Here is a 952344-nt window from a genome sequence, read left to right on the forward strand (position 1 = left end):
TAGTATTTCTTTCTGAGGTCTTTTACAAACCAAATACTTGTTCCTATTCCGCACATCCTGAGCACTGTTCCCAAACAATTTTGCTAAAAAAAGTGTGTTCTAGTGTATGTTCTTTTGCTTGGATAATTTGTACAGTAATCTACTTTCCTTTCCCCACATGACTGGATTAAAGTTTTATGGGGCACAGGGTAAAACCAAACAATAAGAATAATCTTATTGTCATCATCACCAAGTTTCACAGCAATTCTCTTCTCATGTTTTCCTCATTCCATCATTTTCCTCCTCCCTTTTTTAGACAATTAATTTCTCAACTTGCTGTCCCTCAGTCTGAAGTCTTCCCTGCTGCTCACATGAAACAGTGTAAGTTACTGACTGTTGAAAACTTCAGCTGAAATGCAGCCAGGTCAAGATGAGGTTATATAAAAGTTTAAAGGCAACATTTTTAGGTCACATTCTCAACAGCACAGATTCCAAATGTTTCAGTAAGCAGACTGCATTTAACACTCTAGCTGACAGTATTCATTAAATTAATACTGTGCCTATAGACAGTTCATAAAATGCATTTTTACCATGCACACCCTGTAAGCACATGCTGTACTTGTACCACTCCCAGACTACCTATACAGCCAGACATTTATTTGTACTCAGGCACAGAAAGGAAGAAAGTTTACAGTAGTTGTTTTTCCCAAAATAATTTAATAAAAAAAGATGGCTTTTCTTTCCGTCTCTGTGTGAAGATTAGCTAATCTTTGAAATTGCAAACAAAATTAAAAGCCTAGTCATTCTAAATACTTTATACTGTGCATGCTTATTTTCCTTTCCTAATACCATTGCCTGTGCCAACTCTCACCACTGTGAAGAATCTCCACTACATAAAACTTCAGTTTTAATTTTTTCCTTTAGTAAAATGGCCTTTATGGTATTTTAGTTATGCATTCTCATGACTGGAGATTGTCATGGAGATTTATTTGAACCATTTAGATGTGAAACATCTTTGTAACTCTTGGGAATGTATTCTGTTAGGTTGCAAATCCTGAGAAAATAAGTACTTCTTCATAGTTTCAATAAATTGAGTCTAGGACTGCAAGCATGAATGGAGTAACAATACAGCTCTAACAGAAGGACTAAACTTATCCATCAGAAAAAAAATCACTACATTTTCATTGTGTATTTCCTTAAATTATTTTTGAAGCACTTTTCTAGTGAACTAGTATAACACATTACCTCCTATTTTCTGCTGGCTTTAGACTGAAATGGATAAATTAAAGGCTGGAGGAATTTATCTAAGCAATGTATTATTTGACGGAGATATAAATTTTTTTAATGCTCTGAATTCATAACAGTATTGTAACTTTGATATGCTGTATGTATTTCATATCTATCCTACCATTTGTGCTGTGGACCTCATTGATGGGTGATCTGAGGAATGAAAAATTGATTTGGCATCTACAGGGCAACCAAAGCAAATGAAGGGCAAAGCTCAGGCAGGAAGGCTGTTTATCCATTGTACTCCCACCAAGTGTACTTATAAATGTTCTCTTCCTTTTCTTTTTCCCTTCAAACTTCAAATTTTTCACTTCCTACTTGACTCTACAGTCACTCATCTTTATGTGGGAACCTCTGTGGTTGTTTTGTTGCTAGACAAGTTTACATTTTAATAATTGCTTATGCAGAATTATACAAGCTGGGAAGGCAAAGAATCAAGAACAAAACCAACATTCCACAACAGGGTGAGCTTCCAACTGCAGAAATAACAATGGTAATTAAAAAGGAGTTTTGCAATTATAAAATTGCTCTAGCTATAAAAAGGAAATAAATGAAAATATTCATGGTGTCGCTAACATCCTTGCATGATGAAACAACTACAAGCTAGTGTCCTTAAAGCAGCTTTACAGGAGAAAGAAATAAGCCAACAAATTCTAAAAGCATTTGGATTACCATACATTAGCTAGCATTCCCTCAATAAACATATCAATACATGTATTATAAACCCTATCAGAATTTCCTTTTGGTGGTTAGAACTGATATACCAACTAAAAACAGCATAACCTTTCTATACATACTTTCTGCGTTTTGTTTTTCTGTATTCAGTTATACAGTCCTCCTTAACCTATTAATATACTAGTATCTTGATAATATATGAAGTTCAACACGCAGAATGTCTCTTTTGAATGAAGAAAACTTGTGTTTACTCTTCATCAAATCATGATGTGGCTACCAACATTCCCCTTATTGAGTATGTCCTTAAAGAAGAACAGGAGTGTTTTGGCTGACAATCTACTTACAGGTGAAAAATACGTGGATCATAATGCAGTCAACTCAGCTTTCAGGGCTAGGTCCTAAAATTATGGTCATAACTGGGACAGCAAACTATGACTACTAGCACATTCCAATCTATTAAAGCTAACCTTCTCTGACAACCTTATGGTCAGGCATGTTGGGGTGCAGAAAACCATGCAGAATGTCCTGTTTCCAGTTTAAGTTCACATATTTAGATGCTTGCCTCCAAAATCAAGATGTGCACTGCCCAGAGAATTTTTCCACAAACACTCCATTGCAATAGGGATGGGATTTATGCTTTTTTTAATTTTTTCCCCTTCAGCCTACCTGACCTCAAATAACACCTTCCAACAAAAAAAAAAAAAAATAAAAAAAAAAAAAAAAAGGAAGTCGCCTACCTTTTCATGCCAATCCACATACCACATTCCACTGCCTTTTTAGTTTCCAACTCCTGAAAGCTCTGATTAAACATGTCTTCCTACTTGTTCATAGAATGGCTATTTTGTGTGGGTTATCACTGGCTCAGAAATAAAACATCAAACACAAAGCAACATCGAGTGATTTACTGAGCAACACACGGCAAGATTCTAGCATATGAACTGAAAAGCTACATGCAGAGTTATGAAGTCCAGCAACTACTAAACATCTACATCTTCCTGATTTTTTTTGGTCTATTTTTATCTAAAAGCGAAAATAACGTTTATCTCTCCCTGAGAGATATACATTATTACATGCAATATGCATATACTTTATCTGCTTTTGTTTCTACAAGTTAATTGAAGGCTGTACATTTTCCTGGTTTGTGCCTACTGGTCATACTCTGAAACATGTTCTGGCAGTTTCAGTTTTCTTGCATCTGTATGTTCCTGTCTTTAGCATGATAAAAAAATTGTTCAAAGCTACAAAGCCAACATTAGTTTTTTTTAGGCTTCTTTAGCATATGAAGCATGTTTGTAGGAAGGAGCCGTAAGAGGAGAATACATATACTGAAATTTACAGTTTCTCAGAGATTGACCTTGTAAAGTTTGAGAGTTGTTTCTCAATCAGTAATTTAGCAATGAAAGAGAAAAGCAGATAGAATCCAGTGTCCAGAAAGGACAGGTACTTTGGATTAAGAATGGTATCATTTAAATCTGTACATGCCCGAGAATGTGTGCAAAGATACTGGATGTGCACAATTGCATGCAGCAGTCAGCAATCTAAAGGAGATTCTGCATTGATGAATTACACTTTTAATAGTACATTTAGCACCACTCTGCACTGGGAAACTACATGTAGTTAAAAATTTCTGAGAGAAAATTGCAGCTGGTATCTTCAAATCTTTACTTTTATCAACAAAAAACATTAGGCTGCCAATGTGAGGCAGTACAGTGCTTTGTCTACCTGTTAGGGAAAACGCTGAGAACAAAGATTCAGTATTTGTCTAAATGAACAATGGAGATAGTCTTGTATTAACTACTCACAGACTGAGGTGGCTAGACATGCACAGCTGTGGTACGGAGACGCTGCCGGTTAGTGCTGTGCCGGAGTTAAGCATAGCTGCAAGGCTGTGTATTTTACTTCAGACTTGTTGCCAAGACATAAGATAGTATGTACTCCTAGATACAGACACTTAAATTACATTCCAGTTATGCCTTGTTCATACCTTGGCTTGATGTTTTCAGATAGGTTCCTTTGCACAAAACTTTCCAAACGGCCTTCAAGTTTGGATGCCTTTACCATTGCAGGAAATCAGACATTCTTAGGAAGCAAATCGTTTACATTTGACCAATACATCCAAGGCTGTTCTGCAGCAACATCAATTTTGAACTGGCAGTTTTTAAAAATCTTATTGTCAAGACCTTACTTCATGCCTCTGTTTTCCACCCTTGCAATTGAAGAATATAAGTCTACAAATGTTTAAAGAATATTCTTGAGTACTTCTGTAATAAATGCTCTAAGACTGACAGTAACTTCCAAGACTTGCTGGCTTGCTCTGTGCAGTTATATCAGATTCTTGGTCTTCACTTACCTTAGCAAAGTTGGCTAAAACCATGTTAAGATGAAAACTGATCTACCTTATAAACAAAAAATATGTAAAAACTAATATATGCAAAAAACTAAGTTGAAATTCATCACGGTGAAGACCAACTCCTGTATATATGAACAAGAAATTAAATACAATGCAAAAATAACTCACAAAACAAAAACCAAAAAATATTGACAGGACTGGAAGCCTGTATTAAACCACAGGCAACACAAAAATTCATGATATGACACTTCGCAAAATTAAAATTCAAGGAAAGAGGAGACCACTGTCATGCCAGTACATGCTACCAGAAATATTATATACACAAGAGAGTAATTTTTTTTACTTAAGTGTTAATATGGCTTTAGATAGACAATTGCATTGCAATAAGACTTTTTATAACCATGCTTTTCAAAAAAGCTAAAGAAAAGCTGGAAAAAATCCAAAGTGGCGATTAAGAGGTTCGGAAAATATGAACTATGAAGAGAGATTGAAGAAATTTGCTTTGTTTAGTCTAGAAAACTGAGGGAAGATATGATGGGAGGCTTTCATGCATAGAGGCATAGAGGATTCCTGGTAAGGGGACAGCAACCAATCTCTATGCCTCCTGAAGGACAAGAAATCAGCGTAATTTCCAACACAATGTCCTGTGAAAGCAACTGTACGAGAAGAGAGGTGTAAGCAAGCTGCATGTGTAAGCTGTGGAACTAAATTGGACAAAAGGTTTACAAAAACAGGTTGGGCAACTGGAAATGGTCTGCTGTACTTGAGCCTCTTTAAGCTCCCTTTCAGAACTGGAAGATGTTATAAAGTCTCCTTGGAGCCTTCTCTTCTCCAGGATGAACATTCCAACTCTGTTTACATAGGAGAGGTGCTCCAGCCCTCGCATCATCTTCGTGTCCCACCTCTGGGCTTGCCCCAGCAGGTCCACAAACTACTTATGCTGGAAGTCCCAGAGTTGGATGCAGTACTTTGATGGGGTCTCACAAAGGCAGATCAGAGATGAAGAAAGTCCTCCCTCAACCTGCAGACCATGTTTCTTTTGATGCAGTCCAGGACATGATTGGCTCTCTGGATTGCAAGTGCACATTGCTGAGCTTCTCAACCATCAACACCCCCAAGTCCTTCTCCTCAGGGCTACTTTCAATCTGTCCTCTGCCCAACCTGCATTCATACTTGGAATTGCCCTAAAACTGGTGCAGGACCTTGCACTTGCCCTTGCTGAACTTCATGAGGGTTGCACAGGCCAACCTCCCTAGTTTGTCATACTTGGAATTGCCCTAAAACTGGTGCAGGACCTTGCACTTGCCCTTGCTGAACTTCATGAGGGTTGCACAGGCCAACCTCCCTAGTTTGTCAAGATTCTTCAGAGTGGCATCCCAATTTGGGCTGTCTTTCTTTACTCAGATGCTGATTTTTATACAACCTGGTAGGACATCCTTAAAAGTGCTGCTCCTCTGCTGAATTTGTGTTTGACTGTGCTTGAAAATAGTTTTAAAGTTATCTGGGGGGTAGGAAAAGAGCAATTTGTTACACAGACATATCCAGACACAGAGCGTGACCACAAATGTCTCATCCCCTTACAAAATTTGGCTAAAAAAAATTTACCCTCATTCAAATCATAGACAAAGTAATTTTGATGTATACATTCTCAGTTCCTAGGACCTATTTTCACTGGCATGTTAGTTAGGTTGAAGTGCTTGCTAATGAAGTGAGGCTAAAAAATATGCTAGGCTGTAAATTCAAGGTCCATGTGTCCCAGAGTAATTTCCTAGAGAACTTCCTAATATTGAGTGAAGTTCTCACTTGAAATGAGTTGAAGCCTAGGCTGAACTGTTGCAGAACACTGCTTGTGCTTTTGTTCTATTTTGCAGGCCAAGTCCGGAGCCTCAAAAGGGCCACAAGAATTATTTCTCAGTAAGGATTAAATTATTTGATGTCTCTAATGTTACTGAAGTTGTCAGACTGTCCTATTTCAGATATTATAAGAGGTTATATTTCAGAGAATGAAGAGGTGTCTGGATGGTGGAAAATATTAGCTTTATTTTTTCAGGGGAAAGAAGGAGTTCTTTCCCCTGAAAAAATAAAGCTAATATGTTTATATAAATTATATATTTTATATAAATTATTATATACATATAATATAATATTTTTAATAAAGCTAAACATCAGACTTCTTTAGCTCTTGCATGACTCTTTCTAGAACTGCTTACTCTACTCCATGTGCTGTGCAACTTGGCAGTGCTACAGTATCAAGCAAACTGCTAAGACAACTTTCTCAAAATTTCCTCCCATTCCCAACAGTTAAAGTAATTAGAGTGACACAATTTGGGAGACAACTGTAATTGATATAGATATAATGCTATATGTGATTTGAATTTAGAAAGCATGAGTCACAGCAGGCTGCACTTCTGTCATGGATTAACCCAGCAGGCACTTTAACACCACACAGCCACTCACTCCCCCCATCAGTGGGATGGGGTAGAGAAGCAGAAGAAAAACAACTAAAACCTGTGGGTTAAAACAAAGACTAAAAGGACAGAAAAATAAAGGCAAAATAATAACAATAATACTGCTATTTGTTATTACTGTTATAAGAATTAAAATATACGATGCCCAATGTAATTGCTCACCACTCACTGACTGATGCTCAGCCAGTTCCCAAGCAGTGAGACACCATTCCCATGCCAATTCCCCAGTTTTATCGTACAGCATGATGCCACATCGTATGGAGCATTCCTCTGGCCGGTTAGTGTCAGCTGTCCTGGCTGTATCTCTTTCCAGCTTCTTGTGCCCCCCAGACTACTCACTGGTATAATGGGGTGAGAAGCTACAAAGTCCTTGGATCAATATAAACACTACCTAGCAACAACTAAAACAGCAGAGTGTTATCAACATTATTCTCATCCTAATTCCAAAACACAGCACTGTACCAGCTAATAGGAGGAAAATTGACTCTATCCCAGACAAAATCAGTATAACTTCCAATAAAGCCATGTAAGAATCTGATTCTGAAGAATTTTTGACAATTTGTAAGCAGGTCTCCCTGGATCATGATCATCACTGTAGCCACACACTGCTACAAAGGTCAACAGGGCTAATGATGTATCTAAAATCAACAGGAATGGGAAAGGCTTTGCAGAATTCAACACAACTATTATGATCTCTGGGATAAAGAAAAGGCTAGACATAATATGTACCATACTTTCTATGCACTTTTCACCTCATGTATATACATTATGTGGCTTGCAGTTCCACTAAGTAGCAGACTGCTTGGGAGTTTCAGCTGGGGCGTGTCAAGGATTCTTAGTCATAAATTTCATAGATCATTTTATTTGCTCAAAATAATCTCTTGGCAAGACATCTTACTTCCCTGCCCCTAAGGCATTGTTTGTAATAAAAGTCTGAAAATAACTATACCAGGCAACTTTGTTATTCAGTCTTCTTCTTCAACATGAAATGGAATCTCTTACAGTCTGTGTACTTCCTAATGTGCTGCTGCATCAAACTGCACAGAAGCTCGTGCAGAATAAGGGAATGACTAAATTCTTTCTTTTACTGCTCAGTTGTGAAATTCATCCTTTGTCTAATCTTGTTAACTCTAGACCAAGTTCATAACACAGACTGTAATATAGATAGACTGCACTAATAGTTTTTGTGCAAATAGAAAAAAAGCAGAGCTACACATATTGCAATAACACAGAGAGGACATTGGAAATTACCAACCAGGTTTTTTATTTTATATTTCTCTGTCCCTTCTAGACATTCCATTTTAAGCAACTGGCCTTTAAGAAACTCCAGGCACACCACTTCCTAGCACAAAGTTAATCTTCCCTCTCATGAGCACATTACTGTTTATTCATCAATTCTCTTAGTTATTTTAAACACATATCTTTCAAGTTGTGTAATGACAGAACAGTCCTTTTTTAATATACAAGTTATTTGTTTTTTCTACCACATGACTACCAGCAACACCCAGCTATGTATTGCACAGATCTTTCAATGCCTTTTTTCCTGATGATTGGAAGATATTATGCAATATTAAGTAATTAACAGCATTTTTAAGAGTGTTCTACTGGATCTGGAAATAATTGATTGCTTCTGCCTAATTAAAAGAAGGAAAGAAGAGGATAAAGATTTGTACATGATATGGTATTTTGCTCAAGTGAGGTTTCATGTTGTGGCAAAATGTGTATGTTCTGTCTTGTGCATAATCAGTCCTGCCTGATTGTGTAATATGAAATTAATGGAGACAAGAGATGCTCTGAGAGGTGAACAAAAGTTAAATCTATTTTTCACTTTATCTGTGATTATGTGTGAGGAGTAAAAGCTCTGCAGCTGCCTGTTTACAACTCACAAAAACACACTGGGACACAGATTGCTAACGGATGTAAATGAACAGCTTTCTTTCACTTTAGAGGCTCAAAGGTCCCAGTATATAAATGTACAAACATGTACTTATGGTCACCTCTGCTGAATAAAACATCTAAAACGCATGTCCACAAGTATGTCCACAAGAATTCTAATGAAAACCAAGGAAACTCTACCATGTGCTTGAATTTGAATACATATTCTAATGATTCACTGACTAGAAATACTTCACTGAGGCAGAGACTAGATGCCTGTATCTACTGTTACTTTTCATCTGCTGCTTACAAAGGAAATACATGAAAAAGTCTTGTGATAGAGAATACTAGGGTCTCCCTCTTTTTCCTCTTTTTCCTTCACAGACAAAAGAAACCAACTTGGTTTTAATTTCAGGAATAGAGTTTGGGGGTATTTTTTGGCTCATGATGCAAATTCTAAATATTTCTTTAAAATAAATGCTTTCTCATTCTAGGAAAAAAAAGCCTTAAAAATTACAAATTAATTAAATTAAATTATTTAAAATTAAATTATTTTTCTGGTGAAAAATATGCTACTGGCATTACATTGGTACAAAAGTATATGCAACCCTGCCAGAAAATTTTATCACTTAGTTAATCCCTTTAAAGTATATTCTTCTCTTTAAATTGTAGTACATTTTGCAAACCCCAAAATCTGACTCCTAATAAACAAATGTGCTGTACACCCACTACAATTTAGAAGAAATTAAAACATTTCTATTTTTTAAGGTGTAAGGGCTCAGCTCAATGAATTAGCTAACCATTAATCAGACTCTGCAATTTCCCACACTTTTTTTGGTATGGGAGAAGGTCTGATTTTGATGGAAGATCTTCAAAAACAAAAAGATACCCAATCAGCCTTGTGTATGCAGGCAGACTACAGCTGTAATTAGCACACAGAATATTCCTGCAAAATAAAAGAACACCAACAAGCAAGGTATTCAAGAATATATGCACCAAAGTATTTTTTTACTCCAAATTAGACTAGACTAGAATAACTGTTGAATGAATGTAGAATGATTCTTTCACAGACATGGCACAGATATGCAAAACAGCAATGTCCTGAATTCCACCCAAGAGTGGAAGGGTTATGCCCTGCATTGAAATCCACACTCCTCCAACAGGTGTCTACCCGCCCTTGGTAGGCAATCATTAGCTTCCTTACTGTCAGGACAATAAATGTCAACAGAGGATAGCCCACAGAAAGTCATAAATTGTGCGATCCTTCTCATCTGACTTTAGTCACTGTCCTAGATTCAAGCCGGGACAGGGTTAATTTTTTACAATAGCCATAAAGTGGGGGGGGCAGGCCCTCATGTCAGAGCCCCATTGAGCCTGGCCTTATAGAGATGGAATAAAGAATTTCATCCTAGTATCTCATCTACTCTCTTTCAGTGCAAAGGCATTACCCTTTTTCCCACCCCTACACGCCCTTGTAAAAAGTTCCTCTCCAGCTCTCTTGTAGGCTCCCTTCAGGTAGTGAAAGGCCACAATAAAGTCAATCCAGAGCCTTCTACAGGCTGAACAATCCCAATTCTTTAAGCCTTTCCTTGTGGGAGAGGTGCTCCATCCCTCTACTCAACTTGGTGGCTTCCTCTGGACTAGCTCCATGTCCTTCCTGTGCTGGCCCCCCAGAGCTGGTGCAGCCCTGCAGGTGGGCTCTCAGCAGAGCAGAGCAGAGGGGCAGAATCCCCTCCCTGGCCCTGCTGCCCACGGGGCTTTGGATGCAGCCCAGGACACGTTTGGCTCTCTGGGCTGGGAGTGCCCATGGCTGGGTCATGTCCAGCCTCTACCCACAGCACCCCCAAGTCCCTCTGGGCAGGGCTGCTCCTGACCTGTTCATCCCCAGCCTGTGTTGGTACTGGGAGTTGCCTGACCTGGGTGCAGTACCCTGTACTTGGCCTTGTTTAACCTCATGAGATTTCCATCAACTGGTTCCTGAGCTTGTCCCGGTCCACATGGATGGTGTTCTATTCTTCAGGTGTGTCAACTCCACCACTCAGCTTGGTGTCATCTGCAAACTGGATGATCTTCCATCTATGTACCTGAGAAAGACATTAAATAGAACTGGTCCCAGAACCGACCCCTGAAGGACTCATGTCTATCAGGACTCTGAGCCCCCAGCCACCACCCACTGGATGTGACCATCCACCAATTCCTTATCCAGCAAACAGTTAACAGTTAAGCTGTTCTTTTTTGTACCATTATACTTACAGAAGCAAAATACTCTGTGATATGATACTGCATTCACTATGCTCTTCAGTTTTATGCTGAGAATACTGACTGCAAGAAGGGAGAAAAATTATCTCAACTAGCATAAAATGTTAAACCTGTCCAGGTTGGAGCAGTCCATGTATCTATCTTGCATGCTCTCTCTCTTGCTGATCTTTTAGGGGTTTTTTTACTGACATGGCTCTCATCATCACCATAATTTCTCTTCTCTCTCAGTTCTTTATCTTGAGATGGTTGAGGTTTTTCTTCTGTGAATCACTGTACAGTAAAAAGACCTACTTCAGATGGTATACTCTATCTTCTAAGTTAAAAAGGCAGACAATAGATTTGGCTTTGCCCTAATATACACAATTCTGCAGCTGTCTCTCATTCCTTGGGTCAAGAATTTCCCAGAGCATTTCCTAGGATAATCTGTAGTGCAGTAATTCCTCCTCATACATTAGCCAGCACAACTGTCTGATGCATTTTACACAGTTCAGAGTCCAACTCAGTCACTGCTCACTCCAGTTTTCCCTCGCCACACACGCAATTGCCTGACTAGGTCTTTCTCGTTCACTGACACTCCACTTCCCACGGGAGCACATGCCAAGCACACAAAGGCCAGGGAATGCAGAGGAATTAACCATTTTTGGAATTTGATTACCTCAAAGCTGTTTCACACGCCCAAGTCACTTTTAGTCATTCAGAATATGAAATTATGCAAGGAACCTACCTTTTAACCTTTAGATTTCCTGTTACCTGGAATTCATATTACACGGGAAATTCTTAGCTGAAGTAGTGTTAGTCATTTTATTAATTAAACAAATCTGCTATGGGAGAGTCTCAGCTGCACTACAACGATAGTAATTTCATTCCTAAGGCAAATTTGTTTGAGGGTCATCCCCACGAACATTTCTCCAGTGACAAGGAGATGTGGAAAGGAGACAGCAGGTCCTACTGCTCCAGCCTGCCGGCCTCTGTCCTCTCTGCCCCCACGGGAACCGGCTCCACCAAGGCCGGGCAAGACGGGCTAGTGAGAATTGCCCTTATTCCCCTTTTGTGAACCCAGTGTCCTGAGCGCTGTGTGTTGGAACCAGCGGGCAGGCAGAGAAAGTCTCACTAAGTGAACATTCAGTGGAGGATGCTTTCAGTAGCGCCTCGGCACAGCCGGCGGCAGCGGCGTCTGGGCGCACCGCTCCTCCAGGGGACGTGCCCCCCGCGCCCTCGCTGCGGTGCGCGCGGCCGGAGAGCGGGGCCGGGACGCCGGGCGGGCGGCGGGCGCGGCGGGCGGCGGGCGCGGGGCCAGGCGGGCTCCGGCCGGCGGAGGGAGCGCGGGCCCCGCGGGCCCGGGCGGGTCCCGCTGCCGGCGGGGAAGGCGCCGGGAGCCGGGCGGCGCGCGGGGCCGCGGGCAGCGCGGGAGGCCCCGGGGGCCCAGCGCCCCCTCGCGGCGCGGCCGGGCGCAGCGGCTCCCCCGGCCCGCGGGGCGCGCCCGCCCCCGCCCCCCGGCCCCTGCGGAAAGTTGTCCCTGGCCCCGGAGCCGCCCGGCTCCCGCCTCCCGCTTCCTGCCCCGCCGCCGCCGATTGGCCCGCCGTGCGCCCAGGAATGCGAGCCATCCCTTTATAGCCGGGCGCGGCGGCCGGCGCCCGCAGAGTCCCGGCAGCGCCGCTACCGCTGCCCGCCGCTCGCCCTCCCGCGCCGGGACGGTCGGGGCTGCCCGCGGATATTGCTCGCCGGTACCCAGAGGCCGGCGCGGACCGCCCGGATCGCTCTTGCCGGAGGTAAGTGCCGAAGCGGCTCCCGCCGCTCTCGCTGTCCCGTCCGAGGGGGGCCGGGGACACCTGCCCCGTCCCCGCTGCGCAACGTCCCGCCTGCGGGAGCCTCGCCGGCGCCGGTCGTGGGTGCGACGGCAGCGCGGTGACCTTCCTCGTGTGTGTCCCCAGGCTGGTTCAGAGACAGACCTTTGCCATGGGGCCAGCGACTGCTCTCTGCCTCCTTCTCCTCGTGCTCGGCGGCTCAGAGACCAAGCGCACTGCAGGTAAGGCCGGCTCTGCGCTGGTACCGGGGCAAGAAGAAATAACTTTGGTGCCTGTGTAGGCAGATGAAGTTGTGCTCGGTGGTAAAGAGCTCCAAAGCTCTCAATGAACAAAAACGTTTTAACCTGAGCATGAGCTAGCTGGGAACAGAAAACTTCTCTCTGGTGTGGAATTTGTGTAACCTTCAGAAGTAGGAACGCAGAGTCTCCAGAATTTGAGCATGTAGCTTGTCTACCTCTGCGCTGAGCAGAAGAAAGGAGGAACATGATGTAGGAACTGCCTGAAGAAGGAATGAGGTACTAGGCTGCCGTTTTGGTGCTATAGAGAAGCTGCTGCTGTGCTGCTGTCACTCAGCCTGGATTGTGCAAACTCACTTTGCCATGTCCCAGCATAGGAATAATGCAGATTGGGTTTTGCTGTCTATTTCTGTGCTGCTGGAGTGTAATGAGGTGCCAGAATGGCTGCTACCTTTGTGTGTCAGTCAGCGGGTACCTGGCACTCCTGTGCTGACTGGCTCCCGTACAAGAATGCACATGTACTGCTGCACAGCAGCTCCTGGTGGGACTGCTGCACCATCAGACCTAACTGTCTGTGCTCTGATGTGAGGCACTGTGCCCTGCACGATGTGCGCCAGGAGCCAAAACGTTAAGTAATCCTGGGAAACTTGCACCTACTCAGCCTCTTGTCCTTTTCTCATGATGCTTATCCTGATCTCTCTCTGCAGAATCCAGGAATGATGATAATAGCGTCTTCGATCTCTTTGAGCTCATTGGCTTCATGCGGAAAGGAGCGGGGCGCCGGGCCCCCGGGGTGTACCTGGTGAAGGGGCCAGAATCCTCCAGCCCTGCTTACCGCATTGAAGATGCCAGTCGCATCCCTGCTGTCCCTGACACAAAGTTCCAAGACTTATTAGATGCCATCCATGCTGAGAAGGGCTTCATTCTCCTGGCCACTCTCCGACAAGCCAAGAAGAGCAGAGGCACACTGCTGTCTGTGGAAAAGAATGATGGCTCTGGTCATGTCTTCAGTCTAGTATCAAATGGCAAGGCAGGCTCCCTGGACCTGAGCCTTTCTGTTGACGGCAAGCAGCAGTTAGTGTCAGTAGAGGATGTCTTGCTAGCTACAGGACATTGGAAGAATATCACCCTGTTTGTGCAGGAGGACCGAGCTCAGCTCTATGTGGGGTGTGAGAAAATGGAAAACGCTGAACTGGACATCCCCATCCAGAACATCTTCACTAGGGACCTAGCCAGCAGTGCCAGGCTCCATATTGCCAAAGGGGGAGTCAATGACAACTTCCAGGTAAGACTTTCACTTATGATTTTGCCTAGAATTTTCAGTCATCTGTTTTGAAGGTGCATTAGCTACTCAACAAGCCTACATAGCAGCAAAGACGTCTAAATCTCCTAAACTTTACTAATGGAATTTGAAGGGTGAAGCATTAGATTTGTGGGGATGGAACTTCCTGCAGCAATGAGAAGGCACTGAAGTTTCCAGACAGGTAGTTGTAGCTTCATTGCTTAGCTTCTTATATGAGATTCAGAAATCCATGGGTATTTTCCTTCCTGCCTGGAGAGTTGCCAAGTCCTTATGCTCAAGGATAAGACCGTTAGGAAGCAGGGCTGGTTTTCATTAAGGAGAATAGAGCAATGTATTTCACTTTTCCATCTGTCTGTCATGAAATTGCTCTGTAAGATCTTGCATGACCTTCAGTCTGTCCAAGTGCAAGTGGTTCTTCCCCTTGCAGTTGCTGCAAGTAGTTGTAATTCTTTCTCTGTCCACAGGGTCTGCTGCAGAATGTGCGGTTTGTGTTTGGAACAACTCTGGAAACTATCCTGCGGAACAAAGGCTGCTCCAGTTGTAAGTTTACAATCTTCTGAGTCCAATGACCTATTAAAAATAAGATTTCTCATTACTTTAGAAAGACAAGTTGAAACAGAACTCAGAAGTATGCTGACATGCAAATCCACATTGCATAAGAAATAAGATTATATTTCTGCAGGCACCCTAATGAATCTAGTGGCAGCTGTTTAGCAGGTGTTAGCCTGGAATGATAAATGCATGTCATATAAAATGCATTTACTTCACCTCTGTTTTTTTCTCTTAGCCACTAGTGCAGTCATTACTTTGGACAACCCCATCAATGGTTCCAGCCCAGCTATCCGCACTAATTACATTGGCCATAAAACAAAGGACATCCAAGCAGTCTGTGGATTTTCCTGTGATGAACTAACAAATATGTTTGTGGAACTGCAAGGGCTACGGTCCATGGTTACAACACTTCAAGACAGAGTTCGAAAAGTGGTAAGTGGTGGTCAACTTCATGGTACCTTTCATTAACTAGCACTTAGTGAATTAATTATAACCTTGCTTTTGAGAGGCTATGTAAACAGCAAAATATTTTTACTTTGACTTTTGTGAAAAAGGGTATTTCTGTATTAATCCTAAATATCTTCTTTTTGCTTCTTGCCCTCAAGACTGAAGAAAATGAAATCATTGCCAAAGTAGTCCAGATCACTCCTGGAGCATGCATTCATAATGGAGTCTTGCACAAAAATAAAGAGGAGTGGACTATTGACAGCTGCACTGAATGTACTTGCCAGGTAAGATTCCTCACATTCACAAATCACCTGAATATAAACTCATAAGGTGGAATTAATAGATAGTTCTAAACGGCAATGTTTGTTAGAAAGAGTGAATCATATACAGAACTAGGCATACTAGAGAAGCCATAGAATTACTCAGTTTATTTCATTCTACTAGATCTCTGATATAAAGGCAGGTTCCCTACCTTGTCCAAACAGCAATATTCTAGAAAATTATATGAAACACTGAAATTATATGTATCACTCTGATACAGCCATTAACAGTTTTAGTTCATTAATTTGGGGAATGCCTGTATTCTTTACATAAGTCCATCAGTAAACTAAGTCAGTATCAACACAACAAATGTATAGTACTATCAGCTTTTCTAGGTTTGCCTTCTGTCCTCACTAAACCTCTTGCTGACTTAGTAGAAAATGACATTTGGTCAAAAATTACTTGGTAAAGAGACTTATGATGTTTTCTTTATCTAGAAAATGCTTCTAGGTGTGTCCTATTAGCTTTTATAGATTATATGGAACAATGATCCCTTTTGGATTTCAGTTGTTTAATATCCCTGAATCACCTGGCAAGATATTGAAGCTTTGTGTTTCACTTCTGCTGAATGCTGTAAATACATACAAAATGTACAGTTTCAGGGTTTCTTTAACTTATTTGCTTGTTCCATTTAAGTATACCTTAGCAAAAGCATTTTGGGGTACCAGTCTACAAAAAGTGGGTTAATTAGCATGCCACTCTTTAGAAACTAAAAGTCAGGTATTTGTATATGTGCAATACAAGGCAACTCAAATTCTGTGTCTGCTTCTTTAGCTCTCTGTCTTTTGTCTTGTAGTCAGCACATGGTATTGTGACTTTTGCATTTGCCTCGTTCCTAGCAATCTGTTTACTCAATGTTAGCTGTAATTGCCTTAATCTAATAATTTGCTTGGGGAGATTAAAATAGTAATCATGAGAGCATTCTTCTGACCAAGGTGCTACCTTCAAGAAGCAAAACTACAGACTGCCCTTTAACTCTTATTGAGATTGGGGGTGGGTGTTCTTACCCTGCGTGTTTGGCTTAGAGATGAAAAACCTCTAATTATAAGTTAGAGATTGCATGGCACTTGAGCAGAGTCCACTAAACTCATTTTTTCTTTACCATATAATCAGCTTAAATCCATATTAACTGAAGAGAAAATTGGCTTTTCATTCTTATTTCATTTCTTTGAAATCTGACCTTGTACTTTGGGTATCACATAATAGTCATTTACTTGAGCCAGCATATGCTAGTACTACCGATAAACTTCTGCAGAACCAAAATATTTCTGCTTTTGACTAAAAAATAATGGGTGAGAATGGAAATGAGATGAAGTTTGACTGAAAATACCTGGGACTACCCATTGGGTGGTATTTTAGCTCTAAATACAAGGGTCTCTGCTTTAGATATGCTACTGAATCTTAAAGTTCTGCAGAAAAAGTCCCTATTATTTACTTAGACTCCAAACATTGTTTATATTCCACGTGATAACTGTAATTCTCACAACTCTTTATAGAACTCTGCCACCATATGCCGGAAAGTGTCCTGTCCTCTCATGCCTTGTTCCAATGCCACTGTGCCTGATGGGGAGTGCTGCCCTCGGTGCTGGCGTAAGTACTTAATACTTTCACAGTCCTGTAGCAGTTGGCCACATCTAACTAGACCCATGCTGCTCTGCAGTATATCAGAACTGGGTATCCTATGGTAACCTTGTATTTCTGAAGTAGGTTAATCTGATGTGTCTTTGAGGCTAATCACTTATGTGATCCATGTTCAGATATTTTCTACAATATGCAACATATTGAAATGTTTGAGTTCATGGCCTTTATCTTATACAAAGAAGGAAGATGCATATATGGCTTCTGAGAACAGTTGTGTCCATTTTTGTGGAGAGAGAGGTGAGAGAAAAGATACGGAAAAGCATTTGTCTGGAGTCTTATTCAGAGCTGTATCCCTCTGCAGCTAGCGACTATGCAGACGATGGATGGTCTCCTTGGTCTGAATGGACCTCGTGTTCCGTGACCTGTGGTAATGGGATTCAGCAGAGAGGCCGTTCCTGTGACAGTCTCAATAACCGCTGCGAAGGCTCCTCTGTACAGACTCGGACTTGCCACCTTCAGGAGTGTGATAAGAGATGTAAGTACTTAATCTACTCTTGCTGGTAGTAAAACAGAGGCTGCTTTTATTGGCTGAATGTTAAAAAACAAGGATTACCAGGTAGCTCTGCCACTGGCATGGATCCTTGGCTTCTAGCTTTAAGGACTTGTATTAACAAGATGGAGGGGAGCAGATAGTTAATGCAGTAAACAGGCATGTTTGGGCACTGCTCCCAGGACGAAATGTGATGCCAGTTTAGGTATGAAATTTCCCTAGTTGCAAAACTTGATCTGTGACAGTCAGGAGGCTATCCTTTACACATGGAGTCTTTGGTCCTTTTGTCCTTTTGGACACTGGCTGTGTCCTGGGTGCTGTACAGCTGAAGTCTTCAGAAATTATGAATAACAGAAATCTCTCTTGTAGTTAAACAGGATGGTGGCTGGAGTCACTGGTCGCCATGGTCATCATGTTCTGTCACTTGTGGCACGGGCATCATTACTAGAATTCGTCTTTGCAACTCTCCAGTACCACAGCTGAATGGCAAACCTTGTGAGGGTGAAGCAAGAGAAAACAAAGCCTGCCAGAAAGATCCTTGCCCAAGTAAGTGTGTCCTGGTGGTAACTAGTAATTGGTAGCTTAAATAGTTAACATCCAGGGTAGTTACTAAGTAAGCTTGTTATAGTATTCTTCTCTCTTTAAACTTAGAGGTGGGCTATGTAAAACCTCACAGGTTAGTTTCAGATGAAACTATTTTTATGCCTCTTCCATGGAGTCCATTAATTCTGTCATTTATGTCAGAGCAATGTCTGAACTGCTCTCCCTACAAAAGTAAAGTCCTTAGTCAGGTTGAAACTAGTTGTAGCACTGAATTTAAAGCTATACATGTTTTCTCTCTTCTTCTCCCTTAAGTTAATGGCAACTGGGGACCATGGTCTCCATGGGATGCTTGCACAGTGACATGTGGAGGAGGACTTCAGAAACGAAGCCGTCTCTGCAATAATCCTGAGCCTCAGTATGGTGGGAAGACTTGTGTAGGTGAAGCTAGAGGGACTCAGGTCTGCAACAAACAGGACTGTCCAATTGGTGAGTATCCATTTGCCCATAAACCTCTGAAGGTTGTTGATAATATTGAAAATGCCAGTGTAAAGTCTGCAAAACCTCAAGTGCTATAATTTTAAACCAGGATATCAGCCAAATACACTACTGTAACAGCACGGTAAAGCGTCCTTTATCATAACATTTCCTCACTTGTTTCACAGATGGGTGTCTGTCTAATCCCTGCTTTGCTGGGGCTACGTGCACCAGTGCCCCTGATGGGTCCTGGAAGTGTGGTGCCTGTCCTGCTGGCTACCATGGTGATGGTATTCACTGCCAAGATATTGATGAGGTAAGAAGACTATAGTTTGCTCCTTGAAAAGGAAGAAGAGAAAACAGAAAGGGAGAATAAGAATCACTGTTTAATAATGCTAACTGTTGTTCTCCTTTATCTCAAACTCATATTTCAGTGCAAAGAGGTTCCTGATGCCTGCTTTGTCTTCAATGGAGTGCACAGGTGTGAGAATACTGAACCTGGGTACAACTGTCTGCCTTGCCCACCACGTTTCACTGGAACACAGCCATTTGGCCGCAGTGTTGAGGATGCCATGAGTAACAAACAGGTATTGTCAATTTGAGAATTGTTCTAAGTTACAAAGTTTCACAAAAAACAGAAAACACCTATGTGTTCTAGGCAAAAAAAAAAACTTGGAGCATTTAATAAAACACCATCTTCTGTGATTCAGAACAGAAGAAGCATTAACCAGCATTAATTCTTTTGAAGATCAAAATGAGTTTTAAATATCATTGTCCTCCTCAGCCATGGAGGGTTCAGAGGTTACACATAATTTTAGGAGTAACTCAGGAGTAAATCAGTAGTCACTAATGATACAACAGTATGTGCCTCAGGTATCCTAATGCTTTGTTCCATTTGATAATACATAAGGTTTGAACAAGAAAAATAATTAGTGCTAAGACTGGTACTGGAGTTGAGGACCAGAAGAAAGCCATGTATGAGACTTTTTTTGCCTGATTGATTAGGATGTATTTGAATCTTTGGGGAAAAAGTGAAGGATAATGCAATGTTTTCAATGGATTTAATTTCTGTGTGGTCTTCTAGGTCTGCAAGCCACGTAATCCATGCACAGATGGAACACATGACTGCAACAAGAATGCCAAATGCAATTACCTTGGCCACTTTAGTGACCCCATGTATCGCTGTGAATGTAAACCAGGCTATGCTGGCAATGGCATAATCTGTGGAGAAGATACTGACTTGGATGGATGGCCAAATGAGAACCTGGTTTGTGTTGCCAATGCTACTTACCACTGTAAAAAGGTAAGTTTATCCTCTTTTACCATCTGCCATTCTAACAGCCTAAGCTATTAAACTATGCTCTCTGCAAAAAATCCTTCTAGGGATCAAGGAGGTGTAGGGATGCCATTGTCAAGGCATTGCTAGGAGGCTCTTGCTGTTGCTGTATTGCTTTATATATTCTTGTGATATGGGAAAAAATGAAGCCTGATTATTGTAAATGTTCTAGGAAGATTCTAATTTAGACCATACCTATATCAGTTTTGTTCTGATAGCACTCTCCAAGGGAAGAGTGAGCAGCAGGGTAAGATTCTCAAAAGCAATCCAATCTTTATTTTAAAATTATTTAACTGTGGCTTTCTAAGACTTCTCACTTTAATGACTAGCTTAAATTGAGAGAATTACAGTAAGGTTACTCCTACCTGATTGAGGTGTTACAATTTTGCCTAATGATTAGATTTTACCTGCTCAAATCCATATTGTAATAATACCAGGAGTGAACATGTCTGTGTACTTTTTTCCTTGTAGGATAACTGCCCTAATCTGCCTAACTCAGGGCAGGAAGACTATGATAAGGATGGGATTGGTGATGCCTGTGACAGTGATGATGATGACGATGGCATTCCTGATGACCGGGTAAGGAAACAGAAAAGAACAGCCATTGAGAATGTGGCTTTCCCACTTCCCTTCCCAAAGCTGGACTCTAGCTTCTGACATTCATCTTAAGAGAGGATCATAGGAAATTGTTGGCACTGACAGCTATCCTAGAAACCTTAGATATGCATAACTGTGCAGACAAACTTTCTGCAGCTGTTTGAGCTTTGGAAATGACATTTCGTTTTTCATTCAGCCATTCATACACTTGTGCCAGCAACGGGGTGTTTGAGATAGTAGCATCTGAGTTTTATCTGTTTCCCCTCCCTTCCTTTCTTCTTTCATAAAGCAGTACAAACATAAGCAGAATCTGGTTAAAGCTTTAATTTGACTCTTTTTAAAACTTGACTTTCCTCACTTTTGCAGGACAACTGTCCATTCATCTACAACCCACAGCAGTATGACTACGACAGGGATGATGTTGGTGACCGCTGTGACAACTGTCCCTACAATCACAACCCTGATCAAACTGACACTGACAACAATGGAGAAGGAGATGCATGTGCAATAGATATTGATGGAGATGGTAGGTTGCCTCTGATCACTCCTTTAGATGGTTTTCAGCCATGAATCAAATCAACCCAATGTAATTCTGATTTCCTAGCAGAATTTCATCCCTGAATGTACCAAAGTTCTCTTGTGGTGGTTTCAGGATGTGAAGGCTACTGAAAGAGCAGTTAGGGTTAATGGAAATTCACTTTGGAATTTATACGTTTTGTCACAGTTAAATTCTATCTCCACTCTCACAAGGCAATAGAGCAGAAGTGTATTACAGAGCTAGTGATGAGTCATGTTTCAAAGCTTTCAAATAATGCTCAAAATATTTTGAAAAAGGTATCAAGAAGTATGTGGTGGCTTTATACAGTCCTTTGCAGCATTTAGATGTCTGATTTTCATTAATGAACTTTTACAGGGGTGCTTAATGAAAGGGACAACTGCCAGTATGTGTACAATGTAGACCAGAGGGATACAGACTTGGATGGTGTTGGAGATCAGTGTGATAACTGTCCACTGGAACACAACCCTGACCAGGTAAGGGATTTGAATTATATAAACAGAGTGTGCTAAAAATACAGCATGTTGTGTGTTGTAGAACATATTTTAACAGGTTACACCGGAAATTTGACTTGTCACAAGTCATTCTTACCACTTTCCCATTTGGTGCCTTTATCAAATAACATGCCCTCAGAGTTTGAACAGGTGCTAGGTATTTTCTGAAAAGTAGCTGTAGTGAATATCTGTAAGACTACTGCATGTGCTGGTTGCCTAAACATTTCTTAGGTTTGTCAGTTGTGGTGATCCTCACAGAGAGAATATGAAATACTTCGGGAACATTGTGCAAAATGTGGGTAGTGGAACTACTCTCTTCATAGCCCATAGTGCTGTGTTGACTTAGACACAAAGCTGTTCTTTAAACTTTGTCCCTAAACTTGAAGCCAACTGCATTTCAGAAGATAACTTTTCTAGCAGTAAGTAGAAGGCAGCTCAAGTTGCTTTTCTCTAAGAAAAAGGCATATTATGACACTTGTAAAATTCACCTTCATAAAAATCCAGGGGGATCCAGATTCTCACACAACTTACTGGTTCAAAAACTGAAGGCAGAAGTAGATAAAGCCTGTGACATCCTGTCAGTTAAAAGACTGTTTAATAGCTTTAGGGACATAACTGGAATGCTTAAAGGGTTAGAAAAGCAGATGCAAATCACTGGAATGTAGCCTAAAAGCAGTGTTACTTGAAGGATTTAAACAGATAATATAAAGTGACTTAGTCATTGTCACTTGCTTTCCTACTTCCTCACTTGAGGGAAGGAATCACCCGAAGATCCTTTGAGGCAGCTGCTTTCAGGAAGATCCTTTCTCTTGTGACTTTGAAATTTTAATACAAGACTCTAACAGCTTTTCAAACACTATCCTAATCAAGTTCTAGAAGTGAAGATACTGGATTTCAAGTGCAAGAATTAGTAGCTAATCCAACAGTGTATGATATGCCTTCTGTCTACACCAGGGTCACCCACCTGTGTTCACAAGACTACTAGGCTAAATGTGGGGCAACCTCAGAGGTGATAGGATTGTTTTCCTTAGTTCAGGAGCCGATTATGCAAATGACTGGCTAAAATATGTGATCAGCAATCACACTAGTTAGTTAACGCAGTCTGTCACCACCATGGGAACAATTGTCTTGACTGATGAATTGGAGGCACAAAGAGCATTTATGATAGAGAAAATTAAGCTGTGTTTGTAGAGGATGTAACACCAAGCATTGGTAGACTGTTCTAATGTTACAGTCTCTACTGACTAAGTACAGAGTAATCCAACCCTGATTTGGCCCTTGAAATCGCATTGCTGCCAGGGAAGGGAGGAGATAAAGTACCCTGCATCCTGTATGGTAGACTAGTGACAGAAGAGGTATCAAAGGCTCAAGATAGCTGACAATCACACTGCTTTCTGATACTGTGAATTCAAATTAAAACCAGAACAAGTCTAAAGTAGCATAAAACCAGTTAGCACAGGCAGTTTTAAGTGTGTATTAATCCACCCATTATATCCATTTTAGCTTTTGATAAAGCAAGCAGAAATCCTAATTAATTCTATATTAAGACTCCTATTTCAGAGACTCCTATCTCAGCCTTCTTTAAGTGGCCTTTTAAAATGTTTTTGTTCTCTCCTCTGATAGGAAGACACAGATTCTGATCGCATAGGTGATCAGTGTGACAACAACCAGGACATAGATGAAGATGGTCATCAAAATAACCTTGATAACTGCCCCTATGTGCCCAACGCCAATCAAGCTGACCATGACAAGGATGGAAAAGGTGATGCCTGTGACCATGATGATGACAATGATGGTATCCCTGATGACAAAGATAACTGCAGATTGGTTGCCAACCCAGATCAAGCTGATTCTGATGGTAAGAGAGCCAGTATCATAATAATGTTTTGTTTCTTCCAATAGTTTGATGCTATTTTTTCACACTATTTAATGTTGGACAAAACTAAGTAACAAAAATACAGAATGTCTGTACCAGAAAAAAAAACCCAGAATGTTGCTATAGTGCTTCTCAGGAGTAAAGATCAATGTAAAAATGATCACATATCCAACTTACTCCTAAGTCACTATCAGGCTGGAGTGAAAGGGCATTTATACAGTAGCTGCTGCGGTTTCTGTCATGTGTCTGCCAAGTACCTGGGCAGTCAGAGATCTGCAATTCAGACTTTAATTTCCAAGCTTCCAAGCTGTAAGACTCAGAAGCAAATAGTGTTGGTAATAAAATAATAAAATTACTTTTATCATATAGGTGATGGACGTGGAGATGCTTGCAAAGATGACTTTGACCAAGACAGTGTGCCAGACATTGATGATATCTGCCCTGAAAATGTGGAAATTAGTGAGACTGATTTCCGAAAATTTCAGATGATTCCTCTGGATCCCAAAGGAACATCCCAAAATGATCCAAACTGGGTTGTTCGTCACCAGGGTAAAGAACTGGTTCAGACAGTCAACTGTGACCCTGGCCTTGCAGTCGGTAAGGGGAAAAATTTAACATTCAAATTTAATTTGGGGTGGTTTGATTTTTTTGTTGTTGTTGGTTGGTTGGTTGGTTGTGGGGGTGGGGGGTTGTTTTGTTGGTTTTTTCAGTTGTGGTGGGGGAGAGGAAGAGGAGAGGAAGAGAACTTGAGTAACTATTAAAAAGTTGTTTAAGAATTGTAGAAAAGTAGTAGCATCTAAAACTTTATTCTTTAATGTCCCCATAGGTTTTGATGAATTCAATGCTGTGGACTTCAGTGGTACCTTCTTTATCAATACAGAAAGGGATGATGATTATGCTGGCTTTGTATTTGGCTACCAATCTAGCAGTCGTTTCTATGTTGTCATGTGGAAGCAGATCACCCAGTCTTACTGGGACTCCACACCAACCAAAGCTCAAGGCTATTCAGGTCTCTCCATTAAAGTTGTGAATTCCACCACTGGTCCAGGAGAACACCTTCGTAATGCTCTGTGGCACACAGGAAACACTCCTGGCCAGGTAAGAGTGGTAAGAGCTTACTACATGCTGAAGTATTCTTAATGTGATAACATGAGTACTCCAGTGTGATAACTCTTCTGCATAAGGCAGGCTGTTCTTCCAGCAAATTAGACACTTAGAGGGGGTCTGCACATGCTGATCGTGTAGGCTTCTTGGCAAAGACCAATAACTTTGTAATTTTTCCTAATCAAGTAAAATATTATATACAATTAACAGGGTTGCTTACTGCAGACAGGCTTTCTGGCAGCAGTGAATCAATTGTTAGTGGAATTGTGCTGTATCTTCCAATTTACATATTTTAAAAGTAGATTTAAGTGCAGTTGATTTCTATTATTTCTATATTTAGGCTATTAAGAGCCTAATGACTTACTTTAATTATGAGGCACCTTCATGTCAAAATAACTTGTGTTATCTCTGGCCTTTGGTTGATAAAAAAACATTCTTTCACAGGTGAGAACTTTGTGGCATGATCCTCGTCACATAGGCTGGAAAGACTTCACTGCATATAGATGGCGACTTAGCCATAGACCAAAGACTGGCTACATCAGGTGAGCATCATCCTTTTATCTGAAGCAAATATCACAGGAAAAGTGGATGTCAGTGGAGAAGAACCTCACAGGACCTTGTCAAAGATGACTGAGCTATTGTTTCTTTGTAGGGTTGTAATGTATGAAGGGAAGAAAATCATGGCAGACTCAGGACCGATCTACGATAAAACCTATGCTGGTGGTCGGCTAGGATTATTTGTCTTCTCTCAAGAAATGGTGTTCTTCTCAGACCTTAAATATGAATGCAGAGGTAAGGATAACATTGCAGTTAAGAGATCCCATATAAATGAATTGGTTCAAGAACTTAAGACATAGGAGCCAAAAGGAAAACTGTGATCGTTCATGGTTCAGGTTTGAACAAGTTTTGCAGGCAGAAACAGGACACTTGGTAAACTCTTCACAGTAAAAAATATAAATATATAAAATCTAAGTGTATTTCTATTGTGATATTTCAAAGTATCAGAAATCCATGTTGAGTTCCAGAAATGAAATACATCTTGACTCTTCTTTAAAGTGCTGACTAGAATGAATGAGCACATCTGACAAAATCTAAGGTAGAAATGCAATATATTGACTTTAGCAAGTAAAGAGCTGATTTGTTTAAAAGTAAGCAAAGTAGAAGGTTGTCCATGTATTGCAGTCTTGAAGTTTAGTAGAGGTAACTAGTTCCAGCTGTCCTAATCCTCTGAAATTGTCACTTCAGTATGAAATGGTTACATAGATTAGATTAAGAAGTCTAACTCAAGGAAGCACCTAATTGAAAGTACTTTCCATTTGCTCTATAAATGTCTCTGGGCATTAATGACTTGGACATAATCATGCATAATACACATAAATATTTAAATATTGTCTTTTCCTTTTTTCACAGATTCATAATCACAAGATTGTTGGAATCAGAGACTATTTAAAAATGCTGGTAATTGCACCTTTTGAAACGTTTAGCCTTACAAATCCTGGGACCATTATATTATTCCTTCCTTTCTTCTTTCTGCGTAAATGTGGACTCAAAACACATGACCTGCCTCAAGAGAATGCTTTTGAGAGAATGAAAGTGAGAACATACTTGGTATCTGACCTCTGCTGAAGTGGAAGGAAACAAATGTGTCTTGCAAATGAGAATTGTCATCACTGAACAAGCACACTTCTTTCAGTAGGAAAGACATTTGTTTGCTGTTTATCACAGTGCAGTGTCACTGCCTCTCTAACTGGAGGTCCCATGGAGTAGCATTTTGTAAAAGAACATCTTTGGATGTGCTGTGGACTACTTAAACTGAAGACCTTTCATTGTGTGGGGAAGAGGGAGTTTGGGTGGGAGGGGGAACTCTAGGTCTTTCTTTATGGGGTAGAGGATTTTTTTTAAGGAAGGCTGTGCTACTTTGGTTTACATCCATTTAACTTGGAGAAATTGTTTTCTATGTCACACCTTTCAGATAAAAACATAGCCTTACTCTGTGGTGAGCTAGATCAGCTGCTGTACTACACAGGACAAAGCAGATATCCTAAAATTATTTCTGTCATGGCAGGAGGGAAAGAGGATAAAAACTGGTACATTCAATCACACCAGATTTGGGAGAACTGGGATTTATGATTAGGTTCTGTTTTTTCCTGATGTAGATGCAGGTCTTGCTTACCTTCAAATGTGTTCTTTCAGATATGGTGCCAGAAAGCACCACCATCTCAGCTAGCACTGTGCTATCCTTCAGGAAATCAGCACATGCTTCACTTTTTATGGTTAAAGAGGCACAAAAATAATGTAATGAAAACATTCCTTTTCTACATGCCATAGATATTTTAAACCCCTCGCTTCTTTAGAGGGGAGGAAATGGGGCCTGTAGATAAAATTGTAAAATATTTATTTTTGCCTATTCTTGATGTTATAATGACTGAGGGATTATTGATTAAAACAACAAGAGATGCGTCAAGACTATCCACCTAATCATTGTTACAAGTCTTCATGACTGTAAGATTGTAAATACAGATTATTTATTGTCTCTGTTCTATACTGAAACTAGAGAGGGTTTAGTTGAGAAAAAGAGTCTTGTCTGGAGCAGATAGTGGTAATGTATTTGTTACAAAGAGCAATTTTCGTATAAAGGCTTTGAGGTGCAAGGAAAAGTGAGGATGTGGGCAATGGGATGTTTGTTTTTCTCAGTCTGAGCTCAGTGTTGGCTTTTCCTTTCTTTGTGCAAGGCAGTTGATAACCTGGCAGACAACTGTTCTGCAATGCTAAAATTCAAGTCCCTTGAGATAGTAACAGTTTCTGTCCCATCCACAGCACTAGAGGTGAGGGAATGCCAGTCACCCTCTTAGCATGCTCAAGTGCTGGGAAATGTCTGTGATGCTTTACCTCTGCAGAGCTGCCCTGAGGAGGTTGCAGCGGGAGGCATGAGGACAGCCCTCACTAACCATGTAATGGGCTCTTTGGGCCACTGCAAGCTCCCTTGGGAACTAGTGACGTGCAGCTACAAAAGAAGGAATTCATCACAGACTAGGCAATTTCAGGAACTCCTTGCAAATGAGGGAGAGGCCTTGATGTACATTAAAAGACTGTTTTCCCCAACAGAAGGGGCAGCATCCTTATACCTATAATATTTCCTTGTCTTTTCAAAAAACAAAAAGAAATGAACACGGTGAAAGTTTTACGTACAAATATTACCTCATTGTTGTGTGACTGAGAAAAACCTTTGAAGCAGCAGAGTTCAAATGTCTAACAAACTTTAAAGCTACTGTAGTACTAAAAAGTTAATGCTGTACATAGTAAAAATTTCTTTGCAGAAAATGTATTCCCAGAAAGGAAATGGCATTGGAAAAAAAAAAGTCAAATACAATTTCTAATGTTGTATTATATTTTTTCCTGTCATCTTGTATACCATTGCTTGTATTTTTATAAATTATTTTTCTCGTTGCCATTGTAATAGTTAATCACATAATTGTGTAGATAGGCTATTTAAATAATTTATCATGAAATGCTACCTGTAGAGTTAGTATTTCTATTTTTATAAAAAGTTTGCACACTGAAGATTTTTTTGCTTCCCTCCTCCCCCTGTTTTTGCTAGCATAATTTTATAAGAACATGCTTTTTTTGTAAACATTTTTAACCATTTTTCCATTCTAAAGTTGTGTAAGTTGTACAATAAAGCTTCTTACATACAAAGAACAATAAACCACCAAGGACATTTATATTTATACCTTTGTTTGCTGGTTTTATTCGTTTTGTAATGCATCTCCGTATCACTGATGTGTTACTTGTATTAAATTTGGCTTCTATGCAAGATTTTCTCTGCGCTCTACATTACAACTGTTCTGAGGGGGTGCACCTGAGCTGTTCCCCTGCGTGTAGCCTGTGGCCCACCTGCAGGCACTGCTGCAGTCACAGCACGGGCAGCTGGCACCCTTGATTCTGAAGGCTTCCCTTCCAGACTTGCAAGCCATGCTGCCATCGGCACAGGCACGAGGCAGAACACTCTGTGTCTGCAGTCATGCCCAGCCAGGCCTGCCCCCTTTCACATGAAAAGAGGCAGCATATTGGCAGGGACTGATGCATCAGGCTCTCACGACTGAAATTGCTAGTGTGATCAAAGAGCTGATGCCAGGGCACTCAATCAACTTCTAGAACATGCTGCTAAAACTAATAGTCAAGACTGATTCCTCAAGCTCTACTTGCAGCAGCAGCTTGTCGTGTGTACCCCTTAACAAAGGCGGGTGCTGTAACAGGAGTGCTAGATACCCACATGAGATGTGTAGTGAGGGCATCCTGCAGGTGCAGAAAACTAATCTTTACATCTTCTTTTCCTGAGGATGAAGACTCTTATTCTATGTCACTACTCTTTTGAGGGCAGTCCTGTATATTTAAATTTTTTTCCCACTGAGAACAAGGAGAGCAAAGAACTCCTGGCTGGTGATGAGGGCCAGGAATTTCTGCCCTCATCAGTTACAGGACTGTCTGCTTGACTTGTAAGGAATGAGATGGGGTAGTGGGAGTGCACTGTCAGTGTAACCCATCTGATCTTACCTGGGTCTGCAGTACCATATGTCCTGCAGGTTTGTCTCTTAACTCTTCTGGCCTCCAAAAGACACCAAGACTGACTATAAAAAAACAAAGATGGTTCCAAGTTGGAGAAATCTCTTCATTTACTTGCAGGAAGAAGGAGATACCTTAAAGCCAACAGTTTTCTGAGCATGTATCTATATCTGAACATATCTATGTATGTAGGTCTAACCAAAAGTTTGAAACAGAGAACTGCTGCTGCTGTGGGGAAGACAGCCTTGGCAGCCCATTCCAGCAATCTTGTCTGAGCCATGCCAAACTTTTTGCTAATTTTGTGCATGCATTTTTGTAGCTTTTCTTGTCATTAGAATAAAAAAGGCAAGCCATATGCTTTCTGTAACCTAAGTCCACCCACTTTTGCTTGGTGGGTGTGAATACAGTAGGACACAAGAAAGAGCTATAGCTGAGGTAAGTTAGGCCTTTACTTGTCCAAAGAAACTACTGAAGAAGAACTAAATACGAAGAACATGGCAGGTGGTCACACTTCACAGGGCAGAGAAGCCTGTGGGAAATTTGCTGTTCCCAGCCTCCCTGGAGACTCATCAGTGGAACATGTAAGTGTACCAACCAATGCATGCCACTTCTAGAATTACTTGGTATTGGCCAACTATTTTTGCATAAGTAATCTTTTCATTTCATGCTATTGTAGAGAACACAATGCTTTTCTTCCACAACACGGGTCTTCCAGAGCCCATGCAAATGCAGGACCTTCAGTTTTAAAGTGATCATTTTCATCAAACCTATATTCAACAGGAGTAGTAGTTTAAGCAGTAGGTATTCATAAGCTATGGAGATAAAGAGTGAGATAAGTGTAGAAAGATCTGCATCTTGATGACTATAGTGCATTTTTTACTGATATTTGTATGATTTTTGTAGGACAGTGCACAGTAAGTGGTAGATTTTCAACATAAATTCATTTTGGAAATGAGTATTGAGACTGCAGCAGTGAGCATCTTAAAGTATCCACAAGAGGAGTTCTGGTTCTTATTTCTCACATTTTCCAAAGAGAATAAACTGGTGCACAAAGTTGTATGAATATTCAAGCAGAGTTATGACAAGAGGACGAGAACTCATTTAAAAAAGTGCTTGGCAAGAAGAAGTCTTAAAGATAAAATATTCTGCAGGAAATCCATTACATTAGACAAGTATCATAGAGAAACTTGGATTTTCAAATTTAAACAAATCCCAGGAAGCCCAGACATCATTTGTCTTTCATTTCTCACCTGCTTTCAAAGGGAAGAACTGCTAGCCTAGGCAAAACATGCAAGGCTAAACTGGGTGCTGCTGAGACTGTGTCCCTGTCCCTTAATGGTTCTGCTCACAAAATGTGTATGGAGAGACCATTTTAGTGTTATTTGAAAATTATGGTAGAATGCCTCTGGCAAGGCCCTTCCCACCAAAACTATGCATACCAAATACACAAAGAAAACAATAAAAAAACAATGGCACAGACCAGTACTTCCACAAGAAAACAGCAGATTTTTAAGGGAAAAAACATTCTGAATAGAGAATACCTGCCTACAAAGCAAACTTGTTCATGTGCTTTAACACGGCAAGTTACTGCACACTCCAGAATATTCCAGTTTACTTGGGTTTTTTTAAGCATAAGAGGTATTGCAGATTGAAGTGCAAGTAGTGAACTATTTCAAATAGACATAAATGACAGGGAGCCTTTTATTCCAACTACTGCATCTGGATTCTAGCCAATCCCTCAATGAAACGTATAATTGGATAAATGTAGGTTATGGCATTAGTAGTATTCAAGTGCCTCTATTCTATTTGAAAAGGAAACAGTTTTTCTGACCTTTAAATCTCACTACAAATAAAGGAGCAATTATTTCTCAATAAGCGCATCTGTTGAAAATTAAATTAAATTTAAGAAAAAATCAATTACTATTTTTCCTAGCTTTCATAAACCCCCCTAACTTGTCAGCTTCCTGAGGATCTGCCAAACCACCTGGTCTTGTGTCTATCCTTCACACTGTGAGACTCCCAGAGGTAAGGATCTCTCTTTATAAGTGGGGGAGGAAACACACATGGAAGTGTAAACTCAGGCAAATTTTTCATGTAAAAAGCAAGAGAGAGGGGATCTTTTTCAAAGCTGTGCTTAGAAAACCTTTTTAAGAAGCATAACACAAAGGTGCACTCTCATATTATTTCCTGAAATTTTATCCAGCAAGTATGGGGTTTTAATAAAATATAAAATTCTCGTAGTCACTGAAATCACAGAAATTGAGCTGCAAACAACCACCTCTCACTTATCCATTCCTGATATGGAGGTAAAAAGGCACCCTTTCCAGCACATGAATTTACTGGCATACTTTTTCACATTTCTGGACTAGTCCTTGTTACTCTGATGACATGTTTAAGCTGCCCTTTCCTCTCTGATCTATGCAGCAGATAATTTTTGCACAGCCTGTTTTCACTCTGCGCTCAGCATGCCCACTGGCTCTGCAGGAGTTCTGCTCGGGAAGTGAGAAGGAAAGCATGCACCACAGATCCACTAAGCAGACACCAGCCCACGTGTCTTGAAAGAAGGCATTAGGCTGAGGATTTTTGTGGGGCGTTTTCCTCTTTTTTATTCTTTTTAAATGACAAAACTGAAAGTTTTTTCACCCCTTGGTAGAACTACTTTAATTTAAACTTGAATTCTGGACAAAAAAGACTAACTTCATTCATTTTATTGTTATCCAGATTCAGGAAAAATTTTAACTTTTTTTTTTTTTTAATCAGGGTATTTATTTTGTCAGTACTCTTCAAAATGAAAATCCCTCAACCACTCTAAGTCTGCACAAAAACTGTCAAGCTGGAATGAACTTCTGACACCATTACAGTATACTGAAATCAATATCGTAATCCTTTAAAATAGCCCACTCAAATCTATAGTATGTTTTCTGTATTATATGTTCAATTAATACATACAATTTATATATGCATATATATGTGTATATATACACATACATAATGTTAATGAAAATGATTGAACCACCTTAATTTTCCACGTGCATAGGAAAAAAAATATGCAGTTTGTCATTTAAGAAGGCAAACCATGGCAGCATCGAAACATACCCACTGGAGAAAATCAGTATCAACAGCTGAGCACTGCCACTACAAACACCAGCACTATATGTTTATCATTGAGAGGTCTAAGTGACAAAGACAGAATGATTTGGTCCTGTATTGCACAGTAATTAGATGCAATCACACCAAAATCTTTTTTTCATGGCTATGTTGTCTTCACCACTATTAAATTTTTGGAACAAAGCATCTATTTTTGCTGTAAAATCATTGTGTGAAAAAAGATAAGGAGAACAAACAGCATAAATTTACATGCACACATGAAACTTCTTGTTCCTTAAACATGTCAAAGCCCAAAAATCCAAAGGATGACTCTAAAAATAAGTCTCCTGTGCTCTATTATGCTTTGGATTAAAGGAACTAGAGAGGACATTAAAGAAGTTAGTTATCAGAATCTTTTGCCAAATACAGCTTATGCTGAATGAAGCAATGTATTTCAAAAAAACTGTTTCCAAATCCCAAGTCAGGCTGCAAAAGAAAATTAATTTAAATATCTCGATCACCACTGCTGCATCACTCCCTGAGGAGAAGCTGCCACATTCCAGTGCAGCTGGAATTCAAGTGGCGGCCCCAATGGAGGGGTTATTGCAGGTCACAACACAGAGTCACTGGAAAAACAAAGAAAAACCCATGAATCCTCCTGGGCTCAACTTTCTTTTTACCCTGGTATTGGTGATGTTTTAGCAAATGAACTTGTCACCATATTTTATATAATATCTCTGTTATTGTCCACCTCTCACCAGTACCATATTTTTCCAAATATTTTTTTTCCAACAGTTTTACTTAAAACTGAGAATACAAAAAGAAAGGAGGGCTTGAATTGATATTTCACTTGTAACATCAAGCAAGAAATAGAATATTCCAAAACAACCTGTTGTTTAATATAATGCAGTAGAAGCCAAGCACAGATAAATATTAGGTCACTAATTTTTTACAGTCTTTTGAGTACTCTGGAATAGCAAGCCATGACTGTTAGGTCCCTGTGGTTTTCAGTGACTACAACTCATGCAGGGTGCTCAGCACTTCCCAAAGCTAAAAGTTAAGTTGCAGACCTCCTGTTGGAATATATATTTCAAGTCAACAGCCATCCAAATTTACCTGCTTATCACTGAAATGCCAGGCACAAATAAAAAGATGTATGGCTTCAGGATCCCTTCCTTGAAGGTGCTAGCAAAAGCTTTTTTATACCAGCAAGTGATTCAAGATAAGAAAATAAAACAGGAAAATAAAGAAGTACTTAGTATTTTTCTTAATGTTCTCTAGATATTATACATACAATCTTTAAACATAATCTAGATTTCTTCAAAAACTGCCTGTGCACTTGACACACTGTTTTTGAGGAGGTCTATATAAAACACAAGTTCCATGTGAAAATAACTGGACTGTGAAAAGATTAGAGAGAGCAGATAGTTCTGAATGAATATCATACAGGCACAGAAAATACTCTTACTTGTCAGTATTGCTTTAGTTATATTTATGCTAAAAAAATTATGATATAGGCTTAATATTTTTATGGTAAGAAATACATGTAGGTGAGATTTGAAAAGTTCCATGAAATGTGCATACAGCAATCCTGTGCACAACATCCACTAGCCAAAGGTTTGTTATTGCTGTTGGAGAACAAGTAAAAATATCAGAAAGTAAAAAACTAAATAGCAACTGCTTGTTGCAAATATAATGTCCCATTCAGATTTTTAACTGAAAGCAAGTTGATTTGATCCTGATCTTTGTTACAGCCAAACAACTACAACTTCCCCAGAAGTGTGCATTCAATCCTATTGGAAACTCTGTAAATTAGATTAAAATCTGGGCCAATATGTGCATTAATTTAAACATTCATATTAGATCAAGTAAACCCTATGCAATAACAGCCCAAGAATAATTAATATTCTATCCACACATTTTTTCTTGGTGAATGTTAAATTACTATAGGTATAGGATCTGAGAAATAATTTGTCCTTTTAGGTCAAGAAATCACATGAGAACTTGGCAGTGGAATAAATCTGTTGAGTCTTCTCTGTTTGAGTATCTCTCCCCACTCAAAAAAACTTTCAAAAATGAACCATGCTTTTTAAATAATGTTTTCTTATTCTGACATTGCAGCACATGACATGGGAAACCAACCATCAGCTGAGTAAATAAGAGAAAAATCAGGAAAAAATACTAGATAGACAATCAAAAACCTGTAATGAATTGTTACTATTCTCTCAAACCCAAACCAGCTGCATTACCTTCCCCCATCGCTATAAGGCTTCACAACCCAGTAGCTGCTAAGGCAAACTTCTGAATCCCTCCACTTTTACTCCCACCAAGCCTTTACCAGGGGTGCCATCTTTCCTCATTTAATTGCATTTCTTAGCTGGAAGATCTTTGCTGTGTGGTTACCATTTTCCCAGACAAGAATCAGGCAGAGCTGAGCAGACTAGTGCTGATGTTCTGATCCAGCAGAGCACTTGTGCAATTCCAGCCTTCAAGCAAACCAGGGGTCCAGCCAACAGACAGCCCGGGGCAAAAAAGTGAGTAATGGGATGCTTCAATGAGTCAGGACTCTGAGTCAGACAGACTGCAAGCTCCAGCAAACTGCAGTGAGATAACAGAAGACACGATTTAGCTAACTTTATGTAAAAGCTAGACTGTGTGTGTTTGTGAAGAAAAACAAAACTATTTTAAATATTTCATACCGTCTCTAATAAAGCTCCATTAGTAAATACTAAACTTTTCAAGTTTGATTGGCTTTTTTTTGTTTGGTTTTTTTTTTTACAGACACACATGTCTTATCAGACATACAGCTACACAATATCTGTGTACATTTCTTTATAAGACAGAACACTCCCAAGAAATTTAATGAAATGCAAGACTTTATTTTGAAACCAAAAGACAACAATATATGGCAATGACAATAATAATTATCTCTAAAGAAAAAATCAACCCACAGAACATTTTAAATTATAATAATTTATTCCCATCCAGTTGCTTGATATGATACTGTATCTCTGTACGAGGTTTAGCTACACTTTCAGAAAATAGTTGTGAAGAGAAGCATATCCCCTCAAATTTCAATGTTCATATGATCTGAAAAAAGAAAAGAAAAAGATGCTGAGCTGCTGTAAGCACAGTATTTTTTGCAAGAGGAAAATGAAATGGTTTGTTCTACTTAAAACTTAATATAGGCCCTCAAAATGGACCTGGAAATACTTATTTACTGGCTCATAAAACTATGAGAAATAACAGCCCTTTCATATCTGCATGTGGGCAAGTCTAGATTCTGTTAACCTCAGTAAACATCATCTATGTTTACATTCATTTGAGCTGGGTAGAGATTAGTGCTTCTTTCAAGAAACAGGCATTACTTATCTTTGAAGGAACATGAGAGTTTCCTTCATATATTTACATATATATGCAATATGCTAATAATTATGCTTTCCTGAAAATATATATAATTTAATGTATTACAGTAAATCTATATCACTGACTACAGTACCACAAGGAATGCAAAACTGAAATTGTGCTAAACCAGTTTCACACTATTTTATTTGCTTAGTCAGCACTACAAAGAATTTAAACTGTGTGTAGAGTGGGCAAAAAAATCAAACTACGTAAAGATTATGTATACATATTTAAATGTCCTTTAGAATTTAGAAAATAACAAAACATAGCCATGTAAATATATCTTATAAATTAAAATAAAACCTGACACTTTTCATACCTTAATCTGCAGATGTACTTGCCTTAAACTGGATTGCACTGGGATCTCCATTTCTCAATATAATTAGCACATTTAATCATGTCTGAAATAAGCAAATTATCTACAGAATACATTAAGCAAGTTTACAAATTCAATAAATAACACACCTTTTGGGCTATGTCCAGGACTAATTGCTTCAGACAGAACTGAGTCACCTTTGTAGGAAACAAATTAATTAGCTTCTTAGTAAAAAAATTTAAAAAATCAGGGACTGAAAATTCAGAATACTCCCCTCTCAAAAAAAGAATTTATATGCAAAAACCATCATAAAACCGAGATGCTTATTAACCATACAGATTTGAGTTCTAGAGTATTAAACATGACTCATCATCTGTTTCAGTCACTAGTGAAAACAGGTAATCTAAATACTCCATCACATTACTCTGACACACGTGATTTTGACTCAAAGATATTTAAATTATTATGTGATAAATGTTAACACATTCACCTTGTGGACTTCTACAGTGAGACATCCCATATGGAAATCCACTTAATAGTGAAAATCTCCTTCCTCTCTTGTGCAATAAAATTACCTCACAGTGACTGTATCTACAGTTACCTGCTCACTTCACTACCCAATGGTCACAGTGCTTTCCTTGATTTAACACATCCCCTCTTAAAACACACTCATGATGGGAACTGGTAGTTGGGGCTGAGTCACACTTGGTTCTGAATTTTAACTCAAGTGAAGGCAGCAAGTTACTGAGTTTTTCTCCCTGTTGGTTGCCAAAGAAGCCTGGTGGTGAAGTAATCAATCGTGCTACTCCTGCGTGAGATCAGGTTGCCCCTGGCAGAGGTGATCTGTGGTGCTCCCCATGAGCACCACTACCACCCTGCTCTCCTCTGGGCAGACCACTGTATTCCCTCACTCTGCTCCTCTGATGCCTGCATCTACATAAAGAGCAAAGACAGCTTCTGAAGGCAGCTGATAAATAACCTGCCAGGAAAAAAAAAAGCACCAAAACCACCCAATCTTTTCTACAGGTACTATTTCTATTTTCTTCCTGTAGAAGCTGTCACTTGAATTTCATAAGGGGAAAATAGTGCAGGTAAGTATGGATATCAACTTTGTCTGGCAGTGTAAAAACAGCAATAACAAGACTTCCTGCATTCTGACAGGCAGAATCACTTTGAAAAGATATTAAAATTCCTGTCATTGCAAAAAGATTAAGTACAATCAATCCAAGAAAATGTTGTGATCGTAATTATGAAATTATAACATAGTGGAGGGATATTAGAATGTTCTCAATTACTGATGTATGTGAAAAAAAAGTTTCTCTAAATCCAGAACAGGTTACTAGTATAACAAATACCGATTGATAGTAAAATATGATGATTTCTAGTAAGATTAGATTCTAGTACTATAATCACAAATTTAATACTGTCAAAACTTTTATGAAAATAATGAACAATTATCACTATGTAATTACATATAAGTAAAGAACATAAAAATAGGAGATATTTGCACAATCATTTTATACCAGACAGCGAGAAAATTTAATTTTTTGCTAGTTAAAACCTATTTTTTTAACCAAACTAAAAGTAATTTATAGAAATTGTTCAGTATTATTAATTTTGGCATCTTACGTGTGTAAATTTGAACTCCCTAAAAGCAGTTTATTATCTTTAATATAGCCAGGTCATGTTTGCTTCTATATGACCGAGTTTACCTTATTAAAAACTTTCATTAAACACTAGGATTTTCGTGTGAATTTTTGTACCAGCTACTGCGAGAATATTTGCTCTCCAGAGAACAGTGAACATGACTTTCTACTACCAAAAAGGTAATCCATATGTGTTTTCAACACTGCTTTCCAGTTGACAGAATTAATCAACATCAGTGATATACTTCATAAAACTCCTAGTCAATTATTTCAGGGTAAGAATTTTAATAAATGTTCTGTTATTTTGTGTGTATTACTTTTGGCACAGTTTTATGTTTTCTAAAAGAACATTCTTGTCCCACCATAATAATCAGTGTGTATTGGTGCATACCTTTGGTGAGAACCTGCTTAGGTTTTTTCATTATAATCAAAAGCCTTTTCTAAAGGGCTGTTAAGAGTCTCACCTCCTTTGGTTTGCAGTGGTATGCTGGGAATGTCAGCCTCTGTGGATGGCTCATTGTTCATGCCAATGCAATATAATGGTTCACCCAAGAAAGAAGGTTTCTTCAATCTTTTTGTGTTGAGCACTCTTGACATAAAGTAACCTTCAGTAAAACTCTTATCTTCCATCTTCTGTAAACCTTCTAGGTCATCAGGTTCCTCTGTTTGGGCCAGTGAATCCTTTGATAAGTGACTACCAGCCAATGCTTTGCTGATATAGTAGCCAGGGATTTTGCTCTCTGCATTAACACATAAGCTTTTGTCTTCGAGTCCAGCCTTTTCCTGAGCCGTTAACATCCCTACAATATGGTCTTCAACTAACATTTTGGAAAGACTAGATGTGGAGTGAAGAGTGGAGTCTTGACTTGTGTAACAAGGGGGACTTAATCCAAAAGAAAGAGATTCCTGAGACTGTGGCATGGTAACGTTACTTATTGTTCTCTGAGGCCGCATACATTCTTCCAGAAGGGTCTTAAGCTGCTCTTCAGAGAGGCTCATTTGTTCTTCAGTCTGAAAAAAAAAAAAAAAGGCAAGAATTTCTTCTGTCAAAATATAATTAATGAAAAGCAGTGCCATAAAACAGCTTGAGACATACACTGGCAGAATCCTTAAACAAATATCAATGTCTTTCAATTAAAACTGAATTTAAATATACATTTCCATAATCACAAAATTTATGCAGAATCCTCACTAGGTTCTAGATAGATTCTGTGATGAAAGTTAGGAAAGAAACCTGATGTCCACAAGGCACAGAGAGGGCTTTGATTTTGCATAGTCTTCCATAAGATCTGACTGGTTTTTAATTACCAGAGTATGCCCTTTTTCATATTTCTTGGTTTGCTGTGAATATGTACACACACACACACACACACACACACACAGACACTCTTTAAGATTTTAGTTATTGAAAACAAAATAGCATGTTCCTGCTGGGGCAGTGGCTGGGGGGGGTCATGACTGTTGGGGCAATGCAGCTGGGGTTAGAAATGGTTTTGGACAGCACCAGCCCACAAAGACTGTCACATACTGACTGAAATATTCCCAGCCTCTCACGGTAGAAATGCCACATAGTCTCTCTCTCAACCACATGACACAAAGCACATCACTTACCTACCATGGCAAGCATGACCCATGGCAAGTGGGTCATGACAGAAGAAAGCTCTGCCTTCTGTAGGACAGTTTTAGTGCTTCATTCACACTGTCACTGCTTGCATAGCTCACAGATGTACCTTTTCACTTAATTTCTTATTCAGAGACTGGCACACTCCCATCATTTTTATCATACAGGACATTTCTTAAAATTTTATATTATAGACAATGACTGATATTAGCTGGTTATGGTGAAGAATAGAAAACTTTGCTTAAGGATAACAATAGGGAGTTACTTCCAGCTTTTATAATCCTTAATGCTTCTGAAAACAGAGTAGCAAAATTTAAAGATGATAATGATAAGGATAAGACTATTTTGCCCATGAAATAGGAGTTCTAGAATATATTAAAATGTTATAGATATTAAAGATATTATAGATATTAAAATGTTATATAGAAGATATTTAAAATATTGGAAAAGCTATGGAACATTTAATAGAGAAAAATGCTTTCTACGATCAAAATCTCAGTTTTACACAATGTCCAAGATGCAAAGGATCAGCTGACACGTTAATGAACCCTTAAGCTACGGTGATTTATGTAAAACAAAAATTTTATTCACTGTGTAATGACTTCTACAGAGAATTTACTTTACATTGTGCTAGAGGATAGAGCTACTGTCATTTCAGAGGAGAGATCAATATCAGTTGTTTAGCTGATATTTTTTTTCCCTGAAGGTCTCTGATCCAACTTCAGGAGTCATATTATCCTGTTTGATACATATCACATGACTTGCCTACAGCCAAGGCACCACGGGGTATATGGATTATGTCTGAAAACTGATTACTCCTGTTCATCAATGGGGACAGTTTTCAGTCAGGAAGGAAAGAGTATTTCTTTGAAAAACTTGTGGCTATTAAATATTACAAGATTACACTAAAAAGTGAACAAGGATGACATTTTAAGTTACCTTCAGTCACCATTCTGTACTTACATATTCAAACATTAATAATAGCTAATAATCACTGCTACAGACTGAATCTTGTACAGTTCAGGCACTAAATGAGGTGCATAAATGCAGATCTATAGAGTTATTTAACCCAATAGTCTTTTCTGCAGATATCAATTTCCTTTCCAAAAATACTCCAGGTTTCTTTATTGCACATAGAACTGCAACTGCATTAAAGAATTTAAGATGTTAAGGGCTGTTAAAATCTTAAAAGAGCATTGACAGACTATTATTATGGGTAGAGATCTTTATTTAGAGGAACATATTATCAGGTAATTATATTGAGATTCAAGTAATCTTGGTATCAATCTATGTAGTTTTGATAATATTAACTGAAATCAAACCACAAGCTTAAGAGCTTACATAGGAAACATGCAAAATATTGCATCTTCAAACTTGACTTAGTCTTCTAAATTTTAATCATAGTGTAGAAAATACTCACTGATGAAATATAACTCAGACATGGAAAAAAATTAGTAGCAAAACACTATCATGAATCAAAAATGAAACATGAAATGTTTCATTTCACTTTTAATCTAAATTACTAGACCATGCTGAAGTCCTTCAATTTATTGAAAATGTATTTTATTTTGCAGGATAACATTTGTTTCCAAGAAGTGATTATCAGAATGGACTCACTGTAAGAAACAAGATGCATCCACGCAGGAAGAGCATAACATAAGAGACACTACTGGAAGCACAGCTACATCGAGAGTATATCCACAGAGCAGATTATACTGTGAAAACATTTTTAACACAGAAGATTCTCACATCTGGAAACCCACATGGATTCCCACATGGTTTTGAGTGTGTGGTTCTATACTAACATCTTTCAAACCTCTTGGCCAAGATCATTTGGAGCTAATTTTATGTTAATGACAGGGCAATTCACTCACTACAGAAAGGAATTATGTATATGAAGCAAATGAATGATCAATACACAATTAACATTGTGAGGAAGATCATCTTGTCCTGCCTTTGGTCTTTTTATTTCCCTTATCCCTCCCAGCCATTTATTCGCAATGCATTTTCCCTCATCCAATTTTTTTTTTTTTTCTTTCTTTCAGGAAAATCATATGGCTTGTATTCATAGATTACCTTGATTATTACCAGAGGGGTAAGACTTGGAGCCTAAGGGATATGGTGAAGGAAATGAATATAATAACTATGGAGTTAAAAAGTTTGGGAACTAGTGAGCTTGATTTTCTCCAGTGGCAGGCCTGCAGCCAAAGCAGACAGTGTAAAACATTTCTTTGTTCCTCCCTTTTTCTTTCTCTTTATTTCTCGTTTTCTCCCTTTGGATTTTTTGTAAGACATGCATGTAAAGATAAGGAAAGTATTTAATAAACCTCTCCAAAAATCATGTTTTGAAATACTAAAGACTCACTGTTATTTTCTTTTGCCAAACTCAGGAGATGACTATAGGCTTAAGGAAAAATACACAGTGGAGAAGAAGATAAATAGCCATCAGTCATCCACTCAGCAGCCAGGAATTTACATTGAAATGAAAGCAGCAAGGCTGCTGTTAAAATCAGGAAATAGTTTAGGGAAATACTATTGGGAAAGATATCTCACAGCAAAAAAGGCTGTGCATTTGCAACCAAATGAGCATTTCAACTCATGGAATTGCATAATACAACAACTGTATTAGGAGTCTACAGAGTATATATTTGCACACATCAGAAGCAATCCAGTCACAACCAACTGTAACAGTTCAGAGCCATGACTTGGAATCAGAAACACAGTCTCAGGGAGACACTTGATTCTACATCTCCCAAGCTTTCACTCCCCTCATAGTAAATAATTTACAACTCCTATACAGAATAAATACTTCAAGACATTTTTTAAAAATACAAGGACATAAAATGAGTGTCATTCAAAATGCAGAAACAGCCCACTAGGCAAGGGAAAATGAGGTATCAGGTCTGGTTTCCATTAAAAAGTAGAAAACCTTTTAATTGTTCTGGCTAATTTTTAATAGGACACTGAGTCCTATTCATTTCCTAGGCTTTTTTACCGCTAATGATCCAAAAAACTAATTCCTAGCCAGGAGTTTAGGAGCCTGCTAATGACCTTTACTGTTTATGTGTGGTTAGCTTTCCACACACTTGTGGCCCTCCTCTGACTGAAGATTTCTTGTTCCTTGCTGAATTCCTCCGTGACAGGAGTCTATAGAGAAAACCTTACTGCATGTAGTAGGAATGCAAACTTGTAGTTCGCTGTGGACAGCCCTGCTGTGACTACAAGTTTTCAAGTTCAAATCTTTAGGCTTTCTTTCTACATCTCTACAGTAACACAAATAGACTAACACTGAAAGCCTGTATCAGATTTTGCCATGGGGAGAAGGCTAACATATCAGGATTATTTCTAATTATAGCAAATAATTAAAAAATGACACATAGTAAAAGAGTAAGCACTACAAAGTCAGGATATTTAAGGACTCGTATAACTTGCATATCTATAAACATGGAAATTTTGTTCCTTAGTCTGAAAGTGCTGCACTCAATAGTTCACATGATAGTTTGTTTCAAACAATTTACTCTGATGCTTAATTTGCTGACAATTTTTACTAGTGTGTGAGACTGCAACAGTCAATTCTGAGGTAGCTACTTTCTTCCTGATAAAACTACTCCATTTTAAGAGAACACTACTCTGTTGAGACAAAGTTCAGATTTTTGACAGATCAGCCCAGGGAGGTTTTGTAAGTTTTAGTTATTCAATAACTTATTGACAGTTTCTCAAACAGCTCAATTCTGCTTTGAAAAGGCAATCCTTGCCTTCTCTCTCCACATTACTCAACTCAATGTGGACCATCAACTCCAAGGTCTCATCACACCCTAGCATCATGTATTTGTCTACAAACAGTACTGGTCAGTGCAACTGTGAAATATTATCAATATGCTGCATACAAGCCACACACATCATATCATTGTGAAAGACCTTAAAATTTCCAGAAATGTTGAAAGCCCAAAGTTTTTTTGCACCACAGAAGTCAGTTTGGTGCTCACAACTTGTAAACTGATTGAATTAATGTAATACGTCCATTGTGGATTAACCCCAGCAGGAAACTAAGCACCACCCAGATGCTTGCTTACTTCCCATCCCCTCACCCCAGTGGGGAAGGGTAAGAGGAAAGGAAGAGCAAAAAGAGTAAAGGAGAGGAAGAGTAAAAGCAATAAAACTTGTGGATTGAGATAAAAATTGTTTAATAAGCGAAGAGAGAGAAAGATAACAAAACAACCAATGCAAAGGCAATCCACTCAGCATCTCCTATAGCTAGACCAACAACCAGACAGTTCTGAGCAAAAAATGGTTAACTTTGTAGAACCCTCTCTTCTCTCTTTTTATTACTGTGCATAAGATTATACACTGACATTCCCCCCTCCTCAGCCCCCTGAATTATCAGGCTAGCCCAGAGATCCGAGGCTTTGAGGGGAGGAATATCAGGAGATGGCAAAGATTTCCAAAAGAGGCTCTTACCCCAATATATGTTGGTTCTGCTCTCTTTATTTTGTGATGTCCATGTGGAGAGCGGGGCAAAGAGGACGAACAGGAAATGTCAGGGGTCTATACAGAGTTTGGACAGGGTGGGCTTCTCTGGCTCTCTGCCAACCCCGTTGGGGCAGGAAGGAGGGGTCCAGGGATATCTTGATCAGAGTCACAGGGTCCCGGGGAAGGGGACACAGAGTGCCCATGAGCTCACTGTAACAATACACATTGGCATGGAATGTCTTTTTGATTAGTTTGGATCATTTGTCTCGATCCCAGCTTCCTGCACATCCCCAGACTACTCACTGGGAGGGCAGACTGAGAACCACAGAAGGCCCTGATGCTGTGCAAATGCTGTTCAGTAATAGCTAAAACATAGGTGAATTATCAGCACTTTTTGGTCACAAATCCAAAACACAACACCCTATAGGCTAAGAAAACATTAACATCCCAGTCAAACCCAGTACAGAGACCCACACATCTGCTGCCACAAAGAAATTAAGTGTTCAGCATGTCACTTTACTGCTTCTAGTAGTTGTTTGTTTGTTTTATAAACACTCTGTTAAGAAAAAAGCTTAATGAATGTAAAAGAAAAAAGTTAATATTTCCTCTGTACAGCTGCCTCAGAAGGGTTAGTTCAGAATGTAATGACAGAAAATATTAAAGGGAGTAGACCAGAAATATGCTCATGACTAAATGAGCATGTTTTTGGAGAGGCCAGTAATGTATATGGATTGACAGTGTTAAAAATTGAGACTGAAAGCTGAAAAATGGATTCAGAAATTAAGAGCTCCTTACAATCATGATTTACCATCTGGTGGTTCTGTGCTTATGCCTAGTGGGCTTGGAGACTTCTGTAGTGTTTCAGCAATGACATATATCTCCAAAAATGAACAGGATTCCTAAGCCATAGGAGAAAATCTCCTGCTTCTGTTTTTCCCTCCTTCTGCTGTATTTTCTTCTGTTAGTTACATTTTCCCTTCTCTTATATTTTCCACTGTTTCTGTTTGTGTAAGGGTGAAATGAAAAGGTGGCAATTTTTGGTAGCTGCTGCTGCTGAGAGCCAAAACACAGAAAGGACAGAAGTATCTTTGCAAAAAAAAAAAACCAAAAAACCAAAAAACCCCCCCCCCAAAAAAAAAAAAAAAAAAAAAAAAACCAGAAGCACCAGACAAAAACATTCAACTTGGAACATTAGGAGCCACTAGAACCTCAACATCAAAGTGATCACCAGCCTTGTGGAATAATATAAAATCTCCACTGGAAAAAAAAAATTAAGAAGAGAAAATTAACTTCATTAAGAAATTGAAAATAAAAAACCCCTAGAACTTCTTTTCTCTTTTCTCTCTGACAAGAGAAATTTTGACAGAAATCAAAAGGATATATGAGTTTATACAATTGTTATCATATTTAGAGTAGCAAATTAGGTGAAAACTGTGGAGACAAGACATGATAATTGCATCAGTTTTTTAAAGGTAGTCAATAGGTTATAGAGGTAAAAACAATTAAAGCAGTTTTGCCTCCAAGAACTTGTCATAAACATGCCTATTTTAGTCATTACAGAGGTCTAACACTTTTTTTTATTTTACCTTTCTCAAAAATATCAAGTCAATTGCTTGTGGCTTGAATGTGCCAATAAAGGAAAAAAGTGTGTTTCATCAGCTATGCCACACTGTAAATTCTAGAAAGACAAAGTAACTGGCTGCTAAAGGTAACAGAAGTCGGAGAAAAAGGAAAAAAAAAAGAAAGATAAAAGATCTTTTGCAATAATTTACTTTTCATTTGACACTATAGACACTAAGCTACATTGCTTAGTGTCTATAAGCTGTAGAGTTGCCATGGTACTCTATGAGGATATAATTAAGAGGTTTGTAGGTGGGAATTATGTCTTGGAACCCTATGGAAATGCTTCCATCATTTTTAAAGACACAAAAATCTGTATTTCTGAATTGCTACAAGTTGTACTTTTTACCCTAACTTTCAATTTTAATTTCATTTCATTGTAGCTTTTGATCTACAGGATGCACAACATTTTATAGGTGCTTACATATTACCAGGTTCTCACCCATGGGCATTAAAATCTAAATTTGTATGTCCTCATCAAGTTTTAGAAAGATAACTTTAGGAAACAGAAACTGAAAATGTCTTGCAGGCCTAAAGTTTCTAACATTTCTATCAGGCATATATTGTAATAAAAAAAAAAGTATTTTTCAAGTGACTGAAAATTACTCTGTATCATCATTTTCCTCCATTAACGACATGTGACTTTGAAGCTCCACTTTCATTATCTGAACCAATAGGGTATTTTTAAGCTTTAGACCCTAAGCAGTATTGGATTCAACCTAAACAGTTAAAATATGAAATATAACTAATCAAAATATGTATTTCCATTAGCATGATGGCTTTTTCTGTCATTTAGGAGTTAATATAAGACTTATGCATCATGTTATACTGTACCATTTCCCCTAAGGTCCAAATACCAGTTGTATAGCATATTTGACTTTTGTATATATTGTATAATAAAATTTTTCTTTTATGAAGTTTCAACACTGACCTGTTACTCAATTTTACTCCAGCTTCCATCATTAGCATCAGGGCACAAATTTCAAGTAAGCAGGAATTAACAAAGGAAGCAATTTTATTCAGCATCTTTAGTTGAAGATAAGAACTAAAATTCTAAATAAATATATATAAAATGGTGTAATTAAATGTGCATAGAGTGTATTTTCCTGGCTAGGGCAAAGAGGCACTGACTTGATGTAAAGAGACTGTTAAACTGGATATCCTACTAGTCACTAAACAGTAAGAATTGAATGTTCCTTAGAGAATGTCATTTCAAAGTTTAGGAATTTTAAAATCATTATGTAAATCCCCCTTCATCTAAACACTGAACTATGAGAAAAGTCTCTGATTAAAATCACTTTGAATTTGAAAATCCACCTACTCCAAGGTCATCAACAGATGTTTTGAGGGAATTCAGCTCTTCTAACTCCAGATTAGTACAAAACTTATCTCTTCTAATCTACTGTGTTTGCAGATAGAAAAAAAATCTAAGTATTTTTCCATATATGAGCCACTTAAAAATTTTAATTTCTAAAACCTTTCTCAACAAATGGATAGCTCCCTGTTTTTAAAGTACTTGATTTCATACAGTTTCAAGAGTTCTTATATTAGGAGCAAGCTGATTTTAACTAAACACATTGAAGGTGTGTGAAAACATAAGACACAAATTCCTGAACTGGTATTTACAATCCATTACTCAGAATAAGACTCTCATTTTCTAGCCTTTACTGAAGAAACAGAACTTCTGCAATCTAGATTATTTAGCGTTCAAAACCAGTTTCCTAAATATCCCATTTTGTGTTTTTAACTGTCTGTTATTAAGCATTTAACAGATTTCATTCCATAGAAATCTCTTCCTTGAATATTAAGTTGTGGCTTTAATTTTCAGTAAAGCCAGTAGAGTAGACAAAAATGCCTTGATGTGGTTGCAGCTGTTTTCTGTTACAAAACCCCATTTCTTTCTTTTCGGTCATATTGGCTTAATATTTTTTTCCGAGAAATAGTGTAGCATAATGGGATCACCCTCACATACAGCATTTTTTAAATTGCAATGAACTATCCAGAGATTTTAAGAATGCTTACAGGTCTATAATCTACTGGAGAAACAGAAAATGTTCAAGAACAGAAGTGTTCAAGGCCAGGGTAGATGTGGCTCTGAGCAACCTGGTCTAGTGGAAGGTGTCCCTAGCCATGGCAGAGCAGTTGGAGCTAGATGATATTCAAATCCCTTCCAACCCAACCATTCTATCCTTCTATAATTCTGTGAAAACAGAGAAGCCACAAACACATGATCTAGGTGACCTATGCAAGTAAGAGTACTTTAGTCTTACTAAATATGGAAAGGACAGGTCCAAGGAGTAGCAGGTCATAAAGACTTGTCTAAAGCAGCTACAGACAGAAGCTTCAGAATCAGTTTTCTGATACTCTCAGAGATTTGTTTTAAAGTGATTCTTAATTGGTTGGCCTTGTGTGTCAATAGCAACAGGCACCTCTAAATACTGATGTTTTCTAAGTAACATAATAATGTATATGGTAAGCCTGCCTGCAGTATGTATTTTGAAGGAGTAAATATTCTCTTCTGATAACAGAAGTATTATATGAAGGAAGGTCTGCTATATGTAGAATAAGAAGATAGAGAAACTCACAGGGTTCTCCAGTGAAATAGGGTACAATCTCAGTTATCCACCTTAAGGTTGATGAAATTCTCTTTTATGGATGTGGTTTTCTTACAGAGCTTTTGGCATCCTCTCTTTGTTTCACATTCACAGCACCTAAATCAAGAGCCTCAGCCAAGTGCTAATGTCATCTGTAGTTCCCCAAGGTCCCCACAGGCAGCAGACAGACACCAGCACTGGGAACTGTAATTCAACCCAGCTAAAATTTAAAGACAGAACATTTAGAATTTTGCTTACTAATTGCTGTTTTAAAACTGAAGCATTTCTCACAACACATTTAAAAGGCTACTCAAGCAAAAGAGAATAAATTGGAAGAAGTAGAAATCAATATTAAAAAATGAATTCTGCAAGTCACAGAAAAAACAATAAAATATACTACTTTTCAGAAACCTGTTGTGAAAAAATATGTTGAAATAAAGAATTGCAAATCTATTATCTACCTTTAAATAACAGGACCCATAATGTATCACATTAGTTCAGCATTTCATTCTCTTTCTCCCACAAGCTTAATATAACAGCATGTATAGTATTGCCATGTGTGGGAAAATGCAAGAATTCAAACACTGCTAAAATCTAGAGTATTAACAGTACCAAACATTACACAACTTATGGGAATAAAGAAGAGAAGTTGTCAATCTTTGTATCTGTGTGAATTGCAAATGTGGAATTCTGCCTCATAGTCTCAGGACTATGAAGCCTCTTTAAAAAAAGAAAAAATCAAGTACCCATTCACTGCTTCTGAAATGTTTCTCTACTTTTCAATTCATGGCATGGATAATTACACCCATTAAGGAAGAGCCCATCTAAAATCTATGAAACTGTCATTGTCTTTAAGGGAAAGATCCCTGTACATAAGCATAGATAAATGAGTAAGGGTGTGGATAGTTGTGCCACATCTCTGGTTCTGCTTGTGAGAGGCCAGACAACGAAAATTCATTTTCAGTTCTGTTTGGTGGGGCCTGTTGCCACAAGGCAAGTGCAAAGTTTCTGCTGGGAACATCAGGTTGTAGCTGTGTTTGTCAATGTGGGAAAATATTTTATGGAGCGCTGAAAAAACATTTTTTAAAAATAAAGAGAATAATAAGAAGCTTTTTCTTTACTGAAGAATGGAAGGGTATTTTGAAATGAGGTAACTGCATCTGGCTCTTGTATTTCCATTCAAAAGGAAAACCCAAAAGCCTTTAGGAAGAATGTGATGAACAATATTGCCCTAGGCAAAACATTTTATTTGGAGTTTCAAGCCTTCCAGCACCCGTTCTTGATTTTGGATAGGGGGCAGGGCGCAAAACCTTTCAGTAAGTACAAGAGCAGGGGTTGAAGCCTAAAACATTCAAACATATATTACCAGAAAATTCTCACATAGCAATAACATTTAAAAACCTGAGACTAAGATTAGTGCTAATCTATTGTTACCACTTGATGTTTGGCAGCTGTTTTTATAAAGACACATAAAAAAGAAAAATTATAACATTATTTCTTTTTTTCTTCCTGACTACAAAAGGCACTGCACAGAAAGTCTAGTTGTTAAAGTAAACTTCAGTTTTGATTATTTATTAAAACACAATTTTTCCTCAGGCTTCTCTAACATAGTAAATGTGCAGCAGTACTAATGTCTACATTCCTGCTGGCATGATTAATTTCATATATTATTATAACGAAAACCTATGTATTTTATGTCTTTGCCAAATTAGAAACAGCATAGACATTTTAAGAACAGGTAAGAGAACAAACCCTCTATTTTTCTTCTGAAGCAATGAGAGAAAACCTCAGCTACTTTCTGCCACTAACTATAATAGTTTTCAATTCCCTAGGCCTTAGCAATAAAAACCACTTTCAGCAGCTTTGTTCTCTTCTTCATTTGTCCTTCCTGTGGCAAGGACAACTGAAAAAGTCTATGCATTCCAAGTGTTGCAGCTCCTTATTGTTATTATCCTGGTTCATGTAATCAAAAGCACAGGTATCTGCATACAGATAAAAAGCAAGAAACCCTTTACTCAGTTTAGAGAGGCAGTCAGTTGATTTGACAGTGGAAGCCATAGACTAGAAGGTACACAACACATTGCTTTAGTTCACTTTTCCTTGTCTCCACTCACTTTCCCTGGTAAATCCATGCCTGGTAGATAAGAGATGGCTGTGTGTCCGTAACTAGAAGCAACAACAGCATTCAACAGGTCACACAACCACACAGGGCAGGTTCCTGTATTTCTTCCTCATCACAAAGGAGCATGCCACAAGCCAAGTGACAGAGGTACAGGAAATCAGATAGCCCAAACAGCATATACTAAGCATAAGCATACCAGCTTTCCTGCACCAGGGACAAAAAATAATTACACTCATGTAGAAGGCTTTATAGTAAAAAATACTTGAGGTTCAAAAAATAATGTCTTGTTGATAGGAGAATATTTTAGTGTTTGAATTTTTCATCCATTTTCTGCAGAATGTGCTCATATGTAAAATGCAATTCAAAACAGCTGAGTAAATATTGATGCTAAGAAATTTTGCTTTTAGAGAAATTAAAACAATTCTAGAAACAACAAACAAATTACAAAAACATAAAATGATACAGATGCATGTAACTCAGAAAACTGAATATTTTGCAGTTTGAAATGTACACTTGAAATAGGATATAAAATACATATTTTAAATTAAGCTTTTGACACTCCCATTTATACTCAGCGATGTACTCCACAGTACAAAAAGGAAAAAAAAAAAAGTATGATATTCCCCCTAGTAAAAGATATGAAAACACCAAAAGGCTCATGTTTTTCAAAAAAAGAAACTTATGTAAATTCATCATGCATTTGGGATACAGGTGACTGCTGAAGCTGGAGTCTATCTTTTGACCATAAAGTCAAAGTTCACATGTCACTCATAAGATCTGAAAGATTAATTTACAAAAAGTCTCTGTGATCACATTACAAGGTCAATGGCTTAAACACAAAGCACTGTGCACCCCAGTTGCTTGGAACTTTCTTTACTGCACATTGGAATGTTTTTGCCCAGTTGCTTTGGTAAAAAAGAATAACCAAAGTTCACAGCTGTGTTTCTGATAAATTAATGATGACATTGTTGGTTTTAGAGGACACTATACTACTCTCAGTTATGTGGAATCACAGCTACTGAATCACTAGGCAGTGACAGAGTTAAGGGTTTTATTTGCTTCTTTCAGGCAGTTAGGAGAAAACTAGATAGAGAGTTCCTTTTGAAAAAACTGAGAAAAGAAGTGATCATATTTTTTGAAACATAGGAACTTAGAGTGAATGACAAATACTTAAAAATCCTAACTTCTTTATCCAAGGACAATCACTGCTTAGGTAAACATGAGTTTCCATTAGACTTATTAAAATTTAAAACTTTTAAAAGACTTCCAGAATTATTCAGATTATTCCAAATTATTCAAATGAAATGTACCAAGGACTAGATTGAAAAACAGTTTCTATATAAAAAATAAGACAAGTATATGTTCTTAGAAAGATAAACATCTCTGAAAACATAGAGCAGCTGCAGCTTCCAGCACTATTATGCTGCATAAGATGCAATAAAAGGAAATCAGAAGACATGGAAGTTCCACATATACGATATTTTTATGCTAATGACAAAAATAAAAACATATATAAACATCTAACATGCTGTTTCAGACATAAAAGTGTATGTAAATATCAAGGTTGGCTACAGCTACAATCTGGAACGATGATGCTGTGTATTAGTAGAGCCTTTACAATGTGACTGGTATGTATACCAGCCTGGCTGGCACAATCTGAGAGTTATATTTAATTCCTAAAATGAATGAGTTTTAATTAAGAAAGACACATAAGGGATCTGAGCCACACAATGATATTGTATCCTTTCCAAAGACATCAGAAATTCATTCTTTCTGGAATTTAAAGAATGAATTGTTGTGGATCTCACTGGTCTGCCTGGCAGGAGACACCATCAACTTGTTCTTGCCTTACGGAATCTATTCACACATGTATCCCCTTACTGTGCTAAGCACCACTTCATACAGGAACTATTTAAATGCACTTGATGCATTTGATGCAGTCTATGTTTTATTTTATGCATTATTGGAAAAATATTCCTTACATGGGTGAGTCATTTGTGGTTTTATGTGAGCCAGTCTAATATTGGCTACTGGGAGTTATAGGCTGTCAAGCACCATAGTGGAAAATGTAAAACGTAAAATGGAATATGGAGAAAATAACAAGGCGAGGGACATGACATAAGTACTTTTGTATTTTAACCTCAAGTCACTCTTGGGAAAGAGGATTAAGGTACTTCAGTCTCCCTACTCACAGCTAGAAGTGCTAAGCACTGTGTCACAACATCTCACACCTTTTTAGGCACGCTGTCTGTGGCTTGGTTTTCTCACAGGTCAGAGCATTGATAGCCATGAACAGTAATGCACCAAATCTATTCTACAGCAATCTGCCAAGGACAGATAGGTTTCCCTTAGAATATGACACTTTTAGTTTGAAAAAGCAGGCTTACAAAGAACTAAATTTAGTTCCCCCATTGCCAAGTGAATGTTTGAACCATGAGATAAATTGAGTAATTAGAAGAGCTCTTCCCTGTTTGAAACAAAAATGTTTTAAAAGTGCTTCACTATACAAAATTCCTCTAGGTTTTAGATCTTCAGAAGACAAAGGCACCTGATTGGAGCCCACATAAAAAAGCCCAAACTCCAGAAAGGGTGAATCCACAGACATTTGGGTTCTGAGTTCAGGTTTTTTTTCCTCTTATAAGTTAGCCTTAGGCTGTTCCCAGCTCAGTAAACTGTCTGCTCTGAACATTATTCTAAACCCACATAATCCTCACCCCGAACTGCAGAGAAAGCCCAGGAATTAACATACATTCACTCAATACAGCTTTAACTGACTTGCCCAAGGTGGGAGGGCAGAATGTGCTAAGCCACTGTACCTACCTGTCTTTCACGATGTTCCTAGGATAGAAATTCACATCTTGTTGAAAAAATAAAAAAGAAAGGCTCAGTAATGAAAAATAATCAGTGATTTGAGTCTTTCTGTCTCTCTTGATTTATTGGGTAAGGATGTGCAAGTATGTATGCACAAATCCACTGTGCACCCTAATGAGTTAATTAAATAATTTACTGGCTTGTTCACAAAAACAGAAATATTGGGATGGACATGGGAAAAGACTGCAAATGAAACTAGTGCAAACTAATAAAATATTAAGAATAAATTAGTAAGTGAAGTGCATGTGTGGAATGCAAATTCCTACTCTGCAGTACGTAATTAAAAGAATTTTGTAAAATCACAATATTTGACTCTAGGACATGCAAAAAAAAATCTGGATCACTGTATCTTCCACAAACAAGACCCATATGCTCATGAAGCAAACCATATGGAAAAAAAAAAAGTTAGTCTTTTAAAAATATTCAGGAATATTTTTGACAAGGCTCATCAACGAATTCTAATAATTTCTATAATGAGAAACTTAAGATATATTCTTCTCATGACACAGGAAAAAAGTTCACACTGAAATCTTTAAAAGGCTACTTTGGGAAAAAAAAAAAAAAAAAAAAAAACAAAAACAAGAAGTGGTGAATATTTGGTAATAACAACCAAATATCATGTGATAAGAAATAAAAGGACAGCTTTCCTACTCCAAATGAGACCTCTTTATAACAGATGAGGAGTACTTCGTTGGGAGTTTTACCAGGAGGAAATGTTCTGCCTTTTGGACAGCTGAGAGATTCCAGTAGTGTATTGCCCATTCAGAAAGAGGAATAGTGTGACAAAGAGGAGTGAAAGCCTTGCCACGCTCCTTGTGCTTACATCTGGTCCCAGCTACAGTACAAAGACACGCCTGTCTGAAGTTACAGCGCTGCAGAAAAGGTGCCAACAGATCCTGAGACAAGAATCGTTGTGCAGTCAAGGAACTAAAGATACATCTTATTCAATCTCTCATCCTAAAACAAAAGTGAACCTGATCCTAAATTTAAGAAACACCTGTGGCTATTCTGAAGCTGTTGCAAAGTAAACCAGAGGACTTTAAACTGATAAACTTAAATTGCTACTAGAAGTTCCATATACTATCATGAAGGATATAAAGACCAAAGATACTGTACCCATAAAAGGGTACATTTTGCTTACAATACAATTTCTATTCCTGGTTTTACTATATAATTTTTTTCTGTTCAGCCACTTACTGTATCTCACTTTTATTTATTTGAAAAAATTACTATTAAAGGGACAAAATGGTTCAGTCAAAAGCTTGACTGGAGAACTCTGAATTCCTTGAATAAAATATACGATATGATGCACAAAAGAATGCTAATATGGGCAAACTATGCAATATAGTATATGCTAAAAATAAAAAATCAGACCTACAAATCTTTTAGAACAATGCAAACCAGAATTCAAGAAAGGTAGGCACAAAAAAATAGTTCAACAATGAAGAGAAAATTGTATTCTATATTTCTTCTGAAATCTGACACAGCATGACACCTCAAGTGATTAAATTTTAGTTTATTTGAACAGTAAAGCAAAGTATTTTTATTGACAACCATGTAAGATTACTATAAAATATTAAAAAGAGGAAAACATTGATTAACAGAACTAAAAACAAAAGGTGACATACCTCACAAAACTGAAGGAATGTTTAATTCAACCTCCTCAATTATTACTGGCTTCATTACATATTTCATACTCTTATACTACCATTTTCTCTTCACTTACCTCACACAAAGAAAAATACCATAAGCAGAAAGTCTATGGGCTATTCATCAGCACACATCTTCTAATCTCTGCCTATGCATTGCCACAGACTGTAATCATGCCTGATTTATTAGTGCAGTTCAGTGACTCCTTTATCGCTATTTAATCCTGACTGCTGTATATCCTACAATTGCCAACTATCTACACAGCACCTATGGCACAGTATATCTGGCACTATAAAAGTACTGAACTGTAATTAAAGTTACAGCATTACCAAACATACTAAAACCATTGCTAAAGATGAGTACCAAAGGTAGCTTTCTGAAAGGGATTAGCTAGGACATTCTACAGCACTACCTGATGAGAACATTACATTGCAAGCATATGAACATTTCCAAAAATAGAAAATATCACAAGGTAAAACCAAGACATACTGATATTCTCTTTGTACCTGCATATTTCAATGTTCCTGTCATATAACTACAAGGAGTTTGAGTAAAGCCACAGATAATATCCAGATGTGAGATTATCTGATGCATCTTTTAATAGTACCAAGGAACTCACAGCCTATAGAACATAAAGAGTAAAAGGATTTTTAAAAATTCTTTTCCTTTTCTATTTTGGCTTGTTCAAAGGGTTGCTCTGGGGCAAGGTGCTTCAAAACCACTTCAGGGTGGTCCACTGTAGTTTAATTCTCCTGCTCATCACTCTCCTTAGCATACAAATATAACAGAAATTCTTGTAATGCAGTATTAAATACTTGTTTGTATTTCCCTAACTCAGAGGATTTTCTTTCTGTAAATCACAAGACCTTTAGACTTCATCTATATCTTCTAGCACCTTTACCCAGGGTATTTTCCAAAAACAAAAATAAATATATCTAAGCAAAATTCCACTCTTTAAATTTTCAGACATGTAACTTATCCCAACCTTGTCAAAAGTCAAGGGCTACTATTCTGTAATCTGTAGTTATAACATGTGAAGCATGGTGTAACCAAAAACTTCACATTTATGCTTTTAATTGATTTCCTCCTTTCTTCATAAATGTCAAAATTACTGGTTTTGTCTGGTTTTGTTCAGACTGAAACAGTTAACCAATACAGTATATCAAATAAAATAATAAAAAAGAAAAATAATTTGGTTGAAAAGAGCTAGTATGAGTAGGTATCAAATACTTACACTTCTTCAAAGGCACAAACACATTTTATCAAATATAGAATCACATGATCACAGCATAATTGAGATGGAAGGGACCTCTAGAGATTGCCTAGTCCAAAAAACTCTACTTAAAGCAGAATCAACTACAGTAGGTTGATCAAGTTGTGTCCTGTCAGATTCCAACTCTCTTTGGGGATGAAGATTCCACAACCTCTTAGTCATCTATACTAGTCTTCAATCACTCTCAAAGGTTTGGGTTTTTTCCCCCTTATGTTTAAAAGTAACATCTTATTCCAGTTTGTACCTATCTTGTTTTTTTATCTGAAGGAAAAGATATAAAAATAATGCTTATGAGGCATGATTTGTGAGCTAGCTTCCACCAATTGCATTCTGAGTCTAGTTAAACTTCAATAACCCTAAATACTTACAAAGGAGTGTCTGAAAAACATTCACACAATGCCAGGAATTTAATACTCCTAACCAATACAAGATTTTTACACTCTTTCTTAGAAAACTAAAACAATATGTGCCACCATCAATAACTACAAGGAAGACTCTCTATCTCACATTTCATCTTCTAACACCAAGTTAATTAATTTTCCTTTAACAGTCTCAGTAAATCATCCTACAGTTTAACAACACATTGTTCAGGAATATCATTTTCTGAGCTTGCTAAAGTCAGTATTTACTTGACGGTTGTAAAAAAGCTAAAATCATAAGCCAATTGCTAGGTTCCATACATTGGCTAACAATATAAAGGTTCAAAAAAACAGACAAACATGAAAGAATGGATTAAATTCATCTGTGTTTTACACTGGAATTTGTTGTCAAGTCAAACATTTACCAAGAACTTTTTAGTACACAACTGTTCTTTGTCAAATATATAAAATAAATGTCTGAGTCTAAAGGTGTGCATGGATTGCCATCCAATGTGACAGCTGGTGTTTGTGAAACCATACATAAACTATCTTGAAAACAGCTGTTAGAAGGAAAATCATGGCAGCAGAGACTTCAACATAGGCCAGCTATCATGGAATCTACTCATGATCTCCCGAGACCATGTGCAGTCCATGGTGAATCCCTCAAATGACAGCTCCATTATCAGTGTTAGCACCACTGCCATGCTCATGTTCCTGATGTCAACTGAGAGATGGTAGTTTTGCTGATCACTACTCTCAAATATACTTTTTTTTTTCCATATTGATTTAGGGTTAGCAGATTGGCCAAGCACTTACTGGACTTGTGCTAAATATCATGTCTGTTCCCACAGCATACAGGCAAATTACTTAAGAGCCACAACCTCCTCCAGTTCACATTGTTTCTTTCTTCAACCACAAAGAACAAGCCCCAGACTGCAAGTTAGGAAAAACTTCACAGTTTTTTAGTATGAGAGTCTAGACATCCAACATCTGTGCAATAAAACTAAAATGATGCTTGCTATAGCCTATCATGAAATCCAAGTGAATAACAGAGCTCAAAGATTATTTCAGACTTCTCAGTCTTGGCTAAAAACTCTTACTTTATTAATGAAACTATAAATTAATATTCAATCAACTTCTCTTTTGCTTTTCTTTCTATCTCCTTTTTCAATTAGTACAAAAATGAGAAGTTTGCTTCACTGATTACTAAGTCCATGAGTTTTCTTTGACAATGAGAAATTTACAAGATGTGCCTTGGCAGATCAACAATTGGATTTAAAATTGGATTTAATGATTGGGGAAATACTCTTCTGTACCAGAGTTCCATTTTCCCCTAAGTGATTCACTCTATAATGATAAGGTGTTCACATTATGAAAATAGTTCCAGGTCTCAGGTTAAGATAATGCTCCATAACCTGAGATGAAAAGCATTTTTAGCTTTTATTGAGGCTTCATGACTGTTTGAAGAATCAAATCCATACTTAATTCTTTCAAATGAACAATTAAAAATGGAATAAAAAATGAAATATATCAAAGAAAATATTTACTTGGCAATGTTATATACACTGCTAACATACAACAAAAAGTAAATTACACTACACAGTACCTCTTTATCTACCTTCTTTTCATAAATGAATGCTTATCTCAATTCTCTTCTTTACTAACTGAGGATGTTTTACAGGCATTTCACAGATGACTGTTACTGGACTGCCTTCAGATACAACATAGTTTGTATTCAGCATTTCACAGATACAGATGTATTGATAATCTAGGGAAACTGCATCCTCCCCATAATGTCTTATTCAACACATCCACTCTAGGTCCTGCAAATAATCAATTCTTTTGAGGACTGCAGTTTCCCTATTACTACTGTCTGCCACTGCACCTAGCTCTTTTATGAAATTCCATGACATCTCCTCTTGCCTATATAGAAAATTAGACATTTTAAAAAGAAATATGAAAAATTACCTAGAAGAGACTATGCAAATATCCTATTCCAAGCCCTCTAGAAATATTTAGCTATCCTCATGCCACTTCCAATTTGGCTTTTGTCTAATCTCTTTTCACATCCCTAGCAGATGGATATAGGTTACTTAAAATACTAAGCTATTTATTGTTTTCTTAATAGCTAATCTGGATTTTTTTGTTATTGTTGTTCTTCAAATGAAGCACAATTTCTCTTATGACTTTTCACTACAGAAACCATTTCCTTCATTCCACTTTGCAGAAGTGCATACTTGAAGACTGCTACCACATCCTCCCAAGAGTTCTCTCATTCATTCCTACCCATCCCAGGTCTTTCCATATTGGTGTAGTTATTATCAGGTCTGTGATCCAAGCATCTGGACATGGTTTGATGCTCTCCTTTTCACTCTCACCAAACAGTCCACTACTCTTTCATTAATATTTGCATAACAGAATATGGGATACTAACTGAGACCTAACAAACTGGCAGAGAACAGAAATATATCTTTTTTATACACCAGAGTAGGATGGTTCATGACGCAACATGATTCAGGCAGTTCAGGATCTGCCATAAACCTGAGAAACCTTCCACTTAAACAGGTATTGTCCTTCATATTTGAGTTGTTATTTCTAATCACAGCACCTTAATGAACTGTGTCCTATTTTTGCACCATTTTCATACAATACTCATTTTTTAAAGATACTGACATATCTGTCAATTTCATGCTACCAAAAAATTAATAAGCATACTGTTCATTTCAATTTCCAGGTCATACAAAAATTCAAAATAAAACTGAGCCAAAAATAAATCCTGCTACAGTCAAGTTTCAATGACTTTTCTACAGTGAACATATAATGTTTCTAGCCTGCACATAGAAATTGATTTGAACCCAACTTCAATCTACTGCTTCTATCTAAAGCCATATGGCATAAGAGGAAGTCCTTTCTTGTGATACTGTTTTTCTTGACAAATCTGTTTGCTGTTTCATCCTCATTATTTTTTCCTTACTTTGAAAAAATAAGTGCTTTTTCCCATTTGCAGTCTCTCAGTAACCACTCATGGCCATTTTTAATTTTGACTAAGAATATTTCTGAGATGTCTTCTTGCAGTAATTTAAGTCTGATTATCAACCAGGTAATTTGAAAACACCCAGTCTGCACAGAGAATCTATCTTACTTTTGGGGGGATTTTTTCCTATGGATAGAGATGCTAGTTCACTGATATTAGAAATAGTAAGGTTAACACTTGTATATCAATTTTTTAATTTTTTTTTTTTTTTTTTTACAATTTACAGCAATGCATGCTGTAAAAAAAAAAAAAAAAAAAAAAAAAAAAACCAAACAAAAATTAAATTAAGAACTTTGTCCCTGGCATGATTTAAAACAGGTTTGGTCCTCCTTATAGTAGAAGGATTTTATAACATACAATGTCTATTTTTTTTACATACTTTGTTGATTTCAGAGCCTATGAGCCTTAGCCTTTATGAAATTCTCTCTCTAACCTGATATTTTTCTTCTATATTTATCCATATTACCTTTGAATGCAAGATTATTTTCCCTTTTCATATACTGTCTTAGTGTGCTTGAAATCAACAAATTAGTTCCAAGCCTTCTTTTGCAACTGGATTACCTTCACTTTTGACCTTTCACTTTTAAAATGAGTTTGTAAGTTAGGGGGGATGGGAGGTTTGTTGTCTTTTAAAAAGCTTTCCTTTCAATCCTTATTCCCTTGAGAAGTTTAGTCCTATTATTTCTCAAAGTCTGCTTCTTGACATCCACTTTTTCTATTTTGTTTTCTTTACTAAACATTTGAGTACCATCATTGCACTGTCACATCAATCAAGTTGCCTTTCACTTAGCCATTTTTAGCTGGTTTCTCACTATTTAAAACTACATCTATAGAAACTTTCCAGCAAGTTGCTTTCATTTTCTTTCTAAAGAAAGAAAAACCAAAACACTATGACATTGCTAAAAGGGAAAAAGTCACCAGTGAATGCTTGTTAAACTTACTCTATTATACCTTTCTCAAAGGATATCTGGGTAATTAAACATTTTGTCATACCACCAAATTCTAGATTGCTTTGTTAACTGCTTACAAAAGTCTGCATACATTTATTGATCTTCTGTGGCAATCTGCTCATTTTGGGTTCATTTAATTTTCCCTTCAGACCTTAATAATTCATTCAATAACTCAAGATTCCTCTAAATTTCTGATTGTATGCTTTTCTGTTCTAATTCTTTGGCCTGACTTGGAAAAGGCTGTACCCCATTTATAGTACCCCATCTCTTTGCTGCCCTTCCTCGGACACCTGCCAGCACCTCAATGGCCCTGCTGAATTGAAGGGCCCAGAACTGGATACAGCACTTGAGGTGTGTCCTCACCAGTGCAAAGTTAAGTGGGAGAATCACTTCCCTGCTCCTGCTGGCTACACTAGTTTTGACAAAGGCCAGAATGCTGCTGACCTTCTTGGCCACCTGGGCACATGCTGGATTATATTCAGCCAGCTGTTGACCAACATCCCCAGATTCCTTTCCACTGGGCAGCCTTCCAGCCACTCTTCCTCCAGCCTGCAACACTGCATGGGTTATTGCAGGACCTAGCACTTGGTTTCACTGAACCTCACGCTGTTGGTCTCAGCCCATCTGTTCCTCTGCAGAGAACTACTACCCTCCAATCAATACTTTAACTCAGCTTGGTGTTATCTGAAAATCTGCTAACAGTAGACTCAATTCCCTCATCCAGATCATCACTAAAGATATTAAACAGCTCTCAGCCCAACGCTGACCATTAGGGTGCCCCACTGGTGACTGGCTGCCAACTGGATGTAGCACTGTTCACCAACACTGTCTCTGGGCCTGACTGTCCAGCCAGTTCTTAACCCAGCAAAGAGTGCTCCTGTCCAAGCCATGGACTGCCAGCTTTTCCAGGAGAAGGCCATGGGAGACAGTGTCAAAGGCCTTGCTGAAGTCAAATATGCTACATACACAGTCTTTCCCTCATCCACCATGGGGTCACAAAAAATCACAAAAGATCAGGTGGATCAGGCAGAACCTGCCTCTACTAAACCCCTGCTGGCTGTGTCTGAGCCCTTGTTATCCTGTATGTGATGTGTGATCACACTCAACATGACACGCTTCATAGCCTTGTTGGGCACCAATCTGGCATGCCATAAAAGCAGAACAAGACTCCAGAATTTGTACAAGAGAGATCCAATTAACTTCTAATTCACAACTCAGGTGGCTTTTCGAATAAAAAAGCCCCACTTTCCTCCTGTCCTACAGACATATGGGGGTTCTATAGCACAATCAGCCTCATCATGAATTAGATCTAGAACTGGGGAGTTTAATAACTGTGCTAGAGAGATCCCTCAGCACTTTAAGCATATAGGTTTTACTTTTACTAACTAAAGTGCCCAAATATTCTTTCTCTTTAAATTTTTCCCATATTTTCTGCTGAAAGAGATATTTGCCTACATTTCCTGCAATAAAACTGTTACTGTGCTTTATTAAAATAACTGTGCTATAACCCTACTAATGTCTGTGAAAGGTTACATTTACTGGTTGGTTTGGATTTTTTCTTAAACATCGTGACAGTAAAAGTGATTTAAAAGTGCCAGGCATTAAGCTTAAGCAAGATAGAGGTCAGTAGGGATTATCACTATTTAAAAATTGAAAGGAGGGGGTAAATATTTATATTTAAAACACATTGATAAACATACGAATGCAGTAATGTGAGGAAAGCCAGTCCTGTATTTGCTAGATATGTTTCCACCTTCATAATGCTCCAGGCTGATACTAAGTAGCTGATCAACTAGAAAGTTTGATTTGAGTTTAAAGTAGGAGCTGATTATAATTAGAGAATGCCCGCTACAGATTTTCAATACCTGTACAATCCTTCATGTTTATAAAAAGCACTGGCAGAGTCTTATAGCAACTACTTATTAAGAGATGGACAACCATCTAAATATGAAGCTTTTTCTTTTCAAAACATAAAATGTCCACCACAATGGACTAGCATCACGTAAGTACATCTTTTTCCCTTCATTTAAGATATAGGCACTTAGAATAATAGGAATTATTTCTGTGAGAAGGGCAATAATTTCATGAGAAGAATTCCCAGCTTCCAGTCAATATGCTGAGATGAAGCAACACATTTCACATATATACAAGTTTGGCCTCAAAAAGAAAGTAAATTTGCCCAAAGTTGATGAAGCAAAAATTTTCTAAAAGAACAGTAACAGAAATGGTAGCAGACAATAGGCTCATTGTTTACAAATACAAAAACATGATAGGAAATTAGAATAAATATTAAACAACAGAATATAAGTAATCATATGGAGCCTCTGCTCCTGTAAATACTGAGCAAGATGTTGTTGGCCTGCTCTGCTGCCAAGGCACGTTGCTGGCTCCCATGCAGCTAGACCCCTCATCCACCAGGAACCCCAGGTACTTTTCAGTGGAATTGCTTTCCAGCTTTTAGGTCCCCAGAACTGTTGTTGGCAGCTCCTCTTTCCCAGGTGAAGAGCTTTGCTTTTACCCTTGCTGAATTTCATAAAGTTTCTGTTGACCTATTCCCCCAGCTTGCTGAAGCTTCTTTGGACAGTAGCCCTGTACTCAAGTGTATTGAACTGAGAGTTGCATCACCCTCCCTGCCCTTCCCCAATCTGGTATCACCTTCAAACCTGAACAAGAACACTTTTTACACTTTATAAACACCTATGTAAATAATGTTTCCTATTTTCACCTTATTCTATAAAAATCATTATCCAAGCTATGAATCTCATGACTAAGTAAAATCTCAATAAATCACCCATATCCCCTCCCATCTTCAGTCAGTAGCTAAAGTATGTTTAATTTTTCAAAGTGACAGGATTTTATGCATTAATCAAAGCTTTGTATCCAGCTTAAACCAACTCTGAATATTACAACAAAAGAACCCAAAGTTACATGCCTCCTCTGACTGGCTGGATTTCTGTCATTCATGCCTACTATACAACACAATACCATTAATTTATGTCACAGTAGAAGAATTTTCCTCCCCTGGAGTCACATATTCTAGAGAGGCGAGCATTCAGGACAAATACCAAATTCAGACCCAATTACATGCTCATGGCAATAAAGACTTAAGAGAAAAAGAAAAAAATATAGCTATATTAATAATCATAGTGGTACTCCAAATATAAAAATATATCTCTGTAGTTCACACTCTCAACACTTCCCCACAATATGAGGTTAGAACCGACAATGGATCAACCCTTTCTCATTGAAGGGAACTTGGGCAGAAATAACAATGTGTGGTGCATTCAGAGCAATAATGCAAGAAACAACAGGGGTTGAAGGATTAAAAACAGTTTGAATTTAGACAACAAAGAAACAGACAAAGATACCAAAACAATAGCTTTACTTTTTTAATATTTCTTAAAGCATTTTTCAGTGATCCACTGTGCACTACTTAAATTCTTATTTCAGTATGGAGAAAAGAATCTCATCAGGGTAGGTATTGTGATGTAGAATTCAACACAGCACTGTTAACACACATTGTCTATTCATCTTTACCACCTGGTTTTGAATCCAGTCTTACTTACGGCAACTAAAAGCTTCCTGAATTTAAAAGCTTTACACACTTTCCCTAGTAGGGGAAAAAAGTGCTTCTAAGCAGGATCTAAGAGTAGGGAAAAGAATTTCCCGTTCTACCTTCTCTTCAACAAAAGGAGAAAAAGATCTTAAAAAGGATTCTTAAATTCCTGTCTCTGTTTTGAAATCAGAAATTTCTTGTGTGAGACACAAAACATAAGGAACACACAGGGGTCAAAGAAGAAAGCTACATAAACTAAAGGAGAAAACACAAAGCATGAGACAGCACTAATGACAGAAAGATTTTGTAAGAAATGAAGGGATGAGTGGGTTGCACTGATCATAACAGTTCGATAACAACCCAAAAAGGGCCATCTCTATTATGGGGAAAACAGGAAAAGAAAGAAAAAGGACTATGATACCAGAAAAGGCAAACAGAAGTAAATGTGGGAAATAGAACACAACCAAAATTTGAGAAACAAGAACCAAGGAAAAAAGACAATTTTCTGCTTCATGAAAACAGTTGATTTGCCTCAAAATTCTATCAAGAGCAATGAATCATCCACACTTCCAAATATCTTATCAACTGCCCTGCTACATTACCACCTGAAATCACATAAGGGAAAAAAGTTCACACAAAAACACCCTGCACTAAGAAGTCAACTCATGCTAAAATCAAACAGCAAACCCCAAATTTTCAGAAAACAGTACAAATGCTGAATGTTCCCTTAACAGTTCATCTCTTCCAAATAAATGCTTTGAGCCTCTTGTTACTGGTGTACTCTACATATAACCAGAAATAATATGACAAATGGATGGAGATGTATTCATATTCCTCTTCACTCTGTCTAGTATTACAGTTCTTTTAACATGATAAAGTTATATTTTATAAGCAGAGACAGTAGTATAACTATGTTTGTTATTTCTTCCTTTATGGCACATTGTTTCTTGGATGACTTCCCATCACAACATCCTCACAGACATTTCATACCTAGAACGACTTCTAAAATGTTCAGTAAGACTGTGTCCTCAGCCACAGAGAACTTGTTAAAAGAAAATGTGGTGGATTGTTTTCAGATCTACCCCCTGCCAATATGACAGCATTCTCTCCAAAAGTCTTGTCCTTTATTTAAGGGAACCTACAAAATACTCCTCTTTCTAGACTTAAAGCATATTAATTTACTGAGCACAATTTATGGACATGGTAATAAACTCATTGTTTAAAGGCAGCAATAAATAGTAAAATAAACTTACTTCCTTGAAATAGTCTAAAAAGCCAAACCCCAACATCTATGGAAGCAATCAAAAGAGGATAAATAAAATTAGAAAAAGGAGGCAAACTGGTAAACAGGCAGGTACCCATATTCTGATCTGTATATAGGGGTCTAAATGATTCAATCAGTCCCAATAGAATTATCATTATCAATTACACAAAGAAACAGGTGAAGAAAACAAGTATTTTAACCCTATAAAATGAGATTTATAAAACCTAATCAGGAGACTGAATTTCAATTACCTCAGCATGAGCTCTATGCTTTCATTACACCAAAAAAATCTCCAGCCCCCAAAATCATACTTCCTCCTATCTCACTGCTACTTCTTCAGAGGCATGAAGTGTTTGACTTTAAACATACAACTGGCACAACTTAAATATTGTTCTCCCACACTTTTACTCTGGATGTTTGTTCCAATACTTAGTTTTCCCAACATGAAAAAAAAGGAGCTGTTAATTCTATTTCCTAGACATATGAAATTGTCCATAACAGATTAACACTGTGATTTCAACAACCAGAGGGTTGTAGAAAAAATTAGAGTGAAGATTCTTGTGCTTATCCAAATTCTAAGTTACTTTTGACGATTTCCTTCTAAATTTAAAAAAATAACTTTATGAATCTTCAAATCTGAAGAATGTATTTACATAGTTCATATTATTCAAAATCCACACAAGAAAAGAAACAGGGTAGTTGCTATTTTATCCGCACATTATCTCCTTCAAATTGAGTAATGGCTTGAAGTTCTTTATATTATTTCTAATGTCTTCATCTTATTACAATACTTTTCCTCAGAAAGAAGGCTGACAACTAGAAAATAATTTTAAAATTTTGTCAATGAAATAAATGCCATGAAATTTTCTGGGTAAATGCGAATTATCATCTTTTTTAAAATAATGATACATGTTCAGCCCATAAAAGAAGATTATACATGCACTGCTTATCTGCATTACAGTTATTGATGGAAGTGAAGCAACATTTTGGTTCATTACTGTTGTCAGAAGTGGTTGATATTTAAGACTTAAGAATAATGTACTTAGATTTTAAATAATATATAAAGCTATATCTTCAAGTTTCTGAGCATCTCCTGTTTCTGCTGTCATCAACATAAGCAAAACACATTCAACAATGCATTTCAATTTTAGTTACTCCATGTATTTAAAGTTGGTAAAGTTATGGGAAGTACACTTGCATATAACAAATGCTTACAAACAGCAACAAATACATGAAATAAAAAATACAATTAATATGAACAACTGAAACACTTAAATCTATTTCTTTTATTTTTCCTTTAAGAAATATATTTCTCCAATAAAAGATTAAGCTATGTGTCTTGAAATTAATCCTGCAGCCAGATATACTCCTTATAGCTATGTAATTTAAGGAGCAGTATTAAATCTTAACCATAAATCACCTTCAATATTTTGCATACTTTTGGGTATTGAATTTTACATCTGCAGCTAGGAAAAAAAGACAACCATCTTGCTATTACTCAGCAGGATACAGATTCCTTTTTCTAAGTGGAATTCCAGACATTCCATCTGTTTCCCATAAAAGTAGAAAACAGTTGGTTTTTAAGTAGATCAGTAATCGTACATTTAAAGAGTGTCGGTAGAAACCACATCCAGCCAAACCATGCAACATAGCAAAAAAGTTTTATTCCTTTATACAAAATTCATGCATAAGAACCATTGCTTTAAAAATGATATGATTTACATATTAGAAGATTACTGTTTCCTGACCAGTAAAGAGACAAAACAACGTTTTTAAAACCAATTCTACAAAATTATTAAATACAAATATAACTCTTAAATCTTAATTCAAAATTAAACCACCAAGATGGAAAAAAGGACTATTTATCCTTTTTTTATTGGCTCTTTTCACAGCAAGCCATCTCAAGGCATAACAGCTACCTTGCAACGTTCCATCTGGCCATGCAAAAAACTCTTTTCACATGATTAGAGTTATGCATCTATTTTATTATGTGCACACAATGGGCACTTTCCTATTGTGAAAGAAAATCTCCACGTTACTATGGTAAAAGCAGCAACTAGATATGCAAAGAATAATTTGCATGAGAAAATGACTCTGCACACAGCCTATGTGCACTATGCAGAGTTTACTGATGCCACAGTATTTTCAAAATTTTGTCTTGGTTTCTATGGTCTGACTTGGCAAGACAGCACCTAAGCTAGCATACACAACTGAATATACAAGTATAAACCTCATCTAAAAATAATTTAAAAATCACATAGAAGTCAAACTTCACAAAAAGTATTATCATAATATTTCTGCCCACCTTTCAGAGTAGCTGGAGGCAGTTCATAGTTGTTATTGCCATAAAGACAATGCAAAAAAGTATACCACTTACCAGAAAACTGCACTTTTATCCTAGAAGCATGCATTTTTGCTGTGTTAAGAAATTTCTGAAATGGTCTAGACATTTGGCTGAATTATTTTTTAAAACCATCTCATAGGCATAGGCCACAATAAGTACAAAAGTAACATAACTTTTCTGCCACTTTCATAATTTCCAGTAATGCAAATTATCAGCCTCATCCTAAATAAACACAAAAAAACCCCTAAAACCCTAAAAAACCCATTAAATTATAGATATTTTTTTTAATTTGCATTACAAGCAAGGACCTGGAGGATCAGACCTTTATAATATGAATTTAAGTAGTGAAGACAGATTGACAAGATCATAAAATATTAAATAACTAGACCTTCTTTTTGTACTTCAACAACCTTAAGCATGTACACCTAATTATGAAAAAGTCCCTCAATTTACCCCGTGACAGAAAATACAAGTATATAATTAAAACATCTATGAAACTTCACCACCATAGAAGCACCTTAATACACAAATACTGACCTCATATTTTAAACAGAACTGTTATGTTGGTTCTGGAGAGGCAAAACAATTGAAACCAAACGTGAGAAGATGGTTATGTCTACAAATATTATTATATGTCTTTCATGTATGATACGAAAGAGAACTAAATAGCATGTCTGAAGTAAGACACTTTGAAATGTAATATGAATCCTTGACACTTAATCACCTTTACTGTTTGATCTACTTGTCACAAAACCCCACTTATAGCAAGGTTTCCCATTTTATTAAAGATTGTTATGCAGGTATATGCCAATAAAGCATAATCATAATTAAAGATGGCAAAAGTTAGAGATAAGCTACTGACATTTTGGACGCCCTAAGCCAAACTATCACCCTGCTGTTATAAACTATAATGTAAGAGTAACACATTTGTTATGTGCATACATTCCACTTTCACAGAAAATAAGCCTAAGACATTTCATACTATTTCATTTTTATATGAATGATCCTGATAAATTTCAGAACAGAAAAATAAATATGGTAATTCAAATGAAAACTATTTCTAACATTGTCTATATAGTAATAGCTTTAACAGTTCTTTGACCAATATTCCCTTTTTCCAACAAACCCAGTAACCTATGTTTTAATTCTGAAAAAAATGAAAAGATACAAAACAGATACTGTACTGAGTGAAAGATAACATTCATTGTGTTCTGTCTCTCAGCCGAAGTATTATATTTTGAATGGCTAGTTCCTTTTTCTTACTGCTTTTTACAACTTATGTTCAAACAAACAAAACTTACTAATGTTCAAAGACTAAATATACCTTTTGACTTACCACAGTATTTTATATTATTGGTAACTTTACTAGTTAACAAAAGTACTTCAAAGTCAAAGAAGAACAATGAAGGGGGAGAGGGATCTGGAGCACAAGTCCTGCTAGAGCTTCTGGGAAAGCTGGGCTTGTTTAGCCTGGAGAAGAGATGGGGACTCAGGAGGGACTGCATTGCTCCCCACTACCCGAAAGAAGATTCCAGGCAGATGGACATTCTGCCATGTAATGAGTGACAGGACAGAGGAAATGGCCTCAAGTTGCACCACAGGAGGATTAGATTGAACATTTCTTCACTGAAAGGGTGGTCAGGCATTGGAACAGGCTGCCCAGGGAAGTGGTTGAGTATTCACTCCTGAAGGTATTTAAATTATGTGTAGGTGTGGCACTTCAGGGACATAGTTTAGAGATGGACTTGGCAGTGCTGGATTGGACTCAATGACATTAAAGAGCTGTTCTAAACTAAATGATTTTGTGCAAACCTTCTTAGTCAAATCCATACTATATATGGCACAAAAACAAATTTTTAAAATTTTAATTCCATTTATTTCAGAACTGTATATCCAATATTCTCTAGGTTAAGTGAAAATATTTGTGATGTTTAGATAAATGATTCTAACAACTTGTACATTACCATTTCACTACAGATGTCTGAGATACAAGACCACAGTTTCTATTTCACTAGTTTCCTATTCCAGAATTCTTTCTTAAGGCTACTGTACTAAAACACAAATATCTACAAAGAGGAAGAAGAGTCATGTTTTAAAGAAAATTAATTCAATTTGGAATATTCTTATTTAAATATGTATTTTCTCTTTCTCTGTCACATTACAAAAACAACAAACAATATGGGTCTTGAACATTTATAATAAACTCTGTTCCAAAAGCCATAATTGTTAAGGCTCATTAAACAACTGCCTAGTTTACCTGTAAAGACTATTATGCATGTATATTCATATCTAAATAAAATGTTCAAAAGAAGCTATAATTCTGAATTACTAATTTACAGAGTTGTACAAAAGCCTAAGAAGCAGCACAGTATCAGGCTATTCTCCCTTCTTGCAAAGAGATAGTCAAGATGATACTATTTTAAAATCCGTGTCACAGGTAATATATTCTGTTAGATTCATTCAAGATTTAGAACAGGAAATAAATTCTGAAAGAAATTACCACATAAATTACATTCCTTGAAACTAGATGGGCCTGAGAATGAAAGACTTCTTATTTTATCCAAGCTATAATATTCATCCTGTACTCAAAATACAGAATAACAGTATTCTGTTCAAAATGAAAGGACATCTGAATACTTTCTAGTTTGTCAGAAGGTAAACTAGTAAAAATCAGTCTAACAGAATTTTCAATTTTACTAATGGCAATCATGAGCATAGATTATGACTAGCTTTATCTTGGAACCTTAAACTGACCTAAGACTTCAGCAGACTCTTTAAACATTTCAAGTACAATCTAAGAAACTGCATGAGGGTCTTTTTTTAATATGTTTGAGGGAAGCTGACACTCAAGTACAAACACCATTCACAGCAGAATGCACATGCAGGACTAAGTGGATTTCACTTAGTTGAATGTAGCCTTTCTTGCAGTGTACACTTCTTTATATAATATCAAGAGTTTCTAAAGTGACTGGTCTTGCAACGACTTAAGTTCTTAAATGTATCTTATCTGAAAGAAATGCAGTGATCTAATAGAATATGAGTTAACAGGGGGAAAAAAATCTTAGTTACCTAGAGAAAAAAAATTAATACTGGTCTTACAAATTAACTTATACAAGTAATCTCCCTCTCTGAATTTAACTGACACCTGCCTAACTGCATCTACAATTAAAACCTTCAGAATAAAGCAATCTGCATAAGCCACTTTGCCTTCTGTATACGGGGATTCTGCAAAGCATCTGGCAGTACATAGAATTTTGAGCAGAGATCCCCTTTCTAAACAAAAAGAAACTCAAAAGGCTGAAAGCTTCCACCGGCTTCCAAAATAATGATGTCATTACTAAGAGAAATAGACCATATTTTTAATTATTATTTAATTATTTGAAGACTGTATTTTTGGGGGCCAAAGTAATACTTACTAGTCCATGAAGCTGAAATACATGTTAATTGTCTTCAGGCATTTTGAACTAGACAGCTATGCAAGAATGAATCAGAGTTTATTCACACAATTTCACTTCAAATCAAGTGTACCTTCATTTTTTTTCCTTGTGTTTTCTTGCAATAACAAGTATCCCAAAATTGAATGCTTTTCTTCAGAGCAGAAAGCATTTGCAATTTTCAGCTGTGGCTGACAACTGGCTGCTATGCAGATAGAGCAAACTCATGGCAGGGGGCATTCATTTCACAGAACTGTATTAATGATTAATTAGACTGCACTTTAAATGTTCTCCTACAGAGAATATTTAGCTAGTTCAAGCCAGACAGATTGTTAAAATCACTGAATTCAAAATCTAGCTTGCTATACCATAAATCCCTCAAAACCAAGATTTTTCGGTCTTGCATGTTATATTGTTTTTATACTATATTACTTTATTAGCTTTTACATTCTTCTAAAACTTCTGTTACGGACATTAGCAGTTCTGTTGTATCAAAGACCTGAAAATCATTTCCATCTTTACCTTGTTTAGTTTGTTTCTTTTTGTCTACATCACATTGGGAAACCTTTAGAAGAAGAGTGTAGGCTTTTTTCAGGCAACAATTTTTCCCTTTTATTGATACATGAAGATTAATTAAGACAACTTGGCTGTTCTATCTAGCTTTCACCAGAACATAAAATATTTCAGCATGAGATTCTGGTATCCTGTACCAAAACTACACATCAACACGACTTAATTTAACCTTACTTAAACATTATATTTATTTTCAGTTAGCAAATCTGCACATCCCCTAGCAGTTTATAGTTTCAAATACAAAATTGTGAGGTAAACCACAGAAATAGTTTTAAATTGAGAAGATTGAGAACAAATTGAATTATAAAGTGTTTGCTGCATGCTGTGTTCCAAAAATGAGAGAAAATTATAACTCACAATAAAAATTGCACATTAAAATATGTTGTCCTCACAGTGCATTTTGTTTTCTGTTATTTGCCTGCTCAATGGAATTTATAAAGTAAACTTCACATTCAAAACTAACTAAACATAAGAGGAACAGCTGTGATCTACATTAACATGGTTAGTCCACTCATACACTCTGAAACTCAAAGGAAAACACTACAAATAATAGCAAACAGAATATAAACAGGAAGCCTGAGAGACAGTAGAGAAGAAAAAGCTAAAGAGTCGAGCTCCATCCAAATACATAAGCCACTATGTGGAGTTACTGTAACAGGTTCTACAATGTCTTAGATATCTACATTAAATAAGCATTTTACTTTTATTTGTAAATATTTTTTGTACTGGAATGACAAGTAAAGTTGTGAATTAATAACTTTAAGAGTGAAGGATGGAAGTGGAATTGAACTTTTCAACAAGCAATATGAAGTTTGACAACACTTAAGCACATTTTTCTGCACAAAGTATTACTTCCCATGGATTTTGGTTAAGTTTTGGGTTTGTTTTTTTGGGTTTTTTCCTCCTCTGTGGGATTACTGGGAGGTCAACTGTGAAAGTACAAGTAAGATTTGGCCTAATCATTTTCTACCTGGCAAAAATCCAGATAATAAGTCATGTAGTATAATATAATTAGTAGCTTGGAGTTGTTTTGTTGTATGTATTTGCTTATGAATCAAGCTCAACAGTTTATCAAAATTTAACTGTAACACATCTCTACTCATTAACCAAGCTCTTTCCTTCCCATATTCTCAGCACCAATTACTGTTTTTATCCACTGTTATCTGTGTTCTCAGATGGTATCTGTCAAGCATAGAAAATACTCTCATGAAGGTCTTAGCAAACAAAGCATTTACTCAAAAATCTGAGTATCAAAACCAAGTAGTTACTTCAGCATTCAGTATTAAAATTATTCTGTCCAAACAAACTCTACAGCCAATCATACTATTCTGCGACTTCTCAAAATTCATACTTGCAAATTCAGAAGAAAGGAATTTCAGTATCTTTTGAATGCAAAGATACTTCTTATAAATTTAATAACTTAAACATCTTGCACATTATCCCTCAGAGGTGAAAAGTAACAAATTTTACATTCCATCTTATTAAAAGATAAAAGGCTATCTCTAATGTAGCAGTTTTGTGGATTCACATTTTAATGTATAAAAATAGTCCAGTAAAGCAAAAGACAATTAAATGTAGCCTAACACTGATGGCACAAGTTTCTGCTCTTGTTCTTTCCATGACACTGAATTTAAAAGAAAAATTTAAATCAAAAGATTGCAGTTACATCATCAGCTTTGTTACTTGCCCACTGAAACCCTGGCCATGTTTTTTTTTTGTGTCCACTACACCATTCATAACATATCCAATTCTCTAAAATGCTTTGACTTCTGTAATGCAATACCAGAAAGAAAAAAAAAATTATGCAATAGACTATTTTTCTTTTGAGGCTGTTATTTTCCAATAAATTGTTTCCAAATTTAAAAAGCATCAGTCGCCCACATCATCTTTATTTTTTTTTTTTGTCCAGTCTTGACACATGCAGTTACTTATCACATGGAGAAAACTATCTGGTTTACCACTATCATCTGAGAAATTTGCATTTGGATTCTTGATTTAACAATTTCCAAAGCTTCCCAAATGAGCAGAATTAATTGTATTAGTGGGGGGAAGAAAGCACAAACCAAACCAAACCAAACCAAAACAAAACAAAAAAAAAATCAAAAACACTAATTTCAGCGTACTTTCCTAGATTTTCCATAGTAGCTTAATCCCATAAAATCCGAAGTAAAGCTTGTTAGATATAAAAGAAAAGTGCAAAGCTCCCCATTTAAGGACTAGTTACAACTCATTAAAGTAGGGACACATATAATTTGAAGCATTAGAATGCATGCTGAAATATAATTAGAGGCTATGAATCAAACCAGGATGGATTGAACTAATTCCTGGAATGCTATTATGGAGAGTACCTTGTGGAGAAAGAATGATCCCTCTGTTTGCACAGCAACTAAACAGCTTCAATTTACTTTTAAAATTGACTCGAATTGGGATAAAGGTCCAGGATTTCAAAATGTGTCCTTCTAAATATAATCAGCCTGAATTATGCCTGTTTCACACTGTGATACTTGCAACCTGGCCACAGGGATAAGGCTGCACTCAGCTTATTTCACTGCTTAATTTATATGGTAATTACCACACCACAGCCAGAATGGAGAGCATCTGCCAAAACTGAAGGCCCCAGAATAATAAAACTGACATGTGCTGTGATATTGTTGAAGTGCTGACTAAGAAACTTCTTTTATCTCCTCTTGAAGCTATAAAACAGTATTCGTGTTATTACTAGCAGGGAATTTTAACAGCCTTGCACTGACAGCAATTATGTAACACATGCACAAAACAATAGAGTTTCACATCACTTAATAAATCCTTGAGCTCTCTTAGCTCCAGATCTCTCGCTGGCTGGATTTTATGGTCTGGTAGTTCTATCCGACCTTCAGAACACTGAAGTATACAAACCACAAAAGCACTAGAAAATTATTAGAAACAACTGGCTTTTCTCCCTGTTACATCTATTTAATGAAGAGGGTATGATGCATCATGACGGAGGTTAATTGAAAGATTTGTCCACTCACTTTACTCTGTAGCTAAATGCTGTTATGAACCTCTGATATCAAAACAAGCAAGATACAGATATTACTTTTCCTACTTTGATCATCCTCTTATTAAGCAACACTTGCATTTAGGGGAAAAAAAAGGCAATTTCTTTAACATGCAACAATAAAAGAGATTTAATCTAATTTGTCTTTATTCATTTTTATGAAAATAAAAACATGTCATTAACATAAGGAATCTAAATTTGCAGCTGATTTTCCTGCTTACATTACCAATGCTTACTCTTTCCAATACTATGCTTTAGTTTTTTAGCTTGCATATATTGCACCTGAAACTCCTCGTGACAGTACAAAAATTTCATAAAAAAAACTTTAAAAAAGCAAACTGACAGATAAGGAAGTACATATAATTGAAAATAAAGGACACAAAGATAAGTTAAAAGGCCATTTCTGTGCTGGAACTTGTGTTACAGGATAGTGTTCACACTTCTCCAATCAAAGAGTGTTTGACAGGTGGATTAATTAAAAAGGGAGATGCACTGTTACATCTTGAGAAATCTAGAAAGTAACTGGAGGTCACTAGGTAATGAGACAGAGACTGAAAAACCAATCAAAGTTACTCATACAGTAATTTCAAACACTGATAATTCTGTTTTTGTACCATTCAGGTGGAAAGGCATTTGTTTGCATAACAACTGTTGACATGAATTCACTAGACACCCTTAATTTATGTCCATACTCCATACCTATAATATTTACAGGTTACAATCTAACTGTATCACTCATAAATAGTCTGAATAATGTATGCATGATGACTATTTCTAATCTTTCTCCACAAATAAATGCATACTCTCTACATTCTATACAGCTACTAATTCTGTCATTTCTTAAATTAGCATAATTCAAGTTCATTATTATTTTTATATAAGTTCAGGTTGCAGACATACCTTTCTGAGAAGGGCCATCATCACACTATACTTGAAATTTCACAAATATAGGTTACAATGCCTTCCTTTGCATACAATACCAAAAAGATCACCCTTTTTTTGCTCCTTCACTAAACTAAAAATTCTTAGCTGGTTATTGCTATCACTTAGAAGTCATCTCACTACTGCTTTCTAGCTTTGCCTCTAAAAATACTAGCAATAAAAACATTTGTTGGTAGTTATAATTGGATTTTATTTCCTCAATCAATTACCCTAAACAAAAAATAAGTACACAATATTGTATATGACTGAAATTCTAACCATAAACAACTCTAATTACTTTCCCAATTACAGACATGTGCCTGTTGAATATATAATAAATAAAAAAAAACTGTAGCAGTATGTTATATTTATATGCAATTATACTGAGAAAGTAGTATACATTTTTCTTCAACAAAAAAAGGTTCTCACAAAGCAGAAGTTTCCAGCACACTCTTAATAGGCTTCTACTACATTTAAGCCAATAGCAGAGGACAGGCACAAAATGTTTGTTTCCTGCAGAATGAAGACTCCCTGCTGAGAGACACCACTCTTCCTTGATATTTCTTTGAAGGAGGGCTTTGATTTACAGAAAGAAAAGCAGCTAGGAAGAAAAAAAAGGACTGCTACAACCACATGCTCATGTTTGTAAAAACAGTTATTCAGTTTTAATCTTCTTTTCCATGAACATCTCAAAAAAAAAGCATTCAGAACATTTAACTACTCTTCTTAGCAACAAACATTGTTTAGCATTCAACACATACATATTGCAGTGTAATTACATTTTGCATTGAGGCACTAGGGATGATAAATGCAATCAAAAGAAAAATATATAGTTTTAAAAAAAGGACATCAATAGTCCAGGCAGAAAAGACTATATGATATGAATAATGACTGGATCCCGCACCAGAATGGAATGGAGTTCTCTGCATGTGAGAAAATTAAGATAACCACATAAGGAATAGGGAAGTGTTCTTAAAAAAAGGGCAGCAACAGAGCACATACAAAGGGAGATGATTACTAGTATGACTGGATTTTGCATTTGGTAAATATAACTAACTACACAATTGATTTATTCTTTAAATTATAATGAAGAGGTGGGAAGAAAGAACCTATGAAGATATAGTGCAAATATTCTTGAAGGAATAATTTAGAAATGTGAAACCTCTTCTACAGAAAGAATTAAAATAAATCTATTCACTCCTAAATATAACTGGCAGAATAGAAAAATAAAAATGGGTCATATTAAGAAGCATTTCTTATAAAGTCCTATCTTCCAATGTCAACTTATTATAATGGACTTCTTTTTTTGGCACTACCTGAATAGTTTAAACTAAAGGTAACACCCTATATACAAAGCATTTCTCCATAAATAAGCAGTACAGAACATATAAAAAGTGGTCATTATCATGCAGTATTATGTACCAATGTACACTTCTCAGTATCTCTAGGCAGAACAGTGCCAAAATGAAGAAACAAGGAAGTGAATCACACAGAATATTCTGAGTTGGAAGGGACCCGCAGGGAGGACCAAGTCCAATCTGAAGTGAATGGCCCGTACAGGGATTGAACCCGCACCCTTCATGTTATTAGCACCCTGCTCTGAGGGGAAATCAAACCCAAAACCAAACCAGATAACAGAAAAAAAGATCCAAGGATATGATCCTACAGCCCTGCTTCTTTAAGAACTGGTGGACTGTTAAAGTTAGGATTTATCACAATGTGGCCATGCTTCTTATAAGGACACAATCAATTTGTATGATGACAGTTGCATTTGCTGTGCATAGTTGCAAAAGTATATGCCCAGAAAGTAATTTCTAAGTCTTAGCTTAATTTCCCTTTTTATGAGGCAGGACTTCAATGGCTAAGACATAGGAAAGTCTGAAAAATTTTCATCACAGCCCTGAAACAAAGCATTAGGGAAAAAAATCATGGTGCTAGAAACCATTAATCTAGATCAACCATGAGACTGTCATCAGAAAAAGGAAGTTCCTAGTCCCCACACAACAATCTGTTCATGCATTTTGCATGAGAGATACAACCAGTGTTCCATATTCCACCCATCACCAGGCCAGAGAAATACTGTCCTAATTTATGCTGGCTTGCCCCTGAATAGTTTGTTCCTTGATGAATATCGTAATAGCATCATGGGAAAAATTACATCCTTCCTCCCCCAAATCTTAGAAAAAGAATTATGTAGGGTTAGGTCTGAAATTTTTGTCTGAAGCAAAATGCAGATAAAGCTACGGAGATGAAATTGTTTAGGTTGAATAAAGTGTGGGCATGCTCTAAGCCAGGTTGTGTTATTGAAAGAAAAGAGGCATAATTTTGATCATGCCTGATAACACACTTTGTACCTGTGGCTGCTTAGGTGTATTGGCATACTCTGAGCATGTGAAGCAAACAGAGCCCATAAACAAAGGAATTCTCAGTCCAGCATCAAAAAACAGACTTAAGCATAAGACAAGCCACGAGATGCCTAACCCTGCCAAACTGGCAACTAGTACAAATACTCAGTAGCAGAATGTCAAGCATTTACCTATTTTTTCTATCAAAAGTTTATATGCTCTTAGCTCTAATGAGAGGGAACATTTTAAGTGCAGATTTTCTGGAAAGAGGACATCCCAGCCTCCTAAGTATTTTTTGATACTGATCTGTGCTGTGCAGCATAAGTAAAAAAAAATTTGTATAATTAAGACAATTTAAATATATGAGAAAAAACTTCCAAATCTTTTCTCCAACCAATTTTGACTCTGTAAACTGGATTACCCTGTTTCTGAAAATAAAATTACTACATTCATGCTAGAAATACTGCTGTTGTCATCACAGGAAACTCTTTCTAGAAAATTCTGTTGGAACTACTTCAAGCTTTCAACTAAGCTTTATGATTCTCAGATTTATCACAGTATGCTATCAGTTTGCTTTAAAACATTCATTGCAGTATCCCTCTTATCTATAAATTCAATGGGAGTTTTATATTCTTAGGAATAATACTGAAAATAACATTTTGTTTACTGTTACTGCCTTTCATAGGTGAAAATACATAAAATACTGTGTAGCTTAAACTGAAATAAACAACATGCCAACAGCAATATTAAAAATAATTATAGAAGTCATATATTGCTAGGACGTTTAAGAAGATTTTGGCCTAGGAACCCCATGTAGCTGTCAAAAAGCTTGATGTGGTTTACAGGAGTATCTCCAACCTGTGCATCTGCTATGTACTTTCACTCTTAGAGATGTTGTATGATTACACTTCCATCTTGGCCTAGTAAGCTCAAGTGTCTCAAGAATAAAATCAAAGCTCTACTACAGAGTTTGTACATGCAGACATACAGACACACAGGTATAGGATAAACTTACAGCCAAAATTTTCTATGTTGATATTTATCACAGACTCAAAATCACACAGCCACCAACTATAAGATGGAGACATGCACTTACGTGCTACTTTTCAAAAGATTAAGATGCTAATACTTGCCCACAAAGGATAAATTACACCTAAGTACATGTTGCAGAAGGTTTCCTCTGCAGCAGCCGTGTGGAGGAATTGTTTTTAATTTCTCATTTTGAATGGGACATCCTAGGGAAAAGTAGCAACAGCCTTCCCCAAAAAAATTTGCAGAGAAACGGGCTTTTTCCTGGCTATTTCACTTAAGAGTACAGAGCACAAGCAGGCCAACAAAAATAATACCTCTTTCCTACAGAAAGAACAGTGCTAACTTGCAGGAAGGCACAAGGAAGTCCTGCATTTACCAGTAGAGATGTGTGACAACAGCTAAATACCTTCTTCTTGCCTCAGAGGGACACGCGCACTTCAGCAATGAAAATTTTATGCTGTCAACACCTTCTAACCAAAGAATTTTTAAGCATTACTTCAATACTACCACAGCTAGAAACCACATGTTGTACAAACAGGGAAAAGAGAAATGAAAAGCCCATTGTTAAGTAATTGTTAACTTGTTAAGTATACCCATATAAAAGGTACATGTGCACAGTCAAGTACCTGGAAAACACCAAAACTCCACTGCTTAATACGCTTGACTGTTTTTAACCAGAAGGCTTCAGGCATGAGCAGAGCAATGAGCAATTGTTTACAAATACAACCACTGGATGAAGGGCACCATCCTGCTTTGAAGGCATGTACTTATCTCAACCATGAACTAAGGATGACAGGTTGAAAGGGGAGTTTGGAATGAATGAAAAAGAGCATTACGAGCAGATATATGAAATCCACGTTGGAGATGATGAGAGAAGCCAGGAGGCAGAAAAATTGATGACATAGTGAAAAAAAGCAATAGGCAAATACAACACTGTTGAGGTCAGAGAGGACACCAATGTGACAAAGATACAGTGAATAAGTAACATTAGAGCACAGAACCAAGTAGGTTTTCATGGACTCTTTCACTGTCTAAGAAAAAGCACATTTCCAATAATAATCTGTTTGATGGAGTTAAATGCCATTTATAAATAAACAAAATTAAGAAAGCAGTGCAGTTACATTTAAGTCATGTTAGAGACACAAAATTGGAGGAGTTCAAACAATGACTATAAGTAGTACTATATTAATTTAGAGATGAGTGAGTAGTCAAAGATGCTTTGTTATTTTATGATTGCAAACACCACATACAGCAGAGCTGTAAACCAGCAGAGTTGTTGTCTTAAATGGAAATTACATTTTGGGAGAAGGAGGATCAGTACACTGAATTGACAGAAAATTTGATCATTCTTACCTAGAAATCCATTATATTTAGAACAGGTCCCATTACAGGTATCAAGTTCCAGCAATGATTTCTCATATACAGTATCAACACATAACACTTATGATGCAACTGGCAATATTACTTATCACCATCATATGGATGCAGTTCAACTTAATAGTCATTTACATAAATATTATCTTTATTTTCCATGTAAACTAGAAGCATCATCAAGGATTTAAGTGATCAATATTTTAATATAATTTAGTTTTTAAAATTCAACATGTGTACAAAAATTATTTAGTTTTATTGAATCTTAATGCAACATGTAGTTTAAAAATATTTTTTACAAATCCTTTAAGCAGCCACTTCATTCTTATCAACAGTACAGTGGAAAACAATCAATACACATTAAATTTATTTAAATCAGAAGTGAAATGTTTACATTTTGTCAATCTACTATTAATCTTATTGCTATCTTCTAGTGTGTAGCAGCTGTTAAATGAAGAAAATAAGATTTTCACAGTGATATTTTCCCAGGTGGAAATGCTACCACATTTCACTCTGAAACAACTCTAAAATCACATAATTGGAATGAAGTCTTGTAAAACCTGAATAAACAAGATTTGTTTGAAGCTTGACAATAGCTTGACAAGCAACTTTAGCACCTGGTAGATACTTTTTGAAGAAATAACATAGAGAGTGGCATATTTCAACTTTATTTAGATAGGTTGTCCTTTTTCCCTTTAGTTGATGCAATGTATTATGAAAATGTTTTATTAAACAATTTCTACTATTATGGACAAAAACATGCTTATTTAGAAACCAGACACCACATGATACCATATGAATTAAAATAAAGATGTTTGCTATTTATCTGTATAATCTACAATGACTACCAATGCACAGAATAGTTAAAAATATGACTGTGTTTCTGCATTCAAAACTATTAGTTGTTAATTTCTGGAAAGATTGTGATACAACAACATTTTACAGTATTGTCTGGTTGACAAATTACTTTCCAGATATGTGGTAGGGCTTTATGTTACTCTCTTCTTCCCTTTAGAAGGAAAGGAACTATGGCAGAGTTCAGGAAGAAATTATTCTTCTTTTCTGGAAGCTGCTTATTACAGACTCAGGATCAGGTACACTGAACTCAATTACTATCAGGGCTAAAACTGGAACATGACTATGTGTAACAACAAACCCCATCATCACCCTGATGAACAGCAAATGATGTAAGCGATGTAAGACCTTCTCCAGGACCAAACAACAACTAATTTTATCCTGAGATTGCCCCACAGATATACTTTATTTTGCATCAAAAAGATAAGAATTATGCTGTTTGGAGTAAGCTCCTACAGGTAATCAAAGCTCCTGACACCATTGTCACATTTATTATTTTTGTTTTCATCATCCTTCCCAATTGCTCACTTTTCTGCAAATTTTAGCTATTTCAATAACCAAATGTATATTTTTCTAATACTACTTTTCATTTTTAAAAAACCTTAATAATTAATAATCACACAATGCATTTGGCCACATGATTGCAAGAACTTGGAAAAAAAAAATTATTCCTAGAGGTGTAAAGACATCTGATAAATTTAAATTTAAGTCTAGGGTAACTAGCTTCTGTTTTAAAAGCACTTACTAGAAGTAAGAGGACACCTTTTTTTTTTTCAGGTATATATTAGTATCTTGGTCATGCCAAGAGGTAATTGGCATTTATACTTATATGTGTGCACACACAATTACATTCAATATGCATTTGAAGTATTTCTGATTTTATATATTTAACCAAAATCAAAAAATACATGTGGGTAGACTTCTGGCAGGAATTAATCAGCTTCCAATGTAATACATTAGAAATCAACACAGATATAGGCAGCAAAGGTGAAGCTATCTTACATAGTAACTTGCTTTAATGTGCATTTAAACCTACTGTCTGCCACGAAGAAATTCAACACATCATCAAACGTGCCACTGGATTATCACAAATGGCCAAGGAGACAAAGCCACAATTGGCCAAGGAGACAAAGCCACAATTGAAAAATAACTACATTATTCTTTCTATATAAAATTCTTTTCATTAATGCTCAGCAACACGCATTTGGCAGCTGAACTGGGTATTTTTTTTTTGAAGCAGCAGTTAACAATGCAATCCACAAAACAAAGATAAGCTCAGTGGTTTCCAGGAAACTGAAAGATGAAAGAATGCAGAGAGAGTCAGACATGGTTTCAAGTGAAGAACAAGGGAACTAAGGTCAAACTGAAACCTAAAAGAAATTCAGCAAGGGCCCAGATACCACGGTACAGATACATTTCAGTTGGATTGAAATTTCACAATGCATTTCAACAATGCATACAATACGTTCTTTGGTATATTAATTCACTAGGGACAATTTTTTTCAAAGTAAAGGAGGAACTCAGATTCCAAAGCCCTTAGTTTCACTAATTCAAGTGTAATATTTAGCAGATTCTATGTGTTTATATCAAATGTAGATTAGATTAAAGTTTTATCTTCTGGCTTTCTTTTGAGAGTTTACTCCCAGACTTACCTGAGACCATTAAGTCTTACAGCATATATGAGGTTAACTGTAGTGGAGGAATCAATAAATTTTATTATTTTAAAAACCAGCACCTACTAAATAGCCTCCTCCAGAAATATGATTAATGTATTTGTTCCCCTTGAAGAGAAGTTCATTACCATTAAAATAAATTTAAATAGTCCATTTTACAGTTGTGAAAAAACACAGCATTCTACCATACACACCAGAAGAAACTAATAGAGTTACCTTTATACATACTGCAAGTAATGTCCTAACACACAGAGCTAAATTCTAGTTCAGTTATTAAACTATTCATAATTTCCACCTCGGAAGCAAAAACAAAAAATATTTTCTCCAAGGAACATTTCAAAATACATTTTAACCTAAGTTCTCTCAGACACTAAGTTTGTAAAATACTGTATTTTACAACTATCAAGCATAACCATGCATTCAGAAATAACACTCCTTACTGCTGGCAAATCACCTCCTCAGAGCAGAGAATTTTTTTTTAATTTTACATAGCAAATTATAATGATTTAGGAAAGAGTAAAGCAGAAATTGAAATTCAACGTGAATTTTAAAAATGTGGATTTTAAATACACAATTTTAAAGAAAGCAGGAAAGCAACAATGCTAAAAGCTGCACACATGGACCCTTGCCACAAGTGAGAGGGAGATCTCTCACAACCTGTATTTTATAAAGTAGAAATGACAACTTTATTACCAGTGAAAATATCCCCTAGAACCATGCCTAAGCATTCAGCTTCTGACATACAGTGAAGAGTGCCACCTATTGAATAAAAACCAGTATTTCCAGAAATCATTAAATTATTCTGGAAACATGCAGTCTATGTACTCTCTTCCTCAGCCCAAGCTTTCAGCTTAGTTTTTCATCATGCAGTGTCTTGGCAGAGACCAGATTTGCCAAAATATTGCTTTGGTATAGAAACAAGGTCAAAACAAAACAACATATACGTTATCTGATGTAAGTAAAAAAATAAAAACCAATTATGTGTTTTTCATTAAAAAGAAAAAAAAAGCACTCTTTTTTAAGGTTGTTCTTTTTCATTCAAGTAAGTGTATCCTTTTTATATACTTAACTTTACTGTTAGAAGGAAAACCTTACTTGCATTCAGACCTGAACCCTTCTTTACCTTCACTGACAAGTGAAGTATGTCACAGAGGACCTACTACTCACATATTTGACATCCACATGCAATGATCTCAGTCATGCTACAGAGCAGCAATGATCAGAAGACAGTGTGTCCCCCTGAAGATGCCCTGCCAGGTGCTACATAGCAAGCAGCAATGCTACACATTGGTGCAGGTGAAGTTCTGTATTTATAAACAGCGTAAATTGGCATTACAGTCTATCAATTTAGAGTTTAAATACACACAATCTAGTCAAGAAAAAATGGGTGGTATGTTGCAAGTCTGCATGTAATGTGATACCAAACAAAACTGCTATAACCCAAACAAGTTTTGGAACTGACCCATTTATAAACAAAATATTTTGAATGAGTCAGCAGCCCACTGCATTTCCCAGGCCTGCTGTAGACTATCATACAATCCCCAGACACATTTCCTCAGATTGTGCTTGCCTCATGAGCAAGGTCAGTAGTGACAAAATGTGATATAAAGGTCAATTATTAGAAAAATATTACAATATGCAGACTTACTTTATCTGATTACCCATTAACCTAGTCAATATACTAAAGTTCACAGATTTCCCCTATTTATTTGTCTCTCTCTTTTAACTGTTTAATACAACATAATAGTGTATTAAAATGAAGTTCTACTATTGTTTTGGTACTGTGAATAAATCAGAATTAAATATGCTCCCTTACTGTAGTCACACACACCCAAGTTAACAGCCTCTAAAACAATCACTGTTTCTTTGTCTGAAGTCTTTGTTCTCATAATTCATGTATAATCCAGCACTGCCAGAATAAACCTTGTTTATGTTGACTGGCTGAAACTTTTGCATCTACAGTAACAGTGCTATAAGTAATTGAGATTATACCACTGTGGTTATGCTGCAACCTGAATAACAAAGCTTTTGATCTGCACTGAAGATCCCTTTTTGAGGGTGATAAAAGATAACAGGAACAATATTTTTCCTAACTCTGATTATTGTGGAGAGTAAGCCTACTGCTGAATAAAGACCTCCAAGAGAAAAAGGTAGGCTACATGGATCTTTGGTCAGTCACAACAATCTTAGATATTTATGTTTTCCTTATTAAGCGAAAAACTCTAAAATGAGCTACACACAAGAAACAAATTTCTACAACATACAGACATAAAAATGCTATTTTTCTTTCAGTTTAGTGATAATAAAGAAAGATTACCACAATAACTTAGTGTATACAATATTCTCATCAGACCTGGTCCTCCAAAGAACACTGAAGTACATGAGCTATTAAAAAATTCTTTTAGGATGCATTTATATTATTGTTTATGCTATGCACCTCTGGGGAAGAAGAGCAGGATAATGTCTTTGACTTTGAAAGATCCTATATTAAAGATAAATATGCATTACAACCGGAAAAAAATTTCCCAGACCAAGAATAATTATTTGAGGCTTTTGCCAGCATATTTCTTTGGGGATTCCTTCAGAAATTGACATAAGGTTAAAAAAACTTGATTTTATTTAAAGATGCAAGGAATTACAAACTCCAATGTTTCCAGACTGATGGAAGAAAAATACAACAGAAATAGGAAACTTACAAGACTTCTCTCTAGGGATTCCAGCTGATAATCTATTTCTTTCAGACGATTCTCTTGATCACGCTTTTCCTTATTTTCCCGCAGAACATTTTCACCTGGAAGTGTTTCTAGGCTTCTATTTTCATAAATCAGAGGCTCCTGAGAAAATAATTGATAGAAGTTACCATGTAACTTGATATTCCTTCATAGAGACAGATAATCTTCTGATTTCTACTAAGAAAATAGTGAAATGCTTAGAAAAATACATCAATGTAAAATTCTGCAAATGTAGTTTTCATTATGTATATTTTCAAGTACAATAGCTAAATATGAGGCAAAACATATTTCAATAAAAGAATTCTTACCCTTTGCATTTTAAGAGGAATTTCTTAGCCCCCAGATCTAACACCTGGATGCTTAATTTCTACTACAATAATAAAAGTGCTCTGAGAATAGGGTTGACTTGAATGACTGGTTCAAAGTTTGCTCCTCTTAACCATACTGGGATCAGAATTAAGCCAGAAGGAAAATGAAAAAACTGAGCCAAAATGACAACAGCTTTTTTTTACTAGGTATCATGATAAATGAGGAAAAACTTTCTTTCTGTAAATTGTAGTTGCCCAACTTTTAGTAAAGATTTGGGTTACACATTCTCACATCCTTCAAAAGGTTTGGACTAGATTCTGAAGTTTGTATCAGTCCCAAACACATTCAGGCTTCAGTATTACATGTAATTCAGTTAATTGAGAATGACAAGTATTGGCAAAACTGCAAAGTTATGCTGTAATCAGAAAAAAACACAGAGCTTTCTCCTGCAAAGCACAGATTCTATAGAAAAATCCAATCATGGCAAAGGTAAAAAAGTTTAAGCAAAAAACCTTCCCCTATCTTGATCATCAATTCAACTTAAAGGGACATGAGCAGCAATAGAATAAAAAAATACTCTATTCATTCTTACTTTCAGAAGCAGCTCAAGGAATTTTAATAGACACACAAGGAAAAAAAATTCCAAATAGCATGACTAATTGAAAAGAAAAACCTTCACAATTCAACATTCAACAGTAAACAGCTACAATATACAAAAAACTGTATCAGTAAATAACTTTTTCTAAACATCAAGCAAATCCATGAGTTCTGACATATAAATGAAAAATATTAGTTGCTTGAAAATAAACTTATTTTAATACAGTAAAAATTTTTAAATATATTTACAATCAGTCATAGTTGGCAGTACCACAATGACAATAAATGAAAGTAAACTTTCCTGTAACTGACAATCATATTTTTTGTTTCATTTTGTATTGCTTTCCAAGTTATTCATAATAATCTATTTGAGATCTGACCATGCTGGAGCATTAAGCTGCTGTTTTCTCATATGTAGCTCTTACAGCCTCACTTCTCTCATCCCTGAATAGTAACTGATAAAAACTCACACAATATGAGTAAAGTCAAGGCTTTTCCCCACTTAATAATTTTTTAACATTCTTCTCAAGATATAATGAAATAAATGTATAAAGTATTATGTCAAGGAAAACATTTTATTGACAATGTTTTGCATACTTCAGAATATGTTTTGTTTCGATTGTATGTGCATAGTAGAGAAGTCCATTTAAGATTACTTCATCTTTCATATTTTGAGATCTGTAGAAAATCACACTGTTGAACATTTTACATAAGGGAAAATACAAATACTAAGCAAGAGCCAAAGCTGTAACAAACATAATGCCAAAGAAAAATATGTAGTAGCTATAATTATTTGTTGCACTCCCTTTTCATTGAATTTTATAAATAAATAATAAAAAATTCCCACCTAATTAAGTATATTAGGGTCATACAATCACCTTGAGGCATAAAACTGGCTGATTAATTTATTAACCTGCTTCTAACAATGCTCTAAAACAGGTATCATCTGTGAAATTCATCTGTTTTGGCAAAGCACAAGCATAGAGCATAAGCTATAAAGGGTTTTATTAACTGAAAAACTAGTGTATTGTCTGAATTTTTAGTATTTATTTAATCTTAACCTGGTAAGTATAGAGCACTTCTATAATAGAAAAAGGGAATATTTTCCTGAGTAAAAAAAACCCACCAGTTATAAAATAACTTCTCATGGTAATATACACTAATTATCTTTCAAGACAACCAAGCCTACAGATATTATTGCTTCTTTAAATACTGTCTTCATTTGCTTTAGTTTTCAGGTAGTTTTTCAGGCTGGTAACTATACTCATCACACACAGTCTTTCACTTCATATTCTTCAGTCTATCATTTTCCTGTTTCTTTCAGGATTAAATGCAACTTTATTTATTCTTCCCAAAAAATATCAAGTAAGACAGAAACATTTTTAAATATTTAGTTGATTTGGCACCAGAGCAAAGAAAGATTTCCGGGAGAAATGCAGTACTGGTGAGAAACATCTCCATGTAAAAGACAAAATTAGTCATGGAAATGCATTCTTAATCCCTCCGGACTCCTTATACAAAAAGATGAACATCTCTGCTTGTCTGTTACAGCTCAGCTATGGCATTGCAGGATAACTGAAGCCCATTTTTAAAGATTTCAGAGTGAGAGTATAATTCCTGTATCCTGGCAAAGTATCCATCAGTGACAAGAAGGACATCTCCCACAGAGGCAACAGTGATTAGGTGTCTACATTTTGGAAACTATATCTAAGATGATTCTTGGAAGAAAAGAATGTACAGCTTCATCATATGCAACTCTAAGCTAATTCTAAAATAAAATCATAGAACTAAAATGTCTGAAAGCTTTTTACATGCTGCAAAACTGCATGGGAACAAAACAAAACTGAAAGGGAACTGCTTTTCACTAATGAAAGGTAACAAGGAATTAGCTACCTGGTTTTGGTTGTTAGGTTTAATATTTCTCAAAAAAGATAATATGTTACTCTTTAATTAGCATACACCTCAATGCAAGTTTCTGTTCAAACACTTCTGGACTATTACCTGAAAGGAAGCAACAGCAATAACTTAAACATTTCCAAACAGAGCATTCATTATCCCAGGCAAGTGACATTAACTTCATGCTGATGTCTTGCAACACTGAACACAAAATCAGGCAATCACTGCAAGCTCAGGTAACAACTGCATTTGTTATGTGATTACCAACAAGAGGGAGGTGCCTTTTCACACATTAGATCCCAGATGGTAAATGATCAACATCAAAATGTGACTCCCCTGGAACTGAGCTACAGAAAATACTGCTAGAGGTAAGGCAAAACCTCACGCTCAGAAAGAAGCCAATAAAAAATTACATTAAGGTGCCCTTACAAAAGGAGAAAAAACAAACCCACAGGTATTTTAACCTTTCAAAGAGATGTTTCTCATACACTGGTAACTGCAAACAGTTTTGTGAATGAACATTTTTACAGATATTCTCTGATACCTCAGTTCTGACCATAAAATGAAAATATTACAGAAGTATATAAGCTTTGTTCAAATAAATGAAAAATAAGAATTAGGGTTTTTTGGTTTAAACCCCATTATATTAGAGGTAACAGTATCAGGACATGGGATAAATTGGAGTCTTCTAAGTACAAAATTCAAACAATCATTTCTCAAGGTTGAGACCTTGATTCTTAATCTTCAAATCTCAATATTGCTGGCAAGGCAAAAAGACAAAGGCCATTAAAAACAAGGGACATACAATTTCAATCTATCTTCTACAGTCTTTAACATTGCTTATCAGTCATTGCCTTATCCTTCAGATCATAAGTGAACAGGCACTTTTGGTATCCTGAGATAAGAAGAAACCTAATTCTAGCTCCCAAAGGTAAACTGTCATGGATAATTTGTTTCTATGCTGAAAAAAAACACCCTCATGCAGTCAAAAATGTATGCATTACTAATTTCTTAACATGATCCTGGAAGTGTGGAATCAACAACTTAAAAACAAGTCAGTTCTCAAATTACATATGACTCAAAATAGCAACAAATTATTTTTCCATTATTTTCTACAGCTAAAATTTCTCACTTCATTCCTTAACACACAGACTTTATGAATAAATAAAGGATCCTAAAGAAAAATGCAAAAGACACAAATACAGCCAAATGCAGTATTAATGTCAGCACATACTTTAAATAAAATATCTGCAGATAAGCTCTGATTTGTAACCTACCTGATATATCTGGCTTGGACATTTTGAGCCAGAGCTGGAAAGAGCAGGAAACTCCCCAGCAGATAGTAGCAGTTGAAGCTTACTGTCTATCTCATTCAGGAGATGAACTTCCATCAGTTCAGGTGTGTACCCTTCTCCTGATGCCTGCCAGACAGCTACATTGTCCTGTTGGAAATACAGAAAATATTTAAGTCTCATTCACAAAGGAAATAGACTTTAAGGACAGTGTATTTGTTTTTCAGATAAACCATACTTAATAATAAAATGTACATTTTCATCCATCTCACTATACAGCTAAAATTTCCCAAATAGTCATGTCCCTAGCACACTCAAGAGCAGCTATGGACAGAACAAGTAGAGACATTCATCACTTTTATATAACCAAGGAGCAACTTAAATGGACAACCACTTTCCCTCTGATAACGGAGTCAAAAAGGGAGAAAGCCTAACCAAAACTTAGTTTGGAATGAAACTGCAGAGGTTGATACTACAGCAGAAACCACCTGGAGCCAAATCTCAAATGGAGGGTATGAGATGTAATGTGACACTTGCAAGGTACTACCAAAGAAGAAAAAATGCATTAATAGGAAATCAAAGGAACTGCTCTGAGGTCAGTAGCTGCCATCTTTCTAGAGCCCCTGTGTGTTATCACAGAAACTCTGGGAGAGACACAAAGCAGATCATTATTTACCTGACATTTTCCTCTTGATAGCAGTTAACACCTGAATAACACCTATGAATATATACTCCTACTACATACACTTACATATTATGAGTGAGCTGCATATTATGAGTGAGCTTACATATTGTGAGTGAGGCAGGCCACTTAAGCCAAGCAAATGAGCTCATACCCACAGACAGATGCAGGTTCTTCACAGCAACTTGGCACTCCCTGCCTCACACTCAGGGAAGCAAGTCTGCACAACCGCCATCCACTGGGTATCAGAGTAGCAGATTACATCTCTGTCCTGACCACAATGAAGCAGTAGATCGGACCTTAGAAGAGGAAGGATGTGTGGAAGGACATGAATGTATTGCTGGCTTCCTTTCTTTTTCCTACCAGAACAGGACCAGCACCTTGCCCTAAGACTCTAACATCTGCCTTGCAAGAAATTCATGTCCACCATTTGTTTCCAGCTTCCAGATTAGTCCTCTGGCTATTCAAGCAGTTGCATCCATACAAGAGGAGGAAATATCAGCTTCCAATTACAATACCACTGCTATGAGGTCATTTGTGGTTCATCCCCATTACCCTAAAGCACATTAGCTGCAAAAAGAAAAAAGAAGCATATCCCAAACACCTGTCATAAATTATCTCCATATTAAATGCAAAAATAAAATAAAAGAAAGAAGAGTCAAGAGAGAGTCATCCTTTTTGTGAAACAAAATCAGTTCTAATGCTTTCTCATACAAGTATGAAGAGACACAGCTTATGAGCCTGACCAGACCTGAGCTGACTTCAAAATAGCCACTCAGAAATATATTAGATGCTTGCCAGCTTTGTGGAAACATCTGTTCAGGTGAGATAGTGACCACAAAAACATAAGTATTCTGCATGGTAATACATTTGTGTCATGTTAACCACCTCCTAATCAGAGAATGAAGATCATGGAGCAAAAAGGCAGAAATTACAGGAGTCTGGTGAGATGTAACTGGGCTCGTTAGCTGCAGCTCAGTGTCTGTACTCCATACTCCAAATATCCAAATTACCCCAGCAGTCATTTTACTCCAGGATGAAATGGACTCACACATTCTCTTTTGTATTTTCAAGATAGCTTTGCTTGGAAAATAAGCTTCTGTCCTGTCAATGTTTCCTGTGTGTTAACTCGGAACAATACTTTTATAACAGCACAGTCAGTGCTTTCTGTGGAACATCTGAAACAATTATACCCCTGCAGCTTCAGCTTTGACAATTAAATTAGCATGAATATGTGTATTTCTAAAATATTTTAAATACTTATAAACCATTCTTTCAAAAAGTGAGAAGTGCTGTTTGGATACTTGGCATATATAGTAGCACAAGTCAAATGAGGTTATCTAATCCACATTACACCACACAGAGGAATTCATACAACATAACCAGATCTGCCTTAATTGGCAGCCTCCAAAACATTACTTCAGCCAATGTAATTGCACCAGCTTTTTGAAAGTCAGAATAAAATAAGATGGAAGAGGCCACCAGCTAGATAGTTACCTGGGCCAGCTTGAAGTTGTCTAGATTACTCATTAGCTGATAACTTCCTCATGATTTTCGTTATGAAGTAGCCACAGGAAACGCCTCAGCCATAAAAAAATTCAAATGTAGTATAGGTAGAATCTATCATTGGACTAGACAGGTCTAACTAACTACTATTCTTCCTTTCACTCTACTTTGATAGAAGTTAGGAGCTTTTTTCTTCAAATTATCTATTACAGACTAGAGTAACCCACAAACTACTATTCTTGTCTGTGGTATCAAGCACATACAGCAAGACACGTGTCCTGTGAGATGATCTAGTTCATATCTAATATTAACAGAAAAATATAGACACATGACAACACGTGCCAAATGCAAAATGTGGACAAATGTTACACTTTTCCATTGCCTTGATACCTTGAGAATTGATGCCAAAAAAAAAAAAGCACATATTGTTAGTTAGTATTTGCTACTCTGCATAAATACCTCTAAATTCTATGACAGGCACTAGCTAAAAGAGAAAGAAAACCTAGTAACTACGCATTTTTAGAGAGTACTTTTGAAATCAGTAAAATTAATTCTAAAAAAAGCCCACTATTCCCTAGGTCAGAAAGCTATGTTTACTAACAGAAGGTTGTTTAAAACATCTTCAGATCTTTAAATGATGACATTTATCAAACTGAAGCCCATCTCCTAGAAAAAGTGATTGATGGGACAATCAAATACTTTTTGTTACTCTACTTGAGGATAATTTTTACTTACTTCATAACTTGCTAGCTGAAATATTCACAGAAGTATGTAGACTGTGCACTGTTTAATTATATTATCTTAAAGCATAGATGTCTAATGCTTAAGCAGACTTTATATACAAACTGAGTTGGAAGCCACAAAAGATGTCACATCTTTCTAAATGGACACACAAGCTTCATAAATGTGTATTTCCCCAATTACTGCATTGTTAAGTCCATTTATCAGTTGTCAAAAAACTGCTGTTGGGAGGTTTTTGCAACTAGTTGTTGGTCTTCCTCCCTGAGACTACAGCACTAACCACTCAGATTGATACTCCACAACTTCACATACTATGGTAAAACAAAAAGGTCATTTTCTCCAAGTGTTCTAAGGTTCCCTCCTCCTGTGCCTAACTTTTCTTTTAGGTTCTGCTGTTAGTAAATTAACAAAGAAACCAATGATAATTCATTTCTTGAGACAAATTCAACAAGATCTATCCATATTTTCTCTCATATCTCAGCAGGGTATTTCATAGTAAAACTTAGGGTATTTCTTAATAAAACTAAGATCAAATTTAGATTTACTGTAAAAATACGGCAAATACAACAGAACAGTACAGACCAAATTTGTCATACCTCAAAATCTTGCAATTCAGATTCATCTTCTGTATCTTTCAATAGTTCAGTAACCCTCTTCCTTTCTCCCTCAAGCATAACAAATTGGTTTCCTGAATCCCTTGCTAGCTGAAATATTTAAAAGAAAAAAACCCATGCTTAAGAACTCCACTAACTCAAACACCTCCAAAACAAAGCTTTTAAACTCAATGAAATTAACAACCAAATCTTGTCTATTTCAATAATACAAATTATCACTCTGACAGAAAAATATAGCAGCCTACATATAATAAATTTATAATCTTATCTTAGTCTTTGACATAGTGGGAAGGCAAATATATTTCAATTGATGAAAAATTATGATACCTACTAGGTCCTCACAGGAAAAAAAAAAAAAAAGCAGGAAAATCAAGGGATGTATTTTCTGACAAAACATGGTCCCATCTAGACTATACATGAACAATCTGTATATCTCTCCCTTATTTATGCATCAGGTTAACAGTAAATAAAATTAAGTTTATTTCAGTTAACAGTAAGTAAGTATTTAAAAAGTCTTAGGATGTTGCCCTTAAAAAAACCTATGTCCGGGCACAAACACAACAATTCCGTTTCCAATTTTATCCACTCTTTATCAAATGCACAGAAGCAGTATTATCCTAACCAATATGAGCATCCAAGTTGAGAACTTCCTAATACAATATTCTGTCATAAACAGCAGTTTTAACAGAAAGGTAATTTCTTTACATATGCCTAATTAGCTTCTAAAGTTCCTGATTTTGAAAGAAAACTGTCTTCAAAAGTACTTATCTACTAACAAAAGTACTTATCTAGCTAACGTTAAAAATGTTACTGGTTTTATGCTTCAATGCTTACCTCAATGTTCTTTTTAATGAAATGCTGGTTGGTTTGATTTTTGCTATGCGTTTTTTCTGCTGGCTTTTCTGTTTCTAACTCACTTGGATTATCTGATGTTTGAGGAAGAAAAGTTGGTACATTAAAATCATTCATTCCTATTTTGATTCAACAAGAATTGTAATAACATCAATCCCATTCAAACCTTTAGAAAATATACAGAGTCAATAGACAAACATTTTGTATGATGTTTTCATTATTTACGTAAATAGTATTATGTATTATTGTGTTTAAACCATACTACTGCCAAAATCTAATTTAATTTTCAACTTTTTATTATATGAAATTACTCAATGTTACAAAGGCTAAAATACTTTTGGATTTCTGACCTCAAAAATGTTAAACATGGTGGCCTTAGAAGCCACAGCATTCCTTTAAACCCTATCATTGTTGCAGTTTTCTCATCATTACAAAACCAGACAATAATTTTTTTGAAAACCACAGAACTATCTGGAGACATATCAAGTACATTTTTCTCAATAAAACAGCTGAAAAACAGATGATATAGTTCATATTATTATAACACAGCTTATAAAACAAATATTGTTAAAAAAATAAAACTCATCATAGAGCTGTAAATCTATTAAACACACACATGATATTCTAATAACAATAGGTTTCTATCCATGACAAAAAAAGGGCATGATTCTGCTTTTCAATGATTTTTACCACGCTTAAAATAATAATAGCTTTACAAATAGCAAATATTTGTCACATTATATAACAAGTCTAAGCAAATAGAATCAACTTCTAAATAATAAGAATTGCTTCAAAAGCAGGCATGATACTTTTTGCTTTTCTGGAAAGCAGAAATTTGAAAAATGGGTGGGTTATTTCCCTACAAAAAAAAAAAAAATTTGACATGTTAGATAATACAAGACAGGCTATATGGAAATAACTCTTTTTCAGAGTGAATAGAATGAAAGCAAACCCCCAAAGATATGAAATAAATTCCATGCATCCTTTACAGAAAAACCTTAAAGGACTGAGGTGTTGGATCTGACCAGGAAACCCCCTCACACTTCAAATGCACAACTGCTTTCTGAAAGCATCCTAAGCTTTCTTTAGCATTACCAGGCAACATCATGTGTCAAGGAAATGGATCATATAGGAATGTAAACATCAATATAAAGATGACAAGTTGCATCCTGAAATGAGCAGAACACAGCAAACACCAACATAACTTGCAAGATACACCTTACTTTTAAGCTGTATCTTTCACTTGACTGTAGAATAGCATTTTTGAGAGGGACCTATCATACAGAACATCTCAGAATATTGAAGAAAAAAGGGACAGACATGGATCACTGAGACAGAGAATACACTGAAGACTGCCAAGAGTAATTAAAAGAGACATTGCAGCTAAACAAATTTTGCATATGCATTTTGGTGGATTTGGCACATATTTCAAAGATTTGGTATAAATTGAAGAAGTAAGAGCATAAAATTAGTGCATTCTCCTTCACAAGTTCCTCTTGTTCTTGGTCTGCCTTTATGATGGCTGTGACAGAGAAATCCAAAAGCAACCAAGACAGTAATTCTTAGCTATTCACATCAAAAGCCTCCAGCAGAAATAGGAAAAGTCATTTAAAGCAATATATATTGCTCACAAGCTGTAAGTGATCTCTACGTCATGCATTCCCAAAGCAGGAACATGCAGAACATCTCAAAATAGTGCAACTGATAGCAACTCCCAACCATGCCTGTACTGGAAGCTCCAGAAGTCAGTGCTGTATTGAATACTGGTAACAAAACCATTATTACATACATAGTTATTCAGGGGCACTCCAGCACAACTCAGAAATTTTGAAGAAAGAAGCTGAGGGTCAAGCTTTATTTTAATGGAGGAATGAAAACACATGGTAGAAAGATGGAGAAATTAAAAGCTCCAGCCCTCAAAGATAAGGTCACATATTGGGGAACTAAGACAAGTGATAAAATGATAAAGGAGCTGAGTTCCATATTTAGAAAGCTGAGTTCCATATTTAGAAATTAAAACATGCAGTCACATTCTACAAACTATAGAGATACTGCTGCTATCAATGCTTCAGCCTTAAGGAATGCACTTATGTCTTTGTCATCTTACCCAGTCACCAGAAAGATAGATTCCTTCTGTTTACATAAAATGGTAGTTGACAAAGAAATATTTTTCTTATATCACAACACATGTGAAAAGTTACTAACCACAAAATTTGAATATCAAATAGGAAAAGAATAGAGGCATACAAGGACAACTCCATTTATTTTGACATGATGGACACACTACACCTCTAACAGCATTTGAAATGTCTATACAGTGTATGATAACACACAGTCCCTAGAAGAATCAAGACGTGTTTGAGTTAAGAAAGTACTTATTTCATAAAAGCAATGTAGACTTTACAATAATCAGCATAGCAAAATATAAAATAAGTTGTCTGAAGATTTATGTTTCAAACAAATCCATACAATTTCTGCTGAAAAAAAATACAGAACAGTCGCAGTCAGATTCAGTACCACTTGTCATTTCTAGATGGCTTATTGAATATAAGCCTATTAAGAAAAGCTGTGATACCTTAGAGTAATAGCAAAGATAAGTTTTTAAAGAATTGCCATGAAGAATCAATGGTATATTTTACAGTATATCAGTTACACACCTCTTCTTGTTGAAATGAAAGAAAAATGGTTTTCTAAACCCAAAAGTAAATATTTTCTTAGCATGTTGAGTAAAATGCTTTAGCTAAGTCACAAAGCTGTCCTCTTCCTTCATTTGGAAAAAAGGTAAGAACTGTCACTCTTCAAGTAAGTAACCTTGCTTTTTCCCATTTCATTGGCCTTGCCAAAAAGGCTGAGTCTTCATTATCTACTCATTGTACATGTTGTTTTGCCATTTCTAAAAATACAAACTCTACCATTAATAGAGCTTACCCTGGTTTTCTTGGGCTTTATGGCAATCATAATCTTCAAGATTCATGTGTGTGTGAAATACTGAAGTACATATTTCATCTTCTTTAGCATGGGAAGGATCTGCAAGGAATTTTTTTCCAGTAAAATTTAATTGAAATGTATTTAAAGAAAATCTATCATTATGTGTATCATACACTTAGAAAGTAAAGAAAATCACTTGGATAAATGACATAGGCATTGTATTTCTCAAGAAATAAAGAAGGGGGAAATTGTAAAGTGTGAGTCATATGTACACTGTTTCTTATGGCCGTGTTCCTGTTTTTAACAACTATTGCCTATAGAAGACAATTCATCACATTCTCAAAGACATAGCTCAAGGCCCTAAAGTTCAAATGCCTCTGCAGACACCATGTGGCAAGTAATCTAAAACTTTGAATGAGAGTAAGGCATCCAGGTTTTTACAGCTGGTGTCTGCCTGTGCATGAATTATTAGACTTCCAAACAGCTTAGGTCAAGGACATAGTCTAGAAAAACAGTGTTCAAGCATCCTAGTTGTTTCAGTTATTCAAAGAAAAAAAAAAAAAAATCAATTGAAGTATTCACATGTGCCAACTGGAAATACAAGTTAGAGCAGTAAGGTGCAGTCTTTACACCTAGCACTTACAGAAAAGGACTCATATTGCAAAGAACCAAATTAATTACATGTGATTTTCACAATAAAAAAAATACAATAATCTGTAACAATGAAGTGTAATGGACTCAACTGAACAAATTATTTTGTTAAACAGAGCATGGGTTAAGAAATTTAGGGCTGTTTAATTAACCTCTGATTTACATTTCTGCTGTATGTCAGAAGGTTTTTTTGTGCCTGAAAGGCTTGGAACACTTAAGTTATTAATGATTTTTTACCCAAACTTGTGCTTGATTTCATTGCTACATTAAAAATCATAATAGCTCTCATGTATAATTTAATTAATAAAGCTCTATCAAATTCAACTTTTGAAATCAAAATACATTAAATGTATTCCATTTCAGTACCAACCAGAGCAGTAATTAATTATTTAACTAAATAAGTATCTAAATAAATAAGTAAGACCCGAAAAGTAAGGCACTAGAATGATACAGAAAATATAAAGATCAAGCTGGAGGAAAACTATAAATCTAAACCATACAGTTTTGTCAATGCAGTACACCAGAAACCACACGATGCACACGGTCTCTACAGCAGCTACTTTTGAGATAAAGGAGTTAGCAGTCATATAGTCTTGCTTGTCTACTGTTATTTTAATATATCCTGACATCTACTGGACACTGTCTAAATACCACCCAAATCAAATTGTTTTCTTCCCTTACTAACCCAAACTTTAGCATAGAAATAAAAGCAGGTTACATTGTAAATAGTAAATTTTGTTGAAATATTTTAACTACACAGTGGTTAATCCATAATAACCATTATTATGCATGTACTTCCAACATTCAAGCTGAGATTTTTTGCTCAGCAATAACCATTCAGACCTCAAATCCTTATTCTCTCCTCAAAAAGAGAAAAGATAGGATGTATCATGATTCTGTTTCTCTTAACTTACCAGCTGTATTGTGCCATGTGGAGAACAAAGCTAAAAACTGGTTTGTGTTTTCCACCTCCTCGTGGCTTCCTGTGGTTCTGATACACTATTCAAAAGAAATAAACTATGTATGTAAAGATACATGCACGTATTTAAAGTAAATTCTTTAAAGTGAAATATATTGTCTGCTTATCAGATCTATTGCACTTCAGACCCTATGAAAAATCATTCTTCTCAATATATTTTCTTCTTGAGGCTATCTGAATATCTCCTGAAGTTATGACAAAAGTATGGTGACACTTTAAAGCCTCTGCTACATATTGTCTTTTATGTGGAGACCCACTTCACCAGACAAAGAGGTTCTGTAATATCTATGCAGCTCCAAATCCCAATCCAATGAAATTATGAAGTGCAGTCAAACCAATCATTATTTTTAGCAGTTCATATTTATATTCATGTAAAACAGATGAAATATTAACTTGTTTCAAGGCATTTAACTGCTAGAGGCCAGGACAAGGATAGGGTAATGGAATTTGTGTTGTAGCAGTCTTATGCCTTCTTCAGGCACCACCTTTAATTTCTTCAACAACAGACAGTACTGAAATAGCTGGGTCTAAGAAGGATCCCACTTGCAGAATAAATGCCTTTCAGCCTGGGTTCACAGATGTTACCTCCTGACACACCTTACCCTCCCTACAAGCAGAGAACTCATGCTAGTAAACCACACCCACACAGCTGTATATTTGGCAATTTGTCTTGTCAATTTTTAAGGATCATCTCCTTCTTTCAAAGCCTGCCTAGCCAATATGTATTAAAAACTATCCAATCTTATTTTTAAGACCCATTTCTTAATTTTAGTTAGCCAACTGCAAGCTATTTAATAATAAGGCTTCTGTGAAATATGATCATTCTGTAAGACAGTACTCTAAGATACATCAGTCACAAAATAAGCAGAGCACTTCTAACCTGCAGTTCTTCCCAGAGCATTGCCCTCATTTCTCTGCCTTGCTTTTTAACTACTTTTTCCTTAAAACACTGTTTTTCAAGTATTGTGTCAAGTTTATTCATTTTCTTTATAGCTGCTTGAATCTGAGCATTTATATCCGTGTCTTCAGAACATTCCAAGTCAGAAGAGTCTGCTCGAGAATATATTTTAAATTAACGTTAGCTTGAAGCATGTCCAAAAAACACACAAACATTAAAAAGCAGTTCTGGTAATTTGGCAACACCCATAGACAAGAGTACAACATTCTCAAACATATGTTAATTTCGAAACCTGTTTGTAAGCAGGGAAAAATACAAAAGTCTTTGCAACATGCTGAATCAAACTCTGAGCTGTAGCAGTTGGATAAGGAAGTGTGGGAGAGGAAAAGTCACCTATTTTGGGCAAGTGATTTGATTCAAATTCATAATGGCAGAGTGACAACATCTACACAGTATCAGCAAAAATCACTGAGTTTAAAAATATAAAATATTTTTTTCAGCCTGACTAATAGAATACACTTCAAAATTAGTAATTCTGGGGTTAAGAGAGATTCTGTAATATCTCTGCCTTTAAATACTGACTCTAGAAAGACATTTATATAAATAATGAAAAACGGTGAAACATGATGGAAATACCATTATTTAATTAAAGTAGATGTCTACATTGTCTCCTTTTTTTTCCTAAATATGCAGATTATAATTATAACTTTTACCTTTTCTCCTTCCTATAGCATCCTCATACTCTGATCTCGTTTATGGCTTCCACATTAAGAGTACAGGAAACACTTGCAGCACTTTTCCTAATCCCACAGATTTACAAATTTTGGAGCCCTGCAACACTCTGTTTCATTGTCTAATCTTTTGAGGTCAAGTGCTTTACATAGCCATTGATCCAAGCATTTGCTGTGATGCATTGGTCTACTTTATGCCATCAAAAGATCAGGGATACAACAAGGGGAGAGCTATAAAAATCCAAGTGAGCTACAGAAGAGAGATGGACAGAAGGACAGATGGCAAATAAAAGAGCACTTATTTCAACTGGCCTGAATTCAGCAGATTGATATAAACCTTAAATTACTGAGTGAAGCTTTAGGTTGAGTTCTATCAAATTTCTATTCTGTAGATATTAATATCATGTTTGATGACCAACACTGGATATGATAACCACTGAATTCTGCCTTATTAGACTGATTGAATCCATGGAAAACTTAAATTCCTTTATAGCATTAAAGAAAATTAGTATCCATTAATAAAGAAATCTCTAAATAAAGAATTCATCCAATATCTCTTGAATACCACAATTCATATACATGTTCAATTTGCAGTATTCCTTTATAACTATATAATATACATACAAATACAAAACTATTACAAACTCTCTTAGAAGCTTTAATAAGAAAAGGAAAAGGTTTTATTGAACTGCTTATTTTATACACCTGAAAAGTACTATCTGATTTTGCATTACCTAGTTTTCCTGGGGAAGATTCATTGGATTTCAAAGTTTGTGAAGTAACATCTGACTTTGCATTACTTGGTTGTCCTGGGGAAAATTCACAGAATTTTGACGTCTGTGTTTCAGTGTTTACATCTCGAGAATCTGAATTAGAGCTACATCCTGAAAAATACAGGGAAAAGCCTTTCACAATAAACCAGACACAATTTTGTTAAGTAGGGATCACCACAGAGCCCTTGCAGTGGATTAGTTTAAAAAATAGCATATACTAGTACACCAGAACTCATGTTAAAAACAGGAGCAGGAATCAAGGAATTTCTTTTGACCCAAATTCTGTCATGAAATCTTAACTAAATTTCAAGAAAATATTCAAACATCTACTTCACTCACTGGTCTTTGCATCTCTATTTGAAGCAGTCAGACACTCCAGAACATTAATCCATCACCACTTATAGAATGGCAGAAGAATGCCGTGAAATACTTCTGCAAGAGCTTCAATTAAAGTTATACACTGCATGTATACTTATATATATAATATATTTAAAGTGTTTTATTAATATTAATATTGTTCATTTGTTAAATACTGTAATTCATAACCATAAATTCCAGGTTTATGGACAGGTGGACCATTATTAGGATACGTTTCTAACAAATGATTATGATTACTCTGAAAAGTTAGATAAAAAACACTTAATGAAAACACTTTCTAACATGATTCCACGGAACACACACAGATGGGTTTTAATGATCTTTTAAGCCAGATCACAGTTTATGATGCCACAAGACATTTACTGTACTGTCCTGACAGTAATAACACATTTCTTTCAAAGGTGGATTTCAAAAAGTGAAGAGAAATGAAGGTACGGATTTTGACATCTTCTTTTCCAGAATTTTGCCTATTTGCAATCTCTATTCCCTCCATCAGTAGAATTTTACCTGAACTGTGAAACTTGATATTTGGTCTAGACACAATCAAAGATTTAGTCATCCCCACCTGACAACTCATCAGGATTCCATAGACACTTGTGAAGGGAGAAGGTCATGCTCTCCACTGCTTGCTGATCAGTTCTTACTTCCTGGACATCAGATTTATCTCTGTCATCACCTTTATTTTCTGCTGGACAGCAATCTTCTAGACTGCCTCTCTGATAACCATCAGCCAAACTGACAGGTGAATCAACCTATGAAATGCAAATTATTGCCACCATGAAAACAGGGATGTTTTGGGTGAAGAAGAGAAGCACAATACTCACATGCTATCACAAAGGACAACAATTCTGTACAAGACTGCAGAGTACTTCTTAAATAACAGAACCATTTTCAGGTCTGATACTGATACTAGGAAAAAGCTCTTTTTCTTAGATTTTACATTGAGTCTCCAGCTCACCACTCCCCAGACTGTCAGATTTGGGATTGTCAGGTTACGGTACATATGAAACTAAAAAAGCAGAATACTACTTCTTGAGCATTCTACTATGCAGAATTAGGCATGGAGGTTTTAACCTGCTGAAGGAGAGAAAAATTACCTTTTGCAAACATGGTTCTGGTGTTAATAACTCCATAGATGTATTTAAAGATCTACAATTAGGTCTTGAGCTAGATGCAGGCCTTGAAATTTCATCCAAGATCCTACTTGTAATATCCACTGTTACCTAAAATTGGGAAAAAAACAGCAAAAACAACATTTCAAATGAAGAGTTTCATAATAAAGCACTACAAGCCCTGCAATATTTCAGATATAGATCACCTAAGTTTCAAATGCTTTCTAGAAACTCCATGTTGCAAGGTTTTTCCAGTTCAGTCCAGCTTGCCACTCACATATGTGCTTTTTAACATACACACAAATATATATTTATACCATCAAGCCAACCAAAGTATTCAAAAGTGCTTATTATCAAAGACACTTTGAATGGCATACATCTTACAAATAATCTCGCAACAGAGAAATTGCCATGGCTCTTCTTTTTCTTTTTTTTTTCCCTTAATCACTGGACTGACAGACTTGGCACCAACAAAAGAATAACGGCATTTTAAACACATCTTGAACACAAATAAAACAGCCAAACACTACTTATGTTCAAATGAGAAATTCCTATATCTAAACGTTCACATTCCCAACCTCAGTTGAATTTTGAGTTTAAACCACAGACACACGGTTCTTTGGAAAACAAAAACAAAAAAACCCAAAAAAACCAAAACCAAAACCAAAAACCAACAACTGTGTGAATTCACAGGAATTCAACATCTCAGTGCATCATGACACGTCCTGGCAATTCTGAGAAGGCTCAACTGAATACATGAAGTTTTTATTTCAGTATAAGGGAGGCAGGGAGGAAGGCAGGGAGGAAGACAGGGAGGAAGGGAGGCAGGAAGGCAGGCAGGGAGGGAGGGTGGAAAGCAGGGAGGCAGAAGGCAGGGGGGCAGGGAGGAAGTCAGGCAGAGAGGGAGGAAAGCAGGCAAGAATGAAGGGGGGCAAGAAGGCAGGGAGGCAGGAAAGCAGAGAGGAAAGGCAGGAAGGCAGGCAAGGAAGGAGGGAGGAAAGCAGCCAGGAAGGGAGACAGGGAGGGAAGGAGGAGAGCAGAGAGGAAGGCAGGGAGTCAGGGAAGGAGGGAGGGAGGAAAGCAGCCAGGAAGGGAGGCAGGGAGGGAAGGAGGAGAGCAGAGAGGAAGGCAGGGAGGCAGGGAGGAAGGAAAGAAAGCAGAGGAAGGCAGGAAGGCAGGGAGGGAGGCCGGAAAGCAGAGAGGCCGGCAGGGAGCGCAGCAGCCCGGTCCTGACCGCGGGAGGGCAGCAGCAGCAGAGGGCGCCGCCGCCGTTGCCGTGGCGACCAGGCCGGCGAAGTCTCGCGATAGCTGCGCTGTCCCGGCGCGGGCCTGTCGCTGCCGCTCCCGTGCCGCTCCGCCCCAGGGATCCGGCTGTGACCGAGCTCTGCCCGTGCCCCGCTGGAGCTCTGCCCGTGCCCCGCTGGAGCTCTCTCCGTGCCCCGCTGGAGCTCTCCCCGTGTCCCGCTGGAGCTCTCCCCGTGCCCCGCTGGAGCTCTGCCCGTGTCCCGCTGGAGCTCTCCCCGTGCCCCGCTGGAGCTCTGCCCGTGCCCCGCTGGAGCTCTGCCTGTGTCCCTCTGGAGCTCTCCCCGTGTCCCGCTGGAGCTCTCCCCGTGTCCCGCTGGAGCTCTGCCCGTGCCCCGCTGGAGCTCTGCCCGTATCCCGCTGGATCTCTCCCCGTGCCCCGCTGGAGCTCTGCCTGTGTCCCTCTGGAGCTCTGCCCGTGCCCCGCTGGAGCTCTCCCCGTGCCCCGCTGGAGCTCTGCCTGTGTCCCTCTGGAGCTCTGCCCGTGCCCCGCTGGACCTCTGCCCGTGCCCCGCTGGAGCTCTGCCCGTGCCCCGCTGGATCTCTCCCCGTGCCCCGCTGGAGCTCTGCCTGTGTCCCTCTGGAGCTCTCCCCGTGCCCCGCAGGAGCTCTCCCCGTGTCCCGCTGGAGCTCTGCCTTTGCCCCGCTGGAGCTCTGCCCGTGTCCCGCTGGAGCTCTCCCGGTGCCCCGCTGGAGCTCTGCCCGTGTCCCGCTGGAGCTCTGCCTTTGCCCCGCTGGAGCTCTCCCCGTGTCCCGCTGGAGCTCTCCCCGTGTCCCGCTGGAGCTCTCCCCGTGCACCGCTGGAGCTCTGCCTTTGCCCCGCTGGAGCTCTCCCCGTGCCCCGCTGGAGCTCTGCCCGTGCCCCGCTGGAGCTCTGCCTTTGCCCCGCTGGAGCTCTCCCCGTGTCCCGCTGGAGCTCTCCCCGTGCCCCGCTGGAGCTCTCCCCGTGCCCCGCTGGAGCTCTCCCCGTGTCCCGCTGGAGCTCTGCCCGTGTCCCGCAGGAGCTCTCCCCGTGTCCCGCTGGAGCTCTCCCCGTGTCCCGCTGGAGCTCTCCCCGTGCCCCGCTGGAGCTCTCCCCGTGCCCCGCTGGAGCTCTCCCCGTGTCCCGCTGGAGCTCTGCCCGTGTCCCGCTGGAGCTCTCCCCGTGTCCCGCAGGAGCTCTGCCCGTGTCCCGCAGGAGCTCTCCCGGTGCCCCGCTGGAGCTCTGCCCGTGTCCCGCTGGAGCTCTCCCCGTGTCCCGCTGGAGCTCTGCCCGTGTCCCGCTGGAGCTCTGCCCGTGCTCCGCTGGAGCTCTGCCCGTGTCCCGCAGGAGCAAGCGCTGTGCTGCCCCTGCCGAGCAGTGCCTGTGCTGGGAATTGTTGCTGTTCTTTCTCTGCGTAGCCTTGGCTTCTGCACCAATTGTGTCTGTGCTCGAACATAAGGATCGTTGAATGGCTTTTCAGTAAATCCGTCAAAACTTAAAATTGTTACTGTTGTCATTGTTTTTACATGAGTAATCACTGTTAATAAGGAATTAATAAGGGGAGCGAGGTTGCCTTCCAAATCCCATCCCTTTTTATCTTTCCTGCATTTAAACAGAATGTGAGGATTAATTCCCATGGTGTGATTAACTTTAAATCCCAGCAGCCACAATTCCGAGCTCCTACTGCTTTCTTTGATACCCATACGTGTTTAAATCAGATTTTCTTTCATTGGCAGTAAAAATTCACAAGAAACAGTTTCTTCTGAAGAAACAAAGTGCATCTTGTTCAAATTAAGCTTTTGATTGACAAATTTTTGTACCAAAATAAATCTTACTTAGATAGTGGTGTTATATATTGAGGTCTGCAGTAGAGCTTTTGTTGATGCTTAAAGTATATTGCATTTTATGTCACATGTGCCACTCAGAAAACCATCATTTTTCTTGGTATTTAGTGTAGGCACGATGCAATGTGGTTCCCAGTTAAGAACTGAAGACAAACAGAGAAAGTGCACTAGGGAACCCTGTGTAGTTTTACCTCCTCCCTAAGCATGCTGAGCTTTGCTATGTTAAAATTTTAATGTCTTGTGATTGCTAAATCAATACCATAGTGATGGTTAGGACCTGTGGTGCTTTCCAGATGGTGCAGATGATGATTTGAAGCAAAAAAAAATTAAAAAAAAAAAAAGATTGCATGTTTACATGTGCAAGTTGAATATCTAAGGCCAGTAATGACAATGAGAAAGCAGTAGAATGGACAGTATCATTCTAAACTGGCTAAATTAAAATATGGGGGTTCTGTATTAGGAATTACATTTGCTATGCATATGAGGTATGGCAAGCAGCTAGGTGTAACTTCCCCAATATTTTTTTTTTTCTACAGTATAATGTATATGCTGAACAGCTGAGTTTGTCTTGTTATCAAGTTTCCTATTACAGACTGCCTACAGCCTCACAAGAGCCTTTGAAAGGAGACCATCCAGCTCTGGATCTGGTTACAAACAGACATAAAACTCCTTTGAAATTGGTGCAGGAATAGGCTTCTTGCTGCTGTTCGTCCTCATAGAACCACTGAAAATTTCCAGTGAGGTTGTCACACCTGAGATTGAGTAATAATGGCTGAGCTTAAACCACAGTTGAGCTTATCATCTGCTGTGTGTCCTGGAAGACCCAGAGATGAAGAGGTTCATAGAGCTCATCTCAAATCCTGTAAATCAGGTCATAAGAGTCTTCCTCTCCAATAAGGGATGAAATTTATTAATAACATCAAATATTACATAATCTCAAAAATTGTTATAGGTAGCAGGTGTACTTATACTGAAGCTTAGACTAGAATAGCAGAATTAAGGATGAGCTTTCTCTTTTTGCCTTTCCAGGAGCAGGTCAATTTTGTTCAAAGATAAACTAGATAGTTCTTTGAAGTATAACACTTTTTTTTTTTAAAGGTTGGAATGAAAAAACTCTTTGTATCTAGAAAGTGGACAACAAGAAAAGCAATCCAAGATGTGCTTTTCATCCTAAAAGATAGGTTATAACATGATGAAATCATATCTAGACAAGCTGTCTTGATACTCGGAACACAGTTGTTATAGTAACAAAATTTATTTATCCTTTTCTTCCTGATCCAATCAAAAAGAAATACAAACAACAGAGAACATACAGGGAACTTGTTCCCAATTACTATTGCTTACCTTCATACTCCTCTTCTGAAAAGCCTTTTAATACACAAATAGGTAGCCAAAATACTTCATTGTCTCATACATGTTGGAGGAAAAACAATCAAGTTTTTTTAATGCTCATTAGTTATTTACCTTTGATTATTTTTCTTTTTTTTTTTTGTGTGTACTCACCTGAAGTACCTTTTATTTACCATAGGCAATATTTCTAAGGCAGACTGTAACAGTTCCAGTACTCAGGTTAGGACAAGCACAGCTGATATTCACTATATTAATTCCTCTAAATGTTAGGGCAATAAACAGACTCTTATCTTGCAAAGGACAAGTGATTATGTATTAGTATCTGTTGACTGGTATGTGCCAAGTCAAGGGCAAAGAGCCATGAATTTTGGGCCGTACTCAAATTTCCCCAGAAACCCGTGGTGAGGATGAGTAGAGTTCTGCAGGGAGCTCCATCAGCAGTAGTGCTATAGCACAGTAACCTGTCAGCTGAGGGAGGCCAAACTAAAATGCTAAGTCCAGAGTCAATGGTAAAACTTTAACAATTGTTTGTTAAAGCCAGGTGTTAATCCTTTGAATTGCATTGGAAAAGGTCCTGTGTTTACAAAACTGCCTTCTGCGCTGCCCCACCTCCTGCTGCAGGACCAGAGCAGGGTGTGGAAGCAGGAGCTGGGCATGGACCGTGTTGTGCTGAAATCTCAGTGCTGCGGCTGCAGTGCGCTGGGAGTTTGCTACCAAACAGCTGCAAGGCAACCCAAACAATTCGATCCTGCAGGTGACTCAGGACCTTCTTCTGTGGCTTAGGAAGTGATCCAGGCAAAATTAACAGGGCTTAGTTTTACAGAAATGGAGGCCAAGAAGTTACAATACTGCCTAGTCAAGTAGTGTGCACAAAGGAGTTTCTGGAGTAAATCGCCATCGCAGTGCACTATGCTTAGCCATAGGGAACCTCAGGATGCAGAATTGCTGCTGTAGAAACCCTGGTTTGCATTAACAAATGTATATTCAGGAACTAAATCTCATTTGGTACTTCTTATGCTTCTTTTTAAAAATACTCCACTTTCTCCTTACAGAGAAAAGCAAAATACATTTTTTTAAGTATTCCACCAACATAACATTATTTAGTACTGAAGGACAGTTTTGGTTTTTCATTTCATTTGGGATTGGGTTTTTAAATTTTTTTACATGATGTTTGTTTGAATTTAACAATATTTCTAAAGGATATCTCAGAACAATAAATTGACATTGTCCTTGTAGTCCTTTCATCCTTTTTAAACTATTTCCTCCATTGTTTCATGTAAGCTCTATTTTCCTCCCTTAAGTGCTAGAATAATGGTTTCTAACTTTCCTATCTCCAAGTTCATTCTCCAGTAGATTTAGCCTTTAAATCCATTTGTATTGGCCAAATTACCCCAGGCTTTTTCTTCTTAAATTCCCACAGCTTTGCTTTGTATTTCACTTTTTTCTTCAACAATCTAGAAAGAAACACTTATCTTACCAACACCTGTGGTGGTTAAAAACAACCACAAACAAACAAAAAGACAAAAAAAAAAAAAACAAAAAACAAAACAAACAAAAAACCTAACTCATGCCTAGGTAACTTTAATGAGATGTTATAACAAGACTTGATTTTTTTTTCAGGTTGGACACTGGAAAACATTTTGCCCAGGTGAATAATGTGAACAACAATCCAAGCGACAGCAGTAATGACTCCAAGCTACTACTGTCTTAAATGGAGTTAAAAATTAAACAAGTCAAATATTCCATCTTGCATAAAGAATTTCCTGAATTACTGTTTTCTGATGGCAATTCTAGCATAGAGGCTGGTTTGTGAATTTTACACAGATTAAACGGGTTGGGTTTTACACAGTTTGGGGTTTTTTCTATAAAAATATGTGTTTTTGTGAATTTTTTCCACATGGGTGAATTGCTAAAAGATGAACTAAAAACATTCTCAAGTAATTCTTGAGATATGAAAAACCTGTAGTTAATTTTTTGGTGAAGGATTTCAATGTCTTTGGATATAATCTGCTAAAAAAAAGTACAATCAAGTGTTTACATGTATTCTTTTTGAAAGAAAGAGGTATTTTTGTCTCAACAGTAAAAACTCATCATAAACCCTTCACTTTCCAGATATAACATGAAATTTTATACAATTTAACTCTTTAAATTTATGATTGGTGTTTCATTCAACATGAGAGTGTTTCATTCAACATGAGAGTTGAAAAGGACAAAAACAAGTTTGCTTTTCTTCAAAGGAGTTCAGATCTGAGTAAACATTTCTCCACATTCAGTAATCACAGAGGTTTTGAGCAGTACCTATATGTAAGCAAGACGTGAATGTTAAACTTAGCCAAAATTCATAAGTAAACTACAACTCCTACTTTGATTTTTAGGTTTTCAAGATTTTCTAAATGGCATCAGTTCTTTCACTAATTTTGGAAAGACAAACACTCCATTAAATTACTTTTTATTGGCACGTTGAAAAAATGCATGCTGTAATACTTCTCCACCTCTGCCACAGAAAGACCATTTTTTTTCTGGAATCTTGCTTCTGTCTGCTTTCTCATCTCTGTATCTAAGAAGGGCAGCTCAGGCTCCCACCACCCATCTGGACCCCTTGAAGACTGTTCCTCACTCCCAAACTGAGAAGCTCATGAACTAGCAAGAAATGAAATGCACTGAAAACCAGAGGAAATGGAGAAAAACATATTTTACACACTAATTTATACACCTTTCTTTAAATACATTTTTATTAAAACATTTGCTTTTAATGACTTCTAGAAATTCACAATCTTGGTGCCATCAGAAGCTGGTGACTTCCTTTAATCATGTTGAAGGAAGAAAAAATACATTCTGCTTTAGCAGAATTTCTTCTTACATTTAAGATTAACTGGTTGTATTTAGTAAGTTTCTTTGAACTTGTCAAGATGCTTCACCTTGTCCCTTTTAAAGTATGCTTTAAAGAAAACTACTTTCACAAGCAGACAGTAATCACAAATAAAGGTTCAGCATGCAGCAAAGGGCTGAAGTACAGGAAAACCACAAGGAGCAAACAGGTGTTACGAGATTGTGCTTTAAGAAACTACCCACAGAGACAACAGTGAGTGCAGATGAAAGACTGAAACTGAACAAGAACTAAAATGTCAGGGTTGCAGTAGTTTTAGGTCACCTAATGGACAGATAAAGTTTAAAGTTCACATTCAGTATAAATGAGACAACATGCCTGTGATTATGCAGAGAGGCAAGCTGCAGCACAATGCCTGAACTCTCACAGAAAGGCTGCCAAGCTGATACCAGGGCTGGCATGACTGACTCACTCAGGAATTAGGCACCAGATTTGAAAGTCTTGTGTTCATACACTGGGTGGTCTGCTCAGCGAGATGAATGGAGCAGGAGGGTTGATATCTGTATCTGTTAAGATAGAAGAAAAACTTCTCTACCTCTCCCAATATCGAGCAACAGCATTAATAAACATTTGCCTTTTTATGTCTGTGGCCAGCTTCTTGACCCAACGGTTCAGCTGTCACTGAAACACTCTGAATCCCTCCCTGTGAGTCTCTCTCTGTGTGAGAGTGAGACAGACTCAGAAACTGAGACTCTCACACTCAGAGAAAGGCCACTAGCATTTCACACCCATTTCTTTCATTTGCTTGCTTTCCCATAAGAAAACAGCAGAGTGCACCAGCAGCTAAGTTTATTTCAAGTCTTACCCCTTAGACTTAATACATACTTTAAGGACATTTGTATATGCCCTTTATCACAGGATTCTTAGCACATACATATTTGTTTATTGGAGTCAGGATTAGTTGTGCATGGTCTCCAGTCCAGTTTCTACTTAAATCTACAAGAATATATGTCAGATCTTTATAAAAACAGATCTTTCTCAAGTTTAACACACATCATGATTTGGGTATTCTTGGCTTTGTGGATGTTTTAAGCCAAAAAACAGCGATTTCGGTTTTAAAATATGTTAGATGTTTGGCAGATGTTTGGTAACTAATCTATGCAAAAAAATCCACCAAGTTTTAACACTGATCAAATAACAGAAAACAAATGCACTTAATAGTCCATCCTACTTCATTACTGAAATGTGCAGAATCTTGCTGTGTCTATTTGCAGGAGAGTAGGACTTACCATGCTGCCTGTCTTCTTCTGCTCTCTACAGCCTTTCCTGTTAAGTTACTTTGATGCCCAGTCCATCTTAATACAATATAACATTTTCCAGTAAAACAACTGCTGTATTTCCATAATTCAGTCATAAAAATAGTTCCCAAGTTCATATGTACTTTTGAAAGTTAATAAGGAGGTATCATTGTAGGGATTTCAGAGCTCAAATGACAAATTTCCATATCTATTTGATATATCATTTTCATTAAGTATTTAATATTAATAAGGAACATTTGTATATATGTTTTTCTTTTGTTTGTCAGTTAACTTATATTTGGCAAAAAAAATTAGGCTGTAACAAATTTCAACATAATAAAGATCCATGGGATCAAAAATGTAATAGAAAGTGACCTTCCTCTGTCACTTAAAGCTCCTGCTCTTACTAAGAATCCACCTTGGGAAAGATACTGACTTTATTGTTTCTGCTGACTTTTCTTTCTGCTTTACACTTAGGCTGTTTTGTCTGGATTAGCTCTTCAGGGGTATTCCCCAAAGGAGGCAGGAGTCGCTTCTTATTGTTACGGTTTTCTGAGAGCCACTGTGGAGGCAGCTCAAAGGGTCCAAAACCAAACTGCATGGAATACTTGTCATTTACTGTATCGGCTTCTGTGGGCACAGCTGGGGCCACCTGAGCTGCAATTGTCTGTGGTATAAACCTGTGAACCAAAGTCTGTCCTAGCTCTAAACTGGTGGTAGGAATTTCTTTCCGTTGAAAGTCACCAGAGCCAATGGATTTGGTCTCATTCTCCTCATCTTCCATCGGCTTGAAGATTTGTTGTTGCCCGATATGAAACATCTCCAGAAGCTGGCTTCCTGAATGCACGCTGGGCTCCAGATTATCATCTGCAATACCACCTGAGTTGACAATGTTTCTCCTGCTAAACCTTCGGTGCAGCTGTACTATTGTCCCCACTAAGCACTTCCGTACTGATTTGTTAACAGTTAAAAATAACAAAGGGTTGGCCAGCAAAGAGACCTTGGGCAACCAAATAGCAGTGAGGAGCAAGAAGACTGAAATATCTGAAATATTGAGTATGGTGCGGTAAATCACCAAAGTCAGGTAGGGGACACTGCAGAAGATAAATATCATAACCATAGAAAGCAGCATGATGTGGAGCTCAGCTTCTCGCTGGGAGGCATATGGGATAGAAACTGTATTCTGAGGGGTCCTTAATGCAGCTATGATGACTTTTTTCTTCTGGCTGGCACTCAGCGCTCTGCGAATAAGAATCATAAAGAGAAATACCACAGCCACTGGTACAATCACAGTGGTGATATTATAGATGATGACATATATCAGGTGGCCAAGGGAGTAACTCCAAGATTCAGAGCAAGTGGACATGGCATAAATATCAGACACATTGCTCACAGCAAATGCTGGAATGCTGGCCACTATTGCATGGGCCCAGATATAGATAACCAGGTCTCGGGATTTTGCATCAGATATTTTTCTTTCCAGAGGATATAAAACAGAGTAGTATCTGTCAAAATAAAAAAAAAAAAAAAATTATTTTCATGGCCTATTGCTTATGAGAAGCCTCTCAGAAGCCATCTGAGCATAATGCTACAAATCCCTAACTGGGTTGCCAACTGACCTGTTTATGAAAGGAGAAAATTTTAAAAATAATAATAAAAACAACAACAAAAATACAAACAAACAAACAAACCCCCCAAAGGTCTGCCCTTGCAGGTCTGTCTGTAAAAAAACCTGACTATTTAAATGTCAAGATCACATTTTTCGTGGTGAAAATTTCTTTTGATACATCACTTTGGCTGATGCATATGAATATTATTTTGAAGATTTCACCATTAATTCACTTGTAAACTAGACAGTACATTGCACACATTCAAAATTTCAAAAGACATGGTGGAGGCCTGTGCAACATTCAAAGGCCAGACTCATAGTTTTAAAAGTTGCTTTATAACAGATTTTTTTCTGGCTATTTGGAAAGAGCTGTTGGTCACAAATTACATTTATCCATCTATTGGAAGTACAAAGATGTTTTGCTTTGCGTAAACTGTGGCTGGCAAGCCTTGGGCAAAAGTACTGCTGAACACTGAACATTCTGTGTGCTTTAAAAAAAAAAGTGCATCTCTGACATGCACTTCAAATTTCAGACATTGATTGTTTGCTTTCTACTGGAGTACTGCTGTGGACTTTTAAGCTCACAGAGTTTTCATGACAGACCTAACTTGTCACACTTATCAATATAAGCAGTAGGAGTTTGTGCTTTTTGTGAGGCAGATCACACGTTTTCCACTGATATGCTGTTCCAGTTGCAACATTGGTGTGCATTACAGATAGTGATACCATATTTATCAAGACAAGGGGAGAAAGATGAAAGAAAAATCCAGGATTATGGCAAATTTTCCCCATTACCTGTCAAGAGCAATGGCTGGAAAACTAAGGATGGTCACTGAGCAGAAGACTTTGTGCAGAAACTTGGCAATTCTGCAGAAGAGCATCGTATAGATCCACCAGCAGCAGTGTGGACTGGCACTAAGAGCAATGTCAAAAGGCACACAGACTAGGCTGGCACAGATCCCCGAGCAGGCCAAATTCTTAATGAACCGGTTTGTTACAGATTTAAGTAGCGATGTTCTGCAAGTTGACCACAGCACCATGATGTTACCTGTGAGTAGAGACAGGAAGCATAAAAAAAGGAAAACAGACAAAGAAACAGCCCCAAGCCCCAATAACAAGAATCTTAACACATTTGAATGTTCCCTAGTACTAAAAATGAAAATAATTGTTTGGAGTTTGTCAGGTATCACTGATTTGGATCATGATGCTGCTCAGATTAGGAAGTCTGTAAAGGCTAGTGGCTTCATTAATCAGAAGGCTGGAAACAATTACACACACTCCAGCTATCCCCTCTCAGCTTTTCATAATGAATAAATTAGGGGATTTCAGAAACAAATGCCTAAGAAAACTATCTAAACCATATTTTTAGATACTTATATTGATTCCTGTATTAAATGTTCTATCCTCAGTATTCAAATACTAGCTAAATACTACTACAGTATTCAGAAACTAGCTAAAGTGCTCATATTTTAATAAATAGTACAGAATTCTTTCTTAAATATAAAAATTTACACTATTACAAATTTACACTAAATAAATACAGGTACAATTAAAATAAGAATATAAGTATGTAGTTTTAATCTGTTTGTAAGTGGATTACAACAGCTTGCTTTTATTTTCATTGACCACTTAAATGGCACAGACAGGCTTGTATAAAGCCACATCCAGAAGAAATCTACCTTTTCCTCCTCCCCCAAGATATTCTCTATGTACATAACAACAAAACAAATGGGACAAGCATAACAGGAAAAAAAAAAAAGACTTGCTGCATGTAACTTCACAGAAGTATACAAAGAATGCAACCTGCTGATTAAGATACTCAAGCTCTACACATTTGTTTCAAATAGAGTGGGTGGATAGAAGTGAAGCAGAAGTACAGAAAAAAACCCTCAGGATTAGCTATGACAGTATTTTTGCCTTGTCATTGCATTCCATCCAAATCTCAGAAAGAAATATCATACAATAGACACAAGTTCTCCATCACAAATTTCCCTATGATTGTATCTTACACAGCAACAGCACAAGAGTAAATTAAGTGATCTGTTCTAACAGCATGGGCCACTTCTAATGCATATCAAGATACCATAAAACTCACAGGATCATCTCTCTCCTTTAAAAATCAGTCTTTAGAAAGATCACTGAATGATAGAACAGTTTGGGTCAGAAGGGACCTGAAAGATCATCTTGTTCCAATCCCCCTGCCATAGGCAGGGACAACTTCCACTAGACCAGGTTGCTCAAAGTCCTATTTAACCTGGACTTGAACACATCCAGGGATGGGGCATCCACAATGTCTGTGGGCAACCTGTTCCAGTGCATTACCACCCTCACAGTAAAGAATTTCTTGCTAATATCTAATCTAAACCTGCCCTCTTTCAGTTTAAAGCCATTTCCCCATATCCTATCACTACATGCCCTTGTAAAAAATCCCTTTCTAGCCAGCTCTCTTGCAGCCCCCTTGAAGTACTGGAAGGCTGCAGTGAGCTCTCCCTGGAGCCTTTTCTTCTCCAGGCTTGGCAACCCAACTACTTTAGACTGCCTACATCAAGTGCTTCAGCCCTCTGATCTATGGAGGCAAGGATCTCTGCTAGCACAGCTGAGAGGGGCACACTCATGTAACATCATGCAACATCATGCAAACTGGTCCCAGCTCCAGCCCTGACTTCACAGACAATCTTTTTCTCCTTTATTTTATTTCTCCCAAAGATGCACTGTGCAGTACCACTAGATCAGTCAAAGCAGAGCTATGAGCATACAAATACTGCTCAACAAGACAACTCCATTTATTCTCTGAGGCTGGATAGCATGAAAAGTAGAGTTTAGCTTCCAGCCTCCAAAGTTAAGCTGTTCTTACTGCAGACCATATCAACAGCCACATTGTGGATACTCTATATTGTTGACACTTACCAGAAGTTCTTTGGAGTTGAAGTGTAATTGATTTATGTGGCAGATTTGTTAGTGTTTTTGTAGGTTACCTACAAATAGACATAATGAAAGAAAACAGCATCTTAAGCTGCTGATTGAGATTTGAAAAAGCAGCTGCAGTCCCCAACACTTCTCTCTGTTGTCTTTATCATTCTCTGTCTTGATTTGTCCTCCAGTCAATAAAAACCCTCAAGCTTTTATGTGCCAAGTAGAGTATTCCAACGGCTGTCCATGTAAAATAGCAGCAAGACCATATTCTTGTTCACATGGCCAATGTGTACCAAATGACAAGTACCAAGAACTAGCAAAAAGTCTGCTTCTGCTTCTTGATAAAACAGCACTGTTTCAATGGAAGCATTCAATATTAACTTTAAAATCTACCTCACACACCTATTTCAGTCTGCAGTACCTGAATGTCATTTGGGATTCAATTTTCTATACACTGTGTCATGTGTCTTATGTAAATTCCTTTTGATACTGACAAAATATTGAGTTACATCTCTACTATCTGGTGTATTTTGAAGAAAGGAATCATCACCTGGTTTTGGCAGGTGCTATAGGCTCAACAATGTATTCTTCAGGCAGTATTCAATCAGTTGTATTTAAAGCTTTCTAAGTTGCTAGGAGATACTCAGCCAACCAAACCACTTGCTTTCAAAAATATCTCCAACTTTCCAGCTATTAGAAAGTACTTCTAACAGTAATAATATACTTTTACAATGCCCTGGAGAGGGGAGAAAACAGGCTTTTTTTGTGTTTTTGTTTGTTTCTTTAAAATGATTTTAGATCTTTCATCTCATTTCCATTGCATTGATTTTATAACATTAATTCCCAAGCAAGTTTCACCTTCATTAGAATTAATATAAATGAAGAATGGAAAACTGAAAGAAATCTGAAGTGTTTTCATTAATACTTCAGAAGCCTCTAGAGAACTGCTAAGCTTCTCTTCTGGGTCCTGCAGAGGAGCTTCATGCAAGACTCATTATCAGCTGTTGAATACTTCTGCAAATTATGTCATATTGTCATTTATACATCATAGAATCACAAGGAAATTAAATTAGCGCTTTTCTGATGGATCCTAAATGGGAAAAATGAAGTGTAAAAAAATTTTGGTTCAAAGACGAGGAGGAACTCTTTAAACAGAATAAAATCAGAGCCTGAAAGGCAAAAAAGGATAAGCAGACAGAAGTGTCTACTTGGGACACTGGAAAACTAGTCAGGGAATACCCCTCAGGAAAACATTATTTTTTCATTTGCAACTATGATTTATCTATTAATAAACTGCTCTAATGAACCAGGCCCTCTTTAGTATAGACTAGTAGATCTTTGTGCTGATGCCTTCAAATCAAGTATTTCCCTTCATACATCCCAAAGCAGGGGAAAAATTACACCAGAAACTTTGCATGGCATTAAATATAAGAAGCTTTGGAACAAAACTGCAAACATTTCCAATTTCATTGTTTCTCAATTTTCCCCAGCAACTTCTTTCCATGGAAGAGGATAACACTGCTCCAAGCAACAAGGCAATTCAATAAACAATAGTGCTCTGAATACCAATTGTGCTCTGAATCTTTCCACAGTGTCTTGAGGCTCTTTTCCACTCTCCATGTATTAGTCATTCACTGATGAACCTGGGAAAAATTTATTCTCCTTAGGTTACAAGTGTACTGGAGTGTTTCACATCCTCACAGTGGGCAAAACTGTCATTTTCTACCATAGATTAGTTTCAGAAGGGTTTCTGCTGGATAACTGGTCTAGAGCAACACAACCTCAGCTACAAACTTCCCATGGGGTTTGTACTGGTTAGCTGAGAGGCATCCAAGAAAAATGGGAGTGAAGAAACAGCTGGAAAACGCAGCATCTTGCAATTTCTTTATATTCAGTCAATACTGTCAGGAACATGAGCTAAATGATCACATGTCACAAAGCATATCCCATATTGCCAAATTCCACCACTAATGCAGAAAGATGAAGTGGTTTTAATTTAAAAAGGAAAAGCATATATTTGGTCTTCTCAGAGAGTGAGCTGTGTCTACATAAAACCCTTATGACACCTGACATTATTTGACAACTTTCTCAATACACAGACTGACTGAGCAAGACAGAAAAATCAAGCTTAGAATAGAATAGCTGAAGTTGAAAGGAGCCCAGTGAGATCCACTGACTCCCTCAAGTCTCCCTCACTGACTTACCTACAACTAAACTCTGTGACTAAGAGCCATGCAGAAAAAGTCACTGAACCCTGTCAGGGTTGGTGCTGTGACCGCTTCTCTGGGGAGCCTGTTCCAGTGACCAATGACCCTGCCAGTGAAGAACCTCTTCCTAATGTCCCATCTGAGCTTCCCCTGATGCAGCTTGATTCCATTTCCTCATGTCCCATTTCTGGTCACCAGAAAGAAGAGATCACCACCTCCCATTCTGCTGCCCTCCTTGAGGAAGGTGCAGACTGAAACGGGGTCACCCTCTGCCTTCTCTTCTCCAGGCTGACCAAGTGACCTCAGGTGCTAGCCATAAGTAGCTCGTCTGTGCCTTTGGCCAGTTGTCCAAGTAAAAAAGAAATGTGAAATATTAAAGGTAACCACTACATGAGTAGCAGCTCTTTTCACTTTAGAAACATGTTTAAAGCTTGTCAAGTCAGAGTAAATTTCATCCTGTTATTATTATTAATTATCAACATTCAATAAATCTCCATGTACTATATACCGACTCTATTGTATGAGATTGAAAAGATTATTGTTTCCAGTAATTCCCTACTTTTTTTTTTAATTGAGAAACATCATACATGAGCAGCTACATTGCACATTAAGTTGCACAGAAGTACACTGAGAAAGTAAATACAATGGTTCACCACAGCATGCTGCCCCAAAATCCTTCCAGCCTTTATTGTGGTTCAAGTTCACTGAATCTGCAAACAGTAACATTTTCTGACCACAAAATGTTATCAGAATACATTAGTCTGATTCAGAGCAGCAAAAATTACTTTTGCTCCTCTTCCAATTTGTACTCCTTGAATTTCACTGCCAAATGCAGGCATCAACAGCTGAGATAGTCCTGAAGTACTAGCTTTTAGCACTACTTCAAATAATGTGAAAGAGTCATAAAAATACCTTTAACAAGCAGAAGTAAAATCACCATGGAAACTAGAGACAGTTATCTGAAGAAATGAATTTGCCATGCAGTCGAAAAAAAAAATAAATACTGCTCTTTGTCAACTAATTCATGGAACTCATTCTATTAGCTGGGTATGACATCCATCTTACATTTTTGTTAACTTTAATCAGCACACAGCTGAATCAAAACAAAGTCCACACTCCAGCAAAACCCTTCGCTTCACAACCTGCTGTCCTCTGCTTGCTCACTTCCCTCCAGAGCAGGGTTCCAGGAATCCACCCATCCTTCCTAGAAGAGAGCCTCTGTGTACCCACCCACACTCCCTGCACCTCCCTTCATAGGGAAGGTGCTGGCAGCCTTCTTTATGGAAAAACAAATCAGGAAGCCACAAAAAAGTGAGAAACTGGGCTTTAGCCATTAACATCATTCATTAAACACTAACTGAAAAAGTCACAGTTTCTGTGAACATGATGAATGGGAAAAATTCTCATGTTGAAACACCAGACTAAATTCCCAGCTCTCCAATACTATTTATTATTGTTTTTCCAAGTATTTGAGGAAGGCGTTTTTCACAGACCTTACTCTGACAAACCACATTCCAAAAAAGTGGTTAATTGGAAACATTTTTGGCACCCACAATAGGTAGCTATCAAATACTCAGGATACATTTTGGCTTACACAGCTTGAAGAAATGTGTAAATTTATCACAGAATCACAGAATGGTTGAGGCTGGAAGGCACCTCTGAAGATCATGCCGGCCAAACCCCACTCAAGCATGGATAAATTCTTGCAATTCTTTATAATTCTTTTTACATTACTCTGAAGAAGTGTAGCCATGAGACTGATGGAATAACCTTTATAGATTAAAGAAAACCATAAAACTAAAAAAAAAAAAAGTAAACTTCCTGATAACAAATCCAAACTTTTGTAACAGTTTTGCTACAAATTTCAAAATTTGGTGATAAAATAACAATTGCAGTCCAGTTAAAAATAGTGGGAAAGTATTAATTTGTCATTTTAGTATATTTCTTTCAATTTCAGTTTGTGCATATGTGCAACAACCAAATGTTTTAAATCCAAAATGAAGTGTCTGCTGCAATGTAGTACCTTGGAACAAGGTTTGCTGTATGCCAAACCTTTTCTCTTCATAAAACAAATGAACTCCCTAATATTAAGATGTTTCTCACTCCTATTCTTAGAATTCTCATCCACACATTCCTACTTTTATCCTAACTATTGATTCAGAAGTATAATTATGTAAGAGATTTATCAGGTGAAATGAAATACACAAAGCAGGAATTTGCCCAGCATGGGGTAGCTCCCTGCAGAGTGTTTCAGCATCAATTTAATATATACTGGAAGCCCTTTCATTTAAAGTGTGATACTTGTCTATGTGGCTTCTGTTCCCAGCAATGTATAGTTGCAAGGTAGGGAAGATTTTATGGAAGGAGCTAGATCATAGCAGCTTAGTCTCAAAAAGTGAACAAAGATTTCCTTGCAGGAACAGGTGTGACACTGGTTTTTGTTGCAGCACCACTTAGAATTATCCAAGGCCACAACCTGACTACATAATCCATGGGCAGCTTCTATTCTGACTTGCTCTGAAGGTAGAGAAAAGTAGAAAACATGTATGAGGAAATTTTAAATTATACTTAAAGCAAACATAACTTATATGATATGATGGTATTTTCAATGTTAAAATAACTATGTAATTTTACCATTAATGTATTTTCATTGTGACTTTTTTTTGTCCTAAGTACTTGATATGTTTATTGTCTGTCGGGAGATTCTAAAGTAACTGCATCCTGCTAATGGTCTTGTATTCCCACTTGTATCTTTCAGATATGCTTATTTGAAAGAAAGTAAAAAAGCATTGCACTGGTAGTCTTCCAGTTCTTCATACCCCCTGCCACTTTTTCCTGCCTCACCTTTTCTATTTGCCATCCCACTAAATGGAAATAGTTTCTAGACAGGAACAATCACTATCTGAATTTTGATAAGCTACAGTCCTTCAACAGACATCTAGATAATTTCAGCCCATCAAGAAAACAACCAAACCTACAAAACTACTTGCCTAAATTCCTGGCCTCTATTTTAAAACCAGTGTCCTCAAAGAAGCTGAAACTCTTCAAGATCCTTGGAAGGAAAAATCTTGGAGAATATTGCATATGCAGCTTCAGAACCATGGATTGTCCCCATGTCAAGAAAATATGGCATTACCTTCCAAACCTCAGCTAGGAAATTGAAAAACTGAAAGAAGAGTGTCCAGATATACTATTCTAACAATAACAGGAATATACTGTCTTTTCAAAGTCAGTAACTTTTTAAGTCACAGTACCTAAGGGACCAGCCTTAGTACAAAAATGTAGCCAAATTTTTTAAACCAAGGATTTTACATGATCTCCATGAGAGTTCCCCATGACATAGAGACCAATGTTTTGACCAGTTGTACAGAGAAAGGAAATACAAGGAACAGATATAGAAGAGGTAAAAATACTGGATGCCCACATCATCAACATATGTGAAATCGTTAGCAGAAGTGTGGGATCCTGAATCTCCTTTGCCAGCAAAGGATCATATCTAGTGAAACCCCTGGCCACCTTACACAAGGCTTCATGCCTCAGAGAGCAAATCTGATGTTGCCAGTGAAACGATACAAGGCCTGGAATGCAAATGAAGCCAGTAATAGTCTTGAGGGAACAACCCATCTATTCTTCAGCATCCTTGGCATAAGAGGAATAGCCATTGTCCCTTTGTTTTATAAAGAAATCAAAAAAGAGCTGTTTTGAACCTGTACTGTCATGAGAGGACTGTGTAAAGCAACAGGATGATTTACTTGAGCAACCCTGACCACTGTGCTGAATCTAACTGGAAACAGCAGTCTTAACACAGGAAACAAGTTTTAGGATTTGTTTTTAAATAACACTGCTAACTGCCTCTTTGTACCTATTTGTTTGCAGAGAGCCTGCAGTCACTTTTATTGGTGCTTATATAAGTGCAAACATGGCTCTTCAAATTCACCTTTTTTATCTGGCTTCCCACAAGCACCTGAAATTCATAGGCAGGCATGTTAGTGCCATTAAGGACATAAGGTCACAAAGATGTGACTTCTCACATCACAGATGCTTCATTTAGAAAGCCAGCCCTAGTCCCTAACATGGTTCTTTTAGGAGGAACCTGTGGGAGCCCTGACATCTCTGCATGACACACCAAGGGCAGAGCCAGAAGGAGACTGACAGCTTTGCACTTGTGAGGCTGTGAAAAACCTGTGGTTTAGAGCAACTCCAGCATTTGGCCTGGGCTGCAAGCTGCTCCAGCATCAACAGCTGACAGGAGCAACTTCCCACCTTCCACGCTCAACCTGATCTCTCCTGTGCTCTTCACCATATTCTCTCCTCCCTTCACCCTTATATCCACCCTTACACAAAATGCTGCTGCCTGACAAGAATGCAATGCAGATACTGTCCAACAATATCATGATTATGCAAAGTTATTTTTTCTGCATCCAGTCCTTTTTGAGTTGCTCACTCAAGATTTTCAGACAAAACTTACAAAATAAATTAGTTGCTGTGCTATATTGTAGTATAGTGGATATGTGAGATCTATGCAGCCTATACAACCAACTGGACACTTTTAATTTTACTAAATTACTGGGTAGCTGTTTTTCCCTAGCTTGCTTATTGAGGAAAAAATGAGACATATACGTCATTTAAAATGAATGACACTTAACAGAGAGCAAAATTTTAAAAGCCTGTGGTAATTACTAGTAGCTGGAAGACAGACTTTATCTTTTTTTAAAAATTGAAACTATCTTGCATTCTTGATGAAAAGAAATTTCTACCCATTAATCATCCCCCATTACAGCTGAAATTAGGGAGTTTGTAGCTGAAAGATACCACACCAACAGCTATTTCATAGAGCAGAAATTATTTCTGGACCTACCCTACCATCCTGTGACTTTTTTTTGCTCTATACAACCAAGAAAGATCTGACATCATTCCTGCATTAGTTTGCCAGTGCTTCCCTTTCCCCTAGTGCCAGTTTACTAGAAACCAAATTTTATTTTTTATATAGTTTTGCCATGCAACCATTGACCAGGTCACCAGCTGGGCATATTTGCTCTTCATTTTTCAAACACAAATGTCTTCAGACAGGAATTACATATGCCTAATACATCCTGTGCAGTGGGATTAATTTATATTATATTTAGAAACAAGCTTTTTTCTCTCCCTGCCAGCTGACTGTAATGAATGGTTCTCTCCACTCCTCCCAGCCCTGTAAATGTACTAAAGTAATACTCACTAGGAATAAGAAAGTAGATCTGGGGACTCTGACAAACATCTGAGAAACCAGATATAAAAAAATCAGTATGGCCCTCAATCAAATCCTATTAAAAAATCATATGGAAAAATATTCTGTTTAGTTACCAAAGTGTGGCATTTCTCTGAGGAAGTATGAATTTATGGAACCAAATGAGATTTATCCCATCTGTCAAAATAAAGTGTTCCATGGGATAACTGGGTAGGCAAGGTGCTTCACTGAAAGAAGTGAGGTTTGGAGTTTTTTTTAAATATATAGAGGCCTGAAGTATAATTTTAGGTTTTTTTTATCATGCATTTGACTTACAGAATCAATTATTTAAAGAGACTCCCCATCAGATTTCTTGTCCCTTATATTTTTACAGTCTCCCACAGAACTCAACTATTGGACTCCTGTATTGTCTATTCCCAATCTGCTTTCTTTTACTTTTTATAACTGAATTCCATTTTCTTAGCTCAAAATCCTCCCAGCAAGATACAGTTCACAGGTCCATTCTCTGTAAGACAGCACTGTTAAGCCCAGAATAACACTGGGCTCAGTGAAATGGACCTTAGCTTTTCAATCTTCAAATGCCTTCACAGGAAACACTGAAAAAAAATATTAGTACTAAACACTTCCATTCAATTAAAAAAAGACAGGAATACAGATGACTGCCATACTGGCAAAGGAAGAAAACATGGCCATTTTTGCTTTAGGTCTCCTTTTCTTCCCTAGTGTTAGAAATATAAGTAGACATCCATATTTGAACTTCATAAATTGCTGCACACAGCAGAAGATAATGTACCCTGAAACCTGCCATAACATTGCCAGTACTTTGCTGTGTAACCTTGCACAAGTGCAGCATTGCATGACTTATCATATACTGATGACACAAATTCTCTCATCAATCATCTGCATGCAGTATATAATTTTAAACTTGTGTTTTGCTGATAGATGCAGCTGAACAGAATCTCTTTGCTGGCAAATGGAATTTTTAGACCTCTTAGCATATTCAAATCAAACTGATTTCAATATGAAAAAATGATAAAAAGCTGGAAAAATATAACATAAATTTAGTTGCTAGCTTTAGTTTCTGAAACTAAAAAATATTTCATTGTCTTCATATATATATATATATATATATATATATATATATATATATACACATATATATGTATGACCTGATAAGGTAAATCATGTATTAATTAGCCATATGCATGTAAAAATTCAATGAACCTAAGACATGTGCAGTATACAGCTAATCCTGTAAAGGACAGAAGCCTCGAGCAAAAACAAGAGGGAAGCTCCATATGTGCATGTCCTAACTCTTCCACCACAGAGGATACACAGCACACAGGCAGGGACTTGACTGGGGCAAATCAGCAAGTGGATGCATCAAATCACAGCTTGCTGTGTTTTCCAACACACATATACAAATACACACCCATTAGCAAAGCTTTCCATGGTTCTTGCACCTGTTCTGTGCAGCCATCTCTGAAAACAACATTTCTTGTTGTGACACAGGCAGTAAATCTACAAATAACCAAGATATTACCTGCTGTGTGATTGACCTCTGCTTATTAAACATACAACCAAGACATGTATTACTTATATTTCATCTCTTGTATTTTTACATTTCTCACACACTTTTTCCCTTTTGCTTTCCTACAAAAACTACCATGTCACACTGGTTGGGAATGTTTGGATGACACATTTATGTAATTGCTCTTCTCTTGTACTGAGTCACCCACTGTCAGAGGTGAAAATGTTTAGTGTCTCTCTATGCCACATAGAAACAAGCAGAAAGTAAAAACAATCCAGCAATTTTTCTTGACTTCAGCAGACAAAGTAGCAACAAAAACATACTCCAAATATCTGTAGTGATTTCAGCTCTTCTTTAAGGGATTAAAATGTGTCATTAACACATGAAAACCCTTCAAGCTGTACTGCCATTGCCTGGATGCAATATTTTCAGTAGTAACTATATAATTAGTCTTGTTACCTTAAAACCAAACATGGACATACTTTGTACCTTCAGGGTATATGGATATGATATATGGAATATGAAGAGCAAGATAAGGATCCCATATTTTAATAGTCCCTTAAAAATCACTATGACAAATCCAAAAGGTCTTCCAAGATAGCAGAGACAAAGAAAAAACTCTTGTTTATTTAACTACAGGGGTTTTGGCATACTTCAACTTGTGAGCTTAAAACAAGAAAGAGCAGCGGATCCTTTCCTGAGCCATTTAGGGATTTGTCTGTGGAGACCTGCAACAAAAATACCACGATCAGTCTGAATGAAATGCAAACAGAAGCAAATATGTGTGAAAGCACCAGCAGAAACAATAAAGCAAGAATGCTTTATTAAAAGAATGTTAAAAGAATGTCATGTATGGATAACACAAGGACACCACTGACAGCAATTCTTAGACCACAATAACAATATTACATCAGATAGAGGCATTACAAACCAGTTCTGCTTTTTTTCTTGCTCTTGGTCAATTTAAGCTGATGCACATGAAAGACTCAATTCTTCCTTATCAAAGTGGTTTTGATAATTTTTAGATTAAGCTTTTCAGAAGCAAAGATTTACTTTTTCTTAACCACATATTATTTTTGATATGGACATTTCAGTTGTTTCACAGAATGACTGGAGTTGGAAGAGACCTCTGGAGATCAACCAGTCCAACCCCCTGGTAAGGCAGGTTCACCCAGAGCAGGTTGCAGAGGATCACATCCAGACAGGCTTTGAGTATCTCCAGAGGAGGAGACTCCACACTCTCTCATGGCAGAATGTTCCAGTGCTCTGTCATCCTTGAAGTAAAGGAGTTTTGCCACATATTCAGATGGAATTTCCTGTGTTTCAACTTGTGCCCCTTGTCCTGTCACTGGGCACCACTAAAAAGAGTTGGGCCCCATCCTCTTGACATCTGCCCGTAAGATATTTATATGCATTGATAAAACATATCTTCAAAACATACCTTCTTGATTCATTTGTGGGGAAGATTACTTGAATCTTTATATCACTTTTATTTCACCATTATACTCATTTTTTATCAACAATGACCACAAAAACAACTTAAAAAATACATTTACAAATACATATGTAAAATTACTTCATAATGAAACAACATAGTTGTATTGTTTGAATTTGGAATGTGTTTGCATTGTTTTATTAGAATGAGTTACTAGGCATAAAAATAGCACTGGAAATAAGCAAATCTCATAAAAAACATATGATAAATAAATTGAAAAAGAAGTGGAATAGTTAAAAAAAACAACAACAAACAGTAGTGTATATGGTGAACAATGTCATATAACTAAATTACCCTCAGGTTTTGTTAACAAACTCTCAGGTTTGTTATTATTGAAGTTCCAAAATCAAATCATCACCATACTATAAATGAATCTTAAATACAAACAAATTACTATGATTTGTTTTTCTCATGTTAATTCAATCTAGGACATTTTCTTCAAAAAACTTACGAAGAAAAAGGCATTCCAGAAATTCTCTTTACCTAAGAGACATTGTAATAAACCATTCAGTTACTGAAGTGCCAATACACGCATCAGTAATGATTAATGAGGAGACACTCAAAGAACAGCACAATCTACTGTCAGAAGTTACCTCAACTTGGATTTTCCAGTCTTAGACAACTCATTATCAGTAACTGTTCAAAACAATTTGCTTCTAGATGTGTACTGGGGAAAACCACATGAGAATCAATATGTAAACTTCAAGGGTAAGTTTAATACAAGCAAACAGAAGGCTTCACTGTGATAGTAATTTTAGATTGCATAATTATAATAATCTCTCATATTTTGAAAATTATATAAATACAGCAGGGAAAATAGCTGCTTCTATATAATAAGATAATAATATATCTTGTAAGATGCTTTCATTTTAGCAAACTAGCATATGGATTTCTTTCAGATTCTGTGAAAGTGATCCCTTTTTTTTTAAAAAAAAAAAAAGGCATTTATTACCATCAGATTGCAACACTCCAGTGCTTTCCTAGAAAAATATTCTGCACAGGAAACCATATGAGAACTTTTTACCCTGTCCGGACAACCCACTCCTATCTACACAGAAAACCTGTGAATGCTCCATATCCATGATCCACTTGGATCTTTGTGCTAATACTGTAAGAGTGACACAAACTGTAAAGCTGCTTTAAAAGCTTTAATTTATGAGAAGTGCATTCAGAAGCAACCTCTTTTCTAAGAGCACAGTAAAGGAAGACTTCAGCAGTCAAGTAACAAACTTGAAATTTAACTAGTGTGTGATCTAGACTGAAATTATGAAAGAAAAAACAAAGGGCCCACAGTGTTCTAGTGAGAGGCTACAGTTGCCTCTGGAGCCTATTCAATTAAAAATTAACTTCAGAAATTAGCACTATAACGCTGTCAAAAAAATCACTGCATCAGAACTCAAAGGCATTGTTGAACCCTGACTCGTTCAACCATCGCTTGTCTGAGCAGCTCAACAGAACACAGTGGAACCTGCACACTGAGGAGAGCAAGGCATACCAACCTGCGTCCTCAAGCAGATTTACATGACTTCCCTGATTCCTGTAAAATTGTTTTCAGTAGAGATGATTAATTTATTGGTTCATGCCTCACTGTTCCAACAGCAATCAATCAAAAACTACTGGTATTTTAAGGACAGGAAAGTTAATTTACTGCTTCAAGCTTTATTGGCAAAATATGCTAATAGGGATGGAGCTGACAATTACAATGGCTATATAAATTTTTCAGAAAGCATCTAGTGTATGCATCAATCAAAAAAAAGTATTGAACTATTAATGTTTGAGTTGTATATACATGACTGGTTTTAAATTCCTGATTAATAGCCTACTTATAATAGTCTTAATCTGACAGTACAGAGTGGTTAGACTAAACAATGCATCCATTATTTCACATCTAATTCACAACATGTCTGAGGGTTTAGATTTTTTGTTTGTGGGTTTGGTTTGGTTTTTTGTTTGTTTTGGTTTGTTTTAAGAAAAGTAGCTCTTCCAGATCAAACACATGGCTAGTGATTTCTACTACAGGGAGCATTACAATATGATGGTAGTCATTTAGCTTTATTTTTTGCAATGTTTTGAAACACACAGACCACAGATGCACCTGCCTGGGTACAGAAAGCTCCCTCATAGGCATCAGTAGAAGACACTACTCTCTCAAGGCTGCATGTTTTTAATGTGACTTGATAATTATATGTTGAAAAGAAAATGGAAATTAAAAGTAAATCTTATATTGCCATACACTAAGAGAACTGGGGAATGAACCAGTGGACTATTTTCATTTATTGGAAATTAGGAGATTTAATTGGGAAGCATTTTTATATATCCTATTTTTTGCCATCCCAGTGATCCCGGGCTGCCTGATGTATGAAGTAGTTGTAAAATATTTCATAATTTGCTTTCCTTTGCTGACATGATAGTGTCTCTGTAGGAAATGCAAGATTTACATTATAAGTTTACATTTATCTTAAAAAAGATAAAACCATACCAAAATGCAAAATCGAGACCTGAAGCCACTTTTGATCCTTGAAGCAAGCACTGCCAATGAATTTGGCTGCCCCAATACTTACTTAGAGGAACATGACCATAAAGCCACACCTTACTGCCCCCTCAAACATGCTAAGCCTGTGACACACGTTCTGACAGGAAAGCAGAACTTGCAGGTCATCTCTGGTTCTCCCTGCTATGGACAGCAGAAAGAAGATGGACAGTTTTCCTCAACTCTTCCATCAGGTTAATAAATCAAAGTAGCACAACCCATAAAAGAAGGAGGCAGGTGTTTCTCTTTGAATACAAAAGTGAGGGGGAAAGGGAGAGAGGAAGAGATTTCCCTCCTGTATGCATCTCACACATGGCAAGTCCAAGCTCTGCTGGGAATATTAAGAGAGTTAGCCTCCCAGAGACACAAAGTCAGAGACTGCTCTGTATTATTCTGATCACCATTTTTAATTCTCTCTGCAACAAACTATGTAAGCCAAGCTGCCAGCAGATGCTTCTTGTGTCAACAACTCACTCCTTACATCCTCTAACATGCCCCCAGGGTGATCAGCATTGACAGACCCCAGTGCTCCTCTCCACAGCCTACCAGAGGAATCAGAAGGCGTTGTCTGGTTAAATTCCATTTCTTGCAAACATCACATTTAGATGAATGATGTACATTGATAGTACAATTACCAGATTTCCACTGCTCTGAAAAAATATTAAAACTGTCATTCAATGCAACTAGCACTGAAATGATTTCATTCCTCTATTCTAACTTATGTTAACTGATTTTTTTTTACCAATTCTACATTGCTGAGAAATAGGACAAATGTTGAAAAATAAATGCACAGCTCTTCCTCCTTTCCTCTTTGTCCACATATATAGGGTAATTTTAAGGTATTTTTTTTATTTCTAAGCATTCTTTATGACATTTAAAAATATGAAGATTCTCAAAGACTATTTTCATACTGTACTTGTTTGCTACTAAAGATACTAGTGGGTAATTTTTTTTCTCAAAATCCACTTTCTTTCAAGTGCCTTAAAGCACTTGAGCATATTTCCACTCTACCTCTAGTCTACACAGATGGAACAGAGCAGCTCTGGAGCAGTCACTGCTCCAGACATAGCACTGAGCTTCCTGACACCTGCTCCTTTGTGCAAGGAAAACTAAAGCATACTCCCTCATAACTACCTAACATACTATTAGTCTGAGACTTCTATTACATGCTGCTGTCACAGCAGTTACCATGCCAAAAACAACAAATCTCAAAAATAAAAAAAAATCTGATCGCACTCAGTAGGTTTAGCACCAAAACAGTAAAAAGGCTACAGGAAAAAAAGAGATGTAAGAAAACTCTGATCTGCCTGCTGTCTTTTCCACAGACCAAGGTAATTTTGTGCAACTCACCTTCATATCTACAGTCAGATTTCAGTCCCTAATCCAGCTCTTTACAGGTTTTTCAACAGAGTTAAAAAAAACACAGATTTTTTTTTTTTTTGCATGCTTTTGCGATGATCTCTATTTATAATCAATTTGGGGAACCCCTAAGCATCAGCAAATTGTTTAAAAGACTTTCCATATCATAGCAGACTTATTCCTCATAGTAGTACTGTCTGATTAATCAGAATAAGTAAAAGCACTCAACAAACAGCAGGGATTTTCTAATTAAGACTCTTCCAGTGTAGTGAATAATTTTTCAAATAAAAATTTATTATAAAAATAACTTGACTAAAACATGATAGAAGTGTGTAGGAGGGAGAAGGGGGGATGTGGGTGTGGAGGGTTCTAAAATCAAAACTATATTAATATTTTATTTCTAGAGCTTCCAAAGGTACAATCTGGCCATTGAATATAATGAGAGAACACAAATAGAAGAAGCATTGAGATAAGATCACATTATTCCCTAAGAAGTCATGTTACCTTTGAAAGTCTTATGGCCTGATTTTGCAAAAGCCAAGAATGATTCTTTGGGTGACATCCTAAGCCTGATACTCAGCAGATGGTGACCATCCATCTTTTTGGCTTCTCAGGACAGCCAGCCAAAACTCAACTCACAATTTTGAACAATTTCAGCTGTATGAATCTCTATGCACATCACAACCATTGCTCCTTCTGCTACCTTCACATACTCTGGCTTCTTTTACTCTTTCCTTTGCTCTCTGGACTTCAGTATTTCTTTTCTTCTACTGACTGTGTTTAAAAAAAAAAAAAAAATTAAAAAAAGGATGTCTTTGCTGTCCTATCACAGAGGCTTGTTACAGTCAGAAAAATTTCAGTGTGGTGGCAATTTATTCTTTTTTTTCAAATTAAACTGCAGACATAGAATACTGAATACTTAATAGAACACTTAGCTAAATCTCACATGCAGTGGATGGAAATAAGGATAACAGATAACAATTTTTATAAGTGAAGTAAAAGAACATTCTGTAATAGACTATTGAGTTCTGCAGCTTTTTCTGTAAGTATAATAGTAATTCTGCTGACCTGTACATGATGTTCCTTTCAATGTCCCCATTTTCTATTAATGCATCAATGTTTGTGTGGACTGGGCAAAATAAGCCTCTCTCTTTTAAAATATGGGCTCAAAAAAAGCCATGGACATGTCAGAGAAAATTATGCTGTATGTGGCAACATCCCCCTAATCATTCCCTGATGATTAGCAGTCATATACACAGTGTTACCACACACACACGGGCAGTTTCCCAGACTTAACTTAGGCAAGATGTATCAATAAAACAAAAGTATGGATGCTGCGTCCAGCCATCACAGGGTATCTGTGCATGCCAAACAAAACAGGATGAATGCTTGTCTCTCTGTGGCAGGAGTACATGTGGCAAACAACAGGCAATCAAACAGGGAATGGGCACAACTGTTTTGCTCAGGAAAGACAGGAGCAGGGAGAAGGATAAGCAAGACTGTTGAGTTGGGGACTGGCCTGCTTCCTTTGGTGGCTGCTTGCTTTGGATAAGTGCAAATTTGGTGATGCTACTCCAAGCACGTGCCAAGCAACTACATCTTAATTCACTGCTAAGCACCTTACAAAGGCACCATCCTACAGTACAGTAGGGGGACAGCAATCTTAGTCACTGAAGCAAAAGACAAGCTAAACTAATACAACTTTTAAAAACTAACATGTTAAGCTCAATGTGCCAGCCAAATTCCAGAAAGAAACAATGCTACTGGCCAGTGCACAATATATGTGATTACCTGCTCAGGGGCAGGGAAGTCTCTAATTCAGACTGACACAATCCAAAGGGGTTGTAGCCAATGCTATTCTATAAAGGAAATGGGAAATAAACAGCCTAATACCAAAAATGGAAAAGGCAAACCAGACAACTCTTTTTGTTCTAGATACTTCTAAAAATTACAGATATTAAAATGAAACAAAAAAAAAAACCCCACCCTACCACAGTGTTTTCCACTTGTTCCAATTAATTCAGGTAATAGCAAGAGAAAATGCATTTTAGCCCCTTTTATGACTGTCTTTTTTGTTTGTTCTGTGGTATCAAAGAAATAATCCAGTTGTGCCACACAAAATATATCTACAACAAAAGGCCTGCTGGGGTCTGGAAACATGCCAAGTGACACAAGGTTTGGGTCAAAGATACAAGAGGTTACACGAGAAGCAAGATCACTTTGTATTTTATCAGTCTTCTGGAAGAAATTCATGAGTCTTTGTATGGAGTTGCTTTGACAGACAAGAAAATAAGTCAATGGTGGTAGAAAAAAGCAGACTAAAAATAGTCTCTGTCTCCCAAACAACTAGAAGCTTTTTTTCCCCCTCCCAAGAGAACTGGCAGAACATGGGGAAGGACTGTATTTCCTAGAATCCAGACTATTTGTAATGGAATGTCAATTACAGCATAGAATATCCTAACTAATAAACCATTTTAAAAGGCAGCAGTCCACAGCAATCTCCCAGCAACTGCCAATGACAGCAAGACCATGAGCAGAGAATAAGACAATCAGACCTCTCCCTGCCATCACCATTTCAGCTTCACCCCTGCTTTTGTTACTACCATAATTGCCATTTCCATTGCCTGGCTAAGCTCATGCCTTACCATGAGTGGTTACACAATTTCTTATTCAGCCAGCCTTCCAGTCTAGGATATTTTCCTTATTGCAATGTTTCTGTGGAAGCTGGCTGACTACAAGGCACCAGTTCTTCTCCCTGCTTCCAGCAGCTAAATCTAATTTAAAGATGCTAAAAATAAAAAAGGCTTACATGTCACAGTACTGTTCAGAAAACAAGAGGCTGTATTTCCTGCAGGGAGAGCATTTAATCAGAAGAGAGATGAAAAAAGGTACAATACAGTAATTGTTTCACTAGTATTTCTGCCATTTGCAAACTTTCTAGCAGTAGCTACCCCACTATCAAAACATTTTGACAACTCTTTCCTCATTGGATATTGAGACAGCAAGTATAGGAAACATAACATGGAGAAATCCCATATCTTTGGGCATCCAGTTTAGCTATTGCCCCAGTGGCCACCCATACTGGACACCCAAGACTATTTAGAGCAATTTACAAATTCTGTGATGGGCTGGTTGTGTGCAGGGATCAAAAACAAGTACAACAGGAAAACAAAACTTTACTTTGGTAATATGGACATTTTTACCTAAATATATACAGGATGCATATAAAATCCTTTTTCTCTGCAAAGCACTTCACATTGATATTCCCACCTCTCCTATATGATCGCAGTCTCATCTTAACTAAATATCAAAAATAAGTGTTTTGTAGCCTATATTAGGAAATATTCACTTCCACGAGGAGCAGGGAGACAGCAAGTGTGGGAACCTCAAAATCCTCCTCAGAGAAAGGAGCCTCCACCCCAAACCCTCCCCAGAAAATGAGACTATATGCCAAAGTTGAAAATACAGATTTTATTTAATGATGAATGCAAGGTAAAAAGAAATAGAAAAGGGAGAGGGAGGGGTGGAGAAATCAAGTAAAAAATAGTCATCACCTATGGATCCAGAGAGATTCTGTTGGTCCTTCTTCACCCTGGTGGGGGTCAGTGGTGGGGGTCCCAAGGTCGTTCAAAACTTTGCACTATTTATACATCTTAGCAAACAAAGGAATTAATGCTCATTGACTCATTCTGTTGGTTAAATTATTTCCTCACCTCTAAGGCTAATAAGCCCACATGCTTATTCCTCCTCTTCTTTTGAGCTGGTAGGTTGTGAGTCCATGGTTGCAATCTATCCCTGCCAGAATTACCTTTTAGGGAATCCAAGCTGATTTCAGCACAATTGCCAGGTTGGCTTTCCTTGTGGCTTGTAAATTCAGCATTATTTGTGTTCATTACCAGTGATAGATTCTTCTCCCCAAGCTTTCCTAACATACCCCTAAGTCTCAGACAACACCTGGACAATAGTATCTCCTTTATCTTATCTCAAATTCCCACTGTGGTGGCTTATCTTACAGTCCAAGCTCCAGGTATCCACAGGTCACACCCTGCACCTGATCAGCACAGTCTATCCCACCTCCTCACTAAACTCCATTTCCAACTCTTTTCATGGGTGAGGGGCTCTCTCCTCCATGGACCTGTGAGCAAACAGAAATCCAAGCGCAGTAACTGGGGAAAGACCATGGGACATCAGGACTGATGCATCAGGATGGTAAGGGCAGGAGAGACAGAGAGAGAGCATTTGTGTGGGTGTGTGTCAGTGTGTGAGATCACGACTGAACATCAAGCCAAACCAGCCAGCAAGTAGGAGATGCTCGGGAGGCAAGTGTTGGTGTGCCATAGGTGTGGCAGGTAACCACTGGGGACAAGAGGGCTCTGAAAGTTGGCCAGCAGAGGACCAGGAGCTCCAAATCAGTTACTGGAGAGAGTCATCTACATCTGTGTGTCTGTGTGTGAGGCAACTGAGAGACAAGAGGATCCCAGGCCAGCTACTGGGCAGACTGGTAGTCTAGGGCCAGCTGCTAGAGAGTGATCCATCTTGGCTTATGTATCTGTATACTTATACATTTTATATTAATGGGCTTTCATCCTGAGCAGCCAGAGAGGGGAAGAAGATGAGGCCATTGATACTCTTCGTGTCTGCCTGAATGCTGCATTTTCTTTCTGTGTCAGTCTGTGTGGCTGCTCATGGGTAATAGGTATAGATGTATTGTGTGCCTCTTATGCTCAGCCTTGCTGTTGCTCATTCTGAGGACATGGAGCTGCAGTAGGAACACCTTTTGTGGAGATGTATACAATTTCCTAGATCTTGAAAAATGTTCCTCAGAGGCAAACATACTTTTTCCAACATCACATAAATAAGAAATGAAAGATTAACAATAGAATAAAACTCTCATTCAAGAGCTCATTATGCCACTAAATTAAATCTGTAACAGAACTAACACTATTTAAAATTCTTGGTAAGTGTGTGGGTTCATTCATGCCTGAAATACTAACTTAACTGCCCATAACATCAATAAAAAATCTTGTATCTAGATTTTCACTGAAGTTCAAAAAAAATCGAGTGATATACACTGGCAGGTGTTTCAGCAACTGTAACTCACAATAAAAAGCAAAACATGGCATCCAGTCACTTAGTTAAAGAGCTATGGTTCACAGCTCTCATTAAAGTGTTCACAGGGGAGTACAGACAGTAAAATGACTGGTATGAATCAGTTTCTCCCTAAATAGTAGCAGCCTACAACTTCCTCATGAGAGGAGGCAAGAGGGGCAGGCACTGATCTCTTCTCTGTGACCACAGGATGTGAGAGAATGGCCTGAAGCTGTGTTAAGGAAGGTGTAGACTGGATATCAGGAAAAGGTTCTTCATCCAGAGGGTGCTTGGTACTGGAACAGGCCCCCCAGGGAAGTGGACACAGCAGCAGAGTTCAAGAAATATTTGGACAATACTTTCAGTCACATGGTGTAATTCTTGGGGCTGTCATGTGTAGGACCAGGAGTCAGACTTGATGATCCTTGTGGGTCTCTTCCAATTGAGGATATTCTGTGATTCTAGTATAAATGGCGTTGGTGTAACATCCTTGACACATATGATCCTTAGAGACATTAGTTAACTCCCCCGATACATGTCTGAGGGACTCTTCAGTACACAGTATCCCCACAGTATCAGGCACACGCATTTCAGGTGTAAATCATTGCATCTCACACTTCCAGGCTAGGTAAATGGCTGTTTTGCCAGAGCCTCTCTTTTAAAAGGCAGCAGCAGTGCTACCTGAAGGGCCCCTCAGCCACAGCCAGACAAGGAGCCTCTGCTGAAGCCCAGGGAGAAGAGAGGTCTCCATGGCAACAGGGGCCCCAGCACTCTCAGAACCCCCCTTCATTCTTTCCTCAAACTCTATTTTTCTTCCAAAGAGAATTGCTTAGTAGTTCAACTGAACACACATAAAAAACAAAAGTGTAACGTCTATTCCAGGCAGACTTTACCAAGGTGCATCCTGAGCTGAGCTTAACTGCTGCACAGTTCATGGCTCCTGAGGCTTAGAACCACCCATACAAAACTGGGGAAAATTATTACCACAATGTTATGGTACTGCAATATGTTGTTACTATGCAGTTATACTACATGCAACCAGCACTCATATCATCATTTGCCTGATGCTTTTCAGACTTGATTTTCAGTCACTTTTTGCTTTGCCAAACTTTATTTCAGCTAATCAGCAACTAAATGAATCTATGCAAAGTCCCTGGTTTAGAATATTTCATCTAATACACTTCTTTTAAGTGTGATACCAGTGAAACAAAACATCATAATTCCCATCCCCAAACCTTTTTGTTTCTTACCCTCAGGTGACTCTACCATTTTTGTGGGCACAGCTATAAATTTTGGCTGGACCTCTTGCAGACACAATCCTCATTCTTTAAAAATTCTCTCAGTCTAGCCTTGAGTCATGTATCTGCAGTATTTTTACTGCAAGATTCCCTGCTCCATTCTTTACAGAAGTTGCCTATGGCAAGATTTACTGGGAGCTATTCAAAGATAGATATTTATTCCTTATGCTAACATACATTTGCCCTTATAAACACGTTACCTAAGCTGTCTTACTTCAGGTTTGTACCCCATGAGGGACCTATCCCTTTAAAAATTAGTTGCTGCAACAATGTCATTTTACACCTCTCTGCACAGATGCCAAGACAAGGAGAAGAAAATCAGTTTCAGGGCAGAGAGAGACTGGGAAATCTTCAAGAAAAGGGGCAAGCCAGGACACTGTAAAGGCAGAGGTTGAGTTTGCATTGTGATACTGGACATCTCTCAAAGCACATAATTTTCCTTCAAAGCATGGTTAGAAACCAGGAGGTAACCAATCAACCCATGGCTTTCCAAAAAGTGCTGTAACCATTGAAATAGAGTTGAAACTTTAGCAGAGCATCCTCAGCTCTTCCAGTTAAATTTCCCTCTGTACAGGACAGATTTAGGAAGACAAAAGAGCAAGGAACATAGAGCCTAATTCCTCAAACCTTAAATAAGGCACTGATCTAAAAGGTCTGGGAAAGTTCCTTGGATTTGGGATTCTATGGGATACAGCTAGTAAAAAATGCATTGAAAGTAAGATGCATATTCAATCTGGGAAGTAGACATTAGCACTGAGGATGTCTCTTTCTCATTGTAATTTGCATCAATTTTGTGCTTGTGGATTTTTTTCCTAAGTGACTGACAATAATTATTTTTTTAAAGAAGAAATTCAGTTTTATATCACATCAAAATTGTGAACATACTCAAATAGTCTCAGGGGCAAATGTCAATTCTCAGACTTTGAAAATATGAAAAGAACAGAAACCCCAAACCAGGAAAAGGGGAAATTTAAGTTAGATATATGGAAGAATAAGCTGTGAGGGTGGTGAGACACTGGAACAGGTTGCCCAGGGAAGTTATGGATGCTCTGTCCCGGGAAGTGTTCAAGGCCAGGTTGGATCGGGCATTGAGCAGCCTGGTCTAATTAAAGGCATCCCTGCCCATGGCAGGGGTGTTGGAACAAGATGATCTTTAAGGTCCCTTCCAACTCAAACATTTTACAATGGGATATAATCTTATCTAAACCTGACATGACACAAGCATTCAGTTATACCTGTCAGTAAAAGCACAACTCATAAGCTCCTCCATTTATCTGCTGTGGCTTTATATGCAGGTAAGTAAACTGTGGGAAAGCCCATGTTCAAAGAGCCCACATCCTCATCTTCCTCAAAACTGTTATTTCTGGTCTTCCCTTTTCCTGAGAAGGTTCTATTGTCCACTGCATTTCACCCATCATTTTTATCTCCCTTTCAAACTAAGTTCACTGTCCACACTGGTTCCAAGAGTTCTTTGGAGACCCTCTTCATTTCCAAGATCTCACCCCACTGCTCACACTCAACTGAAAGAGACTGCAGCCACCTCTAGAGACCTCTCCCCATCAAAACTCTGAAGTGATACACTCTCTTTCCTAGCTGAAGTAATAATTAGTCCCTGCATACTGATTCCTTCTAATGGCAAGAGGAAAATACACCTTGCATATCAGTATTGCTGTACTCCTATATTCACTGCAAAACTGATCTCAAGAATCTTCTTTGCTAAAAAGAAAGCTATTAAAAATTTAGTCACTTGAAAAGGGAGCCCTATGTCATCCCAAGATTAAAACAAATAAAAAGTTTGACTCTTCCTTGTGTTCAACAGATATAATGAAACACTCAAAACAGCACTGTTCTGTCATATCACAGTGAGAACTAACACAAGAATTTATCCTAGTGTTCCAAGCCTTCCCACAGGTCTCAAATAGAGGTCTTAAATGGGAGAAAAGAAAACCATAACATGCATCTCTCTCACAGCTGACAACATTCTTCTGTGCAGCAGGGACCTAAATTAAATTCACAATACCAACTGTGATTCTTCCCTCTTGCAGGACCTGGACCTCTCCATGCTGTAGATTCCAGCTAATGTCAGACCCCTGTAATCATTAGTAAGACTGAGCCATATAGTTTTGTTCCACTTCAAGCTGAAACTAAAAATAATTTCTTCCTTTAAATGGGTAATGCTATTTTATCAATAGCAAAGTACCTTGGGGACTCACTGATGATGTGAAATGCACAAGCTGCACATCCACCCAAACCAAAAAGGATTCAAACCCACACATCATACTCCTAAGGGGTGTGACTCTCATCTCAGGTTTTAGGGAGGAGGATAGTCTTATCCACCTAATGAAGGGCTGACCCTCTGCAAAGAGGAACCTGGGACTCACTAGAACAAAGAACTGCTATTCTTCATCTTAACTGAGGGGCTCACCTGATGGAGAAAAGAGCTGGATGCCACTCATGCTCTAAGGACCACAGCAGAGGATAAATGATAACTTAATTAACAGCATTTCTGCAAGCATTAAGTGTGAGGCAAATACCCAGTTGTTATCCCTTATTGATGCAGATACTGTCCAGCAAATATGAGAGATGTGGCTTTCTTTCCATACAGTAAAGAAGAAATACTAGTACATTCATTGGGTTGATATGGGAAGACATTTTTAAAGCCTCCAAAATTTTCAGCTGTTAAGATAGTGTGTATCATAAATGTTTTAAACTAGCGCTTCAGGGACACAGGGAGACTAGTAGCAAAGACTACTAGTTTCAAAAAAATAGTTGAAATTGGTTTTCATCACTGTAAATGCATGAGGCCCACTGCTAACATTTGTCATGGCACTAGTGCATTTTCATAATTTAAAAAGTATATTATTTCCTCCCCTGTTTAGCTCTTTGATAGGCCTAGAAAAGTTATTGATCTGGAGGTTTCAGAACAACACAGAGTACCTATGATATTAAAAGTATCATTTCCCCACACTATATGCTAAGAAGAAAAAAAGCAAGAACTGTGAGGATTATCTCCACTGCACAGAGGAAGAACTGATGCCAAAAGACTCAGTGATTTTCAGTAATACCCAGTAAGTGCATTGTTGACTGGGACTCAACACTGCTCCATGGCTATGCTTACCATCTTCTTAGAAATTATTTAAGTTATATTAAATATTACCAAAAAAGATACAGATATGAGAATTTATTACCATGACCACAAAAATGGACTTTAGCATTACTCGAGATCAGGAAAATCCAAAACAAATCCTTGATAAAATGAGCCAATGACCATCAGCAAATTCCTGATGAACTCCCTTAAGAAAGTTGGATGTTTTCTTAGTCAAGCCCTGTGTGTAAAGCCTTGAATGACTGAGATGGTAGTGACATTTTACTGAAATCCAGCCTAGTTATCTCCCAAACAGTGCTAACTTGACTCACCAAAAAGCTTATTTTGCCTTGGTGGGGTTTTTTGGGGTTTTTTGTTTGTTTGTTTAGGTGTTTTTGTGTTTGGGGTGGTTGTTTTTGTTTGTTTGTGCTTTTGCTAAGAAATGCACACATATTCCTAACAAAACAATTTGATATAAGCATTAAGAAAGCAAATGTACACACATTCATAAAATTACATAGCAATGCCTTACTACCACATATCTATGATTCCTACTGTAAGAGTAATAAGTACACAAGATTGCACATGGTTATAAATATTTACAGTATAAAGTACTTCTAAAGGATTGATTTAAAATCTGCGGAACACAAATACCAAATTACTGCAGAGTGAAACAGAAATTCAGCAAAACTTGTTTTAAAACACTCCATACCCTTGTTTATGTTAAAGAGAACAGATCCCATTGCAGCTGAAAATAAGCATGTCATTAACCCATGTAATTTTTGCCCGTTAAATGCTGGTAGAAAAGGTTACTAAGCATACATACATGTAATGTATAAGTTCTTATCCATAATGAATACATTTTATAGCAACAGCTTTTACACACCAAAATCTACAAGGAACTTGAAATCATACACCCGAGAACCAGAAATGCATTAAGAAGAGTCACGAAGGCAACCAGTGATGCCAGTTACATTTTGGTCTGCAGTCCCTGACCGCAAGGATGTTAAAAAAAAAAAAAAATCAACAAAGAACTCCAGCAACTCTCACTCACCCAGCAAAGAGCCCACAAAGATGACAACCTGCACGGTGGTGGTGAAGTGCCGGTAGCTCTGTTCCTCGCCGTGCTCCTCGCCCTCCACGGCGCCCGCCTCGCTGACATTCCCGCCCTGCCACACCATCTGCCCGGCCGAGGCGTTCCCCGTCTCCAGAGCTCCGGTGACAGCCTGGGACGGGGCATGGTCGCTTTCATTCATCAACACCCAGCTTCTGTCGTACCCCATGGCGAAATTCCCGCCTTCCTTGCTGCCACCTAGTAACACAGGTTGTCCAGCCCTTGTCTTTAGTGAATGAATGCAGCGCACAGGTCAAAAGACGCTTCTGAGGATAAAAGCCCGGTCTCTGCCTCTCGGAGGCATCTTCACCACATTCCTGCGTCCCGAGAAGCAGGCTGACTGTTCGTCTTTTCACCTTGTAACTCATGACAGCCAGCAAACAAAAGCAGAAAACAAGCCAGGCTTCTCCTTCCCATCAGCTGTGCCATAGTTTTTACTTCACACCGCCACAGGTCTCCTCAGCATGTTTTACCGCAATATGCGAGAGAAGGGATCCCGGTCCCCAGAATCACACCCCGCACCGCGGCGGGTCACACGCTCGCACGGCCGCGGATTCACTGCACAGCAAAACCGGCCTGCAAGAGTGGGGGCCACCAACTCTGTCCCCTCACTCTCAGCGTTGGCTCTGGCTTTGCTCACAGCCCTGAGAGAGGAAAAGCATGGCTTTCCCGGTAACACATCTGCTTCCGCCCTCTCCTCTGCTCCTGCCCGCTCCCTCCCGCCTCTCTGCGGGCTGTGCGCGGCGCCGGACGCCGCTACGACCCCAGCACAGCGTCCAGAGAGGCCAGGGACTGCTCAGGGGCTGCCGCGGCGCTCCCGCTGCTCTGGGCGAGAGGAACCGGGGCTTGACTCGCAAGGCGGGGGCGCTCGAGGCGGCTCCATTCGATCCCTGCGCGGCCCGCACTGAGCGCGGCTGGCAGCGGCGCCCCTGCTCCGCCGAGCTCCCACATCCCGGAGCGGCCGCCGAGCCTCTGCGGCCCCGAGTGCCAAACCCCGCGGCGATCCCGAGCCGGGCCGAAGCAGGAGCGCCCGGCCCGCCGCGCTCCCAAGGGCGGGCGCGCCGCCATCACGGAACCGCGGCCGCGGCGCTCGGCGGCGCCGCCATTTCGCTCGGGGGCTGCGGGAGCGGGCGGGCGCGTTTTAAACCGGTGTTTTGAAACAGGTCCCTAATTCTGATGACGCACTGTCAAAATACGGTGCTGGGTTCTAGATACGCATGTTGCTTGTTAAAATAGATCTTTTTCTAGATGAGTAATTTTCCAGAAAAGCTTGTCAGTGGACGTAATAGGTTCGGGCATTGATGGTGTGCATCCATATAGTGGGTACACGATTGTCTTTAATTTGGAGGTGTTGGGGAGGTGCTAGTTGAAAATTAAGCCAAAAAGGTTTTTTCAGCCACTGGCCGCCAGTCTGGAAGTGCCCCAGGAAGACGAGTTACCCATGTGGTCAGCCCCTACACAGCGCTGCTTCCTCAGGGACCCAACACTTATGTGTTCAGTGACATATGCCCAGTCTCCTGCGATGTGAACTTTGGTGATCCAGGACAGACCTAGGTGCTGTGCCATGTGTTCAAAGGCATTTGCTGACCACAGGAATATCAGACTGCCATTGTCCCATTCCACTGCAGTTCCTGGAGGCTGTTGGCCAAACCTCTGCTTGTACCTCCATGTGTTTGGGCCCAGGCATTTGAAGCCTTCTCTCATTCCTCTGGGAGTTCATTGCTCCAGCCACTTTTCTACTAAGTCATGTCTCTGACTCACTCACCCTCCTACCTCTTCCACACACTCATTCACTTTGTCCACCCAGTCCCATTCTTCCCCACTTTCCAAGCAATAATCAGCAACTTTCACCATGCTTTCCCCTTATCTTTCCTTTCCTGAACAGGCTTCTTCCTCCTTTTGGCCTCCAGCATTCTTGTGGCCAATGTCTGTAACCAGAGTCTGACCTCAGTCCCTTCAGCTCCCAGTCACCTGCAAGGTGCTCTTCCTCACACAGCCATCCCTTTCTTCAGTTCCTCCATTGGTATGGAATGATGACTAAGGAGGCAGGCAATGCTTACTGTGTATCTGATGCGATGTCTGCACAGATCTGCATAGTCAAGAAAGATTGAGTTTTCTAAAGGAAGAGGTCCTGTGGGCATAGGATGGTCCAGGTTTGACTTAGGAATGGAACAGAACAGAAGTATGTTGCATGACTGGAACTTTGAAGGACACCATGGCCAAAAAAGAAATCTTTGCCTGATTAAAAGTCATTTAAATATTTACAAACTCACATCTGCATATGCTAATAAGCTTAATGAAGTACATGCTACCACAAAAATGACTGTATTATTCAACACTCTGCTTAGACCATGCTGTAAGTAAATGCAGCTCCTCTGATCTCTGGAGACCAGCTGGAATGCAAGAGGTTTTATTTTCTGCCAAATTTCTTACTCTTAACACTCGGAACCTTTTCTGTCCCTCCTGCACTTCATAGGAAGACTGACTTCCCCTCACTGTGCACATGGGGAAGTGAAAGCACATTCTCACAAATCATTTAAATTTTATTTGCTAGAATTAAATTTTAATGTTGTGGGAGAGAGTTTTAAATTTTGCCTTAAATCTTGGAAGCAAAGCTTCTGTCCAGATGCAGTCTGGCACATGTTTGAGGCAGGTGGATGTTCATCATATTCCAGTAAAATGGTGCTAAGCATGTGAATACTCCCTGCAGTAATGTAATTTGGTTTAGTTCATGCAGATTTTCAGAAGGTTAGTTAGCAAAGCCACAGAACTTGAAAAAGGTTGTCTCTTCCTCATCGAATTTTCACACTCCTGCTGGAGTACAAGACTTTTAAAAACAAATTCTCAGAATGTTTTTATGATTATGTTAGTTTACTCTGGCTTTCTTCTTAGAAACAATGAATCATTATAAAAGCAATTAAGGAGAAAAAATAGCTTGAGGTAGACATCTGGTCTAGAGCACTTCATCTTAACTGGTTAAAATTTTGTCAAGTCACAAAAGTATGGGAAAGTCGGGCAGCTTTAAAAGGCATACCCTTATTTGGCCCACCCACTGCTATACAGTGTCACAGGGAGAAATTTCCCATGTGGTGGGCTGTGTGCCCCACACCACATGCTCGGGAAGTATAAACCTATAATCGCTGTTAAAGGAAATTTTGCTGACATTTCTTAGTTACTATATCACCAAGTCATTCTTGCTGTGTATTTGTGTGGGAGAGAAGATGAATCTGTGGCCTAGACACTTTTATTTCCAGTCTTTAACACAGGGAAACTTTTTATCTATTATATACAAATTGATAATAACTATACCCAGCTGTACCAGAGGAAACTCCAGTGATCAGTTACAGTGCCCCAGGACACAGATGACTGAGCAAAAAAGTATGTCTCTGTTGTTGGTAAACACTATAAACATCTTTGGTCATGCATTTCCCACCAAAAAGCAGGTGAGCTAGAAAGACCTTGCCACTAAAGACACATTCTAGGAATGGTGAGGAACGGAGACCAGCATCACAATAGTGATACAATTTAACACTTGTTTTTGGTTTGATACTAACGAGGTTGTTTCAGTGCGACTGAAAGATAAAGTGTGGGTGGAACAAGCTTTCAATTTCAGAAGTACAAATTGAGGGCTATAGAAACTGGTCATTAGCGTAAATGAGTGGTCTCTTTATAACAAAATATCTGTACTCAAGGGTCAGGGAGTAAAGTCAAAGTCACCAAAACTCCATTCCTACATCTGGGTGAGTGGTAGCAAGCTGCAGACTACTGTAACACTTTTCTTTGCCTGGGGATTACTTTACTTAATGGATAAGCTTGTATGTATGAATTTACTTAGGGTTTCTTTATGAAGATTCCAAAACTTTAAAGGCTCCCTCTCGTGGCAGTCCTTTTCAGTAATTACGGTGTGAAGTGACCGAAGGAAAGCACATTTTCTTCTCTGGTTGTCACTGCTCCCTGACAGTCCCCAGCTGCCTCTCTCTGGCAGGTCCCACCAAGCACACCCGCCCTCACTTTTTTGTTTGCAGTTCAACAAAAAACTGTTCGCCCTCCACCTGCTATTACTCACTACAGCAACTATCGGTGGGAACTTTTCTACAGTTTCCACAGGAACTACATGAAATCTAGCTCTACATGAAATCTATACTGAAATCCGTGGTTAGTGTTTTCCTTTTGTAACTCTTTCTCAGTATCAGTTTTAAATGAACTACACAGTATCTCACTGTCTTTGCTGTGTATCCCTGTAATGCAGATATACCTGGAGGCATATCTTGAGGGAGTTCAGACTGGACATTAGGAAAGGTTCTTCACCCCAGAGGGTGGCTGGTCACCGGAACAGGTTCCCAGGGAAGTGGCCGTGGCACCAAGCGTCCCAGAGTTTGGACAGTGCTCTTAGTCACTGTTTAGTATTCGGGAGTCCCGTGAGGAGCAGGGCGCTGCACTCGGCGATCCTTAGGGGCCCATTCCAGCTCGATGCATTCCTGCGGACGAACCACCGGGGCCCACGCGGCGCCGGCAGCCCCGGCCCCGGCTCCTCCTCCTGCCGCCGCGGCGGAGGCGGCGCCGGGCCCGCTCCGGCTCCAGCCCCAGCCCGGCACCGGGGCCCGCCATGGCCGCTGCGCGCCCCCGCCGCCGCTGACATGGCGCGGGCCAGCGGCGGGCGGCAGCTGCCGGCGGAGCTCGCCGCGGAGCCGCCGGAGAGCTACCAGCTGCGGCAGGAGAACGAGCTCCAGGTGCTGGAGTCCATTTACGGGCAGGACTTCCAGGACCTGCGGCAGAGCCAGGCCTGGAAGGTAGCGAGCGGGGCCGGGGCCGGTGCGGAGCGGGTTCGGAGGGCGGCGGGGACGCGGCTGGCGCTGCCCGGCTGAGGCCGCTCCTTGCCTTCCTTGCCCGACGTGTCGCGGCTCTCGCTGCGTGCCCGTGGTCCTTCCCTCAGCCCTGCAACCGGCCCCCTTTGCGATTGATTCTCGAGATAGCAGCGCTCACTCTATGATCACACCCGTGCTCATGAATTGCATTCTAAATAATTGTTAGGCTTTTTAAATATTGCCTCTTAATTAATTCCTTAACCTACTAGTTACATACTTGCTCAGCTAATTAATCTCGTCGGTATACATGATGATATAGTTATTATAGTTATTATATACCGTGGTTTTGTTGCAATGCCTCTATTTCCATGATAATAATTTTGCTTTCATTTTTATGGGTGTGGGGTTTTTTTATTACCAGCTCAGGCCTGGTACTCACTACTCTCTTCCATTTGTCTTTTGGGTCCCCATCAAATTGATATTTCCTTTCCAACTGTGTCCATGATACTGTTTTCCTGTATCTGGAGATAATGGTCACTATTCTGTTCCACAGGTTCACTTTTACTGTTGTTTCCTTTTGCATTCTTGCATCTTGAATGTCTATAAGATATCCTCTGCTTTCTTTTGTGTCAGAGACTTGAAGTTAAATATTTTGCAGCATCTTATGACTTTTTTCTCTTTTTTTGAAGTTTGGTAAGAATACTTAAGTAATTTGTTGGGTTTCCAGAAATATTCACTCTGTATTGAAGGTCATATCTGATACCCTCTTCACCTGACATGATCTCCTCCTTGCTGGAAAAGCAAAGGGGACAGTTACCATCTGTTTCTGTATTTGTTATTACATGTAGTCTTACTTCACTCCCTGTTTTTCATGTTGCTGAGGGCTGGGTTGTTTTGTTGCTTGTTTTTAAACCTAATTGAAAAGAAAAAGTTGGGAATACTTATATGGGCGTATTTTACTTTATTCTGATTTTGAGTAGGTAATTTGAGCAGGGAAGGGATGGGAAAGGCAATGCTTATTAAAATTCTGGTTTATGGCAAAACACAAAATACAACTACAAAAAAAAAAAAAAATACTGTCCATTTGTTTGACTGTGTAAGGTGTAGATCAGTGTGACATTATGGTCTGCTGCCATGTCAGAAAGTAAAATAATGCCTGGGTTAGTAATCTAAACACAAATGAAAAATGCTGTTGTTATAATGAATGCTTTAATTTGTGATATAAATAACCTGTGTTAAGTTTATTTATTTTTTTCTACTGTTGTCTTAACAGTAAGCAGAATACAAAAGTTTTATTATAGAATCTAATTTTTGCTCAGTCTGAATTATCTTTCTAATGGCTGTAACTATGCTTATCTGAAGACTTTGTAAAAATATACTGGATATACCATGATAGTCAGTGGACCAGACCACACCTATTAAGCAATGTCAACATATTAATGTATTTTTTCAATGGTTTGGATGGTCTAAGCTGTATTCTACTATAATATAGATTGAGAGCTGTGTGATTTTATTAAAGCAAAACCAAACAACCCTTTTCAATCAGAAGTTTTGGTTTGTGTTTTAGGTACGACAACCTCCTGAAATTAATTTAGTTCTGCGTCCTCAGGGATTGACCGGTGCTAATGAAGTATATGCCAAAGTTGACCTGTGGGTCAAGTGTCCACATACTTACCCTGATACGTAAGTGAATGTTAAATTATAACCTCTTTTCTCTGCTTTCTGTAGCAAAGTGTAAGTTGAAAAGACATGTAGTTTTATTCATCACTTAGTCTTGCTTTCTACATATCAGTATTTATTAAGCCTGGGGTATTTTATAATATGCAACCCTAAACTTTGGCACCTGAATTGGATTTAGTCTTTTTGTGCAATGGAGAATAATAGGGATCAGTGTGTCAGTGCAGAAGTGCAGCCCCAGTTTGTAGCTTGGCGGTACATGACCACAGGTGTACCTGCCACTGTCTTAGTGCCCTTGTTAAACTTCGTGAACTCCTGACTCTTTCACCTGAGACAGACTGAATCTCCTTTCTATTTAAAGCCATCTGTTGGATTAGCTTTTGGAAGAATTCTCCATAGAGAGTGTAGGAGTTGCAGGTGACCAGCCTACCCCAGCATTTTGTGTTGGCAAGTGATTTTTGTGTTAAGTGTTGCTCTGTGTGCTCTTTTGTTTAGTCCTTATTCCACTGATAGTCCAAAACATAACTCCCTTCAGTCCATCCATTTGTGCTGTGGCATGAGTGCTGTAGAAGGGAAATGCTATTCCTTATTAAGTGATAGCTCAGTTATACTCTATAACAAGGATGTAACAGCTACTCATTTTTTTGTTTTAGTTTAAAACAACACACCTACATTTTCCTTGTTTATTTTAAATATTTTTAAATATAGCTGATATTTATTTATTGCATTTGTTTCTTAGGTTTTGTGTTATCTATATAGTGGTGATAAATAAATTTTAAACATCTAAATGTTGTCTTAGTAATGTTGTAAATGACTTGTTCAATAAGTTAATGGTTAAGAGCAGGAATTATTAAGTCTGTAGTGTTTCTTTGGTAGTTCTGCTGATAAGTGTTATCAAGAAATAATCGGCAACTGGAAAATTTGATGATTGGGAATATAATACCATATTTCTGACTTTATCTTGTATATGTAATATTTATATTCTGCTTATTTGAGCATTGACTAATTGCCAAGTAACTGTGAATACCATTCCTTTTCCCTCACACAGTTTTTATCAACAATCTGTTACTTTTTGCACTCAATTTTCCTAATGAGGACTTTTTTATGTTTTGTTGCTGTCCCACAGAGTTCCTGAAATACAACTAAAAAATTCAAAAGGCTTGTCAAATGAGAAAATAAATGAACTAAAATCCAGACTAGCTGAATTAGCAAAACAGCGCTGTGGAGAGGTAAGAGCGTTTCACTTCCTTGAGAAATATACTCTGGATCTAAATAGTTCTAAAGGTGTATGGTATAATACGGTGGAAAACATCCACATTGTAAGTGTAAGCTGCATTGCTTTTAAGGAAGGAGGAACTGTCTTTCCTAGGAATATTTCTAATTAATGAAAGTTCAAACTATGGATGCTCCCACAATCCAGTGCAAGTATAAATACTGCAAGCTTTATTCCTGTTTAAAGGTTCACATTATTAGGTTTAAAGGTTCTGAGTTATTTAGCAGTATAAAAAGCAATGTTGACTGTAAAACTGAGAACTTTCTGCACTTTTCAGATTAATTTGAATAGCATAAGAGGCCATATCTGTTTAAGCAAACAGTGGTTACATGGGGAGTTTTTCCATGTGATCTTGTTCACCTAACATTGAACTGAAGGGCAAAAAGAATTTGTTCTAACACCAGCTCAACACTTCGTAGTACAGTCACTCCATGCCACTGTGCCTTTTTTTTTTTTCTGTTTTTAGAAGTAGGGATGCTTGAGTTTTCCTGGAACTGGGTAAAAAGGGAAAGATCGAGAAACATGGGAAGCTTAGGCCTTTTTAGGTCCCTTTATTTTAAGGGATTTTATACATCCTTGGCTATGTTTAGTATTAACAATACTTTTCTGTTGTTGTTGAGGTTTGAAACGATTCAAAGAATTACAAACAACGAATTCTTGGTCAAAGCAGGGGTTTTGGTGTGTTTCTTATTACTATTTGGAAATATTGCAAGTGATAATAGCTCCATTTGTCTTTTTAAAAGTGAGTATTACACAGTTGTGGATATTATAATATGCTGAAGTGGAGTAGTATTTTGCTTTCAGTTTCCCAAGCCTGTTTAGCAAGAGCTGTCTGTCATTCACTCCTGGCACATCAAGCCTTTTTTCCATTTGAATACTATACTTGTAATTTCATTGCCATTTTTTTCTGCAGATACTTAAAAATAATTGTTTTTAGCCAGATATGTACTGTTCCATAACCAAGAATTTCCTCAAATTTTTCAGTAGCTCTGGAAATTAGCAGTTTAATAAAGCATTCTGGAATTTAGACGGTGGGGTTTGTTGTTTGCTGTTTGTTTTTTTTTGTAATGACAGTGCTGTGGACAATTCATAGGAAGTACAAGTAACTCTAAGTAACTACAAAACCATGCAATATGTACTTGGTCTGCTCACAAATGACCACAAGAATTATTAGCCTGTAGGGCTTCCAAGTCCCAGTTTGACTTCTGTTCTCATTGAAAGGACCTAAAAATATGTCATAAATTTTCCTAATGCTGATTTTCCAAAGAGTTGATTTTCTACACATTGCTCCAGCAATGTGTAGATGAGGTTGAGTTATGTGTATGGTACACATTTTGTATCAATGGCATATGCAGTGCTATCCTGAAGTACTTTTATCTGCAGCAAAAAGGAAGATAACTTTTCTCTCTACCTTGGCAGGTATTCCTTATTAAATTGTATTCTGTGATATAGAAAGTTTGACAATACCTCAACCACCTGTTGAAACTGAACAGCAAACTGTCAATATTGAGTTTTCTCTTGTCTTTGGTGGGTTTTTTTTAATACATACGTTGTACAATGATTGCCTTGCCTTCTGAACAGTAACTTGGGAAAGATATTCTAGTTGCACGTGTCAGATTTATGCATGTGGTGCTGTTCTTTCTATTTTGAATTGCCTCCTGGCTTCATTTGTACTTTCAAGCAGCAGATTCAGTGTTTAAGAATCTTCTAAATGTCACCCTGTTACAGGCAGATGATACAGTTTAATTTGGCTGACATGCAAATCCTGCTCAGTGGTGCTGCTGAACTGCACCTTTATCCTGTATTATTATTTAATTTTAGAGCTAAAATGGTCTCTTAGCACTGTGGATTGCTTACATTAATAAGGGGATGCTACTAGACTGCTGAAAGCTTAAGCCCTGACAGGTCAATAGATCATCAATAGTTTAAGTAAACAGTAATTGAAAATTTATTCCAAGATGGCAAATCATGTAGCAGAGTTTTCAATGCAGTTCTTATTATAGTAGTTGTGGCTATATGAATATGGAATGCTTTATGTGACTTTACAGTTCTAACAAGGAGACTACTAGAAGAAGGATTTGATTTCTGGTTAGCAGTGAAATAATAACTATTTCATAGTAATAGGTACAGTAATAGGTAAGTGCAAAGGATTTGTTCTGTTGTAGCTCATATGTCATAAACCCATATCTGTGGGAGTAGAAAGATTATGCCTAAAAGAAGATGACAAAACTATTTTTAAATTTCACTTTTCTGTTAGAAAAATAAGATGGCTTAGGTTGTCTGTCTTCCAGTAATTTTTGCTATCTTTGCTACTGTGGTCAGGGATTTTTCCCTGTTACAATTTATTAATAAATAGTTCTGACAAAAAATAGAGAAATATGAATTTTCCCTGATACATAACAAAATTGACAAAAATGCTTCTGCAGTGTTGCTTTTTGAGGTGGGTAGCATTTAGCTATCACTTGACTGCATTTCATTTGTACTTATTTTCTTTCAGGTGATGATATTTGAACTTGCCGACCATGTACAGTCATTTCTCAGTGAGTATAATAAACCACCTTCCAAGTCTTTTCATGAAGAAATGCTAAAAAATCATCAGAAAGAACAGGAACGATTGGCTCAGGAGGAATTGCGTAAGGCACAAGAAGTTAAGAGAAGAGAGGAGCAGGAGGTAAGAGAAATCAAAGTATGAATAACCATATATTCTTAAAATAACGTAATCATGATTTTAAAATCACTCTGCATAAAGATGAGTTTTAGTGAATTATTAACTTGTCAGACCTGCCAGTATGAGTTGATCAATATGTATTGTATGAATATCTGCTGCTGTAATTGTAATATATAAATGATGCAGTTTTAACCCAGGAAAATATTTATGCCTGAAACAAACCTAAATGTTGATTCCTAATCCTATAAAAATCCTTTATCAAGAGGATCTTATACAAAAGTGTAAGCAAATGTACATATTAAGTGCATTCTGTGGTAAACTAAAACATGTTAGCCAGGCAGGTAATCATACCTTCTTTCACTCTGTGACAGGCATCTCTAGAGAGCAACAAATTTAATCTAAAGAGATGTCATACCACCAATACCCTTCAATAGAAATGAGGGGATTAATCAAAGTCTCACAGGGGCTAGTAGTGTGAAGTCTCCACACTGTGGGGAATATGGATAGAATAGCTCTGGTTTTTAAAAGATCATTTGGATTTATCTCTTTGTCTTTTTTTTTGTGTGTGTGAAACTTTATTGTTTGGTCTGGCAGTAGAAGTAATTTACAATTCCATTCTCCTTTATTATACAATTTATGCTGTTAACTTCCTCAGGAGAGCTAATTTGACTTCTTGTTTTTTTATTCTTGTGACATCCTCTAAGTGTTCTTTCAACACTTTAAAAAAATCAACATCATAATTTCTTTACTTTTAAATCAGGGTAAGATTTTAGCAGTTGCATTGCATGTACTGTTGTGTTTCTAATAACTGAAATTTATTTCAGCAACGTGAAATCCTTAATGAGATTCAGAGAAGGGAGGAAGAGAAAAGGGAAGAAAGAAAAAAGAAAGAAATTGCCAAACAGGTATTCTTTCTAAGCAGGTGTGCAAAAAAATATTGCAGTAAGTTCTTCCCAGTACTATAAGAGTACTTGTAAAAATTTGAAATATTATTTTCTTATTCAAGGCTTCTAGTATATCTAAATTAAAATGGGTTCTTGATTATTTCTGGGGTTTATTTCTGGAATGTACTAGCATCTTGAGTTTACTATGGTGGATATTTTCAAACAGACATAGAAAAAAACTTGTCTATAATGTTTCCAGTTCCTTTGCATTCTTGCCATGGACAGTGCCAAAATGTACTTTCTGAAATCTCAGCACTTTTTCTTTGACCTCATGTGTACATTTATTATGAAAACATATTTATTCTGTAATCTGCATGACTTCATAGAATAATAACTAAGTACTAGCATATTTTGATGATAGGAGTGGCTTCTGTACTTTTTTGGTGTTTTTCCTGATTTATAGGAACGTTTGGAAATAGCTGCTCTGACAAATCAAGAAGATTCTCACAGGAGAGATACTGCAGGACATAGAGCTGCTTCACGCTTAAATGGGAGCTGTTTGGAGCATGGAGTGAATAATAAACACCGACCAAATTCAGCTGGACGTTCAAAGTATGTCAGTTTGCATTTGGATTTTTTTTAGATTTATTTACTTACTTGCTTATTTATTTATTTTGTTGCAAACATTAGATTACAAAGTGAAATTTGAAGGCAAGATAATAGTATGCCATGTTGTTGACCTGTTCATTTTAGTCTCTTCCCTGCCACCTTCCCCCCTTACCTTCATTTGTCATGGTTTAACGAAGCTATGTGCTGTGGATAACTTGGGAACTTTCCAGATTTTAAGGTTTGTATTCAGAGAAAAATGTTCTCTTCACATTGCAGACGAGAACGCCAGCTTTCTGTTAGTAATAATGAAGAGTCCCCTGGAAATCACAAAGTTTTGAACTTCAGCACAAGTGGTGCTGGACAGCTTACTGTTCATAAAGGAAAATGTCTAGGTAAGCAAATTTACAGTTTGCACTTGGTATGTTGGGGTTTGGGATGGTTTCAGTAATATGTGAAACCACTGATAAGCTCAGGGTTAGGAAGTGGATGCTTACTCTCCTTCCATTGTTGTTGATGGCAATGGCATAAAACCAGCAGGTTTAGCAAAAACATTAATACAGGATGTGACAGAAAACTGAGCTGGAAGACCTCCATGGAGTGCCCACATGGACAGACCATCAGATGTTTTCATTGTTTGTTGTCAACATAGCACTTCCTCAGTGGATGTTTGAAAGTCTCTTGAGAAAGGAAGGTTTTATTATTTTGCAGTTTGAGAGTGAACAGTTGTGTTACTGTGTGTAGAACTTGTCATTTGCTAAGCAGGAAAGTTGTTAATTTATTAAAACTTGAAATTCTTGAAAATGTGCAGCAGTTTTTTGGCAACGTGTGACTGTTTTCATTTGAGAACTGTTACATAGCATTCAGTCTCATCAAACCTGATAGTTTCCATACTTACTATATAGATACATGTCTAGTTGTAAGTAGGTTTATGTTTCTGACTTCAGAAAACAGGCTTACTGGTATTTATTTAGCATTTGCAGGAGCTTTTGTCAAATCCTTAGAAACAATAGAAGCCATGTTCTCTTCTCTTCTCTCCCTTTGTGTATAGGCAAAGATGAACAGCTTGGTAAATCTGTCTACAATGCCTTGGAAATTCACAGTGGAGACTTTGTTCTAATATATGAGTGGGTTCTGCACTGGCAAAAAAAGATGGGAAGGTTTCTTACAACTCAAGAAATAGAAAAGATTGAGAAGTCTAAGAAACAGGTAATGCCTGTATTTTGCATTTGGCTTAATAAAGATTAGGTACGGTTCAGTGCTTTTCTTTAGGCTGCTAGTTTATATTAACCCTAAGAGGGTAGTAATGAATTTGAAAATGCTAATCTTAGAGTATCTAAGCATGAAAGAAAATGAGTGTGTTGGGGCATTCAGGAGTTCCTTTACAGTAATATGAATGCAAGAAAGCATGTTTGCAAGTATGCATAAATAAAATATTGAAATTCGGAAGAAAGAACAAATCAATCTTACCTGTTAAAATCAAGGCTGTGCTTTCTTGAGTGCATAATACTTCCGTTTTAGAAAAGTCATGGATGTCATATATTTTATAAGTATTTTGTTTGTGTTACGGGTTTTATTAGTTGTGTGTCCCAAGCTGTGACAAAATCCATGTTATGTTGTGTTTCTCTACCAGCTTCAGGGAGCAGAAACAGAGTTCAACTCACTGGTGAAGCTAAGTCACCCAAACATAGTACATTACAAATGTATGAACCTCAAAGAACAGGACAACTCAGTTGTGGTGGATATTTTAGTGGAGCACATAAGTGGTTGCAGCCTTTCTACATACTTGCACAAAGAGACTCCAGTTCCAGTTGAGCAGTTGCGCCATTATGCGATCCAAATCTTGTCAGCTCTCGACTACTTGCACAATAACTCAGTAGTGCACAAGGTCCTTTGTGCTTCCAGTGTCCTGGTAGATGCTGAAGGAAACATCAAGGTCACAGACTACAGCATTTCCAAGCGCTTAGCTGACATCTGCAAAGCTGATGTTTTTGAGCAAACCAAGGTTCGTTTTAGTGAGGATGGTCTTCCCAACAAACCTGGAAAAAAAGGAGATGTATGGCGTCTGGGCTTGCTGCTGCTTTCGCTCAGCCAGGGCCAAGTAACCAAGGAATTCCCAGTTGCTGTGCCTACCAATTTACCTGCTGACTTTCAAGACTTTCTAGAAAAGTATGTTTGTCACATTCCTGTATATTTTTGTCTTTGATTTTCCTTTTTTTTTTTTTTTAAGATTTTAACAGTTTTTTAAAGAATATATAGGTCTTCCTGTGTTGCTAGCTCTAGTTTTTATAGAAGAGGTTGGTCTCATGGCTCAGGCTGCTAATCTGGGATTTGGGAGAGCAGATTTAGTGCTCTCTTTGTCTCTGCTTTGCCACCAACTGTATATCACTGTGATAAGCCATTTAGTCTGTCTTTGCTTCCAATTCCCATCTAAATGATGGAGGTAATAATTTCTTAAAGATAAGAACTCTTCTAACATTTATGTCAGACATTAAATAGTTCTCTCTCGTTTGCTAACAGGTGTGTTTGCTTGGAAGATAAAGAAAGATGGACTCCTCAGCAGTTACTACAACATAGTTTTATAAACATTCCACGAATAAAAATACCTGTAGCTGAAGAAAATCTAGATGGTAAGGAACTTGGTTCTTGCTGTATTCTGCTAAGTAAGTGGAATGCCTGCAGTAAGAAAAATTGAGCACAAGTGTGTTACATGAACTGACTTAAAAGTTAGTGTGATCTTTAACTTCTCTGTGCAAGACTAGCTGGGGTGGATTGACTACTGTTTTTTCTTCTGTAGAAACAGCTCATGCTTTAAAGAAACCTGTAAACTCATCCACCTCCTGCATGGTGTAAATACAGATTTAACTTTGTCCTTGAAAAATGGTCTTCCAATGAAACTTTTCCTTCTTACATTCTTGTTAAAATCATTCCTTTGTCCAGTATAATTCATGTTAGTAATTAAAACCAGTATTAATATTTGTGCTTGTACTAGAACTTTACACAGCAGAGCACTTCTGTATTTTAGGTTTTAGTTCACTTGAAATTATTTAGGCTTAGTCTCCTTGCTCCTTACTTGACAGTCCCTAGTGCCTTACCCCCATATCACCAGTGATGGTAACTTTGTCTTCATTGCAGATTCAGCAGGTATAGATTGCATGGAGACAGTTGTACCCAGCAGTCAGATATCCAGTGCTTCATTCTTCACAGAAACACAGAGACAATTTTCACGATACTACAATGAATTTGAAGAGCTAAAATTACTTGGTAAAGGGGCTTTTGGAGCAGTCATCAAGGTATGGCATAAAAATTGGCTCCTCTGTGGAAACCTTTCTGGGGATATGTTTGCTTTCTCTGAAGCAGAACAATATATTTTATATTTGCATGGTTTTATTTGCTGTCTGCTAGTGTTGTGCCTGTGTTGAGCTTTTTATCTGGAATTGAATAGTCTGAAAAGTTTATTGCAAGAGGTTGCTGACAGACTGGGGAGAAGCCTGTCAGTATTGGGAACCTTGCATTTGAACTGTAGTCATTTTCTAGGTGAAAGGAAGACTTCCTGTTTTGTGAAATTATTCTTCTGGCTCTGCTTCATAAGGCATTTGTAAGTATTTGACTTTGAATTAATTTGAATTTTGCAGGTGAGAAATAAGCTTGATGGTTGCTATTATGCTGTGAAACGTATTCGCATAAACCCTACCAGCAAGCAATTTCGGAGGATTAAGGGGGAAGTGACGTTACTTTCCCGCTTGAACCATGAGAATATTGTGAGGTATTACAATGCTTGGATAGAAAAACAGGAAATTCCTGTTCCCAGTGTGTCAACATGTGAAACAACTGATGAGAGGAGAATGCCCCCCAAAGCCGGTCTCTTCATCCCTTCTGCTGAGGAGACAAATGATGTGGAAACTAATGCTCCTCCTCCGTGTTTGACAAGTTCAGTGGAGTGGAGTACTTCATGTGAAAGATCCTCCAGCAACAAATTCAGTGGAGCTGATCAGGAGTCCAGTGACGACGACGATGATGGTGATGGCGTGTTCTCGCATTCAATTTTGTAAGTAGGCTTCAGTACTGGCACTATAGGGAGTGTGAGCAGAGTTAATTTTTCCAAATTTGTGTCCTATCATCCTTGTTTCTTTTGTCAGAAGTATTCACTGCATTTTTATTCTGTCCCCTTGTTCAAAACCAGTGTATTTGCCAGCAGTCAGATAGCCAGGAAGAGGAAATTTTCTAGCTAAGAATTGTCAATCTGTGTGGAAAATTTTTTTGTGTAGCTTCTTGAAGCTGCTTATTTGTGCCAGAATGCGTGACTGCTTACCTTATGTTTGATTGTCTTTTCCAGCCTTGAGAATAAAGTTTTTTAATAAAGAGTAACAGAAATATTACAAATCTTGAAAAATATCAAACTTGCCCTTTTTTGTTTTGGTTTTTATTAGTGTATTCCATACCTTCCTCTGTGTGTGGTTCAGTTCTCCCACTCACAGTGATTTTTTTGTAAAGCAAGAAGTAAGTAAACTTATCTCAGTTTTGCTTATTGGATATAGCAATTATATTTTACTGATGGCAAATATATACATTCCTTTTTAGAACTGGACTGTCAAAGGAAGTGTTTCTTTGTAAGCAGAATGCATTCTGGGTATTGTTTTGATTTGCTTTTTTGTTTAAAGCCTATAGAAAGTCTTCAGCAAAAGCTTAGATTGTTTTTTTTCCCCCAAAAATAATTGCCAAATTTTTTACTTGGTATGCAGAACTTTCAAGATTTTTTTTTCTTTCTGTGTCTTTAAACAGGCCAACCACAGATTCTGAAAGTGAAATAATTTTTGAAAATGAAGATGAAAATAGTAAAGGTCATTCTCCAGTAAGTGTAAAGATAAAGTTAGTGAAAATGAAAATACAGTAAAATATTCTTTGACAAGTGAACAGGTCAGTTGAGAAGTTTTATTTCACTTCTGCTGTAATTACAGAAACATAACTGTACATGTCTGCTAGAGAAGTGTGCCATTGTGAGCTGCATCCCATAGAAATCAGTCTGATGCAGCTAATCTGTATTCTGTTTCCTAAAGTGTTTATTGAGCTAAATATGAGGGTTTTTCTTGTCATGACCCAGGCTATTGCAAGTTTAACACTTCAATGTGTTTATGATTTAACAGTTAGCCATATAGATTACATGGTCTTGCACCTCTCAAAGTTGAAGTTCTGTTCTGCCTCTAGATGATTTTAACCAATATATGTGTTCAGGTGCCACTTTTTAAAGCAGACAAAATACATACTGCTAGCAGTCTGAAAGAGGGGGGAAGGCATTATAATGACTAACGTTTTAGGTGATTTTAAGATGGTGTCACAGCACCTGCTGTGGACAGTAAGTGCACTGTATCCCTAGAAAGCTAATGCACTCTTCTGCAGCATCTACAGTATGTCATTGCCAAACCTGATGATCTTTAAAATGCTTTTATTTAAAGCTGCATCTCCTTCCTTTTTGTTATAAAGTACATTGTCATGAAAAAAATCCCAGTATACAATTTAATAATATGCATTCTTTTCTTATTATTTACATACATGCACACACACACACACACACATATATATACACACCATACCAAAATTGTTGCTTGAGGGTGGGGATTGCATTATCTATCAAGCAAGCTTTCTATATTCTAGTTTCGGATCTTATCTTTTTCTCTTTTTTTAATGTTGATGCAGCTTGAGATTAGGATTCATCCAGTTCTTCCAGAATTCTTTTCCTTTAGTGTCTAATGATAGGAAAATGCTACTCATTTTTAGTTGGAGAGTTAGTCACACCTAGTGTGACTAGTTTATTCTCTAGTTTATTTCAATGCAGTGGTTACATTACAAAAATGCCATTGTATTATTTTGCTATTTTTCAAACATTTCCATAGAAGCTGAGTTCTCATCAACGTATTCTAGCCATTAAAAAAAATAATATGTGTAATAAAAATCTCTGCACATCTTCCTGTTGCTAACTGTTCTGTTACTTTCATTGTGATAAAGAATGAAGAAGGCAATGAAAAGGATAGCCATGGAGGCGAGGACAGGACACCAGTCATTCAGACAGTGCATTATCTGTACATTCAGGTACAAATATGCTCCTGTGTTCACATAAAAGGATACTGTTTATTTCAACCTGCAGAGACTAATTGCTGATTTTCATAAGAAAAGTAATGACCTTTAAAAACAAACAAGTAAGTTCAGTGCTGTTTTTGCATTAGACTGGTTTTCTGAAAGCTTGGCTGGTGGAAGGCACTGTGCAGTGCACATGGTTTGTTACGCCTTCCAAGGCTCTATATGTGTGCCTGGAGAGAACAAAGTTTTGTAGTGCCATAGTGCGGAATGGGATAACTGGTGTTGCTCATGTAAGGTAAAAGCTGGCAAATCCTGATCTAACCATAGAACAACCAACCAGCCAACCTTTGAGTCTATGGCTTTCAAAGCATTCTTTTGCGTTGTGAATATCCATCCCAATCCTCAACACTGTTGTTGGTGTTCCTCAGTTTGGTTGTTAATTGGTGTTAATTCCCAGTGTGGAGTTGAAGTCTACCATGCTAAATTCCAGAGGGGAAGGTCTTTCACAGATGTGAAAACTTCCTCATTCTCTTCAAAAGTGCATTGTGTATGTACTTTATTTTAATAGGAGTCAATAATCTGTAAAGCCGTTGTATAACTCTAACAGTAGGCACGCAAACTCTTGCAGCGTTGCAGCTTTAGGCTATTCTACTGACACCTCCTTTGTGTTAGGAGTTAGTCAACTTCTCCCAGAAACTATTTATAGCTGTATATCTTAGCTAACTATTCTATGGTGCTTTGCAATTTTTTATACTTTGCTTAATCCTAGATCTTGTCTGGAAGGAAGTTACAAGTAGATGGAATTAGACTTCAATGAGCTTGTTTGTATGTATTGTGTATATTCATAATAAAAGCCGCTAAGACACCAAGTGCAATAAAGCCAGAGATTCTTTGTGGTTTGGCTTTATCACATATTATGGCTTGACTGGTTTCACTTTGTTGTTAATGTTTATGGTAGAGAATATGCTACTCTGCAGGCTCATACCATTGTCCCAGAAGTTAATGCATGTTTGTAGCTAAAAGACAGCTCTCAGGAGAATTCCAAATAGCTGATTTTTTTTGTGATACTATTTGCTCCAGAGCCCAAGCAGTAATATGTGTACAGATACAAGTTTCTGATAGTGTCTTAACAAAACTGTTTGTTCTTCCCTCTGTCCCCTGTGTATGTACAACTGAAGATGGAGTATTGTGAAAAGAGCACATTAAGGGACACTATTGATCAAGGATTATATGAAGATACCAGTCGGCTTTGGAGGCTTTTCCGAGAAATTTTGGATGGGTTAGCTTACATCCATGAAAAGGTTAGTAAATAGGAGTTATGACCTGTACATAATATCTGTGTTATGCCTCTTTCTTCATTTTGGGGCATGCATTAGCAAGTTTCCTCTCTTTACCCTCTCCATTATTAGTCTGTTCTTGGGGTTTATTATATTTTATCACGAACATGAATTTTATAATGAACCACTTCAGATTTTACCCATTAGTCATAAAAATTTGACCATCTTTTAAAAACATTCTGTTAGGTATCTGGTAGCACTGAAAATTGTTTCTGGCTTCTGGGCTACAAAACGATAGTCTGTCTTCAAGACTTATCTTCAGTAACTTAGTAGGTCTCCCACTGTATAAAAAGTATGTAATACGATTTTCCAGTCCATTATAAGGACTTCTATTTTGAATAATGTTTATCCTTTAATATTCTGTGGGTCTTTTTTTTATTCTCTTCCTGTAACAGGGAATGATCCACAGAGACTTGAAACCTGTGAACATTTTTTTAGATTCAGATGATCATGTGAAAATCGGTGATTTTGGTTTAGCTACAGATTATCCAGCAAATGCGGTAAGTACATCTTAAAGTGAATGAAAAAACTCTTCAATTTGGTGATGTAATTACTTGAGGGGAAAAAACAACCGTAAGTTAAGTGACCACAATGTTTATATATTGAAAATGCTATACACTTCTTTTAAATTTCTAAAGTTCTAGAATCAAACCATGCACTGCCAACCCAAGTGGCAAGAACAGCCAACAGAAGTATTTCATGTGTCATTTACAACATGACTGTTTTGCTGGTTTCAGGTGGTCTCTAAACAAGAAGAAAATCTCTCAGATGGTTCTGCTGTGTCTGACCCATCAGGTTAGTTTACATTGCAACTTGTTATAAATTAGCATTTAGCATATAAATTAGAATTTAGCATATAAAGCAAGCATTTATACTCTGTGATCTTGTATACACTGTTAAAATTTCCATTAGTCCTTTGAAAATAAAACTTCACTTTATTAAGGCCAGGGGTGGGACCATCCCCCCCCAGCTACAAAGTTGGGTAGCTTTGTTATAATCTGTCAGTTTTGCCTCTTATCTAAGAATTAATTAGCTTCCTCTGCTAGACTTCTGCCACAGATCAGTGTTTTCCTCATGGTGAGGAATATAGAGAGCCTGTATATCTGTTCCATCTGCACTTGTGTTCCCCTTGCCTATATAGGACAATTTCAAGACTTCAGTGTCCTTGGTTGAATTGGTTTGAATTGGTTTGAATTTTGCTAGAATCTGAATATGGTGTTTTGAGGGAACTTTAGTACATGGTATTTTTAAAAACAAATGTAAAGCAGTGAGATTTAGTTGTAACATTTGTGAGCTGGCCTACTACAAATCTGTAAAGCAATAGATAAGTTTAGTTACTAGATAGACACGGATACTTGACATGTGAGGGTAAGAACTGTCTGTCAAAGTATTCTCAGCTGGGTCTCTCTCAGTAAGGACTGCACTCCCCACCTATAAGAAAGAGAACATGATTGAGTTTGTTCTCGACATGGATGCTGCATTTCTCTCCCACTTTCTTGACAGTGGTGCTCTCATCTTTTTCCACATAGGTAACTTGACAGGGATGGTTGGCACCGCGCTGTACGTCAGCCCAGAGGTCCAAGGCAGCACTAAATCTACCTACAATCAGGTATGATTGGAGTAGACTTAATGAAAAGGTAGCATGGAGTCTAAGATGTACCACGTGTGATTTGGGTTGCTCCTCCTTGACATTCAGTGTGGAACAGCATGTCATTGACTCCTGTGCCAATCAGGGGAAATAAACATTCCTTCTGGAGGAAACCAAGGATACAAGGATGTGGGCAAGTCAATTTTTCTGCCTGTGCTTGATCATGAGTAGATGGAAGCAACTTCAAGTTGAAAGCACATAATCACAGGCATTATAACTGAATAGAATAGAAATCTTACAGTCTTTAGTTAAGGTAATATAGTGTATACTGCTGTTCTGGATTTCTGTAATTGTAGGGGGATAAGGGTGTATTTTTTCCATCCAAGAGAATCCTGTTTATATGCAGAGACAAACTGAATTTCGAAGCAAGGAAATGTTTTCAAAGTGGGAGTCATAGAATTATAGAATGGTTCAGGTTGAAAGGGACCCCAAAACTTACCCAGTTCTGACACCCTGCCATGGGCAGGGACACCTTCCACTAGACCAGGTTGCTTCAAGCCCCATCTGACCTCGCCTTAACCACTTCCAGAAATGGGGCATCCACAGCTTCTCTGGGCAACCTGTTCCACCCTCACAGTAAAGACTTTTTTCCTAATATTCAGTCTAAACCTATCCTCTTTCATTTCAAAGCCATTATCCCGTGGCTTATCACTGAGTGGCCGTGTAAAAAGTCCCTCTCTCTGGCATTCTTGTAGTCCCCTTGAGGTACTGAAATGCTGATCAAAGGTCTCCATGGAGCCTTCTCTCCAGGCTAAACAATTCCAACTCTCTCAGCCTTTCCTTGTGCAAGGGGTGCTCCATTCCTTTAATCATCTTTGTGGCCCTCCTTTGGACTTGCTCCATTGACTTGTTCTAGCACATCTATGTTCCCCTTATGTAGGGGGCCCCAGAGCTGGATTCAGCATTCCAGGTGGGATATCATGAGAGTGGAGTAGATTAGGATAATCACCTCCTTAAACTTGTTGATCACACTGCTTTTGATGTAGCACAGGTTGTTTGACTTTCTGGGCTGTGGCTGCACTGACTGATCATATTGAGAGTCTTGTCAGCCAACATCCCCAGGTTCTTCTCTTGGCTGCTCTCAATCCATTCTCTGCTCAGCCTGTATTTGTGCTTGGAATTGCCCCAACATATGTGCAGGACCTTGCACTTGACCTTGTTGAACTTCATGAGGTTCACACAGACCCACCTCTCCAGCCTGTCAACATCCCTTTTGATGGCATTCCTTCCTTCCAATGTGTCAACTGCACCACACAGCTCAGTGTCACCAGCAGACTTGCTGAGGCTGCTCTGTCCCACTGTCCATGTCACCAACAAAGATGTTCAACAGCACCAGTCCCAGTACCGACCCCTGAGGAACGTCCACTCCTCAGTTTGGTGTTAAGCTGCTGCCCACAATTCAAGTGCAACCCTCATTTATGCCAGAGCAGTGCTGTGATGACAGAAGGCTTTAAAGTTTACCAAATCTCAATGGATTGTGTCTTCTAACAAAAAAACTTTAAATAATAGTAAAAACACACAAAAAAGACACAGGAAAAAAAAACTACCTTCTCTCCAGCTTTAATATACTCTTACATTTAACCTAAGCGTTTGTTGGTTTTTCTTTCCCTCTGCTATTTTTGTCTTCAGAGAGTGGATAGGTACTACATAGAAGTTTTCATTTTTTTTCTTCCTTAGAAAGTGGACCTGTTCAGCCTAGGTATAATATTCTTTGAAATGTGTTACCATCCTATGAATACTGCATCAGAAAGGATCTTTGTTCTTGGTCAGCTAAGGCTGGTAAGTACACAGCTATGAAACATACTAATTCTATGCATCAACTAGTTTGTTAAGCAAAAAGGATGCAAAAGATGCCAAAAAAAGTTGCCATAGGGAGTGTTTAAAAACAAGGTTTGTAAAATGTATCATGGAAAGTGAAGAATACAATTGGAGCTGGTACACTGACATTCTTTTAATGCACTGTGGATTCTAATGGTATTGCCATCAGTCTGTGTTCTGTCTGTGAAATAAATTTTTACATGTCAGATAAAGTAATAATCTCTTTAGTATACCTAGGTTTAGGCCTGGTAGGCCTTTCTCGGGAATCAGGTGGTATTTGTAGTTGGTAAATGCTTGTGATTATGGATTGTACTTTTGTTGTGCAAAACAACATCAAAGCATTCTTCCTTTTAGCTCCTCAAATAAATGTAATTTGCCATGTGGGGGGTTGGTTTGTTTGTTTGGGTTTTTTTTTTAATTTATTTTTTCATGGGCAATGGAAATGCTTCATTTCTCTGTTTAATACATAGAACTTAAAAATAGGACTAATCTGAGCAATCTGGACTGCTTATTAAAATTCAAATGTGGATTTTGTTTTGTTAGCCTGCGATTATATTTCCTAACGATTTTGATGAAGTCAAGCATGCAAAGCAGGTAATTGTGAAGATATTTTAACTATTAGGTATTCCATCTCAGAAAGCATTGATTATAATTTTTGCCCTCTAATTTCCCACTTAATTCCCCACCTAGTGTTCTCTGCCAAGTTCTTTATACATGATATTAGAACAAAGTAAGGAAATAAAGCCTCAAAAGAATATTCTAAGTTGACATGGAAATATATTTACCCACAAAATTCTCAGAGCACAGTCACGAACAAATTGAGAGTTCACTGGCACATCTTTTAAGCTCTGAGGGACAATTTTGACTTTTTGTGCTCAGAGAAAGGGCAGGTTAATTTGTTTAACTTTTTACTTAAACTTTTTGAAAGAAACATATGTCACACAACAGAAAGAGATGTGAAAGCTCAATTGGCTGCTCCAAGCTTGACAGAGCTGCCAAGAGCTGTTTTGGGGGCCTCCATGGCAGAGTAATGAAATGATAAAGAGCAGTGTGATCTTTTCTGGACCATCTAGGCGGCTTTGTCCTTGTGCTAATCAACTCTTTTGTTGACCATTTTTTTAACTTTTAATGTGTTAATGCTTGTAAAACAGCAGTCTGCATGTTACTAGTACCATAAAACACTTCCATCTTGTGCATATTGCTGAAATATCCCAGGAAGATTCCCCCTACTCTAACACTTGTGCCTCTCGAATATTTGATTTCATGCATGCAATTCTACTTTTTCTCTTAACTTTGTTGATGAAGAGATGCCAGAGCTAGGATACCATGGAATAACAAAGGATGAGGATACTACATACTTTCTAATCCCAGGAGGCACATTTATAATAATTTCTGTGGTTAGTAAATTTTTTCAGATGATAATAAAAGATACTCATAATTTACTAAGCAAATAATGTCCATCCCAAAGATTCAGACTCTGCTGTTTTTTTTCCCCTGTAGAGTCTCACAGTTTGTTATTGAATTGATATGACTACCAAGTTTGTTTTAAATACTGTTAACTTACAAAATGTTTCTAATCTGTAAAATTTGGATTTAATTTGTAGAGATTGGTTATTACATGGCTCCTGAACCATGATCCTGCAGCACGACCAACAGCTGTGGAGCTGTTAAAAAGTGAACATCTTCCACCACCCCAAATGGAAGAGTCTGAACTGCATGAAGTCCTCCACCATACCTTGGCAAACGTGGATGGCAAGGCCTACCGGACTATGATGAGTCAGATATTTGCACAGCGTATATCTCCAGCAATAGACTATACTTATGACAGTGATATGCTGAAGGTTTGTAGGTGTTCAGGGGATGTGTGGGTTTGGCTTTTCCTGTGTTGAATTTTTTAAAAATATGCTCATATGGGTAAACCTGTAGCATTTCTGGGTGAATTGCATCATCTCGAGATTCACCTTCACTTTGGTTCCCATTTAAAACTACAGCCTGCTGTGTGGGTTTCCATAGCCACTTCCCATTTGAGCCTTAAATTCATTCTTCAGTGAAGAAAACAGCAGTGTTTGATTGTAGCAGCTAAAGCTTTAAGCTTCTGTCCAGATGATAACTTTGCTCTTAATTCCTGTCAAAGTAATGGTTGACTGTTTGTCAGCAGGAATTGTTGCCCTGGATGTTTTTTTCCTCTTTCTAGTTGATGTGATTTTTCTTAGTTTATCAGCTCTTGAATCTTTCTAAAGCTAAAGACATTCAAGGTAACACAGTGCAATAATGCTTTGTATAGCTGTGGTTATTTTTATTATGTAATCATTGCAGTTTTTTGTAGTGGGATGAGATAGCAGAATGTTTATTGCCTGTATTACATGGAATGATTGCCTACATGGAGTGTTCATCACACGTGAATTATATATCTACTTTTTATTTGTGATGGTTTCAGGGTAGTTTTTCTATTTGGGCAGCCAAGATACAGCAGCATGTATGTGACATTGTCAGCCGGATATTTAAAAGACACGGTGGGTGTGTTTACAAAAGTCATTAATTTCCTTTTTTGTGACTGAATGGATTTAAAAGAATGGAATGGATTTACTGCTATAAGATAAATCAGAAAACATGTTTGGTAGTTGATCATTTGAAGTTCTTATGATGTTTTCTTCTGTTATTTTGTCATTCCAGTAATAGCTACTAACATCAAATCTGGATGATTTACATTTTCTACGGGAAAAAAAAAAAGTTAAAATCTTAATTATATTTTTGAATGTACATGGTTGTTCTGATAAATCTGTATGAGGTTTTAGAGGCACAGACTGTTACACAAAATCTGATATAAGGGTAGCTCTGTAGTGGGAGATCAGGCATCCATGTAGCACAGTAACCTCTCTTTGAACAGCCAGAATGGGAAGAGCATAATGGAGAGATAGAAACAAAGCAAGTGTGTACTGGTACTTCCAGTGATGTGTTCTTGGAAATGCTTTGCTATTCAGGAACTTCCTGAGCCAAAGCAAATGCCATGATATTTAATATTCTTTCATTTTCCTTTCCAGGAATCTGTCCAGTCATTAATAATAGTATTCACTTAAAATTATTTTTTGAGAAGGAAATTTATGCAGCCACTGTCACACTTGAAATGTTATAAATTGTGTCATGTTGCAGGTGTTCATGATACTATTTTATATAAAAATACTGCATTTTGAAATAGAAACTTTGCATTTTCCAAGTAAATCATAATCTAATTAAGCATGATCAAAATTTGACAATACAAAAGAGTGAGAAGCTGAGAAATACAAAGTCAAGGATGGGTTTACCCTGCTCCTTAAAGCTTGACAGATTTGGGAAAGTGTCAGCATTTTAGCAACTGAAATGTTTTCATCCTGAAATATTTTGGATTTTTATCTATAATGGCTAGAAGAATTTCTTTCTATCTGGGGCACTTTTTTTTAAATTTAAAAGTTAATGTTGAGTTAAAAATGTAGCCAGGAAATAAAAGGTATTCATGAGGTTTTAAAATGAAACACAAACACTTCTAGTCTGTTTTTGAGACAGAGGATGCAATATGTCGGAACAAAATTTGTTCTATATGGAAATGTCTCTAGACCAAAGCAGAACTTGGCTACTGGTAACTGCAGAGTTTCTCATCTGTTTCATATGCCTGCTTTTGTGAAAGGTGATGTTTAAAGAGGGGGAGGGCAAGGTAAAGATTCTGCTGGGCTGTGGAATTGGCAGTTCTCCCTTCTTTGGCCTCCCTGCTGAGCCCAAGAAGCATGCAGCATTAGGCATAAAACAAAATTTGACATTCTTTCTTTAAATATGGAGGAGGAAAGTCTATTAAGAACATGTAATGTAATTTTTTAACTTACGGATTGATGTAATTATGCCCTGCAAGGATGTTCGTGAACTTGTAAAAAGCAGGTGTTACTTCTGAAATGAAAGATAATAGTGTTTTCTGGTTTTGTGCAGGAGCCATCAAGCTGCATACTCCACTGCTGATGCCCAGAAATAAAAAACTATATGAACATAATGAAGCTTCCTATTTCATGGATCACAGTGGGATGCTGGTAATGCTTCCTTACGACCTCAGAGTAAGTAGCATCATCTCTGCAGGCAAAGCTTCAAAGGGTATGGAGGGTGCTGTGGTAGAATTTGGTTTAGGCTTACACTTCTTTTGACTGCTGTCTTGTTCTCCTGAGTTCTGTACTCCTCCTCTTGATAGCTGGAGCCCTGACCACATTTTGAAGAAACAGCGTTTGTTTGTTTTAACATAGGTGAAAATAATATTTTTATTTAAAACTTGCAGCAAGGATGGTTAGATTAATATGACTTGGCTATGTCAGGTGTTCTAGGCATTATATTACACTTGGGGAGAGTACAGGTGTAACTACACAGTCATCTCTAGTTGCAGAGCTCAGTCAGACCAACTGTTTTGTTTCAACAATTTTCATGTATTGTTTTTCAGATTCCTTTTGCAAGATTTGTAGCTAGAAATAACATAACAAACTTGAAAAGGTAAGATATGTAGAGGTGATACTTTGCACTGATACTGTGCTTTACTGTGACTTCTAAAGAGGCTGATTCATTCTTCAATGTTTTTTTAGATACTGTATAGAGCGAGTTTTCAGACCTCGGAAGTTAGACCGCTGTCATCCCAAAGAGCTCCTAGAATGTGCATTTGACATCATTACATCTACTGGGAATAGCTTTTTGCCTATAGCAGAAACAATTTATGCGATTTCAGAAATCATTCAAGAGTTTTCAGTGCTACAGGTAGATTCTCTAATCAGCCCCTTTCCTCTCTTTTCCACCCAAAATTTTAATTTAACTAAATATTTCATTTGATGTGTTGTAAAAGGATACTTCCTTTAACCAGCACAGAACTATTTTCACATTTAATCTATAGTCACTTATAGAACAGTCATAAAAAATGTCTTTCCTAAGTAAACTTAAAATGAAGCGTAGGTTTATGTGCAAAGGAAATAAATGAATTCTTTATAATACCATTGAAATAATGTCTTTTTTCTGTCAGACAAGTGATTACTGTAGAATGGGACAAGACTTGCCGTTTAGTTAGAGATGAAAGGTAAGATAGTGAAAGAAGAGGTTTGCAGTTAATTTTGAGCTATTATTATTAAATGCTTAGGAAGCATCTTTGTTTTGTGGGAGTTGTGGTTTTTTTTAAGAAAACAGAATGCAAGTAAAACTTGTCTTTTTCATTCTTCTTTTTTTTTTTTTTTAATTTGTGCTTTGCTAGGAAAGAAATTACAGTATTTATCTGAACCACACTGCCTTACTGAAAGCTATACTTTTGCACTGTGGGATACCAGAGGACAAACTCAATCAAGTCTACATCATTCTCTATGATGCTGTGGTAAGGCATTAGTTATTAACCTAACCTCTGTAATCATGTCTGTATTCTATTTTGTGCAGCTATGTTTAAAAATGACTAACAGCCCATTTCCAGCATAAGCAGGATTATACTCTTGATACATAAAAAGGCTGGCTATCTTTGGGCTGTAAATGTAGATTACTTACTTTTTTATTACTTCTGGATTGGGATGCTTAAGATGATTCTTTCATGTGTATTTATGAGAATTATTCACCTGTATAATCAAGAACTGACAGGCTAGTTGTTAAAAACATTTTAAAAATTAAATTTAAAATGTATTTTAATATCAGTTTGGTCTTTTCTACTTTATAAGCTCAGAATATAGTTGAAATTAATTTGAATAATTACAATAATGCATTAAACACAACCAAATATTGTTTTAATCTGTTTTTCTTGTAGACTGAAAAGCTAACTAAAAGAGAAGTAGAAGCCAAGTTCTGTAATCTTTCTCTCACACCAGCTAGTGTAAGTGATTTTAATTCAGTGCTAATTTTCCTGTAATTGGTCATAAGTCAGTAATATTTTATTTCCTTTGTAATTTAATCAGAGTAAGAAAAATAACCTGTTACATGTGCTGTTCAAATAGGTCAGTCCCTTTGCAAATGGTCTAACTTTGTTCTCTGTTCTCTCTGGAAGTCAGTATTGCAGCTTGTTCTTTAAACATGTGGCAACTAATAAAGGTAAATAGAATACTGTGGAGAGGTGTTTAATGAAACTGAGAGAAACTTTTAAAAAAACTTCTCTGCAAATGTTGAATGTGCATAGAGTTGAAGTCAACTTCTGGGTAGTCTGAGACTTGTGTCTGCCTGTTCTTTTCCTCAACTCCACTAGTGAAAACAGCCTGCTACAAAGCAAACAAACAAGGCAGAGGTTTTACTCCCATAAATATAAAGTCCAGATATATTTTTTTTACATGGGACCTGTTAGGAACATTGTCTGCTGCTATATATGCTTATAATTTTATATTTTTGTTTTTAGCTTTCTCGACTCTATAAATTCATTGAGCAGAAGGGAGAAGCAAGTAATGTATTTCCATTTCTAAACACAATGATAAAACAAAAGCCGAGTGTCACTCAGCTGTTGAAGCATGGTATGAAGGATTTAGAGGAAATCATTGGTCTGTTAAAGCAACTGGGAATAAAACTTCAGGTTTGTAAAATGCTCTGCTAATAAATTAATGGAATTACAAGGCTGCTGTGCATTGTAATATGCCAGGAAATAAAGATATTTTACAGTAGCAAAAGTACATACAAGTGTCTTTTGATGGCAGATAATACTGAATTGATACTTCCTTTTTTTTCCCCCCTTTTTTTTTTTCTTTATTAAAGATGCATTTAAAAAATAAGAACTCTTCAGTCAGAAGTCTCTGGCTTAACTTCTATCTAATGACACTCAGACTTTTTTCCTTTCTCCAGCCAAGACTGAAGGTATTACTTAAAGCATAAAAGAAGGGGTTTAATAATTTTTGAAACAAACAGTAAATATTTTAAAAATACAGAAATCTAATGACTACTAAAGGCCTCCACCTTGCTTGAAGCTTGCTGTTTGGGTTTTGTTCTACAGGTTTCTTGAGATGCTGTAAGATTAAAGCACCTTTAATTTCCTTATTTTTCACTGTATTTTAAAGTTTTGGAGATAAGGAATGTTTCCATATGTCCTCCTTATGTGAAAACAGTGTTTTAAATCCATGCTGCAAAGAGGAAATTAATTATATATGTCATTTTTATTTTACAGATCTCTATAAATCTGGGACTAGTTTACAAAATACAGCAGCACAATGGTATTATCTTTCAGTTTATAGCATACATCAAAAGAAGACAAAGAACTGTGCCTGAAATTCTTGCTGCAGGAGGCAGATACGATCATCTGGTATGTGTTCATCTCTGCTAGTAAATACTGATTTTTTTTTTTTTTTAACCCATTTTGCCAAGATAACTAACTGGTCTTCCATTCTGTTTTATCTTGTCTTGAGATTCCACAGTTTAGAGGACCACAGACAGTAGGAGCAGTTCCTTCAGCTGTTGGAGTCAGCATAGCTATAGATAAAATAACTGCTGCTGTTTCCAGTGTGGAGGATTCTGTAAGTCTTTTTGGGAAGTGGGGAATTTGTTTACTTCTGACAGTTCAATGATTTAATTGTAGCTAGAGATGGACAAAAAATGAGATGTACAGATGTGTTCCAAATACCATAATGAAATAGAAGGCAGTCATCAAGATGACCTGTTTTCTTTTGTGTTTCTTTACATAGAACTATTTATTAAATGAGAATTAATGGAAGACAGGATCTTCAGGCTTACACCATTTTATTTTCAATTTAAATGGGATGTTTTTCTCAGCCTGTATATTCTTTCAGATGGAAGAGTACAACTGTAGGTATTTAGTTTTATTTTTCCTTCTCCCTTTATCAAAGTACAGGAGAAGGAAAGAAGCCTTAAGAATATTGACTATTTTGTACAGTATCACACATCTTCACTTAGTTGTGAAATGTCTATTTTATGCTCTGTTCTCTATAAGAATAAATTAACATTGCCAAGGAGAGTGGGAAGGAAAGAACAGAGTAGGCAGGGATACTTGGCAAGCTGAGTCTGTGGAGGTGCTTTACATCAGAGTGAGCTTCAGACAGACTTAGATGGATTGTAGCTCTCAAAAGAAGTGTATCTAATCCCTTTTTTTGTTTTTTAGCTTGATGCATTTTGACAAATGTTGGCATATTTGTCCACCTTTGTTATTTTAAGTACCTTATGAAGGGTGGGAAAAGTTATCTTGTGACTAATATTATCTCCTTGATTTTACTTTCCTTTCAGGTTTCTGTCAGCTCATGTGACCTGCTGGTTGTAAGTGTTGGTCAGATGTCAATGGGTAGAGCTATCAACATTGTTCAGAAATTCTGGACTGCAGGAATTCCAGCTGAAATAATGTATGACTGGTCCCAGGTAGAATTTTTATCTCCATGTGTTAACTATATTATTGTTCTCCAAGATTATTGCAGACTGAAACCATACTTTTTTGGGGTATTTTTCTGTTTTATATATTTTTATATTATTTTTCTGTTTTATGGAGGTGGAGATTCATAATACCAAGCATGTAGGGTGCTCTTCAGATACAGCAATGTCAAGAAAATCTCTCACTGGCTTTGCAGTATTCTTCCAGAGTATTTAAAAGTGTGAGGAAGGAGACCTTCTATTAATAAATTTAATACTTAATAGGGGGTACATCAAGAACAGTAGTAGCAACTTTTAAATAGCCAGATGGCTAAAGGCACTCATGTACAGAGGGAATATTGACATTATTGTAGTGTTAGAAGTACAGTTCAGCAAACTGAGCTACTAGATGGGTCCCCATGTAGTCCTTGAAGAGATGTGTATACAAAGGGAAAACAGAATGGCAAGCTGAGCTGTGCCCTTTTATGTCCAGTTGAAAGCAAACAGAGCTGTAGCCAACAATACCTGGAGTGTAGTGAGCTACACGACAACACTGAAGTCCCTTTTATAGGTAGTGGCACTTACTGAAGGATTATGAGTCTGCTTCAGCTTCAGGTTTCCCAGTTCATGACTAACAAGAGACTCGGCAGGTGCCCATTGCACATCATGTGCTGCAGGGCAGGAAGTTTTGAGTTAATTCAATTCATTGTCTGACTATTTTGTAATTTTTTGCCATAACACTTCCAACAGTTTCAATCCCTTGGGACTGAAAAAAGTGCAGATTATATACTTTTCCTATGATCATCTAGGCTGGAGTTTCTTGGTTTGGGGTTGTTTGTTTTTATTCATGAGGAATGAAGATTTGGCTAGTTCTTACCTCTATCTAATGCTGTGCTGCAACCCAGTGCTGAGTAAGTCAGCACAGCCTTTGTTTTACAGGAACCCAGCTGGAGTCAGCTTTTGTGGCAGACCCACAGCCATGCAGGACTGCAAACTGCAGGCAGCAGGGTGGTGGCTGTCTGCCTGATGTTACACTGCACATTTTTACAGTTACTGGGACTCTGCACTTCTAGGTGTAGGTAGCCCTTCTATGTGGGCTGCAGGGCCTAGGCATTCTCTCTATCAAAGCATAGACTTTGATTTCAATTTTAGCAAGCATTGGTGGATAAAGATATGCATAATGAAGTTTCACCTGCTCAAGTTGTTAATAAAGCTTTTCTCTCTCTGAAGCTGTGTGACTGTTGTATATCAAGTTACTTTAATAAAGACAAGAGACTGATTACTTAATTGGTCATTTTATAAGCTGTTAAATTAATGTCTCATTCTCCTTTTTTTGTTCACACTTTAGTCCCAGGAAGAACTACAGGAATACTGCAGATGCTCTGGGATTACATATGTGGCTCTGGTGTCAGAGAAAGAAGGAAGTCATGTGAAGGTAAGCATGGGACCAGGGGATGGCGTTTCAGATTTGCACTCTGTTCTTCTACTTTTTTTAAGTTCATTATTAATACAATATAAATTATACTTTAAGTAAATGGTGTTGAGGTAAATACAGTTTTGTTGTTAAGTCATAAAAACGTTATTCTGAACAATTTCAACACTTTACACATTTTTATCCCTGCATAACACTGTTATTCACAGACCTCCTTCCCTCTAGGAAAGTCCAAAAACTAGTGCAAACATTGCTTGACAATGCCATCGGTGGCATAGCATGGAAAAAGGTTTCTCTTGTCTCTGACTTCTTTAAATCTACAAAATTAATTAATTGACTTAATGATCTTTGCAGTTGGCACCTTTTCATGTTACAAAATAAATACAACTAAAATTTAAATCTAAAAAAATCTGTATGGTTCCAGCAGACAGTCAGAACGACATTCTTCACCTCTATAAACTCAAATTAGGATGCAAAGACTGGACTGTGTCACTACATTAATGCACTCTGTACTTCTTCTGTAATCTTGCAGCCTGTGATTCTGGTACCTTTGGGTTTTTAAGTTGAAAGTTTAAAATGTTCTGGATCATTAGAGAACAGATCATTATTTTTTGAATGAAGAGTCATTCTTTGACTGAAAAAAATACTAACCATTTGACAGCATATGGCAAGGACAGCCAATTTGCCTTACTAAACCACTTTTCACTTCTTATTCACTCTGTTACTGTAACAACAATTATTGCAAGAATAAGTAAACCTTGATGATGACAATGTGATATTTCAAAGTTCTCTACAAGCCTATTGTAGATTGTTCTTTTAAATGTGGTTTATTGAAAGAAAACCAATAAAGGAGATGTTAATGAGGTGAATGGTGTTGTTGCTGATTAACCTCTTGCCAATAAAGATGGTGCAGATTCCTAAGTTTTGAATGTTTGGGTTAACTCTTGCAAATTGAAAGGCAAGCCTTATTCTAATATAATTGCTTAACTAAAAATATCAATAATATGGTACTTAAAATGATAAACCATTTGTTTGGAACTTAATTATCACATTAAATGCAAGGAGCCAAGCTTGCTTTGGGAATGCAGAATAAATTAGTAGTTGGCAGAAAAAAATCTAATCAAAGATTTAATTGGCAGTGATTGATTGGTATTGATAATAGCTTCCTACCTTTGATTCTTTCACCTTCAATGGGTGAAACAGTTTGGTTTTGATTAAGTTTGATAAGTTTATTTGTATGTCATTTAAGAATCAACAATCTTAAGACCCATTGAACTACATCGTAGGTGAAATCCTTTGAGAAAGACAGGCAGACGGAGAAAAGGATTTTAGAATCTGACTTAGTAGATCACCTGATCCAGAAACTGAAAATGAAAATTGGTGACGAAAGATGTAGTAGGTGAGTAGCATAACGTGTCAATAATGTGGATAGTCAAAATCAGAAGTGAATATATGCTTGCATATGCTGAATTAAACCGCCATTTTATTTGGTAGGTAATTGCTGAATTTGTTCTGAGGGGAAAAGAAAGCAAAAGGCTTTGTTATAGAATTGTACTGAGATTAAGAAAGAAACTGATTTCCCTAGCTGCTGCTACATTCACACAACCATAGTGCTTCATAAATTAAAAGACCACACAGCTATCCCAAAGCTGCTAGAACAGCAGTAGTGTTTGGCTGCCTGCGAGTCCCTGTTACTGAGCAGAAGTCCATTACATTTGTGTACTGTGTAATCAAAGAATTAAAGCAGCAAATCCCTTTCATTCTGAGGCAGTATTTGTATGGTGAAATGAAGGTGTAACTCTTGCACTTCTGTATGCTCTGGTGGCAGAAGTGAAAGTAACACCTGGCAAAGACTTCAGGTATACAGGAAAACCCTTTCACACTGGCTTCATTGAAATTACTATTTGCTGTCACCAATGGAAGTTAGTACAGAAATGACAGGAGTAGTTAGTACAGATATGTACTGCTCAAGCACTACAGCTGTTACTTACACACAGCCCCCTGTAAGTCTGTAATTATACATGCATCTAGATATTTTTATGTGTACAGTGACAGCAGGAATAGACATGCATTAGTCACACAAAGGAGAATTCAGAAACTTAACAGATTTGCCATCCAGTTTTTCTGACTAGGGTTAACAATAAAGGAAATCATTAAGCTGAAATCAGGCAGTAGTTTATACAAGCAGTTAACATCTCCAGCTATTCACCTCTCATGCTCTTTTTTTCTGGCCTCAGCCAGTCTTAGTATTTAATTTTGCAGCTAACCTGATCCTCAAGTGCTTTGTGACAGATCTACTAGAAACTGTGAAAGAAAATAATTCTTTCAAAAAGTTACCTTATTTCTAAATTCTGAAAATAGAACAGAAAAACCATTGCATGGTGCCACTAAACAGAAATGCAATAACTGACTGTAATAGTGCTGGCAAACTTTTAATCCTGAATCCCTGAATGTGGAAACTAAAAGTATCCAAATTAATTACTGAAGACTTCTTTGAATATATGTGCTCTTAAGTATAAATACTACTTTTATACTTCAGTATTATGTCACAGAAACATGTGAGAAGCAGATTAAATTAATAATTCAGAGAGAATACTCTCACAATATATTTTTGTATTAGGATATAAATCACTCTTATGAGAGGGAGGACATTTTTTGTATCCATAGGGAGCATTGCTTCTAGACTTGACTTCTAAATGTAATTTTGTATGGTTTCCTGTCAGTTCCTGAATAATAAATGTGTGCTGGGGAGTATCTGCAGACTTCTTTATCTGTTGGAACTAAGTTTAAGTATCTATGATAATCTGAAACTACTGTCTTATTACAGTGTTTATTTATAATTGTAAATTCCTTAACTGTCTTTGTTTATTTTTAGAGAAACCACAGATAGTCTTTCAATACCAAATCAAAAAGGATCATTTACTAATATTTCAGGTATTTAATATCTAGTTACAGAACATACAAACTGTTCCTCTTACTGCTCAAAAACTGTTTAGTAGGAAAATAGTACCAAAGGCAAAGTAAGAAAATGTTTTATAGCAGAACTCTGATTAGAGGTACTGCTTCTTAATCTTAGATATTGTTCCAAGTGATTTAAAACTTTTTCTCCAAACTAAGTGCTCAGACCAATGGGCATACAAGCATTTGTTGATGCAGTAATCCAAGAGGCTGGGAAAGCCAAAATTCACCAATTTTCCTAGCTGAGGAGAAATTTATATGTCATCTTGATGAAAAAATAACTTGATCTGTGATTGTTAAAGTATTGAGACCAAATGAAAATGCCTGTACTTTTCTAGCTGTGGATTTGCATTCCTTATTCTGATAATATAAATTTGTATATAAAGAATAATAAGTGCTTACTGTGTGGCTAAAGTTTGGCTTTTTTGATACTTGTTTTATTGAACACTGATACAGTGTGTGGTGATGGTGATTTTTAAAGAAACACTTCACACATACACTTTTGCATAATAGGGAGGGAGAGAGGCCATGTTTAACTTGGGGGAGGTTTTGTGTGTGTGTGTGAGACTACCAAAAATGGAAATTTAAGTTTGAAATAAGCCATTTCAATTATTGTTATACTGGGGAAGGTGGAATTTATTCTTTGTTTTGTCAGTGATTCTGCTATGGGACTGAGCATTAAATAGTCACCTCATTCTTGTAATAGCTTTTATTTTTTTGATATTAGGTGCACTGTATTCCTTTGTGAAACTATGCAAGTCATTTGGAACATTTTCTTAGTTTCAGGGAGTAGTGATGTAAAATGTGAAATTTCTTAATCTTAACAACCAGTCCTTCAAAGTCATGAGTGTTTGTTTGACAATTGATGTGCGTATCTCATTATCCTCAGATTTTGGTGGTTTTCAGCATCTTTTTAATCACTGTACTGCATTCATTTTAGTATATTAACATTTGTGAAATTTTTGTTTCTTGATACTTGTTATATAAAGAAATACTATAAACTAAAATGATGCATTTGCATTTTAGGTGTGTTTGAATCCCATGGAACTCTTGCAGTGCCTAACGTTAGTGTTATAGCTCCTGAAAAATTATCTGCCAGTGCCAGGCGTCGTCAAGAAATTCAGGTACACACACATCAAATAATTATTCAGAAGGGATCCTTAGAAGTTAAGGAATGGTAGAATTCATACTTCATTATCACCTAACTTAAATTCATCCTGTTTGTTTTTTATTCATAAATTAGACTAGGAACAACACAAATGGTTGAAGGCAAAGACCACCCTTTTTAACCATTCGGGTCTTAGGGATTATCTGTGGCATCATGGCTCAGCTATCACTGTGCATGCATACTAGAAATCTTACTTTTCTAGAAACTGTGGTTCTGGATCTTTTCCTTCCTTTTTCTTCCTCCGTAAATGCTGAGTGTGTTAAAGGCCGTCGTGGTTTAACCCCAGCCAGCAGCCAAGCCCCACACAGCCACTCACTCACTCCCCCATTAGTGGGATCAGGGAGAGAATCAGAAGGGTAAAAGCCAGAAAACCCCTGGATTGAGACAAAGACAGTTTAATAGGGAAAGCAAAAGTTGTGCACATCAGCAAAGCAAAACAAGGAATGAATTCAGTGCTGCCCATGGGCAGGAAGGTGTTCAGCCATCCCCAGGAGAGCAGGGCCCCATCACCTGTAATGGTGAATGGGAAGACAAACACCATCACTCCAAATGTCCCCCCTTCTTCCTCCTTGCCCCAACTTTATATACTGACAATGATGTCACATGTGTGCTGGGGAGTATCTGCAGACTTTGGTCAGCTGGGGTCACCTGCCCTGGCTGTGTCGCCTCCCATGCACCCCCAGCTTCCCTGCCAGCATGGATGTACAAAAAGCAGAAAAGAACTTGGCTCTGTTATCAAACAATTTTAAAAGAAGTAATCTATGCAGCAGTGCGGGAAGATGTTGGAAAATTCTAACTTTAGTACAATAGTGTTTGATCCCTACATCTGTGGCTAATAGTCTTGTACCAGTTATTGCTTCCTTACTTAGCTTTATCAGATTAACTGCCCAGCAATAACAAAAACATGGGTTATTAATTCTGTGTTCAGCAAAAATCCAAAACATAGCCCCATACCAGCCATTGTGAAGAAAGCTAGCTCTACCCCAGATAAAACTAGCACAAAGGTGCAAGGTCATCATACTCTTAATGTGTAGTATGTTTGTAAAAGATACTTTATGTATTTTATTTCATTATGTTGTCTCAAACTAAAGACCTGAGAAAAAACTGTGGATTTAAAAAAACACATAAAAACCTCAAACCAGAACAATAACCAAAAAAAAAAACTACAACCTGCCTAAAACATACTATAGTAATGTAGAAAACATTCAGTGATGCTAGAAACAAAAGTAATTTTCATGGTAAAACAGAACTGTCATCCCCTTTTCAGTCCAAACTTGGATGTGCAACAAAAAAATCTCCCCAATAGTTCTCAGAACCCAAATAAAAAGTGGATGTTACTCTCTGAACTAAACAATCTTGCTGTTTTCAGGTTTTGAATATGTAAAAGCAACTTTTCCAAGGTACAAAAGACAATATAATGCAAGCCTGCAGCTACATTAGTAAAGTGCTACCTTTGCAAAACCACTAGCCTGCTCTGAAAGAGGTGTTATAAGGCATGACCCATATTTTGGTTTGCCTTTCAAAAGCCATCTTCCCTCTTTAGCTGGAGGTGATTGACTACATCCAGCCACAGGTTCTCACATTCCTTTGAAAGTTACCTAACTCCCAGAAACAGAGGGCAGTTTTCACTAGTTATACAAGCTATATCTATGTTGTTCTGTCTGCTTTAGCACTGTGCCAGTATTGTCAAGTGTGGACCATTGATTCAAGACTGCCTCAGCTCCAGTCTCTTCCCTCTCTGCTCATCAAGGATTACTATGAAATTTTTACTGAAAATTATAATTAAATATTTGTTTAGATATTATGTAGTTCTGCATCTTGTTAGAAGCAGCCTCTTTTGTTCTTATCTATGCAGTATGATATCAATGTTCCCATCCTGTGTCACACAAGCTGTGTATTTTACTTTTGCTCATCTTTTGTTCCTAGGTACAAACAAGACTTCAGACATTCATTTCTAGCCTGCAACAGAAAACAAGTGAGATTGAGATTTTAGCAGTAAGTATTTGGCAGAAGCCTGAACTAATTCCAAATTCTTAATTGCAGTGGATGATGCTGTTCCTGTCTGGAACAAACCACTGCCAATTGCCTCACTTTAGCAATAACCAAATGATCAAACTTCTGGTTAAATAAGACCCCCTGTTCTGTTTCTCTAATACTTGAAAAGTATCTCAAGTTTTGTGAGACAGCTGCATGGAATAAAATTTAACAAGCATTTAATTGTAAGCTCATAAGCTGTAATTACACCAACTATTGTGCTAGATGTAATAACTTGTTCCTGTTAGATCTGCACTTCCATTTAAGCAAACGTAGCTCTTGTTTGTATATAGCTTTTAGACTTCACTGATCATGTCACAAAGGACTTAAAAATGATGTATGCTTCTCAGGAAACATAACTGCCCATTTGCCTGCACCTATGTCCAGCTTTCCATAATGGAACCTATAATTAATATTTTAAAAGGTTTTAATAATTTTAAACCAATTTCCCAGTTTTAGCAGCATGAGTGCTTCTCTGGAGATGAAAAATCTGACTCCCTTCAGTATTGCTCATTGCTAGTTGGCAAAATGGTAACAGTGAATGGTTAAGTATTGATTTCCTGGTATTTTTACAGGTTGATCTGCCAAAAGCAACTGTGATACACTTCTTATCATTAGAGGTAAGCAATTAAGTATTGTCGTTAGAACTCTAACTGAACACAATAGGTGATAAACTCTATTGACAATGAAGTGTAAAATTCACCCATTCTAGATTTCTCTTTCAAGTTTGAATTAGATTTAAAACTTAGAAGTATTTTTTTACCCAGGGAGCTTGACTCGACGTTTTTGTGAAATGTCCAAGTTACACAAGACAACATTAGGAAGTCCTAATCCAAAGCTCTGAGTTTTTCCTCCAATAATAGTTATCTAAAATTAAATCTTAACTGCTCTTTTTCAGAAACCAATAAGCATTAATAATAGTTTCAACAAAGGGGTTGGTTCCTTGCAGCTCTTAATGAAGGAGAACCCAAAATAGAGGCAATTGTTTTGAGTACAGTAGCTGAAACATCCCTTAGTGAAGCCAGGATATAAAGAGGACATATATTACATTGACATCGTTAAGAACTCAAGAGCTGGTCAGTGGTACATGAGATGACAACACCAAAGACAACACCATCTTACTGGGAGAAGTGTTTCCTTCACAAAAGAGTATGAGACTAGCATAGTTCCTTGACAATTTTTTTTCTTAGCTTGATGGAGATAGACAAGCCTTTGATGCTACTGTGAGACAATTGATGTCACGATGGCCCAAGCAGAGATCTTCATATTTACAATCAATTTGTGATGAAATTTACAGTCTCAAAATGGAAAAGAGGTAAATTTGTTAATTCTTATGGGTACATAAACTAGATTTTTTTTTAAATTTTTTCTGTATTCAAACTAGAACTTGTCTTCCACTTTCCTCTCTCTCTGAGGCAAAAAGGAATACTCAGAAAATGTGTATAGTCCCTTCACAACTACAGAACTGGTCACTAACCCTCACTTACTGATAAAATGTAAATTTTTAATTTTTCCAAGTCTTTTCAAGAAGCTCTAGAATATATGACCACTTTTATCTTACTTGCTGCTGTGTTAATAAAAATGAATAGCAGACAACTATGTACAGTCAGGTATCCTGCTACACATAGTACCTATACCTCTATATATGTAAATAAATATATACATATGTAAAATGTAGACATCTACACTGCTAGATAAAAACCCTCTTTTCTGATGAGAGGGACTTGGCTTGTCTTTTAAAACTCATGAACACATTTAATTCCTCCTGCTTTGAAATAATATGGTGGCAGTCAGGCAGAGGTGGGAGAGTGCCCAGTATGCTCTCCCAACAAGTACAGTACAGCCCATTTCTTTTTGTAAGCATAAAAACATTTATGTTCAACTCATAGTCTGCCTGTTGGATTACAGCAAGGCTGATACAGATAGTCTGGACACATCCAGTATGTCCAGTTTTAAACCTCAAATTGTTAAATGTTGCATGTACTGGTCCACTTAAGACCTGGGTACTTATGCCTAATTATGGGTTTTATTTCATTTTCTTAAACCTTTGTTCCACTTGAAAGTACTACTTATTCTTTAAATAAGACTAAAACTTTGAGAAAAAGGAACCAGATGCACCAAAACTGTTCCAGGTCTGCTGTTGACTAAGACAGCTACGTTATCAAGTGAAGCATTTGTTTTCTTCAAGGGGCTTCCAAGGCGGTGAGCAACAGAACCCAAATAATACTCCATGCAATGCTGGGTATGAATGTAATAGTGCCTCACTATCTTCTATCCCATTTGGGGCCTGAGCACTACTTAGCCATAAGCCTTCAGATCACTGACGTGAAAACTGAACAGGCAAGATCAATGGAAAGAGGATAAGGGGAAAATTGCAGTCACAGACCAACAAACTAAAACTTACTGATTTTCTACTAAATCTTTGCTGCTATCTTATTCTGAGTATTTGTCACAGGAATTGCAACATTCAAACCTGCCATTTCAAAATACTAAAATTCCTTTTTCCTTCCCTCTGCAGGGTCTCTGCACTTATCCTGTACAGTTACCGAGATGAATACAAGGTTTTGTTTTAGTACTTAAAGCATCTTTTATGGGATGCTTCTACAAATGGACAACAGCATTTTGTAAAAAGGAATTTCAAAAAGCTGTAATAATGCAAGAAGGCAACTAGAGCCTCTTTCTGTGTCCAAATTGCATTTCATGTATAATATTGTCCTGGTTCTGGCCAGGACAAGGTTATTATTTGCTGTAGCTAGGAGGGAGCATGGCCAGGACCCAGAGGTTGAGCTGTACCACCTCCTACCACTGCTGGGGGCCTTCCAGGTGGGCAAAGCATGGCAGAGGGAGCAGTTGGGTTGTGTTGTTTCTGTGGATTCATTCACCTTTCCTGTACTCTCTGCCACTGGAATTGTTGCTGTTACTGTTTTCTTATCTCATTGCTGTTTCCAGTAAATTCTTACCTCAACCTGTGCTCTTGATCGTCTGTCCCTCCTGACTCTCCTCTCCAGCCACTGGCAAGGGGAGGGAGTAGTGGGTCGCACATGGATTCAACTGGAGCACTAAACTAGAGAATGACATTCCTAAACCATGACAAATACAAAACTAAATGCTTTCAAAATGTGAAAGTAGTTGTTTTATTGGCAATTCAGGAGCAAGTCTGACTAGAGCCATAGATAAGTATTGCCATGTAGTTCTTATGCTATAAAAATAAGCTGTACAGATGTAAAACTATTTTTTGTAATAGTTTCAGAATGCCTTTTATGCAACAATAGTACTGCAACAAAAATGTCAGTTCTGGAATTATGAAAAGAATTAATTACCTTGGAAGAAATTGTTTTAAACATTTTTGAATAGTTTTTGTGTAATAAAAACTGCTGAGCCTTATTGAAATACTCATTACAAGCCTTTTGTGTGTCCTTTTTAGTTGTGTTTTTTATTTAACCTACTTTATGTACAAAATATGGTAGATTTCAGACCGAGTTGTTACAAGCCTGGCTGCCTGTGCTTGTCCTGTCTGTACTTTCACATTTGAATCAAGCAGCAGCTTTTCTAAGATGAAGACCTGATAAAATAAAACACCTGTTCTAAAACTGCAGAACTTAAACCAAAGACTTTAAAGATAAACAGTAACCTGCATGTGCTTGAAGCACAACCAGAGTTTTGAACTAACTTTCTTTATCTGAGTTGTCAGATTAAGTTTGAAATTAAAGTCATAGTAATGATGCAAGTATTATAATTACCTTTTTGAAGCTAAACTGTAACACAACCCCATAGGAAAAATGAAGCTGAGAAACTATGATTTACAGGAGTCATAGTTAAGTATGTATTATATTTCACATCAAACACTGGAAGAATATGCAGAAATGTTAATGATTTCTGGAAGTACACTGGTGTTTACCTTTCCTCCCCACTTGGTACCTCTTGTTTAAACAACTTACACCTCTTTTTCTAACACAAATGATTGCCATTTGCAGACTCATTGCATTAATATATATATACTTTTTCTACCCTTTCTTGTAGCAAAGAAGGTGACAAAACATGTAGAGGTTTGCAATGTAAACCACAAAACTTCTGAGAACTGTGAAAGTTCAACAGCAATGTCCAAAGCAGCAGACAATCCTAAAGGCATAGATAACTGTGCCTAGCAGTTCACCACAAGTCATATCAGCCATTACACCAAATCCATTTCTCATTATATTTAATAGGAGCAATTACATATTTACTTTTTACATCTGCTCATATGAAGAAAGGAAAATTCACATCCCTGAATATACTGAAGGATAATGTCTATTTTAAAAAAGTTTAGGTGACATGACCATTTTTAAGCTATTTCTGAAGGGAACATGATGCAGAGTTCTACCCTCCCCCCACCCTGAGCCCAGGTCAGAACAGCTAGATCAGCATGGAGTGAAAGCTCTGCAAGTGCTTAAGCACTGTGCTGGCTGCCTTGGGGATATCTGCACTGCATCATGTAGACATGACCCTCAGATTAAGACAGAAACAGGAAAGCAGCTGTTCCTGATAATATGTTGGCACCTGCTTTCCCTAGAATTACAGAGGCTCATCTATAAAACTGGGTATCTGTCACTGAGGCTCCTGGTACACGTCTCTTCACACAGTGCTACCCCCAAGACAGGGTTTACACTGGAGAGAACACAGCAGTCTAAGTACAAACCAGCTGAGTGTAAAGCTATTTCAATGTAATGCTGTACATACTCCTGCCGTACAACAACCCAAAGAAAGCACCTTCTGCTCTCAGTTTAAACAAAAGTACTGATCACATCCCAGTATCCTGCTGGAAGGAAAGCCAAAGACAAATGGTAACTCAAAAAGAAATGGACTTTGCTTTGAGCAAGGGTCAAGTCTATTATAGTGATGGTAGCACTGTCCCATCACTGTGTTGCTTTACTCTTCTTGGCCTTGCTTTTCTTGTCTTTCTTCTTCAAGCCATCCATGTTGGCTCTTAGCAAATTTGAATATGCCTGAAAGAACAATTAGAACCATTTAAAAGAACCCCAAATACTTAAATGACAAAAGGCAAGAAGTAACATTCTATGTATTACAAATGGCGAATTATCTGCCTTCTCCCAGAGAATCATGCTCTTACACCCTGCACAAAGAAAATACTGTTTCTAAATCAATGTACAAGGTTGGATAAAATAAAATGGGATTTTTTAAAAACATATTAAGATAAATGGGTAGTCTCAGTTAGTTTCCGTGGCAGTTCAGCAAGAAATCAACCTGTTCACAGCTGTCCAGTGCTTCCAACAGACCACTTCTACTACTTACAGAAAAGAAGGATAAAAGGCAAACAAAACTTACCATCTGGAATTTATTTACTTCCTTTGAGCTCACCTATAAAAGTAATACTGGAGGTTAACCATGAAAACTCTGGCTTCTATTACAGACCAAGTATCAGTACATGTTTACCCGCCAGTTACCATATGGTCTTTTTAGCATCAGTTGGATCAACTTATAACATTCAGTGTTCAATGTGCTGTACTGGTATGTCATAGGACTTCACTGACTTAGAAAACGGAAAACACTCCTTGATTAAGAAAACTCTCTACCGGCCATTCATCCCTAGGTCACATATGTTCACATGGAAAGAATGTGAGAAAGCATTCAAAGAAAGCTTTGATTCACTTGTTGGGCCATAAAAATGCTGCAGCTCAGATTCTCAGCTATTTCTCTTAAGTAACATTTTTCCTTGTGCCATATCACAGAGCAGAGCTAAAGTCAGCTAAAGCCTTTCCCAATCCTCCATTGAAAGTAAACACACATCAGGTTTTCAACTTTCAGTTAACATTTTCTCAAGTTTCACTTAAAATATGGAGCATTAAATCAAAAACACAGAGCCACTAACCTTTCTAACTTAAAATTGTCACTTACCACTGTGCTAATTTTCTTCTTTCCATCAGTTGCTCTCAGGAGACACTTATTGTCTGCTGGTTCAAAACTTTCTACATGGCCTTTGCGTGGAACTGGCTTTGTTCGACCATCATCTGTATTGAAAAAAAAATTTTATTCTTATTTCATTAAAGTCAACAGATGCCTTCTGATATGAGATGTTAAAAACTCATGAGCAGATCTGTAAAACACCTTGGAATTTTAGGCCAACTGAACTAAGACTGCTGCCAAATTGCTCTTACTCTAGAACATCAGAAAGAGCTGTTCTGTAAACTGTATCTGTCAAAAAAAATTAAGTAAATCTTCCCCTCTAATGCCTCGCCTGCTCAAGTAGCAGCATGCTTTAAATGCAGTCACCCTGCTGCCTCCTGACTCGATACAGTAGTGCCAGCTAGCCAGGAACCAGAGGAACACGAACACACAAAAACAACATCAGAAGTCTCCTTCTACAGAAAACAAACAATTTTCATTTATTGTTTAACAATCAGTCCTAGTACTTCCTGCAGTTTGAAATACAGTCTTGCTCAAAGGTTATTAGTACTAATACTACTAGTACATTAGTCTGATAATTAATAGTTGTAGGACTAATAGTAATACCGGTACCATGGCTGCTCCAGCTGACGGGTTTGTCCCTAAGACTGCCCTTGTCTTCAGATACCCTGGATTACAACTGCATCGCTCAAAATACCAGGTGACAACAGTCAGATTTATAGCAGCACCTCTTTAACCCAGTAACAGACTCAAAACTTACATTTCTTCAGCGTTATGAAAACGCTCCCGGAAGTCCTGCACTTTTGGAAGAGCCTCGTAAGCTCGGTCAGGAACTGCAAGAGAAAAGAGACGCGCCCGTGGCTGGGAGCCACCAGAGCTCCGAGCCCTTCTCCCCACGCAACGCCGGCCTGGCCCGGGCTCTCTCCCACCACCGAGGAAAAGCCAGCTCCAGGCTGAGCCTGCAGGACAGCAAGTCCCAGCCGGGGGACTGGTTTTGATTCCGAACACGAGCTCTGAGCCCACCGAAACTCCCGCAGCATCAGCTGAGAGAAAGCACGGGAACTGCCCGCTCCGCTCCCCTCCCCCGCAGCGGCTCCCACGCCGGCCCAAGGCCGGCGTGGGAGCCGCTGCGGGGAAGGAGAGCGGAGCGGGCAGTTCCCGGAGAATCTGTGTCGGGGCTTTGCGGGTCCCCCCCTCTCTCTGTCCCACCCTCCTTCCCTCCCCGGCTCGCCGCCGCCCCGCACCTGCTCGCTCTCCAGCAGCACCATCCTGCCCCGCTCCGGAAGGGCCGCCCGCGCAGGCGCAGTGCCGGGGCCGCGCCACGTCGGCGGCGCGGGGCGGGGAGGGACCGGGCGGGCTGAGGGCGGCGCCTGCAGCCCCCGCGTCCCTGCCCGGGCAGCGGGAGTGGCTCGCAAGCATCGCCCGTCCCCCTCAGTGAGGCGGGACTGGTGCTGAGCGCGGCTGCGGGTGAAGGGTGGGATTTGAGATTAAGCGAGCTGGGTTTGTGCAAAAACAGCAGAGGGGAAGCTGCGCCTGGCAGGGCCGAGGGAGCGCTTCGCGCCCTGACACTTGGAGCTCCTGAGGGTTCTGTGGTGGGGGTTTCTGTCAGGCCCGTGGCAGTCGGTGCTGGAGCACACAGCAGTTGATCTCGTGTATATCACTAGGAAAATAAATCTGTTTTTCCTCCGTGGACCTAACAAAAGTGGAAGATAATGCCTTACAGATTAAAAGTAAAAACTGCTCTCAGGCTGATCGGTGCTCGAGTCCCTGAGGAATTAACGCTGTTCATTTAAGGGCTCTGATCCAGAAAGTTCTCGACAGAACTGCAGTTCTGGACAGAACTGCAATGCCTTCTTGCATTATTATTCTCATGGTGGGGGTGTTGTTCCGTATATGAAACAACACGTGATAATGACAAAGCCTAGTCACCGCAAAAGTCCTTTTAAACTCCACAATTACTCGCGGTCCTTCTGCAGGTTCGGCGGGAGGCAGTAGAGGGTGCTGTGATTGCACACACAGAAATGAAGCTACCTAAAGAACAAGGAAACAAATGCCCAAGAAGCAGGTCATTGCAACGCCGCCATGGTTTATGAAAATCTACCAGGTTATTAACGTAACTCCACTATGTTAGAGGCAAGGGAAGTGTAGCGATCCAGCAGTACTTTTCCCACATCGTGGATGGAATCATCCTCTTGATGTTTTTGCATTTGTATTATTTGCAGTTGAGGAGGAAAGACTTCAGTAAAATAAATTCCATTGTTTCTCACGGCATTAAAAATCTCATAAAAAAGGAATAATATGTGTTATTGAAGCCTCCTGAAAACAGGTATTCTAAGGGGATTCCATCAGTGCTGTAGTTGGAAGTACCGATAGGCCAAAGCCCCGTGGAAGTGTAGTAAGTGATGGTCCCTGCCCCTACCAGCTTGCAGTCAGTGGGCACAACAAGCGAACATGGGTGGATGCATAGAGTCAGTGCTGACATGCATTTCCTCTAACCCTGCCCGGTTGCTGGAGAAGTCATAACACACTCCCGACTACAGAGGTTGTTTTGTCAGAAATCAGAGTAGGGTTGTGTTTTCAAGAGAGCCCTGAACATGGTCAGTGTAAGAGTGTTGTAGGTTTTTATAGGCAACTTGTGAAAGAAGAGCAGAAATGGAAAAACTAAAACAATTGCAACATACTCCCCCTTGGAAACTACCATGGTCATAGGCACTGGAAGGCAGAAGTACATTTCCACTTATGCTTGCCAAAAGAGAAGATGGGTGGTCTTGTAGCTGAAACACAGGGACTACCACTGTCACCTGAATTCTGACTTTTGTCTTCACTAGAGAAGTCTTGTGTTGCCATGCCTAACTTCTGTGTGCACAGCTCTTTATTATAAACTTGGAGAAACATTATATGTAGTTATTCTCTTAAACTTTTGACACAATAAAGACCATCAATGTCTGTGCGAAGGACACCACAGAGGTTTTTTTCCCTGAATCTCCCCTCTCTGTAAGGCGCTAGCTCTGTTACTGGGGTGTGCCTACCTTTGGGACGCTGCGGCCGTAGCGGTGCCCATCTCAATGTAGCTGAGGTGTCAGTAGCAGTGTAGGTGCCACATCAGAGACAGTACAAAGATACAGGGCATCGACCTCTCCAGGTAGATTCCTTGCAGGAATCTCTGACACTAAAGCTCTGGTTCTGCTGTATGCTGGAAGAAGGGACAAAGAGTAAACTGCTGTGAAGAACTCCAGAGAGTTGCAAGAAGTTTATGTTTTTCAAATCTGTTGTTTTATCAGCAATTTTTTGGAACATATATTTGTCTCACTGCTAATAAAAGAAGTGGCTCCACTGAACTGCTGAATTTCTTTCCACAAGAAAGAAAGAGGATTTTTTTTTTTTTTTTTTTTTGCATGTGTGCATGTGTGTTAGCTTATCTTCCCGATCTTGAAGTTGTTTTTCAAGCCAGAATGTCACAATTTAATTGGGGGAGAAGCCTTAATCACAACTTGCAAACAAGGTGAAAATGGAACATTTTTAACGATTGCTTTCCAAAAAATAGATGGAACAGGGGAATGCTGACATTGCTTTACTTTTGCCAAAGGCTGCCAACACTCTGAGGGAATAAGCTATTCAGCTGGCGAAAAAGTGCTGAACAAACACTGAAGGAGCTAAAGGGATACTCCCAATCATGATATACTCGCTTTTCACTCTATCTCCTGCCCCAGTCTGATGTCTTTCCCCTCACCCCATGCCCTCACAAAAAAAAAAAAAAAAAAAAAAAAAAAGGAAAAATAGAAAAAAAAAAAAAAAAGAAAGAAAAAAAAAAAGCAGGTTGGATTAAAACAGTAGCAAGAGGAATTGGTGGATTCTGAGAGTTGGCAGGGGTATTAGCATTTTGTAACCTGATCTGTCATGTGACCAGGGCCAGGCAATAAAAATAAGTCTCCTACCAGCCCTCCTGTTTGCTCAACTTTATTATATGGTGTCAGTGGAGAACTACTTTTTTTTTTTCTTTTTTTTTTTTTCTTTTTTTGGCAAAAATTTAGCAAATGAAGCCACCTGAATCATTAAATCCTGAAGGAAATCTGGCAGAGAACTGGAGGAGGTTGTTGCTGCAGTTCCAAGTTTTCCTGGAAGCAAGCATGTACTGAAGAGAAAAGGAGAAGGTGAAATCTCTCCTAAATGCAGTGGGAGGGGCAGGAAACAGAAAAACAAACCTATTAGAAGTAAATTAAATTCTTGATCAACCTTAGTAGAGGTTGGCAAAGATCTATTCAAATTAGCCAGCAAAGATTACTACTAGTTATGGACTAGCAGACACACATATTCAGCTCTGCACACAACAGTGAGCAGAAATATAATAGCATACTGTAAATTACAGTTTGCTCACCACAGTGCTCAAGATGAGTTAATAACAGATAATGGCCCACAATTCACAAGTGGATCATTCTGGTAATTCTCTTTGACCTGTAAGTTCAGGAATACCACGTCAAAGTATAGCTATGTACAGGAAAAAGTCAGTGTTAGAGCAAAAGCCTAGTAACAGCCTCCCCCCCTTTACAAGCCCATCATTAGCACTGTAAAAACAGAGATGTACACCTCACTGCCTTGCTGGCCTCGCCAGATCTGAGATTAATAGGCAAAGGAAAAGCCTTTGAGAGCCAACCTTTTGAACAGAGGCTGTTTGGGCAGAAAGACTATCAAGCCTGGAATAGCTACCAAAACGTCCCTAAACCCTGTACCAGGGGAGTAGAGAAGAAAAATTTTAACAAGAGGAAGGATCACTTATTCTTTTTTTCTGGTATTAGTTGGATTTCCAACAAAGCAATCAGTTGGTTACATTTGTACAGGTGAACATCAGTCCTGATATTCGGTCTTAACCTTTTTTATAAATGGCCCTTGTGAAAAGAAATAAGGACATGCAAGGGGACAGTGATCAGAGACTTGTTGATCAAGGCAGATACAGAGGCACAAAGCAGTGTTATTTGCCTCATCAGCTGGTAACCCTGAGAAAGAAAAATATTCTAAATACCTTATAGATTCCAAGAGACAACTAAACGAGGCATTTTAGAAAGATCTTTCTGAGAGACCACATTATGCCACCAGAAATCTGCTGAGTGATAAGCTTCTCCTGGTGAGAAAGCCAACTTCCAAAGATAAGATCTCCCCAAGAAAAAAGGAACCAATCCTTAGGAACCAATGTCTTAGGAACCGATTCATTTACCCTAAGCTCTTCCCTAAGCATTTCTGTTCATTTTAGTGAATCCCTACTATTCTATTTATTGTCATGCCATATTTAGATGTAATGAGTTTCAAGACAAGTTAAGTGTAACCTGGAGTTCAACAGATGCTGGCTTTCGTTGCATAATAGCAATGTTAACAGTGATTTATATTTTGTGAGGGAGACCAGGAAATAGATATGGATACATTTCTTAAAACTCTAATTCACCACATTACTATTGTAATGCATATTGAAGCATATCCGAGTGAGGCACAAAAAGATTTTTTTGTTGTTGGAAGAGATCTACATGGTTTTGAAGTACCATCTAGATTTTAAAAAGCTTCCCTGTCAAGGAAGATAAGGGATGTATATTTACCATATTATTAACTGTCTCACACGTGCTTAAAGTGGTTTTGTGACAAGCCCCCATCCCACAAAAAATGGGGGTGAAAAGGCTGGAAGAAAAGCGCAGATGCAGAGCTGTTGATCTGTGCAGGTGCTGGTGTCATCTCTGCTCTCTAAGACCCTGGAATGGCATGTATGTATTGAGTCCATGAGTAATGCTGTAACACTCAACATACTTCTGGTAACAAGGAAATTAAAGAGCCAATTCCTTTATCTCCCAAAGTGTGAGGAAGGGCTGAGGGACAAGAAGCAACATATCATCATATGTGTTTAGTTTGAAGGACAGAGCAAGCAAAACCCAGTCTCACATACCTCCATATCCAATGCAAAACACTGGAGGAAAATGGTCAGATAAAAAAGGAGAGAGATACAGTTTGAACATCCACCCTGTGTTTTGATTGGTCCCGGTAACTTTCAGCTGCGAGTAGAGCAGAGCAGAGTGTAAGAACAGCATGTTCTGAAGGACTGCACCTGCGAGGTGACACAGCTGAGATGTCCTGCTTGTCCCCTCCTCCTCCCGGTCCTCAGCCTGTGGCTGCTGCCACCACTGCTGAGAAGTGACACTGCACTGCACACACAGACATCAGCCAGAGACTGTGTGGCCATGGCTGCGGCACCGTGGGTTTGTGACATAAGTGCTCAGCATGGTTTCCGTGGGCCTTTGTAAGTCATCTGTGAACTCCAGAAGTGCAGGGTTAAGCCTGTACCATATGATGCACCTTCTGGGTGCTCTAGAAGTGGTGTTTCAAACCTCAACCAAACCTCACATCGCTTCTCTCCAGCGGGAAGAGTATATCTAGTCATCACTTCATTTAGTATGGCAGCTTTTTAAGTAGACACAAAGTAGCTGGTTAAGAGCTGTGCAAAGCATCAGGGAGGTAATTAAACTGGAGTTCAAGAGTAATGAGGTGACAGAGATTAGGCTGAGCATCATTTCTTTCATATTGATGTGTCCTACTTTCAGAAAGACAGAAATGCACTTGTGAAAAATTTCCACCAGCCATTCCCTCTGAGGTTGCAGGAATTTTTTTAAACTATATAAGTTTTTAAAAGACCAAATGAATAATATCACAACATAGAAAAAAAAAAAAAAACCAAACAAAAACTAAACCAAAACAAATCAACAGGAATTTTAGTTCAGCAGAATGTCACCAGGGAGGATAACTTTGTCCTTGATATCAGAGATCACTTGGGGATGTGTAATTAGAAAGGGAGCCACAATGTCATTGCTATCCTCCAAGTGCAGTCTCATCAGAAGGACAGAAACCCCAGCAGCATGTATTCTCTTGATCCTATGAGGTGTTGCTGTCTCAGGAAGAAAAGGGTCACCTACCACCTCATCAGCACTATTTCCTGCCTCTGTTGAGGATGCCCAGCAAAGCAAGACCTGGCTGGACTTCTGAGGTTTAAGGATCACAAGAGAAGCTGTAGTGCCTGTAAAACAATAGTTTCTTCATAGTTCAAGTCATGATGTCCAATACAAGATCTGCACATCACAAAAATAAGACAGTCAAATTAGTTACCAGATGAGTGAGGTGACAAAGACTGGCTTAGACATCATTGCTCTCACTTCCATAAGCCCTAATTTTGGAAAAACAGAGAGGTTTTTTTAACTGTTTTAACCAGATATTTCCAGTATGATTCTCTTCTTGTAAGAGTTGCCAAGCATACCTACTTATTCAAGATTTAGTGGTGCATTTTGCTCTTCCCTAAACACTCTTCCAAATGTCCCGACACTTTCTAGGAACAGGGTGGTGTGGGGAGGCCACTCTGCACAGCCAGCAGCTGCCCTGGGTTGGCTAGGTCAGCGGCTGGAGGAAGCAGTTTCCTGTTTTGCTGGTGCTCAATGCCACTTAACAATAGGGGGAAAGAAAAAAGTGCAGGATCTAGGCATTGCAAAGCTGTTTTCTACATGAGCTGTCCGCCTGCCTTCCCCCTCTGCTCCGGACACCCCCACCTCATGCACCCATCCCCCGGTGGATGGCAGAGCAGGAGAGGAGGCAGAGACGCTGGGGGCTGAGGTGACAAGGGCTTGATGGTATCTCTGCCATGTAAACAGCCTGAACCCCATGTAAGTGAGTCTGAAACAGCAGGCTGAATATTACTAGTTTGTGTCTTTTCTTCTGCCTCCTATGAGAGAGAAAATGAGGATCATGTGCAGTGCTTCTGGAGCTTCAGTGTCAGCAAGCATCACTCGTGCCTTCTTACAACACCTAAAACATCTCATCCATCATAGTAGATGGTTTTCAACACCATCCTGAAATAACCATTTCCAGCAGTGGTCAGTTCAATAGGGCAGGAACAGCACTGGCCATGATTTCTCATTCTGCCTTTCTGAAATATGTCCTTCTTCTCTAGTGGTTTGCTCAGTGCCAAATCCTTAATCCACTCTTATCAGCTCATGGAGTGTTTTTACTCTCCTACTTGCCTCCTACTGCCTACATACTCAGGCAACATCCCTTGCTACCCTGACATGGTTTGATTCTGGTGATGTCTCTCCATATCCAAATCTGACCTCACTCACTGGCTTTGTTTATCAAATGCTTCTTGTGAGATTAAGGGTTACAGGAGGTACCTCTGTAAAGCAGAAGAATCTAAGCATTGTAACTGTGAGTGGAGCCACTCAGAAACAGGAAGCACAGGTGCCCAAACTGTAATCTGGGTTTGTTGCTCTCCCTGACACTATTTCTGCCTCTCCCTCTGTTTCTGAATACATGTTGTCTTCAAAGGCACACAGAGCAGCAGACAGAAGCCCCAGGCAGACTGGAAGTCACAGGCTCTTTGTTAGTGCTCAGGCTATAGAAATCCCAGGTGAGTCACCCCTGCTTGCCTAGACATTGCCAATCAAGCTCACAGAGCCTTAAATGCAATCCTGACAAGGAAATTATCAGAAGCAATGCAGATATTACAAATGCAGTTCCTTTGTTATTGCCTGTAGCCTTAAAAACTTCTGTGACAACTGACCCCTACAGCTTTCAAAGTTCAGGAGTGGCATTGCTTGAAGATACAGTGTGCAAGTATTGCACTAATTTTACAGAATACTGTGCCAGAAACCTCCTTATCTAATAATTAATTTTGGTAGAATTTTTTGTTTGTTTGTTTTTGCAGTGAAACCTCAACCCCACCTGCTGGTTTTGGTGTGGATTTTTTTTTTTTTTTCAGATAAGTTATGATTGGGTTATAAAGCCAGTAAAAAAGCAGTAAAATCTCCAGGACTTAAATTGTCAAGCACAGAGAGAAGTTTTACAGAGAACTCAGCCAGCGAGACACAGTAAATGTAGGGCATCTATCATGCTTAAACCTTATAATAACCCAACATTGTTTTATCATCATTTGAGCACAGCAGGAGAACTAAAACCCCACCAAACTCCATTGGAGGAAGAGTACTCTAGGTCGTTATGAAGAACATTACAAAAAAATTATATGTTTGATAAAAGAAAGAAGTCCCCACAAATCCTAGGATGAAAGTGACTTTGTCTATGCTAAAGGTTTACCTAACATTATTTTGCAATCAAGGTATGATGTTCTCTCACCCTGGTCTTTCTTTTCATTGTTTTCCCAGACAAGACTGAAGAGTATCATTAACACAATTTCTCAGAAGGCATCTGTCATCTGTCACATGTGTTTATATATCCATGCCTACTGTGTGCAGGCTGGGAAAACCCCCTAGTGTTCTTGAGGGAGAATAAATACCACAGGGATGAGCAGTGGCATGACACCAGCTACCCATGGAGCAGCAGCGTCTTCAGTGTTGTGTTGCACTCAGTACTCTTAGGACAAGTTAATTATCAGGTTAGAGGAAGATAATTAACATAGGAAACAGCATCATTATTCAGCAAGACATCAAATGCTATCTCTGGTGCCTGTTACTCTTGCTCGACCAGTTCAGCTCTTAACAGTGTATTAGTCATCTGACCACACTGAACATCAATCTTTCACTCCTCATTACACTCAAATGCAAGCTACAGTATAGACTTGCTCCATCCTGTAATTACAATATATAGCCATGCTAGAAAATCTATTATGTCTAGAGGTTAGACTCAGAAACAAATTAATTAATTGCACTTTCTCCACTTCTAGGCTAAGATAAGATTTTGTTGCTTTTTTTCAGTAAAAGACTGCTTTTTCTGTAATTAATGTGGTTTGCTGTAATAAGCAGCATGTCAGCAAGAGACTCCTCATACAGGGGCAAGCAACAGGCATTTTGTCATCACAGGGCACCTGATTATCTGTATCATAAAATTATCTTTTGGCAGAGGACTCTTGGCAGCAAATAGCCTCTTGAGTGTGAGATTAGCAGTTCTGCACCAGGCCAGAGCTCAAGTGACAGCTCAGCCTCTGGGTGGGTGCCGTGGCAGTGCTGCATGGGGAGATGCACCCCTCTGCACAAGTCGAGTGCTTTTCCATTCCACTTGGTGACAAGGGAATGCCTTCATGCCTTTTGGAGGTGTGCAAATTGAAATGCTGGATTACATGATTTGTTGGATGGCAAATGTCAGGGTGGCCTTTGGACTGCTTGAACACAAGTCTCTGGAGATTTTAATATTTTGGGGGCTCTGTAAATAAGGTTTTCCTTGTGTTTTTTTTTTTTTTTTCTCTGTGGAGGACAGGACTCCAAACTGATTCCCAAATTCTACTGCTTGTGGATCAGTAGTGTGATCCTCCTAGGGACCAGGGCTGCAGTGTGGCAGGAGAATGCACAGGTCTTGCACTCACTGGTGCTGTGGTTCATGTGGTCTCAGAGAGGCACCAGAGAGACAACCCCATCCTGGCTGAGTAAGACACTCGCTCTTCCAAGAGTGATTTTACCTTTTCTTTTTCTCCTTTCACACAAATAAAATTTTAGGGGGATTGCTTCAGTTCCTTTTTTCCTTCCTTCAGTTTTCCTGTTTTCCTCTGTCTCAGCTCTTTCCTCCCTATCAGTCACTTCTCTGCCACCATTCTCTGTCTTGCCATTCCTTGCTACCCCAGTCATGTACCTGGCTGTCACCCGGGATGGCTTTCACTAAGCAGGGCAGTGACCTCACTAATGTCGGGACTTCCCTGCCCCTGCCTCTGGTGCAAGCTGAGGCACTAATGTCAGAGCCATGGTGCAGTGGAGCTTGGAAGGTGAATCTTTTTGCTATTCAAGACAGGGCAGTTCTCACATCCCAATACAGCCATGTCCAAAGGGAGAGTGTTGTGCTGCTTGTGATGCAGCAGTTCAGCCTGCTGTAGGACTTAGGCACATCTGAATAAAACAATGGTTCCCTACCCAATGCACCCACAGTTTAAGTGACTTTCATAAGCTTAGCATGCTCAGAATCGCTAGTGAAAGCTGCAGTGCATTCAAAGAGCAAGTTGGGAAAGTCCCACTCTCTGCAGAATGAAAGTCTCTGGGTGAGGAAGAAGACAGGTATCACTTTCTCTCCTTTTCTCCACTGTTTTGCTCCTGGTCCTAAGCTACAAAACAAACCCAGGATTTCAGGGAACATTCAATCTGCAGCTTGTTCTCAGCTGATCCTGTTGCAGGGAGCAAGTTCCTGGCTGATTCACGAGCAGTAAAAATAAACAGTCTGGGGAAGGCAGGGAGGAGGGAGGGAGACCGGTGGTTACAGAGGAAAAAGTAGGAGCTACAGCAGCTGGTGTTTTCTTTGCTGGTTCTTTTCAGAGGATTTAGGCAGGTTGGAGATGTAAGTGATTAATGGAGAATGATAACACCTCACCCCCCTCCTCCTTCTCCTGGAAGGAACATGAGTCTTTATGCATATCACTGGTCTTTCAGCTTTAACCTTTCCAAGATTTACACACTCCATCCACTCCAGTGCAATGCTGTGGAGCTGACAGCACATCTGGGTGTATTAACTGTACACTCTGCGGTTTTTGTAGATGCTTAGGGTTTGTTCTCAGTGTTTGGAAATGCTGCACTCAAAGACCTGAGACTTCTCCCATGGAACTGACCAGACTGAAGACGAACTGCCACACAAGCTCGAGACTGTTTTTGTTTTTTTTCTAGCCTCTTCTGTGTGTGTACTAAAGGCCACAGCTATTTATTGCAGAACACCAGTAAAATGTGCCTCCTCAGTGGCTCCCAAAGCATATTTGGGAATACTGTACAAATAGCAGAAATCCTTTTCTGTCCCCCTCCACTTGTATGTCAACTGCTTTGCTAAATGCTTCTAGGGATCCCACCCCCAGTTCTGCTCAGGGCTGATCATATCATGGCACACTTCTGTTCTCTTCTGCATGGTTAAGAGGTCTGCTTTCCTCCTGCCTTTCTTGCACTGGACAAAAGCAGAAATAGATGGGCGAAGGTGCATACATAACTTCTGCCATTGATGAAAAGGAGTTGCAACAGCTATAACACAAAACTGTTACAGCTTTAAGGATGAGTTTTTTAATAGCTTTTTTTATGCTGTTCCCACCAGGAACAGTATAATACAAAAGTTAATGAGATGTTATTTATTATTGGTCTTAAGCAGGGCTGATGGAGGCACAAAATTAATAATAATAGTGTGCTACTGAAATTTACTGAAGATGAGATGGCACATCAACAGAGAGGACAAGTAGAATACCAGGAAAAAATGTGATGACTTCTGAAATTCACAGGATAGAAGGTCATACACCTAGGCAGCAGGCGCTCCTGCTGCAAAAATGGGGACACAGTATTTGTAAGAAACAGTAGTGAACAGAGACCAAAACTTATTCATGCATTGGATATAGGATAACTGAGCCGCGAGTGTGACACAGCCATGGAAGAGGTAAACACAGTCAGAGGATATATTAGACAAGATACTTCAGATGATTAGAAGTGCATTTACCACCATTGCATGAGGCAGTATCAAAACTCCATCCAGAACAATGCACACAGCCCTTGTCACCCACATTTACAAAAAAAAAAATAGACCACAACTCCTGGTGATCAGGAAAATGAAAACTATCCTAGAAGACTGTTATAGAAACTGATTTGAAAGCAACAAAACAAGAATGGAGAGCAGGAACAGGATTATTTAAATATGTCAGAAAAGAAAACAACAGGGAGAGAGAAATCAGTCATTTAAACTAAATCATGACCTTAACAGAAGAACAAGACGGTATATGAAATAATGACCAGAGGAACAAGCTTATATGAAAAATTTCCATTAAATTCAACAAGGAAGAAATAGAGAGAGCAAGCTTAGAATGGAGCTTCACAAATTATTAACATATTATGATGTATAAGGTCCCACCTTTTCCATCCCAAGTCCTGGCATGGACTGCAGATACTATGCATTAAGAACAGCATGCATGTTTACTCACAGGGTGATTTAATCTTTAATGATCAGGACAGGACACTGTGAGGTGCTAGTGGGAATGGAAAGCTGTATTATCTTGGTTCCTTGTTGAAATTCAGACCAGACTGAGTCTGGCTGAAGGAGAAACACCTAACTGGTGGTTGATAGCTTCTTTGGAAAATGAGCTGCTTTGCAACTCCAAATGGACAGTTTTGTATGTCACAAAATTGCCACTGCCAAAAGTGGTGATGGTGGTAAGATTTGCAGGCAATCTTTCTAGCAATGCCAAAGATTGCCTGGACAGGGAGAGCAAACAACAGTATCTGTGTGCAGTGTAGTGGAGGGTGCTGGGTAGAAATCACACAGCCATCAGCTGATGTTACCTGCCCTGAGCCCAGAGAAAGTCTCTTGCATCTCCCAAGAGTGCACTCACCACCACATACTCTGCTTGTGGGGCGGGCTGGGGTGGGAGGACAAGAGGCCTGGTAAAGGCTGAGCTAGTCACAAACACACTGAAGTTTCCTTCAGTTTTAAGATCCAAGACTGGCTTTTGCCAAGTGCTGGCACATCCCTCAGTAGAAGGGAGGGGGGAGTGCAAGGGCGCGAGGGAGTGGGGTGGAGAGGGAGACCAAGAGAGACAACCGATTATCTTCTTTTCTACCATGCTGGTCCTGTGAGATAGGGGAAATTTATAATGCACATACATACTCCAGGGGTATGTATCCAGGGCTGTCTCTAGCTGTATATCATATTTCCAGGGGTCAAATGTTTATACATTTTGTCTACAAGAGTAAAAATGTGTATTTTTATTGGGGAGTGACTGATCACAGGAGTGAGCCAGAGTGCAGTACACTAAAGAAAAAGCAAGTTGCTTCATTTCTGTGAAGTTAGCTAAGTGGTGTAGGCTCTGTGCCCTATTTTGACCAGAACTGGTTTATCAGTCAGACCACAACACCTTGACTGCATTGCATCCTTCCTTCTGAACAAAACCAAACCATCTTGAACAACACCTGGGGACGCTTGTTTATTAAGCTTATACCAGTTTTGAGAATTCTGACATCTTTTGATATGTAAATGCTTTCCTGGAATCAGTCTGCCCACATAACTTGTTTAACCTACAAGACAGAGTAGTTGCAAGCAGCACATCATATAGAACTTCCATGTAAATGTTGCTGTAGCCATATTGATGAACTTTGGCCAGATGGGCACTCTGTAGATCTTGAACACAACCAAACTGACTGGCTATAAAAAACAATATAGCTTTTCTAAATAAGTTTTTTATTAAGTTCAACAAAGACAGGTGCCAGATTCTGCACCTGGGACAGGTCAAAACTAGGTGTACATAAAAATGGGAGAATGAGACACTTGATAGCAATGCTGTGGAAAGGCACCTGGGGTTCCTGGTCCATGGCAAGCTGAACAGAGTCAGCAGTGCCCTGGCAGCCAGGAGGGCCACCTGTGTCCTGGGGTGCATCAGGCACAGCATCACAGCCGGGCAAGGGAGGGGACTGTCCCCTCTGCTCTGAGCTGGGGCAGCCTCACCTCCAGTGCTGGGGGCAGTTCTGAGAGCCACAGTGCAACAAAATTATAAAGTGTTAGAGAGCATACAAAGGAGGGCATCAAAGATGGTTAAGGGGCTAGGGGGGAATCCAGAAAAGTAGCGGGTGGGACCACTTGGTCTGCATCCAGGAGGAGACGGAGGGAAGACCTCACAGCTGCCTGCAGCTTCCTTTTCAGGAGAAGTGGAGGGGCAGGCACTGATCTCTTCTCTCTAGGGACCAATGACACAACCTGAGGGAATGGCCTGAGGATATTAGGAAAAGGTTCTTCACCCAAGAGGGTGTTTGGGCACTGGAATGGGGTCCCCAGAGAAGTGGTCACAGCACCAGCCTGACAGAGTTGAAGAGGCATTTAGATACTGCCCTCAGGCACATGGTGTGACTCTTGGGGTGCTGTGCACAGGGCCAGGAGTTGAACTTTGGTGATTCTAGTGGGTACCTTTCAACTCAGCATATTCTATGAGTGTAGGTTTATGAGGAGTAATGTAGTCAGATCTTTAATGTTGAGAGAAAGAAGGGAAATTAGAAGAGTCCTAAAAAGATAAGTCTTTGCTTTGTTTTAGAAAATGGTAAATCCAAGTACCATCTGGATGCACACCACTATAAGTCTGTCACTATAGGCCACTGAACATTGGGTACTACCTAAAGAGGTTTTTATCTAATTCCTTCTCAGGAATCATGCCACCCTTCTTCATAAAGGAAGGATTGCTGCTTTAAAAGACAGATATTGCTTATAACTCACCTTTATTGAGGAAGTTTTAGGGAACAAGGTAGGATTTCTAAGGCCTTGAGCAACCTGGCCTAGTGGGAGGTGTCCCTACCCATGGAAGGTGGGGGTTAGAACTAGATGATCTTTAAGGTTACTTCCAACCCTTAACATTCTATGATATTTCTGCTAAAGCCAGAAGCCCTTTGAACAGCATACAGGTAAAACAAATACCCATTTCTCACAGGGTAAACTAACTGCTTCTCATTGGTCTTACTTTAGTTGCTGCCTCCAAAGGCAGTTTTGTTGTTGTTTTTCAACAGATTGCCTCACAGTTGATGGAGAGATACTTCCCATGGGATGATAAGCCCTGCAGCCCATTAGTCATCCTGCATGCATCAAGCATGCAGCACTCCCAGGAGGTGTTGTAGTATTGCCCATGCCAGCTCAGCTCTGCCTTCTCCTGACCCCCAAGTTGCCTAATGCAAGGTGCTTGTTTTTCATGCTGAGCCAGTTCAAGCTCTTCCCACTCAGAACTGCAGTACCTGGGGTCTTTTTGTAGCTACCCTTAAAATAGGAGGTCTGTCCCACTTGGCTTCAAGTATCTTTCTGGGTACCCTATTGCGTACCCTACAGGCACTTGCCGAGTTACCAATTCAGGCAGGAGCAAGCTGAGGTGTGGGCTGTGAGATATGGAGGGCCTGCAACAACTGACAACATGCTTGGCACAGCACAAGGCGTTAAAGACAAAGCCCAACCTTAGTGGGAAACCATACCTGACTTCCACGTGTGTTTGTGTAAGGCAGGCAGCTCTCGAGGACAGTGTCATGTTTTTATGTGTATTTAAACAGAGCCTAGCACAACAAAGTCCTTAATCCAAACCAGAACTCTTAAGTATCACAGTAATGCAAATTAAATAACACTTACAATGCACTTTCCCCTCTCCACTCACCAGGTCAGGCAGGAGGGAAGGCCCCTTGTTGTCATTGCTGGGAAGGAGCTGGGCTTCACATCAAGCTGGGACACATCTTCAGGCTAGGCTCAGATAGTTACTGCCCATTAGCCAGGCTGCCCTGCTGGACCTGCAATCAGGCTTCCTCCTGAGAGGAGAAGTATGTTTAGTCTATACCCAAGAGAAGTGTTAATGTCATTTATCCTGTGTTTGCCCCAGCTAAATGCACACGTTTGTACAATTACCAGGGTTCAGCTAACACTAGTATTTTTGCATGCCACAGCAATTTGGCTGTGTCAGAGTCTATAGGACCTTTTTTAGAAAACAGATAAAATGGAGTTGGTAAAGTTCTCAGCAGACATTTGCTGAATGTGTACTTTTTTAAATAGTCCATGCCAGTTGCTGTCACTAAATTTAATGAAAGTTCTAAGGCTTCTAGAAAAATATTTCTGATCCCAAAAGAAAATACGTTTCAGTCATTTCCATCTATTCTGTAATCCAACATTATTAGTTGGCCCATTTCCCACAAGCAGAGGGCTGTACAGCAGGTAATCCTACAGACACAAAGCCTGTGACAGTTCATCTCCTTCCACAAAACTGCATTACAGTGAATGATAACTGAGGATCTGTTTGTAAATGAGCATGTCACCTCTTCTAGCTACAAGAGGCCGGGAAGAACTATTAAAATAATTAAACATACACATCTACATCATTAATCAATAACAAAATTTTACTAAAAAATCTGCAAACAGTGTTTGACTACCCACTGACAGTAGAAAACCACCTTCACAAACAATATCATCATCAAAAAATAAAATCAGACCCATTATTTCCAAGTAATATAGAAGATAATACATATAGAACAAACATGCAGCATTCCAATTACATTTAACAGATGTGTTCAGTTAGCTTCTCTATACAGGCAATATCATTTGAGAAGAAGAGGTTCCAGACACTACACAAGACCAGCATTGTGCCTTTAGCACTGCAAAGTTTTAAAGGGGTTTAAGAAGGGGAGCAAGATTCTAAGTTTGCTTATCAGTAACAGCTTTTTTGGAAGGCAAATGTTGAGAAAGATGAGCGATATTATGATAAGATTAGAAGTATGTCTTTTGGTAGGGCATTTGATGGACTCTGTAGGTAAATGCAGTGGGTTAATGGTCTCTTTCATATTGAAACAATATCCTCAGCGGGCTTTGCTACCTCGGCTGCTCTTGGTCCCCTCCCCCAGCTCTGTGACATGAGAAATGCAGTGTTCTTAATGACTGGAGCAGGAGGGATCTTGTTATTGTGGCTGCATCACCCCTCCAGGACACAGTTCAGTAGAAGTTTGTCATGTGGCTGAGCAGAAACGATGAATGCAGGTTTTATGAAGTTCATTCCCCAAATACAAAGGAACAGGGGAAAAAAACCCATCACATTCATGGCTACAGGCTGTGAGAGTACACAGTTCACAGCCGGAGCTCTCCATTGATCACTGTCAAGCTGCTAGCCTGCAATGCACCTGCGAGCTCTCCCCCACTCCCTGAGCAGCAAGCCTTTACCTGCACTCTCACCTGCACTGGCAGCATCTCCCCCTCACCCATCTCCTTCTTTCTCACTCCTCTGCTTTCCTAGCTGAGGGCATTCCAGACTTTAGTGTTCCTCTGATACATAGGTTGGATCTAGGGAGAGCTGTATCAACCCCTCTGCTTAGAGGCATGTGGGTATTCACCAGTTAATATCCCCACAGGCTTGTTTCTCTGCTGCCCTTGCCTGCCTTACCTTGGGTATTGCTTCATTTCCTGTTTGTTCCTAGCAGCCACCTCCCTTGCTTTAACTCCGGGCCATTATGCAGGCTAATACCAAACAGGTGGAAGGGGTAAACATTTAAAAAAAAAACTCTGAACAACCCAACATGTCCTTCCTCTCCTCAATGGGCATGATGATATTGTCAGAAAATGGGTAATAGCTGCAGGTGCTAGAAAATGAACTACATGTATGAGAATGCCTGGAGTTTGAGTGTTGAAAATATAAAGACAAGTAACTTTTACTGTGAATAGGTTATTCTAAATACATAAGCACTAATGCATGGTCTCCTTGACAAAGCACCCCATGCACAATTCTGCTGTAACAGCAGTTGTCTTCCTCTAATCGAGTCCCCCAACATGACAGAATGGTTTGGGCTGGAAGGGGCCTTAAAGATCATCTCATCCCAACCCTTCTGCCATGGGCAGGGACACCTTCCACTAGACCAAGTTGCTCAAAGTCCCATTTCATGGTCCCATAATCTGGTTTTGAACACTTCCAGGGATGGGACATCAACAGTTTATCTGGGAAACCTGTTCCAGTGTCTCAACACTCTCACAGTAAAGAGTTTCTTGTTCCCTGGAACTGGGGGCTGCCACTCCCTCACTTTATTCTGATCTGTCCCCACGGTGTTTCTCTCTGCAGGATGTGGGGCCTTGGTTGCAGGAAGCAGGCAACAGCACCGAGAAAAAGCAAATTCCCTCCTGCTGTAGTATTACCATAAGCAAATCTTGAGTGCACCTATGTGTGCCCACACTGGTCTGATCTGATCATTTGAGGTTCATTAATGGATCAGATGCTGGGCTTTATAGGTTAGGCACTCAGAAATTAAACTCAGAAAATTAACAATTTTCTGACACATGCTGGATCATTTAGTTTGTTGGCATCTATGTGACAATAACTTAAGGTGCTCTTTTCCCCAGGAGAAAGACAAGCAAGGCATAACAATATCAAAAGTTGCTGCTTTGGCTTTACTTGTCCACTCAGGTCTGGGAAACCATATCCCTGAGCCCATTTCACCAGCTTTCCTTTGGAAATCAGTATAATTGTTATCTGTCAATAACTCACTCCATTTACTGCTCTCTGCTGCTCAGGAGGACATAGCAGACTCTGAGCTGGGTGAGGTTACTGCATGATAACAGCAATTCTTAAGTCAAATAGGATAATCAGGCTCTCCCTAGATGGTAGCAAGCTTTGGATTTCCCATAGAAACGTGTGTTTGTGCCTGTGTCTTTGCCTGCTGTGTTGAGGACTCTCCCCCTCTTCTCCTTTGCAGGTCTGGCTCCCCAGCCCCAGCCCCAGCAGTGGTAGAGCTGAGTGGCTGTGGGCACTTGATGCTGATTAAATTCTGCTGACTGAGGAAGATGTCAAATTCTACCCAAAGCAGAGAGCCGCCAAGGAAAAGCTGCTTTTCTTTGCTTTTGACAGCTGGAGCCATGAATTTAAGCAGAGGTCTCACCTTCAGGCAAGTCAACAGCTGGGCAGGGAGCAGTCTCTCTTAAAGAGAGAGTGCACCATATTTTCCTGAAGTTCAGTGTTGCCAGGAGGTGAATGAGTTGAAGTGCAGGAGAACATTTATGTAAAACCCCAGGTGCAGCTGGGTTTTTTGTTGTCAGGTTGTTTTTGGTTTGTTTTTTTTTCTTCTACTAGAGAAAGACCAAGTAACAAACAAGAAAGAGGAAATGAAAACAGTCTTAATTCCCACCCTTGGTGTTTCTCGTCTTTCATTTCCCCTGCCATATGAACAAGAAGATGCAGCATGTGTCTGTACAGGAAGTTCCCGAACCCAAAGTCCATGCACTGCGTCACATCTATTTTTATACTTTTTTAATGCTATCTTTATTTTTATATGTATGCCATGCCATACCTCAGGAAACAGTGGTTCTATTAACCAGTAATGGGGTCCATAAGATTCTTCCCTGTTTCTAAATCTGTCTGTGCACAATAGCCATCCAAAGTTCTTTCTGCTGAGGAACTGCTTCTTGCCTTTGCAGTGGGAAACCTGTGTGCTCAGTTCAGGGGCCAGTGGATGGGAGTTCCCATAACAAAATATCACTGCCCTAACTAAATCACTGCAAATATTACTGGCAGCATCATCTAAAAGACTGGGGGCTGAGTGGCACTAAAATATAATTAGGCTTCACTCACACACAATACTTTCTGAGTCCAAAAGAGAAACTTTCTCAGTGCAGGGCGAGGCTGTGTGATACCTTATCTTGAGTCCCATTGAGCAGAAGCCAGGACCCAGAGAAGGTTCAGACATTCTAGGAGGCAGGGACAGACACAACTTGGATCTAAGTGCAGGAGGAAATATGTAGCACACAGTCAGTCACATGGCCACTGTCACATCATGTAATTCACGTGTGTGATATCTTAGCAGGTGTAACTCCCAGAGGTGTGAAATGCAGTGGAGCCTTGTTATTGCCCTTTTCCTACCCTCCATAAAGCCACAGCCGCTTCCAGTACTCTGGCCACTAGACAAGAAATCTGGGGGTATTCCTAAACTCTCTTGTGGGAAAGCCAGCTTTAGGAAAGGATTAGATATTGGTTGGACCAAAAGGAAAGTGTATAGATGTCTAGTTTGCAGTCAGATGGTAAGGGACATCCTGGACTCCACATGCTGATCTCAGGGATGTTTAGGTACTTCATGCAATAGCTGCCTAGTGCAAAATGCACAAGCAATCCTGAGCAGGGCAGGAAAGGTAAGGCTCTGGCTAGTGTGTGCCCAAGCCAGTAGGCATCATAACCGTAACCACTCTTTTTCTCTCTGACATATCCAATTTTCTTTCCCTTCACTGCTGAAGTCATCCAAGAGAAGAAATGTCCCACCCCAGTCTCTCCCCTGATCATTGTCACACTCTCTAGAGAGGTGGGAAATGTGAATTTTAAAATTTTCTGAAGGGAATGATGTCCATCTGCACAATACCTTAAAATATAAAATGAGACCTGTCTCCCTGGTTAGGATGGAAGAAGTCCTAATGGACTCAAGCATGTTTAAGACTGTCAATGACTTTGTGGCATCTAATGTATATCCTGGGATTACTTGCAACTGCCAAGCTCTGGTATGAAAGCACAGGTTCATCATCAGCAGCAGCAGCAGCAGCAGCAGCAGCAGCTGCAGTGTTGTTTTGGGGGGGAAAAATCCCCAACAAAAACCAACAAGCATCATCATCCAGCCCAACAGGGAAAAGGAGGAAATGGCAGAGAGAAGAACTATTTTGTGCCTGGATCTCCACTACTGTTGATATGAAGTAGAAGTCACAGTTCTCTGGCCTGCAAACACTGAAATGCTAGTAAGCACTGTAAAAGTGCTTAAATAGGATTTTTCTATGGATGTTAAGAGTTGCAACCCCTGTTGAAAGCAGGTATTTGCAGAGTTAAGCGTAACTGAGGTTATCAATGTTAAAATTTATGGTATGGAAACAAAAATTCCATCCAGATCCCAGTCTTAATACAGGCAGGTCCTCTTTGGATTTGGCCTGATCAATTTCATATTTTTTTTTTCCTAAAACCTTTCATCTTTACCTTCACCAGTGGTAGAATGTTGAAGGTGGTTGTGAAAAATGTGTTGCCTTATTTTTCAGACAAGGAGGCAAAAAAAAAAAAAGTTTTCTTAACTATTTTGTTATGATGGCATAGATGAAAGATAAGATCCCATTTCTGCCATAATAGCAATAACTACCACCCTAAATCCTTTTCTGAAATTCATGCCAAATCTCAGCTTTCAAATATTTTTAAGTGCAAAGGCATTTGGAACACCTGAAGAAGTTATATTTCCAGTAGAATTGAAAGACAGAGACCACTTCTTGCTTGAAAGCAAGATGGCATGGAAATCTGGTGCCAGATTTCTTTCTTACTAGATTTTCTGCCTCATTTTACAGCCTCCTACTGTTCAGGTGGGGCTCTGTAAGAGCAGAAGCTTGGATGGCTACGTATTTTTCTGAATCCCATTTTTAATTGCTCTGAGGCTTCCAGCATCACCAAGAAAGATCCCGGGTACAGTTGAAACTAGCAAGACATGATATGGAAAGGGACAGTTTGTTGTAAGCATTGCAGCTAGAACTGCCAGCTTTGTGATTTTAGAAGACAAACTTTACCATCAGCATAATGTGACATTTTTGGTGTGATGCATGATGATGTGTGGGTGGATTGCAATGCCACATGTTGTTATTTCAATGTATTGTCATCATCAGGGTTCACTGAAGCATTGCTGTGTTTCAGCAGAACATCATTATCTCCTCTATCAGCTTCAGCTCAGCCAATCCTAATAAGTTCACAGATATTTAGTGTATAAAAAAATCTACTTTGCCTAGATTTGCATCTTAATAGTCTAGAAAACCAGATAACTGGAAGCAATTTCATAGAAATTTATTTTTAAATGTAGCTGCATAGATTCATAGTGGAAGCCCCATCCTCACTTCAGTCTTTTCAGAGAAGGGAAATTTGCCTAGTTACTTTTTCAAATAAGCATGCAGTTTCCATTTCATACAATAATTGCAATTAAAGAACATATTAGAAGAATATAACTAAACAATTTTCTCCCAGAGAGATAAAACTATTCTTAAAAAGCATAATTTATAAATTTTTCTTCTAGTTCCCAGGTGCCTAGTGGAAACTAAAGAATGATACTGCTGCAACTTTTTGTCAAGGAGAGATGCAAATAATATTATTAGATTGCTACACAAAATGGATCTGATCTTAAAATACTGGGGTAAATATCAACTATGCCTTCTAGAAATTAAGCTTTAAACTAACACTAATGGAAGTCATAGAATGAAAGTTTTCCCTGCCACATTAAAGGCACAATGCACTGACCTACATGAATTTGAAAGAGAATCCAGAATATAGTCTGCAGTTAAGTAAGCCAGGATCTGTTAAGCACAGTTGTGTATTCATTTGGATAGCAGCTTCCCACACGGGCCATGTCCTGGAACTGCGCTGAGATTATTTGAGCCTTGTGAAGGACCTCTGTGTCCCTATTACCAGGAAATAGTTAATATTCTTCCCCACTGGGGCCCACATGCACCTGCACAAGTGTGGTGTGTGGTTTCTTCTTGCAGCTGCATCTGTGACTGCTGCTGCCTGCACAGAGGTTTTAAAGTGTAAGTGGAGAGCTGGTAAGGCTGCCCTTCAGTGGCACTGCAGCTTCAAGGGCTGCTGCAGAAGTACTGAAACCACTCTCTGAGGAAAGAAGTGAGTTCAGCAAAGTGTGTTTCTCAGCTGTTAATATAATATCTCTGGAAAATTCAACACTCCTTATAAATATACCAATTAATGATTTATCCTCATAGTGCCATTCTGTAGCTGCTGTCTATTATTGTCTTGATTTTTCCAGAGGAAGAAAATGGGTCTGTGAGACTAGCTAATTTGCCTGAGGTCACTGAGAGCAAACTTGTGACAGATCCAGATACATGATGAAGATCTTTCCCAGCCCTGTAGTGTGGCTGTTCAGCTTCTTTGCTTCTCCCTTAGTTTGCTGATATCTGAATTCCTTGAGCAAAAGGAGGACTATTTTTGTCCCAGTTGCTAAAACCCATCATTCACAATATCTGCTCCCTCTCAGGAATGAGATGATTATGGGGGTCAGTAGTCAGAAGAGAGAGTTATCAGCTAGCCCTGGGCTCCAGAAGCAGTGATTAGGATCATCTGTTATTAACCACAGACGCATGCTTTGGAGTAGAAATGCTCAATTCTCCTCTGCATTCGAGATCTGTCTGGTGTGAGGGTGATATATAGGAGGGAAGAGATTGTGTTCACTGATTCCACAAGGTGATGTGATTTAAAGGAGCTAAATGGTTGTTTTGCTCTGTTCCCATCATGTGATCCCCTCAAGGCTCATATACCACTGAAGGATCGCCAGAGCTGAAGGACTGCTTGCCCTTCACACTCCTTTTCTGCACCATTCCTTCCCCCACCATGCTCCCCGTGGTGTGGTGGGAGAGTGACAATTGGCACATGAGCCAAATCTGCTGCCTTTGGACTGATGGAGACTTTTTTCCCTCCAGGCAACATTTTTAAGCCAAGGATTTCAATGTCAACCTTGCTTTTAAGAGAGTGTGTGCTGTTATCTTTAGGTTTACAACTTTCTGAAAAGAAAATGAGATTTATAGGAAGAAATATGATAGTGCATATGTGCACCTTATCATGCAAGACAGGCAGACAAATGTGGCTACATGAAGAATTACTGCATGTGGTTGTTGGTGCGTGGTTGCACAGGGAGTTTTACTTATGTTGACGCACAAAGATACTCATTTCCAGCAAAAAACTACCAGGGTGAGAGATCATGTAAGTGGAAGAGATGCTGTCTTTGGTTTTTGTGTGTACCTTTTGGTGTAAAAATTCTTCTGTCTGCTCTAACAGTAGCTGTATTTAGGTTAAAAACACAAAATGTCCCAGCATAAATCACTGAAGTTTTTCCTTCTTTTGGAGACTTGTTTTCCTCCCTTCCCCCCTGCTTTTTGGCTTTGCTTTATTTAACCTAAAATAAAAGCCTCCTGAATTTTTTTGTGAGTAGGAAAAGCCTATCCCTCTGTTGCACAGCAAGTGACCCCCACTTTATCTGGTTTAGAAGAATAAAAGTTGTAGGAAAGATTCCTGGGAAATGTCTTATTACTGCTACAGCCCTAAGCCGTGATAAGAGCTCCATCAAACTCCTACACCCACACATACATATGTAACAGGTGGCCACTGCTCCCCAACAACCTGCTACCAAAAGAGAATGAGGCATTTTCTCACCATATTTAGATTCCATAAACATTTTGAAACTCCTTCTCTGTCTTCATGCACACTGTCAAACCCCTACCTAAAAGGCCTGGCCACACTGCAGCCAGTTTGACTTGGAAGAGAGAAAACTGTGGCAACAACTTCATTGTCACAAGCCCTTTTTCACATTCAAGCATTAGAGTTTCCCTTAAGGAATTGAGGGCTCCACCTCTGAATTTCTCTTCTGGTGTTCAGCAGCTCTGGGTAGAGCAGCTTTGTCTAGGCTCCAGCTGTCCTGGGTAAGTGACTCACCTGTGAGCTTCCAAGCTTCTCCACTTGATATAAATCATGCATAGGGACTTTTTCTCCCATTCATTCAATATCTGGCCCATTTTAGGCAAAGGCAAGAGCTTCAGCAGGAAAGCAAACACTAGTGAACCTTGTTTGTCAACTCTGGAGCACCTGGATCCAACATCTGCTGCTAGCCAGGCCAAATAGGAAGTAACAACAAGAGCAAGATGGCACTACTAATGACTCAAATCATGGTGGGAGGCTCCCAGGGTGCACACCTAGTCCAGGACAGCCTCACAGGTGTGAGCAGTAAGGGAAAACCAATCCCTTCATCTGATCTGGAGCTAAGGCACTTGAATACTTCTGTGACCCTTGAGGCTAAAAGTTGCTCCTTGGCTGGCTTGGCAGCTCCTCAGCCCTTTGCTGGACTCTGAGGTTCCTCCTCTCCAGCAGGTCTCCCATTGCCTGGTAGAGAATGCCTCAATGCCTCAGCCAGGGCCTCCATTGAGCTCTGCTCAGCATCAGGTGCTGCAGCAGAGCAACCTTCACCGCTTGCATCTGCAGGCCAGCAAGCACAGACTTGGTCCCCAGCACCTCAGCAGGTGTCACTTTTTATCTGTGCCCCATGCACAATTTCAAAATTGGTACTAAATGCAGTGAAGCCATCTGCCTCTGGCCATACCAAAGAAATTTATGTTATTACCAGTAACACCAAATAAGGCAATAAAAGACACTGCTTAGTTTGCACAACCTTTTATTTTCTTTCCTAGAACTATTTTTAGTTAAACAATTTTCTGCCAAAAAAGCTCTGTCTGTGTCCAGAACTGCCCTGGTCATCGGCACTGTTACCAGGGACTCGAGCTTTATGGCCCTCATAACTCCGGAGGGCGAAAGGTCGAGCTGTGGAGCCTTTGTGTCAGCTCCACATTTCTCTTTAAACACATGTGAGAGACAAAGCTCCCCTGAGACCCCCATGGAAACTGCCTCCGGGGGAGGGGAGAGGGTGAGAGAGCACTGGCCTGCCAGATAAAAGCAACATCAAAAGGAGCAGGGAGCAGCTGTCCATCTGGAGAAGCAAGCTTTTTTTTTTTTTTTTTTTTTTTCTTCTTTTAGGAGAAAGAGATTGTCTCAAAGGATAGTCTCAAAAAATTTTGCATGGAAGAAGAAAAAAAAAAAAAAACAAACCAAAAAACAACAACCAACTCACCAGCAAAGGGGAGGGCAGAAAAGCCCCCGCAGCAAACAGAAGGAGGTGCTGCTTGGCAAATGTCCCAGGCTGGATCATTTAAATCACTTTTAGTGCCTCCAAATGCCCATTGCTGCCTCTGTTTATAGAGTCACAGTGAGAGGCCTGAAGAGAATATATTTCCCAAAGCAACATCTGAGCTTGGGAATGAATCAAAACTCACTTCATACACAGCAAACCCTCTTCCCTCTGACCAAGCTTTTGTTCTGTGGCTGGGTTTGGTGTCAGCCTCCAACCCAACAAGAAAAACCCCACAGCTTGATAACCAGATAGCTGAGTGTGTTTATGACAGGGAGGGTTTCACTGCATAGGCTTTCCAGGATGTATAATTGCCAATAATAAACAATAAACAGTCTGCATATAGGTATTTGTATATATCAGCACAGCAATGTAGATGTAATTCTTCAGTGTTTCAAACTGACAAATTGCCCATCTATACCATTGATTTACAGACACAGAAAGGTCTTATCCTAGGCTGTAACTATTAAAATAGTTACTCAAACAAAACATGTACCCACCCCAAAATGGCAAGAAAACTGCAGTCAAGCTCAACAAGTTAAGCAAATCCCAGTCAACATCATAAATGGAACTGACAGAGATACCTCTCACTCCTGCCCTTGTTCAAGGGCTTCCAGTCATGTTTACTTGCACCTGAAGACACTTAAGAAGATGCTGACAATGTATTTCACATTTCAATATTGGTTGAAAATATATTTTAAAAATCAGACAGAGAGTGATATAAAATCAAGGGAGTCTAACTCATTTTTTGCCAATCCAGCTCTCCCAGTATTGTGAAGCTGAAGGTTTGAAACTGAGCACCCAAGAGGATGCCAGGATGCAGCTCTTGGATAATCTCAAACTCTGCACTGGAAAAGTGAAGATGTTGCAAATGGCCTGTCACATGTTTATCTATCCTGTGCTATTCCTCACGTGGAAATACCTGAAAGATTCCCACATGTCAAGCAATGTACCTCATACCAAAGGGAGAAGGGATGAAGGATAGAAGAAATAGTCGCATTCTCTCACAAGGTGGACAGCACCCTGGGTGCTCCCTGCCTGCAAAGTCCAGCACAGCATCAGTGCCCTGATGCAGGAACCAGATCTTCCTTCCTCTCAGCAGTGCGGGTACAAGCCACAGCCAGGGGCAGGTACCCAGCCAGCTGCACCACACAGGCAGCCAGCCCTGCCCTGGTTATCCCTGACACCTTGTGGGGTGTTTCACAAGTGTGCCTCAAAACAAGTGGGCTTCTGCATCTGCAGAGCAGCAAGGGGGAGTATGACCCCCTTCACAATTCACCCAGGGACACTGATGGCCTCCCACAGTGGCAGCCTGAGGTGCTCCCAAAAACCTGTGGTGGCATCCAGAGGGCAGGCAAATGTGCCTGAGTGTGTCCAGCACGCTGCACGCAGCATGTTGCAGGCAGTGCTACAGATCTTGCCAGCCTGGGGGACAAGGGCAGGAGCTGTGGAATGATCTCCTGGGAGCTAAGCTGAAGTGTTGTGGATTATGTTCGCCAACTTACAACAGGCACCTGTGCACATTGGAGTACCTTGAGAAGGCAGACACCTCCATCAGCAGTGCTATCCATGGCTCCTGCGGCACACTCCTGTCCTCAGTTCAGGCATCCCCTGTGCCAAGGGCAGAACCAATCCCTGCCTTCCTCACAGATCCAACTCCCACCTTCTCACTGCTGGGATAATAAATGCCTCACGCCTGAGCACAGCGTGGGGCCAGGCTGCTCTGCGCTCCCGCCAGCACGTCCAGGGGCGGCAGATTGGCAGGTTGCTGGAGGAGGAGAGCCTCGCGGGCTGGCGGGCAGCCAGGACGCCGTGGCCTCCTGCCACAGACCCTGCATCTCGCAGGGCCAGCCTGCCAGACACGTCCCCTCGTCGCGTGACAGGCCACTGGGTTGTTTCACAGGCTAGAAAAGATTTGAGAAGGTCTGCTTCATCACTGGGAGGCCCATGCAGGGTCCCCTTCACTGTCCTCACTCAGCCTGGGGTTTGGAGGGATTGGTAGGTGAGCCTCCTCCTGGTTCTGGTTAAGAATTGGTGCCCAGGGTGCTGCAGATGATTTTCATCTCCCCATGTTTCTGATAGGGATACTCTGCATTTATGCTTGTTTTTGTTTTGCAATCAACTGCCAACATCACCAGGGTGTAGACCTTCCCTTCTCCATCAGTTCAGAAAGGCAGCCAGCCCAGGAGAGCCCAGGACCCACACTGACCCACCCATTGGGACAGTGGTGCAGGTGAGTTCTTGTCAAGTCTGGATGCAGATAGCCAGTGGCTCTTTATACCTCAGCTGGGTCTGTAGTCACTGGTCGTCTTTTACCAGAAAGCTGGGGTTCTGTGAGTCCCCACACATCAAACTGCTCCTTCCAGCCCCACTGTCCTGGCATGGCTCCAGTCCCAGCTTCAACAGTGGGAATAAGCAGAGAGCCTCTCCTTCCAAGCAGCTCTGGTGCCCAGTCCCACTCACAGTCCCACAAACCTGAAAGTGGGCTCTGATGGTGTTGGTGAAGAGAGTGCTGGTTTTCCCTCAAGAATGGGCTATATGCCATGAACCAAGATTCAAATTGTGGTGAAGACTAGGGGTGCCCATACATACACATTTTCAGATGTGTCCTCTTTTTCTATGGATAAATATCTCCAGTTGGGTATTTTTTAATATTTTTCTTTTCTTTAAGCTTTATAGATTTCTCATGGTTTTCTTGGTTTTGGTTGGCCCAGGAGGTCAAAAGACTCTTGCTGTGCTGCAGCACATCTCAGAGTCTCAGACAGGTGTCCAGGAGTCACCCCAGTAAGTCCAATGCACAGACCTAATGCATGAGTACTGACCCAAACATTTAAATATCAGTCTAAAATGCAAAGAATAACAGGACACACACATGCTGTGCATTTGTCTGCAAAATCTTAAACAGAAATATGGGAGCCCTAGAGCAGAATTTGTGGCAAATGCATTACTCAAGCCTACTTGGTCTATTATTGGTGTCTGCCTCTCCATAGTACCAGGTCATGTTAACAGACTGGTACTTGTGTGATATCTTTGATTCCTCATTATTATCTCCCAACTGTGTCTGAAGCAAAAGTTTCTGACATTGCTCACTGCTGTGGTGGCCACTTCTTGTTCCTGTGGTGCACACCGTATGAAGGCTACTCATCTAATTTCCCCATGACCTCATGGCACAGGATTTGCACCCCACAGCTCCAATGGCTTAGATGGAATTATTCCAGATATAGCTGAATATAATTTCTATCAGAATCTGGACTGTATTTTAACCACATTTAGCCCCTGACTATGTTTCAATCATGTTTCACCTTCCACAGACATTTAAAATGCCCTTGCACTTGCACACTGTTGCAGTGAGTGCAGCCCAGGAGCTGCTCTGGTCAGCCAGGCCGAACGTCTTGGTGCAGAACTGAGTGTTTGTGATGGCTGGACTGAAGCTGAGACCTGTGCATCTGCTGGACAGCCATCTGAGCCTGAATCTTGCCCTTTTTAGCATGCTTCGTTTGAGCATGTAAAAAATTGCTTGCAAAAACAACATCTGAAAAAAATCCTTCCAGTTTTAAGGGTAAATGTCCAGAATGTTAATTTATTAAAGCAAGTCCCACCAGACCATGCACAGGCTCTGAAGAAATGGCCCAGAGGCACACAGCGGACTGAGAGCAAATCCTGAGAGTTTGTCAGAGTAAAATCTTGTAGAAGTTGCTTTCTTGTTGCTTCCACACCGCACACCCCTTGTGCTCCGAAGGATTTGAAAGACCCCAAGGAAGATTGCACCATGAAAATGCTTGTGTTAATGCAGCACCCCCATCAAGCACGTGAAACTTTCCCCAGGGCCTCAAGAAGCCCTGTTCCTGACTCTTTGTTTTGCTTCATCAGAGCTCTGCCTGTACTGAAGGGGTTACTGTCTCGTACAATATAACAGTGGGGCTGACTTGGCTGGAACAGACATTAACTTCCACAGTAAATCTGGCAGGAGCTGGTAATTACAGAAAAAGCAGCCAGGGGTCATGGCCAGCCAATGCTCTGGAGTAACAGAGCAGAAAATCAAAACAGAGGGGGAAGGGAAATCATATTCATCATAGTCTTAGGGCTGAGGTCGGTCTTCTCCGAACTATCAGGAGCCTGTCGTCAATTGTTATGTTTAGAAGGAGCCTCTGGAAGATGAGGTAATAATAATGTTAAACATTAACTTGTTAGTGCTCCCGCTGCACTGCAAATTCACCTCCACCCCAGCACAGCTGGGAAGAGGGAATGAACGCTCCCTGGAAACAGCCAGGAATACGGGTCACTAATTGCACTCCTGCATTTGTCCCATTTCTGGCAGGTTTCTAGTGTTAACACGCGACCCAAATGTTCCTGCTTCATGAGTCCTATGCTCTTTCCCCCATCCTACATTGTTTCCAATCCTCCAGCACATGGTTCTCCCCTCGCCATCCCTCCAGAGAGGGGCTGGCAGGGCAAAGGAAGTCTGCCTGCCTGCAGTGCTGCCTCCGAGCTGGCAGGGACAGCACCCATGTGACTCCTGCACAGGGTGGCAAAGCCTCACGGATGAAGCAGGAGCAAGCATCGGGTGCCTTCATGGCATCCTGATAAACCCTGGGAGGAAAGAAGACAGGTTATGTTCCTCCTGTCCTACACCTCCCCACAGCTCTGCACTCCAACACCTCTCCTTCCAGCCTGAGCTGAAATAGTGGCTGCTCTATAGCTGTGCCTGTAAACAGGCTAGCACTTCCTGAGAGTCCATCCATGAAGTTGTGAGGTCACACAGGATGTGAAGGGTTGTAAAATGCAGGGCAACTAACAGGTAAAATAGTAACTTTGACAGTGGAAAAGTCAAAAGCACTTCAGCTTTGGACTTTGGCTTGGGCTCTCACATGCACAGAAACCATCCCACCATCCTGATGGGAAACCCAATCCTTTGACAGAGTTGCCTAGATTAAACAGGCAACATCCCATTTCAGAAACAGAGGAAAATGAGGCTTTATCCCTGGCCATGGTGTAGTTTGGCACGTACCCTCTGACTGCTGCTTGGCCTCGCCCAGCCCTTCTGTAAATGGAGGGTATTAAACTTGCCTTAAAGATGTTCTGAGGCTTAAATAATCCACAGTTACAGAGCACTGCTGACATCTACAGAAGATGAGAGCCATTAAAATGGAGAATTCAATTATCAGTGGGAACAGAAAAGAGCCTGAGGTCTAACGCACAGAAAACATGGATATATAACTGATGCAGATTGAGCTGGCCTCTGGAAGGAGTCATTGGCATGGGTGGTCCCATGTGCTATGTACACAGTGGGCTTGCTTGTGTAGCAGCCCTGCTCCACTTCGAGGGAGAAGCCCCTCCTCACCTGCTGCAGAGGGGGGCCAGAACAAGAGACCCTTTTCTGCCAGGCTGGCTTTCTGACTTAGGCTGAATGATCCTGGAGAACGCTGAAGAAATGGTTTGTTTACTCATTAAATGACTAACGAGGTGGCCCCTGTCTGGCTCTCTGCATGCCTGCCAGTGCTCAGTGGAGCAGAGGTGGCAGCCACTGGTAGAGGCAGAGGGCGACCAACTGGCTCAGAGAAGAGAGGGCAGGGGCCATGCCAGCCCCCGGCCACTGGCCCCACCCCACTGGTTGTATCTCATCAGAGTTTACTCTCAAAGTAGTGCTGGTATTGTAGTAGCCCTAAAGAAAATGCACAGGGTGGTAAAACAGACCCTTATGAATATATGTAACACAAGAACATGTGAATTACGGCTTTAAAAATTGAAAAGAAAATTGAAAATTATGCACACTGTCTTCTAACCACTCTCCTGCATCTCCTCCTTGCATTCATAAAAACCTATAAAAAATGGGAAAAGAAATGGGTCAGGCTGGTTGTTAGCTGCTGGTAGCTGGTCACTGCAATGCAGCAGGCAGCACACACCACACGGCAGCCTGTCCCAGCATCCACACCCACTGCAGCCCTCAGACACACAGAGGAGTTCTCAGTGCCATTTGTGACCGCAGTGGAGGGAGCCTTGGTAGCTGTGTGCCACTAGGGGATGGGCAAGCAGTGCATGCCTGCTCACAGCACCATGTCTGCTCACTGGCTGTCATACAGCCTGTGGAACACAGCTTATGGAGAGGTGAGAGGTGGCCCTGCCACTTGTGGGCCAGGTTGCAGCTGGGTAATAACCAAGCCAAAGCATTGCACTGTGATGTATTTTCAGGCTGTTTGATGGGCTGCAGTGCATGCTTGGGGCTGGGGCTCTGGCTCCTTTTCCCTGTGTTTCTGTTCAAAAAAAATCAGGACAATGGTAGTCCAATCTTTTTCTTCAGAACAATGGTAGTCCAATCTTTGCAGGCCCAAGGTGTTAACACAAGCTTCAGGTGTTCACACAAACTCTGGAGCACTTCTCTGAATTGCAGGCTGCCTTTGTTCAGGTGCCACACCATTCACAGAAACAGGAGCCCATACAGCTGCCCCCAGGACTCACTTGGGTGGTGATGTGCCGCCCAGGCTTTGAGGAAGGCTGAAAGAAATCAGTAGTGTCACTGGGCATGCAGCTCTCCTGCTGATACACAGGCACAGTTTCTCCCACATAGCATTGGGGAGGCAGTATTTGCTAGAATTAAATATCTTCACCAGCGTAAAAGGCTCAGGTTTGGACCTCTCTGGGGGGGGGGTCAAGTCGAGTTCCACGTGAACTTTTTTGAACCATAAAATGTAAGGACACACAAAAATAATAGTCCAAGAATCTTCAGAAGATGTGGGAACAATTCTTATTTTAAATACAAGTGCAATTTTCTCTAACCTCAGTGTCATGATTCAGCATTTCTAAAGTAAATAACTTACAATAACAAAGGCAAGAAACTAAGACATTTGTGTGGGATCAAGGTAAAAATGAATTTCGCAACATGAGAGAGATGAAAGGTAGATTATCATGGAAACAGAACATCTTGATCCTACCACTAAGGAAAAGCTGAATCCTCCACCACAAAACCTAGTCTGAGTCATTGAATAATGAACTAAGCACTGCTCACAAAAACTCAGCTCTGAGCTCTTTTTTTCAGATAATAAAAACAGTGCTGATATTTTTATATTGAGTTAATGGTCTTGAAGAAGAGCCACAAAACTGTACTTTGCTATACAAACCTCTACTGAAGAGGAGAAGTAAATCTGGAGGGTAACAAAGAAATTCTGCATGCACTGTTTACTTATCATGTCATGACACACACACACCCCCAACCCCACCTTACCACAATGCCCCCGGACCTCTTCTTTCCTCCCACACCAGCACCTAAACCCACTTGTGTGCTTGTTGGGATTACAAGGTCTGTTCTCAGGGCTGTGGAGATTTACAGTACAATTCAAAGAAAAGTAGAAACCCTCCTGCTCTCCCCTAGTGTTTGCCAGTTCTGCTAACACTGAGGAGGAGAATGCCAACATAACTTAAATCTCAGCAGACCTTTACAGAGCTTGCTCAGTGTTTCTATCTACATTTTACAGCTGGAGAAACACGTTCAAAGGCAGGACCTTGACACTACCAGTGTGCTTTCACAGAATGGATTCAGCTGCCTCAGAATTAGCAAGATGAGCCCTGGCATAGGCAGGTCTCCTTTCCTGGCAGCTGAGTCCCAAAGCCAGCTGAAAGCCCCCCTGTTTACAACCATCTCCCAGCAGTGCTAATGCTTCTGCTCTGGTACTACCAAAAGGGATTTCCATGGACATTTTGCCTGGGTGGGGGAAAGATTAAATGGTTTGCCCTGGACCAGTGTACAGGTTAGCGTCAGAACCAGGATAGGTAGCTAAATCTCTGGCTCATGCGGTTAAGGATGTGTGCAGACAATTGGGCTGGGAGCTTGTCATCACCTCTTATGAGGAAAGTGAAAGGGGGAGGCCTCTTGGAGAGCATTAGTGCTTTTATTGCAGAGAGATATTACAAAAGATTGCACAGTGGAACATGTTCCAGAATCAGGAGGGAACTCAACCCTAAATCTTTTGATTCCTTTTGCAGCTGGAAACATGTCACAGCAGGATCCACTGCAGGTCCTAGTGCTGGAAAACAATGGAGATAAATGGTATAAGAAGGCTTTTCTCATATAAAAAACACACCTTTTTTTTTCTAACATGAAATTGTTTTCACACAGGCCTCTCCCAAACACTAGAAGGACTGTGACAGGCAGAAGAATGAGTAGATGTGGCATGAGACACGAAGGTGGAATTCAACAGCCGATGGAAAAGACGTTGATCTAAATTATACTTCACTTTAAGGTTGTATGACCCTTTTCCTTACCCTTTGACTGGACTTTCTGAATGCTTCCGACACAGATTTCCATACTTGAACCGCAATATTTCAGACACTGCAACTGTAAAATTCAGTGAGGAGCAGCCTGAGAGCTTGACTCCCTCACCTTGAACCTCCTTGGATGTGGTCAGGGCGTAGCCAGCCACTGATGTGTGAAAGCCAGCATTTGCTTGCTCACTCATTTGCTTTCAACCTCCACCCCCCATAGCCATTGAAATGTTGCTTTTGGCAAGAACTGGGGCACAGGGGAGGGACAATTACCACGAGCACTCATTGTTTGCAGAATGTTTTTCTTAATGCCTTAGAAAAAAAGAGAAAAGGGTCAGGTTGAAAGGTCAGCCGACCTTTTTGTTTTCTTTGGAATGAGAAATTCAAACTCTTCAGAAAATGTTTTATTAGCTCTTCTGAATTTCACTTTCCGCAGAGGTTTTCTCTCCAGGCGATGTTTAGAGGCACCAGCAAGGAGTGCTCACGCTTATCAAGCTGAAGGTGATTTAAGGAGAAGGACAAGATCTGCACTTTAGGTAATGGAAAGCAAATCTTCGCTTCAAGTTTTGTTATGAAAGAAAAAACCCACTTGCTTGCTGAGGAAGGAGGAGCTTGGAGAGTGAGCAAAGCGCTGTGGAGTCAGTTTTACATTAGTCCTGGTCCGCATTCATTGGAAACTGCTCCGTTTGACTGAACCACCAGCTAGTCACTCACACCAGGGGCATTCGCAGCCTCCCGCACAGATCGCGAATGTTTCCCGGACAAGCCCGCACAGGGTATTTCAGCATTCCAGCCTCGGGAGCGGGGCGGCAGCCGAGGGCACGGCCGTGTCCTGGGAAGGAGCACAACAGCGGGCTGGCATTGAGTGCAGCGGCGCTCCGGCTCTGCCTGCCTGACCCCTCTTCTCCCTGTGGAAAAACACAGAAAATGAGATTCCTCTCCTTTGTGAAGGGCTTTCAAACCTGATGACAAAAGGCAGTATTCAGAGCTAGAAACTATTATTGTTCTTCTCTGGGGGCATTCAGTCCAGGACAGGTTGGAGATTCAGCAGTAAATGAGGATAAGAAAATGCCATTTACTATAGCATGTATGTGAAATAAAAGACTCCATTATCTTCATTTTGGTAACTTTTCTTACCGCCTTATATTTGGCGGTAAGTGTATTTCCGAGGTAATCCAGGTAGTTCTGTTCATGCTAATTTCTCTCAGAAAGGCTGATATCTATTTTTTTCATTTTAAGGGCTGCGGTCATTGAGGTGTAAAAGATGTGGGCACCAAAAAGAGATGTTCCTGAAATTAGAGTCATCGGAATAGTGTGGGGCCCTCAGGGATGGAGTTCAGACCACCGTCTTCTCACCATGGATGTATGAGTGAAAAGAGACTGGTTTAGCGTACAGCCTGTCTTGATAAGCAAACACTGAAAAATCTTGAGTTTTGCATTCATACTTCTCAAAATGCTTCACACCAGGAGCGGGCATCACTTCCCCTTCCACCTGTACTACAGCACACAAGTGCCAGGTCTACCTGATATATTGCTATCAGGTTTAGAGCTGATTGCAGGGATGTGAGTTGCAAACACAGGCATGTCTGTGCATGGCAGTGAGCAGCCCCATGTCAGAGATCCAAGAAGCAGGTCTAAATAAACCAGGGTAACACTGAGTGCAGAAACTAGCTCAGCTCTTGGAAGCAGAAGAGTTGTGTCAGCAGGGCATCCATGCTGGAGGTAGCCCAGATGATAAACCTGCTGCCTGAGATCCAACATGGCTGCTGGGCTTCCAAGCTCCAAGGCAATGGTTCTTTGGGTTTGGGAGAGAGGTCAGGGGCTGCAACACCACAGGTCATGAAGCAACACAGACACCTTTTCTTTGGAGGTAGGAACAGAGGGGATAGCTTACTGTGGTCCCTTCCTATTTACACCTCCTTCATCAGTATGGCTGAGTGACAATTTTGTCTAGCTCAAGAAAAGCAGTGGCTCCCCAAGGGTTTCAGCCAACCTCCAGAGCAAGCCATCAGGAGGACTTTACATCCTCAGCAGAGCTCCTGCCTCAGGAGTCAACCCCCAGCTCAGAAGACAAGCCCAAGTACAGCTTCTCTACAAAGAAGCAGTTCTTGCTTCCTCACCCAGAACAGCGCTACCCTGCTGCGTTGTCTGTGCAGTGCCACCAAGCCCTGTCTCCCCACGGGTACCAGACTCTCTGGGTGCTACACAGGACAGGGATGGTGCAGGCTCATCCTCTGTAGCTTCACCAGACAGGCATTTTGGTCAGCTGCCAGGGTTTGGGATGGCAGTTTGATCCTGCAGAATAAACCCATGGATTACAGATCAGTGCAGCGTGAGTTTCAGAGATAGGCACCCCACATGAATCCGAGCTACAAAAACAGAGCCCTGACCCTCTCCTCAGGCAGGGCAACCAACGCCCTGGCAGCTCGGCGAGCGGGCGGGCTCTGTTACCTAATCTCCAGCTGTGGGCTCCGCGCCGTGCCAAGTCTCCTTTGGCTCTGTCTAGTAATAATCGTTTCTGGAGTCCCGCCAGGGCCTCCTGCCAGTTCCAGTCACACTCTACTAATGCGAGAGGCAGAGTTTATTAATTCATCGCCAAGGCCCATTGTCTGGGACACTGCCTGGCTGTTTATTTACTCCAATATGGTCTGTATTTACTCAGACAGAGCAAGCGAGGGGACTTTGTTTAACTTTGCAAGACCTTCTGCTGGAGGAGACATGTGACCTTATGCAGAACTTCAGATAAATGCACAGAGCTCAGGAAGGACCTTTTTTTTCAAGTGTGGCCTCAAATAACACCGGTAGCCAGTATTGACAAACTGTAGCAAAGTGTAATAAAGGAAAGGAAAACATAATAGAGTTCTCATTTGAAATACATTTGTGAGTGTTTTGAAGATAAAAGCAGAAAAACAAGTACGTACCTTAGGACTGAGGCCACGAGATAGGGATTTGCAGCAAAAGGAAAGGGGTTTGCCTACGGAAAGGGACAAGTCAAGACATGTTAACCTGAGGCCACCCTCCCCTTTCCACCGGGCTCCAGCAGCGTGAGGCTGCAGCTGGAGGTGAGCAGAGCCTCCTGCTGAGGACATGTCATGGCACCTGATGGCAGCATGCTGGCTGTCATACCAAGGGGCATGCGAGAGGATCAATTGTAAAGCCCATTAAAGCTTTGTCAGTCAGGAGAGTATTTTTTCCAGGTAATCCTGCTGTATTGGCATAACCCTTGGTGTGAATTTCTCTTGGACTAAACGTGTCTTCTGCTAATGTAATAGAAACTGATGATTAAATATGATGTTTTCATCAGCAATAAAACCTGTTTAAGGAACTCCTGTCTTCTTGTTCTTGCTCTCACTTCATACACTGTTCTCAGTTGCACCTTCATTTGTTGTGAAATTGTGCTGTGGACTGAATCTCTGCAAGAATGTCTATTTGGGAATGAAGAAAAACAACCCAAACAAACTTTCTCCTGATAATATACTGTATTTGCAGTCGTGGCTGAAACACCTTCATGTACTTGTATACTGGACCAACTCAGTTCAGGGAAAGGCTACTGTATTCTTTAATTCCCTGGTTTATTCAATGTGGTAGGAATTGTGCATGCATGTATGTGTATATAGAAACATACAACTACTTACATGCATGTGTGTATTTATAGAGACAATCCCCCTGGGAGTGGGGGTAGGGAAAAATACGGCCATCTGAACAGTGCATGCTCTAGTCTGGCTTGTTTTAAGTCAGATCCTCAATGCTATTGTAACATGGTTTTGTGTTTAATTTCCTGTGTTTGTAATTCAAGCCAACTTCCAGTGTTGCTTGTGTGAGTGTTTGTTTGGGTTTCTCTGAGGGCCTTTCTTTTGTTGGAAAGTGTGAGGATTTTAACATAGCTGTTAACACCGCACTAAAAAGCCTGATCTTGTTTTCACTGGGGCAACAGCTAAATCAGCCTTGTGCTGCAGAGGGAGAGGTGCTGGTTTCGGTGTCCAGCATCATCTCCACACACCCGCCCCCGGGGAAGGGTTCAGTCCCTCTTTGCACCACTGTGAAAGACCTGCTGTCTTAAGCAGCAGCCCAGGCTGTGACTGACAGAGCAGGTGGATTTAGTTCCCGCATCTCCAGTTTTCCTGTCTTTGCTGGACGTGTCCCCACCTCTGCAGGGGGATGAGCAGGACATACTGCACTGGTTACCCCATGCCACTGCTTCATACCTTTGTGCAAACCCACTAAATGTGCCCAGTTGTCATGTCAGCATGGAAAGCCCAGATGCTTCTCCCTTTGGCCTTGCCAGCAAGGCTCTCGGGGCATGAACAAGGGCACTGCTTCCTCCCTGCTGCCTCTGGCCACCCCTCAGTGTGCCGCACACTTTATGCAGGGACAAGGGACCTCAGAGCACTGATGGCACCACCTGTAGAAACTGTTTTTGCTGGGGGGTGATGGGGTTTTCTGTGACCAGCTGACCACGGCACCGCTTCTCTTTGGGGGTGCGATGGCTTGAGCCCTGTCCCTGTCACTGGCAGCTGAGCCGGACTGTGGCACAGCCGCTCTTCCTGCACTGCAGGGCCCGTTTGCACTGCAGGGCCCGTTTGCACTACAGGGCCCGTTTGCACTACAGGGCCTGGTTGCACTGCAGGGCCTGTTTGCACTACAGGGCCCGTTTGCACTGCAGGGCCCGTTTGCACTGCAGGGCCTGGTTGCACTGCAGGGCCTGGTTGCACTGCAGGGCCCTTTTGCACTGCATGGCCTGTTTGCACTGCAGGGCCTGGTTGCACTGCATGGCCCGTTTGCACTGCAGGGCCTGTTTGCACTGCAGGGCCTGTTTGCACTGCAGGGCCTGTTTGCACTACAGGGCCCGTTTGCACTGCAGGGCCCTTTTGCACTGCATGCTGCCACCCCGGGCTGCTGCCTCCTCCTCCACAGGCAGTTCTGCCTCCCCAGTACACACAGTGGCTGATACCGTTTGTTTGTTTACTGGAGAAGTTTTGCAATGGAGTGTGGAGAGAGGGGTACAACCTCAGGGTACCACATGTGGGGTAGTGCCAAAGCAGGGGACAGGTGATGGGTGGGTTCGTGTGTCTGTGCAGAACAACACCCATTGCCTTCCCTGAGTTTTCCTTTCCTCGATAGTGGAAGGAGGAAGGTGTAGTAGAAGTTCAGGATGCTCAGGATAATCTTCTGAAATGTATTGTGAGGGCCATGCTATTCTTCTGTGAACTGCATTCTCCCAAAATGCCTAGAAGTGAGAGGGTCAGCTCTTGGGAAGTGGCTACCTGGGCTGGGCAGAGCCCAGCATTTCTCTGCCATAGCACACCACCACTGTTACTCCTCCCAGGCGTTCATATTAACACCTGCTGGTTCAGAAGAAGAGTGGCCTGGTGTTTTCACTGAGGGGTTCCCATATATGTGTTCTACTCCAGCCCACTTCAGTCCAGATTAGGGAATTTTCCATGCTTTTGGGGTCTGGGGCTGGTATTCCCCAGTGGTTTATTTGGAGTAGCATGTGAATCCTAGAGGATGTGTAATCTTATGTTGACCATTGGGCCTCATTTGTGTATTTTTTTAGTTAATTTTTAAACACTGACCTAGAGCTCTGTATCCATTTTAAAATAATCCAAATTATAAATAAACAGACTGCCTAGCATGGGCTTGGAATAATAAATCAGGAGAAAAACAATTAAACACAACAGAAAAAAAAACTGGTCTTGAGAGAAAACAGACATTGAAAGAAGAAAAGGCACACCAATATATATTCTAGAGGGAGAAGGAGAAGTAATACAAGACTGAAAGAAAAAGAAAGGTAAAGAAACTTCATGTGCTTAAAAACTTTAAAAAAAGAAGGATTGAATTCAGGCAATTAATAATGCAGCATTAGCACAAACATCTCTGTTAGGCTTAATTACAAGAGATTCATCTTAATGAAAAGTCAATCCTCTAAGCAGCTCTTAATATTCACCTTCACTGCTTGTACCTGCTAACTGAGCCTATAGCTGTATCACATCAAAGATTACACACAGCTGAGCTTGCCCCTCCCCAAGGGGCTGGTGAAGACAGCCTGGACTTGGGGGCAGAAGGCAGCCTAGGGGCAAGGGCACCCCAGCAGCCGTGGGGAGGAACAAGGGGGCATTGCCCTCCTGTGCAAGTAGCCCAGGCTGTTTGCTGCAGATAGGGGAAGGAAAAAGCAAGAGTGGCTTTTCACTTGACCTGCTGATCTTTATTACCTCTGAGTTTGGTGACACAGGCAATGGTATTTGGTTCTCAATTGAGGAAGCATGTTTGGCAGTGCAGTAGGTGGGAGCCATTCACTGGCACTGTGGCCTGTTCACTCATGGGTCTGAACTGCCATACCTATTCACAGTCTTTTTATTCTGTCTCAACTCTCTGGCAGCAGCCAACATTTCTTTTTCCAGAAGATGCAAGAAACCTTCTATACTGATCTGTCCTGGAGAAAACTGCTTCACTGTTACCAATAGCACTGGTTTGATTTATGTTTTTCATATTGCATCTCTAATTTAATGTTGAAAGTCAATGTTCTTGCATAGGACTATCTAACTTCATTTACTCACTCTTGGACACAGTGATGTGGCAGTAAGCCTGCTGATTAATTACATACTGTATCTGAAAAATGAAGGCAGTGCTGGTGGTGAAAATGGACTGCCATTGGACCAGCAGTGGAGTGGTGAAAATGGACTGCCACCATGGCACTAAGGGGAGTGAAGTCACCTCCATCCCTCCTGAGACACAGACACTCACTGCAGATGTGAAGACACAATGCCAAACTCTGGGCATTTTGCTAGACCAGTAGGGTTGGAAAGCACAGGGCATCCCTTGTGTGCCCACCAGGACTGGCATTCCCAAAGCAGCCATCAAGCTCCATATAAAAGAGCACAGTGACCTCACTTCTCTTGAGCAAGGCATGTTTGGTGTACACTGCTGCTGCAGTAAGACCAGAAGGGGGCCTGGTGGCTGTACTGGTCTATAATCCACTCATCTATGAATCCTGTGATTTCAATGGCTACAACACTGTTTCTGCCTTCACTTTTCTATCTCTTCTCCTCTTCCAGGCAGAAAGCCTGGGACCTCCAGTTGCCCTAAGCTTCAAGGACCAGTCCAACTCTTGAGGGACCCATGCTATCTCCAGCTTGTGTCACAGGATGGTTTACATGTTCACAGAGTACACTGCATACAGCACATAGCATGCAGAACTTCCCCAGACCTTAAAACAAGTGTCAGCACAGTATGTAAACCTTGGTGACAGTAATGAATGTCACCAGTATGGGCTTGCCCATATCCTGGGTATTCCATGAGACACCACTTCCCCCACCCCGGTCCCCACCACTGCAAGCAAGGGAATTCCCAGTGGGATGCAGATAGGTGCTTTCTGGTCCTCATCCTCTTCACACAAGATGTGCTGGTGTTTCAGGCTGGGTTTTCAGCACCCCATCAGTGGGTTATAAAGTTGCTAGGAACTAGAAGACTTGCTCTGGGTGACAGAAACTAAGCCAAAGTGACAAAGCTTCAATTTAAGTATTCCAGACAAAATCCTTACATTAGATGGGATGAATAATGAGTTAAACACCATTTGTAAAACACTTTGGGATCCTTCCTGCATTTCAAGTGAGCTGCACGGTATAGCCACCTTTCCCAAATATTTAACCAACAGCCCTGACAGGAGCAAACATCCAAAGGCATCACATTGCTCATGTGATGCCTGCAATTGTGAGGCTACCAAAGCACTTGGCAGGCTGAAGGACAAACAAAAGGGACAAATGGCGAGTGTGGTTGGTTCCTTCTGGAAAGCAGTCCCAGCACAATGCAGCATCTTGGAGCATAATATCCCAAAGCATGACTGGCAGTGATTTGCATCAAGGAATGGTCTCCACGATATCCACAGGGATATGACTAAACAAGCACCACCATACGTGGTGCATTTAGCATTAAGTAATTCCAAAGGGAGGCTGGAAGCAAAGATTCTCAGGCACCTGAGAGGATGCTAACACTGCAACATAAAGGCATGGCCATTGTAGCTCTGCAAGAGCTAACTTTAATTACCTAGCTCAGGTACTGATAATGCAGCACAGATTAGCTGCTCAAATATTTAGTTTTCTTGGGCCAGTTTTCCATCCAAGGCTGAGTCTCACAACACTGTGGGTAGACTGTAAGTTCTGATAGACCCTGACTAAACAAAGTCCACCACTGTCCTGGAACAGAAGGTCTGTTCAGTCTTTCACTTCTCAATCAGTGATTGGAAGCTGGTGTACCATGCAAACAAGTACAAAGCAATCCAAAATTCCCACCATGCCACCAAGCTCTTCCCCTTTTTTCTCAAGTATGTTCCACAGGAACTTTTGCTGAAGTTTCATGAAAAGCAATCACAGGCAGGCTGCCGTTTCCATCCTTGGCCTTGTGGAACATTTGATGTCTATACTTCTGGCATGATGGATGTGATGCCTTCCATGGATGCTCCTGTCTAGCCAGAGCATTGTTTGCAGATGGATGTGCAGGCTGAGGGCTGTGGAGCCAGGACCAGCTGGCTGAATGGATTGCTGAAGCTGCTCTTGCACAAGGACCAGGGGGTTTTGGGTGGCAAAGGCAGAGGGTGAAGCCCTGCAGTGGGCCAGCTGGGGCAGAAAAAACTGTGGTTTCAGCATTTACAGGCCACACCAGAGTAATAAATAACTACTATAAAGGGTTGAACTAGGGACTCCACGTACCTGTAACATGGTAATGTTTTGAAATGAACGGCCTCTGGAAACACTGAGTAAACAGGTCAGAAGATTTGGTGACTTCACATATTGGAGAGATAAAAATTACACATTGCAGAATGAGGAGGAGCCAAATTCCATTCTTCGCTGACATCCAACCAAAGGCAAACATGGCAGCACAAGCTCCATGCTCACAGGGATTCAAAACTAGGCTTTTTGCCACAGCTTGCAAGCACCTGCTATCTCTTTGTTATCTTCTTAGAGGAAAAGATCAGGGCTTATTTTTCTGTATTTCCAATTACCTTTGCTAGGGATCCAACTGACTTTGCTTTCTAGCACAGACAGCAAGAAGCAGTTATTTGCTGGGTCAGCTTTAGATCCCTGGCTTCTCTATGAATCTCTCACTGGGCTACTTCTATTCTCAAAGAGCCTTCTAAATAACATATACAGTTTCAAGCCAAAAGGGAATTATGCTGTCCAGGCAGCTGTGGTTTATTTGTGTCAAGGTGGGGGCACTAATGTGTATTTGGCCATTCAGAATCACAATTCTTTCAACGTCTTCTAAATCTCAGCTTCATCATTCCTACAGAAACAGTGTCTGGTAACTATTCCAACACCTTAACTATTAAGTTGCTGGAATTGCTTTCTTCTTTCTCTGCCTTTCTGTATGCTTTTTTTTTTCTCCCAGCAGGTTAAAAAAAACCCACATGCTCATAATTTCCCATCCAAGCATCAATATGATAAAACTTACCATATGCATGTTAAATGATGTTAAAAAGTTGGGTGCAAAATGATATCTTTCAAAAAGTGATGTTTTTATGCTGCTATCATTTCTCCCACTAATATTTCCTTCTGTTCTCTAAATGTTCTTTCCTTAAAGCTTTCATTTTGTGGCCCTGCCAAACTGTCTATATTTTCTTAAATTCTCATTTCCTCTGGCACACATTTCTTGCTTATAGTTACAGTAAGTAAAAAAAAAAAAAAAAAAAAAAAAAAAAAAAAAAAAAAAAAAAGAGAAAAGATTTTGCACAGAGCCCAGTTTCCAGTATGTAATCTTCTTTCTCAGTATTGCTTCACCACCCTTCTTATTCTCATTTTTCTGATTGCTGCAAATTTACCTGTTAGGTTTGGAAACTATTAATTCACTTCCTTTTCAGAGCTGTTAGAAAAGAACTAAGCAAGAAGCATCCTGGTCTGATGACTTTTATAAATTTCTGCTTGCTGTGCAAAGGCTGAATTTGTGCTTTGTTCTTGCTGTTTACTTGGGTGCTGCATCTCTTCCCTCTTACACCTCCTTCCATTTTTTACAGCACCAGGGGTTTTCTGTTACTCCATCTCCCCTTCCTTCCCTCCTCCCCACTATGGACTGGGGAGTAGCTGTGTGTTTTAACAACATCTAAGGCTAACTCCTGCAGTGGATACTCAGCTTTGTAGGATTCAGTGCACCAGGTTAGATAGAAAGATGTTTTGTAATGCAGGATTGCTTTGGGCTGTACAAGCATTCCCTCCTCACACAGGACGTGGCAGTAAAACAGTATTAGGAAAAAAGCAGTGAAAGTAGCACCATGAATGAGGCAAATGACCAAATATTTAATTTACAATAGTACTAGGAGCAGCAATTTCCTCCAAGATGCTTTCTAGAGTATTCTGATTTGTCACAATACTATGGAGAAATAAGTATTTCTCAGTCATTCTTTACAGAGATAAAGTGAGTCATCAAGATGTTGTTGCCCAGACTTCCAAAACAAGTTCATATTTTGTGCATTGAGTTCTCTGTGTGCTTACCATAATTGCAGACTTAATCACAGTAGGGATACACACATGTACAGGGGTAGCAGCATAGAAACACTCCAGTTTCCCTGCAAACACTGCATCCATGCTGCTGGTGAAGCGAGGAAGGACCTCAGCATCCAGCTCCCTCAGGCTTCACGGAAGACCTACATGGCTTTCAGTAATCTACAGCCAAGATTTGTAGAAGACTTTGCTTGTATCAGTCTCTTTCAATATGCAGGAAAAAAGTGATGAGTTCCTAGGAAGAGTAAGAGGAGGAACATAACAAAAGCAGCTGCAGCAAACCAAGACTACTTGTGACAAAGCAAGGAGCAGAGGACAGCCTCTAAGGGGAGCAGGGAGATGATTAATAGGAGAAACAGGAGATCATAATTTTTCACTTCATCTAAAGTTGTAAGTCTCTCCCTCCTTTAAAACATCAGGAAGTCTGGCATCCACTACACACTTCTTTCAGCCAAGGCAGCTTTCCATCCCAGATGCTGTTTTGCAAGGTAAAAGAGCAGGTGACAAGAGGATGTTGCATGACTTAGTCAAAATGAGACCTTGCTGCCCCTTGGAAACCAAAGTGTGCATGCACAGCCCTTTGCTCCTGGTATCTTTGACACACACCACGTCTTCTTGTAGTGACTGAAGCATCAGAGTTGCTGCCTTTGAGCTGGTGTGTTTTTTCTCCTGGTGGGAGGAGTGCTGTTCATGAAGCCTGCACTGGGATTGTTTACGTTCTGTCAGAAAGCTGCTTCTGTCAGGAAAGTCTCTCCCCACCAGCCATCACAAATATTTTCAGTAAGCTCTTCTAATCAAGAAATATTAGGAAACAAGTCCAAAAGCCAGAGTTAAATCACACTGCTCTACCTAAAAGCAAAGAATATTTTTTTTTTTCTCTATTTCAATACCTTTTGCCCTGGTGATGAAGGAGCTGATCCTGTTTTCAATTTTACATGTACTTATCTGGCTGACTTGAACTGTTGCAAAGAGAATGAGATGCTGAGATTTGAGCTGGGAATTACTTAACAATAGCATCTCCTTTTGGAGAAAGAGTAGGAAATCCCTTTAGGGTTGGGTTAGAAAAAGGTGGTAAAGCATAAGGAGAAAACAAATACAACCAGCAAAGCCCCCCAAGGTGAATCTTCCTTGGCTACAAGCCTACAGTACAAAGTTGTGCTCTGATAAAATCTATTACTTTATGAGCAGGGTACCTTTAAATGTTTTTGAGTCAAACAGCCTTAAGCCATTTTCCTCTAACTTTGTGGTATTTCTGTTTAGATTCAATACACTGTAAAGAAAGGCCAGCATCCCAAGATGTGAGAGATTTGTGAGGGCACTTGCAAGCAGATTTCAGGAGACACCACTGGGAGCTGAGGATTGCTTGTCTGGGCAGAAGTGCTTTGGTGGCTCTTGTAGGATGACCTGTAGTGACTATTCGGAATTCTTCTTGAGAAGACCAGGCTTCTGGTGTATTCTTGAGGAGTGAAAGCTTTTGATAGCTCTATAGGAACTTGGCATCCACACATTTTTTCTCCTTCTCTGGATAAAGTCTTGGCAGCTGCTCCAAGTCTATTTTAAACAAAGCCAGTGATTTCTGGAGAGATGAAAAACACATGAAGGGCACAGTGAAAAACAAGCAGAAAATCTGGAAAATCTGACTGCAAGACAGTAGGAAACAAAAGTGATAAAGAATACTGTTTCCTCCTCCTCCTCCTCCTCCAGCAGCAGGGCAAAGCACCTTGCACTACACACTGCCACACCAGGGCTTCTCACTACTCTGCCATCATGGGTCCTGCTCAAAACTCAAGAGCTTTTTTCTGCTGAGCTCCCCTCCCCTTGATGGTGACCCATGCTGCCCTGCCTTTGTGCCCAGCACCCAGGTGGTGTTGGTGACAGCAGGTGGCTCTCAGGGCAGAAAAACGGGAGCATGGGACAAAAACAGTAATGCAAAGGCCTGATCCATTGCAAAAGCTCTGGTAACCAAAACAAAAATAAGTTATCTACAAAGAATGCAATTATGGTCAAAGCCATACCTCTGACCTAGGGCCAAGAAAGTGTTGTTTATAACTGTCAGTGTGTAGAGAAATGAACCTGTAATTTACGTATGGTGAAACATTATAATTTTTGATCTAGAAGCCTCTTTTCCTGTTGAAAAGCTTGGTAATTTAGTCCGGTGACTTGGATCACGGGGGATACCCATGCAAACCCCTTTAGTAAGCTCAGTTTAAGGCATTACACATGAGCACTGTCTGGCCCCAGTGACCTGCCCGGGCTGCGCCCCTCCTGCCTCTGGGAGGAAGGGCTGCCCAGGGCTGTGCCCTGGGAACTCCAGCAGGCCAATAGTGCACATAGGCAACTAATACAGCCTCACATCTATCTTTAAGTCCTGCCTACACAATCCATATGATCAACTGCTTCCACTGCTTCCCATATGCACACAAGGTTGATGGTACATGCTGGGTAGTCTCTGTTTGCACAGTAACCTCTCTGGGACAGGGAGGCTATCTTTGCTTTGTTTTGGAAGGCACCCAACTTGCTCTCAAGCATTCAACAGGCAGTCAAGAAATGATTCAGATGGAGAAGCAGAAACATGGCTTGCCTGGGCTTGACAGCATTTCTTTATCAGTTCCCTGTTCAAATCAAATTAGGCTGGCAAGGACCGAAAGAAGTGACTGTCTGGAGACTGTTTGGTAGGCCCCAAAAGCTGTTGCTGTTTTGTTATTTTGGTACATTACTTTCAGGAGATGTCCACAATAAAAAAAATACTATCACATCTGCTACTGATTGTTGTCCTTAGAAGCCATCCCAAAAGACAGATCAAGGACTGAATAAGCATGAAAACTTTGGAGAGAGGTTTAGATGAAGGATAAGATATATTAAGTTTGGCAACACTATAACCTACCACAAATTTAAAAATTGTGAGTCACTCAAAAGAAAAATCAAAACAAAACCAAAACACTAAAAACAAGACTAGAGAATGTTTAAAAAAATACTATTTTGGTTTTGTTCTGTCTTTTCATTTCCAATTCAACCTGCCCACTCCTGGGTCCTTGTCTGTTTACCAACATTGCCAACACTCCAAAATGTCTTGCAAGTAAGACAGCTTTGTTGAAAATTGAACATCAGAAATCTTGCTGCTATTCTTGGCTCTGGGAGCAGATTGTGGTCTGGTGGTTACAAGCATCATGGCCAGCTGAAACACACCCATGTTTGGGTCATCTGTAAGACATGAACCATGGATGTCTGGTTGCAAGAGCATGAATTTCCAACTTAAGGGCAAATGAATCAGATGCTAACACAGAAGTAGGAACAAGGTCAAATTGCTTCATGAAGTTCTCTTGCAGTAGGGTGATAACACAAAATGCAGAAGGCCCTAATTTGGGATTTCCTTTTAAGAGAATATGCAGCAAGTAGCTGAGATGCAGTTCTGTGAAACAGAGAGCTGAGTCCCATTCCAAGATTTACTCAAAGAGTTCTCAAGTCTCTCTGTTAAGTGGACCATTAACCTTCCAAAGCCTTACTGTAGGGCTGGAAATGCTGAAAGACACCAGGTACTAGAACTGAAACTACAGCTGACAAGGCCCTGCCTAGGCTGATGTCTTTTAGCAACTTTTTCCCCCCTGGACTGTCAGGAGGTAAAATTGTATAATCAGCATAGAAATTCCAGCAGCAAGGGACAAAACCATATTCTATGTGACAGCTGACAACACCAGCATAGCACAAAGAAGTCTGTGCTTGAGCTGCTTGTACAGTGTCTGACTGAAGATAAACAGAAGTCTTGGAACTTCCCACTCACATTCCCACTTACCATGATTTTTTTTTTTTTTTTTTTTTTATGGTATCAAAAAGGTAAGGCACCTTTGCTTATGCACTTTAAGGGCACAGATTCTAAAATGAGCAAGTGATGACCCATTTTTAATCCACTTAGGGCATGCTTTTACTTTAGATAGAGCACACATTCCTCTACCTCCTCTGGTAAACGTACAGAAAAGTGTTGAACCTTTCAGTACAGCCAATTAATCACTAGTTGGCAAGATGAAGAAGTGCTCTGGACAAGTACCAACTCGGAGAAAGAAAAAAAAAAGAGACATTAGAGACCATATCTTATCTCAGACAAAGAAGTGCAATGCACAGAAGTAATGTCCCATTATAGAACTGTGTCTATTCTGAGATTAATGAAATGCACTACCCTATTTTCCACAGTAATGAGCAAGGAGAAGCCTAAAAGGCAGTTAACATCCTAACTTTGAACTCTGCAGCACCAACTCTTAAGTTTCTCCATCAGCTCCACTGCCCTGAACCAGGTGCCTGAGCTGCCCCTCAGGAAATGTAGGAAGCAGCAGATGCCTAAGAGCACCAACATCCACTAGTGCCCTCAGCAGGGAGACAGCTGAGAGGGACATTGAGACACAGAGATCATGAGAAGAGTGTCAATAAGACACTTCTCTCCAGATTTTGAATACCTCACAAGGAAGTCTCTCTCAACCTGGTTCAAAGATTGAACCCTCAAATTCAACTGATTGTAAACAGAAACACAAAATTTACAGTGTTTTTGCTAGCCCTAAGATGGTTGTATTCACTCTCTTTTCCCACTCCCTGGACTCCAAGATATCTGTGTTATGGATGTGACAGAAGGAGCTTAGAGCAACACATCCTCATATGTGTAGGGCCCTCCTCTGGGAACAGAGAGCACCAGGCTCAGATCCTGTCTGGCAGTAGACAGTTACTCTGGGTGAGAGTTCAAATGAGAGTTATTGGCTGACAGCAGAGAAAGGATCACCCTCCTCTGCATCTTTTTTGGACCTTGCTTTGGTGGCACACTTTGAAACGGGCTGCCCCAACAGGTATCTCAAATGAGAGAGCCAGAAAAGCACCAGCTTGCTCCTGAGACATTCAGTGTCTCCAGCAGAATTTTAGGATGGTGAGGAATGTGAAAACCCCTTCCAGGGTTAGGCAGCAGCTGGATGAGATTGTGGAGTTGGACTTCAGTTTCAAAAGGGATAGGTAAGCACCAATGCACCTTGCTAGATCTGATTTTGTGCTTTATGTTACAACCAGGAGCAATAATCCCTTTGACCAACTTCCATCATCCTCTGTTGTATCTACTCCAGTAAAGTGTCAAATTGGTTGACTGACTCTACACACCTTTAACTAAAGATCACAACCAAATGGGATGTTAGCAATTACAGGCCACATCTACCGTGCTAAGAAGAGTTCAACTGTAAACATGGCCAATGGTAACTCCTTCTCCAACAATGGAAACTCCCCCTGGCCAGCCTCACAGGCAGCTGGTGCAAAGATGGATATTCTGCTTTGGTTTTCCTTTTCCAAAGGGCAAGCAAACTACTGCAGAGGGAGCGAGGAGGGGATTGGTTCTGTTCCTCTGGATGAGGAAAGAAACTTGACCTGAAAGAAAAATGCCTAGTTCAGATGGAGGCATAAAGACCACATAATGTGGCATGAACACATCAGCTCCAAATAACAGCTTACATCAACAAACATTTCTTTTTCTGATAAATCCCTGACTGATTAAGTATTTTTTCTTGTTTGGGCACAACTCGAAACACTGTTTGGATTCCTGTGTTATCGGCTCCCAAGAACCATGACTCACAATCATACAGGGAAGGAAGTGAAGGGGAAATGCTTTACTACATCCAACATTGCAGGAATGAATGTCATGTTGTTGTTACTAGTGTAACCCCAGGCAGGGATATTGCCATGCAGGGACACAGCCAAGCTGCCAGACCAGCAGTACTTGGGTGGTGGAGCCAGGTTTCTGTTCCCAGGTGAGCTGCTCACAAGGTATACATACCAAACTATCCTACTGGAGCCTCAGCCCTGAATCCTACAGGCTGCCAGCCCCACTAGGGGAGCCAGTGCCAGCAAGCAGGGGGGCTTGACACCTCAGAAAGCCTGAAGAATATCCTGGGTTATATGTCTTGTCCACTTTCCTACCCTCACTGAAGTCTTGGTGGTCCTAGGCAGAAAGACTGAGGGTAGCAGTGAAAAGGCTGGATAGCAACACTAACTGAACCTTGCTATGCCACACCATGCTGGCTCTAGGATTACAGGCTTGCACTGAGGGGAAACACAGAGCTTTGTCCAAAAGCTGGCTGCAAGTTCATTAAAGTCAGCAGGACCTTTTGCCAAGGAGTTCAGTGAGCTCTGCATTAGTTATAGAAATGACTTTGGTAAGGTTTCCTTGCAAAGTGACACAAGGACATACAACTACAGTATTGGAATATAATTAAGAGAGAAAGAAGTTAGGATGGATATTGGGAAAAACCTTTTGTCAGTAAGATTTATTAGTAGGTACAACAGTCTCTCAAGGGAAATGGTAGAGAGCCATTCACTTGGGATATTTAAAATTAGACTAATGAAAGTGCCAGCAAAGATTCCATGGGGAGCATGCTTGCACTGAGGCAAAATGAGCTCTGTGACCCTGTCCTGTCGAAGGAGGGCTTTGTGCAAATGCCTAAGAGACCGGGCAAGCTGGCTGCCAGCTGCAGAGTCCTGGGCCTCCCTGTGTGAAGGGGAGTAGTGAGGAGAACTCTGGGAAGCTGCTGCCCCAGTAGTGGAAATGTTAGGCAGGATCACAGGGAGGACTCATTGGAAGAAATTGAAATGTATTTTATATTGAGAGCATCTCAACACCTTCTTGCTAAATGATGACAGCAAGGTCACTGATGACACAAAGCTGGGAGCAGTGACTGATACCCCAGAGGCTGTGCAGCCCTTCAGAAGGATCTCAGCAGGCTGCAGAGATGGGCAGAGAAGAACTGCCTGAGATTCAGCAAAGGCAGGTGCAGGGTCCTGCACCTGGGCAGGAATAACCCCATGGCCCAGCCCAGACTGAGGGCTGAGCTGCTGGGAAGTAGCTCTGTGGAGAAGGGCCTGGAGGTGCTGGTGGACACCAAATTGTCCCTGAGCCAGCAGTGTGTCCTTGTGCCAGGAGGGCCCATGGGATCCTGAGCTGCATTGGGAAGAGCACGGCCAGCAGGTCAGGGGAGGGGATACTCCACTGCGAGTTAGCAGTGGTCCTGACACTTTCCTTCATATTCTCAAACCGTCACTTGTCACCCCGTTTACTAAGGGGCTGCTCGTCTCCTTAGGAAGAGCCATCCTCCCAAACAGCTCCCTGTTCAGTCATCATGGCAGTAAGTCTGGCAGCAAAGGTGTCCAAAAATGGGAATTTCTCAGTGGTGTGGGTGACCCTGCTGTTCTACACTCACTGCTAGATTGCAGAGAGTCATGGTTCAGACTGATCATCACAACCAGCCCTGAAATGTAAACATAAGCCCCATTCGCCTGCTTGTGCCCTTGCTGTCTCAGACTGAGTTGGTGTGTTCCAGTACCATAGTGGACTGCTACAACAACTCATTTACGATAATTCATAAAGAACAATGATGTGAAATGATTGAAACAACCAATTTTTTTACATATTCCATTAATCTTTCCTGGCTATTTGTTTCTGTTAATTTTTTTTCAAAAACTTGCAGTGTTGAAAGAAGTCAAGCCTCATTGTCCTCTTACTAAGAGCTAACTGTCTCCATGAAAACAAAGTTTCATGACTGCTGCTGTCGTGATTTGAGCAGCAGACGTAAACAGGGTCATCTCCAGCCATAGTGGGTGGATGTTTAGTTTATAGCGCAGAGGTTAAGAGTGAAAGCGTGTGACTAAGAGCAGAAAACAGAGGAGTCTTTGTATACATCAAGAGCCCTGAGGCAAAACACAGAGAAAGAGAATGCTGACACAGACTTTAATGGAGAAAGAAAAGAGTCCATTATGAATGTTACAGAGAACATAATTCATTTAAGAGAAATCAAGATTTAAAGGACTTACAGAGGGCAATATGAATACTCGTGTCAGTGTGTCACGCCTGGTGGTTTGTTGTCAGACTCTCTAGCTGTATTAGGGTACCATGCATCGTGTCAGGTGAAAGACAATTGACTATCAGAAATTGTTGTCACCTCCTTTTTAGATTCCTATTGGATACAGGTTTCTTTCAGTTTAAGCCTCTTGACAGAAACCAGTAGTGAACAATGAAACAACTGTAGCTCTTGCAGTTTAACACCAACCTCCCAAAGCTGTCAAAAGCTTTCAGGATGCTTTTTCCTCCCCAAACCTCATCTCTTTGTAAGTAGAAACAGGAGGCAGGGGGTGCAAGTAAAATAGGGAAATGGGGCTGTATCATGTCTGAATTACTCAAATACGAGAGCACAAGGAGAAAGCTGGTTAGCAGAGCTGCTTCCAAGCTTGCATATACATTGCAGAGACTGAGGACAAGCACATTTACTGCACCATAAAACACTGTTATGAGTGCTTGAAAAAATTCCCTGATCAATACACTATAGTGGCTTCTAAACTTCAGCAGCCAGAGTAATGAAAATAGAGTGCTTTGTGCAGTAGCTTGCACAACCAAAGAACTTTCTTGTCCTCAAAGTGCTTTATTATTTTTAATGAGACAGACTGAGCACTTCTTGATAAACATTTTTTCTTTCAAGCACTAATCCTACTTAAACTTTTTACCTTGTCCCTACAGCATGCAGCTAGGAAGTTAAGAAGAGAACTAATTTTCCTTTAAAGTGCTAGTCATGTTAGTGCAGAAAGTGAGGAACATGTGATTGTCATGAAAGAGGCCATGGCTGGAAATAAATTGAAAGTTACCCTGTTAGTACACAGGATTAGTACTTTAAGAAGAAAGTTTTCCAAAGCACATTTTCTAGGATATCAAATTTCTTTCATACTAACAATATAAAAAATATAAAAAATATTAATGTGCAATAGGAATGTTCCAGCCTGTACTATTTGGTCTTGATGCCTAACCCTGAAAATGTTTCCATGCACTCTTAGTCTACTTTACCACATGCAAGTAACGGCCAGCAGGTCATGATAGAGCCAAACCAAAGAGTCAAGAGTAATTTAGCAGGTCTCAGAGGAAGGGAGGCTTATCATACATCTGCACGCTTGCCTTTGCTTTGAGCAAGGTGTAGCGCATGCTGCTGCTTTGGCAAATGCTTCTGGGGTAGCATTACAAACTATTCATTTTTAAAAGCCATTCTTCTCTTTGGTACAAGAATTATTAAAGCTTCTAAGAGTGAGAGTTTAATTAACAGTGAGAATTTAACCACATGAAAATGAGGAAACTCTGAGCAAACCCACCCATCCAAGTCAATCTCACGTCTGTCCCCTCGTATCAGTGTGTTACAACAGGCTCTTTCACGGTCACATGAGGCTGACCAGGGGACACACTTCTCACTAGATCTAATACAATGAAAAGAAAAACTGTCTTTTTCCCCCTGTGGTCTTAGATGCACATGTGGCTTTTCATACCACACACATCATGTGTTCTTGGAATGAAAGGCCCTTTTGTAACACACAGACACCAGTCAAGGCAACTTAACATCGGGTAAGATTGTTAACTTGGTTCCCTAAGCCTCCCAAGCACACTGCAGCAGCATTGCACTGGAGGAAGAACGGGATTGAAGGAATTTGACCAGCTCTATTACAAATAATTCACGATACACATATCACGATTGCTGCTCCACCCAGGTTAGCTACCTTTACTTAGTGGAGGTAGTTTTTCCCAATAGGAACAGAGGAGAACTTGAAGACGGGCCTGATGATTGCTGTGCTTGGGATGTCCAAGACGTTCATAAGTCTGTGTTTGAAGGAGTCATCACCACCCTATAAGGACTGTCACCTTCCTCTGCAGCCTCAGAAGACCAGTGAGAACCATATTTCTTTAACAGGATTACCTAGCAATGAGTCTTTATTTTTAAGGCCTCAGTGCCTTTGAATGTATCTGTGTAGGCAGTAGGTAAGTGGTCATCAATCAAAGATTACATTTTGCAAATTTGGAGGATGTACCTCATGTATTTTAACAAGATCTTCCTGATTTTAAGTGGGTTAACTGTGCAGTTCCAAGCAGCAGCAGTTCTCTGTCCAAGCATGGAAATAATATCTTCTTGAAAGGTTATTTTATAATTCAAATTATCCCCACGGAAAGCAGTCCAATCTTAAAAGGAGATCTTGTCCTTGCCACAGGGCCTGGTATTAGGGTGCACATAAAATGACCTACCAGATATTTTTAAAGTTGAACAAGCCTAATTGTATCACTGATTTAGGTAACTCCAGAATAGGTCAGCTATGTAAATGCCCTTCATCCCTTAAAAAATAAATCAAGGACAACAGACAAATTTAACAATTTTATTAAAAATTGTACCAGTTATTAGAAAAAAAAAATCCAAGTATTAAAGTATTAAAAAGCACCAAAGAAGAAAGCACAAAGCAAATATACTGCACAGATACAAAAAAGGAGCTCTGCCCAATCACCATTGGTACAGGCAGGAGTCCTGGAGGCACACAACCAGGATAAACAAAATGCTACATTCTCACTGGGTCTCAGTCCATGGCAAAGAAGGTGTGTGCACTTCAGGACTAATCCAGACAGAAATCTCACAGGAGAGCATCGGGTTTACTTCTGCAGCAGGACAGTATCATATTCTGGTGAAAATCAGTAATCATGGGTAAACCCCCACTGAGAGGAAATTTATTAAGTACATTACAAATTCTAGTTCATCTTACCCTTTTTGTTTTCCAGATGAAGGACTCTGAATAACTTTGTTGTTCTTGTTTTTTTTTCTAAATATCCCACCAAAGAACAGTCATGCAGGAAGCAGCAGGGGAAGGAGAAGAAGAAAATGTGAATCCACATTTCACAGTATTCTTATCAGTGAATTTCACCTAGAAACATGGGAGACTGTACTACATACCATGGAAGCAAACAGAAGAGAGCCACAATTATTTTAACCAAAAAAACCCCAGTATCTACATATCCAAACTCAAATTTAGTGGCAGGATTTTCAAATGCACTCAGTAGAAACAGACATACATATCCTGTGGATTGTTTTAAAATTTCCCTTTTACAAGCCTAACTTCTGATATGTATTTAAGGACATACTGTCAACGTTGTCCTTTCATTACACCAATCCCTCCTCCTTTTGTCATCAAATACTCCTTTCCAGAGTATAGACTATATGAGTATAGATAATATCATCTAAAACTGAGTTGAGGAATCTGTGTTAATGCTCTCCTGGAGCCATGTCCACAAACTGGGGAGACTCCTTTAGATTTAAGAATAACTTTATACATGCAAAATTTCCATAATAGATTTTAAAAACAGTTTAACAATCTACCCTTCCCACCCCTCTGTTCCTCAAAGGCAGCAAAAAGTCTGAAGACAGAACTGAAACATGGCTTTAAAAAACAGCCCACAGACATTAGGTTTTGCTTCCCAGAAACCAACTTCCAGCATGGGATTCACAGGAAGAGACCCTCCTTTCTGTGGCTAAGGGGGAAGGTGAGGCACATGGAAGAAAGAAAGGGTAGGGGATGTCAGACTGCATTCAGTTCAAGAACATACACACACTCACACACACACACACACACATACACACACACACACACACAATTACATTCCAGTGCATTTGATGTGTTTGGTCTTTTCTGCTTTTCCTGGTGGAGAAGAGCTGAGCTGTGTAACACCTGTGTGAACACATGCAAACCAAAGAAACAGAGACCACTGAAGTCTTTAGGAACTGTAAAAGATTGTCCTAGGATCTTTTATCAATTCCTTGAGGTATTTCTTCTTGCTAAAACAATCAAAGGCAACAGGTAGGCATTTTTGCAAGTGATCACAAATGCCGGTTTGAAAGACAGACTCTTTTGAAGGACATTATTAAAACCTTTTTTGCCAAATTATGCTAATACTCAACAGTACTTGGTTCATGGGCAGACCTCCCATTAATATGAACCAGAATTCCATAATTCTTTTATTTATGATGCTGCAGTAAATACTGCTGGTAAAACAAGGCAAGACCTCCAGAAATCTGCATTCTTGTTTGATGCTAGCACATACACTGAGTGCTTTCCCTATTTTTCCCTTTAAAAATACCCTCAATATCACACCATTCAGCATGTCACAGTCTCACATTCCCACAGCTTCAGCAGAGATATGGGTGAGGACCAGCAGCAGAAGGGTGGAATTCATTGAACAGTTGATAGGGTCACATTGTAATAACTGCCTCAAGTAATTTTGCTTTTTCTTAAAAAACCAAACAAACCAACCTTTCTTCCTAGTCTACTAATGGTCAGGATCAGCTGTTTCCTAGAGGAGTGCCAAGTGCCACACTGAATGAAGTTCCACCTTGGGTACAGCTCCAGTGACTGCTATGGAGCAACTCCAGGACTGTAGTAACTTCACATACGCACATTGCCTATACCTTTAATCCAGGCTTAAGGGGACAAAATAAACAGCCAGTAGAAAGAAAGATGTCTTTGCAATCACACTTTCTATGCCAAGGAAGACTGGGTTCCTTGCCTCTATTTCCTTGCTGATGCACAGCGCCAAAATAAAGGCTGACAAGGAAGTTTCTTTCAGGATTCCTCAAACAAGAGTTTAGCCAACAAATATTTAGTAACAAGCTATTTAAACTGAAATATGTGATCAGTTATGCAGGAATTCAATGCTACCAGGGATCATCAGCACCTTGAGAGAAGGCTGCAGCCCTATACAGATCCAGCAGCAGCACTTTCTATGCAATTTCATCCTCTCCTGCCTTTTTTGTATCCTGTTTGCAGCAGTTTGCAGCTATCCCTGGGCAGTCACTTTGTGATTACTGGCTCAGCTTTCAAGAATTGCAGGTAACAAAAGTAAAGCTAACTATTCCCTACTAGCACCAGGCTTGCTGGATCCTAGGATGGGCAGGTTACAAGATATTCAAAAGAGTAGGAAGCTGGGAAGGGATAGGAAGAACTCCATCCCTCAAGGAAGGACAGTTGAGTTCTGAAGCCATTTTGGAGATCTGGGGACAGCAACTAAGATATTTAAAGGCTGCTGGCACCATCAGCAGCAGCTCAAGTTTTTCTTAAGAACTGCTCATTAAAAACAGGAATTTATTTTAGGAGAAAGATCCAACTCTTCTTTCTAAATTGTTAGACTCTAGTTTAACAGCACAGAGAGAAAGCATCCCATTCTTTACACTAGAACAAACTCATATCTAAAAACCTGAGCATAATCCTTCAGCACAGGATTTAAAACATGTTCTTTGGAACCATTTCTCTAAATAGTCAACATATGTCCCTGGCCACACTGCAGTAGCTACTCTGCAGGCAAGATCTCTCGAGCAGGCGTTCAAGGGGCCTTACAAACACAGAATGGGTGACACATACATGAGTGCTGTGCATCCCTGTGTTTGTTGATAAATGTGTGAAAGCATCCCACTATTTGACCAAGTAGGTGAGACTTTAAGTATGAAGTAGTTACTTTTCCCTAAGCGAATAACCAGCCTGCCCCTCCAAATCTACGTGAAGCAAAGTAAGACTTTGGGTTGACAGAGTGTATTTCCTTTCTCTGAGATATGCAGATATGGAATATAATTAAAATATATTATCAGTGGTTGTAAATCTCTGGCACCAGTAGCCAACACACATATTGCAGGAAGTTGGCCTTTGTCTAACATTAGCTCTATGTCTCCAATGAAGTATTGTTGTTCAAGGAGGTTTTGAGACCCTGGCATGACCAATTTTGATAAGTCTGTTGTTGCAGTGGGAAATATGGACTGGCAAATATGTATCTTTCCCTGAGCCAAATGACTTTACTGAGGCTGGCAGCCTGACTGAGGACCCATTTCAGGTACTTGTTTCTCCATGTTAAGAAGAGTCTTGTCCTAGATAAATTGATCGGGTCTTAACACTAGAAAGTGGCAGTACCAGACTTATCTTTCCAGCTCAGGCATCCAGACGACAGGCCTTATTGGCCTGTTTGGCCATCGAGTCAAGGCAGAGGGAAAGGGGAAAGCCCATGAATGATTTTTAAATGTCAGAAGCAGTTGCTGAATTTTTTGTAGTTTGCAGGGCTGTTATGATGTAGCATTGACTGTTCCTGATAAAAGGGTCCTAGCAAGCAGGAAATGGAAATGCAAGCATCACATCCAAAGGCATGCCACACGGGGAGGTATCATTGCTGTGTTGCTTCCTGAGCCTCCACACTTTCACTTCTGCCTCTTAAAGAGCTTCTTATTTAACAGTCTTCTCCTTAACATTTGACTTCTCAGGGGTCCCCAGTTCAATCTGTGCTTGCACTACATCTCAGGCTTTCCCCAGCATTTAAGTCCTCTTTCTCCAATGACCAGCGTTTATATCAAGCAGACTGTGCAAAGCAAAGTATGGAAAGCCTTGTCTCTGGCAGCATGGACAGAGAGTGGCTCCCATCCTGCTGCAGCATAGTCAGCAACAGCTATCACTTAGATCACTCTGGGTAACTCTGTAGTGCACATGCTTAAAGGAACAACACAAAACCAAAAACAATTCCCCCTCCTAAAAAAAACCTCCCACCCTCCCTCTTCATAAAACCCATCCCCAAAAATATTACTTGAGATTCATTTATATGAATTATTAACCATCATGGACAAACATATTACTCTAGCTCTAGCTAGAAAAATAACAAAAAAGGAGAAAAAAAAGCTTTTCTCACATAAACTCTCTCCTTATGTTTAAAGAGAGTGACTGTGAATATATGAGGGTGAAAAAGGCTTGGGAACCTCTTTCAGGGAGGTAAAGTACGTTTTGCCACAGTAGAGCAGGATGAAAATCAAAGAGAATGGGGCTGAGAGAAAGCAAGAGGTCCAAATTTAACTCTGTTCAGCAAACTGTTACCAAACACTACAGAGCAATGATGAGATTATACAGATACCAGAGAAAGCAGGAATTAGAGACAAATATGCAAAGAGGGGTGGAGAAGGAAAGCATATGTGCAAGTAAACTACTCTTCCACACAGTAATACGTATTTTTCAGAGTGGATCAAGAGCAGAAGAATTTCTCAACACCTGCAGCTGGACATTTCTAACACAACTGAAGAGCAATTCTCTGGACAGCTCTTCCTCATGCTGGTTGTATCATTTGAGACCTACAACAAGGTGCAGTGGCAATATGGAAATTTTCAGAAAAAACAGTAAGGTCTGTATTGCTTCTCTGTTCATGTTTTACCCTAGCTGTCATTGGGTCTGTGAACTAAGTATATTTAAGGCTACAGAGAAGCAGCTATCAATATTTAAGGCTACTTCCTTTTGGTAGGTTAGTTTCCCTGTGCTGGTCCAACAGTGTCAGCCATATGGACAAACCTCTGAGTGCATACGAACTGATAGAAGATCTCCCTTGGAATAACATTACTGCTGCTAGTCAGTATATGCTTACAGCAGCCTCCAAACACTACACGCTAGAGTAATGGACAGGCTGCTTGTACAGTGTACATATCAGACTAGATGCTAATTAATTTCCCTGTCAAATCCTGAAGCAAAATTATCGGATGCCTGGGATCTAAGCCTTCCTAACCAACCACATTATATAGTAAGAGAAAAGAAAATCAAAATAAAATAAACATCCATCATACAAATACTAAAAACATATACATTAACATTGTAGAAGAATGACACTTGTGCCATATTCCATGGATTTTGGCTTCCTGCTGGCTCATGGGCACTGAGAACACCGAACTGAAGGCAGGCAGTGGCAGAAGCTAATAGCCACCAGCAACTCCAAGAAGGTTTCTTTTTCAGACTGTTCTACTGATTTTTTTTTTTTTTAATTGATGGGAATGACAAAGAACAACTTCTTGTGAGAGAGCTGCAAGTGGTGCCCAATGGAATGGTTGAAGAGGTCAGATTTCTTCGTGATTTTCTCTCATGCAGGGTGCAATGAAAGAAACAGTAACCAATGAATAAAACAAGTAACCTGATGGAACCAAGCTACTTGAATGCTTTTCATCACTAAAAATGTGGAGGAATTGAGCATCTCTGCTCTAAAAGACACCCCAAGTATGTTTAGTCATCAATCCCAGGCATCATTTTTAACTAGCAGCCAAAATGTCACTCCTGCACTCTACCATCTACTGCACAGGGCAGAGGAAGCCGTCAGTCTAATATCTGCCTCCCTTGCACAGAGGTCACTGGTGCGGGGAACCAGCAGCAAGCTTTACCAAACACACCCACATTCTGGCTTTCCTTCAACAGTGTTGGACAAGAGCTCCCTGCCTCATGAGGCAGGCAGCAGCAAAGAAGAGTCCATAAAAACACCCAAACTTGAAGACGAGTATCAGAAAGTCAGAGTCCTCACATCCGGCCGGCGGTGTGCAATGTCTCGCCCCCGAACCAGTGTTTGTTCAGTGCTCCCTGCAGACTGGATGTGGCCTGAAACAGGCGGGCGAAGCTCACCTCTGCCCGGTGTGGTTCCTGTTCACCTCCGTGTTTAAGGCCAAGTTGTGTAGGAAGAGAAAAAGCTGCCACCACACTTGATTTCTGTTCTGCTGATGCTGTAGAGAAGAACAGTTAAAGCAAGGTTATTTATATTTCTAAAATTGCAACATACCACTTCTCTTTTCCAATAACAACTCAGTTACACTTTTCAAGAGCAGACACTTTAATCCCATCAGCATAACAAGGGGGTGCAGCAAGGGATGAGGGGAGAGAGGGAAATGATAAGTTCTCCAGAAATAATTGTAGCTCTAACATTACAAAAAGAAAAGAGCAGACCCTTTATGCATTGTGCACAAGAGGATTAAAGTTTTTTTTTGCTTGTAGGATTTCGCAGAGTTTAGCCAAGTGCTGTTTTTAATCAGATTGGCTTCTGAGCCTTTCAAAAGCCCCAGCTGCATGAACAAACAACCTTTTTTTTTTTTTTTTTTTAAAAAAAAAGCCCCCCTTCACCCCAAAAGTAAAAAAAAGAAAAAAATATAACTGGTGATCCATCTGTAAGTGATTTGACACCGTGAAGGTCAAAGGGTTAATCTTCAATTTAAACCACACTGCTGAGACAGCAAAACTCTGATTTCATCTAGTACAAGAAAACACATTCGTGCACACACACACTCCCCCACCCTCCCCCCACCACATTTTCCTTCCCAGCATCTCCAAGATAATACTGCCCTTTTTATAGCCACTTTTGACAGTAAGCCATAAATAATCAGCCTTGGAGCCCTTTCCTACTGACTGGAGCCAATTAAACCTTAAGCAAGAACATACTTGAAAACACACAAAAAACCAAAACCAAGAGGTTATTTCAGGTCCCATTGTCAAGGAAGAAACATGGGAGTTGAATTTCAGGGGGACACCAGACTACATAATGCAGCTTTGGGACAGGGACGCTGTTCCTCCTTTTGTTATATGTAATCACCCCTGAAAAAGTGGCTCTGATTATACCCCCACCTTCCTGCACTTTAATAGCATCTCATACAAACAGGTGGGTTTCTCCTTACATTGCCCAGTCTGGGATAGTATTTCACCTCAATAATCAACTCTATTAGAAGTCAGTCTTCATTTTCTCATCCAGAATTCCATATTTGCTAAGCAGGCATGATCATTTCTGGAAAACAAAACAAACCAGCCCAAATCTCCACCCCCTACCCCCCTCCCCAATCCCCAGCAGATGAGGAAACAGAAGACTGGCTTCCCACAACTTTGCCTCAGTACACAGGAGTTCATAAAAGAGCACTGAAGCACATTATATGAACAAGATGTTTCAACTCAGATTAGCCCAACAGGGCAGAACTACACAGTTGCAAGGCATTTTTTTACATAATCACAAATAAGAGAGTTGCAACTGGAATTGGTGCACTGGAGATGTGTCAATAGACAGCTCTTCAAAGCCCTTCCAGATAGCCATTAAATAATGTTTGTATTCCAGTGTGAGTAGATCTGTGCCATTTGAATCACAAGCATACACAAAACAGGCTTCCAGAAAACCTGTATTCATCTTGCATCTTAGAAGTGGGTCGTTATTCTTGCCCTCAGGACTTAACAAGGAGAAGAAATCAGTTTGGAAAAGTCTGCACATATCCCAGTACACATTTCAAGAGCACTGTGTTTGTAGCATAACCTGTAAGCAGTGGCTCTAGAGCCTGCTATTATTTATTTCAAAGTAACTAGTCCTGGGTTCAGTCCTTACTGATTGCACAGGCATTGCTAGGTTTACAGGTGAAAACAATCTTTTAGAAACTGTCCTGCAGGACTGGGTTTAAAACCACTAATTTGGTCTCAAAAAGCAAAAGCAAAATTTCTGTTTTATGGCTCGCATTTCAGTTTGACCAGGTTTGCCCTTCCTCATCAAACTCCAGAGATTCTTAGCACCCTCCTCCACACAGCCACACTCATAAAACTGCTCAAACTGCACAGGGAACCACAATGTCCCCGTAACATCTAGGTATCATTTTTTTATCAAGCTATTACAGCTTAGGCAGATTCCTTAAACAGAGATTTTTGGGTAGGGCCTCAATGAAGTGGCATGCAAGAACAAAGTGGTCTTTTGCAGTTTCCATGAGCAAGGAACTATGCTAGGAGAGCATAGTGGACAAACATATTGCAGATGCTCTGAAGACAATCTGCTTTGTTAGATTATTTTATTCTATTGGCAGCCAAGAGAGTAAAAAATTGCCTTATAGAGACTTAGTAAGGGAAAGGAAAAAGGATGTTTACAACTTGATACAGAAATCCTAACTTTGAAATACATCTCAGCTTCATTGGTGGACCCTCTCTAATGGAAACTCTCATGGAATTTTTATAAAGTGGATTAATCTGGAGGCACACAAAAGGAGTCCTGATCTGGCATGTACAGTTTTAGTATTGCACACTGTTGGGAGTGTGAAATAGTTCTTACATAAACACATGCAAGAATCCCCATAATAATGTCCTCCTTCATGTAGGAAGCTGCTTTGTGCTTCTCATACAATAACAGGTTTCTAATTATTCTGGATCCTCAAGTTTTATACCTCACCTCAGGAGAAAAGGATTACCTGCTCTTTCCAGCAATAGGTAAAGGAGGCCATGTTCTGAAAAAAACAGTGGAAGAACTGAGACTGAGCTCATATGCCTTTTTTAAATTTTTTTTTTAAGGGGGGAACTTTTTGAGGAAGGTATAGAGTTTTGGTTTTATCTGGTAAATAAGAATTTTAGAACTGCACTTTATGATGGTTTACAGGCCTGCAAGAGAATCAGTGGAATGTGATAAGGCAAATACTGAGAAAACCTCTAATATGTATTTTACATTATATTCTATTGTGTTTATTTCACTGCCTCTTGAAGTCACTTTTTGGTACAGCATTTTTGTCCTTTTCCAATTAAAACTGTTTCCTGTATTTGCCTGTAGGCAAATACACTCAAAGAGATTTCCATGCAAGAGCAGAATAGGAAATATTTTACCCTTGGTCCTCCTTGCTTATAAGAAGCATGACATCCCAACTACATTGAGGGCAGCCTTCAAGGTTTTATTCCTAGACCTAGGGCTTGTTTGTATTTCCCTAGGTCTGCATTCAGCCAGCATGTTCTTCCATGGTGGTGTGGTCCCACACACACTTTCACTGGCCCATGTACTGGAGCAGCTCACTCACAATGTCCTCTCCCCACCGCAGTGCTGGAACGTGAACTAGAGCAGCACAGTGATCAAGGCCAGAACTAATCTGATAAAGAAGTTGCCTTAACTGTTTAACAGGTCATACTAAACTATCTGATCCATGCATCATGTACTCAGTCTGATGCTTGTTCTAGGACTACAGAAAGATGATGACCTGTGAAGAGGACCAAACTGGGACTACATGCTTCAGCAGCAAGCCCAGCTAATGGGGTTTGTAGTTATAGCTTCACTTCTGGGCTGATCTGCTTTCTGTGGTAATAATTCAGTATGGGACAAGAGCCACAGAATGGAATGGCAGATATTATTTGCAGTAAACTATTTATGGAAAGAACTACAAAATGTCCTTTTCACAAGTTTCTATGTCTTTTCCCTCAGATGTGCTTCAGCCAAGACCAAAATTCTTCAATATTTCAAGATTGAGGGGGTTTTGGTATGGTATCATTTAGCTGTCAGGATGGACAGAAAACCCAGAAGAGTGATTCCACAAACTTGGCATATATATTTTTTAATGTGATATGTTTAGAGACATTTTTCTATGATTCATAACTATTGTGACACTGGTGTATCATTTCCCTAAGCTTCACAAGGGTGATTTGCCCTTTATCAAAATAACTCAATCCTCAGAGTCACTACTGCACAAAAATACCAGGGATGAACACTTTGGCACCTCTATGTGGGAGCAACAAAATAACCCATTTGAGGCTTCCTTCCCAAGAAGGAAAGAAGCCCCCTTTTGCCCTCTACACTAACTGTAACTAAAGAAGAGTAGACTTGTGAATACAGTAAGTCAACACAAAGCTGGAAACACATAAAACCATTTCCTATTGCAGCTGCTGCTTTTTAAAGGGGATATCCTTAAGAGACTGTCTGTCTGAAATGTTAGCATGAATGCTTCAATGAGTCACAAGAAAAGGCCATTTTACAGGAAAAGTGTTCTCTGCAGCAACAGTACATTAGTGAAGCCTCTTCCATGAACTGTGCTGAACCAAAAGCCAGACTACTTGTAAACAAACACAAAAAAAAAACCATGCAAGACTTTTACTGGAAGCAAATGAATGAGGAACATGACTGACCTGACACTTAGTTCTTCCCCATAATTAATTCCTAATACATGTTTCACACTGTAAGCATACAGATACGTATCTGGCAAATAGCACCCCAGACATCAAAACTTTTTGTACTCCTACCAAGCCCTTGCACAGGGTGATCAAAGGGAAGATCAGGACAGGTGACGCACTTCAAAGAAAATGCTGTCCCTTTTACACAGCCCCTTGAATCCACGAGCATAAATGTTTAACAGATTAATAAGACTCATTTTTACACTTGATATACACGTGCCATTAACATCCCCATTTAAAAAAGTAGATATGCTTGTCATATACACATGTTGTATGTGGGTCTGTCTGGTACACTCTGTCCACCCTCTTGATCTCATGGGCAGCTTCTGACTTTGCTTCATAGCTTCCAGACAATTAATGGTCATATTCTGATCCCATCTTAACTAGAAGGATGAATATGGCCGTAAATGGTGCTGTGAGAGCAAAACAAGAATAATGGCATATGTATACATAAAAACATTATTCTTCCTTTAATGACTAATATAAGTATTAGCAACAAGTTGTTGAGACTGTATTTATTCACTGAATACAAAAATACTTGCACACCAGGAGCAGTTGCTGACTCATTGCTGAAGGCTGTTTGGCTGCCAGGTGGCTGGAGGCATATTGTGCTACCACAAAATATGCTTTAGCTTAGAAAGACTAGAAAGTCACAGTCCCCAAGGCAACAGAGGTTACAGAAGGTGTCCCCTACTGGAGAGAGAAATGCAGACCATTGGAAGTCAAATACAAATCTTTCCAGCTGTGATTCCTAATGACCAAAGTATAATGCATGTGTAGAACCAGCAGAGTAAAAAAGGAGGCAGTAACACAGGAAAAAAATGAAAGAGGAGCTCAGCCACATGGTTTCTCATGGTAACACATCAAAGAGGATGAGAGACCTTCCTCAGGAAACACCATGTTTCTGTCATGCAATGACTCTTACATGGGACTGAACTTGTAGTAAAAGGAGCAGTCATCTCAAATACTGCTTCCTTTCTCGTGAGCCTCCATCAGACTTTGCAACAAGACAGGGCAACACGTGTGTTTACGGAGAGAGGACAGACAGAACTGGGCAAAGCCAAAAGGATGCAGGGTGCAGGGGACCCCCAAACCCATGTATGGGCTGCCCGGCCCAAGGATGGGAGCGAGCACAGACTGGGGCACTGGCCCTGAGCAGCACACAGCGACGGCAGTTGCCCCGAACCTGCTGCGGTGCGCTGCGCAGGTGAGCCCTTCCTCAGCTTTCTCGGCGTTTGAAAACAAACAGGCGGCCACTCGCGCCTTCCTCTGCAGCGCGGGCAGGAAGGGGAAGCAGACAGCCGCCATGGCAACAGCCAGCTGACGGCAACCTGGGAAGGGCAGCCACCGGCCACCGCGTTCCCAGGCCCTCAGCCTTCCCCTCCTTCCCCATCCCGAGGGGCACGCCGGCTTATTTTCCACAAATACGGTAAATAAAGATCCCGCATTTCCACAGAACTGCGCTTGATACCACTCTGTACCTGCGGCACGGGGTCCGGCACGGCTCACCCCCGAGCTCTGTGTGTGTGAGTGTGGGTGTGTGTGTGTGTGTGAGTGTGTGTGAGTGTGAGTGTGAGTGTGCTGGAAGAGGTGCCCGGGAGCAGACACCCTGCACCGCTCAGCCACAGCCGGCAGCTGCCAGAGTTTTTGACTCTTTTAGGGGTTTGTTGATTGAACCTGCGTGTGATGGGGCAGAGCTGTTCCACAGCTCCCGGTGTTCATCGCCTGCCCTGAGCGGGCCGCGGGACCCGCTGACCTGTGTTTGGCATCCATTCCTTCACCAGCAGAAGGGAGGTGCTCCCAAAACTGCTCACTGCTGCGGAGACCCCCCCTAGTGATTAAAGTCTGCCTCGGGGTTTGCTTAGAATAACACTTTAAAAGTTTTTACAGGAAAAATATCCTGGCGCGGGGGGCGGGGTGGCGCGGGCCGCCCGGCTGCGCGGGAGGCGGCGGGAGGGCAGGTGCAGGGCTGGAGCCTGCGGGCAGCGCGCTCCCGTCAGCAGCGCCGATGAGTCACGGGCTAAATTTAGCGAGCGATATAAACACAGCCGCCGAGCGCAACACGGCCCGGCCGAGCCTCGCACGCACCGCCCGCTCCTCCGAGCCCGCCGGCCGCCCCGGCCCTCGGGGGGCTCCAGCCCCATTGCCAGCACGCCCTCGGGTCTGCCTCCCGTCACGGGAAACCTAACTAGGCTTAACAGCAGCTGCCTCGCTGCTTGTTTTTGGATCGCTATTTTTTTCTGCCGTGGTCCGGTCCTCGGAAGGATTCTTTTGCCACTGGTGAGGCAGCTACTGAGGACAAACAAACAAACAAACAAACCCCCAACATTCAAGCGGAGACTATAAAGGCTGGCAGGACATTCCTCCTCGGTGGCTTGAAACAAAAGAGAACTCTGCATTTGGGCACTTGCTTTCCTGTCTTTCCACCATAAAATTTAATTGAGTAAAATACAAACATGCACGCTCCCCACCGTAAATAATCAGTCCAAACATCTCATCATCCCCCTCAGAGATGGCACTATTTTAATAAGATCAACCAACCTAGGTGGAGGACTGGAGGCAAAACAACTAGGTTCCTATCAGCAATCCTTGTATGATCTCAGTCAAGTTATAACCTGCATTTTCTACTCTCCCACAATAAAAAATAAGTGAGGCATTACCACAATTATTTCTTAATTGAAAAGTAATTTCTCAGCTGTCACACTGCTACAAGCAGAAAGCATGTTACCACTGTCACAGTGCTGTGAGAGCTGAGGAAATCCAGAAGAACCTGCGGAGACTGAAGGGGTTGTGCAGGAGAGACAGCAGCACTGAACACTGATGTTGGAAACACTGCAGAACAATTCACCTTCACTGTCTCAAAGAACTGTTTTGTGCTCTTTATTCTGGACAATCTTGGTCTTTTGAGGATGTGGCCCCACTGCCTCAAGACAGTCCTGTGTCCAGTGGGATTCATGGCACACAGTTGCACAGAGCTTGCACGGCTCTCCTGCCACCCAGCTCCTTTATCCTCTGCCCACTTTCTCCACCAGAGCTAGGCAAGAAGTTTTACTTTTTAACATTATCCCCTATTTTAAGCAGGAACATACATGTAATATATTTAAATATTTTGTCAGCTGAAAGCATAGAACAGGCTAGATTAGGATGATGTTGAAATTTTGTGGGTTTTATTAAACTGATATACAGTGATTATATATGACTTGCATTAAGAGTTTGTATAGTCCAGCCTCCAGCAGCAGCCTTACATGGCTGCCTGAGGAAAAGCTAAGGACAAGTACATGCAATAGCTTCCACTAGTACTCTCTTTCAGCATCTAACTAGTTTGAGCTTAGGATTTCCTGAGTCAGATCTGGTTTCTGTTTATTTAATGTCTGCTTCAATGGCCATAAACTTGTCTCAGTTCCCCTTGAACCCAGATAAAGTACCGGGATGCACAATATGCCTTGACAAGGAGCTCCACAGCTTTCACCTGTTGCATGAAAAATGACCTCATTTACTTTGAGCTGGCTCCCACTAATTTGACTTGATTTTGCCTAGTTCTTGTACTGGGAGAAATTAGACTATTCATCTCCTTCACGTCACTTTTGATTTCTGTTTAATATTGCTTCCCTCTTGGTTTGTATCTTTTTTTTAGGCTTAGCAGTCCTAGCCCATTTTTTCATATGGAAGTTCTATCATCCGTCTTTCCCTTCTCTGAACCTTTTCCAGTTCTGCTGCATCATTTTTGGATGAAGAAAACCAGAACTTCATATAACATTCATGATATGGTAGAAACACAAATTAATACAGTGGCATAATTATGTTCTTATTCTCAATGTCTTTTCTTAGCATACCAAAGAATACAATTTCAGACTAGATGTGAAATGGTCCAGCATGTTTCTGTTAACCTACATGTCAAGTAATCAGCTCCACAGGCAGCAGGATTTCAAAACAGGTGCTAGGCAAGGGGCAGCAAATTGTTGTGTCATTTGTATGCATGGGGAAGGTACATGTCCAAGCCCACCTCTTCCTTTATTTGTCAAAATGTAAAGAAAAGGAAAAAAAAAAAGAATAAAAGAAAAATATGTGTCCATCTCCTTATATCAAATTTCTGACTCCACTGACCATAAGACTGGCCCCTTCCTGTCTTCAAGCCTAGGACTCCAATTCCATAGCCCTGAAAGAACTTTGTTTTACATCTCAGGCTTCCCAAACTCACACCCACCCTAACCCCTTCCCTTTAAACTGGGCTCATTAACTTCAGGAGTTCTCTCCTTCACCATGTTTGTGCATCCTCAGCTGGAGATTTGAGTCCTGCACCAGTGGGCAACACACAGAAAGCAGAGCTGAAGAGGTGGCCCACTGCTAGGCACAGAGCAGTAAGGACCAGCCAGCAGGGAAGATCCTGAAATGCACTGACCTGCTCAAGAAACAAATGAAGAAAAACACGTACCTCAGGTCTCAAAGAGACTGTAGGTACAAGTGAAGTATGTAGCTGCTGGTGCTACAGGCTTAGCTGCAGGACAGTCTGAATCTCTGCATTATTATTGGGAAGCTTCCTTGAACATTCTTCCTAAAATATAAGCTCATGAGAAAGAACAGATTCCTGCAAACAATTCCAGTGTAAAAAAAAAAAAAAAACAAACCCCAAAAAAAAATCAAACAACCAAAAACCTGTTAAAAATGCCTGAATGTCCTTAATAATGAAAAAAGCCTGATGGAGTTTGGGATAAATTATACTCATGTAGTACCATTCTCTCACACCAATAAGTTTCTGACAAGCGGTGCAGGCTCCCTATTACATAAGTAGAAGTGTCTCAGAGGAGGCCTTGATAACTCCTATGAGACAGACAGGAAGAAGTATGCAAAACATAACACGTTTCACTTTCAAAGGAAAATAACATTTCCTTCTGGACATTTTCAGTGTCATTAGCTTGAAGCAAAGCTAGGTACATGCCTAGCTGTCTGCCCGCAGCCAGTGTAGATGCAGGTATTTGTGTTCCATGGGCTGCAGAACTCTGTTGCAGTGATGGTAAGACTTACTTGCTGAACCAATTGGGGAATTTAGAGAAAAAGTTTTCTACAGCTAGATCCACAGAGGCTTTTTGAGCATGGTCAGCATATCTAAACCAACTGCAGGATTCCTGATGTGTTGGAAAGGGACTTTGTTGTTGTTTGTAATGCACTTATTTACTCAAGAAAGCTCAGTTCTGATTCAGCATCTGGTTCTCATTGAGGCTCAGCTTTTTTTAAACTGAGCTTTCCAGATGGGTTGACTGAAGCACAAGGAGGTCAAGAGACTTGTCTGAGGTCATACAGCAAGTCAGTGGCTCTGCTTGGACCTGAGCCCAGAACTGTTCAAGGCTACCACTCATTGGCTCTGAAAGAGACAATTTTATCCCCTGTGAAGTGATCTTATCTCCATGAAGAAGAAATATGATAAAAGCAGTCCCCTCAAAACTGCAGCCTGCTTAAAAAGAGTTATTTTATTTGGAAAAAGCTATAGCGTTCCAGTGCCTCTTTGGAGCCCATCAAACTGAAGGGGTGTGATACTGATATACAGTGTCATCCACCCCACCCCTGGATAACCCTGTGCTCCTCTGGGGCAGCTTTGCTGCTGCCGCCATTCCTGGTTGTGTACTCACATCCCATCTAACAACCCCTCATGTCATGGAACACACTCTCCATTCAGCAAAGATCAAAGCCCCTCCTCAAGGCAAGGAAACCCAAGTGCACGCAGGACCTGAAGCAGAGCACAGGCACTTATTGCCATAGCCTGGACATGTGGGGTATGGGAAGTACATCCCAGCCAACCAACCAGCAGGTCCCATAAGCTCAGCTCTGTTCTCCATAACCTCAGAGCACGCTCTTGAAGCTCAGCCACAGGCTGGGCTACAGCAGCAGTTCACTGACTCCATAGCAAAGAGACACTTGCTTCAAACTGAGGAGGAGATGGCAGGTACTGGCTTGGCTCTACCTTTGTTTTCCAGGGGTAGGGTGAAAAACATAAAACAGGGAAGTTTGCTAGAAGCTACACAACCTCAATCAAGTAAGAGAAAATAAAGAACTCAAGTAGACATAGATGGGTCTCACATGTCATTTGCAGAGCCCTTGCAATCTAGATCAACCTCTAGCAGTCTCTGCTACTTAGGAACACAGAGCATTGCTCAAGTCTTCTTACAAGAAATTCATTATCTTAAGGAGATGAAAGACATGGAGTTCTAGGGAATGTTGTGTTATTGCTCTAGCACTGTTCTAGGGATGAAATAGCCAGGTTTTAAATTACTGTTTTCTGTTTAACATATTAATAGGAAATGAAACTCTGAAAGTGATTTTCATGCCAAAAGCAAGCATAGGTGTGGCCAATTTTCTTTTTCTTACTAGATGCATACCCAAAAATCTTTTGTATAGCCAAGAACCACAGAATAAATACCATTCAGCTCCAGAAACCCAGAGAAGAGATAACAGTGACTCTCCAGGGCTCCAGTGTAGGATGGGGTTAGGCCATGCACGCAGCAGAGTCCAATGACAATTCAGTGATGTCAGCTTCAGCAGCAATTGCCTGCTCAGTTTCTCTCTCAGCCAGGGATGTACATTAACCAGCAGCCTTTGTGTCAACACAGCCTTGCTGCTGCAGCAGCAGAATGGGAGCCATACCTGAACTGCTGGAGAGTCTCACAGAAGTCAAGAGCCATAAGAAGGCAGCTCTTGAGCTAGCTGGATGCACCATTCCAATGCTAAAAGCTTTTCCTAACTTCCACTGAAAGGGCACACACATTTTCTTTTCACAGGTTCACAGATAAATGTTTTGTAGGCTTTGAAAACAGGCAGAGCTTGTTGAAAACCAAGCTTGCTCTCTCTCAGGACTTCACAAGACCACACTGGTGTGACTAACTTTGTGGTATTCTAAATCTGATTCAAGACACCACTCTGGAAAGTTGGTTTTGACCAAATGTTTGAGACTAGCTGAAATGGGGTTTTAAAATCAGGGGTTAGTTTCACAGCAAGATAAACGACAGCCCAGTTTTCCATGCCTCAGAGACTGCCCCTTCCAAACCACAGCACATTGTGAACCGCTCACAATGTCTCCAGGGGCAGACTGCCTGCTCCTTCAGCAACGGGCTGGGCAGAGTCATCGCACATAGGACAGAGGGGGTTCTCCACGGGGGATTCATGCCAAAAGCCAAAGGAAATCCTCCATGCAGGACTGGGAGGGAAGGGATTGGGCATGACAACAAAACACTCCACAGGGATCAGTGCTTTGGACACCAATATGTGGTTCAATACTCAGTTTCCCTGACAAACAAGAAAGAATCCCTTAGCAGATCCAAATGCCAAGGCCTATCCCAGGGTCAGGCTGTGGATAACCACCGGCTGAACTACTCTGTTCTCGGGTTAAGTTTTCGAGTTGGTTTGGGTTTTGGTATTTTTTTCCCTTCGTTTTGTTTTCAAATTTAAATGGCTGAAGGCCCCCTTTACAACTTGTTGCTGTTCCAGTTCAAACAAAGAGCGCGGAGCCCCGCCCCTGGCGGGCCCCGGGGGCCGGGCCGCGCCGCCCAGCCCGGCCGGACGCCTTTGTTTACTACGGCTCCGCACGCCGGGCGGCGCGACCCGACGGCCGAGCGGGGCCGGGGCCGGTGGGCGCTCCCGGACGCGTTTCCAAGGCACGGGCATCAGATAGGGACACTCCCCCCAGTGAAGGGGGTCAAGTTACAACCAGTTCCACCAGTTCAGTGCAGGGCTCCTCTGCCAAGTTGGTTAAACCTTCCCTTCCTTGTGAGACAGCCTGGCGAGAGAGCGGGGCCTGCAGCTAACGCTGGCGAAAAGGCGCCACCAGGGAAAACCCCATTCAACCACAAACAACACGTTAAAAACCTCGTGGTAGCTCTTTATTCCTGCAGTTTGCTAAATGATATTCATAGCCCCGTCTACATTTCTACAGGCTAATCTTCCTTTTCCTTCTTTAATCATTCACCTATTAGGAGATGAATAGTCACAGAATTTCCTCATCTCTCAGGTGACACAGAGAGGACCAAGCCTTTGCTAAGCCACAAACCACACTCTCTCATCAGGACAGAGATCATCACTTACCTTTGAGAAGGGCTGCAAATGATCCTACAGTTAACAGAGGACAAACTCACTTGAAGTAGGATAAATTTTTTGTCCCTTTCTGAAGTCAGCAAAATTTCTTCATATACAAGCAGATGCACACCCTCCTTGTTGGGTTTGCATAGAAGTGGCAAACTGCTGCCTACTGCCAAGCTTCTGCCACCTCTGACCATCTCTGTATGGGCTGAGTTTTCCATTTTATCTCTACTCGAAGAGGAAGGAGAGCAAGGAAGAAAGAAAGAATCAAGGGTTCTGGGGGTAATGGTTATTTTGTTTCTTTGAACAGCAGTGTTTGGGTTTTGGTGGGGTTTTTTTGGTTTTTTGTTTGTTTGTCTTTTGGGGTTTTTTTCTTTTTGTTTTGTTTTTTAAGAAACCAAGAATCTGGAGTGCATTTTTCAGACCTGAAAGCATCTTACAGGTGTTTTTCGTGGTGTGGAAGTTAGTCACAAGTCTGAGACACTAGCTACGACTGTCTTACTAGTAGTAGCTGCTAGCAAGTCTAGTATAATCTAAATATTCTTTACAACATTACACAGAATTACTGTTAGACAACAAGGAGTGTCAGAACAGGCTCTAGGCTTGCTATCACCAAGACAAGGAGCTGACAAAAGCCACTGATGGCTACATGTTCTACAGAAGAGAAGGTGGTGAGGAGAATGGAGAAAAGCAAAAGCTGTAATAAAAAGCAAGAGGAAGATCCCTGGAAAAGCCTCAAACTCCACTGCTGATGAACAGGAAGAGCTGGAATAGCAGCAGCTAACACAGAAAAGCTCCCTTCCTGGGCAGTAAATGCTGATATTCATATTCCCTCGTATTCTCTTCCCTCCACCTGCCAGTATTTAAGAAGAGCAAGCTATTTAGCATAAGCAAAATCCATCAGGATACTCCTGCCATTTTATTGCTGTTGGCAGTCTGCTGTCTTAAACAACAGTTCACTTAGCTGATGCCTGGAGCAAGTCTTCAGAGTAGCACTCTTGGACAGGTAAACCCCCACTTTCCCCTCCAGAGACACCCTACCCTCTGTATGTGGAGCCGGTGGAACTGGTCGGCAATGCACTGCAACTTCCGTGCAATCTGCACCTCAGCACGTGCTTCCCGCTGACCTTCCTGAGGTTCCTCCTGGAGGTGCGGATCCAACACAAAGCCAGCTGGAGGGACATGTAAACGGTAACCAGCACTCCCTACAAAACAGATCAGAAGAGTCATTCTTCCAGTGCAAAGAATATCTTTTCTGCTCAGTACACTTCATGGAGGAAAGAACTGTACATAGTCCTAAAAGTCTAGTTCCTGGAGGCCAAACAATGACTGTATACTGTAACATAGTGCAGTAAAAGATTTGCTCAGCTTTCATACAAACTTATATTGATTAAACAGAGGATAGTCAAATGAGTGGCAGGATCTTAAAATTGATTCCTTTTGCTTGTTTACAGCTCAGCCAAGCACTGTAGCTTGGGGTATTTTAAATGACAGTCTTGCAGTTTTGCGGAATCTCTGCCTCAAGTTGTCTCCACTCAAAGGTACAAGTATCTTTTGTGTCAAGTCTTTTCTCAGTTTTCTGTTATTTAGTGATTTTAATTAAAGCTTAATTGGATACACAAAGCTGAGTGTAACCAAAACCCCTCAGTTACTAGTAAAATACTGGATGGACATGCTACTTATCCAGCAACTTTAACTCCAGTGAAGAGCCTACAAGCTATAACTTTTTTGCGTCTTCTTCTCTCCAGCGAAAAATTCTAGGAGTTTCCACTTACTATGTGGATGAGACAGACCATTGGTAGTTAAAAATGTAGGCAAATTGTAGAATATGAAGTACAGTGAACATCTGGACATCTAGCAGTAAAATCAAATGTGATAGAATAAAGCCAAAAAGAGAGAGAGGGAATATTAAAGACAAGCAGAAGCAATGAGCAAGTGTCTGGTTCTTGCAGTGGACAAGCAAGGGTAAGAAAATACAAGTTGTCTTTCTTGAGGGAGTAGGACTAAAGCAAAATAGTTTCAGTCCTTTAATAAAACGCCCTAATGAAAGAGACCTTGCTTGATTGGGGAAATGCTAAAGGGACAGTTTCTTTGCTGCAAAGCTAGTGACACAGGAGTGCTCTTACCATAGAAGAGTCTCCTTGGCTCTTCAGTGACTCCACAAGGCAACATAACATCCTGACTGGAAGAGGATGGGCTGAGTGTTTGAGTTGCCTTGTCCTGCTGCTCAGGATGTCTGATACCGGGACCACAGCAGTGTGTGAGGGGGAATAGTTGAAACCTCCCCAGAAGGCAGCTGTAGGACTGGTTCTGTGTGAAAAAGCCAGTTGCAGTCATCTCACCAGGCTGACCTGCAAGTCCAAAGTCATCAGAGTGAAACACGTCATCGTCCAGCCCATCCAGGCTAGAATAGTCCTCTTCCAGGTAGCTGGGGCGATCCATTGCTCCTGCAATAAAGGGACATTTGAGGAAACAGCTAAGACACAAGAATGTTGTCCAGGAGAGAATGCCCTCTGCTCCAACAATAAAATACAACCGATTTTACCAGACCTTCCCTCTTCCCCGCTTCCCAGTGCTGCCCATCTGCATGGACAGGAGAGGTGAGGGACCTGTGGTGAAGGTCAAGGCTTTGCAGAAAGTCCTCAGGGGCTAGGTCAGAGAGAGACAAAGTTCACACGTGTATAAGTCCACCCACAGCTCCAATTCCACACCTGCTCACAAGTAGAGAGCCAACCCCCAACCTCAGCACATAGAAACAGAAAAGATGTTTAAGAAGCAACCCATATTCTTCTAATAGCCTCATGGCCAGTCAGCTTCTTTGGGGGTCTGCTTTGTTTTGGCCTGCCATATTTGAACTTTATGGTATATCCCGTTCACTTTTTCCCACCTATTTCTTACTGATGAAGAAAAGCTCTTGTAATCATAAGGCTGCAAGGACAGATTTTTAAGAAACACCAGTGGTTGCAAAACTTAAGAGTTGTCAAAGCCACTTCTGTGAAGCTCTCCATTACTTCTCCCTATGAGGGCCAACTTTCCTTTCAACTTCTCATTTCTCCCCTCAGCTCAACTTAAGACATGTCCCAAACTTGGCAGCATAGTCACTTCCTTATCCGTCTTACCCTCAAGCCTACATGCACTGTTAGTGCAATGGTTCATCCTACTACTAAAGAAAAACATGGCTGGTGCCAGTGTTTAAAGCAGAATTTCTGTAGCTGGCACAGTAAACACTCCTGAGCCCTGTTACAGCACAAAGCTGAACAAAGACGACAGAGGGGAAAAACCCCCATGAACCCTAAATCACTATTTCAGAGCTCTTTGTAAACATAATGCAATTAGAAGCAGTATTACCAAAAAATGCCACAAGTCCCTTTACTGTTACCTGTGCATCTAACCCAATTGGAAGACAGACTCCTAAGAGATCCATCTCCAGGATTTCCACCCAGTTCCAAACAAGGCAGTGAAATTCAACTCTTCATGTCTCTTCCTTTGCTCTGGTTTGCGAAGCATTTAACAGAACGGAAGACTAGCAAGAGGAATTTCAGGCCTGAAGGAGACATTAATAATAATTTTATAAGGATGTGTTCAGTGCTGCCCTTGGTGCTCCCATCTCCCCCCAGGTGAGCAGCATGCAGGACACCAGCATGCTAGAGACAACAGGACCAAGCAGTGCAAGAACTGTTTCTGCAGGGCTCTGGCTTGGGGGGACTATGGCTATTTAAGTTGCTGCATCTCAGCAGCTCACGCAACTGAGCCACAACTCACAATGAAGTTTCTGCAGAGCAGAACAGGTACCAGCCCCACAGCTGGATGCAGCTCTGCTGGATGACAGCAGTGGCAGAGCACTCATAACATTCTCATCCATGGCTTAATGTAGCACACTGAAAGGAGTTATGGGCCCCAAGAGGCAGGCATGGATGATCTCCTTGCCAGCTCTTCTTCTGGATCAGTCACCTGACTGAGAGGCAGGCAGGAATGTATTTTCTCTTTGCAGGAAAGTTTGCCAGATCTCATCTGTCAGCCTCACTGGGACACGGGCATTCCTCAAAGAAAGTGCAACAAAGGCACAAACCCCAAATAAAAGCGGGTTTAAAGAGCAAGAAGTTTTACTCGACCTCCTGCAACACGGTCCGACCTTTTTGCAGAGCTTTGCAGAGAATGCCGAGGTAGCGCAAAGGACTGCTCGTCCTACAACTCACTGGAACTCCTCCTACAACCTCCAAACGCAGCTCACGCTGGGAGCCACAGACACCGCACAGCTCGGGCTACGGGTCTTTGCCCGGGCAGCACCCGCGCCTCCAGTGCCGTGTCCTACCCACGGCACTTCCTCGCACAAGCCAGCGGCGACAGCCGCGGGCCGGGGCAGCGCACGCCCGCGCTGACAGGCGGCGGGCCGGGAGCGGAGGGAGGGCTCAGCGCACACGTGCGTGCCAGCGTCTCAAAACAAAGCTGGCCGGCCTCGCTTCGCCGCCGCTGGCCGCCTTTAACTCTTCTCCGCCCGGACTCCAGCCCGCAGATGTGCCCCCGGCCAAGAGGTTTAACGCGGCTCCTCCGGGCAGCGCCGTGGGACGAGACTCCCGAGCTCGGCGGGCTGCCCGGGAGGGGCAGCGCTGGCTGTGGAATCAGCCATCGCCTACATCAGCGAATCGGCTGCTTTCTCAGCGGCCACCGAGCTCACTCCTCGCCCGCACCCTCCCTCTTTCTTCCCGCTCCCCAGCGGGCGCGGGGCTCCGGGCAGGACTGGCCGGGCTGGGGCTGCCCCGAGGCGAACCCCCTTCCCTGTCACGATCGCGCCTGGCCTCGGCACCGCCCTCACCGGCGACCTGGCACAGAGCGGCCGGCCCCAGTGGCGAAGGCACTTACCGGGCACCCACCGAGAACGGGACGGGCGTCCCGCGGGGACGGGGCGTCCCGGGAGGAGCCGCCGCCGCTGCCGCCTCCACACCGCCAAACTGCGGCCAGCGCCGGCGGGCGCGCCGCGAACAGCTGACGGCAGCCCCGCCCCCGCCGCGCCCCGCCCCGCCCCCGCCCGGCAGCCAATGGGCGGGGAGGGGCGGGGCCGGCGCGCGGCGGAGGCGGGGCTGCCCAGGTGGGAGCAGCGCGGGCTCGCGCCGGCGCCTCAGCGGGACGCGCCGCGCGCGCCTCGGCCGCGGCTCGGAGTGCTCCCGCAGCCAGCCCCGGCACCGGCCGAGCCGCAGCCCCTGGGCTGGCCTTAGGTCCGGTGGGAGTGCCACTCCGGGTAGTTGGTTTCCAACAAAACTTTGGTTTTTCAGCTTTAAATGACTTAGAAAGTTCTTCCTGACTTGTAAAGTCTGAACGACGAGGTGTGATGGTCGAGGAGTTCTTCGCAGTGTGTTGTGCTCTTTCCTGTAGATGAGAACGACTACAGGACTACACAGGGTTAAAGAATTAAACTAATAAGGATAATTTCTTTATAGTGCTTGCTGTGGAGCCCCTTCGATGAGATTAGGATAAAAACCCCAAGCCTCATGCTGCAAAAAACAGCTCGGTGCATTTACCTTTACTCCGCCAATGATTTATCAGCTCCCCCTGTAATCAGTGGCAAAAATCTCACGATGTTAAGAGAGGCAGGACCCAGCTCCTTGGCGCAGAGCAGCACCCTGTCAGGCTGTTTTTAAAACCCTACGTAACAAGATCGCTTGGAAGGGAGGTTTTAAAACCCAGCTGGCAGCTGAGTAATGTTAATTGCTGTCAAGTCTGCCACACAGTTACTGAGGTTTGTAACTTAAACTCAGGGGAGGGGTTAGATTGCAAACCGATGGCTGGCAAGGTGAGGCGAATTACTACGTTTTCCTCGTATCACATTGTCCTGGGCAGGCTCACAGAGCCTCTCCAGTTAAAAGTTTCAGAGTCACTATGATTTTGAGTGAGGTATTTACAGTTGCCATTAATAGATTAACCAGCTAATAATGTTCATTGTATCCAAGAACCCATTTCTTTGTGGTTCTTGTCCAAGTGTTCATTTCAACTCTTTTATTTGCCAGAAGGCTTGAGTCTCCTTATTTACAAGAAGGTCAGATCATATTTGACTTGTACGTCACCACCAAGTAAAAGAGAAAAAAATATCTTTCCTTTAATTTTCAGTAAGGGGCAAGGTTCCTAAATTAATTAAGCCTTTTTGTTCACTTTTGATAGTCAAGGGAGTTGTGAGTAGGAGAAGAAATTGATATTTAAAAAACCAAAAGGCAACAAAAGGCATTTTATATCTTTGAGATAGTCAAATTTTATCACACTGATGGTCAAACCCTGGCCAAATGCCAGCTGCTGGAGGGCTACTGCTAATTTGAATGTGCATCACTATAAATAAAAAATTAATGTGCTATGATTCCAACCACTTATGTCTTCCAGACTGAGTAATAACTGCCTGCTGGTTAGGCTCATTAACAGTAAGAACAGTACCTGATCGGCTTTGTTTTCATCTCATTGTACTGCAGTTGGGGCCACACTTTATATCCCCAGAGGCTGCATTTTGGGAACTCCTACTGTGTAGAAAATGTATGGAAACTGAAATCTATGTATATAATCAGGCTGGATGGTAAGAGGGCTCAGGAAGGATATTTGTGCCTTTCAGTGATTAAAAAAAAGATATGGCAGCATTTCTAAGAAAGGGGACTCAGAGGGATTCCTTGAGGAAATTAGACATTGTTAAGAAATGGCTCCGAGTAAATAGACCGAAACCAAGACAGAGACAGCAAGTCTGAAATGGAAAATTGTGAACCAGGGGCAAGTTATACCACCAACCTCACTGCACTCAGCTGAGAGAGTTTCTACAATAGTATGGAGACAAGCTTCTTACCTGGGAACAGGAGCCCAAGGGACAAGTTTTCTGCCAGAGAGTTTTTGCTCATTAGTGTACATGGTGACATTTTGATTCAAGAGATTAATCTTAAATCACGTGCAGCAGTGTCCCTGTGACATCTGTGGATGGAAATACTGTGCCATCCTATAACCCTTCTGTCAGCCTGCTCTACTTCTCAAAAGAATAGTGGACAAAATTGCTTCTTTTATTTAGTTATCCCCCTCCCTACATATTCCTCACATGTCTTCACAACTATTTCTCATTTTACTGACAAAATGCTATTGTCAGCATTGTGCTGTAATTGCAGAGTACATTGTGATCTTAGGCACGGGCCTTGCAAGCTGCTCTGCCTGGGTGGGCTCCAAACCCACACAGGGCCAGCTTGACTTTGGTGGGGGTAGCCTTGTCTGATGAGCTCAGTTTTCATTTCTATTTTTCTATTATTGTAGCTCTCATGGTTGGAATAGGGAAATTAAGGGTAGTCTCATGGATCATAAAGCAAAGGATGAACAAGAAAAACATTCAGGGTTGATTCTATTTATTTTGCTATCTTAAAAACATTTGGTCAATGGGGTGACTTTTCAGGGGGCTCAATCTGAGTGTAGAGGAGTGGAAAACAGTGTCTTTTGCCCTGACACATATCAGTGGCTTTACTAAATGTGTTCTGCTATGCTTTATTGTTGTGCGAAGCAGTAAAAAAGTCTTGAATTTCATGTTGGACTATCCCTGTGTATTTTTCTCATAAGCCAGACTCTTGGAGAAAGCTGGCCTGCATCCTGATGGAAGGGCTCACTGTGTTCAGCACCCAGTGCTGGTAGGAGAAAGTTCTGCACATTTCAATCAGTGTGTGTGAGAACAGGATCTCTTGCTGTCTATAAATGAAAGTGAGATGATATTGCTGTTAGGGTTTTCTTCTGATGGGAACAAATTTTGAAGCAGCATGCCAAGGTTACTCCTTCTTGCTTTTCTGAAACCAAAACTGATGCACACTTTTTCTCCCCAGATAATGTCATTGGATTGGGAAAATGCTTCACCCTCTCTTGGGGTGCTCTGCTTGACTCCTACTGCAAAAACTGAAGACAGGAGTTTGCATTTCCCATACAGCCTTTCTACAGCCAACCCTGCAAATTCAGCCATGCCTTAGAGACAGTGGGCTGAGGGAAACACTGACATCCAGGCTTGAGGTATCTGCATTTCTGTGTGCTACTGAACATGCTCTTGTATTCTGGGGTCAGCCTGAACTTTTCTTTTCTTTTCTTTTCTTTTCTTTTCTTTTCTTTTCTTTTCTTTTCTTTTCTTTTCTTTTCTTTTCTTTTCTTTTCTTTTCTTTTCTTTTCTTTTCTTTTCTTTTCTTTTCTTTTCTTTTCTTTTCTTTTCTTTTCTTTTCTTTTCTTTTCTTTTCTTTCTTTTCTTTTCTTTTCTTTTCTTTTCTTTTCTTTTCTTTTCTTTTCTTTTCTTTTCTTTTCTTTTCTTTTCTTTTCTTTTCTTTTCTTTTCTTTTCTTTTCTTTTCTTTTCTTTCTTCTTTTTTTCTTTTCTTTTTTTTTTTTTTTTTCTTTTTTCTTTTCTTTCTCCTCTCCTCTCCTCTCCTCTCCTCTCCTCTCCTCTCCTCTCCTCTCCTCTCCTCTCCTCTCCTCTCCTCTCCTCTCCTCTCCTCTCCTCTCCTCTCCTCTCCTCTCCTCTCCTCTCCTCTCCTCTCCTCTCCTCTCCTCTCCTCTCCTCTCCTCTCCTCTCCTCTCCTCTCCTCTCCTCTCCTCTCCTCTCCTCTCCTCTCCTCTCCTCTCCTCTCCTCTCCTCTCCTCTCCCTTTTCTTCTTTCCTCCTCTTAAAAACAATTTTCCCACATCTCTGGTTTCTTCCATTTCCCATGTTTTCCCTTCTAATTCTGTAATCCTGTGCACTCTGTCCTGCTTTTTCCCATCTCGTTCTCTTCTTCTTCATCAACTTCCTTTCTTGGATTCTGGACTAACTCCTGCAGCATAAACATCCTCAGATGTTCAACTCCATTATTGGGATTTCATAAGGGCTCTGTTAGAGGAAAATCTGTATCTGATCTTTACAGAGTTGCAGCCTCATTCTGTAAAAACTTGTTCCACTCCTTGCAAAGACAAACTGACTTCAGAGGGGTAAGATCAAGAACATTTTTGAGTGTGATTGGTAATGAACACTGACTATACTCAGGACTCCTCAGATATACTCAGGGCACGGTAGAATCAGGTCCTTATCTCACTGCATGAAAAGTTTTGGTGCTGCTAAGTGTCACAGCTGGGTAATGTGTAAGCTTGAGGTTTGACACCACACTTCACTACCTGCAAGGGTTCCCTGCCTGGTTGAGACTGGTTTTGAAGCTCAGTAACCACAGAACTGCAAAACTGCTGAGGTAGAAGGGGGCCCCTGGAGATAGTCTGGTCCAACTGCGCTGCTCAGGCAAGGCCACCTACCCCTACACCATGTCCAGATGCCTTTAGAATATTTCCAGGGATGGAGACTCCATTACCTCCCTTACCAGCCTGTGCCAGTGCAAATCAGCTTGGGTGGAAAGCTCTTTAGGAATCACAAGTTCAAAATATCTAAGGGACACATTTTTATTACATTCTTTAAAAACTCCCAAATCTATTTTTCCTGTTTCAAAACTAATGATAGTGATTGTTCCTATCTTGGGGCACATACAGAGATTCCAGATTATCAGCTTTTTCATTATTCTCATTGCTACTCACAGGTCATCACACAGAGAAGTCCTTGCAGTATCAGGTCCTAACAAAGTACATTGTGCACAATCCCCATACAGATATTGTCATCCTGTAGATGTTGTTGAATTGTTGTATTGTTGTCACCATGCAGAAAAGGAACATCACATTTATGTGTGTCACATGTTTTGGCAAACAGCTGCCAGAGACTGCATGTTGAGCTATGTGGACCTTTGACTGGAAACAGCAGAGAAGTCATTTATTTTGGTAAATGCTCAGTGTTATTTCTTGAGGTTTGACTCCAAAATCATTCATATTTGGATAGAAAATGGTGAAAAAGTAGCACTCAGCTATTCTGAATGTGAAGATAAAGCATAGAAATTTGACCCCTAGTGCTGTTTATGTCACAATACAGGACCATTCAGGGTATTCAGCACAGTCTTAGATGCAATAAAATTAAAACTGAAGTTAGAAGGTAAAAGTGAATATAAAACCAAAATTGCCTAATTCTGTCAATAGCTCAAAAGGAAGATCTAATGCTAGAAGCTGCTGAGTACTTCACATTGTTACTGATTTAAATATATGAAAAGAAAGATAAACATTAAAAATACAGACTATAGAATAATATATAAAATAAAAATATAGAATTTTTTTTTTCTCCAATTGCAAGTTTTCCTGTCATGAAGGGCTTACAGGACATTGAATATTCAGTCAGCTCAAGATACCTTTGAGAAGAGTCTGTCTAGGGACGCTGTTGTTTGCAAATTCAGACCTTCCATTTTCATATATAGATCTATGGTGTTCCCTGTTTCCCCACCCAGAGAATATTCTTCAAATAATTTTTGATTTTTGCCTTTATTGTCTTCAGTTAATGACATTAATATGCTCTCCTTGTGTTAGAAACATTTTTTAAATAAAACACAAAAGTTTAAGTTTGCTACATAGGCAAAAAAGTCCTACTTTCTGTAGAAAATTTCCTTTTGCTGTCTTGAGTTTTTGTCTTCACCACATTAATTGTAAATGCATATTTATGAGGACTAACATAAAACTGAGGACCTTATTCTTCTTCCAGTGACTTCCCTGGCAAATAATTTCCAAATGCCAGTACAACTAGAATTGATAGACTTTACAGTTTGGATGGGAAAAAAACAAACAAGCTCCTGACAAATCTCAAAGTCCGGAAAACAAGTCTGAAAATAATTTGTCAGAACAGGATGCTTTACAATTTTCCTGATAGAATGTTTTCAACTAATGATTCACTAGTTCATCACAGTATCTCTAATGCTCATGAAAACCCATTTCCCACACTGGTCTGGGGAGTTGCATAAGGCACTTTTGGGAAGAGGGTTTTCTTTGGGTTTGAATTATGCTTGTGCTGCTCAGCACTCCAGGTGGGCAGCAATTCTGAAGAGGAAACAGAGCATTTTCTGTGATATGTAAAAAGCAGCACAGCTCACCTTTTCTCCTCTCTGTAGCCAAGTGCCGCTGTCCCGATACCAAGATGACAGGAAAGCTCGATCTGGAAAAGGTCTCTCTGTTTGGCTTCTTTTTAACTCTCCCCTTTTTAACTGCTGGTGTTTCCAAGAACAGAGTTGAAAGGCTGAGACAGATTTTCATTTTTAATAACTGAGCTTCAGGTTCCCTGGGAAAAAAATGTTCTCCACTGGAGACAAGAAGGTCCTGTGTCACCCAAATTCTTTACTTATTAAAGAGATAGATGAGATCCTCTTACAAAACTACAGTAAAGTATCTCCTTAAATCTGGGGAGGTGTTTACTTTTTCTTTTTTGCAATCTTTTTTCATTTTTGTGGCTACATCATCAGAGTCCAGCAAGTTATCCTCTGCTGGGACTGACAGGGCAGGAAGAGCTGCAGAGGGCAGGGAAATGGTGAGGTGATGCCTGCATCCCAGCTCTGCAAAATACACAATATTGCAGTGGTTTGTGCTTCAGGTTCTACAGGTGTACAGTAGTAGCTGGACAATTCTGTGGTGGAAAACATGCAGAGTTCCTTCAAAAGGTGCCAGCAGGTGGCAAGTAGTACTTTTGTCCAGTCTGTTAAAGGGAGGTTGTCTTCCTTCAAACTACCATCCTCCCTCCCTGCCTGGTGCTGAGGGTTTGCAAAGGCAGAGCAGATTGACACATGTGGAAAACTCATAATAGAACATGAAACTCTCTGGACCAGTTTTCATTACTTGCTTCCAATTATTTGAATGATATATTTTTGGGAGAGGAGAGGAGAGGAGAGGAGAGGAGAGGAGAGGAGAGGAGAGGAGAGGAGAGGAGAGGAGAGGAGAGGAGAGGAGAGGAGAGGAGAGGAGAGGAGAGGAGAGGAGAGGAGAGGAGAGGAGAGGAGAGGAGAGGAGAGAAAAAAAAAAAGATAAAAAAGAGAAGAGAAATTTTGGGGGTGGTCAGTGAAAATTGAGCAGTCTGTAACAAAAAAAAAAAAAAAAAAAAAAAAAAAAAAAAAAAAAAACCCACCACCAAAAAACAGTGAAGCACAAGAGTTGTCTGCTCTTTAAAGGGAGACTTAAAAATAATGGGTTAAAAATTCCACGGAAAAAACAATCTGCAACTGAACAAATAACACAGTGGTTCAAAGGACTGCTTTATTGAAAAATCCCAAACCCCAAATGGTTGGCTTTTCGAATGTCTATCTGTACCTTAAGTACAGGAGTTCCACCTGAGCATTGCCTCAGGCTTTAAAATCTTGCCCAGAACTTCTGATTAGAAGCAAACTTAAGGGGAAAACAAGTGGAGAACAAAAATGGGGAGGTTGAAAGGCAATCAGGCAACCGTGCAGAAGCTTGAGGCAATAGAAGCTTTCCTGGGCGTTTCACATAGAGAGCAGGCTCACTGCTGGCTTCAGGGCGGCGGCAGGAGGAGAGGGTGGAGAAGCGGGAGAAAAGCCAGCGTGAGCAGAGGCAGGCAGTGGCTGAGAGATGTGGATCCCACCTTTCAGTGGCTGCAAGACAAGGGGCAGGGGGAAGCTGCGAGCAGATGGGCAGACAGCACCCTGCTTCTCTGTATTTGTACCTCTGGGTTGGTTTGTTCACTCCGTGGGGAAGTGGGTTTGTTCACACCCTGCTTTCCCCTATGGTGCTGCACAGCCCCTCTTCTGATCTAAATCATCGCTCCCCTTCTAGGGGGACTAGCCAGAAGGATTATTTCTCGTTAAATCGGCTTTCATATTCTTTTCCTCCTTTCTTTTTTCAAAGTTTTCTGCTACCTTTTTCACCTCTGCTTATTTGCTAATGATGCCTCCCCTCTTGTCTTTTCTTCCTCTCATTTGCTTTGCTGCTCTGCCAAGTCTCCTTGCTTTCTACCACCACCTGGTCTCATTTTTCATTTCTTTCTCTTGCTCTCTCCCTGCCAGGGAAGGGGACCAGCCACTGGCACCCAGCACCGCCTAGAGTGTTACTTAGCTGTAGTTTCTAGCTTTGGTGCTTTTTGTTGTCGAAGTGTGTTACAAATAGTATTGTTATGGTAACTGAGAGGCTGCAAGGCAGTGCCTGACCTACTTTATTGACAGCAAAGCCGAGATAGCTGCCTCATCTGCCTGCCTAATGATTTGTGGTATCAGTCCGAGATGCTAGTTAGCTTTCCAAAATCACGGGGCAGGTTTGACAATTGTGTGATTTCTATGTGTGTTTTCCTTGAACGCCTCCTCTTTCAGCATCTCCCACAGCTGATGTGTCTGTGGCCCCCTGGCAGCTCAGTGCAGCACTGAGAGGAGATGCCTTTACCTAAGGCTGACTGCAAAGTGAGGTCCAAAAGCAGGCAGCGCTGGAATCTTCCCTCCTTCCCTCACAAGCAGCAACACCTTCACAGAGCCGGCTTGGTGGCCTGCAGGTCCGAACTGCTGAGTCACACTATTGTGTTTTGGGCTTTTTGTAACGCAGTGCACTATTTTCGAGGGAAATCACAATGGAGGGATATGGCAGCTCCCGCACAGGGCCCCCCTGGGACGGCCGGGTCCCCGCAGAGCCGCGCTGGCCTTTGTGTGGCGCAGGGCCCGAGGAAGCCCACACGGCCCCGCGGCTGGAGAATGCACGGCTTGCTGCAATATTTCCTTTCAATTCACTGCAGCCACTTTGGGAAGGGCTGGGTTACAATATAGGAGAAAGGTTACATCTCATGCCTTTTGCGTATCGCTGTGCTGCGATAGCAATTTTGTACAGGCTTTCCGCTATGGCTGCGTGCTAGGTGATTCTCTCAGAGCTCCCTTTCCCCATCCCCAAACTTCTACTGGAATCAGCACATTTCTGTATGCAAGCTTCAGCCCCTAGTAATTTATAGTGGTTTACAGCAGATAACACTTTGGAAGTTTTTCTGAAGAACTAACTACAAGTAAATTCAATTCTTAAGTGAAAGCAGGATTAGATCTGGCATGAGCCAAAGGCAGAACAAAGGAATGAAAGATGGTTCAAAATTAATCTATAGGCAATCTTAGGCAATTCACCTTGCCTGGCTCAGGACTCAAACTTTCTATTGCTAAAATACTCAGTTTTAAGCATTACCCTTATAGCTCTTCAAGAACTGAAGAGAAAGCATATTAAAGACATGAAAATGGTGTGTTATAGGAAAGGTATTTTCTTAAAGTCAAGCTCCAGATTATATCTGTGTTTATCCCAATTTTATGCTCACGTAACACTACTACATTTAGGGAATCTAATATTAAGCTATGCTTATTGAAGAACAGAGGTAATAGATTTAGGATTTATCAGTAAATTCCATGACAGAATAATGTCTTTGTTATTTTATCCATTTCACAAAATACTGGCTCTCCTCAACCTGTAAATTCTTAATACAAACAGAAATGTTACCTAAATTCCAGCAGCATGTGAGTTTCTAAAGTTAAATAATCTAATACCACCTCTACAATCTAATTTTGTCTTCAAGTCTAGTGTTTCTGCTGGGTGTTCCATGTTTAGGAGTAACCTAAAAATGTTTCTGCATGTATTTATTGTATTAAAATGCAAAAAAAAAAAAAAAAGAAAAAAAGCATGACCCAGGCATTTTGATCGACTTGCATAGTAAATTTGTACTAGTATGAAAGCTTACAAGAGATAAATTTAAAGCACTGTATTTGATGATTCATGAAAAGATGAAAAGCACATAACTGGAAGTTAGATAACTATTGGATAAGACAGATAACTGCTATCTTTTGAACACTTAGTGAAGAAGTCAAAGTGACCTACTAGAATTAAAACACAATTTTTGACATCAAGCACACCTACCTACAGCTCAGAGTTCTCCTCAGCATGGAAAAGAGGGAATTGGAGCAAAAAGATTCCACTGAAAAATTTTAACTAAAACTCACTTGCAGCTATTGTCAGATGACACTCTATACAAAGGGCAAAGGCTAATTTTCTTTGAATCAATTTGTTATGAACGTGTCTCTACTGTTTAGCTCTTAGAGGATTGAGGGAAGGCTGTCACCAGCCAGCATGTCTGATGAGCAAGTGCCCTTCAGCACTTGAATCAGGGGGCTTGAAAGACCCCTGTGGGGAGCTAAAGAACAGACACCCCAGTTTGTGGGTTGAAGGTGGACTGGCGTGTGCCTGGTAGAAGTCTCCTAACTATGAGGAAATGCTTACACGAGCGGTAAACAAAATTTGTAAAAACAAACATAACCACAGGCAAGCACGTTAAGCCAAATTCGTTCCTCATAAGCCTCGCCTGGCTTACACTGCAGGGGTGAGTTTGGCTCAGTGTGTGACCTTATCTAAGGCAGGAGCCGTGACATCTAATATGTACAGATATTAAAACTGTATGTACTTGGAGCCCTTCGTTTCTAAATGGATTGACAGATAAATTCAGTCTGGCATAGAGGAGTCAGGGTACCCTGGATTTGTGCATACGTGTACGTGCCGTGTGGCACAACCTATGCTCGCCGTGAGTGCCTAAATATAGAAAGTCAATCTATGCGGCGGGGCCGTGGGGGCAGGGGAGGCTTTGGCCCTGATCCATTACACCTGGCCTTTCTCGCACACCATGAAAATTTCATGTTGTTTTCCTCCAGTGTCTCCCGCGGTCTTTGTTCCTCTCAGGCCAGTGCTGACCAGCGTCCTCACAGCCAGGCAGGCGGTGAGCTCTGGCTGCTGCAGGCTCCCTTTTGTTGCTCTTGCAACTTCTAATGAGCCGTCAATCAACAACCTTGTTTCTTCGAAGCTTATCTCGTGACTGCTGAGAGGGGCCAGGACTAGGGATAATGTTCAAGCTGGAAGAAAATACACCAAGAACATATTTAAAGTGCTTTTCTAGTTTTACAACTAAGATTTTTCTCCAAATTATTGTCACATTCAAGCTCTCATTGTAAAAAAAAAAAAAAAGTCACTCGGGATTACAGCATATAAACAACTTGGTACTTCAGGATGAAGGAAGAGCAGTAATCTCCATGCCTTATCGAAGTCATCAGATAAACAGGACAAATTACCTTGCGTCAGACTGGCTGGCAGGTCACCTTTTTTGGCAGAAAGAAAGGAGGCTTATTTCTAGAGATGAGTCAAAAGTGGAACCGTGTTGTTAACCCACAAAAGTTTTGGAGGGTTGATTACAAAACATGGTCCCTTAGGTCCCTCTTTATTGTGTTTGTAACTCGCTTCGTTACAGACCCAAGTGGAGAAGTGAAAGATGCTGACAGGAGGTAAGGTGAGCTCCGAGGCAGCCCGACCCGGAGTGCTGCTCTGAGGCACAGGGTCCCTGGCTCTGCTCAGACAGAGCTACTCCAGGAGCTGGGCTTTGTGAGGCACAGTCTCACTGCCAGAGCCTGGCCTCTCTTTTCACTAACTTGTCTCACCTGAATTAAGACAGTGCTAACAGACTGAAGGAGTTATTTCCCTTGAAGTGCAAAGACTGAAGGGAAGGCTAATGAAAAAGACAAGTGAAATTTTATAAGGTGTTATAGCAGTATCAAGTTATAGCCTTTTTTTTTTTTTTTTGGTGGGAGGCAGGAGCAAGAGGGGGAGGAAGGGAAGGGAAGTATTTTACTTAATATCTTGGTTTTCTGGAACAGCTTTAACATGATAAACAATCCATTTCTGAATAGAGGCTAACCAATACTTTGGAGGCTCTCTATTACTTTGACCCTGTAGAATAAATCTTAGAAACCCAACTGCCTGGTCACATCTCCCTTGTAGCATGTATCTCCCCAGCACCTCTGTACTGTAAGCAGCTGCTTTACCTTTTACAATGATAAGGAACTGAAGCCCAAGGAAGCCACACGACTTGCCCAAGGCCACACAGGAAGTCCAAGGCAGGCAAGGGACCATGCAGGCAGCTGGCATCACTCATTTTCACTGCACTTTACACCTTTGCAAAGTCAGCTACCATTCCAGTCTGACAGCATTTTCTACCCACTTCAGATTTTTTCATGCACTGGGTTTAAATGTCACATGTCTTATAAACAGCTGAACAACATTGTCAATTCAAACAATCCATTGTGAGCCTCTAGCTATCTAGTGGTTTCTGGCACACCCAGAGCATGGACCAAAATATTATTTCTAACCATGGTGATGTAGGAGAAAACTTGGAAGGAAGTCTCAATACTGAAATGCAAGAAGTCAGGTAGAATGAATCCCACTATACAGTTATTACTTCTTACAAATGTAGTTTTAAAGCAAACTGGCTTTTTTTGTGGCTTGGTTCTTGGCTGACAGGTATTTAGCATTGCTGGTACTGATACTCCCTCACACAACCACAGTGAAAACATACTGTTAGCAAAGCTGGTGCTGTGATTCAACTAGAACAGCCAGAGATGGCCAGAGCGGAGGTGCAAGGAGGTTGTGTGGTCAGGCAGGTGTGCAGTACAAAGGGTTACAAAGACTACAGAGTGTTACAAATGAGTCTGTGCAATTCATATATAACCTAAACAAGACTGACTGTACACACAGACTTTGAAGAGATGGAAATTTAGGAAAAGTTGTTCCAAGAGTTTAATTTTTCTTATGTGTGCCTTTGGATGCAGTGTGACTGACTTAGGGGTGTCCTGGAAGGGACATAAGTTCTTCACACAGCCTACTAGGCATGATGGCTTTCACACACTGAGTCACTGCCAGGCTCTTGCTCTACACCATGCTTAACGTAACAGAATTAGCAGGAGCTGTGAAGATGAGCAGGACCAGGATTCAAGGATGCTTCTTTTTTTCTTGACATTTCCCAGTGTGGTAGCTATCCACCAGCAATGACACATGAGGAACGTGGCTCTCTCATCTTCCAGCCTTGCTTTTGAATGAAAGTGGTTACAGCTGCTCTATCTTGTGCTTTGCTGTAATGATTAGGTTAGTTACAATGTCAAGTACGTGCCTGATGAGCCAGTTACTCATGTCCAAAGGGATGACTACTCTTAGGAAACAACTCAGGCCATAAATACCCGTTATAAGGCTCCATACTCACCCCAGCCTTCCTGCTTTCCTCTGGTATTCCCCTGCTGAGAACCCTGGCTGCTGTAAGTCTCATTCCAGCTATCAGCTGCTCTGGGGCGTTGGCCATCTAATTGGGGCTCAGGAACTCAAAAGCAAGTGCCTATAAAGCAGCTGTGAAGATGTTTGGCAAAACTAGGATTTACCATGTCTGGGCTTGGTGTGTTAAAATGCACCTTTTTTTTCCCAGTTTATGTACAGTAGCTGCTCTTAGTGCAAACAATCCCTTACTACACAGAAAAAAGCCAGCCAGTGCTATCAGCACTGATACAGCTGATACTAGTCTGCTCTTCTATCTCCTACAAAGCTCTATAGGATTTGAACACAGTTAAAAGCTGTATGATCTACTGTCTTGCTGACCCTGTCTGACCCAGCAGCCTAGTGTAAAACAAACTGTGTGCTCCCCCACACATGCTAGCCATGGGTGGGACAATAGAGCCTTTCCAGGTGATCCTGGCTAAATCCCTCTTCAGCCCTCTCCCCACAGCCTGACTTGCTGGCCATGTGGTTCCAAGAATGGCAGGCCCTGACTCTTAATAATTGATTATGTACAGGCACTACAGGGGTCATTCAGCTGCTGGGCCGTACGTGCAGTACTAGCAGATGTTCCCCATTTCCAGCAAAGCAAAGGAATTTTCTCTGGGCAAAGTGTGGCCCTTGAGCTGCCAGTCAGAGCACCCCTTTTATAGGTGAAATCTGAGACTTTCTGGAACTACAATGGAAGATCCTTTCTAAATGTCATCTCTAATTAGTCTATCGCATAATTTTTAGTAGTCCAGAAAGACTTTCTGTCTAACCTATTGGACATTTAATAACCCCAGCTGTGCTGCACAGAGCTGGCTGCTTCTCACAGGGTTCCTGTGCAGTGATGCCAATCATTGATCTTGTCTGAGGTGTGTGAGCACAAGAGCAAAGCGCTTCTGACAGGTCACAAGGAACCAGCAGCACTCCCAAGACCAGACTTGGAACAGTTTGGTTGGGATTCTCAGGGTCAAGGACAGCAAATCTTTCACACAAAAAGACAGGGCCCTCATGTTCTTAAAACAGAAAACATTGTATAGGAAACATACAGAACATAAATGCCTCAAAGCTGAAGTGCAAGCCCAAAGTTTGAGGGACAGAGACCTCTAGATTTGCTCTTGTTTAATTGACGAGTCAATTGAAATGGTGAAAGTCTTTCCTAGAGTGCTCCACTAAAACTGTCTTTGGGGTTGCACCTGATACAGGAGACTTCCTTTTGAAAAGGGTAGGATCAAGAACCCCACCTAGAGTAAATACATGTCAGCTCCTGAGACCTTTCTCTGTGGTTAGAGGAGAGCATGTCTTATTTAAAAGAAAAGTGAGAGAGGGAAGCTGTCTGAGTAGAAAGTAGCACAGAGCAGTCCTGTGTGAATAATTGAAGTGGAATCTGGAATGCACACCGCCACATCGGGAACTTCTGGAGACCAGCTCTCATCGGAAGAACTGACTCTTACTGGAGAGGTAATGGAGAAGTTTATGGTCAAAACCTCTGTAGTCTCAGCCCAAAATGGAACAGAGACTCCAGGGTTGAAAGAGACACCCCTCATAGCACAAAGTATATGGGATTTGAAAACCAGGCACTGTTCCGGGGCCTAGACACAAATTCACAAAGGGATCATTCAGTGATGCTAAGGATAGCCAGAGGCTTCCTCCAGAGGAAAGGATTCTAGGATTTCTGAAGCTGTGATACTGGAAGAGATGAGAGACTCTAGAAATCTCCTCTTGCTCAGTTCAGGCTGAGCACCCTTGAAAAGAGCTGGATGACATTATATTAGAGATATTTTTGTTCTTTGGCACTGCAGCGCTGAATGGTGCAGACAGTGATACAGCCTCAGAAGTGTCACAGTCTAGAGACATACAGCTATCCTGACTGGCAATTTCTTCAAATAACTAATGACATTGGTGCTGCATTTGCTCAGTGCAGGGGAATTTTTCTTTGGTCTGCTGCTGGCATGGCCTCTATTGTGTGCTAAACTGCAAATCAGAGAGTCAAGAAGGAACTCCAAGAGAAGTTTGTGGCACACAAGGTGTCCTTCTTCAGGAAGGTAGCAGAAGCCTTTGTAATCAACCTCTTTGTAAAGAGGATCAACCAGCACACCCAGCTACTTTTCTGCTGAGCTGCTCTCAAACCACTCTTCCCCCAGCCTGTAGCACTGCCTGGGGTTGCTGTGACCCAAGTGCAGGACCGGTACTTGGCCTTGTTGAACCTCATACCATTGGTCTCAGCCCAGTGATCTGGCCTGTCCAGATCCCTCTGCAGAGCCTTCCTACACTCCAGCAGATCAACTCTCCTGTCCAACATGGTGTCACCTGCAAAATGACTGAGGGGACACTCAGTCTTCTTCTTCAGGTGGTTGATAAAGATATTAAACAGGACTGGTCCCAGCACTGAGCCCTGGGTTTCACCACTGTTTACCAGACACCAGCTGGATGCAGCACCATTAACCATCACTCCGGGCCCGGCCATCAGCCAGCTCTTAACCCAACGAGCAGCCATGGGCTGCCAGTGTATCCAGGAGGCTGCCGTAGGAGACAGTGTCAAAGGTTTACTGGGGAGCAAGGGGAATTCAAGTGGAACAGGAAAGAGGAGGATGATGACCTGGGATATCTCTGAATGAAATAGTTTGAAATGTTTCTCTAATATTTTTTTATTCATGCAGGAAGACTAGATTTTCCAACTTTTCCTCATGTCTTTCCCAAAAATGCTTCCAAGTATGTCAGAAAAAAAGTAATTCCAGTGACAGCTTTTGTGCAGGTTTTCCTGGAAGTAAGTAACTATTTCTAACTATTGATCAAAATTAGATGGTAAGTATTACTGCTGAGATAAAGATTTAAATCCCCTTAGAGCAGTACTCTTCTCAACTTAATTATTGTTAACAGGCTACTACAAGTTGTGTTCTGTGGAATCAATTCATTTGAACAAAATATATATCCAAGTCTTTCCAAGGCACAGGATTAATTCACAAAACATTGTCAAGTTCAATCCATTAGCAGAAGCATACTTTGCAAGTTTTCTAGCTCTCCAGTCAAATATCTTAGAATTAGAATAATCATACTTAATAATTTTAAAAAAGGATAGCATTTTTGCTAGTGAATTTTTAAAATTTTATAACTACAAATTTGTTTTTTTGTTACATACCTCTTTTTAAAATCCAGTTTTCCAACAGTCACTGCAAGAAGAAAAAGAAGAGCCAGAAATATTGTACTTAGGGACTCTGACTGCTGCATCTCAGGCATAGTGAAGAGTTGAATGAGATGGAGGACAGTGTCTGCATATCTGCAGTTCTAGGAGGAGAAAATGATCTATCCCAGTGACCTATCTTTCTTAGCTGTTCCCAGGATGCCCATCATATTAGCTCCATCTCCCCTGTCTGGAAGGTAGTAACACAGAAAGCTGCTATTTGACCTCATTCCTTTATCTAATCTCATCTATCAAGACTGTGTGCAGCAACTCAGTATCTGAGCACCTCAGAGAAATTACATGAAGTCAATAACCTTCTTCGGCATCTCCTTTTTGTACTGGAAAAAAGCAGTGCTTATGAACAAGGAAAACCAGGTCGGTGCTCAGTATTCAGCTACTCATACCCACAGGGAAAGTGCAGAGAATGAATAGGGGGGGCAGAGTGGTGGATAAAAGAAGTTCCACTTTCTGTGGAAGTCTTCCAACAGCCACATCATAGCCACTCATTAATTATAACCCAGCTGATATGGAACCCAACATGTTTGACATGCAGCACAATTGTCTTAAGATGTTTAACAGATGGTGAAAAGTGAACTGCAGGTAAATTGTTGGTCCCAGACTACTCAAATAGCAGCAGAGCCAGAGCTGCACTCCTTGGGCCTGGATCCAGGACAATAAATTCTCTGCATTGGAGTTGAGGTAGCCTGGCAAGGAAGATTTTTATGCTTCAGTGGACTCCCTCACACAGATCTACTGTGGAGTACAACTGCTTGTCACCTTCCTTCATCCCATCCTCCAAGTATACATTAGTGAAACATCTATTGACTGTGTTTTGCACAGGGGCAGCATGTCCTACAATATCCCACTGTACACACCCCCTGCTCACACGCCAGAGATTGAGAAGGTGGATGAAGTGGGCCTCGAAACACCCAGTTTGACACCTGAGTAACCTTCAAAGCTGTCTCTAGGCAAAAAAGAAGCAAAGATCCCAGGGCTTCAGACAGCTGGAACCTAGTTTGACAAGGATGGCTTTTAGCAGCTCTGCTGGCTCAAGTCACCCCAAGACAAGCCCTCACACCCGCTCTCCTTCCCACCATGTGCCACCCTCTGCTTCTTTTTCATAGTAGCTGTTTGTGGGATTGGATGGTGACCCAGACTGACCACGACGGCTCAGGGATAAGAACCATTGGTTTGGGCTGTTTAAGCCAGCATTCCTACCAGAAGGAATATCTGTCATCACAGTTCAGTGCTTAAATATAAGCCCATATACTGATGAGGCTGCTTGTCTCAGCTGCTGTTGCTGAAGCTTCTGCTACATTGCCTGTTGACAATAAGTAATTTGCTATGTAAATTCTCATAATTTCTATGCTTCAAAATAATTTTAAAGTCTGCTGTAATAAATGTTGGCCTCTTGAGGAATAACAGAACCCTTGATTTATGCTCTTACAATTACCTCTGTTAAGTAGTCACAGCACTTAAAAAAAAGATCTTAGAGTGGCCAAAGGCTATTTTGTGCACCTTCAGGTCCACAGTTCAAATGCCACATAAAGTTTAATTGCTTTTCTGATCTGGGCTGATCAGTCCTGCTCTTTGCAGCATGGTCCTTGCTGCCTTCCTTGCTTGCCATCAGTGCCAGCTGAGAGGGGCTGGAGCCTTTGGCACTGTATCTACAGTCAGGCTGAGCAAGTGGTGCCTGCAATTTATAAGGGATCATGTGCTCAACTTCCATAAATAAATGAAAGAGACAGAGTCATCCTTAGGAGCCTCGTCACCTTTTAGGCACTCATGCATACAGTAAGTGCACTGGGCCAGCACAACAGCTCAGGAACAAAATGAGCGATTAATTAAACAAATGTACAGTAACAGAGGTAATGGAGTAGCTATCTCACAGTGGGAAAGCTTCCCAGAGCCATCTCACCTGACCAAAGCCTGGATTAAGCCAGCAAGGTGGAAAGGAAATGAGCAAAGAAGAGCTAAGCAAGTTTTAAAAAGATCAGAGTTTGTGACTGTAAACCAGGAATACCTAGTCCTGTCCTCAGGGTACAGACACATTAAATCATCAAAGCCTGTGAAACTTCCAGCGCAGAGACATTCTCCTGCCCACAGCCAGCATGGAGTAACCTGAGACTGTTTGGTCCTGGGAGGAGGAGGAAAGGCAGCGCCTCACATTTGTGTTGGACAGGTAAGCACTGTGCAGCTGGTGCTGGCACCCTTCTGTTCATAGCCCAGCAGTTTTGCTGCAAATGGTTGTGTCCCTATCCTCATTTACACCAGCAAGCTGGTGGGAATATTGGTGCAGGTTTTACACTGCAATTGTGGTTAGTTTTCTGCTGAAAGGGGGATATTTATGTTGGTATGTTTGATGTTTATGTACCTTAAGTGTGGCATCTTCCATCAAACAAAGCCTACAGCAAACCATGGCTCTGAGCAAAGTGATGGTAGGTGATGGACGTGCCCTAGAGAAGTATTAAGAGGTCCCACTGTATGTGAGAACTTCTTCTGTCTTTAAGGCAAACACATCCAGGTATCATTTGCTGAGATTCAATGCTAGAAGTTTCAGGAAAGCAGTGCATGACTGAGAGCCCAAAATGAAATGGAAGAAAATATCCCTCAAGTCTTTAAGCTTGAGTGAATATAACAGCAGTGATTTGGGGAAAATTGTTCCAATACCAGTATCAACAATGCCTAAGTCCTTCCAATGCCTAAGTGCCTCCTAATGTGGCAGAGGAGTCATCTTAAAAGCCACATGGCTACAGGTGGTACAATTGACTAGTCCAAGACTGTTCATGAAATGTTATTTATAACTAGTTCTTGAAACACTCTGTAAAACACTTATTTTAAGCAAATGTGTTACAAACAAGCACTGGCCAGCAGATCTAGTGCAAGAGCATTACCTGAAATTCTAAAATCATCTGTGGATTTAATTTATTTCCACAATAGATGTAAGCACAGGACACACACACTTTTTCGCACATGTATAACTCCAACATAGATGCAAAAATAAGGAAGTGTGGCATGGAATAAATAGTTCCTAAAAATATCTGGTGGGAAGCATTAAATTTCTGTTCAAATAGTCAGCTTTGTACTCTTCAGCTGGAGATAGGTGGATTAATCATTCCTCAGGGAACTGCTAATTAGAGTAACTGGGAACAGATAAAACAGCCAGAATAAGAATAAGAGTTTTAGTCTTCACTCATGTAAGTGTAATTCCACAGTGATGCTCTTGACTTTATTGGAATAGATCATGGTTCTTTGTGCTGTGGCCTGGTGGACTGTCAGACCCTAGATGTGATATTATTAAAAGAGGTTTTTCTTTGGTGCAGTAATAACGCCCATCTTTGTTCTAAAGCTGCAGAAACTGACTGGACTGTATCTCCCTTAGTGGGATGTCACCAGTGGTGCAAGTGATACACAACTCCCTCTCCACTTCAGGAAACAAAGCAGATTAGAACATACACTCACACTACAATGGTGGCATTTCAAAAATGTCATGTTTTCAGATTTACATGAGTATTACAGTTTACTTGGAAAAAAACTCAAAGTAATCCTCCTCTCCTATTTTTTCATTAACAAACTAAACACTAATTTTGACTAGCTCATTTTGTTATGGGAGTAATGAAGAATTTTTAAATATTTGTATGTTCTCCACACCTTCAGCTAGTGCCTTCACTAGGTACAACTTGTTTGGTTGTCTGAGTATGGCATATCTAATTGTGCCAGCTTGTTGGAGGGCAATGAGCTCACTGCCTAGGAAGTCCAGAACACGATGCACCATCCTCAGCTGCCTCCTACATCAGCAGAAGAAATCAAACTTGCCCCAACAAATAACATGCAAAACAGAGGAAGCATACTGATACTGGGATCTTCTGCATAGTGATCTTCAGCATTTTGCCTAATCCCAGTGAATTCACAGCAAACAATATTGCTGCTGTCCTTTATCTCAGGCTTATAAAGGGAACATGTGGCTCTGATTTACCTTTTCCTCACACAAATTACTGTGCAGGAGAGTAGCAAGGGAAATAGGAGGCTAGACAAAAATTACCAAGCAGTCTTTGCTATGTCTAAAGAAGCCCTCTAAGGGAAAAATTATAAGAATGGCAGAAAAATTGAGGGAGAAGGTTGCCATGGTATGTTAGGTACATGCAAAAGCTTGAAAATGTTAGGGCAGGTCCTTGGCTGCTGCAAGCAGTTGTAGCTTCATTAAATAAATGGGACCAGGTTGATTTACACTATAGGGGATCCGTTATGGTGTTCAGCACTGTTATAATTTCTAATGAGCAGTTTTCACTGCTATTAATTCATCTGGTATTAATAATTTAGCTTTTGGACTGGCCAAAATAAGCTATTTTAACCACCAAGAATAAGATTCCAAATTGCCATTTGAAGTTGTCTGTTGAGCCTCTGAAAGGTGCTTTTGAGGATCGCCCTGACAAAATGCCTGAAGGCAGATCTGCATGTCTGCTTGAAAGGCCTGTCTAGACTAGGAAAATGAGCAGCCCTTACAACGTGCTAATGGGAACATATCTGTTGGCACATTTTAAAACACCTGAGAAAAGGAAGATGTTCACTCAGGTTATAGTGCTGTGTACACTCAGCTAGGTTCAATATTGCCTCTGATAAGGAAAAACAATGCTCCATTTTCCCTTCATCTTCATTATCCTGTGCCCAAACAGCTGTGGTGTGTGCTTTAAAAATTATACTCTCTGAACCCTTGCTATGCACCAATTCACTATGCCAGCATAAAAGTGATTACAAAAGAAGAAATAGATATGTTTGTGATCGTTTAGTCAGTGTGAAGAAGTACCAGAGCCCAGTTAATGTCCAGAAGGTGCAGCTGGGAGGGTAGGAAGGAACAGAAAATCTCCACCTTCCTTCAGCAGTTCAATTGGCTTGCTCTACGCAGTAAAACTGCATTCTTTATCCCTGGTATGTGTGTTGAGCCTAGCAAGGAGGAGTCTCAGGGGTTGTGTGGATAGATGACCACTTCTGTTTCACACCTGCCATGGAGACTGTTTTGCAGACATCAGTTGTCTGCCTTAGACTCTAAGTGGAGCTTCAGTATCAGTCCTAATCTCCTCTTTGACTGAGCACTTTTCTGATACTTTGTTAAAAGACAGTCTTCACCCTTAAAACACAAGTATCTTCACAATTGTGTTCAGTCATTCCACAATTTGTTAACCTCGCTGTGTGTGGGGGATGCGTTCACCTTTAGCCCCATTCAACCCTTGTCATCCCACTGCAGGTCACCTAATGCACCTCAGCCCACATCCAGCTGCTTGAACCCCCTCCCACCCCTCTCCCTTCCATACAGTCTGTTTTATTTCTTCCTTTTTTTTTTTTTTTTTTTTTTACCTTCACTAATTAAACTCGGTGTCTCCTGCTTTTGCACTCTGTGTGAGCTCAGTGTTTTTCTCCCCTGCCTCCTGGGTTCAAAACTCTCTCCCCATGTCCAAATGTATTCTGTTTGGGCCTTATTCACCTATTTCAGATCCCTGTTCCCCTTCAGGAGCTCAGATTCACTCAGCCCCTGGCTCACAGGCTGTTGACACAGCTGTCGGTACGAGTATCTTTCCTTCAGATGAATAAAAACTGATCAAGATTTGGCCCTTGGTGAATTTTTGTAAGGCATGTGGCCTATTTTTCATTATGGTAAGAGTGTTCTGCTTCTTCTGGGTACAACAGGAGCTTGCTCGCTCGGACAGACAGTGCTGCATATTAGGAGGGTGTCCCTGCTCCTTTTGGCCACACAGTCTGTATCCAGTCCTTCTCTGCAACAGGCAGAGCAGGAGGGGTAAAACACCTAGCCTGGGGCATGAGCTGTTAGTCCAATATAAAGAGATTTAAGTAGGAGCAATGGGAGAAGGAAACAGGCTGAATATCAGGAAAAGCTCCTGCCAGTGAGACGTGTTTGGCTGTGAAATCTTCTCCCAGGGGAAAGAGGTCAAAGCTTCATTGTTTGGAAGTAGAGCTGGTGAAAACAGTTTTTGGAGCAGCAGCAGCAGCAGCGGGAGTGGTGGAGGCGGGGAAGAGCAGCAGCTGTGCATGGCAGAGCGGCCGACACACGAGGGGAAGTGGCTGGATGCGCGGCGAGGAGAGGCAGGAAGAGCAGAGGAGGCTGACGGAGGAGCGGTGCTCGCACCGACACGAGGGACACAACAAAAGGATTAACAGAGGCACAGTGGGGAGCAGCAGACAAAAGCAGGAGATAAAGCAGGGAAAGCAGAGGAGAAAAGAGGCAGGAGCAGCAGAGATGCAGGACGAGAAAGAATGGTGGGAAATGCCAAGAGAAGCGCTGCAAGAAGCAATTGTGGGGCTGAATGACAATAGCAAGGTCTCGTTTTGTTTTGTGAACACAGTGGCCTTGGCTAAGCAAAGCTGGAGATATTAAAGGACCATGACATCGGGTTTCTTGATGACTTGATCTGAACTAATCTCACAACCTGGGATGCTTAATGCAATTTTCTCATTCTGCAGCAGGTGAAATCAAGGTATTCCAATGCATCCTTGGCAAAGCTAGAGAAAGGCAGATTTGAGGAGCCACCAGCCCGATTGTTTTGGGGCAATATCTTAGATCGTGAAGGATGGGTACAGGCCACACCCTGACATTTTCCATCTCCTTGATGATACTTGCTTGATGATATGAGCTGAAGGAAACAATGTTAATATTGCACCACAGCGCATTAGTTACTATTTTTTGTTTAAAAATCACACATGTTCAGTAACATTTCATTCCTCCCACTGGAGCGAGCTTTCACAAAGCAAATCTTATTATGATATAAATTAGCTGGGGTTCTTCAGCCATCCCCATCCCAACTCACCGTTACATGGTGAAGTTCTGCCCTATTGCAAAGAAGGGAAGCCCCAGCTCAATTTCTTTCACCCTAATATTATATTAATGTTTCCTTCACTCTAAACTGGTCTGCTCATTTAGTTTTGCAGAGGTTCGCTATGTTGTTTCTCTATAGATCTGCAAAGCAGAAAGCAAAGTTTTGGCTGGTCTGCAAAAAACTCTGTGTGCTTAACTTTTCTCTAAGGGATCAGGAGAACAGTGAAAAGATACAGGATCTCCCCAGGACCAAGTGATATATTACATGGCTAGAGCTGTACTGAAGTCCTGATGGAATTTACCCGAGGTCACAATCCAAGACCATATTGCTGCTGCTTTGCTCTAAAGACTTACTTTTAATTCTTACAAATCTTTTCAAATGCCAATCCACAATGAATATTGCACACTGAATACAAGACTTGCCAACTTAATTTGAAGAAATTGCTGATAATGACAACAGCAATTGCTTTCTCATTCTGCTCTTTGTCTTCATTGTTAATCCTTTCTCAGAAATGAAACCCTTCTTGGATTACTAATGACAGTCTCTTTATTCTACTTATTTTTTTTTGTTTTCCTTAATTGCCTTCAGAGAGCTATTTTAAAAGAATATTCATGCCAGAAGTACAAACTGGCAGAAATGCCATTAAATGGAAAAGTCTTCTGTAATCTTGTTTCTGGTGCAGTGACCAGGACCTTCACAGTCATGTAACTAAGCTGCCAGTTCCAAGGCTAAACAGTTTTGTGGTAGTTCAGCACAAATGGAACTAATCTAATAAAAATCTGTTGAAGCTACTGGTGTTTTTCTCACTCTGCAATCACAGCAAGAAAAATCAGGATCTGATTCTGTCTGCAGCATTCATTAAGGTGTTTGAAATTATATGCATAAATAATTTTTTTTTAAATTCAGTATTTGGTGTCTTTTTGAGAAATGAACGTGTCAGAGCCTGGAAATAAGATGTCGCTTGCTACCTTTACCTTTATTCAGATCAGTTGAATCATACCGTGTACTCATTGAATGCAAAATGACTTGGTCTCTGTTAGTCCCCGGTGGAGAACTCTCGGAGGCAATTTCACAGCTGCTAGTAAGAGGTAATCTCAGCAAAAAACCCAAATACTAGGCTTTACTTCTCTAATTCTGACATATTCCTGGATATCAGGGTAGTGCAATTTTGGTGGAGTAGGACAGCTTGTTTGGGTAGCGCCAGGGCTGGGGACGGAGATCCTTTAGGCACCGAACCAGCTTTCTGCAGGGCCGGTGCTTTAAGGAAAGGCAACAGTGCCCCTCGGTGATGCGATCGTGGTGTAGCACAGGGTGACAAAGCTCTCGGTTTCCTACGTCTGCTGTGTCGCTGCTTCGGAGCGAGACCTCTAAATTAGGGAACTAACTTTGTGTCAGGCATGTGTCCTATAATTCATTTGTTGCAGAATGACCCAAACAGACAGGCCACGGGTGTCAAGAAAAGCTAGAAGGCACTACCCAAAACCACTGAGGGCTTCTTTGGAGAAACAGATTCCACCCCATCTATTCAGCATCACAGAGGGACAAAACGCTTCTGTTCTTTCTAGCTCCCAAATCTGGGATGCATCCTGCAAAGGTAGTGAGCCCTTGCAATAACCAAAACTAACCTGGGCTTTGAAGATAGGGTGCATGCTCTAGAGCTCTAGAGCACCAAAGTTTCTGGAACTAATTTCTTATACTGGATATGAGATTAAATAGTTGCACTGAGAAATGCTGGGTTTACCCTCTGTAGCTCAGCTTCTTATCCAGAAGATCATAATACGATCATCTGACCCTCTAGCTACTATCCAGAAAAGTGGCAATTTATTAACCACAAGCAGAAAATGAGGATACTGTGAATACAGAAGATGGTATGAAGAGATACACAGAATTCAATATTGAAAGCAGAGCATGTATGGTTTATACAACAAATAATGCAGAATATATGTACTGAAGTGAAGCAAAATAAACAACTAGTAATTTATGTGCACCTAATGTGCACATTCTTTAGAAAAATCTGATTATTAATCAAATTAGTGTCATGTCCGCACACATGGACCAAATCAACCTACACAACTTGATTCTGGAAATGCCTGATAGTGTTTTTTTTTTTTTTTTTGTTTTGGTTTGGGTTTTTTTTTTTTTTGTTTTGTTTTTTTTTTTTTTTTTTTTTTTTTTTTTGTTTGGTTGTTTGGTTGTTTGGTTGTTTTTTATGTAAAAAAGCGTGCTGCTACCTGGCGGGCCGGGCTCATCCGGGGCTGTGGGGCTGTGCAAGCATCTTGTGGCCTGAGGGAAAACTTCACTGCCACCTCAACCTCAGCTTGGGCTTCCCTCAAAGAGAAAGTAAAGTTTCTAACTGCGGAAGCAAAAGAAGAAACTTAAATCAGGCATTCGCTGTGAGAGTAAGGGAATTATTACTTCATAAGAATGATGACAATGAAATGGTAAAATCAGATGTTACCTGTACCTGTTTTCAGTCCCACCCCATATACCTTCCTGTGCACATGCTGAAACTCACTTTGGTTTTCTGCATTGGACAGAAAAGCTTAGAAGTTGCCAAGGGAATACTGCCTTATTGAAATGTTTTCCATATTTCACCTCTCACATGATAGAACTTCATTTTCCTCTTTTCTGAGTCACTCGTGTTTTCTCAGAAGTTGCAGTGGTCAGTAGGAAACAGAAAGAACAGCTAGACTATGTTTTATCATACTGAGGCTATGCAATATTTTCTTAAAGGAGACTTATTTTTGGGTGGTGAGGTATTAATTTAATTTAAAAACATCACTTCCAATCCAGATTTGTAGGAACTTGGAAATGTAACTGGAGTTGCATTTCCAAAGAAGAAATTAAAATGCAGAAGCAGAGATACAGTATACCTAGAAATAATTTCTTGCTCTGAACAGTCACACTGTCAGTGGGATTTTCAAACACACTGAACATAACCTTCCCATGTTTCTCTGAAAGTCGAAGTTCTCATTCAGATGAATAGAACCAACAGTAAATGCCACTGGTAATATTAAAAATAATTTGCTACTGTCTCTTGCCACAAAAAATAGCTACTCCCTTCTCCTTAATGGCCTTACAAGGGCAGTGGGACTAAACAGGAAGTTTAGCCAATTCACCTAGACACATGAAGAACATGAATATCAACATATTAGGCTCAGAATTCAGTAGAGACTAAAATCAGTGCTCCAATCTAAAATGGCCTTAGTTCTGCATTTTACTTATCAGCTATCTGTGAGTTTTCTTTCTTTTTCACAAGTCACCCAGTCAGAGCATTCAGCAAGTTTTATTCTTCACCTTTGATGCATTAGTTTCTTCACCTTAACATCACTAACCTAACCAAGTAGCCATGCCTTTGTGAGGCAGCATCAAGGTGACAGGCAGCACATTTGTACAGGATGCCAGGAACCTCTAAGCACAGGAAATCTCTAACATCAGCTGATTTTACCGGTGGCAGCATCTGCCTATTCTTTTTTTTTGTGTTTTCCTAAAATAAATACCAAATGATATTTACCCTGTGATGATAACAGACTGCAGCCACTTAAAGCCCAATCCAAGGTATTTTTCATACTTCTTTTTATATTGCCTAACCTTGAGATCCAGCAAATTCCATATTTTTCCCAGAAATTTCATAAGTAGGTATGTTAATTTATTTTATTTTGAAAAAGCATTGGACTATTTATGTAAAGCTATCTATTTCACTGCAACACGTGGTACAGCATGGCAGTATCTTAGACAGGGCCACTGTCCCCATTGAAGTTACACATGGACAACGTAGATAAACATCAAATATTAATCTATAGTAAGAGAATTTTAAAATCAAATCAAACAGATGTACTATGATGTGAAACTAAATATAAATCTTAGTTATTTATTTGTCATAGATGAACTTTGTCCAACAAATTTCATGTGGAATTTATAAGTATGATGATATTTTATAAAATATACAACTTCATGTTTTAATTGCATTTTTTTGGGAAGAAGTTTTAGTGTATTATTAGGCATATTTTGTGTATGTTTCTGTTGCAAAATGCTTACATAATCTACTTCTGCCAAACTCAAGCCAAACTTGGTAAACATCCTCAGAAGATCCCATTAAATAACATCCTATAACTGGCAAAGCAGTAGAAGATGTCATTGAACACACACCAGCTGTGTTTATATCAAGGCTCTGATCCACAAGTTGATAAAGAACCAAAATATTCATTAAATTCAATGAGCACTTCCCGTCTTTAGAAGCGCATAATCAAAGATATAGGAATTATGGGCCGGATTTTCTGGAACTGTTTTATGCACTTATCTTCCAGTCTTATTTTAAATCCATCTATTTAAATCTTTTTGGTTGATTTGTAAGTCTAAACTGTTTTACTCTATTGGAAAAAGTATCCATAGTACTAAAACTATAGAAGGACATTTTCTTTAGTATTCAGTAATTGCAGTCATCCAGCCCCTGACAGCAAGCTGCTCTACTGATATATTTATGAAAAATGGAAGTTGGGTTTAGTAGACAATTTGTATAATGATCATTTTTCTTGCTTCAGACTTGAAGTAAGACATTTTTGCTATCTTGTACTGTAAAGACATAAGAAGCTTAACAGCTGCTGAAAATATCCATAGGATTGCTTTGGGGGCATTTTCCAGAGGCACTGGCATGGAAAAGGAGATGCATTAGACCCTTCCCTCCCGCCCTTCAGGCTGCTGGCAGGGAAGGCAATTGGGCAGCAGCAAATATAGACAGGACTCCCCAAGCTCCAGTGTCACCAGGCTGCTGTAGCACTGGTGTGCACATGGTGAGCACGTGTACAGCGGTGAGCTGCAGGAGCACAGCAGCCTGAAGAAAACCCTTCTTAAAGAGAACAAAACAGGCTGTGCTGGCACTCTGACTCAAGGAGTTATTTACTTCACTGAGGCGGCAAGGTCATAATCTCCAGCATCAGTGGCTAGGAGCTCCCCAGACTTCACTAATTTTGAATAATTTAGTATACATTTATGTGGACATGGTACATGGGTTGATGTAATGACCGAGCTTAACCCTGATGGGAAAAACACACTAGCTGGATGGCAGAATCAGAAATCAAAGTAATTTATAATAAATTACTTTGATAAAGTAATAAATCATATAATAGGGGTAATAACAGGCAGAAAATGGCATTGTGCTGCTGTGGATTTTACACTGAGTGGAAGTCTTCCTGCTATGTTGCCCTAATACTAAGCGGGAGGGTGCAGTAGGGCTACTGTTCTTATGCCCAGACTTGGACACTGTTTACAAGAAATAAATGATTCTCCTGGAAGAAATTCACATGGGATGGACAAAAATGAAGTTATAGAGTTTCAGACTTTGTGTTTTGTGAATATCTGGGTATTTGTTGTTTAATAACCTTTAGCACACTTTCTAGTGTAAAGGCCATTACATTTCAACCACTGCAACTTCCTTTATGTGACTGCAGTGGCCACAAAGGCCAAGTTCCTGAATAATGGGCACAAAAGGTGCTCTGTGAAATTATGTGCATCATAGGGATCACTTTCATAGATATTACATTGCAAATAAAACTGTCTTCTCTCGTGTGTGTATCTATTGGTATGTGTAAGCACAGAGAATGAAAATGCTATTCTGATATTTTTAGGGGATTAAAATGCATTTTAATTAGTAGTGTAATAGCAGATGTAATGCTGCTTTCTGCATCATTTAGCATGCTTGTAGCAAGAGCAACCAGGGATTATGATTCTGGCAGAAATTGCAGTGACTGAAGGTCACTGAAGCTAGGTGATGCCTAGCTCAGACTAAATGGAGGTAGCTATTTCATCTTGTGTGGACAGTTTTGGATTCAATCTCTAAAATGAATGCACTATCTATTCAAGTGCAAAGGGTAACATAACTACATATTCCTAATTAAATCAGAGTACCTTATCCTAGAAAACAAGATTACCTTGTTAATTTCAATCAGAATCAATTGTGGAACTAATCAACAATATTTACCTGCAGGCTAACTATGTGTTTCTGATCTATATTCAACTGTAGATCAGAAATGACAGCTGATATTTGGAAAGAAATTAAATCTTGTCATTATATCTTAGGTCTTCCAAGTCTGCTTATTTGGCTTCATGATTCAGTACACAACATCAGGCATCAAACAATCTGATAAAGGTAGTTGTATTTCTCAGTAGGGAAATTCTGTATTTCCAGAATACTGCCACAAAAACTGTACTCCAAAATGTGCAGATAGTTCAACACACAACTTCCCCTTTTCCTAAATGTTTCTCTGCTTGTAGCATTCTACTATCCAGCCAGCTCGCACTTTAGGGATCTGACATGTTTTAAAACCAGCCTTACCAAACTAAAGTGCCTAAGTACTAGCTGAACAGCAGCCTGCTCTTAATTAAAACAAGGCATTGCTCTTGTAGCAGTATGACCACGAGAGGGCACGTCGCCAGTTGTGATGATAACGTCTCACAAGCGCTGTATGGCTCCGTACAAGACTTCTATTTTTGCTTTCTCTGCCTTTCCCTGTCCTTTTCAACCCCAAAAGGAATTGAGTAACCTTATTTGTTAATTAACTGACATAAGTCTCCAGGCAGGTTCTTATTAATCCCGTAAGTGTTACCTCAAAGATGTAAAAATAAAGCAGAGATGATCATCAAGCTAAGACATAGTGCATCTGTTTCCACTTAGAAAATGAAGCAAGGGAAGAAAGGCAGATAGATAATATTTGTGGAACAAATAAGATAGAAGCATAGGGGGCAGAAAGCAGGAAAAATGGTAGCAAGTAGAAGCCAGATCTGAAGAAGTGTAAAGTGTGTTATCACAAAAGTCAAAACTTCTAAGGTTTTTTAAGGTATTTTTAAAAAGCAGCCATAGTTTGAGAATGATAAATAAAAACACTGAATTAATGCAATGTTTTTTCCTAAGTATCATACATTATTTAAATTTACCAATGGCCACAACAATAGAGTAGAAGAGATGCATTCAGTTGTCAGCTTCCTCTAGCAGCTTTAAAACTTCTCCTCTATGGCCTCCCCTCTCAGGTCCCTCAGAGCACACGTTAGAAATTGTGTTTTCCATGTAGATGTACGGACCTGACTGATTAAATTGTGTAATGTTTTACTTACCCCTGAAGTGTTTATTCCCTAGATTTATTTGTTTCCTATTGTTTTAAATATGATCATATTATCCTGCAGAATTTTTCTTGCAACAATAGTAGCAAAAAATGGCTTCTCTTGCTTTAGAAATAAACTAAATACTGCTATTGATGACATGAATAGGAGTTAAAGTTTTGTAAACAAGGAAGAGCACATAGTATTATATGCAGACATAAAATTTGGGCAGCTAGTCAGCATGCTTATGATCCCATTTAAAATGAGATTTATGCTTTGCCAAAGGATTCTTCTCTGTCTTCTTTCCCATGGGATAGCAGGCCCTTGTAATTCTTAGGATGTTACTGAAATTCATTAGAGGTACTTAGTTAATAATTCTTGCTAGGGTTTTTTTCTGAATTTCTCTCTCAGAACAAATATTTAAACCAAAGAGTAATGGTTGTTTTACCTGATATTAGTTAGGGTTGGTGCAATTCACAGTAGCAAATTCCTATGTTCTCCCACTGCACTCAAAATCAAGGAGAAGCAAGATTAGACTTACTTTATCTACACTAGTATAATTTTTAAACAGTATGACTACCTAAGCATGATGTTACTTCATGGAGGTTGATGGATGTAGGTGCATACATCTATAATTCAATAATCTAAATAAGGGATAAGAGATTCACAGCTTTCAGTCCCTATTTAATCTAGTTTGTAGCTTTAGAAAGGGAAATCTGTGCCACTTGGCAGTGAGTATATATCTAAAAGATGATATTTTCAGTTACTGAAAAGTTTCCCTTTAAAGGAAATTCTGAATATGCTTGAGTACACAATATCCAGCCTATGAGACAATCAATCAGTTGACACCTTTAGTTCAGGCTGCTAGCTGATGGAGTACACCTGCAGGTCTAAAAGAAGAGTTTACTTCTCTTGACTGAGGTTTCTTTGAGCCACCACTATAAAAAAATTAAAAACAAATAGGAACTTATGGTCTGTGCAAGCCTGTCCTACATATTCCCTTTTATCTTAATTATTTTTCTAGAAACCGCATTGCCATGAATCCTTATGGCCTACTAAACTGGCAAAAGAGCACTTTGGGATTCACCTGTATCTAACTCCCGTTCAAAGCTGGACACAATAAGCTGCCATTCTGGATGACACCTTCTTTGCTGACACAAGGACAGCGCAGCTTTGCCAAACAGCACTGTGAGAGGGCAATTAGCAACCTGCCATCACCTCCTGAAACCCAAGCCATCAACTGCTCAGATGAAGGGGAGCTGTCAAAAGCCAATTCACTTTTAGCAATCAACACCTGAAATCAGGTCAGTGGCTTTGCAGCATAAGATGTTTCTTGCTGTGCCCAAGAAACTGAAGTTTGCCTTGCTTGCCAGTCTCTCTTGACAGTCTTAATAAGACTTAGCCAGTGCAACCCAATTTCTTGCAATCTAATTACCTCCTTTGCAAGCAAAGCGCTGCAAAAATGAGGTTCATATGTTCCTGTTTCCTCCAAAGATGGAGCCATAGCCATTTATACTCTCAATTTTCAAAAGGTTTCTGATAGGCCAGACATGATGTATCAGTCCTCACATTAAACTTTCTGATATCCTTTATGATATTTCATGTTGTCTCAAAGTTGTTTTGTAGTTAATATTATGCCTCCTACTAGACTATTAGACGGAATGTCTTGCAAGCACAAGGTGGTTCAAATCTAGCTTGAATCATTCGGCTTGGTAAAATAAACAAGCCAGTGAGAGCATGAAATTTCATATCAACCTTTACAAGACTTATGTATTGCACTGCAACATGAAATAATTGTTGCACTCATTCAAGAGGCAAAAGAAGAAAAAGACCAAAAGGAAGTTTTATTTCTGACCTTGCAATATATAGAATTCTAAAAGTGACAGTGGATTGGAGGATGAAATTGCTGCCTCTCCAACCACACTGGTCAAACCAACAGTCCATCAATTCTCTCCTCCCACAAAGAAGAATGCAAAACAATAATTATTTGCATGAACAGTGAGTGAGAACTCCAGTAGAAATATGTAAACATCAGAAAACTTTTAAAAGAACTTTAAAACTTTTAAAAGAGCAGGGTGACAATTATGATTGCTATTGCTCAAGGTAGAACTGCCAGAGAAGTGTAATATGTCATTCCTCTTCAAAAACTTAGTAATACAAAGACTTTACCAGATTTAGTATAACTGAAGTGAATCAGCTGCTGGAATCTATAAAACCCACCAACCACCAGATTCCTGACTTTCTTATTCAGCACACAGGTCTTATAAAAGGATGGTTTAGTAGACTGCCCAAATAACATGGAATGAGCTCTGTAGTGTGAGTTTGTTTGGTCAGGATAAAATGAGTAATTTCTAATTATTTTCCTAGGGACAGACAAGGTGATTTATACAGGTAAAAAGAAGTAGAAATTCTTGTATACAGTATATTTTCTGTAGCATACAGGATATTCTCACTGCAAGCTGCCAACCAATACTCTGAAGATTCTGAATACAATTTTGTACATACTGATCTATATATCTCTAGATATAGATATCATTAACTCTCTATCTAAATATAAAATAGACCTTGACAGAGATTCTCAGAATTATATCTATACATTGTTATATAGAACTGTTATTGATCTATACAATAATTATCCATATATATTATCAGAGATATATTAATAAGTATGCATTATACATGATTATATAGATATATTGCTTACCTCTATTTCAGTTTAATTTATCTGTTATAGTCAGCATAATTATTGGTTATACAGTTTAGGGGCTGTACCTTTTTATTGCAGATGTTATGTAATGCACTACAGCAAATTCTATGCAGCACTACTAGCCAGCATCTGTCTCCAAGGCAGAAAATGAGGGTCAGCTCATCTTCACAATGCTGTTCAAAGAAGTGAGCAAAGATTAGCTTCAAGCTACAGTAAATTCCCTTGAGGTTGCTGAGGCAGATGGACTGTGTTTCAAGTCAACTTGTCAATGCAGCAGTATTTCAGCCCAGAAAAACACTTGCTCAATAAAGACTAAACCAGAAAAGTCAACATAGTGCCTTACACAGAACTATAATTCCTTTTCCAAGTTAAGACTAAACTGATAAAACTGCTCTTAGATAAATCTCTTGATTTTTTTCAACCCACATCAAGCATTTTATCATAAAACAGTCATGCACTGGATACTGCTCAACCACCAACACATGCTCCATAGAGCTGGATGGCTTCTTAAAATCTGGAGAATTTTATCCAAGCAGCTGGAAACTTGCCTTTGACATCTCAGAGCCAGCTGCCTACCTATGGTTGACTTTTTTTCCCTTGTGCTCAGTACTTTGTGAATCTGTGGCAGATTATAACCTTGACCAGGGGGACAGGTACAATAAGACCACAATCAGTAGAAGAAAAGTGATGTCTAAGTATTTTCAGATTTCAAATGTGGTATTCATTTATTATTTTTCTTCACTTGTGAGGTTCAGCACACCAAAAACCTCCAAAAGCATATCTATTAAGGAACAACTCAAAAATGTTTTTTTATGCCTTAGCTGCACCAAAGTGTAAACTTTAGCTAAACATGTTTAGCTCCCTTCAGACCTAAATGGGCTCTTTCTCTTCCCACAGGAGGCGGAGGAGGCTGTGACTTGGACAGGGCCAAGCTGAGCAGGTCGGCAGGCACTGATTACCCTGGTTAGCCTCATGTGAGTCTCTACCCATCCACCAGCCACCCTTTGGCCCTGGAACTGCGTTCAAACCTCAGCAGATGGGGGTTTAGACATTGCTGGAGCAGGAGTGTCTGTGTGCTGTCCTGGGGTTTAAGTGACCCTGATACTGCTGGCTGTAGGTATCCTGGCTCTTCTTGCTCAGATACAGCATAGCTGTACCCTTTTTGGGGGCTGGGGGAAGTGTTTATTACTGCCCTGTTGCCATTCCACCCTACTGCCCTTTCCTGTCAAGGGATTTGAGTCCCCTATCAAAATAAACTTGGGCTGCTGCTATGGAAATGTATTAAGTCTTCAATCTCTTGCTGAAAAAGGGCCTGATTTGTGCTAATTCCTGTGATAATTGAAAATGGAGAGAAACACTGGATGCAGAGTAAAAATGAGTAAGTCTAGATGATAGGCCAGAGAAAGGAAGGAAGCTGCAGCTGGAGAGAGCACAGTAACTCACTATTTACTATCTACTGGCTGCAAGTATAATCATAGGTAAAATCACTTTTTTTCTGTGTGGGTGCTAAGAAAATGCATTGCAACATCAAAATTGTCTTCTATGCATTGCCCCAGTGGCCTGTACTAGGCACTAAACTGCAGTGAAGGCAGGTCTTATCTTGTTTGCCTAATGCTGGGTAGTGTAAGTGGTAGCTCAATTAATATACTTGCTTCTGTTTCAGAGACAAGTACCTGGTTATGTGATATGTCTACATCACACAGAGCAAGTCCCCAGGGCTGTGACATTTGGAGATATTCCGTGGCTTTGCAATTAAATCCTCACCCTGTCTAAAAAAACTTCAACAAATAAACCAAAACTGACCCAATGAAAATCTTTAGATGGAAGACTTATGATACTGTCATAGTTTATGTGTGATAGTCTGATGATTCTTATTAAACAATTCTTCTGGATAGCCTACAACTTTTACCAGAACTTAGTATACCTTCCACAAATATCTTATCTTGATTTAAACAATTCACATGGAGTGGAATCTGATGTGCTCGATTGAATTTTTGTTGCAGCTTTATCTGGTAGATTGAATAGGTATCTTATCCTACTTGCTAAGTGTCTTAATACTTTTGTTTTTTTCTGCCTGTTTTGTGGTAGTAGTAACACCAGAGTGGTGTTGGGTGGTACATGGTTACTTTTGGTCCCCTTTAGGTCATGCCATAGCATCCTGAACTCATTCCGAGTCAGTCATCCAAAATAGCTCTTCTCATTCTAGTAGTAAGTCCTGCCAGTTTGGGTAGAAGACCTCTTGTCTTCTGTATAACTGTATTGAATTCAGAGTACAAGGGGATGATACAGAAAAACTGTACAATTTCCCTGTCTCTATAATATGCAATGTCACAGACCTGTCTTCTGTAATCTTTTATAACAGCAGTTTTATCTTGCCCTGTAAGCTCCACAGCTAAGATGCAAGTAATCTATCAATTGTAAAAATAAAAGTAGATGCCATTTAATAGTTGTATTAAGTCTTGCTCTTTCTCTGTGCAACCCAGCTTAGACCTTGAACACTCACTCAGCAATTGTTTTCATTTTTCTTGCTCTTTCAGAGCTTCTTCAGCAGCTCTTCTTCTAAATAAGATATTAGGTCTTAGATAAACAAGTACTGCACTTCTATATCTATTTTTCCTATGTTTACTTTCCTTTGGTATTTACCCATAATACTGCTTCCATCACCAACTTCAGCCAAAATGACCTGGGCTAGCATAAATGTGGCTAACATTGGATCAGCCCAGCTGGATGAGGCTAGGAAGAAAACGGGTGGCTTCTCTTGTGACTCAGGAAGCAAAGCAGCAGGTGGTTAAAGGCAGGCAGAGGCAGCTCCAGCTGCAGACAGGCTGAGCTATGACTGCAGTCTCAGTTCACTGAACATAAGCCTCTCCAAATCATCATTCTGGCTTAGATTTGACTTATTCCAGCCAATGTGTGCCAGATCAGGTGATATAATGCTCTAAGAATATCAAAACCATCAAACTGTGTAGAGCTGGCAAAAGCATAGCTTGACTATTTGCATCAAATTTATATTGCCAGATAGTGTCAGCAACTGACAGTAGGCAAGGCATTAAGAAAATACTCCGGGCTTTATAGTGCCACAGAAATATAATTTCCATCCTTCTGTAATAAAAGGGCAAAAGAGATGCCAAAACCCTTTGCCACAAGACACTTTAAACTTGAGCAACCTATAGTCTACTTGCACTTCTATGTATTCTTTACCTGACTATAGAAAAGCTCTCTGCATAGCCATGGAAACTAAGCTTTACATGTCTAGGATAATTTTGTAGGATTCATCTGTGTTACTTACTGGAAACTTTACAGCACATTGCAAAAGAGAAACACTCAAGATAAATAGCGTTTAATATCCTAATTGAGCAATATTGGAGTTTTTTCGCTTGTATGTAGGGGCTATACATTTACAACTATGTATGTCTGGGCTTGAATCTGCTTAATCTGGCTTCAGAAATGTGAGAAGTTCAAAGAAAATTCTGTGTTTATTATGAGGTCTTGTTCTGGAATTTGTTCAATATTTCTGAATAGTGAAAGATTCTAAAAATAACAGTGCAACTTGGGTTTCATCTGTAATTAAGTGTCTTACTTGGTGAAAATTGAATACTCCCTTGGGGAAAGAGGATTTTAAATCACTATTGGCTTGGATAATGCTCATAGTAAAAAAGCAAGCTGTAGTGTCATAACATATGTCCAAATGCAGGGTGATATAATCCATCAGAGACTTGGATTTTTGAGGCCTCCAAACTGCCTCATGGTCTTCAAAGTCCTTTGTTTCCTGCTCCAAGCATTCAGGTATAACCTTTCATCACTTTCTTTCCAGTAGAAGTACACCTTTCTCTTTTGGCTCCAACTCTCTAATGTATGCGTCTTTATTGAAAACTCAGCTGAAAGAAGATGGCTTTGTAAAACAGTTTTGTTGCAATAAAACTTCAAAACAGTTTTGTTGCAATAAAACTTCAAAAGCATGCATTCACTGCAGCATTAAGTATGGGGACAGAGCAAGCAGTGGGGTAATCATTCAGGGAGAGCAGAACTGCAATTCAGTGTGAGGGTCAAAACAAAGCCTGGCATCAAAAGGCATGAAGACTTAAGTGGTAGGGCAAGCCTCTCTGTGGATGGGGAAGATGGAAATTCCCAGTACCTGTATTTAAAGAAAATAAATTCTGAAATGTCACATATGACAGCCTAGCCCATTAGCAGTCACTGGCTGTTTGAGGGCCCCAGACAAGTGCTTACCCCTTGAATTTAGAGCTCTGGGAGATAGGAAGGCTCAGAGGTAGGGCTTATTTTTTGCCTTTGGCTTAGTAGCCCTTCCCTTCTAAGGAGGCACCTGGACTTAGAGACATCAACCCAGAAATGGGAAAAAGGGACAGGCTAGAAAAAAAACATTAAAGATGCAATTTACATCAGGTAAACATTGTTTTGACAATGTATGTAGTTAAACTACACTTGGAAAATTATCCTTGCCCTTGAAATAAATAGTTGAGGTCACATAATTGAATCTAAGTAGTTACTAGTCTTTACAAACATCACTGCCAAATAATAGTGTTTCTCTAAAAGTGCTACTGTAATTTCCTTTAATGTTTTTTTCTTCAGCTGTGTCTAATAATATTTAATTTTTTCTTCAACTAGAATTTTCCATTGTTGCTAACAGCAGCGCACCTCAGAGGAGGGAGCTTTACTGTAAACAGTGCTCCAGACAGCAACTAACATTTAAAGCAGTCCAACCTCAAAGCAGGGCTCTGTGACCTCCTCTATAAAACACCAGCAGCTGTCTGCAGCCTGTCTACTCCAGCACACTCACTGCTGCTTCTGGCTGAGCTACTGCTACTGCTCGTCTGCACTTAAAATAATCAGGACAGGCATTAGGGAATAACTGCTTTGGTATAAGCCTAGAGCTATTACAAGCCTAGATTCACACCAAGAGCCATTTCAGAATGTCCAAGTGTAGTAAATTTCCACTCATAGACAAGCCCTTAGCATAGGAAACAAACTTCAGAAAATGCTTCTTGATGTGGATGATCTCTGCAGCATTCTTGTTGCTGGGAGTCAGCTTACTCTGAAAGAGTTTGAGGGATGAACACTGACAACCTACCGCTGAGGACAACAGAAGCTGAAATAGCTATGAGCTGCTATTTATTGCTTGTGTACTCCTCTAACCTGACTGCAGTAAGATGCACAGCTCAGACTAATTTCCAAGTAGGCAGACCTTTAGCATGTAGCATGTAGCTCAGATATCAGAGGAATGAATGAAGTAATTAAGGGATGAATCAATAGACTCAATCAGGATCTCAGATGGGTGGGACCCAGGAAGATCTCATAAATGAGAGAAACTTACCCCAGAAACTGGTAATTAGAGGGAAGAAAGGTATTAGCAGCACCGAAGTCCAGAGCCCTGTGCCTGGGGATAGGTGGTGAGGAATTGACTTTTATCAGCATTTTCATGCCTATGGTAACTTTGCCTCTTAAAACCTGTGAAGGGTAGTGCTCAAAGTAGAATAAAAACACCCTGAAGAACATACATACATCTATGGGACCTGATGAGATGCATCCCAGAGTCCTGAGAGAATAGACTAATGTAGTTGCTAAATCACTCTCCATGGCATTAGAAAAGTCAGGACAAGTGAGTGAAGTCCCAGGTAATTGGAAGTAGGGAACATTGCATCCATCTTAAAAAAGGTAGAAGGAACTACCAACCTGTTAGCCTTAGCTCTGTGAACACATCTTCCTGGGAGCTGTGGTAAGGCAACAGAGCCATTCAGTAGTAAAAAAAAAAAAAAAAAAAAAAAAAAAAAAAAAAAAAAAAAAAAATTGTTAGTATTTCAAATTCAGCCTTATGGAAAGCTTTTGTTGACTGATTAAAATTATTCTGTGTGTACCTAATTCTTCTTGAGATTGCTTATGCTGATTGCCTTAAAAACTTCAACAAATGGAGAAAAATTTCTCCATTTGTTGAGGATTTCCTAGGGCAGCTAATCCCTGAAATGGGAAGAGAAAAATGAGAGACGTGTAAATAGGTGACCTGAGCTTCAAGAACATGCAAGCAAATTAAAAATATCAGTGCAAGGAATTGAATTTTTTTTTTTAGGATTCACCATTGCATCCACTAGAGTGACTGTAACACTAAATTCCTTGCTTCAAAATGCCAGCACTTCTCAGCACAAGGAAGGAATATCTGCGCTTCCACAAAATCAAATTCCAAGTTCTGCTTTGTATGAAAACCTTTACCTGAAACTTCAGGACTAGTATGCCAGGTATTGGCACTCATTATTCCCATCACAATCCATAATCATCCCACAGTGAAATCTGCAGTTAGCATCCTTGTCAGTCTCCAGACATGTTTGTATTAGACCTGCCCATCTTCCCTGCCTTCTTGTAGCTAACTAGTGGACAAGGAAGGAGGTCAGGAGGAAGTTTTCATCTCTGCTCCTTACTGAAGGTCTGGCTCAGCCCAAGACAGTACACTCTGCTAAAGAAGGCTCTTTGAGACAAAAACCCCTCCCATGTTTCTAATCTCTTTCTAGGGCTCTGAAAAGAGTTTAGATAGAGCCTCACCTTAAATCTTCTGCAAGTTTTAAAGCAACTGTGGTAAACTTGCATAAAGGATGATATGCCATATTTTTCCCCTGCTTCCTATACTGTATACTTAAGCTGTCCAAATCAATGCGAAGCCCTATGGAATGGCTCATCAAACTTTAAAAGAAAGCAAAGAAATAAGCTGTCTATTCATGTGTATTACCCTTGCAAATTGCATCAGATTCTTCCATTTAAAGTTTCTGCTAAACACCACAGAGTGAGAGTCAGGGGTCACATTTACAAGGGAAATTCTGATGTTCTTTGTAATAAGAGTGATCAAATATTGTGCAGCTTCTTTGGCCGTGTGGTCCAATCTCCCTTGCTAGAGATTAAGTCTTTGAGCTTCTTGACCACAAATAGCTCTGCTTTAGGCAAGAGGTTAAATCTGATGACATCTGGAAATCCATTCAATCTGAAATTATTTTATATTGTATGATTCTATTCCCAATAAGTTTAAATCAATGGCTGGCAGGTAGACATAAAAGCAAAGAAAATGCAGCCAAGGGGAATCTCTAGACCAGGCAAGGATATAGAAAACAAGAGAATATTACAGGAGAAACTGGGAAAGGCAAAGAGCAGAAAGAACTAATAGCTGTGATAAATGTTACTGCATCCCTCAAGGAGCATTGGGACAGCAACATGCTGAGGCATGGCTCAGCAGCTATGAGCTCTGGGCAGCAGAGCTCCCAGGGGTGTTGGACTCCTACAGCTTCTGTTTTCTGTGCTGTCTGGCCAGAGCTTTTTCAGCACCACATTCTTTCCCAGTCTTTTCCAGTCTTTTCTTCCCTCTGTGACTCTGTCCCTTGGTGCATCCTCAGTGGATCTCTAGCAGCACACTGATGCCTGCACTGCAGCAGGCCACCTTCTTCATTTTTCCTATTTATGGTTGATTGTAAGACACAAAATTGCAGTATTTAAAATGCAATTGTATATCCTTGCATGAGTTTCATTATATTTTGTTCAAGGCAGAAGTGAATTTATCCCCTAGTTGTGTAGTAATCATTTCTCCCTGAGAAATTCCCATCAATTGCATATTTCTGACAGAGATATTGCAGCCATGACCATCACCAGATTTCTCTTAAATAACTTCTAGACTAGTTAAATATTAGCTGTCACTTTGGCATGCTGAGCACTTTTACTCAGAAAAAATTTCTGCTCAGTTACTCGAATTGTTTCCAACCTGTTCACTCTTTCCTACGTGCCCTCATTGCTTCCTTTCCAGAAATCCTAGGAGTGCTAGTGCAAGGAAAGTATGGAAAATATGAGTGCTTAGTAATGGATGAACATATCAATTTGACTATGTGGTTCAGCCACACCCTGCTGTCTCACACTTGACAGGTAACAGCTTCAAAAGCACAAATTAGGTCTTCATCAGATTTCCAGCTTTGACCATTATCAGATCTAGAAAACACATGGATTCAAATTTTAAGCTGTTCCCATTTTGATGAACATGTGTTTATTCTGCAGCCTTTAGCCCATCAACTTTGAGAAAATTCAGATGGGATCAACAGTCCAGCAATGGGGTTTTTAATTCTCTATTTGGTGGGAAGCCATTTGCCCCTTCAAAAGGTTCAACTGTCCCCCAGGTGCACAGTTTTCTGTAATAATGTTTACAATTCTTGTAGCATGCCAGATGGCCTGTATCAGGCTCATCTGTGTTTCTTGGCTTGGAAATGTACACTGTAAATAACTTCAGTGGGATTTTTCTTTCTTATCCCTGAAGCAGGTTTATCCTTTGGCTGTAAATTCAGTTCCTGGGTTAACTCAGCAGCCAAAATACAATTTTTGCATACAGTCTCTGCACCAAGCAATATAAATTCTTAATAGTAATTTAAAAACAACCTCCAACCAGTCTACCAATATAGCAATTGCCCTTCCATCAACAGTTTTCAAAGTATCTGTGGCAGAACACAGTCATTCATACAGAGAGGCAGCTCCAATTTCAGCATAAGGAGGCACTTTTTAAAACTCTGAAAATGTCAGTTAGAAAGTTATTGCCTTGAATAATAGCCCAGTTCTGCTTTATTTCTTGACTCTGAGCGCAGTGCATCTTAGGGCTGTATCCAGATATCCTGTGCTGAATAATATACATAAATAACTGTGAACAACCATATATACACCAGTCTGCAAAATTTGACTGCTGTTTTTTGAAAATCCTGTCTCAGATCTAGCTGTGTTTAATTGCTCTTGCCCTTACTGACAGGTGTTTTCACAGGAATACCTTCAGATATTTCAGTGCTGCTGGGCATACTTTTCAGCTTTTTTCATTCTCTCAGAATTAAGAGAAACTCCTTGTTCAGAGGCAGTGGAGGCTATTTTGGTTTCCTCTTATGGTGCTTTTTTTTTTTTTTTTTTTTTTTTTTTTTTTTTTTTTTATGCATCTGGAATTTCTTATTACTCCTGACACCCAGGTCTTCTCACTTTTCAATATAATAACTACTGCAGAATAACTGCCAAATCTAAGTAAGCTCCCTGTCTGCCTTATTTATACTTGTTGGCTAGAAAGGGTCTTACTGGGACAACTTTTCATCTCAGACAGCTGTTGTTGCATTTCTTTATCACAGCACAGTTTTACTTTGCAGGGGGTCCTGTGGCAAAATGTCTGGGGGTAAAATCAGAGAAAATCTAGAAGCTCTATTCATATCCTACCAGATGTCATAATGGTATGGAAATTATAGGATAAACTGCAGTTGATGCTCCCTGTATGGAATGTGGTTGGCATACTTGAAACCTATTCCATAATGATTCCCCATACACACAGCACCTGCTAAGGGGAATGGAATGAGGGTGGAGCAGAGGGGAGACACTGTGGCCAGGCTCTGCAGAAAGCCTTGCAGGGAGGGGAACTGGTTGGCACTTTTCAGCTCATGAACTGTGTAGCACCTGTCAGCCAGGGGAGAGAGGACAAGGTGTCTTACTGCTGAGCCAACAGCTGTGAAGAAATTGCTCTCCTCAGATGAACTTGGTTCATTAGAACCTAATTGTAACATTAACACACACCTCCATCCCAAAGTTACTCAGCCCTCACTGAGCATGTACTCTATATTTTATTGGCTCTTTAGCAGTGAAGCAACAGAATTTTACATCAATCAGTAACAAATGTATATATGACTAGAGCCACTCAAGCTCCATCTAAACATAAAGAAGTAGCATAATAGTGAGTGAGAATGGGAAAAATTCAGGGAAAACTCCATTGTAACTACTGGAATCGGCTGACAGACTGAACCTGTCTTCTCGCCCATAGGGGTGCCCATTGGATAAGAACCATGATCTGTGTGTGCTGAATACTTTTAGTGGGGAGTTTGTCTGTATTGCTTTGAATGTATTTTTGCAGTCAGATACTACCACTGACTATCCTCAAATCTTTACCTGTCACAATTTTCTAATACTAAAGAGAGTTATTCTGTAACTTTGAGTGTGAGTCCTTCATGGGATTAGCCTATACCAACCCTGAATGTCTCTAAGGAGTATTGTCATTAGTTTTGGCTGTAATACTATTTTTGCTGTACATAGTTGTATGGAAACCTAAATTTTGAGGAGAGCAAATTGATAGATTGGGTTTATTATATTATTTTATTCATAATATGGCCATGCAATTCCTTTTGGCTCATAATCAAGGTACAGAATTTCCATGGTCCCCAAGGTGATGTTAAATATACAGCACGAGTTGGGATTCCACACAATAGCAAGGACAACCTGAACCCTGCTGTTGTGGTTGTACATAAAGATGAATTATATCTCACAAGTGAGTGGGATGGAAAAGGAACTCATGACAACCATGATATTTCTGAAATATCAGCACTCCAAGCAATGCCTGGGGAAGAAATAAAAATAGGATGCAGAGCAATCAATGGGTCTACTCATGAAAAACCCACTGAAATTAAAATATACCACACTGATTTTGCTAAACCAAGTAACAGTAAGAAATCCTGTAATAATTTTAGTTTTACACAGTATGTGCTTGCAGTTTGTTTGTGGGAAAAATAGGGTGTAGAACTGTCACTTGTTTTCCTAATTGTAGAACACAAACTGTGAAATTTATGTACAATGGGGTAGCCATGGATAGAAGAATATGTGCTTGTAGACATATCTATGCCTCTTTTATAAGCTGGGGTGGATTGTCACAGATAAAGGTGAAAATCAACACATCCCATCTCTAAAGGGAATGAAAGGCAACATTACCTAGATAGGATGCCTAATTCAATGCCTAATTCAATGCTAAATGCCTGACAACACTTATTGTCACATTGTTGTGAGCTATGTTGAGGAAATAAGTGTTGTAAACTATGCCAAAGGGAAAAACAACATGCACACCTGCTCTTCTAAGAGCATGAGTGCTGGCATACCTTGAAAATATCCCATCCAATGCTTGTGATGTGTCTTTAGACAGACCACAACTCTTGATTAATCTTGGTCCTTCAATTTGAAATTCTTGTTTAAGAGTCATATTTAACAACTCAGCCTCCTATTGAACTGTTTCCTCACATCTACAACATTTGTCTCTACTTAATCAAGAATGCAGGTCAAGAGCAGCTGCTATTTAACCCAACATGGTTCCTCAAGTTGAGCTGTTAATGCAGAATAATGTTTCCATAGTCCGACCAGCTTGCTCCTGAAAACCTCCTGTGAGGGATGCCCAGCATGGCTGCACGAACAAGCCCTCCCTTCTTCCTGGCAAACCAGAAGGGATGTGACTGCTGTTCTGGGAATAGGATTGGGAACTCTAAATGACACAGACTGTGAGGTATTAATGAGCAAACTTGTCACAATAATTAGTGATCTAAATAAACTGAAACACCCTCTACAATCTTCCCTTGTGGTTTGGGGAGCTAATCAATGGTTTCTAATGGACATATTAACTCAGTGGGAGGCAATTAATGAAAAACATTCTCCGTTTATCACAGATGCACTTAGCATACTTCAAACCAATGATTCTTTAGTTCTTAGTTGTATCCAAGCTCAACTGTGGATGCAATTAATGACAGCTCCAGTCAGAAGAGAATGTGGAAAAGGTACTTTTCCTGTTGAAATTCAAAAGGTATTTTGGGATAACATTGTTCAGTTTGAAAATAAATCACAATCCTGGTGGTATCTAGACAATTCTACCTATGATCCCATCTGCAGCACAGCCACAGTTTTTGTTTCACCAAGCCACAGTACTTCAGTATATAGAATATACTTGGTCATTGCATTAGGATTAAACAATACTCTGTTCTCTGGAGCATGGAGTATGGACCCAAAAAGATGAAAGTAAGTGGCAGACTATTGATGTTAATGCTTGCATTGTATGAGAGCAAAAAGGATTCAATTGTGAAAGTAGCACCATCAAAGTTCAAGACATTTGTCTTGATATTGAACAAAATGTTTGTTATTTTTAGATTCATTCTAATGAAAACCTGGAAACAAAAAACTTTTTGATTACTCTCCATCACAATATGGAAGAAATACATTGTGTGATGGAGGAGGTGAAGAAAGATGGAGAACACCAATGGTGGGACACTCTTTTTGGATGGTCACCAACAGCTACTGGAATTCTCAACTGAGCGCTTTACCCTGTTGCCATTTTGTTGCTATTAACCCTTTTGCTTTTTGTTCTAAAAAGTGTAGTGTGTGTTAATGTTTGGATGATTACGAAACAATTAGCCTATCAGCTACCCCCTCTAATACTAGACTATCCAAGTGTCCATGTGTAGTAAGTTTCCACTCATCAACATTACCAGTGATTCATCTGGTTCTATACTTGCAGACTGACTAGCGTGGACAGTACCTAGGTTTGCTTGGAATCAAGTGTTGCAGATGTATGTCGGTGAGGTCTTCCATCGGGGTTGTGCTATTAATCCCAGGCAGATTTCCAGTGTTATTGTTTCTTCTTCACTTTACTGATTTTATTTTTTTCCCTCTGTCTTTCCATCACTGTAGGCAGCTACAGTGCAGTTCTTGTTCTCTCTCACTGACTTCCAGAATTGAAATATTCTGGAAACAGAGTTCAGAATCTAGTTCCCAGATCACCTAGGCACCTAAGTTTCAGTTTTCTTTATTAATATCCCCTTTGCTCAGTAGTTCAGCAGCAGAATGGCACATTGGTTTTGACAGCTCCTCCCTTCCCCTTTGTCCTGTGGTTTACACAGTGGAATAAAGGAAAAAACCAGAAGTGACAATGCTAAAGGGAGCCTGAGCAACAAACCACCACCATGGGAGGGGAATAAGAGGGATTTTGCTGCAGGGGAAACAGACTTATGGCAAGAATGAGTCCATGTGCTTCAGTGATGATGACTGGAGTTATTTTCAGCAGAGCTGTTTCTCACGTTACTTCTCCTTAGCTATTTAGCCATCAGGGAGTAGCAGCCTGTCAGAGTCAGCGCTCTCCTGGGCTGTTATGAAAACAGCAAATGCCATCATTAGTTTTTCTCTTTGGGTGAAAGAAGTGTTCAGTAAATAGTATCTCAACCTAAGGCAAATTTTATATTATACTGAGAGGTAGCCATCACTCTCTTGTTCTCTTTCATCAATTCACAGTATATTAAACAGGGAAAAAAGTAGCAACTTACATAGCACCTTTAATTTGATAAATTCCAAGGCTTTACAGGGATAGCTTCCCCTCCTATTGAAGCAGTCTTACAAAGCACCCAGTAATCCTATAAATAGTATAGGGCAGGAGATGGAACACAAAAGTGCTGAGTCTAAACTAGGCTAGCAAATACTTATCTGTTTATTGAACAGAATTTACAGCCTCAGACACAAATCTGCTAAATAATCCAAGAAATCCAACCCATTCAGTTTTGAAATTGTCCTACAGAAATCCACACATCAATCTGAAGTTCAGACTTCACAGTTCAAGTTTTACTTAAGCTGCTGTTAAATTATTTCATGTTTATTGCATTTGTGTTGCCTCTGATTTAAGCTGGAAAATGACATGAACCCTAATAATGATGTTGAAATACACAGCTATCCACTAAGGATCAGCCACACCATCATGCTTACTTGCAAAGACTTTGTGCTTAAAATGAAGACACTAGGTAACATAAAGCAATGCATTTGTGAAAACAGTAGCTCACAGCAATGAGCTAGTGGTAGCAGAGGTAGATAAAAAACCAAAGCATACAGCCAAAAATCTTGAATAGATATAAAATAATAAATGTAATTAGCTCCTAATCCTTGCCTTAAAGTTAGAGGAACTCCTGTGAAACAAATTGTAAGCTTGCCTGGATAGGTTTACTTGTATGACGTTGATTGCTCATTGTATTTCTGGATTGTTTGTAGAATAAAATTTAGTGTTAGGAACTGCAGAAAAGATGAAAAGGCAAATGTAGGAAATAAAAACTACAGATTAATTTTTATTCATCTCTAATTATGATGACAGGTCTACTGTCATCATTACATAGAAATAATTTATTTTATTGAATTATTTCTACTAAAATAGAAAGCCAAAAAGGAGAGACACATCAGAGGAAAGAAGAGTCCATGTAATGATAAAAGCTGAAGATGTCAGCTTTGGTCAAAAGAACTAGAAAAAAGAAGGGAAGCTACTTCATATTCTAAATAAGTAGAGATATTTTGTCAGGAATGCAGAGTTGAAACCCTGATTTCTTCTGTTTTGTTCTGCTTTGCAGGGCCTTCAGTATCTGTAGCTGAATGAAAACTAATATTGTTGTAGTCCCTTCCAACTGAAACAGTCTTTTCTTCTCTAATAGCAACAGACAGCCATGAAAGCTGCCCATGGCCATTTAGGAGGATGAAGTGGTTGTTGCCAAGATGTGCCTCACAGGCTGCTGGGACTTGGAAAGCTGGTGTATATGGATAATTACCAGTAACTTCAGGCCATTTGAACTGTTTTTCACATCATGCCTTATAGGTAATTCACACAGGAATTCTTGGTTCTTCTTCAGAACCGCTGCAGAAATTTGTGTTATTTTTACTTGCTGGAATTTTTCTGTTTATTGGCTGCAGGGTGGGCACATGGACAAGGATATTTGGTCTCTGCCTGACAGATTCATGTGGCTGAGACTCTGCTGTTCAGAAGTTTCCACAAGTCACTGGGAAGTAGGAATGTTGGGAGTTAGACATTTTCTCAGGCTTAAATGTTAAGCAGAACTTTCAGGCTTGGACTGGGAAGCTGCAGGTTTGGAGATGAACTGGTGTTATTTTATACAGATTGAGGGTTTTTGGGCAGCTGCTCTCAGATTTGTAGGGAGAATAGAGTTCTTCACTTGTCCTTCTTTCCAAACAACTCAACAGACACAAGAGTAGATTCCTAGTTTGGACCTTGCTATAAGGGATATCCCAGTACATGCTGCTGGTCTTCCCTTTGCTTGTGCTGGCAGCAGATAAGGACATGGCTCTGCACAAATCTTTCACATTACTCAAACCCCAGTTTGTTGGATGCTTCGACTGAAATTTTTTATGTTAATGTTTATTAACATTAACAAATTTTTTACTGTCAATGTTTTAATGTTAACACTTAATCTTGGGAGGTGTGAGGTGAAGCTGTTTACATCTAAATTCAAACCCTTCAGGATCCATGCAGAGCACAGAAAGTTCCAGGTGGCTGAATTATAGTACTTCAAACTGGTTTTGTATGCTATGAAAAAAGGGCTATCTTGGTCAGTTTGATCATCCTGCCTCATCCGGCAGTTTTTAGGGCTAGCTATCTGCCTCTGAAAGGATTTCTTTTAGCAACATCTTGCTACAGCTGAAATTATTATTGAAGTATTGGTTTTATTACTGTGCTGTACTCCTCCAAGCCAACAAAGTCAAATGCTGTTGTCAGATTGAAGAATATAAATTTGTTTTAAAAGAACACCTGCAGTACTTGAGATAAAGCAGGGCAAGAGCTGATTAGGCTTGGAACCAAGAGGGGTTCCACAAGGCTCAGGAACACGTTTCTGCTACTTGGAAAATATTAAAATTTTCATCTTCTAACTGAAAAAATCATCAGTAACCTGCTGATGAGTAGCACAACATCACTTTAGGAGCCTGACGGTCAACAGTACCTTTACTTTGGAAATCTGACTCAGCTTCTACCACATCCTGCACTGTGGAACTGAAATTTGAAGTACTGCTGCCATCTGCAGGGGTAGGACTTGATGTAATTTCCATGCTTTATTGCTGATCTGGTCAGAAACAGAATATTCCACAGAAACTTGCCCATCAGACATGTCAGACTCCATAGTGATGGCTTTTTGCTGTGTACTGTCCTTTCATAGGATCCAAAGGCCAAACACCTCCAACCCAAAGTTTCAAAATATATTTCAAAGGGATTCTTTCCATCTGTAGTCATAACAAAATTGCCACATGTTATTTCCAGCTTTATAAGGTGCATCTCTCCTGTAAACTTATTTCCAGTACTACAAAATAAATTGCTACCAGGTCCATATGAAACCTTGTAAATCTGATCGAACATCAAATTTATCTCACCTCCTTTTCCACAATGAAGGTGTGATTGTTTATTAACATGCAAATGTACTGCCATGCAGCTAATTCTAGTCTTGCATGTGCTCATGGACTTGTACCACATATAAGTGTATTTTAAAGAAAGCATATTGCATCATGAAGAAGAATATGGGTTGAAGGAGGGAGAAAAGTTGACTGGAATAGACCCTGTAAGACAATATTTATTAGATACTTGGTGGCTAGGTGAGCTAGTCTAAGCTTATTAAAAAGGTTGATACTGCTAGTGCATAAAGCAAGATGCAACTCATACTACCTATTACAAAAGCAATTGGAAACATTGGCAAGTGTTCATGTTGAGGCAGAGGGAACTTGCTAATTGGAGGGAAAAAGGATATATTGAGTATTTGATGTTGAAATTGCACAGAAATCAGTTATGGAGTTAGGTGTGAACTTGTGGGATACTAGAATGTGATTAACAACTGTGCATACTGAAAAGGCATAAAGATCATTGGGCCTGGGGCAGACTCAGCAGCTCAGTTCAGGACTATCAGATGTAGCAGCAAGTTAAAGATGCTAGGCATGAAGTCCTTCAAACCCTGGGATTACAGAACTTGGCAAAACTTCCTTGTCGGGGTTTTTCTAGGCATTCATAAAAGAAATGAAAAGTAATGAGGCCAAACACTTGGAAGAGTATGGGTTGCAAATATGACCCCATTGTGTCTGAGTTCTGAAGATGTAATAAATGATGGAGAGCCCCCACTTGTGTGGCAATTAAGAACATTTCTAGCTTTGTATCTGTTTTTATACTGTGGAAGTGATGGATGAAGAGGTCCCATTTTTCCTATCTTGAACAACAAGCACAGAAGACAAATGAACTACTGACTCCCTGTAGACTTCTTGGCATCTAACAGACTGTTTTGCTTCTTATTTGAGCAGTTCAGTTTCAGGTCATTTTGAGTCTCCTGCTGATATTTTCTGAAAGGATTCTCCATCTATCGTACATTCAGTACAAGCACACTTTCACACCAGAGATAATTGTTCAGGATAGGAGGAAAAAAGTTTCTCTTTCCATGAACTGAAGACAGAATTAGAAAGTAATTTTCACCTCCAAATTTTTCTTTCATAATTCCATTTTTCTCATTTAAATTGCTTTATTTAATATTTATTTAAATTTATTTTTTTAACTTTATAAACAGCAGCAGCTTGTGACTGTGACAAACTTGAGCTATAAGAATATTTGAAATTAAAAAGGCTTTTGAAGCTCATGTTAAGGAGTCATTTCCCACTCTAAATCTATATGATGTAATCACTAGGCACTGCAATCTTGAACTGCCGAACAAACTTCATAACAAACCTCATCATCCTTCCCTGTTTACTGGAAATTGTTTACCTTACTCAGTGATGACTTGGATGAAGGGCAGATCCCTCCTCAGCAGGGTCACTGATGACACAAAGCTGGGAGCAGTGACTGATACCCCAGAGGCTGTGCAGCCCTTCAGAAGGATCTCAGCAGGCTGCAGAGATGGGCAGAGAAGAACTGCCTGAGATTCAGCAAAGGCAGGGGCAGGGTCCTGCACCTGGGCAGGAATAACCCCATGGCCCAGCCCAGACTGAGGGCTGAGCTGCTGGGAAGCAGCTCTGTGGAGAAGGGCCTGGAGGTGCTGGTGGACACCAAACTGTCCCTGAGCCAGCAGTGTGTCCTTGTGCCAGGAGGGCCCATGGGATCCTGAGCTGCATTGGGAAGAGCACGGCCAGCAGGGCAGGGGAGGGGATCCTGCCCCTCTGCTCAGCCCTGGTGAGCCTCACCTGCAGTGGTGTGTCCAGTTCTGGGCTCCTCAGGACAAGAGAGACAGGGAGCTCCCTGGAGCAGGTCCAGTGAAGGGGCAGCAAGACAACATCTCCTCTGAGAAAAGGCTGAGGGTTCTGGGCCTGTTCAGCTTCAAGAAGAGATGACTGAGAGGGGACTTCAGCAATGTCTGTGAACATCTGAAGGCAGGGTGCCACAGATGGAGTCAGGCTCTTCTTGGTGATGCCAAGCAAGAGGAAAAGAGGCAATGGGCAGGATGGCAGGAAGTTCCACCTCAACCTGAGGAAGAACTTCTTTCACATATGGGTGACTAAGCACTGAAACAGGTTGCCCAGAGGGGCTGTGGTGTCTCTCTCACTGGAGATACTCAAGAACCGTCTGCATGCAATCATGTGCAATGTGCTTTAGGATGACCCTGCTTGAGCTGGTGGGAGGTTGGGACAGATGAAGCACTTCTGTCTCTTCCAACCTGACCATTCTGTGATTCTGTGAAATATGGTCAATAGAGTCCTGAAATGATTGAAATAAGCTCAATAAGCTTGAGCCTTCATCATAAAATGTTATCTCAGTCCAAAGCAAGGCCAGACCAGTTTGTCTCTAATAAAGGTAAGTAAAACATTCTCAAAAAAAGTATGTGTTTGACATTATGTGTGTTTAGATGCCTAGCTGGTGAATTTGCAACCAAAGATGGATGTGTTGCAATTGCACTCAGAAGTGTTTGAAAAGAGATTGGATGTACAGGGTATTTATCTTGATCCTGCAGTCATCTTGTGTCCTCACTGAAATGCTGCATGAAGACAGATGGGGTTAATTCCTGAAAGGGAATAAAAGCCACTACTGAAGTGCAGCTGAAATATAGCTTCAATTTGTCAGCTGGAGTGCTGTTGTGAGTAACTATACAAATTCAGTGCTAGCTGTGGACAAGTGACCATGAGCAATTCTCAGTCAAATTAAATTTATGGCAAATGGAAAAACAAATCACAGACTGCCTTCTCTCTTATGTAAAATTAAAGGGAATTATTATTCTGGAAGCCATATTAGTTTTGCTTGTCATCCAGATGAGCTGTCTCCCACTTCTAGAAGAGTGCTTTCTATACATTGATTTTTGTTATTATCTAAGAAGATAAATCATTCTTATCTGAGCAAACCAAACTCTGGGATTTCTTTAAAACCCAAGTACTTATCTATGCTAATGCTGCTACAGAGGAAGAGAAAATTCTTGCTCTTACAGGAAAAATGTGTTCTTTTTTCTTATCTCTGTTTCATATACACAGAAAAAATCTAACTAAAGCTCCAGACATCTGTATCAAACAGCTGAAAAAACAAAAAAGGGCTTTAGAGACTTCAGAAAGAGCTGTGGAAGCTGGAAACTACCTCCCCTTGCTTGTTCTCTAGCAATTACTTTAGCTTATACAATTCCATTACATCACTGGGTACATCTTTACATTGAGAATACAAAGCAAAGATGTAAGAAGCAGGATAGAGAAGTTAGAAGAAAAATAGGTAACAGGAAGAAAAAATTGAGCTTGTAGTTGTCCTATGTATATATTGTTTCAAGTAGCTGCTTTCACTCTCTAGGTGGTAGTATAATCTCCAAAGACCTTGTTACCCTCTTCTGAGTAACCATGCAATTTGGTTTTATTTTCCAGCCCACAATTCTTCACAAGATTTCTTGCTCTAAGCTAAATTAATACCTTCTGCTGCACAAAGCAAGAACAAGGACTTTTAAACAATGTTGGGACTTTGGGACTGAACATTTGAAATTCCTAAAAATAACTGAGAGTACATAAAAACAGTAACTGGAGGAGAAGGCTTGGGATTTCTATGAATGTTGGAAAGTTATTAGAATTAGAGATGTTAATAGGGATTTATTAATTGAAGTGTTGCTCTTTGATATAAGTAGTTGCATAGCATTCATGGCCTTTGCAGGTTATTTCTCTGGAGCAGTACATCTCAATAAGAACACTAAAAAAACTCCACGTTCCTGAGGCTAACTGTAAGAAACGTCAGAAAGGCATATTTCTTATTAATTCAGCAAGGCTTTTCTGTAGTAGCAGCATAGACTTCAGGGGAAAAAAAAAAAAAAAAAACAACAACCAAAAAAACAACCACAAAAAGAAACCTCTTGCAAAATTTTTGTAATTGTGCTGAAGTACATTTCAGTGCTCTCAGTCACCCTGGATGAAAGGTGATTACCAAGCCTGCAGGATGGTTAGAAAGGCCAGTGGACTCCACAGACATCAGTATGATTCTGCAAAGTCACACAGGTGAAGAGGTAGTGAAGCCTCAAAATTCTGGGGTCCAGAGAGCTCAGGGAAGCTACTCGGAGGGCTGAAGAAGTCCTGATGAGTCTGCTGGTGTCTTGAATGCCTTCCGACCTCCCACAGGTGGGAAATTCAGAGCTTCTCTTTGTTTCCATCAGGTCACAACAGTCATAGGAACTTGTGAAGTGAAACAGAACCGCTCCCTGTGTTCACTTCTGAGATAGTGGCACAATAGCCCCTGTCCCTTTGTGCTTGCCACTGCAGACGCTGATTTATCAGTGCAAGAGACTTGTTTGAGCTAGATCCACCTGGATGTGTACACACACATGAAAATGTGTGTAAAATGCAATTGTTTTCTGTAACAGTCTTTCTCCTGACAGAATTCACAAATTGGACCTACCACGAGCCGGGCTCAAGCATTCATATTCAAAGCAGGCACTGTTCCTGCCAATCTGCTGCTTAAATTGATGCTGCTACTGTGGGCTGTCACTGGCTTCCCCTGGGCTTGGCAAGCACTGCCACTTGGAAAGCAGCAGGCAAATGTCACCACTATCGAATGACAGGATTCCTTTAATCTTCGGCATCCCCTCACATGGTTGCTTGCTACTTAATGAGCTGCTCCTAAGCACACAGTTAAATGGAGTTGTAAGAAACTGAAAGCTTTCATTGCTTCAGCTGTTGCTTTGGCACGATTTTTTCAGCAGTTTGCTGCCTTTGACAGTATCTGGAACACATGCTGTTCTCCAGATATGACTGAGGCCAGACTTAAACTGCGAACTCATAAATGCAGATCCTGAATGCATTCTTCAGCCAGTCACTTCAGCTTTTTCCAAGAGCTGGGCCGTGGACAATTGGATTAAATCCCTCATAAAGTTCACTTCATCTGTATATGAAACATGCAAATACACATTTGCAAAATAAATGGCATAAAATTAATTTACACCTAGTTTTTCCTCCACAGGCACTCTTGCTCTGGAGATGATGCAGTACATAGCAGAATAAGCACTGTCTGGGGGACAGTGTGGCTCCCTTGTTAGAGACAGAAAGTAAAATGTAATGGAAATAAGCTGAAGAAATAAGAGCCCCATGGTTACCTGGTTACATATTGTGCAGGAGAAATGGATTTAATGTGTGCCACACAGTTACTAAGTGATACGCATCAAACACCAGAGCATGGGCCAGCTGTGCTGTGCTTATGTCGTGCTGGTGGGAGTTAACCCACCCTGGGCCAGCTCTGCTTGCAAACAGCTGTGGCACTTCTGAATCTCCAGTTTTAACAGGAGTTCAGGTAGACTGTCCATGGACAGCTGACAACTGGACTTCTAGTCCAAGGAAAAGGAATGGCTTGAGTATCTATTGTCAGTGTTCCCATATCTGTGTCCTTTATCTCAGACCCCTCCTACCTCACAATCTCATCAGTAATCCCCTGCCACCTTTACCTGCTCTTATCTACTTCCTCATGCAATAAAACAATTTAAGGACTGTTTGTTCAACTGTCATCCACTTCCCACACCTTTCCGAAGCTCAAACTTAGGTATCTCTTAGTTGCTCTGAAGAATTTGTCCAAGGCTTTTGTTGTATTCTTTAAAATCTCAAAGCCAAAGAACACATCATCCCTTTTACAAGTGAGCAGGCAGAAAAACTCAAAATCTTAAGACTTTTGTTTAAATAATAATAATGCTATTAAAGCATTTACCAGAATTAAGAAAAATTACATAATTCAGGTCAGCAAATTCAAATACTTGGAGACCTCGATTCTATTTTGTCAAGCCTACGAATGTTTAGTAATAATTTTCTTCTAAAAATAAAGAAGTAGTTTTTTGCCATCTATGTTGTTAGTAGCAGCTGTTCAAGAGAAAATAAATCTCTTTCCAGTCTTCAGAACTTTAAAGAATAATTTATTCCAGACAGAAATGGTTTGCTGCTTCATGTTGGGCAGGCTTCCCAAATTTTTAGTTAAAATAATATCACACATTTATTCATAAAGAACATTGGAAGAGTGTTATTTACAACATTGTTTTTGAATGCAAATGACACTGTCTGCAGCTGAAAGGTAGATTCAGCTTTGAATTAATTTTCCATTTTGCAGCCAACTAAAGCTCTTGTGCTTCCAGTAAACCCAAATGTTTATGCAAGTCCTAGGTCTAGTTTAATGAGATTGAGAAATTTCTCAGTACATGGCTGCTAACACTCAAATACTTGCTAATGACACAACTCAAGCAAGACAATTAATTTATCTGCAACCACTGCCACAGGAAAAGCAAAATGATCATCTTTCTGTTCACCTATGTTGACTATTTATCCAGGAAGATCCAGGGCCATGGACCTCATGCATGCTGGCCCCCTCTACCATGTGCCTGAGCTTGCCACATGGGGACTGCGTCCACTGCTTTTGGTACGTGTGCCCATTACTGTGTATGTCCTCAACAAAGCTGCCCTGCCCAGACCAAGGAAAGAGGTGTGAGAGGAGGTTTTGCAAATCTCTGTTGTTTGTGGGCAATTGTCCCTCTCTGATCTAGGAGGCAGAGCTGTGCCCACGTACTATGCTCATGCACAGTGAGTCCAGTGTGCTGGGGAAAGCAGCTGGGCATCCTGGCAAAATAATAGCTGACAATAGGTGGCCACTGCCAGCCACAATTGCCTGCTCTCTAGCTGCTTTCCCAGGAACAGTAAATAGGGAAAAGGGAATCAAGAGCCAGGGGGATCACTCTGCTGTTTACAGCCATGGGATCTGGGCTGAGCTCCCTCAGGTTGCCAAGAGAACTGTTGTGGTCAAACATTTAAGTACAACAGCACTGCTCTTATTTTTCTTATTATTTTTGTGGATCACCATGAAAATTAATTATCTGATTTTTTTTTTTATTTCCAAGTTCCTGTTTGAATCAAAGCTGTGAGAACAAAATAGATGAGAGGTCTGCTAGGGCAGCAGATGTTTGCAGAAGGAATGGCTCTGCTTTTATGGTCATATGGTTGTCTCTGAGGATGAATGTCAGTTACCAATATCACTTCCACCTCTCAGCAGCTAAGGTAGTGTAAGCTGGGAAATTATTTCAGTATTGCTATATCAAAGAGAACAAAGGTTCTAAGCCATATTGCAAAGGAACTGCATACATACCATCAAATCAGAAGACTGAGCAAGCACAGTTAAGAAAATGCATAGTGCTCTTCTGATTTTTCTTGGGTATGTTCTTATTCCATGCAGAGATGTGCATGGGATACTTCAGGAAGATGTGTGCATGAGAGAGAGCAAAACAGTATTTCCTACTCTCACAGACATATTTAAGAGCCCACTCATTGACATCAGTGTTTCTTACCAGCTCTGGCCATAATCCTTCTTCAGATCTGTAAGCTTGCTTGCTTGTCCTTCCCCTGGCTCCAGGAAGCCACTGGCTCCCCAGTGAGATGCACAGCCTGGCTGCAGAAGCTGCCATGTCCCACACACCTGGCCTTGCTCCCTCTTTACCTCACATGTGTCAAAGCAGGCTTCTCCACTCTGCACCTGCCTTTTGCACAAACCCAGGCACAGCTACATGGTGAACATTACTGGCCTTGTGCCATGACCAGCTGACCATAAAGAAAAACCAGCATCATGACCATCTGCCTTGGGAAAAAATACTGCTTTCCCCAAAACCAACTTCCTCACCTCGATCTGTTCTTAGATGTCAGTTTCTCTCATCTGCCCTGGATGTAGATACTTCCAGAACACTTCAGTCGATTCTCCTATGTCTCTCTGACAACAATTTCCAAATTTCAAAAGCCAAACACATCTAACCTTACATGTCTGGCACTATTCAAATGCCTTCAGACATTCCTTATAGCTCTGCAACATTTCTCAGTCATTTGCTTTTTCTCATGTTTTTGAAGAACTTGCCAGGTTAAATGTGAAATCACTCTGTGAAACAGCAGACTATGCACATTTCTTCACTTTCTGTGCCCCAAAAGGCATAACAAAAAGCTATTACTTAGGAAACCCAGTTAGCATCCCTTTCTCTGTGCCTGCTGTTCTCCTGGCAAAGGCTTTGCTGACTCACCAGCTGATTCACACAGGCAGCAGCAGCTTTATTTGGCTTGTGAGGAGCACCACTGTGCCTGTGTGTGGTCCCCTGCAGCCTCAGGCCACACCTATATATAGCTGCTGTCTCTATCCCCAGCGTGGTCAGCTGGGCACAGCCTCCAGAGGCTCGAGAGTGCATCTTTTTCACTAACAACCTCAGAAGGATTCCTTGCTCCTGTTTCATTGCCAATAGCTGCCTACTGGTCTTCTCTCCCCTTCAGTGAACATGCACAGAGCCCAAGAAACCAGATCAGGCCAAGCATCAATAACTGCACAGGCTCTTATGTAAATAAAATCATTGGCCATAAAACATTCTAAAGTAATTTACTCGTATTCTGTAAAAACAACAAGAGTTGGAGCTATGGGGGCACATGCTGCCGTAGTTCAACTTCGTAAAATATTGATGCTGGCTTAGATTTTTTTTCATACTACATCAGCCACAAAAAGAGAAGATACACCTCTCTGCCAGATGGACTGCAATTCTTCAAACAAAAATAAAGGAATAAGGGAAAGCCATTCAGTATAGAAGCAGAAAATTAATGGTATGTGTATCTTGTTTCCATTTTATTTTCTTTTAATTTTCTCTTCTGCTTGTCCTGGTTTGTAATGTTTCCTCTACTTGTAGCTCTTAAACTATTTAAATCTTCCCCTCAACTACTTTTCTTAGCTTAATAAGCCTCACAGCTGTTAATTTAATGGAAACATTGAAAAAAAAATGCTTCATCCAAAACAGATTGAGCTAAAATTAAAGACTAGTAGGTTAAGTGTGCCCCTTACCTTTTATCTATTTTGTTTTAATAGATTTAGTTTACCATGGGGCTTCTATTTCTGTGCACAAGCTGACACTGATAAGCTCCAATAGGGTAACTTGACGAGACACACTAACTTGGCTGCCAGCTTTCTTTCTTCTTATCTGAGTTTGTCTCTCACACAGAGGCTGATGTCATGTCTCCTCATCCACTCAAGAAATTTGAGGGTGGTCCTCTCAAATTAGAACTCCAAACTGACCAGCAATATCAAGTGCTTGGATGAAATTGCCTCAGGAAAAAATATTCTAGGAGTCTGCTGCAACTCTTCTGAGTTTCTGTATGTGGAGAAACAAAAAGGCTGGGAAAAGCTGGTATTTGTAATAAAGGAGTTAAGCTGCATGGAGAAAAACAAAATGGAAACAGAGGTGTGCTTAAGGAAATGTCATCAAACACTGACAACTACACATCTTTGCATTTGTTCTCAAAGGCAGTATATTGTCTGGGACTGGCAACCAAAACTGAATTTGAGGCAGCACTGGAAGTGGTGGTGTGGGAGTGGTATTGCATAAAGTATCCATAAGAAGGGGTATACAAATGCTACAAAGTGAGCTATAGATGTATTGAACACTTTGTATTAATGTTTAATAACTGGAGAGTCAGCTTCTAGGTGTCAGTTCCTCATGAGGTCCTATCAAAATCCCCTCAACATTGGACACATTCAGACTCAAGGGCATGAAGAAATATCTGGGGAGAATCTAAGTGTAAAAGACTGCAGGGTCACAGAAAGACTCCCAGTGAAAGTCTTAATATGCAAAAACCTCACTAAAAATTTCCATCATATTGTTCTCTGTCTACTAAGTAATATGAGTCACCTGAATAACTTCTAAAAAGGCCATAGATGTCCTAAAAAAAATCTGCCAAGAGAACATAAGTTGCTCTGACATCTTCTTCAGTCCCTCTCCTGACTCTTAAAGACTATTAAAGCAAAGCAGCAGCAATATCCAGGAGAATACCCAATGCTTGTAGATAAAAAGTAAGTCAGAGGAAAAAATTGCTGCTGTAGTTGTGTAATAAATAATAAAACAACCAAAGGGAGTGAAATTACATGTTTGTGCGTGTCAGATGCATCTTGGCAAGATGCTCTGATGTCCAGCAGATGGATGAGAGCAGGTTGATTCATAAATTATCTTTTCATCAAAATGGCATAATCTTCCTGTATGACAATAAAACACAGTGAACATATCAACTGAGAAGATCAGAAGAAGAGACTTCATTCATAAATACAAAATACTTAGTGACTTTACAAGAGCACTGACATATTTATTCTCTGATGCTTTTTCTGACATTTCTGACGTGAAGTAATCAATAACTCCAGATTTCATTTTGCATGCAGAATATTTGTTCTCAGTATCCTGAGATACTTCAGACTTCAAAAGCCAAGATACCTTTGTCTCTCTCACTTGTTATTTTCTGGAAGCCTTCCACTGAAAATGCAAACACCAGTCTTCCCCTTCAGCACTCTGCTCCCTCCCCTTTGCTGCCAAATTCCTTACTCTGCCATCCCTATTGGTTCCTCCAGCATCTAGAAAGAAACTCTAAGGCATTGCTAATATCACACTCCTGTCCCAAGAGAGAGGTTTCTTAACTGCACAGAGACAAACCAGCAGTGCTGGCTGGGAGTAATGACTTTGGCCACCTTGGATACAATGAGGATCATCACTACAGAGTCTGTTCTACCATGTCTTCAGGGGAAATCCTTCACAGCTATCTGGATACCACCACTGGCTATCCCACCCATCTACAGTCCCTAAATACAATTTTTTTTCAGATACTAACAATTAAACTAAAAGTCAAAGTAGATTGAATTAAATTTTACTCAAGATATTGCCCATAAAATATAATAATTATAGCATAGCCTGTGTCCATGACCAATATTTAGAGAAACCACATTAAAATGCCTTGCACTCCTGCAATTGTCTTTTGTCTGATTATCTCAAAGTATTTTCTAAACAATTGCATAACCCTCACTGCACCTTGTAATGATACAATTGTAGGTTTACAGTTAAGACAACACAGAAGTACAGACAACATAGGGCCAAAATTATCAAGCATGAATGATTAGATACAACAATTTGAAGCCGTATTTATTTTAGTAAGTGTTAAATATATTTCTGTCACTGACTTTACAGAAACCAGAAGGTGACACAAAGATAGACAAATAAAGCTATTCTCTTTAACTGTATAAATCTATCTGTAAAAGCCTGATTTGAAGTAATACCTTCTTAGGCTTAATAGTGGTTGACTGTATTTTTTAGTTACAAAGCACATAAAAGAAACCTTACACTCAGGGCCCTACATGGAAAGATCCCAAAGGATTTAATAAATGTGTTTTGCTGCAGTGAAGCCATTTCTGGAGTGGACTGTGACAACTTCACAGCCCATAGGGACTTTGCACAGCAGTGTAAAAGACCAAGAGAAGAAGGTTGCACTGACCTGAGTCTGCAGGGAGAATCCGGGTCAGAAGATTGCCATTACTTGAGCTACCTGAGCAATAAGAAAAGTGCCATTGATGTTTATCTGAGCTCTGAAATAATCAAGGTTTACTTTCATTTGCCATAGAGAATGAAAGCAAAAACTTAAGTAGTAGCAAAATGTATGTTGAGTTTGATTTTTCACAATACTTTGAATATGAAAAGTCTTTGTATGATGCAAAGAAACTCAGTAGAGAAACTGTCAAATGACTAACCAACACTGAATTAATGTAGATGTTAGATAACAAACAAACTGTGCACAAGGTATTCATGTAGTGAAAATATTTTCCAAATAAATTCACAAATACCTACAGTAAATTAATGTGAACATTTTGAGAGCAGGAAAAAGAAAATAATATAGTGACTAACTTATCTATCAGAAATGGCTTTTTATGTTGTGATCCAATTCTTCCAGAAAATGTCCTGGGATTAAGAACAAAAATCAGCATATCATGTAACTGAAACGTTAGGTGGTCTAAAATCCATTATAAAAGATAAGCTTTATTTAGCTGACTAGCATACATTAATATCCAAGATTGCTAATGTCCTAAATACTGTTCTAGTGAGAAAAGAGCTGCATAGCCAGTGAGGAAGAGGCTGTTTCCTTCTGTTCTGAAAAGAGCTTAATCACTATTGTTACAATTGAAATAGCATTCACAAAATAGCTGAAACAAGATCCTTTACTTGGTGAAATCTAATAGCTGGCCAGTCTAAAAGAGACAAGTAGCAAGCAAGCTTGCAGACCTCACATATAAGCAAAGTATAGAAGTCTTTCAGTTTTGTAAAGTGACTTATTTGGTCTGTCTTACTTTCAGAGCATAAAGATTGTGGGGTAGTACTGGTAAGTTTAAACAAACTCTATTACTCTACATCATGTATAACAGACATTATAAATACATCCACAACAAAAAAACAGAGTGATAAATTTCCCAAGGATGCTTAGAGTATCTTTTATTCACAGAAAACCAATACAAACAAACATGACAAAATAATGTTATAAGTAGTTGTCCATCAGCTGACATCTATAAATTTCTTAGGGTGAAAAACCTTATTCAGGTTTGTGATAAAAATAATGTATTTTAAAAATAATAATAAAAACCTTTTCTATATGTTTTCATCTGAAATGACACCAAAGAGAAGCCTACATGGTACTATTTCATACGTAGTTAATGTCACATCTGTCAAAATACCTTGCATCTTGGTTTATTGTTAAAACAGGGGAATTTAATGGCTACTAATTTTGTTTTAAAAATAAAAAATATGGATGATTTTACTGTCTGTGGATACTGGAGCAGATGTAAGCTATTTATGAAGTATTCCCTCTGTAAGACAAAGGAGCAGTTCAAGCACTCTAACAGACAGCTATTTTAGTTCAGAGGGTATTGCACAGTTCTGCCATAGGCCTTAGACCAAACTTTCCAAACAGGGACAGTGAAAGCTAAAGTTAGGTTTTCTATTTCTATTTTTAGGTAGCTTTATATAAATAATAATAATAATAATAATAATAAAGTAAGGACATGCAAGGTTCTGTATTCCATTGTTGCTACTAGACAAGAGCAACAAGAACCACTTTAGCAATTTTAAGACTGAAATCACCTCCTCTTCCATCAAAAAGTATTGATTAAAAATATTAAATTTGAAACTTTAAATGTAAGCTATAGCAGCTGGTGCTTCTCACTTGCAGGTGTTACAAAACTATACTTTCTAATAATGCATCTTAAACAAACTCACAACAACCTTTGGTCTTCTGGTCAGGGGTCCAGAGGCTCTTCCTCTACCTACATCTGCTGCAGTGCTTCAGTTCTCATCTGTTGCCTCCTGCTTATCAAGTTCTGGTATCTCTAGACTTACTTACCAATGCTCTTCAGTTTCATCTATCCTTAATCCCTGTGGCACATCTACTCCAGTCATAGCCCATATTCAGATATTGAACCTCAATCCTAACTTGCAATATTTGCTATTATTTAATACTTGGCATCTCATAGTTTTAGCTACTAATTTAAGCTGTCCCTCTCCTTTTTCAACTGTTATTTGGGAATCTGTATCTGAATCTGTGGTCAAAACAGTACTGAATTTGGCTTTCTACAAGTGAAGTCCAACAGGTGCACCCAATACAATGATTTTACTTCATTAGCCTTTTTCTCTTTTCCCTTTGAGCAGTAATTTGCAACTGAATCTATGAGGGCATTTAGGTAGTAACACATACATTTTAGAGCTGGCTCTAAAAACAGTGTAGGATTTATACAGGACAATGGAGAACCAATTATATGAAATTAACAAGTTGAGGTTGACCCAACAAGTCTTCAAATATTTTGGCATAATCTCCTATTCTAGAAAATTATTTCTGAATTTCCAAAGAAATATTTTAATGCATCTTCCTAAAATGTGCAACATTTAAAAGGCCTTTTGGTTATAACCAGTATATAAGTTTCTTCAGCACTGCTGTATGCAAAAAAGAACAGTTAAGTAGATTGCAAATGGAGGCATCAAAGTCAACAGAAAAATCAACATGAGCTGCCCTGTGTGTATCTCCTGTCAGGGATTCCAATTAAAATAAATTATGCACAAGACAATATGATTCCATGAACTCATTAAATCCCTTAATCCAGCAGTATAATATTCAAGTTGCAATGGAATGCAGGTCATTTGGAATGGTTATACATTAAAGATAGCAGAAGAGGCTAAACTCTAGAAGACAGCTATGTAATAGAAGCAGACAAGCTACATGCAAAAGAATATGAAGATAGGGACTAGAAAGAAAATAAAAGCTTGCCATCAACTACCTCTACACAGGAGGGTAAAAAGAAATAGGGTTGATAGGACTATAAAAGGTTAACATGAGAAGAAGGTAGTAAAAGCATGACAGCAGATTCCCCATCAGCAGCAATAGCACAAATGGGAGATTGACTTGAAAATCACCATACTTAAGGGAGTGACCCAAAGAACCCAGCACAGCAAGGACTTTCATAAAGGGCACAAAAAACCAGACTGACAGCTCAGCTTACATGAAGTGTGCAGTGCAAAGTACAGGTGGCAATAAGAAGGGCTTTGGAATAGGGGTCATGAAGTCAGGTGCACTTTCATCATCCTTGCAAATAATTTTTAGCATTAAGAACCCATTTGGCTTTATGACAAGTGGATTTGGCAGGAATATAACATCTGAGTTACTCTGCCTCTCCAGGCTCACTAGGATTTCAAAATCTGAAGGTGCAAGTTGTTATACTTAAGCCTTCGACAAGTGAAAAAAAAGAACCTATTAATGTCTTTGCAATATGGGAATATACTTGCCAATAAGCTGAAAAAATTTTTGAGATATCTTTCTAGTTAATTAGTACAAAACTGAACAACAATTGCAGTGAAATATTTTTCTCTTTCCTGTCAGGCACTTCTACATTTGTTAGCACTCAGATACCAATTTCTTTGTACCCAAGACCATGTAGATTGATAACTCAGTATAGGCAAAATGATGGATATTTAAGAGCACAAGCTGACTTTGTAACTTGGAGGTCTTTTAGTTCTATTTTGCTTCAGAAAAGTAGTTGGTGAGCCTGTCTCTTGCCACATATAGAAATAAAATATATGGGGGAAGGGAAGGGAAAATGCTATGCACTTGATCAGTAGACATCTCTACTTCTATACAGAAGGCAAATTACCTACCAGGTTCCTTACATCCACTTATATTATACATGTATGCAGTACATTTGTTGAACAAGGCATTTCAAAACAGTTTCACAGGTTTAGTTCCAGAAAAAACTTCATGCCAGCGTATGTTTTGGTATAATCCTTTTTTTTCCAGGTTTCCTTGAAGTGGGGTTTCAAAGACAAGATTAAGACTTCTCTCCAAAAGAGGAATAGACCACATAGCATGCTATTATTCAAAAAATGTCAATCTCACAGTCTTCATCCAATTAGGGAATGTCTTGCAGAAAACATGTAAAATGATGGTAGTATGTTGTTACCATATTGGCACATTAGAAACTATGCAGCTTTTCATCATGAAATGACAGAAAAACCCACCAAAAAATAGCACACTTAAAAATAATACTGTTTCAAGGTATGCATAAGCAGTGCATGATGCCATACTAGAAAAACAAGTTGAAGTATTGAAAGGAAATACCCCTCCTCTATGTCCCAAAATTGTCATGCAAAAGAATTCCATGTTTTCAGCTACACATTATTAAAATTTTATTCATATTTTTATTGAATATATATATTAATTAAATAGACATTAAATTTAATCTAAACAGTTCTTTTCTCTTCAACTAACATTATAAATCTATTAAAAGGCAAAAGCAGAAATACAATGGAGTTTTTCTTTTGATGTACCCAGCAGAAGAGACATAAGCTTACCTGCAAACAAAACAGTAACAAAAGGAATTTTAAAAAAACCAACAAAACAAAACAACAAAAAAACAGAAACAAAAAAATGCAAAAGTGTCAGCTATATGCAAACACTTTCCAAATATATAAGCAGATTCGGGGATTCTGCCTGTGATGAAAGAGTCACATTCAAGGGTTGTTTTCAAACTGCCCTGTGCCTGTCAAGTGTATCTTGTCCTATCTTCTTATTAAACCCTTCTCTAACTCTTTCCTGCGTGAGAGATTCTATTTTGTAAGCATATGTAAGCTAGACAGCCTGTGCAGTCTTCAATAAAGGCTTCTGTTCAAACTTTACTAAAATATAAAGGGATACCTTTCAATTTCTAAAAAATCAAGAAATATAAACCAGATGATCTCTCTGTGTTCTTATTCAGTGCACATTTCTTCGTCCCTCCCTGCTCAGGAGTCACTGGCATTTCAGCTATCCACAAGCTGCAGCATTTAATCAATGATTCAGAACACAGCCCATGAGATACACCACAACACTTCAACAAGCAACTTGTATCTGTCCATGGGGACAGAGGATCTGAGTTTGTGTCAGTCTGTTCTTGTCAGTTATAATTAACCATACACCTATTTACATACATAAATATTTATACACAATGAGAAAGCTTCCTAGTACTTTATCAGATCTCACTTTATCATAGTGGATTCTGATGGCAGCAAAACACAATTTAGTTTTGTTAAAAACTCAGAGAGAATTTTGAATCTCATAAATATAGAAATCATGGCCCAGATTTTGAGATGTTAAGTACCTGAGGCTTCTGGGGACACCTGGAACTTGTAGATGTATGCTATCCTTTCAATTTTAAACATCTGGCCACAGTCTTCAATGGAGACACAGGAAAATAAGTGACATTTCATGGAACTTTTATGAGACTTCCAGGTTTTTCTCAGGCTTTAAAAAATACCCAAAAGGGATGAGCCTGTCAGGTAATGAGAATGGCAAGGAAGAAAACATATAATAGATCTTCAGAATGGCTCAGAGTCAATACTTCTGTTGTACTGGGGTGGGACCAGTTCAGGACAAACCATCTAAACAGTGTATGTTTCATAATTCACTGGCCAAGCCAGATAACACATACTGTCCAAAGAATTCAAATGTTAGAACAACCTTATCCTAACCACTAGCTGGTGTACGAACTTGGAAAAAGAAGTGCAGAATATATACTGAGCCTTGTTTAGTTGAGGGAAAGTATTTTTTAAGAAAGTAACAAAATAACTTCTACCTGGTAAGTTTTGAAGTCTCAGTGACTTGTTAACATGTAGCTAGATACTGGAAAAATAGTGGCAATGTAAAAAAAAGACCAAAATAATACCAAAGTAATAGCATTTGTGATCTACTTTTTATGGCAGTCTCAGTGGAGGCATTTAAGGACAAACAGACTAATTTGTGACTTACGCTCACCTTGCACTGGTCTCCACATGCATGACTGCACAGGCTTTATAGCCTGACAAAAATTGACTTTTGCCAAAAAGGAACAATGCCTTCTGTCAGTTCTTCTCATCACCTGGATGCAGTGTTCACGCAGCTTCATGTTCAGCCAAATCAGAAAACAGATCTAGACAAAAAATTTGCAATTTTTGACAGCAAGTTGCCCATCTCCTCCTTCTCCCGACCATTGACACCAGGATAATCACTTTGCTTAAATATTTCTATTCACTACAAGAAAGCCATTGAGGTGTTGGAGTGTGTGCGGAGAAAGGCAACAAAGCTGGCAGAGGATCTGGAGAACAAGTTCTGTGAGGGGTGGCTGAAGAAGCTGGGGGTATTTAACCCAGAGAAAAGAAGGCTCAGGGGAGACCTTATTGCTCTCTACAACTACCTGAAAGGAGTTTGCAGGCAGGTGAGCATCAGTCTCTTGTCTCAAGTAACAAGCGATGAGAGAAAATGGTCCCACGTTATACCAGGGGAGGTTTAGATTGGATATTTCTTCAAGAAAACAGTTTGCCTAGGGAGGTGGTAGAGTCACCATCCATGGAGGTATTTAAAAGGTGTGTAGATAGGATGCTTAGGGATTTGGTTTAGCTGTGGACTTGGTAGTGTTAGGTTTATGGCTGCACTAAATGGTCTCAGATGTCTTTTCCAAATAAAATTATTTTATTTATCTGCACATGCAATTGTTTTGCTCAGCTCCAGCTATTCTTGACAGTGATGAGAACCATCTTTGTCATTGGAATAGCTGACAGATTCCTACCTTAGTAAGAAAGATCTGGAGAGAGGAATCAGTCCAGATGTCTGGCTCCAAGTACAGCCATCTAGGTAATTTGCATTTGTTTTCCAAAGACTGAATCCACAACCTGAAATGGAAGTTATTAAGCACTGATATGATGAACTTGAAAATGTGCTGAAGCCCCTGACTTGGAGAAAATCTGGAGCACACATTAGGAATTCTTGGAGAGATGCTGAGCAGGTGCAAAGGAGTATGGCTCCCAAACGGAAGCTCTCATTTTTTCTAGCTTGTTTGACTGTCTTAATGCTCGTCTCTCATAGTTGTGCAATGGTTCCCAAAGTCAGGTTTCTAATTATTAAATTATGTGGTCTAAAGGCCATCTGATTATTTTTTCCAGCGATATCACATAAGATAAAAGACATTCTCTCTTTTCAGAAGTTAGATTGGGATGATCACCACAACATTATAACTAAAACCAATCTTTTTTGTTGTTTTGGTTTTGGTTTTGGTTTTGTTTTGCTGTCCAAAATCCATGTCTGGTGACAAGATTGCCCATCTCACCTTATGTCCCTCAGGGTAGTGAATCCCTGTGAAGTGCTATGCACAGGAATCTTTGAGAGTCATATCCCTATGTCACCTCTAGGACATGTTCTTAGAGGTGACACAGTAGGTGTCTCAGGTAATAAAATATTTACTGTAAGGGGGAATGGAGTAAAGGAGTCCCTTTTACTGACAGTAGCTGGGGAGAGAACAGTCAAGCAAAGCATAGATGAACAATTAAGTCATCTATGTTGTCAATGCTTGATGTGTGATCTTTGCTGGAGATCATCTATTTAGCAGAATTTATGTTTAAAATATCTTATATAATACTAAGCGCTCAGAAATAGATCTCTAAGAAGGGATTAAATACATAAATTACAAAAAAACCCTGACAAAGGATAATTTAGAAATAGAAGGGAATGCAAATGTAATCACCCTTAAGGTCACAGCTAATAGTAAAATAAGATCTGTCTGTCCCTGCTGTGTCCACAATAGGCAGCCACCAGATGCCAGGGAGATGACAGGAGTTTGATTTGGAGTAAAAAAAATATTTGATTGGAGGAGAATTGTAAAGAGGCACACAAGCAATAACCCAAGGGAAAGAATATGATAACATTGATTCAATTTGAAATGTAAAATATTTCTGGCAGTTTAAGGGTATCAGTACTTTCTGTCATACCTCTTCCATACAAATTTTTGTCAGTGTAAAATGTATTTCCAGAACCTAAAAAAAGCAAACCATTTTCTTTCTGCAGCCCACTCTGTCATGCCACAAATTCTGGCCCATTTTTAGGATTGCAGGTGCTATGGAAAGGGAAGGTATTGATAGTAGCACTAGCAGAGAGCAGAGTCTTCAAAAGGCTGAAGGGAGTGGGAACCTAGAGCTACTACCAGGCACTTTTATCACCTTTTAGGGACATTTTAATTTACCATTCTATTCCTTCATGGTCCAGACATAACTAGGAGGGCAGATTTACTCATCTGCATACAAAAGTGCTCCATCTCCACTTACACAAGTAATGACAGCATGGACACAGGGAAGTGAGAGACAGGAGCTAGCTCAGCGCATATATTTTCCCTTTCCTAAAAATTTGAATCCATATTTGCTGCTTGCAGGCAGCTCCCCAGTCCAGCTGCTGCAGCTTTGGCCTCTCCTCTACTTTCTGTACAGGGAATTGAGATATCTGCATCTGACTTGCAATTCCCCAGTTATGGCACCTTAGAAACACAAGTTCTGACTTCCAGCCCTTCATTACTATTCAGATCCAGTTTTAGCCAGGAGAGCTCCCCTTTTTAAGACCTTTTAAGACCACATCAGTCAAATCAGTTGACAAAAATACTGTTCTTTTGACAGTATTCCTGAATTCATTGTAAATCAACACACAAACGGATTCAATTTGTATCGCAAAAATTGTTAGTCTTTTAACTTCTTTCATATCGCTGAACCTTTTCCAAAAGCTGTAGCAGGCAGTGCCTGAGTGCACAGTTGCTGCACTAGAGGGAGTAGGAAGCTCATCTCTGCAATGGCCACTGGGCCTGATGCGAGCTGCCCGGGCAATGAATGTGCTCTTTAGGGCCCTCGGAGTGAGCAGGTTCCTGCCCACTGAACACAGAACTATCAGTCGAGCACATCATTCAAGACCAAAGCTCATGCTCTGTGTGGGAACAAAGCTCTTCTGCAAGTCTCCAGTTTGAACACTACTAGCCGTTTCAGAATATTTCTTTCATGGAAAATCATTCATGTTTTATAATGAATTGTTTCTGATCCAGGAGCTGGGTGCATGCTGTATACATGCCTTACCTTATAATGATTTTCATTTTATGTCTTAGAACAAAATTAGTTTGAAGTGTCAAACACCCTCTGACTTTGCTTGTTTGTATAGTGAACAGTCCTCCATGCCAGAGACTCATTACAGATTTCTCTTCTAAAGATGAAAAAAAGCAATAAATGGGTAGTATAATCTGTTTCTGTCCTTAAATTACAGGCAAAATGACCCATGCTACACCAGTTTAAAAAGGTTTTCATAGCTGACAGGCATGGTTTAATCACTACTAAAAAGCATCCATACACTTTCATCTGCTCTAAATGCTCTAACAAGGTTTTTTCTTAAGAAAGAAAAATCCTTCAAAACTCTTGAAGGAATCAGTGACAGATAAATCCTCATGTATGTCTTTTTTCCTTTACTGTGTCAAAGGGATGCCTGCATCTGGAAAATTGTAAATGTGAAAAAGCGGTAGAGCATAACAAAGAAAAGGGATAACTTTGAAAATTGCTTCTCATATATTGCTGCAGTAACTAATAGAAGAGGATCCTCTATGCCATCAATAAGAAGTAATGTACTTCCACTCAGAGAAGCTATATATTATTTACAACTTTCAGAGCCAAAGTCAAAATTACTGTTATGGTAAGATTCCCCTGTCTTCAACCACTGTAACCTCTTCTGCAGTTTCAGACATTTTCCAGATTTTAACCATTTTCTTTTGCCTGCTTCCCTTCCACATTACTTTCTGACCAGAAGGCAACAGCAGAATTCTCCAATTTCACTTGAATACCTTGAAACAGCTTTCCCATCCCTTCACCCCTCCCTCCACACCCATTTTTAGTCATGACTTTTTCTCTTGCTCAGTCTTTTGACTTTTTGACAAACACCGTGCAACATCTCCATACTATCCTCGTGACTTTGTTCTCTCTCATTCTCAGACCTGTATTCCTCTTGTGGTTCTTTCCTTTCTACCTTCAAGCAGATCACAGGCCCCATTACCCCAGAGCAATTGTATTGCAGGTCCCTTTCCACAGCTCCCTATCTCCTCCTTTGGGATATGCAAATCGTACAGCCTGCTTCCTCACTTCCAGTTCTCCACAATCCATAGCCTTCTAGAAACAAATGAAAAATGCCATTAGTCTAATTAGTTTGGAGTTTCAAAACTTTGAAATGTTAACTAGTGGGCATAATTTTCCAGGAAAATTGGAAAGGGAATTAGTCTGATGAAGAAGAACTAGAATACCTAAAAGCCAAAACCTCTCACAAAAATATTGAAGTGCTCAGAACTGGCTTTGCTTTCTTTTACAGTGCTGCCTGAATGGATGAAGGAATGATACTGACATTCCACTATCTGCCTTTGCTTCAAAGATTAGCAAAAATAATCAGAAACAATTAAACCGTGTTATAACATTGGAGGGAAAGGGTACCCTACATCTTTCTGGACATACAATGAATATCTTGATTTATCTGTATTGCCCAAATCCATCCAATTCAAACTCTGATTTTGAAGCCTTCTCTTAAGACTGTAGCGTACATTTAAAACCCCTTTTCCTTTAATAAATGTAGAATAGTTCTATTATCTGTAAAAACTGTCCATAGGAAAGAAAATGGAATAGAAGAGTTTTGAACTTATTTGGCCACTTTCAAAGTTATTTATCTCTATGATATTGGATAAGTCACTTCAACTTTCCCTTCTCAGTTTCCTCAAATGTAAAATGAAATTTATACAACTTGCCCATTTTTGAAATTAAGGACATGAACATTCAAAAAATTCTATGAAAAATTCAGCTTCATTTTCTTAAAGTTGTTTTACCACCTGTACCTACCACTTAAAGGTAGATGAAACCTCTGGAAGTGAAATTGCTGATGTAGAATTTCTTTTACCCATCTGAAACAATCAAGACAGATTTAGTTCTCAGTTGGGCCACACTAAGTCCTTTGTTTCAGATACATCAGAACTGTGACTCTTGAATTTCATAACTGAAAAAAACCTGCCATGCACTACCATGTACAAATATGCAATGCAAAAGAAGGAAAAAAATGTAAGAACAAAAGATCTGCCAACAATCTTGTGAAAATGATAAATGCGGATTTAAGAAACAATTAGTTTCTTTTGCTTTCAGCCTTATTTTAAATTATACTAGCAACCTCCTCTGAGCACTAGTCTTAGATTTCCCTTCCTTAGAGCTGTACTCATAATCTTGACCATTAGTGTATACCAAGCAGGAGATCAGTTACTCTGCCAGTCAGTATGGTGGGGAGAATTCCCCTCAAAAAGCCGTGTGATCCCCAGCAAGTCCCTTTCTCTGAAAGTGGTGTGCCAATGCCTAACACAGAAAATACTCCATGTCACACATCACAACAGTTAGAGCACTCCTCAGACAATCTGAGGGCTGCTGCTCATGGTCCCACAGAACTGGGCAGAGGTAACCCTTCAATCTGAGCCCAGTAGTACCTGTCTGAGCATTTCAAAACTAAGAAATCAAAATCTGAAAAAGAGTTTGGTTTAAACACCTTAAAGTACAAATTGAGCTATTTTTTCCTTTTGATTATATTTTTGAAATGTCATGTCAATTTCTCACATTTTTTTCTAGCCAAGAATGCTGGAAGTCAAATGGAGATTCAGTTTCCAGGAGCAGGGAATCTAATAAAATATCACACGATTTGTGATTAAATAACCAGAGCTGCCATCTCTGCTGCTGTACTGTCTTCTCTAAAACAGAGCAGCATTCATTTATTTGAATTGCTGTGTTGGGATCTGTTGGCTTATTCATGAAAGTCTTCCTGATCCTATACAGTATATACATATCAGACATGCTTTCCCTTTGAAACCAAGCATATTTATATCTATTTGCCAGCTAAAGAAATACAAAGTGGTACTGAATACTTTATTAGGCAAAAAACACTCTTGCCTAAAAAGCCTCTAGAACTTATGTATAATATATCCCTGAATACATTTAGAGAATAATTTTTGTCAGAAATGGCTACATTCTGAGGCACAGCTGCCGTTAGCCTGCTTTTCTTACTTGTGAGTATTTACAGAAGTATGTTTGCCTCCAGAGTATCATCATCATGCTCACAGCTCTCTTCCAATGACCCAAAGAGCAAGAAGGAAAAGACTCTTAATTGTTACATATTTTCCCTCATGTTTTAATTACAGATTTGCATGAGGCCTTCAGCTAACTGCAGGTACTAGGACAGGGTGGGAGCTGAGGGGCTGGAAAGCAGCTTGGCAGAAAAATACCTGGAAGAGCTGAGGCACAGCTAGATGAACATAGCCAGCAATACACCCCTGCAGCAAAGAGAGGCAACAGCATCCTGGGCTGCACTAGGCAGAGCATTGCCAGCAGGCTGAGGGAGGTGATCCTTTCCCTCTGCGTAGCATTGGTGAGACACACCTGGAGTGCTGTGTCCTTTTCCAGCCTCCCTTCTACAAGACAGACATGGACATGCTGGAAAGAGTCCAGCACAGTGCCATGAAGATCATTAAGGGGCTGGAACATCTCTCATATGGGGGGAGATGGAGCCAGGCTCTTCTCAGTGGTACCCAGTGAAAAGACAAGTACACAAACTGAAGTACAGAATGGTTAAACATCGGCAAATTATGTTTTATTGTGAGGTTGACTGAACACATGGAAGAGGCTGCCCAGGGAGATTGTGAAGTCTTCATCCTTGGAGATGTTTGAAATCTGACTGGATAGATCCCTGAGCAACCTTCCCTAGATGATCTTGTTTTGAGCAGGAAAACTGGACCAGATGATGTCTAGAGATGCCTTTCAACAGTCTGGTTCCAAGAGTTGTAAGAGTGGAGCACAGATTTCTAGTTCACTGAAGTGAGCCTTACTGATTTAGGAAGGCAGATGGTGACTGTTCTGTTCAAAGGTGTAAAGAATCTCATTTTAGAATTTGAATTAAGGGAGAGTAAAGAGGCCAAGCACTTGCAAAAATCCTCCATTTATAGGGTATGTGGAGTGAAAAGGGAGTTACAGTTTGCAAGTCATCCTGGAAGTAAATTAGAACTCCCACAACAAAAGAAAAGTGGACAATTAGAAGAGCAATAGATTAAACCAAGAAGGGTCATAGGAGCTCTATGTTAGAGAGGGCACAGTCAGTGCAGTTTCACATTACAGCAGTAATTCTCTCACAGTTCTACATTTAAAAATAACACTATTGACACAAGGTTTCTTAGAGGTAAAGTTACACTTTATGCTGCCAATGAAAGGGACTAGCCTGTTCTTCCCCTCCAACAGCTTTTCCTTCTTTCTATTCTTTTCTAATTGCTGCCATCATTAGTTACACCAACCCATTGAGACAACTGAATATTGAACTACTAAAAAAAAAAGGATTACTCCATTGGTACAATTTGGTGACTTTGATGCTCCCTGTGTACATATAGTTGCTGCAGCCAGTGCAAAAGAGGGGATATGAGAGGTAATAGCAGCAGTAACATCCAGTTTAACCCCATGCTTAATTGGATACCAGTGAAATTTATCAGACATGAAAATGTTATTTTACATAGTCTAAACTACATGTGAGTTATTGCTGTAATCAGGCAGCCTGGCTGCATTATCACCTCACACCCTAAGGCAGTATGGTGTACCCTGCACTGTGCAACAGGGTCACTGACAATATCTACCAAGACTTAGAGAATCCCTAAAAGACCTAGGCAATGAAGGGCACAAAAGTATTTTCAAACTGTTTCAAATTTCAACCTGTCATCACAAAAACCATTCCACAGTCAAGAGCAGTTTTGTATGAATTTAACACCAGTTGGTTAATTGATGTGAATTAATATGAGTTGATGGCAAAAACCTATCTGCAATTCCAAGACTTAATCATATCCAAAACTCAGGACTGCTATAGCATTTACCCTCACTAGAACCTGTAGTGTCAGATAACACAACAGCTTATACAGCTTTATTTGGATTCTAACATTAATTACACTTTGTATCAATATACAGAGCATATTTTAGAATATCTCTTATGTGGACATCTGCAAAGGTATCTTATTTGTATAACTGATGATATAGTGAGGAAATAAAGGGGTTTTTTTTTCTACTTGAAAGGGTTTCTTTCTACTCTCCCATTCCTAGCAATGTAACAGTAAAAGCAAAAAAATATCCGGTTTGTTTCTACAAAATAAATATGAAAATCCTTCAGTGGTCTCACCTACTAAACAGATTTTTTTTACATATTTTGCAGTTTTTAACAGTTATACTGCAGCTTGATCACTGAAGATGGAAAAGGACTTACAGAGATATGAAGATATTCTCCTGAAATATGCAGAAAATTAATGGTAACCAATCTCTTCCAAAACTAAGTTCAAGAAAGAATTGCACTCAAGTATGGTTAAGAAAAGTGTATTTTCAAATAATGAGATGGGATCCTAAGAAAAACAAATATTAACTACTTGGCTGTATTTAAATACTGAATTTGAAGTTCCAGGACAACTGGCTTTACTCACTGGTGGAAAGAGCAGGTGGAAAGGATAAAATTCCACTGTATCAGCAGAAAGTTTTCTTCTTGGTTTCCCAAAAAACTAATACACAAGTAATCCACAAAGGTGCATCTCATATAAAGAACTGTAAAATTCTGCACTAAATGTAGCTTGGGAATATCTTGTTCAATAAAACGGACAGTAGTGTGTAAATGGCTGAAACAAATTCTTGCTCTAGGAGACTAATCTGCTAGATTGATGGGTGTTGGGATGCTAATACTTTTATCAGAGAAGAAGGCACCTGGCAGAAATGAGCTGCACTGCCAGAGTGAGCATACGGAAACTGCAGGACCAACATCGAAAGACAGGCTGAGCTTTTTGCTGTTGAGGACAAAAAAAAAAAAAAATCCATTATTTTGGCAATGTGCAAGTCTGAAAATAAATTATTTTTAACCAAAATAGAAATTGACAATTACATTGTAGTTTCTTTGATTTATGAGAGACAACATAATCAAATATGGTCCTGGTTTCAGCTGGAGATAATAAAATAATAAAACAATAACAACAACAACAACAAAACAACAACAACAACAATAATAATGATGATGATGATGATGATGATAATAATAATAATAGTTTCCTTCTCAGTAGCTGGTACAGTGCCATATTTTGGATTTAGTTTGAAACTATGACAAACATTCAGAAAGGTCCCCCTAGTACTAATGTATTGCCTTCTCTAAGGGGTTTCAAGAGTCAGCTTGCCTAAACAGCTAGTGAACTAGGATGGAGTATTTCTGGACACATGTAGTTTTGACTAAGTTTCTTAATCTTTTAAAGACAGATAATAAATCTCAGAAATTTCCAAACATTTCAAAACATACAAGCAAAAATTGATACATCAGAATTATACCATAAAAGTAAATATGCACATAATTACCTAACGTCTTGAAACTCCTGTCTCTAGATTACTAAATTACATGTTTTAAAATATAATTTCAAGTGATGCCTCTGTTTCAAATTTGATAAGCAGTAACAGCCACAGAGAAATAGCAAAAATTTTAAATATTGCAATTAAATATGAGACAATTTACTATGAAGTGGTAAAATACCAATGTTTCTAATGAAACTGGCTAAAAGAAACAAGAGTTTACCATGCAAACTTTGAGTTTTTCCCTTTTTCCCACAATTGGTCTGTTTCGGGATATCATTCCACGAAGCGTTGCAAATCAATAAAAGAATCCAAAGAGGAGGATCGTTTCCCCTTTCCAAGTTTCATTGGTCCCTTCCTCCCATTCACACTGATTGCTGTGCTATCTCTGGCACTCCTCAGACCCATCTGTGAGTGAGTTTTCTGCCAGACCATATTAAATCCTGCACAGATTTTTGCCATAGGAGTGAAATGCCTTGGCTGGTAGAGGAGTCTGATGCGTGCAGTGCTGGAGAGGAGTGAGGATCAGGTGTGGAGAGAGGGTGTGGGGGGCAAGAAGAGTGGAATGGGATGAAGCAGCGATGCACCTGCAGCTATAAATCCCATTTCTTAGATACAGTAACTAGAACCTGAGATGCTAATATTTTCAAAAAACAATTTCAAAAGAGACAAGAAGGATTTCAGTTAACTGGGGGAGAGAGAAAAAAATTGTTTAGTTCATTAACATGGTTCTCTTAGAAACAAGGATCTTAAAACAGAAACACTTTACTTCTAGTCTCTGTTGTAGTTTTAGATTAAATGTTGACTAAAATTGTGATTAGAACCCAAGTCTTTCTTTTCCCAGGCAAATTCTTTAATACCTTGAATAGTCAGTCATGCTTGGGTATTCACCTTCTGGCTTAAGGAATAATTATTTACTTACTCAAAGTACAAACTCTCTAAACAAGAAGGACCTGGAAGCATTACACATCCGGGACAGCTGACAGCTTGCTCCCAGGCACACTTGAAGCTTTAGATTTAAATCCAGATTTCAGCCACTCTTTGACTAGAGAGCTGAAACACTTTTGAACTCTCAGGTCTCAGCTGAATGGCTTGTCTTTCTAATGGTATGAAACCCAGGTGTGTGTCCATATGCTGCTTCAGCAGGAGCCAAGGAGACTGTAACAGATCCTTCATTAGGAAATCACCTGATAATTCCACAGCATCCATCAGCTGGTTGTGATGCAGCCAGCAGCTCTGTTACCCCCCTCCCCCCCTCTGTAAAATCAGAGTAATAGTGGCTAATCAGGATAAATACATTGACAGTGATATACCTGGATACTCAAGCAATGGCTATTACATCAGCATTTCAAACAAGCTGTGCAGAAGGACAGATGGAAGATAAGTAAATACAGGACTAAAGACTCTCATGGAAAGGCAAATACAAAAAAAGAAAGGTTTTCTTACCAGAAAGCTTATTTTCTCAATGTGTTTTTCTCCTAGAATTTTGATTAACTGTGGAAGAAGTAGTCTATTGATACCAACAGTCTGACTATATTGGAAGTTTAAGAAGATGCTCATCTGAGATGAAGCTGAGGTAAGAAAGAGTTCTAGAGCAAGACTAAGTGATCTGCTACAAAGTGTATCCAACTATTTTTAACCCTGTCTAAACCAAAAACATATGAAAACCTAATAATACCCAGAGGATGCATATTAAAATATTTTTGCATTGAATATGAGCACATGAAATGGCTTGCAAATGTACTGTGTCATTTGTGTCACTTGGGAATTTTGTAGTCACACAGGCAACTTAAACAAATCAACAGTACTTTGGTACAGACTTCAAAGAAGGTAAAGGCTTGAGCCACAGCTGGGCCAAGAACTCTTCTAGAAAACAAACCCACAAAGTTGCAGAGTGACCTAGTGAGAATGGTCCACACCAATCATGGCGTTAACACATGAAAAATGGGTGCTCTTTCCAAGACTCATTTATCAAAGAACAAAGGCAGTTGTGGGTACAAGGAGTCTCATGTGTCCTATTGTATGCAATTTGACTACAAGCCAACCACTTTATATTTTAAATATGACATAAATTACCTAAATCAGGATTTAAAAGACTAGAGAGGGCATGGCCACTTGCTTTTTGCTTGAATTTTATTTGTTGATATAGCTGCATATGTCTGAAGGTGGATAAACCCTCCAAAAGTCACATTGTTCAGAGCTGAAACGCAATATTCAACAATGCATGTTGGTGAATTTGCCTTCAGCCAAGCTGGCAGGAGGCTGCAGCTGCCCTTTGCCATACAGTATCCCTTTCTTCCTTAGAGGATCTATTCTACTAGTTTTAATGCTTCTACTAAGCCAAAGCAAACCACACAACAAGGTTTCCTGCAGAAGCAAGTGCCATTTTTTCACTTTTGGCCACAACATGTGATGATCATTTGTGGTTAGTTCATTCAAAAATATTATAATTTAATTTGGTTTCAAATACCTTCTCTTTCCTCATTCTCCCTTATTTAATACAGTTTGGAGTCCTATTGCTCATTAATCAAGATCTAGATAACTTAAGGTTTTATGTCATCTCTTACACAGAAACAAAGAGAAATACAGATAAAGGAAAATAATGTATGGAAAGAACTGATTCATCTCATCAGAATTCTGAATTTAGTTTACATGAGATCCAAAAGCATTTTCCTGCTTTTCATATCCAAGTCCTTAATGAGGCAGTTTTGTCAAAGAGAAATCTCAAAAATAGAATGTTCCAGTAAGATGTCTTTTAAATCTGTCTACTCTTTGTGTATGCTAAACTCATCAAATGCCTTTCTAAAATAGCTACTGTTTTGCAGCAAACGAAGCACAGACAATTGAATGTGTCAACACCACTCGCGGAGTCACGCTAAGATTCATTTATTTTTGTCAGGCACCCATACTAGTAGTGAATCAACTGCACTGCATTTGTAGTCAGATGTCACACATACTGCAAACCTATCTCAAAGGCTTTGGTTCTGCTCTCAGATGAGTTGTACACTGCAGAAAGGTCTGCAATGACCCAGGAGAGTTGGCACCTGGGAGCATCAAGATTGCCTTTGGCTAGCCCCATTTCTAAATTATTCTAAAAGAAAGGAAACCTCTTTTTAGTATACTGCTATTCAAGAAAAGCCTACTTTGTCAGATTAGAATAACTACAGCAAAATATCTGGTGCATCATTTCCAAGGTGGGACCAAGAAAGTAGAAGGACCAGCTCAATGGATGGTGAACAAAAAGAAAAAGATTATGAATCAAAAGATAATCCTTATCACAGGATCTGCAGGACCTCCATTGCTCCTTAGAGATGGATTCAAACCTTGTTACTCTGCTGAGGATACACTTCAGTCTGGAATTTCCCTGTCTGGGAACTGCCTGGGAAAGTCTGGATGAAACTTGGTGTGTCTGCATAATGCAAAAAACCACAGTGGTCCAGCATGTCCTGGACAAAGATCTACAGAACATTCTTATTTAGAGACTCGCAGAAACAGAAATATTTATTCAACTAAGCAGCAAAACAGTAACATCTGAAATCTCAGATAAAGAAAAGACAAGCCAGACAGACCTACTTTGTGCATTAAATAATGAGAATGCAGGGTTTTGCTATAACCTTTATCACGGGAAGGATGAATGGAAAGGAAGAATTTTTTGGTCTGACCAGGTAGAAGAATAAAAGAAAAAAGGCTGCAATGGGTTTGAATTGCAGGCAGCTCAAATGGCTGTCATTACTACAGCCATCAAAGTCATACCATATAAGCTCAGTAAATATCACTCTTCCAGATGTTGCTGTTTCTAAGAATATATGTGAGGTTGTATCCTAGAGCATATGGTGCCATTTCAAAAGTTTCACCACAGTAGGCAGCTGAGTGGGAGGAGGCAGGAAGGGAGAGAGTATGCATGGATATCTCTCAAGGCCACTTTTCCTTTGGAGTTTTCCACATGCCTGTCATTGCTGCAAATGCCCATATTGCAAACAAGAATCAAGTAAATTGTGATGTAGTTTGTTACCAAGTGGAAGAGTTAACAGCCTCTCTTATCTTGTAATCTCACAGACATAGGTTATTTGCTTAACAGACTAATTTGACTTTGCAAATATTGGTGCAATGCAAGGAGTAATTAAGTTTTACTGTAAGCAAAACCCATTTTCCTTCCCACTAATAGTTAGAGCAATCACTGAAGTTGGGCTCCTACTCATGGCTGGAGGTGTAAACCCAGAAAGCATTCTCAGGATACCTCTGGCAATGTTCGGGTGGCAAGCATGGACTATGGTATAGGCCACTAAGACATTTGGATGGTTTTCTAATATAACATAGCTAAAATATGGTGCATGTTCTGTATTTTCCTTAGATGTTTGCCCAAGGAAAGGGGATTGTTTGAAGAAACCACCTCTTGCACCTTTTTTTTAGAGTGACGAATATTGTGCTGTATCAGTGGCTACACGTAAAATGTTTACACTATTCTTTTTCAAAATGTATAGATCAACACAGAGTATTTAAACATATCAGAAAGTAATAACCTGTAATAGACGGACTTTAAAATAATTGCTGAATTGGAAAATCATTTTATTTTAAGGTCTCAGCCTTAGTTTCATGACTCTTTATAGACTCATATGCATAAGCTGGAGGTACAACTTTGTTTTCTATTACTTAGCCATTGAGCCAGCTAGTCTCTTGACCTTACTTGGATTTGCACCAGTGGCACAAATTAAAATGTTTTAAATTTGATTAATGAATTATTAAACCAGTTATTTAATATCTTCAGCAAGATCTGCACCAATGGCACACAGTTGAAGAGCCATGTCTCAGTGCTGATCCAAACATCCAAATAGTTGTAAACAGAACTGAATAAAGAAATTATAGTTAAGGAGTCACTGAAAAAAGAAGCAGACCTACATGACAACAAAACTATAGAAATTATACTGAATACTTATTCTAAATATGAAGTGTCTGATAACTTTCAATGAGAGTTTTAATCATCCTTTCCCACATTGTAATGAAGAGAATAAACTGCTATCTTCTTGTAATGATACTGAAGGCTCCTGTTTTTTTAAATTAAGATTTCTACAAGTTACTACGGAAATTAGTGCAGGAGCCTCTTGTCTGCTCAAACTGTTTCCCCAAATGAGAAAAAGATGTAATTCGGTAGTGCTCATGATAAACTGAGAAAGCCACTCTGTTTCCTAGCAGACACATAGAACAAGCATGGCTGGCAGAGCCAGCTTGATGAAAAGGCAGTGCTTTACTTAACGGAGGGATATTGATAATTACCAGCTGGCAGACAAAACAATGTAAAAAATTTGCTAAGAGGTTACTGAATGGAGTTATACTTCAACTCTGACATGACCAGGGTAAAATGTGACTATCAGTTTTGTGACTTTGATGAGGAAAACTTGTTTTTCTCTGGATAGTCAATGTGAACTCCAGTGTGGATTGCTAGTGCATTACCTAGAGTATGTCCCTGCAGTAGAAGGTTTCTGCATCACACACACTTGTTTTCTTACTCTGTCACAAATTTGACGGCAGGACATCACCCCATTCTCAACCTTCTCTTGAACTATTATGGATCTACCATCTAGTCTACAAGGCTTTTCACATCACAGTAACAAACCCCCTATTATCAATTTCAGCTTCTTCTTTACTCAGTCTTTTAAAAATTTGTAAACTTATTTTGTTGCTTTAATACAATCATCTACTTAATTTCTATAAAAAAACCAAACTCATACGAATCCTTCTAGTACGCACTTGTAAGTGCAGAAATAATAAACCTAATGCTGCCAGTGAAATCTGAATTTTGCTCCTCCTTCTTACCATCCACAAGAGCAACAAATCAACAGGCTACACAGGGAGACTGAGATGCTCTAAATAAACAATACTGTTTTTAGGGTGTGAGAATCCTCTGCAGGAACTACAAAATGTCAAGCTCGCACTTTAGATAATTTCAGATATGTTTGCAAAAAAAAAAAAAAAAAAAGAAAAATCTTTTTGCCTTGTCTATAGCAGAATATTCAACAAATAGTGTCTGAACCCATGAGGGAACAGCAGTATGAGCACCAGCGATGCAGTATATCTTCAGTAACCATGCTGTTTTGGGTTCAGGCTTACACCCACCCACATATGTTGTATTATACCATTGCATAACCAGAGATCCCTGGAGCCTGGATTCTCAGTCTCTATGGCTGCACACACTGCAACTGCTGTGCCAATACAGAAATACTGATATCGTGTGCTGGTGCACCACCCCATCAAAGTGCTACTAGAGCCACTTTCCTATAGACAGAGGATATTTCTTCAGCCCTTTTTTTTTTTTTTTTTTTTTTTTGGTGGTAGTCGTTCATCTAAGAAAGTGATATGCTAAGTATGCTAAGGAGAAAAGTGGTTCATTTATGTACGTGCCAATTCAATAATTGCTTTTGAGTAGGCAGTCAAACGGAGACTAATAAGGACTCTGCTATTACTGAGATAGCACTGAAAGAGGAATGCCCAAAAATATAAAGATCTTTTGAAGTTAGGGGACTTGAATTTTGACAATGGGTTATCATCTGTAGTTGATGATGGTGCTAATAAATGTGGAAGACATTTGCCCACATATTTATTCAAAATGAGTTTAAATATTTGCTTCCTGAGAGTATCCAACGTAACATAAGTAAGACAAAAAAATAATACAGTAAGTTGCTTTATCAAAAGAACTGTTGCTCTGTCCGTGTAACAACAGCTTCAGTCTCAGAGTAAAGGGGAAGGGCTGACAGGTGAGAGAAGAGGCCTGGAAAGGTAGAGAAAATACCCTGCTGAGCCCCAGGGAAAAAAAAAATCTGTATATCTTTATTTCTAGCCTGGAGAACAGGAGGCTCAGGGGTGACCCCCTCACTCTCCACACCACTGAAAGGAGGCTGCAGCCGTGGGGCTCGGCCTCTTCTCGCAGGCAACCAGTGACAGGACAAGGGGACACAGTCCCGAGTGCAGCAGGAGAGGCTCAGGAAGAGATGTCAGGAAGGCTGTCAGGAAGAGATGTTTCACAGAAGCGGAGATCCGTGGGCTCCCGCGGCCAGGCGCAGCCGCCGTGCCGGAGCGGCTCAGGGGAGGCTGGAGGTGCCATGGTCTACTCGGCAAGGCAGCTCATGGTGGAACTCGCCGACCACAGAGGTCTTTCCCAAACTAATGGAATCGGCGCTTCTGTGATGTCATGCTAACCAAGAGCAGGGATCATTACCCTCCTTGCCATCTGTCCTTTCCCCTTTTCCGCAGCCTCAGGAATTAAATCGCCGGCCCCCTGGGACCGGGGTCCCGAGGCTCGGCGCGCACTCTCGGCGCTGGATTGGTGCTGCCTGCGCCGCGCGCGCCGCGCTAGTCTCGCACCCCCCGCGCCGTCGTAGCCCCGCCCCCGCCCTGGCCCCGCCCCGCCCCGCCCTCGGCCCCGCCCCCTCTGCGCCCGCGCCGCTCCCGCGCCGCCCCCCCCGGCAGTGCGGTGCTGCGCCGCGAACATGGCGTCGGAGGGGATGATCCTGACGAACCACGACCACCAGATCCGCGTCGGCGTCCTCACAGGTACCGGGCCGCGCCGGGCACGGCGCTGGGGACGCGCGGGGGGCGGCCGCGGGTCGGTGCGCGCCTCAGGCCGCCCCGCGGGGCGCCCCGCCGGCCGTCTGTCTCTGCCGTGCGGCGCCGCCGCCGCTGCGCAGGGAGCGCCCCTCCGCCGTGCGTGCGGTGCCCGAAGCCCCGAGCCGGGGTCGGGGCGTGGGGGCGGCGCTCCGGCCGCCGGCGGACGGCGTGAGCGGGGCCGGCCGGCGCTGGGCAGAGCCGCCGCAGGCGGGCGGGCGCCGCAGCCGCGGGGACTGACCCGGGGATAACCCGCGCGAAGGGGACGGAGCGCGCGGGTGGGCGAATGCCGGCGGGGATGGGGCCGGGACGCGGCCGGGCTTCCTCCGAGCGAGGCGGAGCCGTGAGTGCGAGGGCGCTGGAGAAGGGAGCCCGCGGCCGGCGCGGGCTGCGGGCCGGCGGGTGCCGGGCCTGCCTTCCCCGGGCGGGAGGCGGCCTCCGCTCCCGGCCGCGGGAATGCCCGGGCTCGGCACGCTCCGCACGGCAGCTCCTTTGGGATGGCTCCTTCCCCTCCCCCTCCCTGGCATTTACTTTGGGAATTGGGAGGGGGTGGGTGGGGATGCTTGTGCCTATGTGCTCTCTCTTGGGAGGGGGAGGAGGGCATTTATGATGCTGCTGCTCATAGCGCACGGATGATCCCTTAATAAACCCGTGGCACATGACCTGCGGTGGCTGCACAGAAGGGCTCCCGGAGCCGGTACGGGTGTGACAGGCTGGGGGCTCCTTTGCCGGGCTCTCGGCGGGCGCCCCGGTGCCCCGCGGAGCTCGGCGCGGCGGGGGACGCGCGGCGCGCCCAGGAGCGGAGCCACGAGGCGTTCCGGTGTACACGGGCGTCAGCGCCGCTTCTGTGCGAGGAGCGGGCGAGAGATGTCGGCGAAATTCTTAGACGTCAAGCTCAGTAGGTTTCACCGGGAGCCTGGGAAGACATGACTGTTCATGGAGAGCAGCGTTGTGAGCTCGCTTAGGAGTAGGAGGATGCTTGGAGTGGAAGAGGGGACACTGACGGGAGAGGAGGCCTGGAGTTTTAACCCTGAAGTTATTACCGGTAGCGGTGTTTAACCCGAGCGGCACGTTGGGAAGCGGCCCGAGCCCGCGGGAGCCCCCGCCGCTGTTCCTCTGCCGGGTGCTGATCCCGGTGCCGGGAGCCAGCGGTGTCGAGAAGGCTGGAGCCCTTCCCCTCCTTCCCTTCCTGGGAAGCGCTTGGCCGCAAGGTGATTGTGACGATAAACCGCTAGAAAAACACGGTGAAATCCTTAGCGTGCTTTTAAATTCTAGGCAGTCAGATCCTTAATATGGGCAGAGCATGTTGGACCAGATGCAAAAGTCACATGGGGGGGTTTGCTCCCTTTGTTCCTGAAGGACAGGATATGTGTGCCACTACCTATTATTGTAAAAGTCAAAGTGGGGAGTGCCAACAGTATGCATATTTTTCTTTGCATATTTTGTACAACTTCATGGTGTGTAACTTGGGTTATTATTTTCTTTTGATCAGAGAGTTGTAATAATTTTCACATGTAAGTGTTCCCAGAATGCAGTACCAGGCACGTGTGGTGTTATAATAATTTAAATAATGATTTAGTCTCTTAATAGGTTCAGATAGTCTTTCAGAATACACTTATTTTGTACTGTAAATCCTGTTCGATCATTGTTAAACTCTTTTAACTTTGCATCATAATTTGTAATTTCATTAAGAAGAACTTCTGGCCTAAAACCTTTTAGGTTTTTTTTTAGAGGAAAGCCAAGAGGCATAACCAAACGGAACAGTATAAGTTTTTTTCACCTTAATGTAATTGTTTTGAATTCCAGGCTAACAATTTTTGCAAATAATTGTTTTCCCATTTTGAAAGGGGACACCTTGGTTTCTTACAATTTTCCTAGTCCCTTTCTTGTATGTGTTTGTAAACCTGAAATAAAATGTTATACAAATGTTGTGGCACATATTTGGCCAGCCTTAATTATTTTCTGCTCCAGCATCTCCTTTAACCTGGGAAGAAAATATTTGTACTTGGGGGGATTTGGGCCCTCTAGTTGTTTCTGCTGTTTCAGCTATGAAAAGACAGCAAATCAAAAAATGTACTCTTCTGATTTTTTCTCTTTATTAGTTCATAGAAATGAACTAATAATTGCTACTGTATGGAGGAATAAGTGTAGAAATGAAAAGGTTAGGTATGTGAACTGTTTTTTTAACATTTAGATTAGCTTAGTGATCAGAAATAAGGTAATTAACATAACATGACTCCTTTAGCCTTTTCTAATTAAGATCATAGGCATATGTTTGTTTTCTTAGCAGTATATACTTGTGGTCTTATCTGCACAGGCATACAGATTTATGCTCCCGTTAGACCTGGTATACTCAGTTTACAAAGTAATTCATACTGCACCTTATAGTCATATTCAGATGGAATTTAAATTTACTTAGAAAGGAATAACTCTGTTGAATTAATTTGGAATAACGTTGTGTGTTTGTTTTTAAATGAGGACATATAAAAATTATTTGGGCACATTGTTATTCTTATCTGTTATAGAGACTGATGCACATGGCTCCAGAGTATATTGAGAGTGAGTAATGTTTGTCATCAAGCTTAGTTTCATTACTAGTTTTCATCTAGAAACAAATGTGTATTTTTTCACTTGTGGCAAATTTGGACAGGTGCAGTGGATTAGAGAAATAGAAATATTGATTGTTGTTTACTAAAGTAACTTAACTGTGTTCAAATGCAAATTAATGCAGAATGTAGCACCTTGGGCTTTTTTAACAAAAATTACTTGTTAACTTCTCTTATTCCCAAACTGTCAAGGTCTTTTAGTTAAGAGTCAGTAATAAGAAGAAAGTCCATAATTAGGCCTTTTTTTCAACATGAAAGAACTGTCTTCCTGAAGTCAGGAAAAATACTTTTGTTTATACAGCATCTGTGGACATGAAGATGGCACTCATGCTTATTTTTGAGTCTCTGTATAGAAAGTTGTAGAGTTAAACTTCTTTACTGAAACAGGAGGAAATTACAAAACTGTGAAACTTGCGAACTACAGGGTTATGTCTTATGCACATAGGAAGCCTCAGGATTTGTGGATAGAAAATTGAATTCTAATCTTTGTGTGTTATCATTTCAATAAGTTTTCTAATTTTTCAAGAGTGGAACCATGAAAGTGTCATATTCAGCACCAGTGTTTAATGAAGTGTTCAGATTAATGATATTGCTCACTTAGGTTCCAAACCTAGTTTTTCCCTCTGATACCTTTAACATGTAGTGGAGGCTCATGAGCTACTAATAGAGCTTCAGTATTATGTTGTCGTGAAGTTACTTTTATGGTAAAATGCATTTTAAAAGCACCGTGATGCTAACTGTGAGATTGGGAGATTTTTGTGATGGAATAACAGAGTTGGACTAGCCATGTCCAAAGCTTTGTCATTTCAGTGTTCTGGCTATCTTCTTTTAAAAAGGAAACAGTCATAGAGAAAGAAGAAATGTGGGGTAGATAAATTAAAAAGAGGATTGGTCTCCACATTTACAGTAAAGGGCATGGTCTGTATGTACTGCTGTGTGTCAGTGCTTCCCTAGCAAAATACAAGTACAGAATTACTCTGGTTGCCCCTTGCAAGCCTTTCATGTTCGGGGTATCTCTTACAGAACAGTTGTTAATCAGTTAACCAGTGGTGTCAGGTTGCTGGACCTGGTGTACTAAGTACAGAATTTTGTAATGTTGAAGTTGGCTAGAAAAGAGGAGAAACTGTGTGCTCTGACCAGAGTTGAATCAATATTAGGTCATCCTTCACTGGTAGTGGCATTGGTAACAGTTATATAATCTGTGACCTTTCTTGTTTTGTCAGTGACTAAAGAAGACCCTTGACTGGAGCTGTCCAGAGAGTTCTGAATGATGTTGCCATCTCCAGTAGCCTAATGGAAAAAAACATACTCTGGTTCTCTCTGGCTCCTATTTTGTGCTTTTTTCCTCTCCATCCCCATTATCTTCTTATTTGCTTCTCTTCTTCTTTTGTCTCCAGTAAGCATTTAAAGTAGCTGGCCAGAACTTGAGGTTTTGTTACATGTTTGGTTTTTTCAGAATATTAGTGATAAAAATTTGTTAGGTGCTAAAGATTTTGGGTTGGCTAATACCTCTTCATTCAGTTTGTCTGCTTTTGAGGCAGGTCTGTGAGATAGTCCTCACTGTATACAAACACCATTTTCTGTCTTTGCTCTTAATTTTGTATTGTTTCTTCCTTGTTTAGGAAAAAGCTCTCAGACTAACTTTTTTTTCAGGATAGTTTTACTGTGTTCAGTATTGCTTTCAATGTGGTACAGCCTTTCCCTTTCATAAAGGGAGTAAGTGGTCTAGGCAACTTTTTCTTCAGATACATTGTTCTTCCTTTTTCCCTCTGTGTAAAAATTAAAATATTTTCAATAATAGCTGTTGCCATAAGCCTACACAATAAAGCAGACAGATGTTTCTGAATGTGTAACTCAGACCTTGATGTCCAGGTAACCCTGTAGTGTAAAAGATTGCAGCAGTGTCTGAGACTACTTAGTTGGTTGAAATGACTCGGAGTGGGGACATTGTCACTGAATGTATCACTTTGAAGCAAGCTTTCTTCTGAGATGGTGAAGCCCTTATCTACATGAGAGCTGAAACCAGAGAGGTTGCCTGGGCAGATCTGAAGTTCAGTGATATGAATGTTTTGTAAAAATTATCTTTGAGAAATATGGCAAACAAAATAGTTAGGGTATCACTATATATTGGCCAGACTGTTTTAGAAATATATAGGTTGTCTGTTTATGACTAAAATGTCATATGTCTCTTTTCTATTTTATGAGGTTCCTTCTCATGAATTTCCTCTAACTCTTCATTAATAACATTCAAGTTGCAAGATCTCTGAGCAATGGTGGTTCTGCTCATGCTTTGCAGTTAGTGGGAAACTTTATTATAGAGGTGTGTGTGTGAGGGGGAGAACTGACACTAGGTTTCCTTGGAGTTATTGTCAAATTACCCTAATTGTCTAAGTTGAAGTTGCTTAATTTTTTGTTTGTGATCTGATTTCTGTCCAGTATTGCACCTTACTGGGGATTTCTCTTCAAAACATCAATTAAAGGCAGTAGCTTCCCCTGGGAGCCTAAGTTAAAGAAATGCTGTGCTTCTGTTAAAACATTCTGGATTCAGAGTAACATTGATTTTCATCTGTCTCAACTGTAGGACTGTCATAATGTTGAGTTTATCCATAGAAACTAGGAGATCTTCTCCCTGTTTGCCATTTGTAGCTATACATGTTTCTTTTTGACTTTTTATCTGGCTAGGATGATGAGCTTAATCTCATTAACATGATCAGTAGAATTGCCTAATTTCCTTTTTGTAGTCTAACTGTGCTTTACCTTTTAAACTTAGAAGAAGAAAATCCTTGCTTCTCTCTCCCCACTGTTTTTTGGTGTATACTGTGGAACAAAAATAGGTGGCTGAAATCTCTCTGGTACAGCGGACTCTTGTACTTAAATTTTAACTTGCTTATTATAGTACAGTTTGTTTTGAATGGGAAGAAGTAGAAACACTGAAACTAAATTAATCTAAAGAGATGAAATCATACCTGTATAGTTGGGAAATAATACCTACTTGTGTACGAAATGGCCATTAATTTGGAGATTTATGTGTATGATCTGGGGTAAGAAGTCTTGTGTACTCAGTGTTTCTTGATTTGGAGTTTACTTATCCAAATACAGTTGAAAGACTTCCATCTTCACCCACGCTCCATGTCTGTGGTTCATATTTAGCAGCACAGAGCATACCCATTACAGCATGTTTTCATTTGCTTTTCTACGTTTATATTTGTCTCCTTTTCCAGTACTGCAGGAAAACTTTCCATGTTATTTACCTTAGAAATTAGTGATTGTGAGTTTCATGAGGACCAGCTTAGCTCTGGGATAACCCTTAGTTGGTCTGCTGGCTATGTTAATTCGACAGTAACTGAATATGTGATCATCAAGCTGTGTTTTGGAAAGTCAAGCATACAAAATTCTGATACACAGACACAGAATTCTACCTTTAATGTTGATTTAGCCATAGCTGTCTGGATTTTTTTTTTTTTTTTTTTAGGTAAGCAAGTTGTCTGCGATTTGTGAGATTGTTATGAAAGAGCACATGATAACTAAAAATTAAAACAAATTTTAGTTCTTGTTAGATATTTATAATGTCTCAAAATGTGGATTAAGGAAAAAAAATACATTCTGTTCATATATGTAGATGCACTATGCAACTCTCCACTTCTTATCCTGGAATGATCTTATATTTGTAGTGTTGTATATGAGAGAATTCTTCTTGAAAGTTTAACAGAATGCCTGAAAAAGGTGTCCTTGGAGAACAGGAGGGTGATAACCATAAGGTAGAAGCCTTTTTCCTGTGGGGTGTTTTTAATTAATAAAAAAAGAGCATAGCCTTTTGTCTGTTTTATTTTATCACAAAACAATTGAAAAATTAGTTAAAATTTAAAAATAGCAGTAATTGCATAAAAAGTGCTTGGGAAAAATAGACTTAATTAGGCAATTATCTTAGAAAATTTCATTTTGCAAGTAAGAGACTTTTATGTGAAGTTTTTGTTTACTTGTTATGTTTTCAAACTAATTTACTGAGGCCTACTTTATACGTAACTTGTCAAGTGGAAAAAAATTAGCATAAACCCTTAAGAATAATCTTCTGTGTACATTTTGCAAAATCCTGTAAAACAGGGCTCTATCCAACTATTACAATGTGGGTGAATGATGTAAGGAATAAAATGCATTGTCTATTCCTTATACTTTGAGATAAACATTAAGACTTCCACTGTCTGACTTCAATGGTTAGGGAATAGCTATGTATAACAAAACCTATTTTTGAGCAATAAAACGTTTTTTGATATATACCATGACCTTCAAGAACTGATTTAACATTAATTTAGCTTTATATGTGAATTTAGTTTTATATATGTTACCTAGAACAGTAATTTTAATAATTCCGGATGTATTATGACATTTCATTATGTATTCAGCATACAGATTGTATAAGTAGATCTATAAAATAAATATATTAATAATTTCTTATGTACTTAGAATCACAACTATAGAAATACATATTTCTGCTTTTTCCTTTTCTAATTAAATTATATCACTAAATATGTAGTAAAGTGAAGAAACAGAATACACTTGGGATTTGAACTATAAAATTTTTGTGTGCTTTTAGTACTTACTGTGTACTTATGAAATTGTTAGTTTTCTTCATTGTCCTGTATATTGTAGGGAATTTATGTGGAATATTTTTCCTTTAAAAAGCCTCTTTCATGCATGTATTTTACTGTTTTTGCTGGCTATGGTATGTGACTTTTGAGATGTAAAAGTGGGAAGTATAAATTAAATTATGTTAAATTATATGGTATAATTTTGTTTGGGTTTGTGTTTCTTGGGGTTTTTTTTGTTGGTTTTTTTTTTTTTTGTTTTGTTTTTTTTTCCCAGGTGTTATAGTTTGGATTTTTTAAGAGGTGGGACTGTTGGTGCTTTTCTTTTTTTTAGATGCATGCTGGAGGGGATTTAACTTCATACTGAAATCTAGAAAGTAAGTTGTGTATTCAGAATCATTTTGTGGGAAATTGTATGGATGACAATACACATTCTTTGGGAATTAAAATGAATTGCAGTAAAGTGTCTTGAAGATGTGAGTCAGAATGGAAAGGCTTCTAGAACCTCTACAAATTATGCTTGTCCTTAAAAAAAAAAGGAAATTCCCTTTATTATTATCAAGCTGCTTTTGCTGCCATGAGATGGTCCACTTAAGAAGGAATTGATAGCAAGACTTGAAGTGAAGTCTGTAAAGACTTAATCCAATAATTCTTGAAGAAACATTGGGTATGGTACTAGTTAGGAAGTCTGCAAACCAACACACTTCTATGCTGCTGTTTCTTACCCCTTCTAAAAGTAGTTCTCAAGGGATTAGGAAGACAAATCAGACTGCCAAAGAGAAGGTGTTGTTGAGCAGGTATGTATCCTTCCACTAGGTGCTTGCAAATCCTGTTCTGAGGAAGTGTGAATGGCAGTAAGTTTCTGGAAGAAGATTTCCAGGTATTCAAACAGATATGACGTAGTTTCCTACTGACATGATTCTTTCCTATGATGTAGAGTAGTGCCATAGCAGTGTAGGTGGTGAGAAACCAAAGGCTCCCTATGGATTCCCTGTCAGAAACTTCATCTTGGAAAAAACTGGGAGAAAGCAGCAAGATACCTAAAGAAAGTACATATCTGGTGAGAAAAGTGCTTGTTCCAGGGAAAAAAAAAAAAAAAAAAGAAAAAATCCTATAAGATTTAAGGCAAAACATACTTCTTCTTTCCTCTTTTTCTAGCCTAATTTCTCATGTTAGTTGTGTGAATACTCAAGGCGAGACATTAAATAAGCTTACAGCAAATCAAGGCTTCTTAAAATCTACTTCCTTGAAGAAATAAGCTGTAAATTAAGCATAGTAAGGAAAAATGTTGTGAAACACCTTTAAAAGAGAGGGCAGGGACAAAGTGCTTCTCTAGGTAATCCACACAAAGATCCAGGGATGCTGAGATAAAGTTGCAACAGGTGTTTCTATGTGTGTAGCTCCTGCTGATTAAAACTTCATCATTGCTGGTACACTGATTTAATACTTAAAAAAAAAAAAAAAAAAAGAAGAGAGAATGTATCCTATTTGTAAAACTAATCATATGTAAAATGGAGTTTTTGGAGAATGTTTTTGTAGTCTCCAGATTATTCTTCCATTTTTATGATGTCCTAAAAGAATTCCTTCTTAGATAGTTGCTCTAATGATGTTCCTTTCTCTTGATAGATGTAGTAAATCAGTGCAGCATAACTCTGTAGCTACTAGCTTTAGCTGAATCTACATATAAAGTACTTTTAGTTTTTGTAAAATGTACTTTTTTATGTACAGGTGGCTTTTTTAATGGTAGGCTTTTTAAATGAGTGCTGTAATTAAGCAGACTGAAAAGTCTGCAGGGAGAATCTCTTTCCCTCCTAATCTTCTATTACAAGAGATTCCAAACCCTTCTGGTCATGTGGACATATATTATGGCATTATGTTAACAAAATAATGAAGAAACCAGTAAAAGGTAAGCAGAATAAACTAGGAGACTGAGGAAGGTTTTGAGAGAAATCTCATAACTTTTTCAAGTAAATGTGACTACAGGGTAGTGCTGTATGATATAATTCTTTGGAAAGAAGGCAAGGCACAGAACTTTAACAATTTAGCAATAGTCATGTGTGTAAGATGTATGCGGTTCAAGTTGGGTATATTTGTTCCAGAACCTGATGCTTCAGAACATAATGTTATTCTGATATCTATTTTTTAGGAATCTGCTCTGTTCCACAGTAGGAAGGTAAGCTGTCAAGCCTTAAGGTCTGATCTTGAAGTTAAATTCCAGCATGGTAAGAATTAAAGCTGTTACCAGTGTCTCCAGTGTGCAGGACTCTGAGTGAAACTCAGGCTTTTTTCCTAAGCATTAAAAATCAAAATGGAAACTCTAAAGTTCATGTTAAAAGCAACTGATGAAAAAAAGCAACTGATGAAGAATTTCCTGTGATTGTTGAGCTTCAAGGAAGCTCACCTGCCTGTTCCTATTTCTTTATTCCAAAGGGTATGGCTCTAGTTTATGCACAATGGTTTCAGTACATGACTTTTCTCTTTGGCTTGGCAGTTGATCAAAGAGAATTAGAGAAAATACTAGTTGTCATTTCACCATTGTTATGTCAGAAAAGGGTTCAAGTAGACTTTCTGTGAGTTCTTTGATGAACAGAACATCTTTCTGGAAAAGCCATCTGAGGCAAATTTCTGTATAGCATTAAACTGGGACATCATGGATTATCTTTAATATTAGAAAAATCTTTTAATTCCTTGATAGCATGTCTTGTATTCCATTATTGTTATGTGTAAGTTGCTGTGAGGGCTCATCAAATCATAAGGGAGATTTTAGATGTGGAATAGTAATAATTTTCAGTATTTCGTACCAGAATAGTAGCAGCTTTTAGTATACCCCAGAATAATTTTAGAGGTCTTCATATTCAGATTATTCCTAGGAACCTTTTTCTGCACTGAACAAACACCTGCTAAAAATGTTCTACCTTTGCTTCAGCCTCCAGAAAGTAAATTCAGCTGTGCATATAAAAAGTATGCTGAGGAAAACTACTCTAAAATGAATGGTTGAGATCTTATTAGCATCTAGAAAGCAGCTAATGATTAGGGCACATTCAGAAGCTTGTTCAGTGTTTTAGATGTTGGGAAAACATCAGCCTGGAGCCATTTGAGGCGATAGTAAAATATATATTCCAGTTCCTTCTAAGTAAAAATTTAAACTTAATGCCCCCTAGATGCTGACATTCCAACTAGCAGCTATTGCAGAAAAAAATCCCTCATATTTGGATAATTAGGTACTCTCTCAATTCTTCAATGATGAGTACACAATTAAAAATATATTTTGTGCTGTACCTATGTAAGTCTTTTGACTGTAATTCAGTAGGTTAATTTACATTTTGTGATTTCATTCAATGTAAGTAAAGCCTTTGATATTAAGTGCTGCTGCTTTAGTGAAACAGATCTTAGTTCTGGGGCCTTAACCTGAAGACTCTTGAGTGTGTTTTGCCTCACACTAGCTCAAAACCCATGGAGTGACCTCAGTAATTGTTGGAATGCATTAGGTGCACCTGGGGAGTGCATCTCATTTAGTTTTGTCCAAAGTGAATTCCACATTCATACTTTGATTCTTCTTTGCAGTGTGAACCAAAGTGTGGTGACTGGGGACTCTTGGGAGACAGCTTAAAAGCCACGTATTTGGACCAAGCACAAAAAACTAACACAGACACACTGTTGTTCTTTGCCTCCACGGGTTGTTTGTGCCTCTTAAAATTCTTGTGCATGCTAGGGGGGGTCTTCCAGTGGGTAGCAATTTCCTAGAAATGGAAGGTGCCCAGGAAGATAATGGCTCTTGTGCATTTTGTGAAGGTGATGTGGGTGAGGGCATAACATTTGATTATTTGGATACTCTAGAGAAAGTGAGATGTTGAAATGACTGGTAACTTAAGATAGCCCAAAGGAAAGTTCAGTAGTATGTAGAAGTATTTCAAATGTCCAATATAGCAATAGAATTACAAATTTTTATAAAAGCTATAGCTGAGGAAATGACAGAAAAAGCATATTTAAATTAATCCTTAGTTTGAACAGGCCCTCCTTGTACCTTGGATCTGACTTGTCTTCTTGTTAGGAAAGTACATGCAGCACCTTTTCAGGGATTTTATTTTCCTGCATTCACTACATCTCAAGGTGAGTTACTGAGAGAATTTTCTTCTGGTGTACCATGCAGTCTGTTATAAGTGCTTCAGAACCCAACAGGACTCTGTCCAGGTTTAATCTTGGGTGTGATTCTGTCTACCATCAGTCTTATTGTTCACTGCCATACCATGCTGTGCTGGCATAACCTGTCTTGTGGCTGTGCAGACAGGGAATTGAAACAGCTGAAAAAAAAAAGGATCCTCTTGAGTGGAATCAGTTGTGTGATCTGGTTCAGCACTGAGCTCTGCGGACTTCTGCTCCTGTAGGTGAATGGTGACCAAGGCTGGCAATTTTTTACCTCTATTGTCAATTTTTTTCATTTCTGTTCTGTCTTACATCTCTTCTATCCTGCCACTTTTTTCCTCTGTGCAAAACGAACTTAACTGGCTAACCTAGTGGAAAAACTGCTATTCTTTTGAGAAATCAGTTTTCTGCTGCTGGAACAAACTGAATCAACTCAGCAACAGATCTCAGGAGTGCCAGTTTGAGGGAGGAGCTGGATTGTACAGGTAAGATAGGAAAAAGTGGGAGATAAGAGTTCTGTTTAGTCAACACAGCTCAAACAGATGCAATCTTTTGCTAATTTTGTGTAGTGCACTTGCATCAATTGCCAAGTCAGTCTTGACACTCCTTTACTTGGCTGTGTTGCCTCCTTGCATGCAACTATTGCTTTGTCAGGCCAGGTGTCTTCTTGGTGCTATTTACTAGCTTGTGCTCATAGACAAGCAAAGACACTGCCTCTGCTCAATAATAAGAAGTACAATGAACACGGTGAAGGAAAGGAAGGATTTGCCTATTACAGGAAATTCTTTTGAGGAGAGAATAAGTCAAGATATATTTTTTCCATGTTGTATGTAAAAGTATTTGATTCATATAGGAGTAGGTGAATATGAAGGCTGTGCTAGGCATTTATGCTTAGCAAAGAGCTGGACATCTGAGAACTTGCATTGTAGGTAACTAGAAAAGCTGAACATTATATTTCTGCAGTGTTAAATTTGTGAAAAGATGAACACTACGTTACACATTTACAGGCTCAGAAGGTCACTTTAGAATGTATTAATTTTTTAATAGTCAAAATGTCTAACATTAGTTTTTCTAATTTATTATCTTGACTATAGTATGCCTGACACAACTAATTTGAAGACCGTATACATACAATTAATATACATACCCACATAAACATTTATTAAAGTGTATATCAGTAATTTTTTTAAAATAAAAGTGACACACTTTTTCTAGTTCTGATTTCCCTTTTGCTTGAGGGTTTTCTTTGGCACCATTCAATCTGTCATCTTACTTGCACTCAGTATAGTTTTTCTAAGCCTATCTCTAGCTGAAGCTAGCATTATACTAACTTTGAGCCTGCTGGCTTCATATGTACTAAATGGCAGATGATGTGCTACTGACTTATTTTTCTTCTGTTGGGTATCTGTCTGTATACCAGCTATTTAAAACATCTGCATGCAAGATCATAATGTAATCTGTGTCTCCCCTGCATACCTTCTTGCTGATGTGACCAGAGTCATTACCTTTTCCTTGAGTGGGCTGTTATCCATGTGATTGATGGAGGTAACTGGAACAGCCAGTCAAAGGCATCAGCTACTTGGGTAAGTCAGGCTTTGAGATTCTTGATATTTCCTTAAAATAGGGTGAACTGGGGGTGAAGATGAGGATAGATAGTTTAGTTGTATAATTGTGGTCAGCGGACCATGTGCGCTTATTTTAGTATTTAACTGCAACTCAGAAACTTGCTGGTCCATGCGTTTCTCTAATACTGTGTGTTTTCTTGGTCTCCATGGCTACTAATTATGTACGGACCATGGTTTTGGTATTGATACTGTTTCAATATGAAGGTAGCTAGCTAAACTGAGTTTTGTAAATTGCAAATGTAAGTAACGTCTTCAGTATTAAGGTACATCTATAGTAGAAGTGTGATTTTTGAAATAGCAGAAAATACTGAAATGCTGTAGTTGCTTTAAAAGCAATCATAACATAAAAGTACAGTCTGGCTAGAATAAAAAGTTAAGGATTAATAATAAAAATGGAATTTTACTGGAAGTGAGAGAAAAAGAAACTATAGAAGGAATTGATAACCACATTATGTAAAATCAAAACAGTACTATAAAGGAAGTCTAGCAAATAATATAGAGACCAAGGTTATACAAATGAGGTGTAAAGGCTGTTAATGGACAGCAGACAAGTTCAATAGGGAAAAGATTTGTGTGCTTAAGGAATATGCATCTGTAGGTATGTGCAAGCATCCTGTTCAATAGAAAAGCTTAACAAGAGCAGAATTAGCAAATTGTTTTTATGAGATGAATAGAGTAATAAACTAAATATACCAGATGTTTATAATCCCAATGGCATTACCTTAAAATTCCCTCACTAGGGAATCCCACCTAGAGGTCTCATCTGTCCATGAACTCTCATTTATACCAGCAAAATTATTCCTGTCTATGGTGAACAAAATATGAACTGAGACAGATGATAGTATATTGCTAAGCCAACTTTCAGTGAATTTCTTTAAGTTTACTATGAGTAAATGCTTGTGCCCACACAGTAGAGAAGGGAACAAGTTGCTGCCAGTGTAAAGAAAGTGGGAATTTATCTTTTGCTAATAATTCATGAGAAAAACTGATCTTTTGCCAAGACATTAGTGGCCTGTGTGTTTGGGGAGTATACTGTTGCCAGGCTTTCAAAACGTGTATTTTTACTGTAGTGCACATTTATCAAAATCAGAAGTTACATTCTTTCAAAAGATTGCATGGATACAATTGCACTTTGTAGCCTTGTGCACCACCCATTGACTGCTGATTTCAGTTTCAGAGTCAGTGACCTGAGGCTACATATAGTGCTCCAAAACTCAATTACTAGTCATTCACTTAATCATGCTCACAGAAGCAAATTCTGTTTGTGTGTCTGTAGGATATTTCTATTTTTTTGGGGGTACAAAATGATTGGCTTCCTTCTGAAGACCATTAAATTTTGTTTCTTTTAAATACTTTTCTTTGTTAACCTGTATAGAATTACTGGATATTTGTTGGGGTTTCAGAATTAGTTACAGCTCCTATTACAACTGATATTAAAGACAAAAGTTTAGAAAAAAGGTGTGAGGAGTGGGAAAGTACTCCCAAGAATTTCAGCCATTCCTTTTCTCCCTTAATCTCCTCACCATGAAGCAGGATGCAAGATCTACTACTTTCTTAATGATTGCAAAAAAATAAAGCATTAAAAACCTTAGCTCTTCTTTAAAAACAATGGAAGATAAAGATGTGAGGCCAACAGGTTCCTTTGCTGTCATTTTCTTCCGCATCTAACTTTTCATCTTTGTATTTGGTGTAGATTGTGCTGACTAAATACTGGAAATGGCCTTTTAGTGCTTTTCTGCTATTTTTTGCATTGAAAAGACTTTTATTTCTCTTCTTGTGCAAGTTTTACTCTTTTGTGAATTGACAAAGGCATACTTCCTTTGGGACTGACTGTAAAATCTTTTGTTGCCTGTAACATGACAAGTTATACTGAAATCTTTCTCAGCAGTTTTGTTTTCTTGTTTACTTTTTTCTTTGGATGCATGTGTCTTGATACAGAGTTTGTTGATCAAATACATCATATATCTCATTCACATTATTTTTGGTGTTAGATGAAAAAGTCAACCTCTTGAATGCAACTAGATTGAGGGTTTTCTTACAGATTTTCTACTAAATGTGAAGTGCTACCTTTCTTGGAACTTCTTTATTTGTACCTGCTTTGAATTGACATGTTCCGGAATCTCAGGATTTCATTATCTGGTCAACAGTCGTAATTAACTTTGTTTTCTCATTTATTTCTTACTTTTTTTTTCCTTAAATCTGACAGATGACAAGCATTTCTTCCACTTTGCCTCACTTTTGTGAAGGACTTCATAGGCAACTCTGTGAAAGGCTTTTCCCATAGTCCATCTTTCCTGTATTAGAATAGCTATGAGAAGAATGTGTTTTCTATCTATAATTGCTTGTAAATATTACCACTTTAGACCATGGTTGTTTCTTTCAAGACTTTTTTTCTCTGTGTTTCTTTCATTTTGCAGCCAGTGATCTTTCTAATAGTCTGTTGTCCAGGAGGATATATCTGGAGAATGTACTGCTTTAATGCAGTACAAAGGAAGTAATTGAAAGAAATCACTAAAGGATATTATGGTGGGTTGACCCTGTGCAGCAGCTGAGCTCTCTACCCAGAAGCTTACTCACTGCCTCCAGGCATGATGAGGGACAGAATTAGAAAAGCAAAAGTGTGGAAACTCATCAGTTGAGATAAAAGCAGTTTAATAAGTGAGGGAAAGGTGTGTGTCTTACTGAGATCAAGCCAGACAATATCCACAGCTGTCCATTTACCAAGTCACTAATCTCCGGTTAGAAAGTTTTGTTAGGCTGCTTTCTGTTTTCTGCTGCATTTTTTCCTACCTGTTAGCCAGACAGGTACGGAAGTCTAATTTTCTTTTGTATGGAACCTTGTACCAGACAAAAAGCACCAGTAAGAAATTTTATAGCTTGTTCTGCAAATCTATCTGCCTCCTTTGTTCAGGAATGCAGGCAATTTATAGATCAGTGAAGGAACCAATGCCCCACTGTATGGCTTTGCCATCTGGTACACATCCTGTAGGATGAAGAAAGACTTTTATGAACATTTTTTTGTCAGTTTACATTGTTGGCTAATGGCTTTTCTACAATTGGTCAGTAGCATTTTTACTTCTCTCGTGTATTAGCTTTCTGTAGTTGCTGAAAAACTTCGGTGATTCATCTTCTTTTCTTGTCCCTTCAATGGCTTCATAAATGGAAATTCAGCTTCCATACTTTCAAGGAGTTTCCTTCATAAGGAAAATAAAAAAGTATACACTCTAACTGTAAGTTCAATTTAAGTCAATATAATATGTTTGCAATATTCCCCATGGCTGTTACACGACTATCTAATGTCAATTACTGTGCACTGATGATACATCTTAAGATACAAACTGTTTTTTAAAAATTTTTTTATGTGAATTTAATTGAAGAAAATCCTTTCATTGGGTGCCCAAATGAGAATATTTGAGTAAGGGTGCGGTTTAAAAATACTTAAAGCTCACAGTACTTCACAGCTTGATGAAGTTCTGTATTATTTATTTATTATTATTTATTATTATTTACTCTATATTAGATGGGATTTCAGATACTAGGTTGTGATTGATAACATTATTCACTGTGCATGAAGTTCTTTCTGCCAAAATACATTACTTTTTATTTATATGTTATGCAGATTTATTTTATTTATGTAAGTACTTTGAAATGCTCAGGTAAAGAGGTAGTCTTGAAACTTATATGCTACATCGGCTACATGCTAAGAAAAAGAGTTTTTATGTTTCTGAGGGCAAGAGCCAGCACTCAACTGATATGCAATGTCGTGAAACAAACTTGGATTCTTGTATTAGCTTGGACTCTCTCATAATTAACTTTGGCTACTCTAGCCTGACTTCTAAAATACATCTTATTAGATAAAAACTACTCATTGGTTATGTAAGAATTTCAAGAGAACTAGTGTAATGAAATATGAGTTAAGACATCCCTAGATGACACAGTCAATTGGAGTATTAAATGAGATCTCATTTATAAATATGTATATAACGGTCTCTGTATCAAGGGCCTATATATCATTTATAAGCAAAAAATTTAGCAGTTGAGAGATGCTCTTGGAGCACACATGATACTTTTATTTCAGTTTTTCTGTTTTGAAAGAAAGTGAGTGTTTTTTTAGGATTTTTCTGTGCTTGAATATGGTTTCTTACTAAGCCTTTCCCCATCAGGTAACCAGGATCAGATTTGTTGAAAGCATTACATGTACAGAGCTTTGTTCTTGGACTTACTCTTTTTAGTTCCTTGGTTTTTTTGACAGAATACTTTTGTATAGTATTTATTAGCTGAATAACTAAAATTCTGATCAGTTTGTCTACTCTGTTTTAAATGAATGCCTATATGAACCCACTAGTCTGTTCAAATTATGTAATTCTAATGTACAGATTATACTTCTCTGAATTAGCTAATGTATATTTTCATTGTATACTTTGCTCTAAGAGAGTCAAGTCTTTGGATTTTCCCTCAGTGTCTGTAATATTAACAAAGCTTTACCTTTCTGGATGAGGCCTAAAGTGCAGTCATTAAACTAAGGGGAAGACATGATATTTAAAAAGAGTACTCTAAAATAATAATTATGTATTTCTTTGGTGATTAAGGTTTGCAAACCTCTTAATTTACTGAGGCAGTACTAATCTACTGGAAATTACATACATGGAAAGATACATTTTGCCTTCCTCTTACATCTGAGTGTTTACTTCTGGCTGCATCTGTTCTTGCTCCAAGGATAAGAATTTGAGATGGGAAACTGAAGAAGCTCCAGTAGTTTTAATTTAATGTGGTACTTGAAAGTATGTAACAGTTTATAAAAAATTAATAAACATTTCACAATTCATTTATCATATTGATCAACCTTATGTGAACATTGCCTTTCATGTGTTTCTTAAGGATGGGCTGAAGATTTAAGTTGCAAAAAAAAAAAAAAAAAAAGGAAGAAAAGCTGCAGTTAACACAAGAAGGTGGTTACTGTTAACATATAGTGTGATAATGGATGTCAGGGGCAGAGGAGGGTGTCAAGTCATTGTTTTAGACTTGTGAGGTGGATTTACTAGAGTTTGTGTGTTCCCTAAGCAGAGAATATTGTGTTGATCCAGTAATTTGGGGATTTTTTTGGTTGCTCCAGGGAATGCTGTATTAAAAGTAGAAGCAGCTTTAAATATTCTGTAAAATAGAATGCATTGCTTTTATTCTCTCTGTGGAGCAGTGCTATTAGGCACTATATCCCTAGTTACACACTTGTGAAATTAAAAAAAGCTTCATGGCTGGAAGGATGCCCAAATTCTATGAAGTCTTGTATTTCTGAAGAGAGAGATAAATAGTCAATCAAAACCAGGTATCTCTAACACTTTGTAGGCTAGATCCAAGCAGAGACATAGGTGTTGTGATGCTTCAGTATCTTAAACTTCACTAAGTTTGGACCGTGCAGTGGGAAGGAAGAGAACAGTGTTCAGATATTTGCATTTTGATCTATCGTTTTCTTCTCCTGTTAAAGGGCAAGTAACAAAACAGAAATAGTTCATGGAGCACAGACTAGAATCTAGGTCTTCTCTCCCAGCTGAGCACCCTGGTTATTAGGCTACAGTGCAATCCTTGTTAATTGTCCAGATGCCATAGCATTTTCATTTTTATCTGGGTAGTTACCAAGCTTTAGCAGACAAGAAGCTTGTTACTATCCAGCCTTTTAGTTTCCTAATTAAAGTGCTCTTCTGGGAAATAAATGCATGGTTTTGAATCCCCATATGCTAACAGGGAATTAAAGCCAAGTTCCTTGCCTCTGTGCTAGTCTCTGTAATCTGGTATGTATCTACAGGAGAAGTTCTGCATTGGTGGTCCCAAGCCATTTGTAGACCCTCGTGTACCTTGCAGTGCTGTTACACAGCCCCTTTGACCATGGTCTTTTCCCAGAGAGTATTTTCTGCCTCAGGTGTCACATCTGTGTTACCTTGCACATGAGTCTCCTAGCTCATGGGCTTGGTGGAGTTTCAACCTTCTATTAAAGTTTCCACCAGAAAAATTAACTGCATTTATCATCTCTAATACTAGGGAAATCCTGTGGTGTTGGATTACTTTGTATAGGACTTGAGGGCCTGAATTTTGCGTATATGCAAAAATACTTTTATTACATGCTGCCAAGTATTCAGAGACTGAGATGATGAGAAAACATCATGCTTATCAAGTATTTGAATAGCAGGAGCACTGGTTTTTGTCCATTTAAGTAAAAATATCTTAACAAAAAGTTCTGGGGTCACCCAGCCTGGATGCTTTATCAATACACTTGAAGGAATAAAGCTGCTGGACAACCAGATTTCCTTTCAGTTGTTTAAGTTAAATAATTTTTTTTAAAATAAAATCAAAATAACTAACTGCCTGCTTTACTTAAGAAGGATTTTCTTTCACGGCTTCTCTGATGCAGTCGTTTTCAGTGTCTTTTCATAATAAAAATTATTTGGGTATCCTTTAAGCAAGCAGGAAAGAAATGTTGAGTTGCTCTCCCCAGCAATCTTTCCCACAACCTTGTTGACATACCATATGATTAAAAAAAAATAAAGAAAAAAACTTTGGAAATCACATCTCCCCCTCTTAGTTTGTCACCTTCCTAGATAAGTAATTCCATGGTAGTTCACTGCATTTTAAAATTATGTGCACTTAGGATTTTCACAATTATCATTTTCCTTCCTAACTTTTTAGTAGCAATGGTTCTATGCAAAATCAAAATTGAAGCTACTCCAAGTGATTGGAGTCAAGTTTTTTGGTTTTGTGTTTTGGTGTGGTTTTTTTGGTTGTTTTTTGGTTTTTCTTTTTTGTTTTGTTGAGGTTTTTTGTTGGTGGTGGTTTTATGTTTGTTTGTTTCTTGAAAAAACATACTATGTTTTTGCTTGTTTACTGGACTTCTTTTAATCTGATAAGGAAAATAGTCCTGAAAAATATAAAATTGCTGATGTGACCTTGTCCATATCTTAGCTAGTGGGTGCCTTTAGAATAAGATGGTACTGCATCATAATTTCCTGATGAGTTACAGCATCATGATGGCATGTGCTCCCACTCAGAATCTATTTTAAGAAAGGACAGAAGCACTTTCTTATAAGTAATCTTGTACTCAAAAATACTGGATTGGAGTGAAGAAAGTCTACAAAGTAATGATGTTCTTTCTGGAGATCAAAAGAGAATTAATGGAAAAGTAATTATTTAATCTGTATAGTTAAAAAAAACTGGCACAAAAAAGCTTCAGCAGCATAATCTCTCTTTTTTATATTAGTCTATACATCTGTCCATATAACAGAGTCACACAGCAGAAGAAGTACGAAAGACTTCCTCAGAGAAACTCATGTCCCACTTAATTAGGCAGAGCTTTCAGAGACTGTTTAATGTTTAGCACTGTAGTGGCCATTAGAAATTGCAGCATGTGTTTTGGAAATTGGTTATCAAATTTTCTGTGTAACACAGCATCTGATGTCTTTGCTAAATGTGCCTATTTTGACACTGGTTTCAGTTTGTCAAGAAAATGTAGTTCATTTGAGCACAATGATTGTAAGAGGCAAGTCTTAAGAGGAAAACTCTTCAGTATTCTGTAAATACTGACCCACTCTTGGACAACTCTATTTTCCCAGAATGTAAGGGTCCTGAAAGTGTTTGAGGATACTCTGTAAAATTAATGTTCATTGAATTGACAATAATAATAAGGTGAGCACAGGTTTTTATAAACCTGTTAGTTCAGGTTAGCTGTATTTTAACCCGAGATCTCTATCACTCAGCTACATTCACTGTAAACTGAATGTAGAAAACCTTTTGTTATAGCCTTATATTGCACTTAGGGAACAGGGCAGCTGAGTATTACTATTATACAGATTAGTAATAATACAAGAAGAGAAATTAGTACAAACCTAAATATTTCAAGTCATGAGCCATGACATTTCAAGCCATTTCAAGTCAACAGCCATGCTGTTTTCCTATGAGCTTCTCATTATCTGAATATATCTAATTCGAGTGTGCTATTAACTCATCACTGTTTCATGAATAATGCGGGAATAATCACAGTTTGGAAAATAGAGCACAGAGGGGACTGACTTCACCTAGCTTGCTTATTTTTAAATTAACAAAGCGTAGGTAAGAAATCTTTAGGTCTCTGCAGTCTTCACTTAAAAAAGTGGGGCTCTGTATTTAATGAATGAGTGCAGTGACTATGTGTGTGGCAAAAATTGCATGATTAAAAGACAAAGAAACTTCCTAAAGAAATTTGACCTATAAAGAAGCATTACATTTTTAAGGTTTAATTAGTGGGGATCTGCTGTGAGTAAAAAAGAGTTCTTTATTTGGAAATAGATATATACAGTTTGCAAAGCATTCTTTTCTATACATGTAATAAAATCATCTCTTTGTAAGTATTGGAATGCTACATAATTATAGGGAATAAATATTTTTGTGGCAAGTTCCTTCCTAGCAGGACATGTTAAGAATAATTCTGGTGGAGGTAGTGTACTGATTCAAATCCAATTAAGAATTTTTCTGTGTAGAACAGCATCTGATATCTTCGCTATCCAATCAATTGAAAATAACTCAGAGGATGCAGTTTCTCCCAGGTCTCCAAAAGTATAGTGTTTTGGTCATGCTTATTTTTGTGACCAAGTAGCCTGTAGACTAATTGTTTGGTTTCTGTTTAAAGATGCATTGTACACAGAATACTCACTTTGTAGCTTCAAAGGGAAAAAAACCCCAAACAAACAAATCCCCAAAACTACACCAAAAACGTGAAGATGAACATTTCCTTCATGACTGACAGAGCATTCATGTAAGCAGAACACAAATGAAAGCATATTGGAGATGAGATGTTTGAAACACTGTAACATTGTAAGTGCAATAACTTCCTTTATTTGATATGCTTGATTTTGGTTTTTGTTCTGTTAAACAGTTAATCTGATGAGGTTTACCTGAGGTATGGAAATGTCATTGTTTTGATTTTCAGTAGAGGTATGGCTTGAAAAACTTTCCTTGTACTGACACTGTGTGCGGGGGTACATTTCTGAATCTCAGTTTCAGATAACATGAGTACTGTGTGACAGACTGTAGTGGGAAATTGGACTTAGCAGGAACTAGGGAATCCTGGTGAGGTCAACTTTTTAACCTGTTTCTCCTGAATTGGTTGCCTGAATGTGAGTTAACAATAATGTTTGTCTGATTCCATTGTATCTCAGTCAAGCTGTCAATAAGTTATAGTTCTTGTATGTACAGTTTTTTACTGTGAGAGTATTGCCTTTTGAGAAGTCTCCCTCTTCATCTGAAAAAAATTGAGCAGGAATTTTGACTTGTTATTTCAGTTTCCACTAATAGGATAAATTCCTGTTTTGCAGCCTGCCATTTTAAAATTGAGTAATATAAGTAATCTCCTCATTGGATGGTCCTGTTGTAGTTTTATGTGCATGTGACACATTTTCTGTTTCTCTATTTAGACTAGAAAAATAAAACTAATATCCAGGGTCAGAGAACACTTATGTTTTCCTTTCTTGGTATCCAGTAGGAAAATGTAATTACAGTACTGTCTCAGACTAGAATCAATGTTGTATACTACCATGTTGTAACAGGCATTAGGGCTAGTTAATTAGCATTTTTACTTTTCCCTTTCTTGTGTCTCAGTTTAACCTCTTATTAAAACACAAATAAGACATATCGTTTCAGGATTTTTTTAGTCAGTAGTTCCTTAGATAATGTATTTATATGTTCTGTAATATGTATTTATAGTTCTATAATTGTAACACTTTTGTAGCCATAATTTCATTTTATAGTATTTGAAAGGTAATGTTTTGATCAATAAGGAAGCATCAAATATATATAATTATGTATATATTTGTGAAAAATCTTGCTATTTGTCTACTTAGCAGCATGTCTTTCTTTTTTTCAGCTTGTGTTTCCTATGGAAGAGGCTTTTGCAAGTGGAACTGTTGCCTTATTTTTGAGCTCTTTGGTTATTTTCAATCAAATTTGATAGAGGAATAGCAGTATTGAAAGGTGTATCCAGCAAGGAAAAGACTTCTGTGCGAGTTCATCCCTTCTCAGACAAATGACACTTCATTTAATCCATCACCCATGGAAATTCAGTTTACTGAATGAACTGTACTGAATGTAGAAACACAGAGGATTCAAATATGTGTTTGCTTTCTTTTTGTTGGGACATCATTTAAGCCATATAAATATATTTCATAATTTACTAGTGGACAGTGACTAGTACAAAATGTTTCAAACTTATTGCCAGTTCAAATCCAGAAAAAAACATTCTTCTGAAGTACAATAAATTGGTGGAGGATATAAGTGTGTGTGTTCAATATGTTACATAGTTTTTTGCTCTGCTTTTTCATAGTAATGGTTTACCTATTTCAGTCCTGCTAAGCTCTTGATTGCTGTGACACATTCTGTTAATCATTATTTTAGAATAGGATGTTGACTTGCAGAACTATGCTGTCAGAAAATATGTGACCGAAACTGAATGCATCTCATCAGCTTGCAGTAAAATGAGAAAGAGCAATGGGTTGTAAATGAGAAGACATTGCACTATGAAGGAAGAGGCAAGGAGGTCTCTGCACAAGTGGTGTAAATAAAATTTATAAAAGAAAGGTTCCTATTAAAAATTTCATTTGGTATTCGTGCACAAGACAGCTGAAAGTAAGCAGCTGAACTTTTTTTCCTCCAAAACTAAGTGTTGGGTTTGATCTGTGATTGGGCAGTAAAGGATTATAAACCATGCTGTGGGATTGCATACTCTTTGTTTTTATTATTTTACACAAACTTAATGAGCAAATTCAGGACTATACTCCATATGTTCTAGCTCTTGTTTCTTCTTGCACAATTCATTATGCATGTTTTTCTTGAAGTTGCCAAAATATGAAACTGCTGACACTTTTTTGCTCCCAACATGTTGCACTTTAAATAATGACTCAAGATTTGTATAAATTTCTTAATGTACTGTTCTTATTTCTATGAAAAATTGTTTTTCTATGGAAAACAGTTTATTTTTGTAAATAGCACTCAACTGTTATTTTCCATGCAATGTCCATGGTCAAAGATAAAGATTGAGTGGCAGCTGGCAGATGTCAATGAACTGCTTTATATGCTATTCATAATATCATATTCTCTGTAGAAGATGTTCCAAAAAAACCCTTCTGTGTTCTAAAGAGTGTTATAGAAGTTCATAACATTAAATGAGTGATGATATTTTCTACTTTATTCAAGTTATACCAGCATCAGCCTAAACAATAATGTCCCATTTTACTCACATCTTCTCCCTCACCCACTACAATTACTCTGGGGGGAAACATGCAGAAAAAGTAGTTATAAAAAGAAATTGGGATATCCCCATGCAGTCTGAGTTAAGATCACATTGATGCAGAATGTGAAGACCAAAACTCTAGATGCCTAAGTGAGTGTTTCTAGGAAAAACCAGTTTGATGGAATGTAGGAGGAGAAATATCATTTTACTTAGGGTCTGCTAATTACAGAAGGTGTACTCTCTAATTTTTAGTCAAGTTCAGCTTACATAAGAGGGGGAAAAAAACCAAAAAGACTGAGCATATATAAATTGAGGCAACTAGCTAAAGGGAAGTCAGAAAGAGCAGCTGAATGGTTTGTGATGCTGTGCAATCTGTTTAAAGTCATTGTATGAGACTCAGAACTGGAATGTGGGCTGCAAAAGAAAAGGCTTCAATTGTCTGACCTCTAGCTTCTTCAAATGGTGCAATGTATTAGTCTCAGTTTTATCTAGATCAGAAGGCCATTACTGTGCCTTGCATCTCACATGTAGCCTGTGTACCTGCGTTTCTGTTCTCTGAAAACCAAGCTGTGAAGGTGTGGAGTGCTCCTGCTTTCCCGGGAATGGAACTGGCAAGTAGCCATCACAAGCTCTACTCTGCAAGAGCTGCCGAGTACTCCTCTGTTTCCCTGCCTTTGATACAGTATCAGCAGACCAAAAATTAAAGCTGACATGTTGAAACTTCAGGTGAAAGGAAGTTGTTAATAATAAAAGGATGTAATGCAGAGGGGGGAAATATCAGAGAGGCTGTCAAGTTAAATGCAAAAGTAAGAAGGCAAGCCTGAAAAAGACTGTTGAGAATCAACTTGCTAAAGGCATAGCACCTAATAATAACTAATGTTCATGACATCAGGGAGCTGAAAGTTTATCAATGTTGATGGGGTCAGTAACTGATCAAGACATAAAAGTAACGGTTGAAAAAAATAAATAATGTAAAAGTTAAGTATGTTTGGAGTTTTGTTTTTTTTTTGTTTTTCTTTTTAACATGCTATTATTTAATCTGGAAGGCTTTTGGAAGGAGTTACTAATACTGAAATAACAGAACTCTGAAAGGAAGTGTTTGGTTGCTTTTTAAGGGAATATTTGTGATAATTATAGCAACTTTGGGTCAAGAAGTCTGGATTCTGCATTGATCACACTTCAGAAGCTATAGAAGAAACAGTATTTTAGTTTCAGTTTTTAGCATATCTGCTAGTGTATTGGGGAAAGGTTGATACAGCTTTTCCTGAGGTTAATTCACTCAGTCTGCCAGATGATTTTTAAAATATCTCATGATGCCTTCAATATGAGGCATATGATATAAATTTGCATTTTCAGAATGCTTCAAATGGCTCTTAAAGAACTTAAAGTGTCCTGCAATAAGAAGCAAAGTTTTTCTACTTAATAGTCAGTTACTCATTAGAAAAGTTTAGGAATAAATTGTCAGACTTCTCAGTAGAGGCATTTACAAACGGAGTCATGCAGGCTGTGATGGTTAACCTAAGATAATACAAACCAACTTCTGTGCTATTTATTGCTTGTCATATGTCAAATTGCAGGAGGTATAAATTAAATTATGGCTTATTAATTTGGAGTTAGGGAGGAATTGGCTAATAGATTAGGTTGAAAAGAGTTGTACTTCTTTAGTCTTTAGTTGTGAATGAGGTTCACTTTCCTAGGATTGTCTGAATCACTGGGTGTATTTCTCTGTAATATTAGGCTGGATACTTGGTGCCAAAGACAGAAATAGAATGCAAGGACTTGGGAGGAATTGAGTGGTGAATGTTAATATGTTACTTTCTAAGCTCCTTGCAGAAGTATCTTCTAATTAGCACCAACTGTCACATTGAAATTAATAGGAATGCAAAACATCACACTCTTTATTCAGTCTTTTTGCTTAATTGTATTTGTCTTGTCTGTTTTTCAGACTACAAATCCTAATCTTACTTGGGACCACTAACTCCTTTGCAATGCAAGTCATATTTAGAATTATTAGGAAGAACTCTCAATGTCTAATTTGTTTTACAGATGCTTAAATACTGTTGTAATAAATATATTTACACTAGAAAAAATGCTGCTTAAATGTTCTAAATTTAGGGGTGGAAGAGCTTTGTGAAGACTTACTACTTACACATATTTAGCATTTTGTTGTGAATTTTCACATTAACTTCAGTTAAACATGTTGGTGCTCTCAGTGGAAATGAATATGTTAGTCTTCACAGGACTGTGCTTTAAGTGGTGAGGGAACAAGTGAATACAGCTGGCAGAGTGCAAAGTAACAGCATGTGTTTGCCTGTGTAATTACCTGTGGTCAGAGAATGCAAATGATCAGCATTCCAAGACTACAGAGAAAACAGCCAGTATATTTTGCACCCTAAATGGTAAAAAAAATTCTATTTCAGATTATCACAGACATCTTCTGAATTCAGTGCAAATAACAAAGGTGTAGTACTAGCTACAAATGACTTACGCTAGGATTTTGTTGATGTTTTAAAAGCTACTAAGAATTAGATAAAAGTCTGAAAATACTTCAGTAACTTAACTTTTTTAAACTCTTTTGTCTTATTTACTTAGTACCCTGATTTCTCATACAGTGTTACTCTTCTATCTAGCTGTGCAACTTACTTATGATTGGTATTAATGGCATTTATATTCATTAATATTTATGAGTTAAAAGTATACATGAGTTTTTAAAAACAGTGTCATGTATCAGGGTCAAAAATCAGGGGTAAAAACCAGAAAGTATTCTGGGCTGCAGAACAGCTAGAGAAATTGAACCTGGGAACTATGTTTTCCAAACAAAAGATTTGATTTTAATATAAAATTCTTTTCAATAAAAATGGAGAAAAGTGTGCAGGCAGAGTGAGAATGTAGTGCAACAATGAAGGATATCAGAAGTATCACCTGCATCTTCCATGCATTCTTTTGCAATTAGAGATGAGGGCAGAATCTGTGCCATAACTCCCCAAGGTGTGAAGTGCCGATTAGGCATTTGACCCAGTTGGATCTGGCAGAAAAGCCTGTGGTGTTGGCTGCTGTGTGCATACTGTGTCTTCAGAAATCCCAGCCCTTTATAAGTTACGTGACCTGAAATAATTGTCAATAAATAACAACCTGAACTACTGTGTTTGTTTTAGCTCTGCATTTCAGAACTCTGGGGTAGACGTTGGCTTATTTAGTCCATCTGTAGCATCACTCTTTGGTCGGGTTGTGCAGGAGAATGTAGATCTTAACCAGAACAGGGTTGCCCAGCACATTGGCCATCTGTATATACTGGCTTCTTGCCTTCTGCTATAGACTTCACCCTGATTTTGGCAAGGAGGTAAAAGAGTTCAGCTTTATTTTCATCAAGTAGTAGAAATTCTTGCCAGTTTAGTAGTAGATGGATTGGCGGTATTCTTGATGTCCATTCCCCTGCTTTCTATCTTGGCCTTGAGATTTTGGCAATATAAGCTTCCTGTGCTGTGTATAACCATCATTCTACTACAGTTTTGATCTCTAGGCATGCGAAAGAAAAATTTATAGTAGATAGCAGTTATTCAATGGTTTCAGGTTTAAATATTTTCAAAATAAACATTTTATAAAAAAAAAAACCAAAACTCCAGCATTTTTTACTTGAACATCGCTCTCAAGAATCCCATTAACGAAGTTAGTCTGGTTCTTAGCTTCTTAAGAAATTTTGCCATCCTAAATTTGGCAGGCTGTAGATAGTTTTGTGAAAGGGAGCTGATGCTTTTCAAGAGGAATTGCAGCTTGCAGTTCTGTGCAGGTGACTGGCTGAACAAATAACGTCATTTTGCTTTATAGTCTGTTTAAAAGATTTGGGTTTATTTTGCTGGTGGTTTTTTTAACTATTTTGGGGTAGTGCTGCCATGGACAACTTGAATGCATGGAACAGGTCTAGAGCGTGCAGTCAGATGAAGGGCTTTGGTTTAAAAAATCAGGCTGTTGTTCTGCTCAGAATTTTAGAGTTCTACTTAGAATTTTAGAATTAGTCTGAGAGATGATATCAAAAGGGTTTTGAGAAATGTGTATGTGTTAAAAGTAAAATTTTTCTTATAATGCCTTTGGCACATTTTAGATTTTTGATTTGGTAATTTTTTAAATAAAAATGGTAAAGGCATATATGAAAATAGTTTAAAGATGGTAAGACACAATGATTATACTGTCCATAAGAAAGAACAGATGACAATTGTACATTTTTGTTACTTTATTCCTTCAGCTTTGTTAGAGTTCTGAAGACAGAACTGCATGCTGTTTTCAGTAGCTTTTCAGGGTAAAGGAGCACGTCTTGTTGCTTCATGAATGCAATAATGCTTGCCTTTTGTTCAGACCTCTTAACTTTTGTCCTTCTGACCAGTTGACCAATGATTGGAATCTAAGCAAATTCTTCTAAAATACAACAATTGTTTGCTCTAAATTCTGGAAAAGCCCTTCTAAATGTGCTGAGTAACTTCTTGTTATGAATTTATATTTTTTTGCTGCAATGTGTTTTGCATGTTTTTAAAGTAATTGTACGGTCAATGATTATGAAAGGCTCTCAGTGGAATTTGGTCATGCTGTAGCAGAAGGTATTAATGCTTCTTGCAGATCTCAGGTTTGTCTGTCTAGTGAAGTACCTTATTGTTAGTGTGTAACCCGACTCAACAACAAAGTAGCCATGTGTCTGCTCTCTCGCTTTCCCCCCCTTTCTCCCTGCTGCGGGGAGGAGAATCTGAAAAAAACAACCCCGAACAGCCTCATGGATTGAAGTAAGAACAGGTTAATTAATAAAACAAAATAAAATAGAATAATACTAATTATGACAATGATAATAATGGGGAGGGGAGAAAAGGTGAGGGAAGAGAGAGAGGGAAAGAGAGAGACAAGAATTAACAAACCCCAACAATATCCCACCCAAAGCCCCCATAAGTAACACTAATGAAAAGAGAAGGCTAACTCAATAACCACCTGACCCTGTAGCAGAGACCATCACCAAACCTATTACCCCATAATAAGGTTAAAGATTGGATCCAACTGCCAATCCTCCCAAAACAAAAGACAAAAACACAGTCTATTCCATAGTAGTTCCTACTTGGCTTCTCTCCAAGGCCCATCCTGATAAACTGTTGTTAAATTTCAACTACAGGAACCACCCCCTACCCCCCCATAAACCATTAACCCTCCTATATTATTTGCTGCAATAGGAATAAATTCCTGTTTATTCCAAGTGGATTAAAACTGAAGAGAAGCTAATGTTGCACAATACAATGCTGCACCACACTGATGCCCAGCCTGTCCCCCAGCAGTGATCAGCCTGTCCCAGATGATTCCCCCTAATTCATATACTGGGCATGAGCTTCAGTGATATGGTATTCCTTTAGCCAGTTTGGGTCAGCTGTCCTGGCTATGCTGCCTCTCAGCTTTTGTGCATCTCCTGACTGGCCGAACATAGGAAACTGAAAAATCGTTGATTTATAGTAACACCATTTAGCAACAACTAAAACATCAGTGAGTTATTGACATTATATTTTTGTTCTAAATCAAAAACAGCACTGTAGCAGCTACTAAGAAGAAAATTAACTCAATCCCAGGTGAAACCAGGACACATAAGGACTCTTAACAAGTAACAAACATGCTTTTTTGCTTTTGAAAAAATCTCTTTGTAGTCTCCTGAGCTCAAGTGTTAAGATATTTACTTAGGATGACTGAGTTCTTTAATAAGGGGAGGGCTTTTAAAGTAACTTAACCCAAGTTTGCATTTGTAGAAATGAAAATTTTGCCTGTCTTAAAAAATGAGTCATTGTTGTCTCTGGAATTTGTGGAACAAGGAATTGTGGAACAATGGAATCATAGAAATTGTTTGGCTAGAACCTCTGGAGGTCTTGTGCTCAATCTGAATAGCCAAGCCATATTTTTATTGCTATTGCAATAATTTGGAATTACACTTTGGATATTTTTGAGTTGCTGCTAGGTTACATTTTAGCTTTGTCTTTGCCAGATTGACTTAAGTTTAACTCTCACAATCTGTCTTTGTGCATTTGCTTTGGGCCCCTGACCATCTTGGTACTCTCTACTCAACCCTCTCTAATTTTTCAAGATTACATTTCAGCTAGAGATCCAAAACTGAACACACTCTTCCAGGTGCAGTGTAGGAAAGAACAGTAACTTGCCTGGATCTGTTGGACACAACACAAAATAAGAAGTACTAAGCTTCTTATTTTGCTTAGTACTCAGGTTTCTTGGGTTCTCTGAGTTGGAGCTCTGACATTGATCTGAATTGTTACTCCCTATGATGCAATGCTCTCTTCAAATTTCATGGTGTGTAGGCTATCTCATCATTCAGGGTGCTGATTTAAAGAAAAAAAAACAGACTAATAAAAAAAACACAGCACAATTTAAAATTAACCATTTGGGCCCCAATATTAACCTCTTTCATATTCTGGACTTTACGAGCTGCTAAGTGAATATTGACTCGTTTATTGTTGCTTTTTGATCTAGGCAGAATGCCCGATTTTTAACCTAACAGTTTACTCTTCCAGTCTGTGCTTCTCAGCTTCCAGACAATGCTGTATGAGATGGTACCTGCAAACCTTACTGAGATTTAGTTCCATGAAATCCATAGTTTTTTCCTTAGCTACCTAAGTAGTCATATCATTAAAGTAGGCAGTCAGGTTGGTAATTTGACCTTGGTAAAACAATGTTGGCTGTTTCTGGTTACTTTATTGTCCATCTTGTATTTGAAAATTGACTCTAGGAGGGAATGCTCCATGTGGGCTTCTTTAGTACTTTGTAGTTCAGGTTATCTGGCCTGTTCTGTGGGTCTTTTCACCTTTTTTAGGGATTAGCCTTTTTTGAAACCTTAGGACCCCTCAAACACCTCAACTTCAGAATTTTTGGTAGCTGTTAGCAATCTCATAATCATATTGGCCAACCTTTTCAGCTGCCTTAGGTGGATGCCTTCTAGCCCCAAGGTCCTGAATACAGCTACACTAAGTATTCCAAAACTGTTGGTCCCATAGTGTTAGCCTTTCTGCCCTTTCCCAAACCCCAGCAGTACTTGCAGTTATTTGGAGCAAGCTTTGTCTGTATGGAACAGGAAAAAATGAGACATTTCAGGCTTTTGTTCATCATTATCACTGGGCTGTTTTCACCCATCCGCCAGAAGACTTGTTTTCCTGAACTTCCTTTCTCACTAACAATACCCATTGGATATTTTCTTGTTCTCATTTATGTTCAGCAAAACAAGTCTTCCTGAGTCTTGTCAGTGAGTGATGCTTTTATTCTCCTCCTTTGTTGCCTCTTTCTATTTGTATGTTCTACTCTTGTCATCTTCTTGTAGAAAGAGAGCATCCTATCCCTAACTGTGTGGATCAGCATGTTTCAAATTACTGTGAAGAGCAGAGGGGAGAATGTTTTTAGGATTTGCTTTGTTAATGGAACTCTGTGTGGCTTAGTGTTTTTATATGGCTTGTCTATAATTAAACAAATTGTGACAGAGTAAAGGGGATTCAGAAAAATATCCACAATAAACCTTCCTACTTCTATCAATGTGCAGGGCTTGGAAGGGATGTTTAAGCAGCTTCTTACACTTATATTTCTAGTCTGTCATGAATATAATTTTACCTCTGCAGGCTAGGAGAAGTCTGAATTTACTGTTTGAGCTGAACAGTACCAATTATCATTAGACTTGAAAACATGGTAGTTGAGAAAATTGAATTATAGAGGAGGTTTCAGTTTTAAGTGGCAATATATTAATGCCCCTTAATAAAATCTAAATTTTCTTTCTTCAGCTATTGAATTCTGTTTCAGGATCAATTGCTTCTGTATTTAATTTTTATGAGAATAGAAATGTGTGATCTTAAAAGCCTGAGTCCTCCCCTTACAAATAACTGTTATTTATGCTTTATAAGAAGTGATTGATTTGTCTTTGTAGAATGTAACAGTAGGCAACTAGAACTTTGTTTTCAAAAGTGGACTTTGTGTTCCTGTTTTGACTACTCCCTGTCCATGCCTAAAACACCCATAGAACAAGCATACTTTGCATATAAGAGCACTAGAGACTCTCATTAGACTGAACTGAAGCTCTTGTATTTTTTTGGTCCTATCTGCAAGTAATATACAGGGAAGTCTTGGATCAATTTATATTTTCTAGATATACAAAAAGAAGATCTGCCCAGTCAGAAGTTGAAGAGTGTTCCTAGGAGCCATGATATTTACATGGCTAGAAAATGCATTATGTGGAAGAAAAGAGTGATAAAAGTGTGCTGTTTTTTAAAAATTACTCTAACAACACAATGCCTTTGATCTTCTTTCCAGCAGAGAGGTTATTTAAACATAACTTTATAGTCATCAGCAGTAGTAGTAGTAATTATTTTTTTTCTTAACATAGAATTTTTGTTGAATTTTCCCTTCCTCAGTATTCTCTGCTGCTTAAATCTCACTAGTGATACCTGTATACATTTTCTGTGAGAAAAAAAAAAATATCTACTTGTTGAGTTGAAAATTTCTTTCATGCAGTATGAAGGATGGTCATATATGTAGCCCTCAAGGGACAAGCTGTGAGAGAGTTCTAGTTTCAGTTTCACTAAGCATAAGAAAAAGTTATTTTTAGGGAGGTAGTTTGCTATAATTAATTCTTAAATACCCTGTAAATTGAGTTTGTTATGCTGAATAGTGATTTATTGACACTTGTGGTCAGGCAACTAAATTTTCTACTGATAAAAGTCTTATTTTTTGTAGCATGCCATTGGATGATTTGCAGTTACATATGCATTTGCCTTTGTGATATGAATAATTTTGAATAAGGACCTCCCCCCACCCCCATCAAGTAACTCAATTTTATCTCTGACAGGCTTCTACCATCTTTATTTTTGCTATGCTTTGCCTGTTTCTTGTACTGTTCTCGGTATGCTTAAAACATTGCAATTCCCAGATTTGTCTTCTGCAGCAGACAGACTCCCTTAGGTCCATTTCTCAACTTCTGATGTTAAAAAAAAACCACATAACAAGTCCAGATATTTTGCTTTTCCATTCACTGAAATTGCTGGCAGAGACAGAAAAGGACTTCTGATTTGTGGAACATTACCCTGGCAGGAGAAGAGACAGGAGTGGCTGTTGGATGTTGGACTTTCAAGGGAGCTGTGAAGAGTCCATAGCAGCCTTTGCTATGTTCTCTGACTTGTTTAGATTGACTTTTTTTCTGAAATAATTACAGTTTTTTCAGATGCTGATTTCTTTTATGTAATATTCTAAGTGGATCATTTTATTCCAGAGATCTTTACAAGTAAAGCTTCCTATTCCAGGATCCTTTTTCTGTGCCTGGTGTTACATCTTGATAACATAGGCAAAGCTCTAATTACAGATAGTAAATTAGTCTTTGCAACCTGCAAACTGTTCTGGAGACATGACTAATTTTTTAATGGCAATGCTTCTAGAAATCGTACAACAGGGATATGAACCAGGCACAGTTAATGTTGGTATAGAGATATAGAGATTAGTATTTCTGCTCTGAATTGCCAAGCATACACGACATACCTTATACAGAATATCCCCTGGGTCACTGAGTCATATTTTAATATCACACCCTGCTTCTTACATCCCGCAGTGGGTAAAGTCAGCTTTATAACTCAATTTTTTTTTCTAATTACAAGGATTATGGACTATTGTCTGTATCCTGTATTACTTATTATATTAAAATTTATTCATTCTTGATTGAAATTTGCTAAGGAGTTGTCTCAAAGATAAAGCAGCATTGACATCAGAAAGATTGAACAGGAAAGTATGACGTTTCCTTTTGTAGCAATTGTTGTTCTCCCTCTCCTTTACTGGATGTTTGTATACCAAGTCCAACTCCCTGTTTGTACCAGCACAGCAGTTTGTGGAGCTGCAGTGTAAGTTACATTAGTGTATCCTTCATTATTTTTTTTATGGTTTCATGATTGTGTTTGATTTATCTGTTGTTTTTAAAATTGCTGCAGAAATTGTTCTGTTGGCACAGCAAAAGGGACAGTCAAGGTGAGAGCAAGAGACCAGAATTTGACCAGAATTTCTGCTAAAGTTACAAAGTGTACTTATGATTTTATTCCTTGGCTTTTAAAGCCATTTCTTCAAACTAACTGTACTGTTTTGAAAGCAAACCAGTGGGAGATCCAAAGTCAGAACTACAATTTTAATAGGAAAATTAAAATAAAATGCAGTAGTACAAAAACACTGATAGAGTCAGAATACAACCTGACACCCTGTTGGTCAGGGTGTTAGTAGCAGTCCAATTAAATGGTGGCTGCAGTCCTCCTGGAGTGACAGATGTGGTTCTCTTGAAGCAGTGATCCTGCAGAAGGGTGTAGCTTTTTTCTGAAGGTCCAGGGGTGGCATAGAAGGGTTTGGTTTTCCTCTGGGAATCCAGTGGATAAAGGCTGCTTGTGGTGCTCCAAATTTCAGATTGTATCCAGGTAGGAATGCTTGGCTGCTTCCCCTGGGTGGAGTATCTCATAGTGGGATGATGTAATTGTATCAGTCATGTAGTGAGACTCAATGGCCCATTAACAGAAGATATCTCCTGAAGGGAGGATTGGTTGTGGGAGAGGTAAAGAACACTGCCCAACCTGGCTTTAACAGATGGTAATAGAATACATACTTTTGGTTATATCTTGCATTACAAACTGAGACACTAACAGACAAAAAAACTTGTTGTGGAAACCCTTAAGCTCCAAATTACTTCCTTCATCTGATCAAGTTTTAAAAGACCTATATTTCTACACATACCCTGAGAGAAAATGATAAAGTTCAGTGGTACAGAACTTTCACATCAATCTGACATGTACCTGACCATCCTGAATGCCTTAATCAGTGATTGTACTCTTCCTTGGTAATGCAGGCATGAAAATCACATCAGGAAGGGCGTCTGTATTTGGAATGCCAATGTCTCTTCCACCCTGCCAGATGAATATCTTGGCAAAGATGTTAGAATTTGCATGATCTGACAGGTAGAGATAACCTCCTTGAAGGGAATTCTGTTCTCTAGTGTCTTTTGTTTCATGCTTACCTTTCTATGTATTTGAGGAATATTTCTGGGATGATTGTGACCTAGCAATACCTAGCTGTTCTATTGCCTGGCTTGGTGTATAATGGATGTCTTTTCCCCACTGATCTCCTTTTGGTAGAACAGGTACAGTCAGGTCACCTCTAGGCTTTTGTCATTTAATCAGGACTGCTTACAACAGGTTGAAGTACAGTAGTAAAAATATGTTTAAAACAAACTGCTTATTCAGAACCTAAAATAGTTCTTGAAGGCTTCTTGTTTTCCCTTTGGGGAAACACTATTTTTAAAAAAATAGCAAATGAAAGTAAATAGAAAAGTCAGTAGAAAATGTGGCTACATAATTAGCAGTAGGTCAATAGTACCAAACTTGGATGTTGGACTGAGATTATTCAAAGTACTCAATTACCATTTTGAGAAGTTTATTTTAGAAGTGTACCTTGTAAAACCTAGTCTAAATATATGGTGCTTCGTTTCCCTCTTAGATCTGAAATACAGACAAGTGAGGTGTCGAGATAATTCTTTTAATATGTAAACATCCACTGTGGAATACTGCCCACTAATTCATTAGTGATGGTGAATCCTAAGAACATGTGTGGTATGCAAGAATCTCAGAAAGTGTGATGAACTTTGTTCATCTTTATGAAAGGCACATTGGCTGCCAATCAAAGCTAAATCATCTTTGGGCTATAAATGGGGAAAATACTTGTATATAAGCTGTTCTGTTCTGTTGGACAAAAGTGTAAGCAGTTGCTGAGTATGCTTGTGTGTAAGCTTTGGGTACTTTGGGATTCTTTCAAGGATATATGTTCCATATAAATAAGCATGCTGGATCTGAGAGCTTTATATCAGAAACAAGTAGAGGCAGAACAGAAGCTATAATAAAAAATTGCAAATGAATTGAATTTTGCCTCATGGTTGGTGCCAGAAATTTGTCTTCAACAGGTTTTGCACAAAACACTAAATACTTCATCTTGATGTTTGAGAACATCTGCCAAAGAAAAAGATAGCTGCCCACGTGTGTTTCTCTCTGCATCCCATAGAAACTTTTTATGCTAAGACATTTCCTTTCTACTCTTCTAAATTCACTTTTGAGATGCACCTTTTTAATCTGATATTCTAGAAGTTGTTCTAGCTGTTTGTTCAGCTAGTCATGCCTATCCCCTTCTCTTCTTTCCCCTCATGATATGGCCTAATGTTTTGAGTAGAAATGTATTCTTCATGACTACTCTAATCCAGGGGATTTTTTTCAATCTGTTGCCTTGTTCAAAGAGTCCTTTGAGGAAAAAGCATTCCATTATATTATATTGCTTCCTTCCAACATGTGTCTAGTTTTCATCACTGCTTTGTTTCCTTGAACCTCTGATCCCTAGAACTGCAAGGTGCTTTCAGTTTGTTAGTATCTGTTCTATAAGAATGAAGGAAATGGAACATTTGCTCCTGAGTACCACCTAAACCACCCATCTGGGTACCATTTTCTCTCCGTTCCTTGCCCATGATAGGGGTTCATTGAATGAGAGGTTTTTTTGAGGTGGATGTTCTCAAGAGGATGGTGATACTATTTCTTCCCCCTTAAACCAGTTCAGAAGTGGGATTGAGGGGTATGACAGGCCAGTCTTATTTAGTATATAGTTTATTTACTCGTATAATTTTTTATGTCCTTGCTAAGATTCTTAATTATTAATTTCTACTTCCCTGTAATCTGTAGAATTTTTTTTTTGAGTAAGCAATACATATGTTGGCATCAGATAAAATATGCATTTTTACTTTTTTGAGGTGTTTGATATGGTGTGTATTCTCCTCACTGATATGTAACATAGAACAGGTTTTGGATGAGGAGGATATAGAATAATATTTAGTTTCAAGCAGTTTTGAAAGAGATCAGTGGGCCACAACCTACAAGACTACCACAAAATTTTGGATGTACTTTTGGAGGTTTTTTGATAATTTTGCATCATCTTACCAAAGCGTGATAGCAGATACAAAACAAACTCACTTTCATACTACATAGGTGTAGTTTCTTTGGGTACCTAGATAATGCAATATAAGCATTTGCAAGGTAGATATGATCTGCTGTATTTCTACAGAAGCTTAATGGTTGCTACTGTCAGGATGTTACTTGACTGATAATGAGAAGTCTTCCTTGCTGGCCACTTATCAATTGAGTCATTAAAGATTATTAAAACAGAGGCTGCAAATATAAATACAACTTGCTATATGGATCAATTGTGAAGGGTGAAGTTACCTATTTTTGTGTCTGTATTTCTACATGATTTTAAGAAATGAGTGAAAAAGCTTTAATTGCAGTTTGAAATTACCAAAATCCTTTATTTGATTGTGGATCATTAAACTTGTCCCAGATTCTCTCTTGTAAGGCATTATTGTTATGGTTTTGTGTCTGTGTATATGTTTATGTGTACACATCTATTTATATTTAGGTGTAACTTGTTTTAAGTAAGCTGTAGGTATGTCAGGTGTCAGAATTTTTGCATGGAGAGAATTCTTGAAAATTGGTGATAACTTAAATACTGTAGAATTTGAGATACCACTTAATAATGAGAATGTCTTTATCCCATAATGCATGTAGGCTTTGTTTATGAGGAAAAGACTGTTCAAGAAATCATGATGTTTCTTGTACCTGTTAGGGATTAAGAAAGATACAGCATAGAATTCCCTTTTTGCTTGTGTAAAATAAAGGAATAAAGGTAGATGCTGACCTGAAGGTCTTACATGATTTCTATAAACAATAAGATGAAAACATGGTTATGCTTTGGGGCTGTTTGGCATTGCACTGGCCTCCTGCAGCTGCTGATCTCTTAGGGAGTACTTATGTGGGCAAACTGCACAATATTTTCAAGATGAGAGAAGGAAACAATTTACTGGCTAGCTTCATTTCTTTTCTTTGAGAATCACTGCTGTGTGTTCTAAACTAACTCCATGAGTTTGGGGTTATAATAGTATATCTCAAACTTCTGGATATGCAGGAAATATTTTTTTTTTTTTAAAATCTGTTCAGATCCCTTTAGAATTTGTCACTTTTCTTCCTTAAGTTTCTGATTTTCAATCTGTTGATTTATGCAAGTATTTACCAAAAATGGAACTCCCTGCAAATACTGCTGAACAGCTAAAAATGTTACAAGTGCAACTGTTGGTGAGACTCATTTTTAGAAATACAGTGGTGCATTATTACATTGTGTTGTGCATGGCTTCTAATAATGTAGGTTTGGTGGGCTTTTTTAGTGTCAGCATTTCAGTTATACTAAAAAATTTGGATTTTTTGCAAGGAGAATTTCTTATTAAAATGCTTAAGGTATGTGGAAAAATTAATATTAGGGTTGTAAAGAAGAGTATCTTTAATTTTTATGTGACACATAGTTCTGTCAAGCAAAAGGGGGCTTTTAAAAGTATTTTCTTAGAAATATGATGCATTTACATAAACATCCTGAGTAAATGACTTCTGGTCGGATAGCAAAGTCATTAATAGCTTTTTGCATACTGTTGTTCATTAGTTGGGGATTGGTTTCTTTTTTATATATATTTTTTATTATTTATTTGTTTGCTTTCTTTAGTGCTCATATTTCACTGTGAAATGAATATTGTTTAACACCATCATGTCTAACAGTACAGGCTCTTCTGAGCCATGCATTCACGTTAAATTGTCCTACATAATAAATATGCATCATATTTTATGTTAGAAAAGTCAGAAAATACAGAAATCAGAAATAAATTAACTAATTTTTCAGCTCATGCAAAACTACTGTTGGTCATAATTTGATATTAAATGAGAATATAAAATATTAATATTTTTAAAAAATCTTACCTTTTCGTACTATACTTGTCCCAGTCCTGATAGTGACTGGGACAAGGCACGTATGTTCAATGACAGATGCTGAAGAAGGCAGCAGAAGTGTTCTAAAGTTGAAAGATTCTTTACTTCTTCAAGAACTTGATGTTTTTTTAGGACATTAGCATGTAGGACCCATATCAAGCCAAAATGACATGTGTTAGTTTTGAGACTCTTACAAGTTAAAACAAACTACTTTTGGATTGATTGTGTTTTTGGTTAGTGGTTCCTGGCTGTGAGAGTTTGCACACTTATATATAGTGCATTCTGATATATTTCCTGTGTGTACTTATGAATTTTCTATGTTCCTGAATATCTTAGGCCTTTTTTTGCATTGAATGGGAAGCACTTAAGATGCCAGTTATTCTGTTGTCTTTTTGTTCACATACAGTTTTATTAATTTCTTTTCAATAACTATATCTTCCTAGTAATTTGACACATTTTTGCATAGATAACCTATGCATTGTTTTTGAGAAGCTTCTTGTTTATGCTGGTGTTGCAGCAAAATAGTTGCACTTGTTATTGGTAATTGCTTTGAATTTTTTTTCAGTTATGAAATCAGGTATTTTATTTTGCATAACTGTATGTTTGTTGCATTATTTGTAAAGAGTGCGTTTGAGCTTATAAAAAGAGCCATTTAAATTAATGGAATTTAAAATTTTGAGTGGGGAAGACAGTAAGTCATGCAGAAAGGTTTAACTGCCTTCTGACATGGTAGCAGGAAAAATAATCTTTCAGTAGTCTTTTCTTCTGGTTGTCAAATTTGAAGCACGTTTATTACTTGAACAAATTGCTTCCATTTACACAAAACTTGTATCATATTACTGTTTATATGAAAAATTTAGTGTCTTGCATCAGACTAATATGTCAGATTCCAAATACCATGCATTTTTAAATATATATATACTGTATAGTGTATCATCTTTATTAATGTGAAGCACAATTGTGCTTTTTTGATAGCATATAATTTAAATTGGAGGTGGCTTTAGCACAGGACATGGGACTGGTACATTGCATTAGGCTGGGTCTGTGCCTGAGGTAGGAAGCCCTTTCCAGAAGAGATAGTGGCTTGTGTTTGAAGAGGTGTTGTCAAAGTCCTGCTGCATTTAAGAAATAGAGTGCATTAATTAGGCAATAGGGTGCATTAATTAGAGGTTCTTTGTGTAAGGCACCTTCCCTCTCTCCTAACTTTATGTATTTTTTTCTTGGACCTTGAAATGTCTTGAAACTTCGATGTAATTTTTAATAGAAGTAAAGATACTTTTTCCTTGCTCTACATCAATGCTTATATTAATTAAAAAAACCCCAACAATCCAAATGCATATTTTATATTGTTTTTAAATTTATTTTAAGTAATATGGAAACAATAATATGGACTGAGTGCTTATGAAGTTGTTCGGGAATTGGAAGCTTGAAACTGTGTAATATCTTTCATCCCTAAGTAAACAATATGCTGAGTGACTACATAAACTGAAAAAGAGATAATGTAATAGGAGACTTTAACAGTGATTTTTTTTTTTTAATTTAGTTAATTCCCTTTCATATTTAGTGAATTTTATGACTCTGTATGAATACCACATGAATTGGTAAGTAAATGGCTTAAAGAACAGTGAGATAGCTGTGAAAATATCCAAGAGAAAAGCTAGGATGTCTGTATGGATGGCACTTCTTGCAGCTCTCTCTTGTCATCAAACCAGGGTCTGTTTGCTGTTTGTGAGTGTGTTTCTACAGTATATTTGCAATTTTTATTAGTAATAAATATCATGGGATGTCTTCAAGAATTGGAAAAAATGTAGGAGTCTCATTGTATGTGGAAGGTTTGTGAAGTACATTGTATGTATAGTTTTGTACAAACTTGTAGTGGTTAAATGGTCTTAACTGCTATCTGTCATTTAAGAATATTATATATACAGACATTACAGATCAGCAAGAGATTTTGAACTATTATGATTTAAGTAAAGAAGGTTTTTGATAGGAGTACTGTGTACTGTAATCCTGTGCATCTGTCCATGAGACTGTCCTACTAGTTTTAATAAAACTCTGCCTGTAAGACCATTTTGAAAATATTTTCTTAGTATTCTGCGTTTGCAGGCTGTATGTATATTTAGCAAGAGTTGTCTTTAATTAGTCTTGTCTGATTCACTTGGTGATACAATATACCAGTGAGTTTTCCCCATCACAACTGTTTCCATGGAGATGAGTAGTGACAATACTCAGCAAATGAAATGTGAAATTCATGGGGAGTTTAAAGGGAGAACACTCACTTTTACATCTTGTTGATTGGCGTGATTAATGGGAAACTGAAATAATGAATCTTAATATCACTGTATTAAAACATCTGAATGATTGGTGGAGGGCTTCCATTCTTTTATGACATCTGCCTGTTTTCATTTCTGCTGGTGTGACTAAAACCTGACCCACAGTACTCTCTGTAAGTTTGTTGGCCCAGCAAGTTACTGGGTTGTTGCACATGAAGCTTGTATTTCAATTGTCAGTGATGGACAGGGAGAGGAGCTGGGGAGCTAGGGAGAAAACTAATAGGGGAAATTTTTTGATGTTTACTAGAGGTTATAGTCACCCTAGTTTTAATACTTGTAAGAAACAGGGGCAGCTAGCCTCTATTCTTCATGTTTATTCCAGTTGACCAGACTATGCAGTTTTCAGGCTCTAGCTGTATGTCTAGCAATTTCAAAATGTCTAAATTAGCAGTTTCTAAAACCTGAAGTTAATCCATGTTACTCAGAATACTAGAGTTGATTTCTAAATATCATGCTTCTATTTTCACCTACTAGTCAACATCCTTCACGCCATATCAGAAGTTATTTTTGCAAGCTGGACTGTACAGCTGGGCCATTTCACCAATATCACAGATAATGCTCATAACTATTTTTAGGATGAATATTTTTTAAAAGCGTATATTTATATCCATTTTTCTGTGGAGGAAGAGTATAGCAGAGGTGGAATGCAAAACAGATAAGGAGGATTTGTATTTCCAGCACTACGGGACTGGTGCTCCCAGGAGAACACTTGTCATTTTCCATAGATGATTGTCAACATCATATACACGGAATCCAGCACACTGTAGGCTTGGCATTTGTACAGATGTGAAGGACAAAGTATGGTTTCAGTCTGTATGGATAGTGCATTGCATTCATCAGCACTCATGCTGGTTTCATCTTGCTTGTTTAGAGGTTTAGGATGCTTTTGTAGATCTTGTGGTTCAGTTCCTGGTATTTTTTGCCACAGGATGTTACATCTGCTACCTTGAGACATCATGAGACAAATGCATGGAAGAAAAATTCCTGAGTGCAGTTAATGCAGAGGTGTCACTTCTTGTTCAGGACATCCTTAAAGCAGTAAACTGGGAAACTGGGAGTGTGGTCTTGGAAAGCATTAGGATGTAGTGGGTAGACAGGCTGAGGTATGGCATGATGACACAGTGATGTCAAGATTCTTGATCCACCCTGCCAAACAAGGAAAACTCCTGTTCCCTCTTTCATGGCTACGGAAGCAGGTTTCACAACATGTAGACAATGGTTTGGTTTGTCAGATTGAGACTGTGGCAGAGCTATCCAGCATGTGTTCCCAGGCAGCAGTGATCATGTAATTTACATGCCTTGATGCAGGTTTTACAGCTTTCTGACCCTCTATTCCATTTCTTAGACCTATCTTTCTCTAACCCAGGCTTCTTCCAAGAAGAATTGGAATTACTTCCAAGAAGTAATTCTTCCTAATTACTTTCTCCTCAATTGCTTAGTCACACGGATGCCCAAATTGGTATTTCTGATGATATTGCCAAAGGAAGTTCACATTTATATGGTGCTGCTTTAAGGTAGTGAGAGTTTCTTGTGTCCTGCTCATTTATCTTAAGCTCAGCCTGGACCTGGTTGGCAGCACAGCCATTTTCTTGTCATCTTGACAAGAGGTACAGGAATACCCTTGGAAAGGTCTGAGTGGTTTTGATGGTCACACCTTCCTAAGTGTTTGTTATAGGTGAGGGTCTGAGGAGCCATATAACCACACTGAACCACAGACAAGCCTTTGCTCTGCCCACTTCAGCTATTCTTAGTAAAGACATCGTGCAGTGATGGAGGCTGGAGGCTATGGTTGCATGAGCACTTAAATTCACTGTGCTTCTGGGCCATTCCTCAGCAGCCTTTTCTTGCAAGTCTTCCAGTCTGTGAACCTGCTACAGACACCCAGCTCAGCTCCCTGCAGGCATGTGCACTCTCCCTTTAGCTGCCTTTGAGCTCTCCTTGCCTGCTGAGAAGGTCCTGCAGAGCTTACTAGGCCCAATTCCTATTGGGGAGGCTGGAATTGAGCCAAAGTCAGCCACCAAAACACAGTAAGAACAGAATCTTCTTGGTTGTGCAGTATTTTAAATGAAATATACAGTGTAGAGACCTGGAGTAAACAATGACCAAAGAAAATAATTCAAAGCATATGTGTAGTTGTAAGAGTTAAGGAGTGGATTGTAATAGAAATGTTTCCACTGTACCCCATAATTCAATGTTTTATTCACAACTCCAGGCTGTCAGCAAATGTGCCTTCCAGATATGTTCTCTCCTTGTTTTTATGTATTTGGTAAGGAAAAGTGCAGGAAGGCAGACTTCTCAGTCATATATAGCAACAGTAAAAGAGAAGATTCCAGTAAGATTAATGATAATTCAGATAATAAGTATAACTTGTAAATGGCATTTCATAATTTTATCTTAAGAAATGCATGGTATAGTTGCTTTATTTCAGGAAGACTGGTGAGTAAGGCTGTTCAGATATTTGTGGGGGGTGATGATAGCTGAAATATGAACTAACTTTTAGTCCTAGTGCAAGATGATTTCTAAAGAAGAAAAAATCATATCTTTCCTTTGGTTGTATCATTTGCCTCCATGCCTAGCTCACAAATGGTACATGAATTCTAAAAATTAAAAATTCTTTCAGGATTCAGAAAGCAAGCCTATTGGTTTGCAGACTTGTTCATTTTAGCAGGTATGCTTTTGTGCTTGAAATGTAAATTGACCATCATAGAGTGTTCATTTCTGAAATACAGCTGTTGTGCACAGCTGTCCGCCTGTACAAAGTGCATTGGATTTTAGGCACAACTTTTCTCTTTGGGGGATTTTCAGCAAAACTGTTAGTTAGTGAGCCAGCAGATTGTATCACAAGGAGCTGGCAGAAATAATAGTGTTTTCAAAAAAAGTCTTAACTAGTGGTTCTCTTATTGGGGACAATTTAGTATACTGTTTTACAACAAACACTACTGTGTTTTTATATTGTATTGTTTTGATTTTGTTTTTGTTAATTGCTGAGTTTTGATAAAGTATCATTCCCATTAAGAGAGAAGAAAATTCCTTATGTTCTTTTTTTTTTTTTTCCCAGTCAAAATTGACATTTGGAAAACAGTTAAATGTTTCACTGAGAATTGTAACAATTCTAGTGTCTGTTAACTGCAGCACTGTTTTATGGTGACATTTGGTTGATTCCAACAACGGTGGAAATCAAAGGGATTTTTGTTTATTTATTTTGAATCTTATCAACAACTCTAGAAAGCTTTTTGTGGTATTTGAGTTCTGCTAATAAATTGATTTTGTAGTGGAGAGAGCAATTGATACTTTAGTGCTGTGAACTGTGAATTCTGAGTAATAAGTTTATGGGCACCCATGTTAAGTTACCAACATCTCATGAAAAGAATAATGATGAAGTAAATATTGCTATTCTTTATATTATGTGAACAGTGTTTATGCCTCATTAAAGTTTATGATCTCTGTTGTAATGCATTATTCCATTAAGAGTAGCTTACAAAAGTTAAGAAATAATTACATTCTCATTTGTTTTGACTCCCCTCATGCCTAGATGGAATTTGCTGACAGTGGGGAGATGCTGTGTGTGTATGTTTTTATTCATTACTGAAATAGTTTGTTTTTAAGTCCTTAAGTGCCCCATCTGGATAGTTGTGGAATTGAAGTGGGTCTTGCTGTGCTAGATTGAAATGAAAGGATAACCTCGTAAATGTGCAGCTCGGAATCCAGCAATGTGTGGGATACTTGCATGCTTGCTTGCTGCAGATCTGAGAATGCTGATAGCAATTTGTTTATTGCAATGAACAGTTGCACACTAATGAGTGAGCTGTGTGACTCAGAAAAATACCTCAAATCTTCACTTGGCTGCTAAGATGTGATGAATTTCCAGAACATCTCGAAGAACTGCACAATGCTTGTTTCATTCCAGAAAGTGGATGACAGCTGCCAAACTGAGAGGAAATCTGAAAGGAAGATCCCATCCCCTCAAAGGCACAGGCTATGAGTTTGTTTCAAGTCCTTTGCTTTTAATATGTTTTATCCAGCAGATCTGAGTTTCATTATTTCAAGGCTTCCTTGCTATAGTTTTATTTTCTTCAAAAAAGAAAGCTGTAGAGATGCAGACCTCTTGCTATGGTTTTGTTGTTCTCATTTCAAGGAGAAGTTATACCTTGAAGGGTTGACTGGCTTGTCGCTGCAGTTCTGTCCTGCCATTGCAGTTCAGAGGGTTTTTTATCAGATTCTTTAGGGCAACAAACGTAGAAAGTCACAATTTGTATATTCCTGTCTATTTTTAAAGTGGATTTAATCTCAGTTTGATTCCAAGTCTAGTCACTATCCAAGTGTTTCGCGTGTGTTTTCAGTGAGCATTGTGTGTCTCCTTATCAGTATCTTAGCTGGAGCTCATTGCCTTGCTTTGGGTGTTGTGGTAGCTGTCATGTTGAGCAGCTGCCTCTCTCAAACCATGTTCTGTTCAGGGCCTGGAACAAAACCCCAGCATGCATTTGTTGTGTAACTTAGTTGCTAAAAATCACAGCAGAGAAGATTCATCTTGCATTTGCTAAACAGATTTTTGGTTGAGTTTTGGTTTTGTGAGGGATTTTTGGATTTTTTTTTTTTTTTTTACACCCTATTGGGAGTGAAGTGTTAACTATTGTAAGAGCATAAACATTTTCTGTTTAGCATTTGTACTGCGAAGTTTCCTAATTAGTCATCTTGCTGTTTTTGAAGAAGAAATCTTTAAAATTTCACTGCAGGGAAAGGAATCTCTGTTGTAGCAGCAGATGCTCTATCTGCCTTGTTAGTAAAGGCATGAGTCTTTCATATGCATTTAGTAGCTCTTGATGGTAAAAGCAGTCTTTGTAAAACACTTAAACCAGAAAAAGAAAATATTCCCAAATGCACTGTTCCACTTCTTTAGGTAAAAGAGGAATTTACTTAATTCCTTCAGCTTTTTAACTAATCAAAAATCAGTCCTGAAAAATTTCATGAACAGTTGCTTAGGCATTGCAATTCTGAAAGCAGTTCTGCAGACTTGAAAATGCTGTCCTTTATTCTGTGAAATTTTCACCCCTTTCTTGTCCATGAGCTCTCTGTATCTTGTGATAACTTTATGCTTTCTGAACTGTTGCCTTTCCTTTGCTTTTGTAACTCTTCTCCTTAAAATCCTTGGGTGATTTGTTGTTGTCTTTTACTTCTTGTATTTTTCATTTAAGTTTTTTTCCTTCTTCACAAGGTCTGGTCTCAGACAATGACAGGAAGTATGTTCATATAAGTATCTGTAGCTATCTGTAAATATCTGTAACTCTTAAAATACTTTACTAGTGGTGAACTGACTCATTTGTCTAAACTAAAGCCAATGTCTGTAATATCTTTGTGGCTGTCTTGTCATCATTTTAAACACGTGCTTAAAGTCTTGACAGGTGAGAGGCTAAGAAATTTTAATTAACATGTTACTGTTGCTAGGCCTGACTGATGGCCAGTTTCACTAAACTTTTTACAAAAAGTCACAAGTTACTTAATCATAAATCAACATCAAAGCAGACTATTTCTAAATAATTATTATACTTTTCATAATATCTAAACAAGAAAGGACTTTCAAAAGTATGATGTTGAGGAAAACAAACATCACTGCATAAGCAAAATCATCTCTTGTGCATCTTTTTCATAGTAAACTTGGGATTCATACCTCTTTCTGTTGTAATTTATTCTGATACTTCTCTGATACTACTTCTGATGTTCTTTGCGCCACCTTACTGGTTTTCTACTACTCAACTGTCACATTCTCTCTCAAGCACTTGTAATACATTTTATCTGATAAGAAGTTATGCATGGAAAGAAAATCTAGTCACTGCATTGGCTTTTTAAAATTCCTCCTCAAAATTTGCTTAAATATCTGAATCTCAGAATACTGCTTTGGTATAAGTGAAAACTTCTGATTTTGTTGGGTAATGTCAAATACTTACTTTAGTTTTCTTCTGACTTTACAATTCAAACAGGATATTTTTGGATTTATTTTCCCTGTCTCTGTAAGCTAGCATTTCTTACTGGATGGAGATGAATATTGGAAGGACTGAGAAAAATGTTAATGCCTTTGAAACATTGTATGGAATGGACTGGTTTCCTTCTGGGGAGTGAAGAGGCTTTATGTTGTGTGTTTGGTTCATGTGTTTCATTTAGCTTTGCTGCTTGGAAGTGATGTGGTGAAATTGATTATAAAATGTTTGGACTGAATATAACCTTGTGTCAGAGTTTATTCACCTAGTGGTTCCTCGCCTGCAGTTCTTTCCTTAGTAATGCTGTTAGCAAGAGTAAATTCGTAGTGTAGGTAAGTCAAAGGAGAAAGCATTTTAAGACATGCTGTTTCATCTGTGATGCATGTTGCTTTCCCTTGAAATTTTCAATAGGAACCCTAACCATGGTGCCTAGCCCACTACGTATCTGGAATCTCATGAAGTTTCTGCTTTTTCCTATGATGGGTTTTGAGGATTAATTATCCTCTAATTTTCCCAGAAGACAGTCTTTCTCCTGAGGCATTTGGTCTCTAGATTTGTAGAATTTGTAAAGCATGTTTGGGATCCCTAGGTGAGAATTTCCTCTCTTATAACACAGAATATACAAGTTTTATTTTAAATAAATCAATAAAAGGAATTTTAATTTCTAGTGTTTAAATAATTATTCTTTTATTTCAGCATTAAAAGCCGTGCATACTAATGATGCTGTCCTGGCTCCCTTGGACTATAATCATTTTGTTACAGACTGCCAATTTGCTATACTCTTTCCTGATGATTTCAATGTTGTGGGAGAGCGATCTTGCTGCTACTTCTAGTGCTGGAGCCCCAGCTTTAAGAATGGGTTCTGCAACCCCTTCTGCAATATATAATTGTTCATAGGGCATTAAAATAAATTTTAAAAAACCCTCTGCTCAAGAGCATGAGTCAGTACTACCTCCATAGTTGTTGTTTTGGTGTTTGGTTTTTTTTTTTTTTAATGTCCAGTGTTTTTCACCATTGCCTATTAAAAGAGTTCCTTGCATCAGCATCATGGGAAGCATGTGCAAATGAAGACACTCATGGCCATGGTGGAGGCCAGCTGGGCAAGATACAAATTACTGGATTGTGGTTGATCCTGACCTGCTCTGCTCTAACTCGGCTATTATGGGACTGTGCCCTGTGTTGGAAAGATCATTGCTCTGCCTGACTTTTACTGCTAGAAAGGTACCAACAAATAAAAGGAAAATTTAGTGTCATTATACTCAAACAAATGGAGATGGTTCTTTGCATACAACACTGAATGTAGCTTCTTGTGCTATGGTCTTTTGGATACTAAATGTTTTATGTTTAAGAATTTGATGGGAGAAACATTCACTGGAGAAAATAAGGATAAATACTTCTTCAGGTTTTTGGGGGCTCTGAAAAGTTGGATCCTGACATAGTGTCCCTTAGCAGTATCACTGCATGCTGGGCTTAATATTACTGAGATGTCTACTGTTTGCCTCTATAAGAGAGCCTGAGCTCGATAAACATTTGTCTAGTGCAGCACAATCATTCTTTTGTTCTTAATGTAGGGTTACTTAAATACATGGGGAAGAGCAGTGGCATTCATGTTATGGAATGCGCTTGATCTGATGTTAAAGAAGAAAAAAGTTACTGCTATCATTATTATAGTATTCTCAGTACAGTTCATTTAGCAACAGCAATTGCATCTCGTAGGTAATGATCGTTCATTCAGTTCAGTTACAACCCAGTGAGAGCAAACCAAGACATCACACACAGGATTAGCACGCGAGCCACTTCGCATCTTCCTGATCGCTTATGAGGATTTTTTTTTCCAATGCTTTTTCCCACAAGGTTTTCTATGCATGCAGTGTTAAAAATACAACATTTTTAAATTTAGAAGTAAACCATTACTGTTTTGTGTCTGGAATAACAAGGTGCAAGAACAAGGCACAAATGAGCAGTTGTTTCAAGATAGTTGGTGTCCATCAGAAGTAAATAATTTGTATGCTTTTGCTGTGCTCCCACAAATAATGTCTGTTTTACAATGGCTAAACATTTGAAAAGCAAGAACAAGCTGTAATAAAAATAGATGAATGTGAAAAGGAAAGGTTTTCAGCCAACTTGCAAGTGAAGATACAGTTCCATTCGAAGTGAAACTTGAATCTTCTTGAAATATGCTCCGGACAGCGCAGTTTTTCATTTGAAATCCATTTTTCACTTTTTCTACTTTGTCCTTTAAGACTTGACCTACCCAGGAGAAACAGTTGCAGTTGATGTGCTATTTTTGTAAACTTAAACTTGGAAAGAAATTTGCTATCTAACTCTGCTTGGGTGATTCAAGAGTGGGATCACACCCTAAATCTAGTAGTTTAAGGTAGCTAAAACTAAATTTGACATAAAGCTATAGTTAGATCAGCAGAAAGCTCATTATAATAATACAGATTTAGTAAAAAGTATATCCAGTTTGTAATAACTCAATAAAATAGTTGATAGTTAGTTACTGACAAGACAGTACTTTTTCTTTAGTTTTAAAAATAATTTATCAACCTGTGAAGTCAGTATCTCTCTGCACCATACATACCCCTTTCCAGTTTTCACCAATTAAAGGTGGGAGAGGGAGAGATACTACTTGTTAATAAAATCCTGCTTTCCTTTCATCTAGAAGGCTTTTTGTGTGTTGTTCATTATGATCTACCTGTCTGATAGCAGTAGGCTATTTTGAGGAATGAAGTTAATTTTGTTTCTTTACACACAGTTTTGCTATTACTGAAGCAAATGTCAGCTGCTTTATCAAAACTCACATTCTCATTTATTTTCCTGTTTCTTAAATTGACTGAATTGGCTAAGTTTGAAAGTGGTTTGATCAATTATTTGCATTTATGATGTACTCTAGAAGAATATGAGAATTTTTGAGTCTATGTGATTTTTATATATGGAGTTTTTTGTGTATCCCACTTCCAAACATTCAGTATATTACAAAAATGTAATATTGTCATTCAGCTTCAATTTCAATAAGTACTTCTTAGTGATCTTAGTGATTCTTCTGTAATCATGGTAAGTTTTTTAACAATGAAATTTTGGTAGGGGTCTGATTATTGGTTTTGTCTTTCATCTTGAAAAGACTGGAAGCTAGGAAAATGTGATGGTGTTGGTGAGGCAGAGCCTTTGTGCTAGACCAGATAGGAAAGTCTCTTCTATTGAAGAACTGTACAAGAAAGAATAAAATACTATTTAGAGAAGTTAATTTTATTATAGATTCTTTCTTCCCCCCCACCCCCCAATAAATAAATAAAGAAAACCAAACTGTGAATGTAGCTGGACCCTTTGCAAATAAGTCTTACTTCCATTATTCTGAAGTACTCTTATTGTATAAGAAACATCAAAGGCAATGGCCTTCTGGTTTTCCTAGTCAGCAAACGCAGCATACACACAGTGTGGCTGCCTCCACTCCCAGCCTTGTTCAAAGTATACATGCAAGATGGGTGGTAGAGTAATCTATTATTTTTTTAACCTGATGATCTGCAGATATAATTCAGTCTGATCTTGCCATTTCCTTACCTCTTACATATTTAAAACTATTGGGGTGATATTTTTTTCCTAAGTGTTCACAGCACTTTATTTATATGATTTAAAAGAAAATTTGTCCAAGTTACCAAATGGATTTGTGTCTGTTTGAGCTACCCCATAACTAGAAATCTGTATTTCTTTCACCACACTGAGTGACATTCTCATATCTGATATGATACATGATTCAGAGTTCCCCTTGGTGTAAATTAGAGTGTAAGTATACAGGAGGTAAAAAACCCAGTATTTTCTCCTAACTGATGGCTTTCACTTAACAGGATGCAGTAATTTGTTTCTGTTTCCCAGACTGAGGGGGACAGTGTTAGACCCGTGTCGTGTATACAATGTGTTATACAGTGCAGTGAGGATTTGCTTATGAAGCCAGTGCTCCATGGAACCAAACCTATGCAAGGAAAATGGAAACAGTATCTTGCCATTCAAGAATACTTACTGCTGGCAGGGCCATTGCTTTTTCATACCTCCTTTAGCTGAAGAAACTTTGCAAAGCTTTTTGGAAGGTGAATGACTTTGTGGTAGTGTTCCCTTTGAGAAAGTTATTGCTTGTTTATACTTCTTCCTCTCTAAAGACTCTCCATTCTTAGCCATCTCCTTCAGAGGATTCTGATGTTGCGAAGAACTGTTTTTGTAGTAGCATGTGTGATGTTTTGAAACTGACACCTTGCCTTTACAACTGACTTTATTAATATTCTGAAAAAAACTCCTTTTGAAGTGACCAGGGTTTTTAAAAAGGCAAGATTTTGTAGGTGCTGGCTTCTTACATGGTTGAAAAAATATATTTACCATCTCAAAGTGTCAGTTTTTCAATACCCATTGTGTTTTGGAATAACAGTTTGTAGGTGGGAAACGCTTTAAAATAATAACATAATAATTATGTTATTTTGAAGGGTAGAGATTGATATTTGGGTTCTTCCATAATAATACAAAAATACTTAATAAAAGATACTTTCTTAGCATTTTATTAATGCAGAACACATATTCTATGTGAAAAAAATGTTTACCTTTTACCCAATGGAGATGTCTAAGCTGGCTGAAATAGTATTCTCTTGCATTTTTGAAGACTCAGTAACTGCATTTTTCAAGACTCAGTAGCAAGTTTTATATCTGAGACTGTTCAGAACTACTGAATAAAATTATAAGTTCTCAGTGAGTGTGCTTTTATGTGGACCTCTGATGTATTTATTCAGTTTTAATAAGGCATGTTGAAAACATACAAACAGTTGAAAGACATTTTAAGCGCTTTCTTCTTCTTTCAAAGGTAGATATTAATGTCTGTTGCATCATCTCAGGCCTATTTCTGCTTTATCAGTCAAAAGTTATGGGTTTTCCTGGTAATTGGCCTAAATTAAAATCCAGTGATAACTGCATGTATTAATCCCACCTATTGGTTGTATAAAGTGTGTTTCTTAATTTATGTGACATGCAATGTTGTTGTGACAGCCAGGTCAGAGAGCAAGAAAACAAGATTTGTCTTCTCACACTGGACTTGAGAGACTTTTTAGGGAATTAAAAAGAAATGATGATAACTTGTTAGTATAAACAACCTACAAGTAGTGTTCTCCTACTCGGTTTTTCTGTTCTTCTCAAGGACTGTTTTTAAGGAAGATGTTTTTTGTTAATTAACTGATCAAGTAGAATGTATCAAAGCTGTCTATAAAAGAAGAAAGCTTTTGTATTAAAGCTGCTGTTGTGCAAACCAGCCTTCTAGTGAATCTGTCATTTGTTGCTCAACAGCGACAATGCAAGATTTTATATGAAATACAAACATGAAATGTATAAAATTTTAGGAATTGTATCATGCAAATATTTTGCACTCAGTTTTGAATGTTGCCCATAGTAGAAAAGAAAACTGTTTTCTTTAAATGCAAAGCCACTGTTCACTTACAGGTTCATCTAGTTGGATGTCAGGATATTTATTTCTTAAAAGGTTCTGGTAGCTGTCACGACAGAAGGCAATTGCACCTAGGCTTCCAAAAGGTAATTATTCTTTCCAGAATGCTAGAATCACTAAGTAATCCAGGAGAAGTGCTTTAAAAATGCTTTTTAAAAAAGCCGGTGGTCAGTAATCTTGTGAAGAAAAAGAAAATGAGTAGTTTAATCCAAATAGAAAAGAAGACAAACAGATGTATGTTTATCACAATCTATCAAATCTTCAGCTAGCGTAGGGGTGCAAGTCTTGCATAGGAAAGACTCATTAGCTCCATGGATGGGAAACATCTCAACATCTGATTCATCATGCAAAGAAGGAGATTTGCTTGAAGATTAGGAACAGTCTTAAATCTTACCTTAGCTCAGAGATGTGAGCATCGTTCTAAAATTTCTGTTAATCATTCTTTGTAACTCATTGAATTGGGGATGCTTTTATTTGGAATATTGCAAGTAAATGTTTTACTTTGAGATGTATTTAGGCTGTTTTCAGACAGGACAGTATATTTGTTGGTGGGAAATCCTCCTGCAGTCCCTACACAGAACTGCTGCACTGCTCATGCAGTGTTTGCCTTTGCAGTCCTGATCTCCAGGGATGTGTGCATGAGATGAAAGTAGAGATACACTAAGTTGCTAGTGACTGTGATGTGGCTGATAAGGAGAGCTCTTTGTGTACAAACAGTCCTGGTGGTTTCTCTTAGGAGAAGAGGGGAGCTGTTAGGGATTTAGGCAGATGATAAAGAATATGTTTTTGCCTCTTTGTAAAAATAGTTTTAAATTATTTTCTTTTAATCTGAACATTTCCTTCAAGACTGGATAGGTACTTTAGAAAATTTTTATTCCAGGAAATTAATATTTCCAATAATCATTCTAAGATATGTGTAGACATAAGGGGAAAATAATAGTATGGTGATAGATAACAGATGTTTAGCAACTGCTTTTAATTTAGTCTTGTTTTCCACTTTCCTATTCATTAAGCTGTTTTGTAAACTGCAAACAGGTATTATTAAACTAAGGCTACCCAGTCTTATTCTCATGCCTCACCAAAAGTCATGGTAACTGATTTATAAAGCAGCATGCAGTTCTAACATATAATGTGTAATTGAATATTAAATTAAAATGTCATCAGGGCAAAATGAATATGATTTTTGCCATAGAAGATCTTACAAGGAGTATCCATAAAAGTAAAATGATACCAGAAGTATATTTACCTAGAAGGATGTTAATCAAAACCAGCAAGGCTTCTTTGGATTTCTTTGTGTTTATAATCTCCAAAGATAATGCAAAGTTTCTCTTCTTAATTAGAGAAAAAAATGAAATTATGCTATAAAACTTATTGTGCATGCACTTCTGACATGTATTATTGAATCTAGAAACATTATTCAGCCTTTAATTATGCTTTTAAAAGCTATGTTAAATGTTGTAGTTTTAAACCTCATCACATGAAATTCAATAAGAATCTCTATTTAAAATGCCTGTCTTCTTAAGGTTGAATATCATGTTAGTCTGTAATTGTGATTTTTTTCTCTTCCTGGTGAACTTCAATGCTGTAAATAAATAGCCATACATTTCTTTATAGCGATAAATTTTTTTGTGAGCAATAAGCCTTCATCATTCAAAGAGTACTGTGTTAAAAAGAAAGAAGTTTTGCTGGTATATTTTCTATAATTTTTCATCTCAGCATATCAGTTTTTCTGAAAGTGAAATTTATTTGTCATCTCTGATATAAGGAAGTATTACTCCTTTTCACAAATGGCAAACACAGAAGTGGAGATTTAAATTTTTGTGGTCAAAAACATTATATTATTTTGTTTGCTCATTCCTAGTTTTGAGAATGCCTAGTTTTCTAAATTATTCATATTAGTAATGTATTTTATTTCTTCAGTGATTTCTTCTTGGTGACTGTAGCTGCTGAAATACCATGGCCATTTAGGGTTGTTTGCAGAGGGAGGCCCATATCAGATACCACACCTGAAAGGACTTTGCCCAGTGATTTGTAGCAAGGTGGTGGCAAGGATAGAAATAAATGCTCCAAGGAAGCAAATTCTTCTCTTGTCCAGGAGAGCTCTTCTGCACTATTTAAAGTGATGTTGATTCACATTTAGAAACTTACTGTTTTAGACAAAAATAAGATGATGAAAGACACACGTAGGATTGAAATGATTGCAGTCTGCAGCATAAACATATAAATTTTTTCTCAGAAGTTTCTATTGAAGTGGAGTAGAGAAAGAATCGTTTTTATGCATTCAGTCTTGTAGGTAAGTAGTGGGAATTTTTAATAAGTTGGGCGCATAGCCATATAACTACAAAATAATAAATTTTTATGCATGTCTTTAGCTAGGGGTGGAATTACCATGCATTTTAGATTAAATAAAGGGCAGTAATATTCAAATATTAATGAAAGAATATTTCAAAATAGGAAGGCAAACAAAAAGTAGCATGAAATTCAGCATTGACAACTAGATTTCACTAACGGTAAGCTTTCTTTTGTTAAGTCGACTGGATTTTCTTCTTCCTGCAAAGTAAAATCTAGATTTAATGTGGCTGATCTTCAGTCAAACAAGTAGTAATGGTAATACATGGGAACTTAGTTAAATTTGCCAGGTTTAGGCCACTGGTCCTTATCCTGCAGCATCCCTTGGTTACAGTGTTTTTATATTGGTTAAGCACAAAACTTAAAGTTTGTATGAATGTGTTTACATGTTTATCTTGTTGTGTATAAAGTACTTGAATGTGACACAAATGGAAGAGGTTGGAACATTGGGAAGATGTCCTTCTAGGTCTGCATAATGATGGTGTTGTCATTGGGACAATAATAGCTGGAAAACATCGCTGATATGGGAAAAGATATTGTGTAGAAGAGCGTAAGTCTTCCTGGATTGACATAAAAGGTTAAGGTGTTGCAATGCACAATGCAGGTTAACGTACTTGATATCTAGAAAAATGTTGCAATAAATTTCTTCTATCAACTGAAAATGGCAGAGAAGAAGAGTGCTTTTGAGCAGTGAGTGAGTAAGTGTTGATTGTGACATGATTGTAGATTGTCAGTGTGATGTGACTAAGAAAAAAATAAACTTTAAAAATTAGGCTGTGGTAAGCCTTTATTTAAAGCCTTGAGAAATAGTCTGCTTCAGGTCAACACTGTTTATTTTGTCCCACAGTCTTGGAAGGAAAAGACCCCAACTCCAAACCTAAAATCAGTCACTTGGCAATTACACTGAGCATAATAATCATGTCCTCCTGGACCAGTGTTTCCAGATTGCTTTCCAGGGTTTTTTTAGAAGATATTCAGTCTGCATCAGGAGTCTACATAAGCAAAGGCCAGGTAAATCTGTTTCAGGAATTAAATACTTAGGGTAATTGGCCATTGAAATAATTTATCTCAGGACTCTGGGTAGGTATCTCCACTGAAACTCTTTGTCCTTCAGCAGCCATAAGACCCAGACTGAGGATGCAGGAGAAAATTTTTAATTTGTTGGGTCTACATTTATCACTGCTTAAACAACTGTTCCCTGTCTGTTGTGGGAAGAAAGCTGTGGATCAAATTCTTCAGAATAGTCAATGCATCCTTATCGATAGATGAATTGAATTACGGGGCCAAATGGTTCAGATTGTATCAAAAAATGATCAACAAGATGATAAAAATTTATATAGGACCAGAAATGACAGCTGACTTCAGTTCTTCCTGTGCAAAATAATTTACGTTGGAAGCAGGAGAAATCCTAGAATTACAAAATGGTTTTTGTTGGATGGGTCCTTGAAGGTCATCTAATTTCAACCTCCCTGTCTTGGCCAAGGACACCTTCTACCACACCAGGTTGCTCAAAGTCCCCATCCAGCCTGGCCTTGAACACCCTCAGGGATGGGACACCACAGATTCTCACAGGCAACCTCTTCCAGTGCCTCACCACTCTCATAGTAAAGAATTTCTTCCTAATATCTAATCAACATACCCTTGGAGTTTGAAGCCATTTGCCCTTGTTCTGTCACTACACACTCTTGTAAAAAGTCCCTCTCAGTTTCTCTTGTAGCCCCCTTTAAGTACTGCAAAGTACAATCTCCCCAGAGCCTTCTGTTCTCCAGGCTGAATAACCCCAACTCTCTCCCTGTCATCATAGGAGAGGTGCTCCATCCCTCTGATCATCTTCATGGCCCTCCTCTGGACTCTCTCCAACAGGTCCTTGTCCTTCCTGTGCTGGCCCCCCAGAGCTGATGCAGCCCTGCAGGTGGGCTCTCAGCAGAGCAGAGCAGAGGGGCAGAATCCCCTCCTGGCCCTGCTGCCCACGCTGCTCTGGATGCAGCCCAGGACACGTTTGGCTCTCTGGGCTGGAAGTGCCCATGGCTGGGTCATGTCCAGCCTCTCACCCACCAGCACCCCCAGTCCCTCTGGGCAGGGCTGCTCCCAATCCATTCTCCACCCAGCCTGTATTTCTGCTCATGTCTCAGCTGGCAGCTGAACCCAAAGCTGTATGGTTTTCCAACCTCCCCCTTCTTGTAGGGAAACTGGCGGGGGGGGTTGACAGCATCGTGTGCTGTGCACTTTTTCACTGGCATGTAAGAGGTTTCAAAGCATAATCCGCTATTGTTTTCCCTTTCCTTATAGAATGATTTTGAGTTAATTTAGTTCATGGTGTTACAAGGAAATTAGGAGTACTCTCATCCACATTAAAGTTCTCTAACTGTTTCATTCTGAACCTCCAGGGGTTCAATCAAAATTTGACAATAAAAAGAATTTAACACTGGTGACTGTGCTAGAGTAGGACTGATTTTTTCTGTAGCCTGCTTATATACTCTTGGGTAATACTTAAAACATTAGAAATATATGTGATTTCTAAGGCAACAGCTCTTATACTTAGTGGTGGTGTTGTGTTTGTTAAAAGAGGTGATAATGTTACTCAGTACAAAGAATATCATATTTACATACCTGTTAGATTAGTGTTATAACATTTCTGACAAATAGTATCAATTTCTTGGACAAACCATTCTGGTAGTGGCAGCCCATTCTCCATTTATTAGATTTTTAAACCTGCTAACAACCACATAGACCTGATACAGCCTGAGGGAATGCAAATAGAAGCATTCTTCATCCTGGGACTCCTTGTCCTGTGAGCTGTGATAAGTTAGTAATGCTGATAAATGTTGTGTTAGGGAAGAGTTAGATCACTAGGGTTTCTCAGAGATTGGAGTTCCAAAGGAAAGGTTCTGGCTGATGACCAGGCTGCCAGTGTTTTACCTTGTCTAGCAATATTCAGCATGTTACTTGCTTCATGCTCTTCTGGAAATTTCACTTATGAGGGTGAGCTTTTTAAATATTTCTGGTCATTATACACTTAGCTTAGAAGGAGAGCACAGTGGCAGACAGATTGATCTATGCTTGATTTTCATGTGTTGCTTTTTGAATCCTGGTCAGTGAATAAAGTTTGTAGTCCAAGAAAAACAGAAGATCAGTCTCCAGGCTGGAAACTGCTTGATTTTCTGTTGCCACATGGCAAAAGGATGACAGTACTAAGAGTTCTCATATCTCTCCTAAGGTCAGTTTTGTCACATACAGTGTAAATCCCAAATAATTTTATGGGACAGTTTATGCTGTAATTATTTATTGTCTGTGTTGCAGCAGCACCTAGTGGTTCAAGTTAAGATCAGAAATTAACTCATGGCACATGATCTCTGCTGGGAAAGCTTTAATTGAAAGTAGATAGCATGGAAGTAGGAGGATATCAGAAGCCATGGCAGAGAAGAGGGAGGTGTCTTTTAAGCCACTACAGGAGAGCTGAGGTACAGCCAGCAAGAGACCTAAGTTTGCATAGAGGGTCTCATTTCTCTTTTATGTAGAGACATGTTTTTTTCCTAGCATCAGCTCTTGTTAGTTCATTGCCTTTGAAAAATGAATTTTTTGGATATGGACATACCTGCTTGCTTGTAATCTTGGTTAGAAGTCTCTAACTGTAACACTTTGGTCAGATTTGAACAAATACTGCAGCCCAATGACCTGTTGTTAAATATCATCCTTTGAAATTTGGAGCATGGCATTAGGATTGCTTACTGCATCCCAACGCATGATGCTTCTCTCACTTGGTGGCTCTAAAGGCTTCACAACTATATAAGGTACATTAGCATTCCAGCTGGATTGAGCTTCTGAAAGGGGGCTGTAAAGAGAGTTTAGTTGAAATTTACAGGCATATGAAGGATAAGAAGGTCATAAGGAGCAGTCAGCATGGATTCACCAAGGGCGAGTAATGCATGACCAGTGATAAACTTCTGTGATTTAATGACTGGGTTGAAAACTGGTAAAACAGCCAGTGATTAGTGCCACAAGGTCTAGTTGGAGACCAGTGTCAATGCTGGGTCCAGTCATGTTTAATATCTTCATTAAGGAGCTGGAGAAGGAAGCAGGGTGTACCCTCAGCAAGTTTGCAGTAGACACAAAGCTGGGAGGAGTGGCTGGTATGCCAGAGGGTTGTACTGCACACAGTGGGGCACACAGGAATGTCATGAAATTCAGCGTGAGGAAGTGCAAAATGCTGCAGCTGGGGAGGAACAACCATAGGCAAATGGAAAGCAGCTTTGCAGAAAGGACATGAAGGTCCTGGTAGACAGCAAGGTGAAATAAGCCAGTAGTGCACCCTTGTGACAAAGTAGATGAGTGGAGCCTGGGCTCTACTGGGCAAAGTACTGCCAGCAGGTTGAGGCAGGTCATCCATCCCTTCTACTCAGTACTGGGGAGGCCACACCTGCTGTGCCATTTCCACTTCTGGGCTCTCCAGTAGAAGAGAGATGTGGGGAACCTGGAGTGGGTCCAGTGGAGAGAGCCCAACAAAGGGTCACAAGGATGGTTACCGATCTTGAGCATCTCTTTGATGAGGAAAGGCTGAGAGCTGGGACTTTATAGCCTGGAGAAGAGATGGCTCAATTTTTCTAAATATCTGAAGGAACCGTGCAAAGAAGTCCAAGCTGACTTCTCACACCGCTGCATAGTGATGGGTCCAGAGGCAACTGGCACAAACTGTGACACAGGAGGTTCCCCCTGAACATCAGGAAACAATTTTTTACTGTAAGGGACACTGAACACTGGCACAGGCTGCCCATGGAGGTTTTGGCCTCTCCATCCTTGGAGAGAATCTAAAGGGGTCTGGATATGGTCCTGGGCTGTAGGTGGTCCAGCTTGAGGCAAGGAGGATGGGCCAGATGATGTCCAGAGGTCCCTTCCAGCCCCAGACATTCTGTGATTCTATCATATCATATCTGTAATTCATTCAAACATGAAGTTGATATGACAACATTTTTAATACTATGGAAATCTGAACATCGTTTAGAAATTTTTGGATCAGAGCCTTGATCTTACTCCTAAATATTTATTAAATAAAATCTTACAAAAAAAGTGTTAGCAGACTTTAGTCATGATTCATTGGCAACTAAGGGGGAAAACTTAAGGACACAAACAAGGAGTCTATACTTGTGGCACAAACCTGGTATTCATGCAAATCCCTTCTGCTAGTTTTCTGAGTGTCATGGAACATAGTTTTGCCTTGTGAAAACCCAGTATGTTGCATCATTCACTATGTAGAATTATATAACAATGTTTGTACAACACTCAACCTATTAAATTTGAAAAAAAATAGTTCAGAAAAATAAGACACACATTTAATTTGGATTTCCAGTCTCACAGCAAGGACTGCATTTTAAGTCAAGCACATTCTCTGATTGATATCCTCAGTGAAGGAAACAGAATGGCCTTTCTGTTGAAATAAGCATTTTTGTGTGGTTGAGGTATAAGGATCCACTGTTTTGAGAATGTTGACAGAACCCAAATGATTTAGATTTATTGTGCTACTAGGGCTTTATTGAAGGAATTACTTAGGAGCTAAGAAGTGACAAAAGGTAAACTAGAGCATGGCAGTATATAGCTATCACTTTCTGCTTATGCTTCTCTTGTCAATCTTCCTACTTGCTCTTTTCAGACTCAGTTTTGCTTTCTGCTCTGCAGCATCAGTGCGTGGCACAATCTAGAAGAATTTGTCTGTTTGTTCTTCCCCTCCAGACATCACCCTTTCAGCTTGTCACCTTCACAACTTACAGGTCAATTTTGTTGTGATACCAGTAGCAAATGTAGATATTTAGCTTGACTTGTTAATTTTTTTTTTCCTGACTGCTGTGGATTTGCCTGCCTGTCTTCAGGGTCTAAGCTCCCTTGGGCATGGGTCATCCCTTCTTGATGTCTGGAAAATTGTGCTACTACCATGTACACATAAAAATCTGTGGCAAGCAAAGATTAAGAGGATGAATGAGATGAGTAACTGGAAGATGTGAACTTCATCAGTTCCATTAAACTATAGGATCATTTTGTATTTTTAAGGTCAGCAAGAAGCTCTCATTTTTACTTTCCTAGTATAGCTCTCATAACTGTATTCTGTCTTTTGGGATGTCTTCTAGTCGTGTAATATGTATCTGAAATAATTTTCCTTTCCTGTTATTTCTTGGAAAATCACTGCCATGTATAATGAAGTAGTTTTTCTGGTAAGAGAGAGAGATGTATGCAGTAATACATTTATATGTCTTGTTTTTACAGAAGTCTTTTTCAAAATACTGCAAAGGCTCCTTATGCTTTTCAAATTAGTTCTTTAGCAAAAATCAAAAGATAAATTATGTCACAGAATGGAAAACTTGTGCTAATTTAATAAAAATCAAGTTTGTTTATTGCACTGTTTCACTGAGCACTCAGAAAACTGGATTGCTGGAACTCATAGTGATGTGTATGAGCTTGTGAGTAAAGGACTTACAGTGACAATTGTTTACTGCTACCATTGAAACAAAAAAAAAATGTTTTGAATGTCTGTTGCTCTTGGATTTCCTTTCTCCATAATGCATATTTATTGCTCAAAGTTTAGAATGTACCTGTGGTTATGCAGTTATGGAGTATCCTACAACAGGAACTGAAAAAGCTGTATGTTGGAGGAGGGTTGTTTGGGTTAGGGTTTTTTTGTGATGTATTTCTGCATTGAACATTCATTCTTTTATAATCTTTGTCTATCTGCTAAAAATTTTAAGGGTCTTGTATGAAAGTGTAATTTTTAAATGATTATTTATTTTCTTTAAATCTGAGTTTTAAATTAAATTTGAAATCATCAGATACATCATTATGGACAAGGCAATGAGAAGCAGGCATGATTTTTAAAACCACTAAACAGTGCGCATAAAGTTAGCACATAAGATTGCTGTGATAGGAAATAAATCCTACCTCCATTTCATACATTAATTCTGTAAATTGAACACTGCTTCTTTTTCTCTCATTTCTACAGAGAATTTGTGCCAGTCCTTACAAACACTCTGCTAGGAACAGCATCCATTTTCAATAATAAAGATATATTGCAAATACTGAAATTGGAAACAAATTTGTATTGCAAACAGTGTTTCAAATTGTTGTGTTAGAAACATGTGCTTCCTAAACTGTATTAACAATAAATTTGGAATAAATAATCCATTTTATTTGAGCAGTAACCATGTTGTTTATAGACTGCTTGTTTTTAACCTTTGCTATCTGTTAACTTTAGTAACTATTACTCTTAAGAAGCTTACCTCTTAATTGCTTATCTGCTGGTCTTACTTTTTAGGAGATGAGTATCTCTAGTCAAAAGATTGTAGTGAATTGAATCCTACTGTTCTCTTTTCAAAGACAAAAATGAGGTAGACTTTGCTATAAGCATATGAATATAAAGACTGAAGGCTATAAAATGGAAGCATTTTCATTATGAAATGCTGAAAACCACACTGCAGTTAAAACAGTTGCACATGTACTTTCTTTGCATTCTATGTGTTGTAGAGACACTGATTTAATTGGATTTTGGACATGTTGCAATGTGGGCCAATATTTGGGTCTGATAAATTGCTTTCCTGATTGATTAATTATTGAGGCTTATATGGAAAGATTAAAAACATTAAGATAGATACTGTATCGTTTTAAATTAAATTAACATAATAAGTGTATTAAATATTGGATTCATTTAGGGTTTTATTTCTGGCTGTGTTACCATCCCGAATGCTGGAAATCAGATATTGTACTCAGTGCAATAAACTGAAATAATTGTTGAAATAATGGAATGTTCTTCTCTAACTGCCCAAGTCTGGAGATGTGTACAGGGAGATCTATAAAGCTGGAATATTTCTAGTTAGCATTATGAAGACAGAAATGAACTTGAACTGCTACATTCAAGTTTTACCACATGACTGTCAATGCAGTCAGAATTAATTTTGCCTTATGATTTATCTATTATTCTGTTTTACATTCACACTTCAACTTAAATCAAGTTGACTTCTGCTTCTGAACCAATCATGTGTTGCTTTAGTCATACTTGAAGAAAAATGGTGTGTTACTATTATTTCAGGCTCTGTCTGAATGCTCTGAAGTTGTTCTGCCGTTCAGGATTTTCAGCTGAGGACAGTATCTGCTGCATGGGTGGGAGCAGGCCCGGTGGTCATGCAGTGGTGTGATGAGTCCACTGATGGTAACCAAATGAGAGACTGGAAACATCGACCCCTTTTTCCCTGCCAAGTTCTAAGAAATAAAGGCTGTAAAATTAGAAGAGAAATATACTACAGAGGTGCAGTATGTTAATTTCTAGAGCACTGGTGAATGTGTGCCTGTGTGAATGCTTAGTCCCTTTCTGAGTAGTCATAAATATAACATCTAATACCAGGTTTTGTGAGTTGTCTTACAGAGAGAAGAGAGCAGTTACCATTGGCTTTGGGAAGATAATTCATGTAAAGTAAGATTATAAATGTTGTCATTCATACACAAGTGAGAAAGCCTGCTCTGCTGTTATTTTAAGATGAGGAGTTTCAGAAGGGAGAGTTTTCTCTACAAAAACAGCCTCTGGTGTTGGATTTACCCACTTTGTACTACTTTCCCCTGCCTCTCCTCTATCTCCTGCCTTCTTTTTACTTATTTTTACCCCTTTACCAGTTTATAAGGTATGGAACTACTCATTATTGTACTGGAAATTGTGTTTCAGTGTTTTTCATGACACAGGTTGTAATCATAATTATGGTTGCAGATACCACTTTTGTCAGGTTTGAATTCACAGTGTTGGCATTAGCAGATTAATTTTTTGAAGAACCTGTATATCCTGAAACCTATCTTAATCTATGTCCTTTGCTTTTACAATTGTTGTTCTTCTGAAATTTATTTGTCTTTTTTTTTTGTGTGTGTTCCACCTTTTTTGTAATAATTAAGCAAAGCTGCTAATGCCTCCCTTCCATGACTATTTTAGAGTTTTTGCCATAGTGGTAGGTGTTTTGGATCTTCTGATGAGCATTATTAAGAAAATTGAAATTATTTGTAATAAACAATTGTCTACAATTAATTGCATAGGATTGAATAAACACTTTGATTTCAGAGTTTTACATATTCTTGAGATTACTCTCAAAGTTTTGTTTACATTTGATAGTGAAAGTAGTTGTTTGCAACATGTGACTTTACAAGAAGAGAACGGAGTGTCTGTTGGAATTTTGGCTGAAGTCTTACAGTACTGTCTTGGATTTACCCTTTTGTTCATAGTCTTGATGTCTTGGCAGAATGTATACTTTTAAAATTGTTGGGTGATGACTTTGGACTTAGATCTAATCAGCAGTTGTATATTATTGTAAGACTCTCTTTTAGCAACGCATAATTTTATTGTATTTTTAAAATGCTTTTAAAGAACATATAACTCAATACCCTATTATTATAGAATGCTAATAATAAGTGTTATTTCCAACTTCATTATATTTATTGTTATAATTGTAATTTTTTTTCCATAATACAGGAGGATACAATGATCTATTAAGCTGTATATACATATATTAAACTGTATAGCTGGTATAAAGATTGTATTTATATAGCATATCTAAAGTTGCATTCATAGCTATATATAAATATGATAGCCCAAAAAATGTAAAGTGAATGGAGAGTGGGAAAAAATAGTAATGAAAATGAAACAGATAATATGGAAGCCATATAGCTCAGCTGTTTTTGTTCATTTTTGTATTAATTCTGCAGTATGGGAGGGAGGGACATGGTGTAAAATTCTATTTGGATCTCACTAAGAATGGCTGGCCAATGAACAGCATGATACAGTAGCCTTATTAACAGGGAAGAATAAAAAGAGAAACACAGCAATTAAATCCTGTGTCCCTTCAGAGATTTGGAATCTGTTGATCACGCAGCCTCACATGGAGCCCAGGTGGGTTTTCCCACAGCATGCTGTTTGTGCATAAGTTCCTCTTCCCTATCACAATGCCTTTATTTTGTGTAACAAGCAGTCATTTTCCCTAAGAAGCTGGCATGGCATCTCTGTCATGTCATCACCAGTGCCACCTGGGGCACGCCAGCAGGCTCCCTGCAGCGCTGCTCGTCCGGCATGTGGGCTTCAAGTGCAAGGCCCAGCAGGGTGTGCACTGCCAGCTCAGGATCCCTAATCCTCAAGGGGTCTTCCAGGGAGCTCCCAAGACACTGCTTCCCTTGACATGGGCAGGGGGATGATCTCTTCTGAGGGGCAGTAAGTCTAGGAAGAAGGCCTGGTGATAACTTTGCAAGTGAAAATCTTGGTGCAGCTAGCCAATTCTAATGCAGTTTGAGATTTTAATTTTGCAGTGGATTAGACATTTGTTGGCAAGAGGATGAAAAAGCCTCTGTTGGCCCTTCAGTGATAGCTTTCCCTTGCTGCTGCTCAGATACAGGTATGAACAGATGTAAAAGGCTTTGAGCCTGTCTGCCGGGTATATGCATTATTTCTAACATTGTACAAATTTAAATAAAACTCCACAACTTTGGCAACTCAGTCTGAAACAAAGAGTACTAGGTCACTGACTGTGTGACATGGCTCACTCAGTTTATTTTATTGTAGTGTCTGATCCTTAGACTGTCTCTAAACATGTAGCTTAAGGAAGGTCGTGCTGCATTCATTACCTGTACATTGATCCACACAAGCAGTAACTGTATCCCATCTTGTATTTTCTAAGCTGTTTTTGAGAACTTGCAGTTCTGAAAGCTCTGGTGAATTTAAAGTCCTACTGTGACTACTACTGTTCTTCAAACAGTACAGAAGCAATATTTCAATCCCTGCAAAATCATTTATTAAAGGCATTTCTGAAGCACAGCTATCAAATCCAAGGCACTACTCTGGCATTTTTTTTCTGTTATGCAAAATTTTGGTGCTGTAGCAGTTTCATTGTTTCCAGTTTTTTTCCTCCTCCTTTAACCTTACCTTTTTAGAAAACAGCTAATTCACTGTGGTAGAGAACAGATTAGAGAAAACCAGCATCAGGCTAAAACAGTGAATACAAGATGATGATATAAAAGTTGTCAGCGGCAAAATCTTTTGGAACGTGCATCTGGAGGTGCTATTGGTTGAATTCTACATACAGAACTGATCAAGCATCCAAGGTTAAAGTATTTAAATTTCTTATTAGTGATTTCTATTTTGTAATCTCATGTTAATGTTGTTTAGCATAGCACAGTTAGGCAAACTGCTGAATCGTGGTAACCAGTGTGCCTTTTGTGAAATTCATTGCCTTTCAGACAAATAATAATATTGCATTAATAATGTCTGGAAAAGTTAGACATAAGCCCTTAAGGAAGTTTACTTTAAAGCATTTTAATAATGCAGTGAAGACTGTGAGGATCAGTCATTCTTTTCAGTCTATTCTCTGTACAAGTCTTCAAAAAAAAAGCTCTTTAACAACTTGAAGATGCAGACAGAATGAGCTCAGCATACCTAGCTTCTCACCTGAAGTTTAGAGATTATGTGTGTGTTTGATAACTGTTCCTTTGCCACAGTGGAGTGTGTGCAGCAAGGATAACATCTGTTTGCACACACAGGCTTTTCTCAGGTGCTTATCCAAGGCTATGAAGCAAATTCTCAGATGAGAGCTACAGATATGAACATCTGCATTCTCTGTTTCTGTTGGAAGGTTTTGGTTTTGGGTTTTTTTTTGGTTTTGTGGTGGGTTTTTTTTTTGTTTGTTTGTTTGTTTGTTTTTTTTTTTTTTTTTTGTAATGTAGGATTAATACAAGGAACAAAGTAATCTTAAGAGATCCTTAAAACTGCATAATGTTTGGGGAAAAAAAAGATGTGGATTAAAACAGGAAGACTCTAAAGCATGTTGCTGAATTGACTTTTGGAAAGTGACTAGGTGTTACAGTAATCAAGATGTTCTATAAGGAGGGGTTTTTTTCAGCTTAGAATTTGTACTCACTCATCTTTTCTCCTTCTGTCTAAAGGAGTGTTTTAATGATTTCATGCTTCCCAGGGTGTCTTGCTGCACATCATACTGCAATCACCTTGCCTTTGGCCCTAGAGGCCGAGGAACCCTCCAAAAATAAATGGGAAAAGCCAGAAGCTGTCTCCTCGACTTAGCATTTTCTTTTAGCTCTGCTTAATGGCAGGATTTTGTTGGGTTTGGCCTCAGAATGGTGTCTCTCCAGCGAGAGCTTCCTCTGGCAGCTGCTGCCTGCTGCTTAGGGGCATCAGCTGGGACGCTGTGCAGAGCTGTGTCCCCCAGCAATGCCTGCCCATGCCTGCTGTAAGAGCTTCTAGCTGCTTCTCCTGTACAGCATCAGCTTTTCAGCGCCCCATGAGCGTCAAGACCATGGTAATTCTGAATCTCTGCTGAGGAAGTAAATCTGTTGGATTTTTTCTTTACTGTTCTGTACTTAAAACAAAGAAAACAGGCTGGTAGATGTGAAACCTTTAAACTTCTGAAAATGCATAAATTAGAGGTGATCCTTTCCAAGCATGGATGTGCCACTGAAATAACAAGGCTGAGATAAACACATTGTTTGTTTCTACAACACAAAGAGAAATGCCTTCTTGCATAAAAAAATAGCTGGATGGGAAAAATATAGCACTTAGTTACTTTAGAACTACAAAACAAGGTGTCTGATTAGTGTCACTCTAATACTGAATATTCATGCTGGATATATTTCAACTTTTATTTTAGGTACACCTGAATTGCTTTGTCCATCCTTCAGCCTAGGTAGCTGATATCAGTGTTAACGTGGTAGTTCAGTTCTAGAACTGACCTTGGCAGACCTGTCAGTTCAGCTCAGGCTTAGCACCACTTCTGTGGTCTGGCTGGCTCTGGGAGGAGGTCTTGGTTTGTCCATCCAGTTCAAAATATTACTAAAGTATGTTTGTATATATAGATGATTGTATAAAGTCATTAATATTTTTATTTGATATATAATTATCAGCAGGGAGCTAGTTTAACCCTTTCTGCACTGCTTTAGTGTCATTACATGTGAATTTTTAAAATAATTCAACTTTAGAATGCTAAGGGATAGCCCTTCTCTGTGGGAGGATGGATTGTGAGAGAATAGAGATAGTGCTGAAGGCAATCCCACCCCTGAGGTGTTGCAGCTGTACTAATTACCAAGGAGTAGGAGCAGCCCTGCCATTAATAGGGCACAGCTGTGTCCAATAAGGATGGTCCAATAAGGATGGGTGTTATAAAAGGTGGATTAGCTGGTTGAGAGAGAGTTGGAGTTAGTTGGCTGTGCTGGTGTGAGGTGTAAGGGTCAGGTGTTTGTGTTAGGGACAGTGAGGGCTAGGTGTCTGTGACAGGGACAGGAAGGAGTCAGCCGGCTGTGTGGAAGAAAGAGAACAGGAATCAGTGCTGCGAGGAGCTGCCCGTGAGAACTCACAGAGAGAAGGTCTGAAAGTCTTACAGTAGGATGATAAAATGATGGTGACAGTCAGTTCCCATCCACTGTTGATTGGTGCCAAGCGCCGTGTGGGGCTGGATCCTGACACTTCGCAATGGGTATGTAACACACTGTGGGTTGTCAATGGTTCCAGATTACATCTTTCAGAAAGTTAAGTAGGCTTCAAAACCACTTTCTGTGTCACGCAGAGCTTTGTTTTTTTTTTTTTTTTTTTTTTTTTTGTTTTTTGTTTTTTTTTTTTTTTTTTGTTTTGTTGTTTTTTTTTTTTTTTTCAGATTTCAGGTTAGCTTTATTATATACTGATCATAGATTAGGATTAGTGATTTTGGACTTGTGTGCCAGAAGCAATTTTCCATTTAGTCACTTAGGGAGCATTAGTTTGAACAAATTTCTTACATCTCTTTTGGCAACAGCCATTTTGTCTTGCTTATTTCTTTAAAAAAAAAAAGAAAATTAAGACCTTTTAGAAGATACATGAAAGTCTGTATAATCCTCACCCAAAGTTAAAATGTAAACACAGAAATCTGATGTCCTTAGTATGTGGAACTTCCTGGCTGACTGACTGGGTGCAGAGTGTAGTGATCGGTGGCACAAAGTCCAGTTGGAGGCCAGTGACATAGTGGTGTACCCCAGGGGTCAATACTAGCTCCAGCCCTGTTTAACATCTTCATTGAAAATCTGGATGTTGGCAGCAGGTTTGCAGATGACACAAACCTGGGATGAGTGGTTGATATGTTAGAGGGTTATGCTTCCATCTAGAAGGACTGTAAAAGGCTGGAGAAATAAGTTAACCAACTTGTCTCAGAAACCAAGACCTGCTGGTTTTGGTAAGAATTTTCATAATTCTAACTGAAATACTTTATGCTTCCATTTCACAAATATGAAGAAAGAAGTTATTCTTAAGGTTATGCTAATAACTAACACAAAATAGCAATGATTGTTGCCTTTCCTCAGGAAAAGTAAATTTAATTATTGGGATTTTAAATTAAATCCACCGAGATATCCTGTACTCTAAGGCATGGATACATCTTGTATTTGGGAAGAAGAGGAAGTGCTGCCATTTTCTCTGGAAATGTAAGATGAGAATGTTGACATACAGGGGGTTTTGCACATTTAATTGCTATTCATAGCTTTTACAAATTTTAGACTAAAGATTTGACATCGAGGTAAAAATTTAGTGTTGTAGGCTGTATGCACTGTTTTGGCTTTAGCAAATTCTTTAGGCGTTTGTAATACACATATTTATATAGAAATGTTTTAAAGCAAGTAAGCCACACTTTGGACCAAATTTTTGGTTTCCCTGGTACTTCTGACATCATTGGAAAAGTATAAGAAGTTTTTCAAAGTAATGAGTGTTTTTTAATGCTTTCATATGAATGTTTGTATGTATAGAGAAGAGGAATAAAATGGCCAACAATTCTCTGCAAGTCATTAAAATACCTAACAATGTAATTCATGTCTCCTCTGTTGTAGATTTGTAGTATCTTCAGCAATAAAATAAGAAAGGCAAGTTCTCTAGTTCTAGCCCCCCTGCTCTGACTCCATACATTGTTCTTGATTTTAGGTCTGCTCTTCTGTAGCCATCTGTTCACTTCCTAAAATAGCACTGCTTGTGTCTCAATTTAGAACTTTTCTCATTATCTATAATACATTTTAACTTCCCTCTGAATTATACTCTTTTTGATACTGAGTTTTTTAATGCATTACTGAATATGTATATCTTAAGTAGTTGAACAGCAACTTTCTGTTCATAATTGCACCAAAATATTTTGGGTTGTCAAACATTAGAAATAATTCTTGGTTTTCAGTGTTTTCTGGTTTTGTAATTGTTTTGCATAGTTCTCAGTATTACTCAGTGTTACAGTATTTGGAATTAGTTAAATTATAAATACACTGGCAAGCTGAAGATGGTAGCACAAAGTCACACAGTAATTCCAGACTGATCCTATGTTTGCAGTGATTCAGGGCAATGTGCGTGTTGCATGATTGTGTACTGCTGGACTTGTGATGGACTAGAATAGATAAGAGCCCTATCTTGGTTTCCCTGATATTTCTGACATCATAGAAAAAGTATATAAAATTTTGCAAAGCAATGAGATTTTTCAAAATGGTTGCATATGAATGTTTGTAGAGAGAGAGAGGAACAAAACAGCCAATTTGCCTTTCCTCTCTCCAACCATTGATTTCCCATGCTTCCTAACCTACTGTCTTTCATGTTTCTAATTTTCTGTAATGACTTACAAGCTTTGACAGCTCTAATTTTGTAGAAGTCACCTGAAGTTGGTCATCAGATTGGAAAAACTGTGTTAGGAAGGAAACATGAGAAGGGGAAAGGGGAATTCAGCAGAGAAATGGATGGACAGTGTTTTAGTAATTTTTATAGGCAAAACCAGGCATTATTACTGAAGAGTTTTAAGAAATTGTTTAGTGTATATGTTTCAATGCCAGGTTTTTTCTGTCATAAAAATGCTGAAAGTCTTATACACTGTGGAAAATTATAAATGTTGACACTTTTAAAAGTTTAGTTGCTTACCTGCTCCATATTGATGGAACAGTTCTTTGGAGGAGTAAAATGGCCTTTCTCAAGGAACTGGTGAAGTTGCAAATATGGGATTTGGTTGTTTAATAGTGATTATGTTGATAGTTTTCATTAAAACATTTAAGATTTCCTTTCAGGGACTTAGGAACATTTTCAGTTATCTGTTATGGTTTTTTATTATTCTTGTGTAAATACACAGAAATAATTTGTGGAATTAATGAAAACTGCATGGCAAACATGATTGCCATGCCTACCTATAAATTTTAAGACCTTTTCTATTATTTTTTTTTTAGTGGCTACTGATTCTAAGAAGAATTGCAAAATAAACTAAGAAATTGTGCAATCCATTGGGCTTGCCATTGACTCAACAGTGCATTTAAGGGAGAATTTAATAATGTTACAGGTCTCAGAATACACTAAAAAAAAGATAAACATTTGGTAGAGAAGTGTTTTCTTTTTTCCCAGTTAAATTACTCTGATGTACATTACTATTTTTGTAATCTTCAAATGGTGGTTTAAAATGCAACAGCTCAAAGGTTTCAGTAAGGACAAAAGTAATTATATAATGGTAGAAGATGACAGCAAACTTTTCAATGGCATATACCATTTGTATCTATTTTTGTTGGCCATTTGTGAACCATGAGGATTACTGATGGTGCAGTAAAAAATAATGATAATTCTATCATTCTAGTCATCCTTCCCCTCATTGTTGATCAAGCAAGAAGAACTCAGAGCAAATAAGGAAAGCCAGTATACGTTTATGAGCTGGAGTTTCAGAACACTTACGAGAACATTATTCTTGATGGGGCTGTAACAGTGGCAAAAAATGAGCCCAGACAATGGATCCTAACTTTTTAGCCCTCCTAACTGAGCCAGCCACGCACACACGAGACTGGATCCGAGCCTGGGATGCCGAGTGCTGCGGTGTGCCAGCAGGCAGAGGCGCCGGAGGCTGGAGCGCTCTGGGATTGCCTGGGAACGCTGTTCCTGCGGGCTCTGCCGACAGGAACCTCTCAGGATCCTGCTGCTGCTCTGCTCCTCTTCGCAGGGCTGCTGCCTCGGCTGGGTGCTAGGGCAGCAAAGAGGCAGGGAGAGCCCTTGGCAGGGTGCTCCACGTTACGAACGTGGCAGCTGCTGCCTTTCTTTGGAGCTGCAATTTATAGGAGTGTTCGTATGGGGTGTCGTTCTCCTGCAAGTGCCAGCGTGGCTTGGTATGGTCCTGACAGCTGATTGATTGATTTGATTCATTGCCCGGATAAGCAAACATATGAGACATGACAGGCTGTATAGGCTTTAAAGACTTCTCCCGTTTTGTTGCTTGCTGTGGGCTTAGAGTTAAATATAGTTAAAGATTTGGAATCGGCAAACAGAGGGAACTAAAAGTTAAGAATTAAATATCAGTGTGACAAGATTATTTCCAGAATATATAATCTTTTTCCCTTTTCAGGATAATAAAAAGATGATGTATTCATTCACATCTAACAAACATGAACAGCAATAAAATGACAATATTCTGTATTGCAAAGGTGTTTAGGAATAGAAGTGACTGTGAGTCCCTGAAAGACAAAGTAAAATAAATCGGCAGCAGGATAATGTCAAAAGTTATGCTTGGGTAACAAAGACAAACAGGAGAAATAATAGGCTATTTAATGAATCAGTACTTCTAACTTCATGCTCAAAATTTCATTCTTTATTAGTTGAATGGCTAAAATATGGTAGCTCAAAAAAGAGTCCACTACAAACAGAATGGTAGGAGCAAATGTGCTTAAACACTTGGAAGACCATTCACAGAAGGAAAAGCTGGGCTACAGTTCTCTGGCCATAGGTCAGATGAGGGCTGCATAGGGCTGGAAAGCACTTCTATTATTGCCTTATACCTGCTACTAAATTAAGCAAGTTTGAAACTAAAAATATATATATATATGCAATCTGTGATTAGCCACATAGCATAGAGCTGTTAAAAATATCCGTTTGTAAAAGTATAGCAAGATTCCAGAAAGAGGATGAACAGCAAACTTCACCCTGTAATCAAGACTTGGTAGTCCTGAATGCTGAAACTCTGTAAGTGAGCATCAGCAAAGGTACACAAATGTAAAGTGTACTCCTGGTATAATTGCTTAGCTTATTTTTAGCCTCCCTATTTTTATTTTCTGAATTTCAGGTTTGGTGGAGCATATATTTCAAGTGGTATATGAAGCATGACTTGTAGTACTCCGGAATCATTTGCGATTGTAATTTTAATAATTAGTTGAATGAGTGAGTGATGAAAACACTTAACATTTAAACTGATAACCAGGTTTTTCACAGCTCACTGAGATAATTGGCTCAATTCCAACTTTTTACAGCTGTTCCAGGATCCTCCCTGGAAAGAAGAGAAATGACAAGAGGCTTTGGTTCCTATTTTCAAAGTTTATTCATAAGCATTAGGAACAGATGTGGAAACAAATGAACTCTGAGATGGGTTGATGATGCCATGTCTTTGAGCCAGTTGCATGAAAAGTGGTCAGCTCCAGAGCTGTTAAAATAGGCACAGTTTGTAAGCATAATGCTAAAATAAACAAAGCATTGGAAAAATGTTTAACTCGGAAAAGGAAAGATTTTAGAGACTGGGGGTAAGGGATAAAGCTCTGTTTCATTTAGAGTTGTTTCATGAGCTACAGGCGTTCTGGTGAGATCTCCTCTCCTCCCATGACACCTGAGTGAAACTTGTCCCACTGAGACCTTCACCACTGCTACCGCTGGCGACAGCAGTGAACGAAACGTAAACAATCTTGGAAATCCTGTTTTTAAACTCTGCACTTCGCTGTGTAGGGTTTAATATCAGCAGTTTTTTGTGGATGGCAGCTCAGTGTTCTGGAAAGACCTATGGTACATTTCCAGATCATTTTGTGGAAACAGTTTCCCACTACTTTTGATAATTGCGGAGCCCTAGGAAGCCAGCAAAAATCTGAAACAGAATGACTAGTTCAGCTTTGTGTGAATGTGACTGTGTTTCTTCCAGGAGCTTGAAGGTTCTTTACATGCCTTTGCACCACTGCAAATCTGAGCTAACAAGCCCTGTCATGGCTGAGGTGGCACCATGTGAGGTTAGCTTGGGTGTATGTGTCTTGGAATTTCCTGACCTAAGCTTATACAGTGGCATTGGAGTGTATGGAGTGAGTGATGCTGATCAGGATTTCATATGTATGCCTCAGTGATAGTCCTGTGTCCAAGCTGGGGCTGCTAACGTGGTGTCTCTGCCTTATGGTCTAGATTTAGCCAAGCTCTTCAAACAGAGCTCTTTTGCCAATCAAATGCTGCATCTGGGCAAGTAAGAGCTACCAGAAAGAGTCCTGGGTTGAACACAGGAAGAGAACAGGCTCTGTTGATTGATAAATTTGTGTGCTCAGTAATGACTGTCTACAGAGCTGTTTCCCTCCACCACCTGAGGTATTATTTTACAATAAATAATATTAAAACAATATGGAGGTAGATGCTTTTTAAACAAGCAGTAGGATTTATTGTAATGCCCTTTGTTTTTCTTGACCACATCTGCTGTTGTGTGTTTGTCGTGCCTTTTTTTTTTTTCTAGTTAAATGAAAATCGCTCCTTAAAATGTTTCTATTTTGAAACTGTTTTGTACTGCCACTAGTTTTAAGGAGGCTTAAGAGTACTAGTACAAAAAAGATATCTTAAGAAGTACTTATGTTTTGGACAAAGAGGAACTGTCCTATTTTTAAGGATTATTGCAACCACTTTTTATAATACTGTTTTTTTCCACTTTCATGAAAAATGTGAATTCTTGATAGCTTATGGGAAAATTCAATTAATTGAGAATACTAAACATATGGATATAATTTACTTCATAATGAGGCTTAGAGAAAAATAGAGTAAAACAATTACATTGTCATCTAAACAATAATTATATGAAGTATATTACTAGTTTTATAAAATAATTTTTACTCATTCTTATGTTACATTATTAAATTATACTACTTTTCTTAAATATTAAATAATCTTCTTGTGAAAGCTAATAATTTAAGATCCGTTTGTATGAATGGACATCTTTATATTCAAAAAGTGAATATCTATAACTGAATTTTAATGTCAACATCTTTTCATAATCTCTGCTAACAGTATAAAATTATGCCTTTTATACCTCAGTATGGTATTTGTAGGGCCTCAGTTCAGAGCTTTGCATATAGAGTTGTGCTCAATAAATTATTGTGTAATTGCATAAAGGAGACTCTTCTGTCCCAGGTGATTCATTCAGCAAGCAAACTGAAGGGGACAGATATACCAGACTAAGCCCAGGTGCTAATTTTGTCTAAAAACTAAAAGAGATAATGTCTTTTTCTTCAAGTCCTTGCCTGTAGTGGAGTTGTTTGTCTACAAAACATGTTTATGTGCTAACTGGCATTATTTTGCTCTGATTACACCTTCAGGCTTCAAAGTGTTATAGCTGTATATGATTTAACACCTTTCAGACTGGAGTTGCCCTTGATTGTCACTGGGATGTCTGCAGTTTTGTTAGCTCACTAGTACATGTAGTGTTCTGCTTTCTCCTAATTTCTGTGGCTCTTGGCTTGCATCACTCCCCTGATCCTGTTAGTAACAGGTACTGTTGATGGCCTTTAGTTCCTTTGACTTGAACTCAGAAGATGAACCCAAAATCCTCAGTAAGACAGCTGGCTTTGTGATCTGCTCCTGGATCTCCTCCAGCTCCATACCTTATTTCTGTTTCCCATGTGCTTTCCTGTAGTCTTCCTTGGAAGTCCTCTAGTGCGTAGCTGTACATCTGGATTCAGGGAAAGCATCTGCCAAGCCATAGATACAATGACCTAGGGGAATCGTGGAATCACAGGGTGGTTTGATTTGGAAGCGATCTTAAAAATCATCTCATTCCAACCTCCCTGTCATAGATACCTTCCACCAGACCAGGCTGCTCAGAGCCCCTTCCAACCTGGCCTTGAACACTTCCAGTGATGGAGCATCCACTTCCATGGGCAACTTGTTCCGGTGTCTCATCATTCTCACAGTAAAGAATGTCTTTCTATTATCCAATTTTCTGTTTACCAATTTTTTTATTATCCAGTCTAAACTCAGTTTAAAGCCATCACTACTTGGCCTATCACTAAATGCCCTTGTAAAAATTCCCTCTCCCGCTCTCTTGTAGCCCTCTTTAGGTGCTAGAAGGTGCTGTAAGGCTTCCCTCTCAGAACCTTCTGTTGCCCAAGCTGAACACCCCAGCTGTCTTTGTCTTCAGAGGATAGGTGCTCCATCCCTCTTATCAACTTGGTCATCTTCCCTGGACTCATTCCAACAGGTTGATGTCCTTCCTGTGCTGGGGACCCCAGAATGGGATGCAGCACTCAGGTGCAGCAGCACTCCACCCAGAGTGGAGCAGAGGGGTAAATTCCCCTCCCTTGCCTTGATACCCACACTTCCTTGGATGCAGCCCAGGATAGAAATGGCTTCCTGTGCACACTGCTTGGATGTGCTTGCCTTCTATACTTTTCCTTCCCATCCTGGAATTTTTTATGGTTTTATAGTAACTTCTGGAAACTTCTTATTGGAAATACATGTTGGGGAAAAAAAATCCACATGAAACACAAACTAATTTATTTCTAATAACAAGAGCCAAAAGAAAAGAATTCATCAAGTGCTTATTATTCATAGATTCAAGGAGCTTAATTTTTTTATTGGGTACAAACAATTAGAAGTATTGCTAATGCTGCATCTCCAAAGAGTTGAATGTCTTCAGTGGTTTAATGTTTTTCTTCTGAAGTTCACCTGATCATTGCAGCGATCACACTGACAGTGGGGTGGATTTCAAACTCAAGCTTGTTAAATATTAGATTAAAACCCAGTGCAGAATTTGTAGCCTAAGGCTACACAAATATTATAAAATTTAAATGATTAATCATTTGAGAGAGGCATAACCCACTAGACTAATGGATACACAGAAAAAAATGCCTAATTTAATTGCTGTTAGAAAATGGGAGAAACCCTGGGGAGGTTTAGAAGTTCATAGCCTTCAGAGAAACTCTAACATAGATTTCACAACATTAGCTACTGTGGTGCAGAATGCTTCAGGTCTTCAAGAACAATTTGTGTCATTGAATCTATCCTTAAATCTGTTGAGAACAAGTCTGTGTGCTTTCCTTGCTCTCACTGTTATTATAGAAGGATTATTTGTGAGGGCTCATCTCTCTTAACTCTTTGAAAATTTATGCTCTGTTTCTTATGATTTCCTCACAGTTAAATTTCTCCTGCAATACTATTCTTTTCTCCCTCTGATATTTATTTTGCCATTGTATTTACATAAACACACTAGCAGCTACCATCTGATGGGTTTTTTTTGCTAAGTGATTCAAGAAAGTTCTTTTTACTTCCTCTTCTCTCTTACTTTATTTTATCATTACAACAGCCCTCTTGTACATTTGGTTTATAAGTAACGTCACTGCTTCTGTTTCCTAGGGAAAAAAAAAAAAATCATAGGTTCATGTGTCTAACTTGTATTTCTGGTTTATGATCATCCTGTTTTTCAGTAGGTCACCTGAACCTTTCCCTTCTGTTGTTCCAGTACCTTAGCACCTTTTTTATAACAGCACTTCTTTGTCAATCTGTGAAGACACGATTCTAGATTAATATGGTGATAGCAAATGGCATTTAGATCACGGGTTCCTAGGAAATCAGCCTGCCTTATTTCTGATACTCACAGATAACTTATTTTCTTGTCAATTACAAGCATTTGCAGTTTGCATGGGGACTTGTAGTTCTTCTTATTCTGCAAATACGTCAGATTTGTGTGCAGATATGCAAATAGTATAAGTGCCGCTCTTAAAATTAATTTGCTGTCTTCTTTGATAGATCTGGAGAAGGTGCTACAAAATTTCTGTGATGTGCCATCTGTTTCATGTATGTTTTCTGGTTGTCATGCACTCACTTGAGAAATGAAGCAGAAAAAAAGTAGCAGAGAAAAAAGGCAGCATTATTTACCCCTGGTGCTACTGGCTGTGGGACCCATAAAATACCTTAAAATAATTTAAATATTAATAGAATCAATCTTCTGTTGCTTTCTCCTTCCTTTGCCTTCTGTAAAATATGCCTTACAGGACATATATAGAACATGTGTAGGACAGGAATTCTGTGTTTTTGCAGAACAGGCTTTTCAAGAGAGAGGTTTTGAGGTCTGAGAGAAAATTCAGTTACCTTGCTATATCATGAACCCTAAGACTCTAAGCCTCCCTAGCAGAGTTTATTTCTTGAAGTCAACAATATTTGTAAAAAGTAAAGAAGTTGCTTGCTGCCTTGTGTATAAGGCTGGGCCCATAAAAGCAAAATACTTCAATCCTGAAACATTTACATGCAGTACATGGAACAGAACCACCTGAATCTGGAACAAGTCTTCTGAATAATGCTTGTTGCAAGCAAAACCAGACTGGACTACAACATTGTGCTAGACCAGTACTTTTTGGAACATCTCATGTGCAATAAATATTATTCTATGAATCTGTTATAAAGCCTAAATATGTAAATGAGCCTATAAAAAGAGGGGTAAGATAAAGTCTTGTCAAAAATGCAATGGTAGATGAAGAGGTCCTAAGAAAAAGAACTGAACTTAGGAGATATTATCTCTAAAAGACAAATAAGAAACTGATATTTCAGTCCATACTGTTCAAGGTTGTAGTCCATGTATTTTCAAACTAATAGTGCACCAGTGACTGTCCTCGTGAGTGTAGTGTTTTGTTGTCAAGATGATTTTTATCAACAGGCAGTCACATCTGATCTGAAAATAGTTCTGAATTCTGGGAACCTAGAGGAGAATCTGAAAGGTAGTTTTCTGGAATTGCATATTTAGATATGGGGGAAGTAAACTTAATTTTCTTTACTAAACTATAGATATTTGTTCATTTTTTGAGTGATTATTGCATTTTTTCTAACTAATATAAATATGAAAATCACTCTTATCAGCTGTAGATTTGGAAGTGATTTGATTTGAAGTAGGCTCTTTACTGGGAGTACTTTCTGTGAGATGAGAGAGATTAAGTGATATTTTTAAATAACTACATGGTTTTCAAATTGTAGGACATTTTAAAAATAAGGATACATTTTGTAATAGATTATGACCTGCCACTACTTGAAGAAAATATTAGTTTGCCTTCAGAATTACAAAACGTCTCATTTTGAAAGTCAGCAGGCTAATCTATTTCTCTTCAGTGTTGTCTCATTTAAAACCCTGCTAAAGAAAGCAAAGGGAAAAAAAAAATCACATGGACAAATTTAGAAGTTCACAAATGCCAAGTGGGAAGGCTTCACAACTGTTGTAAATTGGATGTTTGCACATTAGAGTGTGAATGCTGATTTTAACCTTTCTGTCGAGAATTTTGTATGCTGTGTAATTGACAGGTGAGAGCTGTATTCCCTTATTAGCTTCCCACCTCTGTTACTTCCTAGGCACAAGACTAGACAGGGGTGAGAAACAGAACATCAGTAATAGAAACCAGGAGCTGGAAGTAGGATGAATGTTGGGAAAATTGAAGCTATTGCTAAGTCCTGTTTGCTTTGTTACATGTAACAGCTCACTTGGAAGTCAAACTGTTCAATGCATGTTTAGGGATTTTGCTTTACTGTGATGTTTTTGGGACTATGTGTTTTGTTCAGTTGATGCCTGTGATATTTGTGGCAAAATTTATTGTATTAAGAACATTTATGGCACCTTACAGGCTGTCATTGTATGTGCAATATTCCATGGAGCAAATGTACTTTAGGGTGTTGTTTTTGTAGTAATTTACCATGTCTCTAAGGAAGTACCAGTGGGGGGTGTACTGCAGACCAGAGGCTCAGCCACTTGATGTGTATGTAGAGAAGAACAGCTAACAGTTCTGTATCTTTCTAGTAACCATCTGCTCAACAATGCTTATAGCTTTTATAATGTTTCAGAGGGTTAAAAAAGAAACAATTAATTTTGGAACAAGACAATAAAACCCTGAATGGGGATTTTGTTCATATAGATGTCTTATGCAAAAGTATCCCTTGGTTATGCTTCAAGGAGAAGTTAGGCATGGCCTAACTGTGGCTGTGATGTGAAGTTTTTGTCTGTTTTCTTCCCTCAAACCTTAAAGCACCGTTGGACACCCTGATATTACTGCCATACCATCAGTTTCACTCTCCTGTTTAAAATAAAGAGCTTGCATTTCAATTACAGTGTATGTTGTTTTTTAAGTATGTGCAGTGTTGATTTAAAGTTTTCTAAGCTGTGAGAAATAGACTACCTGCTCTGCTTGATTGCTTCCACCTTGCATTTATTGCTGAACATTTATTTTACTTATTTATGGTAAGAGTTTGCAAGGATGTGAAAGGGCAGGGCTGTGCTTGTATGCAGACCAAGTGCCTATTCCAATGAATTATTTCCACTCACTAGAAACTCTCCTGCTGCTATCCATACTAGTCATTTTAATGACAATTACAGTCAAATGTTAGTATTAACTAAGCTATTGGAATTCTTGATTGTTAAAACCAGGTTTGGATTTTTTTTACATTTAACTGTAGCATCTGTGTTTTTTAAATCTGGCTAGAACAGTACCCTAAGAAGAGATTTGCTTACCAATTTGCAGCTTAACATTGTTCTAACTCTCCTGCAATCAAAGAAGAAAACAAGGGAGATGAGGTTTATACATTTTTCCAAGTTTGTAGATATTTGATGTCGAGATAGTTTGTTTTTTTTTTTTTTTTAGCAAATGGTTTTATTGCCGAGGTCTGCTCAGTAGAGGGAAGGTTTGCAATTTTAAAATTCATTCATGAAAAGAGGGTTATAATATTGGTTTTATGTTAAGACAAGTAAAGCAAAGGCTGTCTCTGACAAATCTAGGCATTCATTTTAAGCATTTTTTGAGACACATTTTGTGTTTTAAATCATGAGTTAAAAATAATGGTCAGTTTTACTGATAAGATAATGATATATTGTTTTTGAAAGGGGAAATGAAAAATTACTTTTGAGATAAAGACACTAGCTTCCTCAATTATCACTGTGACTGCTTTCCATGAGGAAATAGGAGGACAAATACAGCATGTTTAGATTAAATATTTAATGCTTAAAAAATATTTGAATTGTCAGTAGTGAAAAAACAGTGTTGAGCACAATTTTCATTCATGATGTATTGTGTTAGCATAGGAGATATGTTGGTACACTGGCAATGTAGAATGTATGACAGAACTGTAGGTAAAATGTTCTGTTTGCTGTTTTGCTGCCAAACTTGACAAGAAGCAAACATAAGCTATCAAATATCAATGTAGGTGGGAATTTTTTCTCACATAAAATCTAACATGTAGTTGTTTGTGGATCTGCTGATCTTGGAGTTGCTCCCTTAACTAAGGAGTTAAGAGATCCACTCGAGTGTTCAGTGTAATAGGTGGGATGGAAATGAAAAATTCCCAAAGGCTCCAGCTGCTCACTCAGAGCTTCCCAGGCGGTGGGGAAGTGCTTGGGAGCTCAGTACGGGTAGCTCGCAGTTTGTTATACAGGCAAGGGTTAAGTTGTCATGGGAGGAACAAGCTGGGAGTCCAGGCTTGGTTAGCACAGGTAGTTGTTCAAAATGAAGCTGAGACACGTACCTCAAAGACAGCAGAGTCCGTGTGAAAGACTGAGGGCTTTCAGGGATTGTGCTGAGGCAATTGTTAGGTACTGTTTGCAGAGGCAGTGGGGGAGAGAAGCTTAGGGTGCCTTTGATATTACAGTGTTGAGGTGAATGCTTTCAGCACTTGACAAGAACCTTTTTCACAGCCATAAACTGTCAGGCTTTCTCTGAGGGCCAGTGCTACTACCTGTTTCATCAGCTGCACCTGCCTCATCTTCTGGGATGCTTTCCTCCAATACTTGTCCTTCCCAGCAGACTTAACAGGTTTCACACTTGTGAGAGGCATTGCCAATGAGAGGTACTAGTAGAAACATTTTGCAGTTCTGTAGTATGTTAGGTAGGTCTGTCACTGTACGTGTTGTAATCTGTGAAAACAATGTATTTTGGGAATGATTTGCATTTTCTTGGTGCTGGTGATGCACATGAATACTTGGAGATGTAAATTAAATAAGCAATTTGCATTTACAGAGAAAGAAGTAGGAACACTTGCTTTTGCAGTGATTTAAACGCATCCCTGTTCATCTAATGTAAGGCTGTATTCTGTGCTGGAAGATGTGCAATAATGCGTTTCTTCATAAACTTTGTCTCACTGATTACCTTGCCCATTAAGGGAAATTGACCTTACACTGATTTTCCATATAACAACCTGTGTGTCCTTCAGAAAGTTTGCTGTAGTTAGAAATAACTAATTCCTTTAAACTGATACTGTGTTATTCTAAAAGTATTTGTACCACTCCTCTTTTTCCACCTATTAAACTGACTGTGGTGTTATTTAAGTGAAATTAGATGGCTTTTAGGATTGGAGTACATGTGCTGAGAGACTTAGCTTAGAGAACAAATTTGGAGTTTGAGATTTAGGTGTCTTCTAATTTTTTTTTAATTAGTGAAGAAAATGAAAGCACACTAGTTAGTGTGCTTAATACTCTTTAAAATTTCTGTGACATTTACTGTAATTTCAGTTATTACAGTAACTAGCTGCTTTACATGCATTTTATAAGTTATTTTTAAGTTAATTGAATAAATCTTTGCTCTTAATTACTTGTTTTGGTTATTGCTCATATTAACCATTTTTGCTAACCCATGAATAGCTATGAACTTAAATACTTAACAGCTCTCAATGTTTCTGATTAAGTATATTGAAGATTATTATTATAATGATTAAAGACTCTCCTGTTAAATGTATGGATAAGTGTATACCTGTGAATTGATGTGTTAGAGATTTCCTGTAGCTCCAGGTGGAAAAGCAGTGAGGACACCACCTGAAATTTGTGCAGTTTATTTCTGCATAAGTTTATACAGTGTTTCACACTTTCCATTGAGCTGACTTATCATTGAATTAGGTGGCACCTCAATGAAAATCAGACTTTATATATGATTGTTCAAATTCCACCCAACACCAAAAAAGATTTTTAGTTAATCAAATGATCCGTGTTCCGTTCTTAAACTTTTCCCCTATTTTATTTTTTTGTTTTATTTTGTTTTATTTTAATTTTATTTCTATTTTTTTTAGTGAGTGACAGTTGCTTCAGGAACCTTGCCGAGGATCGTAGTGGGATAAACCTTAAAGATCTGGTCCAAGACCCTTCTTTGTGAGTATCTGGCTCTTATTGCTAAGCAAAGAAAAGCTTCTTCCTGATATCCTTGTGAGTAGTTTTGTAATTATATAAAGAAGTAGTATGATGAAGTACACATAATGCCTTAGTGGTTTATGCTTGTCAACTTGTTAGTCTTTAATACAAGCAGGTATTATTAAAAACACCTTATTTTTAATATAATTCTGAAGTAACATCCAGAGAGCACATCAGTAAAGGGTTTAAGAGTCATCAGAGGTAACAGATTGTGCATGCTAGTATTTCTATAGAAGAATTGTGTGCACATTATTGCCCCCCTTTTTTTAAGGCAGAATTGCATATAAATTAGAATATTACTGGTTAATTGTTATTGTCAATTGCCTTAATCTAGAATCTGTTTTCTTTGTATCTGATTTTATACAGCTGATATGTGTTTCTTCCTCTACTACCTTTTTCAACTTAAGTATATATGTACATTGTCTAAATTTTGCTTCATCGCAAGACTGCTTGGTCTTTATCTCAGTATTGTATCTTTCTCTAAAATCAAATTCAATTTCATGAGCTTTGAGCCAGACTTGAAATTGTATCAGACCTTCTTGGTATTCAGTTTTTTGTTTGTGGTTTTGTTTTGTTCATGGGGTTTTTTTTCTCATCTGTTAACTTTGTTACTAGCTGAAAATGTTCTTGCTAGTGTGTGAGTGTGACAGAAAAATAAAAAAAATTGCATCTTTTTAACATGAATTGACAGTGCATTCCACAGTGAGCTCTAATGTGCTGGTCCTTGCTGCTGAAAGAGCAGATTTTTCAGTATTGATTGAGAAATAGTAAAAAATAAGGTGCATTTGGCATATTACTTTAATTACAGGGATTTATAGTAATTGGGTAGATGCAGAATTTATTTTGTCATGTTGCTAGAGGTAAATGACATAAATGCACATGTACAGGTATCCTTGGGTGATTTTGATAATAGTGTATATGACGATTTATACATCTGAAAAATAGAGGTACAAGAGGCAAGTATAATTCTTGCTTGATATGTAAAGAGTGAATGCAATGGATAAATTTTTAATAGTTACTGTTTAAGTGTTGAAGTCAAAGCTATTTTAAAGGTCTTAATTTTCAAAATTTTTCTGTTGAATGGTATCTTTTGAGTATTTTGGTTGGTTGGCTTTGATTCTTCATTTGCTTTAAAATTGTATGTGGGTTTTACAGCTGCGGGTAGGCTTATGTGCTACACATAATTTTGGGCTTGCACCTTTTGAGTTTACTCTCAGAAAGTTGAAATGCCTTTGTTGTAGAAAACTATTTTCTATATTTTTTACCAGAAGTGATGGAATCTCTTCATTTTTTTCCTTGACCATAACTCACATGAAGAATATTGTAATAAATTATTGTAGTGTTCAAAAGAAATTAAATGGATTTTTGTTTCTTATAGCACAAGAAGCACGAGTGACAGCAATGTAGCCATTTTTGTCACTTTGAAAGACTGAATAAAGTCTCAGTACATGTTAGATTTCAAGGGCTGCTTATGATACTTTGCTATATGACAGATTACAGTGCAAGAAGAGTGTCCTGTTTCTGCTGAATGATTGGAATATATAGACTCGGGTTTGTCTTTCCAAATCTATATTCTTGCTGTTTTATGACTGAGCACCTATTAAGAGTTCTTGCAAAATGTGTAATGGTGTGAAAGAATCTCCAAAATGAAGAAACCATCTAAGGCAATATCGTTCAATGCAGCCTTCTGTAGGTGACCTTTAAGGTTCTATGGGATCTGAATTCTTTTCTATGCAAAGGACAGTATTGGGATGAAGCATGGCAGTGCCAGACAAAGAGATGTTTTAATCTTTTTTTGAAATAAAGAATAAAGTTTAATTAAAATCTTATGCCTGTTTGGCTATGATTGATGCCTGTAATAATACCTGGAATTGTAAAATAGCATTTGCTTAATCCTCTTACCCGTTTAATGTTTACACTTTAGGATTTCTTTAGTGCTCATTTGTGCTGACTGTAGATGCACTGCCTCTTTTCTTTATAATCTCAAACGCAAATATTAGATTTACATAAAAAATTCTCATGCTTTATCTGCAAATGGCTGTGTCCCTCTTAGTTTGCCACTCTTGTCTCTGCAACAGACAACTTCTTTTGTTATTGCAGAGGGCCTTTTTTTTGGACAGCTGAAAGTGTCTCTTTACCTTGAAATGGAACTCTGTAAAATAGACAGCATTGTTGGTTTTTTTTCATTAATGTTTGATTTATATCAAATATGTCTAATTGTCAGAGTAGCCTTTTTTCCCCAGGTGATTTCCCAGCTGGAGCAGGACTGTAAACTTAATCTGCTTTCAGTTCTCTCAGCAGTGCTAATAAAAGCTCTGCTGCTCAAATCAATAGTTTGGTCACCTATACTTGTATGTGATTAACTCACAATTTACTGTGTCAATAAAAATGAAAATTCTGCTAAAGGAAAAAAAACCCCAAATACTAATCATATCAAATAAACCTGAAGTGAGGAGTTAGATTGTGGGAGAAGGAAGCATGCAACAGCTTTAAAATTAAATTCCATTTAGTGATTAATTAGAGAAAAACTTAATTTCTGCAAAAAGTTGATCATAGTTCAACTGTAAAGGTGGTTTGCTGTTTTTTATTCATTGCAGATAATCATAGAATAGTTTGGGTTGGAAAGGTCCTTTAAAGGTCACCTCCTACAGTGAGCAGGGATGTCTTCAGTGACATTGGGTTCCCTGGAGCTCAAGGATACGTCTACTATATAGTGTCCTGTTTTGGACACCAAACTCCGAGATCCAGAGGTGTGTAGAAGAAAAGAAAGAGGAAAAGACAGAAAATGCAATGCATATCAGGTTAATTAATTGAGGAAACAGTGTCAAGAGAGGAAGTATGAGTGTTCTATAGTATATAAAATATTAAAGGGTTTATTCTGTTTGCCTGGTGAGAAAGAATTAGTTCTGTTTGTAGTAGACAACATTGACTGGATAGTTTGAAAAAAAATCTGAATATCATTTGGTGAAGAAATTAGAATCTATAGCTAAGAATGTCAGGGAGAGTTTTGCAGATTATAATCCTACATATTTGATCCAGTGAAAGTGTAGAGAGCTGGAAGGGCAAACTACTTTTTTTTTTTTTTCTCTCCCTTTTATCTTTTCCCTTTTCTTCTATGAAAATGTATGCATTCTGGTTTGTCTTCTGTGTAATTAATATGACCAAAACCCAGTTGGAACTTTATTTGGTTCCTATAAAGGTAACTTAATGTGGCTATGAATATTAAAATCCCATTATTTGGCTTAGATGATGCCATGCCTACCATTCCAGTAACTCATAACGGATATTTAAAATGTTTCATTCTACAGAGGAGATTATTCTCCATGAGATGTCAATAGGTGTTTTCCCATTCATTGTCCTAAACAGCAGAGCTGCAGAGAACAGGTGCAACTGGAGGAACTAGGCTGCTGATTCTTAGATGGTGGTTCAGACTTTATTCAGCTGAAGAAAAAGGCAGTGAAACAGCTTAAGATGCTAGCAAAGTCCTGCTTTTGTGAGGAGATCTTTGAGGCTCTCTAGCAAGGCAAGAGGCTGGTGCTCAAGGAAAGTTAAACATATTGATCAGTTCATTTGACCCCTTGCTCGTGAGCAGGTTGAATGGTCTGCATGCCTGTCTTCCTGTCCTTTTCCACCCTCAATAGCCAATCTGTGCTCAGGAGAGAAATGGGATAGATATAATGAAATATGTCTTCACCTGAAACTTCTCCTGAGACTTTTACTACTGCTTTTTTTTATCTCACTAGAAGTTACTTAAATACACCTGAGGTGTGAACCATCAGATCATTAGAATGCTAGGTATATAGGTCCACCTACTTCAAGTGGAAGTTCTGTGTATAGAGATTCTGAAGTTTTAGTTCTTAGTGTCACTTTATAAGACATTCCTTTCAGCTCTAGTCTGTATGTAGACATAAAGGTCATAGAATACTTGTCTAAACAGAAAAGATGATCCTTTTAATCTTTCTGTGCAATTCAGTAGCTGCAGCTGCAGATAATTACTGATGTATTTGTTTTGGAAACATCTTCAGAGCTTCTTTGAGATGAACAATGTCCAAGAGATTCTGAATAACTTCTTTCTAGGCAAAATCACATCACATCTAAACTGTGTTTCTTGTCTCCTTCAGACCGATTATGAGAGTGGATAAATATAAAATGTAAAAACAGGTACCTTTTGACAGGAAATTAGAACTTGTTTTAATGAGTGTGTACTGCAGAGAAGAAAATATTATTTACCCCAAGGAATTGCATTAGAAAAGACAAGCAAAATGGTAATAGACCTATTAGTAAGAAACTTGTGGATTAATTGAGTTCCATTTTTCCATGACAAGAGATTTCTATCTCACAGCAGTCATCTTTATCCCTTACTGTATTTTGCAGCCTTAGAAGGAGGAACTATAATTCTTCTGGTAAGAAGTTGTGAGGTCCTTACTATTTGTCACTTAAGGACTGAAGACAGTAAAGGAATTTTTGAGGAGTTCTATTTTTTTTTTTTTTTAATCTTACTAGTTACATAAGATATACTGTAGGATGAAACAAATACCCGGGTGGATGAGGGAGCAGCATTGGATATTGTCTGCTTTGAGTTCAGCAAGGCTTTTGGCACTGTCTCTCACAGCATCCTTATAGGCAATTTCCTCAGGAATATGGGCTGGATGAGTGGACATTGAGGTGAATTGAGAACTGCCTGAATGGCAGATCCCAGAGGGTTATAATCAGTGGCACAGGGTCTAGGTGAAGGCTATCATTGGTGGTGTCTTTTAAGGGTCAGTGCTGGGCCCATAATTTTTTACCATAATTCATTGATTTCTTGGATGAAGGGCAGATCCCTCCTCAGCAGGGTCACTGATGACACAAAGCTGGGAGCAGTGACTGATACCCCAGAGGCTGTGCAGCCCTTCAGAAGGATCTCAGCAGGCTGCAGAGATGGGCAGAGAAGAACTGCCTGAGATTCAGCAAAGGCAGGTGCAGGGTCCTGCACCTGGGCAGGAATAACCCCATGGCCCAGCCCAGACTGAGGGCTGAGCTGCTGGGAAGCAGCTCTGTGGAGAAGGGCCTGGAGGTGCTGGTGGACACCAAACTGTCCCTGAGCCAGCAGTGTGTCCTTGTGCCAGGAGGGCCCATGGGATCCTGAGCTGCATTGGGAAGAGCACGGCCAGCAGGGCAGGGGAGGGGATCCTGCCCCTCTGCTCAGCCCTGGTGAGCCTCACCTGCAGTGCTGTGTTGAATTCTGTATTCAGTCCCATGCAATGTGCTCTTAAGATGACCCACTGTGGCCCCTTCCAGCCTTAATGATTCTGTGACTGAAGACTTGATAAATGCACTGTGAAGTCTGTGGATGTAAAACTTCAGTTTCCATCTGGACATGGAGGAATCTGTCCAGCACTTTCTGGGGAAAACTGGAAGTACTGTAGCTTATCCTTTCTGTGTTTTGCTTTTTATTTGAAAGCCAGTGTCATATTCTGTCTTGCTGAAGATTACAATTTCAGTGTTATGAGGATACCAGTTCACACCCTCTCCCATTTGTGCAGCCTTTCTGGTTTTTCAGTGCCTCTTTCAATATATGAATGTCATGCCTGTTTCTTTTATTTAACTACTGGTCTCAGTAATGCTATATAGAAAGGAAACATTTATTCTGTAATTCTATCCACAGTTACCTTGTTGTGCAGCAACCTTTTAGTGGGACTTCATGCTCAGTTTTTGTCCATTAGTTGACTGTATTAGCATGTTTTCCCTAATAGGCTTACAAAAATACTTCTCTGCTTCTCTTGCCTCCTGAGCTCATCTATAAGCATGGAGTGATTTTATCAGGTTATCTTTATTGGGATGGCTGGAAAGCTGTCTGTGGTAGCCCAGACTATTATGCAGAAAAGCAATACTGGGCATTACAGAAATGCTGCCTATTATAAGCATTGAATCTAGTGAAAAAATTGTACTTGACAAACTTCCAAAGATCTGAGATGTGCATAAAGGAATTCATGAGGATGACTTTAATAAGTATTTCTTAAAAGTTGATGTACATAAAATTGGCTTTATGCTATCCTTATGGTTTCTCATTGATCTGGGAGATTGAGACAAACCTTTATCTGCTTCAACTGCAAGCAACTTTCATGTGCCTTAAAAAATTGTATTTGCCTTTCCATCAAGATAATTAAAACATGCTTAAGACCTTGAGTGGCCAGGGTTTCTTCTCCAGCCAGTTTCCCCGCTTGGCTTCTCCATAGTCTAACCAGCTTCCATCAAATGTATCACCGAGGATGTTCTTGTTGTTCATTTGCCAAATCTTTTTTACCTCCAGTCATGCAAACAAGTCCCTAAATGTTTTCTCTGGTTCTTGCACTTCAAGAAAAAGAATTCTCAACCTACGAGATTCCTTGGCAGTTTCTAGCAAAAATGGCTAATATTGCATGTGTCCTTTGGCTGTTCAAGCTTAATGACTCATAAACCTATAAGAACAACTTCATCTGTCTGAAGCAAACCCATTGCAGCAGACTGTGCAAAACAGAATATAAGAAAATGTCTTTTTTTAGCACTTAGTAACTTTCAGCTCAAATGATTTTTACATCTTGGCCCAAAGCAGTCTCCTGTAACCTCTCTAAAGCTCTGTGTCAGCTTTATCTACCAATAGTAGTTACATTTAGAACAAACATGTCTTCTCTTATCATACAGCTACCAAATTCTTAGAAGGAAATGTCTTTTTCTTGTTCTTGGAATGCCCTGTGGTAGCCTGCAATTAAGAAGTTTATGAGCTAATCAAGAAACTGCATAAGTTGTTCTAAAACTAGAGGCTGTGCAGCCCCAAAGCTATGTCTGGGCTGATAAGTATTGTTGAGGGGAGAGGGTTGGTTTCATGGCAGCTGCATCTTGGGTGCTCCATCTCTCTTCAGTTCTAGTACTAGTTTCAGAATTAAGTATTGCACTTCTCTGTGGTGTAGGGATTTGCTGCTTCAAGCTTGTTAGCTATGAACCTGTATCTAAACAAGTTTAGGTATTTTCTCTGCTTACAGGATCTGTAAGGCTATATCATGTTTGTTGAAATAAGAAACTTATTCATTACTCATGGAGATTTACTAGATTATTCAGTTTCAGATTTAAGGTTTGTTATTATTAAATGTACTTAAACTTTCATGTAGGAAAATAAATGAAAATGTTACAAGACTTTTTAGGGGTTCAAAAGAAAAGCTATGCCCTTCCTACTCTGTTTTGCTCTCTGATGTATGAAAAGAAATACATAGGACACAGGGTCAGAAATCTTGATCAAGTTTCAGTCTAGCCAGTATCACAGTTGATTAAAAGTTATTTCTATGTTTGATTTAAACCTTCATTTTAAAATTGCCCACTCTGCTTCTAACTTCAAATAAATAAAAAAAAAATTACAAATGTAATTTTTAAATCCCATTGTCTTAATAACTTCTATTCTCCAGTTGTATAAGAAAGAGCCTTGATACTTCCCTGACTGCTGACGGGAATGCTTTGCCAATTTCTGGGAAGCCAGGCCTCAGCATGCACAAGAATTGCCTGGGAAGACAAATACTGCAATGTCTGATGTTACTCCTCTTCCTCCTCCTTTCCTTGTGCATTTATTGCTGAGCACAATATTAAAGTATGAAGTATCCCTTTGGTCAGCAGTGCTGGCTGTGCTCCCTCCCAGCTCTTTCCTATCCCCAGCCTTACTTGCTGGGGTGGCAGAGCAGGGAAAGAAAAGGTCTTGATGTTTTACCATCACTGTTCAACCACAGTGAAAACATTGGTGTGTTATCAGCACTGTTCAGTCATAAATCCAAAACACAGCAATTCTGGTGCAGCCACCTGCTGTGGAGAAAGGAACTCCATCCCAATCAGATTTAGGTCACATTAGAGTAATTCTACAATTGTAATACTTTTTGTACTTAAAAAAATGTAAATAGTTTTTGTAGATACTGTTTTCTTTTTGCATTTGGAAGGAATATAAACAAGCTTCCTTTGTATTTGGGTATATTCAGGACCAGACCAGAATGACTTTTACAGAAGAAGTAGGAAAATTGAAACTGTACCAAGTACTGTCATAGTCAGCTTCCTGGTCAATATTCTGTTTTTTAAAACCACAGTCCAAATGATTTTTAAATGCTTAATGTGTAATGATAGGAATTTCCTTGAAGGATTGTGCTGTACACCTCTCTGACATTTTGTCTTCTCGTCCAACCCAAATCCACCACAGCTTTTAGTTGCATTCTGTAGTCTTCTCTTGGTGACCTAATCTTGCCTTAGTTGGTCTTTTAACTTTCTGTTTCTTTTGGAGGGGTCTTTTCATGGCATTTGCTATTTTCGTCAGCTTTCCACTCTGAGGATCTATGACTCTTAAAACTCAAACAGCTTCTTCCAGCCTATTTGCCACCTTCAGACTTCATCCAAATCTCAGCTAACCTGACTCTTCACCTGACTTCATGCTTTCAAACTTTAGTTATTTCTATTTATATCCTGTTCTTTTCTGGGTATTTAACGGGGGTTATCTTCTCATAGTGTCTACACTATGAAAAACATTTTTTTTTGTGTTTCTACAGGTAAGATATGGTCTAGTGCTGATCTTAGTTTAAACTGCATTTCTTAAGATAATGCTCTGAAAGGATTCTCTTAATACTTCATAGTGCAATAAGTGTGTTTCTGTATACTCAGAAAAAGAAATTAAAAAAAATACTATCTAAAAAAATCAAGTACCAAACAGAAGTCCTATTTATATGACTATAAACCTCAGATGTGCTCAAATCCTGACTACTTTATTAAGTTCTAGTCGGGGTATGGTATGGATGATAAGGTTAAGCAGAGATTTGGAACAGCTTACACACAAAGAAATTAAATAGAATAGAATTTTTCACTTCAACAAAAAAACAACATATGGTGGAGGTATACAGAATGCATAGCATTTAAAAAAAAAAGACAATTATTCACTGTTTTTCACAGATCAGAAATTGTGACAGGAAAAAATCGAGCAGCAGGTTTAAAATTAATAAAAGTACATACTAGTACAAGTGTGGCAGAACTGGCTGTTTCATAATTGATGTATCATCATATGGAAGCCTGGAGTTTAAATGATAAATACAAATAAAGGAATTAGGCTATTAGACCGACTGTGGATGTTAAAGCCAATTAATTGCATGCAGCATCTAGGTCAGGAAAGCTCTCGTAACTGAAGGCAGCAAGAGGTGATAAGTGTGTACCAGGAAACAAATCATGTTCTGTGTCATGTATTTATTCCCTAAGCATTTGTTTTTTAGCATCAGAACCATCATACTGACTTGTGTGCACATTTAGACTGAGCTAGTATGGCAAATTTTATATACTTCTTTCACAAGCAGGACTTTCATACAAAGAGTGGAGCACCCACAAACTTGAACATTTTTCCACTGTGTGAGCAAAAACTAGTTTTTCGAAGTAGAGCAGGCTCCCCTGACATGGCTAAACTGAAATTTGGAATTCCCAGAAATGGAGGAACAAAACCATCTCAACATGGCTTTTGGTAATTTACTACATGATAGAAAATTGCTCTCCTCTAATCTCACTATTAAAAATTACTACTAATGGATCTTCTGAACTGCTCTGAAAAGCGATTGCGAGCTGACCCCTGGATGTGATTCTTTGTATAAGAGGCTACATTTTGTGTAAGCTATAACTACTTGAAAGAATGCCTTATTTAGAGAAGGCCTCTCTGAAATTTGTGTGCCTATTTGTAGCATAGATTAGGTTTGCACACATTGCTGCACATTTTAGGAATGATTCTGACACCGATATACAGAAAATTGCTATGCATAGATCTCTTCATGCTTTTATGCAATATTATTCACTGCATTTCAGTTCTAGATTGCTTTCTTAATTAGAATTGTCCTGCCATAACTTTTCTGGGGCACTCCTATAAAATCACATTTTAGCAGTGTATAACAGAAATCTCTACAAATGGTGGCTTAAGAAGGAAAGGTATAGCTATCCTACAGTAAGTCTTGTGGATTTTTGATATGCTTTTCTCACTTCACTACAGTTTGAATTTTACCATGGATTCTTCGCTTAGTCTTTATCCCTTTATCTATGCTACCATATAAACATCACAAGAATGTAACCAGGACTTAAGTATTTTATTATAGATGAAGATAGCATTGAGCTCAAAACTGACATACTGCCATACTGAAAAATTACCCCAAGTGATTTTCCACAGACTATGTCAAAGAAGCACAGTTATACTCCAGGAGGAAATGCTTTCCTTTATACCCTTACTAATTCTGTTCTTAGCTTTTTGGTCCTTCTTTAACTACAGTATCTCCCTTCTTACCTCCATTTTCTTCCCCTTCCTTATATTCTAATAAGGATGAGTTCTTATTCTATTAAAATTCTATTTTTTATTCATTATTTGGTTTCAGATACAAGAACGTATCTTGTCTGTATTTGTAGTTGGAAATAGAGTGCATCCTTTTGAAATTTGTTATTGGTGTCATTTTCAGATAGATGATTGATTTAGAAAATACAGGTTGCTCTGGAGCGAGTGTCATTTGACTGACATGATTGTAACACCTGTTTTGAAAATGTACATTCAGGTTCTTTTTTTTTCCTCAACCCCTTTTCATTCAGTATTTTTCTCATTGTCACAAGCATTCTGCATGGTTAATATGCTCTGTAGCTTAGTCTAGTGTGTGGAAATGTTCAGTGCCAAGTGTTCAAAACCAGAATAGGTCATGGAGAAACTATTAAATATGAGAATGCATGATTGGAACCTCTTCTCTATTTTAACAAAGGATGTAATTATTTCTTACAAGGTGGTGATTTTTAGTCTACTGTGTTCCATTTTTCCAAAAGGTGCACATAAAGAATACCTTTAATGTATCCTTTCCTGGTTTTGCTAACAAAAAAACCACACTGTTCTAACAGAGTCAGGAAAGCCATTCACTACATAGATTGCAAATAATTCAGGAAATACCCTAATACATAATTTTGTTTTGATTTGCACATCCAGAAAAAGAGAATAGAGGGCAATGTGGCAGAGAGATTTTTACCACTCTAGTTCTGGGATGGCTGCAGGATTCAGGGCTGAGAAGCAGCGTGTGGTCCCATGAGGAGCTGTTGTGTCCATTTTGTGCCTGGAGCTCTAGTTGTACCCACACCATTGGCATTTTGATCAGGAAACTCTGTATTGTGCCTACTCTGCTGCCTTTGCAATGCTGTGAAAATTAGCGAACAAGATTTGAAAAAGCTTTAATTCAACATATCATAGTAGTTTCATACAGTTTAGAACCTCATCTTCATTTAAACATGCATCAATTTCAGGAGAAGATCAGAGGCTTCAGGAGTATTAGCCTATTGTATTTCAGGTTTCTTTTGCGAAGTCCAAACCATAAAGAAAAATTCCAGAAGGCATTTGAGTTTTGAATATTCTTGAAACATTAAAACTCTTAAGATCAGTTTTCATAGAATAAGCGACAAAATCCAGAGAATGCTTATCCCAAATGGGGTGATGCTTTATCCAGTCTTCCCCATACACAGGTGGATCATCTTGGTTTTGTGTGTATGAGTGCAAAATTTGCCTTCCTCCAAGCTACAGTACCCTTACCCAAAATCCATCTAAAATGGCTCTCAGCATCTTCACTTTCAAAGCTAAAATAAGTAGAGTTGCAATTAATTATTTTAATTCTATAAGAATGTTACTATATTCAGACTGCATTTTTAGTACAGTTTAATTTAAAATTCATTTTTTTCAGTATCTTTCAGCTTCTAAAAACAGAAGTTGCCAGAAAAAATGCAAAGAAATATGATTATTTTAGTCTTTTTGCTACTTCTCCCTGGCTTAAGAAGGAATGCTGCCTGCCATGAGCCTTAGGCAAATAGATTTTCAAGGGCAGTTCTGCCTATGATGAAGCAACACGCTTCACACACTGATTCTTATTTTTAACTGTCTGCTCTGTATTGTTTTTTTAAAAGCTAGCAACCTTAAAAATACATCCTCAAGGAATGAATTTGTGACTGAAAGCTGAGTAAGATTTAAAGATAATCTTTTTGTTCAAATAGGTGGAGTGTTTCTGTGTACTTCATTATTTGCTAATGATTATACAGGCAATAGATGAGCTTGTAAAGAGTTGGAGATTTCAAAACAATTTTATATTTTTAATTCTAGTATTTTGCATTTATGTGAAAAACTCAGTTTTATATTGGTAAAGTATTTTGGGATGTGTGTTTTAAAAAAGTCAGAATTGAGAAAATGTCTTCCCTTTTTGCTTGTGTTTCAAATGCCTTTGAGAAGTGTCTCTGCTTCAGCCTGTATGGCTGAGCAGAACATTTTGGAGATATATATGTGAAACAAGTAGAAAAAGATTATCAACTCAAGGTTATATTCAGAAATCGCAGTGATAGCAGCATGTTCTACATTTAGGAAGGTGGTTTTTTCTTTCTTCCTTCAGGAGTTTCTCTTGACCTGCCATCTGCACTCTTAAGCCTTTTAACCTCTAGCTAATTTATTGTATATGCTAAACTAAAGGATTTGCTTAATTTTTTTACAGTTTATGAATGTTTATGATGCTTAAGGCCTCTAATATAAGATAAAATTTTAATTGGATTGAAACTCTTTCTTCCTCAGTCATGTGTTTTATCTTCTTTGGTTTGCTACTATTATTTTCATTGTGTACACGAGGAAATAAACATTATGAGCAGTGTGATGACTGCAGCCTGTATATACACAAGCTATTTTTTATAGTGTGATAGTATTCTTGTATTACTAACTATAACCTTTCCAGGAAGGTTTTGTCATAACTTTTGATTTCAGTCACATAGTGTTACCATTATCTAAGCTTTTTATTAGCTTGCCTGCTTGTGACTTTTGCACAGCTTAATACACTCACTTACTGTGAAGGGATAGCAATAATCTGTGCCAAGTTAGCAGTACTTAGAAATGCTTCTTATTATTTCTCTAATGCAGCAATAACTTGTCTTAAAATTTGTTTCAGGGTCATCTTAGCAATCACTTTCCCCAACAAAGAACTGATTTAAGCCTCCATTTTAAACAAGGTCTTAATACCCTTTAACTTCAGACTATTAGAACTGTTCCTGTAGAAAACCTTATGTTATGTGGAAAAACAGCTCTCAAATAAGAGTTTAAATTATTAGAGTTCCTTTATTTATCTTAGGAATCTTAATTGTTTGTCTTTTCTTTCTGTCAGTCGCTCCCCCAGTTTTCCTCTTAGTTTAAGGCAGTGGTCCATATATACAGAGCCTTTTCAAGACCATGAATTTTTGGTGCTACTTTGGCATATGAGATGATGGTTTCTTTGTACCATTTCTGTTCTTCTGCACAGGACAGGACACTAGCTGAATATTTTTAACAGAAATTAGTTTCCCAGATTATTAGCTACCCTAATAGCGAGCTTTTGTGTTGCCCTGTCCTTGTAATTCTATTCAGTTTACAGAAGGATTATGTTGGAATCATCACTGGAGAAGAAAGATGAGATAAATGAAACATCAGTAATCATTAATAAGAAATTATTCAGGCTCATTAGGGCAAGTTTTGAAACTTAATGTATTTGGACCAGAAGTGTGACTGTAAGTATATCCACATAGAGGTAGGCATCTCTAGTTTCTACAATTACAGTGGCACAAAGCAATGTGTATTTCTTAAGACTCAGGAATACTGGGTAATGTGAAGGGATCAGACCATTGACAGCCTTATGAAAAGGAGGCTTGTACATATTTGACTACTTCCAGGAATTATGTCCCTTCCTTCAGCAAAGTTGGACTCCATGCTGGCTTATGTCCTTTCTATCTCAGCAGAAGCTACTCTGGAGGAGAGACTTTATCAGAAAATGTTTTGACATTCTATTATTCTTGAACAGGAGTGAATGATGAAATAAGACATTCAAATACATCTGCACTATTCAGATTTTACAGCTGTTTCTGTTGTTGCTTCATTTTAAAACCCATGGAAGAAAATGTTAACAGAAGTTATTCATCATTAGCCTGTGTTGATCCTGCGTTCAGTTCAGCAGCAGGTCAGCCTCTTTACAGGATAAAATAAGTTGTCTTCTGCAGTAGCTAGTTACAAGAGGAAAATCTTAACAAGACTGCAGGAAAGTGATGTACTGTATGTTACTCAGCCTTGAGAAAAGGAAAATTAAGATTTGAAGGGTTTTGTGCTGAGTAGAGGCAAGGGACTGGTCTTGGTAAAATTGCTCAAAATGAGTTATTCTCACCAGAATCTAATAATCAAGACCCTTTCTAAATAGTCTGTTTCACAGCTATAGATCATGCTTTCAGCAGTAGAAAATAAAACTTTTTCTGATGGAACTGTTGGTTAATTTGTAAAAGGAAAGCTATGTAATGAAATAAGACAAGTGTTTGTTTACAACTGCAATTAATAAAAAGTCTAATAGTGAGATGGGTGTGGGTGTGAATTAAGGGAGAAATAGTAAATGCATAATTTAAGTTAAATTTGATAGGCCCTGTGATCAAGTGGAGCTAAAAATACTGAGAAAACACAAGCAAGTCCATGAGGAAGAGGAAAGCAGATGAACTAAGCAATAAATATTTTGTACTTGGCCAGTAAAAACGAGTGAAATGTTGAACATGAAATGAAACTGGCAAAAAAAAAAATTGATTATTTGATTTCATGTCAAAGTGTTTATAAAACCTTTCACTGAGGAACTCTGATAAAATTTTATGATGCCCAAGTATTTTAGTTTTAATTGCATTACATACTTAAGTGAAAAAGTCACTGAAAATTTGTCAAGTAGCTCTTTCCCAATTTTAATTTGAAAGCTCTCAAATGGGTATAAATGAGTTATATTTACTACTAAGAACTATGCCTTTGCATCATTCTCATGGAACACACTGTTTCTAATTACACTGTAATAACATGCAACATATTTTATAAATTTTATATTTAAATTATGTAATGAATCTAATTTACAGATTCCCTTGTTAATAGCTGTTGACAAATAAGGACAAGTGAGCACTCAGCTGGCTGGGTGTAAGAGAGATGTCTGTAGCACAGTGCTGAGTACAAGCCAACATGCTCTTCTTCTCAGCGTGATTTATTAGCTGTGGCTCAGTGCCACTCTCGCTGTGGTACAGAGTTGGCTGTGAACCTATGTGGGATGCTGGTATAGCTCCCTGAAAATAACAAATAGATCCAAGGTTTTGGTTGTTTTTTGTTTTTTTTTCTTCCTTCATCTCCTACATTTGATAGTTCAGTTGTTAATAAAAGCTCTGAGAATTCTGCCAGAAGAGGTAGTAAACATTTTAATAAACAAATAGCAAGCTTGGATTATGGTGCATCATTAAAGTATCTGTCACTAACAAGTGCTCAGAGATAGGGTTATTATTTTAATTTATTATAAAATCAGAAGACTTCTTGTGCCATATATTTTCTTTAATGCAATTTAATGTGAAACTCTGTCACAGATCAAATTGCTCTGTGGAAGAGAATTCTCCAATAATATGAAAGCTCTCCCTGAAGTATTTCTGTACCATAGCTACGTACTCAGCTAATTTTAGAAGGGGGGAAGGCAATACTTGGAAAACTTTTTTTTTTTTTTTTTTTTTTTTTTTGTTGTTGTTCTGTGTTTTGCTTATTTATGGATCAGTGCAGTTCTGAGGATGAAACTGAGTTGGGGCAAGAGTATAAATGCCAAAAATGCTACAGTATTGTATGATTTTATCAGTGTAAACTCAAAGAGAAATTTAACTCCACTCTACCTGTGCAGTTCTAATGGCATATGAGGCACAAGTGGAGTCACTGTGCTCAACTGTAAAGATCTGGCCACTGTGGAGTAAAGATCAGCTGAACTGTGAGCTAATAGATGTGACAGAAAGGTAACCTTGAAATGGACATGTTTAGGTATTGGGTACTCAACTTCGACTTTCTTTTATTTTTAAACATTTTATTCATTAAATACTGTTTTGAATTCAGTGCAAGTGGATTTTGGACAAATTACTATGTAAGACTTGCCAAGGTGAATCAGTGAGGGAATGCTTCTACTGTGTATTTACTTTTCCTTAAGTAAGATGAAAGAGGATATTCTGGTTTTCATGCTAAAACATCTGTAATCTAAGCTTCAGAGCATGCAAAGTCTATTTTTTTAAAAAAAGCCATTTATTATAATTGTCTGATTTATGAAGCCAGCTAAATGTGCACTAGGTAATCATGTTTCTCAGCTTTGAAGAACACTACTGAATTTGGAGAAGCATACCTTCTTAGCAGCTTAAGGTACAGAGGCACTGCAGCAAGGAAATGTATCTTGACACTTATCTAGAGTAACATTATGCATCAGTGAGCACTTAAAGTCCGGTGATGTGGCTGGAGGAAATAGGAGCTAAAGCATTGACTGCTGTTGTGGAGGCATAGCATCACTACTTGTCTTAACATGTTTTGGATGAAAATATAGCTGACAATATAGTTTATTTTAAAGTAACCTAGCAAAATCTACCCATGATATTTTGCTGGAGGGAGGGGGAATAGTTATAAGACACAAAATCTGCAGGTTTCTTTTAATTTGTAAATGGTCTTTGTTCCACTAGCTTTCTAGATCCACCTTTTATGTTTCAAATGAAAGAGTCTTCCATTGATTGACCTGATGGCACCACCCACCTACTTTTAAGTTCTTTGATCATAAAGGCAATTCCAAAATAGAATAAAACTTTGTAAAGCAAGTACAGTACAGCATAATATGATCTTGCAGTTTAACCAGAGGTTAAGGTATTAAAATATATTGTACTGGTGTTATCGGTAGTGTTTTTTCTATCAGTTCTTTAAATGTTCTTTCTTAATGCAATGCTGCAATTTAACTTGGTTCCCAAGTTTGGGTATCACATAAACTCATTTCAGTATAGACTGGAATTATTTCTGGGCTTTTGTAACAAGCTTTTTTGGATATTACTGTTACTGTCTAAAAAGTGAGGGTGTTTATTGCTAATTCTGGAAGGAAAAGTCAGGTTTCATAATAATAGTGTGTTTACGGTAAAATAATAAATCGTGATTGAGCAAGAAACATTGCAGTTTCTTACAGTGGTTTATTCATAAAGCCCAGCTACTTCTGTAAACAAACATAATGTTTTTCATATTATCCATGGGAGTCATGCATACACTGTGCTGTCCTCACTCCCAGTTTGCAGGTAGACTTGCCCTAACCATCTTTGATTTCCTTGGCTTGGTAAGTACTGTGAGAAGTATTAGCAATGTTAGTGTTAGTCACCTTAGTCATTTGCCTGTTGCTAGTCAGGAATTCACCCTTTCAATTAATATAATGTTGTTCTGTGTGTGTAGTCGAAGCAAAACCCATGGTGCTTCATCTTTTATGATATAGTTTACATAGTGGCTGTTTCAGATGCCCAGGAACACATCTAAGGTGTCTGTGGTGCTTGCTGGTAGCATTGCAGTCAAACATTTTTCAAGACTATTCTCGAGATACATGAAATGGATTGTAAGAAAAGAGACACCAACACAGACATGCTGGCAAGTGAAAGATCCCTACTGCTTTAATTTTTTGTTTAAACCTCTACAGGATTATAAATTCCAAATACACTGATAAGTGGTAGAGACTTCTAGAATAAATCTGTGCTTTGGATAAGGTACCCACCTCCCATCACTTTTGCTATATATTTATCTGGATAAATTTACTAGGCCTCCCTGACATGGAATAAACATGCCAGTGCTCAAGGAAGTTACTTATTTTACAGAAATGTAAGCTCTGGGATTCACCTTATCTGTTTTCACTCCTGTGCTGGGGCAGAAACTGAGGAAGAGATAAATCTCTGCCTTGTCTGTGTTCTTCAGCTCAGGAATTGCTGGAGGCATGTTGAAGTTATGGGGCATGTTATGGTCACTGTCACCCACAGGAATGTGATAGTAAGTGCTGTGTAAGAGCAAAGTAAGGTGTTAGAGCTTCCAGAAGGGAAGTATTGTGTGAACAATTTTATTAGCCTTTCTGGATGCTGCTTGTCTCTGAGACTCTGCTCATATTCTTGTAATTTCAGTATTGTAGGATTAAGGGATTAAGAGTTTTCTTATTTAAAAGTTCTGGTGGTTGTCCATAAGCGCTGTGATTTAAATTGTAAAGAAAAATTTCAATCTAGACTCACATATTCTCCACATTTTCTTCTTTCCAAGTTTGAATCATCCTACCTAATGAAGGCATTTTCTGGATGTCTTTTTACCTAACTGTAGAAAATACTGTGACTGCACTTTTCAACCTGTGGTCTGCAATTCATTCCAGCCTGTTCTCCAACATCAGGTGTTCCTCTGCTGATCCCATTTCCTGGTTTTACGTATCTCAGTCAAGAGCCTTTCTTTAAAATAAACACTTAATTTTTTTTAGCCTTGGCATAAACTGGCACATGGACTTTGCGTGTCTAACCATGTTCACATGCTTGAGCATCTAAAAATGGAAGAGAAAAATATGCACTCGAGTTACTGGAAAGAAAATTATAGTGTTGTAGTGGAATGTGAGCAGCATGTATATGGAAAAAGCCTGAGGGGTTTGTGGGGAAGTGCCATATATTTAAAATTCATTTATTTTTTGATAAGTCTGTAAGGGAGGTAGACAATGTTAATTGATATAAAAATTAACTTTATGGTTTCTACTAGTTGTGGGTTAACTTATTGTCATAGGAAGAATCTTCTTAATATTTGATTCAGATGTTCTCTCTTTTACATTTGGGTAGGAGCAAACAGAGCTCAACTGCAATGACAGGAGTGTCAGCAAAAATAGCTTTATCTTCCTGTATAGGTTTCTACCAGCTGCTATGGTAATTTACCAGTGAAATCTTTCATTTCCAGGTGGACCATTGCAATCCTTATCACACGGCCTAAATACTTTAATTTGCATTGCCTTCCAAGGTAGGCAAAAAGTCACTCTCCAGCACCCAAAATTTTTGCATTCAGTTGAGGTTGGTGAGGATTTTCTGACAGGCAATTGCCAGCAATACATATGCAAAAGCTCTGGATTTCTCTTATTTATCTTATTTTACTTACTGGAAAAAAATGCAATTACATACTTTGCCCTACAATGGTATTTCCTACAGGACAAAGCAAGATTAATGTATATTGCTGTCTTGGCATTTACTATCTCTTTTTATACGGTATTTTAGAGTCCTCAGTCTATTGACTAAAGCCCAACATGGATATTAATATATATTTCTTTGTCTAAATGGTGAGAGTTTTACTGGTTTTGTGATAATGATTTTTGTCTGCTTCTGCATATTTTTTCTCTCAGGAAATTTCAAATCTTGCTCATGTTGTTTAATGAGCTGGCTGGTCAAGCATCTGATGCCCCGGTGGGAGCTTTCAAAGTCACTGAACACATTTTTACTTAAATCTAGCTGACATTTCTGTCTGTTTGATTTAATGTATGATTTCCATATTTAGATTACCAATCAGATGGAGCATAGTACAATCATTCCTTTGCATTAAAAACATGCATGCATCCTGCATGGAAGTGGGCTCTTTTGCTGTTGGTCCACATGGCAAGAGTGGTTTTAGATTCTGCTGGCATTTGGGAGGACTTTATAAGTTCGTTTTAATTATAAATAAAATTTTGAGTCTCTAATGAAAATTCTAAGTGCAGAATGAGTCTTCAGTACATTATTCTCAGACCATTTCAGTTGCTATAATCTGGTGGAACTAGTCAGTTACAAATGAGGAAGTATTTACTTACTAGTTAAATGCTAAAATCCTAAAAAGAAGCCAGATGTTATAAATATCCATATTGTTTATACTTAATTTCATTTTATTCAAAAGTCTTAAAATATTTTCTATTTGCATGCTTTGAATTCTTGACACTGAGCATGTAAGTATTCATGATAGGACTTTTGAGAAATTATTAATTTGTTTAGTAAAAATCAAAAATAGTTTTTGCTTCTCATGGAAGCTTGGCAGACCTCCTGACTTTGCACAGAATGCACTTCCCCATGATGAGATTAAAAAAAAAATAAAATTGCACCACTGAAAAGTTTGTATTCTGAGTGTATTCTAAGTGTTCTTTTCATGCAATTTGTTTGGTTTTGGGTGATAGTGCCTGCAAGCCCAAAACTTCTTAGTGACAGTGCCTTCCCACTCGCCTGGTGTGCCTTTAACAGGCAGTAAGCAAACTGATAAATGTTTTCAAGAGGAGGCAGTCCATCTATAGGTCTGTCTGAGGCTGACAGCAGTGTTACACATACAAGGGTGTGCCGTGTGCTGATGTAAAGAACAGTTGCTTCCTAGAAAACCTCACTAAGCTCTGAGCTCATGTGGGCCTGGATAGCTACGCAGAGGTGTGTGTTTTAGATTCATGTTCTTTATAACAGTTCCAACTTTCCTTGCCAAAATTAAATCAAGTCAGATTAATTCTGAGGGAAGGGAGGAGTGGTTCCTGGTCCTGTGATTGCCAAATGACCTAGATACAACCTCATCCTTAGTTTCTGACATATGTTGAGGACAAAGACTCTTGTTCTATTCTTTTCAATATTCAGTTCAGTATTAGACTGTTGAGGTAACAATATTTTCCTGCCAGAAGTGTCTGAAAAATTAGCCTCTTCTGACTTAGTCTTGCTTTTCTTATAGAAAAAAAAAAGTAAAAACAAAACAACAAACCAGCTTGGAAGAGTGGAAGAGAAAAATATGGCTTTTATCCTTAAAAATATTTTCATGTTGTTTGTTGCTTTTCTTGGGGAAAAAAAAAAGCCTGAAAGCAGCAGAAAATGTGGTATACTTGTTATCCTCAAAACAGTGGTATGGTAGGGAATAAAAACTTGTGGGTTAATCCCTTCCCCCTTCTTTTTTTTTTGTGTGGGCAAGGAATCTTTGGGACATAGTGAGGCAGAGGGAGAATCTTGTAAAATGATGTCTTAATCTCGGAGCTGTTGCTCATGAGAGACATGAACTGACGGAGGGCATGTCTACAATAATTTGATTTCTGTGATGTTTTTCTGTACAGCATGTTGAAGTCAGCTTAAGACTGGGGGAGGAGGGAGGTAAGTTTTCAAGGATCTAATTATTGAATCCATTAAAATAATAACAATAACACCCCAAAAAGAAACAATAAACCTAGGATGGCTCTTTGTCACATAATTTAATACCTTCGAGTATGTGAAGCTGCGACCGGGATCCTCTTTGGAAGCTGTTTTGCGCGGTTGGTTGCTGGCGAGCAGCCAGCGACGGGAGCTGCAGCCCAGCTTGCTGGAGCTGCCAGAGTTCTGCTGTGTAGGAAGGGAGCCCAGAATAGCAGCCTTCTTACTACCTCCCTCAGGGTGCTTCAGCAATTTCTCAAAGGTCAGTAGAAACTAGTGATCAATTAAAGGAGCTCTCTCTCTCTGCTTTTAATGTATTTTACAGGTAGTGGAGAAAAAGCTTTCAAATGCTTTCAAATCCTGCTTCCTCTTGCCTTGGAATAATTTGTGAGGATCCAAGGCCAGTTGTTTTGATATTGTGGGGGTCGACATCAAGGTAGTCCAGCCGAGTGGGCTAAGAATGCTGCCTTGGTCAGTTTGCTCTGGCAGGAGCGAAGTATTGTAGCAAGTATTCCTCCAGTAGCCTGTGATAAAATGAGCATGCCTGTAGCATTAGAAATAGCCAGTCTGGCTCCCAGGCATTTGATCTGCTCCCAAGAACAGTCTCTCTTGAATAATCTGCTTCGTTTTTAATCAGTCAAAAAAAAGAATATCCTGATGGCAGGTAACAAATATATTTGTGAGATTGATCTGGAAAAAAATGCCAAGTGGAGGATTTTGAGTTTTGCTTTCATTAAAAGATGGAGAGTTTCATTGGGAGGCTTAGTGACAACTTGATATTGTTTAGACAGTGATCTATCTGAAGAAAGATTAATGTTAATTAAAGTGGCGTTGGAGAAATTCAGCAGATGACAGCAGCCAAGCTGGCTACAAGCTATTTTTAGAAAATTTACTTCATTGCATTTGATATGACTCATTTATTAAGTTAACAGATGAATCAATAGCACAGCTTCTCATGGCACTCCCTTAACATGGAACTGTATAAAGATTGTGTTCATAACTTTGGTCAGGATTCAAATTATAAAAGCTGTCCCATATGGATTCAGTCCAAGTGCACAAGTGTCTTGCACAAGGTGCAATAATACTCCAGTATTACTCTGCAATAATACTCCAGTGAGATCATCCAAGCATGGATATATAGAGGGGCACAGGGGAAAATCAGCCAGAAGTCCAACTTGCACTATTAGGGAAGTAATACAAATAGACAGCAAACAGGTCAGCTTGTTAAAATAATGTAACAGAGTAAACTTATTAATGTAACAATGTAAATTTATTTCTTTTGTCATTAATGTACTTTTTATTTGAGCTGTGGTTCATGGTTTCTTGTCTCTATTTGAGCACAGTTCTTCTTGGTTTTCAACTTTCCTTAGCTAGGATGTAGTTTTCTCTTCTGTGGTGTTCAGCTTTAATTTGTGAAATAGTAAAGCATCCATCTGTTACAATACAACTGTGTTGGCCTTAGTTCAGTTTATTTCCTGTATTTTGCTAATTTCTTAGGTTGCCATAGAAACCTTGTTGTTCTCCTGAATCCTTTTTGTGAGCTTTTGCAAACCCAATCCGAAAAGATAAAAAAGACATTTCTATTAGTTTTAAAACTTTTGTTAAAATAATTATATTTATTATTTCCTGATTATTTTTTATGGAATTTCTATCTTTTCTGATTCTTCCGTCAAAGGCCTTTTCCAGTTTAGCCCAGTGTAAGATATGATTTTGCATTATTATTGTGTCAGCTTGTATTTCTACATATAGGAATAATTTCTCTTTTGCAAAGAGATTAGAGAATTGGGCTGTCTGTGTTATATTCAAGGTATGATACAGAGGTGATAAGACTAATGTCTGTCAAAATTTGAATATAAATTCTGGTATGTTTGGGATTATCTATTACATAGACAAGTGAAACATTAAAAGTAACTAGTATTTAAAGTAATTTCACTGTTAAATAGTGTGTCTTGCACACTAACTATATGTACAGTTTTGGAGAGGAAGACTTTGCAGATTAGGTTTCTCTGGGTGAAGTTTGAGACCATCTTTTCAGTGTACTGGAAGTAGCTGACTGTGTATTTAGCTTTGCTCTTGGTTGGGTGTATATTATCAGAGAGAAAATGCCATTTCTATTGGACAATGCTGGATGTTGAGTAGTTCAAATGGAGAGCAGTGTAATAAAATCTGTAAAAAATGTAAAATATGTAAAAGATGAAGAGTGACTCCACACAAAATTTGCATCCCCAGGAATTCTGCCCATTCTAACGTGTTCTTTGTTGCATTATATTTAGCTTACAAAGCCCATTGTAGTTAATGTGTACTCAGGCTAACTGGTTCTTTGCTCTTCTGATCACAGTTACTTTTTGAAACATTGTGATTAAGAATGATACTGTAAAATATTCTTTAAAAAGCAACCTGCAGAGAGAAGTTTTTCACAGCAAAGTGTAAAAATATGCCACATGCAAGCCCTCTGTTATGGTCTCTGTATCATCCTATAGCTGAAATGTCCTGTGTATAATTGGTCTCTGTTCTTTCAGATGTCAGTAATCAAATCAAGGAATTGCACAATGACAAGCAGGTTTCCAGACAGGCCACCATTCAGAGAAACACTTGAAATAGAAAGTTTTCCTCAAAATGGACATATCCATTATTGCATTGATTTTCTATTTACTTTGATTTTGCTGGTTTTTCTTAGCAATCATCACTATGTTTTTTGGTTTTCTGTTACTTGTGTGTGTGATGTTGTCCAGTCCCCTACACTTCAGACTTAACTGACTCTTGAAGATTTGTGATAGAAGATGTGACTGTGTTAGCTGCATCTTCCCAGTGTGGGTGATGCCTTTAAACTTCTGTGAAACTCACAGATAAACTTTATATACAAAGTGAAAGTCTTCTTTATGTCTTTCACCAGTTAAATCTGGTACTATAATCTGCTGTGGTGAATCTCTTCTGGAAGTTATAAGATTGACTGAAATCTAATGTTCTGAAATGAAGAAAGTATAGACTTCCTTAAAAACTTCATTTCAAATCTGAGACATTGATGAAATTGTATATTAATGTTCTCTGATTCTCTTTCAGCTTCAAATTTGTTATTGTTTATTTTTGTAGACTGGATTTTTAAGATAAAGATGTCCTTGTAGGATTGTAAATGGACTAAGATATGTGAGTTGGAGCTATCCGTGAGAGATTGTTTATTTAAACAGTAACATAATTTTTAATATGTCTTTCTCTTTCAAAAATGTGGAATTGTAGTATCTGACATTCTACTTTTTAAGTGTGGTACCATTTGAGCTGCAACTTGGCAAATTCAGAGTGTGTTAAACTCAACACAAAACTTTGCAGAACTGTGTAGTGATGCTAATTAATGATGTAAGCGAGTAAGATGAGTTTACTGAGTCAATGATTTTGATTCTTTTTTTCTGATATTCCAAGAAAGTTCTGAATAGTTGTGCCAAAGGTGGCCCATAAAGAAATCTGCCGGGTGGAATTCCATGTTGCTGGAGTGCTGGCAGTGGAGGTTCTGTATTCTCCTTCTGCTAGAAGGGTAGAAAGTCAGTGATTTCTGAGGTATGCCAAAGTGCAGTCAGGAATGGATCTCAAAGAAGACATAAGTTTCTTTCTTACATTCCTCATTCCAGTAGCCATGGGACTGGTCAGGTGCACTGTTTACATGCCACCTGAGCCACTGCTTGTCACCGTTTGATGAAACAATCCTTTTTCGTGGTGCTAAAGCCGATTTCTTGTAGCTGTCCCTAGAAACAGCAGTTGAACAAAAGTAATGAAAAATAAAAGTTCATGTTTGTATTTGCACTGGCAAAAAAAGTTTCAGTTCTCTCCAACTTTAAGCTCACTTAATGAATGGGAGCAATGGAAGTCGCAGAAGAAATGCGAGAGAGCATTTGCTACACTCTTTGTCCATGATGAATTTGAATGTAGCCCTGTCTCTGCCTTGGAAATCAGCTGATGTTACCTAGAGCAGTAATGAACTTCAGACTTTTCCTATGCACACTTCATCCTCTGTGAAAAACTTTCAAACACTTCATTTACAAGTATGGAAAGGCAGGATTTAGGTGGAAAATCTTACTGTATTTTCTGCGTTATTCTCTTCTCCTTTTCACTTGACTAAACAGTATTTATAATAGTTCCAAGATATAAGAAAATACACCTCTGTAGAAATGCTGACAATTAGAAAATAAAATTCCAGTAATAGGGAGATAATACAAATACACATTTGATATGTGTCTACTGGTTTACAAAAAATAGGTTCCTATGTAACTTCCATTTTTGTAGGATCCAGAAAATGAATAGTATTGCTGTGTAGAGCCAGCAGGAGGTCATTAGTGCACTCATATTTTTAGGTCTGAATTGTCACCATTGATGAGACTGCTTCATGGAATAAAAGAAGCCATGTCTGTGTGTCTCTGGGGAAAATGTAATATTAACCACCATTTATAGTACATGATATTCATGCATCTTCAGTATGTGAACTGTTCTTTACCAGGATTTTTGCAGGATTTCAAAAAGTAATTTCAGTGAGTTCCATGTAGGAAAAAAACCTCTATTTTTTCTGTGTCAATGACTGCTGTTACCCATCACCCACATTTTATTACCAATTAACTGCAGAGATTTTTCAAACATGGAGGCTATACAGTCTGTGTGATTTGCAATAGCTGTACATGCACATTTAATTTAAAAAATTCAATTTCTAGAATTGTATTTAGATGCATTTCAGACTGTGTGGCAGCACAGTGAAATAACAGAAAGCATATCAGTCTTCAAACACTTAAACTCATTCATATGCCTTAGACAATCAAAAAGAAATCATAGAATATGATGGTTGCTGTTAATATAAAAAATACCATCCTGGTGATGGCAATTTTGATTGTCTGACTTAATTGCTAAAGTGATGGACACCTTGTTTCTAGTATTTATGTTAATCACATACAGATTTTTTGTTGGATAAAGAAAGGGGGTTTTTGATTTGGGACTTACTGGGTTTTACCTCTAAATTGGTAGAAGGAATATTGTATTTTGGAACAAGTCATAAGACTATTAACATACTATATTTTCTGTTACTGATTTTGAGAACTTTTTTTTTCCTGATTTCAGGCTGGGTGGGACTATATCTGCATACAAGATAGTGCCAGACGAAATAGAAGAAATCAAGGTACAGTATTATTGCTTTTCAACACTGAATTTCTTTCTTTGGAAAATTACAGAAATGTCACATTAAAAAGCCACATTAATTCTTGCTTTGAAGTATATCACAGGGGAGAGAGGAAAGTGTCTTAAGTAAAATTATTAGATCCATATTTATGCATCGAAAATGGAATTTTAGTTATTTTTGCAATTACTGTTTACCTTCAGCTTAAGCTGACTTCAGCAGGATTTGTTTGATGCCAGAAACCTGTGTAATTCAACCTATTTGTTTTGCTACCTGAAGACAGATGGGGGACTATGATGAACACTGAGTTATAGTTTCATAACAAAAGATATATGTAACTGTCCTTCTGCTTTTGAGATCTTAAAGCACATCTATATTTTCCAGTATTGTCTTTAGAAGGGGATAGTATGAAGTAAAAAAATTGTTATAAACGCTTTGATTTTGAGTAGTGATAGCAATAAATACTGAAGTTTACCTTCAAAGTAAGGTAACAAAACTCACTTTAGCCAAGTCCACTCGTGAAATGTGCTTCAGCAATTTATGTCAGTTTTTTTTTTTTTTCAGTGGAATTAAGAATGGATACTGGGGGGCATTTTGGCCTGGATCTGATAGTACAGTTTGTGTAGCTGATTCCTCATTTGGTTGTTGGTAGATCAGTCTGACGTATTGCTTGCTCATTGTGATTGCTTAACCCACTCTGCTGTTTCACATATTTATTTTCAGCTTGCAAAGAGAATTAAGAATAGTTGTAAAATCTTATGAAGGGAAATGACTGTGTAATATCTGATGTAGACATGACTTCGCAGTGTGCAAATGGTGAGAATTTATTCCTCTTCAATTGGTATCAAACCCACTGCAAGCAAGTCACTGCGCAGTGACTGCCTTTGCCTGCATCAGTCAAAGTTATCACACCATCATGATCAAAACTTTTTTTTGTCATCTAAGATTCATGGAACTCCTCTGTCCTGAATTTTATCAAGGGGAGACCATGATTTATTACTGGATAGATCCACTATTCAGACTTTGGTCTTGGAATAAAAGAAAGAAAGAAGGCTTTCAAAATTAAATAGTGGTATTTTTGTGATACTCAGAGAACTGCTCCAAAATGATTTTAAAAATTACAAAAACCCTAAACCACAGTCTTTTTAATTTAATATAAGAAAACCAATACCACAGATATTTTGCTAATGTCGAAGATGAAGAAAGCTGATGTTCCTGGTTTCCTCATACTAAATGAGTTTCAGTACACAGAGAAAAATGAAATATTGGGAGATAAATAATTTAACTTTTAGGAATTTACTGCAAGATTAGTATTCACAGGTAGCTTGTTTCTAGTAGCTGTCCTGTCTTGTTCAGTTAGTAGGATTTTGAGGTTGTATTGGAAGTCAGGCCACTTCTCACACCTTAAATGGTTGAATTTCTCAAGCTGTAATACATGTTATTTATATTAAATAAGGCACTACTGGAAGATGCCAAGACAGACAAATATATATTGGATATCAAAAAGTATTATTTCATCTATATGTATTCTGAATAGCAGCTGCTAAACAGTGAGATGTGGTGTCCTTTACCATTTCAAAGGCTCTCCTAGCTGATTTGAGTAGAAAAAGGAGAGAGGAGAAGATAGAAGGCAAATAAGCTTACTGGAATATTGCTTCTTAAGAGAACAGAATCTTCTTTCATGTACCTTAATTAAGTTATTTTGCCCCACAACCATCTCTCCCCTATTTAAGCATGAAATATTAAGGAAGTTAGTCTGATGAAATATGCAAAAATATTAGCTTCACTTTTAAAATCAGATTTAACTTGAGTTGTATTTTCATGTTTTCTGATAGTCCTTAAAAAGAGAACTGCTTTCTTAAATGGCAAAGGAGAAACTTCATGAGAGAGAGAGCAATAGTTACTATGACAAATAAGTCTCTTAGCATTTGCATGTGTTCTAGAAAAGGTGGTAGATTAATATATTTTGCAGCCCAAAATAACTTATGAGGCAAACTGGTGTATTGATTTTGTTAATTAATGTAATTATGACAAAAGTGGTAAGAGGTATCCTGACTAGTCTCATGCACCATACCAAGGTTAGGAAGGATTGTGTGGAACCATTCACCACTACAATTCCACAGCATCTGTATCAGACTAAAACAAAGTGTCCTGAAACCTACCTTCCCAATATTTTTGTCTCAGGTGCCTAGATTCCCAAAGTGAGAACACTCAACAGGTTGAGTGTTAGGTAACTCTAGGTTACCTAGATACCATCTCAGTTTTCTTCTCTAAAATCTCTTCTAGAAGGTAGATATGTTCTCTTTTACATGATCTTCTACTTCAATAAAATAAGTCTTGAGAGAATGCATAAATGGGTGTACTACCATCTGCATTCCTGTCATTCCTCCACACCAGTTAAGGCAATGTCACTTCATTTTCAGTTCCTGCTGGTTTTAAAATAATTCCAGAATTGATAAAGACAGTAAATACAGAAATTGCAGTACATTTCTGAGAAAGTGTCATTGTTTCAACTTCCTCTAGACTTCTATTCTCATCAGAATATTCATCCTGTAAAGAAACAGATTTTCAAACTAGCAAAAAAACACTGTCAGATTTCAGCCTTGCTCCTCACCCACTGTAATAGTATGTGCCTAAAGGAGAGGTCTTCCAAGTCAAATGATTTCGTGTACATGGGGCCTGGTGAGCCTCTTGGGCACACTGGTTTTGTTGAACAACATGGAGACTGTCTCAAGAATGAAGAGCAATTTATGACTGTTACAGATTAGGGAAAGTTTACAAGATGTGCCTATAGACTTGTGTCAACAGTATCACCTTACGGTTTATAGTACTGTGAGACGCGGTCTTCTTGATTTCCACATTCTGCCATTACAAAGGAAATATATGATGTGGTGAAGGGTGGTGATTATAGAAGAGGACTCAGTGAATGAGAAAACCACTCCTTAACAGAGTCCTAAAAAAACCACTTGGTTTGGTAGGATTTGCAAGTCAACAACAGAAAGGCATTTGTTTTGTGTTGAGTTTATCTGCTTTCATATATACTTTTTATGTAGACATATGCATGCATCTCATCTTAAGGCCAGAAATGGATTTTGTAGCAGGTCCTTAATTCATGAAAGTAATATACGCAAGAAAGACATTGCCAGAACATTTTATTCCTATAATATTTATGGCATGAGACAAATATTCCAGGGTAGAGAATAAAGTTAAGTGGTTGCCTCCTGTGGTAGTTTTGAGAAATCTTGTTAGAAATATTTTGTTAATGCTGGTTATAAATTGTAAATTTAGATGTAAAGCAGTTCTGGAGCAAGATGGGAGGAGGGGGTTTTTAATTCCATTAACCACCCTTTCACAAAGAGACACACTTTATGCTCCTCAAGGAACACTCGTAATTCATCTATAGATACTCATTTAAATGAAAACATATATGCATAAAGTATTAAAGGTTGAATTTAGGACTACAGACATTTTTTCCTGAATAATAGTAGGATAGCTCTTTTCCTTTAGGAGTATGTGTTGACTTAATAGTTTACTATATGAAAATTTTTATGTACAGCTGAAACACATTCTTCTCAGATTGCCTTCAGTCTTTGAGAAAGTAGATTCCAGTGATAATGATCCAAGAGTAGAAAATGATAAAAACTATGAAGGAGATCAAAGTAGCCAGAAAGGAAATGAGTGCTGTATCTTTCTAAGAGGTCTGCTGACTTTGTGGTGTCATATACCTACATAATGCTGTATCCCAGAATCTGGTTTTTCTGCTGATAAGAGTAGCTGATGAAGCTTACACAAATCATGTGCAGCCAAGAGATGCTGGCCTTGATCATTATCAAAGCATTTTCATAATTATCAACATGCAGCAAAAATAAATAGCAAGTTGTCAGCAAGTGCCAGTTTGTAGTCCCATATTTAAACAAGCACAAAAGAAAGGTAGTCTTAGCTACTGTGGTGGATAGTCCACAAGAATAGAGTTGTGGCTGAAGATATTTAGATGCCACAAGAGTGGTTTTGTGTCTTCGTACTGGAGAGTGGAGTAGTATTTAAATATCTCTTGCATCTTCTGCAGAATTAGCCTTGCTTTACATGAACAAGGAGGTGTGCTGTCATCCCAGTTTTGCATAGGAGGTTAAGTCCTGGATCTAGTTAACTTCATCACTGTATGGATATTTACCTGCCAAGTGTACCAGCACTGGCCAAGTGCTTCACAAAGAGCTTCTCCAAAGTTTATGATGGGGGGGGGGGGGGGGGGGGGGGTCAGAATTTGATGGTAATGCTGAGATTATTGCTCCTTTATCTGTTTGGATGCAGCACAAATTAAAAAGTTTGCCCACTCAGAATAAGTTTTTTGAAGAGGCTCAAGCTGTTTGAAGTGTGTACTCCCACTAATCCTAAAGCACCAAGAAACTTTGCTATTTACCTTGCAGGAATGACAATTCTGGTTCTCAGTTTTTCTGCCCATGTTTTCCTTCTTCTGCATCTCAAATTATAATTACTAACTCACAGCACAAGAGTTCTTACTAAGCATGACATAAAAGGGTATTATCCATTGAATGTCTAGTGTGTATTAACAAGTAGCATCTCTGTAGACTCTAAAGCTTACAGATAAAAGCTTAAAAAGATTTAAAGGACATATGTGATGGTCATGTCACATAGATGTGTGTTGACTAAAACTGAGGTCTTGTCTTTTAACTCTCTTAACATGCTCTCAGAGTCTCACCATCCAGCAGACAGTTTGATTATACTCCTGCATCTAGGTAAAGAAAGTTTCTAAAACCTTTTGCAAATGTCCTAGCTAGTAACAAAAACTGACACTGAGATGTCAATTTAGTGTATGAAATCCCCAATACACTTGCAGATTTGGTTTTCCTACTTCTTGGATTTTCATGAAGGAGACTTTCTTATGGACATGAATCCAACTAGAACAATTGAGAAATGGGATGTGTTAAGCTAAAACATCTTTCTCATCATATTTCCCTGTAATTAAAGTTCATCTGATGTACACACAGATTTTTTTTTTCCTGAGGTAATTTCCAAATCTTGAATTAGCAGGGTCAATCACTTACTAGTGTTCTTTTTCAAACTACATGAGTCATTGTTTAAATGACAAAAAACTGAGTTTTTACTTGCTACATTAATCCTTAATAATTAATCTGCTGCTCCAGATGTTGTTGGTTCCTTGCTAGAGATTGCAGTATTAATAATGGCCGTGCATTTGCCCTTCACTCTTGTAGTTCTTGTCCACAGTTGATTATTTATATTATCTTGAACCATATTATAGTGCTCCTAGACTGTGATTTCCTTATCTGTTGTATTATGTAATTTTTAATTCTCATGAGTCCTTTGTTGATCTAAGTTTTGTTTATTCTAAAACTTATTTTGTCCCTTTTTCTGAAAAGTTCAGTCTGTATTACACTGGGGTCTCCTCTAGGCTTTTGGTGCCAAGCATGGCTGTGCAAGCCTGAGTAGTCCAGGCACAGTCTCACACCAGTGAAATATGAGTGTTTCATAATAATGCCTTTTCTGTTGTGGGATTTTTTTTTTTCCCCACCTATGAAGCCATTCGTAGTTGTGAATATCAGTTTTGACTTTTGGATTGTTTCTGCTCTGATAGGTTTGAGACTGCTTTTGCTTGGAGGACATGACTGTTCTCCATGCTATAACTTTTGCTATCTCAAATTTCTGTATAGAAACTCCCTAAGGAGTACTCACTAAAGGGGCTTTTCATCTTCTGTGGATGATGGATACTCACTGCAATCACAGACTCTCAACCAAAAATACACCTTTACCAAAAAAAAAAGTAAAATGAGAGGTGGCTGAAGTTTCTATCAAACTCTGATCTGGGACTGCTAAATGTGTCAAAATATTCCTCTGCTTTCCTAACAAGGGCATCATATGCCTAGACACTCTGGATGAAAGAGTACACTCACCAACTTCCCACATGAAAATAGGAATTGTCACTTTTTGTTTTCCTGCTGTCTTCCATCTTATGTTGCATAGGCTTTGTGGCTTCAGAGACTTCATGTCTCTAGAAAGGACAGATGAGACCACGTCACCAAGTAACCTTGTCTTGAATGTAGAAGATACTGAAGCATTGTTATAAATTCCCGTCCCCTAATGCGAGTAGAATTTAAGTGAATGCATTTTATATTGTATTGTGTAATTTAGTCTTGCAAACATGCAGAAGTTTAGCCTGTGATTTGTATATCGTGGAATATTGCCACATGGGGAAGGGCAGGAAGACCGTGCATCCATTTAAGTTGAAATTCAATGCTAACAAGACAAAATAATTTTAGAAATATTATTATTTACTTTCTAAAGCAAACAAAATAGTTCTGTATTTCTCCTGCAAAGGGAGAACAAAAATAGCTGAAAGTTAATTTGCAAGACAAACCTATTGTTCATCCTTTAAGCATTTCTGGTTGCCCAGCATTTAAGCTCTTGCCCTTAATAGGGGACATTAATGTGTATCAGATTTTTCATTACTACAGACCTGTTTGTCTATTCAGCCTTTCTTAATTATGTATCTTAGAAACAGGATTTGAAATCTCTTGTTTTCCAGCATAAAAAAAATTAAAATTCTCTGCTTCTCTGTGGCTGTAAGAAACAATTTTGTCCAAATTCCTCCTGGCTTTCTTTCATTTTCCATTTTTGCTGAATATTTATCTTTGTACCAGCCATCACCTGAAACCTAGTTGACTCCTAGGGCATCTTCTGACCAGCTCTAACACAGTCTCTTGTACATTTCATCTGACTCCTTATACTGGGCAATGTTTTCAGTGCCTTCTGTTCTCACTGGAAAAGTAATTTCTTAAATGGGATGTCACTTAGCATGAATGAGAAGAAAAAAGATGCTCAGCTTCATTAAGCAGCAAATAGCTTTTGGCAAGTGTATAAGTAAATCAAGTTTATATAAAAGCCCTAATAATTTTCCACGTGACCTGTTACATTAAGCTTTGCTTGGTTTTATTTACCCTGTAAGAATGCATTCTGATGATTCTTACTTGAGGTCTATGAAGGAAACTTAATGTTATCCTATGAAAACTGAAAATGTCATAAATAATTAAGGGCTTGACTGAGTTTGAAAGAGATCAATATTATGTTCATTTCTTGTGGTAAATTTATTTCTGAAATATATTCTTTCTATGATTGTCACAAGAGGTGAATGCTGGACCTGTATATATAAGAGAAAAGGTTATTAGGATTGTTTTGGTTTGCTTTTTTTTGAAAAAAACCCAAAACCTTCAGGTTCTATATGCTGGTTCTTTGAATATAGGGAGAAAGAGATCAGAGATGTTGTTTAGAGTTTTTTGGTTTGGTGTTTGTATTTTTTTTAAAGAACCCTCAATTGTAGAGCTATTTACAGATTGTATCTTAATAAATTATGAAAATTATTATTTGTAGAGAAATTACTGTAAATAAGGACATTAAAATGCTTAGTGGTTGGGTGACAAACCATCTGATAAAATTCAGCAGAGATTAATGTTAAATGATGTGTATAGGAGATTGAAAAAATCCCAAATTCCAATTTGCATATAAAATAGAAATCTCTAATTAGACTACTGTGCTCCAAGGATGAAGGCTGAGCAGTGTGCTGAGGTGGTTACTGTTAGCTCAGAGTTCAAGAGCAGCTGAAGGGGCAGAGGCATGGGAGCTATGGGGGTGGGCTGAGGAGGAGGGAAACAAGACCAGAACATTGAACTTCTCTTGTCCATGAGCCTCTGGTGCCACATCATGTACAATGGCATGTGAAGGGCTGTTCCCTTAATCACAAAAAAGGCACACTACCACTGAAAAATGTTTAGAGACATATTATAAGAATAATCTAATTTATAGAAGCACTTTCATGCGAGGAACAGATAGACTGGGACAGAAATGTTCGCAAGTGGCACATTTGGTTGCATTTCAGCAACATTCCTCCTTATTTATACTGCACTCTTAAAATTAACTCTCGTTCTTGATTTATGCAAATTTTAGACTGCCTGAAAGCAGGTGCCAAAGTTTTGATTGTGTTTTCTATTGGTTGATAATGCACTGATTGTAAGGAGAAAAAAAACCAAAACACACACAGCACAGCAAAAACCAGTTTAATACACCATGTTTTCCTGAAAAATATTTGCAACTGGTAGACTGCAAATAATTCTGCTAGAGTAGTGTAGTTTATTTTGCTTTCATAGTATGTTTTTAGATGATTGACAAGGTTATGTTTTAAGATGTGATTGGAAACCACAGTAGGAAGACTCCTAAAACTACACAAGCCTCCCTGTGACATGCAAATTTGTAAACTATGAATAGAATGATTCTTAGTACTTCACTGTGTGATTGCGCCTCATAGAACTTCTCTGAAAAATAAGTAGGTTTTTTGTGGTGTCTTATTCCTATTAGTGACCCTGTCATATATAAGGTCCATTGTCTAAAACAGAATATGAAACATGAAGTGTTTTTAAGAGAAAACAAAAAACTTCCTTCAAGGAGGTATCATAAGGGAATAAAGATGGTATAAAAGTATTGACATGTTGAACTGTGGCTAGAAGCATTTTATTTGCCCAAATACTTTCTTTTTATCAGTTGTACAAGATTGGTCTAGATGAGATTTTGTGCTGATGAGCTGTGTTTGAGCACTGATGTATAATGAAAAATTAGAAGTGGATTCTATATTTTTTTGAGTATATTGGGCAAGTGGCTCTTCTCATCTCCAGTAGTGCACAGGCCTGGAATGTTGGCTTAACTGATGTCCTAAAGGCTTCAAGAAATGGTTGTCTTCCAGCAAAATAAAATCATAGCCAAGTGTGTAGAGACAAATTTAAAAACGCCTGCCTTAGCCCTATCCACCCTGTCCTTGGTGCCAAGAACTGAACATTACTTTGAGTCATATCTGTGTTGCCAAGTCGTGCAAACCAATAAAATTCATCTATCTATAAAGTAAAACGTGGTGCTGGAGATCCAGCATACATCATCTGTTCTTTGATATGTTTTATTTTAAATTATTTCTAGTATTAATCTGTGTGTCTTTTAACAGCTGGAGTGGATTGCACGTGCTGCTGAAGTCTGTCTTTCAAATAATGTTCATATGAGCAAAGGCAATATGAACCAAAGTCTGTTAAGCAGAGAGGTATTAAAAGTACTGTTTTTTACTAACAGGCTGTGGTAGATATGTCCCCAGCCTTCAGCCAGCAGCTGTATTCCCATAACACAGCATGCCAGGCTACAAATGTGAAATTCATAATACAGTACCCTTGTTACTAGTGAAACTATATTGTCTGAGCTAAGTATTTAGTGAGTGCCCAGCCCTTCTAGCAGACTATTCAAAGAAAAAAACAAATGATGTTCTAGACTAATGGTCTCCAAATAGTTTGATTATCTTCCTCATCAGTAAAGAGTTTTTGAACTTTTAGCCTCCAATAATGTATATTCCAATATTTTCTCCCTGCACTCCTGTAGATCATAGAATCATTTGGCTGGAAAAGACTCAAAGATCATCTAATACAAAGATCAACCCCAGCACTGCCAAGTCCTCTGCTAAACCATGTCCCCTAGGCCCCAGGTAGATGTCTTTTAAATACCTCCAGAGATGGTGATTCCACTGCTTCTCTGGGCAGTCTGCTCCAATGCTTGATAACCAATCTAAATCTTCCCTGGTGCAATTTGATGCCTTTTTATCTTGTCCTGTCATTTGTTACCTGAGAGACTTGTCCCCATCTTGCTACAATCCCCTTTCAGGCAGCTGTAGAGAACAATAAGATTCCACCTGAGACTCTTCTTCTTCAGGCTAAACACAACCCCAGCTCCCTCAGACATTGGTCTGCTCCACGTGAAAAAATATTGCAACAATTTTAAGGAAGGAAGTCCAGCACATATGTTATCAGGCTGAAAGAAATTCTTCCCCTGAAGTTGCTTCTGTATCATGATAAAAAAGCTTTCCCAAGAACTTCCTCTGGGGTTTTTTTGGGTTTTTTCCAAGATAAAAAGGCTTATTGTATTCATTAATAATGATAACCACTATATTTTATTTGCTGTTTCATTTGTGTGGACAATAGTTTGTGGAACTATTTATTTTCATGGTTTTTACCTCAGGGAACTAATAAGTGATGCCACCATGTAAGAGGAAAGAAAAAAGAGCAGGGTCTATCTTGGGTGGAGGCATCAGATTCTTAAGGAAGTGGGATTGATATGGACAAATTATCTCAGAGCTGTGGTTCCAACAAAAGCCAATTAGTTTTGTCACGGTGTGCGTAGAAAACACTGAATAAGTATTTGACTGGACAACAGTAGTATTATATATTTGGGTGCAAGATTTTTTTATGTGTGTGCTTTACCAAACAGAATGTTTTGATATTGCAAGACAAATTATGTAATTTATTGTGTCTGAAGTCACAATATTTGCTCTTTTGGATTCTCTCATTACTGAACTGTGTCTTAGTATGCACTTATTTAGGCAAAGGAAACCTTTTCAAATTAAAGACTAATGTAAGATTAAAGCTTGGTGATTTCCTTTTCATTTCCCTTATGGTTTTGGTATGTTCATTTTCTGGATTCCTCCATGAATAAATAGGTAATATTTTGATATTATTTACTGTAATACTGATTCTGCGCTTTTCAATTACAGTAGGATTTCAGAAATTCTGTGACTCAATTGACCTAAAGGAAAGGTATAAGGGAGGGAATGCTACTGAATCCTCAAAGTTCAGTTAAAGGTGGAGTGGTTGAAGACTTTCACTTTTTGAAATATGATCTTATAAAAAAAGAGACAAGAATTTCTAGAATTGTTCTGGCAGAAATGATTGCACTCAGTTTCAGCTGCCTCATCATTAGGACAAGATCAGGTGTGATCCTAAGACTGCAAAGGTAACACATATACTCCTTTCGTCATTTCTGCATAGAGTAACGTTTCTATTACCTCTAATTATCACCTGCTTTGTTACTGTTATGCTCTATCAAAATACCCTTGATTTTAAAATACAAATATGGTAACATTTTCTCTGAGTAGCTTCAGGAGCATGATGACATAAATCTCTCTTTTAACAAATAGGCTGATCCCCTATGGAAATTTGTACTGCTCAGTTCTGTCGCTTTAAAGGGTTCTTCTGTGTTCTTGGTAGTTGAACATAATTTAACATGAGTGAGCATTACCCAAGATATATAACTCTGGAGAATGAAACTGTGTATCTGAGGATGCCTTATGAAGAGAAGAGCTTAACATCAAGATGTTTTAAAAATCTTGTCCTCCTTTAACAAGGCAGAAAATAACCCTTTATTTATATGGAGTGTCTTCTGTATTTTAATAAGTTTTTATAGGAAATAATGCTGCATGAAACAGGCAATGTGTAAAAATAAAGCTGGCTGTCATTTGGGACACTGAAGCTAACACTTGAGTTTTACAGAGGATCTTGAGGCTCTAAATGACAGCACACAATTATGGTGAGGCAGTTTTGAAGGAAAGATGACCATGTTTAAAATTAGAGAGCTATAGAGAACTGCTTTACATACAAAAGCTCTAAATGCTTCTAAGTAGTGTTACAAACTGTGAACACTTCTGCTGGTGAGAAATCTAAAGGGATTGTTACGTTTTGAAAATAAAAAAAATAATTTGTGAAGTAGTATGCTCTCAGTGTAATTAAAGCTTTTGCAGATATTATACCCACTACAGAGCTGACTTCTGAGACACCCAGCAAAAGAACTCAGAAATTGAATCTCACAGATAATGAAAAATTCTGAATTTTCTGGGAATTAAATATTTTTTGCAGACCTGATTATTAAAAGTGTTTAGTACAAACATTTTGACCATTTAGCCAATAGCTGGTATGCAGGCATGAAGCTTTCTTAATAATGACACAGTTCCCTACATTTGCCTTTTTGCTTTAATTAAAACAACTGAGCTACACCTCTGGTATTTGTGTACCCAGGCATTTTTACAATTCATTATTATATTTAAATGTTTTATATGAAGCATATAAAACTTTATACAGATTTTAATATGTGTGTGCACATTCAGAACATTTTGAATTTCAGTATTTTGTTGCACAATTTCAGTATCTTAAACTCTTTAAAAATCAATCCTGTATTTGGAGAAATAGTATTTTAACAGAGTCCTACTTTTGCAACAGGAAAAACAGCTGATTATGTTGCAGTTCATCTAACACCATTGCAATTTCATAATGTACAAATTAAAAAAAGAAAAAGCACTATTCCTAGTAGAATAAATAGCTAATTTCAGAGTCACTTTTGTTGAAAAGCTTTTTAAATTCACTCTGGTGGGTCTCTACCAGTGGAAAGATTATTGGATATGTTTGGGCACCTATATTGCCTTCTGAGAATGGCTAAATTAAAAGGAAAGAAAACCAAAGGCAATATTCTTACTGGCCTTATAATTATGTATTTTGAATATGTACGAAACATGAAATTAACATGCTATCATCTATTTTCAAATTTTATCCTTTCTTGTGGTTTTAATTAAGAATTTGTTCTCTCATAGAATCATTTAGGTTGTAAATGACTTTTAAGATCATCAAGTCCAACTGTAAAACTTAACCATTAAGTCATATTCCCAAGTGCCCCATCTGCATGTCTTTTAAATACATCCAGAGAGTGTAATTCCACCACTCCCATGAGTAGCCTATTCCAATGCTTGGTAACCCTTTTGGTAAAGGCATTTTTTTCATAAGATGCCATGTAACCCCCCCGGCACAACTTGAAATGTCTGCCATTCTTCTTATGCAATATTTTATGATATGACATAAATATGTAATTTATTTATTATTTATTCCTTGTTATTTGTGAAAAGAGACCAAACCCCACCTCTCTACAGCCTCCTTTCAGGTGGTTGTAGAGAATAGTAAGGTCTCCCTGAGCCTCCTTTTCTCCAGACTAAACACCTCCAGCTCCCTCAGCAGCTCCTCATCAAAAACTTGTGCTCAGATCCTTCACCAGCTTCATTGCCTGTCTTTGGATACATCATCAGCAGTCATAGCACATTTCTTCAAATTAATACATGGGGCACAAGTTTTTCTGACTGCATATTTAATGTCACATTTAAATCACTTTAACATGTAGTTTCAAAATCAGGAATAAGATGCAGTGCATTAAGCCCACTGACAAATAACAAGATTCTTAAATAGGGCAGATAATAGCTTAGTAACATAAATATATAAAAAAATTTGAAACTTTGGTATAAACAGTTAATTTAAAATGGTCTTCTAGATCACTGGCATTTCTCTCATGCAAAACTCTCCATGGAAACCTGATTTTTTTGCTCTTTGCCATTGTAGATTATCTGTGGGGAACTGAAGGCAACATCCAAAATAGAGTTTGCGAAAGAAGTAAACGTTTTCTTATCAGACCTCAGTCAGACACTGAAATCTATCCAATGAACAGAGAATACTAATGAATTTTTTTTGTACAAGTAGGTCAGTGAGAAATTTAATATGTCCCTATAAAAACATCATTATAATATAAGGAGTCTAGAGGTGTGAAGTCTGTTTATTCTTTTAGCCTGCAATTGTTTCCTTAGCAAAATAGTATTCTCTTGTCAGTACTGTAAATTAGGATGGCCAGATGTTAACTTGCTAGTTAAGACCTTCAACTGAGTATATTTAATTGAAGTAGTAGTCTATTTTCCTGTGCCTCAATTTTATCATGAGTTATTTTTTTGCTTAGTTTTGTTATGGTTTTTTGTTTGTTTCTTTTAAGGGTCAAAAAATACAGGAATTTAAATTTTCCTAAAATCAAAAAAAATTTGGTAGATAAGTTGCTGTCTAAAAAAAAGGTCTTATTGCTTTTGGCTTGTAGTGTAAAAAGCTGTATGCTGTTCATTCAAATTAAATATTTTTAGTGTAGCCAATGGTCTTACATTTTCTTGCTGATATTTTGAAATTTTGGTGACAGTCAAAAATTGCTTGGCGTTTCCTAAATATATCTGCTTTTGGAATTAGGCAGAAGTGAAAGCTGAACAGGAGCTGAAGACTTAAGGGACTACTAAATGATCTGTGACATTTAGGAAGTAATTGCTGTGATGGCTTGAAAATTGGATGAATTTTTTCAAGTTGATCGGTATGGATGTTTACACCTGCAAAACCAACATACTGTGCTTATATACATTGCTACAAATGTAAAGGCTCTTTGAAAGATTTCTGCTATAGAATTATTGGATTCCTGATAGACCTGATATTTAACAACAGATATATAAATCTTATCAGAAGAAAAAAAATCTTTGATTTCTTTTTAATATTTTCAAATATCATAATGTTAGTAGGCGTGGAGAGAGAGCTCTTACAGGACAGAAAAGACTTAATAGTAATTGCAAGAAAAAAGAAAATGCCTCTCCTGTAGTTAGAAGTGATGGGTCTTGAAATGAAAAGGGAATTGTGTGTGTGTGTGGGCAGAAAACAAGAGAGAGGGAAGCGCCAGGTTCTTTCTGGATCTCAGTAAGAAAGGCCTAACAAATACCTGAATGAAATACCTGCTTTCATAAAGCCAAGGAAGAGGAGGAATCTAGGTAGCGAATAAATCTTACTGCCTTCAGATGCTGGGAACTTGTATGTTCATGCAGCATCAGATGTGGATGGATTTCTTCACTTCTGAGGAATTTCTGCTACTTTTTTAGATAAAGGAAAGCCATGCTGGTGGTGTAATCAGCAGAACTGAATTGGAGCTGCCTACAGGCTCCTCCATTACAGTGAGGTAGATGGGTCTGTCCTTTGGCCAAAGAGGTTTGTGAGCATGACACACACATTCCTGAAAACCATGCTGAACACAGAGCTCAGGGCCACTTTCTGTAGGAAGTTAAGGGAACTGTTATGTGAATTGCTAATTGTGCAATGGCCTCCTAGTCAGGAACACTACAATATAAGAAATGTTATAAACAGAACAGTGTGTGGTCCTTGATTTCCAGAGGGTGTTGCCCAGTTGTTGCTCTCAGATGAAATTTATTGCCTATCTCCCTCATCCACTAATGCCACCTACTCTCTCTTACTGAAAATACTATCTGTATGACTGTGCTGCTTGTGTAGGCTCTTCATCACTCTCCAGCACTGAAGTGGCAATTGTCTCTACAAGGGAAAGCAGTAGTCCAGAGATAACATATACTGCATGCATCATCATCCCTAAAGTAGGATGTGTAGGAGATGATACAACTCTTTGAAAGGGGCAATATGTTATTTTTAGTTATTGCAATGAAGCCTTTATTCTGAGTTGCATTGAGCGGTGATTTGACCTTGTCCAGAAAGGTAAGTTTTGCAATTAAATGACCAAAAATCACTTACATAAACATTTTCCTGTAACAGACCATATGTTAGAATAATGGTATATAAAGCAGGTGATGCACAGTTGAAAAGACTCATTATTTCTTATGCAACTCGTCTTTGAACTGTATAAATAACTCTGGAGTCTGGTAAAGGTTACCGTGTCTGTCTTCTTAAATCTTTAACATAACAAACAAGTACTTCTAGTCCAGAGGGCTTTCCATGAGTTCTGGAAATTACTTCTAGAAATTACTCATACTTTAGCAAGGAGGGTTCTGATCAGTGGCACAGGATCTGGTTGGAGACCTGTCACTAGTGGAGTCTTCTGAGGTAAAATATTGGGCTCAGTGGTCAAAAACTTAGTCATCAATTTCTTGGATGAAGGGCAGATCCCTCCTCAGCAGGGTCACTGATGACACAAAGCTGGGAGCAGTGACTGATACCCCAGAGGCTGTGCAGCCCTTCAGAAGGATCTCAGCATGCTGCAGAGATGGGCAGAGAAGAACTGCCTGAGATTCAGCAAAGGCAGGGGCAGGGTCCTGCACCTGGGCAGGAATAACCCCATGGCCCAGCCCAGACTGAGGGCTGAGCTGCTGGGAAGCAGCTCTGTGGAGAAAGGCCTGGAGGTGCTGGTGGACACCAAACTGTCCCTGAGCCAGCAGTGTGTCCTTGTGCCAGGAGGGCCCATGGGATCCTGAGCTGCATTGGGAAGAGCACGGCCAGCAGGTCAGGGGAGGGGATCCTGCCCCTCTGCTCAGCCCTGGTGAGCCTCACCTGCAGTGCTGTGTCCAGTTCTGGGCTCCTCAGGACAAGAGAGACAGGGAGCTCCTGGAGCAGGTCCAGTGAAGGACTCTGAAGATGATGAGGGGACTGGAGCATCCCTCTTACAAGGAAAGGCTGAGGGAGCCAGTTAAACTATGAGGGGGCTGAAAGGGAACATCATAAATGTCTATCAGCATCTGAAGGGAGGGTGTCAGAGGAACATTGTATGGGAATTATGCCAAACATCTGGCATCCTTACCAAGATTGGAACAAGAGAATGTTAAGCCTAAAGGCTTAACAATTTGTGTGTTTGCTGAAGATGCTATGAATCTGTGTGGAAAACCACTGTATGAATATGTCACTTATTGTGATTGAAAACAATCACATGCATGGAATGCTTGAGACATGTTTTGTGTGTTACAAAATTAGCAAGAGGCCCTAAGGATCAATTAGAAGGCAATGGTGTATCTCTAAAGAAATTCAATAAAAGGGAGTTCACATGGGAGAGAGAGTAGGAAGAGAAAAACAACACCTGTTAATCTAAAATCTACTGCACTGCATCAGTCTTTTTTCTCCTTGCCGACATCTTGGTACCAACATTTTGATATTTTGTATTTAGATTATTTCTTACATTTAGATTTTTCTTTGCATTTGATCCCATCACCAACAGTCAGACTCTTCTTGGTGTTGCCAAGCAATAGGACAAGAGGCCATGAGTAAAAACGGATGCACAGGAAGTTCCACCTGAACGTGGGGAAGAACTTTACAGTGCAGGTGATCAAGCAGTGGAAAGGATTGCCCAAAAGGGTGTTGGAGACTCTCTCCTCTGCACAGGGTTCTATCCAGGTGATTCTTGAATACCTCTGCAGCAGTCAAGAGACTTGATATGATCGCTGCAAGTATTTCTAAGGAGAAAGTATTCTATGCTTCTCTCATTATGATACCACTGATTAGTATTTCTTTTATTATATAATCAATGAAGTTTGGCATATGTCTTTAGAAAAAAAAAAGAGATGACAAATGATTCTGCTTAGACTTGTCCTTTCCAACTCTTTTCATGTATTTCTTTGAACTTTCTTCATGTCTTAGTCAATCTTTGTGGCTTTGCTAACATTATGAGACCATGTTGAGCTAGATCTGTGAAGCATTTGCTTTATTAAGCTTTTGTTTACTCCAGGTGCAGCAATTTTAACAAATTAGGAAGACTTTTTGCAAACTTGTCTCTTGTTTAGTTGGCTCAGAAGAATATACATGTTTTACTTTTATATATAGATAGCCTTTAATATATAATAAAGAGACAATATATCTTTCTTTATAGCACAAAATAATTTCCAAGAATTTAAGACCTTAGAAACAATGAGGATTAGACTACAACAGGGGTTTTCTTCCAAAAGTACTGTAGGTTGTTTGAAATTCTGTATATTATTTTGCCTGAGAGATTCACAACACCATAAAGGCATGCTTGAACAACCTTAGTACCCTAGCAGATTTTAGTTTCATTTATACCAGCTGCAGAAACAGTTCAAAGGTGATTTTGAAATCTCTTTAGTATTCTGAATGCTTTTATTATCTCCTGATGCCAAGGAGTTTTGTTGTTAGGGATGTATCAAGAAAAAATGAGCATTTTTAAAAAATGTTCCGAAAGAGAAATGACCCAAAAGTTTCAGCTTTTAGGGAAAGAAGTCTTTCTGATATTAATTGTTCTGAATTAGTTTTCTCCTGAGTATAAAAGTTGAAATCTTTGAGTGCAGTGGGATTGGCTGATGCTAAGACACCTCTGCAAGCTGAAATGGAAGCAGATGATGGCTTATCAAATTCTATGGTAACAGCTTTCACCCAGTATTATATAATAGCTATAATCCTGTGGGCCTATAAGAGAGATTCTGCATAGACTGAATTCTGAAGAATGGCCTTTCCCGTCTCTCTTGTAAGTTTGGGTCAGTCTTATAAATGCAAGAAGGTTCTTTCTCTACATTTTACTCTTTGGATGCTTACACTCGCATAGGAATAAGCAATAACCTAACCAGCAAGGCAGTCTATTACTAGTTCATTCTATTATTCTTTTATCATGCTCTATCTTTATAGAAAAAAGCAACTAGGGCACATAGGGAAAAATCTTTTTTCTGTAATGATTATAGTTACTCATTTTTCATTGCCTTCAACAGCCATTAACATACTTTTTGCATTAATAACTGTCAATGAATTTCAATTGATTTTTAGACTGTCCTTATCACTTTTGAGAATCATTTTCAGGGTCTTCAGGATTACTTCTACTCAACAGGAAATGGAGAAGGGCAGACAATCTAATCAGATCCAGAATAATCCAGTCTTCTTTCTGTTATATAAAGAGAATGGTATATACCTTTCTCTTTTGTGTTTGCTTATCCTTATAACAAGAATATATCAGAGCAGGAAGCCCATAACTTCCTTATATTTGGAGAACTAAAGGACATTGTTTTGAATGAGGGTGCTTCTTTACTGATGCTTTTTTTATTTTCTGGAAGCTAAATCTAATGCATATTATTTGACCTGGGAGGTCATTCACCATCTAAAACTGACACTATCATAGATGACAGTAAGATCGTAGCTTTAGTTATGCCACATGGCCTGTACATGCACTGGTTGACTGAAAACATCTTATGCACAGTAATCAGATGTTAGAGAATTAAAATAGGTGATAGACAGTTAAAATCTCTCAGCCGGTGGCAGAATACACTACAAATATGTAGAGATGTCATCTAGGCTGGCTTCTTTATTGCACAAGAGAAGCAGCTTTAGGATATTGTATGATTCTAATAAAAGTTACCAGGCAATATCAGAGTGCTGTTCTGGATCCATACATTGATGCTCAGAACAATGATTTTTTAAGTGAATGGCACCATTATAATGCACTGTAGGAGCAAACATGGAGGTTCTGAATACATCTGAATTACATTATGTAATTACTCCAACTATGGAACTGTTGTGCTTGACATAAAATAATTGTTGCAGATTTTCAGGATCCCCAAAGTATGCTGGCACATCTTCTTAACAGCAATTTCTCTGCATATTTGCATAGGCAATTGTATTGACAATGTTATTTGCCAAAGACTAATTAATCTGTCATAAGATCCAGAAATTAAAATGTCTTCTCTAGAGGGCAAGAACATCTGAATTGGTAGGGAGGTATCTTTTGACTGCCATGCATTCCAGATTGGTACCTATCTACCAATACCCTTAATTCTGTTGTGGTTAGGAAAGAGCAGTGTCTGTGTCACCACAGTCATTCCATTCTGGCTTGAACAGTATCAGTACTTGGAATTTAGGAGCTTATAAGCATCTTTTGCAGTCATCCTGCCTTTTTTTTCCACACTGATCATATGGACTAGTAGACTCGGGCATTACTGAGGCCTCATTTTTCACACAGTGAAGTGTACTATTTAAACCAAGAGAACATTTTGGGTAGGAGGGAGACCATAACCTTTACATGTGCTACAAAATGGCAATGGTTTCACCTCAGGAGGAACCTTTTATCTGTAAGGCCTTATTTCTGAGTACTCTAAAATGTAAGAGTTTTTGCCATGCTGCCTGTGGTTGTGCTAAAATATTGTTTTAGCATGTCATACAGAGGCCTGGTTTAATGGAGCCATACAGTAATTGTATTTGGATTAGGCTTGTAAAATGGTTCTTTTTTCATGGTGCATTGACTGTAAGTTGCTACAGTTGGCAAACATAAAGAGAAATATTCAGTAAAGACAAATCTGTGTGGTTTTCATTTTGTGATTTCACCATGTTCTTACAGTGGGTGTAGTCATGAGCAGCTATGTGAGAAACTTCTTTTGTAGTCTTCATAGACATAATATTTTAGCTCTTCCCTCTCACTTCAGTCTGTGCCAATCTTGAGGCTCTCAAGCCAAAACATTAATCAATCTCTAGGGCAGTCAGGTTTTGCTTCTTTCCAGAGCAATGATAGCTAGTAGCATGATAGTTTAATCGAGGCATACTCTGTGAGAAAATGATATTGTCTGTATGACATGTTTGTTGCTGCTTTGATCTCAGCTCTCTGAATATTTGTGGTATGTAGTTCCTTTGATTGCTCTCTGTATTTTGGTGAGGGTACCACGTTACTCTCTCTGAGTACACTGATATTCACACATTTTACAACTCACATTTGCCTAACAGATGATCAGGATGAATTGAATTGTTCATGACTGATGACAGTTTCCCACTGTTTGTGCAGTGGAAAACCACTGTATCACAGGACTACTTCTTCCCTTTTGAGCTCTTTAATTCTTACTTCTGCTTACTCCTTCTGCTTGTGTCTAGGAAAGTGGTACATTTGGAGATCATTTTCTCAGCCAGCTAGTGAAGTATATGGGTCCTTATAGTTGCTATTTTACATACTACCTATACATGGGCAGAGTGCTCTTCAGTCATCCAGGAGTCCTTCTTGAAGTGGTGCTGAAGATCCAGAGTAGCAAGAAAATTAGTCCTCCAATACTTATTTCCAGATCTTATGCTTCTTTGATTTAATTTTATACTTTATATTTTTGATTTCATAAGGCCTTTATAATTTCTTTTCAAAGGTCCAAGTTTTCTAGTTTGCTTCTTTTCTTGTTGCACTGTGGGAATATCAAAAAGTTTGGCTGACTTCACACAATGATTGTTTAGGTGGCTTTCTGCCTCTGAGTAGATCTGTTAGATCTCTGGACAAACTTAGTATCTTTACTGTATGGTATTTAGACATGTGCTGTAAGGTCACCTGGAGTTCTCTCTTTGCTTTCACCCAGCATTGTCATAGTCTAATAGGATCCAGGGCTGTTTCAGCCTTCAGTGGAGTGATGCTGCAGTTGTTTGTGGGAGTCCTCAGGCCTTCTCCTGGATGGGAAAAGGCAAAGGTAACTGATCAGAGTGAGTCATTGTGGGAATGTACATGCAGACTCAAAGAAGAAAGGTTACTCATCAGTAACTGGTGTTCTTTGAGAGGTATAGTCTGCATGTACATTAGTCTCCTACCTGCTTTTCCCCTCTTTCTGAATCTCTTTCAGGTTTGATTGTGCATTTAAGAGGAACCGCAGTGGTGGCGGATGCACTCTGCCCTGTGTGTCAATGCCTCAAGCAGGACGAGGGGAGGAGTGGGAGTGCCCCTCCCGGGACACTCCAGGGCAGCCCACAAGCCCACCCACTCTTAGAGTATATGTATGGACTAAGTGTCTCAAAGTACTGCAGCTGTTCATTGGTAGGTAAATTTTCTTTACTGTATTCTCACAGGTAAAGCAGTAGATTTTACTTTTAAAACCAGTTTAATTCATTGACTCTATGGATGATATGCATGAACAATACGTGTGGGGGAAATTTATACCACAAACTGCATTACACTGAGTAGTTCCCTGTCTCTCTAATGGTTTCATCTCTAGTCTTTCCCCCAGCCTAACCTTATTTAGAAATTTAAGTTTGTCATTTCCATTGAGAGCTACATGAAAACTTGAGATCCTATAAGTTGTAACGTAATTTAAAAAACAAAACAAAGTAATGTCATTCACAATTGTAGCTAAGTGTGCGAACATATAAGATTGTATTTACTATTAGAAATCGAGGCTATAAATGGAACTGGATTCTATAAGAATCAGTTACATTTATGCTAGTATATTGATCTTTAAAACTAATTAGTTGCAGAAAAGCCAAAATTTGCATTTAAACATTTTTTCCACAGCTGACCTCATGTGTTTTGTTCTTTTTAATCATAGAAGCCTTGTAGTAATTTTCTAATTCACTGCGCTTCCTGCCAATTAAAGAAGTAGACATGGGATATAACCTAGCTTAAATGGGAGATGTACTTGTCCCCGCATGCAAGTATGCACATGCAAATTCTGCAAATGCTTCTTTTCAAGTGAGTTGAAGGCTATTACAGAAATATGATTCTGAGGTGTTTGTACTGGGAGTTCTCTGAGACCTGTCACCTTTCCAAATATGGTGGACATGCTTTTACGAGTTCATTAAGGTTGTAGCAATTAATATTGCCTTGGCAGCTCAAAGAAATTTGCAGTTGTTTTTCTGTCACTTTGCCTTTTTGGTAAGATTAAGGTGTAGTTTATCTGGGCTTAGTTACAGCCTGGAAATTTTGCTTAAGCTTCTGATCTGTGGTACATGAGATACGTGTACCGTAGATATTGGTACACGTACATAAAATATTATGAAGAGCTGTAGTTTTAGAAAGTTACTGACTTGTGTGTAATATCAAGCTGCCTATGCACATTCTGAGAAGAAAACCCAAAGCATACAGTTTTCTAAAGAACCTTAGATGAACACTGTGTGTACACAAAGGGGAAGAAAATGTAGGAAAAGCCATCTTGTTGTGCCAAATAATCTGAAGTTTATGGCTCCAAAACCAAGCAGGTATTCTTGTGATAACAGGTCTCTGAAGTGCTGTTTTAATTTAAGAAAATTTAAAAAATTAAGAGAGAAAGTTTCTGTCTATCTGCTGTTAGTAAATAGTATTGGATTCATTTATTTGATTTTGTGCTTTCTTTTCCCTTTTCATTCCAGTTGCTATTTAGCTTGTATTGTTGTTAGCTTGTGTAATCAAAAAAAAAAAAAAAATTAGATCTCAAGATTCTCACTAGGAAAAGTGATGCTGGGCAAGGAAGTATTATGTCTTTCCAAAATTTTTAATTATTTTCAATTCTTAATAAAACCAGAATTTGTATAAGTCTCTAATATTTATTCTAGTGAGTAAATATTATATTTTAGAGAGATGTGTTTTATGCATGGCAGAAATGAGACACATTGAACTTTGGGTGTTTTACTAATACATTTTTATTAGGTAAAACTGATCATGTGCACACATAGGCCCACACTTACGTATATAGCTGTCAAATAGAGTCAACAGTAAAGGTCTTTGTAGACTCAGACACATTTGGAGAGTTTGTAGGTTTTAATGCAATTTATTGAATCATACATTAAATTCACTATTTTTCTCCATTATAGTATACACATACAAAGACTTGACTAATATGTCAAGGTATGTAGCTTGAAATAAGAATCCCTTGTTTTTCTGAGAGGAAGTCAACCTTGTACATGGCCTCTGCTATCTTTACCTCTCTCCATCAAAATAATTAGAAATTCTTTTGCCAGTCTCAGTTCTTAAAAGTGTTGACACTTCCAGTCATGATGGTTTGACCAAACACTTCAGTGTTTGCACATCTCTCTGCTACTTCCCTTACTTGTTTGCATAGATGAACTCTGTTGATGATTGCACTTCAGTGCCTACTTTTTTTTTTTTCTCTGTTTTAGGGCTAATTACCATAAATAGTAGGTTTTAGAAGACATTAAGTACTTTTTAAAAAAGACTATGTTACAGACTGCATTGGTATGTTGAACCTTGAAATACTTGATAGCTGCAATTTACTTTAAATGGAAAACGCCTGTAATTAAATTTCCATTTAAAAAGTGAGCCATTTATAGAGTACATTTTTATTCCATTCCTCCTTTAGTTTTGCATTTCAATAAAATAGTAACATTCTTATGACATCTTTTAATACATTAGTTTAGTATTTTAAAAAAACAACTGCAACATGACTGTGATGCTGGAAACTGCAAATTTATGTGTAGAATACTTGAAAGACGACTTACTATGTTCTATAAAATCTCAAATTTTGAACAGCTCTATTTAGACGCAGTGAGATAGTTGCACTTCATCCAAATCTTTTGATGAAGTGTTTACACTGAACATATTCCATATTTCTCTTACTTTTTGCTTTCTGCTGGTGGGGAACGGAAAAAAGGAATGGAGGTAATAGAAAACATTACGCATGGTTTCATGGTGTTTTAATGTTTATTTTTCTGAAACTCTTAAATCATTTTGAGATTGATTTCATGGAAAGTTGTTCCTCCATGCATAAGTATCTTCAGGTCTTCACATTTCATGGAAGCTTTTGAACAATAAGTAAAGGATTGTGAGGATAAGAAATTAAACCTTTGTAAGAAGAAGAGCAAAAATATATTAAATTAATTCAAAGAATACACTAATATTTCTCAGACCTTCCCTCCTTTTCAAACTTAATGTTTTACTCTGCTCTTCATTGCCTTTCTTGATGGGTATTCTTATTCTTGCATGGTCCCCAGTATATGATTTTCCTTTTTAAATAATGTACAAGCCATGATCCACTGAATAGAGAAGATTCAAACTCCTGAATAAAACAATGAGAAACAAATGGGTTACTTTTACCTTTTGTTCTTCTTTTCTCCTTTGTGTGCTGTGACATGAATTTCTGATTCATGTATGCTCTCTCCTGTCATAAAATCAGGCTTAATCTTTAGTGAGCTGGTCTCTGGAGTAGTCCAAGCTACATAAGGTTGTAAAGGTTGTAATGAGATCTTAATGTGCAAATTCTTGTATTCCTGGAACTCGGTGGTTGAAACTACATCAAATTTTCTTAGCAAATCTGTGTCTATGCAGTATTTCTCTTCTTTGATTTGTCTTGCCATACTGTCATTCACTATAGTTTCTTCATTGTGATGCTGTTAAATCATCATACATTAAATTTATCTTGTACACTCTTTCAGCTTGAGCACAAAAACTGTGAAAGAAAAGTAGATTGATACTTATTATGGCTTTTTACTTGGATTGCTAAGGAAAGTTATCATTATACATTTAAAAACATACTGTTCTATATTTCTCCTTGCATTTAAAAATGTGTTTTCCTAGAGTAAACAGGATTTGCTTGCAAATACAAAATTTATGTAATTTTACAGAGCTTATAGTTTTGAGATGTGTTCTGGAGAGCACAGACTTCTGCATCTCTGAACACGGTCAGTAGTTTGTCCTGGAAGCTACAGTGATCTTTTAAGTAACATGAAGTTGTTTTAAGAATACTTCTGGATAGTATGCATGTCTGTAAACCAGCTTATATTGATGTTTCAGCTTACCTATGTTTCAAAGTCCAATTTAATAAATGTATATTTTTTCATAATTAAATTTCATATTTTACACTTACAGTTGTTCAGCATTTTAAATTAATTTTTTACATATTTTACTTATTGTGCAATTAGTGATGCATATAAGGTGAAATAGCTTCATGATTGCACTGTGCTGGAAAAATCTAGCATGTGCCAAAATACTAAACATCTTTGTTAACTATAGAAGTAAGAATTGTTTAACTAGTTTCAATACTGAATATAGAATGAAGGAGTTCTGTATGGATTCATTATGGAAACCTGTCCTGTTTATACTGTTTTTAGCATTTCCCTGTTCTTTCTGGGTGTCTTAAATTATAACAGTGTACATGTCATGTTCTAGTAGCTACGATATATGAAAATATGTACGTGTATTGTATTGAGAATTATTTTTACAAACCTTGTATTGTGAAGTAGATTATGTATAGATCATAAAAATGTATGCATGTTTATCTAAGTGGTAAGCACCAGAATATTGACTTGAAGAAAGATATTCTGGTAATTTTGGAAGCATAAACATGTGGGAGCGTTATCACAATCTCATAGCAGTGATGGCAAAAATAGGACAGTAAAAAAAGGCAAGACATGCCATAGACTGTAGCATCATAGAAAAGGAAAAGTCATCAGGACTTCAGCTCTTCTGTGTAGGCATTTAACCTGATGCACAGTGACCATTTTAATCTGCTTTGTAGTACTTTTGCTCCAGTTAAGGGTCGTAGTCTCAATGTCTGTGTGGAAAATCACCATACAGTGGTGCTAAGAGGACTGGAGGAGACTTGCAGCCTGTCTCAAGTTTAAATTTCTGGCTAAGATAAGTAATCCACAAACCTTAGTTACCTTCAAAGATCAGTTCCTCTTGTTCCAGAAAGGAATCCCTAATTGTTTTTCTGGTTCACTTACATAGAGATTAAAGGATGGTATGTTAGTGGAGGTACAAAATAGCCCATTTTCCTATCCATTGTAACTGTATATTCTGTGATCAGTTTTCTTATGTGTCATGGTGGCGCATTATCCCACAGAAAGTATTAGTAAACAGGAGTTATCGTAAATACAACAATACCTAATGATAAACATGAAGAGTTGCTGGACAACCCTACCAAATTAGAGCATGAAGTATTTTCTCTCTCTTGAACCCTCTAGATCAAGGTCAGATTGTGTAGGGAAGAGCCTGAGCCCTGGAACTAGTTGTAAATACAAAAGGAAATTCCCAAATTTGCTGGTGGCTTGCTCATTGCAGCCTAGACTAATGGCAGGTTTGACTCCTGGACATGGAGATGCTTAAGTTATCTCCACAGAAGGAAATATGTCTCTGAGTGTTCAAGTGACTGAAATGTCAGGTAGTGCTAGCTTAGGTGTGGTGCCACCAAAATGCATCTGTACAGCTTTTAGACTTAGTGTATCCTAATGTGGTGGTGCCTTTATGAATTGGCAAGCATGTACTTGCCATACACATAGGGTCTCTGCACTGTGCCACACCTGTAGGGATTTTTTCCATGAGGTAATGATCTTTATTGGCCTTTAAATCATTAAATTTAGATGTAAAAGAGTAAGAATTCAGAGTAAAAATGAGGCAAGATTTTTCTGCACTGGTAAAATTAACACCGGTCATGAGAAAATTCAAGCATCAGAAACAAAGTTTTTGATGAGTAGTGTTGTGATTGAAGTAATTTCAATATTGGGCAGTGCATAGGAAGTCCAATGAATAGTTCCAGGTTGTGGGAGAGAGGGAGCTGACAGAAGCAAGAGTTCTTTGGAGCAAGAGATGGAAAGAAGTTGTTTGTTATACCTAAGGATTTCTTACTCATTTGAATGAGGGAAATTTAAATGTATTTAAGAGAGAAAATGTGAGAAATTAGGTAAAGAGGACAGGGAACTAGATCTAATTTAAAGCTTAAGGAGACAACTGGCCTGACATTTTACTTCTGTGCATTAGAAAGACATAATATAATTATTTTAGGACTTCAGTGAAATCTGAAATGTTTGTGTCCTTTTGGAATAAAATTATTTGTGGAGGAACTGTCTGTAATTACTTCATTTCTGTTACATCTTGACTCAGGAAAATAACTGATAAAGCTTAATTTAGGATACTAATAGTTAAGTCTTAAGCTATTTATTGGTTGAGTTGTTTTTTGTTTTTTTCCTGGAGTTCTGTAGCTTTGTTTTGACTTTTAAAAACTTGGTAGTAATTTTACTGGACTGTTTTCAGAGCCAGCTACTGTATTTTGTATCCATCAGCATCATTCCATTGGCTTGAGAGAAATTATAGTGCTTTACATAATCTGTTGACCTAGCCATTTTCTATTGAAAGCTTGTAATCAGTGAAACAATAAAAGAGGAGAAATATGCATAAAAAATATTAAATGAAATTTTATTTGGTTGAAATGTTATATAATAATTTTGCTTGTATAGCATCAGTAAGTCCAAATATCAGGTCACTTGCCTAGAGAAATCTTCATTTGAAGACAGAGAAAATTCAGTTCCCTGCAAAGCCAGTCCAGAATCTACCTGTTCCGAGTCCACCATTTGTTCATAATTGTTGATTATGGGGCTTCCTTTTTTAGATACTTTTACAGCAATGAGAATATTTCATGGGACACAGTTTTTTGGGTTAGAGAGAAAATAAATAAGCTGAATATAAGATGTGGGTATTTTTCCATGGTTTTAAAATATCTAAATAACAAATTTGCACCTGAAGTACAATGAAACCCAAACTTACTACCTCATAGTTAAAGGTCTTCTACTTGAAAGCTCAAAAGTTTCTTTACTGTAACTAGAACTTGGTGGAGAATTCTCTCTAGGAGTCTGCCTTACACTGATGCAGTAGCAGGAATAGGCACTTAATTATTGCTTGGTTTAATTGAAGAGTTAGGATATTGATTTCTTTAGTTTTTTGTGGGATATCACATGCCTTTTTCTACCCTCATTAATGGAAGTATTACTGAACTGTAGCAAAATGAGAACAGAGGAAGGATCTATTTTCTTGTTAAAAGGAGTTTGGCAGATTATTTTTTTTATCTAAAGATAAATTCTGCTTTTTAAAAAAAGATCCATCCTGTTTAATGTAGGAAGTTTTTTCCCTGGTTATATTAATTTATATAATAAATGCAATATTAAGGTCTATCTTTGCCAAACACTGAGCTTCTCCAAAGTGCTCTCTGGAATTTGTACCTGTTTAAGTCAAGACAAATTTGTTTCTAGATGATGGAGATACTTCCTATTTGAAATAAATTTCCTAATGCATAACTATGTTATTGAAGAAAGAATTTTAAGACCTAAAATCCTTTTACTACTGTAATTCACATTTTTTTCAAAATGTAACACAAGAGCTATAATTACTAGTTCATTTATTTATATACAAGGTTGAGGCATTATCCCTGTTCCTTTCCCAAGCTTATTTGAAATGTTCATATAACAAAATTACAACTTAGTGAATTAGAGAGTTATTCTCTAAAGGGGTAGAGTAAAAAGATGAATATGATATTAATAAAGACAAGAGAGAATAGAAAAGACAAAGTGGAAGTAATGAGTAAAGAAAGGAGAAATAAAGACAGAACCTTTGGTTTTGCCACTTCTTCAAGTAATCCTTGGATATATTGGTGTGGTGGGGCTTGCAGTCAGACACAGGTGTATTCTAGTTGCAATTTTTAAGTGTCTGTATATGATCCTTCTGTTAAATAGAAGTTGCATAGCAGTACTAGGCCTGCAAAAATATAGCTGAGGATTACCTAAATTGGTTATATTTTTTCAAATGTTCCAGACAGTTTTATTTTAAGCTTTTTAAATCAGTGTATTTCTCAGAGCTAATTTTGTGATAAATAATAAGCTTTAAGCCAACAATCTCCAAATCTGTTCCTTCCTTCCTTCCCAATATAATACTCCCAAAACTTAAATTTGCCCTAAATATTTTCAAATAATGTTGTTTCTTTGCTAGAATACAGATAGCTGTCTCAGTAATTGATTTGATCTGTGTAGATGGATAGTTTACTATGTAATGAGTGTACTTAAGGTAACACAGTGAATTTGCACTCCAAGCAGACATGCTCCTGCTGTGTGCTGGCCCACAGGTGAGTATGAAGGATATGTGGGATAATCACATTGAGATTAATTAACTCTTCTTCTCATGTCAATTTTTTAACATAGTTTGAAAACTAGTTTAAAAAGTCATTTTTTAAATGAATGCAAATCAAATTAAATGCTTCTCTAATATCATGAGTTATCCAGTATTCTAAGTCATGGAATTTACATGACAGATTTCTTAGTCCAGCTTTGAAATGGGTATACACACTCCTATTGAGATATTAGGTGAATGTAGGGAAGATGATTATAGATCATCACCTGCTGCATCAATTGCATTATTGCATCTTTTGGTAGTTAGGCTTACAGATACATGGTTCTTGCTATTTTCAGGCTATCAAAAAGTGCAGTGTGAAAACCAAAGTTACTGTAACAGGAATCAATTATGTAATCCAAATTAAATGTACATACTCTATTCCTGTGTATCAATGAATTTTATATTTATATATCAAAATAAACAGTGGTAGAAATTACAAACTGTGAATTCTTGTTTTCCAATTCAGGTCAAGAAATGAAGAACTGAATTTCAGTTTCCATATACAAAATAGTATTATGTAGATACTTGCATTATTCTGTCTTATCTTAGTTATAAATAGTGGTTTAAAATCTTTGTATGAAGAGCCATGAGTGGTTTATAATTCTCCATATTGTGTGTGTCTCTGTTTTTAAGGCATTTGAAATCTTCTAGTATTATCTGAAATAACCATTTCTTGCTATATCTGACAGGATTCATATTCTCTTTCAGGAGACGCTGATAGATTGGTGTGATGAAAAGGAACTTAATTTGATTTTAACAACTGGAGGAACAGGGTTTGCACCACGAGATGTCACTCCAGAGGTGAGATAGTCCTGGAATAGAAAAATCTGCCATTTGGTGTAAAAATGCATGAGTCTGGCAGGGGGAGGGGGGGGTGGTGTGATTTTTTTTGTTTGTTTGTTTTAAATTTCCTCTGTAACTTTACTTTGCAGTACACAACCTGGAATCAGAAAAAAGTAATAGAAAATATAGCACAAGAGAATGACTCTGACCTTGTGTTCTGACCCAAAACGATTTTTAAACTAGAATGTAGTATAGTATAATGGTTTTCCAGTCCTCTCACTAAACAAAATTTTAATGGCTTTGTGGTGTAATTTTCCTTAGCACTGCAGTGTAACACTGCTAAGCAAAATCTTGTGTGGCTTTTGTTGTGTCTTGTGCAAGGAAGAGTGGGAAAAGAGAGATGGATCTACTTGTCAGAAAAATCTAAACAGGCACAGAGGTGGAGGTAACCTGCATCACTAAATGTTGCTCAGGAAAATTGTTTACATTACACTTATCTGAAGCTAAAGTAAGGAAGGATAAATGAGAAGCTTAACCTAATGACCTCATGGCCATGAGTTATGTGAAATGACTGTGTGATTGTTCTTGAAGTATTTTGTTATTTATGGTTCCACATTAGATTAACATGAACTTTTAAAATCCCGTATTTTATTTGCTGTGATTATGTTCACTAAAGGGAAGAATTAAGATTGAATGAGCTGTGTTTATTAGCATCATTAAACATACCTAGATTTCTCTTAAGTACTTATGTATGTTTTCAATTTCTTAGACTCTTAAGTTGATTTGAGTTCTTTATAGCATATCTACAAAGCTTTTTACTTACAAATGTTATGTTGCATGCCTGAAGTTCAACATTTTTTTACGTTAGGGATCTACAAACATTTTTTAATTTATTGTATAACATTTGTGTAACTAGAGAAACAAGTAAACAAAAATGCTCCTGTTCATTACGGAACTAAAAACCTTGAGTAACTAAAACTTGGGGGGGGGGGGGGGAAGTGTGTATATCAGGAAATTGAATCAATGTTCAGATGAACACAGTGTGGTACCTAGAGAAACCAAGTTTGTGGATTATTCACTTTGCTAAACCCACCACAAGTGAAACGTGAATTGGTTAGATTTGTCTCTTGCTTGCAAACTAACATAATGCTTTTGAAGGTTGTGTAACCTGGACTGTGTAGAGGGAGGGATGGATTTCTGCTTCAGTTTTCCTTTGTGCAGGGTCAAGCCTAGGCAGCAGTACCCGATGAAGCATTGCAGCCAGTGCAAAAAATTAGCTACAGATTCTCAAGCAGCATTTGGGACAAAAAAATAAACAAATGAGAACTCTGCACACAAACACCTAGTATGTTCTTTACACTGCTCTCACTGCTGTTTCTTTACATTGCTGTTACTCAAACGAATAACACAGGAAGGGATGATTTTTCTCATCAGTTTTGTTGAGTAAGCCATTTTGAAAGTTACCTGAGTTGTTATTGTGTCTCTGTATAATAAAACCACATTGATATAAAAATCATTAATAACTTGTACTGAAGAAAAACTGCATTGTTTTTAAACATAATAGATGACTTGGACTGATCATAACAGAACCAAGTGTTCTGACTGTCAAATTATTCCCATATTTAAAAAGAACTCTACATAGAAGAGTCTTTACTCACTTTTCACTTAATTAAGTTCTGACTGTCAAATTATTCCCATATTTAAAAAGAACTTACACAGGAGAGTCTTTACTCACTTTTCTCTTAATTAAGTTAGATTAACTTTAATCACAGTAGAGATATAGAATCCCAGGTTTATTACAAAGTGGTGATGACAACCATTGTTCCTATGATAGGATTTATTACATCATTCAGTTGAACAAATGATTTTAAGAGAAGAAAATCATTTGCCTGTATTTGTCATACCAAAAACATACTAAGAATCCTAAGGTTTGTCCCCATATTTTTTGTCTTTTGGTCAATGAGAAAACCCAAAATGGAAAATTCATTATGTCAACATAAAATGTGCAACAACAAGCTTTTAGGAAGACTTGCATTGATGTAGAAAGTGGTTTTCACCCTTTGTGTTTATGGTGTTGGTTCAGCACGCTCTCATCACTGAGCTGACAATGAAAGGATGCGATCATGGTATTGTGCTAGGGAGATGTCATCTTTAAGATGTTAATTTAAAACTTTTTAAGAATTGAATTTGATAATGGAAAATGTTTTACTATTTTCCTTAGCACAGAGACAGAAGTCTGTTGAATCATACTTCCGCTGGTGTGTTTCAGTCCTGCTTCTCCTTAATTCCCCTGTACTTTGGATTAGAAAGCAGGTTTCTCTGTTTCTTTTCTATAGATATATAATTGTACAAACACAATAAGGGTAGTTCCCAAGAATAATTGCAACCCAAAGATTTAATTGTATTTTTATCAATTTTGAATTGATAAAACTGAAATTAAGTGGCCTAGCATAATGTAGCTAAAAATGGCTACTTGATACCTCAGAAATATGTAATTAAGCATCCCAAAATAGTAGTTTCCTCACTCACTTTGCCTTTTGAACACTATATCAGAACCATTCCAGGTTATTGCAGTTGTTTCAGTGATGTGTAATAACATTTTTGCTTGGAATAGAAGATTTTAGGATTATTCACAATATCTGATTTTCTTGCCTCTCGTCCCTAAATTTATAGCCTCAGTCTAATCAGTGTGTCGAGAGGAGCTTTTGAATTAGTTCCTAGGATTCACATTTTGAAGGGCAAAGGTCAATTTACTTAGGCAGTGTGAATATCCTTCAGTTTCTTGCCTACACAACTAGAAGTGATGAAATGCATGTGGATATTTAAAAAACCAAATTTACTCAGTGGATGGCTGGAGCAAGTATGTTATAGGCATTACTAGTGAATGCTGGAATTCTTAACTGTTATGGCAGTTGGGGGTAGCTGGAATTTGTACTAAAGCTGAAGTGTAAGCCTAGTTTTGGAGATACAACGACTTTTTTTTTACAATGTAATTTCACACATAATTTATGGGAATAGTCTTTAAATCTCTGCTGGAGTTTGCTCATACAGTCTGCTTGTTGATATAAAAAGTGTTTGCTGCTGAACAGAGATCCAAGTATGCCCAAAGTTTATTTAGGGAACTTTCGTTTTGTATTTGTACACGCAAACATTTATTTCTTGGAACTACAATACTTCAGTAGTAGTTCTGATAGAATGTTGATAACAGTATACATTAACTTCTGTGAAAAAAATTAAATAATGTTGCAGCATATTTATCAATCACTAGGAATCCTTCTGCAATATTAATGTATTTTCTCTGTTGCTGTTTCTCAGTGCAAACTGAAAGAAAAAATCTCATGTATATGGGTTCTCTGCTCAGTCTTTTTCTGTATTTTTATATTTATTCTTTTCAAATTTGTGCTTTCAAAAAATTCACTTTTCTGTCTCCTAATAGTCTCCTAGCTGTTTTCTTATCCTTTGTCTCTAATATGATTCTGTGTGAATCTTGTTTGCCCATCTATGAGACTTATTTTATGTGCTTAGATAATAACGGTGGAAATCAATGTATTGTCCTCAACTGATGATAGACATTCTTGAACTGTGTCACAATGTGTATTCACAAGTAGTTCATCCACACTGCAGGTAATTTTGAGCCCTAAGATTTTAAGATAATACTTAATAAAAAACACAGAAGATCTGTTTTCCAGCAAGTAACACCAGACAGATGTTTCCTTACAGTCATTTCAAGTGTTCTGGAAAGTTTCTGAATCTCCTTTTAGTTCTTGCTGTTTATATTCTTCAATATTTATGGACTGGTTTAAAATTTATTTAGGCACATAATTGTTTTCATTTAGTCTGAAAATATATGGACATTTATTTATTCTTTCATCAGCGTTCTGTAAGAACTCATGAAAAGAAATCATCGTTATCCAGAACTCCCTTCTATTCGTCAATGTTTCTGAAAATTCATGCTCAGGATGAACAAAATACTCCAAGCATACCACACAGAAGCCATGTTTGGATAGAAGAAAGTCTCAGTTCTTCTGTAGTATGTCTTTTTATATTCAGTTCAAAGTTGCACCAGCATTTTTATAATTATTGCCAATTGCGAATTTTCTAACATTCAGCTCTTCCCTATTCTCCAAGGTTTTTTGTTTTTTTTTTCATGGATTTTTTTCTTCAAATTACATTTTACTTCTGCAGACTATTTTAATATCTATATTCTTCCATTTGTCTCAAGTGATGTTGGAAACCCTCTTGATCTCTATTATTTTCAGGTTTTATGTGGTTTTTTTCTATTTGTTTGCTTCCACTTGAACTTTATTAATGAAATGAGATGCTTATGACACAATAGGATAGTCATGTTGCATCCATACTCTCACAGCAACACATTCCATCACAATAACACAAATCCACTGAGACTTAATCTTTACAAATAACAATTTCTATTTAATAGGCAGCAACTTAACTAGAAATAATGTATAGGAGGTTTTTGTCCTCCTTGGTTCAAATACTGCCTTTCTAGAGCAGCAGGATTTCTAGTATTGTTTGTTGTAGATATAGGACTACTTCTGTTCTTCCTCAGCAATACTTTATTACTGGCACTGGACCAAAAGAAAATAATTTCCATTTTACAAACTTTCACTTCAGGATGGCTCCATAGTGTGGATGAATGAAGCCTTCATCTCACATGGAACATAAGTAATTTTGTGGTAGGAATAATATGAAATTGTACAACCTCTAATAATCCAGGCTAATGTTTCAGTTTTTCACACTTCAATATTCCAGGTACCCTCAAATTTAATATCTGTTTAAGAAAATATTTTTGTAGTCTCTTTTAAAACTGTAGCTTTTCATATCTCTTAATGGAGGTCTTGCTCTGAGTTAGGTTTGATTTCTGTGGTGAGCTATTTTGTAACTGTATGTGCTGTGTATACATGACATCTGACTCTGTAACTTGCCATCAGACTTTTGAGGCCTTCATAGTTCTTAGAAAATTGTTTCCATCCCAGCTTGCTCCTAAAGGATTGGCATTACAGGTCCTTGCTACATGCATCTAATCTACAAAGGTGCTTAAATGGAGCAGATTACTCTGCGACAGACTTCTTCCAAATTCTGTGCTACTCTTTCAGAAGTTTATGAGCAATTCTGTAAAGTACTGTTCCCTTTTTCTTAGTCCTCCAGGCAGCTCTTAGTTTATATGATTAGGTCTTTATCTAGTCTGCTTTTATTTTTCAACAAACTTTATTATTTGATATACTGTATTTAGTGTTAAAAAATGCAAATATATTTATGTGCCATAAAACTTCAGTTTAAAATTATATGTTTAGATTTTTAATCTCTCTTGGGAAGGCATGTTATTATAGCAGAATTTACATATTTAGTTGCAGAGCACTTCACTGAACATCTATGACCAGTTTCTTTGAGAAGCAGCAGTATACAAATTATTTGCACCACATAGCACAATGTTAGTTTACAGAAATACATGTGTCTTGAGAAATTCCACTCTGATTTAGCTGACTTACAAAGACCTGAATAGTGCCTTCTCTCCTCTCTCCCCTCTCCCTAGCACATGCTCATCACAGAAGGGTTTGGTTGTGCTATCACTAACTGTATCGCTGCATGGAAACACCTGTGAGCTGCTCGGACTCCTTCAGTGAGAAATGTGAGGGGCAAGAAAGGCAGATCATATTTCAGCTCCATTTACTCAGCTCTCGGGGGTTATGCAAGAAATAAGACCATCAAAAAAATACAGATAATACTTGTCTGTATATGGGATTGATGTGTCTAAAATGCAAAACTGCATATTTTTATTGACATTTCTTTTAAAATACTTCAACTGTCACAGTGGATATAGAAAAAGGTAAAAAAATATGATGGTAAAAATATGAAGGTTAAGAAGATGCTTTCTGTGAGAGCTACACAACTCAGTCTGTTTAGCTTATCATGAAGAACACTGATAAATAACTTTGGTTTTGCCTGTACTTTCTTTGGGAAATAGTGTACAATACTAAAGGCTTTGTAATGTACTGAAGACTTTCTTTACCTACTGAAGATAATTGTAAAAATAGCTGATAATAGAAAGCTTGAGCCAGAAAATCTAATAAAATCATAATAATGAAAGGCTTTATATGTTTGGGTTAGGGTTTGTTTAAGAGATTAATCACACAAGCAAATTCCCTGAAGCACTGTATTCTTCATTTTGATTTTGTCAAATTGACATAGTTGGCTAGTGAGAGAAATGTCTTATAAAACTGAAATTATCTTGTACTTCTTGCAGAAATCATGGATGATGTTAAATGAATCATCCTGCTCTTACAACCTTATGTTCTGTATGTGTTAGATGAGAAGATAGTTTGAATAAAATGGATCCTGAAATTAATAATGAAACAATTTTATATCCTGAATTCAAAAGGAATTAGTGAATTGCTTTGGTCTCATTTTTGAAAATGCAAAATTCTGACAATATTGGCTGAGAATGCTGGGGCATATCTTTTTAATTACTTAACTAATGTATTAACCTTTTGTGTAAAGTTGTCTGACCATCATATCATAAAGGTAATGCTAATAGGATTCCATTAAGCCTTTGGTTATTTTCACTCATTTGATGATCAGCTTTTATTTGCCTTTTTTGGGGTGTTCTTAATACTCTTAAATAGAAAATAGAGGCTGTGTTTTTTGACTTTCAAACATGTAAGAAATATTTGCAAGCTTTGCTGAAAAAAACAGTAAAACAGTAGCAAGGAGTTTGAATGTTTCATAAAATAAGAAACAAAGCCACGATAATGAGCCAGGAAATCTCACCCTTTTTATTACATTTTTAAATGAAAGGATTTTTTCCAAGGTAATTTTGGAATGACAGTTGGAAGAAGACTGGTATGTCCTGAGAGTGGACAAATGGTTCCTGTGTGAGTGAACCCAGTATTTCCAGAAGTACACCCAGACGAAAAACATGATTATGGTGTGCTTTTTTAATGGGGTAAAGAGAAGGGTTTTCCTCCTCTGAGTTTTACTGATGCCTTTTAGCTGTGTTTTCACTGTAGAGTCCACAGTCCATGTGGACATTTTTCCATTAGTTTAAATAAACTGGCTTGTATCTTACTAGCAGTGTAGCCACAACAGTAAATATATCTTGCAGTCCTTTCTGTAACTGGGAAGCAAAATAGGCCTGCCATAGGACTTCTGCATAATGACATTTTTAATTTGGAATTTTTGGAATTTTTTTTCCCTCTTAGGAATTTTAAAAAGTAGTTTCCAATAAAGTATGACTTTGGAGAAGATAATTGAAAACTGAAAAAATGAAACATTAAGTTCAAGCAAAATAATAGTGAAAATAGTCTCAGGCCTGAAATTTTTGTCCTTAATGTGTAATTTTTTTCTGGTGATGGTCTATTACAAAGAGTTTAGTTAAAGCTAAATATGGGGAAAATTAACAAAAAAATGATGTGGACATGTTATGAAGACTTCCCTGTGAAGGCAGCTTAAAGACATAATAACTAGATGGCAAATACTAGTTTGGATTTAAGATGTATGAAAAATTGAGTGAGTTAGTCCTTTTGACAGTAGCACACCAGAGTAGCAAAATGACTCATTATTAATATTGTTGATTGTTAAAACTAATAAGTATTAAAGAACAGAGAATTTCTCATTTACTTCTTCCCTGCTGTGTAGGAGCTTTTCCAGCCACTAAGTGTCTGGAACTAGAAGAGTCTTGGAAAGCAGCTGCCTTTGGGAGTTATTCTTAGGATTATAACTAGTTCTTCTCCTGCTTTTGCTAATTGCTACCACATGGAGCAGTGAAGCTTTAGCAAAATGTTGACTCAGTGTAAGTACCAAAATAGAAAACCAATATGACTATTGTCACACTTAGGCATGAAAGTCTTATCAGTTATGGACAAGAAAATAATTGCCTTTTCATCTTTATTTAGACTATATTTTAGTTTCTTGTCCCTTCATGAATATATTCTTTTCCTAGTTATTCTTTCATCAGAATATCTAAATAGTGAGGGTGCATAACCTACTGTTATTTATTGTTGACATTTAAACTGTCACTGGGTTTGTAAAGTCCGTATTTTCCTTCACAAACAAGCATTTTCTTATGGTACACTGAGATCAGTTTGTCATAGTTCATTTTCATTAAGCTTGAAAGATCTCCCTTCAGAGAGAAGGTGATAGCAATTTTGTTCTTGATGTGGTACATCTAATTTTGTGTTCCTGCTGGCCACAAAATCGCAGGATTTTATAAAACTGCCAATGCATGCCCTTACCTTGTACTCTGGTATTTCTGGTTCAGCCAGTATTTGCAGTTCCTGTCTGGTTTATGCCTTTACTAATCCTATGATGGAAGTCTCTTGGTCTTCTCTGCCTACATTATTTGCCATTTTGCTCTAAGTTCAATATGGGAAAGTTTGGGTATGGAAAAAAATTCCTATTCCATGACCCAAATGTATAAATTTGAAGTTCCATTAACCTCTGTTATTCTTGTGCCTTGCTCTGCTAGAAGAATGAGTGGCTGGTGTTAAGAGGTCAGTATAAACAAAGTTCCATCAGTTTAGCCTATTACTACAGTATTCTTTAAAAACTTTGGTGCATATGAGTGCATGGCAGGTTCGTACAGGTTCTCTTTGCATCTTTTCCAAATCCTAAATCAGCAAGGGCACAGCAAAAGCTCATGATTCCTTTATATTATCTAAGGTCCTTTACAGTTTGAAGAGGGAAGAGTTGGCTTCTTGTTTCATATTACTGCCTTGTCAAAGTGAAGTGCAGGTTTTCAGTGCTGACAATAAAAAGTTAATGTACAGGTAGCTAAATGCACACACAATGTGGACTTCTAAGTAGACAGAAATAGTGAAGTTTGATTCTTGGTTGTTTCTTCTAGTTTCTAGGTAGAATAGTGAATAAAAATCTTATGATTTAAATGGCAGGTGAGTTAAATTACTGAACTTTATTTTAGTGCTAGGATTCTTCTCAGTTCTTACATTTCAGGGTTCATTGCATGCCTCTGAAATAAAGCAGCATCTAGGATTCCTGAAACAGTTTAATTTGTTTAAAAAACCAACCATGTTAAATAGCACAATGCTGAAGTTAAAGAGAAGAGACTATTCAAGGTAACAAGTAAGTGCTGATAAGTTTGATACTTAGAAGAGGGTTACCCCACAAGCTTCATAAGACTAATTCTTTTCACTAGAGTGTGGGTGTGTCTCAGGCAAATTCAAACACCAGCCTGCACTAATAACGAGTAACAGTTAATGATGACCTCCGTTTATCTCACAATTGGCCAGCAGTGGCTAATGGGTACTCCTGCTCAACTTCACAAGCCATTTTGCAGTGGATGTGGGAATGAGCTCACAAGACCAACCCCTTTCCCCTCTTATACTAGAGGTGCTAGAGGTAAGTGTGGTTTTGGGGAACAAGGGTGGGAGGTCATGAGATGAAAGTGATGTGGGCTTCTTAAATTTTTTACAAACCTCCATAAAGGCATGTATCTGGGGATGGGCAAAGATTCAGATGAATTCTTATTTTTTGCCCAAAGAGATTACCCAGTCCTAAATTGACATGCTTTCCTTGAACTGGGAGTCAGAAATCCCTTTTCTCTTCTGTTTTTCTGCTGCAGAAATTCCCAACTTTCCCATTATGTGGGCTCCAGAGAGGGGTAAGCAACATCTTCAATCCCACCCAATCATTTCCAAACTAATTCTTTGCTAGTATTTTTTTGCTTTTTAAATCATCATCTGAAAAAGTTTTTAGACACATTTTTCCCATTTGTTTGATTTTCTTGTGGATTCTCATATTTTTGTTTTATAGGAAGGTCCCATGGCCTCCCCAAGTGCTAGGGTCAGACTCATTTGCTGTTTCCATTTGTGTGCTATTCTCCTGTGGATTTTCATGGTTCACTCTGATGAAATGATATTACCAAAGGGTGAGCATCTAGACTCTTGGGACTGTTTCACTCATGGTATCCTGAGTTGTTGAAAAAGCACTGCCACCCTACTGCCCTGTCAGTCATTTGGCAGGCTTACGTTTTGCTCTTGCCAACAGTTGCATCTGATTGTTGGTAGGCTTTGGTCTTTTTCTGCCTTGTCTGGGGACTGCCTGGTATTCACTGCTGTCTTACATTCTCTTTACCTGCTGGCTGTGTGGCATTGTCCTCCTGAAATCTTGGCCCATTGCCTGACTGTCTGGCATTGCCTCTTGACCAGCTAATTGCTTGACAGTGACTACCTACTGCCCTGTCCAGCATGTATCGCCTCCTTATTGTCCTTTCAATCTGATTGTACACGGGCATTGGCCTCCTGCTGCCCAGTCTCCTGCTCCAAGTGCCTGGCATTGCCTTCCTGCTGAGTGCATCTGCTGACTTTGTGGAGTTGCTCTTCTGCTGCTTGGCACACCTGCTGAATGTTTGGTACTGCTTTAGCAACTTGCTGAATGTTTGGCATTTTCCTCATGCCTTTTCACCTGATCCTTGAATATAGTGTCCTCTTGCTGCTCTGAGTCTGCTTACTCACTGATACTTGCTCTTTTGCCATCCTGTCCACTTGCTTTTATGCCTGGCGTTTTTATCATATTGTCCTACCCATCTGCCTAGATTTTATTTCTAAATATGCACCAGTCTGAAAAGATTAAGATGAATTGTAAGGAATGGGGAAAAACTATTGTCTGGCTCCTTCATGGTCTGATTCAGTTTAACGTACCAGCCAAAAACTGATCTCAGTACCAGCATTCAGCTTTTTTATAGAACTACTCAAAAACCCTTTCCCATCTTACAAAATAAAGAAACCAAACCCAAACCAATTGTATTTAGTCTTTGCTTCCATCACTTTATTTGGTAGGTGTAGTTGTACTGTATTAAATATTAAATTCAATAGTAATTAAATACTATAACCCTAATATTACCTAAGGTATCTCAGAATCCATGGAAGGTAGGTAAAAACAGGAGGGAAGGACAATCTGTTGCTCAGGCTCAGAACAATTAAGGTTTGAATGTAGAGCTCTGTTCATTAAACACAGTGCAGTGGATCAAAGAAGCTAAATAAATTTTACAGGTCTCTTTATTTAAAACAGAGGTTGCAGCTAATCTAAATACACCACTGGATCAGTACACTACTACCAAACTGAAATGTGTCCTAATTGCTGCTTTCTACTTTTTCTGTACTGGGAGAATGGTCAATTGCTATTTTATAGCAACCTTTTGTCACTCTCTCACAGATTATGAGCAAGGACTTGATTTACATCTCTAAGGTCCATAGTAAGGGAATAAAACATTGTCACATCTTAGAATAAGTAGGATTTCCTGCTCTTCTTTTAATTCAACTAATTTGACCTCTTTTCCTAGCTCTGACACAGTTTTTAGCTTATTATGAGTGTTGTTGGGTTTGTGGTTTTGAATCCAGTAACAGCTAGGTACTGGAGAAAATATTCTGTCATACTGAATCCAGTCATCATTTCATAGTAAATTCTTACTGCACTTAAATAAATAGCATGTAATGTTCTTTTAACCTTAGATTTGAATCTCTTCAGATACATTATTACTGCTTTTGCTATCTTCAAAGTTACCCTAAATATGTGAAATTATGTCTACAGTGATGCCTTGTGAAGGCTGACCTAGACCAGAGGCTGACAGAATTAAAGAATAAAGTAGGCATTTATTAGAAGGCCTCAATGGGCAGCACAAGAATCCAGCCAGGGCTACACCCAAGAGGAACCAAATGGTCACAAAATGGACAACCAGTCATGAGGTCTCTCACCTTTATAAGTTTTGGGCCATTAGCATATTGGAGCTAATTTAGGTTATGAAGTCCCATCCTTCTTGTTTTTCTCTCTTCATTCTGTCATTGTTTATGCTCGTGGGTCTGAGATTTGGATCATTCATCCTTGGTCCCCAGCTAGAGAAGGAATTATTTTGTCTACCCACTCTGAGAAGAGAGCTTACTATCCCTTAATATGAAGCTCATAACTGCACACTAAAGCAGCACAGAATCCAAAAAATAGAAAAGGTACAACCTGAGACATCATAAGCATAGAGGCAGGGCAGCATTCCCTGAGTCGGTAGCAGCTTTCACCAGTGTAGGACCAGCTGTGGAATCAGAGAAAGACAGTGTGGGAGAGCACCTTGTTCCCACGGCCCCAGCACCAGCTCGCTGCTGTGAGGATGGCTCCCAGGACAGGTGGCAAAGCTCAGAGAAAGGCCCAGCAGAACCCTTCTCCCACCATTCATATTAATGCCTAGAAACCAGTTAACTTGTGTTCTGCTCCAAGGAGCTGGAGGATGTGAATGTCCACCTATATTTTAATCCTTTACTGTTTCTTAGCCTCTCCTGTCCTCTCTTCTCAGCCTTTCCAACCCTCCCTTGCTTTCCCAAGCATATTTTTTTTCACAACTTCATAAACTCTTAAAGATGGTAGGTTGTCAGTCTCTCACTTCCCACCAGCTTCATGTTGTTGAAGGGTGTGGTGACAAGAACATGTCTCAATGGCAAATCTCTTTCTCCAAGCTTTAACTCCCAGTGTTACTTTGATGCTTCCCTAGGCTGTTGTTTGAGAAGCATAGCAGGGGCTGGAAGGGAGGAGGAATATTCACTCTAGCATTGCGAGGCTGCAGGATACTGCTAGAATTCACTTCTTATCCCAAGAAACAGGAGTAATTTGTTTGTGCATCCTTTCAGTTATTTTTAATATAGGGTTTTTAAAATTAATATTACTTCAAATATGTGGGTTTTTTTTTTCAAATAATATTCGAGTTGCATGCATTTTAAACGCAGAAAAGCAGCAGAAGTTGGAGCAAAATAAACACTAAGATTTCCTTGAATGTGTGGAACTTTCCTTGCTGAAAATTATACCTACAACAGAACTGATGCAGTGCTGTCTGAGGCAGCTTCACTGTAACATATCAAGTTAAATCAGTTTTCTGCCTGCTACACATATTCAAATTAGTTCTAAAAAAATCTGTGATAAGTTGAAAGAATAAATTTTAGGTTTTTTCTTTTAAATAAGTCAACATTTGGTTAAATAAAAGTTTGCACACAAAGCCCTAGGAGTAACATTTTCACTGTAACAGTGATATACCACTTTTTTTTTTTTTTTTTAATAGGAGTTTTGGAGAGGTTTTTTTAATCTTTTGTCCTTCATATTTTTGGGGGGTGGGGAGGTTGAAGGTATTCTTTAGCCTATCCTGGGCTGATTTTCTACCAAAAATTAGCTTCTAAAATAGTCATGAGTAGTACCAGTCTTTCCAGCTCACCAAGTTTCCCTTTCCAGAATAACTAAATTTCCTGTTATCAGCCCAATTTTATCTCTGTTTTATTCCTGTTTTTTTCAGACTCTTTTCCTTCCTTATTATCTCTGATAAAAAACCCTGTTACAGTTCTCATAGTCATTTCCTGAACTAAAATATCTAAATCTTGCAAATTATTATCAGGAAAGAGTGTTTATTGTATAATCTCTTTATTTCAATGCACTTTTTAATTTCCATTTATTTTTTTACAGTTCACTTTCTTTATTCTTCTCTATTTTCTAAAGGTATCTTTTCTGATGATAGCAACATTTCAGTCTCTAAGCAACTAATTTCTTCAGTTGTTTCTGAAAAGAAAATAAATTCCTAACTAACACAGGTCTTTTGGACTCAGAAAGTGTGATATATGCTTATTTTTCTACCTTTAGAGTTCCAGAAGGTGTTTCACTCCCTTGATACATTTAATCACTGCCTTCACTTTCATTTGATGTTTTTCAATCTTAAAAATAATGTGTCTGACAATGACTCGTATCAACTTGGAATTCAGATTTTATTATGTGTGTATGTTGCTTCTGGATTCAGATTGAAAAATTTATTTGGTTAATTTTAGACAAGAATGCTTTGAATTATACATGTTGGGCTGAAGAGCATACATGACCTTTTGCTTGTCATCATTGACAAAGGCTTTTGCTATTACAATTAATTGATATAGAGTAAGTTCCAGTGTCTCTCTGCTGTTACCTCTTAACTTAGTTGGCCAATAGCTTTTGTTGGAAAAATGAGGAGATGATATTGCATTTAAGGTATAAAAATTTGACAGCAAATCAATCCCTTACTTCCCAGATGCTCACTAGAGATCAAGAGGGTGTAGGTGCAGTCAGCTTACTGTCTGACTGCAACCAATTTGGCACTTTGAGTCTGGCCACATTCAGTAAGAACTTCCACGAGCACAGATTCACAGTGTAGTTCATGAAAGCAGCATGTTATATATTCTTGTTAGATTGACTATTATAAATGCACTAGATCTACAAAATGTAGGCATATAGTGCTATGTACAACTCTGCACACGTAATGTCCGAGGCAGGCAGAGGCACAAATCTTACAGAGGCACCCCACCTTTGTGAAGGACACAGCAGCAAACCTCTTGGCTTGTCTGCAGAATGGGATCGTGTTCTCATTCTCTGCCTCTGAAAGAGGATTTCAGATGCAATATTGCTACTTTGGGGAGAAGTGGAGATGATATTGTAGTCAAATGTCCTGTTGCTGCTTTCATAAATGGTGAGGGGGCAGCTGTTTGTATATGCAGGCAGGGTTTGCACCCCTAGCAGCAGGCCATCATGCCACATTGGTTCCTCACCACACAGCTCGCAGCATCTGTCCTGCCTTTAGGTCTTATTCCTACAGATGCATGTGCAAAGTAATGAATCAGTGACTGCTGCAGAATTGTTCCCCCTGTACATTTTGCTGCTCTTCTGCCCAGACAGGTTTTACATTCCGCCTGGAGAAGAGAAGGCTCCAGGGAGGCCCTATTGCATTCTTTCAGGACTTAAAGGGAGATTATAAAAAAGATGGGACCAAACTTTTTAGCAGGGCCTGATGTGATAGGACAAGGAAGAATGATTTTAAACTGAAGGAGAGTCAATTTAGATATTAGGAAGAAATTCTGTACTGTGGGGATGATGAGGCACTAGCACAGGTTGCACAGAGGAGCTATGGATGCCCCATTCCTGGAAGTGTTCAAGGTCAGGTTCAATGGGGCTGTGAACAGCTCAATCTAGTTGAAGATATCCTTGTTTATTGCAGGGGAGATTGGATTTAAATGGCCTTTAAAAACTCCCTCCCAACTCAGACTATTCTATGACTTGCTGGAGCTTCTTTCACTTCATTTGGGTGTTTAAGAAGTCAGATTTATGTAATTGTTTGGAAATTTTATCTGAGACTGCACCTGAGCTTTTGTTTGATTCAACCTTTACTGCTCTCGTGAAACATCATAGCAACAGTAATCAATCTTTTTCAACTTCATTGGTTGATTTTGATAAATATTTTACACCTCTAGTAGGCTTTCTTCTTGCAACCTTTTTGCAGATAGACTGCAAAAAACAAATAAGCTTTATTTTGTGTATTGATGCAATCATATACACAACTCATTCCAGGGAACTAATCATCATCACATTCAAGTGGCAGATTTTGCAGATTTCAAAGCTGAGTGAAACCTACAAATGCATATTCAATTTTGGCTGAATTTTTGGCCTACAACTCCCTTTTTAAGAGTGAAAAGTTATTGGGTTATTGTCACTTCCTACTATAAGCTGACCAGTTCTTCCTTTGAAACCAAATAATGCTTAGGTATCCAGGGGTATACAGAATTAATCCATGAGCAGCCAGGCTTAACGCTGTGGCGTCTTTCAAACTCTTCTACGATTCATCCATATTTTACTGATTTGTGCTTGCCAACATTGGGTATTCCTGGAAAAAGAGCAGAGAAGGGCACAAAATTCTCTTAGATGTGTTTGTCTCATAGGGATCTTATTCCTGAAGAATCTTAATGAGAAGCTGCAGTTAAATCATCATCATCATTCTTTTCAGGAAAGAGAGAGTAGAATTTTCTTTTGACTTTAAGGTTATCAAAGATGGATTTTCCAGTCTTGCTAGAACTGTGGGATTTTCTCAATAGCTTTTACACTGTTTAGACAGTCTAATATTTTCCCTAAAATATTATATTATTATTATGTTAATATTATATTTTCTTATTGAAAAATATGATTATTTATTGTGTATTTTGTTTCATCAGGTGCAAAGGGTTGGGCAGCTAACCTTGGGTGCATTTGATTTCTGTGTTATTCTGAATTATGGTCCTGCGTCACCCATATAATTTATACAGAAATACTGTCTGATTTTTCACTTGAGTTAGTCTGCCTAGGGGTGTGATGTTTGTAGTTGTTGTACACTTAGTGTGAGCACATTTGGCTGTGGTAGTGAGATGCTTAGCATTCAGTGCAGAAGTTCTGTACATTTTGGGTACACAGAGCAAGAACTAATTTGTTCACTGTGCCTATCCAAGAATCTCTTTCACCTTGGCATTTCTTAAAAGCTACTGCCTTTTCTCAGTGATTCACTCACACACTGCTGGTGTAAAAATCAGTGTGCTGAAAAAGTTTGGACACAGAGGGAATTTTATTAAAAAGGAAAAAAAGTTTTCTGCACAACATGGTCTGCTGCTTCAAGCACAGCAAAAAATTATGTGAGGGGAGGTGCTTATATACCTCTGTTGCTATATCTATATCAATGAAAAAGCGCGTATGTTATAGGAACCTTGAGGTTTCAAAACTGAGTTCTGCGCCTGGGAAGTAAACTGGCAGAATTTGTCAATACAGTGTATAAATTGTAATAATGTGAAAGCATTGTTCTGTCACAGCTGAGTAGTGTCAATAAATGATTCAACTGGTTTTACCTAGCGCATGAAAGATGTTTTAACGTCTCTAAAACTGAAAATACTTGTGTTTTGGAAATGTGCATAGTAAACATCTTACAAACAGTGTACTAGAGAGAATATATTCTACACTGGGGGTTTTATATGTATATTTTGTTAACTATTACTATAAACTACTGTAAGCCATTAATTAAATAATAAAATTCCGGAGGAAAATGTAAACTTGATGTATTTAATATGCCTCACTCAGTAGAGATTAGGAATTCTACTGTTTTCCACTTTCGTGCTCTGTGCTACAGCAGTCTCAACAAAACAATTTTCATCTTCTGTTTGAGGAACCTTTTCATTCAGTTGTTTCCATGAGAATCTTGGAGGTAAAAAAATGTGATTTGTACTAGAAGTTAACATAGTCCTATATTGAAAATCATTTGACAGAATGCACAGTAGATCACTTTGGCTTTCAAAATCTGTTTGCTTGCTCAGTTCTACTGAAAGTGTCATTTGCATTTGCTAAATCTGACAACTGTTTAGACTCTGAGCACATTAATTGCATCGCTGGATGTCACAAAAGAATAATTTCTACTAATTTTTAGGTTATGGAAAAAGTTCTTTAAAGTTGCTGTTATTAGAGATGCTTTATCATTTATTTGGGGAGTAAAGACACAGTGTAAGAGAATCTTAAGAGAAAGAATTCTTTTGTAGCTCTTCTGTTGCTATTGTGTATTCCTGAAAAATTGTCACTCATTACTCCACCCTTTGTAGTGCAGAAGGTGTATTTTGGGAAGGGTTGTTTTTATTAAATCTTCAACATTGAAGATTTGAGATCTGAAAGTGTTTGGAGGAGCTACTTAACCTGTGGAAGAATTTGACTGAATTTTCAGAAGTGCAAGTGTTTTGTACGCCGTATTTGTTCTTGGCAAAAGGTAGCAAATGTTAGGAAAGATCAGACGAGATCCTCAAAAGAAAAGAATTTCACATTTCAATTTCAGTAACCAGTGTGCTAGAGCTAAAGCATTGCAAAATTATTTATTTATAGAAGTGAAATTTCAAGTTAAAACTTCTGCTTCTTACTTCTCTTCTAGTTAATTGCTGAGTATACTTCCCTGAACCACAAATACACCCACTGTTCCCATATACAAGAATCTAAGTTTGGCACAAGTTTTGAAATGAAGCTGACTGTAGCCTGACTCCACTTTGGTATAGATATATAGCCTAGAAGGTAGTACACATAACCAGAAGCACTGTCTAGGGTATATTTTTATGAGACATGGCTCCCTAGCTGGTATTCTGTTAGTTAAAGCTCATTATGTTGTCACGTCAGTCTTGTGGAATTCTTATTGGCATAGTGTAGATACCCATGCTTATTTCACTCATTTATGCTGCATGAGTTCATTTTTCAGAGAACAAAATTTTTGGCTTCTTGTGTTTTGTTCCTTTTCTTCAAATTTTAGAGAACTATTTAAAGATTGAGCTGGATTTCCTATTTTATATTAATACAAAGCAGTTTGAAATAACTGAGGGAAAACTTCAAATAACAGTAATCATTAACAGATAACATTTTAACACTGTTTTTGTAATAGCAGAATGGTTTTGTTGTCTTTACCAGGAAGTCTTCAGCTATACTACTTTTGCTGGACCTTGCACAAAGTGGAGCTGCAGTGGGAAGCACAGCAGTTTGCACATAGAAAGAGGCTGAAAGAAGAAGCAGACACCTGGCCCTTCTTTGTACAAAGTGCAGGGGCTGTTTCCAGCTGTTGCTTTACCAAGCTCCTCCTGACTTCCCCACCATTGCAAATACTCTGCCTTTTGACACTGGCTTAACACACCCCTTTAGACAGCTGTAATGTGCTGCATCTGGTGGGCTGTGTCCAACTTTGTACAGCCTAAATGCATTCCTTACAGTGCAGAAAAGCATTTAGTGTCTTGTTAGCAGCTACTAAAGATGATTGTTCTAGTGGGTTTATGACAATGTATAGGGACAGGTAGTATAATAAAATTAAGATCAGTTTTTATGACATAAATATTTTATACACATTTAAGATCTTAAAACTTTTTTTAGCAATCAGGAATAAAAAAAGTATTATTACCACAATATATATTAGAAATTATATTTAGAAAATGTGCATGGTTGGATGCCCAGATACATCAATTTCATTAACACTTCAATTACACAAATGGGGCAAGCAAATCACTGATCTATGAAGTTTATATAAATCATATGCAATCAGGTTTAGCTAAAAATTTAGATCTAGATCTGTAGAAGTGGAAGAATAATTTACAAATTCCACAATGTTGTTTTTTCTAGTATATTACTTTAAACTTTCAGCTTCTCTGTACTATATAAAATGTGAAGCATCTTCCCCCATATGTATTGCGAGATGTAAGTAAAAGAGAAAATGAGTGTTATTAAGTAAGTATTTGAATGAGTTTTATTTTAGTTGAAGAAAACAAGGACCTTTAAGGAAAGCTACAATGAACACTAAGGTTTTTATTAATTTTATTATTAATTAATATACACTTTATTTGATGATGATGATAATAATAGTAACAATTTGTTTACAAAAGTAATTATCATTGGGGTCCAGCTGTTGGGAATTAAATATGTTTGTGGCTTGGTAATGCATAAGTCATTGAGTGTTGTCAGAGGTGCCTCTATTTGCTACCTGCTTTTTGTGCTCATCTACACAGTGGAAGTGCTCTGATAGACTCGTTTGCTGGGAGTGGTTTGTAAAGAAGGCAGACACTGAATTAGCTTCTGGCACTTGGGTCTCATGCCATAGGCATTGGGATAAAATAAATGGCATGGTGGAAGTAGAAGGAGGGAGAGAATTCGGAGGAGGTGATTTGCAGGCAGAGGGATTGTGGATACGGGGAGAAATGAGAAAACAGAGTCTGTATTTAATCTAACAGTAGTTATTGCTGTGACATTTTTGTTCCTCACACCAATAAATTTTGTAGGGTCATTCTGTGACATTTAGGTTCTGGCAGCAGAATCACTGCAGATCTGCATTCTAGGCAGCAGAATCACTGCAGATATGTGAGAGTGCAAGCAGCATTTTTGTGCTACAGAATTATTGTGAGTAGAATTGTGTTATTAGTATGTGCAGATACACCAGTTTGTAGAGTTCCGTTTTAGCTGGCTACATTAATCAGGGTCCCATTCACCTTTGGCAGTTTGTAGATTTGAGTTGGGAGAAGAAATAGTAAAAGAAAATGGAATCAGGTCAGTTAGCAGAGAAGTATCAAGCTTACCACTGGTAAGAGGGAAAGACACTAGGGTAAGCCACTCTAATAGGATTAGATGTGTTTTGTTTTCTTTTATGTAAAAAAAAAAATCTACAAAAGTCTGAGAGTGCTCTTAGTATGTGTCTGTGTGCAGACATAGCTGCATTTAACATCAAAAACTCCCAACAAGGACATGCCAGTCTCAGCATGAGCGTCTTAATGTACAGTAAAATTGGCAAAGTTGGATGGTCACTTTATGAGCAGGAGCAAACACATGTATCAGGGTCAGCACTGGCCCCATGTCTGCCTAGTCACCACCAGTCATTCTGCGAGCCCAAACACAGCAACCACTTTAGTTTTACTTTAGCATTGTATTTTTATAAACCTACTTGATTTTGGTTGTTTTGCAGCAATAGCATATGTGATCACTTTCATCCATTCATCAAGATAACTGAGCAATTAGCCAAAGAAATTTGATTTTGGAAAACATCAAAGACTGCAAATCCTGTCATGCCTTACATCTATTAATAAAAGACTGAATATCACTGTACAGGTTATTAGTGGCAAAGAACAGGAAGAATTCAAGAAAAGAATAGTGGTGAAACTGAGATGAGTTTAAATCCTTATCCAAAAAACTTCCCAATGTATTGAAGGAAACCATCTGCTGAAATCTGTAATTCTTATTGTTCATGGAGAAGAAATTGAGTTTTTTGGTGAGAAGCTCTGATCGTCTAGCTCCATGTAAGCTCTATTTTCTCCCTGCAAAATAAGAGTAGGGAAGTAGACAATAAGCTGAAATAGCTGATTTGTGAATAAAAATTACTGACACAGGTGTTGTCTCCAGCAGAGGAATTCTGTATAACTTTGAAGAAGGCATCTCATTTCCAGGCTGAGATGCAATTTTTATTCCTAAAGTGCATACTTGTTACACAACTGGTTTACAGACATGAGCAATGCTTTTGTTGCATATTTGACTGACCTCTCTAGTTTTTCTCTGCTCTTCTGTTGTCTGTGAGCTCTGTTGTAGAGGTTATATAGGTATTTCTTTGGTAAAGCCCTTAGATTTTTGCTTTCAGTGGAAAGCTCAAATAGTTAATTAAATCTTACTGATGCTAATGCTGTTGTCTGTTAAACATAAATTATCTGCAAATTTGTCCATTAATTTGCATTTATAGCTCTATTATGTACTACACAGTCATAGATTTTAACTTGTTCATCAGAAATAATATTTTCCACAGAGGCAGTCTCTGTCATCTTAATTTAATTGAATTTATTATGATTTCTGAGTTTCATATTTGCATTTTAGTTGAAGAAGTAAAACTATATTACTGCCTAAAACCAGCTGCAGTGTATATGAAATGTCTCAGATTATTACTTACTATTGAGGTCAACCTTTGCTATGCCTAATACCTGAAAGAAAAAGATAAGGAGTTTCTGAACATTTCCAGAAGAGTAGTCCTAGGTCTTTTAATTAAATCAGTCTGCATTATGTATGTTCTCCAATAACTGCCTGGGAGGGTTTCCACAGGTTAGAATCTGAACTAACAATTTATGGAGGCAAAGAAAGGCAGTGAAGCAGCAGAGAACTCTGTGAAACCACTTGGCAGTGAGCCATCTGTTAAGCAACCGCAACTACGTCAAAGATATCTAAAAATACACCAGTTGGTTTGGGAACATAATGCCCTAACTCCAATAAAAAGGCACTTTGTAAACAATCAAAAATGTGCTTTAAAATAAATTGCATTTATTCATATAGCAATGAAACATAAGTGGTACTGCTCTCATAGATAGTTCTTAGTAAATCCTAAATAATTAAATTGTTTGTCCCTACTTCTCCTTTCTATCTCTTTTCATGTCTCCCCCATGTCCTGACACTTCTGTCATGTCTTGTCTTCCCATTTTGCTTCTCCTGAGTTTCTCCCTCATCTATTTTCTGTCAAAGCTGCCTTGGGCAGTCTTTCTTTGTAGAACCATTGAATGGTTGGCATTCAATGGTTGGGTTTGAAGGGAACATAAAAATCCTCAGGTTCCAACCTCCTTGCTGTTTTCCATCCCACTCACTTCATTCACTTGCCCTCATGCTATTCTCATTTCTCTCCTTCTGAGAATCCTACTGCTTGGATTTCCTGCAATTCTGTCTTTCCACTTTGGATTTCTTTTTCCCACATTCCCTTCTCCTGTCTAAACTACAAACTTTGCCTTTCTTGGCAAACCTCCAAGCTGGACTTTCCACATTTGTCTTTCTCCTGAACTCTAGCTTTTACTTTAAAGTACTTCTGTTTCTGTGGAACCCATGTCCTCCACCTCCCTCCTGTATGGACCTGTTTTCTTTGCACTACCAGCATATCCATCAGAAGCTGGGGATGCTATTTGGTATCATTTCAGTGTTTTATACGGTTTTGCTCCAGTATTTTCCACCTACCTAAGTCGTCAGCCTAAGGTTCAAGAACCAGTGTAAATCTTCAGTTCTGATTAAGGCATCAGTGTGACAGTTCTGAAGGAAATATCATCATTTTTTCCTGCATCTGCCCAAGAGTGTCATCACTGCTGTTGTAAGAGAGCCGAGGGCAACAGCCTTGATTTGTGATTCATCCTGTGCCAACACTATGGCCCCCTGCAGCGTGCAACAGCTGGCTGGTGGTGAGACTACCAACAAAAAAAATGCTCATGGAACCAGGTTGAACAGTCTTAATTCAGACTTGTTAGAGTACTGGTAAAATGTGAAGGTGCTGAGTCACTAATTCCTTAATAGTTTCCATGGAGGCAGGTGTTGGTACCCAACAGTTAACTCCTGAACTGGACGCAGATTAGAATACCTAAATTTGACATCTCTCTTCCACCCTTCCTTCAAATAAAAAATACTGAAAGAAGTGTGAGAAAACCTGGTCACCAGCACTTTGGTACCTTGTTAGGTGAAATAAAGAATTGTTACAGATTGAGGCATTGCTGATTTCATTCATATATGTATATATATGTATAGCAAATTTAGAGTGTGCTTCCCAGTGTGTTGGTGGTTTCAGTTCCCATTCAGGGCATATGTTAAATCATGTTATTTCAGGACATCCCAGAAGTGGACTATACAGTGGCTAATTTCAAGAGCAGATGTCACTGTAATAGTGGTTTACTTAGCAGCAGCTTTTTTGGTTACATCCATCCAGTCCAGTCAGCTTGAAAACGGGAAATGTTTCCCTGTTTGTAGAAGTTCATCTGCAGTAATAAATATAAGCTTATATATTTTGAAACAACTATTTTTAGAAACTCATGTTGAGGATCGTACTGCTGCCTGGACTTCATGCCCTTTCAGATTTTGTTGCTTAGTCTATACATTTTTAATAATCACATTGCCTGCTAGCACTGACATTTTGTGAAGGTCATTTTTCTTGTGAAGTTGGAGAGTGGACTTGAATTTCGTGGAAGGACTCCCTGAGCTGCAGCATCATTGTTCTTGGACTGTCTTGCATCTTGTACTACCTTTGAAGCCTGCTCAGAATTTTAACTAATGATATCTTCAAAGTGTCACTGTGCTCAAGGGCAGAAAATAAATCTCAAAATGCACTTTATATTTAAAAACAGTTTTGAATAGCTTTGAAGCATGGTATTAACTGAAATGAAAAGGCATAGATACAGTCTTGCTATGTATGCACACACAGAGAATTCCATGTTTCACTAACCTTTTCATGGTCAGCAAAGTGTCTCTTCACCATTGCAATGCCTTTATCTTCTATATTATAAAAATCATCAGGTCTATGGATGTCTTTAAAATTTTTTATGTGATTGATGATTTCATACCTCAGCAGGTATCTTAAGGTAATCTCTCTCCATGGAGGAGTTTTATTTTTGTCTACATGATTCCAAGCTCACTTCTTATTTTCCCTGTGTAAAACACAGTCACTGGGTTGTATTCACATGACTTTTCTGTTTCTGCATAGAGGATGGCAGATCCAAAACCCAGCATGCTATGCTTGAAATACAGGAGACTGTGGTGTCAGCTACTAAATTAAAATTGCTTGGTTTTTTATAAGCCAAAGTTCCAGCTTCCCATAACTGAGCACATTACAAGTTTGCTTATTAATAAAGTCCTCAAAGATTTACATGGTAGCAGTGTCTGAAGTCTTCTAATACTGATGTTAATTTCTAATTAATTAATATTATGATAGTCCTTTAATAATATCAAAAGCTAGTGATCATGTCTGAGAATATGACCATTTGAATATCTGTACTCTTGATGGATAGTTTTTTTTGCTGTTTTTTTTTACTGCTTCATGTAAACACCCTTACATGTAAGCATCCTTCTTTAGGGGACGCTGTTGGGTTAATTCTGTCGTTTTTCTTCTCTAGGACTTTAGTTTTCTGTTCGTGAACTAAGCTTACAAAAGTACAAATATGTGATTTATAATTGAATCTTTCCCACAAAATAATTTGCCTGGTTTTTTTCTATATCAAACTGCAAAGAAAATTCAGCTTATTTAGGGTGTCCTTGTACTTAATACGTTCTTTTCTATTTCTGTTTTGATAGTTGTACCATCAAAGCATTGTAGTTTGACTGTGTGCTATACCATGGATTTCACAGTTTTATGACCATTGCTACCAATTTGGTTGTGCTTAGTAAGTTAGAATCTTATTTCAGAGCATGAAGCAATGTAATCCACTGAACAGCAGCTATTGTGGGGGAAACGAAGAGAGAATAGGACTGTAACCTGTCTTTAAGATGTTGTGTCCTAAGTAAAATTAGATATTGAGAGACTGGACAGATTGTGCATTTGAGAAAATTTGTGTTGGGAAGTAAGTTAGGTTGTGTATGATTTTCCATCTGATTCCCTGTTTGGAAAAAGGATAAAAGGACGAGAATTTTCAGACTCTGCTTCCAGACTTCTCAATGCCCACTGTGTATGGACTGCTTATGAATAAAAGCCACCAGCCTGTTTGGAACTGCTGTTTTGCTGACATGATCAAAAGGGAAGGCCTCAGCCTCTGGCCATTATCATTACCATTTTACTATTTTCCTGCCTGCCTGCTACATGGGCTTCCCTTTGCAAATTTTTTTTCTATCTTCTGCGCAGACTGATTCATCCTTTTCATGCCTGGGAAAATCTCAACAGGAAAATGCACGAGATTGATGAAGAAGAGAAGGCAGTTACATTCTTTGCTTATTCTCAAACAGCTTTTCTTTTCTGTTTGAGGTAGTTGTTATTTCTGTGGTGTTGGTTAACACTTTTTATATTTATAGGGTCCTGACTTTTCATAACTTTCTGCAGGAATCTGCTGCTAACAGTCCTTCATCCCAACTCCTTGTCTTTCCCTATTTTACACAACCAAAAGAAAATTCTACAGCATACTTCAGTAGATAATTTAGCAACAGTATTTCTTGGCAGAAAAAAAATGAGGAGATATTCCTACTTAATTTTTAGCTGGTTTTATTTTTGTCTTATCTTTCCACTTGATCACTCAGTTTGCTATTTAATCTTTGATTGCAGGCCACTAAAGAAGTAATAGAGCGAGAAGCCCCGGGGATGGCCCTGGCAATGCTGATGGGATCACTTAATGTTACACCTCTGGGCATGCTCTCTAGGTAAGATTGCTTCCTTCAAAATATGAGGTGAACTCTTTCCATAGGATTACTCATTGCTATCCAATGGCTGTGCACAAATCATTGAAAACTGCCATTGTTACCAAGACTAGAACTCTTAACTTCAGTCAAGGGAGCAAATTAAAATAATGGAAATTGCATTGTCCCATTGAATTCCCTTTGTTGTCTCTATTTTCTGTGCCAGGTTATTTGTAATATTGATATACACTCTTAAAGAGCTGTCTTTTCATTCTAGATCTGTGGTGTTTGGGTGGTGAGTTAAGAATTTTTCTGTATGTTGTTCATCAAGTATTAAAATGCTTTGTTAGGTAAAAAAAATCCCTTTGATAAAGACAAATGTTTTGTACTACCCTAGATTTGGAGGAATACTGTTGATTTATCTCTCAAAGGCCCTGGAATACTTGCACAATCTGTGTGGTTTTCTTGAAAGCACACACAATACTTTTGCCAACCATGTAGTTCTTAAGCACTTACTTTTGCATGCTCTCTTGAGAATTTTTGGCAGCTCCATTTCTCTCTAGAGCCACTAGGTCTGATAATTGACAGCTGAAATCTGAGTTTTCATGCTGTTGGTTTAGTCCTTTTTTGATTATTGTTCAGTTGTACCAGACATTCAGCTTATAATGCTCAAAAAACATTTAAAGCAGAGTAGAAGGGCCAAACACATGACTACTATAGGCACTGTCTGCCAAACACAATTCCACTATTCCACTTTTTCCCACTGTGGACCGTTCTTATTTCCTTTGTTTTAAGTCTGCCATAAACTGCAACCCATGTATGGGATCTGATGGATTGAGTTTGTACTCTGTAAGCTTAACTACTGTAACAGGAGTAAATGAACACGTTTCTTTAACTTAGGCTCATCTCTGTGCTGCAGTAGAGATTCCTCAGCTGGAATTCTTTCTAAACTAGGGGGTGCATAGTGTGAAAGAGGCAGTAGGAGAAAAGAGAGACTAGGAGTCAAGCAATGCTCAGACTGAAAATAACAATTTAGGCTGGCTTGAGTGTGATATCAAAAGTTCATTTAGTAGCTCAAAGACGATCTCTGTGCTATTTTCTTGTGAGCATTGTGCCAGCTGTCATGGAAATACTTGGTACCCTGCTAAAAAATGGCATGCGACCAATAAATGACATTAATCACTGAGAATTATTTGTACAAGAAGAAATCCAGGGGAGGTGGCTACTCAATAAGCCTTGTCTTTGGCTCAGAATTTTTGCTAATGCCATTAATACTTTCTATTCTATCTTCACTTATAGCTCAGGTTTTAATTCAATAAATAGAATGTCATACAGTTTCTCTCAACTGTAACCTTCATATCTTCATGGTTTACTTTTGTCCTTTTACATTTTTCCTATCCTTATATCCTGGGTTTTTCACCTTAGTTTTTGTAAACAGTGGAAGCACTCTTTACAACTTCAATACAAAATTCTGTAATTGTTTCTTTTTTTTTTTTTTTAATATTTAGCTAAAATGTTGAATAGTCAAACTCTAGTCAACAGAAAACATTCAGCACTTGGGTGCTCAGCCTTACATCACCACCAAATTAATTTCTAAAAGACAAAAAAAAAGTAAAATAAAAGCTTCTGTCTTTGATGGTTGGTTATACTTTTTCTTGAGGGAGAGGGGAAAACTATTAGGAAGAATTATATATTAATTGCATAAATATAGTTTTCACCTGAGAGTAACTTCCTTCTTTGCTTTTCTTGTGTTTAATCTTTAAATAGAAGGGACCAATTTGAATTAATGCAACTTAGTATTTTTACCTGGCCAGGGACATAATGTTTGACACAGTCAATTACACTGCAAACGAACCATGTGTATGAATAAATAGGGACTATATGAAATAATGTATTGGACACAAGTAAACACTAGAATTAAGGGAGCTACACAGATCTCAATAAAGATATATCAAATTAATGTTAGACTCTATCAATCTGTTTTATGTTTTCAAAAAATAACTTCTCCCAAGTTCTTTTTTTGAAAACATGATCAGCAAATGTATTGGAAATTAAATTTACAAAACCTGATAAATCATAAAATTTATCTTAAATGCTTTCCTTTTGTTTTGATAGTGGAGATTGTTGCATGCAAGAATTTCAGTTGTGTTTCTTTCATTTCAGGCCTGTGTGTGGAATCAGAGGGAAAACACTCATAATTAATCTTCCAGGTAGCAAGAAAGGGTCACAGGTAAGAAATGTTCTTACTGATCTGCTAGGAAGGAACTATGATGAGCACTTCTCCTTGTTTCAAATGGTAGAAAGTGACCACTATCACAAATTTTACAAAAGTGAATTGAAATGCATGTTCTTGTAAAGTTACCACACCATCACACTTAGCCAAGGACCATACAATTCAAATCTGATTGAAGGTGCTGTGTGACCAGGACAACATTACATGTAATGCAAGAGAGCACTCGCTTGAGCAGGCAGTGCTAATGAAGAGTCTAATGATTTCTTACTCTTTCCCTTTCTTTTCCAATTAGCTGTACCTTATCTCTGGGCTGTCTCCAACTTCCAAGAAATCATTCTTTTTCACACAGAAGTAAGAGAGGAATGCATAGTATATGGTAGAACTTGCTGGAGCATTTGCAGTTTTGATCAGCAAGAGGGAAGAAAGGGAACGTAATTTTTAAGAGTTTGGGAATATTTCTGAATCTTCTCTATATGGGTATATCAGACTTTACACCCTTTATAAAGTTTGTTTCTTCCTGCATTTTACTCTGTTTGGATGGAGAACTTAGAATTTTTGCCTTTATTCATACTGTCTGACTCTATAGCTGAGAAGAGAGTTAAAGTGCAGCAGGTATTTGTGTGTGTGTGTATCTTAGTAATTCTAGATCTTTCACTAATTTCTTCATAGTTGGCTGCTAGAAAAACAATCTCCACAGAAATACTGCTAAGCTGAATAGTGATCTGTACAACCTGATACAAAACTGCTGAGGAAGGTCCCCCATCAGTCACAAGAATCTATTTCTTCCGGGCTCAGACTACGTCTGGCCTTGTTAATAAATGTCTTTATCTGTGGCCTCTAAGAAATGCACTCCTGGTACATCTGATGAGCCTGTAGTACCCAGGATGGAGCAGACATTGCTGGTGTGTTTAGCAGCACTGGAGTCGCTGTTTCTTAGACTTCTGTCTGGAGATAGAGAAACAACATTTATGTGAGCTGTCACCTAGAAGCTGGAGAGGAGATGTGAATCCTGTGGTCTTAAGCAGCCACCATAGGTTTTCAGATACACTATTGACATGTTTCAGTTCAAGGACGCAGTGTGAGTCCTCCTGTGATTCTGTGATTCCTTACAGCATTTCTGGAAATCTAGTGAGACTGTAATTCAAAGGAAATTTAAAAGCCTTCAAAACACACAAGAGGCATTGGAGGATGGTGAGGTGGGAGTACCTTCCTGAAATTCTTCCAGTTATATGTGAGAAATCGTATGTATGTACATGTATTTAGCATAGCAATGGCCCCCCATTTTAAAGAAGTGATGTGCCAGTAAGAAGGTTATTTCACAAGTAAATACTTCTTTTACTGAATTAGGAGAGAGATGAAATAGCCTACAATCTCTAATAGTTTTTATTGTGTTCAGGAGCACTCCTAACCCACAGAAGCAATTGTCATTTTCTGTCCTGAGGCAATCAGACTTTGAAGACAGGTAAATTGCAGAAAGGTAATGAGGAAAAGAAATGAAAAAGTATTAATAAGTATTTTAACAGTAGTTTGATATAGGGTAAGTAATAAAAAAGGTAATTCTGCTGGAAAAGAAAAAAGCTGTATGATTACATCATAGAAGCAAGCTTCTAATAAACTGATTTTTATTTGTTCTTGTCATGATGATACTCTGTCCTGTCATGATTTCTTTTAGTATGAGACATCTGTAAGGTCTTAGATTTCAGCAAAGACTTATAAGATGAAGAGTAGAGAAAATTGGCCGATAAAAGGCTAAATCTCGAGAACCAAAAAGGACAGATTGTCACCAGGAATTTCCCTCATTTTTCTCTTTTATCACTTGCTAATTCCCTTTCCATTGTATAAATGATCATATGAGAAGCTTATATAAAGCTACAAAATTGCAGCAGTATACACACTTCTTTAATAAAATATTAATGGAAAATGACAGCAGTGTAAATGCTTCACCTCAGAAATGGACTACATACCAAACATGTTTTCACCCGAGAACATTTGTGTGGCATATATCATTGAACCCAGATCTGTAGAAATCTTTCATTTTTGTGGGGTTTTCTGGGTTTTTTTAAGTCTTGCAAAAGATAGTTAACATTATGGAGGAGGTCAAAGTGTGAAATGACCAGATGTTTATTAAGTCTTTAACATTTTGTAATTGTAGTAAAAATTTTCTAAAACAATGAGTTTCATATGTAACATGAGCCTTTGGAGGACTTACTGGGAATCTGTGCATTAACACTCAAGCCAGCAAGGCTTTATTCAGTGCTGGAGTGGGGATTGTACTTCTCTGATTAGTCAATTATTAGAGTTATTGATCAGTTCAGAGATTGTTGTTCTTTTTTCTCCTTTATTTGAGATCTGCTTCTTTGCTAAAGTAATGATGGTTGTGTGCTTCATTTTTTTTTAAACCATTTTTAAAGTAATACTGTGAAGGCACAATAACTGCAGTTTGCAGTTACATTATAAGTTGTGATCTTTATTTTCTTTACAAATATGTTTTAATATATATTAATTATATACAGCATTTGTACTCATCTGGTTTACTCCAGCTGTCTGCACTACCAACTTGAATGTTTAAAGAATTTATAAATCTGTGAGGTAGTCTGACTTATCATTCATTACTCTTAAAGAAGCAACTGAAAGATGTGCTCTTATTTAGAAGCTTTGAAGAAATAAAATGCTCATGAGTCATGTTTTACTTACAAAGTGAGATATATAAACTCCAGTAATTTCTGATTGATTCTTTGGCAATTGTTTTGTTTATGTAGTTATGTTTATTATTGAAAATATTTATTTCATTATCTATTTATGAACTTATTATTAATTTCCTGGATACTCTAAAATATTGGAATATGTTTTTTTAAATCTTCCTATGCTTGAAACAAAACTGAAGGACAACAAAAGGAGTAGTGCCAGGTTTGTCTGTCAACTTGTGTGTTCCTGACTGCATTGCCATGGCAATTATTTCTTGTGACCCTGCCATCATTTTCCAATACTTAAATGTTTATATGCAGTCTCCTCAAATGACATAAGAAAACTTTCTTGCAGTGCCTGGGAGAAGAATGAGAGACAATAGTCACAAATTGAAAGAGGTAGCTTTCAGATGAAAAAGAAAAGAAATGGAAAACCAAAACAAAACTGAAATAAACACCAAAGGTTTTGAGGGTAATTGGGTATTAAAGCACATTCTCAACAAGGGTTATGGAGTCTCTGTTGTTGGATTGTTTTTCAAGACAACTGAATAAGCCTTAGGAAGCTTGAGTTTCATACTGACCCTGATCAGAGTAGGCAGCTGCAGCACATTAGATCCTGGGATTCTGCTTTGATTTGATGAAGCACCAGCATATTTTAGCAGCACAGGTAGCTATACATTGTGGTTATATGTATATATATGTATGCCCATTATGGAGGAAGAGCAACTGCACAGCATCTGCAGTTTTGCTTTCTCCATCCACGTAAAATAAACTTTCTGGTTGTTTGTAAGAGTATAGAACAAGGAGAGGTTTGAAAAATACCTTGTTTATAATTTTTTTTTTGAGTTACATTGCTTTATAATGACATCAGTGTGGTTTCTTATTCTTCGATTATGTAGAATAAGTCCATGAATAAAAAAGGATATAATTGTATAAAAGTATAATTATGGAAACCCTTATGAATTGTTTTCTAATTGTGAGGGAGCATAATAGGAAAGATTTGAAGCTGATATCCCTGCAGGGATATAGTTAATGTTTCTATTCTGCATTTTTGTAGCATTCTGCCAGTTGCTATGAACTGGTTTCTGTATTACATATTCACAGAAATGTAACTCTTGTTTTCAGTATTAGCGTCATTGCAATAGCCCTGTTGTGCGATTTACTGTATTTACACGAAAAAAGGCAAAAATTTATAGAATAGTCACCAGATCTTTCTGAGTTCATTTATCTTTTAAGAGCAGTTGCATAGGATGTGGTAGGTTTTATTTACGATCAGGTGAAAAGATGCATCTAAATCCCAAATATATTTAAAGAGTAAACTCCTATTTGCATGTACAGGTACCTTTTCACAGCGGTTTCTCTTCTGGTTTGCATAGGAATGCTTTCAGTTTATACTGCCAGCCCTACCTCACGCCATTGATCTTCTGCGCGATGCCATTGTAAAAGTAAAGGAGGTACACGATGAGCTTGAAGATCTACCTTCGCCACCACCTCCTCTTTCTCCTCCTCCAACCACCAGCCCTCACAAACAGACAGAAGACAAAGGAGTGCAGTGTGAGGAAGAGGAGGAAGAGAAGAAGGATAGCGGAGTTGCCTCAACAGAGGACAGTTCTTCTTCACATATAACAGCAGCAGCCATTGCAGCTAAGGTGAGTCTGGCTTCTTTCCTTAAGAGACCCTTTAGATCCTGTCTCAGGCATTTCCACCAATGTTCATTTGCAAGTTGTGACTCTACATTGATGTCTTTGTGTCAAATAGATTTATTTCGGGTGCATTTTGTAGAAGTAGAGCTTCATAAAAATATATTAATTTTTGTTTGGTAGATGATTTCAAATTCCAGTGGGAGAAATATCATTTATTATCTTGGTGTTAACATATGCTTTATGATATCATTCTGATGTGACAGACTGGTTTTAGTGGCTTTTTATAATTCAAAGTATTCACACGCCTGAACATGCAAAGTCCAGTAGGCGGCATGTTAAGGAATCACAACAAAACTTTGCAAGCCATAATATCTAATTTGAAATTAAAATTTTAGTTTCTGAAAGCCGGTAAAATTATGACAGACAGGTAAGAATTTAAGTAATGAACTATGCAGATTACTATATTCCAATATGCACGTCTGCATAAAAGATGTAAAATTCTGCCAATAAACTAAATATCCTAATGTCTTTATAGCCTTGCTTTAACCAGTAATCATAGATCAGCATTACTCAAACTTAACTAATAAATTGGAGACTGCAAAAGAGGAAAAATATGAACACTTGTAAATAATTCCAATTCAAATTTTAAATATTTTCTCAAGAATTATTGTACTATTTGAAGCAATATATAAATATTTATCTCAGTTTTATGTGTGCAGTTTTCTAATGGAAAGTAATGTATCCCTGTGTGTTTGGAAACAGTTTTTTCCAAACTGCTTTGTTCTCTATCTGCTCCACAAGTTGTGCTTTTAATTCCTATTGTGAGAATTGAAAGTAACTCAAAATTATATTAAACAATTTCTAAACCAAAGCAGCAACATTCTAACTCCAGAAATGTGAATTCAGGTCTGAGGCATCTTGACATTTCTAAGACAGCTGCAGCTGGAGATCATCTCCCAATATACAGAAAATCCTGATTACATATGTCTTTGCAGGGATGAATTAAGGTAATTATCATTTGCAAGTATCAGTTTTTATTAATGCAAATTTAAAATTGTTTAATTTCTTTTGATGCAGGCAAAGATAAATAATGTGTGCCATTTTTAAAGGCAGGAAATAATCTGAAATCTCAACTGGCTGTGTTCTTATGAGCTTGGCATTTTGGTGTCACAGATGTTGTCACCTCATTCATTTTTGGTCATTTGCTTGTACAGTTTCACGTTTTCCTGTCACTGTATTCATGGCTGTTATGTGTTGTGCATTAGAAGCATCCATCCTATACCAGTCCAGCTGTTATCATGGCTAAAGATCAACAGCCCATCCCTGGTCTCATCAGTTATTGCCATCACACAGCAGGCAGTGCAGGAGAACTGGTAAGAGACATTTCCATGAGGCTTTTGCACTAATACTAACTAAAAATGTTCTGCCTGCCTCCTAGTCCATGTCTGAGCAGACAGTGTTACTTATTTTCTTCTAACAAAGACACATCGGTGCTATCTTTAAGAGCCCATGTTACCAAAAATATCTGTTTAAGATAAAGGGCTAAACAAGGTAAAGGTCATGTGTGTTGTCACTTTGAATCATTTATCTGCTGAGATATAATAATTGCTTAAAGCCTGTGTTTCTCATTAGTCATTGGTTTTATCATCTAATATACCAAAAAATTGAATATTATTAAAATAATCTCCTAAAATTACTGCTTTAGAGCTATGAAATGGTAGCATCTTCCTCTTTTGTCTTGTTTTGCTGCTTTTCTCTCAGTTTTCTTGTCAACATAATTCAGCATTTGCACTGGGTGTTCATAGTTTGTTTTCATCACTTGCAGTTTCTGCCTCATTTTTTTTTCCTATATAGAAGTAGAATTTCTCAAAAACAGAAGACTTTGGGAGTCAGGAAGCAGTAGACTTATAAATTATTGGGTTTTGGTGAATAATAGAAAATTATTTCAATGAATGGTAAAAAAAGACCTTTTCCCTTAGGTAAATAGTAATTTAATCCATCAATCAAATAGCCTGACACCTCTATATTTAAAACATGATTCTGTGTCTCTTGAAAAGTCACTTAGGAAATGTGAAGACTTTAAAGTTTACACACCTGATGATACAGCTATATTGTATGTATGCATACATACATATACATATTTATTGCAGTAGTTCTTTTTTTTTTTTGGAGTTGAGGTCACTAAACTAGAATTTGCACCATATTCCTCAGTATCAGTAGAACAGGTAATTTAGCCTCTATGAAGAACAGTGTTCAACTAGTATACATGTTTCTCTGTTCTTTTTCACATGACCCTGGAGCTATTGTTTTATGCATTCTATAATCTAAATCAGATCTTCAAACTCAGAGCAGAAAGTTTTTTGCAGATTATTGGGTTTTTTAAGCTGTCCTTTCTGTATGCTTTTAAGACATTTTTTTCTCCTGTATAACAGTCATAATAATTGCCATCTACAGGATGTTTTCTTACCTCACCATCATTGTTAATCTTTGTTTCAGTTCTGACCAAAAGAGAATAAAGAACTCACATATTTTCCTTTTTCTTATCAATGATCTTGTCAAAGTTCTCTAATATGAAAACACAAATATTTAAACCAAAATAAAAGTACACCAGAGAAAAGCTAGGTCAGATAAAAATTGTAGAAGCCATGACTGATGGATATGGTGAATATCTTTCTCTGTCACTTCATTCATTTCTCATTACTTTCTGTCTTTGTCAGTATGTTACAATGGGTTTTCCACTCCAGCTAGTGCAAACAGAAACTATTTTCACTAAGAACTAAGAGTTTCATTGTACCCCATTGAAAGTTTTGAGATCTTTGCTCTGTATTCAATTTATTTAAAACCGAAAAATGAATAAAAATATTAAGGAGACAAATCATAAATGCTCAGTGTGACTTAGTGAAAGTTAAAAGAACAGTCTATCCAAAATGCAGTAACATTCCTGCCCTTCTTTATTCCAGGTTTCTGTGCACCAAGGCACACAGAAATTTCTTATGGATTTATTAAACCCTTTAACAGAGTTAACAAGAAGTTGACTTGATTAGAGGCTTATATTGCCTAAATTTAATTTTTTTAATATTAAAATTCAAAAACTCTCTAAATGCAGGGGAGAAAAATGATAATTTTCCCATGCCACATTATATTTTTTATGTATTTATTTATTATATTTATTTGTTTCTGTTAATGGAATAAACATACTAGTAGATTCATAAAATTCAACAGGTTGTAGTGGTTCAAAGAGAATATTAGTGCTTACTTATTTAGCAATGCAACATATTCTGCTTTCATATTAGAAAAACAGCAAACTTTGTAACTGTGACCTAACTTTAGTCTCTCAGTGAGAAATTTTTTTCTACAATCTAGATAGGTTTAGATATGAATTATTTTCTGGTAATTGCATTTTCTGTAAAGGTGGTGATTTGGAAATAATTCTTATTGAAATTAAGTGTCTGTGATCATCTTCTTCCTTTTCTGATTAATATCATGGGTGAAATTTTACTTAAATTTTCCTTTTCTCAGAGGCAAAAATTAGTATTACAATGCAGTTCAGGGGAAACTGGGATTGTATCAGTCACTTTATTGCAGAGAGAGGTTTTTATTACAAAAAGGTGATATCAGACAAAATTGTATAAGCAATGCTTGATCAATATGGTAGGGAATAAAAATGGTTTTTGCATGAAGCATATGAGACAGCATGAATAGAGTACCCAGAGTAAACCTAGAGAGAACTGAATCATGATATCCTTTCCAAAAGCAATGTTGTTATTCATGTTTTGGGCTCTAGGAGTACATAAAAGGGATAATGGACCCATGCACAGTCATATCAAGTTGTGTGCAGATTTTTATCAAAAGGAGAGAAAGGTATCTTATTTGAAGACTTAAAACTATTCTTTCTTCGATTTTGTCTTTTTTTTTATTTTATGCCCTTCTGAAAGTGTATTTTTTGCTGTATTTTCCTTAGGCATGGACATTAAAAAGAAGCATTGAAACTTGTAGGGAGTATCTATGCCAATATAAAACCTGGAGATTGTCATAATGAATTTAAGATGGGATTTCAGGAGAAAAAGTGAACAGAAGGGAAATCATGCTTCTGACTAAAAACCATTTGAGCATTTGGAATATCATTGATTCAGTTTACCTCTAAGATACATCTCTAAGATGTGATTTGCAAATCAGAATACTCCATGTAGAGGCCAGTTAGGCACTGTTTCTGAAGAGGCAGATATCCCCAGCATAGCTGTCCATAGTAAAAAGAAACTCTGCTGACTACAGAATTTGCAGTGGAAATTGTAGTGTGAGGTGCTTAGGCTTGAAAGATCCTCTGAGGAGAGCTGACAGAAACTGACTGGCAAAAAACAGCCTAAACACGTTAGAGCAGAAAGGAGGCAGTTGGTGGCACTCTGAAAACAAAATCTGTTTTCACTCAACTTAGAAACAAGTTGTAAACAAAAGAAACTCTCAATGTGAGGAGGAGGGTATATGATGAAATAAGATCCCCCAGGTACAACCCAGTATTTCTGAGTCAAGGTTGCTAAGTCAGATATAGTCATTATTTATAGAGGGGAATCATGGAAGTCAAGCAAGTGGGAAATGACATGTATTTAATGACACAAGTATTAAGATTTGTCATTTTAACTACACTGAGACAAGCTACAAAGCTCTCTTCATTTCTTAATAATAATAATGTTCTTAATAATGTAACAGCTATGTTACATGTAGATGTAGCCTATCTAAAAGCTAGAATTCAAGCTTGTTCCTGGAAGCCCTACCATCCAGTGGCTTCTATCTGCCCTAAAGTCTTAGTAGACAAGAATGCTCAAAATGCCTAGATGAAGACTGCGTAACAGCATCTCCATTTATTATAAAAATCCTGTCAGGAAATTCCCAACATTCATGATTTGGCTTGTCACTAGATCTTCCTTTCTTGCTTCCTTTTATTGTCTACTACTGCCACTTTCCCATACATGGGGGTTCTTCTGATGCCCCTCTTAGAACTTGAACATCAGGCTGAATGAAGAAATTCTTAATGAGGAGAAAGATCTTAAAATATGCATGTATATATATATTCCTTCAAAGATCTGAATGTCTACATTTTCTGGTTAGCTGTGATAGAATTTTCCCAGGATTTTCCCTCAGTGAAGCCATGATGGCTGTTTCAAATCACCTCCCTGTCCCCCATGTGCCTTAACAGGGCTTGCAGGAGGATCTGGTCCATGATTTTTCTGGGCACAGAACTGAGGCTGACAGGTCAGTAGTTCCCTGTTCTTCCTTTCTATCCTTTTCTAAGATGGATGCAATGTTCCTGACTTCCAGTCATCTGGGACTTCTCCTCACTGCCCTGACTTTCAATGCCATGGAGAGTGGTTTAGCAACTACACCAGCCAATTGGGATGCATCCCATCAGGTCCCATAGACATATGTACATTCAGGTTCTTCAGCTTCCTCAGGTGGTCATGAATCTGATCATCCCTTAGAGAGGCTTAATCATCCCTCTGGCTTAAGGTCCATCCATTCAAGAAGTATGGGAGGAGAAACTGCATTGAAGACATTGAAGAGGCAAAAAGTTGTTGATTGCCCCAGCCTTTTCCTCATCCATTGTTACCAGTTTGCCAGTTGTTAGTCAGGAGGGATATGCTTCCCTAACTGGCACTCTAATATATTATGGGGGAAGTAAAAAAAGACTGAATTTTTTTTCTCCCCCACAATGTATTTTAAAACAAGTGTTAGCTTAGGATGGTGGTTTCTAATGCTTTTGCCTTTACTTGCTCCAGAGAGACCTGTAGCTTTTGTAGCACAAGCCTTACATTGAGAATTTTTGTAGCTGAAATAAAGTCTTCATGGAATAAAGAGTATTTACTCACTGCATGATATTTCTCATGAGGAATTTTCTCACTGCATGACGTTTCTTTAGAAGGGATCAGTAAATTTCTAGCAAATGGTTTTCTTTTCAGAATATGCCCCCTAGTTAGTGAGTGGAAAGTCTACCTCTCTTTGTGCCGTGGTAGAAATCATCGTTGTCATCGTTGGGTTTGAAACAAAGGTTTAAGAGGAAACCATTTTGTTATTATTTCCTGTTGTCATATGTTTGATTCATAGTTTTTTCAGGATAACTAGTATGCTCTGTGCTACTTCAGTTAGAATGTGACCTTATATATTTGTTAAGCATTTGTTACCAAAATTAGGAGAGTATGCCATTAACCATTACCAAGGGCTGAGTATGAGGAGGTGTGCAAACTGAAGAGTGGGGTATCCCTATGTTCTTGAGGTAAGGTTTTGAGTAAGTTTTACATACAATGTATTTTTTGCTATTAATTCCATCTCTCTCCTTTTTAAGATTCCAGATTCCATCATCTCTCGTGGTGTTCAAGTTCTCCCACGTGATACAGCCTCCCTCAGTACCACTCCTTCAGAATCTCCTCGTGCCCAAGCCACCTCTCGCCTCTCCACTGCATCCTGCCCAACACCAAAAGTAAGTGCATTTATGCCTTGCAAGCTCCATGCTCAGCCCTGTAATCTATCAGATAAATGTCTTGCCTCTGCTGAACAAGGTTGGTTCGCATGCAAGGGTTGTGTCATTCTACATAACAGATAAATGCAGGACAGTGTAGCTCGTTCCACGTGTACTGGTGCACAGTTTAACCTGTGGGCCCACCAACACCTTATGGTTACTGAAGTTTCATGTTATCTCTTGCAATACCAATCATGAATATGAAATGTTAGCACCTTGAATGTATTTAGTGTCCTTCAGTATCCCCGGGAACATAGATAATCCTGCTACTGAGTAACAACATTAAGCAAACTGTATTTTGTCAAAAAAATATTATGTGCAAATTTCTAGCCTGGGCTGGGGCAGATCTGTGCCCCACTTTATTGTTGTTTAGTTTAAGACTTGCAAGCCAACTGGTTTTGCTCAAACTTAGATATTTGCTGCCTGACATTAGGAAACAAAAACCACCCAAAATTTAATAGAAAGAAAGTTTTAATGCCAACCTTGTGGGATTATTATTCAGTTCTTAGTGATTAGACTATACCATTTAATCATTGAGGTGAACTCTACATGTCTACTTTTTATCAGGCTTTAAATAGCATACATCAAAAACTAAGCAAGTTGACCAGTGGCAAGGCCTGTAATGTTTACCTTCAGTGGAAGAAAACTGTTTGAATTTGCTTTGTGTGTTCACATCATAAAGATCTTTCTGTGGCACCAGATGCTGACATAATAATAAACCAGTAGCAGATGGCAAATAATAACATTCTTCCTTATCTAACTCATGATCCTTGAAGATTATTCTGCTTGCTAAAATGATTGCCAGCATCTGCTAGTTCTTCTCTCCTACTGTCTCATTCTTTTCTGTCAGTAAACAAGATTTATGGGCAATCACCCATGGAAATATTTTGGTTTAAACTATGGGATTGTTTTATGCAGTACTTACCTTCACTGTAATAGAATCAAAATTAATCTGATGGACAGCAAACGAGCTTCATTATGTAGTCTACTTTTCTTAATATTGTTCAGCAAATTCTATCTGTATGCATCTCCTTCACTTTTTTCCTAAAATTTGTATCTTTTCTGTTAGCTTAAAAATAAAAACATGGAGCTTTTTACATGACAAAGCTCAGAGAAGAAGAGTAAGTCAAAACTGAGAAATTGCACTGAGCCTTATGCCCGTTGATAAAACAAAATTTTCCAGAGAAAACCAAAGATGATTAGTAACAGGCATAAGTAAGAGACAGCTCTGCTGAAAATAGCTCTAGATGATACCTGTCTATTTTCAGGAAGTTTATCACAATTGGAAGTAGTAAAGCCTATCTGTTATGAAGCAGAATGCAGTTTTCTGGACTGTCTTGATAGATTATAGAAGGAATGTACTAGAAGTTTGAAACAAATTGAAAATCTGAAACCGTGATTGGGCAATTAGTGGAGATGAGCTCATTTCAAAATGAGATCATGCTTTGGTATTTCATGTTGAGACCTGCTTTTCATGTGTGAAAAAAATGAGGTTTTGTTCAAAATACGTGAGACCACACCACTTTCATAACAGGAGTTGGCATGCAACAGCCAGCTAGATGAGATTTTTCTGTGATGTATTTGATGGTGGTTTGTTACAAGCTGATATAGGGAAAAAATTTAAAAAACATACTGGAAAATAAACTTGACAAGTGATGGCATCTGTTCCTATTACTTAGAGGTTGGATTTTGCACGTAAGCGTCTTTACCACTTAGACAATTCTTGGTTCATTTCACTTATTGCTTTCAAAAAGACCAAGAAACTACTCATTATATTTTTGTTCAGTCATTTACAGTATCCTCAAGTTTTCAAACATCATCTGAATTTATCAAGAAATGTGATTCATTCAGATTCTTCAAGATTATCAATGTGTCTAAATGTCTTCAGTTGTTCTGGTTTTCATTCTGGATCCTGACTTTCTAATAATGCAATATGAATTAAATTTATACTGGCCTCTTCACCACACAATAATGAGAATAAAAGCAAATTGAACTTCAGGGTCCAAGGTTGTTTATTTTGATTCTTTAATCTGGAAGTGTGTATCTTTTCAATGTGCTCATTTGCTGGGTTAGGAACTTATTTCAGGACTCCAAAACGTGCATATATGGCATGAAACAAAGAAGAGGAAGTGTCAGGGGAAAATCTTATTTCTTTGATTATGCTTATTTTTGGAGTGATGGTCTAGCCACAGAGCAAGTGGCACTATATTTCTTTGTCGACTGCATATTCCAGTATATTATGTTGTACCATTTTCTTGTTGCATTTTTTTGTCCTAAGTGTGAACATGAACCCTTACATCTCTCTTATTGAATTTGCTGAATAACACAAAGCTCTGTGTGTCTCAGGAAAAATACAAAATCAAGCTTCTGCAATGACGGGAGCACCTCTGTTAAATGAATGTAAGTAGCAGGTTACTAATGCATGAGGATATTGGAGAAAAGGTATGGGAGAACACGTTACTAATGCTCCTGATTGATCTGTTAGGAGATTTTACCTTTTCATAATCATATTTTGGAAAACCTAATATTGTTTATGATACAACTAGATCATGTAGACACAACATTTAATTGCAAATTTGCTTTGCTGTTTACAACTTACCATCCATGTTTTCTGAAAATCTCTGTTTCTAACAAGGTACTAAACGATAAATATTGAGTTGTAACCTGGATATTTCAATCCGTCTACATAAATATAATTTCCTGGTAAAAGAAGTAATTTCTTGGGAGGTAGGAACTTTTCTTGGGAGGTAGGAACTTTTTAAAACAAATTGCCATTGGCACTACTCTGTGTCAGGGATTAGATACATCCCCAAGACTAAGCAAACCAGCTTTTGTTAGCTTTTAATAAACCTCTGTAGAAAACCTCTCTTGTTCTCTATAATTTTATTTGAGTTTCAAACAAAGTCAACCACTGTGCAAAGAGCATTTAAACCATATTTGTAGTAGATGGATTCACACAGAGAGGCAATCAAGTTTTACTCAGAGGAAAACTGCACTAGCAGTCCTCCCTTTTCAGCCATTCAGCCATGAAGTTTATAATGATTGTGACATATTTTTATCTTGTTCAATATAGTTCTGATTGTTTAAAAGTTTCACAGCTTTCTTAACATGATTTGGTGAATTTGCTGAATACTCATAGAAGCTTAGGATGATAAGCAGTGTGGCTTACAAGTTTTTCTTGTCATTCCAGTAGCTGCTCAGATTCTAAGATCTCACTATGTTTTTATCAGTGTTTGTGGTTGGCATTTTCATGAAGTAAAATGCAATGTTCTTTTCAGACAGTAGGGGTACCTAGATTAAAATACTTTTACAAATATGGAGAATTTTTTAAATATTTGCAATTAATGTTGAATCTTGGGGTTTTTTTAAGTTTACAGTATAAAACTTTTGATCTATAACTTCAGATAACTTAATATATCCAGAGCAAATGACTGAGTCATTATTTCAAACTTTGAATTTTGTTCTACTCTTAGGGAGTTCATATGAGTATAAAAGAAAATTGCAGTTTTCAAGTTGAAGTCTTCGCTTGTCCCATGCATAAATGATGTAATCAGTACTTAATTTTTGGCAATGTTGTGTGTCAAAGTAAAAGGAAGCAGATTTAGAAGACCAAGGACAGGTTTTTAATTATCGCCAGGAATTCATTTCAGTGATAAGAGATGTTCAAAGTATTTCACTTTGCAAGATCATCAGTCTTACTGATGTTCAGTTCTTTCATTTCGATGTGCAAAGTTTCTTCCGGTGTTATCTTTGATCATGAAGGATCCTAAGGAACTTGTTATAATGCTTTTAAGATGAGAGTGTAGGGTTTTTTCCATGTTGCTGCTTGATTCCCTTCACTCCTTACATTTTGCTTAAGAGAAAGTCTCTACTTGCTTGTGTTCTGTCCCTTCCCTAGCTATCCATTGTTTAGTTACACTGAACCAGACAAAACCCTCAGTAGTAAGTTAGATCCTTACATATTTGTAGTTGCAATAGATAACTTTTGATTCCTATGTAATGAAAGTCTATAGGCTCTATCTTACAGCTAAAATGAGCAAGCAAGGCTACTTTTCAGAATTTTTTCAAGTCTAGCAAAACAGTCATCTCACCTGTCCACTGCTCCATCCATTAACACCTTCTTTGTACCAGTACATTTAATTCTGCTAGTTGGTCACTTTCTGCTACTTTGTCTCCTATTCCAAACTATTGTCTTTATCATTCATAAGTAGACATTCACCTAAAGACGTAATATTCCCAATGTAGAAAGACTGACACATGTAATTTATGTAAATGTTCCAGTTGCAGAGAAATTCTGAAATGAAATAGCCTAGAAAAATACTTTAAACTCTTTTTGAAAAAAAAAAATGCTGATGAAAGTAGTTTCTGTGACTAAAAAAGCCTGATTATTTCAGTAATTTCTCGTGCTTGCTACTAATAAAAAATGATCTGTCATGATCCACCACTTTAATGTGAAATCTGTACATGGACATTCAGACAATCAAATGAGTTACAAATTAATACTAAATCTAATTAACATTTATGTTTTCAGTCTAGTACTTTTTCAACATAGAATTGCTATGTGAAGTAAGCACATTAGCAAATGGGAGCAGGTGGAATTGGAAAGATGGTTTTGTTGATTTTTGTTATTACAAACTTTTCAGTAGATATATTCAATATTTATCAGTAAAAGAAAAATCAGGTTCCTTACCAGAAATTCTTAGCTAATAATAAGATGCTGTTGAAAGTGTGTTTTGCTAAACTGTATTTGTATCCACAGTCTAGATATTTTGTGTTCAAGTGCATAATATTTTTTTCTTCTTGAATCTTACTATTTTGTCTTAAGGTGGTCATCTAAGTGAAATATGTCAAATGTGTGAATGTATTTTAAAGTTTGAATGCATAAACTAAATTTTCAAGTGAATTTTGTTTCATTTTTCTTTATGAAGTTTGCATAAGCTGAAGTTTATTCTACTAGCTTGAGTAAGTAGGAAGTGCTTGGGCCTAGCTGTTTAGCTGTGATTAGGTTGAGGAGCATGGAAAAGTGCAAAGAATGTTTCAGATTGTTAGGATGATTTACATAGCTGAGATCACACTCCAGGCACTGTAAGGGTTTCTTGCTTTTTCTTGTAAAAATACACAGAGATGTAGTTACGTGCTTGTTCCTGCCAAAACTTCCAATGTTTTCATGATTATTTCTGGGTTTAATTTCCTCTTCATTTTTTTCAATGCACGTTCCAGGATTACAGAAAATTATGTTTAGTAAAAAGTGATGGTATTAGAATGTGTATTTGAGTAGAAAGTGGCCATAATTGCCTTAGGATGAACCCTGCTTCCTAACACACATCAGTCTACTGAATCCTCCTGGGTTCTTCTCAACACAATGCAGCAGTGGTTTTCAGAACAATTGCTAATTAAGATACCAGAATATTTTCATATATTCATTACCTTTTTCCCTTATTATTTTAAGTACATTTTCTTGGCAAAACACGTGGATAATTCAGCCCTAGCAAGTCTTATTTTTAGTTTATATTTTGGTTACAAACCCTGGTAGTTTACAACGTGCCGCAGCTTCAAAAGTGAGACACTGTAACTAAAGAAGAAGCAGCTTGGTTGCTTGGAATATTAAAAATCCCTCAAATACATCATAATTACTAAAATCCTTTTAGAAATGGAAGATACACTTCATAGTTAGGTCACAAACTTCAGGGATAGTCTTTTGGGCACTTTTTTGTTGCTACCAAAATAGACCAAAGAATCAACTCTGGAGAAGACAGATTTGGGTAAAGTGCAAGCTGAACATCAGTAGAATTACTAATTTGTCTTAGCTTTCTTTATTGAATACATGTACTTCAAGTAGCACTTTATTTATTCATACTGGAGCATGAATAAATTGGAGTCAGTATTAAATAGGATAGCAGCACCAAAATATAGTTCCCTTCCCTTAGTCATGCTGAAGAATTTTATTTTAGAGTAGCTGGGAATTATCTTCAGATGCAGAACATCCAGAACAATTCTTGCAGTCACAGAATCAGCTTATTTTCAGACCTGTTATAGATTGAATCATACAAAGAAGCTCAAATGTGCAAAAATTCCTTACATTTGTATGTCTTAATCACTAGTTGATATTTCTTAAGCTACAGAATTTCATTCTTTTCCTAAGTCCAGTGAAAAATTTCAAACCAGTCAGAAAAGGTTTTCCCTAGAAATATTTTTTCTTTTCAAATTGTAATTATTCTGTATGTCTATTCCTTCAGAAGAAAATAATCTTTCAGTACTTACATCCTGGCTTACTTGTGCATTGCATAAGTTCTAGTTTCTATATGCTAATACTGCATCAGATTGTCAGTTGCTCCTTGAAATTTTTTCTTCAATTAACTTTGGGAGCAAGAGTTTTCATTTCTTACTGTGCTGTCTTCCAAGGCCAAGTGTTATTTTCAAGTTCTGGTAACTTCAATTTGTCATTTCTTTAAGATAGGGAAAAATGTGTGTCCTTCTCACATTAGAAGCCTTACTGACATCTTTTCAGTTCCTATCCAAAACAAATCTCTGGTTTGAATTCTGATGTAAGACAAGATAAGGGTTTTAGGGTTTGTTTAATCGTTTGGGTTACTTTCATCAACAGCTATGTAGTTACGTCTGATTTTTATCCAGTGTCTTCAGTTAGAAATTAAAGTGAATGCACCTCTACAGAATTGTTTGCAGGCTGGTTTTGCAGTTCTGGTTTTGTCACTGATACTTGTTGAGTTTGTTAGCACCTGATGATCATTTTTATGTTTTGCTGAAGATGGCATCAGAAAAACATTGTCTTCCCTTTTCCATTCAGTCTTTTTTCTATGGGGCTGTTAATTCCTATTACGTATGTCAATTGACCAAATCTTTTTCTCATGAAAAATGGTTTCAAGAGTAAAACTGTGCATCCTATAGGCTGAATTTTCATGTAGTCTTATGTGTGTAGGAATTCGGTTTTCTTTTGTTCCTCTTCTTTAGTGTCATAGTCCATTCATACATTAACCTGATTTAAACAACAGCTCAGCTATAGTCTTCTGTTCCTTCACTGACTCTTGACATAATAAATAATCCACATCATTTATTGCTGTGTTCTTTTCTGATGAAATAATCAGCAGTTTTAGAAGTGTACCTGTAAGGAGAAACAGCAATCTTCTTGTTGGTTCTTTCTTACTAGAGTAAACAATTTAATGATGGTGCAGCAAAGTTCAGCACCAGATGTTATAGGAGAGATGCTATTTTAGAACAATGCTATTGCTCTAAAACAATATTTATGCTATTTTAGAACAAAAAGGGCTTAATTCAACCTTTCATATCTATGTATTCAGGGGCACAAAGTTAACATGCATTCAGTAGTCTGTCCAGAATCCATATGTGTGTACCAAACCGGTCTGGTCAGGATAGCTTGAAATGATGGAGAGCATGTGCAGCACCAGCTATGACCTTCTCCACAACTTCTCTAGCATCCTTCTTATGCCAGTATCCTTTAAGTCAGTGTTGGATGCATCTTTTATACTCTTTAGAATCTGATAGTAAAAAGGATATTTGTCTCTCCATCTTGTTCCACCTCTTGAATATGTTAGATTTTCTTGCTGTACTGTGTTCTCCTTATGTAAATGTGCTCTTTATCATTCTGATTTCATCTCAACAGCTCAACTCTGTTTTGGTCTGTAAATCATTTTAGGTTTTCTGATTTTACTGCTTGGGTATCCCCAGAAGCTGCATGAAGTGTTGTGAACTAAATGAACTATCAATCTGCATGCCATCAACATTTTTATGTTCCTTCCGCTATGCTTTCTGGTGCTTCCCCATCCATACACATCCTTTCTTTCCTCTGCCACCCTTAATATGTCTGTTAGACATTCAAGGAGGGTTCTTATGCTGATCTCTATTACTTTGCTATTGAAGCAAGCATGTCACAGTTTGATATTGTATCATGCTTCTACAGTTTTGCATCATCATCATCCTCATTATCTGCATTTCATGCACATGTATGCTTGTTTTGGCTGGGGCAGAGCTGGTTTGAGGCCACACAGCACTACAGCAAGCAGCAAAAGCAAAAAGCAGCCACTAAGGAGCGCTGGACTAATATACAGTCAGGCAAGTGAGCCCCATGACAATCACAGGAGCCTGCTGATTATTAGTTGAACAGAAATAACAGCTATAAATTCAGTCTAGCACATTTCAATCAAATCTGTCATTATCTCAAACATTTTGAGTTCCATGTATGGTGCCAAAAAGACTCTTGAAGTTTAACCCCAGCTGGCAACCAAGCCCCCTACAGCTGTTCACTCTCTCCCCAGCCAGTGGGATGAGGGAGAGATTCAGAAGAGTAGAAACAAGAAAACTTGTGGGTCGAGATAAAGGCAATTTAATAGGGAAAGCAAAAGCACACACGAGCAAAGCAATACAAGGAGTTCATTCACTGCTTGCCATGGGCAGGCATGAGATCATCAGGCATCTCCAGGAGAGCAGGGCTCCATCACTTGTAGCAGCTGTTTGGGAAGACAAACACTCTCATTCTAAATGTGTCCACTTTCCTTCTTCCCTCAGCCTTACATGCTGAGCATGACCATATACGGGGTGGGATATCCCTCTGGTTGGGGTCAACTGTTCCAGCTGCGTCCCATCCCCAGTTTTTGTGCACCCCCAGCCCACTTGCTGTTGGGGTGAGGAATGGGAGAGGCTTTGATGATGTTGCAAGAACTGCACAGCAGTAGAAAAGCCATCTCTGTATTGTTGACAGTGTTTCCAGCACAAATTCAAAGCATAGACCCGTGCCAGCTATTTTGAAGAAAATTATCAGTACCCCAGCCAAAGCCAGCACAACAGGCAACTGAAGGTAGTCTAGCAGCAGGCAGTTATGTGTTCACAGGAGCCAAAACTGATATTTAGACTAATGAAGCTTTTTCAAGACATGCATGTTCCAATGATTAATGTATCATCTGCAGTAAAAGTTTGCTGGTTTCATCGTAGAAGTAACATCTATCTGATGCAAGATGTGAGAGAGAAGCAAGAATCTGAAGGACAGACATTGCTTTTGTCATGATGTAAATATGCAATTCCCTTCAAGTGATAGGTTCTTTAGCAAGTGTCCTAATAGTCCCTGAAGTCCATTTTCACCTTCTGAAAGGGTTTTAGGAAATAGAGGAATTGAAAGAAAATGGCACCTACTGGTTCTATGATCTTAACCCCTATTTTGAATAGTATCTAATATTTAACATTACCATGTGATACCATCAAAGGTCAGCAAACAAAAAATAGCTTTTCTCTTCTGCACAGCTGGCTCATGTGGAGGCCCTGGGGGGCATCCCCTAGGTTGGGGAGACACAAGAAGCTTCCCTGAAAAAAGCTATTAAGACCCTATTGGCTCCTTCCCCAGTTCCTGTGTCTGTCCCTATGTCCCTGACCCACTCCCTCCCTATTCCCTGATTGGCCCTCATCCTTGTACTGCCCTGAGACCAGGGTCACCCCCAGGTCTTTTGGGAGAGAGAAACCTGGATTCTCCATGTGTGTGTGCCAGGGACTCTGAACATCTCACTGCACAGCTGAATTAAACATCTGTGGATGCCACGCAAAGGCCCTTTCTGCTTCTTTACCCTAGACTTTACTAGCAGCAATTCAGGCTGCAACAGACTCAAGCCTTGTTTCATAATCTCACCATCTAATTGTTCAGTCTGCACTCAGTTGCCTTTTTGACTTTTAACTTAAATAGGCCAATCCTTTCTTGTATTCTTTCCTCACCCAGACAAGAGGGATGTGTAAAAATTTTCAGATTTTATTTTCATTAACTAAGTCAAGCTCCCTCATTTCTGTCCTTTAAAACAAACTCATCCCAAAGTCTTACATGCTGAAATGAATTGCCCCTGTTTTGCTCATAATTTTAGTTTTGTTTTCAAAGGCAAAATGTTTATTATCTCTTTATAAGAGGCATTTATGAATAGGGTAGAATTTGATTTCTTCAATTAGTTTTCAACAGTATGTTTACTTCTTTGAAAGGAAAGGAAGTGGTTTTTTCTATTTCTGATCACTTCCACGCCATCATTGCACATTATTGGATATGAATTTCTGTAGACATTTATTGATATTTACATTTACTGAAACCTACCTACATTTCAGTATGTTGCTTTTTATTTAAACTAGCAATAGTGGAGAAAGTCTATATAGAACAAGTCTATAAAAAAATAGGAATCCTTAAGGTGAGATATTCAAAGCACTTAGAGTGGAACATATTTCTCTCCAATGTTTGTGTTGGAAACAGGGCCTCCCACTTGATTACCTTACAGTAGTTTATGGAAATCATTCTGTAAGAAACAGTAACAGGTTTGGCAAGATATCAAACCAGCTGCTGGCTTTTTTTCAGATTTACATCACATGTTGCAGTTTATTTCTTAAGACTGCTTTTTTTCTTTTATATGCAGTTTTTCAAAATGTGAGGAGCACCTTTGAGCAAGGAGTCCTTACGTGTTTGCATTGCAGTGCTTTGCAACATGGTGTTTGCTTTACGAAGTTTGTAGACAGCCTCATTGGACTATGGTTTCACTCAACAGCACTGTTAGTATGGACAAAGATTGACCTTGGCCATTGACCAGGTTATTGTTAGTACTTGGCCACTTAAAGGTCATATTGTTTTAAGCTTCTGCAAAGTGAATTGTGCACCAGCTCTTTCCATCTTAATTTAATCTTCTGATGTTGTCCTCTCACTGCTTTGTTTCCTGTGGCTTTAGTGGATACACCCTTTTCCAATATCATTACCAACCCTTCCACTCCTCTTTCACAGTTGAACTCCTCAGGATGTATAAGTGTGAGGAAATGCATTGGCAAGATGTGTTTACACAGATTTTCCAAACACACCCCTGTCTAGTCAAAAGGATAAAATATAGGCTGTTACAGATATTTGAAGAGAAGCCTTAAAGGCACTTGTCCTTTTCCCTTTAAAGTCCCACTGCCCCATCTGTTTTCAGAATGGTGAGATCTTCCTTGTTACACTGAGCCCCAGTGCAAACATCTCTCCATTAATATTGGTGGTAGAAATGGTCAAAAAGAGTAGCTATTTGCTTTATAACCCTACCAAAGAGCTGGTTTGCTTTATCATCTACTTCTCCCATCATCAGGTCACTTCTAAGTTACTTCATTGGTGCAACAATTTTCTCAGTGACCATGGAGGTATCTTTGATAGCTTAGTGTCTAAAAGTGTTTAAAGGACAGTGTTTACCACTGTATGTGTTATAACCCTGTGTCTGCTGCAGCTTTTAAAACTTAAATTCAGCTTAGGACAGCAAGGCAAAATAGCACATTCAGAAGTGAATTGTCAGTTTGGAAAAGATATATAAAAAGAATACAGAACTTCACCACCCAGGACTCGGATGTTTTTATTTTTGCCTTAAACATGACCTTTACTGCTTGCCAAGACAGATTTCTGATACATGGGATAGTTGAGTGGGTTTCGAAAAACTTGCCACGAACATGAGGTGCAAATTCTGTTTTCTTTTGTAGGGAAAACTAGGGAATCACTGAGGCTGCAGGCATAGGTGAGGAGCAAAATGTGCCAGCAGACAGTGAAAAAATGATCAAATTAGTCTGAAATGAAAGGGTTGAAAGTATTTAATTGAGGAGAAATTGGATGTGAAGTTTGAATAGTAAAGGTCTGATATCGACCAAAGCAATATTTGTGGCTCTTGAGTGATGAGGCTGCAGGACTTAGTGTTTGAAGAAGAGTAGGAAGTAGCTTGGATGCAGGAGACAGCAGCAGCATTATGAGAAAAGGAAGGGCTTTGGTCAGGAAGAAGTGTCTGAAAGGCAGTGCTGAGCAGGTAGAAGGATTTGCAAAACTTCTGCTGTGTGAGAGGACAGTTGTTCAGCTGTTCACTTTGTAGTGACAGTAAGGACCAAGCTCTCATATGCCCAGATCTCTAGTTTAAATGAGATTTAGGACTTTAAGTCACTACAAATAGAGGCACTATGTAATGTTTGTATATATTGTAGTCTGTCATGCCTTGGCTGTGCATTTCACCTATCGACTTTTAGATTTTATTTCTGAACATTAAATTTCACTGAAGTCAATAGATATGTTTAAAGAACTGACAAATGTTGGTGTAAAATTGCCAGTGTACAAAGTCTCTTGTGTAAGGACATGGTTACATTATCTTTGCCATTATGTGTGTTAACAGAGCATTTGATCTAGTGATGATACTAGTTTTAAAACAGAAAGAAAATTGCTATACTTTTTACCACTGCTTGTTCCACCTGCACTGTGTTTATTCCTACACATGGAACAGTATGAGTAGTAGTGCCCATTTGAAAAAAAAAAATTGTGGGTAGTGTGAACAAAATTTGAGATGGTATGATCAATGATGTTTTATTTGCATCCAATAGCATTCACATACATTTTGCTTTTGTTTAATGTTAAGGTTTAATGTTATCAAGAAGTGCAGCAATTTAATAAAGTGCAAATTAATAAGTGCAGCAAAAATTAATAACATTTTTATGCCAAACTGTGGTATAATGCACTGATGTGAATATGTTTATTGGCTGAGAAAGTATGTGATTGTTATAGCAGCCTGTATTCCCTTGTTTGAAATATTCCCCATTTATTTAAGAAGCCCCCTCTAATTGGTGTTTGTCTGCCATAAAACTGCAGAAGTAAAAACACTTTCAAGTGCAAATCTATTTTTTATGCATGGATGTAGAAGTTATACATAATGCATTTTTTAACTTAAATTGATTTGCTGCCATATTAAAAATGTATTAAGCTCTTTGTTAGCATGTTAGCAGTAGAAGCTGCTCACTTGATGTAGAACACCGTTCTTATCAGGGAAGAGAATTCAAGTTGAAGTTTGGATTTCTGTCAGAATTTTCCACTCTTGATTAGGCAAGTAAGGGTTGTAAAACAGCCACCTAGACCAGTATTGTATTATATAATATTTGGAAGTTGGCAGTCACTGTCCCCACCATTGAGGTTGTTCACAACTAGTATGTAATTACTTCACTAACTAAAATTGCTTCTTGCCAGACATCGAATATTTACAGTTTCTCTTTTTTTCTCACTTGGATGTCACTACCCTTCACTACTTTTCAGTTTGTTGCATACTTTGAACTCGATTAACATTCTTTAGGGTCAGAAATGCATTTTCCATCTTCATAAGTTTAAGTCTCCTTTGGATTCAGTTCCCTTATGTGATGTGGCCAATATGTAAGATTTTTTGTTTCTGGCCAACTGATATGAAATCATTGCCAGTTGAGTTACTTTTGAGATATGTTTCTCTGTTAATATGAACTCTGTGAGAACTTGTGTGAGAGATTTCAAGAACATTTATTTGGAACATAATGGTATAACAATATGTTATGTAGTTTCTCTTTATCAGCTGCACCTCCTTTTCTTGTTGAATGCACTTTATCAATTGGAGAAGTCTCCAAGCTTTTGATAGCATATTCTTGATGGCCTCTAAATATCCCTGTTCTTTATATGTTGTATTCTCTCAGAGCCCCTTCATGCGGGAGCTGTTTGAATATATGCTGACTCACATTTAATTTCTCTTCTGGTTTAATGTTTTTTTCTTCTTAATACATTTATATTTAAGATCATTTTCATCTTTTTTTATATATCCACCTACATTTTCACTGAATCACAAAACACCTCTTTAAGCTGGACTAGAGCTTATCCTATTGTTTTTCTTCTATTTTTCCTTGATTAATTGAATGGCCCTTGGAGAGGAAAAAAAATTAAAAGCAATTTCAGGGTATATTGTGGAATTCTACTGAAGGAAGTGAACAAAAGTAGGAGCATCACATGTGTAGTTTTGTTCTAGATTTCCAAAACTGATCATACCTTTCTCAGCATGATGCCCTGCACTTTGAGATAAAACAGTAACTGGAAGGAAATAATGGCAGATAAAACTTAAAAAAAAAAAAAAAAAAACAAGGAAAGTCTTATTTTCTCATGGAATGTACAACTTCATAAATATTTCATAACAGCATGGGGACTCACATTGACAAATATGATGCAAGCAAGTTTCATGATTTGGTATTCAGTAGAGGATATTAATTCCCTTGCACTGCACATTGCCTAAGGCAGCTAGGTTAGAAGCACAAGGGAACTTCCAGCTAAACGCAGTAAGAGGCAATGGCTGGAAACTGACAGGGACTATGTTTGTGGAAGGAAACAGAAAGTGCTGTCATCACAAGTTGTCAGGGATATGTGGTATAAGATACCTGCCAAATCATCTCTTTGCAGACTCGGTGATGTTCCACAAGTAATAATAACAGTTTTCTTTATTCACCATTCATTTATGATCTCTGTAGTAGTAATCAAGTGTGAGAACAGTTGTTTTTCTTATGTGTACAGCAAATAATCTGAACTTGATTTGGCTGCTGTGTAATATAATCTCATACCTTTAATTATTATGATTCCTACATTGTGTGCCCAGGTCATCGAATAAAGGTACTTGACACCTCTTTAAACTATTGCTGCAAAAAATAAGTATTGTGAGTTTTGCTTTTATTCAATTTCAGAATTAAGTAATTTAATCATATCAAAAAGATGTTGTGATTATGAACCATTCATATGTTGCCTAGGATTTTGGAAAAAATCTGGCAGAGGTTTGGCATTTTGGTGACTATGGATGAGAAAACATTTTCCTGAAAAGCTTAGGTCCTGCAAAATTCAAGTTTCTATGTCGGAATGTAAGCAGGGAAACTTTAGAGCAGCACAAATAGAGTGTTTTATCAGAAAGGGGAAGGAGTCTAAGGTGGATAGTGGTAAATGTTTGTTAAATTTCTCCTGTTGTGGAACTCTTCCTTTCAATAAATCCAGCAAAGGCAGAGTCTCAGATTAGGTAATTGTTCAGAGCTGTTCTTCCTTTATGACAAGTATAACTGATAGATTAGATACATTAGATACTTACATAAGGTTAGGTTTTCTAAATTATTTTTTTGGAGTAAAATCAAGGGTGAAGATAACAGGTTCATTTCTCACGTGCTCTATTAAGTAGAAGGTATTGGACTAACACCAAAACCATATGTGAGACTTCTGCTTAGGAAATATTTTCTGTTCTTTCATCTTCTGACAAATCCATTAACCATATTTGATCATTCCTCTTTGCTCACTCTTTGGTTCTGATTTCCTTGCTTCCTAGGTTTTCTTTGACTGGCTTCCTATCTCATTCTACTCCCACTGTAACTCCACCTTGTTCTTCAGATATAAAGACAGGGATACCCATAGCTAATTTTTAGCTATTAACTCCTGCTGTTATTCCATTGTGAATAAGAAAGGGATGTAAATATAACGCATTTATAAACTGTCAGTGCATTATACCTTCCTAGTTTCCTGGAATGTTCCCTACACAGCACCCTTCTTCCTTCTTTATGTTGTCTTCATCCATCACCTTCAGAGTGTTCCAAAACCCTCAGGTTCTTCAGGTACCATTTTGCCCATAACTACTTGGTGTTGCTTCTACCTCATCTTTTAACCACTTATTTAGCTTGTGTTGTGGTATAGATACTTTTGATTTAGATCACTTGCACACATTTTTCATTATAATCTTTTCAATTTACCAGTGTTCATCTGTTACAGGGTTCTTGTGTTGGCTGAGTTTCTGAAAAACAAGGGATGTATAATCCATGCCATTTTCTGAATTATAACTTCTAGATCATCCTACAGTTGACCAGACAAAGATAAGGATACATCTGAATTCCTTTCTGTTGTATTTGCTATGAGAAAGATATGGGTTTTTATTCCTGCTGTCCCTTGCTTTCTTGGTAATACCCTATTTAATTCCCAGAACAGATGTAGCATAGTTTGTGCAATACTCTTGTAATTCTGATTCATCCCTTGAGAAGCATTCAAGTTGCACTCTGCAATGTTCCTGTAGAAAACATGTTGTCATGTATATTAACTGTGCCATGATATAAATCAAGACTTAAACTTAAATTATCTCCTTGCAATTTATATATGCAAGCATTTAGAACTTCATTGCTCACAGTGTACACATTGTGTATTATTTTCCATGTATATTTTGAAGAAAGACTAAATAATATTAGGTATATGCACCTGTAATATCTCCAATCTCATTTCTAACTGAATTTAAACCTTCGGAACTACTTGAGCAGTAGCAATTGGTGAGTAATGCAAGAAAAACCTACCCCCTGAGGGGCAGTGCATATTGCTGTCACTTTTCTTAATGCCCTACTTCCATGTCATTTTGTGAGATTATAAGTATTTAATTTTTCTTATTTCTCATTTTCAAAAAAATCTTAATTTCTTATTAATTTTAAAAGTGTCAACTTGATAAAATGAATTGCAGTTCTACTAGATTATGTTTTATTATTGGGATGGTAATACCTAACCAGGATGTTGGGGAAAGCATCTTTGCTCTAACTCACAATGTTTTTGTGTTCAACTAAAGATCTTTTTCCAAATTGAGGTACTCTTTTTTTCTCAGTTAGTAAATACACATCTAATATGTAGTAACTCAATTGCAACTGCATATATTTTAATTGAATTTGTCTTCTAAAGGAAACATAGTTTATTTAAGAATGACTGTTTCTTCTTGGTCTGTATACTAGCATTGAGTGGAGATTTTTGGAGTCCCAGGATAGCAGTAGTGACAGCGTTTCACTTGAGAGTTCAAATCGGATGCTATTTTAATGTCATAAGACCAAGGAAGGAAAGCAACAATTAACATAAATGTTTCCATTGTATTTTGCTAATTAACTTCCTGTCCAAACAAAAAACTTAAATTGTTAAGATTTTGTTTAGTTGCATTGTTTTCATGAGAATCAAATACAAGTAAAAATAACAAGTAAAAAACCAAAACACTCAGTTGACTGTTTTTTGAAGGGGAAATTCTGTTTTGTGTGGGTCAGGCAAAAACAAGCAGGACAATTTAATTTGTGCCTTGCTAGCATGCTGCAGAGAGCATAAAGCATAGTTGAATTTCCATGGTTCATTCAATCTTTGGCTTCCTTGCTGAGATTTCTTAAAGACAGTTACTGTGATTTGAAAGGGTTCACCTCAGTTGTGTGGGATTTTGTTTTAGTTAAGATAATAAGAACTTTCAGTTCAGTCTTGGCTCAGACTACTAGGTTGTCACTAAAGTAATTTTTATTGTCTTCTTCCTCTCTGCTTCAAATGACACATGTTCACTTTACTGGTAAAAGAGGTATATTTACCAGATTAAGACATTCTAAAAATAACTTTTGCTGTAAATGAATTTTATTTTGCATGCTTCTAAAAATATGAAGCCTTTTAAGCAGCTACCTCATTTGTTTCTTCCATTCTCTGCATCATCTAGGAAAACCCATATATAATAAAGGAAAAGTAATCAGATAGGAAATGTTGGGGGTCATATACACAGTTATTTAAATATTTTAAATAAAAATCTACTATTGGTCTGGCATTAAAATTTTCTGGTTGGGCAGCATAATTTTTAACTGGGAATCTTGATAGCAGTGGCTAAAATCTCTAGGCCTGGGTCAATAGGAATCTGTATTGCATTCTTTCAGGTATCAATCATGATACTTGCAGGCTCCCAGTTATTGCATACTCTGCTCATATGATTTATAGAAGATATAGAGGGGTTTTTTCTTCAGTTAGAGTTTTAGAATTTCATTATTCTTAGTATCCAAATCAGATAAGTAACATGTATTCTTTCAAAAATGTTAGTGAATTCAGTATGTAACATACGCCAGATTGGTAATATACTGAGAAAGAAGTGATCAACAAAGCAAGTTTAAAATGCCATGATAAAGTGTCATTTATTCTGGAAATTAGAGTCTGTGTCTTTGTCCTTTAGAGGTGTCTCAGAGAGTCAAATTGATGTCTTGCATGTACTGCTAACTGATTGTGTGGAAATTTTTTTAAGTTCACTTTTTCTTTATTCTTCTGTCTTTTTTACCCATCTTCCCCCATTGTAGCAAATTAGACGGCCGGATGAAAGCAAAGGAGTTGCTAGTAGAGTTGGATCCCTCAAAGTAAATATGTTTCTAACATTTATTTTGCAAGTTTTCTTCTATAGCCTACACTTTTCCTTTTGAAGGGGGAGGTGTGGGGAGGGAGGGAAGGGGCTTTTCCATTTCTCATCATCACATCATTTTTATTTCAGTATTCTTATTGCTGTTGGGTCACATTTTGTTTGTTTCTGTGCTACACATAGAACAACCTATTGAAGGCAGGCTGCCAGTTAGGTAGCATTGGGTGTCACTAGAAGTAAGAGTTAATAACAGCCTTTTTAAAGTGCCTTTAAGTAATTTTGTGATCATGATTAAACCACTTCTCTGATCTGCCTGTTACATAGAGAAGTGATTTACTCATCCTCAAACTACTGCTTCCCATCTTGAAACATAATTAAACTTTTACAGTGTTCACACTTTTTGCATTTAATTCTGCAAAATACCATTTCAAGAGAGTTGAATATTTCAAATATATATAGCCTTTAAATTAGGGAAAAAAAAATCAAAGTAGAGAAAGATCAAATGAAAGCTATTCATGGGAGACTAATAAGAATGGAGCCACTGTTATGCTGATAGCATCTTCTGCCTTTTAATGTTTATATAAACATAAACAAATATTTAGGTTGCTAAACAGAACAGGCAGATATCTAAACCAGTACCCACCATATACAGTTTTACACCCTGATAAATGGTTTTGAACCAAGATGCTGATCATATGCAGTCCAAGCCATTTTGATCTCGAGTTGCCTGTTTCAGCTATCCAGTTTTTCCCTTTTTTCCTGCTTTATTTCCTTTTAGCACTTTCTCAACCCCTAATTATTTATTTCTTTTTCTGCATTCTCCTTACCTTTCCTGTCTTCTTGGTTTATGATCTTTGGTTTTAGTTTTGTATGTAAGTGTATTGCATTTGTTCCAGCACAAGCCATCCTCTCTGTTCTCTAACACTGTTCTACAACTGCTCTTTGTGAAAATTTTATTTCACTGAGCACAAAGAAGGGGAGGGAAAGGATTAATTATGCACCTCTTTCCAGTAATGCCTCCATTTAAATTGATCTTAGCATAGAAAAAGAAGCCAGTTGCTACTTGTTTATACAAGTTCTAGGTGGAGGCATCTGTAGTATTCCTCACTGTCTGTGAGGCTTTATCTTTTCATCTTGTGTTTTGGGAAGATGTCTTAATTACAGTGTAGATGAGAAGAGCAGTGTACATGAATGAGGCTCTGTTTCAGGGGGAGACATTCAGGACCACTGAATTCACACAGGTAAAAATATAAGACAGCCACAGTTTCTGAGCTGTTTTTGAAAATTCCATTTGTGATTGCAGTGACCCATGCATTTTGAGGCATCAGTCATCACATACAAGTCTAGATGCATAATGCATGCATATATGCAGAAGATGTAGCTTATTTAGATGTTGGCTTTCACCTGTTATTATAAAGACCCATTGATAGCTCGCTCTTTTTGGATTAATATTTCTTTATCTGATTTAATGCCATTGCCTTAAATTTATATGTAAATAGAAAATCCTCCTTATAGAAAATGGGAAATCATAATTGAGGATCCCAAACATGAAAGTATTCATTTCATGGAAACAAAAATTTAAAATATTATATTTTAACAAAGTAAAATGTATTTTATTAAATAAAATATTTTTCCCTAAAAATTCTTTTTATGGAAATAAATTCTGGAACACAGCCTTGCTAAAAAATAAGAAAAAAAAAACAACAATGTAGCAGAGATTCAGTAGCATTATAGTTCCCTTGATTTTTCTTTTCTTTTGCCTGTAGTGAAAAAGAGCCATGTTAAGCAAAGATATCTTGCTTCCAGATTCCAAGTTGACTGAGCCTTGTATGTCTGTGTTGTTCAAAGCACTTTGATGTCTTGAAATGTTTTGGCAGAGGCAGTGAGAAATGCATTATGTTATGGTTTATCAAAAACAAAATAAAACAAAACACAAAACAAAGAGCAAAAGAAAAATGAAGGGGGAAAAAAAAAACTGTGACAAGAGAACAGGTTGCTTTGTCAATTCATTTTCTGATGTTTACATGTAGCTCCATCGAAAGCTGGAGGAGCTCAGAGATCACCCAGAAGGCAATGCCAAAGGATGCTCTCTCCGAGTAAATGTACGATTTCACTCGGTGATCTAATTTTTTTTAAAACTTCTGCTGGCTGGTAACACCAAATCTGATTGCTTTGTGCTCTCATCCCCATCTTTTTCCTTTCTCTCTCTATTTCTTCCTTTGTGTTTTCTTTATTTCTAGCTGGGGTTTCGTTTTAATGTATGTGAGAAACCTGACCTGACTGACAGAGTTTGTTGTAAAGAATATCCTACTGCATTTTAATGAGTGCTAATCAAACTGCAGAAGCTAATAAAAAAATCCCTTTCCAAAATCAAATTTGCGTATGTAAAAGTTTCCTGAATATTAAACTTAGCAATGAATAAAACAGATACCCTTAATTTAAAGAATAAAAATGCCTTCTGCTAGTGACTGATAGTCTTACCTGAACCAAAAACTATGGCTATATAAGATAAGATAACCCAAAAGCATATAGGTTCACATGTACATCTGTCTTTGCCATCAGTCTTTTTGGGTCCCTGTTTTATCTCACAAAATAGGTCAATATTTGGTTGAATGACAGCTATGAAAATTTTGTTGCTTGCTTTTTTTAGCAGACTAGTGCAAAAAATACAGCAGCATATTTCTTCTGTGTCACATTTGTTCTTTAATGAAAAAAAGTTGTGAAAAAAGAATTAGGATCTAGTATATCAGTCATGACACCCGATAAAAGTCATCCAATTTTCACAGAAATATTTAATAAAGCAAGTCAAATCCAATATAACACAGACAGCAGTTCACCTCATAAATTAAGAATAGGTTTTCAGTAATTCTACATAGAAGTGTCTTTAAACCACGTATTTTGCATAAAATGAAAATTAGGAAAAAATTTGTAGCAGAGTAAATGTGAAAGTTAATAATACTTTATCCTTTGCACATCTGTCCACTGAAGGGTCTCTCAATAATTTCTTTAGATTCGTGTCCTCTTTGTCTTCCATACACTCTGATTGTTGTCATCCTCAGAACTATCATTCTAATGCATAATCCACTATGGTTATACAGTGCAAGATAATTTTTGTAATGAAAATTATTTGATAATTTTAGCCCCTTTTGGGTGCTTTTGCATATGCAGCTTTGTATCTGACATACAGTTTATTACTGCTTATTGTCAAGTAGAAATTCATGACTTTATAATCTTTTGGAAGTCAAATACAAGGAAATTGAGCTGCTAGTATTTTGCAGTTTTCTGTAAAATAAATTTGATTAAAGGACAGTATCTTTTTCCTGGAAAATATTTTAGGAATCAAGTTTTGGGGGTATAAACTGTGTCATATTTTAGATTTGGTGATAACTCACAACCAAGACAAAGCCAGATACTTATTGTTAAATTCCCGATTTAGTACTTAAAAATAAATGTAAAGCCAGAAAAAAATATATGCCATGAAACATGGTACAAAAAAGATCCTCTACTCATAAATTATTTCACAGAATATCACATGAGGAAAGATATCAATCTAAAAGCTGTGACTGCATTAGCCATGGCAGGAGGACAACATGAGTTGTCATGAAATTGTTCTGTTCCTCTGTGCCACTTTATCTGTTATTTCATGGCCATATCCTCTATGATGGAAGTCAGTCAGTTAGTAAGGAATGTAAGTAAATAAATAAAGATTCCATATATTCTGCATGTGCCTCTAAGTTTCCTAAAACAAACAGAACACATTGTTAAAATTTGCTGCTTTGTCACTGCTCCTCTGATTCATGCAGTAATAATGGATGTTCTAGATAAGAGCATTTTAAAAGACAAAATGCAAATGACTGATCAAAGAGAAGAAATAGTGAACAGTTGGAGAAAAAAAATGAGGGATCTGTTAATAGTTCATTTTAAAAATAATTTTCATTTTTTCCATACTGTTTTTGGAAAGGGTTTTAGATGTAGGTTTTTGATACTTCTAAAATGTGGCAAGAGTATTGAATGGTATGGGAGGGGGAGCATGTAGTATCTGATGGCCAGCTCCAGAAGTGAAAACTAAATGCTATTGCACAATACCATTAAGGTGGAACCTTTATTCCAGAATTAATTGCAAAGACATTCTTTCCAGATTAAGTTCAAAGGCCATTGGAAATATGTAGGAAACACTGGAATTCTGCAGAATATCACAAATGCCATCAAAAGTTCAGAAAGTTTGCAAGAGATCTGAAATAAGATTGCACCAAAAACATGCATGAAAATTTAATTAATTAAGGATTTTTGGGGGTTGAATAGTTTTCTTTCAATATGAGCAGTAATGCATAGCCATTTACAAGGAAGTTATGGTGAGCTAAAGTTTGGTTTTGCATTTCTTCTTGCAAAGTTTGTTCATCTTCCAGTTCTTTTCATGACTTAATATTTTGACCCCTTGCAGTGACCAGTTTGACACTGAACAATTTAGAAAACTTATTGTTCTGTCACTTGGACATGGTAGCATTTCCCCCACTGAAATTAATGTAGCAGTAGCAAGTGCAATTGCTATTGATTTTATCAGGGGAAAGGAGTTGACTTTGTTATATTTTATAATGTGTAATACCTCCCAAAATTGATACCCATTTGGAAGTGTGGAATTTCTCTAAAATTCAACACAATAATAATGCTTCAATCTGTGCTTTGAAAATTTTTTTAATTTTTTTTTTTTGGGGGGGGGTTCTTGTTTGGTTGGTTTTGGTTTTCATGGTTTTTTTGGCAAATGTACAGGCTGCGAACTTGTAATATAAGTTTAATTTCTGCAGAAAAATATTATGGAAAGCCCATGAGAAAAAAATTACATCCAAGTACAGATCTCCCAAGTAATATGCCAAACAATTTTTTGTGGCTTTTAACCAGCATGGTTCCAAGCCAAATATTCTGATATTTTTTTCAGGCAAAATGTTCTCAGAATTCATAACAATGGCCAGATACTTTCAATAGATTATGTTAAATGGAACCAGGATTCTACTTTTTCATACAGACCTATGTGTCCCAGAGCCTATGGTCTCCTGCATGCATTTTCTCTTACTTTAAGTACCATGGCTCTCTTTGACCATGATGAAGGATTAAATTTACATGACTCTTACTCTTGTTTCTAACATTCACTTAGTAAAGATCTGAGTCAAGCCAATAAGGCCTTCAGACTGAAAACAAATTGCTCTTGCAGCATTTGAAACATTTGGTGTAAATAGCTCTTTTAAAAGAATTCTCACAATAGTGAATTTCTGTGACTGACAGTTTGACCCCTTAAATGGAATACTTGTGAGGGAAAAGAGCCCAAATGGCAGGACATTACCTTCACCCAACGTAATAGGTAGTGGTTGTCAGGTAGTATACAAAATAATGAGAGCTTCCCCTTCTCTCAACTGGACAAACAGTCACTGAAGCTCAAAAATGACAACAAATTATAAGTAGAGTAGGTGATAGATTGCAGAAACATCAAAGGAGCTTGGAAATGTGTTGATATTTCATTTTAATAACACAGAAACAGTACACTTACAAAATCCCAAAATCAGACAGATGCTTAAAAATGGGGTCCAGTTAGCAAAAAAAGAAATTACATAGAAATGATCAGGAAATTTTAAGTGTGCAGAAGATTAAACAGTCACATTTTGTGATCCTATTGAAGATAAACAGCAATCCCTGTAGGCTGTGAACAAAATCCTTTCCTCAAGAACATTAGGTCAGTTTGGAACTACAGCACTTCAGTACACCTTTGATTTCATTGTTATGAGAAAATGAAATGGTACATTGAGAGCCTAGACATGTATGAATAAGAAAACAAGAATTAAGGGAAATTGTGTATGTGTGTGTTTTTGAGCGTAAGAAGAAAAAAATATAATAATTATTATTGGTATCTTATTGAGGGGAGTATTATCATTTGCTTCTATAGAACTGGAACTATGAAAAAGAAAATACTATATTACTTAAAGTTATTAAATTCTAATTGGAATAAGACTGAAGTTAAATTGTTCCGTTATTAATGAAAATATGGATAAATAGATTACAGGATACTTTGACAAGGAAAGTGATAGCATTCTATTTAGAGTAGTTGCCTAAGAGGAGATTAAAATGCACAAATGTCTAGCAAGCCCCTTGTAAATTGGTGTGAGGAGTGGACAACATGAACCAAGTTCTTTAGATTTGTGTAGAGTATAGTTCCAAAGCTTCTGACCATTGTTGTTTCTGTGTGTCTAGTTGCTGATATGTAAAGAACCCATGCCATGATGATTCTTGCTAATCATGCATTCTTTGGATCCTCACCTGCAAAACCAAGGCTAATGATTTTTTCATGCTGTTGAAAGACAAACCATGGGAACAATGGCTGGACATTATTTATGGAAATCTTAATTACAGCCTCATCCAAAAGTCTTAGGTGAATAGCTGCACCCCTGTTCTGAGCTAAAGCACACCTTATCTTTCTTAGAAAGATTTTAAAGCTGTATTTCTAGAAACATTTCTTGCTTTGTCAGGAGTGGATCTTTTTTCTTATTTTTTCTATAATTATAAAATAGATTGTTTAAAAATAACAATTGATTTCTTAAAACTGTGGTTTTCAGTCTTGCTATTTGTCTGAAGAAATTTTCTATTTTTTTCTTAATCCTTCTGCAACTCATCTCAGTTTAAGAAAACATTTCATCAGTTGAAGAAAATTTTGAGTGTGTGTGAATATTTAAGATGATGCGAAGTGATTCAAATTTCCTTATCAATGATATCTAGAAGAGCAAATGAAATATAGAATGCCAGAAAGGAGGAAAAATATTTTTGGAATATTAAAACTTTTTGAGGAAGAAAAGAAATAAGTTGGATATTTAATGGAGACATAAATTAGCACAGACCCATGTGACTATAGAAATTTCCTGGAAATGATATTTTATATTTCAATGAAAAAATATGAACTACACATTTGAAACTGAAAAATATTCTTGACAGATTTCTTATGAATACTATGTTCTCTGCTCAGTCCATCATATACCTAAATCAGCAAGTGGAAAAATAACCTGTGTGGAAATCCTTGCTGAATTCATCTTTATCACGGACGTGTCCAAAATGCTGTACAGTTTGTTAAGTCTAAGGAAGCTTTGCTAAGACTTCTGATAATTAATTTTTTCACCCCTAGAAAAAAATCAAGGCGTGATTTTTAGTACATTTATAAGAACAATTTTTTTCATTTTGTTTATTAAGCTGCTTTTACTCCTTCAGACAGTGAAATGTGAAATATTTTCACCCAAAGAAAGGATTTTTCCATAAATTACTGGCAAGTCCTTTTTTAATGTCTGAGTGATTAATAGTTTGGAATAATGGCTATCATGTATAAACAAAATATGTCTTAAGCAGTCAGTAAAACTGTAGGTTACCAATTAATTTGTGTTAACTTGCACTGAAAGCTCTTGACAGTGGACAGAGTCCCTCAAGAATCACACACATGACATTGCTTAGGGGCATGATCTGCAGATTTCTACTGACCTATATCTGGCCATTAGTCATTGAACTTTGCAAGTTATTCTGGATTTTGGGGCAGTGAGATTGAAGAAAAACCTCTGTCAAAATGCTGGTTCTTAGTATGTCAACACGTAAAGATATTCAGAACCTCTTATGGGTTTTCACTCATAAGATGTATCCTTTGTAGAATTAGAATAAGATAAATACTTTTAAATTAAACAGATCAGTAAAGTTTCATCCTAGAATACCTTATTGTCCTAAAGATAGTGTTGTCAGATATCTAGTGGATCTAGAATTTATATTTGTCATCAGATTCATCATTAGTTTTAATTATTTTCAAGTAGAGTACTTTTTTTTTTCCCCTTTTAAGAAGCTTCCACCTTAAAAGGCATAAATTTGAAGTTTCTGAAATAGCTGGTCATTGAAACTTTATGAACCCCCTGCCACTATCTCAGTGCTGGAACCACCTATACAGAAAACCTTCTTAGACCCTTACTGTGCCACCTTTTCTTTTTTAACAATGTTTTCTTTTCCCCACTGCACAACCAGGCTCGACTCCCTTCGTGCTCATCCACCTATAGTGTTTCTGAGGTATACTTTGCACGTGTTCTCTCACACAGTCGACCTGCTCACCCATCACACTTTTTTGATTTTATTTACTTTTTTTTTTTTTTTGCATTGCACTGTGCACAAGTGGGGAAAAATCAGCTGGGGGGGCAGATTTTGCATGATCAATCTGCAACCATGTTCAGCGTGGTTTTAAAATCACTGTACCAGTCTGAGACCGCCATGATGTATAATCCAGTAACTAGGCAACTACTACATAGCATATGAGCATAAATTATATGATAACAACATCCTTAGTTATCTCTTACATTAAGTAAAAATAACAAATTTACAGATGTCAAGGCTGCAAAATGGTTCACTTGTTAATCTGACCCATTTTCGGACAGTGAAACTGGAAGGGCTCTGTAAAAATGGCCATCAGGTTATGATTGCTAATTACCTGAATAGATATAGGTGGGTTATGATACCTGAAATTCATTATTAATTTCCAGTGCTCTGGCTCAAGTCATTATCTGACTAAGTGCATGTACCATTTGAAATACTTTTGTATTATGATGATCTTCTATAATGAGGTATAGTACCATCTTAACAAGAATTGAAAATGAAAATGCTTTCAGTTGTAATTAGAATGGGGAGGAAAAAACAAATACCTTAAGATAAATTAGAATTTACAACATCATGGTATAAAACAAAGTTTATAAAATACTGTAAAATTAATTCCATGGCCTGCTGTGTAAAAATTAGATTTCAGCATATTATTGTAATTGATAAATGGATGAGTATCAAAAATACGGACTTAAGGTTTCCTGCTATACTGAATCAGTCTTGAGCACGTATAGTTCCTTATTCTGCATTTTAAAAGAGTCCCTTAAAGGTGACAAGATCCCATAAGAAGTTAACAGTTTGCTGTGCCTCACACTGTGGGCCAGGTTCTAGACCTGATCTGAATGTTCTATTCATGAGCAATATAAAAAATGCAAACATAAAGAGCTCACCTACTCAATCACTTTGTCCCTAAGCAGAAAGACCCGTACCTTGCTGATTGTGTATTAGTTCTCAAAAGTTTCAGCTTCTCAAGTAATCATTCCTAGCACTTCCTTATCCTTAGTACTGAAAGGTTTTCATAGTTTCAGTGTATGAATGGACAAAAGATGTAATAGAACAGATTTTAAGAAGAAAGATGGTTACCAGTTTTTGTGTCATAGATCTGTAGTTTTAAAAATAATCAAGTATGTGTTCTTAAAAACACTTGATGTGTATTCTGCAGTTCATTGTGCAGTTCACTGTATTATATGAAAGCCTTACTGTTTTTATCATGATTATTATCAAACCACCAATACGGAATAAATAAGTTATATTAGACTCGCATGCATGCATAGCCACTTTTTTCTAAGCTAATACCAGAACAAGCAATTGAGTTTAGTTCTTATGGGTGCAAGACAGAAGCCATTATCACTCCATTCTTCTGAATATCAATATTAAATTTAAAAAAATGAGTGGATCAATAGGCATTTCATAGTTCATATCAGCAAAAATTATGATCATGCTCTTATAGGTGATGAATTAAATAAGTCACTTTGACCTGAGGTGACTTTGTGATGCTGAATTGTATCCCATTCATCTGCTTAGCCTATAAATAAGTGTTGCACCTTTAAGACTGGTTCCTAGAGTGAAGTGGGGGGAGAAGAAGAGCACATTTTTTTCTCCTGAACAGATAGTGGAAGGGAGTGAATTTTGCCCTTTATGAGACATCCCTTTGGAAGTTCCCTTCCAAATTTGTCCCACACCAGGACACACTTTCAGGGAAATTAGAGTCTTCTTGCTTTGCCTGCAACTTCAGTCATTTGTCCTTCACTTGATGGAGGGATCACTGTCTCCAGGAGAAATACAAACCAACATATTGCAGCTAGTAACTGGCCAGCATATATGGGTTTCCTGCTTGATCAAATTCCAAAAACTTTTTTGCTTTCTCCAAAACTATCACTGCTTTGCAATTTGTGCTCAAGAATCTGCTATCTGAAGTATCAAAGTGGCACTGCAGGACTGTGCAAGCAATTCATCCTTTACAGTCTGTCAAAAGGCAAGATCTTAATATCTGAACTACAAATGGCCTGGATGTCTGCTGAACCAGATCTTGTGATGCAGTAGCTGATCGGAATTTCATGCTCACAAAACACACAGTACAAGATCTAAAAAGCACAAGGTATAAAAAATATGGATACATTATTCTCTGGTGGCAGCCTACCACCCTGTGTGTTTTTCAGCAGAACATTCAAGCCACTGACAGATCCAAAGACAAAAACCAATTGAAACTGAAAATGTCTGTGGCAGTTGTAACTATTTGAAGATGCAGGAAGGGATTGGAGGTTCTCTGAGGTCCATAAAGGATTTGTAGTCTAGTTTCTATCTTTAAGATCCTCATTCAAAAATATAGCTTAATGTCAGGATGCATATCAAACAGTGCTCAACATCATTCTCTATTATTTTGGAAAATGGGAAAGGCTGCTATGAGTAAATAACATCTTGACTTCTAAATTATAAGATAGAAAATCTCCCAAATTGAAGTATTGCTAAATCAACTCCAGAAGCCTGTCAGTAATTTTGATCATGGGAAGAAAATTAGTAATGGTGTCTCATAACCAGAGGGAAAAGAAGAACCACACTTCTGATATGATCTCAAAGAGGATTTTTGTGTCCACACATATTTCTGTGGTTCTTATTCCAAAAAAATATTTTTCTTAAAGCATCAAATTTAGATCACCTTAATTTTGTGCATCTGAGTCATCATCAGATAGGTTTGGACCTTCAGAGGATATCTGGAATAAAATGGCAAGAGAAATGGAATCAGTGCTAAGATTTCAGCTGAACCTGCCTTCTGACAAAGGTACAAAGAAAGATTAAAGAGATTACCTCATATAAATTATTTCTAAAATGTCATTTTAGGAAATGGATTAGTTTAATTGTAAAATTTCATCACAATTTTAATTGTTGAGAAAAGATCTGGGATTGGATTAACTAGCACTTGTAGAACTCAAATTGTAAAAAAGCAAAGTCAGTCTACTGTCAAGGATTTCCTGTCACATAGAAGGTTTTTGATGGAAGAAGTAAAAGATCTTCCAGCAGAAGACAAACAGGACCTGTGAATTCTGCATTGTGAAGTATTTGAGGTATAATCTGCTGCCTGTTTTGTTCATAAAAAACATCCTTGTAGAGGCTATTTTGTATCTCAGAGTCCAATAATTAGAAAAAGCTTCTTTTCATCTGTTCATTTTATTGTCACCAGTAGCATGAGTGGAATTCCAAATGTGGTCAGCTGATGTGTATTTGAGAGTAAGGGGCAGAAAGAGTTTAGAATTTTCTACTTACTTTTATGTACAGAGAGGTTTGTTGAGTTGCAGGCATTAAGTTATAGGACTATTATACACCCTCTTAGCCCCAGTCAGACCCTTAACAATTCCACTTGTCTGTAATGCTTTTGATTCAATTCAGTGAAATTGAAGTGAGTTTCTCTGAAAAGAGATTTCCTTCCATCAAGGGAAGTAAAGCTTTAATTCTCTAAAATGATGCGATGATAAAATACAAGTTTATATTCTCTTTAAATTTCACATTTTGCAATTAAATTTTTCACCCTTGATAAAAACCAGTTAGCTTAATGACTATAATTTTTTTGGATGTTAGCAGGACTACTTAAATTGTTTGTCTAAGAATTAAATTATTAATTAGGACTTATAATGACTTAACAGATGTGCAGTATGGTATGTGTAGTATAGATATGTAATTTAGTTATTATTCAGTTGTCACAAAACATAGTTTATTTTTAAATAGTTTAGTTCACTTAAGATAGTAAATCAAATCAGCTTCACTTAAATTTTCAGAACTACTCTGACATCAGCTTATATCTCAAAAATATCATTCACAATGTAAATTGGACAGATTATTCAATGAAGGGCCATAGTCTCCTAATTTATAAAATTACATTTAGGTAGTGTTATGCAGTGGCACCATTTTTTATTCTCATTTGTATCTCAAACTTTCTATTAGCAGCATCAGTTTCTCTCTCCCTCTCTCTCCCTGTCCTCTGGCTTTTGCATGTGCTGTGTTTGGCTAAAAGCGTAATGAAGGAAACCTGTTGATCTGCTTGTTGGAAGGATAGTGGCAACAAAATGTTTATTGCAGTGCTACTCCCTGCTTTCCAAAAAATAAACTTTTTCAAAGAGGAAGACACTCATGTCCATAGCTTGTCATGTGTTTTATTTAGCCTCACTGAGTGGTTAGAACATGATGTCTTTTGTTGTGAAAGATCTGCAAAATACTGCATTAGTTCTCTCTCCCACAAAGAATATTTTTTCTGTAAAGATAGGTTTGGAAAATGTATTGGCTGCATATTGATTGATGGGATTTAACTGTGTACTTAGCATTGTTAATACCACAGCAGAGACCTGTATTATCTTATTGAGTCACCAGTACAGGGAATTAAGGAGCAATATTCAGAGAATAGGAAACACTATTTCCTGCCATAGGTAGTTGACTTCAGAAGACCATTCAGATTTTAAAGTCCTGTAGGTTAAAGTATTTTATATAGCGTACATTACAAAATGTAAACAACTCAATCTTGTTTTCAGAATTTAAGTCAGGTAAGAGGCTGGTTCTCCTTCTGCTTAAACTAGTTTGACTAGAAGGCAGTGCTGAATGACCAGGAACTGCAGCTCTGGCTTTTAGATGTTTACCACCAGCACAGAACCTGAATTCAGTTTCAGGTACAGGATGCTAAGTTCCCTGTTGATATCTGTTGCAAATCTGCTCTACATAGTCCAGATTGAGTAAATGTAAGCAGGGCCCCTGTTCTTTTCTCTGATTTCATGTAGAAGTCCAGCAGATAGAGAACTTGGTTCATTACATCTGACATACAAAAATATACTGAGCCATTGAACAGAAATTTCTGCATTAAATTCAGATTCCCTATCTTGTTGCCTTATGAATGCCATATACTTTGCAGAGATGCTCTTTCAAATTTTAAATAATGTTTTTCCAAGAAATAAATGAACACAACAGAGCCAATAACAATCCAATAATCATTTGGGGGTTGTCCAACTATGTTGGCATGATCTCCTTCTGGTTTTCTGTGGTTTTGATTTTTTTGCAGTTGCAAATAGAACAATGAGTTTTTAAGTAAAATTAGAATTTATAGGCATTTCTCTTTTGAACATGAGCAAGAAATCAGAGCTTTCTATTTGCCAATTGCCAAAATGATTGCATTTTGATTTGCTAGTAGTACCACCTTATTTTATGGTTTAAAAAAATTAATTACAATTCTTACTTTTAGAGAAGCATGGTTTCCTCAGTGCATTAAAATGCAAAAACTTAGATAAAAACAGTGATCTTCCTTATTCATAGAAAATAGTTTTGCTAGTGCTATCTTCATTCATGATATTAGGATTAGTTTAGGTTTAAGATTACAAACATCTTCTATAGTATTCTCATTGTAGTATAAGAAAAGAGTATGGCAAAATTTCAAAGTTACATCAGGAAGGACAGCATGTTATTGCAATAATCTGATCAAAGTATACATTAATAATTTTGATTAATGGCATCAGATTTTTTTTCATTCTTTAGCAGATGTTGCTATATTTGTACTTTAAGTACTATTTATCTTTACTCAACCATTGCTGAATCTCAAATCAGATCCATTATTCGTTCATACATTCAAAAGACAAGGAAAATGTTACTGAAGCCTACACCTTCTCTGTGCATGGTACTTAGCTTTTGACTTCTGCCAAATAAAGTTATCCCTTCATATTAACATTTTGCACTTTCATTCAGTACTAATAAGTTCAGTTCAAGCACTAAGTTAATTTACAAAGAAAACTATTTAACATTTGGGAGAGTGATAAAAGATAGGATTTTGAACGACATCTCATTTAATGTAGCAGATTTTGGCTTAAACCTTATCTATGCAACCTACTTTTTGTTGATTTTTGTTATGCTTTCCGGATCTACATTTATAAGAAAAAGGGCAAATAAATAATTTCTATCCTTCCCCATCTGGAATTTAAAAATTTTGTTTCAAGACAAATCTTCATGTTTCAATTTTTAATTATTATTCCCCCTTGCTTCTTGTACCACAAACCAGGAAGACATTTCACCTTGCCTTATAGTAGAGATGTGCAATCCTTTTTGAAACAAATTAGATTGAGCCAAAGAGCTATCAATGTCGTTTCCATTTCGTTTGATTACAGCATAGGCTCCTTTGCATTTTCCAAAGTTAGTCTTAACATTATTTCACTGTAAATACATTGATTTAATCAAAGGGGTTTTTTTTCTGTTTTCTTGTTCTGTACCATACCTTTGATTGCATGGCAATAAAATTGGCTTGAATAGATATAACTGTGAAGGTTTTGTTCTAGACAACAACTGTTTTCTTTTTATTGTGCTGCTCACCAGCACACAGTGTTTAGAATTTATTTGCTTACTACTTAAATCAACTTGTTTGAGAAGCCAGACATTATTTTGCATTTTGTTTCACTAGTAATAACACTTAGTGCAACTCTTCTTTAGCTCCAGCTCCCAAATCAATCTAACTCTGAAGAGTCAGCTTTAGTAATAAAATCTATTTAAAAAAAAGTACTCTAAAGTCTGAAATAGCAATTAATTAAAGTAGAGGAAAGCTTCTAGTGCTGTTAAAGCTTTTGGAGAAATCACTGATGTAAAATGACATGCATGTGATTTAATTTACATGTATTTCTAGTGGGCAGTCTGTTTAAATACATAGAAATCAAGTTAGATAGTCACAGCAGTGTCAGTATCAGTAATGCACAGCTCAAATGTCAGTGGGTTCCTGTGAGTGCTCCATAAGTTATCTTCCTGGTTTCCCCATTTTTCAAATGCCAGTTTTAATATGGGAACAACTTTTTTTGCTAAGCATTCTTGCCATAAAGTTTGGGGGTTTTTGAGAACTGGAGGACGGAATGAATGTCCTTATTCACGATATTTTCTATTTCCCTTTCTCATCTTTGAGTTTCCAAAATTCAGTGCTGCCACAAGCCCAGCCCAATTAGCATTGTGTTCTCAGGTGCATATCTGCTGTGGAGAGCCTGGTGATTGCTGTTGTGCTGGACCTTGTAATCCAGACTGCCAAATTCAAGACAACACTAAAGGAATCATATCCTGTTGAGCCTTTGAGGCTCAGAGCAAAATCTGAAATGCAAATCCCCTTTTTTCATTTGCATTTCTGGTTACTTTCAAAAATAATTTCTTTGGGTTTAACAATAGTTTTTAGTGCAGCATTTGTTCAAATGTTTTCAGTTCCAGCCTCTCCTTTCTGTAGCTTATGAACACTCTGAAATCTTCATGTTATTCATCCACGACCATTCTGATTTCATTTTAAGGATTCTCCTCAGAGGAATATAGTCTGAGTTTCTGTCTCAGCTCAAAGACAGAAATCTAGCTCTTCATACAATAAGTTCAGTATCTGATATTTACTACTCAGATGGATTAATGAAATTAATAATTATTTTTCTTACCATTGTTGCTCCCTAGCTTGAATCTTAAACTTTAAAGATCTTTATTTGTTTTTATACTTTAAAGTGTACAAGTCTGAGGTTTTGACTGAATATTGTATACATGAGAGACTATAATATACACCAAATATAAGATTATTGTTACCCTATATTTACTAGTTTTGGCTCTTGTATTTGAAGCCCTTCACATTTAATCTTCCTAGCTTAAATAAAAATATTAAGATCAACTAAAATCAACTTCTTTGAAGTTATGCTAGTACAGAAGTTATGCTCATACTACATGGGGAAATGTGTTTTGTTCCTGCTCATATAGTTAAAAAAGTATTCCAACCATTCACTTTAGAATGATAATAGCTATAAAAATCTCCAACCAAAATTTCTGGTAACACCAACAAGAAAAAGGTGAAATTTAATTTAAAGATACTTTAAAAAATATAAGAAATTAGATAGTGGCTTTTGCTACCTCTTTGGGCCTGGAGGTTCACTGCTCATTTGATTGGTGGCTTTTGAAGCCACAAAGTCACAGAGCAGAGTTTATAAGTTTTGATGGCTTTTTTCCTGTTTACCTGTGTTCATGTTCCTTTAACATAGAAATACATGGAGTGTTTCCTGTGTGGTCAGCTTCCAGGAAGATCAGATTGTAAGCATGAAATAGGTATTGTAAGCTTCCTTAGCTTAGAAGTTAGAGTCAGACTCATTCAAACTTCAATGGAGAGATGTTTTTGGCTCCACAGACCTTGGATCAAAGGGATGGAGGCTGTAGGCCTAGGAGCAGATAGGCACAGAAGCAGTAATGTTGAAAATTCCAAACATGCTTCTGCCAACTCCTCACCAACATTTATTCAGATATTGACAATAACTAGATATTAAGAAAACTGAATTGTGTTTCCCAGCAGTAGCAGGTGTGGTGAATGGAGACTCCATCTCTGCTGCTTTTGGAGCAAGAATCAGTTCTGTAGCAGAAGGCCTGAAAGGGTGCCAAGGCAGCCTCTGTCATACTTCCTGTCTCCACATCAGTGCTGACTTAATTTTTATTGCTGTAAAAACTTCTTGTACTTCTTGTACTCATTTTCTATTTGTCCTTTTTGAGACACATATTGTGTGTTTTTCGCATCATACCACACTGGCAGTGTGCACTCCCAGCCCAGAAAGCCAATTGTATCCTGGGCTGCATCCAGGGAAGTGTGGGCAGCAGTGTAATGAAGGGGATTCTGCATCTCTGCTCTGGTGAGATCCCAGGTGCTCTGAGATCCCAACACAGGAAGGACATGGACCTGTTGGAGTGAGTCCAGAGGAGGGCCAGGAGATGGTTCCATGGCTGGAGCATCTGTCCTGTGAAGACAGGCTAAAAGAGTTGGTGCTGTTCAGCCTGGAGAACAGAAAGCTCCAGAAAGACCTTTGCAGCCTTCCAGTACCTGAAGGGGACCACAAGAGAGCTGAAAAGAGTATTTTTTACAAAGGCATGTAGCGATGCACCAAGGGAAAATGGCTTTGAGGGCAGGTTCACATTAGATGTTAAGGGTGGTGAGGCACTGGAACATGTTGTCCAAGAAGCTGTGGTTGCCCCATCCCTGGAAGCGTACAAAGTAGGACAGGGCTCTGGGCAACCTGGTCTGCTGGAAGGCATCCCTACCCTTGGCAGGGGGTTGGAACTGGATTACCTTTAAGGTCCTTTCCAATGCAAATCATTCTGTGATTCTGTACTGGGCATTCCAAATGCACTTGAAATAAATGGCAACTGAGGATCTAATCTCTGCAATTCGACTGTTGGCATGTTAGGTTAAATGTACTCTAGATGCCTCTGGGTCTCAGTTCTTAATTTCTAAAATCAACTAATCCCTCTGCTTCACCAAGATTTTTTAAAAATAAATTCCTTTGTATTACAAGGTTTTGTTTAGTAGAACTGAGCCAAACAGAGAAATTGATAAAGAATTGAATAATTGCCCATTTAGCAGACAGTTTGAATAACGTTTAGTAAGTAAAACATGAAACTAAGCTTTGAGTAGGGAGATTAAAATGAAGTAGCCTTATCTTGTCTTATGCAGAAGCCTTGCTGAAATAATTATGATGAAATTACAATGCCTTCTTGTCAAAGAAAAATGAGTTGCCCACATAACACTGATCTGTCCTAAAAGTCATTTCACTTAAACTTGCCAATTTTACTTGACTACATTTGAATAAAGAATTTATTTTGAAATTTAATTTTGAGGTTCATGCTATTCAATAATTTCCATTTTTTTCCAGTAATGTTGATATTTCACTATTTATTTAATGCTGCTTTGAAATTGGCTGCTGCTGGGTAAAGAAATAAAAATGTGAAAATAATTGAAATTTCATTGAAAAGCAAAATACTTGTAATAGAAATGAAACTTTTTAAAATGTCAACCATACTAGTCAAGAGTAATTTATGGTGTGCTTGAAGACATGAATTTCTATACATCATTCATGAAATCAGCTGAAAATTTGGTTAATCTGGGACAGAGAGTCAGACAGGATACAACTCAGATATCTAATGCATACTCATAAGGCTAAATGGTTTTTCAGTCAAATTGCCAGGGTGTGAAATTATATAAAAATAGGCAAGTAAATACCATTTCTGTGGCAAACAACAAGGACAACAGGATTTTTTTTTGCTCTTGTACCTCTCAGGAAATACATCTTATTCTCCTTGCCTTTGTTTACACTATCTGCTTCTCAAACTGGAGACTGTTTCCAGGGCATTTGGAGAATGTTCAAGATTTTCAATCAAACAAAAAAGATTTTGTTCAGTTAGTAACACAAGTAGTAGAACGTTTCATTTTTTTAAGTGCAGTGTTTCCAGAGATTTTTTGTGTCTTACAAATTCCACTTGAATTTTGATAGCACAGGTGGAGTTTGTGTACAAATTTGGCAATAATGTTTATGACTTGGATTAATATAATCTTTAGTTTATACAAGATACCTGATCTCTTTGTATTTGGGTATTATAATTAATGCAGATTTTCTGAACAAAAAGCAGTATGATCTTGAATAAGCTCTGAACCACCCCTAAAATATCACTGAAACATGCCGTCTTTCCAGTGTTACTCATACAGCTTATCTGTATGCTGTCCGCCCTCCTAAGAACAGAAAATGCAGCTTTTTTTCTTTTTTTCATACTAAGGTAAACATTTCATTAAAACTACTCTGAAGAGAAGAAATCCTTCTTTGCTTCTTTTAATTCTCAACTATGAAGCCTATACTGCCAGTTTGTAGCAGCCAGTTGGCTTTCCTGTTAGCTTACTGTGATTTGCTATTTTGTCTCCGTTTTTTCCTGTATATATGACAGTTCTTCCTGTCTGTTCATTGTGAGGTGTTCAGCTTGCAGTTTTAGTTGGTGTGTTAAGATTTCTTTTAATCCTCTTTTAGGATAAATAAATGTGTTGATTTTACCTCTCCAGGACAATGCCAATTTCTGTTGAGAGATAACTAATCTAAAAAATGCTTTTTAATTCAATATTGTTTGAAATACTGGATAATGCCTCTTTTTTTAATACTGCTCCTGTCAAAGGAACTACTTCAGCCCTTATGTTTCAACACTGTATTTATCAATCCTCTTCCATACTCCTGTTTGAATAGTAGTTAGGATAAACCCTAATCTGACCATATAATTCCATATGTGTGTTCATAGTCTACTGGGAAACAATTATCAAAATTCAATAAATCTGTATGTGAAGTGTGGGTGATTACAAAAAAACTCAGAAAATAGAGCTCAGTAATGTATGGATGAAGACAGTGACATATTCAAGATTTAAAATTGACTTTTGTTCAGTGTCCAGCCCAGATTTTTAACACTTAATAAGTTGTAAAAATCGGCTCCTAAAATTATTTTGGCTTCAAATAATTTTCTGTTTATTTCTTCACACTGACTCCAAATGAGTGATCTCTTGTGTGGAATACCACTTTATTTAGTATTCATATTTAAATTTTGGTGAGATTAATCCCACCATCAGTAGTGCTTGTTTTAAAAATTGTGTTAATGAGTAATGTCTGCTGCTATCAAATTCCTTTGTGCTCACTTTTCTTTCCATTTCAGAAGTGGTCTCAGTATAATAGGAAAAAATATTCTGCTGTTTTGAACTGATTTTAGTCCTAATTCAGATGGCCATAAAGCATTCTCTTAAGACCTTGTGTGTTCAGTTCAGTGTAAATGTGTTTGAATAAGAATTGATTCCTGAAATTGGAAGATAGCATGTTGTAATAGGATTTTGTAATCCTCACATATTTATTGAATGTTTTGTGAAGTTCACAATTCCAGATGCACTTTTTTTTTGGAACTAGATGATCTTTAAGGTCCCTTCTGACCCTAGCCATTCTTGTGAATTTTTTTTAACTTTGCTTTTATATTCTATATTAATTCAATCAAAGCTATTCTCTCTGTTCTTCAGGATACATTCAGCACAGTTTTTTTAGTGAAATCAACAATGTATTTCATTGCATTTTTATTTGCTCCTAGTTTAACCTTGTGGATATTGCTTAGAATAACATGCCAAAATCAGTTTTATAAGTATTATCATAGCAGCTTCAGACATGGATATTCATGGTTTAGTTTTCTCTTATCTGTTTATTTAGAGACAGTGAATAATGTATGTTGCACTCTTAGAGGATAGAAGGTAGTTTAGGCAGAAGACACTGTGCAAACCCCTACAGTTATAAATCAGATCACATGTGATTTGAAATCTGGTTAAAGCAGGCAAATATTTCAGAGACCATTCAAATGGCACGTGCACAGTGTATATTGCACAGAACTCGGGCCATGAATTACTAATAAATCACATGCAGAACAAAAGCAGCAGCAGCAGCACACTGTCCCACATCACAGCAGGTATGTTGTCTTCATAAAGCTGCTGAAGTTTTGAGGAAAGGCTGCATGAGTTATGCACTTTCTCACCAGCAGTAAGTGCAGTAGGTGCCTCATGAGGAGGTCTGCCTGGTATTTGGGAGAGTGAGAATGCAGTTCTGAAATTGTAAACAGCTGCTGTGCTTTGCTTACCCAGCTTCCTTCATTACAGCTTGGCGAACTCATCCCCGCTGCTGTACCTTAGTCCTCTGTGTCTGCCTGTTTGGGTTTCTGCTGGTGGTTCCACATTCTGCATGCTTTCCTCAGAGTGGAGCAATGTGCTTTCCCATAAGTGCTAAAGGTTATGGGGCAGCCTCCTGCAGGCTCTGTGTTCCTGAGAAATGGGCTCTTTCTGTTGGTGGTAACTCATGTTTTGATGTCATTGTTCTGAATTGTTCTTCATGTTGTAGTATTGAGTTAAAATGTACTCCTGTAAGAGTTAGCTTTTCATATTGGGCTGGAAACTCTTCACCTTTGTCTAGCAATTTGTTTTATTATAACCAATGGCTTTTAATTGTACCTCCCATAATGAAGAGCTGACTTAATACTCTGTGCTAATCTTGTTATGACTTTAAAAAGGTAAGTAATTTCTCTAACAATTCCTAACAGTCATGGTAGAGTGTTGAAGGGTTTCTCAGTTTTCTTTTTTCATTATTTTTTCACATTAATTTTTCACTCGTAGCATGAACTTTTCTTTGTGTCTTTTTCTATTTTTCTTGAAAAAAAAAATAGACTGATTATTATTTGCAGCAAAACATATTATGTAAGTTTAAATGAATCCAGTTTAGTACAGCCACTGATTTTGTTTTTCAGACCAATCATGACCGATAGATAGAAGCTGTCAGCAGGACTCTTTATTTTTACCATTCCCTTTATTTATTTTTGGGTACTGTATTTTACATTCTATTTATTACTTCAGCTTATGAGAGAAAGCTTACTCTGCATTCCAGCATGATGAAGTTACATTTTCAAGAACATAATTTCCAGTTTGTTTAAAATACAGAGTAATGTGAACTGAATGCTTTGGGTTTGGTTACATTCTGTCTGAACTGTGCAGGGGAATGGTACTGGCTGGTAGCCCAATGTGTTTTCTGCCAAAATAGATTGTGAGCCAAGAGGCTGTAGAATGGACAAACAATAAGTCTATACTTTCCCTGTGAAAGAAAAGACAGCCATAGGTTGTTATTTCTGTAACTACCTGTGAATGAGAAGAATTACAGTAAATTCTCCTAATAATAATTCTCCCTAGTCAGTCTTGGTACTATATGCAATGTAGCATGGATTCCTCAGTTAACAGTAGCTGTGAAAATAATACAGATTTTTTTGTAAATGACATAAATAACAAAGTAGTAAAACATACAAATAATGAATATTTTAAAAGGCACTTAAAGCACATGACTCAGTTTATAAAAAGCTCCATTGTTGCCAAAATTGTATGTGTTAGGGAACTGGTGGGTTTTATTAAAAATCATTTTACTGTAGGTTTGATTAAAAATAACATTTAGGATAAGAATGTGCAATTCATATTAAACAGAAGTATTATGTAATAATTTTGATGTCAGTTATGTTAAAACTTGGTTTGTATTCTGCAGCTGTGAGCATAGGTTGGGAAACGATCAAGTGTAGCTAATCAAGCCTTTTATTTTATTATCATGGATTCGTCTTCCACAGCTGCTTTTAAAATTTGTGGGAAGCAAATTATTTCTCATACTGCATATGTTGCCCATCAGGTGAGTGATAACATGGAAACTTTAGGCTGGGTATAAGAAATCAAAAAGTAAATATGAAGTCCTCTGTGTGCACAGAATTAAAAAAATGACCTGTGAGAGGCTGTATGTTAAGCCAGCTGTCTTTTGTTACCATTGTCATTTGGACATTTTAAGAGCAAAACTTTGTCAGCACGTTTTTTATATTAGAAGATTTGATCTGCAAATCTCAGCTGCTCTGTTCATTATAAATCTCTTGTTTTTGTCCATACACTAGCTCCACTATAGGTTGGAAGGGCTTAAAGATGAACTGAGGAGGAATAGAGGCTACAACTCGAGAGTAACTATTCTGCTCAAAGGAGCTGTTTTCCATTCGCAAACATTGCTTTGCGCTATGGGTTTGGGCTCCTTCTGTTCCTCCACTTTGTTGAAAGACTCTCTCTTGACTTCCATTTTACTTCTTTAGCACTGTCTTTGTCTGCTAACATTTTTCCTCCTTCTCTAGTAGCTTTTATCTGTGTCCTTTGGATCACATATTTTACTTAGTTTGTTTCAGTAGATTGTTTCAAATGTTTGTGTTCTGTATTTTTGGTTTTTTGCTTTTTTCTTTAGGACTATGTTATCTCACTGAATTTCATTCCACAGTTGCTGAATCGCTTGGTTATTTTGCAGCAGGTCCATTCCTCATTTTCTCTTTTCATGTTTTTCAGTGAGAAATAAGAGAGCCTCTTCCATTTTAAACACTAGTCTTACAGCATAGGCCCATGTCTCTTTTTGCATACACCATCTTCTGCCTTGCCACATCCATCCTGCTTCTCTCTCCCTCTCAAACTGTGCTTCTCTTTCTTTTGTGTTTTCTTTCCTGCCATTATACCACATTTTTGGTCCAGAATTGTCCTTTGGTAAATTATAGGTAAATATTTACTTCTTCCAAAGAGAGTTCATTTTATGCCTTTGAAATCTGGTAAAACAACTCTGGGCCAAATTTGGGCATCATTAATATTTTGTTTACAGTTTTCTTGTATAGTATTTTTGGTGGGAAGTGGGGAGGGCGTGGGTTTTTTCTGTTTGTTTTTGTTAAACAAGAGTTTTTTTCAGGGAAGGACTCCATAACCCACTCTAAGTTGCAACATTACTTTCCATAAGTTATTCCATTACAATAAGTAGATTGTGTTGCGCTGTAGAATCCAATTTTTTTATGTGACTATCTATTTGGGGCAAGCTGCTGTGGAACAGAAGAAAGAGGTTTAGAAGCTGGGGCACCATTTCTTTCAGCCTTAAATGGTTCTTCCTTTCTGAAGACGGCTTTTGAGGGCTTGGGGGTTTATCATTCTTCATCAATTGTTAGATAATACATATTCACTTTCTAGGCAATTTTTCTGTGACTGCAAGTCCAGAGTGAGGTCTGAAAGATAATCTGAATTCAATCCTTTGCTTTTGCAGAAAAGACAGATGTTCTGCTGGGAAATTACACTCTCAGCATCACCTGTGCTATTCCACTTCTTTCACAACATGTGCAGACTTTTATTAATATTCTCATTGAAATTTAAAAGACCTTTGTCAATAAAGTAAAAAAGAGAAGGATTCAGTTCTTACTGTCTCAGAGGTTTGTCTTCCTGTGAAGTTTACTTTAGCTGGGGTTTTTGTCCACACAAAATGCTTTCTATTCAAGTGCTGCCAGTTCAGTCCCCTGGCCTGACAGTAGTCCAGCTGAAAACTTGCAACTTCAGGGTTATTACACATGGTGCTATCTTTCCAAACCTGAGAAGAATTAAAGATTTAAACTGTGTTGTGTTTACAGGGCTGATAGTCTTTAAAAAAGAAAACACACAAACAACAATTATTTTTTTAAATCTGCATAGTAAACAGAATTGTAAATATCCAGTGTTATTAGAATATTAGACCAATGTGAATTGTCCAATTTCCCTGTAGTCAGACTAATCTGTCTGGAATAGCACAATGTCCTAAGCATCAAGGAAGAGGGGTTGTTGAGAAACCATGTCATTCTCACACAGTTACTTTTTAAAGTAGAATTCCACTACAAAATTCATAGTGAACATAGCATTTCTTTCAACCAAATAGGAACAGCAGAGTAAATTTATCACCTCCATCCAGGAGCCATTTAGACAGTTGTGTGTTCCTTATACAATTATGAAGAATTCTTATTAAATATCTTCAGAATCAACATAATTGAAACTAAATATTTAAACTCTCAATACCTGAAAATACCAGCAATAGAATTTTAAATCAGGTCATATACTTTTGTCAGTATTCTGTCTAATCATCAAACAGGACCTAGATTCCGAACTCCTGTAATTACAGCTGTATAAGAAAATGTGGATTTTCTGTTGAAAACTGATTCTTAACACATAATTTTAAGAACTGTTCTTTGATTTTACTCATTTACTGTCCTTAGGCCATCTTGTTTCTTATGGGAGGGGTGTGGAATCAAATTGCCTGTATCAGATTCTGACCATCTGCTTAAATATACTTATCTCATGCAAAATATATAAGAATGTTGCTGAAAATATGTATAGCCTCTGTCTTAGATCCCAGGAGCTTGCCCATTATATCTCTGTATTTTGCATTCTTGTTAACTTCTGTAGCTCATAGATTCTGTGCTCTCTCTGCAGGTCCAGTCTAGGTGCAGCAGCAAGGAGAACATCCTCAGAGCAAGTAAGTGCAGAAACTTCTTAGCTCTATTGAGAAACTAGGACTACTCAGAAGATAGTAAATGATAGTCAGATCAGAGATGGGACTAATTTTGCAGCAGAAATTTAGTAACTTAAGACAGTGAAATCCAGACCAAGGATAAAACTGTAAATAGCACATAGTGTTCCTGTATTAATGGAGAGTCACCTTTTAATTTATTCTTCCAAGCTGTATTTCTAATGACATGGAAGTCTGTGTTGTTTGTGATGTTTCGTTGTAAATTATCATGTGTGTGCAGATTTTATGGGCAATAATTAACACTCAAAGACAATGAAAATGGAAATTCTCAACTTGAATATGCATAATTTTTATTTTCATACTTGAACATGAATTTGAATGTTGGATTGCATAGAACCAAACCAAAACATGCAAAGGGTAAGAGTTCACATTTGATCCAAATGATGTCTAGTTTAATTTGCACAATTCTTTTTCTTTGTGTTGTGGGAATCTTTTCTAGTCTAAAATTTGATCCACCATATGTGTGTGTATATATATACATATATATATATAATGACAGAACTAGAAAGTTGTTTTGGTGGTAAAAGAGCAGGTTGTCAAGAATTTTCTACCTTATGCAAGCAATTGAATTAGCTGCTTCAAATCTAGAGGATTATTTTGTCATCCCAAAATGCAGCTTAATGTAAGTAGTTATTTTTAGAGCTGACATTTCACAGTAGTGAAAGATAACTTGGTAAAGTCTGAGGAGTTATTTAATGTCATTTACTTGTAATTAAAGTACCATTTCGTAGTTTTACAATTTAAAAAAATCATTTGTTTGTCTCTGAGTCTATTTAAATCTGTGATACCTCTAGTAGAAGTGTTAGCATTTGTAGAGAGAAAGGTTAGTAGTTACACCAGCATCTTTCTTCCTTTCTTCATTAGGGTTATTCATGCTAGTGTTAAACCTAAAGGGGCTCTATTTTCTTGACTTTTCTTGCAGAAATAATAGGTGTTACTTTTGGTGTTGGAAAAAATATGTCAGAGATTAGGAAATTTTATCTATTTTCAAGAAGTCTATTTTGGAGAATGCATTTCTCAGAAGATTTTAACAGTACCTTTGACTCAAGCAAATGACATGCATTAGGGAGCATTAGGGACAGACTTGCAAATCTGAAGGTTGTTCTCTGAGGAGCAGTCAAAGCATTAAAAACCTGTGGATTCTATCACTTTTTAAGGTTTCAAGAGGTGAAATGTGAGTTTCTGAAGTAGCTAACAATGAGTTTTAAGTAGCAGTGAAATTACAGCTAGAAGCAGTAAAAGCATCTAGTGGCAAGAGCATAAGGGTTGTTCACTGCCTCACAATTCCCTCAGCTTTCATTGCTGTGACATGTTTTTTCTTAACATTTTCCTAAATATTTTCCAACTTAAAACATCAGGAAAATGTTTTTAGTATATACTGTGTGGAATCTGCTGGACCTTCAGGAATTACAGTGCTACTAAAACAGGGTTTCTTTCTCTAGCATAGGCGGGTATGGGAAGTCTGACTGTATTTCACAAATGCTTTCCTTTTCCTCATTAATGATGTTGTCAACAAAAAACAGGCATGATAACTGGAAATTTGAGCTTGCCAGGGAGATCCCTGTTGTTAAAACCAGGAACGCAATTTTTCCATGCTACACTTTTATCTTACAATAGTTTAATTTGGATCATTTGTCCCTGGTTTTCTTATGAGGAAGTTAGGTTTAAGAGTTTGTGAAGTCTTAATATAGTTAGAAAGTGTCTCATCAGCTGTTTCTCTCTTCCTCAGAATGCTAACTGCTATTTTAAGGAAAACAAGACAATTTAAAATTATTTGTGCTTGACAAATTTACAGTGCTGCTTTTTTCATTATGCTATCTTCTAAATACGTACAAAGAGATTGTTCAAATAATTTCTTCCAGAATCATTCTTGGAAGAATTAGGTGGGCAGTTTTACTTGTCTCTGCTTCTTCCTCTGACAGGTAGCTACTGTGTTAATAGCAAAAAATAATTAGTGAACAATCTCTCACATAAAAATGTAAGCATGTGTTAGTGCTGAACATGTATTGTATATATAGATTAATTAAGAAACCTCTTCTGAAAGAAGGATTTAGACTGTGTGATTGTTGTGCTATTTTTTACTTGCTTTTTATTAGATGACTACACTTGAAGCAATAATATTTTTTTTCAGAATCTGAAGGCATGTGCAGTAACAAATGAGATATTTATGTAGTGACTGCAAAGCAAAATCATGTCATTAAAAAATAGTTTCTATTATTTAATGCTTACTGTACTGTAGTGTATGTTACTTAGGAATATCATTACATGTCATATATAGAACTTCATCCACTTTGGCTCTCATAACTATCTTCTTGTTCTACGTAAATCCTTTCAAGATATTCTGCAATTGTAATTGTCTGAATCTTTCAGTTTATGTCTGTTGCTCTTGTTTATGTATTCCTGCAACAGTTCTCTCTTCAGTAGCTTATCTTCACTTGCAAAATCCTTCAAAGTTTGTTGTCCCCTTGTTTAATCTCTCAGTAAGTATCATGAAATCAAACGCACTGTTGATTTTATTTTCAAACAACTTCTGTCATATTTTCTTCCTACCTGTCCCTCACACTTGGGAAAAGCAAGCTTTCCTTAAGTTGTCCTACTGCCTTCACTGAAATCATGCATTTAAACAACACTTTACTATGGTGACAACAAAATCTTGACAATGGGTAGGATGCCCACTAGCTGGAGACACTGTCTGCAAGCTTGGCTGCCCAGTGATTTCATTGTGCTCTCTCTATCTTCCTTTCAAACCTTTGGACTCCCATCTCACTCTTGGATTGTAGGGCTCACTGGCACAGTGTCCATTGTTGCGTTTCATCTGTGCACAGCACAGAGCATGTTGAGATGTGTTTGTGCAGAATAGAATGGAGTGAATTGTCCTGAATTCATAGAAGTGAATTAGTCTCAGATTATCATCCTCAGTGTAAAATACTGCATTACCTGAAAGGGTTTCTGTTGTAGCTTAACCAATCTTTTCATGCTCATCAAGACTTCTGGTATGTTCTTCACTACCGATAATGATATGCACTCCCTTGATTCTAGTTGAATACAGTGTCCTCCCAGTGTCAGACATGAAAGCTCAATAGGGATAACTAACTAATTTAATTTGCTCCAAAGTGCTGATGAGTTTCAGTGAAATGGTTTAAATGAACATCCCTACACTAATGTGCTCACCGTAGCACACATGAATTTGTTCTTTCTCATTGCAGGTCACAGTGCTGTTGACATCACCAAGGTAGCAAGAAGACATCGCATGTCTCCATTCCCATTGACATCTATGGACAAGGCCTTCATCACAGTTCTGGAGATGACCCCAGTGCTTGGAACAGAAATCATCAATTACAGAGGTATATTAAATTGGATTCTTTGTGAGCCTGAGTGTGATTTCTTCCCTATTTGGCAACCTTCTTGATCTTTTTTTAATGTTGTGAGGTGTCTGAAACAGTGCTTTCTCCAGCAGTTTCTACTGCTTTAGTCATAGAGTATAAGGAATCCGTAATGGAATGCTAATAAAATACATGAATTAATTTTCTTCATGTATGTATTATGTGCAGCAAACATATTCTACTCAACCTGAATGTGCCTCAGTGGACTTTTCTAGATGCCAAGTAGCTGCAAACTGTACTGTGATTGGTTCCCTGCATTGCCTTACTGTGGAAGATTCTCACTAAACCCCATTCCCATCTGAGTTTAATGATCAAAACAAAGTGATTATTGATTCCAGATCACTTTTTTCCATGTCTGTATCTTTAACAGTTTATCTCAGTCTCTTTTTCCAGTTTCTAGTTAGCCTACTAATCATTCCAGAATTTTCCTCTTTGTCTTATAAATGCAATTCAAAGTTTTCATGCTCTTTGCCAAATCTTTGTGCTACCAGAAGCCTTCAAGATGTCTTTATATTGACTTACCTGTGCATTCAGTGACTCTAAGCAGAGTTCAGTGCTCTCCTATGCCTTGGCAGCAGGATTCTGAGAAAATGCTCCATGTCCTGCATTCAGAACAGCACCAATACTGGATCAACAAGGAATATGCATAATACACCCTGAACTTTCATAATGGTGTGCAGATTAGAAGGCACTAAGGCATAAATGCCTTAGCATAACTATTGAGCCTTTTTGAGTAGCTGTCAGTTAAATGTATTTTCTAAGACAGCCCTTTGTGAAGGGAGCTCCAGTGTTGAGTACATTTAGTCCACATAAATGCTTTGTATGCAACCCTGAACTTCTGAAATAAAGGATGAAAGACTGGCATCTGCCTCCCTGATCAGCGCATCGTATATTTATTTTGGTAAGTCAGATACAGTTATGGTACTGTAGGGTTATTATTCTTCTTTGAATAAAAGAAGTTTTGATCCTAAGTCCAGAATGTATGCATTATTATTCCTGGCACTCTTATTCTTTCAAATGTAAGGAACTGAGTCTGCTGAATCACTGTAGTTTTGACCCTCTTCCCTCTCACCCAAAACACAAGCATTAGATGGATGGTAACATTAGCAGGTTCAGAGACAGATTTTTGATTTAATGTTCACATAATTTTACCAAAAATTCCTTCATATTTTTGCACTGTAGTGCAAAATTTTATCTTGCAATTTATTTTTCAAGTAATATACACTTAATTTAGCACTATGTTTTCCAAATACATAGTTTTAAATTTCAGGATTGAGCTTATAAGAGAAAGCCTAAAGGACATGTCTGTGTCTGTGATACTGCAAATTCAATTCTCTTAATCTACAGATACAAATCTCAAGATGGAAATAGATTTTCAGAAGTTCTTAAATGATCACAATAATGTTATACAGACAAATACATAGAATTGTTTCGTATAGATGTGCCTGCATGTGTGTGTCCATGGGCACACACTTAGGTGTTGGATAAAAGATGTTAATTTTGAAGAAAGCAATGAATCAAGAACCAGTTTTTCAATTAGTTATGGGTTCATTTTTTTTGTTAATATACATCAAATTTCAGAAAATTGCAAAAATTTAGTTCTTTGGATCTGAAACTGTATTTAGAAAAGCCCTATTGTGCTGTGTTTGGTTTTTTTGTGATTTTGTGTCTTGAATTACAAGTGAGCTTCAGAAAACTATCTTTCAGGAGCACAGTTTCTCACCAAGGAAAATGAAATGTGCAAAATTCTAGGAGTGCTAATTTACTAATTAATTTAACCTGATTTAGTTAAAACTAAACATATTTCATATCATTCATATTCGTGAATAAAGCTACTGAATGTTATTCTGTACAAATACCCAGTGCAGTCTTGATATTATTCTTGCTTAGTCAAGGTATGCTGTAGTCTCACAGATCTACCTCTTCTCTCCTAACATAAGGGAGAGGATTATTAAAGTTATCTTTTGAAACAGGACTTTCACGCTGGTGTCTTGCTCAGTAACCATATAGATAATTTAACCTTTTTCATATTTTAAAAAAATATGACTGTCCTAAAGCATTTTATGGAAGTGTCATAAACCCAAGGCATCTGAAGCATATTTCTCACCTGCCATCATCAGTATCTGGTATGAAACCCCCAATTAGGCTTTTATTCCAAATAAATGCAGTTACCTGAGTATAGCTCTGTAGGCACATAAGGTTAAGTTTTTAGACAACATGATTATGATTATTCTTCTGAAACTAAGAAGATACAGAAGTTTAACTGATAATAAAATTATAATGTAGAAGCAATCTACATTTTATGAGCCAGAGAGCAGCGCATTTATTCTTGCTTAGTCCAAGAGCCTAACTCATTGATTTGGTAGCATTGACTTTTCATATTACACTGAGGTGCTACCAGGGCAGTATTTACAAAATCCATCACTCCCTAGGACAAGATGTCTTATTGCTGTGCCCCAGAGATATCAAAGTTCTTCACGGTACTGTACCGGTTCACCATCCAAGCTTAGCAAATACCCACATTTGAAAAGTGAGTTTAATGTAATTCTCCATTTTATATCAGAAAGCTATGAGCATCACAAGGGGCAGTTTGATGACATTAAAATAATTCAGAACATCTTTCTGAATTACAATTAATCAAAATAGGGTCAAACTGTATTTTTAGGATGTTTTCTTAAAAGAGAGTGCAGAGGTACTCAAGATTATCCTCTAGTTGCTGACTTGCTTCATTTTAAATGCCTAAGGCTGCTTCAGCAAATAATTCTTACATTTTTCTTCTTGTAATGAAACTCATTCCCATTACTGGCTAGCCATTTATTCCTTTCAAATATTGCATGGCAGTATGCCAAGAACATACTGTTCAACTTTGCTCTAATTGGTGTGATTTTGCATGCAGACAAGAAGCAAAATGAAGGCACAACATGCCTGCTAAAATTGGAAGTATCACTTTTGTATGAGATTTCGTGCATCTATGAACAACGGGTGTTTTTACTAGGCCTTTGATAGCTGCCTTTTCTGTGCTATAATTTAAATGTCTGTGTCTGCATTCTTTTACTCAGTATAAGTGTACAAGCTTCTGTGAGCTTTCTAGTAACTTCTGTATTGTGTATCACAGGCACTGATATGCAGGTTTACACAGGTGAATTAATGGCCATTACAAAAGTGCTTTTCTAGTTCCTTTAACAGGTTTCAGCAGCAATACAATTTTCATGGCAATATTTATTTCAGCCATGCAGCATGAATAGTAACTTCAGACTGAAAGTTGATACATATGAATGTGAGCACAATGTTGTTATAGTTACAATAATTAATTGTTAACTAAATCCGTTTGTGTTAACAAGTAAAATACAATCGTCATTATAATGCCACTTCACTGGAGCTGAAATCAAGTAGGTGAACTTGTTTAACAAAACCTGCCCATTTAGTGTGCAGCAGTAGCTCTTTTGCCTTCCTGGTTGATCTGGAACCATGCAGATTTCCCTGTAAAATACAAAATATGCAGATTTGTCTGTAAAATACAAAACAAATTTTATGCACTTGTCTTTTTTTGGCATGTCTCAAAGACCATAGTCTCTAAAGCACATATCCATGCAAATTCTCCTGGCGGGAATAATCATGCATCCTCTCACTCCATCATACTTTCAGCTGGATATTGCCTCCTAGTGCCACAATGCAGCCTAGGAGCACTGGCCTCTATTATGAGCAGGACTTCCCTTCTTTTCCTTAGACACACCAGAATCAAGCCAGTCTCAGTAGTTCTGACGCATGTGTCCCTTCCCAGTACATCTAATCACACATGTAATAAATCTGCTTTCTCTCTCACACTATATCAAGGGCCAAGTTACATATTTTCCACCTCATTCCATATCATACTAAAAAAATAAAGCTCTTGCTGGTGCCATAAAAGTACCAGCCACTTGACTGAGGGTGAAGTAATTCATGTCAGTCTCTATAGGGAGACTGGTCCAAATTACAGCTCATCACTCCTAGTTGCTAAGTGAAGAAAAAGAGTATGTTTGAAACAGCTATTAAAATATTTAAAACTAAAACACTGTAAATTTATATAAATAATTCTGCCACTTATGTGCACTCACTCTCCGTTAAGCAGAAACGCTCTCAGCAATTAGGTGAAGCTGATCTATTGCAACTTATTCTTTGTCAACTTATGAAAACTGGTCCATTGTTAATGTTCTCAATTCATCACCACTCACCTTCTGTGTATAAGATTCACTTTTGAAATGTAATTTTACAAGTTTTTAAAAAAGGAATTTAATAAAAAGTCAAAGTAAAATAAAGAAGAGATCTTAGAGGAAAAATACATCCTGAAGAAACAAATACTTGTTTTTCTGTCTGGGCCTTAATCAGAGCTATCACCTTTGGGTTTGGATACTTGACATTCTAATCTACTGTCAACAATTTCACCATAACCACGAACACAGACTTAAACAAATCCTTTATCATAACTTTCACACTCCAGTCTTTTTTCCTGTATCTAGGGTCAAAAATCAAAAGCCTGAGAGATCTGTATGTCCCAAACACATACATTTCATCTTTAGAGGGCACAGCTGTTAACTTTGTTTCCCCTTTTCACTCACTGTAATGACACAGAATATGGTCTTTTCTCTTTATTCTAGATGGAATGGGACGAGTCCTTGCTCAAGATGTTTATGCAAAAGATAATCTACCACCATTTCCAGCATCAGTAAAAGATGGTTACGCTGTCAGAGGTAAACACTCACTTTGTGGACATGTGGTATAGTGTCTGCTACTTTATAACATGTTAATTCACCTGTTTTGGATCCAGCAGAGGTTATTTTGGTTTAGATTTGATACACATCATTGCTGAGGTCACAGTGATATAAAATGCACTGTCTTGATGGAAGGCCACAAAGCCTTCCTCCAGCTCTTTTAAGTGGATGCTGGTGTACACAAGCAAATGTACATCCATGTGTGCTCCTAGATGTGCACCTCTGTTACTCATGCATTTCTTGGAAACATTTAAAATTCAGGACGATAACAAAACATCTGTTTCTGAATTATGGATTCATCTTCCATTCCTCTGTTGTAGATTTAATGAGGACTTTTTTATATATATTTTACGTTTTTGAACTGTTACAGATATTGATTACATCAGAGAATTTTCTAAGAACTTATCATAATGTTCTCTTATGGAGGTGCCTCAAAAGAAGAGATTCTTACTTTAAAAAGACTGCAGCTGCCATATATGAATAAAATTAGTCATATGTCTGTGTTCATTTCAAGCAGCAAATATGATTTCCCAAGAAATCTGAATTTATGCTCTGCTTTGCCACTAGGTGCCACGTCACTTTGAGCCAGTTGCTTCTCTGTGCATCAGTTTTTCCCTTTGTAAAGCAAGAATAATGATGCTCACCTCATATGTCTATAAAGGAAATTTAAAATATACAGAATTGAACATTATACTAGTAGTGATTTAATTGTGGTAGTGATTGAATCATTATAACACCATGTTGAAATTTGTACAGCTAACTTTCTTCTAGGGACATTAAAATATCTTTTCTGTTACTGGTGGTTGAAACCATGGAAAGCAACTGCCCATGAAATAGACTGCCTGGAGACCCAGGCAAAAGATGTAACCCAGTAGCTTCCCCATACCTTCGATATAAAAGTAAAGTTTCAGGTCCACAAGATGGGTGTGCATGAGAGACAGGCAGACCAAAATGACTAGTAATTTGGTCTGGAAGAGCATATGTAGCCAGAGAAATGCAGGTAATGTAACACTGAGAAAAGCTGAGAGTGGGCTCTGAGTAGAATGCTGAGTGACAAGGGCCTTGGGATCAAGCCAATGCTGTCTTGCAACCTGATTGCTGCGGGGTAAGGCAAAGCACGAGTACAATCTCAGTAAACATGCAGAATGAGCAGAGTGATCATGAATGCCATTTTCAGCAACTTCTGTCAGAACCAACACACAAAGCCTAATTTTGGTGGTGAGTTCAAGCAGAGTAGCACTGAGATATTTGAATGCGTCCAGAGAATGACACTAGAGCTGGTGAAAGGGCTGGAAGGAATGTCCTATGAGGAGCAGCCGAGGATTTGGGTTTGTCTTGTTTGAGGAAAAGTATGTTGAGAGGTGACCTCATGACTCCCTACAGCTCTCTGTGGAGGGGGAGGGCACAGAGTGTCCAGTGACATTATGTGTGGAATGGTTGAAAGCTGTGCCAGAGAAGGTTTAGCTTTGACATCAGGAAATATTGCTTTACCAAGAGAGTGGGCAGACACTGGAACAGACTTCCTGGAGAGTGGGTTGATGCCCCAAGCTTGTCTCTGTGTCAAAGGCATTTGGACAATGCCTTTAATAATTTGCTTTACATTTTGGTTAGCCCTGAATTGATCAGGCAGTTCTTTTCTATTCTATAGTGTTTTGTTATATTCTTATTATTCTTCTGAACCTGTTATCTTAGGATATGGGGGAAAAAAAGCTTTTATGTAGAGATAATACTGACTATGTTAATGAATGGATACCTCTTACAAAAAATTAAGGATTAGCTTTCAGTGGCATAACATGTCTGCCCAAACTCCTGTTCTTTTCACATTTTATATCAGTTGTGTATCATCTATAAACATTGTCTCCATATTATTAGTAGTAGGGGAATAAAATCTAGTTAAGTAGCATTTTCAAGCATTTTAAATTATTTTAAGCCTGATGCAGTAGCATCAGGTTTAAAATAATTTATCTATTAGAGATTTCCTTCTCTTCTTTTACTGGACCATACAAGAGTATTTTTTTTTCAGTGCAGGTCCAACAACTCTTTTCAGTAGTATTGCATGCATTATTCAAGGATATCTAGTTGAAGACTCCTTTTCTACTTTTTTGAGTTCACTCTACAGCTCATAGATTAGTCTGTTTGATAGACTTTTAAAGCTAAATTAATTATTAGTTTTCAAACATGGCCAAGTACCATAGAGAATGCATGAGCCAATGCATGAGTACAAATGTGATAAATCATAGACTGAGTGGACATCCTTCCTGAAAGTAGTTCTTCTCCATACAAGGTTAGCTAGGTGTATATTCAGGGCTCCTGAAGTAAAACCCAAGTTATTAAAATAAAGGTTGTCACTGATTAGATTTCATCTCTAGGAAATCAACTTTTGACAGCTACAGATTTAAAATTAATAATAATGCAGATTGAAATGTGGTTTTTTGAGCCTAGTTTGTTGGAGCACTCTAGGCAACATGACTGCTGTGCTTGGAAAAGCAGAGCTCTTTGTGTTTTACACTTGCTTTACACCATGGTAAACCCTATAACACCACTAATACAACTTGCTGAAAGACCTTTGAGGCAAGCAGGAGTTTCAATATCATTAGTAATTTTGCCTTTGTTGTCCCTGTAAAAATGCAGATTTGCTAAATTGGAAGTCCTGAAGGCTTGTTAAATCAGTGATATCTGATTCCTAATTTTCAGTATTGCAATACTGTCATTAACACCCTTAAATCTTTGTTATTAATGTAATTCCTCCTAGTCTTCATTTACATGACCTCGTACAGCCCAGAAAATTTCAGTTAAAAATAATCTGTTTTCTAGAGTATTTTTTCTAGAGTATTTTTGTTTTTTAAAATAATAAACACAGCTCAAACAGACCTAAAAGGTAAAATGTTTGCAGAACTTCTATAACCTTAGTCATGCTAACACTGAAGGACTGAACTTTAGATCATCTTTGCTCTTCTCCTGTTCATTATTTATAACACCATAATTTTTTTTTGGTTGAGTGTTTACCATTTATGTTGTCCCTCTTAACAGCTGCTGATGGCCCAGGAGATCGATTCATCATAGGGGAATCCCAGGCTGGTGAGCAGGTGAGAACAATTTATTTTCTCATTTTTTAATGTATTTTTCTTCTGTAAGATTTTGCTTTGTATTTTTACAAGCCTTGCTAGTGCTCCAAAATCAGTAGTCTTGGATGTGGTGTGAAGTAGGACACAGCTGTACTGACCCCCCTCTATGTGCCTTGGGACATGATTTCAGAAAGTGAGGTAGTACAGTTACATAAGGAGCTAACAAGGATATCCCAAAATACTTCAGAGCATTGTGCTGACATGTCTGATAGGAGTGCATACAGTAACGTTCTGCCCTGGTCCAATGTTTGAGGACATGAGATTTCTAGTGGCACAACAATTCATAAGCAGAGAAAAGAATGATTTAACCTCCTCTTGCTGACAGATTTTTTAGGATGTCAGCCCAATAACTGTTTTCATAAGATGCTTCCATTTTTCACACTGATAGCTGCAAAATGAAGTGTGTAAATTTTTTATTAAGCTTTTACAGATAGGTAGCAATCAGAACAATCTTGAGGAAGTGTGGCAGCAGCCTGATTTGAGGCTGGTTTGTGAGAAGAGTGTTTGTGCACCTTAGCTGATACACAGATTGTTTTTAAAAGCAAGTTGAGCTGTTTGTGACCTGCTGTGCTCTATAAATATTCATTAATAGATGCATTTTGTGATCTGTTCTCAAATTCAAGAGCATATTTCATTAAATTTCTGTACTCATACTGAGGTAATGGGAGAAAAAAATCAGTTATGTTCAACTACTGTTATTCCGTCCATTTAATCATACCTGGCAGCTGTGTTCAAGAAGCTGTGTTCATGAGTTAGTCCAAAATGTTTCTCCAGCTATTTCAAGTCCTGATTTATAATTCTGTGTCTTGTATGTGAAATGATGGAGAAAGAGATAAGTAACAGGCAAAACAAGGAATCTATCAATTTTAATGAGGATTTTATAGTATGTCCATTTTGATTGCTAAACAAAAAAGTCCTAGTAAAATTGACATATTTCAAAAGTTGTATCAGGTTTGAGAAGTATTACTAGTTGCAAGATTATTCAATTTTTTTAAATTGACTGGAACTGTCTCTAAATGTGTAATAGACATTTAATTTGGCTAATTGTGATAGGAGGAACTGTAAAAAATTATTTTTGCTTCTGGTCCCATCCATCATTATTAATTATACTTGGGTATAATAGACATCTTCTCAGTACTGATATTCATGTGAACTTAGATTAATGGATCAGTTGCACAAAATATGTAAAATTACTTTAAATTCTAAAAAAAAAAAAAAAAAAAAAGCAAATGAATTCAGCAGTTTTTAAATCCACCTTATATTTTTAGCCCTCCTGACTGCATTTTCAAGCATTGGTCCAGAATCCAAAAGATTCAATAACAACTATTTTTACAACCCTTTTTATGATCACTATAAGATAGCAAGAACCAGCAGAGCAACCTGCTGAATTTTCACTCCTATCACTATTCTCCTGTCATCAATATTATCATTTTGCTACTTAAATATCACAGCACAGTGTTGCTTAAAAGCAGTACTGTTGAAGTTGTCTCTAATGGGGAGTATTTCCCATTAGAGGTCTGAAGTGTTTCAGTGTCCTAATCAGTTCAGCAGGTTTGTACAAAAGATAAAAGGGCAAATGGAAGCTGCTTCCCTCCTACAAAGTTCAAGAGCTCACAAATGTCTCTCTACAGGGACAGTCTGTCCTCCCAGATTATGGGGAATAGGAAGGCTCTCTGGCAAGGAGAAAAATTGGGTGGGAAGCAGGCATGCAGGGAGAGACTATTTCTGAAAATACCAGTGGCAAGTTAGAAAAACAAGGCTGTTGACCTCAGAATAATTGGTCAAAGTTTTTTTGGGGGGCAAGCACATCTTCAGGTTCATCTCCTTCCCAATAAATTATTTATAGCCTTGGAAGGCTCCTCAGTCTCATTTCACCCTTCAGTCCCTCCCAGCAGCAACATTCTGCTTTTCATGTTACAGACCAATTAACAGAATGATTCACAGCAGGGAGTTCAAAATAGATTTAGATTTGGCTCCTCCTGTAGGGAAAAAGGTTGCATAAATGCTAGTAGCAAGGAAGAAGATGGTACTGAATTGCAGAGAGGCCATATAGCCAAGTTGGACATTTCTGTATCAATTTTTAATTTGTGTGTTTTCTGATTTTCATCTCCAGATGGTCATGTTTATGTTAACCCTTTTATTGTATATCAGGGAAAGCTTTCACACATTACCCTGCTTTGGGAAGGTTAGGGCACACTTGAGATTACTGGTCACGAGCCACCCACAATGGCCTGTGTGTAACACACTCAGCCATAGGAAAAATGGTTTTCCTTCTGTAGACTTACATAGACCATAGCATTTCCTGCAAGACTTCCTAAAGGTAAGAGGCACTGCAAATAACCAGCTACAATATTAGAATGAGAAGCAGGCATTTTCCATTATTCCATTAACTTGTGCCTTTTTACAGAAAGGAGCATGGATGATTCTAAATCACACAGGAGAGGTATAATCATGTGCAGGAGAAAATGCCTGAGATAGGAGCTGTGCTTAGTAAATTATTTTTGGGTTTTATTCCGTGACTAAAATTGAGTAGGTTATCAGTAATGAAGGCAAAGGGCAGAAACCAGTATTGCCCCATTGCAGGTAAAAGTGAGATCTCAAAGGCCTTTAGAAGAGCTTCTGTGAAATTTTTGCACATTAATATATTTTCTGAGAAGTAATCATTTCTTTATCTCCAAAAAATCTATCATAGAGGAACACAGCCCTGGAGATTCACAAATAAATCTGATGGTTGACTTTTGTTCATAAAGTTAATCTGATCAAATTCTCAGCAGACAAAAATGAAATTAAATATATGCGCAAGATAACCAGTTCTAAAAGCAATTGTATCATGAATTTGTTTAAATGTATCACATCATTGCATCTCAAAAAATTAATTCATCTCACAATGAATTCCAAAAACATGTTTAGTTACAGCACATTTTATCACCATAGGCTCTGATTTATGGCAGTAGTAGACATTTTGTATTCTCTGTGATGCATTTTAATAGGCAGAAATTTTTTATGCAATACATTTTTCCTTTGAAATTTGTCATTTAAGACAGCAATACTTAGTAAGTTCAAAATAATATTACCTGTTCGTAATCTTTAGATTATATCTACAATGGTATGCAAAATACATAATCCAAGGCATAAGCTTTGCCTTTTGTAATATTTCTTTTCATAAAAATCAAAATTACATAGTAGATAGCATTATTTTCCCTTTTATGCAGCTTTAGTATAAATGATAGTATTTCTGCTATCCATCCACAACTCCTTGAATAGTCTGTGGTGAGGAATAAATGCCATTTTCTTAAAAGTAGTTTTTTTAATGGCATCTGGTTTAGATACCTACATTATGATGGCATGAATCTTGCCCTAAAAATACACTAACTGTGACATATGGCAAGTGTGGGTTTTATTTATGTTCTTCTCCAAGGATATTAGATTTCCATTACCTGTAGAAAAGGGTTAAGTTTAAGTCAGTTCTAGGCTCAGTTCTTGGAATACAAAGGTCACTGTGATACTGTGGTAAGCCAGACAAAAAACATCCCCAGAGTTTTCCTAGGGCTTCTGTCCCCAGTGTGTGAAATACACTCATTTCAAAGTGGAACTCACCTTTCAGAGGTTATGACAGGGCTGAAGTGGAGTAGAAGAATGGGCAAGGCAAACAGCTTTATGCAGCTACAGTGCTGACCACTGGTCTAGAGTCTGGCTGTGTCTGTCATTCTCCTGACAAAAGTCATGGAGTAAATTCCTGCTGGGCAGGAGCAGGTAACAGTCATGAAAGGTACTGCGTGCAACCTGTGGGTTGCTGTCAAATGTGTGCTAATTACAGTTTGAGAAGTCCTGGATGTATTCCAGCACTGCATGGAGTACAGAGTCAATGTGCACATGAGTTCTACGTGTGACACGTACAGAATATGTAGCTCTGATCACAGCTGCATAGATCTCTCTGTAGCACATGTTCACTTATAACAGTGAAACCTAAATAAGCCAGACTTCCTACAGTGCTGGGAGGAGCCAGCAATGAAATCTCAGTCATTCATATCAGCATCTTCTAATTTCATTTTTTTAGGATTATTTTAGTTATTTATTTCTTAAATAGTTATGGTCAAATTACAGTTTTACTCTGGATTTTGACAAATGTTTATTAAAATAGTCTGCCTGGTGAGAAGTGTTATTAAAACCATATCATTTGTTTTATCTTGTTGTTCTGATATTTTTCTGTTCTTTGTACTGCTTCTGCTGAAACTTTTTAGTGTCCTGTGACTTTATAGATTTGTAGAATATTATCAATTTTAAGCTATTCTAAATTGACCCTCAATAGATATTCTCTGTGAACTAGTATTGAGCTGTCTCAGTGTTAGGAAATCTGCCTAAAAATTAAATAGTTGGCTACATTACTATTATATGTTGGTTTTTCATAAATAGTGTGCTGGTAAAACAAAACAGAACAAAAATCCAACCAAAGCAATTTCAGCCCTGGCAGCCAGAGTGCTCTGCAAAAATATTTATGTACTGGGAACTGCTAGTTTTTTGTTCATGGAAGTTTCCATCTAACAGTTAAATTTTTAAGCCAGTTATTTTTCTGTGCCAAATATTTTTTTGAGTATTAGTATATTCCTTCTTCTGAAAGTTGTTCATGTGATAGAAATATAAGAAGAAAAAAAATGAAGCCACCTAATATACGGCCATATAAATAAAACCAGGTGTGAATTGGAGTTTATTTTACCTCTTGATATTGCTCACAGTATATCAAGAGTGATGCTGAAAATATTAATTCTGGTCTTTTAGATAGATTACTTGCATAAAGTTCCAGTGGCTTGAATTTTTTCCAAAAAGAGATTAATTCTAATTTTTTATTTTTCAGCCAACTCAGACCGTGATGCCTGGTCAGGTAATGCGTGTTACAACTGGTGCTCCAATTCCATGTGGTGCTGATGCAGTGGTGCAAGTGGAAGATACAGAGCTCATCAGGGAATCAGATGATGTGAGTCACAAGTTTCAAAACACATTTTTCTTTTGTGTGCAGCAGTAAATGGCACATGATACAATCCTGTAAATATGAAAGGCAGTCATACAGAAAAGCTCTTCTGTAATCTCAGAAGTTTGAGGTTTTTTGCATCGGTTCCTAGTGGCAATTCTCACTTTTCCAGGCTGTGATAACAGTACCACACACCCTCCTGTTCTGACTGATTTTTCATCAGAATTGTTGAATGCTGACTCTAAAATGCTTGGGAGCATGATTTGAGTGAAAGGCAAATGCCTCTTGGAAATCAATGCCTACAGTCCTATTCAAATGCCTACTGTATTCACATTTTAAAACACAGGCTAGTGGAAATCTTACCAGATAAGAAGAGGAAATGGTTTTTTTTATTACATGTTGATCTCAGAATAATACAGAATTACTGTATTATTAGAATTAATTACATCAGAATTACTGCTGATATAATTAAATCTGAATATGATTTTCTGTGGGAAAGTGAACTGTTTTAAGTGCTGAAAAATCCATGGGATGGCTTGGGTTCTTTTAAACTGTGCTATGAAGACAGTTCAGTATTATCAGAGTTGGTCTTGTTTCAGCAAAAGTGAATTTGGTGGATTTTGGAGAATACTTTTTTGTACAAATACCTTCCAATGAATCTGTTTAGAAAAAGAGGTTTTGTTGTGGAACAGGGGAAGTAAATGTTTTTTTAAACTACAACTAAGATTTTTTAAAGACATTTGTGCTCCTTTAAAATGAACATTACTGAATTTAAGACCTCTGAAAACAAAGAAATTAATAAGGTGCGTATTCCTCCAGAATAAACCTGATTTTGAACAGATTTTCCAGTCTGCTTTTAAATCATACTAGTGGAATACCCTACAAATACTGCAAATAAGAACACAGAAAGAAAACACAGAAAAAGAACCACAGGGGGGAAAAAAATGAATACTGTAGTACTAATTCTGTATGCACAGTTGTCTCAACATGGTGAAATATGCTTTTTATGAAGCAGAAGAGCTCTCTGTAGACAACTTTATTCCAAGAAGTCCATCTTAGACTTCCTTTATGTTGCTGTGTTTGCTTCTGTGATTTCAAGGCACAACCGTCATGTTTGCTGTCATCTGAGAGACTTCAAGGCAAGAAGTTGTCTCTTATTGACGCAACTTCCAAGTTCAGCTTTGGAATGAACTATGTTCTGTGCTCAAATCCGCCTTTGCTCTACTGCTGCTGTTCTGACAAGCTGTTCCACTTTGCCACAGCTCAGTGTCAGCATTGTGATTGCAGCCGGGCTGTGAGCAGGTGAATTCTAGCATTCAAAACTGATAAAGACTGCAAAAACTGAAACTCATTCTCAGTATCCTTCCTCTTGCCTTAATTTTATTAAATGCATATATTTTTACATCTGATGAACTCAGCAAGCTGTCTATGCTGTCCTTCTTCCTAGCAGGGAAGTTATTGAAATTATCAATCCTGCTTTAAGGTTACAGGTGTATATGTATAGATTATATCTTCCTGCAAAATACACCATTGCCTTCACTGCTTTTTAACCATTCCATTAGCTTTACTGTGACCATTGCCCGTGTCATCTTGAGAGGACTACCACATTGCAAATGTGGTAGCACTACGTCCTAAGGTAAAACCAGAATTTTTTCCAGTCTAAGTTTAGATTAGTGCTACTGACAGGCTGGCACCATCTCAAATCTGAGTGTACATATCATCAACTCATTTGTATATATCATCAACCCAGGGCTTAAAATAAAATATTAATTATAGAGGTCATGTGCCATTTATTGGCATTGAATGAATCACCAAACTATTGATATTCTGCACAAGGAATTGCATCAGACTCTTCAGGCCACTGTGTCCTGTTCACAGTAAATAAAGAAGATGAATGAGCCCCTTTCTGATTCATACAAGGCTCTCAAGTAGGAGTATCCACTACAGGAATCTACATGAAAATCCTGAAACAGCAGCAGCACATAGCTTCTTTCTACCTTTCTGCTACTGTAATGGCCTACTGTCTCCACTCAGTATACTAGATCAATTATGTAAACAGGAAAGCTATATAAACACAGGTATCATAAAAAAAAAAAAAAAAAAAAAAAAGGAAAGCTAAAACTACATCTTCAGTGCTGGTCCTCCCCTAGTGAGCTCATCATAAAGAGTATTATATAAAATGCTGTTCAGTTTTAGCACACATTGTGTTACAACCTTGACAAACAAATCAGGAGAACAGTATGATGCTTAAGCCATAATGTCTCAGTGTAATGACTGCTGTGTAGACTTCTGAGAAATTAAGTATCAATCTTAATTGAATAGTTCAGCTGACCATATGTGATGTCCTTGTGTTTGTAGGGCACTGAAGAACTAGAAGTTCGAATCCTGGTGCAAGCTCGACCAGGCCAAGATATCAGGTCTGTATTTATTAAAATATCTCTGTTAGAAATTGAAGGGCTGATGAATTTCAAAGTAATTTTCCAATCATGAGTGCTGATGACATTTTGACAAGCTAAGGAGCGTCCATGGACACTCCTGACCTGGAGCAGGACCAATGAAGGAAAAGTACTTTGAATCTCATTCTGTTTCTCTTTCATGTTGTTTTTCTGTCCTGATTTTCAGACCCATAGGACATGACATTAAAAGAGGTGAATGTGTGCTGGCTAAAGGAACCCACATGGGTCCATCTGAGATTGGTCTCTTAGCAACTGTTGGAGTAACTGAAGTAGAAGTTAACAAGTTTCCAGTGGTTGCAGTAATGTCAACAGGGAACGAGGTAAGAAAAGTTTATTTAGAATTATAGTCTGAATTTTTTTTTGAGGCAATGTTTTGGATAGTGATTTCCACCCAACTCCCAAGCAGACTCACTTTTGATGGCAATTCATGCTGACATGAGCTATTTTTGTGAGGCATTAACCCATAATAATCTATCTGCTTGTGTTTCCTCCCTTAGGGGCTTTCTCACAGGTCTCACACTCTCTTTGCCAAAATTTTGGTAATGTATCCAACCATGTCCCACCTGTTTTCCTCCTGCCAGAAAGGGAGAGCCTGTGGGGTAGTTGGGGTTGTAATTCATGTTGCCAGTCATGACTGAAGAATAATTTCTTTTAAGCAACACCTTCTCTGTCTATAATACAAATGGCAGACAAGCTATCTTGGGAAACTGAATAGTTCTACCAAATGCCTTGTTTGCAGTATTGTGCCTCAATATTCTTTCTTATAGTAGCACATATTGAAATCCAGACACTCTCCTGTTGGTAGACTAGCAGACCAGCTTTATAATTGCTTTAACTGTATCAGAAAAATCAGGTTTAAGATTAAGTTAATTTACTAGCTTTACATATGTTGTGTGTTGACCCAGGCCAGCAACTGTGCCCTCTCACTTCTTCCAGCAGCAAGACAGAGAAAGAATAGGAAGAGCAAAACCTAAAGAACATGTGGGTTGAGACAACATGAAGTTTTAACTGTCCTTTAAGACAAACTTCTTGAAACCCAGCCACAAATATTAACTCAGTAGCTGTATTCTCATACAGCTTGAATATGTTAAATTTTGAAAGATTTTGAAAACTTTTAGTAGGTTGAAATTTGTCATCTAGGGTACAGATTATTGCCAGATTTCATAGCATAAACAGGGTGTGGCATGCAGAAACCAAACTACTGAGGAACAAATCCATAGAGCAACAAGGATCATAGGTGGTGATTTTCTGATTAGTAACTTCCATATGATTGAAGATTCTTTCATGTCATTAAAAGGTCCTTTACTGTAGGCATTCTCTTTTGTAAAATGTTAAAACATTCTTTAACATCCTATGACAATCTTCACAGAACGGAGCTGCAAGCCAAAGCATAACATTTACCATGCTCCACTTCTCATTATTCTTACCTTACTACCTAATGCTGTGATTTTGACAGATACATTCTTATTAGTAGTATTATTATTTACCTCCTGTCAATATTGTATTGTCTTTTTGTGTCCTACATTGGCATTACTAATATATATAAAACATACATTTACATATGTATGTTTTGTGGTTTAGCTTCCAAAATACATAACACATGTGATGTAATTGCCACAATAGACTATCTTCAGAGAAAGTTTTTAATCCAAAACAGTAATTGATATAAGAATTAAGCATAAGGTTTCTGCCTATTAATTTGAAGCAGACTGTTGTATTTAAAAGGTATCTTTTTTGGTAAGCAAACAATGAACTTGAAAATGTTCATTAATTTCTTTAAATCTGGTTAACATCAATGAGATTCCATTAAAACCATTTAAAAATAACAATAACTTGAAAACTTAAAAGTTTTTGGTTTGATTGCTAATGTCTGAGGTTAGAAGCCATGTACTCATAAGGAGTAAAAATGTTTTGCAGACATGAACCAGTAGAAGAAACTAAACAAGATGGAGGATTGGACTAAACAAGCACATTACATATCTTATTAATTTAAATTCACTAAATCACTTTATACATATATTTCATTATATGTGTCTAAAAATATCCTGTCCAACCTGAAGAAAAAATTCTCACTTGTGTAAAGCACAGTATTCCAAGGAGGCTGACTGAGAGTGTTTCTGGTTTTATAGCTGCTGAACCCTGAGGATGACCTCTTGCCAGGAAAGATTCGGGACAGCAACCGTTCAACTCTCCTAGCTACAATCCAAGAGCACGGCTATCCAACAATCAATTTGGGAATTGTGGGTGATAAGTAAGTACCACATGTTAGTAAAGATGTCACTTCATATTCATGTGATGCACTTTATGGCATCCATGGGAAAAAGAAATGCCAGAGAAAATGTCACTCATTACAAATGTCACAGTGTTGTGACAAGGCACATCTTGAAGAAAGTATTTAACCCTTTTCATTATAGAAAGAAATAAGTATTCTAATATTAGGATGAATATTTTGAAAAAAAATTTAATTATGTTTAATTTGTTTTGCATTCTGTTTGTTGAAACAGATAATCTATTTCCTGTTGAAAATTGAATTTATTGCTGCAGGATCCTTCCAAGCACTAGACTTAAAACACATAAAGAGAGAGAGTTTTACAGCAGCTATACTCTTTTTCTGGTCAAATAAAGGGAGAAGGAAGTTTCTCTCAGAGTTTATTTTCCATGCCAAAATTGTTTTATAGTATAATTTTTTGTCATATTCTGAGTTTTTTGAGAAAGGCCCCACTGCTTCATATTGCTCAATATTTCCAGAAATATGTGGAAGAATTTTTTTTTTAACTTTAGTGATCTTTGCTTTGATTGCCACAGACTAGCACCCTACTGATCAGTCTTTCTGTTCATCTGATAGCCAATTGCTCCTTGTTTCCCAGTGGTAGTGAAGTGGCATCTCTTGAGAGCTCTGGGATAAGTGATTGAAGTGTTCAGCTTTCTGTCCTTTGCAAGACTGGGCAGTGACTGCTATCCATGGCTTGAGTTTCTCAGCATAATGTATTTCCTCAATGTATTGAGACCTAGAGGCTTTGAATAATCTTTCTTGCTTTTCTGTTGGGGTATCAAACCAACTGATAGACTTGGTTTGACAGGGAGTTATTCAGGTCATCCCAGTGGGTAATTAAAAGTAAAAATAAAAAAAGAAAAGAAAAACAGATAAGCAGATGACATGATCCCAGTCAGGGACTAAAAGGCTACTATTACAGAACAGGTAATTTCAAACCCAGTTTTCCTTAAATCACTATTCAATACAAAACATCACTAGCTTGACTGAAAGTATATGAATGGGCCAGCCACTGCATGGATTTGCAATAATTAAACCAACCTGCATGGTGGTTGCAGGAAATGCAGTTGACTTTGAAGTACTCTTACAGGGAATGTGACATCACAGTTGTGATCTTAGGGAAGGCAAACCCTTCTGGATACTCTCACTGAGTCTAAATTCATGAGGCTGTTCTTTCCAGGAGTGGTATCTAAATGTCCTGGATCACTAGAGCTTTCTATATTTTAAAGACATTTTTAAACTTTAAAACATAAATAGAAAAGTTTTCAAACTAAAATATTATATTCAGAGATCAGTTTCTAGATTTGTGTAGCTAAGAAAAAAGAAAACAGCCACAAAAAGTCTCTTATTTCCTGGGAGTCATCTCTGTGTAGAGGGATTGGCAGGGGTTTTCTTCAGCAAAATACTGTAGGTGGAACTTTTTACCACCTGCAGGAGCAAAAGTAATAGCTACTGTTACCAACATTATTGTCAATGACAACTTACATCCTGTGTTACCAATGGCTTCATCCAGTGGACAAGATGCTTTCCCTGGTAGTCCCCTCTGGAAAAATAATACTGTAAAGCTTGTTTGTTCTTTATGGCTTTGTCCTAATCAAATAGGTACAGTGTTAACTTTGTTGTAAAGTCAACACTATCGAAAGGAGAGTTTAACTTAAGGTCATTGTGCAAAACTGTAGCTATGTACTCCACTGCCTTCAGGATTTGTTTCTGTTCTGTTTCTCCTAGGCATGGAGAGTCTGTGAAGATAATTTTGAAAGTAATAAATGACAAACAACTTTAAAATCATAGAATCATTTAGTTTGGAAGAATCTTTAGCAAGTCCAACCAGCATTCCCAAGTCCATAACTAAACCATGTCCCCAGGTTCCACACCTACATGCCTTTTAAATACCTCCAGGGATGGAAACTCCATCACTTCCCTGGACAGCCTGTTACAATGTTTGATGGCCCTTTCAGAGAAGAATTTTTTCCTGATATCAAATCTATATCTCCCATGCTGCAACTTGAGGCCATTTCCACTCATCCTGTCACAGGGTACTTGGGAGAAGAGCCCAGTCCCCACCTGGCTATACCCTCCTGGTTGTAGAGAGTGATAAGGTCTCCCCTGTACCTCCTTTCTCCACGCTGAACAATTCCAGTTCCCTCAGACACTCCTCATCAGACGTGTGCCCAAGATCTTTAAACAGCTTCATTGCTCTTCTTTGGAGTATCTCTCTTGTAGTGAGTGCAATTTAAGGCCCAAGAGAACTTCTTGTTTTTCTAGATTTTTTACAAATATATTTTATGACCTTTTTTTACTTGTCAGATGCTAGCTGAACAACAGGCAGCAAACAAATATGTCAGTCTAAGTGCCTGCAGCTTTGCTTTCAGTTATGGAAGAGGTTGATTCTTTTGAATCTTAGCTATTAAAATCATCTCTGAGTCTTGAGATAGTATTTCCTTGGCAAAGGTAGTAACAGTTCTTTTTAAATGTTTCATTTTCTGCTTTTTTCTGTTTCTTGCTAAGAAAGCAGCTTCCGCAGAGGTAGTTATTTTACTCATAGAGATAATATCCTCCAATCACAGAGTGTACTTTGCAGTAAGGTTTGAAAGAATAATTTAGTACTGTTGACTTAGCTAAGAATCTTCTGCACCACATATCAGAATTCCTTCTTAGCAAGTCTTCTGTCATTCTTCCTCACTCACATGCCCAATCCATATCTTTACAGCAAAATGCACCTGCAGTTCTGTTTCACTCAAAAGGCAAATCTGGCTGTGTAAATCAGTTTGATAAGAAGTACGGTGTTATTTCATGGTGTTATTCCATGGTGTTATTTCATTATGTAATAAAGCTAACAGAGTGTTGCCCATACACGTATTTAAGTACATATTTTTGGACTAACATGACTGATTTGATGGAGTACTGTGGCACTTGGACAAATGCAGGAGACTTACCAGAAAGATATTACAAAGGGTACAATTTTGACACTTTAGATATCATGTCTGTAGAAGAGAGGAACAAGCCTTCAGTGTCTGTTTTATGGTTTACTGAAGTTAAACCATGTGTGTTTGTGTGTGCTCATGTATATGTGCATTTTGTGTGTATAATATGTATCCAGACATTGAAAAATAGATTTTATATGCCTGCAATATCTACTGGTGTAGTAAAAATACTGGCAAGCATACTTTTCAGAAGGAAAAATTTAAAACTTGTACTTTTTCTTTTAATGTATCAGGGTATATATTTGTTCCTTCCCATTGTCCTGGTTTGTACATGCTTTAGATTTGGGTGATTGTTTTCCTATTTCCTTTTTTAAATACAATTTTCATGGGGCAAATTTTACTTCATTTTACTGGGAGTACCACTTCCTGTGCACCATAAGCACTAATGGAGTTTGAGACAGCATCTAATAGGGAGCACAGTTGAGTATTACAATTGCTGTAATGAGTCAGGTTTCTAACAACCATGGAAATCCTCTTCAATCATATTTGCAGATCTAATATTCAAGCATAAAAAAAATTTTAGAGTAGCATTTGCAAAGACAAACTTAGAGGTTATTCCTTTATCTAATTTCAGCATACAAGTCACTCAGGGGTGTTTAGGTAAAAAAATAGCTTGTCTAGCTGCTTTAAAGCCATGTGATAGATGTAAACACAGAGATTGTGAAAAGGTGGGGAAGCACACTGAATATCTGGGTTTCTGAAGAGTAGTTAGAAGCATTTTAAAAATGCCTTTGCATATTAAGCATATGTGAAGTTACATTTTGAACTGACCACTCAAGTCTGACTTAGCCTAAAGCTGTACTTTCATTTGAAACCAATGTTATATTTATTTTGGGAGCATTTTATCGATTTCCGAGATTGTCACCATCATTTCTGTTGTCATAAATTGTATATATCGCTCAATATTCAAAATAAAAACCAGCAATTCCAAAACCCTTTGATAAAGTTTTCAGTTGAAATCCTAGAAGAAAGCAACAGGAGAAAGGAACAGACCTAGGAATGTGATACAGCTGAAGTTAGGTCTGGCCAGAAGCCAAGATTTTCTCTATTTGTGTTCTTAGCACGTAAAAGCCAAGCTGTTTGGAAAGTACACATCTTTGAGTAGAAATGGAAGATATATCCATTTCCACAGTTACTGCAAACACAAGAAACAAATGCAAAACTAAGGAAGGGAAAAACCTTTCTGGTACTGTTGCTGCTGTTGGGTCTTATATTTTTTGTCTGAATCTCAGAGTCACTTGTGAAAAAATTATACAAACAACTGGCCAGTTAAATTTGGTATTCCAATGTACTTTTGAATGTTGCCTCCTAATAACAAGACCAAGTTGAAAAAGCTTCTAATTTCATTTACTTTGCTTATAGATTATGAATTTATTTGCTTTTTTGGAAACTAATGATAAAAATAAGTTGTATATCTGATCTGTAGAAGTCTATTTGTCAGGATAATTTTGTGTCTGATTATCATTTGTTGTTGTTCTTTGTATTCCATTGTTTAAAGTGTAAATTTTAGCCCTAGCAAAATCTGCTGCAGCCTGGCCCTCTGTTTTACAGAGTCATCTTCCCTTTTGACAGCTTTTCTTCTATGAAATACTTTCTTATTAAACTTGCTAAGGAATTTTGATCACGTATGTAATTAATTCAATTTCCTCTGTTTTTACCTTTGTTTACATGAGTGCATTTCCCCCTTCTCTGCATTCTTTTCCCTATTTTCTAATTCCCTTATCATTTTTCTGAGAGGCATGTATAATATTTAGTTGCTTCCAGCAGCATTTTTATCTATGAGTCTGTGATTTCACAGCTGAGAAAGAAAGAATCTCTGTCTTTAGGAGAAAAATTCAGGAAATTCATATTATTTCATCACTTGCTTGAAAGATTTATCTGAATAGTTATTAAATCAGCATTTTATGAGGGCTTTTCTACATGAGAAGTCTTTAGTTTCTTATTTGTTTACCTCTCCTTTTTGACATACTGTTGGACATAGAGCTCCTAAATGACAGATAAACCTCTTAAAAATCACCCTTGCTGTTTTAACAGCATTACTCTGTGATATCCCTAAAATAAAAGCTTTGATAGAGTCTCTTCATATTTAGAATGGATACTGAAATCTTACTGGAAGATTTAGTATACTTCAATTTTAAGTTTGCCATCCCAAAAAGGGTTTAAATATTTTGTATTTGTGAGGCTTGCATGTAATTACTACTGTTGTAGGTGGAACATCCGGAGTGGAGGGAGGAGAGTGGAGAAACTGCTCCAACTCCAATATTTCTCATGCAATATCAGTCTGATATATATCATCATATGAGGTAGAATACAAGTTATGGGCAGAATCCAGGCACAGAATCCTAGTCTCTCCCTGCTCCTGCTTAATGCCAGCTTGGGTAAAAGCAAATCTATTGTGAACAAAATTAGTAGTAGTATCTTTTAACAAATGACTGCAAGAAAATGCTTTATGGAAAGAAGACTTTACATTAAATGTAACAATATTAGATTTTTCTAAAGTGACTTCACTTCCAGTTCTGCTCAAAAGACAATGGTGTTATAAATTTTGATCATAGCCTAATGAATGCAGGGACAGAGAGTAATGGTTTGAAGGTGTTTCAGATGTGGCTGTCCTCTCCTTCCTTGTGCCCAGTCAAGAATATTCTATTTCAAGCAGAAATGTTTAATATCTGTCACAACAATTCTTGATAATCATTAGGGAAATCTTCAAATAAGTTGTCATATTGACAAGTCATCTCATCTAATGCATGTGTTTGAAAACACAAAGGAATGTCTGAGCCAAAACACAGGTGAAAAAAATAACTTGTGAAATGGGACAGTGCAAGTCCCAGGGAGTCTTCTGTGCCAGTAGGAAACTACATAGCGTGACAGGTAATAAAATTTCATGCTGTAGAGGTGACAGGTGCAAAACTAATGCAGAGCAGTGTGTCATTTTCCTAACTGTGTTCAAGACAAGCATGGGCTCCTTCCTGAATTAGCATGTTTAGAATCACAGCTCAGTAGTAGCACATGACAGTAAAGAGAAGATAATAAAGATAACAGAATACTTTGAAAATATCTATCTTAGAAAACAGAGGAAATTAGTTGTTGGAGGAAAATAAAAATTACTATTTTTATGGTTTATTTTTGTGGGTTAAGTTAACAATTTTAAAAGTACAGAAGTTCTGTTTTCAAGAGAATTTCAGCTTCTAGAAGCCAAAGTTTCATTCACTTAAATGATTTTCAACCTTCTTAATGCCTAGAGCATATATAGGAATTTGAGTTCTCAAGTCACTGAGAAATTCTTGAGGCTTGAAATTTTACTAATACCCCAGAAGAAAATAATGAAAACTAATAAAGGCAGTAGATACAGAACAATCAAAGACATGGTGAACACTGAAGATGGGTCACTGTGTCAGTGATAGGAATTACTTACAAAAGCATATTGTTAATACAGCCAAATATATGTTGATATGTAGAGGATTAAAGAATATAAGTAATATTTACAGGCTGGTGGTTTATACCCTAACAAGTAAAAATTTAAGAAAATATTTGAGAATTCTCTAAATACAAGTTCTAGCATATGTATGTATAAAGAGCTAATCTCCTCTAGAATTAGAAGGTTATTTTTGTCCTCACCTTTGTATTCCCAGGACAAGAACCATTAAATTTCCTAAGTGGTTAAAAGATGGACTGTGTACTAAAGTAATACTAGAACTCAGGCTGTTTAGTTCAACAGATGTTCTTACAAGATCACTTGATTACCTTCCAATTATACTGAGCCACATGGAGAACAAGCTGAATAAGATTTCTATTTCAGCAGCAATGCCTATGTATTCAAGTTAGACTGATTCAGAGGGTAAGTAAAGCATAACTTTAACAGTGATAGTAATTAGTTATTAGGAAACTAAATCAAATGCTTTGATGTTCATTTCAAAGAGAGATTGGATATTTATTTACAATTCAAACAAAAGCAAGTTCAGGGAGGTTCTCATGCTATTTTAAATACTAAATCTTAAAAAAAAAAAAGGAGAGTTATTTCTTCTGGTTGCAATAATCTTTTAAGTATTATTTCACAGAAATAAATTAATTTTTATATTATTGTAGTGGACACTACATAGTAGAAGCATAAAATCAGAACTCTAGTACCAGCAGAAATTATACACCAGAGCTTAGCATTGTGCTAGAAAAGATTTTGGATTTTTGAGACTGCTGTCTGTAACACTGGTGGTTAAACCAGAATCTGGAATAATTTGTGAAATCTGAAAGTTTTTTGTGTGTCACTTCATGACGCAGGGACCCTGTTTTGAGAAATAAAGATTGCCTTTGTTGCTCCAGCAATGAACAGAAGAGAAAATGAGAGACTGAAGCCGTTTTAGGAAATGGGTTTCTTGGGAAGCCTATCAGAAAGAAATGGACATATAAACTTTTAACCTGAATAATTCAAGTATTTTTCTATCACTTCCTATCAACATTAGTATGCATTCAATCTCACAGACCCTCTTTATGAACTATGAGGAGAAACATGGCATGGATTTACAAGATGATAAAAGAGGATTTAAAATTTCATGTTAGCAATGACTGTGGGCATGTGTAACAGTAGTGTAGGGACATTGGCCCAGTCTTCTTCACACATTCCGCAGTCAGATGGGACATGAGTGTGCACAAAAGTGATCTTTGAAATGTCAGACTGAAGCTGCCTTGTGCAGGATCAGCTGGCCGTGAACTGAGAAGGGAGGTTGACTTTGTTGTTGTTAACTGTCCAGCCAGCTGATATGAAGAAATGACTCAAGAGTCACATAGTGATGACTGTGGTCCATTTCAATAATGAGTATCTGATTTCAGTCTTTTTTAAAAGGTATATTTAGAACTCTTCATGTCCGATGAAGATTCTTTTACATTTTACATTTAATTGCCCTACATTTAAGAGTATAAATACATAATTTATATTAATTTCATATTTCTGTTACAAAGGACACTATCTAAAAATATTTTTTTCACATAAAAACTGACTTGGAAGAAGTATATGTAAAAGGTAATGCTGCTTTCAAAATTGGAAATTCATAAGAAATCATTAATTGTTTAAAGCCGGTCCTGATAGGAGTAACTTTCTCTGTTTTGGACATTTTTTCTAATCCTGCCTCTTGTAGCGGGATATGAAGCTTCTCATGAATGAAGTGGCATCTTTATTGACTATGGAGTTATAAAATTAGGATAATTACAGCTCTTTCCCCCTTGAAGTTAAGAAGGTGACAGTTATTATGCCTTGAGATTGATTTCCTGAATAAGCAGCTAAAAATGTGAGTAAAAATGTTTCAATGGGGCCCATCTCCAAATATTTTCCCATTATCTGTGGTCCTCCTTCCAAAACGTCAAGTTGTTTTAACACTTCATTTTGCTTTGTTTTGAAGTCAAGAGTAAAGAAGTTTCTCCACAGACACTGCAAGGAAAGATGAACTATGCTTTGTTGGCATGCCCAGTTGAGCCTAAATCCTTCCATAACTTTACTCTTCATTCCTTGGGAGAAGCCCAACCAAACTGTAAGAGAAAGATGTTCCCATGCACTCCCTTTCTCTTCCATTGGCTGCCTTGCAAAGAGGAAGCATTTCCTGTGGTGATTTTGAATCTCTAGAGCCACCAAGGGGGACACAGCTGGGCACAGAGCTTCCCTTTGACCCCAGGAGACTCTCTCCTTCTGCTTCCTTTACCCTCAGGAAGCCAGATGTTTTTAAAGAAGAAGGGACACAGAGCTTCCAGAACACTGCGGAGACAGGCCTACCAGATTGGTGAGCACTGTTTTTAAACCACTTGGGACGTTGAGGCACGTGCATGCTCACAGGCAGGCTCGGCCAGGTGTCTGTCAGGGAAGAGCTTGGAGCACGGATCCAACCAACATTTGCCGTACAGGAGCAGATGGTGTTTTATTCTGTCCATTAAATGGCACTGCCTTTTCAGTTCAGTTCTTATGCACCAGTGCACTGTAGACTTACATGGCTCCACGACATTGATAAAATGAAAAAGTTTACATTACTCATCAGTAGCAGCAAACATTTTTATCCATCAAGGCTTTTCCCTTTTAAAAACTGAGCAAATTAGGAAAAATCCTGCTTGAAGGTAGTAGTGAAGTCCAGGGAAGTCAATGTTGTGATTCTTCAGTCATAACAGGAGTTGGACTTCAGTGATCCTCATGGGTCCCTTCCAACTCAGGATGTTCTTTGAATCTGTGATACTGCATACTCAGTTTTCCACCACTATGCTGATCATCTCTAAAGCAGGTTAACTGAAACATTCAGGATATCTCTAAACTATGCACTATGCATTTTTTCCAAAATACATCTGCAATTATATACTACATTTTACTTAGGGAGATGGTTTAATAACATAGATTAATTTTCAGAACTTGCACTCCAACACAGACAGGCCCAAGGAGCTGGAGTGATGACAGAGGGAGAATAAACTACCTGTCATTTGCTCCATTAACAGAAACAATGAGTTTCTATAGTTTCACTCATGTAGGAAATAAAAATAGGTAGAAATGGAATGAAAATCCTATTGAAGACTAATACCTGAAAACTTCACATGTGAGGGCCCTCACTGGGGTAAATGGCCCAATTTTTGTAAGAAAAAGCTGGAGGATTGGGTTATAGATTAATGTTTGCTTTGCATACAGGAAAACAAATTGCTGTTCTCGTGTCTGAGTCAATCTGCCATAGCCTTAGCTTTCAAAAAAATGGTTCTTGTTTAGCAATTAGTTATTTATGCTGAAGCCAGGTTGTTATAAATCTAGGTCTTCCTCATGTAATGGACTAAGCCTTTTGCTATACTACATATCAAAAAAATCCTTAATTTATGAGAATCTGCAGTATTTAAAACATTTTAAATTAATGTAAAGAACATGATACAGACTGTCTACTTTATCTGAAATTACTTAAAAGATAAAATCTACCAGCAGGTGATGGACTTGGAATTCCTCATACAAGTCAGTTCACACCTCATTGCTACTGCATAAAACATGAAATGAGCCTTTGGTCTCTTCTAAGCAGTGTGAGGGAAAGCACCAACAAAAATCAGCCCCTAGAATAAGTCTTCCTACCCAAAGCATGAGCAATAAAAAATGCTTCTGCTTCCAGAGCAGGAGAACAGGCAATGGGCATTTTGTTATGTTAAAAATGCCTTTGCGCTTGAAGAAACATGGTCCAGTATCGTAGAAACAAATGAAGTTCTAGTTCCTTCTACTAACTAGCAGCTGTCAAAAAAATCAAGTTGCTAGTCTTAAATAGGATAAGTTTTTCAGTTTCTTCTTTTCACTTATTTCTAACACTATAGTTTACTCTTCATGGGGAATTTGCATTTTTTCAGCAAACAAAAAACGATGCCATATTTCATTTGGTATTTTCTAAAAAATAACTATTTGTTTTAGGACACACCTGATGACAGAGAACTTTTAAAGGTCTTTTTATATTGTCTCTAACCTGTGGGTTCCAAATCATTTTTGTTTTGGAGACAGACATTTTTCCAAGTGATTAAGTTATGATTCTATAAAGGGTGGAGCTTCTTAGAGAAAGCCTTCATTTTGAGGCATTGCTTTAAGGGACTGCATTTCTACCTGCCCTAGAGACATCCATACTGTAGATCAATAGCAGTTATACCAGTTTTCAGGGGCAATGAAATCCCTATGAATTCCTTTTAAATTTACTCTTACAGTTGAAGCTAAAGTAAAATGAAAAGGTAAGAAATTCTGTGATTACAATGCCATTTCACTATGTGTCAGATTTGGTGATATTATTTGCTATATGTAAACAACTGGCGCTAGTTACATCCATCATATATTTTACTTTCAGTTGTGTCAGTATATGCCAATTCGCATTTCATGAATGCTCTCGTTGAAATAATAAACCACAAAAGAACCATAGTTGTCCTTCAGACTCACCAGTGCACCGACATCTTTACCAATGCAATGCCAGCAATGTCTTTGGCATTGATTATTATATTGTGTAGCGTAATCTTCAGTCATATTATTTCAGCACAGCTACAACTGTTGAATATTTTCTACTCCAGAAGTGAAAACATTTCAATGAATCCATATTGACTCACTTCCTTTGTAAAAAGGAAGATGAAATAAAAATCTTTACCTGTGTAATCCCATCCAATTTCTTAGAAAAATGAATGGATTTCTGGTAAGTGTACTGATAAGGTTCATTATATTCAGCCAGCAAATAGCCAGGGATAGTTTTTTTAATTAGTGGAAACCAGCAGTTCTCAGGCTGCTTCTTACACTCAGAGGACACACACTATACTGGATTTAGAATGAATTAAATGCTCATGAGTTAGTACAATAGCACACGTGAAGACAGCTGTCGTTAAACCTTCAGTCCTGTTCTTTTACCATTTGTGGAAAAAATTACAATTCACACTGAAATGCTTGCAGCTGAATGTACACAAGCAGCAGACAAGGATGTGATTCCTTCACGCAGGAAATGTGCCTGTACTATATAAGCACCTGGCTTCTGTGCATGAGACTTTTTCCTGTAGCACTCTCATGGCTATCTGTTTTTCTGACCTCTGATCTTTTATCATTCTGGCATATATAGAGTGGGAGTCTTCTGAAGCAGGAAGGAAACAGTGGAGGAAAATCAATTATCATCCTGATATAGAATAAAACACTGAAAGCATTAGACAGCTGAAGACCTCTAATTGAAGGCATCTAATCAAAATCCCTACAAGTTCATATAAGTAACATGAAAAAGAATATTCTGCAAAATAACATTTATATTTGCAGCAGCAATTAAAGCAAAAAGTACCAAAGAGAGATTCTTTAATATTGCTGTCAAATAGACAAAACTTACATTATGTTGAGCAAGCCAAAAGCTGCTGTAATTATTCCAGCTTTCCTCACAAGCTGGCCTGTTTTCTTAGGGAAAACATACTGCATCTGTTCAGAGTGATCCTGGGAAATACCACAGAAGGTAAAAGGAAGATACATTATGAGAACATGATGAAATACACTTGAGAATTTTGAAACAAATACAGTCTCAGAAGTGTGTCCATATGTTACTACATACACCATCAAAATTGGATTTTCTTCTGCTTTCAAAAACCATACTAGTCAAAACACAGAATTCCTATTACCATCAAATATTCATTCATTGAATTGCATTCATTGAAATGTATTCATCGATTTACATTCAATATTATATTCTATAGAAGGTGGATTTTAGTTGGCTAAAAATAATGGCATCTGTGCACCATTCTGCATCCTGCAAATTACTGATATGCAAAATACTCTTCTTGGCCATGAGGTGAGAAAGTGGGTGACAGACTGTCTTTATGCCTCGCTGCATTCATCTATTCATTTTGAAATCTGTCACCTCAGCTGAATGAGCAGTTTAAAAATTAGAGTTAATCTTGAAATATCAAATCCATATACCATCTTTCCTCAAGAAGAAATGTCATTGAGCTTGATGAGATCTCTGAGTACAAGTAGTCTGCTGGCTATTTGATGAAAATTTTAATTTGGCAAATTCTTTGTTATTTTGGAAGCAGAACTAGAAGTTTGACCGGGATCTTTGCATGCAAGGTGAATTTCTAGTGGGTCTTTGTACTTTAATTAAACGTGTTCTTCTGGAACATGTCTTTAGCAGATAAGAGACTTTCTAACATGCAAAAGTAGTACAAAGCACTGTTGCCAGTTTGTGGGAACATATCCAGAATGTGCTAAGCTCAGGGCACCTGCAGTTGAAGTTTACAGTCAACTACTATAGTTTAGAGAGCAGCTAGTATACTTTGGTCTCTATGTGATTGTGCAGGGTCAATGCTAAGCACTTCAGTTTTCACTGTGTGTCCAGGAATCTGTAGCTCCTCAGAATTTGTGAAGAATCATGTCTTTCAGCATATAACTCAAATACTTGAGATACTTTCAAATAAAGTAAAACAGCAGGCAAGAAAGGTTGGCCAGCTCTGCTTTTGAACTCACAACTGACACTTGTGCATGCATCTGGTGCATTATGGTGCATGTGTATCTTTCTCTATCTGTGTCCAGTATCTCTGTAAAGCACACAGGTTCAAGGTGCTGACTGTGATGGTGCATGAACACATTTTGCAAGTATAGGTAACCAAAAGACCTGGGTTTATAAAAGCCCAGGCTGCTGCATAGAGAAATGCAACAACCACAAATGTTTCTGTTAGTCACACAATAGTAACAGCTGTATATGGCAATGGGCAGCAAGGGCTGGAAGTGACTGTCAGGTAACAAGGTTACATTGAATGAACGAGACTTCTGTGACAAAGAACATGTTGGAAATGGGCCTGGAAATTAGTAATGAACTATGGGGTTTGTACTGTGACAATGGTCTGATAAGTCAGTCCTAACTAAACGTTCTAGTTCCATTTTAACTGGGATCTCTCATTTTACTGCAGAGTGGTAGGTGATTTTTTGAACATTTGCTGTTATTTGTTTTCTATATTAAATTATAAAACTGAGTGATTTAATTGCATGTATCAAACTGCTGCTGTTAAGGGTTGTATCACAGAAAAAGCTGACAGATTGGTAATTAATGACAGTGAAGCACAACAATAGGATCAACAAAAGTGAATTAACATGTGTTGATTTCTATGTGAAAGAGAAAATTACACTGTAATTTAGGGTACTTCAAACTGGCACTTAAAACACAGAGAATTCTTTGGTCTTGACTATAATGTAGCTATTTCTTTTGAGAGTGGAAAGGAGAAAATTTACATGCCTAATGTCTACTTTAATGAGGCTTACATCATTTTCTTGTTCAAGATCTTAAGCTTTCTTGTACATCTTTGCAGTTCAAAGATAGCTCACTTGATGGCTCAAGTGTTGAATAAGTTTTCCACAAACTAATTTTGATAACAAGAAATTTTCATTAAATCCAGAAGGTGTTCCTGCTGTACTGCCATCCTGCAAGTCCTCTCTTCAAATCAATGAAAACTAGTGCCAGCTGCAATGTCACACATTGCATACTTGATGCTTGCTACTGCCGTTGTACAATAGTTACTCTCCAACCAATTTCCAGATTGTACTACTCATTCTGTTCCACAAAACGGAACAAGAAGGATCAGGAAACTGGGATAGTAGAGTAGATACTCTGTTTATCAGGCTGACAAAATTAGCAGAGAATATAAAGATATAGTTTAAAAAAATATGCACTCTTTATGCAAATTACTATGCAGCTTCAAAAATGTATGTAAAATACAGATAATATTTATGCAAACACAATCTGCTCCAGGTGTTGAAAGAAAGTTTGGATTTGTTCCTTATTTGTGTATATGCATAGTTTCATAAACTGTATGCAGTCCTTAAATAACAAGCTTTCTTCAAGGTATTAACAAAAGATCATCAGATATAATCTGAATCATATCTGAGTATAACTTTTTTAATAAGCTGCAGCATGTTAGAAAAACACATTCACTTTTTGTGCACAATGTCACTCTGACTTTGAAAATCACCAAATGAAACAGAGTAATTTTGCCATCTGGAAATGAGACTTCCCATCAAAATCTACTTTACATTGATTAAGGTATTCACCATTATATTTGAGCACCTGTTACAGTTCTGTCCATGAAGGAAAAAAAATCCAAGAATAGCACTTTGACGAGATATTTTAAAGCATTTATTGTAGCAAATTAGACCATTAATCTAGCTAATCCAGTATTCTGCTTCTGATTTGTACCTGATCAGACAGTGTGTGTTCTTTCTCAGCTTCATGGCAATTTGTCACCTGTCTTTTAAAACAATCTTGTTGTGCCATACTCAGATGCCAAAACTATCTTGTCTGTTCTTTCAGAATCTAATAGTTTTCATTATTTATTCCCTTTCCTTTTATTTCCTTTTTCAATCTAAAGGAGCAGCTGTTCAGTGTTTCACAACAAATGAAACAAGAAGTAGTATCTTGTTATCTGATTATATCAACTCAGTGTTAATATGCAATTTGAGTAATAACTCTCTGCTTTAATCCACTAAAGGCAAGGGAAATGTTCACTACAGTGTTGATTGAAGACTGCAACAGGGGACTTCTTTAAGGAGTGTTTGGTGCTAATTGCAGAGTCATGGAACTACTCATCTTAAGTAGAACATAAAGTTAAGCAGACTTAAATGACAAAAAGAAGTCTGCCAAAAATGTCAAAAAATAGACATTTTCTGCAACAGCAAGGGAGGGAATTCTGTCTCCTTTTTTCAAAATAAAAACCAAACATAATTATTCAGTTTATTGCAACAAAATTTCTATCACACCTTTCCTTTTGAAAGAATTTTATTCATTCTGTAACTATGTTAAAGATGATATGCAGTGCTATTGCCTGGATAAGTTGTAGTGGTAGAATTTTTTAATGCCTTGCACTATTCAGATGGTAAAGAAAAGAATTTAAAAATGGTGAAAAAGAGTATATTATACAGATCATTGTACTGGAAATTCTAAAAATTTCCACCAAGTCCAGTAATGTTCAGCTTTTTACACGACAAAATAAAAATACCTGAATGATGAACTAGTCTAGTGTTACACTGTCCTCATAAGGAAGTAAGTGAATTGAGCCCTCTCCTGGTTTGAGTTTAGGCTTATTTGGAGGAGGAAGGGGGTTTACTGAAATTTTTTTTTAAGTGATTTAATATATATACAAATACATATATATATATATATATTCCATATGTAAGTAGCTGCATTTCCATTCTATTTAACTTTAACAGCAATTAAATATATACTTGTTTGCTTTTTACTATTCCTTCCATTATTCTCAAACCACAGCTGAAAGCAAGCCCACTTCATTATCCAGAATTAGCATGTCCCCAGACAGGTAGTCTTTCTACCTATGAATAACTTTTAAATAATTAAGCAAGATAAAATGAACTAGCCTGGAACAAGTTCAAGATAAGGTCCTCAGCTCCATCACAACCTACTGAGAAAAATGTACTGAAAGCAGTCTTAGGCTGCTGATAGTGGCACATGTCTGACTGCCGAGCCTCAGGAATGCCAATATCGACCTATGTAATGAATATGTATTTCTTGCTGCATTCCAAGCAGCCTCATTGGCAAGGATTAAGGAATACTTAGATCTTGAGAGACTTTTCCTATTAAAAAGTCTATAATAATCTTAAATAATATCTTGTTGCATACAGATACTACTTAGATGATCAATATGAGACAATTGGTTTTGAAAAAGTAGCCAACAGCAGACTTACTTCTTTCTGCTTTGCTTCAATGACTACTGAAAATTTTGTGCTGGGTTTTGGAGAAAGTAATCCCAAGATTTTAGAAGGGGCAGCTGATAAAATGTCTCAATATCCTAAAGAACAAAGGAGAAGGTTTTGCTTGAGCCTGGTTATTTTCTCCCAAAGAAAAGAGTTTAGGCATTCTTTGTAGGCCATTAAGAGCATCCAAGATACCCAGTACCCAAAACAATAGTCATGATAGCATGCCACAGTACTGCAGCCACTATTTCCTCTGAAACAGGAGCAGTGTATAATTCTATCCTATTGATTGCAGTCTACAGCAATCTGTCCTTCTTTCTGCTGTCTTGTTGCCTACCTCTTACAAAGCAATCTGACTTTAGAGAGGGGTGTAACCCAGCATAGATAATATAGTTGTGTAGGGTGACTACACTGTGATGCCAAAGAACATGGTGCTTCAGTCACTGGACATTGTGGAGAAAGAGTCTTGAGTCTTTCTGCCTGTAAGACATAACCAGGGTAGAGGACACCAGAGGGCTCTCTGGTGAGATGAGGCGTGTGCAAGGTTGCATGCACTGAGCTATTTACTCGGTGAGGGAGTATGGTCATTCTTGCATCACATAAATTGTAATGCACACAGCAGCATGTCATGCTAACTGCTGCTTATATTTTACTGAACCATGGGCAAAGAAAGGATGTTCAGAGGAAAAGATTTTTCTTTCTGAGACATTTGGAAACACACATTTTCTGGTAGTCTCTGAAAAGTCAGCTAGAACTTGCATAATATTCCTAATTTTTGTGTTTTCAGCTCAAACTTCAAAGTTATTGCTCTAGCTCTACTTTCAGATGAAATACAGCCCAAGCTCTCAAAGGATAGCCCTCATACCATTTTCAGCCTGCATTCATCACCCACAATGGCATTTTGTAGCTGTAGTGTGGCATTTACCTGAGGTGCTGTATTCCAGGTATAGGCCTTCATACAGTCACTAGCATTATGGCCCATTTTTTCAATGACATTCTAAGTAGGAACAGCCTTCCATGAAAAGCTTTCAGGATCACTGAACTGAAAGCATACTGTTGAAGAAGCAATACATACAGTCATAGCAACCGGTCAACTTCTGGTCAGTTCACAAAATGTTAAATGCAAAGTATGAATTTAATATATTGGAAATTGGTTTTGATTCCTTTGGACCTGTGTGAGTTGTGTTACTGAGTTTCTCCACTGTGTGCCTTGAAGCTCTGTATTAGCATCAGTACTGCTTTTAAATATTGAATGCTCACATCAAAGTTTCCAGTTTAGATCTAAAATGGAAAGAAAAGAGTTAGGACACTGATTTCCTTCATAGTTATGCTCTTTGTACGGAAGAATATCATAGCTCCCATTTCACTGTTTCTCATGAAGGTGAATAGACCTTTTAACAGCATAGATTGTGTTTTTGCAAGCTGAGGTGAATATGTACAAGTGGCTTTGCTGCAGAGCCCTCTAACAGAGAAGAGAAACAAAGGATTTACTTCCACTCTTCACTGATCAAAATTTGAAGTGGAGCCTCATCCCCATTTTTGCACACATCAGATAAGCTAGATGGGTAATACTGCAGCGTGCTTGGTGGTCAGTAATTTTCATGTGTCCCGTGCCTTTATATATCCCTGTCAGTTCATCTAAGTCACAATTTGTATTACTACCTATGGTGCCAATTACATACTATTAGACACTTCTAATAGCATTCTTCAATCCCAGTCTAAAGTATCCCACTGTTCCTGTTGCAAACTTTAAACAGAAAGGTGCCAAACAGTGTGGTGTTCCCTTAATGAGATTGCAGTTGTTGATTAGAATTGAACAGTGTGGAATCTTTAGAAGGAAAAGATCTTGTGTTATTCTCTTAAAGCAAGTGGTATATGCATCTGTATGTATGCACACTGGTTTATATTACACCTCATAATAATTCCATGCCACTAATCTGCTTGCCTGTTCTTTCCTGTAGCCCGGATGATTTACTGAATGCACTGAATGAGGGTATCAGCCGTGCTGATGTGATCATTACATCAGGAGGTGTATCTATGGGGGAAAAGGTATGCAAAATTTAAGTTTGACTTCCTACAATATATGTAAGAATTTCAAACGAGAGTCTGTCATCCAAGCTACCACCTTTGTATTCATGTTTATTAAAAAGGGACCTTACTTTTATTGGAACACTTACATATGAATTAATTAAGAAAATAGTATTCAAAGCTCATTCCATTCATTCTGGTTTTTGTACTATAGTTGACATGGTAAACAGAGAAGCTTTTAATTCTTGATGTAAGTGATTTACAAATATGTTTTTATATAAGGAATGATTTATGTAGATGAGGAAGGTGCTGTGTTAATAGCACATGAAGACAATAGACTTTCTTTTTAGAGCAGGTAAAATGTAGATAGAATTAAGGTACTTTGATAGTACTTCAAAAAGCAACCTAAGTATATAAATAGCATTTTTTTTACTCAGCACATGTTTCCTGAATGTGCCAAAGCTCTATCTGTTACAAAAATAATTTTATCATGTTTTGTGCCTGATAGTCCTACAGACAATACATATGAGACCCAGTGAACTGATATATTTGCCTTTTGAATCATTAACAGAATTGTTGATTGAATTCCTGTTGATTATCCCTGTGCCAAAACCATCAAAGAAAATAGGGATACACAGATGCTGGTGGGGCATAGATGAACCTGCAGGACATTTAATAATCATGACTTATGCGAAGGAAAACTCAAATTGCTTTTTGATCCCAGGCTGAATCTGTGAGATTGGCAGGTAAAATAAACATATTTTATAATTAACAGATACTAAAGATAGTCATCAGGAGGTGGGAAACATGAGTGCTGGTTTTGTTTACTTTTCTGAGTAGAAATCATATCATTGGATACATAATGAAAATGGATCATTAATTAAACCAGTGCAAATAACTTTGAAATCTCCCATTGTCTCCAGTATGCCTAGAAAAATAATCAAGGACAAGTACTGGTCTTTAAATTGGGAATGTGGCAACATAGTGCAGACACAGTAACACTAAGAAGTGGCTGAACTGCTGAATGGTGTTACAGATATTCAGACCTTTGGTTCGTTTCTCCCCAGTATGAATTTGAGGCAACAAGACTAAAGTCAATAGCCTGTAGTTCCACTGATGGTCTGCCCTCTGATATGGAGCTTTCTACAGTTTTAATGAACTAGCTGTAAGCATCCAAATAATAAACAGAAAGTAAAAGAGGGATTAATGCAATTAATAATTGAGAATTAACACCTGGCTGAAATGAGTTTCTGCTTTCCAAGTACTTGGACACACACATGCACAAGGGCTAACTGACAGGGAGTTTCTGATTTACTGCTTTCAAAGTCTGTCTTCACAGATGACTGCTATGGCCCACGTCTTTAGCCTCACTAAACACAACAGATAGGGTACTACATCTTTAGGCACAGCAATTGTCAATAAAGAGTAAACAAATAATTCCATTTGTTTTAATAACTGGATCAATTGTGTTTATACAAAATCATTTTGCTTGAACTCATTCACAAGCCACACACAGTTTTTCCTTTCTAAGGAATGTTAAACCCAACCGCTGTGAATTAGACCATTAGACCTAAGAAATTACCATAATTACAGTATCCTAGAAAACTCTGATTTCTACAGTACAGTATTGATTTCAAAAGCAGTAGGAGATGTCTAAATCTACGACCAGATAGCTACTATGGAAAAATTTAAATAACTTGATCATTTAAAGTCTTAGCTTTGAATTGCAAAGGGTTTTTTCCATCTTTGACATAGAGAATGTTTTAGTAGTAGGTATTTGTGGGGTGCTCTAAGATTCTGATGCTGCAGATGAATTTTAAGGAAATATATGTCCTCCTGGAATCAGGTTTGGCACCTAAATGAATCTGTTCTTTACTTCTTCTTTTCCAAAACATTTTCTTTCAAATGCTGAAAATTCCCCACTGGGCTGTAGCACTTTCAGGATATGCAAATTTTCATCTTCACTTGATATTAATTAATTGCTTTGAATGCTTAGATTATGTAAATCCACTTTGATGTTACTTAATTTTTTTTTTTTTTTTTTATTAAACAGGACTATCTTAAACAGGTGCTGGATATTGATCTTCACGCACAGATTCATTTTGGCAGAGTTTTTATGAAACCTGGGTAAGAAATCTTTCTGCTTAGGCAGCCTAGATGGAGGCTACATCCTAGTGAAGTGCTTCAGTATATTTCATTTTTCCAAATATACTATAAACCACAGGATAGATATATGTGGGAAAAGCAGCAAAATCAGTGCTCTTCAGATTAGTCATCATCTTTATGGGTGAAATTAACTGGAACAGAGAGAGTATTTTTATCAGTAAGATATTTCTCTGATAGCTGTTGCAAATCAGGTTTGCGGACTGGTGGGAAACCAGCATAGTATAAACATTGCCACAGCCTTCAGTGCGATCACAGAGGTCACATTGACATTACCATGAAATAACCAGGATATATAAGGATATTAAATGGACAGTTTGCTTAAAGAGTATCTCGTTTCACTTCAAAATTTGCATAAATTATATTCCTACTAACAGTTCCTTGAGAGAGGCAGAACTATAGCTAATTTACTAAGCTTTGTCTAATTGGCATATTGTGCATAGTATTTTTAAAATAAGCAGAGTCCTTTATATGTTTAGTTTCTCTCAGAAAACTCTTTCAGCATTGCTTTTCTGTGCTGTGGCACTGCTTATCAGTGAGTCTGAAAGTGTGCTCTGCAGAGAGAATGAAAATCAGACATACCGAAAACAGAGAGTTCCCTTTTCTTCACAGTGCAAGAACTGAAAGATGTCTGCACCTCTGCCCCCCTCCCTATAGAGGGCAGTTTGTTTGCAAGTTGGGTCAGAATGGTCCAGCTACACAAGATCAAGCACAGCTTTGCAGAATGTTTCCCTCTAGCCCAGCGCTGTTGTCACGGAGCAGAGCTACAAGTGGGTGTTTGCTGTGAAAACAGACAAATACTTTCACTGTCTCTGCATACAGTCTGGTAAAGAACTGCGTGTGGGCTTGGTGCTTGTGCTGCTCCTGCCACCACCTCCTTTCCACAAAAGAAATGACTGAGACTAAAAGCTTGTTTCTTCCCGTGGTGGATGTAGCCCAGGCATGGAAACTGCTCACTGCTTCTGTCATATGGCTACAACCGATGCAGGGAAGTCCCAAAAGCAGAATCTGCACTCCAGTCTCTGCTTCTGACAAAAATAGATAACTCGATTTAGAGAATTCAGAGTATTAAATTCTGGTTCTGGCTTACTTGTAAGTGAACATAATTTTTTCTCCTGATCAGTCCTCTGTAGACCTGCAGCAATGAACTTTTAATAACTAGCTGGAAAAACTTCAAGAAATTGGTTTTTTCCCTTAAATGTCCCTTTTGAACTTATGCCATGAGAAATTTATTTCTTATTGTTACCAAAACATTTGCTCATCAGTTCTTACTGAGAATGTAAGCACTCTCTTTTTCCTTAGCTATAGTGCAGTAGGAAATACTGTATCTTGGATTTTATTAACTGAATCTTAAAAGACTGTAGATTGTGGTTACTATATTGGGGGAAAAAAATCCCTTGAGTAAGTTCCAAGAGGGAAATCAGAATTTGTTGTATGCCTGTGTTTGATGTGCTTCATGAGTGCAGGGTAGTGCTTAGGATTTACCATCCCTCCACTTGGTCTGAAAGTTGCTGAGCTCATGTGAGGTTATCTTGTCTAGCTGCATTGACAGAAGGAAACACTGGAAGATTCTACTACTGGTGGTGCTGAAGTGTCATACAAGAATTCAGAGTTTCCAGTAAATATGAATTAGCAATTCAAGTTTTTGTTCATTGGTTTGTTTTTGCACTGGTTCTAACAGTTCTAATAGTTCCCATCATGTTAGAGGCATTTTAAAACAGGAACATCAAACACTAACTTCCCCTGGTAAGATAGGATATTGATGAGCCTTTACACATACAAAACTAGGTAATAATGATCAAAGTGCAGTAAATCTTCAAAGTTGTAAACTGTCATCTGCTGGCCAGTTGGAAGTGGTCCGCTCAAGATAAAGCCAAGGAAACTAGCCTAATTATTGCTCCTATGGTATAATTTCTAATGTTTGTAAGGATTAAACTGACATAAAATGAGTCCCTTTTCTTTGCCAGCCATATTGTTGAGCTGTCACATTACTGTCCTATTCGTGTAACAGTACTAGCCCTCACAGCAAGTCACCAAAGATCACTGAGCAGCTCTGAAAGGCAAGAAAGGGTTCTTCATTGATAGACCTGGGTGTTACCTGGCTGCAGCTTTGCCCGTGGTATCTGAATTTGTTCATCTGCAGACCAGCTACTCAGAAATACTGCTTCCTTGTAGTACTGTTGTAGAGAGTGGAGTAAGAGAATTAGAATCACCAATGTTACAAAAAACTGGAAACCTTTATATTAAAAACAAGGACAGCTCTGTAATTGCATAATTCAAGTAGTACTTCATTGTTAATTGGCTTCTAGCATGAAGACAAAATTTAGATTTTTGGTTACTAGTTCATTTCCTTTTAGATATTTCCTCTCTAAATTTGTGTACTTAAAACTTCAGAGTTGAATATCAAGAAAAATTACTCTGTCACTATAAAGAGAGGATTATACCTCCAGAATAGAATAACCAGCAGGTTCTAATGAACTTCGAAGAGAGAGATGTCCTGTTTTTTTTTATTTTCTTTTCCAAATGTTTTAAATAATACAAATATTGTTCAGTCAAATTCTAATGCAGGTATTAAATAACTTTCTTTTTCCATAGCCTGCCAACAACTTTTGCAACTCTGGATATTGATGGTGTAAGAAAAATAATCTTTGCGCTTCCAGGTAAGAGGTTTTGTGGATTACTTTTGTTGCTGTACATAGATGACAGACATGAAACAGAATAGTGACACTTCACAGCACCTGTGCCTGATGTTGGCACCTAAGGAAGGTACCTTTAAGATTTTCTCAGAAATTTACAGAAGATACGGACTTACAAGGATGTGCTAAGGAGTTCTTTTTTGTCCCTGTCCTAGAGAATTTTCTGGTACAGATCTTAGGATTTCTTCCATCCAACAATTTCCTTATATTTTTCACAGGGGTGTTTTTTCCTCCAGCTCCCTGCACCTTCACCATAAATATTCTGTGGGTGTAAGTCAGTGCATCCACTCTGACATACTGAAAATTAAGACAAAAATGAGGGAATGCCAAGAAACATGTCACAGAATATTTTTGTTTATCATGCTCATGCTGTGGAACCAAAAGAGGGCAGTACGGCTGCAGCACTGCTGGCTGTGTGCCCTGGGGAAGCACTTGTTTAGAATAAAGATTTCATTATGGATTTCTGTCCTTCTAAATGAGGAGGAATTTATTTTATTCTTGTTGCTCTGGCTTTCCGTGAATTTTGACTACACGAGCAATCCTGTTCTTGATAAGCTGGTGGTTTTCAGATGTATCTCTAGTGCTTCTACCCTTTCTTGCTTTAGCTGCTGCACTACATATTCTTACAGGGGAGAGATCAGTGCAGCATCCATCTGATAATAGTATTTGTTTTAAAACTGTTGTCTAGGGAAGTCCAGATATGTAAGACAGTGGTGTTTGACAGGTGGTCATACACCTCTCTTGTGAGTCAACAGAAAATATATAAATCAGTAGGATTCTTCTCAGAATTTGTCCTAAAGCATTTTGCTACTCTGTTAGGGAATTGAAAGTTATTATTCCCTTGGTGTCTGGGAACCATTAGTCATGAATAAGCAGCCCTGTGAGGATAGAGCCAATACCTATGCACAATTAACTCTGCTCCAGCCCCAGACAAATGTAGGCATAGTACAAAGGCAGTAGAACAGAGGCAAATGGTAAAGCCTGGGGAACATGAAGCAGTTCTGATCAGAACAGGACCTCAGCACACATCATCCAAAGTGTAGCTTTCAACAAGTGGTCTTGCCACATGCCCCTTGGTACACACCACTGCAGTCTGTACTGTATGAAGTGCATAGCATGAAAAGCTCTGTAGAGCCCTTTAAAGTGAAATTGCTATAAAACCTAAGTTCACTTTCAGCATTTCAGAGTAAACCAAGAGGGCATCAGCACCAACTGTTCTTTGTCCTACAGGCAATCCTGTGTCAGCTGTCGTCACCTGCAATCTCTTTGTTGTTCCTGCTCTGAGGAAGATGCAGGGTATCCTGGATCCTCGGCCCACCATCATCAAAGCCAGGGTAAGAAGCTTGTCCTTTATTTAAAAATTTTCAAGATGTTGAAACACAGCTCTTTGGGCTCTGAAAGACTGTTGTGTTTGTGGAATCTGAGCCCTGGACTAGTTCTGGCAGTGGAAGGCAATTCACACAAATAGAGGCACATTCTCAGTCTCTGTTAATGGTAATAGTAATTTTTTAGAGTTAGATTGCCATCTAATGGAGCAGGATATATAGATGTGGAGACAGCCTTTGCCAATCAGGCAGGAAGGATACTTTCCTACTTAAAAAAGACATTTGTTTTAGGCTATGGTAAAATTTGCATAATAATATGCAAATATCTAGAGCTGGATAGTTCTGTATTAGCAATAAAAAATACAAACTTTAAAGCCTTTTTGTTTAGTTGTTTATATAAAAAACCCACATGACCCCCACCCTAAGCAATATAAATTCCTTAAACTCTTCCCACTTTTCTAATAAATCATGGATACTGTAACTCTATTTAATATAGATTTAAAGCATGTTATTATAATGTATTCTTCTTCTTCTATTTTTTATTTAAATAAAGTACCAAGGCATATGTCAACTTTTGTAGTTTTCTTAGTGTTCTTGGCTATGCACTTTTCTCTTACAGCTTATCCAGTGTCTCTCTTTGGCCTTCCTCAAGCATCCAGACTTTATCTCACAGCAAAAATATTCTAAAAGAGAGCAGTTTGCAGTGACCTTCATTTTTGCATGTATTTGCCATTATGAGCTATTGCCTGTATGTCTTTTCATTTCAAAGACTGGCCATTTTCCTTTTGTCAGAGCTAGCAAGAATTTAAATGCAAATACCATTTTTATCTTTATATAATGTAATCCAAAGAGACCAGGTTTTTTTTCTGGATAAATACTATCTGTAAACTCTCACTGAAGGAACAGTTTTGGAATATTCCACTTAATGCATGTAGGCTCCTTCAGATATTTTACAATATCACAGTTGCATTTCCTGAAATACTACAGACTCTTAAATACTGCAGCCTTTGCCTTCTACAGCTTTTAATCTTGCACTAGACACCATCTGACCTCAAAATGCAAGTTTTTGAAAAGACTGTTTTTAAGGGAAAAACAATTGAGCACATTATTCTATTCTCTTAGACAGTACAATATGAATGCATGACATGTTCACCCTTTCTTTTTAATCCCACAGTTATCATGTGATGTAAAATTGGACCCCCGCCCAGAATATCATCGGTGCATTCTGACTTGGCATCACCAAGAACCACTACCTTGGGCACAAAGTACAGGTCAGTGCCAGTCAGACTGACAGACACTCACACACAGCCTTGCCCTCCTAAAGATGTGTATGGGAACAACCAAGAGTGTGCACATGTTTTTTTCCTAGAACCTATTTTATGCAGACTGATTTGCTCACACATTTGTGCACATGCATACACATACATTAGTACAAAATTCAGTGCTGATATGGCTGTCAATTTAACTATTAAAACATCCTTTATTTGAATAACCTGCCTTATACACACACATTACATGTGTATACTTGCATATGTGCATACACTCCTTTTTATAAGCATCCACTAACCTTACTTGCAGGCACATTTGCTTCCTTTTGCTGTTGTACATGTACTAAATGAACACAAGCTGGGGCAGAGATAGGCTCAATACAGATAAGTGTGATTTTAGCTGAACTGGAAAAGTAGAAAAGATAGCAAAGGCTCTAGGTGTTCTTTTAAGGCAGACCAAGGATTTATTAGTCATGTTTGCCACCTAGGAATACTTCTGAATACACAGCTGCAGTTGAGGTAAATACTAGATTTGAATACTGGTTTAGCTATATATTGCTATAAAGCAGACTGTGACATTTTTGCAAGAGATTTAGGTCCTTAACTAATTGTCTTTTTGCCACATCCAAATTATTCAACAAAAAACACTATATATGGGTCTCCAGAGGGAAAATATTAGTTCTGTTCTGGGCACCTCATTACAAGAAAGTCATTGAGGTGCTGGGGGATTTCCAGAGAGGGGCAGTGAACCTGGTGAAGGGTTTGGAGAGCAAGTTCTATGAGGAGTGGCTGAGGGAGGTGGGGTGTTTAGCCTGGAGAAAGGAGAATCACAGGAGCTCTCATCACTCTCTGTAACCACCTGAAAGAAAGCTGTAGCCAAGTGGGGTAGAAACAAGTGACAGGACAAGAGGAAATGGCCTCAAGCTGCACTAATGGAGGCTCAGATTGGACGTCTGGAAGAATTTTCTCTTGAAAGGGCTGTTGAACATTGGAACAGGCTGCCAAGGGAAGTGGTGGAGTCACCATCCCTCAAAGAGTTCAAGAAAAAACTGGACATAGCACTTAGTGCTATAGTTTAGTTGAAATGGGGCTGTTCTGTCAAAGAGGTTGGACTTAATGATCTTGGAGGTTTTTTCCAACCTAAATTATTCTATTCAGAGAGAAAAGAGTTAATCAAATTTATTCTATAAGAGGATAGTAAAAACATTCTAGACTGTGCTGATTTTTGCTTTTGTATAACTGGAATAGGTGTACAAATTGAAAAATAAAGTAATTTTGATAGTATTAGCAATTTACTAGGTCAAGATACATGGTACAGATAATGTGGAAGGCTGGATAGGAAAGCCATCAGCAATGAGAGTGATGGTTTTGAGAGCCAGTGCAGTGAGAGGCTGACTAAATCTCCACAGAGTTCTCTGTTTCCATCCACCTTGGAACAGCAAGATCCCAGCTCCATGAATAAGTTAGCCACATAAACATTTTCGTCATAACAGCTTTTGTTTGTTGCACCATGTTGCGGCATTTGGAACAAACTGAAGACTCCACTGAAATTGTTCTGCCTCTCTCCTGTAGGGAATCAGATGAGCAGTCGTCTGATGAGTATGCGCAGTGCCAATGGACTGTTGATGCTACCTCCAAAGACAGAGCAGTATGTGGAGCTTCACAAGGGGGAGGTGGTGGATGTCATGGTCATTGGAAGGCTATGATGTCACCAGCAAGAGCGAAGCTTTGATGCATGTCCACATATCATTGACTGTATCCTGTAATATGCAACGGCACAGCTAGTTTTTCCGATTTGGATAAAAGTTGATCAGTATAGTCAACATCTTGAAATATATTTCAAATGGAATTTAAATAAATACCTTTTAAAAAAAAAAACTTTAAAACAAATTTAACAAAGAAATTTATTCTGATTATATCAAAGCAACTTTTTCCTTTTCTTGCAATTGCTTTGTGTGTTCAATGCTAGTTCTAATAGCGGTAGCTTTTAGTAGACAGCAGTAGGTGCCTGCAGAACTTGTGTTTTTTCTCATCTTTAAGATACAACTACTTACGCTCTTAAAACAAGGCTGTCTGCTTATTTATACTAGCGTAGACAACACTTGGATTTCCCTTATTAGTATGCTTCATAACCGCTTCACAGAGAGCTTCTGCTTGTTCTTTATCTTGTATCTCGTGTTGATGTGCACAGTGCCAAAAGCAGAGTGGCTGCACTGGGAACCCAATGAAGCCCCGAGGTTTTCTCACCTCGCCGCTCATTCAGGGATGTCTCTTGTCCCAGCAGCCACCCAGCTCAGTACTCTTGGGCAGTAACTGGATACCTTTTATTTCAACAAACAAAAAAATTGCTTCCTTAAGTGCTGACAGCCTTTTTAACCAATACATTTAAAAATGTACAGAACTAAAAACTAAAAAAAATCAAAGACTGATCTTGTACAGATATTAGTGTTACCAGCATTCATGTGGAAATTAAATGAGCAAAGAAATAAAACTAATGTTAAACAACTCTGTACCATAACATTTTCTGTAATGATACTGAAACTTAAATGAATAAAAAAAATCCTCAATCATTATTTAAAATTTCACCTGTTCAGCCTTGTTGTTTGAAACAAAATAGCAGTGATTTAAGAGGGAATTTGGGGTGGGGGAAGAGCGTAGGGAGGAAGAGAAATAGTATGTCCAATCTAGGGCTTTCCCTCATGCACAGTGTCATGCGTGAACTGAAACTACAGAGTGAGCTCTCTCTCACACCTCCCAAGGGACAACACAGAAGTACACTTGGAGGTGGGGTGAAATTACAATCAGACTAATCAAAGCTGGAGAATACTTCTTTTTGCCATATAAATTGCATAGCATTTGCAAACAGCTGTTGTGCTGCACTGTCTGGAATTTGATAACATGTTCTTTTTCTGTTTTTTGCTTGTTTGTTTGTTTTTGTTTTTTTTCCATGAGATAAGGACTTTTCAGCTCCCAAAAGATTGTGTACTTTGGTAGCTTCACATTTCATCTGGGATTAAGATCATAGCAGTGCCCAACAACTTGTTTCTTTGACTTCATGGGTAAAATGCTATCCCATCAACTCCATTTGTGAAGCCAGAGCATTTATCTATAGTATTTTTTGAAGACTTAGGGAGAACACAGAAAATTTAAATCCTGACTGCCACAGTGGACCAGAGCTGTTGTTCTATGATAACTGCAGAGGGCATCCCTCGAGGCTAGTTTTAAAACCAAACTCTGTCTGCTGTGAAATTCCCTGCGTGGGCCGTTGCAAATGTTGGAGGTAGGTAGGCATATACTGTATTTAGAGGCAATCAAGAGATGGATTGTTCATAGAAACAATTAACACAACTTGCTGATCATAGATTTTTTTGTTCTGGACTATGTGTCCACATTTGTGATCTCTCCATGTAGCAGCAGGGTGGTACCAAATTAAATTTGTGGATGCCTCTTTTTACTGTACTAATATTTTAAACCACAGAAGGAAGAGAGAGGGGGGTTAACTCATCTCTGAGAATGCAGAACATTGGGTATTATAAGCATATCTATTATAATGATCATTGCAATGTAGTTAAGGGTTATTATAGGTAGAATGTGTAATGAAAATCAGAAGTTTATAAAGGACACCAATAACATAAGACTCACTAGCAATCAAGTTCAATAGTTGTTTTAAAAGGTAGAGTCTACTCCTTGAGTACATGAATTTGATACATTTGGTTATAGAACTTTGACATTTACCACTCTCCCACCTCTATTTCCTCAGAGGAAATACAAATTAGGAGTCAGAGCCCAAATCAGGCTACGTTATCAAGCAAAAGTTGGGGCTGACAGGTAATGATTCTTATACTCTTACCTGACAGGAAACTAAGAACAACAAGTAAGAGTAGATGTTGAAATGCTCAAGCATAAAATTTGCCAAAAATTTTATTTTGCCTTAGCTGGAAAATTGAAGCTATTTTTTAATATCGGGGGAAAAAATAATGAAAATTATCTGCCATTTTTGCTGGCACTTTCCATACATTTCTAATAGACTTTAATCCCAAATAAATTCAGGAATATATTCCCAACCTAATATTTCTTTTGTGAGGGTATTTTATACACTCCTAAAATTCCAGATAAAAAACTCTTTTCTTGAATGCTTTATATCTACAGTAGTCTCCATCTTGATTCTAAAGCCCACTGGTGTTACTCTCATGTAAAAGGTGAAACTTAAGGCCTACAGGTTAGACATGGAAGATCATTTCTGCATGTACTCAAAAAAAGCAGACTCCTTTAGGAGAGGTGGACAATCAAAGTCACAACTATTGATGACAAAAAGTTTGCATGGGTAGAACAGCTGTAGCAGCTGGTGGTCATTAAAGCAGCAATCTGTAGAACAAGGTATAGCTTCCCATTCCTGTATTTGGTCCATAAGGTGCAATTAAGTGCCTTATCCTCATAATGAAGAACATGATCTCTAGGAACTGTAACCCTTCACCTTCCTAGTGCCAGCTCGTCTCAAGAGACAAAACATAGCATTTTCAACATGATACTATCAGCAGCTGGATTTCCATATTTACTCCAAGTGAAAAAAGCCACACCACACTGGTGTTTCTTCTGTGTTTTCTTAAGGATTGTTTTGGTTTGGTTGGTTATTTTCTTTCAAACTTTACTGATGTTTTCTAGTAAATCTATTCTAGCCTCTATTCAGAGATGAGTTGTCATGCTGGATTTAAAGTCAGCATTGAAATGCGGGCAAATCTCAGGTAATTTGTGGGGAGGAAAAGCCTGCACATTTTGCAAATATTACAACCTCATTAGCTGCTGCTAGCTGCATGTTTTCTGGAAGGGCTCAGTGACTCATATTCAGCATTAAATTAAGACTTGCTCTTTGCATTTGTGCCATATTGCACACAAGCTGATAAAGTTCTTTGAATATAAAGCCTTCAAAAGGTGATGCACAGAGGCTCAGTAGCTCTCTAGTTTTAGACTGATCTGGCTCAGAAGACTTGCTCTATCCCAGCACCATACAGCAAAAACCAAGCATGCTCTGTCCCAATGCAAGGACTTCTGCATTTCCGTTGACCCAATTTGTGTTTAAAAATGCAAGCAACAAAGTAATTTTGCAGAGTTAATTCACAAGCAAAACTGAAACCTTATTGTACTCTACCAACTCTGCAGATTATCTGAGCATAGCATAGAATACAAAGGTATTACCCTGACCTTTTTAACCAGGGATTAAAAAATAAAGTTATTTCAAGAAAAGAGGAAGATAAAATGAAAGGTAAGTATAAATATATATACACATATATATATTAGCACACAAAAAACTGCCCCACTGGACTGACAAGGAAGCATGCAAAGTGGTTTTTGTCAGTACCTGGCATTCTCCTCATGCAGACATTACTATGGCCCAATACAATATAACACATTAATGTGTCTGACAAGAGTCTTTCCTATCTAGGTCCATCTGTTATGGCAAAAATAACCAGTGACTGAGTAATTTTGAAATGTTGTGCTGGTTGGACCACTAAGGGGGACCCAATTTTATGACCATGTACAGCCTAGACCTTGGACCAAGAAGCCGACATGGACATTTTCAAACACAGCTCCCTATACTGGCAATGTTCACTAGCAGGAGAAGCTTCTGTGTAAGAAACTGCTGAGAAGGAAACAAAAATCCTTACATTGTGTGGCCTGTGCACTTTTAGAATTTTTTTTTCAAATTGACCCTCTGCAAAATACTGGCCAATAGTTCATGCCTCCAGAAAAGTATAAATGCATGGCAAGGAGATAATTTTCCAGCTTCCAAATTTTCCCTCCACCCAATGTTTGTGGCAAAAACTCCCACATTTTCACAGTGTGAAGCAGCATCTCCTCTGTTTTATTCTGAATCTGCCATCTCCTACTTCTGTTTGATGCCTCTTAATTTTTTTGTTGGAGTAGATAAAGAGAAGTCACCCTCACTTTGCCACCCATAATTTTATAGATGGGTATCTTCTGAATTGAATGTCCTAATCTATGTAGTCTGCCCTTTGTGGTCACAGACCATATGCAAGGGTCTGTAAATTGGAGGATCTCTATCACAGATTCATGGAACCATCAACATTGGAAAGGACCTTCAAAATCATCAAGTCCAACCACCAATGCAGCACTGTCACTGCCATCCTTAAACCACATCACCCATCCCTGTTGCTCCTCTTTCACCCTTTTCAGGTTTATTATATTCTGTCAGAAACAAGGAGATCAGAACTGCATACATATTAAAATGCACCCCTGTCTTGTACTAACCACATCATGATGACTTCTGTTTGTTCTCTATTTCCTAATATATTTTTTCTTCAGTACTTCTGACTGATATGTTTTAATAGATTTTAGAAATCTCATGCTTTATTGGTAATATTCTTATTTTCTTAAAAGAGATTACCTTAAATTCTTATGCTTTATTGGTAGTATACAACCTGGAAACAATAATGATAATTACAGTTTAAGAAAATAATTTCCTCATATGAATAACTTTACTTTTATCTGTGTTAAATTTCCTTAGTGGTTTTAACTCACTTTCACTCAATTTTGAGCAATCCATCTGCAGTTCTTGCTCCTGGTAAATGAGTATCTTCCTGGAATTTAGTTGCCTTCAGTTCAATTTGATAATGGAGACTGCAGTGATAACCTCCACTGAGGATCTCTTCTATGTTTTGTGGAAAGACCTGCTTTGGTGGTTTGACAGCTATGCTGTAATATTGATACTTTACCTTATTGTGCCTGATCTTTTCTTGTGGTTTCTTGCCAGATAGATTTCTTGCTGTTGCTGACTGCCTCTTCAGCTATGCTCATTTCAGCTTGCTGTTGCATTGCTTTGGAGAACTGCCAGACAACCAATACCATCCTCATGTATTCATGGAGATGCTGCAGAGAAAAAAAAAATTGACTTAATATTTTCCTATAGCTTTCTTGTATTTGGATGAAGCTACCAGAACAGGTTTGTTCATGGTCAAGGCTGGTGATCAGTCTCCAGGGATGTGGCTTTGCAGAGCTTTGTGGCTTCAGGGCATGGCTGCACTCAAGAGAACAAGCTTGGGGAGTTGTGTAGGAGAGTGAACTGGAGCCAGTGCTGGTGACAGCAGGTTGGTTGTGGTGTACTGTGCTGCTTGCCAGGACTTTTGTGTCAGAGCTAGGTAGCTATTCATCACTAATGATACTGAATAATGAAAATAAAAATGGCCTGAGAGATATTTACCTGCCAGTCTTAGGAGGGAAAGGCACACATGCAGATGCAATGGTACTTGAGCCCATCTAAAAGATAGCTGACACCGTACATCCATGACTGACTTTCTGTAATTTACTCCCTAATGGCCAAATCCGATCAATTTGCTCAATGTGTTACAAAAAGCCAGAGAACAGAGCAGAAGATAGGATTTAATGTGCTCTTGGCAGTCTTCATTGCAAAGGAATCATGCTGCAGCTTTCTCCACTAACTGGATTTTTAATAAGAGATGGTGACTAGGGTTAGATTAAAATAAAAACCAAAGACCAAAAACAAACCAAAACAAAACAAATAAAAAAACCCACACACAAAACCAAAGACAAACTGCAACAACAACCAACCAAACAAAACTCCCCAACCAAAACAACAACAAAAAAAGCCAAGTTGACAGTCCTTTGTTAGGGACTGGGATAAAAAGCAGACACACTAACGATCACAAAGAGGATGGTGGGTGGGAAAACCCAAATAACACCTGGCCCAGGCTTCTCCCAGGTCCATCACTAGCAGACACAGCAGAGGACACAGATGCAGTGCAGTCAGATGCCCATCATGTATGACATTCAGAGACTTCTTAGCAAAGGAGAGTACATTCTTTTTACTTCTACTCCCATCTTCAAGAGCAAGTTTGTCCAGGTAAAAAGTCGTTGAAATTAAAGCATTTAGCATGCTAAAGATAAAATTACTTGCAAATATTACAATTTTTCTTTTTCTTCCTCAGCTCAACAGGTACTCCTCATTCAGTTATTCTCACTATTTCTTTTCTGTGTTTACTACACATATACGGATGTATTTCCCTTCTCTTATAGACTCACTCTGCTGACATTTTAAAGGCAATAGTTCAGAAACCTGGCAATAGCAATGCTGCAGATTAGAGAAGGACAAAGATTTATGTTTTCATTTTCCTTTGTGAGGCCCTACTCCTTCCTGTAGCAGCAGATAGAACTGTTGTAGCTGAAAAAAAATATGGTTCTGTGCTACCTCATTAAGGTTGTTAGCCACCAATGGCAGTTCAACCTAGTCAAAATCCAAGCCAGCCCTTCCCGGGCAATCTCTCACCACTTGCAGATTCTCCTGCCCTTGCAGGCAGTATAACTGCCCTCCCTGCCTGTAATCCAGTACTGGCCAAAGCCCTGCAGAACTCTGGCAACAGCCTACACTCCTACAATTCTGCATTCACAGTGTGTCTAAAATATGTGAATTCCCTTTACATGCTGTACCTCAGCAGTGTTTTTCAGAGGATTTCACTCCCTCCCTTTGCGATAATGATGACATCCTTTGGTCTTACCTTTATTAATTAAATCTTGCACCGTTGATACACCTGCAGAATCTTAATGAGCTGTGAGTCTCCTTTTTCAGGGTACTTTATGATTTATTCCTGCTTTATTTATCAGACCACATTTACTACAAAGAAGGCAGCTGCTCTAGCCAATGAAGCCAAGAAAATAGCTAAATACCTCCATTACTGATTCATACACTAAAATAAAATTTAAAGTAGCCTTTGATCTTTTTTACATCCTGTGTCTCACATTTGGAAGGCAATTCTACTAGACATACAGAAATTTAATGCACTATCCTCCTTCAAATTCCTTCTTAGGACACTTTTTCTCTGATGCCTGTCAAAACCAAGCTCTAACAATGGTACATAACATGCGATTTCATTATCAACTTAATTATATGATTATACTTACTGACTTACTCTTATCTTCTTGTATTTTCTCATTTTTTCCCTTTCTGTAATTTCATGTCTTACACCTTAATTACCTGGGATATTTTTCCAGTCTGTTTTAGTACAGCACTTAGCAGGATCGTGTTTCAAAACCATTAACATCATAGTAATGCTAGAAAGACAGTGAATCATCATAACAGAGTCTGATGATTCACTGTCTTTCAGTGTCTCTTTCAGAGACTCAGATCAGAGTCTCTTCCATCATGTTTATACCTGGAGAAATTATTTATTATAATACTCAAGAGGTTTCTGACCACAGCAATCACAGCAATGTTTTGAATTACACAAGATGAGTGATTTCCAATCATCTTTATCCTTATTCAACTTCTTTCCCTTCTTTTCATTTATGCATACTTCTGTTTCATTATTCCACATTCTCCTCTCTCCTCACCAATCCAGCAGCTAAGATCTAGGCCACCAAGCCAAAACACTATGAAATCCATTGGTAGTGTAGTCTCTGATAGACCATATGGCAAATGTCAGCATTGATGGAGCTTTTATTTTTTTGTTCAGATTAATCAAAAACAGAACCCATTTGTCCACAACTGACCCAACCGTGTGATCACTGATCTCTGTGCTGTCAATCCCTGTTCACCAATGCCTAATGTGATGCTGACAGCACATCAATGTTCCCACAGGAAAGTATGACAAACTTCTGGAAACTCTCACAGTGGCCATCCCACATGAAATATGTGGAACTTCCCAGGTGAGTTAGCACCAAGGAGTGTTATATATTTCTATGAAGATTAAATAAGAAATATTAATTTATTTCCCATTTCCATGTACTGTTTTTCTTCTTTTAAGGGTGATTTTATTAACAGACCTTGTGACCCTGAGACAAAAACCAGCTTCTCTGGGCCTCTCCAGAGCCCATATTTACACTAGCTCTTTGTCTCAACACTAACACCATAAAGTTAGGAGAAACAAATTTAAAACACAATTATTACTCCTGTAATAATTTCAGGCCAATGCTACCCACATTCATATAGATAGAAAATTACTACTAATATTTCATAAACCTTCTAAATATATCAAAAGCTGAAAGCTGGTAGCAAGATTGGGATATAGGACTCTCAGGAAATAAGACAGTAGAATAAGGGCATTGTAGAGACAAGAATGCAGAGAATGTAAAAAAGTAAGTAAAGGAGTTATAAAATTTCTTAGCTGATATTTTCCTGCTTTAACTATACTTACAGAGCCACCATTATTTTGTTGTCAAAGACTAGATCCTTTACCAACTTCTGGACATAAGCTGACCTGACATGAATGTCAGCTCCTGCATGTACAGCAGGAACTGTACACTAGTGATCAATCACTAGTGGTTCAATATAATAAAGATCCAGAACTAAGATGTCTTATTTTTTCCAGTCATATTTCCAACAAAGTTTCAATAGCTTGAAGTGTTGGCTGTTACTTGCTATTGTCTTCTCTACTTTAATGATCTTCCCTCACACACTTCTCCATTTTGCTAAGTCATGAAAGTATGGATCAGCTCTTGTCCTTTTTGGGGCACATGTTGTTATTGTGTGGTCCTCCTTATAGCTGGGGTTTATGACTGGATTTCCTTTTGTATTATTACATCCTCACTGTTTTCTTCCTGTTTAGACAGAAATCCTTCTGTCTTGGGAGACTTACAGGTATCCCTACCTCAGCTACTTGAAAGAAGACAGAAAGATTTTAGTAGGGACTGGTGTCAAAATCTGGATGGGCGGAGAGCAAAGCTCTTATCTCAGTTTCCAAATAGGAGCAAAAACAGAAGAGCAAAAGCACAGTAAACATGAAATCTAGGTATGTATGTTTGGAAAATGAATCTAATGTATTTAGTTTCTGCTGCTGACTTTGAAAAGTAAAATGTGTCATATTTTTGTCTTCAGAAAGTATGTTATTGCAAAACATTTTCAGGTTTACTGTAGAATACAGGTTGTAGTTTCCAGACTTTGGTTTCTCAGATAGGTGTTCAGGGCTTTTGAAAGACCATTTCAGCAATAAGTCTTCGGGTTCACAAAGATGGGCAATCAAGGAAAAGGGTATGAATATTCGGTGACTAAAGTGCCAGTGGTCTTGAATGCTGAAGGATCTGCATACAGATAGTTTTGATTTAGACTCCCAGTATTTGAAGCAATCATATAGTGTGAGGCTCACTCAATGTTTTCTTTCTGGCCAAAATCAGCAGTAAGTTCTGGCACCAGAAATCTGTCTTTTCTGTAACTTCTGCACTGCCATATGCACCCTGGCTTGTGCAGAAAAGGAGCAGATATTTTGTTGGTGGTGTTGTACAAACTAAGCAAGCAAAAGTTAGATGGCAGAAGGAAATGAAAACTGTCTTTTACATAAGCATCTTCACAATAGCAAAGAACAAGGCTTCACCACAATCACTTCTTAAGCTACATCTACACATCAAGTGATGTGCTCAGATGTGTGCTATGTTCAGATGTGCCATATATAAGTGCAGTCCACAACATTCAAATATCTTAAATGTGCCTGCACCTGAAAACAAGGCTTACTATGTAATTTACCAATACATGTTTCTACTGCAGACAGAAAAGAGATTAAAATAGCACCTATTTCATACTGATCCTGGTAGATAATGACATTACTAGGGTAAGGCTTATTCCTGAGTTTGTTGGCAATGGCAACAAACTTTTTCCAGCTTTTATTAGGTCAAATACAATGAAGCAAAAAAGTGGGAAAATAAATTAGACTTCAGGTATGACAGTTTTTCTGCTATTTACTCCCTTCCCTATTGCTATTCCAATTTAATAATAGGTAAGAGAAGCTGAAACTTCATGGGTTGTGAGTTCTTTAGAACAAATGTTCCTATGTACTTATTGCCAATAGATCAGCACTTGGTTGGCTAAATTATTAGAAGATACCCTGTGCTCATTCCTTGCTGTGATTACATCTCACGTTCCAGGGTTCAGTGACAGGCCTTGCTGTTTGACTTGTTCGGTGGATGGCAGCCATTGCAACTCCACTGCAAAACAGATAAAATACAGGATGGTGGAAAGGTTGAGGAAACTGCAGACCTACACCAGTTCAAAGAGATAATGTTGGTCCATACCTCCTCTTCCAGTGTGATGTAAGGCTTTCCAAAACCCCTTGTCTGAGCTTGAATTTATTACCAGATAGCATGTCTGCAGTGTCCTCAAGCATGAGGTCTGCCAGGCACATGTTTCAAGCAGAATATGAACCTGTTTTGAAGCACTCTCCACAAAGTCCTGTTAGGATTAGCATTAGCACCCTTTCTGACATCCTGCATTTCTGAACAAATCTCTACAGACTATCTTTTTATCTGGAACAAGTAGGCACCTAAAGAAAGTCCACATTAATGTCCACAGTTCCTTTCATTTATATTTCTCCATTTCTTGTTATCTATACTTGTCAAGGAATGACAGAAGCAGAAGCCACTCAACTTATTGATGCCCCTTAATTTACATCTAAACTCATCATCATTTTGCATGTGACTGAATCAGCACATAAACTTACATATTAGAAGCTAAGAAGATGAAAATTGTACAGTGTTGGTAAATTCATTATATGGATTTTGAATATTCCTATATAGAATATTCCTATTTAGAGTAAAGCTGTTTATATTAATCAGAAACTATAATTTTGCTAACACAAAAGTAATAGCTATGCATGATTTCATGCCAAGATATGCTGCATATACTAACTAATAGAGTGCAATAAATTTGAGATTTAATTAGGAACACCTCCCTCATAAACTAAACACCATGTCTGGAGAAGCATTGCACACCACCTACAACAATACATTTATTTGCATTCAAACAACCTGTCTGGATGCAAACAACAGGCAATCAGAAATAACTTTATCCTAAGGAAAAAAATTAAATCCATCAAAATATAGGGATCAGACACCAAGAGTTATTGTTCTCATGAAATTATATTAATGAGATATACTCTTTTGAATTCTGAGAGCTGAATTGTTGTCAAGTAAATGTATTTGCCCCAGTTACAAGTATGTCATAACCCAAGATAAGCTGATGAGACAGGACTGAAGAATTAACAAAATACTTCCACAAAGACTTACTTTCTGCAGTGGTAGATGTGACAAAAGTGACCACAAAGCCCATGACATTTGTTCTGAAGTCATTAATTTAGCAAAACAAAACCAGAATAACTACTCTTTAGCATTGTGTTTCTCCTGACTGACTGAACAGGTAGATACGGTCCTTTAACTGCAGAAACCGTGATCACTGTGCTGACTAAAAGTGTCACTGACAGACCTTGAAGAGGCAAGGTGTGGCAAAGGACTGCTGTCCCATGCAAATGGAGCCTCTATTCAGCCTCAGCTTACTGGAATACCATCTAAAATGCTCTCAGGCAATGCTGAAAAGAATAAACAACGTCAGAGTATTGTGTTTCCCGGACTACAACGGTGGGAAGAAGGACGAATTGCCTGCCTTGCAAATGTAGTAAAAAATACCTCTTAATTGCTGTGCCTGGGGCAAAGAAAAAGAACTCAGCACGGATGCTTGCAGGGTTACATACCAAAACAGTCCTATACTGAGCTGATTCAGTAGACTGGTATGCAGTGCTGGCTCACTGAGCCAATACAGTCTATCAGCTCCCATGAAAGAAAAATTACTGCTGGGAGAATGACAGTCATTGAAGATCCTGCAAGCAGGAAAGCTACCAAGCATAATGGCTTTGACTATACTTTTTAGGAAATATTGCAAAATTGAGCAGTATTCATGCAGTATATTCCAAAGAAATTTTTGCAAGTTTCTGGCAAGATGCAAATTCACGAGAACAGTGTGAAATTGGCACTGTAGTTTATAGGTTTATCCAAGATTAATGAAGACCATCCATATAGTTCCACATAGCTATGTGGAAAGGATTATTCTGCTAGTAACAAAACAACTTTTTCCATCCTTAAAGACAATTGTGTAGCTGCTACTGCTTTCTTAAAGGTATTAGGTAGACCAGTTTTGCTTACGGCATATGACACATCTGCTGTAACATATGACAAGAATATCATGGTGCTATTCTCCATAATTCACTATCACAAATCAAGCAGCTATGCCTCCATTACTTGAAGTGGTAAATGAAATCTACTGGCATTTTATAAGGAAGACATTACATTGGGATTAGCATTGACTTCTGCAAAGGGACTGCATGCCATACCTGAATTTCCTCTGTGCCATGAATTTCAGCTTTATAGCATGTAATGAAATGACATAAGAAGGATTTTTCTGAGCATGAGTCTCAAAGAGAAAAAAAAAAAAAAAAAAAACTGGTCCCAGTTTCAGAATATTTGCAATAAAACTTACAGAATTAGGGATCCACATAAAGCAGATTTTGAGCAACACTTTAAATGCTGGGGAACAACAAACATGCTGGCTAGCAGTTAATTGTCCCAGATGTTGTTTATAATATGCTGAAAGAAAGCTGAAAATACAAAGGAATATTCAACCAAAGGGTTTAAAAAGAAAAATTTTGAAAGTAATTCTGCCTCATGCTGTATTCAGATAGGCATGTTAAAGGTACAGCACAGGTTAGCCACAAATCTTCTTGTGTCAGTAATTAAGGGAGGGGAGAGTTATCATGCTGGGATGCACAAACTGAAAGTCTATACCAAAAAAGAATCATAAAGCATAGCATGGAAGATTATTTCAGTGAAACAGCTAGAAAAAGGGAACAAGGAGAATTATGATGTTGTTTGTGTATGTTTTACAGTATCTTACATCTGTCTTACTGTACATCTAGTTTGCATTCAAGAGAAAAAAATATTGCATTACAGGTTTATAGAATATGTGAAGTATAGTGTCACGCTTTTGGGTGTTATCTGATCATGCTTTACACTGCAGCAGATCAGATAGGAAGCTCTTGTCTTTAACATAATTACCACTACTATGCTGCCTTTCAGGAAAGAGGATTGTATCTGGGAAGAATCTAAAAACCATAAATGTCTTCTTTCAATAGGATTTACCACCTAAGTATTTTCCTTAGGCAGTATCAACTGCTGAAACTTTTGTTAGTTCTTTTTGTTGGTTCTTCCCCTATTTTCTCACAGATCCCTGAGCTATCTCATAAATTGTTATTTCTTCACAAACAGAGGAAAAACAAGAATCAGCAAACAGACACAAAGAGAAAAGACAATCACTAATTTGAGTAAAACTTAATAGGGGAAAACAGTGGAAGAAGGATAATTTTTATTGCCTGTTCTTTCTTTTCTGGATTAAAAATAGTGCCCCAAAGTGTTACACTAACAACCTCACTTCTAGTTTTTATTTGGGGCATCCATGTTCTGGGAACCATTCCTATTTCTGAGCTTAAAACCTCACATTGAGGGATGGACAGTACTGCCAGATTTAAGACATCTCTTCTGGAGATTAACCTTTCCCTGCAGCTGAACTTCTCTTGTGTTTATGACCCTACTCATAAATATTATGACCTTACTTGGAATTGTACAATTTTTATCTGAAGGATTATAAGGAGTGGCAGAGGGCACTAGAAACCAGAGAGGAAGATGTTCTGGCTACCCAGATGAAATTGAATGCAGAATGAGGTTATTCAATAGGAAGTAAGCAAAAATTCTAGATGCTATCAAGAAGAAAAATGTAACTACATTTGAATCCTTAGTATTTGTTGTCCTAAACAATGAAAAATGTTGAAATTAAATTGGATTCCTGTAATTGATTTCAAAATTTAGGGTGTCTGTTGCTGGGTTATGGACACTGAGAAGTCTACTTTTTTTTCCTTGCTTAATGCAGAATTTGCCTTAGGGACTTTGGTGTTTTGCATTCTTCTTCAAAACATTAGATACTGAATGAAACCAGTCCTACATGTGGACTAGTGCTGCTGTTACATTCTTTCAGATGGCTGGGGTATGTGTCTACTTAAGAGTTAAAACAATAATCAAATTTGTAGTCAGGAGGTATCAGATTGTTGTAAATCAGACTGGAAAGTTCACTGAGCAATGCTGTCATTTCCCCACCAATATAGGGAGAATATATAGACAAAGTCTGAGCAGGCAGGAGTTCACTTTCATTCATATTCAATTACAGGTGACATTTAAATGTGATAATCCAAGATATAATCAATATCTGAAGGCCAAGAGAAAAATCCCTGTGAGGTTCTCAGAGACAGGAGGAAAAAAGTCTATTTCAATAGATGTCAGACAAGAAAGTAGAGAGATAGAAAGAACAGTACATAATTTCTCAGAGCTGTGCAAGAATTAAAGATCAAGAAGAAAAGGGTAATCAAGATAATAAAAGAACTAACCAACCAATCAAACAGCAGAAAGGTCAAGAAAGAGAATGGAATACAGAGTGTGGCATAGGCAGACAAGAATGCCTCAGGGATTGCATAAAAATGTATTTTGGCAAATAAAGAGGGATGACACCAGCTTGGAAAGGATCCAAGGTGGAGTTAGAAGAGAAAGTACATCTGCTGTAGAACTGATGCTCCATGAGTTTAGAGATAAAGAGTTTAGAGATAAAGGGGAGGAGAGTTATGGGGCAGACAGATGGGGATTACTTCTTCAACCCACTGACATAAGCACTGTGGCCAGTGAGGCCCTTCTGACAGCACTGCTTTATTGCAACCCTCTGTAGAACCATTCAGAGATTGCAAAGCACAAATATAGTTAAATAGTGAAATAAAAAGGAGTTCTCTGATCCCTTGGTGATTTTTCATTTCCCCTCCAGAGGGCAATGGTTTCAAAGAAAACATTTTGTTCTATGTTAGGCTGATTCCTCAACTTGAGTCAGAATTTTTTTTTTCTCTTTTCTATTGATTGCAATCAGCCAGATTTAGATTGATCACAATTATATCTGCACCCTGCTGGTAAACAGTGACACTAATTCATGTCAAATTCAATTCGTCAAAAATGAACATTTTCTTTGTTAAAAAATATTTGTCTGTGGAATTAATACACCAATCTTAAAAATAAAGTTCTATAATAAATAATGTTGCCTAAATACACTGGTTCTGCAGCTGCAAGCAGGCTTTAATGTTTCCATAATGCCAAATAGCAAAAACATAGAAAAATTGTTGTCTAAAATTAAAATGTTCAAAGATCCAAGCTCACAAAAGGTATCACTTGGGTATTTATTTTTAGTTCCTTTCTACTTAAAGATAATAACTGAACACTTTGAACAAGAGATGAAACAGAAAGCTTTATACTACTTTGGTAGGTAGTTTTCTCATTTCCTTTAAAAGCTGTCTTTATAGATCCTCATATGAAAGATTAATCAGCTAAAACAAAACAAAGGAAGATTAAAAGCTTTGATCTTCCCAATCATAATTCCATTGTCATTCCTCATCCTCCCATTCACCTTCCTTCTCTGTATCTTTTCAATTTGAAGATTTTGTTAAATTTAAGCTAAAATGTTTATTTTCTCAGAGTAATTACTGTGTTCTCAGCATATCACCAAACAGCACCCACAAGACAAAATGAACCATAAGAGCTGTCTATTGAAGTGATTCAAAACAGAAAGGTTATCTGGGTCCTTACGAATAATGCTGCTGATCCTGTTCTCTATTGTGAATCGTTTTCAGGTATGACAACTTCTTGGCCTGACAGAGTACTTTAATCTGTTGGATAGAATTAGCCAAGCACATCTCATTCAAGTACCATTTGAATGGATTTGCCAGCTGGGCACAGGCTAATATTAGGGTTTCTGTGATGCCTTGTGAAAGCCAGAGGGAGGAGATTGGTTACCAAAGAAACAAACAGATCCTTAAGCAGATATATCCAAGAGATATTCCAAACTCAGTCTTAATCTGGTCTGGTAACCCCTTCTGGCAAAAAAAAAAAAATAAACTTCAGCTACAAGACAGTAAAGACAGTAAAGGAGGAAGTTCTAGAACTGATGAGAATCTTTCTTTATTTTATGACAAATTACACACCATATTGAAGAAAATTCCTTTATGCTGGCTTTAAAAATAGCTGCTGGACAACATGCAAATTGGAGGCAATGAGATTTTCTGTGGAAAGGAAGTAAAAATGCTATCAGCTGAAGGAAATTGTAAGCAGAATTTGTGTCTTTTTTTGTCTGACCATTCCAACCTTGGACATAGAAAAGAGTTCAACAGTGAACAGATAACTGATGAACCTACCTACTTTTTGCAGTCATATCTTCTAGGTAAGTATCACATTTTGAAAACATCCTTTAGTTATAAGGTCCTTTGTCAAAGTGCTTTCTAAGAAAGGGTTCATGTGAACTTTTATGAACCATGTTCATATGAAGGTGCGAAGAACCACGCTTGGTGCTGCTCAGCCACAAATTACCAGTGTCATGGTTTCCCTCTCTTTTTTATTTCCCAAGTAAATAATTCCGCAGTCCACTAACATCTGTATCTCCTGCAGTGTTCCAGTTGTGTTCACTTGATGCAAAGCCCCTCAGTATTGGTCAGAACAAAAACAGATGTTAAATGCACTTATAAGGCATGCTGCCCTGGGGAGTTTGAGTCACAATGTGAAAAGGTAGAAAGGCTTTCAGACTTTACTCTGCAGGTAACTGGTCAGGACATACATTATTGTATTAAGCCTTTTCACAGAAAAAGAAAAACCATAAGAACATTATTTGAAAACATGATATATTGGGTACCATTATAGAAAGTGTGGATTTCACTGTGAAGAATGATCGAGTTAAATTGCACAGATTTTTATACAGATAAACTGAAGCAAGGAGAGATGGACGAAAGCAGGTATCTCTTTAGGACTTCTTAGTTATCTAAGTGAGCCTTTTTTTACTTGTCTGGTTACACAGAACATTTCTTCTAATGCCTTGAGCAACGATCTAGGCAGGCTAGCCTGAAAAACCAGGGAAGTGAGTGCAGTTTGCAGCTCGAAGTCAAACTTAACTGTTGTGCGCTAAAAAGACGTTCCCCTGTTCCTGAAAAACACAGCCAAGGATACAAACAACCCGGTAAAACTACTTGTAACCTCTTGTTTTCTTCATTCTTCCAGACAGAGTGTTATGGGCGCCTTCTATGCCTCAGCCTCCCAGAGGCAGAGTGGACTCTCGATGAGATTAAATACTTTATTGCCCACACAGGCTCCAGCCTGGCTGGGGCATTCAAGCTGGGCTGAGGATGCGGCAGCAGCAGCGGGCGAACGGGGGGATGCCAGAGAGGGTGGAGGAGAAAGGGCGGGGGGCGGCAGCTGGAGCTGGGCGAGGGGGAAGGAGCGAGTGGCCGGGGGGGAGCCAGGTCTGCCCGGGACACGGGCTGCCCTGGTGGTCCCGCTCGGGCCGCAGAGGAAGCCGTGGCAGAGAGATGGGAGATGACGGCCGGAATGGACTGGACTGAAATGGGCTGCCCAGGGAGGCAGGGGAGTCACCGTCCCTGAAGCGTTTAAGCAAAGACTGGCCGTGGCACTCAGTGCCAGGGTCCAGTCGACAAGGTGGTGTTCGGTCCTAGGTTGGACTCGGTAATTTCAGAGGTCTTTCCAACCTACTCGATTCCGCGATTCTGCGAGGAAGGCGACACAGAAGCAGCACCGCGTCCACGTGTCCACGCCACCTGCGGGCGGCGCCGACCGCCGCCGCGGCCTCGGAGGCAGCGCCGCTCGCCGCCCGGCCGAGGCGGCCGTGGGCGGCGCCGCGCCTGCGCGGGGGGCGGGGCGGCGGCGCGGGGGCGGGCCGGGCCGGGCCGGGCCGGGCCGGGCGGCGGCTGCGCAGCGCTGCGGGGGCTGTGGCCGGACGGTTCCGCGGGCTGGGCGCGGGGGCGCCGCGGGACGCCGGGGACTCCGACTTCCAGCCGGCGGCGGGGCTGGAGCGTGTCAGCGGCGGAAAAAGACGGACGGTGAGCGGAGCGCCGTGCCCAGCGCGCGAGCAACAGGTCCCGCCGCGAGTCGCGTCTGGCCGGAGCCTCCCCCGCGGCCACGGCGCCCGCGCAGGCCCGGGGGTCCGGCCGGGCCGAGACCGGGCGGGACGGCGGGGCACAGCCGGGCTCGGCGGCACTCGGGGCTCGGCCCCGGTCCCCGCACCCCGCTGGCGGTGGCCCGGGCTGTACCTTGGCCGCGGGTCCCGGCCGGGCGGGGCGGCCCCGGCCGCGGCGGCTACAGGTGCCGGCGGCGCTGCGGGAGCGCGGGGGCCTCCCGAGAGCGTATCCTGCGGCTTTCCTGCCGCCCTTTCTTGGGATGCTTCCCGGAGCTTAGGCCCAGGAGTTGTAAGAAAACCTCCCTCACTTGGCTGTGTGCTCTCTCTGCGGACTTGTTAAGCGTTGTGTACGAGTTTAAACAATGAGGGGGGAAACTTTAGGGCCCCCTCCTGTGCACTTCTGATGCTCTGGCAGCTCTGTGTTTGGAAATTATTCCTCTGTGAAGTTTTTGCTTCGTATGGGTTTATGAAGCTTTGCGGAGCTAAGTTAAAGCAGGTTGAACGTGGGCGACTTCCAGTGTGTTTTACAGTCAGCAGCAGTTAGCGCACGTCCCGGTTGGAGCGGCTCCGTTTTCCCAAAGCTGTAGTGGTAATGCTCCTGCGGTGCTGCCGCTTTCCTGGCGGAGGCATCGAGGCTGTGTGCTGGGAGAGAGAGACACTACAGCCAGGCAACAAAGAACGCGGTGACTGTGAGCTCGGTGAGACAGACCGCGGGAGAAAATTAAATTAACTTGTATTTGACCTTACTGCGGAATATTTATATACAAACAAAGCTGTCTAAAACAATAATATTGTTAGATGTCTCACATGGGACAGATCCACAAAAAATAACTTCATGAAGAATATTAAAAGCGGTAAATATCAATAAGTGCTATGGAGGGTATTTTCTTTTAAAGATAAAGCCTCTATTGCAATTATTTAGGCGTAGACTATATCCATAGCTCACTTAACAGAGCAAAATAATTTCATTCTAGATACATGATAATATACAGCTGACTGCAGTCAGACTTCTAACAAGTGACTGTGGTGATCTTCTATGTGTTAGATGCTTCTGTTGCCAATGCCTTAAAGGGATCTCTGTCCTTTTTAAAGATTGAGATGTTTTTCATGAATTTGTAAAAAAAGGCATCTTTGTATTGGCTTTAGACATCTGAGTCTGCAAGCTTTTGGTTTTGATCTGTTGTCCAAATTTTCACAGTACATATTTTTTCCTTATGATCATATTAGAGCTGTTACTGCACATCTGAATGCGAAACACTTTAGATCTGCCTGGATGATACACGTTAACTCTTTTCCAACATTGTACTTTAAAAAAAATCCAGTATTTTACACATTAAAAGCTTAAGTAATTGTCTACTCTTGTAGACACTTTTAACATAATATCAAAAATATTACAGTGTTTTGAAGCAATGTTGTAGGATGTTATATTTAATTATCATTGTTAATAATGATAAAGTAATAGAGACTTAAATGTTAGTCCATGATCACTGAACTCTTTAATTATTTTTTTTCAGAGTTTACATTCTTCCAATGTGTGTCATATTACCTTGCAATGTGTGGAATAACAGAGGATGGTGATGTTTTTCTGTAAATAATTAGCTCTTGGTGAAGACTCTAATTTTGTTTAGTTTTTATTAAATTTCTTCTCAGAAATTCTGAACTTAGAAATGTGCATCAAAATATTTCTTCAGTAGACTGATTTATCTGGCTTAGGAATCTGCAGGAATTACTTATGACCTTTGAGGGGTGACAGGCATCTTTCAGTACCACAGCAGTACAAGGTAAAGAACCATAGAAAATGCAGTGCAGAAGTTGGGATTCATACCAAGAGTTACGGATACAGAAAACTTAATGTAGTCTGAAGTTTATGTGCATCCATTTATTGATCCTTGTTTATAAAAAAAATAATTACATTTGTTGTAATAAAAAGATTAAATTTTCCTAATACTTCATTTGCTGCTTTGATTAGAATCTCCTGTTATACTTAGAAGTTGTAGGCTTTTAAGAAACCTACAGCATTTTTAGATGCAAATTCTATTATGTCTCTTCAAAGATTGGATCTTAACATCAGAAGCTAACTGTTTTAACTGTTGCAGCTACCATTTTTTCCCAGTTTGTACTTTGAAGTGCATTCCTTTTACAGTGTTAGGCTTTCAGAATGCTGAAGGCTAAAATTTCAAACAGTGTGGTACTTCCTAGATAGCAGGATTTGTATTTGTATTCATGTGACATGTTCTAAATTTTTAAATATTTAGCAACTGACATTTTTAAAGTATTTTCTCGGTCACTGTTGCAGAAATACTCGACATTACGGTATTTGGAACACTAATTGCTGCCTTGATCACACATTTGAAAACCTCAAGACTTTTTGTAAATATTAATTAAATACTGCTCTATTGTTTTCCTTCTATTAATGGACAAAGAGAGGCATTTGTCCATTTGAAAAGGTTTGCAATATGTCTATGGTAGAAAACTTGGTGGAAACAATTTAAGTGGTGGTTTAAAATCAGGTCTGCTGGCAGAATTGGTTTTCTAGTGTAGTTATCTACTGTGGAGTGTTCCTCAATACAGCAGTTCTGACAACAGGGGCACTTTATGTACACATCCTCTTTCCTTCACTCCCAATCCAGCTAGACAAACTAGACAAAATGTCTCAAGTGTAGTTCAAGCTAAAGTATGAACCAGAAGAAAGAGGAAATTATAACTAATTAAGTTTACATCTCAGACTATTTTAAAGTAAGCTTTTGGGGTTTGTTCTTATTTTTAATGGAAGGTGATCAGTATATGTCTGCTGGTAAAGACTTGTTTTATTATGCTGAGGTGTCTAATTGCAGATTAACACATAGCTGTGTGGGAAGAAAAATATGCTGTACCTCTCAAAGGTTGCAGCAGTTAAATTAGAAAGCAAACACAGATACCATCAGTAATGCACACTTCTAAAAGGAATGCCCCAATTCCATGAAGAAAGACTTGCACACTTCTCTTTTGGCAGAAAAAGGATGTAATGTTGCATTTCTTTAAAGATGTGGAAATGGTTTTGAGTACCTACCCAGCATATTGAGATTCAGGTTCAGTTCCCTCTACTCTTTAGGGGAGCTGCCAGTTCCCAAAAGGAATGCTTTAACTGCCAGACCAGTGAGTGTTTTGGTTTGATTCTTGAGGAGTCACTTAGTAAGGGAGTGAATATGTAGTGCAGGGACTGGCTTGATCAAGTACAAAATATGATACGGGTTCAGGTCTCCTTTCCTTCTTACAAAGTGCTGAAAGAGTAAAGGAAAGGGATTTTTCTTGGGGGTGGTTTTTTTTTTCCCCTAGCATGGTGTGAAATTTTGAAGACTTAAATCTCTGCTCTCTATGTTCATTCTTATCTGACTTGGCCAGTTCCTACTCAAGTTGAATGTTAGATATTTGAACAGTACCTGTAACATGTTATTTTCATTTTATGGCAGGTCTTGGTTGTTTATTTGTGGGTTGTGGAGTCTAGTAGGTGGCATGGCATTTAGGTTCCCTTGTGGATCTAGTTCTGCTTTGTTCTAAGACGCCAAATAATTAGATATAGAAAGGTAATTGTTTTAACATACCTGTGATTATTATCTTATAAGTCTGGTTAGTGCCTTGTGTTTCCTTAAATGATTTGCCTGTTACATCATGTGTCTGTTCTGGTTGGCCATAATTGTTTTCTAAAGAAAAAAATAATAAGAAATAGATAATAGGTTTTGTTTGAACATTTTTAATACTTAATTTTGCCTCTAGTGTTTTATTTTTAAAATTTCAATTATATGGTTAGAGAAAAGGCTTGACTGTTGATACATGTGACAACACAGCTCATAGTCATTAGTGTCTGAATTTGCTATAGTTTATTAGCATAGACAGTAAACTCCTCATGTCCTGCAGAGGTCTAACAAAAGAATAGATGTTAAATAGAAATTCTGGGAAAATACAGCTTTGCTTAAGAAAAAGAAGATAGAAACCAAACCATCATTTTCATTCTTGTACCAGGACACATCCTCTAGGCAAGCTATTTTAGGTTATGTGTGGTTATTTGGCTGTAACAGATAACTCAGAAGACTCTCAAATGTGGGAGTTTTTCTGGGAAAAGCAGTTTAAAACCAGGAATGATTTCTGGCAAGGATATATTAGAAGTGATAGGACAGTTAAGTGGTCTTTTACAAAAGGTATTAGGAGCACTCAAGTGTGGGAATAGTCAGTGTGTTAGCTTCTAAATCAACCTGTGTATGTGCATTAACTGAATAGTCAGTGTGAATTGTCTTGTGTGAAGTTGTTCAGTGGTTTCTTCAAGCTCTCTAGAAAGCTGAATTCAGCAAAACCATAAACCATTGATAACTGGGAAGTGCCAGTGCAACCTCAGCATCTGCTCTTTGACCTGGTGATGGTGCTGGGAGGTGGCTGGTATGCATTCCGAGTCTGTTTCCAAGGATAACTGTATATTTTTAAAGTCAAGAAGGAGAGGCTGGAAAAGTATTCATTTAGGTACCAGTAGTGTTGAGTGGAGTTCAGAGTACAAATGTGTGAGCTCAAAGGAGGACAATGTATGCTAGAACCTGACGGAGTCAATTCTCATTTTGACAGTATATTGTGAAGAGTATGTGAGCTGTTCGTTGTGTAGTGTCATAGGAGTGACTTGTGTTTAATGAAATGCATATTAAAGAGGAATGAAACTTTAAAGGGTTTATCTGAAGGTAGATAAAATACAAGTGGCACGATGTCATGATAAAAATACTATTGAGGGAAATTACTTAGCGTTTAAAGCTTTCTGGAGCCAAATTTTGATCTTGGTGGCAGAGAGATCAGCAGGGTCAGCTCTCTGAATATTCAAGTGTAAACCCAAGTGTTTTCTTAACTGAGGTGATCTTTACAATTAAGGTCAGTGGAGGTGGTATGTTTTGGTAATGCTTTCATTGTTAACCACTTATTTAGAAAATAGTTTTTAGTGTGGCAGAGGAGAAAACTAGGGAGGGAAGGAAGTTTGTCTGCATGGTGTTTGTGATACCGAGTTAAATTCTTTACTTTCACAGTTACCATGGCAACTTTTTCTTTTGAATGTGATGCCTTTGTGTATAAAGCTAAAGCTTCACCTTAATATCAGATCATGCAGTGTTCCTGCAATATTGTGGTTGAGAGCTTGTGATCGCCCTTGTTTGTCTCGTTTTGTCAAGTTGCATTTACTTGTCAGCTACTGTTAAACTTAAGGGTTATTAATTATTGGTTAATTCAGTGTACCTTGCCTAAGATAATTTAAGTGGTTTTAATAGAAAAACTGTTATAGTAACTGCATTGTGCATTGTAGAAAACTGCAAGTCTTGTATTGACTAAGAGAGCATTTTACTAATTCATCTGGTATGTCTTATTTTCTAAATGTTCTTTGAAAGCAAAGCTCAAGCCTTTGCGTTAAGCATCAAGATTTGAAACAGGTGAGGATTTGGATTGCATAGGTTTGTATAATACTGATTTTACTTCTTACAGATGCATATCATTGCTTTCAGAGAACTGCTGTCTTCTTCCCAGTGTCTGAAAGGCCGTGTGATGTCAGCAGAGAAACTTAGTCCTCTTACTGGGACAGTGTAGCATTAGTGGACATCACATGCTTTCACAGAATCAGTTCCTGTAGGATCAGGTGGTGATGGAATTGCTTAGTGCCACTATGCAATGACATTTACATTTTGTTTGAATGGTATTAAAAGTCCTCAAATGCAGAAGAGAAGGAAATTGGTTTAAAATGGAACTGGGTATATGTGTTTAAAGGTGGTGATAGTTGTACAAGAGTTAAAACCAACATAAAACAAGTTCTTACCATTTAATTTTGTTTCAGTAATCAAGATATGTTCTAAATTAGTAATCTAATTACTTACAGGCAGGAATTAGTGCAGTGTCTTAAAGTGAGGTAAAAGCTGATCAGCTCAACATTGTTGTCTTGGGCTGACTGACTAAAATGACTTGCTAGCCTCGTGATATTGGTTTTGTTTTTGACAAGTGCAATAGTCTTTCACATTTTTATGTTTTGTAATAGCATAAACAGAACTAAAAATCCATTTGAGCCTAAGTTCTTGTTATATGTGTAGTCTCTTTCAATGGAATTGAAGTTATATTCTTCCTGTTCAGAGAATATTAACTTGGTTTGTGTTGCGATCTTCTCTTGAGACTTTAACTATTGTCATCAGCCACTTCCTGGTGAAGTGTGTTGCTTCAAGCTGATACAATGAGGGCCAGCTAGCACTCTGAAGAGGCAAGTTACTTGGCTTCAATGTAAAGAAAGCAGCAGTTTGAGGATTCTGCAGTCAGGTAGACTCTTTCCTGCTTTTCAGCCTACTTAGATTTCTTCTTTCTTCATTAGCTCATCAAGCAAGATGTAAATAGTAAAGACTTAAGGTGTATCCCAAGAAAAGCTGGGAACTGAAAAAGTAAATGTCACTTGTACTTCCTCCCAAAAGAAAAAATACTGAGGATGATTTTAAGATAACAGGCAAAAAGCTATTCAGCTAAAGTCTTGTTATTGTTGTGTATTTTGTAGGTCATTTATTTCTTTAGGCTTTTGTTAATTTTGAAGTAAGGAGAAGTCAAAATGAAATGCAATTGAGAGCTATTTTTTCTTGACTGAAGAAAGAGAACCCAGCACCTAATAATGTATTTTGAAGCAGCAGTGAAGAGTTGGTTTTGGCTTACACCTTATGAAGAAATTTTTAGGTTAAACACTAATTTTTTTTGTGTCTGTTTTATTGAGACTATTACACTTGCTGCTATTAGGGTTTAGTCTTAGGATCAATTTTGAAGAGTCATGATATATTGTTTTTCCCTAAGTCTTCCTGATTTAATGTGGACTTATATTTCTGACCATGCTTTTTTGGCCCCTTGTTCATCTTCTTGCATTCTTTCCTCCTGCAGACCTTCAAACATGAGTCTCTCCATCTGTTCTTTCTGATTAGGGAAGATGGAAAAACTGGGAAGGAAGCAAAGGTTCTGTGTGTTGGATCACACTACTTTTCTTTCTTTTGGGAGGAAGTGCAAGTGACATTTACTTTGTTAATTCCTGCCTTTCCTTGGGATGCACTTAATGAAATTTGTCCTCTGCAAATGTGGTAGGTTATCTCAGCTAGATGTTGTGCTGCACTGGGCTACAAGATTGTCAAGAGCTGCTTTTTTTGAAGCTTGGTTTGGTTTCAAAAAGGGGAAGACTGAAGAGCTGGAATAACTCAACAATATTAACAAAACAATATTACAAACTGTGGACTCCTTTCTACTTAAATGTCATTGATGAGTCTGTGTTGATGGCTTAGCTTTGATCAGCCATAGGGCCCTCTGTTATAAATTCATCTGTATGATGCTGAACTTGGAATCTGTATGATGTATTTGTTTGAGAAAGCAGCCTTAGAAGTTAAATGCATCAGTTAAAGTTGAGATGGGATGAGCTGCAGAAATTAAGTTAGGCCTGCTTATTATGTACCAACCTCTTTTTGAAGCCTTCTGTAGTAGGAAAGTATTAAATATTTGCATATATGTTTTTTAAAATATAACAACTTGAATTGCACACTTTAATTTATATATACTTTATCCCCTAAGCCAGTTTTTGACCTCTGTTGGTGAGAACTTCATACAGTTTCTCCTTATGTCAATATTTTTGAAGCCTTTTCCATACAAATATTTAATGAATGCAGCTGCATACCTAAATGGTTGGGTAGTAAATGTAGGCTGGTTTGTGCTCCCTCTTAAGTGCGTACTCTTGTCAAGTCTTAGAAAGATATGTAATGCTGTTCACTTGATGCTGTGTGTGTTAGTGCTCCCTAAAGCTTACGTAGTTGGGACTTCCTCTGATAATTAAAATTCCATACAAATCTCTAGTTCTTGATTTCTTAAAGCTAATTTGAAATTGAATATTCAGCCTTTAAAGTACTTAACATGATTAATCAGTATGTGTTAAACTTATTTACAAATTGTTTAACAGTTCACATTGTTCTGATACTTTCTGATGAGATTGTGTTTTTATTCTTGGATGGATTTGTGATAATTGGCACAGCTGATTCCTTCTACTTCAGAAGAAATTTAGATTGCAGCTGCAGCTCTGGGAAATCTTAGATTTTATGATGTCAGGTTCTTTTTACCTTTTCTTGCTCAATTCCTCTGCTCTAGTTCATTTGTAGAATTAACAAGTGCTTGTTCCTCAGTCATTATGGTTCATGGTGTGCTATCTGAAGCGAACTGCCATGCTAGTCTTGGCAATGAAGTGGCTGAGGTGGCAGCACATGTTCCCTCCTGACAATTCTACTTTTGGCATCAGTGATTTCTGATGGAAGCAGCCTACAGCTGAGGATAGTAACTTAATCTGCTACAACAAGATTTGCTAGAGCTTGTCTATCAGCATCTTTAATTTAAGCTTGCTGTTCTTTTAGTTCAGCCTTATATGAAGTCTTATTGTTTTCTTTATTTGGGGAAAAAAAAACACAAGGAGAAATAATAATTGACCTTATTTTATGATCTCTTCACAACAAATTCCATGTTAAACTTGTGATTTCTACTTTGAGAAATCCATAAGTAGCATATTATTGCTGACCATTACACTATTTCAGGTATCAGGGATTCATATGTTATTTTAGTATATTCATACAAGTATATTTCTGAACATTTTTGTTTAGCAGGTAAACCATGCAGAAATGCACTTGATCTGTTTAATACACAGAACCACAGGGTGTACAGAACTGAAAGCCAGATAAAGACAGCAGTAAAAAGTGTAAGACCTGTTACTCTTAAGACTGAAATGTTGTGCATGGGAGCTGTGTGAATGGGTGCTCTAAAGTTTAGAGGAATAAGAAAGCATTAAAATTATGTTTATAGGTTTAGCTTGCTAAAACTTTAGGTTCTCCTAAACCACTTGTTTGTATTCAGAATTCCAGAACTGGTTTTGAAAGAGCATAGGTGCATACTTAGAATGATGTGAGTTAGTGGAGCATGAAGGTATTTGTAAATCTCACTGACCTCAAATAATAGAATCTGATTTCAGTACCTAATTTGTAGCATTATTTTTTTTTTCTCTAACTCAGCATATTTTTTATCTGTGAATAATAAATAAATATATAGAAATAATACTGTTCATTTTCATAAATTTAGAATTTATCAAAAGCAAAAAGCTAATGAATGCCAATTCTGTTGGAAGTTCTCTTGATAAATCTGATTAAAGAGTTTATTAATATAAAATGTGAGCTGGCTTCAGGTAGAAAATACATCTCAGACAAGTATCATCCAATGAATTGGTCAATTGGAAAAAGGCATGTGAAGCTTTTGGTTCAGGTTTCAAAACACCTTGAAGTGATGGACCACCTGTGGGATACGTAAAACTTACCCAACCATGGGATACCTAAACCTTTCTAATTTTCCTTTATTATTTCTGCTTTGCAAAAAGAAATTTTGTTATGTCAAGCATTGTCGCCTCGGTAGTGATGGAACAAAGTTCTCTGTCTTCATTGCTGGGATGATTTGCAGTCTCTGGGGCCCAAAGAACTACAACTACACTCCAATACTTTAAATTAAGTGGGATATTATTAACAGAATGTCTCTGCTAAACAGATGTGTCCTAAGAATAGAATCATTGATTTGATTTTAAAAGTTGTAAGTTTCTGCAGCTTTGAAGCAAAAATCACATACTTGGAAAAAAATTGAATTTATTGTTGTAAATGTTGGCTGTCCTGTCTAACTAGCCTGTCATTTCCACTGATAATCAATGGCTGCTGCCTTGATTGTCTTGAAATTTTCAAATGGATTTATAGTCCATCCTAAACTGCATTGTAGTAAGTGTGAAAGTGACAGTTTGAAGTGACAAAACGGAAATAATAACAGGTAATGTACATCCCAAAATTAGTTTCTGTTTCATTAGTAGCCAAAGGTGAAAAGTAACAAAAAAGTGTAGAAATTTCATCAAGACTCTCTGAAAATCAGATATACCTGCTCTGATTTGCCTCACACTGTTGGTTGGTTTAGCACTAAGGATTAAACCCAATGACCAGAATTGCTAGTTGGTTGTTCAGAGTATAGAATCAGAAAATGCTGATTTGGAAGGGACTCACAGGGGTCATCAAGTCCAGCTCCTGGCCCTGCACGGGACACTCTTAAGTCACACCCTGTGTCAGGAGCATTGTCCAAATGCTTCTTGAACTCTGCTGGGCTGGTGCTGTGACCACTTCCCTGGAGAGCCTGTTCCACTGCCCAACCACTTTTGGGGTGAAGAACCTTTTCCTAAAATGCAACCTAAACCTCTTCTCTGACACAGCTTCATGCCATTCCCTTGGGTTCTTCACTGCGACTAGAGAAGAGTACCTGCCCATCTGAGTAATTGCCGCATGAACAGTGCTGCAGGATTCAGGAAGTCAGTATTTTTCTGATGTTATTTGTAAAAGTGGCTATTGCTCTAAATGCTCTGGTTCCTGACAGAGTGGTAAAGTCACCATAGTGTTCCTAACTTGTTCAGAAAAAGTATCTGGGTGTTCTTAGTCTGTTGGGTTCTCCCATCTCTGAAAAATTCTCAGTATTAAGTGCTTCCTTAGGGCAAGAACCTGCGTTCTCACTGTGCAAAACTATACAGGGTGTTCTTACAACCTTACTTTTGTTTCCTAGTATCACACAGAGTGCATGTAACAAGTGCTCGGACAGGGTGCTGAAAAAGAAGGGGATATAAAAAGAAAGTGTTAGTGAAAAGCCTCTGTCTGTGAGGTGTTAGGACAATGTGAGAGGAGCTGCTTTCAAGTAAGGGACTGGTGCTGTTCACAGTGTATCTGCTAGGTTAAAGGTTGGGCTAACGTATTGGACTTTCAGACAACTAATAGTGCTTCACATTTCTGCTAACCTCTTATGAGGAACTCTAAGCCACAAAGATTTGCTTTTATACTTCTGACAAATGGTACAAAGCTGAGTATCTAGTGTTACTTCTGTCACCCTCTTACTATGACAAGTATTTCCCAAACTGATTTTTCTTGCTTTGTATATGGCATTCCAAATCTCAGGTAAAATTCTTTGATAAAAGTATTTTCTGTCTACCAGTCTGCCTGATAGACGATAATCAGTGGCTTCATAATTAGACTCTTTGGTGTTTTTGGAAACAGCAGTTGCACATTCTAATGAATAAAGAATGAATTCAAGGTTGGTGCCCAGACAAAACCTGTCTCCTGGCCAGGACCCTGCAGAGCCATAATGCCCAATATGCTGGCATGCCAGGGAGGGAGCAATCTGTTTTCTGAGAGCCCTGTTCTCTATACTTGTGATTAAAATGCAGGTGCCTAAGATAGTAAGTTGTCAAGAACTTGGATTGCCTAGTTAGCTCAGCAGAGACACAAATTAAATTTATCATGGTTTATTAATTTTAGGCCACTGTTTTGTGGCACTCTTTGTGCTGGACCCAAAAACTTCACCATGTCATTTGATTTTAGTCCTCTAAACTTGTATCTGCAGACTTTGCTGTTATGCAAAGTTTCCCAGTCTCTTGCTGCTTAATGGGAATATTGATAAAATATTTCTTTTACAAATTTAATTTTTTTTTTTCAGGCATTATACTGAGTGGTCCTTTGAAAATTTGTTAGAAGACTGTTTTTAACCTATGGTCATGGCAGTCCTCCTCATCATACTCTAGGCTCTGTGGTGAAAAAAATTTATTGAGGTCCTGACATCTCTCCCCTTGACATGGGGATGAAGGGAGCCAGCAATATTGCCCTCATTTAGCTACTATAGCTGTGCAATATTACTGTTTAGCTGCTATGTTTGTGTAATAGCTTGACTGAAATTATGTTCTTATATTTGCATGTCTTTTCCAGTTCATGCAACTATTTGGTTCATTTGTGCACTGCCCATAATAAAATCCTAATTACTATTGTAAGTAAACCACTTTTTTGCTCTTAACTTTTGTCAAATAGTCTTTTCATTAAAAATGAATGATTTAATTCATGCAGGCTGTTCCTTATCTGTACATCTTTGTGTATTTATTTTGTTTCATGTGTAAACCAATTTACACTACTGGTCTTTAGACACTCCTTGTTCTTTTAAGATGAACAAAAGCTATTCTGGGTGCATAGTATACCTTACAATAGTTTGAAACAATTTAGCTTTGAAAAATCTCTAACTCATCAAAAATTGAAGTAATTTTGGTGATGAGGAGAGACCACTGTTTTATATGCAAATGATCTCATGATCTCAGCTTTTTGCTACTGAGAATGGTAGATATCTTGCTCTTTGATTTGCTTTTTGCTACTTTATTCTGATAAGCTGGCTCTTGTGCATTGTGATATAAGGTAGAGGATGTCTTCATGTTGTAGAAGCATGTCTTAAATTCAAATGGGAAAAGGAGGAAATAGAGGATGCAACTTGATTGCTCTGAGACATGGATATACATACTTGATGAGGGATGAGTGGTGAGATGGTGTGTATTGCTGCACCTTGAAGTTTTTCAGCTGTGCTGCTCCAGTGCATTGTGGGAATTTACTGTTGTGAAGGCTTGAAAAAGTACATTTAGGAAACTGTAGTCTTCTGTTTTAGCTGGTCAAAACTCTTAAAATTGCTAGGCAAGAGAAGGACCAAATACTTGCAAACTTTACAGTGACAAATGTACATTCCTGTAGCAACTGGAGTACTTGCAGCCTGTCAGATGCTGTGGTTAGGTTCAGGATAAACCTGCCTGTCTCTTAGGATGACCGCAGTGAAGGCCTAAGATTGTTCTGTTATGGATCTGGTGCTTCACAGTGGTATTTGGTGCTCTGTCTTCTATGCTGCTTTTTTCCTGTTGCTCACAAGATATATGCACTAGACTGGGTGGTTATAATTTCTATATACATAACTCTCTCAGTTTACTTTTCATCACATTTCATATACTAGAATCAAACATGCTTGCTTTCTTTCTACCCCTCTATCATAGAGAGAAAACACAGTTTATCTCTTCCAGTGGACCATAACTTTCACTTTTTACTGTTACCATTTGGCTGCCCTCTGTGATCTGAAAAACTTTGTGTAAAGACAGTGGCAGCTTCCCATGCAGCATACAGAAATGCTGATACTGGCCCTGAGCCCCATATCCAGTTGTGTTCTTGCTGTCTGTTCTGTCATCTTAGCCTTGCCCTTTGACCGTGGATTCTACTTTTTATAAAAGCAGGGAATTTTGAATACTTTGATTTTGCTGTTGTTTTGATTATTGCTAGAATGGATAGTTACTCTGGTTTCTCCAATAATGGGCTTCTCCTTATATCACTTAGTTCTAGACTCTCCCTTTTTTCTCCCAGTTTTTGTCCTCTGCTTTTTCATTCCTTTCTCGGATTTTTCTCAGGAAAAAACAAGATGTGTCCTCCTTAGCATTCATATTGTATGCAGCTTCTGATAGTAGTCTGGAGCAGCAATTGAAGCCATGACACCTAGTTTTGCAATAGGGCAAGACTGACAATTTTGTGTCAAAAGTGCTGAGAATATTTCCAAGTGTCCTGACTTTTACTGATGGTGAATGCCATCATTTGTGGCAGGTTTTAGTAATCAGTTTTTCTTAGGCTGGCTTTGTAATTGTAACACTGTTTTCCAGAATGTTTCAGTATCATAGTGCCAAGTGCAGTCTTGTACATTGACTGCTTTTAGGTTGCTGTTTTGTCTCCACCTCTAAAGGAAGACACCTGTGTGGTCTCAGCATGAGGGCAGCATCCAGGATTCTCATGTTGCTGAAGGGTTTACTAAGTAATACTTTCACTCAAAAGTTGATACTTTTAAAATTATGTAAACATGATTTTAAGAAATAAGTACCTTATATCTAGAATGTTATAGTTATTTTTATTTAAAATATTAGTACAGTAAAACAGTCAATGACTAATTTTCTGAAGACTTTATTCTTTAACCCAAAGAAGAACTGCCAAATATGTTTGTGTTCAGTTGGATGGTATTGTTGTTCTTATGAAGCTTCAACTTTCTAATAAGTGTGTTCCAAAGGAGTCTATGCTCTGGTGGCTCTGGAATGCTTAGTGAAGACACTGTTAATTCAGTGGCTATAAATAAAAATAAAATAAAAAGAGAGCATTTACAGTTTGTCTTTGGGACACTGAGTTCTTACATTCTGATTCTGAAGTGACTGATGGCCAAGCTATAAATATTGGGTTAGTAAAATGTTGTGATGCTTTCTTTAGAGAGATTTATCAGGTATGTTGGTGTAGTGCATATATAAGTGTTTGCATCACTGGTATGTATAACTTGTACAACTTAATCTTTAGGTATTTGTTTAAGGGGTTGGGTGTGTGTGTGAGATAGATTCTTCCATGTATTGCTTAATGACTTCTTTGAATGTATTCTTAATGTTTACTGCCCTTTTGTAATGCAAAAATATCCTGCATTCATGAGCTGAAAGCATTCTTTCCTCTCTTCCCATTTTCCTGTTAAAAAATATCTCAGTTGCTGAGATCTGATATTAGAACCAGGAGGAAATAGTTCCTTAAGAGAAGTTTCCTTATCTTGCATCCATTTTTTATTTTAAGTTTACCCAACTTTATTTTAACTTAATTTTTGTGTGCACTCACTTCAGTTAAAAGTGATGTGCTAATAGCTTACCTCTCTTCTACTTTTCTGTTGAGAAACTTGTTTCAGGTGACAAAGTAAAAATTTGTGAAAGATAAAGTGAGGACAAATCAGTGAATTTTGAACTTGCACATAAAACGAGGGAGACTGGGTGTTGTATTGTGATTTCCATTTTTTCTTGCTGTTAACATTTTCTTTTCTACAGTGGGTTGTAGTAAGTAATATGAGTTTATGGAACCAGTTTTAGTTTTCAGACATTTGAATGTTCTAACAATGTGGCAAAATGTATGTTTAGGTTTTTGGGGAGTTGGTTTGGGCTTTTTAAATAAGTAATTGTATATATGTTATTATAAGCAAGTGTAAAGTACAGGTTACCATACATTTCACTGATTATCTGTTTCACTGGCAGAGAATGTTAAAGGTGACTGAGAATTTTTTTTTTTTTTGGCATGAAAATCAAAGTTCATTATTCAGCTTTCAGCTCATGAGTTGGGTGGGGGAAAATGGCATTAAAGATGGTACCAAAGAAAGAAAACATTTTAAACAAAGTTTGTAACACTACTGGTTGAAGAGTCATCTTCAATTTGATTAGCATAACGTTGAGAAGAAATACTTCGTTATTTCTTCCTTATTTCTTCCTTATTTCATGTGATGTGTTGGAAGTTCATTACACTAAAAGATTCACTCCATGATCTTGGACAAAGAAAGGTTTCTGCTGATTCCCGTTTCCTGAGTTTTGAATTTTTGCTCCTTAACATGATTTGAGGGTTCTGAGGAGGGACTTGCGTCACTTAGCTTGCCAATATTTTTCCTTTCCATAGTCATGTTTAATGTCTTAGTTCAACAGCTCAAGTGATGACACAGTTTTCTGGACAGGATTATTACACCATTACATACTAAAAATGTTTGCCTGCCTTCATGTAGAAAGGAGTCTTACATTCCTGTGAATTTATCATAAAATTCTAGTGTTTTCTTAATAAAAAGAACGTGCTTTAACAAAGTTTCAGAAGCTGAATAGTCATTCTTTGATTTAGGAAAAGAGTTAACTGTGAAAAAAACTCTGCAGTCAGATAGGTACTTGAATTCACTTTGCAGAAATGAGTTTGCTCCTCTCAGAATTTTATTTTGATTTGTGTAACAGATTGCTAACATTAGGCCCAAGAGTCCACTTAGATTTAATAGGAAAGGAAGAGACTGTTTTTATAAGGTACAGAAGGTCTCTAATGTTATGTCTTTATAGCCTTGTGAAGTTTTCTCATGTATTTTTGTTATGAAGTCTATTTACAGAGCATTGATTTTCACATCCTATAGTGAAATTTTGGTCATACTTCACATAAAATATTTTTCTGCACATTTTCAGTGTGGCCTGTGTTTTAAGTTACTGCATGGTGTAGGTATGTACAGCAGGTTTCCTTTGTAGTGTGACCCAGGAATCAGCATGAGCTCTTTGGTCATGCTTGACATTGCTCATGCAAGTTTAAAAGATCACTGTGATAATACTAGGAAAGATGTATAGTAGTTTTTGTCCATTCCCAAGTGGTTATCCATTTATGAATTCTGTTGTATGTCTGAGGTAGTGTTTTGTTTATATTAGTGATTAACCAGTAGGTGTACTGTTTGATCAGTAGGTGATCTGTTTAATGCCTTCTGCTGCAGAAAATTAAGATCTGTGTTATTGGTCTCCTTTATAAAAAGAGGAGGAAAAAAGCTCTTGCTTCTGAGTTGTGGATTGTACAATTTACACAAAGATAATAGAGAATACTAGTTGAGTATCCTGAAGTAATGAATGTGCAGAGATGTTTGGATACTGAACTCACCATATAAAATGCTAGGGTGATTAATTAATCATTTTTATTTGGGAGGAAATATGCTTAAAAATAAATGAAAATTTTGTGGTGCTTTACACCCACAGTGTTTGAGTATGCTTTTTAAGAGAAACCAGTACTTCCCTTTTAACTACCCTGTTTACATCATTTGGAAGATATGCAAATGGTTGTAGGTGTGTGGTTGCTTTTCTGTGGTGTGTTTTTTTTTTCTTTTGGTGGTGTTTTGTTTTTTTTTTTTTTTGTTTGGGGTCTTGTGGGGGTTTTTTTGTAGGTTTTTTTGTAGATTTTGTTTGGGTTGTTGAGGATGAAAAGAGTCAGTAGGTGTTGATGAGAATTTTGTGGGAGGTGAGGAGAACTCACAGAATATGGTTCCGTAAGATATAGTCCTGTTTGGACTTACCTCCCTGCTGCCAGGGCTAGGAGTTTGTACTTGTCTTTGCTCTTACCTTTATCTCCCTGGTCTCAAAAAATTTGCTCCTGACCCTTATGCCAATCTTGGCACCTTTCAGATTATTGTGATCTGTTCTGACATGCTAATTTGACCAAAACCAACCAAACAAAAGTATTTTGTGACATTCTGCAATCTTGTTGAATTAAATTTACTTGGTGACTGATTTGACAGGCTTCAAAACTGTCAAGGTAATGGCTGTAAAATCCAAAAGTGGAGAGCATAAGGGAGCAGTCAAGAGCAAGAATGAGACTGCAGGTCTTTGGCAGCAGCAAACTAGCACAGCTTAACAGTCCAAGGAATCATACTGACAGTTTCTTTTTTGGTTCTTGTCATAAATTCATGAATTACTGATTGTGTTTGGAAGGCTGCAGAAGTAGGGCACACTTGAAAGCCTAGTCAGCTTTGTTCTGTTCTAGCAGTTGGCAGATAGTTATGCACAAACATATGAATTATGTGAGTTCCCTGAAAAAATTACTGCAGTGTTTGCAAATATTAAGTAATGTCACTGACACAGTGTAAAGAAACTACAGCACTGAAAATTCTCAGCAGTTTTTTCAGCCTGCAAAATGTTGAGTTTTGACTTTGCCCTTTGTATTCTTAGGACTGAAGCATCCCAGCAGATATCATGGTCATTAATTTGGTTGAGCATAATCCTCTGTAATCTTCAACTGTCACCCATTGGTTCTTTAGAGGGTACATTTGCCATAGTTATCTACTGCACTTGTCCTGCCTGAGGAGAGTTGTTCTTGTCCCTAGTAGCAAGGGCTTCTGTCATCTATGTCTAGCAGGGCATCTCATCATACTAGTAATACTGGAATGGCTAAAAGAATTTATACACACTGCCATGGCTTGTGTGTCTTGCTTACAGTTCCCTCCAGAGAAATCAGCTACAGATTATGCTAATTAGACAAAACCATACACCCATCAAGAGAAAATACTTCTGGAAGAAAACTTTAACGTTTATGCAGCAGGTTTTTAGGGATTTGCTCAGTGAAAAGTCACCACCATCTCAGATGAATTTAGGAGTGAAAATCCTGTGATATCAGAGATCTGAGTAGATAAAATACTTTGTGCATTGGAGTTTTTTCCTATAAATAGAGAAGAGCTCAAATGAAATGTGGTTGTTCTTAGTTTGTGGTGTGTGAGTCTTGTGAAGTGGAGAGAATAGTTGTATGGTTTTGTGATTGATGTCCTGTTTTTCAGAATGTCAAATTTTAGAAGTCTCAACCTATTTTTGTGGTCAGAAAAAAAGTTAGGAGATGCTTATCCCCTTTGCCCCCACATACCTATGAGTAACATAGTGACACAGCTAATCAGGTTATATCATTGTGGATCATTTAAAAAAAGCTTTTAAAATCATCCCTGACATGCATCCAGTTAATCTTGCAAAATAAGAGTTGAAAAGAGAGCCTGAAGAGGATGGCCACATGAAAGAATTTGCACATGTATCTTTATTATATAATCTTGTAAGATTTTGATTTTTTGAACTTGCAAAGCTTATAGCTCAATCATATAAAATTAGAAGACAGTCTTGGTCCCAGTATAATCTCTGAACACTGTTGAATTAGATAGCTGACTTTTTAGCATTTTTGGAGGAAAGGTTTAGATGAATAGCAGTATTTTCACTTTCTTTAGGTTATATTTCTAAATTGAGTTCAGCAGATATTGAAGTATTAAAATAAGTAAAGAAGGAGTTAGTCTTTCTTTAGAGTATTGTAAATGTGGCTTAAGAATAACTTTCTGTGGAGTACTAAACTAATGCTATTTTGTGTGAATTTAAATGTCAGATGAGATGTAAATTGTGGAACATTGTAACTTCAATTTAATTTAGCTTTGGCTCAGTCACCTCTTTGAAGTGACAGTGTCATATATACATACTAGTACCCATGAACGTTTGCTGTTAATACTATGTTTTACATAGTGAAGTAGTGGCAAGCACTGACATTAAAAATAACATGCAAAAAAACATGGAGGTTAAAATGAGACCAGAATGCAAGAGCCTGAGCTAACAAGGACACAGTTTTCAAGGGGGTTGGAGGAATATTATCAGAGAACTAAAATGTCAGCAATGTTTTTAATTTCACAGGGAACATAACCACGTTTAAAGTGAGAATAGGCATATTTACTTTTAAGACAATGAAAGCTGAAGTCTTAGCTGTGAATGGGTGATAAGAAATCAGTCTTGTTAGCATGCTTCTGGCTGTCCTGTGAGATCTGTTAACAATCCCTGGAATTCTAGGAATTTCTTTGCTCTTCATTTGTTATGCTTGAAGGTTTCTAAACATTTTAAAAACTACTAAATTAAGGTAACTCCTTTTTTCTCATACTATTATGTAATATTTTCATATTTTGCATCTTGTAGGCATCTATGTTATCCACTCATACCTATATATAAAATAAAGGTTTTGTCGCAGGTATTATTTGTGCTAAAGATCTGATTAGAACTGAGTATTCAAATGTATGCATAGTTGTAGCCTATTAATCTAACCCATGGTAGGATGCTGGGGTGATATATTTGTGTGCTGTTTTGGGGTGATGTGAGTGTCAGACCCTTTAACGAGCTGTAGTGTTGTGTGTTTCTGTAAGCTCTTTTTTTGAAACAGCTTTGGGTTTTTTTCAGGTTTTCACTAATTGCTGCAGAGACTGCCCTCTGCTGTGCTTCTCACCACAGTTTAGGACTTGTCAGCACAGCTGTGTTGAAGCTTTATTGAGGATAAAAAATATGAACAGAGCCTAGAACATAAATGCTGTGTTACAGAATTGCTTGACTGACCTTGGCAAGCCTTTTAACTTTTTTGTCTAGCTGTGACTATTAGCAATAAGCTTCTTGAAACCGACTCTAGTTTGTTTCTGTTATCATTCCCTCTCACCCCAACTGTAACTTTATTCTCCTTCCTATCCATTTTTCATTTGATCTAAAAATCAGAAAATAATGATGTGTAAGTGGTAATATATATTTAAAACAAAAGGAATTCTGTTATATGATATGTTTATTCTTAGTGTTTTCAATAATTGTCTCAAATCTCAGTCAATTTGGGAAGCACTTTGTGTAACTGAAAATGAAATATGTTGATAAATGCAGTAGAAAGATGTGTTGCAACTAGAAAAATCTTTGTGTGGAGTGGTTCTGTGCTGTGTGGCTTGACCTGTGCTATCAATTTTAGCTGATTAAAGGAGCTCGCTGTTGCTATGCTAACCAAGAAAGGTTGCAGCTGATAGAACACGAAGCATTTGTCTTTCACAGCGAGATGGGCAGGAATTTAAATAAGCCTTAATTGTTCCCTCCTCTTCATACAACTGCTGCAAAGGTACCTTGCTTATATTTTACTGCAAAGGTGCTGGAAGGAGGTCTGAGCGAGGTGGCTGCTGATTGACATGATGTACATCTCTTATTGGTGCTTGTTTTTCATGGAAAACACTTGGCCCGTATCTGTTTTGTAGGGAGTCACCTTGTGTCTTTTGAAGTTGATAGTGTAGGCCCATTCTCAAGCTGTGACTTTTGATCGGTGACATTGCACTAACAGATAAACAACCCTAATAAAATCTGATGTCTTAAATAGACCACAGTTCTTAGATGTAATACCAGTGTGATATAAAAATGTGCTTATAATGTTTGCAGGCTTAGCAATTTGTTTATACTGTTTATAAAACTGGAATCTAACCTTAGCATTTGAATTTTCAGTTTCACTAATTTTCAGTTTCATTTAAATTTCTCTGTGCTTTAATGCTGCAAATTAGCATTGCTATTGTTTTGGTACAAATGTAACTTAGAAACTGCTAGCAATGAAAATAAGGATCAGTTGGAGGGTTTAGTCCTTTTAGCTCTTGATCCATATATCTTGCACATTTAAGTGAGCATGGAATGCTAAAACCTCTCGGCATGTCTGAGAGCCCTTTGAAATTCATGTGTTGTACTGAGTTACTGTTCTTGACAGGTGTTCTAATGAACTCTGTTTTGAAATTATTAAAACAAGTGTCAGCTGGATATTAAGTGAAGAGTTTGCTTCAATACTAGAGTTTATGCTAGAATATCTAGTTACAGGAAAGAATAGTTTAAATAATAATATTAGACTGAAAAAACAAACCATGCTAGAAGTAATTTTCTTGAACATGTTGCAAAGCCTAGTGTAAAGATTGTTTTTTCATTACAGATTTTTTTGTTGTAGATTAAAGACAAGAGGTATCAAGTTGTCATAAATTTTGTAACTTTTACTTACTTTTGCAAAACATCAGTCCATTCCAGGCTATATCAGTTATTTCAAGTACTATTAAGAGTCATAGGAAATATCTGTGAAGTATTTTCTGTCTTAAATTCTAATCTTCAAGTAGTGGTAGTAATTTTTATGCTGTGCAACATGATTTGTGTTGTGTTTTCCTTTATGTGATTGCTTTCCAAGTGTCCTAATTTGCAGATTCACCAAAATCCCCCTGAAGAAAAAAATGGTGCATAGGAGATGATGCATGGAAAGCTGGGAATTATTTTTATTTTCCTACACCGAGCTTCCATTTGTAGAATTATTAATGTGTTTTACTTTGTTACTTTGTGATTTTTATGGCCTAGGTTTTGCTTGCCTAGAATCTGAAGTACTGAGTAAAACTACCAAAAGACACACTGTTACATGAGCCATTAATAATGCATGGCAGAGATCTGTAGCATAGTTTTATGCTCATATTTTACTACTAGTTCAGATATTGGGAAACATCTTGTATGTGATTTTAATCTAATTTCTAATCCACTTCAGCAACCTAGAATTCATCTTCCAGTTGTTTTTAATTAATATTTTAATATACCATGTCTGTTGTAGTATATGGCTTTAAGCTGATGATAAATCCTTGCACTGTGCTAATGTTTAATATCTATTTCTTGTGTTTAGATTAAAATTACAAATGTAGGTTAGGCTTTTATACTCTAATCTGTGCCAAAACTAATGAAATTTTACTGAAGATAAGCACTGAATTTCCTTGCAGTCATTCAGAATTTGCAGCTTTAATGAATTTTAAAAAGGGAACTATCAGGTCTAATCATACTTCTGGCAATTAAAGAATTTTAAACACTGCTGAAATGTAACACACAACCTCAGCCTCCAGAAAATGTCATTTTTACTCTTTGGAAGTTGCTGAAGCAAAACAAATTTAATTTTACTGTGCAGAATTTAGTTGTTAAAGCAATTAGGATTGTTATGCACACCAGCCACAGTCCCCAGGAAGCAAGTGAAAATTTTAACCACCTTACAGCACTTTTATTTCGGTCTCTGTTAGTATATATTTTATTCTAGCATCAGCCTTGCACCATCATCATACATAAATGCAATAAACATCCATAAATGCAATCATCACCAAGATGATTGCATTTACATATGTTTATTCTTTTACAGAGCTTTTGGGGTCTGTGCTTTGTTTAGTGTATTCAGGGTGTTTTAAAAGATGATAGAAACCTGACATTGTTAGCTGTGAAGAATGGTGGCTTGTAAAATACAGTATTTTTGAGAATAGTAAGTATAGTTACCAAGACAGGACTTGTGCTTTTTCTTTAATTTTGCTGTTATGAACTTGCATCAGAAGTATGGCTTCTTTGATGTTCATAATTACATCCCAGTCAGAATTTTATATATGCCCAATGATGGCCAGAGTGAATGAATTTTTTAATAGCTGTACTAACATTATCAGTTGTTAGAAATCTTCCTCTGGAGGCCAAAAATAAAAGTAATCTGTGAAGAAGAGACTTTCACATGCACTTTCCAGAATTGTGTTGGTAAGACTTGTGATACTAAGTTGGACTGAGGGAGTCATAAAGCGGGTTTATTTTGGTAAGCTCTAAGTGTCATGTGGAAACACTGAGATTCCCCAGTTAGATATCGGCAGTTCAAAGCAAGATGTTCAAAGCTATGAATTTACCCTATTAAACTTTAAGCAGGCAAGCTGTGTAACAGACTCTTGTACATATCTATAAAGTATAGGAACTGCTACTGCCAAGTTCTGAAGTGGAAAGGAATTCTCTTAATTACAAATGCTATTATTTAGACTGTACATATGAAGTAGTAAAAATTATTGTTCTTGAGTAAGTCTGAAAATTTTTCTCCATATAACAAATATTAATTTGGCACAATAAGCTTCTCTTGGACTGAAAATCTGTTTTATTGGATAATTGACAATTTGCAGAGAACCAATTGGTGTAACAAGCTTCCCGTATTGTTGCCGTCACAGAATTTTTAAAATTGCAAAATAAACCTTCAGAAAGAAAAACCAAGGGAACAGTTTCTGAAATTATTCATCTTATGAGTTTTGATGCCATACATATTATTTTAAATAAAATTTTCTGTTCCTAGTATCTCCCTTAAACTGAATCTTATTTTTAGTCTCAGCTATGCCTCATCTTAATTTGAGAACCAAATTATAGCTTTTATCAGTGTAATATTTTATATTTTGCATCTTTGTTACCATTGTGGAGAGGGACTTGAGACCTGATCTGTTTTAGTTTTTTGTTTTTTTTTTTTTCCTTGCATGTTTATTTCATTTCTTACAACTGGGCAATAGCATTTTTCCAAAACAGTTGAAGGTGAGGATTTGTGATATCTGATGCGGACCTGATACAACAGGAAGAAGGAGGGGGGGCTTAGGTTTGGAAGGGGTCACTCCTTATCAGAAGTTCTTTGATTAAAGGAAGTTGTTCAGCATTCCAGACTTGCAGCATGCTTATGCTTTTATGGATTACCGGTTAGTTATGTCTGGGGTCAGGTTTTTGTGTATTTGGTTTGGTGTTTCCATAACGTCAAATTTTAGGTTGCCTGATAATATGATATTTTGTATTGTCTTTTGTATAATCTGGTGTGATTCTTCTGCTCTACTGTTTATTGCTGGTTTTAGAAGTATTTAGCTTTCTAGGACACCAGAAATGCTTTTTATTTTAAATTCCAAAATTCTTCAGTTGTCATTGTGGTTTTCTGACTGTTGCTGTTAAAGTGTGACTGCAAGGGAGCTCTGATTTTTCTCTGGCTTTTGCTTCTTTTTTACTTGATTTACTTGGATCTTGAATACTGAAAGTAGGCAGCTATTATCACAGGTCACTTAAATGTCTTGGTACCTTGTTCAAAGAATTTATATGTCCTTTGTGTCTTGCACACAGTTTATACTGAAAATGTAAGCAGTGTTACTAAGGTTGCCTGTTACTCCAAACTATATTTTTGTTTCTCTTGTCTTCAGTTCACATTACTAAACTAGAGAGATTTTAAATCTTCTAACTCTATATACTTTTTTGTAACTGGCATTTGAAATTTGATGGAGAATATGTAGCTAATCCCACTGTAAATATTCTTGACTAGTTTTTAAGCATTGGCCATCAACTCAATTTTCTGATACTGCTTTCTGATTAAGATTCATTAGAGAGTGTGACATCATTTAGATTACACATGATTGAGTGTAAAATTGTGTTTTGCTTCTTGCAGGTCCTCACACCCTGTTTTTGACTTTTTTAGTGCTGATTAAATGGGTATTATTCATCCCCTCAGTGCCTTATTCACTGTTTCAGCACCTGTTGGTTGTACCCTATAGACTCAGGAATGTGAGTTTTCTTTCAGCTTGTCAGAGGTGAAAACAGATGAATGTAGCTTTGAAAAGGCTCAGTGTTCAGACAAGCTATGGCAAATACAATTTGAATTTAAAAGAATTTGAATTATCTTCCATCCACAGTTAAAATAGTGGTCTTTGCAATTTTATTTTGCCAATGAGGCTTCCTTTTTGGGGGTTGGTATTTCTGTACAGAGAAGTTGCCGTATCAGAAGGGCTACCTTCTGTAGCTACCTGAGGATGATTTTGGTAAATTTTTATCCACCTTACTCTGAATTTCACAGAACTTTTTCATAAAGTGGTGCTTTATATAAACCTGTTTAAATGCTAATTTTTTATGGCTTTATTGTTTGAAAAGCTGTTCTAAGTTGGGCGCTAACAGAAGGATTTACAGGCACTGAGTAATTGTGGGGTACTTGCAGTGCTAGCCCCGGTACCTTGGAGGTTTTGATTGACTTTTTTTTGTTTCTGAATGTATGAGTGTTAAGTATTGGATGTTGATCAGTGGAATGCAATTAAGTGTCTTATAGGGCAAAAAAAGAATTTTTACTACCACAGAAATGCTTTAATTGAATTTTCTTATCAGGAAGATTTTACTAATAACTATTTTAGTAGCAGGGGCTAGAGAGGAAACAAGTAAAGGAAATAATTTTGTTGTTATTGCATGCTGTGTGCTACTCCTCATGAAAGTTAAAGGCTCTATGTATTTAGAACTGCAAGCTGGCAAATGTGCTGCCACAGGCAAAAACTTGTGTAGGAGTTTCTATTGCTGCTCCTCCCAAACAGAACTATAGATATTTAATTTTCAGCTTAATTACAGCATAAACATCCTTCCCTTCCTCCTCCAAACACAAAGATTTGGTATAAGAATGTAGGTGATTTTGGGTTTTGGTTTTTTTTCTGTCCTGGTGCTTCCAGTGTGTAATAAAACTTAGAGATATTTAATATTATTTCATTTCAGTAAATTAAAAAAAAGTCATAAAATGTAATTTGAAAAATTAAGTATATCGGTGATATGGTACACAACTGTTTGTTAATTTTATGACCTTTTAATTTGAAAGATTGCAGATAATGATCACTGACAGAAAGGCAGTGTGGTATAAAACTCACTGTTACATGTATTATATTTAAGAGATGAGTGGTTATATGTATCAGGACACCTAAGCTCTTTAGCCTGAATCATCAGGAATAAGAAATCAGATTAAGGTTTGTGTAGTATAGTGGAATGTTGTACTTGACTGTGAAAATTAATTATTATTCTCTGTCAAATCTGTTTGTCTGTACTCCCACACAAGGATTTTAACTCTCGTATTTAATCCTTCCTGCTTTAATGCATATCTGTAGGAAGTATTAGTAGTAGTTGCTAACCAGAATTCTCCAAACCTTTATCCTAGGACTTTATCTGTACTTGTAATTGTGTAAGTGCAGCTCTGGTCTACTTTAGATAGTATCTTTTGGATGAACTCTATGTCAGACCTGTCTTCTCTGAATCCAGGAAGCAATGCTTACATAAAATGCCTCAATTTATAAACAATAAATGTAAATATCTTATGTTCAGTATACCAAACTTCTTATGAACATGTTGTTTATAACAAGTTTTTCATATTTAGTGCCTGTAGGATTGTAAGCATGGTTTGTGTTGGAATTTTTAAGAATGAAAGTACAAATTAAAACTTGAGTAAGAGCTCTCTGAAAACTGCTTATTTGCAATTGTGTTAAGTACAGAATCACCATGGTTTTCACTGAGGAATAAAAGAGATTTTAACATTAGTTTGAACAGTGCTCTTTTTCTGACATTGGCACCTGAAGCCTACCAAAATATGTGAAACAGCTTTGTGAGGATTCTGTAGTTTTTAGTAGGGGAAGAACCACTATGTAAATTTGGATGTAAAGTTCCATTGTTGTGATGCCTGGGGACCTTAGGTGTTTTCTTATTGGTCCAATTACTCACTAATTTCTTTTTTTTTTTTTAATATCTGTCATTAGATTTTCCTCCTGGATGCCTCTTGAAGTGTCTTGTGATGGAAGGGAAATATTTTTGAATCTATAATGGATTTTACACAATGTTGTAACACAAACTGGCCTAATAGCAGCATTTTGGTGTGAAAAGCATAAGCATAATTACAAATAATCATGACAACTTCTCATATGAATGGACATATTGCAGAAGATTCTGACAACGAAACAAAAAATGTGGATCTTGTGTCTCCTGAGGAACCTCAGAAGCATAGAGAAATGGCTGTTGATTGCCCTGGGGACTTGGGCTCCAGGATGATGCCCATGCGGCGCAGTGCTCAACTGGAGCGGATCCGTCAGCAACAGGAGGACATAAGGCGCAGACGAGAAGAAGAGGGAAGGAAACAAGAACTGGACCTTACTGCTTCCATGAGGCTAAAGAAACTAGCACAAATTCCTCCTAAAACTGGAATAGATAATCCAATATTTGACACAGAAGAAGGGATTGTTTTGGAGAGTCCTCACTACACTGTGAAAACACTAGGTAGGTAAAATGCAGGGAGTGGGCCAACAGAGTAAAGATTTTATTTGGTATTAATGCTCTTTCAGGCCACTAGAAACCTAATTTAGCTAATCTTTCATAAACATCTTTAAGTTTTCTTGTCCTTCAGATTTGTGGTGGTTTGGGGTATTTTTATTTAGCCAAACATCAGGCTATGTGCCTTAGCAAGTGACTCTTCAAAGTGGATCCATTTGGAGAACAGTTAAATACCTTGTGGATAATAATTAATTTATTCAATGTCTCTCTATCCTCTCAAGGCTGGGGAAAACCATGTAAGTAATACCCAATTTTATGATGTTTGTTGAACTGTAGACCAGAATAAGGAATGAATAAACACACATTGTAATTTAAAATAAAAAAAGCTGTTGATACCTTAAGAAGAAACATGCTAGTGCTTTTTTCCCATTCTGTCTTGCATTATCAATTGCCACCTGATAAACATGTCACAACAATAAATCCTTAAAAAATTGATGTTGATAATGAAAATCTGCTTAGGCCTTGATGAAAATGTAATGTTAATAATTTTTGAAGAAATGGATAGTGAATTTTTTTGTTTCATAGTTGTCATTGTTTTAAGTATGGTTATTTAGAGAAAGTTTCTAACCTTTCTTCCCAAAACGTAAGTATTTTAAATAAAATGTGGTGTGTCACTGGAGTGAAAAAGATGCACTGGAAATCTGTGGCTGTCCTGTTCAGATTTCAAAATCCATACCTGTTCAGAGATTGATTGCTTTGGAGGCAGCCTTTTTTTCTGGACTGCACCAAAGTTTCTTGATTTTTCTTTTTTTTCCCCTTTCCTATTGGCTGGTAGTTGAGAATACAGAGTAAAAAATAGCTATGAGATTGCCAATTTCTTTGTTTTTACTTCATCTCTAGTATTTGTGTGGATGAACAACAGTTCTGCTAAAGACAAGTCTCTGCTCCATAACCTCTGGTAATCCTTATTGTACAAATCCCTCTTTAGGAAAATTTAGATTGAAAGGGTTATCAGGAAGTCATCCTGTTCAACCTCCTGTGGAGAGCAGGGTCAGTCCCAAACAAGGGTGTCCCTTTTTTAGTGCAGGGCTTGTCAGTTGAGAGATCTCTTTGTAAGAAGCAGATTCTGTAGTTAACTTTATGAAGTGTTAGGTATTTGATTGTAAAATTCTGTCCTTGGAAAGAACACAAAGCAGAAGATACAAAAATGGATGTCAAACAGTAAAAGTGTCTTCAGCTGGGAGTTGCTTAGCCACAGTGGCCAAAAGCTGTAAAGACTGCTGAAGGAATTGGAAATTAAAAATAGAGAAGGGAGGAAAGTGTGACTTGGAATTAGAAAGCTGGGACTTGGTTTCATGCTGGAGGTGTTGAGATCATGGAGGGAGGATTGGTGCAAAGCAGCTACCCATGGAAGCTGGTAGGGATGAGAAGTGAGTAACATACATCAGTCTGACATACTTGAGAAGCAGCTAGGAGCTAGTGTGGACTGAAGCTGATTGAACAGAAGAAATAACAATGAAGAAATTACTGTGATGATGAAGGATGGGTTTTAAAATCTCTTAGTGGGGAACTCATAAGGGTTCTAGCTGTGGGAGAAGCTGAGGGATTGTCCAAGTATTTGTGAAAAGCTGGGAGGAGGAAAATAGTTTCGGCTCAGCAAGAATATAAGATGGGAAATTGTTATTGAATGGAAGCTAGCATTCTTTGAATACTAGGTGTAAGAAGAGAAATTGCAAACATTGGAGACAAGAGGATTATAGAGGTGTGTGTCTGCGGAAACAGATAAATTGGGAAATAATAAATGGTATGAAGTCGCCTTACTAGGTAACTTGGTCCACTTCTGTAATTGAAATTTGGGTCTTGTCATTTGGATCATTAAACTTAGATTTAAGAAGAGAGGATTTATAGTTCAGCATTCCATGAGCCAGGATTGCCCTTGTGGCCAAGAAAGCAAATGAGATCTTGCCTTAGGGAGAGCATTGGCAGCAGGTCAAGATCCTGCCCCTCTACTCAGCCCTCTACTCCTCACCTGGAGTGCTGCATCCAGTTCCGGGCTTCTCAGGACAAGAGAGACAGGGAGCTCCTGAAGTGGATCCAGTGCAGTGCAACAAGAGAGCATCTCTTCTGGGGAAAGGCTGAGGGAGCTGGGCCTGTTCAGGCTCTGGAAGACATGAGTGAGAGGGGACCTCAGCAATGTCTATCAGTATCTGAAGAGAGAGTGTCAGGCTGTTCTTGGTGGTGCCAAGAAATAGGAGAAGAGGCCATGGGTAAAAACTGATGTACAGGAAGTTCCACCTTAACATGAGGAAGAACTTCTTTACTGTGCAGGTGATCAGGCACTGGAAGAGATTGTTCAGAGAGGCTGTGGAGCCTCCCTCACTGGAGATATTCAGCTGAACTGTTTTGGATGCAATCCTGTGCCATGTGCTTTAGGATGAACCTGTCTGAGCAGAGAGATTGGACCACTGTGGTCCCTTCCAAACTTACCCACTATGTGATTCTGTGATTAAGAGCAGTGCTTTTGATTACACACAACTATGATGTTGAATTGTTGTAAACATAGGAAAAAATAGTTTTAAATAAAATACTGTGGTTTTTTAACCTATAAAGTTCCTAAGGAATCTGTATTCAGTCACTAGTGTTGTCAAAAATAGAGTTAAAATTTAAATTCAGTGAAGTGCTTCTGCAGTAACTTGAACTCTTAGAAAATTTTCTTTTACTTTTAAGCATGTCCTTTTTCCAGTTTCTGAGTTAATCTTTCTAACATTTGTAACACAGCATCTGGCTGTTCCCTGTTTCCACTTTTACTGTCCAGGTTAAAGTGCTTAGTCACATTGACAAATCTCTGAGATTAGTTAGGAAAACTCCACATAAACCCGGACAGGTGCTAGTGAATTACAGAGATGTTCAACTATCCTTCTTTGGTATGTTTTAAAATACTAATTTTAATTTTGCTTTTGTGTTTGTGTTAGTCCATAGAGTTTCTCCTGAAGAGTCATCTTTTAAATAAGGATATTGACCTGTGTGTGTATTTTTAGTTTGGAAAATGTTTTGTAAATGGCAATGTCTAATTTGGCAGATCCTTGCCAAGACTTTAATGTTTTTATCATCATAAAAGAAAGCAGGCTAGATTAAAGAAGTTAGAATTTATATATAAAAATAGGAGACTTAACCAAAAGAATGTTAAAGGGCATGTTTGTTATCAAAACAGTATATGATTTGGACAGCTGTTTAAGTGGGAGTAATATCTGTGCACCTGGTATATGTGCATGTATTTACTGGCTTTTTCACGGCAATATGCTTCTATAAAATTCAGACTTTTTTTAGTTTTCTATGGTTAATTCAGCTAATTTAGTTAAATGAATAACTGATGTTTCATGGAAGCCAGCCTTTCCAAAGTAAGCCCTTTCTGGCTACAATGATGATTATTATGATTATTTTTTAAAGCTGTCTGTTTTTTGCTTTTATATCTTGGCCAAAACTTATTTATAAATATATTATTTAAAAAACTTCCTGAAATACTCTTTTATCCAAAACTACTTTTACTGGCTATGTGATTCAAGTTATATTTGAAGCATTAAAGTGCTAGCACCAGCACATAGATTTATTCTATAGAAAAGTTTGGGAATGAAGACATTGGTGCTGAGGTATAGTAAAGCCTATCTTCTTAAGTTTGCTCTTCTTAACTTTTTGTTTAAGGTGATAAAAACCAACTATTTTCTTTTCTTAGTTTTCTAATCTAACATGTTAAGCTGTGACTGCACATCCTCCCCTGCAGTTGCATACTTTTGCCCTGGCAGTCTTTTGATTAATGTGCGTATCTCACAGTGCTCAGTCACATTCCAGCCATTTCATAGTCTAATGGAAAAAGGCTGCAACACTTCATGTAAAAGAAGACTTGATAAAACACAGCATTTGATTGCTAATTGATCTGCAATTTAAAAATGGACTTGTTCTGCAAAAGAACCCTGACTTTTCTGTGAGTAAATGCAGATGTTGGTCTTACTGAGCTTTTTTTTCTTCAAGACAGCCCTTTTTGTAGGAAATATCTGGAGTCTTTTGTACCTGGTGCTTTTTTGTATTGTTCTTATTTTAAAAAGACTGAAACCAAAAAAAAGAAAAAGAAAACCAAACCCTGCATCATAATCTCATCTGTGATATAGACTTCAGAAGCAGGAACCTAAGAGAGAATTAGGCATGCATAAAGCCAGATTTGTGTGTGGTTCTGTGTGTATGGTTTTTTATTAAACAAGTGACTAGGAAATTGAGTGCTACCTTTTGAGGAATACATCTTACTCCTTTGAAGCATTATTTCTTTTTAATAATTGTGTTGAGGTGGATATTTCTTTGCTGTTTTGTGGTGGGGGCAAATCACTTGGTATCCTGAGATGAAGCCTCAGTGTAGAAGGGAATTATACAGGGAAGAGAGTACTGCGGTAGTTTGTAATAAAGGGCAGCACAGAAGGAATTACCGGAAGGCCAAAAAGGCATCTAAGAACAGGATGTCTTTGTTATAGATACAGAATAAGATAGCTGTCTTTCTATATGAATTCATATCTTACATGCAACATGTATTAGAATTGTATATGTATATATGTGTATGTATTTGAATTTTCAGATATGTAAGAGAGTTCAGAAATAATGGAGTAAAATAATTAGGAGGTGAGAAAAGAAGCAAGGTTCTTCTCCAATATCTCACTGCTTTTTGAATCCAATAACCATAACAAATAGCAGAACTATGAGTTAGTATGTTTTTTAACCAAGCAGGTATCAGGAGCTATACAATAACATGTTTCACATACTTCTCTTTCCCTTTATGCTTGAAAGTAGTGCACTTCCTCAGACCTGGGAGATTGAGTTGAAGAGATACTTCAGTACTGTGTTCAGTATATTAGAGAAAAATTTTGCCAGCTGACAGTGTCCTATTTAGCACATATTCTCACTGTGGACTGTTTTTTAGCCTTCTCTGTAAATGGCATTTCTCCCAGTGTGATAAGCAGTATATTTTGTATACAGTTTCCTAGTGAGACATTGGCTACCATAATTAGTGTTGTGAGCTGTACTGGATATCAGCAGTGGAATATCCTGCACAGCCAGTATCCAAGCTTTCTGTGCAGCTTTTGTCCTACTGCCCTTTGTTTCCTTGGTGGTTACAGGAAGAAGTCCTTGACCTTTGGTGGGTAGGATGTTTTTAGTATGTGTGAAATAGTTTTGGAGGGGTTTTATTACTATTTTTTATTGTCCTGCAGACAGTAATGTACAAGAGTAGTAGCCCTGACTTGTTTGTTTCCTTTTATAATACAGAAGACTTAACTTGCAAACTCAGACTTGACAACTTGTATGTAGATATGATTTGCCTGAAATTATAACAATTAAACTTCTTGGAAATGCATATTTTATTAGGCTTTATGATTTTCTTTTGCCCATTTATCAACCATTTTTTATGTTGTGCTCAAAATTTTTGAGTCTAGGCTTGTGTTCAGTGTACTGATGAATTTGTGGTTAAAAATATATAAGGGAAACTTCTTGATGGAAGTATTCATGTTAGTGATCATTATCTACTGTGATTTTTTCATGTTAAAAATGCAGCTTAGCTGATGTCCTGATAGTGTTCCTGATTTTATTAACTCATAATGAATAAACAAAGATTGCTAAAACTTTGAAATTACTCTCACAGCTGTTATATTGGTATCAGTATCAAATGAAAGCTTTAAAATTTGGGATTTTCTTTATTGTTCATTTTATTTAAATACCAAGGTTCAAAAGTTCTAGCTTGCTTGAATTTATTAAAATGCTAGATAGCTGACCAGCTCCTGTGCCTGAACAGGTATTTTTCAATTAACGTGTGAAAACATGTATGTTATTTAAGGCTCATAATATGCCTTGTGCTTTTGTCTGCTTCAGAATTTCTTACCTGGGTTTGATTCATATTTCATGTTTTAGGTGGTTTCTGAAGTACTTAATTTTGAGAACTGACCTATTTAGCAGAAATTTGGTTTGGCTTAAAATAATATAAAAGTCTTCAAAAAGCATTTGTAAAGCATCAGATCAGTTCTTGAAACTCAAGAGTGTTGTACATGTATAGTATTCTGCAAACATACAGAAACTGGTTGTTAAAATGATAAAGTATTTTACTGGCCAAGCAGAACTCATATCCATGTAGGTAAAAGATGTGGACTTTCTTTTGCGGTAGATAGTTTTCAAAACTCATAGATGTTCATAGGTTATATTTTTTCATCCTTTTTATTTTAATGTGCTAAGACTGAGCATAATTTAATGTGTATTAATTGAGTGTAGTTTACTTATCTTACATTCATTCTATAAATAAGCAGTATATAGTTGAGATACATAAATTTCTACCATATATGATAGGTACACACAGATAGGTGAACCAAGGTGTCAGTGAATATTCAGTGCATCAAGATGAGCTTAACAATTAAGTCTTACTGCTGTTACTGACTTGGGGTCCTTTTCTCCTTTTTTTTTTTTTTACTCCTTTAATTCAGTTACATTTTGCTTCAAAATAGCTGGAATAATAGATAACTAATAAACTTGCATATATCACTGCTGGTTTAGATACTGAACAGTAAAAAAATTTTTGTATAACTCTTAATATAAATATTGCTTAGTTATCATTCTTGTTAACTCATATCTTATTTGTCTTTTTTTATTTCTTACCTAGAAGTGGAAGAACTGTTAAATTCTCTTAAGCATATCCAGCACGTTTTGGTAGACCCTCAGAGTCAAGAGGATATCTCACTCATTTTACAGCTTGTTCAAAATAGCGATTTTCAGAATGCATTTAAAATCCACAACGCTGTTACAGTCCACATGAACAAAGCCAGCCCTCCATATCCTCTCAGCTCCAATGCACAAGAACTAGCACAAGAGGTATGTACAGTATGCATCCCTGTGACATACGTGAAACCTATAATCATAGCTGCTGTTGAAATACATACTTGTCAAGCTTGTCTGAGCGACTGTTGAATGTGAGAGGGGTTATAATAGTCACTGATTGGAAATCTGGAAAAACCAGATACAGCAAACAGTAACCAGAAAAATATTTTGGGGGCAGGAACTCCCTCTTTGGCATGGATACATATGTAACAGCGAAGGTACTATGTCCAAACATAGGAAAAGGGAGTGGCTGTGATAATCTAACTCCCTTTCCGTTGGCATTCTTTATTTCAAGCATTCGGGAACTGAGTTACAGTTCTCTCTTCTTATGACTCTCCTCTAAGTTGAGCCATGGTTCTTAGACTGGGAGTCATCTGTGAAAATACAAGCATACTGGAAACAAGCCTTCTGCTTTAAAGTGAGCAACAGATCCCTTAATACTTAATTTCAGTGCTTTAATTACTGCTGTGATTAAACTTCTTCTGGTCTGAGAGATGACTGCTCTTTTGTAAGATCTGATACCTTTTTTAGAAATTGCTAAAATATTCTAAAGGGTCACTCAGTAACTTTTGTCACAATTTTCCATGGTCTGTTGCAAGTATATATAGCAGTGAAAGATGGCTACATCTTAAACCTATATGTACTTTGTTAGCTCTGACCTAGGTAGCTTGAATACCAACATCAGTGCAAGCCTAGCACTCTAGTGTTCAGCAAAGCCAAATCCAGAGGCTGGGTGAAGGCTCCAGCATTTGGCACCCAGCAAACCAAACTGATTCGGGTACATGAGTTGGAGTATTTCAGTATGGCAGCAGGTGGTGGGTGTTGGTGGGGTTTTTGGATTGGTTAGTTTGTTTGGTTTAGGATCTGGTTTTCTTTCTCCCTGAAGCATTTGTTTTCAACAGCTTTTTCCACTCTTTCTTTTACCAGACTTTAATCTTGTAAGCCCAGCAGCATTGTAGCAAGTTTGAAGTTCTTTTGCAGAAGAAATTACTGACTTCTGAGAAACATCATTTAAATACAATCTAAAGGTGCAGGTGCTGATTAAACATCATCTTAGGATTTTCTTGTTTAGGTTTGTCAGTAAGACTGTACCAAAAGCAGGTGGAAGTACTTTAGAATATCCTGTGAGGCTGTGAAAACTTCTAATCAACCCACTATAATAATATGTTTGCAGTACATGTAAGCTTCCCTTTGACTTGCTTATTCATCAGTTTGTAGCCTACTTCAGACTCCTCACTGGGCTTGTTCACTGTGTCTGTGAGTCTGAAGGAGCCTTTTCAGTTACCTTCTGTTTGTAAGCTGCTCCCCCAGACATCCACTTTACATAGGCCTAGTAAGCTTTCATTCAGATGTAAGCCAGAATTTTTGCTACTTCTAAAGTTTCCAAGAAGAAAATATCCTTAGGAAAATTGTAGGTCTATTTCCAATCACTTGTGTTTCTCCCCATTTCTCACTACCCCTTATCTTCCCAACATATTATTTTCTTTTTTTTTTCAGATTATTTGGTAAATCCTAAAATCAGAAGGTGGTGCAAAGCCAGTTTTCTGTCTAACCAGTCATTAAGAAGGTTAAGCAAAAGGAAAATATTTAATTTATCCAAAATTTTTAAGCCAACAGAATTTGATTATTATCCTTAAGACTATTACATAAAAGACAAATCACTACACTAATTTTGACTCTTCATCTCCCCCATCCCAGTCTTGTCCCACCTTGAAATTCTGAAAACTCAATATATTGCAAATATCTCTTCCCATTCTGAGATGTAATCTAGTTTCTCAGTGACTCAGCTTCTTGTGTATTTAAGTGACTTGTATTTTGCAATATGTTAAATAACATCCTGAAATGATAGAGCCAGAAATTCAGGACAAATATTTCTGTGTCTGACAGTGTCTCGAGAGGGTACCTTGAAGCCTCCATTGACATCACTTTGTACTTCCTTGTCTTGGCTGCATAGAAGATCTTATGCTTGGTTTTCAGATCTCTTACTTGTTTTTGAAAAGTTTCTGTATTAGTGATCTAGCAGTATGGAAGGAAATGATTTCTGCTTTAGAGAAGTTGGTGATGTTTTGGTTTTTTGGGTTTGTTGTTGGTGTGAGGTATTTTTTAATCCTGAAAATGTGTTTATCTTGTACGTCTAAGTTTTGGGGTTTTTTTTTGTACTCTCATTTTTGGTTGTCTTTTGCTTTTTCTACCTCTAAGCATAGGTATGACAAACTCCCCCAGAAAGCAGCTCATTTACTTACTTCAGCCTGTTTTTGAAAAGGCACTTGCAAAAGCCTGAATTTAAGATACTGATAACATCTTGAGGATAAAAGCCAGAAGACATTACGAAAAAGAAAAATAGCAGATACATGCATAACATTAATTTTAAATAGCAGGTAGTGCTAATGTGCATGTTTTAGTGCACAGGTCATGAGCAACAGTTTAACTCTGAAACTGTTTGGAGTGTGTGCCCCAGTTTAAAGCTACAGATATGTTTTGTTTGAGGCTTTATACTGGGGAAGAGAACACCTCTTAACGGGAAAAGGCGTTTTGCAACACAATTGCACAATGCAACATGGAAGAGTCTTCCGTTTAAAAAAGTAATTATTAATATTATTTAGAGTTTTTTAATTTTCTAGTCCTGTTTAGAAAATTCTTAAAATTTTTGAGTAGTATACATGTACAGTTAATTTTCTCACCAATTCTGATAACCAGACACTAACAACTCAAGCTTTTTCTTGTCTTATTAAGAAACTTCAATTGAGTTGAAAAGGTGGAATGAAGCACTTGATCTTAAGGCATTTATTTGAGAAAGCTTATCTTCATGTAATGGGGTGTACTCCATGTCTCAAATAAAAATAGCCAGTAAACATCAAATGTAATTAAATTGATTTTAAATCCATTTAAACTTGACCAGGATGGGGGCAAGGATTATGGGAACAGGTCTGAATCTTGACCTTGTAAGAATATTTGATACAGCATTCAAGACAGTTTATAACTTGGTCTGTAGCAACACATACCAAATACCTTAAATATGTTCCTGCTATTAAATATACTTAATAGGCTCAGTTTAGGTAGGCTATGTTCCTAAGTGTTTTGGACTTGCTATTGTTTACTTTGCAAAATCAGACAAATAAACTAGATCAGTACTGTTGAGGGGATGCACTGGAAGCTCATGACTTCTGGCGTAAGTGCACTAGAATGTGCATGTACATTCCATCTGACAGTTCTGCTCACCTCCTGGTAATAAACAACAGCAGAATTTTGCAGGTGCAGTTAATTTCTGAATGCTTAATATCACTCCAGCACATGCCTCCATCATACATGCCTACAAATTGTGGTGTGTGTAATGAAAACAAATGGATAACTTTTTTGGGGGTGGGGGGGGGGGGAAAGGTTCCTGATCTAAAGGTAACATGATTAACAATAAAAACTAGTCTGAAGAGTTAAGAAAATACAGGTATTGCCACATACTCTCTGTGGATCATCAGTGCTATATATAGTGTGTCACTTCAGGAATGACAGACTTCTTCAGATTTCTTAGTCTAATAAAGCTGTGGGATTTATTACCATGCATTACAAAGGGCTCTGGCAAGCAGCACTATTGCTGCTTGTGGTCTAAGTGGTCTATAGAGCAGCCTGAAGCTTTCCTAGAGCTTCATTAAATAAACAAATGAGAGCTGTATATTTTTCTTAAATGGGGGGGGGGGAATAGATTAAAATTTTTAATATTCAAATTATTCAAAGTAGAAATTCAGCTTGAATAAAGGATGTTTACTGCACACAGAGTAACTGGTTGAACAAGATTACTTTCTTTTCCACCGTCAATTTCCCAGCCTCTTGTGTTCAGAAGATTGTGTTCCTTGCAAGACTTCCAAGTTGCTTTCTGAGTAGGTTTTCCTATTAAAAGATCATAAAGATTTGATAAATAAAGCTTTTGTGGCTTCTTCAAAGTCCCTTGAAAGTTAGAGACCTTAAATAAACCTTTATGAGAAAGTCTTTGTATAGAAGAATCTTTCAAAACACAGGAAAATTGTGAGTGAGATATGTCTTTTGCCATATTCTGTTTGTTGTGTGACATCCTAGAATTAATTCAGTTTAAGTCAGGTGTAATAACTTCCTTTCTAATTTAGACATATAGCTGAAGTCAGGATTTGTGAAGCTGAGCTCTTTCTGTTCTCTGATTTTAAAGAAACCAATTTAAGAAACTATATAAATCTAGCTGCTTCTTTGACTGTTTTAAGGTGTACTGCATTTGCTCACCATGAGGCTTGTTCTAGGGCTGTCAGAAGTAGGGCTTTGGAGATTGTGCTATGTTTACTGCAAAGCACCATGAGTATGTTCACTATGACAGTTCTCTTGACAATGTGAAGATCTTGCTCCATGAGTACAATTTGTTTAGTGGCTTCTCCTGGAAATTTAAAAGTGTCTTGACTTGAAAGTTTTCAGTGCTGTTGTCTGGTAGCATCCAAGATAGTTGTTAGCATTTCTGTAGGTAATTGCTCCTAGTATAGAGGCTCTTTTGACCTTTAGATACTGTTAGATCATACAAAAAGCTGAATTATTTTCTCTTTAAAACTTTTGGTTTCTTGATTCTCTGATGTCACATTACTTCATCTGTAAGAGTCAAAAGGTCTTGAATAAAATGTTTTCTATTTCTCTGAAAGCTGCTTCTCCGATTTGTATAATCCGCTCTTGATGTCTTTGGATTCATTTGTGCTGTTGCACTTATGTGCCTTTGGCCAGATTAGTCCAGAGGATAATGACTTTGAAAAGTATCTTCAGCCTCACCTTTACGTAAGAGGACTCCCCTGCTCTTGGCTCTCTGTATGAGAGCATACCAGTATTTGCAAGAGAGGATGGCAAGGCTTGTTTGGTAACTGTATGAGAAGGAAAACTTATGTTGGCAACAAAAGCAGCTTGAGCAAAAACTATTCTTGTGTTAGTGTGGATTATTTTGGAACCAGCCAAAGAAATCAGGTTTCCAGGAAGGGACCTTCTGAAGTTTTGATTTGTGCACTTCCTGAGACAGGAGCTCCAGGATGCATTGCGAAACCTGTCTCGGAATCTTTGGCCTTGCTGTTGGTGGAAATAGTTTGTGTAACAAGAATATGATAATCTGCTTTTAGGAAGAGGATGGCTAGTCACATTAATAAGAAATTACTCCAATTTAAAAGCCCAGCATAATCTCATAATACACTTCATTGTGACTGATTTCACTGCCATGAAATCACTAACTTTCGCTGTCTATAGAGTTTAATTTTTTTTGTGCCCATCTTTGCGATTAGTAAGCTCATTGCCAATCTCTGGTATTGACAAATCTGTGTGAGGTACTGGATTCCAATTTAGTTTGGTAAATTATTACTGAGGTAGGATATGCTGGGTTAGTCCTGTGGTCTTATTGCATGCTTTCCTAATGTGTACTAGATTAATCAATCAGCAGCAGTGTAAACAGCTATGTGGTTATACTTTACTTTCAATAAAATGAGTGATTGCAAGTAGGGGATTGTGCTTGAGTAGGAGAGGGAGGATTGATAAATCACTGGCTAGATTTAGAGTTTTATTGCTTGATTTCTTATTAGGTACAGAGTGTTTTGAAACCCAGCCACCATAAGGATGGACAGGAGCTTAATGCTTTGCTGAATGCCCCTCACATGCAGGTAAAACAAAATGAAACTTCTAATCTAATGGATCTATTTCTTGATGCTGTTTTCAGTGTAACTTGTTTTTTGCCTTGGGCTGACTGGCAAGGATGAATTTTATTCCTCAACCCTTATTTTTCTAGGATAAGGAATTTGCAATTTCCAAAGAGTAATGGAACTTTTTTATGAAGTGTAGTGCATTATTGTATTCAGCCCTTGCTACAGTCTATCTATATGTATTACAGGGTGATTTGCACACAAACAATGTAGCACTAGGTCAGCAGGAACAGGGCAACGCATGAGCTTATTTGTTTTTAACTTTGGAAGTTGTTTCATGTTTACCTTGGAGTGCATAAAGGAAATTTTGTCCTGGGGTGGTGATGTAAAAGTAGTTTTCTCTGCAAAACTTACTCTGAGTCTGCAGACATATATAGAAAACCAATGCCTAGTTTTTTAGTACAGGTAAGATAGAAGTGTAGTCACAATTGTGTTCAAAATTGCTTTTATATTATTTTCTAGTCTGAAAGTTTAAAAAAAAAAGTACGTGCTTTGTAGCTGTGATAAGTGATTTTTTTTTTTTTATTGCTTGAGTCAGTTTGCAATTTTCTATAACCTGCAGAGACCTTTGAAATTGCAGAATTTCATCTACTGCTTTGTATGCATATCAGGTGTGGTATTTTCTGTAACTGAGCTGATTTTGTTTAACACTAGGCACTTCTACTGGCTCATGATAAAGTTGCAGAACAAGAAATGCAACCAGAGCCTATGACAGAGGAAAAGATTTATGAGAATGTTGGCATGTATGGAGGGGAGACGGTTAAAATAGTTCGCATTGAGAAAGCTCGGGATATTCCTTTGGTAAGTACTGGTGCTTACTCAGTTATATGTAGAGAAAGTGAGCTTTTTTGTCCTTTCCAGATTGCTATGAAATGTTAGGAATGCCAAGGTAGTGTTTAACTTGTAAACACCCTCCCTCCCTCCAAAATGAGAAACAGTCATAGACGGTAAACTTGTGTTTAACTTGAATTGGGCAGTAGCCATACAACCATTGTACCATTTTACAGATTGTAAAAATCTGTACAACTTCTATCAGCTTGGGTTTTGACAGATCTTCTTGGCAAGAGTCACTATCCCAAATTTGCTACACGGGAGCTTAAACCTTGTGCCAACCAGGTGTGGGTTTTTTTGGTTGGCTGTTTTCTGGTTTTGGGGTTTTAGCACTTATCATCAGCTATTTGCATCTTTCAAATAAGAGTTTCCTTAGGACTATGTTTATAAAAAAATAATTAATTTTATGGTGTGGAGTAATTAAATCCTTCAGTCTCTAGTGTAGGTTGAAGGAGTTAAGCAGTGGTTTCTTTGAACTGGAGCATTGTGTGTATGCATCCAAGCTGTTACTTGCATTCTCTTTCAGCATAGTTTTTCAATGGGATTGGAATATATACAATAGATGGCTTTGAGTTTCATATATGTAATAAATTCAGAATGTGTTGCTGCTACACAGGGTGCTACTGTTCGCAATGAAATGGATTCTGTTATCATCAGTCGAATAGTCAAAGGAGGTGCTGCAGAGAAGAGTGGGCTGTTGCATGAAGGGGATGAAGTTCTGGAAATCAATGGCATTGAGATCCGTGGAAAAGATGTTAATGAAGTATTTGACTTGCTGGTGAGTTGGAACACTTCTTGTTTTCTTTGCAATAAATACTCCCTTCATAAGCCTGTTGACTCTGCTTGTCATTTTACTCATATTTAGCCTCAAAATTATTTTCATTCTGGTAGCTGGTGTTCATAGGTGGAAGTACATTTCAAGTTTTCTTTCTGATGGATAGGACAATACTGACAAGTATAATTGCGGTTACCTGCAAAAATGAAGCCTACAAGTGTGGAAGCATCAAGCTTTTATCTTTACACTTAACTTCTAATGATTTCTAAGAAAACTTTGTTTTCTTTTCATCTCTGAAAAGCCATAACTTTTCATCCCTGATTCAGTCCACAAGTAATAAATGTGTGGCTGGTTTGTAGGTGATTTTCTTTCTAGCAGTTTATATGATGCTGGGTTTAAGGGTGGGTTTAGACTGAAACGGTGTTGATAATGCACCAGTGTTTTAGCTGTTCATGAGCAGTGCATGCACAGTGTCAAGGTCTTCTCTGTTTCTCACCCTGTCTGCTGCCTGCAACTGGCTGGGGTGAGCAAGAGGTAGTGAGGGGACACAGATGGGACAGCTGACCCAAATTGACCACAGTGACTGGCCATGTAACATCAGGCTGAGCAGTAAAATCTGGGTGGTGAGTGATTGCTTCTGCATCACTTGTTGGGTTGGGTTTTTCCAGTTTACTTTTCCACTCACTGTTTTTACCTTGACCCATGAGACTTTTTTTACTGCATTTGGTCTTCAATTCTCTCCCTCATCCTGCTGGGAGAGGAGTGTGTTAGGAGCTGGTCATTGCTGAAGTTGCTGCCCAGACTTAACCCACCACAAATTGTATCACACATTAGGGACCTTTATGTGACAAGACTTACTACTCTTTCTTGCCTGGTAAAGCCCTTTGGTCTGGCAGTTTACTTGCATAGATATTTTCTTGTCTATTTCACCATTCATGACAAAATTATACTTCAGTTTAAAAGCAGCTAGACAAGAAATCCATCAGGAATTAGTAAATTAACTGACTTCCAAAAAGGCCCTGTGAGAAAAATGTCAAAAGCTGGCAATTACCACCAGTATTTTCTGTTGCCCAATTTCATTTCTTTCATGCTTTTCCTTGGTACCTGCTTTGGATCAGTGTTCAAGAATCCAAGACACCTGGAATGCAGCTCTGAATCTTTGATCCAAGTGCAGCACACAAGACCATATTGTCAAAGTAGAAACATAAAAATTATTTTCTTTTAGAGGTCAATTTATAACTTTAGTACAAAACATTGGAAATATCACCTAGGATTTATTAAGTAGGGAGTTGGGGAGGGGAGGGAAGGAGAAACATTAAGTAAATCTTCAAATTACTTAGTAGGTTTATGCTCTAGAGACAAACCAGAATCGGGACAAAGATTTAGGTTCAGCTGTAGGTTGTGTTATTGTCGGGATAGTGGACAGCAATATCCATAGATGAAGTTGTCTTATGGTACAGTGAGATGCTGGTTTGTAATTGACAATTTCCAGCTTCAGTTGGGCTTTTTTCTAAAATTTGCTGTTGAAATTTTTCATCTATTTCATGCAGTGAGATCAAGTGGAAGGAGCTAGAGACAGAAATGTGTGAGGCTTGGGGGGTTGTGCTTTACTGTTTTAAAATCAATTAGAAGGATGCTTAAAATTCTCTGAGAAGCCTTGAATGTCCGTGGGTTTTTTGGATCAGATCTGAGATTTTTCATGTTTTGTGATTGTCTCCATTGCCATCTGTATTTTTTTAAAGCCATATTTAGCTAAGTCCAGTGCTTCTGAAAAGAGTGTTTTGAAGGTGATTAACAGGTAGTTCAAGTCTGGCAGTTTAATTCTCTGCAGAGAGCTTATTCCTCAGTAGCTCCTGCAGCCTAGGGTTAAAAAATAAAAGGTGTAGAGCTACAATACATCAGCATAAAAGAAAATCAGTTTGCTGGAAATTAAAAACAAAATAAACACAACCTTGTGGATTTTTAGAATATAGTTTTAATGCAACCTATTAAAAATAATACTTTTAATCTTTTAGATGTCATCATTTTTATTTTGTAATCTGGAAATTAAGTTCTCAAATACTTCAGGACCCCCCCCTCCCCAAAACACTTCAAGCATAGGAGAAACAAATTACAAATTAGTTTTGCCTCACTACTTGCTACTCAAGTGATAATAAACTACACCTGACTTTTAGACTAGGCTGGTCACATGATCACTCTGAGATTATGTGCATTCCTCGTGGTCTGAAAATAATGGATTTTCCTTTCTTGCAGTCAATGTAACTTGTTCAAGTTACATTTACTTGATTTAAGCCTTAGTTCTGAATTTTCTGAGATACATGCACATATATCCTGTTTTATATAAGATAAATTGTGTTAAGGGTCATAGAATGGTGTATATGACGTGAAACACCTGTAGACATTGTCACAGGTTGTCACTTGCACTTTATCAAGATATTTTTTATGTGTGTAAATGCATTCTGCAGATGGAAGTATGTTAACAAAGAAGATAAACACAAGACATTTATTATATTCTACTTTCTTATCAAGGATGACTACAATGTTGGTATTGAACACTTCACACATGCAAGATTTGAGTATCTTAGCAAAATCTTTAATCTGTGTTTTGAATTCTTTAGTAATGTTAACAGCATAAAATCATAGTAGAAATGTTTAGATTTGAAAGCACTGTTCCACTTAATTGCAGAAAGATTAGATTTTTTAAATATATTTTTCTATTCCAGTAGACCCACTTGTTGGTATTTTTGAACAGAACAAGAAAAATTGTTATATTTTAACTGAACAATTATCCATTTCTCCTATGTCTCTGCTTGACATAACAGCAGTTACTCCATTTTAAACAGAAATAGTTTATATTCAAGAAAGCTAGGCTTTTAAAATCTGAGTCTCAACATTTAGCTTTCTAGTCTTAATGACTCACTGCATCTATATATGTACTGTATATTTTAAAACAACTAAGGGGCAGATGATGCACTGTTAGGAAAAACTTCTAATGGGAATTTTTAAAACATTTTCTAAAATGTATTATTTATTAAAATTCTTAACCTTAAGCCATATTTTGATACTGTATATGAAGAGTCTATTTTTCCTCTCAGGCTGATATGCATGGTACTCTGACCTTCGTTTTGATTCCCAGTCAGCAGAGCAAGCCACCTCCTGCAAAGGAAACAGTTGTAAGTAGCTCTACAGGTGTTTTTGTGTTTGGTGAAACATACTTTGTTTTACCAGTAGTGTGTAAAAAGCTCTTCTGCACGTCCTTTACATTGTGGAACAAACACAAAACGTGGCCATTTAACTTGATTTTACTTGTTACCAGACTAACACCTGAATTAACCACTGAAAATTATTAATGATCTTAAACTGAAACTCTTAGTACGACTATAACTCTGTTTCTGAAAGAAGTTGTAAAAGTATACCTTCCTGTGGTTCTGGGCTTCTTATTTTGAATTTCTGTATTTTGTGTGTATATATATAAATGCATACATACATATATATGTGTGTGTGTGTATATATATATATATATGTATGTATGTATGTATTAAAAAAACTTGGATTGTTGAAACTTGCAAATATGCTTTGGGAGGAAAAGATAGTTTCAAGAAAGAATTCCCAGACATTAATGATTGGTGACAAAATACTTTACAAGTGAAACTTCACTTTAAGTCCAGCAAATGAGTTTCAGTCTGTGTATTTATTAGGTACTTTAAGCAATCAGAATACCTCTGATAATTTTTGAATGCAGAGAACTTAAATCAGTAGCTGGGGGATTGTCTCCTACAGTGGTGAGGAAATTGCGTATTAAATTCAAGCCTTTCTGTCCAGCCTAGCACAGCTGTGTCTTTTCTATTGCTACCCTAATGATTCCATTCCAGTACCTCTTGTATGCCCCAGATAAAGCTTCCATTTTAAAAACTCCAAGAAGCTTGGAGTTTTTATGTCTCGTAGCTCTAATGCACTCACAGGGAGACAAGGTTTAATTCTGCAGAACTCGCTGGGGTGTTTTTTCTAATGCTCGATCTCCTACAGATACACGTGAAAGCGCATTTTGACTATGATCCCTCCGATGACCCTTACGTCCCCTGCCGAGAGTTAGGCCTGTCTTTTCAAAAAGGAGACATACTTCATGTGATCAGTCAAGAAGATCCAAACTGGTGGCAGGCTTACAGAGATGGAGATGAAGATAATCAGCCATTGGCAGGCCTTATCCCTGGTAAATAAAACTCTAAAAAAGCTTGATGGTCAGTCAAGTTAGTTATTATAGCCACACAGGAGCAATACTCAGGTTTTCAAAGACTTGTGTACTCTTAAATATATATGTGTCTTTGAACTACTTGCAACAGAGCCTACTGTTTGGGCATTGCCATGTCTGGAGTTAAATGCAGAGTAAAGCTACTGCTTTCACTGCCCTTTTCAGGAGCTACTCTCTTCCTTTATTCCTTCACCATGGGGACTCAGTAGATTCAGAGTTCCCTCTGCTGGCTGCAGCAGAGATGTGGGACTGCAGTCACTTGTTCTCTCTAGAGATGGGCCCAGCTCTGAGGTTTCCTACCTTTCCAAATAAACTGCTTGATATTTGTGGTCACTTTTCAGCATGTTTTCACTTAGCAAAGGGCTTAACAGACTTGTGGCAGACTTCCTTTCTTGCTGCTGGGGCCTTTGGATAGCAGGGTTTTCAGACACTGAAGTCTGTTCATAATTTTGCATTGCATTGCAATGTATTGCAGCCTAGTTCATTAAAGACCTGCTGCTCTGTTAAATATGGTGAACAAAAGACTTCAAATTCCATAGAATATCACACTGTAATTTTATGATGCTTGAATAAATTGAGAGAAACACTAATTTAAATACAGGGTAATCTGTTTTAAATTGAAGTTCAAAATATTTAATGTAAATAGAAAACATTTGACATACAAAAATAATTAGAAAATTACATCATCATAGTCGAGAAAGGTAGTCTTTCCTGTACTTTCACTTTTCCAGGCAAAACTGTCTAGTGTACAGCAAATGCTCTGCAAGTCTCTCTTGATGAATATATTTCTGAAGTAATAAATCAGTTTTGCAGCAATTTTGGTTTCTCTTTTAAATTTTCTTTTGTATGTTACATTCTACTAGAACCTTCAGAGATGTAAAAGATTAGGAAAGAGTCAAATGAGTAAGTCATTATGAAAAAGCATGGAGATGGTTTCTAAATGTTAATGACTCTTGTGCTTTTTTTAATGTATCAAGGAAAAAGTTTTCAGCAACAAAGAGAAGCAATGAAGCAAACCATAGAAGAAGACAAGGAGCCTGAAAAATCAGGTGGGATATATGCTTCCCAAGTAAAAATAAATCTCTTGTAGCAGTGTTAATTAGTGTTATGTGGAACCTTGTAATGGTGGAGTTGTAGAAAAATTTCCTGGTGTGTTGGTTTTTTTGTTGTTGTTTTTGTTTTGTTTTGTTGTTTTGTTTTGTAATACAAGTGGGATGATTCTTTGAAATTCTTCCTGTAAATACTAGTCTGAATTTAACACTTAGTTGTATAAATCATGTGTTTTTCACAACTATGTGTGCTGTAATTAGGATGATGTAGAGAATTTGGAAAGCACCTTTCTTCATAAAGAATTTTACCTGCCATGACTTGGTTGAAGTCTTTGATATTTGCTTAATACACTAAAGCATTGTAATCAACAAAAGGATATTATGCCTTATCAAAACTGAAGAATAATTTCTCCACTGTAAAGATCCAAAACATGGGTAGAATAGGAAGATTTTTGTTGTATGGGTGTTTGATTGTCATAATTTTTATTTTGATTAGGAAAACTCTGGTGTGCGAAGAAGAACAAAAAGAAACGGAAAAAGGTTTTATACAATGCAAATAAAAATGATGGTAAGGAATAACTTTTGCACAATGTGTGTAATTATAAGCAACTATAAAAGATTGTGAAGAGGATGCTAAAATTCATTATATGATGTTAGAAATGCTAGCAGTAAGTTCTGTGTAAGATCAATACTATGTTGTGTTGTAGCATTTAGTGAAAGATGTAAAGGTAGTGAAAGGATCAGATGATAAGGGAAAAAACAGATAGCTTGTTAGGCATAGAAGCGCTCAACGTTTTACATTGATGAACCAATTTATTACAGCTTTGTAATATTACCTCACTGCATAATTAAATTTCATAAATGGTAACTTTCTTGACAAATTTTATAGGCTGTGTTCTTGCAAAAAAAATACTTTGGGACTGGGACGATGGTTGCTGCCATTGGGTATAAAGTGTTAGTCTTGTACTATAAACTCTTGTTTCTTGGGTTTGTGCTAGTTATGTGAAGAGTAGTAAGTGGAAACATTTTTTTTTTCCCAAGAAAGGGAAAAAATTCTCATCTTCCTGGGCACATGATGATCTTTGGGCTTCTGTTGCTTTGGTGACTCAGAGTTAGATGCTGGGCAGAGAATCAGGAACTGTCTGAAATCTGATACTGCGTGACAGGCAATACATGAAACTAGCAGTAGAGTACTTTGTGACTGTTTTATTGTTCTCTTTCAAGATTATGACAATGAGGAAATTCTGACCTACGAGGAAATGTCACTGTACCATCAGCCAGCAAATAGGAAACGTCCCATCGTTCTGATTGGCCCCCAGAACTGCGGCCAGAACGAGCTGCGGCAGAGACTGATGAATAACGAAGTGGATCGCTTTGCCGCCGCTGTGCCCCGTGAGTGGGACGGCAGATAAGGATCCTTGGTCCTAGCCTTGGCTGCAGACAAATCCTGTTGTGTTGGAAATCATAAATTGGGAACCTGGGGGTTTGCGGCAGGATGTATTGAGCTCTTGAAGAAAGGGAAGTGAATGCAAATCCAGTGTTTCAAACACTGTTCCAGAGGCATTATAATATATTTGAATAAATTTGGAGTGAGTTACAGAAGTTCAAAAAGAAGCCAGTATAAATGGGCAGAAAATTTTAAGCACATGTCCTGTGTAAATTTAAGTTTAGGTGGCTTTAGTGCTCTCCCAAACCACTTATTTTTCAGTGAATATTATATTTTTAATGTCTAATGTCTAACCCTAGATTATGTTTACAAACAATTTAGCAATATATGTTTGTTGAAAAACAATTTATAGCTGTTTTCACATTCAGAACACAACTGCATGGTTAAAACTATTATTTTTGTCATTTACTATTTTTTCCTCTAGATAATGTAAAAGAGACCTCTAAATTAAGTTTGGCAACTTAATCTCACTAGGGACATTTATTGTAGGAAATAAAATACATGGATTTTGTGGCTATTTCCCATGTTGGGTTGGGGAAGGCATGGGGGTTGTGTTTGCATGATTAGCAATATGCCTGCTAAGAGAAAAGCTCTTCCTTTTCTTCAGTTCTATACATGTATCACCATCTCAATTCGTTTTTTGTAGATACTACTCGGAGCAGGCGAGAGACTGAAGCCGCTGGCAGGGATTATCACTTCATCTCCCGACAGGCATTTGAGAGTGACATAGCTGCAGGCAAGTTCATTGAATATGGGGAGTTTGAGAAGAACCTGTACGGAACAAGCATAGACTCCGTGCGGCAAGTCATCAACTCGGGCAAGATATGCCTTTTAAATCTTCATACCCAGGTATGGCAAAGCTCTTGCTTGTCATGTTTTAATTCTAGAAGCTACTGTGAATTATCCATAGAGCTCTGTCTGGTTTATAAAATAAGTGGGTTTTCAAGATACATATTCGTGTTTATGCCAGGATGCTCAGTTGACTTTATTCAGTTCCTTGTTTGCAAATATGCACATCTTTATCTGTGCTGCAGGTGATAGGGGCCTTAGTTTTCACCAGCTTTAAGTATCTGGAAATGATCTAAAATTAAAAATAAAATAAAATAAGATTTGTGGCTCTCCATCTTCCAATTATTCTGTGATCTTTGGGGTTTTTGAAGATAGAGAGAACATTTTTTGTGATTATACTTGGAAGTTGCATTTCAGGAATGTTTGTGCAGTTTCCAAATACAGTTCAGAAACTAACATCACATCAACAGTATTGAAAAAAACACTTATCTGTGACATTTTGGTTATGAACAGTAAAACTATGCTTGCATACCTCAATTTGGAAACTTAGTCAAACATGGTAAGAGGTTGAGTCCTGGAATGCAGCCTATTTTCTGATACATATGATATGTATGAGGTCTGCTGCTATTGTAGATGCTGCAAAAGAAGCCCTAAAACTCAGCCACATCAATAAAATCTGGTAGAATTGAAGCTATAGTTAGTCATCACTTAGTCATCACCAGTTGAGACCATGTGATACCTTACTAGTGTAGCTCATGGGCATTGCAAAGCATGTCATGAGATGAAGATTCATAATTCTTTAAAAATTTATCTAATTCTGTGGCTATAAAAATCTATCTCAGAGACAAGTTTATCCCAAAACAAACCTGACAAAACAAAATGCTACACATACAGTAATAGTGCATCTGATGTCCTGTATTTTAATCTTCAAAACAGAAAAGTAAACTGTAATCAAGTAAACTGTAATATTTAATCAAGTAAACTGTAATATTTAAAGACTCTTCTCTCTGTTCAAAGCTGATACCTTTCCTTAGAATTGTATGACACTTAGTTCAATGTAGCTAACATTTTTATTGCTTTTGGATACCAAAAGATCTGTTCCTTCAGTTCAGTTATGAAGAATATTCTTGAACAAAAGTAAATATTTCAGTTTCAGGAAGCTGAAAAATGTTGGAATATAAATTTCATAGGAAATGGTGTCTGAACTCTGAAATGCTGTTAGTTAATTCTATTGCTGTTAATATACTGTACAGTTGTTGTGTTTGAAGAGTATATTATCGATTATAGCATGTGAATAGTGCATCAATAAATGCCCATTTCCTGTGTGGAGTTGTTAAATATTTAATCATATTTTTGCAGTCGCTGAAAACACTACGTAACTCTGACTTGAAGCCATATATCATATTTGTTGCACCACCTTCACAAGAACGACTACGTGCTTTATTGGCCAAAGAAGGGAAAAATCCTAAGGTAAGGTGTCTTATGCTTTTGAAACCATGCTGGGTTTGGTGAACAAATGCTCATACTCTTTCCTTGGGATGGGGACATGGTGATGGTACTGGCAGTTAGCACTGCAGTGAACCAGTGTAGTTGTACTCCAGGTTGTTAGACAGACCATGCTAAGGAAAGAGTTCATTCAGGATGCTTTTGCATAAAGGGATGTGAGAGGTATTAGACATGGGAATGCACTGCTGATTCAGTAATCCTGGGGCACAGTTGTCTGCATTGGAGTCTCTGCATTTGGGTACAAAAAACTTGACTTTTTATTTCAAAACTGTAGAAAACAGTTTTGTCCTCAAGTAAACCTGGGAGTAATGGTATGGAGCAAAGGATTACTGGTTTTCATTTCAGAATGTACCTGCCTTTGGAAAAGCATTTACTTGAAAATCCAGAACTCTTCAGATAAAATTATTTTAATGCTTGATCTTGTGGGACCACTCTTCTTTTTTAACCAGTCATGTCCAAGATCTGAGGTTAAGAGATTATTTAGTTTTTCAGAAGTTAATTCTGCAGAACAGACTTGAAAGCCAAAGATTAAACTAGGACATCTGGAAGCTCAGAAAAGTTCCTTATCAGGCTATGATATACGAAGTGCTTATTGCTCGGGCAATGGAGTAGGTTCTTCATCAGCTTTTTAATTTAAATCTACCCTGTAGTGATTGGCAGGTGCCCTTTGCCACCCCAGTATCTTCAAAGTACTAATTGAGCATAATGCAGTTCATACTAGGGAAAAACAATCTTCCCAGCGTAACTCACAGTTATTCCTGACATGGCTATTGCTCAGGAATCTCACTGGTTTCTATGGCTGTGTTGCTTTGTTCTCCTTGTTCGATGCAAGGGTGATTTATTACTTGTGTGCAAGATTTAAAAGTCCATTTAAGTCCAAGTGTTGGAACAGAGGAAGTTTCCTTTCTTTCCTTTCCTCCTCCTTCCCCTGAGTCAATATAATCATGGTCTTTAAATGGGTGTTTCCTTCTTCATGTTTATGCAATGAAAGAAACTATTTTATATAAATATTGATTCTTATCTATGTTCTGTATTTTTATTGCAGTAGTTAAGGAATCCATTTGCAGTAAAAAGGAGTACATTTCTTGGTGTTATACTGTGCCTATTTTCTTTCTGATTAATTGTATTGGAGTGGTATTTATTTCAATTGGGCACATGCTACCAAGTTAAACCCCTTCCCTGATAAAGAAAAGGGTATTTCTTGCAGGTATGCCCTGATGTTGGTCTGATTTTATCAAGAGTGTGTAGTGACTAAGAAAAAAATCCTGAAGGCCTGAAGTTCCTTTTGAAATATCCTCCTTAGAATATTAACTTAAAAATTTTACCTGAATACTTCTTCATATGATACAAAAATAAGTTGAGAGAAGTAATCGCACTTTTAGAATATAAATTTTAAAAAAATTCTGAAATCAAAACATTTCTATGTCTGCCTTTGTATCATTTATCTACACTGCAATATTCTTGCATTTAACATATGCCCTTCTATCTGGGCATATATAATGTATGCCAAATGGTGTTTTCCGTATTTCTGCAATGTTATTCACCTGATATTAAGGCGATTTGGCCAACCTAAATGTGTAACTGTCACTGTGTGTGGCTCTCACTGCTGTTTATTGAACAGTCACAGCTGTCTCCTTTGGCTGTTAGGTGCTGGTAGTGCCAGTGGAATGCTGCCTTGTTCTGCGTGGGTCAGACTTAACACCCCTCAGTGAGCTCAGTGCTGTGTAATGACCAGTGCCAGATCTTCCTCATGTTCTTCAGCCTGGACAGTTATTTACTCTTTGTCACTCATAGCCAGTCAGGATTGCCTTGAACGCCCTTAGCTTTCAAATATGGATCATGGTTGAGTGTTCCTGTAAACTTTTCAACACCAGGAGTGTTTGTGTAAAGAAATTGAGTTGTTCCCTTTCCCTGTTGTTACTGTGGGGGAAAAGCTTACACACCTACACTAACTCTCTGTTTCTGATTGCAGCCAGAAGAGCTGAGAGAAATCATAGAGAAGACAAGGGAGATGGAACAGAATAATGGCCACTACTTTGATACAGCAATTGTGAATTCTGATCTTGATAAGGCGTATCAAGAGTTACTTCGGTTAATAAATAAGCTCGACACAGAACCCCAGTGGGTGCCCTCCACCTGGCTACGATGAGAGCAGTTCCAAGGGACAAATGGACTTCCATCTAGTTACCTTTCCAAGCAGATCATGTGTAGGTCTGCCCAATTCTAGTATAAATGCATGTGAGCTCAGTGGCAGCATCCTTTGCCAGTGAAATTGCGTATTACTGAAAAATACGCTGATCAGCTTGTGAGCCAATTTAACTGATCTAAAGTTTGTCCAGGTTTTCTTTCTCTGCGGTCTAGAAATGGAGACTATGTCAGTACTAAATTCTAAAGCTTTAGATAGATTTTTTTCTAGAAACTACTTTTATACATAAATCCACTTTTTTAACTTAGAATCACCCTTAGGAAAAAGATTTTAAGTGTGTTTGTGTGTATATATATATATAGTCCATGCTGTCACATAGTTATAAATAATGAATGTTATTTAACACTTAACTTAATGACTTTGTGGGACATGATGCTAGTTCAGGAATATAATTATACAGATCACTGCACAGAGGAATAATCTACATGTGAAAAACGTCAATGAGAAACCTTTCCTGTTCAAAAAATACAAAGAATGAAGATGCTACTCTGGTCTGGAGCTGCCCTGTGAGGCTTGAGATAATATTTTAATTCTCAAACATTCCACTTTCTATAGCACTGTGTTGAAAAATGTGTATAATGTAAATATTTCGATCCTTGTGTCTTTTTAGTCAGACTTTTAAAATCAGATTTGACTGCACAGTAATTTTAGGTCCAATCAAAGATGACTATTATATTGAACTTTTAGATGTGGTATTTTTACGGTATTTTCTTTAAAACATACCGACTGATTGGAGCCGCTGTTTTTCACAGACTTGTAGAGATAGAAAGGCAGAGGTTATATTTTTGTGAAAATATATAGTTATAAGACATGCTGCTTGCAAGTCAACTAAAATTCTCATGTTTTATAACACAATACTGACTAATACAGATTGATATGCTGAACATTGGAAGACAGTGGGGTTTTTTAATCTCTGCAAATGGTTCATGTTGTGGCTGTTGGACTAATGGACAACTAACTGGAATTAAAATAGCTGAATGTAGCTACTGTGTTGAATATTGTAATTCACTAGCCAATGTATTGTCCTGCATTTGCTCAGTACTGCAGTGAAAATATGTGTAAAACACTGGTAACTGACTGAGAAGTCACAAGAAAGGGGAATATTATAATGGTTAAAACAAAAACTTGAAATAAGGGAAAAGGTAAAGTCTGTATCCTAATGCATTCTGCAAATCAGGTAGGAACATCTCTGCATCCTCAGATGATTCTGGCGGTGAAGGTTTAACTACTGTGGCTGTGCATCTGCAGTGAGGCTGTTGTTGCTGACACTAAATGAATAGTAGGATCTTGGCTGGTTTGGGTGGCACAAAGAACTGTAACTGTGAATATCTCTTTTAGCCATAGTGTTTCTTTGTTCCTACAGGTAAAACACTGGAGTTATGTCAATGTGTAGTTCACTCCTGTCTAATGTTGAAGGATGGAAAAGCAGTTACTGTTTTCCATTCTGTCTTGCATATATTCTTCAAATGCTAGTGGAACAAATTCATACCCATAGTTAAAGAGCTCAAAGTATAGAGCAGATATAAAGAACTTGTCAGATAACTGTCCTAGGTACTGAACTAATAATCAGTGCATTTTTGTGTTGAAAAATTGAAGTATAGAGTGTGTTCCTGTCTTGCTAGAAACAAAAATTATTTGCTGGTTTAATTAATATTTAGGGTTGAAAAGCAATTAAGCAATTAGTGGAGATAGAAATGATGCTTCAGAAAGAAAATGGGGTGGAAATTTGCATAGCTTACTTCAAGTCAGCATTAGAAATACTGTGCTACTGTTGGCCTAAGGGTTGGATACTCAAAATTAGGGCTTTTTGCCTCACATTGCAGGCGTGTTCTGAGTTTCATCCATAGTTTATGACAACAGTATTCGGGTATATTGCAAAAACTGTATTGATTCTATCCTTTTTAAAGAAAAATTATTGGAGATGTATTAGGCTTTTGGGTATTGAATGTTTCTGGACAATAAGGTAGAAAGCAGCAAAACATGTTGAGTAAGGTTAACCTAGCTCAGCTGTGTAAATGCTGTCCAAATTCTGCCAGTCACAATCAGCACAAGGTTGCTGAACCGCCCCCCCTTAGGTATCCAGCATTTATAGGCAGCATCAGTCTCAGCAAATCATGCCATTAATGTTATTTCATTCATGTTTGTCTCCCCAGTTTTTCTGAAATAGTGTACAGAATCTGTTTTTATACAAATGAGCTTTTGAATGTAGACTTAAAGCATATTGCTTGAAGTTGAGCTCTACTCTCCTAATTCCCAAGGCACACAGAACTCACTGACATCCATAGAGAGGTGCTATGATAGCTTTTAACCAGTGTTAGCTTTGTCTCCTGCCGAAAGAGCTTGAGCAGCACTGAAATATGTACCTGGCTGTCCATCTGCTGCCAGCATGGACCTGGAACTACCTTGTGTAAGAAATCATTCTGTCTTGTTTAATGAAGAATGTGTGCTAGTTCCCTCGAGAATAAAAAAATTACATAGACATCACTGGGAGAATTCTTCAGCCTTATCCCAGGCTTTGTTGTGAGCTGTATCAGACTGAAACCAGGGTATCTGCATTTTTACCAGTCCAGACTTAATGAAAAAGAAATGTTAGATGAATTACATAAAGTAATTTTTGAATGTAATTAAATGTGACTTTTTAAAATATTATATGAGGGTTCCATGCCTTAAATAATTAAGGTAACTTTATTGAGACCTGTGGTTAGCCCCACATTTTTATTTTATACATATATCTGCACTCTGTATTTTGAGACATCATGAACTGCACACTAATGTAAAAATGTAAAATAATTCTAGATTTAAAATAAATCACTGTACAATTTTACTTCTTGTAGTGGATCTTGGGAGTCTTCTTTCTGCCACTTTACTGAATGTGTGAAATGTGCTGTGACCCATCAGTGCCCTGCAGGATGTTCTTTGCACCTTCTGACACCATCCATCCTATGGGAGAGGCAATTAGTCTGCAGAGGTCCTGCCTGCAGGTCTACAGTGTCTCTAAAATTATTTTTTTAAAGGTGTTAATAGAAAATTCCTTGCAGTTACCCTGCATCTGCAGTTTAGTGTTGCATCATGTCCAAAACAAAATGCTTACCTTGAATAGAGTAGACTTGTAGTACTAGAAACTATGACCTAGCATTCGTTCTGGGGCTTGTGTTCAGTTTGCTTATTGCAAACCAGTGTCTTCAAGAAAAAGAACACAACCAAATGGCTGTGGACTAACAAGGTGATGACTGGTCAAAGGTTGGACTCAATGATCTTAGAGGTCTTTTACAATCTAAATTATTCTGTGCTTCTGTCTTTAGGAAAACAGCTCTTCAAACTGAGCAGGGTTTAGTGACAGCCTGCTGATCAGCCACTCTCCTGGACTCCACTCATCAAACTTGGACTTGGGAATTGCAGGAAGGATGGACTGCTGTGCATTCAACCCTGTTTTGCTTGCCAGCCTACTGAATCAATGAAGATTTGCAGCAACATGTAGCTAGATGGTTTTTTTTATGTGCTTTTGGCAGGAGGGACCCACTTTTTCATACTGATTTTAAAGCAGTTAAGATAAAGTAAATGTGGGCACCAGCTGTAAGAGATGTATTCTGTGTAGTTTCCACATCAGGGGTAAAGGGTGAAGCAAAGTTTTATTTTGAAATCAACACAACATTTTTAAGACTGTCATCTTCTAGCAACTCGAGCCAGACACCAGGTATTTTAGCAGTTAAAATTTACACTTGTTTCTAGCACAGACAGTACACAAGTTGGCAGAACCTCTAATTAAAACCGTAGATATTTTAGGCCAATGGTAACAATCGTGCAACAAAAATATATCACAGAAGACTGTGGATTTCATCAACAGGTTAGAAAACTAGAGTTTCCTTTACAGGGATTTGACTTCAGCTGTGCCAATACTAAGCAACTTGAACATTCCTGGTTCAGCAGCAAAGAACTTCACGTGCATCTTTCTCCTTTCTCCCTAAGTAACATTTTTTTCTGCTTGTACTAGGAAAGGGAGCAATTAGATGAATCTGATTAGGCAAATCCAGAGCCATCCTTCAAAAAAAAATACAGCTATCAACAGTTATTCCTACTAAGTGAAGAAACAGGCAAAACATGGACTGGAACGCTTTCCTTACAGTAAAGCATCTGACTCATTTCTGCCTTCCCTCCTATGCTGCAATCAAGTTCCCAGATTTCTAATCTTCAAGGAGAAATCCACAATCCATTCAACTCAAGACTCAGACACCAAATGAGAAGCCACATAAGTATCTTCGAGGCAACATGTCTTGAATTATATTGCAACTGGACATTCTGTATTTTGGGTCCCCTGCTCCATATACAGCAACTATGCAGGGTTACTCAAAGAGAAGGTCTTCATCCTTCTCTTCCGCTAAGAGATTGGCTGGCTCACTTTCCTCACCAGCAGCCCTCCGCAGCTCCCGTTCTTGGTCAGACTTTTCTTTCAAGACTTTTTTCTTTTCCTGGATCTTTTTAAGCCTGTGAAGAGAAATGTAGCTTTATCTGTGAAGTGAATATGTTTTCATACAGCAGTTAGTAGCTATGCCATACAACTTGGTCTTGATAAAGCTACCTGGAAAAGTTCCACAGGAAACAAAAATTCTGGAACAAATACCAAATTTGGCAAAATGGCAAAAATAAAAGGCTTTTATTGCTAGCTGCTGCAATTGAAAACCTTAACCAAACTATAAATAATATTCTTGCCCCTAAACACTGCCTTATACTATTCTGCTTGTATTTAATCAAGTTCATTCCTCTTTCATTCATTGCAGGTTTGACATTTTTGTTTCAGGTGGCCCAGAACATTGACTGTATTGGCAAAGGTGTTGTTAAAGCAGAACACCTCGGGGTATTGTATCACATCATTCCCTCTGCAAGAAGAATGACAGCGATATAAAAACATGAATGGATGGGGTTCATTTGTAACTTTCAGACAAGTAATTGGTGAGTACCTAGCTCTGGAAACTCCATGTGCAGTAAGAATTAGGTCATGTTTAACAGTATTTGCTTCCATATTTTTTGAACAGTTCTAACTCCCTTCTGAGGAGTGGTCGATGTTAGGAAGAGACCAGTCTCATCTTTTGACTAGTCTTTTACCTGTAGAATTCCTCTCGTTCTCGTTCATCCAGTTCTGTGATGATATAAGAAAGAGTACGCTCAATCCTGGGAATAATCACTAAAAAACAAAATATAAAGAAGTTGGGACTGCTGTTATATTAGCCAAGAAGTTATCTAATGTACTGCACAGATGTTGTCTGAAGTCAATTTAGTAATTCTTTTTGCTAGGGGAAATCTATGTCTTTCATGGAAGATCATACTATTTCCTGATGGACAAGTACACAAAATATAATAAAGTCCTGGCAAGTGGGCAAAATTTGAATTAAAACTATGTTCTTCCATCACATTGTTTCAGAAACTTTAGTATAGCACCTTTACTTAGAATTATCCATTTAAAAAGGCCGTCATGAAAACAAATATTCAAATACAAGATAATCACGAAAGATAAGACACTAACCACAGCTTTAACACCAAACTGCACAAACTCTGTGTCAGAATCCTCTGTTGAAAGAAGAAATCTGTTACCAGCACTACCAAAATTACTTGGAAGGCTGCAGAGGAAACCTTTTCTAAGTCATATTCTCAGTAACAAGCTGCAGTTAAGGCCTGTATGTTCAAAGAAACCAGTCCATGAAAAACTGCTGAAAAGGATGATTTGGAAACATGGGCTGAAATACATAACAATACATTACTGTGTACATGCAATAATTCTTAAATCCAGACATAAAAACTCAGAAAGCAACGTAAAACAGTCAAAGCACTCTGGACACTGCAGCAAAAGGAATCACAGCCAATGCTGGGATTGTAGTAGCACTTAAGTGGCAAGAAACAAATTTACAAACAAGAACAGGAAGAACAAAGAATTCAGATCAAAATAAAATACCAGGGTATTGCCATAAGGACTGTTCCATCCAGAACCAAGAAGTCACAAGCCTCTCCACTGGGCACCACCATTACAGTTTTAAGGTTCATTAGAGTGATTTAAAGTTAAATATATAATAGTTGTTTGAAGTTTATTATGCTAGCTATTGAAACATCTTAACACATAGAAACATCATGTCTTTTGCTTCTAGTCAACAGCCTTCACCAGTTAAGTCAAAGTTACTAACAGGACTGCAGAATGTTTGTAAGACTTTTGTCTTGTAGGGTCCTAATAGAATTTCCTGATTACTTTCTCATGTTTACCTATTCATTTATCTCTGTGTCCTCCAGTCCATTCCACTGGGCTTTTAATTTTTTTCTTCTTGCAATGTGCCTAATTGTAATGCTTTTTAGAAAGCATTCCTGAACTGGTGAGAAATTTTAGCATGAAAGAATAGCTTCCTTGACCCTGCTCCTTTTCTTGTACAGAGACAGAAAAATGTTATGTATCCCAAATGGAAATATACTCACCATGTTCAATTGCATTCACACGTCTGTTTGTTATTTTAATGGCTTCATCCAAAGTAATAAAGGATGTCTGATGGAATGGGATTAAATAGTTAATACATAACAAATTTAACATTTCCATCAATTCTGTACACAAAACCAAAGAGCACTTGAAAGCCAAGTCTATAATGTAGCTTTACAAACTATGTCCTTGATAGAAGCAGAATGTTTTCTAGTAATGTCACTAGCATGCTGAATACTGCACATTAACAGTTACAAATACCAACTCTCCCAAAAACTTTCTTCTGAGCATTAAAGAATAAGGATTCCTCTGAAGCAGTAATATGGCTAAGGTTTGCAACTTTGTACAGCACTGAGACTACTGACTGAAAGATGATATTCTCATTTTAGAAAAGTGAGAAACCAATGATCCTGCTCTTTTTTAACTCTTGCCAACCTGTAATGAGGCCAGTTCTACAAGCAGCTCCACAGCTTTGGCATAGTTCCTCTTCAGCTTAGCCAGCTGTTCTCCACCTCTGGCCAAGCCAGTCAGCTCATAGCCTGAATAACAAAAATTAATTGTTACTATTGCTATTATAGTGATTCCTTACTAGATAAAAATGAATACTTTATACACTATAGAGATATAAAGAGCTTATCAAGTGAGAAGCTAAAGCCTTTGCCCATTAACAATTTGTCTTTATAGTGTTTTACGTTGTGCATGTCTCTAGTAACACTTAAAAGTCTCAAAATCTGGAAGTACAAGTCTTCTCTTCGCCTGAAAGACTCACTGATTTCGTGAAGTAGAATCTATTAGAAGTTCGTAATAATCCCTCCATGTCACAGGAGCAGGCAAAACATTAAAGGAAGTAAATACCCATATGTATGATGTAAACTGACTTACCATTAAGACATGACAGTATTTCTGTATGAGCATGAAATAGCTATAAGTACACAAAGACAGAAAACACTTGGGTTGTACTTACTGTCCCCTCCTTCCTGGTAATGCTCAAAAACTGGCAAGGTTACACCTGACAAGAGCGAACAAAAATGCATGTCAGAGCCATAAAGGGTTACAGATTTAAGAAGTACAGCTCACTTTTACCCCATTTGCTTCTAATTATGTAATGGCAGAAGCTTTGTTTACAAAATATTCCTACGTAGCTTGGAACGATTAAGTCATACTGGTTCTGACATATAATATGGAACTTCAGAATTGTGTTGAGTTTGCAGAGATCAAGACCCATGAAAAATTCAGGGAAGGATTCTGTTTCATTCTGTTTTATTATGTTTAGTAATATGCTCCCTTTGCTTAAGGAATATTTTAATCATTCAATCCTGATTTATATGTCTTGTTTTCTTCATAGACAACTGTGTGGATAGACAATTGCCTGAAATTTATTTAACTTTGGGGCTTAACTCCCGATCTGTTTTTCAGTAAATCTCCGTGGAAGTTATACTTTGTCCAAAAATTCAGAAATTGGACTGCAGTTTACACATATTCTTCTTATTTTGTAAGAGGTAAGTAACCAAATATAAAAATCATAAGCTGTATGTGAATAAAACAACAAATTACAAGTGTTCCTACAGACAGATAAGAAAAAAAGGAGACAGTGTTTGGATACATTCCTGCCTATTTCCAAGTCTCCACCCACAATTCCCTTATGAGCTGAAGTACTCAGGGCCTGGAAAGGAGTCACCTGCTACATTGTCTTTCTTAGCTCTGATCTTGACTTGTGCTTTGTTCACATTTTGGATCACAGTGGTACTGTAAGGAAGAAAATACAAATCCTAATCAGGAAAGTTGAAGTGGTTCATTAACTCATCATTGTATACAAGATTAATCAGTTATCAAATAGCTGCAAGGACCTGGAAAGTGTTGTTAGCTCAGTTTTACTTGCAATTCATTGCACAGTCTTCAAAGCTAACACAGAAGCTTTGAAAGAAACAGGTTGCTAGCTAAGTTTGGAAAATATGCAGAGTCTATGAAATGTGATTTAGAAACGTCTTAGACCAAATTTACAAAGCATAACTGAAAAACTAGCCAGTTGTCCGGCAAATTATTTTAATAACGTTGAGTCTAATCAACCTGTAAGATTTCTTTCACAATGAAAGTGAAGGAATTTCAAGGCTTTAAATGCAAGCCAAGGCTACAACATTTTGTTCATTTTAGTATTTGTTCTTTCAGGTAATTAATGAGTTTATTTGCCCACTACCATATTAACAAACTCAGACTTGTACAACAATTCATCTTGAAGGATTCCAAAGTAACTTAAAGTCTTCCAAGAACAGGTCACTAGAGCTAACTCCTCTGCTGAAGTCCAGTTTACTTACAGGGTGGAATCTGACTTGTTTATAGCTAAACACAGTGACTAGTTAGGACAGGAAACAGCACTAGATCCAAATGAAAGGGCAAAAAGACTTTACTTCAGCAGCACACAGATTACTACTGTGTCTGATCACTTGGCTCTTCCCCATTAGTTGGTAGTACCATCAGCTGAATTTTAAACACTTCCCCATGCACACTTGAATGAATTACACAAACACCCTAGACAGGACTGTAATTTATTAAAATACAATTAAAGTATCATGCTGGAAGAAAAGTATTTGTTTCCCCTCTTCCATACAGCCCTCTCTAGCCCTAGTGAGACAAAGGTCAGTGAGGTAGGAGATAACTGATAAAATCACTGTGTGACTTACTGGCAGAAAAGAGCACACATTACATCTATCCCTCAAATTCACAAGAAAGAACAAATTAACAAATTGTCCAATACTCTGGTATAAATTCTTGCTTCCCTACATTTTTGATTCCAAGCTGCAAAAAGCAACACCTTCTCAAACCAAGGACAAAAAGTCTTGGTAATCTTTCCTCTTTGTTTAGCTTCCAATGGAATATATGTTTTCATTATGCAAGTTCTCTCTCTCCTGTCTTTACATAACAGAAATTAGTTCATTCTGTCCACTATCATCTTTTTTGAGGTGCTTTTAAGAATTTACCTTTTTTTCCAAAAGAGGAAATAATAATTTGTTGATAGCTCTTTCCCATAGATAGGACAGCCTCACAAAAGCCCAGCAATCCTCACCTGAAATCTCCTGCTGTGAACTTCGCCTCAGCAAGTGAAAAGGCAGCTTCTCTCATCACCTCACCCATCAGCATCTTAGTCTGTTTAAAAAAGAAAAGGCAACAAATACAAGGCACATTGTTACTACTTTTCCAGGATAAAAACCTAGCAGCTTAAAGAGAAGAAATTGAAGAGAGTGAGAAAGTCCTATATGCATAGCTTACTCTCAAACTGGTAATTGTAATTCTCAGGTGACTGGCAAAAATAGAGAAATATTTCAGCTGTTTCACATTGTAGAATTCATAGAAAAAGCAAAATATTTGCCTTACTCATTAAATTCTATTACATGGGGGTTAAATAAGAACAATAAAGTGGCTCAGCAGGAAAATATTCTTGTTTCACATTGTATGAAATACTATGAGACAGCTGAAGGTTGTTTTCAGCATACAAATGTATACAGCTTTGTGAAGCTGCACTCTCCTCCCACTCTGTTTTTTCCCAATTTTTACAGATTTTTAGCCCTTGTAGCTAAAAACTATTGAGAAACACCAGCCTTTGTGTTTTAGACAATGTATAGGAAGCCATGACATGATGAGATCTTGTCTACAGTGTGGCAACAAAGGACCACAGCTAACCACGGACTCTGCAGCAGCTGCAGCAAAAACAGTACAACTAAACCCATCTGATAGGGCAGAACAGAACAACACAGAGTAGGCTCCACTGACTATCTCAGATTTGTCATCCATGTTACAAAGAAAGATGCAAGATGTTACAAAGAAGAAACTTTATAGATATGCAGTATTCCCTCAAGCCAGAAAAAGCAATAAAAATGGGGCTACAGAACATTTTAATACCCAAAGTATTTGGCAGTATCAGAGCAAATTCCCTGTAACATAGAAGAGATGATCGGGAACTTGTAAAACAAAAGAGAGCAGAGGCTAAGACTGTCTGGAAAGAGGGGAAGAATATTAACTCTTCCAAGTTTCTGTATCATTGCAGCCACAGAAACATAATGCTGCTCATGTGTTCTCAGTAGTCTCACTTACAAAAAACAGGTTAGCCAGAAAGTCATCCTATATTCCAGCCTATCTAATGAAGTTAGGAGAATAGGAATGCACAACAGACAGAACATTAAAGTGAGCCAAACAAAGGAAAATTCTAATTTACCTACCTCAATAATTTTCTTAAGGATCTGTCTGAATCGAAGTGTCAAAGCATCAGATTTTTTCTTCAAGAGGTTACGACCTGTTTGGGCTCCTTTCAAACGAGCCTTCATGATGGTCTGAGCCCTGGTAAGCAGAGGAATAAAGAAAAAGCATCCTGCATCATCTGAAGAGATTAGGAAAAAACTTAGGTGAAGTTTTCTGACATGTATATGACTGAAATTATGAAGTAACCATGAAACACCATTGCAGTAAAACAGGATGGCCACTTCAGGACAGAATTTTAGATTCCCATTTAAAATCAAGGGAATTTATATTTATCTCCATCATCAATGAGAACTACAAGGTTATTATCTGTGAAGTCAAAACTCATGGAAAATTGACAAGACATCTTTCAGTGCTTCTATAATAGGAAATAAGAGTTTTCATTTTTCTTCATGACTTGGAAGTACCAGAAATCAAACTACTCCAAATACCCAGTGTCGCTGTGACATGGGTATTGCTTTTAAGTTCTTTTACTGCCATGCCACCTTCTCAAAATCAGACAAAGCAAATTCTTCATGTGGTCATAACAGTTGATGCCATGTTTTGATTTTACAGAGCAAGAAGATGCAGCAGTTGTACATTCTGATTTTCCTTATGCTTATATGCTGCATAGGAGATTTACAAGCTATCAAAGACAATCAAAAGCAGCGACAATTTAAAGGGATATTAGTGAGTTAGCTGTAGCTTTCACCTTTACATCCAGTAGCACACTTACAGGTTTCTTGTGTGAAATTAGAAACTGCACTGCTTTCTACATGCAACCACTGTGCACAAAGGACACCGCTTAAGTCAAGTTCTTACACACTTCCTCTCTGACCTTGGAAAAAATAAGTATAATTAAGATTCTTTCTACACAGTGGAATCCATTACTGACCACATCTACTAGTATATGATGAGAGTAGCTCCATTAACATCTACCAAATACGTCTAACTGAAAACCATTAATACTTTATGAATGTTTATGATTTAAAAAAAAATCAGAGAGTAAAAAGGGAACTTTCCCAACAAGCAGGTGGCTGTCATCACCTTGAACTAACTTGTTTGCTCTGTTCACCACCTGCCAGAGACTGGCTCGTCTTCTAGTTCAAGCAAGACCTCACTTGCTCTGAGAGTGCAATAAACAAAGTTTTGTTTACTCTCAAGGAAACTGAGCAACTTCTGGAATTGAAGACATCCAGCACAGAAGAAGAAGCTCATACCAGCAAGCTACTTTATAACAACAACAAAAAAAACCCCAAACCAACATAAAAGGTAAACCTTGTGAAATTCTCTTCTGTCAGGTAACAAAATTATTTGTTGCAGACACAGGTCATCTTTCTTTTGCCATTCTAACTTATATTTCTTTGGGAACAGCACCCACATTATTGCCTATCACCTCGTTTAAAAACGGGCTTGTAAATATTAGGTCTTTGTATATGACCACCCTCATGCCACAGTGACACATCACCTCACAAAACCAAGTACCTTTCAAAAGTGATTGAAGTGCCCCCTCCTTGCACACCTAAACTGAATGGAAAAATGCACTACCAAAGAGCAGGAGTGAGGCCAGATGACTTAATGTATGCAATAATTCATTCCCGTGTATGCAATAGTTTATTTCTAAACTAAATTTCAAAACAAAACCTTTGCCATGTAATGTATTAATCTTTCCATATAAACTGTTACTTTTTATGTCCTGAGCTCCTACAGAGTGAATAATTATTGTTTTATGTTTGAGGGTTTTTGTCCTTCAAGGCATCCTTTTTATTATAAAGATTATGTGCAGGCAACCCATTTTTATGCAAGAAGATTTAAAATAGCCTTTCACCTTAAAGCAAAGTCTGTCTGTCCTGGAGGGTTCTCAAGAGAAACTAAACAGTGTTATTAAACCAGCAATTTTATTCAATTGTTTGCTTTAGTTCCAGTGTTGTTGGCAGCTTTCTAAGCTTTCTCAGGAGACATCTGATTTCATGACAAACAGTTTGCTGTCTGGATCTGGAAAATTACCTGACTGTCCACTACACTGGGAGCACTTTACTTCCTTCTTTTAACGCGCTATGGCCAAGCTCTCGTGAAGCAGTATCCTCTGTTGCAAAGTTATGGGAAGCTGTCGTTCCGTTTGTCCATTTTTCCTACACATACATTCCACAAATTGTTCTTTTTTAGGTAAGGCTTGCGTAATCACATTATTTTAAATATCACACCGGCATCTCGGTGCCGGGCCCTGCCACGTCCCTCTAAGGCCAGACAGAGCTGACGCGGAGCCGGGAAGCAGAAGCTGAAGGTTGGGATCAGGGGCCCTCGGCGGCCCGTCACAGAACCGGGGGAGCCCCGCTCGGCGGCGCGGGGCAACCGGCGGAACGACTGCGAGCGCCGAGCCCCGGTGAGGAGCCCCGAGCGCCCCGAGAGCCGCCGCTCCCGCCGCCTCGGCAACGGCACGGACCCCCGCGCTCCCCCCGGGCGCTGTCCCGACCCGTCCCGGCGGACACTCACATCCGCGAGGGGAAGATCTCGATGCGGTCCTTGGCCGACATGGCTGCGGCGGGGCCGGCTCGGGCTGTCTCCGCTGTCACCGCCGGGGCCGGGGCCGGGACCGGCCGTCGCCGCCGCCCTCACGTGACTCGGCCCCGCCCCCGCGCGAGGCGGGGCCCGCGCGGCGCCGGGCGCGCCGCTCGCGTCACGTGTCTGCCGGGGCCGGCAGGAGGAGACGCGATTGGCTGAGCCCGAGGCTCCGGCCTCCCGCCGCCAGGGGGCGCTCGAGGGGATCGCGACCCCTCTCTCCTCCTCGGCGTCGCGGCAGCTGCGCAGTGGGGCGGCGGCGGCGGGGCGCACGCGGCGGCACGAGCGGAGCCAGCGCGGGACTGGGGTGCGCGAGCGCAGCGCGAGACCGCCCGGGCCGCAGCCAGGTACCGCCGCGCGCGCGGCCCGGCCCTCGCGCGGGGCCCGCGGCCGGGGGGGCCGCGCCGCTCGGGGCCGCGCCCGGCAGCCCGCGGGGCCGCGCCGCTCGGGGCCGCGCCGCTCGGGGCCGCGCGCGGGGCCGCGCCCGGTGCCGCGGGGCCGCGCCCGGTGCCGCGGCGCCCGCGGGCAGCGGCCGTGCCGGCGGCGCCGCTCGGGACCGGCTCCGTTTCTGCGGACGCCGTGCGGCCGAGAGGGCCTCGGCTGAGGCGTGTCCAGCCGCGGGAAAAGCCTCTGAACGCCAGCTTCGGCGCGGTGGGCCTAGTGCTGCTCCTGGGGAACAGAAGGCCAAAATAAAAACCTTGTGGCTGGGGAGAGGAGCGGAGTGGTGTTTGTCCGCTCTTGCTCGCTGTGGCTCGGGTTTGTCGCTTTGCAGTGCGGCTTGCTTGTGTACCCCAGAAGTACCGGCAGGATTGAGCAGAGCTGCATTCAGTAGACTAGAAAGCCAGACCGTAAAGTTTTCCTTTTTAACCTTGGAGTTCTTTGTTCAGCTTCAGCTTACATAAGTTATACAAAACATTCAGAGTGTTTTTATAATGTTTTACTAGTCTGTATTTCCCCTTTCTACAAGTTAAGAATTAAAATAAGGGTGGAAATGGTCTTCTTAATTGTGTGGACATGTGTACATAGCATTTGTCATTATCTGTCTACTCTGATTTTAAATTTTCTTATAGCTAGGAAGCATGAGCAAGGCTGTAAAGATCATGACTTAAAACTGGTGACTAAAATCTTCTGAAGGAGTGAAGCATTTGACTTGGCATCTTGGGCTGCTGCTGGAAAAATTTCCTGTAGAAAAATTTCTGTGTGAAACTTCAAGGCATAGACAACTGAACTAACTTAGACAAAACTTAGACTTTTAAGAGCATATGGATTCATTATCAAAAAAATAAAGCAGTTTAAGTATTCCTTCTTATCACTGCTTGATTATGAAATATTGCTTTTGCCTTTTTTTTTTTTTAATGTATAATGAAGGAATTCTGGTTTTTTTCATGTGACTTTGTTGGGTTTTTTCCCCTCCTGACTGTTGGGGGGCACTTTTTTCCCTTTTCAGTACTTCAGGCCAGGCTAGTTCTGTTCTAAATAATGCCTTTGCTTTCTTTGCTGACAATTGGCCTTTGGAACAGGTCTTGCAGGATTACTCTGAACATCTTGTGCTGAGTTTAAAAGTCATCTAGAGTCTGCTTCTCCTCAGTACTACAGAAACTTCCATCTTGCCTCTTATTTTGTTAGCCTCACATGCTGTCTTATGTGCATACAAAATGCTTCATGAGCACTGCATGCTTCTCTCTTATGTCCTCTTGCTCTTACAGTCCAGTTGATGATCCTTGAGAGTCCCAACTCAGAACTCTGTGAAAATGTTACACTCTGATGACTTTACATGCACGTGAGGTGTGCAGTCCCACCTTTCCACCACTCGAAGAAGCCTTTCCAGTGTTCTGTGTATAGGCAGTATGACAGGTGAAGTGTGTAATGAAGTCTGGGTAGCAAAGCTTTTTCTCCATTAAGGCAAAAAAATAGCATCTTAGGAAATGGTTGTGGTAATAGTATTTGAAATACAAGATAATTTATTACTTAATTTGTACTAAACCCTAAGTACAACCTTATCCTAATTGCTACTTTTTCTGCCACTGTTCTTCTCTATTGTCCCCAGTCTTTGCTGGTCTATTGCCGTGTTTGTAGGAGGAGGCAGTGATGTACTGTGAAATAAAACCTTTGATTTTTCTGCTTGAATTCCAGAATGCCGGGACTAAGCTGTAGATTCTACCAACATAAATTCCCCGAGGTGGAAGATGTAGTGATGGTCAACGTTCGGTCCATTGCTGAAATGGGAGCCTATGTCAGCCTGCTGGAGTACAACAACATCGAAGGCATGATCCTCCTCAGCGAGCTGTCCAGGAGACGCATCCGGTCCATAAACAAACTCATCCGCATCGGCAGGAACGAGTGCGTCGTGGTCATAAGAGTTGACAAAGAGAAAGGTATCTGGGCCTGTGGTGGGCTCTGTCAAGATTGAATTTGTAGACAGAAATGCAGATGAACTAAGCAGGTGTTTGTGGGTTTTGCTAGGACTACTTTTTTTGAGCATTGAAATAAAATAGACCATCACTGACCATACCTATGATTGTTCTTCTATTCCTCTTTGTTCTTTGGGAATTGGGTTAATGAAAGCAAATAAACATCAGTAAAAATTTAAGTGGGTCCTCACCAGATCAGTCACTGGACTATAGTGAAGTGAAATTTTCTTTTGGTATCTGTGTAGATTTTCTAAGTCAGCTGAAGAGAAGCATCATTTGCTGTAGATTCCTAGATGCTAAGCATTTAGTGCTGACAATCCATCCTGTTTGTTAACAAGTCTCAAACCTTATTGATAAAGGTGATGACAAGTATGTAATCATTGTGAATTCTGTAGGGAAAAGTTAGAATTGTACAGGTAGTTTTAGTTTTCCTGTCTTTTGAACATTTGAATCTTTGAAGGTTTTTTAAATGTAATTTCTATTGAGAAAATTTCAGATTTTGATAATATTATTCCACGCAATCTCTAAAATCTCTGTCCAGATGTACAGAAATAATAAACACTGAGCATGTCTCCTAGAAATATTAACTGTTGGTATGATGTTTCTCAAGTTAAATGCTCTTTTAGAATACTTCTGAGACTGCAGTTAACTCTGAGAATAAATAATGAATGACAGGATAAGGAAAAGCAGAGACAAAAGAAGGGCAAGAATAAACTTATTGCAGATAAATCTGAAGTGAAATAAGTTTCCCAACATCTCTAATGAAATTATACTTTTACTAATTAATCTTGTTTTCATATTAACAGAGAAACACATCTGGAATTCATCTAGTGGTCTTTTATTGAACTTATTGGAGAATGTATAGTTTGTGAGAAATAGGTGGAGGCCTTTTATAATTCAGAAGAGAGTTCAAAAGAATTTTTTTCATGGGATTTCTTTCAGGCTGACCCTATTTTATCAGGAGTCTGTTCAGAGCTAAAGTGATGAGGTGCTAGACTTGAATTAAATTGTGTTGAGGACTAGAAAAATATGCCTTAAATTTGCTGCTTTGTTTGCTGGAATGATTTTTTTTATAGATGAGTAGTTGCTGAGATAAAATTTGCTACTTTAAGGATTTACAGTAGAAAGAATTTTTTATCCTAATTTAGATCATAATTTGCTTAAATTCATCAAGGTTTGGTCTTGTTTCTCTCTGTAGCAAAATATGAGGATATTGTAGGCAGGGGGCAAATCCTGAGCCAGAGTGTTTGTTCTTGAGCTTCTCTTGAAGGAGTCAGACTTAGATTGCACAATGGCTGACATTTTTAAAATCATCTCCCCCAATAGGTTATATCGATTTGTCAAAAAGAAGAGTTTCTCCAGAGGAGGCAATCAAATGTGAAGACAAATTCACAAAATCAAAGACTGTAAGTTGCCTTTCTCTATTTAGGCCCCGTGTATTTCCAGCCTTTTCCTTGAGCAACCAAAATTCCCAGACATAGATAAAAGTAAAGCATTCAGGTATCAGACATATTTGGATTCTCATTTACCCATGCAAAGATATATAACCAGCTTATGTGTCTAGGAGTGTTACATGGTAATCTGCTTATTAAATGATTAATAGATCAAGAAAGGTGTCAGTTGAGAACTTATGATGTAAAAGGGTATTAAATCATGAGAAATCCAAAAGTATGTGCTGGTTTAGCACACTGTGGGCAACTTTTTATTGAAAAGATGTGCAGGTAGTTTCAGGCTCCCATCCTTACTGCTGTGTTGTCTTAACACTTCCAAGTAGAAATTTTTGTCTGCTTTCAGTATTTGGTTTGGGATTTTTACCACTCTGATGTTGCAGGTTTACAGCATCCTTCGCCACGTTGCTGAAGTCTTGGAGTACACTAAGGATGAGCAGCTGGAGAGCCTGTTCCAGAGAACTGCCTGGGTGTTTGATGACAAGTACAAAAGACCTGGATATGGTGCTTATGATGCATTCAAGCATGCAGTCTCGTAAGGACTTTTTCTATGCTTCTAGGGGCTTATTTCAAATTGCAGACAAGTATTTCCTGAAGTAAAGTAAAACTGTCACCACAATATTTTGGGTTGTATCATTGGGTTTCTTTCCCAGAATCAGTATGAAGAATATACTGGTCAAGTAAATCTAGTAAATTTTAACATCAGTCTAGTAGAGGAAGAACCACTGGTCTTTGTTTGTCAGAATTTGCCTGGTTTTAGTCCCAGGCAGAGTTTATCAGAAATAGCTAGCTTTATGTCCAAGACATTTTGCTCAGAGCTGATTGTCCCTCTTCCATTGCACAGGCAGCTTTTTTCTTTTTTTAAATGCAACAAGCTGACTTGCTACTTCTCTCCACTTCTGAAGAAGTGGATCATCACTTGAAGAAGGGGATCATAAACTTAGAAATGGAATTACGAACAGAAAGGTGGATATTGTGATGCTGAGGAAATATGCACTGAGATAGATAGCTTTTAGTTTTTAACAGAGTCTGATATTTTAATTTGCTTTCAGAATCGAAGTATTTGGTTTCCCTCTATAAAATCTGCCATGAAATTGTCAATCCTAAACTGGATTTCTCAGTAAACATTTTCAGCTTTGTTCTTTCATTGCACCTGAGTGTGAGTGATGAATGGGAGGTGAACGCTGGATGGCAGTAATAATGCTTTTAGAAACGGCAGTGACTCTAGCAGGCAGGGCACTCGGTAGTGTTTTGAGTAGCTGAAAACCAGCTCTGCAGTTTGGGGGAAGAAACAGCTTGTGTCCTCGTTTAAAATTAACGTGTTTTGTTTCATATTGTCATGATTATTTTCTGGTGATAGCAAATTTACTGATAAAGGGCAAATCTGGACATATTGCTGTAAAAGGAATTCTAGATCACTCTTAACTGATAAATACTTAGTTACACACCTGTATAAGAGAAGTTTTTAATAAAACACCTCTAGTCACTCTGGCTCTTTTAACTTCAGTTGTATACTCCTGAGCACAGGCCTTTTGTTCCTCATTCACTATTCAGTTTGGAGCACAAACTTCTGAAGCTGTCTGTTCTCAAAACAGCTTCCCATCAGTAATGGCTTAAGATTTCTGACTGTGGGCTGCAACTTTTATTTGTTCCTGGTGTGCTCCTACATAAATGTATAGCAGTGGAGTAGAACAACGTGGATATTGCTGACTTCCTATTTTTGCTAGAATGCTGTGTGAGGTTTAGAATTCCCTCTAAGAATTTGGCTTGTTATTCCTTTCTTTGTACTGAGAATTAGTGTTTTGGAGTTTTACATAGCGTGATACTTGTGGCAGAAATTGCACGGTACATTTACCTTCTAATCAGTAAAAATTAAACATCGGAGATGTGTTGTTGAAAGCCTACCAAATGATTTAAAAGGATAGTTTGGAAATAAAGCAGAATTTGTATGTACCATAAATCACTTCTGCCCTACAGGTTTATATTTTGATCTGTAAAGCCTGTCATGTTTCTGGGTTCTGTTTGCTTGTTTGGCCCTTCTACTCTCTATTCTTAGCATACAAAAGCATGAAAGATGATGTTTTGTTGGCAGCAGAGACCAATCTCTAGTACTACCTCTGTCTTTTAAGCAATTTTATTTCATGTTTGCCTGCTGGTAGCATCGTAGGTGATCTGTTATTTTTTTTCTCAGAAAACTGCAACTTTTGTCTCTGCAGAGCAGGAACTGTTTTTGTGAGTTTTTTGCTTATGTTCTCTATTTCAGATAGATTTGGGATAAATTTAACACAGCAATAGAAAATTGACACCACTTCTTTAAAAAAGAGCTGCTAATTTATATTGGTAATCAGCAGAGGAGTTTGCTTCTGTGATCTCTGAGCTTGAAACTATTAGCTTAGGATTTAAAAAGCCTTTATCCTTGCTTTAGCTGAGACTGTAGCCAGCAGATAAGTATTTGTCTGTGATGCAGGTACTGTTAAAAACAACTACCAAATAACCAAATAAATAATGTAATGAATGTGGGTTACTTTGTAGAATGACAAGTATCTTGTGTTTGAATAAAACACTAAAATAATTTTAAAACTCCAGATTCATAATGGATTTGCTTTTATGTGGTATGAGTTTATCTTCACGTTGGAGGAAATACAAAAATATCAAGAAGCTGGATACTTTTCACATTCTATTTATTTCATATAGAGGGAGCAGGAGAAAAGCCATTCCTTCACTTTAAAAAAAATTTTAAATAATTCAGATTATTCCTTCCAGGAACAGATTGAGTAAACGGCTGTGTTTACCAATAGAAAATGCTTTGAAAATAGATGTGTTCATTTTCTTGCAGTGTTGCAATGGGTTCTTAAGAAATTTCCCTGTTTTCTTTGCCTAGTAGGAATCTAGGATTATGCTAAGAAATATAAATAATACCAGAAGTTTATGTTGTGTTGAATTCCTCTTCTGTATAACTTCTGTAATGTTGCATTGCTTGGCTCAGAGACCCTGCAATCCTGGATAGCCTGGATCTGACAGAGGAAGAGAGGCGTGTATTGATTGACAATATTAACAGACGTCTGACACCACAGGCAGTCAAAATCCGAGCTGGTGAGTTCTTCCCACATGCTCCTTGAACCCATCTTTATGCTTAGGTCAAGATAGTGTATCTTGTTGCAAACTGTAAACTCAGTTAAAACTAATGGTTCATAATACTGATATTTGAATGGAGTTGTTCAGAATTAAGACACTTTAATAAAGGATTGCTTTCAAATTGCCTGTGTGGGTTCTGTCCCAAAGTGCAAGGTGGTTTGGCTTTTATTTTTCCTCCCAAAGTGCAGATTCCTTGGAACACGGACTGGTTGTCATGATAGATAATGGGGTCTGTCATATTGCATTGGCACACAATGAAACTAAATATTTTATAGTTATTACTGTATCTACAACATTCTTTTTCATTATTCAGAGTTTTAAATTCATTGGTTCCCTGACAGGATAATTGAATTCTGTCAGCACAGCTACAGCATGCACCTTAGTCACTTGTTGATAAACATGTAAAAATAGTATTTCTAACAGGTTGATTGCAAACCATTCAGTAGAATATATCAGCTCAAGCCTAACATGTCTTTAATGTATGAGCTGGTTTGTCTCTTACTAATTTAGTGTGGGCAGAAATAGCACATGACTGCACGACTTCAGAAGACATACTTCAAAACTGTAAATCTGTCTCTACAAAACAGCCTAAAGGCATGCTTGCCATTAAACTGATACTGTAGCCAAATCACATTTTTAACTAGATTGAGAAATTGCCTCTGCTCTGCAAGTGTATATTGAAGAGTATGAACACTTGTTGATTACTGTGGAGAGAAGAAATAAGCCTTTTCCACTCTGAAATCAAGAAAAGAGTACAAAAAGTAAGGTAATATAAAATTCCTCTACCTATTGCTTTAGAATGCCAGGAGTTAACAGAGAATTCAAAAATTTGATTGCCATGAAGAGTGCATTTACTGACATGAATAGTACTTAATCACTTTTGAAAATAAAGAGCATGTCTTCTTACTTCCTTCATGCTGCATTTTTAGTTCTTATGGTCTAAGTCATTAATTTTGTCATCAGCACAAGTATAGAATCTTGCCATTGGCTTGTTTTCTCACCCTGAGGTTGACTGGGATGTTCCTCTGTGAATTCGTTCCTGACAGTTCAGAATTAGCAGATTTTCATGAGTTAACCTGGAAGTGAAACCAAGTTCTTTGTGTAGCTTAGTCTTGTGCCATTGCTATGCAGGTAAAGAAATCTTTGTCTTTACACTGATCAGGGTATTACAGATACTGCCAATATTACTTTATGCCTTGATTTTCAAATACCTACAAAAGGCTATAGCTAACTAATTCTAACCATATGTTAACCTTATAAAAATGTATTTTAATGCTCCTCAAGTGATGCCTCTGTGCCTCTGTTGTAATTGCTGATGGAATTCCATAACTTTGTGGATGTGCTCCTTTTCAAGTTTTACTTTTCCTGATTTGGGCTTTTCTCTGATATTTATTGCTTTTATATCTTCATCTCTCCATGTGAAATACATAATTATTGGTGGTGTATTTGTTAGATGAGAAGTGAGTGAATATGAGTGTATTATTTTGTATCCCAGCTTTCTGAAATGCAAGGTATAATGTTTCCTTGTCTAAAGAATTTATAAAGACTCTTACATTAACTTAAAAGTCAAGCAAATGTAATACCTTCCTCAGATTTGGGAGTTACTGCGGCTCTCATTGTGGGTAAACAAACAAAAAAATTGGTTGCTAAAAAGATCTATTAAAGCTTAAGTTAAAAAGCTTTTAATATTTTGCTGCTCTTGGTAAAATTTTATTATTTGTATTTCTCTGTCACAGATATTGAGGTGGCGTGTTATGGTTATGAAGGCATAGATGCAGTAAAAGAAGCTTTGAGAGCAGGCTTGAACTGTTCCACGGAGAACATGCCCATCAAAGTGAGTGTCAGTCTTAATAATGGAATCTAAAGCGAAGTTTTCTGATGCACTCAGGGACCAGTAGTGTGCAATTGCTCTGCCATGTGCCTGATTTCCAGCTCTTCTCTGGCAGGGCTGTGACACACTTCCTTCAGCTATGTGCTGGCAGTCCTTTTGTGGTTGTACAATGTCTTTCAAAGTCTGGGAAGCTGTATTTATTCTGTTCAATTTATTAAATTCTAGTATTGGCACAGAACATACCCACTGTTCCTTAATGCAGCCTTAACTAGGGAGCAATAAATTCTATTTTCAGGTATAAGGTTGTATAAAAAAAGGAAAATTTGCTCCACTGACACTTGAGTGTTGGTAGAATGACTGCTGTACCCATGCCTAGTTTTTCTTCCCCAACAGTTTTTGGATGTTAAGTGAGCTACTGAATAAGTGTCTTTAAAAAAACTCGGAAGTACTTTTTCCTTTGAAAATTACTTTTTATAATGGTCTCTTGTAACAAAAGAAATTGTTTAATTAGTCAGTCATCATAAAAAAAGGAAAACATATGGATTTTAATGCTTTTAATTTTTAGTCTAACTAGGCATAATATCTTTACCTTTGTTACTGAGTTTGCTTTTTTCCCCAATCTTTGCAATGTGGTAGATTAATCTGATAGCCCCTCCTCGTTATGTGATGACTACTACAACACTGGAGAGAACTGAAGGACTGTCTGTTCTGAATCAAGCCATGGCTGTAATTAAAGAAAAAATAGAGGAGAAGAGAGGGGTCTTTAATGTGCAGATGGAGGTAAGAACAAATAACATTCTAAAATACAACTTTTTCCCTTGCAATACTTCTAAAGTAGAGCAAGATCTGTAGTGCTACAAGAAATCTCAGCAAAAAGTGTTGCTAAGTTATTAAAAAAACCAGAAAATTCAGGACCTCTCTGTTCCTGAAATAAACAAAAGACCAGAAAATCTAATTTTCCTGGGTTCTATTGTGTGACTTCAGGACATATTTTATCTTTTGCTCTTTATCTAGAATCAGAGTCTACAAATCAGGTGACCTTTCTTTATGACAGTTTGCCATGTGTTCTGGTTTGGTATTTTTCAGCCTAAGGTGGTCACTGACACAGACGAGACTGAGCTTGCAAGGCAGTTGGAAAGACTGGAGAGGGAAAATGCTGAAGTGGATGGGGATGATGATGCCGAGGAAATGGAAGCCAAAACAGAAGACTAAATGTTCTGGGATACTTAGAAGAGAGACCATATGAAAAATTAGAATCCCCATTGCAAACACTCGGGACTAAATGATTCCAGTATTGAAAACTTCAAAAGCAAATATATGAAGTGTTTCCCTGCTTTAAAAAAAACAAAACATAAAAGGCTCTTCTAAATAACATTTGGTGCAGCAACTTACACAAATTTGACCCTTTGAAAGGAAGGTGCCTAGCCAAATTCAAGACACAGATCTGGCCAGATGGAGTTTACAGCCCCATACTTAACACTTTCATACATAACAATTCCTAATGGGTGATTGCAGCTCGGTGCATCTGTTCATGATTTTTCCTGGGAGCAGCAAAACCAAGCAAGTGGAACAGTTCTATACAGAATGTATTTGAGCAAATATTCAATAAATTTCTGGGCTATGTAACTCCAAGGTTTTGGGATTTTTCCTCCTCTTTTGCACTTGGCTTAGAATGGTGTGAATATAAACCTGGAACAGTATGATCAGTGGGTGACTCCTTTTTAGCTTTGAAAGGGCTTTCTTTTGTTTGCTTTAAAGCAAGCTGAGAATGAGTGGAACAAAATGTTTAACATTAACGTTTTCCTTGCAAGTTTGTTTATGCAGACTTGTTTAAGTTAACATTTCCTTTGTTTATCATATGCATTTAGGGACCAAGAACTTGAAAACTTTGAAAATAGCTTGTTTCCATTCCAATAAACATAGCTAATAAATGAAATACTACTTACAGTTGCACTTTGCTCTGATGGGTGAATATAGTAGGAGCTTTAATGAACTTACATAGTTCAAAATGGGCAGCCACTGTCTGTGAGCTCACTGCAACATGACCTTCAGTTCTGCCTACCCTGTAACCCATTTAAACTGAACTGAGATACTGACTCTAAAAAAACCCTGTTTATCTTTACTGAAGAAGAGAAACAAGATGTGTTTTCTAAATTGGAATTTAAAAAAAATAATTCCTGTTTTCCTTGTTAGTGGGAATTGAGGGGAAAGAGTTGTGCTTTTTAAGTAACCTTTCCAGCTTGCTAGATTTCTAAATATGTTGGGTTGTGTTTTTTTGTCATTGTCATGTCCTGTACTGCCTGGTTTTTTTTTTAATACTTTGTTACGCTAGAGGGAAAATGCATGAAGAATGAGGCTTTGAGCCTTAACTAGTCATTCTTATGACTAGTACAAACTATCTACTTGCTACATGGTGTTGCCACAAAAGGCATTCTAAAAGGGCATACTTATGCAATGTGTTGCTTGTCCATGCTGGAGTGTCAGAAAAGTTCATGTATACCCAACTCTGATAGTAATGCAAAGCCAAGAAAGGTAAATAACTTCCAGTCTTTACAGATTGTTGGAAAATACTTGAATGTGCAAATTTGCAAAATGAAGAAAAACATATTTTTAATAGTTTTCTCAAATTGTCTTTTCATCAGCTGTGCCCATTCACTAAAATAGTGATTTGACTTCTGTTAAACACAATAGGTGGGTACTTGGAGTAAAGAACAAAGTATCTTAAAACTCTGCCACCATGTGGTCTCCATGCCATAATAACTCTGTCCTGAAGGGATTAAAATTAGTGTAATATGTGAGAGCTGTTTTGGTATGTTAATCGGTGAGCATTGTTTCTGTCAGTAACTTAGAAGTTTGTTAAATTTCTGCAGTAGCTACCAGAACATTTCTAATCAGAGGTGGAATGTGCTGGTGGGTAAAAGTCTGAGTCGGTTCTGGGTGCCTGAAAAAAATTAGGAAGATGGTGAGGATGATAGCAAAGCAGGTTCAGATAAATATATTCCAATCATTTGTCATCCTGCAGAAAAAAACCCAGGCTCTCCCTGTGTTTGTTCTCTTAAGCCTATTTCAAGCAAGAACAAATAAAGCACACAAGACAATGTGATGTATCCTTCTCATGCATTGTAGAAATGGGAAGGAGGAGGTATAAGATGCATGTTTTGGAGGTCTGTTAGTGAGGGAGTATTGGGGACTTGCTGTACTCCACTACTTAACTTTAGGAGTGCTGAGCTGATGCCTTGTGTCTCAGCCTGGCTCTTTTCCATTTGTAAAACTGCCTTTGCTTATGAAGTAAGGGGGTTTTGTGAATGTCTCTGTTAACAGAGTTTCTAAATCTGGGCAGCACATTCCTGCTGTTCATTAGCTACTGTGCTGTTTGCACAACTAATAACAAGGCCAACATCTCCACTTACACTTAACATAGTCAGTGAAAGGGAAGGGGGCAGGAATACCTGATGTGTTCACTGTAAGGATCTCAGTTTGACTTTTCTACCCCAAACTGATTTTCTAAGATTGACAGCTTGGAAACAGTTTTACTTAAAAAAATCCAAATCCAAACAAGGGTATACTGGCTCAGGTCAGGCACAGAGTGTGATAGCACACAGACCAGTATCCTTTTTCTAATGAGGGAAAACTGTTTTCTAAAAGAGGGGTGCCCTGCTGTTGTGGTTTGTCTGGTTTTTAATACAGTGAAAATCCTTGCTGTTTTGTCTCTAATTTTGGCCTACTTGTTTTTTCTTTAGATGCAGTGGAGCTGATGTGTTCTTCATAGCAGAATCTGCACTTTGATTTTTGAGTGTAGACAGTGAAACAACTGTTTCCAAATACTTCCACCTTTCTGCAGTTAATTTTTAAATTGCTGTTATGTCAATACTATTGAATGCTTGTTGTCTTTCACTTCTATCTAGAAATTATCATCATGCTTTATTCATCCCTAATCCACTATAGGTACTAATTTGGGAGTGCTGCCCTGGATGGCAAAGTCCTAAGAAGCTGCTTTGAAAACCCTGGTGTCTGTAATGCCCCAGTGCTGTGTATGACATCATGATACACGCTGACCATGGCAGAGCATGGGATGGGGTTTTCCTTTGGGCAGGTTCCCTGAATGAGCTGTGTGAGACTTCTTGAAGGACTGAGTGGGAGGTACCAGCAGGGTCTGCCAGCTGCAACAGCACAGACTGCACTCAGAGCTGTGGAGGCTGCTCCTCCCTCCCCTGTATCCCTGAGTAGCATCCTGTGGTCTTGAAGGCAGCTCTTTCTGTCCATCCCATTCCAAATTCTACAGCATATAAAGAATTTGGGAGTCACTTTGAAGGCAAGAAAATGTCAAGTACTCAACTGTTCTGTTTTTTGTTATAATACTACACTGTTGTGGAAAGCACTCTCAAATGGATCGGAGGAAATGGGTACTCTTCTCTTCAGAGAGTTTTAAGGCCCACAGAAGATTTGGTGTCAGGCTCCCTAGGTTTATACAGATCAAAGCATGTCCTTTTCCACCGGAAGAGTTCAATGCCAGAACTTGCATTCCCAGCCCATGCATGAATAGGACAGCTCAGATCTACTGACTCATTTTATACTACCTGACCCTGAAAGATCCGTGTTTACTCAGCCTCAGGGAGCAATACAGGGGCTGTTTTTCAAATTTGATTAACTACAGAATGAGACAGGGAGAAAGGGGTGTGTCTGTCATAAATATCCAAAGTATTGAAGAAATACTATGAGTCAAAGTACTGAAGGAAGTGAAGGCTCTATATAAGAAGTAGTTGATACAAAACCTGTTATTTAATGACCAGCTGAAGCAAGGTTTGCTTCGCCTTTCACCGGCAGTTTGACAAAAGAATTCTTTGTTGCTTAAGGTAATTTTGCCAAGATCTGTCTGCAGGGTTGTGGGTGGTCTGCATGCTGGAGAAAAGGAGCTTGTCAGATCTTCAGTGAGGACTGCTTATGGAGCAATTCTGAGATCACTGTCTGAGCAAGAGCCCCCTGCAAGCTTCTACCTGTCCTCCCTAGCATGAAATAGCACCTTGAATAAATTGCCTGCAGTAACAAGCTGAACAATGTGAAGTCAAACCTCAAATACCAAACGGTGGAACACTGTATTCCTGAAGCTGGTTATATAAAGAGTGCATGTCCGTGAAATACATGCAGCAGTAATCTCTCTTGTGAACCTGGACTCGAGTTTTCTTTTTTTTTTTTTTCCCTCCAGTGTAATTCTGATGTACCAAACATGGTGAGCTGATTTTTTTTCCTGCTGGCTTTATCAGGGTTTTTTTTTTTCAAAGATTCTGCTTCTGAATACAGCTTTTACCTACAAATATATATGTGTGTGTATATATATATAGAGATGGCAATCTTTTCAAATTGTGAAATTCTTGTTATTCAATGGTTATTTTTTCAATTAACAAAAAAATTTGGTTAATTTCTGCTTTATTTAATGCCATAATTATATTTTTTTTAAATTACAAAAATTTCCATTGATAACTCTGAAAATATTACATACCAGCAGCAAAAAGTACTTTTCCAAGTGTTCTGTTGCTGTACTTACTTTAGGTGGACTGAGGAACAAACATACTGGGCTATGACTTACTGAGCCTGTTGCCTGGTAGCTGCCTGCCTTTTCCCAAGAGGCAAAAGGTGTACAGTAGGAACTACATAGGTAACTTCTGCTTTTGAAATCTCAGCCAGCATGTTTTCTCTTTATACAGAATCAACTTTTCTAACTTCCAGCAGTGTTTAGTCACCCACTGTAGTCTCATGGCCTCTGCAGGACTCTTCTTTGGCTTATCTCCAGCACAATATTGGTTTCAATTCTTCAGTGTCTTGCTATCCCTAGCCAAAAGATATAAAAATGTATAAAGAAATTGTTTGTTCCTTTTCCTTGGTGCATGAAAGTGTGCCCCTTGATATTGGAGTCACTTTGTCTTACTGACCTCTGGACTCCACATAGCAACGAGTGCTTTTGTTTATTTGCTCTACTCTACCTTGTATTTCTTATCACAGCTCATAGCTCTGCCCATATATATCACCTTCATTTTAGTGAGAGTTGTGGAATGCTGACAGTACAGCAAAGGCTGTTATTTCTGAACAGCAACACTCTCTGAAATATTACTTCATATTAAACAGATTTGTCGTGGTGGTTAAAGTCTACAAAAATAAAATAAACATCTAAGATTGTATTCAGACACAAAAGGCACTCTGTTTCAAGGCATTCAGGAGGTACAAGAGGTCACTGCAGTGTTCAAGGATCAGGCTGCTTTACTAAAAGCCTACTTATGTAGAGATTTAGGATATTAGGTTGAGAATCTTGGTTTATATACCAAATGGTCACTGAAAGTAGAGTGGATTCTTAGGTGCTTTGGAGCTTCTTTGGGGGAAAAAAAAGATTAGTGAAAAGTTACTGTAAGATTTGTAGAAGTCTTGTAATCATAATATCCTATATGTTACACTCACAATTTATGCTGATCTGTAGAATTCCTGAGAGATGGGTTTGTTAGATGAGAAATTTTAAGTGGTAGTTGTTTAGTCTGAAGTTTTGAGCAATGTGGTTTTAAGATTCTGCTTCCCTCTCCCATGTAATAACTGATTTGTCATTTTCTAGCTGCTTTTATTGGCCAGCTCGCTTGGTAGTGGTTTTTTGCTTTACTAAATTCTGTGAAATTCTTTCAAGATCCTTTTTAGACATCCCTTTGTTTTACTTCCCCGAGGGCAGGTAATACATCAGAGCCAGCTCGCTGTTTAACTAATGTCTCACAGGTAGGGAGGGAGGTAAAAAAAAACAGGGGAGGCAGAATGCGTCACGTCGGAGGAGGGGAGCAAGGAAAAATCAGCTTTCTTGAACAAATCATGTGCAGAGGGACAGGCTGCCAGGGCTCAGGCAATTCTCGGCGGTCCTCTGCTCTATTCCCTGCCGGCCACGATGGAGGAAGAAGCTGGAGTGCTGAAGGAGGGCTTCCTCGTCAAACGGGTGAGTGCTGTGCTTCCCCTGGAGCGGCTCCCGAGCAGGGCAGCGAGCCGAGCTGCCGGCCAGGGAGCCCGCGGGGCTCCTCCTGCTCCTGCGAAAGGAGCTGCTCCAGGTGCAGGTGCTCCCCGGGGAGCTGCACCAGCTGCAGCTGCCCGCTACCCACCCGCAAGCTTCCCTGGGCTGGCATTCCTGCAGAGGAAGATGAATTAGCCATCGGGATTACTCGGGTGTTAGAAAGCCAATCCGCCTGCACCCCGCACGCACCTCTGCAGGGAGCAACCCACGGCGGCAGGGGGGCCACCACGGGAGCATGGAGAGACAGGAGGAGTTTGGGGTCGGTAAGATAGCTTGTGCCTTCTTCTGTGACATGTCTGCGCAGAGTTTCCCATTTCACATGAGAGAATGGAAAAAAGATTATTCTTTTTGAAGGGGATCAAAGCAATGCAAACTTAAAAATGCTTTTGAAATAACTTATTTTTTCCAATCTCTTCAAGCAGTGCTATTAGAAAATTCTAGCCAAAATGTGGTGAAAAGATTTCAACCTTCCCAATACTTCTCCCTATAGGACCAAATCAATCATTGCTGGAACACAAGGAGGCAATTTAGCAAGGGGCATAAACTGCTTTTAGTACCAAGAACCTGTCTCAATGATTAATATGGCCCTTGATTTCATAGAAAAAAATGTGATTCAGAGGTTTGTTCAAAGCTTTGCCACGCCTAGGGAAATGCTTTTGTGCAGTACGTGGCAGTGTTTCTGGTGCTAACATGAAGGTAATCCTGGTCAGGAGTTTTCCTGGCAGGGCTCCCAGCCAATTGGCGGGCCAGACACTGGCCATATGGAGTTTTGTGTGGAAAAGGGGCTATTCTCCTTCCTTTCTGCAGCAAGGGCAGAGCAGTCCCCACTCCCAGTCTCTTCTCTGGGCTACAGCTCTACTTTTTGGCTCTTAAGTGACTACTGAATTCAAATGGGCACCAAGTGTGTGAGAGGAATAGGTTATTGGCAGCACACAAAGCTGTGACCGCCAGTCTGTACAACATCACCCAAATACACAGCTTGGCAGGAAGGAGAGCACAAAGAGGATGACTAGAGGAAACTGAGGGTCAAGGGAACCAGGGATCCACAGAGAAAAAAAAGAGAAGGATGGGATGGGATGGGATGGGATGGGATGGGATGGGATGGGATGGGATGGGATGGGATGGGATGGGATGGGATGGGATGGGATGGGATGGGATGGGATGGGAGAATTATGGAAGAATAATGGAAAAATTATGTACTGTAATGCATTATATATACAAAATGAATGTGTGAAATTAGGTAAAGATAAAAAAAGGTAAGGCAATCTCCTGAGAAAAGAGAACATTTTCTAGAAGGAAAGAATAAAGCCATAGTAAAGAACATACAGGAAAAATGGCCAAGTAACTTTAGAACAAGGGAAAAAAACATGAGGAACACAAAGGGAAGGAAAGAACAAACATGAGATAAATAAATTGTATTTAGTATGGACTAGAAAAAAGTGGATCTACAGTGCTCTGGATTTAAAAGATTCATTACTCCACCTTTACTTGGAGATTGCTGGGTTTCCCCTTTATTTATGGAGAACTAATGAGCTTTGATTCGTGCCACAACTGGACCTTACATGTTTCTTTCTCCAAGCCATGCCCACTCTCTCCCAGGTGTCAGAGCTTCCTTTTACCCCCTGCTTTGCCTGCTGGCTGTAACGCTCCATCCCCCGTAGAAACACTAGTCAGCTTCTTGCACAGCAAAGCTGGACCAGACACCATCAGACAGGACTAAGCCTGCCAGTGCCAGCCCTCACTGGCTTTGCTGTCCTTTAACCAGACTGAAGAGAGCTGGGGGCTGTTTACAGAGGAAAATTAGGAGGATTTGTGTGTATTATATAAACCATGAGGCATTCAACAGCAGCCTTCATTCGGTCTTTTGTCATCAAAAAGCATATTTCCTTTACAGGAAACAGTAGCACAGGGAATGTTTTAGCCCAGCAGATTAGAGGCAGGTGGGATTGAAATGAACTTCTCATTAACAGTAAGTGAGGGACGTAAGGAAAAGACAATTCACCCAGCAAACTGCTTGCAAAACCACTTGGCACCTAGAGGCACATCAAAATGAAAGAGACACCACCCAGGGTCACCAGAGAGGAGGAGATGGCTGCCAAGAGCCCTCACACATTTTGGATTTAGCCCTGTTTCTGCTGTCAGTGGACAGGTGTGCACCTACATCAGCACTTTGGGATAGTTCATGTGAGCTTTTACAAGAAACAGTTTGTGCCAGCAAAGTTCTCCAGGCTGAAGAAAGAGCACAGCACTTTTATATTTCTCTGTGATTTTATAGTAATGGAGCTTTGCTATTTTGTTACTTAAAATGTGTATTTCAGGGAGAACAGGACTCACGATGACTTGTGCTTCTTTTCATACAAGAAGCCAATAAGAAAATATGGTCATTTCTCAATGCTTGTGTTACAATCAGCTGTGTGGATTTCTTCCCCTTCAGGGACATGTCGTTCGTAACTGGAAAGTGAGATGGTTTGTCCTGCTTCAGGATAAGCTGCTGTATTACAAAATTGAAGGAGGAAAGAAGGAGCCTTCTCCAAAGGGCAGGATCCTTTTGGATGGCTGCACTATTACTTGTCCATGCCTGGAATATGAGAACAGACCGGTATGACTGCAAAAATGTATCTCTTCTCTGTCACTCATTTTCTAACTTCTTCCTATCTTTTCCTCTCCTCCTGGCTTCTTTGATTACTGCATCCATACCACTAGGGTGCTTCCAGAATTAGGCCCAGCCAAAAGCAAGCTGCCTCTAGCAGTATAACCAGGACAAACACTGAATCCCTCCTTGTGTCTCTTCCCTGTGCCCAAATGTATGTCAGCTATTAACAAAAAATACAATCCCAACCACTACTCCTGTACCACACAGTGAAGAGAAAAAAATATAAGTGCATCAGCCCAACAGTGTGTGGAGAGAGGACATGAACAACCCAATAGAACCTGAGGAGGGTGGGGGAAAAGGGAAATATCACCTGTGGTAGTTGTCTTAAAGCCTGGATATCCATGGGGTGCTCCCAGACAGCCAGACCAGAATCATTTTTCCTTCACCAATGGGATATTGCTGCTGTAGAAAGTTTTCAGCAAGAGGACTCTGGAAGAAAATGTTCTTCCTGTGTTTTTCTGCTCTCCTATGGGTAGCAGCAATGCAGATTTCTTCTGTGGGGAGTATCTGTGTGGTCTGCTCTCTTCTAAGTACCAGGAGCTCTCCATGCATGTAAACCACGTTTATAACTGAAACCCCAGGGATTTGAGGAGGATAGAAGAGCCAACCACTCCCTCCCCACACACACACAAAAAAACCCAAAACAAAACAAAAAAACCCCTACAAACAACAAACAAACAAAAACAAACAAAAAATCCTCACCAAAATCAACCCAGATTTGTGCCCACCATCCTTCTGAACAAGAATTGCTCTGAACTGCTTGGGTGGGATGCACTTTCAGACTTATTTGTATCACTTGGGCCACTGCTAAAAAAAGCAAAATGCAAGATGAGCGAAATAACTAAATGATGTTATTGCTTTGTCCTTTCTCCACAGCTACTCATCAAACTAAAGACAAAAACCAATACAGACTATTTCCTTGAATGTTGCTCCAGGGAGGAACGTGACTCTTGGGCTTTGGACATCACTGGAGCTATTCATGCTGGTCATCCAGTACAGGTACAAGAACTTCACAGAATGAAGAATTCTTTCAAACTGCTAGAAAATATCAGCCTCCAGTAAGTGTATATGATCTGTTCTTCTGTTGTTGCTGTAGTTTGCAAAGTGCCTGGATAAGCAGGCGGTTGATGGATGGGGAGGGTCAAGGGAAGCTCCTTTCTGCACAGATTTGCTCCTCTGTGGCCAGGAACCTCTGAACTGGCTGCCCTGTCCTAGGTTTGCACATACTTTAGCCGGGGAATGCACTTTTTCCTGACCATCATCTTTTGGGAGTATGTAGGTTCTGCACAGGCACCTCACTGCTGGCTTGAATACCTCCCCTAGTCAGGTGCAAATGTTCTCACAGGGGAGATGTCTTACCTATAAAGATGTAACATCAGAGAAGCACTGGGTAGTGGCTTTGTGCCCTGTTGCTGAGTTTTCAAAGCTGATATCTAGAATCCGGACTAAGATTTTTAGGGTGCATCATCTTATATAAGAGGAAATGGAGACTGAGTAAGAAACAAAAGAATTACATAAATTTGATTTGTGTTAACAGGTAAATTGGGCTGACTGTAAATCAGTTTGCAGTGCTCTGAATTGAAAGATACTTTGTGAGGCATCTTGTTTAGTGCTGCTATTGGGAAAATAGTTTTCCTGGAATGTAGTTAGGACAGTGTTTCTGGGGGAGTACCTAGAATACTTCCCATCCTTATGTGGGTAATCATCCCTGGCACTGACAAAAGTATACAGCTGTTTCTGCTAGTGTCTCTCATCTGCTGATGTTGTGCTGTGTTCTCATTTGCAGCAATATAGTGGAGAGAATGTATGACAGCAGCACTGGAATTAAGCTGACCCGCAATTTGGATCAAGGCAACAGATATAAAGAGACCTTCACAGGTACATCTGGCAGGCAAAGAGCCACCTCACATCTGATATGCCACATTGTAGGGACAAGGGAGCTACTGTACTGCCTTAATAGTGAGATAAGCTCTGGCCCAGTGGAACCTGGCATTGCAGCCAAGCTCTCCAACACCTTTCTTTCTTACTCTCTGTATGTATGGAAGCACACTTAGGACCTCAGACTTCTGGTCAACTTTGCACTTCTCTGACAATCTTTGGGATGGTGCCAAAATGTTTCTGCAAGTGAAAACCTGCGTGGCAGGAGACCGTCTGCCTTCCCTCAGAAGAGCACACTGTCTTGGTATGAGAGCTGCCTTTCTTCCTGCAGGTTCCGCCCTGGTGGACTGGCTCATCTCCAACGGCTTTGCTGTGTCGCGATTCGAGGCCATCACCTTGGCATCCATGCTGATGGATGAGAACTTCATCAGGCCCGTGGGAGTCCGCAGCACCGAGGCCACGCGCTCCAGTGACCTCTCGGAGAAGTTTCTCGACGACTCCACCGCACTCTACATGTTTGTGAGTGATGCAGCTGCCCACACAGGCACCTCCTCTGGCCCTCTTCACACACTTGGTTTGGGGTACAGGTGCACAGCATGCAACCAAAGCAAATGTGCAGCCTGAGAAAGTAAATGCAGAAGAGCAACTCTAGTCTTTTAGTAGTACTAACACTGGCACTTTTGCTGGAGCCAAATAGCTACATGGATATGGAGGGATCTACAAATTACATAATTAGGCATGAAAAGAGGTGTGTCCTGGAGTGCAGTGCTGTGTCTGCACGTATTGGAGGCAGTGCTGTAGTTGTGCTACAGCTCAAGGCCATAGCACTTATACCCAGCATGTACAGATTTCCAGCTGTAATTTGTTGCCTGTGAGTCTTGGTCCTACAAGGCTGAGCAGCAGAGCTGTGGAGTAGAATTTACTCAGGAAATATAAGCTAAAAACAGCTAAGGAAAATAAAATGGGGGGAAAAAGCAGAATTTTGTACTTAAATGTCTGTTTAGATTAAAAATGTCTTTTCCCTATTTGCAGGCTGAGAGCAGTAAGAAAAATACTAGTTCCAAGGAAGAGGTTAATTTTAACATCTCTGAATTAAGTGGCACAATTGTGAAGCAAGGATTCTTAGTGAAACAGGTAAGCATAGTCTTGGAACCTGCCCTGGGAGACAAGTAAAAGTACAGCTCTTAGGGTTTCTTAGAGAGTAAATGTGACTTATACAGTGATGGCTGGACAGATGTGCCTAGCAGAACTAACTTGCCTGAGAGTATATGAGGCATTGCAGTTAAAAGTATCCAGTTTTAAAGAAGTGAACTATGGAATTTGCTCAGACAGGATTAATTGGATATTCTGTACATATTGAGAATATACTGAAAGGTACAAAACAGCATCAAAAGCAGAAGTACCACACAAACTCCAAATCCTACCAGAGGTGTTACATCTATTTTCATACAGAGCCACCTTCCTTTGGTTTAACCTATCCTATCCAGGTAGTGTGAACAGTGAGGATGTGTTGCTGGCCACAGATAAATTTCAAAGCTGAGTATCTTGACCTTTGTATGAAGTGGACATTTACCTGTGAGCAGTCATTGTGTACTCATGGGTGCTTTGGTGGTAGTGAAACTTATTTTTTTTGGGCACAAGTACCTGTTGGCAATAACTGTTTCCAAGATCTGATCCTTGGTCTGCAAGATGTAGTTTCCAAAGCTTGCTATGAACAAGATAAGGGTCAATCACTCTTTCAAAGCCTAACATAGCCACCTGCAAATGGAATCCTACCTGCAGTGCATGGCCACACCCTTACTCTGAAGTGTAAGAGTCCCAACCTTAGTGTTGTGCAAACTGGATCACCAGATGCTTCCCAACCCTCCCTCTTCCAGCTGCCAGAGTGCCATGAGGGTTGGCATGGCATTGCAGGATCTCCACAGGCTGGCAGTGTCAGCACAGGACACGAGAGCTGCCCAGGAGCTTCTGCCAATGGGCAGTGGCAGCCAGAGACAGCCCCAGAGCCCCAGCCCCGGGCTGGCCCTGAGCCCAGCACCAAACCTCCAGGAGAGGAATGCTCCCAGAGCCTGGCATAGGCCTGGCAGCAGTGAGAGGGCTGCAGTGAAAGGGTAAAGAGCTGCCATAGGACCTGACAGAAGCCCTTTGGAGCACACACAGCATGGGGTTTTAATCTGAAACTCACATTTAATCTGAAATGTGAGTTTCAGATTAAATGTGAAACTCACATTTAATCTGAAATGAAAAGCAGGAATGAGGGATATAACCATTTTTCCTGTCACTATGCTTTCTTAGTTCTCTGCACAGGGAAGGAAGAGATGAAGGAATTGTCAATGTATGGAAGAAGAAAGATAAGAAGAAGATCATGGGAATTAACAAGATGTTAGGAATTACTTTTCTCTGTTGGGTCCAGAACCTCTTTTTTTGGTACTTATTTATGTCTCCCCTACAGCCTGTTGGTAAATGGTCATTTCAGGAGGTAGCAATTTTAATTCTTCCATTTTTCAGGGTCACAAGAGGAAAAACTGGAAGGTGAGAAAATTTGTTTTGAGAGCTGATCCTGCTTTTTTGCACTACTATGATCCCACCAAGGTACGTGAGTTGAAAGTTACCATCTGTGGCAAGAACAATTCTCTCCCTCTCGGGATTATTCATAGAGGTACACAGAGAGAAAGAGAAAACAATTTCTATTTCTGCTCCTTCTTTTTCCTATGTGGAATGTGTTTGGAGAATTGTTTACCTGGAGTGATTGCTTGATTGGATTCTGGTAAGGATTGTTTGAGCCTGATGGCAAATCAGATCCACCTGTGTCTGGACTACAGCGAGAGGGTCACAAGTTGTGGGAGGGTTTGAGTCAGAGAAAGTAGTATGTAGTTTTAGTATTCTCCTTTTATATAGCATATTAATGTATTTTAGCATAGTTATAGTAAAGAAATAATTCAGCCTTCTGAATTGAGTCAGACATTGTAATTTCTTCCCATTGGGTTTGCCTGCATGTACAATAACCATCCCCAGAAATCCTTTTAGAAACATAAACATTATAGTGAAGATACAGTTATGCTGTAAATGTTCCTGTCACTCTGGGCCTCTCTATCCTTTTTTAGGAATTAGACCTTTCTGACCTTAGTTGTCTTTGTAGGATTTTGTATCCCTGCCTCTTCTGTCCTTTTTCCCAGTGAAATTCCTTTTCCTTAGCCAGGCAGTAGCAGTCTTCTTGGGATTGGTCCCTTGCTGTACTCTCGCAGTCTGGGTCCTGCAGGGTTTTTTTCCCAGGTTGTGACCTTTCTGGGCTGAAATCCCACCATTTGAGGATCATACTGTTACTGGGATTTTTAACATCCTTTTCCCAGTATTGAATAGGGTCTTCTTAATGCCAAAGTATTTATAGGAATTTCTACTACTCAGTTTTAAACTTTCTCATCAAAAGTAGAATTTATGTTCATGAACATAATAATCAATGTGAGCAGCTCAGATACTTAGGGTACCACAAAGCCAAACAGGATTGCAAAAAGAACATATATAGAAATGCTTGATGTGACTTTTAAAGAGAATAGGAACAACATACTTAGAGCTTATGGAGACAGTTCATTTTTTGTTTCCTGTTCCATCGTGTTTCTTTTTTCATTGCAAATTATCCTTGTAAGGCTATAAGCTGAAACTGCGGAACCTGAAGACAAGAAACAAGAGTGCCAGCCACCTTGGGAAAAGAGCCAGATTTTTGTCATACAGTCTCAGTGAAAAGCAGCAAGCTAAATACTTACAGAAATATATATAATTCAGTATGTTGTTATTGATAAAACCACACATACGTTTGAAGTGTGATTGCCTACCCTCGTGCTTTTAACTGATCTACACCATGCCCAGCTACATCAGAGAAACATCTGGGACTGAAAAAATATATTCATGCCTTTAACTACATGTTCTAATTTATTTCTTTTGTGACATAGATATCTCATGCCTGGAAAAACTGGCATTATGTCTCCAACTTCATAAAAGTAACGCATGTGCTCTGGGAAATGATGATATTTTCCAGCTATGCCCTGTTTCCTTTTTCTTTGCAGGAAGATAACAAGCCAGTAGGTGGATTCTCTCTTCGTGGCTGTCTTGTCTCAGCTCTGGAGGACAACGGAGTCCCAGCAGGTGAGCACAAGTCCCTAAACTTTCATACATTTATGTGTATGCCTTAGCAATACAGTCTTTGTGTACGAGTTTGTAGATATGCCTGCTTGTATGCACAAGTGGGCTGACTTTCCATTTCCCTTTGCAAGCAAGGGAAGAGGCATGTTACAAATCCCTGTACTGCCAGGCAGTCCACACCAAAGGGGACTGTTTTTTTTAGTGCTATTTCTACATGTCTTGGGAGTTCTCTTTATATGGGCTTTTCTTGGTCATATGACCTCTGAGACAGTCCTAAGACTGATTAATATTCCAGAGTTAACAGACAAAGAGAAAACACTTTCTTTTGGGGTGTTGTATACCTCCAAGTCTTGAGGCATCCTCTGATGCCATCCATTTCCTTGTCCTCTCAACTTATGCTATTACCTTTTCCTTTCTGACCTGCTAGAACCCAAATGCAGGGAGACATAAAGACAGCAATAAAAAACAGTTCTGCTGGAGCATAGGCTTAGCTCAGGCATTTGTCTAGAGCTTCAGCCTCATAGGTAAGTGTTTCTGCTATTAAAGCAATTTATTTTATGACAGTAAGCACAATGCGTAGATATCAAACACAGAACATCTTTCTAAAGAGAAGGTCTGAAAAAGCTTTCTTCTGGGGGCAGGGGCACATGATGAATAATAGAGCTCCTTGCTAAGAGGAACCTAGCTATGGGCAGGAGAAAACCTAATCTATTGTGCAAAATAGTACGGGATCATTATTCCACTGTATAACTCAAGTATTAGTCTCCATCTAAACAGAGAACATTTTAGCTATATGGTAGAGTGCACAGTAGTTCATACAATCTACATCAAGAATGTCTATACTATATTTTCATAGAATTGTAGAATCAACAAATATTTGGGTTAGAAGAGACCCCAAATATCATTTAGTTTCCATCCCCCTGCCACAGACAGGGTCAACTTCCACTTAATCTGTTTGCTCAAAGCCCTATCCAACCTGGCCTTGAACACTTCCAGAGGTTTTGAAGAGGGAAATCAGACACAAAAGTTCTAGATGTCTTCTCCATAATAAAAAAGAAAGATTTAATTCCCTCATTCACAAAATTCAAATTCTTCCCTATGAAGCTTCACATCTGCCAGAAAGATTTTCTCTGTGCACTCTCCTGATCTGTCGGGTTTTTTTTCTCTGCAGGAGTGAAGGGCAATGTGCAAGGCAACCTTTTCAAAATCATTACCAAAAATGACATTCATTATTACATCCAGGCCAGCTCCAAGGCAGAGAGAGTGCAGTGGATTGAGGCAATCAAACCGCTTACATGAGTGATGCGAACTCTGTGCCAAATGACAAACTACATTTATGACCAACTTCTTTCTCTCATTGCCTGGGAGTGTTGTTTTTCCTTTGATAGTCAATGTTCATTATTTGAATCACCATAGCACCTACCAGTTCCTGGCAGACCATGCAGACCAAATCAAGTAGATCCAGAATAATTCCCCCCTCCTTGAATTTACCATCTAACCAAGGGACAAAACCAGGTGGATACAGACAAATGGGGCTTTACTAAGAAACTATGAGATATTCCAAGATGGAAGAAAAGGATCTTTTATACAAGTATTTAGTCTATGTCTGACAGATCCATGTTGTGCTTTATCTTAAAGCAGAATTGTCTTGTTCCTTTCCCCTTTATAAAGGGGCTCATAAACTTAGCTAGTTAAGACTGAAATGTATAAATCATGAAAGGTGCTGGTGTCTGAGGCTGCCTTTCTTGGTGTACCACATGAATCTTGTGCTAAGCCACAACCCAGCTGCCAGGATAATAAGCATTGCAAAACAAACAAGGGGTCTGTCTGTCCATCCATCTGCTCTACTATTTACTTCTCTGTTAGACTGGAAAAGAACAAAGGATCATGCTCCTCACCCATATAGATTACTCTTATGCTGGTAATGTCCCACATCAGAACAGGATCCTGAGTATCAAATCAAAACAGTGGAAGTTCCAGACAATTTCTGGTATTGAATATGTTGGAAGAAATTCCTCAGCCATAAAAGCAAGACTTTTCCTTCTGATAATTACCATAAGTCCATTTATGTTGGAGCACCATTTGGACAGAGAACTACAGTAGCAGTCCTCACTATTGCTTTTTCTATCTCAAGTCATTATTGTTTTCCATTATTTGTCTACTAAACTTGTATTTGATATCATTAAATAAAAAAATAGTGGATTTCAATATCCTGTGCTATTTAGAGATGTGATTTTTCTCAGAGGGCAGTTTGAATATATGAAAAACAAGGGTTTAGTACACTATAATTTTAGATTTATATATAAACTGAGACACCAGAGAGTAAAATGGAATGTAGGAAATTTTTCAAATACCCAATCAGCCTGCTGGATACACTATTTTCATAAAATGTCTTGTTTTATCTGAGTACCTGTACCTGACAGCCAGATTCTGCAGAGCCTTTAAAAAGGCAGCATGCTCTATATCTTCCCTGAAGTCATAGAGGAATTTGATAACCCTCTATCCACAGATTCATTTCTGTATAGATGTTTTGTTCTTTGAGTTGTGTACTGAAGTCCTTTCAACACCAAAGGCAGAACATGATACTTGCTTATTTATTAAAATAGCCATGGATTTAGGATTTTCCTCAGAAGGTAGAGCAACGAAATAACAGCATAACACTTACATGCATTCAAATATTTAAGAGAGCTTGTAAAGAAGTTTGCCAGCAAAGGTGCAGTTTTAATTATATGCAAGAACAAGAATGGGCAGTGCAGTTTCAGCTGCAGATACCATTTCCTAGGGCTGGTCCAGAGAAGACTGTGAAATCCACAGCTGTCAAAACCTTTCAATTCCGGAAAAACTGCCTGGAAGAGACAGGGTAAGGCAGGTAAGGCATTTATTGCTCTCTGCTGGGAGGCACAGATGCTTTTGTGCTGACTGAGCAGAGCTTCCAGAAAAAGCAGTTCTCTCCTGATAATGTGAGCCTTGCTGGGGCCTATCAGACTCCCTTATTCATTTATAAGAAAATCTCCTGCTTCTCATTTCTCAGACCCACCACCTGCATAATGCCCAGTTCTAGTCACAAGACTAACAACAGCCACCCACCACAGAGGGCTGAGCTCTGCCACCTGGCATGCCTGAGGGTGTAAGGAGCCAAAAGGATGTGAGATACTGCATAACATCATAAATCTTGCCGTTTGGGAGGCCAGAAGTGTATCTCAGCAAAGGCTTTGAGATGTATCCAGACCAGCCATAGGTCTGCAATTGCTGTGAGTGTTTATGGGGGGGGAATAAAAGTGTGTATCTCAAACACATCAGTGAATTAAAAAGATACAGTTCCCACTCTTCAGAATCAGCCAGAGGAAAAAGACAAAACATGTCTGAGACAAGAGACAGTACGTTTTCCTCAGTCCTCTGGTGATATCCTGGTATCCTTTTTTCAAGCCACTTTGGTAAGCTTGACATCCCCTGAGATCCGCAAAGCTTTCACCAAGCTCAGAGGCTGAATGCGGTGAGTGAAGTCACAGAGCTGCCGTCCATCAAGCAAGACTCGTATTTGCTGGTGTTCACATAAGAGCTCCATCTGCAGTGGAAAAGGACAGAGAAGATTAGCAGCGGGGCTGATTTCAACAGCATGGACTTAGAACTAAATATTACGAGGATAGTGAAGCACAAAGTCTAACAGTTCTTCTGAAATGCCCCTAATAAATAACCTACCCTCTTCTGAGATGGTACTGCAAATCTCCACTGGGTACTCGCTGTGATTAGAGAAAGAGATGCCTCTTTCCCATCAGGGCTTGAACTGCTGCTGTCTGTGCCACACTAGACTAGTTAACCTGGCAATGTCAGTGGCTGGCTGTTTGTGGTCATATACACAGCCTTCAGCTTTTCTCCCCTCCTTTTCTCTACCCTATTCATAGTACCTGAAAAATTACCTTGAAAGTGTCACCTGCAGTAAATGGAAAGTAGGGAATAGTCTTCTCTTCTCTTCCCCATTTCCCAGCAATTCGTGCATTTCGGGTGATGGATTTCTCACTGAAGTTAACTGTAAATAACAGCCCGACATCTTTGTTGGCATCCACTGGATCACAGAGCAGAGTCACTGAAAAGCTGAAAAAAGATCTATTAAATGACTGGAACTTTCAGAAATGCGAAAGGACATGGTGAACGTGGCAGATGCTTATAGAGACTAGAGATAGCTGCTGGTTTCGTGTCAGACTGAAACACAGGGCTTCTACAGGCTCAGAAGCTGGAGAAACAGATGAGACCCAGCTGGTCTTTGTTTCCTGTCCCAGTATCCAGTAGAATGTTAATGATTTCTGATGTTGCTTTCCCTCTGTCTTGACTGAAATCAAACCCTTCAACATGTACTCGTTTGTGTCCTAAAAGAAACCTCGGCATACCCTTCACTAGTGGAAGCAGTGGAGCTGATAGCTGTAGATGCAAAAAAGGCGCAATGATGAGCATAGTTGCTGCTATCCAGATAAAAACCAGCAAAGAACCTCCAGCTCCTGTGCCAAAACTGGTTTTTAAATGGTGTTGATTCCAACCCCCCACAGACAACCAAGATTCAGGTTGAGAATTGCACCTTTTCCTGAAGGAGAAATGCCACTTTTTTGTTCCCTCCAGTTCACAGTAGATAAGGGCAAGGAGTAGAAAATCTTGTCAGGGCAGTCAGAAAGGCTAAACAATTAACTCCTTCCTGACCTTATAATCTTAGTCTGAGTGCAGGAAAATTAAGTAAGGCCATAAATTGTTAATTTATTTTACTTCCTTCAAGAGCACATACCTCCAAGAAAAATGTCTGATTTAGAAGAAAGGTAGGAGCATGTAAAACAGGGTGAAACCCCAAGCAGTCCCTTCACCTACCTCTTGGGTTTGGAATGTACCATGCCTATGACTGTGAGTTTCATGGTTGGTCTCAGGCCACCTTTAATTTCACCAACATACTGCTCCACCTGCAGGGAACAGTGAAAATGGCTTCAGTGGGTCATGCTGTGGGTAAACCAGGTTTAACGGCTGCTTTGATCACCTGATATGACTTGGATTTATTTTTGTATGTACAAAAGAACTTCAGCGTGTTTCCAGCTCAAAGTACTTCTTACACTCTGATGACACAATAAATCTGGTAAGATCACTCCAATTGCTCTGGTTGCAGCAGGTGAGAAGCTTGTGGCAGCATGATGTATGGTGCAGACTCTGCTTGAAACTACTCTGTCCTGCCACCTCAAATTTGCTACCAGAATTTGGTGGGCTAACTTGGCACCATCAGGCCTTACAGCAGGCCAGGCAGCCTCTGTCCTCCACTGTAAAAGCAGCGTAGATGCTGCCCTGCCACTGCATGTTGACCACATCCTCATGGGCAATCCCAGTCCTCTTGTGACAGTGACTTTGAAAAGTCACACTTTTTCAGAGGCAAAAAATGACGTCTTGCTTTTGTCCTGTTCACAGAGACCCGTAGTTGCAAGCTGTAACCAAAGATCTGAGCTACATTTGCTTTTTCTAAGCAATTCTCTAACAAGCTTTGATGGTCATTGGAGGAATTAATACAGGCCATAGCTGACATGGAAATATTATAGAGACCTTGGAAACAATTGATAGGGATGTTCTGAGGCTTCATTTTCAGAAATGGATTTAAAATGTAAATGTCAGAATACTACAGTGCAGCATGTAATCACTCCCCATGCAGATTCACTTAGAAAGAAGCTGCTATAAACCACTAAATGTTACTAGCAACTTGCGTAACACTGATAATATTCCAAGGCAATGCACAACAGACCCTGTTTGAGATAAAAAGAGCTTTATCATTCCAGTGTTCCAAGGTAAAAATTCAGACAGTTTTGCTAGAAGACCTGCACAATATATGCACACAAATTCAAGATAAAAAATGGTTTTTTTGTACCTCATTTCCTAATTTTATTATACTAGTTGTGTCTTCTGCTAAGAGGACCTTATACAATTTATTTTCGCACTTGGCTATTCACATCCAGCTACCTTTAGAGCTTCACAGATATATTAATAAACCTCTAATTCCTAACAAGGTCAATATTGGAAGAATAATTTTAAAATTTACCTTCAAAAATGACAGTGGTACTACTAATTGCTAATGATGTAAATTAACTCTTGCAGGAGTTCTACAGGTGACTCCAGCAAGGATGTTTTAAACTTTGTAACAAAAGAAATGCATCAAGCACTTGATATGTCTTACATAAGGAAACTGCTTGTCAGGTAAAGAATCTGACTGTAGGAAGATACTTTAAACTGGATAAAGCAATTAGAAAACAGGTAATAAGCATAAAAGATCTCGGGATAAATGAAGTTCATGCTCACTGAGGTCTCATGTCCCACTAAACCTTCTTCCTTGCCTAGAGACAAGATACAAAATACTACCCCAAATTGAAAATTCACATTGAGAAATTGTGCAGAGGTGCACCATAATAAGTATCATCACTAAAGGCACAGGATATCAGAACTGAATAAAACAAATGGTGACCACATGGTCTCAAGAGTTACAGTTCATCCAGGGTGGCTGGAGAAAATTTGAAGGCGTGACTGCCCACACACCACTTATCTGTGGACACCTAGTTAACATACAGGTGAGAAATACTCAGGAAGATTAAAGTAATGGTAGAAACTCCCGCAAACTTCTTGCAGAGTTTATGGGTGGGTCCCACCATATGCATATGGCACAGCTCCCATCCCGTATTTTCCATCAGGAGCCCTGGGGACTGACTCGGTCACTTACTTTGGCACACCTCTCCTCTGTCATCACCGCTCTCCCTCTTACACTTGCCTCGGCCGCTGCAGTCCCCGGAGGAGTTTTTGTTTTGCGTGTCAGGACAAAAGCAAACAAAAAGCCCGGAATAAAGGGAGGATGTTGAGGGGGGTCTTATCTCCGCCAAACACTGTCTGGACACCACCCGGCCCAGCCGCTGAGTCACTCCCTCTGCCCTGGTGCTTGCGGGGAGGGCAGGGGCCGCTGGGGGAGCTGGGCCTGCACACTGCATACAGGTATTGCAAATTACTTCATTTCCAACACCCGCGGGAGCGTGCACAGCCCACTCGTGAGATACGCTCTACTACGTTCGCGTACTCGCCTATGTAATACATGCAAACTCCACATCATTTATTTATTGATACCAACTCTCTCCTCTCTCAAATGCGTAACTACGTATGTATGTATACATATATATATTTATATACAATTTGCAGCCTTGTATATACACCTACATGTAGGTCTGTACATCCTATATATATGTGTGTATTTATATCTATATTTGTAGATATATGTATGTATATGCATACCAGGGTGAAGTATATGTAGAGGGTCATACAGCTATGGGTACATATACTCGCACACACACATGTAGCCCTGTACGTGCACCTCTGCGGCCGTGTGTGGGTGCATTTACGAGCGCACCGCTGCGGCCGTGTGTGGGTGCATTTACGAGTGCACCGCTGCGGCCGTGTGTGGGTGCATTTACGAGTGCACCGCTGCGGCCGTGTGTGGGTGCATTTACGAGTGCACCGCTGCGGCCGTCTGTGGGTGCATTTACGAGTGCACCGCTGCGGCCGTCTGTGGGTGTATTTCTGAGCACACTCGCTCCCACGTCCGGCCGCACCGACCCCGCCCCTCACGGACCCCGCGCCCGCACAGGGGGCGGAGCTCCGGGCAGGAGCCAATCAGAGCCTCGCGAGGCGCGAACAAGGGGCGGGGCCGATATGTGGGAGCGGGGCCGGAGTGTGGTTGGTGGGGGCGGGGCTTGTTCTGCCCGGGCTCTGGCGGCGGCGTCAGGCGCCCCAAACAAACATGGCGCTCTATTTACATTCCACCCAGGCTCGGCCAATGGGCGGGCGCCTTGCCCGCGTGCCGGGCCGGCGGCGCGGTCAGCTGAGGCGGCGCCCAAGATGGCGGCGGCGCGGGGCGGCGGTGCCGGGGCGGAGCTGTAGAGCCCAGCGCGCCGTGCCCCGCCAGGGAGCGCGGCATCGCCCTCGCGTGTGTCACCCCGCTCCGGGTCACCCCGTCGTCCCGGGAAGATGTATTCTTTTGGGAACGAAGAAGCGGATTCTCTGGAACGTCTTTTCGGGTTTTTCTGTGCGTGCGTACGGCGCGGGCACTGGGAGTTCGCACAGGCCTGCGTGCCCCAGCTGAGCCGGTGGCACGGGGACGGCCCCGGGAAGGTGGAGGCAATTCTTCAGGCTCTTGTAGCTTGTCCCGTGGGGGTAAGGTAAGTAAGGTACTGCTCTGGGTCCGTAGACTTGAATGTGAAATGGGGAGGAGCAATTGGCTTAGTGCTGGCTGTGGGAGACAGGTAGAATCAGAGAAGTAGCACTTAAGTGCTGAGGTGTCTTGTGATGCTGTTCTCTGAACTTTGATGTCTTATCACTGACCAAGAATTTAGCAGGCTGCCCATCCCACCGGGATAACGAGTTGTGTTCATTTACTTAGCTGATATGGTGATTGATGCAAGCTTAAAACTACTTGGAAGCATTTCAGAGCTGATTTTGTCAGACTTTACTGAGATAGAGGGACCATCTCTTGAAATTATATTCCGGTGACACGGAGCTTTGGTTAGTTTAGAAATGTAACCATCAAAATCAGTGGTGTAGTTATTTGAAATGTCATCTTGTTTCCAACTCTTGAAAAATCTCCTAATTTCTAAACCTGCAATGCTAAGAAGTTCAAATTATGCTGTTGATTTCTTGTTTCGCTCACACTGTAGTTTGGAATGGCATCAGTTTTACTCAATCCCAGTTACGTTTTATCTCTTACTTTTTATTTATTCAGTTAGGTGTATATGAAGGCTGACTTTCTAGCACTTCAGGAAATATTGGTATTTCCCCTGTCTAATCAGATGATCATACTTCTTCACATTAAAGTTTGTGTAACATTTCAGTAAAGGTTCTAAGAAACAATTTACACTGACAGCAGCTGAAGGAGTCTGGGGGAAGGTGTGCTCCTGGTTAGATGAATATTGCTAACAGCCACATGAGACATAAGAATTTTCAATCTTTTGATCTTTAATAGCTAGGCTATCACATTTAAAGGTTTTAGTTAGTAGTTCTGAGATTTTGAAAGGACAGGAAACAATATTGTGCTTTCTCCTCTTCCTGGTCCCTTTGACAGTACTGAATATGTTCTCAGCTGTGTAGGATGTTGAAGTACTGGAAGATGTGAAATGCTGATGGAAATTAGAAGGATTCTTTGTTTAATTAGTACATTGCTTCACTTTTAATTTGGACATAGAGCTGCTTTTGGGTCCTGTGACCTAAAACTTCATTTTTTTGGTAGAAATAGACAGAACAGGAAATAGCAGTGTTTAGCAAGTGGTCACATTTCAACGAAATCTGCTGAAGTGCTCAAAGAGAGCTGTACAGACTGAACTTTGGACCAGAACTAGATTTCATTGTTTTGAAGAACTAGGCCAGTAGTATTTGGCCTATCTAAAAGCAGTTATTTGCACAGAAGAAATCACTGAGTTGATGTGCAAGAACACAAATATTCTGGTTTCTCTGCATTTTCTTCCTTTGTGTTTGGCTACTTACTTGTGTTTATCTTACTCAAAGAAATACAAAATCAAAATTATCTCTGCCAGTGTTTTCCTGGATCTTGGATATGGAGTCAGCCTTGTATAATCCACTGTATATGCTCCTTGCTTTTGCAGATGGGGACGGAATTCTAGCCCATCAAGAACTGCATGGCTTTGGCTTCTTGTGCTGGAAAAATGGCTTGCCATGAATCAGGTACAGAAACATCTTGATGACTTACAAATGCTCTTTATAGATCTGATTTCCAAGTGCAGAATATCTCCCTAGTTATTTATTTAAATGTAGGCTTTCCCATGTTTCTTGGAATTAAGTTTGCTAGGTTTCTGGAGACATGCATTGCTTTTGCTTTTAACAAATTTATCAAGAAAGAACTGTAATATTCAGACTGAAGAGAAAAACTAGGGTTTTTTTTTAAGGTATTAGAAGTTAACATTTTAGCTTTTCACATTAATATAAATGCAAATCAGGAGTGTATCAACTTCTGCATTTGTGCAGCACCTCTCTTACATTAAAGATTAAATAGCTCAGGCATCAGACAATTCTTTATAAGTTTTAGATGGGGAGGGATGTGCATACTTCTTTTTAAAAGTAATTTGTCCTTGGCACTACTTAGACTTGCATTTTTTAATTTACATTCTGAGGAATTGATGGTTTTGTGATTCTTGATGAGGTCTGTTTCCACATGTGTGGATAAATAAAATCAGCTGGTGCGAGAGCAGAACCTGACTGGAATAGCCTTTAATTGAGCATTAGGTTCCTTCAGAGAGATACTTCAGTCTGCATCAAAGTGTTAATGAAATAGCTATGATTATGTTTATATGCTAATGTCAATAAAAGTTTTGTTGACTAATATATTACCCATTCTTATATGGTGTCAGAGAACTGTTCCAGTTGCTCTTCAGAGAGAAACGGAATTTTTATTGTTCTTGGAAGAGCTAGAGAAAGACGTCTCTGAGGAAGTCCTAAAGGTGAGCTACTTCTGTGCCCTATTTCTTCTTGTTCTGCAGTGTGCCCAGCTTCATCAGATCAAAGTTAATGCTTCCTGCTAACTGCCTGAAATGTTAATGTGTTATTAATCTTCTGGGCAACTGAGAGAGAGTGTAATTCAGATCCCTTTGTGAAGTTAATCTGTGCCTGCAAGTGATTTCTCTGGCTAGAGTGGAGGCTGCAGGCAGGCAAGGAACAGGTTTTTCTACATACTGTTTTCAACACACGTCAGTCCTGACTGCAGCTGCTTGCCACAGTCTTCAATCTATAGACACCTGCAAAAATCATAAACCTACAACCCAGTGTGAGCCAAAATAAACTCTAGTCAGTAAGCACATTATTTAAAGTATGTGTATTTTCTTTTTCTTTCTTTGGAGATCTTAATTTTCATCTCCTATGCACCTCTTTTCCCCCTTTGTGGAAGTTTTTGGATACTCTACTATTACGGCTCACATTGCCTAGGGATTGGTATGATGTGTGTTCTGAGGTCCAGGATCCATTTTCTTTTATTAATTAGAAGATTCAGGCTGATTATTTGAGAAGTATGTAGAAATGTGCAAAGATGGATTTCTATTAAAAGCAAGTATAGAGCAGAATATCAGCAAAGTTACTAGCTGTAGAACTGTCCTAATTTGATGTTAGTTGCAACAGTTTTGGATCTGATGTGGTATGTGAAATGTCATAAGATGTTGCTTGTAGTCCTACAGATTCTAACTCCTTAAAGATACTCTTTTTTGGTTTGTCTGTATTTTAAGAGGAAAATGAAAACTTATGTTCAGGGGCTATTTCAGCTTAGGAAAAGTTGTTCGGTATTTCACTAAGGATACAGAATAAGCAATTACAGGATGAAAGCAAGCAAAGTAAACTTAATGTTGATTAAAATAAATCTGCTTGAAGTCTGTTAATGAATAATTAAGTCTGTGCATGTTACTGTCTCATCTCCAAGGTCATGAATGATTCCACCATTGTCTGCACTGTCCACCAGTGTTGCACAGAAACATGAGATTCAGCAATCTCATATCTTTGTCACAATTTCTGTAAGAGACATGTTGGTAGGTAGAGTTATATTTTGATCCAGCAAATAATTTAAAAAAAAAGGTATTGTGGTCTTGCTTTCTGTTCTCATTCTTTGTGCACAACAACCACCTCTCCCCTATATAATCTCTGATGTGTCTCATTCAGCCAAGGGCAGCACTCACATAATTCCAGGAGTGCCAAAAGTGCTGCTTGAGTGCTATTCAACTGGTTTGTCCCTCACCTTCCCAACTCTTCTTGGGTGGGTTAATTGGGATTTTTTGCTTGTTTTCCCCTTCCCAGTTCTGAAATTGTAGGTTTGCTTCTGATAGCTAGAAAAATTATTGTTGCTTAAACAAAGTCTGTGAGATTGCTTCTGAATCTGTTGACCAGTTTTAACCAGACTTAAAAATTGATGAGGATGATACAGGTGGTGGATAGATGGTACAAATCTGGAAAAGTAGGATAAAAAAAAAAAACACACACACATCATTATGCTCTTAGAGACCTATCAAGGTACAGTTACATTAGGATATTGCTTAGAGGTAGAATATGGCAGTGCTTCAGCCATCCCATAGGCACTGCTATGGTTCCTTGCTTGTATGTGATTTTTATAGTGTATTTGTATTTTACAGGATTCTTTGTATTTTGTTCCATATTGAGGCATATCCTCTCTTCTAGGAAAGATATTGGACAAGGTGGACCATTATTAGTGGATTTCTTTAGTTTCTAAACTGATTTATCTGCTTGCTTTCAAGTTTCTTCTATTTTTTAAATAATTAATTTCCTATATTAATGTAGTCTGAAAGGCTTACTCTTTTATTATTTTCCCACCAGGAACTGTTTGAAGCATTTGAGTGCACGCAGAACAAGCCCATCACAGACAGCAAAAGAAGAGATGACTGTTCTCACAAATTCAGTTTGGATGTTGTTTCAGCTCTCCGGAAGCTTTTGCTGCAGGCTCCCCAGAGGGCAAAAGCCCTGCTGGAGTTCTTCCAGGGGGAGCAAGGCACACACAGCTCCTCACTCCAGCAATATCGCTCTCTACAAAACATCTTTGTCGAGTTTCTTTGTGACTCCTTGAAATCCCTGCAGAGGCTTCAGAGCAGTTCTGAGCTTTCAGCTGAACTAGATAAAAGAGAACTAGTAGATACAATTTATGCTGCTCTCAGTGTAATGACTTTTGAGGTGGAGCATCAAGCAGATGAAATAAAGCACTTATTCAGGGAGCTCTTGGATATGTGCTGGGCTGAGGGGAGCCCACTGAGGGAAGAGAAGCTACTAAACTGTATGCTGAGGAAACAGAGCCATGGCCTGCTAAGCCTCTATAGCACTGTTCTCACAGAAAGAACAAGAGAAAAGTTTTTGTTGTCAAAATCAATACAAAAAGGTTTGTTTCACCCTTTGCTTTCTACTAATCTGTTTAACAAAACCGTTAAGGCATTAAACAGACAAGTAGTCAAGAAGTCAGGCAGTGCGCTTGCTAAGGTGCCTTAACAAACCATGGAGTCTGTCGAAAGATTAGGCTAAAATGATCCTTAAAGCAAGGAATTGGCATAGGAACACTGGTTCTCTCTTCTACACTTCTGCAGTCTATGATGTGTTTTGTGATCACTTCCTTTACCACGCCTTGTTCTCTATTTTAATATGCTCAGCATTTCTCTTGATGAAAATCTTGCTTGTAACTTCAAGTTTGCTACTCCATATGTATACAGTGTTGTTATTTGTTCACCTCCAACTCAGGGTTATCTGTGTTGGAGTATGTTCCATTTCTGGCCAGTAGCTGTTCAGTCACTTCAGTAATCCCAAAATGTTCAAACCCCTTAATACTGGAAAAGAAAACTTATCAAAGTGGAAGGAGCTGTGGAGAAGGGTGATACCCCAGCAGGAGAGAAGATGCACTTTGATACCTGCTCGCTTGCCAGAGCCCAGCTGTTGGTTTTGTACCAACAATGGCTTCACAGCCTCTGTCTAGCTGCCTGTGACTGCTACATTTAGTTGTAATTGGATCATCCTGATGGGTCTCTTCCAGCTCAACATATTCTGTGATTCTTTGAGGATCGCAGCTGAAGCTGAATGGCAAGTGATGCCCATGACCTTGTCAGTGAAGTGGCAAGGAGGGAAAAGCTAGAATGCCTACTCTCTTTTGCTTACCTCTGTTCACTGTGGTATAAGTCAGTGGGGTCTGTATCCTCACTTCTCCTTTCACTCAGGGATGGCTGAAGGGAAGCTTAGGCTGGTGTGGCAGACTAGAAATTCTGATAATAGCTATAATTAGTGCTTCCTCATGGGGAAAGAGAAATTGAGATCCACATACCTTCATTCTCATTGGGAGTAGTTTGGGTCTCCCTTTGCACAGATCTGAGAAGTTCCAGTGCTGGATAAGTCTTTGCTAAAACCCTGCAGAGTAGTGCAGTGTCTCGAGCACAAGTGAGAATTCATGCAGTTCACAGATAAGGGTGTGCATGGCTGAAGAAAGGCAGTGTGACCTGAGCTGGTGCAAACAACCTGTGTGCTGAGCAGGCTTTTGCTATGTTAGTGATTGTTGATACAGTTTTTCTGGTTTTCTTTGACCTCTTTCAAATTTCTTTGCTTGGTTTTCCTGTTGCTCAATAGTACCATGTAACAACTGGTTAGTGCTTGAGGAAATGCCGAGTGTTTCTCAGTTTAAAATAACAGCAATTATGATTCTCTCAGAGGTACCCCTCTCTACTGTTGTGATGTTTTTAGGTTCATCTGAGCAGCTGGATACAGAGCGAACTGTGATGAGTTTGTTCTCAGATCCCAAAGAAGCTCCTTGTTGGAAGACAGCCTATTTCTACTGCTTGAGCAGCAGCAAGCACTTTCTGGAACAGATTCTGGTACAGACATAAAATTATTAACAGGGAAACCCAATGGAGTCTAAAGTCAGTTAGTCCCTGTATTGAGCATATCTCATGCACAGAAGCATTTTGTAGTCAAATACTGTTTGCCAGGAGTGATGACTAATAGGAGCGAGGAGGTAATGGTGATAACTCCCCTGCTTGAGCAGTGCAATAAAACTGGTGAGACTTTTGGAAAACCTTATCTGCGTGCAGACTGAAGATCAAATCTTAGATTAAATCTTCAGTCTCATTTTCTGCTTGTAGTTTTGTTGGATACACAATTTACTTCATGACCTTGAACTTGTTGCTTTCTAATGCTGGTAGACTTGGGGCACTGAGAATAGTTTGCACAGTAACATTTGTGGTAAAAATAGTCTGTTATGAATTAATTGATTTTTATGTAGGTGCATGGATAGAAGAAATAAAATACAGACAGGTGGTCACTGTTGAAGTGTGAGGTTTTAAGGTTGAGCATATTTTAACTTCTTCATAATGTGCTTGTAGAAATATTTTACATTATGTCCTTGACAGAAATGGAATAAATAGAAGGAATGCCAAGATAGTGTAGAGTGGAATGTGAGTTGGCTCTGCAGCAAGCATTTGAAAAATAGTGTTTTTTCCTCATAGCATCTTTACTAATGAGTATCCTGATGGCTTAGACAATATAAGTTTAGGGAAGTTCTGGGTGCAGAACTTCACCATTTTAATGAAGTTGATATTGAAATGACTACTTGCTTACATAATCTTCCAGGCATTATGGGTCTCCACATTTTAGAAAAATTAATGCTGCTTTCTTTTATTTTTCAGGTGACTGCATTAGCTTTACTAAAAAGAGAAGAGTACTCGGGTCTGAAGAGCTTGTTGAGGAGAGAATTCAACCCCCTTAGCCGCCTCTTGGTGTTGTTAGGATGGACTCATTGTCAAAGCTTGGAATCAGCAAAAGCATTGCTATGGACTCTACACAGAACTCAGGTAAATCAGCAGAAAGTAAGTGGCAGTCTCCCAGTCTGAGTCCAAATAATGCAATTTGTTTCCAAGAACAAGTAAAACTGGGGAGTTTTCAGTGAGAATGTCAGTCTTCCTTAAATTGAATTGAAAAAGCTAAGATACTACAATTGTATGCAGGTAACATTATGTAGGGACACTTGGCCTTTCTTCTGATTTCTTGGCTGTGAAGACAGTATGACTACAAAGGAGACTGAAAGTTTCTTGTGCATAAACTCATAAACTGCTTCTGCTGTTAACATGTGCAGCATAAAGAGAAAAGACAGCAATGGTTGTTGATTAGTTTTGAAAAGAGTTGGGGCATCTTTCTTTAATGTAATTTCCTTCAGTGAGTCATCCCTGGGTAGTGACTAATTCAGGCCTGAGTTTAACAACACGTTAGCTTGGAAATTCCCCATACTCTTTCTCAAAGCAAAGTGATAAATGACAAGAGCTGTGAGTAAAAGATATACCTTGTTTGTGGGCAGTCTTCATTTATGCAAAAGATACGGGGTTCCAGCTCTGAAGGTGTAGTTGCACTTCAGATGATGCCTGCTGGCTGGCTTAGATGTCAGAGGTGGGGAGATGAGGAAATTTGTACTGCTGGGTCACAGTGCAGACCTAAGCTGATATTACCTTAAGGGAGTTATTCTCTGTTGGTAATACACCAAAAGTCTATTCAGTGACTTCTGCAAAGTTAAACTCTTAGATCTGATTTTAGCAGGCAGTCATCTGTAGTAGAAAAGCACATGCGAAAGGAGAATAACCATCTGCTACCCAGTATGTCATTTTCTGAGTACATTATTAGTTCTAGAGATTACATTTAGACTGTTACTAAGAAGCATTTGTTTGCATTTTATAAGCTATTCTTGAAAAGGAAGGTAACCATCTTTCTATGGTCTGTAGATGTGCCAAGGGGAGACTGACTGACTTTTATGTTCTGTCAGAATAGCCCTCCTTTGCTGTCTTTGTAATTAATCTGGCAGTTTTCTGTATTTGAAATTTATTACTAGATAATAAAGTCTTGCAAACAAGCATGTGTGACACAAGCTTTGTTCTGCTGTCTGGATGGGGGATTTGTTGTAATGAGATTTTTATTTGTCTTTCCATGTAGGATCTGTGCAATGATTCAGTATTGAAAGATTTTTGTGATGGGCTGTGGACTCATGTGGAAGTTCTTGAATGGTGCATGCAACAAAACAGGTAAAATGATCAGAAGAACTTTTTCCAAACAGTGTTTCCAAATCTCCCTGTTAAGTCAGGTTACACATGCAAATATTGAAGGCACTATTTTCGTGGCTAATCATATAATAGTGACTGTATATACAAGCTTTTGAAGTTTCTCATGGGTTGCAGTTATGTGCTTTGTTGCTCTTTTTAATTGCAGTAGTTTAGTTCAATCAGAATTAGAGTGGGAGTTGTGTCTTTAAATATGACTGAGACTTAAATCAGTGCCACCTCTTTGTTCTCTCTTGTAGTATTACTGTCCCAAGGAAGGTTCTGTTGCAACACTTGCACAATCTGGATTGCCACACTGTGGTGTATTCTCTGCATCATCTCTCCAATCTTGTGGCCCTGAATGAAGATGATGTTATTGAGCTTCTTCAAAAAGTTCCTGCTAGAGACCAGCAGATGCAGGGTAAATGTGTAGGGCTGTGAGAACACAGAAAACTCACAATCAATTGAGGATGTGTGTTCAGTACTTCTGGCAGGATTTGTTCTCTTGACCCGCTTCTTAATTGTGGAAGATACCAGTTACTAGCTGTTTTGTGGAAGAAATCTAGAGAGAATGTGGAAATTATTTTAGAAACCTTTTTGGGAGTAAATTATCTTTCAAGAAGGAGTTGTGAGATCTCTTTGATCTCAGTAAGACAGATCTCTGAAAGCTTTTTCAAGATGCCCTTGCCATCTTTTTCAAGATGGTAACAAGACTTTGCACATGCTCATGATATATGCTGCTCATTGTAATTTCTGTACTATGTAACACCTTTAGTTTGAAAAGGAAGTGTATGGTTTGTATTTCAGTGCACTTTAATTGAAAATCAAAGAGAAAAACCAGACGAAATTGACAATATCTTGTACTACAACATCTTCATTTTAGAAAGAGATAAAAAGTGGGTTTAAAAAATTCTGATATTAACTGTTACCAAACTTAAATTTAGTATTTAAATCAGTAAGACTTAGCTGCAACCTGTGTTTACATCACTCTTCCCTCACTTCTCTCGTCTTCACATGTTCCAGTTGGGTGCCTAAAATACCTGCAACTGCTAAACACATTGGATCGCTTACAATTGTAAGCAAGTCTCTTTGGATACACTTTTGATTGCAGCCTGTATCCAGGTTAAGCTGCTACAATTTTAAGGCTGTTTTTTGATAGGGCCTCTTAGTAATGACAAAGAAGTTCTGTTTTCCTGTGTGTCCTAGAACCTAAGAAGCTAAAATATTTATTTTCTAAATATTTCTTTTATGTTTGTGAATTTGGACATGTGTAATTGCAACCTCAGTGATGGATCTTGCACAGATTTTTCCAGATTGCCTTGTGAGAAGCAGGTTTTTATTCTTCCATATCATGCTATTTTGCTGTTGATTTCTATTCCTACTTCTGCGAGTTTTGGTGTTAAAATTATAATGACACTTGTCTTGAATAATCTTAAAAGATGTAGATAGATATAGATCCTTATTTTCAATGTCCTGCTATCTAAAATAGTGTTGTTGTTGCTGGTATTGTGTAGTTTTTTAAACAGTTCTTACATTTTAATTATTTTCTGCTTAAATTCTGTCAAAGTCTTTCAAAAACAGGAAGAGGCAGCCCCATGATATCTTCTGGGAGTTGCATGACTGTAGCAAAAGAGCTCTAGCTGCAGTTTCTCTTCATTTTTTCATGTTGCAATAATTTATAGAAATAATTAATGGAAGACAAATCCTTCTTCTCTTTTCAATCCAGCAATTATTGCAGAATTCAGATGATTCTGTGTAAGCCCATCTTAATAGAATTTCCTTTAAAATAATCTATTTTGAGCCTTAAAGGGAAGAGAGGACTCATAAACCTTTGTTTTGTCAGATGTAGTAGGCCTTTTCCTCCCATCACCCCATATGCTTCCCCTTCTTCCACTTCTTTTTACTACGTATCTGTCAGCTGCAGTAGTGAAACCAGGGTAGTGGTAAACAGTTGGGTTCAGGCTGTGCATAACACTGGTTTTGATCAGTCATGGTGAGCAGCAATTTCCTCATGAGTTACAGTATTCAAGAAAAAGGTATTAGTATTTCTGCATAGGAAAAACAGTGCTATTAGTTAAAGGATTGTTCTTGTTGGTGTAAGGAAAGTGTAAGTATAGGGAAAAGGATTGGTTTAGGTACAAATACTGAGAGACTTAACTCACTGCATCCAAATTTTTCCACATGTTAGACAAAAGTGTATTAATTAAACTTATTTTTTATTACCAGTATCTGTCATAGTATCTCCAGCTAACTGTTTCTCTTTTCCAGAGTATTGTATTTACCAAACTTCTGGCTTTACCTGCCTGAAGTCCTCTTAAGGCAGTGGTCTTGAGAGGTACTTGAGTGTTTGCATATTAGTGTAGAGCTTCTGGGCAACAGTAGAATTTCAATGGATGTATAGATTCTCCAGAGGATTCATATGTGGATGTCTCCTCAGTTCTGTCTGCTAGCTACATTATATTTTCCATCACTGTCACTGTTTAGAATGACAGTGATAGGAAATAAGTGTTTCCAACTGTTTGTGCTCTCAGTCCTTTTGCTTTGGCTGGTCTGTAGTTTTCACAAGAGTTCAGACTAGTGCTTTTCTTTGCAATCATACTCAGACTTTGTGGAGGACAGTGCTGAAACAGTCTTTAGGTTAGGTAATTCTGTTCAGTTCCATAATTTGGATTGTGGACATTGTTAGTACATTGTGCTTTGTACCTGTGCTTTGTTTAAAAAAAAATAACTTGGCAAATGCTTTTCCTGCTTGACAACAGGCAGAGGGACAATTCATCACTTGTATAAGAATACAGGACAGTGAATTCCAAGCACTAATTTAACACTGTTTGTGGTTGTCAGGGCTTTTTTTTCTTTCTTTTTTTGTGGGGCTCTTTTTACCTTTCTATAGTAGATGGATAATTAATCTAAACTCAGCATAACAGAATGCATTACACTATATTGTGTTCCTGGGTGAGGGGGATGATGATTATGACGTGATTTTTACAATTTGCAGCTGTCCTGTTCTGTTATACTGAGAAGGGATCATGTCTCTGGCATGTGATACCTTTCCTCAATAAAAAAACCTTAAGGGGAGAAGTGGGTGCAGTACTTCTCTAGTTTGCCTTTATCATAAATATGTGAAGGGAACTATGGGACTGTACTTATTCTCTAGTCAGTTGCAGATAGTATTTGATCTACTCTGTCATCCACTGTGAATCAACCATATCCATTTATTAGTACAAATCTGAAGAGGTGGTGGTACTCTAGTCTTACTACAGTCATAGCCTGTCTACACCATTTCCCTACTCATCTACTGTGTACTATAACACAGACTTCTAAGAGGCTGAAATGAAGCAGGATTTGCCTCTGTTGTAAATGTAGCAGTACAGCTTAAGCACGTGCTGCTAATGAGAGTCATTGTGAGTGAATTTGCTCATTATATGTTGTAGTCAGGTCCTGCTACACAAGTTCACAGAAAATTTCATTTTTAGAAGGGGATACAGACCTGACTTTTCTGTGCCCATCCATTGTGGGTTGGGTTGTTTGGGCTTTTTTTCCAAAAGTAACAGTGAGATAGATCAAAGCTGAGACAAAAACAGCACGGGGGAAGAAAGACTGGATAAATATTGCTGTGCAGGAACTGCAGGAGAAAATTAACTTGTTTTCTTGTTTATCTCCTACCCCCTCACCTCCCTCCACAGCAGCCACACTCCCTAACACCCTGAGTCAGCAGCGCAACCTGGCACTCTTCCGAGCATTCTGTGCCATGAAGTATGCAATCTATGCTCTCTGTGTGAATTCACACAGGCATGCCAAGTGCAAGGATTGTGTACACAGCCTTCTTGGTGATATCCCTGAGGATGCAGCTTCTGGAGAACCAGCAGGTGATTTGCCTCCTTTCTCATGTTCAGTTACGTGTGATTCTCCATGCAATTGCTGAGGTCTGCATTATCACTTAGTATTGGGATAACATTGCACCCTGCGTACATATGGTATTTTATTCAGTGGGCCATGGATGCTTTGCAAGGAAGCAAAATGGAATTCCTTTGAGGTGTTGCTATCTTTAGTAATAATAGATATGAATAAGCTATCAGCCTTGTTTTAAAACATTTAAGGCAAATGTACAAAAAATACAGTGCTAAAAGGAAGTGATGCTAGATATAGGGTCATAGTAACAGATAATTTTGTAAGAGCTTATGATTTCCCAGAGCTGAAACCGATTTAATGGCTAGAATTGGTGGAATCTGAATTTACACATCATTGAACAAAGTGATAATTGGCATTGCTCAGAGGGAGGAGGCACACTACCTTCCTAAAAGTAAAATGTTGGACATATTTTTACTCGATTTTTGGAGGAATGATTTGGTCTGATCCACTGGGCCAATTTCCTCTTCTGGGATTTTCTTAAAAGGCACAAGTTGGCACAAGGAATCCCTGAAAAATGTAGTAAATGCTCTTTATGTTTGTTTATAATTGTACAGATTGCTCTTCAGTATTTCCTCAGTACATTGCAAAGTGTCAGCAGTTCTTAAGGAGTGTTCCCATTCCTCTGCGCCTGGAGGTTTTGGAGAATATTTTCTCCTTGCTTTTCATTTCCTATAATGACCTCTATACTGAAACTCCTCTACCTGAGAACTATGCAGAGGATGAAGACCTTGAGAAAAAGAGTGCTACTCTGAGTGTAGAAGGCAGTGATAATCGGTGGTCTTCCACCTCACAAAGTCCACAACACCTGACAGAGGCTGAAAAAAAATCAGAGAAGCATCTGCTGGCTGCACAAGCAGTTCACACAGATACCAGAGATCTTTGCGACTCTGTGTTAGGTGGCAAAAGCCATGAAACCTCTAAGCCAAGCTGCCTGGACCTGAAACACTTCACCAGTGGTATTACTGGATTTCTAGTGGATGATGTAGCCATGGAGGCCTTCCTCACATTGCTTCTCAACCACCTGGAAGAAATTCAGAGTTCTCTCCCGTGGGACTCCAGTAATGTGCTTCGTGAAGAGCTGGAGCTTGTTGAGTCCTTGAATCTTTCTGCAAGCAGAGATGCCTTTGGAAGTCGCGTGTTACAGTTCTCCAAATACCTTTCTGAAGCTCACTGGCGATACAAAGTGGTGATGAGTAACAGAAATGCAGGTGGGCTTTGTATTTGACACTTTCTGATATGTTACAGCTGTCCAGTGATCTCAAGGCTAAATTCTGTGAGCATCTTACTAAGGGAGCACATTTTGGCAGATACTGAGAAAGTGACCTGCTTGGAGACCACATGGTGCTTACACCATTTTCCAACAGAAGTGATCTCTATTCTAATCAGAAAATTTGGGTAATTTTCTCATTTCCCTCCCCTTTGTGGATGTACTGCTTCTTTTGTCCCACCCCTTTGTCACAAGTCACACTGCAATAATATGAAGTGACATGGTGGTTTTGGATCCAGTGCAAGCCAAATGGTCTCAATTTGTTTGTGGATAGTGTTGATTCAGCCTAGTCTGGAAACATGTTAGGAACATGTATCAGAGGAAGTTGTATTATTCTGGATGATTGTTGAAGTAGCTTGAACAAAACACTCAGAAACCAGTTTCCCACTCTTCTCCATAGCCCATAACTTGTTAGCTCTGTTGATATGAGATTTTGTCATGTAACATGTAGCTTGTTGTATATCTCAGACTTTTGTAAGCTTCGTGTTCCAAGAAAGACTTGGAAGTCTGGACCTTAAATATTGCAAGTTTCCAAACTTGTGTTCAACTGTTTGTCAAGTCTCCCTCTATAAAACTATTTGGTAATGTTTCTGTTTAAATATTTCACAGAACATCAGCTTGCAGCCTCCAGGAGATACTTCTCTTTAATCAGGTGCTCCAGCTTTAAGAAACGAAGTAGATATCAGAGGTGCAAGACAGGTGGGTTGAAAAAGTGTTTTGAAGAAGGCACTTCTGAAATGGGCATAATTTTGCTGAGCTCATAGCTGAATGTAATTAGATTTCATGACCTAAGAGTAGAGAACTAGATTTATTTCCTTTCGTTTTCTAAGTGGTTTGAGGTGTCAGTCCAGTTCCACTTAGATTGAGGCTGTCTTCTAAAGCTCATCTGCACAAATAAATTCTTCTAAGAAGAATAACTTCTTCCAGTCAAGTCTGATTTGGGGTAGGGGAGAACTTCAACTACAGGACTAATTTTTCATTTTCTCCACTACATCCCATAACTGTTCAGTATATTATCATTCCTGTTGCAGTATTATCTAGGATGTGAATTAACAGGAATCTGTGGCATAAATTGGCAGCCTTAGGAGAAAGTCATGTTCCTCACCTTTTTACTGTTTAGCTTTGGAAAGGCATGTCTGGTTTTGGAGTGGAATATTCCAAAATAAAAAACTTTGAAGTATGTGACGTGAGTCACTGATGGGCCACCCAGCATAGTCTTAGCCTATCATTTTCTTCAAATGAGCAGTTTTTGCATTTATCATAGATGTCGGTGGTGGCTCATTTGCGAGATACTCTTGAAGATCCTTTAAGGTTGCTAAATGTGTTATTTGCAGTAAGTTTTAATTTCCTTGTCTAGTAAAAGTACATTTAATGTGCTGATTTTGATTTGTTTCCATTTTAGAGGGGAAAGAGGGAACTTCCAGTCCATCACTAGAAAGCACAAGTAGTGAGCTAAGCACCAGTACCTCAGGTAATAAGCCACAAAAGTAGTATTTATTTGTCTTTTTAACATGCATGATGAATAATTTGCTTGAGTAGTTAATGTGAATTACTGCTGTGTGCACGACAGAATTATCTCTTTTCGCTTCTCATTTTTGGATGACTTTTGTAGTCAGAATAGCACATGTGTCTTCTGGAATAAGAGAATTAGATTTTTCTTGATATCTTTGCCTTGCTGGAAATAGTATGCAAGCAATGTAGTGATCTGCAAACCATCAAAAAAGCTAATGAACTGATAGTCATGTAAGCTAGGGCATGCTGGACTGATCTAATAGGTCAGATGCTTTAGACTTCTTCCTTGATCCGTACTGAACCAGTGCCTAGCACTGTGTGCATGTTATATAGCTGCTGAAAAGTGTTACATGGGAATGAGATCCAAACTGCAAATTCTGACCAAATAGTGAAAGGCTACAAGAATTTTTAACAGGATGTTTTTGTTGACTTCTTTACCCTAAAACTTGCTTGCAACTCTGCCCTATATTGTTGTGTTAAATATGTGAAATGCTGTTATCTGCTAGGTGGCTGTCATTTGGTGAAATGTGTTTTCCCTAATAGTATACTGATTAATTCTGTCTTGCAGAGGGAAGTACCAGTAGTGTGTCTGGCTTGAGTGATTTGGAAAGCAGGGCAAGACCACATCAGCAGAACTCCCTCATTCCTATGATGCTTTCCCCACCAGAATCACTGTTAGTTTCTTGTGTTTTGAGAGGGAACTTTGTGGAAGCCCACCAGGTAAATAAGATGCATGTATTTCCATTTTTAATTAAATTCCTGCTTCTTCTGTATTTAGCAAACATAGGGCTTCCAAGTGAAAGGATCACTTCAGAACTAGAAGCAAGTGGAAGGAACAAAGATATTCCAAACCAACACCCCATGGATGCAGGGGTTTTTCTGCCTTGTTATGTAAAAATGCTTTCTCTACACCTGGGTTCTCAAAGCATGCAAATGTTTGATGAGAGCTAGTCAAGCATAGTGTTTCAATTGACTGAAGAACACAGAGCTCATGTGAAGTCTCATGAGGAAGCAGCATCTGAACTGCTTTATATAATCAGTTTCTCAAAACCATGACACTCTCCCACTTGTAACCATGGTAGAAACATACAAAGGTGTTCCTTACCCAGAGCAGTGATTACTTTCATTAGAAGGAAGTATGTTTTGAGACTAAATTTGTGGTATTGAAAACAGGCAGAAAGACTTGAAAATTGACAGTCTGCATATTCGTATTTCTTTGCTCCCTCACAGCTGTGCATACCTTTCTTTGTGTGGCTTTTGAGCTGGTGCTCTGAAAAAATATCTTGGGTTGAATCAATGGGTGGATCTTCTGTCAAAACTGTGACCTGGCTGAGTTTTGAATAGCCATACTGGAGCAGTTCATGTCACTTAATTATTGCATTAGCATCAGGTTACTACTCAGCCACTTAGATCTGTCTGATTCCAAGCATGCCACTTCATCCTTTCCCTACTTACAAGGCCAAAGGAGCATTTTGTTTTGCTTTGTTGCTTTGATTTTCAGTATCACCAGTGATAAAGCATTCAAACTTTGTTTGTGTTCTGTTGTCGGTTTCACAATGGGTTGCTTGGTTGTTAGTTTCATGCACAGCTCTGCTTAGCTATTCTATGTTTAAATTTTGAGAAGGTATTCCTTGCTGAATAAGAATTTATTTGAAATAGTCTGCTTTGGAGGCAAACTTGATAGGTATCTGTCATTACATAGTGTATTAAAATTGTGAACAGTTATTCTGAAAGGTGTGGGTTATGAAAATTAATTCAGCCCTAGTCCTGCAGCAAATAATAGGTAAGCTTTATAGTAATAGTTGAAAAACATCTCTGAGGGTCTTTTTTCTTCAGGCACTTAAAACTCTCTAGGAGAAAACCCCACCATTTCAGCCTGTTGTGTCTGTGGAGATGTTTTTCAGTTAAGGCCCCCCCGCCAAGCTCCTTGACCTTTGAAAACTTCATTTGACATGTCTGCACGCTCTGTAATTACAACTATTGTTACCTTTGAAAGGTGGCTATGATGTTTAATCTGGAGACTTCCCCTTGCTATGGTGAATTGGTTTTCATGGAACGTTACCAGGAGGCAGTACGAGAAATGGCAAGAGTGGAGCACAATATTGAGAATCAAGCATCAGATGGCACTGGGGGCATCAGGAAATCTGGCAGTGGCCGTTCAACACTGCAAGCTATTGGGAATGCAGCAGCAGCTGGTGAGGACTGGGCTTTTTGAGTTCTCATAAAGGGCTGGGGAGAAGTGAAAAATATGAGAAAGCAATTTAAATAATGTCAAAATGGGGGTAGTGTTTGTTCAGAAGGGTTAACTGGTGGTTCTTTGAGTTAGAAAGAGACTATGAATGCTGAAAATTTGCTGTTGATGCCCACTTAGTTGCATCCATTCTACAGTAATTGATTGACCCATGAAGCAGGCCACATATGAAATTATTTTCTATAAGGATTAAAAAATAGTTACCCATTACTGGATCTGATCTAATTGTTAACCAGTGATTGTGTGTTTTTGATGACACCTGTAGGTATGGTATTTTATTCCATCTCGGATGTTACTGATAAATTGCTTGCATCTTCTGGAAGTCTTGCCCCTACTCTTCAAGAAAACTTCTGGGTCAGGAACATCCAGCTGGAACATTCTGATCCTCTGCGAGGAGTCCTTGAGGACCTCAGTCCTTCAGCAATGGCAGCATTTGACCTAGCTTGTACTCAGTGCCATCTTTGGAAGACATGCAAACAGCTTCTGGAGACAGCAGAAAGAAGACTATACAACAGCCTTGAAACTCGGGGTAGGCTTTTGATTTATATGTTTATCAGCATGGGCCTGGGAACAGGAAATGCCTCTCTGTGCTGTGGTGTTTGTGCTAACACCCAAACCTTAATTAAATCTCATTTTGTGCTTTCATGTTAATGTCTCTTTTTTCCACTCCTAACTTTGATTTTTGTCTCCCTTTGCACAATGACTGTTCCAGGCCACCGACCTGACTTTGTTTTACTGCACTCTGAAGGTGTAAAGGGCTTTCCAGCAGTTCTCCAGCAAATAAGTAAAATTCTCAACTATTCCTGCACATCACAAGGTCAATCCAAACCAGGTAGTACACTTTGCCAATAAGGCTTTCTCTTGAAACGTGCTTAAATCAAATTCTTGTCTTCTTTGCAATGTAAGTTTGAACTTTCCATGTTTTAGCTTAGTACTTATAACAGAAAAGGCGAGGGGAATGTGACCCGAGTTCAATTCTGAATAATCTGAAATGCTCTGGTTTTTTTGTATTATCATGCACTTCTGGTTTTGTAGGCCTTCTTCTATGCAAAATTACTTGTGTCTTTGTTATAGTTGCTGTTTTTTTTCTTCCTCTTTGTAGAGGTATCTGATGAGAAAATAGGGAGTCATTTTCGATGCAGTATTGTAGACCTTCTGCAAGCTTGCTACCCAGCCTTGACTGAAGAAAGTATTATTAATGAAATTGTTCTATCAAAAAACCTGGATCACATCCTAAAAGCACTGACATGTGTTGAACGTTCTGTGGGTGAGTTATTTTTGTGAACATAAGGTCTGATTGACATATGGATCTAAATTTTTGCTTTGGCCTTTCCAGAGAGCAGTAAACCTAGTAATAATGCTCTTCGACGTATCCAGAAATATGTATTTTAAAAATTGTAAATGCAAAGGGTAAAATTTATCTGTAATTCTTATATTTCTTTTCACAGCTAAAATTCTGAACTCGTCAGAGATGTTATTTGTTCTATTTCTATGCAGTCCTAGCAAGGAATTATTGTAATGTATTTTAGCCTGGCACTTTATAGATAATTAGGTATATTCTTATTCTTGATTTTTCTCTCTCTTTTTTTTTTTAAGTAACAAAATGGAGATAAGCTTACAAAACCTTTGTAATATCATAATACCTTCCAATTTTCATAGGACTGTCATAAAACATCTTTTCCACAGTTGCTTTTTCTTACAGCTCTCTTCATTATATGGTGTTTTCTCTTCTATTTACCAAATTTCTAAATGGCTCTTAAAATATTAAAATATTAAATTAAATATTAAAATATTTAATGAGCAAAAATCTAGGAGAGCTCTAAGAGCTAAATGTTATGGAGCTCAAGGATTGGTCAGCACCTGTGTTTTAGAATAAATGTGAATGACAGAACTAGATATATTTTAGGTGTCTGCCTTAATATAGTTCTAACCTCTCACAGCAATGGTTACCAATTTAGATGAACTATAGTTTTATTCTGCTGTGAAAAAATTATCTTGGTTTCAATTGAATTATAATGCTTACAGTAAAAATTTCCCTTGCTTTCAGTTAAATTATAATGCTAATACTGAGGTCTAATTGCAGAGAGGAAATAAAGCTAAAGCATTTCCCTCTTTCTCTCCCATTTCCCTGTCTCCTTTCTTCTTGACTTTTCATCCTTGAATCTTGTCTCTTCTCTTAAACCAGACTCTAAAGGGAGCCTGCTTGGTGCCTTGGTAGAGCAGGGATCTCTCAAACCAGTGGAGCTGGAGAAGCACCTGGTTTGGAACCAAACACAGCTCCTGCTGAGAACTCTTGACCAGCACACTCAAACCATGCCAGAGAACAACACGCAGACAAACTTTGTCAAGGCCTTCCTTGACTACATCACTACGCTGGCTGCTGTGGTGCTACGAAGCTTGAATGCAGAGTTAGGTAAGGGGTTTCTGCTGGAAAATCTGAGCCTAGGTGAAGATAGTCAGACTGTGTAGTCTGGCCTAATTCTGGAAAGTAATTGTGCAAAAATGGTTCCTTGCCAAATGTACCTACTTCCTGTGCTTTAGATTTCAACTGAGTATTACATTTCTTTTATTTTATAACACCTAGGCCACCCACAGCTCACATGAAAATAGTTGATTTCAGTGGGAAAATAAGAATAGAAATGCTAACTACTGACCCAGACTTTGCACTCCACTTAGAGTGGAGACAAAACAAACAGCCCTTGAAATCCAAAAATTCCTAGCACTACCCCTGTAAGGTGAGATTGATTTTTGCATCCAGTGGATCAGCATACTGTATAAGCTCCCTTAGAGGCAGCAAGCACTCTGCTGCTCCAAAGGGATAAGAAAAGAGTGTGTAGAAGGCCATGCAGAGGTGTAATGAGGCAGAGTGTTTTTATAGAATAGCAGATGATGGTCCACGGAAAGGAATGTACCATCAGCACATAAAGCTGTCAGAAGAGCAGAACAATTCACTGTGCTAGGAGTAAAAATGCTTATCTGTGTTTTAAAGTTAGCATTAATTGAGCTGCACTAATGTAAAATACCACAGTACTGATTTTAGGGAATACCTTCCCAAGAGGATAAGACAAAAGGACAGAGATCTGTTTGTAGACATGCTGGTTCAGATCAGGTTACTGCCATGCCAGCTGTAACTTTGGTATGGACATGACTTAGTCCTCACTGGCTAACTGCCAAAGCAAAAAATTGCACAAAAATATTCAAGGGCTGGGTGAGTTTGGGGGAAATTGTGTTGGAAGATTAAAGGAAAAGGTAAACTTTGGAGAATGTGTCCAAAGTTACTTGACATAATTCAGTAGTGGATATAAATGCTTTCCAGCAGTTGTGGTCAGGGTTTCACTCCTTTGTAAAAGTACCTGTACACCTGTGAATTCCCTCTGCCCTTGCTAACTGACATTGATAGAGCATGGACTCATCGATCTACATCCAGAGACTCATCAGGAAATAATTCTGCATGTTTTCTACTTCTCACCACAAGTACCTATTTTGGTGAAAGTTTGAAGTAGAGTTGCTAAACTGTTTGAACCTAGATCTTGCTTAAAGGATGAAGAATCTCTGCTCTACCTGTTTTGATAACATGTCCAACATAATGTTGCCTAGATTGAGAGGCATATCATAATCACAAATGCCTTGCAATTTACTCTGGATTTTACCATTCTAATGTGAATTTAGAACTCTGTGAATTTAGTCAAAGTGGTTTAGACTCAGGGCCTTAAAATTTATATTCCTAAAAAAAAAGTTGATTAGTGTATTCAGCTAATGTGTTTGTATTATAATAAATAGTCTGGTGTTTTTTTCCCTAAGATGTGTCTGCAGAAGTGAAAGTGGGAAACCCATTCATACTGTTACAACAGAGTCCATCTCAGCTGCTTTCCCAGCTTGTTTTTGAGAGACAAGTTCATCCTGACAGGTCAGTGCTTTTTCAGATTATGTACTCCTGTAGGTTATTTTGGTATTGGTGACTTTTACCTCAGCCATGATTAAGTTCTTCGGCTACTTATCACAGGTGGTACGGCCTGCTGTGTTCCACCAGCTGATCACTTGATGCTGCAAGGATTGATGTGCAGGGAGGAGCTTAGTGCCTTCTCCATCAATCTGAAGATTTTTGATTGGGAGAACAGTGACTCCATATTTTTAACAATTACTATCTGTTGTGAAGTGAGAGTGAAATTACGTGGATTTTTTTTTAACTGTGTGACACTTCAGAGGAGTGCATTTGCAGCATGTCAATGTAATACAATACAGTAGGCCAGTAGGTTTTATTGAGAATACTGGGCATGACTCTTGCCCTGGTCAGCAGGTAAACTGGATAAGCTAGACTCCTTCCACTGCAACTACTAAATTAGGTTGGTGTGGAAACTCTCTAATTTGATGAGGTAGGTTTTAAAAAGATGAGTGCTAATGGTGAACTATTTTAGTAGCTTGCATTTAGGTAAAAGTCAGTGTTTGAGGAGTAAGTTTCTTTTCTGTAAAGGAATGGCAGCATAAGCTCAGAGTTAAAATAGAATATGTAGTTTTCTTGTGTAAGTACCTGTGAAGAATATTAGGGGGCTTGTGTTCTCAAAGCATTTGGAAGATTTATGAAAATATGTAATTATCAAGTAACTGTTATATGTGCTGGGTAAGCTGGTTCTGTTTTCAATCCTACAGACTTTCTTCTCTCTTGGCTAAAGAAGGGTTGAACCTGAATGTGCAGCAGGTCATTGTTAACTCTTGTTGTGAACCACTGTCCTTGTGCAGTGCAAGGCAAAACAGCCAGGCAAAGTCTCTTCTGACAAACATCAGCAACTTGACACACCAGTTTGCCTGCCACTTTCTGCCAGATGTTGAAATACCTATTCACAATTCTGCAGTGACCTCTGAGGATATCTCCACTCAGGCCTCATCCTCTCTGAATGACTTGAGCCAGCACACATTGACTGCCTCCTCCCTGGACTTCCTGAAGTCTCAGTCAAAGATAATGGCTACAGTGGCATGTCTAAGTGCATCTAATATACAGAAAATTCACAAATCAAGTTTGTCTTGGATGGAATTTCGGGGCAAACGGGAGGTGCCCTTAGGCTTGGAACAGATTACCAGGGAGTGTGAGACATTGTTGAAGGAGTTCCCAATATTGGAACGATTTCTTTTTGCTATGTTTGACCCACTTCGGAATCAAGAGGAAGGTAACAGTTTGGCTACTGTCTTCTCTGGCAAGGCATACATGTCTCTGGCTCTCCTAGGATTACATTCCACCACAGCTGTTAAAGCATTAACAGGAGTCTTTGAACAAGCTCTTGCTGCAAAGGATTGGGACAGAGCTCTTAAGGTCTTGGATCTGTACTGTCAGGATGTGGAGGAAGTGGTCAGTGTGAAGGATGCTGTGCTGAGTTGTGCAGCTGCTAAAGGTAAGAAGGATTAAGTCGTGTTTTTTCCTGCTTTTTTTCCTTAATCCTTTTGTTTTGTTTTTTAATAAAGAATGCAGCCTGGATCAAAACATAGAAACTAAAGTATTGGTCCTTGGGCAAATCCGGAGATGGAAATAGATAATTTTCCTTTCTTCATCCTGAATTTGCTTTCTCTGATGGTGTTGTTTCTGTTTCACAAATGTGCAAATCATGACCAATTTAGTACAAAAGAACTGGAATACATCTGTTGTGTTATTTTTATGTGAAGAGCTGAACACATCAGGACACAGTAACCATTGTACTGTTAATGGAACATCTCTTACAGCAGTGTCATTGTTTTGCATGGATGATGTGATCTGTGACAGGTGCCTTTTGGAGTCTGAATAGTAAGTATCTCATAGTAACTTTGGATGCTTCCCAAAAGTTTGATGTTTGGGGTGACTCTTACAAAGATTTTTCAGCACTGTCAGTGTTTCTTTTGTTGATGTGATCCAGCAAGGATAAGGATTTTTTTTTTTTCCAAATTATAACAACTGAATTTCAAATTAGCATTTTGTTTCCTCCACAGATAAAGATGGTTGGCAATACTTGTTCCAAGTAAAAAATGCAGTGTTAAGAAGTAGACTAGCCCTGCGCTGTTTGGACAAGTGGCCCCTTGATGCCTGTTTGGAAATTCTAGCTTACTGCATTTCTGATTTGTGCATACCTCATGAACTAAAAGCCAATCTGCACAGCAGGAAGAAAGAACTTCAGGTTTATCAAAAGGTACAAAGTCATTCTTCAAATAACCAGTGAGATGAAATAGGCAGCAGGAAGTAAATATTGCTTGCCCACTGAGAAACTTTAGCCCTTAGTTCTTTTTTGATCCTGAGAGCTTTTCAAGTCTTTTATCCAAAACAGTTCATGTGAAGTACTGTAGTATCCAGTTAACACAGCTTCCACCCTTCACAACTTTCCATATCACCTATTGGCATTCAGGTCCACAGACATGTTTAGATATAAACATTTATGTGAGTCTGATTGCTTTGCAAAGTATTTTCCATTCTATGCAAATTCTAGAGCATCTGGAAGCTTTCCATGGCAGTTAATAATTTTACAAGTTTGAGAAATGCAGATGGTGTACAAGACTGGTGGTCCAAGGAGCAAGTTTGTATTGCAGTCAGTTCTTTTAACTGCGGGGTAGCGCAGATACCCTTAAGTCAGACAGGCCACCCTGGAGTTCAGCACGGACTGAAAAGCCAAATAGCAAAATAAGGAGCCATCCCTGCTGAGCTCTGTCTGGTGGGAGTTCTGCTAACTGACAGCTCAGTTCTCTCTGTTAGTGCCAGCAAAACCTTCCCTTATAAATGTGCTTTGTAGACTCACATCTGTGAAAACTGTAAACTGTGGAGTTGTTTTTTTTTTTTTTTGAGTGCAAGGGCATTACGTCATCTTTGTAAAGGTCTAAATGTGGGTCTCCTTTTTGAGTTTTTTGTTCTATAAAGCAGCTCTTGATGTGATCAGCTCAGCTGTTTTCTTAGGCTATTGATTGCCATAAATTAAAATTATAGAATTTGTGCTACTCTATATTAATTTTTCAGATTCTGAATGTGCAAAATGAACCATTGTGGAATGACTGGCAGGATCTGAAAAAAGCCTGCACTGATGACCCCCAGGCTGTCATGAATATAATTCTGAAAGCAAAGGTTAGACATCATCATGTGAATTTTGTTGAATTAGAATGCATTAAACTTTGATTAAATGTATTTGTTGAAATAGCATCTTAAAACAATGATCTGTGGAGATTACCTTGGGAGGAAGGATTCCTTTACACAGTTCTGTGCTACAGGAACAAATAGAGATCTGTGTTTAATATCAAGATTTGCATGTAATTAATAATTCATAAGTTTTAGTTAAACTCTTACTCTGAGATATAACCTGGTATTTTCTTTTACAATTTTGAAGATTTTAAAATAGCATAATAATCATAATACAGATTTGATTATTAGGGAAATGCTCATATTGTAAATCTGGCTGGCTTTAAGCGTCTGTCTGAAAACTAGCTTGTTTACTGTAAGGTAAACAAGGTACTTTAAATGCAGGCTATGACTGATGAAGTTGACTATCATCTTCCCTTGTCAATGTATTTTTCTTTAATCTGGGAGAGAAGTCTAAACTACAGGATCTCTTGATCAGAGTTTTGGGAGAAACATCTGTATCAGGGAAGGTAGAGTTTGTCCTTTTGTTTTTACTTTTTTTTTTTTTCAATTCTTTAGGATTATGAATTGTGTGAGGAATGGGAACACTTGTATCCTGTCCCAAGAGAAGATTTGATCAACCTTCACCGTGAGCACCTTCTCCACTTACTGGAGATGGGAGACATGGAAAAGGCATTGCAGGTGATAGCAAGACATTCTCAGCCTCATTTCCACAGATAAATAAGTTGGCAGCTGTTTAGCCTGCCTTCAGTGTGTGTGTTTTCATGGTCTTTTTGGTTCCACCCTTAAGAGAAATTTGCTTAGATAAGCTTTTAGAATACTAGCTCTCCCCTGTTCTGCTTAAGTAAAAATCCAGCTTGGGAATTTAGTTCTTGGACCTAATAGCATAAATGTCACTTACGTGGAAATACAAGGCTTCTTTCATTTGAAAAATCACAATGAAGCATGTCAGTGCTGCTTAAGCAGAAGAATTAGAAGTGATAGTAATAACATGAATCAATCAGCTGAGCTTCAGTGCCCAAATTAGAGGTGTGAACATTTTTGGTTTTAATAATGGTGGAGCTGTCACTCAGAGAGTGAATTAATTTGCTTGCTGGAACTCTGTAGGGTATTAAACTGTTGCAAACAGAAGGCTGCCTTCCAGGAATGTTGTAGAGCTTCACTGTGCTTTGTTTGGTTTTGTAGCTTTTACAAAGAATTGAAGACCCTGGTGTTTGCCTTGCCATCAGTGAACAATCCCTGGACCGGCATCCAAACTTGGCAGCCTCTCACTTCTTGGCTGATTACCTCACAGCTCACTTCTATGCCAGTCTGACAACAGCACGCCGGAATGAAATCCAGGCACTCTATATAGGATCAAAGGTCAGTAAAATGCCTGCCTTGAGGGATTAACAGCACTAAATAACTGTATAAATAATTTTGTCATGAATAGTATTTTCATAATATAAAAAGCCTATAGGTTTTACAAGAGCATTCTCACTACACCAGGTCTAAGATTCTGAGTCTCAGGATCCAAAGGAAAGTTAGAGATGGATTAAAGCTTCTCTTTCTTTTCTCTATTTTTGCCGTTCCAAAGCAGTCTTGTGTTTGAGCTGTGGGGAGTGGAGGAACACACAGGCTGAAAGAGGATAGGGTGGAATAAAATAAAATCGTGGCGTTTATCAGAAAGGTTGCCATCTTTGTTCAAAGTGAAGAAGAAAGTGTACTTAACTTACCCTCTGTGTCAGTAACACCAGGTGTCCTACATACGCCCACCTGTATAGTGGTTTTTTGACTTTGTGTTTCTCCCAAGTGCCTTCCAGAGGTGCAAGGGCTCCTCTTTCTCAATGGCCACTCCCTTTAGAGAAGTCACATGGGTTCTGTGCTCAACCTGGGAATAAGCAGATTACCTTAGTTGAATGCATTAGATGTAAACAAAATGCAGTGCTTTTGGTAACATCTGTTTTGGTGTAGGACTGTAAGCAGCAGCTTGCTCCAGTGTGTGCCACAATAGTGTTTTGCCAGGCTGCCTGCTTCTTTACTTGTTCCTTCTGAAGACATGACTTAGTTTGAAAAGTGTCCATATTAACTGTCCATCTAGAGGAGAATTGCTTTTATTTTCTCCTCTTAACATTTCCTCAAATAATAGAAGGATAAGGATTGGGCTAATATGCTTTTTCTAAGTTTATTTTAATAAAAGAGTGTGCTGTACTCTTCTACAACATACTTGTCACAGGGTCACAAAAGGTTTTTCACTCTTGCATATTCTCTGAAATAAGGCAGTGTTTATAGAATGGAAAGTGGAAGCTAAGTGATTCTGAAAATCCTCTCAGTAATTCTGTAACAGAAGTAGGAATTGGTCTGAGAAGTCCCACCTCCTTTTTTTGACCTCTGCCTGTCATCCAGAGAGTTACTTACTCTCTGCCTAAGTTACTCTTCTAGTTTCTTGTCTTTATATCACAGAGACACATATTTAAAGGTATGTAATTTAACATTTTTTTTCTTGTGTCTCAGGTGCTGCTGACTCTGCCTGAGCTCTCCCGTGTTAACTACTGCCACCTCTCCTCAAGGCCACTGCTCATGCTGGAACAGCTCCTCATGAATATGAAGGTGGACTGGGTAGCTGTAGCTGTGCAGACACTGCACCAGCTCTTAGTTGGGCAGGAAATTGGTTTTACTGTAGAAGACATTGACAGTTTGCTTTCCAAGTATGCAGAAAAAGCTCTCAGCTTCCCTTTCACATTAAAAGAAAAGAGATCAGGTAAACTGTCAGAATGCTGTTTTTCATTTGGGAAAGAAGGGCTAAAATCATCCCAGAATAATTTCAGCAATCATGCCATGACATTTTTTAGATGTGTGCCTCCAGTCTCCCTCTAGCCCAGAACATGTTTCTAAAGCCTTTGCCTTTCTTGTAAATAGAGGTTTTCAAGGACCAACAGCTCCAGAAGTGCCTCAGACTTTTCTCTGCTGTTCCTTATTGAGGTTCTTGTATAATACTGATCAGTTCTATTTTACTCCTGTTTAATGCAATATCACTTTCAACTTAAGCACTCTTAAAGCCTGCAGCCAGCTACATCTTCCCTCAAGTAGAATAGTGATTTAGCCTTCTGTAATACTTCTTCCTACCAGAGGCCTATTCCTTTTTCATATAGAAATCTTCTAGACTCGTAGTTCTGTTTAACAATCTTGTTACAGTTCTCCTCTCTGGCTTGCCAATCCTTTCTCATCCATGTTGTCTTTGAGTCTAGTGCACTTGGCTTCTTTTAAGGTTTTGGAACTGGAGCAGCAGAGGGTGCTGCAGATCCATTCCAATGCTTTTGTGTCACTGTATTAAAAATGTATGGGGTTCTGTACCTATCTATATCTATTTATAACTGCTGATATGGTACTAGTTTACATTATGCCAGTTTCCAAGTGTTGGCTTCATTTTGTGATTTAAAGATGCTGCTCTTGCTAACTTAAAAGCATCAGACTTATCTATCTCTTCTTGCCAAATGGTCTCTAACTTTGCAAGTATGCATGTTCCTTCCACTGCAATATGAAGCATTTAATATTTGCCATGAACATCTTGTATTAACCAATTGTTTTCACATCTCTGCTGTATTGTTCCTATAGCTGTCATTACTCCTTTGCTTTGATAATAATCCCTTTTCTTTGTGTTTTAGGTAATTGAATTTTATACAATTTGGCATTAATTGCTGCGGACTAATTTGCATACAAAACAGCCCTGTTTTGTGCTGACCTTCTTACATACTCCTGTGAAAGGATTCCTCTAATCTTCTTGAAAACAGGTAGATGTATTGACCAGTATTGTCCTCTGACTTTTTTTATCCTCTTTCTTCTCTTTGTCCTAGATTCTCTGGTACGTATTCAAGAAAGTCTCAATCAGGTATTGGAGTGTGAAGCATTGTCTAAATCAGGATCATCAGAACTATCTCCTGTCAGCTTTACTGGTAAGGTTAAGACCTTGGTGCCTGTTGGAGTTTAACCTCAGCAGCAACCACAGCTGCTTCATCATTCTCCCACCAGGCCCTTCACAGGTGGGATGTAGAGAGAGGAGATTTGGAAAAGGGTTAAACTTGTGGGTTGAAATAAGGACAGTTTAATAACTGAAATGAAGTAAAATATAGTAATGATGATGATGAAAAGGGAGATGAGAAAACTTGAAAAGAAGAACAAAACCCAAGGAAAACAAATGCTGTATAATACAATTGCGCTAACCGATGCCCAACCCGTTCTCCAGCGGAGATCAACCCCTCCCAGCCATTTTCTCCCAGTTCTTTCACTGGGTATGCCATTCTACAGTCCTTGAAGTTTTTTTCCCCTAGGATCACTGTTGTGACCTGAGGAAAATAGCACACCTTGTCTTGTCTGAGAGGTTCCACTCACAGTTCTCAGACACAGAGAAATGGAAACTAAGTAATTTAAGACAGAACAACTGGAGAGTATTTGTAGCTAAGAAACAACCAGAAAATCTTCTGCAGATTCTATTCAACAACTCATGTGCTCTTAGGGAAAGACTAACAGAATATCTTCAGACCTCCAAAGGTGATGATTTTTAGCAAGTGATGGGCCTGGACTAGGGCTGCAGAATTATATCCTGATCTACAGTTTAGGGTGTCTGAACTATTTCCTGCTTCTGTATCCTGAAATGAAGACACTTCTTGCTTACATCAAGTGACAGCGGTGTTTTGGATTTGGCTCTGTACCTCTTCAGTTTTTTTCTTATAATGGTCAGTCTAATATCTCTATCCTGTTAAAAAACTTGAATGCATGGTCCTTTAATGTTTGTTTGCAATCTGGTATCTACTTGAGTGAGAATAAGTTAGCTTTAGTGAAATGGAGATTTTTTTGTTCTTCTGTAGTTTAATATACATGTACACAGAAGGTGGCTTGCAGGGCTACAATGACGTGTTGAACTTTTTAATTAATCTGTAGTGTAACTGTCTCATATCATATGAACTAAAAGCCTATCTAATACTGTAAACTTCATTCAATGAGTATTTCATTGTTGGGGTCGAAGATGCCAAAGGCCACATTTAAATTCCTGCCTCTGTGAATTGATTTTCCCTTAGTAGATTGAAAAGGCAAGCAAAATAGGGAGGGCTAGGCTGTTGCTAGCTATACCACATCTCCCTTGAGATAACAAAGGAAACTCCCAGTCTTCATTGGCTAAATTTAAGATTCTATTTTATCCTGTATTACTTTTTGGTATCCAATGACCATGGTATTTTTTTCTTCCTCCTTCAAGTCTCTGCTTGTGATACAGGAACAGATGTTCCCATGTTGTCTTATACCTCTCTTATGGTTGTGGAAAAGGTCTCTTAATAAGTATATTCTCTTGCTTGTCAGAGCAATAAGTTTACAATCGTAGATTTAAAGCATATATATTCCTTACACGGTGTTATTCTGCCATGCCTAGCTGAGAGATAATGATAGTAGTCATCTGGTGAGGCAGAAAGATCTTTGAGCCTCATTGAGTCTGTAGTATTTTTTGGTACTTGAGACTCTATTAACAGCTTAAATCCCAATACATATTTTTCTTGGCCTGGCTTATTTTCAGGTGTAACCATATCTGCAAGTCCTAGAGACAGAAGTCTGCCTCAGAATTTGTTTCCTCAAGAATTTGTGCCTCCTGAGAAGCCACCACCAAAGCAGCAATGGATACCTGATGATACTGAAACAATATGTATGGTTTGCAAAACCGAACGCTTTACTATGGTAAGGAGCAAAAATGAAGTAGACATTCCTAGAACTATGACCTTAATATGAGCACTTCCTTATAGTCTATTTCCTGAAAGACCTGGACTACTTTAGCTGGTTTGTCTGCATCACCATGGGCTCTACAAGATTGCCAGTCCTTTGGTATTTAACCATTGGTTTCTATTTAGAATGGTCGAAGAGACTGGCACAGTTAGCTCCTTGCAGAGTTCTGTGAAGTGATAGAGTCTAAAGAGGAAATCTGGTCATGAGAGAGAAGACAATATGGGATCTCAAACATGTGTAACAACAGCAGTATTAATATTCCAGGGGGCTGTCTAGTTGACACTGCTGGCAAGAAATAACATGATCACTATATGATTCAGATTATGAGTATAGAAAATTAAATCTTTGCTGTTGTTTACACTTTTCTAAAAACTATTGTTTCATAGAGTACTTGAGAACTGTATGGGTGCTCTGAGAATATTAATTTTTGGTTTTGCAGGTGTGCTGGCAATTTGTTATCTTCTGCTGCTTAGAAATAGTACTGTTTTCTCAAAAGTATCTGCTGCTTTTGAATTTGGAAATTTCTACAATGGTGTCAGGAAAAATAGTCTAGAGCTTTTAAATTTTCCAGGACATTATCTAATTAGCTTTATGATCAAAACTGGGATAATTTAAGTAATAGAAAGCCCAAGGCTGCTGCAAACGTATTTTAAATACTGACCTCTGGGTTTGGGGTTTGATTTTTTTTTTTTTTCCTTTGCTATGCTTCAAAAAGGAATTTTAGCAGAGAGAATAAATCACTGTATAATTCTGAAAAGCCTTATCCTGCATGGTGTTTCCTCTCTTCAAGTGGAATAAGTTTACTCACAAGTAATGAGCAGACTTCAGTAAATTCTCTTTGTGGCTCATCCATGACCTCTTGTGCTTAGTTTAACAGGCGCCATCACTGCAGGCGCTGTGGCAGGCTGGTGTGCAGCTCTTGCTCCACCAAGAAAATGGAAATAGAAACTTGCAGAGAAAATCTGTCTCGTGTGTGTGATCAATGCTATAGCTACTACAACAGAGAAAACATGCCTGGCTTGGTGCAAGACACAAGCGTGTAAGTCCTTCTGCCCTAGTTCTCAATTTTCAGCAGAGTGGATGAATGGAATTAGAGAGACATAAGCATTTTGATTTATCTGGATAATGTAACATCAGCCATTTGGCCTCCAGTTGTTGGGATTTTCAGGTTTGATAGGTGTGGGAATGTTCCTTATGCCTCACTTTACTTTTCACATTGGCTAGAACATTGGAGGGCCTGGCAATAAATTCTTTAATTCTTTAACTATCAGTAATTCTTTAAGCACCAATTAATCACTAACCTAAGAATTGAATGCTTTGATGCAAAACATAGCACAACTTGCTACAGTGTGACAAAGTTCCTGGCAGTATACTCAACTTCTGGATTAATATTGCATATTTACTAGCTCTGCTGAACATATCAGTGTTTTAGTTTATTCCATAATCCTTCAGTTATGGCTCCCTGAACCCTTGGGAATTAAAAAGCAAATTTCCGATTAGATAAGCTTTGAAGCTGCCTTTAATGAAAGGGACAGCTGTGATGACAGATTTTCATTATATGGTTGCTTTCAGCTGAGAATTGGACTGAAGTTCATTGTGTGTACACAGGCTAGCTGGTGAAAAGTGCAGCTGAAAAGAGTTTTATTCTCTGTGACCTTAAACAGGCTTCACTAGGTCACAGAGAGTAAGATTTACCCTTTCCAGCCATTCTTTCATTTCCCCTTTTCCTATCAAGCCTGCAGATAGCAGTACCTACTATGGCAGTATCAGCAGGCTTCCTGGGAAAAGAGCAATTCTGTGCAAATCTGAAGAGGAACCTGTGAAAAAACAAGCAGTCATTTGCAGCTGAACAGCTTGTGTCAGAATGGTTGCTTACATTGCCAGATTAGGCCAGCAGCACTCAGCACGATGCTTGAATACCACCTGCCAGGTTTTAATTACTTGTCTGGAGTTTTTAATACTCTCCCTGTTTGTGTATCAAATCCAACTAAGTTCTAAGAGCAGACATTTGGATACCAAATGCTTAATTTTAACTCTGACATGTCCTGATACTGGGCTCTTCTTGTTCTCAGTGTCTGCTTTTTTACGATGTGTGCAACAGTGCTGTTCCTACTGAAGGTCATAAGAGCCAATACTTAGTGTAGTTGAAATACAACAGTACAGAGGCAGAATCTTAGATTTCCAAGCAGAAGGGATTAGGGGCAGGGCAGTGTGTTGAAAAGGACAACTAGGGATAGATGTTGCATTTTTACAGAACAATGTTCTGAGGAAGGTAGCCATGTTGATATCTGCCATAAAACCATGTTTCCCCCAATGTGCTGGAGTAGGCATGATGGTTCTTTCTGTCATTTTATTACAGTAGAAAAGAAGATCAGGACCAAGTGGAAGGTAAGGAATGGAGTGATGTTAAACCTCAATTTTTTAAAGTGCCTGATTAGGAGTTAGATACTAGAAGCTGATATACCTAGTTGCAGCTAAAGGGTGATCAGAAGTTCTGTTACAAAATATCTCTGGTGGTTTTTGCGTGTGCAGGCTGAAATTGAGCATTTCAAACTTCTGTGAATGAAAATTGAGACTTAGGAGAGCTATCTGAGCCAATATTGAATTTGTTGGATGGGTGTTATAGAAAGGAACTGAAAAAGAGTTGGAGAACCCCCTTTTCATTCTAGAAACAGTAAGTGAGAGGCAGTAATGTGAGTAGGATTTAATTAGCTCACTACAGAGCATTGCTGAGGAAACCTCTTTTTATAAACCATGACAGTACAATACTGAGCACCACTGCAGTGGGCTGTGGTGTTTTATACCCCATGCTGCCAAGAGGTAGCACAGGATGAGGCCACTCTCATGGGTCTGGTTGTGTCCTGAGTTCCATCTCCTCTGTTGATTGTGTGAAAATAGTAATTGCATTTTGGTGCCTCAGTTTCCAAATCTAGTATCTTAAGCTTCAGGAATAATAGCAAAATTTAATTGACTTTTTCTCTGCCATTTTTTCTCAGGAGTTTTTTACGGGTTTTGGTGTTTTGGATGATTGCAAATTTTTCCTACACTGATGTGAAATTTTGTCAGAACAAGACACAGTTGAAACGCTTAGAACAGTAGCATGAAACATGGTGCAATATTTGCATTTGTGTAATAACAAAGAAAATAGGAATATTTTTTCTTATTTCTTCCCTTTTAAAGTATAATGGGCTATTTGAAAATTTTTTCCCCTGCTGTTGATGGAAATTTGCTTTACCATTACCTTTGTTTCAAGACTGAAACAGCTGACATGTAGCTTTTGTGTAGCATTGCTGCACATCACTGGACCTATGTGAACCATTCAATAAGACTGGATAAGAAAAATGTGAAAATCCTTGGATTTGAGAGGGAGTTTTATTTTTATTTGGCTTTTCTAATTTATCGGGGGGGGGACTGTGAAGAAGGCTTATCAGATATTTTCTAGCTTAGTTTTTGTGCCAACTCAGTTTCCAGTTCAACTTGGAAAAGTGCAGGGGGTGTGTTGGGTTTTGGTTTGGTTGCTTTGGGTTTTTTTAAATTCACCCTACAGTTGTAGAGTTACTCAACACTCTGAAAAGGGATGTAAATTCTAAATGAGTACATTTTGAGACTTTCTAAATTTTTTTTTCAGAGGAAGCTGATTGGGGCAAGAGCAGCAAATTGTCATTATTCTCCATTTCTTGGCATTGTGAGATTGCCCATTGTTTTTTTTGGAACTGCAGTCACAAACTTGATCATTAGAGGGCTTGTGAGCTTTCAGCTACACTCAGATGACAGACAGTATTTCATTTATAACTATTCTAGGTTACAAATTTCAAACCAAGTATTTCCTTAATGTGGAGGAAAGAAAACTACTTTTCACAGTAATTATATTTCTTGAATAATTTGATTAGAACTCAAATTTTCTGCAGTACTATTTTATAGGAAAATTTTACATAAGGAGTTAGGTCATCTTAAAATCGCTTGGCCTAAAGCTCATGGACTCCATGGGCAAGTCACCTGAATTTTGGAAAGAACATAGAAGTGGTTGAATCAATTTACCCTTTCTTTTACAACTGTTTTTTATTTTCCACTTTAAGCTGAAACCCACAGCTCTCATATTTCCAGTTCCTTCCTGCTCAGAAATATTAAATAAATTGCCTAAAGGGAGGCTAAAGAGGGAAAGCTGCTATGCTTGATGCCAAGTAGCATAAGAGTTAAAAAATAATTTGAAAATATGTTACTGGGACCAGTTTTTGGTAACAGTGACAGTAAGTTTAGATATGATGTGGCAGCCTGCTGAGGGAAGGAAATGTTTCTGTGATGTGGGCTAGATGTGTGATGCTGGTAGGAAATGGCACAATGAGAGGACTATAGATGACTGTTTTTTGAGAGATAGGAATGTTCTGCATTGTGTGTCTTTAGCTGGATTTCTTGCTTCTTGTGCAATGATTTTACCTGGTGTTTTCTTTTTTGCTGTAGAAGCTTCTAATAATGAGTATTCCACAGTGGTGCGAACATCCAAGGCAACTGATCTTGAATGGATTTTTTCCCTGAATGAGGAGGAGAATGAAATTGTACGCAGTGAATTTTATTATGAACAGGTGAGCTCACGAGAGAGTCCAATATAGTCCAATCAGCAGTTCACTGGAGAACTACCTGTATTTATCTGTCTTCCCTCAAATTGTCAGGCTCCCAGCTCTTCCTTGTGTATTGCCATCCTTACCCTGCACAGCGACAGCATAGTGTGTGGCCACCAGCTGATAGAACACTGCTGCAGGTTGTCCCAAGGGCTCACTAATCCTGAGGTGGATGCTGGACTCCTCATGGACATCATGAAACAATTGCTCTTCAGTGCCAAAATGATGTTTGTAAAAGCTGGAAGGAGCCAGGACCTAGCTCTCTGTGACAGGTGACTCTAATCAGATATTCACTAGGATGTGTTGTGGTACTGTCAAGATTATTATCTTTTTTCATTGAGGAGTGGAGGTGGAAGGGTTACTTTGTGTTTGTACTGTGGACCAGCTCAAATGAGAAGTTCATAATGCAGGAATAATGGGAAAGTTCAAATAGAAGTTCAAGTAATAAGACTACTTAATTACTGAGAGAATTCTCTGACTGGGAAGAAATTATGCACAAAGATGGGTACATATTTCGCTTTTGCTGTTGTGTATCTCCTTTCAATCTGTATTTTAATACGGGATATTAAACCTGTGCTTCTTGAGAATGAACATTTTGCACTGCCTCACGTTTTGTCCTGCAGAGCTTGAGGTGGCAGATGTGCTATATAAATTTCACATGTACTATGTTGATTTTAGTAAGAAATAGCTGGTGTCTTCAGTCAGCAAGTTACACTGAACATGGCAAAGAAACCCCAAACAATAAAAAAATACTCTGAAGGGATAGTATGATGGATAGAGAAACCTGGTGTCCTCGTGATTAGAAACCAGTGTCCTAAGAGTTGTCTTTGCATCAAGTCCTTTGATGTATAGTAATAGTGAAAGCATATGTATTTCTTTAACCTCTAGCTACATCAGCAAAGTGGATGTGTTGAATATTTTGGTTGCTGCTGCCTACCGTCCAGTGCCATCTTTGGATCAGATCCTTCTCCCAGCAGCAGTAACAAGATTGAGAAATCAGCTTTTGGAAGCAGAATACTATCAACTAGCTATAGAGGTAACACAGCGGAGGGATCTCAATGTTAATTCTTCTGTGATGGTTTTTGTTTTCCTCCCTCCTGAATTCACATGGATGTCATGTGTGAAATGGGCAATATTTAAACAGTTACAAACTGAGATTAATTTTCTAAACATGGAAGAAATAATTTTCTGAACACGGGAAAAATTTCTGAGATGGAAATGTCCTGCTGTGGAGCAGGCTGCAGAAGGGAAGGATAAGCAGCCTTGTTCCCTGGTACAGTTAATATTGGAATGGACTAACTGCAAGGAAGTAATTAAATGCATTCTTTGAGTTAACTGCAAGGAATCTTGCAGCCTTGCAAGAAGGGATGAGACACCCTTTGTGTCAGGACTTTATCTGAAGCTTAAATGTTAGATTGTATTTGTCTATAATCTGACAGCAAACATTGGTAAGGCACCTTTCCCAACCATTTACTTGGAAATCAGCAGTATTGGCATATCTGTACACCTATATATGTGGTTTATCATGATCTAATCCTGCTCTCAGGATTTTGTAAAACCATACAGGATTATGATACTATAAATAGTATTAAGATTTGTTAAGCAGTAATAAACAGCAAGAATAGATGACCTATTTGAATAGAAATAGTTCTTGTTTAAAGGCAGCTAAAAGAGCTTTAGGTCTACTAAAGAAAATCAGGAGTAAATTTTATCAGCAAAGTTGTGTGAAATAAAAAATATCTTGACAGTTCATGAAGCATCTTCTGTTGCCTTTTTTAAAACCACAAATCTGGTGAATTCCGCTCTGTGAAAATCATCCGCTTTCAAAAAGTAGATGTGAAAATGTCCTGGTTTAGAACTCAGGAACTGAAATTTCCCAGATAAACAGTAGTTTAAACTTACACAATAAAAAATACTTCCACATTTGGAGAGCATGTGTGACGGAACCCAGGCCTGGTTTAGGGGTTCTGTGTGGTGGAAAAGTCTCTCTTTTAACATGTGCTTCTAAAGAAAAACTTAGCAGTCTGTTGTTTTTTGGTCTTAAGGTAGTTTATTATAAGCTATCTAAAAGATTGTCTTCTCTGGCTACTACGGTTTGGTCAGCAGTTTAGGCAGAGGTACACACACCCCTGACATCTTCTTTGTCCTTTGACTTCTTCTCTCCTCCCGCCCCGGGCTGCTGCTATCTTTAATATGGTATATTATGTGATAAATGTTTATGGTTTTTCTTTAATACTTACTACTTATATTAAATGGTGTTCTTCTATTTTAAACTAATTTGTAAGTGCCAACATCACCAAAAATATGGAGGTAAGGAAGAAAAAAGAAGGGCCAAGAGGATTCTTGGCCCCGGCCAAGAATCTCTCTAAAAACTTCTGACCCTCATGTACAAAGTAAAAACCCTCTTGTACAGGTGTTAAAACCCCCCTGTACAACACTAAATTTTTTTTTCTTTTTACTTTGTAACTATTTTTACTATAATTTCTAAACTTTTGTGACTTCTTCCTGCAAAGTTGGTAAATCATTCTAAGGCTCAAACTCAAAATTACAGCTGTTTCTAGATGCTTGCCAGGGTCTCGAATGCTTCTGACTGGGCCCTGGAACCTCTAAAAATGTCTGAGGGACATTTTGAGTTCCAACACATGGGTGTTTTGGTAGTTGGCCTTTAGTGCTAGTAATGTGCAAATAATCAGCACAGGTTTTTCATACGGTTTTTTAGTTGTTCGTTTTTAATGGGAAACGTGGTCTAGGATGAGAAAGGTCAGAATCACAGACTGATAAGCCGTTTTTTCTATTTGCTGTACTGGGATTGTGTTGCAATATTAACAAATGATTTTGAATTTAGGTTTCTACAAAATCTGGATTGGATCCAGGTGGAGTGTGGCATGCCTGGGGCATGGCGTGCCTTAAAGCTGGAAATTTAACTTCAGCAAGAGAGAAGTTTAACCGATGTTTAAAGCCACCCATGGATCTAAACCAGCTGAACCATGGTTCAAGGCTGGTCCAGGATGTGATACAGTACCTGGAGTCCACAGTGAAACCAGTACTCATCGCAGTAAGAATCTTCTGTGTCTACTCTGAGGGGTTATGGCAAGGCCAAGTAATTATGGTTTAGTACACATCTTACAGCAATGCATGTTATCATAGCAGCTGTTAGGATGTTTATTTTCCTTCTTTGTCCTGATTGTGTATTGCAAGCTGAATATTGTTGAGAAATTCGTTAGCTGTTTCATCACATTGAAGTGATGCCTGAGAGATTATAGGATTTTATAGCAATTTAGGATATGCTTTGTTGGGGGAAATAGGCTGTACTGGATAATGTACTATTACTACAGTCTAAGGAGGGTAAATTCAATCTCAGCAATATTTTGTGATGCTGCAATGATGTGATTTTTCTGCTGAAACTCTGGTAACTTTACAGAAGTTCAAAGACTTTCAAATGCTTTCCCACTCTTGTCAAAAACTACTACTAAATGGTTTGGAATTCTGATTAGGTACCAAAAAATTACTTTAAAATTACAAAAAATTAACTGGATAATCATGATGATGAAAAACAAAGTACATATTTTAGGAGAATAAAAAAGTCTCTTTGAACTGGGTTGTTAAAGTAGCTGTTGACATTGGAATTTTTTTAAGGAAGCCTTCTACCTGTCCTTGGAAACAGCTATGCTGGGTACAGCAACATTCAACACATCTGTTGGTAGCAGGGTTCCAGTCTAGTGTTTTTAAAAAGCATTGCTGGATTCTCACCCCTCTGAAGCAATACCTGTTTTAAAAACAACAGTAAAGAAATTCTTCAGGGCTGAGTGACAAGACCTATCTGAGAAGATTTTCTCTTGCTGATCACCTATCATTGATTCTCTGTGTTAATGGTAGGATGATGATTACTTTGCTACATTGAGGGAACTTGAAGCAACATTGAGAACAAGAAGTCTGTCCCTGGAGATGATGTGTGAGGGGAAGATTCAATACAACAGCTATTATCAGGAGTGCTTGTTCTATTTACACAGTTACAGCACTAATCTGGCAATAATAAGCTTTTACATGAGGCATGACTGTATGAGAGAAGCACTGCTTCACTTGCTAAATAAGGTGAGTAATTCAATTTTCATCACCAAAACTGAAATTTGAAAAGCAGCAATGAGCATCGTGCAGTATTTGGGTGGCTTTCTGCACAGGAGTTTGCTGAGGTCCTGAAATGCTGTTATACAAACTATCCAGTGACTGGCAGGAATTCAGGGAGACAGAAGAGCAACACTGATCTATACAGATACAAAAAGAGCATGCAGTTTTGGTTCTTTTTATAGAGGTCCTGTATCAACAGCACTTTGTCTTTTCTACGAAGTTGGAAACCTGGGACTCTTGTCATAGAGTTCAGAAGAGAGAAGGAAAATTTTGAATTCCAGGGTGCAGATAACATTAGACACTACTCCCTATCCCTTTGTCTCTGTCTCATGGTATTGTTTGTTGAATCAGATTACCTATTTTTGCACTTCTGTAACCATAAGGAATATAAGGGAATACAGAGGACAGAAGTCTAGGGAACCCAAAATGTGGTTCCCAGCTCTCACTTAAGGAAACTGCATAATATAAGAGGACTTAAGTATCTCTGGAGTAAACAGTTCTGTTGGTTCTAAACTACAGTTAAATCTAGAAATTATTCCAGGTTCTTACTAAGACATTAAGGGTGCTTCTTAGGACATGTGAATCCATTATATCTCACCAGCTTGTGAGAGTGTGATGTTTCCTTTTCTAAGTTGCTGTGCTTGTGTTTGAATTACTGATTTTTTTTATTACTATTATTTGAAATAACTCTTATGAAGAATGTACAACTTGAAACACCAACTTCCATTATCTTTATCTGGTTATGAGGTTTGTTAATAGAAAATAAAGGTGCCTTATCCACTCTGCTTTCTCATTGTACCATCAGTCATTCTAACATCTTACAGTCATCTGCATATTGAGTTATCTTTTTAAATTTATCCTTTACATCAGTTTAAATCTGCTTTTAAGAAAAGTTGCATATTTTCACAATGTAGGTGACATAATTTCACGTCTTAAGTAGCAGACTTGGAAAATACTCTAGACAGACAATTTGATGTGGAAGTTTTGGACAAGGAACTGGTAGTAATCATACAAACCAGAGAGGAGGGTTTGTTCCCCTAAAGCAAAGTAAGGTAGTGAGCTTCTGACTAAACATTTTGCAGTTGGTTGTTTAGAGACAGTTTACGTGTACAGACTTTGTCACTTGTCTCTTGCTCTGAGACACAAAAAAAAATCCAAGAATTTCATATCGAGCTTTTAAAACTTTTTTTTGTGGTGGCCTTGTCAAGACATATTAATGTTACTGTGGAAATAAGCACATGCGAGGCTGCATTTGCAAGACCACAGTCAAGAGGTCAAGGGGAGTAAATATCCTCCTTAGGTCACTACTTGTGAGGTTTCATCCGAGCAACTATGCCCAGTCCTGGGTTTCCATGTACAAAACAGACACTGCGAAAGTGCAGCAAGTCTAATTGAAGGCCACCAAAGTGTCTAGGGGCCTGAGACACCTGATACTTGAGGAGGGTGATAGAGCTAGCTTTTTCCTGCTGGAAGAAAAGGCAAGAGAAGATCTGTGTGTGCTGTTTTCAGCTACCAAGTGGGTGATTATAGCAAAAAGAGAGCCATGCTTATCTCCTATGTGCCCAGTATAAGGGTAAGAGACAGTGGACACAATTGGGAGGAAAGGAAATTCCAACTGGATATAAAGAAAAAGGTTTGGGGTTTGTTTTGGGGTTTTTTTTTGGTGCATATATTTGGAGAGGACCAGGGCCACAGGGAGGTTGTTGTTAACTTTGTCTTGCTCAGAACTTGACAGGACAGGTCCAGAGCAGCATGACCTAACTTGGAAGTCATTCTTTGAGTGGGGTTTTGAACAAGATAACTCCCAGAAATCCCTTCCAGTGTCAGTTATTTATTAATTTTATGATCTCTGTCATATAATATACCTATATATTACATAAGGAAAATAAGCTACAGAGGCTTTGCTTCAAGCAACTTTCTGTTTGTGTAGGAATCCCCATCAGAAGTGTTTATTGAAGGGATTTTCATTCCAAGTTATGAAAGTGGAAAACTGCATATGTTGGAGAACTTGCTGGAAACCATTGATCCAGGATTGGAAAGCTGGGGAGTCTACTTGATTGCAGCCTGCAAATACCTGCAAAGAAAGAACTATTACCATATTCTGTATGAGCTGCAACAGTTCATGAAGGTAAGTTGAGGGACAGTGCCATCTCTTTCAATGAAATGCTGAATACTGTCAGACTTTTGCTTATTTACTTTGGTCTAAACCTGCATGCTGGAAAAGTATATTTTTGCCTCTTTACAGTCTTAGAGAACATAAAAAGGCCTGAGCCTTACTAAAGCTGACCTGATTGATTTCATGGCTCTGGCATATTGTATTAAAGAAAACAGAGCTCTGCCTGCTTTGTGTGAGACCTTCAGTGCAGACAGTGATTACTGAAGGTGGGGTCCTGTGGTCCATCTTAGTGGTGAGTGCATTTATTCCAGGATCATGTCCGTGCTGCAATGACCTGCATTAGATTTTTCACTCATGGAGCAAAGTCTTACACTGAACTCGGAGGAAAACAGACATGGCTTCTAAAGATCAAGGACCATCTCAAAGTCTATCTGCAGGAGGTCTCAAGAAGTTCAGGAAGGAAAAAAATGGCATTCACTTTTCGGAAGAAGATGTCTGCTACAGATGTGTCAAGGTATTTATAAACAAGAAGTTAAGTTTTAGGAGAGGTGAAATTCAGGCTTTAGACTTCGGGTTTTTGTTTATTTCATTTAAGCTGGCTTTAGTTAACGCTTACTGGTTGTCATTGACCCAAATCTGCTTTTATGTAGTTAAAAGTGTAGGATTTCCATCATTTTTTCCCCCCAACAATCCAAATAAGGAGATGGGCAGTTGTTTCTACCAAAAATATGCATGTGTATTAGACTACCCTCCTTCAGTTTAAAAAAGCAAATAGGGACTGTACAATGCATAGACAATTATATATCAGTCCACAAGGTTTTTCTTTTTCTCTTCCTTTCCTCTCTGGAAAACAAGCAGCTTTGTAGTGTTTCACTGTCTGCTGGGGTTAACTCAAGACCCTACACTATGCACAAGCTATAGATACCAGAGCTAACTGGATTCCCATGTTCAAAAGTCAAAGCGTAAATTTAGCCAGATCTCTCTTGTACTTGGGGTTTTATATCTTGGTTTCTTAGGGGCTTTTTTCTTTCTTTCTTTTAGGCTATACTCTTAACTTAAACATGGAGGGGTGTGTGTGAGATGAGGTGAAAAAGCAGAAACAGATGTTTATTTGGAGATCCAGTTTCTCTGGCTCACTTCTTTGAAATAATGTGAATTAATTGCTCATCTTCAGCTTGTGATGTATGTTAGGTGCACAGATCTGAAAAGTAATATTGCTGCAGACTTGACCAATGGACAAAATCAAAAAGCATCTAAAATTAATTTTATAAGTATGTCTTCTTTTGAAAGGTATTGAAGAAATTAGTTCATGTAAATAATAATTGACACCTTCACTGTTACTAAATGAAGTCAGAATTTGTTCACTATCTAGGCACATCAATACAGTTGATCTGCAGATGGAAGTAACAAAGTTCCTGCATCAGTGTGAGAGCTCAGGAGCCTCTCAAATGACAGATTCCTCCTTGCCCACACTCTTTGGAAACAATAACATGAAAATGGATGTTGCTTGCAAGGTACTAATTGCTATTTTGAGCACAGCTATTTTTCATCAACAATATGAACTTCTAATGCAGGTTGAAGCTTTTGATGTTTGAAGCAGTTTCTTGTATTTTTTTGGGCAAGTTACTTACGCCTGAATGCAACCCATCATTTAGGAAAAATTCAGGTTTTTCCTCAGAGTAGCAGAGAACATGTGAGAACTTGGAGCTCATCTCCTCAAAGTTCAAATTTTCAGAGGCAGAGCATCTAACATACAAATAGTAATATTCCTTTTGACTGTGCATCCCATTATATTTGGAAGCAAGGCAATTAATGCTATAATTTTAACCATTCTTAACTTTGGCTCATCTCCATCTGTAAATTGTCTAATGCCTCTCATGGAAGCAGTGTGTGACAATAGACCCTATAATTTCCTGTGCTGCTTGGGATGGTGCTGTTTTCTGTCGAAGTAATGCATTTTATTTTGGCCTCTGGGCAAAATCTGGATTTGCGTTAATATTGTTTAACTGTAATAATGAAAAAGGAATGTTAATTCCCAGACTTGTCTATACTTCTCTTTTCAGGTCATATTGGAAGGCAAAAACATTGAGGAGGGGTTTGGGATTGCATTTAGAGTTCTCCAGGTATGGAAAAACTTGATATAACAAGCAATATTAATGCTAAGTAACTCCTGAAAGCTGCAATTATTTAAACAAAAGCTTTTCCCCTGCCCCTCAAATGTATTTTAATCCCCTCAGAAGAAAAACTTGTTAAGATAAAAGTCACAAGTTTAAGTCTTACATGTCCATATATTTGTGGAAGGTTGGTAAAGAAATTAAGATGCTGTTTCAGGAGGACATTTACAGAGTAATTGGGTCCTACAAATGAATGAAGTACAGCTTTTCCTTTGCTGTGCCCCTTTTTCAGTGTCTGAACTCTGGTAAACCACAATCATAGATGTTTGTAGAGATCTCTCACTTGGTGCCTCTCTGCAGTTCATGACAGTCATGCAAAGACAGTGAATAAATAAGGCCAGGGCTCTCTCTATTCTATTCTCCTGATTTGAGAGCAAAATTAACTGGAAACTGTTGCTGGGGACCTCTCATTCCTCATGTCTGGGTTGAAGTTGAGTGATTATCAGTCAGCATAGCTCATGAGCCTCTAAACTCTTCTGAGTGTTTCTCATCCATGTAGTCCCAGATGGTAGAGCAGGACACTTTTGAATATTTATGATGTGGCAGGCCCTGCTCCTTCTTTCAGGTCAGGATGTACAAGGCAGAACTCCTGTTTGTAGGGAGATGGAGAGCCTTAGAAAAACAGCACTTCTAAGCAGCAGCAGCCACTATGTCCAGTAAAAATGGAGCAGTGGGTCCAGCTGCCTATCACTTCTATTTCCATCCTTTTTTTTTCTTTACTTACTCATTGCAGGATCAGTTCACAGCTTTCATCATCTCTTCCCTCATGTGGATGGTGTACAATGGTCAATTGCCTCCTGTTTGTGGTATCCAAAGGGTGACTGCTGGTGGGGAGAGGCTGGAAAAGTATAGTGGGAATGTGCTGAGGGAGAGGTGGGTAGGGATCTAGAAAAGAGCTTTTGCCAGAAGAAATAAAACTGATTTTTTGCCACTCCTGAAAAGAAGGCAGTAATAGCACTCTTGTTCTTAAGCAGGATTGATTTTTACAAGTCTGGTTATTAAAAACCCTTTAAGTCAGCCCTGAGCAGTGATGAGTGGAAAACCAGAGTCTCCCAAAACAGCTTTTACCTTTTGGAGTGTGGTGTGGTATTTTGTCCTGAGGAGAGACTGTCTCAGTTGTGTAGACTCCCTCTGAGAAAACCTGCTGAGAACATTCAATGTGTTGCTCTGATGTTCCAACTACCTCTAGGACTTCCAGCTGGAGGCTACAGAAGTGTACAGCAAAGTGGCCAAGCAGCTGGTGAAGCAGCAGAAGTACAGCGAGATCCAACAGCTCCTGAAGTGTGTCAGTGAGTCTGGAGTGGCAGCAAAAAATGATGGGGATAACATTATCCTTAACTGTCTAAATGAGTTCAGAAGCATTCCTGCTGAGGTAATTCTGTGCTGCATTGTGTCCCTTTTGAAGTAAAAAGGATGTAGACCATACAGGCTGCTCTTTCAGTGAGTCCTTCAGGTGCTCTGGCTCCATGCTGCAGGCATAGCTGCAAGGTGGGAGTGTGTGGTTTGCCTTGTACAAGCTACTCTGAGAGGAAACCATAAGTAGCTATAGCACATTCCTACCCAGCACTTCCCAAATGGATACCCATGGTGGGGACAGAACAAGATCCTATCCAATGCTGCTGATTGCAGCAGGAGGTTTCTCTTCAGTGAGGCTTCCCTGGCTAACACAGAGGATGTGTGGAGGCAGAAACCTCCTGCCTCCATAGGAACCAATTTTGTGATTGCCTTTGCCTATCACAGTGTTTTTTCCATCCCAGTGAAAGAAGGAGATGCACTCTGCTAGTTCTGTTAATTAGGTTAGGGGATGCAGTCCACTCTTTGGGTCAGCATGGGCCATGGAGTAACTTCTGCTGGGATGTGGGGAACCTACAAGTTCATTTCATGCAACAGAAGCCATGTGCATGAGAGACTCTTAGCGTTCTCTAGGGAATCCCCCAGAGATGGCAGGCAGGAAAAGCTGTGGGTAAAGAAAAGACTTAGAACAAGTTTTTTGTACTTTCTACACCTGCAACTCTTGCAGTTGGGATAATCTAAGCACCTGCTGTGATCTCAGCAGCCCTGCCTGTCCATAGGGGTTTGATCTCTGATGGGGTAAAGTTTTTCAGACTATTACCACTTTTAAGTGTGAACACCTTTTCCCTTCTTTGGATACAGGATCTCGATAATCTGATTCAGAATATGGACAGTGATGAAAACAAGGTAAGTAAAAGCACAGTAGCAAGAGTTAAACAGCCCAGTCTTGGTCTGCAGCTTACAGGCTCGTTTTCACTATCTTCTTTCTCATCCTCATGCAAATAAGATTTTTGAAGGCTACTTCCTAAATTGTAGAAATCACGGTGAGTTCCTCAAGGCCATGTTGTTTGTGACATATGTAAAGCTGTGACATACAGGTATCAATTGGGACTATTCCTATTAGTTCCCTGAGAGCCCTCAGAGTGAGAGCTGGGCATTAGTTAGAGTGGGAGGAAAAGTATTTCAGAAAGGCACTTTGGTGGGTTCATTGGTTTGTTACTCAACTTTTCACATAGGTGCACGTAGGTTTTAGTAATGGCAGATAGCTAATGATGACCATTTCATCTTATTGTTTCAGGATTATACTATTTCCCTGGTGATGGAGAGTTAAATGATAAAACATGTTCAACTTCTGGTAGACTTTTTCTCTTAGAGGAAATGAAGCCTAAACTAGTTTATTTCTTTGTTGGTTTTCATACCAGGCAGCCAAGCCATGGAGAAATGTAGATGCCTGTTCATAGAAGTGGCTGTGACTCAGCATTTGGGGATTGTTGTAGATCCTCAGTGGCATAGCTGGGAATGAAATCTAAAGATTTTTGACGGTCTTCTGTTTGCTCTGAATGACAAACTCACAGTTGTAGGCAGATTGAAAAATGAGCTTTTAATTTTGCTTTTCTGTAAGTTCTATCACTGAAAGGATGGGTGTTGTTCTAGAACCAGCAGTGGAAGAAATGACAGATGCAGACTCTTTGCTATGAGGATATTGTAACTAAGGCACGAGATTAAATTACTCTTAGGAATCCTATGGTCATACAGTAAAGGAGTGTCTACAAGACACAAACTTACAAGACACACCTGTTTGCCCATCTCTTTCACTGGGATCTGCTTCATGCCATGCTGTGTTTGGTAATGTGGTGCTGCTGCTTCATACGACACGCTTCTGAACCGGGTATTTCTGTGAGTCTTTGCTTGATCTTGCCCAGTTAATTTGCTGCAGCCTTCTGACCAGGCTCTGCCTGCCTCTCGTGCTTCAGATCCAGGCCTACATGATGTGCAACAAGCTGCGCTCGGCGTACCTGGTGTCGGTGCGGCAGGAGAAGGCGCGGGCCGTGCAGCTCGTGCAGCACGTGCGGCAGCTGGCCGAGAGCAGCGGCGACCACGTCGTCAAGGCCATCTGTGCCCAGTGGCTCTCCGTGCACCAGCCCAAGGGGAGAAGCCGGCTCCCCCAGGGCACGAGGAAGTAATGTGTAACTGACATTCGCCGTCATACCGAAGGAGAAGGCTTCAAGACAGCTCAGAGGTGTCTGGTTCAGCAGCCTCTAGGGAAAATGGAGCTCTGTTGAATGATGGAAAATGGATGCTGCTAATGTGCCTCTGGTGAAAGGAAGGGAACTAAACTACAAGTGCCAGTCCTGTATTTTGACAAACAGTCACTACCTCAGGGTGTTTTTTGGCTCTCTTTTTGATGGGGGGGAAGGGGCCAGTTTCAAACTGAACAAGCAAGGATTTAGACGTATGGAAGAGAGCACTTCTGTTTCCAGCTTTAGTTTTTGGATTTTGTTGGTTTTTTATTTTTGGGGGGGTTGATATTTTTTGAAAAGCACTGGACTTAATAATATGTTTTATTTTTAATCCAGAAAACATATGTAGAGAGGACATAAAAAATTTATCAACTCAATGTAGCCTAGAGTATTAAATTTTTGTGATGTTTCCTGAAAAATTTTCAAGATTGGAAAGTTCTTCTGTTACAAAGACTAAAACACATATTTTTTTAAGCCTCTAGACAAAATCATTGTTACTTCTTTTTTATCCCCCCCCTGCCCCGCCCAGTACAATGTACCTAAGATTTTTTAGTTTGTTTGAAAAGGTAGGAACCGATCATTTTGGCAGTTTTGTACTTACCAGTTACACTGTGTGATATGTGCCACAGATGTGACACTTGGGCTAGTGCCAACTAGATGAATGAAGTTATAAAGGGCATATGCTGTAAGGGGAGGAGTACACAGGGAAGATAAGCCTTTAAAATAGCTGGAAAATCGTGTGCCTCTTTCTTTACTGCGGTAATACCCAATAAATCATTGTGGTGCAGCTTTATGACTGAATAGTTGACAGTAAACTTCCACAGTTTTTCATCAGGTATGGCAGAGAATAAGGATAGAGCAAGCTGTGGCAAAATTAAACATCCCTGTCACATAGGGGTGTATTATTACCAGAATAATTTGTCCCTGTCAAGTACAATAGAACACCAAACTGGACATGCCCTGTATTGACGGGTTTTGCTCTCAAAGTGTTAGGTTGATTGGCTTTATGAAAAAAAGCAGCAATCTTTGTGCAATGTTTGTGTTCAGGGATGCTGAAAAAAGTAGCTGCTTCTCTGCAACTAGTACTGGGACATGAGAAACTGGCAAAAATGTGTTAGACAGTAGTAGGACCTTCAAAAAAAGAACAAAACATGGTGTTGCCCAAGAGTTTGTGTTTGCTGTTTACATGTATTTCAGCACAAGAAGTAGGAAAATTAATTTACTTTCTCATTAAAAAGTTGTTTACATCAAAAAACCAATAGGTTTTCTGAAGTGTAATGTAATTGTAAATAGTTTTAGTACATAAAATAATTAAGACTATCAAGTAAGAGTTTTGCACTATCCCCAAGCTCACTATAATGAAAGAACAGACTTCCACGATGTTGGAAAGGATTTGGTCCATCTTCTTCAGGGTTTCAAGAGCTGACACAAACACCTCTCTTTGAAGGTGCTCTGTTCAGCTCACTAGAGAAGAAATATAGACCACATACAGCTTTCAGAATCCCCTGACCACAGATTTGCATTATCTCATTAGTGAGCAGTACTAATGAGAGAGCAGTACTAATGAGAGCTTTTGTTTCCTTGGCCAGACTGACCTAGCTTTCCATCAGCTTACAGCCATCAGGCTAATCCTAAAACGTGACACTACCTATGGCTTCAGTCATTTTTAAATCTCCGATTCTGGGGAGGAGATTTTACTCTGTGTGGGTATCCAGGCCTGCATTGCTGTAACACCCTCTGTTCTGCTCGTGTTCCATCAGCTGCAGAGAACACTGAGAGTGGAGTTTGCCATGCAGGCCTGTCAGTTCCCTACCTGCCTTTCTTCCTGACCTCTTTGCACTGTACCTGATGCACTTTATATAGTGTTTGGTATAATTTGAAGTTCTTAACCTGGAATTGTAGGGATCTTTCTTGTACCAGCAGAACTGGAATTTTGACCCTGATTAATTACATTGTGTCATAAATATTGCAATTATCAAGGGGCTGTGAATTTTTGAGCAAGTAAAAGGGATTGAATACTGCCAGTTTAAGAGAATTTCTGTGTTACTGACCAAGGTTTGTTTACAACTAAAACAAAAATAAAAGTATTATGACTGTTTATGTATTTTCAGTTTATTTTTTATCTCAGCAGAGCTAGGGTTCTCTTTCTAGACTTGCACTTTGTTTTTGGCTATGCTTAGTGGAGTAATTAGAAGGGGGGTAATTGTTCTGTCATGCCAAGTTTATGTGTTACTGAGTATCCTCAATATTTAGATTGACTGGAACGTCACATCTTTAGAAGTCCCCCCAGCAGTAGCGGGGGGACTTCTAGGTAGTTCAGCCTCCTGCGTGTATGCAGTAATTCTCTTTAGGGAGCTTTGCAAGTTAATCTGACTCTCCCTTACAAGCCTCCCTTTGAGACAGCTAAATGAGCTTTAGTTTCCTCATTTTTTAGAGATCAGCTGAGAGGTATAAATTACTTGCTCTAGGTCAAAGAGGGTGGATGTATTTCTATGGAAATGTTTATTTAATATGTCTTATGTTAAATCTACACTCGGACTTCTTTGGGAAGTGCATTGACCTGCAAGGGCAAAAATATTTCACACCAGAGACACTTCTCTGCTTTTTTAAAAAATTACTTCTCTTGCACCTGAAGCCACTTTCTAAATCCGAGATTGACACAGAGAAAGCAAGCCTAGGCTCCAGTGGTAGGTAGTGTTCTACTGCTATATTATAGTTGTGGATTTAGTTTCATAATTGGGACGCAACATAAAGAGGGAGGGGGTAAAAAAGTAAAGTGACAGGGAGAAACACAAAGGGACTTTTAAAAATGTTACCTGGACTGAATTATCTACATTAGTGAGGCAGCTGCAGATAACAGCAACACCAAGTAAATTGATTCAGCATTTCTGAAAGAAGATACAGGGTCCTGTTGTAAAAGGAAAATGGCTTTATTTAGTATTGCTCAGAGGTAGCACAGGACTGATCTGCATAGACAGCATCCAGACAGGAAGAATTAAAATTAGCATTGGTTTTCCAAAACTGGCAGTTGGTCACAGTGGCAGGCTAATATTCAAGTCCAAAAACTTCCAGGCCTTTTTTCAGAAGCAGAAGATAATCCTATGAGCTATGGCACTTGGTTTCTGAGCGCTTAACTCTTTCAGAAATAATCTCTGATTATGGATTGCACTCCAGCAATTTGCACTGACATAGCACTGGAGTTCCAAGGGAGCAGTCCCAGTGCTATGTGGCTTGAGCCAGCTGCTTTGTGGAAATACAAGCTGTGTGGTCCTGCACAGGCAGGCTGGCAGCCTTGGCTGACAGCCAGTCACTGTCTGCCCAGTAACTGCTGGGCAGACACAAGGATTTCTGTGCAAGTCTTACCTTCCTGTTCTGGAGCCAGCTTGACCATAATACCAAGATAGTTCTGCCTCCTGCTTCAGCTATTTAGCTCTAGTAAGTTTGGTGTCATTTAAAGCTAAAGTCTCAGCTAAAGTTATTTAATATTTTTTAACATGGTTGAGATGTTCCTTATTCATTCTGCTCTATTTTCTAGGTTCTAAAGTAATTTAAAGTGCAGCTGGGGGGTTTACTGTGACAACTTTTACACCGTCTTTGTTCAGTGCTTCACAAGAGAGTTGTTGATTTTTTTTAATAACTTGCCTGTGTACAATTGCAGCCCTCCTGCAGCTTTTAACCTCCTAGTCAACTGCAAGAAAACCTGGGTTCTCAGAAGATTTGCCAACCCTCAGTTAACCTGCTGCAATCAGTGGATATTAAGGGCCACAATACCTCAGTGGCTAGGGTCCAGCTTCTACAGAGCATTCAGAAAAAGTGATTCAGTGTAAAAAACTTTACCTAATGCTTGGCACAAAAAGGCCAGGACCTGTTTCTGTGTGCTAGAGCCTATTTATATTGCATAACTTTCCAGAAAATCTAATATCCCAAAGTATTTTTGCTCTGCCAGTTCAAAGGGTAGAAACTGAAAGTAATCTCATAGACCATAAGTTTAGAGTCCTACTTTTTTACTATTGCTGTTAGGGAAAAAACCAACCAAACTTTATTTAAAGTAATTCCTTGCTACTTCATAATCTAAACCTAAGTCTGCAACCTCCCTTTCTATTCTAAAGCCAGAGAAGATGTGTGAGATAACAAGCAGGTTGCTCCCTGCCTCAGTGCGCTAATTCTCCAGCTAGGAAGAGGGACTGACTGCTTACAAATCTCAATCCTTTAGTATTCCAGAAATTCAAATTAGGTTGTGCCCACAGAGCCATCCTTAGGGCAGCTGAAGGATCAGCGTTCTACTCTTGAGGTCTCTCGGCAGTGCTGTTCCCTGGAGAAGCTTTGCTAGGCCCAGCCAGGGACACTTGGTGCTGCTCAGTCCCACTGGATGCCGAGGAGCTCACAGCTCACACGCCACAGCTTCTTTGCCGTCTCATCATCTCGACCATGTGGAGATACATACGCTGGCTGGCAATCACTGTAAGAAAAACATTCTTTTAATTCTTTCAAGTCTAAGATCTCCATCTACATTAGTATACTGAAATGTCTGTGTTAAGATTAGGGAGTTGCTTTGTATAAGCTTAATTCAAGACTAGTTCAAGAACACAGTGGGAGCTATCTAGCAAATGAGCAAGGGTTGGTGCTAAGCACCACAAGAAAGATTTCTTTCCAACTAGCTAGGGAAGAATCTCTCCCAGTGGCAGCAAGAACTGGCAGGCAAGCTCTACCTGTTATCTCAACTCTTAAAGAAATCTCACTAGTGTGCATTCCCATTAATACCACTAAAAAGGCACACAGACTGCAACCAAGCTCTTAAGGAACACATTTCCTAAAAAATACTGCAAAAAATTCACTCAAACAGCTCTTCATTCTAAACTGTTTATCCCACTATATGCCTAAGAATAACACTGTGATAACCATGTATGATTACCCCCTTTCCATTATCATCTGAACTGTGGCACCTTTCTTCTTGGCTCCTCCAATTAGAAAGCACTTAGTCTGGAAAAGAGGTACTGTGTTCTCAACTGTAATGCTGCAATAACTTTGGAGCTTAAGAGCACAGAAGAAATGGCATCTTGTATGGTTTCCATCTGGCTCAATGTTTATAGATGGAGTCTTTAATATTCCTGAAATGACTGGTGGACTTCCACCTGTCTCACTGTGGCATGCAAATTCTTTTCTTAATGTCTACACTTGTGTTTTATCGTCTATGGTCTGGAAAGTGGAAAGGATTCTAGGCTAGTCCAGTGTAAATTGTGGATTAGTGTTGAAGCTTCTCATTTCCCACCACATCCAAAACTCTTTTTTTATGCATTTAAATGCTACCAGTTTTCTGTACTTCCAGGCATCACTGCTACATTTTCATCCCAAGACAGACAGCTAGGGAAGACTTAAGGTGTCTATTTATATATTCAGGTCTGGTTAAGATGGTACTAACTCCCAAATGAAGATCAGGTGATGTCATTACAGAGATTAATCTGGTCACAAATCACAAGAAGAAATCTCTGCAAAGACACAACAGCTCCAACAGCATGGGGGTTGAAAAAGCCCCACAAATTTTCATATTCATTTCCAAAAAACAGTATTGTTACAGTGCTCTACAAACAATGAGAACCTGGCAGACATATCTGTGTGAATCTGTTTGAATAGTAGTCTTCAAATATAGAATGAATGATGACTTGAAACTGCTCTGGGCTGTGGTTTTGGTGATGAGAATAGAACAATACAGGGTCCTGGAGTAAGTAAAAAAAGAACAGATTTTGTAATGGGAACTAAACAAGACATTTCCATGACAGCATGACAAGCAGCCCAGCAAGAGTCCCTCCCAGCTGTTGGGTCTACCACACTGGAGGATTAAGTTACTTGGTCACATGCCAGACCTGAAAATCTCACCTGTCTCTGCAGCTCCATCAGCTCTAAAAGCACAGGCCCTTCTGCTCCCAGAAGTAAAACTACAAAGGGAACTGAAGTGATCTTCCCAGAATTAACTGAAGTGACCTAATTAACTACACAGTTCTACTGAAAAGTGGATTTCCCTACTGTTAGGCAGGTCAGCATTAGAGCTCTGAGCATGTGACAGCCATTCCTGCACTTTGAGTACATTAATATTTCTAGCACTAAAGGACCTGTTGCACAGGTAAGGTGTTTAATCTAAAATGACTGTAACAGACCTGGAAGGGGTAATGCTCTATTTGTCACCCTCAGTCTTACCAGACAGCCTCTTACCTGGTCCCTTCTTCACGAAGAATGACAGTAAGTCCCATATTCCACAGCCAACGAAGTTGCCTTCAAATATTCAGAGTGTCACTTCATCAGCTTGCACCCACCTGAAATACTGTCCTGTCACAGACTCCAGCTCCTCAGCTACTGCACAGTAGATACTGGTCTGAGCTCCTTCGCAAGGTGTCTTCAAGAAGAAGGAGAATATCTTCCACAGCCAAGTCATTACAAATGAGTGCCGGACCAGTTCAGAAGAGACAGATCCGGGATGGAGAGCGTTTGCTGTGACTTTAGTGCCTACAGCAAAATAGTCCAGGACAAATCTGCATTGATCAAAGTGTCTTTAAAAGAAAGGTAATATACTCCTCAATTTTAGCTGTAGATATTCTATAACTTAAAGGAGGAGTTCTTTAAGTATCCTTGGATAGAGAGACAAGTGCTGTCATCTGTAGTTACTGTATGCTGAATGTGTTGGATACACTTGACCCCTTAGCCAGATCAGCAGGAGTCTGGTACAGGCTCGAAAGAAGGTAAAGCTGTAAATGGGCCAGAACTCCTCTAGGAAACCCACAGAGGCCAGTGGGTATCAGTGCACATGCATTTGGAACACCCATCAGTAGCACATGGCTTTTCCAATACTCTTTTATCCAGGAACAAATAAGGTTGTGGATGCACTGAGTCTCATGTACCTTTCCCACGGTATGTAATTTGAATACAAGCCAACCACTCCATTCTGTAAATATTACAGCCTAATTAAGCCTTCTCTGAGCTCTCCCTGCTAGGCAATATGACTGCAGGGTGACAGTCTTCACTTGAGCTGGCTCACCTCTCAAGGCTGCTCCTCAAGGCAGAGAGCTTTTACCAACAGCAAATCTTTGGATGAGTCCAGCTGAACCTCAGCTCAGACTGCAACTGGACTGCACAGCAGGTTAACTCTCCCCTGGAGCAGAAGCACCTCTCAAGGTTTGAGATTTCTTACCTGAGACTGAGAGCCTTCCTTAAGCAAGGCAGAGAGGCCCTTTGCTTGCAATAAATCCTTGGTAAAGACTGCTGAATTAATATTGAGGAAACATTACTAGTCCATGTAGCTGCTCAGTAATAATTACAGAAACTTGGTATACATATAAATCGTCCAAATCTGAGACTCAAACTGGACATAGGCTCCCTAAGGAGTTTAAAAAGCATGGGGCTCCATGCTGAGCCTCACGATTCATCAGGAGGGTCTTCCTTACACAGTGTGTTTCCAGTCCTGTGTGAATCATTCTAATTTAATTCTAAATCAGTTTTCCTTTGCATGTGTCTTCCACGTAAATAATAGACTGAACCTTGCCATCATACTTTAAGTCACCCTCTTATGACATCAGGTTAAAACCACTTTTGCTAATACCTTTGATGGCGATTCTTGAAGCAGTTTAAATCACTCATCCATGGCACTGGATGAGGAGCATCCCCTGCTCCCTTCTAAACACAGGAGTCATTATGTGCCTTCTGCAAAACAAAGTGCTAGAGGGTCTGAGTGCTAAACCAGCAGCAGTTTCCAGCAGGCTTTTGAGAACACCTGCCTCTTTTGACTTACTCTAATAGTAATTTCCTGGGGAAGACACTACTTCTGTTGTAGTAAATCAGTATTACTTAAGTTTATGAACAGGACTGAATGACACGACTGTGACAGATGTTGTGACTTGCAAGGTACTATCTAATCTTATGCTTGTTCTACGGGCCACCACCATTTAAGGCAGCTGAGTGTGCATTAGCTTTTCTATTGGAGACTGCAGTTGTGGCTGTTTTCAGCTTCCATCCACATACTACAATTGTCTCTGTGGATGCAGCTAGTTTTTGACAAACACCAAAGAACAATGAGATACATTCAACTGTGCCAAGCTACTAAACTCTACCCTGTTGCTGTAGAGACAATCTGTGTTGTAAGTCTACTGGTTCCACAGACAGGAGATATTTTCTTCCTGCAAAGAGCTCTCAGTGACATTTGCCTCAAACCATTCAATTTCTGCATAGACAATTTGCAGCTCTTTCTTCAATCCAGTCTCCCCATCATGGTGCTCAGAAAGCCAAGCAGATAAACACCCCACCTGCCCCCGGGACTTGCCTTGCAGCCGCCTGGCCAGCTCCCGGGTGAAGAGCACGTTTGCCAGTTTGCTGTGACAGTAGGCAAGGCCACGATTGTAGCTCTTCTCACCATGGAGATCATGGAAGCGGATTCGGCCTCCGTGGTGAGCCAGCGAGGACACGTTCACGATGCGGGCTGGGGCAGACTGCTTCAGACGCTCCAGCAAGAGGAAAGTCAAGAGAAAGTGACCTAGGGGGGAGACGAAAGGTCATCCTTCTAGAAAGGGTTCCCCTGCTTGCTTCTACGTGGTACCTTACTGCTGTCCTCATTTCAAGTCCAGGAAAAAGAAAATTTCTGTTAAATTCCCCTGAATTGACATCTACACTTTTTTTGGGGCCTTCAGGTTCTGCTCTTCATCTTCAAAAAGCTGTAGCCATCATACATTTCAAAATGTCCCAGGTAACACATACAGATCCACAATGCACAAACACATCACATTGCATCTCCAGAATTCTGACTCTGACCCTCCATCATCCCAGTAAAAGGAAGAATGAGGAAGAGAAAATCCAAAAGGATTTTCCTTTGGCATTTTGCTATAGATATCGATGTTAGAAGAAGATGATCTTTAAGGGCAATTCCAACCCAAATCACTTGACGATTCTATGGTTCCATATTCAGTGCAAACATGATTCCACTAGCCTTACCAAGATGATTGACTCCCAGATGCATCTCAAAGCCATCAGCAGTCTTGGAGTAAGGGCATAACATTACCCCAGCATTATTAATGAGAATATGGAGTTCCTTCTCCTCTGCAAGAAACAACAAATATCTTTAAACAAGGAAACAGAGAATGCAGACAAGAAGGTAGTACAACTCACCCCTTGTTGTCTGACTTGCAGCCACATCACCTTAAAAAAAGGATATATCTCCTACCACAAACTAGCTCATGGCCTTTGACCAGCCCCTGCTATGAACCACAGTACCCAAGAGGTACAGAGACAAGCAGGACAGGGCTTTGGCAATGGTTAGAAGAACAGACAGCAGTCCTTAGTAAAATACTCCCACTAAAAATAAGAATCTAGAGACTCTACCTGCTAGAAATCTCTCAGCAAACTCCCGGATGGACTTCGTATCAGCCAAGTCCAGTTTTTTCACAATAACTTGCTGGTTCCCTGTCTCAGCTCGGATTTCATTGGCTGCAGCTTCTGCCTTTGCTGTGTCTCTGCAGGCAATAATTACCCTTGCACCTGCAAGGAGGGGAGGGGGGAACAACAGGAACATAAGATGAGATCACTGGAGCACACTGGATGATCAAGGCTATGGCAAGCAGGCTGACCATGCCCAGCAATTACAAACAATATACTGTTTCTTTAGGGAACTAGCATCAGTCAGGGGGATGGCTGGAAGGGACAAAGCTTTCCCCACTCAAGTGTGAGCTACAGTCCTGCTGAAAGATGATTTCAGACTAGGCAAATACACATCTTAAGTGCCTCTGTCCATGTTCTCCCAGGTCAGGAATGCATACAACACTGGTATGATAGCATTGTATCTGCCCCTATAATGGGAACATCAAGCCAGGAGCACATAAAGGTCATGGATTCCAGCCAGAGTAATTTCTAAATGGATTGTGAACAGGTAGTTTAATCTTCTTACTAGTTAGCCAAATAACATTTGCATCAAATTAGCTTGAAACATGAATAACTAAAGCACATAGTGGTGGACCTATGGCATTTCTCAGCTTCCTACAAGCAGAATCCAGGAACTTCCCCAGTCCCCTTCAATCAGTTGCAATGCAACGCATTTTTATGTCCCCAAGGCACATTTTTGGAGTCCAAGCAATGAAAAGTTCCCAGTTAAGGAACTGGAAACCTGCACTTCAGTGGTTACAGCCTCGGAAGGAACAGCACTTGGGCTCATCTGCAGTAACTCTGGAATCCAGTTTACTTCAATATAAGCCTACAACACCTCTTCCTTAGGTCCAGAAAAGGGGCTACTGGCACAAGGTACAGCCACTCCGGCTGCAGAGGCATACGTGCTGACAAGACTGCACTTGCCTCTTTTTGCGAGGTCTCTGGCGGTCTCCTTCCCGATGCCTGTGTTGGCTCCCGTGATTATCACCACCTTCCCCTCCAACCTTGCTGTCGACTTACACCGTCCTCCAGCGACATACCGCCTGCAAGAGGGGAGGCACCAGTCACCTCTGCCTGCTCAGCATGCCCCGTCCGGGGTTGAGCACCCAGAACCTGGGTTCGCATCAATTTTCGGGCTCACCCCAGGGAGCCACGGGCGCCCTCGCCTGAAGCGGCTGGTCACGGCCCTGTCGCGATCGGGACACCGGGAACGCGCCCCACCCCCGATCCCCCGCGCTTTCCCGACGCGGCCCCGCCCCATCCGTGCGTCAAGTGGAGCCACGGCTCCCATTGGCTGCTGCCGCGCGCCTCGAGGCCTTTTGGCCAATGGGCTTCGCCGCAGCGCCCTGAGGAGAACGCGGGCCCCGCCCCCTGCCGCGCCGCCGCGAGCGCGCCGGCGCCCGGAGGGAGCCCGGGGAAAGCACCGGCGGTGCCAGGGCCGAGCGAGCCCCGGGAAAGCCCCGGCAGCGCGGCTGTGTCGCCGGGGCGCTGGAGCGGGCAGGCCTGAATAACTCCGACCCCAGCGCGGGATTCCCGCTGTTCGCACTCCCGCCGCACTCACACAGACACACACGCAAGAAACGCGAAGCGCGCCAGCTCCGCGCCCCAACGGGCGCCGCCCTGCGGGGCGGAACACACGCGAAGGGCAGGGGCTGCGCTCGGTAAGACGCACCTGATGTAGGGCGCTGCCACGAAAAGAAAGACGGGCACGGAGACGGCGGCGCCCAGCGCGGCTTCCCAGCAGCTGAGCATCCCTGCCGCCAGCTACCCGCGCACCGCCAGCGCACGGCTCCGGCAGCCCGCGCCCCTCCCTTTCGGATCCGCCTCCGCCCCGCCCGCTTGGCCTCGCCCACACCCGTACCGCCACACCTCCGCACGCACCGCGCCCCCGCCGGCCCTGCCCGCAGGTACGCGGGCGGCCCGCTGCTTTTTGCCCCGGAACCACAGTACTCCGACCTGGGTCCCGCGAAACATTCTGAAACGCAGTCCGCAATTAAGGAGCGAGAAATGTCTCCAGGGACAGCGCAGTGGCGGCTGTCGGCAGTGGCGTTTGAAGCACATTTTTACAACCCCACGCCGAGGCTCATGTCATGAACCCTGGCAAGGAGCGTGCACCGATGTGCACGTGGGCAGGCGTCCAGGCCTGGGGGCAGCGCGGCGGCGGCGGGTCACGCCGGTACCGGGGAGCCCCGGGGCCGCACCGGCGCTGCCGGCCCGGGGCGCTCCGTGGCGGCGGCGGACGAGCGCCCCCGCGGGGTGCGGGCACGGCCGCCTCCCCGGGACTACAGCTCCCAGCAGGCAGTGCGCGAGGCGGCCCCGGCGGCGGAAGCGCCTGCCGGGGCAGGGCCGGGGGCGCGGGGCCATGGCGGGCCGCGGGGCCGCGTCCTCGGAGCAGCTGGAGCGGCTGCACGAGATCTTCCGCGGGCTGCACGGAGACCTGCGGGGCGTCCCCGAGCGGCTGCGGGGCAGTGCGGCCGGTGAGGCGGGCAGGGGGAGTGGGCGTTCCTCGAGGCACGGGCGGGGCCGCCGCGGCCGGCTGCGGGGCTGTGGCGGGAGCGTTCGGGTGCTTCTCGTCAGACAGGCGCGTTTGAGCAGCGGGGAGGGCAGCGTCCCGTCAGGACTCTGTGTGGGGGGCTTTGCGGTTCTAGGGGCTGGGGACGTCGCTCCTGGTAGGCGCTCGCTGGGAGGAGGCGGGTGGCGCTGCCCTGTGTCGTTCTCAGCTGCTGCCATGTCCTGGTGGCCTTGCAGGTGTGTGGCTTCGCTCCACTGGAGCTCCTCGGCTCTGGCAAATTTCAACTCCGCTGGCAAGCGCTGCCGTGCTAGGCTCACGGCATCCGTCTCTGAGGAGGAGCCCTTCTTTGGACGCTCTTTCATGCTGTTTCTGTTTGAACTGGAGTATAGCCTGGAGAACAGGAGGCTCAGGGGTGACCCCCTCACTCTCCACACCACTGAAAGGAGGCTGCAGCCGTGGGGCTCGGCCTCTTCTCGCAGGCAACCAGTGACAGGACAAGGGGACACAGACCTGAGCTGCACCAGGAGAGGTTAAAGTTGGACATTAGGAAGAATTTCTTCACAGAAAGCATGATTAGACATTGGAATGAGCTGCCCAGGGAGGTGGTGGAGTTTAAGGAGGTGTTTAAGGAAAGACTGGATGTGGCACTCAGTGCCATGGTCCAGTTGACAGCGTAATGTTAGGTCAGGTTGGACTCAATGACTGCAAAGGTCTTTTCCAGCTAAATTGATTCTATAACAACTGCAGTGCTTTGGGGGTTTGGGGTTCTTGTCCCCCCTTTTTTTAATTTGCTATGTTGGATTCACAATTAAAACCTCATTGGCAGAAATAGAAGCAGTTTTTATTGGCAGAACTTCCCAGAAACGTCTGTAGATTTGTTGGAGAATGTTTGCATTTGAAATGATTGTTTTAAAAGTCTGGTTTATGCAGTATGTACTCAGAAAATATTGAAAACCTATCACTCTAGCCACACTAAGTTGTATTAGAAGCACAACCTGTTTTCACCGGTATTCTTTATAGCACACCACTGGTAACATGCTCTCACAGAGCAGTCCTCTGTAAGGATCTGTGCTTCTGATGCAATCTTGATACTTGGCAGCGTTCTGAGAACCAGAAAGGGAAGCAATGTGACAAGGAGAATTTTGCCAGTGTCACTGAATGCCTCTGATTGAACCCTTCCTATGGGAAATGTAATCTGTGGCTGTTACGAGCTGCTGTAGTTCAGCTCAGGTTTTCTACCCCAGTGATGAGCAAGGACTGTCAGTCACGTTCTCCTGCAGTGTTCATTCTCCCGCAATTGATCAGTTTTGTGTAAAATCATAAGAACACTTTGTTCAGAACATACCAGTCTGCACTAGATAACACAGAGCACGAAGGGCTCTGTTTCTTACCTGACTTTCTGTTTAATGAGTTAAGTTCAGGGTCACAGTCCTTGGCATCAGCATTTTCAGGAAGTTTGGTACAAGAAAGGTGTTGAAACCCACAAATGACAATTTGCAAACCTGACTTAATTTCACTAGTGGTCAACAAGGATAAAAAGCTTAAAAGAAGCAATATGTTTTCTGGTAGAAATCCTTATTTCTCTATAGAAATGAGCATGATCAGTTTCTTGGTGAAGTGAAACCAAGTCTGCTTGACACTGTGGTAGTTATGAGCAGTGAATTCTGAGATGTGGGTTTAAATGGAGTATTTACAGGCAACTATTTTTGTGATACTTGGGATTTTTTTTTCAAGAGATTGCAAATAATTGCACATTGACTTTTTTAGACAAGCTACAGAATTTTAAGACAACTGTTCTATTCTTTACTTTTTTTTTTTTTTTTTCCTGCAAAAATCTTGGCACTATCTTTTAAAGTGTTTCTAAGAGAGTTTAAGATTTAGGAATTTGTCATTCCACTGTCCTGATGTTCGTTCTTTGCTTCTTGTACTTAGGAGGAGGGGAGTATATATTAATTTTTTGAGTTATTTGATCCCAAAATATTCAGAAGGTGATAAAAGAGACCTTGGAATACTCTTTTAAGGCAATTCACATGCTCCAAGAGCAACACAGAACCTATAGTCCTTGGGATGTCTTTGAGGGGCAGAGGTTTGGAAATGCTGTTTCATTCTATATAAACAAGATGACAAATTCCTAATTCTAGAAACACCCTTTTTTTCCCCATCCAAATTGGTAAGAAGGGGAAGCAGCCTGGATAAGTTTAAAATAATGTATTTTCCTCTCCATGAATTCACTTAGCTATACTTTCCAACTGAATCTCTTTCTAAGTGTCTGGAAATAAGTTAGTTTAATGTTGATGAGCATGTGGGTGATGCTGCTGTGGCACAGGCACTGCTGCTGCATTTTAGAGTTCTGTCCTTGTGCTTTGAGTTGTGGTTCAATGCAGAGCGACACCAAGTGAATCTCTCGGTATATTTTGGTGTTTCTGGATACCAGCCAGATACAGCAGAATGTTTTCAAGCCACATTGCTGGATTTCTTGTTAGCCTGTAGACAAAAAGGTCTCAAGCTGCTTGGTTTACCTAAACCATTCCATGATTCTATGCCTTTTGGAAGCTGGCATTTCTTTGGCTGCCAGCTTATAAGTGCAGCATCTTATTATTCTGAATAGGAGAAATAAAGCAAGGAAATGCTGCATTTCCAGATCTCTGATGGGTTTCCATTACTTTGAGACAACAAAGTGGGTTTAAGAGGGCACTGCTTGAATCAGATTAGTGAAATAACCTGAATGAAACAAATTACTGACTTCCAAAGGCTGTTTTTCCAGAGTTCATGTCCATGGTTTCATTTGTAACCCAGCTACACAAACAATGGCATCAGCACAAATGTATATGATGCAAATCATGGAGGAAGTTGAGGAGAGTGTATTTAAGAACCTCTTAAGTCAGCATTTCCTGCTGAATAAATTGGGATGTGAAACTGTATTTCCTGGTGCCAGCTGATGTGTAATATATTAGTTATGATGTAGCTTAGTCTGTAATAATTCTATGTGCTGTGTGAGACCACAGCTACTTCTTTAGATGATGGGTTTTAGTTCTGTCTTAAGTTCTCTACAGTTCAGATTCTGGTCTTAATTGGAATTTGAACTGAGAAGGAAAGTCTACAGCTTAGACATGTTGTATATGTGAGAGGAGCTATATACCAGTGTTCTGAACACTTCAAGTTTTTTCCTATCTTCTGTTGAGATCTCAGTGGTTTAAAAGCTACCTCTTATGCAGAGGACTGTTCTTACCAAAATGCATTAGCAAGTGAGTTTTATTTTATTGTGATGATATTTTTATAATTTTATATGTACTTTTGTCTTTAATCAAATGAATTGGAGGAGTTTTACCAAGATGGCAGCCTGCATTTTCTGCTGCCTAGAATTTTGTTTAAGACTGAATAACACTCTTTTGAAAGGTGAATTAAGCTAGGTGCATAATTATCAGATTTCTGCTAGAATTTGGTTTTGTTTGCAGTACTCTATCACAGTCCTCTGGTCATCTTCAGTGCTTTTGCAAAAGATTGCAGAAATGTGTTTTTGCTCAGTTGAGATACGGAAAGTTTCAGATTTAGACTTTCATTGATGGTGGATGTTAGATATGTTAGTTTTTTTAACACATGAAAAATACATGCCTTAAGATTTTGTTTAAAAATAGAGTAACAGCAGTGAAACCCATTCTTTGGTCTCCAAAGCCCTAGGTACACAGATCTGGGTAAATTACTGTCTCAAACAACTAAAATGTCTAGTGTTGTTGGCCTATTCAAACAACTCGTGTCATACCACAAGAGGGAAGCATTTGGGCTTTAGTTTGTGAACCTGAGGTGATACCTTGGTGGCATCTTTTATCTCAGAGAATTCTGGAATGCTTATCCTGTGTACTTAGGTACTTCATGACCATAGGAATGAAGAGTGCCAGATCTGCCAGGACCTTCAGATCTGACTTGAAAATGTAGATTGACCTGATGTTCTGTTCAAATCCAAGTTACAGTTTCAACCTTCAGTAATCTTGCTAAGTGTTTCCAATGTATTTATGAGCTCTTTATTAATGTGTCTTCTTTGCTGTTCTTTCACACTAAATGTTTTTCAACACGCAGTTCTGTCAGTGGACATTGAAGGTCAGAAAAATATTTGAAAAATTACTTCTTTTGTCTACCAGAGGTAGTGTTCAGCATTTGGAAGAGTGATTTCTGCTCTCTTGCCCCACTGCCATCTGAAAAGTTGTTGTAAGAACAAGCTGTTCCCATTTGAGATAAATTTTGACCTGGTGTTCTGCAGCCAGCCATCTGTGGCAGCTTCCTTGTTTTTAATGGATTGAGTTGGAGTTCTGTTGTCATTTCTCTATAATTTATCTGACATACTGCTTTGACTTTTCTAGAGGAGAAGAAAAAACTGGTTCGAGAATTCGATGAGAAGCAGCGTGAAGCCAATGAGACGGTGAGTGTGAGGCTTCTGGCATTCCTCATGGTTGAAAAACTGCTGCCTTAAAAAGGACAGTGCTTACAAATGTTAGTTTTTTATGGATCCTGTTCTGGCAGGCAGGAGTTTAATTTTTTTACTGTTTGACGATTGATCAGGCGTGTCTGTGTTTGCTAAGACTGTTGTGTATACTTATATATGCATACATAAATTTAGACCCATATTCTTATGTGTTTTTGAGGGTTTTAAAATGCTCAGTTTTGATTACTGCCTTCACTTTGTTGAAAAAAGTAGAATGGTGGAGGTGCAATTAAAATTGCTAGAGGTTTTAGGGCAGGCATGTAGAGAATCTGCTGCCTGGGGTTTTTTATTGCCCTATTGTCTGTTTTCATGTTGGTTTGATCTTTCTGTAGTAATGTATAGGCCTGCTGGACAGCAGGTGATATAGAACAGCACCAGAAAAGCTATGTGACTCGTCTTCTAAAGCAAGACATTATGGATTAAGCTTTCTTTTCATATTTCAGTGTGCAGTTTGTTAGGTTGTTTTTTTAGTCACAGCTGAACATGATGCTTTATTCCCCTAACTTACTGGGGTTAATTGACTGGTACCTCTAGGTGATGTATGAGATGTGGAGCTCCTACTGTGAGAACTCATGTTGGCATACAGCTTTAAGCATTTTGAATTTGTTGCAACTGTCACTAGAAGTTGATGTGAAAATTCATGCATCCAGAATCTCTTGGCTTGCAGATTGTAACTCTAGTTGCCAAGCCTAGATATTCTGAGCATGACTTTAGTGCTGTGCCTACCCATGCAATAGATCTGAATGAGGAGATGGCTGAGGTACTTAACATCTTGTTTACCTCAGTCTTCAATGGTAATCTCTTTTCCCAAATCTCTTGGGTTAGTGGACTGCCATGCCAGCACAGTGGAAGCAAATTCCTTCCTTTAGGGGATGGCCAGGTTCATGACCACATGAAAAACCTGAATGTACATATATCTATGGGACTTGATGGGATGCATCCCAGAGTCCTGAGGGAATTGGCTGCTGTAGTTGCTAAACCATTGTCCATGGCATTTGAAAAAGTCATAACAGTCAGTCCCAGTGATGCCCCACCCTGTTATCAGGGTGATGTCCCTGAATGCCCCATCCCTGGAAGTATTCAAGGACAGTATTCAACCTGGTCTAGTGGCAGGTGTCCTTATCCATGGCAGGGGTGTTGGAACAAGGTGGTCTTTAAGGTCTCTTCCAACCCAAACCATCCTATGATTCTGTCGCTGTTGCACAGATATAATAAAAGGTGATACTCATCCTATAAATTCTTAAACTATAAGAAAGTGAGAATTGCAAATTTTGAAATTTAGAGTGATATTTTAGGGAAAAAAAATCAAGTGTTTATTGAGACATTGTGTATCTGAAAATGCACATGGGCTCAACAGCATTGGGTACCATAGTGTACTCAATACTAGATGGGGTGTGGGGTTTAAGGTTATCCCCCTCAGCCACTCCAACACAAACATGTGAATCCCTTCATCTGGTGCTGAGTTTTGAGTATACCGCTGCTGCTAAGAAGAGATTTGGTGCTTTCTTTTGTTAAAGCTGCGGGAAATGGAGGAAGAACTGAAGTACGCTCCTATACCTTTCCGCAACCAAATGATGAGCAAAATCCGAGCCTACAGAAGAGATCTGTCCATGTTCCAGAGGGAGATGAGAAGCACAGATTTGGGATTGGGCCGTGGAAACCAAGGCGATACGAAATATGGAATCTTTGCCACAGAAAATGAACAGAGTGTAAGGATTAGATGTAAATTTTATTTAGGTGTGCTGTGACTGTGCAAAAGCAGTATCCCAGACGCATTGTTTACAGTGTTTCTACTTTAAGCCACCTCTGTGCTTTTATAACTCCCTGTATATCTCTCTACATGTAACATGAATATCTCAGGGAGGAGAAAGAACACCTGGAACTCAGAGGAGAGCTTTTCTGTTCTAAAACAAAGATAGGAATATAATCAAAATGGAACTCCTTGAAAGCCATGCGGTTAGTAATTTACACAACATTCTGTACCAAAACTCTTTGTTTAATCATTCCACAGGTTTGGTTTCCCTTCCTAAAGAAGGGAAAACACAGAAGTGATGCTACTTATTGAAAAAAAAGTTAACTTAGCTAGTTCTAATCTCCAAAACTTACAAAATGTGAGTCGTGCATTGTATAGGTTCTTCGGTAGAATTATCTTTTAAGCAATCTTAGTGTAAATAATTTCAAGAAAATATAAGGATTTTTCCTCTAGCACTTTTTTCACTATGGTTTTGCTGCTACAATGCAAAAAGTACACCAATTTCTTGTTTACCAGATAGGCTTAGCGATATCTGAGCTAGTGAGACTGAATCTCCTTATTGTCTTCAAAGTGCTGTCATGTGTACAGAAAGTTCATGGAGGTGGGCTTTTTGGTTTTTTTTGCCTTAGATGAGGAGGGGTTCTTTGCTTAGTATTTCCTTCTGCTGTAGCTTGGGAAATTTTTGCATTTGATTCCTCTTGACTGATTACACTAAAACCTGAGAGCAGGATGATAGATTAGACTTTCTGAAGCTTAAGAAAACATTTTATTTTGAGCTACTGTCTGACCCCAAGGTCAGCAAACATTCCTTATCCTCTAGACCAGGCTACTGGCATGAAAAGAGGATCTTTGTTACTTAGCAGTCCATCTGTTAGTGCTGTTTGTTCCTAATCCTTTTGACTGTAAACTCTTAAAGATTTCCTGGGCAACCAGCTGTGAAGTCGAAAATAAGGCTGACTTTAGATGTGAATGGAAGTAAAAGTTAGCATCTGGAAAAGAAAGGTACTATTTTCATGTAAATGTTCTTTGATGGAAAAGTAAATTGTTACAAAGACAGATTTTTGGAACTGTTTTAAGTCTTCAGTGCTGTATCCTTTTTAGAGATTTAACCAGATTTGGTCATAATCTTACAAGGTGAACAAGGCTCAGCCAAAATTAACTGAGCTGCATCAGTTAAGATAGGAAGTATGTACAGCTAATACAAATATATGGCCTATGGAGTCACATTCTAACTTTTTAATGTTACAAGCCCAATACTTCTGTCTTTGTGCTTTAATAGTTAAGCACCCATTATTTTTCAGACTAACCTGCAGTCACAGAGGGTGCTGCTTCTCCAGGGCACAGACAGTCTGAACCGAGCCAGCGAGAGCATCGAGCGCTCGCACCGAATCGCGGCCGAAACCGATCAGATTGGCACGGATATCATCGAGGAACTCGGGGAGCAGCGGGAGCAGCTGGAACGCACCAAGAGCAGGGTAAGCAGGAAACTGGGAATTGTTTTGAAACAACCTGATGTTACTTAGTAGGAACTGTATGCCAGTAATTACTCTCAGGGACCTTCCTAGGCATAGTCATCCGATTGGATATCTCTACAGACCAAATTCAGGCTGCCACAATTTCTACTTGTTCTCATAAAAGAAAAATAATTACTGTAGAAGGGTCCAAAGCATGGTAGTCAAATGTCTGCTGCTGTGTCTGTGCAAGATGGGAGATTAGACCTATAGATATGCTAGAAAAAATAGCATTACTGAAAAAGTTACAGATTAGAAAATTGTTAAGGATTTGCCTTGTGAATAGATTACTAGTTAAAGTTGAAAGATTTTGGAAGCAGTTAGCAAGTTTTTGTAATGAAATTAAATGTAGTAGAAGAGGATTAATTACTAGCTCTCCAGTATTTGCAGAGAGGGGGAAGATGTCAGACAATATGTTTATTCCTCATCCTTGGTTCAAGAAGCTCTGCTTCTGCTGTGAAAGCTTCAAAAACTAGTTTACTTGTTTTGTTTACACACATATGCAAAACTGACAATTTGATTTTTGAACTAACAAACTGTTGGGATTTTCTGTGTGTGCAAGGGATCCCAAGTGTAAAGCTTTTAGGTGAGTGACTTCATGGGACACCGAGTTTGGCAAATAAGCCACTCAGCCAAAACAAAAACCATACCCTTGATTTTGGGAGTTCTTTCTACTCATTGCAAGAAATCCTGTAGCTTTTTTGTTTAAGTAGTTCGGTAATTTCAGTCAGAATTTGATTTGTCCTGTTCCAAAATTTGGCCTAGAAAGCAGGATAGGAAATTGATCTTAAGATTTGTGGGTATAGTTTTTGTCCTTTAGCTAATAAAAAATACACCCTTCAGGTGTCACAGTCTGTCAACAGATAGTTCACAGAAGCATAGAATTGTTTAGGTTGGAAAAGGCCTCAAAGATCATTGAGTCCAACTGTTAACCCATCACTGCTGTGTTCATCACTAAACAGGGTCTGTGCCTTATATTGTGAGCCTCTTTAGCAATGAATTGTGGAATTGTGTGAACCACACATTCCAACTGGAAGCAAACTTTCTTCGTACTTGTTCTTTCATAGTGAAGATTGGAAATCTACTAAGTTCTGAATGGATTTGATAGTTTTCTTCCCAGCTTTGTCCAGCACATCTCAGTGCAAAGAAACACAGAAGCAGTTTTGTAGTTGAGGGCAATATGTTAAACTACAGAGAAATTGTTCAGGCAGGTGTGATAGAAGTGACCTGGCTTACCCTTCATTTCCCTAGAATGTTTGGAAGTAGAATAATGAAATCTTACCTGGAGACCAGTGGCCATGTATCATGAATCATGTCTGTGGAGCAAAACCTTTTTTAGTTTTCTAAAACCTCACTTCATTTCATGTTTCTTAATAGCTGGCTGGATATGCTGGGCAGTTCATTTCTGGGCAATACAAAGCTGAAATGGATTATCCATTAACAGCTCAGAGCTTGTACCCACTGGGTCACTTAGACCTCTGAGTGCAACACAGTTCTTTCTTTGATAGAACTTGAGCAGCATTTCAAACACTTTGCTATGCACAAGGGTGAACACATCTATCACTTTCTTCTGGTGTTAACAGAAATTAAACTTAATGGAAGAAATTAATACCACTTTTCTGATATTTGTATATTAATTAAAGAGGCAGAAAGTGGTCTCAAATTGCATATCTTTGTATGTATCTAAGGGAAAGTATACACAAAAATCTTAATTTCTCTTTAGAAAAGAGGTAATGCTTCCAGCTGGTATTCTGGGTAGAAAACAATGTTGTGTCTCAATTTTGAAAGTACATGGTCATCCTTGGTTCTGTAATTCATTGCAGCATTTCAACACCAGCTGCTTTCACGTGCATCTTTCCAGAGTTGATGTGTGCTTGTTTAACTGACAAGTAACTTCTGTCTCTCCTCAGTTGGTGAATACAAGTGAGAACTTGAGCAAGAGTCGCAAGATTCTACGCTCGATGTCTCGGAGGTGAGTGGTGTGACTGACAGCAGCATGGAGCATTGGTGCCTGCTGTATTTAGGGGGAAAAATAGAATGTCAGCTGGGACTGCAGGGAGGTTTTAGGGAATGTATAAACAGACTGTGTGCCCACATGCAGATGTTAATTTGTATGTTTTCCTCTCTGGTAATTGCTTAATGGAGTAGAGGCTGTTGAACAGCACTGAATGTGTGGGGTTTGGTCAAGATGATGTGAGGTCTTTAACCATCCAAACCATGGTGAGGACAAAAGCAAGTTACAGTGACCTGCTCATGGTGCCTTCAGATCCCACTCATTCAGGTTGGGAAAAGCTGTGCCATAAATCACTGCAGCATTTGGCAAGTTAGATGCCTGATGACACAGAGAAATCTGCTTAGCCCACACCAGTGCCCTAGAGCAGTTAGTCCTAGGCTGGCCCGTGAGACAGTCTGAGCCTAACCATGTACTATTTTGATGGCTAAAACCTTGACTTCTTAAGTGGATTTGCAGTTCAGCTACATTGTTTAATTAGCCTTAAAAACACAGTTCATAGATTGTATTCCCAGCAGGTATTCATCTCCTCACAACCTTTCCTTTATGCCCATTGCTAAAGGAAGTTGTGATAACTGTCCAGTTTTCAGTAGTAAAAGTACTTTATTATTTTGGGATTTTAGTTTTCCTTCAACAACATAGTTCCAAGTAAAAGCACCACAGTGAGGGTTTTTTAGCACAGGACTTCAGGTATTGTTTTCCTCTTTGCTTAAGTGAAGGAGTAGGCACAAATAGAGCAATGATCTGCCTTCTGTGGGGCAGGGGAAGAGGAACAGAACTACTACTGCTGAAATAGGAAATTCAATCAGGATTTCCAGGAAAACATGAGTAGTGAACTATTGAGTTTGGCCCTTTCTGCTTGTTAAGAGCTTTTTGAAAAGCAGTGTGGGCTCGCTGAAACAGGGAAGGTAAGATGGTGATCTGGATCTAGAATCTGCTTTCATAAACAAGCTGAAAAAAAACCTTGGATTTCTATTTTTTATCTCTAGAATAACCACAAATAAGTTGCTGCTGTCAATTATCATCATCCTGGAACTGGCCATCCTAGGAGGTGTGGTGTACTTCAAGTTCTTTCGCAAGAAATGAACCTTCATGACCAAGATGAGCTTTTCCACTGATGAGGAACAGGATGGGCTATCTGCTCCCTTTGACTGTCTGAAGGTTGAACTGAATCATGAGACAGCACATTCAACTGAAACTGTACTGACACTTGAAAGACAGAGAATGGGAGTAAAAAGAAACAGGCTTGAACTACTGGTAAGATTAATAAGAAGGTAATAAATATTTTATTCTGTCATTTTGTATATACTTAACTAAATGAATAAATCTTGCTATGTAATAAAGTAGCCACTGATCAATGGAAAAAGCTAGTTTATTTAAAAATTGGGACATTAACAGTATTTGCCAAGTGTTGACAATCTATCCACTCAAGTGCCTCAGCAGAGCTCTGTATTGTCCAATATATCCAACATGGATTCTTAAATCCTCACTTGCTCTTCACTGTCAGATTCATCTGGAGAGCTGGGTGTTGGGAGTTCATCAAAAGCGATGTGTGCTCCTTCCCTTGTCTGCCCAAAGCACGTTGCTATCACATCGACTGCAAGGTGAGCAGTTGCTTTCACTGCCTCTTGAGAAGCTCCGAGCAGGGGATTGACTTCAACCATGTCTACAGCTGAAAGCATTCCTGTGAAAACGATTTGCAGCTTTGTTACTCTGACAAAGGGTACAGTCTTGCAAGGTTTTGTTTATTCAGCCTTTTATTCATTGTAGCAAGTCTGGTATTTGGGTTTGTGACCTGCTCTACCCCTTAGACAAGTAAGATTGGCTCTTGAGGGATGAAGTTTGTTCTCAGATGTAAATTTGTGTTTTTAATTTGGTTTTTCCTTATGTCATCACTACCTCACTCATTTGTGCTTTCAACATTCAAGAAGAATGTTTGATGTTCCATACACATTTATGAGAGGAACATTTTTTCTCCTAGTCCAAATATGAGGGGTTATAAAATAGTCTCTCTTCATATTCTTTTCCATCCTGTTCATGAATATATAGACTATTGTCTGGTTGGGATTTTTTTAACCTTCTTTTACTGCAAATAATACTGTTAAAACATATTAAATAAAAACTTGATGGTAATAAGATGAAAAGTCCTCATATATTGAATCAACTGCAGTATATTTTTTGAAAGCTTGATTTGTTGGTCTTGAATCCTAGAATGGAACTTCAAACTATTTAAGAGTGTTTGCACCCATTTTTTATTCTAGATGCCCATTTTCACATCTCACCTCATGTGTTTAGGATTAAGGAACAGTATTACACATTTTTGACATTAATTGTTAACATATTGTGTATTTTCTTTTGCTAAGCTGAAATTGTTGGTGGTTAAGATGCTTCCAACACCAAGGTAATTGCCCAGTCACAGGACTTCTTTCAGGCATCTTTGCTTTGGCTACTCTTACTATCTATTTCTACCAGAAAAACATAACCAGTATGAACTCTGGGTAGTTTGTCCTGTCCTTGCTTAGCCCCGTACTGCTGGTCAGCTCCTACCTGTGTTGTGTATTTCCTCTGTGAGGTACATTCCTTCTCTGTAAGTTAATCCACCTAGAACAGGAGTCCCCGTTGCTGGAGCCAGTGAGGGTTCAAAAGCATCAATGTCAAAACTCAAGTGAATTGGTCTCTGTCTCCTGAGACAGAATAAAACAAGAAAAGCAATCTTAGAGCCTTGAATTTTTTTCTATGTGCATTCCTTACTGTCTAGGCTAATCAGCAAAGTAGCATCAAGCTCCTTGAACCATGTCTCATATACATTAAAAAAACATCTACTCAGTGAGGATTTGGTTGAAGATAAGTACTTCAGTTTACACCATCTTAACTGGTATTTGCCATCTTAGTGGAATGAGTTAGAGAAGTGTATGATACAATTCAGCCTTTTCTCCTTTTGTACAGAAAGCTAGGGTGAAGGCTGAAACACTGATGTGCATGGCAGCTAGGATGGAGGAAGCACTGAGCTCAAGGATTTCACTGACAGTTCATCAAGATGAGCATTTTTCAGGTCAATACTTAAAGGTATATCCAAACCGTGCCATGCAGCCTAGCTGCTGAAGTAGTAAAAAATAGTCTCAAAACTAAAATGTTAGTTACTTACTATATCATCTGCCAGCTGATGACAGCTTATTAAAGTGGACACTGCTTGTCACTCACATGAATTATTTAAGTGGCAAACTGCATACTTCCAACTTACTGCAGATGCTCAGTAAGGAAAAGTATCTGGATTACCATTTTCTTTACTTGGCACAGCTGCATCTAGGAAGGGTGAGCACACCTTTAGAATACAGCAGCATGCAGCACAGGTTCTAATCTGTGGGAGAGGTTACCATTTCTAAGTGACCCTCTCCCAGCTCCTGGTATGATTTGCTCCCTGACCTGGTTCCCCAAACTTGAACAAGGGTCTCAAAGGTGGCAGTAGTGAACTGCAGTAAGAAAGTGGTTAAAGTGAACTTTACCAGCCTCACTGGCACTGGCAGCTGCCATCAGGACATTGTGTGTGAGCAGTCCAAAAAGGAAGCCATTAAATGCTTCCACCTCCCATACCAACAGCTCATTTCAAGTTACTATCAAGTTGCTGTATGTATTTTTAAAAGGATAATTTGTATCCTGCACTCTGAGTTGATTCAAACATCTTGTCAGACTGCAGAAAATGCAGAATTACTTAACAGAACCAAATAGTATAAAACAGAGCCACAGCTGTAGTGAGTCGTAACCTGTCTCAGCCATCTACAAACACCATGAAATGGTTCCAGTGCTGAGACTTCCCTAAATACTGGACACTGGCACAGTTCTGTACAGCCCCCCCTTACAGTAAGTGACCTTCACTTATTAAATAACTTTCAGGAAAGCATATGTTCAACAAGAGTAGTTTAAATTAGATAATGGTTTGTTACCTGCCCATCAGTTGTTCAAAGGTTCTTTCCATAACTTTCTGAATTCCAAGGCGATCGATATCCCTCATGGAAAAATACTGGATGTCAAAGTTCTTCAAAATATAGCTGTGAAAATATTTTTTTATAAACAATCATTATTGGTTTAAGCTGAAATCTAGCAACTCTTATGGATGTGATTTCAAGCTTATTATTTCAGCTTTTACAAAAATTGTTTAATCTAAACAAACTTACTACTCAGCAGGATCCACATCCCTCAAACCAATGTACACAATGTCAGATGCTGAAAGGCAGGGCTTTAGCCAGGAAAAGCCAGGAAGTTGTGGTACCTGCAAGCAAAGGTTTGGTATTAGGTCAGTTTAATGACATACTTAACAAAATGCTTCCCTGAAAACGTTGTATTGATTTATAGCATCCTCTCTTCCTCTAAATAGATAAACTTCTGCACTTGAGGGTTTGGCTGATGTAATCAGTCCTTACTTTCATTCCTATGTTCAACTCGGGTAAAGCGATATGACTTTATCCGAGTTGAATGTTAATGGATTAAGTTTTTAAGTCTTCTACATTTTCCAGTTTGAAGAGGAGCAGGACTAAAGAGCCTGAATCCACAAGCAATAGGTAATTTGCATCAGTGAGTGTAAAGAGGAATGCTTACCAGATACCCAGATGTAAATCACTTACCCAGGGCACTTAATGGGGATGCTCTGTAATTTACCCAGGGCACTTAATGGGGATGCTCTGTAATTTACCCAGGGCACTTAATGGGGATGCTCTGTAATTTACCCAGGGCACTTAATGGGGATGCTCTGTAATTTACCCAGTACATTCATTGTGCTTAGGTGGAAGAATGAAAACCAAGGCAGCTGTATCTTTGTAGGAGAACTTCCAAAAGTCATGCAAACTTACAAAAACAATATTAAAGATGGATAAATTCAAAGTGGGAAGTTGAAAAAAAGAAAAATAAGAGAGGGGGGGAAAAGCAGGGCAAGAAGTTGGGCCTCCACAGTGGGCTACATCATGCTGGCTTTTGATGCAGAATTGAAGAGAGTAGGTAGGTCTAGGACAGCAACTGAAAGATTATGAGGTCCTCATTTCAGCTTTGGTAATTAAGTAGTCATGATATGGAATTATAAGACCTTTCAGTTAGTTCTAATATCTACTAATAATACTAAGACCTTTCAGTTAGTTCTAATATCTACTAATTTTAAGAGTGATTTAAATTAACTCAAATTTCTCTTCTTCCCAGCTCTGAAAATGGCTACAGCCAACACAGCTGTCAAGCAGTTAGAAGGTTTTGTTTCTGTCTTAGACTTCTCAATTACTAATTATTCTAATTACAATATTGGATGTTTTTAAAGGTGAACACACCCATAGCTATATTTAATTACATTAGGTTAAATTAGCACAAATTATAAAATATTTGCTACTCTAGGACAATGACCTGAAACTTCTTTGGTCATAAATTAAGAAGAGGGATAAATGAATTGGAGACCACTAGAAATTTCAGGTTTCAAAAGTGAATTATGCAAAATCATCATCACCACATCATCACAAACTGAGCATAGTAATGATAACATTGTCAGATACTCTCTAGGATTAATGATTTAGTAAATTTAATACTACAATTTCAATTACACCTCTTTGTAAATAAATAAAATTCAATGTATTAACTGCCTTTGACAGGTTCTTTGCTTTGTTACAATGGAAAAAGAGTTGCTGATAGTAAAGCCAGAGGCACAGGCATTTTCATGGGAGGGTATTAATAGCAGTTAGTGAGTTTAGAAGGTTCCAGGAGCCCTGAAGCAGTCAGAAAAGGAGGATGATAATTTTCTTTTGTCCCATTATCAACTCAGCTGCTGTACTAGATGAGTGTAAGAGGGTGAGCCATATGTACTTCTGCACACATAATGGTTTGCTCCTGAGACTCAGAGGGGTATTAGCTGGAAAGACCATTGTCAAAGGCACATTCTGCTACTGCTGAAGAGCTGTTTAATAATTCATACTGTTGTGGAAGCCTTGTGGTACCAGCAGGTCTCACATTAGTTTTTCCCGCTCTAAACAAGAATACAATAGGATAAGAAAGCCCCCCTGAGTGAGTGCACACACCTGTTTGTGCACTTGCACAGCCAGGCCTTGTGTGAGCTGCTTCTGCAGAGGCATCCAGACTGCTGGAACTGAGGTGGGCTTGTGACAAGATCCCATAACCATCACCATGCCTGAGTAGCTTGCCACTAAGCATAGGCTAATCTTATTCTGTCTTCACTACTGCTCCTTGCAAGAAAGGCCTGCTCTCCCACTGACCCCAGAAAGCTTATAGGTATTCTTTTAGCATGTCAAAAAATCCCAATAATTGTAAAAAATTACTGCTTTTCTATGCTGCTCAAGAACTGGAACTCAGCAGACCAGTATCTCCTCCTTCCTCAGCTATCGGAGAACTTTAGTTTTGTTTTCACCAAGCCATACACTGTTCACCTTAGGTGAGCTCTAAAATCAACAAAATTCTCTTCTCTTCTTATCTCCCTTTAGAAAGTGTGTACAGTTTCAAAAAGGAAAAAAAAAATCACCCTCTTTAACTTATGGGCAAAAAAGTAGAAATACAGTAACCTTTTATATTATCTTTTCATGTTCAGAGCGTGTTCCAAAAAGCCCCATTAGTTTTGCATTGCTTTGGGAATTCTAACACATTTGTAGAGACCGCATAAGAATGTCTAGAAAGAGTAAAGCACCATATGATTCTGTTGACTTGTGGATGGAAATAATTCAAAGGAATTTGCAGGAAGAAAAGCAGAAGAGCTTTATGAGATGACTGCAGTATTGCCATGCTGAACAGGAACTGATGCAGTGGTATCTTCAGTATCCATACAGATTTAAACGTGCTTGTTCTTGCTTGGAAAGGGTATACTTCCTGCAACACAGCACCCCAAATTTGTCAGAGAAATGAGAAAATTAGGAGTAAATATGCAGGATGCCAAAATGCAGTCAGCTTTTCTGCAGCTCCAGCATCCATTCTCAAGATGCAGTTGCTGATCCTGCTCTTACTCTCCAGCCTAAGCTTCAGCAGAAGCAGATTGTTGTATCAAAGTTCCTACTGCAGAGGCCTCAGCTGTTCACTGCACAGGTGCTGCAGGTCCCTGCACAGCTAAGCCAGGCAGGGGACGTAAGCCTTAGGTCAGCCTACTGTTCAGTACCTTGACAGCAGCAAAAACAGGCCATGCACATTCCATGTGCCCCAGGAAACAGCTCTTTTTGATAATTTTACCTCTTACCAACAAAAAGGCTCTCTCTTTAAAAGCTCACTGCAAGCAGTTACAGCTGTTTTGATTTGTAATATTTACAGTGGAGCCCATAGCAGAGCAGGAGAGATCACAGAGGAACAGCCCTTGTCAGGCCCCAAAACACAGAAGAGCCAAACGAAGCAGCATGTGAGGCATGCAGGAACCAGCTGTTCCTGGAGGTGAGCTCAGCTGGGCTCTCACAGGCTGGGCTCAGGGGAGGTTCCTGCTCAGCTGGTAGCAGTGGCAACAGCCCACTACTCAGCCTGGGCAACAATGCCACTCAATGACTCAGGAGCAGCAGCACAGTCAGCTGCTCTGTGCAGCTCACTGTGTAGCCCATGAGGGTGCAAACACAAAGAAAAGCTTTTTCTCATTGGTGTCTCTAAGTGTGTCTGTGTTTACCTGTGTCTGTTGCACTTGAATGTATGTGTGCATGTATATGCATATGTACATACACAGTAATACATATTTTTCCTTGTACTCCAATAGAGAAGTTCTGCATTTGCAGCAGGTAAAAAAGAACCTTACATCAGCAATGGTGCAATGCTCTGAGGTTGCCATGTAGGATAACTACAATCAGGATACTCACTTTATCTTGAAGTTCCCTTAGGAGAAATGAGAGAGGTTGTCCATGGAGGCTTCCAGACCGAGTTGTGAGAGGTGTGTTGATATCAGCATGTGCATCCACCCAGATCACCCCGAGGTGTGGGCACTGCCTTGCATGGCCACTGATAGATCCAAGTGCCAAGCTGGAAGTATAGTAACAAAGTCTTTAGTCACCATTTCTCCTTCAGAACAACTACAAGGACAATGGGGAGTCCCTCATCTTCAGTCAGCCATGTCATTACATTTCCACACATCAGACATCTGTGACAAAAAAGGGAGAATCCCATACAAACTGCATGGCATGCCACTGCTGTGATTCCAAGAGGCCAAGTAACTACTTCACCTGTTCTAGGTCCAAATGCTCTGGAAAATCTAGCCTTTCTTTATTCTACTCATGACACCTTCCCCCACTATTTCTTTCTACATACCCTACCATCTTCAACCAATTCTCAGACCAAAGGTTAGTGTAAAAGAGGAAAAAGATTCATGTTGTAAGATCTATTGCAAAATTGTTTCTGTGGAGGCATTACAAATCTATCCTAAGAGATGATGGGCAAAAGAGACACGTCACTAAACATTCAGCAATAAAGAAACTGAGCAGTTCCTCTGAAGGAACTTGATGGCACAAACTTTCCCAAAGAGGAAAACCTCAGTTGTGTGTCTACACAACTGATCACAGACCCATCTGGAACTAAGCAGTACTGTCTGAGAAGGTCAGGTTCTTGTAGCTGTCTTCTGTGTTCCACCTAAAAGCTCATCCCTAAGGTATTGCCAAGAAATGATCCCTGAGTTGTTCCCTAAGTCCCCTTGTTTTTTAAATGAAATTCTTGCACTCAAAGAGCTGCAGCATGAACCAGTAATTGTTTTTAGTTCAGCTCACCTGTGATCACCTCCTAAAGTCACACATCTGTGTCCAGCAGCTACTGCTCTGCTCACTACATCAGCCAGCATCTGGCTGGCCAAGCCCACTGACCGTGGATATAAAATCAGGTTGTTGTACAGTTCATCGTTGGGAACTTGAGTGAAATTCAAATCTCCAAAGTCGTGCACTTGGCATCCTGGGAACACAGCAACAAAAGGAGAAAGTGACTTAAATACCTTCCCAGGGAAATGCTAAAAATCAGTCGGCAAGTATGAAAGGAACAGTGGAAAAGGAATGGATCCATTTGACTATTTGCATGGGATGCAACTGTCAGAGCATTACAAATTAGAAAGTATAAAACAACATTATCAGTTTAAGACAGTTTTAATTTAACAATATGCTATGCCAATCATAAAAAGTCACTTAGAAAAAGCTTGGAATTTAAAAAAATTATTTAATGATAAATTCTAACATGAAAAATTACAGTCTGCATTGCCACCTTCCTTCCCATTCAGACAGATCATATACAGCCTCAAATAAGCTCAATTGCTTAAAGATGCCAAAGACTACACATTTCACTAACTATAGCTAGTTTTTTTTTACATTTTCAAGGTCCCCAAAAATCCTGGCACAAAAGTGCCAAGTAATATAATAAAATTTTCTTATAGTACTTCTAGACAACTCCATGGAGGATCCACTAGTGCTTGTTAGGAGAATCTGTCCATTTTCTCAACACAAGCTATTATAGAAGGCATTGTAGTTCTGGGAGTTTGATCCCAAAACTCTGAGATCTTTTCATTGCCAGTTACAATTTGATTGGCTGTTGAACCTGAGAATATTCTGGGTGTAAAATTCAGCCTTTCCTCTCAGAGACCTTCAATTTAAGACAGGCCTCTCACTGCAGGCTCTGATGAAGGCAGTAAAGGCCCCAAGGTATTTACAGCTACACCAACAGTGGCTTAATAAGACCACCCTGAATACCAGTCATGCCTGTCCCCTTTGCTCCTCAGAATCACTAGTCTGTTTGCAGTTCAAAGCATCCAGGCTAGAGCTTGACATTTGGCCTTCAGCTATCCTGTGCTTAATGGGACTATTGAAAAATTTAAGGCAAGTCAACATGAAGAAACTGCCTACTTGGGGCTCCGGGTTCCTGCTTAATTTCCAGTAAGCTATTACTTTGTCAAGGATACTGGCTCTGTGAATTTGCTTGGTGGATATTGCATAAAAGCTTAGTTGAGAAATACATTACTTCTTTATATTTTAAATGGAGTTTTGACTGATGAATGAAGGAAAGTTACTTGTGCAGTCACTTGTGCAGATTTGGTGCTGGGAAATAGGCAAGCATATATTTTATAGTAGAGACAGAGGTGGGCAGATGTTGGGGTATTTGCAAATGAACATGTCAGCTGAGCACAGCTGCTCAACAAAGGATTGAATAAATGTCCTAGCAACTCTGAGAAAACACATTTTCTGCAGTGACTTAAAGCAGTACTCACAGTTTTTCAAAAGGCAACACAGGTACCCAACTGGTTTTTTTTCCTCCCATAGACAATACCTAAGTAAGCAACAGGATGAAGGCTCTGGAATTTTGAGCCCATTTTGTTCAGATTTGAATGTGTTATCTGATCTCTGTGACCACTATTTTCTACTTTCTGTTTATTCTGCTGCTGTGCAGAAGCAGGAAAAAGTTGTGAGTTCCAAGACGTTCAGTAAATGTTAAAAGTTGGGGTTTTTTTGTATGTGTCACACTTCTCCAACACACACACACTGCTACACATTTCAGTATTTCAAAGTTTGATAAAAGTACTTAAGCATGCCTGAACCTTGTAGCAGTTTATTTTCTCAGCTTTGTGCATCCCTAGTCTCTAGGCCCACTGTACTTATGTGCTTGCAGAGGATATCTCAGGTTTCCCAGGGTGATAAGGAATGTTTTCAGCCAGCTATCCAAAGGCTATCTGATTAATCTCAGAAGTACATGCTAATCAAATAGTCAAACATTCATATCTTCTCTTACTATTACTTCTTTTAATGGTGCCCAGTGTTTCAAAAACTGGGATTAAATTGCCTTAGGGCAAAGGGAAAGCTTATTGAATAGACAGTGCACAGAGAAAGGAATTCAGAGTACTTAGATATGCCATGTATCCCAAAGTGTGGGAAGTGCATGTGTACAGTTTTTCAAATGACCAGATACTAGAGATGAAATTAACATGCACATTTGTCTTAATGGTACTGAACAAAGAAAAACAGTTCAATACATCACATCAATATTTTATAATTTGACATGGCTTCTATTTAGAATCTCAGCTATTAGTCTAAAACTTAAAAGATCTGAATTATTTTCCATTTCATCTGCCCGCTTGCACACAGATTTATTTCTTAAATCAAAGCTCTCTTGACTACATTATTTGTGCATAGAAGTTGCTCAATGGATAGACATGCTGTACTGCTGTGCAATCTGGGGGATTTGCTGTTATTTGACCATTAGTGAAAGATTTTCTAATCTACCTCACCAAGCAATATCCACTTACTTTCTTTGGTAGCTGGGACAGTCTTTATTTTATATAGATACTAATACTTATAAACAAAAGAGCTTTTCAAATCAGCACCGAAAGTTAACATGAAGACTGTATGGGGCCTTTTAAAAGGCAGTAGATTCAAGTTCTGAAACAAAACAATAGGCAGATAGGAAAGCCAGCTTCCTTACATTCATTAGAAAGCTTAGCATCTACACCATTTGTCAGTGAAGCAGGTCAGGTCTAGCCAGGACTAAAGGACTTGTAAATTGAAACATACCCTACGTACCATACTTAAGGAGTGAGCAGCATAGACATTTTGCTAGTAATGAAAGAACTTAAAATTAAATGTGATCAAGTCTTTTGTTCACACTTTCAAGCCCTAACAGAAATTACTTTCAAATGAAAAACATTATGTTTGATTCATTAGTCAATTATCAACAGTGCAGGAAATTTATAACAACCAAATACATACAAGTCAGCTCCACCAACACTCTGGCTCAAGCAAAGATCCCTTTATGAAGTGAGGAAAACAAAAAAGCAGTAATCTATTTTCTATTTCAAAAAAGAGTAATCTATTTCTGTTACAGAAGCTTGAAAGAGATACAAGGGAGATAAAGGTGTCAATCTGAGTAGGAGCATGCAGTATAGTTACATAACTAACACATGCATATGCACAGCAGTCCTGTCAGAATGTACAAACAGCATGGAAAGGCAGCATCTGCAGCAGAGGAGTGCAATCCTCAGAGCTTGAATGCCCCCCTCTGTCATCAGAGGTGCCTGGGGGCACAGACCAGCTAAAAAATTAATAAATTAGCTTGAAAGAGTTTGCACAGTAGATCATTCCCAGGTTCATTTCTTTTGACCAGAACAGGTTAGGGAAAGATCACACAGGCATACAAGCTGCAGACCCAGGGATGGACAGCTGTCATTTATCCAGCCTGCACAGCCAGAACCTTACTTGTATCAGGTAGAACAAATCCTCATTTTTCCTACTTAGGAGCCTTAGGCTTTAAAATTTTTGAAAAAGAAAAAAAAATTCGCACTCACAAAAAAACCGCACCAATGACAAACCAAAACAAACCCAAAACACCAACCAAAATAAAATAAAATAAAATAAAAAAACCAACCCTACACCACCAAAGAAACCCCAACAAGTTAAGTATATACCCAAGAAAACTGTTCTGTGCATACCTTTTCAAATAAGCTGTTAATGTATCATGCGCAACTCAGTGATGCTTACAACTGGGACATGAGATGTACAAGCTGTATACAGCTGTCCAACTGTATGACAAGTCTGAAGTTCACTTCCTGTTATAAGCAAAATATACACTGTAGCCAGCAATTACTACAGTAATTTCCCTGCAGAGATTTAGAGAATTTTCTTCTGTAAAAACAGGCAGCTCATGTCAGGTGGCATTTAATCAGAAAACATCTGGGCAGCAGCACAGATAGCCTCGCCCCCACCCCCATCCTCCTCCACTAGGAAATTGCACCAGCAACAGAAGCAGCAAACTTGATAGTAGGAGATTCAGCTTTCTAAACCCAGGCTGTTTGCTGACATTGCCCCATGGTACATTCACATAATAAATATAACAGCTCTGCAAGGCAGCAAATGGGAATTGGAACAAAAGCACAAGGAACATGGGGTAGAACTGATCTCCCAACACTGCTGGTTTACACTGAGTATTTGTGAACTGGACTTCTTAAAAAAACCTCAAAACCTATATTAATGGGAAAAGTAAATCTTTTTCTGGGTGAACTACCATCAAAGGAATCTGGAAATCCTACAGTTACTAGACCTTCTTTCATGCTATGTTATATATAAAGCTGCTCACATGAAAGCACCACTCCTGCTAACTCTTTTCTCAGATTGTAGCACCATTTACTAAATCACCACAAACACATAAACTCCTTTTTAGGATGCAATGAGTATTATGAGCCGTGTTAACAGGCAAACTTAACATTTCACATGAATGAAACCAAGTTACCATCCATCTCTTCAGAATGAAACTAAGTTACCATCCATCCTATAGTGGGGACTTTGTAATCCTTTCTCAGAGACACTGTCAAAATGTTACACAACAGCAAACAAATGATTCAATGCATTCTGACCATTACATTCTGAAGCTTTTTTTAAGGTAGTTTTAACCCTCCAGAATTATCCAGGATGTGTGTGTATTTTAGAACTACACAAAGTGCATACTTTCATTTTACATTAATAGGAAATTAGGCTAGTAAGGTTCCCACTACAAGAGACAGACTTCAGCAGCCTAATTTAATCATAACTTGCTTGCTAGAAGTTCAGTACACAGCATCTACCAATTATCTGCTAGAAGAGGTATAGGTATACAGGCATCTACTGGATACATAGTTGATGGCTCAATAGATACCTGTCAGCTCTAAAATTTCACTTCCTAAAAGGCAAGTTCTTGTCCGAGCAATTCTCATGCTTTTATTTGAAATTTTGAAAGGTCTGGTTTAAGACAAATTTTCTGTAGTTGTAAATATTTTAAAAGCTTCATCTCCTACAAAAGCAACAACCAAAACCAATTCCAGCTGCTGTCCCAGGACTGTAGTCAAGATGTCCCTTGAATAAAATGAGCCAAAAATTATTTTTCCAACCCCAGATTGAGCAGTCACCTCATTTCCCTTTGAAAACTGCTTATAACATTAATCTCTGATGAAATTCAGTGCAGTTGACCTTAAGAGGTCTTCAAAAACGTCACTCTGAGGTGTTGGGAAACATTTGCACTATCCTTGCATCAGAGGGAAGGGTGTAGCTATTGCATCTGCCACACCACCAACAACCCCTGCACACGTTCTAATTCCCTTCAAATAAGCTTAGCCCAGACACAGTTCCTGATTGCAGAAACACAATGGGGCCCTTACAGCCATGAGGATCATAATGCCAAAAGAGCTTTCCTCAACAACAAGCACCTTGTGCTTTAGATTGTTACAGAAGTAATCAGTTATTACATTTGTTAACCCAGGCAAGTAACGCTTGAGAGGAAGGGAGAGCAGAATATATTAGTGATTACTGAAATTCTCTAACTCCCACTTAACAACTATGAGAAATTAACATCTGACCACTTTACTTCTTCATATACAAATGAAAAATCTAGTGGGTTGGTGGTCTGTGGAATTTTTTTTTTTGTTGTGTTTTGTTTTTGCCGGGGGCAGGTTGGGGATTTTTTGGGGGTATTTTTTGGTTTTTTGGGTTTCACTACAGTGCTTCATTCCCTGCTTTTCAGCAGGTAGTGTTATAATAGAAATTTCCACCTTTTGTCCAAACACAGCCCTCCATACCATATTCACATAAGCATGCACCAGCCATAGGTCTTCTTGGTCTTGTGAGTCTACAATGAGATGTGAATCAAGTTTCAAATGAGAAGGCAGTAATAGATCACATGTACTGTAAAGCAGATCAAAATCCATCTCATTAGCTAATTTTAACTCTGCCATCTTCCTTTGTGCCTCCCCTCCCGCTAGTAACTCCACTCTTTCAACAGAATTAATAGCAAAAAAATAAACCAAGATGTGATCTAAATGTACTCCAATCCAGAGAGAATTATATAGGTGCAGAAATTCAGCTAAGTCATGCATTAAAACTAATTTTATAATATGAAAATATCTAGCATGAAGGGTATCACTATAAATAATAAAAAAAAAAATGCAAAAGCTCCAAGAGCTCTGTTTATTGGTCCTTGACCCTAGTCTTCCTTTATTTAAAGATTAGGAAGAAATAATCAGTTTGGGTTTTCCTGATCTTCACCAGCATAGCTTTATTTTTAAAGGTATTTCGACTAAACTGACACACAGAACAATTACAGTTAAAGCACCAAGTGACATTTACCCCAAATTCACAAAGATTCTTTTAAAGCCAATTTCATAGAGTGCAACCTCGAGTATGCACCAGCCAAAAGGGAGAGGGAAAAACAAACATCAAATCAATGATGGCTGATACAAAGCTTTTCATTCCAAAGTAGATTGTGTGCTCCATCAGCAAGGGGAAAGGAAGAGACTATCAGAACCAGCTGACTGCAAGGACTGCTTTATTTTCAGTGTTGGCATTTTTCTCCTGGCTTCCAAGGCTACCTGTAATCATGTGAATATCGAAGCACAATATTCAAAAGCATAAACTGCAGCTGCTGATTGTGCACAGCAGAGCACACTTGCCCAGGGGAGCTTATCCTCCCCTGCTCAAGGCAAGACAGCCAATGAGATGTGGTGGGAAGAAGCAATCTAAAAACAGCCTTAGTGGAGGCCTCCTGGAAGCAGCTCTTCTCCAAAACCCCAGCAGGGCTTCTTCTGCCTGCCAGGTCATCAGAGCTGGTTCCTGGCTGCCTTCCCTCACAGAGTGGAGCAGCACCTACACCTGATGCATTCTGACAAGTGGCATAGTTTCAAAGACTCATTGCAAATGCCAGTTACAATCAGCCCCTTTGGCTGTGCTTTGATTTTTGACAAACCACTGGTTTTTGAAGGTAACCAATCATGGCTAATCCACATTTGACAGATAAACAAGAATAGCAGAGTCTCATGGATCTTTATCTCTGTATAAATAAAAAGAGGTAATTAAGTCTATTTCCAGAAGTAAGTTGCAGTACTACATAAGTGTGTTGTACTGATATTATTAAACAGAAGTGTTTGGGCATGCTTGTGTCTAATGGAAAGGAAAGAGGACTGCCATTTACCCATTTTGTATCAGGGGAAAACCCGGGGAAGAGGGTGTTCCTGGATTTAAAAAATTGCATTCCTATTTCTGCTTTGTAGGGAAGAATTAGCTGTTAGTCTGACCTCAGTTATATCCAAACTGATTTTCATTTCTGAGGATGTTCATAGCAAATGAATACTTAGCTTTGACAGTACTAGCACCAGATGTGATCAGAAATAAAAACACATGAACAGCAGCATTTCTTACCTCAACAATACAGAGATTTAACTAAACAAGGTGCTGCTTAAATGCCAGCAGTTATTTAAAAATTTGCCTGTCTCCCACTTAATCAACAGCCAAAAACATAGCTCAAAAAAGCTAGATCTTGATGAAATCTATACAATAAATTTAGACTTTATTGGAATTCTAGAGATTAGATATATTTGACTGGCTGTACTAGTGTCTTTACAAGTTTAGAATACTGAGTTTTGAAGAGAAACAACTAAGGTAAAAGCTAGTGTCTAATCCAAGAATTCATTCTTGACAGATCTTGTTTCTCACATGTAAATCCAATCTCAGTTCAAATACAGGGCAAGCAGAATGGTACAGTTTGTCAAATACTTCAGGGATACAGGCAACTTTTTAAACACATTTACTGGATGGGCTGATCAATATTATTTTCCCAACAATGCAGCTGCAACTCTTACCAGTGCAAATCTGCTGAATCCCAGCACCTATACTTATTTATGCATAATAGGTACATAACTAAAAATCAGTTTATCTTCCTTTTAAACTCTTTACTGAAGAAGATTTAGGTAGACAAAGAGGAGATATATAGAAGCAGCTGCCTCATGATTTATTGAGACTGATACTCACCATATGAGCTATCTTGGTGGAGAAGCAATGTTGCATTGCTATTTCTGGCAGCAGATGTCAACAGGAGTCCAATAGTTTTGAGCAAAGCAGTAGTGTAACTCCAGAGACACAGGGATTAACAGCTCCACTCCTCTTTTAGAGGAGGTTACTCCTTTCTGAGTCACTACACTGATCTCATGAAACCTATGACTGAAGAATTTATTCCTGTCAAACAGAAGACTGGCAATAAGATGCTCATTCTCTCTGACACATAGTTCCTTTCTGTGTGTAAGCCACATGTTTTCTGCAGTTCACCAACTTGTTAAGCCAGCAACTCAGATCCAAACTTTGCTAATCAATTCTACAATAACCCAAATCCAAGCCTGATTAAGCTCAGCAATCCAGCTGCGTGCAGTTCTAAATAAGGACCAAAAAAATTTAATTCAGCAATCAACAGCAGTCAACATACAGGAATGAATATTTGGGAAGAAATCTTGCACTAAAGTTGTTCCCATGCCAGCAGCAACACAGATGCGCTAAGTCACCTCAAAGGTGACAGTAAGACACAGTAGCTCTCTATTAAGTACAAAAAACTGACTAAAGCCTTTCTCTCCTCAAGTAAAAGGACTAAGCAAAACTCTGGATTGAAGTGTGATCAGATTCTCTGCCTAACATGCAGCAAACAGGGGAGGTCCAAGAAATTCTCACTTTAAAAAACTTCATACTTTGCACCTTCAGTAACTTATGCATCTGCCACCTATCTTCCCCACTCCTAGCCAACAAAAGTCCAAAAGCATCCACATATTGCACCCATTTCTGTTTTACTGTTAGAGCAACACACAGCCCTACATGTTTTGCACCCTTTTCTCTCCCATGCCAAGGAGGTGTGAGTCTCTCTTTTCACATGGTACTTTTACTTTTTTGGCAAAAGTTTAGTGTTCTCACTCTTTCTGATACAGCTGGAGCACTATCAACAAAAGTCATTAAATAGGACAGACAAGCATGTGAAGAGCCATGTGGCTGCTTCATATTCAAAGTAACAAACCCAAATGCCACCTTTTAGAGAACCCTCCAGAGTACCTTCATTTTATACAGGTCAAGTTGAACTTGAATTACAAACAGAAAATGAATAAATCAAAACTCTAAATAAACAAACTTTAAAATTTCAGGCAAACAGAAGAGTCTGATCACCAGAAATCTCTTCCACTTGAAAGACTGTGAGGGCAATTTTCAGAGTTATTGTTAATGCAGAGGAATAGTGCTTCTTTCCCCCATCTGTACTTCTTTAGATGGCCCAGAATCCAGCCTCACTCTTATACAGGGAAGCATCATTCCAAATTTCATACCTGGTTTCAAACTGGCAATGACAAGGAAAATCAAGTTTATAGCATTCTTTCATATCTAAGAAGGGAATTGGGGCCATTTAACAAACACTTTCCATATGCACCCCCACACACAGACTCTGTGGTCACAAATGCTTCAGAACTATCCAGTACAGATGAAGAAGTCCTGTGTCTTAGACAAATGTTATTTTTTTTAAAGTAGAAACCTGGTCTGCTTCAGTATAATTTGCCTGTTCCTGGAAAACAATCAAGAATACATTAAAATTATTAACTCCTATAATAAAAAAGATAAATGGAATGTCAAAATTAATAATTAGAATCGTACTGTGGCTCCATTCATACTGTGGCCTTCTGAAAAGTATGAGCAGAAAATTCATAGTGTTAGAAAGACAAAGAAAGCAGCAAAAGTTTTACTGCCAGTTCAACATACCACAGGACTCCAAATAATGGCACTGTGACAATAGTACTGCAGCCAAAGCTATCCTGGCATCCCAGGGAAGAAAGATAAGCAGCCCACATATAAAAACAATATTTTTTTAAGTTTCCATGAACAACAAATGTGTACAGTACAAAAGGCTGCATGGCAGCATCCTCCTCCATCTAGTAGCCTCCCCTCAAGCAGATTGTCCTTGCACTGTAAACTACTCCTCTGTGCATACTGGTGACTGTCATAGTTTCAGGATGGGTCCTCACAGCAGAACCTGTTCTTAAAAGGGCTGCAGAGACTTAAGCAGCAACAGACATCAACACCACCCCAGTGGAAGAACATGCCAGCAATAGGAAACTGCAACTGCAGAAGGAAGAGCCTCTAAAAATTTTAAGGGACCAGCTGTCAGAATCTGTGGTATTGATGATTCTGAGATCTTAAAAAGTCTTTGTCTTTCAGCCCCGCTGCCAAAGAAAAAGTCATAATTCGTCTGTGCTGGTTTTCAAGGTTGTTTATTCTGGCTTATCTATAACATGTTCTGCTACCCTGCTGCAGGTCTGTCCTGCAGGGCAGCGTGTGGGGCTCTGCCCCTCAGTGGGATGTTACAAACATTATATACCAGAAACTACCTGTGCTGTATTTACAATAATGTGCCAATATCTGTCACCTACATTGAACAGTGTGTTCCCAGCCTAAACCAATAGAAAAATACCAACACTGCAGTGAAACATGGAGGGCATGAAGAAGGAGAAAAAGGACAAAACACACCCAATTTCCTCCATCTTGTCCCCTTTGAACCCCTAATCTAGAATCCTAAAATTTTACTTTTGCACCCATGCCACACTTAATTATTACTTATCTCGAACACTCAGAGCTTGTAATTCATCCCGTAAGATTGAAATCTCTTTTCCATGGACAGAGATCAGAGACAGTGTCTCTCGGGGCTCTGTACAGGGAGGTTCCTGACCCCCTGCCAGGGTCCCAGGCCTTCCAGGGCAGCCAGAAGGAAGCTCTGGATTCCCACAACCAGCAAGAAAATATCTCCATGTGTTAGCATTCAGGAACACACATAATCATGGGATATGATTGTATGGAGGTGCTTTTATTGAGAGCTCTGGGAGTCAGGGATACAGACCCAAATCTGACTCTGATATGGCTTTCGAGCTGAACGTATTTTATATTCTATCATTATATAACTTACATATTAATTATTAAACTTATATTGTTCTATTGTATACATTGACATCAATTTCTCGTGATTTTTCTTAGGCCCCTGTCCAGAGTTATATCAAAGGGCTCAGATTTCCCTTTCTTTATACCTTCTGCAAGCTCCTATTGAAGTGAGCTTGTGTCAGGCAAATAAGAGGGTTTTGTCTTCCAGTTTTTAATTTGGTTGGGTTTTGTGGGTTTGAGCTTTTCCTCAAAGAATTCCTTCAAAGTGGAAACATTAGCTCTAAACCATTTGTAAGAGAACCCCAAGACTTCCAGCATAAAATTCTATTATTGATACTGAGTAATACCATTTGAAAGAGAACCCCAAGACTTCCAGCATAAAATTCTGTTATTGATACTGAGTAATCTGCTGCCTACAGCACTATTTAGAAGAGCATCCTCCTTTCAAACCTAGCATTTTATTAATTTCAGATAAACTTTAGACTAAGTAACTATTCCAGTACAAAGAACCTCTTTTAGATGCCCTCTTCCACACTTGCTGAAATTACAGCTCATTCTCACTAGAGTTCAAGTATTGCCAACAACGGCAATGTCTATACTTTGCATAAAACAAGAATGGAAAAGAATATCTACACATCTGGCTGCCAACTGGGACTTTTCAGCTTGTGAATCATAAGATATGCAGGATAAGCCTACAGGGCTACAAAGAACAATTACTTCTGTTTAGAAGCATTCTTACCATTCAGAATAAAATTGCTAGAGGGTTATTAGGCAATTATCTCTGTGTGCATCTAAACTCCACTGACACTAACCACCCAGGGAGAAGATATTGGTTCTTTCTGTGGTACATCCCTGCAATCCATCTTCATCACACCATTTTCAGTAACACTCTTTAGATTAAAGATTCTCCAAGACACAGTTCAGCTTTACAAATTTCTATCCCTCGTGTCCTGTTTCTAGTAAATGTGGTACAGCTTTCTGCAGCTTGTGGACGGAATAGATGTGAGAAGTTGAATCACAACTAAGTGCATGGATTTGCTTGCACAAAAAGACGAGAAACAGCCCATTCACAGGGTGACATTTGCAAGCGTTTTCAAAGACTTCACACAAGACCTCTTATATAAAACTGACGATTTCTCCAGAAAATTCTGAATTTCATCACCTGGAAGCATACGAATCTTTTAGGAACAAACTGGTAACGAACACAGAAAAAAAAAAAAATAAGGCAAAGCCCACACTACGTGCTAACCCGAGGGTTAGTCACAGTTCCTTCTCTGGATGCCACGAGCGCGCACAGCAGTTCGGGCGGCCGCTCGCTCCGCGGCAGTCAGCAGGGGAGCATCACACGCTCCGTGCGCCGCTCGCTGCGCCAGCGCGGCCGGCTCGGCTGCGTGCCGCTGCTCTGGGCAGCCGGAGCGCATCGCGGCCGGGGAGCCGGGACCACCGGCCGCTCTTTGTTCCGGGACCCCCGCAGGGCCCACTGCGGCTCCTCCCGGTGCGGCATGCGACGGGCGTTCTCCCTCCCGACGCCTCCGCAGGGCTGCGGGCACCGCCGGCGCCGGGGCACGGTGTGCTCCGTGAGGCACCGGAGGCGGGAGCCGCCTCCCCCCGCCCGCAGGAGCGGCTGAGTCACGCTGCCCCCCGAGCGGAGGGGGGCGCGGGCGGCCCCGCAGCCCCCGCCGCCACCCCCCGCCCGCCGCGCTGTGCTCACCGAGCCCGGCCAGCCGCTCCACCAGCCCCGCGGCGCGGAGGGTAGCGGGGCCGTGGTCCACTCCCCGCCGTTTCTGCGAGACAAAGAGAGGGGAACGCGTCAGACAGCGCTGCCCGCAGCCAGGTACGCGAGCCCCGCCGGGGAAGGGGAGCCGGGCGAGCGCGGCGCCCGGCGCATCCCCGCGATGCCCACCTGGCCCCTGGAGAGCGGGGCTCCCACCAGCGCCACGGAGTGCGCCCCGCGGCGCGGCCGGAGCGCGGCGTCGGGCTGGGCGCGGAGCAGGCGGGCGAGGGATCCGCGCAGGGCCATGGCGGGCGGTGCTGCCGCGCGCCGCCCGCGCCCCGCTCTCTTTAGCGCCGCGCGCCGCCCCCGCGCCGCCGGCCAACGGCAGCGCGCGCGCACGGAGGTGTGTCCGCGCGCCCCGCCCCCGCGCCCGCACGCCCGCCCGGGGTTTTTCCACTGCCGCCGCCGGGGGCACGGACGGGGGCTCGGAGAGAACGAGCAGCGCCTCAGGCTGGCGATGAGATGCTCGTTCTCTCTGACACGTGTAGGTCCCCTCTGTGTGCGAGCCGCACGCTCCTGCAGCTCAGCCCGGCTCCCTGGCTGGCCGCTCCGTGGCTTCCCCGAAGGAAAACGGTGACGCTCATCACCAGATGACCTTAATAAAGCATTGAAGGACCACCTGTTCAGCACCTACCTCGAATATTGATCGCAGAGCATCGTGGCCTGAGACGATTCTCGGGTCTCCAGCTATTCATATTTGAGGCACATTTGAAGGATGATTAACAAATGATTTAAAAAGAAGTGGCAGTCCCCACCTTTCCCTGCTGTGACAAGGCAACAGGACTCCCACTGTCGAATGTCCAGTCTTTATCTACAAGCTTGAAAGAAGGCTGACAGCTCATGAGATAACAGGGCAGAAACATAGTTAAATAGGGACTTGCCAGAGACACATATTAAAAAATCCAAGCATATTTTGCTTTTTCGTCTTAAGATTTCCTAGTTCTCCTCCTATCTCTGTATGTCAATAACTTCTTTGTGTCTTGTTGTGAATGTGAATTATTGTTATCACTCCTCCAGGAGATCATATTTCTTTTCTGTCCTGTTTACTGACCTGGCTGTTCACAGTGCTTTTACCTCTTCTACTTCTTACTCTGATATTTCTTTCCCCTTCTTGTCCCCATCTCTGAAGCTGTCATACCAGCTGCCATAACTCCTGCTTACATGCTTCAGTCCTTCTCACCTGCCATTTCAAACCTTTCTTCCATCTTTTAAAAGCCTGTTTTCAATTTATTGGGTTTTTTCCACTTTCACTTCATCAACTAACTTCTTTCATCCTCTTTTGAACTTCAGTATTTTCTTCTCCATTTCTGCACTTCATTGTCTGCTGTTAATTTTTTTTTTCCTCCAGGCCAGCTCACCTTTCCTCTTCAGAGGAAGAGGAAAGCCCATTCCTCCACCTGGTCTCTTGTGTCAGAGTGGGATCCTGGATGTACTGCACAAGACTTCCCATGGATGGCAGCCATCAACCACTCCTCCAGGCAAAGCAAAGGCCTCGGTAGTGATTCTCTGATGCCCCTTGTTTTTTCATGTCCCTTAAGACTTCTTTGGTGCCCCTGTGAGAACAAGTTAACAGCTTTTTTGTACATACAGTATCCACCCAAGAGCTCTGAGGATGCCATGCATGAAGTAAATTGCTCACAGAAAGATGGCACCTGCAATTAAAGCTAACACTCAAAAACTGTGGGAGAAGGGAAAAAAAAAAAAAGGCCAAAGAAATCAGGATGGCAGTTTGGAAGTCACAGAGCTGTAGTTTTATATTACTGCCACGTAGTCACAGAGCCACCACGAAGTCACAGAGCTGTAGTTTTATATTACTGCTATGTCAGTCACATGAAGTAATAACTGAAATGCATTAAAGGGAACACAATACAAAGATCCATTAAGTCTCTGTATGCAAAGCCAAGTCTCCAATTTATCATGTATTTAGTGGCAAGGGACCAGAAAACTCTGCTTTAAACCTTGGGGGAAAAAATCAAAAGAGCTTGTAGTTAGCTAAGCATGGTACAGATGAGAAAATCCATTAATGTAGTTGCAGATGGTAAGGACAAAGGGGTGAAAAGAGAACCTTCCTGAGAAGAGAAGGTTGCATGGAGAACTCATAGAAACCTTCCAGTATCTAAAGGGGCGTTCTGGGGAGCCAGAGAGGGTCTTTCCATCAGGAGTTGTAGTGATAGGACTAGGAGTAATGGAAAAAGGGTAAATTTAGGTTAGATATTAGAAATTTTTTCCTTTGCATGTGGTGAGACACTGGACCAGGTTGCCCAAGGAGGTTGTGGATGCTCCAACCCTGGCAGCGTTCAAAGCAAGGTTGGATAAGGCCTTGAGCAACCTAGTCCAGTGTGAGGTGTCCCTTTCCAAGGCGGGTGGTGTAGAACCAGATGATCTTTATGTTTCATTCCAGTCCCTTAACAGTCTACGATTCCATGAAAACCCCAGGCTCTTCATCACGTCAAGAGACACGTGCAGCACCACTAACCCGTGTGCCCTTTAACTAACACTCATACTCCGTAAACAGAGGAAGCAGGCAACGAATTATCAACATGTGCAAACCGCAGAAAGCGCTGATGTAATCGAGATTACGGACAGACGCCCGGGCAGGCACAGCCGAGGAGGCAGGCGGCGCGGGCCGAGCCGGCGGGCCAGGCTCCTCCCGCGGGAGGACGGCCGGCCCCGCCCGCCCGGCATGGCGGAGCAGCGCCGCTTCCTCTCGGCCTGCGGCGTGCCGATCGCGCTGCGGCGCCGCCAGCACAGCGCGTCCTGCCGGGAGCTGGCGGTGCGCGGCCCGCGCCTGCAGCTGCGCTCGCTCAGCGCCGTCACCTCCGCCGTCTGGCTGGCGGCCTACGGGCTCTTCGCGCTCAGCGAGGTACCGGCCCCGCCGCCCCGGGCCCTCCGCGGCTCGGCACGGCGCCGGCCGCGCCCCTCCCGCGGGCGCGCAGGAGTCCCGCGGGCTGCGCCGCCTTGGCTAGCGGCGCCCGGGGCGTGGGGGCGGCCGCAGCCCGCGGGAAGGCGCCGAGCGCCGCTCCGGGGCATCCCCCGCGCCCCGGCCGCTCCGAGCTGGTGGGTGTGTGACGGCAAAGGGACGGCCGTGCCAGCCTGCCGGCTGCGGGCCGCCACCTGCCTGCCCCAGTGGCTTCGCGGGTGCCTCTGTTGGTTTGTAGCCTCTTGACAGATAGGGTAGATGTATGGGTGCTGAGTGATGCCTGGCACATCCTTCTGAGTCCAAATAACACGTGTTCACTTGGAGAAATGAGTTGTGAGAATCTGAAATTAAGGAGGAATTGAATAAGGTGAATGATTTTTAATCCTCAAAAGGAATTTTTCTAAGTGACACCGGGAGCACTGCACCGGGAATGTCATCAATTTTCACAGCTGAGGCAGAAAGATATTTGCAGTACAGATATAAAAGTCTGCTGATTCCTAAATTAATGCTTTTGGATTAATCAGAAACTGGACCCAGACAAGTTATGTCCAGACTGAATTCAGTAGCTTGACCAAAGAAGCTGGTCACTGTGACCCATGCTTTGACTGTTGCAAATCAGTTTTTTTCAGTAATCCTTCTTAAGAAACAAAGGTAGAGTCAGTTGTCAGACAGAAATAGATGGTTCCTGATTAAATTTCTTTTTTTACGAAAGCATGTCATTCTTTTTTTACACTGCAGTCAGTGGTTAGCACCCACTGCCCTCCTGCTTGTCTTTACACATGCTCCTGCAGCCTGCATGCAAGTGACTGCAATTCTTCCTTTAGCCAGGAAATCAGGCCTGAAAGTGCCCCTCTCTTTTTGTGGATTTCAGTGTCTGTACTTCATGACTGTTTTTTTCCCCTGTGATAGCAAACTTTTGGAGATGTCCTGTGTGCTTCCTGAAGCGATGGCTTCTTTTGCTCACATGGTGGTACAGGCCCAGCTTGAGTGGTAGTAGGGCTGTGCAGTTCTGTTCCTTTAGAAAGTGTCACTTATAACTCTCATTCATGAGTAGGTGGCCTGAAGATCTCTAAAACATGTCTCAGAAACAGGTTGTGGGTTGTGGACCTTTAGAATTTATCACCAGGTCTTCAGATGATTTACTGGTGACTATAGTGTCATTGGTTATATATTAAAATGTAACAGCAATCCCAAGACTGTGGCATGCAAAAGACATTGATCCTTACACAAAATACAGGATAAAGCAAAATTTCATTGGGTTGGTATTTAAGGCAAGAAGTGGGTGTGGTTTGAACAAGTTTGGACTGGCAGTTCATGGTAAGAAAACCACCCTGGCAGTGTTTATCCTGAAGGAGGGTTCCTCTGCTTTGAGAATCCACCCTTGCTTCCTGTAAACATTTCACAACACTTTTTTGTCAGTGACATCATCTTTAGAAGTTGGCATAATACTCTCATTGATACATCTGGCTTGTTTGGGTTGAGATTTCTGCATTGAACTTGGAAGGGAATAGAATTTTCTCGCAGTTTTCAGTTTCAGCTCCCAATTCTTTTAGTGCATACTGCAAAGACTAACTTAAACCTCACTACATAGATATCAGCCAGCCAGGTGAATAAAAAGACTCTACCTAAGTAAAAATGCTTTGCACCTGTAGCTTTAATATACAATTTGCTGCGCAATTTTAATTTCTCTAAAGCTGTGTTAAAGTAACTGTAAGACCAGAGCTCTGCCTTTTCTTGGCTTGTGTTACAGAACAGCATGGTGCTCTCTGCCGCCATCTTCATCACGCTGATTGGCCTGATCATATACCTGCACTTCGTGAAGATTGACCAGGAATCCTTGCTGGTCATCGGCTCGCTCGGCATTCAGGTGACTTCCTCCTATGCCTCAGGGAAAGAGAGCACAACCTTCATTGAGATGGCTCAAGTGAAGGATGTGGTTATCAATGAAGCCATCCATATGGTAATCATACAAAATCTGTCTTCTTGTGTCTGGGCACACTCACATCCAGTGTATTTTCATGAGCATGATTTACCAGAGCAATTAAACACAGCACCATCCGTAGCTTTACTGACATCAGGAGCTTCAGATTTTTCAACTTAATTTGTCATCTCTCACCTTTAAAGGAGAAATCAAACCAAACAACCTCAAAAAGCCAAATCAATCCCTTGGATAATGCCACTGTCATTGAGCTAGTGGGTTTCGTTCTTTGTGTTATGCTGTTCTTTCAAATCCTGATGCCCAACTCCATATGTAATCAAGATGGAGATGAGAAGCTACGACAGCACAATGATTTTTCCTATTGCTGGGGTTTGCAAAGCTCCTGTAGAAAAGCAGACCTTACCCTTCCAGCATGTGTGTGTTCTTCTTAGGTTAAAAACTTAATAGACAGTCAACGTTATTTCTTTATTGAGTGAAAGCTGTTGATACAAATTTGTAGACTTGACTGTGACCTGGCAGGATTTGCCTTCAGCCCAGTGAGTTGAAACAGATCCTACTTCTGTGCTAACTCCAGGCAGTTTGACAGCATTTTTATACTCCAATGATTTTTGTCCGTTTGTCTTGTAGCAAAAAGTTATCTACTACCTGTGTATCCTCCTCCAGGACCCTGAAGATCCTCAGGGAGTATCTGAGGTTGTGCCACTCTTTCAAGTGAGTTTGACTGAATGGTGGAGAAATCCATGTTGTAGTCTTTGTGTTGCATCAGTTGTCTAAGCATATTTTTATTCTGCTACAGGTAGCTGGTGACAGTTGCCTTTCCCTGGCTGGGCTGTCAGGATGTGTGGCATTTGAAATCTCACAGAACTACATACTAGGGATGGGTTTTTTCATTTGCTCTCCATTCAAACAATCAGGGAGTTGTGTCAATCTGAACCCAGGAATTTGTGTGAACTAAAAGTCTTTGGCTCACTTGTAGAGCTTTCTGTGCAGTCCTGTGCTCAGGGTTACCACCGTAACTCTGGCACTGTGCTGCAGTTGATTTTTCTCTTAGCTCTGTGTACCAAAAGTTCTCCTTGGCATTGGAATGACTTCCCCTGCTTGACCTGCTGACAAAGATCATGGTACAAGCTGTGACCAATTTGTTTAATGTATCATAAGATGTTTGTGTTGCTGTAACCTTGTCTCCCCTCTCTCTTCTCATGCTAATGTGTTCTGACTGTTCATAATCCCATTTCTGGAATGGATTTGCTTTGTGCGTGTGTTCATGCCTAGCACTCTCTGTCCTTAATTTCCCTGCTGCTGGTGATTGTTTTGTAATCTGCGAACAGTTTGTGACTGGATACAGTCAGTCTTCACCTAAATACTTAGGAATATAAATAATCTATTCCATTTACACTTGATGGTTAACTCAGTCTCACAATTGTAAAAATCTTTAGTAACAGTAATATAAATTAGATATTTTGCATATAAACAACGGAAAAAGTAGATTTGCAGGAGATCAACAACTACTAAATTCCAGATAGCTGCATTCAAATATTCAAGTACCTGATAATAGTTAGGTATGTTCCTTTCCAGGTTCAAAGGCTCTGCCTGGCATCTGTATTGTTTCTCTTTTTTTTTTTTTTTGTTTTCATGGAAATAACCTTAGAACTGATAGAGTTGACTCCAGCAGGAAAGAAGGTACAGAACTCTTCCATTTTGAAATTCAGTACCTGTCTGTAATTATTTTAACATGCGAGTTAGTGTGTTAGTTTTGAAGGAGCAAGGATTTGTAACTTTGTGTTTCCTTCATTGGGTTTCTCTAAGTTATGTCAGCCTTCAAAAATACAATTTCCCATGTCACTCAGCCCAGGAAGCTTACTGCACTGATTTGACCTTTTGTTCTCTTAAGTAACTCTTCAAGGAGGCATTTGATGGACTTTAATAATGTTTTGGGAGCTCAAAAGTTATAGGATCATAGGGGCTGTGAGACCATGAAACTTGCACTTCCTTGCTGGTTTTAAGATAGTCCAGGTTAGAAATTATGAAAAATCATTATACTTTGACCACTGCTTGTTGTTTGGGTAAAATTAAATGGTGTTTCAGTTCAAAGCCTGATCCTCTGTTGTTTGACTTCTAGAGCTCCAAGCCACGACTGGACTGCTTGATAGAAGTGTACAAAAGTTGTCAAGAGATCCTGGAGCAGAGGAAGACAGTTCCACAATCAAATGAAATAAAATAGCTGAAAAAAAGACAGCAAACTTTTAGAAGGACTCAGAGGGACACATGGAAGAGCAAGCAAAACTGCCCCACGAGCAGAACTTTTTAGGTTCAGACAGAACAGGTTTTTTCTTGCCTCTCCAGAAAAGAATTATAGGGAAATAGGGAAAAGGGAGACAAGAAAATTCATCATTTTTTTACTGTTTCATGCATCTGAAAATTATGCTAAAATTGTAAAATAACATTGGCTGGACTGACGCAAGTATATATTCTTTGGTTTTTATTTAACCTTTTGTTTGAAAAACACTCTAAATACCAAAGCGGATGTGTGAGTTCAGATAGTAACTTCCTGATGACAGGAGAATTTCAGAAGGACAAAACCAGAAAATTAAACCGTTGCATTCAGTTATGTTTAATGAAATAAACATAAGAGATCTGAAGACTGACCTCTTCAGGGATCTGTTTGAAGGGAGTCCCCTGTGATGGGGTCCCTAGAGGGAAGAGGGATCTGAGGAAGCTGATTAATAGTCAAGGATCGTTTCTTTTGAGATCAAGAACAGTCCACCCCAATGAGCAGGCAGTCAAGCAGAAATGCCAGGAAGCCTGCATGGATGAGCAAGCTGGTCCTGGCTATGCTTGAACACAAAAAGGAAGTATATTGAAGGTGGAATTAAGGACAGGTAATTTGGGAGGAATGTAGCAACACTGTTCAAGATGTAGTTAGAAAAGCTAAAGCCCAGCTGGCGATGAATCAGTTGAAGGATGTCAAAGGCAACAGGAATGGTTTCAGTAAGTGTTGCACTACGACATGAAATAGCTCACACACTCACTCAAGATGCCAAAGAAGGAAAAGAGAAGGTTTTATTTCTGACCTCACAATATATAGAATTCTAAAAGTGACAGTGGATTGGAGGATGAAATTGCTACTTCTCCAACCACACTCGTCAAATCAACAGTCCATCAATTCTTCTCATAAAGAAGAATGTAAAACAATCATTATTTACATGAAGAGTGCATGAGAACTCCAGTAGAAATATGTAAACACTAGAAGGCATAGAAAACTTTTAAAAGAACTTTAGAACTTTTAAAAGAACAGGGCAACAAGTAAATGCTTAACTATCAGGAGCACTGGGAAAATGTGAACCCATTGCTGAATGAGGCAGGGCCTGGTTGACACAGGACATGGAAAAGATGTGGCATTTAAAGGGCCACATCAGTTACTCTGAGAATATGAGGCACATGTGTTGTTGAAAATGATGGTAATGAGAATGTGAATAAAGTTTTAATGATCAGTGCTCTTGGCAGTAACTTGGGAAATTCTTCTTTGTTGATAAGATAAAAGTTACTGTAACACTTAACTGGTATTTTTCTCTATATATTCCACAACTCCTTAGTAATATAAATGAGGTGACTGAAGTGTCATAAACCCACAGGTTGGCAGGAGTCTGGATTCATGCTTATTTTGCATACAGTGCTGAACCATGCTTGTCCACATAATCTGTAAATACTTGGCACCATACCATCCTGCAATTAGGTAGAGATAAGGAGATTTGTGGGGTTTCTTCCACACTGCTACAAAGTTTGAAAGACAGGTTAGCTCATGTCACAGGAAGTTGTCCAAGTGAAAGGCAGCAGCTTGGTGATGTGTCACTGCCTTTTGTGTCAGAAAAGATGTCTCAACAGAGTGGACAGAGTCGTGGACTCAAGGATGTGCTGGGAATGCTGTCTATGCTGTAAAAATTCCATGAAGTCCTCAAAAAGTGCACTGAAGAAATTAGCAAGAAGCAGTGCCACAGCAAGAAGTCTGAAAGATTGCTTTAGCAATCTTTTGAAGGAGTGAACATCCTGTGCCCATGGTGTAGTTGGTGTAGTCATCAACTTAAGCTAAGACCAGCAGAGAGAAACAAGGAATCAGTCTAGGGCAGGTTTGTACCTGCTCTGGTTTGTGCCTGGGTACCAAACACAATCTATGTTCATTTTTGTTTACATCAAGAATATTTTGGCTTTTAAAATAGTTTATTTCATTCTGAGACTAATACACATTTAATTCATGGTTATTAATTCACGAGCTGCATTTTATTAAGAACAAACAGAAATCTCACAGTATCTTCCAGACAGCCTTTTACTTACACACAGCAGTTAGGAACACTAAGGCTTTTGTCATCTCATTCTATGCTGCATTAACAGTCATTGCCAAAAGCATTGATTAAAATAAAAAATTATTTTCTCTACCAAAGAATCATACAAAGTAGGTATCTGCACAGGGTGGGGTGTTTGAAGACAGGTAAGCTATAAATAGGAGGGGTATGTGCATCCATCAGAGTGGGGTGGTCCCTGAAACACTCAAGTATTGGTGAATATTTTTAAGAAATAAGGAAGACAGTAAGTTTTGTGTATCACGCTTCTCAATTTAAAGTGCAGCTGTGGCAAAAAATAATGAGTTTCAGGAGAGCTCCTGTTTATTTAACATCTCTGCTTCCTGTTTGCCCTGGTACAAGTCTCCTCAAGTCTCTGAGGATGTGAGGAAATACAGCCCTGCCAACTGGAGACTTCCATGCCTTGAGCATCCCCAGCACTGATGATGACTCCAGCCTATTCTGAAGCAGCTTTGTTATTGGTGGGATACCAGAAGCAAACTGTCAAACAGACCTTCAGATACAGGAGAAAATGTCAGGCACAGGTGATAGAGTGAGGAGGAGTAACATTTTGTGTATTCTAACTGATACAGCTGTACTAAGATAATTGTGAGAGAAAGAGGGGAAATACAAACTACTGTCAGGACATACAGAGACTGGAAAGTATCTAAGGGAAAACAAAAATTACTAAATGCCTTCTTAAAGTTATTTTCAGCTCAGAAATCTTCTGCCCTTTTCTGTGCCTTCAAGGGATGGTCTTTAAATTCATAACGAGTACATTACAGTATGTGCAAATCAGGTCACTTTTCATAGAATCTTTTCCTGTCTTAGGTCTGCCATACTGTTACTGTAACTCACCATAGGATGGTTTGGGGTTGGGTTTGTTTTGTTTGGTTGGTTGGGTTTTTTTGTTTTGTATTACAAAGATGCTGATGAGGGATTGCTTAGAACAATTTTTGTCTGCCCCGTGTTGTTCTCTTTTAGTTTGTAGCTTTGCACCCATCATAAGCATGAAAAAAAGCCTTGATGTATCAGCTTCCCCATTTGCATTAGTTGGATGTGTCAAGGTTTACTAGGGAGTAAAAACACTGGTATGGTTGGTTTGTTTATTTGCAAATAACTGGTTTGCTATTACTGACTTCTGTCTGGTGGTTGGATTCACACTGTTTTAATTTGGGAAAGCTGCCCACGAATGCATAACTATTATGTAGTTGGACATAGTACTTTTCAAAGTGCAGTTATTCTTTCTTAACTTTTGTTAGAATGCTTATCAAAATAGCTGAACTTAAACTAAGTAGATTTAGATTTTTTATGAAGAATTGATATTTTTCTTTTATGTGTTTAAAATTCAATAATCTCAAAATGAAGTCCCTTTGAAACAGATAAAAAAAAATCAGACAAACCAACATTCTTTAGGAAAGTCAGAAGAACATGAGTACACAATTGCTGACTACCTCCTTCTTGCTTATGGTACATGAAGGAAGCAGGAGTTTAAAAGAAGCAGCTTCTGTCAAGTCAGAATGGCAGAGCTTGTCTGGGAAGATCTGTACTAGTTGCTGAAACACAGAAAAAGTACAAAATTTGCTTGTCTTGTCTTCCTTTTTCTGACATAATGTGCAGTTCCAAACACATCTACAACAGTGGTTATCAGAAAGTCTTTGAAAGTGCTTGTCTGAGAATGGAGCAAGTGGCATGCTGAGCCCTGCCCTGCAGCAGCAATCTAATGTTCATCTATTGCATAGAACAGCGTCGGTTTCCAAAATGCATCGGACCTGTAGGTGCCAGGGCATTCTCTGACACTGTCCCAGTCCCAGCTGCTCTGAGTCCTCAACATGAAAAGACTCTGGGCTTCCACCTTTATTTAAAGTTGAAAATACTCTTAAGTACTGCTGAACTCTAATTCTATACTCACTATTTCAGGTCTGAAATCACCCTTGACTTGCATCAGAATTATTCTTGTGAGTTTAATTCCTCTTCTTTCTTAGCAATGTCTTCCTTTCATGTCTGAGCAAGAACACAAAAGTTTATGTCTTTGAAAGCTGAAAATGGGAGGGATCAAAAAAAAAAATGTATGTACTTGTAAAGCAAGGCAGTACAGTAGGAGATGGAAGAATAAGTGCAGATATTATGACTGGAGCACTGTGCAAGCAAATGACCTGAGGAGTGGTAGTTTGGATGGAGTGTGTCGCAGAAAGGAAACTCCTGCACAGTCCCCCAAATCAACTTTTTGGGTTTTTTAAGAGAAGGAACACTGTCTCTACCTCTAAGGAACTTCGTCTATTATTATGGAAAAAAGAATCAGAGCCTGCATTAATCTGTGGTATATAACCAACAAAATCAGCTCATGTGGAACAAGCCCTTAGAGCAGGGTGGGCCCCTTTGTGCTTCGGGGCACGGAAGGAAAAAAGCACAGATTTTCAGTCTCCCAGGGCTTCTTAGCAGGTGTTTTGCTTTGTGAGGGCTGTGTGGAAGACAGCAGTGAAGGAGTTGAACGATAGTTAATATAGCTGGCAATCAGAAGTGTTGCTTCAACAATCTGGGGAAAAGAGAAAATTATTAACTGTAAGTCAATTAGAGGTAAGAATGTCCTTGATTTTTAGAATCTATTGACTGCATGGCTTTTTTAAATGGCTTTCTCCCATGGAATTGTTCAGTTTTAAAATGAAGCCCTGTATTTAAGTTAGGTAGAATAAGTCTCTTGTTGAAAGGTTCCAGCTTACAAAGATCTGTTGAATACATACAGCTAGTGCAGCAGCTACAAGTACCAGTCCCCAGGGCTTGTACAAAACACCCAGCCCTGATGCTGCCAGCTGAAAAGAAACTCACTTTTCATTTGTAATTACCTTTGGAATTGCCATTGTGAAGAGCAGTTTTTCAGTGCTATTTTTTCCAGAACTTCTTTCTTTCATTTTACTGACTACAATCATGAAGTCATCTCGACAGCCTCCAAAGGTCAGCACAGAAGAGTATGAATAAGAGACCTTCAAATGCTGCAGACAGAGAGTTTGAAAAGGTCATAGTTCTGTAAAAAACTCCAAATGTCTAACTTAAACTAATATCTTTGTTTATATTGCCACTTCCTGTAAGAACACCAGGTCTCCAGCAGTGAAGGGCAGTAGATTGCTCTATAGGTAAGAGCTGGCAGAGAAAACTCAAGTGAGAATTGCATTTCTAGTTTTCTCCTGGTGTGCTTGATGCTTCACTACTTCGCAGTACAGATTTTGTTATCTTCCAGATGGCAGTAGTAAAGCACACACCACTGAGATTTTTGCAAGATGTATGAACATGTTTGCTGCCCTACGTTACACTGCAGCTGTAATTTTCCTTTGTCTATGATGTGTTCAAACATAACACTGACTACCCTCATGTCTAACTTTTACAAACTAACTTCTAATAATAATTCACATTTGAAGTTAAAGACAAACTGTTAGTGACTTTCACTGGACTCAGGGGAATGTCTTTCTGTGCTTGGTAAGGTATTCCTCTGAAACAGTGTTCCTCAACATACCATTGTGCTATAATCCAGTATGCTGATACCATCTTCATTCACAGCTATCCAGACTGGACAGTCATCCAATGAGGAAGGCAAAATAGGCTAGAGAGAAATAAAATATTAATTCAGGTATTTTTTGAACACCACAGAATGATGTTTGTGACATAAATGTTGAGATTTAAGGATAAAGTGAAGATGAGAAAATATCCTAAAGGCTTACTGGTGTGACTTGCTTTGATTTTTAAGACAACTTTCCCCAAAATTTGGAATAACATTTTCAGATTTGCATACACTTTTTGGAGTAGTGGCACTAGAGATACAAGGATTTAAAAAAAGCCTCTGAAATAATTAGATGCCATCAGTGTGATTAAAATGGAAGGAAATGCTAGGACAGAGCAACAGCATGGCAACTCTGCTCAGCACATGTATTTGTACTGCTCCTGTCAGGAAGGCAATGAAACCTGCTCATTTCTATACCAGTGTATGCAGTACCATCACATCAATGCCATATTGTTTCTTTCAGAATCTTAGAGCAAATGTGCATCAATTGTTTGTTGAAGATGACTTGTTATGGCTAATAACAGAAAATCTCTCCTGGAATCTGCTATTACATGGCTAATGCCATAGGCTTTGCTGTTTAACTGCTGAAAAGTTATAGCATGCATTAATCATCAGGAATACCAACACTTTCACCTGTGGGTGGACCTCTTGTATATTCTGATTCTTCAGTATACTCAATTACATTTTCTGTCAGTAGCCTCAAATACCAGTAACCTCTTCTGACAGTAACCTCTTTTAGTCCTGACAGTGGAAATAACTGTCTTTTGAAAAGTATATAGTATATTTATTATTATTTATTTTCTTGTATATTTACTCAAGAGGTCCCTTGTATCCTTAGACTTTTTTTCTGTAACCAGAGCAGCTTTGACTTCAAAACAAGAGACATGTATCCATGAAGAAGACCCCTCAAGCTTTCAGCAGCAGAAATTTCTGCTGGGATGGGGAAGATGGTTAATGCCAAAACAGGTCTGATTTCTCAGACAACCATTATGTGCTAAGACATTAGTTCAGGCATGAGCAACAGGTACAATGCTCTAGCCTGTAATGGGGTGAGGGATGGTACAAGCTACTGGGGGAACCGTTCCCTGTAGCTGTTCTTTGCTCTCCCACTGATGCCTGTGGGCTGTTAGCTTACCCAATGTGTACTTTCATTTTTGTTTCTGCAACAGGACATTAGCAGTGCTTGCCTCTCTCATGTGGCAAGGAAAGCATCTGGTTCCGTGTCAAGCAGAGAACAGGACTGAAGGACCCATTCTCTTTATAGCTGGCATCAGCTGCCAGGTGTGACTTAAGGGAGACTCTTCCCTTCCTCCCCCACTGTGGTATGTAAATGTTATTTTTTAAACTACCATTGCAGCCTTGATGTCCAGGAAAATTCCTGCCTGAGAAAGCTTTGGCAAGGTTTGTAAGGACCAGTAGTACCCTGTATCATGATCAATTGACACAGCCAGGGAACCTTCAGTATTTATTTACTGAACACTAGCAAACCCTAGTGGTTAGAATATACTTTTCTTCCTTCTTTTTCAACTTATGTGGTACCAGGGCTTCTCGTTCACAATAGAGTTGTTCAGTTCAGTTCTTCAGTTTTTTCCCCTTTCTGAAATAGAAGCATTTTCAATCTGAGTTACCAGAGACTGTAGGTATGTCTCTGCTCAGATAGTTCACTCTTGGAAACAAAAAAAAGTGTGCTCCATTTACCTTAGCAGCAAATATTTTGGTTCCAAAGAGAGGCCATTTTCGGGCCACTGTCAAATAAATTCGAATGCATTCTGGTGGAGAGCATCCCTGCAGCACCATCCACTTTGTTGCCAGCCTGTCTGTCAGTTGCCTTCAGGAATCCAAGACACAAGACAGTATTATTTAGTAATGTTTTCCAAGAAAAGATGTGTAAAATTAAAACAGTTAATAAATGTACCTCTTTACTCTAAAAAGCAATCTACACATCACTTACAGATGGGGCTGTTAGCACTTTCAGTTCTACAATGTGAATTTATTTTAGCTTTTCTCTACTTCCACATACTTTCTCACCTTCCTCATACCTTGCCTGTAATATGCTGTATAAAGAGTGGCAATATGTATTAACTCACTCTTGATTTGGCTCACTAGGGATGGCTTGACAGCTACCTTGCTACATGCAGATGGAATTTGCTTCCAAAAGGAGGCAACTGTGTTAGTTCCACCACTGCATCCCGAAGTAGCTTAGGATCTGTAGGAAGACCATTCTCTCACATAAAATGAGATAGATCTGAGACCTGTGGCAACATCTGAATTTTGTATTTGAGCTCTCTGCATTGTGTGTGAGAATTTCTAAGTCAGAACATCAAAAAACCCTTCCAAAATATGTCCTACCAGAATTACTGTGTGGCCAGAATCAACCCATATAAACTGGCTCTATGGCTCATTGAAAATGTTAGGCATCTGGGGTCAATTGACACTTGGGGAAAAGTGTAAAACAAAAACTCAGAATTCATCTCAGGCTTGCTTTAGTTTTTTGAAACCAAGATGTCTAATTTGGAAGTGAAAGGCCTAAATTTCTTGTCTATGGCAGAATTAGTTGGTGATTTGGCTCTTTTTATATTGTTTCTTTCTTTTAAATGAATCTTTTCCTGACACTCTTGTTTTGTTTGAGTTTCTACATCAAATAATCTTGACAGGGCTCCTTGAAACTTCTTAAATGTAAAGACAATTTGGCAAGTAAAAGCTGATTTCAGTACAAAGTAATGAAGAACCAACAGCTTACCTGAGCTGTTCAGGAGTAATGTTTTGCTTGTAGTGTTTGGGGTAGAATTTATCTAAAACCTGGTGGAGAAGATGCTGCATTTTCAACTGTGATGTTACCCCAGGACTTGAAGATCCTGGTCGATCCAAATCCCCATATTCCACCTAAGACAATGTTATAGTTTAAACTGCAACAGAACTATGATGTTTTAAATGCAGTACAACATTCCATGAATTCCCATACTGATAACTACTGTGTTTATTAGTCATGCAAAAAGACACAGCTGGGGAATGTTGTCTATGGCATTAACCATAGCAAATGTATCCAAAAGAGCAACCACTGAAGACTCAACTGCCAAAGGAATTGTCTTCAGATCTAAGAGTGGAACATGATCTCAGCCAGGTATTTGTTGTGAGAAGACACATCCTTATAAACTTTCAGGCTTTGGGGATTTATTTTCAATTGGCCAATTAAAACAACAGCATATCTGTAAATAGTTTGGACCATGTCCACAACTTCTTCACCTCAGTTTACACTGCTTTAACAAATACAACACTCAGTTTCAGGTCAGTAAAATCTATTCTACTGCTTATTATGCCCACAACCCACAATGTGTGTTTTATGTGGTAAAACACTAAATGCAAGCCTGGAGACCTAATGTAAGATATTAGAAGATGCTCTTCCTGAGTAAGACGGTTTGGTAGTACAAGAGGGGAAGTTTTCACTATTAATGGAATTCTAATGGTGGTACTATTTCCATATCTCTACTAAGGTACTAATTGGAGCAGGTCTGGTGATAGTTCAGCTTCACTCTGTTTTTTCCAATATTTTTCTTGAGAAGGAAAGGAGAGACACAGCTACAGCAAATTTCCCTACCGCAAAAGGTGTTCTAACATATGTAGGCTACTATAATGTATTTGTCATGTTACCTCTGTGTTTGCTTGATACATCCCACTGTATATTTGATATGCTTTTGATATAAAAGGGAGCTGCTTAGTCAAACAGAGTGTACAGCTGAAGGAGGACAAAAGAGAGGATTTCTGTCATACTCACCTGAGCCATTAGAGCCACCATTTCCAGAGCTAATTCCTTATTAACAGGAAACCTTCCACTGGCTATTTCATTGCTCACTTGGAAGGCCAGTAGCAACCGCTCACGGTCTGTCTCACCTTTGGCCTGGCTCCGAAAATACAGTCTAAAAAGTAGAGAGGATTGTGGACATAAAAAGATACTGTGAATGGAAAGTACAGCTGGGAACTTGAATCAGGGTGAGGCAAAATAAAAGTGTGTTTTGTTTTGGTTTTTTTTTCACTGAGAGCATACAGGACAGATTTGGGAGCAAAGGTTCCCTTATTAACAAGATTTGAGCAAGGAGGCTCAAAACATGCTTTCTAGCTTTGGAAGCTATTTGAATTCTGTAAGCCAGCCACTTCTAAACAGTCAATCCTTATTAAACACAGCTAAATCAGTGTCATTCATCCCAATCAAGCACAGACAGACAATATTTAAATTATGGTCTTCTCTGCTTATCATAGAAAAATAAGTACCTCTACTATACATGTATAAGCTTCTACGAGGCAGCCTTGCAGACCTGCCAGCTTGGATTTGACCATTTACATTGAAGACTTATTAAAAAATGCTTCAGTTTGCTTCAGCAGGAAATAGGAGACCCAGCTAGCAGACTTTGTTTAAGAAAACATGCTTGTAAATCAAAGCATCCTATTGTTTTGTATTCCATTCATGCTTGGAATTTTTTTGACATTGCATAGCAAGGTTACTAATTGGGGTTGAAGACACCAGCTTAGGGAATGGTTCCCAGAACTGTTCCTCATACTTACAATCTACAGCACCTAATTCACATATAATTATTCATAATTTCAAGCTGCATCTATGGCTATAAATTCCACAATTCCACTACATGAGATATTAATTCCAGTGGATCTGTTTATTTATTTTTATGTCACTTTGAGATTAACTACACTGTTAGTACGATATTGACCTTACAAATGTCTTATCAGAGTCCTTGGTGTTAGAACAGTCCAGCCTTGGAAAGACTGTATCAAAACATCCTTGCTATCTAGCCTATGCACATTCCAGCCCAACAAAACAATACTGCAAAGTTTCACTCCTGAAACAAATACAGCCTTCTGGGTCAAAAGCAATAACTTCTGCTTTCACCTCTATTATACCAACTAACAAAGTTGACAGAAATTCGTTTCCACCATTATAGTCAACAAAATCTTCATCTGTTCAATATTGAACTCTTCAGTTTTGGGGCAGTCTTTGTTTTGCCTGCTAAGAAATTCATTCCTTGTTCTCATACAGCTCTTGATTTACTGTAATTCAGAATTCCTACCTGTATTATAAGTGATTAACTCATTCCAATTTTTGATTTAGATCTTTGCCTTTTACTTCCCTTCTCTACCATATTTCATCATCTAATTTTTAATATTTCTTTCTTCATAAAGTTTGGACAGTGCTACTACATATCTCTTCCACAGCTCGTATGATTTAGAACATCATTCTTGTATCCTTTTCATCTTTGTGATTGTTCACTTAATTGCAAGTTGTGGCATTCTTGTTTTCACTACTGATTTTTCCTCTAGATTTCTCTTCCTTTCACCTAACACATATTCTTCAATTGTGTTTTAGGATCTAGGTAAATGAAATTGTGCCGGGGTGCCTTATTGTGCTACAGCTAGTTGTTAACTCTTTTAAAGTCTATTCTGCTATTGCAAAGTGGTTTGGGTTTTACCCCTAGGCCGTATGCTTTTGTAAATGTAACAGACAAAACCCATCACATCTCCTGTAGGATTTAACTGCATCTTAGCTAAAATAGTTTTGGCACCAATGATACTATAAATTACTGATCATCTACACAGATACATGCAGTCTAGAATGTTTAATCAACAGCGGTAGTAAAGCCACTCAACAGAGAACAGTACCTGTTCTTATAGGTCAACTTTACAATTCTTGTGCCACCTTCATATTTCCCAGGATGCAATTCTTTTAATGCTTGTTCCCATTTAGAAATGACATCACAGATCTTTAAAAAATATCAAGGAGAGAGGAGACACAAACTTAGGTGAAATATATAGCCAAGGCTTGAGGGAAAAGCAAGTGAACAAAATATTGTGAAACACAGAAGATCAAGAAACAGACTGGATCAGCATAAACACAACTCAAAGTGACAAAACACATCCTTCTATTACACACTATGTAAAAATTAAAGCTTTCCAACTGAAAACTCCAGTTTTAACCTTCAGGGGAACTCGTGAATTCTGGTCAGATAGTAATTCTCATTGCTATGTCCACGTTAGCAAGCAGCAAAGCTCAGGAGGAACAGATCTGCACAGAGAAACACCCATTCCTAAGTCTCCATGCCCACACGAGTGACCTGAAAGTCCACTTCTATGTTGGATGACATCTTCCAGTTCATGTTTCATGTAAAAAAGAATCACTTTCATGATCTCAGGTGACTCCTTAATGTGAGTCAAATCATGGTTAATATGAATGATTGGTAGGTTTACTTCAAAAGTGCCCTGCCCTCTTGAGCCAAACTCAAGCACTAACATCCTCTGAACAGCAGCAGAACGTGCATGGCTATACCAAACCCTTGGATGTGAATGTCCAAATTTTAGGAATGTTTGGTCCTAGATTCCAACTTTGTAACTCAGACATATTTTCATAATAACATGGCTTTTATTTGTTTTGGTTTTGGTTTTTTTTGTTCCATTCAGCTACTTCTGATTATTCTAGTCCTTTTACAAGTGGTCTAATGAAGGGTCCTACTTCTCTTTTGATAGCATCTCAATGAAAGCAATGTGAACATAAGAAGCTACATTAAATTCATAATCAGATCTCTAAACCTCTCTTAAACTGCTGAGATTTACTGGTTATTATTTACTTGCCAAGGTAAAGTGATGCCTTTGATTGTCTCAAGCTCCTTTGATTGTCCAAGCTGATACCTCATCTCTTCAGATGCTCCAATTACCAGCAAAGCTCCAGATTACCTGATCTATATCAGGACATGAAAACAAACTATATAATTTGGCACTGTCTGTGGTAGTTTCCTTTCAAACCATCTATTTAAAAGTTATTTGGTATCTTCTCACTCTGTTGCATAATGTGAAATTTTACACTGTGTAAAATTAATTGTTTAAGTTCCCTACAGTTATCCGGACCTTTTCAAAGTTGTCACTACAACTATTCCTCCATTGGAATTGGAATTCCTCCACTGTCTCATTCATGGCAGCCAGCCTGCTCAATTAAGGCAGGCATTCAGGTGCAGCATGGGTAAAAATCTCCATATGAAAGTTACAGGTAACACTTTATCTGCTTTCTTTTTCCCTTGATCTGAGGCCCAACATTCTTTCTTAAAGTGAAGCCATATTCAGTAGAGCTTTCTCTCCTAAGTACGCTTATCAATAATGAAAGCCTGAGTTACCTAGAGATAGCAAGGAGATACTTCATAATCCAACAAATGGAATTTATACAGACATGCCAAAAGATTCACAGCCTAACATAAATTTGTCTTAAAAGTGTCACATTTGATGTCAGTTGTGATATCTGATCATCCTGGCTAGTTCAGTCATGTTTCAATTTTGTAGTCAAGACAAATTAAACTTTAATATGTGCTAAATCTGAGTTAGATATTTTTAAAAATTGACCAATTTATCACCTACTAAAATAGACCTTTCTATTAAGAACTGTATCAGATTAGGCTAGCTAATTACAGAATCATAGAATCATTTCATTTGAAAAAGACCTTTAAGATCAGCAAGCCTAATCATCAAGCCAGCACTGCCAAGTCCACCACTAAACCATGTCCCCAAGTGACACATCTACAGACCTTTTAAATACCACCAGGGGCAGTGACTCCACTACTTCCCTGGGCAGCCTGTTCCAATGCTTGCAAAACTCTTTCAGCAAAGTAATGTTACCTAATAGGCAATCTAAACCTCCCCTGGAGCAACTCTGGGCTGCTTCCTCTTGTCCTGTCATTTGTTACTTGGGAGAAGAAACCAACTCCCATCTAGCTACAGCCTAATTTCAGGCAGTTGTAGAGAGCAATAAGGTGCCCCTGAGCCTCCTTTACTTCAGGCTGAAGAACCTCAGTTCCTTCAGCAGCTCCTCATCAGACTCACTCTCCAGACCTTCACCAGCTTTGCTGTCCTCTGGACTTGCTCAGCACCTCAAGCATCTCTCTTATTGTGAGGGGCCTAAAACAAGTGCAGAGTACAGGGAGACAGTCACTTCCCTGGCCCTGCTGGCCACACTGATACAGGCCAGGATGTTATTGGCCTTCTTGGCCACCTGAGCATACTGCTGGATCATGTTCAGATGGCTGCTGACCAAGATCCTCAGGTCCTCTTCCTCTGAGCAGCTTTCCATCCACTATTCCCTCAGCCTGTAGGGCTGCATGGGGTTGTTGTGACCCAAGTGCAGGAATTAATATCTCATCTGTGAATATTAATCTAGATAGACAATATCCAAGCTTATTTGATCTTAATTTATTAAGAGGGTTTTATTAACCATTTATCAGTCCTTCAAAAATGTATCCTAAAGGTAGCAGCAGAGGAGAAAAATAGATACCTTCATATTGCCAGGCAAACAATGTTCCAAATTCCTACCAGAAGGATCATCTGTGAACAGAGAAAATCCCATATGGGATGGCTTCCTCATTCCTGTTTCTCGATTCAGTCTCTGGATGAATTCGTCAACAGTAGAGGAACCATCAAAACCTACAACCTGCAATGAAAGACAACTTAACTGAGGATACAAGAATGGTGACTATTGATGTGTATCACAACTAATGAAGGTGGTTTCCTAGGGATTAGCATTTCAGGATTAACTGCCAGCTCCAGTGACAACACTTCTGTATTGTCTCCTTTCATATCACATTCTTTCCCATATTGAAACACTTCTAACATCTCTCCCTTTTTCTTAGCTATCTTTTCTTCCTAAGATCTGTAGAGCTAGGGGTGAATTCCTTTCACTTTCTTGGGAAATCAGCTAAAACAGCAAGGAGGAGAAGCAGTGTTTATCACCCAATATGCACACTGGAGATATGTATAAATACCATGGTGCCACCCACCCACATGAGGGAGGCAGGTTAGGTACAGTCTAGTGCCCAGCAGAAAGGCAGCTGTGGTGGCTCACCTGGTAGGTTCCATTCATGAAGTGCACTGGGATGCTGAAGGGGAGGGAGTGGTGGTAGGGATTTCTCAGCAGGATGGACACGATCTCCATCCGGGAGGGCTTGGCTTCCCGCTCTCCAGCCTGCACCGTGCGGGCTACTGATCTCTGGCAGTAGATGGCATACTTGCCTATCTCACTCCTAGGCAAAGAGGGGGAGAGAAGCACAAACGTGCTCCAAGTGCCATGTCCTCTTCAGTTTCCCATGCCACGACAACGCATTCCTCCCTCAAGCTTTTGCTCAAGCACAGATACGTCTCTAAGCAGATCTACTGTTCATCTCAACAGACTAACAGCTCAAGTGAAAAGCTACAACACAAACCTGAGCTTCAAGGACCTGTAAAATTAAGGCAGACCATTGACTCTCCATGAAACACAAGAGTATTCCCTGCTTCTATGTGGACTGGACACATACTGTCTTCTGTACTCTGTTGCCATCATAGTATCTGCAAAGTCCAGATCAATTCACCTTCAAACTTGCTGTCATGCCAGTGGAACTTAGTTACTATTGTGTCAAGTCCTGGTAAATAGTGAGTTGTATTATCTTGTGAGACTAATGCATTGCAAGCTGTGTTTATTAATTTACACAGCTGTACAAATAGTAAGTTTCCCTTAATCCTATCTGCTAACCAAGAGACTTGACAGAGATTCCAGGCAAGCTTAGATTTGTTGACTGTTCAATAAGGATAGGGATAGTTACTAAGATGATCAGTTTACTGTCTACTGAAGAGAGTGCTCTGTTGAACAGCATCAAAAAGATGTGTCTCTAAAGTCAAGCAGGAACGGTCAACTGCACCTTGCACAAAAATGTTAAGAATGCATATACTCAATAAGTTCTGAAACTGAAGGATTTACATGGATTTGTAACTGCTATCACTTGCCAGAGTAAAATAATTCCACTCAAGATGCCTTCAAGAGCTCGGGACATGATTAAATCTCCAGTTAAATCCCTGCAAGCAACATGGAAGTCAGGAGTTCTGGCTTTTCACTGTAGCAATATATTTCTCACCTCCCCAGTAATGAGCTTGGACAATATTCAGATAGAATAATCTTGCTTCATCAAGAAGCTGTTACGTCTGGTTTCCAGATGCTCCTAAGCCTGTGACTTCTCCCTTAGAACTCAGCCCCACTTTTCTTCCTCTCTTAAGAGGAAGAACACGGAGATCACCTTTCACAAAAAACAATACCTAGAATTAAGATCTATAATTCTTCTAATTAAGACCTTTTAATGCCTAGAATAGATCTAGACCATAGGCATTATGCAGTGTAAACATTCTAATGTTTTGCTTGCTGTGTGAAACAGGGAAAGTATATCTAATTAACTGGTCAAGAAACACCTGTATCTACTCCATCCAAAGAGAGGTAAGTATTCCTAGAGCTAGGGAGAAGGAGCCATACTAAATCCCATTTAGCAACTGCTCCAAATCTAAGCTAAACTACAGATGAACATAGGCCCATTTTCATGTAATTTCTGGGTTTTTTTCCTAACCCTATTAATTGTTTCGTAGCTGGATCATATAAATAAATTTCCTCTTTGTTTCTGCTTGGCATATATTTGCTCACAAAAGTGCTTTTGGGCAGACCATCAGCATAGTAGAGCTTGAAGCTGATGTAATAAATCAGTTTCATACAGCCCAGCAAATCCTTATGAAATTCAACACTGGTCTCCAACACTAGAGTAGCTCCACTAATGAGTTGAATGGGCCCATCTAGGAGCTGGTAATGCACGAGTTTGAAGAGATGGTTCCTAGTACTAGATAAAAGATCCCTAACATATTGTCTGAGCCAATAGAGAGAGAACCTGAACACTGTCGAGTGCCCAATACCTGTATTTTTGCTTTTGAGAGGAAATAGCAAATGTGAGGCAACAGTTAATAGGAATACACATTTCCTTTGCAGTGCCAAGAGACTTCTACCTTGAGTTCAATGGCAGATTTAGGCTTCTTAATTGAATATGAATATTTGTTTGAAAGGATTTTTTACTTTTACTCTTTTACTTTTGTCTTAACCACAGTGTATTTTTGCAGCAGATAACTAGACATCTCTAGCTGTGACTTCCCACTAAAGACATAGTGAGATACACTGAAGACCAGATCACCATGGAAACAAAGAGCACAGCATGAACAATGGAGAACAACTTCTTGCTGTTACCACAGATACACACCAAAGAGCTAAGAGAAAACAGTACTAGCATATGTTTCAGGTTTGTCTTTCCTAAATGTTATGGTTCCCTGAGATGTTTTATGCCTCACTTTTGTTCTGTCACTTTGCCTGCTAACCTGACAGCAGAATGTAATCACCTACAATTTGAGTAATTCATTTCAAGTAATAACTTTAGTCTGTCTTTTCTGTCAAAAGTAGCTGCATAAGCAAAAAACTTTCCAACTCTCCAGTAGCTCCAATTATATCTACAAAATGTTCTTTTGCTAGTATAGGTCACTTTTGTGAACTAGCTTCATCTAAATAACAAATTGATGTGAATGGTTGAAATGGTAAAGCTTTATACTACTGGGAACCTTCTGTCCTCCCTCTCAATATGTATTTGCAGGTGTGTGCTCCAGAATTGCTCCCCTCTTTCTCTGCAGTAGGTGCAAGAAGCAGTCATCTGAGCAGAATGAAATGCTGTTGCAGTCCTTACCTGGGGTCTGCATGTCGCTGCAAGTGCTGTTTGATGTACCAGAGGAAGTGATGTTGAGGCAGGAATAGAGGAGCACATAAAGCCAGGAGCTGCCAGCACTATGAATGCAAAACTGGACATCACTCTTGTTCTGAACTTCTTACCTGTTGTCTTTTACAGAATCCTACGGCCAAAATTATGGACAATGACTAGTGCTTTTTGGAGTGACCCTTGCTGGATGTGTAGTTCAAGATGTATCAGAGGCAGTAATGGTCAGACTGCTCTTCATTATCTCAATCTGAACTCTGAGAAGACTTCTATATGATTGGCTACTTCTGAACATTTTGGCTTCCAAAAATTTTAGTGCAACCACAACTGAGTCAACAACAAAAAAGCACTGGGAAATTTTATTTCAAATTAGATCTGTTATTATTCAACCTGATTTTAATGTCTCATTTGAGCTGGGAATATTGTAATCGCATATGTACATTCATGCTGTAACTAATTAATTTTATTTATCCAACAATTACAGTGAAAGATTCAGATTTCATGTTTAATAGTAATATTCATGACTTGTATGCTGTTAATTATCTAAAATGCAGAACAAAATTAATACCCTATGACAGTTATAGCAAGACAACACAAGCTATGAACTTTGATTCTGAATATGGTCTGAATAGACTATTTGCAAGTGGTAAACAGTTACATTTAAACTAAAATTTATTTTTCAAGTTCTGTTCTTAGTGTTCTTCTTTGCAGATCAGTGCTGAGATTCTCTTTCCCCTAGCACACCTTTAGTATAAGCACTATTTTACGAGAACCAGTCCGATAGCTACTAATTAAAAAGATGGTATTAAATGGAAAGTTTTGCAGAGTGGCACTAAATAAGGAGGAACTGACCTGAATGACTGAGTGGTTCTGGGGTTGTCGGCAGCTGGTCTGTTTAACAAGCTGGCAGTAGATTTCATTCTGCAGCTCTGTGTGTGTCAAGCACACCTGCAGTGCTGTCTGGGCAAGTGACACATGGTAATCAATAGAGGACGCCTCCACAGGAACGTTGATGAACAGCTGACAGGACTGTGAAAGGACAGAAGTTAGTCAATGCCACAAATACAGCAACTTTCTCTGGTACTTTCCAGGCCAGGTTCACCAGATGTATTTATTAACTTACATATGGTTAATAAATAACCTTGAGAGGAGGGAAGAGAGTCAATTCTTAATTCCTATTCCTCCTTCCTTAGTTATGGCAACCAGAAAATTTACTCAGCCTCCCCCAGTCTAAGGAACTTACAAGTCAGCAAAAGAATTGAGGGGAAAATGTGCTTCCTGCCTTCCGTGCCTGTGTTTTACCTTGTTCACATTGTCCAGTCTCATTCCTGATCTTATACTTGGAGAGTGCAAAAATGTAATCTCCAGCAGCTTCACCACTGGTCTTACTGAGACAACTGAGTTTGCCAGGGAATTATTTATGTTTCCTTCAATCCAACTATTGAGAGCTAAAAGGAAGACAAAGCTAACTTTGAAGCATAAAGTCTGTGGGAAGCATTACTTCTAAGCCCAGATTCTGCACAAGAAATGTTAAATCTCTAAAGAATAAATGACATTTAAAATCCAACAGTTCTCTTGAAACTAAATGAACCAGCAGGCCTGTCTGAAAGCAACCTATAGTGAGAGTAAATGCTATACAACGTGACCAAACAATGTTACTGTCCCAACAACAGAGAAAAATAAGTGGAAACCATGCAATGTCCCTTTAAATACCTTAAAAAGTTTCAGGGCTTCAGTCTGTAGAGCCTCTGATGGCAGAGTAGTGAGGGATGTGTGCAACCCATCTTTACTGTAGCACAACATAGGATGCTTCCACAGAGGAGAATCTGATGTAGCAGATGGGCAAAAACATGTAGTGTCAGAAACAGGAGAGATAATAGTATCCATGTTGACAAGGAGCCTTTCTGAGATGGCAAAGCATCCGAGGAAGCAGCACTGCACTAGGCCACATTATCTTTGGTGACACTTCACTGATTTCAGCAAAGCCCACCATAAATAAGGAGTCACCAGCAGCATTAGTCATCAGTCCTGCTGCATCAGAGCTTCTCATCAGCTGGATTCTGGTGAGAAGCTGCTCAGGTGTGTGTTCAAACCAGAGACACAAACCCTGCCAGGGCAACTGCCTGCAATGGGGGTCTTTGTTAGTGCAAGTCACTATTCAACAGGAAGCAAGGGTCCAGAATATGTGAGTACAAGAAAAGAGTTTTAAATATGAATGCAGATGTTAATATATATTTGAGAACATCGTGCATAAACATAAAGGCATGAGCAGGTATCAAAAATGAGGATGGATGTATGCATAAAGGTTTATATGTGCAGACAGAGAAACAGATGGGAGGGTAAGTGTCTTTGAGTGTGTTTAAAGAAAAGAGCACATGATTTTATGGTCAAGATTTCCTGGAAAGGAAAATCAAGACCAAAAAAGACAGGAAAAAATTAAAGCACCAGTTCTTTATTTTAATTTGAATTACTGTTACAGATATTTCAGAGGCTGTGATAAATGATGTGACAATGTGATGGACTTGTCTGAGAACAAGGGGAGAAGGACACTATACCATATTATGTACTACTGAGAAATCCCCTTCCCTCACTTCTGACTGGATTAAACTGGGAATTGAAATTATTCTTCCTTATGCTTTGTTACCATGGAAGAGTTTGTAGTGCTTACTTACTGGGGTCTCCGTCTGCATCCAATAGTTTTCCAATAAGTTGCTCATATGACGTGCCCACTGTGGCATTACTGCTACCAGCTGCAACAGTGAGATGGTATAGCCAGGTGTTCTAGGCATAAGGATGAGAACAGGAGGAGTCAATTCAGACCTGTTTTCTACAAACAGGTTAAGCCTCTATGACCCATTTGCTCATTGTTATCAAGAGACTCTTGCTCTCCAAAAAAAGACTGCTTTTTATACCTTCTCCTGTTTGGTGCGGATAAGTAAATATGTGGGACTCTGGTCCTGCGGGTGAATTGCCAGTGTACAGTGGGATGAGAGAAGTCCTCCACCAGTAGATTCATAATCTTCATCAGAGTCACAAGAACGGTCTACTTCTTCTACCTTGGAGTCACGCAGAGGCAGATGCCCTAAAGGACACTATGAAGAGCAGAAGCACCTTAGATAAATGTAACTCAACTCCCAGTATTGACTGGGAACACTGGGAAAGAAAAGACAAGTAAAAATGCTGACAGTTTTGTAAAATGGAAGGAATAAAATAATTCAATGTTTAGCTAATGTAATCTTGTACTTCTAGAGAATCTCTTTTTTTCACAAAGTACTTACAAAATGTATCATTACTTTTATTTTTTTGGGAGAGCATCTACAGGTCAGAGTGAGACAATGCAAATAAAAATATTTTTTCCCCCAAAAGATACTGCTTTCTTCCAATTACACTTGAGGGTCCGTTGCTTATATCTTGAGCCACTGTTTTCTGACCTTGGTCAGACTTTCTGCTTGCTACTGGAAAATAATTACTTTGACAATTTCTTAAGCAGTTAGATTCAGACAAAAGAGACGATATCTGCTGTTCTAACTCTGGAGGCTAATCCAAAATATGAGTCACAGTATTTTTTGATATTCTAAAATTTGGGGTTTGACATCACCAAGACAAAGTAATGGACTATTGGGCAAGGTGTCCAGAAATGGAAGCACATTACACTGATTACCTCCCTCTTCCCAGAATGTTGATGCTATCTGTTTTCATGATGGTAATGTGGGATCTATCAGCTGCTGTATAGAAGTCTGCTCAGAAGGCTACACAAGACTAAATGCAGCAAGTGAGGAACAAGATACAGATCTCAGAAAGAGCAATCATTTGCCCTTTAAGTCTGCTCTCATTTAAGCTTAAAAAAATAAAACTGGGGAAATACTAATTCTCTTTGTGGAACAGGTGCTGTTGGAGGAGAAGTACAACCAAGAGAGAGAATTGAAACACAGAAGCAGTAAAGAAAACTTCATAAGAAATGGGAAAGGAGGGTCCAAGAATAAAAGGAGAAAAAGGATTTACCTTATCTTCGTGATTTCGATAGTAGTAGAAAGTTTTTCCAATCAGTGCACACCAGACCAGCTTAGAGTGACCATGCTTGACCTGTAAGAAGGACAAAAACATCCATGCTTTTATTATCAGCAGTATTGCTAGAATTATTTTCTAGGACTTCAATTTTCAATTCAACTCTCCCTTAATACTTTGCATATATTTTTTCTTTTATGCTAATATAAGCTCCTCTCAAAACATACAGGGTACCCCTTCCAAAAGTACATCCCACCCAAGAACATAGGACATGGGTGCTTATGAAAATAGGTCTAAGATTTTCTGAAGTGTTTTACTCATTCATAATAACTTATAATTTCTGTATACTGATAAACAATATTAAGGATTTTAAAGATTATAAAAACAAATCAGCTCATCTCAGCAAGAAAAGACCAGTCAACCTGGTCTAGACACCTATTTCCTACTGCAGATGAATAGCCTTCAGATGCAGGTTGTCTTTAGCCTTAGAATCTGACAAAAATTACCTTCAAATATTCACAGTAACTTGCAATGTCAACCTAATTTATGGAAATTATATAAAGAATTAGAATTTTCTGTCACTGTACTAATGTACCTACAGTCTATTATGACAGAACCAAGTGCTAACCTAGAACCATACAAGCCATTTTTTAAAATTCTCCTGTATGACCAAGTTAAAGATCAATGAAATGTGACATTCAACAACATTGATTTTTTCTCCTATGACATGCTGTGAATTCTGCTGAAGAAAAGCATACAAAAGGCAGATATTTGTTATTACTTACTACTTGCTCGTCCCATCCCTTATCTGATATAAATGTTCTACTCTGAAACACAGAAATCTATAGCCACTTTTTGTTCTTTCCCTACTCTTACAGAGAGTATTAAAATACTAATTTTTTGCTCACGTTTGCTGTGCAAACCAAGAAGCTGGTATACTGTCAATTCTGAGCTAAACAAAATATGAAATGCTATTTTACCTTGGTGAGCCAGCCTTTCACAGTAGGTTTAGCATCACTGTGAGGAACACCAACAGGACTGCTCACTTGTACTCTCAAGATACTCTGTAGGACATGAATCCATTCCTCCAGGATGTTGGGAGAGTCTGCTGTCAGGAAGTATGTTCTCTTTTCTGTCACAAGCTAGAAGGAAAAGGAGTGAGAAAGTATATAGCTGCACACCCAAAAATCTTTTATTTAGTTGCTGAGTTTCTTTATCCCATAAAGACTTTTTTGGTCATTCAGGAGAGATTTTTTTGAGGGTAAGAAAAAAGGTGCTAATCCTCAAAGCCCAAATGAAAAAACAAAACCCAGATGAATCAAATTCTCCTAAGTTTTCTTGCTGTTACTGTTGGATACTGTGGCTTTGTGTCCTCTCTTATGCTTTCTTTTTTCTCAGTGCTGCTGCTAGTTTTTAATTTTAAAGGTGACTACATAAATGTGGAGTTTTGCTGCCTTCACTTTGTATTCCATTTTGCCTTCATTACCCTGAGACTGAGAGGAAAGATGCTATAAGTCTAATAGTATTAAGCCTTAGCAACTTCAGTTCCATAAGAGCAGAAGGTAGTTCACAAGCTAGGCCATGTACCTTTCAAAGTATAAAAGAAACTTTAATGCTGCCTTTCTAATTAAGTCAATAATGATTTAAAAGTGAACCCCGTGATGGGCTAACTTCTAATACTTTAGAAGTCAAATTCTAAAAGGAATCAACTATTCAGATGTTTTTTTAGATCCTCCAGGCATGTAAAGTCAGGCTTGAGATCTGTGAGAGAAGTCTCTCAGAAAGATCCTAGGTACTGGCCAATTTTAATTGTTGTAAGAATCATCTTCCCCCACAGATTTCAAGCTCTAACTCCTGCAAAAGAAGAGGAAAGCGTTATGGTGTAAAACAGGACAAAAATAAATACTAATTTTTTTCAGTTTCAAAAGGGTGTATTTGGGTTACAATTTAGCTCTTTCCTCATTATTAAATAGACTAACTGCCTGTTTTGTGCCAGGAAACAGAGAACAGATAAAATTAGTTCATATCAATTTAATTAGCTCATATCAATTGAGACACATGGTACCATTCAGTCGGAATTAAGTCCTCCCTCACCCAGCTGCTGAGTGTATGGTTATGTGCAGGATATAAAACCTACCTGGAATGTTTGGGACCCTTCACCCCTGACAATTTGGCATGAAGAATTCAGCTCCAGCTGCCCTTGTGGTTTGCGGATAACATCACTCTGAAGAAAGAAAAGCAAACAAAACAATTTTTTCAGTAGGAAACCTCAGATGGGTCTTAGATTACTTAAATACAGCATAATAAGCATGTGCAGGTTGGAGTTTCCAGTTGTGAGCTGGAAAGGACAGCCTAAGGCTGCCAGGTGAAATATGAGATTGTGTGATCCCATTGCAAAAGTCTCCTCAATAGTGTCAGAAAATATAATAAGAGTAGTGCTAATAAATACTCTCTTATGGAGTTCAGATTGGACATTGTGATTAATAAAACAAAAGCAAGCCCAAAAAAACAGAAAAAAACCAAACCCTTTCTAAGAGGGAAGGCAGTACAACACACAATGATGCCAAGATGGTGGCTGAATTTCTACCTTCAGAAGTTTTCAAAATTCAGCTAGACACTTGTTAAGTGACAAGTTTATTAATAATAACTTTGTTCTTCATTTGATGCATACAGTGAATCTTTCTAATGCTTGTAATGCTTTTCAAAACAGAGACATGTCTAACAAAAAATGTTTTTTCAGTATATTAAATTTCTCTGTGCCTCTAGAGGGGAGGAAATGTATCCCAGTGACTTACCGGGGACTTGTAGTACATGATTTGTCTGTTCCTGAGCACGAACCATCGTCTTTTCCACGTCTTCACCTGGCTGCCCATTTTCAGCAAGTAGCCTGATTTCTCCAAGGGTTCCTGGAGGACAGAGGAAAGGGGAGAGGAGGTCATATTGCACCTCCCAAAATACAAATGAAAGTATGCTGAAATCGAGCCCAGCTATTTGCTGCATCTCCCATAATTTTCTGCTTTGTTTAGTAGCAACCCTCAAAGATCATTTCACTGATTGTTTGATGCACTGTAAACTTATTTCTCTTCCTTACCAAGGCACTGATTTTCCAAATAAAAGTGAAGGTAGCCTCTATGCCATGATTAGACTCCTATTCCTTGTTTGTTTGATCTCTTATATTGAAGAGTACAGACTTTAATTCTGCCTGTTTTGAGGTTTCTTTCTTTCCTCCTTCCTTCCTCTGAATTTCCATATTTACTTTATCCCAAAAATGTAAGGCCACCATTAAAGTAGAATACAACTACAGGAAATCAATATAGGTCATCAACCCTTGATGCTTATACTTTTACCTAACTACATAAAGAAATTGCACTTTCTTCTGAAGCACCAGATGGTGACTTTTGATACCAGTCAGCTGGACCAATAGCCCAGTCTATCAGAGCTTCACTTTGCAGGGGGATTACTGAATATCCTGTAGTTATACTACTCTCTTTTAAGGCCAAGGCTCTGTACCTCTTTGCAAGCGCAACACAGTAGCTACAGTGCAAGCCTTACAGAGCAGATTCCACCATCAGTGGAATAGGAAGATGTTCGTTGTAGCTTGTGTTCTGGCTCTGAATAGTCACCATCCAAGGAGTAGGCATCAGGAGGGATGGCATAGTCACTCTCAGAGCTCAGTGAGGACACAGATACACCTGCTCAAAATAAAGGAAGGAATGAGAGTCATGGCTGGACAAAAGCAAGATCTGAATATTGTACACTCCAAAAATATTTCTGCATTCACCATTAAGGCTTTTTTTTTTTGGTTCAGAAGAACAGATCAGACTTGGGAAACTCAAACTCCACTAACATGACTTCTGAGGCCTCTTTTTATTTCCCTAGGAAGACAAGTAGTAAAAAATGAGTTTTGGATACTAACAATGAAATAAATTTATTGCTGAATAAAACCAGATTAAAATATATATTAAAAAAATCAACAAACTTGTCATCTGTAGGAGAGACAGCTTGTTTTCATCTGGGGACATCCATTATAAAGCCTCCACCCCCTCTGATTTCAACTAAAGAAAAGACTTCTTCACTAGCAATAGGCCTTTGCTTTCTGTGACTGTTTTACCACAGGTACATGGCAATGCACAGGCACATCTGCCAATGCATCACAACAGAAGTTAAGACTACGAATCACAACTGTATTTTAGAGACAACCAACAAAATTTGGCTGTCTCTAAAATAGAGTTGTATTTCACGTTGTCTCTTTGGTAACAAAAATTCCATTCAACTTCCATTCCAGTTTAGCCCTCCCAGCAGGCAAGAAAAATACTCCTAATCAGGATTCAAAATAACTGACAGCTCTCAAAGATAGGCGAGATGTACTTACTGGTCAAGAAATTACCAGTCAATGACAAAGACAAAAAAGCATTTTCTGTACTGTGTCAGTACTAGCTTGGTTCCAAGGAGAAGCCACAGCAAAGGTATGGATGACTAGATATGTAATGGATTTGGGAGGGCAATCCTTCCCACAATCTTAGTTTAGCAATTGCCTGAATGGAGCTCTATCAGCAGTAAAAATCATCTACAAGAACATATTTCTACTGTTTCTACTGTTGATGTCTGCACACATTCTGGGAGAACTCCTTGTAAACAACACTGGCTGAGCATTTGCCTGTCACTCATGATGCTGCTCAGGACATCTTGGCTCTGATGACAGAGTTCATCCTGCCCAGTAGCAATACTCCCACTTTACCTCTCTTCACAGCCCGAGGGCTGCCTGGCATGCTAGCTTTCCTGGTCTCACATCCAGCAATAGAAGTCCTGAAGCTGGCATGGGAGCCACAGTCATCATCAGAGCCTGAAGACTCATCTAAGAAAGGCACATTGCTGATCTGTGTGGCTTTCTGGAAAACAGACCTGAATGGTTAGTGTGTGAGAGAAGAGTTTCCTCAGGACAATCCCTCCTCAATCAAGAGACAGAGTAACGCATGCGCTTCATTTTCACACTGCCTTTCCCACTTCTGCCCTAGGGTTCCTCAGTTCCTCCCCTTCTAGTCTGAGAACTTCCAAGCTGGACTCTCCAGTCTGATCTGTTTGTATCTCCTCTGGTTACACCCTCCTACTCTTCCACAAGCCTTATGTTCCATTTCATTCCTTAGGCTACACCCACTGTCACCTCAAGGTTTCATAGTGCACACTGCAACTTCCTGGACTAAAACTTGTTGCAATGTTCTGTGATCTTAAATATATTTAACATTTGCTACTCTTTCTGCATTCTTTTGATGTCCAGTACTTCCTGACATTCTCTAATCTTCTTTCCTTCACTGTGCAGTTCCATCCTGTTTTGTCTCAAATTACTAGCAGCCCTGAACCATGCTTTCCACAACAGGAAAAGTGAGGTAACTCCTTACCCCCTTCAGCGTAGTGTAGACTGGCACTGTGACATTTCTGTAGATGAGATAGGTAAATGGCCCAGAAGTTGAACACGAGAAATTGGAAACTAGGGAAATTCAGAGAGAAAGCAAGGGAGCAAATAATATAAACTGGTGAAAAGGAGGAGGTTTTAATGGATAAGCACATGGAGAGCTGCCATCCTGGACAGTCTGGCTTCAGAAAGGCTAGGAGATGCATTATTAATTCCATACAATTCCAAAACAGATCTGCAATGTTCCCTTCATTTAGTCTTTAAGACACCTTACCCACCCAGTGCTCCCCATGGGACAATGTCAATCTGGTGTACCCTGTACAAACAGAAAAAAAGCCCTAACAGGCAAAGGTGATGGGTGAATCAGAAGAGTAAAAACAGGTCACAGACACACAACAGTAGAAGACTAGCTGCAAAACTGATGGAGGAGATAATGTAATCCCTGAAGATGTCCCTGAATGTAGAGACACAAACAGCCCAGCACCAACCATCCCCAAAATCAGGTATTATCCTCCTCCCTTCCTTTATCGAGGCTATCTATGAATCAAATTTACTTTGAAAACAGGCAAGGAAATAAAGAAATGTGAGCAGCCAGAAGCTCAGGTCCCACACTATCACCATGAACTCCCTTTAAGGATAGATCTAGTCCAGAACTTACAGCAGCTGGAAGTATCATTCCCCATGGCCACTTCAGACAGCCTCATGCCAGACTTGGCCACAGCATAGATTCGGCTCTCCTGGAACAATAATATCATGAACAACAGTGACCAGGCAAAAATGTAATTCTTACCAACAGAAATGCCCATGCCACAGAATCACACCACAGTCACTCCTTTGGGCAGAAGGGAGGGGCTCTCTAACAAAGATAGCTGAATTCCACCATATGTTGTGTGAATGACCATTAATGGAAGCATGTTACTGTGTGCAAATTCCCAGCTACAGAGGTGACATCCTACTGTATCACGCTTTGGAATGAGATGGTTTTTTTTCCAAATTATTAACAATGCATTAAAATTAATTAAGAACAGCCCTAGCCCTATACTAGAACAATTAATTGAGTCATCAGCTGCAAAGGATGCCCATTCCATAATAAGGGAATGAAGGAAATGCTTGGAATGATCTCAATAAGCCTTTGTCTCAGTTACAACAACATACAGAGCTTTCAGTTCAAAGGATCTCAAAGTGCTTCATGAATTAATAAAAATTCCAGAGGGGGAATCCAACTCTGTATCTAGATGCAGAGTTGACTAAGACAACAACTAGTGTCATATGGATAAACCCCAAAGCTAGGAAACCTCTTGGTGCTCCTTAAAGCGTACAAGCAAAATTCACTATGAAATAACATACATAATACATATACATGAAAGCACCTAAGATTGAAAAGTCAAGTACACCAAAAAATTTATAAGACATAAGAATTAATAATGACTGCTTGACTTAGCAGTATCAGTAAACCATTTGTTTGCCCATGCCTTTAAAAAAGCAAATGAAAACAGAATTGTCTCTTTTGATACTACATTGATTTCTACCAGATTTGTCAGTTTGGCCTGTTTAGGAACCTGGTTGATGGAGTCCCTTGGGAGTCAGTCCTGATGGACAAAGAATCCAGCAAGACTGAACATTCTTCAAGAAGAAAATCTTTAAGTGCAGGAGCAGGTCAACCCCATGTGTTGAAAGATGAGACAATGAGGAACACCAGCCTGTCTGATTAGAGAGCTTTGGCTGAACTCAAAGTTTGCAATCTTTAGATGAAGGGACAGGTGACTCAGGAGGGCTACAAACACACCATGAAGTTATGCAAGCAAAAAATGAGGAGGACCAAAGCCCAACTAGACCTTCACCTGGCTACTGCAGTAAAAGACAAGAAAAGACTTCTATAAATACATTAGAAACAAAAATAGAATCTCCATCCTTCATTGGATATGAGTGGGAAACAGTGACAAAGGATGAGGAAAAGGCCGAGGTACTCAATGCCTTCTTTGTTCAGTCTGATGGTAAAACCAGCCATTCTCCAAGCAGCCAGCCCCCTGATCTGGAAGACGTGGATGGGGAGCAGAATGAAGCCCCCATAAGCCAAGGCGAAATGCCCAGTGACCTGCTTTGCCACCTAGACACACACAGGTCTGCAGGGCCAGGTGGGATCCACCCAAGGGTCCTGAGGGAGCTGTCAGAAGAGCTCACTGAGCCACTGCCCATCAGTTACCTGCAGCCCGGGGAGGTCCCAGGTGACGGAACCTGGCAAACGTGGCACCATCTACAAGGGCCAGAGGAGGAACTACAGGCCTGTCACCCTGACCTTGGTGCTGGGGAAGCTCATGGAGCAGACTATCCTGAGCACCATCACACAACACATGCAGGACAGCCAGGGGACCTGGCTCACACAGCATGGGTCTGTGAAAGGCAGGTCCTGCTTGACCAACCTGATCTCTCTTTCTATGACAAGTGACCTGCTCAGTGGATGAGTAGAAGGCTGCTTTTTCCATCCTAAACAATTCTAGGACTAAAAACCAATTAATCTATCTGACTGAAGTAACTGTAAGAAAAAACAACAGGACATGTATATTCACTTTACCAAAGGTTTTCACAAAATTTTCCTAACAGCAGGAGAATACCATGAGACAGGAATGCTGAGATCTAATCCATGTATCTATTCTAGTATCCATAGCTTTTTCTCCATCTGGAGCTATCCGGTCCGGTCCACTGCATTTAGGATTCATTTTTCTATCTTAATCACATGACAACAGAACTAAGGATTAACTTTTCATGACCAATATCATGATAAACCACAATGCAGTACATTCTGACTTTCATTTTTATTCCTATGATTCTTATGTACTGTTTTTTTCAATAGATCTTTTTCCCCTTATAAAGATAAATAGAGAAAAAAAATTGTCAACGGAACCAGCATGCCCCATGATGTGGAACTGTCTGACTTGGTGGCTCAGGAATGTAACCTGTGATACCCACAGGTGACAATTCCTTGAGACCAAGAAGTGTTGTAGCCTAACTACTGGGCACAAAGATAAAAGATAAGAAGCACTTCTCATATGTGCATTTCTTACCCATGATGGGAATCGGTGCAGCGGTGGTGTGGGAGGTTTACATCCCGGGTCAAGTGTGCCAGACTCAGAACTCACAGCTTCTCTTTGCTCTGTAGGTAAGTGGTACATTCCCTCACACATTCCAGCTTCTCCCCTCAGCAGGCCACATTCTGTCTCCATCTTCTCCATTACTCCATCATCATCAATGTCTGTCTCCTCCACATGCCCACAGCCAACTGGAGGGTCTGTTATGGGCTGGAAAGTGCTAGTCTCTAACTGCTTTACCTGATGGAAAGAATTAGCCCCTGACTGTGGTTGGCTGTGATGTCTCTTGGCTAGCTGGATACTGTCTCTTGGTGTATTGGGTGTTCGTATTTTTGGAAACGTCATACTACTCCCAAGGCTGCACTCCCTCCCTGGAAAGAAGGAATGTGCTGTAACAGCTGATGTTGACACAACCAAAGGTGGCACAGCAGTTTGGAGATGGCCCTCAAGCATGCTCATTATTTCTGCTGAGGAAGAGGAGTCCAGCTGGTGGGAATGGAATCTAGCACTCAGATCATCAGAGAAGCGGGTGCTGTCCAAACCCACTTGTTGCAATGTGCTCACAGTGCTACAGTTTCCTTCCAAAGGTGATTGGAAGGTCAAAGCCTCAAGAATTCTTGTGGTCTCAGCTGGAGTGTCCAGTGATATGGGACCAGAGCACCCTAAACCATGTTCAGAACTTATGGTTGGAAATACATTTTTCTCTGTGGAGAGATTCCAGCTTGATTGGTCAGATATGAGCTTCAGCATGCTCTGGGAAAGCAGAGATTTATCCTCTCCATTCTCAGTAAAGGTGTCATTGGCAAAGACTATGTTTGCTGAAGAGAGGACATGTTTGGAAGGTCCTGTCTGACACACCTCTCTTAAACCAGGTGCAAGGAGAACAGATTTCTTCTCTATCTTCTCAGCAAAAGAGGCCTGTGATGCTTGGGGCTTCAGGGAATCACAGCAAAGGGATTCAAAGGGAGGAATGTTGGTCATATCTACAAGGAAGGAGAACATATGGTTAAGGCATTCAAACACTTCAATGTCTTCAGTGTTGCTTCCTAGTGTACATTTAGTTGTATTTCAATAGCATCCTGGCCTGTTTAGGACTATACAGAACAGATGGCTGGGCACAATTATACATTTATAATTTGGAATAGCACAGAATATATGAATAGGAAATTATTAATCACTGTTTCTGACAAAAGTGAGATTAAGGAGTTCCCAATGAAATTAGGCAGCACATTTGAAGTTTACAGAAGGAAGATTTTTTCCCCAGACAAAAAAGCAAACACAATGCTGCAGACAGGCCAGAAAAAGTAATGTATCAATAGTACAGAAATTCTGGCCAAGGAACTTCCTAAACTACTGAGCGCAGAAGCTGGAAGTGTATATAGAAAGAAGGACAGCTTTACTTGCATTATTTTGTATGGTCCTTCCTGGAATGTGAACAGCCAACCAGGAGATGGGATACTGGCCTAGGCAAGCTTTCAGTCTAATGCAATATAGGAGTTTTTATTCTTATCTATAAAACTATGCCTCCTCTCTTAATACATGAGAAAGAAGTGCACCTATCCACACAACACTTTGCAAATACAACAAAGTGGCCAGAACACTGCTTAGCATAGGTTTTGCTTTTAGTGGACCTACGATGATTTAACTCATAAAATAATCTGGTATGATTCTAGGCATTCCCGGGGGCTAGATGGGGCTTCCAGCAAAGATATGGAGACCTTCTTAAACATCACAGCAACTGAGGAGTTTACTCACTTTTCAAGAATTTCCCTAGAGCTTTTTGTTTTCCTTTTGTGATATATGACTCACGCAGTGCTTTATGTCATGATGTTTTATAATATAGTTTTGTTGTAAAATCTTTTTTAGTTCTTTCCCTGCCCTTTCAGTTGCTATGTTAGAGGATGACATAAAAGATAGATACTAGATTACCCCTTTGTTCTTTCTACTTAGTACTTACACTTTACACTTATTATACTTTCTTCCTTTCTGTAATTATTAAAGATTATCTCAATTCTACAATTTCCACCAAATAGCAGCTTTAGAATATAAAAAAGTGGGGGTAAAACTTCGAATGGCAGAGGATGTTTGATTGACCTTGGCATTTATATTTATTTCAGCCTGACTGAAAAAGAACCAAATCATTAGATGCTTTGGAAATTGCAAAATATGGGCAAGCGTGACTCTGCACAGCTATTGCTGAAAATGCTGCCTGAATATCAAATTCTATGGGTATTGCTTAACCATCCGTGGGATTGACAAGGAAATAGAAACAAAATGAAGACACAAAGTTACAGAGGGAAGAGCAAACAGCAGAATAAATTACTGTTGACAGCTGAGAGGATGAAACCGGCTCTTGGAAACAGCTGAGAAAAAGACAATCATGAGAGCATGACCTTGGCACTTAATTCACAAGGAACTGAATGTTAGCAAAGCTAACACATAACAATGGCACACACAAATCCTGGCACATATTTTCCCCTGACCCAAAGGTAAATCATTAGTGTAGACTGAAAAGACACCATTCATTTTAAATATTACTGGTATTTCTGCAGCTTCCTAGATGTGACAGGAGATTAAGAAGAAGCTGTTACTATTAGCACAGCAAGAAAGAAGAGATTTGTCTCTCTGCAGAGGCCTCTGATTTCAGCCTGGCAAACTGAGACTAGTGAGGGATAAGAGGAGAGGGCAGTGCTGTTTACTGCCCAGAGAGCTGGGATCCAGGGCACACTTAATACCAGATTATTAACGCAGCTTACCAGGCATTTGCTTTTTGTGAACAGTCAGAGCCAGAGGGGATGAGAAAAACCCAGTCATAAAGCACTTCACTAGAAATGTGGTGGGATTTAGAAGGAATTTTGCCCTAGTCCCTTGCTGTGGAATAATATGAATGCCAGAAAGACTTCTGCAGGAAAGAAATGTCCCCTACCCACATGCCCAGTGAAGTTCTGGAAACTAGCTCATCTTACTGTGACCAAACAATTTTTTTTTTTTTTAATTAAAAAATAAAAATTAAAAAAAAGTAAGAGAGTTTCTTTTTCAAAGTTGGTTACAACAAAAGGTGCTGAATCCAAGTCTGGAGACCAAAGTTTTCCATACAGTTACCAAAGAACTGCAAAAACCCAAAACACCATAAGGAGCTTTCTCCAACCCAACCTGATGGCACAGAGGAGCCCAGATCTTAAAGGCAGACCACAGAGCTGCTGCCTTGGTTCATCCTGTTACTCAGTGCACATGCCAGCAGAGGTTCTGTGTGGATGAGAATTCACACATGGAGATACACTGAAACACATCAGTGAATGGAGAGTTCTACTAATATTTCAATGAATGCTTCCAACTCAGGAGCTTAGTGGCTTATTTTAATGGCAAATGTAGATTCTAACAAAAAAAAAAAAAAAAAAAAAAAAAAAAAAAAAAAAGGAGTCTACACTGAATTGTTGATTGTTGGTGGGAAAAAAATCAAGAGTTAAGGCAGATAAGCATGTTATTCCCATCTTAAATATAGACCCAACTATGGAACAGAGCCATTCTACTGCCTGCTGTCACAAGTTTTAATTTGTGACAAACTTAAGAATACAACCCAGGAATGCCAACTTCCACTCTTGTGGTGGTTACTAGGCTGCAGTGTCAGCTGAACACATTTACCTTGCAATGTATCCTGAAGAGCTTCAATTTGCTCCATCAGTTTCTGATTACAATTTTTCAGGTGATAATTTTCTAGCTCAAGCTATGAAAGAAGAATAATAAAAAAGGAAACATAATGCAAAATTGTGAGCACATGTGATCCACTACGCAGAACATGCCTTCATCTTTATTACTTTTAAGTTTCTTAACAAGGGAAAAAAAAGGGTGAGTTTATCAGTCACCTTGAATCCTTTTAATCAGCAACAACACTAGACAACCCACTTAAAATACTTTGCTGTGCTTTCTCAAACAGCAAAATATTCTCTATATGAACTATTGGCACTTCTCAAATATGTCTTTAGATTTACTCCCCTGCTATGGCTAGTCATTTACTCCTGTTGCAGAAATAACACTCATGAAAGAGAGAATCAAAAAAACATTATCCAGAAGGAGCATTTGTACCATCTCACCCTGAATGTAGTAAAAGAAGATCCCATGGATCCAGAGGAGCAAAGAAAAAAAGGAAAAACCAAATCAACATTAAAGGTGCATTTACATTTCCAATTAGGGCATGAGAGACTCTTTGCAAATTTGCCTTATGCCTTTACTTGAAGAGTCTCACCATCCATTTTTAAACACAGCAATGGTACACCCAGACAGATTTTCCTCTTGAAGGAACCACCTGTGGTGCTGTCTTGAGTAACCCACTGGTAACACAGATGCCAAGCTCTCCAGCCGGCAGTGATCCACTTGTGCATGCTATGCACCTGGAATCAGCATCTGGCACAAACCTCATTGCCAGTAAAGACACAGTGCAAGTGTATGGTCCTGGGTTCACAGCAGGCCACACCAAATCAAACCCTCTGCTTCCTCCTTTGTGCTGCACCAGTAAGTAACCTAAATGCACCTTAAGTTATCTCACACAGGGAAGAGAAGCAGCAGAGCAGTTCAGTGGATTATCTAGGCAATCTAATGACATTACAAAGTCACATCATAACATAATCAGTGCCCACAAAGACTGCTTCTCCCAACTCCAATGAATTCCCTTTCTGTCATAAACTTGGAAATACATGTTTTTAACTTGGAATAAAAGACCAGGCTGCCCACCCCCAGCTGAAAACTACTACTCCATCTTTAAAACTGCATGCTGACCCACTGCTGTCTTTGTTTTTCTAGAGGATAGGACCAGATAGAGGCATAAATCCACAGGATGGATAGAACAGAGAGGTTAGAGATAAAAAATACTGGGTAATAGGAAAACAGCATTAGTCAGAAGAGCAAAGGACATGTTTGTGTAACAGGTATTCTGTCACACAGGAACAGAAACTTCATCCAGATGAAAGACAGAAAGGTAAAAGAAAGCTAGATGAAAGCCACTTGTGACTAGTCAATCTTCAGAAACTGCTTTTGCGCACTGGTGACTTTACAGTCATTTATAGTTTGCCCAAAAAAGTGAATAGCCCTTGCTAAGAGTGATGACCCCAGCCCCACAACTGAGTATGTGCAGGGCCAAACAAGCAGACTGCCCCTGTGGCAGACTGACTGTCCCCGAACTGTTGTCCTACATAGGAACCCTCTGACAGTGCAGCCACTGTACTTATATGCCTTGAAAACCTGTCAGAAAGCCAGAAACTTACCTCCCTGAGCTTAAATGTTACCCACTCTTTGATCTTGGCAGCTTTCTCTTGAACAATTTTGGCTTCCTCAGTCCTCAGCTGCTTCTGTGCCAAAAAACCAAACCCAACATTCGATGCATTAGTAGAGTACAACTAACTATTCTCAGTGAGTTACGGCATCAAGAGTGACTGAAACACAAAAGCTCCCATTCCAAATGTAATATTTAAGACTGCTACTTGCATAAAATTTTTCAGCTGGCCTCTGAAAAAAAAATCAAGCTCTAATTTGTCTTACATGGTCCCTAGAGTTAAATTCAGAGGCTTGTTTCAAAAGTTTTCTGTGGAATAGCAAAATCAAGGTCAGGTAACAGCCCTACCATAGTTTGAGTAGAGTCTGCAACTTCTGTTTCAGATGGTTTTGCAATGTCGCTGTTTGCTGTTGAGCATCTGTAGTGTCCCCCCAGCCTACACACACATTTTTGCCAAAGCTAATAAGAATTAAGCAGTGCCTATAACTGATTAATAAAATATCAAACATTCCAAGCAAAAGGGATTCAGTTGCTGTAAGCACGAGTGCAGAGCGGAATTTTTCAAGGTGCACGAGATGCAAATACCAACAACATATTTAACACACACAGACACACACACACACAATATTCTCATAGAGAAAGCAAATTTAAAAAAAAAACCTCCACAACCTGACCTTGAAAAACATCAAGATCATGCCTAGGATCTGCTAGGTGGATTTCAGATGCTATAAGTAGTTGTGTGTTTACATTAGAACAGGTTCTAGTCCACAAAAAGGTGTTATGGCAATACTGTCAATTTCCACAATGACCATTGTTCCCCCAAGTATCTGCTTGGGTAATATTACTACATCATTTTTTGCAGCTGTGTTTTCTCAGCTGTGTTTTTAACTTTTCTGGAAATTTCCTTTGAAAGATGCTGAATTAACACTATGATCACCTGAAGCTTTCTGTTTTATCTTCTGTGTGGCTTCATCAGAAGCAACATCACTGAAATCTCTCCTATTTACATAATGATTTAAACAATTGCAAGAAGAAATCAGTTCCAGGAGCAACAGAGGGAGGAAGAGAGGAGGACAATATGCTGTATGGTACATCTCCTCTGGCTTCTACAGTTAGGGGGCAAAGATAATGCCTTCTGGTAGCAGTTGGTGGTTTACATGTTCTATTGTTTTTTCTGAAGTAAAAAAAAAAATACCAGTAATTATAATTATAAAAAACATCAGTCCTTCCCCCCAATTTAAATTTTTCACACTGATGAATAGAATCCACAAAATTCCCCACATTTTCACATCACTTTTAATCACCATATGCTATTTATCACTACAACTGCACATTTAAGGGCTCTTATTCAAGCATGTTTACTGACTTTAAAACAGGCCCTAGCAGCATTATAGGCAGCTGTAACATGAGCATAATGAAATAAAAGCAATCAACTCAGATGCTTCAAGAAGATTTATTTATTTTATATGACTGTGCATGTCCTAATCATCAAGTCTCAACCTCTGCAAGAGTTAGAATACTAGATGTGCCTACAGGTCTGAAATGATCTGGCACATATAGTAGGTCTACCATCTCTGAATGTCCATCACATGGGAGCTGGCTTTGAATCTGATCTGGACTTGTCCTAGAACACGGTCCAAGAGGTGAAAGATTCAGATTAGTACATTATATGGTGAAGTGCAATGTCAAGACTTTATTTAGGGGTATAAAGCAGAACAGTGACACGATGACAGCATTGTCACCATGCACAGTAAGCCCTGGCTCTAAGCACAACCAATTCACTCAGGCACAGCAGCTATAGATACAGTTATTGTGCTTTAAGTTCCAAAAGCAATTAGAGATTCTTTGTGTCCCACACACTATTGTGTGGCCCAGACATGACCTCAGTGTTCTCTTAATGATGCTCTGAACTCCATGGCTCTTCCCATCCCAGTGAAAACAAACAGGATGCCTTACAGGGACCCTTAGTAACCTTCTAGCCCTGCCACCATCTCATGCCATTCTGAAATTAAACCAGTGACTCTGATAACGAGTATTTCTTGTCTGGAATTGCCAAGCTTTGGCTTTCATTTCTAGAAGGTCATTTTATCTCTTGTTGCTGGAACAAGATTTCTACTAACAGCCCTTGAAATAGGGGGCAATTAGTTCAATGTAACTCAAATGGCCAAGTAATTTTTTTGTAAAATTTTACTTCTATTTAAGTTATTTACTTAGCAACACATAAGAATACCTCATTTCTCATGCTATAAAAACCACAGGGCAAGGCCTTTACTAGGACTGAAATACAAGCCCTGCTGTAACTGTAGTACCTTCCTTCCACCAACTGAAAGAGACTAAGAACTATCCTGAGAAACAGTTGCTCTTTTATAATGACATCTGAACAAGAGATGAACTATGCTAGAGGACTGCTGAAGATTGGGAAAAGACCCTTCCCAAGAAGCAGCACGAACAGAGTCAGAGATGGTTTTGCAAAGCAATCGCTATGCCAAAAAGCCAGAGAAACACTGTGACCAGACTGTAGCATTATAATGTGGGGTCTCAGCACTAACATAAGGAAGTCCTTTAGGCACATTGACTGATCTCCAATAATGAAGAGACATGGGCTGCTGAAGCTGAGTGGATGTTTTGTCTGAAAAGGAAAGAGAAGATCTTACACTGGGCTGGGCATCTATTCTGGTTTGAAAGCAAAACTAAATCTTGGACAGCATTATCTTATAGCTGATCTGGAGGCAACTGAAAGACTAACTTTTAATGACACATAGTCCCTATCTTTGAGGTATACATTACAAAACCCCTCTAACTAATGAAACCTACAGGCCTCCCTGTAGAAAAACTCCCTACCTGTTTTGCTAGCTGTGTCTCTAATTTATTGATCAGATCCTCCTTTCCTTGCATTGTACACATCAGCTCCTGGTATTTCTTTTGCATGGTGCTGTCAGATTCACCAGTCTTCACATCAGCAAGTTTTATCTTCTCTTCCATAACTCTGACCTGTAATGGTAATCAGAAGGAAATTGAATAAACCCAAACACCACCAAAACAAACCAATGTAAATCAAGGAACTGCTTGTGTATTGGTACGAGAATGAAAATCAGTGAGAATATTTGTGGGTTTCTTATTTTTCAAGTCAGGAAAGGAAAAATAAAGCATCAAAAACCACAACATCCTTCAGGTCACACTTAGTTCATATCCACATTTGTGGAAGGAACATTGTCCATTCATTTGTAATTCTGAAGCAGTAACAGATGCAAACTGAACTATAAGCAGATAAATGCATCATGGCTTGTAAGATATTACAATCAAATTATTAATTAAAGACACCATACAGGCACCATAGTCTCCATACACATATGGACATGGTGCATCCCACCTTTCTCCTTTGTAGTATCATGCCCAGTTTTTTACCTCATTCACTACCAAGGCATATACCACAAACCCCTGGCCATTTGCTTCAGATTAAAATTTCTACAGGAAAATGTACTATGGAGACCCTTCATCCTCCTATCCCCAGCTTAAGACATTGTTATGGCAACTCCTGTCTTTCTGCCAAGTCTTTTTTCCAGACTGCTAAGGAGTTACAATGTTTGATATTTCAAAAGATTTGCCGTTTTTGAGCTCCTGTCAGTGTCAAGACTTCTTCATCTCAGCAAGAGAAAGATCACTGTAGTGCTCCTTCACTACAGACAAAGTTTCAATCCACTAAAATCCAGTGGCTACTGAAGCATTTCTGGTTTTTAGCAAATTTTTAAAATCTCTTTGCTTTGTTCAAAACCTTTGTCTCTCAATAATGCCACTCTGTAACACTACACCATTTTATTATTACTTCATTCTATTACAAGCCTTAATTTCTAAAGATGAATGGAATCCCTTCAATTTAACTCAAATGTACTAATTGCAGCATTTGATGATGGGAAAATGTCTGGTCCCAACACACCTCAAATAAGCTAAATCTGCAAAGAAACCAACTCCAAATACCATAAATTTAGGATGAACTTAGAACCGGAAAGACAGAACACAGGGAGCAATGTGAGCGCTTCACAGAGTCTGTGCAAGAGGTTTTGTCACGCTCTGTTGAGCAGTCTACACTTCATACTTGCAGAAGCTGTGTTTTGTCCTCCTGTCTGCCTGTATTAGGCAGAGAAGCAAACTGCCTCTTCCTCATACTGAATCAGAAAGGTAAGCGCTCAACATCCGAGCCAGAAAACTGAGCCTGCTGAGTCGGATGTGCTTTCATTAGAGTTTAGGGCGATTATAGTAAAAAGAAATGGCCCCTCCTTCCTGTCTGATGCCCAAATGCTGACTCTGTACTAGAGGGCTCAGCAAGGGGACTGCAAACATGTGATTTCCTTAATTGAGGTTGGCAGCTACAGGGAGTCCATTGAATTAACAAATCCAAAACCCCAGACTCCTGGAGAGAAAGATAACAAGGGATTTTGCACTTGATGTGGAGCCCTCTCATTTGTTGGCTGCCTCTCATTCATGGTGAATGTACTCATTAGTGGAAGGGAATGGTCCTACTCTTATGCTGTCACTTCTTCAGGCTGTCAGGCAGCAATGTAACATTTCTCTAGGAACACTTATCTCTGGATGTGGATAAGGCTGCTGGAAAGGCAAACACTGAGGGTTGCTAGTCTTTAGGACCAGCCAACATATGGCTACAGAACTGCTGGTGGCAGGTGAGTGAAGGCAATCCTCATTTCTGCTACACCTTCCCAGCCAAGTTCTCCCTTTCTTGCCCATTCTTGGACCTGGATTTGACTTGTTCTCCATTCTGTCCCTTGCTATCATTGCATCGTATCATATCCTGGGCACTCTGCTCCTGTCATTGAGGTGTCCGCTATAGTATGAAGCCTTCACTGGCCAGTGGCAATCACTGTATTTCCTGATAGTGTTGTCATAGCTGTCACTTTTGCCTGTATTTGTGTTACCTTTACCTGTCTTGGTTGGGTGTGAACGTACTGATACCGCTCTTGAGAACAACTCTTGTTCTTCACTGGAAGTTGCTGGTCTAGCATAGAAGCCAATAGCACAGTGTCAAGACATAGCATCTTTCCTAGAATTAAGCTGGCCAGTAAAAAAATCAATTTGATGTCAATATCATACAGGTGGGGAAAATTATGTTCTGAAGACATAATATCTTTCCAGGTACTCCAAGTTCTTGATTCCCAGGTGATATGTCTCCCAGCACTTATAATACTGCCTATTCAGTCCTTCACTTCTGAAATAATCTTTGACAGTCATTCTTGGCTGTGCAGCTTTTAGTTCTGCCCTTCAACCTATGACTTAGTGCTCAGTCCTGCAGCTCTTGTCCAGCTGGAGGGAGCTCATTCACTTCAAGCCTTACCTTCAGCAGTGATCTGCAGTGATCCAAGAGCCCAAACCACCTGGCCCATTTTGGCCCTTTTGTTTCTATAATACTCCTTAGCGTACAGAATGTCTGCTTCTCAAAGGTCTATTATTCTCTATAGCCTGTTCACAAGCTGAAGTAAGCCTCTCTCCCCTTCTCCATTATTCAAGAATGATAGAAGAACTAGTTTAGACAATATGCCTAATTTTTAGATGATTACAGAAATAGACAATTAATACAGCTTTTACTGTTTTTCTCCATGGACTCCTGAGCCAGAGCAGTAATTACTAAAAAGTCCAAAACAAGTGATAAGGGTGTGTCTGCAAAACCTACTTCTTTCACAGAACCTTCTCTACTTGTAGACAAATCCTCACCAGTACTCTTAAGTATTTGTTTCCTGAGAACCTTCCAATCAGCCTTATCTTTGCAATCTAATCCTGAGGTACATCATCCCCTTCCTTTTCCACAACCAAGCATGCCTATCATGGATGAGGGTATAAAGGCTGTGAAGCTGACAGGAAGGTGTAATGTGCTTGTTTTCACTTAGGGTTCAACATACTCAGGCACCTACTCACAGCTAAGGCTCACAGACTGGGAAGTAGACCAAAAAATCCATTCACCACTGTAAATCAGTGTTTCCCTAGCAGGGCATAGCACTGCAGATTGCTGTCTGTATGCTAGACTGGAAGGAATTTAGAGTGAGTTAACTGCTGGACTTGTACTAGAGCCACCATTAAAGAATCTCTTACCTGTTTCTCTGCATCCTCAGCTCTTTGCTCTGCTTCTATCACTCTCTGTTCCAGTTCCTGCATCTTCAGAGACAGAAAAGAAAGAAGAGGGGGAAAGAAAGAAAATAAATTAACAACACCTGAAAATTCATCTTTTACTCAGCACTTGTTCAACCTTACAGATCTTTGGCATATTTTGAGTTAACTGGACAGCTTTGACCAGAAAAAAAAAGCCTTTGACCTTTTCCAGTCTTCTGCCTTACTTTGAATACACCGGAACCATTTTCTCATTAGTGAGCTTCATCTTTCATTACATGGGTCAAAGGAATACTTCCAAAGTCTTGACCTCATCTCTACAATTCACACACCATGGGCTGCCCCTGCAAGGAGCCTGTCTACAGCGCACCATTTTCCCTGATCTTATTTCAGCTACAATTCACTCACATTGGTAAATAAAAATGAATATATCTTGGAAAGCTCACAGCAGGTTCTCTATGATGCCACATGATAACCACTGAATACTTTGCTTTGGCTTCCAAAGTATCATAGACTCATAACTGACAAGATTAACAATGATTTTAATTTTCCTGTGCTTCTTTTCTTTTTAAAGAGCTTTGAAAACTGACAATTATGTGATTCAACATCTGAACATTGCTGCTATCAAAGAACATTAAATTGAATTTTATCCTGAATGTTTGTAAGTTACTTCATTCTCATAAAATTCAGATGTACCTGGGGTTCTTCTAATAATGTACCAGTACAGCCCCTTTTTTGTTTTTTTGGTGGGTGGTGTTTGGTTTGGGGGATTTTTTGGTGAGCTTTTCTTTTTTTTTTTGGTTGTTGGTTTTGTTTTAAATTTTTCTTTAAATAGCAACCTACTGACTCATTTGATGTTTGCCAAGGTCAACTTCACCTGGCCTGCTTCAATGGGTCTCAGATTTAAGCCCAGTAATATAAAGTCATTGACACTAAGTTTTATCCACCAAGTTGCAAAATTTGAGGAATGCTTCATGGAATTTGCAGCACCTACTTATTCTTTACAATTGAAAGAATGACACAGAAGAATCTTCAGAAGATTAAAAGACTCATGCTTAAAGAAGAAAAACTATAAAGGGAACTAAGCTCCTTTTCTCTCCAATGCGTTTTTGATAAAGCACTGGAGCCAAGTATTCAGGTTGGTTACTAACAGGACCAAAGCAATATATCTGAAAACAGACTTATTCCTCTTGGGCTGATCACCCAGAATGGACATGGCAGCATTCCCCTGTTTCCGTTTGCCTTCCTTCATACGGCAGCAAGACAAGTCTTCTTTCCATACATGCTCACTGATACAAGAGCAGACTGACCCCTACCAGCAAACGTATCAAAAGGCACATACATGTAGGCACCTCAGTAGTCATGCAACTATAGAAGCAATGATATAAACTAAAACCACGAAGATCAAAACCTGCTACATTTAGCATGATACTTCTCATGTTTGCTTTTTAAGTGGAACAATCAAATACAACAGTCTCTGTAACTTAATATCCAAATCAAGGATGCTTCTTTGGCAGAGGAACAGAGAGATGCCACAGAGGACTGCAGCCATACAAAGCGGCTCTGACCAAAGAGCCTTCTTGAAGACTGAGCTCAAAGCAATCTAACACAAATAGCAGGGGTTTGTGCTACGCAAGTATGAGTCCCCTTCAGAATAGTGATGTACCCATGCATTTATCTATTGGTCTCTGGACAGTCATCACCACAGACAGGTAGCAGCAAAATATATTGGCAAGAGAAAGATGCTAAACATGACTACTGGGGAGACATACCATGCTTTGTGAAACAAAGAGTGTTTAAGACAGTAGTTTCAGAATCAATGGTCTCTCCTAGTTTTCTGATTAATTGACAGGGTCTACGTTCACAGGACAGATGAAATTCTGGGCCTTTTTACCAAGCTATCCTCTTAAACTAATAATTTAGTCTTCCACAAGGTGAGCAATCTCCATGAAAGACTCAGGTCATTTTAAGAAGACAGCACTGTTTTTACAGAAGAACTCCTTGTCATTCCAAAGCAGTTGCTTTGCATTGCTAGGAGTTACGGATCTTGATCAGGACAGAGAATCTATGTTGGGACCATTCCTGATCACCAAAAAGTTATGAAACTTGTGCAAGCAGGGTGACCTGGCTAAGTTCCAGCCAAATTAATTACTTTTGTCACCCTAATTCCCTCTGTAGCCTTAAATGAACTTGTATTTGTCTTAATTTCCTGTACTACATTGTTGAGCTGTCCTACTATGAACTGTTAAATAACTGCTGTGTTCCTCGTGTACATGAAGTCATTATTTCACTCATCCCCAGTGTCAGCACTCTCACTGGAGCACATTCAGATTTAATACATACATGCTTGTAAGGGTCTTTCAAATCTCTCAATGAATTAATAATAATGCTTGGTATTTACATGGGTCCTTTCATTCAAAATGCATAATTTGACAAAATGCTTTACAATTTAAGCACTGTGACCCAAGTCACACAAAAAAATTAATAACCAAGAGAACTGCACGGAACTCTTCTTTCAAGCACTAGCCCAGACAGCTTGTATGGGAAAAACAGGACTAGTTGAATAGCCATGCTTGAATGAGACAAAAGATCCTTTTTCCAAATGTTCATTGTTTATTGAAATAAGACAGAAGCAGGTTAAGTTACCCAGATAGCCCTTCTGAAAACTGCAAAAGATCTTCCCATCAGCCATTCACACAGGCTTTCCCTCTCCTGATGGCTCAAAAGAGGCAACATAAAATTGAGTGAAAAAAGTTCCTATACCTCTAAGCTTCATTTTTCTCCTGCTGTTCTGTTCCAGGGCTCACTCTTAACCAGGTCAACTTGCTGCCGAGGCAACGGCCTGCTATGCCACTCACCAACAGAGGAGTATCCCTTTTCCTTGAGTGTGTACAAGAAAATCAGGGTGAAAACAACTGCCTGTTTCCAAAGCAATCCCTGCTAATGTCTACAAGGCAGGACTCGGGGGTCTCATGCCCTGTGGGGTCCAGCAGGATGGCAGAGCTTTATCTGGGATACCAGGGCCAAGTCTCTTCTGCCACACCAATCCCCAGCCAGGCTCTGTGCAGTTTGGGTGGCTCTGTTCAGTAGCTGAGACCAGGCTATCAATGTGGAAGTTCACACCATGTGAACTAGGGCACTGGCAGTGAAACCACTGGGTTTTAAATTTCCCATGTCCTGAACAGTGATCTAGATTATTCAATCTAAGCGGATTTTTAAAATCCCAAGTATTTAAACTGTTAGAGCACATTGTACTACCAGTGCCAGGCATGAGTGGTTGGGTTTTTTGTGAGTTAAAATAGTAAAACCTGTCTTGGGAATCAGGTTTTCAAGCCCTTCAGTCAGTTCCACATCCATAACCTAGCTGGTGAGCAAGTATCACACCCCTGTTAACATTGCTCTTCACTCTCACCATCTAAAAGCATTAAAAAAAAAAAATTTCCTGTTACTGCAAACCATACTGGGAGGATCTCAAGACAATGTTTACCACAGGTTGGCACACAGCTTCAAACAGTACAGACTTCATGTTTTTCCAAGATCATCCCCTCTCAATGCCCCAAAAAACCTTACTTGAAATGCAGGACTCTCCAGTAAATCTGCATCTCTTCATTATCATAATGAGGAAAAAAAGCCTTAAAAATCACAGTTGCTATAAAATCTATGACAAAATCCCTGAAGCTGCCATCACTAGACATAAACCAAGGACCTCCTTCAGTTCTGCATGACTATCCACCTGAGGGTGAGAAGGATGCAGCACAGACAGGAGCCCCTGGTGCTGTGACTGGCTGGGGTGTCCTATGGTGACTGAGGAGAAGGGAAGGAAGGTCTCTGAGCAAGTCATTACAGACCAGCTGGGAATCAGAGGCCCAGGACACTTCCCAAGAGGAGTGTTCAGCATAAGCACTGTGTGTCTGAGTCCACCTGCAGCAGGAGAGCCTGCTGGAGCTATTCCTGCTGAGGCTCTCCCCTTCCCACATGACATTTGGAGTTAAGAATTGCAATCCTGGTAGCTCTTTGACCCTTCAAATGAAGCCACAACAACACTATACAAGTAGTTACAGAATAACCTGATCACTGAACCAAGCTACTCCTTAATCTTAGCAAAGGGAACATCACTTTGACTAAAAGGCTGGACAAATGATAGCCAGGCCCCTGAAGCAGATGAAAAATTAATTCTCTGAAATGACCCACAAACTTCCCTAAAGAGATAGTCAAAATATATCTGGCAAGTCTGTTCTCCAATGAGGAAGTCTGGTAGGTGGGCTTGTCTCATGTGTGGGTAGTCGAAAGTTTCTCAAAGCAGAAATTAATAAAGCACAAGGACACAAATGTCATAATTCAGCAAACTTACAAATACTGCATATGAATACTGGTTGTCTTTACCAGACCTGTTCCACATCTATACATTATTCTTTTTTTAATGTGCCTTTATCTAAATGGACTCTACAATGTTTTTCAAGGTAAGTAATCACTAAGGTCCATCTCAGAAACTAATTTGAAGAGATGAAGAAGCTGCTTAGAATTGCACAATTCCTTAGAATATGAAGGGTGGAAAAAATGTCTCCTGCAATATATGTCAATGGTGGAAATTACCTACAGTAATTTACAGAAAAAGCAGGGATGAAAACATCACTCTCAAGTAGCTGTCATCTGGATGTTTTTACATCCAAAACCAACAAACAAGAATATACACATAGAAGTTACATAATACAGAATGCAGCAAAAGTGAGTTTAGAACATATCTGTCATTGGGTATAGTGCACTGCAGTCAGCTGTACAGATTTTGACTTCATTAGCAAAACCGTTCTCACCTTCCTATAGTAATTGAATATCTGAGCAATCTTGGACTGAACTGTCATAACATAAGCAACATTTTGAAAAAAAGCAGGACCCCCACGCAAACTACAAATTTGGACTTCATACAAATTTAGTGAAAAAGCTTTAAATGTAATTGAAAAACAACACCATTTAAGGTTAACAAAAACCACAAAAAATTTACACCACAACAAAACGAGCAAAAAGCCCAAAACTCTAATAGAATCCTTAGATCTTTACCATTTTTCTCCTCTAGAATGCAAACAAACTCAGCCGAGGACACTTGAAAGACATTAGTAGGAGATGTCTCTAAAACCACAGATGACATGTAAGTTTCTAACAACCAAATCTCAAAATATCTGGCCTTGCTCTTCAGTATCCCCATAATGTTTTGACTGGTTATGAAGTGTTATTCTAACACTATGGCAATACACGTCCCCCTATCTGGGCTTTCAACATTACAGCATCATTTTTACTCCTTCAAGCTTTTCTGCTGCCAGCCAAGTCATGATTCTGCTGTTCTTACCCAAAATATCCATATTTGCTCTGGTGTTGTCTCAGTCATTTCAGATATCCAGAATCTTGCTGGTACAGTGTTTTCCACTGGAGTCCAAATACTTGGTGATTTTGCAGTAAACAAGGCTCATTCTTACTATGCCACTTTACACCACTATGACAGGCATCTCTGCAACTCAACTGATAAAGCAGAGAGCAAACATGTACTGTAATCAAGGAAGAAATCCTCACTGCAAGTTAACAGATATATTGGATAGCTTGGCATTTGCAGATTTATTGCTTTTGTGTCATAACTCATTGTAAAGTAGAAGAAGCCACCTCTGCCTCACCTTCTCAGCTAACAGCTCTCGGATCTTGCTTGCCTGCAAGCGGAATTTGAAGAGCTGGGATTCCAACACAAGGCATCGCTTTTGCCAGTCCATAGAGCTGCCATTCTCCACTGTGAGTTCTGCCATTGTGATGTTAATCATCCATTTAGGATGTCGTCTGAGGTGCTCTAAAAATCCTACAGAATCGAAGGGGGAAAAAAAGTATGTATTTTAGAAGGACAAACTTATCACCTCTGTGCCTAGTTTTCCTTGGTGCCTCTTACAGGACTGGTAACAAAGGCCATTTCTTCTCCAAGCAAAAGATGAAATAGTACTACCCTGAGTCACTGATATTGCCCTCTGCCAGAGGTCACTCTTAATGGATAAACGTTTACCTTTAGAATGAGTAAATAATTTACTAATGCATTATACTGTATATTCCAGAAACAATCTTACTGCGACCCTTACAATCTTGCTCAGTCTTTACCCAGAGATTAGGAGTATTTTTTACTCCTGCATCCTTTGTTCCAGTATGGCTGTAAACTCTCAGGTCACTAAAACCTCCTGCCTCAGGTATCACACACACATTTTCAGCTTGAGTCACCAGTGCCTTATCTCATACAGACTGTGTTAAGATGATGTGATGTATTAAGCAATGGTTCACAATCCCTAATTACTTGATACAGTCAGTTGACAGTAAGAGTGGAAGTGCCCCAGTCTCTAAACAATTGCTCTGTTAAAACAAAGAGAATCCATACAGGAATAAGTTTGAGCTAAAGACAAAACATGCTGTTTGTTCTACTAAAGTCCTTGCAGACATCAAGAAATACATACAGCCCCATCAAGTAGAGAAAGTTGTAGTTTTTGAAGATCTTTTATTTTTCTACTCAGTAACAGTTTAGACATTTCAGATACTTACAGTAAAAGACCCAAAAAACCTAGGCAATAGATGTTCTTAACCAAATTCAGGTATTCATGAACAAAAAGGTCAACTCAGTGTGTTCAGTCCAGCAGCCAGCTGTATTATCAAAAAGTAACAACATTTACAAAGTTAGAACAGCTTTTAGCTCAGCTTCATCAGAACAATTAAATCCTTACTTGTTAAAGTAACTTCTCACCAGCTCACAGGCAAACTCACAAGTCCCAAACAGCGACAGATGAAGGAACAGTCCAGGATTTGCAAGAAGGCAACAGTCATTCAGCCTCACTGCCCTTACATCTGCCTTTTTCTGCAGAGAGGAAAAGTTTAAGATGTCCCTCCAGTTGTATCCACTTGTTAGGCTACCTGGTGCATGTTTTGCATGTAAGACTTGAGATTCAAATTACTGTGAGTATACATAAGATTATGAATATACCTAACACAAGCCCCTCTATCCAGCTATATGTCTGATGTTTCGAGTTAAGGAAGAGACATTTTATACCCTTTGTCTATAAACATTACCTGTGAGTTATTTTATGTTCAGGTTGCTTTGTTCAGTAATAGAAAGTTTCCCAGACAGCAGGTTGTCTACCAATGACTTGTGAAATACTATTCCAGAAGGTAGGTTTCAGTAATAAAAAAAGGCATATTCATGTGCAGTACTGCAGCACTGAAAACACTCCACAATAGAAAGAAGGCCACTTTCCTGCAAGAAGGGCACTTACTGCTTTACAGAAATAGAGGCCATCTTTTTGCACAGCCCATCCAGCACACTGCTCTGATCTCTAGCCTTAACTCCTTCCCAGGCATTTAACCAAGTTACCTTTGGTACACTTTTCAACACTGCAATGTTTCCCTGTAAGGTAGTGCTATCAGTCCTTCCCAAGCTAAAGGAGTGCACTAAGTCATGGAAGGATCCTACAATACTATTAACTTTGTTTATAGCTAACACTGTTTTGGACACAAATAATAATTCAGCTCTCAAATGAAATTCTGTTCTCTTTCATACAAGTGTATGTTTTGTATTTTTATGTAGCTTTCATACAAGTTTTAGTTTTTTATTAATAAAGTTTAAATCTGAAGAGGACATACAAATGAATGGGATGGACTCTAATGACACAAAGCAAAGTGAAACTGACGTACCAAACAACTTATGCTAAAGCAAAAGTAATTTTCCACACAGACCATAACTTCTGGTTGAACTAAAATCCCTTGTTCTGAATAGGGGGTCTAGGATGGGATAGGTGTCCTGAATCATTACAGTTTATTCTTTATCACTACAGACTACTGGATTTTATAATCCCTTTCATACATAAACACTGCCCTTCCCCAGAACCATGCTGGCAGTTCTCCCACTATTCCTATTATTCTAGAACCTCATGTCTCTTATGAGCTGCCTTCCAATTACCAGCATAAACATTATCATAACCAGCTTGTGTCTGTTAATGTTTGTAGATTATTACCCTTCAGTTTAGCTAGAGTTTTTTTCCTCCCTCATATTTACCCCTTGATACCTTTATAGATATCAAAAGCTTTTCCTTAAGGACCTCAATTTGCAAGGTTAGAGACAAGGGGCTCCTTCAGTCTCATAAGAAAAGCTCCCTGCTCTCCTTCTGCACCTGTTCCAGCTTCAATGCACATCATATAAAAGAGCTGGTTCTTCTCACTCCCTTTCATAGCCATGGGTGACCAGAACTGCATCTGAAAGGCAGCATGCACCCACAACAAAGCCTCGTGTAAAGGCATTTAGCACTTCCCCTCTCACAGGCAATGCCTCATCTGATTGCATTTGCATTTTTTTACAACCGTATTGCACTAGTGGTTGACATTCACAGACAAGCTGACACAACTGGAACAGAGGAATCTCAGCTGACTTTTCCTTTTTAAATGGCAGATGCGGGAGAGCAGGAGGGTAACTACAAATGGACTGGAACAGATTATTAAAGCTCAGCTCTGTGCCAGATCTCTGAAAGATGAACTTCTCTGTGCTACAGGCCATTGTGGTACCACACAATAAGACAAGAGGCAAAGGGCAGAAACTGATGCACAGTACCTTTCATTTGAACATAAGGAAGAAGTTTTCTATTGTGCAGGTGACTGAGCACTGGAACAAGTTGCCCAGAGAGGTTGTGGAGACTCCTCACTGGAGATATTCAAGAACTATCTGGATGCAATACTGTGCAATGTGTTCTTGGTTGGCCCTGTTTGAATATGGAAATTGGACCATTCTGAACCATTCTGTGATTGCAAAATTCAACATGCCCATGGTAACCCTGTAATTGATTAGTATAACTATACATTATATTTTTAATTACAGGCAGTATTTTTATGGATCACTAATATTTAAAAGGCATGGTTTGTTTTGGGATAGCTGGAAGTTTTACTGTTTATGCAACTGAACTTTTCCTCCTCTACTAATTTTAAAGAGTGCTCTTCCAGATTTGGTGCCCACTTTGTTACTACTTCTAACGTGTGATTTTGTGTCATAAGAATAATCCCCTGTGTCAGTAGTTAATTCTACCAGTAACATACCTACCATCTAACCACCCCCTCTACAGCACTGTGTTGCCACATTCTCTTTTGTCATTTGTCTATCTTACCATTCTTCTATTAATCCCCATCTCCTCCACTTAAGCTAATAACTTCCTCATATGTCATCATGCCAAATGAGTTCTGAAGACTAGAGATTAGAATTATAGCTTTTCCACCTAGCAAAAACCTTACACATTTCCAGAGAAAGATACTGTATCACAATGTCTAATATTTATCTCTAGAGTACAACTTTATTTACAAAACTTATTCTGCATTTTCATTTACCATTAAAATACATTGTTCCATCTCCCCTGTTCTTCTGAACATAAGCAGTTAAGTTGTACTCTGTGAATTACAAGATCAACCTAATATTGACAGACTGATTTTAAATCACAGCCATAGGATCTGCCATTTCAGATGTCCTTTTTAGTAAGTCTTAACCATCTTTTTCTCAGAACATTCTTTGACTCTCCTTCCTCTCCCAGATATTGGTCCTTTTCATATCAGATAAAGAATTTATAAGGACATATTTATATAAAACTGTCTCTTTTTTCCCTTATGCATAAGAAGAAGGTGTGAGCCAGATATTTGCAGAGACAGTACTCTTATTTTAGGGATTTGGAACATAGAAGACAGCTGAAATTTTCAAAACATCATTCTTAAATGCATACAGCCACTTCTTAAAGAGCAGCTTGATTTTCAGTGTTTAGTATCCAACAACTGTCAGTGACAATAATGGCAGATAAAAAGTCCTTAAAACTCAGTGGGGGGAAAAATTACTCAACCACCTGCTAAATGCAGTCAAAATTAGAAGTCTCATGCATATATCTGTAAGTTTTGACCAGCATCAGAGACAGTTCTTACCCTAAATGCCATATCCAAAATAAATATGATCATATTTACTTGGAATGGCCATATCCAGTTGTAATTCTAATGAAGCTGAAATTTAAATCAGGATGTCACATGTTTGGGGTTTTTTCTTTGTGTTTTTAGACTACAATCAGCTGATTTTCCAGGTGTAGGTGAATCCAGAAGTAGAAATCAAAACACTTAAGAGACTTTGTACACTTCCACCCAAAAAGCCAAAACAATCAATCAGTGTGAAGTCTTTCAGGTACAGATACAAATTCAAGTAAATGCAGCTTTGTTTATGCAATACAAACGATAAAGACAAGTGAAGCACTATTTCCATATTCCAGATATGTCTGCTCGGCTCAGCAACAGATTTACGCAGGCTGTCATAGGGGATTCACAGCACAGGGGGACTGCAGTTCTTAGCACACGCTCGTAAAAAGCACTGGTGTCTGAACACCAGAGCTGAATACAGCTCTACCTTTCAGCTACCATCTTACTACAAAAGGAACCAGTAGAAAAGTAATAAATGTAACATGAAAGGGAAGAGATGTCTTCCCATGTCACTCAATTGGCATCAAGGGGGTCAGCAGTACAGGCGATGGGCAAAACTCAGCAGGGAAATCCCCTCACTTTCTACCTCATACTCGTCTCACCCCTCAGCTTTTTAGCTGAGGCCATTGGAATTGCTCAGCCACGCAGTCATTTCTCACTCAGGAGTGCGGCCTGATATGTGCAGGGCATGGGGTGGAGAGAGGCGTGGGGGGAGGGGGAGGCAGGGGAGAAAATTATACAAAAAGCTGCGGAAAGGGCAAGGAAAAGGTTTGTTGCGAGCCTGGGTTGGGAGGGAGCAGGGAAGAATTTCCCCTCTACATCCGCGCAGGTGGCTCGCTAGCAAAAGTGCCTGGAGGCAAGGAAGAAGGCTCCCAGTTGTGCCCTTCTACCTGCGGAGGTCTTGCCCCGCACACCGAAGCTCACCAGGAAGCCAGAAGAGACCGCTGAGCTTACAGACATTTACTTCTTGGGCTGCATCTCCCCCTTCGTGTGGCCATTCCTCCCCCCACTTCTTCCATGTCCCAGAGAGAAAGCAAACCTCAGTTAACAGAGATGCCACACCATCAGCTCCGGAATGTTCCCGCCAGTCCCCTTACGGTCACCTTCGAAGAAAGCCGAGCCGGGGCGAAAGGCTGTGCCAGCCATCCCCGCGCTGACCGGCCCTCCAGAGCCCCCGGCAGCCCTCTCTCCCGCCGGGCCCCGGGGCGCGTCCCCACCCGCGCTCACCTTGGCCGGCGCGGGGGGCCCTGCCCGGCGGGGCAGGACGGGCGCGGCCGGCGGCGTCCCGGGGCTCCCGACCCGCGGCGCGGCGGGGCCGGCCCTGGCCGCGGGCGGCTGCGCGGTGCCGGGCGGCAGGCAGGTGCCCGGCACGGCTCCCGTCCCATTCAGCACTTTACCATTCCCTCCCCGGTTTCCTTAGGGCGGGAGAGCACGGCTCAAATATCAGACACGGCCCTCCCGAGGAGCGCAGGAACTGACATCAGCCGCCCCGGGCTTTTAACCCCTTCCCGGGCTCAGCGGCGAGGCAGGTGGGGCGGGCAGCGCTGGATGCCTGGGCGGCCCGGGGCAAAAGAGTGGCAGCCGCGCTCTGGCCCGGGCGGTGACATCTCCCTCTCCGCCCACCTTGCACCTCAGGGACTGTCACCGAGTTTCCTGAGGTCTGGCTTGCAGTCATATCCCAGATCTCGGAGCTGATGCTATCGAAACCCCCAGACCACCAAGGCAGCGGCATTTTCCGCGGAGCAGCCGGGCGAGGAGATGATACAGAAGCACGCTGCCCTTGCAGCCACTGCAGCCCTGCGAGGCTGGCGGTCCGTCCGAAGCTCCGGATCGAGCACCCTTCACTCGTGGTAGGCAGCCCCAGGACATGAGGTTGGTGCCATGACAGAGGTGAAAACCAAACTAGTGCAATAAGCTCCTGACCAGAGAACACCAACCTGTACATGTACTGTGGCCTCAAGCATTTCTAATGATAGCTGCCGGCACACAAAATATGTTATTCAGGCATCAGGCCATCATTAAGTGAGCTACTTCACATGCAGCAATGCCTTATAGGAATATATGGTGACATACAGGAGTATATTGCCTGTTTTATACCAAGAACTGGTGGTATCTTACTGCCTCAGGAGGCTGGACATGGCAGAGTGAGTGCACACACCATGTGCTAATGGCTGGTGCCCTCTGCCCTGGCCAATCCCTGATACCCCAGGCTGGCCAAGCTCTCTCCCTTTGTGTTGAGCAGACCAGAGCATGCAAATGGCAGTAAAAGGGGACTGGAGACAGATGGGTGTGGCAGGACGAAACATCCCCAGAGATACGGACCTCAGGCCAGCATGTTTTAAAGCAAAATGTGTTTTAAAAGCCAGTGTGTTTTAAACCTGTTCTGGTTCAGGTTTAGCAACTACTTGTTACTTATTCCATTATCAGGCACATTACTTCCATCAGAGATACTTTTAAAATGTCTATATAAAGCTCCCCTCAGTGGATAACAACAGTCATTCTGATGTGTATCTTTCTGGCCATTTTCCATGGACCTTTGACATGGGCCACTTCGCTGCCATGACAGTTAGCCTCATCTGGAGAAAATGAGTCTGGCTTGTTGGGGAAGGGCTGCACAAGACTGATGATATCTTGAGTGGTTATGAGAGATCCATGAATTCTCTAAAACTGAACTTTGGCACCCTTTGAGACTACTCACACAAAATGGGGCAGTCTGAAACAGAGTTCAACAATCTATGAAGGAAGCACACAGAACAACTGAACAAAATTATCTCCTAGGACAGTAAGCAACACTATTCACTAGACATAGTTAAACAAGATCTTAAGAGTTGTTATCTGGCTCACAGATACTGCCTGTTTTGAGATCTGCTGTTTATTAAACTTTCATTGTAAACTTTTTCTGCACATTGATAGTGTGATTTTGCTGATCTCTAGGCAGAGAAACACTGGGTACCAAATCACTTACTATGCAAAAATGAAAAGACTGATGTGATTAAGTGCTTAAAATATAAAAATATAACTAAAAACATAAGGTCAAGATTTGGACACTGGAGTGAATAAAGGCAGACTCTGAAATCTACACCTCATTATCCAAATAAGTAGTCAGATTTCCAAAGACTCTGAGGACCCTGAAGTTCCCTAAAGATGGTTTTGCTTTAGATTTCTCATCTGTTTCCAGTTCCATGGGAATTTGGTTGAATGAAGGTGCCTGTTCCTAGCTAAGAGACAAAGCATGCATTACAGAGCTGGTTCAGGCAAAGAGTGGGAATGCACTACACAGGGATGGCTGGAGAGCCAAGTGAGGATAGGCGAAGAACTGAAAAGAAACAGGCATCTGGTGAGGAGCTCTCCCATTTGGACAGGTCAGCAGGGACAGGCAGGAATACAGGCAGAGATCAAGCTGACTGTTGAGACAGTATCATCCAAAGAGATTTCTCCAGCAATTCCCAGTAGAAGGGGCTCCAGTTGCCTACAGTCTGCATGTTGTGTGCGAGTCTGTATTAATCATTATGCCCAGTGATCAAGTAGTTGTAATAAATAACCAGAAATAGCACAATTTGTGCCTCCCTACAGATATTTCAGAAGGCAAAATGTAGCTTCATGCTTTACAGAATCCACTCCTGAACTGAGCCTGGCCAAGGTGAGAAAAGGAGTTATTCCCTTCATGCTCCCATCCTATTCTTGCTCCTTTCAACTACAGCATGCAAGCAGAATATTTCTTAATCTGAATTTTATGAGTTATTTTTATTCTTCCATTAAAGGCACTGGTCAAATTCTCTCATTTGCACCAGCAAAGCCAACCAGATCATATCACTCACTAAAATGTCAATACCTGGCCTTGTGTTTTTCCCAGGCAATGAAGCTTGACTGCCAGGACATTCCTCAGCCACTGAACTTTATACTAAGTACCTCCCTAAGAACTGCCTGTGCACACCTTGTTTTAACCCCTGGAGGCCCAGAACCACACCGGCACTCACATAAGAGTTTTGCCATGCATTTAATGCAATTATTCTTAAAAAAAAGTTCCTCCTTATATCTTCTGTCACTTCTGTTAAAGTATTTTAAAAAATTATTATTAAAAAAAAAAATTGTGGTTTCCATTAAATGACCCAAATAAAAAAAATAGTTTGTCTTCAGAAGGAGAAGGTTGTAAGAACAACCAGTAGTATCTCATTGTTCCCAAATTATTTTCCTTGGCAGCTGTCTTTAATATGGCTGCTCAAGCACAGTATGTCAGGTTTTTGCAATCTGCAGACAAATCATTCAGCAAAAAGTGAAATTTACTATAAACATCAAGTACCTTATTGACAAAACAAACTCTCTGGCTGATCCAAGAGAACTAGCTTGGCACTGTTAGACTATACTGTTCGACTACCCTTATCACAACAAAAGCACAGACTGCTTTGTTCAGAGCACCATATCCAAGATACCTAAATAGAAGGACAAAGAGATAAATGAAAGCGAGAGGTCAGAAGATGAGAGCAGAATGAGCTCTTTCTCTTAGTAAGCAAAGTTGTTATAGTTCTGCAGGTGGGAGAGAGCACTGTGTTCCAGACACAGTGCCACTGAAAACTTACCAAATGGGCAAGGACACCAGCCAGACAAAAAGTTCACGTATCAGAGCCCCACTGAAGGCTCAATCCTGTGTGGGAAAAAAATTGCACAAAAAAACCCAGTACCTTGAAACACCTGTGTCAGGTACTTGTCACTCTCCACAAGCAGCTTAGGCTTCATATTGTAGTTCTCTAAATTTCACCTGTGTTAGAAGCTTAAAAATGTTGAAAATGGCCTTTGTGCCTAGTTCTCTTTTTCTCTTTCTCCTGGGTTTGCAGTGTGCTGACAGACACAACACAGAGTTGCAACCCCCTGCCTTTCTTCTCTTCTAATCAGCAATGACAAGTTCCCGTAGCATTAAAATAAGAGACTGGCAGCTGTGGATCACCTTGCTGCATAAACCAGTTGCTCAAGGGAGGACCCAGTGGGAGGGCCAGGAAACCATTGCCCTCCGGTACTCTGTCAGCTGTTTTTGATCGTGTTATCGTCATCCCGTCACACTTCACACACAGACACTCATGTGTACTGTTCAAGCCAGAAATTGGGCAAGGACATATGTTTTATATATACTGTCTTGACTGACACAGAGCAAAATAGTGGAGAATTCCCATTTTCCTTAAGGAGTCATCCTAGGGGCAACTCAAGTGTTATTCTCAGTATTAATAGTTCTTGCCTTTTTTCATCTATGGGTTTTTCCAGTTTTTGCTTCTAAGTACCAGATTTCACTATGTCTTTTTCCAGTAGATTAAAAAGTCATAACTATCAGTAAAGTAGCCTGTGATAAAAAACTTAACTTTCTTCTCAGTAATTAATATTTTTTAATGCTTGTATTCCCATAGGTTTATCTAGATCATAGATTAGACAATTGGATCTTAAAAAGCCAGTTTGGGATTGTTATCAGCATGCTCATGTGTGCCTGTTCAACTCCTGTTTCATAGCAGGGAAGAAAGGAGGATGGCATGTGGTAGTCTTCAAGCTGCAGAAAAGGAAAAGAGTCCTTACAAGTGTATTTGTTTTGTGTGGTCTTCTTGTGTCTGGCATCGGCTGGTATGCAGCCCCAAAGGTTCCCACATGCCCCAGCACACTTGGAATCTCTTTCTGAGTCCACAGGCTACAGCTGTAACTGCTGTGCAAATGGTGCTGCACATGATGCATGTCACAGGTAAACTGCGTCAATATAGATGCTGCGAGTTCACAGATGGAGCTGGCTCAACAGCACTCAAAAAACAAATTTTGCTGCCCTTAGGATGAGAGGCCTGGCTGCTCCTGCCAAGGAGAAGGAGGCATAGAAAGAGGGTGGTGGAGCTGTGACAAGGTGCTGGAAGGAATCAGGAAGAGCCCAGGAGAGTTGGACCTGCTGCTCTGGCAGCCCCAGTGCTGTGAGACAGGGCCACATCTGCTGCTGCAAGGGACAGTCCACACCCCTCAGACCTTCCTTGAATGGCAGGAACAGGTCTTTCCTCCTAGACGGAGGGAAGCTCAGGCAAAGTAGGCAACAACCTATGGTAATTTTCCTTCCTGAGGTACCCTGTGAAATGCCAGGAAAATACCTATTTACAAAGCTGTCTCTGGAAGCACAATGCAAAAAGCTGCACTGGAGAAAGAGAGCTAAACAACATGGGGAGCAGTGTACTAATTCATTTATAGATTACTGGTTTGAATTCAAGCCAAGTAAAAGAAATAACCACTGGTCAGCTGCTCTCTGACCAGCAGCAGTGACAGCTGTATGGACAGACTGGTCATCTCAGCCCATTCTTTACCATCACCTGTCTGAGGGGCATGTTTATTAGGGGTGAGTGCTCAGGGGGCAATAATGTGTGCTGCAGGTAGGCAGAGGAGCTCCATGGAACACAGACCCCTATTACTGCTGTTCATTACAGTTCTGCACTCACCTACCACTGAAAATAGTTTCTCAGCATAAAACTCAGACCACAAGAGTTCATGGGGAGAGAAGCCATGTCTGATCATTACTAGACTTATGAAAGGAGTTGCTGGATTGGAGAAATTTGGGTAGGCTAGGAGAAGGTGTTATCCATAGCAGAGCTGTGGGAAAATGCTATTTCCAGACCTGTTACATCAATACTTCTAGTAAAGACCCTCTGTTCAGGTGCTGATCTAAGAACTTTGTAACGGGAACCTGGGGCAGCTGTGTGGTCAGAGGCAGGGGAAGCTGCACAAGACAGCCTTCAATGGAGAATCCCTGCCCTTCCACAACCAGTAGGATGGTCTGTACTGGCTGGTAGTGGGGGAGAGAAGACACTAGTAAGAGATGGGGCTAGTCTGGGGAAGGGTTTTGGCTGTCTTCCCAGTCTTGCACTGAAGTTATGCCTACAGCTGCCAGATGTCAGGATGGGGTGTGGGAGAAGAACACAGTTCCCTGCCATAGGACTCCTCCTTGCAGAGCTTTTGTTGAAACCAATGTGCAGGCTGTCCTCCATAAGAGTGAAGGAGGGGTTAGCTGGAGAGGTTTTTGGCTCTGTTCCTGGTCTCACATGAGACCCAGGCACACAGTTCCCAGGCATTTGTGATCTTTGCTCTGGGATCTTTCAGACTTGTCAAGACATTGTGTAAAGGGAGGAATTATTTCACTTCCATATGGAGGGTGGAAATGTTGAGAGCTCCTGCAGAGATCCCTCTGCCTTCTTTCAGGAGGGGTCATCCCCAGGTGAGCAGCGTTGGAGAGATCTCCATCTCTACACAGATGAGATCCCCAGACAACACACTCTTAGAACAGTGGTTGTTGAGCTTCCCTGGCATGATTGTTTCTGGCAGTTTCCACAGTGATCCAAAAAACCAGCACAGAACTCTTTGGGAAGGCAAATAGAAGATGGACATGATAGTGCATATACCTGGGGAAGAGGTAAGAACCCCACTTTTATACTGTCAACTGAGTTCTAGGGTCAGTCTGGGGCTTGCCCCTCTCCCTTCCTGAGCTGGTAAAGAAAGCATATTGGTACGCTTCCCCAGAGGGCTCAAAGGAGTAGCTCCCACTTATAGGTGTTACAAACTGCCATAAGCACGTTCAAATGGTATTGTAAATTGGTTTTGTGGACAAGTGATGTCAGCAGGCAGCCCAAACAAGCAGTGTCTGATAGTACTTTGACCACTTGGGAATAGTGGGAAGAGCTGATGAGGAGCCCAGGATGTATCACAGTATGGTCCAGCATGCAAGCACATACACAGGTATCACATACCTGAAAATTTCAGGAGAAAATCTGCAATCTGCCCTTTCTCCTGCTATGTCTGAAAGCACATGCACAAAATCTCAACCTTTTATCCTTGGGCATAGATGAAAACTATTCATGGGAAAGGAACAAATTCAATCTTACTATCACAGTACCTTGCCACCAAGACTTCACCATCTGCCCTCAAAATCTGACCCTGCCCTCTTCATTACAGAAGCAGCAAGTGTTACTGAACACACTCTTCCCCAAGCATTGGAGGTGCCTGCCTGATACCCACCTATTCCTTTGCATGCAGCAACAATTGCCAAACAGCACAGCTGCCAGGATGAAACAACAGAGAGAGAATGGGTTGAAGGGTATTTTTCTGATCTGCATAATTTTTGTGATTCAGCTTAAGATTCCAGAAATTTCTGGAGGCGAGGGGTAAAAATTGTAAAGGATAATATGGCTTTCACACACAGCCAACATGCATCTTAAAAAGGAAACATAATTTTGTGTGCCTCCACCTCTGGGCAAAATGTTCTTGGCTTGGTTTCAAAGGTGCTGGGAAATTCATGGGTTGGGTTTCTCTGAAAAGCAGCCCCAGGGTTGCTTGCACTACCCTGCAACAGGGTGACCTGGAAAAGGTGCCAATTTTGAAAATGTTGTCTTACTTTATTTTTTTTTAAATTTTGTAATTTCCTATCAATGCGCTCTCCCTGGGAGGCTCAAAGATTGATCTAGAACTTGCCTTTCACTCTATGCACTGCCTGAAGCAGGAATCCTTGTAAAGAGAAATGGCACCTTAGCTGTAGATTTAAATGGTGCTTGGCTTTCCTTGCGCTGACTACTGCAATGTAAGAGACTCCCACCCATTTCCTCATGCTGTGCTCCCTTGCCCAGAGTCCTGTGGGTCAACAGGGCAGCTTCTGAAGCCAAGGTCACTGCCCAGCCTCTCCCTCTGTCCGTGATTGCCTCCCCTGCTCTGGGGCAGCCCTGTAACCTCAGTCTCAGTGTAGAGGTGTAACTTCAGTGCTGGTGTAGAGGTGTTCTGTGTCTGTTTGCACCCTCCGAAGCCCATGCCAGGATTAAGCACTAGACACACAGCTAATTAAAACAGCTCCAGCAGCTACAACACAAAACTGAGTTAGGGCCCTCTGCAAAGGATGTCATGAGTAATTTTTACTTATTTGTTTAATTAGTGTTAATTGCACACAGTAGGAGGTCAGAACTCTGTCTGCAAATGCTCAGTTGGCTGTGAAGTGTTAGTTCTCCAGCCATTCTAGAAACTCCAGTCAAGGGGCAGGAGAAAGAGGGGGGGTTGCATTTGTGTCACAGCGTCAGTTTCATTCATAGCAGATGAATGAAATTCTGGGATTATTTTTCTGGACCAGGAGGAGGAAAGAGGACAAGAAGTATAGGAAGTTAATCCAGAGAGCCACCATGAGTGTTAACAGGCACTGTGGGCCCCCTATGCACCAGAGACCTTGGCACATCTTCCTGGCTGCATAGGAGGTACCTCCCGAGGCAGGTATGGGCACTCCACCGCTGCCCCGCATACAAAGGCTTGCTGTGGGTATCGAAACTGGGTGAGCTGGGGGTGTCCAGCTTCTCCCTTTTGGGGTTTTCTTTTTGTCAGGAGTGTCTTTCCGTGTGCAGCAGTTATGGAATATACTGCCGCTGTGCCGTCTCTGTGTTTGCGCTCCCAGGCCCGCCGCTGCCGCTGTGCTCCGGCGCCGCCTGCTGGCGGGAGGCGGCGCGGCGCTCCGCACGGCGGGTGGGGCTGCAGGATTCGGGCTCGGGAGGGGACCCCCGAAACAGCGTCCTGAGAGTGGGCGGCGCTTTCGGCTGGTTTCTGCCTTACCAGGGACACAAACCTCACAGCGGGAAAGTCTTGCATCGCCCTCTCATAGACATAAACGCAACTCCTGCTAATTAAAACTGATAGAGGTCTTTCTTCACCTGGAGTAAGTAGAAACCTTGGATCAGGCAAGCACCCAGGCCGTTTCTAGGGACCATTATGGGGGTACAGGTCTGTGGAGAAAGGGAGTATGAACTGCCATAATTTGTTAAGGGCACCTGTTGGAGGGGTTCTAAGACTTAACCTAAACCATGTCTCCGAGACATTAGATGCACATGCTAATATACAACATATGTTGGTATATAATCCTGACTCAGCAGGCACTTGGGTGATTATTCGTAAAAAGCACGTAAGCCCTGGATTTTTTTGCCAGATAAACATAGGGGACTATATAAGGGAGAAGGGAAAAGTGTTCCTAAGTCAATGATTACATTGTTTAGTTCAGCCATTAATTCAATGAACTATTTTCTCTTTTCTCTATTTTCCCAAATCCACAAAGCCCTTAAGACTTTTTTCCCTAACACTCATTAAGGTTGGACCCACTTCCACTCTTAAAACAGGTCAAACTACAGAAACCTGATGTTTCTGTAGAAACCACTTGTCTCCTCTCAGCCTTGATTTTTTCCTCATAAGAGCAAATTGACATGAGTCATTACCATTTATATTTGCCCAAAGATTATTTTGTTTCTTTGAAGACATCACAGAAATATAATATCATATATTAAACCTTTCATAAATTAAGAATTTAAACAAAATATTTTTGTGCTGGATCAAAATTACAGTGTCATTCTTCTAATGAGCCAAAGTAATGCCACCATTACCACAGGGAGGGGTTGCTTTTGCTTTTAAATCTAGGAGAGCTTCAGAGCCTGAACTGCTAGCTTTTCATTCCCTCTGCAAAGCAGTGTGTGGCCATACAGAAATGCAGGGTACTGACTCCAGATTTGTACAATTTTGTCTGAAATCAGTGTCCACAGTGCTCTATCTGGGCTTAGATTTATGTTTAAGGTAAGCCTGCTGCTATAAAATGTATTTTGTGAACTGCAGCCATGTAGGTATAAAAGAAGAGAGGATTCAGGACATCTACCAGCAATTTTCCTGCACAGGTTCAGGCAACATATCCCTGCTTGCAAGAGGTGATGCTCACATGGCCTTGTGACTGGGTCACATCTCTCTGCAGAACAGACAGCACGTTTTGGATAGCAGCAGTTGTGTCACTCCTGAAAACTCATATTTGGTTCTCACAAGGACCAAAATCTCTGGCATGTGTCCTGAATTTCCAGTAGCTTATTGCACCATTATGACAAAGTCGATCACAGATGATGCTTTTGGTGCTGGCAGGTTGGGGAAAAAATCTCTTGTCTTATTTCCTGAGCACATTTGGTCTGGACTGACTGTATGGAATAATGACAGCTGATGGATCATCTTGTCATTAGAACAGAAACACTTTCATGACTGCAACAAACATTTGGGCAAGGATGAACAGTTTCCTTTAAATAGCAAACTTCAGCCTTAAATAGTTACACTTTGCCCTTGCTGTTTGGCTCTGCATACCAAAGACTTAGCTCTTAGCAACACGAAATCCCATCCTAATTAGCTACTGTTTAACAATACCAAGCTCCTTCTGTTCTGGAGCTACAGAGGAGGGGAACATTTCATATCAAGCCCAATGCAGTTCAAGACTCTTTCTGTGGATTTTTTTTTTTTTTTTCCCCCGTAGAAAGTAGCTCTTTATGTTAAACCTGAGCCACTCTGTATGAGTAAAAGTGACACTCAAGAAATTAAACCAAACACAGGCTGGAGAATCACTTGCACAAAGCATCAAGACTCATGTACCTCACTAGAATAAAAAAAATACCAGATGACGCATGCAGCTCTGCCCACCATAAATGCCATTAACTAATGATGATCATTCAAACATGTGAGTTTGCACTTGGTCCCTTTTTATACTATTACAAATACTTTCCTCATTTTACAGCATAGTCCCTGGATTCAAGTTTCTTTCCTGGAGCAGTCTCAGGATACATAGAATGACAAGGTGTTCCTACGACAAGGCAATGTTTTTTTTTTCCCCAGCCTTTCAAGAAAGCTTGTTACAATCTGTTTCACTTACTATCCTTGAAACTTTGACCTAATTTCCATCTCAAAAATCTACTCCCAATGACAATATTTTTCACAATAATGAAGACTGTATGATGACCCAAAAATAGGTCTATTTGCTTTGAAATCTGATTTTTTGTAGTTATACAGAATTCTATAATTTTCTGTACATTGAGAAGTTGCACAACCCATGTGTTGACATTTAAAGGAGGTCTTTTTGTCTTTTGAATTTAACAAAAGGACCCCTACCTGAAATGGTTTTTGTGTCTACTTTATAGAAAAAACTCCACTGTCATATGACACACTCCAAGAACTGCAGGTGAGTATAAAGCAACCTGGGAAAAAAACCTTTCCTCCAAAAGTTCTGTTGAGATAAACCTAAGGCAGCAAGTCTGAGTCACTGTAAATTGGACTGGGCTTGATTCTGTAACATAATATCCAGCAAAGCTTCATTTTTCAGATCCCAGTGCCCCTAAAGCCCTGGTGTCAGGGATTGAAATTTGATGAGGTAATTCCAACATGTTTTGGATTTTCAAAATCAGTGGGTGCCCCTATGAAATATACATCACTACATCCCTTGACCTCCCACTCCATGGAGATGCAGACAGCTCTGCAGAACTATTCTGTTTGCCTCAGATGACAGAGCTAAAAACCCACATGCTTAGCCAGCTATGGAGTCTGAATAAGGGCTAGATGGTAGAGGTTGCTTCCAGATAAGATTGTTGGAAATTATTATGTGTCATGGAGAAATCTGTATTAGTTCCTGTCAGTGACAGAGTTTGTATTTGTTACTCTGGCTGGTAACACATACTTTTTAAAATTATTACCTTTAGATAGCCAGGTATAAGCATGGACAATAACCACAGAAAACTGCTCAGACACAAAAAAAAAATTCTGCATATAATTTTCTCTCCTGTCATCCAGCAGGTGGGAGAAGAGCAACACAAACAGTGAACTTTAGGGTTAATGTAGTGTTCCCTGGGAATGCCTAATTTGCTTGTGCACAGCACAGGGTGTATCTAGTTGCTCTAATTTTCATATGACTATCTGCCAGCATCGGCAGCCCCATTTTTAACTCTCTCGGAAAGGAAAGAAAGGAGTTGGATATCACAGTGTTAGATATTCATGGGTCACTACAAAGGGACACAGGAAACCCAGCAGTGCCTGCTGCACCTTGGGGTTGCCAGCTGGGGTTACAGGCCTGCTGTCAGCAGGTGGGGGCAGCTTGGACACTGACTTGTTTACCTGCATGTTTTCACTCGTGTGCACATCAGATTTAGATGCTTCTAAGGTTAAGTCTAAATACAGTTTCTTGGGAATTCCTGAAAATAATGTTCTGCTATGCCAAAAATACCCTAAAAAAGACAATCAGCACAAGTCTAGTGAGGTTGCTCTGCCAGAAAGTGTTAATTTAACTGCTGAGATGCCCACCTGGTAATGAGTTTTGGTCTTTTTTCCTTATCCTGATCATAGAGCACAGGCAGTGAGAATACCGGAACTGCAAAAAATGGGGTAAAGTTGTAGAGACCTGTTGAAGTGTAACGGAAAGGCAAGGAACATCACAGTCTGACTATGGAAGTGGGGTTTGGGATTTCCTAGTTTATCCAATTTTTACTCACGGTGCAATGATGTTTGCAAATAAATAACAGCTAATTTTTCACATAATTATGAGTATATATATGTTTTGTAGTCAGTGCAATACACTGACTAGTGTTGGATCATGCATGGGATTATGCTAGAGAAATAATACATCATCTCTTATTTGGAGATGATGTACTATTTCTTTGTCCTCTGGTCTTATTCGGGGAGTTGAGAAGAACATCAATTGTTGGTGAAGTCTGTACTTCGGAGATGGGCTAATAAAGAACCCTTAATTGCTTGTATTAGGCTAGACATCCCTTAAGAAAAAAGCCTACTGAAAATGTAGCTGACTCCAAATGGATTTTATAAACTGATATCATTTTTGGCTGTGTTAAAGTATAATAGAATATTTCTCCTTAATAGCATGCCCAATGTTACAACAAATTTTAAAATGGCTTTGAACCAAAAAGCAACTATGGATTTTTTTTCTGAAGAAGTGCAATTCAGTCCTGACACTTTTATTCTCAAATTCCTCTTCTATGAGCTTGTAGTTTTCATTTGAAAGGATATAAAAGAGGTAATTTAGTTCCCATTTGCAAAGACAACTACAAAAAAAAAACCAAAAAACTTTTGAAAGCATTTGGTGGCACAGGTGTGATACAGGTCAAACTATGAAAGAGAGATTTACTTACGAATCAGAGACTAATCTGGGCTTCCTTCTGACTCTCATTTGACCAGTTTAGGATCTGTCTCATGTAGTTTGTCAGGATGTTATGAAACAGAATGTATCTAGTTTGACTGTCAGTCTGGGATTATTTTGCCTGACTTCAGCTACCCAGGAGTCAGGAAATGAGCCTGAACTATTCATCTGGCTCCATCATCAGTGAGAATAGGGAAACTTGATTAGTCTCCTTAGGATGGAGTGCATCATCATGCAGAAGTGTCCAGTTCTCACGACTGAAAAAGCAGCGAATTGCAGCTGCGCTGTTAAGACCTGGATCAGTCCATAGATAAAAGAGTCACAACTAATCGTGCAGATGACTTTTGCAGCTAACCTTAAAGGTGTAGCAGGACCCTTGCTCACGTTCAGCTCACTTGATCTGGTTCTGTGCTTGTATTTCTGAGGTTGATTTCTAATGACTAGCATCAGTTTTACTAATTATAACTGAGAGCCTTGCAGGAATGACTGGAATTATTTGGTATCTGGAACATAATTTCTGGTCTCTTCTGGAACAGAAAATTCTACAGATCTCTGGACTGAATATTGTTAAGCAGGCATTCACAGTCAGTGTAAAATATTCAATAATTGTAAGTTTACAATATAACAGAAAATCTAATTTTTTTTGACATATCATGAACTAAACATTCACCAGGATTATGCATTTACTTAATCTCATTAAATTCTTTATGAAAAAAATATTTTAAATAACTTTCCAAAATGAAGACTTACTCTTTAGACAATATTATGGCAATCCCTATACTGGGGCAATACCTATTGATGGGGAACTTTGCTGTGTAAGATATAGATTAATATTTAATGAAGTAGTTATTTATTTAGCATATCTATAGAGAGACAGCCTTTTTCATCTGACTCTTCTTAGTCATCAGAAAGATTTGGGATCATTTGGGTCCCACCCTACCTGACCACTGACATTTGATGGGCTCGTGTTTACTGTGGGACTCCTACCAGGACAGTGACAAGATCTGAAAACAGAGGAAGGAAAGAGTTACTTTTTGAAATAGTGCACTAACCACCCTGTGCATCACTTTAATGTGTTCTTCATTATATGCTTGTTTATGGCAGGTGAAATACGCAATGAGATTAGGTGGCTGCTTGTTCAGGCTTCTGGATATTCTTCAGTCCTCTATGATTAACTTCACACTTCTTTAGGCCTGAGGCTATCTGGTTAAATGGGAAAAATATTCCTATGTAATTCATTCTGAAAGTGACATAACAAAAATAAGGTAACAGTGAAATATCAGCTACCATATTCAGTGGAGACTGCAACAGAACTCTTTTGCTAGTGAAACTGTTGTATAACTCATATATCAATTGTTAAGAATAATATTAATTGATGTTAATTCTAAAGAAAGTCATTCCTGTATTCATTGCTATGAAGAAAATTAATTGAACCAGTGTTCTGAAAATGGCTGCAATAATTTATACAGTAAAATTACTTGGTTTAGCTTGTCTCTAATGAAAGAGTAAAGAAGTAGTATGAGAAGGAGAGGGTATGCTCTCAGGTACAACCTTCCAGAATTTTAGAACAAAAATAAAAGATACCATTGTAGAAGAGTCTCTCAGAGACCACTGAATCACACTAGAGAACAGGACAAAACACATTAAAGCTGATGAACAGAAACTCAGACAGAAAAATATGGCAGATAACTGAAAGCTGTGTAAGAGTCACAGGGTTTTTAAAAAGTCCCAATTTTGTAAGCATAATAGAGAACAATATTTTTTAAAATGCCATCCTGGATCAATGTATAAAGTGAAGGCATAGTTAGAAAATAAAAAGGCTACAAAGCAAATAGATAAAATGGGAAATATTTGGGAATCAATATAAATTGGAAGTTATATAATATAAAAATAGACAGATTAAAAAGACAATAAAGAAAAATCATTGGCTGGCTGGCCTTAAGAAAATAAAATTATTTTAGAGTATATTAAGAACTATAGAAGTCTTAACAAGGGTACATGCTGTTGCTCAATGCAATGAGGAAATGATAAAGCTGCAGAAAAGGCAAATATTCAAGACATATTTCTGTTCTGCATTTGGAAAGAAAAAAGATGATGCACTTGTATCACATGGGCTGATGAAAAATTTTCCACTCTGTTAGTGACCAGAAGGAATGTAAAGTATGTACTGGAGGTAAATATTTTAAAATCAGCAGGTGTGGATGGCTTACATGGGCATACTAATAGAGCTTATTTAACTGATTTCTAGCCTGCTGATACTGATATTTCATAAATCTTCTAACAGCAAGGAAGTAGCAGAATACTAAAGGAGTGTCTGTTCTATGGCAATTAAAATAAAATGGCAAAGTCAATAATCACAGTAGATGTGCACTAGCAAGGCTAACAGCAGTTCACAGAAAAAATATTACCTGATAGAGAATTCTTTGACAAAGAATAAGAAAATAAAGAGATGCGTTTTCCAGCATGACAATAATCTTGATTAAAAAGTAACTTTAAACAAAAGGCAAGAATAATTTAAGTATCCCTGCCATGAGCAAGAAGATGACTAGAGATGCTCTCAAAGTTCTTTCTAGCCCTACCTTCTGCGGTTCTATGAAGACATAACATGGTAACCAACTGAAAGTCCTGACAAGAGTGAATACATGTACGGGTTTTGAATCCTGCTTGTTTTTATTTCTTAAATTGTTTTGTCACTGAATCAGGATCTGGAACAACACTGGATCACTCTCATTCTCTGAGAAGTACATGGGACACAGGATGGTTGAAGCACAAGGAAAATAGTCCAGCCAAGTTTGTGTGCCGGACATAGTAAAAAATTTTGTGCTTTGCAAAAGCCATGGAGGTAGTATTAGGATGAGTTTTAAATTCAGTGCTATTCAGTATTTCCATCATTGCCCTAGAATTAAATAGAAACTCACTGCTGATAAAATATGCACATATTGGGAAGCCTGGTGGAATGGCAATGATGAGGGGAAAGCAAAGAAGGGCAAGAAGGATCATCTTCATGTTCAAGCAAAAAGCCTTTTACTACAGCCAAATGCAAAATTATGCATGTGGGAACCAGATAGGAGATTAGGAGATGTGTAATCAGAAACTTTACCCTGGAAAAACCAGCACTCTGAAAAGGATCAGGATCATCAGAGTATGGAGCACTTTCACTCCAATGAGATACTGTGGCAAAAAGTGTGAAATCAATCCTCGAATGCATAAACATGGGAATAGTGAGTACCAGTACCAGGTTGCTGTTTTTCCCTTTGTGGCACTCATTAGACTAACCATATGCAGGATATTTATTTTCAAAGGTTGCTGAAAAGGTGGGGAAAGTGCAAGGGGAGCTTGGTAATTATTCAGGATATAAAGAAAATGCCTTATAGTAGAAACTTTTCACTGCTCAGCCTGTGTGACTTACTGAAAAGGAGATTACTTGATTTATAGCTTGATTAATGAGTTGATAGCGTTGGAGGCATAAAATACTAGCAGGAAAGGGCTCTGAGCAGACTAAGTTGTACTGAGGACTGAGTGGAGAAGCTATTAAGCCAGACAAATTCAAGTGACGAATGAGACACAGAAAATGATTAAGCAGTAGAACAAGCTAATGTGGTGCATTCTTCATCTCCTTACGTCTTCATCAAAATTACACATTTTTTATTGGCCTAAAGCCAACTGCAAATTGTCAAGAATGAGTTGTAGCTTTTAATACTGGAATATATCCATGAAAATTAATGGTCTTTGATAGTTAAGAGGTTATTCTAGGTGATGTAATCCCTGAGATCCATTACAGTGTAGAAGAAATATATATTTATTTATTATTATGTTTATGTCAAGAAGCAGTAGATAAAAATGCAACTTCCTCTCTGTTTGGACCTTTAAGTGCTACAATTTAATGATAACAAGATGAATTTAGGTTGCCAAGATAACTGATGATAGAAACTGGAGGACTGTAAAAGTCCATTACTGATTTTCTCTCTTTAGATACTCCAGTATAGTGTCCCTTCATCAGGTGGATTAGCATAATACAAAGGAAATACAATTTGCTGGGTGACTTCCTTTCTCTTTCTTTGTTCCTCTGTTTAGAAGTGTCCTTGGCTGTGACATGCATCTATAATAACTAAGTAACCTGACCTTATTTCAGAAGTTTTTGTTATTCTGGCCTGTGAAATGTTCTTGGGCAGATCATTGTGGATATTTGAAACATGAAAGTAGAGAGTCAAACCATGATTTTTATGTCTGAATCATTTTATACATTCATTTGACACATCCACTCTCCACATAATTTCAAAACTCAGAGGAACATTTTTTCAATTTCATTCCTATTATGTAATTTCTCTCAACCATCTTCATTTATCTTTGTTTTTAAACTGTAACCCTTGTCTTTCCCATCACTTCAATTTATCCATTCCCCTCTAACCCCTTGTTTATTATCACTACTTGACTGATGTTTGAGAAATGTATTGTAAGTGACTTGGAGCAGACACTTGTCATTTTACTGTTGATCAGAGCACTTTGCACATGTCATGTCGTATAAATAAAAATTGTTGTTCCAAAAATATTTAGTGTCTTGGTTATATTTTGCAGTATAATATGTAACAGAGACACTTTATAAAAAATAATTATTTATTATAATTATCCCATCTCTGGCACTGACATTCAAAAGCATTTTCAGTAAATCATGTGCAATGTCTCTTCTCTGTCTCCGTTCCTTAGCTAGCTCAGACTTACAAGATGTGTCAATGAAGTGCTAGCATAAGTTGTTTGTCATTCTAGAAACTTTTCAAATGTAACATCTCTTCGCTTACCCTGTTTTCCATTGGCTTGTTTCAAAGCCTTCTAGCAAAGGAAATGTGTTCCTCTTTTACAGCTGGGGAAAAACAGAGAGGTGAATTTGAGGGCATTGCAAAGGCCTGAAGCACATCTGTGAGTAAAACCCAAACCTCCAAGCCTCCAATCTCCTGCCATTTTTAATGGAAGACACATCTCCCCAAACAGATTATTGAATTAAGTTGGACTGGACATGTGCAAGTTTATAAAGTGGTTTGCCTTTCCCTAAACCTATGTCTGCATTTTGCTGAACCTGGCAAAATAAAAGAAAACAGGGTTGCTGCTGAACCCTCAGGTTCTGTAATTTCCATGTATATAATATTTGTTTTTCTTCTGCCCTTGAATCTAGAATAGAAACCACGAAGGATTCTTTTTACTTATTGTCATTAAAAATTCAAGCAAACACAGACCAACTTAGACATCAGTCACACCTCTGGTAAATCTTATCTGCTGTTTGTTCTAGAGATCTCAGGTTGCTCTGTTCCAAAGGACCTGTCTGGCATCTTAACCCTCATGAAGGCAAAGGTGGCAGAAAGTGGTGGCGGACACTAGTTGTCTGCTGAGAAATTTTTCTGTCAGTCCAAAGAGATGATCCGTGAACATCCCAGAGGAAACTCACAAGCTTTGACAGGCTCTATGAAATAATGTCTTACTAACATCTTTTCCCATGGATACCTTGAATAGGAACACCCATGAAGAGAGCTTTCCTAAACAGGGAAATGCTTTGCTGCATGGCACTTTGGTTACATCTCTTAGAAGTAAAAATTTCCTATTTGCAGTGTTTCATTTCAGAGCCAAGCTCTTACCAGGTGAAAAGGCATGGCAGGTATCTGTTAGAGAAAAATGCTTTGAAGGAAAGAAAAGCTAAATAATAATGTAAGCTTTACTATTATGATCTACATGTAAAGGAAAGGAAAATGTTCTGAATAAGGAAATTATTTCAGAAGTCACACAGAGAAAGCCTAGAGTTTTCAAAACCAGTTCTGGCTTCCTTGGGGATTGCTGTCTAGCCTTCAACATTTTGAAGCTGACCCCAAGGACTGCACCATAATACAGAGACTGGCAGAGGCACCATTAGAAGAACAAAAGTTTAAGTGGCTTCAATTTTGTGCAGAGATAAGTTAAGAACCTTCATGGACTCAACTTCTGCCTCTATTCCTTTATGAATCAACTACTTTCTCAGGAGTGATGACTATGGGGCTAGTGTCAGAACCATAGAAAAAAAACAAGCAGAAGAAACAGAGGAGCCATCATTCCAGGGAGTCTCCTCCAGCATGGAAGAACCAGGTTTGAAAATTCCCTTAATGTTTTCTTCAAAGAACTCAGCAAATCCATGGCTTGTATTTTTCCTACCTGCACCATAAGGAAAAAGAGACAAAGAAAGCAATCTCTATGGTATTGCATGAAGACCTATGAAAACTGATCTGAGGCAGTACATGACTTGTAGTATTCTTCAAAATCCATTTCCTATTTCAAGTATTTGAATAACATTTGTCACCACAGTGGCTGGGGCCCTTCAGGCAAAAAAAAAAAAAAAAAATCCTTATTTAATATCCTTGCAAGTGTAAATGTTACTCTTTGTTCCTCAGTTTCCTGTCAGAGAAGCCCATGTTTTGGATGTACATCCATTGGGGGGTTATTAAATAAACACAGAGCATCTACTTTTTATTCTATACACACAGGGAGATGAAATTCCTGATTTCCAATTGTGGGACCTCCTCAGGAAAACAGGACAGAAAAAGCCAAACTTCCCCAGGGAGGCAAAAACCCTGACTGCACCTTGACAGGTTTTAAACAATTGTGATGAAGTTTTTCATGACAGATGTTTCCTTCAAAGCACTGGCTGGACTGTGTAGAGAATGGGGAGTGTTATAAGGTGAGATTCTCATTTCATTTGCTGCAGAACCCGTTAGCATGTTTAAAGTGAATCAAGAAATTAGGCCAAGCATGACTTAATAAGCCTGGCCTTAAACCCTGCTCTGGAAATATGGATCCCATTCTTCAGTAGCTCCTAAGCAATATCAGACAACCCACTTCGACTAAACCAGTAAGACTAATTTCCAGGTGGTTCTTTTTCAAGACCAGGACTGGATACACAGAAGGGATGAGCATCCACTCGATTAAACTGTAATTTAAATATAAGGAGACATATAAAACCAAATTCTCTGGGGAAAGAGAGATGCTAGGAATCTCAAATTTAGGATTCTTTTAAACTGAAACATGTGTGAACTTCAAAGCCCAGTCTGCAGAGTAAGATCTTACCTCAGTGGGAATGACTACAGTGACAGTAATAATTGTGATGTACTCAGATACCAGTGTAATGACCACAATAAAATGTTCCTGAAGACATAAATAAATTTTTTGTCTTCAGTGTAACAATGTGCCACAAATAAAACACACAAAATTTAAGTGAGGGATTAAGTTCTGCCTGTCACAGAGTGAGGAACACAAATGAGTAGGAACCAGCTTGGATATTGCTGCACTGCACTCCTTATCATGTCCAGATACAGGAGTATAGCAGCCAACAAATATGATTATGCCACTTTCCAAGATGTTTCCATATAGTCACATGTTATGCTAGACCCAAATAAAGAAACCCTTCCTGAACCAGACACACTGGTGCAGAAACATCTGAACTGGTTTTGGCCAAGATCAGGTATTATATATGATATATGCTATTTCAGAAAAAGGCAACACACACATGAAGATCAGCAGCATTCCCTGTGCCTGTTTACAAGTGGCTGCAGAGAGACTAGAGAACTGTTATGCCACCACAAACTCTTTTCATCTTGGACCCAGCTTCCTGTGCACCCAGAGCATTCCAGCCTGGATGCTCTGCAGAGAATGGTGTACCCACCACGAGGCCTTGGGCACACTTGGAGCTCAAGCTTCCTTGTGAATGCCTGACAAAAGGGCAGTTAGAGAAATTCTTGCCTTTTTCCCCAGTCTTCACCCCACTTTCACTGTATTATAATCTCAACTTCATTCTTTTTCTCTCCTCCTTTACTAGCTCAAGTAAAGAAACAAGGCTGAATAGAATAATAACAGCTCTTCTGGACCAGCTAATACAGCTAGGGAGAGCTGAACAAGCTCTCAGGTGTACAGCACCACCATCAGGTGCTCACTGACATTTCTCCCTCCTGTCTATCCCCTCAACACAGTACAGTGTCTTCATTCTCCTCATCCTGCTTCACTGCCTCCTCCTTCCTTTCTCCTCATTCTGGGAGCCTTCTCCTTCATCCTTACCTCCTCTTTCCTCTCTCTGCATGATGTGACTAGACAGGAAAATAGAGATTTATGTATTCCCTACACGTGCTTCTCATTTTTTCTGATCCATCCTTGGCTGTTGATTTCTCCTTCTTGTAGGTGAGTGTCTCTCAGCTCTCTTCTTCCACTCTCTTTGACCTTTCCTCTGCTTTTTGTAAGGCATTCTCTCCTCTCATGCTGTGAAACATTCATGCTGTCTCATACTGTGAAATTATCTCTCTCATGCTCTCTTGACTATATTTCTAGCATGGTCCTCAGTGCTTTCTAAACGATGTTATTTCACAATAAATACATAAGCACTGTTTCAGGCTGCTGTCTTCTCCAACTGCCTAATTGGATATTGTATTTTAAGGTGCTCTTTAGTATATCAAAAATGTCTTAGCTATTTTACCATTTTCCTTCTCAGCTCTGCTGAAATTTATACAAAGCAATTGTGGGGGTTTTTTTATCCAGCTTGAGGTCACCAGCACAAGCAGTGCTGCTGTTCTAGCTTGCACAGCTCGGTTGCTGAGGCAGGGCTAGCTGTGCCTTATTCTCCATTTCCCCTTTAAAACGCTCCATCTTTCTGCATCTCCGGCCCTCATAGTGAGATTGTGCAATCAGGTGACTCGGTGACAGGCTGGTTTGCTGCATTGTGGCATCCTCGGAGCAGCTACAGAGGTTTGTACACACACAGCTCCCCGGGCGAGTGCAGAGGGAGCGCCGGGCAGCAGCCCGGGCTCTCCCGGGTTACGCAGAGCTACCTCTGCACGGCCTTTGGTGTGTGCAGCGGCTGCTGGCCCCGCAGCTCCGGGGCTGAAGGAGCAGCCTCTCCAGAGAGTACCTGCCTTTAACAGAGCCACTGCTGCCAGACATCTTGAGAAACGATGATTATAACTGCTTCGGGGACTCCACAGAGCTGATGTTGCCTCTTTATTGGGACTATTTATTACTGAAAGCAGAAATGCTGAGTCATTAAACAGAGGTCATAAAAACATCCTTATTCTGCTAAAAGCATTAGCTCATCATTTCTGGTACTACAGAAGGTAGGAAAGACCAGGAATCCTTGTGCTTGTGAGAAAGAAAATGTGGACTGCATTAGAGGCCTGGGAAGATCAGACAAGAGCCCCAAGTCAGTAACCCATTAGGAAAATCAGGATGCTGCTTACAGACAGATATCTAGGCTCAAGATCAATTGCCATTTCTGCATTTGTGTCACTTCAGGTTATCATTTTATCCCAGAATATGTTAATGTCTCTCTCTGGAAATGGACAGAACTAAAAACCTTGCTCACTTTTGTCTGAAGAGACCATAAGGCACTTCAGAGGCACTAGCCAGCTCACCTAACCACAGAGAGCTGCTGTTACCTCCACCCACATTATTTCAGACGGAAGCCAGAAGTACGGAGGGGGCATTTGTTTGCTTGCAAGCCCTGGTTGCAAGCAGAACTGCACTCTCCTGATTTCTCATGCCATAGAAAAGCATTTTTTTTTCCTGTGTTCTTGTGCTGCTGAAGAGTTAATGTAGTCAGAGAAAGGATTTTAATTAATTTTTGCTACCTATGCTTGAAATTTATTTTCTTACTATTCTTCCTCGGGCAGTTTTCTGAATCTGAAGAGATCCTTCTGGGTGGAAAACTACAATTTTCAGAGATTATGTTTCCCTATTTTAATACTGAAGCTGCAGACAAATACTTCCTTTGATAGCTGTGTTTGATTTCCTGCACCGCAGGGATGTCCTGTCAGCGTCCAGATCCAACAACAGGCGCATGGGGGTTACATCCCTCTGCTGATGGGGTGTGTGTGTGTGTTTATTTGTTTTTGTTATGGATTTCTTTGGAGGAGTAAATATGAAGGACTCGTACTGCAGGTTCACTAGCCAAGGCGAACTGTGCCACATCGTGCTCCCGGCCGGAGCCAACACTCCAGCGTTCGGGTAGGGCAGGCTGCTCCCGACGTTCACCTGCGCGCCCACCGGCCCGCGCCGGCAGGGTCCGGTCCTCCGGGGACGCAGGTCCCTCCCTTGGGGCTCCCTGCGGCGCTCAGGCTCTGTGCCCCGCCGTGGTCCCGGGAGGGCCGGCCGCCCGCCCGCGGGCCGAGAGAAGCGGCTGCAGGCGGCGGGAGGACGCGGGGCCGGCGCCGCGGGGCGGGGGAGGCAGTGCGAGGGAGTGCGGAAAGAGTTAAGAGCGGCGGGGCAGGCTGGCTGTCGGGAGCGAGCATGTGCAGATTGAAACCGCATCCATACTACGGGCGAGTGTCACTGGCACACTTCACCTCCCGCCGGCCGCGGGGCACCCATGGACACCGGTGAGGACACGAGCCGCGGCCGGGCGGGGGGGCCGAGCGGCGGCCCCGGGAGCTGCCCGCGGCCGCTGCCCTCACGGCCGCCCCGCCGGGGCTGCGCGCGGCCCGCGGCGGCCTCCCCGCAGCCCAGCGGCGCGGGGGATGCGCTGCCCGGGGCGGAGGGCGGGGATGGCGCCCGCAGCCGCTGGTTTCGCTTTCTGGCGGCGGGAGGCCCGTGCCGCCCCCGCCGGGCGTGTGCCGGCCGCGGCGAGACAAAGGCGGGCGGCCGAGCGGCGGCTTCCCCGCCTGCGGCGGGCCCCGCGGGCGCACCGGGCACCGTGTGTCGCCCCCTCCCGGGGAGCGGCGCAGCCCCCGCAGGCCGGGCCCCGCCGCCATCCGCAGCTCCTCGGGGCGGCAGCGCGGTGCGTGTCGAGGGGGTTTTGCTCGGCAGCTCCCGACCCCGGCTGCGAAGTTGTCGGGGCTCAGGGAAAGCAGGGTGGAAGGGTTGCTGAAATCGGAGCTGCTTTTCACTGAACAGTGCCTTTTTAATTTTTTTTTCTTCCCCCCAAAAAGAGAGAAATGTCTCGAATCATCTTTTTGTATTGATTTCTGTAAAACTTTATTCCAGTCAAGGGGAAATAGCTCTGAATGAGCCCGGCGTTTGCAGACCTGAACTGGGAGGTGGGAACTGGCTCTGGTCCGTTCAGTGACTTTTCTGCAACCTTGTGAATTACTCCTGTGTGTAAAGCCAGAGGTCAGGGATACAGATACTATAGTCAGCTGAAAATTAGAGTTTTTTCTTTTCTGGGTTTTTTTTTTTTTTTTTTTAATATTTAAATTAGTCTCAAGATGTTTGCTCTTGTTCCATCTTTGGTATGGAAAAATATTCAGAATAGCTGAATTTTTGCAAAATGAAAAATCTGTTTCCTTCTGTTCCCCATTCACTTATTTACTCTAGGGTTTTGCAAATTGCTTCTAGGACGCTTAGGAGCAGGGATGCTGGGGAGGCTGCTCTGTCCTGTTCATCTTAAGTTGGATTGTTACACTGGGACTTCTTAAAGATCATTTCTACTGGGGATGTACAAACTTTTTAAGCCTCATAATTGCACAGCAGATGCAGAAAAACTCTGTAACATGAAATACCTTCTATTGTTCTCTGGCATTGTTTATTTGGCATGTTTTTCCTGTTTTCTCTTATTTCTGAGAAAAAAAAGCAGTCCCTGCGGGAGCTGTTTTTTTTCACAGGCAGAGTGGTAACATCTCTGTGACTGTCAGAGCTGTGTGCATTGGGGAGTTGCAAGAAGAACAGATTGCCCAAAGAGCTCCATTCTGTGTTTTCCAGGAGCACGAATGCATTAATATATGTACAACATCAGTTAGAGATGGGCTAGCTACTGTTTGGTGGTAAGTAGGAAGTAGTGAAAACAAAAATTACCATAAGTTACTGGAAAACAGAAAAGAAATACTTACTGACATGGAGTCCATAATACCTGTAGGCACTTTCAGCCAGTGCTGGGGAAGACTGTGTAGGAAATCTGTAAGATGTTCTTGTGCCCATGACACATCCTGAAGGTCCTTCTTGAATCCCAGCAACTTGTCCCACTGAGAAGGTTCTGTACAGAAATGTCAATTTTCCTGTGTTAGGTGACAGCAGCTTGCTACTATGGATAAGTTAAGATTTTTCACTAAATGTGCAAGTAGATATTTTCTCCTTGGGGAATATATGCTCTCAGTGTGTATGTCTGAGAATTTCATACTTCTCTGTTGAGGCTGCCACTGAAGAATATGGGTGTCTCCGTTTGTAGAAAGGGAAGCTGAGGTGCAGGAAAATGACATTTCAGAGGTCGTTGTCAGATTGAAACAAGATTGAACTCCTAATCGTTTGGTTTAACTAGTAGCTATAGTAGCTTTCTAAACAAAGCTCAGCAAAAGTGCTAGAAGCAGCTGATTCAAACTGAAACATTCTGATATCCTCTGATCACAAGAATATTGAAAAAACATGTAGTATAGTCTGGTGGAAAGGAAATGGAGGGACAAGCAGAAGTTGAGGCAGTATTGCTTGTTACTGCATAATTTCTTGCTGAGGCTCTGGCAGCACATTCGTAGCCTTGGTCAGTATTGCTGTGCCCACTCTACTGAAAGCTGATGTGGAGGCAGAAAACAAGCTGCTTCCTTGGAGAGTTCAAACCTTGGAATTCTTATGGCAAGATCCCATGGCAGTTTACAGAAGTTGTAAAGGGGTGTAAAACAAGAGGTATGGATAGCACAGGTGTGTAGTTGAGGGTAACCTAGATCTCTGCATCCGTATAGAAATGGTACCTGGTAGTGGGGACTGCAGTTTTGCTGACAGTGTGATAATATTATGTGGTGCCAAACAGTGAAAGCCAAATTTAACCTTGAAGGGAGATACAGGTTTCTGGATTAGAGTGTAAGGCAGGAAGAGGTTTTTGGATAAGGTGATAAACTCGATGTGGAGTCTTTTAAGATATCTTTTTACAATATATACTTTATTCAGCATCTGGGAGATGTTCTAGGGAGTGAAGATGTGCATAGGGATCCCTTTGGTCTTGTAATTTGTGGATCTACTTACTCCTGCACGTCAAGAAATGGGGAGAGGAGTTGTTTTCCAGCATTGTAAATGTGCTTTTAATACCTGTCCACTTGGTTAAGATAGTAACTGTCCTCAGATCCAATATTTCAGGGGTGCTGACAGGCACTGCATTGTGTCCAGGAAGGGTTTTTCTTCTCATGGCATAATTAGTCAGATTAATTTAAGCATAACCTTCCTTCAAAGCATTAGAAATAAATTGCAGCTGGGGACTGATCATGCCAGGAGAAGGTGTGGAGGGGGAATGAGGGGAAGGAGAGGAGACTGTGCACCCTTCCTATGGAGGGTGGGGAGGGAGGAGGGGGGGAATCCCCAACTTTTTTCTATCAGCACATGCTTTGATGGCAAGTCTTGTTTGTATCCTCAGAATCGTACTTATCACAGAGTCTGGGGTCAGGCTTTGTAGGTTTCTCTTTTTTTCTGCAGCATGGGATTGGTCACTAAGTGTCAACTCTCTGAGACTTGTTTGAAGAGTCCTTTGCAAGTTTTGGAGCTGTCTCACTGGCTGTGGTGTGCTTTCTTGTGCTCCTTGCTCATCATATGCACATCTAGTCTCAGACTGAAGAACTTCTGTCCTTATCCAACTTACTCTTGTGTTGCAAGAAACTCCATGAAATTTTAATAAAATTATCTGCAGGAGATTTGACTAGGTTTTAGGCAAAATAGTCCTTTCTGTTAAGCTGTCTGACAACAGAAAGAAGTTTTTTCTCATGGAAGATGATTGGAAAGCATCATGAAAAAGCTTTTAAAAAGGAGAAAATATATTGAGGAGGCTTTTAATGAGTGGTGGTGTGGAGGAGACCTTGTTCTGGTGGTGAAATCATAGAAGTAATGGAAAATTTTATGTTGCAAATTGTACCTTAGGATTCTTTGTTTCTGGATTGCCTTCAACAAATACCATGTTTAAGAAAATGAAATTAAGTTGTTGTGTGTTTTGTTTCTTTTTTCAGTCTCAGACAGCCTGCAATTATATGGTAAGAGGAGAGGTAACAACATGGCTAATTAAAGGGCAGCAGTGCTTCATTCCTTAGGGCTAATTATTCTCTAGAAAATGGGTCAATTGCTTAAAGAAATTGTTTGCCAGCAGGAGCTAGGAAAAGCCTTCATTCTCATTCCTCACCATCCTTTTGTAGGAAGCACTTCCTACCTCCACAGCAGTTGCAGTATCTTGTTAAACTTTCAGGTGCCAGAGCCATGCCCTGCAGATGGGGAAGTGGCACCTGAGCACACTTACATGTGGTCACTTCTGTCCTACATGTTCCTGTGTAGCTGCAGATAAGGCAGTGTCCAGTGGTGTTCCTGGGTTGTTTCTGGAGTGAAAGAAATGAAATTGAGCAATACAAATGGGACTTCTGTTTCAAAACAAAATTTGCTGTATCTGAAAGGTAAAGTATGGTATATATACTTAGTTCTTTTGAAAGTTTGATCATCTAGTTAGCTAATGTCTTCCACTTGGAAGTGGCTTGCTTGGTACAGGTTTATAAATTATCCCTTTTCAGATCTGTTTCCTGTATGTATTTCAGTATTCTCTGGTGGCTTTCTCACCTGACCATGCTGCTTGCTTTAGCTCTGCAGGCTGAGTACAGACTGGGTGAGGGAGCAGAGGGCTGGTTAGCCATGTACGTTAGAATGAACTGGTCTGCTTTTCACATTTCTGTTACGATATGTGAGGCAGGAGTATCCAGATGGTTCCTGGGCTCCTTGGTAAGGTGGCTGTGCAGGCAACTACAAGAAGTCTTGAAAGAAAGCCAGACTGGGGAAAGGCTTTGGCTCTGCAGGAGAAAGGCTTTGGCTCTGCAGGAGCAGATACCAACATCTGTGCCAATTCAGAACAACGCTCTCTTTTTGGTTAGTCAGAGCACTACATTCCTGGGTGTAAATGATACACCCAATAATGTCTGCTGTGAGCCAGAGTTTATGCACCTTACAGTCCAACTGAAATGAGTGTAAAAGGCTTTGCAGGTGCATGCTGCTCGTTAACACGTCCTCAGAGGTGAAATAAAAGCTAGACTGCTTTAGAGATTTGTTCGTAGGCATATCTGAATGAGAGTACCTATCAGTTACTAGGTCAGAGATGTCTAATCATTGCATAGAAGAGGGAAGTGTTTTATGTTACCCTTTCTTTTGTTCTGGATTTTTGTTGGTGTCAGTGCACCAGAGCTCACTACAACCTTATTTTGAAACTCCCCCGCCCTCACATGCTTCTGTCAAAGCTGGATTAAATGACTTCCCTGCCACAAATGCAGTCTTGCTTTCATTGCATAGGATCCAAGCATTAGTAGTCACTAGGTGAGTGTTGATAGCATAGTGTGGTGAAGCTGCTGTTTGACTTCTTCCTTGCTGGATCTTTTCTCTCAGGTGTGCCATTTATAGGATGCAGCCTATATGAAGAACTTCTGTGGGGCACCTCTCTGTCCTGCTTTCATGATTCTACTGGGAGCATGATGAAGTACTTCTGAAGGGGGGAGCTGGGTCTTTAGTACGGGTAGCTCTAGCATAGTCTTTAGTATGGGTAGCTCTAGCATAGTGCTGTGTGTACTGCCAAGTGCCTTCTGGGGATGGGGAGTCTGTTTTGTTTTTATTTATTTCATCCAGAATGCATGCACAGATCATGATCCAGTTCATTTGGTTCCACCAGCCTAATCTGGACTGAGAAATCTTGACTAGGGCTGTGTCTGTGCAGAGCTCTAGGTAGTCATTCCTCTCTGCTTGCAGCAGAGTGTTCCTGATGCTAGTGGTGTATTTGGCTGTTTCCTCTCCTGATAACCGACCTAGCAAAGCTGGACTTGCTTAACCCATGGGACACTTTGAGCCATGTGTTTTCTTTGTATTTTGAGTCAGCAGAGGCTTATGGTAAGAATGCTTCTAGTAAGTTCTAGAAGAAGAGTTATTTATTTTTGTAATTTCTATTGTTTTCATTATAGTTTTCCCTAGTGGTATGATAGATACCATGTGATTTAATTTATTTTGATCCAGCAATTCTTTCCAAGGCATACCTCACAATTAAGCTTTTAATTGGAAGTGAGCTTGTACAGGAGCTTCAGGATGTAGGACACAGTTTATAAAAATGCTTGAATGTCTTGCTAGGGAGAGAAAAGCTGCTGTGAAGGTAATGTAATGATTCCTTAGTTGTATTGAGCTTGGCTGCTGTTGGTTTTAGTTTTCCTTTGCTGCTTAATACTTTACCATGGAGATGAGATACTTTCCAAACCATCAGCCTCAGCCACTTGAGCTGACAGAGGGTAGCATGTTATTAGGAGTGCCCTGGGCAGCTAAGCCATTTCCTGTGGAGTGGAGTACTAAGGTGCATGTAGAAAGAAGGCAATTCATTATGTTCTATTATGTTGCCTTATAAATTGTGGATGTACGAAAGGTCAACTATTAGAATCCATGTTCTTCTCTTAGATAGTTACTCTAAGTTGGGGTTTGCTGCCTTGTGTGTGGGGCAATGGGAATAGGTTTTTTGTTCTATTTTTTCTTTTCCCCAGCTACATATCAGGCATAGAAAGTGGGAAAGTGACCCATTGTGATGCAAGAAATATAGTTTCCTTGGTTTGAGAAACAAAGACCGGACAATGTCATGACAGTGATGAACATTTGCTATGCTTAAGGACCATGGCTTAGCAACGTTTGGAGTACTAAAAAGCTGTAAGTGCAAACACCAGCACTTCCACTGCATCTTTCATTTGAGAATCTCTCAGTTCTTAATGAATTTTCAGTGTGTCTCTGTGAGGCTGGTATTATTAGTGTCATTTTGCAGACAAGTAGATAAAGTAAAATGCTTGTATAAGCACTTCAGCAAGCCAGAAAAAGCAGGAATAAAATTCAGGAATACTAATGTTTCAACCTGGTTTTGAGCTTCTATCTTGTACTTTTTTTTCTGGAAAAGAAAGACATTAATTTTTGTAGCTTTCCTGCCCTCATCCTCTTCTTTTTTTCCCCATTGGGTTAGGCTGCATAAAAGCGAGACATTATTATGCAACATATCTAAGTGTGCATGTGATGCTTGAAAAAATGGTAATCAGATAAGTTGCCAGGCAACAGTACCCTGCCTTCAATTACCAAAACGCCAGTGAGTGTGCTTTCATGATATAACACGGGTGCTGTACTTCTTCATAAAGAAAGTGTAGGTGGAGTTTTGTAAGAGTTGCTCCTTTTTAACTCATCTCTTACTTAATCTGCCATATTGTGAGGTTAGATTTGACCTCAGTTTTAGAGAAAAGTATTCACCAAATCTGAAATAAACAACAACAAAGTTAGATGAGCTCTCGGAGAGAATGAATGGTATGTAAGCATATATGAGTAAATAACCATTTCCTGTGATGGGTCTGTAAGTGTTTGATGGTTCAACAGCTTACAACAAGTAGGTCAGAGCTCATCCTTGGGACTGTAAAAATTAAGAAAATGGGTGAGAGATTTATGTTAAAAGGTAGATGACAGGAATATATGGCAAGCTGTGAGAAGTATCAAAACATCCACAGTGGCCCCTTGGACCAAAAATATTGAGAGCCATGGTAATTAATGAAAATATGAATGTAAATCCAGTTGGTTCATTTTCATTGCCTTAATAGAAGCAGAATGGAAGGAACATAAGAAGGGACGAGTGTACACAGAGGAAAAAGTGATCGTCTAATAATGGAAGACAGCACAAGGGAGTTTGTTTGTATATGTGTTCAAAACCTGAGTTTAATTTATTTTTCAAAGATATTGCAGGATAACAACAGCAAAAAATAAAAGCTTGTGGAAGTTATTTAAATGCATTTTTGGTTTTGGCAGTAAATAGCCACAGAAGCATTTGCAGAGATTGCAGTTTTGTGGGGATGCAGGCATCTGGCCAAGCCTCTTCAGCTGTTGGGTGGTGGCATGGCTTTTAGAAGAAATCTGAAACTCCAGAAGTCTAATGTGTTTCTCAGGGCTTTGACAGAAGTTTTCAGTTGAGATAGGGGACTCATCTAGATATATCTGGGAAAGAATGCCCATAACCTTTAATTCACTTGTTTTCTTTGGGTAAATGCAAGTTGTTGCTTTACAGAGTTGGTTTTCCAATTATTTTTTTGTTGTTCCAAAAGGAGCAAAAGGCATTTGAATTTTAGGAGATGGGGGACTGTGTCCTACATGTCCCTCTGCAGGGTTTCAGTCCAGTGTAGGAAGAGGTTCAGAAGTCCTCATCAAGAGACATGGTGGGACTTCAGTTAAAAGGGAAATCTGCATCATCCTCTGTGTAAGTCTTGCCAAAACAGGGGGAGTTTCTGAGAAGACACAGACTCACTTTCTGTTTCCAAATTTGGCACTTTCTTCCCAGGAGAATCCCAGATAAGTCACGGAACAATGTTATGACTTGATTTTTCTGTTGCACAATTTATCACCCGTTAGTTGCATGGACCTGAGCTCTCTTTGTGGAGAACTGTAGAAATAATGAAGGGCTGTAAATACTGAAAGAGACAGTTCAAGGAATGCTCAACTAACATACTTCCAGTTAGGAATTTACTTTCTTTTTTGTTTGCTTTTCTTTGTATTCTCATTTGATGACCAGTACTGCTACATTATGCTCATTTGTAGTCCCCAACCTGCTGACACCATGAATGTTTGTGTCAGAGGAACAGTCAGAGCAGGAAGTACTGTTTTGGGAAGTCTGCAATTTTAGTTTTTAACTATTTTTGTATATGCACGTGAATGTTCACACTACTCTAACTGGTTTTTGTTTGATTTTCCCTTATTACAAACACTACACATTTTGAATCATTAGTATTTTGACACAGAAAGTCCATTTATATACCAAACAAAAAACAAATCCCCTTTTCTGAACAGTTTAAGCTTTGTATTAATCATGTGAGCCTTAAGGTCAAATCTTTCTCTTCAGCTCTACTGCTCTGCTCACGTGTATTATGACATAGTCTTTACTAATGAAGATTTTCTTCAATGAGTATTTTCTTTCAAGTATAGATACATTTGTAACCAAAGGTATGGTTTCTTCAGTACTCTGAGCTCAAAGTGATGCAGTATTTTGTGAAAAGGGAACTTCTTCCTGCTGGGCAGTATGCTGTGAGCCAAATCTGAGAGATGATGATACAGCTGAAAACTAGCAGGATTTATGGTAGCATGGGGTAGCATTCAGAGGGCTGATGAGTTCCTTGGTCTGGCTCCAGGTGAAGCCCCATGGGTGGCCTGGGTACTGTTTCTGGGGAAAGGGATGGACTGAGCACGACTGTATTGTCCTTACGTTGGCTTGAAGCCTTTTGTAATGCTCATGTTTCTGCATTTAAGGAGTTGGGAGTGTTGCTGTTGCTTATTTTGTATGATTTTGTTCCTCAGTCTTTTACGTATCAAATTATAGACAAGTGCATCTGACTATGTAAAAAGCATTCTCAGTGGTTTTATGATTCTAAGGAAATTACTTTTGAAATTTTGTTTGCATATGTTTGATAAATAGTTCAGTAGGAATCTGTGGCAAATAACATATAAGGAAGATGGATTATGTGCAAATAATTTTTAGGGATATTGATGTGACAACAATTTATACCAAAGCTAGACAACAAATAAGTTCTTTCCCAGTCTGATGTACAAATATGTAGCTAGTAAAATAGCAACTATTTCTCATGATAAGAGAGACTCCAAAGTAGATGCAAGCTTCAGTGCATAGGCAGAAGGTGCTAGCTGTGTCTCAATAATACCCATATTACATTGACTTAATTAGTGGGTTTATGCTATTAATTGCTCCATTAATCTCATTGGGAAGATTTTTGGGGGGAGGATTAGTTATTTAATCTGCATTTTTAATTGGAGTGGTTTTGTAGTTCAGTGTCATCTAAATAAAAACAGTGTAGGTTTGTTTTGCTTTGTTTATTAAGGAAAACGTATCTCAAATTCCTCTTGGATTTTGGTGCTCAAAAATGCTGAGATTCATTAGGATAATGTGAAGAACTCATTTGTTACACAGTCTGACACATAAATGTCCCTGCTTTAACTTCTTCATATGCAATTAATTCAGAAAAATGCTATATGTAGACAAGCCCTTGGGTTGTGAGATCTGTGAGGCTGATGTAAATAAGGTGTTGGATACTTGTGTATTGAAGCTGTCATCTCAAGGCATGATTTCTGTGAAAATCAGGAAAGTGGCATCCCAAATGTCAGCATTTGAAGCGAAGAAGAGCCCCAGCTCATGGATTCCACTTGCTTGGATCATGCAGCCCTGCTGCCTGAGCCCAATATGGAGGTGAAAGGCAGTCAGATCACTGGAGCAGAGAGGACAGTGATAGTGCCCCCAAGAACAGCTTGGACTGCTGGGTGGGTAGCACTGGGAAAGGCCTGCTTACATGAAGTCCACACTCTGTCCTGGAATGGGGAAGAGAGAAGTGTGATGATTGGAGAAGTAAGGATGAGAGGAGATCGGAGGAGATAAGGAAGCAATGTTAGGAGATATAGGATGGGAGTGGGAAAGTGTCATCAGTGAAGCCTACTTTAAAAATTGAGATACTGATGGGGAAAATAGAAGTAACGCAATTTCTGGCAGACCCTCCAAGGGTTAACTGAGACCTTGGCTGAGATGGTAGCAGTGAACCTTTGGTCACTGCCTCCAGTGAAGTTGCTCTGTGTGGTTCCTGGGGCTGAGATCCAGAAGGACAGTGGAGAGCAGAAAGGCTCAGCCTCACCCAAGGAGAAGCAGTGGTCAGGGTGCCGCTCTGGCAAGGGGCAGGTACAGGTGCTCTGAGAGGGCTCTGAAGAAGTCAGGTCTTCCAGGGCCCAATGTACTGGAGCTAAGCCATCTATACACATAGCTTGTTCTGTGTTTAAAACCTCTCTTGCATTGTGCTATATTAAGATTAAAATGTACTTCTTTGGTTTAGGAAGTCTGTCTGGTTGCTGTATTAACTGTTGGTCACACACACCTGGGCGGAAAACGACTGGCATCTGAAACCCCTTGGACTTGCTGGAGGCAGCCTAGTCTACCTGCGGATGTTGTGAATTAAGAGCTGGCCAAAGAGTGGGAGAGCTCCAGGATCCCTCCCTGGAAAAGGTAAGGTCTGAAGGCTAAAACTGGTGGGGCTGCACTTGTAGACCGGAAAAACAGAGCAGTTGTCTGAGTGCAGAGCTGACTGGATCGTAGATGGGACCTTGGAAATTTAAATATGTAGAGTGCAAAGTTATTTCTATTGGTTTAAACATCAAGTTGTTTTCTGGAGGCGTAAGATTGCCATTTGCACACATCACCCTTGATTTCTGTCTGCTGTGAGTCACATCATTCTGATTGCTTGTAACTTATACAGACAAACTTTTCAGTGTTATTTTCTCTTTAAAACCTCACACTCTGATAGCCTGAGGCAGTTAAAACAATCAGCACAGTGGAGCAGTATCTCTGAGCTAAACCAGAGCAGTAGGTAAAAAGCAGAGGGTTGCTCTCTTCTGTGAAAACACAGGTGTGAGTTGGATGATGAGGAATCTATTTCTGGCCCTTACAAGCAGTGCAGTCTCTGCACCTGATTCACCAGTGTGTTACTCTACTAATCTTCTTAGCCTCATCTTGCCACTCTCCTGTATGCTGTGGCAATCACACTGCACAGAGTGCATGTAGAATGCTATCAATTTGGAAGGGTGATTTATATCCCAGAGCAAAAGTTTATATTGATTCTGGTTAGTGGGGTGGACATTGTGGGACCAGAACAATTTCCAAACCCTACAGCATTTGTGACAGGCTCGTTGTGTCTGCAGTGTGTGGCATGGTTCAGGCTACAATATTGTTTTGCCTATTGTGGATCAGGTTTCCTGGGCAGGTTGTGTGCACTACTTTACTGCTAGCTGGGAACTCACTTTGAATATGTACATGCTACATGTATAAACTTCAGATACATGTAGCACAGTCACCCTTCGTCTGTCCTGTCTCAGATGTTTCATTACCCTCTTCTAGTTGTAGTGCCCAGGAGATCTTCTGTTGGGCTATTCTGTTGTCCCACTCCTCTGGTGTTCTTGCTGATAGACCCCTGATCCTCTCTGAGGCTGGGGTACAGACCCAGTCAGCTACTGAAGGAAAGTAGTAGACTTAATTGTGGCAGTGTTAACAGTGTGTATAAGCAGGGTCAGCTCCTGCCTAGAGCTCCAGCTGTGATTGTGCTGCCCATTGTGTAGCTGATTACAGGGCTTCAGTTGGTCACCAAGTGTCGTCTTTTGAGTGGCTGCAATGTTTCAACAAAGCAAGTGTCAACAGCTTCCTGAGAAGGCAGCTGGTGATGGACTGAGCTTTGTGTGAGTCCAGCTGTTATGTCAGTGATGCAGCCATGAGTATTTCTGAAGAAAGCTGTGTCTGGCAAGTGCTTTGGTGTGTGATACTATTGCTGCGAGTAGAGCAAATGCGGCTTCTTGCCTGTCCTCAAGAACCATCAAATGTAGCGCAGAAGTCTCCTATTACTGTTAAAAACTGAGCACTGTATGGGTACAAAAAAAACAAAGATCCATTGGCAGCAGAACAAGACTATGAATTATTCATTCCTCCTATGCCTCCTGTAGGTTCCATCCACTCAGGCTGGTCAGGGTGCTGTCTGTTGGACATAAAGACAGATCTGCTTTCAAAGCTGTGGGGACAAGACCCTGCAGACTGTCATCACCTGTCTTGAGCTTGTCCTTCATTAAAATGGCTCGGGCATTGTTGTGACATCCTTGAGGACATAGAAGTAACCTCTTAGCATCCCATGGGCAGGAAGGAACCCAAGGGTTGGAAGGAATATTTGTAACATCAATGAACTTGGGACACATCTGGTAAGGCCAGCCTGGAATTGTCTGTGAGGTGAGGACAGTGAGGTAGGAGCAAGATGGAAGCCCTGGCTGCTCTGGCCCATTTTACAAAAGAGAGGTGGGAGAGCTGCATCTTTTGTGTAGCACTGCCTTGGTTTTTTTAAGAGAACTTAGACTATGTCAGTTTGTTCCTAGATCCGTCATGCTGAGAAGCCAAAGTGTCCTCTGTTAAAGCATCCTCTGCTTGAGCACAGGCAGGATTTCTGTTCATGCAGAGTGGAGATGACTGTATTTAAATGGCTGTTTGGGAACATCTGTAACACATAGTTTTCTCAACTCATTTAGTAGTAGGCATTTGTCTTTGCAATGGCTGTCAGCTGGCAGTTGAATTCGAGAGTCACTGAAGATTTACAGATCTGTAGAGGCTCAATTCTCCTTCAACTCTTCCTTTAACTGTTGTGGGCACAGGTAAGAGGTGCCCACTGTTAGAGAAGGTGTTGCTGAAGCTTTGTTCAGAGGCTGTTTATCAGCATAAAATGCATATACTTAGATGAAGAGGGATTTTAACTATTTTTTTTTCCTTTTTCTTCTTACTGGTTGGTATGAATATTCCTTCAGCCATTTCATGTACCCAGGCTGCACTGTCCATGCCATATTACAGATTCTTGAGCATTTTCCCCCATTTTCCTTCTGTATCTCTCAGAGTTGCTCTTTGCTATTAGGCTTTTGCTGAGATATATTCTGATTTTTAGTGTGAGAAAAGCTACCTGGAACTAGCAACATCTGTAGAAATCATGGTCTTTAAAAGCAGAAGTTCAATCTTTGTATTTACAGCTGTCTTGTAATGTGCCCTACTGTGTTTTGAGAGCACTTCACATGTTCCTAGAGAGCTTCTCGGAAAGGAAGGAAATGTTAATTTTGTCAAAACAAGACACTGTAGCTTGTATTCAGAACAGTTTTCATCTTCTAGTTATGTCAGCCAGCTGGAAATGGCCTAGAGTGAGTCACCTTTGGAGTTGTTCTAGTCCAGATGCTGAGGGGAACTGTGGAAGCTAAGATAAAATCCCAGACTGTGTTTGAAGAGTCCTCACTAAAAAAATGTGGTGGAAGCATGCTGAGGGGAATAACTGCTCTGCTGGGTTGAGAAGTTGAGTAGGTTTCACAAAGAGAGCTGTCAGAGAAGAAAGGGTTCCTTCTGAAGAAGGTAAAATGTGTTTGTCATCCTATGGTCTTGACCAAAGTAAAAAGGCAATAAACTGGAAGCATACCTTTCCTTTGTTTGTTTTTCATCAGTGAAAGAAATAGACAAACAGAGCTCCAAATGGATTTGTGGTTTCCATAGTGATGTAGCTATGGAAGCTTTTGTGTGGCTGAGCTTTGCCCTTGCTGCAGTCACACTTGAAAGCTATGAGTGTTCATTCAGCTTTCCTGACAGGGAAATGTAAGTATGTAGAAAACATGGAACTGGTTGAAAATGAAGCTGCATTTTCATGAATTGTTATGTTTGCTGTGCTACCTGAATCTGTGGATGTTTAGAAGCTCAGCTCATTTCTCCTTTATCTGTTGTTCTGCACTGAAACAGTGCATCCATCTAAATTGATATCACAGTTCTTGCTGCACCAGGAAGGGATATATTGACCTCTGTCCTTTGCTTTCTGTCGTCTGTATATATACACACATCCCACAACACTGGTGCGTGTGATTCTCCAGCCACACTGATGCACTGGTCAGAAAATATATGCATAACTCTTTTGGGGCATGCTAACTGGTCAAACATCACCCTGTGAAACTTTAGAGGTGAATTGCATGCTGTTCATAGACATCAACTCACTTGTCCCTGTATCTGACATTGCATTGTGCTTTATTTTAATAGGCATTTTTAGAGTGTTTTAATAGTGAAAATAGATGATCCTTGGGGAATTTTTGCATGTGGAGAGAACTGTTTCTGACTGTGAATGGTTGATTAATTCTGGCTTTCAAAACAAGTTGGAGGTGGAATTTTTCAGCATCTCAGTGATGAGATTACCAGTAGGTCCTAGAGGCAGGGGAAGGAAAATGCTCTGTGTGAATGTTGCATGCACACATCAGGCAGTTATGCACATACTAGTGCTGCACACACACTTGCATTATCCAGTCTTCGTGGTTCACAGGCATTTGTGTCTCATCTTTTTCTTTTTTACTTGTATTGCTGCTGGATGCTTTCTTGCTGTCTCCCTGAACAAATCTTCCTTACCTTCAGCATTTGTTTTGCTTGTCTAATAGATGTAATGGGTCATCTGTTCTCTTTATAGAAAGGAATGTTAATTATTTTCAGAAGGCTAATTAGGTTGCTAATGAGAATCTCTACTGCAGAAATATTTCCTTTAATTACTCACTCTAAAGTGCTGTACAGAGAAGCTTATTGATTATGCTGTTAAATACCAATGCTTGTATCTGGCTTAAAGATTCACCTTCAGGCTCCCTGAAAGAAATATTTTGGTAAACTTGGGAATCGATGTGACACAGATGACTTAGCAAATGAGACTGGTTCTAAGAGCTGCCTAGTTGTGCTGCTTTTTTGACTGCACTTTAATTTGGTGCTTCTGCAAGTGACTGGATGCAGTTGCTCTTTGTATTTCAGTTTTCCTGATGACTTTTGTCAGTATAGGTAACTATTTGTGCTACCTGTCAGCCCAATTAGATGCAACCCTCACACCAAATAGTTTAGCCTAATCAGCCAGATGGCAGTCAGAGGCACTGAGAGGTGGAGTGACATGTCACATTGCAGATCATGGCAAGCCTAATAATAAAGCAGAGGTTTAATCAGTCTTGTGTTAGTTCACTGCACTATTTGCCCCTTGCGCCTCTCTTAGGGCCAGCATAACTCATTGCAAGACTTGCATCAGTTTGCGTATTTCTTCATGAGGCAGCTCAGCTCCTCAACAACCCCATTTATGCAGCCACCTTGGCACTGACTTAGGAAGGTCCTTTTGCTTTTCCATCTGAGTCCTGTCTTCTACTTGCTTCACTTCCTTGTTGTAGTGATACCAAAATCAGACAGAAAATAAGCTTTCTAACACAATTTGAAATATTAGAAAGCAGGTATTCTTTACTGCAGTGCTGGACACTTTCAGGGGATATCTCCTCTAATTGAATGTGTGTTGTAAAACTTTACAGGGTATTTATTCCATCATGATTATACACACTCATTACAATATACTTCCTAACTAATACATAAACATCACCTTCCCTACAAGTAATTTGCATTCATCTGCCTCCTACTAGAAGGCCTTTTATGATCCTGGAGGGTCATGTAAAGGGATCTCTGGTTGTAGTTACTGAGTGCCCCCATATGACCATTGCTTGAACTTTTCTTTCAGCATACATGTTGCTTCTTGTTACATAACTTGCCAAAACCCCAAGTATATTCCTAATTTTCTGTTAATCCACTGGTTCCACTTACACTTGTTATCCTATGTGCATAGTTTTGCATTCTTTTATCTTTTCTTGTTAGTTAGTCTTTAAGTTCCATCTAGCAACTTTAGGGGAACTGAAAATTTTTATTCTTTGTATTATCTATCAGTCTCAATGCCTTTTAGAATTGCTTTGGGAGAGCGACTGTACTCTAGTCGATATTTTAGTTTTAGTACTCCCAAGATGAAATTTGGAGTGGATCTCTAACATTCCCTGCTTTTTGACTGCTGAGCCTTCATGCAGCTCTGTAGAAGAGCTTCACTTTTTTTCAGCATTCTCATTGTCCAGTCTGCTCTTAGCCAGACTCTTGGAACTTTTTACATGCCATGGCTGTACTAGGGAAAATGTGAGAGAAGGCTGCTGAATGGGGGCTTCTTCCATGCATAAGAAGACGGTCCTTATTCTTTTATCTACTGGTCATTGTAAACTCAGCAGGAGAAGGAAGTATGATATGTCAATGTTGTGGATGCAGTGCAAAACTTTTCACCTTGTACTCTGCTCCCAGTGTATCCAAGTGCAAGTGACTCAGGAGAGTGACTTAAACCTAGGAAATACCCGAAAAAACTACTATCAGCATGGGATGTCAAAAGACACCCTCCATTTCTTTTTAGGCACATATATACACTGCTAAAACTTTCATCTGTGTGCCACACATGCAGCACTGCCTTGGCTGAGGCACATTTATTTTAAAATTCACTTTGAATATGTAATATTTAAGTTAACTTTGCATATCTTTACAGATGTGGGAATTCTCAGAGACAGTGAAGATACAGTGAGGCAAGTTGCTTAGCTGAAGTGTAATCTGGTTTCTAAGTTAGTATAAGCCTATGCAAAACAAGCACACTTGAAAATGTTAACACATTTGAACACCTTGGCATTGCTATGAACTGTTGTGCAGATAGTGATGTTTGGTCTGTGTGTAATGTGATGGGTTTGTTGTTGCATGTATCAAGACTACTTATATTATGGAATGATATGTAGATTGTTTTAGCAGGAGACAAAAACTTACATTCTTTCTCATTCTACCAATAGTGTATTATTTAATATCACTACCTATATTATATTGACCTCTGCCCTTTACTTTCTGTCATCTCTATATATACACACATCCCAAACACTGGTGCTTGTGATTGTCATAGAAGTTCTGGTATGCTGTAGGTTTCTGTACATCTAAAAAAGAACGGATAGCTGACTAGAGTGTGTGTCTCCAGGACTGCTAATCGTAGATGCACAATACAGGCATGAAAATGACAACTCCTAAGCATCTTACATAAGCATGGACAAGAAAACATATGGTGCCGCTCTGGTTCTATTTGCTATAGGTCACCTGATGCTCTGTTTGTTGAGCAGATTTTAAAGATGGTTTAAAGAGAATTTCAGATTTGATGCTTTTGAAGAGGGTTATTTTTGATGCCCAGTGTGAGCAGTATCAAACCATTTTACTTAAAATTGAGGAATTCTTTTCTGGTCTTAATACAAGTCAGCTCCTAACACACACATGCAAACTGGCATCTTTGTTAAACTGGCATTTTGCCCAGAGGCATGGCATACCTATTGTTGTCCAGAAAAAAAAAACAAAATAAAGAAAAAAAATCTTTTTTGATAAGACCTGAAATTACCCTATGTAACCTGGAGTATTTCACAGAGGTGAATAAATCAGTGTTGTATATGCTTTAAGCACCTCTAAGTAGGTACTGGAAAGATGCAGGAAATATAGCATCAGAAATTATCAAATTCCACTTTTGTCTTCAGAATGTGCTTATTTCTAGCTGCCTTCACAGGCTCTAGTAACTACAAATGGGAACCTGTGGGGAAACAAAGCTTGTAACGTCCCTTTGTTATTGTTATTGAATTGTCCCTGAAATTCATTCATTAATTTGGACCTCTATAGGCATGTGTGTATGAAATGTTTATGCAAAATCCAAAATTTAGTAAAACTATGTCATGCAAATAATTAATTAGTTAGAATGGTATCATGGTGCAGTAATGGTGTAAATTAACACAGATTACTGGAGGCGAACAAACAAGGAGGGATTAGTTCCTCACTGCTTAAATAACAACTGCTAAATAACAGTGCCTCCTAAAATAACAACCAGTTGTTTAGGGTGTATCTTTAAACTTTTCTTGAGATAGTAGAATGAAAGCTGAAAACATAAGGGCACCACAAATTAAGATCTGGGCAGAAAATAGTGTGACCCTGGGAAAGCCTTGCCAGGGCTTTTGGGAACTCTGTGGCCAGTCATTAATGGGGCAAGACACACTCATGTGATTCAAGGCAGCCAGCTGAGCTTCACCAAGGGCAAGTTCTGACCAGTGGCCTTCTGTGATGGAGTGACTCCATCAGTGGAAAGGTGCAAGCATCATTTATCTGGACTTCTGTAAAGCCTTTGAAATGGTCTCCCCACAACATCCTTCTCTCTAAATTGGCAAGACATGCATTTGTTCAGTGGATAAGGAATTGTTTGGACTGTTGCATCCAAGGGTGGTGGTCAAATAGCTCAGGATCCCAATGGATGTCAGGGAACAAATGGTGTTCCTCAGGGGTCTGTGCTGGGACCCTCTGCCCTCATAAGACTCTGCTTGGAGTGCTGCATCCAGCTCTGGGGTCCCCAGCACAGGAAGGACATCAACCTGTTGGAATGAGTCCAGGGAAGATGACCAAGTTGATAAGAGGGATGGAGCACCTATCCTGTGAAGACAAAGACAGCTGGGGTGTTCAGCTTGGGCAACAGAAGGTTCTGAGAGGGAAGCCTTACAGCACCTTCTAGCACCTAAAGAGGGCTACAAGAGAGTGCCCTTACAAGGGCATTTAGTGGTAGGTCAAGGAGTGATAGCTTTAAACTGAAAGAGAGTAAGTTTAGACTGGATATTAGGAAAAACCTTTTTACTTTGAGGGCTGGTGAGGGACTGGAACAGGGTTCCCAGAGAATTTGTGGATGCTCCATCCCTGGAAGTGTTCAATGCCAGGTTGGATGGGGCCCTGACCAACCTGGTCCAGAGGAAGGGGTCCCTGCCCATGGCAGGCTGGTTGGAACTGGATTGATCTTTGGGGTCCCTCCCAACCCAAACTATTCTGAGACTCTCTTATTCTTGTCTTGCCTGTCTAAATACTAAAGCACAATTACATGGTAGCTAGGTAAAGTCTTAGGTTACAGTGCAGTGGAAGAAAGACAGTTGAATTATCCATCCATTGAAAAGCCTCTGCTGCCTATGGATGAGACTCCAGGATGGCAGGTTTGCCTCCATGCTGCAGAGAATGACACAGCCATAGTTGTTTTCTTGTTGTTCTTGCCAGGCCCCATGGGGAAAGTGAGTCTTTCCAACCAGATGCAGAGTGCAATAAATGTCCTCTGACAAGCTGACAGAAATTGTTGGAAGCTCGGTACTTGACAAAAAGAGAAACTATAAGTATAGGAGGTGTTAAGAACTAACTGAACCTCATGGCTGGGAAGTTGTGGTCTTACCATTTCCTCTTACATGCTCCTGTCTGGTGTAAATGTCTCTCTCAGTATTCAGCTGAGGGTGTCCTGTGTTTCAGAGCATTCAGATACTAGGCTGCAATGAGACTTCAAAAATAAGTCTCTTCTGGAAACCAGGTGAAGTCTGTTCAACCTAATCTTCCCTTTTCTAAGGAGAGGTGATAGGTTTTACTGAGTCAGCTGATATTGAGAGGGAGGTGGAAGTGGGCCAGTAAATTACAGATACTCAGGCCATTTTTGGGCTTGAAGCTGTTTGGAGTTGAGTATCATGTTTCTGTTTCTGATCTGACCAAAGCAGTAAGATCAAAGTTACTGAAAACATAGTCTGGATCTTCAGTAGCTAATCCTTCCTGGCATGAGCATTTTCTTGTGGAGTCTGCAATAGGGAAAGACTGTGCATCACAGCCCCAGCTATCCAGCTGGGGAGACACTGGGCCACCAACTCCTTCTTCATGCTTGTGTCTTCACATGTTCCCAAGTCACCTGCATGACCATCACAAATACGTTTGTAAAGGGAATTCATGTTCAGTGAAAGGAACTGTCTGGATTGTCCAGAGAAACATCAGTGCTTTTGTAAAGGAAAGAGAAGCTCTGATAGTGAGAACATAAACTTTCTGCATTATGCATCAATATGAGTTATCTATTCTGGAAAGAGCATCTTCCAGAGGCAAGTAAAAGAATACATTGTTATCTTGTCTCTCTTTTGGGATGGCAAAGAATCTTGGCCAATTAGTGCATGTGTTTCAATTATGACAATGTTTTGTCAGTCACTGGGAATTAAACTAATATGTGCAAGAAAAAAGCTGTGTGTGTTTTGGAAAATTTTCTTTTCTGAAGCATGTAAAATAGAATAAATGCAAATACTCAAGCAAGAAAATTGCTCTGTCTTCTACTGCAGTAGTTGTATGTATGGACTCAAAGTCAAGTCCCCTGTTATCATTGTGCTTTGACATTTTGCACCTGTACCATCTTTCTGCAGCTGAGAGTGGAAAATGTCTTCTGTGCAGACTGACAGTTGAGTGAAGAGGTGAGTATTATTTTTACATCCTTGCTGAGTTTAGGATTAGAGTTAGCAGTTCACAAGATTTTCTTTTCTAAGGTGGACACTTAATTCCTTTTTCAGGTGTTAAGAAGTAGGTGGTAGTAACACAATGCAGTTACATTCCATGAGTCCTGAAGGAGATGCATGTTAGCTGCTATTCACAAGAAATGGCTTAGAATTTTTCAGAACACTGGATCTCAAAAAGGGAGATGTGAGTTGGGTCTTAACCATAAACAGATACATCTGTAAAGCAGTCCGAAGCTATGGTGTTGCTTTATTCCATGATCTGGGCTTGCTGTACTATGAAAGGTAGATTCCTAGACTTCAGGCATTTAGACTTTTCTGAAGCAGCCCTGTGCACATACATACAGACTTTTCTGTCTTAAGGAACCCAAAGTGTTACACTTAGGTTGACTAATAAATATAGATTGAAAATTCTTTCCAGTATGGGAGCAATGAATCAGTTGGTTTTATTAGAGGGACTATTCAGTAGGACGTGGTCATGTGGACACACTGCAGTCACAAAAGGAAATGTGGAAGAAGGGTATAAACATATTATTAAATGGATCTATTTTCAGAGGGGCTCGGTGATGCTGTGATAAATGATTGGCAGGTTGAAGGTATGATAAATCCAATAGTAGTGTTTGTATTGTTTGTAAAAACTCAGCACAAAAGTGCACACAGTCAGAAGAGGCAGTTATAAGGAAAAAGATCCGTCCCCTTCAAGTAGAGGGGAAAAGAGGACTAATCAGCAAATGAAATATATGCTGGTGTCTCTATATCTTTATATATCTATACAGCTGTAGATAGAATTAAAATTTATGTAGATATAGCAGGTTGATTTGTCTTTTTTAAAAGGGCTATCTATGGTCCAGTTCAAACTAGAGAACAGTCCAGCGTTCTGTGATTTGGGAGAGAGGCAATAAGAAACTCAGAAACAGTAGGAAAAGGACAAGGTGGCATCAGGTCCAGTCTGAGGATTCACAAGACATCCTTCTGACCCAGCTCCCTGGCACTGTACTTGAATGCATGGTTTGGTATGAAGGGGTCCAGCTTGCAGGAGCTTATGAGTGAGGCAGTTGCCCAACAGGGAACTCCAAGTGCTCAGACTTAGGCCTGAAGTCATGGTGTGTGAACCTGTGTCACTTTTTGAAAACTGGGTTCTAGGAACTCAGGTCTGCTCTCACTGCAAAGAAAGAAGTCAACTGTTCAGGTTAAGATAATGGTGAATCCACCAACTAAGCACCCAAAAGTGGAATATAGGTGATACAGATTTTCAGAGCAGATTGTGCCCCTGGACATGCCATCTCTTTGGCATGTTCAGGGGGCCAGACCTTCCATAATGCTGACTCTGTCCTTCTCAGTGTTAATGGGAAGCTCTGCCTGCTCCTATAGGAGAGTCCTGGCATCCAAGCCTCTGCTTTGTATTAGGGCCACATCAGGGTCACTTAGGTTCTTGCTGGACATTTGCTTTGTTGAGAACTGTAGTATCAGCAAATGTTGGGAACTCAGGGCAGCTTTTCCAAACAGGGAAGGGCAGCAGGTAAGGCACAAGAGCCTTGCAGCAACAGATTTGGAGAAGAATGTGACCTTACCTGAAGGTGATGCTGGGGAGATTTGGGCTCAATGCTTGTAGAAGTCAGACTTGGATTCAGTAATTTTTCATAGTGTCTTTCAAGTCTGCTACTTGCATGACTCTTGAGGGTCTTAAGTTCTGTCAGGTACAAAGGAAGCATTCTGTTGGTCTCTGTAAGTAAAGAGCTATTGCCTTAATCTGTTCTCAAGTTGGAGTGATCGCTGTGGGCTTAGGTGTGTTCACGTAATGTAACATTTCCTGCTATGTGTGCAGCAGGATATGGAAAGTCTCCACTTTCTACACTTCTGCACAAATTCACAAGATCACCTTAGTCAGAAAGCTATTCTTTAAACAATAGCTTCATATTGTCTGTTTGTCCTCTGAGAAGACAACCTCCCTCTACACTCCTTCCCAAGAAATCCCTACCTTTCTCCTTTCCATTGTGAAATGGTACCTTCTGGGCAGCCCACACACGCGCATTACTGCTAAGAACTACAGTTCCCCATCCCTCTGGGTTAGGCTGGTAATTGGATTCATTTAATCTCCTTTTGGCGTCATGCTTTTTTACTGTATCCCAATTCTCTTTGGACCAGATTTGAAAGATAGACAGGGATCAGAGGCTGCCAGCAGGTACAGAGTGAACTGGGCAAGGGAACAAGAAAACAAGGAGTGGCAGGGAAATGATGTACCTTCTATGGGAAAGGAGCTAGAGACAAAAATGAGGGGAAAACGCAGATAAGAAATAGACTGCTTTCTTACCCCACCGTGTGTGGAAGGGTGACAGTATGCATCCTGATGGAAAAAAACAGCAAAAGCAGATGACTCAGAACTGACCAAAATCCAAAGGCTCCTGATATTTTCTGAAAACACTGAGAGTCTGTATTTGGAGACATCTGTGGCATGCTTTTAGCTTCATTGCAGGGCTTGATTAATTGATCTGCTGGAGCTCTTCCACACTTCAGTGCAGTTGAAATTCTATTTTCTGAGCCACAGTTAATTGAGGCTCTCAGTTACCTGAAGGATGAATATCTCCTCAGAGTTATGACTTCAGCACATAAGTACCACTAAGACTTAACTGTATAAATCTTTAAACACTGATGAACTAATGTCTTGGGGCCAAATTTAGTACATAGTGTTCTGTGCACATCTAGTGTTCTGTAAATCTACTTCTAATGATGTGTGATACCTCTGTGAAAATGTTGAAGCCAGATTTGCAGCATATTCATTCAGTGTTGTCCATGGTTGCAAAGCTATGCTTGTTAGGTGTTTACTCACAGGGAAAATGCAAAATAAGAATTACACTTAAACAGGTATTGTCCAAAAATGCATGTCAATTTTCACCAGCACATTCTCATATCTACTGTAATCCTTGCTAAAGCAGAAAAGCAGATATACATCTGATTCTCCCAGTCTGAAGAAAGAAAAGAGTAGCTACAATGATGTGCCAATGAAAGTAATTTAAAATTAACAGTTATTTTTACATAAGTGCTGTTTGGGTAATAAGGATCTGAGGAAGGAGTACAACTCATGGGTAGGGAGAGGTAAGTACCCTTTACTTCAGCTTGATCCACTACTCATGGTCCTGTCCTTTGGAGAGACTAAAGTATCCTCCTGTGTATATGTCTCCTTTGCACTTTTCAAATTTAATAGTAATTCTGATATATAACACAGGGTTATAGATCCCTAAGGCATTTCTTAGAAATATGAACATGCATGTTATAGAACTAAATATTAGTAAATAGGAATTTGTAAAATAATACTGTGCCGTAAGTTTTTAACTTGCAGAAATAACTGGGCACTATGAGTATGAAACATGCTGCCATAGTTCAAGTTCACCTGCAGTGGATCAATTAGCTGACAGAATTCATAGACTCAGAATTCATTAGGGGAATTGTTTCTTGGGGGTTTTTGTTTGTGTTTTTCTTTAGCACTTCTGAGTTAATTCAGAGTTTTTTGAGGAGGTCTCATTACACTCATCCAGAGCATCTTTAAATAATTCTGCTAGATTAAAGGGAATAAAGACAATCTGTAAGAGACATTTTTTAATGTTGTACAGTTTGGCCTGGTAGCAGGGAGATGGGCAGAAAGCCACTGCAAAGGAGATATTTGAAAAAAAATGAGCCAGGAAGTGCTCAAGAACTTAATCAGGCATGAATATGACATCCACTGAGGTCTCTCCCCTGCAGTTCTTGTGTGAGACAAATATACCATTATTTCTTGGTCTGCCATCAGTCCATCTTCTGATCACTTCCCTCTTGCCTGCCAAGGCTGCCTCACTTGCAAAACTGAATGTGAGTATGGGAGTGCTCCTCTTGCACAGAGGGGTCTCATGTGAAGTGGGGCAGTCTATAAGTCCTTTCTCCTTACTTGGCCTGGTGCATCAGTTTTATTTGTATCTTAACCTAGGGGATTATTGATATCCATTTCAGAGCTGAAATTATAAAATATTAAAGTGTGATATTGATGCTTTCTTGCAGCCATAAGTCAAAGTCCTGCCCTGATCACAGAATGGGACAGGTTGGTAGGGACCATAGTGGGTCATCTGGTCCAGCCTCCCTGCACAAGCAGGGTCATCCTAAAGCACATGGCACAGCATTACATCCAGACAGTTCTTAAGTGTCACCCTGTTCTTTTAAAAGTCTAAGTTCTTTTAAAATTTTTCTATGTCTTCTGATGTTTACATATTTCTACTGGAGTTCTCATGCACTGTTCATGTAAATAATGAGTGTTTTGCATTCTTCTTTGTGGGAAGAAAAATTGGTAGACTGTTAGTTTGACCAGTGTGGTTGGAGAGGTGGCAATTTCTTCCTCCAATCCACTGTCACTTTTAGAATTCTATATATTGCAAGGTCAGAAATAAAACTTCCTTCATTTTGCTCTTTTGATCTTAGTGTGAGTGCATGAGTTATCTCGTGTCATAGTGCAGCACTTGGGTATCTCCAGTGAGGGAGATTCCACAACCTCTCTAGGAAATTTGTCTAATGCTTGACCACCCACAGAGTAAAGAAATTCTTCCTTATATTCAGGTGAAACTTTGTGCCTCAGTTTCTGCCCATTGCCTCTTGTTCTTGCATGGAGTTACTCTTCCCCAGGTGCAGGACCCTGCATTTGTCTTGAATTTCAGGCAGTTCTTCTCTGCTCATCTCACCAACCTGTTGAGATCCTTCTGAAGGGCTGCGCAACACTAGGGGGTATCGGCCTCTCCTCTAGGCTTTGTGTCCTCAGTGAACTTGTTGCTGCAACCAGATTTCTGTAGAGAAACTCAGTCCTTCAGATACTTAACCCTTTTAGGTCTGTGCTTGTTTCCAGTAGGTGGAGTGTGTTCATGGACCCTTCGTTGCCAGGAGAGTTATGCACACAGGCAGGGCAGTCAGGGAAAGGACTGAGTGTTCCTTGGAGGTCCATGATGTGTGGTTTCCACACAGACTTGCTTTTTTTTTTTTTTTTTTTTTTCCCTCAGCAAGCTGGAAAAGAATGTCCTACTAGAGAAAGAAGGAAAAATTTTGTGCTGGCCTAGCTCAGGCTTCCTAATAACTTTGTAATAGTAGAACTATTTCTGTTTTAACTATTTGAAATATAACTTGCTGATGATGGAAAGCATTTTCAAAACTTTGAATGTAGAAGCTCCATATTTTCCCCAAAACAATGCAGTGCGAGCAGTCTCGGTGCAAGCATGGTCATCCATGAGCAGTCTCCATGCATTGTTTGCTCTCTGCTGAGACAATTGCATAGCTGGCAGCTGTGTTTCTGATTTTCAGGAAGCTGCTGCCTATCCCATTTAGTAGTGGCTCAGTGATGAATGTCATTTGTTTTCCTGAGGAGACTGAATAGCTCCCATATGTTCAGAGCCTTTTGGTCAGTCACTGCATCGAAAGTTTTGCATCACCAAGTTCAATTATCTACTTAGGGCTTTTCACAAATCTGCATTTCGTACTGAATCCAGTCTTGGATGCTTCTCCCACTGATCTCATGCTCTTCAGCTTGATTCTTTGATCATGAATCGCTGCAGAATAAAACACTTTTCTCTTTTATGTCCCTCTTGAGACCTCTCTGTGCCGTATTGCTTACCAGACACCAAATAATTTGGTGTGGCTGGGAAATACAATTCTTAGGAAAAGCTGCAGTTTTAATTGTTCTGTAAATGCTCAAGCGACTTGCAACCATTAAATTGTATAGTCCCCAGCTTGTGCAGTGGTGTGCTGTGGCTTGTGATAACCCCTCTAAATGGATCCTCCATTCCCTTTATGTCTCACTATATACTTTTTGTTTTATTTTGGATGAAATATTTTACAGGAGGAGCTGTGATTTGTGGATTTGCTTAGTGCCTAGGACAAACAGTATAAAAGAAACAGAAAGTAAGTAGGTTTCATTTCTTGGTGTAGAACCAGGAAACAGAAATCACCATTGCACAGAGGATATAGTGTGGGGCAGAACAGGACATGGCTATGAGTCTTTGGATTTTGCAGGGAGGTATAAGGCAATGGAAATAACTGGTGAGGGGATCCTTGGTATGAAAATGGAGAGGGAAGGACCCTCTGTGCATTTGATCCATCTTTGTGAATAGATTTGCAAAATTAGAAGGGTGCTCCCAGCTAACAGTTCAAATACATTTCATGTAAAGCTATAGAGAGAAGTGTGAGGACTAAGGATCACAAGTAAAAAAATTAGGCTCAGAAAAGAGAGGAAAACCATACAATCCATTGGCAACTTAGTAAAAATCTTTACAATAATTTTCTTCTCTGGATAATGACATTAAATATTACAGAAACATCACAGAATATTATGAGGTGGAAGAGTGAAGTCCAACTCTCAAGTGAATGGCCGACACAGGGATCAAACCCACAACCTTGGCGTTATTAGCATCATGCTCTAATCAATGAAGCTAATTATATTATTATTACATTTTTCTTTGTTTCAATTATTAAACTCATCTTAACTCATGAGTTGTACTTTTTCCCACCCCTCTCCCCCCACCCTCAATTCTTATTGCCATCCCACTGGAGAGCAGTGAGCAAGTGGCTGTATGACACTTAGTTGCTAGCTGGGTTTAAATCATGATGCCTTCTTACTGCTTTCCCTGACTTCTGTACATCTGATTTTTGATTTCTTCTTGAAATTATGTCAGAATGGAATAATGATAGGAGGATTCAGAGTCCTTAGCTTATCAACTGTGATGGCAAACTAACCAAGTGACATTGCATTGACAAACTCTCCTTGGTTTGCAGTGCCCTTCTGCATCAGCTTCTTATGGACTGTGTGGATATACACCTCCTGCATATTTCTCATGTGCCACCTCCTCTGCTGTCTTGCAGGGTTTCTTGGGATTGAATTTGAGACATGTGGCAATCTCTACTGATTCTTTATTCTCTCACCTACGAGCTCACTATGTGCTGTTGAGCTTTCTCTGTAGCATGTAAAGTGGATTCTGCCATTAGAAAATGGGTCTTTGTTCAAGCACCCAAATCATATGAACTGTCAAGGATTTGGTTATTTGTGTGTCTGGTTAAGAGAAATGTGAACGGATCATGGATACAGCTCTGTCCTTTTCACTTTCAATATTCCCCTGTGCATATCTTCTTCATGTTTACTATTATATTTCTATTTTTCCTTATAGAAGTTTCCCTTACCTCCTATCAGAATGTCAGTTGCATGCTAGTACTTTGTTCAGAGAGGCACTGTGTTTACAGGACAGGGCAGGAACAGCCTCTTTCCAGCATGGAATGATTGTACATAAAGTTAGTGTGGTCCTTTCCCTAGCACATTGTGCCATGGAACTGACAAGTGCAGAACAAGTTAAATAGTGCTTGGTAAAGAGTCCAGAGAAACTCAACTTGAAAGAGTAAGTTTCCAAGAATGAAAGAGGTCAAATTCATCCTGTGGTGTAAATCTGCAAGGCTTCAGTAAAATTATGCTTATAATCATCTCGTGTAATTGACTGTAGTATGGCAGACTTGTGAATCTCTACAGAATGTGTAAAAGCTAATTGTGATGAAACAGCTCAGTGATAAGCAAATTGTGCCTTTTCAAAAACTCTTCACCAATTTCTTCCTGTATAGACAATAAGAGTTTGTTCTCATTTTCTATTGATCATGAGTAACTACCTCTCTCTAGGCTCAGCTGTTCCTTTTTATTCTCCTCCTTTGTGCTTTGCTGTCCTGAAGCCAAATCTGAATGGATTTCAGTGGCTCTCTTGTGCTTTTTGACTTGGTATCAGGAAGTCTGGCACCATAAGAAAATTATTTTATAAATGCTAGCCATACAACGCATGAGTTCTTGAACAGGCAAAATAAAAGTTCAGCTGAATAATGAGTGCAAGGTATGGTGTCTGCAAGTGTAAAACCTCTGAATTTTCTCCTCCAGTTTCCTTGCTGTAACTCCCATCAAAGCTCAGTTTTGGACTACAGAAAACATTTTGGGTATAGAGACTGTAGGCAAGAGTTGGAAAGGCTCAATTTTACAATGCTGTGTTCAATTAATTTATTCCACAGTAGAATCAGAAAAGTAAGTTTTTTGGAAAGAGTAAATAGGTGATGTGTACTCCTGGTGGGATGACTATATTTTTCTGCTGACTTGCAACCAGTAAATTCTTTGGCAACATTGCTCCTGGCAAAGCCCTTGTACTTATCAATTCCCTCCTTATTGCCAGTGTAATACCAGCAGCGTCCCATTTTTCAGGCAGATCAGTATATGTTGTTCAGGCCCATCCTGAGTCATGGAGCCCTGTAAGGTGCCACCTTTCTCTAAGACTTAAAATCTGCTGTGGTGAAAACGAGAGTAACTTCTTTCTCAGATTTATCCATTGTTACAAGTTTGTGTGTTGCCATCTGGGGGACAAGGACTTGTGACATCCTCGTTGACTCCTTTCTCCTTCTCTCTCCTTCTTCCTTTCAGAGTGCTGCTGGGGTGAGTGCAGAAGAATGGCTGCGGCAGAACCTCTGACCGCTTTCTCACGATGGTACCTCTATGCCATCCACGGCTATTTCTGTGAGGTGATGTTCACAGCTGCCTGGGAGTTTGTGGTCAACTTCAACTGGAAGTTTCCCGGTGTTACCAGTGTGTGGGCACTCTTCATCTATGGCACCTCCATCCTTATTGTGGAGAAGATGTATCTGTATCTCAAAGACAAGTGTAACATTTTAGTGCGCTGCTTCATTTACACACTGTGGACATACCTCTGGGAGTTCACCACTGGCCTCATCCTACGCCAGTTCAATGCCTGCCCGTGGGACTATTCCCAGTTTGATTTTGACTTCATGGGCCTCATCACCCTGGAGTATGCCATCCCATGGTTTTGTGCTTCTTTCATCATGGAGCAGCTGGTGATTAGAAACACCCTGCGCTTACGATTTGATGAGACTGCTGAGCCTGGGGCCCCCACTGCACCCGTTGCCTTGGCCAATGGCCACGTGAAGACGGATTGAGCAGAGACTTAGAGCTGTACTTAGCAATCTGAGAGAGCCCAGATCTCTACTACTGACCGTCGGCTCTGGCTCTGAGGTACTGCTCCTTGCTGTATAAGATTCATAACCCCATTTTTCTAATGGGGATGTGCATGGGATATACCAGAAAAAATGGAACCAATAGATTTTCTATGGATTTTACTGTTTGGGCTCCAAGGACCAATATCAGTTACTTGTTAGTTAGGTTGTTTCTGATTTTAACTTATTACTGATGAAAGCAGTCCTTTTGCTTACACTTTAAAGTGGAGAAAGAAGAAAAAAGAAATGCTACGGTGGAAATGCATCCTAAAAAACCCCACCTAATCAGTGGATGGGCATGGACACGCCAGCTGAGTTAGTGATTGGCTTACTCCATTAGGCAATATTCAGGTGCTTGCTTGCAACCAATACCTCCCGTGGGACCTGAGATGCTGCAGGAACAAGCAAAATCCATCTGCTGTTGAGAAGACTGGCAGTCTGCTGGGGACGTAGATGGTGTTCCCCTCACCAGGTCCCACTGGCCTCTCCCCAGGTTCTTTGTTGCACCATGAAATAATGTGGTGCTGGACATCTTGCTGAACTTATACAGATATTATACTTTTTGAAATCTCAGTCCTGATACTTCTGATACTCAATAGAAATATTTTCTTTTTTTCCTTGGTTTTTTTTTTTTCCATTCCTTTTTTTTCTAAAAAGGCCTTTTTTGCCAAGTGATTTTTACCATAATCTGTGCTATCTGAATCTTGGCAAAAGGCACAAGAAATAGTGCAAGTCTTCCCATCTCCTTTGTCCCCCCAAAGCAGATCTTGCTGCAGATTCCAACTCCCATCTCAGCCGTGCAAACCTTGTAGAGACTATATAGCCCACAAGACTTTTCTGCTTTCCTTTCCAGGGATTCCTCTGTTTCTGGTGATGTTGATGACTTTGTCTGGTTGCAGCCCATTGTATTTGAAGGTCAGAACCTTCATGTGGCTAACTCAGAATTTGGTCCTCTGGCACTGACTCCCATGTTCTTTTAGCACTGGCAAACAACAACAAAAACAACAAAAAACTAAACACCTGTGTCTGAAAATCATGCACTTCTTCATGCTCTGCCTGAATGAGGCTTTGTGTTAGGGTGTGAGAGCAGCAGGAGAGAGGTGGAGCAGGAGGGACTGCTGTGGCTTCATTGTAGACCTACCTGCACCAGGGACAGTTTGAAATTTAACCTGTTGGGACACTTATGGAGAATAAGGACAGCTGTGGTGCAGGGAAAGTGTTTGATAGTGGCAGCCACAAGTTTGTAATTCACTCTGTCAAGTCATGGCCTTTGAAGTTAGCAAGAAACAGAGAGCTTCCAGTTGTCAGATGTCTCACTCCTGAACTGATTTATGGGGAAAGTTTGCGAGAGTTGTCCCAAAAGGCCAGATTATTTTTTGTTGTTCTTCCACCACAGTCAACAGAGCTGTACCAGGGATACAGCAGCTGTACCAGGCCAGATTATTTTTTCTTATTCTTCTACCACAGTCAGCAGAGCTGTACCAGGGATAATTTGGCTTGAAATGCAAATCTGTTGTAGGATTCCACTCTTATTTTGAAAATAGTTGGGCCATTTCTTTGTATGTCACTTGTCTCTGGCAGGGGGTGCTCAGCTATGAACCTGCTCTTGCTCTGGTACAGCCATTCCTGAGAGGAAAAGCACTGCTGGTCCTGTGAGTAGAATTGTTTCTTGGTTCTGCTCTTACAGGGCAGTGTTAATAATTTTTTTGTATTACACAGGGAGCAATTATTTTATTCCTTCCCTTACCCGTTTCACATGGCATCCATTGCTGGCAATGGACACATGAAAACAGTGGTGGCAAGGATCTAATCAAATCTGCCCTGGGTATGCAATGTATCCCAAATCACTGAGAATACTTAGGTGGGTATTTAGAGTTCCCGTTTTGCAGTTCATTAAATCAAAAGAGAACAAACACTGAACAGGTAGTTCTTTTGATGCTGTGATGCCAGTGTTATGAAATCAGAGAAACAGTATGTAGATTATCAGCCTTGTTGGTCTCAGGAGTATAGATCCAGGCAAAACAGTCACCTGAAACTGTACATGGAGGGAAAAAAAAGAACTTTGTGTGTGGGATAATGTAGATGAGCTCTACTGGAGCAGAACAAGAATTGCAAGGTGCAGATGAGAGCTGGGATCCCACTATTTTGGCCCTGGTTATGTCATGATCATCAAATGCAGTGTCTAAATCTGGGTTGTCCTCTCACAGCATAGCTTAAATGTGGTGTTGTGCTGCCTCCTACACCACCCCCACATTGTGTAAAACCCTAAGCTTTAGAAAGAACCTTAGGATCCGTGCTTTCTCCTTGGCTGTTACAAAATTCTTTGTAAAGGTTAAAAGGAGTTAGCAGTGTGGTGTGGAAGACTGGCTGTCTGCAGAGCTAACGTGGTGTGCAATAGCAGTTTTGTCTGTTATTGCCTGTACTTAAGAAGGTCCCATATAAACGACACTTTGTGTTTTGCTGAGTGATGTAATATTTAACTGCTCAAAATATAGAAGGGTTTCCCAGCAGCGTCTAGTATCCTAGGGCATTGTTCTTATTGCCTGTGTCATTGAAACAGCTGTTGTAGTCTGCTTTCCACTGGTGTCTGACGTGTACCACCCAGCTATTGCATCTTCATAGAGTGGTAATTTATACCCAGAAGTGCACTTTACTTGCAGCTTGCACACCAGAAACAGAAAAGAACCTGGCAAATTCTTAAGTAATGTAATTGTGTATAATACCACATACTTAATGCAGCAGGATTAGCCAGACTTCTCCTTACTCAGCAACATGGCTGCTGTCAAAGCTTTGTCTTTTCTGCAAAATCTCCCTTTTTAATACATGTGATGCTTCTTATAACATCTTGCAGAACTGCCCAGAGCACGTTGCCAGGATCTCAGTGAGAGCTCGGGAGCTGAAGTTGAAGAGACATTTACATTAAGAAGAAAACAAACGCACAAGGCCTAACATTTGTTTGTATGTGTATCTTCCTCAGTAGATTAAAGTTGCCTGTTTTGAGTTCACCAGCAATAAAAAAACCTTGTGATTTATCTACTTTGTCCTAACTGCAGCAAAGAGAAAGTGATCCTGATCTCTGCCTTTCTTTTCCAGGGGGGTTGTGGGATATGGGCTCCCCAGTGTTCCAGTTTTGCATCTATTCTCTCACTTGTTTCATGTGTACAAGTGTACAGTCCACCCTAAAGGATCTCAAAGTGTGTGATAAATAAATACAGAGTCTGGTGTCTGTCACACAAGAGGCAGTTCAAGCATTAGTGTGGTATCTGTTCATACTCCAAAGATCTTGCCAGAGAGTAATGTTTGATCTACAGCAGGACCAGATGGCATTTTGGTCTTTTGTGTTATAATTGAGAGAAATGTGTACATACGTACCACGTATTATTGCGCCTTTGGTCTGAGTGCATTTTGTAATTAAAGCAGAGTAATACAATCAAGATTTTGCTTGACTAGTCCTGTGACTATAAAAGGTAAAAAAAGACTGCAGGGCTTTAGCTGCTTTGAGAATTAGGAAGCAGGTAACTGAAGTCCTGAGTTTAGCATAGTTCTGCTACAGACTAATTCTCTAAAACCTGCAGAAAAAGAAAGGGGATTTCTTCACTCATGGGAACTTCTGCCTTTTCTGTAAATAAAACATGAGCCACAACCAAGATGTGAACTGAAACCAAATGTTTTTCTATTTTGATTTATCCTAAGCCCTGAATAGATGCAATATGCCCTTTATTCAAGGGGGAGGCTTGCAGACCTAAACTCTTTTCCTCCACTTCTGCCTGCAAAATGCAGCTGAACCACCTGAGGGGGAGAATACTCTCTTCCCCTTCCTTCCTGCACACTGGCAGCTACCAAATCCCTCTGTGGTCCATCCCCTGTTGTAAAAGGAAATTTTTCTTCTTACATGGCCTCTTATCAAACCAGAAGCTGTTAGTAATGTGTGTCACCTTACCCAGCTGCTTTGGCACCTAAAAACCACTTTGGGTCACAGAGCTGGTGAGAACAGATGAGCATGTTCCTTGTTTGGCAAATGGCCTCCCTTTGAACCTTTCTTCTCTTACACCTCCTGGAGTGTCCTGAGCTAACTGCTGGGGAAGGGACATTCCCTTCCTTCCACCTGCTGTCCCAGAGAATGGAGCAAGCTCTGCAGCTGCTCAGGGGCCTTGGCAGCACTCAAGGTTTTATGCTAACACAGGTCTGTTTCTGCTTGGGCACGGCAACTTTGATTTTAAGAGCTGTAAGGCTCTGAACTTCAGCCTCATCACAAGCAAGGCTTCCACATACCTCATAGTGAATTTGTATCATGTGGAGTAGCTTATATCTTCTAGGATGGCAAGCTTTTGCTCCATCAAGGGTTTGACCACTACTCAAACTGCTTTGTGAATGAGAGGGGAAGTTACAGAAGCAGATGGTGCCCCCAGCACCTGTTCTGCTTTTGGCCCCTGGGCAGCTAGCACAGATGTGGAAGGAAAAGGTGCTGTTTTGACAGAAGTCCTAGGCAGGGGCTGGGGATACACTGGTTAGTTTGTGTCCAAAGGCACCACATCTTCAAATATAAATTTGTGCTTTCCCACTGAAATCTTTGCTACCTGTGGAAACACAAATTTTGCTTGCCCCAAAATGTATGTTTGCTTGAACTTACTCTGAACTAGAAGGAGTGTTCAAAATCTCCAGTCCTCTTTCTAGGCGATTCCCAGCTTACAACTTTGTGGAAAATATGTCACCTTGGGATGTACAAGCTAAAGCTCATTAAGCCAGTATAGGTCCTAAAAGCCATATAGCGCTGTTCTCCATCCTGCTGAGTTAATCATGCTGAGAAGCAGAATAGACACACCTCAGAGTGTGCTGCCATTTGGCTATACCACTTCAGGATCTGAAATAGTAGCAACTCCTACTCAGGAATTCATTTTGCCTTATAAAATGTACTCTTAACTCCAGGCTTAAGAGGAAGAAATATATCCTACATAAGCTTCATCACTGCTTCGTATCTTATTTGTGCTCCTACTTGTTTAAGATTTCAGCTCTTAAATTGAGACCCTGAAGACCAAATGTGGAAGGTGACTTTTGACAGCTCTGGAGCAGGTCAGTATCATCACACAGTTGCACTCTGCATTGCATGGGGTGTGCTGTGCAGCTCCAGTCCACAGCTAGGATGGGCTTCTACCATACAAGGACTGTGATGAGTAGAGGGGGTGATAAAAACACTGCTGGTAAGGGTGGGAGAGCAAGGACTGGTGGTGACACTCTCAAATCTTCAAGAGTTAGATTGAAAGAATCTCTTCATAGTCTCTGTATCTGGCACTTCTCATAGGTCTAAAGCAAATTGGCAGTTTTTATTCTAAGAGATGCAGACCATTTCTTTGACTCCTTACTCTGGAGTTTGAGTAGCTCACTCCTATTGTAGGCACTAAATTTTCTGATATGAATGGCCTTCATTAGTGTCTCAGAAAATAGCAGTTTTTAAATGGTAATTCCAAATGTTTGACGTCAGTTTGTATTTATGCTTTAGTCAATTTAGGAGCTAAAGACCCTTAAGTATCTGGTGATGCTATTTGTGTATACTGTTGTTTGGCATGTGATCCTACTTTAATACTGTAATGCAGAAGAAAGAGGAGCAAGTACAAGCAATTTTCTCTTTATTAAAAATACATAAATGTGAAGTTGAGACAGTATTTTTTAAATGGGTGAGATATGCATATGCTTAGAGATGTCTGGCCTTTCAAATAGGGGACACTTTCCAGTGAAGAATGTTGCTTTCCACTGTAGTTAATCACCTTTGCAACGTTTCTATATTGATATATCAGTGTGGTTCTTTACCTTAGTATTTTGAGAATGAGAATAAAAGTATTTTCACATTTCACTGAAGGATCTTTGAAGTGCTTTTCACAAACTAATGAAATAATTTTTGCTTCTGAAGAATTACTGAAATGAGTTAGAATTAACCCCAAATAGCACTGATCGAGAGGTGATGAAAGTTCCCAAAAGGTCATTTCAGAAAGAGAAAAGGGTATTTAACACTTTGCCTCTTAACCAAGTTTCCAGATTTGTGGAGTGAGTTAATGATGTTCTGATGATGGGAAACTGAGGAAGTGCTGCCTGGTTTCCACCATGTGAAGCTGTCCCAGCAATGGTTGTGCATATCATGGCATTGCTCTGTCTGCCCAAGTCAAAGCCAGCACATGAAGGGACTGTCCGAGCCAATAGGCAGCCCAGTATCTTGTATAAAATAGGACTGATTCCCTCTGCTACGTAATCCCATCTCCATCAATAGAGTACTTTTGGGTAAATATTGCTAGGGGCAACAAGCTATGTTAAAGGCTGAACTGAGGTGACCATCTGCTCTATCAGCTCGTGTTGCAGTTACTGCAGAGCTTATCTGTGATGCTGTTTCTGTTGTCAGACCACTCATCTGATACCACAGCTCTTCCTACTGCTTCTTTTTCTCCAGCATCTTCTTTGGAGTATCCTGTCCTTTTCTATGCTTTATCTCCACTGTAAGCCCATGCTGCAGTGACAGGTACCCAAGCTCCCCTACCCCAAGTCTGAGCCTCACCTTTGGCAATTGAATAAAAATGCTATGTTAAATATTTGCTGATGAGCTGTACCTTGTATTGAAGCCCCCAACAGCTGCAGTTGTCAGTGCTTTGAAAAGCAGAAAATATTTTACACACTTGCCTTCAGGCACAAGTAAGCAGGAAGTATGAAATTACCGTTCAGTGTGTTTGTTCTACCTTCCACACAATGGTACACAATAGGTTTTCATGGCTAAATTCAGCAAAAAGCTTCTCTGGTCAATCTCTATGAGTTTTGGTGAATGTAGACTAATACATAATTTCACCTTATCCTTCACATAAATGTGTATACATATAGTGAGTGTGTTTAGAAGCACAAACATAGCTGATGGCATACATGCATTGTAACTTCTACCAGCAAAGAAGAGCCATCCCCTGTTTAGCTCCCTACTCACTGCCTCTTTCTTGAGCAGATGAAATCCAGAGAATATCCGAAATAAAGCCCACATACATATTAAGAAGGTTAAGATCTAAGTTTGATGTTCTTGACATTGCAAGCTGCATGTCTGTGTGCTCTGGTATGGCCTCAGTTGGATGTATAAGGGGATGAAGGACTCTTAATTGATGAGCAGTCAGCTCAGAGAGGGAAATTAGGCCTAGGTTTTTCAAACATGTTTTACATATGGTGTTTAAATCAGATTAAGGCAAACATACCATAATATCCTACTTCATCTTTATAAAAGGGGAGTTATCACTTGGGGACCTTCTGGTTCCTTTGATAGGGTTTGGCTTCCAGTCTGTAGGCACTCTATAATTGCTCAGGAGAGCAGTGTGTACCCTGCTGAGCCAAACCCATCCCGTCCACTCCTGTTTCTCAGCTAAGGCAATGAACCAAAAGTACTCGCAGCCAGGCTGCAATGTTGATCCTAGACATCCTGTTCTTCTGCTGTTCCATCTTTTGGCCACTGGATTTGTCTCCAATCTCAGTCACTTTGTAAATTGTCCAGTCCAGGCCTTGTGTTTCTATTGTCACATTGATGTAAGCCTGTCCCTAGCCGGATCTGTAAGTGCAAAGTTATCAGAGAGAGTAAGCATTAAAAAAAGTTTCTTGAAGTTTTCAAGGATAAGAATAAACATCCCAGCTCTGTTCCACCAATGAAAGAGCTTGACCAAAATGTCCAAGAGGTACTTATGTTCCTCTGTTGACCCTTTCCATCCAGGAAAGGGATTTCCATCCAGGAAGGCAAATCCCTGACAATGATTTGAGCAAGCCAGCAACACCAGGGTGGAGCATGGCTTGTGGCACACACAAGAAGCCTCCTCTGTGCAACTCTTCTTCAGGTGACACACAGGTGTCCACCTTAGTCAGGTGCTGGCATTCTGTAGGAAAACAGCTTTTTAATGTCACTAGATGGTGAACTGGCTCTTCAGCAGGGCCTGATTGGATCAGCATGGCAATGATAATGATACTTTGGTTCACAAGTGTGATGACAAAGCACAGGTGTCCTTTGATCTTCCAGTAAGGGCAGCATGGCTCCCAGCAGTTTGCTTATGGAAGGGCTTTGTGCTGCATGACTGCTGAAAGTAGCACAAACATCTCCAAACAACACCACAGGCTCCAGTTGTCCTGGCCACTGACCTCTGGGCATGCACCCAGCATGAAGCTTGTGGTGTTACACTGTCCCAGCAAGGCTGTCTGCAACCTTATGGCTGCTGGCAAAGACAGCAGTAAGCCTGGCTTTGACTGCTGTCATGTATGGTTCATTAAACCTTATTTCTCTGCTTTATCTTCCATTGCCCGTCCTGTCCTTCCTCTCTGCCTCACTAGCTGCCTCCTGGCAAGGTCTTATTGCCTGTTAGGGCTAGAGTGTTCATCTCTATTTCCTGTTTTCTATCTGGTGACTTAATCCTTGCCACTTGACAATTTTTTCTTGGCTGGGGCCACTCTCCCCCTCCTCAGGAATCCCTGTTCAGATCAGCTGTGTCCCCAGTCTGGGCACCCCCACCCATCCAGTTACACAGTTTTTACTGCCAACTCCTCCCCGTGTCCCAGACCTCTGCCTCCCTCCTAGCTTGCCACCATCTCACTAGACCAGCATTATTCTTGGCTTCTCTGGCATCTCTTCTTGAATGAGTTACCAACAACTCAAACCACTGCAGTCAGGATGGATTTCTGGTCTCATTTTTCTTCTCATGTATCCCATTTTTTCTCATTTCTCCCTGGAAGATACATAACAAATGGGAGAAGCAGAGACATCTTTGACTTTGTCTTCTGCTCTTCCATATTTGCCAAGCCTTTATGTTTTACTACCTTCTCTCTGCCCCCTGAGGTCTCCCTCCTGGACTGGTGCTGGTGTTTCACATCACTCGTCCTGCTCCCAGGATGTTTTCTTCAGCTGACCTTCTAGAAAATACCCTTCTCCGCATGCCAATCTGTCTCACTAGCCCTACAAAACCCAGCAAATTAAATCAGCTATGTATCTATTTCACATATTTATGAGTGAGATACTAATCCCTGCATAGTGAAAGGGTCATATGTACAAAAGGGGAAATGAGGACACCAGCATTAAAGGGAGAAGTGGGGGAAGGGAAGACCAAGACTGAGAGCAAGGGCAGGGCAGATGTCAAGGAGATGAGTTTACAGTGTTGAAAAAAAATACAGAAAACTGAAACAAGAGCAGATATGACTATTATTGGCAAGCCATATTGATTATTCTTTCCTTGCTAGTTCTATATATAAAGCACCCTACAACTATGTCTTCAGGGCAGAGATCAACTCCTCAACTGGCTCAGAAAAATACATAAAGAAATCTAAAAAACAGGAGACACCCCTTTTCTCTGTGTCTTCTATGAAAAGAAACATCTCTCCTTCCCTTTCAGGCCCAGCGGGAAAGCTGATCTGTCAGACTGATCCATTTGCCAAGACTGTCCTCCCAGGCCTCCTTGCCAATTGTCACTGTGCAAGCAGGAAAGCTCTTCCTCAGCACAGCTTCCCAGCACAGCTCATGCTCCATGAGGTCCCAGTGGGCAAAGGATTTGCACGTGATGCCCACCACCGTGACCTCGCGAAACGGCTCCGTTTCCCATCTGCTGTGTGCCATTTCCTTCCCAGGACACAAATGCATGTGAAATGTCTGCTGGATACAGAAACCTCTCAGGTTGCAGCCACGATAACATAGCCCTCCTTAAAGCAATAGAGAGAGATTGCATTTTTTATTGCCCTGTAAAGGATTCTGCAATGAGTGAGCTGGAGATTTGACAGTTGCATCCCAGTCATATTTTAACACAATACAGACAGCAGATGCTTCAAGAAAATTATGTTTCTTCATGTGCATTGAGTCTCCAGGGAGATTATACACTCAGGGTCAAAGGCTTTAGGGGCCTGGTTCTACAGCCCTGCAGGAGGATTTTTTTGTTACCAGAAAAAAATATCTGAAAAGCACAGGGCATTCTGCCAAGCCTTCTGTATGGAGTCAGCAGGAAATGCTGCTCCCAAGAGATATTTTACCTACAGCTCTATCAGGGATAGTTTTTAGTATAACAATAGCACTGATCAAATATCCCTATTGCTGTTCCACCTTGCAGCCCAAGTATTTGGGCTGAGCCTGAGCAGAGGAGCAGCAGTTACTCATTCAACTGTCAAAAGTTTATTTCTGTGTGGGAAAACTGTCTGCTTCCATAATGGCAGGCAGAAATGGGTATTTTGTCACAGTATGGTGTTTTTGAAATGCAGATATCTTGGCCAAGGAAATCATTAGCTGGCCAGCTCAGAAGACCATGCAAGGGAGACAATTATGTCCAAAGATGCAATGAAAGCTCTCATGGGGTTCTCACTGTACAGACTGAGACAGAGATGTTTTAATGAGGTTTTACAAAGAAGCTCCCTCCTCCTACTCCCAATCCTGCACAACTGTTACTTTATCTGATTTGTATATTGAAGGATTAAGACTGAGCAAACCCTATGAGAATAAGTGACATGCGATTTAGCAATCCAAACCTTGACACAGCCCCTCTAAAACCCAGTCCTGAAATACCTGTAACCTGTATCTACAACTGAGCTGTAGATACAAGCAGTCCAGGGTGCAAGCTCATAGCCAGAGTTCTCAGTAGTCTCTGGGACCAGCCTGGCCCAGCACAGACAGGTGGTACTTACCCAGGTTCTGGCAGGTGCTGGAGCTGGACACTCCCAACAGGGAATGCCTGTGCAGCCCAGCCGCTTGCAAGACAAAAGCATGCACCAGTACAGACATGGGCCTTACTACAACTGGTTTCTGAGAAAAAGGAAAAGGTAGTATCCTTAGTTTGGACTAATTTCTTTGTTATTCTGTGTCTCATGCTTGCAGGTGTGTAAAATGCTACTAAATCACAGAGGGAATGTTTTATGCTCACTGAATGGTGAAATCATTAACATTAGATAAGAACCAAAGGGAACATGGATCTCACTTATTACTAAATCCTGCCTCAGACAAAGCTGCTTCAAATTTCCATGTTTTAGTAAGGAAAGGCTACTAACCAAGGAAACCAGGATTTACCTCAAGTGCTAAAATCTGCACAAGAGAAAGGAACTAGTTTTAGCAATTGCCCTCCAAAACCTGTAGAGCCATGTAAGGCATCAGTTTGGCTTTGCAGTGCTACTGGCCTAAAAGCATTAATTGCCCCACTATGTTCCCCCCAACCTCATGCACAGAGGTTAATAGTGCTAGAAATAGTAAATGTCAGGAAGTGTTTCTGAGGTGGAATGTAAATAATAAATTTCATTTTACCAAGTCATGGGTCTTCCCACCTTGGTGTATAAGAAGAAAGCCTTTCTCTTCTTGCATTGACTCAATTTCCACACTTTTCATGGCTGAATTGGTGTCAGCAATTTTCTTTTTTTCTTCAAGTTTTAAACAGGCAGAAGGAGGAATGGAGGCACTTGTAAGCAGAAGAAATTAGCAGTGGGGAGGAAAAACTGTGAGAATTCCTGCCCATGCCAACCTATTTTTTTTTTCATTTCATTTAAAATACATAGTTTTTATATTATGTGTTTATTTCAATTGTTGACATACTGCACAAAAAAAGCCAGTGTGTTACTCAAGGCATTTCTGGCAGATAGAAAGGCAAACTATCCAGTAAGGATCAGCAGCTAACCCACAGCAAAGCTTAATCTCCAGCCAAAAGCTTAATCTAACAGAAACCAAACATCTGCCCTTCTCGGGTATGCTGGGATGAAGTCTTGGTTTCTGGATGGTTCCAGAATTATTCTTCATCTTCTGACTCTTCCCAAAGCAGGGCCTGGGCACTCACTCTGGGGTTTAGGTAAAAGACTGTGGTGTATGATGGCAGAATTACAGCTACAAAGCCTCAGAGTGAACCATACATAGGTCTAGTACAATTAAAAGTATCCCTCTCTTGCCCTGTAAAACATTCTGCTTTTTCTGGATTTTCTCTCCCAGTATCTCTTTTCATACACAGCATATTGAAACCATTATCCCTGGAATAAGAGGGTGAATGCTGCTTTATTTCCCCCACTCTATCTCATTTCTGACCTCTGCTGCTTTTTACTATTCTAGTCCTGGTTTATAATTGGAAATTGAAAGCTCAAAGATTTTCTTCACATCTGACATTCATTCATCCTCCCAGCTTCTTTGGTCCCAGTGAGATTAATAGCAGAGAAATAAACAATCAAAACTGTGTGTTTATGGTCCGTGTTTTTAATACCCAAACTTCTGTTTTTAGCCTGATTTACTGTAACTTTATTCACTTCACTGACCTCATTCTGAATCCTCACAAATGTAAGAAGGAAGTCGGGTAATATATTTCAATGCGGACATATTTTAAGCATAACACTGAGAGTTAAGACAAACAAGTCATCTTGCTCATCTTACCATTCCCCAGCTGTGATGACTTGTCTATATTCCTGATCTTATCATTCAAGCCTAGATATTTGAAAAGTGACCATAGATTTAGAGTGACTCAAGTTTTGCCAGTCTGGGACATTTCTCCCCCAATTCTCTTCAGCTGGCTCCAGTTAGAAGTATGTCAGCTGTACACCCCTGGGGAGGAAAGTATTTCAAGCTGGAAGCCCTAAAATGAAGCCAGCTCAAATCAGAGGGTTTAAAAGTAATTTGGCCTTTGTATGTGACTTGGCGAGTTCCCACTGTGAGGTCAGGGAAACACGCAGCTCCCAGTGGGAGCTGAATGAGAGCCAGTTCAATCAAATGTTTGGTACCATACGGCTGTTGAGTCACACAGCCCAGGATACACCTGTCCCTACTGATGCCATGACAGCACAGCTGATGAAAGTCAGTGATGAATGCAGGATATCTCCCATCTTCTGTAAGCTCAGTGGCACCTTTCCTTATGGTGTATTTTATTTTGCAAGGCTGGGAGTGTTCTTATTTCATACCCTTTCCCTCTTTGGTGTGAAAACTGGGGTCCAGGAAAATATTCCTTCAATGGCTGAACTGGATTGGACTCTGATACTTCATGCAGATTTATAAGCCTCTATCCTAAAGACCACTGAAATAAAAGTTCAGTTATTAGACAACTAATAGGACCTTGGCTCAGCAAAACAGTTTCAGCTGTTCAGCTGAAAAAGATGCATTCAGCTTCTTGCTGTACAAATGTCCTATTTTACTTCAATTAAGTATAGGCTTAATTTGCTGCATAGTTAATTTAATACAATTTGCTGCAGTGATTTATTTAAAAAATAGCTATGGCTCTATAAAATCAATTTGTCATGGGCAGTCATTGTAGGGTGAGGATGATGTGATCATAGCTATAGCATTATACCCAAACACTGAGTGACAAACATGCTTGCCTGGATAGTCTCTATAGTAATTGAGTTTGCACTGCTGGAGTACTGGGGTGATATTTGCATATATTATTGCTCTGTGCTCATCCCAGTAAAATGGATAAGAAGTGCCATGCTTCAAGGTAAAAAAATAATCACCACAGAATTAACCTGATCTCTTCTTTCCTCTGTGGTTAAATCTTCTGTAATTATCCACTATGAGATGTCTTCCATCTGTTCTCCAACAGTGCTAAGACACAGGACACTGGGTCTCTGTTTTGATCTTCTTTGAGACTGCTGAGTTCCTTGTAGGTGTGTGTGAGCATGAGTAACATCCAATTACAGGGCATGAAGATATCTCATTTTTTCACAGGCAAGCAGAAAACTAAAGCACAAATACTGCAGCAGTGGAGACATTCTTCTGCTTTCTCTGCTCAGGTTCTATCTTCCAGGCCACTAAGCCACCTTCGGAAACACTTAAAAAACATCTTCTAGAGGAGAATGATGAGAATGTCTGAAGTAGTTTCCTTTGTAGTTCCAGCCATAGGGATCTCATTCAGAATGGCTTTAAAAATAAGTAAAATGACATCCATGCAAAAGCCAAACATCCCAGACCAAAACAATTAAAGGAATGATATGTTCCAGGCTTTGTTTGCTTTCTGGTTTCTGTGTTTGTTGTTTGAAATAAGAACTACTGGGTTGACATCAGCTGATGGGTTATCAGAGCAATCAATCTGTAACATCACAAGTGAAGACTCCTTTTCCCCCATTTCTGGCAACTGCACAGAGATGAGTGTCTGAGATCTGTTCTTCTCTCCTGGTGTTGTCCAAGCAGAAAAGCTCATCTCTCAGTCGAGTCCACTGGTTTCTGTTGTCTCTTTTCTCCACTAAAGAACTCTACAGATGGAGTGAGGGCTGCACCTGAAAGCAACAGATATCCTACCCTAATTGCTAAAACCAGGCACCATTGGTGCTAATTTCATGGTGTCTGAGTATGATGACAAGGGGTACACAGTGCACTTTCACTACTGGTCACTGTGAAAAATCACTACTTTGATTTTTCTAGTCTAATTGCAGCTTCTCAATAGAGGCTGGATGCTGTGAAGGGCTAAAGGCCCCCTGCTGTGATATTTGTCACTTCTTTTTCTATCTCAGCATCTCGAGGAAAGCTGCAGGAAAATCTGTGTTGAGAGTGGCAAGGCCTGGTTATTGCAGACATCACTACTGGGACAACCACGGCAGCTACGTAAACAGACGGTAAAGACAAAGCAGTAAAAAAGGAGTGCTGGTAAGGGACAGGTGAAAGGCAGGAGCATGTCAGGTTTGTTTTATGTAGGGTAAATTTAGTTTAGCATGTACAGGCAAAGATCTGCTCTGTAACATCAACTTCACATGGATTATTATGCTGTTGCTGTATCAGTTCATGGCCTTCTCATCTAACAGAAACTTAACAGGGAAATAGGAAAGCTCCAAAGACTTGAATGGCTCTTCCTGTCCCTTTAACCAGAAAAAAACTAAATGAAGTAGGAAGCTGATCTTGGTGGGTAATCTTCTTAGATGTGTCCAGGCTAAAAGTGGAATAATCCCTGAAGTCTCTGAATTTGTTTGTTGTAGTTTGGGCAGAAAGCAAATGCAAATGAGTTTTTCAAAGCTGTAATATGTGGGGCTGCCCTTCTGCCTGCAGTGGCCAGTCTGCTTTGTTGTAAAAAGGGTAGGAGGTACAGACACTCCCTTTCAAAAAAACTCCACACTTGTATTTAATATTTCTGAAATAGTTCTGGAGGTTGTGGATAATTCTGGATTCACAGCAGCATGCATGAATAGGCAGAAAACAGAGAGATGCCTTCTGCCTGTTCTGAGAAAAAAATCTTACTTTTCCTGGGTGTAAAGGTGTGTGGTCAGACAGGTCTTCACAAATATCTGAGGAGGATTCATTATTAATTTGGTTTAATCCTTCCTGAGGAGGAGGAAAAAAAGTTAATTGCTTGGGGAGAAGCACTTATCCAATCCACAGATGGTTCAGATGACTCAGGTGTAGTGGGAAGAGTAAGTCAAAATTAAAAGATGGGTTACTTTTTCACAGGTTTGTTGTTCTTAAATTTTTATAGCCAATGGCAACAGAGCTGAGCAGCTTCTAGAAAAAATAGAATAGTGTTTTCCTTTTCCCCACCCCATCCCTGGAGCAGATGCATCTGGCAAAATATCAAATGGAAGTAGCTTTCCTAAAGCTGTGCTAGTGTGGACAGCATGAAAAATAAAGTGTTTTCAACCAAAGTGCAGGCCTCCTAAGAGATATTTTGAATTTCTTTTTTTTTGTGATGGGGAAACCTCAAAGGATTGGAAGTAAATCTCCAACTCCTTTGGGGAGACAGACACAGGCAGAATAATTCATTGGAGGTTCCTCTGTGTACTGTTATTAGCAACCTCTTGGGACCTTAATCCCAGGAAAGCATGCAAACCAGCACAACTGGTTTCAGTCTCCAGAGCTCACAGGTAATTTCTTTCTATTAAAGAATGTGGTAAGCATCAAGTAGGTAACCCCAAGGAATAGGAATATATTAGACTAATTAGACACTAGTCAGCAAGCATAAGGTGGGGAATTGCTCTGAATATCTGGATTACCCTTGTGAGTCTGAATTGTTGCTGTATTCTGCTGGAATAGAATCTTTTGGGGAGATATTTTCACAGGAATAGGGGAACACTGCTAATTTTAAAGCAAGAATTGATAGTTGGAAAATAGTAATAAACCTGAGGATTGTAGTCAGTATCAGTGAGCTGTCACTGTGTTAGCAATTATGTGAATCATCTGAAATGTTCCAGAATGCAAACTATTATCTGAAAATTCTCACAAAAGACTGTATTGAGCTTGAGAAAGAAACTTTTCTGTGGAATCTGTTCCAGAAAGGAAACATTTTACCATTATCTTTTCAATTCTAAGGACTTGCAGAATTATTAACTACTGAGTATTTATTTGGGTAAGAACTGACAAGTCTTTCATAACATGCCCTTCAAATCAGACTTTATCCCTTTCTGCTTGCCCCTTAGACAGCTAATCACCATTCCCTTTTTAATTTTAATTGGTGTGCTTGATGTTACATCCTTTTGATTCTATGAGAATTTGTTTGTCATTTGTCATTGCTGTTATACTTCTGCCTTTCTGTGACTTTTCCTCCAGTGTTGCCAGTTTAAATGACCTTCTTATGTTAATGCGGTGAAACTCAGTTCTTATAAAGTAATAATCTCTTATCTTTATTTATCCTTTCTTATTTTAAGTTTCAGAAGCAGCGAAAGGCTTAGCCTAGCACAGTTCTCTGCTGTATCATGCCTGACACGAGTCTATTGGACTGGCACTACTTCCTCTGTTTGCAGACTAATGGGGAAAAACAAAACCAAGATGGAAAACAGACACCGTGTTGTCAAGGGGCTTGACCAAGGTCACAGAGCAGAGCAGTTTGCAGAGTGTCCTCATTCCCTAGTGACTACTGCCCTAGTCAAACATATGGAAGCTGTGATGCTGCCTGTTGTGTTGCTGCTTGAGAATGTTGACAGTGACTAAGCTGGTTATCCTCTGAATGTTCTCTCCATTGAGTTACATGAAGAAGATGATGCACAATTATTTGACAGCAGGTTTAAAGGTGTATCTGCATATTTGAGAAGCAGACTGGGGAACAGTCATGGCACTTCTGAGAAACAGGATTCAAAGAACTTGCAGGAGAGGAACCTGGCTATATTGATTTTACTCACCAATTTTCTAAAGTACTTGACTGGTAAGATTTTCTTCCCTTGCTCAATGTTCCAAAAGAGTTCTCTGGTTTAATACAGGTATTTTGTTTGTATAGAAAGTGGAAAGGAAGCCTGTTGGCCTGCAGGTGAAGGGAAAGCCCTGATACGTTTGTGGGAGGGAAAAAAAGTCATCGAGGCAATGTTCCCCTTTCCTCTGCTGCGAAGGCAGGGTTTCTGCTACCCCTGTGCTGAGGAGGAAACTGTAGTTCATGACAAGTTATAGTATGGTCATGTCCTTCTTTTTGCGTTGAAACTAAGCTGCAGCCACATATTTTCGCTTTCCTTAGACAACTCTTCTCAGATGTGACTCACATTTTTCAAGTCAACTTTTAAAGGCCGACTACACTAGGAGGAGCTCTTCCTCCGTGCCATCTGTCCCTGTTCAGCTACCTTTTCACTAAGCTCTCAGTTGCTTTTGTATGGGCTGCTTACTCCTTGCCCAGCTTCTTAAATCCTCTGGACTTCTCTGAGCATGTAAACTCCCTTCAAGGTATGAAAGAAACATTAATTCCCTGACCCGTTTTGACATTATGGTTGTTGGGCATTTTATCATATCTTCTTGCTACTTCTTTTGTTTCCAAATGTTCTGCTCATTTGGAAGAGTGGCTGAAGTGTTCTGTAGTTTGCAGCTTCAAATGGCATTTGTTTTTCAGAACAGACAAAAGCCCAGCCATGCAGCAGCTCCCTGTGCTCAGTTTCTCAGTTAGATGTCCAAGGTAGTTTGGCCCATTTTTTTCTTCAGTTTAGTTATTTTTTAGTACTGTAAGGATTATGCAGATAACTTATATATAGTAAAAAGTTCAACACTTTGTAGTATAACCTAGAGTGAGTTGGAAAACTCACCTCATAGACTTAATGTCAGTCATGTTTGATGACTGCTTCTCCCTGTTATATTCAGAAATTCCCTATATCAGGAACAGTGTGGTCAACAGGACTAGGGAAACTATTCTTCACTGTTTGGCGTTGGTGAAACCACATCTCAAGTACTAGGTCCAGTTCTGAACCCCTCAATTCAGGAAGTACTGGTGAGTGTCCAGAGAAGGGCAACAAAGCTGGTGAAGGTTCTTGGGTTCAGTGAGGAGCAGCTGAGGGAGCTGGGGTTGTTTAGCCTGGCAAAAAGGATGGTGGGGCCTTATCACTCTCCACAACTACCTGAAAAGAGGCTGTAGCCAGGTGGGGTGTGGCACCCCCTCCGAGGTAACCAACAGGCCAAGAGGATATAGAGAAGAGGTTTAGGTTGGATGTTAGGAGGAAATTCTTCACAGCAAGAGTGATTGGCTATTGTCATGGGCTGCCCAGGGAGGTGGTGCAGTCACTGCCCCTGCAGCTGTTTAAGGTAAGACTGGATGTGGCACTCAGAGCCAGGGTGTGACAAGGTCATGTTCCTTCATAGATTGTACTCAATAACCACAGAGCTCTTTTCCAACCTGATTCCGTGATTCACATTATGGGGCATTTCTCTCACAGCTGGCAGCAGACTAGATGTCTGTGACCCCTAAATATGAAGCCAAGGACGTCATTCCAGTATTCTTTACTGACACTCTCCACGCTAAAGACGTTCGGGTTTTGTAGACGCTGTTGTGCAGAAGACAGAAGGAATTCCTACATTACAACACAAAAGCGCCGTACGAGGCTCCCGCCTCCGGAGGGACGCTCACGTTCAGGGACGGAAAGAACACTGAGCAACCTCTGGGCCCTCAGTCTCCCCAAAGGAGAGCAGTATCCTGCCTGAGCCAGTGCCCGGCCAGCGCCGCCGCCATCATCACCGCCGCACATCCCCGGAACTACCGCTCCCGGCATGCCTCGCGCCGCCGGCCGCCGGCGCTGCGCGATGATTTGCGGCAGCGCGGGCAGCCTTTGAAAAGTGGCCGGGTGCGCGTTCCGCTGCCGCGGCCGGCCCGGCTGGCACCCCGCTCCGGGGCGGCTTTGCGGCGGGACGGGGA

At 39.0% G+C, this 952344-nt stretch overlaps 19 protein-coding genes and 3 long non-coding RNA genes across 44 annotated transcripts; 13 read left to right on the forward strand and 9 right to left on the reverse strand.

Annotated features, from left to right (window-relative positions):
* Positions 1-12612: 12612 nt before the first annotated feature.
* Positions 12613-28396, forward strand: THBS1 (thrombospondin 1). Its single transcript, XM_021539256.2, has 22 exons — positions 12613-12662; positions 12825-12919; positions 13642-14219; positions 14702-14777; positions 15025-15221; positions 15395-15520; positions 17054-17147; positions 17500-17673; positions 18058-18234; positions 18544-18717; positions 18894-19021; positions 19140-19292; positions 19790-20008; positions 20513-20620; positions 21005-21164; positions 21552-21670; positions 23312-23546; positions 23934-24161; positions 24391-24662; positions 25113-25210; positions 25321-25460; positions 26079-28396. Exons 2-22 carry the CDS (start codon positions 12850-12852, stop codon positions 26084-26086), a joined length of 3534 nt encoding a protein of 1177 aa, XP_021394931.1. The 5' UTR covers positions 12613-12662; positions 12825-12849; the 3' UTR covers positions 26087-28396.
* Positions 28397-35109: 6713 nt separating this feature from the next.
* Positions 35110-110991, reverse strand: FSIP1 (fibrous sheath interacting protein 1). The gene is made up of 15 exons (XM_077784081.1): positions 110900-110991; positions 109989-110176; positions 102311-102436; positions 101779-101965; positions 100797-100946; positions 99314-99483; positions 98369-98453; positions 96804-96902; positions 93858-93949; positions 93006-93113; positions 89466-89630; positions 85351-85488; positions 38150-38696; positions 36189-36236; positions 35110-35408 (listed from the first exon to the last, which is right to left on the reverse strand). Exons 3-15 carry the CDS (start codon positions 102344-102346, stop codon positions 35386-35388), a joined length of 1848 nt encoding a protein of 615 aa, XP_077640207.1. The 5' UTR covers positions 102347-102436; positions 109989-110176; positions 110900-110991; the 3' UTR covers positions 35110-35385.
* GPR176 (G protein-coupled receptor 176) lies at positions 110443-141332 on the reverse strand. Its single transcript, XM_021539255.3, has 3 exons — positions 140305-141332; positions 113313-113565; positions 110443-112413 (listed from the first exon to the last, which is right to left on the reverse strand). The coding sequence occupies exons 1-3, from the start codon at positions 140531-140533 to the stop codon at positions 111315-111317; spliced, it is 1581 nt and encodes a 526-aa protein (XP_021394930.2). The 5' UTR covers positions 140534-141332; the 3' UTR covers positions 110443-111314.
* A 3641-nt stretch (positions 141333-144973) lies between these two features.
* EIF2AK4 (eukaryotic translation initiation factor 2 alpha kinase 4) lies at positions 144974-182441 on the forward strand. Of its 3 annotated transcripts, XM_021539252.2 has the most exons (39): positions 144974-145154; positions 146737-146852; positions 147973-148075; positions 150617-150790; positions 151612-151692; positions 152135-152283; positions 152557-152672; positions 153329-153486; positions 153911-154446; positions 154798-154907; positions 155413-155570; positions 155913-156325; positions 157060-157129; positions 158281-158364; positions 159531-159653; positions 160085-160189; positions 160427-160484; positions 161219-161298; positions 163015-163116; positions 163699-163749; positions 164760-164996; positions 165593-165668; positions 167110-167231; positions 167606-167655; positions 167745-167913; positions 168398-168514; positions 168932-168997; positions 169511-169681; positions 170267-170401; positions 170505-170612; positions 171337-171465; positions 172802-172888; positions 174172-174284; positions 175761-175819; positions 176870-176967; positions 178938-179006; positions 179621-179665; positions 180236-180360; positions 181564-182441. In XM_021539252.2, exons 1-39 carry the CDS (start codon positions 145002-145004, stop codon positions 181616-181618), a joined length of 4971 nt encoding a protein of 1656 aa, XP_021394927.2. In that variant the 5' UTR covers positions 144974-145001; the 3' UTR covers positions 181619-182441. The 3 variants fall into 3 exon arrangements, 2 of the variants coding, with proteins under 2 accessions (XP_021394927.2, XP_021394928.2); XM_021539253.2 differs by lacking the exon at positions 163699-163749; XR_002466241.2 differs by lacking the exons at positions 175761-175819; positions 179621-179665; positions 180236-180360; positions 181564-182441 and having other exon boundaries at positions 178938-178960.
* A 403-nt stretch (positions 182442-182844) lies between these two features.
* Positions 182845-186302, reverse strand: SRP14 (signal recognition particle 14). The gene is made up of 5 exons (XM_021539254.2): positions 186191-186302; positions 185707-185779; positions 184938-185050; positions 184368-184400; positions 182845-184027 (listed from the first exon to the last, which is right to left on the reverse strand). Exons 1-5 carry the CDS (start codon positions 186212-186214, stop codon positions 183938-183940), a joined length of 333 nt encoding a protein of 110 aa, XP_021394929.1. The 5' UTR covers positions 186215-186302; the 3' UTR covers positions 182845-183937.
* A 59127-nt stretch (positions 186303-245429) lies between these two features.
* Positions 245430-279626, reverse strand: BMF (Bcl2 modifying factor). Of its 4 annotated transcripts, XM_077784083.1 has the most exons (5): positions 263305-263395; positions 261824-261988; positions 260571-260795; positions 259486-259649; positions 245430-246170 (listed from the first exon to the last, which is right to left on the reverse strand). In XM_077784083.1, the coding sequence occupies exons 3-5, from the start codon at positions 260779-260781 to the stop codon at positions 246069-246071; spliced, it is 477 nt and encodes a 158-aa protein (XP_077640209.1). In that variant the 5' UTR covers positions 260782-260795; positions 261824-261988; positions 263305-263395; the 3' UTR covers positions 245430-246068. The 4 variants fall into 4 exon arrangements, with proteins under 4 accessions (XP_077640209.1, XP_077640208.1, XP_077640210.1 ...); XM_077784082.1 differs by lacking the exons at positions 261824-261988; positions 263305-263395 and adding an exon at positions 279527-279626 and having other exon boundaries at positions 260571-260891; XM_077784084.1 differs by lacking the exons at positions 260571-260795; positions 261824-261988 and adding an exon at positions 260796-260891 and having other exon boundaries at positions 263305-263398.
* A 17656-nt stretch (positions 279627-297282) lies between these two features.
* Positions 297283-340298, forward strand: LOC110475250 (uncharacterized). Its single transcript, XR_002466234.1, has 3 exons — positions 297283-297307; positions 337619-337712; positions 340264-340298. It is a non-coding gene; the product is annotated as an uncharacterized LOC110475250 (long non-coding RNA).
* A 5904-nt stretch (positions 340299-346202) lies between these two features.
* Positions 346203-616168, forward strand: GPHN (gephyrin). 15 transcript variants are annotated; one of them, XM_077784085.1, is made up of 29 exons: positions 346203-346326; positions 429625-429703; positions 455816-455873; positions 485619-485711; positions 495289-495327; positions 511033-511127; positions 513267-513333; positions 517397-517669; positions 518929-519036; positions 523998-524132; positions 542073-542129; positions 544159-544230; positions 550160-550201; positions 564536-564598; positions 566892-566934; positions 570195-570332; positions 575006-575098; positions 578150-578205; positions 583097-583216; positions 585569-585627; positions 585833-585986; positions 587796-587917; positions 596616-596687; positions 606070-606157; positions 608190-608263; positions 610895-610959; positions 612226-612329; positions 613495-613591; positions 615161-616168. In XM_077784085.1, exons 1-29 carry the CDS (start codon positions 346263-346265, stop codon positions 615292-615294), a joined length of 2664 nt encoding a protein of 887 aa, XP_077640211.1. In that variant the 5' UTR covers positions 346203-346262; the 3' UTR covers positions 615295-616168. The 15 variants fall into 15 exon arrangements, with proteins under 15 accessions (XP_077640211.1, XP_077640213.1, XP_077640212.1 ...); XM_077784087.1 differs by lacking the exon at positions 518929-519036; XM_077784086.1 differs by lacking the exon at positions 495289-495327.
* Positions 355746-371564, forward strand: LOC144246482 (uncharacterized). The gene is made up of 2 exons (XR_013340173.1): positions 355746-359292; positions 369218-371564. It is a non-coding gene; the product is annotated as an uncharacterized LOC144246482 (long non-coding RNA).
* A 17030-nt stretch (positions 616169-633198) lies between the features above and the next one.
* Positions 633199-686685, forward strand: PALS1 (protein associated with LIN7 1, MAGUK p55 family member). The gene is made up of 14 exons (XM_077784098.1): positions 633199-633333; positions 659766-660275; positions 666952-667164; positions 672735-672812; positions 673506-673652; positions 674299-674460; positions 677553-677630; positions 678484-678667; positions 679684-679755; positions 680252-680323; positions 680980-681147; positions 681849-682051; positions 683351-683461; positions 685470-686685. Exons 2-14 carry the CDS (start codon positions 659913-659915, stop codon positions 685644-685646), a joined length of 2028 nt encoding a protein of 675 aa, XP_077640224.1. The 5' UTR covers positions 633199-633333; positions 659766-659912; the 3' UTR covers positions 685647-686685.
* A 2621-nt stretch (positions 686686-689306) lies between these two features.
* Positions 689307-699021, reverse strand: ATP6V1D (ATPase H+ transporting V1 subunit D). The gene is made up of 9 exons (XM_021537036.3): positions 698875-699021; positions 696366-696483; positions 695216-695295; positions 693833-693900; positions 693119-693163; positions 692590-692693; positions 692157-692223; positions 690804-690882; positions 689307-690185 (listed from the first exon to the last, which is right to left on the reverse strand). Exons 1-9 carry the CDS (start codon positions 698913-698915, stop codon positions 690044-690046), a joined length of 744 nt encoding a protein of 247 aa, XP_021392711.1. The 5' UTR covers positions 698916-699021; the 3' UTR covers positions 689307-690043.
* A 160-nt stretch (positions 699022-699181) lies between these two features.
* EIF2S1 (eukaryotic translation initiation factor 2 subunit alpha) lies at positions 699182-709706 on the forward strand. The gene is made up of 8 exons (XM_021537037.2): positions 699182-699287; positions 701074-701315; positions 702678-702757; positions 703183-703334; positions 705786-705892; positions 707671-707768; positions 708402-708545; positions 708852-709706. The coding sequence occupies exons 2-8, from the start codon at positions 701075-701077 to the stop codon at positions 708975-708977; spliced, it is 948 nt and encodes a 315-aa protein (XP_021392712.1). The 5' UTR covers positions 699182-699287; position 701074; the 3' UTR covers positions 708978-709706.
* A 4774-nt stretch (positions 709707-714480) lies between these two features.
* PLEK2 (pleckstrin 2) lies at positions 714481-724982 on the forward strand. Its single transcript, XM_021537032.2, has 9 exons — positions 714481-714726; positions 717233-717397; positions 718328-718509; positions 719238-719329; positions 719661-719848; positions 720362-720463; positions 721838-721921; positions 723391-723469; positions 724638-724982. Exons 1-9 carry the CDS (start codon positions 714679-714681, stop codon positions 724763-724765), a joined length of 1068 nt encoding a protein of 355 aa, XP_021392707.1. The 5' UTR covers positions 714481-714678; the 3' UTR covers positions 724766-724982.
* A 1892-nt stretch (positions 724983-726874) lies between these two features.
* Positions 726875-730292, reverse strand: LOC110473995 (galectin-related protein A). The gene is made up of 4 exons (XM_077784099.1): positions 730194-730292; positions 728318-728406; positions 727384-727558; positions 726875-727031 (listed from the first exon to the last, which is right to left on the reverse strand). Exons 1-4 carry the CDS (start codon positions 730215-730217, stop codon positions 726888-726890), a joined length of 432 nt encoding a protein of 143 aa, XP_077640225.1. The 5' UTR covers positions 730218-730292; the 3' UTR covers positions 726875-726887.
* Positions 730293-731355: 1063 nt separating this feature from the next.
* On the forward strand, positions 731356-780491 carry ZFYVE26 (zinc finger FYVE-type containing 26). The gene is made up of 41 exons (XM_021537038.3): positions 731356-731676; positions 733114-733192; positions 733876-733965; positions 735836-736388; positions 737729-737859; positions 738670-738834; positions 739961-740049; positions 740325-740485; positions 743748-743930; positions 744528-745181; positions 745850-745939; positions 746643-746711; positions 747321-747472; positions 748749-748947; positions 749269-749532; positions 749716-749835; positions 750106-750270; positions 751189-751416; positions 752805-752910; positions 753651-754387; positions 754956-755152; positions 755968-756072; positions 756643-756765; positions 757270-757446; positions 758578-758824; positions 759918-760016; positions 761627-761784; positions 762699-762868; positions 764189-764217; positions 766288-766409; positions 766497-766717; positions 767334-767481; positions 769291-769500; positions 770322-770537; positions 772501-772698; positions 772998-773200; positions 774059-774200; positions 774750-774809; positions 776050-776232; positions 777015-777059; positions 778127-780491. The coding sequence occupies exons 1-41, from the start codon at positions 731486-731488 to the stop codon at positions 778334-778336; spliced, it is 7689 nt and encodes a 2562-aa protein (XP_021392713.2). The 5' UTR covers positions 731356-731485; the 3' UTR covers positions 778337-780491.
* Positions 780492-781304: 813 nt separating this feature from the next.
* LOC110473996 (retinol dehydrogenase 12) lies at positions 781305-789621 on the reverse strand. Its single transcript, XM_021537042.3, has 7 exons — positions 789462-789621; positions 788714-788832; positions 787751-787906; positions 787364-787468; positions 786699-786908; positions 784702-784891; positions 781305-782852 (listed from the first exon to the last, which is right to left on the reverse strand). Exons 1-7 carry the CDS (start codon positions 789539-789541, stop codon positions 782750-782752), a joined length of 963 nt encoding a protein of 320 aa, XP_021392717.1. The 5' UTR covers positions 789542-789621; the 3' UTR covers positions 781305-782749.
* A 492-nt stretch (positions 789622-790113) lies between these two features.
* Positions 790114-801407, forward strand: VTI1B (vesicle transport through interaction with t-SNAREs 1B). The gene is made up of 6 exons (XM_021537044.3): positions 790114-790266; positions 794657-794715; positions 796296-796487; positions 797833-798006; positions 799953-800014; positions 801043-801407. Exons 1-6 carry the CDS (start codon positions 790152-790154, stop codon positions 801137-801139), a joined length of 699 nt encoding a protein of 232 aa, XP_021392719.1. The 5' UTR covers positions 790114-790151; the 3' UTR covers positions 801140-801407.
* ARG2 (arginase 2) lies at positions 801408-821725 on the reverse strand. Its single transcript, XM_021537043.2, has 8 exons — positions 821606-821725; positions 821414-821486; positions 808753-808930; positions 807856-808015; positions 804226-804320; positions 803995-804099; positions 802601-802737; positions 801408-801737 (listed from the first exon to the last, which is right to left on the reverse strand). Exons 1-8 carry the CDS (start codon positions 821720-821722, stop codon positions 801532-801534), a joined length of 1071 nt encoding a protein of 356 aa, XP_021392718.1. The 5' UTR covers positions 821723-821725; the 3' UTR covers positions 801408-801531.
* Positions 821390-823583, forward strand: LOC144246483 (uncharacterized). The gene is made up of 3 exons (XR_013340174.1): positions 821390-821536; positions 822825-822971; positions 823067-823583. It is a non-coding gene; the product is annotated as an uncharacterized LOC144246483 (long non-coding RNA).
* A 566-nt stretch (positions 823584-824149) lies between these two features.
* On the forward strand, positions 824150-829842 carry PIGH (phosphatidylinositol glycan anchor biosynthesis class H). 2 transcript variants are annotated; one of them, XM_021537045.2, is made up of 4 exons: positions 824150-824339; positions 826147-826356; positions 826963-827046; positions 828455-829842. In XM_021537045.2, exons 1-4 carry the CDS (start codon positions 824160-824162, stop codon positions 828554-828556), a joined length of 576 nt encoding a protein of 191 aa, XP_021392720.2. In that variant the 5' UTR covers positions 824150-824159; the 3' UTR covers positions 828557-829842. The 2 variants fall into 2 exon arrangements, with proteins under 2 accessions (XP_021392720.2, XP_077640226.1); XM_077784100.1 differs by having other exon boundaries at positions 826147-826263.
* A 1471-nt stretch (positions 829843-831313) lies between these two features.
* Positions 831314-880957, reverse strand: PLEKHH1 (pleckstrin homology, MyTH4 and FERM domain containing H1). The gene is made up of 29 exons (XM_031505005.2): positions 880906-880957; positions 875343-875518; positions 869668-869730; positions 866413-866562; positions 863564-863647; positions 861948-862029; positions 858282-859288; positions 855878-855956; positions 855206-855294; positions 854548-854698; positions 853362-853501; positions 852605-852715; positions 851947-852033; positions 850790-850951; positions 849807-849887; positions 848717-848896; positions 848477-848585; positions 847518-847630; positions 846657-846833; positions 845778-845875; positions 843104-843281; positions 842537-842692; positions 839887-839987; positions 837995-838136; positions 836963-837105; positions 835921-836050; positions 834178-834264; positions 833513-833659; positions 831314-833205 (listed from the first exon to the last, which is right to left on the reverse strand). Exons 2-29 carry the CDS (start codon positions 875481-875483, stop codon positions 833029-833031), a joined length of 4365 nt encoding a protein of 1454 aa, XP_031360865.2. The 5' UTR covers positions 875484-875518; positions 880906-880957; the 3' UTR covers positions 831314-833028.
* A 20670-nt stretch (positions 880958-901627) lies between these two features.
* Positions 901628-936779, forward strand: TMEM229B (transmembrane protein 229B). Of its 3 annotated transcripts, XM_021537047.3 has the most exons (4): positions 903876-904008; positions 914437-914606; positions 924227-924274; positions 932757-936779. In XM_021537047.3, the coding sequence occupies exon 4, from the start codon at positions 932783-932785 to the stop codon at positions 933284-933286; it is 504 nt and encodes a 167-aa protein (XP_021392722.2). In that variant the 5' UTR covers positions 903876-904008; positions 914437-914606; positions 924227-924274; positions 932757-932782; the 3' UTR covers positions 933287-936779. The 3 variants fall into 3 exon arrangements, with proteins under 3 accessions (XP_021392723.2, XP_021392722.2, XP_021392721.2); XM_021537048.2 differs by lacking the exons at positions 903876-904008; positions 924227-924274 and adding an exon at positions 901628-901822; XM_021537046.3 differs by lacking the exon at positions 924227-924274.
* Positions 936780-952344: the final 15565 nt, after the last annotated feature.

The sequence above is a fragment of the Lonchura striata genome, chromosome 6, assembly GCF_046129695.1.
Source record: "Lonchura striata isolate bLonStr1 chromosome 6, bLonStr1.mat, whole genome shotgun sequence".
Lineage (NCBI taxonomy): Eukaryota > Metazoa > Chordata > Aves > Passeriformes > Estrildidae > Lonchura > Lonchura striata.

Coding starts and splice junctions, on each gene's coding strand:
- THBS1 (XM_021539256.2), top strand. CDS start 12,850: ATGGGGCCAGCGACTGCTCTCTGCCTCCTTCTCCTCGTGCTCGGCGGC. Junction 17,148..17,499: donor GTGCTGCCCTCGGTGCTGGC/GTAAGTACTTAA, acceptor ATCCCTCTGCAG/CTAGCGACTATGCAGACGAT. Junction 19,022..19,139: donor ACTGCCAAGATATTGATGAG/GTAAGAAGACTA, acceptor CTCATATTTCAG/TGCAAAGAGGTTCCTGATGC.
- FSIP1 (XM_077784081.1), bottom strand. CDS start 102,346: ATGGAGTTATTAACACCAGAACCATGTTTGCAAAAG. Junction 98,454..99,313: donor TGCTCTGGGAAGAACTGCAG/GTTAGAAGTGCT, acceptor TCTTTTGAATAG/TGTATCAGAACCACAGGAAG. Junction 35,409..36,188: donor TCCTGGACATAGCCCAAAAG/GTGTGTTATTTA, acceptor TTCTTTTTTCAG/ATCATATGAACATTGAAATT.
- GPR176 (XM_021539255.3), bottom strand. CDS start 140,533: ATGGGGTACGACAGAAGCTGGGTGTTGATGAATGAAAGCGACCATGCC. Junction 113,566..140,304: donor CTTTGTGGGCTCTTTGCTGG/GTGAGTGAGAGT, acceptor CTCTACTCACAG/GTAACATCATGGTGCTGTGG. Junction 112,414..113,312: donor CCAGCCATTGCTCTTGACAG/GTAATGGGGAAA, acceptor TTATTTTGACAG/ATACTACTCTGTTTTATATC.
- EIF2AK4 (XM_021539252.2), top strand. CDS start 145,002: ATGGCGCGGGCCAGCGGCGGGCGGCAGCTGCCGGCGGAGCTCGCCGCG. Junction 169,682..170,266: donor AACTGGGAATAAAACTTCAG/GTTTGTAAAATG, acceptor TTTATTTTACAG/ATCTCTATAAATCTGGGACT. Junction 172,889..174,171: donor AAGAAGGAAGTCATGTGAAG/GTAAGCATGGGA, acceptor ACTACATCGTAG/GTGAAATCCTTTGAGAAAGA.
- SRP14 (XM_021539254.2), bottom strand. CDS start 186,214: ATGGTGCTGCTGGAGAGCGAGCAG. Junction 185,780..186,190: donor TGCTGCTGGAGAGCGAGCAG/GTGCGGGGCGGC, acceptor TTTCTCTTGCAG/TTCCTGACCGAGCTTACGAG. Junction 184,028..184,367: donor AAGTAAATAAATTCCAGATG/GTAAGTTTTGTT, acceptor TTGTTCTTTCAG/GCATATTCAAATTTGCTAAG.
- BMF (XM_077784082.1), bottom strand. CDS start 260,886: ATGGATCGCCCCAGCTACCTGGAAGAGGACTATTCTAGCCTGGATGGG. Junction 259,650..260,570: donor GCCAAGGAGACTCTTCTATG/GTAAGAGCACTC, acceptor TCTGTTTTGTAG/GGAGTGCTGGTTACCGTTTA. Junction 246,171..259,485: donor ACCGGCTCCACATACAGAGG/GTAGGGTGTCTC, acceptor TCTTCTCTACAG/CATCAGCAGAACAGAAATCA.
- GPHN (XM_077784085.1), top strand. CDS start 346,263: ATGGCGTCGGAGGGGATGATCCTGACGAACCACGACCACCAGATCCGC. Junction 564,599..566,891: donor ATAGAGGCTACAACTCGAGA/GTAACTATTCTG, acceptor CTCTCTCTGCAG/GTCCAGTCTAGGTGCAGCAG. Junction 608,264..610,894: donor AGAGTTTTTATGAAACCTGG/GTAAGAAATCTT, acceptor CTTTTTCCATAG/CCTGCCAACAACTTTTGCAA.
- PALS1 (XM_077784098.1), top strand. CDS start 659,913: ATGACAACTTCTCATATGAATGGACATATTGCAGAAGATTCTGACAAC. Junction 660,276..666,951: donor CTCACTACACTGTGAAAACA/CTAGGTAGGTAA, acceptor TTTATTTCTTAC/CTAGAAGTGGAAGAACTGTT. Junction 683,462..685,469: donor AAGAAGGGAAAAATCCTAAG/GTAAGGTGTCTT, acceptor TTCTGATTGCAG/CCAGAAGAGCTGAGAGAAAT.
- ATP6V1D (XM_021537036.3), bottom strand. CDS start 698,915: ATGTCGGCCAAGGACCGCATCGAGATCTTCCCCTCGCGGAT. Junction 693,164..693,832: donor TAAGAAAGACAATGTAGCAG/GTGACTCCTTTC, acceptor CGCTCTTGTCAG/GTGTAACCTTGCCAGTTTTT. Junction 692,224..692,589: donor TAGAACTGGCCTCATTACAG/GTTGGCAAGAGT, acceptor CCATTCCATCAG/ACATCCTTTATTACTTTGGA.
- EIF2S1 (XM_021537037.2), top strand. CDS start 701,075: ATGCCGGGACTAAGCTGTAGATTCTACCAACATAAATTCCCCGAGGTG. Junction 703,335..705,785: donor GCATTCAAGCATGCAGTCTC/GTAAGGACTTTT, acceptor TGCTTGGCTCAG/AGACCCTGCAATCCTGGATA. Junction 705,893..707,670: donor GGCAGTCAAAATCCGAGCTG/GTGAGTTCTTCC, acceptor TCTCTGTCACAG/ATATTGAGGTGGCGTGTTAT.
- PLEK2 (XM_021537032.2), top strand. CDS start 714,679: ATGGAGGAAGAAGCTGGAGTGCTGAAGGAGGGCTTCCTCGTCAAACGG. Junction 717,398..718,327: donor TGGAATATGAGAACAGACCG/GTATGACTGCAA, acceptor CTTTCTCCACAG/CTACTCATCAAACTAAAGAC. Junction 718,510..719,237: donor CTAGAAAATATCAGCCTCCA/GTAAGTGTATAT, acceptor TCTCATTTGCAG/CAATATAGTGGAGAGAATGT.
- LOC110473995 (XM_077784099.1), bottom strand. CDS start 730,217: ATGACAGAGGAGAGGTGTGCCAAA. Junction 728,407..730,193: donor CAGAGGAGAGGTGTGCCAAA/GTAAGTGACCGA, acceptor TGTTCCCTGCAG/GTGGAGCAGTATGTTGGTGA. Junction 727,559..728,317: donor GTACATTCCAAACCCAAGAG/GTAGGTGAAGGG, acceptor ATCTTTTTTCAG/CTTTTCAGTGACTCTGCTCT.
- ZFYVE26 (XM_021537038.3), top strand. CDS start 731,486: ATGTATTCTTTTGGGAACGAAGAAGCGGATTCTCTGGAACGTCTTTTC. Junction 743,931..744,527: donor AGCTTCTGGAGAACCAGCAG/GTGATTTGCCTC, acceptor ATAATTGTACAG/ATTGCTCTTCAGTATTTCCT. Junction 776,233..777,014: donor TCAGAAGCATTCCTGCTGAG/GTAATTCTGTGC, acceptor CTTTGGATACAG/GATCTCGATAATCTGATTCA.
- LOC110473996 (XM_021537042.3), bottom strand. CDS start 789,541: ATGCTCAGCTGCTGGGAAGCCGCGCTGGGCGCCGCCGTCTCCGTGCCC. Junction 787,469..787,750: donor TGCTGAGAGATTTCTAGCAG/GTAGAGTCTCTA, acceptor TGTTTCTTGCAG/AGGAGAAGGAACTCCATATT. Junction 782,853..784,701: donor GTGACAGGACAGTATTTCAG/GTGGGTGCAAGC, acceptor TTTTTCTTACAG/TGATTGCCAGCCAGCGTATG.
- VTI1B (XM_021537044.3), top strand. CDS start 790,152: ATGGCGGGCCGCGGGGCCGCGTCCTCGGAGCAGCTGGAGCGGCTGCAC. Junction 790,267..794,656: donor GCTGCGGGGCAGTGCGGCCG/GTGAGGCGGGCA, acceptor TGACTTTTCTAG/AGGAGAAGAAAAAACTGGTT. Junction 800,015..801,042: donor CTACGCTCGATGTCTCGGAG/GTGAGTGGTGTG, acceptor TTTTATCTCTAG/AATAACCACAAATAAGTTGC.
- ARG2 (XM_021537043.2), bottom strand. CDS start 821,722: ATGGCCCTGCGCGGATCCCTCGCCCGCCTGCTCCGCGCCCAGCCCGAC. Junction 804,100..804,225: donor GATGTGGATCCTGCTGAGTA/GTAAGTTTGTTT, acceptor ATATTTTCACAG/CTATATTTTGAAGAACTTTG. Junction 802,738..803,994: donor TTTGAACAACTGATGGGCAG/GTAACAAACCAT, acceptor ATTCTGTCTCAG/GAGACAGAGACCAATTCACT.
- PIGH (XM_021537045.2), top strand. CDS start 824,160: ATGGCGGAGCAGCGCCGCTTCCTCTCGGCCTGCGGCGTGCCGATCGCG. Junction 824,340..826,146: donor GGCTCTTCGCGCTCAGCGAG/GTACCGGCCCCG, acceptor CTTGTGTTACAG/AACAGCATGGTGCTCTCTGC. Junction 826,357..826,962: donor TCAATGAAGCCATCCATATG/GTAATCATACAA, acceptor TTTGTCTTGTAG/CAAAAAGTTATCTACTACCT.
- PLEKHH1 (XM_031505005.2), bottom strand. CDS start 875,483: ATGATTAACATCACAATGGCAGAACTCACAGTGGAGAATGGCAGCTCT. Junction 866,563..869,667: donor CTGAGGATGCAGAGAAACAG/GTAAGAGATTCT, acceptor TTACCATTACAG/GTCAGAGTTATGGAAGAGAA. Junction 852,034..852,604: donor TCATGTACTACAAGTCCCCG/GTAAGTCACTGG, acceptor TTCTTTCTTCAG/AGTGATGTTATCCGCAAACC.
- TMEM229B (XM_021537048.2), top strand. CDS start 932,783: ATGGCTGCGGCAGAACCTCTGACCGCTTTCTCACGATGGTACCTCTAT.